This window comes from Lissotriton vulgaris, chromosome 3_1, assembly GCF_964263255.1.
Source record: "Lissotriton vulgaris chromosome 3_1, aLisVul1.2, whole genome shotgun sequence".
Taxonomy (NCBI): domain Eukaryota; kingdom Metazoa; phylum Chordata; class Amphibia; order Caudata; family Salamandridae; genus Lissotriton; species Lissotriton vulgaris.
Window position 1 is genome coordinate 916,617,974 of NC_141689.1, and position 1,006,341 is coordinate 917,624,314.

Sequence of the window (1,006,341 nt, forward strand, 5' to 3'; positions counted from 1 at the left end):
AGATATAAAATTGTATATTTTTTAAACGCGCGTTTCGAGACACCTTCTTGGGGTATTCGAGTGCTGTCTCCCATTCTTTATTGTGTAACTGGTGCCCCAGTTCTTCCTCCCACATTACCCGGAGTGCATCTAGGGGTTTGGTTTAAAGCTCTCGTATGGCTTTATATAGCCCAGTGACCAGGTGCCGACCCATTCCCATGTGCATGATTGTGTGGATCACCAGCTGGGTTGCCGGTTCTCCTTCCAACAAATCATGATACGGACAATAGCTCTCTATGAGTTGCCTGTGGAGTAATAATTGGCCAGGGGGAAGTTTAAAGTCTTCCATTATCTGGCGAAACAGCCTTAACTGTCCGTCCTCGAATAGGGACTCTATCTCGGTTAGAGAGTGTTCTGTCCATACGCGAAGCATGGCAGTTGTGTAGTTTGCCTCTCGTCTGGGCCAGCCCACTAGTGGCAGCAGTGGGAAATGCAAATGTGTCCCTGCAGACATACGGTGTATTCTCTGCATACATTTACAAGCTACTGACACCTGTCTTGTATGCGGCTTTGTGCTAGGCAGTAACAAGCAATAGATTTCTGGAACTGGAATAGGGCCCGTTGCTGTATGTGTCTTCCCCATGTGTCTGCCTGCTGTCCAGTAGGATAGCCACTGCAGTTGCGCAACCAGGAAGTATGATTCAAAGGAAGGTAGAGGTCTGTAGTGGGGCGTGGCCGCGGCGGCAACAGTAATGGCCGCTCCGCTGTGAAGCTCCTCCGGGCGGGCGCCCACTGCGGACGAAAAAGGAATGTAAACCGTGTCCCTGCCGACACCAAATGCCGTGTCCAGCCTACTGATGGTCCGGGGCAGCCAGTGTGAAGTTGCTGAGCCGCGGGAGCGGCTGGCCGCGACAACCACGGCGGAGGGGATCTGAGGCCTCCGGACCTCGGCGTCATCTTCCCTGCTGCGCTGGAGCGCCGGGTGAGTGCGGCTCAGCCGACTGCGGCCGCGGCTCCGCTCTTTTAGGCTCCTACCCCTAGCGGCCTCGCGCATTGATCCCCCCTAGCCGCTCGGTCCCGTCTTTTCCCTGGTCTTCCGGGCTCTCGGTGCGGCTGCGGCCTTGGGCCCGTTGGGGAGCGGGAGCCGGGGACTGGATTTTGGACTCGTGCGGAACTGGGGGGACGTGCTACGGGCACGTTCGGGAGCTGGGGGAGGGGCGGTCCGCGAGCCTGCTGATCGGCCTGGGAGCACTCCCTGGTAACATACAGCGGCCCCGCCGTGCGTCCGAACAGCGCGACACCATACATCGCTACCACAAAGCTTCTGCTAGCTACGATACGGTTTGGGTGGCTTCCTCCTGCACTCCGTGGCACCATCTTGCGCTGACCACTGCTGTCTGGTCGCCCCCATTTCTGCTACTTAGGCTGCGGCCTGAACACTTGCCTGCTGCGCTACCCACGTTGCCGGTCTTTGGTGGTCTACAGGTCGGCCTGCTTTACCATTGATCCCTGCTCACCACCTCTGTCGCAGAGACTGCGGCCCCGCCACGCGTCCTCCACGATGGGGAAAAAGGATCCTGCCCAGAGGACCCTTAACTTCGACAAGACTCTCCCTGCTGCCGACCCCCCTCCGGGAACTGCTGCGGGAGCTCCAGTGACGCAGGACACTGGCGAGGAGGCGTCCATGATGGCCACCATGATGGGGGAGATGCGTGCAGGCTTCAAAGCCCTTGATACCAGGTTCGACAGTCTGGAACAAAAACTATCTGCCATCAACTCAACTGTGCAAGCCCACGATCAGCGACTGGACCTGGCGGAGTCTAGAATATCTGACCTGGAGGACGGGTCCACCAAAGCCCTAAAGTGACTGGAGAGGGTGGAGAAGATTCTTAAAGATGTCGCAATCAAGAACGAGGATTTGGAAGCGCGTAGCCGGCGAAACAACATCAGAATCCTTGGCGTGGCGGAGACTACAGCCACTGGCCGATTCGACACCTTCGTGGAGAACCTCCTCATTGAACTGTTTGGTAAAGACACTTTCACGGCTGGTTTTGTTGTGGAAAGAGCTCACAGGTCCTTGGGGCCCAAACCACGTTCGGGACAGCTACCCCGACCCATCATTGCCAGAATTATGAACTTTCGGGACCGTGATGCCGCGCTTCGGGCGGCGCGAGAGATGGGTGAGGTGAGATGGCAGGGAAGCAAGTTGTCCTTCTTACTATACTGTCATGGTGCAAGAGGCTCGGAGGAAATACACCAGCGTCAAGGCGGCTCTTCGTAATCTGGGCCTGAAATACAGCATGCTTTACCCAGCCCGGCTGAAGGTGGACATTAATGGCCGGTATTGCATCTTTGACTCTCCAGCTGAGGTTCAGGACTTCTGCCACACGTACAAAAAAGGGCCTGGATCGGCCCCTGGCTCCAGACCCACCTCTCCCCTGCAGCCAGACACGCAGGCCAGCGCTGACTTGTTCACTGACGCTGGGCAGGGCTGAATGTCCATTCCGCTCTAGTTTTGGTTCATTCTTCTTCTTGCAGGGATGGCTACCAATCCTTTAATCCCTATTCGTTTATGACATTCTCATCGTTCCGTTGGACTGCCCGCTCGGGGGCTAGTGTTGCCTCCCCCCCAAGCGCGGGCTGATATGTTTTGTTTCTTCTTCTTGGGTTTCCTAGATTGCATTATGCAGCCACTTTCGTATGCTTTTCCTACATGGCACTTGTTGTTCTGCATTGCTGATTTGCAACTAGGGGGGTTCTGCCTCTCATGGGGTGCTGGGAGGCTGGGTGGTGGGTGGGGGCGGGGGTGTTTGTATTTTCTATGTTTTTTCTTTTTTTTGGAATCTGATTGCGGAACACATGGCACTGGTTTGTTCAATGACCACTTCTTGCCCACGATTCTAGATTTGACTCTATGGCCCGGATAGGTTTGCAGACTGGCCCTTCTAGTCTAACATTGATGACATCGAATGTCCGCGGCTTGAACTCCACCCGGAAACGGAAGCAGGTTTTACAATATGCAGTGAGACATAAAGTTGATATTCTTATTTTACAGGAGACGCACATGGTCCATTCAGACACACCTTCCTTTGCACGGAGTTGGGGCGCCCACAGAGTGTTTTCAAGCTTCAGTAGATATGCACGTAGTGTGGCAGTTTTAATACACAAGCGAATACCCTTTGTCTTGACTGGTAGCAAAGTTGATGGGGAGGGACGATATGTGATTCTTCATGGGCTGCTGTTTGGTTATAAGATCTCCATTGTAGGGGTCTATGGTCCTAATGTCGGTTCCCCGGCATGCCTTGAGGAGCTACACCTGTCTTTACTACACGCAGACATTGACCTACTGGCGATGGGGGGGCGACTTTAACTTACTGATGAACCCCGGCAGAGACAGCACATCCCCCTCCCCTGACCGCAAACCACTATCCCGCGCTGCGATGGCGGATATTTGCTCCCACTTTTCACTGCAGGACATAGAGGCTACGCGTCACACTGCCTCCCCTTCCTTCACGCACCATTCCGGCTACCACAACACGAGCACCAGGATCGACTACTGGCTCCTTTCTCCAGGCTTGGCGGGTTGGGTCACTGATTTGCGCACCCTGCCACGCACCATCTCGGACCACTCTCCGGTGGTTCTGGCGCTTGCGATTCCCAGGTTGGGTGGGTATGAACGGCAATGGAGATTCCCTGGGCGAGCACTCGCGGACCCAGTTTTCACGGAGGAGATCCGCTCAGCGATCGAAGACTATTTCGAACTTAACACTGGCTCGGTGACCGCATGGGCTACACTGTGGGAGGGATTCAAGGCTACCATAAGGGGGGTCTGCATTACCAAACATGTCAGAGCGCTGCGCGAAATCCGAACCACCTTGTCCCACCTGGAAACCGACCTATTGGCTATCGAATCCCAGATCCTGACTGACCCCTCCCCGGTCAACGAAGCAAAACGAATTTAGCTCCTTTTAGAGTTCAGAGACGCGGCGGACAGGGAACTGAAATATTTGGGCAAGTACCATTCGGCGCGGCAATATGGCGAGGGAGACAGACCGGGCAGGCTACTGGCTCAATTGCTACGCCCTCCTCGGCAGGCGGCGTACATTACACAAATAGCTGCTGCAGATGGCACGCCACACTTCAATACTCCCGCCATTTGCAACACTTTCTTGTCTTACTATAAGCACCTCTACAAGTCTGCCCTAACAGACGAACGCCGTGACCCCGGACCTTATATTAACGAAATAGCTATGGTCTTCTTGGAGAAGTACATGCAAGACTTCTTGGCGCACCCCATCACGCCCGAGCTGATCGCGGAGGCGATAGACTCGCTGAAGGGATCCTCGGCGCCGGGCCTGGATGGCTTCACGGCCGATTTCTATCAAACATACAAGGAGGAGCTGGTTCCCATTCTGGTCGAGGTCTATGCCGAGGCCCTGGAGTCCGGTATTCTCCCTCCTACGCTCCGTGAGGCGGTTATAGTCTTGCTTCCAAAGCCAGGCCGTGACCCAACGGTCTGCAGCTCCTATCGCCCGCTGTCACTCCTGAACCTGGACTATAAAATCCTGGCCAAGGTGCTCGCAATGCGGCTTGCGCTGCTGGTGAACTCTATTATTTCGCCAGTACAATCTGGCTTCGTCCCTCAGAGGTCGACATCCCTGAACCTTCGCACTGTCTTCTCGGTCCTGCACAGAATTGATCCCGCCATCCCGGCTGCTGCGGTCTTTCTGGACACCGAAAAGACTTTTGACACTCTGGAGTGGCCCTTTTTTTTGGATGTGATGCATAGGATGGGCATGCCCGCTATGTTTGTGGCGACCGTTGAATTGCTGTACACAGCACCCACGGCACGTATTCGCCTCAATGGCACTATCACCGACAGGTTTACTCTCTCTAGAGGTACCCGACAAGGGTGCCCCCTATCCCCCTTACTTTTTGTTTTGGCTATGGATCCTCTGGTCCGACACTTTCAAGAGAAACACTTGCACAGGGGGCTCCAGTTCCGCACCGGGCCTCTTCTTGTGTCGCTCTACGCGGATGATATGGTCTTATACGTCCGCACCCCGGAGACCAACCTGCAGCCTCTGCTATCAGAAATTATGCGCTTTGGTGAATATTCCGGCCTTAAGGTTAATTGGCACAAATCACAACTGTTCCCTCTCACCCTCGCCACCACAAGATGGCCTTGCTCCCTCCCGTTGGAATGGTGCGAAGACTCCGTTAAATACCTTGGGATACACATCCACTTAGATACCGTGTCCATTATTCGCCTGAACTATGGACGCGCCCTTGACTTTTTGGAGGACAACACTGACCGATGGCTCCGCCTCCCTTTGTCGATGGCTGGGCGCATTGCTATAGTGAAAATGGTGGTTTTGCCCCAGTTCTTATATCTCTTCAACAACATTCCCATCCCTCTCACACAGGTTTTTTTCACCCAACTGCGCACTGCCCTACTGAGACTGGTTTGGGGAGGGAAGCGCCCTCGACTTGCCTGGAGCACATTAACACTGCCTTATGAGAGGGGCGGATTTGGAGTCCCAGACTTCCACCTTTACTACCTGGTTGCCCAGTGCTCGTATGCCCACCCCTGGTACCATCCGGATGCCAGGATCCAACATTTGAAACCTGAAGCAGACGCCGCACTTCCAGTGTCTCTGGACGCTGTGCTTCCTAGAGGCCACCCCCGCGATCCACACGACAAACTCCCTCTCACCACAACGACTTGGGCTTGGGACAAACTCAGACGCTGACTGCGTGTTGACACTCTGTACTCTCAGGCCCTCCTGCTCCCCAATCCCCATTGGCTCCCTATAACAGGCGAAACATTGATTAGTTGTGCACTTTCTAAATACCAACTGACCACAATCGGTGACCTATTCCCAGATGGCCACGCTCTTTCCATTTCCGAAGATCCCCGCTTCACCGAGAGCACTTTCATGGATACCTTTGTGTTTGCTAGACTCAGGGCACTGATGCGAGCTACATTTCACACTTTCCCATTGCCACCTGATGACACTCTGGCACTCACATCCATTATCCGGAACACTTCGGGGGCCCATGTGGTGTCCAAACTCTACAAACTCTGCCTGTCCTCACTCCCATCGTCAGACGAGGCGGTTCGCGCCGCATGGGAACTGGATCTAGGCACCCAGATCTCTGACGATCAATGGGAAGCATGCTGTGCCACGACCACGGAGGTTTCAATGAATAGCAGACATAAACTTATACACTTTAAATTCCTTCGACGGCTGTACCACACCCCAGCGTTGGCCAACAGAATCGACCCGGCACGTCCCCACACTTGTCCGAAATGCAACGCCCCTCAGGCCGACTTTGCCCATCTTTCCTGGACTTGCCCGAAATTACACTCCTATTGGGTTGAACTGCATGACACACTGGCTGCGATTTTAGGCCTGCCACTGTCGGTCCTACCGGAGATTGCCCTGATGGGATATATGTCCAATTTTCCCCGCAAAATTCGCAAGTTGGCATCGATCTGCTTCCTTCTGGCCTAGAGAGAGGTTGTGCTGCACTGGTGCTCGCGACGTGCTCCCTCTGTTGCCGCTTGGCTAAGAAGTGTGGCGTATTGCAATGTACATAGTGTGGAATATTCTGACCAACTCCCGGCCTCTTCCCGCCCTACAGACATTTGGGGTCCGTACCGTCAATACATTTCAGGGAAAGCGCTGGAAGCACCCTCTCAGTCCCTACACCCCAATTTACCGACCGGGGTGGGCTAGGCCCGGGACCCCCATTCTATACTCCTAATCTGGCGCTGCTTCTGCCGTAGCTTGCCGCTCCCCTTTGGATGCGGATGCGGGGCCTGACAGACGGGAGACCCGATGCGGTTCCCGGCTTAAGGGTCTTTATGCCAATGAAGGAAATTGTCCTTTGCACGCTAATTCAGCCCAACTTTCGGCCCTACGTGGCATTTTTGTAATGTGCGATCTCCTGCTCTTAATCCAACTCATCCCTGGGTGCAATGGTTCCTTAATGGCTTTTATTGAGATGTGGTTATTGGCTGAGGTGCCACCTGATGTGATACAGAATGATTTACTGTGCTGGTCTTGCAATCTGCTTCTCATGATTATTGTCCCTCTTATCCTTTCTTTGTTTTTTTGGACTACTGATTATGTTTGCTTTGCATTTAAGTTGCTTTATCAGAAAATGTTACTATTGTAACATTAACCATGCTTCATGGTGCAACCCAAATGTTTATTTTGCTGTACTCATCGCTCTGCTGCTTGAACTACTTAGCTGCCACAAGTACAGACTCTGTAAACAGGCCTTGTTTATTTTAATACTGTGATTTGCATCATCTGCCCTAATAAAGTAATTTAAAAAAAAAAAAAATGATTCAAAGGAAGGTGCGCCCAGTCCTCCCTGGGTGGTGGGCAATTGTAATTTCGCTAGGTCTATTCTATGTCTGTCCCCTTCCCAGATTAGCGAGCTAAGGAGTGACTCTAAGTTTCGGAAGAATGCTCGGGGTAGGATTACCGGTAGATTTGTAAAGTAATACAATAGCAGTGGGACTATAATCAGCTTGGCTAGGCCACATGTCCTATTGGGGCCAATGGGAGGTTCTTCCAAAAGCCCACTGCCGAACGAATCCCAGCTAGCGCTCTGTGGTGATTGCCCTCGAACATCTCGGATGAGGAGTGGTACAGGTGAACCCCGAAATATCAGGGGCGTCTTCGCTCCACGCTATTGTCTGCTCGCCAATCCTAACGTCCTGGTGGGCAAGGTTTGGGTGCAGTGGATAAACTGTGGACTTATCCCAGTTAATTCTAAGCCCGGATGCCTCTGCAAAATCTTCAAGTGTTATCCATATGGATGTCAGATCTGCGGTGATGTCCCGCACATATTAGAAGGTCATCAGCGTACATGGAGACGCTATGTGTGATACCTGCTATGGGGATGCCTCAATTTTCCCCCTCCTGGCGTAATCGTATGGCATGGGGCTCTGCGGCTAGAGCAAAGAGCAGGGGCAAGAGTGGACACCCTTGTCTCATGCCTCTCTCCACCCCAACTGAGGATGATATGTACCGGCCCATCAGTGGTTAATTTGTAAAAAAAGAAGTGCCGGGGCTCTCGTCAGGAGGCAGTTTTTTGGGCAAGAGACTGATTTGCATATGGTCGGCACTCTTCTGTAATGGCACAGACAGCATAAGAACGTGGAATAAAACATGTTCAGAATTATTAGCAGGGATTCGTATTAACTCAAGAATTGCCTCCTTTTGTTCACAATCTGTTTTAAGCAAATACATTTCTTCATTAGAGTGTGATTGTGGTCATTTTTTCCCAGTTTCCTGAATTTGCACTTTTTACTTTGAGCAGGATTGATTGTAACATTGTGTGGTATACAAGGATGTACACATTGGGCCCATTGAATAAAGTGTGTGCACAGCCTTCCACCTTTTAATTGCAAAAACAACAAGTGATGGACTGAATGTGGATCAATGTCACACACTCCCCCAGTCAAAAGATCTGGGCCCAAATCCATCGTTTTTTTGCACTCCACACCACCCTGGGTTAGACAATGGCGATATGCAAATCAGCTCTGACCCTGTTGCCCCATGGGAACAGTCCAGTCTGAACTACAAAAGCCATGTCCTTCCCAGAACGGAATCAAGCATCCGAGGACCGGACCGGTTTCGAGGTAACACCTCTCATCAGCCCGGCTAGCCTGACTCCAAGTGGTGTGGAGTGCCTGGGACCCACGTCTGGGCATCCCCAGCGCACTTAGGGCGGCAATTGCAAAAACAACAAGTGATGGACTGAATGTGGATCAATGTCACACACTCCCCCAGTCAAAAGATCTGGGCCCAAATCCATCGTTTTTTTGCACTCCACACCACCCTGGGTTAGACAATGGCGATATGCAAATCAGCTCTGACCCTGTTGCCCCATGGGAACAGTCCAGTCCGAACTACAAAAGCCATGTCCTTCCCAGAACGGAATCAAGCATCCGAGGACCGGACCGGTTTCGAGGTAACACCTCTCATCAGCCCGGCTAGCCTGACTCCAAGTGGTGTGGAGTGCCTGGGACCCACGTCTGGGCATCCCCAGCGCACTTAGGGCGGCAATTGCAAAAACAACAAGTGATGGACTGAATGTGGATCAATGTCACACACTCCCCCAGTCAAAAGATCTGGGCCCAAATCCATCGTTTTTTTGCACTCCACACCACCATGGGTTAGACAATGGCGATATGCAAATCAGCTCTGACCCTGTTGCCCCATGGGAACAGTCCAGTCCGAACTACAAAAGCCATGTCCTTCCCAGAACGGAATCAAGCATCCGAGGACCGGACCGGTTTTGAGGTAACACCTCTCATCAGCCCGGCTAGCCTGACTCCAAGTGGTGTGGAGTGCCTGGGACCCACGTCTGGGCATCCCCAGCGCACTTAGGGCGGCAATTGCAAAAACAACAAGTGATGGACTGAATGTGGATCAATGTCACACACTCCCCCAGTCAAAAGATCTGGGCCCAAATCCATCGTTTTTTTGCACTCCACACCACCCTGGTTTAGACAATGGCGATATGCAAATCAGCTCTGACCCTGTTGCCCCATGGGAACAGTCCAGTCCGAACTACAAAAGCCATGTCCTTCCCAGAACGGAATCAAGCATCCGAGGACCAGACCGGTTTCGAGGTAACACCTCTCATCAGCCCGGCTAGCCTGACTCCAAGTGGTGTGGAGTGCCTGGGACCCACGTCTGGGCATCCCCAGCGCACTTAGGGCGGCAATTGCAAAAACAACAAGTGATGGACTGAATGTGGATCAATGTCACACACTCCCCCAGTCAAAAGATCTGGGCCCAAATCCATCGTTTTTTTGCACTCCACACCACCCTGGGTTAGACAATGGCGGTATGCAAATCAGCTCTGACCCTGTTGCCCCATGGGAACAGTCCAGTCCGAACTACAAAAGTTCCCATGGGGCACAGGGTCAGAGCTGATTTGCATATCGCCATTGTCTAACCCAGGGTGGTGTGGAGTGCAAAAAAACAATGGATTTGGGCCCAGATCTTTGGACTGGGGTGAGTGTGTGACATTGATCCACATTCGGTCCATCACCTGTTGTGTTTGCATATTCCGCCCTAAGTGCGCTGGGGATGCCCAGACGTGGGTCCCAGGCACTCCACACCACTGGAGTCAAGCTAGCCGGGCTGATGAGAGGTGTTACCTCGAAACCGGTCCGGTCCTCGGATGCTTGATTCCGTTCTGGGAAGTACATGGCTTTTGTAGTTCGGACTGGACTGTTCCCATGGGGCACAGGGTCAGAGCTGATTTGCATATCGCCATTGTCTAACCCAGGGTGGTGTGGAGTGCAAACAAATGATGGATTTGGGCCCAGATCTTTGGACTGGGGTGAGTGTGTGACATTGATCCACATTCGGTCCATCACCTGTTGTGTTTGCATATTCCGCCCTAAGTGCGCTGGGGATGCCCAGACGTGGGTCCCAGGCACTCCACACCACTGGAGTCAAGCTAGCCGGGCTGATGAGAGGTGTTACCTCGAAACCGGTCCGGTCCTTGGATGCTTGATTCCGTTCTGGGAAGGACATGGCTTTTGTAGTTCGGACTGGTCTGTTCCCATGGGGCACAGGGTCAGAGCTGATTTGCATATCGCCATTGTCTAACCCAGGGTGGTGTGGAGTGCAAAAAAACGATGGATTTGGGCCCAGATCTTTGGACTGGGGTGAGTGTGTGACATTGATCCACATTCGGTCCATCACCTGTTGTGTTTGCATATTCCGCCCTAAGTGCGCTGGGGATGCCCAGACGTGGGTCCCAGGCACTCCACACCACTGGAGTCAAGCTAGCCGGGCTGATGAGAGGTGTTACCTCGAAACCGGTCCGGTCCTCGGATGCTTGATTCCGTTCTGGGAAGGACATGGCTTTTGTAGTTCGGACTGGACTGTTCCCATGGGGCACAGGGTCAGAGCTGATTTGCATATCGCCATTGTCTAACCCAGGGTGGTGTGGAGTGCAAACAAATGATGGATTTGGGCCCAGATCTTTGGACTGGGGTGAGTGTGTGACATTGATCCACATTCGGTCCATCACCTGTTGTGTTTGCATATTCCGCCCTAAGTGCACTGGGGATGCCCAGACGTGGGTCCCAGGCACTCCACACCACTGGAGTCAAGCTAGCCGGGCTGATGAGAGGTGTTACTTCGAAACCGGTCCGGTCCTCAGATGCTTGATTCCGTTCTGGGAAGGACATGGCTTTTGTAGTTCGGACTGGACTGTTCCCATGGGGCACAGGGTCAGAGCTGATTTGCATATCGCCATTGTCTAACCCAGGGTGGTGTGGAGTGCAGAAAAACGATGGATTTGGGCCCAGATCTTTGGACTGGGGTGAGTGTGTGACATTGATCCACATTCGGTCCATCACCTGTTGTGTTTGCATATTCCGCCCTAAGTGCGCTGGGGATGCCCAGACATGGGTCCCAGGCACTCCACACCACTGGAGTCAAGCTAGCCGGGCTGATGAGAGGTGTTACCTCGAAACCGGTCCGGTCCTCGGATGCTTGATTCCGTTCTGGGAAGGACATGGCTTTTGTAGTTCGGACTGGACTGTTCCCATGGGGCACAGGGTCAGAGCTGATTTGCATATCGCCATTGTCTAACCCAGGGTGGTGTGGAGTGCAAAAAAACTATGGATTTGGGCCCAGATCTTTGGACTGGGGTGAGTGTGTGGCATTGATCCACATTCGGTCCATCACCTGTTGTGTTTGCATATTCCACCTTTTAATGTCATTTGATTAAAGGCAGGGAATTCCCCCTACCCACCCTTCCAAGTCCCCATTCCTCTTGGTTGAGCTTCCTAATGATCTGGAATATCTTCCGAACAGGAACCACGTGTTGCTTATAAAAACTAAGCCTGGTCCTGCCTACCCCCCAGGGTAGGAAACGTGGGTCATCCATTCATCCACAATCCCTGCTGTATTTTTCCTGTCTTGGGCAGATGGGAGTGGCTAGATTGCTTAATGACAGGAATAGGCTGGAGGAAGGGGGGCATGGGCCGGTGCACTGCAGGGCCGCCCGGCCGCTTTAACTTACTTAACCCCGGACTTCATGTCGAGCCGACTGGGAGCCGGAGCTACCACGCTGACACCGGTAACCGTCACGTCACACCACCCATGATTCCATGACCCACCCAAAAGAAACAGCATTAATAATGGCTAATTATATTATGGCTGTTACTTACGGTTACTGCACTGGTGGTGGTGAGCGGCCGGGTACTGGCATGCCTGCCTTTATATTCGAGAGGCGGCCTGGGCCAAGCTGCTGCCTGTACTACAACATCGTCTGGGCCAGGCTAAACACTTCAACCCAGTACTGCCTCAACCGCTGATGACTTGTGGCGGGGATGGTACGTGTATGTGCGCCTGGGCGTGGTATTTTGAAAAAAATCTACCCATGCTGCCTGATGCACAGCCCTACCCCCACATAACCAAATCCAGGCCCCTTGCCCAATCAGTGTCTCACTCACCGACAAGGGCTGCCACCCAACTAAAGAAAGGCACCATGTGAGATTGCCCTAGCTCCTCCCCCCCACACGAGGATGATGGCGGCAGTAGCTGGCGGGTCGGTGGCTCCTGCCTTACGTGAACTACTATGAGCTACTGTGCAGTTTGAGGCGGCGATTCGGATCTTTGAGCCCTCGCAAAAATTCATCCGGTCTTTAGTTTATGCTTTCTTGCCTGCCGGGAGAAAAAGCCTTTTTGCGCCCCAGCCAGAGGACGGAGGACGGAGGCCAGAGAGGCCGGAGAGCGGTGATCTGCGAGGCAGCAGCAGCGGCAAGAGCAGCAGGAGCCATCCTCTCTAAAAATCCTTCGGGCTCACCTGCGGTGGTTAGCCTTCCTTGCAGCCCGCAGCGGCAGCAACTCCCTGCCTGTATCAGCCGGTCAGTGATTCTCGGAGTTCTGAGACGTGGCCTGCATTCTTCCAAAATTGGATCTTGATTCTGTACAGGTGAGCCCTAGAACATTTTGAAAAAGATAAGAAGCAGAGGCTGTTGGTCACACGGTGTGACACGGTGTCGGAAAAAAGAGAAAAGAAAAAAAAAACGCAGGAGGGATAGAAACTTTTTTTCTTTCTGTACTGATATATACTGCCAAACACTGCCACACACTGCTAAACACTGAAAAGACATTAAACCACACTGTAATGCAGAAAGGGAGCCACTTTTATATTACTTAGGAATAACATTGAGTTGGTTTTGTATTTTTGGTGCTACGGACTCCGACATCCATAACTCCCGGCTTCCTGTTTGAAATCCATATCGGGCGGAGAAGGGGGCCAGGCGGACACACTTTCTCTCACCTGCTGCTGGGGCTCCGACGCTACTTGTTACCCCTGCTGCCGTTGTTCCAGCTTCCTTGCCGCAGTTGGGTGGAACTAAAGCTTCCAGCAAGCCCTGGGACAACATCCTGTACCGCTCACACATCTTGAGGACTAGCGCGCCCGGAGGCGCTTAAATTGAGGAAGCTCCCTCCGCCACGCGGACGCCGGGCGAAGCCCGGGCAAAGGGCGGACCCTCTACGGCCCGAGGAGGACGGGACGGGGCTACCCTCCTTGGCTCTTGGCTTCTAGTAAAGAGGAGGTAAAGAAAAGACACTTGCTTACTCTTGGTTTTCCACCTATTGACTTTTCCTTTCTCCAAGGACAATTTCTGTTGCAGACTTTATGATTTGTTGATAACTATATTGCTTCACCCAAACCACACTATGACTCACAAGGGGACCAATATAAATATTGCAACATTCTCCATTGCTAGAGAAGTCGATAAAGGCGTATCTCCCCAGTCCACACATAGTAGATGGTCCAAGCAGTTGCCCTTAAAAACAGTAGTCACAGAACAAGCCTTCCTGTGGTTAGATGAGCTAAACACCCTGTGTAAAACTACACATGTCTTAGTGGAATCACCGCTTCCTGCCGAAAGCTCCTGTGTATTATATGATACTGATAGTCCTCTGCAACCGCTCCCATCATCGAATATATCCAACTTTGTAAACACCAAAATGATTGCATCTCCCCAGTTCTCATCAGCTAAAAGGAAACGTAGTGGGGTTAATAATATTGGGGATCAATCAATACTCCAAAAATTGTGCTTCAGCCCCAGAGCTCCAGTCAGTAACTCCACCACGACTCCTGAGGCTGTCGAGAAAATAGTCGTTCTAGCATCTCCTACACAGCCAGATCTATTATCCCTTATTGAACAACTGGTCAGCTCAATTATATCACCTTTAATAGAAAAAATAAACGCACTAGGGGACAGGCTGTCTGGAATGGAGGAAATCATCAAGTCTAACCTGCTAGCCAACAAATGCTTCGTAAATGCTAATTGTTCCCATCCACCTTCTACTCCTAAAGACTCTAAGCCAAATACCCAAGATAAAATGGTTCCATCCCAATTAAGAGTTCCTAACGCTCCAGCCCCAATAGCTCGCAAAACTCTCCTTAAACCTGTTTTATCGCGGCCTACTGCTCCTAGAGTACAGCATAATAAAGTTATTCCTATCCAACTCCCACCGGAGGCAGCTCCTTTTGTATGTGTCCTCGCGGGAGTACCAGTACTTACATCTGGGAAAACCGAGAACCAACATGACCTGCTGAACAAGGTTAAATTTTGGCTGACAACAAACAGACCCCTGCCATCCAACCTCGAGGGCACAACAATGAGTGTTAGAAGGGTGAGCTGGCTGGGTTCCTTCCCAAAAGATATCCCTGGAGACCTAGTACTCGTTAGATTTAGGCAGAGACACATTGTCCCGTACCTACGTACCTGTGCACCCCAAGTGGGAAACGGCCCAATCTCCGTCTGGGATTTGCATGATTTTTACCCTAGAACGCCGTGCATCCCCTCATCTACTCTAAAGGTTGGGTGCAACATGTTAATAGGAAGAGGACTCTACGTATCGAGCGGCCGTAGCTTTTCCACTTATACCCGACAGGAATCATTGTTTTATAGTCCTAAGTAATGGAACCCCTATTAATTGCTGTCTGATTTAATCTTAGTCTGTGAAAAGTACGCTATAATTAAAATATTTATCCCCACAGGTTGGGCAAAAGTTTTTAAATTTGCAGATACTATGTGTTATTGTATGTATGTTTTTATCTACAAGTGATTTTAACTGTACGCTTTTATGATTTTTAAACCAAAATCGAATAAAGCTATACTGACTGACTGACAGAAAGCAAATTCAAAATGCGCATCATAACCGTCACTCAGGACTGAATCAATCTGATCTTCATATTGGATTCATTCATGCAGTAAATACATTATGAGTCGGACGGACTGCTGTATACCATTTCTCCTATCTCATTCATTACGTGTCCTACCCAGCCTGGTCGTCTTTGGTCTGTGTGGTGCCACCACCCAGCCTATGTCCTGCCTATAGCGCACACAGCCCTTGAGCTGTTCTTTTCCCACTGTAGACCTGCAGACTGCGCCGTTCTTTTGAAGTGCAGAAAGGGCATTAATCCCTGGTGCTCCGTTCTTGGGGAGTGTGAAGGGTGTGCATACACCTCGAGGTGTTTTGATTGCAGCTTGGGATCATTTGGCAGCTGAATACCATGGGGAGAAAGCGAGCCATGTCAGGTTGTAATAGGTGAGTGAGTGATTAGAGGCCTGACGACTGCAGGGTTGGCACCTTCTTAGGGAAAGCCTTGGATATCAGATCTGCTCCTGTCAGTGTAACGCAACGTTCATTAATGTCCCAGTTTATTTACTCTGTAAAGCACCGAATACTCTGGACCAGTATGTGATGCGCTGAGTCAGTGAAGAAATGTAATTACATATTGTGACTGTCTAGTGAAAGGCTACAGGTACGCCACATTCACATTGCCATATGACGTTCAGAGTTGTAGAAGCGTGGTATTATGTAGACCCGGACCTAATGAATAAGTGCCGGTGCTAAGCACCGGAAAGCTCCAGCCCAAATTAAGCACTCCGCCCCATGCGAATCCTGTCGCGTTCTAATCTAGGACCCCGATCAATACTGTGACCTTATGCCCCTATACGGCTATAATCCATTCATACCCCTATAATGGCATAAACGATCAGAGCCATATTTCAGCCATATTTCTGAAACTCGCCTCTGTAGCTCATTACAGTAGATGACACAGCAGTAGCCACTATCTAAGATTCCTAGATTACACTCCGAGTTCTTCAACAAGATAAAACTCAGCAACCTGGGAAAACCCTGCTTGCTATGTTTTGATTAGTAATAGAACTCTAATGAGCACTGAAAGGACGATCACTTCCTAGTGACATTTTTATTGACGTCTTATGTCCAAAAACTTACGTCAAACAAGGCACCTTTCAGGTATAAATATTACCAACGTTGCCTTAAGCAAGCGCGACTACGATAATGATGGTGTGGTAAATACAGGAGCAGAACAGATGTCCCTTGCAGAGCCCAGCAGATGCAAGCAGCCCACGGACGCTGCCCCTCCTCCTCCTTGGCGCGCTGAGAAAGACGCTGTCTTTTCTCCAGCCGAGAAAATCCAGCTCCGGCGTTTCCAGCCTACTCTTGCGAGTGACTGGGATATCGAGCCCTGAAAGGAGATACAAGACCTCCAACATTCTATTCCAGAGGTATGGTGTTGACTAAACCCTTAGAGAGAATTCTTGAAGCAAACTTTGGCAAAACCAACTTAACTTAAACTGCTACTCACTTACTCCCTCCCAAGTATTAGGCTTAGGTCAGGTACACTGGGGTAGGCGTAGTTAGAAGCACCAGTTGAGTACGTTAGCTAAATGTATATATGAATGTATATATTTTATTCATTTTAACCATTGTATGGCTAAGAAACCATATCAATGCTTTTACAGTATTATTTCGCAATCCTCATTTTACTGTACGCACTTTTTATAATAACGAGTCTTGCAATTGTGGAAATTCATTTCTCTTGCATGAGAAGAAAGACTGTTCAATAAATAATACCTTTTATTGAAAACGCCCGTCCCTCTATTCTCTGCATCTTGGTGAAAGTAATCTGCACAACTGACTGAGTAAAATAACTGTCTATTGTTTCACACGACTCTAGAGATTGACTCTTGTTCTAAGGAGCAAAGTTGTCATGTTTATGCGGTTGTTGGAAAACTGAATCCCTTCTTGTCTGAGCCATGGAAGCTGATCACTTCCTATTCAGTCAAGAACGTTTCCAGTGACCTCTGAGCTAGTTGGTAACAAACCCAATTAAGTTTGGCATAGTCAGTAGAGACCTGGAAGACCGCACTTCTACGTCTAAACTGCTGTTTATGTTATTCCAATGCGCAGGGCCTATAGGGAAAATAGGAACTACACTACAATCCACGAGGTAAGTTTGGTGTATAGGAGTTGCGTGTATGCTAGGAGGTTAGGACCTATCCCTATCCGTTGTAGGACCGGGCACAGAAATGGCCATGTGAGAGTATCAAAGGCCTTCTCCAGGTCTAAAATCAGACAGGCTGCTCTGGGAAATGCAGTGCTCACTATATCCTGTACATGGAATAGTCGACGTAAGTTTTTGGATGTGTTTCTCCCTGGGACAAATCCGCATTGGTCTAGGTGGACCAAGGGTCACAGAATTTGTGTGTAGCGGGCCGCCAATATTTTTCCTAATATCTTACAATCAGCAGATAGTAGTGTGATGGGACGGTAGGAAGCCAGCTGTCGCGGATCCTGGTTTGGTTTCGGGAAGGTCACAATGACCGATTCCCAAAGGGATCCCGGGAGCTCTCCCTTTTCTAGCGCAGCAGTAAAAATCTCCACGAGGCAGGGAACAACAGAGGGGGAAATGTTGTGTAATATTCCAGGGGGAAACAATCCAACCCCGGTGCTTTTTAACGTGCCAGGGCGCGGATTGCATGTGTAATGTCCATAGATTGTATCTCTGTATCTAGTGCGGTTTTCTCTGCCTCAGCAATTTGTGGGATAATCAGTAGGTCGATGAATTGGTCTACTGCTCACTGCCCGGCTTGTGCTGGATTTCGGTGTACTTCAGCATAGTACTGATGGAACGTCAGACGTATTTCTGTTTGAGAACGCACCAAATTACCAAAAGGTCAGAGCACTTCAGTAATTGGTTTTACCTCAGTGTCCTGTCTAGCTAGCCAGGCTAGTAGTGTTCCTGTTTTATCCCTCTCCCTGTGCACCCTGGTTGTGTATGTCTTGAAGTTGTATCGATGTAAGTCTGAAATAGCGGCTAAATGCGCCGTCTTCACTTCTGCTTCCTGAGCTATAGTCGCCGTATTTGCGTCTTCCTGTTTTGTCAGGGTAGCTAGCTTTGTTTCAGCTTGTGTTAGTGCTCGTTCTAGTGTCCTTTTTACCCGCACTATTTGTTTATATACACTCACCCCAGGCTATTACTTTGAATGCATCCCACTCAACTAATGTGCATGTCACTGTTCCCCCGTTATTAGAGAAGTATTTTTGTATGCTCTGCCCCTGTTCATGTTTGAAAACCTGGTCTGTCAAGCAATCCCTTGGTAGTCTCCAGGTGGGGACTGGGGGATGGAGGGGTCTCCAATGTAGTCCTAGTATATGGGCGTCATGGTCAGAGAGTACCCGGCCTGGGTAATCCATGTGCTGAATTTTGGGTATTAGCGGCGTTGTGCACAGAAACCTATCCAGTCTTGTGGGATGGAGTGGAACGAATAGAGCCTGGTTTGCGGGTGGTGAGCTCTACAGGCATCTATGAATGCCCAATGTGAGACACAAGTTTGAAACCGTTCCATCTGCTTGTGGGCAGGAGAATGTGCAGGTGGAGGGTGGGATCGGTCTAGGGCAAGATTCAATGCGTAGTTATATTTGCCCCCTAAGATCCAGGGTGTAGATGTGAATTGGACCAGAACTCCTGTTAGGTGGTCCCAGAACGTGTCTTGCTTGGTATTTGGGGCGCATATACTACCTAAAAGTATTGGCTGCCTGTCTAGGAGTCCTTCTAGGAAAGCATTCATCCCCTCTTTATCCACCATTCTCCGAAGTTCTTTTTTTTGTGTCCTCATACATGGCATTCGACAAATGGCTGGGACTGGGTGTGTACTAACTGGAAAGACTGGCTCTTCACCTCTGCCCAGGAAGCCAAGGCCTTATTTAACTATATATCTGGAGGTATATGCGATCTGCCCAAACTCCAGAAAGTTTAATATGCCTTAATCATTCGACTTTACTATGCCGCTTATCCTGTATCGCAAATTCAGGCTATGAGGCCTGGGGAACATCCTTTACGATGCGGATGCTACCCCGCAGTACCATTACAACGCGTATTTTAGAACGCAAGTCGTAACCACAACTTGGGCTGGAGGGCGCTAAAGGACAAGGAATAGTAGATTTACTATTCCAATACCTTCCCTACTGTACGTAGGCTGGTGTTGGAATAGTAAATTAAACTATTCCTAAGTCTGCACCCCTACAGCGCAAGTCGTGGTAACGACTTGCGTTGTAAAATACGCGTTGTAACGGTACGCGTGGTAATACCACGCGTCGTAACAACGTACATCCTATGAGGCCTCCTTATATATCATCTCCAAAGAACATATCCCAAATTGGTTTCCACATTTTAATCCCTCTAGGTGAGCCTTTAATACAATCTAGCCTGCAGGTATTTCTAACATATAAAATCCATTCTCTTAGTGATGGTGCTGTCTGTGTTACCCATTTTGTGCATATTTCTCTACGTGCCATAACTATCAATGCAAATAATAGATGTGCTTGAGATATATTCGCTATGTAATTTTCATTACCTTTATGCCTTATCCCAAAAGATAACAAGATCAAGGCTTACCTGGACTTTAACTCCTAGTGTTTTGGAGGCAAACTCACCCACCAAGCACCAGAAGATCTGGATTACTGGACACTGCCATAACATGTGTACGTCGTCCGCATTTTCCAACCCACACTTAGGGCACTATCTTCTCGTGCCTCCTCCCAGTTTGGCCAACTTTTTTGGGGACCAATAAGCTCTGTATAGAGTCAAAAGATGGTTTCTTCTGCAAGGTTCATGTCTAATGTTTGACCAAAGTGCTGCATATGATACTTGCCATAGAGTGTGGATATCCACATCATTCTCCGAAGTTCTTGAAATGGGGTTCCCGGTCTGACCCAGACTAGCGCCCCACATGCATAGGCACATATGGTCCCATGCCATCTGGCCCATAGTTTGTCTATTTCCGGTGTAGTTAAGTGCGTCTCTTGTAATAGAGCGATCTGTGCATTCTGGCGTTTGGTGTTGGAGTATACAGCATAACATTTGCTAGGTGTATCGAGGCCTCTAACATTTAGTGTTAAGACAATGATGTCTGTGATCTGCGTTCTGGTAGCCATTCGTGTTGTCTATGAAGACTGGTGCAGCCTGTACGGGCTGGACAAAGGTGCCCAAAGATTCCCCAGTAGGATAGTTATCTAAAATGAAGCTCAATATTACCTGTCTGTGTGGTGTTGTTAACCAGTTGTATAAGAGTTTTGGAGGGGAAGGGGGTAAACTCAACTGGGGGAACATGTCCTAACTTTGGGGACCTACCGTGCGCGGCAGTACGTCCAAACTAGACATACTGTGTTAGTGTTATGTTGTTTCAACCTAGAAATAAAAGGGGGGGTCAGGATTACAGGTACCAGTGATAAACCATTCTAGGCAGCCTTAGTTGTTCAGCTTGGGGTGTGTGGTGCTGGCGATTCCCATTGCCAGTATATGGTGGGGCCCCTCCACCATGGAGTCATATTCTACTCTGAGTCAGCGCCAAGAGGCGAAGGGATGTATGCGTGTGTCCTTAATTCCTACCTGGTCAGCAATGGAGTGTATATGATGTAATGTATGTCTTGCCACCTCATAGCGTGCTTATTAAATGAAGGTGCCCACAGTCTGTGGAGTCAATGCTGGCGGGGTGACCGTTCCGACTCGGGATGTGATGGTACCGTCTATTTCATCTTCAGAGGTAAAGATATGAGGGCCTCTCTCGCCATCCGAACTCCCCGCTGCTGGGTCCTATTTCTGTTGCCCCTTGCAGGGCTTTCCGACGTTCCATGCTAATTTGTTCAAGGTTTGGAGGGCCTCTCGCCGGTGTCTTTGTGTGGTCCTGGGTCGCTTTGTTCGATTGTTGGTGTTTGCCTTTGGGGCCTTGCTTGTCGTGTAGAGCAGCTCGGGGTTTTCCTGTTTGCGGATGTTGTTCTGCCCAGTCACATTCATCTTTGGGGGTCATAAAAAAGATGGAGCGTCCCTCAAGTATTATTTTTAGCAGTGCTGGAAAAAGCAGGAAATATTGAATCGCTTTTTTTCTGAAGTAGGCGCTTGACTTCCATAAATGATGCTAGTTGTCGTTGCACCGTACAGGAGTAATCCGGAAATAACATAACTGTCTTGTCTTAGACCTGAATGGGCCCGTTTTATCAGGCCACTCTCAGCAATGGGTCTCTATCCCAAAAGTGCAGGAGTTTTAGTAGTAAAGGTCCAGGTGGGTTTCCTGGTGGTGGTTTCCGTGCAGGCACTCTGTACGCCCTTTCTATCGAGAAATGCAGGTTTTGTTCTGAGGTCGGTCTGAATGATTGGAGCCACAATTCCACGTACTTGACGGGATTGGGATCTTCCACCCCCTCCGGCAGATTAATTAACCGAATTTTGCATTGGCGGGAGGGGCCTTCTAAATCATCCGTTTATTTTCCTCTAGGACCCTACGTGGAAGTTCAGACACTGTTTCCTGTTGAGTTTTGATTTGGGGCTCTATGTACTTGAGGTTTTTGTCTCCTTGTGTCACCTTGTCTGCCAATTTCCGGTGGTTGTCTCTGAGCAAGTTAAAATCTGTGGCAAATGCTCCAAATCTGTCTTCCATCGTGACATGTGAGTGTTCGATTACCGCTAGAACCTTATCCAGTTTATCGGACATTGACGCTGGTGTCGCGACTTCCTCTTTTGTTCAGGAATTTTTCGTTGAAGGGGATGATTGTCTATGTGAGCTGGTGTTGGTGGATTCCCCGTGACTCGCTGTCGACCCATTCTTGAGGTCACCAAGGGCGCTGTGGCTGATGGTATCTTGACTAGCGGTACGTTCTCCCGCATTGGAGCATTGATGGCAATGTAACAGTGTTCGGCTCGTGTGTCCCCGGTACTGAGGCACGCTGACCTTCTTCTACCCTGTGGTTCTACTTCCAGCTCCCCGTTGTGCACTTTATCTGTTCGGTGTCGCCTTGATTCCTGGCACTGATCGCCGTGCCTACTTCAATGAGATGGCGGGTATTGACGGGTGGGAGGGTGGTTAGATCTACTGCGGTCTTCTGGTGATCCCTTTAGGGGATACCTCTTTGCAATCAGTGGGTAGAGGGATACTAATACTTTCTTTGTTGTTCTCTATCGATCGGGGGACCATCTGGTGCTTGCTGCGCCATTATTTGGAGTGTGTCTTGCTTTATGTAAGTTGTTGGGGAGAGTTCTGTCTTACCACTGGCTTGAGGGTTCCAGTTCTCTCACGCTAATAGAGGGTCTTCTGACCACCCGCCGCATCCGCCCGTTCCCCCCCGCGTCTGGCTCCCCAGTAGCCTCTGTCGGGCTGTGTGTTGTGGTCCCCTCCCCCGCAGTCGGCGGATTCCTCTTCTATCTCTCCTTTGATGTAGGTGACTGACTCCACAAGTGGGCCTTTTTGGGGATAGGATGTAGGATGTAAATGTAAATGTAGAGTATTTATATAGCGCACTTCTACCCGGAGGCCTCATAGCGCTGTATTCATACCGCTGTGAAACCCATCCTGGCTTTCCTGTGAAATGTCCACTCCTGGGCACCCCCAAGGTGAAGCCAGGCATCCACAGTGCTGCTGGGGCCATTGTGGAGACTAAGCAAGCTATTGCCCAGAGTCACAGAGTGGGACCCATGATTAGACTAGGCACCAAGGCGAGAATTATCAGGTCCGGGGAAATTAAGTCCAAGAGCCGCCGAGGCGGGAATTGAACCCTGGTCCCGGGCCAGACCTCTGCATCAGGGTCTGCCGCTCTAACCATTGAGCCACGCTTCTCAGTGTGGCTCTTAGCCCTTCGTGGGCTTATGACCTGTCCCTATGTGGTTGCGCTATATCCCTGGGCCTGTCGCAGATGGCTGCCAGGGGGGGTCCCCCCTCGCAGCACTTCCTATTTGCTGGCTGTTGGACGGGGCATTATTGTTCACTGAACCTCGATCCCGAGCCCACCTGCGCTCTGTTGTTCTGGAGGCCCCCTCTTTGCAGGGGTGGCTCTAGCCTCATGGTGGCCCTGTGCAGGGAGCGTAGGTAGGGGTCCCCGGAAGAGGAGGTCCGGGTGGGGAGGAGCGCGGAGGCCAGTGGGGTCAGGCTGTTTGGAAGTGGAACAGAGCCGGAGCCCGCCAAATCCCTGCCAGGGGCTGCCATGCAAATATGTATTATATTAAGGATTTATATTGGCATGGTGGCCCCTGGGGTTTGGTTGCCCTGTGCAGTTTCACAGCTTGCACATGCCTAAGGCCGCCCCTGCTCTTGGCGATCTTGCGCCAGCTGTATGCCGGTCCCCTCGTTGCTGGCCTCGGTTTTGGCGCTCACCTGGACCAGTCTCGAACGTCTTCTTCTCAGGCTCTACAGGGGTCACGGAGCCACCTTCACCTCTGCGGGTGCCGCTATGTTGGTGAAGGGACCTTGGGTGGCGATGTGCTGCTTGGCAGGTATTCTGGGCGTCTGATGGTAGTTGTGGTATGGTAATGCCGCCGCTTCTACTTTGCTCTTGCTTCCAACGTCAGAGAGGATCCCCCGACTCGGCTCTTGAAGCTTATTACCTCCGGAGCGAAGATCTAAGAGCCGGGCGCCACCATCTTTGGCTCCGTCCGTTCACGTGCCCGCTTTGTTCCTGGGTCAATTCTGCAGCTCTGTTTCATCAATTGTGCCCGGGATAAGTGCTCGGGCTCCTTGTCGTCTACTACCGAGGCGGGAATTGAACCCTGGTCCCGGGCCAGACCTCTGCATCAGGGTCTGCCGCTCTAACCATTGAGCCACGCTTCTCAGTGTGGCTCTTAGCCCTTCGTGGGCTTATGACCTGTCCCTATGTGGTTGCGCTATATCCCTGGGCCTGTCGCAGATGGCTGCCAGGGGGGGTCCCCCCTCGCAGCACTTCCTATTTGCTGGCTGTTGGACGGGGCATTATTGTTCACTGAACCTCGATCCCGAGCCCACCTGCGCTCTGTTGTTCTGGAGGCCCCCTCTTTGCAGGGGTGGCTCTAGCCTCATGGTGGCCCTGTGCAGGGAGCGTAGGTAGGGGTCCCCGGAAGAGGAGGTCCGGGTGGGGAGGAGCGCGGAGGCCAGTGGGGTCAGGCTGTTTGGAAGTGGAACAGAGCCGGAGCCCGCCAAATCCCTGCCAGGGGCTGCCATGCAAATATGTATTATATTAAGGATTTATATTGGCATGGTGGCCCCTGGGGTTTGGTTGCCCTGTGCAGTTTCACAGCTTGCACATGCCTAAGGCCGCCCCTGCTCTTGGCGATCTTGCGCCAGCTGTATGCCGGTCCCCTCGTTGCTGGCCTCGGTTTTGGCGCTCACCTGGACCAGTCTCGAACGTCTTCTTCTCAGGCTCTACAGGGGTCACGGAGCCACCTTCACCTCTGCGGGTGCCGCTATGTTGGTGAAGGGACCTTGGGTGGCGATGTGCTGCTTGGCAGGTATTCTGGGCGTCTGATGGTAGTTGTGGTATGGTAATGCCGCCGCTTCTACTTTGCTCTTGCTTCCAACGTCAGAGAGGATCCCCCGACTCGGCTCTTGAAGCTTATTACCTCCGGAGCGAAGATCTAAGAGCCGGGCGCCACCATCTTTGGCTCCGTCCGTTCACGTGCCCGCTTTGTTCCTGGGTCAATTCTGCAGCTCTGTTTCATCAATTGTGCCCGGGATAAGTGCTCGGGCTCCTTGTCGTCTACTAGTCGACCCCGTCGTGGCAAACGGGAACCACCGGCACCTGTAAATGGCTGACGGAGCTCTATGCAGACACGACCACCATCGTGGCTGCCGAAGCCATGCCCCCTGGTGCTGAGGTCTCTTTTATATTTTTAAGGCTTTAACACAGGAAAACAAGCATTGTCAGAGGCAGAAGGTCCCTCTGATATGATCTATTACCTTTGTTAATGTGCTTGAGATGTTGGGCCAGATATGTGGGGAAGATGAAAAAAAGGGAGTGGAGATCACTCGCAGGGGGCATAGGATATTGGTAGTACAGGTAAAGACCTGAGAAATGTAAGACTGGAGGTAGATGGGGCTGAAGAGTAAGGTATCAGACACACTCGGATGGAGATAGGACTGGAAGGAACAGGCAAACAGATTTAGAAAGATGAAGAAAGGACTCAAAGAAGATGGGCTATAATTTTGGAAGAAATACATAGGTTGGGGCAGCTAAGGCAGGTCATTAAAATGGAGAGGTTAGAAAAGATCAAGCTGAGAACATGAGTTATAAATAAGCTATCAGACGTGAGAGGAAGGCTGGCATGATTATAACTCGTATGTAAGCCGTGAAGATGGGGAGAATCAAACATGTATAAAGCTGAAATTGCACAAATTTCGAGAGTTTCGAGAGCAAAATATCCCAGCATTTTCAAATGTGATCCAACAGCACTTTGAAAATGGACACCTGCATCAGAAGCAAAGTCGGAATGTTCCCCACAACTAATGTGCCCGAGTCTGTTTTTTACAAAACCCATATTCAAACACATTAGTCATCTACAGTGTGAACAAAATAGAGGGCTTATGTAGAAGCACAAATAAATATTGTATTCTTTAAAATATTAAGTATGAGGTAAAAAGTAGTCCCTTCCAGGGGCACCCGCATTCTTTAATAAAAATCAAACAAGCATCCTACAGAGTAAATAAATCATTTGGCAAGAGAGGCCTCTTCCTACAATTAACTCGTATTCTAGGTGAAGGGAGTGAAATGTTATGCAAGGGGAACCTGCCCCATTGTACCTCTACTGCATGTTGTCGATGCTATTGACAGGAACTAACCTCGCCTTATTAGGGCACATGTTCAATACTGAACGTGCTATGAATTATGACTTATTTAGAAAAAACTTTAATGGCATAATGAATATAAAATAGAGGCAAGGTAAACACCAAAGTCCTGTATTTAAAATCACCTTATGAAAACAGACTCTTAAATCTGGGTCTACAACAATATGTTATAGAGAGATTGAGGCATGAGCATGTGAAAGAGTGGGCGAATGAGTGAGTGTGAGTCAATATGTTGTACTGTGCACAGCATACAGACTCTTTCTCATCTATATGCTAAATCCATAAAACATGTTGCACGCCTGGCGTGGTGCACATCTTAAAGAAATGAAATAACGACATTCAAGTATTGCTTTCTGAAAACATTTTTTTTTCTACAGGAAACAAATCCAAGATTGTTCTGCATTCAGGAAAACCTTTATCAGTTTCATAATGTGTGCAGGATGTTATGTTGGCCTTTAGCTTCTCAAATGAAAAAAACAGGAATTTAAATGTCAATCGTGAAATATTGTGCAACGTCAGTAGTTGATAAACGAACCCCAAGGATGACTTAAATGCTACCTTTGACGCTTAGACTGTGACCTAGACTGATGCCAAATAATAGCAACAGCTAATAAACATTATTGAGGACACCCCTAGGAGCTGTGTGAGTGTCTGACTGCTGTGTAGAGGGAGCAGAGAGGAGGCAAATACGTGAGGTAGTGAATGACTGGTGAGATAACTAGCAAGTTTAAATAGTATTAGAGAGAGAGAAATAGAGGTGGTGTAAGCATAGATGAAGTAGTGACAGATGAGGAAGATGTAGAATGAGAGAGAGGTGAGGAGAATGAAGAGATGGATCAGGTAAAGACAAATGAAGTTGAGAGAACAATTAAGTGGATGGAGGAGAGAACTAAGGAGATGAAATTAAAGCAGCGAGATCCAGAGAGAAGGGAGAGGTAGAGAGAGCTGAGGTAGAGCAATGGTGTAGAGAGGGAGAGTTGTGCAGAAAATCGTAAAGTTAGGATTTAGTCTCAGTTAAACTTAAGTTTTGGTCTTAAAATCCTAACTTTACGACTTTTGGTATTCACAAAGGCATTTAGGAGTGGTAAAGTTAGGTTTCCTAACTTTACTACTCCTAAATGCTCTTTGTGTATACCGAAAGTCGTAAAGTTAGGGTTTTGTCTCTGATTACTTTTTTGAATCGGGCTCAATGACCCTGCATGATCTGAACCTAGATGAGGAACGACATGTGCTCTTATTCAACTGTAAGAAAAATCAAACAGGGGCTTACATGAACAATAATATACACATGTTGGTATACTTGATAATATTATTTTTAAGCCACTGAGGTAGAAATGAAAGAAGAACATGGACAGAGGCTTTTGTTCCGAAATGTCTCAAAATGATTGAACCTTATATTTATAATTTTGAACTATAATCTTTGATTTGTAATTACACTTTCAAAACATTGTTTCTCATGTAAAATCACTAAGGTTAAGAATGAATGCCAATCTCGCAAACAATAAAATTGTATTGTGAAAATGTATTATCTATGAGAATTCACTTCTTTTTCCAGACTGCATCATAAAGTGTAGCTCATGTATGATTATAAAAATCTAAAATAAGCAAGGACTCACTGACCGTGAGAAAGAAAGTGAAGGTAAAAACGCATTGGTTTTATTGTTGACAAACACCATTAGAAACTTGGGCCATAATTACGATGTCGGGCTTGCGAATTGGAAACCGCCCAACCATAGGTAGGCTGTTCCAACCGCTCAATTTAGATGCGACCGCCCTATGGGGCAGTCGGAAAAATCAATTTTCCAATGTCAGCATGTGCGGTGGGCAGAAAAGGCCTGCAGCACAAGCTGCCATTGCAAAATTGATGTTTTTAAATATCCCTATACCATATGGCAGGCACCATGCCCTATAGCAGAGGACCAGGTAAACAAGGGGGCCTTGGGGTACCTATGATGCTAGGGACCACCATTGTCCCTTTCCAACAGCCTTTCCATGTCGGAAAGGCCGACATGGAAAGGCTATCGGAAAGTGCAATCCTAATCCCAATGGCAAAATTGAAGCTGACTCGGCCATCATTATGAGATTATGGTGGCTTCCACCGCTCCAACGGGCTCCTGGAGCCCGTCGGCAGCACAGCGGAATACCCGGCATGTTTCATTCTGACTGCCGTCATCCTAATACGGCGTTCAGAGTGAAACCAACGTTATGAGATGTAAAGCCTCCGGTAACTGGTTGGAGGCTTCCCATCCGACATCGCACTCAGGCCTTTTATATTGAAGCTCCTGAAGTGCAGCGGTGATTTTTCCTTTGAGATGTTTTGGTAGGCTCAGTTCGCCAACAACGTTAGTGGCAGCTGTTGAGCACTCCGAAATCACTGGACTGCATTGCAATACATACAAACACACACAGACAATATATTATCCACTGGCAGTTGCCACTGGGTAGTTATAGTTCGGTCAGCTGTTCCATAGGAAAAGGGGTTTTAGTGTTGATAATAACTTTAGCCTTGTCCGATGAACCTTCACGAAAACTTTCCAAAAAGGTGCTCCTTTTTGATTAGTTTGTGGATGGAAACTTTCAGGGTGATCTATCAAGCGGGAGCCGAGAATAAAGGGAGGGTCAAAAAACGCAAAATCACTATGCATTTTCCATAGGCTTCTTTTGGAAGCACCAACGCAAAAACAGCTGAAGGAAATTAAAACAAATTTGTAAGGAAGCTAAATGTTGGTCTGCAATTTCTGGGAAAATAAGGGTAAAAAATATTTGTATATCTTGACGGTTGAGTCTGCAAGAGGCTTGGGAGGATCTCACGGGAGCAACAATTCAAAAATAGAGCTTTCTGATTGGCCCAGGAAGCTATATTTCTCTTGGGCCAATTCCCTCAGTGAGTGCTCTGATTGGCTGCCAGGACCATCAGAAAAATATTGTTGGAAGCCATTACAGGACACTGGGACGTAGTCCCCTGTCCTATTTTTTTTAAAGTGATATAAAGGGGCAGGGCAGGGATAATCTGCTCCCCCATGTCCTGTGCAAAAAAAAAATCATCTGCAATTTGTGCCGCAAGTCCTGCGGCATCAAAAACAAAAAATGCTGGTCGGGCCACATTCTTCAATTCTAGGCCCAAGGCAAGCCCACCCACAGGGGCCTCATTGTTTATTTAAGGGATGAGGGCATGCTCCCTCCCATCCAGCCATTATGAACCCTAAGGAGCCCACCCCCAGGAGGCATTCTATAAGGGTAGTGGGGCAGGTGGCTTCGTCCCCGAGCTATGATAGGCCCCGGGAAGCCCATCCCTCAGGGCTAATTTCAGTCATTAAGGGCATGGCCCCCGTCCAAATCCATTATAGGAGCCCACCCCTGAGGCTGAAATGTTCTAAAAAGGTGAGGGGGGCCTATCCCCAGAGCAGGCTCACTTACTGTGTCCCAGGGAGCCCACCCCCAGGGCACAGCAATTTCCCTGCCTGCACCGGCATGGGCTGGGAAATTGAGTCCAAATGGGAGAAAACACAAAGATGGGCAGGAGCTTTGAGAATGCTCCTGCCACCTGGGAGCAGACTTTTGATCTGTTTCCCTGTGTGCACTGCTGCATTCAGGGAAACATATCAAGATATTGCTCCCAACCGAGGGAACAACATAATTAACTGTTCCCTGTGAAAGGGAATAATGCTGACTCCTGAAGCATGGGGGGAGCCGGCTGGGACCACGGGGGCCATGGGGCTCCCCCAGCAACCCCTGACATTGTGTATGGTGGATGTTGTGGGTGTTATTGTGCACAATTGTTTCTATAGTGGCTGTTCAAGATGAGTGGGTTCTTCCTTGTCATCTCCTGGTCTGAGAGAAGAGTCACAGTTTTCCCTTTTAATTGCTGCTGAGTATGCAAAGGCGCCAAATCACCTACAAGCTCGGGCATGTTTGGCCGCACACTTTCCAATTTAGTAGTATGCAGCGGTGTTTCCGCAATATTCCAGGCTGAATGACTGTGTTTTCTCTGCAATTGTAATGTTGAAAAACGATCTTAAATCCTTCATGGAGGTGAATTCATGGTTGATTTTTTTGGAGTGCAATCTCTTCTGTGGAGACTGTCCAAGACGAGTGGGTTATTTCATGTCATCTCCAGGTCAGAGGGCAGAGTCCACAGGTCTCCCTTTTAATTGCTGCCGGTTATGCAAGGGCACCAAATTGCCTACAAACTATGCCCATTTGGCCCCACCCCTTCAATGTTAGTAGTACGCAAATGGTGCTGCCTCTGGGTGGGTTGGCCAGCAAGCTGTGGTGCCAATCCTCTACTGTGCACAGGCAAAGGTTGTGCACAGTGTGGGCTTGGCTGTCTGTGGAGGATTTTGCAGCAGGGCTTAGCTGCAGGCCAGGCTCTGCAGACAAACCACGCTGGTTCAGAGTGGGTGTTTGGCATTACTTATGGTAATCTTTCATCAATTTTCACAAATTATGTTACCTTAAACTTACTTCGAGGACATGGAAGTTTTGTGCCTCTCTCGGCCAATGGATCTTTGCCACCGTATTTGAATGGATCATTATACATCAGAAGACATCAATAATTACATTTGCTGTTCAGTAAATAAAGTGAGAGTTGGTAAAGTTTTAAAAGTTTATTCTCTCATTTAGTAGATTAGTTAATATTTGTGTTCTTTTAGTCAAATTACTGGCAAATTGATTACAGAAATAATAAGAGATAAATATTAGTTAGAACAAGCATAGAAAAATAAAACTATGTTCCATTTAGTATATTGTCCCTATTCTAAACTAAAGGATCTATTTTACCCTAACACAAACCCATGAAGAGTTATTTCTGAAAAAGAGCAAGCAGGTTTTGGAGCAGATTCAAATAGCTAAAAGGAGGTCCAAACTCTCCATAAAGGGTTGTTCTGGAAACTTTGCTGAATTCTCCTGACAATTGCAGTATCAAGAGTCTATAAAAATCCATAGAGCCACTCACACACCCACTCGCTCACCCATCCAGACACTCACACGGCCACTCACTCACCCATACAGCCACTCACACACCCACTGATTCACCAATGTAACCAGACACAGAGCCACTCCCACACCCATACAGTTACTCACTCATACACTTATTCACCCATACATGTACTCATACACCACTTATTCACCCATACAGTCACTCACACCCACTGACACGCCTATTCAGCCACTCATACATCCACTCAACACATATACATACAGTCACAAAGCCACTCACATAATATATGCTAGAAATAGTCTCACTCAGTAGTACACAAAATATAGTAATGTAACTCTTGTAGTACCTTAGCATAAATATTTAACACTCATAAACATTTAGAAAATGTTCACAATCACTGGAAGAATCAGTGATGTCATTGCTGATGTCATATATGATTTCATCAGTGATGACATGAGTGATGTCCTGTCAGCCGCCTTCGACACGGTCTGCCATCGCACTCTAAAGACACGCCTCCTAGAAGCCGGAGTCCAAGAGAAGGTTCTTGACTGGACAACGTCCTTCCTCTCCGGCAGAACCCAGAGCGTCCGCCTCCCACCCTTCCGATCCGAAGCCACCCACATCATCTGCGGCGTCCCCTAGAGCTCATCCCTCAGCCCAACACTGTTCAATGTCTACATTGCCCCCTCGCACAAGTGGCCCGCCATCACGATCTCAACATCATCCCCTACGCTGACAACAGCCAGCTCATCCTCTCCCTCACCAAGGAACCACACACCGCCAAAACTAACCTCCACGAGGGAATGAAGGCCGTCGCCGATTGGATGAGGAGCAGCCGTCTGAAGCTGAACTCAGACAAGACGGAGGTCCTCATCCTCTGACCCACCCCCTCAGCCAGGGACGACTCCTGGTGGCCGACCACACTGGGAACAGCACCAACACCCACCGACCAGGCACGCAATCTTGGATTCATCCTCGACTCCTCCCTCTCCATGTCTAAGCAGGTCAACTCCGTCTCCTCTTCCTGCTACAACACCTTTGCATGCTCCACAGGATCTACAAGTGGTTCTCGACCGAAACAAGAAGAACGGTGACACAGGCCCTCGTCAACAGCAGACTGGACTGCGGCAACGCACTCTAAGCAGGAATCCCAGCCAAACACCTACGACGACTACAACGCATCCAAAACGTCCCCCGCCGCAGACACATCACCCCCCACCTGAGAGACCTACATTGGCTCCCCGTCGACAAGATGATCACCTTCAAGCTCCTCACCCACGCACACAAAGCATTCCACAACACCGGACCAGCCTACCTGAACAGCAGACTCAGCTTTCACACCCCCACCCGCCAGCTCCGCTCCGCCAGCCTCACCATCGCCACTGTCCCCCGCATCCAATGAACAACCTCCGGCGGTAGATCCTTCTCCTACCTCACCGCCAAGACCTGGAACACCCTCCCTACCCACATACTGCAGGCCCAAGACCTACTCGCCTTCAGAAGACTCCTCAAGACCTGGCTCTTCGAGCAGTAGCAGCACCCCCCCTCCCCTCAGAGCCTTGGGACCCTCACGGGTAAGTAGCGCGCTTTACAAGTACTCTGATTGATTGATGTCACTGACCATGTCATGAGTGATGTAATATGTGAGGTTATAAGCAGTACATTGTGGGGGCATAAGTTATAGTTAGCTCAGGTAACTATAATTGATGAATTACACTGGTTTTGTACGAGTGAAATCTGAGCCTAATTATAATGTCTCTGTAACCTTTGTTTTTGTAGCAATATATATATATTGCTACAATGTAGCCCTGTGAGTTGACGCCGGCGCTCCCTTTGAAAGCGGTGCGTCTTTTCCGGCAGGACCACGCCGGTTCCAATTGCACCAACAAACAACTCTGCTACCTGCCCAGGGCAGGCAGCATTTTTTAAATAAAATAAAGCCGCCTTAAAACCTCAAGACATACGAGAGAGTGCGTCTTTGTTTTACAATTTCTGCTGTCGCATGGTAGCAGAGTTGTTTGCTGGGAAAAAAATATATTTATATAATATATAAGCAGTCCATTGGAAATAATTGTATGCGCTAGTCGGCAGCGCAAGCGGCCCCGCTCTCCAAGTGTGCTGCGGCTTTTGCTGACACGAGTGGCAACACTCTCTACAAAATCCCGAGGTATCGGATGACCGCAGGACAGCCTTTTACAACAGCGTGGGCGAGTGGCTACTGCCAGGAGCAGCTCATCATTGAGGGAAGGTGGGATCACTAAAATCCACGCTTTCAGCCGTACCCGACATTGGTGTATTCAGGCAGAGTGTTGGGGACCTGAGGAGGTACTGGACAATCAATATAGCGCAACCAAGAGCTACATCATCCCCCCGCTTTTGCCAGGTATTTCAGTGTGCACCAAGCAATAACTTCGCCACTGCAATTACCACTCTGGTGCATGATGGGAGGTGTGGTCTTCAGCATTCTGACTACAGCTGCCGGTGATTTGGCGTGGTCAGCTGACTTTCCTTCTTTGGGGGAGGACCGCAGGAGGACAAAAGGAGGGGTTTGGCAGCGTTTCCAGTTTGCTACAGCGTCTGAAGAAGGCAGGGAATGCTGAAATGCATTACGCTTTGCAACATGTTATTAAAGTTTCCTCCAGCAGTTTTCCTTGTGGCCTCTTATCTCTTAAAATTAAGCGGTCCATTGGAAACAATTCTATGCGCTAGTCGGCAGCGCAAGAGGCCCCGCTCTCCAAGTGTGCTGCGGCTTTTGCTGACACGAGTGGCAACGCTCTCTACAAAATCCCGAGGTATCGGAAGAACGCAGGACAGCCTTTTAGAACAGCGTGGGCGAGTGGCTACTGCCAGGAGCAGCTCGTCATTGAGGGAAGGTGGGATCACTAAAATCCACGCTTTCAGCCCTACCCGACATTGGTGTATTCAGGCAGAGTGTTGGGGACCTGAGGAGGTACTGGACAATCAATATAGCACAACCAAGAGCTACATCATCCCCCGCTTTTGCCAGGTATTTCAGTGTGCACCAAGCAATAACTTCACCACTGCAATTACCACTCTGGTGCATGATGGGAGGTGTGGTCTTCAGCATTCTGACTACAGCTGCCGGTGATTTGGCGTGGTCAGCTGTCTTTCCTTGTTTGGGGGAGGACCGCAGGAGGACAAAAGGAGGGGTTTGGCAGCGTTTCCAGTTTGCTACAGCGTCTGAAGAAGGCAGGGAATGCCGAAATGCATTACGCTTTGCAACATGTTATTAAAGTTTCCTCCAGCAGTTCCCCGTTGTGGCCTCTGATCTCTTAAAATTAAGCGGTCCATTGGAAACAATTGTATAGGCTAGTCAGCAGCGCAAGAGACCCCGCTCTCCAAGTGTGCTGCGGCTTTTGCTGACACGAGTGGCAAAGCACTCTACAAAATCCCTGAGGTATCGGATGACCGCAGGACAGCCTTTTACAACAGCGTGGGCGAGTGGCTACTGCCAGGAGCAGCTCGTCATTGAGGGAAGGTGGGATCACTAAAATCCACGCTTTCAGCCCTACCCAACATTGGTGTATTCAGGCAGAGTGTTGGGGACCTGAGGAGGTACTGGACAATCAATATAGCGCAACCAAGAGCTACATCATCCCCCCGCTTTTGCCAGGTATTTCAGTGTGCACCAAGCAATAACTTCGCCACTGCAATTACCACTCTGGTGCATGATGGGAGGTGTGGTCTTCAGCATTCTGACTACAGCTGCCGGTGATTTGGCGTGGTCAGCTGACTTTCCTTGTTTGGGGGAGGACCGCAGGAGGACAAAAGGAGGGGTTTGGCAGCGTTTCCAGTTTGCTACAGCATCTGAAGAAGGCAGGGAATGCTGAAATGCATTACGCTTTGCAACATGTTATTAAAGTTTCCTCCAGCAGTTCCCCGTTGTGGCCTCTGATCTCTTAAAATTAAGCGGTCCATTGGAAACAATTCTATGCGCTAGTCTACAGCGCAAGAGGCCCCGCTCTCCAAGTGAGCTGCGGCTTTTGCTGACACGAGTGGCAACGCTCTCTACAAAATCCCCGAGGTATCGGATGACCGCAGGACAGCCTTTTAGAACAGCGTGGGTGAGTGGCTACTGCCAGGAGCAGCTCGTCATTGAGGGAAGGTGGGATCACTAGAATCCACACTTTCAGCCCTACCGACATTGGTGTATTCAGGCCGAGTGTTGGGGACCTGAGGAGGTACTGGACAATCAATATAGCGCAACCAAGAGCTACATCATCCCCCGCTTTTGCCAGGTATTTCAGTGTGCACCAAGCAATAACTTCACCACTGCAATTACCACTCTGGTGCATGATGGGAGGTGTGGTCTTCAGCATTCTGACTACAGCTGCCGGTGATTTGGTGTGGTCAGCTGACTTTCCTTGTTTGGGGAAGGACCGCAGGAGGACAAAAGGAGGGGTTTGGCAGCATTTCCAGTTTGCTACAGCATCTGAAGAAGGCAGGGAATGCCGAAATGCATTACGCTTTGCAACATGTTATTAAAGTTTCCTCCAGCAGTTCCCCGTTGTGGCCTCTGATCTCTTCAAATTAAGCGGTCTATTGGAAACAATATAAATATATATATATTCACAAAAAAAAACATAGGTTTCACACCAGTTATAGTTAGCTGGAAATTTTACTGACATAAAACCATTGAAATTCCACGTTATAGTAAGTTGGACTCACTATAACTTGCGCGTGTAATGCACTGCTGATGACGTCACATATTACATCACTCATGACATGGTCAGTGACATCACTCATGACATCACTGATGACACCATCCAGTGAATGTGTGCCTTTCTCAAAAATAAATATGTTTTATATATGTATATGTAAAGGTCGATGGAAGAATAAATGTTTAAATAAGTGTCTAAATGGATGTTTTTTAAAAAAAAAATGATTGGTTAACTGGCCTATTAAGTGTATCTTAGTGAATACATATATTAACGAGTAATGTTTAAATATTTAAATATATGTATCAGTGTTTCACTTTGTGTATAAATGGCTGCATGGGTTGGTGAGTAGCTACATGTGTGTGTATATGGGTTATTAGATGTTTTTTTTAGTATCAGTATGAGTGTCTGTATGGTTTGGTGGGAGTGTTACTTAGCACATAGATGCATCAATTACTGACTCACTGTTTGTATGTGTTTTGAAGACGGCATATGTGCAGGACTGTATGGGTGGATGAGTGTGTATATGCGTGTGTTAGTGAGTGAATGACTGTCTCATTAGTGTCTTTATCAGTAACTACATATGTTTTAATCTAGTATATGTGAGTATTGATGTATATGAGTGAGTATATGTGAGAGTGAGAGATTGAAAGAGTTCTTGTTTAAATAAGTATGTGTTTCTATAAGTGATTGTTTAAGAGAGTAAGTATGTGTAAGTTTCCTTAGAAGTAAGGTGGTAGTGTGTGTATAGCTGTATATGCAAATACATGGATGTTCAATAGTTTATTTGCATGTGTGAGTATGTGTGTGAGTAACTTTTGGATAACTGTCGGTGTGTAACAGGATGTATAGGTATATCACTACATATAATGAGTGAGTATATGTATGAGTGACTATATAGAACTGTTGGTGAATGAGTGAATGTGTATATAGATGGTGGAATTATTGAATTGGTTGTTGTAACTGGTATGGGTATCTCCATTTTTTAAACATTTTTAATTTATATTTTTCAATATGTGTTTCATGGGTTACATTACAGTGAAAGGAGGTCTGTCACTCTGTCACAAGGATGATGTCATCAGTGATGTCATGAGTGATGTCACTGACCATGTGATGAGTGATGTAATATGTGACGTCATCAGCAGTGCATTACACGCGCAAGTTATAGTGAGTCCAACTAACTATAACATGGAATTTCAATGGTTTTATGTCAGTAAAATTTCCAGCTAACTATAACTGGTGTGAAACCTATGGTTTTTTTAGTGAATTTAATAGGTTTTTTAAATGCGTATTCCTAACTATAACTGGTGTGAAACCTATGGTTTTTTCAGTGAATTTCATAGTTTTTTTTAATGCTAATTCCTAACTATAACTGGTGTGAAACCTATGGTTTTTTCAGTGAATTTCATAGGTTTTTTAAATGCTAATTCCTAACTATACCTGGTCTGAAACCTATGTTTTTTTTCAGTGAATTTCATAGGTTTTTTTAATGCTAATTCCTAACTATAAGTCTCACTTTATAAGTAAGACTGTTAGCGTTCTAGTTGTTTACAACACTCTGGTACATTCTGTCATTGGGTTACAGTTGGGCTACATCTGGCTGATATTTGGGCTACATTTTTTTTTGTCTCTGGTGGCCATCTTTGGGCTACATTGGGCTACATTGGGCTACATTTGGGCTACATTTTGGCTCTAACATATATATAGCCCAATGTAGCACAATATATATTTTTTCAAAGTTAATATTCGTAAAAACCACTTGAGAATAGGGCTACCAGTCCCTACAATTTTTCCAAATGTTTTTTTTTTTTTTTTTTTTTTTGCTTTGGAGCGCTCCCGGTGCACGCCCCGGGGAGAGCCCCGAAAAGCGTTCTTTTATAAAGCGCCCCGGGGCGCGCTCCGGGGAGCGTTCCGTAAGCGCCAATATCGCAAACGAAAACATGATCGTGACGTATCGCGTAGCCGCGTCCGCGTGATACGCACGGCGTAAGCGCACCCGGATGCACTCGAGCGAATACGATCGCGCAACGTAAACATCCGATGCGCTTACGCGACGCGACCCGGGGCGCGCCCCGGGGCGCGTAGCGTTAGCGCGTCGGGTCATGTGACCTGAAAATAACAATTTTTATTGGTTCATAACAGTTTTGGTTTCATAATGATGAAGCCCCTGGTCATGTGACCTGGAAATAACACTTTTCATTGGTTCAATACATATTTTTTTTTCAAAAGGATGAAAGACCCCACCTTTTTTCCTTATTCTGACTTTGTCCTTTGACTTAGGAAGACCTGTTTGTAGCTCTGTCTACTTATTTGCTCAAAATAATGGCTTCAGTAGTAGCAGCAGCTGGTGCATCTGCACCACCACCACCACCACAACCACCAAAAGGACCTCCTCAAGATATCATTGGTGGTCTTCAAGAAGAAGAAGAGGAGGAGGAGGAGGAGGAGGGGACTTCAAGATGGCTGGAAGAACACAATACCCCATACCAGCCAAGACCACACATTATTTGGGAGTTTTTTACTCTCCCAGAGGGGAAAAAAAAGTAAATGAACCCAAGGTCAGTTGCAAAATTTGTGGCATGGAACTTTCCAGGGGAAACCCAAATAAAAAATATTCATTTGGGAACTACACAATGATACGCCACATGCAGCGCAAACATCCTATAAACTATTCTGCTGCAGAAATGAGGGAACTGGCCAGTAACCCTCCCCGATCAACAAGAACCAGCTCAAAAAGGAAACAACCCACTGCGTCTGCACCAGAGGAAAGTGAGACGATGCTGTGCATTCAGCCCCGATTTGCAGATTTCAGAATTATCTGTAAATATTGTGGGAAGACCATCTCCTACGGAGAACAGAGCGTAAAGCTCATCGTCCTTGCTGGGGACAACCATAAATGCCCCAATCAACCCTAATTTTTTCTTTTCTTTTAGTTTTTTGCTCCAGTTGAGCCATTTTCAATTCCCTGTTTTTTCATTTTTCCCCATGAAAAATACAAAAAAAATCTAAAACTGTTCAGAAAATCCCAAAAAAGTACAAAATGTTCAAAAAAACAATATAAAAAATATTAAACAACAAAAAGAAGAAAAAAAACAGTTCTTTTTAGAACTACCTCCAATTTCTAAAAAAAGGCAACATTTTTTAAAAACTCTATCATTCATTTTTCCTCATGGTACGCTCCCCGGTCCGCTCCCCGGTGCGCGTACCGGGCACGCCCCCCGCGCCAAACAAAAAAAAAATGTTTTTGCCCCGCGGGGCCCTTTTTAAGCCCCCACATCAAACCTAGGGGGTCAGGGGGGATCTACCCTGCCCCCTTATGGTCATTTCCCCCTTTGTTTTGGCCACCTCTTGTGTCTCGATACTACCGAGACACAAGATGGCGGCCGCTCCGGACTGTTTCGAATGTTTACAGACACCCAAGAGCCAATCAGATTTCCGTGCGCACCTCGCGTGTCGCGCCCGGGGCGCTCCCCGGAGCGCGTACCGGGGCACGCCTACAGATATATATATTTTATTTAACCTAAATTACTCAAAATCCACTGGAGCACATATCTTGAGACATAGCAAAGGCACATCGGGCTACCAGTCCCTACAATTTTGCCAAATTTGGTTGCAATCCATTCAGCCGTTTGGGCTAAAAGTGAAATCGACCGCACTATGGAAATTAACATGGGGAAAACGCGTTTTGGGACCCCCCTTTTATCTCGGCCCCCGCTTGACGAATCCCCCCCCCCAACTTTCAGGGAAGGACCGGAACGCCGCAAGGCCATTTTGAGGAAATTTTCAGTCGGATTCGTCAACCGGCGCCAAAGTTATTCCAAATAGAATTTTGAGATTTAACATTGAAAAAAATCCTAACTATAACTACCTACTGGCGACCGACAGTAGGTAATATATATATATATAAATAAAGGTGCATTTGAATAAAAAATTATTTGCACTAAGTTAGTGGTCCATGCTCGTTTGTGAGAGGAACTCTAAGCAAGCAACAAAATTGAGGATATATATCATGTCATGTGATCAAGTCCCCTGGGAGGGACGAATCGAGTAATGGCTGCCGCTGTATGTTTGGGAGCTAAATAAACATTGCGGTTTAAAAAGAAATTCGTGGTCCGTGCTCTTTCTTCCTGCACGCAGGAAAAAGGTGATGTCTTGAAGGAGTGCTCTATGATATATATATATATATATTTATATATATATATATATGTGTGTATCCATAAACAGAACACTCTGCGTCCGAAAGTATCAAATGAGCCACACCATCTGATGATTTGGCACAAAGTATTCTATTCCAGCAGTCATCCAACATGATGCGTGCCACCCTTCCAGAGACTTGATCACATGGTCTAAAGGAAGATCAGTTGCTTTGCTTTTTAACCCCTTCACTGCGGCGGCTATTCCGCCGCAGTGCTAAGGGGGCGGGGCGGCCGCGCGGCGGGCTCATGCTGGTGCCGGAAAAGCTCCGTCACCAGCCGCGGTTGAGCTGTGCTCATGACGGAGCGGTTCCGTCATTGCCCCGCCCACTCAATAGAACACGCCGCGCAGGCGCAAAATTATCGCCGCGCAGGCGCGGCGGCCGGGCCATGGGGGAACCGCTCCGTCATCAGCACAGCGCCACCGCGGCTGATGACGGAGCGGTTCCGTCATCAGCATGGATAGAGTTAAAACATGAAGATAAAACATAAACAGTGACGAAGTGAAGTAGCTGATTATTAACATAAGACTCAAATATATCCTACTATGCAGGTCCCAAATAGTCACATATGCTAAAAAAGATGACAATACCATACTCCATCCTGGCAAATCTCCTCAGTGGACATCTCATAATTGCAATCGTATAAAGGAGAACGACAACCTACCAAGACCGCCATCATAGGAAATCATTTAGAGAACATAAAAGATACATTTCTCAAACAATGAAAAGGAACCCGCAGAGCTCCTCAGAGCTGTCATCATAACACATATTGCAAAAATGCATGTCTCTCACACTTCCTCATCAATCAGACTGCTAAGCACTGCATCCCATAACATGATATCCTCCCTGTGTGGTAATCACGCATTACATGGATACACATTTACCAAATAAACTCAAGCTTGCCAGGTTTGGACTACATTGAAGGAAGAAGCAAACCGAGAGCTGTGGAGGAGTGATGGAGGTACCTTTTCACAAAGGAAAATCAGCGTAGAAAAGGAAGGCTGTGAGGAGATGTACAGGTAGAACTGAAATTGGCCTGCTGTACCACAGAGACAGCGCTCAATCGCCAGACCATTAGGTGAGGCTTGTGACCCTGGGTTCCTTGCGGTGCACCCGGTGCAAGAACACCTTGCTCTTCAAAGCTGTACTTGAATATGGGGCTCATGAAGTCTCCCTCATGATCCACAGAGCCTTAAAGAAAGTGAAAGGGGAGGTGTAAGTGCCCCTGAAAGAAAGAATTGCCCAAGAAGCGCTGTAACGATTTGGTGCTATGAAACATTGCTAAAACGATCAGCAGGTTAGGTTCGACCAGAAGAAACCATGCCTGTTGCAACTTGGCACAACAATGGGATTCCCAGCTGCAGACAGCATTTCATGACATCCACAAAATCACTTCTGCAACCTGAGGTGGGGTTTTTGCTTGTTTGGGTGGTCGGCTTGAGCTTTGGGCTTGAGGAAGATCCCATGCCGAATACTCTGCCCCTTCCCCACAAGTGTGAGTGCCGCTGCTTAATCATAGCTGTGTCCAGGCCTCATCCTCCCATCTGACCCAGAAGAGGTGTGTGTCTGTGCACAACTGCACTGCCAGAGGATGATGCAAGAGACTAATAGGCTTGACAAAGACAATCATGGCCAAGGGCACTGTCCTAGTCCTAGACACAACCAACAACATGTCGCATGTATGTCAGGAGGAGAAAAAGAAGAGCAGAGACAAGGAAAGTTAGAGAGCATTGAGGAGAAAACAGGTGCTCAAAAGACAGCAGGAGATATGGGCACCTCGTCACAGAGTGCAATGGCACCAGACAGGAGCATGCACTTTGAAATCAGAGCAAAAGTCTCTCTTCGCACCATCGCACCTTTCGTGTGTGGGACTCACGTCTATGTAGTTTGCATTGATGTAGCCTGCATGGGGTGCAGTTTCAACCATGACGATCATGGGGCCATATTATCAAGAAAGGGCGATACATTATCGCCGCTTTTATCGGCAGGAAACTGCCGCTAAAGCGGCGATAATGGGCTTGATAATGTGCCCTTGTGAATTCCAATTGAAGCCCAGGCTCTGGTGTGAACATAGGCTTCTAAGGGAATTCTCAAGGAGATATTATCAAGCCCATTATCGCCGCTTTAGCAGCAACTTCCTGCCGATAAAGCGGCGATAATGTATCGCCCTTTCTTGATAATATGGCCCATAGTTCTGCGCGGTGTTTAAAGAAGACGATGCCCATTTTCAGACCGCTCAAGGGCTGCCACAAGTTACCTTCCTCACACTCGCCGACTGCAGCCTTCAAGCTAAAGAGAGACTTTTCTTCCATTCTTTAAGCCTTGCGAAAACCCCTGGGCCTTCAGGGCGCAGGGGCCAAACTCGTGTTCACTGAGTTCCAAGCTCAGGAACTATAAAGTCTGTAAAACCTGTACAATCCTGAAGAATCAAAAATCGCCTTGTGGATCATTTCTCCTAATGGTTCTCCTGATGTCCTCACAAAAGACCTCGATTATGCTATTTGTGTTTTAAAAATGCCATAAAATATACACGAGAATGAATTATTCAATGCCTAGTCTACGCCCAAAGTCCCCCCTATATATAGCCACCGTCTGTGTCTGCCAGTATCGCCTCTAGCAGAGGCAGGCTGGTCTGTGTGCCTGGCTTCATTCAGAACATGCTGCTCTGCTGGAGAGGAGTGCCCATCCCCGTGCTGCTTGCCACCTGCCCATGCCACCACCTAGGTGACATCTGTAACACATTAATAAGTCAGCATGCTTCCCTTTGGTCTCAGTTCCACTGACACAGGGTTGGGAAAGGGCGAGCTGGAGAAATCATCACACAGAGAACGCCATCTCAGGGTAAGCCTCGGCAACGGAACAATATCTCATGGGCATTACCATCTGAGATTTCTCATTTCTAACTCTCGAATATTAACGGACCGATTGCAAATAGGCGAGTGAAATTTTGTCCAGGATGTGCAGGCAACAGAGTCCTTTACCTGTGAACAAAAACACCGTATCTATTAAGATAATAATCAGGCAGCAAGCAGGACGCCAGAAAGCCCAATACGAAGAAAGGGCCTCACAGCCTGGTTCCTACTCACATGCCAATGACATAAAAACATGCATCTAAGCCCCTCGCTGACGAAAACAGCGGCTCTTGTCCTGCATCTTCCCCAAGCACTAAAAGCTTTTCTCATCCAGCCTCCGTCCGAATACCAACAAGTCCTCACAAAACACCACCTCCTAATTCCCCCTGAATCAGAGTCCTCACATCTGCTTCCCTTCCAAACCTCATCAATGCTGCGCAACCTAACTCCCTCCTCTGACACCAACGTGTCCACGCGGCTTACATCACTTCCTGTCACCACATTAATCACCTTCTCTCTCCCTAACTCAGTCGAGACGTACTGTATGCCCATGAAGGCTTTGAATGACACCTGCACACAAGCATGGGCCTGTTTGGAGCTGTCTACATGCACCTGGAAACCATACAAAAGCAACCAGCACACTGGCCTCAGTTTTGTGTGCAGCATTCACTTGACAGTACCTCGTGCATCTGTCCTCTGAATTCATACACTGTAGCAGCTATGCATAGCAAAGACATCCTGTCTCTTGTACCACGCAAGATTTCTTCCTACCGAAAGCTCATGGTGTAGACCAATAGCCCCATTTCAGGCGCCATACATTGTTCACTGTGCTTTAAGCACTTCCCTTGCATCTGGGCGAGCATCTTCGCTTTGTTGTAATGTTGTATTAGGATGTCTGATGGATTGAATGAGGACAACCTTTCACCTCCTGTTTGCTAACCCTTGTGTGATCTGCTGTGTGCCTTCTATGCCATACACTACATTGCCCATACATGTTTTTGCCCCCATGGTTGCACTGCAGGCCTCTACACTAGATTGGTGTTGTTTCACTGCGATCCTCATGGTATGCCGGGTCCCAGATCATTTTATTATTTACTTGTACATTTTTCAATAATGAACAATCCTGATTAAACCAAGAATAACAAATAAGCATGGCAGCAGGTCATCAGTAAATGAGACAATGGCACTCATCTGGCTGTGCAGCATATCGCAGAGATTGAAATCATCATAATAACCACCTTGTCATTTAAATTTGCCACACAGTAATCTACAGGGTCAATTTGCAAACAGCCTTAAAGCTGCTACAAATGAATAGTTCAATATAGCAGAACAATCATGGCGGCTCAGAGTGCAGCCGAACAAGCAGGACAAAATAACTGTTCTTCAGCCACACAATGTCTCCCCCAGTTTGTTATCTGAGTAGTTTTGGACGTATGTCCAGCTTCCCTCCTCCTTAGACAGCCATTTGTCAACCTTAGGCGGCTCCCAGTACCTTTGGCAGCAATACGCGCCTTCCACATTACCAGTTTTAAGAAAGAGGAGTTATGTGTGCACTATTTAGTATTTTAAACAGCACTGTTTTGAATTACACAGTGGAAGGGCATTTTTAAAATGCAAACTGGATTTATACAATTATCAGGTATCGAGGTTACCTCTATATCTCTTTTCATTTCCTTTGTATTCCCAGTTATCCTCCCTGCATATAAATTCTCTTTTCATTTCTTCTGTATTCCCAGTTATGCTCCCTGCATATCAATTCTCTTTTCATTTCCTATGTATTCGCAGTTATGCTAGATGCACATCAGTTCTCATTTCATTTCCTTTGTATTGCCAGGTATGCTTCCTGCATATCAATTCTCTTTTCATTTCTTTTGTATTCCCAGTTCTGCTCCCTGCATATCAATTCTCTTTTCATTTTTCTTTGTATTCACAGTTATGCTCCTGCTATATCCAGCCAGAGAACCCCATCAAAGCTAAATCTGCTCCTGGCCGCCAGTCCAATATCCTGCTGAAACCTACAAGTATCTGCAGGCTTATCCGGGAAAGAGTACCAGGTTTTACCCAAGGTGCTTCAAGGCTTCCCTTTCCAGCCTGTGCTTGGAACCAGCCCAGTCCAGCCTACCCAATAAAATGTCATTTTTTTCCTTCAAATATTACCTAACATGTGTGGACATGCAGATGTTTTGTACATATCAATAGAGCAGGAGGGCGGTGCAACGATGAACAGATCTTCCCATTTGTCTATGGGAGCTTAAGCTACGGCCGGTTTATGACCGCAGCACAATCTCCCATAGACAAATGGGAGTATGCAATCGCACCATGTGCAGTCGCATTGTAATTGCAGTGTTGGGACTGCCGACCGGAGGTCGGTCGGTCGGTCGGTCCCGAGACCGTGGGGGTGATAGTCAAAGGCAACTCCGACTGACATTGTAATGAGGCCCTTAGTTGGTGACCAGTGTTAGCAGGTAAATCTGCAGCCTGAAGTGCAGATCTGAGCTGTGAGCTGGTACTAGCTGATGCTTTGATTGTCAGGTCTTTATTAAAAGTGTGTGTGCCCCTCTGTGGTAACCAAGCTAAATTTGTTTTCTCGTGGTAGTAGGATGCTCTCAATTCTCTTCAGATTTTAGGATCATCATTTGGGCCTCATGTGGGTGATCACCGCATCTGCTGTCACACAAATATGTGCTTTGTGGCCCCTACTGGATGAATGTGTGTTCTGGGTACTTGTGGTTTTATGGTATTTCTTTTTTTAATATTTCCATCTGTATTTATTCATATTTATTTTTGGGCCTTCTTATTGGTATTTATCCATATTTATTTTGTGTTTTAAGAATAAAAGGAGTCGTAAAATGGTATCATCACAGTAATTGTGACCAGATAGCCAAGATTTTTCCCTGGCACCCATTTGAAGAGACGTCTTTTCAAAATTGTTTAAACAGTATTAAATCTGGGTCTCCTCTTGATCCTTTGCCTATTAACATCCTTTGTCAGCTCTCTGCCACATCCAAAGGCGTCCTTATCGATCTTCTTAACGCCTCTATGCGGGAGGCCTTGGTACCCCCCGAATGGAAGCGAGCCATGGTCATCCCTTTGTTGAAAAAGGCCAGAGCAGATCCTTCTGTACTTTCTAACTTTAGAATTTATCACAATGTCCAGCACTCTACAGAAATGTGAAAATGATCTATTCCTATATGGTATGATAACCAAGAAAAAAACAATATTCTTTATGGATGGACACCATATAATCGCAGCATTCCATTCATTCAATCCAGGTAAGTTAAGAATCTTCAATGGATGAGTAGTAAGATCTTTATTTGGTTCAAAAAAAGCATGGATTCAATCTTCATAAAAACAATGTTGGGGGGCGTGGCTAGCAGCCGATCATGGCGGCAGCATAAGGGACGAGCTCCGCAGCTGAAGCGGCCTCTTCGTCAATCCGATATATAATCCGATACACTTTCTAAGCCCTGCAGGAGGGTACCGGAGCCCAGGACCGGGTGGAGTAAGCAGCGACAAGCGACAACACGATCCGACGTCTGGGGACCAAGATACGTCGAGGCTACGGTTTGGCCTACTCCGACCCTCTAAGCCAGGACCTCCCCTGATCGAGTGGCCCAGCAGGAAGTGAAGGCGGACCTGGGCGTCTGGACCGGAAGTGCCCGCGGGGCGCGGGGAAGGCGGAACGAGCGCCTCCCGGACAGTCAGAAGCAGCATCACAGCAATACACGGGACAATAGCACTGTCGCCGGAGCCCCGACCGTCCCAGCGGTCGACACAGGCGGCTTTGAGTGTACTGGAACCGGTGACGAAGGGGACATCCGCCATTTTATAGATCGAGGAAGGTGCTGCGCACTTGGCGATTGCCGGCGCTCTTCGCCCTACGACACACCCTACTGAGGCTCGAACACTTTATAATTGGATCGGGTGGTGTGCCCACACCGCTCCGTACATCCTGGAGCGTAGGGGCACGAGAAGCACAACATCTAGTGGTATGGCGGGGAAAGGTCCCAAGGGCGGCGCCACACAGACCCGCATCGAACGGTATACCTCCGACAAGCCAACCGCCTCCCCGGCGGGGAAAGATCTGGGAGGCAAGACGGCCGACACCCCAGGGGGTAAGAAGGCGACGTTGGACGATGTCATGCATGCTCTGGCCCAACTACAAACGACTGTGGGTACGATTTCCACGGATGTCACCTTGCTCAGAGCGGACCTCCACAAAATGTCGGAGAAAGTTAAAAACATGGAGATGGTCACGAAATCTCTAATGGAGGACGTCTCCGAACTCCAACGGGAGATGGTGAAATTGGCGCAGGACAATAAAATGCTCCGGGAGAAACTGGATGAACAGGAAGGACGTTCGAGGCGGAACAACATCCGTATTATTGGAGTACCGGAGTCGGAAGGAATTAAAGCTATGGACCTCTTTGTGGAGAACCTGATCACGGCAGAACTTAAGCCGAAAGGGCTGTCGAACTTTTTCTCAGTTGAAAGGGCCCATCGGGTACCAGGAGGCCAGCCAAAGCCGGGGGCAGCTCCGCGGCCCATAGTAGCCCGACTGTTTAATTTCCGTGACCGGGACGCCATCTTGCAGGCGGCCAGAACTTCTCCTCCTCTTAAGATCCAGAATGCTACCATCGCCATTTTCCCTGACTACACAGCGGAGGTTGCCCGTCGGCGTCGAACGTTCTTTGATGTGAAGAAGGAACTAAGGTCAAGGGAACTACCGTACTCCATGCTCTTTCCTGCAAGACTGAGGGTGGTAGTAGAAAACAAAACGTGGTTCTTCGACAACCCGGAGAATGTGCAAGAATGGCTGGAAGGATGGAGACCGGGTCAGAATCTGAGACGAACAAATCGACCCAAGAAAGATCGAAATGGAGGTCACCGCCAGGACTCCCAGGTTTCGGAAGGTGGACCGGAAAATAATGACTCATTGGGGGCGGAAGGAGGCCATGAGGAGTTCGAGGAACAATGAGCGTCAGACTCTATTTTTGTTGCAGACATTTAAGGCCGCGTACGCGCTTCCCGCCATTGGACACTGGGTAAAGGGCCTCCGAGAGTGTGATGAGAGACTGCCGGCAGCGGAGAGTCCCTCGCCCCAACGCGCAAGTACTCTGTTTTGGGGATGGGGTATGCACTCTGCTCAGTTGGGGGGGCGGGCAGTTTTGAGTCCGTGCAGCAGGGGGGCAGGGAGGGGGGGGAGAGAGGGGTTTGGGCAAGTTTGCACTACGGGACCCTTTGGTCTAGCGAGTTTTTGTTCTATGCACACATATGTTTACTGGTATGTTTCATTCTACTGAGGGCATCGGGTCTATTTGGGACGATGAGGAACTGGAATGTCGAAGTGAGTCTCATATACCCTACACCTGTCTCCACACGCCACCTCGCACATGGCGAGGGGGCCTCATGATGGCTCACCATCTTTCTCATGGCCGGAACAGATAACCGCACTACGCCGAACCCATTACTCGTCATGTCATGGAATGTTAGAGGTCTGGGGGATAAGATTAAGAGGGGACTGGTGCTACAGGGAATTAGAAGACAGGGGCCTGCTCTTATTCTCTTACAAGAAACACACTTGACGGGGGTGGCCACGAAGGCCCTAGACAGGAGAGGTTATCAAATGATAGTGCATGCAGAATTCACTTCAGGGTCCCGCGGTACGGGTATTTTGCTGAAGAAATCCTCCCAATTTATTGTGAAGTCAACAGCAGTCGATGCCCATGGCCGATTTGCGGCAGTCCATGGTCAGTGGGAGGGGAAATTGTTAAATATAGTTTCCGTATATATACCGCCAGCGCTGCACTCTGTAGCCCTGCCGGACCTTGGCAGATTCTTGTTGGACCGCCCTGATGGGGACCTGCTCATAGGTGGGGACTTCAACATGACGCACACAGACACCCTCGACCGGTTTCCCTCCCGAGTACACACAGACGGTCCCAGCAGGCTCCAGACCTTTCTAGACGCACAAGGGTTGGTGGACATATGGCGCAAACTACACCCTGGCCAGCAACAATATTCATACTATTCAGCCACCCACAATAGTCTCTCCAGGATCGACTACTTTCTCATATTGGGCAACAGGCATCTTACTGTGGCCCAGACAAGTATACAGCCTAGGGGCATATCGGACCACTCTCCGCTCACTCTGACAATCACTACCACAAACACTAAACGACAGCGGTTGTTCCCGATCTTCCCTGGATATTTACAAGTCCCACAGATAAGCAAAGACCTGAAGAAAGCTACCCGGCTTTACTTTGAGGAGAATCGATCCTCGGTGAATTCCCCCTCCACTTTATGGGAAGCATATAAGACCGTGTTTAGGGGACAAGCCATTGCCGTTGTTGCGAACCACAAAAAAGCACACAGGAGGGAGGCATTAGACTTAGAGTTGGGCCTCGAGAGGGCCAACACCACCCATATGGCAAATCCTTCGGACGATGCACTCCACGACCTACAGGTTCATCAACGTCGCCTCACCGACCACTTACGGAGGGTCACTGTGGCGGATATTGCTGCGACACAACACAGGGTCTACGACATCGGGGACAAAGCTAGCAAACTCTTGGCGTGGCTAGACAGGAAACAGGGGGGAGGGAGAAATATCCTACAGCTCACTGACTCGTGTGGTGTAGTCCACACCCGCCCTGATGAGATAGTGGAGGTCCTAGCTGATTATTTTAGTGAGGTATACACCCCTACGGCAATGGTGGCAGAGGATGAGGCTCGAACTGCCCTCGAACATGTGCTCCTGCTGAAATTGACGGACGAGGCGTCGAAGGACATCGAAGCGCCCTTGACGCCGGATGAGATTCAACTAGCCATTGGTTCCCTTCATTCAGGTAAGGCCCTGGGCCCCCATGGAATACCCATCGAGTGGTTTAAAAACATGTCGGGATCCTTGGGAACACCCCTTATTCAGATGTACGAGGAATGTAGGTTGCAGGGGATGTTGCCTCCGGACCAACGGATGGCGACTATTGTAGCCATCCCGAAACCGGGTAAACCCCCCAGTGAATGCTCATCATATAGACCCATCTCCCTTCTAAACCCAGAGGCCAAAATCATAGCTAAAGTGTTGGCGAATAGGCTTTTGCCGTGCTTAACTCAATTGATTCACCCAGATCAATCCGGCTTCATGCCGCATCGAAGTACGGCCCTAAACCTTCGCAGGGTACATGGCGTCGTGGTGAGACTCTCGCTGCTGCGAAAGCCGGCTGCGATCCTCTCGTTAGACGCCAAGATGGCGTTCGACATGGTGGAGTGGAACTATCTCTTCGCAGTGCTCGCGCGTATGGGCTTTGGTCCGGTGTTTATCTCCTGGATACGTATGCTCTACAAAGACCCCGTAGCCAGAGTGGTAGCTAATGGCCATATTTCTAGAACCATACATCTAGGACGTGGCACGCGGCAGGGATGCCCGCTTTCGCCCCTCCTTTTTGCTCTGGTTTTGGAACCGTTGGCGGTTACTATTCGTACTACACAGCTCCTGAAGGGTATCCAATGGACTCCGCAATGGGAAGATAGAGTGTCCCTATATGCGGACGACATGTTGATATACCTCACTGACCTGGAGGACAGCCTTCCTAACCTCCTGGCTCTCTGTAATGCACATGGGCGAGTCTCGGGCTACACCATCAACTGGGCAAAGTCGACAATTTTCAAACTCCAAGGGCCACTTCCGCCGCTCCCGGACTCCTGTCCGCTAGAGATAGCGCCAATTTCTTTTAAATACTTAGGGATCCATATCACCCGAGACGAGGCAGAATTCGCGCGGCTTAATTTGCGACCTCCCTTGCTCCGACTCCGTAATGATGTGCAACATTGGAAGGAACTCCCTTTGACACTACTGGGAAGGGCAGCGCTCTTTAAAATGATGGCCCTGCCGCGCTTCTTGTATATTCTTGAAAATTCTCCATGTTTGATACCGGATAGCTTCCTCCAAAAAATAACGGCGCAGATCACGGGCCTGCTCTGGGGGAACCGGCCAGCCCGGATCTCGCACATAATGTTGAATAGGAGTTGGTACGATGGGGGCATCGCATTGCCTAACATACGACTGTACTACTGGGCGGCCCAGCTTAAGATCCTCAATCAGTGGATATACGCCCCGCAAGAGGATCCAGCGTTCAAAGCGGATAGGGCACAATTGGGTACGAACAGTCTGTTAGCCCCACTGTACCACCGCGGTATTGCGGCAAAACTCATTGGGCCCACGAACCACACTGTTCGTCTATGGTATAAGGCGCAAGCAAAATTGAAATGGGATGGGACCATTACAAAACTTACACCTCTATGGGACACGAAAGCATTGGGATATTTACGACGCACTTAGGGCTTCACCCAGTGGGACAACATCGGGATCTCCACAGTGGGGGACCTGTGGACGAGGGAAGGGGTGATTCCTTTTGCAACTCTCCAGGAGCAGTATGACCTGGGGGATACTGAGCTATACAGATATATACAGGTTAGACACGCCCTACAAGCGGCAATTCCACCAGACACATCCCCACCAGAATCCTCACCACTAGAGGACCGCCTGCTTACAGACTTCCTACAGGAAGGGGCGACCTCGATGACTTATCGCAAATTGATTAATGACATGCCTGACCCATTGGAGAAGCTGAAAGACAGATGGACGACGGATGTCGGAGACTTAGATGAAACCGACTGGAACGCAGCCATGGCGTCCCCTCGTGAGGCAGGCATATCCTCTAAATTCCGCTTGGTACAGTTAAAGATTCTGCATAGGATTTACTACACACGCACGACACTACATAGGCTGCACAGGGCGGATCATTCATATTGTCTCAGGGGTTGCGGGGCAGAGGGCACGTTTATTCATACAGTATGGGAATGCCCGTTGATTGTTGGCTATTGGCAAAGGGTTCTACATACCATAGCCCAGGCACTGAACACCTCACTCACCTTGGACCCACGAATGTGCTTACTAAATGTCTGGGGGCCTACTGACCTTACCTTCTATGCAAGGGCGTGGACCGCAATAGGGCTGGTCACGGCCAAACGAGACATAGCACAGAAATGGGGATCGGCTGATCTCCCCACACTGGCTCAATGGATCCGAAACATGGACATGCTCATGCTGACTGAAAGAGCAGTATACAAATTGCGGGATAATCCGCGTAAATGGAACGGGGTCTGGCAGCCTTGGAATTCCTATAGGGGGGACATATGTGAGCCACTGGACGAGGAGGATCTTGAGGGTTCTGAGAGTGAGGAGGAACACTGATTGGGATTGGGGATGGTTGATGAGTAACGTATAAGGGAATGGGATGGTTTTGTGCTGGGGGATTGCTGGAAGGGGATGGGGTGGGGTATTGGATATGGGAATGTATGATTGGTCCCTTTTTGGCGACTGTGATGCTAGCTGCTATCGATACTACCTCAACGACATGCCGATTTATGTGTGCAGTTTTTCTAGTTTATGTTCACTGTTATTTTCAAACAACAAAACACAAAACGCAAATTGTAATTTTTACGGTATACATATGCTTTCTGTTCGTCAGATCACCTTGAATAATGACATCGTTACACGATCAGTGGGAGCTCTCACAAAACATATCGTTTCGCATTCACCTTGTGTCATAGATAGGCCCTACGAATGTAAACTTTTATGTGACTAAGATGATGATACTATTTGAATTTTGCAACAAAAATAAAAATTAAAAAAAAAAAAACTATGTTGTAGCCGGTGCCTACGCGTTTCGTCCAAAAGGACTTCTTCAGGGCTACAAATAACACATATATATACATTAATTACAATTTATACATATATACAGTTTTCAAAATCTGCTTTTACTATCAACTGTTCTTTAAAAGTCAAAAAAAGGATTTTTTATATACACTATTTACATACTTTACATTTGTTCAACTTTTTGAAATCAAAAACCAAAATCAAAATGACTCCACTGGACTCAAAAACCCTTAGAGTGTGAAAAAGGCCGCTTTATTGGAACAGGTGCACATTTACAAAATACACAAACTCGGCAACCGCCTCACAATCTAAACCACAACCCAAGTTTTTGTTCGTTTTATTTCAAACCCCAAACCCCGCCCCCACCCCACACCCTCCATCACACCCACCCCCACCCGTACATACCCAACACAAAACCATACAAACCCCAATAACATTATAACATTATAACATCACCTAATAAATATAAATCTTACATCTCTGAATATAAACCAACTGAACATATCCCCCGAGCCATATTCTCCGAACCCCTACCTCAATCAGTCTGAACAATCCCCAAACAAGAACCGATACAACTAACGGGTCCAACTTGGCCCAAAACTGACGATCACATAGCAAAACCGCCATCCAGAAAGCCGTGGGGTGAAGGACTGGTCCGGAGAGAGCCCCACCTTTCTGCCCCCCACACCGACCTAAAACAGGGGGGGGGGGGGGGAAGGGGGTCGAGGGAGAGTACATAAGAAAAAAGAGGGGGAACTAAAAACAACAGCACCGATTACCACTTATTCACCAACAAACTGTTGCACAGCCAAACAGCGAGATAGAACCTCCCGCAACTCCAGCAGATATAGGTCCATACCCATACGAGACAAATGGACACCGTCTCCCCTAAAAAACTCCACCGCATCATATTTAATGTCACTATGAACGATGCGACCGAAACCCAAGTCCCTACAAAAACGGGAAACCTCCAGATTCACCTTCCTCCGAGATTTATCCACCGCCTTCGGTTTCACCGCATACCTCCAAACCCTCCGCGGCACCATTTCCGTCCAAATGACATGACAACCCGACCACTGGCTGTGCAATAAGGCCAAATCCTTCTTGATGGCCCGAAGCAGGACAACCCCTTTAACGGAACCCATGTCATTTTCACCCAAATGAAGCACCAAAACATCCGGGCAAACCCCACCTACCAACCAAGAATTCAAGGCAGGGATAAGTTCCTTCCATAACATACCCCCCCTACCCTTCCACACCACATTAAACAAACGATCATTGAAACCCAATGATGAACCAAAATAACTCTGACGAGCTTGAACTTGAGCTCTCTTAATGAAGGAATGGCCCACGATCCAAACTGTAATGTAAGCAGCCCGAGGACCAGCCACAGAACCTGTAAAAGAAAACAGAATCAGACAGGCAAAACAGATGAAGACGCCAGCGCTCCAGCAGCCTCATTACGCACATAGCGCCGAAAACAATTAGAAGTCCAGCGCCCCAGACCCATGATGTCCTCCCTCGACCAGCCCCTGTTGAAAGCCTCCGTGGCCGCCCCAATCCGAAAGGAGTGAGTACCGTATAAAGACCCATCCAAACCAATATGTCGCAGCGCTTTACGCAGCACCATGCGCAGTTGATAATTTGTCACCCAAGAACCATTCGCATGGCGAAAAACTTGAAGACCCAAAGGCCCACCCGACAGTTTCCTCCAACGAATGGCCCATTTTAAAGGGCACGTTTCCGGAGGTGAAACCGACTCCAACCAGACACCCTTACCCATACTCCTCTGATCCGTTTTGGAGTGTGAGAGCCAGATGTGGACCCCCCGCTCCGATATTTGAACATCCCCCCACAGAAGGCCAGGGGAGGACCTGTTGCCAAGCAATTCAGACACACGAAAGGCTCCAAAAAACATCCACACCATCAACGTGGCAAACAAACACGCTTCCACTCGGTCAGTACACACAACCGGGAGAACGGAAATAACTTGAAACAGCCTTTGCCACGACAAAGGGGATCTCAAAGTGCGAATAGCACCACTCTCTCTAGACCACCCCTCCAACATTCTCCTACCCAACTCCCCAGCTGACGGAGAGTATCCCCACAAAAACTTACCCATGAAGGAAACACCAGCCAGTTTACCGGAAATAGTAATTCTAGACAACTTCTTATCCATCAAAACCAAAATGAACTGTACCACATCCTCCGACCGTTGCCAATCCAGTTCCCGCCAACAAGCACCCGACTCCAAAAATTCCTTCCAGGCTAACTCATACGCTGTCCTCGTGGAAGGAGCTAAGGAACCTAAAACCAGGTGTAGGACCCGGTGTTGCCTACCGTCCACAGGTGGTCTGGCATGAGAGTCGGCTCCTCGTCTGCCTCCAAAGCAAGCCCACGGAATCTCTCCCACTGTGAACGAGACAAAGCATCCGCAATGTCATTGTCCACGCCAGGAACGTGCAGGGCCCGAAAACTAATATCATGTTTCAGACAACCTAACACAAACACTCTCAGAAGCTTCAAAATCTGGGGATCTCTGGCCGACTGTTTGTTAATCACCTGAACCACAGCCATATTATCGACCCGAAAGAGGACCTTTTTGTGGGCCAACTCCGCCCCCCACAGTGTGACCGCAACAACCACAGGAAAAAGTTCCAGAAAAGCAATACTCCTACCACCATTCTTCCATTGTATGGGCCACTGTTGAGCACACCACTTTCCTTGCCAGTAGAGACCAAAACCCTCACTACCAGCGGCATCAGAGAAAATCTGTACCTCCCAACACCAATCCACCTCCCAACACAAAGGCACACCATTGAAGGAACGTAAGAAGAAGACCCACATACGTAAGTCCTCTTTCACCCCCGCAGACAGTCTCACCCTATGATGTGGAAGGGAATGACCAGACAAAGCTCTGCCCAACCGCCTACAGAAAGTCCTACCCGCCCGAACCACTCTGCAGGCAAAATTCAGGTGTCCCAGCAAAACCTGTATCTCTCTCACAAACACCTTCTCTTTCCCCAACATAGTTCCAACCAACTCAAGCATTTTCTGTTTCTTGTCCAACGGAAGACGAGCCTGCATCAAATGAGAGTCAAGCTCGATCCCCAAAAAAGACATGGTCGCGCAAGGACCCATGGTCTTCTCCGGGGCCAATGGCACACCCAAGTAACTCATCAATGATTGAAACGATGTGAGAGCCGCTTGGCAAACCAACGAATTGGCAGCACCCACAAAAAAGAAGTCGTCCAAATAGTGAGTGACAAGGTCATGGCCACTCTGTGTAGTAAACCACCATTGAAGAAATGTGCTGAAAGATTCGAACAACGCACAAGACATGGAACAGCCTATTGGCAACGCCTTGTCCACGTACCATTTTCCAAGGAAATGGATGCCCAGAAGACACCAGTCTTCAGGATGGACTGGAAGGAGCCGAAATGCGGATTTGATGTCGCATTTTGCCATCAGAGCATCAGGGCCAGCAGAGACAACTAGCTGCATGGCTACATCCACCGATGAATAAGATACCGATGCAGCTTCCGTGTCAATGAAATCATTCACCGACCCACCTTCAGGCCACGATAGGTGTTGAATGAGCCGGAACTGACCAGGCTCCTTCTTGGGGACTACACCAATAGGGGACACAATTAGGTTCACCAGAGGCCAATCATCGAAAGGGCCCGCCATTCGACCCTCACTTACTTCCTTGTCCAATTTCGACTGTACAATGTCAGGGTGTTCACTCGCTGACCTCAAATTCTTGGACCAACGTCTTAAACGCGGTCCCTCATACCCCAAACGAAACCCCACCTGAAAACCCAGCAACAAGACCGACCGCAGCTCGGCAGGCTCGTAGTCCCGCAAAGCAGCGGCTAGTCGAGTAACATTAACCGGCGTACGAGCCTTTGGGCCCAGCACCGGATGAAGGCTTCCCTCCCCTGGGAGCTGAGGGTTGCTGTGGTGGCACGAAATTTCCTGAACTCTGTTGAGAACCCTGGGGTCCCGGAGCCCTAGGGCCCCAGCAACGGGATAACGGATGACTCTTCCTCCCACATTGTGAGCATTCGTGACGGAATTTACAGAACTGTCTAGTACAGGTCCCGGTATTAAAATCCCAACATGTGCCGGTAGGCGACTGGGAAGTAGAGATGGCCCCCACCCCTCCCCGGGTGGGACGGGACTGAAAGGGGCGATATAATATAGGAAGACCGCTGGCTGTAAAAATGGTTTTACCAGAGGCAGACGACCCCATCGTTTGTTGCCAAAGGTCAGAATCCAACTCCCCCCATTTCGCCTCCGGATCCCAAGCCATACGTGCCCTAAACTCCTCATCATATTGAGCCCAAGCATAATCAGTCCTAGTGAGCTGAGCCTTACGGATAACATCCATGTACTTAAATAAGGACACACAGCGCTCAGGGAACTTCTCACAGTAGACGCTGGCAAAGATTAAAAAGGCCGCCGTCCAATTCTCTATAGTCAAAGGGACCTTAGGGCGTTTCGCCAATTCAAACTCCTCCTCCTTGGAACCCTCTTTAGCACGAACCTCCCTGTGGAGCAATTTCAACAGTTCCACATACTCACCATTCCATATCTTTTCCTTCGTACTGAGCATCAAATGAGCCGCCAAAGGCTTCGTAACACCCATGTACGGCAACTTTTTGATTTTAAGCTCTTTACTGTGGAGTACATTTTTCGTAGTGCCCAAACCAACAGTGGACGTGCCACTATCCACCTTTCCACTTGTATTGACATCATCCCCGTTTGTACCTACACCTTGGTCTCGTACAACACGACCTTTATGTAATTTACCATCCTTTTCGGTAGACATTAAATCTACACCAACACCAATAGAGACCATATTGGGCCGCACGGCCTGAACCACATTCTCACCTGGACGTAAAAGAGGCGGTTGACTGGTTTCCGTCCTCCACGCCGTTTGTGCACCTTCGTCCGCCCTCCGAGGAGCCCTCACCGCGGGGCCGAGAACTCGTGGCCTTGACGATTCCACACGACTCCGAACCACTTGGTCCTGTAACATATCACGAGAAACATTAACATGCCCCCCCCGACACCAATTCACGAACCTCGCCCTCTTCAGGGCTATCCTCATCATAATCTAAAATGAGTGATTCTTCCAACTGAGGGGGGGCAGGGACAACCACTGAAGTCTGCCTTGACTCCACCGTATTTGAACGACCATGGGCCTTACCAGCCCTCACTCTGGACCTAGGCGGGGAGGACGACTGAACTCGTCTATACATCCCCCCGCCAGCACCACTGGCAACCTGTTGACTTCCAGAAAAAGATAAACCAGTATTATAACCACCACGTGGCACGAGAGAGGTCGTACGTAACCCGCTCCCATGTACAACGTTGGATTCCACCGCTGAGGACGGGAAGGTCGTGCTGGACCCGGAAGCACCGCCCATGTTGAAATCCCTCGTCGGGACCATCGAGGTCGTAGTAAACCTGCGTGTGATGGCCGCGGCGGGATCCCTCGAGGGTATGGGACGTGCCGCGCTAGGCTCCACCCGCACTTCTCCTCGGCGTACCCGGGCTGCCTGCCGCCCTGCCAAGTCTGCTGCCGAAGGTCGATCTTCTTCCTGTAAAGAAAAAGGCCGGACTGGTGTGCCGGGTCCCTCACAAAAACCAACTCTATGTGCAGAAGACAAACCGCCAACAGTAAAACCGCCACCCCTGCCAGACACCATAAAACTTCCAGAACTAACCGCACTCTTCCTTTTTAAAGCATCGCAAAGCCGAGGCGACGGCGGACAAACCTCCTCATCCGAGCTACCATCCAACACAGCCTGAATAATCCGTGAAGCATTTCCCTGAGGATCCCAATCCTGAAATCCCCCAACAGAAACCGCACCCCGAGATGCAGGCCCCGAAACCACCTTCTTACCAGGAAACTGAAACTCCCCCGCCAGCCTATAAAAAGACCCTTCTCTCTCCTCACATTGCCGAGCAACATCCTCCCCACTCACAACCCCCCCTACAGGAAGGTCTCCCACCACCTCCAACTGACGAAAACCCCCCACCGAGCCGCCCGCGGCACCCAAATCCCCACCCGGCATAAGTATGTCAGCCCGCCCAACACCCTCCCCCAAACCCATCTGGGCCCATTCCCCCTCCCCCAGCGAACTGCCACCCCCGGACACAGCTTCCCCCCCAACGGATCCCGAGGGAGAAAACAATAACGGACTCTGCATATCCCTCCCCACCGAACGAACAAGCACAACACGGCCCTCAGGCCCTCCAACTCCAGGATTCGAAACCAAAGGACGCGCGATGGGCACACCTACTGCACCATCGTCAACCGGTAACGGCACCTGAACCACATGGCGGCGTATAACGCTCAAAGGAGCGACCACCTCCTGCATGCCCGAACCGGAAGCACCCCGTAACGGTAGCTGCGCCACAGAAGCCACATCCAAAATGGCCTCCGCCCGCCCCACCTGAGTGACGTCAGTCCCCACCCCCGCGGAGGCAGAAGCCGAACGCCGCGTGCAACCACGTTGCCTGGAAGCACGACGGCCCCGCAAAACGGGAGCAGAGGCTGCTCTTTCCCGCAAACCCACCTCGGAAACCACCCCCTCCACAGGAGAAAAACCACCTTCCCCAGCCACGTCCAACAAAGAGGAATCCAAAGAAACGGCCGGATCAGAAGAACTAGCATCACTCCCCCGCCGGGCCCTAGAACCCGCCCGCCGAGTCCTGGGACGACCCCGCTCACTTACCCCATCCTGCCTCCGACGTTTCGGGGAGTAACATGCTGCCACCACAGCCGACACCCTCGCAGAGGCCTCCCGCTGAGGGCGCGGGGTCTCCGTCTGACCCCGGTCGCCAATGACCAGGTCCAAACGCCCCGCCTCGCTAAGTAGGCGAATAGCCTCCAACACTCGGTAATCCTCACCAGACATGACCACGAATCAAAAAGCACAAGGAAACAAGACAAAAAATTCTAAGCTCAACCGGCCACCAGGTCACCAAGCCTAAAATGGTGCCCGGAGCGAGGAGCCCCGCCCATTTATAGGGGAGCGCACAATACAACTAAAACCAGCCCAAAAACGCCCAAAAAGAACCTGCTAGAAGAAATACCCCCACCCAGATCTCCCAAACCGCCCGGGGGAGGAGACCTCCCGGGGGTCGGCTGCCCTCCCCCAAGCCCCCCTTCTGTCAACATCGAGCAGCAAAAAACCTTCACAAAATGGGCAAGTCTGCAGACACCGGCTAGCTGTACAGTGCTACGCGGATCTTACATGGAAGGAGTGGTATTGTTGTTAAGACCTGAGCAGACTAGATACTGCAGAACTGCACATGAATGACAGAATTCAAGTCCTAGCTTCGCTTCATCCCTCTGGGCATAGCCCCAAGTACTGTGCTCCTCACATTTCCCTTGCACCTTGCACCTCGCCCCCCCTATCCCCTCTCCCCCCCCCCCCCCCCCACATATTCATGAACCACTCACTGGATCCACTGCATCTCTGGTGGCATCACAGCATTTGTCCTTTTGAATTGTTACCTTCGACCAATAACACCCCACAATCTGCAAAAGAATCCCTTAATCAGTGTAGATATTGTGCACCTTATTTGCTGGCACAGACCACTTGCCAACAGTCGCTGATTATGATGACGTCTCATTCACTTCTGGTGGAAGTTTGCTCCGACATTTTCCTTTTTTCTTGGCAGAGCAGATGAGTGATGTCATCATTCACTGCACTATGAGAAAATCTTTATTCTGCAGAGCATAATTTGCAACCTTTGGTTGTTGTGGTTAAACATTTAAGTGCATGTCCGTCTTGCATGGACGTTTGGGGAAGTGTTGAGTTAATACAGTTGGGGGTCCTGTTCAGTTTTATTTGTACGACCCTTGAGAGCGCCACGTCCAACTCAATGGCATTTAGGCTCTCTTCTTCGGCCTCACTGGTAGAGAAAATATGTGTGTAATGCCCTGTGCTTCATGCCCAAGACAGTGGATTTTTACGAGATCGGTGTTTTTGCAGAGTTCTGGTCCTGCAATAATGAAACTCAGTTTTTCCATACATGATGAGTTATGTACCCTTGAATGTTTGTCTCGCATGTCTGTTGTATAGATTCTTTTGTGGACTTTCTTGATAGACGGAACGGAAACCTCAGTTCATGGATGAGCACCTGTGCATGACTCAGTCAGAATAAATAATCTCTTCAGACACTCCAACACCAATGGAATTCAGGGATGTAGGTCTGTACATGTGTGTGTGGGTGTGTGCAGTGCAGGGCTTGGTTTCTGGTGTGATGTGATGGTTGGTGACTTTTGTGTTTTGTTGTTGATTTTTCTATCCAAATACTTTGTAAAAACAAGTATCTCTAATACACTGAGGACCAGATTTCACAACCCAGACCCACACTTCCATATTCCAACCGGTCTCTCTGTCTCAGTACTGGCTTCAAGAGATTGTGACTTTAGATGGCAGGATGCCTCGCACATCCTTCTGTCTCGGGCTACTTCTGCTGAGTGAAAAGAGTGTGTAATACCAATGTTACACGTGTAAGTGTAAAATAAAAGATCACTCCTGGCACTTTTATTAATGGCTTTAATGTTATTGTAATTGTTAGGCCCACAGGAGCGTGCAGTCCTCATTTTGAGGTCATGTTGGCCAGTGTGCCAGGTACATGGGAAGGATATGACAGAAGCATTATCTCTTTACATTGTGTGCCGAGGAAGCAGCGTGTCACGCGGAGTGACTAAGTATGGACTTTTAGCATGTCATCATTAAGCTACAGTAGGTCATGTTTTGTTCACCTCATGTCAAACTACGGTATGACTCAACAGATTTCTTCACACACGCTGGAAACAAACTGGAAACAGTTTAGATGGAGTCTCTTTTCATTGTTCTTGTGAATTTATTTTTCTGCAACTGCCTTCACGTGAAAGCACTGCTTTTGTTTCTCGTGCATATTTTCCCTTCATTATCATAGGTCAGTACCCAATCTGCTTACACATCCATCCATGGTTTACTTGTGAATGCACTTTTTTCACTTTCCTTCTCTGATGTTGAGACATTTTTGAGAGACCCAAGGCACTCAAGGCTTACTGGGCTCCATTATTAATGGGGGGGGGACCTTTTACCACTAGTTCCTGGGTCTTTATACCTTACTGTTCAACCCAACTGAGCACTGCAGTATTTGACTCTCCCTTCACGTAGAGCGCTCTGATACCCACTAAGGTCATGTTCGCGCGATATAAACTTTATAAATAAATAAATCGTCCAAGGCTTACCCTGGGAGGTGGACGGGGTAGAAAAACAGAACTCCGTGAGGCACATAGTAGCAGTCAATAAATCATTGTCCAGCCAGTGGTTTTACTTAAGAAAAGGAAGAACTTCCACCATGGTGCAAAGCTAAATACTGCACATGAAATGCAGCAGGCAAGGTCAAGGTAGACAATTACTCCTGGGAATTTAATGTTCATCTGTGACTCTCAGGTGCCTAAACAAAATGGCAGGATCAAATACTCATTTACCACGCCTTCAAGGTTCGAGGGTATATCTTCCTCTAACATTCAGCTAGGGAAACTCAATAGAAAGTTGATTCTGTATAGCCAGTTCGAATTTAGATTATAGCAACCCAGGTGTCTGTAAGAGTTCTCATGTATCCTCACTGAGCCCCTGTGTGCTTGGTTGCACACAGGGGCTCAGTGAGGGCATGATTAGGATGCAGGTCGAACTCACGTCAGACCGGCACTGCAGCAGAAGCAGGACCGCCCGACTAGAAGTCGGCAGTCCAACTGCAATGTGACCACCTTCATGGAGGTTGCAATGTGTATATTTTCTATTGTGGCGTGTGCCTTGGACTGCAGCACACGCCCCCCAAAAAATAAAAGTTTTAAAAACATCCCTGCACTGTGTGACAGGCACCATGCAGTGCCTGAAATGTGGTGCACGGATGGTTAGGCGGCAGAGGTGCCCCCCAGACCCTCAGCGGATAGTCAAGGTAGAAGGGGGCCCTGCTATGGGCCCCGAAAGTCACTTTCCACCTGCCTTTTCATGCGGGGTTAACTGCCATATAAGGGCAGGCAGAAAGGGACATTGTAATCCCTACAGCGGTGCCTGAGCAGGCCTGTACTGACCCTCCGATGCACCGTCAGGCTCCTTGAGCCCGTCGGAAGCCCGCGGATGGTCCCTCCCCCCGATTACTCCACCCGCCACATCGTAATGCGGCAGGCAGACCGCAGGGACAGATGTTGGTGGGTCCAACACCAACGTGCCGTCGGTCTCTGACCCACCAACATCATAATGAGCCCCTTGATTTGGTACGTGGGGCACTTCTTTCTATGCGTGTTCTTCATTGGAGTAGTACTGCGTCTTTCTGGCCTGTCCCAAAGATCTCATGTATCATCTTCTTGCAGTGCTGTTGCTCATAGGCATACGCCTCTAGGTCTGATGAGGGGATGAGGTGCATTTACAAGTAATAAGTTGCTGCACTTTCTCGTGCTGGAGGGAGAAGGACTCTCTCAGGTAGGTAAACGGCTGTCCTGCTACTATAAGCTGTTGCTTCCACCACCGACAGTCCTCCACAGCTTGTGAACATGGTGTGTCCCTTCAGACCACCGAGCCTGGCTCGGGATCGCATTCCATGTCACAGTGGGCCTTCAATTTACATGCATGATTGTTGTGTGTCCTGAAGCTAAACAAACTGAAATATCACCCGACAGAAGGATATTTTACTCAGAGTGGTCCATCAGGTTGTATGCGGTGAATGATGTAGGAGAGGGGTGTTCTCTCTCTTCTTACTACACATAGTTCAGCTGGGGAAGAGGGCATTTCTCCTTAGGTAAAAGGTATCACAGCAATAACGGAGTGATTGAATTTGTTTTTCTGGCATCTTAAGTTCTTGTTGCATATTTGCTGACAATGTTACCTTTCTGTGAAGTAGTGTGGCTCACTGGTTAGAGGCGGCAGACCCGAGAGCAGAGGACGGCCCGGGACCAGGGTTCGATTCCCGGCGCGGCAGGTTTCTGGACCAGGGTCAGCGGACTCGATAATTCTCTCGCCTCGGTGCCCACTCTGATCAGCGATCACACTCGGCAACTCTGGGCATTAGCTTGCCTCATCTTCACTAACGGCCCCACCAGACCGCCGGGGATGCCTGGTCTCACCCTGGAGATACCCATTAAGGGACCATCTCTCAGGGAAGCCAGGAAGGGTTTCGCAGCGGTCGAAGCGCCTTGGGACCCTACGGGTAAGTAGTGCGCTATATAAATGCCTATACATTTACATACATTTCTAATTAACCACATCGCTGCTGTGGTTATTTTTCCCCTGTGCTGGAAATTCCCATTTTGCTGGTGTCATGACGAGCTCAGCTCGTCATCAGCACAGCTCAACTGTGCCTCATGACGAGCTGAGCTCGTCATGAGCATGGAAGGGGTTAACGGTACAAAAGGGGGTGGTGATGGACGGAGCATCTGAATCAATCAAACACTCACACCCAGTCAAAAGATCCGGGTTTAATCCATCACCGTTCTTTAGCCCACTCTGCCACCCCAGTTCAGACATGGCTATATGCAAATCAGTCTGACCCTGTGCCTCATGGGAATAGTCCAGCCCGAACTGCCAAGCCATGTCTTCCCTGGACCGGAAACAAGCTTCCGAGGACCGGTTTCTGGCATTCCAGCCGTCTTCAGCCCGGCTTGCTTGAATCCAGTGGCAAAGTGAGCAAGGGACTCACGTCTGAGCATACCCTGCCACACTTATGGCGGCCAAAAGCGGTACAAAAGGGGGTGGTGATAGACGGAGCATCTGAATCAAACACTCACACCCATTCAAAAGATCTGGGTTTAATCCATCACCGTTCTTTATCCCACTCTGCCACCCCAGTTCAGACATGGCTATATGCAAATCAGTCTGACTCTGTGCCTCATGGGAACAGTCCAGCCCGAACTGCCAAGCCATGTCTTCCCTGGACCGGAAACAAGCTTCCGAGGACCGGTTTCCGGCATTCCAGCCGTCTTCAGCCCGGCTTGCTTGAATCCAGTGGCAAAGTGAGCAAGGGACTCACGTCTGAGCATACCCTGCCACACTTATGGCGGCCAAAAGTGATACAAAAGGGGTGTGTGATGGCCGGAGCATCTGAATCAATCAAACACTCACACCCAGTCAAAAGATCTAGGTTTAATCCATCACCGTTCTTTAGCCCACTCTGCCACCCCAGTTCAGACATGGCTATATGCAAATCAGTCTGACCCTGTGCCTCATGGGAACAGTCCAGCCCGAACTGCCAAGCCATGTCTCCCTGGACCGGAAACAAGCTTCCGAGGACCAGTTTCTGGCATTCCAGCCGTCTTCAGCCCGGCTTGCTTGAATCCAGTGGCAAAGTGAGCAAGGGACTCACGTCTGAGCATACCCTGCCACACTTATGGCGGCCAAAAGCGGTACAAAAGGGGGTGGTGATGGACGGAGCATCTGAATCAATCAAACACTCACACCCAGTCAAAAGACCACTGACAGTCCTCCACAGCTTGTGAGCATGGTGTGTCCCTTCAGACCACCGAGCCTGGCTCGGGATCGCATTCCATGTCACAGTGGGCCTTCAATTTACATGCATGATTGTTGTGTGTCCTGAAGCTAAACAAACTGAAATATCACCCGACAGAAGGATATTTTACTCAGAGTGGTCCATCCGGTTGTATGCGGTGAATGATGTAGGAGAGGGGTGTTCTCTCTCATCTTACTACACATTGTTCAGCTGGGGAAAAAGGTATTTCTCCTTAGGTAAAAGGTATCACAGCAATAACGGAGTGATTGAATTTGTTTTTCTGGCATCTTAAGTTCTTGTTGCATATTTGCTGACAATGTTACCTTTCTAATTAATGAACAATGCTGTGGGACAAATGTGCTTGTTTTCTGTGGTATTTTGTGCATGGTTTTGATGCTACAGGCTACTGCAGCAGGTGTTCTTTTCTAAAGGGACTGTTGGAACTGGTGTACTGACATAGGTTGTGTTTGGGACATAAACTCAAGGTACCTACTGCTGGACACTAGTCGAAGACTTATTACGGCTCGGTATATCCTGAAAATATGACTGTGAGAGAACAAAGGATAAGTTGGTAATGTTCAGATTACCAGTAACCTTAATTATAATGGGTCCCACCATACCCCATCACAGATTGAATTTTTCTTTTTCCATCCACCTGCGTAGATTGTGTCTTTGTCTAATGTGGCACAGCTTGGGTACTACAAAACAAAAGCCATAGGGCCAGATGTAGGTCGGTCGGTAACGGCCGAAAATCGGTACTTTCGGCCGTTACCGACCGGTATACGTGATTTGGCATGTAGGGGCACAATTTTACAGAATCGGTAACTTTACCGATTCGGTAAAGTTACCGATTCTGTAAAATACCGAATCGGTATTTCCCATTGATTCCTATGGGCTTTGAAGCCCATAGGAATCAATGGTAAATACCGATTCTGTATTTACAGAATCGGTAAATACCGAATGTGACAGATTTGGTATTTACACATCTGGAAATACCTACATGTCCACCACATTGATTTACCGATTTTCAATTACCGAATCGGTAAAATTCGGTAATTGAAAATCGGCAAATCAATTTTACCTACATCGGGCCCATAGTGAGGTAACAGATATTTATGTCCTCACTGCAAAATTGTGGTGTTAGATTTAAAGTGAAAAAGTGGTTGTCCAATATCTGGACATGTGTGTGTGTCATTCATCACTTGATGACTAGAGATCCATGCCAATTATTGCGGTACCATGAGACCTATCCCCTCTTCAATTTGCAAACAAGCTACATGTCCCAAAAGTCATTGTAAGAGCGAAATGATATCTTGGGCAAGACACTCTTGTTCCATCAGTTGAATATTAGAAACTCTTTGCAAAAACACGCATTATTGTTGGAAGTCCTTGACTGAGACTGCCCTTTTATACTTGCAGACATAGGACGATGTGGACGGTACCTGTGTAGCATTCCTCCAAGTCCTACGATGAAAAGGCAAATGCAGATACATAAAATATGCCATACAGAATTACACACAATGAGGCATGTGACCCTGGCAATAAATTGAGCTTTTCAATTTCTGGTGCAAGCCTACAGACATTTTAAGGGGGTCTTTAGACTGGCAAGTAACTTAAATTCTGTGGTCCTGACAACTTTAATGGGACTTTTTAACGAAACTTAATTATAGGATTCCACCCATGAACTCCATTGGACAATTAGCTCTCTTTTATCATATAAGCAAATTGTTTCTAGTAATAAATATTTAGTGCCAGATTTAAATCAAGGAGTACTGTTTGTATTCTGTCGGGACGACAGAGAAAAATACTTAATTTCCTAGATAGAGTACCTGTCCTCTGCATTTCGAGATGGCACACCAGTTCCTGTTAATGTGTTAACCCCTTCGGTGCTGATGATGGCCCCCAGCCGTCATGCATTACGGTGCTCGTGTGCTGATGACGGCTGGGGGCCGTCATGAACCCGCCCACTCGCGATTCTGACGCACAGGCGCAGAATCGCGGCTGCACCCAAAGGGTTAAATGTAGCGGGATGCTGGCTGCTCATCAAACTTTAAACAAGTTTTTGTTTTTTGTAAAAACAAAATAACAAAGTAGGATTTTGCTTATTAAAAAAAAGCAAAAACAAATGCATGTGGGGGTCCTTTTTTTTTTTACTGTCCTTCACTGAACTGCAAAAAAAACATATAACCCTGTCACTCTAAATCGGGCAGACAGTGTTAAATGCAAAGCACCGACGACCCATACTCTGTTGGGCTGTCGGAGCAGTATGTTAGCAATGGAGCTGGAGTGGACTCTATCACTGCTATACTTATGGACTGCCTGCCGGTAAATCAGGCAGGCAGACTGAGACTTAGGGTGAAAGAGTACTCCATCCCAGCTGTGATAGTGTACCCCCTATGCCAAACTCTTAATCGGGCCCTTATTGTTTTGAAAAGTGGTCTGTTTTAATTTTCTTTATATAGTTTCTTCCATCATCAGTCTCTAGGAAGCTAGTGACTTCCTTACATTCACACATTTGCAACACTTGCCTAGAGTGCACATGGCAGAGTTGGACAATACTTAGCAATATTTACTTTACATGATCTGTGACCGGCCCTTACCTTGCAGTTCACGAGCGATAGGCAGGTAAATGCAATACTTCCAACGTGCAGGTGCCGCGTGCATTCTGATGAAGGACCAGCTGGCAGTGGAAGCCATGTATTAACCTTACTTGCAGAGAGGTTTGCATTTTTGAAGAATGTACTACGCAGGGTGCCTGAATATATTCCAGGAAACTACATTTCCCATGTAGCCTCTGCAATGTGTACAATGTAATTTTGAAGTTATTGAGTGTATGTTTTCCCTGATCCAGAGCATCCCTGCTAGGCAAGCAAGGTACATTGTTACTGGAGCAGATGCACCACTATCAGAACATTGGAAAATCTTGTAGATTGTTTGCTTACATTTTGGAACCATGTTTGAAATCTAAGCAGAATACGGAAAAGTTTTCTTAGGACTCCACTCATATTTGAAAGCAATATTGTTATTACGTCCTATTTTAGATTTAACCTTAAAGCAATATAAAACCATATTTTCTTTTGCACATTTGTTTCTAATCTACATTAGGAACAGGAAATATTCTCACAATGCATATATTGCATGAAGGTTGTTTGAGATTAGGGAAGTTACATTTATGAGAGAAGAAAGTGAGATAATTCCAAAACTCTTATGGCCTTGATTACATATGTTTCACTTTAAGTAATATTATAATTTCACTAGAATATGAACAGTTTAACTCATAGACATATTCAGAAGGTACATAATGTGTTATATCAAGTGTTAGACGCTGCAATACATTGATTAAGAACTCAATGAAATTAATCGTGCCTTTAGATATCCGCTATGACTCAGCAGACGTAAGTGGACAGCAGAGTGACAAATAAGCGTGTAGCTATCCAGTGTTTCTGTCTTCTCTCCTATCCTATTTCCCTTTCATCTGGATTACTTCTGGCTAACATGCTCTTATTGTGTATGGCTGGGTGTGGATTTAGAACAGTGCAGAACTGTTAATCGCTCTAATTGACCATGGAATTCAGGTTAGTGCATTCTGAGATATTGCTTATCCCATGTTATCATTCAACCTGAGTGATGATCCCAATACTACTTTGTCTCCAATTTTAGACTGAGTAACAAAATTACAACTAGAAGTCTATTTAGTATGATCAAAGAATAGGGCCTTACAGTTATAATTATTCGCAGTAAAAGAAGAAATACGTGTTAGGCAAAAGACAGAAAATAAACATGCTAGCGAGTATAATTGCCTTCAGATCTTAAAAATACAGGTCTTTGGGCCTTACCACCTCCTTTTTGAGATTCTAAGTTCTATTCATGTACCCATCCACTAATAACTCCTGTTATACCTTTAGTGCCTGCTGAGAGATTTAGCGGGGGTTCAAAAACGTTTGCATTAATTCCCATTCAGTCTCAATTGTATTTCTTATCCAATCGTATAACATTTCCAGAAGATCATCTAAAGTAGGCTTTGTTTTGTCATGTATCAGTGGAAATATCGGTAGCTAATTGTAGTTTTCCATTAATAGAGAGGAATTATCCTTTTTCTTTATTCTGCGAGCAAATATGGAACTTGTTCAACAGAAACTCGCATAATATTTCTATGGATAATGAGTTATTACATTTGAAACATTGCTATCAAGATATGTTGAGTTATATTACAACATTTAATCATTTAGTTGATGAGACTAGTTGAACTGAAGAGAAAAGAGCATCATAATTTTATTGTTGGCTACAAAGTGAGTTGAAGGATACATTGGCACAGATGGTAAGTCCTCCTACTAAGTGTGCAGAGCACCTTAACTTAGTGGTGCATTTAGATCAAGGTATAGCTGATAGCCATTCAGAGAAAACTAAAGCAGAGGCTATGGTACTAGTAGTATGCCCTATGATAAAAGGGAGTATAACATCAAAATGTCCAGTACTTCTGCAATTAGACATTCAAAGAGGGTCAAAGACCCTATCACAAAAGAGAAAAGAGAACGAAGATGTACACAGAAATTATGCAAGTACTGTGGAAGGTAAGGATATTTATGGCAAGGTAAGCCTAAAACACCTAAAAATAAGGTAACACTATGTAGCATGCAGAAGGACAAGAGCTGGTAGAAAACACATCACTCAGCAATAAAAGATGCTGCATTGTCTAATGAAGAGGGTAGGGCAGTCCCCAAAAGGGTGGTGCATATTATGCAGACATCTGTGGCACATAGGTTTGTACAAATCAAAATCACTTTGTTGGATGGGCAAGTCAAGATTATTTTAGCCCCTTTTCGAATCAGGAGTCTCAGGGAACAGTATGGATAAAAGGGTAAGGAGGTGTGCAAGTAAAGCGTTAAGCGCAAAACTGTAATGAATATAAAACTGAGAAATTCTACAATCGGCTCTCAATCATAAAGGATTTGTGAGCAAGAAAGACTAATGCATTGCGTTCTTCTTATGCCAGCAATGTTCATTTAGCAATTACTAAACATGTTCCAGTGTCTTTATATAAGTACGCAATATAGAGGGAATATCACAATAGCATACTGGCCAGGTTTCCCAATACACATGTGCTACCCAAATGCTTTTGTGAGCATTAATTCAACAATTCAATACATTTAAATATCAACTAAACAAAAGATGATCAATATTAAAAAAAAAAACGTTAAGAATCTCTGGTGATAGATTTTGTATTTTATTGCCAAAATAACCATCATATAAACCATTCTTGTTTTATCCCTGCTGAGGGTGCTGATGATCACAGTCAATACATTGAGTCCATTATTTGATGGTCAGCTGAGATTTATTCCAATGTTGTTTGGCAACACTCCCCAGTTTTCTCTTCTTGAGATTGCATGTTTCAACCTCCTAGTCCAGTAATCAAATTTGCAAAGGCTTCATCAGGAAATTGGATCCTCATAACCAATTCATCCTGGTAGGTGTATTAAAAAGTCAACAATTAATTGAAGAGAGTCTTAGAAAATAAACATTTGGTGACTGAACGACTTGCACGCTACGTAGGACAGTGACAAGTGGAGAGTATCCCTTCATATATTTATTTGTCAACAGATTGCTCCAACCTGCATAAGTACAAGTGTATAATCATATGTCTAAATCGAGCAAAAAGCCCGTCAACTAATTATTCAACTTTTAATATACAGCCAGGTCTTTGTTAGCAGAAATCATTGAAAACATTGTTTGTTTACATATTTAAGGCATGCTTGAAGTCTGAGACGAATACAGAGAAGAATTCTTTGGAATCCAGTCATATTTGCGTAACAAACATACACTCTTTGAGTACTGTACTGTTTCAGAGATAATGATGAATATAAATTATATAACATTTCTATTACACATTTTTTGCTAATATTTGTGAGGAATGACAAGGATTCTTGTCTCTTTGAAACAAAAATTTACATTTTTCTCATGACAAATATATTGGAATAAAGTAGTAATCTGAGATTAGGCAGGTGATCATTTGGTATTTATGTGAACCATATAATTCTGATGAATGGTTGTCAAAGAAAAGTTTGAGAAAACAACCTTGTCTATGTATTTGAACCAGAGAATTTGTTCACAGAAAAATAAGTCAGTTGCCATTATCAGAGGTGGAAGAGAGTCTGATTACTGTAAAAAGGTAGGTTACTAATTGGTTAGATGTGGGCCTACCACAAGGTATAAGACTACAAACCTGTCAGGTAAAACACAGTTTCAATGGTTTTTTCTCTGGGGTCAATCCCCTCATACCTATGACAATAGCACACCAGTTGCATACACCAAGCAGGTTCATCTCGATCGAAGATTTTACCTGCTGAGTTAGTCTGTTGAAGGAAGTTGAAATACTTAAGTGAGATAAGATTGTAGACAGCTTTGGCCAAAATTCTCTTAAAGCAATATAGCCATTGAATGAGGTCCTGCAGAAGCCTTTTTGGCAGGAAATGCTCCAAGCAGGAGAAATTCAAATGTTGTTGCCACCAAACTCCTTGTGTGAGTGAGGTACTTGTCGTGCCTTCACCAAGTCCAGATTTATACCTCCAGACTTAGGGCCTGATTACGAACTTGGCGGACAGGGTTACTCTGCCACGAATGTGATGGATATCCCGTCTGCCAATTTAAAATTCCATTAGATTCATATGGAACTTGTAATTTGGTGGACACGACATCAGTCACATTTTTGACGGAGTATCCTATCTGCCAAGATTGTAATCAGGCCCTAAGTCTTTTTTTGTGAAACTCAAATTCCCCCACCAGGACAAGCCTGGAGCTGTATCCAAAAAAGTCCTCTTGAAATTGTCTGCTGTTGCAGCGAGATCCCTCTAGAGCTTTGCACGTCTGTGAAGTCTAACAGTGTACCCAAAAAAGTCATAACTTTTAAGAGGTTCCAGAGCAGCTCCTCCTAATCACACCTAAGGCTGCCTGAATCTCAGGTGCAATGCTTCAAGACCAGGATAAACTCCAGCAATCCCCACCAGCAGGATCTAATTCACTTCCATTTGCTCCTGACAAGTGGGCACTTCAACAAAAAGGCCTCTTGCAGCTAATTGTATCCCTGTAGCCACACAGAAGGTCAGTCAATTGACCTTTGGAATCAACTTCATAGTCCTGGGTACAAGTGGGAGAAGATCCATCTGTTTTCTGTTATTCTGCAGGTCCAGACATTATTCTGATGACTGATGAGCTGAGTGAGAAGTCACTTTTGTAGGATTTACTAGCCTGTGGGCGCAGTTGAGTCCTGGAAATCCTTAACTAATGTTTAAAAAGCTCCCAAGGGCAAACCTTCCCACTTTTGCAGCACATCCTGTTTTCAAAGTATCCCACAGTGCACCATTTTAAGTACAATCCACGATGGCACAGCTTTTCTGTCCTTGGAAGTAGCTTGTGGCCCAGTCAATGGTGTGCTTAGGAAAAGATTATGGGACCTGCTTCCCCTTCCCACTGGCCTGGTGTCAAACTGGCTACAGAGAGCCAAGGAAATAAAAGGCATCTCTTTCACAGGTCTCCCTTTACACTTAACTATGCCTGGGTAGGCCTCACCCTTGTCCTTTTCAAGTTAATGAGCTCCTCAGCCCTCCCCAGCTGTCCTTCCGGATCTGACATATGTCATATATCTCACACCCAGTTCTTCCTGTCAAAAGTCCAAACCATTTTTTCAGCTCTGGAGGCAGTTTTCACACCTTATTAACGAAAAGCACTGACAGGCCAGCTGTTAGCAGGCTAAAGTTACTTAGTCTAGTAGACATTCAGGCAGGGAACTCTAACATTTTAAAAGTCAGTGTTCCTAACCAATTAATAACAATCCAACGTCATCACTTAATTGGATTTGTAATAAACATTAAAAATAATGTGTAGTTTATTCAGTCAGCCTGTCCTAAACGAAAGTTAGCAGAGTCATTTTATTCTGAACTTTAGTTTTCCTCATAGGACAACTACTGCCCTTCACAGTGAAAATAGTTTTTGGAGGCTAGTCATCGTGGGTACACGCTAATGCTAAATTCTTGCACGTACCACTTTTAATACTAGGCACCCTAACTTGTGGGCTGCAAGGCCTTCTTGGGGGTGACTTATTTAATACTTAAAAGTAGGGTTCCTTCCTGTCAAAAATTATTATTTTGCCAGGTTCACCTGCAGGTTTAAAAACAGCAGGTGCTTTCTTTCTCAACCTAGATGATGTGCTGCAGTCCACCTATGATATTTAACCTATCCATGCCAATGGTGTGTTTCCTGTAACCCACACAATGGCCTTACTGGGAAATTAAAGATGACAACTAAGATTTACCAATTATACCGTATTTTAGGGGTTAGAGTGCACACACTGCAATACTTCTCTTTTATTGAATACTGCTTTCACACAATGCTTTGATACTTCTATAACAGCATTTTTTGCATTGAATGATCTTGCTGACTTATCGTTTCCAATTATATGAGATGCATTCAAAGCTGCTTCTAGAGATGTTATCATTAGTTATGTTTCCACCAAAAAACAAATACATTTTAAATAAGCACTGGATTTAATGAAACATATTAAAACTGTAGACCAACCCTACTATATATCCAAATCTAAGGCTTGTTTAGATAATTTAATGTAATAAAATCTCCACAGAAGAGGATAATTCTTATCTGCTTTAATCTAGTTCCAGAAACTATGGTGGTCAAAATAAAACAGGTACACTCTTATCAAATTATCTTTAAATTAAAAAGGAACAAACTAAAACAGAAACTATTTTAAGAGCTAATTCCATACATCTTTTTAGAAACAATGATATTTGTTTTTTATTTTTATTTTCAGAGTTTTATATAGCACTGGCCTGACCGGTGGGTATCGGAGCACTTTACAACAGTTATAGGACATGTAAAAACACAAATACAAAGATGGAGACAATCTTGGAGTACAAAAACTGAGAAGACACAGTGCCAGAGAAGGGCTAGCTGGTGCAGTGCCAGCCGAGTACGTTGTAGTATTATTAACTCTATTAAAAAAGATAAAGTTCCTGGGCCTGATAGATTTCCAATTGAATTCTACCTTCATTTCTCTAAACCATTAATCCCTAAATAACATCAATTGTTTACTTTCTTTACTCCTTCCAATTCTCCTACCTATTTCAAGAAGCCTTAATATGCCTTATACCAAAATTTAACAAGGATCATAAGTTATGCAAAAATGACAGACTTTTTCCTTTAGTTAATTCTGACTATAAGATTTTTGCCAAGATTCTAATGTTACTCCTTGATCCTCTCCTACCTCATTTAATTGGTTGTGAACACACTGGTTTTGTTAAAGGTAGACAATTCTCTGATGATTCCAGGCTCTACAATCCCAGCCAGCAGCTGACCATTACTGTCGGAGATGGTTCATTATAGAGGATAAGAAGAAGATTATTTGGGTCTCTTTTGTCAACAAGTACAAGTTGATATTCTAGATTTTCAAGGAGTGTGATACAATAGAACATTGGAGCAGCTGATGACAACTATCTCAGCAGGGTAAACATATAATACTCCCAGGGCCTCTGGGATCAATGGAATCTTGAGGCGGGTGGATGGAAGAGAGAGATGAGCATATCTAAAACAAGCAGCTGCTACTTCATTGTCTAAACAAATTGTTGAAAAATAAAGGGAAGGAGGTACTCATTGTATTGTTCCTTTGAACAGTTACATTAACCGTAATATATATATATATATATATATATATATATATATATATATATATATATATATATATATTCACTGAAAAAACCATAGGTTATAGACCATATATAGTTGGGAATTAGCATTTACAAAACCTTGAAAATTCACTGAAAAAACCATAGGTTATAGACCATATATAGTTAGGGATTAGCATTTTGAAAACCTTATTTTACTCGCACAAAACCATTGAAATACGCATATATAGTTAGATGCACTAACTATATATCGCGCACCCGCAATCCACTGCTGATGATATCACATATTACATCATTCATGACATGGTCAGTGACATCACTGATGACATCACTGATGACAACTCAAATGACATCACTGACAACATCATTGATGACGTCATTCATGTGATAATACAATGAATCTGACTCTAATATAACCTTAGATACACTCAGTGTAAACAGACACTCACAGATTGTCACTTATCCATAGAGTTACTCATACACCTAGTCAATCATGCAAAGAATCAATCACGCCTCCATTTCCTCAACTATACAGTTATACACATCTTACTTATTGAAACTTATTCTAACACATATTTACTCTCTTATACAATCACTGATACAAGTTTTCAATGATCCATGCAGCCACTCACACATTCACTAGCTATTATACACAGTAATTTATATATCTCAACTCTCACATGCACTGTGTTTTACATATGTACTTACTTTGACATATAGCACTGAGATATCCATTTACTCACCAATACACTCATGCACACAGTCAACCACCCATACAGCTGTTTCCACATGCAGTTTTGAACCCATACATTTAGTGAATCAACTGTTCACACATCTATGCACAGAGTCACACTCCTCCCAGCCACCCACACACACACACTCACTCTCCCATACAAATACTTGGGCAACCAATCAATTACCCATATAGTTACTCATATAGCTACTGATCAACACATGCAGCAGTTTACAGAACAACAGACATAATGATGCACAAATTAAGACAGTTTAGTCACTAACCCATGCACTCAGTGAGACACATTTAAACACTCTCTCATACAGTCTGTCATGCATCTACTAAATCCTTCATCCAGACACCTATACATCCACTCATTCTTCAATATGTAAGACATATTTTAAATTTACAGAAACATACAGTCACTGGATGATGTCATCAGTGATGTCATTTTATTTGTCATTAGTGATGTTGTCAGTGATGTCATTTGAGTTGTCATCAGTGATGTCATCAGTGATGTCACTGACCATGTCATGAATGATGTAATATGTGACATCATCAGCAGTGGATTGCGGGTGCGCAATACATAGTTAGTGCATCTAACTATATATGCAAATTTCAACGGTTTTGTGCGAGTAAAATAAGGTTTTCAAAATGCTAATCCCTAACTATATATGGTCTATAACCTATGGTTTTTTCAGTGAATTTTCAAGGTTTTGTAAATGCTAATTCCTAACTATATATGGTCTATAACCTATGGTTTTTTCAGTGAATTTCAATGGTTTTTTAATAGCAAATATCAAAAGCTGTCAAATGTATTCTTTTTTTTTTCTGCAAAGTACGCTCCCCGGTTCGCTTACTGGTGCGCGTACCGGGCGCTCCCCCGGCGAAATTAAACATTTTTTTTAAATTTATTTTTGTATGTATCAGCATCCTAATCCTCCCTCCGAAAACCTAGAGGGTCACAAAGTGTCTACCGTACCCCCTTCTACCCATTCCAAACATTGTTTGTCCTTCATTTTGTGTCTCAATTCAACCAATACTCAAAATGGAGGACTCCCGTAACGCTGCCGGTTCGCGTACCGGGGAGCGCACCGGTAAGCGCTCGATAAAAAAAGGTGGGAAAGTAATTTACAGAAAAACCACTACAGACACTTTCATCAAATATAGAATAGCCCCTACTACATAGCAGTCCCTACCATTTCCCCAAATTTGATGGAATTTCATTGTGAAAATTATGCTGTAAGCCTGATTAAATATCCTGAGGTAAATTACCTAAAAAAAACACTTTTGAAGTGTTAGAATTGACAACCAATCAAAATGCTACTTTCAATATCTTCTATTATTTCATGACATTTGATTGGTTATGTACCTGAATATATATAAAGAAAGAGAGAGAAACACAGCCATTTTGACTACTACTTCTTGAAGTACATATCAAGTACATTTCAACAGATAACTTAAAGTTCTATTTGAAAGGTAAGATGTTATTTTAAAAACTGAAGTATGTTCTGTACTGTAAGTTAATTAGGTAAACATGTTCTGATAGTTATATACTATCCCTCTGTAATACTTATAGAATAAAATAGACTTCTCTGTTTTAGTTATGGATGGAGTTAGACTTGTCTTGTATAATTAAGAATTGACTTAGAGTTTATTTCATACATTTTTTGATATTTCTACTTCCAGTTTGATACCATACACTGCCCAACGAAAAAATCACTGTTTAAAGAACCAAACTACCTGTCTGTACTTAAACCCAACAGTGCCCTATCTGCACTGATATAAATTCATTTTACAGCATACAAAATGGAAGGAGAGCAGAAAAATAACATGGAAATTGTTGCAGAATGCAACCAAGACACAGCAAATGATTCAGAATTCTTTGATCAATCAATGGACATAGAACTTCTGCAATGTGTTGAAGCTGTGGATTCCTTAACACCTTAGCTGCGTGTAAACATCCCTCCCAGTGCTGCGCTGTCCATTGGAACCAGTGCTGAATGGACGTCCAATGGTCGTGCGCAGCACTGGGGAGGTAGCGCTGCTGACGACCGTTGGCCGTCAGCAGCACTTAAGGGGTTAATTGAAAATGAGTCAAAATCTGACCAAGAATTATTAGAAGTTCTTTTTAATTTTGAAAATAAATCAGAATAATAAATTTATATATAATAATTCAAAAATTGTTTGAGACATTATTCATTTTTATATGTATTTTTTAAACTAGTAGCAAATTGATTTTAATGTAAAATTAGACTTTAAATATACTGTGCAACTTTAAGTTTGCTCATAGTTACTTCCTTTCTTTCACTATATCATCTCAAATGTGTATTTAACATCTCTTTATCATCTCCTGCCTCCATGGTGTTTCTGCTTTCCTGACAGACTACGCTATGAATTCCATATACCTCAATAACTTCTGAAACAACCTGCAAGATATCTACAAAGGAAACAATGTATTTTTATTTTTAGACTCTGCATTGGTACCTACATGTTGGTACTTAAATAAAATAAATTAAAAAAAACAAAAATAACAATCAATAAACATACAATATTTGAACATTCTTTCATCCTATTTTCCCAATATTACGCTTTCCGGACCGCTTCCCGGTGCGCGTACCGAGCGCTCCCCCCGCAAAAAAACGATATAGAAATTATTATTTTTTAACCCCGCGAGGCCCTTTTAAAGCCCCCTCATCAACCCTAGGGGGTCAGGGAGGATGTACTCTGCCCCCTTATGCTCATTTCCCACTTTGTTTTTCCCACCTCTTGTGTCTCGATCCTACCGAGACACAAGATGGCGGCCACTCTTGACTGTTTAGAATGTTTACAGACACCGGAAAGCCAATCAGCTTCACTTCGCAAAGTTCCGTTACGCGTCAGGTACGCGAACCGGAGCGCTAACTGGAGCGCTGTCACAGATATATCTGTTTTTTAAAACGTTAATTTCTCAAAATCCACTAGAGCACATATATTGAGACATAGCAAAGGCACGTTGGGCAAACCATATCTACAATTTTGCCAAGTTTCGTGTAAATCCATTCAGCCGTTCGAGCTAAAAGTGAGTCCAACCGCCCTATGGAAAACTCAATGTTAAAAACGCGTTTTGGGACCCCCCTTTTTTCTCGGCCCCCCCCTTGACGAAACCCCCCCAAATTTTCAAGGGCTGCTCAGAAACAAAATGTGCCATTTTCCTGAAAATTTCAGCCAATTCCGTCCACAAACGCCAAAGTTATTCGACATAGAATTTTCAAAAATCCCATAGGAAAAAAATCCTAACTATATATGCCTACTGGCGACCGCCAGTAGGTAATATATATATATATATATATATATATATATATATATATATATATATATGTATATGTATATGTATATGTATATATATATATATATATAAATGTATATATATATATACACCAATAAATGAAGAAGTATTTGAATGAGGGATGGGAAGGAAATTGCCCAGATGAAATATAGATAAATATGACAATAAGGGATCATATCCACAGTACTTAAAAGAAATACTTATGGATTGTATGCATAAATATACACATATGTTCACAATATATATTTGATAATATTGGAAACAACATAAGTCAAAATAAGACGTTAATTACGTTTTGGTCATGTTTTGATCAGAAGAAAGTGGTTCAAGATCCAAAAAGCAAGGAGTTTGCAAAGTCTTTGATCACTGGCAGGTTATTAATAAAAGGTTAGAATTTTGTCAGAGAATCTAACAGGCCCAGTACAACTTCAATCATATTGGATTCATTTCTCAAATGTTAGGAATGACTGTAAGTCTTGCGGACTGATTACATTTTGGGGGTAACAAGAAATCCTCTGATTTGCGGATGGAGTGGTAAGTAGTGTTTTTAAGTGCTCTTTGCTAATGGAGAATTATTAGGCAGAAATACCTCTACCATATGAATAGTATAATGGTGGTAATTCCAGCAGATGATTCTGCACTGGAATAGAAAGGTGTTTACTACTTAGAGCTTGATTATGATGCCGCATAAACTCACGTCCACCTGACATCACCGAGGTCTCTGGACTGACGCGCCATGGTGCGGTTGCATACTCCAATTTCTCTAAAACCAGCCGTAGCACAAGAAATGGAGAAATTAGAGATTCTATTCATCCCTGCACCGTGTGGCAGGCACCTGACACACGGTGCAAAGATTAAAAGGCGGGCACCATAGGGGCCCCTTTGGCTCCCAACTGGTGGCCGTGGAGGAATGGGGGCCCTGCTAGGGGCCCCGAAAGTTGCTTAACAACAGGCTTTCCATGACGGAAAGCCGACTTTGCAAGCCTGTCGGAAAACACCATTGTAATCCCGATAGCAAATGCCATCGGGATTACACTGAGGCCTCCGACTAGCCGACGGGCTCCTTCAGCCCGTCGGAATCCAGCTGGATGACCGGACGGTTTCAATTCCGACCACCTACATTGTTATTTCATCGTAATCGCCCCTTTGTATGTAAATCAGAGGTCTTCTTCAGTAAATCATGCATGAGCCTACATCTTTTCTTTGTGGTGTAACAGATTTGGAGAGGATTGTTCTGATTAATTATTGGGTTTCATCTTGCGACCAACCTTACAACTTGTTGGAAGTGTTTCGCATTTAAGTTCAGTACTTATTCATCAGGGTCTTTCTCCCAATCCAGTATGTTTTCCAGTGGGAGTGATATCCTCGCAATTTGCATTGTTATTATTATTGTAGTAAACACTAGCAGTTGTTTTTTTAATTGGATGACCTTAGGGAAGGATGTTCTTTTATTAACAGAAGAGGGATTTGAATACAACTGATAGTTTAATGTTTTTCTACAATTGTGGCAGAGGTAACATAGATAAGTCTTTCAAATAGTTAGGATGTCATTCTCTCTCATTTTCTAATGTACAGTTAATCTGAAGATTTTCTTTATTACAATATGTAGCAAAATCATGAGTTAACACAGTATTTCATTTTTTTTATTACAAAATGTTGGCACATTCAAGCTAGTATAAGTTGAAATTCCTACTATTGTATTCTTCTGAAGATCTTCATGTGGATCTTGAGCATCAAAAACCTGTGAGAGAGAAGAAATGAAGCCTGAACGAGGAGCTATAGTAATTGATATGACACTGGTTCCATTAAAAAGTGTATTTGGCACTACTAATTTTCGCCCTGGAACAAATCAAGTTTCATCCATTTCCGCTCTACTCGTTACAACTACTGTCATCAGATTTGCCAGTAATGTAATTAAAACAATTTAATCACTGTTGTTCAGGCGCGTGATGGGCCAGTGTGAGCCACACTGTGTGGAATTTGTTTGTGGTTTCAGGAATACACATAATAAACCTTTGAAGATTTCTGGGCTACCACTAGATTGCCAAATAGTGTTAAATAACTCATACAGATGTGCAATTAATGTTTCGGAAAAATGATTATATTTCAGATGCAAAGCCATCAGGTCAAGGGGTTTTTGCCAAGATTCGTTTTTATACCTAATTCAATTTCAGTAACTCTTATGGGTCGTTATACAATGGCAGGCTGCTCTGTGTTGATCTGTGGTATGTTTTCTCCTTGAAAGAAATAGTTGATGACCTTGGTAGCGGAATATGAGTTTTGGAATATAATTCCAAGTAAAATAGGTGGAATATGGCTGCTACTGCTTTCTGTCCTGTGATCATATTATCACTCTTTGGATCTACAATGCTGTTTGTTCCAGCTCAAAGATTTCCATCCCGTGCTTGCTGAGCAAGAGTTTTCCAACAATGCACGCTCCTTATTATAATTGCTGTTTATAGATTGGCCAGTAGTTATTTGTTCTTGATCATACAATGTTTTACAACCACCAATAAGAGTGTGTGGAGTTGAATTAGCTATAGAAAGTGGAGTAATGTCACAAAAAATCTACCATAAGAGGAGATCCCAGGCAAGAGTGTCCACATTCGCCTTCGCTCCTTGACTGGCATTAGAAGCTTTAGCAGACATAAGAAAGAGATAGCTAGGATTGCATTAATGGGAGGAAGTATAGGATTATGCTCTGATGATATGTTTTTTTATAAAATAAAAACCCTGGTATAGTTGGTAAAACACTGTTGAAAAGAATTAGACACTTTCTGATTAAAGATACAACTGCAGTTGCTTCTAATCTTGTAGTAAATATGTCATCCAGACAAATATATCTAAAACATTGGATAATCTGGATGATCAGTAGCCAATTGAGGATATATTTGATGTAGACGAAGAAATTGATCTCTATAGAGGTATTATTTTGAATGACCAAGCAACAGCTTTCAAAATGATGGTACTTTAGGATATTTCTTAATATAGGAAGTATAAAGCAGTAGAGGCAAATGGTTGATCTGGGAGAGGAAGAATAGCAAGGAGTAAAACAAAATCCCTGGGTTGACACAGTGGAAAGACGCAATCTAAGATCGGGTGGTAATCAGGCAGTGGTGCAAACAGATAGGTGCTGGACGCTGTGGGTTTCAGGGAGGAGCCCAGACGGTGTCACAAAGAAGAGGCCTGAATGTTGAATTGCAAGTGTATAGAGCAGCTACCTATATCCTGTCAAAAGTAAGGACTCTTTAGCCTCATTTGCAATTGCCTGAGCAAAGGCCGACTCCTCCTAGGAGCAACTGTGCCATTCTGTACTTTATTAGACTTTCAACGTTAGTGATTGAGTGCAATTGAGAAGCAATACTATGGTTGATAGTCAAGGCAGAAAACTTGCTGAATCAGGGTTAAGAAAGAGCCCAGCATAAGCCTTACTAATGGCCAAGTCCAAGAGAAATCCTGATGGAAAAAAGCAAAAATTAGGGACAAAAAGAAAAGAGATGGAAGATGAAAATAATGAAAAATCAGGGAAGGAAAACATTGTGATGCATCCTTCTCAAGCTCAAACCTGCTTAAACATGTTTAAGTCAGGGAATAAACAATTCAATTATAAACGCACAAGATGCTTGTGTATGTAACACTTAACGGAGTGGGTTATTACTCTAAAAGTAGAAGTCATCCTTACCTATTGGCTCAATATAGATATTGAGGGGGTCACCACACCCACAACCTTTCATGGCATGCTTCATCATCGGTGGCCCCCCACTCTGGAGTAGGATGATATTTCACCAGTGGAGTCAACCATAACTGGAAGTTCTTTGATATTCGTATACAGGACATTACAACAGGGTTCAGATAATCAGTTCAAATATCTTATGGTTCAGTCCACTGATGTAGTATCGTCTTACTTCAGTGTGGGGGGGGGGGTGATGATGAAGCATACCATGAAAAGTTGTGGATGAGGCAACCCCTCAAATATATACAATATCAATTATTGAGCTAATAGGTAAGGATGACATTTACTTTGAGGGAAATAATACAACCTTCTAAATATTACATACCTAAGCATCTTGTGTGTTTATAGATGTATGATAGGAGGACCTTATTGGGTAGTCTTCCCTTCTTCCTCTCTTATTGTGTACACAAATAAATGTTTTCAAACCGTAACACAGTGCCAGGTCCAAATGTTTTGGCTCAATCATATTCCCTAATAGGAGAAAGTGAGCAATTATCATATTTAGCAAAGACTGTAGCATATGCATGATAATAAAGAGCCACACATAAAAGATTAACCACAATCAAATTTGAATTTGAAACAACGTTTGTGTCTTCAATGGGTGAACAGTAACTTCCAAAAGCCATGGCAGAACTGTTACAACAACATTGTTCTGATAGACCAATTCACATACAGATTTTGCTTCTTAAATCATGGAATTACAAAACGAGCACAATAATTAGAAGAGGTCATAAACTTCTGAATGATTTCCATCGAACCCTGTAAAGGTAATGAAGCTCACTTTACTGGTCCTGAAGTTAAAGGCCAACAAGCAACTCTCTGGTTTACTCCAGGTAACTCCTTCATTGTTTTAGGGATATTGTTTTTAAACGAACAATGAAAGTCAATAAGCATACCACATGCTTCACTATTCAGAAGCACTGCAATATTAATTATTCTTCTATCTTCCACTTTCAAAACAATTGATAAAAGGAACAAATGATTGTCAGGCCTCCTCATTGAGAAAATCAATGTACAGTTCTTGGTTTCTCTTTCTCAGACACTGGATGGGATAGGCACAGATCAAGTATCCATAATCAACACCATAGTAACACGGATTCTTGACACCATATTGACAACAATATTTTAGTGTAACAAAAATATCATGTCAAAACTATCATTTACAAAAAATATGGCCACTCGATACTTATAATAGTAACTACAAAAAAATCGGCAAAATATAGTTTTACACAAATATCGTTAAAAACATACAAAAATATTGTTTTTAATATATCTTACATATATATATATATATTACATATATATATATATATTGTTTAAAATAGTAAATCTTTAAATTGTAATATATACCAATAATATAATGTAAATTAAATAAACACAAATAATATTTAATACTATATATAATTGTATAAACACACATGCATACATATATGTGTGTATATGTTTATATATACATATATATTGTGTAATACTTTTATAATAAATATATATTTTACATTCTATTAAATGCTTTCGGTTAAATAAAATTAATTTACTAGTATGAAAAGTATATGTATATATAATATATATATATATATATTTTATGTATAGATATACATATATATATTGATATACAGATCTATTTATAGATAGACCTATACATTCTTGTGCGTGTCTTGTCCTGAGTTTACCCCAACCCTCGCTATTCTGGACATTTGCACCAACGCCCCTCAGCCACACTTACCTGGGAACAACCACTGCATCCTGGGTCCTGTAGTCCGTGGATTTCCCGGACCGGCTGCAAATTTCACTTGAGGGGCGGAGCCGATCATTTGCACCTATCGGTGTGCGGTGGGATGTATTTTAACTGATGGACTTCTGGGACTTCCTTTTACTGACACTGCAGGCGCTGACGAAGGCCGATCCGGCCGAAATGCATTCGCCATTTCTACTCGAATAAAAGATGTTGCCCTGTTAATCCCCTCTGAGGCTCCCGCTCCTTTCTTCGAGAGGAGATTTCTCTCTATATATATATATATATATATATATATATATATATATATTCACTGAAAAAAACATAGGTTATAGACTATATATAGTTAGGAATTAGCCTTTAAAAAACCTTGGAAATTCACTGAAAAAACCATAGGTTTTAGGCCTTATATAGTTAGGAATTAACATATAAAAAACCATTGAAATTCCTCCTATATAGTTAGCTGGACATTTTATTGATATAAAACCATTGAAATTCCACATATAGTTAGTTGCACTAACTATATTTTTCGCGCATCCGCAATCCAATGCTGATGATGTCACATATTACATCATTCATGACATGGTCAATGACATCACTGATGACATCACTGATTATCATCATCTAATTATGGGGTACAGGGGTAGTTTACAATAAGTTTCCGCAGTTTACCCATCAAACATGTGCCACCCTTAAATCATTTAGTGCAATTAAAAACGTGGGCAGTACAATCCATCCAGTCCATGTACGCATCCTGCAGCATATGAGAGCCATTAAGCACGCAGATCAAGCTTATCCGGTGGCCCGGCATTTTGAGACATTTCACAATCAAGATGTAGCAGGGCTCTGTTACTTTGTTATTGATTCCATTCCTAACAGCATGCGGGGCGGGGATCGTCTACAAAAGTTGAGGCGTTTGGAATTCAGATATATCCTGGAACTCAACGCCAAGGCCCCTGGGGGTCTTAATTTGGAAGAAGACATGAAAACACACCTGTAGAGAGGGATCTTTCGAGGAAGTGATCAAGTCTTAGAATATACCATAGTGTGCTCAATGGTTGCTGTACAAAATCTGGGTAAAGGGAGAGAGGCAGGTTCATGATCCCCGCTCCTTCAATGAAGTTGATTTTAATTGCACTAAATGATTTAAGGGTGGCACATGTTTGATGGGTAAACTGCGGAAACTTATTGTATTTGCCCACTTGGGCTGTACTATTTGTACATTTGACGGCACAGTTATGAGATATTATGGCAATATGACACATTAATGGCATTTGCCCACTTGGGCGTTAACTAACAGGCTGCAAGAAAATACTGAAAAATTTTAAAGCCCGAGTAAAGTTGTAATTTATACTCGACTGGGGTTAGCAAAGCTCTGTCCAATGAAGAGCACAAAGCGCCAACGATCAAACCGCTGTCGTATATTATTGGGGATGCTCCCCGGCTTGTTACAATCATTTGTTGGTTGAGAGTAATTTAAATATGTTATCCGAGCCTGCAAAATGTTATTTAAATTGCTGTGCATTGTCAATGATTGATAGATAATGTTTTTTCTTGAAAAGTGTGTAAAGGAAGTAACTATAAGTCTTTCTTCCATTACCTTGATCGAAATGTGTTTCCGTTCACGTGACCCAGCACTTTTGCACTTTAAAAAGGTGAATGTTTGTATTGTAACTTTGGTGAACAAGCCTGCTGGTCAGGCGAAACGCGTCCGAGGGTTGACAAATAAATTCATTTGTCTGGTACATGGTCTCGCCAGCGTGTGGTTCTTCTACTCGTTTTGTGGTGAGATATATATATATATATATATATATATATATATATATATATATATATATATATATATATATATATATCTAGCAGTAGATATAAGGTTAGCTCTGTTCACTCTTCCAGGAAATCCATAATTTCATAAGATGCTTTGCAGAGGAATAACCTCCTTCACTCATAGCTCACCATGGCCCGTGAGGTAGCCATAACGATGCAGACCTAGGTGGTGGCAATGCAGAGTGAAGATAAGCTTTCCTCCCACAGGCCAAGTAAGTATTCCAGAAACATGCGGTGTTTGCCTCACACATTGCGAGGCCAAAGAAATATGCCACTGCAAATGAGTTCTACTGTTAATGCTGCTCTGCGATGTAACAGTAGTTCAAGAGGTGATCGAGGGGCAAGATGCAATTGTGATCAGAGCCAAAGAGATCCAAATGTCTTGGATTTGACCTAGGGAAAATAAAAATGTGTTGCACAATTACAAAGAGGGAGTAATATTTGACTTTATACTAAAATAATTACTTCATTCAAGTACCCAGTACCCAGGCACTGCAGCTTAAATTGTGGAAGTAGAAAATCAACTACTTAAAGGCAGAACACTTAATGACAGATAGGAAATTCATATGTTGATCGCAGTTTTTCCTGCATAGGTGTTCTGCCTCTTTAAAAGACGATTTTGCAAATGCTAGATCATAGGGAAATCAAGGGGCAAGTGGTTGAAACCTTTTGACTGTGAAAAGTTTCAAAGGAAGCGAAGAACATATTAGATTCCTTGCATTATTTTAAATATATCAGTGGAAGGGTTATTAGTAGGAGGAGGGGGTCTTGAGAGAGAGAGATTAGCAGAGAACGGGGGTGGGGGGCAATAGTGTGTACCAAGGTGGTACAATTAAATTGTGTACACTTCCCAAGTTACATTTTACTCTTCAAAATATCCCTTTACTAATAAGCAAAAATAGGTTAGACTCTTTAAAATTTCGAAACCAAAATATGTTATGGGAGAATTGAAGAATCCCGAAATTCCTAAAAACATAATGTATTTCCTAATGTCAAAAGTTTGTTTTGATATTTTAAAATCTGACAATTACCATAATGCCTTTGTGTTGAGATCTCCACTCCATTGGTTTCAAAGGCTAGATAGAGAACATCCACGGTGGTAAGTTGATTAAAATGCTAAAATCAAGCCTTTTTTATTATATTCTCTTGTGGGATCTTCAACAAGCTTAAATAAAATTTTGCATTTTGGATCTTAAGACAACTTTTGAAAAAAGAAAATAAGTATTTTATGTTTTATGTTAATGGTAATGTCCCAATCTGGAAGAATCCATTAATGCAAAAACATTAGAAGCATTCATAGTGGTGTAATTTGATGCATGTAGGTATCTTATATTAGAAGTGCCTCATTTAAAATTCATTCTATCATTTGGTTTTCTATAGTTGAAATATAAGCAGGAAGGATGGCTGATACAAAATGTTCAAACAAGTGTTGGGTAATAGGATGACAGTGCAGGTGGGTGATATTCACAGTTACCTACATGTAATACTAAAGCTGTTTGTTTGCCAATTATAAAATTCTAAATGTATTCCTGAATATGCACATTGCTAAATACAAGGCTTATCTGGAATGAAGACTGAGTAGTTACTGTTTTAGACAAGTATGAAGATAATCCTAAATTAACTAAACGGATATTAAACCTTAATTTGATGCTTATTCAGCAAACATTGTGATTATTTATTAGGCTCCAATAAGAACACAAGGGGAAACATGTTTCAGATATAAGAAGTGTTTGAGCTTGTGGCCCTGCGGAGGATGTTTAAAATAGACCAAAGCTGGTGATGTGCAAAGGTGTTGTATGATCACTATTACCAATGAAATGATAGATCTTTCCAAATACCCAGGATTATCATTCCAGAAAAAAAATGGATTTCTAGGGCACAGGTGGTGTTGTACGGCATGTACTTTCTCAAGTATAACTGTGCGGTTTGTGGACAACATAAATGTTGGACTGGTACAAGACTGATTCTGAGCACCACTCAGGATATGTTGGGCTATAGTCTTGCTACCTCACAGTGCACCATCTGTACCCCTTACCTTATAGGGTAACAAATGTATGGGCAACCTCTGAACATGCCGTTTATCAGAGAAGAGAGAGAGGACTAGGTATCTAGCCCGTATCCCCAGGGTTCATATGTAATCAAAAAGGACTAGCCTATTGTGAACATTTTTAACAGGACTCAGAACTGTATGACGAAGTGCGGGAATCCCCATCGCACACATATAGCACCTTAGCGAGTGCTTCACATATTTCAATAAACACACTCACTTAAGTATAAAATTGCACCATCACTTATTTTACAGTCCTGAAGAAAGCCAGTTTTAAATTCAAAGGCCTGGCTGAAACATGTAGACCACACCTGGATGCAAGAGGCCCTAATATATACTCCTGTCACATCCACCAGCCTTTTTAACCGCTAACAGAGGCCCAGTTATTAAAGTTTAATTAACCCTTGGGTACTGGGACCACTGTATAGCTTTTTTAACTATCACTATTCACGTCACCACACTGCACACTCAGCTACATACCTGCTCCACTGTAGTCGGGCGTTGTAGCACACCCGGGACACACTCGGTGTCACTGGGTGGGCCCGATGATGAAGCATGCCACCAACTAGGTTGGTGGGTGAGGGCTTCACGAAAAAACCTAATGACTTGTACTTCGTCATACAGTTCTGAGTCCTGTTAAAAATTTTCACAATAGGTTAGTCCTTTTCAACCTCTGAACATGACAACCCTGGTCCCCCAAGGTAATTGAGGTGAAATATTTATAACCCTTTCACTCAGCATCTTATCTATACCCAAAGAAATACACAAGAAATAGATAACCTGCAGTTTCAATAATTATTGAAGCATTGTGCTTCTTGCATAAAATACGTGTGGTGCTGCAATGATTAATAGAAGGAAAAATAATAATGTGATTAGCATTATGAGAATGGTGAAAAAGATTAACAATTCAACCATTTTGCTGATTACAGCAAACTATATGCTGGCATCCAAGTACTGTCATATAGTGTACTTTAACGTAGCGCATTCTACCCTATCATGCCTAAGGTGAGTGGCTCTGCCAAATCACCTATCGGGTGATCTACCTCCCCATTACCTGTGGTTTAGTGTCAGCAAGCTGCCCATCTTGGTGTGGAGTTGGACAGCATCCCTCACATGAGGCGACCTGAATGATCTGAGCTGAAATTCCGGCATGGACTGACCTCTAAGTGTTAGCGAAATGCTTCGCTGAATAAACAAAGGCTTTATGTCATATATAAATTAATATCTTCCATGTTACCATGCTGAAGGCCCAGTCAGGCCACTATTGTTTATTCTAATATGATATTTCAGTCGCTGAGCTGCCAAATCCAAATAAAAACATCTTGCCTGATGAATTTAGCCCTTGTACAGAGTGTATTCTGATATGGTGCCTCCGAAGAAGTATTGTAAGCAAACTGAGTTCGAGGAATGTTATCCTGTGTCTGCATGCAAATGAATGTGGTCAAATGTCATTGTGTTTATGGGGAAAGAAGGCAACTTAAGAACGTTAATATGTAAAGGTGGCATTTCTTAACCAGGCCAAAATACCTCCATGTGACAGTAGTAGGTAATAACATGATTTTATACAAATAACAATCAAGAATGAATTACCGAGATGACATAAGTTGTTATGAGACAGTTATGCTCTTGAACATTAATTAATTGTTTATGAAGAATGTGGCATGTAGTCAACCAATTACATCAGGAAAAATGACTTTCCCTTCAACAACAGTACTGTGATAATTTCATGTGTGATTTGCATTTTTCCCTTTTCCCACTTATAGTGCTTGCATGTCGTTATAGTTTTAGATGTAGGAGGCTGGAGATAGTTATGAAGATAACTTTAACATAATATTATATACATAAATATATTTAAAATTCAGAAAACATAAATGTATTAATACTCATAGCTCCATATCTACTAAAGGACATAATTGTGTTTCACTGGTGCTGGGTCCGAGCAAAGAGAAACAGATGTTAGCATCAGTCATCTATTAGTTGCATCACACCACATTGCATTGTGTTGTGTTCTTCCTAATCCCCAACAATGCATGCAAAGAGGTAGTTACAGTTACAGCTCAAGAAACCATAGGCATCAATACAAAATAATACTTGTAAAGATCATGCAGTTTAGCACAACTTAGCGCTGGTGCAAATAGTGACAAAACATTGAAGCAAACAAAAACAGATGCAAACAATACAGCAGATCAGAGCATATAAAAATCATCTTTAAACACCCAGGGAATCCCCATCATGTTCCCCAGGAGAGTCAGCATGGAGAATGTCACACGGCGGAACAGGCAGAGATTTCTGCAATGACCCCAGCAGAATGCTGCAGAGTGAAAAGAGTTTTTTTCAAAATTTGGCAAACCTAAGGAGAAAAAACAAAGGTATAGATTTGGCAGTGAGGTGATATATTAAGGCTCCTTGAACAAACCTCCCTGAGCCAACAAAAAGTAGGTTTCAGGCAGTCACAATGTATGTGAAATTACTTGCCGTACTTCAGCAGCTAGAATTAGGCCCCTTCTTGTTGTACTCTATGTGATCAGTGAGTTGGAGGTTAATGGCCTTTTCGAGGACTTTGGTGGGAAAGGGCAATGGGGAGATAGGGAAGTAGTTCTTGAGTTCACTGAAGTTTGTGGAGGGTTTCATGAGGAGGGGATTGACCTCTGTGGTTTCCTTTCATCGAGGAAAGTGACGGTGGGGATGGATCTGTTGAGAATGGAGGTGAGTTTGTTGCTGATTTTCATGCTCCCAACGTTGAGGAAGTGGTGGGGGCAGGGGTCCGTGGGTGATCTGAAGTGGATGGAGTTCATGATGGCTGTGGTGCTCTATGTAATGAGTCACCTCCATGTGGTGAGCAGGGGGTTGTCGGTGGGCTCAGCTGGGGTTAGGAGGCTGAAGAAGTTGGTTGGTTGGGGTTTGAATTTTCAGTAGATGGCGGATATTTTGTTGTGAAAGTAGTCCGCCAGGGTGTCGCAGAGCTCCTGGGACTGGGTGATCAGCGTTTTGGTTGCTGATGGGCTGGAGAACTCTCTGACGATGTTGAACAGTTATTAGCTGTGGTTTGAGCTGGCCTCAATGAGGTCGGCAAGGGTTCCCCTTTTCATCTCTTTAAGGAGTTGGTGTTTTGGTTAAGGGATGTCAAGAATGTGGCTCGGTCTGTGGGCTCCTTGCTGGTATGCCATTTCCTTTCCTGCTGGTGCACCATTTCCTTTCAGTTTTGCTGGCGTAAATCTACTCCAGTGGGAGCTCTAGCCAGGGGATGCCAAAGCAAGTTAGACCAACACGTAAAATGTTGTGTATTTATAAACTTGTATTGGTCATTACTGCCCTGATCATGGCCAATGGTTTACTCAATTGTTAAAACGCCACTTTCACCTTTGTTTTTGTAAGTGCATTTCTAAGGTTTTTTTTAATGCAAAGTTAGCTATCATTAGCATGTCTAACTATGAATTTTCTGTAAATTTCTAGTTGTTTTTTTTACTGTTAAGAAACGATAATTATGATGATGATGATGATGAAACAGTTTTATAAAGCACACATGATGCTCCAAGGAGTGTCCCGCCGCTAGTCCAAAATCAAGCCAGATCACATAGTGAATAACCAGGTTTTTAATCCCTTCCTAAAAATAGGTTCGGACATTTCTCATCTCAGATGTATCAGGAGAGAGTTCCATGCAGAAGGCCCTAACAAGGGAAAGGAGCGCCCTCCAATTCAGGCCCTGCATCCACGTACCGCCACTACCCCACGCGGGTGGCCACCTCCTGGCACGAACAGCCATCATGCAGGCCCTGCTTCCAATCTCTGGCAAGTGGCCAAATCACTGCCTTGCAGCACCTTTGGCCATGCATAGCATGTGGTTGGCCGCAAGGGTCAGCCATCCCCACACTATGTACTGAATTCAACCATGCATGATTTGGAGTTGTATGTGACAAAATTGTTAAAAAAGTTTCATAGATAACAATAGGAATCAAAAAACAGTGCACATTCAATAAGTGTGGATGACTGGGACTAGGCACACTCCAAGGACAATGGGTGGTGAATGTAGGACGCCTACAGAATGTTGGTTCACTAGTCAGGAGGACTTGGACGTAGACACTTAGGGAAACTGGTGATGGAATACGTTAGGAAAGTGTTTGGAATTTGTCCTGGTTCGAATTGGTCAATAATTCGATGTGCACCATGTAGGGAAGGGTTGAATGTTTCTCTCAGTGAAAAAGATGTCCAATGCATCATTTTGAGGCAGGAAACAGCCTTTCACAATGCAGTCATCACATCACACTACATTTACAATGCATGTCACTACAACGCAACCATTACATTGCAGGTCACTACAACGCATGACACTACAAGGCATGTCACTAAAGCGCAGGCATTACATCGCATACCATTACAAAGCATAGGACCCCTACACTAGCCAACACTTACCCTACTGTTGCACCCCCTGAAGTTAGAATAGTAGTTTTCACCTCTACACTATCCAACACTTACCCTACTGCTGCAACTTAAATGCAATGTAATGGTATGTGTTGTAATGGTATGCATTGTAAAGGTATAATGCGATGTAATGGAATGCATTGTAAATGTAGTTGAAAAAATTCATTGTAATGGTATGCGATGTAAATGTATGCATTGTAAGTGATGTTGCAGTGTTAAAACTGCATTGTAAAGGCATGGTTTGTAAATGTATGCATTGTAATGTCATACATTCTTTTGAGACTTTACATCGCCCAAGCTTTTGAAATGCAGAATACAAGGGCAAAAAACTTTTGAACTGGGTTAAATGATTTTTGTTTCTTTTTTGGGAGCTTCAATGGGCCCTGATATCTTGTTACTAACAATGATTGTTCAGCGTCTTTTTTGGTTATTCGTGAATAGTAATAGATTTTTCTGTAACAGGAGGCATTGGTTGGGAACAGGTTAGTTTGACTAAAGTGTTTATTTGAGGATGAAACAGCACTCCTTTTTATCATAGCTAATCGAAAAGTAATGTAGGTTTTACTGGTGTTTGAGCACACTTAAAGTAGCACATAGCCACAAAGTTAGCAGCTATCTGTAGTAGTAATAGCTAGGAGTAATGCAGGGTTGGTTTGTTTCCTGGAAAGCGAGTAATGTAACTTGGGTAGAGTAAATTACTGCAAGGATAACAGTATTATTAAGAGTTGTGGCCTAATTCTGAAGCAAAATAGGGCTGAAATGCTCCTGGAGCACCCTGGTATGATGATCAGCCATTCTTTAGGTAAGATGTACCATGAGAGCAGCAAAGTTGGGAACTAGTCATAAACTAACATTTTGTGTATTTAACAGTGATGCTTCACAGAATGCTCACAAGCCATTTTGACTAGACTGTGTTGTAAACCAGCCTCTTCAGCCTCCAAGAAGAGAAGAGAAAAAGGCAGACAGTGTTACAGAGAAACATACCTGCATGTGATGTGTGGAAAAATACAGTGAAGGGCCTGGATGGTTAGAGAGTAAGAAGGGTCTCGAATGGACAATTGCTATTTTGCCTTCGTAAGACAGCACCACATATATGTCATGGAGGCTCAATGTAGAGTTGAACCTCTCTGCTGTGTCAAACAGTTGATCTTCTTAGGGTGTGCATCAGGATCAAGTTGGACTTATCTCCAACTGAGCGTATGTGCCAACACGAAGGAAGACATCACAACACCAGTTAAATCGCAAGTATATGGGTTGATATTTGTTACCCCTTTCCTTCCCAAAAACCCATATATTAATGTATCTCCTTATTTCCATTATTGGCTATCATTACAATAAATGCATGCAAGGTTTGGTGTAATTCTTCGAGGTGGGCGCTACTAGACTGCACCTCCATCCCTACAGCATGGTGTCTGAGCTTTGAAGATCCAACTTTTGTTGCCGGGCTGAGTTAGTTTTTCAGTAACAGACACTCCTGGATGGATATTTGGCTTCCTGACACATATGATCATTGACTTAAAAGTACCATCCATCAACAGTCTGCGACATGTAAGTAGAGACTTGCAGAGGGTGTTTCTGTATAGCTGATGATATGGAAAGGAATCAATGAGCATTATCATATTTTTTTTATATTTTTCAGCATATCTATTGATTTGTCAAAGTTTTGCCTGAGCTCTGGAAGGAGGGAAGAGTGTACCAAATGTAGGATTTTAGACTTTGAGGGCTTATGTCCATGGAATGTGGGGGAGATTTGAAGTGGATTTTTGAGGACAGGCAGTACATACCCCTTGCTTTTGTCATTGATGTTGGCAGGTGAGACCAGAGTGGGTTTGTCAGACATGGATGATTGTTGAAAGAACGCCTGCAGTTTAGATGTGGTGGTTTACACTGATAGTGGTGGTCAGTTGTTTCTTATGCAAAGTTACTTTTTGTAAGTAATTAGCATCTACGGACCCTACAGGAAGACGTGCGGCTTCTCATAAACAGCCAATTGCTTTGTTGAAGGTTTCAAGGTGAGTTCTTAATATCTGAAATTGTTTAGGTACACTGATGAAAATGCTTCATTATTATTAAATGAGTACTCTGTTTTGCTCATCTTTGTTATCAGCAACTACATACACATTCTTACGGCCAAAAACATGTAGTCCCATCTACTTAACCCCTTGCGTGCGGCGGGAATTCCCCGCCCATGCTGACTCCGCCTTGCGCGGGCGGAGTCATGACGGAACGGTTCCGTCATCAGCACAGCTCACCCGTAGCTGATGACGGAACCGCTCCGTCATCAGTATGCAAGGGGTTAAATAATGATGTATACCAAGATATGTCTAAACAATAGCTGCTTTACAGACTTTGATATGACAGGACTCACAATAATATACAACAGATTGCAATTGATAGACTAATGACTATAGTATATGGTTGATTATTAGATAACTAGTTCAGTGGGCTCACTAAGATGAAGGAAGAAGTGCAGTCAGCAAGTGTCTATATTTTGCACTTTGTTTTCAGTCAATATCTGGTCTCTTATCATCAATATGTTATTAAATAGAGACTTGATAACTTGTAGAATTTGTTTTTGCTTTTAAAGTCCGGGATACCTATGGGTCTTGCCTGCACTTTACAAAAAGTGCTACATAAATAAATAAATAAATAAATAAAATAAAGAGCAATCATCTGAGGGTTTTGCCATCCCACTTAAAACTCTTCCTGTTGCGTTAGGGGACGGGTGACCAGTCCATCTGGTACTAAAAGAATACTATAAAGAATAACAATGAAACCTTTACTAGGGCAGAGAGCCTACCTACGGCATTGCTGCTGGATATAATTTGGCTAAAGGGAAAAAGGATAGAAAATGACGTCCCTTGAACCACTCAAAAATTCCCAAAATATTCCATCACATCCCCTCACTCTCTGGGATATCCACGGAGGACTTAGTCACTGTGGACTTCCAGAAAAGGAATTATCCAAAGTCTAATTTGTTTTCTCCCTACATCGCCCTTATGATAACAAAGTCAGACGTTGAGCTAGCCAAGGATGGTTTACAAGTCAGTTACCCACACCAGAGTGAATTCTAAGTCATCTGTCCCAAATTAAAGAGTCCATCCCCTCCTTTTATTTAACTTTGTTTGTGGGTTCCTTGCTAGCCAGTGGGAGCAGATTACACCTTTGTCCTATGACAGGCTGAGGCCAATGGACAGGAGGTCTTGGCAAGATAGACAGATTCCTAAGAATCTGAGCGTAGTACTCATAAATGACAGTCAAAGAGAGCAAAGAGATATCCCAGATTGGGAGCAGGGTAAAAGATTTTCCCCTAGATGCAGCTTCCGGACACCTGGGAGCGGTTCGATAGGACAAATGGGCCACAGAGCGAGGAATCCTCTCTCAAACTGAGAATCCTAGGTTGGAATATCCACAGCTTTGAGTGTCTTATGAAGAGCGGTGATTTGGTATATTGAAGAGAGATCTATCACATGGTGTTCCTACCAGAGACTTGGTTGAGAGAGGATAAGACCATCAATAGCTTTGTAGTGCTGAATAGTAAAGGTTTAAGTTGAAGGACGGGTAGGGCATCATCAGGGGTATTAACATCTACTAAGGTGATTAAGAAGATACAGCAGGGCATTAATGTGTCTAGTGGCATGCAGCTCTCTGTGGTAGAGTTGGTCTGAATAATAATGTTTGCAGTTATTTTCTTTTGATAATGTATGTCCATAGGTGAGAGTGCCAGAGACTGAATGATTGTTTGAACTCTCTCGACCAACCTTTTCATGACAATATAGGCAAATTTCCAGAAGCAATTATAGTAATGGCTGGGCATTGTAATGTTCATCTGTACTTTGGGCAGGAGGGTACACTGATGGAGGATGTTCTCGATTGTTATAATATTACCCCTGCATCGTTTCCTTCCAGCCCTACAAAGCGGAAGGCTAAGGATCTGAGTCAATGGCAGGAGAACAATGGTCTGGTCTCCTTGAATGGTCGGTTTAAAAATGATATGCCAGGATCTGCAACGTTCCAACAGGGCCTTTTGGTGGGGCCCGCTTGACTATATGATTACTCTAGCCTGGCAATTTGTACTCTTGTCAGACTTTAAAGTGGCAAGTTACGAGGGAAGTGACCCTTGCGCCACATAGGCTGTCCTTCATCTTTATGAGCCAGTGGCAGTGCAGAAGGTACTGCCTTTGGGAGTACCTTATCCACGGAGGCTCACAATTCGTCTCGACGGTGGCCACCTTCAGCTTTTAGTGATATACCAACTAACAGAAAACACTGAGGTTTCCTCCTTGTGCCATGTGAACAGACTTTTGTGGTTTAATGAGATTTTGACCAATGTGTTGGACTGCACTTCTGTAAACATCCATAATGGTGGGGCACAGGATATCTGTCATGTTAAAGGGAAGAGGTGGTTGGACTCAGTCTATCAGCAATTGAAATGCTTGGTGAGATGAGCAACCAAACAAGCTAGGATGTGCACAGAAGGTGACTCAAATCAGGAGCTGGCTAGGCTCAAGTGTCAATACAGACAACAGATTTAAGAGAAAAAAACCTCTTTCTATCACAGCAAGTGGGATGAGATGAAAAAGATCCTTCAATCTGGGGATCAGCGCGAGTTTTAGGCAAAAGTAAATTATTCCAGTGGCCCCACTGGGGTGATTCTAACTTGTATGATTCCTGAGGATATATGGGCAGCATATATGACTGATCTGTTTGATAGTCCCTCTACCTCAGATAGGTTTAAATGACCATTGATTAAAAAAAACGCCTCCACGTGGTTCTCAGTAAAAAAGGAAAGGGTGTTAATTGACAGGATCAAGCTCTCTAGAGCCGCAAGCCCTGACAATATGCCAACAGTAATAATTAAATCTAATAGTGACTGGTGGGCACTGGTACACTCTCCCCTGTTTTGCAGGATAGCTTCAAGGGGCCTTTACCCCTAGTCTTGGAAGGGGCAAAAAGTGAAACCTGTATTAAACAAGCATTGGCATAGCCAATAGGTCTCGCCTTTGAGACCTTATAAGTGTTCAACCAGAGCGATTGGCTTTGCTAACGGCTTTAAGCTGTAAACATTTTTGTTACCTTATATATAACCAAGAAGTCAGTATGTACAACAGAACAACGCTATTAAATAAGTATTGCAAAAACAACAGGTTTCGCATTTGCTTGAGTTAGAGCTATTGGCATTGTAAATGACAATGATTTTAGATTTTTTTCCTATGTTCAATGGAGTGTATGTATGTGGTGTGTAGCGGAATTATGTAGGTTGGATTGAAATTCTTAGTTGTGGAACTGTGTGGGATGGAATTGTGGAGTGGAGTTGTCTAGTTGAATTATGTGGCATGGTGTGCAGTGAAAATATGTGGCTAGTAATTATGTATTATTGAGTGTAGTGGAATTATGTGGAGAGGGATTGTGGGTTATGTAGTGGAATTATGTGGAATGTATTTTGAGTTGGGGAGTGGTATGTAGTGGAGTTTCACTTAATTATGTGGTGTGATGCTGAATTTTGTGACATGATGTGGAATTCTGTGGTGTGGATTGGATGTATGTGGTGTGGTGTGTAATTGAGTTGAATTATGTGGTTTGGTGTTGAATTATCCGGTGTGGATTGGAAATGTGTGGAGTTGAATTGTGAGGCATGAAACTGTGGATAGCTTTGACTTTTTGGTGATGATAAAAACAAATAGGTAGGAGCTAAGCTCCAGATCTGTGTCTTTGGGTGTTTTAAAAAAAGAAAAATTCAAAAAAGTTTATTTTGTTAACAAAGAAGCTTTGACAGTAGTAGGCACATAGATTTGCACTGATATGCATTGTTCAGCACTGTCATATTACCTGAAAAAGCAAGGTATATTATCATAGACTGGAATGTGGTCAACTGTTCCTTGACACTGTTTTTCAGGTTTTGCCTGGCGAACAGCTGCGCAGCAGCGTTTCGCGCAGGCGAAATCTTATGTTTTTACCAGTGTGGGGCTTTGTCCCGCCTTCTCTTCCATTGGCTAGCTCCATAAATGGAGGCTAGCCATTGGAAGATCTGTCCATCATTGCCGGAGCAGATCTGTGGGCGTTCCGCCGATTTTTACTCATCCCGCCCCTTTGCGATCGTCATGCGGCGGTGGGCGGTGGTTTATTCTATTTAATTTTTTTGCTTTTTTTGGGTCATTCCTCGAGGCCGACCACCGCCGGAAGAAGTCCTGGTGAGTGCTCCCCTCCCCTCCCGCTGTCCATGTGCCCGTTCCCGCCCCACCTCCCGCTGTCCGTGCGCCTGTTTCCGCCCCCCACCCCTCCCGCTGTCCGTGTGTCCGTTCCCGCCCCCCCTCCCGCTGTCCGTGTCTCCGGCCCCGGCCCCACTTGTAAAAGAAAAGGCATGTATTGACCAGGCGCCGCAGGAAGCAGGGCGATCTGCAGACACAGCAGCCACCCGCAGTCTTAAGTGTCACCTTAAAATAGATAGATTTTCTTTTCGGTGGGGAGAGGGTGCAGAGGGGGACAACAAGGTGGTGGGGAGAATCAAACTCCACAGGTGGGATGGAGAAAGGTTTTGTTGGCGGGCTCCTCTCCGAGGGGGCAGGGACTCGAGCAGGGAGGCCGGGGCTCGGCGAGGAATAAAAAGACACATGGCGCTTGGAGCACGGTAAAGGGTACAGCGTTCACGCCGAGTCGCCTTCTCCCAGGAAGCAGCCAGCGGGCACGGCTGCAGGCAGCACACAGACCGGTGACTGTAGACCGCAGCGCAGAGATCAGACGGGGAGCGGCCCGCACTGCAGAGGCACGGGTCCCGGTCCTCGCCCTACCACTGACGGGGGCTGGCGCTCGGGTGATTGAAAAGGTGCTCGCAGAGGTATACCGGGGTGCTGTGCCCACAGACCCCCGCCACAGGGCACAAGAAACCAGCCTCAGGAGGTCCCTCCCCGGGCGCACCTGCCACCAGCCCTCGGCCTCGCACAGCTCAAGACTCATCCTGAAAACATGCCGAACTTCAACGGCAAATGGAAGATGAAGCACTCTGAGAACTTCGATGAGCTACTCAAGGCGCTAGGTGAGTGCACGCGGGAGTGGGGGAATGAAGGGGGGTGTTGGCTGAGCCTTTGGGGGCGTCAGTCCTGTGTGAACAGTAGGTGGGTGCAAGGGCAGTGGGTGAATTATCCTATCAGCCAGTATGTGGGCGACGACGAAGCCCCCTGTTTGCTGTGGGCGAGTGAGTTCTCCATGTGAGTCGGATGTGCAGTTGTTGAGTCATGGAAATGGATGGGTGAGTTCTCCAGTTGCTGTGGGTGAGTCCCGTGGGAGGGGCGGGTATGTGCTGGTGCTGTGCTGCGTCCTATGGGATGGGTGGTTGAGTTCTGTCGGTGCTGTGTGTGAGGCAATTGGGAGTGGGAGGATGAGTTAAATGGATACTTTTGGGTGAGTCCCAGTCCCTTGCGAGTGGGACGCTACGTTCTGGTGCCGTGGGGAGTCCAATGAAGATGGTGGATGGAGTCTCCTCGTGCTCTGTGCGAGTCCCGTGGGAGTGGGTGGGTGGGTTCTATCGGAGCTGTGGGTGAGTCCTATGGGACTGTGTGGGTGAGTCCTGATGCTGAGTGGGCGGTGGAGTTTTATCTGAGTTGTGGGTGAGTCCATTGGGAGTGGGAGGATGAGTTCTATTGGTACTTTGGGGTGAGTCCCAGTCCCTTGCAAGTGGGAGGAGGAGTTCTGGTGCCGTGGGAGTCCAATGGAGAGGGTGGACGGAGTCTCCTGTTGCTGTGGGAGAGTCCCATGGGACTGTGTGTGTGAGTCCCGATGCTGAGTGGGCGATAGAGTTTTAACGGAGTTGTGGGTGAGTCCATTGGGAGTGGGAGGATAAGTTCTGGTGCTGTGGGGAAGTCCCCTGGGAGTGGGTGGATGGAGTCTCCTCGTGCTCTGTGTGAGTCCCGTGGGAGTTGGTGGATGGGTTCTATCGGAGCTGTGGGTGAGTCCCATTGGAGTGGGTGGGTGAGGTCTCAATGCTGTGCTGAGCCCCGTGGAAGAGGCTGGGTGCAGTCTCTTGGTGCTCTCGATGTGTGCTGTGTGATCGGGTGGATGGAGTCTCCTGGTGCTCTGGGCGGATGAGTTTTCCCTAAGCTGTCAGTGAGTTCCGTGGGAGTGGGCGAATGAGTTTTCCCGAGGCTGTAGGCGAGTTCCATGGGAGTGGGTGGGTGAGTTCTCTAATTGCTGTGCTGAGCCCCGTAGGAGTGGGGTCTCCTGGTGCTCTGGGCGAGCCCACTGGGCAGGGGGGGCCTGGGTCGGTCCCGTAAGCCTGATGCCACAGGGGAGTTCCTATGGGGTTGTGTGGCATTGTGGGTGCCACAGGTGAACTGCCATACTGGGAAATGTAACTGTCCCTTGTCCGCTTTGGTGGACGTGTACACCTTGCGCCTCCATAGAACGGGGCTCGCGCTGGGGTGAATGGGATCTGATAGCAAGGACAGCTCACCCACAGAAGTGTCTCGTTGTGCTGTAAACCTAAGAAAATGTTTGTCCGATGTTAACGACCCCGGAGAGGCCAAGGGCTGGCCAGCAGGAGTCAGCGGGCTCCCTTCAGGGCAGAGCTCTGCTTCCGGCTCTCAACCCACAGAGCTGCTCTGACGTCCCCTGTCTAGACACGCCGCGTCCTTTGTGTCTTCAGCGCGGATGGGCTGCACAAGGGGAAATACCTTCCTTACTCACTGATTTTCCTATACGTGTCCTCGTGTCCGGGAGCTCTGCTGTGTGCTTTTCTCTTGCTGACGGGATCTGTTTGTGTGCGTCTATTTTCATTTACCATATAAATAGCTAACCATGCCTGCGACGCTGCGTAGGGGGGTGAGCTGATGTGGAGCGGGGAGAATGCATGCGCATGGCTCTGAAAGGCGCAAGGGCCAAGTCAGGCGGAGCTCGAGGGGACGGTGACTCTGCCCCCGCCAAGCGGCCCTCAGAGACACCGCCCCTAAGAGGCTGCTGCACCGACCCTACTAGCGGTCTGTGTGGGTGAATAGCCTGTGTATGCTACACTGGGCTATCCCAAAGGCTGTGACGCCATCTGGACGCACTGCCTTATTTCATTCATTCACGCCCTGGCATGTAGGCACTGGCAGTACTAGACAAGGTCTGAGGGGGGCCCGTCACCTTACCTTTCATTCACTCAGGTGCTGCGTCTTATAAGCCCAGGACCCACGAGATATTGCCCCATTAAAAGCCCTATTGGACTCCCAGTCCCACCTATCTTTGAGCTGGCGTACTGTGATGTTTCACTCAATCCGGTCTGGACTCCCCAAACTGTGCTCTCTCGCACCATCACCTGACTGCATCCCCCTCTCCTCCTGCCCTCTTGCTGTCATCTCCCCTCCACCTTCCAGCTCCTCTCCCCCCCTTCCTGCAAGAACCCTCCAGGCGCTCCCGTAAAGTGCTGTCATTCAGTCCAGTGCGTTGCCAGCGTTTTGGAGAAGCTGCTTTCATCAAACCCCCCTCCTCGCTTTCTAGCCTCCGCCTGTATCTTTTCCATCCCTCTTGCTTCTCCGGGCGCTTCAAAGTCACGCTATATTCTCAAAAGCGCCATCCAAACATTCAACATAACAATTAAACGCGCGCACCAGCCCAAAGCTGTCAAAAAGTGTCCCAGCTGTGCCGTAGAGCGGGTGACTATGCCGATGCTTCTAACAACGTCACGTTAAACAACCATACCTCTACCTGCCCTTTCAGGAGTTCATTGGCACCCGCTGTCAGGAGGGCATCTCCCAATTTCCCTATAGCGCCCATAAAATGTTTATGCGTGCTGCACAGTATCATATTTATTGATTTAGATGGCTGTCAATCACATTAAAACTGTGTCGAAGGCTTTACTCACAGATGTGCATGTTCAATCGAGGTGGAAAGGGTCCTATTTTGGGAGAACACGTGCTGTTTGCAGAGGTAGTCATTCTAAAATACTCGAAAAGCAGAGACGCGCATAACGGATTAATGGTGATAGTAAACTGCAGAGCCCGGAGTTAATTGACCAGGCCCTTGTGGAGAGGAGTTATTAGCTAAACCTTTATGTCATCCACCTCGCTGCGATGAACATCTGAGCCGACTCTGCAGAGATCATCGCCCTTCCTTTTACACCCTCAGCCCAGGAACAAAAAACTGCCTTGAAACCCGCTGATTTCTAATCTCACCGTTCCACAAATCAACCTTGTGTGTGGCTCTGGGTGTGTGTGTGTGGTAGTAATTGCTGTCTGCTGAGCTCGTCCGTAGGGTACAATAGGTCTCACATTTGCGAGAGATTAAGCTAATGGCAATGTAAATGACAATGCCATTTATTTATCTGTTTTCAAAACCAACACATAAATACAAATTTTGTCATTTACAATGCCAATAGCTCTAACTTTTCCAAAGGCGAAACCATTGCATTGAGTAAGATTGCTAAGGACGTTCCAATTATAAATGGTTCCCCCATTACTACCCTACTTTATGCGGATGACGCAGTATTAATGGGTCGTACACCGAATGCTTTACGCCTTTTAATCTCTGGGTTTGTTGCTTTTATGTCCGATCTTGGTCTAAATACCAATTTTAAAAAATCTTTTATCATGAATTGCGGACCAAAAAAGTATAATATTACATCAATTAAATCTGGTAACAACATTTTAAAATGCACCAGCACTTTCCCCTACTTAGGGTTGTTATCTTCTAACTCAGGCTCATGGCAGCCACACGCTGCCCATGCGAGAAATAAAATTGGTAAGTCAATTAACTCAATTTTATCTCTCCGTCAACCAAAACTGGCTGATGTTGTTACCCCCCTCCTTAACATCTATCGCACCCAATGCCAGCCAACTGGGACATATGGAGCTGAAGTGTGGGGTTATTGTAACAGCATGGCCCTCCAGTTGGAGGAAAATAGATTCTGCAGGAGGGTGCTGGGGGGAGTTCCTTGTGCCCCTACATTTATTTGTCACAATGAACTAAGGCTGCCATATATTGTCGATTTCATTAAGTCAAGGCCTGCGCTTTTCTGGATTAAAATATGGTTAAATCCAGCAGCATCCTTAACGCGCAGTATAATATCTGACTGTCTGTTAAGTGATAGATCCAATCATATACCCTGGTTAAATGCAGTCAAGAGCGTGGGTCAAGGATCTTTATTTAGCTCCCCTAATTCTATTGTACCCGCCCATAAGAAAAGTATTAAACGGGCATTGCTGGACTTATATAATGATGATCGGATGAGATCAGAATCCATTAAATCAGTTGTTACTAGATATTTGTGCATTATTGACCCAGGTATTGATAATTTGAACAATCCTTTAAGATATTTGTCAATCCCTATGGGAAGATGGAATCGGAGCCTTTTATTCAGGTTTCGGGATGGAAGCATAGTTAATTTGCTTAGCTTCCCCCTCGGCTACAACAAAAAATTAGAAGACTTGGACTGTCCTTGTTCTCAAGGCGGAAAACAAAGTTTATTGCACTATCTCTTCTTCTGTGGCCACTACAAACTGTACACCTGTCAATATTTAAGGCCGATTCTTCGTAAATATAATCTTAGAGACTCCATTCATGCACTAAAATTTTTGCAAATGTTGCACATAGATTATGTTATATATACTGTAAGTTGCTTCATAAAAGTTTGCGTGAGATCGAGGGCAAGTATGGAATATGGCTAATGGATGATAGTATTATGCCATCTTATGTATCTTGTGCACTTTATCACTCCATTACAAACTGATTACAGATTTAATTTTATATGTGCTTTGATTTAAATAATCCCTGCGGGACAATATAAATTGAATTCTGTGATTAAGTACACTAATGGATTAATGCTTTTTCCTCTACTATGTATTTTGCACTTTATATTATGTACATCGCACTTTACGTCATATATGCTGCTTAAACCCAATTGGATAATTTGTTTTTAATCGTTTATACATGGTTTTAATCTGTTTTTAAATGCATTTTCATTCTGTATGTACTTTTATGGATGTACTAAAATCCGAATAAAGATCATTTGAATTGAATTGAATTGAATTGCATTGTAAATGCTTGTTGTTACTGGCAACAAGTACACCTTTTGAGGAATGTCACCGTATATTACAGAGGTCCCAGAAAGCACTAACTTAGGTTTGCCCTTTTATAGCCAAAGCTTGATGTGGAATTAAAAAATGAAATAGCATAACAAGTTCGATGGGATAATCTAGTGGCAGTTGTTCTAAATAACAACTCTTCACAGCCTTGTGTTAGTGATTATGCCGACCAATAAAATTCTACGTTTGAACTATTTTTGAGTTATTAAACTAGATTCCATGATCCATAATTGTATGGCAGATAAAGAATCTGTGCAGTAACCACAGTTGTACACGAGGGCTTACTGCACTGTACATCGCTACTAGATTTATGCTGTGAGTAATACTGAGTGCAGCGCATGGAAGAAATTTCTTACTGGTGGCATTAAAGCGAGTGATGGTCACGAGGCTCGGTCTATAAACCATGCAACTCGTTGTGCTGGCTTGGCTTGTGGCGACAAAAGAAGCAGCAGGGAAGATATGCAACATAGACTCCAAAATCTATTCTAAATTTAAAAAAAGTACTGGAAGTGGTGACTTTTTTAACCCCTTCGCTGCGGCGGCTATTCCGCCGCAGCGCTAAGGGGGCGGGGTGGCCGCGCGGCGGGTCCATGCTGGTGACGGAACCGCTCCGTCACCAGCCGCGGTTGAGCTGTGCTGATGACGGAGCGGTTCCGTCATGGCCTCGCCCGCTCAATAGAACGCCCAGCACAGGCGCGGAATCCGCGCCGCACAGGCGCGTCGGGCAGGCCATGACGGAACCGCTCCGTCATCAGCACAGCGCCACCGCGGCAGATGACGGAGCGGTTCCGTCATCAGCACGGAAAATGTTAATAGAGATGAAACTATGTCAAATTAAAACTAAGAGGCCTATGTACAAGCCCCAATCGCCACAGGAACGTCACTTTTGGGATGTTCCTGCGGCGATAGGGGCCTTGCCTTATGTATAAGGCAGCGTTAAGCCACCTAACGTGGCTTAACGCTGCTTTGTACATAAGGCACCCTTTCAGTCTATGTTTAGCATGAAAGGGGTGTGCAGTGGGTATTGTGGTGGACGTTCCACTGCAACAATTATAGTATTTGATGCTGCCCCCTATGTACAAGGATGGCATACATAGGAGGCAGCACCAACATTAAGACCAGGAAAATCCTTGGCAAAACGAGGAGAAATGCATTATTTCTCCTCATTTTTGCTCTTTCCATGTGTGCTGCCTTGTGCAGCACACAAAGAAAAAGCAAAATGCCATGGTTTATTTTTGTACAGGAAGGTGCCCCTTCCTGTTCATAAACAAACCTTTCTAAAAAATGCCACTTTATAACTTTCATGTGAGCTGCAAGAAGCAACACACATGAGAGTTACAAAATGGCATTCTAGGATTGTTTATGTCCAGGAAGGGACACATTCCTACACATAACCAATCCTCCCCTGCACACAGACATCCTTGCACTCTGTGCAAGGGTGCCTGCGTTGGCGCTAAGTTGTTATGCTTAGCGCCATCGCAGGGGGAAATGCAAGGCTGCACCACATTCTTGTAAATATGGTGCAGCCTTGCGTTTCCAAAGTGGCGGAGCATGTTGTTAAGCCCAGGAGTCAAACGCCACACTACGCCACTGCATTGTACATATCGCCCTAAGTGTTCCGATGACTTGCTTTACATCGCCTGGGGCCAGCGGCTAGTGGTGGGCAGATAAGAGATCTGCTATTTTCTCGAAATGAGAAAGACAGGAGAATGAGTACAGGGTAGGGGTGATGTGAAGGGGACAGCACACAGAGAAACGGTGGGAGGGAGGGGAAACCAGTAACAGGCAAACCAAGTCAATGAAAGTAATAATGTGCAACACAGATGTAAGTGCCTGAAAGCACACTAGAAGTGCAGCTCCAACATCTATTGTAAAGGTAAGAAAAGTACTGGAACTGGTGAAAATAGTTTTAAATAGAAGTGGAACTATGTAAAATGAAAACTAAGTGCTCCAATTACTTGCTTTGCATCACCTGGGTCCAAAGGCAGATGGTGGGCTGATAAGAGATGCGGTATCCAACAGAAAGGAGAGACGGACAGAAGAACAAGGACAGGGCGGGGTGAGGTGAAGGGGACAGAACACGGATCAACGGTGGGTGGCAGGGAAAAACTAACAGGCAAAACAAGTCAATGAAATTTACATGCTGATGAAACAAAAGACGTGTGCTGAGTGGGTAAGGACCATAGAATGATTATAAGCCTCTGTTCTGACCTTCGTGGAATAATGCCAAAGTCCCTGTAGGTTTGGAAATATGTGCCATTTGCTACTGCTCCTGGGCCCCAACCCTGGCCAGGATGGGCTGTCGTGGTAGAAGCTAGAATTCTCTTGAAGGGTTAATTTACCCTTAGTAAAGATGAACAAGGGTTAACCTGCAGGAGTGCTTTAGTTTTAGAAATAGGCCAAAACGTTTTACTAATGCCTCCAAAACTCGCCCGCCCCCTCCTCTAGAGCCATAAACGTCTATAGCTGTGTGAGGTGCAGGGCCTTCGCTGACAACATTTTAAAAAGCAATTGCATCTAGATTTGAATATTAATTAACCTGCGTACGATTAACATTAAAACGCAGGGCAGGTGTGGACAAAGGTGCCTGACGTTTAAATAGCGGCTTCCTGTTTGCTACATAATAATAACTGCTGATAAATAGACATACGGGGAAAACAAAAGTGAAAAAATGTGTGTATCTGTTAGTTTCGCCAAGAAAACAGGGAGATATTATTGGGATAACAGGGCCACTTTAGGCCTTGACTGTCTCTTAGAGACTACCTTAGAGAAACTGCCCAGCTTGGCAGGAACAGAAATAGCAAGCTTTAATACATTTATGCAACAAGCAGCGGAAACTGCAAGGAAGGTGAATCAAAGGAAGAGTCTTAAAGTTGTCCCCCGATTCCTCCTGCCACTAAATCTTGAAATAAATACTCTAGTCAGGGAACAGTATCTGAATTATACCTCTGAAGATATCATAGAAAATTATTATTAAAAAGGAGGAGGAATCGGGTAAAGGCCAGGTCAAGAAAGGAGAGGGTAGATAGTATTTGGATCAAACTTAGAGAAGCAGCCTCTAAATGCCAGATATGAACCTTTTGGTCTCTTGTTGCGGAGGGTTGTGGAGCCAGAGCCTGATCACTCCCTGTGGCTATTGAAACACATAAATGGGTTAGCTTTATTCGGGCTCTATATGCAGCTAATGAGGTGGCAATAAAGCACATTGCGCCAAATTAAAACTTTACTTTATATGGATCGCCCTCTAAAAAAGAAATAGAAATGGTGAGCAGGGAATGCGTACCTCAGCAGCAATGAGCCCCGATAAAATACCAATTACAGTCATAAAACAAAACAGTACACTGTGAAGCAAAATTCTTTTCCCCGTTCTTAAGTATTGTTATGAAAATAAAACGGTTCACTCTCTTGGAAGGGAAGTATAATAGTCCCTCTGTTCAAGAAAGGAGACCAAGAGCTTCCTCACAATTATCATCAGATTTCGCTTCTTGATGCGTTGGGTCAAGTCTTCGCTAAATGCCTTTTGACGCAAATTAGCGATGGATGGATACCATTAAAATTTTACCATTGGAGAAAACTGGGTTAAGAACGAAACTTGGAACAATTGCTAATTTAACTGCCCTACAGGTAATAAAGGAAAAATTTGTTGAAATTAGAGGAGGAAGGGTGTATACAGATTTTATAGACTTTTCCACATCATTTGACAAAGTAGATCGTTTTTTGCTGTGGAGTAAGCTTTTAAATGTGGGTATGCCGGGTACCCTTTTGGAGTTAGTTTGTGCCCTCCATATGGATACTTCGTGCAGAGTCTTAATGGGAGGGGAAAGACGTCTCTCACAAGCTATCCCCACCGCAAATAGTTTAAAACAAGGATGTTTAGTGGCTCCCCTGCATTTCTCCCTATATATCTCTGATCTCCCTCACTATTTGGCCCAAAGTGAGGGCATTGCCCCGGTAATAGGGGGAAAAACTATTGTGTGTCTACTCTATGCAGACCTGCGATTGGGCACTCAATGGTGGTTCGTTTTGTAAATACACAATCGACTCCAATGAAATATACCCACAACGTTCAAGATTGAGGTTTACTTGTGAAGTTTTTATCAGAACTGATGCATTCTCAGTTATTCATTGTTCAAACTTTTCCGAAGTTTAAAGTTCATGATGAACCCAAAGGTTTTTAAGCATGCGAGCTCCGATGCATTTCGAGCCGGAGTGCTCTTTGTCAAGGAGCACTACAAGAAATACAACATTACGGACCCATCAAAATATAGGCAATCATAGGCAATCATAATCATCACATAATATAACGTGCAGTGTGACGGTGGTGAGTATATAGAGTGCGTGCTTAGTCGGTAAATGCGATATGTCATGCATTTAACAAAAAATTAGTGATTGAAAGATATGGAGTTTGTCAGGAAAGTGAGATGGACCAGTAAATGAGATATCGGTTAAAGTGCTCGGATGGGGTGGCGGTGAGGGTGGTGTTTAGTTTAAGATCGGCGGTAGTGCGTGTGCTGTTATTAATAATTAACATGCAGAGAGTTGTAAAACAATCCGGGGTATTTGAGGAACCGGGTCTCATGCAAGGAATATAAATGTCTTGTGCAAGCGGCACTTACGAGACTGTTCAGAGGTTGCCCAGTTAGTAGAGCCTGTGGGGGCAAAGAATTAAACACGGGCTGTGTTAGCGCCGGCCGTTGTCATAGCGGGTAGGAAAACGCTCAGGTTAAGGGAAAGAACACTTACAGAGTCTGCTGGTGTTTAGACGCGGAGTTCCGCGGGAGGGTAGAAGACGCGAACGGAGTTCGGGAAAACTCCGTGAAGTTTTCGAGTGAAGGGCTCTGTGGGCGTTATCGTTGTAAAGACCAAAACGGTAAACATAAAAGACGGGCTAAAAGAATGGTTGTTAGTTAGGCGGCCATCATGGAAGGGAGTGAAACGTGGGGGAAGAAGAGTGATAGAGTTAGTAATCGGGCGAACAGACAAGCATTATGAACCAGTAGAGGTAGCAAAGTGCATAACATGTACCAACTGGTACTAGAGATAACAACTCAGTTCCAAACGGTCTTTGAGGCCATGAGGCTTCATGGCCTGGAGTCTATGAATCCAGGATGTTTCTCTTTGAAGAAGGGTCTTGTTAGTATCTCTTCCTTCTATGTTGGGTACCATTTCTAGAACAAGAAATTTAAGTTGTGCCACATTGTGGTTGGCTTCAAGGAAATGAACAGCAATGCTGGATTTCACATTTTTAGTTCTGATGTTAGATTTATGTTCATTAACTCGAGTTTTGATCTTCCTGGTGGTTTTGCCCACATAGATCATGCCGCATGGGCATTTCAGCAGGTATATTAAATTGCATGAATCGCATGTTGCGTTGACTTTCAATTTTATCTCAAATCCCCTCATAGGATGGTTAATCGTGTTGCCTTTTATGATGTTGTTGCAGTTATTGCAATGATGACATGGACGGGTACCCGTGTAGATGCAATGTTCAGGAGTCTTTTTTGATAAAGTTTCTTTAATGTTCTCCGCTCGGGTATAGGCGAAGATAGGTGCCTCTTTGAACAAATCACCAAAGTCCGGTTCAGAGGATAAGATGCGCCAGTGTTTAATAATAATACTTCTGAAAGTTTGGCTGGCCGTGGAATACCTACTGACTAGTACTAGTCTTTTGTTATCCTTTTTTGGGGTGCCCGTCAGGGCTTCCGCACGTGAAATGGTGGAGGCACGTGAAATGGCTTCGTCAATGGTTGCTTTGGGATATCCTCTTTTGATGAACCTTTTGGCCATGTCTCCCATTTGTTGGATGCTGGTTTCTGGGTCCGATACAATGCGCTTAATCCTCAGCATTTGGCTGAAGGGAAGGTGTTTTTTCAGGGAATTTTGATGAAAGCTAGAGTGATGCAGGGTGTTATTGCGATCAGTGCTTTTTCGGTATAAATCTGTTTGTAAGCCTTGGTTTGTAGATCTTATAAGTACATCAAGGAAAGTGATTTCTTCATTGCTGATGTTCCATGTAAGTTCAATCCGATGATCTTTGGAGTTTAAATTATTTAGAGCAGTTTCCAAGTTCTCTCGAGAGTCTTTCCACACGAAAAATAGGTCATCTATGTAACGTGCGTAGAATTTTAGGTTGTTGGTCCAGTTGCTGTCAGAGTAGATGTGGTTGAGTTCAAAGTCACCCATGTAGATATTGGCGTAGGTCGGTGCTGCGCAGTTTGCCATGGCCATTCCAGACATTTGTAAATACCAACTTTGATCATGTGAGAAGTAACTGTGGTAAAGAGTGAATATCATTAACTCAAGTATGAAAGTTTGAAGTTGTTCCTTGATGTCGCTATGTAGTAAGGCTTTTTCCACTGCCTCGATGCCTCCATTATGGGGAATGGAGGTATATAGGCTTTTGAAGTCTGCTGTGCACAAGATTATTTGTTCGTTTTCTTTGATAGATATTGTGGATAGTTTGGTGAGGAAATCAGTGGTATCTTTGATGTAACTTTTGAGATTTAACACGGACGGTTGAAGGTATCGGTCAATGAATTTGCCAATCGGTTCATGTATTGACCCTCTTGTGGACACGATCGGACGAAAAGGTGGATTCCTGAGGTTTTTGTGGATCTTAGGTAACATAGTGATAGTTGGACTTTTTGGATGTTCAACTGTCAAGAATCTCTTTGTTTTGTCGTCTATGGTTTCGTCATCGAAAGCTTTATTAATCAGTGACATTAGTTCAGCTTTAAATTGTTCAGTTGGATTTCCATTTAATAACATGTAAGTGTCCTGGTCTTTAATGTGTTCATTGACTCTTTGGTGGTATAACTCTGAATTTAAGATGACCAAGGCTCCTCCTTTGTCCGCTTTTAGACATTTAATTGAAGTGTTATTGGCAATTTTCCTTAGCGTATCTTTATCTTTAGTGGTGAGATTTTGTTGGTGTTTTTTGCGGAAATTAATTTTTTGAAATATCTTGTTTTACCAGCGTCTCAAAAGTGTCAATGCTCTTGTGGCTTAGTGGAGGCATGTAGGTACTAGATGGTCTTAAGCCTAGCAGTAGGTCCGGTTTGGTTTCAGTTGGAGGTTCTAATACTTTATCAAAGAAGTGTCTCAATCGTAATTTACGAGTAAACTTTAAGGTGCTAACTTCCAACTCGAGAAGGTTGGTGTTGCTGGTAGGTATAAATGACAGCCCCTTTTGTAATACGTTGATTTCGTGATCTTTAAGTTGAGTATCCGAGATGTTAATGACTAGCGATTCTTCCTCACTTTCGATTTGGCCTTTGCAGATTGTTGGATGTTTGTTGTTTCTTTTTCCTGCCCTTTTGCCCCGCCTGGGTCGTCAGTTGTGTCTGGGCCTGATTCTAAAAAAGGCTCCGGGATGGTGTAATTGGTGTCAGTTGAAGTTTGTGTTGGTTTCTGACTTCTTGTTTCTGGGGCGGTTGTTGCTTACGCTGTTGTTTTTCTAGGTGGGCGGTTGGAGGTGTCGCTTCCTGACGAGGAGGTGTCAGTGTTCTGACTGTAAGGCTTATTACGTCTGCGTTGGACATAGACATCTGGCCACGTGTAGACTTCCCCTAATTTATAGTCTAGTGTATCCCGGCGGAATTTCCGGATTTTACGTTCATTCATTTCTTTAGTGTGTTTGTCCAATTGTTTGTTGATGTCTTCCAAGATCACACTTAATTCTTCATGGTTAATTGCCTCTTTCAATTCATTTTCAATGTCTGTAATTTCCTTGGAGAGTTCAGAAAGTATTTCTGATAGTTCCTCCACGATGAGCAGGATAAGATCCAGGTTGCACTTGTTCAAGATGGCATTCCATCTTTCTTGGAACGCTTTTGAATTCTTACATAAGGAAGGTTTTAAAGCTATTCGGAGACCTCTGGGTATGCGTAGCGCCTTGTGGTACTTAATCAGTGTATTTGCGTGGAGCTTCTGGTTGATTCTTCGTTTAGATAGGTACAGTAATTGTTTCACACATTGCTCCTTGGTCCTGCTTGTGGTGGCTTGTGTTAAGTCTTCATTGATGAGTGCGTAAATGCGTTCCGTTTCTTCAGAACCGAATGCCAGTAAGCTGGCTCGTGCTTCAGTGGACTTAGATATTTCTTCGTATTGCATTTTTTTTGAAAAATGTGAAGGATTGGCGTGCTGCCTGCCTATTGGGCAATAGGCGTAGAATCAAGAAGGTGTGTAGGCACGGCGCACAGCGCTAATTTGATAATGAGGATGTTGTTCAAAAGGTACGTAGGTTAAGGGTAAGTTTTTTGGTGCTCCGGCAGGTGACGTAACTGTCCCAGTGCGCCAAGTAATTATAGGAAGGTTGAGTGCATTACCTCAAGTGTAAATGCATCCCTGCGATTGGGCTCTCAATGGTGGTTTGTTTGTAAATACACAATCGACTCCAATGAAATATACCCACAAAGTTCAAGATTGAGGTTTACTTGTGAAGTTTTTATCAGAACTGATGCATTCTCAGTTATTCATTGTTCAAACTTTTCCGAAGTTTAAAGTTCATGATGAACCCAAAGGTTTTTAAGCATGCGAGCTCCGATGCATTTCGAGCCGGAGGGCTCTTTGTCAAGGAGCACTACAAGAAATACAACATTACGGACCCATCAAAATATAGGCAATCATAGGCAATCATAATCATCACATAATATAACGTGCAGTGTGACGGTGGTGAGTATATAGAGTGCGTGCTTAGTCGGTAAATGCGATATGTCATGCATTTAACAAAAAATTAGTGATTGAAAGATATGGAGTTTGTCAGGAAAGTGAGATGGACCAGTAAATGAGATATCGGTTAAAGTGCTCGGATGGGGTGGCGGTGAGGGTGGTGTTTAGTTTAAGATCGGCGGTAGTGCGTGTGCTGTTATTAATAATTAACATGCAGAGAGTTGTAAAACAATCCGGGGTATTTGAGGAACCGGGTCTCATGCAAGGAATATAAATGTCTTGTGCAAGCGGCACTTACGAGACTGTTCAGAGGTTGCCCAGTTAGTAGAGCCTGTGGGGGCAAAGAATTAAACACGGGCTGTGTTAGCGCCGGCCGTTGTCATAGCGGGTAGGAAAACGCTCAGGTTAAGGGAAAGAACACTTACAGAGTCTGCTGGTGTTTAGACGCGGAGTTCCGCGGGAGGGTAGAAGACGCGAACGGAGTTCGGGAAAACTCCGTGAAGTTTTCGAGTGAAGGGCTCTGTGGGCGTTATCGTTGTAAAGACCAAAACGGTAAACATAAAAGACGGGCTAAAAGAATGGTTGTTAGTTAGGCGGCCATCATGGAAGGGAGTGAAACGTGGGGGAAGAAGAGTGATAGAGTTAGTAATATAACGTGCAGTGTGACGGTGGTGAGTATATAGAGTGCGTGCTTAGTCGGTAAATGCGACGTGTCATGCATTTAACAAAAAATTAGTGATTGAAAGATATGGAGTTTGTCAGGAAAGTGAGATGGACCAGTAAATGAGATATCGGTTAAAGTGCTCGGATGGGGTGGCGGTGAGGGTGGTGTTTAGTTTAAGATCGGCGGTAGTGCGTGTGCTGTTATTAATAATTAACATGCAGAGAGTTGTAAAACAATCCGGGGTATGCCCTTAGGGCATCCATGTGTGCCACATGGCACAGGTGTACATGCACAGATGTGCATGTACACAGGAATTCGTTATTTACCATGAGATAGTATTTCATGGTAAATAACGAATTCTTAAGGGCCTGTGGTACTATTTTAAATTCCACCTACATCTGGAATTACCGATTCGGTATTTTACCGAATCTGTAAATTTACCTAATCGGTAAATTTACAGATTCTGTAAAATTCGGGCTCCATACATCTCAAAAACCAATTGGCGACCTACATCTGGCCCTAAGTGAGCTATCTCCCAGAGTCACATGGTGCTGAGCGGAGATGCTGCTGGAGCCGGGGATCGAACCGTGAACCCTGTGCTCCAAAGTCAGCTGCCCTGGCCGCTGCACCACACCACTCTTCTCCATCCATAAAACCTTCTAAAACCATAAAAACACCTGTACAGTTTAAATTAATTTAAAACCCAACCACACCTCTCCATCCATAAAACCTTCTAAAACCATAAAAACACCTGTACAGTTTAAAATTAATTTAAAACCCATCGGCCTCTCCCTCCAACAGTGTGCCCTACTGAAACCCATTGTTGAGACTCTGTTTAACAGTAATCATAAAACAATCAATTCCTGCTGCCACATCAACGTAGCACATTTCTGACGGCAACTCTATTGCCTCCAGGCTTTGAAATATTCTTTATTTTAAAAACCAAGGGCATTAAAAACTTGACACAAATGGCAATATAAAAAATACAAACATAGGTACATGCAACAAGGAACATTTTACATTCAGAGGGCAGGGGCAGAGACCATTAATGCCCCAAATTATATTATACTAGATGAGGGACGAGTAAATTAGATTGCATCCCACTCTCAGCCTTAAAATTTCTCTCCGGTAACTGAGCCACGTCAGGGAAAACCGTTTTGGCGCCCAGAGTATTTAAAGTGAAGCTGATAGACGGCTTCTTCCTCAGGTATGCCAAATTGAGAGACCCAGCAACCTCTCCCTCAGATTGTTTCAGCCTTTGTATGCTGGGGAAAGGAGACCAAGCTACACTTTAACCCCAATTGGAATGCTTCTTATCATGCACTATTAACCGTTTCCTTATTTCCCTAGCCCATTTCCTTTCTCTGACTTGGATCTGAATCCAACACAGTCTAGACACCTTTGAGGTTTCACTGTCCACAGAAAGCTTATAAAAAAACTTAAATCCTGAGACTACGCTAACAGGTTCCAGGAGGTCAGAGTCAATTCCCTCCTTATACCCTGAACAATGGGTTTTCCCAGCAGCCACCCCCTGCAACCGGTCCCAGTCCCAGTCCCAGTCACAGTCACAGGAAAGCTCAAGGGCAAGTAACTCAGCACCATACAGCCCCAAAGGGGGTATTTTCCCTTCATATGCCTTTATCAAGTGAGTAAGGGCCAGATCTCCATATTTCCAATTGAACCTGATCAGGCAAATAGCTTGCATCAATGACCTGTGTTTAATGCAACCCATGTGTATGTTCCATTTTAAATTTCTGTTAAAGGTCAGGCCTAGGTATTTGGAAGTAGTCAACATATCCACCTCCCAAGCATACAGAAACCACTTAAAGCTATGTACATTTTTCACAAAGACCTACACCTTGTTCTTATTTAGTTTAATTTTCAAAAAGTTCTAGTTGCTGTATGCTTCAAGGGCATCTAATTTTCTCTGCAGGCCGATAGGGGTGTAGTCCAGCAAAACCGAATTGTCTGCTTATAGCAGACAAGAGATTTTTGTATTCCAATCTTTAGTGGAGAATGACTTTGCTTAAATTATAAATGACAGGAGGTCTGCTAGAATTAAACTAAAAAGCATAGGAGCTAAGACACACCCCTGCCAATGGCCATTTTTTATGGAGATTTTTTTAGATAACCCACTTGTTTTATTAAGCTCAACTTGTGCCAAATTGTCCATCTGTAAAGCCTGTAGTACAGTAAGGAGGACAGTTGGAAGCTTTCAGAAGCTGAGTTGCCTCCATAGGAGTTTCCCTGTCCACTGAGTCGAAAGCTGTCTGAAAGACAATAAAACAACACAGCCTTTGATTTACCTCAAGGGCCTACTGAATAATGGCCATGAGAGCGGAGCGATGGCCTGTAGTTGAGTGACCATCCTTGATTGGAATAATTTTGTGTTCAGAGGCCCAATCCTCCAGCTTTGCCAAAATACTGTTTGAAAACATCCTAGCTGAGATGTCCAAATAGCTAATCAGTCTGTAATGTGAGGGATCCGAACAATTCCCCTTTTTAGGTCAACCCTAGCCAGCGCACATTCTCTGTCTCTCGACATGCATTGTCTCCTATGTGTGGTCTAGGCACTCTCCTCGATTTCCATGGGCGTCCGCAGGGGGGGCAAGGAGGGGCGCTTGCCCCCCCTGGAGCACCCCTCCTGCGCCTGCCCATGCTTTTACAGATGTCTTTTATATATAATTCCGGGCCCTGCAGGGAGCAGAGCAGTTCCCTGCCAGAGGCCTAAACTCCCTGATGGGGCGCCTCGCACTCCTCCTCGCAGCCCCTCCTGCCTATTGTCATTCTGTCTGTGGCTGATTATCACAAACAGAATGACAATGGCCGGTTTGAGCTGCACACCACAAGCACGAGTGGTTAGGTGTGGATACCTAGACCTCCGTTTAACACTGTGTAGCTTGAGAGCAAGAGGTCTTCTGAATTAAGTTCTGGGGGGAATCGATGCATTATGGCTCAGTAAGATGGTTGAGCTCAACCATACTATAAATCATTTAGAATTTGACTTTGAATGCTATTTCTCATCCTTTTTCAAAAAGCTTTCAATAAGTTATTTGGTTAAGTGGACACCTGAGCTTTAGCATGATTGTACTGTCTACTGTCATGAATGGTATGATTACTTCATGAGCTGACCCACCTGTTGCAGCAAATGCAAGGAGGAGGAGCAGGCCATGTAAAATGTGGCTTGTAAGTGGGGGAGACTACAGAGTTAAATCCATTGCTCTTCGCTATTGACTAGGCTTGATCTAAATCTGTTCAGCAGCAGCAAAACACCTGTCGTCCACTGATGTTACTTTCTTTTGATATATTGGCTGCCGTATCTGACTGGCGAATTAACATGAGCCTAATCAGCATACAGTATTGTACTGTAGCATTTATATAGGGCACCCTTTTAAGGGGCCAAAGTACATTATAAAAAGCGTTTTGGTGTCACTCTTCTCTTCACTTTGGTTGAACTGCCTGGCAGTGTGATGGAGGATGCGGTGTGAAAGGGCATCGGAAATATCGTTGTAATCAGCTGTTAGTTATAATTTTCTATGCAAGTTCAGTGCAATGTCTTCTTGTTTCTGTTATGCTTTCAGTTACTGACTGCAGCCATTGGGCCAACCACGCTGTAAAGTTTTGAGCCTGGGATGAGACCAGGCAGTTGAAACAAGACAGGGGAAAGAGGTAGACGAAAGAAGCAGAGGTTTACTTAGATAGAGCTGCCTACTAGTACAGAGGTAGTACAGTTGTGAGGTGTTAGGGGACTAAACTAAATTGGTAGCCATATAACACCTGTTCCCTCCAGATGGGCAGCGAATCCTATTTATAACATAACGTGTATTTGTAAAGCGCACCTTCACCCAGAAGGGTATCTTGGCACTGAATAACAGATGTTTATTGTTATCCAACTCAATGATACTAATTTTATGGATCTCAGAAGGATGATAGGCTGAGTGGACCCCCCGGGGTTTGAACCTGTGGCCATGAGATCAAACTTAGGCCCCCACAGTGGACACATTAGTCAACTAAGCTACCAGACCCATATTATACTTGTATGGTTTTAGGAGGAAAGTGTTAGCACTTCCTGAGGCTCTCCCACCACAGGATACCTAGCGCAAAAGCTTGAATTTATTTTGTGTCACTCTCCTTTGTGTCATTTGTCTGTGAATCATGCGATTATTCATGTTGTGTATTCTTACTTGATGTAGATATTGGGTTTTTGACCTTCCTTCCACCCTTTTGTAAAGCGCTCTGATAACCTTTTGTAAAGCGCTCTGATAACCTTTGGGTTCTTGTTAGCGCTATATAAAACTTTATAAATAAAAATTATACTCCCAAGTCAAAAATTGAGGTTGCAGCATAGCCCGGATTTCAGATCCCACTAAAACATACACAGACTCATGTCAATAACATCTATCTACCAGTATGCACCCTGTCATGTCTGGCAGGACGTCCCGACCCTGTGTTTCACTGCCTCATATCCCCCTGTACCCCACTCCCCGTGCTCACTGCCTTATATCCCTCTGTACCCCACACCTCACGCTCACTGCCACAAGATATCCCTCTGTACCCCACACCTCGCGCTTACTGCCACAAGATATCCCTCTGTACCCCACACCTCACGCTCACTGCCACAACATATCCCTCTGTACCCCACACCTTGCGCTCACTGCCACAAGATATCCCTCTGTACCCCACACCTCGCGCTCACTGCCACAAGATATCCCTCTGTACCCCACACCTCACGCTCACTGCCACAACATATCCCTCTGTACCCCACACCTTGCACTCACTGCCATAACATATCCCTCTGTTCCCCACACCTCACGCACTGCCACATATCCCTCTGTACCCCACTCCCGCGCTGACTGCCACATATCCCTCTGTACCCCACACCTTGCGCTCACTGCCATATATCCCTCTGTACCCCACACCTCGTGCTCACTGCCTTATATCCCTCTGTACCTCACACCTCGCACTCACTGCCACATATCCCTCTGTACCCCACACCTCGCGCTCACTGCCACATATCCCTCTGTGGGGAACAACCTTTACAACGAAGGTTTTACAACACGGTACTGTTACCACGCAACTTTTACAACGCAAGTCTTTACAACGGGGGGGGGGCGCTCCAGGATAGTAAATAGTTTAATTTACTATCCAACTCCTTCCCTACTATCCACGGGGACTGGAGCTGGAATAGTAAATTAAAATATTTTCTATCCAGCGCCCCCCAACGCAAGTCGTTGTAACGACTTGCGTTGTAAAAGTTGCATAGTAACGGCACGTGTTGTAAAAGTACGCGTTGTAACGTCATACATCCCCCTCTATAGCCCACACCTCGCTCTCACTGCCAAATATTCCTCTGTACACCAAACCTTGCGCTCAATGCCACATATCACTCTGTATCCCACTCCTCACACGCATTGCCTGATCGCTCACTTTACCCTGAAATTCATCTTCTACGTGTTCTCTCCCCTTCCATTCTTTCTACCTCTGTTCACCTCCTTACTTCTTTTAGTACCTTACTCTTTTCTCAATACCTCTACTTCTTTTCCTCTTCAGTAACAGCTCTCTGACACATCTCTGCACTTCCTTTATATCAACGCACCCCTCTACCTCACCTGTCTGCCTGAGTCTTTATTATTCCCTCTTCCTCAGCTGTCTCTACCTGTCTCTGACACACCTCTCCCTCTCTACCTGGCCCTCTCTTGTTCTGCGACTGCGTTATTCTCCCCTCTCCATCGTTAATTTACCTATCTCTGCACCTGAATCTTTTTCTTCCACACCTCACTTCTTTGTCTACCCCTCACCCCTCGCAACCCTTCTGTTTGCCTCACTACGGTCTTTATCCAACCCACCTTTCAGTGCCTATTCCCATTTCGCCTCCCTCCCTCTAAGCGCTCTGTTTCTGTTTCTCCCCTCACCACCATGCCTGCCTCTACCTCTACTTACCTTTCTAACCAGCCTAACTTTCTACCTTCCTGTTATTCCTGGTAGGGAACCTTTCATTTCACGCCTTCAGTTGTGTTTCCTACGCATTCAAATTGAGTAGGTCATTGCTGTGCTCCCAACCCGACATCGAGACCCAGTCCCCTAGCCTCTCAATATGCCCAGATATAACAACAAGCATTGGCATAGCCAATAGGTCTCCCCTTTGGGACTGCTGCATAACTAAATACTTGTAAGGTCCCAAAGGCGAGACCTGTTGGCTCTGCCAATGCTTGTTTTTCTCAGCTTGGCCTGAGTATTACCCGATCCTGATTGTCTGCCATTTTAGCCCCGCCCCTATTGATTAACATTAGCAACGCCTCTTCATTTGCCAGGTTTGCCCCCCCCTGGAAAAATTTCTGCGGACGCCCATGTCGATTTCCATTCCTTACGCAGTGTGCCGTTCTGAAATGCGGGCTGGTCATTGGTGCACGGTTTGTATTTGTCCCTCCTGTGTGTGCTTAGTTCCCTCCCATGGCGACTGACCTTCGTGCATGTACTCCTCCCCTCCTGTCTACTTTTTGCGCTATTTGTTCTTTTCCATTTCATGTGTTTGCATGATGGCATGGGAAGGCTCTCCTCACGCAAGGCTGCTCCCCTGCCTTTCCATTTCGATCAGGAGTCAAAACAGGCCTTTAAATCTTGTTACGTGCCTTCCCAGTGATCGTGTTATGTCATGTACACTTACAATATCAATCAACTTTACTTATAATTACGGTCTCCGTGGAGGTCCACATAAAACTGGGAAATCCAACAACACAATAATAAAGATTCAATTTTGATAATAAAATTAACACAGAAAATGTTCCTACCCCACAAGGTATCAGCGAGTCCTAAGCGGAATCCAACAATATAAAAAAATCTTCAGATTAAAACAGCAATATAACATATGGTACAAACTGATAAAAAATATCCTCATGCTCTTTGTGCAAAAATGTAGGAGGTAAATAACATAGGATAAAAAACAAGTATTAGCAGCTGCTCCTTACATCTAATGAGCCTTAATACATGTTTAGAAAACACTTAAAAAAGTAAAAAATTATATGACAGAACATTTCATTTGGTGGCTCATAAAGAGAATCAATTAGAGCTGAGGCTGAAAGAATAGATAGCTGTAGACATATTGGTCTCATTCATTTTCGCTTACACAATAATAATGCTTGGCAAATAAATAATACACGATTAACATCTTGCAGGCCAGTATTGCACAAATTACAAATCGGTGATGAACCATACCATTTAGACAATAAATAATTTAAAGGGAGCATAACCTGACTCAAGAATAGCCAAAAATGGTGCACTCCATGTGGCAGGTCCCAAGAAATATATGCCTGTACTTTATTTATCACGCAGGAATTAATGACCGGATGGATACCCCTCTTCAGAGTGCATCCCTTGTGAAACTTGTTTCCAAAGTGGCCTGTTTCATGGTGGCCCTTAAGTGGTATGGCGATAAGGTAAAGAGCAGGGACTGATCTAATTGCGTCAAATCAATTGCGGTCCTAAAATTTCTAAAAATGAATGACTGTTCTTTTCGAAGTAAAAATCTTAATGTACAAAAATCACCCTTTGCCAGACCTAGGACTCAACGCACTATCCCCGTGAGACCTGTGCTCAGGTACTTTTCAATCCAAATTCTAACCTGAGGGCGGCCGCGGAACATGCCAAATTTACTGAGGCTAAACTTCTTAAAATCAGGGGTGCAACAGGGTGTCAAAGTGACACCCTGTCCCCCTTGTAAATTCAGTAATTTTATTGACATTCATTCCTATGGGCTTCAAGGCCCATAGGAATCAATGGCAATTACCGAATCGGTAAATACCGATTCGGTAATTACCAAATCTTACCGATTCGGTATTGATTCGGTAAATATACCTACATCCCGATTGCCAGTTCTTAAATACTATTGGGCACATGCATCAACCTATTTAGGAAGTGCAAACGGTGCGAATCGGTAAATTCGGCCGTTTGCGCTTCCTAAATACGTTTTTGGAATGCATGAAACAATTTTTCAAAATTCGCTTTTTTTTGCATTTCCTGAAAATGCGAATGCATTTAAGGAATCTCATTTGTGCGATTCCTTAAATGCAATGCATAAATTTTTTTAAAAAATGCGAATTTTGAAATAGGAAGTGCAAATTACCACGAGGTTGACCCTCGTGTTAATTTGCGAAATTCTTTAAAAAAGCACAAAAATGCATTTTGGAAAGTGTCATGTTACAGACACACATGTCCTTAGGACATGTGTGTGTGAAACATGCACTTTAAAATACATTTCAGGGGTGCAGGGGGGGTCCTTTGGACCCCCCTCTGCACCCTTGCAATGCATCAACAAATTGCGAATTCCAAAAAATAGAAATGCAAAACGGCATTGATTCCTATGGGCCTCTAGGCCCATAGGAATCAATGTAATGCCATTCCTTAATTGTGATTCGCAATTAAGGAATCGCAAATTCCGATGCATAGGATTTTGCAATTCCTAAATTGCGATTCCTTAATTTTCCCAATTTAGGAAATGCAAATTCCTACAATGATGCATGTGCCCGTAAATCGGTATGATTCGGTATTTAAGAATCGGTAATCGGGGATTACCGACATCTGGCCCAAAATTTCCACAACAGCCCACAGCGCCTTGAGACCCGTAAGGGTGAGTAGTTTGTGCTTTACAAACACGGATTTATGGATAATTGTCCAAATAAACTTTTTTCTACTACAACTTATTAATTAGAGACTTGATAACTTGTAAAAAAAATGCTTTTAAAGTCATGATACCTATGGGTCTTGTCTGCGCTTTACAAAAACTGCTACATAAATACATAAATGGATTACTAAATAAATATCAATTAATTAGCACCTGAGTACTTTACAGGAACATAAAACAAATATATACTTTGGCAAATTTCTGACTGACTTAAAGCAATGTTTACTCATTGGGAAGTTGTGGTGGGCTTGCCTTCCTGGTAAAATCACCCCACTACTGTGCACTTAGGAGTTGACATCCTTGGAATTGGGAATTAACATGTGAGACTGATTTTTCTGATACTAAAACCACATGGAATGCACCATTCCAATATGTTTTAATTTATAGCCTTACCACCTCCTTGCATGAGCCTGTGGATGGGAGTAAGGGAGGAGATTGAGGGTGTAATGTAGGGAAGGGGAAGGTTTGTTCTGGGGGGAGAACATTCTATACTCCAACCTGTTAGGGAAAAACATGGAGTGATGCTATGCAAGTTTTCTGATCAGCATTACAGTGTGGAAAAATTGGGAAAAGCTCCCCCACACGGAGTAAAAAAACAGTGTGGAAAAACTTAACAACTCGTAGTCAGGTGGAGCTAAAGGAGCACATACACATGCGTTAATTTCACTTGCCTTACTTGCAATCAGAGTCTGGGACTCCTACACTTTTTTTTTTTGACGTTCAGAAACCACATTTTATTTTTGGCAGTTTTACATAACAAACCTAGCACAGTCCACTTGTATTTCTCAGCACAGTGAGATTTGCCAGGATACATAGGACACTCAGCAAGCGCCGAGATGTGAACGTGTCTTCCCCTGTTTCATAGGAGACAGCTGTAGTGTCTAGGCCACATCGCCCCACATGAATGCTCATTTTGGGGGGGGGGGGGCTCTATTGTTTTTTTTTTATTTCAGTAATTTTTTATTGAAAAAGAGATTTATATATACAGGGCACAGCGTACAGGGGGTACAGTTAGCAAAAGCCCCCGGGGGGAGGCCTGGCATAGCGACGTACAACAAGAACTCGTGGGCCGGTTTGGTTACATGCAGACTTTTTTGTAAACATGGCAGCCACTGTCTGTATCCTCCTCAGTGGTGAGAAAGGAAAGATAGAAAGGAGGAAGAAGAAGGTCTTGTGCAGGGTCTGTCACACACTTTGCATGGGTTCGGGTACATTGGTCAGGTCCCGGTCTGTTCCGCCTGCGGCACGGAAGGGTGTGTTTGGCCTCGTGTTTGCCATCCTAGGGTGGTTTGTGTGAGGACAGGTAGTTGTCTAGAGTGTGCCACATTTCTCTCTTTGTGTGCGTTCTGGGTGTATGGTTGGACGTTATAGTGTTGGCTTCTCGTAGGAAGGTGACCCAATTAAACCAGGCCTTGAACGTAGCTTTCCCTGTGTCTTTCCAGTTGGTCAGGTCTGTCTTGACCGCCGCAGTAAGTAGGAGGTCTATGAGGTCCCTCTCTTCTCTAGCCTGGATTGTTGGTGCCATGAAGGCCGTGGCCAGGCTGTGGAAGTCTAGTTGTAGGGGGATGTCTAGTGTGTTGTTTATGAAGTCGCTTATTCTGCTCCAGAATACTCTAACTCGGGGGCAGTGGAATATTAGGTGGGCTAGGTCTCCTTTCTGTTTATTGCAGTTCCAGCATATGTCGCTGTCTCTTATTCCTATTGACGCCAGGCATGAGGGGGTCCAGTATGCCTTGTGTATGAGCCAGAATTTGGTTTGTCCTAGGGTGGTAGTTACTTTTTTTCGTGTTGTTGATGTCCATAGGTTGGATCTCTCCCTCTCAGTTAGTCGTCTATCTAGGTGCGACTCCCAGTATTGCTTTATTGTTTAGTCTGGACGCTCCTGGGCTCAGTAGCTTGTAGAGTTGAGAAGTTTGGTGTCCCACTTTGTTTATGTTGGCGGCGTATTGTAGTATTGCCGGGGTCAGTTTGTTGAGTTCTGCCTTGGCGATTGCCACTTTGATCTTGAGGAAGTTATATATCTCGATGTTATCCAGTTTATGTTTGTCCTTCAGTGTGTCGAACGTGTACTGTGTTCCTAGGGTGGTCAGATGGTTTGTTGTAGATATACTGTGTTTGTGCCCTGTGTGCATGTTGAGTGTTTTCCCCAGGTATTTTATTTTTGGGTTGAACCAAATTGATTCCCACTCTGTATTCTTGATGCTAACGTCCATCTTCTTGTCGATCTTAAGGAGGGCATTCCTGGTGTTCTTGAGTATGGGATTGTTGGCGATCGCCGGGTGTTTGGGAGCCGTCAAGAGTGCTATGGGGTCAAGGCCTTTTAGGATTCTTCTCTCCAGTGCTAGCCGTGCTGGTGTGTATTCCTGGTTTGGGGTTAGCCAGTACAGTCCTTGTTTGGCTGTACAGGCCGTGTGGAAGCTTTTATGTTTGATAGGTTTAGTCCCCCCATGTTTTTGTTGAGTCTGAGTTTTTGTAAGCGGATTCTGGGCTTCTTGTCTCTCCATAGGAAATTATTTATTATCTTGTCCAGCTTTTTGTGGAAGTCCTCTGTGTTGCATAGTGGAAGCATGTCAAGCGTGTAGGTCACCATAGGCGTCAGCATCATCTTGACAAGCTGATGTAGAAGAATGATCACAGTAGATCACAATGTATTCCTATCACTATGGAGAGTCAAGAAGTATATTCCAAAACGCGTCCAACAATCCACGAGGAGGAGCGGCGGAGAACGGAGACCATATCACAGGTACCGTCGCGTATTAACGCGAATATCACCACCATCCAAGCTGGTCATCTTCCAGAGCACACTGACCCCCCCTCCGCCTTGGAGCCCCCGTAAGGGGTCCGGAATCAATATACTTCTTGACTCTCCATAGTGATATTCTCCAGCTAATCCGGGGGACTCGAACCACCATTCCACTTGGAATTGAGTGTGAAGTACTTTTCAAGAATACATTGTGATCTACTGTGATCATTCTCCTACATCAGCTTCCTAAGAGGAACCTCATCCAGAATCATCGCACGGACTTGATTGTCTAGTATATGCCCTGATGAAATTCCCTAGGCACGAATGGGAATGAAACGCGTTGGCTGTGCCGTTGTATGTGAAAATAAAGAATATATTTAAAATAAGAACAGAAGATCTACGCATTTCATGGACTCTCTTGTATCACTGACTTCATTGTGTGCGCCTCTCTACTCTTATATACTATTGCTCAGATATACATCCTCGGCAGCGGATGGTGAGAGTAGCCGCACCACCAAATATCTCTGAAACAGACAAAGTTGATGTGCGAAACCCTGGTCAGCTGCTGTGTGCTTTTGTTCATTGCATAGGCCGCTAGTTTCACTGTGTCGTCACCTACCGGTATGCCTGTAATGTGTTTGTTGGTCCTTATCATGGTTAGGAGTGGCTCTAGGGCTAGTAGGAAGAGGGCTGGGGAGAGCGGGCATCCCTGTCTTGTGCCCCTTTCTAGGTTGAGTGGTTCTGATGTTCCTCCATTTACCACAATCCAGGCTTTAGGTTCCCTATATAGTGCCATCACCATCCTCCTGTAGTTGTATCCTAGTCCAAACTTCTGCATGCACCTTTCTAGAAACGGCCAGGACACTCTGTTGAATGCCTTTTCCGCGTCTAAGGTGATCATGACAGCGGCGTTGTTGCTTTTAGAGGCGTGATTTATCAGGTGGCACAGGAGTCTGGTGTTATCATGCGACATCCTGTTTTTGAGGTAGCCTACTTGTGAGCAGTGTATGAGCTTTGGCAGGAAAGTATTAAGTCTGGTCGCTAAGATCTTCGTGTAGATCTTGCAGTCCACTTTTATTAGGGAGATTGGCCTGTAATTCTTGGGGTGTTGTGGGTCTTGTCCTTCTTTTGGAATCACTATGATGTTGGCTTCTGCTATAGTTGGTGTCATACTTCCTTTCTGGATGCAGCTTGTGAAGACCTCAACCATTGTGGGTTTGACTATGTGTAGGAATTGTTTGTAAAATCTCGCTGTGTAACCGTCCGGGCCTGGTGCTTTGTTCTCCTTGAGGTTTGTTACTGCCTTTTCTATCTCGTTTCCTGTGATTTCTAATTCTAATGTCTCTCTTTGTGTGTCTGTGAGTGTAGGCATTGATAGTTTGTCTAAGAGGGCTGCTCCACCGTCCTTGTTTAGGGTCTTGTCTTCCTTGTATAGCTGCTCATAGAACTCTTTGAAAACCCTGAGGATTTCTTTGTTCGCGGTTTGTGATTTGTCATGGGAGTCTGTCACAGCTGCTACTCCGTGTTGCCTTTGTTTACATTTTAGATAGGAGGCGAGCGCCTTCCCTGCTTTGTTTGCCGTACAGAGGTTGATGGCTTTATATTTGTTCAGCCATGGTTCTGCTCTCTCGCTAAGAATCTTGTTCAACTCATATTTTTTTTCCGTTAGTGTTGTGAGCGTATTTCTGTCCCTTAGGTTGGCTATGTGTCCTAACTCTAAGTCTTTTATCTCTTTTTCTAGTTGTGAGACTTTCTTGTTTCTCTCTCTGTTGGTCCGCCCAGTGATGGAGAGTATTTTCCCCCTGGCGATGGCTTTCAGGGCATCCCAAAGGGTGCCCCTGTCCGTTTCTGGTTTGTTGTTTAGACCTAGTTACTCCTTTATGGATTCTTCTATTTCGGCTGTGGTTTCTTTGTTCCTGAGGAGGTCGTCATTAAATCTCCATCTGCGCACGATCTTCTCGTTGTGTCTGCCTGAAAGCGTGAGGCTGATGTGTGAGTGGTCTGAGATTGATCTTGGTGCGATTTCTGTCTGATCTATGAGGTGGGTGTGCGTTTCCGAGATTACAATGTAGTCAATCCTGCTGTATGAGTTGTGGGGGTGCAAGTAGAAGGTGTAGTCCCTTCTGTCTGGGTTTTGGAGTCTCCATGGATCTTTTAGCTTGAGCCTAGAGCACATGTTCTTGAGAATATTCCCCCCCTTTGTGTCATGGCTAGATCTTTGTGGGTGTCTGTCCGTTGACTGGCCTAGTACTTGGTTTAGGTCTCCCGCCACTATTAGAAGGTCGTCCTGTGGGAGTGCGCTCAGTTTCTCCTCTACTTTTGCCCAGAAGTCTGTCACATGTGTTTGGCCCATAGATGTTGGCGATATGTAGTGTCTCCTCGCCACTGGTCAGGCTTGTTATAAGGACTCTCCCTTCCTCATCTGTGTATTAATCGTTTAGAACTAGTTTGGCCTTCTTGTTTATTAGTGTTATGACCCCTCTTTTTTTGTTGCATGCCGGAGAGCCTATTGCCTGCTCTATCCAGTTAGCTCTGAGGCGTCCTATGTGTTCGGCGGAGAGTTTGGTCTCTTGGAGGACACACACATCTGATTTTAGCTTGGCTAGGTACTCTAGGACTTTCCTTCGCTTTACTGGATGATTGAGGCCTTTAACGTTGAAAGAGACTACTTTTAGGTTGGCTGCGAGGTTGTTCTGCTGTTTATGTGTCATTCTGAGTGTTGTAGGTCTTCCCTGTTGTGTAGTGTATGCTATTGATATACCTTCTTGTCGGTGTGTTGCTTAGCTTCTTTGTTTGCCATAGTTCGCCTCCCACCTTTTGGCGGCCTAGACTGACCCTGTTGGTTGGCAGCAGTGTATGTGTTCCTTCTAGTTTTGAGCGGTAGTTGCATAGAGAAGACAGAAAGCAAAGAAAGGAAAGAATAGAAAAAGTAGTAGGCATAGAGACCCCATATGTCTATACCTGATGACCTCCCTCCATCCTGTGTCCCCCCTCCCTCCCCCCGTCTTTTGTTGAGTGGGTGTGCAGCAGCAAAGTTCCTTGCTCCAGAGTCCCCCTGAGGTTAAAGTGAAAAGTCCTTTCCCAGTTAATAGACCCCATGTGCCCGGTTCAGGCCGGTTAGTTAGCATAAAGGATATGTCTGTTCAGTACTGCATCCCAGTTCAAAAGGCTGCTTCCCGTTCTTTGCTCCCAGTCGCTTGGGTTTTCGAGGTAGGTTCTGTTTTCCATGAGGTAGACAGGTTGTGAGGTAGATTGCTGTCGAGGTAATTTCGTTCCTTAGAGTCTAGTTCTGCAGAAGACCGGTTGTGGTCCTAGTCTGACTTTTCTGCGTTGTCCGGTGAGGCACTTCTCTTTGTTGCTCCTATGTTCTTGGCCTCCATGTCTTCTGCTGGTGGACCTTGGATGTACCTTTTTAGCTCGTCCTGATCGTCGAAGATCAGTGTTTTCCATTTGTCTGAGATCTTGAAGCGCGCCGGGCCGGCGAAACTGAAGGTGATGTTCCTTTTGCGTAGTGAGTCTCTTAGCGATTGGAAGCCTTTTCTAGTCTCGACCGTCTGTCTCGAGAAGTCCTGTGTGAGGATTACTTTATTGCTTTCCCATTTCAAGTTTGGGTTCTTCCGGGCAAAGGCGAAAATTGCTTCCGTGTGGTTTGCTCTCAGAGGGCTTCAGATTATTGGTCGGGGACCTTTGCCTTGTGGTAGTTTCGTAGCTGGAACTCTAAAGGCTTTGTCTACTTCAAATTGTCTGTCAAATTTGAGGCCAGTTAGTTGTGGTAGAATCTCCTCCAGCATGGTTGTGCACGCGCCTGCTTTGTCTTCTGTGCCTTCAGGTATTCCTTGAATTCGGATGTTCCCTTTTCGGGCGCGATCATCTTGTTCCCCTAGCTGTCTAGTTTGGAGCGTTCTTGAGATCATGGAGTTTTCTGTTATGGTTTTGTTGTTTATTATGGTTATGTCCTCCATGTCACTGATGCGCTTCTCTGCCGCCTCAATTCTGGTGTTGGTGCTGTGTAGATCGGCTCTTATTGCCGTCAGTTCCAGCTGCATATTGTCAATCGTGACCTTTGTTTGCTTGGCCACTGTGTTGCCCTCATTGACCCTCTTTAGGATCGTGTCCAGAGTTGTTTCGCTCCTTTGTTTGAGTGGTGATTCGGGCGGCTCTTTCCTATGCTTTTTAGTGTCGTTGCCGGGATTCCCCTCCTGCCCCACCATCTCTCGGATGCCTCTTCTGGATTGGAGGTGGCTCAGTCTGCCTTCTTTCTGGTGCAATGGTAGTCCTTTCGTCGGTTCGCCTCTTGGTGCCTGGGTAGGGTGGTTATTCCTGTACCTGCTTGGTTCTCTTATGTTCCTCGTCCTCGTTTTGGCTTTAGCTCCTGCCAGCGCTGAGGATGTGTACGCTATGGACCCTTTTTTGTTATCTCCTCCTGCAGTCCTTGCCACTGTTCAGCTTGAGCTCTCTTGTGCTCTTTATGCGCTCATATTGGTGCTAGGCGGCTCTCTGGCTTGGGTTTGTGCGGCAGGACCGGTTACGCCACTAGGTTTAGTGGCGGCCTGTGCTCTTCCTATCCCTTTTCGCGCTAGACTTGTGGTCCCTCGTATGTGGCTGGCCTTGTGTGCCGCGGGATGTTGCTGATGCTGCTGTCGGCGCTCACCTCCTTCTTCTATCCCCGCCTGAAACTCCTGGCCGCCATCTTGCCTCGCCCCTTCTTCTCGCACCCCGGGTGAGCAAAACAGCTGATATTCTGTCCCTGGGTCACCGCCTGTCTTCTTCCTAAGGTCCTTCTGTTCTTTAGTTGTTCCGATGCTGGGTGTTTGTTTTAGTTCCTGGGTCGAACTTGTTTGGCTGGTATAAAATCTCCGCTAATGGCCTCAGGGCTCCGGAGCTGACGGACTCAGACAACCGTCCACATTGCCATCCAAGCCACGCCCCCCTGGGACTCCTACACTATTGCAAATATTACAAAGAGTCTGTGCTGTTCACGGCAGCAGGGTGGCTCAGTGAGTTGAACAATCAGTGCTGACGAATGCAGTCATCTGTGGCTCCCAAATTTGAATTTCAGAAAGGTAGACTCAGTCTTCCATCATTCTGGGGTCAGTATTTTGAGTATTATACATCGGGAAATAGCAGCATCTGTTATCTTAAAGTGCTTACACATCTTATGTGATCTTAAGCGCTATGTAAATGAAAAGATATCCGTTAGTAACAGAAAATGCTAGTTGCACAGCTGAATTTCAAGAAGCTTATATATTTTTCATTACAGACGGCAGTAGTGTTTTTCCTTGGATTGTGTTGTAGGTACCATCTGGATGCACAAATATAACGGGAGTGACTCTGCCCATCCAAACACGTCATCCGGGTGTGTCATGACTGCATAGAATCCTCATGGATTTCACTGCTCATGTACCCCTATTCGGCATTACAGTTCCATTAACGAAGGAGAGGTGTACATCTGGCTCGAAAACTTCAGCTGGTGAATTATCGTCACCATACCAAATATGGGGGCATATTACCAAGGGGGACGATAGGCAATTATCGCCGATTTAGCGGCCGTTTTCGGCCGCTAAGCTGCGATAATTCTATAGCCCTATTAGCAAGCTTTCGCTAACTGATGTTAGCGACAGCTTTCAGGCGATAGCCAGCGGTTTGGGGTCCACTTTGCATGTCAGCGATGTTTATCGCTGCTGCCATGCAAAGTGGGCGTACCTAACCAGTTAGCGACTGAAAGCAGTCGCTAATGTCGCTATCGCCTATTAGCAAGGCAGGCGTAGCATTGGAAATATTTGCTCTAAGCGTGAATATCTCCAAATACTAACACCTGCCCAGAACATTTCTTAGCCATGTTATCCAATGGGAGGTGGATAACATGGCTAAGAGCATTTTGTCGCTAATGCGTGAATATCGCTGTATTCTCAGCGATACTCACGCATTTCGCCGCTATCTCTGGATATTTTAGCACAATGGAGAAAAACGTTGCTAATAGCATGTTTTCTCCGCTAACATGTCCAGAGATAGGCAGCGATAAAAAAAATCATTGCTAAGCCTATTTAGCGATAAATATCGTTACTTGTTGGTAATATGCCCCATATTTAGTAACTTGTCCCACATGTCTGGTTCTGGTAGAAAGAGCAGAGGAATGGAGATGGGCGCACGTTTTCCTCAAGTGGCAAATGTTGTGCCAAGCAGATGTGTCAACAAATGCAAAAGCGTCCCAGTAGTAAAGAGGGGAGTAGAATAAATGAAAGGATTGGTAGCGTCTCGGTCATTTTGAATTAAATGAGGCGAGCTACCAACAAGCTAAGGAGCACATCTACCGAGGCTGACGCCATTACGCATGCGGTACATGGGCGCGTGCAGGGCAGCGTACACTGAAGGCAGCGCGACGCAGTGGGAAGCTGCTCTCTGCAAGTTCCAGGAGGGATTTGCATATCCCAGAGGAGAACAAAAGAAATAAAAGGTGTAATTCCTCTCGAAGGCATTTATTAGTTCGTATTTCGGTGTCCTGGATATTTTGAAGAATATTCAAGTACACTGAGAGCACAGAGACTATCACTGACTGTAAATATGATCCGATAAATATTCATTGTAATCACTGAATATCTGAATATCTATCTGGCTTGGGCCTGGATTAAGTTTCGACACGTCTGCTTTTAATTAACGAGTGCACCGAGGCACAGTGCACTTGGCAAAGTATGATTTCAACCTTTCACAATACTATATGGATTTTGAGATAAAAAAATATCGAACACTTTTCAGAATACACAGGTTCGGTGTTGAGCGCATTCATCAAAACGCATGTTGGGCTTGAACCCTCTGGAAATAAAAGTGAACATAAATCAAATTTTCTGTCACTAGTATTTATTGTCCTTAGAGAACCTCAATGTCGCTCTCCATTGGAAGAAAGATTAACATTGCACACACTAAGAAATGGGATGGATGTCGACAAAAATGAGAATGTGGTGTTATGTTCAGGATGTTTGTTTATAGTATTTCTACCTTTTTTATAATCATGCAACACTTTTGAAACCTCGGTGCCATATGTGCACTGTTCTCGGTTTTCTCAGTAATTAGCCCCATGGTGGCTTGGTCTCCTGTTCTGTCTGTGAAGTGAAGTTTGGAATATTAAATATATTGTGTCGTTATGTTTATTGGGTTCAACTTCATATATTATCATAATTTGCTGTATAATTTGTACAAGAGTGAACAGTATTGTACTCAGAGGCGTTTTAAGGCATGGGCTAAGTGGGCTCTGGCCCTGGGCCCCAGCCTTTTAGGGGGGTCCCCTGATAGACCTGGCCTAGTTTTCCACACAGGTCTGCCCTGATGCTACAATCAGTCTAACACTTAAAGAATGTTATTGTATTCACTCTCACAAACATTTTGACTCTTTGTCTGTTTTCAATTTTTATTACATTTTGTTGGTTAGGTTCCTTGTTGTCATAGGCCTTTGCTTTCCATTTGCAGATTTGTGGAAGACCAGGATTTAGGGAAAGGAAAGTCTGAGGGTGAGCTGGCCAGACGTAATGGTGCCATTACAAGCACTGGAGTCCCACATGGCTTTTTGGCGGGAGGGTCACCTTGCTTTGGCTACTGGCGAGAAAGCAGAGCTCGACACTTACTGTAGGCAGGCAATGGACGCATTTCTTTGCGCTGGTTCCCCTTTCGCATGTTAGGGAAGAAAGTTCCTCCTCCACAGGTCAAGGGAATAAAGGAGGGGTCAAGCTGCTCTTGTTTTTGACGGGTTGCTGGCACCTGCAATTGTTTGATAAAAAAAAAAAACTTCAGTTAATCTACCGTTAAAAATGATATGAGAGAATAAAATTGAGGACATATAATACAAATTAGAACATAATAACTGCAAAATCTTTAGTTATTATGATTTTAGATTTAGAACTGCTGATATTGTTCACCGTGCATAAATAACGAACACTTGTAAAACAAAAAAAGTCTCACTTGCTAAGTCCCTGAAACAGATTTACTAGCTTTGCCAAAGCTTGTTTTTTAAAGGGGGGGGGGGAGAATTGGATAATGTGAAACAGGAAATGGTGCCAATATGTCTGCATACATTTGCAGGCAAGGTGCGGATTTTGAAATACCTTTTTTTTTTACTTTATGAGAAAAAACGATTCCATGGATTCATGTGTCTGTGTGCATGCTGAGGCCTAGCGGGCCATCTTGGAAATCCTCAAAGAAACTCATTCCAAGGTGGCAACCCATACATGCCTTGGGTGGCCATATTGGAATTCTTTTATTCATAAATTGAAAGCCCTCCATGAAGGGCTTCTATGTGTGTGTGTGCATGCTTACACACCAGTGGCCATCTTGAAATGTGTTTTGTTATGCTTTATTGTTAATTTACTGTTGGAAGATGACTGACTGCTATTTTGTAACAGTTAATTAAGAAACAGAGTATGGACAAGGATACCGTGCAAAGAGACAGAAGCAGCAGCCGGTAGAAGTGTGTAGCTCTTCGATAAAAAGAGGTTTATACTCAAGTGCTCACTCAGTTTTGTTGTGCTCCACAGACATTCAAGTCCCACGGCATCTCCTGGGTATCTTCAATGATGTAGCCCTCTTAAGCCCATGGAATGTTAATGCCTGCCAAAAATCTTTGGGCAGAAAGGACATAATGTACAGCTTGCTGTCCATCCAACATGTGAAAAACAAAACTATATATATATATATATATATATATATATATATATATATATATATATATATATATATATATATATATATATATATATATACAGTCCAAGAGTTGCCCACAAACGATGAGGCCACACACAGCGTGCTTCAAACCTTTTATTCGGAGGATGTATTCAGCTTGAAACCGGCAAAATAGCACCAGACGCGTTTCGGGCATCAGCTGCCCTTGATCACTGGTAGATGGGAACAGCAGCCGCAGGACCCCTCGCACACATTTAAATATCCCCGCCCATGTGGGCGTGTGTGCATTGAATGCTGGTAGATGAAGTCCGGCTCGTCAACCCTTGTGGGTGCCGCCATGCCATCAAATGTAAGGTCTTCCCCAAGTGGGTGTGTCGATCTCAGGCGTGAAAAGTAGTTCCATTCTCCGACTGGGCACGCTGTTCCACAGTGTAACTTTGTCACCAACACTGTAGACCCGCATTGTAGGCAGTGGGGCCTCATCACGGCCGAGGCCAGCCGTAACACATACAGTCCAAGAGTTGCCCACAAACGATGAGGCCACACACAGCGTGCTTCAAACCTTTTATTCGGAGGATGTATTCAGCTTGAAACCGGCAAAATAGCACCAGACGCGTTTCGGGCATCAGCTGCCCTTGATCACTGGTAGATGGGAACAGCAGCCGCAGGACCCCTCGCACACATTTAAATATCCCCGCCCATGTGGGCGTGTGTGCATTGAATGCTGGTAGATGAAGTCCGGCTCGTCAACCCTTGTGGGTGCCGCCATGCCATCAAATGTAAGGTCTTCCCCAAGTGGGTGTGTCGATCTCAGGCGTGAAAAGTAGTTCCATTCTCCGACTGGGCACGCTGTTCCACAGTGTAACTTTGTCACCAACACTGTAGACCCGCATTGTAGGCAGTGGGGCCTCATCACGGCCGAGGCCAGCCGTAACACATACAGTCCAAGAGTTGCCCACAAACGATGAGGCCACACACAGCATGCTTCAAACCTTTTATTCGGAGGATGTATTCAGCTTGAAACCGGCAAAATAGCACCAGACGCGTTTCGGGCATCAGCTGCCCTTGATCACTGGTAGATGGGAACAGCAGCCGCAGGACCCCTCGCACACATTTAAATATCCCCGCCCATGTGGGCGTGTGTGCATTGAATGCTGGTAGATGAAGTCCGGCTCGTCAACCCTTGTGGGTGCCGCCATGCCATCAAATGTAAGGTCTTCCCCAAGTGGGTGTGTCGATCTCAGGCGTGAAAAGTAGTTCCATTCTCCGACTGGGCACGCTGTTCCACAGTGTAACTTTGTCACCAACACTGTAGACCCGCATTGTAGGCAGTGGGGCCTCATCACGGCCGAGGCCAGCCGTAACACATACAGTCCAAGAGTTGCCCACAAACGATGAGGCCACACACAGCGTGCTTCAAACCTTTTATTCGGAGGATGTATTCAGCTTGAAACCGGCAAAATAGCACCAGACGCGTTTCGGGCATCAGCTGCCCTTGATCACTGGTAGATGGGAACAGCAGCCGCAGGACCCCTCGCACACATTTAAATATCCCCGCCCATGTGGGCGTGTGTGCATTGAATGCTGGTAGATGAAGTCCGGCTCGTCAACCCTTGTGGGTGCCGCCATGCCATCAAATGTAAGGTCTTCCCCAAGTGGGTGTGTCGATCTCAGGCGTGAAAAGTAGTTCCATTCTCCGACTGGGCACGCTGTTCCACAGTGTAACTTTGTCACCAACACTGTAGACCCGCATTGTAGGCAGTGGGGCCTCATCACGGCCGAGGCCAGCCGTAACACATACAGTCCAAGAGTTGCCCACAAACGATGAGGCCACACACAGCGTGCTTCAAACCTTTTATTCGGAGGATGTATTCAGCTTGAAACCGGCAAAATAGCACCAGACGCGTTTCGGGCATCAGCTGCCCTTGATCACTGGTAGATGGGAACAGCAGCCGCAGGACCCCTCGCACACATTTAAATATCCCCGCCCATGTGGGCGTGTGTGCATTGAATGCTGGTAGATGAAGTCCGGCTCGTCAACCCTTGTGGGTGCCGCCATGCCATCAAATGTAAGGTCTTCCCCAAGTGGGTGTGTCGATCTCAGGCGTGAAAAGTAGTTCCATTCTCCGACTGGGCACGCTGTTCCACAGTGTAACTTTGTCACCAACACTGTAGACCCGCATTGTAGGCAGTGGGGCCTCATCACGGCCGAGGCCAGCCGTAACACATACAGTCCAAGAGTTGCCCACAAACGATGAGGCCACACACAGCGTGCTTCAAACCTTTTATTCGGAGGATGTATTCAGCTTGAAACCGGCAAAATAGCACCAGACGCGTTTCGGGCATCAGCTGCCCTTGATCACTGGTAGATGGGAACAGCAGCCGCAGGACCCCTCGCACACATTTAAATATCCCCGCCCATGTGGGCGTGTGTGCATTGAATGCTGGTAGATGAAGTCCGGCTCGTCAACCCTTGTGGGTGCCGCCATGCCATCAAATGTAAGGTCTTCCCCAAGTGGGTGTGTCGATCTCAGGCGTGAAAAGTAGTTCCATTCTCCGACTGGGCACGCTGTTCCACAGTGTAACTTTGTCACCAACACTGTAGACCCGCATTGTAGGCAGTGGGGCCTCATCACGGCCGAGGCCAGCCGTAACACATACAGTCCAAGAGTTGCCCACAAACGATGAGGCCACACACAGCGTGCTTCAAACCTTTTATTCGGAGGATGTATTCAGCTTGAAACCGGCAAAATAGCACCAGACGCGTTTCGGGCATCAGCTGCCCTTGATCACTGGTAGATGGGAACAGCAGCCGCAGGACCCCTCGCACACATTTAAATATCCCCGCCCATGTGGGCGTGTGTGCATTGAATGCTGGTAGATGAAGTCCGGCTCGTCAACCCTTGTGGGTGCCGCCATGCCATCAAATGTAAGGTCTTCCCCAAGTGGGTGTGTCGATCTCAGGCGTGAAAAGTAGTTCCATTCTCCGACTGGGCACGCTGTTCCACAGTGTAACTTTGTCACCAACACTGTAGACCCGCATTGTAGGCAGTGGGGCCTCATCACGGCCGAGGCCAGCCGTAACACATACAGTCCAAGAGTTGCCCACAAACGATGAGGCCACACACAGCGTGCTTCAAACCTTTTATTCGGAGGATGTATTCAGCTTGAAACCGGCAAAATAGCACCAGACGCGTTTCGGGCATCAGCTGCCCTTGATCACTGGTAGATGGGAACAGCAGCCGCAGGACCCCTCGCACACATTTAAATATCCCCGCCCATGTGGGCGTGTGTGCATTGAATGCTGGTAGATGAAGTCCGGCTCGTCAACCCTTGTGGGTGCCGCCATGCCATCAAATGTAAGGTCTTCCCCAAGTGGGTGTGTCGATCTCAGGCGTGAAAAGTAGTTCCATTCTCCGACTGGGCACGCTGTTCCACAGTGTAACTTTGTCACCAACACTGTAGACCCGCATTGTAGGCAGTGGGGCCTCATCACGGCCGAGGCCAGCCGTAACACATACAGTCCAAGAGTTGCCCACAAACGATGAGGCCACACACAGCGTGCTTCAAACCTTTTATTCGGAGGATGTATTCAGCTTGAAACCGGCAAAATAGCACCAGACGCGTTTCGGGCATCAGCTGCCCTTGATCACTGGTAGATGGGAACAGCAGCCGCAGGACCCCTCGCACACATTTAAATATCTCTGCCCATGTGGGCGTGTGTGCATTGAATGCTGGTAGATGAAGTCCGGCTCGTCAACCCTTGTGGGTGCCGCCATGCCATCAAATGTAAGGTCTTCCCCAAGTGGGTGTGTCGATCTCAGGCGTGAAAAGTAGTTCCATTCTCCGACTGGGCACGCTGTTCCACAGTGTAACTTTGTCACCAACACTGTAGACCCGCATTGTAGGCAGTGGGGCCTCATCACGGCCGAGGCCAGCCGTAACACATACAGTCCAAGAGTTGCCCACAAACGATGAGGCCACACACAGCGTGCTTCAAACCTTTTATTCGGAGGATGTATTCAGCTTGAAACCGGCAAAATAGCACCAGACGCGTTTCGGGCATCAGCTGCCCTTGATCACTGGTAGATGGGAACAGCAGCCGCAGGACCCCTCGCACACATTTAAATATCCCCGCCCATGTGGGCGTGTGTGCATTGAATGCTGGTAGATGAAGTCCGGCTCGTCAACCCTTGTGGGTGCCGCCATGCCATCAAATGTAAGGTCTTCCCCAAGTGGGTGTGTCGATCTCAGGCGTGAAAAGTAGTTCCATTCTCCGACTGGGCACGCTGTTCCACAGTGTAACTTTGTCACCAACACTGTAGACCCGCATTGTAGGCAGTGGGGCCTCATCACGGCCGAGGCCAGCCGTAACACATACAGTCCAAGAGTTGCCCACAAACGATGAGGCCACACACAGCGTGCTTCAAACCTTTTATTCGGAGGATGTATTCAGCTTGAAACCGGCAAAATAGCACCAGACGCGTTTCGGGCATCAGCTGCCCTTGATCACTGGTAGATGGGAACAGCAGCCGCAGGACCCCTCGCACACATTTAAATATCCCCGCCCATGTGGGCGTGTGTGCATTGAATGCTGGTAGATGAAGTCCGGCTCGTCAACCCTTGTGGGTGCCGCCATGCCATCAAATGTAAGGTCTTCCCCAAGTGGGTGTGTCGATCTCAGGCGTGAAAAGTAGTTCCATTCTCCGACTGGGCACGCTGTTCCACAGTGTAACTTTGTCACCAACACTGTAGACCCGCATTGTAGGCAGTGGGGCCTCATCACGGCCGAGGCCAGCCGTAACACATACAGTCCAAGAGTTGCCCACAAACGATGAGGCCACACACAGCGTGCTTCAAACCTTTTATTCGGAGGATGTATTCAGCTTGAAACCGGCAAAATAGCACCAGACGCGTTTCGGGCATCAGCTGCCCTTGATCACTGGTAGATGGGAACAGCAGCCGCAGGGCCTCATCGTTTGTGGGCAACTCTTGGACTGCATGTGTTACGGCTGGCCTCGGCCGTGATGAGGCCCCACTGCCTACAATGCGGGTCTACAGTGTTGGTGACAAAGTTACACTGTGGAACAGCGTGCCCAGTCGGAGAATGGAACTACTTTTCACGCCTGAGATCGACACACCCACTTGGGGAAGACCTTACATTTGATGGCATGGCGGCACCCACAAGGGTTGACGAGCCGGACTTCATCTACCAGCATTCAATGCACACACGCCCACATGGGCGGGGATATTTAAATGTGTGCGAGGGGTCCTGCGGCTGCTGTTCCCATCTACCAGTGATCAAGGGCAGCTGATGCCCGAAACGCGTCTGGTGCTATTTTGCCGGTTTCAAGCTGAATACATCCTCCGAATAAAAGGTTTGAAGCACGCTGTGTGTGGCCTCATCGTTTGTGGGCAACTCTTGGACTGCATGTGTTACGGCTGGCCTCGGCCGTGATGAGGCCCCACTGCCTACAATGCGGGTCTACAGTGTTGGTGACAAAGTTACACTGTGGAACAGCGTGCCCAGTCGGAGAATGGAACTACTTTTCACGCCTGAGATCGACACACCCACTTGGGGAAGACCTTACATTTGATGGCATGGCGGCACCCACAAGGGTTGACGAGCCGGACTTCATCTACCAGCATTCAATGCACACACGCCCACATGGGCGGGGATATTTAAATGTGTGCGAGGGGTCCTGCGGCTGCTGTTCCCATCTACCAGTGATCAAGGGCAGCTGATGCCCGAAACGCGTCTGGTGCTATTTTGCCGGTTTCAAGCTGAATACATCCTCCGAATAAAAGGTTTGAAGCACGCTGTGTGTGGCCTCATCGTTTGTGGGCAACTCTTGGACTGCATATATATATATATATATATATATATGTATTTTCATCAAAGTGCCAGAAGCATTGGGAAGGCACACGACAGCACTCTGCCACAGACTATATTATGCAGCTTGCCTTCCTGTCATCTTATGAGTAATTGCTGCCAACGCGTTTCAAGGTATTCAAACCTCTTCTTCCTGGGCTGTAACTTTTCAGGACGAAATCAGCACAGCGCTCTAAATGCAAACTGAGCCTGCCCAACTGTTCAACTACCTACTAAGGAAATAATACGATTTAAAAATTACAATTGCACATTTGAACTTACTTAAAGGAACAATTGTACTCGCATTTGGACTCTGTGTCCCATCATGCACTGACAACTGCACTAAGCGCACGCCCACTGGGGGCTGACATCCAAATAAAAGAAACCGGAAATAATGAAAATGCGATGTTTGAATGGCATTTGTTACAGCCCAGGAAGAAGAGGTTTGAATACCTTGAAACGCGTTGGCAGCAATTACTCATAAGATGACAGGAAGGCAAGCTGCATAATATAGCCTGTGGCAGAGTGCTGTCGTGTGCCTTCCCAATGCTTCTGGCACTTTGATGAAAATATATATATATATATATATATATATATATATATATATATATATATATATATATATATATATATATATTCTGCAAATACCTCGCAGCAGCGCTCCTTTCCAAAGGAAACTCGAGGCAAGGACCAACTTTCTTTCAGCATTCTTTATTTAGTCATCAGGTAGTCTGTCATGACGCGTTTCAGCCGTCAAAGCGGCCTTGGTCACATGACGATACAGATTGCTTTTTGCCCATTTAAAGTGATAACGTGTGGTCACATGTCAGACAATGGTGGACATAGAAAAAATACTCCATGTATGAATACATTTTACATACACTTTCTCACACTGCCAATATTAAAACTTAGAAAATACCTGTATAAATACATAAATAAGTCATAATATTGCATCGTTATAAATTGATTTAAAATTATGCATATACTGTTTTCAAATTCAATGTGCAAAGAGTATTGCCAATTCGATAAAAATTGGTGATAAATGCATAAATGCCTATATTACTCTTGCCGATGGCATTGAGAAAGAAATATACCAACTTGTCCATCACAATCTAACAAGAATTATTGTGCTTAAAGGATATGTGCTCACCCTAGTGAATTTAAGGTATAATACAAAATTATACAGCTATTCACTACTCGTGTTATGGTTGTAGTGAAAAAAGAGAATCCAACAAAAAAGGGGAAGAAATTTATTCTATCATTGTGGATCTCTTTTGTTTAAAAAAGGGGGAAAAACAATAAGAAATGAATTCAAGACGTCAAAAATATCAGCCACAAAGGCTCAAAAAGGAAAAAGATTGTGGCGCCTAAACATACATCCGGCTCCATTATTTCATTCTTATCCTTTGGCTGGACTATTGCACTTATATATTTAAAATGACCTCGTGTCTCTAAGGGAAAAATTATTATTAATTGTAATTCCTTCCTCTAAAGTGACAATGTGCGGTCAATAAAGTGCAAATACAAATAAAGTGGCTGGTGCTGGAGGTTATACAGTACTAGGATAAGAGAGGAAGGGAAGTCTAGGCCCTATTAGAACAGAGCTTAGCTTCCTGTTATCAAAACAAGTTAATTATATAGATCATCAATATTGCACATATAAGGATAATCTTCACACCATAAAAACAGTCTAAAAAGGAGGGAATCGGTAACATGACTAAAATCAGTCGCCATATCAAAAACCAGGATAAAAAACGAACTATCCTAATATCTAAAACGACGGCTAAAATCAATCAGTTAATGTATTTATACACACACCTAATATATACACTCAACATATAAATTATACATAGTATAGTACAATATAAACACGATATGTCAACAAAGTGCATGTTGCGGACCAACTCCTATAGTTCTTCAGACTGAGATCTTGTCATGGTGTTAATAATATGGTGAGGGTGGCCTTGTCCCAGAGTGGTCAAAGGTATGTGTGGAGGTCCTCCGTGGTGTTAAGACCCCCCGGCCACTTTGAGTTGAATTCCAAAATATATTTGGTTTCCAGCCTGCGCATGCATGCCTCCCTATCACCTCCTCTTCTGGTAAGTGCTACAGACTCAATAGCAAAATATTTCAGACACTGAGGTTTACTGTTGTGACATGCCTCAAAGTGTCTGGCCACTGGATAACTTTGGTCTTTATTTACAATGGCGCGTAAATGTTGCAAGATACGCTTGTGTATTTGTAGCTTGCTGCTGCCAATGTATTTGAGCTTACAGTCGCACTCTAAGATATATACACAGTATTCTGTCCTACAGGTTAAATGCTGTTTTATTTCCCTGGTGGTTTTGGGAATCACTGTTGTATATCTTTTGGTATTAACACCATGTTGGCATGCTTTGCATACCATGCACTTGTAAAAACCCCTGCTGATCGGTCTCCAGGGCTCCTTGCCTATGTAATCTTGACTATTTTTGGAGAGAATAGAGCCCATACACAAACCTTTTCGAAAGGTAATTGAAGGATTAGGGGGCATCACATCACCAATTGTGGGATCATCCTTTACAAAGTGCCAATTTCTTCTGACAATACTCCTTAGTTCTTTCTCCTGTTTGGAGTATGTCAGGATGAGTCTAACCTCATTGGTATTGTTACTTTCTTTTACTCTCCTGGTCAGCAGATCGCCCCTATCTTTGACCCTAGATTTCTTTATAGCAGTGTTCACTAGATTGGCAGTATATCCCCTATCTACAAATCTAACAAAGCTTTCCTGTTGTTTTGCAAACATATCTTCTTGATTGCTACAAATCCTGCGGATGCGAAGCATCTCGCCATAGGGTATTGACTTGATTAGATGTTGGGGATGAGCACTCGTAGCGTGTAAAAGAGTGTTACCTGCCGTCGGCTTTCTAAAAAGAGTACTGGAAATCACATTGTTACATATAAAAACCTGTACATCTAAAAATGTTACCGATTCCCTGCTAATGTCGGAGGTAAAATGCAAATTAAGATCGTTGTTATTGATGTCATGTATAAAAGTTAAAACACTTTCTTCGGAACCTCGCCACACAATAAATAAATCGTCAATAAACCTGAACCAACAGGTAACATTAGTAGTCCAATAATCTTCAAATTTTCGCTGGAGGACCAGTTCCTCCCACCACCCCATAAAGAGGCAGGCATAACTGGGGGAGAAACTGGCCCCCATTGCTACACCCTGGACCTGTTGGTACATTTGTCCATTAAAACTGAAAAAGTTGTTGTCGAGGCAGAACTTTAACATTTCCATGAGCATTTTGGTGTGTTGGGTCAGTTCAATGGGTCTGCGGCTAAGATAATACTCACATGCCCGCAGGCCATCCTTGTGCTTTATACAAGTGTATAGTGAACTGACGTCCAACGTTACCAACAACAAATCTGGGCTCCATAGAACATCATTCAATTTACGCAGAAAGTCACTTGAATCTTGTATATATGACTTTAAGGACTTCATGTGTGGCTGCAAGAAGTAATCAATGTATCTTGAAAGATTTTCCAAAGGGCCCCCACATGCTGCGATTATTGGTCTTCCTGGGGGTTTGGAAATATTCTTGTGGACTTTTGGTATGAAATAAATATATGGTGTCAGTGGATGATCTTTTTTGATGAACTTAAACTCATCTCCACTAAGCATACCAAAGCCCTTCCATGCCACCAAGTTCTTAAATAGAGCCTCCAACATCACCCTGTATTTCTGGGGGGTGCTCTTGGAATAACATTGTGGGTCATCTAATTGCCTGTGGGCCTCCTCTAGATATTCCGTGGCTGGCCATAAAACAATGTTCCCACCTTTGTCCGAGTTTCGAACAACAACTTCAGCATTTTTCAATTTGATGGACAGTTGATTAATTTGTCTCTCTTTGTTTGTAAATTGACGCTTTTTGTCAGTCTTTAGTGCCATCTTTTTGACTTGTTGCACCATGACGTCACTGAATGAATCGAGACCATCCCGTGCCGCCAGGGGAATATATCTGGACTTGGGCTTGAATGGGGTTGTTGGTTTCCTTTGACCAATGGACGCCACTATGTCCTGTGTCCCCAAAGCTTCATCAATTCCCAACTGGCAGACATCACGGTACAAGTTTAGGTCACTGACTGCCAAATCTGGGGTACCGGCGGTTAATTGTGTTGGGGCATTTGCTGTGCCGGTTGCTTTGTTAAGGAATTGTTTTTTCAATTTTAGTTTCCTAATATATCTATATATGTCTGCCCTCGTGGTGGTATATGAAAAGTTGGACTCAGGGCAGAAGCTTAAACCTAAGCTCAATAGTTGCTGTTCTGCAGCTGATAATTCTATTGCGCTGAGGTTAATTATGGATTTGGTCTGTTTCATCTCGCTGGATTGGTCTCCATCACAGCTCACCGATGTTGAAGAATCCATGATGTTGTTTTCAATCAGATCTGGGGTTTCTTGCTCCTTCCCCGGCCTCGACCTCGACCTCGCTTGGGCGGCTCGCCTTTGTTTGGCTGCTTTTCTCCTGCCCCTCCTGCGTTGGGACTTGGTTGGGCCTGTTTTCCCTGGAAGTGCGATCTTAGGGTTGTCTTTCTGCCATCTTTCAAGACCGCCAATTCTTCCCCCATCGTGAGAACAACATTGCCTCTTGCCCCTTCATTATCTGAGCCACTTTCTGCAGCTGAACTGTATGTAGATACTTCGTCAGTTTCGGCCGGCATTGCCCCCACGCCTGCGGCACCTCTCTTATTCACTGTGGCTTTTCTTAAATTGTCATATCGACGTGCAAACGTGAATATTTGGCCATTTGCATAGTCGTCCCGGTCTCTTTTAAATTTATAAATTTTTCTTGTTTTGATTTTTTCTTCCTCTTTTGAAAGTCTGCTTAACATTTCACTCCTCATTTTAGTGATTTGCGAAGTTTCCTTATCACCCTGCAGTGCCTTTATTTTATCTTCAATACTGTCTATTTTAGTCTGAAGTTCCTCTCCGTCAATTTCAGCAAACTTCACTAAGATCTGCATCAATTTGCGCGAGGACTCAAGGTTGCACTGACCCCATTCTTCCATCATTAAGGGGTTCGGGTTTTCATAGCTGTATATACATATATATATTCATCTCCAGGTGAAGAACCACACATAGCAAGGAAAAATCCCAGCCCATCACTACCTTTCATTATGAATAGTTAGTCCAGTTCTGCCCTCCCATCCTATCAGGGTTTGTACATTGAGGCACACCTTCTCTCTCTATTGTGTATGGCTGTCTAGGAGGAATACACCAAAGCTCAACTGTCAGCAACATCCAGTCGTGTGACCAAGAGACAGGCTGCAGGCACTTTGGCAGGAAAATGCCAACTTTCTAAAAGTGTTTTATCAAAGAGAACTAGTTCTGGAGTGGGTGCTCCTAGCGTATGTTTGTTTTGGAAAGAAAACAGAATCAATTTCATTGCGCTCTCCCACCCTGCCCCTCCCCCGCGGCACTCTCTCCACGAGCTGCTACTGGCCTGCACGTTGTCTGCTTTCATCTGCAACAAGCAAACACGTGGAGGCGGGGACGGGGCTTTCTTATTTAACCCCTTCCATGCTGCCGTCGGCCATTGGCCGACGGCAGCACTACCTCGCTGGTGCTGGCGTCGGCCAATGGCCGACGCGGCCCCGCCAGGGGCGTAACAAACGCCCCCGCAGCCCCCGCTTTGCGGGGGGGCCTCACTCTATAAAGTTAATGAAGGGGGCCCCAGGGGGCCCCGCCCCCTCAGCTCTTTTGAGAGCTGTGAGAGAGGTCTGCGCTGAAGCAAGCCTCTCTCCCTCTGCGTCTGAAGCAGGTGCAGCCTGCTCGGAGCCCCTCACCCCCTCCCTCTGACTGAAGAGAAACAAAGTATCAATATACATTGTTTCTCTTCAGTCAGAGCCATAGGCAGTCCTGGAAATAGGATGGGGGCCCCAGAGACAGCAGTCTCCACGCTCCTCTGAGGCAGCACAGAGCCCGGCCCCCACTGTCTCCTCTCATAAACAAAGCCCACCCCACACGAAAAGAGAAGAGACAGGGGACAAGGATGGGGTGTGGGGCCCACCCCTCAAGAGAAGAGAAGAGACAGGGACAAGGATGGGGTGGGGCCCCACCACACAAGAGAAGAGAAGAGACAGGGACAGGGATGGGGTGGGGTGGGGGCCCCACCCCACAAGAGAAGAGAAGAGACAGGGACAAGGATGGGGTGTGGGGCCCACCCCTCAAGAGAAGAGAAGAGAAAGGAACAAGGATGGGGTGGGGCCCCACCCCACAAGAGAAGAGAAGAGACAGGGACAGGCCCCCATCCGAGAAGAGACAGGGACAAGGATGGGGTGGGGGGCCCACCCCACAAGAGAAGAGAAGAGACAGGGACAGGCCCCCATCCGAGAAGAGACAGGGACAAGGATGGGGTGGGGGGACCACCCCACAAGAGAAGAGAAAAGAAGAGAAGAGACAGGGACAGGCCCCCATCGGAGAAGAGACAGGGACAAGGATGGGGTGTGGGGCCCACCCCTCAAGAGAAGAGAAGAGACAGGGACAAGGATGGGGTGGGGTGGGGCCCCACCCCACAAGAGAAGAGAAGAGACGGGGACAAGGATGGGGTGGGGTGGGGGCCCCACCCCACAAGAGAAGAGAAGAGACAGGTACAAGGATGGGATGGGGGCTCCACCCCACAAGAGAAGAGAAGAGACAGAAACAAGAATGGGGTGGGGGCCCCACCCCACAAGAGAAGAGAAGAGACAGGGACAAGGATGGGGTGGGGGGGCCCACCCCACAAGAGAAGAGAAGAGACAGGGACAGGCCCCCATCCGAGAAGAGACGGGGACAAGGATGGGGTGGGGGGCCCACCCGACAAGAGAAGAGAAGAGAAGAGACAGGGACAGGCCCCCATCCGAGAAGAGACAGGGACAAGGATGGGGTGGGGGGCCCACCCACAAGAGAAGAGAAGAGACAGGGACAAGGATGGGGTGGTGGGCCCGCCCCACAAGAGAAGAGAAAAGACAGGGACAAGGATGGGGTGGGGGCCCGGTGGGGTGCCCACCCCACAAGAGAAGAGAAGAGACAGGGACAAGGATGGGGTGGGGGCCTCAGAGAGCAAGAGACAGCACAGAGCAGTGCTCGGGACGCTGACAAGGGTGGGAGTGGGGGCCCCCAGACAGAGTATTCTCCAGGGCAAAACTCACATGAGAAGGGACGAGGCAGCAAAATGGTGCCCTCAGGTAAGCACTCTTGTTAGAACACACCATGGGCGTCTGCAGGGAGAGGAAAAGGGGGGCCGAGAAGTGTGCAAGGCAGAGGGGGAGAAGGATGCAAGGCAGAGGGGGAGAAGGATGCAAGGTAGAGAAGGGTGCAAGGCGGAGGGGAGAAGGGTGCAAGGCAGAGGGACGAAGGGTGCAAGGCAGAGGGAAGAAGGGTGCAAGGTGGAGGGGAAGAAGGGTGCAAGACAGAGGGGAGAAGTGTGCAAGGCAGAGAAGAGAAGGGTGCAAGGCGGAGGGGAGAAGGGTGCAAGGCATAGGGCAGAGGGGAGAGGGGAGAAGGGTGCAAGGCAGAGGGGAGAAGGGTGCAAAGCAGAGGAGAGAAGGGTGCAAGGCAGAGGGGAGAAGGGTGCAAGGCAGAGAAGAGAAGGGTGCAAGGCAAAGAGGAGAAGGGTGCAAGGCAAAGAGGAGAAGGGTGCAAGGAAGAGAGGAGAAGGGTGCAAGGTAGAGAAGGGTGCAAGGCGGAGGGGGAGAAGGGTGCAAGGCAGAGAGGAGAAGGGTGCAAGGCAGAGGGGAGAAGGGAGCAAGGCGGAGGGGAGAAGGGTGCAAGGTGGAGGGGAGAAGGGTGCAAGGCAGAGAGGAGAAGGGTGCAAGGCAGAGGGGAGAAGGGTGCAAGGTGGAGGGGAGAAGGGTGCAAGGCGGAGGGGAGAAGGGTGCAAGGCAGAGGGGAGAAGGGTGCAAGGCAAAAAGGAGAAGGGTGCAAGGAAGAGAGGAGAAGGGTGCAAGGTAGAGAAGGGTGCAAGGCGGAGGGGGAGAAGGGTGCAAGGTGGAGGGGAGAAGGGTGCAAGGTGGAGGGGAGAAGTGTGCAAGGCAGAGGGGAGAAGGGTGCAAGGCAAAGAGGAGAAGGGTGCAAGGAAGAGAGGAGAAGGGTGCAAGGAAGAGAGGAGAAGGGTGCAAGGCGGAGGGGGAGAAGGGTGCAAGGTAGAGGGGAGAACGGTGCAAGGTAGAGAAGGGTGCAAGGCGGAGGGGGAGAAGGGTGCAAGGTAGAGGGGAGAAGGGTGCAAGGCAGAGGGGAAAAGGGTGCAAGGCTGAGGGGAGAAGGGTGCAAGGCAGAGAAGAGAAGGGTGCAAGGCAGAGAGGAGAAGGGTGCAAGGCAGAGGGGAGAAGGGTGCAAGGCAGAGGGGAGAAGGGTGCAAGGCAGAGAGGAGAAGGTTGCAAGGCAAAGAGGAGAAGGTTGCAAGGCAAAGAGGAGAAGGGTGCAAGGAAGAGAGGAGAAGGGTGCAAGGAAGAGAGGAGAAGGGTGCAAGGAAGAGAGGAGAAGGGAGCAAGGTAGAGAAGGGTGCAAGGCGGAGGGGGAGAAGGGTGCGAGGTAGAGGGGAGAAGGGTGCAAGGCAGAGAGGAGAAGGGTGCAAGGCAGAGGGGAGAAGGGAGCAAGGTGGAGGGGAGAAGGGTGCAAGGTGGAGGGGAGAAGGGTGCAAGGCAGAGAGGAGAAGGGTGCAAGGAAGAGAGGAGAAGGGTGCAAGGAAGAGAGGAGAAGGGTGCAAGGTAGAGAAGGGTGCAAGGTGGAGGGGGAGAAGGGTGCATGGCAGATGGGAGAAGGGTGAAAGGCAGAGGGGAGAAGGGTGCAAGGCGGAGGGGGAGAAGGGTGCAAGGCGGAGGGGGAGAAGGGTGCAAGGCAGAGAGGAGAAGAATGCAAGGTAGAGAAGGGTGCTAGGCGGCGGGGGAGAAGGGTGCAAGGCAGAGGGGAGAAGGGTGCAAGGCAGAGGGGAGAAGGGTGCAAGGCAGAGGGGAGTAGGGTGCAAGGCAGAGAAGGGTGCAAGGCAGAGGGGAGAAGGGTGCAAGGCAGAGGGGAGAAGGGTGCAAGGCAGAGGGGAGAATGGTGCAAGGAAGAGAGGAGAAGGGTGCAAGGTAGAGAAGGGTGCAAGGCGGAGGGGGAAGGGGTGCAAGGCAGAGAGGAGAAGGGTGAAAGTTAGAGAAGGGTGCAAGGCGGGGGTGGAATAGGGTGCAAGACGAAGAGGAGAAGGGTGCAAGGCAGAGGGGAGAAGGGTGCAAGGCAAAGAGGAGAAGGGTGCAAGGCAAAGAGGAGAAGGGTGCAAGGAAGAGAGGAGAAGGGTGCAAGGTAGAGAAGGGTGCAAGGCGGAGGGGGAGAAGGGTGCAAGGCAGAGAGGAGAAGGGTGCAAGGCAGAGGGGAGAAGGGAGCAAGGCGGAGGGGAGAAGGGTGCAAGGTGGAGGGGAGAAGGGTGCAAGGCAGAGAGGAGAAGGGTGCAAGGCAGAGGGGAGAAGGGTGCAAGGTGGAGGGGAGAAGGGTGCAAGGCGGAGGGGAGAAGGGTGCAAGGCAGAGGGGAGAAGGGTGCAAGGCAGAGGGGAGAAGGGTGCAAGGCAAAAAGGAGAAGGGTGCAAGGAAGAGAGGAGAAGGGTGCAAGGTAGAGAAGGGTGCAAGGCGGAGGGGGAGAAGGGTGCAAGGTAGAGGGGAGAAGGGTGCAAGGTGGAGGGGAGAAGTGTGCAAGGCAGAGGGGAGAAGGGTGCAAGGCAAAGAGGAGAAGGGTGCAAGGAAGAGAGGAGAAGGGTGCAAGGAAGAGAGGAGAAGGGTGCAAGGCGGAGGGGGAGAAGGGTGCAAGGTAGAGGGGAGAACGGTGCAAGGTAGAGAAGGGTGCAAGGCGGAGGGGGGGAAGGGTGCAAGGTAGAGGGGAGAAGGGTGCAAGGCAGAGGGGAAAAGGGTGCACGGCTGAGGGGAGAAGGGTGCAAGGCAGAGAAGAGAAGGGTGCAAGGCAGAGAGGAGAAGGGTGCAAGGCAGAGGGGAGAAGGGTGCAAGGCAGAGGGGAGAAGGGTGCAAGGCAGAGAGGAGAAGGTTGCAAGGCAAAGAGGAGAAGGGTGCAAGGCAAAGAGGAGAAGGGTGCAAGGAAGAGAGGAGAAGGGTGCAAGGAAGAGAGGAGAAGGGTGCAAGGAAGAGAGGAGAAGGGAGCAAGGTAGAGAAGGGTGCAAGGCGGAGGGGGAGAAGGGTGCGAGGTAGAGGGGAGAAGGGTGCAAGGCAGAGAGGAGAAGGGTGCAAGGCAGAGGGGAGAAGGGAGCAAGGTGGAGGGGAGAAGGGTGCAAGGTGGAGGGGAGAAGGGTGCAAGGCAGAGAGGAGAAGGGTGCAAGGAAGAGAGGAGAAGGGTGCAAGGAAGAGAGGAGAAGGGTGCAAGGTAGAGAAGGGTGCAAGGTGGAGGGGGAGAAGGGTGCATGGCAGATGGGAGAAGGGTGAAAGGCAGAGGGGAGAAGGGTGCAAGGCGGAGGGGGAGAAGGGTGCAAGGCGGAGGGGGAGAAGGGTGCAAGGCAGAGGGGAGTAGGGTGCAAGGCAGAGGGGAGAAGGGTGCAAGGCAGAGAGGAGAAGAATGCAAGGTAGAGAAGGGTGCTAGGCGGCGGGGGAGAAGGGTGCAAGGCAGAGGGGAGAAGGGTACAAGGCAGAGGGGAGAAGGGTGCAAGGGAGAAGGGTGCAAGGCAGAGGGGAGTAGGGTGCAAGGCAGAGAAGGGTGCAAGGCAGAGGGGAGAAGGGTGCAAGGCAGAGGGGAGAAGGGTGCAAGGCAGAGGGGAGAATGGTGCAAGGAAGAGAGGAGAAGGGTGCAAGGTAGAGAAGGGTGCAAGGCGGAGGGGGGAAGGGGTGCAAGGCAGAGAGGAGAAGGGTGAAAGTTAGAGAAGGGTGCAAGGCGGGGGTGGAATAGGGTGCAAGACGAAGAGGAGAAGGGTGCAAGGCAGAGGGGAGAAGGGTGCAAGGCAGAGGGAAAATGGTGCAAGGTAGAAAAGTGTGCAAGGCGGAGGTGGACTCAGAGACGTTTTAAGTCATGGGCAAAGTGGGCTCTGGCCCAGGGCCCCAGCCTTGCAAGGGGCCCCCTAATAGAGCCAGCTATGTTCTCCAAGGAGTCTTGCCCTGATGACTCTGAATGATTTTTAAACAGATTGTTCTAAATGCCATTTTTCTGTAATTTTTTCTGTGTGAGTCTATTACAGACATTTTGCAGACATTGCTTATATTTCATGCAACATCCATATAAAATGTTTATTTTAGATGAATACAGGAACTCACGTATGAAGAATAGGAAGGTGTGACAAAAATTATTTACAGTAATATTAGTAAGCTGCTGTTGACTTACAATACTGAAACACACATCACTATCCCTGAAAATCAGATGTACACACATTTAACATTTGATCAAAGACGGCATGGAAGAGCTGAAACTGGATCATAAAATCAGAGTTTTTTTGGACTGGGGCCCCCAAAATACATTTGGCCCAGGGCCCCCAAAATCCTTAAAACATCCCTGGGTGGACTAGGGTACAAGGGGAAGGGGAGAAGGGTGCGAGGGGGAGGGGAAGAAAGGTGCAAGAGGGAGGGCAAGAAGGGTGCAAGGCAGAGGGGAGAAGGGTGCAAGGGGGATGGTGATGAAGTTAAAAATGTGCCCCCCTGGAAACCTTTCTGCGGACACCCATGGAACGCACACTACTTTGTGAGGGAGAGTGGGAGAGAGGGGAGAGAGAGAGAGTGGAGAGAAACAGTGGAGAGAAACAGTGGAGAGAGAGTGGAGATAGACAGTAGAGAGACCGAGAGTGGAGAGAGAGTGGAGAGAGCATGGAGAGACACTGGAGAGAGTGGAGAGAGAGAGAGTGGAGAGAGAGTGGAGAGAGAGAGATAGAGTGGAGATAGACAGTGGAGAGACCGAGAGTGGAGAGAGCATGGAGAGACACTGGAGAGAGTGGAGAGAGAGAGAGTGGAGAGAGAGAGAGTGGGGAGAGAGAAAGTGGAGAGAGAGAGAGAGAGTGGAGAGAGAGATAGAGTGGAGAGAGAGAGAGTGGAGAGAGAGAGAGTGGAGAGAGAGAGTGGAGAGAGAGAGTGGAGAGAGAGAGTGGAGAGAGAGAGTGGAGAGAGAGAGAAAGAGTGGAGAGACAGTGGAGAGACAGTGGAGAGTGGAGAGAGAATGGAGAGTAGAGAGAGACAGTGGAGAGAGAGACAGTGGAGAGAGAGACAGTGGAGAGAGAGTGAGTGGAGAGAGAGTGAGTGGAGCGAGAGAGTGGAGCGAGAGAGTGGAGAGAGAGAGAGTGGAGAGAGAGAGAGTGGAGAGAGAGAGAGTGGAGAGAGAGAGTGGAGAGAGAGAGTGGAGAGAGAGAGTGGAGAGAGAGAGTGGAGAGAGAGTGGAGAGAGAGAGTGGAGAGAGAGAGTGGAGAGAGAGAGTGGAGAGAGAGAGAAGGGAGAGAGAGAGTGGAGGGAGACAGTGGAGGGAGACAGTGGAGGGAGACAGTGGAGGGAGACAGTGGAGAGAGAGACAGTAGAGATAGAGTGGACAGAGTTGAGAGAGTGAATGGAGAGAGTGGAGAGAGAGTAGAAACTGACTAACTGACTCAGAGACTGAAGACTGACTGACCGAGAGACTGACTGACTGAGAAACTGACTGAGGGAGAGAGTGACTGACTGACAGAGAGAGAGAGACTGATTGAGAGTGAGACTGACTGACAGAGACTGGCTGAGGTAGAGAGAAACTGACTGAGAGAGAGACTGAGAGAGAGAGGCAGAGACTGGCTGACAGAGAGATAGACTGATTGACTGTGAGAGAGACTGACTGACTGAGAGAGACTGCCTGAGAGAGACTGCCTGAGAGAGACTGACTGAGAGAGAGACTGACTGAGAGAGAGACTGACTGAGAGACGGACTGTGAGAGAGAGACTGACTGGGAGAGACACTGACTAAACGAGAGACTGACTCGGAGAGAGACTGACTGAGAGAGAGACTGACTGAGATAGAGACTGACTGAGTGAGAGACTGACTGAGTGAGAGACTGACTGAGTGAGAGACTGACTGAGCGTGAGACTGACAGAGAGAGAGACTGACAGAGAGAGAGACTGACTGAGTGAGAGAGTCTGACTGACAGAGACTGACTGACCGAGAGAGAGAGAGACTGACTGACTGGGGTAGAGAGAGAATGACTGACTGAGAGAGACTGACTGACTGGGAGAGAGAGAAACTGACTGGGAGAGAGAGAGAGTGACTGACTGACTGAGACAGAGACTGACTGACAGAGACTGACAGAGAAAGAGAGACTGACCAACAGAGAGAGAGAGACTGACTGACAGAGACTGACTGATAGAGAGACTCACAGAGAGACTGACTGACAGAGAGAGAATGACTAAGAGAGACTGACAGAGAGACTGACAGAGAGAGACTGACAGAGAGAGAGCGAGAGAGCGAGAGACTGACTGACAGAGAGAGACTGACCTACAGACTGACAGAGAGAGAGAGAGAGAGAGAGAGAGAGAGAGAGAGAGAGAGACTGACTGACTGACTGACAGAGAGAGTGACTGACTAAGAGAGACTGAATGACAGAGAGAGATAAACTGACTGACTGAAAGAGAGATACTGACTGACAGAGAGAGAGAGAGAGACTGTGATGGAATTGGGGTCAAAGTGTGTATGAAGCTATGCAATGCCTCTTAAGATTGCTATTGTCTAATAAAAATAAAAATGTATTATCAAAATGTGCTCTTTGTGGTTACATCTGCTTTTGAAATACTGCATTGAAGCTTTGTCCAATGTCTTAAAACGGAAACGAGAAGGAGCAGTGGATGCACTTTTGTCAAAACTAAACGATGAGTGGGCCCGATGTTGTATATCATGACAGGAGTCTGCATCAGGAAACCCACCTAAAATTGGGCAAACTTCCATGGCGTACTGATGGCAGGGACCCTGTAATGAATGGACCACCACCTATGAAAGCCTGCTGGCAGACTAAGCCCAACCTTTACCTCCACCATCCAGTGTTACTTATAACGGCTGTATTGGTGACAGTGGCATAACAATCGCCCCGCATCCCCTGCAGTATGGCGGGTTGCTGGCCTGAGTGCTCTAGACTGGCACAGAGGATGGAAGGGGGGCCCCCTCCATGTAGTTTGCAGGGGGGCCCCCTCATGTTTCGTTACGCCACTGGGCCCCGCCCGTTTTTGAAAACGGCCGCACTGCCGCGAAATCGCGAAAGCAGCCAACGGGTTAAGACTCCTGCTGGGCCCATAACAAAGGCTGAATTTGAGGGGTCATCAGGCCTCCTTTTTTGTTCCAGTCTCTTGGATGGGAGCAGTCAGGAGCCTCACACCTGAAAGCAAATGCAGCAGAGTGGAAATAAAGCTTCGGACTTCACACATACTTAAGGTAGGCAGCTTTTCATTTTGTTCAGGTTCTGTTTAATAGATATGCATGCACTGTAAGAATGTCAGATGTGTTTGTCTCTCCCAGTATTTACACAAAAGAAATGTAATTGATATAGGACTTATTACCCTTGAGAAGGCGTTGAAATAATTTAAGCACCTCTATTTTTTCTTGTATAGTGCTACTCATCCCAAAGCAGAGTTTCCCGAGCGCCTTACATCACACGTACTCATTAAAGTCGTGGCTTGTGATGCCACTTCCTATGATGTCAATTCCTGTGAACACACATGTAATGTCATCCGCTGTGATGTCATGTGCTGTGATGTCACATGTTGTGATGTCACCCGCCGTGATGTCACTTGCATTCTGCCAAACTAGGTTAGTCCCCCCAATTATTTTTTTTAGGACTTGTACCCTGTATTAGTCCGTATTATATTCCAGTGTGATTTGTCAGAAATTGGCTTCAGTCATGCCCAGTAAAAAATGCACATAGTGCGTGCCTTTCAGCTGTGCCCTGTGTTCAGTAACTATAGCTATATAGCTAAGGCCCGCAGGAGCCACCTCCATAGTACCCATAGGCTACGACCATGCCCTGCATACTCAATGCAGAAGAAATGTCTTACCGGTTCTATGCAGCTGGCACAGACTGTGGGGATTGAGCATGGCAAAAGGCTAGGTCATGTGCCCAATGTTCTCTCTTTGCTCACCGCATGAGCAAGGCATTCACGGCATAAATACACTGTTGCAAATAACCACGCCGTACCTGCCTGTATGTACATATATTGCCTTTAATTATGCCACAGAACAAGCACACCCGTCCTTTGATCTTTGCTTTTTCAGTGTTAGTGTGCTCTTTAGACAACAACAAGGTCCGCACACTTCTGGGACCATAGTTTTAGGCCTGTATCATTTTTGACCACTCTACTACTTCTGAGAAACTTCCCAAATTCGAGTAGATTGGCTTTGAGATCCTAAACTACTCACTCACTCTTCGATCCAGAATACGGATTTGTGGGGGTATGGCTCATTATCAAACAATCTGCAGGGAAGCCTGATCCCATCACGGCAATTGTGTGTCTACCAAGCCTTCCTTAGCCTACGCACATTTCAAAACAAGTTTCACTGTACCCAGGTTGGCTCTGAAGACCTCGAATTGGCCGCGAGTATACAGCCATTTAACTCAGTCAGTCAGTCAGTCAAAATACTTTATTTTCGATAAATTAATATCATAAAAAGACATAGGTACAATCAGTGCTTTAAATGGGAAAAAATAAGTGCAGGTACTCATTAACATGAGCTAGCGGTGTAGTTAGTGGGCGGGGCCAGGGGCGGGGCTAAGGGCAAGACATGATGATTCTTAACGACTTCTATAACAGTTGCACCACACAACAAAACACATGATAAATGTGTGTATATAAACAAAGCAGGTTAACATTACACAAAATGAAAGAGAAATGCGATAATATGTTAACATTTCCTTTTTTGCAAAAGTTACACCTTCTTAATGCCATACTGTTAAATGCTGTTTGGCACAATACTATATATTTTTGAACATGTGAGTAGGAAGAAACTGAAAATACCTCCACTACGAACCAAAGCTCTTATGGCACCAAGCAAATGAAGCAAATCATCATGACCCTCCCCAGAAGATATTTCTTGTCTGTTCCATCGATCTATCCATTCATCTACCATTTACCAGCTGATGTCCACCATTTACCCTTTACATTCTGTCGTCTTTTCAGTTTTTCATCCATCATTCACTTTTTCACCATTCTGTCTGTCCTCCCTTCATATCCAAACCTATCCATCCATCTTTAAACCTATCCATTCATCCTTTCACTCTTCCATCTCTTTATCCACCCTTTCACTCATCCATCAATCCTTTCTCTCATCTATCCATCAACCCTTTCACTCCATTATACCATCCACCCTTTCATTCTATCCACCCTTTCATTCCATCCACCCTTTAACTCAATCCCTCCTTTTATTCATCCATCATCCACCTTTTCATCCACCCCCCCTCCCTTTCATTCACCCATCCAATCTTTCACTTATCCACCTATATCCACCCTTTTATCCAATCATCCACCCTCTTTCACCCATCCATCTACTCATCCATCCATCCATCCACCCTTGCTTACTCATCTATCCACTCACTCACTCACCCACTCACTCACCCACCAACCTTCCCTACTACGTTATTCATGAACCTTTGTCACCGAGCAGACATGTACACACAAAGTGCCACCCATTTTTCTTACAAAAAACAAGCATACAAATGCAGGCAAATACACAAACATAAGCAGACACACTAAAGACTTCGGAATGTTAAAAGCCATGTCATACTCTTCATCATGGCTTTTTTAATTGCCACTACCAGGGGACTGCCATGATTCCTATGTTTGTGCAAATGCAGAGGATAGTGTGAATGTGGTTGACAGCACAGGGCCTGAATGGACCCCGTAGCTGCCAAGGTTTCAGATTGCTATGTGTGACATTTTCATATTTTCATTGTAATTGTGAGTGCCGTTTCAACGACTATGAGTGACACTTTCTCGCTAGCAAAATTAAGCAAGGAAGACGAGGGAATCATATAAATATCAGAAAAAACATCCATTTGAGTATAGCTGCTAATGTTTCAGATTGCTTATGTGTGACATTTTCATAGTTTCAGTGGATTTACGAGAGTCAGGCAACAACTAGATGTGCAACATTTAGAGTGGCACTTTCTTGCGAGCATAATCATGGTATGAAGTCAATAGAAATAGACAAATATCAGAAATCACACTCATTTAAGCAACAAGGAAGTCAAACTCTGCAGTAGGTGCTTTTGAAGCTATTTAAATTCTAAAAAAAATCAGCACCCTCCACCCCAACTTCAGCTTCAGGTGTGGGCAAACCACATGTAACAAAGGGATCTCTGTGACAAAAGCAGCAACCCACTGAGCTATCCACATACAATCAAGTAGAATACAATATGCTTTTTTTGAAGGAGGCATATTTACCCTCTACGCTACTTAATGGTCAGAGTGAAAAGTGCCAGTGGAGAAAACTCTGATCTCACTCCAGCAGGAACAATAATCACCTGACTTATCAAGTCTAACTATGCTGAGAAAATAAAGGGTGCTGCTTCGTAGTGTCACTGTCAAGCAGGGATGTTAAACACTTGGCACTACTAATAAATCAGCAAAGCTGCTAGTTTACAGAAAAGGTAGCACTGGGCTGGCGTGGTGAGTGTGGGGCAGAAGTTGGGCTCGGGGCTGGGCACAGCAATAGCCCATCATGTCGAGGTCAGGAGGAGGTGAGCAGGTGATCGAGTCTCGGAACACCGGCTTCCTCCTTCAAGTCCATGTAGCAGGAGAATTCCTGGGTGCTCTGGGGCCCGGCTGGCAGGCAGAAAATGAAACACCGTGCCACAGCATGGGCGGTGACCACAGTGTGACACAGCAAGAAGGGAACCAGGCGCATCTAAGAGATCTAGGAGAGTGTTAGGAATGTGTGGAAACAATCGGCTGGCGGCACTAATTTTGAGCTTGCTTGGCGTATAAGGGAGCCTTCTATGCACACACCGGGCAATTGAGGCATGTGGCGTTAGGAAGGTAGGTGCCTCAGTGCAGAAAGCAGTTAGATTAGCGCTCCAGGGGCCACTTCGATCGCATTGTCTGGGCATTAACCCTCTGATCCAGAGACAGTACGGGAAGTGTGAGAATCCGCTCCTGATAATATGTCTATCTATGTATAAAGTGTTACCCTGCACAGAATTTTCCCTACCTGAAGTGCTGCGCTTTGAAAATCACACGCGCACACTGTAAAACAAATCTCAACCCTGCTCTGTCCAGCACAGCGTGACGGCGAGCACCGGACATTATTCAGATGAGCCCTGCTGAATAGCTCAGCAGGGGCTCAAATCGGGAGACAGAAGCATCGCCTTTGCTCCCAGAGACACGTCCCACTCCTGCTCGCCACTGCGCCGGCACTCACAGCCACTAAGCCTACCTTTTCATGAGTACCGGTACTCTCCTCGGGCAGTGGAGAAGTGCCGGTACTCAGAGCGATAAATTTAAGAAGTGCCGGTACTCAGTACCGATGAGTACCGGCCCATTTAAAGCACTGGGTACAATACAGTTTCACACAATCATCAAAACATAATTAATACAAAATCAGATCATAATTAATATACATACTATACCTATTTACAAAAAAAGAATATGAAAAATATATTCTTTTCGTATTTTTTTTTAAAACTCATTATTAAAATGTATTAAAAAGAGGTCAGTTAAATAAAACCATCTATTTACATCACTTGCATGTTGCATTTATATATATTAATTTCATGAGATAAACATTTCATATGAACAGTATTTAAATTCAACCATTATAAACCCATATTAGCTTGATTATTGGACAACTTCCTTTTCTTGATCCTGACAGCCCCCATTAAAAAACTAGCAACGTGGAACATAATCCTGGGGGTCTGCAATAACTGTAAAAACAGGAGCGCTGGCTTAACCTGTATAAACCCCGCCTCCTTTAGAATCAGGATCAAATATTTCCTCCTTATTGCCGTGTAGTGATCACAGAACATCAAAAAGTGCAATGTGTTCTGGATCGAAAAATTATCACAAGTACATGGCATTGCATTTTCAGGAGTACACCAGGTTGGGAAGTGTCCAAGGGTTAAATGGATCAAATTAAACCGAAAACGAGTTAAAAGAAAACGATGATAAGGTTGGTTTAAAGTAGTTAAATATAATTCAGGGCCTACTTGAGTGCTCAAAATAATGCTAGTCCGAACCGTTGGTTTCTCAAGTTCTACTTGTTCCCTTTCCAGACTTAGCAGTTCTCCCATCATACCTTTAATCAGAACAATGTCTTTAGCAGTTATAGAGGCCGGGGAAAAAAACAGATCTGGTCTCCCTAACTTAACAAGACAATTTTTAATGTAAACTAGCCACGGGATTTTGTTTACTCTATCCAGCTGCAAGCAGTCTTTTAAGATGATATGGTTAAGGGGGATTTCTTGGTTCAACCAGGTCTTTAGCCATGCCAGAACAGGGGCCATTTTAATCAACTCTGTAATATATCCAACACCAAGTTCGGTGTGAACGATATATGTTGAAGTGGACTGTGGTACAGAGAGGACAGCTCTTAAAAATTTGTTCTCTGTGGTCTGTATGCTTTCCGTAGGACAATACCCCCATATAGCACTTCCATATGTAGCAACAGCAAGACATTTTGCTTTATAGATTTTTAGTAGAGTTGCTATTGGCCTTGCTCCCAATTTTTTTTATAAAACCCTGGAGTGCAGAAGATGATCTCGCAAGGGAGATATTTCTGTTTTTTATCTGGGGTCCCCAGGTGCCTCTTTCATCAAAATTAATCCCCAGGTAGGGAAAAGTGGCTACTCTGCAAAGCTCTTGTTTGCCACAGGTAAATGTTTTTAAAAACTTGTTATTTTTGCCCTTGCCCATTTTCATAATTTGAGACTTTTTACATTAATCTTTAGGTCCAAAGAACCCATAAAGTCCTCAAAAGCATCCAATAATCGTTGAAGACCAACACCAGTACGTGAGAGCAAGACGGCATCATCCGCGTATAGAAGAACTGGAATTCCAAGTTCTCCTAAACGTGGGATGTCTAGGGATGCCTCTTTTAGTGCAGGTTCCAGGGCGTTTATATAGACAGTAAATAGGAGGGGTGCCAAAATGCACCCCTGCCTAACTCCCCTTTCTGATTTAAAGTGACTCGTGCAACGCCCCTCCGAGGTAACTCTAACCGATTGTATTGTATTGTGGTATACTTATATAGCGCAGCCTGTCACCACCAAGGGCATCCTGGCGCTTTTGACCCATGATCCAAACGAAAGCAATAGCTCAACCTGTCCTAGGGAAAAGGTAAGTTTTCAAAGCCTTTCTGAAGGCTAAGAGATCCTCAAGACTTCTCAGGGATATTGGCAGAGAGTTCCAGAGTTTGGCCGCCGCTACTCTGAACGAACGGCCGCCCATCCTCACTCTCTGGAAGCGAGGAACTACAAGTAGCCTAGACGACGAGGAGCGTAAAGCTCGAGATGGAAGATACCAGGCAAACATTCGCCGCAGAGGGATTGGGCCCAGGCCATGAATAGCCCTGAACACAATACACGCTGCTTTGTAGCGCACACGTAAATGGACCGGCAGCCAATGGAGTTCCTGCAACGCTGCCGTAGAGGAACTGTGGTAAGGGCGGGAAAGGGCGAGTTTGGCAGCCATATTTTGCACCCTTTGCAGCTTGCCCAGAAGTGTTACCGGGGCCTCCAGAAGCAGTGCGTTACAATAGTCAAGTCGACTTAGGATGGTGCTACGCACTACTTCTGGTCTGGCTTGCTCAGGGAGGAGGGGTAAAACCTTGCGCAGCATACGGATCAGCATCATGCATGTTGAGGTGGTCTTATTTACATGCAGATCCAGCTGCAGGTTAGGCCCAAACATGACGCCCAGATTGCGCGCCGATTGTGCGGCTGACACCGTCTCTGAAAAGGACGGAGGCCAGAAGTCGTCTGGGAGATCTCGGGGAACTCGGTCAGTGGAACAGTGCAGAACCTCTGTCTTGGTTCCGTTGAACTGTAACGAGTTCAGACGGAGCCATTCCGCTGTAGCCTGCATGCACCGGTGAAAGGTCTCCAGTGGGACTGCATCCTGTCCCTCCAGAGAGAAGACCAGCTGGGTATCGTCCGCATAATTAAATGCGGAGATACCAAATGATTTAATGAGCTGGACTAGAGGGCGGAGGTAGATATTAAAGAGTATAGGGCTGATGGCTGAGCCCTGGGGTACTCCTTGTCCCACTCTCCGCTCCTCTGAGCTGAAGGGAGGTAGCGAGACCCGTTGCTGACGACTGTCCAAGTAGGAGATTAACCAGTCCCTGGCCTTGTCTTTGACCCCGCATTCTTCCAACCTCGAAATCAAGGTAGGATGACTGACCGTGTCGAACGCGGCCGACACATCGAGCAACACCAAGAATGCTGCCCGACCACTGTCGACTCGCGCCCGCAGATTGTCTAACACTGGCAACAGATGGCATGCAAGGGCTGGAAGAGATCCTCTTGAAACACATTCCATAATTTTGGAGGAAGAGGATCCAGAGGCGAGCCAGATGAAATCGTGAGGGCTAAACTGCTAAACTCCTCCAAAGAGGGAAGGGAAAAGCTGCTCAGCTGGGGTCAACTGGCCTCAATCGCCGGAGCTCCCAGGCTGAGAGCCGGATCCAGAGGAGAAGGAGAAAAACTACTCAACTGGGGTCGACTGGCCGCAATCGCCGGAGCTCCCAAGCAGAGAGCCGGATCCAGAGAGGGAGGAGATAAACTACTCAACTGGGGTCGACTGGCCACAATCGCCGGAGCTCCCAAGCAGAGAGCCGGATCCAAAAAGGGAGGAGAAAAGCTACTCAGCTGGGGTCGACTGGCCACAATCGCCGGAGCTCCCAAGCAAAGAGCCGGATCCAGAGAGGGAGGAGAAAAGCTACTCAGCTGGGGTCGACTGGCCTCACTCGCCGGAGCTCCCAAGCTGAGGGCCTGTTCCAAAAGGGGGAAAGGAGAACTACTCAGCTGGGGTCGACTGGCTTCCATTGCCGGAGCTCCCAAACTGGGGGGCTGATCATCTGGTCGGGGTCGACTGGAGGGGGTGGCCGGAGCTTCCAAACAGAGGTGCGCGACCCTCTGCAGGGGTCGACTGGCCATCTCCTCCGGAGCTCCTGCATCAGTGGTGGGATTAACTGGGTCCTGCAGACCTGCTAAGATTTTACGGATTTTCTCCTCGAAGGCATCCGCAAGTGAATCACAAAGAGCTTGCGATGAAGGGACTGCACTAGCCACACACGTGGGGTGGGCAAGGTCCCTAACGATTTTAAAGAGGGCCTGTGCCTTGTTTGGGGCCTGATTCAAGGTGGATTCAAGATAGGTCGCTTTAGCCATCTTGATTTTAGCCTTGTATTTTTGCATAGCAGACCTAAATACCATTTTCTCAGAGTCTAGATACTGTTTCCTCCAGACCCTTTCTGCGCGTTTACAGTCAAGTTTAAGCTGGCGTAGTTCGCTCGTGTACCATGGGCTGGCTCGATTCACCCTCCCTCGTGACTTCCGAAGGGGTGCCAACTTATCCAGCGAGCTCGATATGGACTGGCAGAAGAGAGTGTAGCTCTCTTCGGCTGTATTGCCAAGTTTGAAGTCCCTACCTAAGATGTTCGGCAATGGAGAAGTTTTGAGGATTCGGGACCAAGGTCTCTCTAGCTTAGCTAGGGGTAGTCCAGCCTTTCGCGAAGTAAGGTCCTCAGAACAAAGGGAAAACCTAATCAAAGAGTGGTCTGTCCAGTACTGGCACTTGATATCAACTAATGATACCCACTGTGGGTCCGCAAACACTAAGTCCAGGGTGTGGCCTTTACGATGCGTGGAGGCGTTCACCAGCTGTTCCAAATTGATATCTGTACAGGCTTGGCTGAGGGAAAAAAATGCTTTGTCCAGCGAGCTGCCTGCCCACAGATTAAAATCTCCTAGAACCAATAACTTGGAGTGGGAGCTAGAGAGTTCATAAATCAAGTCAATGAGAAGAGATATGGAAGGTGCCGGTCCCGGGGGACGATAGCAAAGGACACCCGAGCAACATATCAGCTCCTGCTGTTTGACAGTAAAACCCATCAGTTCAAATCCCGGTACTTCTCGAATCTTTAGCTGGGAGAGGGTGAGCGAGTCTCTATAGATGTACCCGATTCCCCCTCCTCGATTGAGTGGGCGCGGAGAGTGGCTGATTTTATATCCCGAGGGGCAGGCTAGGCCCAGCTCGACCTCACAATCCTCCCGAGTCCACGTTTCTGTGAGAAAGAGGACATCGAGTTTTTCAGAATCGATGAGGAAGGCTATTTCTGTGTAGTGCTTGCAGAGGGATCTGACATTAAGCAACCCACAGGAAATTGGCCTAGAGGTTAGAGGCCTGACCGGGTCCTGACATGGTCTGAGTCTGAGTAGCTCAGCCCGAGTATAGGCTATGCGAAGTGGACAACCGATGCTATTAGATACGTATGTAGGTCTGCTAAACGATTTACAAGGGCCCTGTCCAGTCCCATATCGAGCAAAATTTTCCATAATATTGAGCGATTTACAAGATCAAAAGCTGACGAGAGGTCCATGAACCCCAAGTACATGGACCCCTCCTTGGCCCTCGTATATTTTTCTACCAGTAAGTGCAAATTAAGGTCTTGATCTATTGTGCTCCTTTTTGATCTGAAACCATACTGAACGTTTGATAGGACCCCTTTCTCAGTTAACCAGTCATTCAGTTTTGATAAAATAACCCGGCCCAATATTTTCACAGACGAGTCAATCAATGAAATGGGTCTGTAACAGGATGGGTCTTGCCTGTTACCCTTTTTAAAGACCGGTACGATAATGGATTTTTTCCAGGAGTCCGGGATTTTGTCATTTGTAAGAGCATTAAAAACATTGCATAAGACTTTAGACCAAAATTTCGGGGCACTTTTGAAGACATCCCCTGGTACCCATCAGGGCCCGGTGCTTTGTTTTTCAGGGTCAGATCTATTGCCCTAGCCATTTAACTCATTATTTGCACCTGTAAAATGACCAGGTGAAATTGAAATATGAACTCGAGAAACCAATACCCAAAGATAATAGTTTTTTATTGATCTTCATTTTTTGGAATTCCTTTTGGGAAAAAAAAAGGTGGGCGAATTGACACCAATTAATTCTGCATTAGGCGAATCGTTATGCCACGTTTGGTGTGATTCCGTCTTGAGTAGTGAGTGGTTAAAATCTCCCTCTTGGGCTTTAAATGACATTTTTATTTTTTAAATTGGCCTTTGAAAACTTCAGCACTCCAAGGAAAATCTGCGCAAAGCTCGGCAGTGTACACATTAGGAGGCTAGGCTATCTGAATTATTTAGTTTTATTTCCACTGCAGAAACGGCAGTCCCGTATTAACTGATACACATTATTTGGTGTTATATTTTTAGTGGTATAAAAATAATCATCTAAAAAAACTGCTACTTTCGGGGACACACCCGGTTAATCATTTCCTCGACTCCATTTTACATCCGCTATGTTCTACCGTAACACTCCCAATAAAATGTCAACTTATAAATGAGAGGCATTGTTATCAAAAGACAACATGGCAACATAAGGCAAAGGAAGAGCACCCGATGAAACAAACACTGCATCATGCATGATATGTGTCTCTTGTGTGGCAAAAGTCTGACCTCGTTCTGCTGAGCATCAACAGGCCAGACCTTCCAGAGGAAGGATGACCTGGGAAACAATAGCTAAGGTCAAGGAAGGCGTGCTATCTATGTGCCAAAGATCTTCCTCTGACATTTCTTATCTAAATGTAGCAACAAAAACAGCGTAATGTACTTGTTTATTTCGTGTTTCATTAACTCTGCAGTGGATACAATCAGATACAGATTTTCAACTATTATCAACATCATGGGCCTATTTAGAGTCATTTGGCGCAGTAATGTAGTACTCCTGTAGAGCTCTTTTAAGTTACTTTTACATATCTTTGTGAAGTGATCCCAAAACTTTACTAATAGGGAGTGGGACATTTCTAGAACTGATTCAGAAAATCATGTATGAGTGTGTAAAAGATTACCCCTACAGTACTATTTCCCATACTCCTTACTGCTTTTGTGAATCGGACCATTATTAACTTGTGCAGAAAGAAACTTGGTAAAACTAATAAGTCTGGGACCAGGCAGAGTTATGAGAAGCGCTGAATAAATGTCCGTGACAGAAGACATGTCCACAAAACAAGGAAAGCGGTACAAAAGGGACTGTTCCCATGAGACACAGGGTCAGACTGATTTGCATATGGCCATGTCTGAACTGCGGTGGTAGAGTGGGCTAAAGAACGGTGATGGATTAAACCCAGATCTGTTGACTGGGTGTGAGTGTTTGATTGGTTCAGATGCTCCGTCCATCACCACCCCCTTTTGTACCGCTTTGTTCGCGATAAGTTGGCAGGGTATGCTCAGACGTGAGTCCCTTGCTCACTTTGCCACTGGATTCAAGCAAGCCTGGCTGAAGACACTGTAATGCCAGAAACCGGTCCTAGGAAGCTTGTTTCTGGTCCAGGGAAGGCATGGCTTGGCAGTTCGGGCTGGACTGTTCCCGTGAGGCACAGGGTCAGACTGATTTGCATATGGCCATATCTGAACCGGGGTGGCAGAGTGGGCTAAAGAACAGTGATGGATTAAACTCAGATCTGTTGACTGGGTGTGAGTGTTTGATTGGTTCAGATGCTCCGTCCATCACCACCCCCTTTTGTACTGCTTTGTTCGCCATAAGTTGGCAGGGTATGCTCAGAAATGAGTCCCTTGCTCACTTTGCCACTGGATTCAAGCAAGCCTGGCTGAAGCCAGAAACCGGTCGTAGGAAGCGTGTTTCCGGTCCAGGGAAGGCATGGCTTGGCAGTTCGGGCTGGACTGTTCCCATGAGGCACAGGGTCAGACTGATTTGCATATGGCCATGTCTGAACTGGGGTGGCAGAATGGGCTAAAGAACGGTGATGGATTAAACCCAGATCTGTTTACTGGGTGTGAGTGTTTGATTGGTTCAGATGCTCCGTCCATCACCACCCCCTTTTGTACCACAAAACAAGGAAAGCAGCATTTTGTGTGGTATGAAACCACTCAGATTCCTTTTAAGTTACTAATGTCACTGGAAGCACCATCAATTCCATGTGACTGAGTCAGATCCCCCAAAATCTGAAAACAAAAATGTCTTTTGTGAAAGACTGCCCACCTCTCTCATATACACACTAGTTTAAGGGGTCAGTGCCATTGCTAAACATTGCCATTCATGTACACCCTGATACAACTGCAAAGGCAACTAAGTTTTTGACAATTTTCATTTCATGTCATTTCATAAAACTTTATTTCGGCACAGAAGGTCATAAAAGCATCATAAAAACGCCCGCTTTGATACAATATGTCGCGACCGAACGCGGCCAGGGGCCAGGAGTCCTGCCACCATCTTGAGGAAAACGGCAAAAAACATAAAGTATACGGGTGAGCAACTGTTGAGTCTCCGCCCCTCTGTCAAGGCCGCCTGTATTCACAGTATTGTACCGGGAAACGGGGCGTTGAAGTGTATGGCGTGTCATTTTAATCCTGCCCTGGCCCCGACGAATATTAAAAGTGGGGACCAATTAAGGGGATTTCTAGTCAACTGCCGCTCATTTAAAAAACATAGCTTAGACATCCATGATGACCTCACCGATTATTAAGCAGATTTGATGTTCCTAACAGAGACGTGGTTAGATGAATCATCGGCACCTGAGATTTTGGAGGCCCTTCCACCAGAATATAGTTTAATGAGAATTGATAGAGGAGTCCAAAGAGGGGGAGGTATTGCAATGGTATACAAGGCTAAGTTTGAGTGCTCATTGGAGCAAGTAAAAATTAGTAATTGTGAAGCTGGTCTTTTTTCCGTTAAAATCTCCCCTGAGTGTGCTATCATGGGTTATCTCATTTATCGCCCCCCTGGGGGCTCTTCACTGTTCGCTGACAGCCTACTGGAATCGGTGACTCAGCCGGCCTTACGCTACAACAAATTCCTCATACTAGGTGATCTTAACCTTCACTTTGAGGATGCGAAATGCGTAGAGGCCCAATCTATGATATCCTCTTTGAAATCCCTGATGCTCACTCTCTTGGATGAGATGCCCATGCATCAGGCGGGTCATCTTTTGGATCCCATATTTTTGAACTGGAACGGCATCAGGGTGCTCCCCCCTATCAAAGTTCCGTGGTCTGACCATCATCTTATCCCATTTAATATAACATGCAGACCCAAAAGTGATATACCTAACCGACCTACTTTATTTAAACGCAGGAAATTGAACAATTTTAGCCAGGAGACATTTGAATCCATGCTTACGCTAGGGAAACCGCCTCTCAGTAAAACCTTTAAGGAAGCATGGACGGAGTATGAGGATTGGGTATCAGAGGCGCTGGATAAGGTTGCCCCATGGACCCATAAAGCCCCAGCTCGCAGGACGAAGTCTGCCCCCTGGTACAATGAGGAACTGTGTGCAGCTAAAGCCAGATGCAAAAGACTGGAACGGCTGTGGCGCAAAGACTACGATGTTGGCCTGAAAGAGCTATACATGAACAGTCTGAAGGAGTACCATGGGCGGATTAATAAGGCGAAAGGATTATTCTTTAAAGAGAGGATTGAATCCGGTGAAAACTCCTCAAAGGAGCTCTTTTCCATCTATAAGGAACTCACGGCTCTTACTAGGACGGAGACCAAAGACCTTGTCTCCACTGAAATATGCGAATCTATCGCTGATCACTTTGTAAACAAGGTGGAGAGGATATACGTGTCTTTTCAGCAGGGAACATCTGAAGAAATATTGGCTAGGGATATTGGCACAGGACCGTCAACGAACGCATGTCTTAACGAATTCAGGGTCCCCCCGAGGGAGGAACTGATAAAGTTAATCATGAGCATCCAGTCAGGTTCCCCTATGGATGTTGCACCCCCTAGGATTCTTAGGAACCATGTCCATCTCTTATGGAGTTATATAGGCAATCTGGCCCTTCTTTCCTTCCAAGAAAGACTAGTGCCGGAGGAATGGAAACTCGCACCGGATGTTCCAAAAGAAAAAGAAGGCTAACCTGAGCATTTCTAACCTGGACAATCTCAGGCCCATCTCTCTCTTACCGTTTTGTGCCAAAGTGGTGGAAAAACTGGTCACCAATCAGTTGGTTAAATTTGTGGAAGATAACCATCTTCTTCACCCCTCCCAATCTGGCTTTAGGGCAAAGCATTCGACTGAAACTGCCCTTCTTTTTTCCACAGAACTGCTTCGCCAGAAAGTGGACGAAGGACAGACGGCCGCCTTGATATTACTAGACCTAAGTGCGGCATTTGATACCGTGTCACACCCTAGATTGCTAGCCCGTCTGAGTGAAATGGGAGTTGCCGGCCCGGCGCATAGATGGATGGTTTCCTTCCTAGCGGACAGACAATTTCAAATACACTGCCCCCCCTTCAGATCCACGCCTTGAACTTTAAATCAAGGGGTACCGCAGGGTTCCATTTTAAGTCCTGTATTGTTTAATCTTTACATGGAACCCCTGGCCAGGATGGTGGAATCTTATGGGGTGGATATCGTATCATATGCGGATGATACGCAACTGGTGGTTACTCTATCCCACAAACCAGTTGAGACAGCTGATAATTTCACGGCGTGCCTTGTGGCACTGGCAAATTGGATGAAGTGTAACTTTCTCCGCCTAAACGTCAATAAGACGAAACTGCTTGTGATTGGCTCTTCTCCTGCAATCTGGTCATCAGCCTGGTGGCCCACTGACCTGGGTCCTACACCTATCCCCTCTGACACCGTGAAAAATTTGTGTGTACTCTTGGATTCCAATCTCACATACTCCCAACACATAGGTAAGATGGCGGAGAGATGCTATGGCATTTTGAAGGTCCTGCGTAAGATCCTGGTTCTCTTACCTATGAGAGACAGGAAAACTCTGGTCCACGCACTGGTTACGTCCCATCTTGATTATGGGAATGTCCTGCTCTGTGGCCTCAGTAAAAGGGGATTGACCCAGTTACAATGTGTCCAAAATGCGGCGGCCAGGCTTGTGCTGAAGCTGCCGAGGAGGTCGTCAGGAAAACGTGCGCTTCAGCACCTGCACTGGCTCCCCATGAGGCAACGCATTAGGTTCAAGACCATGTGCATTAGTCACCGTATTGCACATGGCAGGAGTCCGGTCTACCTTCACAAGCTGTTAACCATCTATCGTCCGAGGTGTCTCTTGAGATCTATGGGCAGCATGCAGTTTGCGATACGGCGCATATATAAAGCACGGATGGGAGGGCGATCTTTTAGATTCCTGGCCAGTAAACAATGGAATGACCTTCCGGTTGAACGGCGGATGGAGCCGTCGGAAACCAGGTTCCGGCAGAAACTGAAGACCCATCTATTTCCAGAAGATTAGTATAATCTTAGGGTTTCTCTTTCTCTGTCCCCTCTCCTCTCCGTGGTCTGTTCTTGATTTTTGCGGTGTTGGAACGCCTCCTAGCGCGGAGACGCAGTTTTAGTGTATTCATGCGCTTAACAAATGTTATTATTATTATTATTATTATAAAATTGACACAGATTAAAATTTAACATAAAAAGACATAAAACATAAAAAGAGCAGTATTGTAGATCTAATGTAACCATTCCAGCATTTTGCCAAATTGGGTCCGGGGAGGTACTTTGTTGGAGGCAGTCATACAATTCCTACAATGTCATTCTGTTGTGCCATCCTTTTGAGGATGGCCTTACGGATGCACCACATGGTAAATAGGAACCGTGAAATGGAGAAAACAATATGCGTTTGTGTGTCATATTTCAGCAGCCTATACACTTCGCTACAGTGCCTGGACCCCAGGTTCCTACAGAGTTGGAGTAACCAGAGTGACCTAGCCCTTCTATAGCCCTCACAAAAAAAAGAATACATGGAGTTCTGTTTCATCAGAGATGTTACATGCTGGACATCCCCTGCTAGTAGCTCCCTCCCATTTTCTAGTGAAAGAGCACAGCAGTAGGACTCCATGTCTAAATTGCATGTAAAGCTTTTTAGTGAGGAGTGGCTGGATGTCGTCCAACACCGTTTCTAGGTTGTAACTGTTTTTTACTGCCAGGAAATCCGCCGTCCCACGGCTGACCCACATTCAAGCTCATTAAGCTTATGCTGCCTAAAGCTCTCTACCAGGGTCTTTTTAGATGGCATTTGGGAGGTTTTTTCAGCTGAACTCCATAAATTACCCTTACCCAAGCCCTCACATGTGCTCCTGATATGGACCAGCCATGGTATCTTCCCTGAACCTCGAAGACCCATCACTTCATCCAATTCGTCCCTATACGCAGCCAATTCTGGAGTGCTCTAGAGGCGGTCGCCAATAGAGAAGGGGTCTGAGAGTAACCTCATCCGCGATGGATCTAACCCCGATATCCAGGCGGAGTGGTGTTAGGGGTGTGCTGGTGGGGAGGCCCATAAGATGTCTAATGAAAGAATTCTCTGTACGAACTAGCGAGCCCGGAGTGCAGTGTCCCCATAGTTCTGCTCCATAAAGAGCAGCACTCCTGGCCTGGACTTTATAAATTTCCACCACTGGGCTGGCCCGTTTTCAGTACGACTCTTATATAACTTTAAGATGCCACTCGTTGTTTGGGTTAATTTCAGCCCTGCTATGTCAATTTGGGCGCCCCAATTCATTTTTTATGTTAGTGTCATTCCCAAGTACTCGAAGATGGTTACCCTTTCCAGGGGTTTACCATCCAAGCACGGATTGAGGCTGGTGGAGTTACCTACATTAAATGCCATATACTTTGTTTTTTGCAGGTTAATCTCCAGTCCCCGATGCTTGCAGAAGGCGCTGAGGTTGTCAACTGTCCTCTGAATTCCCATAGGGGATTTAGCGAGCAGTAGTGTATTATCTGCAAAATTCAGGGCTGGGATTTTACACTGCGCCAACCTAGGGGTGTCAATGTTCTTCCCTGTGATCAATGAGTCTAATAGGCTGTTGATAAAAAGGGAGAAAAGTGTGGGTGTGAGAAAGCAGCCCTGACGAACACCTCTCTCTACGGGCAGGGGGCTGTGAGCTCGCCGTTTTTGCCATATCTGATTCTAGCAAAATTACCCTCATGTAGGCGTTTTAGCTGCTGGAACAGATACTCTGGCACTCCCATATCAGTTAAAATTGCCCATAGTTTCTCCCTTGGTACCGGGTCGAAAGCAGACTTTAGGTCTACAAAAATAAGATAGAGGCTGCCACCCTCAATATAGACGGATTTCCAATAGATCAGCTGTAGCCTAAATATTTGATCAATCGTTGATGTTCTAGCTCTGATCCCAGCTTGTAGGGGGGTAAGAATATTGTGTTCCTCCATCCAGGCTTGGAGACGCCCAATAAAAATTGGGCAAATATTTTCTGGCCAACATCTATGAGGCTTATTGGGCGATAGTTTACAGGCAAAAGCGGGGAACCCTTTTTGTAGATCGGGATTATTTCTGCCCCTGCCCAAGTGGTGGACATTGTCATACCTTGTAATATGGCATTGAATAAAATGGTCAAGTAGGGGTCCCAAATTATTGATTTCGTGTGAAAGAGGTCACCAGGGATCTTGCCCAATCCTGCTGCTTTGGCAGGTGTTGTTTTTCCTAAGGCATCGGTGGCTTCTCTCACCGAGATTGGGGGGGCATCGTCAAGAGTTGGGCTCGGGTGCAGTGGCTACTCTGTCACACTCGCTTCCCCATCCATTGCCTTTGTATAAAGGGTTTCAAAGTGGGCCTTCCATACTCCTTCCTCTATGTTGGGTTCAATGGCCGGTCTACCAGTTTGTGACCCGGTGTTCATGATGTTCCAGTAGGACCTAAGACGTGTGAGTTTAGTGTATTCCTAGCATCCTCCCATTTTTAGGCTTCCCATGATGTTTTAGCCGTGGCACCCTTGTATGATGCTCTTGCTTCTTTAATCAAATCCCTATCACTGGGCTTATTGACAGCGATCAGGTCAGATTTGGAAGCTCGACAACTAGCATTAAAGCATTGGTGCTTAGGTTTATTGGGCATCCTAGGCCTGTTAGTTTGATAAAAGAAGGCCGCCAGAGTGGCAACCAGATCTTGATGATTTTAAAAAATCCTTAGGAGCGTATTATAGGCTCCATTGTTCTCTACTGCTTGGATTGTACTTGAGAGGTAAGGGATTGCTTGGTGGTAGAGCATGGCTAGTTTGTTTTGGGATTGGAAGAATTTACCCCAGCGTACTCTCCTTCCTCCGTTGGTCTGGATAAGATTTTGGGGTGGTGCTGACAATTTATCTGATGCCTTTTTGCCAACTGGCAGTGCTATTTCTAAGATGAAAGCATTGTGGTCGCTATTGTGGCGGGGACTCATTTTAAAGTCTATCACCATGTGCCAAGACTTAAAGCCTCGCATAATATAATCAATAATTGAGGTGTGTCCCGGCCTGTTGTAAGTGTGTTTCCTTGGACTATCGGATATGGTGCGTCCATTACATGCTCTCAGTGACAAATTTAGTGTTAATGTGCATATCTGGAGTGCTAGCAGAGTCCAGGCCCTCACAGGGGGAATATTGGGCTCTGGGATGGACCAAAATTGGTCCTCCTCGTCCAATGTGCCTGAGGCCAGACCGTTCAGGGTCTCGAATTGGCAGGTAAAATCGCTGCCAATGATTACCCCACAATTTGAAGGGATGGTTGGAAGAAGTGTGTTTTGTTGGTCATGGGTGATGGACTCTTTACCATGGGGTGTTGGACGCGAATATATATTTATTAGGAGAATACTTGACCTTGTCTGAAAAGTTAAGAGGTCCCAAAGAATGTCTGGTGAGGAAACTGTGGGGCATATTACCAACAACTAGCGATAATTATCGCTATATTGGCTTAGTAGCAATATTTTTATCGCCGAGCTGCGGCGATTTTTATCGCTTAGGAACCTTGCTATTATCAAGGTTTATCTCCTAAGCGATAAAAATCGGCCGAAATGCATGAATATCACTGAAAAGTCAGCGATATTCTTGCATTACCGAGCTAATGCTCTTAGCCATGTTATTCACCTACCATTGGATAACATGGCTAAGAACTGCTCAGGGTCAGGTGTTATCTTTTGGAGATGTTCGCGCTTAGCGCGAATATCTCCAGAAGTTGGTAATAGGAGATAGCGAAGTTAGCAACTGATTCCAGTCGCTAACATCTTGGCACGCCCACTTTGCATGTCATTAGTGATAAATTTCACTGACATGCAAAGCGGGGCCAAAGATGGTCGCTATCTCCTACTAGCTGTCGATAACTGGTGTTAGCGACAGCTAGGTAATAGGGAGATAATTTTATCTCTGCTTTCTTGGCTTTTAAAGCCAAAAAAGCGGAGATAAACCCCCTTGATAATATGCCCCTGTATTTGTTTTGTCTCACAACCCAAATTAACTCCAACCCAAGTGGACAGCCTCCTGACGGTCTACCTCTCCCTGTATTGGTCGCTGGGATACTAAAAACCGCATAACCCAATCTAATTTGTTCATCTCTAGCCCATGTTTATTGGAACGTGCAGACCTTGTAATGTTCAATAAAGAGTCCCCAGTCCAGGCTTTCCAATTTGGAAGAAAGTCCCGCTATGTAATTTTACACTTGTTGGGAGTGGGGGGGAGGGGGTGTTACTAGATTTACCTGTGAGGGGAGTTCGATGGCATTGCTCACCTAAGAGCACTCCTTTAAACCAGGAAAACCTGAGCTGGGTTTCGAGGTATGGGTGCTCTTGGTTAATAGTGGGAAGGCTACTTCCCAGAGTGGTGATTTAACTGTTTAACTGTTAACGTGTCCTTATACAGTGTATATTTGTTCTGTATACCCGTGGTATCTGTTGTCGATTTACCCTCAGGTGAACTAAGTTTTCCCACTTCGTTGACCTGAGCCATGGCCGCCGGCTGGGTCGGGGCATCTCTCCTTTGATCAATCCCCCTTGGCTGGACAGTGTGCTCTCTAAAATGCCTTAAATCTTTGATTTGAGGCTCTGCCTTCGAGAGTCAATTCACTGCCTCAAGAGGACTAAACCTATTGGTAACTGGGATACTAAAATACAGTGGAGACGATTGTGCCTGCACAAATGGAGAGAATTGGTTGTTCTGTTGCCTTGCCTTCCAAATGTGATTGCGTCCTCTAGATTTTTGCGGGATCAGTCCTGGGGATAGAAATAGGCTAAGGGTAGTGAGCTAATGGACCCCCAATCCTATAGTTATATTGATCTAAGAGGAAATCTACAAGCGCATATTTCTAAAGTTTATCCAACACAGTCACCAGATATATCTTTAGGCCGCCATCCTACCCAACCCACCCTAAGAATCATGAGAATTTCGCCTCCGCCTCTATTGGTGAAATTTTGGTTTTAACTAGCCAGTGTAGGCATTTATTTCTTAAATCACAATAGGATGATCTGGACCCTTTTTATAATTCTGGAACTCCAGCTAGGATGATTACATAGGGGGATGAGGCCGGGGGAGATAGATGTATGGGAGGGCAGTCCCCAACTCGTGGGGTCCCTCCTGTACCACGATCTTCTGCCCGGCCCTCTCTCCGGTAGGATTACTCGCAGGGGGCATTGCTACCCCTGGGTCACTGGCTTCCCCCCACTGTGCCCCCTGGCCTAGGGTACTACTTCCTTTCCCCAACCCCTTGGGGTTACTTTGTTGCTTTCCCTCCTTCTCCCGAGAGGGTTGTGGTGCCTTATTGGCGGGGCGTGTGTTGGCCTTTAAGGGCTCAGGGCTGGGGTTTGTGGGAACCACTATGTTGGCTAATTCCTTTCCCCTCAAAATCACCTCAGTCCTATCCACCCAGCGTTCTACCAGTTTGGCGAGGCTTGCAACCCGATCCCACAAGTTTTTTAGCTTGTCTCTCACAATTGTCCTGACTTGGACCTGCATGTTCACCATCACTTCCATAACCCAAGCTGGCTGTTCTAGGCCTCCTTTGGGTGATGATTTTTGGTCGTCTGCCCTTGCAGAGCTCGGTGTCTCAGGGGTTGGGGCTTTACCTTTGGGCCCCCTAGATGCAATGGTTATAGGTTTCCCTTTTTAGGGATGGGTACCCACTGGGTGTAGTTTGTCCCTCCTGCTCGCCGCATGGGTTCTTGGGAAACTGTTTGTGTTTTCCTGGTCGTGGACAGGGGCTAACTTGTTATGTTGACGTGGCTTGGGGGAGCAGCTAGGTCGGTATAATGGACAATTGTCTTTCTGTTAGTTCGATCTCCGTTGCCACTACACTGATGGCTCTCTGTAACATCCAATCTATTGACGATTGCTGGACAGAAGAGGCCGGTTGCACCATTGCACCATTAGGTTTCCCCACCCCTGCTCTTCTTCCCATTTTGCAGGGAGGACAAAATGATACCCACTAATATTCTGTACCAGCGGCCCAGAGTCACTGACCTTAATGGATGATTTTTTGTAGAGTTCGTTCTCCAAGATTAGTCTGTCTCCCCTTGTGGAGCTTAGAGGGGTGGCCCAGCCCAGCCTCTTTCGGCCACTGGCGGGCAAGGACAGGCCCGCCCTTGGCCCGGGCTTCGCCTGCGCGCGTCCCGCGCTGAGGGAGGCGCAGATATAGCGCCTCCTTGCGCGCTGCACAGAAATGCCTGGAGAGGGTGTCCCCCTCTGTTGAAGGTAACCCCAGGTAGGTGAAACTGCTGCGAGCGTCTCGCGCTCCGGGAGGCTGGGAGAATAGATATGGTGCCTCCTGGTGCCCTGCATGGTATACACCTGTTACAACGCAACTTTTACAACTACCTACCGTTACAACGCAACTTTTACAACGCAAACTATTACAACGCATTGCGCTGGGGGGCGCTCTAGGATAGGGAATAGGTTAATTTACTATCCAATAACCTTCCCTACTATCCACGGGGACTGGAGTTGGAATAGTAAATTAAACTATTCACTATCCAGCGCCTAAAAGCATTATGCGTTGTAATGGTATGCGTTGTAAAAACCGCGTTGTAAAGGTAGGCGTTGTAAAAGTATGCGTTGTAACGTCATACATCCGCCCTGCATAGCATCAGAGGCAGGCGACAAGCAAAGGATGCTAGGTGTTGTGGTCCCGGTGCGCCGTTCCCCTTACGGCTGGTGGAACCGGGTGGCTGTGTTGTCGGCCGATGCCCTCAAGGTGGGAGTGCGGAAGTGCCTGGAGAGGGTGTCCCCTTCTCTTGAAGATAGCCCCAGGTAGGTGAAACTGCAGCGAGCGTCCCTCGACAATGAAGCCTCAACTGGCCCAATCACCTGAAACACTTCACCAAGCAATCCATCCTGCACTATTGAGGCCGTCACTACTTCCAAAATTGTTCTCTGCTCAGGTACCACATGTGTGGTATGGTGGACCATATGGGGAAAATAAAGAAGCTTTAACAAAGCCAGTAAGATTTACCTATGCAAGATCTATTTGGTTTATCAATGTTTTATTAGCCGAGTTGTACAGCAGCTGTTGTGCGGCATGGCTGAAAGTCAAACAAAAACAAAGCACTTTGATGTGGTCAACGTTGGCTGCATCAGCACTTTTATTTTGCTTTCAATCATCCACTGCTGTAAGACACGGAATAAAAAACATTGACAAAACCTAATAGTAGACCTATTTGGCTTTGTTAATGTTTTTGCCCTGTAGTACAGCAGGACAGCTGCTGTGCAGCATAGTTGAAGGTAAAAAAGTAAGGAACAATCGCTATGATATGGTCATTGTTGACAGTGTCACAGCACTATTTTTGTAACTTTCAACACTGCTGTACAACAAGGCTAAAATGCTTGTTTTTCATGGCGGGAGGGATAAGAGAAAGAAACAAATAGTAGGGTGGAGAAAGAAACAAAGAGTGGGGTGGAGCAAGCTAGAATGTGGGGGGAGTTGGTGCAGGGGCAAGCATAAATGGGGCAGTGCAAACAACACAGTAGAAGGGCGGGGTTACAGTGCAAGCAACAATGCTGGAGGAGGAGGGACAGGGTTGCTTGCCCCATCAATGGGCAAGCAAGACAGGGCAACAATTACAGAGTAACCACGACGGCAAGGCACAACAGGGCAAGGATGCCAACAGGGCAAAAAAGGACAGGGCAAGCAACAACAATTGAGCAACAGGGATGCAGCAAGAAACAACGGGGCAACAACAATGGGGCAAGCAACAACAACGGGGGAATAAAACATGAAGCAGAAGGACCGGGAAACAGTCTGCAAACACATGCATGCTTATGGAGTGCTACAACCAAAATAAAATAAAAGCACGTCTAAAGGCACGTAAGCAGTGGAAGGACAATGGGTGGCAAAAGGAAGCAGTACTTGGGCTATGCTCCAGAGGATGGACAAACACATGAAGAGGAAGTGAAGTAGGCACTCACTGAACAAAAAAGCAGCAATTGCTCTAACCCCAGGGAAAAAGCTCAGATGGCTAAATGGCCAATCCAGCCCTGGGTGGTTGCTACTGAACGCTTTAATCTTTTAAAATTATCTTCCCCTTCTTTGTTTCCAATGGTTCCCTTTATAGATTTGGCCTACCTAATAGGCCAATCTGGCAGCAGGAGAAGTGCTGGTCTCAAAGCTCCGTTGGTGGGCTGGTTTTTACATTTGTTGGCCTATTTTATTGTTTTGAGGTTTGGTTTTTACAGTTGATCTCTCTGATATTTCCACGACCACTGAAGGCAGTAAGTATAAATGCATGCAGTCTCCCATATCTTGCAAGACACCTATACAGCGTGTCTTTATAGGTTAGAAACTGTCCTGATTTGCAAAGAGTTCAAATGTTTGGTATCTGGTTCACTAACAGGGACTAACTGGTTGTTAGACTTTTTTATTTTAGTATATGGGTCTATTTTCTGCCCCAGTCCGACCCAGCAGAACCAGTAAACAGAGATCTTAGAGATACCTGTTTGGCAGTGATAAGTGTCCCATACAGGTGGGGTAACAGATGCTTCAGTGGTAATAGAGTAGTGAAGGGGAACCACAGGTGGTCATTAAGACTGGGTGAATGGGGAAATTTGCACCTTTTTATTGGCATAATAGGCAAGCTATTTTTACAACACATATATGTACACAAAAAGCACACTTGGGACCTGTACACATGTGTCTTGGAATTTCAATGAACTGAACTACAAAACATTTCAACCATCACTAGTTTTATATATCCGTGTGTTGGCCTAAGTCGCACAGTTAAGCCTAGATGTGGCTCACTTATAAACTGTGCCACTGGAACCAAGCTACACTTTGCTGAGGAGCACTATTAAGAGTGAAACCAGTCCTTGGTGGCGTGTGTTCCAGTTACAAAAGTACGTCGCCTGGCAATTCAGCTAGACTGTTCCCATTGGGGCAGTCCAACACCTGCGAGACCTCCACTGGCTCCCCGTCGAGAAGAGGGATCGAGTATCTCAACGCGCTGGCTGAGGTCCCCCGCATCCGCAAAACAAGAACAGGCAGGAGACCCTTCTCCTACATCGCAGCCAGAACCTGGAACAAACTCCCTGTGCACATCAGACGCTCCCCAACCCTGCTAACCTTCAGGAAGGACCTCAAGACCTGGCTCTTTGACTGAACTGAAATTGCGACTGGCCCAGAACTGCTTCCTCCCTTCCCTAGCATCTTGAGGCCCTCACGGGTGAGTAGTGCGCTTTACCAACCCTTGATTGGTTGATTGATTGATTGAGGGTAAAGATTGATTTGCTTATAGCTGGATCCAAACTGAGGTGGCATGGTGTGCAAAATAATGATGTACTAGAATACAACCCCGGTGTGCAAAATAATGATGGACTAGAATACGACCCCAAGTCCAATGGCTGAGATTAATTCAAGCATTCCAGGGATCACTTTTTTAAATACTTCAGTGAACTTCAAAGTTCAGCACTAAATACTGTTACAATATGTCATAAGGAGCACTCCTGACATGTTCATGCTTCAGGAGACACAGCTCATATGTACAAGGTGTCAATCTTTGGGTATATCATACTGCAATGTAGTCAAGCACTGAAATTACATGACTGGCCCAAGAAGACGTCAATGCTACTTAAGAAAAATCTTTCATTGCAGATTCAAAAAGGCACAACACAGTGGTTATGGAAGAGATGTGAGGGTTTTGAGCCCACAAACTGCAGCTATATACATTTTAAAAATCCACTGTAAACTAATAGTCTGACATGAATATTGCTTCACTGGATTTAACAGAAAATATACACTCAATAGAAGAATTTTTTCGTGAACAATATTTAGGACACAATGTTTATGTCAGATGACATTCTGGCATACAATTGTTCTCATTGGTCATGTTCCTTCCCCAAAGGTGACTAAGTTCACACAGAGGAACTTTAAAAAAACAGAACCATCCGATGTAATGGTGATAAGGTGATAATCTTAGCACATGAATTGATAAGGGAAGATTGTACTAGAGAATATTGAAGGCAGTATTTAGAGACAAAATATGAAAAAGGTGAAATGATAGAGGGTGGTGTGGATGTGTATGACAAAGGACAACATGTGTGTGTGTCTGTGGAAATCTTAGAGGCCATCTTACAGTGCATAAATCGTACACACAATGTCAAACATTTGGTTAGAGGCAGCACATAACCACAATCCATGTATAGATATTATTAGATGCTGTCGTTTTCAACATTAATGTTAAGAACATCATTTTAGTTTTAGGCAGTTATATGAGTGTCATAACTGAAGCATAACCGGCCCTAAATGTGACGGGATAGTAAATACTATGGAACACGTGAGCAAAGAGGATACGGTTGGCATGGTGACCCAAAAGAGCCCGCATATGTTGCCCAGTGTCACCGGATACATAACAATACGAGCGCCAAGTGGCAATTACTAGTTATAGCGTTAAACTGTATTTTAAGTGACATAGCTGAAGCAGAACCGGCCCTAAATGTGACCGGAAAGTAAGTACTATGGCATACGAAAGAGAAGGGGATGCGGTTCAGTTACTGCTGCTGTGCAATTGTGAATGCTAAAAGGTGGAAAAGGTTGAACCTTTGTATCTGGCATTGGCATTATAACACGTGTCCCTAATGATCCCGCATATGTTAGCTAATCCCCAGAATTTACGCATTTAGTGCTCATCACCAAGCCGCCATTACGCGTTTCGACCTCAACAAGCCTTGATCACATGACACAGGTCAAAGGGCGAAATGCATATTTATAATTAAAGTGCAATGTGCCATGAACAAACATAGAAGAAATACTATGCAATTGTTTGCACATAGTAGAGATTTGACCTTTAAGTGTTAGCATGAATGCATAACATAGTTTGGGTCACGATTTACAATTAGGTTGTTAACACATTTAAGTAAATTAATAACTCACAGCAATAACGAATAAATATAAAAACATATAAATACGTAAATAAATATGCTAAAAATATAAATATTCAATTCATTGCTGTACAACCTTAAAATCAATGCAAAAATACTTCGTTGTTGTATTGTATTTAAGCATGTTAAAGCACAGGTTACACCATCTGCCCATCATAAGTACACAGAGGGGTGTTAGGTAATAGAGCCCAAGTGAGCATCCATTTTTCCTGAAATTGTGCAAAGTTATATTTTAATTGTGAAAGAAATGCGTGTAAACATGGCAAAATTTAAGTGCATCCCAGAATAAATAACTAAATAGTGCATAAATATAATTTCATAGTTAAAAAAACAAGATAAAATAGTAGAAAAGGCAGCTTAAAGGCATGAATTAGGCAGACAACAGAGCAATCATTAAATACTGGAAGACTCATAAATAAGTATAACAATCCTCACTGGCATTGAGCCCATTCGGAGTCTTAGTGTCTAAAAGAATTATATGTCTGGTCTCCAGTTTACGTAGTAAAGACTCTCTATCACCTCCTCTTCTCTGTGGGGGGACGGAGTCTAGAACATAATATTGTAACTCAGCAGGGTTTTTATTATGGTACTCCTCAAAGTGTCTTGCAACAGGATAAGACGTATCCCCATTTGAGATGGCCCTAAGGTGTTGGAGAATTCGTTTAAACACATGAGGTCGAGTACTTCCCACGTACTTCAGACCACATGGACATTCCAACACATATACAGCGTATTCTGTGCGACACGTCAATTTATGTTTAATCATGACTGGTCTGCTGCTGAATGGAGTTGTGTATTCTGTTCTGCTAACTCCATTCTTGCAGGCTTTGCATGATGAACATCTGAGAAATCCTTTGCTGCTGTCTAACCAAGATCCCTTGGTTCTAATTTCTGGGCTACTGGAGACCAGGCAGTTCTGCATGGTTCTGCATGATACTAGGGGCCCTTGGAACGAATTCTCCCAGAACCGGGTCACTAGTTATCAGAGTCCAATTACGTTTGACTATGCGATGGATAATTTGATGCTGGCTACTATAGGTAAAAATTAGCCTGATCTCCTGGTCTTCAACTCTTTTTCTGATTGTTCTACTGCACAAATTTTGAATTAAAAGCTGCGATCTTTCATGCAGATTAGTTCTTATCATAGCCCTGTCTACAATCTCTGTCCTGTAACCTCTTTTCAAAAATCTGTTTCTGCTATTCTACATTCATGCTCAGTGCTACATATCCTCTTAATATGAAGCATTTCCCCGTAGGGAATACTCCGTATGAGGTGTGCTGGATGATGGCTGTCAGCAAGCAGCACTGAGTTACCTGCTGTGGATTTACGGAATAGCCTAGTTTCCAATTTGCCATTCTGGGTGTAAATTTCCACATCCAAAAAGCAAATGGCAATGTCACTGATACTATTAGTGAATGAATGAATGAATGAATGAATGAATGAATGAATTGACAATTTATAAGGCGCAACTTAACCCGAAGGCATCAAGGCGCATCTGATGGAAAAAAAGAAAACAGCTGAGAAGTCGAAGGCATCTGGAGGAAGCAGGTATTACAGGAAGGATTCTGCGAATAGCCAGGTTTTTAGATTTTTCCGAAACAGGGCAAGAGATGGCTGGCCCTTAAGGTCCGCTGGAAGCGTGTCCAACAGTTTGGGGGCGAGGGAGAAAAAAATGAGAGATTCAAGTTGTTAATATTGATACTGTCAATAAATTGCTCTGCTTCACACTGGGGGCTGTCCCAAATTAAAAAGAGGTCATCAATGGAAGTGTGGCTCACGGTGTAGAGCAGGCAGACCCGGAAGCTGAGGTCAGACCCGGGACCAGGGTTCAGTTCCCGACGCGGCAGGGTCTTGAGCTCAAATGTCCACGGACTCGATAATTCTCTCTTCGGTGCCTGCTCTAATCATGGGTTCTCACTCTGCAACTCTGGGCATTAAGCTTGCTTAATCTCCACAACGGCCCCCCTGCGGCGGGATGCCTGGCTTTCACCTTGGGGATGCCCTGTAGGGGCTATTTCACAGGGAAAAGCCAGGACGGGTTCCCAAGGCAAGCGCCGGGAAACCTCCGGGTAGCTGTGCGCTCAATAAATGCAATAATAATAATAATAATAATAATATAATGTAGCGTAACCATTTTTTTTACTTTTGTAGTCATGGCGATAGTTGGGCATGAGGACCTGCTCCTCCCAGTAGCCCATGTGTAGGCAGGCATAACTGGGTGAGAAGCAGGCCCCCATGGCCACACCCCTGACTTGTTGGAACAGTTGGTTAGCAAACAAGAACATATTATTCTCGAGGCATAGATTTATCATGGACATGATTATTTTAGTATGTTCATCAAGGCAAGCTGGACGTGTATTTAAGTAATGCTGTACAGCTCTAAGACCATCCTTGTGGTATATACTTGTGTATAGGGCGGTCACATCTAGGGAAATCAGCAGATAATTGGGTTGCCATGTGAAATCTGATAGTTTACAAAGTAAGTCATTTGTGTCCAGAACAAAAGAATGCAATGCTCTGACAAAGTCTTGTAAAAATAAGTCCACATATTTGCCGATATTTTCTAATATGCTGTTACATGCAGAGATTATTGAATGGCCAGGGGGTTTCATAATGCTTTTATGGCCTTTCGGGATGAAGTATATAGTTGGTGTAACTGGAAATTCCTTCTTTCAAAACTTAAATTCATCCATCGAAATCAAACCAATACTTCTCCATGCCATCAACTTGGAGTAGATTTCATTTTTAGCTTGCTGTGCATCACTTTGATTGATCCTTTTATAGCAGTCCCAATAATTTAATTGGCCCAATGCTTCCTCCATATACATTGTTCTTGGCCATAGGACCACATTGCCCCCTTTATCAGATTGCCGAATAATAATCTTGTCATTACATTTGAACATTTGAGCATTTGAATTTGAAACAATATATACATATATATATATATATATATATATATATATATATATATATATATATATATATATATATATATATATATATATATATATATATATATATATATATATATATATATATATATATATATATATATATATCACGAGCAAATGTCCCAAAGTGAGAGGAGCGTCTGTAGCTGGTGCCGGCGGCAAGGTTCAGGACACCCTCGCAGTAATACCTTTTAGCAAAAACGTTTCAAAAGAGAAACACGCCGCACACTACTCCGTTTGTTGAATTCTTAGTTTCTTTTCTGTAGGTTCCCCACCTACGCGTTTCGGACATGAAGCTGTCCCTGATCATGGTACAAACAATAGTCCATCATTACTGTTTACATTAAATACCTGTAGACACCACTTGGCAATTATGATGCATTGTTGGCACAGTAGTTCTATGGATCAGTGTAATTCCAAACCGTGCAATGTGAGTTACCGGATCCAAGCATTCATGCGACACAACTTAAACTCTATTGAGTATTAATAACGGTGAATACCAGTGCGCACATTATTTGTCCAAAGGACTGTTCATGATGTGGCTGGTTTAGCTCACATTGTGTAGCGCAAATTATCACCATTGAAATAAAGTGTAGTGGACTGAGTGTCCATATTCATAGTGATGGCTGAGTGCCTTAGAGTTTAATTGTGTCGTTTCCTGCTTTAGATCAACAGTAGTCACAGTGCATGGATAATTAAAATCAAGTTACATTTTCTAAGTGTCACATACATTAAATTCATGTTGCTTATTCATGGAAACCGAGGTTACTTCACTATTAGTGTATACTTTTTCTTTTTCTTTCAAGAAAGGCTTTGCACTGTCAATATTGTCAAAAATTATAAGTGTGCATAAAGTTCCTCATCAGCGTTGAGACCCCACGGGCTTCTGGTTTTCAATCTTATTATTAGTTTTGACTCAAGCCTTCTCAAGCTAGTTGTTCGATCACCTCCTCTTTCATTTTCACCAACCATGGCTATTCCCGAGTATTTCATATCTTTCCAAGTTTTTCCTGGATGTGTATTCAGATGTTTAGCTGTTGCGTAGGTTGGGTCATTATTTTGGATTGCTCTGGTATGTTCAAGAATTCTCTTTTTTAGTGGACAGATTGTAGAGCCAATGTATTTTTTGCCACAGAAACACTGTATTTGATACACCACAAATTGTGAGTCACATGTTATTTTGTCCTTGATCACAAAAGTTCTTCCCCTGGGATCTGTTAGTAATTTCAAGTTGTGACCAATTTTGCACGCTTTGCATGTCGTACATTTACTGAAGCCCAGTTGTCTTTTTTCTAGCCAACTCTGAGTTCTTATTTTCTTGAAGTGGCTGTTTACTAATGTGTCTCGGATCGATGGAGCTTTGCGATATGTCACCAACGGATTTTCACCAATTAGAGTACCTATCTCATTGTCTTTCTTGAGAACATTCCAATATTTTGACAATATTTGACGGATTTTGTAACTCTCCTTGGAATATGTTAGTATTAATCGTGGTTGATCATCTTCTGTGTTGTTCCCTGTGGGTTTTTGTCTCGTTATTAGTGTTTCCTCTCTTGACTTGGCTCTTGCTTTTTGTTCTCCTTTGATTATATCTGCATGTTTGTATCCACGCTTAGAGAAACGGTCTTTAGTCTCTTTAAATTTGTTCTCCATTTCATTCTCTTCTGAGCAATTCCTTTTCATTCTTAAAAATTCCCCGTACGGGATGCTCTTTTTTGGGAGGTAGGGTGAAAGCTGGTTCCGTGTAGTACACTGTTTGTTGACGTTGCTTTCCTGAATACAGTTGTTTCTAATTTGTTGTGTTTGACATAGATTTTTGTGTCCAAAAACTCTATTTCCTATTTTTGAATATTTGAAGTGAATTGTAGTCCAACTGCATTTTCATTGAGGATATCAATGTATTCTAGCAGCCTCTGTTTCGTACCTTTCCAAAGGAGGAACAGATTATCTATAAATCTGAGCCATATAACCACGTCCGTGGTATATGGTTCGTTTTCTTCTCTCCAAGCTATGTTCTTCTCCCACCAACCCATGGTGAGATTCGCATAGCTTGGAGAGAAGGAAACACCCATGGCACAACCGCAGGTTTGTCTGTAGATTTTTTTATCAAAAGTGAAGACGTTGTTTTCCAAGCAGAAAGTCATCATATCTATTACCATGTTTGTATGTCGTAGTTCTGATATGGGTCTTTGACTTAGAAAGTATTTGAAAGAATTCTCCTCCTGAGCAATTACTCAAGCAATATCTTGAGATCAATTCACAAAGAGCAACCAATAAATATCAAAACAAGTCGGAAGAAATCAATCCAATGTATTTCAAAAACTTCTTCTTTATTTTTCTTCTTTTCCAGACACTCGGTACTTTTTCTTTTCTTTTCCTTTGCCAACACGTGTTTCGTCCTAACTAAATATAGTTAATGGACTTCGTCAGGGCTAAAGAAAAATTAAACAATTATAAAAATTACTAAAATTCATAAAAGTTCATATAATAAAGTATCATCAAATATAATACTTAACATTTTCTAAAATTCTTTCTGCTGTACAATAAGAGATCTATTATGGTGGAACTCACTCTTTGGGATTGCAAAACAGTACAATTAATAATTCATACATCTGGCATGCTCCCATCCAGAGACATTATTAATTGTTTTTATCCTAAAAGAGTCATACTCATATTTACAGATTTGTCAAAGCATGTTATAAAGTTTCCAACAAATTCTTAAAAAAGAGAGGAATCAGTATCAACAGCAATTAGACAGTCTATATTTCTCATGTAGATGGCTACACATCAGACAATCTCATATTTGCAGATTTGTTAAATCAACCTATAAACTTTCCATCAAGTTCTTGAAAGAAGGAAGAATCAGTAACAGCAGCATTTAACCTGTCTATACTTCTCATGATGTAAATGGCTATATATCAAACAATCTCATAATCTTTTTAACACATTTTAGATGCTAGACTCACCAATGAATATCTTTACTCTATAGTTTTGGCAACACCTCAGACGATCACAGATTGAGAATTCCTAGAGAGTATATGTAATTCCATTATTAAGGGTATGAGTCCACAGTGTTACATGTAATACAGACTCTATAATATGTATACATATTCATCTAAATTCCAAAATTGAAAAGCCCTCCTGATTAACCTGAAATCTTTAGATAGTATTAAAACCCTATTATCATAATCTTCATATTAACGCCCTCATGTATGGAGACAAACCCTTAATGGTGATGGGTATTTAAACAAATTTCTACACCTTTTATATTTAATGTTCTATTAGAGAAGGTTCACATACATATAACTATTGGTGAGGTGGGTGTCCCATGGGGGGCTCCCCAGATACGTGTATGTATACCTGAGGTCCCACCCCTCTGTTTAGAACAAGCCCAAAAACTGTCCCTATTCATTCTACCCATACTAGGCAGGTAGTTATCTAGTCATTATACAAAAGTATATTAATATAACAACGAGCCCAATGTCCCCAGTCCTAAATATTAGGCAATCAGACAGAGCAAAAATGGGGCCAATAGTACCTTCATAGGAGGATGTCCACTAGGTACCATTTCTTCTCATAATCTTCAATATTCAAAGTTAAGTCACATAGAGTCTATAAGAGGAAGGTCAAATTAGAGCCAAATTATTATTAACTGCCTGGTACTATATTATTAACATTATCCTAGTCACTCTTACCGTGTAGAACATGTATGTGCCTCGAATCAAGGGGGTCCTGGTATAATCGGCGTCTAGCATCGGCGCCATATTTGTTAGGGGCTTTTATACTATCCCTCACTTCAAAAAGGAGGGAAAGGGGATTAGCTAGTATTAAGTTGCTATATCGTAAAATACGAGTTGTACTGTGCTCAACGTTGTATACAATAAATATTATATGTTGCAACGCGATATGACGATATTTATTAAGTGTTTTCCGACATCCTATTAAAATACACGTTAATTTATTAAAAAGACTATCTAATATCTGTCATGTCTTAAATTCAATTCCGATATGGATTCTAAAGTATATATACATTATTAATTTGATAGCAAACATCTATGAAGGGATCGTTACAAGGCGGTATCCTAACAAATCATTCGAATATATTGTGCAAAACGGGCGCCATCTTAAAATGGCTAGTAGAAACCCGAAGTAGTAGTTGTTTACGTTTTATTTGCGCAATTCCTCACTTACAAAAAGGAGGGAGAGAGGGACTTTAGCTAGTTTTAGATTACTTAATCATAAATTACAAATAGCACTGCAGTAACACTATGTTTAATGAATTCCACATGTAAGTAATTCCAGGCGTCATTTGTAGTACGCGTTATTAAGTAACAGTATCTATCCAGCGAAAGTTCAAATCCCGATTCAAACTCTCAAGTATTATTGCGTAATTAATATTATGGCAAACACTTAGAAAGTGAATCTTAGTGAACCGGTTACTTCACAAGTCCTTCAAATTTATCATCCAAAACGGGCGCCATCTTGAAGTGGCAAGTTTAGCCCCGGAACAGTGGTAATTTAAGGCTCTTGCTACCTACTATGACTAACAAGTCGAGTTCTAATCAATATTATTAGTTAATCACTCTTATCTATTAAATTGCCTGTGAACTTATAAAACGTATTTGCTACCTACTGTAACTAACAAGTCGAGTTCTAATCAATGTTATTAGTTAATCACTCTTATCTATTAAATTGCCTGTGAACTTATAAGACGTATTTCCTAATACATGTAACTCAATGTCCAATAGTAGGAGACATGATATCAGCATATCTTAATAGGTATACCTCAAGGTCCAATAGTAAAGAACTAGATATCATCATTTCCAAGTGCCCTCCAATAATCTATAACCTTTCTACTTTCTATCTATCCCTAAACAGTATTTGTAAGTGAATACATATATAAATACATATATAAAAGCCCTCTAGTTGAGACTAGTTACAGTCTAATTCAATATTACTTCTGAGATTGCTAATAGTGTATCCAAGGGTAATACCAGTATGGTGAATTCTATAGAGCCAGGAGGAATTGTGCTAAAGACACAGACTTTATGGCTACACTGAATGACATGGAAAAAAGATTTATATCCAGGGGTTATGATCCAGAAGTTCTCGGGAAAGCGAAAAATCGAGTGAGAAAATTGAGGAGATCTGATACTTTACAAACAAGAAGTAAGGATCAGAATAAAGTAATCCCGGTTAAACTCATCACAGCATATCATCCATGGTCCAACAAAATATACGGAATTTTAAAAAGGCACTGGCACCTTCTTACGTCTAATATGTTATTACAAAAATATATACCAAAAAATCCAGGTATAACATATAGAAAAGGTAGAACCTTGGGTAATATTACCAGTCCAAGCTACCTAAGAGACAAGGTATTAAAACCATCTTGGTTACATAAACACAACATTGGTTCATATAAATGTAACAACTGCAGTCTGTGCAGGATGGCCTGCACGGATATAAAGGAATTTACCTATAATGGATCCAATAAATATTATATAAGACAACATCTTGATTGTACAACAAAGTATGTGGTATATATAATAATATGTAAATGCCAGCAGATCTATGTTGGGAGCACCATAAGAAGTATGAAGGAACGCATAGCGGAACACTATAGGGCTTTTAAAAATATGGACCCAAAATACCCTATAGGTCTTCATGCATTAAACTGTACCAATAAAAGTTTTTCATTCCATGGTATAGAATGTATTCCGCCCAACATAAGAGGAGGGAACAGAGAGCTTAGAGTGAGACAGGCTGAAGTACGTTGGATCATTAGGCTAAAGGCGGTTACCCACGGGATCAATATTGATGATGAGATGCAATACTTCCTGGGTTGATTAGACACTCTTAGACATAATGTAATCAGCCCTTCAGGAGGTTAACATGTTACATTGGAGAATCATTTAACCGGTATTACCCCTTGATATGCCCATGAAGAGGAGGTTAACATGTTACATTGGAGAATCATTTAACCGGTATTACCCCTTGATATGCCCATGAAGAGGTAAATGTGTAATATTGAGTATCACTATACTGGTATTACCCTTGGATACACTATTAGCAATCTCAGAAGTAATATTGAATTAGACTGTAACTAGTCTCAACTAGAGGGCTTTTATATATGTATTCACTTACAAATACTGTTTAGGGATAGATAGAAAGTAGAAAGGTTATAGATTATTGGAGGGCACTTGGAAATGATGATATCTAGTTCTTTACTATTGGACCTTGAGGTATACCTATTAAGATATGCTGATATCATGTCTCCTACTATTGGACATTGAGTTACATGTATTAGGAAATACGTCTTATAAGTTCACAGGCAATTTAATAGATAAGAGTGATTAACTAATAACATTGATTAGAACTCGACTTGTTAGTTACAGTAGGTAGCAAATACGTTTTATAAGTTCACAGGCAATTTAATAGATAAGAGTGATTAACTAATAATATTGATTAGAACTCGACTTGTTAGTCATAGTAGGTAGCAAGAGCCTTAAATTACCACTGTTCCGGGGCTAAACTTGCCACTTCAAGATGGCGCCCGTTTTGGATGATAAATTTGAAGGACTTGTGAAGTAACCGGTTCACTAAGATTCACTTTCTAAGTGTTTGCCATAATATTAATTACGCAATAATACTTGAGAGTTTGAATCGGGATTTGAACTTTCGCTGGATAGATACTGTTACTTAATAACGCGTACTACAAATGACGCCTGGAATTACTTACATGTGGAATTCATTAAACATAGTGTTTAGTGCAGTGCTATTTGTAATTTATGATTAAGTAATCTAAAACTAGCTAAAGTCCCTCTCTCCCTCCTTTTTGTAAGTGAGGAATTGCGCAAATAAAACGTAAACAACTACTACTTCGGGTTTCTACTAGCCATTTTAAGATGGCGCCCGTTTTGCACAATATATTCGAATGATTTGTTAGGATACCGCCTTGTAACGATCCCTTCATAGATGTTTGCTATCAAATTAATAATGTATATATACTTTAGAATCCATATCGGAATTGAATTTAAGACATGACAGATATTAGATAGTCTTTTTAATAAATTAACGTGTATTTTAATAGGATGTCGGAAAACACTTAATAAATATCGTCATATCGCGTTGCAACATATAATATTTATTGTATACAACGTTGAGCACAGTACAACTCGTATTTTACGATATAGCAACTTAATACTAGCTAATCCCCTTTCCCTCCTTTTTGAAGTGAGGGATAGTATAAAAGCCCCTAACAAATATGGCGCCGATGCTAGACGCCGATTATACCAGGACCCCCTTGATTCGAGGCACATACATGTTCTACACGGTAAGAGTGACTAGGATAATGTTAATAATATAGTACCAGGCAGTTAATAATAATTTGGCTCTAATTTGACCTTCCTCTTATAGACTCTATGTGACTTAACTTTGAATATTGAAGATTATGAGAAGAAATGGTACCTAGTGGACATCCTCCTATGAAGGTATTATTGGCCCCATTTTTGCTCTGTCTGATTGCCTAATATTTAGGACTGGGGACATTGGGCTCGTTGTTATATTAATATACTTTTGTATAATGACTAGATAACTACCTGCCTAGTATGGGTAGAATGAATAGGGACAGTTTTTGGGCTTGTTCTAAACAGAGGGGTGGGACCTCAGGTATACATAAACGTATCTGGGGAGCCCCCCATGGGACACCCACCTCACCAATAGTTATATGTATGTGAACCTTCTCTAATAGAACATTAAATATAAAAGGTGTAGAAATTTGTTTAAATACCCATCACCATTAAGGGTTTGTCTCCATACATGAGGGCGTTAATATGAAGATTATGATAATATGGTTTTAATACTATCTAAAGATTTCAGGTTAATCAGGAGGGCTTTTCAATTTTGGAATTTAGATGAATATGTATACATATTATAGAGTCTGTATTACATGTAACACTGTGGACTCATACCCTTAATAATGGAATTACATATACTCTCTAGGAATTCTCAATCTGTGATCGTCTGAGGTGTTGCCAAAACTATAGAGTAAAGATATTCATTGGTGAGTCTAGCATCTAAAATGTGTTAAAAAGATTATGAGATTGTTTGATATATAGCCATTTACATCATGAGAAGTATAGACAGGTTAAATGCTGCTGTTACTGATTCTTCCTTCTTTCAAGAACTTGATGGAAAGTTTATAGGTTGATTTAACAAATCTGCAAATATGAGATTGTCTGATGTGTAGCCATCTACATGAGAAATATAGACTGTCTAATTGCTGTTGATACTGATTCCTCTCTTTTTTAAGAATTTGTTGGAAACTTTATAACATGCTTTGACAAATCTGTAAATATGAGTATGACTCTTTTAGGATAAAAACAATTAATAATGTCTCTGGATGGGAGCATGCCAGATGTATGAATTATTAATTGTACTGTTTTGCAATCCCAAAGAGTGAGTTCCACCATAATAGATCTCTTATTGTACAGCAGAAAGAATTTTAGAAAATGTTAAGTATTATATTTGATGATACTTTATTATATGAACTTTTATGAATTTTAGTAATTTTTATAATTGTTTAATTTTTCTTTAGCCCTGACGAAGTCCATTAACTATATTTAGTTAGGACGAAACACGTGTTGGCAAAGGAAAAGAAAAGAAAAAGTACCGAGTGTCTGGAAAAGAAGAAAAATAAAGAAGAAGTTTTTGAAATACATTGGATTGATTCCTTCCGACTTGTTTTGATATTTATTGGTTGCTCTTTGTGAATTGATCTCAAGATATTGCTTGAGTAATTGCTCAGGAGGAGAATTCTTTAAAATTCATTATATAGACAAAATTCTTTTGCCTATTTTTACAGTTTATGACAAGGGACTGTATCTCAACCTTTGAGCAGTACTAAGCTAGATAGACCTTTCATCTTATAGGAGCACTATAAGCGCAAAAAGCCCCTCTTGTCAAATTGTTAAATTACCTGTAATTTGTGGGGTTTGCAGCTATTAGTGCAACACATAACACGACTAATAATTGAGAATGTGTTCTAGATCAGATCGGAGTAAAGTCGCAGAAGATATGTTCAAAAATCTTAATGCAGGCATTTCAGTCAATAGAGCTGTCACTCAAAGTACACTAAGGGTAAATGAAGGATTGAAAAAGAAATTTGAGAGATTAGAAAGGTTAAAGAAAACAGAGATCACCAAATGGTGGGACGGAGCGACTCTTAAAGAATATATTAGGCTGGAGAGAATACCTAGGGGCCTTCGCTCTAATTTGTTTCCTACATATGATGATCTTGAGGAAGATCTTCTACAAATGTGGGAAAAGGAGTTGACGGGTAATTCAATGAGACTTATGAACATATTGATTGAAAATTGTGATCGGAAGGTTATGCAAACAGTAGAACAGGTAGACCTATTAGAAAAAGAGATAGAAGAACTTAAACTTGCAGACGCAACCAAGAAAAATTATTCCATCCTAGAGGATATTCTGAGTAAATTTGAGGAAGAAATTAAGGATAAAAAGGCAAGGAAGCTAAAGAGGGACGAGAACGACTACCGAAATGGTAGAGTCTTTACCTTTGCTAAAAAATTCAACATCCTAGTCAAAAATGATATGCAAAGGAGTGGTAGTAAGATTTCGCTAGCGAGTGGTATAAGTTCTGCCTCTTCTAGTAATGTCTCTTTGGTAACAGAAGAAGTAAATGCAGAGACTCCAGCCAATACTTCAAATAGCAGCAATTTTTTGCGCGAGGTCCAAAGAATTCGGATAGGGAACAAAGAGGGGAATGGAGCAAGAGGAAGACCAAGAGAGGATGTAGAGGAAAGGGGAAATGCAGGTCCCAGAGACAGGGTAAATACCCGATCTTGGAACAAATCCAAACAATAGATGATAATGCCAATTCAATCCAGATTGTCAATTTATCTAGTTATCCCATGACTGATGATATGACCAGAGTCTTAAGTAAAGGCATGAGTTTTTGTCCAATGGAACTTTGTGACTTAACGGATGTTAAGATAGATTTGTATAAATTTATAAGGAATTTAAAATTGAAACAATTTTTTGTTTTTGATGAGAACCCTAATAAAAAATGCACACCTGATATTGTTGTTGGTAGTCTCTGTATACAGGAAATTAGAGATACAGCTCTGTTATTATCCATTACCGAGAATGAGGAGGACCCTGTCACTATGCATAAGGTATTGCATGATTTGGAGTACAATACTAATGAAACAATAGATAGTGGGTTAAGACTAAAATCAAAATGGACACCACAACTGGGGAATGGGAATAGCATTGATGCATTTTATAGAGTGGTTCTTAATGATTTGGACAAAATAGAAAGTAAAGTTAATGATGTAAGAACTATGAGATACAGGGACAACTTAACCACTGGCGAGCGTAAAGCATTGAAGGTCTTAACATCAAATGAAGAGATAATAATAAAGAGAGCAGATAAAGGGGGAAATATCATAATTCTTGATAAAAAATACTATGAGGATGAAATATTAGGACAACTAGGTAAGATAGAGTTTTATAGAAAACTCCCTAATAACCCCATCTTTAAAGTAACTAAACTCATCAATGATAACCTGAAACCCTGGCATTCTGCTGGATTACTCAATGAGGATGAATTTAAATACCTAACAGTTGATAAACCTAATTTTCCCTGCCTTTATTGCCTACCTAAAATTCATAAAAATGCCACTAGACCACCGGGAAGACCCATAGTATCTGGGGTGGGAGGCCCAACAGAAAAAATATCAGAATTTGTGGATACCTACCTTCAACCTTATGTAGTAAATCTGCCATCTACTATTTTGGACACAAAACATGTGCTAAATATCATTGAGGATATAACTTGGGAAGACGACATGCTATTAGTGACTATGGATGTGGTCGCTTTATACACAAATATACCGCATGAATTGGGACTAGAAGCCTTGAGATATTATCTCTACAAAAGACCGGTAGAACTATTAGATCATTCTAATATGTTGGTAGATTTGGCTAGGATTATCCTTGAACAAAATGTGTTCATGTTTAAAAATGATTGGTATCAACAAATATGCGGCTCAGCAATGGGCTCCAGGTTTGCGCCGTCCTTAGCATGTCTCTTTATGGGACGGTTTGAGGCGTTGCATATCTGGGGCCAACAGGGAGCAATCTGGCAAGAATACATCATGTACTATGGCAGATACATAGACGATTGTCTAATGATATGGACAGGAGGAGTAGATAAATTAAAAGAGTTCTTTGACTTCCTTAATAATAACACCTTTGGTATTAAATTCACCATGGAGTACAATGCAAAAATGTTAGTGTTCTTGGATGTAGAAATATTTGTTGAGGGTGATAAACTACTAAGTAAAATGCATAGAAAGGAGACCTCATGCAACTCCCTGCTACATGCAGAAAGTGCTCACCCCAGAACACAAATAAATGCAATCCCCTACGGTGAATTCTATAGAGCCAGGAGGAATTGTGCTAAAGACACAGACTTTATGGCTACACTGAATGACATGGAAAAAAGATTTATATCCAGGGGTTATGATCCAGAAGTTCTCGGGAAAGCGAAAAATCGAGTGAGAAAATTGAGGAGATCTGATACTTTACAAACAAGAAGTAAGGATCAGAATAAAGTAATCCCGGTTAAACTCATCACAGCATATCATCCATGGTCCAACAAAATATACGGAATTTTAAAAAGGCACTGGCACCTTCTTACGTCTAATATGTTATTACAAAAATATATACCAAAAAATCCAGGTATAACATATAGAAAAGGTAGAACCTTGGGTAATATTACCAGTCCAAGCTACCTAAGAGACAAGGTATTAAAACCATCTTGGTTACATAAACACAACATTGGTTCATATAAATGTAACAACTGCAGTCTGTGCAGGATGGCCTGCACGGATATAAAGGAATTTACCTATAATGGATCCAATAAATATTATATAAGACAACATCTTGATTGTACAACAAAGTATGTGGTATATATAATAATATGTAAATGCCAGCAGATCTATGTTGGGAGCACCATAAGAAGTATGAAGGAACGCATAGCGGAACACTATAGGGCTTTTCAAAATATGGACCCAAAATACCCTATAGGTCTTCATGCATTAAACTGTACCAATAAAAGTTTTTCATTCCATGGTATAGAATGTATTCCGCCCAACATAAGAGGAGGGAACAGAGAGCTTAGAGTGAGACAGGCTGAAGTACGTTGGATCATTAGGCTAAAGGCGGTTACCCACGGGATCAATATTGATGATGAGATGCAATACTTCCTGGGTTGATTAGACACTCTTAGACATAATGTAATCAGCCCTTCAGGAGGTTAACATGTTACATTGGAGAATCATTTAACCGGTATTACCCCTTGATATGCCCATGAAGAGGAGGTTAACATGTTACATTGGAGAATCATTTAACCGGTATTACCCCTTGATATGCCCATGAAGAGGTAAATGTGTAATATTGAGTATCACTATACTGGTATTACCCTTGGATACACTATTAGCAATCTCAGAAGTAATATTGAATTAGACTGTAACTAGTCTCAACTAGAGGGCTTTTATATATGTATTCACTTACAAATACTGTTTAGGGATAGATAGAAAGTAGAAAGGTTATAGATTATTGGAGGGCACTTGGAAATGATGATATCTAGTTCTTTACTATTGGACCTTGAGGTATACCTATTAAGATATGCTGATATCATGTCTCCTACTATTGGACATTGAGTTACATGTATTAGGAAATACGTCTTATAAGTTCACAGGCAATTTAATAGATAAGAGTGATTAACTAATAACATTGATTAGAACTCGACTTGTTAGTTACAGTAGGTAGCAAATACGTTTTATAAGTTCACAGGCAATTTAATAGATAAGAGTGATTAACTAATAATATTGATTAGAACTCGACTTGTTAGTCATAGTAGGTAGCAAGAGCCTTAAATTACCACTGTTCCGGGGCTAAACTTGCCACTTCAAGATGGCGCCCGTTTTGGATGATAAATTTGAAGGACTTGTGAAGTAACCGGTTCACTAAGATTCACTTTCTAAGTGTTTGCCATAATATTAATTACGCAATAATACTTGAGAGTTTGAATCGGGATTTGAACTTTCGCTGGATAGATACTGTTACTTAATAACGCGTACTACAAATGACGCCTGGAATTACTTACATGTGGAATTCATTAAACATAGTGTTTAGTGCAGTGCTATTTGTAATTTATGATTAAGTAATCTAAAACTAGCTAAAGTCCCTCTCTCCCTCCTTTTTGTAAGTGAGGAATTGCGCAAATAAAACGTAAACAACTACTACTTCGGGTTTCTACTAGCCATTTTAAGATGGCGCCCGTTTTGCACAATATATTCGAATGATTTGTTAGGATACCGCCTTGTAACGATCCCTTCATAGATGTTTGCTATCAAATTAATAATGTATATATACTTTAGAATCCATATCGGAATTGAATTTAAGACATGACAGATATTAGATAGTCTTTTTAATAAATTAACGTGTATTTTAATAGGATGTCGGAAAACACTTAATAAATATCGTCATATCGCGTTGCAACATATAATATTTATTGTATACAACGTTGAGCACAGTACAACTCGTATTTTACGATATAGCAACTTAATACTAGCTAATCCCCTTTCCCTCCTTTTTGAAGTGAGGGATAGTATAAAAGCCCCTAACAAATATGGCGCCGATGCTAGACGCCGATTATACCAGGACCCCCTTGATTCGAGGCACATACATGTTCTACACGGTAAGAGTGACTAGGATAATGTTAATAATATAGTACCAGGCAGTTAATAATAATTTGGCTCTAATTTGACCTTCCTCTTATAGACTCTATGTGACTTAACTTTGAATATTGAAGATTATGAGAAGAAATGGTACCTAGTGGACATCCTCCTATGAAGGTACTATTGGCCCCATTTTTGCTCTGTCTGATTGCCTAATATTTAGGACTGGGGACATTGGGCTCGTTGTTATATTAATATACTTTTGTATAATGACTAGATAACTACCTGCCTAGTATGGGTAGAATGAATAGGGACAGTTTTTGGGCTTGTTCTAAACAGAGGGGTGGGACCTCAGGTATACATAAACGTATCTGGGGAGCCCCCCATGGGACACCCACCTCACCAATAGTTATATGTATGTGAACCTTCTCTAATAGAACATTAAATATAAAAGGTGTAGAAATTTGTTTAAATACCCATCACCATTAAGGGTTTGTCTCCATACATGAGGGCGTTAATATGAAGATTATGATAATAGGGTTTTAATACTATCTAAAGATTTCAGGTTAATCAGGAGGGCTTTTCAATTTTGGAATTTAGATGAATATGTATACATATTATAGAGTCTGTATTACATGTAACACTGTGGACTCATACCCTTAATAATGGAATTACATATACTCTTTAGGAATTCTCAATCTGTGATCGTCTGAGGGGTTGCCAAAACTATAGAGTAAAGATATTCATTGGTGAGTCTAGCATCTAAAATGTGTTAAAAAGATTATGAGATTGTTTGATATATAGCCATTTACATCATGAGAAGTATAGACAGGTTAAATGCTGCTGTTACTGATTCTTCCTTCTTTCAAGAACTTGATGGAAAGTTTATAGGTTGATTTAACAAATCTGCAAATATGAGATTGTCTGATGTGTAGCCATCTACATGAGAAATATAGACTGTCTAATTGCTGTTGATACTGATTCCTCTCTTTTTTAAGAATTTGTTGGAAACTTTATAACATGCTTTGACAAATCTGTAAATATGAGTATGACTCTTTTAGGATAAAAACAATTAATAATGTCTCTGGATGGGAGCATCCCAGATGTATGAATTATTAATTGTACTGTTTTGCAATCCCAAAGAGTGAGTTCCACCATAATAGATCTCTTATTGTACAGCAGAAAGAATTTTAGAAAATGTTAAGTATTATATTTGATGATACTTTATTATATGAACTTTTATGAATTTTAGTAATTTTTATAATTGTTTAATTTTTCTTTAGCCCTGACGAAGTCCATTAACTATATTTAGTTAGGACGAAACACGTGTTGGCAAAGGAAAAGAAAAGAAAAAGTACTGAGTGTCTGGAAAAGAAGAAAAATAAAGAAGAAGTTTTTGAAATACATTGGATTGATTTCTTCCGACTTGTTTTGATATTTATTGGTTGCTCTTTGTGAATTGATCTCAAGATATTGCTTGAGTAATTGCTCAGGAGGAGAATTCTTTAAAATTCATTATATAGACAAAATTCTTTTGCCTATTTTTACAGTTTATGACAAGGGACTGTATCTCAACCTTTGAGCAGTACTAAGCTAGATAGACCTTTCATCTTATAGGAGCACTATAAGCGCAAAAAGCCCCTCTTGTCAAATTGTTAAATTACTTAGAAAGTATTTGGTTGCAACCAGTCCTATGTCTCGCTGGATCGAAGTATAGAGCGAGACAACATCAATAGTTGCTAGCCAATACTCTGGTTGCCACTCAACTCCCATAATAATCCTGAGGAAATCCCCAGTATCTTTGATGTAGGAGCTGAGTGTTGGAACTATCGGAGCCAAAAAATTGTCTACATAAGAAGATACGTTTTCGCACAGTGAGCCACAGCTAGATATTATTGGGCATGCTGGTGGTTTCACAAGAGTCTTATGAATTTTCGGAAGAAAATAAATTGTTGGCATTATTGGATGTACAACTGTCAAAAAGTTTTTTTCTTCCATGCTTAAAAGGCCATTTTCTTGCCAAGTTTGTATGCATTTGTGTAATTTATTAATCATGGTTGCAGTTGGATTATGTTGCAAGACTTCATAATTAGTTCCATTGTTTAGTTGGTGATAGGCTTCTTCCAAGTAGTCTGTTTTATTCTGAATCACGATATTCCCCCCTTTGTCCGCTAGTTTTATTTCTATTATAGCGTTGGACTGGAGGCTTTTTAAGGCTATGCGTTCCTTTTTTGTTACATTTTCCTTTTTGTTTTTGGCATTGTTCATTGTTTCTAGTTCTGCCACAACCAGATCATGAAAGACATCTATGCGGTTGCCCGGATGTAAGACAGGACAGAATTTAGATTTGCTTTTCAGATTGGTTTTAGGACGTGCTCCTACCACATGACCCATTTGGGAGAGTGTTTGAGTGTTAGTTAGTTCAGTTTGATCAATTTCGTGCGATAATTCATAAGCAGTTTGTAGACTGTTAGCATCCGCTACTACAAAGGCTTCGGGTTCATTGTTTGAAGCAGGTTCAGTGGCTGAAGTTGTTTGTTCACCACGTTTATTTTTGGAAAAGAATTTCTTCAGTTTCAATTTTCGCACATACTTGTATATGTCGATCCGAGTTTCAACTTGGTCCTGATGTTTGTCAGGGCAAAAAGATAGCCCTTTTCTAAATAGTGTCTCCTCTGGTTTTGTTAGATTGTGGTCTGATAAGTTAATTATCAGATTGGGGTCTGATTTGGATGTTTCCTCTATTTTCTGACTGTCCTGTTGCGAAGAGGATACCTTTGATTTCTTACCTCTCCGGGTTTTCCTCCTTGGGTGGGGTTTGTCATTTGTCCCCTTCCACCTCCTCTCACTGTTGGATTGCCGCGTCCCCTTCCCCTTGTCTTTGGGGTTTGTTGATCTTTGTGGAGCATTTCTAGCTCCTCTGCGAAAGTAAGTCTTTTTGATGGCACTCTGGTTTGTTCACCCTCGCTTACTTCTGACTCAGTTTCGCTGACAGTGGTATCACATTGTGCATTTCCTGATCCCACATTGGGTTGTTGCTTTAATGCGTCAAAACCTTTGGCAAATGTAAAGATGGTCCCATTTGCAAAGTCAGCCTCATCGCGTTTGAATTTTCGCTGTTTCCTCTCCTGAATTTCATTATCATGCCTATCCAGGTTTTTATCCATGTTTTTACGTAGGTTATTCACAGTTTCTTCATCTTCCCCTTGTGACTGTATTTGATCCTCCAACTCTTTTATTTTGATGTATAAGTTGTCAACATCTTTCCTGGCATGTTTTAATATGATCAATATCATTTTGCGTGAACAGTCCATATTGTTTTGTCCCCACTCTTCCAGCATCTCTAGGCTGGTATCTGGATGGTTTGGTAGGGTGAATATATGAAGTCCTCTTGGAACTAGACCTAGTTCAGTGTATTTATCCAGTGTCAGGATTTCCCAACTCTTAGAGATTTCTTTTCTCTGTAGTTTTTCTAGTTGTTGGAGTAGTTGTTTCGTGGTTGGTTTAGCATTAGTGTTAGTCACATTTTTAACAGCTGATGGATTAGATCCTGTTGCACTCTTGGAGAAAATGTTTTCAGCTTTTTCAACGCGACTTTGGGCACGCCAGCGAAAGGAACCTGCGTTTTCACCGGTTGAGCGCCGACTGGAAGTGTCGGAGGGCACCGCCAGCGACTGGAGACTCCCGGGTAAGTGAAAAACCCTGTTTTGAATGTGTATGCGTGCCCAAGAGCTGCAGCGAGTGATAAACAGTGCACGTCTTTAAACGATTAAAGCGTCTTCCTGTAGTTGTTTCCGAGCTGGAAACAGAACATCACTTACTCCGTGTTGAAAATATTTTCTGAAGTGGAAAGGAACAGACATGTTCTGCAACGAGTAAATTCAGCAAAAATCCCCCCAGAACAAACATATGTCACAAAACTATAAAACGTCACAATTGAATTCAGCAATATAAATAACACATCCCAGAACAACGCCCAGTCTCACAATGGAACAAAGAACAGCAAAACGCGTTGAAAAAGCTGAAAACATTTTCTCCAAGAGTGCAACAGGGTCTAATCCATCAGCTATTAAAAATGTGACTAACACTAATGCTAAACCAACCACGAAACAACTATTCCAACAACTGGAAAAACTACAGAGAAAAGAAATCTCTAAGAGTTGGGAAATCCTGACACTGGATAAATACACTGAACTAGGTCTAGTTCCAAGAGGACTTCGTATATTCACCCTACCAAACCATCCAGATACCAGCCTAGAGATGCTGGAAGAGTGGGGACAAAACAATATGGACTGTTCATGCAAAATGATATTGATCATATTAAAACATGCCAGGAAAGATGTTGACAACTTACACATCAAAATAAAAGAGTTGGAGGATCAAATACAGTCACAAGGGGAAGATGAAGAAACTGTGAATAACCTACGTAAAAACATGGATAAAAACCTGGATAGGCATGATAATGAAATTCAGGAGAGGAAACAGCGAAAATTCAAACGCGATGAGGCTGACTTTGCAAATGGCACCATCTTTACATTTGCCAAAGGTTTTGACGCATTAAAGCAACAACCCAATGTGGGATCAGGAAATGCACAATGTGATACCACTGTCAGCGAAACTGAGTCAGAAGTAAGCGAGGGTGAACAAACCAGAGTGCCATCAAAAAGAGTTACTTTCGCAGAGGAGCTAGAAATGCTCCACAAAGATCAACAAACCCCAAAGACAAGGGGAAGGGGACGCGGCAATCCAACAGTGAGAGGAGGTGGAAGGGGACAAATGACAAACCCCACCCAAGGAGGAAAACCCGGAGAGGTAAGAAATCAAAGGTATCCTCTTCGCAACAGGACAGTCAGAAAATAGAGGAAACATCCAAATCAGACCCCAATCTGATAATTAACTTATCAGACCACAATCTAACAAAACCAGAGGAGACACTATTGAGAAAAGGGCTATCTTTTTGCCCTGACAAACATCAGGACCAAGTTTAAACTCGGATCGACATATACAAGTATGTGCTAAAATTGAAACTGAAGAAATTCTTTTCCAAAAATAAACGTGGTGAACAAACAACTTCAGCCACTGAACCTGCTTCAAACAATGAACCCGAAGCCTTTGTAGTAGCGGATGCTAACAGTCTACAAACTGCTTATGAATTATCGCACGAAATTGATCAAACTGAACTAACTAACACTCAAACACTCTCCCAAATGGGTCATGTGGTAGGAGCACGTCCTAAAACCAATCTGAAAAGCAAATCTAAATTCTGTCCTGTCTTACATCCGGGCAACCGCATAGATGTCTTTCATGATCTGGTTGTGGCAGAACTAGAAACAATGAACAATACCATCAACAAAAAGGAAAATGTAACAAAAAAGGAACGCATAGCCTTAAAAAGCCTCCAGTCCAACGCTATAATAGAAATAAAACCAGCGGACAAAGGGGGGAATATCGTGATTCAGAATAAAACAGACTACTTGGAAGAAGCCTATCGCCAACTAAACAATGGAACTAATTATGAAGTCTTGCAACATAATCCAACTGCAACCATGATTAATAAATTACACAAATGCATACAAACGTGGCAAGAAAATGGCCTTTTAAGCATGGAAGAAAAAAACTTTTTGACAGTTGTACATCCAATAATGCCAACAATTTATTTTCTTCCGAAAATTCATAAGACTCTTGTGAAACCACCAGCACGCCCAATAATATCTAGCTGTGGCTCACTGTGCGAAAACGTATCTTCTTATGTAGACAATTTTTTGGCTCCGATAGTTCCAACACTCAGCTCCTACATCAAAGATACTGGGGATTTCCTCAGGATTATTATGGGAGTTGAGTGGCAACCAGAGTATTGGCTAGCAACTATTGATGTTGTCTCGCTCTATACTTCGATCCAGCGAGACATAGGACTGGTTGCAACCAAATACTTTCTAAGTCAAAGACCCATATCAGAACTACGACATACAAACATGGTAATAGATATGATGACTTTCTGCTTGGAAAACAACGTCTTCACTTTTGATAAAAAAATCTACAGACAAACCTGCGGTTGTGCCATGGGTGTTTCCTTCTCTCCAAGCTATGCGAATCTCACCATGGGTTGGTGGGAGAAGAACATAGCTTGGAGAGAAGAAAACGAACCATATACCACGGATGTGGTTATATGGCTCCGATTTATAGATGATCTGTTCCTCCTTTGGAAAGGTACGAAACAGAGACTGCTAGAATACATTGATATCCTCAATGAAAATGCAGTTGGACTACAATTCACTTCAAATATTCAAAAATAGGAAATAGAGTTTTTGGACACAAAAATCTATGTCAAAAACAACAAATTAGAAACAACTGTATTCAGGAAAGCAACGTCAACAAACAGTGTACTACACGGAACCAGCTTTCACCCTACCTCCCAAAAAAGAGCATCCCGTACGGGGAATTTTTAAGAATGAAAAGGAATTGCTCAGAAGAGAATGAAATGGAGAACAAATTTAAAGAGACTAAAGACCGTTTCTCTAAGCGTGGATACAAACATGCAGCTATAATCAAAGGAGAACAAAAAGCAAGAGCCAAGTCAAGAGAGGAAACACTAATAACGAGACAAAAACCCACAGGGAACAACACAGAAGATGATCAACCACGATTAATACTAACATATTCCAAGGAGAGTTACAAAATCCGTCAAATTTTGTCAAAATATTGGAATGTTCTCAAGAAAGACAATGAGATAGGTACTCTAATTGGTGAAAATCCGTTGGTGACATATCGCAAAGCTCCATCGATCCGAGACACATTAGTAAACAGCCACTTCAAGAAAATAAGAACTCAGAGTTGGCTAGAAAAAAGACAACTGGGCTTCAGTAAATGTACGACATGCAAAGCGTGCAAAATTGGTCAAAACTTGAAATTACTAACAGAACCCAGGGGAAGAACTTTTGTGATCAAGGACAAAATAACATGTGACTCACAATTTGTGGTGTATCAAATACAGTGTTTCTGTGGCAAAAAATACATTGGCTCTACAATCTGTCCACTAAAAAAGAGAATTCTTGAACATACCAGAGCAATCCAAAATAATGACCCAACCTACGCAACAGCTAAACATCTGAATACACATCCAGGAAAAACTTGGAAAGATATGAAATACTCGGGAATAGCCATGGTTGGTGAAAATGAAAGAGGAGGTGATCGAACAACTAGCTTGAGAAGGCTTGAGTCAAAACTAATAATAAGATTCAAAACCAGAAGCCCGTGGGGTCTCAACGCTGATGAGGAACTTTATGTACACTTATAATTTTTGACAATATTGACAGTGCAAAGCCTTTCTTGAAAGAAAAAGAAAAAGTATACACTAATAGTGAAGTAACCTCTGTTTCCATGAATAAGCAACATGAATTTAATGTATGTGACACTTAGAAAATGTAACTTGATTTTAATTATCCATGCACTGTGACTACTGTTGATCTAAAGCAGGAAACGACACAATCAAACTCTAAGGCACTCAGCCATCACTATGAACATGGACACTCAGTCCACTACACTTTATTTCAATGGTGATAATTTGCGCTACACAATGTGAGCTAAACCAGCCACATCATGAACAGTCCTTTGGACAAATAATTTGCGCACTGGTATTCACCGTTATTAATACTCAATAGAATTTAAGTTGTGTCGCATGAATGCTTGGATCCGGTAACTCACATTGCACGGTTTGGAATTACACTGATCCATAGAACTACTGTGCCCACAATGCATCATAATTGCCAAGTGGTGTCTACAGGTATTTAATGTAAACAGCAATGATGGACTATTGTTTGTACCGTGATCAGGGACAGCTTCATGTCCGAAACGCGTAGGTGGGGAACCTACAGAAAATAAACTAAGAATTCAACAAACGGAGTAGTGTGCGGCGTGTTTCTCTTTTGAAACGTTTTTGCTAAAAGATATATATATATATATATATATATATATATATATATATATATATATATATATATATATATATATATATATATATATATATATATATGTGTGTATATATATATATATATATATATATAATCATGTGATCAAGGCCGAGTGTCGGCCGAAACGCGTCATGGTGAACGGAATGGGTGAAAATCAATAAAAATCATATCTGCACAAAAGCTGGGTCCATGCTCGTTCTTTGTGGAGAAGATCGCTAACCAACGAGGGTTTAGCTATATATAAGATATATATAACCTACTGGCGGTCGCCAGTAGGTAGTTATAGTTAGGACCTTGTTTCTATTCAAAAAGCTTTTTTTATTTTGCTAATATCTTTGGCACCGTTTGACGAATTTTCGCGAAATTTTCAAAATCAAACATATTTGTAGGGTGCGCTACTCACCCGCTAGGGTCTCAAGGCGCTGGGAGGAGGGGGGGGAGCCGCTACTGCTCGAACAGCCAGGTCTTGAGTTGTTTCCTGAAGGAGAGATGGTCCTGGGTCAGCCGTAGGTGGGTGGGGAGGGAGTTCCATGTCTTGGCCGTCAGGTAGGAGAAGGATCTTCCTCCGGTGGTGGTTCTGTGAAATCGTGGGACGCTGGCGAGGGCGAGGCTGGCGGATCGGAGCTGGCGGGTGGGAGTGTAGAATGTGAGGCAGCTGTTGAGGTATTCGGGGCCCCTGTTGTGGAGAGCCTTGTGTGCGTGGGTGAGGAGTCTGAACATGATCCTCTTGCTGACAGGGAGCCAGTGCAGGGCTCTCAGATGGGCAGAGATGTGGCTGTGATGGGGGATGTCCAGGATGAGTCGTGCAGAAGCTTTCTGTATGCGCTGGAGTCTTTTCTGTAGTTTGGCTGTGGTTCCAGCGTAGAGGGTGTTCCCATAGTCCAGTCGGCTGGTGAAGAGGGCTTGGGTGACCGTCTTCCTAGTTTCGTTGGGGATCCACCGGAAGATCTTTCGGAGCATGCGCAGGGTGTTGAAGCAAGATGACGAGACGGCGTTGACTTGTTTGGTCATCGTGAGGGAGGAGTCCAGGTTGAAGCCCAGGTTGCGTGCGTGGTCCGTGGGCTTGGGGGTGGTGCCCAGTGCAGGGGGCCACCAGGAGTTGTCCCAGGCGGAGGGGGATGGTCCGAGGATGAGTACTTCCGTCTTGTCTGAGTTCAGTTTCAGGCGGCTAAGCATCATCCATTCTGGGACGTCTTTCATTCCTTCCTGGAGGCTGGCTCTGGCGGTGGCGGGGTCGTTGGTGAGGGAGAGGATCAGCTGGGTGTCGTCAGCGTAGGAGCTGATGTTTAGGTTGTGTTGGCGTGCGATGGCTGCGAGGGGGCTCATGTAGACGTTGAAGAGGGTGGTACTGAGCGAGGAGCCTTGAGGTACGCCGCAGATGATCTTGGTGGCCGCTGAGCGGAAGGGGGGAGGCGGACTCTCTGAGTTCTGTTGGAGGGGAAGGAGGTGATCCATTCCAGGGCTTTCCCTTGGATCCCGGCGTGGTGGAGGCGGGTTGTTAGGCTGCGGTGGCAGACCGTGTCAAATGCGGCCGATAGGTTGAGGAGGATGAGGGCAGCAGTTTCCCCGTTGTCGAGCAGGGCCCTGATGTTGTCGGTAGCTGCGATGAGGGCGCTACGGTCAGCTCCTGACTTGAAAGTTTCAGGGTGACTCGTCAAGCGAGGCCCGAGAAAAAGGGGGTCTCAAACGTGTTTTCCCCATGTTAATTTCCATAGGAAACTTTAGACACAGCTGCAGCCCGAACTGCTAAACAGAACTACACCAAATGTTGCAAAAGGTAGCTCTTGGCTCAGAAAGCGGCCTCTCTTTTAAATGGTTTAAATCCGTTCAGGAGTTACAGAGAAATTCAAGAAATAAAAATGTATATATCCGAGCACCGAGGAGGAGCCGCAACTCCTCCCAAGCACGAGCTGACTTCTGATTGGTTGCTAACACTCCAAACCAGGAAGTGTTGGCAGCCCTCTTGTGACTGGGTAACTGAGTCACAAGAAAACAGTAAACAAAAGGTTAAAAACAAGAATAGGGGGCAGGGTAGAAAGACCTTGACCCCCTAGGCCTGCTCAAGGGGGTCCACAAGGACCCCCAAGCCCCCAAAAAACATTTTCTTATTGTTTTAAACAGCCGAATTTGTACAGTGTGCAGGAATCCGGACCCAAAACAATTTTAAAAAGCGCGGGCTCGTACGCTTCGTTTTTGAAAGCCCCTGAGTGGGCCTGGTCCCGGGGGCTCTGCTGTTTTATGTAGCGGGGGCCCGCGGGGCCCATGCAGTGCTGGGGCCTCCCACCTCACCGGGGCTTTAATTATTTATGCACAGGGCACACGTCCCCCCACACCCCCCTCCATGGGGCTTAATTTTAAAAATGTGTGGGGCTACTGTCCCCCACTCTGTCCCAGGGACCGCCACCTCCCCGGTGCAATCTTTATTTATGTGCGGGGGCCTTGTGGGCCCCCCAAGACCCGGACACCGCCCCCTCCCCGGGGCTTCAATAATAAAAATGTGTGTGGGGGGGCTCCTGCCCCTCCCCATACTGCCCCAGTGACCACCACCTCCCCGGGGCTATGCAAATGAAGGGAGGCCCCCTCCTGGATCCCTCAATGGCCCTGGGGACCAACACCCCCCAGGGCTAGTTCCTGCAATGTCCCGGGGTGCCCACCCCTGGGACATTGCTGTTTTTTTATGGCAGGGAGAGAGCACGGTCCCAAATCCGAAGGGCCGGCCCCGGTGGATGGGGTTCCTGGGGCCATATTTTCCCTCATGCGGGGGGTCAAGCAGTCCCCCTCCAAAAATATTTTTTTTAAAACAAGGCTGGACACACCGTGGGCATGGGGTTCGAGGGGAAGGGGGGCCATGTTGTCCCCTCCCGGGAAAACCTTTTAAAACATGGCCAGGCCCCCGGGGGATGGAGTCCCAGGGGCCAGAAGTGGCCTGTTTCAATTCCAGCACGTTTACGTTTTCAGCACAAATTTGCCTTCAGGTTTGCTGTACATATTCGTTGTTGTTTCATGCTGGTCACAAGCTGATATTACTGTTGAATAGACTTTATGGGAGTGAGTATTTATTTTGGTCCTGTATTATTCTTTTTCCACAGACCCCTGATGAAGGGTCCTTGCTTTAGACCCGAAATACATTGGGTATTTGAAAACTACGTTAATTGATCAAGTCACTAATTGATTTCAAGGCAATGTGAATGAAAACATTGAAATACATTTCATAAGAACTTCTGGATTATGATTTGATTACTTTACATGAACTTGGTGTTGAAATGTTAAGAAACCACATTGTTTCCAGTATACCTGAGCGCACACCCCTGTGAGAAGTTCCCCTTCACACTCCACGTTGACCTCTAGTAAATCCCACACAGTGGGATTGCTAAGACGTCTTTTGAGGCCACACCCCCTTTCTCCACCACTCTGCAAATGCGTCTCCTAGCAGACTAAAGGTTGAGAGATGAAGTCCACTTTTCTCCTGAGGGACTTTGGGGGCCAAGAAGCCTTCCTGGTACTACCTGTAAGTCCTACACAGTGGAATTCCTGAGCGCTGGTCGGAGGCCCAGCACCCTTTCTCCACCACTCTGCAAACGCGTCTACTAGTTAAAGAAGTGTTTGCAATAGGTTTTGCATTTCCGAGAGTTTGAGCTATTGGCGTTGTAAATGTAAAAGTTTTTTACTAATGTTTTTTGGAGTGGAGTGGATGTACGTTGTGTGTAGTGGAATTATGTGGTAAGTTGTGCAGTGAAATTATGTGATAGAAAGTATGTGGTATTTAGTGTATAGGAATTATGTAGAGTGGGATTATGTGTTATGGAGAGTAATTATGTGGTATGGTAGTCTTTGCTGTGGAGTGGCAACCTGAGGTTTAGTCTTCCTCGTTTCCATAGAAGCAAAACTATGAACTCAGTGAGACAAAAAAGAAGGAATCACTGAGGATCAATTGTAGACCTAGTAGGAGGTATGAGCAGGGCCACTGGAATTATGCGACTGTTTGGCTGCACCGACTTTTGCACAACTATACATTTTCAGCATTAGCCACATAATCCATCATCTGCTCCCTAATCTGCAGATTTGAAGAAAAAAAGCCTTGTTTCTAGCTCAAACGTTACCAAAAATGCAGCGACAAGTGTTAGAGCATGGTGGAAGGCCCTTTGCTAATCTAGAACTTATTGCTAAATGTGGGTGTTAAATTGGTACTAATGGTGTGCAAGCCACTCTTGCTTCCTTCTGTGCCTCTCTTGGCTCTTTCTGTACCTCTGTTGCCTCTTTCGGCTTCTCTGTTGCTTCTTTCTGTACCCCTCTTGCCTCTTTCTGCACCCTTCCCTCTTTCTGCACCTCTCCTACCTCTTTCTGTACCCCTCTTGCCTCTTTCTGCACCTTTGATGGATCTTTCTGCAATGCTCTTGCTTCTTTCTGTACCTCTTTTACAAATGTATTTATCCCTCTTGCCTATTTCTGTACCCCTGTTCCCTCTTTCTGCAACTTACCTGCCTGTTTCTGTACTTCACTTGCCTATTTATGCACCTCTGTTGCTTCTTTTAGCAATTATCTTGCCTCTTTCTGCACTTCTCTTGCTTGTTTCTACAACTCTATTGAAAAATGAGATTCTAATTACAGCACACCTAATAATCAAAGATATTTTGTTCTGGGCTTGAGTATTGAGCCCTCAGCAAAAATTCTAACTGTCAGAAAGAGTAGAATTGAAAACAGAACACAGTATTTAGGCGGAAAAAGGGGTCCAAATAATCCAAGGTGAATTCAAATAGAGTCCTCTTCAGATTTCGTAAATTTTTTCTTTATTAGTATTCAAATTTCATAAAAAGATTCTCCCAGCACGTAAATCGCCAACACGTGTTCCGTCCACACAGAGACTTCATCAAGGCATAAATATGGTAGAATAATATCTATTGGATCGCCAGGTCATTGGAAGCAAAATGCAGTCTATAGGAGGCGGAGCATCACAAACAAATTGTATGATGAGCATAGAACTGCATACAAAGCATCATAGGTTGTTCAAGGTATATAAAAGGCCGCAACATCTATCAAATGTACAAAGATGTAACTTAGCAAGTGGTAAACGGGCTCATTATAGTTGGAATCCCATGTATCAAAGAGGTCCAGATTGTAGAGAAAAGACCACCCGCTATTAAAATATATTCATTTTCGCAACCATGATAAGTTGCTTTCCGCAAAGTAACGGTCACGCTTCCTGAATGATCAGTAGCCCAAAGCAGCAAAGTTGTTTCTGCAACTCTCTTGCCTATTTCCGCACCACAAGTGCCTCTTTCTGTACTTGTCTTGCTTCTTTTTACACATATCCTCTCTCTTTCTATATCTCTCTTGCCTCTTTCTGAACCCCACTTTCCACTTTCTGCTCATCTCTTGTCTCTTTCTACACCTCTCTTGCATCTTTATGCACTTTCTTGCCTTTCTGTACCTCTATTGCCACTTTCTGCAACTTGGTTGCTTCTTTCTACACTCCTCTTGCCTCTTTCTGCACCCTTCTTGTCTCTTTCAGCACATCTGTTGCTTGTCTGTACTCTTCCTTCTCTTTGCAACCCTCTTGCCCCTTTCTGTACCCCTCGTGCTTCTTTGTGTACCTCTCCTACCTCTTTCTGTACCCCTCTTGCCTCTTTCTGCAACTCTGTTGGTTCTTTCTGCACTGATCTTGCTTCTTTCTGTATCTCTCATGCAAATTTCTGTATCCCTCTTACCTCTTTCTGCACCCCTGTTCCCTCTTTCTGTACGTTTCTTGCCGGTTTGTGTACCTCTGTTGCTTCTTTTTGCACTTCTCTTGCTCTCTCTGTAACCCTCTTGCCTCTTTAAGCACCTCAGTTGCTTCTTTCTGTACTTCTCTTCCTGCTTTCTGTACTCCTCCTGCCTCTTTCAGCACCTCTTTTGCTTTTTTCTGTACTTCCCTTGCCTCTTTCTGCAACCTTCACATCTCTTTCAGCACCTGTTACTTCTTTCTGCACTTCTCTTTCTGCTCCCTGCACTACTATTGCCTCTTCCTGTACCTCTCTTGCCTCTGTGCACCCCTCCTACCCTTTTCTGCACCCCTATTGCCTCTTTTTGCAACTCTATTGGTTCTTTCTGCACTTCACTTGCTTCTTTGTGTACCTCTGTTGCCTCTTTCGGCTTCTCTGTTGCTTCTTTCTGTTGCTTTTCTTGCCTCTTTCTGCACCTCTGACTTAGAGATAGATTTAATACCCCTGCCCTATTATGTACTTGGGCCTTACAGAGGAGTTCATGTCAATCCAGGGTTACCCCAACCCATAGTGTACCCTAGTATATGTAGGTGTTTTCATTGTATTCTAAGTGTCTTTCAGCATAGCACTGGCTCTGGGCCTGGTTAGTCATAGTCAGTTACCACCAGTACCAGTCAGTAAAATATTGGGGGCACAGGATGACTTCGCAACATGGCCTCTTTCTGCACCTCTGTTGGTTCTTTCTGCATATCTCTTGCTTCTTTCTGCACCTTTCTTCGTCTTTCTGGACTTCTGTTGCCTCTTTCTGCATTTCTCTTGCTTCTTTCTGCGATTTTCTTCCTCTTTCGGCACCTGTCCTACCTCTGTAGGAATAGTTAGAATTATCATTTAAAAAACCTTAGAAATGTACTGAAAAAAACCATCGGTTTCAGGGATGTTATAGTTAAAAATTAGCATTTAAAAAACCTTTGAAATTCACTGAAAAAAACATAGGTTTCAGGGACATTATAGTTAGAAATTAGCATTTAAAAAACCTTTGAAATTCACTAAAAAAAAACATAGGTTTCAGGGACGTTATAGTTAGTTTGACATTTCACTCATACAAAACCAGAGAAATTCGGCCGTTATAGTTAGTTTACCTAAATATAAGTTACGCCCCCGCAATGCACTGCTAAGGATATCACATAATACATCATTCATGATATGGTCAGTCACATCACTGATGACATCTCAAATGACATCACTGATTACATCATGCTCATGATAATCTGATGCACCTCCTCATACCCTAATATAACATGTGATACACCCACTCTATACATACAGACTACCATTTTCGAAACCATAGACACACCAATACCAGTTACTACCTACCCACTCACTGATTCCTAGGTCTACATATACATCTACTCATTCACCCCTACAGTCACTCATCAATAAAGCACTGTCATATGCACTCAGACACATATACAGACACTCACACCCCGCCACTCATCCATAGAGTTACTCACACACCTAGTCAGTCATGCAAAGAATCAATCACACTCCCATTTACTCACCTACACAGTTATACACATACCACCTCACGTATTCATACAGATACTAGCACATACTTAGTCTCTTATACAATCACTGATACAAACACACACTCATCCATACAGCCACTCTCCCAATTACTCACTCTCACATATAGTCATTTATATATGCCAGCACTCACATATACTGCCTTTCACATATATAGTTACTCACACATGTACCACTGAGACATCCATTTACTCACCGACACACACCCATACACACTCTCACCCACCCATACAGCCCTTCACAGATGTACTCTTGAACCCATACACCAAGTGAATCACCCAAAGTCAAACAGAAAGAAATCAATAAATGTAGACATATATATATCACCTTTCCACTTCCTCGATTCACCGGGACACTTTCATGTCGGTGCAAACCAGGGTCCGAGGTTACCCTGTAACAAATCGTATCCTCCGCACCATCCAGTACGTAATGCACTCCACTTATTAATTCCACGACTCCAAGATGCTTGAAAGGTTTATTTCACATCTAGCCAACACAAAACCCTACGCGTTTTGGCGAATAATCGCCTTGGTCACGGGTCCAAGGCGATTATTCGCCAAAACGCGTAGGGTTTTGCGTTGGCTTGATGTGAAATAAACCTTTCAAGCATCTTGGAGTCGTGGAATTTTTATGTGGAGTGCATTACGTATTGGGTGGTGCGGAGGATACGATATATATATATATATATATATTTATTGATTTCTACATTTATTTAATGTAGATATATATATACTTTGAGGAGTGAAACGCGTTATGGAGGACACTGGTCCGGCATTTTCACCTTGGTAATAAACAGATGGAACTGTTAGCTAATGCGGCTTTGACTCTTCATTGAGGATTTTGGATTGGGTGCAGAGGTCCTTGCCTGGCGCATTCCGCCGTTCGACTGGCGGTCAGGATTTGGAGAGACATATATATATATATATATATATATATATATATATATATATATTATCTACATATGCGGAGGGGGAAGAAATGAGAAAGCTATCGGATACTATGAATGAGAGGTTAAAAAAGCACAAAGAAAAAATTAAAATTCGAAAGGCAACTAAGTTTACCCGTGACGCTAATGATTACCGTGATGGGAAAATATTCACATTTTCACGGAAGTATGATTCAGTTAAAAGACAAGCCTTTAGCAAAAAGAAAAATGCCATTGATGGATCTACTACGGTAAGAGCGGGTGCTGCCACAAAAGCCAGTACAGATGCTGGCTCACATAGTGACAATGTACAATCTACCAACACATGCCAAAATACACAGGATGATGAAACTGTGGAGAGCAGTAGCTTGGACTCTGATGCAAGCTCAATGAGAAGTAACTCCAGTGAAAATTTAACCTCCTCTTCCTCTATGAATTCGGATTTAAACTTGGAGGGACTAACCAAACTCAGCTTACAACAGGAAATGGATTTTATAGTGGAGGAAAGATTACAGACTTTGAGGCCAAGGCAAAAGTTATTGCTAACAGACAAAGAAGGAACAAGCGAAGAAAAGAAAGGCGCAAGCGGCAACAACGGCGCCCAAACACAAACCAGAAAGAAGAAACCATGGGTGAAACGCCGCTAAATGATAACACTATAATAAACCTTTCGAATGTAACATTAACCAAAGCAGAGAAACAATTGCTATCTTTAGGCTTGAATTTTTGTCCTGTTCAAAGTTTTAATTACACAATGACCAGAGTTGACCTGTTCTTTTTCATAAAAAAATTAAAACTAAAGAAACATTTTGCGCTCAAAACCATCAAAGACTCATCTAATGAAAATGACACATCTGAGGAGTCAAATAGAGACAACTTTAATATGTTATTAGCTTCTGATGTACATATCTTCTTAGATGCCAATGATCTAAATACCTCCACTAATGACACTGAGGCAGATCCGGATGCTTCCACACAGGCAAGACTCAGCAGGATATCTGTCTTGCAGAAAGGAGCGGGCCTTAGTCCATTCAAAAGCAAATCCAAATTTGTTCCCGTAACACCCAAAGACGCTATCGACGTCTTCCATGACTGTGTAGTAAGTGACATCAAGAAATTTTACAGGCAAACCAATTCCAAATCAAAAAGGAAAGTTACTTTTATGAGAAGAGAATATGGAAAACTAATAAAGAAACTTGGAGAAAATCATGAAATAGTAATAAAAAAATCTGACCAGGGGGGTAACCTAGTGATTTGGCCCCAGCAAGATTACATTTCAGAGGCCAAACGACAACTTTCGGATCCCTTGTGTTACAAAGTCTCTAGCCAGAAAGAATACCTCAATGCCAAGAGTGAGCTACAACGGTTGTTATCCCAATGGAAGAGAGAAGGACTTATTTCCACTGAGGAATACAAATTTATGAACACGGAATTTCCTATAATGCCATCTTTGTATTTGATTCCGAAGGTGCATAAAGGAGTTACACCAGTGCCTGGGAGGCCAATTGTTTCTGCCATTAAAAGCATGGGCGAAAACGTTGGCCAATATATTGACTTCTTTCTCCAAGATATTGTTAAAAATCTTGAAAGTTATGTCCGTGACACCAGTGATTTCTTGGACAAGATTGCCTGTATTGAATGGGAAGAAAACATGTGGCTGATCTCGTTGGACGTTGAATCGTTATATACGAGTATCAATCATGCACAAGGTTTGAATGCAATCAAATATTTTTTGGACAAGAAACCCATGGCTTTCTATGAGCACAACAAGGTCATATTGGGACTAATTCATTGGTGCCTATATAATAACTTCTTCACATTTGGCAAAGACATCTACAGACAACTGAGAGGGGTGGCGATGGGGGCCTGTTTCTCCCCCAGCTACGCGTGTTTACACGTAGGCTGGTGGGAGGAGCAGGTCCTCACCGTATTACACTCCACTACCATGAGAGAACATGTTGTTTGTTATCTGAGGTATATAGACGACATATTCATGGTGTGGAAAGGGTCCAAAAATGAGGCTTTGTTGTTTATAGAGGATATGAATGATAACTCCATGAATCTAAAGTTTTCTGTTAACTTTTTTTTTTTTTTTTTTTTTTTTTTTCTTGAAAGTTCACAACAGCCAGATGTCAAAAATAGACAAATATAAGTACATTTGATAATATGATAAATACAATATGAGCAGCATTAACCAATAACAAAAGAGACAGGAATAAATAACCGGGTAAAAACATAACATGCTGAGAAATGGCCGAGGCAACTCTTGATATTATCTAGTCTAGAGGTTCGCGCATCTTGCCTTTCTCCAGCTAGCCACTGGTGCCCATACACGTAAACCCATTTCTCTGGATTTGATTCCTTTAAGGGCATAAAGTTCCGATTCAATATTATGAATCCCTAACAGCCTACACATCCACATTTGGAAAGTTGGAGGCTCCACATCCTTCCACGCAGCAGCGATTAATATCCTAAGAACAGCTGTCGAGTTAAAAACCAGCGCCTCTATCTCAATACTCAAACCTAATTTTATATCACAGCCAAATATTAAAAGTGTAGGGGATAGGTCAATTTTAACAGCTAGCAGCCCCTCTAAAAACTTTTCAATTTCATTTTTAATTGGTCTCAAGTTTATACAATTACAAAACATATGTAATACGTCTGCTGGCCCATTGCCACACCTAGGACAATTATGATCCATTCTCTTACCCCATTTGAACAGTTTAGCTGGTGTGTAATATAGGTTAAAAAGAGTCTTAAAGTGCTGTGCTCTTAGATTTGATGATCTCAAAAACCTTTTGTCCATTACCAGTGCTCTGTCGAGATCAATTTCAGGATCCTGCAGTTTGCAAGCCCAGCTCTCCTCCACCTTGATCAAATCGTCAGAGAGGCTCTCCATAAGTAACCTGTACAAATCTTTGATTCTATGACCTCCACCTTTCAGATAATCTAATAAAGCACATTCATTAGATATATTCAAACCCGGTCTTTTCGACTTGATGGTATTAACCAGCTGCATATACTTAAATACTTGGACCCCTTGGAGTGAAAACCGTGTCCTCAGCAATTCTAGAGGTCTGCAGACATCTTTAATCATTATTTGGCCTAATGAATTAATCCCTTGTCTTTCCCAATGCTTCCATGGGCCATCATCGCTTAAATGCGGAAATAGATCTGACTTCCATAATAGGGTGTGCTGATTATACTTTGGGATGTCCTGATCTTTGCAAATAGATGACCATATCCCCCAAATATCTCCAATAGTCTTATAACCAGAGGCTTTAAAGAAACGTTTGTCATGTTTCCTTGACAATATCCCATGTACTTCCCCCCCCAGTGCCAGGTGGTAAATAGTAGGGATGGCTCCCTGACTGTATCTAGCATCATCAGGAAAGAGAAGCACGGACATCCCTGTAAGGAAGCAGGCCCAATTGTAATACCTGAGATTGGGCATTCCCAACCCCCCCTTTTCTTGAGGGAGAGACATGAGCCTACTGGATCTCCTGACCTTACCATACTGCCATACAAAATTCATGAATATCGACTCCATTTCCTTTATCAATACATCTTCAATTTTGAAAGGGATAGACCTAAATTTATACAAAATTTTAGGAAAAATAGACATTTTAATAACATTTGCCCTTCCTATAACTGATAGATGAAGTTTGTCTATTCTCCTTAAATCCTGTTTAATTTTGATAAGTAATGGCTCAAAATTATCTTTAATAATGTCCTTTGGCTGGGCGTTAATTGTAATTCCTAAATAGACAACTGAGTCCAGATATCTGTTATCCGTTTTATTTATATTACCGGTACATAATACCTGCGTCTTAGCTGCATTAAGACGGTATCCAGATAGTCTCCCAAATTCAGAAGTAATTTTAACAATTTCATTCAGGGCACCATCAGGATCCGTAGTTAAAATAGCAATGTCGTCCGCATAGGCGAGTACTTTAGTCCGAAATCCTTTGGTAACCACCGGCTTAATTTTACTATCCATTAAAAGATTTATTAGAGGATCTATATACAGGGCAAAAAGAATGGGTGAGCACGGGCACCCCTGTCGCGTGCCCCTTGAAATGTAGATCCTACCTGACTGCTCACCCATAAGATGAATCCTAGCCGTTGGATTGGCATACATAGCACCAATTGCCTGTAGGAATTTAGGGCCAAAACCTCTATCTCTCATTACCCGCCACAAGAACCTCCACCTGACGCGGTCGAAAGCTTTTTCTGCGTCTAGAAGGGTCATAGCAGCCCTCCCTCCTTCGGCAGCTTGTATGTCAAATAATGTGATGACCCTCCTTATATGATCGGTCGTACCTCTGCCTGGAATAAAACCGTGCTGCCAGGGTGAAACCAGGGTCCCGATGATCTTGGCCAGCCGTGTCGCCATGATTTTAGCATATAGTTTGTTATCGCTGTTTATCAATGATATAGGTCTGTATGACCCAGGACTCTCTTTCGGTTTCCCCTTCTTATGGAAGACCACAATATTTGTTTAGGTCCAAGATTCCGGGATAGCCCCGGTATTGATAACCCCGTTAAATAGATCCAATAATAAGGGTGTTATTACTTCCCTTAGACATTTGTATACTTCCAAAGGAATGGCATCAGGTCCTGCCGCCTTGCCTGATGCTAGATCCTGTAATGCCTCGGATAATTCATCCATAGTAATGCTACCTTCCAATTTTTCTCTTTGGTTAGCGGTGAGTTTGGTACCCATTTCCGGCCAGTTTATACCCGGATCATCATTTTCTGACTCTTCCTTATAAAGCTCTTGGTAAAATCTCTTGAAAACATCGAGGATTTCATCTGACTTTTTATAAGTTTGATCTCCTTCCTTTATTTCGGTTATGATGTTCCTTGAAGCAGCCTGCCTTATCCGCAAAGCCAGAGCCTTACCGGCACTTTCCCCTGTTTCGTACATTCCAGATCTATATGAATGATATCCGGCTGCAGCTTTTTTTGCCAATTGTAGCTGGAGTTCAGCCTTGATGCTATTCAGTCGCTCTAAGCTTAGATTACCCTGACACCCCTGACATACATCTTTTCTATGCTGTTCCTCTGCATCTGCCAATTTACCCAATAACCGTTCCCTCTCTATCTTGCCTTTCTTCCACATTCGCCCAACATAACTGATTGTTTCACCTCTCAGACCAGCTTTAAAACTATCCCAGACAATGTTGCGGAGAGCACTATATCTATTTGCATCAAAAAATGACTGACACCAAGTTTTCAAATGCGAGATATAGTTTGTATCCATTAAAAGCTTCCTATCGAGAGTCCAAGGTCTACATTTTTTCCCTTGTTGACTGACAGCAATTGTTAACACGAGGGGATTATGATCCGAGATTATCTTGGGCAACCTTACTATTTCCACATTTGGAAGATAATTAGCTGTTATCATAAAATAATCCAGTTTGGTATATTTGTTAAAAGGGTGTGAAAAATATGTAAACCCTGGATTATCCCGCTTTAAGCTTCCCCACACATCTATCAAACCATGGGATTTAATAACAGAGGATAACGCCTTATATACCCGTGGTTTCCGACCTGTATATACACACCTATATGTAAAATCTGCTGAAATATTTAAATCTCCACAGATTATTACCGGGGCTGACCAATTTGTTAACTCTTGCTCTAAATAATCCATTACTGCCGGATCATCAAGGTTAGACCCGTATATTGTACAAATTGTGAGGCCTATGTTCATTTCACATATAGCCCAGCGTCCAGACATATCTGACTTACATCTTTTAACCCCCCCCAATCCTGTCTTTCCAATGATTGCTACCCCTTTTATCATAGATGTTTGTGAAGAACATGATAAAATTTCATATCCCCTAAAGTTCAACCAGTGTTTGTTTTTCCACGGCAAGTGAGTTTCTTGGAGGCAGAGAATATCGGCCCCTATTATCTTAATATACTCCTCCAACCTCCTTCTTTTTTTCCAATTATTTAGGCCACCTATGTTAAGGCTTACTACGTTTAGCTTAGACATAGCCCTGCAAGAATCGTATCCATTGGTCTATCCAATCAATTATTCCCCTGAAAACTTTAAATGAATAGAATACCCTTAGCATTGGTGAATTAACATTTTTAGCATTATACATCTTAGCTATGAGAACTTTCTTTTTTTTTGCTTTCTCCCCCCCATATCCCACCCTCCCACCCCGTGTCGTAGCCCCCCCTGAACCCACCCCTGGCCCTGACCCCCACCCAGAAGGAGCGCGCAGACTAAGTCTGTGCGTGTGATGGATGCAGCGTGCAGTGGGCTCTGAATTCAAAACTAAAAAGAATACATATAATTAGGAAACACCCTTACCCTGAAATTTGTTCCCAAAACCCACTAAAGTAGAAACCAATTGATTCCCCCCCTTTTTTTTTTTTTTTTTTTTTAACCACATTTGCCTATTTTGCCTATTTTTTTCCCCTTTTTTTTTTTGCCCCACTCTTTTTTTTTACACCTTTAGACTGTTTTTAACTCCTGAAAACATACAATAACAGACCACAATCTCAAACCTTTGAAATTTGTGCTTTGCCCTTAGCCGCACATATTAGCACTGTTATACCACCCTAGAACTAGTCTGATTTAGAAGTACTAATTAAACATAAGCTCAATCTATACTGAGTTTAAAAAGTCCCGAGCTTTGATTTCTGAGGGAAAATAGACAGTCTTTCCCTGATGAATAACTTTAAGTTGAGCTGGATTGATGAGATACACCTGTATTTTTTTGTCCTGAAATGGCTTAATTAACTGTCTTAATCTCCATCGCCGTTCCACCGTAGTGTGGCAAAAATCCGGCCTTACAAAGAAAGAGCCACCCTCAAAAGCCCTCTTAGAATCTGGTCTGGCTTTTTCTGCAATAGATTGGCGCAGCAAGAAGTTTCCTATATATATCAGGATTGCTCTGGGCTTATCATCTGCTCTAGCATTCTGCCTCATCCTGAATGGTATGCGATGTACTCTCTGGATTTCAGTAGTCCAGTTCCACCCTGCGACATCTGGGAATGCTTTCTCGAATATTTTAACAATAAAAGCCTTAGCGTCCTGTCCTTCACAACCTTCCGGAATCCCTAAGACTCTAAGGTTGTTTCTTCTTAGTCTGTTTTCCAAATCCTCCAGCTTCCACTGGACGTCCTGAGCCTGTGTATCTAGGGATTCCACTTTTCTTGTTGCGGTTGCCACCTCAGCTTCAGTAGAAACGATTCTCTCTTCCAGATTTAAAACCCTATCTCCCATGTTCTCGCAAGCTTTTGAAAGCTTCCTGACCACACCTTTCATTTTCCTCATGGTAGCCTGTGCCTTGAGGCTGTCGGATCTGGTCTCCTCACGATGTGCTGTGATACCCTGATGAATCGATTCCATCATTAACATCATTGAGTTCATTGAGGGTTGTGTGGTGTCCTGTGATGTTGATAAGGGCACCTGATCCTGCAAGGGATCTGCCGCCTGGTTTAGGTTACCCTGTAGCAGAATCGTAGGGGAGTGGTCCCATGTTAAATCATCTTGGCCTTTTTGAGAGTGCAATGTTTTAACTGTCTGTGGTGGCTCCCCTTCTGGGTCACTTTCGGATTCTAAATTGCTACCGTCGATGTCCGAGCTATTGAGCTCCTCTTCCTCATCATCAGCTGACCAGTCGGCCTCCTCAGTCACTGAGAAGAAACACTCGCTGGGGGTTTTCTCTTTCTCTTTTTCTTTCTCTTTCCCTCCATCCGTTAGGCCATTCCGGGTGACAGATTCGGCTCTCTGATATTGATCTTGACCTGAGGTTTGGCCTAAAGTATGGGCCTCCTTGGGGCTAGCCGCTGCATTCTCTGCTAGTACACCACCTGTATCACCTGTGCCCTGAGAGTGATGCTGGCCTAGGTCTGAGTCCGCCTGACAAACACTCACAATAATGTCGGAAGTTTGAGAGGGAATTTCATGATTAGGCACAGGCTCGATTAGACAGTCCGTTTCCTCTACTGAGGATGCTATTGCCATCTCAGTGACTACGATAGAATTGTTGACGGGCTCTTTGCCTGCCAACTCACAGGACCCAGATCTTTCGCCTCCAGGAGCCCTACTATCAGCATCAAAATCCACTGTGGCCACGACAGCTGCATCTTGCCCTGATTCTTGCTCCAACCCAATGTTCCCATCAGTAGGCCTGTTTCTCCCCCAGCTATGCGTGTTTACACGTAGGCTGGTGGGAGGAGCAGGTCCTCACCGTATTACACTCCACTACCATGAGAGAACATGTTGTTTGTTATCTGAGGTATATAGACGACATATTCATGGTGTGGAAAGGGTCCAAAAATGAGGCTTTGTTGTTTATAGAGGATATGAATGATAACTCCATGAATCTAAAGTTTTCTGTTAACATCAGCCAAATCAGGATGCAATTTTTGGACGTGGAGATCTATGTGTCTGATTCTAAGCTTAGTACTACACTCCATAGGAAGTCCACTGCTGGCAACATGACTTTACATGCTGCCAGTATGTACCCCAAACATACCATCATGGGAATACCCTATGGAGAGATATTAAGACTCAAAAGAATCTGCAGTTCCCCTTCTGACTATAAACAATGTTTAGATGAGTTGTTAGCACGATTAAAAGTCAGGGGTTATTCCGATAAGATTCTTAGGAAAGCAGTTGAAAAATCAGAACTTAGATCTAGAGAAAGTTTATTTCCTTCACCTCAGACACAGACAGAAATTAGCAACATTCCAGATACTCAACAAGATGGCCCAAGGATGATCACGGCTTTCAGCAGTGAGGATAGAAAATTAAAGGCAATTTTTAGAAAGAATTGGCCTATAGTATTAAGTGACCACATATTGAACACCAGGTTGCCAGCCAATCCCATCATCACCTTCAGACGGGCGAAAAGTATGGGGTCCGCTTTGGACAAAACTGCCCCTGAATTGAAGTCTAAAACCCCTTGGTTAAAACCTTCAAGAGGTTTTTTTCAAATGCTCCAGCTGCCGCGCATGTAGATTTGGCATTAACACCTCGCAATATTTTACTCCTTTTGATACAGAGCCAAAAAAGATCACAGGCAATTTTAATTGTAAAACAGACTTTGCCGTGTATGTCCTGACGTGTACCTGCGGATTACGATATGTGGGTAGTACCAAGCTGCAGGTGCACGTCAGGATTCTACAACATTTGCGCGCGATTTTGCACAGTGATCCTGCCTATCCGGTGGCCCAGCATTTCAAAAGAGCACATAACAAAGATTTATCTTGTTTAAAGTATTTTGTGATCGGAGCTATACCACCCCTGAAAAGAGGAGGAGACAGGGAATCACTTCTAAGACAGCTGGAGACAAGGATGATACTAGAGCTAGACACACGTTGGCCTAACGGGTTGAACAATATTGATGAGATGCATCACTTTTTGTATTGTTCTTCCTTCTATATTGCCTGTACATTTCCTTAGACCCGTATCCACTATCTTTTCCTCCCTCTTAGTTAGGTTCCCTATTTCGAGGTTGAGGTCGGGTCTGGTAACATTCCTTGCTGCTTTTTGTACATAATTTGATGAAACTTTTCCTTTTTGTACATACATGTATATAGATATTTCATATATATATTTTTTTATATGTTTATATCTGTTAGAACTGGCTATTTCTGGTAGGCTAAGGCTGACGCCAAAGCCAGGCAGAAACCACCATTCTAGTCAGGGCAAGGAAGTCACACGCCAAGATAACCTCTGCTCACCCCCTTGGTAGCTTGGCTCAAGCAGTAAGGCTAAACTCGGAGGCAATGTGTAAAGCATTTGCGCCAGCGCACAACAGCAACAACATACTAGGCACACCACAAAAAGAGACTCCACACAAGGTTATTATAAAAATAACTTTTGTATTGTAAAAACACATCAGATAAAATCACACATATACATGGTGCCAACTGGCACGGGCAATATTCACAGGGATTATGTACACAAGACAGGGCCACATGGGAGCCTGTCAGAATCAGATATAGGACTTCTAGGTAAACTGTAGAATATAAAGTCACTTCTAGAATAAATGTACCATAAAATAATAATCAAAGATAACAACCAGTAACCACTGGTATCAGGAACCAGGACCTTACTAGGACCACCTGTACTAAGAAAGAAGAACCACCTAAGTATCACACAGCATTTAGGGGTCTAAGAAAGAATACATTACTCATAATGCAATAAACTTACATTCAGAGGAGTAGAAAAGACAACCACCTAAGAATAAGCACATTTAGGGGTATGAACCAGAACACCTTACCCATGATGCATAAAACACATTCAGAGGAGTAATAAAGAGAAACACATGATGCCATAAAATACATTCAGAGGTGTTAAGAATAAAGCACATGATGCAATAAAATACATTCAGGGGTGCAGCGCAAGAAGACACATGATGACTAAACATTCAGAGGTGCAGCGCATGGAAAGAAAGACACATGATGCAGTAACACATTCAGAGGTGCATAATAAATCAATAGCGCAAAAACTCACATTAGCAATAACTATAAAAAAGCATAGAAATCACATTGCGCCAACCCTACATAAGCCACTACCTGTGGCAGTCCCTAGGCCAACTGGCCTTGTGGGGCAAAGATGCCCTGAGTCCAAAGTCAGGGTGCGCTGCCATGCAGCGCCAGTTTCACAGTACAAAAAGCCTAAACGTGGCAGCTGCCCACAAAGTGCTGGGCAACTGGGATCAGAAAGCTGTGGCAGGGCTCTCAGTAGCCCCTAGAACAATTCTGCGCCACCTGAGCCACACAGGCTCTAAAACAAACACTGCGCACGTTGGAGCCACACAGGCGCTGGCCAACACTGGTCAAACGTTGGAGCTACACTGGCTCTAAAGCAACATGCCCCCTGGAGCCTCCCTGGACTCTCCAAGCGTTGGGGCGACCCACTGCCAACCGGGGCCGCCCTTGAAGCCCTCGTGGCTTCACACTGCAAGAAGCGCGAGCTCGCGCTACTGGGGAGGGGCGGACACCGACAATGTGTCCCGGCGCCCCTCCTTGCTCTTCTGCCCCCTCGCGGTGGAGTCCCCTACGGGGGACTCTAACTTCGAAAAATGCCCCCAGATGCTGGAGCGGCCCGCTGCCAAGTGGGGCCGCTCTTCGCCGTCACTGTGCCTTCAGCAGGCACTCACAGTGGCCCACACGGAGTCCCCCAGCCCTTTGACTCACCGGGCTCTCCTGTGCGGGGCTCCTCCGGGCGGCGGCTTCCTCTTCTGGGCAGCGCGGGGCTCCTCTTCCCCCACAGAGCCCCGCCTGCAAGCACAGCTGCTCTCTGCACTCGAGGCTCTCCCTCCATTCGGGGAGCCTCGCGCTGGCCTTCCTCACCCTCGCCTGGGCTCCCTCGACACCCGGGAGCCCCCAGCAGCGGCCACGCAGCTTCTCCTCTTCTCGGGCCCGGCGGTAATCACCCGGCCCTTCTCCACAGATGCCGCCGCCATGCGTCCTCTTCTCTCCCTTCCTTCCCCGGGCTCGCGGTCGCCATTCCTCGGCACCCGGGCTGCGGGGCGGGACTTCCGGCCGGCCGCGCTTGTATTGGCCGGCCGGCCAGTCACTTCCGGGTCGTCGCGGGCAGCGCGGCGGCCTGTTTTCAGACAGGCAGGCGGGCAGAGATTTTCCCGAGGAGTGGGCTCCCTCGCGGAACGTAATTTTTAAAAGATAAAGGTGGCGGCAACGCCGCAGTGACAATGCCGGGTGGCACCGGCCAATTAAAATCACACTAAGCGAGGTGGGCTCTCGCCATGTAAATAAAGCGCTCCCAGCGCTAAATGACTGCCCACAGCGCTATGTTCCAAATAAAGCGCTCTACAGCGCTAGAAATCAGACAGAGCGCTTCCTGCAGGCAAATGCAGCTCCTCCATGCTGCAACACGGTCCTAGAGATTCCAAGGGGGCAAGCAAAGTCCCCCCCCCCACAGCCCAGCAAGGCAGAGGGGTCCCCCAGGAGTCCAGGAATCAGAGGTCCAGGAGCTGGGCAGGGCCCAGGGATTCCCCTGAGCCCCAGCAGCAGCATGCCCCTGGCAGATTCAAGTCAGAAACAAGAACATTTTGGAAGGGGGCACAGCCCCTTCTTATACACAGAAAATCCTTTGAAGTCCTTTGAAGCAGGCAGTGTGAGAACCAGCTGGACTGGTTTAGAGGGAAGTCCCCTTCAGTATCAGGGACAGAGGTGCCAGTCGCCCAGCGGGAGGTGGAGCCAGCTTTGTAGTCAGGCAGGCACAGCCCTTCACTATCAGGTGCCATCTCCTCCCACTTCCCTGGCAGCAGATGCTGCCTTTCATCCATGGGCGGACTTCAGACAACCTCCTGGGCTCTCTAGCCCCTGTCATCCTCAAACCAGACAGTCAATCCACAAGCAGGCCCAGGCACTCTGGGCCAGGCTCACCAGCCAATCACACGCTAGCACCAACTTACACAAATATGCCAACTTCCAAAAGTAGTACTTCTAGACTAGACACCGTCATGCCGCATACATCATTTTGCAGCATTCACTCTCACGAGTTCATACATACCAAACTCGCCCCTGCACTCCCCACACAGCAGGAACTACCATGGGCATACATATTCCCCATTCATTCCTATGGGAGGGCAGGTCACTCACCACACATACAGAGCTCAAGCACTTTACACTGTACCACAGTGAAAAAGTGCGCAGAGGCCTAAAATCACCAACACCAGGTTCCATAAACAGGCTAGGAAAAAGCAAAAAGTCTAGGGGTGAACCTGCCCAACGGGCCGGGTCCAACAATATCCATATGCATTTCTATTTTTCTATATTGTTTTCTATTTTGATAAGATGAAGAATATCATGAGTATAGACATGAAATTGCCATATATATTTTTTGGGGTTTTACATTTGTCATTATAGGTGTATATATATGCTATTTATTCTTGTGTATATATATCATCAATAGTTTATCACAAATCTAGGTGTATTTATTGGATTTCATAAAGTTTTAACTATTTATACTATTTATTATTATTAAGTGACAAATCATGCACATAGAATTTTGTGGTAATCAGTTGTACCCAGGGATCTGTGAGACTGATATGTGTTTTGATATTTTTCGTCCTTTAGTTAATGAATGGTATTGCACATAATCTCGTACAGCTTTCTCTTCCTCGCACTTTCTACAACTTTTGCACTTTATTTCAACCTTCACTTAGCACTTTATCAAAACTGCCCTGGTTATGCGATCAGATAATCTTTTTGTACATTTTGATGTTGGAGTTTCCCAGGTTTATTAGTTCGTTAGTATTCATACAAGAAATAAGGTATTGTCATATTTCAATACTATATGATGTAAGTTGGACTAATATATTGACTGCCTGAAATGTACATTTATGAATATGGATTTATCCAGTTATTTATCTTATTTGTCTGCTACCATGAGATGCATATACATAAACTGTGGCAGTATGTTTTCACTGTTCATTAAGTCACATGACTCACTACGTCACTGTGAAGGGGTGTTCACTTTCTAAAATTGCATTTAAAAAGCATTAAGTCTTAAGTACATGTTGCAGCGTGAACAAGGGCATACCTTGCCAGAAACGCGTAGCTGCTTTCTGTGTACCGAAAATAAAAACGATATGCTGATGTTTCATGGTCCGTCTCCCTTCTGTTTGCTGGTGTGCTGAGCAGGCGCTGGAAACACCGAGAGATCCAGAGGAGTCACGTGGTTCATATATATATATATATATATATATAATGTCAACATTTATTGATTTCTTTCTGTTTGACTACATTTATTGATTTCTTTCTGTTTGACTTTGTTATAGAACTGACCTCATACACACAAGACACTAAGGATTTCTTGAAAAGAATTGAAGGTATAACTTGGGAGCCAGACTTTGTCATGATTACTCCAGACATCTCCAGCCTCTATACAAGCATTCAACATACCAAAGGCTTGGAAGCTATTGAATTCTTCTTGAAGGGTCACTCCTTAAAATACATGGAACATAACACCATGCTACTTGAATTTGTCGAATATTGTTTAACCAACAATATCTTTCTTTTCAGTTGTTCAGACAGACACAGGTCACGGCCATGGGCTGGTGGGAGAAGCGGGTGGCCTGGTCAGATGCCAATGAGGAATGTACCAACAGACAGGTCAGCTGGAACCGGTATATTGATGATTTATTCATCATGTACAATAGGACAGAAGAGTCAGCTAAAGAGTTTCTCACAATATTGAACACCAATGACCTCAACTTAAAATGTACTGGAGAAGTAAGATAGCAGTCAATTTTCTAGATTTGAAGGTCTTTGTTTCTGAAGGGAGACTTTGCACCATCTTACACAGGAAGCCCACAGCGGGTCACTCCGTTTTACATGCTAACAGGTGCCATATAGATAAAGTAATCAATGGTGTTCCATATGGCGAACTGCTGTGGATAAAAAAGGAATTGCACCAGATGATGCGATTTCCAAGCAGCAGCCAACAAAAGTTCAGCAAGATTTCAAACAGGAGGCTATTAACTAAGAGACTAAGTTAAGAACAGAACTGATATGTGGGGTATCTATTACCCAACAGAAAAAAAGAGAAAGTTAGACTGTCTCAATCCAATGATTGTAGAATGATCACAAACTACTCTAGCAATGCAAATTATCTAAGATAGGCATTGAGGAAGAGCTGGCACATCCTCAAATCAGATTCGATCATAGGGGAGGGTCTGGCTAGATCCCCCTTGTTGTCGTTTACGAAGGTACAATCTTTAAAAGACCAGTTACTACACCAAAGAAAGTAGTGATTCACGCTTTGGCCAGATCAAGAGTTTCTATCCCTGCAAAAAATGCAAGGCATGCAAGAATAGCAACTTAGAAGCATCCACGCGTAAGGGCAAAATTTGATCAAATACGCTAGAATTGACCGGAAAAACATTTTAAAGGAAATACAGATTACTAATGATGAATTGGCCAAACTAGAGTGTAAGGATTTGATCACTAAAACCAGAAGCGAAATTGAGATACGTTTAAAAAAAAAAGAAAAAATAATAAAAACGAGAAAAGCATACAAATACACACGGGACAAACAAGACTACGAGAATGGACATATTTTTACGTTTGCAAAGAAGTATGATGCCTTGAAAAAGAAACGGACACCTCCAGGCATGTCAAGCGGGGTGCAAGGAACCACAAGTCAAGAGCCAGACTCTGAATCCATGTCAGGATCCAATTCAACCGTCAGTGAGATTGACTCGGATGGCAGTGGAATGATCAGACATCAAGGGAGAGAAGACATGGGTGCCCTTACCCCAGGGGAGAACTGGATTTTGTGCAGCGGGCGCGGCGCCAGACGATAAGACCAAGGAAGCCCGCACCAAATCCACAGCAAGACACAACAAAAGATGGAAAGCCAGAATGCAAGCATGGCAATGCAAGAAACGGGCTGCAAAGAAAGAAAAAATGGAACAGAAAGTAGAGTCCCAGGCGAATACAGTAACGAACCTATCATCTGTCCAACTAAATCAAGCAGAAACCCAATTACTGGTATTAGGTTTATCTTTCTGTCCGGTCAGCAGCTTGATCTAGGTGCAAACTAGAGTGGATTTTTATAAGTTCATCCGCAAAATGAAGCTAAAAAAGGATTTTGCCATAACAAAATTCCAAAAAATCTACAGAAACTCCAGTGAATATCGATACTGCCAGCTCTGACTCAATATCTAAATTAATATCGGACATTCCCACATTGTGAACTTTGGGTGACTTATCCAATACCAATCAGGAGGACACACTTGGGTCAACACAGGATTTGATTAAGGAAATGGGTGTGATTATGTCCAGCAAGGCTGAATCCACTTTTAAACCGAAATCAACCTTTGTTCCTGTTATGCCACGAGATGCAATGGATATCTATCAAGACATTGTCATCGAATAGGTAAAAAGGTTTCGCTTAGCAATTAAAGGGCGAAAAGGTGGCACAAATTTCAAGTTCAAAAAGTACCAGGATTTGATTAAAAAATTGCAGGAACACAGCGAAGTCAAAATCAAACAACCAGATAAAGGGGGAAACATAGTCTTGTGGCCCAGGAAAAACTCTTTGATTGAAGCAGATAAACACTTAAAAGACATTCAATGTCATATGAAATCCAATTTTCAACAATTATCGACACTAAAACGCCCTGTACCTCAAACATCTATACAAATGGAAACGAGACAATTTAATCACTAATGATGAATTCAACCATTTACGGACAGAGTTCCAAGTCATTCCCATAATGTATTGCATACCTAAAATAAATAAAAAATTACACTGGTACCCTGAAGACCCATAATCAATGCAAGAGGAGGAGTCCTAAAGAAAATTTCTGAATATGTGGATTTTCATCTACAAGAGTTGGTTGTCACTCTTCCATCTTATATAACAGACACCAATCATTTCTTGGAGAAATTAAGAGACATACCCTGGTCAGATTAGTATATTTTGGTATCTATGGACATTTGCGCATTATACACCAGCATCAATCATACTGATGGCATTAATGCCGTGCAATTCTTCTTGGGAAGTAGACCTATGGAACTGTGTCAGCATGGAAAAATGATTTTGGACATGATATCTTTTTGTCTCCACAATAATTATTTTCTGTTTGATAAAGACATAGATCATCAAATTAGAGGAGTCGCCATGAGAGCCTGCTTCTCCCCCAGCTACGCGTGTTTACACATGGGCTGGTGGGAAGAGCAGGTTCTCAAGGTTAAATTCAGGGATGTATGGAATGAACGCATCCTTGGTTGGATGCGTTTCATCGATGATATATTTTTTATATGGAAGGGAACTGAGGAAATGGCCAATGCTTTTATCAAAACTTTGAATATCAATGATTGTAATCTCCAATTCAATGCCATAGTCGATAAGATATCTATTATTTTCCTGGATGTGCATGTTTATATAGAAAACAATCAAATAGAGACGACTTTGCACAGGAAAAGTACGGCAGGGAACTCAACGCTTCATCCGTCGAGTTTCCATCCTATTCATTTAATAAGAAGTATCCGCTATGGGGAATTCTTAAGGCTATGTAGAATCTGCAGCACAGAAATAGCGTTTGAGAAATGTATAAATGAAAGTAGGCTCAGAATTCTAGCAAGGGGTTACAACAATAAGACCATTGATTCAGCTTTGGCCAAGGTTAGAACGAAGTCTCTGGAGGATCTGTTGACCACCAATAAGACCCCATCCAATAGAAGAAAAGCATCCACTCCAATACTGATGAAGAAAATATCAAATGAGATTCATAACTACATTTAGCAGTCAACATAAGAAAATGAGGACCACAATTAACAAGCATTGGCCTATTGTACAAACTTACATGATATTGAATCAGCTATTTCCAACCTCTCCGGCATTGACTTTCAGAAAGTCCAAATCAATGCACAATGCCCTTGTCAGGCCCAGCCCAGAGTTGATCAGTAATGCAATCCAGCCGAGCTCTATGTGGGTAGCATCTCGCAATGGATTTATCAATTGCAGTACTTGAAGAGCGTTGAAGTTTGGGGCCAACACATCCCAATATACAACTGTGTTTGGCCCCACATATTACAAACTGAGAGCAGATACAATTGTCTCACTAAATTTGCCGTCTACGTATTGAGCTGCACATGCGGGCTTCAATACGTAGGCAGCACCAAACTGAAGGTTCATGTGCGTATTGTACAACATCTCAGAGCCATTGTCAACTCTGACATGACCTACCCAGTGGCCAGACATTTTAAGGCAGGGCATCATAACAAACTTGAAGATTTGAAATATTTTGTCATAGCTGCGGTTCCACTAATGAGAAGGGGAAGGAATAGAGAGAGAATCTTAAGACAGCTGGAGACCAAATTTATACTAGAATTAGACACTTGTGCACCAAATGGACTTAATAATGGGGAAGAACTGTATAACCTTTTGTGATTTGTTACAGACTTTTATAAATATTTATGATTATTTATGGGTATTTATGGAACAAATACAGTACGGTTTTGAACACCATATTTAACTTTGTTTAACATCTCTTTAATTACCCCCTATAGAGAACGAGTGTCAAAACTTCAATGTGTTTTCTCATTTTGATTCTGGTCCCGTACAGTGAGCCGTGATGGCTCACACCAGTAGTATTATAATATGGCTGCTTGTTTAGTTATATGTCCGACCGAGCTATTGATACAGTGAGGTTAGAGTTATTGATTTTACACTGCATCTATTGGAAGCCATCAGACAGTAAAACACTGCCAAACAAGTAACTGCCCTGCTTTCCCTTAATTTTTGTAATTAATTGTGTGCACTTGTTTTTTGCAGAGTTCCAGTTAAATGCACTTTCAAGCATTTTATATATTCGCCTTGGAAGTTATCGCAACACAAGGAATGGCTATGAATGCATTCCAATATGGATCTATTGATTTAAAATACTGAGAAATGAATTGTTTACATCTTCACAGTTGACCAACAAAAAAGAGGGAATCCCATAGAGTCAGACAGTCGATTAGACTGTTACAGAAATTAATGATGTGTTTTTTTTCTAGTATATAGATAAATGCTCATATATTAAACAACAGATATCTTAGATGTCAGATAGATAGAATCTGAGGACCAGGTCACATTATGATATGGCATCTTTTGAGATATGGATCAAGAACATATTCAAGATCGGGATTTATGTCACTTAGACAGGATATATCCCATAACCATGCACAATTATCTGGGCATGACCAAATGTTTTCCATGTAAATTGATTGAAACTCTTGGATATGTATTCAAACGAGAAATTAACAGTATCACAAAATGTGAAATTGCACTTTATATTTTATAACGGATTGATCCTTAAATTATTGTATATTTTATTAGTCCTTGCTGCTACGTATTTATATGATGTAATTATAATAAATTATGATGGCCCAAGCACTGAGAAAATATATAATAGTATTTGTATTATTTTCACTAATAACGTGACGTTGTGTATGGTGAAGGTGTTTAATAGCGATGATGGACTGTGATCCTGCCATGTGATCAAGCCCACTGGATGGGCGAAACGCGTCATCTGCCATGCTGAGCTAAAAGTATTTTATTTTTTTCACTGGAAAAAACATAGGTTTCAGGGATGTTATCGTTAGAAATTAGCATTTATAAAACCTTGGAAATTCACTGAAAAAAACACAGGTTTCAGGGACGTTATAGTTAGTTGGACATTTCACTAGTACAAAATCAGAGAAATTCGGCCGTTATAGTTAGTTCAGCTAACTATAACTCGTGCCCCCGCAATGCACTGCTGATGACGTCACATATTACATCATTCATGACATGGTCAGTGACATCACTGATGACATCATCCACATGATAATCTGATGCACCTCCTCATACCCTAATATAACTTTTGATACACCCACTCTAAAATACAGACTACCATTTTTGAAACCACAGACACACCAATACCAGTTAGTACATACCCACTCACAAATACCTAGGTCTACACACACTTCCACTCATTTACCCATACTGTCACTCACATATCTATATAGACACTCACACACAGCCACTCATGCATAGAGTTACTCTCACACCTAGTCAGTCATGCAAAGAATAGGAAGGCGGGCCGGCATCGGTCAGGCCGCATGTATTGCGGTCGTGCCAGCCCCCGATGACCACATGGGGCGGGCCTGTCGCAGGCAATCAATCAATCAATCAATCAATCAATCAATGACATTTATAGAGCGCACTACATACCCGTAGGGTCTCAAGGCACTGGGGGTGGGGGGGTGCCGCTACTGCTCGAACAGCCAGGTCTTCAGCTTCTTCCTGAAGGAGAGGTGGTCTTGGGTCAGGCGCAGGTCGGTCGGGAGGGAGTTCCAGGTCTTGGCGGCCAGGTAGGAGAAGGACCTTCCTCCTGTAGTCGCTCTTCGGATGCGGGGGACGGCGGCGAGGGCGTGGTTGGCTGATCGGAGGTGGCGTTTGGGAGCGTAGAAGTTGATTCGGCTGTTGAGGTAGCTCGGGCCTTGGTCGTGTAGGGCTTTGTGTGCGTGGGTGAGGAGGCGGAAGGTGATTCTTTTGTTGACGGGGAGCCAGTGAAGGTCTCTCAGATGTCCGGAGATGTGGCTGGTTCGTGGGATGTCGAGGATGAGTCTGGCTGAGGCGTTCTGGATCCGCTGGAGTCTCTTCTGGAGCTTGGCGGTGGTACCGGCGTAGAGGGCGTTGCCGTAGTCCAGTCGGCTAGTGACAAGGGCCTGGGTGACGGTCTTCCTGGCCTCGGTGGGGATCCACCAGAAGATCTTCCGTAACATGCGTAGGATGTTGAAGCACGCCGAGGAGACGTTGTTGACTTGCCTGGTCATGGAGAGGGAGGAGTCCAGGATGAAGCCCAGGTTGCGTGCATGGTCTGTCGGTTTGGGTGCGGTGCCCAGGGCGGGAGGCCACCAGGAGTCGTCCCAGGCGGAGGGTGAGGAGCCCAGGATGAGGACCTCCGTCTTGTCCGAGTTCAGTTTCAGGCGGCTGGTTGTCATCCATTCGGCTACCTCTTTCATCCCTTTGTGCAGGTTGGCTCTGGCGGCGGCGGGGTCGTTGGTCAGGGAGAGGATCAGCTGGGTGTCGTCGGCGTAGGAGATTATGTTGAGGTTGTGTTGGCGTGCGATGGCCGCGAGGGGGCTCATGTAGACGTTGAAGAGGGTGGGGCTCAGAGAGGATCCTTGAGGGACGCCGCAGATGACTTCGGTGGCCTCTGACTTGTACGGTGGTAGGCGGACTCTCTGTGTTCTTCCGTCGAGGAAGGAGATGATCCATTCCAGCGCCTTGTCCTGGATTCCGACGTTGCTGAGGCGCTGTACTAGGGTGCGGTGGCAGACAGTGTCGAATGCCGCGGAGAGGTCTAGGAGGATGAGGGCCGCTGTTTCTCCGTTGTCCATCAGGGCTCGGATGTCATCGGTGGCGGCGATGAGGGCGGTCTCGGTGCTGTGATTGGCTCGGAAGCCGGACTGTGAGGGGTCGAGGGATCCATTCGTCTCGAGGAAGGCGGCCATCTGCTTGTTGACGGTCTTCTCGATGACTTTGGCTGGAAACGGGAGGAGCGAGATGGGGCGGTAATTCTTGAGTTCGGTGGGGTCTGCTGTGGGTTTCTTGAGTAGAGCGCTGAGTTCGGCGTGCTTCCAGCTCTCAGGGAAGGTGGCGGTGTCGAAGGATGTGTTGATGATGTCTCGCAGGTGGGGTGCGATGACAGCGTCAGCCTTGTTGAAGACGTGGTGAGGGCAGGGGTCGGTCGGTGATCCGGAGTGGATGGAGTTCATCGTGCGGATGGTGTCTTCGGTGCTGATCGGGGTCCAGGCGTGGAGGGTGGTGGTGGGGGGTGGTTGTTCGGTCTTGGTGTGCGTTGGTTGGTTGTTGAAGCTGTTGTGTATGTCTGCGATCTTGTTGTGGAAGTATGAAGCGAGGGAGTTGCAGAGGTCTTGCGATGGGGTGATGTCGTTGTTTCCTGCGCTGGGGTTGGATAGCTCTTTCACGATGTTGAAGAGTTCCTTGCAGTTGTGTGCGTTGTTGTCCAGCCGGTCCTTGAAAGCAGTTTTCTTGGCGGCGCGGATCAGCTGGTGGTGCTTCCGGGGGGCCAGCTTGAAGGTGGTCCTGTTGTCCGGTGTAGGTTCCCTTCTCCAGACTTTCTCGAGGGCTCGGCAGTTCTTCTTGGAGCTCTTGAGTTCGTCGGTGAACCACGGGGCTTTCTTGCTGCCGGGTCTGCTGGGCGGGGTCCTCAGCGGGGCGAGTTCGTCCGCGCAGTTGCTGATCCACTTCGTGAGGTTGTCGGCGGCCTGGCTGGGGTTCGCTGAGCTGGCAGGAGGGTGCTGGCTCAGGGAGGTGGCGAGCTGGTCTGCTGTGATCTTGTTCCAGCTTCTGCGGGCGGCCTGTTGCTGGTGGTGGTGGGTCGTCGTTCTCTTGAAGGTGAAGTGGACGCAGCTGTGGTCCGTCCATTGAAGCTCTGTGGCGTGGCTGAAGTCGATGTCTGTGCTGGAAGAGAAGACTGCGTCAAGTGTGTGTCCGGCGAGGTGGGTGGGGGTGGACACCAGCTGCTTGAGTCCAAGATTGGCGAGGTTGTCGAGCAGGGTGCTGGTGTTGCGGTCGTTGTTGTTCTCCAGGTGGAAGTTGAGGTCCCCCAGGAGGATGTAGTCGGCGGAGGGGAGGGCATGCGGGCTGACGAAGTCAGCGATGTCCTCGCTGAATTGTGTGCGTGGTCCCGGGGGTCGGTAGATCAGGGTGCCTCTGAGGGTGGTGTTCGGGTCGGTGTGGATCTGGAAATGCAGGTGTTCGGCGGTGGTCAGGGTGTTGTCGGTGCTGGTCGTGAGACGGATGGTGTTCCTGTGGATGATGGCGATGCCTCCTCCCATCTGGTTGGCGTTGCGGTCCCTCCGGACGATCTTGTAGCCCTCTGGGATAGCAATGGCGATGTCGGGAGCTGAAGAGGCGTTCATCCAGGTCTCTGTGAGGAAGGCAACGTCAGGGGCTGTGGCGTCTAGGAGGTTCCAGAGTTCGATGGCGTGTCTGTGTGTGTCAATGGTGACGCGACAGGTTAGCCCCATCAACGATTGGTCACTGGGTTCGGTATGTGCCACGGAAGTGATTGTAATCTCTTCTGGGGCACACATCACGGCCTGGCCTGGGTCATCTAGGGTTAGAATAAAAGTTGGGGAGTGGCGGAGTCTACCTCTTTGCTCGCCGCTCCCACAGCCTGCCCTTAAGGACGCCAGCCTCACTAGGAGGCTGTATTTTAATGTCTTTTTCTTTTCCAGGTTGTTGATAAGGATCTGGGAAATCGACATCAAACGAATTAGAGGTGGTGTGAGTCCTCTTCGCGGCAGAGCAGCATTGGAGTGCGCCTGGAAACAGCGCGAGTGGGGCGTCTGCAGGACTGTCGGTGCGAGCCCTCTTCACGGCAAAGTGGCACTGTAAAGCACCTGAAGCAGTGCGAGTAGGGAGTCTGCAGGACGGTCAATGCGAGCCCTCTTCACGGCAGAGCGCCATTGGAGCGAACCTGGAACAGCGCGATCATAGTACCTCTATCGGTACGCCACCCCCACAGCACCCCACAACATTCACACAATAATATACAGACATAGTGTTATTTGGAAAAAGGAGCTGCAGGTTTATACAAATAAAAGGTGGGTTATCTTACAGGCAATCCCATCTGCCCCGCAACCCCTTTTTGCAGGGTACCTGAAGTTTAGCCAAAGAACCACCAGCCGCCATAGCCCGGTGTTGTACCTGGGAGGATCTACTCCTCCTACCGGTGAACCTATCGTCCACCCCACTCCGCCCTCTGAACAAGGGAGAGTGACTCACACCTTCCCCAGCCGGGTGGAGCGTTATATGGCAAGCCCCCGGTCGCTCAGGTTTACAACCGCCCTAAGGACTAACGGGGCGCCGTCGTACTCCAAGTTCCCAAGAAGGACCCCTTGGAGCATGTATGACTTATGCACGGTGCGTTTTGCACTGGAGGCTTCAGGTCATGTTACTGCACCTTTCCTGTTTTGGGATCGCCCTGTAACTCCTCCACAGCCCTGGGTGTGGCCTCTGCTGCACCCAGAGCCCCCACCACTTAACTCCTCGCATCTCAGCTATTTGCAACCCGCTGCCTGTAGCGCTTCCCCCAGGTCTAGCACGAATATCGCCATGCATACCTTGGACCAGTGCACCCCGTTTTTTTCCCAGCAGCCAACAGCTATGGCATGCAGCAGGCCGTGCCTTATGAATCCCAACCAACGCATCTCCGTGATTTTTCGTATGGCGGCTTTTGCGCGCCTGCGGGCTACCTCCAACGCTTCCTGGGATCTAGCCTCGTGCCAATGGAATGTACTCAGGTCCCCCCCATTGCGCCTGCGGGCTACCTCCAACGCTTCCTGGGATCTAGCCCCGTGCCATATGGCATGTACTTAGGTCCCCCCTCATTGCCTCCAGCAGTCGCATCTTGCCCTTTGTGCCCCTGTGTAATCTAAAATCCCCCTCGGGGGGCTCCGCCGAAGGGATGCCTGGGCCGGACTCCCCCGACTGTTGATCTAACCTTTCTCTCCTCTACCTGCTCCAGATGGTGAGGATGGCTATCCCTGTCCTGGCAAGCCAAGATTGGCCATTCCTGAGTACAGGTGTTCCCCAACACTCCTGCCTCCATCAATAAGGCCAAGGTAGGCTCTGACCCCATGTTCCCCTCAGAGTCAGCACCCTGCCCCTCCCTAAATGTCTGCCAACCAGCTACTGCCTGTGTCTTGGATAGGGACTGGAGTGTTTGTCTGTCCCCAGGTTGCTGAAGCAATGCCCTAACCAAGCCTATACTATGTTGGGGCAGCTATGGGACACTACTGTTTTTCCTTACTTCCTTCCCTGTCTGAAGGTGTTTCCTAAGCTCTCTTTCTAGAGACAGCCTAACACCCACTTAAATACTGCCTCAGGTCAGCGATTGTGGACAGAAATTAATATAATTAATTCTACCTATTCTAAAAACTACACTTCTTCTGTACAGTTTCCAGCTGATGTTACAATTTTTGATAAGGTGATGCGAGAAAGTATTATGGACTAGGGTGTTGGTACACTAGATATGCCAGGTGGAGACATGTTTTGAAATCCTTTAACGAGTTGTCCAAGTACTTGAGGGTTTACTGATTTTATATTATCTTAACTTAAATTTGTTTGCAGCATCTAATTTTCCCATGTGCATGTTTGTCTTGTTACCTAACTAAAGGAGGGACATGCTGTACCAGATTTAATAATGTATTTATTAACTATGTGTTACTTGCTTAGGGTTAGGTAACATGCTCTATGTTCTTAATATATTTTAGCATGCATGACTGTTGTAATTGAGAGGACTACTGGTGATTGGTATGATAGCCAGCTGTAGAGACAGCACTTGTCATCCTTGCTGTCACTCCTCCGTGCAGGCTTTTAATCTCTGTAAATAAAAGAAGAAAAGCCCATGCACTGGCATCGTATTATGTTTTGGACTCACTTTCTTACACTGCTCTTTTAGTCCATTGGTTGGTTTATTAAATTCTATACTCGCAGCCAAATTCTGTTCACAAATTCCCGCCAGATTTTGTGACAGAGATTTGAACATCTGGCCCTTCATTTAACGGAGAATTTCATCAGTGACACTTTATTGACCAAAAGGTATTACTTTAGCATAAACATGTTCCCTGTATGAGATCCCAAATTATCTCACTCAGTTAAACCATGAAGGCGAAAATTAACCAGCACTATTCACCGAGCAGACATAAGCAGAATTAAAGAAACTCTTTCAACTGCTATGCAAAATTATTCTTTAAAATTGGCAAACCTAAAGGACGCAGCAGGATGGCCCGCATGGAAATTGGAACATTCCTCACAGGCCGGGGCAGCCAGTCACATTTTCTCCAAAAGCCACCTTGAAGAGGCATTATTCGGGTGATATGATAGCTCTTTTGTGTGGCACGAAGGCCACGGCAGTGTTGTTTTTTACCCACCTGCCAGTGAGAACCTTGTTTTACTTTCTCTTATGCTCCTATTGTGCCAACTCAGGTTTGTGCCGACATTCCAATTTAAAAAATGACGCCGCGATACACCGCCTAATTGTCGTTGTTGCGTTTGCTCTAATAATTGTGGGCTTCCTATGGAAAGATTGAAGGTTTCCTAGTCTTGTACTAAGATGTCCCTAACCAAGGACAACCTATCAGTCTCAGACCACTCAGTAAACAGTGTTACAATTCACATCACCTGGGTTCATTCTGAGGCCTCTATCTCCAATGTATTGATCTTATGAGAAAATCCTTGAATATATTTTAAAGTAAATTGTTTCTTGACACCTGTTGATCATTGAAGCATAGCCTGCGAACTATGTACTTGTGTAGTAATGTGTGAAATCCTTTGTCTGGTGTCCTATAAAAGGACAGATTTTTCTCATCTAACGAAACCCTCTTTCTCACTCTAAGAAGGCAGATATATGCCGGATTTACCATTGAACTTACTGAGTTCTTTGTACTTAAGATCTGGGTGCCATGAGGCCACTTTACTTATGATATATTTTATGTATTTTGTCTTACTAATTCTTTAACTAATCCCTTAAAACTGTGGCTAGTGTTTATTCTTCTTGCTGATAATGTTACAATGTAATTTAATTACTAGAACTTCCAAAGGATAGAGACTGGTACAGACGGGGAGCACCAGAATCTGATAGGGCTACCCTCATCCGGTCTGAGCCCTTGGCGCGCTCTGGATATGTTTATGTAAGACAAATTTGCTCGCCGACACCCGTTGGCAAGTTGTATATGTAATTTTTTATCTGTAACCCAAAATTGATCTATTCTAAAGCATTCCAACACTCTTAGCCACATTTTCGCTATAAAAGTGGCATAAATAAATCAGGTAACAATCTGTGTACCGCACGCCCGCATTTACTCCTACAAAAGGAAGGTCTGCCCGCTAGATTAAAGCTTTTTCCCGCATTCTGCATATTTAGAGTGCTTGTTAACTCCATGTAAATCATCAGTGAAGGGTAAAACACATTGCCCTGCACAGCTAGAGCCCCTTCCATGGTGACTATGCCATAGGATATTCTTACTCACAGGTGACCTCAACCCCTCCTACGAAAACATTTTATAACAGCAGGGGACACTGAACCGGATGAAATATTTGCTCCTGCACCCGCATTGGGAGCCTTTCTCTGTCAAGGCTTTCCCTGAGACAGACGCCCTCGAAGCTGCAGCCCGGGCTATGTCACACAATATGGGGGAAGGAGGGGGGGCTGGAGCCCTTATAGCCCAATGGGCGTTGCGCGCTAGGATACAAATGTGGCTGGGAGTGGGCGCAAGTGTGTATGCAGGGGGTGGTGTAGTTGTGTGTACGGTGGAGGTACAGGCATGCTTATGAGCAGGGCTTTAAGTGAGCTAGGTCCTAACTCTAAAAGGCAGGTGCTGAGATGGGTCCCTAGCGGGCTCTCCCTTTTTGCCTTGACTTATTGTAGGTGTAATGTTAAATGTTGTATTATATATCTGGATGCAATTGGATGTAATGACAGAAGCAGCAGATTACCCGGCAGGTGGCACCCTATGCTAAGCACAGATTTTTATACTGCATGTTTTAAGCCACGCCCCCCAAGGATGTGCTGCCCGTCTGCCCTCCTATGGGGTCCCTTGCAGGGACCACGGGCATCCTGCAGTAATTTTATGTGTGCTTGAGCAGCGAGCGGTAGAGATAACACAGGGCCGCAGTATACCTAGTTCGTGCCCACAGCCAGGGCCTCTCCAGACTATGCCTCTTTGACTAGGCGGGGGCAGCCCCCTTTGCAATGCCGCCGGTAATTAAAGCGGCGAGCAGCTTGATCAGGGAGAATAGCTGAGTGCAGTCAGTGCACGATCGGGGGCAGGCTGATAAGGATCTGGCGAGGAGCAGTGTCATCGCCGAGAGAGGGGTGATTTAGGTTGTGCTCATGGGAACGAACCCTGACACGACCTGCTCTTTTAAAGATGTGAAACAGCTGAGGATGGAGTCTCACGGCTAGATTTCCGAATTTGGGAGCTGGGAAAACAAGGTTCCAACCTCGGTGTCCACTCCACATCCTGCGATTCTGGGCAAATCACTTAAGGGACGTGAGCGTTTTCAGGAAGCACGGTCGAGGCAGGTTTGTTCCGTCATGTGCTCTCCTCGGGCAGGGTCCACGGGGATTGTGGAGAGCGCGCGAGTAGTGCGGTTGTGCAGAGCCAGTTTTAGTGGGACAAACGCATTGAACGCGTGGTTGGGAGCAAGCCTAAATTGTAAGCCGAAGCTGTGAGGTAGAGCTGCTGGACACTTGTTGTCGGCAGAGTTTCTGTCTAATTTCCATGACAGGCCTGTTTTCTTTTCAGGCTTTGTGTTCCACAGTTTTTCATAATGGCAGACTGGCAGTTAATAATTCACTAAATCAAGTAATAAGGATTTTGGAGTTGCTGTTCAAGTGTAGCTAGTCAATTGATTGCTGGGGTCAAAAGTTGCTGATTTTGACCATAAACTGTGAAAGTGGCGTGGTGTTCATTTCAGGCCTGTTTTCTTTCAGGTTTTGTGTTGCACAGGTTTGCAGGTTGGCATTAATAAATCTTAAATGCTCTCCTGTCTCCTTACATAAGTAGAGATATGGGAGATTGGTGTGTTTGCAGTGCTTGTGGCTAGCGTAGTCTGCAGCACAGTAAACGCAATGGTGACCCTAGATGCAAATACCTGACTCTTGGGCAATTTGCTTACAGGCTATTATTGTGGCATCGTGCTAAATGGATACATTAGTTTAGAGTGGCGTGAGACCTTTCGGGTTGGGAGTACATCTGCCCTCAAGATATGCTAATGTTCATTGATATATGGAGGATTGTCTGCCATTTATGGCACAACCCACTGGCAAAAACCATAAAATATCCAAAGGATATCTCTCGGATAAGCAATCCCATTGTCATAAGGTTTGCGGAGCTGCTTTACAAGTGTAGCTTTCAATTGAGGTATCACATTGGGGCATCCAATCTAAAATGAATGTGTTAGACGGGGACCTGGAGGGTCGGCCGAGGACAGGGGGAGAGGCCTCCGGTGAGGGCCGTCTCCAGCGATCATACAGACAAGTAACTTCCCCCCCACAGATGGACACCACACGAGGATGAGGTAAACACTCTTTATATACGATTCTTAAAGCAGAGGTATCAACGGTACAGTGAGGACGGGACACGAGGGTCCTCTCAATTCTAGTCTCTGAGGGGGAAAAGGGTAGCGGGACAGTCTTGGTACCGGTCCGGTACGGGGTGACAAGATGGGTAGCTCACAATCCTCGAGCTCGGAGTTCTGGAAGGTCGGGCCGCGGCAGCGCCAGCTGGCTAGGATGACAAGTCTCACTTGAGAAGGGCCGCGGCAGCGCCAACAGGCAGGAGCGATGGTTCACAAGGATGGGCCGCGGCAGCGCCAGCAGGTCCAGACGAAGGTGTAGATTGCAGAGGGCCGCGGCAGCGCCAGCAGGCAGGAACGATGGTTCACAAGGATGGGCCGTGGCAGCGCCAGCAGGTCCAGACGAAGGTGTAGGTTGCAGAGGGCCGCGGCAGTGCCAGCAGGCAGGAACGATGATTCACAAGGCAGGGCTGCGGCAGCGCCAGCAGTCCGTCAAGGATGAGTTCTTCAAGGTGTCTCTCGACTCCAGGATACAACTGCCTTCCTGCTCTGGAGCTGCCCCAGTTATAGGTCTGGTCTCCTTTGATGTCCGGACCCTCGCACTTGGAGGTCGGGAGGTCCGGGATGAGGGAGTCCAGACACCCAGCAGGGGGGTGGAGCCAGCGCCCGGGGAGGCTGGGGGCGATCGGCACCTGGCGGGGGAGAGCCATCGACACTCCCTTCTCCCATTGACCTGCCAAGTGGTCTCTTCACCTCCTGGGTGGATGGTGGTGCCTCGATGTCGGGGCCTGGCCAGGCCCAGGGTTGGGGTCGAGCTGAGGCCACGCGGCCTCGTGGTGCAGTGTCCAAGATGGCGGCGGAGCCGGGGCATTGCTGCTGAAGGTGGCCCGGGCCGGCCGATGTCGTGGTGTTCGGGAGCAGGCGTCCCGTTGGGGACGGGTTGCAGGTTGCTTCTGTGGGTTGTCGGGGTGGTTCTTCTGGTGACACCGGGAGAGCCGGTGTTCGGGTCTTTCTATGCGGGGAGGGAGCGGCCCGTGCACGAGGCCTGTCCAACAGAATGCTTTGAATAGATTTATTGAAAAAGTAACAAAGTATTACGTAAAGCCCAATGTTAATAATTTAAACATGTGGAAAGAGCCGCAACCGGTAGGGTAGGAGAAACGTGCAGTATTGTGTAGCTATTTACCTACACCTCCTTCCTACATGGGTAAGCTGTCTTTGAATAAGTTATTACACTTATGTGTTCGCAAACATCACATAGTCAAAGGAAGGAGTTCACCGGTTTGTCACAAGCGTTTTGTCTAGGGTCCAAAGGCCTTATTAGCTCAGTAGCCACGTCTGCCCATTTGTTTTTTCCTCTAAACACCTGAGCAGTCATTTTGATTACCGACAACCTTGGCTAAATTCAATTCGATTCAATTAATTTATATAGCGCACTACATACCCAGAGGGTCTCAAGGCGCTTGAGGAAGGGTGGGGGATTACTTGTCGAATATCCATGTTTTAAGATGCTTTCTGAATGCTAGGTGGTTCTGAGTGAGGCGAAGGTGAGTGGGAAGTGAGTTCCAGGTTTTAGCCGCTAGGAGGAGAAGGATCTTCCTCCCATGGTGGATTTGTTGATGCGAGGTACAGCCGCAAGGGCTTGATTGGAGGAGCGCAGCTGCCGGGAGGGGGTGTAGAAGGAGAGTCGTGTGTTGAGGCATTCAGGTCCAAGATCGTAAAGTGCTTTGTGTGCGTGGGTTAGGAGGCGGAATGTTATCCTCTTATTGACGGGGAGCCAGTGGAGGTTTTTCAGGTAACCAGAAATGTGGTCTTTACGTGGGATGTCTAGTATGAGTCTGGCTGATGCGTTCTGGATGCGTTGGAGTTTTTTCTGAAGTTTTGTGGTGGTACCGGCGTATAGGGTGTTTCTGTAGTCCAGTCGGCTTGTAACCAGTGCGTGGGTGACCGTTTTTCTAGTTTCGGTGGGGATCCAGCGAAATGTTTTTTTGAGCATGCGGAGGATGTTGAAGCAAGATGATGAGACGGCGTTGACTTGTCTGGTCATCGAGAGTGAGGAGTCCAGGATGACGCCCAGGTTCCGTGCGTGGTCTGTCGGGATGGGAGCTTTTCCAAGGGCCTCTGGCCACCAGGAGTCGTCCCAGGCGGAGGGGGAGGAACCTAAGATAAGGACTTCTGTTTTGTCTGAGTTCAGCTTCAGACGGCTGTGTTTCATCCACTCGGCTACTTCTTTCATTCCTTCATGTAGGTTGGTTTTGGCGGTGTTAGGGTCTTTGGTGAGTGAGAGGATCAGTTGAGTGTCATCAGCGTAGGAGATGATGTTGAGGTTGTGTTGGCATGCGATGGCCGCGAGGGGGCTCATGCATACGTTGAAGAGGGTGGGGCTGAGTGAGGATCCTTGTGGCACGCCGCACATGACTTCAGTGGCCTCTGACTTGAATGGTGGGAGGCGGACTCTCTGAGTTCTTCCGGCAAGGAACGAGGTGATCCATTCCAGTGCTTTTCCTTGGATTCCGATGTTTCTGAGGCGTTGTAACAAGGTGCTATGACAGACTGTGTCGAAGGCCGCGGAGAGGTCGAGGAGGATGAGGGCGACTGTGTCTCCGTTGTCCAGTAGGGTACGGATGTCGTCTGTTGCTGCGATGAGTGCGGTCTCAGTGCTGTGTTTGGCTCGGAAGCCGGACTGTGAGGGGTCGAGGGATTTGTTGGTTTCGAGGAAGGCGGCGAGCTGGTTGTTGACAGCTTTCTCGATGACTTCGGCCGGGAATGGAAGGAGCGAGATGGGGCGGTAGTTTTTGAGTTCGGTGGGGTCAGCTGTGGGTTTTTTCAGAAGGGCGCTGAGTTCGGCGTGTTTCTAACGTTCCGGGAAGGTGGCGGAGTTGAGGGAGCAGTTGATGACGTCTCGGAGGTGTGGTGCTATGATGGAATCAGCTTTGTTGAAGATGTGGTGAGGGCATGGGTCTGTGGGGGATCCTGAGTGGATGGAGTTCATCAGGCGGATGGTGTCCTCAGTGGAGATTGGGTTCCAGTCATTAAGGATGTTGAAGGGGGTGAAGGTACGGCAGAAGGTTGGGTGGGTTGGTATCCGGGTTTGTTGTCGAAGCTGTTGTGGATGTCTGCGATTTTGTCGTGGAAGAACGAAGCTAGGGAGTCGCAAAGGGTTTGAGAGGGAGTGATGTCGTTGGAGTTGGCAGTGGGGTTGGTGAACTCTTTGACGATGTTGAAAAGTTCCTTGCTGTTGTGGGCGTTGTTGTCTAGTCGGTCTTTGAATGCGGCTTTCTTGGCCGTCCGGATCAGTTGGTGGTGTATGCGGGTGGCGTTTTTGAAGGCGTCCCTGGTGCTGGTGTTTGGGTCTTTTTTCCAGGTCTTCTCAAGGGAGTGACATAGTTTCTTGGATTTCTTGAGATCCTCGTTGAACCAGGGGGCGTTTTTGCTGCCTAGTTTGATTTGGCGTTTTTTCAAAGGTGCTAGGTTGTCGGCGCTGTTGGTTAGCCATTGAGTGAGGTTAATGGCTGCTTGGCTGGGGTTTGAAGAGTAGGCAGGGGGGTTTTGAAGAAGTGATGAGGAGATTTGGTCGATGCTGATTTTGTTCCAGTTTCTTCATAGAGTAGGTTGAGGATGGTTGTGGGTTGTGGTCTTTTTGTAGATAAAGTGAATGCAGCTGTGGTCTGTCCAGTGGAGAGCTGTGGTGTGGCTGAAGGAGATGTGTTTGCTGGAGGTGAAGATAGGGTCGAGTGTGTGACCTGCGTAGTGAGTGGGGGTATTAACCAGTTGTTTGAGTCCGAGGTTGGCGAGATTGTCCAGAAGGGTGGTGGCGTTGCTGTTGTTGCTCTTTTCCAGGTGAAAATTGAGGTCTCCCAATAGAATGTAGTCCTTGGAGGGGAGGGCGTGTGGGGTGATAAAGTCAGTGATGTCTTCACTGAATTGTGCACGGGGTCCTGGTGGTCTGTAGAGGAGGGTGCCTCTGAGTGTGGTCTTGGGGTCGATATGGATCTGGAAGTGAAGGTGTTCGGCGGTAGCGAGGTTGTCCTCTGAGCTGGTTGATACGCGGATGGTGTTCTTATGGACGATGGCGATGCCTCCTCCTGTTTGTTTGGTGCGGTCCTTACGGATGATCTTGTAGCCGTCCGGGATGGCTATGGCGATGTCTGGGGCTGATGAGGCATTCATCCATGTTTCTGTTAGGAAGGCGACGTCCGGAGAGATGGTGTCTATTAGATTCCAAAGGTCGATGGCGTGTCTGTGGACCGAGCGGGTGTTGAGCAGGATGCATTTTAGGTGGTTGGTGTCAGATCTCTGTTTGGTGTTAGTGGATGAGGAGTTGGTCTTGGTGCCATCATACTTGCAGGAGTTGCATGTGAAGGGTCCGTGGGTGTGTCCAGGAGTGGCTTGGGCGCAGTTGGGGAGACGACCGGGGTTTAGGGCTAAGAGGGTGGAGGCTTTGTATGTAATGCGGGTGGGATGGGTTGGACGGGGGCCAGGGGGTAAGGCGCTGGGTGCGGTCCAGGCGCGGACGGGCGTAGACGGGCCTACCTTTGGCGCACCTTCGGCGCGCATGGGGCGCGACCGCTGCGCGTGGGGGTGTCTGACTTATATGGGCGGTTCGAGAAGAGGGAGGGGCGAGGTGGGGTCAGCTGGGAGGCTGGGGTGGGGTGGGAAGAGGGGCTGAGAGGCTGAACAACAAAATGGTGGCAGCCAGTCAAAGATAATAGCTATTTGCTAGTTAAGGGGGCACAGAGCATACCATTCAGGAGCTTTGCACGAACAGTTAATTTCCAATGGGCCTCCTTGTTTACATTTGGAGATAGCAAAATAGTTACACGGGGAGGGACCCCCCCCTCCCTGAGCATGCGATAGAGGGTTGGAATTGAATAGGTGCGCTGAGAAGGCACGCACAAGGTAACCCATCATGTGTGGATTCGGCCTTGATTTTGACCAAGCTTTTTAGGACATACTGTATGTGTCTAGACACATCTACGCTTAAAACAGGAATTGGCAATGAACCATGAATGCGCTATTGCACTCAACTTTGCACTCCAGGTCCATGTCCATTCTTTAATTAGTTGGGTGCGCACATTTGGTGTACACCTTCAGGGGAGCCGGGTCCTTGGTATGCTGGTAAATATAAGCCCGTTCTATGATGGAACTGGGGAGCTTAGTGGGTTGCATTCCCCCTCTTTTCGGACTCAGTGGGTTAGCCATGGGCATTTCACTTTGTTTGCAGCTCTTCTCATGGGGATCCAAGTTGGGAGATGTCACTTGTCCTACCCCTTCAAAGGTTTCATTTATCGGGTCATATCCCACATGATATTTTCTCATAGGCATAAAAAAAGGGAAACAGCGCTCTGCTGGGAGAACTGTGGTAGGTTTTGGCATCAGTATTAGTCTTTGGGGCTGGCCATGAATATCCCGGCAATTACATTAAAAAACATGTGATGTGATGACCATGTGAAGCTCTTTTAATCTTGCGCACAAAAAATATGAAGGGGTCCCCATGTAATGCAACTAGTGCTATGCAAGGCACTCTCACTGGAAGTCTAATTTCAATATTCCTCATGTCATGCAACTGGTGCTATGCTAGGTGCTCTCATTGAAAGTACGATTTCAATGTTCCTTATGTAATGCAACTGATGCTATGCTAGGCTCTCTACACAAAAATTCTGATTTCAATGTGTGTTTTAAAAACCCAGTTTTGGGTCAGCCAGCCATCACAGGCCGAGGACCATTCATGGTTAAATTGAGTTTGGACCAGTTCACAAGAAACGCAAGGTATATATTAAGCATATTACCAGTTACTCTTATGGTTTCTCCATGAACAAACCCTTGCTGAAGCGAACATGTTCTCGCTTGCTAAAAGATCTACTGACAGCCGGGTTAGCTCGCTTGAATTCTCATTCCACATTTTGTGGTATTAGGTACTCGAGGAGTTACGCTTAGCGTGATAATGGGGCTGGTTAATCAGAGTGCGAGGAACTCGAAGTTACGTACCCATGGTGGTTTTTTAATGTTCACATCTTAAGTATGCCAGTGGCAGGCCTTTAGTACAGGATGTTTGGCCGTGGGAATTAGTTGCCACCGTAATGGATAAACCATTGACGTTTTTTCAGTGTGAAACATGACTCCCCTACTGTTTGCGTCACATCTAAACATTCCAAGCAGTCATGTCTCAGCAATCTATTCCAAGGTTTTGAGGTCAGTCTTGCAAGGCGCTGGCCTCGGTGATGTCACTCAACTACATTAGCAGCACTTATGATGTCACATCAGTACGTCCCAGGCCTTGTTGTCCCACCTTCAAGAGTACCTAGGCATGTGTGTGCGGTTACACATATGAATTGGAGGTCTGTGTCAAAAAAGCATCGAGGCACCCATTGCAGGTACACGTATGCATTAGAAGCGCATATGTCACACAGTGCCCAGGCACCGGGACGCTTGAACATGTATGCATTATATGCCGGGGGTTTGTCACTCAATACCAGTGCACCCGGGTGCTCTACACGGATGCATAATATTAATGTATTGTGTCACACAGTACCTCTGCACTCATGTGCCTGAGCACTTGTGCATTGAATGTCCGAGTTGTTTCACACTGTACTGGTGCACCCATGTGCTTGTGCAATTAAGCATTATATGTTTGTGGTTGGTCATGCAGTATCTCTGCAGCCTTGTGCCTGAACACTTATGCAGTAGATGTCTGTGTTGGGTCACACACTACACACCTGCCCTCGGGCCTGTACACTTAAGCATTCTGTTACTATGTTGTCACACTGTACCTATTCTCCTCAGGCTTGTACGCATTTTGTGCATTTGGATGCCTATGTTGTCATACAGCTGTGTTGTGTCACACTGTACCTATGCACCCTAGGCTGGTGGTGTGGGTGATAAGGGGGGTACAGTCTCATGATGTAATCAATAGGTCTGGCATGTAAACTGTATCTTTTATCCAAAGGCTAAGAACACTAATCATCTGTGTTTGATTTTCATTTATGTAAGGCTGGATCCACTACTGTGATACCTGGGAGGTGCTCTACACCATAATGACTGCAAGATGTGGACAGACAATGGGACCGTAAGATCCGGAATGTGAGTGGCAAGCGACGGCATCAAGTGTGATGGGCGTTCAATAGAAATACTCAAGAGGTACCAGCATGCATGGGTGAGATGGTGCGGCCCATGCACTGTATTGGACTGCGTATAGGTATGTCAACCGTATGTTGTTGCTAGGCGGGGTATTTTAGCAGTACGCCGCTTTACAGATGTATGCCTTGCCAGCTTGAACAAACCCAGGGGTAACGGGCGGATGCAACACCTCAACACCCCTGTCTTGAAAACGTTCTGCCATTACGGTGCTTGTGCATGCAGGTGCCTTCTTAGCGGACACTGCAAGGTGTTGGGATGCTCCGTGGTTAGGTGTAGGTTGTTCACGCATTTCATGGATATGTTTATAGGAGATCTTATGGCCTGTGGGGCGCTCCCTGTGTAGTCTTAAAAATGTTATAATTCCGGGGTCAGTTGATTATTTCCGATACGGCACCAACCATGTTGAGATGGGTGCAGTTGCACCAGCAATGATTAGCATTGTCTAGGGCAACGTGTCTATCGGGCACATCATGCGGCTATCAATTGAGGCCCATTTAGGGGCTCCGAGACGGTATGTCAATCTCGTTTTAGTCAGCCAGCCCTAGCATTAGTATCCTACACTTGGGGGGGGGGGAGAACTGGACAGGTACAGCTATCTAGACGACAAAAGAAAAAACTTCGGAAAGTGCTAAAAGCAAACAAACGGAAAGGCGGCATGCTAATGATGCAAAAAAAGCCTAAATAACACACTCTTCAACTCAACCCGGCAATCAGCCTAATATTGGAAATGTCAGCATCAAAGAGGGTTCAATGATCTATCCAATATTCCAAACGAGAAACAGCGCCTCTTCCAAAGCTCCCAATGAGCACAATCGCCAGGATATTCTTGGGAAAACACGTCTGACAATGCAGCATTGGGAAGATCTCCATAAGGAAAGTCCATTACCTTTCAATGAAGACCCCCTTTTAAATCCACATGTAAAAACATATGCGGAGATGTTGACCACAAATTTTGGCAACTCACCTAATGGATCAGAAATCAGTGAATTTAGAGCAGAGACATTGAGAGGGAAAGAAAATCAGAAACCAAGGCGGAGACTAGACACCAGAAACTATACGATTCTTCAATCAACAGGCCAGATGATCAGAGAAAAGCCACCAGGAGAGAAACTGAGCTAAAACATTTGCAGTTAAGAAGGAAGACGGTGTAGTAAAAACCCACCAATTTCATACGGAATGTCAGTGCAATGCTCAAAAAATAACAAGCCCTCTCCACACGCAAACAGCAGATATAATACAAGCAAGAAAAACCTCTGCATCTGGACCAAAGTGTCAGATGCATGAGCAGCCATGCCTTCCTAATATTAACTTAGAAAAGGAAGCTAATGTTGCCCTCGGTCTGTATAATGGCCAAACAATGCCCATAGCACAAACGTCTCATGGGCCAAGACTCGAGGGCAAGGAAAACATTGCAGCTTCCGACCCACGGGCAGAAATAGAGTCTATGCTGATATTTACCCAGGAATTTGAAACAAGGGGCCTGGGTGATATTCTAAATCGTTCCAATATTTTGTACCTTCTGACAAGCATACCCTCATTGGCTTACCTAACTTCTGCCCAACTCGTAGCAGTCCACTTTAAAAAATACACCTGGGCTGGGAATAAGGAATCAACCCTAACAAAATGGCTCAATAAACAAGATATCCAAAATATAATGGCAAAAACTGACACACTTAAGGATTGGGGTATAGATAGTTGTCCAACGAAAGAGTACCCACAAGTGCTACTTCAGAGATCAAAAAATCAAGCAGTGGTTCGTGCACAGTGTAGTACACTAAGGGGCACCAAGACACATACAAGTTCATCATTTAACAATGACCTTAAGATTGAGATACACACAGGTATAGGAAGTGACTATCTCCCAGGTCGACAAACAGGAAGATTGGGCTTGGCTTAGCTCCGTATTGCAATCCAAGGATAGGGGTAATTCCTAATATAGGGAAAAGACCAAACGTGCATGGAATACAACAACGTGGACCGGCAGGAAGACCTAACACACACAATCACAGAGGCACTAACATGAATATATTAAATCCCATGTTTAGGCTAATTAGCTGGAACGTGGCAGGGTTCAAGTCAATCACGACCAATAATGAAGCAATGAAATCACTGACGACTGCAGACATCTTATGGCTGCAGGAAATTTGGATGGAATCAGCGAACTACATCAAAGGCTACCAGGCGATCCACACGATGGCGAATAGAAAAAACATCTTCGGAAGACCAAGTGGTGGGATCTCGATATTTGCAAAATTGAACCGGCAACTACATATGGAGGAGTGGCCAACGCATGCATCTGATGTCCAGATCATAACAATAAATTGGTTTAGAGTAGAGAGCATTCAGTTCAAACTTGGAATAATCAACCTATATGTCAATCCAAATAAAAATATAAAAAATACAAACATCAGAAGTATCAGCAGGATAATTAGAGAATACCTCCACGTGAACCCCGAACATGAATGTATCATAATTGGGGACTTTAACATAAGAGATTTATGTGGCCCGGAGCAAAATCACGAGAACCGCAGTCGCACACTCATGGAAGCCTGTATTAACAAATTCAATCTGGGGAATGCGAATTACGCATGCCAGCTGAAAAAGACTCCACACCTACATTTAAAAGCATCTCCACGCTGGATTATATTTTCATGAGTAAGAACCTGCTGAGGAGATGTGTAGAGTACAAGGTACTGCCCACATCCGGCAGCGATCATCAACCAATTTCTGTTTTGATCAACACTAGTAGCATGATGCATGAGGAACATCAAACTGCAGGTAGCATGCTCAGCGTAGACAACAAACTAGCCTCAATTAAACCCATCAAATGGGGGCCTACAAGCTGGGCAAAGTATATTACATGGAAGCAGAACACAGGAATAAACGGCCCTCAGAGCAGCTGGGCCGAAACTATGACCTCGCTACTCAATCTTTGATTCCATGAAAGCAACCTAATTGTAACAACAAATACAGGCAAATGGGGCAAATTAATCATACGGACAACCAAATCCTTATTCAGATTAAAAAGAGATGCCGTTTGGCAGAATCAAAGCATAGGAAGGAAAAATCCATTCAAACAGGAAAATATTTGAAGACAGCTAAGGAAACGCACAAAAAAAATCGCACTGCCAAAGACCTCCAACATGAAGAGAATAATGTGGACAATTTCAATCTTACAGAAAAGGAAACACTAACCATCTTCCAGAGCATCAGGAAGGATGGGGCCCCAGGGCCCAACGGGTTGCCTGGTTATATCTTTAAGGAAGACTGTGAATACTGGGCACCCCACATTCAAATTTTATTTAGCCATTCCTATAACATTTCTACGGTTCCGGACTCTTGGAAAGGCTGTATCCTATATCCCATTCATAAAAAGGGGGATGCCGCCGATCCAGGGAATTATAGACTAATTGAATTACTGGACGTGGAAGGAAAGGCCTTTGCAAAAATGCTCCTGAAAGAGGTAGAGTCGTGGATCTAAAAAAAATCAAGTAATCCCACATTATCATACTGGCTTTTGGCCTAATTCTTTTACTATGGACAACGCCATTACTCTTTCATACCTGGCAACAAAGGCAACTGGGCCCCCCACCCCTCCATTATATGCTTGTTTTGTGGAATACAGTGCCGCCTTTGATGAAGTTGTTCGAAACATCCTGTGGGCAAAATTGGCCAAGTGGGGAATACCAGGGAAACTGCTGCCTGCAATTCTAGCACTCTACACTGGCACGTGGGTGTGAGTAAAGCTTACTAGTACACGCGCAACTCCCAAGATCCTCACAAACACGGGGCCAAAACAGGGCTGCGTGATTGCCCCCACCCTCTTTTTTTTTTATTTTTTTTATTTTTGAAACCTTTATTGCACAGTAAGGCACCAAAACAAATACGGGCCTACAACCATCCGGCCGGCCTCGACACATATTAATGCAAGGTAGCAAGCAAAATGATAACTCGGTAGTATCAGAGCACGAGATAGCAATCAATTTGGGTTACACTGGACATCTTCGCACTACCGAGCAACAGGAGGAGTGAAGGTTAAATTTTAAAGTTTTTATATATGCCAAAATATAAACAACAAGAAGGATCAGAGTTCCAACTGTCCACCAATGTCAGGAGAGGGCAGGTCAAACAAAGGAAATTCAAAGACCAAAGTACGCAATCAGGCTAGCGGCATGAGAACAGTACGACAGGATAGTCAAATCAGGATATGCTACATGCCAGTTGCCACCCCCCACGCGCCGAACCATCCCACTGACCCAAGAAAGAAGGAGAAGGAAGAGAAGGAGAACCAAAAAGAAGAAAAAAGAAGGCCCATAGAAACTGAAGCTGAAAAAATAAAACCCCACCCCCCTACCTCCACCCTACACGCATGCAGAGGCTACGGCCTGCCCCCCCCCCCTAGCAGTGTGTCTGTCGCCCCAAAAGAGTACCCGAAATATAGATAGAAGAAACGAGAAGAAAGAAAGAAAAAGAAAATTATCACATAAGACCGGAGGAGGGCCATATGCGTAAATTCAAACAATCAGCTAGTAAGACCTCGGCCACCCATCCCCGGCTCCCGGAACCAAAGAGACAATAGGCGGCTCCACCGTCCACCCCCCACAGCCCAAACAGCGTACGCTACCGCAGTCTTTGATAGGAGGAACTCAACCCTGGCCCCTGCGATCAGGAGTATCGACGTGGTCCAGCTGTACAGCAGCCATCCTGAGCGGGACAAGCAAACGAAGCGACCCTAGCAGAGCATGACGTCGGTCAACAAAGTCTGTCCATTCCAGTGCCATGCGTGCGAGAATGATGTAGAGGGGGAGAACACACTGTAACAGGCCACCCGGCCTGAGCATTAGCAACAGCAGCAGAGGAACGTAGGAGGCATCTCCAACCGTCCACAAAGGAGTACCCAAACATGGTATCTGAGAACGAGGCCCCATCTCCTGAGCGAGCACACAGACATCCGACCACTGCACCTCCATCACGGGCAGCACGTCGGGGATATAGGGAGCACATGCCTCCAACTCATCCGAGCGTCCCGGGATAAGTAGACCACCGGAATCGGACACGGGATGTGGCGCAGTGTCCCGCAGGTGCAAGTCCGCTCGGTCAGGCAAAGGCGCCACAGGGGAGGCAACATCCAGACGGTGCCCTAGGTCGCAAGCATTATGTCGCATAGCAGCTCGAAAGTCATCCAGGGCACTCAGGATATCCACAATCCGTACTGGCGCCTCGGGAGGAAAGGATACTACAGACCTCTGACCATGGGGCTCTGAGACTCGTAGGAGCCCCTTAAACTGGTCATCCACATCGCCATCGTAGAGTTCAGCACCTCGCCGGTGTTTCCCATAGCACCGCCGGGCCGGGGGCACAAACAGGACACAGACCATTATGTCTTAAGCAGGCAAATATGTAACGTTAGCAGCTGCTGTGGCACCAAGTGCAGCCCGAGGTGGTTGAAAACAAGTTGCAATTGATCGGTGCTCAAAATGGCCCCCGCCGTCTTCCGAAGCAACACAAAGCAAACAAAGCGGTATCAAGCCTAGGCGACGATACAATGTTGCGAGTCCTACCAGCAAGTCCCTCGAGTAGAGCGATGCGGAAAAGATACAGCCCCAGGAAGACACTGTTCAGTCACCACGCTCCGCCGGCCGGTTCAGCCCCGTCCATTGCAGCCGCTGTTGTTGTGGACGAGATCAGCCGATCTCGGGGAACAAAGAACCACCAGCGCCAGGGAACGTCCGAGGGAAGGCAGGAGCGTCCCGCCGGGTCCACCACAGGGAGCGACGAGGGAAGCACACCACTGGAATCGGGGTCACCTCCCAGACCCGAAAACGCAACTCGGGAACAGGATTAATGCCAGGATGAGGCACGGGACGGGAGGGAAGCGAGAAGGTCGGCGGAGCCGAGGGATCAGGCGGCCATCTTGGTCGCAGGCTAGGCTCCTCCCCCCCCACCCTCTTTAATTTATATACTGCCGACTTGGGAGAAGCATTGCTAAAAACCAACATCTTCCCTCCAAAATTGGGTCACCTCAGACTGCCAATTATGCAGTCCGTGGACAATCTCGTTTTGCTGGACCATACAAGAATTGCCATGAAAAGGGCTATAGAGGTGCTACATAAATACAACACTGAAAACAAGCTAGCAGCTAACGCATCAAAGACTAAAGTACTGATCTTTGGCCACAAGCCAAAAAACATACTTTGGCATGGCAGCTGGGTCCTCTTAGGATCAACACGACCAATAAGTTCACTTACTTAGAAGTGCAATTTTCAGATTCCTGCAGACCAGCACTGCAGGTCAAAGCACTGGAGACAAAAGCAGCTAAGCTAACATATGGCTTGTGCAAACTCCAACATAAACTTGTAAGCCACTCGACGGAGGGGATCCGACGAGTTGTCAAAGCCCAGCTAATGCCCACACTGAGCTATGGCCACCTTGCCTTCCCTGGTCTGGTGACTAAAAAAAGGGAAGGCCTATGTATAATGGAGTACAGAAATGTTTTTAAGCTCCCTCACACGACTAGGTGTTCACTGATCCATTTGGAGTTTAACATCACAGCAATGGAAATCGAATGCAAAAAAGACATAGTCAAACTCCAACATAATGTGAACAACGCTTGTAAGGGCACTATCAGGGAGGCACTACAGGTGATCTTCTCAGATAACAACAGTCGCTGGGCGAGGTATCTCTTGATCGCAAAACAAACATTGGGACTAAAATTCGAACTTTCCCCAGACACACCACTTACAAAGTACAGCTTAAAGATCCTGCTAAAAAAGTGTGGTAAGAGCATCTCAAGGCAACAAGATCTTGAACTGATTAGATCAGTCTTAGGTGCAGAAGGCCTAAGTACTTCACATTAAAGCACTACATGCCAGCCCTATTTAAAAGCAGGTCTCGGAAGGCAAGCCCTTCAAAATGTTATGAGAATGAGGCTCTTAACTTTGCCCATACAAGACAATAGAGCCCACTGGAAAAACTGGTCACCTAGTGGCAACTGCTGTTGTCTGTGTCAACACCCCACAGAATCTGCGGAACATGTTATTTGCTGTTGTCCAGCTTTGTTGACCCAAAGGCGCCTGTACCTAAGAGCTATGTTCATACGTTATGGTGTTAGATCATGCAAGGAGGCTCTAAGGTACACCTAGTGGAGAAGTGTGGCTCACTGGTTAGAGTGGCAACCCTGATGCAGATTTCTGACCCGGGACCAGGGTTCAATTCCCGTCGCGGCAGGGTCTTGGGCTCAATGTCCGCGGGCCCGATAATTCTCGCCACGGTGCCTCCTCTAATCATGGGTCCCACTCTGCAACTCTGGGCAATAGCTTGCTTAATCTTCACACCGGCCCTAATCGCTAAGGATGCCTGGCTTCACCTTGGGGTGCCCAGGAGTGGGTGCCTCACAGGAACAGGCCAGGATGGGTTCCTCAGCGGTACAGCGCCGGGACACACTGGCTAGTGTAACCAGGCGCTCTATAAGCTCAGTTACTTTACTGCTTACTATACCACCACTGTCCCGATGGAGCTGGCATTAATCGGGAGGTTTTATGCTGCGGCTGGAATGCTCATACGTTTAGCCAGAGAAGTGACACTAGTATGAATTAGGCTTCATGCACTATTGAGAGTTGGTACCATTTACACCTGTATTTTTAACCATACATATGTTAACACTAATCTTCGAAAGGAATATGATGCCTCAGAGCAGTTTTAGCACTTTCTTCGTTTGACAACCATTGCCTGTGCTGTGTTTTTTACCTTATCTCTGTATTTTAAACATTTCGTTTTATTCAGATTTTATGTATTTTATTATCATCTTTTCTAAACATGCGCTTTCTGCTATTTTTGTAAAGATTTTAATTAATCATACAATAAAGATATATATACTGGCAACTGGACGGGTACGCTTGGGTAGAAGGGGGCTGGTCAAAACACTAATCACTGAAGTGGGTTGGTTGGTAAGTCTAAGCCCGTGGTACACCCTGGTCTGGTCACAGATGATGCAGAGATTCCAATGGGGAGGGGTGAGTCTGTGGGGGCATTGATCCACTCGGTAAAATAATTATTAACAAACTGGTGCGGCTATCTAGGGGTCTACACCTGCGGATTATAGCCCATGGGTGCATCTGGGGGGAGTTGTGCTTCTTAAAAAGGCAGCGTCCATTTGTCCGATTTAAGGAAGGAAATCTTCATGGAGAATCTTCTGGCCTAGTTAGTTGTGTATAGGGACAGGGCATGACCTTTCAGTGAGCTTTTGGGAGGGGCCTGATAGTCGGGCAAATATGCAGGCATGTGGCGGTAAGGTCATGATTGGTGAGCAGTAAATTTAAGGTCCTTAGAGGACAGCGCCATTCTTGAATGGGGTTGCCCAAGGAGGAGGGACAAGTGATCTCTCATAGACCTCCAGGGGCAGTTACAGCTGGTTGGCTGGATTGGTGCAGGGAAGTGGGAGTTACGCTTTCCAGTAGGCTGGTTGGCCACCCCGCACAATGGCACAAGTAAACGGTGCATAACTGACATGGGCCCCTTATGGAGATAATCTACAGGGCGTACGGGGTGACCTGGGGGGAAGTACCCTCACGGTGAACGGATCCTCTGCGCATGTGCATTCCGGTTGGAGGGCGCCAGTTATTGACCTTGCCGTAGGCTTCAATAGGGATATGCAGAAGCATTAATTGTTATTATTATTAATTATTGATTATGGTATGTTTAGATTCGGATAGGAATATCTTTGTATTAGAGATATGTTAAGGTTAGCAATATGACATCTGTACCTATCCAAGTAATCAATGTAATGCAATGGTTTTCTGAGTATTTTGTAAATAATGAATATAAAAATTGTTGATTTGATTTTATGTTAATAAATACCGCCAGTGGGTTTACGACTCCCTAATCCAAAAAAAAAGTTCCTTATAGTAAACTTGTTCCTGTCTTAGTTTTGATAAGGGAGGAGGGGGTCTAGGCCGTACCTGGCCGTGTAGGAAGGCGGGCCGCCATCGGTCTCGCCGCATGTATGGAGGTCGTGCCGGCCCCCGATGACCACACAGGGGTGAGCCTGTTGCGCGCAATGGTGACGCGAAAGGCGCGCCTCGCCAACGATTCACTGGGTTCGGTGTGTGCCCCGGAAGTGATGTAATCACTTCCGGGGCACACATCACATTAACGCTAGGCCGGTTAGAACCGGCTTGGCCTGGGTCATCTAGGGTTAGAATAAAAGGCTGGGGAGCGGCGGAGTCTACCTCTTTGCTCGCCGCTCCCACAGCCTGCCCTTAAGGACGCCAGCCTCGCTAGGAGGCTGTATTTTAATTTCCCCACCCACCATTCCCTAAACGCAGGGTTTACAGGGTGTATTGTTTGGAAGTTAGTTTAATTTTCATGTTGACATGGTTGTTTATTATATGTGTGATGGTTTTCTTTCCCATTGTTTTCGGAGGTTGTTTTCTTGTACAGTTTGTGTTTATTGTCGTATTTTTTGTGCTATTCCTTGGTAAGGCGGTAAGGTCATGATTGGTGAGCAGTAAATATAAGGTCCTTAGAGGGCCGCACCATTCTTGAATGGGGTCGTCCATGGGGGAGGAACAAGTGGTCTCTCATAGACCTCCAGGGGAAGTTACAGCTAGTTGGCTGGATGGGTGCGAAGGAGTGGGAGATATGCTTTCCAGTAGGCTGGTTGGCCATCCCGCACAATGGTGCAAGTAAACAGCGCATATCTGCACGGGCCCCTCATGGAGATAATCTACATGGCGTATGGGGTGACCGGGGGGGGGGGGGGTAAGTACCCTCACGGGGAACGTGTCCTCTGAGCATGCGCACTCTGGTTTGAGGGCGCGCATAATTTGATAAGGATCTGGCGCCAGCTATTGACCTTGGCGTAGGCTCAAATAGGGATACGCAGAAACATGAATTGCTAATAATTATGTATTATGTTATGTTTAGATTCAATAGGAATAGCTTTGTATTAGAAATATGTTAAGGTTAGCAATATGACATCTGTACCTATCCAAATAATCAATATAATGCAATGGTTTTCTGCGTATTTTGTAAATCATGTATATAAAAATTGTTGATTTAATTTTGTGTTAATAAATACAGCCCCAAAAAATTCCTTGTGGTAAACGTGTTCCTGTCTTTGTATTGATAAGGGAGGAGGGGGTCTAGGCCGTACCTGGCCATATCAATCACACTCCAATTTATTCACCTATACAGTTATACACACACCACCTCACTTATTCAAACATATACTAACACATACTTACACTCATACAATAACTAATACAAGCACACACTGATCCATAGAGCCACTCTCACAATCACTCACTCTCACATATAGTCATTTATATACTCCAACACACACATATACTGCTTTTCACATATACAGTTACTCACACATGTGCCACTGAGGCATCCATTCACTCACCAACACACCCATACACACACTCACCCACCCATACAGCCCTTTACAGATGCACTCTTGAACCCATATACCCAGTGATTCATCCACTCACACATCTATGCACACTGACACCTCCACCTATCCACACAGACACTCAGGCATCCATACAGATACTCAGACAACCAATCAATAACTTATTTATTTGTTTTATTTACTTATTTATTTAAGAAGTTTTATATAGCGCTTGCCTGACCCGAGGGTATCGTAGCGCTTTACAACAGTAATGATGCAGAGAATCACAAAACACAGAATGGTGCAGGTCAATTAGTGGCGTGTTCCGTTATGCGGCTTGTGGGCATAGAGTCGCAGCTGTGAGAGGAGACTGTTTCCACACTCTGGCTGCTCCTATCAATTCCCTAGGGAGCGGTGAGGAACAGGGCTTTGAGCTGGCTTTTGAATTTTGCAAAGGAGGTAATAGTTCTGATGTGGGTAGGAATAGAGTTCCAGATTTTGGGTGCGCTCCTGGCAAAGGATCGAGCCGCAGCTTTTTGTTTCCGAGTTTTTAGCGGGATGAGTAGAAGAGAGTTCAAGTTTCTGAGGTTCCTGGTCTGACCGGCTTTTTTGAGTTTGGGCACTACATATTCAGGTTTGCCGGTGTGCAAGGCTTTGTGTGTGAGGCAGGCTGTTCTGAAGCTAGCCAGCATTTCCACTGGGAGCCATTTAAATTCTGAGTGCCGGAGAAATGTGATCAAATTTCTTGATTCCGGTGACCATTCTGGCTGCCGCCTTGAGCGTTGCTTTGAGGGAGGCAAGATGTGATTTTGTTATTTCCATAGTCTAGTTTGACAACACCAGTGCTTGGGTGGCCTGGTTGAGATCATTGGACGGGATGAAAGGTTTTATTTTGTTCAGTAGTTTTAGGTTGAGGAAGGTGCTCTTGGCTGAGTTCCTGATGTGTGAGGTCATGGCCAGTTTCAGGTCTCGTGTGATACCTAGAGATTTGACAGAGTCGGCCAGGGTGAGGTTCCCATTGAGCGCATTGATGGCTTTTAGCCATTCAGCAATTTAGAGGTTCTCCTTTTTGTTCGAGATGAGGAGAACTTCGGTTTTATCCGGATTAAGTTTGAGGTGGTTGCTAGACAGCCAATGTTGGACGTCTTAGTATGTCGTTGAGTCTTTGGATGTCCTTGATGGACGAGGATTCCAGGTAGATCTGCGTATCGTCAGCATAAAGATGGAAGCGAATTTTGGCTTTTTTGAGTAGTTTGGTGAGGGGTTCCATGTAGATGTTGAAAAGTTGCGGGGAGAGCACTGAACCTTGCGGGACTCCCTTGTTGACTGGATTCAGATCGGATGCAACGTTTTTGATTTTAATTCTTTGGGTGCGGTTGTGTAAGAAGGATAATAACCATTCGAGGACCACCTCTCCAAGTCCAGCACGTTCTTGGAGAGGCTTAATGAGAAGCTTGTGGTCTACCGTGTCGAAAGCTGCAGATAGGTCTAGGAGGATGAAGAGGCAGCAATGATCTGAGTCTAGTGATTTATGGATATCGTCGATGTTGAGGATCGCGGTTTCAGTGCTGCATCCTTTTCTAAAGCTAGACTGATGGGAGTCAAGAAGGTCGATGTTGTCCAGGTGTTGGGTTAGTAGTTGGAGTACGCATCTTTCTAGGGTTTTGGACAGAAGAGACGGGTCTGGAGTTGTTCAAATCCTTTATGTCAAGGCCAGGTTTTTTCAGCAGTGGCGTGATTGCCCTACTTTAAGGCAATCTGGTACAACTCAGTTTTTCAAGAAGCTGTTTATGATCGTGCACCAGTGTGGTGCTAGGGAGAGTTTCAGTTTTTTGGTCAGTTGGGGGGTATAGGGTCTAGGGCGTGAGAAGAGGGCTTGAGGTGGAGATAAGTTTGACTATCTCAGCTTCATGTATGGGGTGGAATGTTAGCCAGGATTTGTTAGGGGGTGTAGGGGCATTATCAAATGCCAGCGCCATGTTGCTCTTTGTGGGGAGGGGTGCTGTTGGTGTCCAGTGAAATTTGATCTTGGTGATCTTGTCATTAAGGAAGTTGGCGAATTTGTCGCAGAGTTATTTGGACACCAGTATTGAGGAAGTTTCAGGCTTGGAGGTTTGTTGCCTTATAATGTTATAGAGCTCCTTTGGTCTATTTTTTGCACTATCCAGAGCAGAGCGAAAAAACTTGGAGTTTTTGATCTTGAAAGTATTGTTGTATTTCCTGTTAGCTGTTCTGAGTTGTTCACGTAGGGTAATTGAAGGATTATTCTCTCAGCATCTTTCTGTGACTCTTAGTAGTCTCCTTTCGGAGTAGGTGTCGGTGTTGAACCACGATCTGGATGGTGTGGCTCAGTTTTTTTTTAGTTTCAAGGGGGGCTAGATGGTCAAGCACGGTCATCATATTTGCATTATAGAGCGCGGTGAGCTAGGTTGTGGTGAGATGGTCGTTGGCGCTAGGTAGGAGTGTGCTAATCCTTTCTTCAAGGGCGGCGAGGGGAATCTGGGTGAGGTTTCTGGCCCATTTGGGGTGTCTTGTACAGGTGGCTGAGAGAGCAGTTTTTGGTTGAAATGGAATAGAATCATGTGATGGTCCAACCAGTCCATGGGGATTATGTGGTCAATGGTAATTGCGTCATGCTGAGCGATAATGGCATCCAAGGTTGCTCCTTTATTGTGAGTTTCTTCTGAGCAGTGCTGAAATAAGTTATTGTCCCTGAGAAGGTTGGATAGCGTTTGAATTACTGGGTTATTCGCTTCATTCCATTGAAGGTTTAGGTCACCAAGAATTATGTTGTTAGCGTCCCTGAGTGCACAGTACGCAATCAGGTCGGACAGGTGCTCCCCAAATGCTGCGGTATTGCCTGGAGGGTGATAAAGAAGGTGGCAGAGGAATGAACCGTTGTCCTTAGTCTTGATATTGGCAGTAAGACATTCAAAGGAATTGTATTTGCAGTCCAATTTCATGATGGCGATGTTGTCTCTGTGTATGATAGCTACACCTCCCCCTCGTTGGTCTTTTCTATCTTTGTTGGTAATAGAGAAACCTGGTGGCACAAGCATGTCTAAGCATGGAGTGGAGAGGTCATTAAGCCATGTCTCAGTGATGAACGCAATATATATGTCCTGCGTAAGGATGGCTTCTGCTAGTTCAGTAGCATGCCTAGAGGCGGATCTGCAGTTAATGAGCATGCATTTGGTGGAGACCTCCTTTTCGGCGTGGATCTTATCAGGGGGCCCTAGGTTTGGTGGAGAGGAAGGGAAGGAGTCTAGGGGGTTTGGGGGGGAGGATGTCTTCTGAAACCCGTGATCACATGGATCTTGGATTTGGCAGAGTCTGTAGGGGGCAAGTTGTAGGTTGCGGCTAGATCAGTCGCTTCTTCTGGGGACATTACAGCTTTGCATCTCGAGGGTCTTAGCGTTGGGATCTTGGAGTCCGTATTTAAGAGTTTCTGTAACCTGGGAGTGGGGGCTTTTGTCTCTCTGGTGTTCTGTGACGGGAACTCACTGTCCTTTCTAGAGGGTCTCTGTAGTCGAGTCACGGGGGTCCTAGGGGCCCGGCAGGGTGTTTTAGATGATTGGAGTAGGTCGGGGGTGTCCTGGGAGGGTATTGGTGGGGTTTTTGGGCCTTGTCTAGGTTAGTTAGGATTGCAGTCAGGCCCTTGACTATCGTTTCTAGCAGGCTTTCTAGTGATGCGAGCCGCTGCGTGGGCGGGGAAAGTGGGGAATTGGGTAAGGTCGTCTAGAGTGGTGGAGGGCGTGGCTAAGTTAAGAAGCCTATTGCTCCTTGTGTGAACCAAGTTGTCTCTGTTAGGGACCCTGGTCATGGCTGGGTTATGATGTCTAATGCTCTTAGTGTGGGCCCTGCTGCCTCTGTTGGGACTATGGGTAAGGGAAGAATTGGGCCATGTTGTGGTTTCGTCCTCCTGAGGTCTGCGGGTATTCTGGTGTAGGAGAAGGCCGGAGTCGGCAGGGCCGGGTCAAGGAGTTGGTGTGGGGGGGTCGGGTTAAGCAGATGGGTTGGCGTTGTAGATCGCCAATCCTGTGGGAAAAGGAGTGGAAAGAGACTCGGGCGGGAGGTGGTGGCATTGGGCATGGTGATGAATGTAAGCTTCTCCTGTCGGGCCAGGTTGACCGGGGGTGGGTGCTGGGTCAAAGAGGATCGAAGCACATGGAGGTGTGCGGTTTGGAGGGCGGGGAAGAGCGAGTCGAAGGCCTCAAGGTTCTCATTGTTTGCCTGCATTAGGGTTGTGCCGTACGTGTAGATGGTCACAGACTTGTTCCCACCCCTAGCCAGGCGGTTGGGGAGCAAGGTCGTCATTTTGGAGCTGTGCGAGGTCGTCGTGGTTTTTGAGATGTAAAGTTTTGTTCAGAGTGTGGCGTTCCAGTTGTCGGGACTTTCAGTATATAAGATGAAATCCATCTTAGTCTACCCTTTGGAGAAGCAATGGTATGTGTCCGCGATTAGTGTTTCTGGGAGCTGTCTAATCAGTCTATGTTTGAAGTTTCTTCTTGCTTTAGCGGATAGGTTGGAGGGGAAGTTGATAGCGAAGGAGTTTGCGCCTTGAGGTTTCAGGTAGGTCGACATGGGGCGGTTGGAGTAAGTCGGTAGGTCCGGTGTCATCATTGGGTTTCTTAGAAGGGGGGGCCGTGAAACTAAGGAGGGGTCCTGGTTGTTTTGCAGTGCTTGAGCGATTCAGATAGGGGAGGAAAGTATCCCAGAGTAGAGGAGTGCTACAGAGCTCTTTGGTTTTTCGAGGTATGCGAAGCTTGATTTCCCGGAGTAGCTTATTCGTTGCTTGTAGGCCTGCGTCTGTGTTTCAAGGACTCCCCTGGGTCAACTGCAGGGTCCACTTTCAGAGTATCCTAACAGGGGTTGGGGTGGGCACTGGGGCAGATGGTGTGATGCACAGGATATCAGTAATAGGACATTTAGTGACGAGGGGCGGCCGCCTTGAGGTCAGTTCTGTGGGCAGGAAGCTGAAGAAAGTGCTGGTCTCAGAGAGACATGTACTTCATCCCTTTCAGGCTGCGTCTAGCAGGTTGGGATGTAGGTGTTGCTACCATATGTTAGTATCAATTGTGTTGGAGGAAAGACAGTTTTGCAGTATACTTGTGTGTTTAGAGCCTGGGGGTGACCATCTTGAGGTCACGCAGTAGGTGGGGAGCTGAGGGGGTGTTAGGGTCTGTAGGGCAAGTACAACAACCCTTCTCAGCTGCAGCTCACGGGCCAAGAAGTGGGCGATATGAGGGTGATTAACGTACCGGCAAATGTAGGTGGGCGGCTTCGTAGTCTCTACTCATTTCGAAATCAGTCCCAGGGGGCGGCCATCATGAGGTCAGGCATCGTGGGTTCCGGAGCGAGGCTCGCAAATTTGGACTGATTCAATGGCAGCTGTATATGGCATATAGATCCTCATTTAGCTACTCACCAACCCATGCAATCGCTTACACACCAATTGACAAACTAAACTGTGTGAATGTCTGTATCAATCATTAACCCATGCATTCAATAAGACACATTTAATCACTCACTTATACAATCAGTCACATACCCACTAAATCATCTATCCAGACACTTATACACCCACTAATTCTTCAATATATATAAAACATATTTAAACTTTACAGAAACACTGTCACTGGATGATGTCATCAGTGATGTCATTTAAGATGTCATCAGTGATGTCACTGACCATGTCATGAATGATGTAATTTGTGACGTCACCAGCAGTGCATTGCGGGGGCACGAGTTATAGTTACTAAACAAACCATAGGTTTCAGGCACGTTATAGTTAGAAATTAGCATTTGAAAAACCTTAAAAATTCACTAAAAAAACATAGGTTTCAGGTACATTAAAGTTAGTTGGACATTTCACTCGTACAAAACCAGAGAAATCCCGCCATTATAGTTAGTTCAGCTTACTATAACTGGCGATCCGCATAAGCCGTCGTGAGTGAATAGAAATTTTCAGCGCTGTCTTCTCCCCTGCTTGCTTCCGTGTTGAAAGTGGCCTCAGGTGTGCCTATCATACATTCTTACACCGTGCATGCTGGGAGTTGTAGTGTTATCGAGCATCTTTAGCCCCTCCAGTGGGTTTAGTCACTCACGTTGAATGTACGGGACACACTTCACGGACCACTATTGAGCCTGGATGGGACCTTGGCAGTTTTAATTTGTTACTTACAGCGCTACAAGGTGAGGAGAAAACTTCGCCTCCCAAGAGCCCTGTTGCAGTTTGGGACGGCAGCAATCACAAGTTGCCCAGTGAGTTGAGGACGCGCTCCACTGTAAGGTAAGCATCCACTTTATTTCATAACGAACTGTCAATTTCACACCCCATCCCATTGGCCCGACGCGTTTCGGAGTACTTTGGTCTCCTTCCTCAGAGGCTGTCGTGAGTGAATAGAAGTTTTCAGTGTTGTCTTCTCCCCTGCCTACTCCCGTGTTGAAAGTGGCCTCAGGTGTGCCTATTATACATTCTTACAACGGGCATGCTGAGAGTTGTAGTGTTATTGCTCATCTTTAGCCCCTCCAGTGGGTTTAGTCACTCACAATGAATGTACGGGACAGACTTCGCGGTGTAAGAATGTATAATAGGCACACCTGAGGCCACTTTCAACAAGGAAGCAAGCAAATATGCGGGTTACACCATTAACTGGTCCAAATCTGTGCTATATGTCTTACACAGCCCCCCACCTAGGTTGACTTGCGGGAACACAATTGAGCTGGCCAAGGAGGGTTTTAGGTACTTGGGTATCTTCATCACACCTGACCCCAAAATATTCTATGATCAGATTCTTCTGGACCCCCTCAAACGACTGCAAGACGACGTCAAGCACTGGAGGACGCTGCCCTTATCCCTCCTGGGTAGGGCCGCCTTGTTCAAAATGCCTGCCCTACCTAGATTCCTGTATTTACTTCAGAACTGACCGTTCCCGATTTCTGATAATTATATCACCACCATTGAAGGGGAAATCTGCACCTTACTATGGGACAGGGGCACACCTCGCATCGCCCTCCAGAAGCTGACAAAGGGGTGGTATGATGGAGGAATTGCCCTTCCGGATCTGCGTTTATACTATTGGGCCTCGCATCTGGTGGCAATTAATCAATGGATTTATGGCTCCACGTCGAACCCATCTTTCCAACTTGAAAAGTATCAAATGGGGCGGGAGGGATATTTAGGCACCCTCTATACCAATATCCGGAGGAGACGCTATTTGGGGCCTATGTCACAAACCGTAGCCATTTGGCACAAGGCCACTAAACACCTGGGTTGGGAAGGTAAATTCACGAAAGCCACACCCTTGTGGTCCTCTCAACAGTTGGGACTACTCTGCCACCACACAGATTTCGATAAATGGGGCACCATTCGCATAAAAAATTTAGGCGACTTGATCTGCTGGGGCAAACTTCTCACGTTTAAAGAACTACAAGCCAAATATATTCTTTAGCCCGGGGAGGTTTTTTGACATTTGCAGATTAGACATGCCCTTGGGGTAAAACAACCAAGAAAATGCAAGACACATTGGGTAAACAGATCCAATTAACACCAAGGTTGGGGATCCCAAACATATGGGAGGCCACAGATATGATGGAACTAGAGCAACAATGGGTCGCACTGGGGTACCTGCTGGTAAAACGGGTAATAGTGATGCTTTGGGGATACAATAGATGGCCCTTAACAGTTGGCTGGGTGGCAGAGGTGGATAGATGCATGATAGCAGTGAAGGAGGTCTACAAACTGAGGGGATGCCCCAAGAAATGGGGTGGTTGGAATGCTTATAGAGGGGAATTTGTACCTCACCAACAGCAGATATGGCAATGCAGAGACGACCAGAATTATAGGCTTCCAAAGTAATGAATGTACATAGTCAATGAGTATTGTTAAATTGCATTTCGCTGCAATGGCAAAGTGATATTGTATTGAAATGATGACTGTGTTTTCAATTTCAATAAAAATTGTTTTTAAAAAAAAGAATTTTTGAGCCGGCACGACATTGTTGCATTTACTCTGGAGAATCTGTGATCAGCAAATGTGTTTCACATACTAAAAATACACTTGAAGGGGGCGTCGCCTGAGGCGTCAAGATGGCGGTCGCACTTTGAGTGTGCTCGACCTAAGTGAACTTCCCCCGGGCTTCCTGACCTCCTCTTTTGGGGGGGAACCCGGAGTACCTGCTCTCAGGTGCGGCTGGTGGCCGGGTCGGATCCCGGGTTTCCGGAGAGCGGGACGAGCTGTGCTGCGGGGCCTGTCTGCCTTGAGGAGGTGAGTGTTGGCGGGCTGTGGGGGAGGGGCGCCCGACTGCACCGAGGTCGCGGCCAGCCTGCTTGCCGCCTCGCTGTCCCCCCGCGACCTGGTGTTCCTCGGCTGCCATACCCGGGCAGCGGCGGTGTGTGTGGGGGTGCGTTGCCGGGATCCCGAGTCGGAGGAGATGAAGAATCGGCCTGAGCCAGAGGAGGCTTGTGCTCCGGCCTACATGTCCTGCTTGTGGGACCCAGTGTGACCTGTTGGGGCGGCGGCCTCCACAGGTGACTGCCTGTATCCTGCCAACTTGCTTCGTCCCTCTGGACTGTCTCCCTTGAAATCGTCTGCTGGATCGGGCAGCGGTGAGACACGCCAGGGCCCGCCTATTTCTCCTGGACCTTTGATCTTCCCGGGGCTTCCGCTGGCCGGGCCTGTCATGGGCCTTCACCTTCCTGAGGTCCTGTGAGTCCGCCTGATGGTCGGTCCAGCCTGCCCGTCGCAACTGGAGTCAGCTTTCTGATCGGGTGTCGGTGAGACACGCCAGGGCCCACCTACTTCTCCTGGGCCTTTGATCTCCCCGGGGCTTCCATGGGCTGGGCCTGTCTTGGGCCTTCATCCTCTTGCATTACTGAGAGTCTGCCTGGAAGTGGGTCCGACCTGCCCGTCGTGACTGGAGTCGGCTGCTTTGTTGGGCAGCGGTGGGGTGCGTGGGGGCCCCCCTAACCCCCGGCGCTCCTGGCTTTCCCCGGGTCTCTGGTCTCCCGGCTCCTGCATGGCTCTTCACCCATCTTGGGTGAGGAGCAGGAGCAAGCAGACTAGTGCTTGGCCCTCCCGCCCTCACGCCCTCGCCACTACATAATGGTTCCCTTTCCCAGGAGGCGCAGCGGCGGCGCCGGCGGGGCGCCGAAGGCAAGCCCGTCTGCGCCCGTCCGCGACGGGCCGGGACCAGGGGCCTCGACCGCTGGCCAAATAAATACCATCTCCTACTGCCCCAGCACCTTACTTCAACTGCGAGGCCCCACCAACGACCATTGCCTCGCATCCTGGGACCCCACCACAAAACCTTTTAACTGCCAATACTGTACGTATCAAAGCTGCCCATCAAAACCTCCCCACTCATATCATATGTTCCTTGTGAACTGCAGATCTCTCCCTAAGCATGCCTCGGAGATTTCTTTGTTGCTCTCTGATAAAGAACCTGACGCCATATTTCTTACGGAAACTTGGTTACACACAGACTCCGATCCCAATATCATTCAAGCACTCCCTGCAGGATACCAAATACTTCGGGCTGATCGTCCATCAGGAAAAGGAGGCGGCATAGCTGTCATTTACAAAAACCGTTATACCTGCCGCAGCTCTCCTATTAACCTACCCAGCTGCGAATACCTCACATTTTCGCTTGACTTCTCCCCCACATGTACCTTTTCAGGGATTCTTGTATACCGGCCGCCCGGTACCCCTACCAACTTTATCAACCACCTTGCACCCGCTGTAGCTAGTGGAGTCTGTAACCTACCGAACTACACCCTGCTGGGTGACCTCAATGTCCACTTAGATGATCCCCAGGACTCGGCAGCTGTCAAATTACACCACAATCTTGAGGCACTAGAACTCTCCCAGCGAGTGCTGGAACCCACCCACTACAAGGGACACCTACTGGATCCAATCTTCAGCAACTGCATCCACCTCACAGTCAGCTCACCCATCCCTCTCAAATGGACTGACCACTCTCTGATCCCATTTACCTGGTCACCGTCAGGCTCATGCCCCACACCACCCCCTGCTCCCAGGAGAGACCGCAAATGGTCACAACTCAATCCCAACCAGTGGGCAACCACTTTGGAAGCCTCCGTCCCAGAAAACAACTCCGACCCGGCTGTCAGTAATGACAACTTCAATAAATGGATCACCTCTTCTTTAGACTGCATTATTCCAATCAAAGACATTAAACTTAAACAGAGACCAAGAAATGCACCATGGTATTCCCAGGACCTACGTAGTCTTAAGAAGGAATGTAAAAAACTAGAAAGAAAATGGCGCATTGACTACTCACAAGCTAGCAAAGATGAATATCGGGCTGCCATAAAACTCTATAAAAATGGCATAAAAAATTCCCAAGCCATCTTTTTCGAAAACAAAATAAACGAAGCAGCGTCTAAACCCAGGGAGATATACCAAATCGCAAAAACCCTGCTCAAACTTCCGGACAATTTACCAGAACCTCTGAATGCTCAGACTCGCTGCAATGAGCAGGCTGAATAAAATAGCCACGATCTTCTCTTCCTTCCCCCAATCCCTCACATCCAAACAGGGCACAAGGATACTAGGCCGCCTCCTCCTACCACCCTGGAAACCCTCCCACCACTGGAGCCTACCACCCTGGAATTCTTGTAGGTATCAAGGACCCCCTGATATGGATAGGACTCCTGGGTCAGGGACAACAATTGCGTAAACAGTTATCACATACCGTTTCCGGATTTTAGAGGAAAGGTGCCTTACTCCCTACAGCAACTTCGAACCTTTTGGGTCACATTTGTTTTTAGAAAAAGTGGCTGAATCCCTATTTGTCCTGATGAAGACAAAAGACTTTGTCGAAACGCGTTGACACACAGCCCTACTCTTCATAATCAAAAAAAAGAAAAAAATCCTTTTTTTATATCACGATGTTTGTCTAAGTATAAAATTGAAGAAGAGCCACATAAGCCTTAAGAAGGATTTTTTTAATGTGTAAATTGTTGACTATATGTACCAATTCATCTTTTATATTTATATTTGTATTAAAAATTATCCTTTTGATATCATTCCAGTCCATTGCTTTAATTCTAATTTTTATCAGTTATATGTATATGTATATGTCTTCCTAGATAGCCAGCTTTTGCTTTGAAAGTCTGCCTGGGTATATGCCTCTACATAAAAAAAAAGCCTACCACCCTGGAAACCATAATACTCCAGGTAAAATCTGGATCTCCCAGCGACCCAGCCCCAGCTCACTCCCTCAGGACAATTACTCCCATCATTCTGCCCACCATCCTAAATCTGATCAACAACTCTCTATCTTCAGGTAGCGTACCACCGAAGTGGAAACAGGCAAAAGTTAGGGCCCTTCTGAAAAAAGCCAATCTAGATCAGAAGAACCCAGGGAACTACCGCCCGATCTCCCTGTTGCCATGGATAAGCAAAATTGCGGAAAAACATGTAAACCACTCTCTCACAGAATTCCTGGAAATGAATAACTTACTGGACACATCACAGACTGGGTTCCGTCCCATGCACGGAACAGATACCGCGCTACTAGCTGTGATGGAAGGAGCTAGAATGATTGTGGATCAGGGCGGCACTGCGGCCATCATTTTATTGGACCTCAGTTCCGCTTTCGACACTGTGAATCATGATATCTTGCTGCACAGAATTTCAGAACTAGGAATCACCTCTAAAGCAGCGGCCTGGCTACAATCATTCCTATCAGAGCGCTCATTCCGAGTCTGTGAGGGCAATGTCACCTCGCCCAGTAAACCACTCAGCTGTGGGGTTCCCCAGGGCTCCTTCCTGAGCCCCACACTGTTTAACATATACATGCGTCCCCTTGCTGAAATAGTTCGCCCTTTTGGCGTTCAAATCGTGTCCTACGCTGATGACACTCAGCTGGTGGTAACTCTGAATCACCCCTCCTCTCATCCAAGTGATCTAAGGGGCTGTATGGAAGCAGTATGCACCTGGAAGACCCAGTCTTACCTGAAACTGAACGGAGACAAGACAGAGCTAATGGTACTGGGTAACCCCCCACAGAAATCCATTGACTCCTTGTGGCCACCAGAACTGGGCCCGGCACCCCTAGCCAAGAACACCATTAAGAGCCTAGGAATGTGGTTAGACAATACACTGACACTCAGCTACCAGACAACCAAATTATCTGCCACCTGCATGGGCATCCTGAGACTCATCCGGAAAATCCTTCCGCTCCTCCCATTCAAGGCTAGACATATCATGGTCCAGGGTCTAATCCTCTCCCGGCTGGACTTCGGGAATGCCCTCTATCTAGGAGCCCCCCAATCAACCCTGAAAAAACTCCAGGTGATCCAAAACTGCGCTGCCCGTACTCTCTTGCGCATCCCCCGCCGCCAATCTGTGAGATCTGAACTAAAAGACCTCCACTGGCTGCCAGTGAGGGAAAGAATCGATTTTAAAAGCATGTGTATTGCCCACCGTGCCTACTGGAGGAAAGGAGCAATCCTGAATCACACCCTGATTACCCACTACCATCACAACAGACAGCTTAGGTCAGCCCATACCTTCCAAGTCATCAATCCCAGGACCAAAAGAGAAAGGAGTGGAGGCAGAATGTTTTCAGTAAACGCGGCAATGCTCTGGAACTCCCTCCCACTCTCTATCCAATCAGAACCCAACATTCTGCTTTTCCGGAAAAAACTAAAAACCCTTCTCTTCAGCAGATAACTCAGCCCAGCCACACGCACCCATTTTTCGTTAAGCGCTAGGACGCCTGCGGGTAGCTATCGCACTATACAAAAACTAAATCCAATCCTAAATCCAATGGGGCAGGGGGCCTGGCGGGCTCCTTGGATCGTGGCGCTGGAGATCTCCGCTACTAGGGCTGAGGCAACTGTCACCTAACTGGGGCTTGGTGCCTGGTACTCTGCGCCCCCCGATTAGACTTGAATTGGGCCCTGTACCTGGTCCCAGCCCTGTGGATCGCTGGCCTCATGGAGGGGGTGTAACCCATTTGTCCTTCAACACAAGACTCTGGTGAGTGCCGGTGCGGGAGGCCAGCTGGAGCCGCGGGGGTGCGTCGGGGAGACTTGGCTGTTGGCACGCCCCCCTTCCTCCCTGCTTGGTGGACACATCCCTGTCCCTTGTGGCTGCTGTTGAGCCATCTCCACTTACTTGCTGGGTCCTTCCTGCTTTCGGCTACCATTTGTCGGGTGGCAGGTGGAGGTGCGCACCCCTGGTGGGCCGTCAGGAGAGTTGGCCGCATGGGGTCTCCCTCCCCCGGACTCGTCCCTGCCGGCTGGGGATGGAGGGGCACTGCCAGGCCCCTTGGCTGTTGTATCCGCCACTCGTCTAGGCCCTCCGCTCCCTTGTGGACCCTTCTTGCTGTCCCCACTGCCTAGGGTTGACCGATTGAAACTGCCCTACACCCATTGTGTGACGTCTGGGAGACGTACTTCCCAGGGCCTACTTGGTTGTCTGCTACTTGGTACTCTTCCTGCGTGGGGCGGTTATCCTGACTGTCTACGGGCCCGGTGTCCTGAGAGGCTGACCTAGGCGCCCGGACCGAGTATCGACTGTCTGGGTGCCGGGGACCCCCCCCCCCCTCTTAGCTGGGTGCTCGCCGGCCCTCCTCACCTGTGTGATGGTTGCCCCCGCCTTTGGTGGTGATGGGTAGGACCCGCACCCTGCAGAACCCGGCCTCCCACACCCAAACAACGATGGACAAATTCACTACGGGCAACCCGGAGCCATGGGGGCCTGCTGTTTCGGCTCCCGATGGGGAGGATCTATCCACTATCCTCTAGGCTACTGGTGCATCGCAGACATTGGTGGAGAACAAGATTGGTGAGGTGTGGGTTGACATGGCCCTGATTCGGCAAGACTCGCGCGACGGCACGGCACGGATCTCAGAGGTGGGATCGCATCTCTAAATGGCTGAGGATAATATAGGCCAACTCAAGATCCAGGTGGCTCGTCTCCAGACCCAGACCTCGGAGCTTCACCGTTGGGCCGAGGATGCGGAAACCAGGGCGCTACGGAACAATCTGCGCCTTATTGGGTTTCCCAAAGGAGTGGAGCAAGGACACACAGATACCTTCATGGAGAATTGGGTGCGATCATGCATGCCGAAAGACTCCCTCTCCCCATGGTTTGCTATCAAGCGTGCCCACCGCTCTCTGGCCCCCCGGCCCATCATCCTGTGGAACCTTAACTTCCGGGACAGGGACGCTATGCTCAGGGGGGCCCGGAAGAAGGGCCCCTTGTCTTTCCAGAACAGCAGGATCATGTTTATTCCCAGACTACACCAGGGAGTTGCAGACCCAGCATCGCACCTACGACGAAGTTAAGCAGAAGCTCCATAGTCTGGGCCTCCGCTATGACCTCTTCCCGGCCCACCTTTGAGTCATTTTTCAGGACAAGGCCTTTTTCTTTGACAGTCCCCATGCGGCTTGGACCTGGCTCATGGAGGAGCGCCCTCTCCGAACCACCCTGGCCTCCTTCCCTGCTCAAAAGGTGCCCACGCAACCCGCCTGCCTACACCTACGACCGGGGGTGCCGCAATAGGTCTCGCAGGAAGGAGGCTCGCCGGGGATCGGACTCCCGCTCCCAGGAAGATGCACCACAGCTGTCACCTCCTCCTGCGTCACCCAGAGGGTCTGGATCTCCGAGCTCCACTGGTTCCCGGATCGTCTTGGACCGCGCCCCGGACCCCCCGGGGGCCTCATGCCAGGCCATCTCTGACTGACTTATTGCGGAGTCCTGTGATTCGAGTTACTGAGGGCGAGGATGGGAACTGACCTTGAGTGGCTGTTACATGACGATCCTATGCTGATCTATTGACTGCCCCTGTGGTACCATGCCCCTTTCTAGGCTCACACGCATGTGGGGGTCCATCACCACCAGACCATGCTCGGCCACTTGCGTTGCCTGAACGCTCCGACTTCAATGCGGGACTGGGGGCCCGATGTAGGTAAAATTGATTTACCGATTTTCAATTACCGAATTTTACCGATTCGGTAATTGAAAATCGGTAAATCAATGTGGTGGACATGTAGGTATTTCCAGATGTGCAAATACCGAATCTGTCACATTCGGTATTTACCGATTCTGTAAATACAGAATCGGTATTTACCATTGATTCCTATGGGCTTCAAAGCCCATAGGAATCAATGGGAAATACCGATTCTGTATTTACAGAATCGGTAAATACCGAATTTTGCAAGGGTGCAGGGGGTGTCACTTTGACACCCTCTGGCTCCCCACAAATGGGCATGTGCGCCATGTGGCACACAGACATGCCCTAAGGGCATGTCTGTCTGTCACATGGCTAGGTGTGCATGCACACATGTGCATGCACACCTGAAATCGGTATTTTACCACACAATAGGATTGTGTGGTAAAATACCAATTTTGTAGGGCCTTTGGGACTCAGAAGAGTCCCACCTACATCAGAGATTTACCGAATCGGTAAAAAATACCGATTCGGTATTTTACAGAATCGGTAACTTTACCGAATCGGTAAAGTTACCGATTCTGTAAAATTGTGCCCCTACATGCCAAATCATGTATACCGGTCGGTAACGGCCAAAAATACCGGTTTTCGGCCGTTACCGACCAACCTACATCTGGCCCTTGGTCTTCCTGGTTCTTTGTTCGATCTTGTACAGCTGTTAAAGGTTCTTATCCGTCTACATGGAGGGGTCCATCATTCTCAGGCCTAGGTTTTGCTAACCATTTTAGATTAGCTCCCCGGTTCAGCTGGGTTGCTGAATTTTTGTTGTTGTTTTTCAGGGCGACAGATGTTTCATGTTCCGAACTGTAGGGTGGGGGATGTTGGGGGGAGAGGGAGGGTGGGTAGACCGTTGTCCCCCGATAGTTTGTTATTTTTGGCAGCCTACGGGCCGCTAGTTTTTGTTTTATTTGGCATCCAGCACAGTAAACGCGCCACAGCTCGCGACACGGCGATTCACATACCATGCGCAATGTATCCTGTTGCCCCGGCTGGAAGTGATCTCCCCGGGAACCAAGCATAGCAGTAGTAATGCTCCATACACAATACCCGCCCATATAATGTCCACTCTACACAGACCCCTCCACATTCTATCGTGGAATGTTAGCGGCTTGCTTGACTGTGTCAAACAAATTGCAGTTCTCCGCAGTGCCCAACGTCACTCTCCCGAGATCCTCCTCCTACAGGAAACGCACCTCCTAGGCACCCAATGCACCTTCCTTGCAAGATATGGGTTCAATAGTGTCTGGCACTCTGGCACTCTGGCTTTGCTCGGGCTCCCGGTGGGTGGCATATTGCTCCGCAGGGTTCTCCCCTTTTGCTTGTCTCGGGTTGAGAATGACGCGCAAGGCCGATATGCGGCCCTGACCGGTAAAATTGAGGGACACCCTCTTATTTTTTTTTTTTTAACTCTTTATTTTCGACTGCACATTATATCATACAGCATATCACTTTCACTTAATACATAATACAGTCATTTTAACTTTTTCTCCCCAACATAACCACATCAGCCATTAGTAGTAGCGGCATGACAAGTACCATGTCATAAGGAAAAGCAGGAAAGCATAATATCTCATAGTCTTTTAAGACATGTTGTGTGATAGTGTCACGATCGCGCTGCGCTAGAAACTACAATTCCCGGCAGGATGCGGTGGGGAAACTACAGCTCCCTTGCTCCTTTGCGGTCTCGCGAGATTTAACCGCGGAAGCATAAGGAGGAGGGATTTGCAGCGCACAGCATCGGGAATTCCTCCGGTCCGAGCTGTCCGTGGTTAGCGGTTCGTCGTTTGGTGCGGTAAGGGTGCTTGCACCTGGATCCTTTTGCAGTCGCCTTTCTGGAAACTTTCTTGGGTCTTTGTAGGTGGCTTTGCGAGGGCCGCTTGTAACTGGTTGCTTTCGGTGTCTCACCCCTTTCTTGTCCAAAGGATTTGTCCCGGTCGGCATTTTCGGCCGACGGTGGTAGTGGATGCGGTGTCATCCACGGAACCCTGTTTAACTATCATTTTGGTTTCTGTTCTTCCTAAAACTTTGAGGAGAACAAGAGTTCTAGGATCCTGTGCTCGATAATCGAACAGGGGGCTATATCAAAACTAAGTTCGTTCGTGTGTGAAGTTAACACAGGGGCGACATCAGATTGTTTCCTTGTACTGCGATGAATGGCGTGTGATAATTATGGTGTTTAATCCCTATGTCTTTTAACTCCTTTATTAAAAGGGATTGATCAGGAGTGGTTGCTAACTCTCGATCCCTGTGAAGTGTACAAGGAGTGAGTTAGGGGTATGTTATAACCTCCTTAGATCATTGGTGTTCATTATCATATCTACTTGCATAACAGGAGGTTACAAGTCACTGTTATTTTTGTATTCTTACAGTTACACCTCTATCCCTTCATCTGCCATCACTTACCTCTCCCCTGAAGGATTCTTTTTCTTTAAAGGTATATAGTTAGGTTAGGTGTACTTGAGCTTTCTGTATGTATAATTGTCAGAAAAGGAAAGTTACTCATGAGTGTTTGTTTTCTTTTTGTCTTTTCCAGATCTCCCTCCCTGCTGTCCCCATCCTTTCCTTCCTGGTTCCTAAACATCCCCTCCACAACATCCCTCGCTTAATTTGTTCGATGTACTGTGCCATAACGGCTATTCCAGTCATTGAATAGATTGAGAGGTGGAACATAATCTTCAAACCGATCCCGAGGACTTCCCGTACAACAGAATTCCCGATCCACGAATATTGTCCTCCCGGTCGGGTTGAACCTTATGGCTACCATGGAGGAAGTGATAGTTGCTTTAGCTAATTTACAGCTAGAAGTGGCAGCCTCTAAACAAGAGACGGCAGACCTGCGGGCCTGGTTTGATGGTCTCCCTAGAAACCCTTTTGATGCAGGCGCCCCTGACCTTCCACTGCTGTGTTGGTGGAGATGCCAGTCTCCATCCCTCTGGCCTCTCCTGAACGCTTTCAGGGGGATTCAGAGAAGGTGCAGGTGTTTCTAACACAGGTAGCGCTTCATTTTTCATGCAAGCCTAAATCATTTCCCACCAACCAGGCTAAGGTGGCCTTCGCAATCTCTTACTTAGTGGGGAATGCCGCGCAGTGGGCTGTGCCACTAGTTAATCGAAATGATCCGCTGTTACATGATTGGGAATCCTTCAGACAGGAATTCATGAGAGTATTCGATAGAAGGGCAGACTCATACACAGCGGATCGTGAGTTGCTGGAGCTGAAACAGGGTAACAAAGATTTGGTGGGTTATCTTAATGCTTTCCGAAGGTTAGTGGCAGAGACCAGTTGGCCCGATAACAAACAGGGGCCTCCTTGTTCCACCAGGGGTTAAGTGAAGAGTTAAAAGATGTCATAGCTCAGATTGACCCGCAACCTGCTACTGTGGAGGACCTGATCAATCTGACCTTGAGGCTAGACCACAGACTGAGCGAACGGAGAGGGGATACTCGTAAAAAAACGCTAGGAGAGAGGAGCAAACCGGCTGAAACGCCTTCGGCCTCTGCCCCTGAACCGATGGATATAGGAGCGGTCAGACCGGCTTTTACTCCAGCTGAAATAGAGTTGTGGGAAACGTGGGCATTTTGTACGAGAGTGTCCTGTAAAGCCCAAGGGGAATCGTTTTCGTCCTATCAGAGCAGCCTCAACCGCAGTCGAAACGGGGGCGGAAAACTGAGGGACTCTAGGTCACAAGAAGGGGTGTCTTGGAGTCCTTTATATGTCCCTTCATTATATGATGTCAATGCGGGTTCAAAAGGTCATCTTTTTATTCCTATAAGAATGGTGGTTGAGGGTGAACAAGTGGTCATGAATGCTATGGTTGACTCAGGGGCTACAGGTATGTTTAAAGACATACAGGAAGCACAGAGCAAGGGTATCGAATTGATACAGAATGAGTTCCCTGACGTGGTCTATGCGGTGGATGGGAGGAGGTTGACTACGGGTCCAGTTGAGTATAGAACAGAGGAATTGGAGGTATTGTATGGGGAAGTACATGTGGAAAGGATTTCCTTTAGTGTGATCAGGGCCCCTCAGTATGGAGTGATATTTGGTATACCCTGGTTGGAGAAACACAATCCGAGCATAGACTGGGGCAACAGAACTTTGATCATGGAGTCCGAATACTGTTTGGAGCACTGTCATGCTGCATCTCTGATACCTGCTAGAGCATTGTCTAGAGGCTCTAGTATAGCTACTGCTGCAGAAAAATGTGTATTACTCCCTGCTGCATACTCTAAGTTTGCAAAGGTGTTCAGTGAAGCCCATGCAGAAGAACTGCCCCCACACAGGCAGTACGATTGCCAAATCGATCTAATACCTGGAGCAGTGGTGCCTAGTGGGCGTATTTATGCGTTGACAGAACCAGAGACACTGCATTTGAGGGCCTATCTTGACAAGTTGTTGGGACTAGTATTCATCCGCCCGTCCAAATCACCAGCCGCCTCGCCCCTTTTCTTCATTCCTAAGGCCAATGGAGAATTGAGGGCGTGTGTGGATTTTCGCGCATTGAATGCCATCACAATTAAAAACAGATACCCTCTCCCACTCATTAGTGTGTTACTGGAATAAGTCAAGGGGGCAGCTGTGTTCACCAAATTGGACCTAAAAGGGGCTTACCACTTGGTCCGCATGAGACAGGGGGACAAGTGGAAGACTGCCTTTAAAACCAGGTATGGTCTTTTCAAGTACCTAGTGATGCCGTTCGGGCTTTGCAATGCCCCTGCAGCATTTCAATTCTTTCTTAATGACGTCCTTCGTGAGATCTTGGATCATTATGTCATCGTGTATATCGACGATATACTTGTTTTACTCTGAGTCCGAGGAACTCCATCAACACCATGTAGAGACGGTGTTGAGTATCCTTCAAGCGCACCACTTATTTTGTAAATTAAGTAAGTGCGATTTTCATGTTCGTTATGTGGAATTTTGGGGGTGATCCTGAGTCCGGATGGACAGGAGATGGCGGAACGCAAGGTTTCAGCGGTGATGAACTGGCCTGTTCCGTGCAATATCTGTGATGTTCAGTGTTTCATTGGCTTTGCCAATTTTTACAGGCGCTTCATCAGTCACTTTTCAAAATTGGTGGCCCCAATCACTCATCTGTTGAAAAAGTCTACCGTGTTCAAATGGACCGATGAGGCGCAGACTGCATTCTCTGCTCTCAAACATGCATTTGTATCAGCTCCTATATTGGCCCATCCTGATCCTGACAAGGCCTATGTGGTGGAGGCGGATGCATCGGAGGTGGCAGTCGGAGCAGTGTTGTCACAGAGAAACACGAATACCGGTCAACTACATCCAGTGGCATTTATGTCCCGGAAATTGAATGCTGCCCAAAGAAACTACCATATTTCCGAAAAAGAATTATTGGCGGTCCGTGACTCCTTCTTGGAGTGGAGGCATTTTTTAATGGGTGTCAGACATGTAGTCACAGTTTACACGGACCACCGTAATCTGTAATTTATGACGGCAGCGCGTCATCTCTCTCCTAGGCAACTTAGATGGATGATGTTCTTTTCTGGGTTCCATTTCGTCATCACATATCGGCCAGGAGCAGAGAACCGCAAGGCGGATGCTCTTACCCGTCAGTCATCTGTGGATCTTCCTGAGGGGGCACCTGTTGCCAGCATCATTGACCCTGGTACGGTCTTGTGTACCTTGCAGCCAGACTCCTTTCTGAAAGATGTCGCGAGGGGCATTTCTTCGTTTTCTTGGAAGACTTGGTTGCAGAGACACCCTGAATGGACAGTGCATGGGGGCCTTCCGTTGCATAACAAACGGTTACTAATACCAACCGTGCAGTTACGAAAGCAGGTTTTTGTATGGTGTCATGACTCCCCGTCTGCTGGTCATTTGGGAGAAACCAAGACTATTAAACACGTTCTCCGTCACTTCTGGTGGCCCTCGTTGAGACTTGATATCAGGAAGTGGGTTTCCGCTTGCGAACAATGTGCTAGGATGAAATCAGATCATAGTCGTCCACAAGGCCTGTTACAACCTCTTCCTACTCCCTCTGTTCCCTGGGATAGGATATCTTTGGATTTTGTGGTTGGCCTGCCCAAAGATCAAGGATGTACGGCGATCCTGGTAGTAATCGATTTTTTGACCAAGATGGGGCACTTTATCGTGTGTCCGCAGGTGCCCTCTGCGGGGCAACTTGCAGGAATGCTTATGTCACAAGTGGTACGTCTCCATGGTTTGCCCAGTGTTATCGTGTCCGATAGAGGTGCGCAGTTTACGGCCCAATTTTTGAAGAAATGGTGTTCGATGCTCCATATTCAGACTGCCCTCTCTACCAGTTTTCACCCGCAGACTGACGGGCAGACTGAACGTCTGAATCAGACACTCAAACAATACCTGAGGTGTTATGTGGATCAAGGTAAGGAGAAATGGGTGGACCATTTGTAACTGGCTGAGGTGGCTTACAACAACGCCACGCATGGTTCCACCAAAGAGACACCTTTTTACTGTAACTATGGCAGGCACCCCAGATTCCTTCCCTTCGTCCATCCGCAAGCTGATTCTGCGTTGCCTGAGGTTGCGAAAAGGGTGGTGCACATTCGTGACACTTTGTCTAAAGCTCAGTCTTATCTGGAAAAGGGCAAGGTTCAATACAAGGCTGCTGCTGATAGACACCCGAGACAGGGACCGTCGTATGGCAGAGGGGATATGGTGTGGTTGTCCACTCGGAATCTGGGGTTCAAGAAGCACAGCATGTTCAATCCTAAGTACGTAGGGCCCTACGCCATTGCCAAAAGGGTGAATCCAGTGGCTGTGAAACTGAGACGGCCTTCACATCTGCGGATCCACCCGGTCTTTCATGTGTCCCTGTTGAAGCCAGCTCGAGGACGGGGTCGCTCTCGGCCTCCTCCGGTGGTGGTGGATGGTGAACTCGAGTACGAAGTCCGGAGTCTGTTGGATTCCAAGTATCGAGGTCGTAAACTATGGTATTTGGTTTCCTGGAAAGGTTACGGCCCTGAGGAGAATTTGTGGGAGCCTGCAGCAGGGCTTCATTCTCCTGCGAGGGTGGCGGCCTTACATAGGAGACATCCTGCTAAACCGGGGCCTTGACGTCGCCTTCTATGTGAGGGGGATGTACTGTCACGATCGCGCTGCGCTAGAAACTACAATTCCCGGCAGGATGCAGTGGGGAAACTACCGCTCCCTTGCTCCTTTGCGGTCTCGCGAGATTTGATCGCAGAAGCATAAGGAGGAAGGATTTGCAGCGCACAGTATCGGGAATTCCTCCGGTCCGAGCTGTCCGTGGTTAGTGGTTCGTCGTTTGGTGTGGTAAGGGTGCTTGCACCTGGATCCTTTTGCAGTCGCCTTTCTGGAAACTTTCTTGGGTCTTTGTAGGTGGCTTCGCGAGGGCCGCTTGTAACTGGTTGCTTTCGGGGTCTCACCCCTTTCTTGTCCAAAGGATTTGTCCCGGTCGGCATTTTCGGCCGACGGTGGTAGTGGATGCGGTGTCATCCACGGAACCCTGTTTAAATATCATTTTGGTTTCTGTTCTTCCTAAAACTTTGAGGAGAACAAGAGTTCTAGGATCCTGTGCTCGATATTCGAACAGGGGGCTATATCAAAACTAAGTTTGTTCGTGTGTGAAGTTAACACAGGGACGACATCAGATTGTTTCTTTGTACTGCGATGAATGGGGTGTGATAATTATGGTGTTTAATTCCTATGTCGTTTAACTCCTTTATTAACAGGGATTGATCAGGAGTGGTTGCTAACTCTCGATCCCTGTGAAGTGTACAAGGAGTGAGTTAGGGGTATGTTATAACCTCCTTAGATCATTGGTGTTCATTATCGTATCTACTTGCATAACAGGAGGTTACAAGTCACTGTTATTTTTGTATTCTTACAGTTACACCTCTATCCCTTCATCTGCCATCACTTACCTCTCCCCTGAAGGATTCTTTTTCTTTACAGGTATATAGTTAGGTTAGGTGTACTTGAGCTTTCTGTATGTATAATTGTCAGAAAAGGAAAGTTACTCATGAGTGTTTGTTTTCTTTTTGTCTTTTCCAGATCTCCCTCCTTGCTGTCCCCTTCCTTTCCTTCCTGGTTCCTAAACATCCCCTCCACAATATCCCTCGCTTAATTCGTTCGATGTACTGTGCCATAACGGCTATTCCAGTCATTGAATAGATTGAGAGGTGGAACATAATCTTCAAACCGATCCCGAGGACTTCCCGTACAACAGATAGCATCAGTGGCGTAATCATCATTATGCAGTACACTGTGTTACCAACAAGTCTAATATCACTGATATAGAATAGGCCGATCTCATGTTCCGTCCCTCCCCCCTCAACCCCCCACCCCTGCCCTGTACGTCTCCTGGTCATACTAAATCCAAAACAAACAAAAAAAGTAGTATTTTCTAACAATGACATTGAGCTAACTTGGTATATTATGAAGATATGCTGAAAACAAAACCTGCTTGTTTGTGGGGTCTTGTGCTCCTATACCATGTACGCTGACACACACTGTATTCTTCTTTTGCTTACACCCCATCTGCCTACGATGGTGACAATTCCTTCTCCTCTAGTTCTAACAGCATAATTTCCCAGTCTTGTGCGATTGGATGCTTCCGTTTTCCTTTCTCCTCTTCCCGTCTCAGGACTGCACCTTCCGCCCTACCCCATCTCAACAGGTCAGATTGCCACACTGATATTCCAGGCGGTCTGGGGGACTTCCATCTCATTGTTAAAGCTCTGATTGCTAATAACAGAGCCAGGTCTAGGAGTTTCAATTTAGCCTTATGTTGTTTAGGACGTTTACGATGTCCCACCAAGCAATACAGAGCATCCTCAGACACCGGCAGGGCAGTGACTGTATGCAGTATATGGCAAATTTCCCCCCAATAACTTCATAGTCGCGGGCATGCCCATAGCATGTGAAGAAAGCCAGCCTCGTCCTCCTTACAACGGGGGCAGTTGTGGGGTGAGTCCAGGAACATTCTATGCAGCCTTTGGGGGGTAAGGTATGCCCTATGCAACACCATAACCTGGATGAATTTAAATTTAACGTTCCTGGACACCCTCCTGGGATGCTCAAGAACTTGCCAGGCCCTATCCGATAGAACCTCTCCTGTGTTCTGTGCCCAGGTGTCTCTAAGTGTGGTGAGTGAAGTAGTTGCATGCTCCCTAATCCCAGTATAAAGCCACCGTACCAAATGGCCCCGCCCCCATATAGTAGAGTAAGTGAACCAATTTGTGTTGCGCAGGTTTAAGCCTCTGTGGAGCCTAAGTATGTCTTATGTAGTGTGAAACTGTAGCGTGTAGTAAGTATAACCCCTGGGGATCCCCCGTGGCTTGCAGAGAGTAGTCGTGATCCAATAAGGCATCATCTCCAAAAAAGGCCTCCACATCCTCCAACCCGGCTTCCGTCCAGGGCCGTAGCCTACGCTGACTAAGTCTACCCTGCGGTGTTGGAATGCCTAACAAAGAAACGTTCTCTGCGAAGGGCACAGTCGTAGATGTATATGCTAGTGCCTTCCTCCAGCATAGCAGGGCTGTGCGCAAGAGAGGATGGCAATCCGGAGGAACTCTGGTCTTGGGCAATAACAGCGAATGCAACTCTCCACTTGCTAGTCGGTCTGTCGTAAAATTAACCTTGTGCAGATTCCTGCCCGCTACCCATCTCGCCAGCCACTGGAGCTGACTGGCATAGTAATATCTGCGCAGATCTGGCACCCGAGGCCCCCCAATCTAGTCCCTAGTTGAAGCTTTCGGAGACTCATATGGCTCCGCCCGGACCCCCAAATGAGAGTTATCAATATCGTATGTTCTTGTGGGAGGATGACCGGCAAATTAACAAAGTAATATAGCATGCGGCGGAGCATGACCATCTTTGAGACGACGATTCTGCCCATGACAGACAGTGGCAAGGACGTCCAGAACCCCACACTGCTGATGGCTGATGGTGATGGCTCTTCTAACATTGCCCTCAATCTGGTCTTCAGGCGTTCTATATACTTGTATACCCAGATATTTGAACGTGGTCTGGGCTACCGGAATCTGATATCTCCCAAATTGAATGAAAGGAGGGTGTAGTAAATCTCTGAAATAAAAGCCAGTAGACTTTCCAGGGTTAGTGGCTAGGCCGGACACTTCCTCAAAACAGTTAAAAATGTCAGCTATAGCCGAGTGATCTTCTTCTAAATCACGCAGGTACAATAAGATATCGTCTGCGTATATTGATATCAGGTTGTGTGTCCCTCCAATTCAGATACCCATCCATTCCTCACGAGCCCGAAGGGCTACGGCCAGAGGCTCCAGCGTTATGACAAACAAAATGGGCGATAGGGGGCAGCCCTGCCGGGTGCCTCTGTGTACTGGATATCTATCTGAAATATACCGGCCTGTACGTGCTCTGGCCAAAGGATCTGTGTATAATAGTCGCACCCATTTTAATAAAGAATCTGGGAACCGAAGCGCCGCAAGACTTCAAACATAAACGTCCATGACAGAGAGTCGAACGCTTGCTTGAGGTCCAGTGCTATACAGCCAGCCTAGGGGAGCTCTTGCGGTGAGGCTGTCATAAGGGCATGGAGTCTCCACGTGTTCTGGGACGTACTCCTACCTGGGAGGAAGCCGCACTGGTCCGGGTGTACCAGGGCGGGGAGACGGGGTTGTATCCTTAGAGCAATAGCCTTACTGAGTATCTTGTACTCTGTTGAGAGCATTGAGAGGGGCCTATAATTAGTCAGTTCGAGCGTATCTCGTCCAGGTTTTGGTATGGATATGACCAGGGTTTGCATCGTTGATATGGGTAGATGACCATCCTCAAATGACATCTTATATACCTTTTCAAGGATGGGCACCAAGGTTTCGGAGTATGTCTGGTAAAACTCTACTGGGAGCCCGTCCTTGTCCGGTGTCTTATTTCGATTAAGGGATCGGATAGCAGCACGGATAACCTGTTGTGTGATGGGGCCATCAACCTCCTTTTGTACAGCATGTGATAGGGCTGGGAAGGGCAGATCCCAAAGGAACTCCGCTGGTCGATCTGGGACTTCTATAGGGAAAGGAGCATATAACGCTTGCAAGTGGTCATGGAATGACCTATTGGACTGCGTATGCACTATGCCGCCCGACCTGTCACGGATCTGTGTGATCACCGGGGGTTCCGGGCTATCCCGTACCAGTCGGGCCAATAAGGCGCCCGACCTGTCGGCTTCAGTATGTTGACGGCATAAATAATCTTTGTGGTCAACAGTCCTCAATGTTTCTAATAGTTCTGCATGAACTATATTTCCTGCCTGCAGCTCTCCCTTCTTTCCTGGGTCTACACTCGCCTCCCCCTCCAATATTTTCAGTCGGTTTTTGACTTCGCAGAGTCTCTTATGAATCTCCTGTCGAGCCCCCACCAGCTGGCCAATAGCGGCACCTCGTATTACTACTTTCATGGCATCCCATACCATCAATTTGGTGATGCGGAGTCCAAATTTTCTAGAAAATAATTGTTTAAAGTATCAGACAGGGATGTACGAAAGGGGGCATCCTCCAAAAGCAATGGATTAAGTCTCCAGGTGGGCACCGGGGACGGCACCCTACCCCAGAGGAGGCCAAGTGTCAGAGGTCTATGATCGGAGAAAGCTTTGGCTAAGTATTCCGAGGTACTAACCTTGGTCATTAGGGATCTGGAGCACAAGAATCTATCAATTTGTGTGTGTAAGTTGTGAACTGGGGAATAATAGGAATACTCTTAGTTGGTCAGATTTAATTACACGCCAGGTGTCCACTAGTCCTCAGCCCGCGGCCCAGGCCTTAAATGTCTCAGCAAATTTAGTTACCCCAGTCATCTGGAAAGGGGGTGTGACCTATCCAGCTCACATCCAGCACCATGTTCCAATCACCGCCCAGAATCCAGGGGATATCTACCCAGTCTGATATTGCCCGTCCCACCTTACAAAGAAATGTATCTTGGTCACAATTCGGGCCGTAGATGCTGCCAAGAACCAGTAACGTGCCATCTAGCGTACCTTTCACCATGATGTACCTTCCCTGATCATCCACCTTCCTCTCTATCTCTACAAAGGGTGTCCCGTGACGGACCCATATGGTCGCCCCCCTGGAAAAGGCGGAGTGGGACGTGGAATAAATAGTACCCCTCCATCTCTTCTTCAGTGTATGAGCTTCGGATACTGTTAGGTGAGATTCCTGCAGGAATGTAATCTGTGTATGGTGCAGCAGTAAAAATGCATGAATCCGTTGTCTCTTTTGTATTGCACCAAGCCCACGCACATTCCAGGTAGCCAATTTATAGGCCCCTATTATGTCAGCCATAATCACCTTCGGTTTGATCTCGGAGTGTTACTATACCCTGCCTAAGTCATAATTTACATGGCAGCCATGAGACGTACTCTTTCCCCTCCAAAAACATAACTAACTTGGCGCAGCATAATAACATTGCTGAGCCGAACAAGAAAATCATGAACATAACAATCCAACCACAAGTGCTTGCGTCATTTGGGGGGGTGGCCAAGCACTATTCCATTCATCCTAACTGTTCAACTGGGTGCCGCTGGCTCAACAGTACGCCGACCTAGGGGTATTATTATCAGGAGCTTATTCTTAGTTACCCTCTGGAGGACCGTAACAGGGGGACAGAAAGATCAATCGGGGTACAACAGACCAATGTGGCCAGTCCCCAACTCCCACACAGCAGTGAATCGAGCCCTCTCTAGGTCTTGTCCCATGAGATTCAAATAATATAATTCCCCATTCCCCCCGGTACCTCCCCGCATACCAAAGTTACAAGCATCAACTAGGAGTCACAAAAAGGATACCAAAAGTCTTCAAGTGGTCCATCTGCTCCAGACCGGGCCTTATGTCCTCTCAATTGTCCAGCATATCGTCTGCCGTTCTGGGTGTGACAGTTGGGAATAAAACCTCGCTGTGGTCCGAGTCAGAATGAATCGTGCTGTCGTCTGTGTCCGTGCTAATCTTCTCCTGATTGTCCCGAAAGTTGCCCACCATTGCGACGGCTCCCAGCTGTTCTTCCTGCTGCTGTTCCCGCGACGGTCCGCGTTGTCCTGGTCTCCTCCCTGCGACAGGAGAGTCTCCTTCGTTTTGTCCCGAACCTCTCCTCGATCCGCCAGTGGATGTGTCCTGAGTCGCCTCTTGGCTACCATCGATGCCCATCACTTCCAGCCACTCATTTACATCCACGGGGCTTTCGAAGACATGCGTTTTTTTGTCATACACGATCTTTAGTCGAGCTGGGAACAGTAATGCATACTTTAGCTTGGCCTTTTGGAGTTTCTTTTTCACCTCCAGGTATGAAGATCGTTGTTTTTGCACCACATTGGTATAGTCCGGGTACAGAGATATTCAACGGTTCTCATATTGTATAAGGGATTTCTCTCTCGCCTTCTTCAGGACATCCCTGTCCCGATAGTTTAGTATCCTTACGATCAAAGGGCGAGGCGACGGGCGTCCCGGTCTAGGCCTTCCATTGGGGATGCGGTGTCCTCTTTGACGACAGGCCGTCTGCGGTGACGTGGTCCCGGAACCATTGTTCCATGAAGTACCCTGCGTGGGTCCCCTCACATCGCTCCGGAAGGCCAATGACGCAGATTTTATTACGTCGGTTGCGGCCCTCCGCATCCTCCACGCGGTCCATCAAGGAGGCAACCTGCTGTTGCAACTGCTGGATAGAGTTAGTATGGTCCGCCACCGCAAGGCCCTGATCCTTAACCTTGTCGGCCAGTTTACTATGATCTGCTTTTAGCAGGGATAGGTTGATGGTAAGGGCCCCCAGCTGCGACTCCATCGCCGACCTGGAATTCCTAATCTCTTTCAGGATCAAGTCCAGTTTGTCGGTTTGTTGTCCTCCGACCGGGTTCAACTCAGCAGCCCCTGACAGAGCCCCTCCCTCCTCGGCGTCCTGGGTCTGCTGCACAGCGGCTGGGCCATCCCGGCCCTCCGGCGCCCTCGTCCCTTTCCGGACTATGGCCAGGTAGATCAAGGGTTGTCCAACTCTCTTCGTGTGCGTACTGCCCAGCACAGGCACTATAGCATAAGGTATTCCGTGGCACAACACCTCACCATGCCACTCCGAAGACTCTGTTTCACCAAAGCACTGGGCACAGCGCAGTTTCCAGCAAAGGCGCCGCAGCAAGGGCCCTCCACCCCTTCTCCAACGACGAGTCCACACGTCCGTGGCCCCGCAGCCACTCTCCGCCACCCCAGGTCCACCGCGTGCTCTCCAGGTATTGTCCGGCAATGAGTCAGGCCTCCAAACCATCAGGGCGCACCATCATGGGTCGCGGAAGGGAGGAGGGGGGGTGGTGGTCCTCGACCCCCAAAGGCGCAGCCTGCATCATCCGCTATGCCTCTACTCTCCCTTGGGTCAATTCCCTATATGTTGCGGCCGTCTCCGCGCCATCCACCTCCCGGCGCAGGGTCTGCAAGCGCCGCAGCGCGGGCAGGCGGTGGAAGAAGGGACGAGCCCCCCCTCCTCGGTGTCACCGGCCTCGCCCTCCTCACCCCTGGGTCCGGCGCCCCGGGTCTCCACGCAATCAAATGGGGGCTAGAGTCCCCTCCACTCCAGCAAGGCCGACTGCTCATGTCTCCTTCGCCCTCCGGGACAACCGTCCAGTGTTACTGCCTTCTCGCTCAAAGTCTGGCCGGTGCTGGCACTCCGATCAGCAGCAGTGCATGCAGGCAGCTCTCCGACGAGCTGGGCACCGCCACGGGACCCGGAGGCCCGAGAGCCGGCACTTTCGGTCTTGCTCATCCGGGCCGGGCTGGGCCCAGCCTATACTCCAGCCCCCGGCTTCAATCTAGGGGAAGGCCGCGACCGGCCCAAGCCCTGCACCGGCGCTCCGCGATCTCCCGCGGTTTCTGTCGCCGCACAGAGACTCCACCGCAGAGTTCTCACAGCGGTTGTGGCTAGGGACCCTCCAGAAGCGCTAATAAGGGCAATTACCCCCAGATGGCCCCGGAGCTCTAGCTACAGCCGTCCACCAACATGGCTGGCTAGCCACGCCCCCCAGGGACGCCCTCTTAGTCTGGTGTCTCTCTATATTCCCTCCGCTGCCATGCCTGACGTTCTTCGGCGACTCACTTTCCTGCTCTCTGCCCTTCCCCAGGGCCTGACGGTCATTGGAGGAGACTTTAATGCCGTCATGCACCCCTCCCAAGATTCGACAGGTGCTCCCTCTGCGCCCCGCCTTGCCTCTGCTAAGTGTCTTTCTGATTGGTACTCCGCCCTGGGGCTCTGCGATGTGTGGAGGGTGTGGATTCCTCGGAGACAGCAATACATTGACACTTCTGCAGCTCACCACACCCACTCTTGTATTGACTTGCTTTTGATGCCTGCCCTTGATTGCTCGTTGGTGTCCGGGGCCACTATTATGTCCAGGGGCATATCGGATCATTCCCCTGTCTCCCTCTGGCTTGGGAACGCCCCTGATGGGGTCCGCACGACTTGGAGAATGAATGCCTGGTTTTTGCAAGACGAGGACTTTGTTGACTCGCTTGGCCAGGAACTGGCGAGCTACTTTCAGTTTAACCCGGGGTCGGTCTCATCGCAAGGCACTCTGTGGGAGGCCGGCAAGGTCACCATAAGGTGGGTGGCTAGGGGCTTGGTCCACCCGAAGCGCAAGGCTCAGGTCGCCCGCCTTGCAGAGTTAGAGGTCCAGGCTACCCAGCTGGAGCCGGCTCAGGGGTTGAATGGGGGTGAAGAGTCAGTTCGGCAGCTTGCGCTGCTGCGGGAAGAGATCTGCCAGGTGTCTCTGGAGGCTGCCAAATGCTATAGCGCTCTTCGGTGGCTCGGATATATGGAAGGGGAGATAAAAACGGCAAACTTCTCCATAACCTCATTTCTTACCCCAAGGCAGCCCGCATCATTCCTGAGGTCAGCGATGGAAATGGGACCCATCACTGCACCTCGCGAGCTATTGTCCAGGTCTTCGCAACTTACTATGCCACTCTCTACACGGCCCTCGAGGCCTTGCTGGCTGCACTGCTGGCAGAGACTGGGACCTGCCTGCAGCGTCTGCCCCAAACGATCTGGGAGTCTATGGATCTCCCCATTACTCCGGATGAAGTCCATGAAGCCATCTCTCACCTACACTCCGGTAAGATGCCGGACCCGGACGAGTACCTACAAGAATTCTATGCAACGTTTCGTGAGTCGCTGACCCCGCACCTGGTAGAACTTTTTTTGCCATGTGGTGGATAAACGGTCCTTTCCCCCTGAAACAGACGTGGCCACTACCGTGGCGCTTCCAAAGACACAGCCCCCCTCCATTGACTGCGAGGACTATCGCCCTATTTCCCTCATTAACACCGAGGTGAAAATCTTCGCTACTACCTTAGCCCATCGCCTCTGTCCCTTCTTACATGAGTTGGTCCATTTGGATCAATGCAGCTTTATGCCTGCCCAGGGTACACAGATTTGTATTTGTTGCCTCCACCTGGCGCTTGCGCATCGCCACCGTCTCACTCCATATCTAGCCCTACTTTTGATTGATTTTGAGTAAGCCTTTGATACAGTGGATTGGACCTACTTGGATGAGGTGATGAAGGTGATGGGGTTCGGCTTGCCTTTCCGGCGCTTCACTCAGGTGCTCTACACTTGCCCTAAAGCGAGGGTCCTGGTCAAAGGGGTACTATTGGAGGCCTTTCCTATCCGAAGGGGTACTCGCCAGGGTTGTCCGCTTTCGCCACTGCTATTCGCGCTGGCGATGGAACCCCTAGCCTCCGTTATCCGTCAAGACCCCAACATCCGGGGCTGGAAGTGGGACCCATTGCGGATGGATAAGATCGCTCTATACGCGGATAATGTCCTCCTTTTACTGGCAGACCCCGAGACCTCTGTCCCACACTGTTTGGAGATTCTCTACGCTTTTGAACGAACTTCAGGCCTTCTGCTCAACCCAGCGAAGTCCACCCTGATTCCTCTCCACCCATCCTGTGCCTGTTTCGACTGGCAGACAACCATACCCTTGCGCAGGCAATCCGTCAAATACCTTGGTATTTGGGTTACCCTGCTTCCAGAGCTTGAGTGGGCCCTGAACATCACACCTCTGCTAACCAAGGCCAGGGCCGACCTGAAGAAATGACAGATTCTTCCCCTTAACCCCCTTGGCAGAAGTGCCCTTTTCAAGATGATGGTCCTCCCCCGTTTCTTGTACATTCTGCAGAACATCTCCTTTCACTTATCGGCGACCTGATTTCGAGAGTTTGACATGTTCTCATCCGCTTTTTGTGGGGGGGTGGGGGGGAAGATCACGGATGTCCTTGGCACACTGCCGAACACCTCCTTATGACGGAGGTATGGTAGTCACTAACCTTCATCTCTACTACCTTGCCCCGAAACTTATTGTGGTTCACGAGTGGTTCACAGGCGGCTGGTCCGACCTGGCGTATCAAGTGGAACTTCAGACGATGGACTTTTCGCAACTCCAGGCCTACTTGTATGGGTCCCCCGTGGTGCACGAACTGCCCCCCATCACTTGGTTGGTCGTCCTGGCTTGGTGCACCGCCTTGCGCCACATGAGGTGGGATCGGAAGCTTACTAGGCAGACCCCCCTGTGGCATGGCACATGGCTGGAAGAGACCTCATCCCTCCGGGATTTTCACTGATGGGACTGCATAGGGATCTCGCCTCTCGGGGACGTTTGGGTGGGGGACCATATCAGAACCACCCGCTTTTTGTGGGGGGGGGGTGGGAGATCACGGATGTCCTTGGCACACTGCCGAACACCTCCTTATGACGGAGGTATGGGAGTCACTAACCTTCATCTCTACTACCTTGCCCCGAAACTTATTGTGGTTCACGATTGGTTCACAGGCGGCTGGTCCGACCTGGCGTATCAAGTGGAACTTCAGACGATGGACTTTCCGCAACTCCAGGCCTACTTGTATGGGTCCCCCGTGGTGCACAAACTGCCCCCCATCACTAGGTTGGTCGTCCTAGCTTGGTGCACCGCCTTGCGCCACAAGAGGTGGGATCGGAAGCTTACTAGGAAGACCCTCCTGTGGCATGGCACATGGCTGGAAGAGACCTCATCCCTCCGGGATTTTCACTGATGGGACTGCATAGGGATCTCGCCTCTCGGGGACGTTTGGGTGGGGGACCATATTAGAACCTTCGCAGACCTGCAACAGCGCTTTTCTCTCCATCCCTTCCAGTTCTACAAATACCTGCAGCTCAGGCACGCCCGGGGGTTGCACCTACCCTCTCCCTCCTCCCTTCCCGAGTTTAGTCCCCTGGAGGTGATGATGGGGAATCTGGGCAGGGGTGGGGTCTCCCGGATATACTGTTCCCTTGTGAACAACACCCCCGCAACCTTGGACCCGCTGCGAGCCCGTTGGGAGGGTTGGCTGGGCCCCTTGGAGGAGGCGGATTGGAGGGACGCCCTTATGGACCCTAAGACCCTGACAACCTTGTCTAAGCTGTGCTTAGTCCAACTTTACTACTTGCAAGGGGTTTATCTCACCCCGGAGCGCCTACATAAACCCCAACTACGCCCTTACACAGGCCTGCAGGTGTTGCAACCATGCCCCCATAGATTTTTATCACATGGTGTGGCAGTGCCCTACCCTTGCTTCATTCTGGGCGGGTGTAGAATTGGAGCTCTCACAGATACTGGGGTGGAGCATTCCCCACGACCCCTTGCACCTGATTTCAGGTGTGTTCGATGGCCTGGATGGCTCTCGGGCCGACAAGCGTTTCCTCGGGACAGCGGTGGCTGTGGCTAAGCAATACATTGGGGTGCTGTGGTCCCAGGCTAAGCCCACCACTGTACGGAGGTGGAGGCGAAGTGTGGATTGGTGAGGGAAATCAGGAGTAGCCCCTCTTCGAAGCCAGGGCTGCCCTGAACTTTTTCAAAGGATATGGGGCAAGTGGTTCAACCTGAGCTCTTGAGTGGATAAGGGCTGTCTGTCTTCCGGGTCAACCCTATGTATGAATTTACCCAGCTATTTGATTAGCCGATCTTTGATGCTGTACACATGCATGCACTGTACGATATTCTGTCTGATTGTGATGCCACTATGAATTTGTCTTGAAAATTTCAATAAAATTGATTATCAAAAAAAAAATACCCTTGAAGAATTTTTTTTAATTACGTTTATGTCTAGATAATTAGTAACATACTGTTAACACTTTTTTGCGATCAATTTGTGCAGAAAACCCCTTAACAATTCACGGCTACCAAAGGCATCCTATTGACATCCGTATTCACGAAAAGCATTTGCTTTGTCCACATAGTGTACAACATATATAGACACATTCTACAGTACATTTAACAGTAGAGCTTATCAGTCTACTTTTCAAAGTCCTATTTTTGTAGTGAGTTTCCAGAAAAATCATCTTCGAAGACTGTTTTCGTTTTTGAGGTGTCGCCGGGCATTGCAATGATATCGGTACTCACGAAGACTGTGTTTTTTTCGATGTTTAAAACACATATATACTCATAGTGCAGACAGCGTTTTGACAACAGGGGTTAACTGCTGGGGAGGTTTAAGTAATATATTGTTGTATTTTATTTTTATGAACACCCATTGATTAATGTTTTCCTGTTTTCGCGACGCCAACCGCACTTCGTGATGACGTAGTTTCTCGCGAAGACCTCGTAGTTTTTTCAAAGTGAAAAATGCACAAATGCTCATATTATATAGGATATTTGAGCATAGGTACATATTTAGGAACTATAAAAAAAGTTTCTATATTTATTTTACTATAAATTAATTTTTATTTCCATTTCCGATAACCGTGATGAAGTCGGTCGTCGCGAAAGTCATGTGATCAGAACATACAGTAATCTCACTGGATAACACGCTTTTCATCTTTACTAACAGGAAGACTCCACCCATATCTTTTTTCTGGAACCTTCATTTCATTGCAGCAGCATTGATAGCAGGTGGCTGAAGTTAGAGAGAGAGGAAAGTTGCAGTTTCAGAAGTTTTGAAGTTGTACTTGGCTACAGAAAATACAGAAGAGGAGCAGGTGTTTCAGGAGATACAAGAGGGCGTGCAGGAAATCCATGGAGAAGATTTAGATGGTGAAGAACCTCCCCAAAAGAAGACCAGCATTGCCTGAGACTTTTTTCCAATCCCCTCTGGGGAGTCTAAAACTGTATCAAAATTGGTAAAATGCTCTTTGTGAAAAAGTTTTATCTAGAAATGCCGATAAAAAATATAGCTGTGGCACAACATCAATGCTTTACCACCTTAAACGTATCACAGCAAACAACTTAAGAGGGCGTTACGACAAAGAGAACATGCAGGGCCATCAACAGCAGTGCCTAGAACATCTAAACCTGGACAGAAGATTCATGTAGAGGTGGAAAACCAAAGGGTTCCAGAGTTCCCTTATGTTGCCATGTACTGCATGGACTGTGTGGTAATTCTAAATGCAGGAGAACAGGTCATCTCAGCTATGTGTGCTTCAGCCAAAAGCCACAAATGTTAATCTTTTTTTCAAATGTACTTTTTGCACTTTTTTTTGAGTATATCTTCTAACAGGGCCGGCTCTAGGCTCATGGTGGCCCTGGGCAGGGAGCGTAGGTAGGGGGCCCGGATGAGGGGGTCCGGGCGGGGCGGAGCGCGCAGGCCAGTCAAGAGGGGAGGGGGTCAGGGAGTTTAGAAGTGGAACAGAGCCAGAGGCCACCAAATCCCTGCCAGGGGCCGCCACACAAATATGTATCCATCCTCAGAGGATTAATATATTAAGGATATATATATTGGCGTGGTGGCACCTGGGGTTTGGTGGCCCTGTGCAGGTGCACAGCTTGCACATGCCTAGAGCCGGCCCTGCTTCTAATTTACCAATCTTTTCTTGCTAATTAATCTTCTTCAGAAAGACAAAAAAGTTTTTTAAAAAGTTGAAAAAAACGAAAACAGAAGGTTCTTTTTAGAACCGCATTTTATAAAGAAACGCCTGGTCGATTGTATGAGTTCATAAGCAGTGCATGGGTGACTGGATGAGTGCATGATTGGTGCCTGCTGATTGAATGAGTGTATGAGTAGTGCCTGAGTGATTGTATAGAGTGCATAAATTGGGCCTGGCTGATTGGATGACTGGATGGGTACGAGGAGGACACAGGTGATTGCATGACTAAAAGGTAGTGCCTATGTGAGTGCATGAGTACTGACTGGGTTGATTGGAAGACTAAGAGTAGTGCCTGGGTGTTTGGATGAGAGCATGAGTAGTGCCTGGGTGATTAGAAGACTGTAACAGTAGTGTGTGTGTGTGAATGGATGAGTGCATGGGTAGTGCCTGGGTGATGGCATGACTGCATGGGTAATCCCTGCCTTATTGATTGAATGAGTGCAAGTTGATGATTGCTTGAGTGGAAATACAGTGTCTGGATCACTGGATGAGTGCAACTGCAGTGCCTCGGTGAAAAAATGAGAGAAAAAATGAGTGCAACCGTAATGCCTGGGTAAAAGGATAAAACACAAGTTACTTACCGGCACACTGTGGTTCTCCAGTATTTATATCTTTCATAGATTCACATGCTTGTATCTTCCCCATCGTAATGGTGGGAATCTTGCAGTAGTTAGAAAAACTGTACTATAAAAGTTTACTAGAAACCATCAAAAAGAAAGGAAAACTTTAACATTCATCAGCTCTTTATGAGGTCCAAACTTTGACCAATCCGAGCGAGCCCTAGACCGCAACTCCCCAGAAGAGCCACCACACCTCAGATTTCGTGCACCAGTGTATTAAGGTTAATTAGTAGCATGATGTAAGATGTGGCAAGCCTAGACGGGGAGGCGGGTGGGCTGCATGTGAATCTATGAATGATATCAATACTGGAGAACTACAGTATACAGGTAATTTGTTTTTTCTCCAATATTGAATCTTTCATAGATTCACATGCTTGTATCAGAGTAGTTAGCAGTACCATTCCTTTAATCATCGCAAATAGGCGGTCACCTTCGTATGAACTGTGAATGAACATATAACTAAAAAACATATAGTGACCAGGACTCATCAAAATAAACAATTATCTAAATAACCTACATATATATGTAAACATATATATAGAAATGATCATACCCAAGAGAAGAACTACAAACATATAAATATGAGTATTACCTACTGGCGGTCGCCAGTAGGTATATATAGTTAGGATTTTTTCTCTATGGAACTTTTGAAAATTCTATGTCTAATAACTTTGGCGTTTGTGGACGGAATCGGCTGAAATTTTCAAGAAAATGGCACATTTTGTTTCTGAGCAGCCCCTAAAAATTTGGGGGGGTTCCGTCAAGGGGGGGCCGAGAAAAAAGGGGGGTCCCAAAACGCGTTTTTCCCATTCATTTTTCAATAGGGCCTTTGGCCTCACTTTTAGCTCGAACGGCTGAATGGATTTACACGAAACTTGGCAAAATTATAGGGACTGTTAGCCCGATGTGCCTTTGCTGGGTCTCAATATCTGTGCTCCAGTGGATTTTGAGAAATTAACGTTTAAAAAAACAGATATATCTGTGACAGCGTCCCAGATAGCGCACCAGATCGCGTACTTTTCGCGTAACGGAGCTTTGCGTAGCGAAGCTGATTGGCTCTCCGGTGTCTCTCAACATTCTAAACAGTCAGGTGCGGCCGCCATCTTGTCTCTCGGTAGGATCGAGAGACAAGAGGAGGAGAAAAACGAAGGAGGAATTTAATGAAACGGGGCAAGGTAGATCCTTCTTGACCCCCTAGGAATGATGTTGGGGTTATTAAAGGGTCCCGTGGGGCAAATAATAAAAATTTGATTTTTCGCGGTAGAAGCGCTTCTCGGTTCGCGAACCGGGTCGCAAACTGGTAGCGAAACGTGAATTCGCCATTTTGTGTTTCGATTTAATTAAATTACTAGGTATAAGGGGGTACGGGAGACGTATCCTGACCCCTTATGTTTTCTGAGGGTGGCTGAGGAGGCTCATATATGTTGATACACGTCTTCCAGCGGCTGTGCGTGAGCGTTTTCTTTTTTTTTGCTGCGTGACGTCTGTTAACGTTCGATTCGATGGAAATCAGGAACTGTTGACCGCCATTTTGTCACTGCGAGTAAATATTTTGTTAAAAATAATTGTTATAAATTATACCTTATTGATAAACATTGTCTGCGCCATCTTGTCTTTTTTGTAATGCCACACTTTTGTTGAGCACGGCAGCCATTTTAGATGCCTTGACCAGACCTACTCTCTGCACTCCACCGATCCTCAGCATGGCTCCCCACCCTCGCAAGCATCTCCCCCACGCACTGGTCACCCCCGCTCTCTCTCTCATGCATGGGCCAGAAACCTCCTCCCATCTGCGCTGTTCGCGAGCGTTTTTTTTTTTTGCTGCGTGCACCCCCGCTCTCTCTCTCATGCATGGGCCAGAAACCTCCTCCTATCTGCGCTGTTCGTGAGCGTTTTTTTTTTTTTGCTGCGTGACGTCTATTAACGTTCGATTCGATGGAAATCAGGAACTGTTGACCGCCATTTTGTCACTGCGATTAAATATTTCGTTAAAAATAATTGTTATAAATTAATTCGTATTGATAAACATTGTCTGCTCCATCTTGCCTTTTTTGCAATGCCACACTTTTGTTGAACACGGCAGCCATTTTAGATGCCTTGACCAGACCCACTCTCTGCACGCCGCTGATCCTCAGCATGGCTTCCCACCCTCGCAAGCTTCTCCCCCACGCACTGGTCACCCCCGCTCTCTCTATCATGCATGGGCCAGAAACCTCCTCCCATCTGCGCTGTTCTTCTCTGAGAATCAGACCCTGTGCCCGGCCGACACCTCCCTTTCACCCTATTCACTACCGCACCCTCTGACACTCCTCTTCCTCTGTGCCCGATTGTCCCGGCCGGTTCCAGGCTATCACCTAGTCCTGCAGGTGTAGTTTATGGCCCCAGCTGTAGAGAATCACCCCTCTTCAAAGGAGTTACAGTAGATCAAGGCCCCCACCCGATGAGATCCGTCACACCACACGCGTTCCTACTATCTGATAACCATCCTGTATTGTGCTTGGGGAGGGGATTCTCACTGTGAGGGTGTGTGGGTCCGAGCCTGAAGCGGAAGATTCCAGGGACGCCTCTTTGTACATCAAAGTTTTTACAATTATGTGTCACATTAAAAATATATAGCACTCCAATAAAGTAGTAGCATTATAACATTTTAATAACTTATAAATATATACAACGCAACAAAAACAGTAAATACATTAAAAAAATTTTTTTAAAAAGAAGCAACAATGGTTAGTAGCTGTGTTTTGTGCGAATTGTCCCAAGCGGGCACAACGTGCTGAGTTCTGGACGGCACCCAGGTGATGTTACCTGGGTGCCGCACTGGTTTTTGGTATCCTACAATGCAGCTCCGAAAAACGGCGTGGGGCGTCCCGGGTGGTGCGGGGGGAGGCCTCGTCAGTAGCGGTCTGTTGTGCGAATAGTCCCAAGGCAGCAGAACGCGCTGAGATGTGGATGGCAACCAGGTGATGTTACCTGGGTGCCGCACTGGTTTTGGCATCCTACAATGCTGCTCCGAAAAACGGCGTGGGGCGCCCCGGGGTGGGGGGGGGGGGGGAGGAGGCGGGTGTAGGCTCGTCTGCTGTACTGGGGCGCCCCTTTACCGTTTCAGTTGCCATTCCGCCCGCTTTTGCTACACTGTGCCTCATCCTCCATTCAGCTGGTTATCGCCCGCTCTTGCGGCTACAGCGTCTCGCTCACCATGTAGTTGAGTTGCGCCCACTCTTGCGGTGCAGCGATAGGCGGCTGCTACAGGACTCTTAAAATGGCGGACGGCTCTTCGGATTTGGGCCTGGTCCACTAAAATGGCCCTGGGACACCTTGGAACTCGGATGTCCCCTGAGCCTTGAAGATTTTACAAAAGTCTTGAGGGCCCCCGACTCCTGCAGGCTTCCGATGGGGAGCGGCTGCCATGATTGCTCGCGGAATGACCACGATGGAGCCACGAAATGGTGGTGCTCTCATGCTGACGCCAGCTTCAGTCTGAAACATCCAGAAACAAGGTGGGGCTTTCATCGTTTGGGAAAAAAAAAAATGTTTTAATCCAATGAAAAGTGTTATTTTTAGGTCATATGATCAAGCCTTCTATCATTAGGAAACCAAAAGTAAAATGAACCAATGAAAAGTTTTATAAACAAGTCACATGACCTGTTATGCTTACGTTACGCGCTGGTATAAAAAGTGTAGAAAATCCGTTGGCACGTGAGGCGGCGTCAGTAGCGGACCGATGTGCGAATAGGCCGAAGGCAGCACATCGCGCCAAGATCCGGATGGCACCGAGGTAGTGTTCAGCAAGTTGCCGCACTGGTGTGGCCATCCTACAATGCTGCGCCGAAAGTCGGCGTGGGGCGCCCCGTTGGCCTGTGAGGTCGCGTCAGGCAGTGGGGGCTGTTTGAGAAACCAATGTGATGCTGTGCGTCGCCCCCAGGATGGAGGCTCCTCGGCTGCAGTGGGGCGCCCCTTGGTGTTTCACTCGCTATCCAGCTGAGTTGCGTCCGCACTTGCGGCTACAGTAGGCCGAAGGCAGCACAACGCGCCGAGATCTGGATGGCACCGAGGTGGTGTCCAGCAAGTTTCCGCACTGGTGTGGCCATTCTACAATGCTGCGCCGAAAGTCGGCGTGGGGTGCCCCGTTGGCTTATGAGGTGGTGTCAGTAGCGGACCGATGTGTGAATAGGTCGGAACCAGCACAAGGCGCCAAGATCCGGATGGCAAGTCCTGGATGTTGGGTGCCATAGTTGAGAGTTCTGAGCAGTGCTTGTAACACTGTCTGAAGCTTATTTGCACCTGCTGCAGCTTCACTATTGCCCTGGTGTGGCCAAAGATCGCCCATGACATAGGCGGCCGGCTCCCGAGGTCCGGCTGAACTTTTTTTCTTTTCCTTTCTGCATCTTGTCCCACAATTTGTTTGACCTGAAGACACGACCAGGTCCCTGAATGTGTGCAGGGGGACGCTATTGATTGAATCAAAATGGCGGCTTCACACAAAGCTGACTCAAGCGTTGCTGGTGATGCTATACAGACAAAAAATGGTTTTCAGTTTGTACATTCTTCAGGATTTTTCCATCCAAGGCTGGTTGAGAGTTTGTAGAACAATGGCTTTAGATCTTGCCCTCCCCTCTTTTGACTGTTGGTTCTTGTTGCCTATCTCTTCTGTTGTCATTTAACTGAACCTTTTTTGACTGCCGAAAGGGGTTCTGGTCCGACCGCTGGTTGGTGGAGACATTTTGACTATATCCTGGACCTGCCCGGCCTCGCCCAAAATGGCGCCGGTATAAATTGGACTCGTAACTCCTTGTTGTGTACTGGTTGAACAACCTTGATATCACGAGATACGTATGCAGTTTTGAAGCACATAGCGGGCGGGGACGAGAATTGATTGAATATTTCGACATCCTTATTGATATAAAGTTCTGATGTGTTATTGATTACTGTACTATTGTAAGTTCGAATTAACGTCACCTATGGTACTTGCCCGCAAATGTATATCTAGAAAATTTTATTGTAAGTGGCCCTGTCGTATTTTAATTACAAAATGTACGTCCACCGATTCCGCAACTGTTAGACACCTTAGTTCTTGCAACCTAATGGCTCGCTCGTTACGTTCCTCTACAGTGTAAATGTTTCCTCATCATATACGATTCCAGTTTGCTCCGTGGCCGGCCCACGTGGTTATAGGCCCGTATTTGTATACTGACATTTTCACAATAAAGGTTTTTAAAACAAAACATGGTAGTAGTATTTACATTGGTAAAGTTATTAATTTTAGTCACTGTTTTCGAATCAGTAAAAGGCAAGTGAAATAAAGCAGTCCAATTACATGACGGATAAAAGGTATAATACGCAGGAACACAGTTAAGATAAATGGTCAAGGGCTGTTGTGTTTTTTACTCCTGCAACATAAAGTGATCGATAAGAATCTGATATTCAGGCGTATCGGCGACTAAGACAGCAGACCGAGCATCTTTTGCTCAACGGCTCCGTCATGGGACGAAGAAACGCCCTTTTGCTAGAAAAAGGAATATATTTTACTTGCAGGACAGTTGTAAATTTTCCGGGAAAGTACATTAGCCTGGAACATTATAACATATATGTTTAAGAAAAAATAATGTTCGAAAGCAATAAAAAGCGTAATTTTTAGGTGATATGACCAAGCCTTTCATCATTAGAATAACAAAAGTAAAATGAACCAATGAAAAGTTTTATAAACAAGTCACATGACCTGTTATGCTTACGTTACGCGCCGCGCCCTGGATCGCTTCCGGGAAGCTGCGCTTCGCGCACCGGAGCACTTCCGGGTGCGCTAACGCGGCGTGTCATATAACGCATTACGCGACAACGTAGGTCCAGAATATAGTCAAAATGTCTCCACCAACCAGCGGTCGGAACACAACCCCTTTCAGTAGTCTAAAAAGTTCTGTTAAATGACAACAGAAGGGACAGGCAACAAGAACCATCAGTCAAAGAGGGGAGGGCAAGTTCTTCCCTACCGGGTCACGTTGGGGCGCTACCGGAACTGATCGAATTGGTAGTCTACAGTGTTTCTGGGTGTTTCAGACTGAAGCTGGCGTCAGCATGGGAGCACCACCATCTCGTAGCTCAGTCGTGGCCATTCCACGAGCAATCATGGCAGCCGCTCCCCACCAGAAGCCTGCGGGAGTCGGGGGCCCCCAAGACTTTTGTAGAATCTTCAAGGCTCAGGGGACGCTTTCGAGAATGGGTCCCAAGCCCTAGCAGACAAGCGTCCGAGTTCCAAGGTGTCCCAGGGCCATTTTAGTGGATCACCCCAAATCTGAAGAGCCGGCCGCCATTTTGAGAGTCTTGTGGCAGCCGCCTATCGCTGCATCGCAAGAGCGGGAGCAACTCAACTACATGATGAGTGAGACGCTGTAGTCGCAAGAGCGGGCGGTAAACAGCTGAATGGCGGAAGAGGCACAGTGTAGCAAAAGCGGGCGGAATGGCAACTGAAACGGTAAAGGGGCGCCCCACTACAGCGTGTCTTCAGGTCAAACGGATTGTGGGACAAGGTCCAGAATGGAAGAGTCATCAAAAGATAAACAGTTCCGCCGGACTCCGGGAGCCGCTCGCCTATGTCGGGTGCGATCTTAGTCCACACCAGGGCAACACGACTTGGGGAGGGGGCAGGAGCCAAGCGCCCCCTCCCAGTCCGCGCCACCACACCGTATGTTGAAAATCTGAAGCCATCGTTCTACAAACTCTCAACCATCCCTGGATGGAAAAATCTTGATGAATGTACAAACTGAAAACCAGTTTTTGTCTGCATAGCATCAGCAGCAACGCTTGCTATCAGAGTTTATGAGTTTCATGCTGGATCGATTGAGCTAGCCGGATCAGGCAACAAAAAGTATAAAATAGTTATGTAAATAGTTATTTAATAAAATGTTTTACCCTGTTACTTTGCTGGTGTGTTGTATATATTTATAATATTTGCGTAGAGTTTATCGTTATTTTGGGCGGGGTGGGTGGCGGAGCCGAGCTGTCTTGCAGCCCTCATGGTGTGGAGCTCAGTTCATCTCACTATTTTCGTATTTGTCATGAAGGGTTGTTCCTAATGTTTCTATTTTAGCGAGGTCAAAAAGAGATCCCATTAGTGGCCTACTGATTTTGCTCGATTACTTTTGTTTTTTTACACGATTTTTCACTATCTGCAAAGACTAAACAGAGTATTGCGACTTTGTGCTTGTTTGTAAATAGAGAATGAACCAAAGAGAATCAATTGTAAAACAGTAAATGCTTGGATAACAATCAATCAAATGGAGAGACAAGCAGGCACGACGGATTACAACGGGGGCAAAGGCCTGCGTTAACTACCCTTCACTATCTGCAAAGAGAGAGTACTACTAAGAGAAAAGAGGGAGGGGGCAGCGTTCAAAGCACATCAGCGTGCATAAACACGAAAAAGTTTTTACCTATCACGTACTTGACATTTGACAGCTTTTGATATTTGCTATTAAAAAACCATAGAAATTCACTGAAAAAAACATAGGTTTTAGCCCATATATAGTTAGGGATTAGCATTTACAAAACCTTAATTTACTCGCACAAAACCATAGAAATTCGCATATATAGTTAGATGCAATAACTATATATCGCGCACCCGCAACCCACTGCTGATTATGTCACATATTACATCATTCATGACATGGTCAGTGACATCACTGATGACATCACTGATGACATCTCAAATGACATCACTGATGACATCACTGATGACATCTCAAATGACATCACTGATGAAATCACTGATAACATCTCATTTGACATTACTGATCACATCACTGATGATATCATTCATGTGATAATACGATGAACGTCTTCAGACTCTAATATAACCTTAGATACAATCAGTGTAAACAGACAATCACAGACTGTCACTCATCCATGGAGTTACTCACACACCTAGCAGTCATGCAAAGAATCAATCACACCTCCATTTCCTCAATTATACAGTTATACACACCTTACTTAATCAAACATATACTAACACATATTTACTCTCTTATACAATCACTGATACAAGTTCACAATGATCCATACAGCCACTCACACATTCACTGGCTCTTATGCACAGTTATTTATATATGTCAACTATTACATGTACTGTGTTTTACATATGTACTTACTTTGACATGTAGCACTGAGAAATCCAATCACTCACCAATACACTCATGCAGACAGTCAACCGCCCATACAGCTGTTTCCACATGCACTTTTGAACCCATACATCTAGTGAATCAACTGCTCACACATCTATGCACAGAGTCACACACCTCCCAGCCACCCCCACACACACACTCACTCTCCCATACAAATATTTGGGCAACCAATCAATAACCCATATAGTTACTCATATAGCTACTGATCAACACATGCAGCAGTTTACAGAACTACAGAAATAATGATGCACAAATTAAGACAGTTTAGTCACTAACCCATGCACTCAGTGAGACACATTTAATCATTCCCTCATACAATCAGTCATGCACCTACTAAATCCTTCATCCAAACACTTATACATCCACTCATTCTTCAATATGCAAGACATATTTTAACTTTACAGAAACATACACTCACTGGATGTTGTCATCAGTGATGTCATCAGTGATGTCATTTGAGATGTCATCAGTGATGTCATTTGAGATGTCATCAGTGATGTCACTGACCATGTCATGAATGATGTAATATGTGACATCATCAGCAGTGGGTTGCGGGTGCGCGATATATAGTTATTGCATCTAACTATATATGCGAATTTCTAAGGTTTTGTGCGAGTAAATTAAGGTTTTGTAAATGCTAATCCCTAACTATATGGGCTAAAACCTATGTTTTTTTCAGTGAATATATATATATATATATACATATATATATATTTATATTTTCCAACAATATGATTCCTATTGACAGCGCGCGCTCAATCATCCGGTGCTCACATCAAACGGATGCAATCCAGCCACAACATCATATTATTAGAACAAGAAGATGTCGCACTCCAGTAATATTGTTTTCAGAGGTTTTATTCACCGCAACCACCAAGTAGTAGTGATGAATAAAACTGAAACAGTATTACTGGATTGCAACATCTCCTTGTTCTAATAAGATATATATATATATATATATATATATATATATATATATATATATTCACGGATCCGGCCCAGCACCGGAGGTAAGGAGGCCCACAAACAGGCAGGTGTAAAGCTTAGACCAACAGCTTTATTTTTAGCTCAATCATCACTAGCCCAACGCGTTTCGCCTTCAGCCAAAGGCTTGATCACGGGTACAGAGCTCTAACACGAGCTTTCTTTTATGTTAGTGCACAGTGTGAAAAAATAATAGGTAACACGCAAATGCATTATGGGAAACGTAGTTTGCATCTGTGTTCTGTTTGTTAAGAATTGCTCTGGTTCAGAATAACATTGGAATGGGATAGCAAGCTTGTAGCGTTTTACAATAAGTCAAGAAGGAATGTTTATATTTCAAGTTCTTGGACTATAATTTACTGTCCAGTGAAGTTGCAATTGATTTCAGTTTCATTCTCTCTAGTGAGATTTGTATAACAGTTAATGAACAATCCATTGTTTTATGCTCTCTCTCTGGTGAGCAAGTTATTCCTTCATGTTCCTTTTATAAATGTACATATAACTCTTCTGTTTGGTTTAAACCTCTTGGCTCCAGGGTCCTGAATGCGATGATATGTCGCGATTACTTTCGTCTCAGGGATTTCCTGCGATCGCCTCCCCTTTCTGTGTCAGCTAGTTGGTCAATGACGCAGAATTTGAGATTTTCCCAATTGTTGTCATGGTATAGACTCATGTGTTTGGCAATTGCCTTTGACTGATCTCCGCGGGTGGTGGCTCTTGTGTGTTCGAGGATCCGTTTTTTTGCCTCAAAGATGGTGCTGCCAATGTATCTTTTGGCACAAGGACACATTACCATGTATACGACAAACGTGCTTTTGCATGTTAGATGTTGTTTGATCCTCCACATTTTTCCTCCATCCATTTCTATTTCCCTGGTGGCTGCTGCTATCTTACAAACCTTGCAATGCTTGCCAGGCCAGAAGCCTTTCCGATGTAACCAGATGTTTTGCGGTTTGTCTTGGAAGTGGCTGTGCACTAGCTGATCTCCCATGTTTTTAGCTCTCCGGAACGAAATGTTAGGGTGTGTTCCGATGATTGGCGCTAGGGTCTAATCTGCGCGTAATATGGCCCAGTGTTTTTTGATTATTTTGATCAGTGTCTGTTTTTCCGCATTGTAAGATGTTATGAGTCTGATCTTGTCATCTTTTTGTTTGTCTTTTACTTTGTGTAGGATGTCGTTTCTGTCTGTTTCAATCACTTTTTTGAGACATTTTTGTACTGTCTTGGGTGGATATTTTCTGGTATGGAACCTCTCTGTAGTTCGTATGCTGTTTTGCTGGAATTCTGACTGTTGAGAACAGTTTCTCTTGAGGCGTAGAAATTCTCCGTAGGGGATACTGTTTTTCAGTTTTACATCGTGGAAACTTTGTCCATGTAGTTGGTTGCCGTTTTGTTTACGATGAAGGGTGGTTTCCAGATGATTGTTTTCCACATAAATTTCTGTGTCTAAGAATACCACTCGCTTACTACTTATTTCGTAGGTGAATTTTAGGTTAGTAGAGGTGTTGTTTAACCTTTCGAAATATTTTTCAAAGTCAGATGTTTCACCGTCCCAAATTATGAGTAGGTCGTCAATGAACCTGACCCATAAGATTGTTTTTTCTTTCCATGCATAATGTTCTACTTTCCAGGCTTCGTTTTGTTCGTACCACCCCATAGTTAGATTAGCATAATTGGGCGAGAATGAAAAGCCCATGGCACAGCCATGTATTTGTTTATAGATCTTTTTGTTGAAAAGGAAAGTGTTGTTGTATAAACATAACTGGATCATTTGGTTCAACATTTTATGTTCCTTGTATTTTATATTCCTTTTATTCAAATAGTGTTTGCATACCTTTATGCCAATTTGATGTTTGAATATAGAGATGTTACATCAAACGGTTGGAATCCAGCCACAACATCATATTATTAGAACAAGAAGATGTCTCACTCCAGTAATATTGTTTTCATAGGTTTTATTCACCACAACCACCAAGTGGTAGTGATGAATAAAACTGAAACAGTATTACTGGATTGCAACATCTCCTTGTTCTAATAAGAGATATATATATATATATATATTGTACATTCAGAAGTCTGGGACGGCGATGGGTACCTGCTTTGCCCCCAGATACGCGAACTTGTTCGTGGGCTGGTGGGAGGAGCAGGTACCCAGGAGCTGCACACTAGGAGGGGAAGAAGGGAAGGTCATCTGCTGGCATCGGTACATCGATGACCTTTTCTTGGTGTGGAAAGGCAATCTTGAAACGGCCTATGAATACATCAATGTCCTGAACAGAAATAAAATCAATCTCCATTTCTCGGGAACAGTGAGTCCGGTGGCAGCGGACTATCTGGATCTCAGAATATATGTAGAAGAAGGACACCTTCACACAAGCCTCTTTAGGAAAGAAACTGCTGGCAATTCAACACTCTTTGCCAGCAGCAGCCACCCTCCCCAACTGATCAACAGTATCCCGTACGGGGAATTATTAAGGCTCCGTAGGAATTGTTCAAAAACATCTGATTTCGAAGCGGCCGCTTCGGAATGTATATCCCGGTTCAGGGTCAGGGGTTATGGTGAGAAATTACTGAACAACACCCTAAATAGAGTCAGAGGAATAGAGAGACAGACTCTTCTGACTAATACTCCAGACCATGGGAACCGTAGAGGAACACCAGGCGATAATAAGGGCAAATTTAGAGTCATAACTCCCTATTCATCAGGAGCTGAAAATCTAAGAGCTATGTTAAGGAAGAACTGGCACATTCTCCTAACGGACACTGTGCTCAAAGAAGACCTATCAACCCAGCCCCTCCTAACCTTTAGCAAGGCCAGATCAATAGGCGACATTTTGGTGACCAGCCACTTTGAAAATCTGCCCCGAACAATCAACACCTTGAGGGAGCAAAGAGGTTTTTACCCCTGCGGCCGCTGCAAAGCGTGCGCAGGGAGTAAACGGGTCCTTTTCTATACCATAACCGATACTGGCAGGAAAATGAATATCAACAAATTCATTACCTGCAGTACGCAATATGCCGTCTACTGTTTACAGTGCCCCTGTGGCTTACGCTACATTGGGAGCACGATTAAGGAGATCAAGCTCAGAATACTCGAGCATATGAGAGCCATCGACAAAGTGGACCAGGCATATCCAGTGGCTCGCCACTTTGCAGAGGCCCATAACCGAGATCGGAGCAAGCTCCAATATTTTGGCCTGGATGTTGTACCTCCTAATACACGTGGCGGTGATCGCCTACGCAGATTAAGGAGACTTGAATCCAGATATATTATAGATCTTACAACTAAACACCCTAAAGGTCTGAATAGTGGGGAGGAGATGGCCGTTCATCTGGGGAAATAAGTCTAAATGATTCGAAAATAACAACAGGTGCACATTAATTCATGAAGACAGCTTATTTGAAATAACTGGAATTAGAACTATTTGAGTGCTATCTTCTATATGTGAACTATACACCACTGTATACAAAAGCCCTAGAAGTATGTTTGATCTGTGTCATACGAAGATATTCTTGTGAGAGACCTTTCAATGCCAAATGATCTAAAATACTTGTTTTATTTCTTTAAAAAAACTTCTTGATATGAATTCGGAATATGATGTGAGTTCTGAAACAGAAGATTACCTAGATGGATATTCTTATGGGTTCATTGAAAGAGATTCTCTCAGTTTATTTTTCCACTGTACCTTTTGTTTTGTTTTGTTTTTCATCACAATCTCTTGAGAGATTGATCCTGATATTGATATGTGATTTTTAGATTATAACTAATCTAATGGACCTTTTGCTGCCATACGTGAGGCCTCTCACTATAGAAACCCCACACTCTAGCTACGAGTAACTTTAATTGAAATGTTATTGAGCTATAAGTTTCACATTTGGATTACATGCATTTTGACTACTTATTTTATAAGGGGACATTAGCCGATCCACGGCTAGATTTTTTCTGTCCATCTCAGGATTAATATGAGACATATACCATGCATAGAATATGGCTGTTGCCCATCAGTGGGCTTGAATGTCCGTTTCATCTTTGGGTCAATGTGAATTGGTGTTATTCATAACAAACATTGTAAGATGGCCGCCGCCATTCGGTGTATGGTGCGAGTCCCCTTTCTAAGTCTATGCCTTAGTGAATGTGGGAGTGAGTTGATAATGTTTAAAACTATGTTGGGAGAAAACACAGTGCATCACACACTGACGAAGGCAGAACGCCGAAACGCGTCTGTGTGCACCCCCTCGCTGAATAAAAACTAGCGTGTTGAAACTCCACCCTCGAGTGCTGTCTGTTCTTCTAGGAGCTTGGAAGGATTTGAGCGTCATATATATATATATATATATATATATACACACACATCAGACACATCCCTTGTGCCTAATATCCAAAATCGTACATAGGTAACACATATAAATAGACTATACCTTAGTTGAACAGATGCTTCAGGACTGCCTGACCCACTGCAGCATCTGTCTTCCATGCCGAATCCAGGCAGTAGTGCTTGGTCAACGTATGCTCGTTCAACCATGTTGCCGCTCTACAGATGTCTGGTAGTGATACTCTGGCAAAAAGGGCTGTAGAGTCTGCCATCTTCCTGGTGGAGTGCGCATTCACCTTTGCGGACAGAGATCTTCCAGCTTTGTTGTGGCAGAAAACAATTGACAAAGAGATCCATTGTGTAATACTACTTCTTGAAAGGGCCTGGCCTTCCCTTGAGGATGTAAAAGAAACAAAGAGCTGATCCGATTTCCTGAAAGTCTTTGTTCTAGGGATGTAAAATTGAGGCATTGCTTCACATCCAAAGAATGCAACGCCCTTTCAGCAGGGGTGGAAGGATTTCCGAAGTACATTGTGATTACTACCGGTTCATTTAGATGAAAAGAAGTTGGAACCTTCGGTATAAGGTGAGGGTTTGTTCTCAACATTACTTTATCCCTTTTGAACTGGAGAAAAGGTTCAGTAACAGTGAAAGCCTGAATCTCACTGATTCTTCTAGCAGATGTGAGGGCCAATAACAGTGCAGTTTTCCATGAGACATATTTTAAGTCAGCTTTGTGGATCAGCTCAACGGGTGGTTTCATCAATTGAGCGAGGACTGTGTTTAACTCACATGGAACCGCAGGATGCTTTAAGGGTGGAAAAACTCTGAAATGGCCCTTCATGAACTCTTTAACTACTCTGGTCGACCACAACGAGAGTTCGCCCGGTTTCCTGCAAAACCTGGAGATTGCAGCAAGGTGTACTTTGATTGATGAATGAGACAATTTTGATTTTGCCAAAAGAAGATGGTAAGGCAATACTTGCTACGGGTCGAGAGTAAAGGATGTATATCATTTTCAATGCACCAGTGACAGAATCTCTTCCATTTTACTTTCTAGTGGAAGAAGCTCTGGCACACTGTAGGATGGACTTGCAATCTGGAGCAATGTCTAGATCCGTAAATTCATAGTTGTGCAATTCCTAGCTGATAAACTCTGAGATTTTATCAGAGGGTGAACAATCTATCTGATTGTTGTTCCTGGACAGCAAGTTTGGCAGTGGTTGAAAGAGAATGTGTGGAGATATTGAGCACAGTAGAACCTCTGGGTACCAAAACTGTCTCAGCCATGCTGGAGTTATGAGAATGAGATGGCATGGTTCCTGGTTCATTTTGCTCAGCACCCTTGGGATGAGAGGAAACAGAGGGAAAGCATAGCCGAACATTCCTGTCCACTGCATATGTAGAGAGTTCCCCCAAGAGTTGGCCTGAGGAAGTCTGCTGGCAAACCTTTCGCTCTTCTTGTTGTTCGTGGTCGCGAAGAGATCCAGTTTGGGAGTACCCCACAATTTGAAAATGTGCCACAGCTGCTTCCAATGAGATTCTCATTTGTGACATTGGGAGTTGGTTCCGCTTAAAGAATCTGCCCACTTGTTGTCCACGCCTGGAACATGCTCTATCTGCAAGATTATGTTGTGCTGAATAAGCAATCTCCAGAGTTCCTCGGCTTGGTCTGATAACGTGCATGATAGTAATGTGTTTAGTGTTTTGGTTATAACCCATTTTACAGTTATAAGTTTTGAATGTGGTGGTGTCTACTGAATGTATGCATTTGTTTTGTCATTTCCTGACGTATTTCTCAGTGATTGATGGTACCAATGTTATTGCGACACCCGGCGTCACCGCGAAAAAAACAGAAAATCAGTTTAAATGCTTGTTTTTATGCAAACTCGCAACAAAAATATGACTGAATAAATCTGGTGTTTAAAATATAGTAAAATGTGTGTACATAGTGCTTTGCACGCCCTAAAAAAGGCGCAAGAGTCATGGTTACTGGAGTCATTGCGAGAAATTCACTGAAAAAACCAAAGGTTACAGCGATGTTATAGTTAGGAATTTGCATTTAAAAATCCTTAGATATTCACTAAAAAAAACAAAAGGTTACAAGGGCGTTCTAGATCGGAAATATAATTTTAAAAATACCTTCGAAATTCACTGGGGAAAAACAAAGGTTACAGGGACGTTAGAGTTAGGCTGGCATTTCACTCGTACAAAAACAGAGAAATTCAGCAGCTCTAGTTAGCTGAGCTAACTATAACTCCTGCCCACGCATTGCACTGCTTATGGCCCTACATATTACATCACTCATGACATGGTCGCTGACATCTCAAATGACATCACTGACGACATCACAGAATCTGGCACACCCACCCACACCCCAAGATAACCTTTCACACACCCACACCAACTTCCATTCTCAAAACCATTGAGTGACCCATATCAGTACTAACATACCCACTTGCTGATTCATAGGTCTACACACGCATCCACTCAGTTACCCATACAGCCACTCATACACCAACCCAATGACTAAAACAGCCAGATATATCAACCCATACAGCCACTCACAGTCAGTCACCCACAGAGCTACTCACAACTACTCAAAGTCCATCAGACAGCCACTTACTCACCTCTAGTTATACACACACCCACTCACTTATTCGTAGATACCATAATCACAAGCAACCACTCACCCATACAGCCACTCCCAATCACTCACTCACAGTCATTCACATACTCCAACACTCACCTATACTGCCTTCCACATATGCAGTTACTCACCCATATACCACCATTCACTCACTGACACAGCCATGCACACACTCACTCACTCACCCATTCAGTCCCCAAAGATGTGCTCACTAACCCATACAGCAACTGACTCCCCACTCACTCATCCATGCAGGAAGTCAAATACCCCTCCACCCACCCACAGATACTCATACAGCCACTCATATACTCCCCACTCACACACCCCTTCAGCAACTTACATTCCAACTAACGAACAAGTAACTTACCTTTGGTAACAATGTATCTGGTAGAGACATAGTCTAGCCGCAGTCCTTCACTTAGAATATCCCCAGGCATCAGACTGGATCCGGAAAATTTACTGCAGGAGCACCTCTGCGCGCCATAACATCAGCGGAGCCATATAAGCCCCTCCCAGCGCGCTGACGTCAGTTTTCGTAGGAGAAACTTTTCAGTGTCAGAACACGGAGCCACCTACCAAAAACTGTGAGAATATGGGAACAGTGTGCAAAAAAGATGAAAAATGTGAAAGAAATTGACAGGTGAGACAGAGCAGCATTCTGAAAAGCAACTCCGCAAGAGCGAAGGCTAAGCCAACGTTAAGGGAGACAACGATGTGGAAAAACAGCCAGGTCGAGGACAGGAAGTCCACATCCAGAAGTAAAAAAGTGAAGGGGAACAAGTTCGGAACACAAGATTAAGGCTAGCTCACCACAAGACGTCATCAGAAAGGGACATCTCAACCCCAATAAAGACCCATAAATGTACAGAGCCAATATATCATTGTAAAAGGCCGCAGGGGTGGTAAAAAACACAAGGCAATGGAGAAGGGGAGAGCAGGATGGTGGGAAAAAACGTGAATAGATTTCACAAATGACAATCCAGGCCGAGGACTGGAAAAAACACATGATCCATTAACATACCGCCTAAGCTTTAGAAGGGGCGGAATGGAGCAGTGAAACAGAATGTAACATTGAGTGTTGGAGTGAAGAGAGAATGTCACTCTACAAAAGGGCAAGCCACCCTAGAAAGCCCCAACCAGAAAAGGCCCTCGAAGAACGGGGAGGACAGGTGGGAGTTAAGGAATCTGAGGCTAGACTAGGTCTCTACCAGATACATCGTTACCGAAAGTAAGTAACTCTTTCATCTGTTAGAGACGTCTAGCCGCAGATTCCTTAACTTAGAATAGATACCAAAGCCATACCAATGGAGGAGGCGGGTCTGGAATGGAACACCACCAAGTTCCAGAGAGAACTCAGTCGTCCAGAAGGTGACTAAAACAGCACTGTCAACCATGGGACGAACTATAGCGAGGACAGTAATGTTAGTGCAGTTAACCACCAGATCAGGAAGCTCTAAAGAGAGCAAAAACCAATGGGAGGCAAAGGCACCAGAAGATGTCAAGAACAGTGTGAAAAAACCCCTTTGAGTATATGGGGTTTGTAAAAGGAAAGCACAGAGCCAGAATGCCCATGGCAAAGTGAGAGTCCATAACTTGGAAAAAAGAAAATGAACCGACCCAGAGTCTGAGGAATCAGCCGGATCCAAGGTGACGACAAAAAGCAAAGGCAATCACCGGTTGACCAGACAGAACTGTGGGAAAAGGCACTTTGCAACCTGCGCCTGTAAGGCCGGTGGAGCAGCAGTTGCAAGAAGCTGGCCTTCACCCAGCAAGTGTCAACATGTAGAAGAAACCATAGACAGATATGCTGGAGTAAAAAGGAAGGATACGAGTTAGCAAGAAGCGGAGCTGAACAGAGGGTTTGAGATATCCGCCAGATGCAGCGTGCCGACTGCAGCAACGCCTCGAGAGACGGCAACCGGTTTGACAGACACATCACACACCGGCCCAATATGTACAATAATGAAAATGAACCCTGTTGAAACGTGTACCAGCAAGACACAAGAGACAGTATTGGCAAGATGCCAATCTACGGCCAGAAGGCGCTAATAGTACCAAAGCACAAGACACACCAGGACTTAGATGGTCTCTCACAACATATGAAAGAGCCGATGTTAAGAAGTTAAGCACCAAAAAAACAAGAGCGTAGACCGGAAGGTACTTAAGCATACTGGAAGGTACCTATGCATACCGTGTGGACACTGGAACCACACATAGAAAGCACCTACCTCATGTAGACCATTATGAACAGTTTAGGTGAGCATGACAGCAAGAAGGCCACGGACCAAAAAGAGCACCAATAAAGCCAGGTACCGCATAAGAGTCAGGGGCACAGGCAGACCGGGTCATAGACCACGGACACTGCTTGAAGGAAAAGGCAGCACAGGTCCGCTGGGCAAGAACCCAGAACGACAGCGAGCAGGAAGAAAAAACACTGAAAAAGGAAGCGGAACACAAGAGTCTAGGGTAAGCTAAAATTACCCGCAGACACTTGGAACCTGGATAGGACAACACCTAGGGCAGTACGTAACAATTGCCCCTTGCCTTTGAAAAATGATGACCCCCATGCAAGCTAGAAGAACTAGACACGACAGTGGAAATAGTAAGGACAAATGTAAATGTCCTGGACCCCAAGAAGCGAGTATTGTAAAGAAAAACACGTCCCTGGAGAGTGCACCGTGTGATGTAAGGCAAAGCGTGGAAACACTGGTACGGAAACAGCAGGCAATATGGAAATTGTGGTAGGAGAAACAGCCAGAAGGAGGCCACGACCACACAGCAGAGAACACCTGCTAAACCACTGCCTTGGAGGACAAACCAGTAAAGGTCAGCACGTCCAAATCTGTACCAATAAAAAAACTATAATAATAATAATAAGCAGGCCACACAGAGGCAAATAGGGTGTCAGTTGTGAAAAACTTGCAATAACAAGGTGTTTTGCAAGGCCTGCTGGATAGACACGGCACGGAACCCATGCTAGGCTCCGATGCAGTGCAGATAGACCAACCCAGACAGGCAATAGAGCAACGCTACACAAGGAGCATTGTAGAAACAGGCAAGTGACTCCCAGTAGGATGTCCGCAGGAAAACTCCATAGGAGCGTACCAAGGCAAAGGCAGAACCCAATGCCAGCAAATACCCCACATAGGGTAAGGCTAATCCCCTGTAGGGGTGTCCTCTGGGGCTAAGCACACAGTCAGAGGACTGAAAAGGCAAGAGAAGCAGCCAAACAGCTGTACTGAACGGACAGAGAAGGCTAACCAGCCCTGAACACTAACCAGGCACTATGACTAACCAGTGCATAGGTTGTCGCTGTAAAATAAGGCAGAGTATATGGAACCAAGATTCACTGCCGCCCGGACAGGAGACGGGAGACTGCTGAATTTGCGTGGCCGTCAAAAAGATCCACCACATTAAACATCATATCTGAGGGCATCCTGAAAATGATCTGAGAAGCGACTGTCGCGCAGCCAAGCATTGTGGCGTAAATCCACAGTGCGAGCAAGAACCCGTCCCATAGAGTCAGTTTATTTATTTATTTAGTCACTTGTAGAGCGCGAACAGCTACCCCCGACGGGGGTGTCCCGGCGCTGACAGCATGAATGGTCCTAGAGGGTCAAACAGGGGGTTACAACCAGCTAGATCTGGGAGAAGAACCAGGTTTTAAGTTTCCTGCGAAAAGCAACCTCGGATGTAAGGAGTCTGAGTTCTACTGGGAGGGCATTCCACAGTCTGGAAGTGGCTACGGCAAATGCCCTACCGCCTGTGCGAGATAGACGAAAACGTGGGCAGAACATAAGCCCAAGATGGTTGGATCTAAGATCCCTTGTAGCTATAGATCGTCTGATTCGGAGCCTAAGGTATGCAGGGCCACGACCATTGAGGGCTCTGAAAGCAAGGACCAAGGCCTTGAACTGGATACGAAATCTCACAGGTAGCCAATGGAGTTTGGCCAGATGGGGTGAGATCGAGTGGCGGTATGGGATATTGCAGATCAGCCGGGCCGCAGAATTCTGCACTAATTGCAGTTGATTAATGAGATATGCCGGGGCGCCCACATACAGACTGTTAGAATAGTCCAGATGAGATATGATTAAAGCGTGTACTACAGCTCTGCGGGATTCAAGAGGTAAGAAAGGAATGATTTTTTTTATCATTCGTAGTTTTCCGAAGCAAGCAGATGACACCTTATTGATTTGGGACTTGCAAGACAGTGCTGTGTCGAATTGAAAACCCAGGTTGCGGGCAGCTAGCACCGGCACGGGGGGGGGGATTGAGTTGAGATGGCCACCAGATATTGGAGGGGATGTAAGATTTTTGATTAAAAAATAGCACCTCAGTCTTGTCGGTGTTCAATTTTAAGTTGTTGGTGGACATCCATGAGGCGATGTTAACCAGACAGTGTCGGAAGTCTGCCATGGAGCTGTCAGAGTGATCCTTAAAAGAGAACACAAGCTGAGTGTCATCAGCATAAAAGATCACTCTGACGCCCCATGCCTCGACTAACTCCGCTAAAGGCCTCAGGTACACATTAAATAAGATCCCTGCGGAACCCCCCATCTCAATGTTTTTTTAGATGAAACAAAGGGTCCGAGGGAGACCTGTTGAGATCTGTCTGACAAAAAAGATTTCACCCAAGCCAGGGGAGTTCCACCAACACCAACCTCCTGTAAGCGAATCAGTAGAGTGTCGTGCGAGATGGTATCAAATGCCGCAGATAGGTCGAGGAGGACCCACATGGCCTCCTCGCCCCTATCCACACATTCGCGGATAGATTCAGACACTTCCAACAAAGCTGATTCTGTGCTAAAATCAGGCCTAAATCCAGACTGAGTGTCATGAAGAAGGTGATTGGTTTCAAGATATTCCGAGAGCTGCTCCTGAACCGCTTTTTCCACACTTTTGCGGGCTTGGGGAGCAATGAAATGGGGCAGTAGTTATTGAAACAAGATGGATCAGCCCCAGTTTTTTTTAGGATGGGTAAAAGTGCCTGTTTCCATAGAGAGGGGAAAAGGCCAGACTCCAATGAAGAATTCCAAATATCTAGAAGGGGCTTAATCAATAGAGGTGCTAAGTCACTCAGGACATGAGCTGGGGCTGGGTCCAAAGGAGACCCAGATTTACACTTCAAGTATAGAGATAGAGCATGGTCTTCCGTAAGTGGTCTGAATGAGGTAAACACTTCCGCACGGTTGATGGGCTGGGCTGGCGGTGCAGAGGAAGAAATGGGCTGGATGTTTACTGTGATCTTGTTTATTTTCTCATAGAAAAAGTCGGAAAATCCTTCACTGAGTGATTGGCTTGGGGTGATAGGGGAGGCCATTGCACAAGGATTAGCAAAATCCTTGACAATATTAGGAAGGGCCTTAGTAGAGTTTTCTGCTATATGAATTTTATCTGAAAAGTACTCTTTCATAGTCAGTCGTTTCAGTTTGTGGAATTCTTTTAGCGCAGATCTGTAGCGGGCTTTGGCTGCTGGGTCATAACCCCGGCGCCAACTACGCTCCAGTTTCTTACAGTTACTTCTGTTTTCTCGCAGGGACTTAGTAAACCAAGGGGCCGAAGGTTTGGATCTTAAGGAAGAAAGTTTTTTCAAAGGGGCAATCTGCTCGATAGCTTCAAGAAGGTTATTATTAAATGAGGCTACACGATGCATCAAGTGAAGACCTAAGGGAGAATTGTGCCATGCCCATGCCATGCAGCAGAAGACAAAGCAATTCTGCCTGTGACCCTTCTAGAACAGACGGGAGAAGGTTCTCAACTGAGTCCCAAAGAGCCGAGGATGCATGTGCAAACACACAGGCCGTATTTAATGCCCGGATGCCGGCGCTGGCAGAGGCGAAAAGCCGTGCCCACAAATGCCAGCCACCTAGACTCCCTGGTGGGACGTAACAATGGCAATGTGGGTGAACACTGTGAATTAAATGCCGCCTGAACAACTAGGCCCTGAGCTTTTGGGTGAAGAGACAGGCAAAGGGGACCAGAGCAGGGCGGTGTCTACGAGCAATAGCCCGATCAACAGGGTCACCAGAAGAGGGTCTTGACCATGTGCCATGCAGGATGTCAAAGAGCCCCCAAAGGGCAGCAAAGGCTCTACCTCAATAGGCTTCAAGTGGAGCAGATCCATTAAAGGATCAGAAAGTAGACGCACTACAGGAGGCTGAAAGCAGAGTACAGCAACCACCCCATGAATAGCGCGCGCGAAGGCAACACTAGATTCAGGTCCATTCGAGTAGGTGGGAACAAACCGTCGGTAGGGGACGGTTGAAGACTAATCCGGCCACTAGACATTAGGAGTGGAGGAGCCCGAAACTGACCCCAAAGGCCTGGCAACATTGGGTACTTGCACCATGGGCCCCAGGTCCGGGAAGTCCAGGGAAGCATCACATTGTAAAGGAGGAGGCATAATCACTAGTACCAGAGTCGAGTGACGCTGCGTAGGAGACTTATCACCACCCAATGAGTCGGTGGTGCAACAACCTCAGCCAAGAGAAGAGGAACCGGCGTCGGTAACGGCGCCGATCGACGCCGTGTCGGAGTTGCTTGGACGTCGACGACCTCCACAGGGGACTCGACCGGAACGCCTACAGACGCCGGTCCTACTGTAAACTGCCTGGAGGAAGCACTAGGGGCCGGCATCGAGCCTGGTGTAGTACCCGGCATTGAACTGGGCGTCGCCTGCGTCACCTCCAACGTCAGCGCAGGAAGACGACAGGGCTATGCACTGACTGACGGGGTGGGATGTGCTCTCGGCCCTGGCTCGTCGTTGTGTCGGCTCCGGAATCAGTCAACACACGCAGCCGGTGCCAGGGAAACATCCGCAGATGAGGATCCAGCATGAGTGCCTGCTACCTTTGTGAGACCCGAAGGCGCACTAGGGAGAGGGGGCCACTTAAAGCAAGCCTGGAGTGCCTTAAAATAAGCCTCCATTTGGGCACGCGCTGCTCCAACTCCTGGAAAGGGAGGGTACGGAGGATGAGGCTGCCGTGCACCCTTACCTGGCACAGTGCAAGAGGAATGGGCGGCAGTGGCACGGATATCGGCGGAAGACCTCCGTAAGCGACGCCTGTGCTCGCGCTTACCCGTTTCCGCACGGCGGTCTCAGGAGCGACCACAGGAACGAGCCCGATCCAGAGAGGAAGAGCGGCGACGGGAGGGTGCTAGACCGGACATCCGTGCGGCCAGCAGTTTCATATGCCGCTCCCTCAAGGACTTTGGTTTGATCCTCTGACAGGAGTCACAGACCTTGGAGTCGTGGTGCACGCTGAGGCACCACATATAGATAAGGTGCGTGTCAGTGCCAGACATCTGATGCGCACAGGCTTCACAAGCTTTAAAGCCAGAAGGCATTGCACACTGTTCACACTACACTGAGGGTGTCGAGAAGGCACAAAAATCAGGCCAAAGAACTACTGGTTTTCCAGGATCCGTGCTCGGATGCGGAAAAGAAGAAAACTTGAGGGGCATATATGGCTCCGCTGACATCATGTGAGTGGACGTCAGGGCGGAGTAAGGCGACGCCGCCCCCCAGCGCGCAGAAGTGCTGCTGCAGAAAAATTTCCAGATCCAGTCTGATGCCTGGGGATATTCTAAGTTAAGGAATCTGTGGCTAGACAGCTCTATCAGATATACTGATACAGACATTCAAATAACCAGTCACTCACCCATACATTCACTGAGACACCTAATCATTCCCTTATACAGTCAGTCATGCACCAAGGAATCATCCATACAGGCACTTATATGCTCACTGATTCACCAATACACCTTGGCATATACATATTTGAGATTCATAAACGGTTTAAAATCAGTCACTGGATAATGTCATGAGTGATGTAATATGTGAGGCCATAAGCAGTGCACTGCAGGGGCGCAAGTTAGGTAGCTCAGCTAACTAGAACTGCTGAATTTTTCTGGTTTGGTACGAGTGAATAGAAGGAGGAGGAGTAGAAGAAGAAGAGCTACACTTTTAGAAAGGATGCCATTTTCCTGCCCAAGTTAGATGTGCTTTTCTGCCTGTGACACCCGACTGCTGAATGGCTCGCGCTATGGCGAGTTGTGGATTGCCCCCAGATAGCGAACATAAGACTTGGGTGTGGACAACTGTTTTTGCTACCAAAGCAGAATGATCAGGGTGCCCAGACAATTGCTGAGTGTCAAAGGGTGCCTACCCAATCACTGGCAGAAGCAGCTCACACCTAAGCCTGCCTCCCTTTGTCTTCCTAGTACGCTTGGCTACAAACCTAGTAAAAGAGGGGGGCGACCACCAGATCGACTTTGGAGTGACAACACTTCTGGGTGGGGACAGGTAGCTCTGACAAGGATATTATGTTGGATTTAGATAGAGAGGGACACAGGGGTGGGGCAGGGCGAACACTTGTACTGCAAAACACACAGAAGCAGCTCACACCTAAGCCTGCCTCCCTTTGTCTTCCTAGTCCGCTTGGCTACAAACCTAGTGAAAGAGGGGGGCGACCACCAGATCGACTTTGGAGTGACAACACTTCTGGGTGGGGACAGGTAGCTCTGACAAGGATAAAAAGGATATTATGTTGGATTTAGATAGAGAGGGACACAGGGGTGGGGCAGGGCGAACACTTGTACTGCAAAACACACAGGAAGTGCAGCAAAAGTGGGTCAAACCACCCCTACTAACTTTTACCTCATTGGTTATGGAGCAGCCATGAGTTTCCCTTACCCATAGGCTGTTACAGGGCATAAATGTGGCAATCCAAATACTCCCGGACTTGAGAAGATGAGAAAGAATGCCCTGCTGTCTGGATCCTGTAGGAAGACTGTACAGGCTTGCCATGACCCTAGAACCTCAGAAGCTACTCCAAGGGTCGGCTGGCTGATCCCCTGTTTGAGCTGCAGGGCCATCACGTTTCCAGGGGCCTTTTCCTGCACCAAGGAGGGCCTGGTCCCAAATCCTGCCTCTTTTGGAGGGAGTTTTAGTACCAAAGTGGTGTCTCTCCCCGCCACCACCCTCCCCCTCAGGACCTGAGAATTCAGCTGGTTGTTGGAGTGTACTACTCTTCTCCAAAAACTGCAGGATGTGGGACATAGAAACTTTTAACCAACTTCAGAGAATGGGTCTGCTGTCAAAGGCACAGCTGTCAAATTGCCGGTCGGCCTCAGCTTGCTGGTATGTTCCGCTGAAAGAGGTCTTACTCCCAGACAGGTTTCCAAGCCTGAATGTACAGTGCTTCATCGGAACAGACACAAAGCAGAAATTAGTCAATGTTTAAAAAAAAATATATTTTTATTGATTTTAAAAACAAATAACAATAAGGAACGTATCAGGTGCAATGCAATCAGGTACAAAGAATATCATACCATTAAAAATCAGGATAGTAGCGACATAATACACAGGACACTGAGACTCAACACTCCAAGACAATCAAGATTATGAAATTAATGGCGTTCGCCCTCTCAAAGCGTGCTGTCCTTCGGTCCCACAGCTCACAAAATCAGGATAATAAAGCTTGTTATGCCCCTCTATACAAAGATCATGAACAGGATACATTACAGTCCTTGTATGTAGAAGATAAACAAATCAGAATAATGACGCTCGCATTGTCACCGTAATACGGAAAAAAGGTTCAGGATAATTAATAAAATAAGAACATAAAATAAACAAAAACGCAAAGCGCGCAATACCCCACCCCCCACCCTGCAACCCTGCATGTAGCTTACGCCAAACCCCAACTAGCAGTGTGCCTGTCGCCCCATCTAAACTATAATAACAATAATAGTAAATGGAGGAGGGCCATTGTACGGGCTCCCGGCCTCTCCCCATCCCGCTAACTCTGAGCCTCCCCGAGGTAAGGATATTTAACGATTACACAATCGGGCTAAGATCGGGGGATTCATTACTCGCCTCCCGGTATCAACATTATAAAGAGAGTCCCACACAGCCACCACTCGAACAAATGTCTTGAAGGATAAGCTGTTCTCAGCCCTGGCCAGTTCGATCAGGCACACGAATGTTCTTCAACCAAACAGTCGCCATCTTGAAAGAGTCAAAAGACCAGAGTGTTCGTTTGGCCGAACACAGGAGCAAGCCGGAAACATCAGGGCATATTCGTTCTCGTTATCACTGGGTCCCATCCGCTTCGTTAAGAACTCCTGACGTTGTTTCAAGTCCCGTTTCACTGAGTTCGGAAAGAGCGAGAGGGCCACCTTGTCGAACGACTCCTGAGTCCTCACATGAGCCCTCAGATTTTCCCTCCGTCAATGTCAATACAGAACATGCCTACTCCACAGAGACTTCCGATACATAGCCATTCGCTGATTTGCGGGTCAGAGTCTTACTCCTCTCTCGGTGTATAGGGTTGATGGCATTGATTAAACCAGTTGCTGTGGACGCCGCTACTCTCGCAGTGTCATGAAATTGAACAAAAGCTGTTGTCATATGCCCCATTTCGAAAGCAACGGCATCCAATTTGCGTTCAAGAGCTTGGGCTCTCCTGTTCAGGGAAAGGTGAAGACCACCGACAGCCGCCATTAGAGCTGCAAGCGTAGGTTCAACCCTGGCCATCGCTGATTGTACCCCCTCGTTGGCGACATTCTGGTCTGGTGTCGGAAACCCCTTATTTAGGATATGTTGTCCCATGATATCCGTGCGACTTTTCCTGGACCCCCTGAAGGGTTGGGTTTGAATCCTACGCAGGTCTATATTGGGTGCCATGTCATACATTTCCGCCATGGTCGGTCCCTCGGGCCCGTAGGAATAGACCCACTAGAATTAAAGATGATGACACCCGCTCCAACCCGTCTGTGTGCAGGATGTTCCGGAGCCGTCGTCAGGATGAGACCGCATCAGTCGGGTCACCTTTCCGACAGTTTCCAGGCCGTTCATGGACTGGCTCCGTCAGTTAATACCAAACTCGCATCCGCGGTGTCTGTGAGGTGTTCCTTTGCAGCGCCAATCAGTTCGGATGTTCAATGCGAAGATCGGACAAAAAAACTTCACTTTCATTCCGGTGGACCAGCTCCTCCCGAACTCCTATGGCTGATGTTATTCAACTAGGTGCCGGCTAGATTTCTACTAAAGGCCCCGACTTCAGAGCCGATGTAGGCCGCAAACTTCAAGACGATGTCTCTGTTCTCGAAGCCGATGGAACTTTCAGGGTCTCACGGTGCGGCGTCATTTTGATTCGTCTACACAGGAGCGTTGCATAGGCACAGGATATCTAGCAGGATCTTGTATCAGGATGAGGAGATCTACGGAGCCGGGAGCCTAAGCGGCCATCTTGGTCGCCAGCTTGGCCGCTCCTCAGAAATTAGTCAATGTTGAGGCTTCCTGGGCACAGACTTCAGAGTTTGCCCTCTCTGTCCTTTTCCACCTTAGTCTACATATGCAACGGGATCTTGTTTTCCAGCAACCTGCAGTCATACAGCATCGCTTCGGATCCAGCTTGCTGAATGCCCAGTCTATGAGCACTTTTTCTCCATAAATGTTTTTATTATGAAGGTACTTTTTGCACAAAGATAAACCTGCATACTGTATCCAATCAATATAGTTATAAAAGCAGACTCCACACCTTGTGAATAGATCTCAAAGCAGTACTGCCCAAGTTGGTGGGCATGTGAACTGGTTTACACCAAAAGGTTTTACAGGACTGAGCACGCAAAATACCCCTCTCGAAGGACCTTTTGAGGTAGTAGTGCGATGGCAATGTATCTACTAACATCCACATAACTGCATGACAAATGGCCAGGGCATGTACTCTGTGAGCCAAACACAGTGGTAGCAGAAGTGTTGGCCCTGGTGAAATGAGCCTGCAAGCCTTCTGGAGGCTGCTTGTTTGCCAGCTAGTTGCAGATGTTTTGCAGAGAACAATCCATCAATAAATGTTAATGTTTGTACTGCCTTGCCCTTCTTTGCTCTGGAAAATCATACAAGGAGTTGACCATCCACCCAATGTTTCTTGGTTTCAATGTACAAACCCAGCACATTCGTAGGGTCCAACCGATAGAGTCACTCTTCTCCTCAGAGGGATGAGGTGGGAGCAAAGAACGCCAGAAGGGTGATCGCCTGCCCACATGAAATGAAGGGACCACTTTTAATGCAAAAGGAGGATTAGGTTCTTAATACCAACTTATACATAAAAAGTTACAGATAGTGGGTTAACAGAAAGAATGCAGCGTGCTTATATGTGTAGCCAACAATACGGCAATGAGAACATCCTAAGTCTCAAAGGACAACTGTGCAGAGGCTCAAAGGGGGTGTACATCAAAAAAGTGAGTATTAAGTTCCAGTCCTACTGTGACATCAAAACAGGTTTTGCCTGAAATAAAGGTTGCAATCCTTAAAAAAAAAATCTTCTCACAACAGGCAAGTTAAAAGGAAGGCTGATCTGGCAACCACAAGAGAGCTCAGAGCAAATACATAGCCCGTAACAGTGCCTGAATCAAGTCCATGCTGGGCCAGGGACAGAACCAAAAAACAAAACCAACAACTTTGCTTGTAATGGGTTAATTTGTTCAGTGCCATGCCAATCCCAAAATATGTCCCAAAGACTGTGGTACACTGAATTTGTAGCGGGATGCCTCACTGCCAAGATGACATCCATGATCTTAGGGGGGAAGCCCAAGGAGGCCAACTGCTGCCACTGAAAATTCATGCATGGAGATAGAAATTGTGCACAGCTGGGAGAAGTACCCTATATTGCTGCTATAACAGAAGATCCTTCTGAACCAGCAGCTTGACTGGAGGCAGATGCTCATGGTCAGGAGTTTGGGATAGCATACTCATCTGGCCCAATCCGGTTCCACAAGAATGACTTGGACCCGACTGTTCTGATCATATTCGGAGCCTGGTTAGGAAAGCCTGTGGAAGGAAGGCGTACAGAAACTCCCAAACTCCACTCTAGATAGAAGGCATCTCAAAGAGCTGGCTTGGAAATTACAACGTGGAAGAGTGCTGACATTGTGCGTTGTCAGAGGTAGCACAAAGAATGAACTAGAGATCATTCCCATTGATTAAGGACACCCTATGCCACCTCCATGTGCAACCGCCATTTGTGATAAGGTAAGCATCGGCGGATAAATTCATACACTCTGGCATTTAAAGATCCCTTGGAGGTCCTGCAACTTTCAGAGGTGCAAAGCTTACCGACAATGGGCCCAAGCAAACACCCTGTCCTGCTTATTTTTTATTTATTTAAGAGTTTTGTATAGCGTAAACGTGACCCTTGGGTATCAGAGTGTTTCACATTACATGAGGTAGGTTAGAGATACATCTTGTATAGTAGAACGATTCATAATGATATGAGGTAGGTTAACTATACAGCCATACGGTATTAACATAAATATATATAATGACATGAGATAGATTTAGGATACAACTTGATATCAAGGTGTACTGGGATTTCCAGTACGGAAATGTTCTGAAATGTCTTTTCCCTGTGCATTCAGCATTCCTGAGTCAGTGTAGTATAGTACCGACATAGGTTCGTATAGCTGGTGACTTTCTCTTTACTTACATTGTTGTTCTGTTTTGGTAACATCTATCTCACGGTGCTAGTGAAGAACTGTCTTGCCTATGGAAGGAACTTACTCATTAGGAAAATCTTAGCTTCCCTCCTAAATGTTGCCATGTTTGGAATTTTCCTGTTTGGAGGGAGTGAGTTCCAGATTCTGGGGGCTGCTCCTGAGAAAGCTATCATACGTTTTTTTCTTCCAGAAGATGGGTGGTCTCGGCAACATCTCCTTGGAACTCCTGGCTGGTCTGCTTCCTCCTGATAACTCAATTTTCTGGGCCAGGTATCTTGGTGTATTGTAGTGGAGCGCTTTGTGGGTAATACATGCCATTTTGAGTTGAATTCTGGCTTTGTAAGGTACCCAGTTCAACGCTTTCAGGTGTGGAGAGATATGGTCGAATTTCCTCGATCCGGTGATGAGTTTTGCAGCTGCATTGCGGCATGCTTTCAGTGGTGCTGTTGAAATTTTTGGTAGACCTGCTAAGGTTGTACATCCATATTCAATCCTCGAGATAACTAAGGATTGGACTGCCAGTTTGAGATCCGCCGTAGAAATGAATGGTTTCACTTTTCTAATGTAGTTCAAATGAAATTGTGCACCTTGATATGATGTAAGCTTTCATGTCTAGGTTCTCATCCAGCGTGATTTCGCTGAGTCCACTAGAGTAGGGGTGCTGTGATCAGTTTGGTTCATTCCTTCACCTCTGTGTGGTTCTTTGGTGGTGAAATAAATAGGAATTAAGTTTTTTTTGCATTTAGCTTCAGATGATTGAGTTAACCATTGTAATTACATTTTTAAGGCTTCATTCATTAACTTGAAGTCTTCCAGAGAAGCGATCTTGATGTATATCTACGTGTTGTTTGCGTACATTTGATAGGATATGTTTGCATCTCGGAGGATTTTTGTAAGAGGTTCGACATACAAGTTGAACAGTGATGGAGATAGTGTAGATCCTTGAGGGACTCCAATTGAGTTAGGGCATGTTGGTGATAGTGTCTGGTCAGGAATCTTAGCGTTCTATTCTGAAGGAAGGATTCAAACCATTTCAGCACAATTCCAGATATTCCCATCCTGTCATGAAGCCTGGTTAGTAATTTTTCATGATTTACTGTGTCAAATGCAGACGACAGGTTGAGAAGGACTAGTAGACCTGTTCGATTATGGTCTAGGGTCTGTAATGCGTCATCGACAATATGTAGGATCGCTGTTTCCGTGCTGTGCCCTGTTCTGAATCCAGACTTGCAGTCGTCCAGTAGCGTGAAATTGTCGATGTGATGGCTCATTTGATTTTGCACACATTTCTCGATTAATTTGGCAAGTAATGGAATATTGGTCACTAGGTGAAAGTTATTAGCGTCTGCCGGGTCCGCTGTAGGTTTTTAGGTCTCGCCTAGCGTATTGCGTAGCAATCGCTCTACAAGATATAGAGAGCTGCTCCACGAAAGCTTACCAAGGGGCTTTTCAATGCGGATTATAGACAGTGCATGTGGTCCGTTCGCACGCTCGCCATTCGCTCCCCCACCCTCCCCACCATCGGACATGAAAGGAAGTCGTTCGCACACCACCATTTGTGCCTCGCATCACTGCAAAGGAATGCCTCCCCCTCCCGCGCCACAGCAATGCCGAGAGCTTGTTTTCTTTTGTCTGAGGGCAGAGCGAGCTTTGTTGCATGAGAGCTTGAACTCCTGGATAATCTGAGTGTTATGTGGTGCAATTTCTCCATTTTGCGTGTTCAGGTTCACTTGACCAAGCCCTCCAGTTCATACCTTTCCGCGAATTCACGGTTCATAATGCATTTTCATTTGAATTTTCATTATGTGTAGAACGGCCATGGGGTATAACTGCAGTTTTAATAAGACCCGGGGACTTACTGCACCATCACACTCTCTCATGCTTCCACGAGAACAATGTATTTTAGTATCGGTTTACGGTGAGTCTCCGTGTCTAACTGCATCATGACATGCTCTTCCTCTTCCACTATATTACATGTGCAGGCGAATGAATGTCTGAATACAGGCCAGAATTACATTTAGCCTGAAAGCATATGCAAACATGGAAAATGCTGCTCCGCCTGCGCTCGTTTTATAAACTTTTAGTTTTTCTTTTAGCACTTCCACAGACCGCTGCCCCAGACAGCTGCTTGGCAGGGAGGGCCAGCAGTGCAGACAGCCCTTTTCACATGGACATACTGAGGGGCACACAGTTCCCCGGAAAGTCTGCTGCATATTCCAGGCTTAGGAGATTAGCAGTTCAGAGTGCTCCAGCAGGGGTTTAGTGAGGCACATTTTCCCGTCAACTTACCCCAAGCACCTCAATTAGGTTCCTTTTAGAAAACAACTAATAGCGCTTTCGGTTCACCCAGAGATGTAAAACTAATTACCAATGCATCTCACACGAAATGCTAATGTGACCAGAGCTCTACTTTAGCCATTTTGGCTCAGTAACAGAAAGAAATCGTAAGTAACAGTGGGAAATCTGGTTTAAAGCATAGGCACAAAGCAGGATGTGCCATCGTCCATGGTGTATTTTAGCTGACTGGTGAGGCAAGGAGAGAGCAGTTATTCAAAATAACAAGGTTGCAGCAACATGCGTACCTTCTGCTACCCAGCTGTGCTAAAACAATTCCAGATCTTGCGCTAGGAACAATTCCCACCCAGTTAAAGTCAGTGCAACTCCGGATTAATATTAGTGTGATATTAACACCATTGGAGGAAAAAACTGAGCATGCAGCTCCAACAGTCATGCTAATTGATGGTTCAATAGATGCGAGCCTTCTCATGAATTAGCTGGCTTCTTCAGTTGCTAGTGAACCAGAGACCTAGTTAAGAACTGTGTCTAGGACCAGGAGCCACAAGGATTTTCCACAAGTATTCTAGGAATGCAGCACTCCCAATTACTCAGATCAATTGGCCCCTCCCAAGTTCCCACCGATTAGAATAATTAAATAATCAAATCTCAATTATAATATAGCAGCAAATGTTATTCAAGGTGTTATTTCGGAGCGAATAGTATCCCGAAACAGAACACAATTGTTATCTGAAGTGATCCGTGTAGGAGAGTAGGGTCTGCTTTCCTATGGTCACCCCACATTTTTCTTTTGGCTTCACTGGTTTTCGACTTAATGTGGCTGTGAGCCTACTAATCAGACCCACAGCCCAGCTGTTCTCTCTCTAAATTCACTACAATGTACTTTAGGTACATTACCAATTGGATACTGGGTCACCTTTTGAGCCCCTGTACAGTGTACCATAGGTACCCAGGGCATAGGTGCATCCAAGGCCTACCAGGGGCTGCAGCATATCTTTTGCCACCCCTGGCTGGCCATTCAAATTGACACAACTGGATGATCAGTCAGCTGGGGCAAGGTGGTGTAATCACCCCTTGCTTGGTTATAGTATACCTATATCTAACCTTATATCTGGACACATATACACCTATAAGTCACTCCTATGGCAGACCTTAACAATCCTGGAGGCAGAGTGCTTGGTTTTATGCGAGATGGTGCTCTAGCATGAGCTGAGCCTGTCTGCAGCTTTCGGAACCATGTCCTTTAGCTGTTCTGGGATATTGCCATACCAAATACTCTTAAGTGCATTATAATCCTCGCGGTTAGATGATAACTATGGTTTGGCTTTATCGAATCAGGTTGAGTAAGGTGTCATACGATTTGGAATACTACCCCCTCGCCAGTCCTGGCGACGGGGGTAGCATTCCACCCTTCTAGAGGGAGAAGACATGTTGTTCTAACTATTCCTGGTTAAAGTTAACCAGAGCCTCGCATCACAAAATGGATGCTGCTGCCACAGACACAAGTCTGACCTCCTGCTGCTGGGAGTCCTTCCAGCGAGGGAGGCTTGGACAATAGGTTTCCTGCCTGTGGAGGTGCTAGCACCACCCCAGACAGGATTTGGTGTATTGGGACAGGGAGGGCTCAAAGGATTGAGACATGCCTGGGGCACACAAGGTGCCCCATGCATAGTCCAGTTCAAACCGGTGCTGGGGCTTCCCTGCCCCAGCTCTGGCGCGAAACTGGACAAAGGGAAAGGGGTGTTATCGCCCCCTTCCCTGGTCCCACCCATAGGAGGGACCTAGCAGGTAATCCAGCCCCTAAGATCAGTATATAGGTAGGAGCTGAGTCACTAGGACTTTAGATTATCCTGACTGAAACTTTGAAACGAAACTCTGGACCTTCATCACTCTACTTTGGAAGAAGACGACTGAAGAATCTCCCTTGTGGTCAAGGAGTCACCACCCTGCACGAGCAGGCACCATCCAGCGATCGACGACTTGCTTTGCCGCCGCCTCCCCGCCAGAGCCCAGAGCCTGACAAGAACCGAATTCCCAGACATCCAACAGCCTGATCCACAGTCCCTGCAAAGCTGAGACCGGTGGAGGCGACGTGAGACCTGGGACCGGCCATCTTGAAAAGTCTGCGACCTGCTAACTGCGCAGCCCCCGAGGCCCCCTTGAAGCTGTGCATTGGGGATTGAGAAGCCCCAGCCCCGAGCAGCATCTGCACCGAAGATCAACCCTGCACACTCCACAAATTCTGCGTGGGGCCCTTTTGCATTTTCCTGCTCAACGCATCTGCCCGGTCATTTGCCCGTTGACTAGTGGCCATATTGGCGACGATCCCATGAAACTACACCGCTGGTCTGGTTGCTCCAGACTGGCCCTTGCTTCCCTGAAAAGAAGCAGCCCCTCAGACCTTGCTGGTCTGGATAAGAAGCCTACATAGATTCCTGCGTGGGTTGCCTTTGCCAAGGCTTGTTGCCTCCAATCTTGAAGCAGACACCGCCAACAGAGAGCCTTCGTGGTACAGCTCGTGACTCCATCCTGGTCGTCGTCGAGGACTCCTGGGCCGCGTGGCTGCAGAGACAAGCTTCCCATCAGCACCTGATCGCATCCCGACATCACCTGGTTACATCCTGGTTCCACGCTGGTCACTGGCTAGTGACCCAGACTCTGTCCCCTCTGCTTTCAGGTCCTCTACATCTTCGATCCACCCTTGGATCCACTCGGACTCTTCTCTTCTGGCCGCCGGCAGCATCTTTACTCCAAGGCTCCATAGATCACGACGAAACCCGACACACTTTTGGACCCATGAACCCGCTTCCTGTGGGTTAGGCAACGCGAGTAATAGGTGCTCCTGTAGAGGTTTACACCCCTAGTTTCAAGTGGTTAAGTTCTATTCCATTCGGAAGGTTTCTAAATCTTTAACTTTATAACTTTTACGCACCCATTGACTTCAATGTGTACACTTGTGTGCTTTTAGACACTGTGCACTCCTCCCGTGGGCCTCCTGCTCCCTAACTATTGTTAGCTCAGTGTAGCCCCAGCGATTCCCAAGGCCCTAGGCCTTACCATTGTTCGTGTCGTGGTACTTATACCACTTTTTTGATATATGACTTGACGGGCCACCCCGTCCTATCCATAATTGTTCAACTTTTGTCTATTCTAATAAGTTACTTGTTTTGCGCTTGTGCTTCTGTGCTCATAAAGAGTTCAGGGGTTTGTTTCGAAATAAATACATATATATGTTCAATATATATCTTGTGTGGTGTCCTTTCTTTGGTATTAAAGGGATTTCATATGGTAAAACAGCTGGCTTCACATGCCCTCTTGAGTTTAGCCTAAGACTGCTTTGTCCATGCTACCCCTAGGATAGCTGGTCTATAAGGTTGACTTTACAACCATCACCATAAGGGTTGTTTGGACTGGTGCAAGGTGCTCACTAGAATAGTGATCATCATATACCAGGCCAACTTCTCACAATCCGGATGCTGTGTTTGTACTAGGCATTGGGGCTGAGAGCTTGACTAACCTTGCGTGAAAACAGGATAGGGGATAGGACACAGTGAACAGACGGGCAGCCTCCCAGGTTTAATGATTCGCACAGGCGCAAAGTGCGTGCGGGCTTTACCAACATACATTTTTCACAGCTTTGGCAAGTTCCTGTCCAGACCACAGAACTTCAGTTAAAAGGAGCAATACAGATTGTGAAAGATAACATGAAAAGCGGTTGCACACTTGATTTAATTGTAAACTCAGTGTATGCACAATGACGTAATTGTGTGGCTTTAATCTTCATTAATTCCCACTCTCAGTCATCCAAGTCCTAAACTAGCAGGTGTATCTAACGTATCGGGGCTGCGACAATGCTTTTTAAGTGTTTACTGCACCAGAGATGAGGACAACCCCAGCTATCAGGATATCAACTGACCTTTACAGCATGAAGGGGTCGCCGTCACAATCTCCTCATGCGTCGGTATTACAGGGTGAGCTAAATATGTGCTGTAATATATCATAACATCTGATGTTAGCAGGGAGCTTGAAACCTGCTGTTTTTTTAAATTGCACATCCATCTGTATTTATCAATTCATTCGTATTTTAAGATATGCTTGGTTTCTATTGTACATGGGCTCAGCTTTATAGGCTGTTTCATAGTTGTAATTTCTGGCTTGAGTAATTTTCCAATAAATGGCACATTTTGGATACTTTTGCATAGAATGTTGATTACGCAAGGATATTGGAGTGAGTAGATATAGCATGCATGTAAAAGTTGGGCGATTTAAAGGTTATTTTATTTTTGTTCTTTTCACTGTCTCATCCAACTCCACCCTCCATCACTCAGGGGCACCACCACATCACTCAGGGGGCACCACCACGTCACTCAGGGGGCACCACCACGTCACTCAGGGGGCACCACCACGTCACTCAGGGGGCACCACCACGTCACTCAGGGGGCACAACCACGTCACTCAGGGGGCACCACCACGTCACTCAGGGGGCACCACCACGTCACTCAGGGGGCACCACCACGTCACTCAGGGGGCACCACCACGTCACTCAGCCCAATCACATCATCACTCAGCACTGTCCTTGTTTGATGATGGGGACGACTTGACCATGAGTACCAGCATTCCTCTACTGGAAAGCCTTCAGCCCTAAGTGAGTTGCCATCCACTTCAACACACTGAGACCAGAGGCAGCTGGTCTCCAGCAGAGACTCAGTTCTACAATAACCTCTTCCAGATGGCCTCTCCAACCTACTAGCCCTGCTACTGACCCAATCTGGGTCCCGTAGCCACCACTGCAGATCTTTTGCGGTCTCCTCTGAAAAGTAGATACAGTCCGGCAGATTCCCAGATGTGCCCACAGGTATAGGATATCCCACTGCAGAGCTAGAGTGTGCCACCTGGTATGTTTTGCTAGCATGATGCAGGAGGCAAACAACCCGAGGAGCTTCAGAGTTATCCTCTCTAAGATCTAGGACTGGGGCTAAAACATCTCGATTGTAGTCCGAATGCCTTGAACTCTGTTCGAGAGGGAAGGGACAAACTGTACGATATGCAGAATAGCTCAGATGAACAGAATTATTTGAATAAGAGTCAGGTGTGACTTGTGCAGGTGAATAACAAACCCAAACAATGTTCCTGACGAGGTTAGCAATTGTCTAAATGTGGCTGACGACTCCATGAGGTGAGAATACCTGCAGCAGCCAGTCATAAAGAAAGGCTGGTACTCTGACCTCTGAAAATGTGCTGCAACCACTCATCACTTTTGCGAACACCCGAGGGGCAATGGTGAGGCCAAAAAGGAGCACTGAAAATTCTCCAGGTCCACTATAAAAACTGCAGTTAGCATCTATGAGTCTGCAGGACAGGGATATGAAAATAAGCAGGTCGAACACCCAGTCTACGGGATACAGGTCAGTCCAAACCCGGGCTAGCGTTAGCATTTACAATTAGTGCTTCCACAGGAAGGCTTTGAGAGGGTGAAGATCAAAAATAGAGCTAAGGCCTCCATCCTTTTTTTGGCACAAGGAAATAGTGGGTACAACACCTAGTTCCTACTTCAACACCACAACCTCCTTGATGACCCTCTTTGGTCAAAAGCGTCTGCACTACATGCTGCAAGAAAAAGGTGGCCGTCCTTCAGCTGCCATGATAATGGTGGAAGGTGTGGCAGGACCATTACCACTTTTCTGTAGTGATAGCATGCCACCCTTGGAGAAAATAATGATCCTGCCTCCTGCAGGGTGGCTGTGTGCCAGCAAGAAAAAAGCAGTTTTGCGGCACCTGGAGGGGTGGGGGGGTTGACTCAGATGCATGTTGTTTCTGCTCTCTGGAGCATAGTCTTGAAGGCACCCTTTGGCCAAAAGCGACTGCACTATGTGCTGCAAGACAAAAAGGTGGCCATCCATCAGCTGCCATGATAGTGGTGGAAGGTGTGGCTGGACCCACTTGTTTGTAGTGATGGCCTGCCACCCTTGGAGAAAATAACGGATCCTTCATCAGTCATGGTGGCTGTGTGCTGGCAAGAAAAATTGGTTTTGTGGCTGCTGGACGGGTGAGGGGGTTGACTCAGCTACAGGTTGTCTCTGCTGTCCTGAGCATAGTCTCTAAAAACCCAGGCCAGACCATGAAAGGACAGAAAATCCTGCTGGGCGATTAGAGCAGCCCCATTTTGGCAAACTGGAAAATATCTACACCAGTAAAAGAGGGCAAAATTATAGGTAGAATTGTTTTGTGGGTGCAGAAAGGCCCAAGGAACACAGCTCTGCTCTCCATGAACTGTTCCAAGTAGTCACCTCTTTCTCACCCAAAAAGCAAGAGCAGACAAACAGCATGTCCAAGGAGGGTGCATGGACATGCCTGGAAATGCCCATAGGCCTCAGTCAGGCATGGTGCTGAGTAGCCTCGCGAGCACCCATTTCTCAACCTAAGTAGTCAGTCATATCCAAGACAAGAAGTATGACAAACTTTGAATCATCACACACCTGGGAAATGGATGCCCAAAGGTCACCTGAAACAGCCAGGAAATCTTGTGCCAGTGTATCATAACTAGCAGGAGAGTAGCGGCCTAGAAAGACAGCTGGCATGCACTGACCTCAGGGCAAGGCTCTGAGGAGAAAATTTGTTTTCCAAAGGTCTGTGTTCATTTAGATTCCTGATCAGGCGGGTAGTGGAAAAGGCATTGGTATATACTTTGCTTGTTGCGGGGGATGGTGGCAATGAGCAACCTAAACATGGCCGTTATCATTTGCCCAAGGGTTTCTGTAAGGGCCTCATAAAATGGTGGGGAGACGTTAGTCTAGAACTTCAGCTGCTATTCACAACTGTGAAGGAAGTGCGTTCCTCCATGGTAGGACCAAATAGCGACACAGGTCATTATCTGGAGAAGTATCCAGACCACTGGCATCTTGAAGTTCTTCATTTCAGTTTTCCTCATTATATTCAGGAACATAGTTGCTTCCCTGGTCTTCATTATCATTTTCCAAGTTCATGTCAAAACGATTATGTAAAGTTTGGGCCCTATCACGGAGTAACGGCAAGATATCTTAATTAGGAAGACTGCCTAGTGGCTACCTGCTGGCCGGAGTTGGGCACAATCTCAGTCGAGGTTGATTCTGCGTGTTGCCAGATAGCATGAGGGACTACAATTCCTCCACTGCCTTCACCTTGAATGGAACCATTGCAGGGGATGGCACCAGGACAGACGTAATCAGAGTAAAAGCTGGACACAATATGGGTTCAAGTGGATTATACTGAAAAGAGGGTCTACCCACAGCAGAAGTACAACTGGAGGCACATGTGAATTCTTGGGGACCAAAGAATCACCAGTAGAAACCCAGTAAAGTGCAGTTTCTACACAGTATATCCTCTCTTAAGGCCTCTATTTGCTGCAATTTCACAGGCAGACCCAAAAATTCACTGAACTCTGAATCAGCTTCAAAGGAGATCAGGAGTGAAACTGAAAGGCATGTTGACGCCCTCTCTGGAGTCTGAAAGTGGCAAGAATGGGTAGATCCACTTTTCGGTCTCTTGAACTTACCTGAAGAATTAGACTGCCGGGACAAGACCTTCCTTAAGACTTCAACCTGTTGCAGTGTGTCATCTATTTGTGTTTGACCATGAAGAATGGCCTCACGTACACTTGTTTTAGGGTTCATTTGTTAGCAGCAGTACCTACATAGTTTAAACCGTGTAGCCTTGGATGGTGACATTTTCTCTTGCATACTGGTTAATTTTGAGAGAAACTTTATGGCCCAAGAGACAACAAAGGAGATGATCCAGTCTGCATTTGCAGAAAGAAAGGACGTGGTGGCACTTATACTTGGATCCGTTGGTCACTTCCAGAGCAGAATTATTTATTTTATAGATTATTATTATTTATTTTTATAGAGCGCGTAGTCACCCGGAGGTATCCCAGCGCTAAAAGATCCTATCTCTTCAAGGGAGGAAGGGGGGAGAGGAGGGGGGGGAACAGAAGATCAGGGTTACGGGCAAGCATGATTCATTAGGGAAAAAGGTGGGTTTTGAGCCGCTTCCTGAAGCGAAGATATTGTGGTTCGAGTCTCAGGTCGCGGGGGAGTGAGTTCCAGAGACGTGCGGTGTGGACTGAGAAACGTCTTCCTCCTGAGCGGGCTTTCTTGAATCTGGGGATAGTGATGAAATTTTCCATGTCCGGACGGAGGGGTCTTGGGGATTTGTAGGGTTTGATGAATTTCCTGAGAACGGGGGGGCCTTGATTTTGTAGCAGTTTGTGGGCTAGGCACAGGGCCTTTAATTTGACCCGCTCCTTTATAGGAAGCCAGTGGAGGAGTTTTAGTGCAGGTTTGGCCGAAGCTCTGGCAGGGGTATTTGTGAGAATCCGGGCCGCGATGTTCTGAATTCTCTGAAGCTTGTTCAGCGTCGCTTCGGGGGCGCCCAGGTAGATCACATTGCTGTAATCAAGCCTCAAGAGTATTAGGCCTTGAATTAGCAGTTTTTGGGAGTTGGGGGGCAAGAGGGGCAGGATTTTCCTCAACGATTTCAGGAGCCCGAAGCAAGCTAGAGGCCACATCTCAACATGCAAGAATACTGTTTTGAAGATACTAGAATCTGCAGTTAGAAATATCCATCATGCCTTCTTAAATCTAAGCATTTAAACACTCTGTACAATACATAGCACCCAATTATCGGAAGTTTCCTAACCTGATTTGCAAACATAGATGACCTGGGAGCTCAAATGTGCAAGTCATTGCTTCTAAGATGAATGCTATCCACAGCTACGGAAAATGTCAAAGTTCCCAGTACTAATGCTTCTTAAAAGGGTTCAGTGACAGCCTAGTGTCTTCTCAGCTTCCGTTGTTACTCATGTGACCTCTGTTAGTGAGAGGGCGAAAGAAAACAGAATCAAATGTTATACCTGAGAGTTTAACCAAACTAGAAAGACCTCTTCTGCTAAACTCAATGAGGTCTGTTTATCTGTAGGCAATTAGTCGGCTACATGTTCAACAGAATTAAAGAAGATTTTGTGGGCCTGCTTAGCAAAATGCCAAATACAGCTTAGATGGAGATGAGGTAAAGTAGCTCACTTTCCTACAGGATGCATACATTGTATATCATTGTCTAGAAAAAAGAAGGTCTTCTTATATTACAGTGACAATGCAAGGGTGCCCCTAAAGAAAATTTGACACAGTAACCCTGCACCTGGCTTCTTTCAGTGATTACAAGCAAGAATCATACTTACAAAGTAGAATCCAAAAGTCCAGGAACCCAACTAACAGCCAAACAGACTCCCAAGGTTTCAAAGTCTCAAACAGATTTCCTTTGGGAGGTTATAGATGTTGGCTTTATCTCAACTGTCGAAATAAGTCCATAAATATACTGGTGTCATCTATAAATTAGATCTGATCAGAATGTCTTTTGGAAGAAGAGAAAATGGTACTCCAGTGAGATGCAATGCTGGGACTGTGAGGCCTCATATGGAAATAATTAGTAGTGGCCAAATGTCTTTGAAAGCCCACTCTTACATCATGACCTTTTTGGAGTAACCAGAGCAGGCCTGCAATAATGTCTGCACAAAGCTAGAGGAGCCTTTGGCTGACGCATAAGAATAGATGGAGCCATTCAACAAAAGTTGAACAGAGAATCAGTGTCTGGATCAAATTAAGATTCTAAAGATTGCTGGGGATATCTGGAACCTGTGGTCCAACGTTCAGGCTATTTTGGAGAAAGTAAAAAGGAAGGGGATCTTTATGTCCCCTCTGGCGGCGGCGGTGGAGGCGTATGGGGCCCAGATCGTGTCCTACGCCGACGACACGCAACTCCTCTTCACGTGCGGTAAAGACCAGGCATGGGACGGAGAGAGTATTCGGGGCTGTCTGGGAATGGTCTTCGACTGGTTCCAGCAGAACAGTCTGAAAGCCAACTCCAGTAAGTCGGAGGTCTTATTCTTTGGCTGCGCCACCGACCCTGAGTGGCGGCAATGTTGGCCGTCTGACATGCGTCCTCCCGCACAGCCATCATTGGTTGCCAAAAACCTTAGTGTCAAGCTGGACAACAAGCTTTATTGAGAACTCATGTCCTCGGTCTGGTCGGCACCTTTTTCGGCATTTTGAAGATGCTCCGCAAGTTCCTTCCATTGCTGTCTGTGGAGCATAGGCGGATTACGGTGCAAGCGCTCATTGGATCCAGGTTGGATTACGCCAATGCCCTCTTTCTTGGCCTCCCTGATTATCTGGTCCAGCGCCTGCAGGTGGCACAAAACTCTGCTGCCTGCGCCATCTTTGGCCTACATAGGCGAGCACATGCTTCTGGGTTGCTGCAGACGCTCCACTGGCTGCCCATCCGGAAGCGGATTATGTTTAAATCTCTGACGCTGATGCACAAAGCATTGCATGGCTCAGGCGCTGGGTACCTGCAGCGGAGGTTGGCCTTTTATCGCCCAGCCCGCTCACTGCGGTCTGAATCTCTCTTCACTGCTGTGGTTCCGCGTGTGAGGAAGGCCCGCACTGGGGGGCGCTCTTTCAGCTTCAAGGCACCCCAGTTGTGGAATTCGCTTCCACTGGCGCTACGCAGCACCTCCAATCTGCTTCAGTTCAGGAAGAGCCTGAAGACTTGGCTTTTTAATCTCTAGTTCTTTCTGGTGGGCCTTTTTCTTTCTCTTGTATCTGTTTTTCCTTGTTATGTTGTTGGACACTGAGCTGCCTGTGGAAAGCGCTGGGACACTCTTTTAGAGTAGCCGTGCGCTATATAAACTTACTATAACATAACATAACAAGGGATCCCTTGGTGAAACAGATTAAAACAACCAGATGGTATGTGATTTACAGTATTCTAGCCCATATATTAGAAGTGAATGTCACCAACGAATCAGTAAGTTCTAAAATTCTTCTTTATTTTCAGTTTTAAAAAAAAAAAAGGATTTTTTGTGTTTGCAGAGTTTAAAAAACAGTACATAATAAATGCATTCAAGTACATATCTATAGACACCACATGATAATAAAATAACAAAACAATTATTTTTAAAAGGTTTCTAAACCAATTGTAATCAAAAAAGAGGGAAAGACAGAGGAGAGAACAAGTAACAGACAATCCTATTTGTCATATGTATACAGATCAGGGAACCCAGATATAAGAGACTAGTCCAGGACACACTCTAATTTTGATGTCTATGGGAAAAGCTCTATCCCTTGATTATGTGATTCCGGGTGCCGACGCGTTTCGATGGTTAGGTTAAAATTTGGCCATCTTTTTCTAGATAAAATAGATAAGTCTCTCCTACCACTGGCACTGGATGGTTGCCAATTTCAACGGAATCCTGCAGATAAACAAACTTGTATAAGTTATGTATGTTTATCTGCAGGATTAGAGCTTTTCCCATAGACATCAAAATTAGAGTGTCCTGGACTAGTCTCTTATATCTGGGTTCCCTGATATGTATACATATGACAAATAGGATTGTCTGTTACTTGTTCTCTCCTCTGTCTTTCCCTCTTTTTTGAATACAATTGGTTTAGAATTTTTTTTTAATTGTTTAATTGTTGTTTTATTATCATGTGGTGTCTATAGATATGTACTTGAATGCATTTATTATGTACTCTTTTTAAACTTTCAAACACAAAAAATCCTTTTTATAATAAATGAAAATAAAGAAGAATTTTAGAACTTACTGATTTGTTGGTGACATTCACTTCTAATATATGGGCTAGAATACTGTAAATCACATACCATCTGGTTGTGTTAATCTGTTTCAGCAAGGGATCCCTTCCTTTTTACTATCTACTAGCACTCTAATCCCCTGGTTTTTAACGTGGTCTCTCTCGTATTATAACTCACTTATTTTGCATAAAGTACACTGAATTTGATTTCATCTAAATAAAAGTGTGCCATGCTAAAAGCTTTTTATGTTTTAAACAAGACCCTCAACCAAGAGTGATCCAGCAACACAGAAAATGTTGCTGTGGGCCTCTTGTTGATGTGTGATGGCACTTGAACACATTGGTATTAGCTTCTTTGAAGAGTACCATGACTCACTGGGAATCAGTCAGTCTTCAAGCAACGAGCAGAGGGTGTCAGATAGCCTAACATTAAAAGATCCCAACTAGGTGAACATGCATTGAAAATGCAAGAGCCCACACAGCTAAAATAGGCAAGGAAAGTCTTGGAAGTCTAATGGGAAAGACCCTAGATAAATGAGAGAATGGCTGTTGTGGAGGATGTATGATAATGCAAAACTGAAGAGGTCCGACCTAAAGGATCTTCTGATTCTGAGGGACTTCTCCAGAGTTCGTTTAAGAGGTGTGGAATTTACAAGGATGAGTCTTCAATGTAGTAAGATTGACTGCTGTTTCTTAGGTACCTGATAGGAACTTTCAACAGTATGCACCAGGTGCTGGGACATGAACCTTCTGGTCCGTTGGTAAGGGACACACTTTTGCTAGGTAGTTCAGATCACCCTTTGTGCAAAGCAAATTGTTTTAAAGGATGCTTTTTCTTTTACTGGGAGCCAATGGAAGAATCGAGGGGCAGGTTGTTTGTGGAGTTGACTCATTTCAGGCAAAGTGCAAGCAAGGGGTATACTTTTGAACTTCCTAGAGTTTTAAGAGATGTTTTGGGTAGACCAGTCAACAAATTATTCTACTATTTCACATGGGCATGAGACGCAGCTAGGGTAGGTGTAATTTCCTGGGAGCACTGTACTAGTTGCAGCACTCCTTTGATTATACACAGATGGTCTATTGCTTTAATCAGAGAGGTGCATGGAAAATGACTTCCAATGTGCATGCCTGAACCAGCAGGAATGGGAAGGGGATGCAGATCGGCAAGGTATAAGGCTGCTTACAGGTCCAATTTCAGTTTTGTAAATAAAGCCTATTCTGCATTGGTCAGTGAACCCGAGAGAGGCAGTAAGATAACATTAGGTGTGGGGGAATCATTTATGAATCTACAGCACACATACGATACCAAGTTTTTAAAGACTCAACAACATCAGTTCAGGAGAGGCTGCAATAATACTGTTTCAGCTGGGGTTGAGTAAGTATTGGCGCCATCGCAGAGTTCACATCAGAGGTCTAATATTCTGGTACGGAATGGGCTTAATACAACTTAAAAAATTATGGCTCCACAGAAGGCAGCCAACCATGAAATCGCTACACCGGTGGTCCTGGATGAAGCAGGCAGCCTTTCCATAAGCACCTTGTAGGTGATGGTGTCAAATTGGACTAGGAAGGGGGAAGTCAGGAGTATTATTAGAACACAGGTAGCGTTCTTTGTGGGACTGAGGAGGTTCTTCCCTAAAGTTTACAAAGTGGTCTCTGTATCCTTATGGTGTCTGAATCCTGACTGAGTCACTAAGATCATTATAGAATTACAGGGTACAACTATGTATAGATCAAATATTTATAGAACACAAGGTAGACCTAAGCGGAGTCTGTAGTTTGCTAAAATGTACGGGTCCACACAGGGCTTGGGATATTGAGAAGGCTTCATGTTTAAGCACTTTTAAAAGTAACTCAAAGATTACGAAGCAATGTGAACCCTTCGAATGTTAGTTCAGCTGCCAGTGTTCCATTTGTTAGTATTAAAGGATAACTGCTTTTTGGTAAAAGCAAAAGTCAAGATTATCGACAGCCTTTTTAAGTTTAAATTGCAGATGAGCAAGAATATCAGGATTATGAAATGAGGATCCAGCACTTAAAGCAATTCCATTTTCAGGATTCATTTTCATCAGGTTTTGCCAAGAGAAGAGTAGACCAACGAAATAGAATTTTGAAGTCTACATTAGAGCTTCCTTTTGATGTAAATATTTACTAGAAAATTGTTTTACCAGCACAGCATGTGGATCTCAAACAGCTAGAGAGCAAATGCCATGGGAAAAACTAGAGCGAGGCTGATCTTCCCTGCTGATTTCCTGACCCTCCCCCCCCCCCCACCCAGCCCCCTCTTCATTGAATTGAATGCTTAACCCCTTCAGCGTGACGCAAATTTTCGCGCTGTGCTGAAGGTTCTAATGAGCTTATCGGCTCATGACGGAACGGTTCCGTCATGAGCATGGAAGGGGTTAAACCACTGGGTAAAAGCTTGTTGGTTTTCTACAGTTCACAGACTCAAAACGGGGCTACTCCCACCAATGTTTTTTCTATTATTCGCAGACTCTCCTTGCTGTTCATAAGCAAAAATAGTTTTAATTGTTATCCCACTTCATAAACTTATTGCTCTCACAACCTTCCTCTAATCCTCAACGCAGCTAGAGGGTTAGCATACAATGAAAGAACACATGAAAGCATTTAAATTATATTGTAGGACTTCCACAAAATGTTTACTTTATTGGTTTCCTGTATATTTCACTAGTTAGTTGATTGCTCAAACAATGTTTTCCTGTGGTGGACCTCTGTGTTCCTAACATCATGGACTCAGACCTGTATGAGGAATTAAGCTAAACAAATAATATGGCTTTGACTAGACCAATTTCACAACATAACCTCCCAACAGGGCAAGACCATTAAAATATTACATATCTTACTACTTTAATTTTTTTTTCTAAGAAAAGAAGAATTACAAATGGTTGGTATATAGTTTACTGGCATTTAACACGTGAGTCAAGGCATACACAATTACTCTAGGCAGAATACAATTAAATCATACAAAATCTCAGACACGTAACATGACCGCTACATAAGGCCTTCAATTTGAACCACAGTGTATTTTGATTGGAGTATCTGTTCAAATTAAACTACATATCTTTAATTTGAATTTATTTTCATTGATAATTTTATTTAACTCAAAGGAAATTCAACGTACAAAAAGAATTTACTACATTAATACAAAATATCAACATTCCTTTCATCCACCACACCCAGCAGTAAATTAGTAAAAATGCTTTAAGAACAAAAAGTTCTACTTCTATAAAACATCCAAAAGGTAAACTAAGAAGAAAAATACAATGTTAAAAGTCAAAGAGAAACTATGAAAACATTCAGTTTCCCCCTTCAAAGTATGGCGTCAGGCATTCAGCTAAAGTGGAGCACAGTTTTATACACAAGATTCCTTCAAGCTTTATACAGCTTCACTTCACAAATATTACGCAGGGGGTTGCTACTTGTGACACAGCCCTATAATAAGACTTGCCGGTTACCAGAATTTAGTGGTATTTAGATACTCCATGATTACAACTGCCGAATGGAGAGCGAGAATAGCTTTTTCTTCCATTCCCAATAAAAGATAGCATTTGCAATGCATGTACAAAAAACTTTATATAAAAAGTGCTTTCAACTCATTAAATAAACACCTTTGTTCTGATCTGCTCCCTATATAATAGGGCTGTGGTGAACTCCAGTGATAAATTGATGCTCTTGTATTATTACTTTGCTCGGACTAGGATTGCATACCATGGTACTATTAGAATTCGTTTCCGGGAAATTGAACTTTATTATACAATATATTGAAAAGGAAATAAAAACACAGTACACCTAGAGAGGTTTTAAAAAAACCTAAAATGTTTCAGCATCTGGTAAAAACATGCACTATTTTCTGTAAGTTTACATGATTTCATACATTGCCCTTTCCAATATGTTACTTTTACATCCAATGTGAAAATCTCATCACATAAAGAATAGGTTTTATTACGCAAGTTTGACTGCATGACAGTGTTATTCCGATTGTTAATACTGGTAAATTTAACCTTCATCACTAATGTTTCCAAATCATTACCGGTACATTTAAAAGGCAACTGACAAGATTTGCAAACAAATCTTCAGGTCTTGAGTTATACATACTTATATATTAACCATGGCTCACAGTCTAGCAGTGGAACAAACTTTAGCAAGAAATTTACAAAATATTTTATAAATTCACCAACTCCTGTGAAACAAACTGCTTCAATCGCTCAAGATACTGTCCATAGAGCTCCACATCATTATGACCTGCTCCTTCGACCCAAAGAGGCTCTACTGGTCTCTGGCAACGTTCAAACAATGCAAGGCCATGAGAGAAATCAATGACTTCATCTTCGGTACCATGGATTATTAACACTGGTGATGTTATCTTTGAGACTTTATCAATGCTGTGATAAAGAAAAACAAAACAAAAAATAAGTTTATCACATTTCTAGGTACAACACGTAGTAAACTTACACGTAGTAAACTTACATCGGTGAGCAAGAGGATTTAAATGGACTGCTTCATGGTATTAAACATAAGAAGGCCAACACTCCTGTAAGTGATTATCAAAGTGCTTTATGTGGTTGTCAGAATCCTTACTCAGCATTTGAGGCTTGCTTCGTTACTGGGTTCCCAAACAAGCATTGGGAGCATTATGGAGTACCACTGTTTCTGGTCACCCAGTCGACAAGTCAGGGTTCCCTATGCAATGTGACGTTACATTATACTGTGACAAGTGTTATATCTTATCTTACCATAGGACCCCCCCCCCCCCCCCGCCCACCCCAAAAAAAGTGTTGGTGGACTAAAGCTATTCTTTTTTGCATCACCCCGGCAACAAAACTAAAACAATGCATGTCTTTCTTGTTTACACGTTTCAGTGGTTACAGGTCAACACAAAATAATGCAATGCCATCTCATAAGCAACTAAATTGCATACTAGACAAATGGCGTCCTCTACATACAATGTGCTTTATCCACAAAGGCAAACGTACACTTAGGGTTTAAGCCAATTTTTTCTTTTTTATTGAAAAACTACCAGTTAAGACTACAGAGACTGTTCTATTTTTTATGTGCTGAGTTCTCTGCAGTCGCAAAGATACTATATGTAAAACTACACTTGCAATTTGTGAATATCAAATATGTAGTACACTTACACCAAAAGTGTACGTTTAACTTTCTGAATAAGGCCCAATGTGATTATGCAAACTATAAACAAGAAAATACTATTTTGACGCTTACATGTGTAGCAGTGAGTGTATCCCAGGGAGAAGCTTGTCGGGGTAGCATTCGAGGAAAAGCAACCAAAATGAGATGGTGCATCCACACAGTCAAAAGAAAGTTACTTACCTTCGGCAGGATTATGTCACTTACCCTGTAAGCATCTGTTCTTGGCATGTAGTGCTAACAGATGAATGTAGTGATGTAGAGCCCAACGCCAAATGGTCTGAGATAGGTGTGATAACTGTAGAGAATGTGTGTACCCCCTGTCTTCGTACATGGTTATATTGTCCGTCCAGACTAAAACAACCTTGCCGATCAGGTGAGGCAGGAATGCTTTCAATGCTAGGTGAACAACTTGAACCTCTGGATGGTTAACGTGGAAACGCTGGTGTTTGGTGTCCCAGAGACCCTGGACTGTGAGGAATTTATAAGTGAGCACTCCAGCCTATCAGCTATGCATCAGTTGTCAGGATGAAGTGGGTAACAGGGTCGAGCAAAGGCTGCCCTTTTATCAGTTTGTTTTAGTTCACGACTGCAGACGGCGATGAATGTGGCGGTCTAACACTAGATCCTTTAAGTGACTGAGTCAGACCACTGTTGTGCTAGGCATTCCTGCAGTGGATGCATGTGAAGTCGCACATGTAGCACTATGGTAATGCACAACAACATCATACCCAGTATGTGCATGACAGTTCAGACTGTCAAATGTTGATTGGCTTGGAAACGTGGTAGTAGCGTTTCAAATTTTAGATTCTTGCTGTATTGGGATAGGCTAATCACACCTGTGTTTAAGATAGCCTCCAAATACAGTTGAACCTTTAATCACTTCCGGTGAGCCACTGCAGGTCATGGCACTAGTGGTTGGCTTCCAGAAGAGTAGAACAAAAGTTACTTACCTGTAAACTGTGGTTCTCCAGTATTTCATAGATTCACATGCTTGAATAATTCCCTATCATCGAAGTAGGAGTCCCACGGTACATAGAATAGTAGTAAGAAAACATTTATACCTACACACACACACACACACACACATATATATATATACACATATTATACACACATATACATATATATATAATATACATATATATATATATATATCACGTTCACACTGCTGCTTGAACGACCCTCAACCAGACAACGCTGATGCCGTCGGTAGCAGCAGCCGCTACCTTAATGCTGTAAATACTGGATTCCCACCAAATAGAAGGAAGCAGAGACGGCACACCAGGAAACCTTGCACAAAACCCTTTATTGTGCACTCGTTAACCCAAGACGACGCGTTTCGGCGTAAGCCTTTTTCAAGTAACCGCCATTTTGTTTTTTTGCCACATTTATAGTCCCACAACTATTTTAGTACACAGCAGACATAAAGAAAATACTTAGCGGTGAAGCATTAACAATGAAAGGATAAATTCAACAAATTGTATTTCATTATGTCAACAATTCAGCATTCATTGTATGCACGTTCGTGAATGCGTCTAGTGTGGAAAATAGGCGATGTCAGATTACCCCGCTGACAAAATTACTAGTGGTCGTAATACTGGTTGACAATGAGCCCTGCCGGGAACGTTAGCAAAATAATATATTATGCAACGGAACCCGTATGTATCGGTGTCGAGGTAAAAGTTCCTCGTAAAGTGGTGCTTGCACCGGCTTGAAACCGCTGGGTATCATGGGGAATGTAGTCTGATACCGCGGATCGGGACCATAGTCCCTGGAAAATAGTTGTGGGACTATAAATGTGGCAAAAAAACAAAATGGCGGTTACTTGAAAAAGGCTTACGCAGAAACGCGTCGTCTTGGGTTAACGAGTGCACAATAAAGGGTTTTGTGCAAGGTTTCCTGGTGTGCCGTCTCTGCTTCCTTCTATTTGGTGGGAATCCAGTATTTACAATATATATTTATATATATATATATATATATATATATATATATATATACACACACACACATAAGCATATAATTAGATATCAAAATAAATCTGAGAGAGAAAACAAAGTACCATAGAACATTAGCCCATAGAAAGCATTGAGGAAGAGTTCACTTTAGTAACATATCCATGTCATTGTAATAGTCCACATTCCAGCTAATCAGGCTGTAACACCCTCTAGAAGCTTCTCCTCAGAAGGTCAAGCCCTCAGATGTTCGTAGCACAAGAGTGCATGAGGAGAAGAGAGCCTCTGAGGGGAGGAAGGGTGGGTCGCATGTAAATCTATCAAAGACACCAATACTGGAGAACCACAGTTTACAGGTAAGCAACTTTTGTTCTTCTCCAGTATTAGGGTGCCTTTCATAGATTCACATACTTGAATAAGAATAGAAAGCAGTAAGCCAACATAAATAAAGTCATAAAAGGCAATAAAGTATAAATGCAATCAAATATATGTATATTAACATAGCAGACAGCAAAAGAGAAACACCTTTTATGACAGGCGGTGGGAAGCAACAGAGGCTCACCTTTATCTGAAGAGATTACGTAGAACCACTTGACCCACAGCAGTGTCTGCAGCGTCAGCTGCCTCCAGACAGTAGAGGGCCTCGGGAACTTGTGCCTGCTGGACCACGTTGCCGCCCTGCAGATCTGATGTAGAGGCACTCCAGCAAACAGGGCAGTAGAGGATGCTACTGCTCTCGTCGATTGTGCTCGCATCGGAGCAGAAAGAGGCTTGCCAGCTCGTTGATGGCAGGAGGATATTGCAGAAGAAATCCAACAAGTGATGGTCTGTTTAGTGACCGGATGCCCTCTGCTCATCCGTCCATAGGCCACAAAGAGTTGGTCAGACTTTCGAAAGGCAGCAGTGCGTTGGATGTAGAATTTGAGGCAGCGCTTCAAGTCCAGGGAATAAAGAGTACGCTCAGCGGGAGAGTGAGGGTCAGGGAAAAAAGTATTGAGAATGACAGGTTCGTTAAGATGGAAGTCAGACGGAACCTTTGGGATAAATTTGGGTTTGTGCGAAGCACAACAGCGTCCTTTGAGAATTGAAGAAAAGGTGGCTGAATGGTGAAAGCTTGGATGTCGCTCACCCACCTGGAGGATATAAGTGCGAGAAGGAGGGAAGCTTTCCAAGTAAGGAATGTCAAATCCGCAGAGTGGATTGGTTCGAATGGAGGCTTGAGAAGCTGGGCTAAGACCAGATTCAGACGCCAAGCAGGTGGTGGACGCCGGATAGGTGGGAACATCCGGAACAGGCCTTTAAAGAACTGACAAATGATCCGAGAGGAGTACAAAGATGTGGAACCATCATGGCGGAAGCGGGAAAGCGCGGCCAGGAAAACTGAGAGTGGAATGCGAAAGTCCCGACTTTGCCAAAAGGAGGAAGAAAGGCAGGATTTGCTCAGGCGTGGCGAGCAGAGGATCAAAGTTGTTTGAGCGGCACCAAACACAAAACCGTTTCCATTTCAGTTTATAGGTTTTAATTGTCAAAGGAGCACGCGCATGAGCTAGAACCTCTCTGCAGTCAGGAGCAATATTTAGATGTGCAAACTCATGGTGCTCAGGTTCCAAGCATGAAGCTGTAGAGAAGCTGGGTCTGGATGGCAGATCTGTCCGTGGTTCATGGTGAGAAGGTGAGGCAGGGGGCGAAGAGGAATCGGAAAGCAGAAGAAGATCCGTGAACCATGGTCGATGGGGCCACCTGGACGCAATCAGCAGGATACGACATGGTTGTGCTCTCATTCTGCGTAGGAGACGAGGAACCAGCGGGATCGGCGGAAAAGCGTATGCAAATTCTCTCGTCCAGTTGATCGAAAATGCATTCCCGCTCGATCCTCTGTGGGGATGCCAGCTTGTGTAACGTGGGCATTTGGGATTGAGTGGTGTCGCAAAGAGATCGAGATCCGGACAGCCCCACATGATGAAAGATGTAGTTCAGAGTTGGTTGGTGGAGTTCCCACTCGTGATTGACTGAGGCAGATCTGCTCAGAGAGTCCGCGAGGGAGTTGGAGATGCCCGGCATGTGGACTGCAGTCAAATGGACTCTATGCTGTATCGCCCATTGCCAGATTTTTGTTGAGGTAGTGCATACTTGTGGTGTTGTCCGTACGCACGCACCAAAAGAAACTTCCCTTCCACCAGCAGACGGAAGGATTTCAGGGCGAGAAAGATGGCCAAGAGCTCCAGACGATTGAAGTGCCAACTGCGTTGGTCCGCAGTCCATTTGCCGTTGGCGGACAAACCTTCGAGGTGTGCGCCCCATCCCTCCAATGACACGTCCGTCGTAAGGGTCAGCGTGGGGGCGGTCTCTTGAAGCATGCGCCCGCTGCGACGTTGGGAGGATGAGCCCACCATTTCAACGCTCCCTGAAGGCGAGGAGTCAGCGAGACTCGGTCGTTGAATGTGCCTGAGACTTGCTGCCATTGTTTGTCCAATTCTTCTTGGATTACTCATGTGCAACCTGCAGTTGGGGGATCAATGGTATGCAGGACAACATCATGCCCAGAAAGGATTTCAATATGCGGACAGAAACATACTTTTTTGCGCAGAGAAGAGCCACTAGTTTGGAAATGAGAGCTGGACGCTCATGGGAAACAAACACCTTTGCCAGGTTCGTGTCTATTAAAGCTCCCAGAAAAATTCTTTGTTGAGCCGGAAGGACATGTGACTTCTCGTAATTGATGGAAAGACCCAAAGTCTTGAAGACTGAGAGGCAAGTTTGGGTGTGCTGTTAAGCACCAAGAAACGATGGGGCCTTTATCAGGCAATCCTCTAAAGAGGGGTAAATTTGTGTGCCCTGTAGGCGAAGATAAGCCGCTACCGGAGCCATGATCTTTGTGAAGACCCTCAGTGCGGAACGAAGGCCGAAAGGCAGAACCTTGAACTGGAAGGGTTTCTTCCCTACTCTGAAGCGCTGATACTTTCTGGGTCTGTGATGGATTGGCACATGAAAGTAGGCATCTTGGAGGTCGATTGTGGAGAGGAACTACTTTGGGTTGAAGAAACAAAAGATTTCCAGCAAAGTCAGCATTCAAAATGATTGGGACTTGATGTATTTGTTGAGGGCTCGGAGGTCTAACATCGGGCGCCCCTCCCCAGATTTCTTTTTGATGAGAAGAGAAAAATAAATAAATAAATAAATAAATCGGACTAAAAGCCCGTCCCTTGCTGTGATCGAGGAACCACTTCGAATGCGCCTTTTTGAATCATGACTGCAACTTGTGCGCAAACAGTTCCTTAAGGTGTCCTGGAGGAGGACCAGATGGCGGGCGGTTGGGTGGAAATTTTAGAAATTCTAGAGCGTGGCCTCTGGAAATGACATCTAAAACCTAACGATCGGAAGTTATTTGTGACCAATTCAAAAAATTTCGGGAGATTAGACATCCAATCTGCAAGGCTGGAAGAGACTTGGTGGTGTGAAAGTCATTTTTTGTTGGAGGAGTTGCCTCCTCTGTAGGTGTTTTTTCTCCTGTATGGCCTGGACTCGGTCTGTCGAGACTGAGATTGGTTGGAATAACGCTGCCTGTTGTCTCCCTAAGAGCGGTATTGGGAGTAGCCACAAAAATTTGAGGATGTGCCCCTACCACGTGCTCCACAAAATGGCCGCTTCCGGAATGGAAGAGAATCTAGGGTGCGAGCAGTGTCCGTATCCTTTTTTATGGATTCCAAGGCGTCGTCCACATGCTTGCCGAAGAGGGACTCTCCGTCAAAAGGCAAGTAGAGTATTTTAGCTTGCACCTCCGGCCTAAAAGACGTAGATTTAACCTAGCCTTGCCTCCGCAAGACTGCTGCGCCAGCTAATTCCCCTTAGCGAGTCGAGGAAATATCAACTGCACAATCGATAATTTCAGATGAAGTTCTTTCACCCTCCTGCACTATCTTCTGTGCTTCTGATCTGGAGGATTCAGGAATGAGGTCGACTAAGGCAGCAATTTCCGACCACATCTGCCGGTCGTAACGGCCAAGGATGGCTAAAGAATTTGCAGCCCGTACAGATGTCGCAGCCATCGTGACCTCTTTTGGGCAGCCTGCGTAATAACAGTCAGGTTTCGGCTGAGAAACTATGCAGGCAGGCGAATCCTCAGGCACCTACCATTTTTTGTCAATGCGGGAAAGTACAGCTGGAACAGAATTTGGCCGTTCCATCAGTTTAAGTCCTTTACAAATGAAATCAATAATTGGAAAGGTGTGCACCTGCTTCAATGGCTGATCTTTAAAATCAGAGAAAGCAGTCTTCTTGCCCGACGACCATAGGCAAGTGGAAACACATGGCTGCCCTAGACATCAAAAGATGGAAGCCCCCAATGTCCACTGGAGGCGATGCCAGAGGAGAAGCAGGTGGAGGAGACCGAGTTTGAGCCCGGTAATTGTCCCAGTCCGCCAGGGCAACATCATCATCCGAGTCAGTATCTGCATGATTGTCTGTATCCACATGATCGGGATATTGTGGAACAGGTGAACATGCTGGTGCAACAGGGACAAACGCCTGTGTTGAAGGAGGCAGTGGAGAGGCCTGCGAAGAAGGTGGAAAACGACAATTGTAATCGAGCATGTGTTGCAAATTGGAGATTAAAGATAGTGGTAATTGCGCCATAGGAACATCTTGGTCAACATCATGGTCCGGAACGGAGATGTGCGACTCTCGCTCATCATCGTCGTCATAGTCTTGATATTCAATATGGAGTTCCGAAGGGCTACTGGCTGCCCGAAAGTTATCGTCTGCATAGGAGCCATCCGAATCGCCCTCTTCTTCAGACGCAAACAATTGAGCCGGTGGACCTGAGCGATCATGCAAAGGGCTCAAATCTAAAGGAGCCGGACGTTTAACAGTTGTAGCCGTCACAACTGTGAAGCTGGTTGCAGTTGCCAGAGAAAAATCGAGCCATCGACGAGCTAGTCGACGACGTAGTCATCGCGGGCTTCATCGTCGACGCCAGGCATGTCTTCTGCAGAGGCTTTGTCGCAGACGACGAATCTGACATTTGTCGACGTGGACACTGGCGTCGATGAAACTTTTAACGTCGACGAAGCAGCCATCGACGAGGTACAGGCCGTCGACGGGGTAGTGGCCGTTGACGACGAAAGTGAGTCGACGAGACGTGACACGTCGACGAAGCCTTTGTCTATGAATGGCGTTTGGAATGGCTCGTTGACAGGGCGGATTTCTTTGCCATCAACGAGATCTTAATAATGGAAGAGATAGGCTGTACCTCCTGGACCATCGTCGATGAAGTAGACTTAGTCGTCCACAGAGCAGGTAGTCGTCGTAGTTGGCAGTACGTCGACGGATCTCGTTTTAGAGGACGAGGGCACAGATTGGATCTGCGACGCCAGAGAACTAGGCCCCGTAGGCGTAGAGGCCGGCAGATCCGGTGGGGAGACGGACCTAGGAGCGTCCAGAAGCTTCTTCTTCTTCTTAAGAAAAGAAGGGGCCTGGCTAGCAGCCGACAAACATGGCCGCAGCCTAGAGATGCTCCGTGCTCCCAAATCAAAGCTTTCTGTTCACTAATCCGTTTTTCGAAACCGGGGGCCCCCAGGACGCTGACCAAGGTTAAGCGGCATCATCTGTGGCAGACGTGGGCATTTTCTTTTCCTTCCTGCGGCCGCGAGCGGAAATCAGCAGCCTGCAGGTGTGCACGAGCCGGGTCCCACAGTGAGGAGATCGCCCAGTGCCAGAAGCCTGGATGTCGGACTGGAGGTGGGCGGAAGTGCCGGTGGTCCGGAAGCCTCTCCCTCAACTTGATCCTTTAGAGGCTGGCGACGCTGGTATGACCTGCGGTGGTCCCAGTGGATCCGATTGACGCCTGTGAGGTACCCGGATCATTTTGCGGCCGAGGCGGGAACTGTGCAATCCCCCGGCCGCAATTACTGGAGAAGGGGAGGAGTGCACTCCATGTGTTGCTGGGGGAAAAGCCGCAGTTGGTGCGCGAAGGGTGGCGCTGAAGACCTGCCCTGGGGGGCGGTTGTGTGGGAGCGGGGAGCTCGGCCCCCCACCCCTCCAGTCTCCATGGATGTGATGAGGGCGCATGGTGTAAGGTGCCCTACCTGACGCAACGTGGATGCAGTTTTGACGACAGTGCGTTTGGGAGCGGCGACTAAGTGTTGCGCCCCCCCCCCCCCTCCCCCCCTGTTCTCCCCAATAACATTATTGGCACAGTGGGTGACCGCCTGCGGGCCGGACCTAGAGACTGCGGAGTATTTCTGATAGCCGGGAGAGCAAAGAGAGAGGGAGTGACCGCCTGCAGGCCTGTCCTGGAGGTGTTGAGAAGCACTTTGGCGCTCTTTTGGTGTGACCGGACAGCGCAGGCCGAGCTGAACTGTTGTTCTACCCCGCCTGGACCGTTTATCTACTCAGTGGCCTCCTTTAGCATATTGATCAGGGGGCACTGGCTGTGCTAGGTGCGGGGCCCTCACGGCGAGCCTTCAGCTTTGGGAGCGCGCCCTCTGTCCTCCGCCGAGGGCCACTGGGGGACTTCGGCCCCCCTCCTGCGCAGGGCTTCCCGGCTACAAGAAAACAGCAATCGGTCGTCAGGGGGGCCCGTGTTGGTACCCTACTCCGCGGGAGGTCCATCCACCAACTGCTACCATGTCGGGTAGGAATGCAAAAGGGGCAAGTCAGATAAAATTTGACAAATTTGCCTTCACCAAATCACAAGGCGAGGTACCGGAAAAGGAAGGCTCTTCGTCTGCCGGGAGGTCTGGGGGGCCACACAGGAGGTCACTCTGCAGGATATCATGGCTACACTGACCAAGGTGGACTCCAGAATTGGGACCCTCGCGGTTGACAGCGCCTTAATCCGTGCGGATTTCAACAAAATGTCCGCCAAGATATCAGACGTGGAGACCACAACAGAAGCCCTTTCTTCGGACACTTCCATCCTTAATAAACAGGTCCATCAACTGGAAGAGGATAAGTTCCTAAAGGCGAGCCTGGAGGATCAAGAAGGGCGCTCTAGAAGAAATAACAGCCGCCTAATAGGCGTGCCGGAAGGAATGGGGGAACCGGCCTGGGACCTCTTTGTGGAGGAACTGGTGACGACCCACCTTCAGCCACGGAGACTGTCTAATTTGTTTTCCGTGGAGAGAGCACATAGGGTCCCGGGTGGACGATCGAAGCCCGGAGCCCCGCCGAGCCCTGTACTGGTGCGAAAATTCAAATTTCGAGACCGGGATGCCAACTTCCAAGCGGCCAGGAAGGCTCCGTCAATCCGCATTGACAATGCAGACATCAAAATCTTCCCAGACTACGCTGCAGCGGTCTCGAAGCATCGCAGAGGGTTCATAGACGTGAAGAAGGCCCTGCGGTCGATAAAGTACTCCATGTTCTTTCCGTCCAAACATAGTCGAAGACGGTGGTAAGGTATGGTTCTTCCTCACACCTGAGAAGGGTCAGGATTGGCTGGAGGGATGGCGGAAGGTGTCGAGGCATGGTCACAATGGTCCACGTGAGTCGAGAGGGAAGGAGCAACAAGGCGACGAGGAGCAGGAGTAAGGACAGGTCCCTCGGCGCTGATTCACTGTGGATAACTGTCCAACACTGTCCTGGTGGGATGGGACCGAGGTCTGCCTAATCTCAAACGATCTAGTCTGATGTCTCTGGACGGTGGGCAACAAGGAGATAGAGTTATAGTTAAGCTGTAAATGTCGCTCAAAAGGTATTTTTTTTCCTTTTTAGGTCTCGCCTGTCGATGCGCATGCGCATCGAGCAAGCGAGACTATGGTGGCTTATCCACTCTTTATCCAACTTGCAAGGAATCGTGGCGATTCCTTGCAGTGCACGAGAAATTTAAGCTCAATGCGCATGCGCATTGAGCTTAAAAGCGCGTGCACATGCCCCCAGCCGCCTGCCTTGCCTACTCTCCCAGCTGGTGCCGCTCCACCCCCTGCGGCATCAAAGGCTTTCACGGCCGGCCGGCCATGCTTTCAGTTTCACGACCGGCCGGCCGTGTGAAGTACATTTCAAAGCCCGCTCTCCCTGCTCCGCCCCCTGCTCCGGCCGAGACGCATTTCTCCTCCCTCCTCCCCCCTCCTGGGTCAGGTTACCCTGCTTTCTCTTTCGCTTTTTTTTCAACCGGTGACATTGTTGCCTTTAGCCCTTCCCTCACCTCCTCAAGCCGTTACTCGTTGCCTCTTACTCTCTCTCTCACACATGCACACTCTTTTCCCCTCTCTCTCGTCCCTCACTTTATGCCTCTCTCCCTCCTTCTCGTTTTGTCTCTCTAAATCTCTCCTCTGTTCTCTCCCTCATCTACTTCTTCTCTGTTCACCTCTCTCCTTGCCGTCTCCTTTGTCTCACACTCTAATATCCTTCACGATAAAGTCTCCTATGCCAGATGCACTTCTCTTTCCCCTTCAGACTGCAAGGGCTCTTTCCCAACACCCCACCCCCACACCTTTACCCCCCACCCTCACTAATCTTAACTCACTCTCTATTTGATCTTCTTCCTCGTACTCACACTCGCGTTCAGGAGTCTCGCCTTCTCTACACCGCGGAGCTTTCTGTGTCAGTCCAGCCGCTTCTTTCTGTCTTCATTTACTGTCTCCTGCACAAAACGGCTTTCCTCTCATTGGCATTGCTTTTCTGCTCTTTTCAACCTTGGTGGTGCTAATAACTAAGATGGTTGGGGAGAGGGGGTGCGTGAGGAGCACGGCATGCATTTTTTCCCCTTTGAGAGCAAAACCTCTGTGCTGACACTGTGTATGCAACACATGTTATTTCTAAAGACATTATCAGCCGTAAGCTAACGAATGCCAGCGTAAAGTAAACGCCTCCCTTGTGTGTTCTGTTCACAGTAATCTCTGTTGTATTGATGTAAATATTTAAATAATGGAGAGGGAAGGAAGTCCTAGCCCTACCCCCCAACCACCCCTCCCCCCGCCCCACCCCCGAAGAGCATTTCTAGACTCAGCCCGCCTAACACTAATGCGCCTTTAATTAATCCAACTCAGTTGTAAATTATATAAAGTCTACTTCAAATCCTGCCCAAATAGCACTATTTGTATATTTATTGCCTAATGGGGGTAGAAACTCTAGTTATAGTGAGTGAATGGTAAAAAAAAATGCATGATTGACCTAATACTGGCGGGCATTTTACTCTCAATAGGTAGGATATTTTACATTATACACCACTACCTGTAAACAAATGTGACAGAAAGGTAAAATAAAGTCAAGTTCCAATTAGGAAAAACATTAGCTGTGTGCAGCCAAAAATCAGTGTTGGCAGGACCTAGGTCACATACTTAAATCTTAGGCTGAACATGTCATCAAGACTCTGTTTTCCCAGTTATGGGCTTTTTTTTACCAGTACTAACGTTCAGATGTATTAGTGCAACCGGCTTACTAGTATCAAATCCCAAGAGTGGAAAAAGTGTTCGGGTGACAAGGGGTCACAAAGGAGCTACTCTGCTATAAAACTCACCCACCCTCACCCTCAACCCCTCACTCACCCTCAACACCTCACAATGACTCACACTCACCCTCACCCTCACACACCGTCACACACCCTCTGCATAAAAACACCTCTCACACCCTCACTCACCCTCACACACACTCACGCAACGTCACACACCCGAAGCCTCCCACCCCCTCACTCACACTCACCCTCACACCCCCTAACCCGCACACCGCCTAACGCTCACACCCCCTAACGCTCACACCCCCTAACAATCACCCCCTAACCCTCACCCCCTCACCCCCTCACTCTCACCCCACACCCTCACCCCCTCACCCTCACCCTCACTCACCCTCAACCCCTCACCCTCACACCCTCAACCCTTCGCCCTCAACCTCTCACTCACCCTCACTCACCCTCAACACCTCAGCCTCACCCTCACTCACCCTCAACCCCTCACACTCACTCACCCTCACTCACCCTCAACTCCTCACCCTCACTCACCCTCAACTCCTCACCCTCACCCTCACCCACACCCACACTCACCCCCTCACCCTCACTCACCCTCAACCCCTCACCCTCAAACTTTCACCCTCAACCCCTCACTCAGCCTCAACTACTCTCACTCACCCTCACTCACCCTCAACTACTCTCACTCACCCTCACTCAGCCTCAACTACTCTCACTCACCCTCAACCCCTCACCCTAACTCACCCTCACTCACCCTCAACACCTCACTCACCCTCACTCCTCACCCTCAACCTCAACCCCTCACCCTCAACCTCAACCCCTCACCCTCACTCACCCTCCCTCACCCTCAACCCCTCACCCTCACTCACCCTCAACCCCTCACCCTCACTCACCCTCACCCTCACTCACCCTCAACCCCTCACCCTCACACAGTGCAATAGGTCTCAGACCATTTCAGTTAGAGCTTTAAGAAATGTCTATGGCTTTTTTTATTTGTAATTCTTTAGCATTGGCTACAGGAAACAAAAATGCTAAACATTTACAAAAAAACCCATAAACAATTCTAAAAGCACTAACTCTAATGGTGCGAGACCTATTGCATTTCCAATGCTTGTTTAGCTTGAATTTGTGTGGTAGTCCTGCTGAACTGCTGACTGTGGACATGAATTAGACGACTCCTTTCAAGCTTTCCTCAATGGAGTCTGACTGGGGCCTTGGGTGTTGGACAATGTTGAGGTAATGGGCTTGGTGGGGGCTGGAGCGGTTTTCTCTCCCCCCTTATCGTTAAAGAATGGGAATGGGTACTAAGCACTCTGCTTTGTTGGGGTGGTGGGTTGTTGCATTACCGTCAAGCAGGGGAGCAGGGTGGGGGTGGGCAAGTTTCTAGGGTTTTTTCAAAGTTTAAAGGTTTTCCGTTTAGGACAAAGACTGCTAGTCAATACGCACAATGGCATTGTATGGGTGCGCTGCATTGTGAGAGGTGGGGTCGGATATATTGTTTATGGTGGCGAACAGTGTTGACAGGCGCTGAATCTGGTACGGATGTCCCCTAGGTGGCCCCGGTGTCTCCCTTAATGCTGCTTACTTGGAATGTACATGACCTGGGGGTTAAAATTAAACTGGGTTTGGTGCTGCAATACCTAAGACGCACTGCGCCTGCGGTGGCATTTTTACAAGAAACACACCTGATGGGCTCGGCCTGCAAGGCCATGGATCTTTAGGGCTATAACATGGTTGTGCACTCTGAATTTTCATCTGGCTCTACAGGGGTAGGCATTCTGATTCGTAAGTAATCCCCTTTGATAATACACAACACATGGACTGATACCCAGGGGAGGTTTACGGCTGGGGCTTGTCAATGGGAGGGGAAGAAGTTTAATATAGTGACTGTGTATATCCCTCCAGCCCTGCACTCTGTGGCCCTTCCAGCACTTAGCGCGATCTTACTGGGCCTCCCGGAGGGAGAATTAATTGTGGGAGGAGACTTTAATGCTGTTGTAGGTGGCGCCAGGGACCGCTACCCAAGTAGAACAGTGGGTGCAGGTAGCTCCCGTTTGAAGGGATTTATTGACGCATTGGGTCTCATTGACGCTTGGAGATACAGACTCCCTACAGAGCAACATTATACTTTTCAGTCGGGTGTGCACAATAGCCTCTCTTGTATAGATTATTTTCTCATCCCTGCTGACGGCCTATCACACTTGACAGAGGTTGTGATACGTCCCCGGGACATATCAGATCACTTGCCTGTTACCCTGGCCTACACAATGCACATTAAAGGTGAGAAAGAGAATTATCCCCATCACACCAGGTTACCTACAGGTCCCCAAGATCCGCAAAGAAATCATTAAGGCTACCAACCACTACTTTGAAGAAAATGTGAACTCTGTACAGTCCCCTAGTGTCCTATGGGAAGCTTACAAGACTGAGGTAAGGGGGCAGGCAATTGCTTCTAGCCTTGGACTAGAGCAGTCTTCCTTGCAGGGCAAAACATACAGATGGACAAAAGGCTTGGGTCTGCTTTGCTCAATGTCCAATCCCTCATTTTATTGTTCCTGCTGACAGCACCCCGGAACAAAGGCAGATGTACAGAACAAGTCAAAGCCTGAAACAGAAGCACACTGAAAATTCAATGCGGATCTCCCCTTTTAAAAATTGTTAAGAAACCTACACCTCCTAGCAGCTCAAATGAACTACCACTGGGCTCTACATTCTTTTCAAAGAGAAGGACCACTGAGTTAAAATAATGCTGTCCAGCCACATAGCTAAGAAACAGCTGGTGGCATTGCGAGCCTATGACACAGAAACGCAAATCACGCACTAGGCAGAGCCAAGGATACTCCTCAAGTGGCCCAAACATAGTCCAGGTTAAACAGCTTCAATCCCATTAAGAAAAGAGAAAATAAAACAAAAGTGGCTGCGCTGATGATTTTTATCCTCAATTATGTAATGTTCTAAATGTTTTGTGTTATTCGGGCTTAACGCACTGAAAAATTATGCAAGTTGTGAACAAAGATGGCATGATATAACAAGCATTTACAACGAAACAGTCTCGTCTTAGCAAAAGTTAGAGCTATTGGCATTGTAAATGACAACATTTTTATTTATGTGTTGGTTTTGAAAACAGATAAATAAATGGCATTGTCATATACAATGCCAATTGCTTAATCTCTCGCAAATGCGAGACATATTGCATTTGCAAAGCAATATCCATTAACTTGCATTGGAGTGAAACAAGTTTCAAGAGGGGAAAAAGGTAAAATTACACCATTTTCTAAACGCAATTGGGAGCGCTTGCATGTAAAACATACTAAGCACTATGCTGCAGCTGACATGCAATCAGTGCAGACAGCCCATCCAATAGCCAGAGCAATGGAGCTCATGAGGAGAGCATCCTGGAGCTTTTAGTAGGGGGTACCACAGACCTCACTCACGTAAGCAAGTGCCTTGGAGCACCTTGTATTGACAGTGCCTTGAGACCATCTGTTCCGGGTCTCAAGCTGTCAGAGCTCAGTGCCACTGTACACCACACTCTTTCCGTCAGCTTCCTGCTCAATCTCATGGTTACCAGCACTGCGCCCCCCACAAAGCCCCACTCACCGGAGCTCTCGGCAAGGATATGGAATTCCTATAGCCCGACGCCCAGGACATATTGTTTGGGGTCAAGGGCAACAAGTTTTAATGTGTATTTTGTCCTTGGGACAAGTAGGCCTAACCCCCTGCAGCACAAACCCGTTGGCTGCCACTTTGCAGTGCCACATTAAGGGTCAGAGAAGGGCACTGCCTGCAGTTAAGTTAATTTTTTTGTGTATTTGTTAATGCTGTTCAAACTTGTATTCATGGTTCATTAATTTAAAACCTTTATTATTAGGGTGAGCGCTCTAAGTAAATGTAAATTCTGACTGTTGTGTTATGCTATTCTAGTAATGCTGTGTCAGTGTGCTGGTAATTTTCATATTACAGATAGTAGGGCAGCAGATATAACAAGATCCCTGACTGCTGGAAATCTGGGAGTAAGACCCCTGCTTGACAGGTCATTCTTGAGGTACCCAGGCCCGCGGGGTGGATGGAGCTGTTGCAACATATTGCATAGTGTGTGGGGGTGGGGGGTTGGGGGGGGGGGGGGGGGCAGTTATGACATGGGGGGTGTAAGGTGTGTGGGGGCGTTAAGAATTCTCAGGGGATGCCCCCGGCGCGTTTACAAATTCCCTGTCTTTGAATGCCCCGCTGCTGCAGCAAGGCCCTGCCACGCACATTCCTTGCAAGGCCCAACACGCCCCCGTGTCCCCCCCACACATTTTCTGTCCTAGTCGCGGCATGCATTTCTAAGCAGAACAATAGGAGGGGGAGGATGGATTGTATAGCGACAACACATCAAAATACACAAGTTAATTACTTGATGCTCCCTAAAATATGCATGCAATATGCAGAGCCTTGGTTTTGCAATACCAATTGTTGAATCCATTTTACAAATATGCGTAAAAACAAAAAAATTTCATAAAGCCGTGTTATGGATTTCCCAGGCAATGTGTGTATTTGTCCCAGTCTTATTTGTCATTCGGTAGCCCAGGCATGCATAGGGTTTACTGGTGAACTGCTCCCTGCACCAGCACATTGACACGACTACTGGCATTCATTGTTCATCTGGCCCTAAATCAATTACCGCAACATATTTCTTTACCGCGTCAAATTCACCGCACTGGATCCGGTTTACCGCTCCTTAAACTGTCAAATGTTTTACACGTGGTTTTGAGATATTTGTGAAGATTACACAAACACGGGAAAAAGAGTTTAGTTATTAACTCCTATATCTGCGAAACATTTAGAACAAAAATATACACCTTTCGTACCACACGTTTTACTGAAGTACAACAAGATTCTGAGTTTGATGCAAACAGGGCATCTTTCTCACACCCCGGAGCTTCACACACCGACATGCACATAAAATCCTACACAGACACGCACATAAAATCAACCAGGCCGGCTCACACCGGCACAGGAACCCAGTGAGAGACTTGTGCCCACAAAGCTTTCTTTCACAAGGGCACGCACACCGATGTGTACATGTAAGCTAGCCTGGACTCTTTTCTACACACACAATGCACTCGAATTCCATCTAGTTCGCACTACGCGCGGTATAAACACGCACACCCACATACACAAGAGCAACCTGGCCTGGGCATTCACAAGTTCACGTGCGAAGCCCCTTTCACGCTCAGACAATCACCGCCTGATTGTAAAGACCAACACAAGAGGTCCAGTGTACACAGTACCACAGTAAGGTACTCGCCCATACATCAGTCTGGCCTCTTGCGCAGATCGGTCGCACCTGTGCCACACATAGGGCACAAACCTGCGAGTTCACCATGCCTCCATCCAGCCATACAAAAACAAAACATGTAACAGAGCTGCATGAGTGCGCACGTACTTCGGGGCAACACATCTCTCACACACCAGAGTACACCCCGTCTTTCTCTCATACACACACCCTCGGGTAAGCTCCACCACTCCGACACTTTTTCTTAATTGAACTGTTGCGGCTCATCATAACCGTTGACAATCACAATTTCATGCTTCATTTCTTGGCGTTTTAAATAAATGTTTAACAGATGATTGGGGCTTGTGAGGACTGCTGGGAAACACATGGACGTGTAAGTCATACAATAAGGAAACGAGAGCAACGGGCAGAGGAGAGTGTCAAGGCCCCTCAACAGGAGGAACAGTAGTAAGTGGGGTCTGCAAACCAGAGGAGACCCTGGAGGTGCTGATTACCCTGTCATAACAGCCACAGATCTCAGAGAGGACCGCCCGACACCGCACAGGCAGACAGGTAAGGGTCTACTCTGCTCCGTGCATGCCAGCCACAGTGACAGGAAGTGCGAGTTGGGGGGTCTCTGGGTCTGTACTTAAGTAATGGTGCGAGTGTCTTGTCTGCACCGTGCATGCCGGCTACTGGGAAACACATTAAGAGTGCGTTGTGGGTGTCTCTGGGTCTGCATTGAAGTAAAGGTCTGAGTGCCTTCTCTGCACAGTGTATGCCGGCTGCTAGGAAACACAAGAAGAGGACGTTGTGTTAACTGGGAAACGGTTATCGTTCTTGGTTAAAAATGAGAGAAGCCCCCCCCCTATAGAAATGGAAACGGAGGTTTGAGTGGGGAAGGGCTCAAGAACAGGGCAAAGTTAGCTAACATGAACGGTTCGTGGCTAAAAAGGTGAACGCTAACAGGTTCCAAACAGCACTTACTATTGATGTTCAGCCCGCTTTGGGGCTGCTAAAGAAGCCAGGGCACCGGACATAAAATTTGCTTTGTAAGGTTGAAGTTGTGAGTTAGAATTTGTGCCGAAGAAATTAACAGTAATGTTTGTAGATTACTGATGAACTCAGGAAGAGAACAAACAAGCGCTCGGAACAAGCACCTGACTTCCTGCTGGCATAGAAGGTTTCTTATCTTCTTTATGGGACCATCTGGACCCATAAAGAAGATAAGAAACCTTTTATGCCAGCAGGAAGTCAAGGTGCCCCGTCTGAAAAGGACGGGGCTTAGCGAGAAAGAAGAACGTCACTAGGACCTCTTCTCGAATGCCTGGCCACCTTTTAGGAGGCCAGCCAATGGAGAAGAGCGGCGGGGCTTAACCTCGCTAGGGAAACTCTCCCTACATCATTAAATCTCACCAGGTCGACTGCGCATGCCTGCGCAGTCTTTCGCAGGCCGAGACCTAAAAAGTAATTTACCCGTGAAGCTATTTTTTTTTTTTATAGGTGCGTGTTCCAGGACTAGGAGTACCTAAGTATGTTTTTTTTTTTTTTTTAATAAAAAAGCTTATATGCTAATATCAAAGTTATAGGTACAATTCGTTTCAATCCCATTCAGCTTTTAGTTCCAGTACAGTACAGATACCACCAGGGAACTTACTTTGGGAAGGCATCAAAGCAGTAGGTCTTCTTTGTATCTGGGAAGGCAACCCGCATTCCTGAGGTTAAAGGGGAATGAAGTACAACAGCAGCACTCTCATAGCGAGCAGCGAGATCCACAGATGGAACGGTGCCTATACTTTGCCCATATATGATCACATTTTCAGGTCGAATTCCGTACCTAAAAAAATTAAAACAGAAGTATACATCAAAACACAATGCAAACAGGGATTATATTTAAGAAGAACACACTTGATATTTCGTACACCAGAAATAAGGACCACTGCAAGAACATATACACAGAACTTAGTTTATACTTCATGTGAAAATCCCTCCGAAATACCGACCTCAGGCTCTGTTTGTGCAGTCCTCCACATGAAGCAAAGTCTGATGAAGCATAGCCAGTAAAGCAGTAGTTCCAGGCAGCCATCAACCACTTCAGCCAAAGTAATAATAGACTCCAACCTCTCTTCAGTCTTAAGTCAACAAAGCAACTTGAAACTTATTCTACAAAATGAAAAGATGCATTTGCCTTACCTGGGTATTCGCGTAGGATACAGGTATCATTAGCTCGACCGGCATCAATATTATAATAAGCAAAAAGAATACATCAACCTGACAAACTAAATAAACTGCCAAACTACAAATAGAGAAAACTTCAGTTAGACAAGTTCTTAACCTAAACATGTACTATGCTGGATACCTGTGGTCTGAAGGAAATCTTTCAAATTCCTTTGTATTCCACAACAGGTGAACTAGTGAATGGGACCTGGCTTCTTACAATGAACTATATGATCGAAAAAGAAACCTGAAATCAAAACTAGGCCCACTGTTAGTTACTTTCTGTGTGAGGTTTTTGGACTTGTGGGAGCGGTTTCTCAGTACAGTATGAAAAAAGCATTGGAAATGCAATAGGTCTCGCAGCATTAGAGTTAGTGCTTTTAGAATTGTTTATGGTTTTTTTTGTAAATCTTTAGCATTTTTGTTTCCTGTAGCCAATGCTAAAGAATTAAAAAAAAAAAGCCATAAACATTTCTAAAAGCTCTAACTCAAATGCTTCGAGACCTATTGCACTGTGTGAGGGTGAGGGGTTGAGGGTGAGTGAGGGTGAGTGAGGGTGAGTGAGGGTGAGTGAGGGTGAGTGAGGGTGAGTGAGGGTGAGTGAGGGTGAGTGAGGGTGAGTGAGGGTGAGTGAGGGTGAGTGAGGGTGAGTGAGGGTGGGTGAGGGTGGGTGAGGGTGGGTGAGGGTGGGTGAGGGTGGGTGAGGGTGGGTGAGGGTGGGTGAGGGTGGGTGAGGGGTTGAGGGTGAGGGGTTGAGGGTGAGGGGTTGAGGGTGAGTGAGGGTGAGGGTGAGGGTGAGTGAGGGTGAGGGTGAGTGAGGGTGAGTGAGGGTGAGGGTGAGTGAGGGTGAGGGTGAGTGAGGGTGAGTGAGGGTGAGTGAGGGTGAGTGAGGGTGAGGGTGAGTGAGGGTGGGGGTATTCAGATCGTGTGACAAATTGAGTGAAAAAAGGGGAGGGGGGGGGAGCGCTTGAATGGTGCGAAATGATCTGGGACGGCCAGCTCGAGTGACATGCCCAGAGGCACAACAGTGTAATACGGGTGGGCACGTGTTATTTGCTTGAGGCGGGCTGGGGGGGCGCGTGCACTTGAAGGTGCTGGACAGACAGTCAAGGGCTGGATTGTAGCGAACGCCAGCTGTAGGGGCGCAAGCTGGGAAAGGAGGCGGGGGGGTTGGAAGAACACTGCTCAAAGCACTACGGTTGGCAGGAATTGCACAATTACAGGAGGTCACGGCTGGTCACACCTGAAGGATTGAAGGTTTTCTGAATTATTAGGAGCAATCATGCGCGGTAGGGGTAGGGGTGTCTTCGAGTCAATCTGGAGGAAAAAGGAAAGGGTTGTAAGAGAGTGCCGGGGTACTCGGGTGGTTGCAAAGGGTATACCGGTAACAATACTAACTTGCCGAATGCACAAGACGTGGTCGGTGAATCGAGCACTGTCTTAGTACGTTTCCTGTAGTGGCATTTGAGGCGTCCGGGGGTTGGGGGCAGAACCTGCGGGAGGAAGGGACGAATTAGCAGAGGACGGAGAGCAGTGGGCCGTAGTCAAGGACTTACAGGGGCCTGTGACCGGAGCACATACCTGATCGGATTGTGGCTCGGGTACAGAGTGAATCCGGCAGCCGATCGGGTTTGGATGGCTTTCTGAAGGGTGGGCCGTCAGTGATACAGAACCAGGAAATAGCTGATCACAGGGGCTGTGACGTGTATGGAGGGAGCCAATCGTAGCGCGGAAGGGGGCGGGAACAAGGACCTGCCGGGGCAGACTTAAACGGACAGTCGTAAAGGAAAAGGTGAACCATGATGTGACTTTGTACAGTGAAACACATATTGCAAATATATATATCCACAATATCCACAACGGGGGCCATTAGTAAGTGGTGTGAGTATCTAATTGGCACGTTATTAACAAATGACGACTTTCACAGTATAGGCGAGTATAATATATACGCCCGTTTATTTCTTAGTCTTTCATTAAAATTATATAAGGGGTAGTGTTTTGGTGATTATTTATTTATCAGAAACGTAAACTTATAACTGTGAAATGTATTGGCAACACATGTCAAGTAACCTAGGTTCTTAACCTCAGGACCTACAGAGGCAGAGATGGAAGAGAGGGGAGGGGGAGGAGAAATGCGACACGGCGGGAAGGGGAGGGGGCGGAGCGGGTAAAATAACAAACAAGACGGAGGGAAGAGAGGGGAGGGGGGAGGGGGGAGGAGAAATGCGACACGGCGGGAAGGGGAGGGGGCGGAGCGGGTAAACCAAGACGGACGTGCACGCGCTTTTAAGCTCAATGCGCATGCGCATTGAGCTTAAAAGTCACGGGCACTGCAAGGAATCGCCACGATTCCTTGCAAGTTCGGAAAAGAGTGGATAAGTCCCAATACTCTCGCTTGCTCAATGCGCATGCGCATCGACAGGCGAGACCTAATAAACTACTAAGGAAAATCAAATCCTTCAAAATTCATTTCCATATCAGAAAAACTGTACAGTTCTGCATCTTCTAATAATCAAAAGAAATGAATACCTCTAAGGCAACCAACCATCTTAACTCGTTTTTATTTGTTGCTTGCAAACCTATCCCCCTACGTCTATGCCTTTTACACATATGGAGGAAACAACCAGTAACTGAGTTTAGAGTAGAACTCTGGGCAACAGATGGCAACACAATTAAAACCCTTGTTTCATCCATTCACCTTAGTAAAAGGACACTGCATTCTGGTCTGCAAGGCGATTATTGGGACTTCTGCAAGAGGTATAAATGGGCTATAAACTTGAAGTTACAGAAGACTATCTTGTCTAGACATTCACAGCTTGAATTCAACTGTGAATACAGGCTGTACTATACTCCAACTTACACCACCTAATTTGAGATAGTCTACCCTTAAACTAAAATAGGCAATTTTCCGTTGTAGGCGAAGCACTTAATGTGCTGGTTAGTGGAGAACACCAACATAGTGCAAAGCGGTCCCTACAAAAACCATGTGGATACTGCTCTGATTTTGGATTTTGCCCCAGGGAACCAAAAAACAGATATACATTACAGTAGATACAGGGAAACAATTGACTGACGTGGATTAGCACAAGAGCACCAAAAACATTTACACCTTTCTAGGAGGGAAAAAAATAGAAAATAAAAGAACATGCAAAATAAATATTTTGAAATGATCCATAAATTATCCATGCATTTTTGAGTTGTGAAACCTCCTCCTGGCTTTGTAGAAGGACAGAAAGGCAGAGGAAAGGTGAAGAAAACAAGAGAAATTGTGGAAATAAAGCTTGAGCAGTATACCTGTGTATCAAAATTTCCATCCAGATTTTCTTTTGCAAGGGAAAGACAGCAAACACACACTCCTCTACAAGACAAATTATATTTTGTATACTAGCCACACGAATATTGTCAAGATGAAACTCAACCTTTCATCATCTGGTTGTTCATCATCGTTCATCATATGTTGAGTGCCACGAATTTGGGTATGGCAAATACACAAGATGATGTACGGAATGTTGCACAATGGCAAAACATTCACCCCCAGTCACAGATCTAGGTTTAATCCATTGTTATTTTGCTCACCAAGCCACCCCAGTTCAGACATGGCCATATGCAAATCAGTCTTGACCCTGTACCTCATGGGAACAGTCCAGCCCGAACTGCCAAGCCATGTCTTCCCTGGACCGGAATCAAGCATCCTATGACCGGTTTCTGGCTATCAGCCGGGCTAGCTTAACTCCAGTGGCGTAGTGAGCACGGGACCCACGTCTGGGCATACCCTTCCCACATAGGGTGAACAGCAAAATACACAAGATGATGGACAGAATGTTGCACAATGGCAAAACATTCAACCCCAGTCACTGATCTGGGTTTAATCCATTGTTATTTTTCTCACCAAGCCACCCCAGTTCAGACATGGCCATATGCAAATCAGTCTTGACCCTGTGCCTCATGGGAACAGTCCAGCCCGAACTGCCAAGCAAGGTCTTCCCTGTACTGGAATCTAGCATCCTAGGACTTATTTCTGGCTATGAGCCGTCTTCAGCCAGGATAGCTTAACTCCAGTGGCGTAGTGAGCACGGGACCCACGTCTGGGCATATCCTTCCCACATAGGGTGAACGGTATGAACATCGTTCATTAAACACCAAAGATTTAAAGCAGCTTTGTTGCATCTGCAAAAGAGGTTTGGGAAGCATGCTGCTTCTCGGGGTCTGAAAGCTATTGGCTTGAACCAGAGAGGCCTGTTGTAATTTAGGTACATTCTAGCATTGCCTATGCTGGCAACCCTGTTAAAACCTCAAAGGTTTTAAATTGCTGGAGAAATGCAGGAGAAAGTACGGATTTCCGGAGTCTGCTCCATCTTGTAATTAGTCGACGGACTGGGAGGCAAGATCCTGGCTTAGGCTAGGTGCCCAACAGTATGTCAGACAGGGCCTTCAAAAGGAGACGTTCCCAAATTCTTTGACCTGGGTTAAGGACCTGTGAGAACTGTAACACTGACCTCTGGGGAGGTTAGGCTAAGGTCTAACAATGCAGCTGCTCTCCAAATCACTGCAGAGTTAAAAACGTAGAATCAAATGGATAACAAGCATTTGCAATTAAAAGACAATGCCTTTTATTTACGTTCTAAAAACGAAAACAAAAATAAAGGCATTGTTATTTCCATTGTTAATAGCTCAAACTCGCCTAAATGCGAGACCCATTGCAAATGCTTGTTCATTTGGGCTTTAGGTCTTAATTTAGAAATAAAATGTAATAAAACCCAATTTTTTAATATTATTTCAATTCATTGTCCTCATGTTTTAATTTCGAAATTGAAACCTAGATTTGTCAATTGATGCAGTCTGCGATATTGAACACTTAATTTTGCTTCCTCATGCCCGTTTTAGGGGTTTTACAAAGGTGGTGGTGGGTGGTTGGAAAGAAAACATGAGTTTGAGAAACAGCACAGTAACATAAGGAACGGGAGGAAAAGCACATGAGGGTGACAGACAGCGAGGGGACAGGAGAAAAGTATATGATAAATAGATCACAGGGGTTACCGAGGGAGCGAATGAGAAAGCTGAGAAGTTCCCTAAAAGCAGTCCCTGTGCTTTACCGCACTTCGACCGCTGGTTACATAGCAAAGAAGCAGACAGGTTGTTACGCTATGCATGGTACAACCTGACACGGAAAAATCAGTTCACAAGTACATAGGCTGTGAGGGGGCAGACTTAAGGTTCATTTTATTTTGGTGGCATAGTTAAAATATGTATCCACTGTTTTCTGGAGGTATTCTTGAGTTTGTTTTTGGGGGAGAGAGAAAGAAACTTAAACGAGCATTGGCATAGCCAATACGCCTCACTTTTGGGACCTTATAAGTGTTTAGACATGCAACAGTTGATGTTGTTGCACCAAGGATATTGTGCTGCATAACCAAATACTTATAAGGTCCCAAAAGCGAGACCTATTGGCTATGCCAATGCTTGTTAATGAGTGCAGTCACGTTTTCACCTTCTTGGGAGTTTGTTTCCTCGAGAAGAAAAAAAAACAATTAATGAAACAAACCAAAAATACAGAGGGATGGCAGGCCTTCAAGACAATACCTATCTCCATTTAAATCCAGGGCGAAACGAGAGGTGAAGGAAAACACACATGCTGGGCCAGCACACAGGGAAAGCGCTACGTTTGACCACAAATATCACCCATTTATATAAAAATACTCCCGATTTTAATGTATTCAAAGATAACTAAATGCAGTACTTTCATTGTTCTTTCTCTGATATATTTTTTTTATGTAATGATTTTTGATTATTCGTGCATGATTTTAATAAATAAATAAGAGCTTCCATATTGCTCAAATTGTTGCTCATTTGGGGATTTTCTTTCTATGACAGCTTGGGGCAACAGACACAAAGCCTAACCATTACCAAACACTTCCTCTAAAAAAAGTCCGACCGGTTTCTTGTTCTTACATTGATGCACTCTTCTCTCTATCATGTCCTTTCCTTTACAGCCGCCTCCTTTCAATAAATACTTGTAACAGTATTGAGCCTAGAACTCGAGCCCGAGAATTCCACTCCCAGGACAGACAGGGCCACGGCTGACCTCCTGGCGCCCCTGGGGTTGCGCAGGAGGCTCATGGGTGGGGTTGGGGCGAGTCAGCGCACTCGGTACCAGGGATCTATGTCCATTAAGTGGTGCACTTTGCTTTATTAACAGGGTCTGCCAGTAAAGCAAAGACATCTGTTCTGTATGCACAGTCCCCTTCAAACATAAGGAACACACATCACAGTCCTCACGCTGTAAGATGGAGCCGCTCCTCTGAGGTGTTGAGAATATGTCCCTGGAGGGCCTGGACATGTTGCACTCACTCCAGTATCACTCAACCGACGTCTCCATTTTGTTGTCGGAAACCCAGCATGTTTGTTCTTACCAAGATGGCATATTGTCTGGGAAGGAATGGGGCGGTAGGAGACTGTGTAAAGAGGAGAGTGACAGGGTGATGGAGAGCGGCTTTATGGAAAGAAAAGCATCAGTTTAGAGAGGGCCAGATTCGAGTGAACTGAGAGACCGGCATGGTGAGTGGGGAAGGAGAAGTGAGTCACGAAGTAAAAAAAAAAAACTGAGTAAAGGGAAGTCGGGCTGAGAAAGGGGGTGAGGATGGAACAGTGAAAGGCGGAGAGGTGTCAACAGTGAAATGGAAGACAGACTAGGAGTGAAAGAGGAAGAAGCAATGAGAGGGGAGAATGAGGGGTAGATGGTGAAAAGTGAAAAAGAGGGAGCGTGAAAGTGAGGAGAGAGAAACCATAGTAGAAGGGGACTAGGAAGAAACAATGACATGTTGAAAAAGAGTGACAAAAATGTAGACAAATGAGAGCATCAAGTGTAGAGGGCGAGAGAGGATCAGCAGTGAATGAACGAGGAAGGAGGGAGAGGGTGGATGGAAGAAAACTAGGGAACAAACTAAGAGAAAATCAGCAGCAAAAGGAAGAAAGATGGGAATGAAACAATGTTAAAGGGAGAGATAGGGAACTGTGAAAAGAAGGTGAGAGAGCAATTGAGTAGAGAGAAGTGATATGAGACGGGCATGGTGAGCGAGAAGAGAGTCACTAAGTCAATGAAAAGACGGAGTGAAAGGAGATGAGGACGACACCGGAGAAAGGCGGAGAGGTGTGCCAACATTGAAAGAGTAGAGAGAAGCAGTAAAAGGGGATAGATGAAGGGAAGATGGTGAAAGGTGAGCAATGGGGGAATCAGGAAAGTAATGAAGAGGGACAACACTAGAAGGGGTAGGTCTAGGAATCAACAATAACAAGCATTTTCAATGCAATGGTTTCGCCTTTGGAAATTGTTGTCATTAACAATGCTATTGGCATTGTTAATGACAACATTTTTATTTATGTGTTGGTTTTGAAAACAGATAAATAAATGGCATTGTCACTTACATTGTTATTAGCTTAATCTCTGGAGTCTCTAGAACTCCATAGCACTCCCTAGCACTGTGCACTTCCTAGCTTCCCTAGTCCCTCCGCACCTCTTAGCATTGTGCACTCCCTAGCTTCCCTAGTCACTCCGCACCTCTTAGCATTGTGCACTCCCTAGCTTCCCTAGTCCCTCCGCGCCTCTTAGCATTGTGCACTCCCTAGCACTCTCTAGTCATTTCCTAGCACTCCTTAGTCACTCCCTAGTCACTCTGCACTCCCTAGTCACTCTGCACTCCCTAGTCACTCTGCACTCCCTAGTCACACATGCACACTTAGAGCCACACCCCCCCAAAGCCACACACTCCTCCCAGAGCTACACACACCTCCCCCCAGAGCCACACACACACCACCCCAGAGCCACACACACACCACCCCAGAGCCACACACACACCACCCCAGAGCCACACACACATACACACTTTGAGCTACACATATATAGCCAGAGCCACACACATACACACTGATTACAAACACACCCAGAGCCACACCCAGATGCACACACAGAGCTACACATACATACCCAGAGTCACACACATATAGAGTTATACATACACCCAGAGATACACACACATATACACACACATACAGAGCCACACACACATACACACCTAGAGCCACATACACACACCCAGAGCCACACAAAGACATACACACACAGAGCCACACACACACACACACACATCCTGAGCCACACACACTCAGATCCACACACACAGAGCTCCACACACACACACCTAGAGACACACATACACCTAGAGCTACACGCTGCTTGCAAGCTGTCTAGGCTCGACCTAAAAATCAGAGTGGAGAAAATAAGAGTGGCAAAGTGTTTCGTTTCTAATAGATAGATTACTGTTGTGTGGCAAAGTTCGTAAACAAACTGGGGAATTTTCATCTGGGATTTGTATACACTAGGGTACTGCAATCTACAAGTCAATATGCTAAGCGTAATTACTGGCAAATGTAAAACATTGGCTTTATCAGTCATGTGACAGTACCAAAACTTATCCTAGTAGAAACCACCTTTCACAGAATGCAGAGTTAAAATGATTCATTTTGTACAAAACTGGTAGCGACAGAAGTACGATGTTGAGATTCAGCACCGTGTTGGTTGCAGCTACTGGGCACATGCATTAGTCGTAAAGCTAACATTAATTTAGAGGCTTTATACCTGCCAACAATTATGCCGACATCGCCGCAAAAAGCCGCAAAACAATGTCACTGAAGCCAAGCATGCATGCTTAGATAGCTGCAGTACCTTTTTTAGTACAGTAAATTGATCAAACATCCTGGCCATTTACAATTAAGAGTGGAAGTACGGATAGATAGATATTTTTTTTTTTTTTTTAAACAACGAGATAGAAACAATTACTTTCATATGTAAACCTAAGGAGGCATGCAAGACTTCTTCCCCGTGACCTACGGTTATACTAACGCCCTGTATATACAGTCTAAGAAAGGCTACGAAATCAGAGAAGCTGTCTGAAGAAGAGAACATTTTTTAAAGAAGCAATAACGCTAAGGATAGAAACATGGGTAAAGCAGAAACCTGATAAATGTTGACTCCATGGCAGGCATGTGGTATTGAAAATCGGTAGGGCAAAGTGTAAAATAATTTGACATGGCAAACATTATCTGCCCTAAATTTAACATACGTAATAAAATGTAACTCATTAAATACCTGAAGGAAAAACTAGACTAGTGTAAAAAAAATATTTAGATAACAGAAAGCAAGGTTCCAAGTGAACAATCAGTAAATGGGTGAACCTATGTGGCACAAATTATAAATAAAATTGTTTCTGTATTAATGTTGGTTATGTGCAAATGCTTTACACGCTGCTTCTGAGATAAGCCCGACTGCTAGTGCCCAGCAACCAAGGGGGTGAGCAGGGGTTATTTTAGAGGTATAACTCCCTTATCCTGACGAGGAAGAAGGTACCTACCTTTGCCAACTAGAGACCCCCATTTCTAACAGTGATAGTACCAATATAATGTATAATGATACTAAACAAACACTTTCAAAGAAAGAACCAAATGACAACACCATAGCTGCCAGGGTTTCAGATTGCTAAGAGTGACATTTTCATAACTTCAGTGTTAATATCGGTGACATTTCAAAGACTATGAGTTATACTTTCGGCTGAGCAAAATCAAGCGATACAGACGAGGGAAACATGTCAATATTAGCAATTACACCCATTTGAGCAATGAGAAACTCTAAGAGTCGCCGTATCATAGGCCACAGGGTGTATTATTTCAAAAGGAAATATGCCCATCAAAAGAAATCAATAGCTGACTGAGCAGTTTTCCCTGGTCCAGCGTGCTGCACACTACCTGCCGAACCCTGCTTGCAGCAGTCACCATCACATCAGCTGCAGCCTGTCACTACAGGCTGTGCTGACTTGGTGACACTCGGCACGCTGAGAAGTTGAAAGGCACCACAGTGGCTCTAACAGTCACCCGACCCTGAAAGTCTTAGTGGAAGGGACTGCTAACACAGTTTAATAGTGTCAGTAAACAGAGTTCCCAGCTATAACAGGGCAGGCGGCAGCTTAAACGGTGATTAAGACTGTCGCCGTACATGCCGGCAGAGCAAATTTTTATTAGCAGGATGGGTAACACCGCACCGTCATGTTAGGAAGCGAACGCCGCGCTTTACAGTGAAAATGTAATAAAACTTTAAACACAAGTAACCGGTGTAGTCCATCAGAATATACAGAGGCGCTGGTGACCACGGCAGATGTGTGAAAGACAACATCCACAAACATGAAGGCCATGTGGGGGCTGGGGGCCCGACACATTATATAGAATAATATCAAACATATAAAGTGATCACTGCTGACGGGGTCTGCTCTAACGCCTTCTTTACCTCGGTTTACAAGCCTTAAATGCAGGATTAGCAATTTAGACCTAAGAGATTACCTCACAGTGGTGAGCCCGAGCCGATGGCAATTGGCGGGCCGTGGCCGCAACGATTCGTGCACTTCCGCAGCAATACCAGGCAGCATTCTGGCTCAGCTGTACATGCTGCCTCTAGGCTGTTGAGGTACCGGTCGGGTCCGGGCGCGGAACCACATTACTGCAGTGCGAGCACAGAAGCTCTGTGCAGCTGCCATGATTGTGTAGTATAAAAGAACTCACTGGAAATTCAAATCAGCCACCTGCGATGGTGGGCTCTAATCTCATCACCATTTACGCGGCAGCGAAAATGAACAGATTCCAATTCCGCCGATGAGGACTCGTGCTGCAGGCGGCAGATTCTCATTGGGCACTAATTCCTGACGCAATTCCGCACTGTCAACCACTTCCGGGTCGCTGCGGGCAGCGCAGCGGCCCTTCTCCTTAGGCAGGCAGGGACGGCCCTGGCATTGGCTGGACTGTTAGAGGCTGGGACGGGGACAGGAGGGGGGAGAGGGAAGCCTTAAATTACGGACCGTTGCCGACCATCAGGGTGACATGGGCATAATGCAATGCAACTGTGGGAGGCAGGGGACAGATTCACTGACTTTCAGTATCCTTGCTAGAGTGGCAACAAATACGAGTAACTTAGACCACGGCGAGCGAATAGGCGCACGCGCACCACGGCACTGTAGGCCCGTAGCGGCCGCCTCAAAAATGGTGCCGCCTGGGGCGGACCGCCCCCCCCCTAGCTACGCGGCTGGGCCGAAGACTCACCCTCGCAGGCACGGCCCCCGTCGCAGCTCCCACTGGCCTCCGCTGACGTCGAGGGTTCCCCCGGAGTCAGCCACTCACAGCGCGGCTCCCGGGGCAGATCCTGATGACGCGGCGAGGCTCCAACCAATGGCGGCGCAGCTCACGGGGACAGGCCCACTGCAGCGGCCAATCAGAGCGCGCCTCTGCCGACGAGCCTCCGAAAAGCCACCAATGCGGTCGCAGCCCCTTCGTGCCTCGGCCAAGGTGCCGAGCAGCTGCCGGTTGACCCCCGGGCGGATGAAAAAAAATGGCGGCAGCACCTACGAGGACACGGGGGGGGGGGGGGGCGGGAGAGGAACGGACGGCGGGAGGGGGCGGGAGAGGACACAGGGGGCGTGAGGCACGAAAATTGGCACAAGTGGGCGTGGGCAGCCGCGGATTAAATAAAAATTTAAAAAAATGGCGGCAGCACCTACGAGGACACGGGGGGGGCGGGAGAGGAACGGACGGCGGGAGGGGGCGGGAGAGGACACAGGGGGCGGGAGGGGGGCGGGAGAGAACACGAACGGCGGGAGGGAGGCGGGAAACGTGCCGGGGAAAAACACTCACGATGCCCAGGACAGCAGCAAGCACGGCCCGGCCGGAGGAGACTCGGGGGCGTTCCCGGCGTCGCGTGACGTCGGCAAAAGCCAAAGAATCTCGGGAACGCCCCCGTGTCTGGTCCGGCATTGATGGACAGGCCCCTCGTCCAATGGCTAGGCTCCATTTATGGAGCTAGCCAATGGGACGGGGGGGCGTGTTCCATAGTGCTTACTGTACTCAATAGATTTCTCTGGAGGAGGAGCCTAACGGCTCCGTCCCCCAGCGAAACCTAAAAAGATAGAAACGTGTGGCAGAAAAAAAAAACATGCGAGTGTGCGACGGCAAAAGTAAAAGTAGGCTGGCGAGTGTTGTGCGATGTGCGCGCACCATGAGGAAAGCCAGATGGCGCCTCTGCTTCTCATAGTGCGCACAACCGCACGCTCTATGCCACCCCAAAAGCTGTGGTCGGACATTTGTAAGCCCACTCACTAAAAGTCTTGCAGCACATGCTCTGGCTCAGGCGAGACCTAAAAAACCCTGGCTACCACCGGGATGTTCCTAGGAACGGGTTGTGAATATGGGAAAGGAGGAGTGACGAGCACTCTGATACCAGGTCTGGAGTTGGCTTGCCCTTTTAAGTGTTTTTGCCTGCACTCAGGAGAGGGGACAACATTGCATTTAGTAACAGAAGACAACCGTTTGGACGGGATCTGTGGTAGCGAGGGGCCGAGAGATAATTGGGGTTGTGTGAAAGGACACAGAGACCTGATACATAGGAGAGAGGGACTGCAAAAAGAAAGGGAAACAAGTAAAACAAACATGGCTTGGATGCGCCCCCATATTTGAACACATGCTCGAAGATTTAGATGCATATTTTTAGGTTTTGCCTGCGTAGGCTGCGCAGTCTCGCTGGCGAGATCTTATGATCTTGAGGAGCTTTCGCTAGCGGGCTTTAAGCCCCGCCCCTCTTTCCCATTGGCCGGCGTCACAGTTTATACTAAACAGTGGCCAGCCATTGGGAAACAGGGTTAGTGGGACGTACACTTTTCTCTTTTTCTGCCGTCCCACTTGGACGAAATTCCCTGACTTCCTGCTGTCTTCAAAAGGTTTGTTATCTTTATGGGGCTAAACACATGGCGCCATAAAGATAATAAAAACCTTTTACGCCAGAAGGAAAGCAACCCGAGGCCGTCCAAGTGGGACGGCAGACAAAGAGAAAACGATATGTCATGGCGAGAGCTTGTGTTTCTTGTGACCAAATCTCTTTGTAATTAAAATCCCTTGTGGAAAGTAATTTTCACACCAGACTCCGTTCCCATGTATTGCAGCGCTGATTGTGACAAAGTGCACCCGTAAGCTTTTACCTCCCCGGGAGGTTTTATTGTAATTGGGTACCAATACGGAGTGGAGTCTCAAAGGTGAGCGTGACATTAAATCTGCACAAACGTGAAGGTTTCGTCCCGAGCCATCAGTCATTGAACCCAGGACAAAATGCTATGGAGACTGATAAATTGAGACGGTTACATTGGCTTGTGTGGAATATTTTTATTCTGGAAGAAGTTACAAACAATAGTGTTCAATATTGAAATTGGGGACATGAGTGGTTTTCAGAGCCGGAGAAGACGGACAATGCAACCCCTCCCATACATTTTGACCACGCCCGCCAGGCGCGTGAGGACAGCAACAACGCTCTGTCCACTTTGGGATGATGGATTGCGACACGGTCACGACAGTCAGCTACCGAACGGAGTATGGACTCTAACGTTTATATCAGCCGCAGATTTTGCAACATTTACTGTGAAATCGCTTTTCCCACAGTTGGAAGGGGTTCACTGCACATCACAACCTAATGCACAACACAAGCATTGACCCTGAATAACCTTTTTTTGTTTACGGTGGGTTTCGGAAGAACTCTGGCTTTTGGGAAATGTTTGGTGTATGAAGGGACTGCCTGTCATTTGGATGCCCGTGGTTTCACTTCAGTGCCAGGTCGGCGTCACTTAACCCTCCAGGTACCCTTGCGCAAGCGGCGTGAAGAGGGGGCATACCGTGCATGCAGTCTACCTCTTGTAGAAAATGTTAGTGAATTCTTCTGACACATTGGCAGTGTCCGCAATGCCTGCTAAGCGACCCCTGGTCAAGCGTGTGGATAAAGCTAGAGCCTGTTTTTATAAACTCATATCCAAAGTACGTCAGATTTAAACTTTTTTTCTTAAAGGGGACCGGTCTCGAATTGTTCATCGTGTGCTTGCTCCACCTAATGTAATTTGAATAGACTGTGGGCGCTAGGGCTCGAGAGCCGGCGAAAGCCGATCAACTAAAAATGCTTTTTGCATTCAAGAGATTTTTTTTGTGACCAAAGCTTATATCTCCCTGTTCATGCATTCTAGGCGCCCTGTTGTCCTCACTTGTCATTAAGTTCAGATGCATAAAAGTCAAACCATGAAGTAGCATCAGAACTGCTGCCGTTTTGGGCCAAGGTTCTAGCCTTCTAATTCAGGGTGACCTAGTGATTCGGTACAATTATATTGCGCACTGAGGCACCCATTTGGTCGATAGGCGCAGGGCTTTAAGTGGGATGAAAGAACTGGGGGGAGGGGGGGTCTCTCAAAGGGCCGTGGCCGATGTCATTAAGGACGTGGCTTAAAAACTGGTTTGCTAGAAAACAATTCTGCGTTTAGTATAGTGTGCCGTCCGACTGGTAAATTTTCTGTCATTGTCAGATTCTTAACTTTCTCTTGCTATTCAATTATGCGTATCAAAAACAATGGGAACTTTATTTTTCTGTAACACTCCCTGCCACAGTCCTGTGTTTGGCAGCACTGTAATTTGGTACACATTTAATATGCACACAAATTACTATGCGCACATATTTAGATGAAAAAGCATAATACGAAATTTTAAATGTACCACCAGAGAGATATATACACACACACACACACACACACACACACACACACACACACAAACTCACAAAGGTAGAGACACGCATAAATACTCATTACCCCACAAACTCAATCCAGATTAAGCACACGCATAATGCATACAAGCACAGGCACACGTACCGGCATACACTCCCACAAACACATTCATGATAGATACACAAACACAGGCACACACACACATTCAGTGTTTTTGCATTTCCCTAAAAACATAATAGGTGAGAGAAGTAAGCAATGAGAACTACATTTGATTGACAGAGTTGCAAGAAGATAGCCAATAAAAGAACACTGGCTTCTTTCTGACCTCTGCTTATGCAGCCAACTCAAATCCAGGGTCAATACAAGAATGTGCGAGCGGAAAGAAGGTTTTTTCAATCCATAAATTTATCTTGTGGCCAGATACAATTGAGTGGCATCTGTAATATAATGCCGAATTATTTTGTACTTGATGTACTAATAATGCATAGACAACGCAATGATTTCATTCCGCCCCAGTTATAGGGAAAAGCCTGTTTTAAGACAACAGGTCTGCAACATACTGCGTGTGTGTGAGAGACTGTGTGACACACACACAATACTCACTCGACACACACACACACACACACTCTACTCACTCGACACACACACTCTACTCACTCGACACACACACTCTACTCACTCGACACACACACTCTACTCACTCGACACACACACTCTACTCACTCGACACACACTCTACTCACTCGACACACACACTCTACTCACTCGACACACACACTCTACTCACTCGACACACACACTCTACTCACTTGACACACACACTCTACTCACTCGACACACACACTCTACTCACTCGACACACACACTCTACTCACTCGACACACACTCCACTCACTCGACACACACTCCACTCACTCGACACACACTCCACTCACTCCCCTACTACACACTACTACTACTCTACTACACAACTATACACTCTCTACTACTCTACTACACACTTTACCTCTCTATACCTGCACAGACATATATACATACATGAATATATATATACATACACACACATATACATACACATACATATTATATATATATATATATATATATATATATACACACACACACATCTGCATATCTATATAAATACATGCATACATATAATGTACATGAAAATTTGAAAAACACTAATAAAAGCAAAGCTAAAATCCACCCAATTACAAACAGAATTGCTTTAACTTAAACGAGGGCGAGACCTATTGCATTTTCAATGCTTGTTCCCTGGGTGGTTACCGTAGCAGTTGACAGATTGAAAAAATTTGAAAGGAAACCGGGAAAATATTCAAATGTTGAAGAGCAGGTTAGTGCCTCCAAAAGGTTCGCATGAACAGGATTTGGTGTATTACATGGCAGACTGACTCGTGATCAGATCTTGCATGCCAGTAATCTCAATGTTCAAGATAAATCGTTGGTCAACGGTGAATCACCACTGAAAGAGGTAATTGCTCTGGTAAAAATAGAGAGTTATCGGGGTGATGTGTTAAAACCAACTGAAAAGGAGCATTGAAAAACAAATAGTTAGTAAGGTCAAGAGAACGGGTGGGTGAGAAAATGTACCCTTCTAAAAAGAAGGGTCAAATGAACTATTTTTGACTCCTCATTTTCTATAGAAACTTCCAACAATTTAAAATCATGGTGGTCCACACGTTTGAATATGAAATTTACAGACGAAGCATGGGACACTAGCTTAGAAAACTTTAGTAAAGGACTTAGAGAGACTATTCTTAAAATTACTTCAAAATCTTGCATCGTGTGCACTGGTCCCCGGCTAAAGTACACTCTGCTAAACTTGGTCCTGATTTTCATTTATTGGCATTACATAACACCGGAACGTGATATAGAAGATTTTGTGAAGGTTCACTATTAATTTACCCCTCACAAAGTGTCCATCAATTTTATATGATACTTCAGAAATATTGCATATTTCTAATCCTACCTTTAAATGGCTTCCACCACTCTCAGTCTAACCAACATTAACGTTTTACGTTTTTGGAGAGCTCATGTTATACCAACGCTCTACTTCTGGCCTGAAGATAGTGGATGCGGCTACTTTTGCAAAAATGATTTATAAATTAAATGACGATTTGCATCATTTTGATCATATATGGGGCCCATTCTCAGGCTTAACGTGATTTTGGATTTCTTAATGTATAATTTTTATTGTTGATGGGTTTATACATACTTATTATGGATTATGTTACTTACCTAATAAGCATCTGTTCTTGGCATGAAGTGCTGTAGATTCATATGTTTTGCATAAGTCCGGCATCTAGTGTTGGGCTTGGATGATTGATTACAAGTTGTTAGTCTTCAAAGAATTCTTTGAGTCACGAGGCTGTGCAACTCCTCCCTTCGGTAACACGGCGCATGGGCATGAACTCCATTGTTAGATTGTTTTCTCGCAGGCGGGTGAGACTAGAGTTGGAATAAGTGTAAGCTATGGGATGTTCATGCAAGTAATGAAAATTAATGTAAACTGCCAACCACACGGGTATCCGGGGGGGGAAAGGATGCATGTGAATCTACAGTACTACAAAAACAGATGCTTACTGGGTAAGTGACAATCTGTTTGAAGCATGTGTGGCAGTAGATACACATGCTTTGCATAGACTATAAACCAGTTTCTCTCAGTTTGAAATAGAGCACCTAGTACTGCCTGTCCAGCATTAGATTGTTGGTGTGCTGCCACATCCATGCAATGTTTTGTGAAAGTGTGTGGTGTGGACCATGTTGCTGCATTGCACATTTCAGTAACTGAAAAGTTCCCTAAAATGCCATTGAAGCCCCAATCTTTCTGGTGGAGTGGGCTTTAGCAGTAACTGTTAGTTGCCTTTAGCTTTTACACAACATGTTTGGATGCATTTAACTATCCATCTGGCAATACCATTTTTTTAAAATTGGTCTCCCAGTATGTGGAGGTGAAATGCAATAGTTGCTTTGTCTTTCTGAATGTTTTAGTCATGTCAATGTAATACATTAAAGCTCTTTTGACATCTAAAAGTATAAAGTGATCTTTCTTCCACTGAATCTGGCTTGGAAAGAACACAAGGAGTAATATGGAATGGTTCATATGAAATGGGGAGAGAACTTTAAGGAAGAACTTTGGGTTTGTCCTTAAGACAACCTTCTTTGGTTTGTTGTATGGTTCTTCTAAGGTTAATGCTTGGAGCTCACCAACTCAAAGCGAAGTAATTGCTATTAAGAAAGTAACATACCAAGATTAATACTAGAACAGACATGAATGCAATGGCTCAAATTGTGATCCTATGAGCAGTGTTAATACAGAATTTAGATTCCAAGCTGGTGCTATCTTAGGAGGAATGATTCTTTTAGTTCCTCCATGAAGGTATTAAAGACTGGTATCTTAAATAAAGAGGGCTGTTGTCTATTTTGTAGATAGAGTGCAATTGCAGCCAAATGTAGTCTTATAGAAGTGAAGGAAAGACCAGATGTTTGTAGATGTGAAAGAGAAATTGTTATCTATTGTCAAAACCAAAATTGCAAACAAAAAAAGTTGCCATTTGGTTGCGTAACACTTTCTCGTTGTAGATTTACGTGTCTCTAAGAATATCCATACAGGATTGTAGAAGGTTTAGGTACACAAATTCTATGGACTTCAGAAGCCCTATTGTAAGGTTAATTTCTTTGGGATTTGGATGTCTTATTCTTCATGGATCTTTGTGAGAAGGTTTTGGCGAAGAGGAAGTTTTTCATGCAGCACCGGAGAAAGTTCCGGCGTGATGAACCATAGTTGACCAGCCCATGTGGGCACCACTAGTATTAGTGTAAGTGAAGTTCGTCGTAGCTTCCTGACCATAAGCGGAAGTAAGGGAGAGGGCGGAAAAAGAGTATTCAAATATCTCAGACCAATTCATCCATAGAGCATTTCCCTTGGACAGTGGGTGTGGGAATCTGGCTGCAAAGTTGACATTTTGCAGTGTCTTGGGCTGCGTAGAGGTCTATTTGTGGAAACCCCTTTTGCAAAAGTATGTGAATAGAACTTTGAGTTGAAGTTCCCCTTTTGTGGACTTGTTGCTGCAGCCTGCAGAGGAGGACTGCAACTTGATTGCTCATCCTTGGGACATGTTCTGCTAGTAGATGAATGTTGTGATGTAAAGCTAAAAAGCCAAATATTGTCTGTGCTAGGTGTTATAGCTTAAGAGTGTGTGCTCCCCACCGTTTTTGTAAATATAATGTTGTCATATTGTCCGTTCGAATTAAGACAACTTTGTTCTGTAGGTTGGCTAGGAATGGCTTTAATGCTAGGTGAACAGCTTAAAGCTCTAGGTAGTTGATATGGAGACTCTGGTGTTGTACCAACCATATTCCTTGGATGGTTAGATGTTGAAGGTGCGCTCCCCAATCCTTGAAAGGCATCTGCTATTAGAATGACTTGGGGAACTGGGTCTAGAAAGGCCGCCCTTTGGATAGGTTTTGTAGGTTCCACCAATGCAGAGAGTGATGTGTGCGGCTGTCTATCAACACTAGATCTTGTAACTGGCCCTGCGACTGAGTCCATTGACATGAGTTGCATTCTTGAAGTGGCCTCATATGTTGTTGGGGTTGTGGAACTATGGCTATGCAGGATGCAATCCTGTCTAGCAGTCTTAGTACCAATTTGAGTGGGATTTGTACTCCTACATGAAATTGCTGTGCTAAAGATAGAATATTTTGAACCCTGACTGAATTTGGAAGTGCTAGCGCTAGTTGAGAATGGACCCCAAGTATGTTGTATTTTGTGCTGGCAGCAAGTAAGATTTTTGCAGGTTGACTGTATAACCTAACTGGGGTAAGAGTTAGAGTTCCAAGAGTATATTGGCTGCATAGGCTTGAGCCGTTTGCTTTTAGAAGCCAATTGTCTAGGTAAGGGAAGAGATTTATATTCTCCCTTCACAGATGTGCTGCTGATACGGATAGGCATTTAGTGAAGACCCTTGGAGCTGTGGTGACTCCCAAGGGAAGCACTTTGAAATGTTTTCCTTGGAATAAAAAAAAAACATAGGTACTTTTGGTGAGCTGTGTGTGTGGTGGGATGTTCAGAGGAGTGATGATGAGATCCAGACAGAAACCATGTTGGATAATATTCAATACTCATTGATTGGTGGTAATGTCATTCCATTGCTGTAGAAAAAATGTAAGACTTCCCCCTACGAGTGTTAAATGTTTGGGGAGAACATGAATTACGTCACTGTTTGATATTGGGTGTGCAGGTGGAATTTCCATAACGATGCTATCTGAAATTGTTCCACCTATATTTTCCTCTGTAGAAACCTGTGGTTTGTGTGTGTTTTTTAAACAAAGGTAAAGCCTTAGATAAAGTTTGCTCAGATAATCTATCATGCAGCTTCAGGAAGCGGCAGTTACACAAGGCACCAAGGTTGTTGATTCTTACCCATTGTCTCATTTGTGTGTTTTTCCCAGAGCTCTATTGACCTCTGGGCGTTCCTGGTCTGACCTTCCGTATAGAAACCCATGTAACCATCGTTCAAGCGTGCTCTCTCCTTGAGTATCTCTATGGTACTTGTCGGATGGAGACCGCATTCATGAATGCTTAATAAAAAAAATCTATGGTTTGACTTCGCTCTAGTGTCGATTCTTCCTTACTTGATAAGGACCCGTGGCAAGAGTGGTGACCCTGCATCAAGCAGATTTAAATTAATCTGCTCCACAAATTGGCGCCCGAACGAAAGGCCCCATCAAAGGCTAGCAATCGGACCAGGGGAAAAGATCGGGTCGGTAAGGAAAACTTTGCCGAGGGGCGCACCACCTAGAGAGATTAGAGTTGCTTGTGGTCCAAGGTGATTTTTCAGCTCTCAGACTCTGATGTTCCTGGCGGCTGCTGGCCTTGACTAAGACCTTCGGACGGTCATTTTTGGATCAAGGAGGATCGATAAGTGGGAGTTGAAGACTACACATGAGGTAAATCTGTATTGAACCGGTTCTTTTGGTTAGGATTTGCTTAGTATTTGCCTGGTATCTGCTTGAAATTGTGAAACTTTTTGTTTTGGAACTTGCCATTTGTTTTGATTAACATTTTTTCTTACATGTACACGTGAGAATATTTTTTATTTCTCTCTGTTTAGAAGTTTTTTTTATAACTTATATAACATGCCTTTGTTTAGCACCCTTTGAAAGTTGTTGTTGTTGCTGCTGCAATAAGCAGAGCATTTTGGAAGCAAGTCAGCCGGCGCCATCAGAAGGTTCGCGGAATTTTGAGATGGTACATTATGGAACAAATATACAAAAGGGAATCCCCAGTTACAGTGGCCATTAGAGGGAACCATGGACACCCACAAACTCTAGTATTTAGAGAAACAATCGTTTTTAAAGAAAGTTAGGCCAACTATGTTTGACAGTTTTGAGTACGTGGAGGACAGAAGTGAAGGAGAGGCAGCTCAAGGCAGAGAAGGTACAAAGGAAGCAGGAAAGGAAACCGTATCAGAAGTATAAGGTATTGAAGGATAAGGAAGTTCAGGAGAAAAGGGAATGTTTAGGTAGAGAGCATAGGTTACTAACATCTAAAGAATATATAGTTAGACCATCTGTAGCAGTTCAGTTCCAGCAAGAAGATGTGGACTCCGATATTGATGGGTTGTTGATTTAACGACCCCCGCCCCCATATGTGTCCTTTACCCCTCTTCCCCCTAGACTCCTAAATGTTGCCCCCCTTGTACCACTGACTCCCCTTCTCTGCCCAATGGTTTCAGCTCCCTATTTTCCAACCAGTACCGGTATATTCCTTACACCCTCCAACCCAGGCTACTGCACCCCCATCCCAGGGGTCTGTGCCTCCACCTCAGGCTACTGCACCTGAAATGACTGATGATCCTGTACCTCCTGTATCTGTTCTGACCACTCAAGTTCTTCATTCTACTGTAGCTCAGTTTCGTCAGAATGCAATAAGATTGATGGTATTAAATTAGTTGAGTGATCTAGAAATGGAGGTAGGAGAAATGATTGATCAGATACAGGATGTTTCTGAAGGCGCGCTCCTTTGTCTCATAAATAAGCTTTCTCACCAATTCATGGTTCAATGGGAGATGACTACAGGACAGAATGGCCCAGATGATATTAGAGATATTAAATCGACAATATCAGATAGGGGCTTCCCTGTGAGTAGAGTTAATGCTGCCATAGAAACGATAATTGGATATCGTAATGAACTCTCTTCCTCTCCCCAAATAAGAACTAGGAAGGAAGCTGAGCTCAGGTTATAAACTTCAACATTAATAAAACAGAATTTTTTCTTTTAAATATTCTTTGTACCTCTGATATGTTACCTTTATCTGATATTGTTTGGCAACAACACAAATTGAAATATCTGGGTATTTTATTTTCCTCCTCCTTACCATCAACGTTAAAATTAAATAGTAATTGTATACTTGATTATGTTAAAAATAAACATCTAGATGGTCTTCTCTCCATCTCACATGGTGGGGGAGAATGGAGTCTATAAAAATGAATATTGCTCCTAAAATATTTTATTCCCTTGCTATGATACCCACTCAATTTCCCTTAAAATTCTACAAAGATATTGATAAATTGCTATCCACATTTCTGTGGAATAATAAGCCTCCTCGCATTGCTTATAGAAAGTTAAAAATACCTACATGTAATGCAGGATTTGGCCTTCCTGACTTTTTTCTTTATCAAAAAGCATTCATATTGAAACAAAGTTCCTTATGGTTCACGGTGTCACCTGTTGTTCACCCTCCTATTTGGTTTGATATAGAAATATCACTTGTTGCTCCTTTTCCGTTACCCTCTTTGATCACAATGTCTAGTAAATCTACTGTTGTGCACCATTCATCCATACTCACATCATCCAGATTAATTTTTAATGATTTAGATGTAAATTTTGCTTCTCCTTTAAGCTCTACAATGGATACATCGTTGTGGCATAGTTCTATTATTAAGCTGAATAGAAATGTGAACTTTTGGAACCCATGTATTAAGGCGGGTATATTTTACCTTAATGATGTATTCTGTGATAATGCTTTTATTACTTTTAACAGTTTGCAATCTACATTCAAGTTGCCTAAGAATGATTTAATTAAATATCAATCTCTATGTAACTCAATTTTAGATTCTTTCCCGAATGGTGTACCCACTACTGTTACAACTGATTTGATAATTTATCTCCACGCTGTTTCATCATCTTCAAATACTGTATCCATTTTGTATAAACAATTTGCCACTTCATTAGGTACCAATATTGATATCATCTCAACATTTTGGAACACTGAACTTTCCATTCATTTATCTAATAATTCTTGGAAAGCTATTTGGCTTAATAGCATTTCTGGGTGGTTACCGGTGTCTCTCTACCAAACTAATGCTCATATTTTGTTTAATTCCTTATGGACACCATTACGGCTGCATCGTGCTAAATTACTTCCATCTGATGTTTGTTGGCACTGTAATTTACACTCTGGGTCCTTACGCCACATGCTATTTGAATGCCATATAATTTCAAAATTTTGGTCTGAAGTTTGGGACGTTATGATAAAAATATTACCTATTCAGGATGTTTTTTCTTATAAATTGTTAGTTTGTAAATCAGTTGTGCTTACTCATCCTCTTCAAGATTCTGAAGCAAAATTGTTTGATTTCTTAATTTCGGCTGCGTTAAAATCAATCACTTTTTGTTGGAAAGATGCTTCTTCTCTCTCTGTTCATGCTTGGTGGTCTTGGATTATCTTCACAAGAAGAGGTGCCCAATTATCATTATATGGAGTTAATCATAATCAGATTTCTTATCAATCCTTCTGGTCTCCTGTTGATTCCTATTTGTTATTAAAACAATAGTTCACTATTTTTAGGTGTTTTCACAATTAATGGATACTCAATTTAGATGTTAATAGTAACTCTACAGTCGTTATATGATGATATGTACCCTCTTCCCCTCCACCCCTTTCCCCTTTTCCTTATCGTGATTTTATTTCTCCCTTGATTGATTATTTTGCTAATTGCAATCTCTTGACCTATTATGATACATTTATTGTTTGTATTGATCATTTGAATGGGTTTTATTGATATTTCTTGCTTTTATGTATTGTCTTTTTATGTCACTTTTTGAAACTCAATAAAATTATTCTGAACTGAAAACTGTCTCTTGATGTGCCTCATTTTGTGAGTGCTGTGTCCGGCCCCTTTACAGGCGTTTCCTTGCTTTTATGTAACAGTGCTAAATTTCTTTTATTTGACACTCTTCCACTGAGAAACTGTAGCATAAGAGGAAGGGAAATTGCAATGGCAGAAGACAAGATGTGAGCTCATTGAAGAAGAGTCAGTCCTAACTGATTTGATGCACTGGAGAGCAGATCTTACTGCACCCATAGCTTGTAAAACATTGCGTAGTTAATGTTACACCAAGACTGAGTTCCTATGTTACAGAATGGTCAACAATGAATCTCCAGTTGTAGGTTTTCCGAGGAAAGGCATTGGGACCTCCCCTGGCCCATGTGTTGTGTTAGGTGGTCTTGAGAGTGTGGATATTGCCACTATGGTATTTCAATGAGGATGAAGATGCTTGCAACACCCGGCAAACATATGTTGCAGGCTGCCTCTATAATGCAATTTACAGTGGAAAGTTGGGTTGTACCGCCACTCCAACGAACCAAAGTCACACGAGAAAGGGCTGCTATAAGGGTCTGGTGGATCTGATTTGGGGCATCAGTGTCAGTGCATTGTCAACTAGTTACTGTACATGTGTTTTTCGTTATTTTGCAGCATTTTAGATTGGGTCTTCCTCGTTTATGTGCCTTATGATACCAATATTCAGCTGCCAAATCTGTTTGTAGCCTGTTCCTGTTTAATGATACAGGATTAGGTATGGAATGATACAGAATTCTGTCTGAAATCCCCAAACCCGTACTGTGTGCTCCTATGGCTCCTTTGTTACAAACGCCTCTTATAAATCAAGTAAAACCTGTGTTTCACTGCACATCATTTAGCTTCTATCCGCTGTGACTAAATGGTGTAAAATATTCACAAATCTGTTAGTGTAAGAAAACATATGCACCATTACACATATTCGAGTATCAACACGCCAATGACTGCAAAAGCAAATTAATGTTTTTTGAATAAAGCCTATAAGCACTTAGTCTGGTTATGTGCGAAGAAGTTGCTTTCCCCGATATGAGGCAGCTTTATAGTTTGTCTTATGCACTTTTCTTGCAACTTGTGGTCATGTGAAGAGCTGCTGTGTTAATCTAAACAATGTTCTCTTATTGTGTTAATAGGTCTTTTTTCTCATTCCGATGAGTGTATGGTGACAGCATATATTTTCTTCATACATATTTTTAGGTCCCCTGATACCCTGGATTACACTGTACGAAAGAGGTCCCGAGGAAGGTGGCCTAGAGCCGCCGAAACGCGCGTTAACCTGGTGCAGGGGTCTCAGATTGGATTTCGAGACCCATAAATTGGCGTGAAGATCTTGCCAACTTAGACTCAGTTCTTCCTTTTTCCTGTGATGGTGTGGTTTGAATGAAGTATGGGTGTGAGTGTGGTAGTACTTTGAGTTTGTGTGTATGATATCAGGTGGTGTTTTCTTAAGTATTTTGCGTCATTTTTTTGTATATATATTTATTATCTTGTGATATTCTTCTGTATTTGTTATGAATCATGTATTTTGATTTTTTTTTAATAAAAATTGTATTTGTGATGAAATGTTTTTTACAAATTTAATAAGGAACAATATCAAATGATGGATGAATTGAAAATTAAATAAGTTACAAAATAAAATAGGCCTAGTCTATATCTGTCGCCAAGTTTAGATTAATAGGATGCATACTAATATTTGAAGATTATGGCCAGTGTTTGAACAATCCTTTCACAGTGATGTTTTTCTCTTCCCCTCTGTTCCTTGGCCACATTTAAACATTTTGAGGGGGTCCCATCATACCTGCTGCTAGCAGCTTTACAGTTTATACAGAACCGTGTCAGAACTTGTTTTGTGAATTATACATACAATCTATGCCTCAGAAATTCCTTAACAGAATTTTAACATTAACTGCAGTGGGAGTGTACAGCTAAAGGTCCCCTGTACATAGAGATAATTATAGGTAATGGTATCTGTGTTCTTGAAAGTTAAATGCCCTATTTAACTTTCATCTCACGCATCATATGAAACAGTCAAAGAAAGTACTCTCTACAACTGTAGCATTTTGATAATGAGCAGTACAAATCTTGTTGAAACAAAAAACATACACAAACTAATAAAGGATTTTGGGGCCTGGATTTGGCAATAAAATAAGTCTCTTTTGCTGCCAAAAAGAGGTGGTCTCTCGAGGCTGATGTTCATACACATCTGAAGAGAAAATGTTACATTGCCAGAAATGGGGGTGGATATTTGGGGTCACAACTGACACTTTTCCATGTGCAGCAACAGCACAAAATTGTTTCTGGCGAAGTGCATAAGATTTTTATGAAGAAGTTGAAGAGTCAGATTTGAAGGTCTCAACAAGTATATTTTGTCAGGACCTATGACAAAGGGCGCTTTGACAATCACTCTGTGAAGGTTGTATTGGAAGAGAAAAGAAATGTTTGGAGCCTAACAGAGGAACACACACAGAAGCTTCATAAGTGGCTGTAACGGGGTGTACACGAGGTCCCCAGTCACCGGACCGACACCTCCGCCTACAACTACCAGAATGCATTGTGACAGGGGGGACTCCGGGGATGAGGACAGCAATGTACTTTCACCATACTCCCCTGTCTCTCTCCCCTCTCAGGACACCGAAGCCGGTATTGCTGATAATGCTGGTGAGGACTGGCCCTTTAACTCATGGCAGGAGACGGACTGGGAGGAGTCAGCATACTACTCATTTCCGTCAAAAGGAGTCCGCCCCGAGGCACAGGTGTGCTTGATCACCCGAGGACGGAGGAGGAAGGAGAGGAGAGGACGGAGTGCGAGGAGAATACAAAGACAGGAGGAGAGGACGGCGAGAGAAGCAGGAGATCGGAGGAAGCAGTAGAGAGTAAGAGAGGCGGAGGACGAGAGCGGCGTGGAACATCAGAGGCCGGGGGAGAGACGGAGAGTCACCTTCAGGAAGCAGAGTCGGCGCCTGCTACGGACGGAGAAAAGCCAGGAGGCCACCGTTCCCGCGAGTCGCCCAGCCACTCACCCAGGGGAGGTGCGTGGCTTTCACAGGTGCGTGACCGATTGCGGGGCTGGGTGGATCTTAGAGGTACATTAGGTACCAGACCACGGGAAACCTAACATCCCGGGACCCCTACCCTGTGCACACGCCCCTCCCCTTCACATTAAGTGCACCTTTGTAAATCAGAGCACCGGTGGTTTCCCTCACTCCCTTGCCCTGACATCGAGATCTAGTACAGATATCTGATACTTCCCTTGTTCTCTTTTTGCCTTCTGGGGAACGAGAACCCTGCACCCGCAGCGACGGACTCAGACGAGGAAGAATCACCCCCTCGAAGCCCGGAAGGGGTCCGAGAGAAGGAGAAGGTCACCCGACGAAGGCGTAGCAGGAGTAGATCCCCAAGGAGATTTAACCCGATTAGGAAGAGTTGTACTGATCACTGGTTTACTGCAATAAAACCTTCATTACCACGAGCCCGCCTGTTGCCCATAACTGAACCCCAGCCGTCCCCCAGCGTCACAGTGGCACAACAAGCGAGGGACCCATGTCTGGGCATACCCATCCCACTTGGTGCAAAAAGTCGTGCGGCACAAATTATGAACGGAATGCTGAATGAATCCCCATTCAAGAGATCTGGGACGGTGTAGTGAGCAAAAGAACGATGGATGTAACCTAGATCTCCTGACTGGGGGTGAATGTTTGATGCATTAAGCCTTCCGTCCATTATTTGTAGCCGCAGCTCGTTTCGTCCTAAGTGGGATGGCTAAGCCCAGACGTGGGTCCCTTGCTCGCTGTGTCACTGGATTCAAGCTAGCCTGGCTGATATGGGGAGTTTCCCCGAAACCGGTCTTGGGATGCTTCTTTCTGGACCTAGGAGGGAGGCCCTGGCTTGGCAGTTTGGTGTGGACTGTTCCCATGAGGAGCATGGTCAAGACTGATAAGCATATGGCTGGGTCCAAACTGGGATGGCGTAGTGAGCAAAATAAATGATGGATTTAATTCATATCACTTGACTGGGGTGAATGTTTGATTCATTCAGCATTCCGTCCATCATTTGTGGCTGTAGCACATACTTTGAGGTAAGCCACCACAATAAAGCCGAACTCTGAATTCACAAACAAGACATTTGTTGAAGAATCACAAGGATCTGGATCTGTGAAGGGCTGTCCTTTTGATTACTTTTGTGTGTTCCACAACTGCAGAGTGCAAGGACTATGGCCGCTTAGCAACACTAGATCAGTTAACAGCCCCTGCGATTGGTTCCACTGACCTACTAAGCATTCCTGTAGGGGACGCATGTGAAGCCTGGCATGGGGAAAGAGCATGTTGCAAGACACTCGAGCTGGAAGCACGTGATTGGACTGAAACTGGAGAATTATATAGCCCGAATTTTGTGAAATTCGGCTCGTTGGGAAAGGCTAGAGCCTTTTGAGTGTCTAAAGTGGCTCCTAGGTACTTTTGAGTGTTGGAAAGTTGGAGATGCAATTTCAACACATTGACTGTGAACCCCAGTTGGTGCAGTAAATGTATTGTCCTGTGAGTATGCTGGAGACACTTTGGATACGTACTGGCTTTGATGAGCCAGTTGTCCAAGTAGGGGAAGACATGAGTTTGCTGTCTTGTCAGATGAGCAGCGACTATTGCAAGACACTGTAAAGACTCCGCGAGTAGTCGTGACTCTGAAGGAGTACCTTGAACTGGTAAGGATGGCCCGCTACCACAAATCTGAGAAATTTGCGATGAGCGGGATGTATTTGAATATGGAAGAAGGTGTTCTTTAAGTCTAGAGTAAACATAAAATTGCCTTGTTGCAGGGTGGGAGCACTTGTTGAAGTGTTACCATGTGAAAATGGTCTGACTGTATGTAACGATTTAATTCTCAGAGGTCCAAGATTGGCCTGAGACATCAGTCCTTTTTGGGTATGAGAAAATAAAGTGAGTATACGCCCGTCCGGTGGTATTGTAGTGTTACGGGCTCAATATGCCCTTTTAAAAGGAGAGACAGAACCTCTTGTTTGAGGGGGTGTAAGTGATCCGGTGACAGAACGTGGGGGAATGTTTGAAGGATTGTTGGTTAACTTCAGAATGGATAATTTCCAGTACTCATTTGTCTGTAGATAGACTGTCAGATGGGTTGTAAATATGAAAGACGCCCCCTGACAGGTGTTAAATGGTCGGGAAGGGGGGGAGGAGGGAGAAATCTGAGAGTAGGCAAGTCACTGTTTGGTATTGGAGGGGGAGGCGCGTGTGTTGGAACCTCTACCTCTATCCTTGCCATTGTTGCCTCTGTAACCCCGTCTGAAGAAACCCTTGGAGGTAGAGGGGTTCATTGTTGCCTTTATAGGTGGTGGTGGCAGTGTCTGAGGAGGTATTCTTGGACCCTGCGTGATAGAAGGGGCACCGAAACGAACCACATCCTGCAGTTAGTTGAAGGGCTCCCATAGATTTGGCCACCTCTGTGTCCTTAATTTTTTCTAATGATGAATCTACCACAGGGCATTTATCAAATTGTGTGTTCAGAATAGAAGTTTGAACCTCTAGTTTAAAACCCGAAATGCGTAACCAGGCATGGCTTCTGAAAAGAACACTGGTATTGACAGCTCTGGACCCAGTGTACACAGCATCTAGGGCGCACCGGATTGAATTTTTGGATATGGGCTGTCTCTATAGCACTAGGTCTTACGCCTTAGACTTGTGCTCATCAGGTAGAAATTGGAGCACCTGCTCAATTTCATCCCAATGCGCATTGTCGTACCTAGCTAAAAGGGCGTGGGTATTGGAGATGCGCCAAAAGTTTGCAGCCTGGGAGGGTACTCTTTTCCCTGAAGCGTCAGGCAACTTAGATTCCTTGTCTGGGGGTAGAGCATCTCCTGTGGTTTGGGAATTGGCCCTTTTGCGTGCATTGGAAACTACCAACGAATCAAATGGTAACTGCCCCTTTATGTATGCTGGATCTGAAGGTGCCGGCTTATACTTCTTGTCTACCCTAGGGGTGAGAATACGTTGCCTGACGGGATCATTAAAAATCTTTTCCACATGTCTGATCCTACCCTTGAGCATGGGGAGTGTGAGCGGGGTTATTTGGGTACTACGGAGCGTTTCAAAAAGGAAATCCTCTTCCAGGGATTCCGTATGCAACTGAACTCCATAGTAGTTAGCAGCTCTAACCAACAGTTCCATGGATCCTACTCTGTCATCCGGTGGAGAAGGGTTGGTAGGGTACAGATCCAGATCATCCCTATGGGCGAATTGGTGGTGTAATCTGTCCAGGGGTCTGTAGGTGTTGGTTTATTGTCCCCCATCATCCTGATCATCAGGTGTATGTGGTAGAGAGTTCTCAGGTGAAATTAAGAAGGGTTGAAACGGAGAATTGAGGAGCAGATGGAAGGAGGACGACATGGGTTAGTACCAACATTTTTCCTTTTTAAAGGAATGTGGTAGGCCACTTCAGTCTCAGGTTTGCGTTTTATAGTGACCTTGGTGGCAATATGTCCAGTTGTTGGATGAATATAGAGCTCCAGCTGTTTCGGATCCGGGTTGGAGGGCAGAACATCGAAAGGGTGCTCTTTTGGTGGAATAGGCACAGCAGTTTGTTTCGGTGCCGGAGTTTTGGGAGCTGGGGTTTTGGATGCGGAGGCTTTTGGATCCTAATGTGTTTTTGGCATTAAAGGGTGTGGAGCGGAGACTGACTTGGACTTTCAATCAATCAAAAACATTTATATAGCGCACTACTCACCCGGAGGGTCTCAAGGCGCTTGGGAGGGGGGGTCCGCTAATGCTCGAACAGCCAGGTCTTGAGCTGCTTCCTGAAGGCGAGGTGGTCTTGGGTCAGGCGGAGGTGGGTCGGGAGGGAGTTCCAAGTCTTGGCGGCCAGGTAGGAGAAGGACCTTCCTCCTGTTGTGGCTCTTCGGATGCGGGGGACGGCGGCGAGGGCATGGCTGGTCGATTGAAGCTGGCGGGTGGGGGTGTAGAAGTTGAGGCGGCTGTTGAGGTATCTTGGGCCTTGGTTGTGTAGGGCTTTGTGAGCGTGGGTGAGGAGACGGAAGGTGATTCTCTTGTTGACCGGGAGCCAGTGTAGGTCTCTCAGGTGTCCCGAGATATGGCTGTGTCGGGGGATGTCAAGGATGAGTCTTGCTGAGGCGTTCTGGATCCGCTGGAGTCTCTTCTGGAGCTTGGCGGTGGTTCCGGCGTAGCCATAGTCCAGTCGGCTGGTGACGAGGGCCTGGGTGACCGTCTTCCTGGTCTCGGTGGGGATCCACCGGAAGATCTTACGTAGCATGCGCAGGATATTGAAGCAAGACGAGGAGACGGCGTTGACTTGTCTGGTCATGAGGAGGGAGGAGTCCAGGATGAAGCCCAGGTTGCGTGCGTGGTCTGTTGGTTTTGGTGCGCTGCCCAGGGCGGGGGGCCACCAGGAGTCGTCCCAGGCTTTGACTTTGATCTCAAAGGTTTTGGCTCGGTGCCCGATTTTGAACAACTCTGTTCAGAGCCGGAAGGCTTTGGTGTATGTTTCGGTGTCGAACCAGAATGCGGGGCGTTGGAAACATGATCTCGGTGACGACCGTGGTCCAGAGGCAGGGGTTGGACCGGAGCCTTGTTCTTGGTCTCAGTTGGACTTTGGGGCAAGGGAGTCTACCCTTGAAGGATGTCTTTGTCCCCCTCAGAGCCGTAGTCAGAGATGCCGATTGGGTCTTGTTCTTTCTCGGCTCCCATGGAGTCTTCGGTCTCTTGTTCCAAATCTTCTCAGAAGAGGTCCAGAATGGGACTGGTGTGTTGATTCTGCATGTTGCAAAGTCGAGCCAGATAGTCGCAAAGCATTTTCTTTAATCGGAAAGCCTTATACGCGTCGCAATCCTGTTCTCTATGCTCCAGAGACCAGCACAGGTTGCACACTTTGTGTCAAGTCAAGTCAAAGAATTTATATAGCGCACTACATACCCAGAGGGTCTCAAGGCGCTTAGGGAGGGGAGGAGGATTACTTGTCAAATATCCACGTTTTAAGTTGCTTTCTGAATGCTAGGTGGTTCTGGGTAAGGCGAAGGTAAGTGGGGAGTGAGTTCCATGTTTTAGCTGCCAGGTATGAGAAGGATCTGCCTCCCATGGTGGTCTTGTTGATGCGAGGTACAGTGGCGAGGGCTTGGCTGGAAGAACGTAGTTGGCGGGAGGGGGTGTAGAAGGACAGTCGTGAGTTGAGGCATTCTGTTCCGATGTTGTAGAGTGATTTGTGTGCGTGGGTTAGCAGTCGGAAAGTGATCCTCTTATTGACGGGTAGCCAGTGGAGGTCTTTCAGGTGACCAGAGATGTGTTCGTTACGCGGGATGTCTAATATGATCCTGGCGGAGGCGTTTTGGATTCGTTGGAGTTTCTTCTGGAGTTTAGCGGTAGTACCTGCGTAGAGGGTGTTTCCGTAGTCCAGTCGGCTCGTGACCAGAGCATGGGTGACTGTTTCTGGTTTCGGTGGGGATCCAGCGAAATGTTTTTTTGAGCATGCGAAGAATGTTAAAGCAGGATGAGGAGACGGCGCTGACTTGTCTGTTCATTGAAAGTGAAGAATCCAGGATAACGCCTAGGTTCCGTGCGTGGTCTGTCGGGATGGGTGCTTTTCCAAGGGCTTCCGGCCACCAAGAGTCGTCCCATGCAGAGGGGGATGTACCTAAGATGAGGACTTCTGTTTTATCTGAGTTCAGTTTCAGACGGCTGTGTTTCATCCATTCGGCAACTTCTTTCATTCCTTCGTGTAGGTTAGTTTTGGCGGTGCTGGGGTCACTGGTGAGAGAAAGGATCAGTTGCGTGTCATCCGCGTAAGAGATGATGTTGAGGTTGTGTTGGCGGGCGATGGCCGCGAGGGGGCTCATGTATACGTTGAAGAGGGTGGGACTGAGTGAGGATCCTTGTGGAACGCCACAGATGACTTCAGTGGCCTCGGACTTGAATGGTGGAAGGCGGACTCTCGGGGTTCTTCCGGTGAGGAACGAGGTGATCCATTCAAGTGCTTTTCCTTGTATTCCGATGTTTGAGGCGTTGTAAAAGGGTGCTGTGGCAGACTGTGTCGAAGGCTGCAGAGAGGTCGAGGAGGATGAGGGCGACTGTCTCCATTGTCCAGTAGAGTTCGAATGTCGTCTGTTGCTGCGATGAGGGCGGTCTCAGTGCTGTGTTTTGCTCGGAAGCCGGACTGTGAGGAGCTGTGTGGAAACTTTGCGTGGCACTGAGGGCAAAACTTAAATGAAATCCGTTCAATGTACTACAGAGAGACCAGATGGCCTTCCACAAGCTACCCGATCACGAGGGATTCCTTAGTAACTACTATACGTGGGGAATGGAATTACAAAAATCGAACACAATACCGTTGAGGGTGTGTATTGCGCACTGAGGGGAATTGGAGAAACTGTGTCGAACCGGAGCGCAGCAATTCACGTCCGAACCCGATGGAGGAAACAATCTAACAATTGAGTCAATGCCCATGCACACTATCATCTACCTCGTGACTTGAAAAGACTTCTTCGAAGAAAAACAACTTGCAAACATCCGGACCCAACACAAGATGGGAGTATGCAAAGCATGCGATATACAGCTCACATGCCTCCAAAAGATTTGTTATTTGGTGTGAATCCTTTCAGTTGTTTTTCAAGGAAAAAGAAATAGATATCCAGGGACGTGGATCAATCGTGGAGGATCCGCGGGCCAGAGGAAAAGCAAGGTCTAAACAGGTTTTCCCCATTTGATTTTCAATAGGAAGATTAGACTAGGCTAGAGCAAAAATAGAATTTCACCAAAGTTTGCAGAAAGGAAGGCCCTGGTTCAGAATTGGTTTACCTTGTTGTCAATATACGCAACGCCTGGCCTCCAATCTGACACTTTCCGGTCCCTGGGTGCAGCCTTTCTCACCCTGCCCCTGGGCCTTCTAGTATTAGAGGGAGACTTCAATGTGGTACTAGACGGGGAGGGTGAGAAATACCAGGTGCGGGCACTCAGACCATCGCAAAGATGGCTCCCAGACTTCCTTGAAACGGTGGGCTTGTTGACAGCTGGCGAGTACGTAATCCTACACAGATACACTTCACACACGTATCCGCCGCACACCATAGTATGTCTAGATTAGACTACGCTTGAATACCGGCGGTTATGTCACCTACAGTCAAGGAGGCTCGCTACCTTGGAAGGTGTATATCTGATCACTCCTCAATGTGGTTGCATGTGGAGCTTGGGCAGCCGGCGGTAGCCAGAGTAGCCCCTATTAGTGCGTGGCATTTAAAAGAACCCGCCACCAAAAAAGAGATAGTCGTGATGTTGGAACGCTACTGCCGGGAAAATGTTGGCACGGTCGACTCGGCGCAGTCTTTGTGGGAAGTATATAAGACAGTGGTACGGGGGCAGGGAAAAAAGAAAATATCAGGCAGAGGTTGTCAGGGCGGAGGCAGATGTGATCAGGTTGGAAGAGAGGGCGGCTAGATCTGCCACCCCGGAAGATTTGCACCTTTTGAAGGTACAATAGGATGAATATAAAGGCCTAGCCCGAGATAGGGCGATTGCACAGAACAATGTCATCCAAAGTAGAATATACAAACACGGTGACAAGATCGGTAAATTGATTACGTGGCTCGAATGTGAGGAATGGGCATCGAGGTTGGTACCGGAGTTGCAACGTGTGGATTCCGGCATGGTCACAGACCAACAGACCAGCAAGCAGTGAAAGGTGAGTTCTCCGACTATTACAGAGGGGTTTACACCATGGCCGGTGGATATACAGAGACAGAACAGTGCAATGATTAAGGATTTTTGCATGCCTGAGCTGTCTGAGGAGGATAGGAGATATTTGGACTCTCCTTTTACAGATGATTAGGTTACACAGGCGATTAGAGGGGTAAAATCTGTGAAGGCGACTGGCCCCAATAGAATACCAATAGAATTGTACAACTTAAATGCTCATAAACTCGCCCCACACATACGTGCTATGTTCATAGAAAGTACGGAGGTAGAGCAACTCCCATATGACCAGCGGGTCGCAAATATTGCTGTTATCCATAAGGTAGGCAAACCTACGACACTTTGTTCCTTATACAGGCCCATTTCACTGCTTAATGCCAAGCCTAAAATCTTGGCGAAATTACTCACCACTATATTGATTAAAGTAATCACAACTTTGGTACACCCAGACCAGTCTGGCTTCATGCCGCACCGGAACACGGCCCTCAATTTGCGGAGGTTACATGGAATCCTGGGTGGCTCCCCGAAAATACACGAGCCGGCGGTCCTGGTGTCCCTGGATGCAACAATGGCGTTCGATAGGGTTAAGGGGTCTTAGTTATTTGCGGTACTGGCAAAGCTGGGTTTTGAACCAAAGTTTATTGTTGGGTACGTCTTTTATACGCTTATCCCTTGGCCAGGGTAGTAGTGAACAACTGTAAGCCGGTCGACTTTTCTCTTGGAAGGGGCATGAGACAGGGGTGCCCTTTGTCACCACTTCTTTTCACTCTTGCACTGGAGCCTCTGGCGGCATGGGTCAGGTGGAAATCGGTCAATATGTGGCTTGCGATGGACACCGGATTGGGAGGATAACATTTTATTATATGCCGATGATATCCTGCTTTATCTTACTAACCCTAGGGCGTCTTATTGGTTTTCTAGATATACTAGCCATATTCGGCAGATATTCCAGGTTTGCTATAAATTAGTCTAAATCAGTGCTTTTCGTCCTCACAGGCAAGCCACCAGTAATTCCGCAGTCATGCCCTATACAGATTGAGCCAGTAGGGTTTAAATACCTAGGTATTTACGTAACACTTGACCCGAAATTGCGCTATGCCAACAATCTGGGTCCTCCTTTGAATCGTCTCAAAAAGGTCGTGGAGCGCTGGAAGGCTCTTCCACTATCCCTACTGGGTAGAGCGGTGCTGTTTAAGATGATGGCACTTCCCTGATTCTTGTATGTACCCCAGAACGCGATAGACCCGGTGCCGTTATCCTATTTCAAAGACATAGAGGCTCTTCAGAGGAGGATTCTCTGGGATGGTAGCCCCCGAATAGCATTTTCTAAGCTCACTATCCCATGGTATGATGGTGGAGTCGGACTGCCGGAACTACGAAAATACTATTGGGCATCACAACTGACAGCAGTGAACCATGTTGTGTACGGGCCCCCAGAATATGCCATGGATCGTGGACAGTCGCCAGGTGGGTATATCACTAGGGCGCTCTATGCCAGCCACGGCCTAGGGAATTCTCGCTGTCGAGCCCAACGGCGCATACGGTCCATGTGTGGCTTGCTGCCAATAGATATCTTGCTTGGCAAGGGAAACTAACCTTAGCCACCCCCCTATGGAGTTCTGAGAGACTTGGGAGCTTGTGGAAATCCAAGGGATTTGATAAGTAGGATCTCATTGGGATCACTCAGATCAAGGATGTGTGGGAGGGAACAAAATGCATACATTCGACTCTCTCAAACAACAATACAGCCTGCAGGATAGTGAATATTAGCGATACCTTCAGGTTAGACATGCCCTCCTCACTCACATACCTAGGGACACTGCACCTCCAGAGGCCTCTACTCTCGAGGATCGAGTGTTAGATGGGCACCTCCCAGAGAAATCGATCTCTTGAATATACAAAAAGCTTATTAATAATATGGAGGACCCACTGGGACTTATCAGAAAGCAGTGGAGTGCCTATGGCCTAGAGTTAGACGACGAAGACTGGACAGAGGCGATAACCTCCCCGAAGGGGTCTGGTGCAACTAAAGATCTTGCACAGATCGTATATGACAGGGCCTAGATTAGTGCGTATGGGACGGATGGAAAGAGGAAAGTGCCGAAGGGGGTGTGGAGAGCTCAGCACCTTTATGCATTTTCTGTGGCACTGCGTGGATGTACAGGTATTTTGGACGAAGGTCCATGACGAGATGTGAGAGGCCGTGGGGGAGGAGATACAACCAGAGGTCCGGAGATGTATACTGAATGTGTGAGAACCCACGGACTTAAATGTGTATCGGAAACAATGGGTGACACTGGCATGCATGGTAACAAAACAAAATATTGCTCAGCTATGGGGGGGGCCAGCCAACCACCCTAGGTTTCCAAATGGGTGGAGGACTTGGATTGGTGTATGTTCAGGGAGAAGTCCGTATATGTGGCCTGGGGTTGTCCTGAGAAATGGGGAAAGGTCTGGGGAGCCTGGAATAGCCACGCAGTGAGATTTGTGCGCCCCCGGCGCGGCGAGTAGAAGCAGAAGCGCAGGAATCTCAGAGATCCTATATATCTTACATTGTTTTAATGATTCTGTATGAGCGACCTTTTCAATTGTTTAACGAGAAACTGTTTACTCACCTGATGTTTATTGTTTTTTCTTTTTTGTTAATCTAGATCTATACTACTATTATAAAGAGAACTAGGAACCTTTGAGGCGGGTAAACTCCAGAAGTACAGCACCAATCAGAACACCCAATACAGCGATGTAAAGGGGAGTTTCAGGAGATGGACATAGGCTATACATCTGGCCACCATATACATTACAAAGGTCAAAACAACATTTGGGGTAAAGTAGTCCTTTGTGGGCGTGTCGGGGGCGAGGGGGTGGGTGTGTGCATTGAGACGCATGCAGCCTGAAAACGTTGTCCGCGTAGAAAAAAGGTTGCCGTGTGGGTGGGCGTGTGCGTTCAGAGACGCATGCAGCCTCACAACGTTGTCCGGGTAAAAAAAATTTAGGTGGGCGTGTGTTCAGAGACCACAATGCACACGCCCACACACAGCACGCACACCTCGCGACGTGCACTAACGCTAATCTCACTGTGATGAGATTAGCATTCGTGCACGTCGAGACGTCTGCGTGCCCTTCAGCGTTGTTGTGTGTGGGCGTGTGCATTGTTAGACGCCTGCTTCATTGTAAAGCGCGGAGGGGGGGGTGGAGGGGTAGCGTTCAGTAACGTTTCCCATTCTTCGACTGCTTCATTGTGAAGGGCGGAGGGGGGGTAGCGTTGGGTAACGTTTCCCATCTGTCGGGTAAATCTTTTTCATTCTCGGACAACGCAGTCGGCGTTTAGGCACTTATCACTCGGCCAGTTCCTGCCACTCACTGCTGCACAAGCGGACAGACCAAAGGACTCAACAAGTACAAAGGTAAAAGACGACGTGCAATATCTTTGTTGAACAACGCCTCTACCTCATTATACAATTTTTAATAACAAACAAACACCATTGCACACATTCTCTTTATTCCCCGGACAACGTCGGGACGGGCTGCTAGTTTGTTAATAAAAAGAATTTAAAAATAAAATAAAAATAAAAACTTGCATGTCAGAGGTGGGAGGGTGCATGTGAGCCTACTACAGCACTATGAGCTGCAGCTTAATCGTTACAGGCAAGTAACATTTTCTGTTTGCAGCATGTGTTGATGTAGATCAAATGCTGTACACAGACAGTAAAGCAATGCCCACCTACCTAATTCGGGGGCTAGCAAGCAGTAATGGAAGATATTTGAAACCATGCTTTAAGTACTCTTTCTCCGAGTTGTGGTTCTTATTGTGCACGAATGTTCACATTGTAATTCTTAGTAAATGAGTGAATAGTAGATAAAGTAGTAGCTTTACATATACCTACAAGAAGATTGTTGCCAATGTTAGTCATGGTGGCTTCCTTTTTGCCATTTAAATGGCTCTGGCTACCGAGTGAAGTGTGCACCGGTTTGGTATAGAAAACTTTATTGCATTTGACAATTCATCTCAGAAGGTCCACTTTGGAAATTGGTTTTCCCAGTGAGGCTGCAATAAAGTTACAAAGATCTGCTTGGTTTCCCTGAAAGGTTGAGTGCATTTCTAGCATGGTTTCCCTGAGAGGTTGAGTGCATTTCTAGCACAGAGGTGGAGAATCTCTGTGTCGCAGCTCAGGCTCTGGAGTTTGAGGAGTGTCTGCGACAGAAGGTGCCTTTTAGGCTTGAACTGCTGAGGGAACAATGGGCAACACCAACTGCAGAGACCTCTTTGGAGGCGATTCAGGGTATACAACAATGGCCTCTGTGTGCCATTTCTTGACCTTTTGACCAGGCTTAATTCTAGGTGAAATACCAAAAGGGAAAATACTCTGTGTGTTGTCTTTGCAAAGCCTTAGGTTTGCTCTTTCTCCTGGGTGTAAGTTTCAATGAGGGCCCTGAAGAATTGGGATATGGAATATGCGCACCACATATGAATATGCACGATTGTCCCTCCTCCACAGCACAAATTGTCTGCTGTAAATTTATTCTCACCCAGATGAGGAAGCTATACGGCTTTCACTGTTGGGTGATGTGGGGGGGGGGGGGGGGGGGGGGCAGTGTTGGGTTGTACTAACCTACTACGTATCTGGGCAACTACACTTTCTTATATGGAATTTCGAAGATTTCCCAAGAAAGCCAGCATGGAGAGGCATAAATCGCTAGTGCCCTAAAGCGGTTGCGAACCCTAAGGCAAAATAAAAAAAATTAATAAAAACACAATACATAGGGAAACTATGGTTTCACGCAGAAGCAAGTGCGCAAAAACAAGGGGAAAGAATGCAAAGTTGGCAGGCGTGGCTGGCCCCGCACTGAAAAGGTGTCCTTCTTCTGGGGCACACCAACAAACAGAAGGGCGCACACACACACACACACCAACAAACAGAAGGGCCCACACACACACCAACAAACAGAAGGGCGCACACACCAACAAACAGAAGGACACACACACACACACACACACACACACACACCCACACACACACACACACACACACACACACCCCCCCCACCCCCTCGGCTTAGCCTGCACAATTTCAAATACTTGCCAATCTCAATTTCAAATACTTGCCATTTGGACATCTGGAAACAATGGTGGTCCCAAGACATGTCTTCTCCCCAGGCCGCAGTCAGGACTTTGAAGAACTTGGGAGTACAAATGGATGATGCCCTCTCTATGGTACCACAGGTGCAGTCGGAACCTGTTTTGGTCTCCTAAAGATGCTTCGGAGGTTTTTAATTCTTTTACAGATTGAGCATAGAAAAATGGTTATTCAAGCCCTTATCATCTCGAGGCTGGACTATGCCAAAATCCTCTACTTGGGTCTTCCGTAGTTCTTACTTTACAAACTGCAGGTAGTACAGAACAAAGCAGCCAGGGCTGTTCTGAGCTAGGGCCTAGAGATCGGACCTCCCGCCATCTCAGGGATCTGCACTGGTTACCGGTGCATAGTTTAATCCGCTTCAAAGCTCTGGTCCTTGCCTTTAAGGCGCTACATGGGATAGGAGCAAAATACATCTCTAAAAGAGTTTCTTTTTGCTTACATGGAAGATCATTAAGATCTGCCCACCAACATCTTATGGCCACCCCTACATTTTTTAGAGCTTGCAAAGGCGGTCGCTCCTTTCAAGTGCAAGTGGCTGGACAAATAAGGAAAGTTAATACCCTGCTTCCTTTCAGGAAACAATTGAAAACATCCGTTTTTCTCTTACTCCGGTCTTCCCTTCCCTGATGGTTCTTTCTGTCTTTTAAGCGCTGGAACACTATTTCGAGTAGCTGTGTGCTCATGAAATCCATTTTAACATAACATTTCCCCCCAGCCCCCAACCCTCTGCACACGCTCTCGCCTTCTCTAAATAAACAAGAGCAGCCTTTGTTTAAATTAGAAAAAAAAGCCATCTTGCAGGGTACAATTACATCATCAACAGTTTTTTTCTCTCCTTTTGGTTTGCTGTATCAATCATGCATTGCTCAGGGCCTGGCGTGGAAGGCGGGCCTCCTCTCTGTGTTCAGCTCTAGTCTTTGATCTCAGGATTCATCACTCCAGGCCTGGAGCACGGACAGCCATTCACTGGTTGTGAGAGGGGGGGGGGGGGGGTGCACTCTACACATACTAGCCGAAGAGAGCGTGTACACATGAAAATGAGAGGCAGAGGGAAAGAATGAGTGAGTGTGAGAGACCTGTAAATGGAAAAAAAAGTGTTTACACACCGTCGAGAGGAAAAAAATTAACTTAATATGCGCGTATGTCACAGGCAGAGTTGAAAGTGTATTTACACGCACACAAACGACGACAGATATAAAATGGGCTTAAAAATAGGGGTGTACAGATGATTGAAATACGGTCACCATGAGTGAGAAAAAATGTGAGCAACAATGACTATATGCCTTTTTGTGTGACTGAAAATAAACTAAGTAAACTGAAAATCACTTTGAACAAGACATGGTGAGCCCACCCTAGGCTGAGAGGTTGGGGATTTGCGTGAAGAGCGGGTGCCGCGTTTATACAAAAGTAAAGAAATAGATTTTTTTTGGTATTTCTGTACTTTTGCTATAATTGCGGCACCCGCGCTTCACTTTTAACATTAAAAGTAAAGCACGGATGCTGCGATTATAGCAAAAGTAAAGACAAAGACATGACACGGACAGGGCGGAGCGGCTGCAAAAGTGAAAGCAGCTGCAGCGTCCACACGCTTAATGACCCGTGAAAGACAGATGGCGGCTTAGCGCGGAACGCAAGCGCTAGGCCAGCAATGGCAGCAATTTTTTGAAGCCCTTACTAAAAGTCTCGCCAGACCAGCTCATGCGCTGGGTCAAGGGAGACCTAAAAAAGGGGCCTCGTTTATTTATTTAAAAGGTTTTATATAGCGCTGGCCCCAAGAGTATCAGAGCGCTTTACAGGATAGGTTAAACATAAAGACAAGCAAGCTAAGAACAATTGCTAAAATACGTTAAGGCAGTAGAACATTAGAAGTGATTTGCAGTTAAGAAGTTCAAAATCAAGTAGCAAGTTGAGGATAGTAGATCAGGAGAGTTATATAGTAAGTAAATAGTTGGAAAAAGGCAAGAGATTTAGGTACAATTGTGGAGGGGAGGGATGGGGTGAATTAAAAGTAGGAGGGAGCTTGTATATATATAGCGAATAGAGGAGTTGTTCAAGGACAGAGACAGTAAGCGAAATTAAGGACCCCAATATTTGTTGAGAAGGAGTAGCTTGAGTTTTTTTTTTGAAGTAGGGGTAAGATGGGTTACAGCGTAGATCTTTAGGAAGAGAATTCCAGATGGAAGGGGCGTTACCAGAGAATGAGCGAGATTGAGTTGCTTTCTTTTTTAGCTGTGGTGGTACTAGAGCAAGATTTTTAGTGCTCCTCAATGTTCTTTTTGGAGTTTGTCAGATATTTAAGAGGGGGTATTTTGGTGAAGGGCTTTGTGAGTGATGCAGGCAATCTTGTAGGTGGATCTGCCTTCGATAGGAAGCCATTTGAGGTTTTTGAGAACGGGGGAGATGTGATCGTATCTCTTACAGTCAGAAATGAGCCTGGCAGCAAGGTTGAGAACTGATTTGATAGGGGATAGGTGGACTTTAGGGGTGCCAACAAGCGTGGCATTGCCATAGTCTATTCTAGACAGGACCAATGATTGAACAACTGATTTAAAGTCCTCTGCTGGAATGAATGGTTTAATTTTTTTGAAGTGATGCAGCATCCTTCGCCAAGTTTTTTATATGGGGAGTAAGATTGAGGTTTTGATCAATGCTAATGCCGAGGGATTTGACTGAGTTTGAGATGGCAAGAGAGCAGTTAAGAGCTTAAATGTCCGTGATCCAGTGTTGGATAGGGAGCAAATTGTTCTTGGGAGAGAATAAGACTATGTTTGTGTTTTTGGGGGGTTTAGTTTGAGGTGGTTTTGATGGAACCATAATTGCATCTTGGTCAGGGCATCATTAAAATGTAAGATGTCGTCATGGGGTTTGATCTTTTAGTATAGCTGGGTGTCATTGGCATGAGATGATCACTGATTTTGCATGTTTAAGAATACGGGTTAGAGGTTGCATGAAGAGGTTAAAAAGAGTAGGCGAGAGGATAGAGCCCTATGGAACGCCCAATAAGACAGGTTTTGGTTTAGAAAGGCAACCACTGACTTTAATTTGTTGGGTTCTATTTTGGAAGTAAGAGGTGAACCACTTGAGAACATCACTGTCAAAGTCAAAACGGTTTTTGAGAATGTTGAGTAAAGTGATATGGTTAACAGTATCAAAGGCAGCAGAAAGGTCAAGAAGAATGAGGGAGTATTCGCCTTTGCCTAGGGACTGATGTATGTCATCAGTTATGTTGAGCATAGCTGTTTCCGTGCTGCATCCCTTTCTAAAACCAGATTGGAAAACGTCTAAGAGGTTGAATGTGTCGATGTGTTTGTCCAGCTGTATCAGGGTGCATTTTTCGAGGGATTTGGATAGGAAAGGGAGTTTGGAGATAGGGAGCAAGTTGTTTAAGTCATTGGAATCAACCGCTGTATTTTTGATGGGGGTGATTTGGCCTATGTGGAGGGAAGCAGGAAGAATACCAGTGGTAAAGGAAGAGTTCATAATATAGGTCCATAGTGGGGCAATGATGTGTTTTAGTTATTGTACCAAATGGGCAGGAAGAGGATCTCTGGTATGCGATGATGGTTTAATCTTGTTGATTATGTTGAGAACAGCCCTTTCAGATACTGGACAAAAATTACTCCAAGATGCGTTGTTCTTTAGCTGGGGGTCAGTAGGGTAATGTTCATATTGAGTGAAGGAGATGGGGGCTGAGAGGGATCCTGCGGGGGAGGGAAGTGGAAGGAGGCACAGGGGGAATGTTAAGGAGGGTGTGTTGGCTAAGAGGTGGTAGTGTTGGGGCGAAGGATTGATCAATGTTTGTAACTTTATCAGACAAGAAGCTGGCAATTTCTTCACATCTCTCAACAGTAGCTAGTAACTTAAGGGGGCTGAGGTAGTTTGGTTTTTGACAATGTTAAAAAGTTCCCTCGGACGATTTCTAGCCTGAACAAGTTGGGAACGGAGGAAGGAAGCTTTTTCGTTAAAGATGTGTTTTTTGTAGTTGGCCCTAGCAGCTCGAAGGAGGACAAGATTAGAGGTGGAAGGTGGATTCCTCCAAATGCGTTCAGTCTGCCCGAGAGCTCGTCTCTTTGTTTAGGTCAGAATTAAACCAGGTCTTGGGCGGAATCGTTTTTGGGAGTTTTAATTTGGCAGGGGCTATTTGGTAAAGGACTTCAAAGATAGAGGTATTATAATGTTCAGTAAGACCTGTGGCACTATGGGAGAGAGGGGATAGCTGTAGTCAAGCTTTTAATGTAGAATCCAGCCCACCTGGGGGAATCAAGTGAAGATTTTGCGTTAGTTTCATTTGTTTGCTGGGGAACTGGGTAGGGGGTGGCATGGAGTTGTTAATGTTGAAGAGGATGAGGTGGTGAAATGACCAGTATATAGGAATGATGTGGGAAAGAGAAGCCAGTTCCTTGCTAGTGATAACAGCATCAAGGGTGGCCCCTTTGGAGTGAGTTGGAAATTTTCAGAGTTGAGTCAGGTCACTGATCTCAAGAGAGTCCTTGATGAGGTTAGCTGCGGGGTCATCAGTTTTGTTCCAGTGGATATTAAAATCCCCCCAGGAAAATGTTTCTGGGTTTGGAGAGTGATGATTGAATAAGGAGATCAGACCGCTCTTCAGAAAAAGGTAAGAGGATTTCCAGGGGGATGGTACAGAATATGCAGGCAGATTGGTGGGGCGGGGAGGGCGAGACCCTGAGTTGTAAGTTCAGCACCAAGGTATTCAGCAGTGGGTAGGTCCTGGTGATGGGTAGGAGAAAGTTTAAGTTCATCTTTATAAATTACAGCGAGGCCCCCTCCAATTTTATAAATGTGGTCTTCTCTAAGGATGGAGTACCCCGGCGGGAAAAGCATGTCAAGGATTGATGAGGAGTGGGAGTTGAGCCAGGTTTTAGTCAAAAAGGTAATGTCAATGTTTTCACGGAGGATGGTTTCAGCAATTTCCGTTGCATGACAAGAGGCTGAACAGCAGTTAAGTAGCAAGCAGTTGAGGGGTTTACCGCGGGGACACACTGGTCTTAGTGTAACCACTGCGCTTTATAAATGTGCATATTTATTATTATTAGATTTTGGGGAGGAGCAGGTGTGGATAGAAGTGAGTTGTTGAGGGGGTCTGGAGGGGGTCTGGGTGGGGCTGGGGAAGATGGGATTCTACTAATTCCCATGATCACTGGGATAGCTGAGAGCGGAAGTGGAGGTATTGAGAGGGCAGATTTGATTAAGGTCAGTGAAGTCGAGGTGGGGAAGGTGGCTGGGAATGGGGGGGGGCTGAATGATTTAACACTGTCCGTCAGAGGAGAGGACGGGATCCTATTAATACCTAGGATTACAGGAATAGATGCATGGGGTGGTGAGGACTTCGAAGTTGAGGTGGGGAGGGGGTGAACTTTATTATGGTCAAAGAGGTCAATGGGGGGGGGGGGGGGGGGGTAGGTGGTTCAAGCGGAGGGGTGTGCTGAGTGAGCTATATCAGTCAGTTATTTTAGTCGGAGCAGGGGAAATGATTGCTTTGACATGGAGAGCCTGGTAATTTTGTGAAGGGTTTGAGGAGTAGGTGTGATTGGGAGGGTTATTAGTGGTGAGGAAGGAGTCATCATTTCTGAGGAAAGAGTTCGAAGACGAGGGTCGAGAAGTGCAATTCAATGTTGGAGTGTTTGGGTAAGAAGTGTAAAAGCGAGGTGTGCTAAGGGATCAGGAGGGAGATGTGCAGAGTCCATGTTGGTTGGGGATGGAGGTCTGGAATGAGGAAGCCAGGAGGGCTAGGAGAGGGGAGTTAAGATGAGGAGGTGGAGTCGCAATAGAGGGGTGGGGGATTGGGATCCCAGAGTAAAAGTGTGGGTCGGGGGAGGTACGGATGTCCTGCGAGTTGAATTTGGGAGGGTTGGTTAGATAATGGGGAGGGGGATTATAGGATGAAGAGTAGAGGTGATTGGAGGAGCTATGGGGGGGGGGGGGGTACGCAGAGGTGTTAAACAGGGAGGGTGTAGGATTTGTGTGGATGTGAGTTTTTGAAAGGTTACCGGGGGGAAAAGGGGTGGGGTATTTAGATCTAGCAAGGTCGGGTGTGAGGAGATATGCTTTTACTATTAGCAAATATTATAGGCAATTAGTATGTTAAAACTGGCAAAAGCTTCTGGATCAGAATGTTTGGCAACACATTCTGCAAGAATTTTTGTCTGGTTCTGACCACAAGCAGATGTGTTATTCCAGTCTCAGAGAAAGGTCATTAAGCCTGTGACTGAGGCACTGATTACTGGAATTCCAAAGTCAGGGGGGCAAAAATAGACGTGGAGCTCCTGGAATCCCACCTTCCACCAGAAGCAGGATACTAAGGATGTTTATGGGAATCCTTAGATCTAGGCTTGAACAGCCAATTTATTGGATTCTGACAAATCAGGATTTATACGGTTAGGTGCAGAGGATATAGTAATCGAAGAACATATGCCCTTGACAGAAAATGCCTCCAATGCACATAAAAATGCAGCCCTCATCACATTTGAGGTGGCAAAGGCATATGGCCGCGATGACTGTACTTTCTGAAGGGTCTTAAGGGAGGAGAGCATGCCTGGATACTGCAATCTCATCAGTAGTGCAATGAATGGGTGTGAGTGGGGAGCAGGAGATGGAAAACTTGGTGTGACTTGCTTGAAATAAGGTGGAGTACATGAACACTCTGATCCTAAACCCCGCCCACCTCTTTGTCCTCATAGATGTAAAAAGAACAGTTGGACAGAATGTAGAACAAGGTCATACATTGACCCCAGTACAGATATCTGGGCCTAAATCCGTTATTTATTTGCTCACCATGCCATTCTAGTTTGAACCCAACCATATGCAAATCAATCCTGACCATGTGCCCAAAGGGAACAGCTTTCAAAAGAGAGTTTCCCAGAATACCAGAAAGGACTGGGTATAAAGCAACAACAAAAAAAGAGTTCCTTTCTGTGTAACTAGCTTTCTATTTGTGACCCAAAGGTCTACACACTAATATGACCTTTTTAGTGTTAAATCGTGACACAGATAATTGTATCTGCACAAAACTAGGGTAGCTTTTTGTCTCTCAAAATTTATTTTGATTGTATTAAAAACATATAAATTCATTTGTTACATAGCATTTTCTAAAAACATATCAATGAAAAATTATCTAATACATACAATAGTAACTACAGATGTTCCAACTCAAATTAAAAACAATCAATACAGAATGATATTCACATATAAATTTTTTTTTTATAACATCATAACTTCCGATATAAAGAGACAGAAGAAAGTCCTTTGTCGACGCGTTTCGGTGCTTTAAGCCGTTTTAACACCTTCTTCAGGACAGACTTTAAATTAAAAACCATTTTTCTTCATTTTGAGATTATATTATCACGGATCTCGTATCTTTTAAGATTCCACACCTTTGAGGATTGAACGACACTGTATCCTCTTCGTGGTTAACGGTGTTATATATATTTCTCAATTTCTTTAAAACGGGGAGAATAATATCGCTTGTGTCTAGTTCCAATGTTGCGGCTTTAAATCAGCACCGGGTCATTTGGAGTTAATGGCTTAGGTTAGATCTTAAAATCATGTATAATGTCCCTGTTTATTACTTGGAGACGGATTTTCCTCTTGTCTTATCTCGGGATGCCTGGATATTTCTTATTGCAGGGTATCCTCGTAACAATAGAAGCCGGAGCGGTCAACACGTCCTCTCTCCCGTGGATGGAAACAGTCCAGCCCGAACTGCCAGTCAAGGTCCTCCCTGGACTGGAAACAAGCGCTCCATTCGGTGCTTGCTTTTGAAGTCAAATCAAGGAGATGGTTATTAATAAAGATGGTCCGTTCTTCATTTAGGCTTTCAAGGATTTTTGCTGGTAAGGGAAGGCGGGCAATAATTCTTGGGATCCAGAGTATCCAGACTTGGGGTTTTATTTTGGAGAGGACGAATTGAAGCCTTTTCCCATAATTAAGAGAATACTCCGGTCTCGAAAAGCAGATTAAACACGGTGAGATGTTGTGCTATGATGTCTGAAGCCAGATGCATTATGGTAAAGAGCAAGTTACTTACCTTCGGTAACAATTTTTCTGGTGGATACAGTATCTGCCTGTGGATTCCTCACCTTATGAATATCCCCTGCGCCATCATTCCGCAGAAATTTTTTCCTAGCTCTCCGCGCCGACGAGGTCATCAGAATACCATGGCTCCGCACGCTGCCCGCATGACGACACCTGAGCCTTAAGAGGACCATGTTGGCGTGAGGACGTCAGTTCCACCCATTTTTTCTGTGCCACTGAGGCAATACGGGCAGACGGACCATAGAGACAATGCATACATAGTGCACGGTATTCACACAAATACACACAGTGTAAAGTGAAATAGGAAATCAAAGAAAGAAACATTTCCTATAAACCCAACAAGGTCAAACAGAGGCAATACATATTTCTGTATGAAACAACCATATTAACTAATACCTCTTAAGGTATAAAAGGGTGGACAATGGGGAGCGGGTGGGTCACAGATACTGTATCCACCAGAAAAAGTGTTACCGAAGGTAAGTAACTTGTTTTTCTGATGGATACATCTGCCTGTGGCTTCCTCGCCTTATGAATAGAATCCCACAGCAGTCCTATCCCCGGAGGAGGGTGTCCACCCCTCTATATCAAAAAGTCTTGCAAAACAGATTGCGCAAATTAGCCTTCCTGCGCAAATTGGCCTTCCTCCTCCCTTCGAAATCCAAACAGTACTGCTTCGCGAAAGTGTGGATGGAGGCCCAAGTTGCAGCTTTACAGATGTCCGACACAAGAACACCCCTGGACAAGGCAGAAGTAGATTATTTAGCCCTGGTGATATGAGCTCTAATGCCTACAGGAGGCTCCTAAGAAGCCAGTGAGTAGCATATCTTGACGCACAAGAAGATTCACCTGGATAAAGTGCGCATGTGCACAGCCTTGCCCTTCAAACGACCAGCATATCCAACAAAAAGCTGATCATCCTGTCTAAAATCCTTAGTTCTATCCAAATAGTAATGAATCGCCCTCTTTGGATCCAAACAATGAAGTCTCTCCTCCTCCTTGGAAGGGTGAGGAGGAGGATAGAAAGTAGGGAGGGTAATGGACTGCCTACATGGAAGTTACCACCTTAGGCAGAAAAGCAGCCCTGGTCCTGAGTACCATCCTTTCAGTATGTATGGTCAGAAAAGGAGGCTTTGAACTCGAAGTCTGAAGCTCACATACCCTAGCAGAGGTGGTAGCCACTAGAAAGACAGTTTTGAATATCAGAAGTCTCAAGGGACAACTATGCATAGGCTCAAACGTGGAACGCATTAAAAAAGTTAACACCAGATTTAAATCCCACAGGGTCATAATAAAAGGAGTGGGTGGAAACATGTTAGTAAGCCCTTTAATGAACCTTAAGACTTTTGGAGACTTAAAAAGAGAAGGCTGATCAGGCAAACAAAGAAATGTCAACAAATATCCTTGAACATAGGCCACAGCAGAACCCTGCTGGGCCAAATGCAACGAAAAACAAAGAACATTAGAAAGATGAGCTTTTAAAGGATCAATAGACTTCTCTCCACAACATTTAACAAATCTAGACCACCTGTAGGAACAGATCGACTTGGTGGAGTGTCGCCTGGCCGATAAAATAACATCCACCACGTCAGGCGGGAGAGTAAAAGAATTCAGGTTGCCCCGTTCAATCTCCAGGCATGAAGGTGCAGGCTCTGAAGGTGGGGGTGTAGAACCTGCCCCTCCATCTGAGAGAGAGGCGGAGCGGCGGGTGCGACCAGAGGTGAAGGTCTGTGTACCGCATTCTTCATGGCCAATTCGGGGCGATCAATATAACTTGGGCACGGGCTTGGCGAATCTTCATCAGAATCTGAGGAATCAAGGGTTATGGGAGGAAACCAGTCAAGGAGTTGTGAGATCCAACTTAACTGAAACGCGTCCCCCTATGCTCCGTGCCTCGGAAACTGGAGGTTGCAGAAGGACAGGCAGTGCGTGTTGGAGAGTGGCAAACAAGTCCACCCGAGGAGTCCCCCACATCTGGAAGACGTGACTAACTACCTCCGGATGAAGCCTCCACTCGTGGTTGGCAGAGAACTGTCGACAGACTGTCCGCACGCACGTTCAGCACCCCGGCCAGCTGATTTGCCATCAAGTAAATCTGATGGCCCTGAGCCCAGACCAGACCAGAGACGCAACGCCTCTCTGCAAAGACGTTACGACCCTACTCCTCCCTGCTTGTTGACATACCACATCTCGGCAGTCTTGTCCATCAGGACTGGAACCGACTGACCTCGAAGTGAAGGGAGAAAGGCCTTGAGTGCCAAAATGTATTGTCCACAATTCCAGAAAATTGGTATGAAAAACTCTGGAGACCAAAGACCTTTGATCTCCAGATCCCCCAGATGAGCACCCCACCCTAGTGTAGAGGCATCATTTATCACTGCAGACACCGAAGGAGGAAGGTGGAAGGCCTTTCCTGGAGACAGATTGCCCTTCACGCTCCACCAATACAGATCCGCTGCAGCTTCTCTGGAGATCCCGACTGACTCCCCGAGATCTCCGTTGTGCTGATACCACTGCCTGTGGAGACACCACTGGAGTGCCCTCGTGTGTAAGCATGCATGGTGCCAGCGTGCATGGTTGACCAACAGGATGCAGGAAATGAACAGACCGAGCACACTAAGGACCTTCAGAACTGGAACAACCGCTCCATTGTAAAACAAGGGAATCATTTCCTGAATGTCGAGAATCCTTTGCGGAAGAGAGAAAGCTCGACACACAGTGGTATCCAATACTGCCCCTATGAAAGGGTTGTGCTGCGAGGGCACCAGGTGAGACTTGGGTACATCTATCGAAAAACCCAATTTGTACAACAGCTGGGTTGTAACCTGCAGATGATGATGCACCATCTCTGGAGACTCTGCCTTCAACAGCCAGTCGTCCAGGTAGGGGAAAACCGGAATCCCCGACCTCCTGAGATGGGCAGCCACCACTGCCATCACCTTCGTGAAGACTCGAGGTGCAGTAGTAAGACCAAAAGGAAGGACTGCAAACTGGTAGAGTTGCGACCCAACCGTAAAATGGAGATACTTCCTGTGTGACCTCAGAATTGGGATGTGGAAATACGCATCCTGCAAGTCGATGGACACCATCCAGTCCGCTTGTTGCAGCGCCTGCAGAACATGCGCTAGGGTGAGCATCTTGAACCTCCCTGTTTGAGAAACAGATTCAAGATTCTGAGGACCAGAATAGGACTTCATCGGCCATCCTCCTTAGGGATCAGAAAATACGGGGAGTAGCAACCCTGACCCCTTTCCTGCTCCAGAACATCCTCTAGCGCACCTTTTTGCAACACGGTAAGACCCACCTTCTGAAGGAGAAGCAAATGGTCCTCCATGCAAAACCCCTAACTAGGAGGGAAAGGAGAAGGGAATTCCCTGAAGAGAAGAGCATACACATTTTCTACAAGATTAAAAACCCAAAAGGTCCGAAGTTATTGATTTCCAATCTTGTAGAAAAGGGGTAAGCCGACCTCCCACAGGACCCACATGATCCAGGATGGTGGATCTAGGGCTGCTTTCCTGCATTACCGGGAGGGGTTGGGGAGGTAGAGGAAGAGGGCTGCCATCCGGCTCCACGAAGGCAACCTCTGCCTTTGCCCCTGTAGGATTTATACAAAGGGTTTTGTTGTTGCTGCGGCTGCCGGGAACAAAAGAAAGATTTCCCAAAACCACGATATCTTCAGAAACCATAGCCTCTTACCTGAGACTGTAAATCCGAGGATTTTGCTGTGGCCCTATTGTCCTTAAATCTCTGCAAAGCAGTCTGCCTTTTCTCCAAAAAGCTTAGAGCCGTCAAAGGGAAGATCCAAAAGAGCAGCTTGCACATCCGGTAAAAACCCAGAAGACCTCAACCATGCATGTCTCCTAGTTGCAACAGATGAACCAATCACCCTTGCCACTGAATCCGCAGTGTCCAAGCCAGACTGGATAACTTTGCGAGCGGCAGTCTGAGATTCTGCCAAAACTTCACTTAAATTACCCCGGTCTTGTTCGGATAATTCTGTAAGAATCTGCTTGGCAGAGTCCATAAGGCCATGAATATATCTACCCAACAAACAGGTTGCGTTGGTGGATTTCAAAGCCATATTTGCTGACGAGAATACTTTCTTTGCAGATTGCTCAAGCTTCTTGGAATCCCTGTCAGCTGGAGCTTGAGGAAAGGAACACAGACTGCTTTGAACATGAAGCCTGCACCACCAAACTCTGAGGTGAGGGATGGGAAGAAAGAAAATCAGGGTTCCCTGGAGCAAGCCTATACCTCCTGGCCACAGATCTAGAAACTGCAGGTGCAGAAAGAGGATTGCGCCAAACCTCAAGAATCGTTTCAGTCAGGCATCATTGAAGGGCAATAGCGGCTCAACCACAGAGGATGGAGAATTAAGTAAGTCTGTAAGCAGATTAGGCTTGTATTCAGCCATAGGGAGCTGTAAATCCAAAAGTCAGCCGCCTTCATGATTACAACATAAGGAGCAACTTCCTTTGAAGAAGAAGCTTTGAGACGCAAAATTCCCTTCCAGAGAAGTGTCTAGTCCACTCGCCTCACACAAGTCTTCAAATAAGTCATCAGACTCATTAAATTTCACCTTCCTCCATGTCACCAGCCTGGTAATGCTCTTCCTCAATCAACCTCTGCGCTTCTCTCCTAGAGTGCATTTTCGGCTGTGGCGTCGTTGGCGCCATACGCGGAGTCAACGGCTCCGGTAGCGGCGTCGAGGGAGGTTGGAAAACTCTCACATCCCAGTTATTAAAATGTGGATGAAATTATTCAACAAGAACATTATAAGTTCTCAATCCCTCTGCCTCATATGGACATCGCTCTTCACCCACTGGTTTCAGCAATTTCGTCACATGTTATAAAATGTAATCTAGGAGACAGGGATTGAGAAGGGAGCTATGTTCTTTTTTAACTAGTAGAAGATGCCGCCATCTCACAAAGTTTAACAACAATATTTACAAAAAAATAATCATCAGATGCTGCTGGAGTTAATAGAAGACTATTTGCAAACAAAATGTCACAAGCAGAACTGAGATCTCTGCTTTCAAATTAACTATGCAAACCACACTTTAGTACCAGCAAACGATATCATGCAGCTTTATTACATTATCAGCATACATATTATACCTGGAGAAATGGTGACACACTGATAAAGCGAAGTGCCTATATGTCAGAAAAACAGGCTCTATTCAGACCCTATGTGAACTACTAAGCCACACTCCTGTTGGAAATAGTTATATGCTACAATGGGGGGTGGGGGGGAATACATGTGGCTCAATAGTAAACCATGACTATACAGACTCTTTATATTTCAGAAAACAGATGCTTTTTTTCAAATTGTTGGGCTTTACTATTATTTGCTAGAGGCTACAGGCTTACATGATTGAAAAGTTAGGACAGCTCAATATGAGAAAAGCTTGCTTACACTGTTAAGGCATAGCTTGTTGCTCTTCACCCAAGCCTGAATAACAAAGTGGGTCAGCAGTGTGCTCTTGCTGCAAAAAGGTAGTGTCTGGAGGACCAATAAGTCATCATTAATTTAAATGTGAAAGTGAACCCACATAGTAGAAGTAGGCAGATGTTAAACACTCAGAGACAATAGTGATGCGCCTTGATGGCAGTCACTCGAGCAGAAACAGACTGCTATAGATTTGAAATAGATCATTTTGAAGCTATTACTTGACCAGGTAAGGGAATGTCAGGCGATTCAGGCTATAGATTGTCAACAAGGATATTATGGTTAAGCTAATCGAAATTAGACATGAAGTACAACTGCATGTAGTAACCAAACTGACCAGGATTCAGGATGGGGTGACAGTCGAGATAAGATTAAAGTTAGGGATTAACTATTAACCCCAGGATTTTGCTAATGAAAAGGAAAGAGGATATTCACTGGTAGTTTGCTGTGACCATGGGATTTCAATGTGGCCTGAAACTGGAAGTGTTCAGTGAGAAACAGGATTCCTCAGGAAAAATCTCAATTGCTTAGAGCAGAAAAGATAATTCTTCAGAACTGAAAAGAAGCAGCAATCCAATTGAGAACCTAATGTAATGAGTTCACAGGTTTATCAAATGGTCGATGGGTTAGTGTGTGTTTCTTAAAGTGGGAAACAGCAAATCGCGAATGAGAGGAGGGACCGATAAATTGGCTAAAAAGTTAACATATAGACTTACCCCTCTTCCCAACGTAACCATTTTGTAAGCTCTCAATTTAGGTGCACCATTCTCTGGAGGAAGAACATGAAGGGATGAGAAAGGTGAGAGTCTGAGGTCTGCAACCACTTCGAATAGTTCATTGGGTTAGGAGTCAATTCTAACAATTTTGGAACTATTTTTTGACCTGCATGGACACAATTTAAGAAACTTCAAGTAGCGCTGGTCAGAACGGGAGAGTCATAAAAACAACCCTCTGAGAGCTAGGTTAAAGAGACTGGTTCTTCTTAAAGTGCCTAGAGTGTCAAAGACCTCTGAAAATTCTGCATGACGTTTTTAAGGCACAGACATGTACAGTTGAGAGCAATTAGATTAGAGGATGTGGGCTCAAAATTCCAACACGTAAGCAAAAGTTTGGGTGGTGAGAACATAGGAAAGGAAGAGATCAGAATTATGCCAGGCAATGTGTGAGGAATCATGTATCAACTATTGGGGGACAGAACATTTAACATCTCATTCAAGCTATAAAAGTGTTCCTATCAAAAAAAGTGCTACTCGGCCTTCCGCCCGAGCAATATTTTGTAATAATTACACTTCAAAAGTAAAGAAGGAACCCCTACACACTGGGCACCCACAGTCTAGTGTATTCAAGGGACATTTCAGCTCCATTATCTACTCACTTATCCCCTACTAATTTGTGGCAACTGCTTCCGCTTTCCTCCTTTTTAACACACACCAAAGTTAATCAATTACTTTAATCACTTTGAGGGCAATGAAAAATGCAACATATCAATTATGTTAAACAGCGACTTAACTATTCAGTAAATTGATGATTCTTTAGTACGTATAGCTGATTGTTATCTTATGTAATACATTTTATGTGCCAAGGATTATTAAATTAATATCACCTACTACTCAGACATCACACTTTTCAATAATGATTCTTGCTTCACTGATCAATTATTTACTGACCAAGAGGTTGGTTTCCTGAAGCCAATCGGGATAGCATTACCAATTTAAATTCAGTCATGGATTAAAAAGAGCAAGCCAGGTGACCTTCACGCTCTAGTTGATATTTTAGTACTGGTAAGCGGGTAGGGGTCTTCAGTACAACTGGCCTGCTGAATACGGGACACATGCTTCTTTGGTTCCAGAGCTGCAAAAGATTCAGTGGGTTGCAACTAGGTACTGCATATGAGAACATAGATTCTAATTAATGTAGTTTGCTAGCCTTAAACTAGCAAATTGTAAGCAATTTGAAAGTGTAAAGCACTGTGCCCAAAGCAAAATCCAATGAGAGTTACCTTCAGATCCCTAAACTTGTGAAACTAGAACTATAAACTGAAAAGCAATTAACTTTTTTTTCCACCTACTGAGTCAAAGCAGGCTAAGTCTGGTCCAAGAACTCTGCTTTACTAGTACAGGGACTAACGACAATATTACATTCTCATCAAGGCGAATGATTGTTTGAACAAGACCCCTGCCTCCTAGGGATAACTTCTATTAAACTTCCTCTGGAAGACCGAATTAAGATCAAGTCCTCTGCAGGACAAAAAAAAACGTCATTCTGCGTGAAGCATACTTTCTCAAGTGGTTATTTGCAAAATACCATGGACTGCTAACCAAAGCGAAAGGACATACTATAAAGCCAATGGCTAAAGCAAGCAGAACCACAATAGCCAATGGTTGAAAAAAGCTGCCAAAAGGTCGCTTTTATCTGTATTTGCGTATGAGTCGTGTGTGATGACACAAGCTCTATGTAAATCGGTCTGTAGCACGACCTAAAAAAAAAGTAAGCATTAGAAATGCAATAGGTCTCGCATTTTTTCCCCGAGTTAGAGCTAATGGCATAGCTCAACCGATACCAGACAGAAATTGCCTCTTTGCAGGTGACAAACAGAGCACTGCTCCGTGAAACTGCATGAAAGCCTATAACGACGATGATAGCCTACAAAATAATAAGGCAGATCAGGATGACCAGGAGAAACCACTGACGCATTGGGATGGCCAACGCAAACAAACAATAAGTGAAATGTCTTGGGCGTGACCCAAGCACCCATAGGCGGGAGAATCAGACCCAATGCACCAATAAACACATCATATTTCTAAATGGCGCAATAATGAACAAATGACAATTCATGGGCATGCCAAAAGCCGATAGAGATAACAGGTCTTGCAGGCAGTACATGCTCGCGGTCTAGGCTGGACCTAAAAAGATGGGATTTCCTAATAAATCTCGAGTATGGGTACAGTTACGAGCACAACAATGCTACTGGTGGCTAGTACTAGAATGCTTATCTTCTGAGAAGTGTATGGCTTTATTGCATCCCGTTATTTGGTTCACTTAAAAACTAAAGTTAAATTGTGAGTGCTCCTAGAGAGACTACATTAGAGAGGAGACATACTGTAATTAGAAATTGTCTTTCTACCTCTATCAGAATATGAGGAGAAAACAGGTTGAGGTTAAAATACATGTGGCTAAATAGAGAGGATTACCAGAGGGTCGGGAGCTCTACTTGTTGTCCGAGTAAGAAATGCTGTGAAAAGTGCTTTCATTCAAATGTGTGTACTTTCAAATCTATTTTAAATTTGCACATGGTGTAGGGAATTTGGCACTTCCAATTTAATTTGTAGAGAGAAAACACTGTGATAACAAGCATTTGCAATGCAATAGGTCTCGCAATAGGAAAGTTTGAGCTATTGGTCTTGTAATTGACAATTTTTTTATTTATGTGTTTTTGAAAATAGCTAAAATAGCTTTGTCATTTACAATGCCAATGGTTATAACTTTAGCAAATGTGACACCTATAGCATTTGTAATGCAACAGGTTTTGTATTTACGTGACTTAGATGTATTGATATTATAAATAACAATGGCTTTTAATTTTTTTTAACCACATCAATGCTACAGCAATTCTCCCTCTATGCTGAGTCATTGACTCCCATGGTTCATGACGAGCTGAGCTAGTCATGAGCACACAAACAGTGTACTGCATGACGAGCTGAGCTCGTCATGAGCATGGAAGGGGTTAAAAATTAATACTTAAATAAAAATGATTGTAATTTATAATGGCAGTAGCTCAAATTTTTGTAAATAACTTTTATGAAGATTATGTTCAGTGTATTTTATTGTGACGAAAATCCAAGAACAGAAGCGAAATATTAACATCTTTTTGTGACATTTGTAATAAAGCTTGAAACATTGAGAGAACATATATGAACCAGTGATGCTGTGGTGGCGCTGAGCGATGCTGGGGTAGCGCTGAGCGATTCTGGTGTGGCGCTGAGCGATGCTGGGGTGGCGCTGAGCGATGCTGGAGTGGCGCCGAGCGATGCTGGAGTGGCGCCGAGCGATGCTGGGGTGGCGCCGAGCGATGCTGGGGTAGCGCTGAGCGATGCAGGGGTGGCGCTGAGCGATGCTGGGGTGGCGCTGAGCGATGTGGTGATGCAGAGGGCAGAAAGGCACAAAAACGAGTCTAACAGAGGGCAGAAAGAGGGCAGAAACGAATGTCCCGTACTAGCAGATTACATTTAAGGTAGAGCATAGCAACACAATGAATGGATATTAAAGAATTAATTGAGATAGGAGTCAGAGATAGGAGTCAGATACTCCGAGAGGACCCTCTGTAGACCAATGCTGGACACACGTGCTTTACTGTAAAGAGGGCTCCGCACCAAGAGGAGTTGTTGCATCTGGGGCGCTCACCGAAAGCGCACAAAGTCGGTAGTCCTATAGGAGTGGATGGAACTTGCAGGCTGCTTGCTGTCAATCCCTTTGTGTTGATTGTGTCTCTGTTGCGCTCTCTCATATGTGTTGCCCTGAGTAGCCACCAAGGTTTGCCTCATTTCATGACTGGTCCATGTGGCCAGGGAATGCTCAACGCCGCACAGGAGATATTAAGCAAAGGACAGAACAAACAAATGGCTTTGCCTTTAAAATGACCATCAATCGCCATCTTTGCCACAAACCGCTGGTGGGCGACTTTTTTTGTCCTCTGTCCCTAAACCTGTGCTCCAGCACCTCTTTATGAGGGTCAAGACAACTGCCTGTAACACGTACATCACAGGACTTGTGGCCAGGGCTGATCCCATGATCTGTTATAAACCTTTTAAAGAGGGCCTGAGCCCCGGGACGGGTCTTTGGCAGTGAGGGGTTGACCTAACCCAGATTTATACATTATTGTAAGAGTTTGAAAAAAAAGCACATTTAAAGCGAATAAGTGAACAAAGATTGGGCGAAAGCCTGTTTCACGTGACAGGTTATACGCCAAAGAGGTAATGGCAATTTGGCAAACGCCACCAGCCTCATGAAATAAACGTTGATTCCGTCCAATTAAAACCCCGGGTCACTTGGGCATGAAATGTCTTCGCATTCCCAAAAAACGAAAAGCTTTAGCGGGATAGAGCCTTCTGGAGGGCTTTTTCATTTTTTGTGCTCCCTCTGCAGTCTTCGGAGGTATTGATGTATCCCTTCTAAACAGCACTATTGATGAGACAATGGTACCATTGTCTATAAGGATTGAGTAATAATCTGCCTTATGACATTCAATCAACATGCAGCATACCCACTGCGGGCATATTACGTAACTGGTTGGATGCCTTGCATTATACAGAACTGTTTTGGTGTTTGCGTGACTCTTTTCTGCCCTTAAGTGTCCCAAAGCACGACCAAACTACAACAAACGGGGAGGAGACGGGGGTGGGGGCACGAGGACTGCTCACGCATGCGCTGTCGCTGGATCTGCCACCATAGTTAAGGGAATGTTGCGAGAGTCGTGCAGACGCCACCGGCACTCCAGAAATGATTGTCCCCAACAGCAGTGAGGAGCGGCTATCGGAAGCCGGTAAGAGGGAGGCCCCGCCGGGGCCTGTGCAGGAGCGAACTCCCATAGACACAAATTCCACCCTCCCTCCGCGTGCGTGTGTGTGTGCAAGAGCGTGTGTGTGTGTGCAAGAGCGTGTGTGTGTGTGCATGCGTGAGTGTGGCTGTTGCGCGTGTGTGTGTGCGTGTGTGCGTGTGTGTGTGTTGGTGCACTTCAGGGAATCTGAGGCAGGAGATGTGCGCGGCGCCGGCCTGGACGTGCGCGTCCACAGACACCAATGGCCGCACGTGCCCGACCCCTGTCTCAGATTCCCAGGAGGGGGACAACATTAGATACTTCGCTGGACGCAATGCTTCGCATTGCTTTCTCCAGCTCGACCTAAAAAGGCATTTTGTTAAAGCAATCAAAAGAGGCACAATGATGGTAGGTTGCCACGTCAAACACATGTGATTGTTGTGCAATTTTGAACACAAGTTTCATGTATGGAGCAGCAGCCCTGAAAGGAGTGAATCTATATTCTTGTCACCAGAGTGCCTAGTACTAAAACGGAAATGTTTCCCTTTTCTCACAAAAGCACTTAAGGGTTTAATAAAGTTGATGACACCAACTGTTCCCTTGATAATGGTGAAACCTGCCTACTTATTCTCCTCGACCTCTCTGCTGCACTTTTCCCTACTTAACTCGCTCAAAACACGCTTTGGCCTGAACGGTCTTGTCTTCAAATGGTTTGCCTCTTATCGCCAAAAATCAAAATCAATGACTGCCTCTCAACCCCTTCACCCGTGTCCCTCAGGGATCTAGTCTCTCCCCCTCTCTCTTTAACCTCTTTATGGAACTCTTCACCCTTATTCTGAAACAAGCTGGAATCAACTTTCACTTCTATGCTGACGACACCCAACTTTACTATAAGATTAGATCCCACTCCGATGTACTTCATCTAAACAATACCCTGAGTAAGATTCAATCCTGGTTCTAATCCAATCATCTCAAACTAAACCCCTAAAAAAAAAACTGAAATTCTCTTCTCTACAAAAAACACCCGCTCCTCACTCAATTCTGAATCTCGGACCTCCATTGTTCGCTCTCCTTATCAAATTCAGTGAAATTACTTGGTATCACCATTGACAAAAACCTAACTCTTTAACGACCACACAAAAAACTAAGCTAAAGAAACTCTTCACTTTACGTAATCTAAAGAAAATTAAACCCTTCATTCCAGCTGACAACTTCATATGGGTTGCCCAATCAATAGTCCACCCGAAAATGGACTATGGTAACGCAACCCTCACAGAAACCCCTACAGTACACCTAGCCACCCTCAGATCTGTGCTCAACCTAGCAGCCAGACTAATCACAGACTGTAAATGTTTTGATCACATCTTCCCTGCCCATAATTGTTTACCCGTTGAAGGTTGATCCTCTTACAAGACAGCATGCATTACGCACAAGGTTATCCACCAAAAAACCCCGTTGTACCTCACTAACAAACTTGAAAAAGCGGGCTGGTCCAGACCGATGATGAGAAGCACCAACACACTTTCCTCGTCACCTCCCCCCGTTAAAAAAAGAAAATCACGCTCCTTCTCAGGAAATGCCCCATTCATCTGGAATGGAGTCCCCACAGACCTGTGATTTACCACTCGACTTCAGTTTAAAAAAAAGACCTCAAACATCACATTCCCAACAAGTACTGGGGTCCATAACCGCGCCTTTGACCCTACACTCAGCTTCCCCCGTTCTGGCTCTCCCTCACTCACTCACTCCCTTCTCTCACCTCTCCCCCTTTTTCTATATACAACAAGTACCAGGCACACTTATGGTCAATATTATTTCTGATAATACAGTAGTCAAAGCCAAAAGCGATTGACACCGGTGATGTGGTAAAACCAGCACGTTAGCTTTTTGTAGTTCTTTTCTTAAAGATTTTACAAACGCCAGCCGACAAGCGTTTCATCAACAGGGCGATACCAGTGACTCATCAGGGCTGTGAAGATACATCATAGCATTAACATAACCGTTTATATAGTGCAATTTGGTATGCATACAAAGTGATGGTGCATAAGCAGCATCCCCATGGAGGAGAAAAACAATGAGAGCACATATAACACATGTGCAGGACGGTGAACAGTAAGTGATTGAAAGTGAGGGGAATCAGGACGGCTTAAAATAGGAGGTGTGTGATACGCATAAAGGAAATAACGAGTGGGAGAGCCAAAATGTGGGCATAGTGTAGCAGCACGAGAATGTGAAAGTGATGTGACGAGCCAAGTGTGGGAGAGCTCAAGGAGCTTGTTTAAAACAGAATATATATTTTTTTATCATCGATTGGCACATTGACAGTAGGCCAATGTGTTTGAGAATATATGTATATGCCAAGAGTCAAAATTACACCTTTGTACACTGGAAACTGGCACTGTAGTGCACGTGAAGGTGAAAAGGACGGGCCAATGTGTTACCGCATGCCAGGGAGCACGGAAGTGTTCGTCCTGTAGTTACTGAGAAAAAATCCCAAGATGCAAAAAAAGTGTTGGGTGGTATGAAGCGGAGTATTAACGGTGAATTTTGGAAAGGGCGTCATTTGACAGACAAAAGTGACCAAAGTGCATGTAAAGTGAAGATCGTGGGGTACATTGCATGTATTTTTGAAAACTCCGTACATGTATTCATAAAAACAAGAAATTAAATAACGTTGAAAATTCTTAAAACGGTGACATGATTTACGCAAATGGTTCACATAAGCAAAATACCTACATTAAAGGAACAACAAAACAACGAGTCAAGAATGTCTAATAGTTCGAAAGGTGAGGTGTTACCACATAATAACAGTTTAACAAAACGCAGGTGAATAGGGCCTTAAACTAAAACATGATCCCATGAGAGTTTGAAAAGAATGTATGCGGTGCTGGGCGTTGCAGGGGGGGGAGTGACCAGTAGTCAGCGGGCTAGAAACGGGTGAAAAAAGTCAGACAAGTATGTAAACATATCGATCTGCAGTCTTGTTTTACCTGTAAATGGCATGGCTCAGAATCTATGGAAAATATAAGGGTATGAGCTGGTCAGCTGTGTAACTAAGAACAGAGACAGAGTATATATGGTGTGGAGATACAACGGGGGTAACGAAAGGTCCCAGAAAACTCACCCAAATACCGGTGATATTTCCGACCGAGTCCAGGGTAGTTGTTGTGTCTTAGGTACGTAACAAAAAGGAAGGAAACGCAGTTGGGTATGACTGTGTAGCGGCAACCAGCGGGATAGAAAGAGAGCATGCAGGGTGTCTCAAGGATTGTTCCAAATGGTGGGAGGGTTGGAATTGAACGGCGGTACACTATCGGTGTGGTCTTGGGTCAGGTATGATGGGTATCTTACCTCAGTAACGGGTCACGGCGAGGCTATGGTGCGGATGGATCTGGGATCAAGGTGGTGGAATATCTGTTATATTCACTTCCTGGTAAACTGCACGCATGCACGTGCCGACCAAACCCGGAAGTCGGGAACTATGACCGAGCCTGGTGCTAGAACGCTGACTTGAATGACAGTGATATGCGGTAGATACGGGGAGATGGAGGGATCATGTTTGTACAAGAGGTATTTTAACTGTGAAAATCACATGCATACGAAGAGAAAGAAAATTGTGATTTAAATATGGCTAAATGTTCGTGTGCTAAAGAAAACAATTTGTAAGTAAACACGGCAAGATAATGTAATTCGAATTGTGACCTCTGTATTTAAATCATGTGAGGTTACAAAAACTCTGGTACATATATACAAATGTAAGTTGAGATACATTTTTTAGAAAAGGTACAAAAGGAACAAGATGTTGTGGAAAGACATGGTAATTATATAGAGAATTATAATCGTATAGCATTATAGTACAAAGGTCTAGGTAGTGAATATTATGGAAGAAAGGATGAGGGGCACAATGTGCTGAAATGCATGCGCATTATGGATATATGATGTAAGAGGACAGGCGTGCGAGTGTCCAGAGAATCTTCTAATGAGTCGCTACATTAAAACACTCGTTGTGGAAAACACTTAGATGGAGATAGCAAGTTACTTAAGAGAGGTGATGAGTTTGGGCCTGGGAGTGGCCGTAATGAAGCATGGTATGCAGCAGAAAGAAGACTTCAGATTGCATGTTGCAGATTTTGAGGGTCTACAAGGTATAGGAGTCCAAAGTCAAGGGTCTAAAAAGTATTGGAGTTCAGAATCAATATTTTGGCCGTACTTGACCGTATGGAGACGCATGATCCAGGTTGCTTCCAATCTTCTTAGTTGGAGTTCCCGGTTACCTCCGCGTATGTTTGGTTCGGCCACATCTATTCCATAGAATTCCATTTTTTTTATGTGTGGCTTGGCTTTTGCATTTGGCTATATGTATGGCCATGGGATAATGAGGATCTTGTTGGTGCATGGCTCTGGGATGTTTACTAATGCGGTCTTTGAGTGGCCTGATTGTGCTGCCCACATATTGACTGTGGCACGTACATTCCAAAATATAAACCACAAACCTGGTGTTGCAATGTATGTTGTTGTTGATCTCATATCTTTGTTTATGGTGGCCTTGAAAATGTCTAGTATTGTTCATGGCCCATTTACATACGCCGCAGCAACCACACTTGTGGAACTCCTTGGTGTGTGGAGTCAGCCAGGTGGTCTGATTAGTAGTAGGAAGGACAGTGGGGCTCAGTCTGGTTCGTAGCGTTTTACCCGCCTGTATGTGATTTGCGGTTTGGAGCTGATATTAGGAGACAGGGTTTTGTCTGCCAGAAATACATTCCAATGTCTATTGATGCTTTTTCGAACCACTGAGCTGATGTCGTTCTAGTCCATGATCAGCCTGGTTTGGGGGGTGTTCGAGGTAGGTGTGTTTTTAGGAAGTAAAGTACTTTTGCGGTCAACAAGTTTGGCTTTTCTGACTACTTTGTTGATAATTGTATTGTTGTAGCCACGTTTGTGGAACCGGTTCTGCAGGTCTTCTATGCATTTGTTGAATTCAATGTCATCACTGCAATTTCTCCGTGCTCTGATTAATTCTCCGTAAGGTAGCGTCAATCTGATGTTTAGGGTGCGAGCTATCAGCTCAGAGAATGGAGTTGCAAGATGTTTCTTTGCGGAAGAGTTTAGCGTGTAGGGTGTTGTCCAATATATAGATTTGTAAGACAAGAAAAGTGATTTTGTTGGTGCTGTAGTTAAATGTAAATCCCATATCATTGGTGTTGAGATGGTTGAAAAAGGCTTCGAGTTTAGAGTGTGTGCCGGACCAGATCAGTAGGCAGTCGTCGATATATTATACCCCAGTAGACTATCGAGTCTACCTATGCAGCGCCTTTGGTGCCCCAAATCCATATGGTCTCCAATGTGTCCATGTATAAATTGGCAAAAGAAGAGGAAAAGCTTGAGCCCATGGCTAACCACTTTGTTTGTTTGTACCACTTTTCGTTGAACATAAAAAAAAGTTGTTCTTCGGGATAATGTTCATCATCGTAATGATCATATTGGTATGTTGCCACAAATTGGCGGGTCTTGCATCCAGATATTTAGAGGCAGCCACCAGACATTTGTCTGGATTGATGGAGGTGTACAGTGACACCACATCTAACGTTGCCAATGTCATTCCCGGTTGCCACTGTATGTCGTTTAGAATGCTCAGGATATGCTTTGTATCTTGAATATACAACGGGAATTTCTTGACCAGCGGGTTGAGAAAAAGATAGACGTATTCTGCTATTCTTTCAGTGGGCCCCCCTATGCCAAATACTATAGGTCTACCTGGGGGAAAGGGGCAGGTTTGTGAATTTTAGGCAATGTGTAGAGCCAAGGGGCAGTGGGTCTATTGATTTTCAAGTATAGTGCTTCTTCGTCGTTTAGAAGTCCCACCCATGCCACTCTTTCAGTTGGTCGTTGATGTAGTTTGTTACCGCAGCTGTAGGATTATTCTTGATGTGTGTAGCACGTTGTGTCATTGAGTTGAGACATTATTTTGTGGTCGTAATCAGTCTTGTTCATGACAACGACGTTGCCGCCCTTGTCCGCCTCTTTTAGGAATAATTCCCTATCCAGGGAGAATGTCTTGAGGGCTATCCGTTCACTCCTGGTGAGTTTGTCTCTGTTGTTATGTCTATGTTGTTTGCCTGTCTTATTCTCATACTTCTCGATGTCTTCTAGGACCAGAGTATGGAAAGTGCCAATTGGGTTTCCCGCTGGTAGATTAGGGGTCCACTTCGATTTGCATTTGAGATGGCTAGCTATCGTATGGTCATCTTCTATGCCTAAGTCGTGTAGTAGTTGTTCAGGTGTGAAGGTCTGGTCATCTATCTCATTAAGAGTAAGGAGTAGATGTGTGTCTTTAATCTCTCGTGGTACATATGGCGCTGTTATTAGGCATCTCCCTAGGGTTGTGAGCAAAGTGCTTCCTGAGTTTAAGACGTCGGACGAATTTGAAGAGATCAATTTTGGCTTTGCATGGGTCACCTGCGTCATGAGGGTTGTAATTCAATCCTTTACTAAGAACGTTTGTCATGTTTTGAGTGAGAGTCTTCGTGTAGAGGTTCACAACTTAGACTTCTTGTGGATCAGTGCTTATGGGCGTCAATCTCCTGACCTCAATTTCCTTTTGTATTCCTCCTATCCCTGATCGTTTACCTCTTTACCTTTGCGACCCCCAGCAACTGCATACATTCTTTTCCAACTCTCATGGGATCATGTTTTAGTTTAAGGCACTATTCGCCTGCGTGTTAAACTATTATGTGGTAACACCTCACCTTTCGAACTATTAGACATGCTTGACTCGTTATGTTGTTCCTTTAATTTAGGTATTTTGCTTATGTGAACCATTTGCGTAAAGAATTTGACGTCATTTAATTTCTTGTTTTTATGAATAAGTGTATGGAGTTTTCAAAAATGCATGCAATGTACTCCACGATCTTCACTTTACAGGCACTTTGGTCACTTTTGTCTGTCAAATGACGCCCTTTCCAAAATTCACCGTTAATACTCCGCATCAGACCACCCAACACTTTTTTAGCCATCATCGCTCACAATCTGCATCTTGGGATTTTTTTCTCAGTAACTACAGGACGAACACTTCCGTGCACCCCGGCATGCGGTACAAACACATTGGCCCGTCCTTTTTCACCTTCACGTGCACTACAGTGCCAGTTTCCAGTGTACACCGGCGTAATTTTGACTCTTGGCATATACATATATTCTCAAACACATTGGCCTACTGTCAATGTGCCATTCGATTATATTTTTTTCTTCCGTTTTAAACAAGCTCCTGGAGCTCTACCACACACGGCTCGTCACGTCACTTTCACATTCTCGTACTGCTACACTATGCCCACATTTTGGCTCTCCCACTCGTTATTTCCTTTATCCGTATGCATATCACACACCTCCTATTTTGAGCCGTCCTGATTCCCCTCACTTTCAATCACTGTACTGTGCACCGTCCTGCACATGTGTTATATGTGCTCTCATTGTTTTTCTCCTCCACAGGTATGCTGCTTACGCACCATCACTTTTTATGCATACACAAATTGCACTATATAAACTGTTATGTTAATGCTATGATGTATCTTCACAGCCCTGAAGAGTCACAGGTATCGCCCTGTTGAAAAACACGTGTCGGCTGACGTTTGTAAAATCTTTAAGAAAAGAACTACATAAAGCTAACGTGCTGGTTTTACCAAATCACCAGTGTCAATCGCTTTGGTCTTTGACTACTGTATTATCATAACTATTGACCATACGTGTGCCCAGTACTTGTTGTATATTTGTATGGTGCCAGGGCCTCTCCCGCCTGGCGTCTGTAGAGGTTTTAGGATTCTCCTCTATACTGGCAGCACTGCCCTATCATTATACAATCTTATCCATCACCCCCTACTATAAACCGCACTGCTTGAGCGCCCCTTTTCTGCATACCTCAAAACCCGCAGCTGACTGCCCCCTTTTTCTATATTTCGCCTTGTTTACTCTCTCCCTATCCCCTTCTTACATATCCTACTCTTAACCAGTTCATCCTAAATCCTCTGTCCATTCCACCTCCTCTTCCTCACCCCCCCTATTTTTATCTATTCTCTCCTCACCCGCAGTCCCACCCAGAATCTTTTTTCTTACTTTTTCCTGATCCCCTTTCTCATGTATATTGATTGTTTGCCCATTTGTTAATTTGTTTTAATCCTCCTGTTCTAAATGTTTAGCCATTAACAGTTTTTTCTGCTTATGTAAAGCGCTCCGATACCCCCGGGTCGAGTTAGCGATATATAAAACCTTTCAAATAAATCAACTAAAGGGTGGTATACAAATGCGGAGAGAACAGAAACATAAATGCTTAACTGTTACACATTGGATTAAATTCTTCACAAAGTGTCCAACTATTCTATTATGCCAGACTGAGACTTAAAGGCCTCTTGGATATAAACAAGCCTGTGAAGAATGCACATGTACACGGAAAGGCTGCACAATAATGTAGCCATTTTTGCTGCTGTGTTAAAAAAGGAACTAAATTGTTAATCTTAGCACAATCACAAGCAATAATAGGAAAAGGATGAACGGCATTTCCATCAGGCACATACACTGGGTTGTGAATTCATACTATTTTCACAAAAAATCAAGGTAAAGTGTACAACTTGTGGTCTATTTCTCCCTTTTGGGCACGTCAGAAAATAAATTACCAAGTCAGTCTCCTCTTGCTCCACCTTTGAAGGCTAAACAGATCTGTGAACTAAGGACGATCGAAGTACAATTAGGTCTCTGATTCTATAGTGTGTTGGGAATGAATACGTACACAAAAATAAAGTGTGTAGTAATCAGTGTTCCCATTTCAAGGCTTGAAGAGGTTACCAGACATTGCAGGTCTAGTGACTTCTTCACCTAACTACTACTCTTGACCCATAAACCGGTTTCAAATTATGTGATCCTGGGCAAATATTTTAATTCACTGAGCCGAAAATGTCTTCATGGTCACGAGAGCAGCTTTAAGTATGCAAGTTCAGCATGTCTGCTGTATTAAAAACTTTTGTTTGATTTAATAGACTAAACTTTTTCTCTATACAAAATACAAATCATGCTACATCTAGGATTCACATGACCCCAGGCTTGCTTCGTAGTTCATGAACAGTATTGTCATCATGGAAGGGACAAGAATGTTCTCAAATTACAACAAACAAAGTGGTAGCACACTGTTAATTGCAATCAGCACATTTTCCATTAAAATGGCTATAAAATGTGCCATCGACATGCGGTTTTCCTAATAAAACTAGATAGTGTACAAACGATGTTTAGCAAATGAGTTTCTGCACATATTTGTCATTTCAACATCACTAAGTACAGTGTTCGGATTGGTTTTTCCCTTATTTAAATCTTTGTTTGCATCCTACTTCTAAATTTTTGCCCAAAAAAATGCTTTCGTAAATGCAGTTATATTTTGAAATATTCGTAGAACTCATTTGAAAGCTATTTAAAGGTTCTGTGTTAGAAAAACTGACATCTTAAGGCCTTTTGTCTCACAATGATTGCGAGACAGCTCTTTCCAAACAAGCATTGAAAATGCAATAGGTCTCGCCTTTGATCAAGTTAAAGCCATTTGCTTTGCTAATGGTATTTTATAGCAAAGCAAATGACTAACTTAATCAAAGGCGAGACCTATTGCAATTTTAATGCTTTTTCTAGAGTGTTCTGTGCTCCTTTTCGTCGAGGCTGCCAAACGAGACATACGGCAGGGAGTATTTGCACAGATCGCCTGTGTGCACTTAATGGATATGTGTGGGGTGCTTCCTTAACCTGGAAACACTGATATTCATTCACAATTGCACTCCCTACCTAGTGATAGTGAAAGACCCCAGTTTTCTTTAGCATTATTTGCTCTTGTTGATAAGGCAGTAAGATTTAGCTGGGACGAGAGGAGCGTCACGTTTCTAATGATTCACTGTAACATCTGTTGTATTTTACTTTCCGTACTCCACAAACTGGCAGTAATGTCGTCTGACTTTACTTTTTACAGCAGCGCGCAATGTGGCCGAGAAACAACCAGGGGAGCTGTAGTAATGATGTGGCGAACCAGGGGGTGAAGGATGTGGCTGCCAGACACAGTTGCTGGCAGGCACTGCACCACGCGCATGAGAGGTGAGCGGAAACGGGACAGACGAAGGGAAGTGGGGGTGCCCGCAAACAGCTGGCTCCCCACTTCCACAAAATCCGCACCCCGGAGCCCCCTTGGGCCGACGGAGACACCCTTGCTGTCGCATACCCCGCCCCCAGGTGGCCTGCAACCCTGGTTGCAACCCCCTTTGGAGCCAGGTGAGGGAGAAGGCCCATGGGATAAACTCACCTCGCAATTGGAGTTCCGGTGCTCCCGAGAGAGGAAAACGGCCTCAGGGTTGAGGAAAAAGAGTGTGTGTTTGCAGTCACAGGAGGCAAACTAATGCGCACAGGGGGAGGCCCAACATGGACAGACAGCACACTTTTTAAAAGCAATATAAACAGCCTGATTAATGCCGCCAGTTAACGATCCAATCTCTGTGGGCGGGGCAAAAAGGAGACAAGGCGGCAACAAGGAGGGACTAAGAAGCCTCCTTGACAATCCAAAGCCAGCGTTTTGCATGGTAGCGTACGCTAGCCAATTAAAAAGATGGGCAGGGCTTCAACTCCGCCTCTGAGAGCTTCGGAATCTGTATGGATTCCAAGAAGCTCTCTGGTGCTGGGAGCACAGCAGGGGCGCTGTTTCCACAGCCGAGACTTAAAAACTGCACTAAGGGAATAAAAAGTCAACTCTATTATCCAGGATAGGATAAGCATCAATTAGTATAAAGAACCCGACATTTGATCTCTGTCCTTGAACAGACAGCAAATGTGTCAAGATAAAAACAAGATTTAGAGGAATTTTTATTGCTCATTCACTTCCTGAATGAACAGAATGCATGTTCCTTTCCAGCTTAAGTTTACTTACCAAACACGCCAGCCTGCATTCCATGTATGTCGGAGCTAGTGTCTCTAATGCTGAGAGTATATAGTGTAACAGAATGTTGGTGTGGGGTATCAGTCAGATCGGGGCAGTTGAAGGGAGACAGAAGCCTTGACAAGACCTACCAACAGAGTTGTTCAGGACCTACCAACTACAGTGGTTCATGAATTTTGCATGAAAACCCAGCCTTCGGACCAGATATGGTTTTTAGGTCCATTGTCAAGAAAGGAAAACACCATAACCTGCAAAAAATGTATTATGTAGGTACACAAGTAGGGAACTTTGCTGCACATTTGACAAATCTCTCATATCACAGAAAAGAATGCCCCTATTAAGAAAAAATGCAGCATGACCCCTCTCCTCTAATCGCCACATCATTAAAAGCTTTACTCAAAAACTCTCAATATCAGATTTTTCGGCTGAAAGACAACAATTGGGCATATGGCAAAAAGTAATATATCCACTAACACTAATATGGCTGGAGAATGCGGGACAGGAGTGTGGCTCTTCAGCAGCTAGCCTTTAACCCCTTCCGCGCTGATGACGGAACTGCTCCGTCATCAGCCGCGGTAGCGCAGTGCTGATGAAGGAGCGGTTCCGTCACGGCCCGCTCGACACGCCTGCGTGGCGCGTTCTATTGAGCGGGCGGGGCCATGACAGAACCGCTCCGTCATGAGCACAGCTCAACCGAGGCTGGTGACGGAGCGGTTCCGTCACCAGCATGGGTGCGACGCCCCCCCCCCGCCCCCTTAGCGCTGCAGCGGAATAGCCGCCGCAGCGAAGGGGATAAACAGACTTTCTACATTGGAAGCAGGCCTCAATTTACTCCAATATGTGTATGACGGGAATTTTACACCATTATTTGCTATTAAAAAAATGTGTTAAATACACCAGGGGCAGGAACGACACGGAAGGCTTTCCAAAGGAAGTGACAAAATGACTGGAAACCTTTGTTACCAACTCCATTATATTCCACAGATTGCGTTATGTATTCTGCCTGCAATTGCTTCAATACCAGTTATTATCCCCCACCCACGACACTTACACCCTATCAATCAACCAACCAACCAAACAACCCCCATCACAATGCTTGTTCTCCATTTCTCCCAAAGACAATGCTTAATTCACTGCCAGCGAATACCAATTCTTTGTTAATCAACTTTTTAAACTATCCTCCTTTCCTATTGTTCTTCCATGGTTCTATTTTTCTTCATTTTCTGTGACAGAAATGAAACAAATGTAAAGCATGTATGTTCTTACCGGTCTCGAAGCATAGGGGAATGCTTAACAAAAAACCTGAGCCGTCAACGGTTAGATTGTTCATTCATTTAAATTCTGGAGAAGATTGGCATCAAGTCTAAAACCACTTTGCGTAAAAGTGAAATGCTCATGCAATACATTTGAACAAGGCATAGATATGTCGTTTCTACTTTTCAGTTGTCTAGACTAGCAAATATTATGCAAGTAACCGCATAGCAAAGTCTAAGCTTAGAGAAAGATTAATTTCAAGACAGTAAATACCGGAGTCTAGGTCTCCAACCAGATAAATCATATGAGAACACACTATACACCATCAAGTCAGTATTAAAAAAAAAAAAAAAAAAAAAAAAAAAAGAAAAATAGAGCAGTGGAATGTATCATTACCTTGTCCTCAAAGCCACCCAAGCAGCATCAATGTCAGCATAGAGATTCTTCTCGGTTGGTTTCCCAGAACTTGTTCCATATCCAGAATAATCATAAGAGAATATGTTGCAATTAATCCGAGAACCTAGCCCAATGTAAAAGCTGCTCATTTGGCCCAAGTCCACTGCGTTTCCATGTGAGAAGAGTAAAGTATATTTGGCATTCGGGGAGCAACGCACAAACATACAAGCAATCCGGTTACCCCGGCTGGTTCTAGTCATAAAGCACTCAATGGCATCCTTTTCTCTAGACGAGTACTGCCAATCTGCTCGCTCTGAAAGATGTAGGGTCCAGTGGGTTCCACTCTCATCACACATCAATGTGTATGTTGGATCAGGGGGCAAAAAAGCCAACTTGGAAGCAATCTTTCCTGGGCATGGTGGACAACAGAAGAGGCAACACAGCTCACTGAATGAAAGGTTATTCATCTTACCTGGAATAAGAAAAAGAAAAAAAGGTATCAACCGGTGGCTGGTCCACAGCAGTAAAGATACAAACAAATGAAGTAGCCTTCTGACGATACGTTAGATATAACTTCCATGTGCACACCCACACATGATTCCAGTAGCAAGAGAGGTATGGATTCCAGTAGCAAGAGAGGTATGGAGTACTATCAGGAAATATTTTAATTCAATACAGCCATATTAAGTCTATCAAATAAGTCTGCGTTTGTTCACTGCAGTGCAATCCTGCTTCCACCACAAGCAGCATAACAATACCTACAGTGTAGCAACAGCGTTCTAATAATCAACAGACATCGCATATGCATTTCAGCGAGTAGCTTACTAAACTCAATAAAACCTTGATAAAAATACTCTCCAAAGAAAATAGTTCAAACATGTTGTGGTTATCCAATTTTAATGGTTTTATCAAAACCTGGTCTTTTCAAAAAGTGTAGTCATTGTGTGCATTCAATGGTTAAAATTTCAGTTAAGGTTAAAAGATACTTTATTTGGTCTTCCAACACTGTTTGACTGGAGGACTTTGTAATCCATGACATTTCAAGAAAGCTCGTTGGATGCCGACGACATTCAAGGTAAAAATAGCATTGGTAAATGCATTAGGTTTTGGCTATGTGATTAATATTTTTGTTGTGTTAAGATTTAGCTTGGTGAGCAGTTGTGCAATATAAGTTACTAAAACTCCATAAAAGTAGTATGGCTCGTTTATTGAGCAAGCCAACATACTGTGCAGTAACTGGTGGTAATATAATGAGGGGAGATTAGGTAAACAACAAAGAATAAAGTAAATAAAACATGTAGTGGTCAAGGATGATAGGTGTGCGATACTCGAGCAAGCTAACGAACTAAGCTTGCAAAGAGCTGTGACATGCTCTCACTCTGTAATAAGAAAAGAACTGAAAGGGAAAAAAAGAGAAAAAGATTATAAAACATACAATATTTTATACAATGAAGCGTGTCACCTGTCAGTGTTAATGCAAGTTCATGCTTTGGGTGGCTATTTATAACGCAGCAGGTTTGAAAGATTTGGAGCAGAGGATAAAGGGAGGTACGAATATCAGGCAGTGCCTGTCACTGGGGTAGGGAACAAAAGTTTTCAGAAACTTTTCGTGGCCTGGAAAGAATTAAGGTTCATTTCCAGGCCACCTGAATGACCAGCCTTTCTAGGGCGAGCCCTCGTGACGCACTGCGTAGCAGTGCTCGCGTAGGGGAGCCGTTTTATAGGTGTTTTCAAAATGGACCTGGAAATTCCACACAGCTCGTGTGTGTGATTTCCTAGGTCCATTTTGATTGGGCTTTGCGTGTGTGTTGTTTTTAAACAGAACACGCAATAGGCCATAGGCGGTCGCATAGCTCAGCCTTTGGCCTATAGGTGTCTGTTACGCGCCCCAAAGCCCATATGTGTTCAATTAGCGTGCCGACACGGGCACGATAATTGAAGACACATGCCTGTAGTGGCGCGCACGCGCACCACTCGGCGTTTTTTTTTTACTATAGCGATCGCGAAATAGCTTGCTTTCAGTGCTACTTGTTAAAACATTCATTGAGTTTTGTTCATGAACGGCATCTAGACTTTTAAGAAAGATGCGTAGCGCCATGAAGTCCGAAAGGCACAGTGACTGTTTAAACCCTGTCGAGAGTCCTAGTCTGAATTTGTATTGTGACTGCACAGGTCGTGCGCCAATTGCCATCCATGGTGGGGGTGGGCAGGGGCGTTGTCAATCAGCATTTTCCCGCATGCCGTGAGAGTTTGCATGACTGGCTCTTCCTGTTCGCTCGGGTGCCCGTGCCAAGGGCAGTGAGTGTGGGAGAACTTTACCAGGCTTGCAGCAGGCACCTCCAGCACTACTGCCGACCATGGCGCTAAGGCAGATAGCTGGTATAGGGAATCAGGGTGGTGTCGATGAAAAGACGGCGGGGCAGGCACAGAGTCAATAGCGCGGCCTTTCTGTATAACTGACAGAAGCAGGATTTCAACCTCCCTCTGCTCACACAGGAATCTTAACATTTTAGTAATAAACTATTTACAGCTTGCACTCGATTCTCAGTGGGATTTTTCACATGTGACGAGTGGAAAGAAAATGTTTTCTCCGAAATACCAAGTCCAGTGGTAAAAAAAAATAATACCCTAAATATACCTGGAATACTGTGCTAATTGCATATTTCCTGGGGTAATATAGCAATAGGTAAGGCCATGCGAATTATTGCACGGACTCCTGTTCTCCCCGTGCATAAATACACATAGTGTAAAGGAGACTACAGCCCCAGCCTCTCGTGAAAAAGCACTTTTATGCCCCAATGCGAAAACATTTTGCTACACTCTAGTCAATTCAGGGGGTGGTCTCTTATCCCTTCCCACCCTGTATTCCTGATCTGATCAAGGGCTGGAAGGGGTCAGACTTTTTTTTAAAAGATGATACAATCTCATGCAGTAAAGCACTTGACGAATTCCTGTATAAATAGACCAAGCGTTCACTTAAAGCAGTTTCAGTCCCCCAGCGGGACATCTTGGGGGGCTGGCTTCTAAAACAGTGAAAACACCCCCCAAGATTTGCGCTCCCCATTTCAGCCCCATTCTCATGGTGAATACGGCATAAATAAAACTTGTAGGATTTATCGACACTGCAATGGGAAATGCAGAGCCAAGACACTTTGTCACTGTGCTGTTTAGCATCAGAACGCAGAGGTCACAAAACGCACAGCCCTGGAGGCGACCAAGCGCAATGTATCATTTAAATATAACTTGTGACATAATTAAAAGATGTGCACTCTTTATTCTGATGCAACAGTACTGAATGCCAGAAAATGCAAGGTTCTTGGATCCATACGTATGCCGTTTTGTTTTTTCAGCTGTCTTTTTTCTGCAGATTCAATATGCTATGATGAATAAGTTACCATGCATAATGAGAATTCAGTGATTATTAGAGGCATTCATTTCAGAGGACATCGCCAGTACAAAGTGGTGCTCATCTGGAATTAATAATAAAAATGTAGCCCTAAGGAAGCGCACGGACTGGAGAGGTATTAGTCAAACACACATAATCTGACGCTCCGCGAATTGATACCTCGCGCGTACTCGATTAGGCATTCCAAAACATGACTTCCAACATGTTTGCTATCGATCCAGTAATGAATGTTTCGCCTCATTAGTGCGTGAATCGGGGGCAAAGCTAGTATTTGTACCTTGTGTCTTCTAAAGCAGGATGTTACTGTTGTTTGTCAGTGTACAGGCAGGCTGGAGGGCTTTCTCTGCTCGTGTGTGGGGGAGGGGGATTGGGGCAGACATTATTGCCCTGCATGTGCTTCATGTTTGCTCTGGTCTGTTTTACTGCAGGCGCCTTGTGTTGCGTGAACACGCTCTGGGAATGCTCGCCACACACCTGGATTTGGGTTTGGGGCGTGCTGCTAGACACCCCTGGCTCCTCTGAGTTGCACATCTTTCACTTGATGCAGGATGATTAGTTACATACACACACCTCTTTTTCCCCACCCATTTGACTATTCATTAATTTGTCTCTTAATGTACTACACTTTCGGATCACCTGTCTCTACAACCAGCTGTCTGCTTCCCTCCTTTGTTCTCTTTCTCTCTGGCATTTGCCACTTTGTCAACCAATCTCTACCCTTTTATATCATCTGCTCTGTCCATCCATCCATCCATCCATCCATCCATTGTGTTCAGTAGCATCATTCATACATATGCTCTTCATAGACCACCCATTCATCCATCGTGTTCAGTAGCATCATTCATACATACACTCTTCATAACCCGTCCGTCTGTCCATCCATCCATCCATCTATTGTACCATCCATCCATCTATTGTATCCATCCATCCATCTATTGTATCCATCCATCTATCCAACCATCCATCCATCCATCCAGCCATCCTATTCAATAGCATCACATGGAATGGAAAGAGAATTTGTAGAGCGCGTTGGCTACCCAGGGGCGTCCCAGCTCTGTAGAGAGCTTGAACTGGTTCAGAGAGGTGGGAAGGGCGAGGCGGAGTGAAGTTTTAAGCCAAAGTTTTGCTGAATAGCCAGGTTGAGAGTTTTCCGGAAAGTGAGGTTACGTTCAGATCTGATGTGGAGAGGGCGGGAGTTCAAGATCCTGGCTAGATTGTAAGAGCGCTCGACCACCACATCTGGCCTTCCTGATGCGTGGTACTGAGGCGAGGTGGGAGGTCGCAGATCTGAGAGAATGGATGGGCTGATAGGCTTTCACCAGGGGGGAATTGATGGAGGGGCCTGTTCCCCAGTAATAGCAATGTGCTATGCACATGCTCTTGAATTCGATTCTGGCTCTCACCGGGAGCCAGTGAAGGTCTCTCAGTCTGGCTCTTACTGAGGTTCGGCGAGGAATGTTCAGGAGGATTCTTGCCGCACAGTTTTGAATAACCTGGAGTCTGTGGAGTGTGGATTGGGGTGCTCCGAGGTATAGGGCATTTCCACAATCGAGGCGGGAGAGGATCAGTCCTTGAACCATAATTTGTCTCGATTGGAATGGAAGGAGAGGGAGAATTTTGCGAAGCAGTCTCATCAGCCCAAAGCAAGTGGCAGCTAGCTTGGTAGCCTGATGGTTGAAGGAGAGGGTGTGGTCCAGCCAGATGCCCAGGCTCTTGATTTGCTCCTTGGGTTGCGGGGGATTACTTAAACAGAGAGGCCAGATGGAATCAATGTTTTTTGCGATGTTATTTCCAAGGAGCATTCTCTGTTTAGTCCCAGTTAAGTTTGAGACAAGAGCCGGACATCCAGGTGGCGACTGCTTCCAGGCATTTGTGTAGGCTGTGATGAGAGTTTAGGGAGGGGTCCAATGATACCACTAGCTGCGTGTTGTCCGCATAAGAGACGATTTTCACACCAAATGGGCGGACGACATCAGTTAGGGGGCGCAGATAGACATTAAAAAGGGTGGGGCTCAGGAAGGAGCCCTGAGGAACTCCACAATTAAGAGGTCTACTGATAGAGAAGAAGTCCTTCTCAAAAACCCTGAAGGATCTGTCAGTCAGAAAAGATCTCATCCAGCTGAGAGCGGTCCCTGACAGTCCTATTCCCTCAAGACGCTGGAGTAGGATATTATGATTGACAGTGTCGAAGGCGGCATTTAGGTCAAGTAGGACGATGGCCGTGGATCCACCATCGTCCAGGATCCTTCGTGCCTCCTCCGTCACTGCGATCAGTGCCGTCTCCGTTCCGTGACGGGGCCTGAAGCCGGTCTGGGAGAGATCTAGGATGTTATTGACTTCTAAGAAGTCGGTGAGAACGGAGTTGACATGCTTCTCGAGGAGTTTACTGAGCCATGGTAAGAGTGAGATGGGACAGTAATTGGCGGGGTTGGATTGGTCAAGATTAGGTTTTTTTAACAGAGCTCTGACCATTGCTCTCTTCCATAGAGGAGGGACGATACCAGTATGGAGTGAGGAATTGAGCAGGTCTAGGATGGTGGGCGAGATCAGATGTGTAATCTGGGTGAGAGTACTGGGAGGTGCTGGGTCGGTAGGGGATCCAGATTTAACCTGTCCCATAAGTTTCTCCAGTTTGGTGAGATCTAAAGGAGAAAAGCTGTTGAGATCGTGAGAAGGGACTGTCGTACACCCTGTGTTGTACACCCTGTGTTGACGAAGTCTGTGGGTAGAGTGACTGGGTGGGGAAAAGAAGAATTGATGGTTTCTATTTTCTGGTGAAAAAACTCAGCTATTTCCTCACAGTGGATCTGAGTGTTGTTATGGTGCTTTGCCGGTTCAGGAAGTTGTAGGAGGGTTTTGGCTATTCGATAGATGGTCAGGACTGACATTGATTGGCCACAGGGAGATGGCGGAGGAAAGACTCTTAAGAATTAGTGGGTTTTTATCTTATGGTTGATGAATGGGTAGAAATGCGTTCTTTATGTGGCTAGGGTGCAGGTTGACAAACAAGCATTTGCAATGCAATAGGTCATATTTACACAAGTTTAAGCTATTGGCATTGTAAATGACAATGTGATTTATTTATGTATCAAAAACGAAACCCTAAATAAAAGGCAGTCATTTACAATGCCAATAGCTCAAATTCACATAAATGCGAGTCCTGTTGCATTGCAAATGCTGGTTTTTCTTTGCAGTCAAATTACCTAACACACAAATGTTGCAAACACGGGCTCACTTGTAGATGTTGGCTCTAATTTTGTAACACAAAACATTTACCACCACAGAATCACATCACCAAATAATCACTTGATCATGACAGATGAAGTATAAATCAGTTAATGTTTTTATCATTTACTTTATCGCTGTATCCTGTGTTCATTTCACATGTGTATAAAGCTAAAGAATATTTCCTCTCGCTGGTCCCTGTTAAAAGTAAGAAAAAAACTCTTTCCACCGCTTGCATTGAGCAATATAAAACTATGATAAACCAGTGGAGAGGTATTCTTTGGTTTGCGGTTTTATATAGCACAAAGTCGACCGAAGCTCGTCTGATTGCCTTTAGAAGACCTCATTAGAGGAGCCAAACACTCGCATACCTTTGGGTTGTGTTTGCGCTGTATAAAACATCAAATAAAACAGACCAAGATAGTTAAGGAATTGAGGGTGTTAATCACCTTAGTTCCTCTCACCAGTGAGGTTCATTAAGGCGGCGAATAGACAGTGCGTTGGGCAAGAGTCAGGAAGCCCGTGAAACCTCAACCCGTTCCTATTCAGAAAGTAGGTTGAGTAACTTTATGGAATGGGCACTTGTCATCCATGAAAGAAAGAAGTTATATGGCGAAGAAGTGGCTTTGTTGGATGCAGTGAAGTTGATGAGAATGAAGTCGTTAGCCATGAAACCTGAAGTAAGCAGATAATGCAGTGGTCTGAAAGGAAGCAGAGGGACTGTAGCTGAGCGGACATTGTGAGCACAAGTTAGCTTTAGTAGTGTTCAGTAATGAAACAAAATAATTTTGAGGAAAAACTGCCGAAATCGAAGGCCAAAAGGCTCATGCATCTATATAGTTGAAGAGACTGATGCAGATGTATGAATACTGGAAATAATACTACCAAGGCCACCGCTAACAATTGATCAGCAGGTGGCACTGCAGAACCACGCGAGAGATTTTTTTTTATACAAGTCGAAAGTCAGAAAGTAAGACAGGCAGTGCAGTGCGCCTTAATTGCATTTACATAACGCTTACTACCCCTGATGAGGAGTCAAATCGCTTTTTGGGGAGTAACACGCAACTCCGGATGCCAAAGAGGATTAGTGGCGAATTAGTATAGGAAGATATGAAATTCATTAAGAGTGGTGGGCATGCGAGTTTATTTGGATTGAAAAAGGATAGTCGTGAGATAGAAGAGGGAAGGGTTTTTATTCAGTCCAAAACCCATGACAACTGGATCCAGTAGACGAATTTGCACTGGTTAAATGGATTTTCCGACAGTGCTCTTTGCAAACCTTCGTGTATATTAAGTATGCAAGTCTGGTCGTTAGGATGATACGTAATAACCAGGATATGGTGGTGCTCAACAAACTTAAATGGGACAGATACATGAGGAGCAAACAGCATGTATTAATTAGCTCAGAAGGAAGGGTGGGAAGAACGTGTTTTCCATGCAGTGTTAGGAAGTTCAGACAAGGGACAATAGAGACAGGTTACCGATGGACACAGGTTTACTAAATGTTAATACAAAATGGTGTGAAAATTACCAAAGGTGCACTTGCTGAGCGGAAGGCAGTTCGAAGCATTGATGAAGTTTGGATGTGAATGGAACAACGTTTTCGGAGGGCCAACGCCAGGCTCTTATGCAGCATTCTTGGCCAGCCTGAACGCAGGGTTTACAACAAGCATTTACAATGCAATAGGTCTCGCAGCATTAAAGTTTGAGTTATTGGCATAGTGTATGACAATGCCAATAGTTATAACTTTTGCAAATGTGACACCTATAGCATTTGTAATGCAATATGAGTTGTATTTACGTAACTTAGATGTATGTTTTGTTGCAGAATGCGAAGCACCGGAAAAGCCATTAGGTCTTGCCTATTACTTACAGTGCCTTTATGTTTCCATCCATTCATCTGTACATTGTGCCCCATGCTTGACCACATATGCCAGGAACATGAACTCCATGTGATGCAGACGCAGCAGAGTATAAGCAATGACCTCAAGAACGACAGCACTACTTCCCATAAAGGAGAGCAGATCCATCTAAAGTCTTCAGTGTTTAGAATACACAGGATCTTTGGTGTACTCATTTGAGTGAACATTAGACTCGTTAATGAGTCCTTTATTCTATTGCAAGACTGCGAAAAATTACAGAAAGAGCTGAGCAAGAGCAGAGACAGGAAGGGGTCTTACTTGGTTGGCTCGAAGAGCACAAGCCGAGCCATTCAAACTTTCACAATGTAAATTGTGCAGCCAACAGCATGGAAAGACACAATAGAGGTTATTTTAAGTTACAAATAAGTTAGTTCATGAATGCTTATGTTGCTCTTCAGTACAATGGATTATATATCTCTGCACTGACATTTGTTTTGTTAAAATACTTTTTTAAAACAAACGTTTTACTACCTTCAACAAACCGACAGAACAGCAATGAACGAACAAAGAGATGGTCATTTACAACGTATAGCTGGGCAATATCATTGGCCATGTGGAGCAACATTAGTGTCTATTAAACCATATGTGGGCATTTTGGGTAGCATTCATCCTGAACTAAATTTCTTCAAGGTGGTCCCATATTTGACAGTTAAGTAAAATGATTTGCACATTATCAGGAAGCATGATCAAATGAAGCGGAGATCTGAACCAAATGTTCCTGGTTATATATAGAATTAATTCAACCACTGGCTGAATATCCCCTTCTCTGCCCCTTTACTCCCAACGGATAATGTTCTGTGTTAAATTATTATTCGATTCAAAAGACGTATAAAAATGTTAAAACTGCTTTCTTCCTCAATGTAAGACAAGGGAGGAGGTTATTTTTAAATTAATGGCACGCCTTTCCTTTCACTGCATGAAAAGTGCAGAGGGCCACCACCTCAATGACAGCATTTGCACTAATTATTAAATCAACAGGACCGACTCAGTCCCCACGGGTTTTCAATGGGACGCTTGTGAACTGCAGCTCACACACAGCAAAAACGCACCTTTTTAGATTTTGAACCATCAACTGTCAAGCGGCTTCAATTTTCTTTTTAACTTTTAATATTGCAATAGGGAGGTGCAGAAATAGCTCTATTTCGGCTCGCAAGTGCCTATGGGACTAGGGCCAAGCCAGAGCCAGTCATTCAGCCTGAATCTTGTTTGGCTTGCAGATTGTTACAGACACAGTCCCACGCCTGCCTATCTTAAGATACAAGTAGTCCTGTAAAACAGTGTCAAATAATCCAACAGTCATACATGTGCTTATGACAGCCTCAGCTGGAGGGGGCATAGGAGGCTTGTTGCGGACAGGCTCCCATGATGGTGTCCAAGAAATAAGCCTGTGCGATCTACATTTAGAGATATTCGACCCGATCTACTCTACAGCCGCAACACTTTCTGCACAATTAGGAGGGGTGGGGGGCGAGGGGGGCGGGGGGGGGGTTACTGCATATGCACTACCACCTACAGCATAATTTGCAGATTCCAACAAAAAATAACATTGAGTACAATTTCAAACAGATCAAAAGTGACTAAAAACACAGCAACGCATCGTTAGTTGCTGCATTCAGGCGTTAACATGGGAACAATAAAGTGAATCTTTTTCCTTGACAGTGTAAACTTCTGGGACAAAAATAGCGAAATAATGGTGCCACCTTATGCCAACATAATTTGCCATTTCTTGCCGCAGAATTTGGTCGTCCATTTCTGCGTAATTCCACTGGCTATGAAACTACTTTATGAATGTACAAAGTAAAGAGTATTTGGCTAATTTAAAAGTTTGATAGCAGTAAACGACACTTCAAAAACCGTCATTATTACTTTGTCTTATTGTAAAAGACCCAGCTGTCTTCTATCCCGCCACTATTCAAAAACAACCCGACGCTCTGTTAATAGGGGGTAAATAACAACGTCTTCTATTTTAACCCCTTGCCTGCTGATGACGGAACCGCTCCGTCATCAGCTGCGGTGGCGCTGTGCTGATGACGGAGCGGTTCCGTCATGGCCCGCTCGGAGCTCCTGCGCGGCGCGAATTCCGTGCCTGCGCTGAGCGTTCCATTGAGCGTGGCGGGCCATGACGGAACCGCTCCGTCATAAGCACAGCGCAACCGACGCTGGTGACGGAGCGGTTCCGTCACCAGCATGCGGCTGCCCCGCCCCCTTAGCACTGCGGCGGAATAGCCGCAGTGAAGGGGTTAAACATGATATCGAAAAATTGGAAAACATGGTAATTAGAGTAGTGAGCCCTTCCAGAATGTTTCACAAAAGCCTCGTCCGGGGTAGTAAGCTCTGTATAAATCTAGGTACAATACGATGCATAATAAAAGCATGACAATTCAAGGCTACTAAAAAGTACATATACAATGAATACATTAAATCTATTTAAAGCGAATGCCCTCAAAACCTACAGCCTTCAGACTAGACATGTATAAACATTTTACTCTTAGTGACCGTACCGGAGCTGCGGGGTCTGCCTATTTCGAGCTGGAACCAGGAATCGCTTTACGAACTTGACAGCCAGGCGTAGAACGCAACTAAAGGTCTGTTTTTTTCGGGTTGAGCCATATGAGAAGTATAGGGGTGACGGGGTGAGGACATTTTAACGAAACAAGACGCAAGTGCTCCGTTTTTCAATGGAGAGTAACTATTTCTCGTGAGCTTTAAAACATCTTTCAAGAAATTCGTAGGCAGCGTGTATATATTTGCGTCATCGCCCTGTAATGTTACCTGTGCAGTTCAGTTTTTAATTTAGTTGCAGGAATTTGATCACATACACCTGAGTGACGTGGGAGACTCCCTCTTTTTTTGTTGCAAAAAAAGTTTCTATAACTTATATAGGGATTTCTCCTTAAAGCTGCCTTCAGTCCAACGCTAGGTAGTGAAGAAGTTAAATTCCCCTTATTTCTTCCTGGAAAATAGTCCTCTTAGCTGCTTCCAAATGATAAACAAGTCGTGCGCGTGCAAAAACTAAACCTGTGGTGGGGCGGGACTTCCGTCTTTTGCCAGAAGCCCGCGCCCACGGAGTGCCTGGCCAGAGAAGCAGTGGAGATGCGGGGCTCCCATGGCCGAAGGAGAGCCCTGCGGAGGATGCAGAAGTCCGGAAAGGGGTTAAGTGTCCTTAGTTGTAGGGGCGAGAGGGGCGGCGGGGGGTCTCGGTGCTTGTGTGTATGTGCGGCGGCGGGGTTGGGGTCTCTGTATGTGTGTGCGTGTGTGTAGGTACGTTTGTGTGTGTGTCTGTGTGTGCGCATGCGTGCAGGGGGAGGTGTGGATGTGTGTTACGGCTTTCCAGGAGACAGGAGCTGGCCACAGCGAGCGCGTTCTCGTGCGCGTGGCCCGCACAAATCGCCTTCTGGCAGAGGAAATGCGCGCGGCCAGCTCCTGCCCCTGGAAAGGTGTGTCGCTGACTATAGGTCTCTGGCGAGAACCGCAGTTAGCGCGAGACCTAAAAAAAAGAATAACAAAGAACATGTCATTTTCAGTCCGTAATAAACCCCGTCCACTTCAAAATCCTCTATAGTTATCCAACACAGCAGGCATCGGTCACACCGCAGCAGGGAAATGTAAATATACAAATTTACCAACCACATCTTGAGGTCAAAACAAGCCCCCTCACAAAGTACCCCTCCTGCTCCTGGGGTCAGGCTCCTGCCGGAATCCCGTTGAATGGAATATTCCGACATGGGCGGCGTTGCATCACAACCGAACGGAGGCTAACACCCAATGAGAAAGCACTCCAGTAAGAGCTAACAGTGCACCCTGGGGTAGCCTAAGCGCGTCCCGGGCTCGGTGGGGAACAAACTCTGCCCACTCACTCTCAGCTGCCCGGCCCAATGGGCCGAGGGTCCAAGTGATAAGGAAAGGTTACCTGTGTCAGAGAGATTGCAGCCACACTGTTAAGTGTCCCATGAAGCCCATCATGTACTGTAAAGGAGGCTGGAGAGCCGCGGAGTAACAAAGGTTCAACAACTTCTCCTCCACAGGAGGGGTGATAAATCTGTGTGTGGCTTCATGCACAAACGAGCGCAAGTGCGTTCCAAAACAAGTGAAAGAGAAGATGCACTAACCATCTGTGAAGCATCAGTCATTAGCTGTAAATGAGTAGAGCGAAAGGAAAGCAACTTTCCATGTTTTCACTGTGCGCCTAATTGACATGGCAGCGTACCTTATGTGTTGCATCTCAAGGCCATGACAGTTCTTTTAATATGCACCTTATCTGTGTGAAAAGCGGCCAAAGCTTGATTGCTTTGTTCTCCAGTCACTGCCAGCTATGTTTACCGCGCAGCATAAATTGTTAGCAGTATAGTAAAAAATCCCAGTGGCTATCTTCCTTATATGCTTTTGTGAAGAGAGTGCTCCAGGACTGCAGCCACTCCTGTGCTAGCGGCCCCTTAGCAACCGCATCAAGAAGCCGCCTAGTGGGAAGAGCCTCCTGGAAGCACAGGCCCTATGGCAGACCAGCATCCGAGGACGAGAACTGACAGGCGCCACACAAATTACATTACCTGTAAGGAGACATAATCTGTGAGAGGACAGGCATGGGAGGTGACGTTGTAGTGCCAGGAGAAGAGCCCTGAGGAGGACGGGACAAGCAGAGGGGCAGTGCTGTACTTTTAACAAGCACAGTGGAAATAGTGTCACAAAAGCAGAGTGAAACAGAAGTTCGGCCCCAGGACATTGTTAGGAGAAGCATAAGGCACAACACGAGGAAACAGGATGCCACTGCCAATATGAACAAAGGAAAAGTAAGTGGCAAGCATAGATGCCAATGAAAAGCAAGGGGGTGGGATGTAAGCCCCTTTGAAGATTTACAATACAATAGATTTTACAAGAACTGTGAGGGAATAACCTAAAAATGGGCATGATGCAAAACCTGTTATGCACGATATGAAAATAGGAGGCTAAATAAGAAACATTAAGATGTAAAACTTACTTTACATGGAAACGTATCAGCTTTTTGGCAAGCATGCATGTGTAATACATAAAATTGAGAATATGCAAAGTAAAGCAAAATTTTGTAATAGTACAAAAGAATGTTCGGTTCCATCAATGTTCTTTGAAAGTGTGTCCATTACATCATATAAGTGCCACAAAACGTAGGGATATTTTCTGACATCAAGATTGCTCCAATGTTTGATTAAGTAAAGCAGAATCAGTCTTGGAGTGTCTTTCGCAGCACTTTAGAGCAGGTGTGCATATCACAGGAGGTATAAGTGAGTAGAGTGTACCACATGAAAGAGTAATTGTACAACAAACATGAGGTGGCCTTGGTAAAAACTGGAGAAAGGTTTGGTACTGGGAAAACAGACCCATACTTATTACGCTCATTAGTGTAGGACAGATTTGGTGCAGCAGAATTGGATACATTCTCCCTACATACGTGCTTCATTCATACAGGATTTCTTCAGTAAATGAATGTAGGACAAAAGGGTTGTACTACACACAGGGATTATAGTGAAAAATTCACACTGTCTCAAACATAGAAAAACATCTATAACAATTATATCATACAATTATACAAAGCAGGTGAGATTTCATGTTTTCAAATTACTAACAGAACATAGGGTTTTCTTATGCAAAACTAGAAAAATGCACTCATCTCAAAGCAAATACATGCAAACACGATCTGGACAGAGGACTAAATTGAGCTCAGTCATAACTGGTATTCAATATTTTAAAAAGTGACACACACACACACACACACACACACACACTACGCGCACTCATGCTCAATTCCAATTTTAAGCAGGATAACCGTCATTGCTAGAGGTCAGGCGTTGGAGCTACAATAAAACATTTATGGTACTTAATGCTGTTGGTGCACCGGTCGATAAAACGGATACGTGGGTCAATATTGAGCTTTCCCAAACTGTAAAAGAACAGAAATAGGTGAACATGTTTTAATTTTTCACCCCAATTGCTGTTCTACCATAGTAATATACTATTCGGTCTGTCATGCACTTCTGGTTGTAGGTGTGTGGGCTTACTGGTTGTCCAAAAATAGACTATCCAGAGCCATTACCAAGCTGCAGCTCATGATTTTAATTGTGTACCAACCATGAAGCAATTCAGAAGGCGCAAACGCAATGAATGATAAATGGATAAGAAGTATATTTGCAAGCTCAATTTGGGATTAGTGGTTATTCGTTCTGCTCAGTTTGAGGTTACTCTTAATACCATATAATTCTGAGGCCATTTTGCAAAAGATAGTCCTTCTTGCACACTGGATTACATTTGCAAGATAATGTACATAGCCTCATGTAGCAACAACTAAATTCATTTCCACACTGATATGCCAACTCTAATGCTCTGCCAATGTTGCATTTTTCACAGCGTTTTTACATCACCATAGTATGACAATGTTTGTTGTTTTTATCGTTGTTTGTTAGTCTTCTGTTTTCTCAAGCGAGAATTTCAAGAGGGACACACTGTTAGCACGGCAGCCATTTTGAGAAGTCGCCGCTCTAGTCATCCAAACATGACTAGGCGTTGTCACTTCCTCTTACACCGTCTCCCGTCAGACGCGCCAGTATGCGGTCTCAAGGGAACCCGAGCAGGTATCCAGCCAGGAGAGAAACCATTGAAGTCAGTTCCTTTTCAGACAACCACACCAGGCCTAAACCGTGCTTCCTCAAACACAGAACAGCCCGGGCTACACTCGAGAGTAGTCCACTACCTACGGAAAAGTAACAAGCATTTCTCTTCCGTTTTCAGAATTCCAGTGGAACTCTAGCCCACTCGCATTGACCATGAGGCACAATACAGCCTTTTGAAAAGTATGTTTGTTATATGTTCGTATAGGTCTTGTATTGCTATGTAGCACCACAACGAGGATCGGTCGTTTTGTTAAATACGTCCTTTTTAAAAAACCACTACTGGGACACCTCACACTGCTACACAACTCCTTTTTTTCCAATTTAGCTTCACAGGCGCACGATAACTTGTTTTTCAGCAGGTACGTTTACTAATTATGTACAGTCTGGCACATGACCTGTCTGTCGTAGGCACCACTATTGAGGAACAGGAATACTTCCTAAAGGACCTGCTATAGGCAGGATGTGGTTTTTAACTTTGTTGTTTTTCTTTATTACAGATATTTACCGAACATTATTAAATGTTGTATGTATTTTTCCAACTAATGCTTATTAATCAGCATTTGTAATCACTATTTATATTGCACTTTTGGAGTGGTACACACAGGGCTGGTCCCTGTGGCGTCCTGAAGAAAGGCTTAGGGGTAAGCTCGAAACATGTTTGCACTCTACTAGGACTCCTGACTCATTGCAAACCAGGCTTACCTAAAGACCCACCCACTTTTAATATATCAACCAGGAGCAAGAATAAAAGTAAATCCGCCCACTAGTTAGGTATTTTTATTCACTCCACATACACCACTGCACTACACATAGTTCCTCACTAAAGTGCTCCTACGTATCCTAGCAAGTCGCAGCACGCTCCAACCCGCAGCGGGTTGGGACGGCCCCTATGATGAAACATGTCACCGTGGGGAAACCCTGTTGAGTGAGAAGACTCGAGAAAGGACATATTTCCTTTCTAGATTACACCAATCGCATTGATGCCGATCTACCTTTACAGCTAAGTTCTTTATCCGTGATCTCAGATTTTTTGTGTTCGCTACATAAATATCACGTCTTCCCAAGATCTTCAATATTCTTATGCTGCATTTCTTTAAACTCAGACGGCTGAGGATAGCCAATACTCAAAACGATCTGTGTTCCTTCCATTAGGCAAATTATAACATTTAAATGTGCATCGCTCTATTATGGGTTAAAGTTGTGATGGTTTAGGAATACAGTAGAGTTTATTTGGGAGCAGACATTACTACTATGGAATGAGCATAGATACCAGACACAGTGTAACAATAAAAAGAGTGGTGCCAAAACACACCAGTTTTAGTTCAATTAGAATTTTTTTTTAAATAAATGTCTTTTTGGTCTCAAGCATAGCTCTCACCCTGTTTTCTGTACGCAACATGTGAAGAGCTTGCAATAAATAATAGTGTGTTCCTTAGATCCTTAAATTTAATCTAGATGTATACTTCCATACGAGATCGAATGTGCCGGACAAATCATAAAAGAACTGCATAGACCACTTTACTTGTCATGAAATACTTAACCAGGGGTGTGGAATTTATAAAAAAAAATTCCTTTCCATGGGGCAGGTTGCTTCATAAATCTACTTGTCCTGTAATAAAATCCACTTCTCCCTTTGGTGCCCTAAGAGCTCTTATATAGCCTCTCTGATTATGCCAGGGTATATCCCATGGTAGTGTTTGAATACTAGTAATCATTTTATGTTGCCACGTTTCCGCAACTCCACATACTGGGACTGAAGATGGTGGTAAGCAGTTGTTCCAGGCTTGGAATGCCCAATTGAGTCTGTGCAAACCTACTAACTTGCATGTTTTAGGGTTTTCAACAAATCTTCTCTAATCTTTCTCATACTGAGAAATGTTGGAAATTTACTCCTGAGAGTGGCATACGTAAACCTTCTTTCAGAGTTGGGAAAAAAGTAGTTGGCGGGAAAATGAACTTTCAAACATCCAGGTTTTCACATGAGCAAATGTACACCTGCATATTTGCTCATGCTAAACTGCAGTTCACAAATATTTTGTAGAAGTACAATTTCTTGCCCTGCTAATGTAAATTCTTGTGAATTCACGAAAGCCATATACCAAAAGGTGCACTTTTGAGACTTTCCTTAATAATTGGGCCCCTAATTTGGTCTGGCGTTAACCATGAACTTTTGTGTTTATTAAAATTCTCTCTCTGAATCGGCTAGCTTCACTGTGAGTGACAGTATTCTGCTCTTTCACTAGGAGCATATCGGTACACAAAGTAGTTTTGTTCAGTACCAGTAACTAATGTGGCAGGCAGTGTGTGCTCTTTGAGACCAAAAACAATTTTTGCGTTTGCCAAGGTTTGTTATAATGGTGAGGGCCCGGCAGCTCTCACATCAATAAGGTTTACAAAAGCCATGCCAAAACAAGTCACGCATTACCAAAACTAAAAAGCGGACCACCGATGTCAGACCTACTGGCTTTGCCAAGGTTTGTTTATTTTTGTTTCCCATAATCTTATTGAAACCGATTACACAATTTTCCAATATGAATATTTTTTGGAAATACTAGCATGCATCAACACATTTTACTAAATGATGCTGCAAAGAAATGGTACCTGAAATTTTACAGTAGTTTAGCAAAATGTTATTTCCCTACTTTAATTTTTTAGAAATATTTTATATTGAAAGCAAAGCAAGATTAATCTTGATTTCAAGCTTCTGCAAATATATGCATCTAATCAGAGAGCATTCTGTGAGCATCATGCATAGCCTCATGTTGCTAAACTTTGAAACCGTGTGTACACAATTTCATACTGGAACCATCGTCAGTAGTGCAGTCAGAACGTAGATTTACTTAGTGCGTTCTCACTAATAATAAAGGCTTTCAATTAATGAACCATGAATACAAGTTTGAACAGCTTTAACACATGAACACAAATATTAACAACTACAGGCAGTACCCTTCCCTGATCCTTAATGTGGTACTGCATACTGGCAGCCAAAGCGTTTGTGCTGCAGGGGGTTGTGCCTACTTGTCCCAAGGACAAAATACACATTAAAACGTGTTGCCCTTGACCCCAAACAATATGTCCTGGGCGTTGGGCTATAGGAATTCCACATCCCTGCAGACTCATAATGAGGAATTACAGTTGATACCAGAAAAGCAGGTAGCATCACTGTGTAGAGCACTTAGAATCAGGAACTATCAACAGGGCCAGAGTAGCAGCAAGCAGCACTGTCTAGAGGACTTTGAATGAGGATTTACCACTGGGACCAGAGAAGCAGCTAGCGGCAATGCATAGAGGATTTAGATTCCTGGTGTAAATGGAAATTCACCACAGAATGATCACGCCTGTGTGGCCTCAAGCAAACGGTATGGCAGAGCTCTTTTTGGCCATAAGAAAGAAAGAAGTGCAAGACAGTCTCCCTCTGCTCGTGGCATCCCTAGGCATTCTGGACACAGTCACCAAGACGCCTTGGTCCGAATCCACTCCTGGGCTTTACTCCCCACTTAGGCACAAGGCCTGTTGCTTTCAGACAAAAAACTGCAATACAGCTGCCTTCACGGTACACAAAAATACTCTGAACACATGCATTCTTAGACTCGTAGGCGTGGAGTACCCACGGTGAACCAGATGTGTTATACTGCAGATCTAACAGTAAGAGGGTGAGATGGTGGCGGTTCAGTCATGCAGAAGACATACTATAGTGACGGTGCATCAGCACTATGCCAAAGTATACAAGTAGAGGTGCTACACTGCAGGAACACTACTGGAAGGTACTAGGGTTTTAGAAACATAGAGACATTATACTGCAAAGGTGTTACAGCGAGATGGAAGATGTTTTGTAAACCAGAAGCACTACATTGCGGGTCCAGCTGTCCTACAATGAGACATAGAAGTAAAATGTGCTACAGAGAAGCACTACATCCGAGGAACTTTAGTAACTACAAAGTGCACAGGACTTTGGGCACAGATGCTGCACTAAAAATAAAGCACAGGAGATTGAAGCGCCACAACAAGTAGCACAGATTTTATATGGAAAACAAGCACACGATATTGCAGGTGCACTAAAGAGATGTGCGAGTTTTTATTAAGTGACATAAGCGCTAGACAGAGCAGCGCTACAACCAGGGAACACACTCACCAATGCTGAGCCCCACTATGATGCGTTCACCCAGCAGCACGTCCTTGCTACTGGTGACTCCAATGACCATAGTGCAAGCAGTGAAAAGGAAGCGGACCAGCAGGATGCAAGGGCGGTAGCCCAGTTGAAATACCCTCCCCGCCAGTGCCGCCCCTCCTACAGGTGCCCAACACAAGCATCTCCTCCTAGCTCTACAAACTATCCCAAAAGTGCTCTTGCTCCTTATCCCAGTCTAAATACACTGAAATTAGCTCCCTGGGAGGAAGAGGTGCATGGTCTGTAGCTCTAACTGCTAAAGAAGCAGCTTTCAGGGTGGATATTGTTCAGATTCAACATGCAAGACTGGCGACCAAATGCAAGGTATGTGTGCATTCTCATGCTCTGAACCTGTAAAATTTCATTTGTAAAAGTTCAGCCTCCATAAAGTATATGTGCTGTGGAAGTTGTGTAATTAATGGGTCTCTACTGTTTAAAATAAGAACTTGCAAAATAAAGGATATCTTGGAATTAACTAACGCTATATAAATCTTTATAAATAAATAAACGAGCTGTGACAGTCTACAAAGGACACGTCCACTGGCCTTTTAACGAATGTCACTAGATCTACTCAATGTACCAGTTAATGCTTAAGAGTTCAGTGCTAAGATGTTTAAGTGTTTTTGTGACACATTGTTACATTATTCAAAGTCACTCCCATGACCCCAATTCTCTTCGGAATTCACTAAGGATTAATATTACCCGATGACCAATAATACCATGAAGACTGAAAAAAACGGCTTTCATTTATAGCGGGTGAAAGAAGTTCCTAACTTAAAAGCGTGAGCACAGAGGCGTGAGCGAGAAACCGTTTTTTTAAAAAAAAAAAAATCTGCTTTCATTGATTTTTCAATTAATAACACATACATGTACAGTATAGCGTATTGGATGTCCCCAGCATTGGGGGTAAACCGCACACATGAGACACAATGGGAGGGAGAAAGAGACAAAGAAGACGGGAACATATTGCGGTTGATTACAAGTGGGGATTACATTTTAGGTCCTCTGAATACACCTGCCTAACCAATTCAATGGGCGTCCACTCTGTATTTCAGTGCCTCTGGAAATGACATCACTGCTGCTGATCTTATTGGTCACAGAAGAAGCGAGAGAAAATGGAAATAAAGTTTCCACACTTGGCCTTTCCTTGAGCACTCAGCAGCAAACAGGAGTCTGTTGAGTGGCATATGTTAGGACACAGAGTCAAACCTCTGATGTCATCAGTGGTGAAAGGTTACGTGTTGTCACTACCATTTACAGAATAAACTGAAACAATAATACACTGTTCATTTCGTAGCCTGCTGTAAAAGGTATGACAATACATGGGATGTGATCAAGCAAATAAACTGCGTTACGCCACTGCCTCCACCTTATGGGTTGAAAACAGAACAGGCACCATCAGCCCCTTTCCACAAGTTTGTGTTTCTGAACAGCCCCAAAAGCACCACGAGATGGTGATTTTGTTTCCCCGACAGGCCGTGCAGCAGGAAGAAAAGGCCGCTGTGTGTGCCAGGCTGCAGGCGAGCTTCACGTAGCTCTTCGCACGCTTGGCCTGACCCTGGGCTGTCGTCTGAAGAGGGTGGTGAGGTTAGCTGGGATTCACACAAAGGCGGCCCCTTTCCCATTCACATCCTGCAGGGACAGACCCTTGCCCGGGAATAGTTATGTCAACAGGTGTTCGCACGCAGGTCACAAGTTCGTCACAGCCAGACACCTAAGTAGGTAAATGCACGTGCCTGTGAGGAACAGTAATAAGGTCAAAGATGAAGTTACGTGAGTTAGTGATATTTAACTTTTTTTATACCATGGATAAAAACTAGTATTATTGAGAGGGTAACCGAAACTTTGCTATTTTCAGAATTACACCACCACGCGAATGTTCCGTAAGTAGTACGGTTTGTTTTAAATAGTTATCAGGTCGTCTGTGCTGGGCAAAGACCGCGTGTGCACCTTGCTTCGACATAATCATGAAGCACGAGGGAACTCAGTGTTGCTAATCTTGAATCGGTGGTCGACATGTGAGTCACAATGTAAACTCTGCTGGGACTTACGAAATAACAGACTGGATAATAACAAGCCGCGGCATGTCAGAATTCTTGAAGGGGAGGGAAAGTGAAAGTGCGCGATGTGCGCGCTGTGCCGCCGGTTTCTCTGCTGGAAGGAGACTCCGCACGCGTGCCCATCTTCTGTCCGCGCGTGCCCATCTTCTGTCCGCGCGTGCCCATCTTCTGTCTCCCTTCGCGCACCACAGCCACAGCAATAGTCTTCGCTAGCGAAGCAGCTGCGCTGCATTCGTAGCAAGACCTAAAAACTTAGGTGCATAGCTTTTACATATGAAAGAGCTAGCAATTTTCCAACATGAAGAATAAAAATAAAACCTCAAGTGCATGCAGCCTACATAGAGAAAATGGCCTCCCATAGATGCCGGTGGGGTCGGAGTCCTAGCAATTACAAAGCTGCATTGCAGCATTGTGATTGGCTTAGGGGAGGAGAGGGGGGCTGCCTGGTTCTGCTTCCTGTGAGCAGAGAGGAGACGCAACGCCGGACCGGAGGTAAAGTTAAAAAAAAATGTTTTATTAAATGTACCCCCCCACCTCCTGCCGCCTCCCCCCCAGAGTCATCCAGGCTGCAACTGGCATAGAGTGTTGTACGATGACAGAGTGCTGTAGAGTAAAGTTGAAGGTCAGTGGATCAGAGTTTAATGGAGTACATCACCATAGAGTGGAGTAGGGTGGCCTAGAGTGAAGCGGCGAAAAGTACAGTGATGTAGAGTATTGTAGAATGCAGTAACAGAGTAGGGTGGTGCAGATTAGACTGCAGTGGCGCAGAGCAGAGTGCAGCGGCGCGGCGCAGCGACGCAGAGCGCAGCGGCGCAGAGCAGAGTGCAGCGGCGCAGAGAGTGGAGGAGCAGAGCAAAGTGACGTAGAGCGCAGCGGGGGCCGAAGCAACGTGGCGTAGAGCAGCGTGGCGTAGAGCAACGTGGTGTAGAGCGCTGAGGCGCAGAGCAACGTGGCGTAGAGCGCTGAGCAACGTGGCGTAGAGCGCTGAGGCGCAGAGCAACGTGGCGTAGAGCGCTGAGGCGCAGAGAAACGTGGCGTAGAGCGCTGAGGCGCAGAGCAACGTGGCGTAGAGCGCTGAGGCGCAGAGCAACGTGGCGCAGAGCGCCGAAGCGCAGAGCAACGTGGCACAGAGCGCCGAAGCGCAGAGCAACGTGGCGCAGAGCAAAGAGGCGTAGAGCGCAGCTGCACAGAGCAGTGGCGTAGAGCCCAGAGCAAAGTGGCGTAGAGCCCAGAGCAAAGTGGCGTAGAGCCCAGAGCAAAGTGGCGTAGAGCCCAAGTGGCGTAGAGCCCAGAGCAAAGTGGCGTAGAGCCCAGAGCAAAGTGGCGTAGAGCCCAGAGCAAAGTGGCGCAGAGCAGAGTCCAGTGATGTAGAGTTGTACAAGAATTTACACACACGTTCCCGTTTCAGTAAATCTACTGCTGGAGGCGAGGGATTCACATTCAAGGAGTGGAAGAGTTGTGCACATCCAGCAATCTGCATGTTTGTAGGTACTTAAAATCTCCTCTGACCCTTCTCACTATGAAAAGTAAATCCTTTTCATACATGGGTAGGGCATTGCCCCATTTACCAAAGTACTAGGAGTAAGGGAAGAAGTTTTCTATAAGTGGAGAAAAAAGGGAAAACAATTAAGAGCATTTGCACTTCTGTGGCATTTTTTTTTTAATCAGAAAATTGTAAGTCACAAAAGGTTTCCAGAAGTATGCTTGGAAACAAGCACTTACTGCAGTTTTGGTGACCTATTTGAGTCAACTCATTAAGTACATCTTTACCCACGTTACGGTGCAGAATGATAACTTTTTCCAAATAGCTTTCCTAGTGCACAGCTTCCTTTGAGGCCGTCATTCCCCTGTAAACACCAGGAAATGTAGAATCTATTATTTGCCCGCTTCCCCGAGTATACTCTACTGCAGGATCTATGGGGCGGGAGGGGCGTAACAGATAGCGGTGGGCAAGGGAACCATTGCTTCCATTCTCAGATTCCCTTTTCGATTTTCAAACAAAAGCAACAAAATTTAGGGTACCTACAGTTTGCAGACACAATCATTCATTCAATACTCTAAATCGGACCGAAATGATGCACTTTGGTTAGTTTTTAGCTAGTTAAGAAGGTCGATAAGAACTAACATAATCTTTCATAAAATGGGTGAATAAGCTACTCCCCTTCTTAACCGTGCATGTGCTCTTCACACCTATTAAAATAATAGTCAAACTAGACGGTCCTTATTTTCTAAGGGATGTACCAAAAAGAAGAGTCACTGAAAATGTGATATTCTGCATATACGGAGACCTTCTATCCAAGAAAGAATGAGTGTAATAGTTTGTTATACCTGGTAGAAGCCTGGAAAGACCAGATACTCTGGATGATACTTAGATAAAATAATGCTGACTTAACTGGAGCACAATAAACTGGACTACTGTGGGGGAGTAGTACATCCAATCTACAAAGTGGGCTACAAATTACTCATTTTAGGAGAGTCCATCTCTTTATTCAATTTCTGTGTTTGTGAAATCGAGCTTAAACTAGTATTATATAGTCTAGAAGTGGCTGGGACACAGATGACCAGCTTGTGTAGGTTAGTATTTTTCACAGGTGTCAGTAGAGTGGCGTTCAGTTGAGTAGTGGTGCAGAGTAGAGTGCAGTGGCATGAACTGCAGACATACAGAATAGAGTGTCAGGCTGCAGGGTCATAGAGTGCAGTCATGTGGAGAAGAGTGTCGCAGAGTGGTGTTACAATGGTGAGAGTACAGTGACTGTGAGTCATGTAGAGTAGAACAGAGTGACAGAGTGCAGAGGTGTAGAGTGACAGAGTGCAGTGGCATAACGTTGTGTTGAAGAGTATAGGGGTGTAAAGTGCAGTGGTGCAAAGTAGTTAGCGTAGGTGCAGTGGCATAGGTTGCACTGGGTTTGACTTAAGTGGTGTAGAGTGCATTGGCAAAGACTGCAGTGGTTTAGAGGAGAGTGGCGTGGCATAGAGTAGATGGTTTGAGTAAAGTGAAGTGGTGTGGTGCATATTAGACTATAGCAGCGCAGAGTAGAGGCCAGTGGCATAGACAAGTGGCATAGGGAGCAGTGGCATAGAGTAGAGGCGCAATAAGCAAAAGAAACAATTGGACGGAATGCGGGGCAACGCAAACATTCACCCCCCCCCAGTCACAAGGATATTGGTTAAATCCATCATTATTTTGCTCACCACACTACCCCAGTTTGGACCCAGCCATATGCAAATCAGTCTTGACCCTGATCCTTGTGGGAACAGTCCAGTCTGAACTGCCAAGCCAGGTCCTCCCTGGACCCGAAAAAAGCATCCTGTGACCAGTTTCAGGGCATCACCCTTCATCAGCCATGCTAGCTTGAATCCAGTGGTGTAGTGAGCACGGGACCCACGTCTGGGCATACCCTTCCCATTTAGATCGACATATGCAAAAGAAACAATTGATGGACGGGATGGTGGGCAATGCAAACATACACCTCCAGTCACAAGGATGTAGGTTAAATTAATCATTTTTTTGCTCACTACACTACCCCAGTTTGTTTCCAGTCCAGGGAGGACCTCGCACGGAAGTTCGGGTTGGACTGTTCCAATTGGGCGCAGGGTCAAGACTGATTTGCATATGGCTGGGGTCAAACTGGAAACGGCATTGGCATGGTAAGCAAAACAATTATGTATTTAGGCCCACATCTCTGTACTGGGGTGAATGAATGACATTGTTCTGCATTCTGTCCATCAATTGTTCTTTTTCGAGAGTAGAGGCACAGCACTGATTGCAATGGCACAGAGTGGTGTGGAGTAGAGTGCATTGGCATAGTGTTAGTGGCAAAGTAGAGTGGGAGAGACTGCAACATTGCAGAGTATACTGTTGTAGAATGCAGTGGTGTATAGTAGAGGCATGTAATTCATTAGCGTACAGTGCTGTGGTGCAGAGTAGAGTGGCGTAGCATGCAGTGGCACAGTTATAGTGGTGCACAGTAGAATAGAGTGGCGTACAGTGATTTGGTGTAGAGTAAATTAGCATAGAGTGCATTGCTTGAGTAAAGTGGCGTGCAGTTACAAAGTGCATCGGCATAGACTGCAGAGACAGAGGGCACTGGCGTAGACTGCAGAGTGTGTGCAGTGACAGTAGGGTTTTTTTTTTTTAAGAAGACAATGATTCTTATGTGGCCAAATGGTCCAAGAAAAAGAACGCACGGGTTGCGTCAGAAATTATAACAATAGGTCTGAGTTTAGGATATGCAAATAATGCTAGAGGGAGCAATGAAGTGTGTACACAGGGACAAGATTCAATTAAAAAAGCTGTAGAATTTATTTTAAACAAATTGCACACAAAAAAAAGTGTTCATGTATTCACATAAAAAAGTGATAAGCGTGCTACGATAAGTGAGGGTGACTTTTTAAAAATATATACATCGCATTGACAACACACAAGTGAACTCCTCATGAACAAATTATACAAAATGAAAGGAGTTCTTGCTGTAGGGGGTCGGCGGCGTTTCGATCTCAGTGACTTGAGATCATCTTCTTGACATAGCATATGTGAGCAAGCTGAATTATTGAGGCCGGTGAGAATGTAGAAAGATGGGGAGGATGCAATTAAGGTGTTCGGGCGGTTAAACCGTAGGTAAACATTAATTGATGAAGGCTGGTGCTGGCGTCTATCAATAGGCTGCACCCAGTATAAGAGGTAACCAAAGCAAGTCGAAGGAACCAGTGCCTGATTAGAAGGCAAGGTATTTGGAACGCGCAATATATCCAATAGGTCAATTTTCAAAGTATAGTATGCTTAATTTAGCTTGGAGGTCGCTCTGTGGTGTGACACTGTGAGGTGGACATGGGAGCATAATTAATATTTCTTCCATGGTTAAACCAGACCGCAAGAGTCAGTCTATTCAAGAGGTGCAGGCTACGTCTCCGGGTTCCAAACTGGGCGCACTGAGTGAAGGGTAGGGTGGTATGGTAGTGTGGGTAAGAGTGCAGTGGGGTAGTGTGTGGTGCATTGAAATTATGTAGTGTTGAGTGGTGTAGAGTGCAGTGGCATGCAGTGGTGCAAAGTGGAGTAAAGCGGAGTGTGCATAGTACAGACAACATATCTTCATTTGAAATGACCATTACATTTGCACTTGCATACAGTTTTACTGATAAAAGCATACAGCGCATGATAATATGTGGAAATGTCATCACCCAATATATTGATTTGATAGTCAGCACAGTTCCTTCACGGACATTTAAATTGTGTGTGCTAGAAATAAATATAACATTTGTACAGAAATAAACATAACATTTGTACAGCCTTCCTCACACCCACTAGCCAGCATTATTGTTGCATACATCCTCTCACTTGGAAGTCAGAGAAAGAAAAATAAACTCCAAGCTCCCTGGAAGCCAGCACCTGACATTTGAAAGCACAGCAAATATGACAAGATAAGAAAAAGATTAAAAAACATGTTTACAGAAAGCCAATTTGAATGAGAATACAGTAAATTGTTTGGGCAACGGGAGGGATAAACCTGAGCTGGACAGCTTAATAAAGCCAGCAAATAGAACATGAGTTACAAAGCAAATGGTAAGCAATGGGCAGAATGCATTCCTAGGTCAACTTGCTGAATGTCCCCTGCGCTCTCCGGTAGGGTGTGATCTAACAAAATAAAGGATAGATAACATCTGTTCCCAAATAAATGGAGCCAAATTGTCATTGAAATAGATGGAAACATATTCACAAATTCTGTTGTGACAATTTCAGAAATAGAATTTGCGTTTAAATTAGGACCGATATCAAAATTATCTTTGGGATCCAAAGATGATAAAATAACCTGATTCCGAAATACCCGTTGCCATCAAATCATCAGTATTCAAACATGTGGCACATTCAGTGGCTAAACGCTTCAAAATATCTTTGTTCGCTTATGTCAGGCCACTTCACATTTGCCTTTTCTTACAAAACATTCAAACACAAGGAACACAGAAATGTAATTTTGCCCATTCCTGCGTTTTACCTCATTCCAATCTAGTAGGCACAGTGAAGATAGTATAGAATAGTGGTTTCTACAAGAAACAGTTTGCAGCTGTAATGTAGTGTCTCCATTGCAACCATCTGACACAGTGGTTTGTTTTCCTTGTAGTCACACCTGTGCCGCCATCTTAGGAGGTGCCTGTCAACTATTTTTCCATTCCACCATATCTGAAAGGCTTTGCACCTCCTTTATGTGTTTTAATCTTCCATACTTTTATTTTAATATGGGCGCAGTAAGGAGTTGCTGATTCTCAAGTTAGCATATGTTGATTACCTGCTTTATTTGATTGCAGACACTCAGTCGTGCTACGGAGCTTGGCCACGCCACAGCCATGCCCCTTGATGCCGGCCCGCTTAAAATACTGTGAAGAGTGTTCACAAAGCAGATACATGCAGCGGGTGCGGCGCTGGTTCACCAAAGTCAAGCTCATAGGTGCACATCCTATGCTCTGCGCCAGAGCCCCTGGCTGTTTTTCTACCCAAGTATAATCAAGGAAATTAATTGCTCCTGGAGCCTTACAGCCAAGGTAGGTAAAATCTTAGCGACACCTTCAAATTGGACTTTAATACGGACTGTTTTGGTTGTAAAAATTGCAGCTTAACCGCATCGCTGCGGCGGTTATTTTTCGGCTACGCGGCTTTTTTCTAAAAGCCGCGTTATATGACGAGCTCCGCTCGTAATCCGCACACGCCCCCCGTGGCTGATGACGAGCTGAGCTCGTCATCAGCATCGAAGGGGTTAACATTCAGGCTAGATATTGCTTCACCAACAGAGGTCCGTACTACATTAAATTCCCCTCTCATAACCCCCGAATCTAACAGTCCGTCAGATACACTTACCTGCACGCTCCTTAATACACGATCTAATATGAAAAACAAACATTAATTTTTTGAGTTTGTTGATCATTACTCCCCTGATATCATTTTTGTGACTGAAAGCTAAGCTGATTCCACATCGTACCCAGATTAAACAAAAACGCTATTCAGTCGCTTACAATATTTCCAGATAGGGCCGGCCAGCTAAAAGCGGTGGTGGGCATGCGATAATCTATTGTGACCATCTAAAGGCCTTGTCTCAGCCTATTATACATTTAGACAAAACCCATATGTTTAATTTTGAATTAAATATTCCTGGTACCTTTAATGACATTTTAATGTACTGTTCTCCTTGGCCTTAATATTCATTCAAAGTTAATCGAATTTACTGAATCATGCACGTATTTTCCTACCTTGACTATCCTTGTGCATTTTAATTTGGAGATCTTAGAGAACAAAGATACAGAACATCTAATTGATAGGCTACTTAGCAAATACGGCGACTCATCAGGCAAAACACACACTCTAGTTTTGAAAAAGTCCTACTCTTGACCTGCTCAGACCGTAAAGCAATAACTCATGCTTAAAGTCGCCACCAAAAACTGCTCTAGCCAAAATATGCCTACTATGATTAAATTCTACCCTGGCCATAAAATTGATAAGACTAAACTAAATAACATGCTTTTGAATTCTTGACCTATTTTCGGTAACATCGACACAGCTCCTGCAAATTTTGCTGATTAGATTGACTCGCCCAGTGGTCCCTGTTAAGACAATTAATAACCACAGAAGGAAGCCATTTGCTCCGTGCTATTCGCAAGATTTAAAAACATAACAAAAAGGTAGACGCCAGGAAAACAAATGTAGAGAAAAACCATTGGGCCAATGAAAAAACCCAAATTCAAAAAACTCATTAACGATTATAAGTCTTTGATTAAAGCATAAAAATCTAGATCTTTCAAGGATAATATCTACACTGCAAAAACACTCTTCTAAAGAGTTATTTAAAACAATGAAAATCTTGGCCAACTGTCAAAATAATAATGAGGACCTGACCAAACCTTGTGTAATAATTTAGACTGTTTCTTCCAATCAAAGGTAAACGCAATCCTTAATAATTTTACTACCAATAAGAATGCGAAGACCATTGAGTCCACAAATGACAGATCGTGTGTAACAATCCAATATTTTGGACTACTTTCTCTGGTGAAAACGTTGCTAAACTTCGAGGTCACAAAATTAGGTGCCCCTATTGACCCATGCCCTCCTAATGTTCTTCACGGCATCTCGGGTACTGCCACAGTACATCTTTTAGAACTTAAAGGATAATGATTCTGGGGCACTTTTCTCCAGCCTGGAAGAAGGCATCAGTACTTCTACTGCTTAAAAAGCTCCCCATTCCAATTAGAAAAATAAATTGGACCTTCTCAAGCAGATCAGGATTCTTGAGAAATTCATGAACGCTCATCTCATGGCTTTACTTTAACACCACCATCTCCTAGACTGCTCCCAGTATAGTTTTAGACCCAACCATTGCACCGAATTAGCCTTTGTGGCTGCTACGGATTAAATCAGGGCAATAGTTGAAGAGTGTTGTAAGCAGCATAGATTCTTTTGGCCTTATCAGCCGCGTTCAATACTGTCAACTACTCGCTGCTAACCGACCGGCTGAAGTGCATTGGCATCAGAGATTCTGCCTTTTTCTTTTTAAAAAAGGGGGTGGTGATGAACAGAGTGTCTGAATTAAGCAGACCACTCTTACCCAGTCCAAAGATCAGGGCTTGATCCATCACCGTTATTTATCTCACTGCACCATCCCAGCTCAGAACCTGGCTATATGCAAATCAGTCCGTCCCTGGCCCAGTGCATCATGGGAACAGGGCAGACTAAACTACCAAGCCAATTCTTCACCAGAAAGGAGACAAGCTACCGGGGACCGGTTTCTGGCATTTCAGCCATCTTCGGCCCGGCTTGCTTGAATCCTGATGGTGCAGTGAGAAAGGGACTCATGTCTGAGTATACCCTGCCACACCTATAGTGGCCAAAACGATTCAGAAAAGGGGGTGGTGATGAACGGAGTGTCTGAATGATGCACTGGGCCAGGGTCAAACTAATTTGCATATAGCCAAGTTCTGAGCTGGGATGGTGCAGTGAGCTAAAAAAACGGTGATGGATCAAGCCCTGATTCTTGGACTGGGTAAGAGCGGTCTGCTTAATTCAGACACTCTGTTCATCACCACCCCCTTTTCTGAATCATTTTTGTCCACCATAAGCGTGGAAGGGTATACTCAGATGTGAGTCCCTAGCTCATTGCACCATCAGGATTCAAGCAAGCCGGGCCGAAGACGGCTGAAATGCCAGAAACCGGTCCCCGGTAGCTTGTTTCCTTCCCAGTATAAGAATTGGCTTGGTAGTTTGGTCTGCCCTGTTCCCATGATGCACTGGGCCAGGGTCAACTAATTTGCATATAGCCAAGTTCTGAGCTGGGATGGTGCAGTGAGCTAAAAAACGGTGATGGATCAAGCCCTGATCTTTGGACTAGGTAAGAGCGGTCTGCTTAATTCAGAGACTCTGTTCATCACCACCCCCTTTTCTGAATCTTTTCTTTTTAAGCCCATTCTTCGTTGGTGGTACCTTTGGGGGACTTTACATCGGAAAAATTCTTGTATCTGTGTGGAGGAACACGGGGATCTTCATAAGGTCCCACACTCTTCAATATGTGAGTAACTCCTTTGGCAAACCTGCTCCTGTGTTTTTTCTGTAATCTCATATGCCAACAAACAGATTGTAGTTGCAATCTCGTATGACGTCAAAGAGGTGGACAAACGGTTCAATAACTACATGGAGCAAATTGTCGGATGGATGAAGGATAACTGCCTCAAATTAAATTTAGCCACAAATGAGCTTAGAACCTAGATGTTCTCTTTGACGGAAAGCTATCTTTTTCTGACTAAAATCAATCAGGTCATTTCATCTGGTCTTTTCTTGTTAAGAATTTTGAAAAAGGTTTCCCTTCATCCTTCTGGGGTATTAAAAAACGTTCATCAGTGCTTAGTCATCTCTAGGATGGACTATTGCAACACTTCATTATGGCATCTAATAACGTCTTGAGTAAACTCTAATACTAAAAATGCTGCAGCCCTTCTACTTATGAAAATGCCTACATTTAGCTCAGTTTCTCAAGCCATCATTTACTTTCATTGGCTACCAGTCCGTGAGTGGGTAAATTTCAAAGCTTTATGCGTGGCACATAAAGCCCTTTACAGTGCTGGCCCAGAAATCTCCTAAAGGATCTTTCATTAGTATACTCCCAATCGTATGCTTCTATCCACTTTGGCCAAAATGGCGGCCATCCCCAGAATCAACAAGGCCCGTTGGGGCGAAAGAAGCTGCTCTTTCTCCAACTGCAAACTGTGGAACTCTTTGCTTTTCAGCTCGGAGCCCAACCCAACCTGACACTATTTGGAAAACAGCTTCAAACCTGGCTTTTTTCAGGCAATCTTTCTTACTATGGTGGTTTTATGTCAGTCGCTAAAGCAAAGACGCCTTCGAGCATATGCACGCTCTACAAGTCTCTTTCTTACTTAAGCTGTTTTGATGTGAAAAACAAGCATTGTCAACCCCATGTCTCACCTTTGATATCCATTGGCTTTACAAATGCTATTTGGCGATGTTGAACAACATTGGCAACAAGCATTGGGAAAACCAACAAGTCTCAGCTTTGGGATGTATTGCTTGTGTCACTGGTTTTTACCTATGCTGTACAGAATTTTAATACGTTGTACAGCATAGCCGAAAAAAAAAAAAAGGCTGCATCATTTTGTAGGCATGCACACCAAGCATTCGTGTGCCTGCATAATGATGCATGTGCTGCGGCAAAAAATGATGGGCTGAATCAATCAAACATTCACCCCCAGTCATGAGATCTGGGTTAAATTCCTTGCTCTTTTGCTCACTACGCCACCCCAGTTTGGACCCAGCCATTTGCAAATCAGTCTGACCATACTCATGGGAACGGTCTTCGACCCTAGAAATCTGTTCGCAGATCCAGGAGGATGGGTGGGTCGATGAGGAATCTGCAGCTAAATAAGAGTCTCTACCAGATAACGCGTTGCCGAAAGCAAGTAACTTCCTCCTCTGGTAGACCTCTAGACACCGATTCCTTACCTTAGGATAGATATCCAAGCAAAACTTTCCAGAGGCAGGTCTGAGAACATGATTTTTTTAACCAGAAAGCCATGCAGGACCAAACATGCAAAGTCCCCAACCAGACAGACCGGACTGTCCAGTCAGTAGTGTTTGGTGAACGTATGCAGCAAGGCCCATGTTGCTGCCAGGCAGATGTCAAGGACCGGAAATCCGCATGCTAAGGCAGAGGTCGCAACCTTTGCTCTGGTAGAATGACAGCCCTTGAGAAATATACTAGCCCACTCACTATGGCGAGTCAAAATCTATCAGGGTGAGCTATATTTAGGGCCTACTCACCCATTCTGGTGAGCTGAAAACAGGTGTTTGTTCACTCAGAAAGTGAATGAGCAATAAAGATTCCTTCATATCTTGTTTTTATCTTGTCACATTTGCTCTCTGTTCAGAGACAAAAGGTTAGAAGTTAGTTTAAGTCTGCTTAAAATTAGTTTTTTTCCTCTGACTGCAGACTTGGTAATGTGAATTGTCTGACATGCTGTACAAAGTGCGTGAAATGAAAGGCTATAGAGTGTCAAGTCAACCATGCAAACATTTCAAAATACATTGCTTTAGTTATGAAGGCTCATTATCTGTAATTGTCTGATGAAAAAAAATATTCTACCAAGATATAAACAAATCAGGACACTTTACTTAGAAATGTGGAAATGATAAACGTTTGATGAAACCCAATTTACACAGATTGTTTATACAATATATAGCTGTATCAGTTAAACAAAATGTCACTGGGAACATTTTTTGAACAATTCAGTGGGAATTTTGCTGTTTGTAAATTACAGTGCGCTACCATATCATGCTTTAGTAGTATATTCTTTAAAGGTGAGTTTTTAAAAATGAACGGAGAAACACTCCTTCCCACATAGCAATACTATTAGCGAACTAAGAGGCAAGTCAGGGAACATGTGTAACTTATGTGTTGGCTAGATTCTATGTCAGGGCCGGAGGCTCAGATTATGCTTTTATTTCACCGCCTTAAACATACAAATATCATAGCAGCCAGGAAAGCATCAATATCCTTTTGTTGATCAATCCATGAATAAACATGAACAAAACAAACTCCCATAACCCCAAGGGAGGTTCCATAAGACGTCCTTTCACTTTGTCCATAAACTGCACATAGTACCTCCATTTTGGCTGCCCCTCGCTTTCTTTGCTGCTTCGCAGCCAGTTAAATCACACTTTGTTTGTTTCTTTTCTGGTATAGTATTTTTTTCCTTTCAGAAGTTAATTTATGCCCCGCGGCGTTTATCAGTCTAAAGACTGCGCCCAGGGTCTGTTGTTAATTTTTTGCATTCTGGGCTTATCTGTGCTTACTGCAGATTCTATTACAGGACCGGAGGCTTCAGATTATGCTTCTCAAACTTTACTGCATCAACACAGCAGCCAATGAAAATATATTATTTTCTCAAGTAAACAATAAATAACTACATTTCCCATGAACACCATGGTTATAGGCACGCCCCCACAGTCCATAAGAACCCCTTGCGTGCACATCACTTCCTCTTTCTTTGCTGCTCAAGCCAGAGTTAAGTGCACCTCCCCTTGGGTCCCCTCACTCTGCTTGTGTTTGGGTTCTTCCCTGTGGGGTTGATTTATTGCTGATTGTCCCGTTTTGGGCGTTTTGTGTACATGGAGCGGAACGCTCCGTTTGCTGTGTATTACGTTGTTTTATTGCTGTTATTTGAATGTTTACGTTTTGGCGCTGGTGAGCGCTTCAGCACTTAGCTCGTTCTTTGTTGTGAACCACTATTTCTTTGCCGCCGATCGGGCTCAGCCCGCTTGACACCGCGCCTACGGTGCGCCGCTTGTTACGGTCCTTGACCGGCAGGGGTCCACCGCGTTACTCACGGAGCCCGGTACCGGCAGCCTAGACGGCGCGCAGAGGCTTCCCTAGTCGGCCCTGACGCTCAGGCCGGGTGGCTCTCGGTCGACGCGCGCGCCCCAAACGCTGCCAAATTGGGCTATGTTTTAGTAGGTTTTTGGTAGCGTTTGGGCGGCGCGCCTCGCTCCGATTCCTCGGCATTCTGAGAGCGCATTTTCGCGCTCTCAACAGTCCGGTGGGAACCCCTGTGTGATCGCCAGCCTGAATTTAGCAGTTGGTTGTAAAATACTTGGCCCAGAGTGCGCACACGCTCTAGGAATTATAGGGCCAGGATCTTTGATCCTCTTTGAATACAGCATTGCTGAGGGGGTTTGGGAAACGTTGCCTGATGAATTATTCTGTGTGCTTGGGCTGACCCCCCCCCATTACCCCCACTACACCCAGTGTTTCTTGGACTGCCCTGCAGGTTGTGTGCCTTCACCATGGAAGGTTGGGTGAAATATCCTGATGAGGAATTCAATGATGGGGAGGAAATTATGGATGGACAGCAGGAGGCTGTCCTTGAGGACAATATTGTCGAAGCATTGGATGCCTCGGTCCAGGCTTCTGTAAATAAGGCAATGGAGACGAAAGTCCCACAGACTGTGCAGCAGGCACTTGCGGAGGCGCTACGACCCATTAGAAAACAACTGGAAGGTTTTGCGAAACGTCACGGTTATGGGGATAAGAAGAAGAGGAAGAAGCAGGCAGCCACTTCTTCAGCGGCGGACTCAGCAGACACCATTCAATGGCCGCACGCTCAATCATTGGCCTCTCTGCCGCCGAAAGAGTCATATAGTTCACAGTATATGGGTGGCAAGGCCAAGGCTAAACGTCCTATCCCTGTGGACACTGACACTTCCACTACTAACACGGACACAGGGACCGATACATCGGAGGAACTCCCTCCTCCCCCGAAGAAAGCCAGAGTGGATCCTAAGCCGGCTGAGGACAGGATCAAGACATTCAATTTTGACCCTACGGAGATAGTCCACCCCCGATCTTCGGATTGGATCCCGCCACCAGCGGTCTGTGAGTATTTGCACGAAAATCTCCGGAAGGGCTTTAGTAGAGAAGTTCGGACCCGCTTGCGGTCAGAATGTCCACGCCCTGAGCTTCCAGACGGCGTGGCAGACACTCCCGAGATCGACACAAGTATGCTTACTTTCTTGAGGAAATTCTCCAAGGACCCCAAAAGGGGACTAGACAGGGCTTGGCGGGGCTGCCAAGACAAGATGTTAGACGTCGTGGGGCCCCTGGCAAAAATCTTGGAGATGGCATTGAAGGCCAAGGAGGGTCAAGGGACAGTGAACCCGGATATCCTGGCGGGCTGGGCTCAGCGCGCCATTTGCCTGATTGGCAACGCCAACTGCGCGATCTCCTCGGAGAGGCGCAAATCACTATTGCTCCGGATGGACAGCAATTTGACGGAGCTGGCAGATGCGGAGCCGGGACCTCTGGCCGGAGGTTTCCTTTTTGGAGATAGGTTCGTCAAAGACGTCACAAAGTACGTCGGTACTTTTACTGCCCTGGACAAGGCCCAAAGTGGGATAAAGAGAGCCCTTACACAGGGGGTTTTCACCAGGGCCGGACGAGGCGGGGGTCGCTCGTCAGGCCGAGGATACCAGCAAGAATCCCAACGCGGTGACTTTGGCCGCGGACGTGGAGAGTGGGACTCCACCCGTGGCGGCACCTTCTACCCGTCCAAGAGGAAGTTCAACCGCGGCCGTTTCCAATCGGGAAACAATAGAGCCAGCTTCAAATCACACCAGAATACCGGTGAGTGCCTCAGATGTTTCCCTTCTTCCTATGGGGGGGCGCACGCAGCATTGCATGGCGCAGTGGCGAACTTTGACGCAGGATGCGTGGGTGCTACAGACGGTTCAGGGCTTTCGCCTAGAGTTCTACTCCAGCCCAGCGCAGGCGTTTCCCCCTCCACCTCTCCATTTTTCCCTACAAGAGCGCAGTTTTATAAGCGAGCAGGTGGAAGATTTACTGAAGAAAGGGGCGATCTCTCGTTGCAGACAGGGTCCCCGTACTTTCCTCAGCAACGTCTTCCTTGTCCAGAAAAAAGGGGGCGGCAACAGGTTGGTGCTAAACCTAAGAGAGTTCAACCAATACTTGACGTACAACCATTTCAAGATGGAGGGTATTCACCTCCTGGCAGACTTGCTGCAAGAAAGGGATTGGTTCGTACGCCTAGACCTCAAGGACGCATATCTATCTATACCGATTTTTCCACCTCATCGCAGGTTTCTACAATTCATGTGGGAGAACCAGTGTTACGAGTACTCGGCTCTTCCCTTCGGTCTTTCCTCGGCTCCATGGTGCTTTACAAAGGTGATGAAGCCGGTGGTAGCGTACCTCAGGGAACAAGGCGTAAGACTAATTATATATCTCGACGACATCTTGATCATGGCGCAAGACCAGATCAGTCTTTCACGACATCTGAACATGACTACTGCCTTGCTGCAAAGTTTAGGGTTTGTGATCAATCTGAAGAAATCTGTGATGTCTCCGACACAAATGATAGACTTCTTGGGATTCATGATCGATTCCCAGACCTCGCAACTACGTCTGCCTCAGGCCAAGTTGCAGGACTTGAAACAGGAAATAAGGAAGTTGCTAGACAGACAAGTGGTGACCCTCAGGACGCTGGCCAGAGTTGTGGGTATACTGGCATCGTCCATCCAGGCCATATTTCCGGGGCCGTTGCACTACAGGGCACTACAACGACTCAAGATCCAACATCTACAAAGAGGCCTTTCTTATACCGATTCGGTCCCTCTGTCGGAAGAGGTTCGGACAGAACTACAGTGGTGGCTCAGTCACGTAGATGCATGGAACGGCAGGGCGATCTTTGGATCCCAGCCGGAGGTGGTAATCGAGTCCGACGCCAGCCGGTGGGGCTGGGGCGCGCGCTGTGGAGAAGTTTCTACAGGCGGCAGATGGTCGGCTCAAGAGCTCGAGATGCACATCAACTGTTTAGAACTGCTGGCGGGGTCGTTCGCGATTCGCACGTTATCCCCGAAGCAGACATCTTGCTGCATCCTCCTCCGCCTGGACAATGTGTCGGCGGTGAGGTATATCAACAAGTTGGGCGGCACAAGGTCATCCATGCTTGTTCAGATAGCCAAGGATTTTTGGCACTATTGTCTGCAGAATCAGATATCGGTGATAGCGGAGTATATTCCGGGCCAAGCCAATCAGGTGGCGGACTGGAATTCCAGGCACTTGAGGGATTACAGCGATTGGAAGCTGTTTCCTCGTGTCTTCCATTGGCTGCAGGAGATCTGGGGTCCGTTTCGGACGGACCTGTTTGCCTCCAGGCTGACTTTTCAGATTCCCCGGTTCTTCAGCTGGAGGCCGGATCCATTAGCTGCGGCGACGGATGCCTTTCTTCAAGACTGGTCTCGGGGGACCCAATATGCCTTTCCCCCGTTCTGATTGATCCCCAGGGTGATGAGGCAAGTGATCAAACAGAAGGCGGAAATTGTCATGGTGACGCCGTGGTGGTCGTCACAAGCGTGGTTTCCCAAGCTCCTTCAATGGAGCTGCGACAGTCCGAGGATGCTCCCGGACTCGAGTTGGTTATTGCAGGGCCCTCAACAAGAACAACACCCGTTACTAGTGGAGGGCAGGATGTCGCTGATGGCATGGAGGCTTTCCGGCAACAGTGGCAGTTGCCAGGCATTTCGGGACGGACTGCCGAGCTCATCAAGCAGGCATGGGCACCTTCCACCAGGAAGCGTTATTCCTTGGCCTGGAAAGGCTGGGTGGATTGGTGCTTGGGACGACACCTGGATCCCGTGGGGGCAGAATTGTCCCACGTTTTGAACTTTCTAACCGAAAAGGCGGGGTGCGGCCTGGCGTACAGGTCGGTAAACAACTTCCGTTCGGCAATTTCGGCGGGTCATAAGCAGATTGACGGCAAACCAGTGGGTATGCATCCAATGGTATGCAAACTCCTAAAGGGCGTCAGGGTCGCCAACCCGCCCAAACCCAAGTATACTGGGTTATGGGATGTTTCATTGGTTCTAGATTTATTCAACAGATGGCCGAGCAATAATCTTCTTTCTAGAAAGCAATTGTCTGCAAAACTAGCTATGTTGCTGTGCTTATCGTCTTGCAGGCGTACTTCTGATGTGAGAGCGCTCGACGTTACAGGTAGAGTGTTTTCCCCGGAAGGGGTTTCTTTTCATATTACAGGTCGCACAAAAACTTTATCGAGACATATTTCATACAATGCTTTTCCTGCAAATGAAAAATGTCTGGTTCAATGCTTAAAATGTTACGAGGAATGTACTAAGGCCTTGCGGCCGCAGGGTTGTAATCAATTACTAATTGCTGTTAAAAAACCCTTTAAACCGGTGGTGGCAGCCACTATAGCAAGATGGCTTTGTGATGTGATGAAAGAAGCTGGTATAGATACGCAACTTTTTGGTGCTCATTCTGTGCGAGGCGCTATGGCGTCTAAGTCATATAGTTTGGGATCAAGTATCCAAGATATCATGCGTTGTGCAGATTGGTCGTCTGAATCGACATTTAAAACTTTTTATTATAAGCCGGTGGGTGACATTACTTCTGTTGTGTTTACTCAGCGTTAAACCAAGCATAATCTGAAGCCTCCGGTCCAGTAATAGAATCAAAAATTTGCTAGCATTCGCGACAAGAATTTTCAATTCTATTAAGGACACGGAGGCGAGGATTATCCCACCCGGCGTACTGTATTGTATATCAAACGCTTACCCACCCATGTTTTCAGTGATTACGGTGGTGTTATTTCCTTTATTTCAGGGGCTGAGAAAAAGTCGGACTGACAGACGACTGGCGTCGAGATGACAACCTGAAGTTCTTCTTCCACGTTGGAGGATTTGTTTAGTTCAAGTTATGGACTGATTTGTTTGGTTCACGTTATGGACTTATCGCCTCAAAGAAAGAGGAAGTGATGTGCACGCAAGGGGATCTTATGGACTGTGGGGGCGTGCCTATAACCATGGTGTTCATGGGAAATGTAGTTATTTATTGTTTACTTGAGAAAATAATATATTTTCATTGGCTGCTGTGTTGATGCAGTAAAGTTTGAGAAGCATAATCCTCGCCTCCGTGTCCTTAATAGAATTGAAAATTCTTGTCGCGAATGCTAGCAAATTTTTGATTCCCTGCCAACCGCAGGAGCATTTGCGCCCCTTATGCGACAGGAGCCATTTTAATTGTGGTGCTTGAAAGGCCCGCTAGGGGGTCTCACTGCTAATGCGGCGCAGTCTCCTCAGTAGAGGAACCGCATCGTGCTAGTCAGGTAGAAGCGTGCCTCGTCCCCTGTGGTCCTCACCATTACGCCCAGCAGGGTCTGTATTCCTCTTACATTTCTTCTTTGAGATGCCCCAGCAAGGGTCCGCAGTGCTACTTTGTTCCGCAGTGATGCCTCCGGGCAAAATTCCTTGAACTACCCTACGTACTGTGTCTGGCACGCTGGGAGGAAGCTTGGCCCAGTCAGTTTTCACTGAGGGCTGGTGCGCACAAGAGGCAGTTGCAGCCTTATTTGCGGTCCTTGGAGCTGTGTGGAATTTTTGTTGCATTCCTACAGTCGGTTGATAATTATTCGGGGGTTTTTCCCAGGTCAAAAGTAAGGTTAACTGCACCGGTACTGTTAGCTATTGAATCAAGAATTACCCAGTTAATCCTTCGTAGCCTTTGATTTTAATTTTTTTGAGAGATGGACCACAATGATATGTTTGAGGAGGAGGAGGAGGAGGCGGTCCAGGAATACATTTCATATGAGGATGACTTTTTTGAGGCAGTAGACCCCTACATTTATAGGGTTGTGAACAAGGTAGTTGGGCCCATGCAACAGCGCCTGTCTGACAAGTTTGTTGAGGAGTGCGCAAAGTTGGCGCAGGACCGCATGGAGCCTCCTGCTGTCGATTCAGAATCTGGGGAGGGCCCTTCACCTCTCAAAAAGAGTTGCCCTGAGGAGGCAGAGGGTACTGGAGGGGTGGATAAGGAAGAGTTTGAGCGCCTCAAAAGTGCCTTCCTTGCTAAGGTACCTCACCTGCCCACTCTCCTGTTAAGGAGCCCCTTGAGTCTCAAGACTCAGCCTCTCCGGATCCTGATGCAGATTCACAGGGGGAGTCAGAGGATGTGCCGGGATCTGCACAGCCTTTAACCTCAACTCCGCAGGGTGACTCGGGCATGTTAGACCCAGATGAGATAATTCATCCCCGGTCTGCAGCTTGGGCTCCTGGTGACAAGGTGGCCAATTTTTTCCGCCTCTGCAAGCCCCTGGAGGAGGAGGCTCGGGGGTGCTTGAGGGCAGAGTGTCCAAGGCCCAGTTTGGAGGGGAAGGTGGCCTTCACCCCGGAGTCAGACTCCAAGATGGCCACTTTCTTGGCAAAGTATATGAAAGATACCCGGAAGGGCATCGATTGGTCTTGGCGTTACTGCCAAGATAAGCTTTTAGATGCCATTGGTCCTATGACCAAGATATTGGATATGGCCAAGGTGTCAGGCTCCCCTATATCCCCCCCGACATGCTCTCTAACTGGGCTCAGCAGGCTATAATTTTCACGGGCAACGCAAATTGTGCCCTGTCAACTCAGCGTCGCCGCTCCCTGTTGATTAAGTTAGACCCCAAACTTGGGGCTTGGGCCTCCTCTGAGGCGGGGGCGGTTGCGCAGGAGGCCTCTTCGGGGACCCTTTTGTAAAAGAACTAAGTATATGTGTGGCTACGTTTACCTCAGACAAGGCCCAGTGGCAGGGGCCGCTCGACCGGCCGTGGTTTGCAGCAAAACCTCAACAGGGGACAAGGCTCTGGTCATGGACAAAACCAGAGCCAACTACACTAACTTTTACCCCACGAGAGGCCAGCGGTTCTGGAAGATTCACTAACGCCGGAGGCCCAATTCCAGCAGTGCGTATTCTACCAGCTGCACAGGTCCATATAGGGTGGGGTCGGTTTGCGGCCTTCCAGGACGCTTGGGCAGCTATTACGGCAGGCGCTTGGGCCCTGCAAACCATCCAAGCTTTTCATAGGACGAGGGAAATTCTGCTGTTTAGCAACCTAAACAGCAGAATTTCCCTAGTGCTATTTCCGTCTCAGTTGTCTATGCACAGCTGGTTGACGCACAGGTCTTCGCTCTGCTTCGCAAGGGGGCCGTTTTCGGTCAGCTCTGCATCCAAACAGTTTTCTGAGCAACATTTTCTTAGTGGACAAGACTGATGGGGGGCTTTGCCCGGTTATCAACCTCAAAGAATTCAATGGATGGTTTATTTACCGACATTTCAAGATGGAGGGGACTCCTCTCCTCCAGGATGTTCCGCTCCCGTCCGATTGGATGGGGAGGCTGGACCTCAAGGAAGTTTACTTGGTTGTCCCCATTCATCCCCTGCATCCTCGGTTTCTGCAATTTTGCTGGAGGGATCTGGTTTATGAGTTCACCGTCCTTCCGTTCGGTTTTTCATCGGCACCTGGGTGCTTCACAAAAGGTGCTCCACCCGGCGGTGGAGTTTCTCAGAGCCCAGGGCATACGCACAATGGTTTACCTGGACGACCTTCTCATGGCGCAGTGTCACAGGAAGTTATCCAGTCAGCTCGAACAAACTGTGTCTCTTTTACAGGGGATAGGATTAGATATCAGCGAAGACAAGTCGGTCCTCAGGTGTTCCTCGGGTTTGCTGTGGATTCCGCACGCTCTTCCTTGAGCCTGCCATCTTTTGAGATGGCCAAGATCAGTCATGAGCTGAGACAGACCATCTCCAAAACTCATACCTCTCTCCAGCAAATAGCTCGGCTGGTAGGTCTACTGTCCTCTTCCATCCAGACAATTTTTCCAGGTCCCCTGCACTATCGGGGCCTTCAGCACCTCAAAGCTTACCATCTAAGGAGAGGTTTGTCCTACAGTCAGTCAGTTCCCCTCTTTGCTGAGGCAAAAGAGGAGATGATGTGGTGGCTCACTCACATGGAGGCGTGGGACGGCTGAGCGATCTTCGGGTCAGTTCCGGACCTGGTCATAGAGTCCAACGCCAGCAGGTCGGATTGGGGCACCCGCTGTGGAGATTTCTCCACCAGAGTCGCTTGGTCATTGCACATCAGTGGTCTTGAGCTCCTAGCGTTTTCTTTCGAAGTTCGGTGCTAGACCGGGGACAGAGTGCAGTTGTGTGTACTGTTAACGATGGACAATGTTTCCGCAGTCTGATACGTCAACCATCTGGGAGGGCCTTGTTCCCAAGCCTTGGCAAATCTAGCAAAGGATTTTGGGGATTTCTGCCTGGCTCATCTTCTCGGTAACAGCGGAATAGCTTCCGGGCCAGGACAACCATGTTGCAGATTGGCACTCGAGACACCTCCGCGATTCCAGCAAGTGGAAGCTGGACCCTCAGGTCTTTAGGTGGTTACTCAACCTGTGGGGACCTTTTTCAGTGGACCTCTTTGAGTCGCGCCTGAATTGCCAGATTCTGCAATTTTTCAGCTGGAGGCCAGATCCGTTTCTACAGGATTGGGCTCAGGAGAGGGGTTACGCATTTCCCCCATTCTCGATGACTGAGAACAGCGGCCCAAATTTGACACAAGAGGTGGTGGTGGTGGTGACAACGTATTGGAGGTCTCAAGTAAGTTGGTTCCCGGTACTTATGGAACTTTCTTCAGATTCTTCAATCCAACTCCCCGTTTCCTCATCTCCTTCTGAATCCAGACGGGAAAGATCATCATCTGGTCACCCAGGGGTCTCTCCTCCTCATGGCGGTTTTCAGGCAGCGATGGTCGCTCCCGTGCCTTTCAAGACCGGCTGAGGCTCTCCTGCCAAAGGCTTGGGCAAACAACACCACAAAGCGTTAATCGGTCTGCCGGGACAAGGTGGGTTTGTTGGTGTCTTCGACAGGATTTGGATCCTGTGGTCGCAGGTGTCGTTCCAATTTAGAATTTGCTTGCGGAGTTGGCAACAGACAGCCTAGCGTACCGTTCAATTAACGCAGTGAGGTCGAAGATTTCAGCAGGGCATTGTCCAGTGGAAAGGGATCCGGTAGGGGAACTTCCTTTCATCTGTAGGCTCCTGCTGGGTATACATCTGTTGTTGCCCTCGGAACCGCGCTACTCCATCCTATGGGACGTCAATTTGGTTTTGAATCTCTTGGTCTTGGCAGCCAAATAAATATCTCTCTGAAGGAAATCTCGTCCAAGCTGGCTATGGTTTTATGTTTAATCTCCCGGAGAGTTTCTGATGTTAGTGCGTTAGATATTTCAGCAAGAGTTATTTCCCTGGATGGGGTCATGTTCCCATTGGGTCGTCGCACTAAGTCTCTTACGCAGACAATCTCGTATCCGGCTTTTCTGGATGTTCCAAAGTTGTGGGTCGTGAATTGTCTTAAGGCAAATGAGGAAATAACTCCGGAATTCTGCCCTCCAGGCGAGCATAAACTTCTAATTGCCTTGAGAAAACTGGACAGAGCTGTCTCCTCCCAACAATAGCCAGGTGGGTGCATTGGGACAAGCAGGAAGTGGGCATTGACACAAAGCGGTTTGGGGCTCACTCAACCAGGGGTGCAATGGCTTCTAAAGCTTTTTCCCTGGGGGCCCGTTTGGAGGACTTAACGAGTGCTGAAGATTGGTCCTCCAATTCCACCTTCAAGAGGTTTTACTTCAAGCCGGTATTAGAGGTCGCTCAGTTGGTGGTAAGTAAGCTTTAAACTAGCATAATCCGAGCCTCCGCCCGACATAGAATCGAAATTTGCCTAGCATCATAACGGTAAGTTTCAATTCTATTAAGGAGCCGAGGATTATCCCACCCAGGGCACTGTCCATGCGAACCCACCCATATGTTCATTAGTGGCAGCTTTTGGCTTATTGTTTTATTAACTGTACAATAAAATAAATTCAAATTCAAAAGCCAAATGCATCAGATTAGCAGCTCAGCGCCCCTTCGTCCATTTGTGGGCCGTCCTCGTCAAGAGATTGCAGCAAGCTCTTCACGGGGGCAAGTCCCCCACCCTGAGTTTGTGGTGGTAAATTTAGGTTAACTTGTCCTCTGTGGTGAGCACATCTGTATGCTTCGCGCATGAGGGGCATCGGGTTCAAGCATGGGTCGGTCAGCGGTGTGTCAGGGAGCTGGGGGAGGTAGACATGTGGCAGTGTGAGAGGGTGGCCCCCACCTAACCCTGTACCAGGGACCCTATTCACTGTTTTTTTGGCCTAAAGCAGTGCAAGATTTTATTGGTTGGTTACACCCAGCTTCTTTTTATGCTACCGTTGGACGAACCCTGGGAGGACACTGCCTTCTTCCCCTTACCCTTCCTGTGTTGCATATTCCTGGTCTGTGAAGCAGTACTGGATAAACGTAAGGTGTGGTGTGGTGGAGGCAGTGCTGTCTGGGTTGTGTCCAGGTGGCATGATAAGAGATGAGGTAAGTGGTTTTTCCTTTTTTCATCATGGATCCCACATATGCATCTCTCCCCCGGGTCTCCGTCATAAGAGAGTCCAGCCTGGAGGATCCAGAGATAGGGGCGGGGGAGACCCTGTAAAAGGAGAAGGGCCGGTAGCAAAAACGCAAGTGATCAGATGGATTCAAGCGTTATTCCAATCTGGAATGTTACATGTTTTCCCCTTGCTAACTATGAAGAACTTAGTCTCCAAATACTTTAATCTCGACTTGCTTTCTTCATCACGAGCAGGAAATGGGCTTCTTGGAGGTCAATGCATTGAAGCAGAGGGGGCGGGGCGGCTCTTGTAGGCACTCCCATCCAACCCTACACTATTGCAGATGTTTCTTTCCACTTCAAGTTGGGTAAGGGCCCAAGACGTCCATCCTCATCTCGATACATCATTAATCCTGCAGGCTGTGGAAAGCTTCAAGACCTAGGGCTCCGATCACAGCATACTCTCCAGGGACCTCAGTGGTTTAACGCTCCAGAAGGTTCCCATGTTCGGGGCGCCCAATGCAATCAAAGACTAGCTGGGAGGATCCATTAATATCCAGCCATCCGGGTCTTCATCCCTGCAGAACATAATGTTGCTAATGCAAAAAACTTTACATGGTATCTTTGAAATCCTTGTGGTCGTAATTTCAAACCAGATGGAATAAGTATTTGAGAGACATAGTATCCGAACTTTTATGAGCTACCAATGAATGATTTGCCAGCGACAAGTGAGGGCATTGGGACCAGGGCCCCTCTCCCTGGAGATACCCCGAACCAAAGGCTCACAGCATTGAATGAGGCAGGAGTTTTGTCAAACGCAAAGGGATTCGTTTATATCTCAAAGTGTCCAATGACAGTTAGGAAAATGAATATCCTCCTTGGCCCCCCCTAAGTTTTTCTCTAGTTACTACCTTTCCCGGAGGTTAAAAGGATTGAAAAGGTTTAGCAATCTCAGTACCAAAAGCTGGTATAGGAAAGATTTCCAGAATGAATGCTAGGTTAGGACCTCCCCCGCCCAAGGACTCCTAGCCCCTACGCCCCCTCACTACCGGGCCTATCCACTTATGCCTAGGCGGAAGCAAAATCTTATGTCAAAGACAGGTTAGCTACGAATCACTGGTCATTTAAAGCTCTTGCCATCACACACCAAACTCTTCCTACGCCATTAGGGGAAGGGCGACCAGCCCATCCGGTACTAAAAAGAATATCAGCGAAACCTTTATTAAAACAGAGAGCCTAACCACGTCTGGGCCAGGCCCTTCTGTGCTGCTGCTGGATATAATGCGCCGGGAGGAGAAAGGCTAGAAAACTATGCCCCTTGAACCGCCCAAAAATTCTTAATATATTCCACCAAATCCCCCCGCTCTCCGGGAAATCTCCAGATCACAGTCTCTGTGGGTTTCCTGAATGGAAAGGAAGGCAATTATGCAAAGTGTCATTTATTTCCCCCTGCATCACCCTTATGGTAAAGAAGGTGGAGGTAAACTTGCCACGGCTGGATTACAAGTTAGTTAGTTACCCCACCCAAAAGAGAATCCCATGTTTCCCGTCCTACATTTAGAGTCTATTCCCTCCTCTTTTTAGAAATATATATGGCTGGTTAGCCACTAGCCAGTGTGAGTGGTGTATACCTTACCCCCGTGGCAGGCAGTGGCCTATGGATAGGAGGTCTTGGCAAGAGAGACAGTTTCCTAAGAATTTGAGGGAAGTACTCTTAAATGATATTCCTACATGGCACACGTAGGTCCAAGAATGGGAGCAGTGTAAAAGATTGGCACCTTGGATGCAAGTACCTGGGGTAGGACAGAAAAACAATGGGAGAGATAGGGAAGTACAGGAACACTCTCTTAATCCCCAGTAATATGTCAATAAACAAAAGAAGAGAGGTCAATGTCTCTTATAAGCCACTTAGATGGAGCCAAAAAACTCAAGAAATTCGCACCCTATTTGGGTTTGAAAAGAAAGCCCTCACACACCGACCTAGTCAGTGTCATGCTTCATCATCGGGCCCCACCGAAGAGACCTAATGCCTCTTCGGTGTTCTGCGACGCCAGAAGACTGCGGAGCTGGTATTGTGTAAAGGGTGTGTTGTGAGGATAAATTAAGCTTAAAAAGTGTCTAAAGGGTATCTAAAAAAGGTGTTTAAAGTGCATCAAAATTGGAAGAGCAAAGTGCTCATTCCGAAAAATCACTCCTAGTTTTTGAGTGTCTCGGCACTTTAAAGATTGGCGCTATCTGCACCATGGGTCTCAGGAGGGGGGTTGGAGTGTCCCTGGCACATCGCCCTCAGCACTCGCAGCCCACTTGTACACCTCGTACTACCTCAACCGGACCCGACGGGGTCCGGTTGAGGTAGTACGAGGTGTACAAGTGGGCTGCGAGTGCTGAGGGCGATGTGCCAGGGACACTCCAACCCCCCTCCTGAGACCCATGGTGCAGATAGCGCCAATCTTTAAAGTGCCGAGACACTCCAAAACTAGGAGTGATTTTTCGGAATGAGCACTTTGCTCTTCCAATTTTGATGCACTTTAAACACCTTTTTTACTATTTTTCACTTTCACGCCCCCAGGTCAGGGTGGACGATTAGAGAGTCCATACCGCCGGGGTTTATCATTGTCCTGACGAATGCCTAGGTAAAATAAAACCAACACTAAGGCTGAAACATGTTGACATAGTTAAATCTGAATTAAACCATCCATTACCTTTGGCTTTACAATTCAGACACATAGAACCCTTGTATTTGTGTCCTAGGGATCATTAATATACTTTTTTTAGATACCCTTTAGACACTTTTTAAGCTTAATTTATCCTCACAACACACCCTTTACACAATACCAGCTCCGCAGTCTTCTGGCGTCGCAGCACACCGAAGAGGCATTAGGTCTCTTCGGTGGGGCCCGATGATGAAGCATGACACTGACTAGGTCGGTGTGTGAGGGCTTTCTTTTCAAACCCAAATAGGGTGCGAATTTCTTGAGTTTTTTGGCTCCATCTAAGCGGCTTATAAGAGACATTAACCTCTCTTCTTTTGTTTATTGACCTGGGGTAGGACGACAGTTCAAATGGGCCATAGAGCGAAGAACTCCCTCCCAATATGAGAATCCTACACTGGAATATCTATGGGTTTGAGCGTATTATTAACAGCGACAATTTTGTAAAAACAATAGAGCCCTACCACATGGTGCTCCTACAAGAGACTTGGTTGAGAGAGGATACAATCATAGGTGGTTTTGTAGTGTTGAATAGTAAAGGTTCAAGCCAGGGGGACGTAGAGCTTCATCTGGGAGTACCAACTCTACCACAGTGAACAACAAGCCACTGCAAGTCATTAACGTGTTTAGTGGCATGCATCTCTCCATGGCGAACTTGGGTCTGAGTAATAAGGTTTGCTGAATTATTTATTTATAGAAAGGTGTATGTTCATTGGGAAGACTATGTGCGACTGAACAACTGGTTGGCTTCTCTTGCTCAACCTTTTCATGGCATTTAGGTACTATTTCCAGACGCAATTATAGTAAAGGCTGGGGACTTTAACGTTGGTGTGCACCCTGGGCAGGCAGACACAGAGATAGAGTATGTTCTTAATTGCCATAATATTCCCCTGCCATATTTCCCTCTGGCACTACCAAGTGTGAGGCTAAGGATTTGAGTAAATTGCTGGCGAACAATTGTCTGGTCTGCTTGACTGGTCAGTTCATAAATTATATATCTGCGGCCTCCATAGGGCCTTTCAGCGGGCCCAACTGACTAAAATCTTTATGTCACCCTGGCAGTTTGGTCTCGTTTTAGACTTTAAAGGGGCAAAGCATGACAGCAATGACCACTGGGCAACGTCGGCCGTCCTTCATTTTTATGAACCAGTGGCAGCGGAGAAGGTTCCGCATTTGGGAGTATCGTACCCACTAAGCCTAACAACTCTCCTCGACCCAGGACACTTTCTACTTTTAGCAGCATACCAATTAGCAGAAAAAGGTGATGTTTTCTCCAGGTGCCATAAGAACAGGCTTTTGTGGTTTGAGATCCAGACCAATGTGTTGGACTGCATGTCGGTATACATTCACAAAGGTGGGGCACGGGCTACCTGTCAAGTTAAAGGGAAGAGCTGGTTTGAACCTCCCCATCAGCAAATGAAATGCTTGGTGGACAGGTAACTAAGCAAGCGTGGTTGCACCCAGATGATCGGTCCAATCAAGAGATGGATAGGCTTCAGTGGCAATACAGATGACTGATTAAAGGGGAAAAAGCTTCTTTATCATAGCAAGTGGCATTAGATGCATAAAATCACACACAACAAGGGAACTGGAAACAGTGAGATTAAGCAAAAATGCCCAAAAACTACATAGTTGATCCTTAGATAGACACTGGACTACAAATATATTCTGGGTTTACTTACAATAACATATTGTAAATTGACTGAATGTTTAAAGTAAGTTTGCCAGCGCATTTCATAAGACTCTTTTTGGGAAACTAAATTAAGAAAGAGAGCAATGGTACAGTCAGCCCAAAGGAATATTCATGAAAACTGCTATACTCCGCACCACTGCTGTACAGAGATAATGAATACTCAAATATTTGCCAGAAATAGATCATCAGTATACTCAATGTTCAGTATAATCAGAAATGTGCCATTATGGCAGCCTTGATAGAATCCAAACCCTGAAATAACATGACCCTGGAATAATCGAAGAGCTCTGATATGAAATTCTGTTATAATCTGTTACCTTACTGCATCAAAGAGGATGAGTGGGCTTCTACGCAGGGCAAGTAGTCTTATGAAGCATTCCATGCCCACTGAACAAGTTGATATTTCACAAAAAATCCAATACTCCTGGTAAAGTATTTCAGCTTTGTACAAAAATCAACAATGGTTATTTAAATTATTGTTACAATTCACATATCTGCAGAAATTGACAATATATTAAACGACAAATAATGTGTATCAAAATGTGCCAAAGTGCAGAAAAGCAATGGATGTGGACAACATAAATTTTGGCCAACACACCAATTTGAAAGCCTTCTTCCACACTGAGCAACTATAAGAAACGCAAAACTTAAGTACTGTTTTATATGCTCTATATGAAAGTGTTGTTTTCCAACAGACAGTAAAAACCAATTGAGTGCATCAAGATAAATGACACACATGTAACGTTGAAAAGCTAAAGGAGGGCTACTTAAATCGAAGTGTGTAGGGGACATTAAGCATCACTCCAAGATTACTGCAAAAGTACATTTTCTGGTTAAAGCAAATAATTGACAATTAGGTATTGGGTTACAGGAGTCTGGGTTTTACTAGTCTTGCAAAAATAAATGACTAATGTAAAGAGCAAATGTAAGCCACAAAGAGCCATTGTGCTGTCTTCAATAAGTATCCATAATGATGAACGGTGGGAGGATGCAAAAACTCAAAGTATCGAAAACACAGCATTTAACTGCATGAGGCACTAGTATGGATTCTTAATATTAAATTTCTTATTAATGTTTTATTGGGCTCTATCACTAACAAATCACATATTGTATGTTCTTAAAGTTTTGTGGAGCCATGACTTCATCCTGATTAGACTGCTTCTATATGTTCAATGTGGCACAGCTGACCCTGGCTTTTTTGTTGCCTTTATTGTTCAAAGCTCACGTTAGGAAGTAATCTGTTTCAGACCTTCTTGGACAGATTCGACTTGAGCTGAAATACATCTATGTAAGTTCACCCTACTTGTATCATAAGTACCCTATCATACAGCTTTAATAAGTTGCAGTTCACTTTTCTTCGGCTAATCTCATTTCACAGGATTGACTCCCACCAGTCTTTCTGTTGATTTTTACAAACTTTCTGAAACAAACTAAATAACCCATATCAACCAGCGTTAAGAACACAAATATTTAAAATGCATACATGTATGGATTTTTATATCACAAAAACAATACTTGTTGTAAGAAGTTCAGCGAACAGGAAATATTGTTACTTTTAACTATACATCATTTAATCCTAATCAGGTTAGAAAAACTATTCATGCTATTTGGAAGGGGAAAAAACAGCCTACTTGCAATAACTGTTGCCAGCAAGCATGTAGAAGAAATATGAATCTATTGTCTGAAAATATTTTCAAGGTTCTCAAATCCTTCCAAATGAATTGATTATATGGCACAGCGGTTATATGTACAAGACCATAAAAATGGATGGCCCTCTTTAAAAAACTGTTAAGCTTTAATTTGATAACTTGGGCAAGACTACCAATTTATAAAAGGAAGAAAATAGACCACATTATATACAAAATGTAAATAAGAGTGCAGTACCCCCGCCCCCCCCCCCCTAAAGAAAAAATGCGAACTTCGCCTGTATGCATACCCCCTCAGTAACAAAACGTACTGGTTGCCATTCTTTCATGGTCCCCATATAAAATTCTACATAATATTCAATAATAGAAAATCTTAAACGCCCCCAACTGCTGATCAACAACCTGGTCTCGTTCTCAGAGAAACTCTTAAAACAACTAAGACGTATTACAATAAAAACCAAAAATACCGCCTCTTTGGTAGGCTCACGCATTCATCTAACCATTCCGATTCAAAAACGTACTGAATAATTCTACTAAAAGGCAGAGAAGATACCCATAAACATTCAAGCGAGCATTTCTCAAACCTCTTACATTTTGATGACGTTAAGGCACTGACTCAATAGTCCTAATGTAAAAGCTGAGTTTAGGGATAAAGTAACCAAAATAGGTATACAAATATGCATGCAATTAAAACCTTTCCTTTCCGCGCGATGGGTGTCCTTTTAGTTTGAGGTATATATATATATATATATATATATATATATATATATATATATATATATATATCTCAAAGTCTTATTTTTCAACAGATATATATACTAAAGGCGTTTCCCGTATTTTATTGAGAGCTTCACATTATTTACATTTCACGGAGAAAAAAAAAACGTTCTATCCCATAAGTGTATAAATCAACGAGTAAGGTGCACAGTATACAACTCTGAAAGCGTTTTATGGCACTGGCAGCCCTTCTCCCTTAAAGACTAATGCAAAGCCACGGCAGATTTAGTTAAGAATACAAATTTATGTCACATAAGGCTGGGCATTGTGGTCTAATCACGGCTTCAGTAAGAGTTAACGCTTTAGCAGTGACGTCACTTGCGTTTCAGGGGAAAGCGACTTCCTGGCGTCCAATGTGTGTGGCGGTGGGGAGGGGGTACGCCTCCCCCACTTTCGGTTTAAAGAACAAGTCCCCTCCTCTTTTCCTCTCCAAGCTTTAGATGTTGTAGGATTCTGCTTCGCCTACAGCGTTCAAATCCCTCCCTCCCCCGGATAAGATCAATGACACAAGATCCGCAGAGCACCAGACAATAACTGAAATGAGGGGAGAATCTACCAGAGAAAACAGAGGACGAAAGGTGGAATCTCACTCGGGTCAGCCAGAAAAAGAGATACAGGGTTGGTGATACACCTCGAGGAAAAGATTAAATACAAAGAACCAGCTGGGGGAGAATGGTCTGTCAACGGAAAGAGAAAAGTATAGCTATGAATGTGGGGGGGGAATCTATTGGGGTTAATAAGGGATCATACAGATGATGTTTAGAAGAAACAGGTAAGGGGATTGTCTAGTAGGGAGAAGAGGACAGGGACTACCTCTGAGACTACTCGCAGGTGGCTCTCAGGCCTCCAGGCAGCGTCAGCAGACCTGGAGCAGTACGCTCCGCGGCACTCTGCGCCTCTCGTTGCTTGGGGGTGGGTCAGGCTTTCGGGGATCCCAGCATCCTCTCTGCTCCGGCACCTGCCGAGGGGGTCTGGTCCTCCTCAGGCCAACCGACGCGCGGCTCAACGCACACAACAGAGGAACAGTCAGCCGCCGCGCCGGCTCCGGTGGCGCGCCGTCAGCCTCACGGGATGTCCTGTGCCTGGGAATAAACAGCGGGGGGAGGGGCAGCTCCGCGCCCTGCACACACGGCGGCTCAGCTTCGCCGCAGCCGGTACCAAGGAACCAATCACTGCTTCATTAACACAGCCCAACAATCCCACACTCCAGCCGCTACCCAATGCTGAAGAGAAAGGCGGGCCAGCCAGACCTCGAATGACAAGCCGTACAACCAATCAACAAGCGCAAGCCTACTGGAGTGACGGATATCTGAGCCACTGCAGTGAATGTGTCAGTCTGTATTTGTTCGACCAATCAGATGCAGGGTGACGTAAAGCTGCAGTTAAACAGAGGGCACGAGTCGACAGGCCACAAAGGGGCGGGGCACAGCGTACAGTCGTTGAAGTCCGCTACCATGCTTGAATGGTTTCTTTTCGTATACACAGGGCAGGGGGCGTAAATAAATAAAGTCGCGTTCTCTGTCATCTCATGCAGTTAAGTTCAGTTTTGAATGGACATGTGTTTTTAAGTTATTTTTTATTTTCCTTTCGAGAAGAAATCATAAAATTATTTGTTAGGACGAAATATGAACCCAATTTGTTACAGCGTCGTATTAATAGCTGTTCTATTTTAAAAAGACAGCGTGTTTATACATTTGCAGAGCGGATAGTTTAATCATTCTTTTCGTTCTGTGTGTTAATATTTGCCAAAACGGACAGGAACGTGACTTGATCTGCCGCAGACCATGAAAAATACAGACATGTGACCCGTTGTTCCTTAAACGTTTTTTTTCTAATGCAAGTTCGGCATACATCAAAGAAAGAGTTCTCTTTCAGGAATGCCGAGCATAGAAGATAAGAATGACAAGGCTCACTAGAAATAGAAAAGAGACACCATTAACTTTCACCCCGAAAGTATCAAACATTCACATCCGGATAAGGCTTCGCATGCTTGTGCTTTGAATGACTGCATTTCTTTGAACACGATGAGTTCGCAGCGAGGCAACATTTCCCGCACGCGCCCTCAGAGGCACCAAAATGACACAGCCTTCAAAAATAACAAGTTCGATACAAGTTCTCTAACCAAGGTAGGATGTTACTTGCACGTATTGGAAATTACTTCCGGGGTACACAAAAGCGCAGATGGCAATGAGATGTGTAGTTTACGTTCACGCTTTCGCACCGTTACCGATTGTTATCAACAGGGTTATTTTATCTAGTTAAACTCCTTTCTATTAAGATTTGGGATATTGTTGACCGAAGTCAGTCACACCGCTACCATTTTTTAAAACTTGGAATATGTTTGTTAAGCAGCATTTTTTGCCCAGAGAATGATGTGCCGAATTAGATAGCTGCCTAAGGATTTTTGCAAAGGGCTATGATTCAGTGATGCAGCCTGATAATGACCTTCTCGTGGAAAGCTGAACTGTAACCAGGGCATTGGAATTCTGTGTCAGGACCGGAGGCTTCGATTATGCTTCTCAATTTTCTTTACTGAATATTCTCAGCAGTTAATCAGAAAAAGAAAACAAAAATACATACTACAATACCCATGAACCCTAGAGGGCGTCACATGGTAAACCATAGAGTAGACCACTATAAAAGGAGTATAAGAGAATAGCACATCCTCTTTCTTTGCTGCTCCGCAGCCAGTTAAGTGCATTTCAATTCGTTAATTTGAACTTTCTTGTAATTGATTGATTACCTGCTTATACGCTGTGAATGCGCTCGTTTTTGCATGTTTATGCTTTGTTGTCGCACTGCTCGCGCTACGGCCGTTTGAAGTGTTTCATGCTTCAGTTGCTTTCTTGTCCGGTTTGACAACAGCGCTCCTTCGCGCCTGGTTGTTCACGGGCGTTTCCTGCCAATACATTACCCTTTAACTGGCGACACTCGTCTGGGTGTGAGCGCCACCGGTTTAATTTCTATTTCCTTTGCGGTTCCTTTTTTTCCGGCGTGCGGCAGCGGATTGCACGCACGGCTTGCCTTCTGGTTCGAGGGCGCTCTGTGCCCTCGGCATTGCTTTGTCGAGTGGGAGCCGGGGGGCGAGGTCGCGCGCACCCTGCTCGCGCTGACCTCTGTTAAGACGAGGATTTTGGCTATTCCGCACATGCACGGCAGCCATTCTTTGAATACCAGTGTTTGCTCAGCTGATTACCGGTATTTCTGGTGCGCAGGAGCAGCGATCTTCCTGCTCAAAACCCACAACCTCATCGAGCCTCCCAGCGACGCCCAGGTCCTGTTGCAGACTTTGGGCTGGATAATTGCACATAGGCTCTGCCTAGAGTGGTGTTGTCAGGCAAGTCCTCCCTCCACATTTTAATTTAGCTACACATTTGGTTGTCTCTTTCAGTGTTGCTTGGCTTGCCAGGGGTCTCTACCACTCCCCCTTATTTATCACCGCCTTTATTTCTACCTATATTTGCACCATTGGCAGTGTTTAATTTCTCCTTTCCTCCCGTGGGTATATTCTTGTACTTCCAAGTGCATATCATGTCTGACTACTACTATGATGACACTGATTATTGAGGTACCGGGTTTTTAGGAACCCGGTGGTGCCAGGGGAAAACACCCAAAGACCTCTTCAGTTCTTCCTGTTCTGGACCACAGAAACACAGAGTCTTCTAGGTGAGGTCAAGGATCGAGTTTATTGGCTGCAACCAAGTAACAAGCGTCCTAGAAGTACAACAGCACGGTTTGTATATTCTCAGGAGACTGTTCGTTTTTACAGAACCAGTGTTCTCCTTTTATACAAAAATATTACCTTCGGGCAAGAATTCTTTAGTTTACAGTATGGTCATATACATATTTTCACAACAATGAGAAAGCAAAGTCATGATGGCAAGCCCACATTTTCGTGTGTCCAGTTCTTGATAGATTACCCAGCCAGGCCCAGAACTCCCATCAGATATCGATGAAACCCCAATAAAATCGGGCACCTCCTCACCGTAAAACGAGCCATAAACAAGAATACAGGGACAGGTGTGTGTATGATAAAGCATGGTTCGTATGCAGTGAATGGTTTACGACATGTTGTGCCTTGATGCTAATCTTGCTTGGCCACTGGGTTGGGGGACTGTCCGAACAGGTTTGGCTGGAGGCAGTGAAGGCAGCTCGCCCAGGTCCGGAAAGAGTCAGGGAAGGAGGACGTGTCCTTTCAGCTCGAATTCAGCCTTGGTCAATTGACTATGTAAGGGCAACCACAAGATGGATGCCGCTCACGAAGCGGGACTCCAGGGTTCAACACAGGAAGTGCGATTTAGGGGTGTTCCCGTCACTCAATCGTGACGCAAATGCACAGTAATAATGTCCTAATCATTACCGGTCTGCCAATACCAAATTCGTCATGGTATGATGATATTTTCTGACACGAGTGTTGGGCTTCTGTATCATAATATAGCAGGGTCCGAAATTTTCAGAACCACAGACCCTCATTTTGCCCTTATATAGGCAATAACTAATGCTAATCTGAGTCCAAATCTGTATTCATGAAGTCATGAAGATGCTGCTGTAGCATCATCCTGTTACTCAGTTCGTCCCTTGACACAGGTTTCCTTATACATGATGTGGCGCAGAGGCCACATATTGCAGGAGCGCACTGCACGCACAGGCAGAACAGGAACAGAATGGCTAAGATCATTCCAATGAAAATCAGAATTTTCCATCCCCAGGCAGATACCAGTTCCCAGAACCACCCCAGCAAGGACCAGTCTCCTTTGTCCACATGAATGGACTCAGAGATCTTGTGCAGTTTGGAGATGGCCTGGTACACTGTTGGAGCATTGTCGGGGATGAAAATGCAGCAACTGGATTGGATCACTCTACATACCCCACCACGGTCTGCAAGTATGACATCTAGGGCAACCCTGTTCCGAAGAGTCATAAGGCGGTCCGACTGGAGCTCCGCAGTCAAGTTACTAAGGGCATCACCCGTTTCAATTACGGCGGATTCAACTGCCCTCGTCAATTGGCGAATATTCCTGCTGTTCACCATAGGCCCCCAAAACGGCAGAAAACCTTTTGCGAAATCTCCAAACTCCTGTTCCGCAGTGTCGTCTTCACTCACGACACCCCTAACTGTCCTTGTCCGGTGGTAATCTGCCTCGGCCGTGTAGGTGGGTGGCAGCAGAAACGAGATAAAATATGTGCCCGAGAAGTCAGGGGGCAACCATGTATATGCCTTGTCGTGGCAGACGAAGTAGGTACCCTTAGCTGCTAGAAATGAGGGAGAGGTCTGAGACGAGAAAACGTAAGTCTCAGCGCAGACACTCTTCCCTAACTGAGCTCTAGGGTTTTTGCCATTTCCCTGCAGACACAGGTGACCTTGATGGGGTACTATCCAGATTGGGGAGGATTTCTTTGCTTTCTGGCTCTCAGCTAAGGAAATCCCATATTGAGTTACATTCCATCTGCTGTAAGGCGTCAATTCATCTCTGGGGATTGTTCTAACCGTGTCGATATCCCTGCTCATATTTCTAATTCCAGCCACTAGTGCCTTGTTGCTTGAGTTTTTCCCCTGGACATATGGTTCGAGGGCAAACAGGAACATTGCTTGAAATGCCCACAGAGAACCATAGTAACTAAATGGCAGGACGAAATACGGGATACCCTTATCTGTCGAGTGTGGCATAAGTCCACATACCCAGCAATTTGTGGTGTTCATTACAGACTGGTGCTGGTGTAGGAGCTGGACGAATGAGTTATTTACAAATTCTAATCTTCTGGCAGACTCGTGTTCAGGTAGAGGGTGAAAAGAATGAGGGGAAACAGTAGGAGGTGGTGTTGGCTGAGTCTTGTGTACAAATGTAACTCGAAAAGTGAATAGAGTATAGCCAATCAAAAACATCAGTATGCTACACAACATTAAAATGCATATTACTAAAAATTGTTTTCTTGCCATCACGGTGCATATTGTCTTTTCAAAGTTCGCAGATTTGGCAGGTCTCTCCATCTTTGGAAACTCCATCCTCTAAGTTGCTGCCCGCCGTGGGAGATTGATTCTGCTAAGGAGTGCTTCTGTTCAGTCCAGGGTAATTCCCTTAGACCAACCAGAACTGTCGACCTAACCGTCTCCAGCTGCACTTCAAAGACTGTGGCAACCGCGACCCTAGCAGCAGAACCGGATGGCGGTTCGAAAATCAAAAATGAGCAAGTATCCTAGATGAGAGAGCTGCACAATCAAAAATAGTTCTTGGGGGAAAGAACTTTATTAGTTTATTTTTATTAGTCCGTTTTTCTTAGCCTCAGATTATACTGTTGTTTTCCTGGCACGGTGTGGTCTTTAAACAAGACTTCAGGTTCTGTCGTGTCCAACTGCATTGACGGTGGCACAAATTCTTGCAGAATATTATCACTCTCCTTTTCTGTAGCAGTTCCTTTCAAACGTGCATCACTGAAGGGCAAGAAGCGAGGCACAGTCTCAGTCTCTGAGTCGGCGACACCCTCCTGGACCCACCGGTCAAAGGGCAGAGGTAGAGGGATCCGTTTGCAATGGATCCCGTGGATCCAGTTCTTCTTTCCTTCCACCCGAACGGCTGATCTTGTGGAAAGAAGGACAAGGTGTGGGCCGGTCCACCTGGGCTGTTCGTTCTTTGTTCGCTGAAAGTTTCGCACCAGAACCCAGGTGCCAGGTTCAATTGTGTGGCCTGGATCATCAGACGCTGGCGGAGAGGAACTGTGGACCTGTTGGTGTAAAACACGCAATTTAGTTGGCAATTCGTGCAAATAGTCAAGCAGTACAGGATGCTCTTTCTCGCTTAGCTTTTTGGGCCTTGGCACTCCCCATATGTTGGCCGGTCGGCCAAACACGATTTCGTGGGGACTAAGTCCTATTCTAGAATGAACAGTCATCCTGGTAGATAAGAGTGCCAAGGGCAGGGCGTCAGGCTATTTAAGGCCTGTGCTGGCTTGGATCTTAGCTAATTTCAACTTGAGGGTGCCGTTGTAGCACTCTACTAATCCAGCTGATTGGGGGTGATTTGCAGCGTGGAACTTCTGATGTATGCCTAGACTCTCACACACTCTCTTCATCACTCGTCCCACGAATTCACTCCCATTATCACTCCAGACCACTCGAGGCATTCCGAACCTGGGGAAGAATTCTTTGACCAGGGCTTTGGCTGTGGACAAGGCAGTATTGTCCATAAGGGGATACGCCTCCACCCACCTGGAAAAGGCGCAAAAAACAACGAGTACGTATTTCAGGTTGTTGCACCTCTCCATGTGGATGAAGTCTAACTGCAAAACCTCGAACGGATACGTTGGAGGCGCAAAATGACCAGCTGGAGTTGGGGTTCCCCTACCAGGATTGTACTTCAGACACACCATACAGTTCTTGACCACATTCTCTGCACATTTTGGGATGCCACTATTCTGCCATACTGGGGCCAACAACTTACAGATCCCTTTCGCACTGATGTGAGCCATTCCATGAGCCATTGTCACCACCGCAAGCACGTACGCATCGGGTAGCACCCATCTCTGATGCTCTGACAATTCGACCCAACAACCATTCGCATCCAATCTACCCTTGCTTTCTCTCCATTCATTCACCTCTTTCTCAGTGGCCTCGGATTGTATAGACTTCACACTTTCAATCGTGTCTTCACACATACCCACATCACAAATCCATCTCGCGGGACCTGCAACATACATTCGACTCATCACGTTCCTTGCAGTCTCTTTCGCAACCTCATCTGCAAACGCATTCCCACGACCAACATCATCTTGAATCTTTTTGTGTGCACTGCATTTCACAATCTCAACTTGTAGTGGCAAGGTCAGTGACTCGAGAAGCTCATTTACTAGCTGACCATGTTGGATTTTTGTGCCATGCGATGTCAGGAACCCACGTTCACGCCACAATCGTCCAAAACTGTGAGCCACGCCAAAGGCGTATTGGCTATCTGTATATATATTCACTCGTTTTCCTCTTGCCAACACACATGCTCTTGTAAGTGCAATTAACTCAGCTGCTTGTGCAGAATTGTGTGGGATACGTGCAGTTTCTACAATCGTGTGCAATGTTGTCACAGCATATGCTGCAGTCGTATCACCATTCGGCAACTTGAAACATGATCCATCAACCCATAAAGCATCATTACATTCAGGAAGGGGAGTGTCCTGTAAGCCTACTCTCCCTTTTGTCTCTTCTTCTGTCCTAAAGCAGCAATCATGTTTTTCGACCTCATCTGTCTCTGCTGGAATGGGCAATAACGTAGCTGGGTTGAGTGTATCACACCTCTTTATGTGTATGTGACTAGCTAACAGTGTCAGCTCATAACTTGACAGTCGAGCACTAGTTAAGTGCTGTGTCCTTGTTCTGTTGAGCAAAATGTCTACTGCGTGTGGGACCATAACGATCAGTGTATTATTCATTACTAACCCAGCAGACTGTCGAATACAGACAGCTGCTTCAGCAGTGGCCCTCAAGCAACTTGGCAATGCCTTAGCTACGGGATCTAGAGTTGCTGAAAAATATGCGCATGGACGCTGTTTGTCCCCAAAACATTGTGTCAGGACTGATAATGCGCAACCTTCCTTCTCCTGGACGTGTAATGTAATAGGCTTACTGTAGTCGGGGTTACCCAACACAGGAGCCGAACACAATGCATCACGCAATTCGTGAAAACTGTTCTGACAATCTTCAGACCATGGAATGGGTTTCGGTGTATCCTTGCAAGTTAATGCCACCAAAGGTTTGGCCAACAATGAGAAATTTGGTATCCATTGCCTGCAATATGATGTAATGCCCAAGAAAGCACGCACCTCTCTCTGTGTCCTTGGGATACCCAATTTTGCAATTGCCTGTATTCTCTCTGGGCTCAGCTTCCTTCCCTCCTTCGATAAGATGTGACCTAAGTAGGTCACTTCTTGTCGACAAAATTGCAATTTCGAAAGAGAGACTTTGTGCTTCATGTCACATAAATGCCGCAACAATGATAAAGTGCCTTCTTTGCAAATCTCCTCAGTGTCTGCAGCGAGTAGCAAATCGTCCACATACTGAATAAGAGTCGCACCATCAGGTAGATCAATCGTGTCAAGTTGTGATTTCAGAGCTTGACTGAATATAGATGGACTTTCACAGTAGCCCGGAGGAGCGCATTTGAAGCGGAAGCTTCGTCCTCCTAAATTGAAGCCAAAAATATCTTTGCTCTCCCTACCAATCGGGATGCTGAAGAAAGCATTCTTCAAGTCAATCACAGAGAACCAAGTGGCTGAAGCTGGAACCATAGTCAATAAGGCAGTGATATCGGGAACAACTGGAAACTGTGGCACCACAATCTTGTTCACTTCTCTAAGATCAATCACAAATCTGTACACCGGTGGCTAAGACGGATCAGTACGCTTTAAAACTGGCAGAACAGGACTGTTACAAACGTTACCTGTTGTCTCCTCAATGACATCTTTCCCAATCAGATCATAAATTATTGCTAACAACGCCTTTTCTCCTTCGCTAGAGATCTTGTATTGGGGAATATGTGGCAGCCTAACATTGGCTTTCAATGTTATGACATATGGCGCTATTTCCAAAAGACCCACATCATTAGAACCAGTAGCCCAAAGTATATCTGGCAGAGAAGACAATTCTGTTGGAATAGTTTCCCTCGACAAATATATTGGAGAAACCACTTTCTTACCTAGGGTAAGTTGTACTCCCGAAGGAGAACAGTACAAAGTCGCATATAATCTCTTTAACAAATCCAATCCCAACAAGTTTTCACCACAACCTGTTGTAAGAATGAGGGGTGCTTCCAATTCACATGGCCCAACAGAAAGGGGCATAGGACTAGAAATCGGGTTCCTAACCGGGGCGCCAGAAAAACCTACTGAAACATTCATCTCGCCAGACAAAGGTGCTCCAGGAAGTTTTGAGTGCATGATAGAACTTTTCGTAGCACCAGTATCCAGCAAAAAAGGCTCTGACACACCTGATGTAATCACCTCTACATAAGGTCCATTCTGATCTACTGGAACTGAAACAACTCCCTCTCTTTGTCCATGGCTGTCCTAGCAATCATTACCCTCATTCTCGTTCTCTGCATAGTAGTCATCAGCATAGTACTGAGCTGTCCTAGAAGACGCATTATTCTGTTGATCAAAGCTGTTCATGGAATTCTGAGGCGGAAAAGAATGAGCGTTCTGGGGGAAATTTCCACGGCCCCTACCCCTAGGAGCCTGCTGAACACCTCTACCTCTTGCACCAGAAACACCATTCAACGTCGCAACAGAGCTGGACAACTATTCTTGAAATTACCCTCTTCCTTGCAATACGCACACTGATTCGGACCATACGGTAAACGCTGTTGAAAACACTCGTTTCTTTGCGAGTTTCTCGAATACTGCTGTGGTTGCTGATAATCTTGCTGAATAGCAGTACGAGGCAGATAAGCTTGCTGGAGAAGGACTTTAGTTTTCAAATCTTTAGTCTTTTTGTCTGCCTTCTCTAGCTCGTCTTTGCGTCTATTTTCGTAGTACTGGGCTGTGGCTAAAATCTGCGCTGACGTGGAAACAGCCCAAGCACTCTCTGAATCTTTCAACTTATTACATAGTTCAGGAAGCAGATTATGTACAAACTTATCTACAAACAATCTCTGGCCACCCTCGGTAGCCATATCCTGACCACTGTGATCGACGAAAGTCTCTTCAAACCTCGTGAAAAAGTCAGACACATTCTCATCTTTCTTCTGCTTGCATGCAGACAATTTGCTTTCTGATAACGCCAAAGGCGCGGAGATACTCCCCAGGGAGTCGATTCCCAGCGCGGTACAAGCTTGCAAATAAATAAAATAAATAAATAAATTTGTCCCAATTCACACGTAATTCGGACATTAAAGTCTTCATATACGTGATAATTCTACCAGGAAGCTCTGCTACCAAAGGCTCGGGCTTGGAGCCACCAACTTGTCTAGCATCAGTAGCAACAATATTTACCCATGTATCACCTAACTCTTGGTCATGATCTGCATGACGAATCTTACCCCATAAAGGCTTTGGAACAACATTACCAAACAACATGTCTATATCGGCTAAATTCATGATACATGAACTGGCAGTCTGTGATAACTCCTTATAATACCCTGCAGGATTCTTGCGAGGATCAGGCAATGTCTGCTTTAGCGCTAAGACTTCAGATCTTTTCCAGGGAACATGTACCCATACACGCTGGAAATGCGGTGGAATCGCTGGATTCGCATTCGCATCACCTTCCCTCCAAACCGGAGGAACTTCTCTCATGGGGTACTGTCTTGCCTTTTTCCTACCTGGCGTGTCATACTCAGACAGTAATCGGGAATTGCTTGATAATAACATGTCGATTGCTGGTTCAACATCGGTACCCACAATCATGCCTTCCCCAAACTTGAATCGCATACGGAATAATTTATTCATGTTGCACTCTGGATCATTTCCCTTCAAATCTTCACAGAGATATACACACATCTGTTCAAATACATATCTCTGTGTAGATGCTTCCCACTGACTGAAGACTTCCATAACTGCCTGAGTGTCATACTTTGCAGTATCAGTAACCCATTTACGTGCTAACTCATTCAGTACTTCTCTCTCCTGATAATCAGGCAGTCAACTTCGCAACTGTCTACGTTCTGTATTAGGGTTCGTCTTAGGCGACCCAAAGAAGGGTGATAAAAGACCAGTGACAGTGTTTGTCACTCTCTGTCGAACAGAAGGAGAAGCTGGTTGAAAGGCAGATGTGCCAGAAAAGACAGGCTGATGTAAAGTAGAAGTCGAAGCAGTAGCAGAAAGAGGATCAGGATAAGCAATTGGAGCAGTAGGCGAAGTTGTAGAAAAAACAGATGGAGTATGTAGCAAAGGCGGCGGCCCTTGAGAGGGCTGCGCCGGAGGAGTAGAAACCAGCTGAAGAGGAGCTGGTGTTTGTGTAAGAGCTGGAGTTCGTGCGCCGGGGCGCGGTATAACAAAGCGTCGCGGGGGTGCAGTAGCATCTTGTGCATAGGGGGGTGGTGAACTCAGTAAGTGGGACATTAAAGAATCCTTCTCAGGTGTCCCTTTTGATCCTAGTCCTTCACGTGGCAACATTGGGTAGCATTTGTCTACTGCTAACTTCTTGCTTCTGAGCATTTGTTCAGTTTCTTGCTCTTCCTCATTGTCCCTGTATGCAACGGCAGCTTGTACCATTGACATACCTCTTTTATTTTTCTTTGCTAATTTCATTTCTTTCTGTTTGGCGTCCTTGCACCATAGGCGAAAGGAGTCAAACATCGCCGGCCGGGCTTTCTTCTTGAACAGTTTGACCTCGAGATTATCTAAGATTTCTGTGTCAAAGCTACCATATTGGGGCCATTTTAAAACACCATCTTTTCTGGTGTATTTTATCCACACTTCATTATATGTGATGGGACCTACTCCGTTCTTCACATAGAGCTCATATGTTGGAGTTCCAATTGGAGGAACTGGACACGAATCCTCTAATCGGGAGTTCTTACTACAACCAAGACAAAACAAGTTTCCAAGTCTGCTAAGACCAGGCATCTTCGCTCACTAGTCTAGTTTCAAACTTCAAAGGATTATCGAATACGATGTTCTCGTGAATACACGAGTCCTTCGGCTTTGGCGCTTGCAAGTTCCAAATCAAAGCATATCTCAAGGATACCAAAACTAAGAACAAAACTTAGGACTGGGAGATGCTCCACTTATACTTAACTGAAGTATTGATGATCGATGACGTCACTAGAAGACTCGTCTATCGTTTCGCTCTACCAAGTATCGATGGGTCCAAAACAGGGCGATAGTCAGGGCAGCAGTCCTTCGTAGCCGTCGGGACGTGGGGAACCTCGCAGCAAAGACCTTCGGAACCACGTCGACATACAGGGGTCGCTGAAGTAGCTGGCCGTCCTCTGGAATTTTCACACGAAGCTCCTCACGAACATCTGGCTTGGACCGACACCGCTTGATACCGCCCCGAGTTGGGCGCTAAACTGAGGTACCGGGTTTTTAGGAACCCGGTGGTGCCAGGGGAAAACACCCAAAGACCACTTGAGTTCTTCCTGTTCTGGACCACAGAAACACGGAGTCTTCTAGGTGAGGTCAAGGATCGAGTTTATTGGCTGCAACCAAGTAACAAGCGTCCTAGAAGTACAACGGCACGGTTTGTATATTCTCAGGAGACTGTTCGTTTTTACAGAACCAGTGTTCTCCTTTTATACAAAAATATTACCTTCGGGCAAGAATTCTTTAGTTTACAGTATGGTCATATACATATTTTCACAACAATGAAAAAGCAAAGTCATGATGGCAAGCCCACATTTTCGTGTGTCCAGTTTGTGATAGATTACCCAGCCAGGCCCAGAACTCCCATCAGATATCGATGAAACCCCAATAAAATCGGGCACCTCCTCATCGTAAAACTAGCCATAAACAAGAATACAGGGACAGGTGTGTGTATGATAAAGCATGGTTCGTATGCAGTGAATGGTTTACGACATGTTGTGCCTTGATGCTAATCTTGCTTGGCCACTGGGTTGGGGGACTGTCCGAACAGGTTTGGCTGGAGGCAGTGAAGGCAGCTCGCCCAGGTCAGGAAAGAGTCAGGGAAGGAGGGCGTGTCCTTTCAGCTCGAATTCGGCCTTGGTCAATTGACTATGTAAGGGCAACCACAAGATGGATGCCGCTCACGAAGCGGGACCCGAGGGTTCAACACAGGAAGTGCGATTTAGGGGTGTTCCCGTCACTCAATCGTGACGCAAATGCACAGTGATAATGTCCTAATCATTACCGGTCTGCCAATACCAAATTCGTCATGGTATGATGGTATTTTCTGACACGAGTGTTGGGCTTCGGTATCATAATATAGCAGGGTCTGAAATTTTCAGAACCACATTATTTTGAGGAGGAGCCCTCTGGGTCTTTGGAAAATGAGCTTGTTGAGGCGCTGAATGTGGGTGTACAGCACTCCGTCAACAAAGCTATGGTCAGGGCTATTGAGCCCCTGAAGCACCATCTATGTAATTATGCAGTTCAGCAAGGCTGGGTCCCTGGCATTAAATCTCATTCTACTACTTCTGGTGTTAAGGCGTCTAAGAATCCACATTTCTCAGACTTTGCCAAACTTGCGCCGTCGCTGTTTTCTGACCATTCTTATGTCTTCACTAGCAAAGATGCATCTGGCAAATCGCCTCGCAGAGATGATGATGACACCTCTTCTTCTGCCTCGACGTCTGAAGCAGCGCATGGAGCGGTACGTTGACCCTCCTTCCCATCCCACCTTGTTAACGTTTGACCCTACTTCCATTATTCACCCTAATTCTACCTCTTGGCTACCATCTACTGAGGTTGCAGAATACGTCCAGTCCCACTTGAGGCAACCCTTTGACAAGGATGTCAGGGCGCGTTTGAGGTCCGAATGCCCCCGTCCGGATTTGTCAGACAAGGTAGCACATACTTCAGAAGGGGATCCTTCTATGCACACATATTTAAAAAAGTATACCTAGGACCCTAAGAAGGGTATAGATCGTTCATAGAGGTCCTGTCAGGACAAATTGCTTGATTTGACCGGTCCTATTACTAAAATCTTGGCTTTAGGTTTCAGAGCAAGGGTACTAGGAAGATAATTAACCCTGATGACTTAATTGGTTGGGCTCAGCGTGCAATTTGTCTATTGGGCAATGCCAACTGCGCAATGTCCAGTGAACGCCGCCACTCTATCCCCCTGAAACTTGACCCGAAATTGGCGGAGTTGTCTTTCTCAGAGTCATGTCCTTTGGCGCAGGGTCTTTTGTTTGGCCAACCATTCCTGAAGGAATTGACAAAGTTTGTCACCACCTTCAGAGGTCTAGATAAAGCGCAACTTTGCTTGAAGCGGGCGTTTTGTCCAGTTTTCGGAAGGGCCGAACGACATCGGGGGCGGTCGTTCGGCTGCGCTTACCAGCAAGGTACCAGTGAGGATTTAACATTCAACGAGAGAAATATCAGGACTCTACTTCCTCTGCAAATTTCTACCCCACACATGGTTCCCGAAACTATAACAAGAAAGGACGCTATTGTGGTAACCAGGGAGGCCAACGCGATGCCGCTGATTCAGGTGAGCCTAATTCCTTTATCGGAAGTTCAGTTGGGGGGCAGGCTATAGTTTTTTCTCAACAAATGGAAAGAGATCTCGCAAGATGCGCGAATCCTAGAATCGGTTCAGGGGTACAAAATCGACTTTCTTCATTCCCCTTCTCAGTCTCTTCCCCCGCGTCCGATGATCTTTTCTCATCAGGATCAGGTCTTCATTTCCAGCAAAATTGAGTCTCTTCTGCAGAAAGGGGCCATAGTGCGGACGGTTCGCCATCCTCAGGGTTTTGTCAGCAACGTCTTCCTGGTTCAGAAGAAGGGGGGTGGATCCAGGCTTGTTTTAAATCTCAAGGAGTTCAATGGATGGGTTGTATAGCGTCACTTCAAGATAGAGGGGATCCATCTTCTTCGCGATCTTCTTCAGGAAGGGGACTGGATGGTCCGTCTGGACCTCAAAGGCGCTTTTCTGTCAGTGCCCATCTACAAACCTCATTGTCGCTTTCTTCAGTTCCATTGGCAAGGGACGTGGTACGAGTACAAAGTCCTTCCGTTCGGCTTTCGTCAGCACCTTGGTGCTTCACAAAACTTCTGAGGCCTGTTGTAGAGTTTCTTCGTACCAGAGGCGTTTGCCTCATCATTTATCTGGACCACATTCTCATCTTGGGTCAGTGCCCTCGTCTGGTATTGCAACATCTTGCTTGGACCGTAGCCCTCTGGGGTTTCTGGTCAATCCTCAGAAATCAGTATTGGTTCCCTCTCAAACCATGGAGTCTCTGGGGTTTCTGGTCAATTCCCTTTCTTGTCAATGGACAACGTGCCTGAGGTTCGTTATGTCAACAAGTTGGGCGGGACGCGATCCCGACTTCTAGACGAAATTTCGAAGGACTTCTGGCATTTTTGCCTTCAGAACAAGTTGTTTGTAGTGGCGGTGTACCTTCCAGGGTGCAGCAACCAGGTTGCCGATTGGCATTTCCCGTAATTTTCGGGACTTCAGCGATTGGCAGCTTCACCCTCGAGTGTTACGTTGGTTGACCAAGTTGTGGGGTTCTTGCCAGATCGACCTGTTTTCCTCCAGACTCAACACTCAGATTCCGGTGTTCTTCAGCTGGCGTCCGGATCCAGAGGCCTCAGCCACGGATGCTTAACTGCAGATATGGCCTCAGGCTCCGGCTCTTTGTTATGCGTTCCCTCAGTTTGCCATGATTCCAAGGGTCCTGGCTTGGACCAAATGTTATCAGACGGAAATGATTCTGATCACTCCTCTTTGGAGGGCTCAAGCATGGTTCCCGGTGCTTCTGGAAATGTTGTGTGCGGTTCCTCTCCTTCTTCCCCAATGGTGGAATCTGTTGTTGGACAGTCTCCCCATCCGTTGATCACATCGGATCAACTCATGCTGGTCGCCTGGCGAATTTTGGGGATCGCTGGAAAGTCCCAGGCCTTTCGAGAGACGCTACCAGATTTATCAACGAAGCTTGGTCGCCCAACACCCACAAACGTTATGCTATAGCATGGAAACGTTGGTGTGATTGGTGCTCTCAATGGGACGTGGATCCCACTTCAGCAGATGTCTCTTTAGTAGTGAACTTCCTAGCGTCCTTGGCCGCTTCCGGCCTTGCTTATCGTACTGTCAACAATTTCAGGTCAGCCATCTCGGCAGGTCACGTGGCTGTTGACTGCAAACGGCTGGGTGAACACCCGTTGTTATGCAAATTACTTAGGGGCATCCGGTTGTTCAAACCTCCATGTTCTAAATATTCAGAACTTTGGGATGTCTCCCTTGTCTTACGTCTCTTGGATTCCTGGCCGGTTAATCAGTCTTTATCTCGTAAGCAACTGTCTGCCAAACTTGCTATGTTGCTTTGTCTAGTCTCCTGTAAACATGTTTCTGACGTCTTCCCTGTTGATTTTTGTGGGTCGCAGGTTTACCCAGAAGGGGTTACTTTTTTGATCACAAAACGCACTAAATGTAACACTTCTTCCATTTCTTAACTAGCGTTTCCTGGCAACCCCAAACTCTGTGTGGTTCAATGTTTCCAGGATTAAGAGGTGAGTACTGCAGGTTTTCGTCAAGATTTGACAAGTCAATTGTTGATTGCTTTGCAGAAGCCTTTTCCCCCAGTGACCCCCAGCTACGATAGCAAGATGGGTTCACTGGCTCATGGGCGAAGCAGGCACTGATGTTTCCAGATTTGGTGCTCATTCTGCTCGTGGTGCTATGGCATCCAAGGCCTTTTCTCTAGGAGTTAGTTTTGTGGACATTATGAACACTGCTGATTGGTCCTCTGACTCTACATTTAAAACGTTTTATTTCAAACCTATTGTGAATGCTGCATCTGTTGTGGGGGCTCAGCTTTGAACAAGCATAATGGGAGCCTCTGGTCCTGACATAGAATTACAAATTTGCGAACATTTGTGACAAGAATTTTCAATTCTATTAAGGACACGGAGGCGAGGATTATCCCACCCATAATTCAGTACTGTAATGCCTGATTTGATGTATTTATACTGCAATGTATATGTTATACTCTTGTTTACCCTTCCCCTCTGATGTGCCTCCTTTTGGAGATCCGGTATTACGGCTTTGCCTTTCGTTTTCAGGTTCTGACCTCAAGTAGGATGGGTTATTCTTCGCCTCTGCCGAGACTCTTCGTTGATTCCTGCTGGATGCTGTTTCTTCGCCGTTCACTTCGAATTTTGTGGTTGACGGCCGGTGGATTTCCTTCTGTTGGATGAATCTTGTTTCCTATGGTTCCGGATCTTGAACTGTTTTATTATTGTTTAGACTTACCTTTTAATATACACAAAGAAAGAAGATGTACTATTCTCTTATACTCCTTGTTGGACCTGCGCGGGCAAGCCCAGCATAAAGGGGGAAGGTAGCTTGACTCGAGTGGCTAGGCAGGTGAAGGCTATAGTGTTAAGCCAGCTTGGACCCGATAATAACCCCCTGTACACCACACAAAAAGAAGGACACCACACCACTGTTATGGAAAAATACGATTCATTTATATAAAAGTTCTCTGGGTTTGTAGCAAATTCACTTAGGGTTTCACAGTTACATTTCTGGTAAGCATTTGTTCAATGGAATACTGGTTTCTCATAAATAAATAAATAGTTGGACTCTAAGGAATAAATACACTGGATAAATAGCAGATATGAATACAGTAGAATAATTATTAATTTAGCAATGACTGGAATAAATAGAATAAATAATATCAATGACCAGAATAAATATCACAATAAATATCAGCAATGTCTAGCACAATAATGACTGGACTAAATATCACTTTAGTTATCACCAATGACTGGTATCGCTGCCACCAATTAATCACTTTTAAATACAGTCACTTTTCCAGTGTGGAGAAAGGAGAGATTACTCTTACAGTTAGTTGGACAGCCCGACAGGCTTTCAGGCTTCTCGGGATACAGAACTACTTTTGGGACTCTTTTGTAACCGCTCGATGCACACGCGTGTATCTAGAAAGCAAGGAAATACATTTAGCAGCTCATTCACACTCGGCTGCCACCGGGAGAGGACCTATACTTGGCGCTGGGGGTCAATATTCGCCTACAGGGCTGGTTCACCCTCAGAACCCTGGCGGCACCAGTTCAGAGTCTTAAGACGACGAACGGGCTGCCGGGGAGGTCGCAAAAACTCCACAGTTCAGTCAAAGTAATGCCGCTGTTTAGCTCTCACACACCGCAGTCTTTTAGCGGAACACACGGCCCACCTCACATCAGCTGTAGCGGACGATGCAGTCAAGCACAGTACTTCTCTAGCCAGCAACGGGGCTCGCAGGGGCTCCACAGACCTCCCTCCGACTTCCTTCTTCGGGGTGGTTCCCGCCCACAGCTTCAGCTCCCGGGTCAACAAGGAGGGGCTGACTCGCTAGTCCCGCCCAATGCAGGCTGGCCTTCCCCGCCCCGGCGCACCACCTCTCCTTCGGTCCACGCAGGAGGCGCTCTTCGCAGATGGGGCTCGGAGACGTCCGAGCTCCTCGCGGTAGGCGCTATTCACGAAGGGGGCACTTCAGGGGGGATCACGATCGCGGCGACGTCACTCTCGCCTAGCGACTCGCTTCCACAGCCGCTTCAGCCACCGGGGGGGCGGAGAGGCACTCGAACTTGGCCACAGTCTTTTGGGGAATTCAAGGCGGTCGCTGGGCAGGCGCTACAGGCGCTAGGTCACCGCCCACGCTGTTGACTGGAACGCCAGTCACATCCAACGCCAGCAACCTTAGCTGCACTATTGCCTTTGTCACCAGCTGCCTTAGGGGTCAACAGGGCAGGTGTCAATCTGGTGTCAGTCTAGAACTCCTTCCTTGTCAAGGTCAAATCAGGAATCAGGAATGATCTTCATCTCTAATGGCCGCCAGGGACTGGACCTTATATAGCCAGTGCCCTGGGGTGCTAGCACGAGCCAGAAGGTTCTAGAACCTTCTCTGGGTAGGCCCATGACATGGCACTTTTGAGGTACTTTCTGGTCCTTCAGAGCCACCATCCTGGGGTTCTGGAGCAGCCATTTTGTGTTCCTGAAGAAACTAAAGGAATTCCTGTCAGGAATGCGCGCCAAGCAAAAGGGCGCCAAAACCTCAAAAGGCCAAAGTTCATGTAGGCTCCAATGGGAGTCACTCACATGAGGGAAATATGTGTCCACCATTTTAAGTTTGAACACACACACAGGTTGTCAACCTCAGTTTCCAGGCTCACAGGTTTCGCCAGGTGCCAGAAACCTCGTGAGTAACTGAGTGTCAAGGAACATCTAGCCCCATGAGACAATCACACAAAAAGTCCTGGTAGACAAAAATAAAAAGCGACAAATTTTTGGAGGTACAGGGGAACAAAATAAATCATAGTGGTGAGGGGACTCTCAGAAGCAGACGGGTCCAACACGCGTCCCCCCCAGCTGAAAGTGGGGAGAGCTACCCAACCCCTTGGGAGTTCTCAACACTAAGGCGGAAATACCTGGAGAGACCGTCTGCATTGGCGTGGTCAACTCCGGGTCGGTGTTCCACCCGAAAGTCCATTCCCTGTAGGGAGATAGACCACCTCAACAGTTTGGGGTTTTCCCCCTTCATTTGCATGAGCCAACGAAGGGGTCGGTGGTCTGTCTGAACCAGGAAGTGCGAGCCAAACAAGTATGGTCGCAGCTTCTTCAGTGCCCAGACCACCGCAAAGGCTTCCCGCTCAATGGTACTCCATTTCTGTTCCCGGGGAAGCAGTCTTCGTGACAGAAAGACCACGGGTTGATCCAGACCCTCTTCATTGAGTTGCGATAACTCCGCCCCAATGCCAATGTCGGATGCATCTGTCTGGACAATGAACTCTCTCGTGAAATCTGGAGCCTTCAGGACTGGAGCTTTACACAATGCTTGTTTCAGAGTGTCGAAGGCTCGCTGGCAAGCCTCCGTCCAAATGACTCTCCTGGGTTGCTTCTTGGATGTGAGTTCTGTAAGGGGTGCCACGATAGTGCCATACCCTTTCACGAACCGTCTGTAGTAACCTGTGAGGCCCAGGAAGGCTCGGACCTCAGTCTGGGTCTTGGGGGGTTTCCAGGCCATGATTGCCTCAATCTTTGCCTGAAGGGGTTGCACCGCTCCCCTGCCCACCAAGTGACCTAAGTACACCACCGACCCCTGCCCAATCTGACATTTGCTGGCCTTGATCGTTAAGCCAGCCCGTTCCAGGGCCTGGAGAACAGCCTGCAAATGCTGCAAGTGATCCTCCCAACTGTTACTGAAGACAGCGATGTCATCTAAGTAAGCAGCTGAGAAGGACTCCATTCCGGTGAGGATCATGTTCACCAGTCGCTGGAATGTTGCAGGAGCGTTCTTGAGCCCAAAGGGCATCATACAGAACTGGTAGTGTCCATCAGGTGTGGAGAAGGCTGACCTTTCCTTGGCTCCATCAGTCATGGGAATCTGCCAATACCCTGCGGTGAGGTCAAGGGTACTGAGATATTGGGCAGCTCCCAACCGGTCAATCAATTCATCCGCCCTAGGGATCGGATGAGCATCGGTCTTTGTGACCGAATTGAGTCCTCGGTAGTCCACGCAGAATCGCAATTCGGGCGTGGTGCCAGGTGGCGCAGGTTTGGGAACCAAAACCACCGGGCTAGACCAAGGGCTACTTGAGGGTTCGATGACTCCTAGCTCCAGCATCTTAGCTACCTCGCTTCGGATGCTGGCCTTCACCTTGTCAGACAGCCGGTAAGACTTGGACTTCACAGGTGGGCTGTCTCCTGTGTCCACATCATGGGTACACAGGTGGGTCTTACCCGGAACAAGGGAGAACAGAGGAGCGAATGACCCCATGACCTGGCGACATTCCTCCTGCTGCTCAGAAGTCAAAGATGGTGAGAGTTTCACTCCCTCCACTGACCCATCCTTCTCTTGAGACGCAAACAGGTCGGGGAGAGGCTCAGTGTCCTCTTCCTCCGATCCATCAGTCACCATGATTAACGTGACTTCGGGCCTCTCGTAGTGGGGTTTGAGGCGGTTGGCATGTAACACCCGATGCGGATGCCGAGGGGTTTTCACGTCCACCAAATAGGTGGCCTTGCCCATCTTTTCCAACACCTCAAAGGGGCCTGTCCACCGATCCTGGAGGGCACTCAGCTCTCCAGGCTCCATCACCCACACCTTCTGGCCAGGCTCCAACTCCACCGGGTGAGCATTGTGGTCATACCACGCTTTCATCACAGACTGGCTGGCTTCCAAGTTGTCAGAAGCCTGCTTCCACAACTTAGCCATTTGGCTTCGGAAGGCCAGCATGTAGCTCACCACATCCTGGGGGACTTTCCGGGGAGACTTTTCCCAGGAGTCTCGCACCAGGCTGAGAGGTCCACGTACAGGGTGCCCGTACAGAAGCTCGAAGGGGCTGAAACCCACTCCCTTCTGTGGCACTTCCCTGTAGGAAAAGAGCAAACAGGGTAGGAGGACGTCCCATTTCCTCCGCAGGCTTTCGGGTAGACTTCTGATCATACCCTTCAACGTCTTGTTGAATCTCTCCACGAGGCCATTGGCCTGTGGGTGATAAGGAGTGGTGAACCGGTAGGTCACTCCACACTCCTTCCACATTGCCCGCATGTATGCTGACATGAAGTTGGTCCCCCTGTCAGACACAACTTCTTTGGGGAAACCCACTCGGGTAAAGATCCCCATCAGGGCCTTCGCCACCACCGGTGCAGTGATGGTTCTCAGAGGTATAGCCTCTGGATACCTTGTGGCATGATCCACCAGTACCAGGATAAACCTGTGACCGGATGATGTCGGTGGATCAAGGGGCCCAGCAATGTCGATGCCCACCCTTTCAAAGGGGGTGCCAACGACGGGAAGTGGTTCCAGGGGAGCCTTTAGCTTCATCCCTGTTTTCCCACTGGCTTGGCATGACACACACGTCCGACAATATGTGTCGGACGCCACCCTCATCCGAGGCCAATAAAAGTGGGGGACAAGCCGGGCAAAGGTCTTGTCCTGACCCAAGTGTCCTGCCAATGGAATCTCATGAGCCAACTCTAGCAAGAAGGCTCGGTAACACTGTGGGACTACCAGGGCCCGTGACAATCCGTGCACTGGCGCCCTGGGCTCACTGTAGAGGAGACCATCCTCCCAGTAAACACGATAGTTCCCAGACTGGTTACCTGCTGCCTGGGCTTCAGCCTGTTGCCTCAGACCCTCGAGGGTGGGACAATCCCTCTGTCCCTTGCTCAGTTCCTCCCTGGACGGTCCTCCTTCCACTCGCCACTCGGCAGGGATAGGCAGGTCCTCCAACGGAACCATGTCCTCCTCCGCGGACTCCGGGTCCACCTCCTCCGGTGGCCTATCCGTCTCACGGGGCACGGACACCGAGGCAGGCTCCTCCTGTCCTCGAGATGCTCCCTCTTCGGCAGCTGGGTGGGCCATTGTTCCAGGCTCCAACCCACGCGACTTCTCCTTCTGAGCAGCCGCCGACCTGGTACTCACACAGGCCCATTCAGGTGTACCCAGCATCTCAGAATGAGTCCGGTATTCCACCTCCTTCCAAGCATTGTGCTCCATATCATTGCCCAGCAAACAATCGACTGGCACGGCGGGGCTTACGGCAACTCGAAGTGAACCTGCAACCCCTCCCCACTCAAAGGGAACCTCGGCCACAGGATAGTGGCTCGTTCGGCCGTCAGCCATCGCGGCCGGATGAAGTACGCCTGGAATCACCTGCTCTGAGGATACCAGATGACTCCTAACTATAGTCACACTGGCTCCTGTATCTCTCAGAGCCTCCCCTCTATGGCCATTGATGGTGACCCATTGCCCATACTTGGCAGTATTCGCGGGCACCTGGATCTTTGGAACCATCTCCCGATTACCCAGGGACACTAAGGTGACTCCCGCCCACTCCCTTCCCTTACTCAAGGACATCTCCTCCCCAAGCGCTGCACTAGCGACTCCCGGGGCCTTTCCTCCAGTGGGAGGGGGTGGTCTCTTTGGGCATTTCACGTCTCCCTTATAATGTCCAATACCACCGCACTCAAAGCAATGGACAACCCTTGGCTGCTGACTCTGGCCAGGATTAGGGTTCTTCTGCGGGTTAGCCTTAGAGTTGGAGAAGGTGTTTTTCCCCTTAAAGCTATTTTGGGGGCCTTTGGAGAACTCCTGCTTCTTGTTATCTCCCCCCTCTTTCCTCTGGGGAGCGCCCTGTCCGGACTTCTGAGTTTCTCCTCCCGTCCCCCTCGTGGACACTCTGGTACTTACCCAGACGTCCGCCTCCTCAGCAAGCTTACGGGGGCAAGTAAGTTTGCTGTCTACCAGGTGTTGCCTCAGCTCGGGAAGACATTTCTCGAGTAGATGTTCCTTGAGTATCAAGTCATACAACCCGTGATAGTCCTCCACCTCACTACCTTGGACCCACCCTTCCAGGGCTTTCTTGGCATAATCCAGGAAGTCAACCCAATTTTGTGAGCTCAGCTTGTGGCTGCCCCTGAACCTTTGCCGGTATTTCTCGGGGGTCAACCCAAACTTCCTGATGAGCGCCACCTTCATGGCGGGGTAATTTACCTGTTCCTCCCGGTCGAGGGCCAATAAGGCATCCCTACCTGTCGGAGGCATGTACCGGTACAATCCACCACCCCAATGCTTCTCATGGATCCCATGGGCTCTTAAGGAGACCTCATAGGCTGTCAGCCATTTAGCAATGTCGTCTCCAGCAGTGTAGCTGGCGACCACGTCCTTAGGTAAATGAGGTCTGGGCTCCCTGGCAAATTCCTGAGACTCGACACCCTCCGGAGTGTTGTTACGGGACTTGAGGTCAAGTTCCTTTAGCCTGAACTCGTGTTCCATCCTCCTCCCTTCCAGCTCCAACCTAGCCAACTCTAACCTCAGATGTCTTTCTTCCCTCCTGTCGGCCAATTCAGTTTCAGACAACCCTCTAGAGGATACACTGCTGCCCTCCCGTGAAGTTTCCTTGGGGCTAATTGACATTTCACCCACCCCCGGGGGACCTGCAGTCACTACCTCAACAACAGTATCTCTGTCAAATTCCTCCTCCTCCACCGTTCCCTCCATGTGTGCCTCCACCCAGGCTCGCAGACTAGTACGGAGCTCCTCTCTTTTGGCCCCTCGCCTGACGAACACACCCCTTTCCTGACAGAAATCCTTGAGTTGCGCCACAGTATAGGTCTCCAACTCTGACATATTGAATTCCATCTCGTCAGCGAAAAGTGTGGACCACTACCACGAAGTAGGTTGTAAGGTAAGGACAACTGAGGGTCACTTCCACCCACCACCAGACAAGAATTTAGAAAAAACAAAACGATAAATTAGAGGGCCGCTGGGAGAAAACTCCGGGTGTGTACCTGTGGGGCACACTGAATTATTATGGGGTTCACAACAAGCACGGCTCGCAATCCCACCGCTGTGCCACCAATTTTATGTTGGACCTGCGCGGGCAAGCCCAGCATAAAGGGGGAAGGTAGCTTGACTCGAGTGGCTAGGCAGGTGAAGGCTATAGTGTTAAGCCAGCTTGGACCCGATAATAACCCCCTGTACACCACACAAAAAGAAGGACACCACACCACTGTTATGGAAAAATACGATTCATTTATATAAAAGTTCTCTGGGTTTGTAGCAAATTCACTTAGGGTTTCACAGTTACATTTCTGGTAAGCATTTGTTCAATGGAATACTGGTTTCTCATAAATAAATAAATAGTTGGACTCTAAGGAATAAATACACTGGATAAATAGCAGATATGAATACAGTAGAATAATTATTAATTTAGCAATGACTGGAATAAATAGAATAAATAATATCAATGACCAGAATAAATATCACAATAAATATCAGCAATGTCTAGCACAATAATGACTGGACTAAATATCACTTTAGTTATCGCCAATGACTGGTATCGCTGCCACCAATTAATCACTTTTAAATACAGTCACTTTTCCAGTGTGGAGAAAGGAGAGATTACTCTTACAGTTAGTTGGACAGCCCGACAGGCTTTCAGGCTTCTCGGGATACAGAACTACTTTTGGGACTCTTTTGTAACCGCTCGATGCACACGCGTGTATCTAGAAAGCAAGGAAATACATTTAGCAGCTCATTCACACTCGGCTGCCACCGGGAGAGGACCTATACTTGGCGCTGGGGGTCAATATTCGCCTACAGGGCTGGTTCACCCTCAGAACCCTGGCGGCACCAGTTCAGAGTCTTAAGACGACGAACGGGCTGCCGGGGAGGTCGCAAAAACTCCACAGTTCAGTCAAAGTAATGACGCTGTTTAGCTCTCACACACCGCAGTCTTTTAGCGGAACACACGGCCCACCTCACATCAGCTGTAGCGGACGATGCAGTCAAGCACAGTACTTCTCTAGCCAGCAACGGGGCTCGCAGGGGCTCCACAGACCTCCCTCCGACTTCCTTCTTCGGGGTGGTTCCCGCCCACAGCTTCAGCTCCCGGGTCACCAAGGAGGGGCTGACTCGCTAGTCCCGCCCAATGCAGGCTGGCCTTCCCCGCCCCGGCGCACCACCTCACCTTCGGTCCACGCAGGAGGCGCTCTTCGCAGATGGGGCTCGGAGACGTCCGAGCTCCTCGCGGTAGGCGCTATTCACGAAGGGGGCACTTCAGGGGGGATCACGATCGCGGCGACGTCACTCTCGCCTAGCGACTCGCTTCCACAGCCGCTTCAGCCACCGGGGGGGCGGAGAGGCACTCGAACTTGGCCACAGTCTTTTGGGGAATTCAAGGCGGTCGCTGGGCAGGCGCTACAGGCGCTAGGTCACCGCCCACGCTGTTGACTGGAACGCCAGTCACATCCAACGCCAGCAACCTTAGCTGCACTATTGCCTTTGTCACCAGCTGCCTTAGGGGTCAACAGGGCAGGTGTCAATCTGGTGTCAGTCTAGAACTCCTTCCTTGTCAAGGTCAAATCAGGAATCAGGAATGATCTTCATCTCTAATGGCCGCCAGGGACTGGACCTTATATAGCCAGTGCCCTGGGGTGCTAGCACGAGCCAGAAGGTTCTAGAACCTTCTCTGGGTAGGCCCATGACATGGCACTTTTGAGGTACTTTCTGGTCCTTCAGAGCCACCATCCTGGGGTTCTGGAGCAGCCATTTTGTGTTCCTGAAGAAACTAAAGGAATTCCTGTCAGGAATGCGCGCCAAGCAAAAGGGCGCCAAAACCTCAAAAGGCCAAAGTTCATGTAGGCTCCAATGGGAGTCACTCACATGAGGGAAATATGTGTCCACCATTTTAAGTTTGAACACACACACAGGTTGTCAACCTCAGTTTCCAGGCTCACAGGTTTCGCCAGGTGCCTTGTACATAGGTGCCAGAAACCTCGTGAGTAACTGAGTGTCAAGGAACATCTAGCCCCATGAGACAATCACACAAAAAGTCCTGGTAGACAAAAATAAAAAGCGACAAATTTTTGGAGGTACAGGGGAACAAAATAAATCATAGTGGTGAGGGGACTCTCAGAAGCAGACGGGTCCAACACGCGTCCCCCCCAGCTGAAAGTGGGGAGAGCTACCCAACCCCTTGGGAGTTCTCAACACTAAGGCGGAAATACCTGGAGAGACCGTCTGCATTGGCGTGGTCAACTCCGGGTCGGTGTTCCACCCGAAAGTCCATTCCCTGTAGGGAGATAGACCACCTCAACAGTTTGGGGTTTTCCCCCTTCATTTGCATGAGCCAACGAAGGGGTCGGTGGTCTGTCTGAACCAGGAAGTGCGAGCCAAACAAGTATGGTCGCAGCTTCTTCAGTGCCCAGACCACCGCAAAGGCTTCCCGCTCAATGGTACTCCATTTCTGTTCCCGGGGAAGCAGTCTTCGTGACAGAAAGACCACGGGTTGATCCAGACCCTCTTCATTGAGTTGCGATAACACCGCCCCAATGCCAATGTCGGATGCATCTGTCTGGACAATGAACTCTCTCATGAAATCTGGAGCCTTCAGGACTGGAGCTTTACACAATGCTTGTTTCAGAGTGTCGAAGGCTCGCTGGCAAGCCTCCGTCCAAATGACTCTCCTGGGTTGCTTCTTGGACGTGAGTTCTGTAAGGGGTGCCACGATAGTGCCATACCCTTTCACGAACCGTCTGTAGTAACCTGTGAGGCCCAGGAAGGCTCGGACCTCAGTCTGGGTCTTGGGGGGTTTCCAGGCCATGATTGCCTCAATCTTTGCCTGAAGGGGTTGCACCGCTCCCCTGCCCACCAAGTGACCTAAGTACACCACCGACCCCTGCCCAATCTGACATTTGCTGGCCTTGATCGTTAAGCCAGCCCGTTCCAGGGCCTGGAGAACAGCCTGCAAATGCTGCAAGTGATCCTCCCAACTGTTACTGAAGACAGCGATGTCATCTAAGTAAGCAGCTGAGAAGGACTCCATTCCGGTGAGGATCATGTTCACCAGTCGCTGGAATGTTGCAGGAGCGTTCTTGAGCCCAAAGGGCATCATACAGAACTGGTAGTGTCCATCAGGTGTGGAGAAGGCTGACCTTTCCTTGGCTCCATCAGTCATGGGAATCTGCCAATACCCTGCGGTGAGGTCAAGGGTACTGAGATATTGGGCAGCTCCCAACCGGTCAATCAATTCATCCGCCCTAGGGATCGGATGAGCATCGGTCTTTGTGACCGAATTGAGTCCTCGGTAGTCCACGCAGAATCGCAATTCGGGCGTGGTGCCAGGTGGCGCAGGTTTGGGAACCAAAACCACCGGGCTAGACCAAGGGCTACTTGAGGGTTCGATGACTCCTAGCTCCAGCATCTTAGCTACCTCGCTTCGGATGCTGGCCTTCACCTTGTCAGACAGCCGGTAAGACTTGGACTTCACAGGTGGGCTGTCTCCTGTGTCCACATCATGGGTACACAGGTGGGTCTTACCCGGAACAAGGGAGAACAGAGGAGCGAATGACCCCATGACCTGGCGACATTCCTCCTGCTGCTCAGAAGTCAAAGATGGTGAGAGTTTCACTCCCTCCACTGACCCATCCTTCTCTTGAGACGCAAACAGGTCGGGGAGAGGCTCAGTGTCCTCTTCCTCCGATCCATCAGTCACCATGATTAACGTGACTTCGGGCCTCTCGTAGTGGGGTTTGAGGCGGTTGGCATGTAACACCCGATGCGGATGCCGAGGGGTTTTCACGTCCACCAAATAGGTGGCCTTGCCCATCTTTTCCAACACCTCAAAGGGGCCTGTCCACCGATCCTGGAGGGCACTCAGCTCTCCAGGCTCCATCACCCACACCTTCTGGCCAGGCTCCAACTCCACCGGGTGAGCATTGTGGTCATACCACGCTTTCATCACAGACTGGCTGGCTTCCAAGTTGTCAGAAGCCTGCTTCCACAACTTAGCCATTTGGCTTCGGAAGGCCAGCATGTAGCTCACCACATCCTGGGGGACTTTCCGGGGAGACTTTTCCCAGGAGTCTCGCACCAGGCTGAGAGGTCCACGTACAGGGTGCCCGTACAGAAGCTCGAAGGGGCTGAAACCCACTCCCTTCTGTGGCACTTCCCTGTAGGAAAAGAGCAAACAGGGTAGGAGGACGTCCCATTTCCTCCGCAGGCTTTCGGGTAGACTTCTGATCATACCCTTCAACGTCTTGTTGAATCTCTCCACGAGGCCATTGGCCTGTGGGTGATAAGGAGTGGTGAACCGGTAGGTCACTCCACACTCCTTCCACATTGCCCGCATGTATGCTGACATGAAGTTGGTCCCCCTGTCAGACACAACTTCTTTGGGGAAACCCACTCGGGTAAAGATCCCCATCAGGGCCTTCGCCACCACCGGTGCAGTGATGGTTCTCAGAGGTATAGCCTCTGGATACCTTGTGGCATGATCCACCAGTACCAGGATAAACCTGTGACCGGATGATGTCGGTGGATCAAGGGGCCCAGCAATGTCGATGCCCACCCTTTCAAAGGGGGTGCCAACGACGGGAAGTGGTTCCAGGGGAGCCTTTAGCTTCATCCCTGTTTTCCCACTGGCTTGGCATGACACACACGTCCGACAATATGTGTCGGACGCCACCCTCATCCGAGGCCAATAAAAGTGGGGGACAAGCCGGGCAAAGGTCTTGTCCTGACCCAAGTGTCCTGCCAATGGAATCTCATGAGCCAACTCTAGCAAGAAGGCTCGGTAACACTGTGGGACTACCAGGGCCCGTGACAATCCGTGCACTGGCGCCCTGGGCTCACTGTAGAGGAGACCATCCTCCCAGTAAACACGATAGTTCCCAGACTGGTTACCTGCTGCCTGGGCTTCAGCCTGTTGCCTCAGACCCTCGAGGGTGGGACAATCCCTCTGTCCCTTGCTCAGTTCCTCCCTGGACGGTCCTCCTTCCACTCGCCACTCGGCAGGGATAGGCAGGTCCTCCAACGGAACCATGTCCTCCTCCGCGGACTCCGGGTCCACCTCCTCCGGTGGCCTATCCGTCTCACGGGGCACGGACACCGAGGCAGGCTCCTCCTGTCCTCGAGATGCTCCCTCTTCGGCAGCTGGGTGGGCCATTGTTCCAGGCTCCAACCCACGCGACTTCTCCTTCTGAGCAGCCGCCGACCTGGTACTCACACAGGCCCATTCAGGTGTACCCAGCATCTCAGAATGAGTCCGGTATTCCACCTCCTTCCAAGCATTGTGCTCCATATCATTGCCCAGCAAACAATCGACTGGCACGGCGGGGCTTACGGCAACTCGAAGTGAACCTGCAACCCCTCCCCACTCAAAGGGAACCTCGGCCACAGGATAGTGGCTCGTTCGGCCGTCAGCCATCGCGGCCGGATGAAGTACGCCTGGAATCACCTGCTCTGAGGATACCAGATGACTCCTAACTATAGTCACACTGGCTCCTGTATCTCTCAGAGCCTCCCCTCTATGGCCATTGATGGTGACCCATTGCCCATACTTGGCAGTATTCGCGGGCACCTGGATCTTTGGAACCATCTCCCGATTACCCAGGGACACTAAGGTGACTCCCGCCCACTCCCTTCCCTTACTCAAGGACATCTCCTCCCCAAGCGCTGCACTAGCGACTCCCGGGGCCTTTCCTCCAGTGGGAGGGGGTGGTCTCTTTGGGCATTTCACGTCTCCCTTATAATGTCCAATACCACCGCACTCAAAGCAATGGACAACCCTTGGCTGCTGACTCTGGCCAGGATTAGGGTTCTTCTGCGGGTTAGCCTTAGAGTTGGAGAAGGTGTTTTTCCCCTTAAAGCTATTTTGGGGGCCTTTGGAGAACTCCTGCTTCTTGTTATCTCCCCCCTCTTTCCTCTGGGGAGCGCCCTGTCCGGACTTCTGAGTTTCTCCTCCCGTCCCCCTCGTGGACACTCTGGTACTTACCCAGACGTCCGCCTCCTCAGCAAGCTTACGGGGGCAAGTAAGTTTGCTGTCTACCAGGTGTTGCCTCAGCTCGGGAAGACATTTCTCGAGTAGATGTTCCTTGAGTATCAAGTCATACAACCCGTGATAGTCCTCCACCTCACTACCTTGGACCCACCCTTCCAGGGCTTTCTTGGCATAATCCAGGAAGTCAACCCAATTTTGTGAGCTCAGCTTGTGGCTGCCCCTGAACCTTTGCCGGTATTTCTCGGGGGTCAACCCAAACTTCCTGATGAGCGCCACCTTCATGGCGGGGTAATTTACCTGTTCCTCCCGGTCGAGGGCCAATAAGGCATCCCTACCTGTCGGAGGCATGTACCGGTACAATCCACCACCCCAATGCTTCTCATGGATCCCATGGGCTCTTAAGGAGACCTCATAGGCTGTCAGCCATTTAGCAATGTCGTCTCCAGCAGTGTAGCTGGCGACCACGTCCTTAGGTAAATGAGGTCTGGGCTCCCTGGCAAATTCCTGAGACTCGACACCCTCCGGAGTGTTGTTACGGGACTTGAGGTCAAGTTCCTTTAGCCTGAACTCGTGTTCCATCCTCCTCCCTTCCAGCTCCAACCTAGCCAACTCTAACCTCAGATGTCTTTCTTCCCTCCTGTCGGCCAATTCAGTTTCAGACAACCCTCTAGAGGATACACTGCTGCCCTCCCGTGAAGTTTCCTTGGGGCTAATTGACATTTCACCCACCCCCGGGGGACCTGCAGTCACTACCTCAACAACAGTATCTCTGTCAAATTCCTCCTCCTCCACCGTTCCCTCCATGTGTGCCTCCACCCAGGCTCGCAGACTAGTACGGAGCTCCTCTCTTTTGGCCCCTCGCCTGACGAACACACCCCTTTCCTGACAGAAATCCTTGAGTTGCGCCACAGTATAGGTCTCCAACTCTGACATATTGAATTCCATCTCGTCAGCGAAAAGTGTGGACCACTACCACGAAGTAGGTTGTAAGGTAAGGACAACTGAGGGTCACTTCCACCCACCACCAGACAAGAATTTAGAAAAAACAAAACGATAAATTAGAGGGCCGCTGGGAGAAAACTCCGGGTGTGTACCTGTGGGGCACACTGAATTATTATGGGGTTCACAACAAGCACGGCTCGCAATCCCACCGCTGTGCCACCAATTTTATGTTGGACCTGCGCGGGCAAGCCCAGCATAAAGGGGGAAGGTAGCTTGACTCGAGTGGCTAGGCAGGTGAAGGCTATAGTGTTAAGCCAGCTTGGACCCGATAATAACCCCCTGTACACCACACAAAAAGAAGGACACCACACCACTGTTATGGAAAAATACGATTCATTTATATAAAAGTTCTCTGGGTTTGTAGCAAATTCACTTAGGGTTTCACAGTTACATTTCTGGTAAGCATTTGTTCAATGGAATACTGGTTTCTCATAAATAAATAAATAGTTGGACTCTAAGGAATAAATACACTGGATAAATAGCAGATATGAATACAGTAGAATAATTATTAATTTAGCAATGACTGGAATAAATAGAATAAATAATATCAATGACCAGAATAAATATCACAATAAATATCAGCAATGTCTAGCACAATAATGACTGGACTAAATATCACTTTAGTTATCACCAATGACTGGTATCGCTGCCACCAATTAATCACTTTTAAATACAGTCACTTTTCCAGTGTGGATAAAGGAGAGATTACTCTTACAGTTAGTTGGACAGCCCGACAGGCTTTCAGGCTTCTCGGGATACAGAACTACTTTTGGGACTCTTTTGTAACCGCTCGATGCACACGCGTGTATCTAGAAAGCAAGGAAATACATTTAGCAGCTCATTCACACTCGGCTGCCACCGGGAGAGGACCTATACTTGGCGCTGGGGGTCAATATTCGCCTACAGGGCTGGTTCACCCTCAGAACCCTGGCGGCACCAGTTCAGAGTCTTAAGACGACGAACGGGCTGCCGGGGAGGTCGCAAAAACTCCACAGTTCAGTCAAAGTAATGACGCTGTTTAGCTCTCACACACCGCAGTCTTTTAGCGGAACACACGGCCCACCTCACATCAGCTGTAGCGGACGATGCAGTCAAGCACAGTACTTCTCTAGCCAGCAACGGGGCTCGCAGGGGCTCCACAGACCTCCCTCCGACTTCCTTCTTCGGGGTGGTTCCCGCCCACAGCTTCAGCTCCCGGGTCAACAAGGAGGGGCTGACTCGCTAGTCCCGCCCAATGCAGGCTGGCCTTCCCCGCCCCGGCGCACCACCTCACCTTCGGTCCACGCAGGAGGCGCTCTTCGCAGATGGGGCTCGGAGACGTCCGAGCTCCTCGCGGTAGGCGCTATTCACGAAGGGGGCACTTCAGGGGGGATCACGATCGCGGCGACGTCACTCTCGCCTAGCGACTCGCTTCCACAGCCGCTTCAGCCACCGGGGGGGCGGAGAGGCACTCGAACTTGGCCACAGTCTTTTGGGGAATTCAAGGCGGTCGCTGGGCAGGCGCTACAGGCGCTAGGTCACCGCCCACGCTGTTGACTGGAACGCCAGTCACATCCAACGCCAGCAACCTTAGCTGCACTATTGCCTTTGTCACCAGCTGCCTTAGGGGTCAACAGGGCAGGTGTCAATCTGGTGTCAGTCTAGAACTCCTTCCTTGTCAAGGTCAAATCAGGAATCAGGAATGATCTTCATCTCTAATGGCCGCCAGGGACTGGACCTTATATAGCCAGTGCCCTGGGGTGCTAGCACGAGCCAGAAGGTTCTAGAACCTTCTCTGGGTAGGCCCATGACATGGCACTTTTGAGGTACTTTCTGGTCCTTCAGAGCCACCATCCTGGGGTTCTGGAGCAGCCATTTTGTGTTCCTGAAGAAACTAAAGGAATTCCTGTCAGGAATGCGCGCCAAGCAAAAGGGCGCCAAAACCTCAAAAGGCCAAAGTTCATGTAGGCTCCAATGGGAGTCACTCACATGAGGGAAATATGTGTCCACCATTTTAAGTTTGAACACACACACAGGTTGTCAACCTCAGTTTCCAGGCTCACAGGTTTCGCCAGGTGCCTTGTACATAGGTGCCAGAAACCTCGTGAGTAACTGAGTGTCAAGGAACATCTAGCCCCATGAGACAATCACACAAAAAGTCCTGGTAGACAAAAATAAAAAGCGACAAATTTTTGGAGGTACAGGGGAACAAAATAAATCATAGTGGTGAGGGGACTCTCAGAAGCAGACGGGTCCAACACTCCTTTTATAGGAGTCTACTCTATGGTTTACAGTATGACGCCCTCTAGGGTTCATGGGTATTGTAGTATGTATTTTTGATTGCTGAGAATTTTCAGTAGAGAAAATTGAGAAGCATAACCCTCACCTCCGTGTCCTTAATAGAATTGAAAATTCTTGACACAAATGTTCGCAAATTTTTATTTTTATTGCAAGACCTGAGGCTCCTATTTTGCTTCTCTGCTCTTGCTTTCATCGAATAGCAGCAGTCAGACTTCAAGAAAACGACAAATCCCATGAGGCCTTGGAACAACCAGTTAATGGGAAAAAGAAACAGTACATACAATGACCAATAACGATACAGTAGCACCTATAATACTTAGCATGACTGCGAACAGTCCTCTTTTCTTTCTTCTTGCAGTCAAGATAAGTATTGCATATATTATCTTTCATAACTTTTAGGATGGATTAATTTAGTTGTGCTATATCGGTGTTTATTTAGTTATTACATATTGTTTTCTGTTTTTATTCTTCCCATTTGGCACACTGACCTTGAGTGCTCTGTTTCCTCGCGTTTAACACACCTCAGACGTCTTTTGCCATTTTGGTCGCAGCCCAAGACGCGTGTCTCCCCTCACTTTCGTTTGCCTTCGTGTTTACCAGTATTTGGGGCCTTTATCCCTTTGAAATAGAAGTTTGCTGGTCCCGCTTCAGCTCCGGTCGGTATCTGTTCTTCGACACAGACTTTCAGCCCTCCCCAATGCGCTGCCTTAGTTCCCGCCCCCCCTTGTCCTTCTCCTTTCTCTCCACAAGAATCCTTAACCTGGTTCACACCCATAAGGAAGAGACTAGGTTTCTTTCTCATACCCCTCCTATAATAACCCCTTGATGACCATTATTTCTTACTACACATTTAAACAATTATGGAAATTGATATTTCCTCTTTATTACATGAAAATTAGGTAGACGATTCTCTCAAGGATAATTTAAATGACTTTTTCTCAGGCTTCGGTGGAACAGGCTGTGGAAGTTCCCATGGATAAAGTGACTACATTTATGGAGAATTCTGTGATTAATTTAATGTCAAAGACTATTTTGACCCATTCAGCGGGGGAAAGCAGAAAGTGCAAAGAAATGGGGTTTCCTGTTGCGACTAATGTAAAAGCCAAGGCAAAAGCTAATGTTACGCTACAAGTTAGTACGGTTTCCTCACACATGGCAGAGGACGTGGTTCCTCCCAGGCCTCCTGTTATGGAGGTGAATAACTTAATAGACACTAATTGTAAAGCAAAGTCGAAACATATCCATATTAAATCTACTTCTATTGTAATATTGCTTATTTCGGATTCACATGATAACATGGGCAATCTGGACTCAGATAATGACATGGCTGTGACTGGCTCCAGCAGCTTCCCCTCCCTCTACTTAATGAGTATCCATCTTGTTCTGGATCTTCGCTTCCACCTTTGGATTTTCCCGGCATTCCTGAATCTTCCCTGTCTCCGTTTGTTTACTTGGGACCCAGAATTCTAGACTTTTGCCAAGAGTATTTCACGTTAGCTCTTTTGGCTGTGTTATCTATTTACCCTTTGTTTAATGTTTATTTTTAACTTCTTGCACTAAAAAAGAGGACTGTTGCAGTAAAGCTAAGTATTATAGGTGCTACAGTATTGTTATTGGTCATTGTATGTACTACAGTTCTTTTTCCCATTGGCTGGTTGTTCCCATGCCTCATGGGATTTGTAGGCTTCTTGAATTCTTGACTGCTGCTATTCGATCACAGCAATATCAGAGAAGCATAATACTAGCCTTCCTGTCTTTAATAAAATTAAGACTTTCCTTCTTAAATTACTAGGAAAACCTAAATTATGCGGCAGGGAAGCCAAAATAATATGGCAGGGTTGAGTAAACTATGGAACAAGAAAAGGCAAATTATGCAGCGTAATGCGACACATTTTGTGATAGTATTACTTCATTATTTTGTCATTTAAGGTTTTGCCTGCATAGCACTTGTGAAATCTATTGTATTAAAAAATACATCTTGAAGGGGTCTTAGAACCAGCCTGTTGCTTGCTTACCTTTACTTACCATTCACTGGAATAAATGTTGCTCTAATTTCCATGCTTCTGATTGGTCAACTTGCGCCTACTCTCACTGTTAACGTTTTCCTGTTTTGCTTGTCCATGCCGTGGAGCATGGCCCAAGTACATCTAATAGTTACTTGCCAGTGTCCTTCCACTGGCTACCCACTTCAGAAGGTACTTAACTACAGGCCGTCTCTTGCCTTTTCTCTCTTTTCCCACATCATTGCTTAGCACCCTCCCCCACTAGCTATTGTTTTTCCCATTTAATTTCTAATGTACTTTATGCCAGTGGCTTTGTGCAGGTTTTTTAAATTTCATTTATTGAGAACATCACCCTTTACAAAAATGGCCATTACGTTCAGTGCAGGCAAAACAAAGATGCTATCTTACAATGGGACATATGCCACAGTTACGCAATACGTCTGGAGGGCTCCTACTTTAAATCTGCTGCTGCTCATGCCGCATGGCACCACAGTTCTCCAATTCACAACATTTCACAGGGCGGGGGGGTGGGGGGGGGCACTGTTTAAATCTAACCTTAACACTCGTCCTCTGCAGCCACTTCCAAAATAGCCACTGCCTTGTCCATACGGACAAGGAGAGGCGGGGACTTAGCGGCTTAAGGAGATACAAGCGCATGCCACAGAGCTGCCATTGTGTCTGTCCTTCTTCTCTTCGTGCATAATGACAAAATGTAAGCGGCCGCAACTTCTGCACGCTGGAGCCTTGATGCACAAACACTCTCTCCTACGCCCACTGCTGTTTCCAGCTCTCCATAAATAATCAAATGCTTTCTGAGGGACAGTATGAGAAGCCCACCTTTTAACTTTTGGGTTATGTTGTTATTATTATCAACTTGTTCTTAAGCAAACCAAAACTAGAAAAACACTATCAAGATTACGCAAAGTTAAGATAAAAATGGAGGAAAGCGCTATGCTTACAAAATCTATTGTATTTAAAACAAGCAATGCCAAAGCCAATAGGTTTCGCCTATATGAAAAGTATTAGCTTTGGAAAAAGTTTTTTTACATTTTGCACAGCAGAGCGAGTTGCTGAGCTATATGGCTTCAACTAAATAAAAACACTATGACACGTTTAAAACTGGTCACGCTATCGCACTTTTTTTTTTAACTTAAAGCCGTGTTTCACAACAGGTCAACCTCAGTGCACTATGTTAAAAAAAACATTTAAAAAGCAAAATATTTTTCATAGGCAAAACCTATTTGCTTTGCTAATGCTTGTTACACTTGTTAGCACTGTCTGGGAACTGGTTGCACCTTATTAGTACCAGTTTAACATCCAAATGTAGCAATAAGCAAAAGAAATATGACCAGACAAATTTTACAAAGGGCCTTCCACTGTGCGCGAACACATGCTGCTGCATTTTTAGTAACGTTTGAATCATTTGAGATAGAAACAATAATATTTTGTCAAAATCTGCATATTATGCAGCAGATGATGGATTCTGTGGCAATTGCAGCAAATCTATAATTATGTGAAAAAAGCTGCTCCTGCGCAATTGCGTGATTCCAGTGGCCCTGATTGTAACTTAGCATTACTTTTGAATTGTTTCCACCTCTCAGCAGAAAACATATGGAAGTACCCGTTGGTGGTATGTTGTCTCTGGTTGCGAGGCACTAGGCCACACAAAACTTAAGCCGATGCGGAAGGCAAAATTACACCTAGTGCTACACACAGATTAGGTTGTGTGGACCCCGCCTTGAGCAATGGTGTGTCCCTTTCATTTATACTGGAGTCTGCGTCCGACCTCCAGGTGCGTGTTAACGGTAGGCACAGCTGACAGTAATTCGTGAACAATAGAACAGTTCATTTTGTTGTGAACCCCAGAGTTATTGCCTGGTATGTATTTCTCAAAACTTCATGGGTCACCTTGAACAAAATCCTTGAGCCGGGTTGGCGGCTGGGGGTGTGGTCGTATGTGGTACCTTTGGTGTCACTGCCCCTGACTGTCTGTGGCAGGCGAGGGGGGTAATGTGGGAATGGTTTAGTGTGTTGGGGATGGTACCATTCTGAGCTGGGAATGCATGTTCAGACGTTTCTGCAGGTTGATCCGGAGTAGCCTTATTGGCGTCTTCCCTGGAAATATGGTGTTCTTGTCACTGGCGGCCCTCTTTAGCACTGACTGCCACAGAATATGGGCCCTTTTAAACAATGAGAATTTACATGGGATTGCCTCTGTTCTTTGAGTGGCGATGACAACAGTGTCTTTTCAGTGGGTTACTATCTATGCCCCGCTCACATCAGGGGTCTGGTATTTTCATCTGGGAATGCGATCTCGTAGGGGTACATGATTTGTTTCTGTCGAGGTTGACAGATGCCCAGTTATAATTGGCTCTTCTCCACTGTTTACTGTCTTTCGCCTGTCACTTGCCACTTAGACATGGGGACAGTAGGTCTCGGGCTCGTCTCCTGAACATCAATGATGCCGGAACATTAGGCTACGCAGTGGGGGTGTGGTTTGTTATGCCCTCAGGAAATTGTGTAGCTCCCATTCAGGGTAATCTTGCTCGTGTATTCCAATTCAGCACGACAACCTTTGTTTAGACGTCTCGGTTGGGCACGTCGTGCCTGGACCTTCTACTCTGTCAAGAGCAGTAATAGCCCACCACTCCTCCTCTTTGATACCAATTCCTCTGCACGGCTAACACCTGTAGGAGTTTCTCTATTGGTGGGTAAGATTTGTTCTGTCCCCCACTCTTCTCCCTCTGCCTAGCCCACGTTTAACCAGGCGTGGACTTCTAAACTACATCCCCCGCTCTGTCCCCCACCACTCAACATGGAAGGACAGGGACTGAGCTTTGGTGAGGATGAAGCTGCAGCTATCCTCAGAACTCCCTCTATTTTAAACATGGATAACGACACAGCAACAGGGAGCAATACAGCTGACTGGAAAACACTCTCTGATCTTAAGAGAGAGTGGATAAGAGTCAGTCTGCACGACGCTCTAATGGCAGAGTATTTCAAGGCTAAAATTGCCCCAAATGGATTGATTGTCAAGAACTTCCCCAGGATATTCTGGGAAGACGGTCAATTCAAGGTTGAGTGGTCCCAGATATCCTGGAAGTGCACACATGATTTACTGATCCTGATCGTAAATACATCTAAACGCTTGGCTGATGCCCTGTTAGAAAAAATCCAGGCACTAGAAGCAACGCTTAAGAACACGGTGACCAACCCAGGTTTTAAAACAAAACTGGCAGAAATTAATAAAGAGATCAGTGAACATAAGGATTACCTGATGAAACAAAAAATCAACAAATTACAAAAGGATATTGACCGCTTTGACAAGGAGAAATTATACCCATACCTTAAAAAGGACTATACCCCGTCGGGTACAGGGTACCTCTCCGACTCCAGCAACAACTCCTCGAGAAGAGGGTCCAATAGTGACAGCAATTCCAGTGGGGACGAATGGCAACCCCGCCAACGACGTGGCGGAAGAGGTGGGAGACGGGGACAATATCCACACCCCCCTCCCCAATTACCTTTTCCTGGCCACCCACTGTGGCAGTATCCTCAATTCCCACATGCCATACCACAATTTGGACCACAGTACCCTCCTCAATTTGCCCCCCATGGTAACCGGCCTTTTTTAGACAGAGGTTGGGGCAGAGGGCGAGGGCGAAAGAGAGGGAACGCAACCGACAAACTGGTGCAATGGGAGGACACGACACCCCAAGGGATGGATACCCGGAGCAAAACGAGCAAGAAATGAGTCTTGTAGTTAACCTCTCTTCTCACCAGTTAACCAATGATCAAGAGAAGGTCTTACAAAAAGGGCTCGGTTTTGTCCCAACTCCTAGAATCGACAACTTTCTCCAAACTGTTGAATTACAAAAATTCTTCAGGAAAATAAGATTGCACGCCTTCTTCGATGGGAAATCACACGAACCCATCGATGACTCTGGGCTGCACAACGCTTCCACCTTTACCCCCCCATAGCGGTTTGGTGCCGAGTGAAGTGCTCACTTTGAGCAAGCTGTTCTAAGAGACATTAACAATGTATCTAATTTCTCTACACATAGCAATATGTCCAAGGAAGAAAGAAACATTCTTGATACATTAGCCAACAACCCCTCTTTAACTATTAAACAAGCTGACAAGGGGGGCGCTACTGTAATAATGGACACTGTGGATTATGAGATAGAGTGTCAAAGACAACTCAACGACACAAAATACTATAAGGCTATCACACAAAATCCAACAGAACATCTCACATTATCCATCGTGAGCATGGTAGAGTCAGCAGAATGTCACGGCTGGTTGAGTAAAAAGGAGGCAGTTTTTCTAGTGAAAAAGAACCCTAGGGTTCCGTATTTCTATACGTTGCCCAAAATACATAAAGGAGTAATTCCAGTCCTGGGACGACCAATTGTTTCAGGGATAGACTCGGTGCTAGAACCGCTTTCCAAGTTTTGCGACCATTTTCTACAGCCCCTGGTGAAGCAAATCCCTTCTTACATCCAGGATACAACAGATCTGCTACGTCTATTGCAAGACTATGGTGAGGCACAATCCATCGATTTCCTTATAACCTTAGACGTTGAGGCCCTCTACACTAACATCCCCAGAGGGCCTCCCTAGGTGTTATGGAGACGGCACTCGAAAAAACTGAATGGACGTCTGCAACGCCCATTACTTTTATCATGGAATCTGCAGAAAAAGTCCTCACTGAGAACTATTTCGAATTCAAGGGAACCTACTACCATCAGATACAGGGAACCTGCATGGGGAGCACGGTAGCCCCCAGTATAGCATGTTTGTACATGGCCAGCTTTGAAGAGAACCACATATCTTCATTGACAAATCCCTATCTCGGGAATATTAAGCTATGGAAACGTTACATAGACGATATCCTGATCTTTTGGTCAGGAAACGAAGACTCATACTCAGAGTTTTTTGGGTGGATTAATAGCTTCAATCCATACCTGTCTTTCACCATCACGGCCTCTAAAAGTCACATAGCATTCCTTGACTTGAAAATAAGTATCGAAGGGGGATCCCTCAGTACTACTTTATTTAAGAAAAGCACAGACCGTAATAGTCTGCTACATTATGCCAGCCATCACCCAAAAGCCCTGCGATCCAACCTACCGTTTGGGCAATTCCTCAGGATACGACGCAATTGCAGCACTATGGCTAATTACAAAACTGAATCTGCTATCCTATCTAGGAATCCAAGAGAAAGAGGATATCCCACCAGAGATATCAAAAGAAGCTTGAAAAGAGCACAGAACAATAACAGGGAGGGTCTGATAGAACCAAGAGAAAAGAATGCCCTGACTGTCCAACCAATGACATGCGTGACGACTTTCACACCAGTGTCTAACCAGATAAGAAAAATTGTGAAACGTCATTGGTCTATACTCAATACAGGCACTTTGAATATAGACCAACCAAGGTTTGCCTTCAAAAGGTCAAAAAATATAAAAGATATCTTGATTCATACCAGACCTAAGATCAGAAATGAGCCAAACAGACAAGTGACACTATGGAACCTGCCACCAGTTACTGGACATTACCCATGTGGTGGTTGTGCGGCATGCCCACTCACCAAGAAATACAAAAGTATCACCCTATTTGAATCATTCAAGTGGGAAATGAGAGGCCACACAAACTGCAGCAGCACGAACTGCATGTACTTGATCATATGCCTGTGCAACCTATTCTACATAGGCATGACGACACACAATATAAAGACCAGAATATCTGAACACTGCAGCAATTTCAGGTGTAAAAAAAGCAACACCAAGATGTGCAGGCACTTCCTAGAAATGAATCCTACCCCAGACTCCCTCCAATGGCTCATCCTAGAAGCAAGTCAACAGATATCCAAAGAAGGGCTGTTCTATAAAGAACAGCGTTGGATCCATAGATTATTCTCTGACAGTAATGGTCTTAACGAAGATATACCTTGGACCAGCCTCTAACAAATCCACTGAATTGATACCAACTCAAATGTGCATACTGACAAATCCCAAATAACAATGTAAGCTAACACCTCTTTAAGACGACCCACAGAGTAACCCCCATCACCTCACATATCCATAGAATCGATACCACCTGAAATGTGCAATCTAACATTCCCCCAATAATATTGTGAGCTAACACCTCTGTAAGAGGACCCCCAGAGTAACCAGACTTACATAGTACCCAAACTACAATAACCCTATGATCCTACCATTCTAAGATGGCCGAAGCAATTCCGTCTACAACACACAACACTGGACACAAACTAATTTCTGTGTGGCAGCATCTCCCTGAATATCTCAGGACTAAGTAAGCGTTCCAATTTTCGAAATAAAATATGGAAATGCGGGCGCCCGACATTGACCGATAGGGTTGAAAACGATTTATCGCCAAAACACATGAGAAACACTCAGGGTAAACAAGGCCAATTTGTAGCAGGCTTCCTCGAAGGATGATTCTTTTGCCTTTTGTTTTGCTTTGCTTTACTTTGTTTTGTGATACGGGTATTTCCTGCATTACCTGCTATTACCTGCATGGAGTTTCTTTCTGCTCCAAACAAAGAGAGGAATCTACTCCACCCAGCGCGGTGATTAGTGGTTACTTACTACCCAGCCACCATCCATTGACCATGTGCTACACTTCAAATACGATATAAGTGTGTTGCCTTTTATTCCATAAATGTGTCACTGGTGTATACATATCAACACACCACCCTAATTTTAGCGCACAATGCCATGCAAGACCCACGTTTGATAATTAAACATACCCTTACATAGGGGCCCCAGAGTGGGTGATAGTCGCCCGGCAATCCTGCATACCAACTGCTCTAGCACCACACTACCATAATCTCACATAATTGTACAATTTATACTAAGGGGAACAAAAAGTGAGGTCAATATCTACAATCCAATCCCAACGTTCAGTAAAACCTGACTAGACGTGTCCACTAATGCCCAAATGTATAACACCTCGGCTAAATACACCACTGAAACTAGATTGTAATCGCCATCCAGTCTATGTGTGTTTATACAGGTCATTAAGATGTTTCCCTATATATAGCATTGTGGTGGAAGATCTCCCTGAAGCTTTACCCGCTGGACACTGTCGTTGTCTGATTGTTTTTAACTTTAGGTGAGTTTTGAATAACTGTGAGTGACGAATACCAATTGGGTATTCGAATTTTAGTCTAATGTTTTTATATCTACACATGTCACTCTCACTGAACTTCCACATCTGAGAGTGCCTAATACACTTGTTCAATGGTGTTGTGACACGCCTGACTCCCACTGGCATGCAAAACGGGCAAGTATTACAGTCACTGATGCACCTGTTTTCAATTTGTTTGTGATATGCTCTCCCTCTTCCTTTAACAGGTACTGACAATCACAACTTGAAGACGGGTAATATAATATTGTTCTTCCCTTCACCCACTAGTGTGGTGGCCATACGAGCATACATACACCATACTCCAGGGTACCAGTGTAGACAGTTGCTTGCATCCTTAGATACTTGCTAAATAGTCATCTTGGTCCTGAAGAATCGCTAAACAAACTTCACAGTAGCGAGAAACATGTTGACCGGACTACAATAAATTCCAGATGAGAGCTGGAAACATCATTTTCCACTACTCTCCTCTAGGAAATCGTTTTTAACTAAAGCAGTGGGCCTTCTGAATAAAGTATTCCCGGTACCACTAGCTTTATTTTAACCCACTAAATCACGTCTACCCCTCAGTTCTGGCCCCATACGGCAGTTGGAAAAAGATCTCCGCTAAAGAGCCCCTCTATGAGGTGTTGCCCGTTGGGTATTGCACCGCCGACCCAACGAGGAGCAGACCCAAATGATGAAGCATGACACCTGAAAGGGTGTGGGAGGGCATTAAATCCAACAAAATGGATTCACAGGGTCACCTTCGGGCTACCCTGTCCTAATCCACCTGCACCACAAACTGTATCAATTTCTTTCTTTTATTAGGAACAGCACGACAACCTTTGTATAGACGTCTCAGTTGGGCACGTCGTGCCTGGACCTTCTACTCTGTCAAGAGCAGTAATAGCCCACCACTCCTCCTCTTTGATACCAATGCTTTCATAGAGTCTCATATTTTTGGGGCCACTGAGTAGTGTTATGATTGTGTTGGATGTTGAGGCTGTCAAGATACATTCGGAATTGGTGTCCTTGAAATGGGGGCCATTGTCAGTTTTTACTGTCACCAGCAGGCCGAAAAATAGAAATGTTTTTTTCAAATTTGGGCTTTACATGTTCAATTGCTATGCTCTGGGTAAGTTCCACAACCGGGAAGTTGGAATAGGAGTCAACAAGGACTGAGGACAACTGTCCGTCTGGAAAACTCCCTAAGTCCATTCTCACTTGTGTCCATGGAGCTGTGTTGGGCCTGTCAGTGATAACGGGGGTTGGCTGGTCTGGTTTACCACTTATTTGACCGGGTATACAGTGATTCATGTGATTTTTCACTTTGGTGTCAATCCTTGGGAACCACCGCTTTTCACAAATCCGCACTTTTATGTTTGCTGCTCCTTGATGCACTAACATCACAACTATGTACTGCATCGCTCTGGGGGCTATTATTCTGTGTTTTCTTAGAACTAACCCTTCAATAGTAGAGCTGAGTTCTGTGCGAATTCTTCAAAGTTGCTCTAGGTCCCTTCTCAAAATGTAGTCTAACTCCTGCAATGCGCAAGGAAGGTCACCCACTTCCAGTTTTGATGGCCGCTCTGGTACGTTGTAGACATGAGTCTTGTCGTGAGGCACATGCTAGCTTATCTAGTGAAATGGCTTGGGGCCAAGATGCTTTAGATATTGCTTATATGTACAGTTCCATCTACTTGTGCTCTCATGCTGTGTGCTTTGGTGTCTAGACAAGAAGTTTGCCGGATTGTCTGTTCCAAGCCTGTACTGGATGCTGAATTGATATTGTTGGAGTTGAATGGCCCACTTTTCGATTTCAAGCAGTAGGTTGCTAGAGGAGCCTTGGAAAACACTCACTAATGGCTTTTGATCCTTGATGACGCAGAAACTGTGGCCTATTAGGTATAGATAAAAGTGAGCACATCCTCATTTGATGACAATGGCCTCTGGCTGATTGTTGTCGCTGTACCAAGACTGCACCCATTCCCACAGAACTGGTGTCAAAGGTGAGCTACCTATCAAGGGCAGAGTCTAACTACACCACGGTAACGTCGTGTAGCAAGGCATCCTTAATTTTCTGAAAGGGTTGTTGTTGGATCGGGTCCCACTCCCACTTTGTGTGAGCGTTTGTGAGTGTTCTGTGAGGTTAGCAAGGTTAGTAATGAATCTACCACAGTAGTTCACCATACCTAGGAAATTCTAAACTTTGGAAACTGATGTTTAGGTTGGGCGTTCCTGGTATTCTCTGCCTTTTTTGGGGCAACGTTGGTTCTGTCAGCCGAGAACACATAGCTGAAAAAATCGTTATTTGCTTCAGAGAAGAAGCACTTGGTCTGGTTTACTGTCTGGCCGCTGTTTGATATTCTCTGTAGGGCCACATGGATGTGCGCATAGTGCTTTTCTTTGAATTTGGATTACATAAGGATGTCATCACTGATAATAATTACTCCTTGGAGGCTAGAGAAAGTCTCTTTTATAGCTTTTCGGAAGACTTCTGCAGCAGATAATATGCCAAAATGCAGCCTGGTGTAACGGTACAGCCCTAAGTGTGTAGTGTGTAGAGAAGGTTGTCATGTATCTGGTCTTGAGGGTCAGTGATGGTATCCTGAGTTGAGGTCAATTTTTGAGAACCATTTGGCTCCTGGGAGATCGGATATGATGTTGTCCATAGCTTGTGTAATGTGGTGTTCCCGCCGAGTTGCTTTGTTGGGAAGTCTCATATCTATGCGGATTCTCAATGCTTCTGGCTGCTTGGGTTTGGGAGAAAACTGCATTGGGTAGACTCATGGAGCTGGGCCAGTAACATTTTCTACGACTCAGTCGTTCGTGCCATGTGAGTTCATCCTCCATGTGGGAGCGGAGGTGAAAGTAGACTTGGCGGTGCTGCAATGCGATTGGTTTGACTGAGATATCAATGTGCAGGTTGACTGTAGTCTTTTAAACATCGTACTCCTGTGAACACATACTGGAATTCCTAGAGAATGTGATCAAGTAAATGATCAATTATTTGCACGGCAAACACCTCAGTCATGCACCTGTTCAGCTTGTCTCCCCCTTTCATGGTGACATAGAACTTGACTTGTGTTTGACCATCCCCATGGTACATTTTGGTGTTGAAGGTCCCTGCTATGGGAAGGGGGTTGGTGCTCCTGTAAGCCAAGAATCTGGTAGTGGTGCCAGTCAAAGGTAGCTTATCTGTCAGGTCGCTGTATGAGTTTCATGCCATCACGTTGACTGAGGTACCAGCATACATGAGGGCATTGATGATTTGACAGCTGAATCGTGTCTTGCACTTAGGGTGAGGCTGATTAAACTACCATTCATTGCAGGTGTAAGAGCGGAAACAGACGTCTTTATCGCTATTGTCTACAGAAGCGTATTATGCGGTTTGGCTTGAATTGTTGCGAGGTATGTCGCTTCTGACGGTTAAGACAGGAATTTTGGATGGGCAATTTTGTGTTTCAGCTTGGGTACTGGTCGTGCACTGCCTCTAATTTTGATAAGTGATTTTAACTCGTTGCCGTGCTCTTGAGAATCACTCCCCGCCTGGAGTGTATACAATAACTGGTAGGTTGCAGTCCTATGATTCATAGATCTGTCTCCCAAGGCACTGGTTAAATGCTGAACTCTTTCAGCTTAAATTGATCATCATTCTGGCTTATGATGCATAGTTCTTTTTATTTCATTTCTTTAGACTTGATCATGTTGTAATCACATATAATCAAATAATTGTTTAAGTTTGATTCCTTCTCTTATACATCAGATTGTAATTTCTTTTTCCAATGCATTTCGGCATTAATTCGCCTTCATCAAGGAAACATTCTAAAAGAAAAGTAAACATAACATTTTTTACCACTTAATCACAAGCGGTGCCCTTGGTTCAAGTCATCACATCAATTACTGTGCAATGTTACAACTCTTTACTCCATTTTATGAATCTGCCCACCTATATACAATGTCATCAGAAATCATATACATTGCTACTACAAAATGCTATTATATTGTTGTTTCATGTTAACATCTTGTGTCATTATTTAATCAGGGTGTGTCAGTTTACCGTGTACTTCATCTCGTGCTTGTATTGCGTGTGCTTCTGAAGCCACTGGTTTGTGGCTGTTCATGCGCTAAACGCTGACTATGTGAGTGGTTCCTCAACCGTTATTAGTAAATGTGTGGAACTCTCGCTGTTTTTTACAAATGTCGTGCATCTATTTGCGGTGGCCGAAACCGCTTCTAGTGTATTTGAATACCTTACTCTCTGTTGCATGATGTTATTTGCCCTATCTAACTTCCTAGCTTCGTGATGTTGACCGCGCTTACCTCTGAGTATCTTCCTCTCCTTCCTGTTTCTCTCTTACAGCGTTTCAAGCGAATGCCGTACTCTCGCGGTTTTAGATCAAAACGGAATTGCGCGCATGCGTCGCAGCTTGTGTGTGAAGTCTGGTGTTTTTTTACAATGGAAACTTTATTGACCTGACTGTGCGCTATGTTAACACTGTGTAGCAATCTGACCCCCGCTTCGCTACCATGATAAAATTATCCATGTGACTCTTCATGCATGTGACAATGCTATCTGCCGATTACTGTTGTCGTTCTATAAATAACATGTGAATTCAACCCTATCAGTAAGTCCAAATGGTTTAAGGGAATTTAAATGATAAATCAAATGATTTTCTCTTTTTAGTAAATTCTTTTTGTTGTCAGTTCCTTCTTTTTTCATCACTTCTTCCAACACACATGCCCGTAATTGGCTGATGTGGTGTTTTGCCTCCTGGAAATGTACTGCCACCGTGGATTTCATTGCCCCCGTTCTAATGTTGCTCTTGTGTTTGTTCATTCGAACCTTTAATTTTCTTACATACATTTGAAAGTCAATGCCACATGCGATACCACGAACATCATATATATGTTAAAGTGCCCATGCGGATCAATATATGTGGGACATACAGAAAGAAAATTAAAGGTTCGAATGAACACTGCTCTAAGATCTACGAAAGTAACGTATAGATGTCCCTTTTTAATGTGAACATATTTCCAATAAAGGCAACAAAATCTAAAAACTTGGTCAATGGTGCTCACTTTGTTCCTAAACCCAGCTTGAAACTTCGTGAGGACCGAGTTATCTTCCAACCACAAGTTTACACAAATTAAAATGTGCCTAGAATACATTTTCTGGTGAATATCCATTAGGCTAATTGGTCGGTAATTTGAGGGTTCCGACCGATCACCCTTCTTTAAAATTAAAACAATCTCAGCTCCCCGCCAACTTTCTGGGAAATCTACACTACAAGACAGCATATTGCACAAATAGTTTATATAAGGTGCCCATACCTTTAGGTCATGCTTGTAGAGGTCCCCATGAATTTTATCTAAACCAGGTGCTTTGCCATTTTTCACTGCATTAATGGCTGCTTTAGTTTCCTCTATTGTAAATTCCAGGTTAGCATTGGAAGGTGTGAGCCACGGAACTTCCTCACTGGTGTCATTAGTGGCTTCATCGTATTTTTTATATAAGGTAGTAAAGTGATTAACCTACGTGAGTTCGTCAAGGTAAACATCCTTGACAACTCTCCCTTTGTGGTTCCCATTGGCAACTAACCTCCAGAAGCCTACGTTGTCCTTAGCCTTTGCAGCTACCAGCATATCCGCCCAATTATCTTCCTCCCAGGCTTTCCTTGAAACAGCCTGCACCTGTTTATAAGCTTTTCTTGCCAACCTAACATCGTCCGGAGATTTCGTTTTAATTGCCAACAAGAGGCTTTCCTTGGACTGCCTGCATGTCTTGCCATACCATGGCTTGCTATGGGACAGATTTTGCAATTTCTGATGTTTCTTTTTTGGCATTTTTGTGACTAGGAGTTTCAGGGTTTTAAAGAACTCATTGTGGAGTGCAATGAAGCGTCCAGGATTGTCGGCCTCAGGTGGGGAACCTATGAAGGCCGAGAATGACCTTGCAAATTGTGAATAAATTTCTGCAAGGATGTCGCCATGCTCCAGTATATGAGACCACTTTACGGCTCGTCTGTTGTTACTAACAAAAATTCGTCGCATGAACCGCTATGTGCATCAGTTATCTTTGTGCTCCCAGCCCCCTTAACCAAGCATGCTTCTAGCTGTAAGTCCAAGGGACGATGATCGCTCTCTATCCTGTCCTTCACCTGTAAGTCAATCATGTGCTGCCAGATAGTCAAGGAAACAATTACAAAATCTAAATTGCTTTTGCAATTGTTCCTGACGAATGTTGGCTTTTATGAAGTGTTCGACGGAAGACGTCCGTTACAAGCCCTAAGAACATGTTCCGCGGACAACTTCGCTAATTCAACTGCCAGAATTGAGCAATGTACAGGATCATTATTGTCCAACAAGGGAATATCATTTGCCTGGTCTTCTTCCTCAAAAACATCGCTCAGCCCTAGGATTGGTTCATAATTGCAATTTAGGTCGCCAGCTATAATAACAGCTTCTTTGTCAGCTATTCTACTTAAGAAGGAGTCCAGTTTTACCAAAGTTGATGATTCCTTGGATACTGAAGTGGGTCTGTTATAGACATTAATTAAGTAGAGTATTTTCCCTTCGCTAGTTATAAATTTTTAGTGCCAGTATGTCCAACGAGCTTGTGTCTATAACTTCTATCTGGATCCTTAGAGTTACTTTGACCCAGGTGATTAGGCCGCCTGATGGCCTTCCCCTTAAAGAGGGGATGGCACCAATTCAAAAAAGACTTATAGCCTACCCTATAAGGCGTATCGAGTTCCCATGATTCTTGAAGAAGGCACAAATCACCAGAATCAATGTACTTGGCCCAATCAGGGTCCCTCAGGTTCTTTACTACACCAGCTATATTCCATGATATTAATTTCGGAATCTTATCATTACTGCTGTTCGTGGGTAGTAGCTCCAAATTTGGAGACATGCTATTTAAAGGGTAACTCCCATAGATAACTCTCCCAGAGAGTTCTGGTCTTCCAGGGGTTCAATTCGCTCTCTCTGTATGATGACACTATTTATACACCCTGGTTTTTGTATTGGTGGATCCTGTGGTCCGTCCCCCCTGGACACAGGCTGCCACAACTACTCCTTCGCTGCTAGTAGTACTAGGGACTTCTATAAATCCTTTCCTCTGGTCATGGTTGAGCATAGGACTCAACATACATGGTCTCCCTTTGGTGCTGGTTATACAACCCACAATTGGCTTCAGTCAATCTACTGCTTCTAAGCAGCTGAATCTGTTGAAAGTTGGTGCCCCTACCCATTGGTTTGGATTGCCCATGCCCCTATCACGGACCCCACTCCGAGCATGAGAATTGACCCTAGTCCAAATTCCGCCACCTTCAGGACACGTCCTGGGTGGATAAAAAAACAAAAGTGGTATGGTTTCAATTGCGGAGTTCCCTCCTTGAGAGTTCCATGAACATATATGGTGCACAGTTTGCAGGTCTTCAAAGTTAACTACCACACAGTCACCAGTGGTTGATTTTCCTATGGGGCCTATCCATGGGACCCTTCGAACCATTAAGATTTTACTCTTTATGTGTGTGGGTACGGGCCTATTTTCATTTAGCCAATGTGATACTTTATTTTTGAGTGTCCAAAAGGATTCTTCGTATTGGTTGCCTAGCTCGGGGACCCCTGTCTGGACAATTACATAGGGACTAACATTTGGTGGTAGATTGATATAGCCTCCCCTCGGTTTCCTCTCTGTTTGGTACCCTTTCTGATCCTGCTGGTTGGACTTAGTAACATTAGTGCCCTGTACTGTTTTTTTAGCTATTGCAACAGAACTTACTAAGTTCCCCATAGTTGCATTTTTATTGTTCTCACTCGTTTCCTGGGTCAAAGGCTGGGATGTGTTCGCATCTAGTGCTGGTGCTATTAGGGCAGCACCCGCGGTTGGTTTAGATGGTAATCCAACTATACTTAGACTTGCCAGTGTTATAATGCTTTTTTCAACCTCTAGTAACTGGTTTTCTATGCGTGTCAATCTGGTTTCCAGTGGGGTTAGAAGTTGTTTTTTAATTTCCCCCATATTCTTTAGCAGGTTTGCAGTCCCCTCATCAGCCGTCCCTGCTCTAATATTTCCCATCTCGTCTCTAACTGAAGAGTCCTGTGATTCCTCTGGAATATCTAGATTAACAACAATTTGAGCATCATCCTCATCCTGCCCACTCTGTGCTGCCTGTGGAACAAGCCCTATTTCCTCCCCCTCTTTGTTCACTATGTCCCTATTCTCCTGTTGTGATTGTAATTTATGTGATGATTTGCTCCGGATCTTCTCAACTACGACGTCAAAGGTCTGTCTCTTTATTGGTCAAATAATACGAGCAGAGGCCAGCCCTGTTTGAGATGGTAAACTGCTCTAATTTAAACTGATTCCCGCTCTAGCAGTGTCATCACACTGACTGTACATGAGTTGGTGGGTGTACGCTGAGGTATACCACAATGTCCCCCACTCTAAGATTGGCTGGGTGCTGGGTGCACCACAGCTTCACTCTGCAGGGAGTGATGGGTGTGTGATATGTTTGATATCCCCAACAGTGCTTTGAAACTTCTAGAGGGGGTGGGATTTTGGAGGAGGAAGACCAGTTGCGGTTTTCTTTCTATTTCACCTGCTGCTACATCGCTGCATGATGTTTGGATACACCTAAAACAACATACTTTTTAGTTGACAGGCCTCCTTATCCATCCAGCTGCATGACTAGGGCCTGTTGGTCTAATGATTTCCCAGAATTGCTGGTATGAAAAACAATAAGCTCTTTCAACTCTTTTCTCTCCCTAGTTGTAAGTTGGGGGCTCCAGAGAGCCAGGTGGTGAGGACACCTGCCAGGGTACTAGCCATCTATCCTTTGGGATTCACAAAGAAAAACGAAATTTCCACATTGTACCATTACTGCTTTATGTCCTTATAAATGCTGAGGTTAAAACACTGTTTTTCCAGTTTTGCCAAAGATACTGAGCTCTTGCTCACAGGGGGAGCCCAATTGCTTGCTATTCACAACATTTTGAACCACTCATGATGTCTTTCAATTCAAAGCGGTACAAAAGGGGGTGGTGATGGACGGAGCATCTGAACCAATGAAACACTCGCACCCAGTCAACAGATCTGGGTTTAATCCATCACCGTTCTTTAGCCCACTCTGCCAATCTAGTTCAGACATGGCCATATGCAAATCAGTCTCACCCTGTGCCTCATGGGAACAGTCCAGCCCGAACTGCCAAGCCATGCCTTCAATAGACCGGAAACAAGCTTCCTAGGACCGGTTTCTGGCATTACAGCCGTCTTCAGCCAGGCTTGCTTGAATCAAGTGGCAAAGTGAGCAAGGGACTCACGTCTGAGCATACCCTGGCAACTTATGCATCTCTCAATTCAAACCTTTCCTACTAACATGGGTACATATCTAATCTAATAAGGCAGATTGTATGTTAGCTTAACAATGAGCCTTGTAAAAATCGAAACCTCCATTGTAATGATAAATTTATTAGCACAGCATCTTCCCTTAGAAAATAAGACAAATATGTTAAAAAGGTCAACTTTTCAGTTCAAGCATTCCATTTCTTATGTGATTACTTTTTATAATTCCATTAAACGATACAGTTTTAACAAACATTTTGAAACGCTAGTGTATTAATTAGAAACATGTTGGAGAGTTATGTGAAGCCTTCATTAAAGACGCAGTCATTAAAAGGTCATCAACTGAACATTTTATGCCAGTTTTAGCACATCTAATCAGACGACTTATGAAACAATGCTATTTTAAGCATTGTGAAACTAGTATGAATAAGTATATCTGCCTACTACAATTGCACATTTTAAAATGCACTTCTCGGTTCAATATAAATTGCCCGTTATTACTGCACATGTAATTTTTAACTATTCTTTTAAATTTGTAATACAATTTCCAATCAACACCCTAACATATGACCTACGGAGACAATGGTGACTTAGTGCCTGGTCTCTTATTATAACAATCACAGTTCTGTATCATACAAGGCACCCCTTCTTGACACTAATACCTGCTCAATGTAGCAGATCTTCACCCAGCAGGGCGATATTTTTGTTGACATTTATACCCAATATTTATGTCCAATGTTTCTATATACAATATTCTGACCTACATCAGGCCAAATGTGTATGATCAGCTATAGAGTTGAGAAGTTGGAGTTGGTGGGCCAAGCGGGAAGCAAGTTCCTCCATTTGGTGGCATCCCAAACTAGGCCTAGCTCTGTTTGACAAATGGTTATTTCAGTCAGCAGGAAGGTATGAGATAAGAGGTGCCATGATGGGTGGTGTCAAGGGTGTGCTGTAACCGGCCACTTTAAGAGGTTTGGGAGAAGAGGTGAATAATCTGCACCAAAGTGTATGCCACCTGTCACGACAACTGTGACCAGGGAACCATGCCATTCACTCCATCTGCGGTGATTGTGGCTTAACAGTTTTTTAAATGTTTGACGAAAGCATAATTACTGGAAAGCATACACAACCTTTATACCAAAATTAAGATACAGTTGTGAAGTGTAGCACCTGCTGCGTACATGCAAATAATGCCAGTGTACAGAATGCTGATGTACACACTTAATCTGCACTGATGGCTAATGTGAAAATTTGAATGGCACCTGTGCAAAGTGGTACAGTTTGATTTAAAACTTGAGTCTTCTGTTAAGTAACTTGCTTCATGATTAAGGCCAGCCTGAAGCAGCTGAGGGTGCAGCCGTCTGTGAAAGCTTTTACACTTTTCTCCCTCGGGAATACAGAGCAAGAGTTATCATGGGCATTGGACACCCGCAAGAGCCGGTTCAGTTGATGTGGTGCTACTGTTCTCAGTGTACGGCGTGCCAGTTTTGGGGCTAGTTGGATTTTCATGTTTTTGATTGCTAAGACTGCTCTGCAGGCAGATAAAGCATTGATTGGAGATGTGGGTCGTGTGACCTGGTGAGAATAACCAGACTCTGCAAACATAGCACCAGTTTGTAAGAAGGCAACGCCAGCTTTTGGCAATCGGCAGCCGAAAGTTTCGATACCCAGGTGATAATCATCACCAGGTGCTGCTTGAGTGGCGACTCCGTTTTGTTAGGCTCGGCTGTGCACGTACTTCAAGTCCATGCCCCTTTTCGTTATATTTACACAGGATGCCCTGTACAGGAAGACGTCACAGAGTGCACGTGCGCATCACATGCTTGGTAGGGCTGCATGGATTCAGCAAGATGCGCCCCTGCCAATCACCCACAGCATTCTCAGCTTTGGAGGTCTGCTGAGCGCTCACAGCCACGCTCTCTTCAGCTAGCTCAGTTTCCAGGCCACGTCATGACCTTTTGCTGAACCTCATCACGAGGACTTGTAGCCTGTAATCACGCGGACTTGAAGTTCCATTTTATTAACTTACTTTACCTGCTATTTTATGGCCCTTGTTTGCATTTGCAGATCCAGCGTGCATCGAGGATGTGAAATGTGATAACTTTCTCATTCCTGTTGGGTGAGGCATTAAAGTGAACGTTTCACCTTTAAATATATGTTTGCTGGGAGAAAGTTAGGAAGACTGCACACATTCCTCCCAAACGGTTAGTTTCAAGAAGCATCAAGTGAAACAAGACGACTCTCCACAGATATTTCTGGGCATATATTCACTTAAAAAAAATGAAATAATGTTTTCAATTTCAAAAAGTACTGAACTTCTGTTATGGTGAGCTGCATGACCTTTTAACTCCATCCTTCCCTACACTGCTCATGGCCTCACACTTGACAGTGCTTATGACATCTCAAATGACATCTTCAATGGCTGTTTATGAATAAGAACGATGTTGATTGTAGAATACAAAAAGTGATGGTTGGAATGAGTGAATCAATCTCATCCACTGGTAGTTACTCGGGCGGCATTCCAATCCATTGTTATTTCGCACACCATGCCGCCTCACCCAGCTATATGCAAGTGAGCCTTGAACCCTGCTTCAGTGGAAACATTCCTGCCCGGACTGCTAGGACAGGTCCCCCCTGACCCGGAACACAGGCAACCCTGGACCGATTTCGCTCTTATTCGAATTAATAGCTTGGTACCAGTGACACAATGTGTACAGGACCCACATCTGGGCATAACCGTTCCAACCAAGCCGATATACTGAAATATATAAAGGCGATGGATGAAATGCTTATCTCAGCCATTGGTAAATACTGAAGTGCCATCCCAGTTCATTGTTATTTTACACCCCATGCCACCTCAGTTTGGACCCAGCTGTATGCAATATATTTTTTGACCCTACTTTATTGAGAACAGTCCTGCCCAGACTGCCAGGCTAGGTCCTCTCTGATCCAGAACACTTTTTTGTATAATTTGATGTTGATTTCAGGCATAAGAAATAAGCTCAATGAATGGTTCTAGATCACAATCGCAATTAAAAGGGCCACACGCTGATTGCAGGTATTTCTGAGGGCTCAATTCATTAGGGGAGCTTGTGATTTGGCTTCCAGAGCCAGAGATTAGCACCTGGGAGCTGTGCTGGCACTTATCCCAGAACACTACAGCTGCAAGACATGGCCCACCACCAAGACGTACCAATATGAGGAATATTGAAAGTATGATGCTCGTGCCACAGGTTACCAAGCACTTGGCTGCGCTTGAACGTGCAAGCAACCAATTATTTACTGTCAATAAAGACCGTTTGTGAGAACATATGCATACGATACTTGCCAAATGACCCAATGTCCATTGGCATTTTCACCAGCTCGGTTTTCTTTTTTATAGAAACTAAAGTCCTGGGCTGTTTAGGGGCATCCTTGGGTTTGCTTTTCTCTTGTTGGTATCTCTTTGGCTTCCCTTGTATCAGATAGGTACTTTATTGACTTGCAAAAGCTTTCAGCAACTCCTTTGACACATGCTTCCTTTGCGCATGGCTTTTTAAACACATACCAGACTGCTACATTTGTATGAGCATGACGTTTTAAGTCCTTGACCTCCAACGTTAAAATTGTGTCTTTTTCTTAGGGTAGCTTTCTAGGATTCTATTGGATGGTTCGTTGAATCCTTCTATTGAAAGTTGGAAAGACCACTCTCCACCGGGTGTACTTGTAGAATACAGTGTTAATTTACTGCCACTAATTTGTCTTTCCTTTCTTAGACTATGCTAAGTCAAAACGTTTTCTGAAATAGATCAGCCCAGACCAACACCCACTGATGGCTGTATAGTGGTCAAAGAAAACATCACACAGTGCCGAAGTTCCGCAAGACACATGAAAAATACTGGCAGGCACTATGGGGTATTTCTAAATTCAGTCCTGTGCGTTTTAACATGTTTTTTAAAATCTAAATCAACAAGAAATAAAAGTACAAATTATATTTGGGAACTAAAGTGAAAATGTAAAATAAGCAGTTGTGTGCGGGGAGCTGTCAAGTGATCTCTTTATAGCTTATTGGAGTGTCTGTAGACCAGTTGATGTATTGGAGGTCTGCATACACTTTGTCAAAGTGACCCTAATGTATGCAACTGTCCCAATGCTTTGATTTTGGTTTCTCTCTACAGAGTGAGATGTGTTTCTATTCTTTGCTTATTTCATGACTATAGTCCACTTGCCTGCAGTATTATGACCATAATGACCTGTTAATAATGAGAGCAATAACAACAGTGAAAGGCGTGCTACCTACTGCCACAAGCTGTGTCCCTTTATGTTGGAAATATGTGACATCAAATAAAATCAGTGACACTCATTTTATTTGATTTAGCACGAAGAAGGAGCCAGTCCTGTTGCCCAAAGGAATCTGGAATTGCCCCTACATTTCTGTAGTTGACGTATCCCAGCCAGACCATGCTCGAAGAAAAGCTGGTGCCTCGGGTACCTTGGTCGTTTATATGGGATAGACAATATCCATTACTGTGTGCACACCCTGGCCTTGGCCGGCCCGGTGCAGGTTGCAGCCCAGCTTAGAGTATCATTGTACCCATTTCTGCCAGTTGCGTGCATCCTTGGCACTGATTTGCATAATACCAGTTTAGAGCCTGGTTCCATGGTTATCTTTGAAGAGTTCTGAATGTGTTTGCCTGAGTCTAGGGCTTTCCACTAGATATTTTAAACTGCATCACCTTGCAGTAAGTTTGGGAGTTGGAGGAGTCAGCATGATTTTACTGCCAGTTGTTTAAGGTGACAAGTCCGATAATATGCTATCTCCCCTCTTCAGAACCACTGATTGGCCCATCAGCCATTCAGATCTTTCTTAAAACAATGATGAAAAGTCTCCCTACCTGTCCCCAAAAGAAACTCTGCTTTCTAACCATGTCCAGGTTTTAGCTCTACAACTCGGGTAGCCATTTTACTGGCCTGCTCTGCATGGCTATTTGAATCTCCATTTACTGGGAAATATGCCTGGTCGAAGAAGAGTGAGCCTGCTTCAATCAGCTGCTTTCAGTGGAGCTGCAAAGGTCCCAGGTGGAAAATGGTGCCATCAAAGAGTCCAGAACTTAAAGAACTGCTGTAGGAAAGTGAAATATTATGTGGTATGGGTGAGTACCCTTACCATGCAAAATTATCACAATGCCTCAAAGATGATCCTTGGTTTCACAACAATAAAACTTAGCTCAGTCCTGGCAGTGTGGCAAAGAGCAGTCAGGCATTGCTGGAGGAAAAGTATTTTACAATACCATAAGGGTTCATGAGTAATTGACAAGAATCGTGAAAAATCCAACACCAATTTATACAAATGGAGTATATTTTAATGTAAATTTAGACATCAAAATGAATTAAATAGCATACGTATATAACCCAAGTTATGGATTTTCAACCCATTAGAGAAAAAAATGAATTAAATAGTGCAGACATTTAACATTGTGGTCAATGGAAAAATCTGCTAGAGACAATTGATCTCGCGGGGGTCGAGTTATGTCGTACCCCCGCAGGGTAGAGGTCTTTGGGTCCCAGGACCAGGGCTAAACAATCAGTTAAATTTTACCCACCCTTGGAGTCTGGGTGCAATCGTTGTCCTGACTGTCAGCGGCCTTTAACCGGGAGTCTCGCCCAAGCTGCTTTTACCATAGGGACATTGCCGCCAAAAAGGGGATGCAAATCTACAAGAGAGGGGTCGTTGCTGACATCGGTCGCCGGTGTTGTTAAGTTGCCTCTTGATGTAGTGTCGAGTTGAGGGGTCAGTTGCCCGACTGGTAACCAACAAGCCTTGGTAGCTGTGCAAGGAACGAAAAGAAACTATGACATCTTGCAGTAGGAGTGTGTTATCGTCTTGAAACTTAGGTGAAGCCAGACTGCACCTCCCAGAATGCATTTCATTATTTACTTTTGGGCAATCCCTCAGAGGGCCCAATAGATAGCAATTCTTTATATTCAGAGTGTCGTTTAACCTGCCTTTTGCAGGGACTGGGCCCACCAATCCAGGGGAGTCCAAGGGCAATTCTGGCTACCACAAGGTTCCCTCACTAAGGGTGTATCAAGATTTAACCAAGGACGAGGGTCTTTCACTCCGTTCCAAGTCTGTTGCCTCAGGTACACAATAGCCCTCCTTTGGTGTAGGCTGGTGTGCAAAGTGCTGTTGTCAGTGACACAGAGCTCCTCTTGGTCATTCTTTGAGGAAGATGGTTCAGAACTGAGGTTATGGTCTCAGGGGGGTCCCTTAAATCTTAGATTTAGGGAAGTTAGGGGTGTGGAAGCTAGTAGCCAATTGGCAGCTAGTATCATCACCTAATCCACCCCTGAGATGACTACATCCAGTGGTGTAGGTCACCTTTTCTACCCATAGCCCAATATTTCTGCCCTCCTAAAGATGACAGAAATTAACTTTAGGTGTACAGATCAGGTTGCTCACCCTGAAGGTGTTTCCAAATGTCCTAGACTGCTGTACCCAGTGGCCTTTTGGGTTAAAATAACTATTTGCTTTATACATTTGTATTCTTTACTTCTATACTCTCTATTTGTACAGTATTTTGCTTAGTAAACAGCCTTTTGTTAACCGAACTTTGTATTGTTACATGGCAGTGCTATTGTAACCACTCACAAATCTCCATAGCATTGCCGTTTCAATTTGTTAATCTGCAAAAAGTGAGCCAATGAACCTTAAGGAAAACGTGTTTACCTCTGAAGAGTAGACAATGGCACATATATCCATATACCAAATTGCCATGTAGGTCTGCGTCTCCTTCGTTTGTTGACCTGTATTGACTAGCTGGGTATTTCTAAATTTTTTCTAAGAACTTCTCTTCGGAACTTCTGTGCGTATTTAAGTGACTAGGTCTGTCCTCATTCTAGTGGGACAAGCAATGTTGAAAGCTTTGTGTCTTTATGTGCTTATTTTTCCTTTGAGTATGATGGTTTACGCTTGTATCTTTTGATGAGGTGGATTTTATATGGAAGGTCTAAGTTATAATACCTTTTCTCTCGAAATGTCAATCTCTCTCCATTATTAATATAGGACCGAACTGAATACATAGATCTGTCAGTGTCCATACATGTTGCAGATTTCAGTGAGCATTCTTTCTTTCTTTAAACCTGTTATTGTGTGATGCAATGATGCCTTGCTCCCATATCACCTACTTTTGTAAAATTCATGAGTGGCTCTGATGGAATATTGTCCCTGATATCCTCACGTTATCGCGTTCTGTAGCATTTTCGTCACTCTGCCTTCTTTGGGACCATTTTCTCCTTTTCTCACTTGCCTGAGTGGATCTCAGTCAATGAGAGTTTGAACTGTTTCCTGCAAACGCTGCTAAACCAGATATTGACCATTTGAAGACCAGCTTACCGTCCACAAGGATGTCTGGCTTTTAAAACACTTCCCATGAAAAGAGCATGCATTGCATGAGAATCTGGATGATATCACCTAGAGATGTAACCAGACAGCATGAGCAAGTTTTGAAGAAGAAACAAACTGATAAGCTCTCAAGGCATGCTCTATGGGAAGATGGAGCAATGGGAGCAGTTATAAATGTAATGTAAGATGGCTTTGATAGAGGGCTGCGTGTCAGGTTTCCAAGCGCTAAGTAGGTGAGAGTAGGTGTGTGGTGAGGCTGGGTCTCAGTACAGGCAGTTTTGATGACTAATTGAAAATCCAGGTCTTCAGCTTTTTGTGGAATTCAAGAAGTGAGGAGGAGGCCCTGGTGTGTTGGGGGAGGTCGTTCCAGGATTCGGAAGCTTGGTATGAGAATGATAGACCTCCTGTTCTGCTTCTGTGGATGCGGGCTGTGTGTGCGAGTGAGATTGATGTTGAGCAAAGTTGCCTGGTGGGTTGGTGGAAGTGCAGCCGGTGTTTGAGGTATGCAGGTCCTGTGTTCTGTAGTGACTTGAATGCGTATGTAAGAAGTTTGAACTGGCACTACTTTTGGATTGGGAGCCAGTGGAAGTCTCCGAGGAGTATTGTGGTGAGGGATAGATGCATGAGGTCGAGGTCAAGTCTGGCACCGGTATTTTGAATAGTTTGAAGTCTGTGAAGAAATGGGTTGGGATGCCGCATAGAGTTCATTGCCGTAATCCATTAGGCTTGTGATTAGGGCCCGTCCGATGGTGCCTGGTGAGGAGATGCTGCGCTTTGTGTATCGGGCATGTGTAATTTAGAATTTTATTTTCAGATTTTGCAACCAGATTTGTTCTTGCACGGTAAAACCAAAGAGTAAATCAGAGTCTACGTGTTTACATTGTGTTGTGCATTCAGAAGGACCCGTAAATCCGCTTGATGCAAATAATTGTTAGTAATGCATACATTTACCTAGCCACCGCCAGTTCTCTGTTATCAAGTAACGAAATCCCTTTAAAATGAGCTATGGTGTGGTATGTGGGTACACTCAATTTGTACTCAAAAGAAAGAGGAATGCAGAAATCTGTTCTGCGCTTGAAAGATTAGGTCACTTTAATCTGGTCTGCAGTTCAAGTGAGAACCCGAAGTTTGAGACAAACAGCTCTTATCAGAAGATGTTTTGTCAACAACAACAGAGTCATGTGGATAATGCGTGTCCTCAGTGGCCCTGTGCTTGTTTGCTTGCGCACTTCCTGTCCAGTAGCCAAGTGCAATCGCATGCAGGTGTGGCAGGTGAGCACATTCACCTGCTGGCAAGGGATGAAACACGCCCACCTTTTAATGCTCATCGGATTTTGCATTACAGCCTGAAGGTGATTAACCTTAAGCGAGTGTCTGTATATTTTTCACTCTGGGCCTCAACCGTTTATCAACCTTTTCCTGTCTTTCTAGTTTGTCAAGCTTTTACTCCTCCCCCTTTAGCTGGCTACTTTCTTAAATCTTGTGTCCCGATCAAAGCAGTTCTGCTCTCCGGTAGTTTTATAAATCAGTTGCAGGTTTTAAAAGCTGCTGTACGTGAGGTTGAGCAAATTATTTTTTTGCATAAGAATGATAGATAGCCCGAGGGTAAACGCCTGACGATTTAGTGTAAGTGCGCATGGGCAGACGATTTACTTCCTGAAAGGCCTTTCTCAGTTCAAATTTCTAATATGTATCTGATAACCAAAGAAGGGCAGTCACTCTCATTGTAAGATAGACGTTTGATTATATTATTTTTATTTGCCCTGAATGTTTAAATACTTTTGTTCCCCTTTCTAAATATGCACACTAGCATAGGTATAATTTTAATGGTTTTATAGACAGGCCCAGCAAAATCCTTTATCCCGAAGACTGTTTCTGAAATTTGGATAGACCTTCAACACCCCCAGGATAAATTGTTTAAGTGGTAGATTCACAAAATAGTAATGTAAGGTGGATTTGTAGAGCGCTGCTTGCCACCAGTGAGAGTATCCAGGCGCTGAGTAGGCGAGTAGGCGTGTGGTGAGTCTGGGCCGGAGTACGTATGGTCCTGCAAGAAGACTCATTGAAAAGCCAGATTTTCAGCTTCATTTCACAAATCTTAGACATACACCACGTTTTTACTATTTGCATAACTGTACTGTGGATTGTGTATTTTTGGGATCCCGGACAGTGCACAGGGGCCTCTTCAAACTGCTTTTGCATGGGTGGGAAAAAGTGGATTACATGAGGTGTCGGGTCAAAACATCACTGCTTCAGAGACAGTAAGTTCTGCTTGAAGGTTGCTGCCTCGAGGAACAATCCTCTAGATGTATTCCAGAGTGATATTGGAGCAGATGCAATTTCTGACTGTTCCTGTATCTCTGCAAACGCGCCCCATGCCTTTTCATAAATCTACATGTGTGGAGGCTTTATGCTGAAGAGCATCCACATGCTCAAGGTTTTGAAAATGTCCTCTTTTTACAACCTTTGTAATACTTTTTTCATGAAATAGAACACATTTTTTCATGCATGTTCAAACACTCTTTCTTCCTCATTTACACCATCATGTGTTAGTTTCAGTATCCTCTTCTTCAATCAATGGGGGTGGGGAGAAGGAAATTAACGATCCAACCAGTTTCCTTTGGCTCAAATCTTTACATCAGTGGGGGGTTGGATCACTTGTCCTGCCAACCTGGATTACTCAGGTATTCGGTACGTCCCTCTGTAAAAAACCCTCATACACTCGAGGTGGAATCGTGGGTAGCGGTATATCTTGATTCTCCGCTGAATTTATTGAGTGTCTGCATAATCACAGGGTTCTTTGGTATGCAGCCACCGCCCGGAGGTAGTCATCCAAGGTTGTGTGCAGTAGTGTCCAGTGATTAGTGAAAGTGGTGAATTTAAAATAACTCGAAGAGCCAGAGCGTGAATTTTATTATTCTGGATTCGAGCCAGTGAAGTTGAAAATATCGTTGGTATGCGTTTCTGAGAATTATTAGGGTTCTCTTCGCTACCTATTTTCGTGAGTTAAAAGGTCGACATGTTTCAGCCCTTATTCGTCAAAGTGATCGTCGGGCTATCTTCAGGACCAGGTGAGGAGGTGAGAAGGGATCTTTTATGTCCCCTTCCTTATGAGGTCAGTTTTTGTGCCTGTAGAAAAAGGGGGTGTATCAGTTTAAGGGACGGTGTTATACGGGGCGTTTACTATATACATTAATTCACCTATCTGTTCTGTGCTTGAGGTAAATTATTCATAAAATTCTTTAATTACCAATCATAGCTTCGCCATAAGCCTGTCTTGGGTAACCACATACCCAAAATTTGCCAAAAAATTCACAATACTTTAAGTCACAGAATTGTCCTGTCATCAACCCTCATTCAGAAATGAAGTTTCTCATGGCTACTCACCAACATAAATTTCACGGGATTCTATTCTTATACCCCTATTGAATGTTATCATTCTCCACTAAGACTTCTTTAACTCTACTTTTTGCATATTCTAAACATTTCTCAAAATTAGTTTCATTGCGTGCTTAAATTTAGTTTCTGTGATATTCTACTGAAACGGTTATATGCCCCAAACATAAGGTGTGCTCTCAACCGCATGCTCGTAACATACCTCCGCACGTGTTAATACGTGCTTCCGCGGGTGCCTTGGGAGTCTGTGGGGAGGTCTTATCTAAAATTTAAGAAAATAGGAGACAGGGATTGTTAAGGTTGAGCGGGGATAGCGGTGCTTATCTGTTTTTCTCCGGAGCAATTCCTGCGTTCTACCTGTAGATCCTCCTTTGCGCCTTGTGCTGACTCTGCCGTCCAGGACCCGGTAGTGTTACCTCGTTCCCGGCACTCTTTTATTCTGTTTGTCCTTCCAAATAGATATAGTGGAAAGACTACCATCATAGTTTTGATACATTGTGTCTGTTTATTTATCGTGAAAAATACGAACGCGTTTGTTTATTTATCGCTACTTTTCATTTTGCGAAGGGGCAATCTGTATTCTATTTCCATGAGTATTTATTGTGTGTTGGGTAATATTTTACGAACGGGCAATCTACTTATGTGGGCATTATTTGTTGCGCTGGTTGATTAATGAAACATTTTTGGCAACATTTATTCTTTTTGCTCTTCATAATTAATTAATTAATTAATTTAGGTTAACCAATGAATCAGTCACTACTCTTTGGAGTTTCTCTTTGAGAATAGCTACTTGTAGTGGATGGATGTTAAATCAATATTGGGTATCTGTTGTTTTTTTTAAAATTAGTGAGTGCTCATCATCTATTCATGCTGGCCCATGGGACGCTGTCATTTAGACCTTGTACATCCGTGCCCAGTCGATGTACCCACCTTTGTTCTTTCTCGAACAGTATCCATCCGTTCTGCATTGTGGTCCTTGGTCTGTAATGTCTCTAGGATCAGCCACTGTAGATCATCTACTGTATGGCCTTTTTCCAAGTAATGTGTTGCCATTTTTGTTGTCTCCTTCTTACATCTAACGTTGCTGCGATGTTCGCTGATTCTTGTTTTTGCCTTACGGCACGTCATCCCAATGTAAATTTTACTGCAGGGACATGTAATCATATAAATTATATGACTCGTATTGCAGTTTGTGTGGCTTCGTATAGTCCATTTGAAATTTGGTAAAAGTTGTAATTCTTTTGTCGGTCTCGTAAGTGGGCAGACCGAACATGAGCCACATGGGAAATGTCCCACAATCGGTGGTAAATTCCACAGTGTAGTTTCTCTTGGGAGGGCAGCAGGTTTTGGTCTCGTATGGACTAGTTGGTCTTTTAAATTCCCAGTTCGCTTATTAGCGAAACGTGGTTTTTGGCCACGATATATTTGCAGATGTAAGTATTCGCCAATGCTTGTTTATGATTTTCTTCACTTGATTTGCTATTGGGCTATATGTAGTGACACATGTTAGGAGATCTTCTTGTGGAGGTTTTTCCGTATTCTCTAAAAGGCCCTCTCGATTATGGTTTCTTGCTCTCTTATTGCACTTATTGATAACTCTTTCTGGGTAGTCTTGTGCTTTCAGTTTTGTACAAAGATCTTTTGCTTGTAATTTATAATCCTCCGTCTTGCTACAATTTCTACGTAATCGTAAGAATTGACTATAGGGAAGGTAACTGTTAAAGGACAGAAGACTGTTTTTTGAAGTTGGTTTGAAAAAAGTTTTTGTGTACAGTTGATTGTTTTCTACGAATATAGTGATGTCTAGAAAGTCTATACTGTTCTTGTCTGCTGTATAGGTGAATTTCAGCCATTCATCTTGTGTATTTAGCCATGTGTGGAAATTCACGAAGCTTTCAATATCACCTTCCCAGACTAAAAGAATATCATCAATGAAACGCTTCCAAAAATGGATTTGATGTTGAAAGGGATTTTGTTAATCCTACATGTTAGAACTGGCTATTTCTGGTAGGCTAAGGCTGACGCCAAAGCCAGGCAGGAACCACCATTCCAGTCAGGGCAAGGAAGTCACACGCCAAGATAACCTCTGCTCACCCCCTTGGTAGCTTGGCACAAGCAGTAAGGCTAAACTCGGAGGCAATGTGTAAAGCATTTGCGTCAGCGCACAACAGCAACAACATCCTAGGCACACCACAAAAGAGACTCCACACAAGGTTATTATAAAAATTACTTTTGTATTGTAAAAACATATCAGATAAAACCACACATATACATTGTGCCAACTGGCACGGGCAATATTCACAGGGATTATGTACACCAGACAGGGCCCCATGGGCGCCTGTCAGAATCAGATATAGTACTTCTAGGTAAAATGTAGAATATAAAATCACTTCTAGAATAAAGAATAAATGTAACATAAAATAATAATCACAGATAACAACCAGTAACCACTGATAACAGGAACTAGGACCTTACTAGGACCACCTGTACTAAAAAAGAAGAACCACCTAAGTATCACACAGCATTTAGGGGTCTAAGAAAGAATACATTACTCATGATGCAATAAACCTACATTCAGAGGAGTAGAAAAGACAACCACCTAAGTATCACTCAACGTTTAGGGGTCTAGGAAAAGAACACATTACCCATGATGCAATAACCTACATTCATAGGAGTAATAAAGAGAAACACATGATGCCTAAAGCATTCAGAGGTGTTAAGAATAAAGCACATGATGCAATAAAATACATTCAGGGGTGCAGCGCAAGAAGACACATGATGACTAAACATTCAGAGGTGCAGCGCATGGAAAGAAAGACACATAATGCATAAACCTACACATTCAAAGGTGCCAGAACATAAGTCAATAGCGCAAAAACACACAGTAGGCAATTACTATTAAAAACATAGGAATCACATTGCGCATAACTTACATAAGCCACCACCTGTGGCAGTCCCTAGGCCAACTGCCCTTGATGGGGCAAGGATGCCCTGTGTCCAAAGTTAGGGTGCGCTGCCATGCAGCGCCAGTTTCAAAAGTACCAAAAGCCTAAACGTGGCAGCTGCCCACAAAGTGCTGGGCAGCTGGGATCAGAAAGCTGTGGCAAGGCTCTCAGTAGCCCCTAGAACAAATCTGCGCCACCTGAGCCACACAGGCTCTAAAACAATGATGCCCCCCACGTTGGAGCGTCACAGGCTCTGAAACACAATATGGCCCCTCTGAGCCACACAGGCTCTCTAACGTTGGGGCGACCCGCTGCCAATCGGGGCCGCCCAGACCAGCAACAACAAAAAGGGCCCTCGAGCCTCGCCGGGCTCGTGAATCAAGAAATGGCCCCCTAGAGCCTCTCATGGCTCTACACACGTTGGGGCGACCCACTGCCAACCGGGGCCGCCCTTGAAGCCCTCGTGGCTTGACTCGCGTTGGGGCAACCCACTGCTAACTGGGGCCGCCCTTGAAGCCCTCGTGGCTTCATATGCACAAGGAGCGCGAGCTCGCGCTACTGCGGGGGAGGGGCGGACACCGACAATGTGTCCCGGCGCCCCTCCCTCTCATCTGCTCACTCACCGGCCGTCTGACGGGGAACTCCAGCAGGAATACTCCCTTCACGCGGCGGGGGCAGGCACCGACAATGTGCCTCGCGCCCCCTCCGCCACCGGTACCATGCTCCTCATCGGCCCCCAACCACTCGGCCTCGCAGGACTTCGGGCGCACACCGGGCTCTCTCTCTACGCAACTGGGAGCCTCGCGGTGGGGGCAGGCACCGACAATGTGCATCGCGCCCCCTCCGTTTCCATCCTCAGGCCGCTCCTCTCGTTGCAGGGCTCCCTCCGCTCACGGGAGCCCTGTCAGCCGGCCGCCATCACTCTTCTCCTCTCTCTGCTGCTGGGGCGGGACTTCCGGCCGGCCGCGCTGAGATTGGCCGGCCGGCCAGTCACTTCCGGGTCGCCGCGGGCAGCGCGGCGGCCCCCTCTAGACAGGCAGGCGGGCAGGCAAAGTTTCCCGAGGAGTGGGCTCCCTCGTGGAAAGTAAAATATCCCGGCAAGGTCCCTGGCAGGGTAGACACCTGCCAGAGGGCAATAAATCCAAAATAAGCGAGGTGGGCACTCGCAGGATAGATAATCCAAACACGGGCAACATCGCAGGGTAGGCACCTGCCAAGTCTCACGCATCGGGCGTGAGACGCTAAAAACGCCTGTAATATTGCAAGGAGCGCTCTCAAGGTGCTAGGGGCATAGACAAGCCCACAGGAACGACCCCTGCATCAAGAAGGGTCTCAGGGACACAGCAAGTCCATCAATAAAGTCCCCCCTGGAACAAAGGGGGCAGAGTCCAGTCAGCCCCCAGCAAGGGCAGCACACAGCAAGTCCCAGCAATAAGTCCTTCAGGAGTCCAGTAAGCAGGGGGACAGTCAGGAAGAGTCCCCCATCAGTCCATCAGGTGTCCAGGAGCTGGGCAGGGCCCAGGGATTCCCCTGAGCCCCAGCAGCAGCATGCCCCTGGCAGATTCAAGTTAGAAACAAGAACATTTTGGAAGGGGACACAGCCCCTTCTTATACACAGAAAAGTCTTTGAAGTCCTTTGAAGTCCTTTGAAGCAGGCAGTGTGAGAACCAGCCAGAACTGGTTACAGGGAAGTCCCTTCAGTATCAGGGACAGAGGTGACAGTCGCCCAGCGGGAGGTGGAGCCAGCTTTGTAGTTAGGCAGGCACAGCCCTTCACTATCAGGTGCCATCTCCTCCCACTTCCCTGGCAGCAGATGCTGCCTTTCTTCCATGGGCTGACTCAGACAACCTCCTGGGCTCTCCAGCCCCTGTCACCCTCAAACCAGACAGTTAATCCACAAGCAGGCCCAGGCACTCTGGGCCAGGCTCACCAGCCAATCACACGCCAGCACCAACTTACACAAATATGCCAACTTCCAAAAGTAGTACTTCTAGCCTAGACACAGTCATGCCGCATATATATCATTTTGCAGCATTCATTCTCATGAGTTCATACATACCAAACTCGCCCCTGCACTCCCCACACATCAGGAACTACCATGGGCATACATATTCCCCATTCATTCCTATGGGAGGGCAGGTCACTCACCACTCATTCACAGAGAGCTCAAGCACTTTACACTGTACCACAGTGAAAAAGTGCGCAGAGGCCTAAAATCACCAACACCAGGTTCCATAAACAGGCTAGGAAAAAGCAAAAAGTCTAGGGGTGAACCTGCCCAACGGGCCGGGTCCAACACTACATAGATGTACCATGTCGTTGTCTATACATGGTGTTCTCATATTTGAAAAAGTTTTCAGTTAATGCTAGATTACAACATTCCAGGACAAAGTGTTGTGGGGTTTTATAGTTCCACTCTTTTTCGAACAGTACATTCTCCAAGGTTTCCAAGGTTTTTCGTTGTGGCAAACTAGTATATAGACTTTCCACGTCCAATCCTATCAGAATCATTGTGTCTTCTGAATAGGTTACTTCGGTTAGCTGGTTAAGTAGATACCTTGTATCGTGGTTACCCAAGACAGGATTATGGCGAAGATATGATTGGTTATGATTGGTAATTAAAGAATTTTATGAATAATTTACCTCAAGCACAGAACAGATAGGTGAATTAATGTATATAGTAAACGCCCCGTATAACACCCTCCCTTAAACTGATACACCCCCTTTTTCTACAGGCACAAAAATTGACCTCATAAGGAAGGGGACATAAAAGATCCCTTCTCACCTCCTCACCTGGTCCTGAAGAAAGCCCGACGATCACTTTGACGAATAAGGGCTGAAACATGTCGACCTTTTAACTCACGAAAATAGGTAGCGAAGAGAACCCTAATAATTCTCAGAAACGCATACCAACGATATTTTCAACTTCACTGGCTCGAATCCAGAATAATAAAATTAACGCTCTGGCTCTTCGAGTTATTTTAAATTCACCACTTTCACTAATCACTGGACACTACTGCACACAACCTTGGATGACTACCTCCGGGCGGAGGCTGCATACCAAAGAACCCTGTGATTATGCTGACACTCGATAAATTCAGCGGAGAATCAAGATATACCGCTACCCACGATTCCACCTCGAGTGTATGAGGGTTTTTTACAGAGGGACGTACCGAATACCTGAGTAATCCAGGTTGGCAGGACAAGTGATCCAACCCCCCACTGATGTAAAGATTAGTTTCAGTATCGACAAATTAGCGAACTGGCTGTTTTATGGTCTGTGAGCCTGTTTTTACTGCTGATTTCTCAGACATTACCAAAACATTGCTTGCAGCAAGCACAGATATAAGTAGCCTCCAATACCTTGCAAAATACATATACAGCTTGATTTACAAATGTAAAGCTGCCCGATTTACAAACGTGGGACACTTTTTAGCTACCTGGGGCCGTATTACACATGGTGCCCCGGGGGCACAACCGACGTTTGCGCCTGCTTTGCGCGCCCCAGGGGCACTTTGGTATTATAGAAGGGAACGCAGGCGCTTGTGCGTCCCCTTCTATAATACTGATAGCGCTGGTGCACTTAAAGCGCTGGCGCTATCAACAGAGGGTGTTCCCTCATTTGCACTGGGGCGCGCCCTATGCAAATGATGGCATTCCTTTGACTCTGAACAGTCAAAGAACCTCTCAGGAGGCACACTGAGAGTGCGCCATTTAAAAGGCGGTGCACATGTCAGTGCACCTCTTGACAGTAGCCCTCTGCAGGGGGTAAAAGGGGTCCCATGGACCCCCAGACATCCCCTTGATGGCGGCGGCAGTCACTGACTGCCCCCATCTCCAAGGGGATCTCTAAACCCCAGTGCGGCCTGCACTGTGAAAACATGGAGTGGCTGCACCCAGGGCAGTGTGAGTTTGCTGCTGCCCTGGGGCAAGGCATACACCACAATGGGGTGCAGAGGCGTAACTAGAGCCAAATTTCGGGGGGGGGGGGCTAAGAAAAAATTTCGGGGGGAGCTGAACCTTTAATCATTAGGCAGAGTGGAGCTGCAGGGCATCCAACAAGGGGTGAAACTACAGCAAGGCCTAATTAACATTCAAATGGTCTTTTAAAGACCTGTGAAACGTACGGGTGTGGCTGTGTGTGTGCCCGGGATCTGCCGGGCGCAAACAGTGATAATGTGTAATATGGCCCCTGACTCTCTAAGGAGAGTCAGTTGTAATTTGGTGTGCAGGCATATTTTTTGACTGAATCTGCCGTGTTATTTTGGAGATGCAGATAGCTCCAAAAAGGACTTTTTTGAAGATGTTTACGAGTGCTATGGGTAAGAACTCAGCAGATGTTCCCCTCCTTCGCCTTCTCTAACAATTTGACTCTCCCCTAAAGCATCATATACTCCTCTAGGTGTCACTTGCGAATGTGGAAAAATCTGCTTTTTTGTAGTATTTCTGCTTTCATAAGTGAGCCATTTGCACGAAGTCTTTAGTTTTTGAAACACTTGCCAGTTTTGTCACACTTTTTCCTTTTTTGTATGTATTAACTTGCCCATAGAAAAAAAACATTGTGAATTACACCAGAAATGTGCTGGCAAGATGCGCACACACACGTACCACAGCAACTCAAATGTTCAATCTAACACACTTATGCTCTGTAACTGGATGTGGGACGTGGGAGCCTCCTTACAAGCCATACCTGGTCCCCAGCAGTATTTTTAATGAGCAAAACACCATTATGCTTACTGACCTCTGTGAGTCAAGTGCATTGAAGTGTTTAATGGCGTGAGACTTACACCAGGCTCTCTTAACCTGGACAACATACAGAACCTACATGGACCTGGTCACAACGTGACACCTTATCCGTTGCAGAAGGGTGAAGTTGCTGTATGCTTTTTAGTTCTCCCCCTCCCCACCCCCCCCCCGCATTATTTCCTATGCACAACGTGCATACATTGTGTATTTGAAGATGCCCAGAGCGTAATATGCTACTTATTCGTATTCTTGAGCGTGGGCATGGCTATAACTCGCAAAAGGAAACCTCCTGAAGGGGGTTCATGCTGACCTTTTCAGCGTTCAAAAATTATAGTTTACAGCATATTATTCGGGTAGTTTTACATGTAGGGTTTATGCCTCGCTCTATGTACAGTAGCTAGAAATACATTATTTAACCTTAAACAAGGTACTTTGGGTTACATCTTTTAAGTGAGATGAATTCCTATTGAATAGGCCTTGTGATGCTAGTAGAGCTGTTTTGTAGGCAGGGCGCTGCGTTTTTCATATTCCAAAGGCTGGATTCTGTTAATAATGTGGAACTTGACCACCACTCTACCAATAAATGGTTACCAGAACGTCCATTAGTGTGAATAATACAAATAACATGTTTATTCGGCCATTCTTATTCTCACTGGCATGGCATACAGGTGTTCTATATACACATAAACAAAGTAGTGTAAAGGGCAGATTGGGTAGCTTGCCTACATTTAGCGCTGTGTGAGATTGGGCGTGTTTCCAGGCGTGTCCGTGAATGGAACACGTCCAGTAAGTTAGTCCAGGAGTATAGACTTTTCCACTGTGGAAGGATCCCGGAACTGCACGTTTTCAGTGGAGCCTGCTATTTGTCACTTGGTAAATTATTAATGAGACCCTCTCGGAAACAGGCTCGTGCAGCTTTCACATTTGTCACACCACGCACGCGGCTTAATTGTTGCTGTCTAGAATTTCCAACCTAGCAGATCTTATTCCAGCAGCGGAAACACAGAGGGCTGGGAGGTGTGGTGCTTGGTGTGTAGTTTAGTATATCCACAGTCCTTAAAAGCTAGGTCCGGTGTTCACCTTTTAAGACTTGTAAAACTCTGCTGCTGGCTGGCAGTGGCGTTTTGCATGGACTGTGTTAACCTTACCTCTAATCATTTTGTTTGTGTAGCATTTCTGGCAATCCACACAGCGAGTGCTGAGACATTCGTCGTGACCCAGTGACTAATATATCCCATTTATTTTCTGATAACAGCCATTATTATTAGAAGTAGTTTAGTAAAAAAAGAATGTTAATGATTTTTTCTTGGAGTATTTTCTGTGATTAGTTTGTTTCTTCCTTTAAAACTGTTATGCATATCTTTGTACAATTTTTTTTATTGATCTCTGAACTTATTTTACTTAAAAAAGAACATGCTTCTGTACGATCTGTGACTTTCATTTTAGAAAATGAATACGAGGAGAAATACTTAGAAGATTAATAAGAAGGAAAATATCTGTAGGAAATGTAATTTCTTTTTGTTTATTGTAGGATGTGTTTGTGTGACCCCCGTAGAGAATAAAATGTAATGTCTGGATAAAAAAAAATATTGTGATGCCCCAAGCGAATATTTCCAAAGCTATGCTGAACCCATCTGACCGGTTATCAAGCAATGCCCAAACAATAAACCCTATTATGGATGTTGGAACCGCAGAGAACACGAGCACTGCTCCATTATTTTAATTCCCACCGGCGAAGGCGCTGTGAGCAATTTCTCACACGCATGGACATTGTGTTAGATAACTTTTAGCTCCCATAGCTAAACAACCACGGCTGAAATTCCGAGTACCCCCAGGAATGCTATTATGCACAGTTAAGGGGTAATGAAATTGCTCAAAACTTCCAAGACAAACTTGACGCACCAGTTTTTGTCCTGATGATGATGCATGCATTTAGAAATTGCATCAAAACGTCGTCGACCTTATTGCACCATATGTTTGTTTAAATTCACGTATTGTGTTAAACAATGGGTTGCTATGATTTAATTCCAGTCTGTAAAATGGATTACTAGTACAGACCGCTTTTGTGCGCTTTACATAATTGTTTTGTCATATGTTTTGTCTTGTCCTTTGTGGGTCACAGGTTGTGCCCACCTTTGTATAAATGTTATACCTACACACTTAACCTGAAAAATTGAAAAATAAAAAACTCTGTCCGGCTGGACAGTAGTCATATATACTATCTAGTATATGTCTATCATTCGGTTGATCTCTAATTACTAGGGTCCTCTGTTCCGTAAAATATACTACTGCCCAAGGACCCTAGTGGCATTCCTTTTGGGTTTCCCTTGTTCTTTGAAAATTTAGTCTTAGGCCTATCCGCCAAGAAAGTAGTTATTGTTCGGTGCCACCTTGTGTGCTGATATCACTTCCTGTTTTCTTCACCCTACTGACACAGTCAGGTACAGTTCTAATTCTAACAAATACTTCAAATTTCAAATGTCATCCCCAAACTGTTGGTGTCTGAATTCTGTTGTGATGCCGCAAACTGATAGCTGTGTGTGCCCTCACAGCATCTGCATGAGGTGTCTGGGGTCTGGTTACAATCCTTCTATGTAATTCCCGTGCCTCCATGCATCTGAAGGCCATCAAGGAAGGGGAGCCACGTTCCTTTCCTTTCATGGCCCCTTTCTTGACCCAAAAACAGTCCTTTCCCCTCCCTCATGTTGGCCTGCTGGTAGACCCTGGCTCTCGAATTGGTCCCCTCATAAACACCACAAGCAATGCCATCAAAAAATCAAGTCCTCTTCTTCCCCTGTTGCAAAAAGGTCCTGCTCTCTGGATTCTTTGTTGAGATGGTGATGCCAGTATCTCCATCTTATTCATCTTACTCAATTCTTGGCTTGAAAAATCTCCTTGCTTGAGTTTATGGCTCCGCTTGCAATAGTCCCATGTTGAAGTATTTGGCAGGCCATTCTGAACCTTTTCAGGGTTGACCTTCCCCACCCTCTAGGTCCAAAGGGTAGGCCAAATCACTAGGGAAGAGGGATTTCTGATTGTATTCGCTTTACTTCCCAGCCCCCAAGAAGGATAGTGTCCTACGTTCCAGGACAAGTTCACAATGTTGTCTCTGGATCAGGGACTCTTGCCCTAGCAAGCACATGATTGGATGGTGTATCTGGATTTCCATGATGCCTAGTTTCAGCTTACACTCCCTTCAACCCACAGGCATTTTCTCAGCCTCTGAGTGGCGTCCTAGCACTGTCAATTTGTGTTGCTGTCATGCAGCCTTACGACAGCTTTGCAAGTTTTCACTAAGTTGCTGGAAGTGGTGGCAGCATCCCTTTTGAAGATGGGGAGTCCATGTATGTTTGTACTTAGACGACTGGTTGGAGAAGGCGAGTTCCCTCCAGTTGATTTTTAGACACTTGCATGCTCTCAGACTTTCCTCCATCACCTGTGGTTCTTCATCAATTGGCAGACGTCGCACCTCATTTCGAAACAGTGCCTTCTCTTCATTGGTGTGATCCTGGAATCAACCTACACGAGAGCTCTTCCTCCTCCTCAGAGTGATGAAGACTTTCAGGCTATGTTCTCGATGTTTTGGATTCCATTGCCCATTCTGGTTCTGAAAGTTGTCCACCTTTGAGGCTTGTTGGTCTCAAGTATCCTCTTGATGTCCTGGAGAACAAGGTCCCAACAATGATGCCTCAGGTGGCAGTTGCCCCAGCAACCAGTAACCTCTCTGCTTAGGTGAAGACCTTCTACCCTGTCCTTCTAGATCTCGAATAGTGGATGAGCCCTTCCAATCATGTGGGATTGCGATCCTTTCTGTCCTCTTCCAGCTTAGGTGCTCATCTACGTGCAACAATGATGTGAGGCCTTATGTTTTTAATGGAGCAATAGATGCATATCACCATACTATAACAGTGTGCAGGCCACCTGGCCCTGAAGTCGTATTGTCCTTTCATCCCATGTGATGTTATGCTGGTCCTCTTGAACAACACTACCACCATCCACTACCTCTACAGACATGGTGGCACATGCACTTGTGGCTTCTGAAACATGGAGTTTTTCTGGTGGCACATCACTTGGTGGGCTTGTTGAATATGAAGTAGGATGCCTTTAGTATCCCATACCTGGAAGATCCCAAGTGGGACCTCCACCCTGATGTGATCTTCGTTTATCTGTGGCATCAATGCATCAACCTCTTTGCCAGATCCCGCAGCAGAAAATGTCCTCTGTTCTGCAACCTGCGCGTAACACCTTGTGGTGTGTTGTGAGCCGCCTTTCTCTTGATGTGGTCAGTTCCTTCTTTAAGTGTTTCTTTCAATTCTTCTCATCCAGAGGGTGCTTCAGAAAATGCCAAGAATGGCTTGCAGCTAATTCTCGTCATGCTGGACTGCGCAAGGAGGATTTGGTATGCGTATCTATTGGAACTCTGTATTTGGCTCCCACTTCCTCTCCCAAAGAAAGATCTGCCTAGGTAACCAAATGGGAAGATCCTCCACACATCAAGATATAGCACTGCCAGTTAGAGATCTTAAGTCTTTCATCAGAGATTGCAGGTCTCATTCTGAAAGCAAGCCACCAAGTCTGTTTATGCTGGGTGTTAAAAAAAACCTTTATCGCATGGTGCCAGGCTGTAGGCTTAAACATTTTAGGGCTCACCTGTTGGATGTTTTGCACTTTGACTACATCTGGGTTTGGTGGTGTCTGCATGGAAGGGCTACCTAGCTGTGATGTCCACCTTCTTAACGAGCCTTCAATGTTCAGATTCCTTATGGTGGCTTTAGTCTTGAACGGTTTTCTACATGTTTGCCCACTCCCTTAATTGTTCTGTGGTGGGATTTAGTTTGTTCTAACCTTTCTTATGGCATCTCCATTTGAAAAGATTCACAGCTGTTTCTTTTTATCTTTTTTCTCTCAAAATAGCCTTTTTCATTGTGATTATTTTGGGCAGTATGTTGTGGTACCAGAATACCAAGGCCTAAATATTGTCTGACAAAATATAGTCTTCTAAAACTCATTGACAAAAATATCACCCCATTGAAATTAATATTAGCAAGCTTTCTCCCAGTGGAGCAGTATTTTTGTAAACAATATTTAAGCCGCAGTTGTTTATTTCAGAAGATATTTTTGTTTTAGGATATTCTAACATACAACCGGGTAGTATGACTAGAGAGTTCTGTCAGTCCGGCCGCCTTTTACCAAAGGTAACGTCTGCCTTCCATATGGGCCAGTCCATCACTATTCCATCTTTTTTCCTCTTACTAATGTTTCCGGCTAGGGAGGAACAATTGCACAGGCTGAACCCTTAGCATGGTGTTTCCCATAGCATCATTCAATGTAGGCTACTCAGGCAAGGAATGATGGCTAATTTGCAAGAGTTTTTCTGCATGATTTTCTTTTTTTTAATCATTATTCAGTTCCACCTGCCAGCGGGCACTGAGTTCATTTATAAAGCAACAAAATCTGCAGATAGAAGTATCCTTCAGAAAGAAAAAGTGACTATCCTTTACTAATACTGTTTCCAGTAGACAATATATCTTATTCCAGATTCCTCGTCTGCTACATTCCCTCTTCTTCAGAAATAGTGTCAGTCCTAATAAGTCTCCAAAGTATCTAACAGTTTTTACTTTCTGATGTAAAGTAGTCTGCTGACGTTTAGCTTGTACCTATCTTTACAACTCTTTTGAGCATGGAATATGGTGAAGGAACTGACACCAGTATGTCAGACTGCAATGTGTTTCAGCTAGCATTGTCCCGTCTAGACTGGGCGAAGCCGGGTTCATGGTCAAATGGTGCTACGCAGCAGTGCTGTGGAAATACTGCTAGAAGAAAAGTTTCTGGATCCACTCTGGTGCCAGAGGATATTCATAAGGTGAGAAATCTACAAGAACTTAAAGTATCACCAGAAATAGCATAGCAATGTATGCAACATATTCCTAACATGGTCCAATGCAGAAAATATTGAGTCGTCCCAATGCATTGGGTCTTCTTACACGCTGGTAACAAGGAGACCTCTGCAGCGGGTAAGCTTACTCAGAGTCATCTTAGCAGTCAGTTTAAACACAGGTTTAAGCTCACATTTGGGCAGTGGACAGACCAGCAGATAGGGAGCTCGACATTGAGGGTAATTCTCGATGAACAAGTATTAATTTGAAATCATCTTATGGATTAACTGCGTTAACATAGGTAAGTCAATTGGGGTTTTTACTGAACTCGGGTGCCTGTAAACCAATGTTTCAAACAGTCAAGTTATATTGTTGACAGGACAGTCCGAGAGAGGCCTGGAGAAATATGTAAAATAATTGAAACTACGTTTATTTAAGGGCTATTTAAAAGAGATACATTAAAAAAACAACATGAAGCATTATCTAATTGTAACAAAAGTTGACATGTTAAAGGAGGTGAACGGTGCTGACACATCATGGGTTAACTGAGCCTAATTAATTAAGAAAGTTTTTGGCAAAGGTGTGCTCTTGAACATCATTCTAGGAAGAGGTGTGAATGAGAAAACCATTAGATCTCATTGTTATTTGCATTGATCCAATGCTTTGTACTTGGAAATGGGCTTTGCCAAATATAGTGTACTAGCAGCCCGCCCCGACCTTGTCCGGGTGCTTTCAGGCTTCCCCCTACCCCCGCCTGCCCCGACATTGCCCAGTAGCCCGTGCCCCCGCCCGCCCCGTCCCCCGCCTGCCGCCTGGCCTGACCCTCGCCTGGAGGTGTTAGTCCCCGTCCCCCTCCTGCCCCGACCCCCGCCTGCCCCGACATTGCCTTTAGTAACTCCCCGTCCCCCGCCTGGGCCGACACCCGCCTGCTTACCTCATTCTCCGCTCCTGAGTGCAGGTCCTCGCCGCTCTGCTCCTTACCGCCTGTCCGCCGCTGCTCCTCCCCCGCGCCATGTCCGCCTCTCCGCTGGTCTCCCACCGCCGCTGGCCTGTCTGCTGCTGCTCACGTGACAGCTCCTCCCCCGCGCCATGTCCGCCGGTCCTCTGACGCCGCTCTGACACCGCTCCTCGACGTGAGCACGCACGTCGCGGCCGGCGCTACTCTGGGGGGACTACTTTTTTTTTAAATAATTTTTTTTAAATAAGGTGTTTTTTTAAAGTTTATATAGCCTATAACCATCTACACACCCTGCCGATTTCTACGGTGTATCGGGTGTGTAGATTGGCGCAGTGGTTCCCGCGTTTACTTGCCTCAAAGCCTGCAAGTTTCTCCTTAATTATAGTAGTATAGATCTAAGAAAATTAATTGGATGGGTCTATCATATTCATGATTCAACGTTGCATTGGCTACTATCATAACCAACTGTAGGAAGCAAATAGAAACTTAGAACTGATAACACATGCTCTGTTTATTAAATGTACACTAATAGGAAATGGGAAGCAAAGACAAGTGCACTGAAAGTCAACCGGGGGACAAATACAGGAATTCGTCCATGTGGAGAAATTCTAAATGGAAGGCTTGCGTATGTGTAGAAGAAAATAAAAGGATCAACATACTGGAGGAAAAGCAAATGTATGTGTTAAGGTATATTGAAATTAAACATTGAATTCCATGTTGTCAGTTTTTAAAAAAGGCATGGTTTATTTTTCAAATATTATCACACAGGAAACTCCGAATATAATTCAAAATGCGAGTTACATGTGATCCAGCTTGAAAATAAAATTGAAGACTAGTTGCAGTTAACAGCTGTCTGAGATCATGAATAAGGAAGTGTCTGAATTTAAAGGGAACCCTTGCCAAAGCGTAATTTCTTTTCCACACACAGCATTCAGTACCGAAACAGATGCCCTGGCTGTTTGGTGCTCCACAACAGCGTTGGGAGCAGATTTATTAGCCTCCAGGAGGAGAGTAATCTTTTTTCATAACATTAAGTATACCTTCTGGTCACAAATGTTGATTGAGTATATTTGAAAGTCCAGCCGCCCCCCACCACCCACCTTTGATTGCCAATATTACTGCCTTTGTGTGCCAAGACCTAGGATTCCGTGCAATATCTGGAGTGCAACGGACTAAAAAAAACAACCCAATAAAGCCTGCTTTTTAGTTAAACCTCAACAAAAATATACCTGTTGCCTTTCTTTTATGGACGAGCTAGAAGGGATGGGGAACAACATGGAGCATGCTGGGGAAGTGATATGACGGGGAAAGCATCTCATGGGGTGGGGGAGAGAGTAAACAAACACATGCATGCCCACTGATTGCTAATAGTAGTTCCCTGATTGAGCAATGGAAGGATACAAGTCATCCAATCAAAAGGATGGTAAAGAAGTTATCCTCCAGGGGTGGGCCAATCATAATAAGATTAAGGGAAAATCATCAAATAAGAAGCAGTCAAATGAGATTGACAAGAAAGCCAATAGACTATAAGCAATGGGCTGATCCAAAGCCCACTCTAAGCATTGGCGTTGTACACAATATGTTTTCTACAACAGATAGCTAAATGTAGGTAAGACCTAACAGTGGGAAATAAAAATGGCAATAAATATCTAAGGAATTAGGAACATGTGCTCTGAAAATGCTCAACGAGTTCTTATTGGTAATAGTGTTTAGTTAGATTGGTGGATGATCGATATCAAGACATACTTACAAATGGACATAAGAATAGAATCCAAATTACATAATATATCAAAAGAAAGAAAAATGCAATGGTAGTAATTCAGGTACGATAAATAAAACAAATTCAGTAGCCATAAAATAATAGTAAAAAACATTTGTCTATCCAAAGAAAACAGCAGAAAAAAATATTCAGAAGGAGCAGAATCTTAAGGAAAGGGGGCAAAGGATCTTCTAAAATATAAAGCAGATTTATCACATAAAAAACATCTTCGAGAATAGTGATTAGTAAGACAGACATTGGCAAAAGCCAGAAGCAGGCTTTATTGTGTTGAGACATGATTTTTGACAAGGAAGGTGTCCGAGAGCTAAGAAAATGGTGGTATGTGACTCATACCCAAGTGACCCTTGCGATGACAATAAAGTGGGCTTTATTTCAGTGCCTCGAAAAATACTAAAGCAAATAACAAAGACCGTTATGTGACAGGACCTGAAGGAACATAACATGCTAAACTGAACACAGCATAGGTTTTCAGAAACTCCTCTATGTTAATATTCTGATATTAATAAAGAATTAAGTGTCCAAAAACGAGGGTAGTCCTAAATAGGACTACCTGTCACTGGATAATGGAAACAAAAGGAATGATTCTGAGTCTACAGTGGACTTGGAAGGATGCACCAAGTGGTTTGACAAACATGCATCCCTTCTCTTACCAATACGTTGCAAAGTTTAGCTATTTTTAATATCTAGGAGATGGATGGACTACGGTAATGCTGAGTACGTCCTTGAATTGATTTAGGACAGGAAATTAGATATGTGACTCAAGGCAGACTAGTGCCACAAAAACCACATGCATGGAATGTTATATTAAAACAAGGGTATGATGCATTGAACTTGAAGCATATCAAATTAATAAGTAATTAACATGAAGGCAATAACTTAATAAACCGGTTAACCGCCAAGAGGTTTCAATCCTAACTGTAAACTTCCTTCAAGTTTTAAGCACACCATCTTAAATGTGAAAACGAAAGCACCCATAATGGGACTTCCCCAGTGAATTGTTCCCTCATGTTATTGTTCTTATACAAAGCATTCAAGCAGTTCAGGAGAATATAATTCCACTAGATTAAAGTTCTGGCATAAGGATGATTAACGTAATGAAGAAATATCTGAGAGGTGCAATAAAGTAGACTACAATTGGAATACCCTGCTAAAGAAAAGCATGGTCACCATGTGCCAAGAAGTCCAGAAATCCACAATAAGGACCTGTTGGCAGCATACAGGAAATTAACAGTTGGTCATTGACAAGTTGCTGGACACAGTTGTACAGAACTGCAGAAGCAGCACGATTCAGGCAGGAAATGGAATTAGCAAGAAGCATTAAATGGAACAGCTGGTTATCTCTTTTACTGGTTTCCTTGACAGTGTTAAAGTCCTTCCCATTTTTCCTTTATTAATTTTTTAGTAGGCTGTACAGACTCTCCAAATGGGCATCTGCCAAACAAGTCAATATGTTTAATTGCAGTTACAGTGGCACAGTCTTTGTTTCCAAACCTGCTACCAGCACCTGGAGTTTTGCTTCACTGTTCGATCCAGCTAGCTTCAGAGATTCAAGTGTACAAGGAGACGCCAATAGCAAACAACAAGGTAAACAACTGTGCGTACCTCGAATAGTACCCATTTCTCCAGGAGTGCTTCCAAACCCAGACAAAAGACCTCGCGGGCAAAAAAAAGCGTTTACCTTTCTATGAGAGCTAGGTTCTCAGTTATCAAAAATAGGTAGAGATGGTGACAAAAAATCTTCTTCATATCATCTTTTTGTATTATACATGGACAAATTAGCATATTATATTGTCTAAATAACTGCACTTATCTACTAAAAGGGTGTGCAAAATAAATGATCCTAGAAAGCTGTGCATTTCTAAAAACTTTGACTTCTAATTAATGGAAAATGGCTAACTTGTATGAAATACACTCATCAGTAATTCAAAAGAAATACCCGAAATGTTGATAAAACAAAAACAATGTGGGACATCTATGAAAATAATGTTCTGCTACATTTAGGTCAGTCAACCATGTTTTCTGAGAGCACATAGCTCGCAATTGTTTTTCGTTGCGTTCCCACCAATTTTTTATTTGGTATTCGAAATTAAAAGATTTTTGGGTTTTCAAGGAAAGTTTATATTTTGTAAAGCAATTTTACCCCCTAGCATGCTGATGACGGCCCCCAGCCGTCATGCATTATGGTGCTCGTGTGCTGATGACGGCTGGGGGCCGTCATAAACCCGCCCACTCGCGATTTTGCCACACAGGCGCAGAATCGCGGCCGTATGGAAGGGGTTAAGGTGTAGGTCACTTGTCTGAAACACTGTTTGGCAAACAATGCCACTGGATTGTATGGTAGTTTTAAAACACTGTAGACTTCTATATCATTGCATACAATTACTACCACTGTACATCATGTGGCAACAAGCAATGTAAACATCCTAGAAAATTAAATATGTTTGTTGTGTTAATTGTGAAGGATCCCATGCCTTGCTACCAGGAGCCAACTGCACAAATATATTCCTTCTTACATTTGCACCTACAGAAACTCACAGTTAACTGCAAATATCATGCCTAGCCATATTTACTCAATGGTTCCTCAGTTGCGATAATGTGTAGCGGGTTACCTTGTAATCCTGCAGGGTAGGTTGCTAAACTTATTAATACATACAGGCCTCGTTCAGGGAAATAATAGTATTAATTTACAAAGGAAAAATGTAGCTTAATTCATACTTTCTAACGAGTTTTTTTATGTACATATCATTTTTTGGAACAATTTAAGCTAGACATTCAGGAAGCAACAGACTCTTCATGTGTCTTAGTCTTTTAATTCGATTTTTAGTACATAAAACAAGATTGTTTAGTGAAGTTATATTTTTTTATTTATACATGAAATTTGTATTTGCATTAAAAGAGAGCACTACATGTACATCTATATTGGAAAATACTCTGTAATAAACATACAGAAATATATATCAACTTGTTTCAATATATTCATATTTCTTTATATGACCTTCATCAGGTGCAGGTGGGTAGAAACAATGGGAAGTGCCAAACAAACAAGCGCAAGAGGGAGGTGGGCGGGGAGAAGCAATTGGGTAACAGAGTACAACAATGAGTGCAGGGGGAGAGACAATACACCAGGGAGATGGTTGGTAGTTTATTTGAGAGAGAAATATATGATTAGAGGATGCATGAAGAAATTCGAAAAGATTTTGGGTAAATGGGGCGAGACCAACATGTAGTGGAATGTGCTATAAGTTATTGCAGGCAGATAGATGTAGCGGAGATCCTCAGTGGTGGGTGTGCTATCTTGCAGAGTAATTCAAGGGCAATCAATCAAGTAGTAAAAGTCTGGTGATATTCTGTAATATATTAAATGGGTAGGTGTACATCTGAGCAATGTAAGGGAGGGAGGGATAAGGGTTGGAAGGGAGAGGAAGTGGTCAGAATGGGGAAGTGGGTACATTTATCAGAGTTGTAATGCCAATCATTTATGAATACTCTGTAATCGATGCTCAGTTTCTTTTTAAAAATTAATGAAAATATGTTACAAAAAAAGCTGTTCTGGGGGCAGCTCTTCTCCCACTAGGATTGGTGCCTGATTGGCTAGAAGGATAGTAGAGGGGGCAGTCCCAAGTGAGAGCTATTTGCCCCTGAAAGTGCAGGCTCCTTTTAACGATACTTAGATTGCATTAAAAGAGAGCACTACATGTACATCTATATTGGAAAATACTCTGTAATAAACATACAGAAATATATATCAACTTGTTTCAATATATTCATATTTCTTTATATGACCTTCATCAGGTGCAGGTGGGTAGAAACAATGGGAAGTGCCAAACAAACAAGCGCAAGAGGGAGGTGGGCGGGGAGAAGCAATTGGGTAACAGAGTACAACAATGAGTGCAGGGGGAGAGACAATACACCAGGGAGATGGTTGGTAGTTTATTTGAGAGAGAAATATATGATTAGAGGATGCATGAAGAAATTCGAAAAGATTTTGGGTAAATGGGGCGAGACCAACATGTAGTGGAATGTGCTATAAGTTATTGCAGGCAGATAGATGTAGCGGAGATCCTCAGTGGTGGGTGTGCTATCTTGCAGAGTAATTCAAGGGCAATCAATCAAGTAGTAAAAGTCTGGTGATATTCTGTAATATATTAAATGGGTAGGTGTACATCTGAGCAATGTAAGGGAGGGAGGGATAAGGGTTGGAAGGGAGAGGAAGTGGTCAGAATGGGGAAGTGGGTACATTTATCAGAGTTGTAATGCCAATCATTTATGAATACTCTGTAATCGATGCTCAGTTTCTTTTTAAAAATTAATGAAAATATGTTACAAAAAAAGCTGTTCTGGGGGCAGCTCTTCTCCCACTAGGATTGGTGCCTGATTGGCTAGAAGGATAGTAGAGGGGGCAGTCCCAAGTGAGAGCTATTTGCCCCTGAAAGTGCAGGCTCCTTTTAACGATACTTAGATTCCTGGGCACTGCCCAGATTGCCTTCCTGTCAGAGGAACCACATACCTCCCTACACCCAAGCCCTTAGCCTCCGTTCGGGGAGTCAGTTCACAACTCATCAAAGAGCTATTCAGCTCCTGGGTGACAGTTGGAAGCTCATGCAAGCGGGATTCTAGGGGTTTAGGCATCTAAAAGGTGACTTGTTAAAAGTACCTTTTTTAAGATATTTGGTACAAATCTGACTTAATCAATACATTGAATTTGTAATAAAAAAAATGTTTTAAAAACACAAGAATTAACTTTTTATCTGGCGCCTAGGGATGGATAACTTTATTTAATTGTAATATTAATTCCCAATGCTTCCATTTGGAACAACTAACCCTGCTTCAGTGAAAATAGCTTATTATACCTTTTCACAGAAGAGACATGTTTAACATCAAACTCCTGGAGTACCCAAAAAAGCATTGCATAATGCTATTTTAGAGCAAATACAAAATTATCAGTTGTACAGGGTGTACATGTCCCCCACCTGATCAATAAGTTCTGATTGGGCAAAAAGCAATGCTGTTCCTGATATAACTATGTTGATGCAGGCTACTAACACTGATGTGGGAGTGCCCCATAGTCACCCAGTTCTGGCACTCGATCCAAGAAATTTTTAATTTTTTTTTAATATATTGGTTTTTATCTTTTTTCCTTATTATGTTCCACATTAGTCCGTAATCATATAACACATTACAAAACAAAAATGTCAGAAGTATTTCTCCATCAGTACATTACAACATCTCAACAATGCTATCATAAAGCAACGACTCATAATATAACAGAGTGTTCTTCAAGGTGTGATGACACACCAACTTGTCACTAACAAATCGCTTCTCAGAACAGTTGTGCGATTGCCTGCTACACAGTGTCCATTCAGCGTTGTAGAGAGGATTTGGCCAGAGAGGGGAAGAGAAGTCACCAATATCATTTGACAGCAAAGTTGGTATCAGTGAAGTCAGTACGTGCGAACCACCACAAACTGAACAGATGGTGGAGATAGATTCATATGGCCAACACACTAGGCCGAAGAGTGGATTTGTCTCAAAGAAAAGGAACACTGAGAAACTTGCTCGCACCAACAGAATATACAATTTTATAAGAACAATTTTAAACAACATGTTAAAAAGGCTGCCATCAAAAATCAATCCGGATAGCTTTTACGGTACTGGGCGTGGGTCTGTGTAGTGTGGTAGTCGCGGAATGCCAATACACTAGCGTGAAACTCCGACTCATCTAGGTGTTGGGGGCCAGTGTCGAGATGGGAGGTGCCTGAACAGAAGGCGGGGCAAGGATACGCTGCAACAGACCAACTCTGCCAGGCGACAGTCAAAGGGATGTGTACGCTCGCCGCTATCTTCTAGCTCCCCGCCTCCTGAGACCTTCAGCAGGTATACTATGTGAGTGCTGGTTGGGGTTCTGCATCTTCCCCAGTGGTTCCACTACAGAACGCTGTGAGTTCGGTGTCCCAGTGCTGCGCTATGGGGTATTTGCGGAGCCCCGCCGTTTCTTCCCTGTGCTGTGCTGTGCTCGCCGCATGTGCCCATACTTTAAGTGAGCTTGTCCAGCTGATTATCTCTGGGGGGTCTGTCTGTTTCCACTGCTTCGTAAAAAGTGTTTGGCAACTATTAGCCCTAAGTCTCTGAACCGTGAGATGACTCTGTTCTTCTTGGACCTAACATAGACCTCTAAAATGCAAACCTCCCACGTGGGCGGCAGGGACGTATCTGTGCAGGTCGCCAATGCGGCAAGCAACAGCTCGGCAGTAAAGGTGGAGGGAGGCGCAGGACTACAGCATGTGACGCAGATCTGCATCAAGCTGCCGGCAGCACGGGCATTCAGATGTAGCAATATTGAAATATCTGTTCATTTTGTCAGGAGAAAGGTACGCCCGTTGTATTATATAGGTTTTTATCAAACTGAACTTAGAGCTTCTTGGTATATAAGTAGCACCAGCTAAGATGGTGGCCCATTCCTGGTCCGTCCAGGGTCGGCCTCTGTCAGCTTCCCAGTGGGCACTAAGTGCCAGCATTGGTTTCAGCATGTGTGTAAGCAAGGCCATCACCAGCCAGTGCACTATGTGTGATCCTGCCCCCATTACATGTAAATACTGCTGTAACAGGTGTGTCGGTGGCTCAGTCGCCAAATCTCCCAAAAACGCAGAAAGGGCTTGTATGAGAGAGGCATGTAGGAGAAATTGTCCCGCAGGTAAGTCAGTGTCCTCCGCTAGTGCCTCGAATGTTAGGAGGGCGCCGTCTCTGTAAAGGTCACACAAAGTTTCTATACCTACAGTGTACCAGTGCCGAAGAACGACTTCTGGAGTACCTGTAGTCCCTCTGGGCGTCCCCAAGAGCGGCAATATCTAGGCATACATATCGGAGCGTCTCACGGGTAAGATATAGGCTTCTTTTGTAACATCTATGCGCTAGACCAAGATGTAGCTGTAGTGGACGGAGGAGCCTGGCAGCCGGATGGAATAAATCTGAACGTGGGACCACGGTTGCTACAAGGTCGCCATATCATCCAGATGAGCGCCATTGAGCCACTTCGTCACCCACTGCAGCTGAGCTGCTATGTAGTACAGTTCCAAATTGGGTACAGCTAGTCCGCCCTGGGAGGTGGGAGCATATAATTTCCACATTTGGCACTCGATCGAAAATGTCATAAAGACCGTTACCAGCAGAGATTACTATAGCAATCTGCAGGTGTACCTTATCGGACTAGCACCCCAACCTGAGGATTGGAAAGCTGCCACCAACATAGCAGACCAGTTAATGTTCTTGACGGACCACGGCATCACTGTGCAATGGAAATCACCTAGAGGCCCATACATTAAAGGTTGGGAGGCAGCCATCAAACACTTTGTCACAAGTGAAAGCACAGCACTACATAGATCAGAGAGCAATTGCCTTCGTAAATATCCCATAGCCGGGGAAGTGGACAACTTATGCGCAGCCATTGCAGACATTAGGAATGATGACTTAAGGCCCCCTTGAAAATGGGTCCCTTTCTGTAGGGTTTTTTTTTTCTCCCAGTATTGGTCAAGTCGCATTTGACCACCGATGTGCTTATGAACAACTGAAACCCCACTTGTATCCCAATAACATGGCTAGACCACCCCAAACAAATACCTGTACCTTCTGTAATGTCTGACCACTGATGGGCTTATGAACAACTGGAACGCCACTTGTATCCCACTATAACATGGCTAGACCACCCTAAACAAATTCTTGTACCTTCTGTAATACCCCATTACACATTCACAAAGGATACATGTTACCATTGGACCAGGTGCAACACCCCATCCATTGACCAGCAGACTCCTGATGCCCAGTACGGCCAGTCTGGCCCTTATCTAAGGCCTGCTTAGGAGTGACTTGTTAGTATTTAAAAGGAGAGTTTAGGCCTGCCGAAAGGTGTTATTTTGATAGGTTGAATTTGTAGTTTAAACCTCCACAGCCAAGCTACTAGTGGCAGGCCAGCAGTTAGGTTTTGCATTGTCACTTTAGTGGTGGCACAGAATGAGCTGCAGTCCATTAGTGATATTTAATTTATATGTACTGGGTATACTTTGAACTATAAACTGGGGACTTACAGGCAGGATAAATACGCCAATTAGGAGTACAGTGAATTTTGACATGTTTTTAGAGGTCAGAATACATGCACTGGGGCCTAGTTAGCAGTGTCTCAGTAAAAAAAAACAGTAGCATCAGTTCAAACAAAATGGGGGTGACCATGGAAAACTAGGAATTTTTCTGCCAAGAAAACCAAGCTACTTATCTGGCCCACCACTGCCAAACTGTAGGAGGATCAATTTGCACCCAGGCTGCAGCAATACATGGGCCAGCATTGACAATAGCCATACATTTAGACATGGGTTTACATTTAAGATCTATTTGGCTATTATCAATTCTTAACATAATAAGTTGAGTATAGAATAGAACATGTGCATGATAAATCTTTGATAATGTATAAAATACATACCTCCTGCATTCTTGCAGCGGTGGGCATAGTGCAAATATATGTACAATATCCGCACATTCTCATTGACCTGGGAACAAGCGAAGCTACTTCCACCTCCCCATACTCTTTCAGGTGTGTAGTGTAAATGAAAACTCATTTTGTAGTGCTGTAGCTTACGATTTGCTGACAGCAGTAACTTATCACCACAATTATTCAACCGTTGAAATATAGCCAGATACATATCTGAGTACAATTTAGCACACCAGAAGCTCATTTGCGAGTCTTAAGTTGCCTACACAAGAATATTAAAAACATTTATTTATATGCCTTTGAGTCTTTGGTTTGAAGTTTTGAAACATCCAAATAAAGGTTTGTGCTCGAAATTTAGTTGATCTTTATCAATCCTGTAAAGAAAAGCCCCAATCTAGAGACATTTAAAAAAAATTAATCCTTGGGTAAACTAACATTTTCTTGGGTCCAGGCAAAAGTATTAATTGCTCCATCAGAGAAGATTTGTTCCATCTGTCTAATACCAGAACTTTCCACATCTTACAATACTAGTCATGAATTGTACTGTCTTAACAAATTGTTTAGGTCTCGCGTGCGAATGCAGCTCAGCTGCTTCGCTAGCGAGACTCTATAGTCATCGCTTTCCTTAGCAAAGGGAGACAGGAGGTGGCACGCGCGGACAGGAGATGTGCACTCCGTACGCGATTACATCTCCTGTCCCTGGAGGCTGGCAGCGTGGGCATCGCATCACAGCTACGATATGCATGTGATACTGTTCCATTGATTTGATGAAATATTAAGTGGTTTGGGTTTGTTGTTTTTCTGTTGCTTTTCAAAAGCATGAACATAGCTGGGCCAGGGAGAAGCCACCTTGTATACAAATAAGCTCTAGCCCACTAAGGCTCTCTGTCCTCATAACAAACTGCCTCCCGTCGTTGCTTGTACACCCTCCCCTCTTCCTTCGTTGTTTAACTCACCTCATCCCACCCCTGCTGTTGTTCTCCCCAGGCAACTTCCTTTTCTCTCCCACACCTAGGTGTTTCTTTGCAAAATGCTGCTTTGCACATGACTCTGCTTTTTGTACAGTGTGCGGTGCTTGTTTTTTATTTTTAACCGGATGCACATAGCAGAGCTAAGGTCAGCTGTGTGGACAAGATGTTGCCGATGAACTATCTCTGCTGGAGTATAGGAGATTGGCAGGCTGTTTGCCAAAGAACCAAGGCCATGATGTATAATGTTGTAATGAATTATGACCCACAATGAGAAACAAGCTAACCTCCTTTCTTTGTCAAACTATGTATGACAAATGCGAAACATTGCTTCTTAATATTCATGGGGACTTTTTTGATTTACGACAAAACGCTGCCCTGATTTTTACAAAAAGACAACTGTCCTGGGATGGTTAATTCAAATTGTTTCAATGCTGCTGCTTATGTGTCATTCAGGGAGCCTCCTGTGGTGTGAAACCGAAGCCGGTCATTCAGCTAAACAGGCTTTCCTTCCAGGGTGCTTGCTTGCCTGAAAGAAATGCAAATTTGTGCAATGAGTTAATCTGCAAATGTAAAGGGTAATCTGCCAACATAGAGGATGCTTGGTAGCCAGTACTGGCTTTGATTGATCTAATCACTTGAAACTTTGTGATGACAAAGACTTATTCGTTTTGAGTTGTAGTGCAAAGAGTTAACAACTGAGCTGTGAAGTGTGTGCTTTTAATTATGTATTTATACTATGCTTACTATCCCTGAGGGGTTGAAGGGACAGTTATGTAAACAAATTGCATTATGTACTGTCTGTGTATTACTAAAATCTATATTTTAGAAACAGCATTTTTCCTTAAACCCTTATGCACATTTTGTAGCAGTCTATCCTATACTGTGTGTAATGCAAGTTTAAAATAATGACGTACTTGTTCACAGTGTTTCTGTCACAGGCTGTGACCTTGTAGCAATAAAAATACACAAGTCACTATTCTTCATTTCTCCAACCAAGATTTAATTCTGTGGCTCTCTAGTTACACACAGACGTCTAAGGGGCATTAACTGATAGAGGTTTTATAATGTACTATAGTGCATTTCGTACTGTAACAACTTTTAAACACTTTTCATTTAAGCTGCACATGATTTAATATGTAACTACCTGACAGGAAAACACCCAAAAACGGTATAAAATATTTTTGGTTTTTTTGCCACACCTTTGACCCCACCCCACACTCACTGGCCCCGCCCTCATTGCATGCAGCATCACAGTTTCCATACTTTTTTAATGCACATCAACTGCTGTTAAAAAGTTGGTATTCTGAGGCCAGTAACTGGCCACACAGTCAGAAGTGTAGTGTTCCACAATGACGACTACAGAGAACAGCTTCCAAGGCAAAGTTTATATTGTCTTGACATTTTTTAACTGGGAGTGTTTTACTGCTATATTTTTGATGGGGTTTTATTTTCCTCTCAATAGTTCTTTATTTATTTCATAACCACGTTTTTCTCTGTTGTCCAACAGTTCTGTATGTATAGTACCTTTCACTATGGCATCATATAATTTTCCAGTGACTGTTTTTCACCTCCTCACTTCATGTCCGTACTGTACCCTTTTAATCTTGTTTTGTCTTAAAATGCGAATTTTTATCTAAAATAAAGCACAAAATCGAACAGGGACAATAATTTCATGCTTAAATACGGCTTTATTAGCCTACTGTTTTTAACAGCTCTCCAATGGTAATTAATAAACCCTGTTGACAGTGTCAAATCTAAAAAAAACAAAAAAACATAAAACTCAATTCAGTGCAATGCACGTGCATTATTTACTCTGGATCTTATTCCTACCCACAATTGGTGTGAAACAGAAAAAGGTGTGCCCCTGTTATGTCTGTGACTTAACTGTCTTAGTTTGTTTACTGCTCCTAATTATTATGCCGTACAGAAACGCATTAACATTGACAACACTTATAGCTCTCGGATTGCCGAGATATATTGACTTTGCCACTGCATGTTCTTTTCTGTTGAAAGATTTCGCCATAGAATTGTTGAAACAAGGACATTCAAGAGTCTCCGTTTGCCTATCGCCTTGATGTGCTATTTATTCTTTGTTTGCATCGCCATTTAAAACGAACACTACCCAGGCACCAGATATAAAGTATCTTATAGTAAATCTGCCGAAATACTTAGCACGTTATCTGCCTCTGCCAAGGTGAACAAGGAGTCCAAATAAAGACAATCGCGTGGCTCATTTACCAGGAGATGGGACCAGGGTGTTCTCTGTATGGAAAGTTTTAACACGTATTAGTAACCATCTTCAAAGGCAGTGCTTAGAAATTAAAGCAGGAATGTCGAGGTGAGGTTGATTTACTGTCTGTGCGTGTTCATCAAGCAGGCACAAACTCACCTTTTAAAGTGGTGTAATGTGTGCCTTCGAATAGGTCCCCAAATGTATGGAGTCTTACGTTTGTTGCCTTTCCACCGTAAAATCTAATGTCTAATCCTACCATTTTGGATTAATGTACATTCTTACAATTGAGCATGTCGCGAACTCACTCTCAGGAATGTCCCAATTCCAACACAGGGAAAAATAATGAGCCACTCTTCTTCTTAAAAATCTAAAAACTGAAACATCAGTTACACGAGCACTGACACAGACAATAGGTTTGGTGGTAAAAAACAACATTGGCAAAACCAATCGCCTGGACGTTTGTACTGTGTGCCATTGATTGTACCTGTGGTTGTTTGGACACTGGGGATTAAGTGCATAACCGTCTAAGCAGTTTTGGTATTCTAACTGGTAATCCGTAGCCTATTGAAGGACAGCCAACTTGAGGGGTTTCTGTGACAGCAAGACATCACATGTGTGTCCGAATACACTGGGTTATTTCAGGTGCAGAGCTGTACTTCGAGCTCTACTACCTGCATGTTAAAGAGAACCAGCCATGGAGCTTTTTATAGAAGTGGAATTAAATTGTGCCACTAGTCAAACACATATAAAGTTTAACGAATCTATATGACCAAGTGATACTTCGAGGTAGGCTACACTCGCTGCCCATACCTGTTTCTGTGACATTAATACAGTTGTTAATTATGCATTTATATAAACCTATTTGACTTCCTCATTAAATTAAACCTTCTTTCACCTTGTATTGTATTGCAGCATCGCTACCCCTATGTGGGGCACTAAAGAACTTAGCTACATGGGTAGCACGATACACCATGTAGGGCGAGTGGTTGGAAACATGTCTTTGTTTTGATCCCATATAAGACGTGTTTCTAAGTCGTGCGTGATGACCCCTGAGGTGCAGTTATCATGTTATGGAATTCAGTGCATTTGCAGTGTGGTAGATGATGCAATGTGTTAGACAGACACGCAGTTGTATGGTTTTCAGTATGCTGGTAGCTCTGAACAGCTCTTCAGGTCCCTTTATGGTATTTCTTGTGATATACTCTGCCTAGCTAGTAACTGCACTGGATTGGCCAGTATGAGATTTTGTTCATAGTTGTTGGCTTGAGCTGGCATGGTTGAAGGGAGCGAGAAGTGGAGAAATCTGTTGAGATTGGCATTTTGATTATCATCTCATATCTGAGCGTCTTTGTGAGATGTAAAGAAGCGGCTAGATTGTATAGATATTTGCAACTTGCAGTGGTGGACTATAATAAAGTTCTCCGAATTGCCCTATATGGGTGTCATATCTCTTCAGTTATTTTGTCCCTGTTCATTTGGTAATGTTTGTTTTTTGGTCTATACAGTGCTGGTGATGGACAGGCCTCATAGCAGATGTCTCACATGAATTTAAGAGGTATAAGTTACAATTTACTGCTGACTGCTGCATATTACGGTCTTAGTACTATTGTGTGCCTTAACTGTTATATATGCAAATAACAATCTAAAGCCACAGCGAAGCATAGGTCATCTCTTCTTAGCTACCCTGCATATCGAAAGCAGTTTGCTAGTTGAGTTGTTTCCAATTCGTTGGTTGTCAGCGGATGATTGTGCTTCAGCATGCAATTGTTTTCTTAATTTATTGCTGGGGTGTGGGAGTTGCTGTTATTTAGGAAATAGCCATGTTTTCAACCATCCTCTAAAGTGCACATGCTCCTGGTATGTCAAATGTTGGTTGGAAGTGAGTTTCAGAACTCTTTGACTTGTACTGAGAAGGCAGTGCATCCTACGAATTTCTCATGGTATGTGCTATAATGATATTTGCTGCAAGCCTGGAGCACTGTGTTGTGTTTCTTATGTATTGCTTGAATTTAATTTGTAGGTATGGCGGCGCTTTTTGATTGGGAGTGTCTGTGCCTTCAAAATTCCCTTTTTAGCAATAGGTAGCCAGTAGAGCAATTGAAGATTGGAGTCATTCATTCTGTTGGGTGAAATCTAAGAAGAAGCCTTGCAGCACCATTTTGGAAGAGTTGTATTCTGTGCATAATCAATGCGGATTCGCTAAGATATAGGCTGAAAACATAGTCAAGCTTGGAGATTGCAAGTGTGAGGTTGGCTTGAAGTTTGTTAGTATCCATGGTATGGGAAGATGCAATGTGGGGCCTCATTACGATGTCGGTCACAAAGCATTTCGACCGGCTCCTTGTCGGAATCGGTTCAATGGGAGCCTGTGTTCCGAACGCCAACACAGGCTTCCATTGAAAAAGGGGGTGATTACGGAAACCCTTGCCCCCTTTTGCAGTTACCCCATGTTGCCTGCCACACTGTGCATGGCTGCAAAAAGGGTCCCATGGATACCCCCACAAGCCCAAAACGAACACCTCCGGGTGAAGGGGGGCCTGCTATAGGCCCCCAAAGTCAGTTTGAGACAGCCTTTTCATGTCGGACAGACCGATTCCAAAAGGCTGTCCGAATCAGACATCATAATACGTCGGGCGGAAATGCGGTCAATAGAGCTGTACGAATCAGCTCTGACCGACTCAGAGTTTCTGATTACCTTCTATTGTAATCGTTCGGTTGGAAATGTTTCTGAGCCAGTCGAAAACATGGGTTCCGACACGGGTTAGGAAAATCCGACATGGTAATGAGGCCCATAGAGTTTTCATTGTGTGGAAGACATTCTTTGTGAGGTTGTTAACATACCGTATCAAGGAAAGTTCTTAATCCATGGTTACTCCTAGGTTTCTAACTTCTCTTGATGTTGTTGGAGTGTCAAGTTTGTTAGGTCATAAGACAGTCGGCTGGTACTGCTATTGTCCGCTGGGCATAATGTCTGTATTTGCAGTATTGAGCTTTAGATAGTTATTCATCATCCATGTGTTTATGACATGGAGGCAGTCATCAAGTTGTGAATTGGAGAGGTCTTGGGGGCTATCCATTTTTTAAATGAGTTGGGTGTCATCTGCATAGTTGTAACAGGTGAGGTTGTATGATTTAATCAGATCTGGTATGGGGGTTAGGTAGATGTTGAATAATAGAGTGGATATGACGAACCCCTAAGGAAACAGTGAAGCAGGGAGAAGAAGGAACATTAGAGAACCACAGAACTGGAACTGCCCTGGTCCATATTGTAGATTATGCTTTGGGATTTCTCGATCCGAACAAATCCTGCTTCAATCCTTCTTGATCTCTCAGCTGTGTTTGACACGGTTAAACATGAGAAGCTTATGAACCTCCTAGAATGCAGCATGGGTCTCTCCTGTTCCGTGTTTAAATGGTTCGCCTCATTTTTAGACAACAAGTTTCAAAGAGTTATGATCAACCACGCTCTATCCATCCAGACGCCAGTAACGGCTGGCATCGCTCAAGGCTCTTCACTCTCCCCCACCCTTGACTGAAAGCTTCAAACTCTCTAACATCTCATACCATATGTATGCTGAATTTACTTATCTCTACTTGAAAATCGCATCTCCAGAAGACATCAGCATCCTTAACACGCTTACAAAAACTCAACGTTGGCTGACTCATAACCACCTCAAACTGAATACCCTCAACACTGAATTCCTCTTAATCTCGCCACCCAACCACACTCCTAACATCAAAGAAAGGCTGTCACACCTAATAGCCTTGAACTGTACTCCACACATCATAACCTCATTAAAATCTCTAGGAATAATCTTGGACAATCACCTTTCTATGCAGGAGAACATCAGTGCCACCACCAGGGGAGCAACTGCACACACTAATTAAATTAAAACCGTTCATTACGACTGCTGATTTCAAAACAGCGGTTCAAGCTCTAGTGATCTCCAAACTAGATTACTGTAGTGCTACCTTTGTGGGTCTATCAAAAGCAAAACTGGCACCTCTGAAGGCAATCTTTAAAGCGGCAGCTCGGCTCATCACATGCTCAAATAAGCATTTGCAATGCAATAGGTTTCGCGTTTGCACAAGTTTGAGCTATTGGCATTGTAAATGACAATGTCATTATTTATTTGTGTTTTGAAAAATTGCAAGTGGTGCGGAAACAATCACTTTGTACTTATAGTAGTTGCTCTTTTATTGCCATAGTCCTTGCTTCTCATAAGCAAGGACTATAAGGACAAAGTACGTGTTTATGCAGCACTTGCAGGTTTTTAAAACACATAAAAAAAGTCATTGTCATTTACAATGCCAATAGCTCAAACTTGCGCGAATGCGAGACCTATTGCATTGCAAATGCTTGTTCTTTTATACAACGTTGATTGTTTTGATTTTTTTATTGTTACCTTAGATGATTCAAACTGCCACTAGACAAAACTCCAGCTCATTCAAGCAGGAAGATTAATCACCAGAAATATTTTGACAATTTTATTGTTGCAGAAAACTGCTGTACATACACAAGGAACTCTGCAGCGGGTACTTTTAAAACAATACCATATTCCTAAACGGTAAACAGCGCTTACCACAAATCCTTTTCAACACTAGTAATTACAATGCGGTGGTTACCACAACCCTGTTGTAACAATGCATTCCATTACCCAGCAAGTCATAACAACGACTTGCGGAGGGGGCAGAAGGTGTTGGATTTAAAATCCAACACCTTCCCTTCTGTTGCACATACTGGAATTGAAATAGTAAATGATACTATTCCAAAATCCAGCGCACCCCCTAGAGCAAGTCGTTGTTACGACTTACTGGGTAATGGTATGCGTTGTTAAAAATGTGGTCGTTGTAACGACCGCATTGTAATTACATGCGGAGAAAAGGCATGGGATGTAAGGAGGCTTATTCTCCCTACCATTTCTGCTATCCGAGAAAACGCCAATGCCCAGTACAGCCTTGGGCGTAAACTTGGAATTTCATCGAAGAAGCGTAATAAGAAATGTCAGAATTAACGCTAGATTACATCTAGTAAACATAATTTTAGCCTTGCCTTCTATTATCTATGAATGTCCGTCTTACAGTTATTGTATTAAAGGTAACAGAAATATATTAAAAATATCGTTTTGTAACACTCCTATACAAAAATGATAAAACAGTACAGTACATTTATTACAAAAAAGTTTAGGGAGAACGATTGAAGTTGTTTGTTAGTTATAATAAGTCTTGCATTTTTGTTGGTAGAGAAGACCACCTGACGAAGGGGAAAGGGGGGGATACCTTGTGAACACTATGGTGGTCAAAAGATTAATGACAGCAATTTAAATTGAATACAAACATTGTAACACTTGGGAATAGTCAAATGGAAGATTGAGAAAAAAAATATGAGGATTTCTAATTTCCCTTCTAAATAACACTTGGAGTAGTTTTTAAAAAAAATGTTTGTTGAGAAGATAAAATTCGTAATTTACCCACTTAGGTCTTACTGCTGGTAGGCATGCTCACCTACTGGTTTTTATGTAGCACACACTGCCGTAGTCCTGCGGACCTAACTTCTCCTATAAAAAGGTGTTATGAAACTGTTTTTTCCAGCATTGGAAGGAGGAAATGCAAGGTTGGTCCAAATGGAATCTTAAGCTAATGGTTACTAGACGGCTGAATAACCTATGCCTCAATCTGCAAGGCTGTTTTATCTGGTACTTTTTGTGTTTATATCTTGAAGCCCAAATAGCTTTAAAAAAGATAGTGTCACATTCGCTTGGGTCCTTTTCCTGAAACACATAAGAAGTCAGAATAAAAGCGAGACTGATGTACAAGTCAGCCGTCTGCTCAAGATCACATTGAGCGCTCTGTGCATTTTGTACCGTACCTGCATGAGGGTCTCAGGGTCCAGCTTAAAACTCAGGGTCGAAAGGTTGCTGAGGATAGGGGCAGGGTTTGCTCCGAGAGGCAGCAGGCAGCGCATCCACATTAGGTTCATAAACTGCAGAGTAACAACACACAGCAGCAGAGCCAAAACAAGTGGTTTTGGTGCTTCGTCCCTCATGCAAAAGGAAAACGTGTTTCTTACAAGCCTTCTCTGTGGTGTTCACATAAACATTACTAAATCTGACCTGGATTCCTTCCCAGTGGTGTCATCTCGAGCAAACCTGCCTGTTGTATCTGGGAGAAAGCAGCTGATCCTTAAACTTGCCCCAAGCAGCTCTTTCAAAGAATGCAGACTTGCTAAACTTCTGCAAAAAGCAAGCTATAATCGCGCTGCACGCGAAAGCACTTAATGAGCCATGACGGCTCGTAACTGTAAAACAAGGCTTAATGAGATAAGAAAGGCAGATGGCGGCTGCACGCGTTCACGCGCACATGCACACAGCTTTAGGCCAGGAAAAGCTTGTGGGTATCACTTTGAAAACCCCCTTACTAAAAGTCAAGCAAGTAGCTGCGCTGCTCTAGGCTCGACCTAAAAAGAGGGAGTACATCACCCCAGACCTTAAAGCTCTAAACTGGCTACACTATGAGGCAAAGATCCATCTAGAAATTGCTTTTTTGACTTATAAAGCTCTTCACACCAACACTCCAACTTACCTGGCCAAGAAACACGTCCTATTGGGCGAGAATAGAACTTTGCGAAGCACAGGCTTCCTTCTACTGAAGTCCTACAAATAAAAAAATGTAAAAACCTACAACCGTTCCTTCTATGAAATTGCCCCTAAACTTGGAACTCTTTTCCTCCTGAGACCAGATCCAATACCTCAACTGCCCTCTTCAAACGGAACAGAACGCAACTACTAATGAACAGAGTTCCTTCCTCAAAAGAAGATGCAACCCTTCCAGACTTAAACGTCCATGCCCTGCCCTTCCACAAGACTATCCATAGTTATTTTTTTTTCTATGATGCCACTCTACATATTATTTAAATGACGACTCCGAATCCAGAGTCTTCGAATGTTAGCTCATGATCTTCTATTTTTGTTGTTCCTCCACATTGGTATACTCTTATCCGTTTACAATTTTTTTAACTATCCTGATGTACAGCGTTCTAAAACCCGAAAGGGTCTTGTTTGCGCTATATAAAACGTAATATATATAAATAAATAAACCAGTCCTTCAGAATCACCGTAGGTTTGTCTACTCCTGTCTCTTTCTGACCACGTTTAGTTGGCAAATGTATGCATGTTCTGCTGAACAACTAGTAGCACAATGACGTCTCTAGCAGACTCTCACAAGCAGATCAAGTCAGGTTCCGAGTGTGTGCTCTCCTAGGGAATAAAACTAGTCAGACAGCGAGAAGAACTAATTTAACTGTGAGATAAATCCCCTCACGTAAGATGGCCTCATGCTATCGTCATGATACCGATGCCTGTCGTAGACAGGGGGCGATTCCCCTAGGGCCCATTGGTACCTCATTGGAGTGTGAGGGAAATCCCCTCAATAGAATAACACACATTATCTCAGCATCAGGATGCAGAAGGCGGCCATCTTAGATAAGGGCAATTCCCTCATAGTCCAACAGGGTTTGCTGCGGCTCGAGGAGAAGGCGTACCGCACAGTTTAGCACAGATTATTCACATGAAAAACAGAGCCAGCAGAGGATGCTCCAATAACAGACTGAGGATGCCCCCAGTGAGGCGCATAAATCAGAGGCACTGTGGCTCCTGGTTGTGACAACCTCAAGCGCTTGCAAGTGTTGCTGGCTGTCCTCTTAGAAACTACCTTTCCAGTCCAGCTACAAAATGTAAAACTAAGCAATACTGCAAAATGTAAAACTGAGCAATACATAATGCAACATGTAAATCTAATTAATACCTTTGTGGGCTAACCAAAATGTGACTGACACTTAATCAAGCAATTGCTAAAAGGTGGTGACCCAAGGTAACCAATGGCAAATGGGGGGGGGGGGCGTCCAAAGTTCATTTTGGTGTATTGTTGAGGTGCGCTCTGGGTGAAGCAAACTGTCTCTAGTCATACCTAATATTGTAGACTGGAATAAATCTGAGCTTTTAATCTGCCCATGTTCAAAATAACACAAGAAAATCATTGTTCTGTGACATGCAGTTACTGACTACCGTTCGGAATGGTTACAACACCCTTATTGTGAGCGTGAAAGAAACAGTAGGTTTGCACTGCTAAATCCCTGTTGAATCTGCATACATGCCAAACGTTGTTCTCTGCACTTCAATTATTATTCAAGTTAATGCTGCCAAAAGGAAGCATTGGCCAACAACCTGAGAAATATGAACGGGTGTAAATTTATTGATAATAATGGACTGTTTCCTATTACACTTGCTATCTCAGTGTTTCCAGTTCTCATTGCAGTAATTAGCAGGTGTTAATTAACTCAGCCGTACACAATTTTTCGAACTTGGTATCATGAATTGATTTGTTAGCCCTGACAATATACAAACCTCTGACTTGCTTGTTCGACACAGATCTCTGCAGTGAGTGGGGACTTCACTTGGCTATCTAGACAGTGAAGATTAGTATTTATGGACACATTTCCTTATCTTAAAACTGTGTCACATATCTGGCACTTAAATTAAGAAATTCGTAAAAATGGACTATAATAGCTTCTGGAACAGCTATGTTTTAAAATGTATATTTTGTAGACAGAATCTAAAAACATGTGCAGGTGAAAAAATTATGGGGCCTGTTTACAAAGAAATTTTAGCTTACGTGCATTACTATTCCTGTCGTACTTTTATGCACTCTAAGTGTCTTTATGAATTGGTCCCAAAACATCTAAACTGATAATCAAAAGGAAATATTAAGCGCATATTCTGAATCCATGAGTACAAATACAAAGGTCTGTTAAAGATTTCTGTGCATTTATATTTTTGCGCATCAACAACAACGTGGAGAACGTAGATTTACTCTCGATTCTACATATACACACAGGTATTGTGCTTTATTTTTTAACCAATTTCCTATGATATTTAGAAGTGTGTTTTCCTGATTCATTGTAACTAGGCCTCAGGTTAGGCCCAGAAGCCATCTTTTTCAAAATGGACATCTCCAATGTCTGCCCACTGCACATTTCACTTTTCTTTATTTCTACAGCACACAGTCAAGCAGTGTCATGTTTGTTTAGTTCCATTGATATTTTGTCTTGCTGTTTTCAATGAACTTTTTCTTGCATTGTCACAATACTTTATCTTTCTTCAAAGATCTTTATACCGTAATATCATGTTTAATAAAACAGTGCTCTGATTTGCTAATAACGTGAAAAATGTGCTCGCACCATGGTGAATCTGCACTTTCTATTCTGTTTGGGAGCAGGGGCGGCTCTTGGCTCATGGTGGCCCTGGGCAGGGAGTGTAGGTAGGGGGCCCCGGAAGAGGGGGTCCGGGCGGGGCCGAACGCGGAGGCCAGTGAAGAGGGGGAGGGGTCAGGGTGTTTGGAAGTGGAACAGAGCCGGAGGCCCCCATATCCCGGCCAGGGGCCGCCACGCAAATATGTATCCATCCTCAGAGGATTATTATATGAAGGATATATAGTGGCGTGGTGGCCCTGTGCAGGGCACAGCTTGCACATGCCTAAGGCCGCCCCTGTTGGGAGTGAGCAAGAAGTCTTTCCGGTTTTACTGGAGATGCTGTTTGTTTCTCTTTTTATTTTGCTGCCCACTTGGGACTTCAAGCATCTTTTAATTTGCACTACTCCGTAAAGCTTAATTTGCTAAGAGACTTCATGGCAATGATTATAGGCTTAGTCAGTAGCGTAATCCTTTTGAATGTATATAATAAACCTTTTAAATTTATTCCGCAGATCTAGATCTTAATTATTGAGTGGGCCCTTACATAATTAACTGTATTTTTGATGTGTTGGGAGGTGCCTTACCTCGGGGTCAGATTGCCTCATCAAATTGATGTTTAACACTCTCCAAATCATCAAGCCATGGGTATTCAGATGAGGTAATATTTTAGAGTGTAAAATTTTATGGTTCCGCCATGTCCGCAAATCTAAATCCTCTATGCATTTTTACTGATCGGGAGTTGGATGTTTCCAAGGCGATTCACAAAGACACATCAGAGTATGTAAAAAAAAGTGCTCTGTAATATTAATGCTTTTGTGAGTCGACCCAATACTTTAAAACTTTTCAGTGTCTATAGAATTAGCCAGCCTGATATTCCAAAACTATTAAGTAGTTGGATTCCATCCCAAATTCGAAATTTATAAAAAAAAAACATGTATTGTAAAAGATCAAAATGTATTTAAGCACTTTTCTTTTCTACATTAACCTAGATGCGGTTTAACAGGGAAAACTTATTTTCTGAAAACAATGTGTTCTGTACTTACTCCAAAGGCTTGTTCAAAGCTTGTAAATTCTAGTGATATTTGTTGGCCCCTGGTATAAGTTTCAGGAAATCTTCAAAAGGTATAAGTGCCACTTTTCTTTCGCACTAATATAACGTTATTTTTACATATAATTCGTCTTGTGATGGTCTTTTTTCTCAGAAGAGCATACATTAGTGGGCAGGGAAGATTTTAACAGAGGGGGGCACCCCTTCCATGGCTTAATTTAGAGACCCTTGGTCTGATTGTAAACATTTCTGCAGGAGCATGCCATTTTGGAGAAGCAGAAAACGAAAGCCACTCTTCTTAACACTGTAAGCAGGGGGACTTGAATGACCCCCTCGGATTACACATGAATAAGATCTCTGGTCCTCTGTAAAATGTACCTTTAAATAAAGCCCTTCTTGAGAATCTCAGCTGCCACAAACCACTAGTCCTCTCTAGCCATGTGATTCAGTAGCTGCCCTCTCCTCTGCGTGCAGTTACTCTTTGAGTACTCCTTATCCAGCAGGGCCTGTGAACCAACCCAGAAACACACAAATATGTTGAATCAAGGGTGGAGACCAAGAGTTATCTAGAATGTATAAGGAAAGAATAGCACAGCAGTCCACATTGTGCAAGAAACATTGTGCATATACTTGTAAATAGTTTACAAAACCTGGATAATTTGTTCTGTTGGACAGTTTTTTCTTCATATGTCTGCTTTCCTCTGTTACTCCATAAAAACAGAGTTGGCATCTTTTTGTATTTAGTTTAAGGTGTAAGTGGGCGTGCTTGATGAATGTATCCATTGGACTATAAAATGTTTACTTGATTATTTCGGAGAGTAATTTCTGCAAGAATTGTTGGTGGATTTTTTTTTTTAAGTCGCGTGAATGCTGAGTTTCTGACAGACAATTTCATCATAAGTACAGTGGCGGGTGGTATCAGGGCAGAGTGGCCGGGGATGACGACGATGAAAAAACTAAAGAAAAAAATAAAACCACCTACCTTCAGGCTCCCAGACTTCCCTGCTGCCAATTTTGACGGATCTCTCTTTCATAAGAGCAGTTTTTGGATTGGCTTAAGAGCCCTCAATCTGCGTTCCCAGAGAGACTGTGAGCCTGCGCCTGATGTCTCCCACCCAGCAACGCAGCTCAGGTTGGAGACATCGAATCAATCAATCAATCAATCATAGGCATTTGTAGAGCGCACTACTTACCCGGAGGGTCTCAAGGCGCTGGGGGGGGGGGGGGGGTGCTGCTACTGCTCGAACAGTGCGCATGTCGAAGTGCGCATGTCGGTTTGGCCGTCATGAGACGGCTGGCTAAACCGACATGCACATCGACAGAAGTGCCCAACAATCTCTCTTGAGCCAGTCATCATATGTCCCCGCCCCAAGACTTGTTTGTGGTAAAAATAAAATGATAATAAACCTGTGATATTCTTGTTTTATTTTTGGAGGTTTGTGGCTACGGCCAGGGGGTGGGGGCGATGCTCCTTCGCCATAGTGGAGGAGCTGCTGGGGCTTAAGCATCAACGTTATTCTATTTTAAATGTCAATGATGAAAACATTGAATTCATTCCGTTAGACGTTTTGGAATAATACATGTAGGAAATGCAGTTTTATAACGTAATGCAACATAATATCATGGTGTGGAAAATGCTGTTCGAGCTAAGTTCACATGTAAATGGTAATGAAGGGCAGAAAAGAAGCAGTCCTTGTACCACATCTACATTAATCTGAATGGTGTGGATCCAGCTGCACAGACACTTGACTGTGACACTTAAAGTACCAGGGCATTTGTGAATGCATTGCTGTATTTATAATAGGAGTTGTGTGGATTTTGTGGCATGAAACTGCAAGTAGGAAACTGCCTGAAGACTGCAGTCATACTCTGAATTGATGATACCTGTTGGGACTGTAGCATCTTACTGAAGATTTGTATTTTCATTCGGATGTCTTCAAAATGTTCTGTCTTGTTAGTTCTAGGTGGTCCTCTAATTCTAATGTGTGCTGTGTCAAATTTTCTTCTAGATATGACTTTTGATGGCTTGCCTACAGACAGCCTTTAGTTGTCTGTCGTCGAAGACCTATTGTGGACAATACCAATACTTACAGTGAGTTTTGGGCCACCACATTGTGTACCGTAGTTGGCTTACTTCCCTTACCTCACCCAGTCTGCTTTTCAGTCTCCAGGCCCATCTCAAAAGCTCCAGTGTTGAAAGTAATGTGCATTATTGAGAGAAGAAAGGATGCTTAACAATTCTGTTGGTTCGACCTGCGAAGTGGCTAAGGTTTTACGGTTAATGTGTGAAACAGTGAGTGTCTGTTTTATGCTGGTCATCATGAATATATATATATATATATATATATATATATATATATATATATATATATATATATATATATATATATATATATATATATATTACCTACTGGTAATATATATATATATATATATATATATATATATATATATATATATATATATATATATATATATATATATTACCTACTGGTAATATATATATATATATATATATATATATATATATATATATATATATATATATATATATATATATATATATATATATATATATATGTGTATACCAGTAGGTAGTTATAGTTAGGACCTAGTTTCCATAGGAAATCCACAACATTCTATTTGGAAAGATTTTGGCGCTGGTGGACGAATCTTCGTGAATTTCTCCAAGAAAATGGCCTGCTCGGTTCCGCTCCTTCCCTGAAAGTTTGGGGGTGATTCGTCAAGCGGGGCCGAGAAAAAAGGGGGCGTCCCAAAACGTTTTTTCCCCATGCAATTTTTCATAGGGACCTTTAGCCAGGGCTACAGCCCAAACGGCTGAACGGAATTACACAAAATTTGGCAGAAAGGTAGAGTTCTGTTCGCAGATTGTGCTTTTTGTTAAATGGTGTAAACCCGTTCAGTAGTTTCTGAGAAAATTGCAAGTGAAATCATAGCGATATCTAGAGACGGAGTTCAGCACGCGTACTGAAATCTGTTCAATTACGAGCGCGAGCTGCATGCTGATTGGCTGTGAACTGTCTGTCAACACTCGAAACCAGGAAGTGTTGGCGGCCATCTTGTGCCTCGCTAGAACCGAGTCACAAGAAAACAGTAAAACAAAGTTGAGAAATAAGGGAAGGGGGTAGGGTAGAGACATTCTGACCCTCTAGGCTTGCTCAGGGGGTCGTACATGGATGTTTAGGCTCTATTTTTTTTTTAAAGAAAAATCGCGGCGTACGCGTATGGAAATACGTACAATTACGAGCAAGAACTGCATGCTGATTGGCTGTTAATACTCCAAACCAGGAAGTGTTGGCAGCCATGTTGTTTGTCGGAAGAGCAGAGTCAGAAGAAAACAGTCAAACAAAGTTGAGAAATAAGGAAACTGGGCAGGGTAGAAACATTCTGAGCCTATAGTCTTGGTCAGGGGGTGGTACATGGATCTTTAGGCTCAATTTTTATTTTTTTTTAAATAAAAAATGGCGGGGTACTCGTGCAGCAGTTGTTCGCGGTGGAAAAGTTGAAAAAAGTAGAAGCCCGTTGTATTTATTGGGTCCCGCAGGGAAATTACGGGGGCAATTATTCTGCATAATGGGGGCTTGTAAGGTGCCCCGAGCACTGAGGTTTTATTTTGAAGTATGCGGGTGGGGGTTGGGGTTACGGTCGTACTCCCCGCAGTCTCGGTGAGCGGCACCCCTCGGGTCTTTTAAAAAAAATATATATATGTTTTGAGGTCTCTCTCTCTCTCTCTCCCTGTACACGTCGCGGGGAACGCCACATTTCTGGGGCAGTGATATGTAATATGACCTTCCAGCTCCAGATACCTGCATTGTGTGGAGTTTTTTATTAATGTTGGGAGGGTGGGCTTGATAATACGTCCTTGTTAATTCCCATAGACGCCTATTTTCTGGTGTTAACATGGGCTTCTATGGGAAATAACAAGGCCGTATTATGAAGGTCATTATTGCCGTTTAATATGCAGTTTCCTGCCAATAAAATGGCAATAATTTTAACACCGGTCCTTGATAATATGCACCTAAGTTTAGTGGTAAATAAAAAGAGCAACGGGCCATATTATCAACAAAAGGCGATACATTATCGTCGCTTTTATTGGCAGGAAACTGCAGATAAAGCGGCGATAATGGGCTTGATAATATGCCCTTGTGAATAACCATAGGAGCCCAGGTTAACACCAGAACCTGGGGAGCTATGGGAAGTTACAAGGGCCTATTATCAATCCCATTAACGCTGCTTTATCAGCAGTTTCCTGTCGATAAAAGCAGCGATTATGTATTGCCTTTTGTTGATAATATGCTCCTTCATTTCTATGATAGTATGTAAAGATTTCCTTTTTTGTTGGTGTAGCAGTTGTACTCTCTTCACATGCTCAGCGTCGTTTCGAAGCCCAAGTTTTCTTTTTCTTCAAGTTCAACAAGCAAACCTTTCTTTATATCAGTTAGTAAATCTGTCGCTTTCTTTTTCTGGTGTGTGTGTCATCCGCTGCTGTACTTTTGTACAGTATTAATAGTCATATTCTATGGGAAATAACAAGGCCGTATTATCAAGCTCATTATCGCCGTTTTATCGGCAGTTTCCTGCCAATAAAACGGCGATAATTTTAACACCGGTCTTTAATAATATGCACCTAAGTTTACTGGTTAAAAGAAGAGCAATGAGCCATATTATCAACAAAAAGAGATACAATATCGTGGCTTTTATTGGCAGGAAACTGCAGATAATGGGCTTGATAATATGCCCTTGTGAATAACCATAGGAGCCAAGGTTAACACCAGAACCTGGGCTGATATGGGAAGTTACAAGGGCCTATTATCAAGCACATTATCGCCGCTTTATCTGCAGTTTCCTGTCGATAAAAGCGGCGCTAATGTATCGCCTTTTGATAATATGCTCCTTCATTTCTATGATAGTATGAAAAGCTTTCCTTTTTTTTTGGTGTAGCAGTTGTACTGTCTTTGCATGCTCAGCGTCGTTTCGAAGACCACTTTTTCTTCAAGTTTAACAAGCAAACCTTTCTTTATATCAGTTAGTAAATCTGTCACTTTCTTTTCCCGGTTCGTGTCATCCACTGCTGTACTTTTGTACAGTATTAATAGCCATATTTTTTATATATTTATTTGAAAGGTAGTGCTGAGGAGCCAAACGTTGATTACGTACTTCGTCCACCGCCATTTTAGTTGAACTCAGTAGTTTGGAAATCCTAGTCTTGACTATCTTACTATGGTATTTCAACATTATTTTTATTGTGGGCCGTCATACCCCTCCCCCAAAAAATAAAAGAAGTATGTCGTTTTTTTAATTAACTTTTATTAAACAATAAATATAAACAAAACTCAATTATAACTATATTAGAACTGGAAAAATAACTTAAACAATGTTATAAACAAATTGTGAAATGGATTCCAAAAGGTGTCCGATTGTTAATCTGCAAAAGAAAAAGAAAATTAGAGTTTAGAATTATGTAGATGTGAGTAAATGAGCTGAAGCATTACTGGGCATATTATCAAGAACGGCGATAAAATTATCGCTGTTTCAGCGGCAGGAAACTGCAGCTAAAGCTGCGATAATGGGCTTGATAATATGCTGTTGTGAATACCAATAGCAGTGCAGGTTGTGGTGTTAACCTGGGCTACAATGGGAACTTACAAGGGCATATTATCAAGCTCATTATCGCCGCTTTAGGGGCAGTTTCTTGCAGCTGAAACAGCGATAGTTTTTTCGCCGTTCTTGATACTATGCCCCAACAAGTTTTGGTAACTCTACGGTTTTACGTGTGCAGTGTGGCTCGTACATTCCGGTTCTGTTATAGTGCTGCGTTCAAGTGGTGTCTGTATGGAAGTGCCTGGTGCGTTACTGACGCCCGTTATGGTGACTTATTTCTAATGCATTCCTGTGAAGGCTTTGTAGATCTAGGCCTTTGTGCTTACCGTTGTATAAACCTTGCGGGTAAACATTTTAGGCAGTTGGTGTCACAACTTATTCTGAACAATTCTTCTACACGTCGAAGACAGCAGTGTCTACGTTTAAGAGAGAAAGAGAAATGATGTCAGAGAGAGAAAGAGAGAGAAAACAACATTAAAACTGTGTCGCAGAGTCTGGAGTTGAGATTTTTTCCTTGCGTCACTTTACTCATGTTAAAAGTGACACAAAAGTGGCGTAATAAGGTTATGGATCAGGTTGTCAGACTGTTGTAACCTATCTGTTGTCATTGCTCGGAGGTAATTATAGATCAAACCCATTATAGCCACTTTAGCGGAAGTTTGCTTCCGATAAAGTGGCGATAATTTTGTCGCCAAGGCTTGATAATATGGCCCTCTCTCGTTTCACAAAGAAAGCTACCACTACAGTTTTAAGAGTGCAGTGTACCTGGTACATTTTACTTGTTATAGTGCCGCGTTCAAGTGGCGTCTATATGGAAGTGCCTACTGCGTTACTAACGCCCGTTATGCCGAATTATTTCTAATGCATTCCTATGAAGGATTTGTAGATATAGGCCTCTGTGCTTACCTTGTATAAACAGTGCGGACACCGGCGTTCACAACTTGAGTTAACGTCTGCTTCTATACGTCAAAGTATATTCAATAAGTTGCAGAGAATTATTTGCTGTTGGTCGATACGCCGTAGTTGCTTCTGAACGATGTTTCATGAAGGAAACAAAAGGACATTTAGATTAGTCATCGTAAACGGAGTTGCGTAACTACGATCAAAAGTTAATTTTAATGTGAGTTCTTAATATTCCGTAGTTAAGAGTGTTGCAGCTACAGCAAACAAAGGAAGATCAATAAGTTAATAGAGGCTTGGGACAGCCTCGTGACGTAGAAAAAAAAATACTATCATGGACGCACAATTAATAATAATAGAGGGCTATGCACGTGGCGTAGTACAGAAATTCTACACAAATTTATGCTCGCACAATTTTTAAGATTAGAGGTGTATAGGACCTCGTGACTTATAAAGAAATATTTCAATTATGTAAGTACAATTTAAAATCATTGAGGGGTAGAAAAGCCATATGAAGGATAAAAAAATAGTATTATGCATATACAATTTACAGTGGAGGCTGATGTTGTGACGTCTTCTCTTACCTGTGCTTCTGTCGTCTTTTGTCGTGTCTTGAAAGGTTGTGGTTTCGCTGAGTCTGGGGTGTTTTCGACAGTCTGTGTGTCATCGCAGCAGAGGCAGGCAAAAGAGAGCGTGCTCGCGTTATATGGGAACCGCGGGAGCTGACCAAACCAAGCCCAGGGCCGTCATTGGTAGCGTTTTCGCGGTCTGCAAGAATGATGGCCCTGGGGGACATCCCATTGGCTAATGTTTTGGTTTCCAGGCTAAATGATAGCAAGAATGCTTGGTGGTGGCATGTATGTAGTGTGGGCGGGCGTGCATGTGTGAGTGTGAGTGTGTGCACCAACAATTAACAACAGAGAGAGTTGGGGCGGTGTTATCATGTGCGCAGAGGCAGGCCCAGAATCGGATCTGCAATGAGTCAGCACTTCTAATCATTCTCCTTAGCGCGCCCTGAGCTCTGATTTGTCACTGAGAGGGTGATCGCACCATAGTTTGTACTGCTTATCATATTCAGCGTGTACCCGCGCATACAGTACGAATATGCTTTGACGTTACGCGTCGCATTAAAGCTTCGGTGTGACGTCATGTACGGCATTCTGTATGCGAAAGGGGGCAATGTTTTTACTTGGTTTAAAACGTATGTATTTAATGTACATACTAAGGGCAGACATTTGGGATAGCTATGATTTTTTTTAATACTTGAAATAATCATGTATTACTTTTAAAAAGAATTACACAAATCGCGGTAGAGCATCATGCGTACTCATATTGAAAGAGTTGCGCAAGCGCATCATTAGCGTACGTAAAGCCATGTGACCTAAAAAGTAAAGATTTGATTGGTTCATAACTTTTCCTATTGCGACTGTTGAAAGTTCCGTCCCATTATAATTATTCGACTTTGACTTTCTAAGAAGAAGCATTTGTTCTGAGAATCTTCTCAAATAGAAGGAAGATCACAATAATAAGAGCAATGGAGTCATATTCCAGCAGTTCTTTAGAGGGAGATTTCATTCCTGAAGAACCTCCAAAGAAGAGGAAAGAAGCTCTAATTTGGATTTTTTTTCATTTTTCCAGAAGGTCAAAAAAAGGTTAATGCTCCAAAAGTAACTTGTAAAATTTGCCAAACAACTCTTTCAAGGGGTGATCCATGTAAAGAATACTCCTTTGGCACAGCAAATATGGTGCAACACGTGAAGAATTTTCACCCCAAGAACTTTGCTCAAGCTGCAAGACGGAGGTTGCACGAGAACCCACCTGTTGCTACACCTAGCACATCAACTGCGTCAGCAGCATTCTCAGCAAGCAGTCCACACCCACATATTGATTCTGATTTTGCTAAAGTTAAAATTCTATGCATTTATTGCGATAAACTTTTGTTTTATGGGGAACAGTCTATAGACTTGATGAAACGCAGGATGCAGGATCATTGCTGTCCTCGACATTAGTTGTTCTTTTTAGGTTTCGACCTTGGCCGTAGCACCGCAGGTGCTACGCCCATGGCGAAAGCTTTTGTTTACACTAGGGGGACTTGAACACTCCCCTTCTTCCATTGGCTAGCTCCATAAATGGAGGCTAGCCATTGGAAGACATCAGCGTCAATCCCTTTCTCCCGGTCAGAACGCGAATCGTGGGCGTTTCTGACTATTTTTTTAAATCCCGCCCCTTGATGTCGTGTGTCCCGGGCCGCGCTGTGATTGGCTGCCGGCCCGGGACACCCCAGTGACGTCATTTCCCGGGCCGCGCTGTGATTGGCTGCCGCCCGGGACACCCCCGTGACGTCAGCCAATCACAGCACGGCCCGGGACCTGACTTGTTTCATTTTTCTGCCGCTAAATTAGCAAACCCGAGATCTGAATCAGTGGCGTCACTAGGGGGGTGCGGAGGGGTGACACCCTCACATGGGGTGACACCATCATCTGCTTACGCTGTAACACTGCTCAGACCCAGTCACGCAGCAACGACGGTACTTACGCGTGCGACCATGACAGACGTGAGGGTTCATGGCAGTAATATCCGAGCCGAGGGTCCGAGGGAAGGTAGCGGGCGGCTCTGCTGTTGTTAGTGTTACAGACAAGGAAGGTGAGTGTTGTTTTATCATGTGGGCACGGATTAATGACACGCCAGCCCTTTGTTCGGTGCGGTGGCACAAAATAGGAGTCTGATATTCGTGTAAAACTGACAACCACATCACCGGCCTTAGCAACTTTACTTTGGCAGCGTGACACGCATTTTCTATAGCCGTCACGAGCCTTTCTTTCTTTTCTGTGGCAGCACAGCATGCTTTAACTATAGCGGCTGTGCGCCTTTCATTTCCTCAGAACTTGCCCAGTGCACCTTGGTTGGTATTTGTAGGTCACAAAATGACTTAGTAGGAAGGACACTCGCTGCTGAGATTTGTGTAATCTTCGAGTTTCAAAACGTTAACTCCCAAACTCCACAGAGCGGAGGGCGTGGGACTGTTTCTGGCTAACGCTCGACCTTTCCTTCCATTCCATGCCCCACACAGACTGCGCACCATTTTTTTAAAAAGTTTATATAGCGCGAACTAAAACCCAAAAGTACCGGAGCGCTTTAAGCAGCAAAGCCAGGGGGCGAGAGGGAGAGCTGCGCTTCAGCCTGTCTCCGAGCAGAGGGCACTCTGTGTATCTGTGGCTATTCCTCGCAGCTGCCCTGGCCGAAGACTAGCTCTATACTCTGCAGTGAACTGCAGGTATCAATGAGCTCTTTCTCGTCGACCTGGTTTTGCTTTCACAGTCCTTCCCCCCCCCCCCCCCTCCCCACCACCCCCCCAAGCTCCTCCAGCACACCCTCTGCTCATCCTCCCCCTTCCTTCCAATCGCTCATGGGGCCCCAGCTTGCGCCTGCCTCACAGCGGGAACCAGCTGGACGGAGATGGAGGGCTGTGGTGCAGTCTAAGATTAGGGGCACGGGGAAATCTATCCTTCAAAAATAGAATAGGGGTGGAGTGGTTTAGTTGTTGGAGTAATATTGCCCTATAGTGTGTTTCTTTTAGTCGCATTTTGTCTTCACAGAGCAGGATTTGATTGACTGTGTGGGCATTGCTAGGGGGTTTGCATGCCTGTTTAAGCACCAATATTGTAAAGGTAATCTGTCCGTCAACCCTCCATCTCATTGGTTTTATACTGTGAAAAAAGGACATTGCATGCTCTGGCGAACAGGTGGCATAAGTGTATCTAACCAGCAAGGTCCGGGTGACAAGTGTGTTATTTTCTGGGTAGAAGAGTTTTTTTTACAAAGTTTTATATAGCGCAAACTAGACCCGAATCGGGTATCAGAGGGCTTTACATAGCACCAGTTGCATTACATTGATGCTACAGTAACGCCCCAATACAGATAATGGTGTCAAAGGAAACCTGCATTAAGCACATGGCCACCACCCACTGCTAGCTACAGAGCAATCTCACCATTTCGTTTTCAATTTAGCTCATGCATTCTAATTCAATTTTCTTTCTTCTTGCATTGCAATACTCGCCGCCTGTAGTCCTGCTCTCTGGTCAGATAGTCTAATCTTGGGCAGTTGTGGTTCTTTTGAATATATTGGGTAATTCCTGTAAACATCAGAGTGCACATCGGCCTCCCTACCACCACTGCAATAGTTTGAATAAATGAATAAAAATCACTTCTCTGTTCTTAGCTGCACGGGTCTTCCACGCTTTGTAAGTGCTCCAAGTTCACACAGCTTTTTATTTTGTTGGCCTGCTTTCTAGCAAGAAGTGTTCCTGTTTTGCTTACTCTGTGCAGACTCTTTCATCACGGCGCTCACAATAGTAGATCTAACTCCTACCGAACATTTTCTCAGCGTAGTTTCTCCCCCTGCTTTAATGTGACTTATACAGAAAACGTATCTGCTTACCAATCAGCCAGGTTATGGCTGTAGCCATTCTCCGGGCGTATTCACAAATCTACACTGTATACAATAAAGGAGCAAGATAGTATTTCCAAAGATATTTTGTGACTCATCAGTCGCAATGCCGCTAATATCTCGAGTTGCTAAGTTGTATATGCATTATGTGCTTTATTTTATGCATTGTTTCTGTAGATAAACCTTAACTGGTTTCCAATCTGCTCGGCTGCTGCTACTTCTTCCTCCCCTCTACTTGTCTGTCAGGCTTTTACTTCCCTGTTGCCTGATCCCCGGCGGCCATATACCACATGTGCATTACTATCACAAAACATGGCATTTGTAGCTTTCAGATCTAGCGCACATTTTCAGATATGCTTTTTGGAAAGGGGGTAAAATATTGTCATCCTTTATTTTCTCTGAAGAACAAACACTATGCTGCTTACTGCTTAGGATATATTAAAAACCCACCAGTGCTGCCTTTCTGGCACCCTTTGGAGGAGTATTGCAGAAAGTGCTTTTGGCTTAAGTGCCGACACAATCACTTGCAAGACGTGTTCTGTGTGAAACAAGGTTATTATCTGCAGTGTAGCAGGTTCATGGCACTGGTGCTTCTGGTTGCGAGGGGCCCACTGCACCCCAGCTTTAGCTTTTTTTGCAACCAAACCGAGGCACGAGGCCCATTTTCCTGGCTTGCATAATGCCAATCTCCCAGAAGCCCATCCTTATTAGAGGTCCATCTGAAGTAGGCGACAATGATCTCTTATCTCAAGTCATTACTAAAGGTCGTATGGAAGCCAAAAAAAAGGTGCAATGGTCTCTATGAAGTCACTAGAATGGCTGCAGCACCCCAAGTCCTGCCTCCCACATTGGAAAATGTGAAAGGCAGCCCTGTGTCAAGGTACCGGTTTTGTACGAAAAATAACTTGTGTGTTCTGTTTTATGTGCACATTGCCTTCCTTAAAACATGTAGTGAAAGATCGTGCAATGTTTCTACGGGATGGAGTTGGCTAATGAGCTACCAAGGTCCAGAATGACTGGTCGGTGCTCTGCAGCCTCGCCTCTGCTCTGTGTCTAACTATTTAAACTTATTCTCAGCGGAGCGCGCACGTATTCAAAGCACATTTCATGTGTTTATTTCAGTCACTTTGAAAAAAAGCAGAGAACTGTGAGGGAGAAACCATGGGGGGGGGGAGAGAAGGCGACGAGGAAAGGGTTAAAAGAGCAGCAGGCGGTGGGGGGATGGTGCAGGCAGAGAGGGAGATGGTGAGATGGTGCAGGCGTAGGGAAGATGGTGCAGGCAGAGGGAGAGATGGTGCAGGCAGAGGGAGAAATGTAGCAGGCAGAGGGGAGATGGTGCAGGCAGATGGAAAGATGGTGCAGGCAGGGGGTGAAATGGTGCAGGCGGAGGGGAGATGGTGCTGACAGAGGGAGAGATGGTGCAGGCAGAGGGCACATGGTGCAGGCAGAGGGTGAGTTGGTCCATCCGTTAAGTTGTGAGGGGGTGACACCATGAGTTACCCGCACCGGGTGACACCAACCCTAGTGACGCCACTGATCTGAATACACCCGATGCATGCCACAACAGACGGCAATGGGAGAGGAGCACTCGAGAGAACGCAAGCTTCTACTTCAGTAAGATTCGGCAAGGCAATCATTTAGAACAGCACTAGCCCCTTCTTGGATGCACAGGAAACCCCAGTTCTATGTTCGACTCGTCACTTCTCCGAACTTGAAACCACAGAGCATGCGCAGTGGAAGATTGCCTCTGCTGGGACACAGCGCTACAGAACTGGCTCACGAGTCACGACCGCCACTTGTGAGCTTACGAACGCCGTAGGAGGAATACAGTGGAGGCAGTGTTTCTGCCACCGGACGCGAGAAAAGGAAGCCGTAAGTGGGTATACCTGGGTGCACCTCCTCCCTCTGAGGCCACGCCACTTCTATCTTCACGACTCTGTTCCATGGTTTTCATTTATTTTATGCGATTTTATATACCGCAGACTTTAGCCGCACGCTTTGCAGGGCTTTTTGTGTGCAGACCACCGGCTTATCCCTGCTGTATTGCGTGCGCCTGGAAAGAGAAATAGTTATGCTTGTGCGGCCATGCTGGTATTGTGGTTTGATCGGCACGCGGGCCAGTAGGTCGCTACACCCAGTAGACGGCTTCAGTCCTCGCACGTGCGCCGTGCAATGGAGACTTGTGTTGGAGGGAACTTCTTTCCCCATTGCGGGCCTGGAGGCTTTCTGGTGGCTATCGGCGAATACTATACGCACACTTAGGGGCAGATTTACAACCCCCCTGCGCCACCATATTTACAAGGACAGGAAAAGCAACCCAGCATGACTTTTCCTCCCCGGGAGGCCCCCAGTTGGCTCAGTGGCCTCACGTCCCTGACTCTCTCTCGACAGTGCCCCCCTCTAGTGGGTGCTCCTGAGGAACTCCATGCAGATGCCTTTTGGATGCAGCCTCCCTGACACTCTCTGGATGACCGTCCTAGGTGCTGTCCTTGACTGCCTCTACTAAGGATCCGCTTCTCTGATCCTACTTCCCTGTCGCTCTCTTTACAGCACTGGGTGCAGTCTCACCCAGCCGTCTGCCTCCTCAATGCTCTCTCTGCAGTGCTGCCAGTCCTAGGTGCTGTCTCCTGGGTGGCAGGGACGGACCTCCACACTCTCCATAGTGGTCTTTGCGCCCAGTCCTTCGGTGGCACGGGTGGTCTCGGGCGCCTCGGCAGCCGGGGTACAGAGCTGATGCATGCTCAACCTCGTTGTCCCTTGTCCTACCCCTCTCATCTTTTTCTGCATTTCTAATCTATTGAGGGCCCTCCCCGCTGTCATGTTTTATAATTATATCTATCAGAGCCCAGGCCTCTTCTTTTACGTCCTCCCTACTCTTGCCTCTACCCTCCTTTCCTCATCTCGCTTTCCCTGCAACATTAGTCTACCCTTTTCATTCTTCCTCATTTATTTTGTCTCCCGTTTCCCAGTCTTTCCCTTCTCTACTGTCTTTCACTATTCTCTTCTCCCATTCGGTTTTATCAATTCTTTTCTCCCGTATCATTCACATTCACTTTCTTTTTCTCACACCTACACTTTCTCCGCTTTTTTTCCTTCTCACCATCGAATTCTTCTGAATATTTCGCTCCTCTTTTCGTTTTCCCTTCTCTCGGACTGTATTTTCTGCACTCAATCCCCTCCTTTCTTCCTCTCTTCTCTCTCTATTCCTCATTTTTTGTGCTCCCTTCTCCATTCACTTGTCCTCATTCACATCTACTTTCTTTTTCTCTCCATTCTTTCTCACACCTACCCTCTCCTAATTGTCCAGTTTCTTTTGATATCCCTTCTTCATCCTCTCAATTTTTCTCTTCTATTCTCTTTCTCTCTCTCTCCTTAACCCTCCCCTCCGGTCGTTTCTCCTAGCACCTCTCGTCACATTGTCTGCCGCTGTCTTTTCTCCCTGCTTATCTCTGTACAATTAGCACCGCCATAAAAAACACAGTCATTGTGTCATCAGCAACGTGCCACCATACAGCAAATACCAGCTACCACACTTCACCTCAAATTTTAATACAGTAGTACCTGTTTTTCACAGTCCTCCTGGTTATTTATGCTTTTTTTGGTTGTACTTCTGGAGTATTCAGACACTCAGATTGTCTGTACGCTTTAACTACCATCAGTCCTCGGGACATCTGGAGTTACTGAATCCTTTTGAACAAACCGGAGCACTACAAAATATTCTGAAATTAAATTCTTCCATATCTGAGATCTTAAGTTGTGAAGTGTGGTAAACATATGACCCAACTGCAGCCTGGCTTAAGCAGATGGTATCCCCTACCACTTTGACAAAGTAAATAACTTTTGGGTTGATACATGCTACAAACTCACACCCAAAAGACAGAGCAACAATGTGATGAAAAGCATTTTCTGATATGAGAACATTACAATGCTTATCTACTGAGGCTTTACGTCTCAGCATCCTAGGTGCTGTTATGCTTGGAGTAAGCCATGTGTGTGGGTCTGTGTGTTTTTGTGTGGCATTTGCCAGAGATTAAACTATTGGCATTGTAAATGACAATGCCATTTATGTATCTGTTTTCAAAACCAACACACAAATACAAATGTCGTCATTTACAATGCCAATAGCTCTAACTTTTCAAAAGGCGAAACCATTGCATTGTAAATGCTTGTTTTCATTCTTTTGTTCCGCTTGGAATTTGTTGAGAAAACACAAAAAAAATACAAAAACAAAAAACAGTTCTTTTTAGAACTACCTTCACTGGTCAAAGAAAGAACTATGAGGCATATTAGGATGGCGGACGGACCTGCGTCCGTCCCCAAACCCGAGGAGGAGGGACTGTCCGCAGGAGCAGCGGCGGCACCTCCATACCAATTAGGATGTGACCGCCACCCATGGCGGTCACTTCCCGTATCTTTAACCTTGCATCGATCTTTAGATATACATATATAAAAAAAAACGTTTTTTCAGAAAGACACACATTCACTGGATGATGTCATCAGTGATATCATTCTAGTCTATTCTATTCTAAATTTGGTAAAGCGCAACAGCTACCCCAGCAATGGGGCGTCCCGGCGCTGAGAGACAAACACACACCTTATTGGACAGGCTGAGAGATAGACTATGGGGCGGGGAAGAGAAGGGTCTTAATTGCCTTACGAAAGTCAGAGAGAGAATCTATGGAGCATATGCTGAGAGGAAGATCGTTCCAAAGTTTCGGCCCGAGGACGCCGAAGGAACGGCCTCCAGTACGGCAGCGCTTTGTTCTGGGTACTTTCAGGAGAAGTTGGTTGGAGGAGCGTAGTTCACGGCCAGGGACATAGGGGCAGGCCAGATTTCGTAGCAGAGGGGGGTTTCCTTGTTTGGCAATTTTAAAGATCGTAATGAGAGCTTTAAATTTGACTCTGTGTTCCACAGGCAGCCAGTGGAGTTTGCGGATGGTGGCTCTGGCTGAACATCTGCGTGGGAGACCGACTAGTATTCTAGCTGCCGCATTCTGGATTCGTTGGAACCTAGCCGTTTCTGCCTTGTTTGCTCCCAGGAGGAGGACGTTCGCATAGTCAAGGCGCGACAAGATGGTTGCCTGGACAATTAGCTGTCGCGCCTTAGGATCAAAGAATCCGAGTATAGGCCTAAGGTTTCTTAGGAGACCTATACAGGTGGCAGCCACCTTTTTAGTGTGTGATTGAAAGCTGAGGCTGGCATCCATCCAGACTCCCAAGTTTTTTACACAGTTTTTGGGGAGTGGGGTGGTGCCAAGGGATGACTGCCACCAGTGCTCGTTCCATAGGCTGGTGTTTCTGCCAAGGAGGAGCACCTCAGTTTTTCCGGCGTTGAGTTGGAGGAAGTTATCCGTCATCCATTGTGCCACTGCTGCCATGCCCTCTCTGAACTTGGATGCCGCGGTGGACGGGCTTTCCGTGAGGGTGACGACCAGCTGGGTGTCGTCGGCGTACGACACCAGCGTGAGCCCCCACTTTTTGGCCACATCCGCAAGCGGCTGGACATACAGGTTGAAGAGGGAGGGGCTCAACGCTGAACCCTGGGGGACTCCTTGTGCTATAGGATGGGACTTTGAAAGGAATGGGGGAGCAGATACCTTAAAGGATCTGTCCTTAAGAAAGGAGTGGAACCAGGCGAGCGCGAGGCCAGACACGCCGGCCATCTCCAGACGTTTCAGAAGGATGTCATGAGATACCATGTCAAAGGCTGCGCTGAGATCTAAAAGGACCAGCGCAGCACTTTGGCCGGAGTCTAAAATCATCTGGAGATGTTCAGTCGTGGCCAGTAGGGCGGATTCGGTACTGTGGCCCGCTCTAAAGCCATTTTGGGATGGGTCCAGGATTCCGTTTAGGTCCACATGTTTAGAGAGAATGCCATTGACATGGGCTTCTGCTATTTTAGATATCCAGGGGAGAAGGGATATTGGCCGAAAGTTTTCTGGCTTTGATGGGTCCAGAGTGGGTTTTTTGATTATAGGAGAAACCCACGCTTGTTTCCAAGCTATGGGTACAGAGGCGGAGGCAAAGGAAAGATTGAGAATGTCCATCATGGGGGGCAGAAAGAAGTCAATCGAGTCCAGAAAGTGAGAAGGGCTCATAGGGTCCCCCGGGGAGCCGGATTTCACTTTCTTACAAAGTTTAATCAGCTCAGTCGTCGTGATGGCGGGGATTTGGGTAAGGAGGGTGTGGGTGGAGGCTGGGGTCTTGCATTCCTCAGCGTGCGGAGAATTCTGCAAAAAAGTTGCATAGATTTTTTGAACTTTCTCCACAAAGTATGTAGCCAGCTGCTCGCATTGTTCGTTGGATGAAATTTTGGGGGAGGGTGACCTAGGGTTTTGTAGTTCTTTAACTAGTTTAAAGATCACTTTGGATGGATTCGGGTTGGAACTAATTTTCTCAGCATAGAAAGCTGCACGGGTAGTGCTGATGGCTTTGTGATAGGCTTTAAGTTTGGAAAGGTAGTTAGCCCTATCCTGACTGTCAAAGCTTTTTCTCCATTGGCGCTCGGCTCTCTTACAGTCCTTACGCATGGCTTTAAGTGTTTCATCATACCAGGGATTAGAGGGTGTGAGTCGTCCCTTAGTTAGTTTAGCTGGGATGAGAGTGTCAAGGCCATCTGTGATCCAGGAGGTGAAAGAGGTATAGGTCGTATCTATATCCTGATTGGCTTCGCAGTGGAATCCTCCTAATGTTTCATGAAGAGTGGGGATTGAGAGTTTGTGCCAAGGTCTTTTTAAGCGGCGGTTGGATTCAGTAGTATACTGTCGTCCTGGGGCTGGGACCGTTAGTTTGATGAGGTAGTGGTCCGTCCATCCCATCGGGGTGGGGGTCTCAGTGACAGCCTCTTGGATATTGGTGAAAACCGGATCCAGGGTATGGCCGGCTATGTGGGTAGGACCATGGACGAGGGAGTTAAGCTGCAAAGCCGAGAGGTCTGTGAGGAGATTCGCAATTGTGTGATCGTTGGAAAGGTCAAGGTGCAGGTTAAGGTCGCCCAGAATCGTGAAATTGGCGGTTTTAGTAATGAGCGCCGTAGACGTCTCGAGAAGGGCGTCGATGAACCTGGCGGCAGGGCCTGGTGGGCGGTAGATGTATAAACCCGACATCGTGAACTGAGGGCTAATGCTAATTTTAAATTGGGCACATTCGCAGTCGGGGAGAGTTTCCTTAATAAAAGAGCAGGTGAGGTGCTTTTTAGATCGAGCTCTCTCGACCTATTGTCACTGAGTTAGCTCTGAAGGGAGGCAGGACGGGGTACGAGCAGATTCGGTTATGTGGACGCGCACAGCAACTCAGCCTCTCAATCACCCGTGCAAAACACGAGCGCACGGACACCCCCCCCCCTACAACTAAGCCCCACACCCACACACTGACATGTGCACACACACATTCCACCCCCCCCTCCTCACCGTGTTCTTTCCGCGTGTCCCTCTCCCTCCTGCAGCAGGTTAGTCTCGGCATCGGCATCAGGCTCCATGTCTTCTCCGGCGATCCTCCTCAGCTTGCGTACACGCTCACGGCGACGGCGTCTCGTGCACTCTCACCTCGTGCACTACTCTGCCTGAACCTGGGGAAGGGGATCGTTTTTGCGTGTCTCGCGCTGGTGCACATGCAGCAGTTCGCCGGCGGAGGCTTAGTTGTTCGCCCAACAGCTGCTATATACCATGCAGGTTTTTATAAAAACACTTTCACACATGTTTAAATTATTTTTTGTTTTATTTACCGTTCCAAGTGCCGTCTGTCGTCTTCGAACAGTTAAAAACAAAAATATGCACGTCATTTAGGGCACCATCGGGTCATGGTCTGTAGCCGTACATTCGTGTGAATGCATGACTGTGCTTTTTTTATTACGGAATGAAGATAGCACGATTGGCACTGCTACACTTTACATAAATTAGTTTTGCACAAGGAAAGGTAAGGCGAGCGAAGTGAACCGACAGGAGTCAGCACGTCACCTGTCTGCTGCTTGGGAGTTTCATTGCTGCTCTCGGGTACTGCAGAAATAACAGCCTGCTGCGCGCCTTCCGCTTCGGAAGGACGGGTTTTTTGAGTCAACAGATAGCTGTGTGTGTTTAAACTCTGTAACAAACTGCCCGGGAGCCAGTAGCTGTGTGTTTTTAGATTTGATGAGTAATGGCGCTTGTTTTTTAATTGATTTGAATTCCGGTTTTGGATTATTATTATTATTATTATTATTATTATGTTTCTTATATAGCGCCTGAATCGACCCCCGAAGGGAACCCGTCCTGGCTTTTCCCTGTGAGATAGCCCGTACAGGGCATCCCCAAGGTGAAAGCCAGGCATCCCGCCGCAGGGGGGCCGTTGTGGAGATTAAGCAAGCTTAATGCCCAGAGTTGCAGAGTGTGAACCCATGATTAGGTCAGGCACCGAAGCGAGAATTATCGAGTCCATGGACATTTGAGCTCAAGACCCTGCCGCGTTGGGAATTGAACCCTGGTCCCGGGTCTGACCTCTGCTTCAGGACCTGCCTGCTCTAACCAGTGAGCCACACTTCTCCACTCCACAGAAACTTTAGACTATGAATCCATAGTCCCAAATTTCTGTCGTGGCAAAGTGAGCGGAAAGAAAACATCTAGGCATTGCCCCAGTCCTTAACAGTAAAACACAGATAACTTTGACATCAGGGTGAGCATAAAGACTGCTCCTTAAATAGTCCGAGAAACAGCAACTTACTGTAACTGTACAGCGCACATTTAAGCCTCTTTTCACGTACCCAGAAGCCTGAAACTGTAGTCCGGTTGCTGCTGCTTCAAGATGAAGTCCAGATGTACCTTTCAAATCTAACAACTGACCATTTCATGTCCACGAATCACATCGTGTTCAGAGTCACCAGTAAGAATGAAAGATCCTGAACGCCCGGGTTCACAACGACAGCTGATGACTTGAGGGTAAGTCATTATGTATTGGACTTAGACTGGATGTGAACCCCAGTAACACTGGTTGAGCTGCCAAGGTCAAAAATCTTCAATTACAAAAATGGGATGCGGCATAAAATAAAGAAGAGCAATTAGGCTGGTGTTTTTCACGTTAGATCACCAAAAAGTCATGGCTTGGACAGTCACCCTTTGCGGTCAGTCTTGAGTTAAAACGAGTTCTCACACAGCACACTTTTTTTAAAAGAACTTTATCACTGCTGTGGTGCAAATCAACATTTGCCCCCACTTGTGTGTTGCGATGCAAAATTAAAAGAGTTCCCTTTCCATTTTTTTCCCTTCTGCCATTGCGATGAACGCTCTCCAGTAAGCCAGGAGACACACAATTGAAGGAAATCAGTCACAGCTTCTTCTGTGGCGAGCAGCTTCAGCCTGACACAACGCACTAGGGTCAGCAGCGTCCAGAGCATGGTCTGGCCATAGTCGAGGTGCTGCAGTCCTGGTGTTGGGAAGGCCGGTCTCCCTTAGCGCTCACGTTTCCACTTCTGACACCGCCACAAAGACGTGACAGTCAATTAAAAATGTGCATGTTTTTAGCTCTCACAGAGGTATTCTTGAGACATTACTACACCGATTAAAAGTAAATGAATTTAAATAGTTTGGATTTCAAATCAATTAGTGTGTGGAATCTGAATAATACTTGAACAAAATAAGCATTAGGGAGAGTGGGACGGGCACTGGCCTTATGCAGGCAGAGAGAGACAAGTATTTTGAATAAAAAACAAATGCGAATTGGAGGGATACGAGTCAATGTGTGCATCACTTGCTCAGCCTCCACACTCGGCCTCTCCTTCAGTTGTTGTTAGCTGCCTTGCCTGTCACTACTCACTTTTATTCCAAAGTATTGCTTCCAAAATCTCAGTAGAGTGTGGGAAGGAGGACTCTGCCACTGTGGATTTATCCCGAGTTATGGATATACCAAACCCTAAACCTGTCATAATGTAGATCCTGACCCACATTGTAGCAAATGCCCATTTATAATATAATAATTGGGCCTCCCAGTTATATGTTTTCTGTACATTTCCGTCTGTATTTACCCATATTAACTTTTAACTTTTTCTCACCTTATTTGCATTAATACATATTTATTTTTAGATCAGGGAAAAATGAAGTTGCCATTAGTATTTTTCCGTATTTATGTAACTGATACATGTAAACCACACTTTGATGCCGGTAGAATTTTAATGCGCGGAGCAGACATATACAGTCCATTCTTAGGAACTAGCCCATGCATATCTGGAGCTACTTAATCTTCATTAGTAAAACTCTCTGTTTTCCACTCAATGTGCTATCAGAATGTACAACCAATGGCCTGGCAGTGACAAGTGACAGCATAGAGAGACATAAAGACTGCATTTTTCCATCTTTAAAAATAGAGATTCTGTGTAAGAGATGGAAAATCCAGAGAGAAAATGACTCTTTAAAGGATTTCCCTTCCCCTACAACGCTCACTTGGCATGACGTCATGCCGTAACTTCTCCACTAGTGAGAAGTGAGCGGTGTGAGCTTGCCCACATCGATCTGCTCACCTGGCATGCTGTAACTTCTCCACTAGTGAGAAGTGTCACGATGCGCACATCGATGTGCCTGGTGTCACTGCAGTCCAGAACAACATTGAAAATGCAATAGGTCTCGCCTTTGATAAAGTTAAAGCCATTTGCTTTGCTAATAGTATTGTATAGCAAAGCAAATGACTTTAACTTGATAAAAGGCGAGACCTATTGCATTTTTAATGCTTGTTATATATTACTGCTATGCCGCCGCCTCGAGTTTCGCGGTTTATGGTGGCCAGGTGAAACTCATCTGGGAGCGTCAGGTTAGGGATGGTAGATACGCCGTCTCGTAGCCATGTTTCGCAGAGAAAGAGGATGTCAGGATTTTCATCTAGTAAGAGCGAGTTTACCTCTAGATGGTGTTTAGAGAGGGATCTGACATTCAGCTGGAGTATCGTCAGAGGCGGGGTTGTAGTTCTGTCACGGTGTTCCCATACGCGAGAAGGAATATTGGCGGAGAAATGGCATCGGTTGCAATGGAGTTGCGAGTGGCCCAGGGTGCCAGTAGTATTGAGACATCTTTGGCTAAGATTCAAGGCAAGGAGTTCCTCACGGTCATACCGTATGAGCCTGTGGGGCCTCGTTGTACCAGGGGGACTGGCGACTAGCGATGTCGTGGTGATGACGGGCGCAAACGGGCTTGCCTTAGGCGCTCCCGCTGCGCTCCTCCGCTGTGCTTCCGGTGACAGCACATGTTGTAGGGGGTAGGGGGGGTGTGGCCTTCCGGGGGGCGTGGCCTCCGTCCTCGCCGAGATCGGCGTTTTAGCTCAGCTTTGTTTACCAAGGACCAGCGCTAAATCCGCTGCTCGTAATGGTATGAAGCAGGTGAGTGCCCTGGCGCTATGCTAGCGCGTGAAGAAGGTTGCTTTTAAAAGTACAAGAAATACAAGTGACACAAGTGAAAGTAATTAGCCGATTTTAAAAGACTCCCGGCTTCCGCCTCAGGAGTGTGCAGTTGTCTGGCTTAGGCGCTCGTGTATCAGCGCTTAAATATGCGACAGGGGGGGCGTGGCCTTCCGGGGGGCGTGGCCTCTGTCCTCGCCGAGATCGGCGTTTTAGCTCAGCTTTGTTTACCAAGGACCAGCGCTAAATCCGCTGCTCGTAATGGTATGAAGCAGGGGAGTGCCCTGGCGCTATGCTAGCGCGTGAAGAAGGTTGCTTTTAAAAGTACAAGAAATACAAGAAATACAAGTGACACAAGTGAAAGTAATTAGCCGATTTTAAAAGACTCCCGGCTTCCGCCTCAGGAGTGTGCATCATCAGGGATGTCATTTGAGATGTCATCAGTGATGTCATGAGTGATGTCACTGACCATGTCATGAGTGATGTAATATGTGACATCATCAGCAGTGCATTGCTGGCGCGCAAGTTATAGTTAGCTGAGCTAACTATAACAGAGGAATTTCAAACGTTTTGTATGATAGAAATGTTCAGTTAACTATAACGTGTGAAACCTATAGTTTTTTCAATGAATTTGCAAGGTTTTTTAAATGCTAATTCCAAACTATAACTTGTGTGAAACCTATATTTTTTTCAGTGAATGTGTGTATATATATAGACATCTGGCTGAAATAAACATTTGAGGCACAAAAGAGAATTGGGTCCGTGTCCTGTTTTGATTCCGCGTGGAGTAAACGAGGCTTCTAAATACAGGATTTGGAATATATATATATATATATATATATATATATATATATATATATATATATGTGTGTGTGTGTATATATATCTAATGCTGGCGTGGTGTACTGAGAAATAAAGAAACTCACCTGCACTCTGGGTCTTCCGTTCTCTTTTTGGTTGATGGCTCTGGATTGAGGGCACGTCGCTGAGAGGGTACAAGTGCGATAATATATATATATATATATTTACACCACAAAAATGGAATCCAAGCATCCATAATCACAGAAAAGTCTCTTTCTCCACAACTTAAATTCATAACATTTTGCCAAATACATTTTAGGAACTTATTTCGTGGAGCGTGAGTCTTTTCGGTAATCCTGGATGCTTGGATTCTCTTTTTGTTGGTTAATAACACGGGCTCTGCACGTGTTAACTCGCACCGATCCTGTGAGGTGGATGTGACCGGGTTGTTGCAGGAGAGCTGATATATATTCGTTCCAATGCATATGATAGAAATCAGATCCCAATACCAGAGTACAACTCATGAATGATTTTCTTTTAACGCGTTTTGGCATTACTGCCTTGGATATATATATACATATATAATCTCCTGCAAAACACTATTTTGAACTTGTAGTCTTGTGACTGAGTATATAATATGACCGAGAGTTCAAGTCTGTGCCAGAAAAATGCTATCCTAAAGCAATAATATACGGGGAACAGCCCTTACTACACATACTTTACCACATAATGCCTTTATCTCACAGATGGCTTTAAAATGCATGTTTTTACATCGCAAAGTAATTATATATATATATATATATATTTTTTTTTTTTGGTGTAAGAGGTTTATTTGCACTTGTCACATAAGAAAACACTTTACATGTGATTCGCCTACAACCATCATTGGCCGGCTGCATTTGTGTATGCCCGAATGGGCTCGCTGGAACGTGTACACAGCCCATCAGCCGACATCCTGAGGACCGGCGGCGTTTTACAGTGTGATCACAGTATTAGTTTCCAGTGCTATATTCACTCGTAACCATGCCAGGGTTCTTACTTTTTTGGTAAAATTTTCTCCCAACCGTAACTGAGTTTAACCGTCCTTTAACTTAACTCATTAGTGTCCATCAGTAATGAAATTTCTGTGTCACAGCATCCTCCCTCCCGACCCGTACCACGTTAGTAGTGTTCAGCAGATTAACACCCTCCACATTTCGTTTCTAGATGTTGTCATTTACCTCCCGTTCTGCCTCGTGCACCAGTAAATAGTCTCTGAAGTACTCCAAATAATCCCTGGGCCTAGACCTAGCTGGTAGCTCCTCCTCATAGGTGGTCAATGTATCGTGACAGTACGCCATATCTTCCAACCAGCTTTTAACCACCGGACCTCTTCTACTGTTCCAGTGTATGGACACCCTCCTTTTGGCCAGCAACAGCGCTACTGCGCAGAACTTACGCTTCCGTGCTCTCAACTGTGGCTCAATACCTAAGAGGCAAAGTTTGGCATCACACAGTAGGGAAGTACCCAACATTTCATTCAGTGTTTGCACCACTTGTTCCCAGTAACCCGCCACCTTGCGACAGTGCCAAGCGAGGTGCATGAAGTCTGCCCCCTCCTGTTTACATCTTGTGCACTTTGAGTCCTCCTTCAACCCATATCTGAATAGTTTGTGAGGCGTATAGTACACCTGATGCAGATATTTGTAATGTATGAGTCGTAGGTTTCCATTCGGTGTCAGCATGTGTTAGCATGCACGCCGATGCCCACTCTTCCTCAGTGAGGGGTGTCACTAGGCCCTCACTCCACCGAAGCCTTGCTTTGTCAGTGCCTCCCCCTATCGCTCCCTGTAAGCTTGTGTATAGTTTGGACACCAGGTGTGATGCCGTGGGCGTGGTGAGCAGGAGTTGCAGCGGCGCTAGTGGTGTCGGTTCCTCCGGGTGTGCTGGGTAATGCTCCTGAAGTGCCCTCTGTAGCCTATAATAGTTAAACCTGAATAGGAGGGACGGGTTAGTTATGTATTGCAGTGTGTCTAATGTTTGGAATACCCCATTTTGATATAGGTCACCCATTTTATCTATACCCGCCCACTTCATCAGATTCATGCCTGCCTGTTCGTGCGTAACCGAAATATGTGGGTGATGGGCCAGAGGAAGTGCCGGAGCGTATAGTGGCAGAGCGTTAGCCGCCTTACCCATCAGTCTCCAAGCCTCCGTAGTAGCGTCCACAGTGTTGATATCTCGTTCATGCAGTCTGGGGCGTTTGTGTAGTAATATGTTTGCCAGTGGTATCGGGTCTGTGTCCCCTGCCTCCTCCGCCACGTGTGTTAGGAAGGGAACCTCGTGGTGACAGTAACGCGCGAATTGCGCCTGGGCGCATAGGTAGTACAGGTAGAAGTCCGGCACCTTGAAGCCCCCCTTCGCATAAGGGAGTGTCATAGTGTGCAACTCCATTCTCGCTTGCTTCCCGGCCCAGAGCAAACTAATCACCAAGGTGTTTATATTGCGAAACACTGCAGCTGGCGGCTTAATTGGGATGTTGTTGAATAGGTATAGGAACTTGGGCAGGAGCACCATTTTTACAATGGCGGCCCGGTCCGCTAGGGATAACGGAAGTTTATTCCATCGTTTTATTTTATCCTCCAAGGTCGCTATAACTCGCCCATAGTTAGTGCGTATGACTATTTCTGGGTCCCTGTGAAACCATACCCCCAAGTACTTCGTAGGGTCTTCCTGCCACTCGAGCGGGTAGTCTAGGGGTATAGGACGTGTGCTGTCAGTCAGTGCTATGATGAGTGATTTGTCCCAGTTGATTTGTAGGCCTGAGTGGCTTCCGAACTTGATGTACGCCCTCATCAGCGGATTCAGGTTGTGTGCTGGGTTCTTGACATAGAGCACCATGTCGTCCGCATATAATGATATGTGTATGGGGCGTGATGGCATCTGTATGGCCGAGTAGTGATGGTGTTGCCTAATTTTACAGGCCAAAGGCTCCAGGACTAATGCAAAAAGCATCGGCGAGAGCGGGCAGCCCTGCCTAGTGCCTCTGCATATCTGAATTGGCTCTGAAATATGCCTATTTATTCGGATTCTAGCTGACAGGTTGGTATATAACATTGATATCCACCCAAGGAACATCAGGGGAAACCCCATGCGCACCAAAATCGCTTGAATGAAGGGCCATCCTATGGTGTCAAACGCCTTGGCAGCATCAAGTAACACAGCCACTGCTTTCGTGTCAGGGGACAAGTAGTGCGCCAGGGCAAACAGTGTGCGAGTATTATGTGTGGTGGCTCTGTCGGGTATAAATCCAGATTGGTCCGGCCTGATCAAGAGGGGCATAAGTGGTTTTAGCCTGTCAGCAAGCAGACTGGCGATTATTTTTGTGTCTACATTTAGTAAAGATAGAGGGCGATACGAGTCGCATTTATCTTCTTCCTTACCCGGCTTTAAGAGCGCAATGAGCAAGGCTTCTCTCATGGATGCAGGCAGGGTTTGGGCCTCGTGTGCAGCGCCATATAGTCGCACCAAATGGGGCGCGAGCAGATCTACATATTCTTTGTAGAATTCTGTCACGTATCCATCTGGCCCCGGTGCTTTGTTGTTCGGCAATCGCTTAATAGTGTCAGTAACCTCCTCCACCGTGACAGGCCGCGCTAAAAAGGCCCTGTGACCATCGGACAGCCATGCCAACTCCACATCTTCCATATAAGCTAGCAAGTCTTCCTGTGTGGGCGAGGGGCGTGCTGCATACAGGGCGCCGTAATGTGTCATGAATTCCTTTATAACCGCCTTGACGTCGGTCACCTTTTCCCCCGTGGCCCTACAGATGGCTGTTATGTTTTGAGGGGCCCTCCCCGAACAAATCTTGTCTGCTAGCGCCTTGCCTGGTCTGCCTCCCTCTCCATAGCGCCTTGCCGTTGCCCGTTTAGTGACATATTTGAGTTTGTCAGTGGCGAACTGTCTGTGTTCAGTCAGAAGTGACTGTATGTCTCCAAGTACCTTAGTGTCCCCTGTGTGCGTGTATATTTGCTCCAGCTCCTGTATGGCCTCTTCGCGTGCTCGTAGTTGTTGTCGGATGTCCTTTAATATACCCGAGGACGTACTGATGCATACCCCCCTGATGGTGGCCTTGAAAGCTTCCCTTAGGAGACACGGGTCGTCCGTCGTCGGGCCGTTTATGTCAAAGTAGTCTACTATCGCTGCGTGTATAGAGGTGACATACAGTGGGTCTTTTAAGGCAGCCGCGTTGAAACGCCAAGTGAACGGCGGCGGCTCATATTGCGGGATCGCAATCTTCAGCAAAACTGGGTTGTGATCCGACAGTGTCCTGGGCAGATGTGATATGTGTTTAACCCAAGACAGCACTTCTCGTGTACCCAGCCAGTAGTCTAGTCGTGCCCAGCTATTGTTCGCTGCATTAATGTGAGTCGCAGCCGTGACCCCCGGGTTACCATCCCTCCATATGTCAGTCAGTTGAAGGTCTTCCATTGCTTCCCCCAACATGTGTCGTGCATTTCCATGGTGTTCTGTGGTGTGCGCAGCTCGGTCTAATTGGTCTTGCAGCGTTACATTAAAATCACCTCCCCACAGTACATGGTCTATATGTTTGTCTGAGATTGTCTGCCACTGTCGTCTGTAAAACCCCGGGTCATCTACATTGGGACCATATGTGTTCATCAGCAGGATCCTCTGCCCCCTGATTTTTCCCTCCACCACAACACTTCTACCCTCCGAGTCTCTGTCCACGCTTGTGATTTCAAAGTGGGTCCCTTTACGTATTAGGACACTGACCCCTCTGGAGTAGGTTGAGTAATTCGAGCTTGTGACCGATTCTGCCCATCTGTTACCCAAGGTAGGGGTGTGCGTGTTGTCCTGATGCGTTTCCTGTAAGAACACTATATCTACATGCAGCCTGTCAAAATAAGCAAATATCTGCCTGATCTTTTTCGGGTTGCCTAGCCCCCTAACATTCCACGTGAGAAGGGCCAATGTATTAATTCTCAACATCGTTACTTGTACCCATCAGAATATATCGCTTGATGTGTAACCGCCTTATACGGTACTGTGCAGACATTGAACAATGGAGCGTGTGGTGCATGATACACATCGGATCGGTGAAACTGAAATAAGAACCTGCATGTTTAGGTATGGCCAAGGAGGTCGCCATGCTTCTCAGACACAGAGTTTGTGATTCGGACATCCCCGGTTCCCCCTCTATCCCCCCACCCACTTTAGCCCCCAAACTTTGCCAAAGCCATCCCATAACAAACTGTAGTCTCTTTCGAAAACTTAACGTGGGGCGCACCCGCTTGGGGGTGTCGCCAGGTTCACACATCTCCATCCACGTAGTGGACGTGGACAGACGCCTATTACGGCTGCAATGTCGCGTGTACTATCTTTCACCCTCCTCCCTCCATCCGCCATGTTAAGGGAGAGTATGGCATCTAGTGACCTCAAACAATTCAAAACGACCCACCCCAGCCTCACATGGCAGTATAAGTTCGAGGCAGTGTCGGCAATAATGTTCAGCCCAAAGGCCTGCCAGTGTTCGCGCCCCCAGTACAATTGCAACTGCCAGGGGAGCCAGTTAGTCTCCTGATCATGTAGTGTTTCTGTGCGTCTTCCAGACTCCACCTGCCTTTCAAATACTCACTGCGAGGTTGTTCATCTTGGGTTCTTACGTCGTGATAGCTAGATTGCAAGTCGTTGTAGTCCCACGGTGTCTGGCTGAGCGCCTTGGGGCAGGCCAACGTTAGCTAGCCACATCATCCTTGAGCCCAGCGGAATTCCGTAGCTGCTCCGGGGGCATCGAGGTATCCTGTCCGCACCGCTTGTCATTCCACATCGCTTGTCGATTCCGTTCTGTTCTGTTCCTTCCGTCGCTTCCCTTGCTGCTTGACAAAATCATACGCCGCCTGTACCGTTGGCAAAATTACCGGCTTGCCCAAGTTCGTGATTTTAAATTTTGCAGGGTAAAGCATGGCGAACTCTAGACCCAGGTCTCGTAGCTTCTTTTTTACCGGTGCAAATTCTTTCCGCTCCAGCTGCACCGCCATGGTATGGTCGGGGTAAAACTCCAGAGTATTCCCTTGATGTGTGATTTTGCCCATGTCTCTGGCGAGCCGAAGGACTGTGTCTCTGTCCCTGTAGTTAAGTGTGCGTGCTATGATCATTCTTGGGGCAGCCCCCGGTTTCGGTACAGGTGCCAGTGAGCGAGGAGCCCTTTCGATCAGAAACACTGAGGATAGTTTGTCAGCGCCAAATATATCTTTCAGGAGCGTCTCGACATAAGTTTCCATCTTTCCTGTGTTGGTGGATTCCGGCAGGCCTGAAATTCGGAGGTTGTTCCGCCTGGACCTAGCTTCCTGATCCTCCACCTTCGCGCGTAAAATCTCCACAGTTTTCTCCAGTCCCCCGCACATCTTCGACGTGGTTTTATGCTCATCCTCCATGTTAGAGATCCTCTGTTCTGCCTCTACGATCCGCCCGTCGTGTTGCTCTATTTTGGCCGCCATATTATCCACCCTCTGCATCACATTGTCGAGTTTTCCGTTCATTTCCTGCAGACTCTGCTGGATCGCGCGGAGTACCGATTCCATGGCTGACCCTTCCGCCAATTCTCCGTCGCCCTCAACTTCAGGGGTGGTCGTCACGTTTTTAGGCTGTTTCCTCGTTTCAAAGGGGAGCTTGGACTGTTGTTTCTCTGGTTTCCCCATGTTCCGCTGCGGGCGAGGCGAGGGGTGGTCAGCCGTGTTTGGGCTGCTGGCCGACTGCGCACTGTGTCTCGCTGGTGTCTGGGCCCCCCACCTCGAGGTACGTCTGCTCATCGACGTTTGTGGCGGCCAGGAGCGTTATCTAAGGTGTTGCCCACCTGTAGGGAAAGCAGTGGCAGAGTCCGCAGCTGGATCGCTCACTGTTGCGCCGTAGTGTTGCGCAGGCTGTTGACGCGTCATGGGGATCGCCATGTGCTCCCGTGACACTGGAGTCCGCCGCTCCTTCCTCGAGCACGCCGAGCTGTTGGCGCGCGAACCATGAGGGGCAGCGGCCCGATTTCAACAGAGTCAATTGTTGGGTAGGCTCACCTCGTGTATGCTTATTCCGCTGTCCGCTGTTCTCCCTCCGTGTGTTGCGGCTTCATTTCGCCTGTCCCGGGGGCGGTCATCAGTGCCGGTCTTATGCGTTCCAGCGCCACCGCCATCTTGAATCTGCTGGAACGCATCGCTAATTACACCGCTTTGTGCCACAGCCTCCGATATCCGCGGTCCCGCAGCCCCGCAGTCCTCTCAGCATCGCCAGTCCACCTTGCCACCTTCTCGTTGCTGCACTCAGCCCAGGGCAGGCGAAGTTCCTACTCAGAGCCGGCGAGCGCCAGGCGCGGCCATTTTGAATGCGCTCCGGTGGCTCACCGCTTTTCCGCTTTTTTCTCGATGTATGGCGTGCAGACAGCCACCGCAGCTATATCATCGTGTCGGCTTCACATTCCGACATCAGACGCTGTCATTAGGTCGGAGGTAACGGCAGATGTAAATGGCGAAAGGGCCGTTATGGTCGCGTCTGTCCGGCGGAGCCGACAGTTCAGCCAGCCATCCCGCAGTGCGCCCTCTAGCGCCCCCGCAAAGTAATTATATTTAAGGTAAGTGTATGTGTGGGTGTATATATATATATATATATATATATATATATATATATATATATATTTATATATATATATTTATATGTGTGTGTGTGTATATATATGTGTGTGTGTGTGTGTATATATATATATATATATATATATATATATATTTATCTTTGCCACAGTGTAGCCCTTTGACGACGCTGACGCTCTCATTCGCGGCGGTGCGTTTTTTCCCGTCAGAGCCTCGCCGGTGTAAATTGCCACAAGCAGATCTCCTGTTTGCCAACAGGTCGGATCCAATTAGAAAAACGCACTCACTCGAGATTTCAGGAATTATAGCGGCTTTATTTCAGATCTCTTTGCCGTACCCAATGTGTTTCGCCTTGCCACAAGGCTTGATTAGGGGATACATAAGCCTAGAAACACACTTCTTTTATTCCTAGTAGCACACAGTTACTTCCTGTTATCAGCGCAGTGCATTGTGGTAAGTGTAGTGTTCAATTTTTACACAATTTCACAAACATGTGATTTGTAATCTAGAAAAGAGTGCTGTATTTGTTTCAAAGTGCTCAGTGTGTGATATGAAATTTTAAAAATGTATATTGGTTTGCTCAAGCCATTTTATGCCTTAACCCCTTGCATGCTGCAGCGATTCTGCGCCTGTGCGGCACATTCTGATCGCGGGTGCGGTCATGACGGCCCCCAGCTGTCATCAGCACACGAGCACTGTGGTGCATGACAGCTGGGGGCCTTCATCAGCATGCACTGGGTTAAGTCCTTATTTATGCCAATGTTCATTCAAATGTGTGCTCTCCAGTGAGCAATTCTTTTGGTTCTCAATTCTCAATTCTTTTAATGTACTCTTCTTGAGGTTCACACTTTTTCTTGGAGTTTATACAGCTTTCTTTTACTCTCCAGTGAGTAATTCGTTATTTCATGATTAGAGCTGTTGCAGTTAGTTTGTTACTTGTTCATTATTTTAAAAAATGTACATAAAGTTCCTAATTCTGATTCAGACCCCTGGGATTGAGGGTTCTGAACATTATAATGAATCTTGATTCTTTTTGTCGGAGGATCCGTGTGTGATCCCCTCCTCTTTCTGAAGCCGGGATTTGTTCCAGGGCACAGTATCTCAATTACTTCCTTTTATACTCAATGGTATTTTTCCATATGTTTCACAATGGCGTTTGACCGGTCTTTATGTATTGTGGCACGAACATGTTCTAAAAGTCTCTTCTTCACCTCGAAGATGGTGCTCCCAATATATCGCACCTTACATGGGCACTTTACCAAATAAATTACATAGGAGCTTTTACAAGTTAGATGTTTATTAATTTTCCACTTGGTCCCTTTCTTGATGTCGATTTCCTTTCTGGGTGCCGCAATTTTGCATACTTTGCAGTGTTTACAAGGCCAAAAGCCTTCCCTTTGCAGCCACGTTGTAATTGAGGCTTCTTGGAAGTGACTATGAACAATTCTATCTCCTATGTTCTTTACACGACTATATGTTATTTCGGGATGGTCACCAATGATTTTTGACAAGGTTGGATCTAGTTTTAAGATTCCCCAATGTTTTTTAATGATCTTTGTCAGTTTCTCCACACTCTGAGTTGTTATTAGCCTGATTGTTGTTACATTTGTTTTATTTGATTTTTTGGTCCTATGTAGGATTTCCTTTCGACTTTGATTCATCACTTTTTTCAATGACCTTTGTGGGATATTTGCGCTTTCGAGGAATCAATCACTTGCTTCATTACTGTGTTTTAAAAATTCCTTTTCCTCTGAACAGTTCCTTCTGAGTCTTAAAAACCCTCCGTACGGTATGCTCCACTTTAGGGATTCACTATGAAAGCTTTCACCATGTAGTGTTGCATTTGTCGCCGTTTTCTTCCTGTGTAGTTTTGTTTGGAGAGAGTTGTTTTCCACATATATCTCTGTATCTAAAAACACTACTCGGTTTGAACTAATATCATAGGTGAATTTTAAGTTCATTGGACTGTTGTTCAATTTTTCAAAATAGATCTTAAAGTCAACTTCGGTGCCATCCTAGATGATCAGGAGATCGTCTATGAGCCTGAGTCATAGAATTATTTTCTCGCAAAATTCATAGTTTGCTGTGTTCCTTGCCAAATTTTGCTCAAACCACCCCATTGTCAAATTGGTATAGTTTGACGAGAATGAAAAGCCCATTGCACATCCTCTTATTTGTTTAAAGATTTGTTTATTAAATAAGAAGATGTTGTTTAGACACAATGAGATCATTTGGTTCAACATGATGTTATGTTCTTTGTAGTTTGTTTCTCTTTCCCAAGAAAAATGTGCATGCATTTATTCCTATGGAGTGTTCTATGTTAGTATATAACGATACTACATCCATAGTGATCAAATTGTATGTTGGTTGCCAAGTTACATCCTCAAGTTTTTTTAAAAGATCTGTTGTATCTTTTAAGTAGGAGCTAAGCTATTTTACTAAGGGTGCTAAAAAGTGATTGATATAATCTGAAATAGGTTCCAATAGTGAGTTGTTAGCAGACACTATGGGTCTTCCTGGTGGATTGTCTCTATTTTTGTGGATCTTAGGAAGACAATAGAATGTTGGTAAAGTTGGATGTTTTTCGTTGAGAAAATGATATTCATCAGCATCAATTAGACCATCTTGAAGCTACTGCTGTAGGTGTTTTATCAAATCATGTTGAATCTCTTTTGTGGGATCTTTACTCAGATGTTTAAAGCGATCTTGATCCATCAGTTGTCTTCTAGCCTCAGCTACATAGTCTTTCTTATCCATGATGATGATGTTGCCGCCTTTGTCCGCGGGTTTTATCTCAATTGTTTTGTCTTCTTGTAAAGTGTTTAGTGCCTCTAACTGTACTTTTGTTAGATTGTTTTTGCTTTTACAAGGCACAATTTTATAAAGTTCTTCCACAATTGCCTCTTGAAAATATCTATCTTGTTGCCAGGAGGTAGGTTTGGATGGTATTTTGATTTTGATTTCAGACCACTTTCACCTGCTCCTTCCATTGGCTGAAATTTCTTGCAGTTCCAATAATGCTTCAGTTTCTTGGGAAGCGGTTGTAGTGCCCATTGTCATTCGTGTTATTAAGCCCTCTGTATCCTCAGCTTGAAGTGAGCTTTTTGTTTTTTTGGTGGTGGTATGATATTCATTATTTGTCTTCTCTGCATAGATCTTTGCCAATTTTAATTTTCTTGTATATTTGTATAGATCGATCCTTGTTTGTGCGATGTCAAGATGAGAGGTTGGGCAAAAATGTAGGTCTTTTTTTAGTACCTCGTTTTCAATTGGTGTCAAAGTTTTGCCTGAAAGATTGATGACATTGAGTTCTTGTGAACTTAAACCTTCTATTTCTATTTTCTCGGTTGCCTCAAACGATCCTTGGACCATGTGTCTGGCTTGGGATCCTCCCTTGCCTCTCTGGCCTCGCCTTGTTTTCCTCTTATTCCTCTGCCACCACCTCTTTGGGGTTGATTGCCTTTGTTCTGTTGTTCCAAGGCCATTCGCATTTCTGTTAAAAAACTTGGTCTTTTTTCTTTTGTCTGCTGTTTCTTGTGGGGCACCTTCATTTTCACTCATGTCTTTGCTAGATAAGGAGTCAAAGCTCGAAATCTTACGGTCAGTTGTTTCAAAATGTATTTGACCTCTTTTAGTCTCATATTGTCTCCCAAAGGTGAAGATTCTGCCCTCCTTAAAGTCCACTTTATCACGTTGGAATTTGTGTTGTTTACATAGGTCATGTTTTTCTAAATTTTTTAAGATGTCAGTTTTTAGTTTTTGCTGGTCTTCAGTTAAAGTCATCTTATTTATTTCCTCCTCTACGTTTTTAAGTTCTTTTTTTATTTCTTTTAGGGCTTTATCAATATGTTTGATTAAAATGATTATGAGCCCGTGGATGACTCTAATAGATGTTCTCCTCATTCTTGGAGTAGATCCCCTCTTGTGTCCTGATGGCTTGGCATTAGCATGAGGCGAAGGCCTCTTGAATTCTCTTGACTTCAACGTATTTTGTAGGGTTATGAATTCACACCACTTATTGATTTCTTTTTTTGACAATCTCTCTGAGCTTGTCTTTAGTGTTGCTTGTTGCAGTAATTTGCCCCCTTTCCACTCGAGGTGTACTTATCGTTAAGAATAAGTTTGACATTTCAGCATTTCTTTTGGCTTCACGTATTTCCATGGCAAATTGAGTTTCTGTTCCCTTGATTTTTATTTCCTACTTCTGCTTTTTTTTAAAAACTTTAATTTATTTTTATTAGAAACAAATGAAAGACATTACAGAAAGAAAACCAACTCTCAGGTGAACGTAGACAGTTTCAACACATGGGTCATCATAGCAAGGCACAGAATCAAATATTATGACATTTAAAGCTAAGATCTTGGGGATTCCTGTGCTTCAAGGTCTAATCTCAGTGCAGGTGGTTCACAGATCTCTCCTCGGTGGCTATTCCATGCCCCCCATATCTTCCCCCGCTTCTTTGGACAACCCCTGGCCACGTATACTGCTTTCTCTCTGAACATACACCAGTCAAGGTCCTCCCCCCACTTGTTGACTCGGGCGGCTGACTGGCACCCCAAAGCTGAGCTATATTTTGCTTAGCCACAATGTAGGCCAGCGTCATCCATTGTTTCTGGTATGCATTTAAATCCGTAGGCTCCCACACATTCAACAAACATCTCCGAGCTTCTGGTTGTATCGCCGCCCCCAAAACTTTCCCCAGGATATCATGAATCTTTGTCCAATATATCTGTATCACGTCACAGTGCCAGAGTATATGCATTAAGGTGCGAGTTTCCCCAAATTCTCTCCTACAATTCCCGCTCTCAGCTCGTCCCATTCGCACCAAACGAGGCCCAGTTACATAGGATCTATGTAATGTCTTGAACTGCACCAAGCGGAGCCGCATCTGGATAGCGACTACTTTTGGGGAGGAGACCGCCCCCTTCCAGTTCTCATCATCAAGTTCCAACCCATCGGCACTCCTTTGGGCTCTAATTCGCTCCAACGGGTTCTCAATATTGTTGACCAATTTCCTGTATATCACAGAAATAGTTCTCTCTGGAATATGTCCGTCCAGCACCCGGTCTTCAAGAGGGGATGCCTCCGGGAGCACCGAGCCCTTAGGGACATGTGTTAGGAGGGTATGTCTCACTTGCCAATATCAGTAATGTTCGTTTTCATGCAAACTATACAGATTTTCAAGGGATTCGAATGCATGCACCGTGCCTTTCTCCCATACGTCTTTTATCTGGGTGATTCCGATTGGGTCCCATCTGTCAAACCCCTTAGTCTTCCACAAACTACCCAGCTTCTCAGAGTTCAGTAGGGGAGTGGCAAGCGTCAATCTACCTTCCCAACCGAGACATTTATTTGCCGCGTGCCACACCTGTACTGCATGCGCGGTCGGGCCAGTCAACGGAAATCTCCCAGGTCTGAATACAGAGCTCTATCTATCATCCCACCGGGGCCTGACCCCGGTCCATGGCATATCCTGGATCTCCGGGGATTCCTTAAACAATATGATTCACGGCGGCCAGCTGCGAGGCCCAATAGTACTTTCGTAAATCTGGGAGCCCGATCCCTCCATCGTACCACGGGAGAGTCAAATTTTTAAACGCGATGCGGGCTCTCCCGTCCCACAGGAGCTGCCTCTGAAAAGGCTCTATCTCCTTAAAATATGCAATCGGCACGAATTCTGTAAGGCATACAAAAACCAGGGCAAAGCCATCATCTTGAAGAGGGCAGCTCAGCCGAGCATGGAGAGCGGGAGAGCTTTCCAGCGCTCCACATCATTCTTACATCTGTTCAATGGGGAAGCTAAGTTTTTGTTGTATCGTGACTGTGAGTTGAGAGTAATAAATATACCTAGATACTTAAATCCTATTGTCTCAATATGTATAGGGCACGACTGCGGAGTTGCCGGTGGATCGCCCACCAAAACAAAAAGCACCGATTTTGCCCAGTTTATGGCCAATCCGGAGTATCTACCAAAAATAGCAACCACGTCTAGAAAATTATGGAAGGATTCCTTGAGGTTGGTGAGGTAAAGTAAAACTTCATCTGTATAGAGCGAGATCTTATCTTTCCAGTCAGGCGACCATCGTAGGCCCGTATCGATCTATCCCATCTGACCCAAGCTGCCAAGGGCTCCATTGCAAGTGCAAAGAGTAGCGGAGACAGCGGGCATCCCTGTCTCGTACCCCTTCCCAAGGAAAAGTCACTAGACTTGCAGTTGTTAACCACTACTCTAGCTAGGGGGTTAGCGTATAGCAGGCGCACCCAACCAATAAACTTGCTTCCAAAGCCCAGCTTCGCCAACACTGCAAATAAATATTGCCACTCCACTCTATCAAAGGCCATTGTGGCGTCTAGAGAAACCAACACTGTCGGTTCATGGATTCTCTGGGAACCCCCAAGGACTCCGTGTAGTCTACGCAGATTTAGTGCAGTGTTCCGACGCGGCATAAAGCCGGATTGATCCGGGTGAATCAGGGACGTGATCACCTTGACCAGCCTGGTAGCTAGGATTTTCGCTAGTATTTTGGGCTCTGCGTTGAGAAGCGATATGGGCCTATATGAGGAGTATTGTGTCTTGGGTTTACCAGCTTTATGTATGACCACTATATTAGCCACACGTCAATCGTAGGGGAGCTCACCCTCCTCTTTGCTTTCCACGAACATGGCTCGAACGTGAGGGGCGAGTCTACCCGCATTCAACTTGTACAACTCGATTGGTATCCCGTTGGGGCCTGTCGCCTTACCGGACTTTAGCTGCCTGATCGCCTGCACGATTTCATCATCTGACAAAGCAGAATCAAGATAGTCCCTGTACTCCTCCGACAGTCTCTGCATAGTTATGTCCCTGATCATCTCGCTATTCTCAACTTCCGTAAATTCACTACCGACGGTGTACACCTTCCGGTAGTACTCTGAGAACTCGTCGGCCACAGCCTGTGGATCCATGATCATACGTGACCCTGACCCTTCCAATTCAGGCACCAACCTAGATGCTCGCACCCCATGTTCAAGCCATGCGATCAATTTACCAGCTTTATCGCTGTGTTCATATATACGGCTCTGGATGGCATTATTCTGGGCCACCTCTCTATTCCCGACAAGGTCTTTATATTCCTCCTGGCGAAGTCTCAGCAGATGGAGCTCTGCAGGTGTATGGGACTTGGTCACCATCTCCTCCAGAAGTACAACCTTCGTTTCCTTTTGGGATACTTCTGCATGACTTTCTTTCTTCTTACCTGACACCAAGGACAAAACCTCGCTACTGTTTTGTATGCCTCCCAAAGGGACTGCGCCGATTCCACTGACCCTATATTTTCCAGAAAGTACCGGTCTGACATCTGGAGTACTTCTTTTTTGATAACTGGGTCTTTTAACTGCCAGGTGCTAATGGGAGCTATCCTGCCCACTGTCGGTTGTTCGAGGGCGAGCCGCAGCCATAAAGGAGAATGATCTGAGATTCCCCTCCCAAGATACTTCACCTCCTGAATCATGCTCACCATTGCCGCTGGTAGCAACATATAGTCTAACCTAGATGAGCTACCATGAGCTGCTGAGATATGGGTGTAGTGCGTCAATGTTGGGTTACGCACTCACCAACTATCCACCAACCCCAGCGTGTCTAAGAATTCTGAGAGCCATCTCTGAGACTGTCTAAGCACCCGCGGTGGGCTGCGATCCACATCTCCATCCAATACAGCGTTAAAGTCGCCTCCTAAGATAAGCCCCCCAGAAGGCAGCGTGGGAAAAATAGAGCTCAAATCTCAGAAGGTCACAGTCTGGAGGCCCGGAGGCACATACATAGATAGAAAGCTGACCGTCCTGCCTCCGACTTGCCCCGAGACTCCTGCGTATCTGCCTCTTTGATCCACCCACGTAGCCTGCACTGACAGAGGGAAGGAGTTCTTAACCAAGATCCCGACCCCCCTAGAGCCGGTGGTAAATCCGGCGGGTACCACCAATTTATACCCCCCTTTGTGGAGGGCCATGCATCTATTACCGACCAAATGTGTTTCTTCCAACAATATCACATCCGGGTAGTGCCTTCCGATTAGCTGGCTGACCATCCCTCTTTTGCTCTTGTCACCCAGGCCATTCATATTCCAGCTTAGCACTCTCATACCTGATCCTTGACTACCATGTGCCATTCAACCCATGGAAAGAACATCGCGCTACACTGCCGTCACCCGAGTCAGAAAGGGAAAATAAGAAAAATGACAAACGAAAACTATAAACACACAAAAACATTCCCATCCCGCCACCCCCCACCCTGCACCCCTGCTCGTGGCATTTGCCAACCCCCAATTCGCAGTGTGCCTGTCGCCCCATAGTCTAACTAATCAACTATCTAAATGTAAATCAGAGGGGGAAGCCAGAGCCTCGCGGCTCCGCCTCGCCCATAGGAATCATGTCTTGCACCTGGGGTGACACCTAGGCAAAGGAAACCGTTACACAGGATTAATTCGCTAGTGGCACCCCTCTCAACAACCCGCACCCCTCAAGATACAGCTATACTTATTACTCCTGTTCCTGAGCACCATTTTCATCTCCGCCGCCCTCTCCCCGGGAATCTCTCTCCAGCCAATCCGAAGCAATTACAGGGTTGTCAAAAAACCAAACTTTCCCCGCCACCTCAACCCTCAACTTGGCAGGGTACAGCATAGAATACTTCAAACCCCTGTCTCTGAGTCGCTTCTTAACTCTAGTGAAACTCTGCCGCCGCCGCTGGACTGTCTGAGTAAAGTCTGGAAAGAAGGTGAGGGTGGAGTTCTCATAACTCAGGAGGCCCCCAGATCTAGATGCCTGCAAGATAGCGTCTCTGTCTCTAAAGTTGAGCAACCTTGCGATCATCGGGCGCGGTGGCGCCCCAAGCCTAGGTCGTCCCCCGGTATCCTGTGGGCACGTTCTATGGTAAAAAGGTTGCTCAATCCTTTCGACTTCAGATGATTAAGTATAATGTCCTCAATAAAGAGATCTGGGGCCAGGCCTTCAGCTTTCTCCGGAACGCCAATTATGCGTACATTATTTCTTCGAACCCGTCCTTCGTAATCGTCCAGCTTGTGGCTTGCTGATTCACCGGCAGCTTTGAGTGCACAAACCTCCTGTTGTAACTCCGACACATCGTCAGCCAAGCTCGCAGTTTTGATATCAAGCGACTTGACATTCTCACTGGTTTTGGTGAGGTCAGCTTGGAAAAGGTTGACCTCAATGGACACAGTGTCTAGCTTATGATCCAACGACGCCATCTGTTGCCCCAAGGAGGTCCTGACCCCCTCTATGGCGGCCATAACATCTTGCAGCGTGGGTTCCCATGCAGAGTCGACTGATTCTTTGTTTCCTCCGGGCCCTTGCCCAGAACCAGAAGGCGAGCCCATGGGCAACGTATATCGGTCCAATTTGTTGGTTTGAACTGACCGGGACCCTCTAGTCAACTTGGGCAGCGATTTTTCGCCCTCCGATTGAGCCGCCATCTTGAGTCCGCACGCAGAGAACCGCTAATCCACGGCCAGCGCAACTGCGACGGCAGTCTGCCAAGGAGCACCCCCGCAACAACCACCGTCCCTAGAACTCCGGCCCTCCACCGGATGAATCCGCATCCACACCACGAATTGCCATCCGACCAATCCGGTGGACGTCTCAGAATCCCTGGGGCACACCACGAGCCTCTGGATCAGCCCACCACCATGTGCCGGTGTAGAGCCTTGCATGGGGTTCATGTATATCTGCCACCATGAGGAGTGTTACCTGCGAGTAGCCCTGTAGCCCAGGAGGCACCCCCGACAAAATCAGCAGCCAGCTGTCAGACACACTCAACAGGGTACCGCAGAGGATCACTGCAACCTCAGCCGCACCTCCACCCTCGAGTGTTCATAGGACGTTAATCACCAGCATGCGCGGGTCCCCGAGTGGATCTCGGCGGCACAAATCCAGGCAGTAGTGCGGGCCACCCCCGGTCAGTCCACAGCTCCTGTGGCACCGCCAGATCCCCTCAATCGGCCTGTCGAGCAGAGAAATTAATCAAAGGAAGCCGCCGGTAACTACCGTCTTCAGCCACAGCAGCATGGTGCCCAGCCTCGGTGTCTCCCCGCCGGTAACTACCGTCTTCAGCCACAGCAGCATGGTGCCCAGCCTCGGTGTCTCCCGCTCTTAGTTGTCAAATAGAGCGCGGCCCAGGGCAACCGGCAGCCGAATCTCCAGAGCGCCCCTCCTTGCGGCGGGTGGGGGGTCAAAGCAAGCCCAGGGGACCAGAGAGCCACAGACAGCGCCCGAAGACGCGGCCAAGAACAGAATGACCCACGCTCTCCCAGGCCCCCCCCCCGATCGCGCCGCTTCAACCCCACGACTTGTTAAAGTGAAGGAGTTAGGTCCTTAGAAAGTGGGGAAGGCTGGACCTTGATTAAAGTATTTATGAAGAAAAAGTACCCCCCACTTGTTTTTCAGAACAGCTCTTAATTATGAGCAACACATCCACTAGAATTAGATATGTTCGGTATGTTTATTTATACCTTGAATCCAACAATTATTTAGAAAATTCTGTACATTTCATGTCAGACAAAGAACACCCAAAAATTGACATAAATTTTAAACATACAAAAAGGAAAAAATCACTAAATACATCTACTGTACACAACAAAGCATGACATCAGTATTAGAAAAAGTCACAAAATTCAAGAATGAAAAGTTCTTTTCACAGTAATAAACAAAGTCACACACGAAAGGAGATATCACGACACATAAATTGTGCCAGTCGTTGCACAACACTTGTTTTTTGGTCGTGTTAGTTATTTATTATGGTTGCCTGTTATTTCTATCCCCTTTCTTGCCGACGCGTTTCGAACTCCGTACATCAGTTACGAGTTCTCTTCAGGGCCTTGTTATTACTATATGCCTGTGTGTAAAAGGAAACGGTATTTTAAAATCCAATTTTGGTTCTCATCTCCTAAGATCACTTAGGGTCTACTGCAATTTTTAAGAAGCAACAAATTACCTGGGCAGTGGCCGGGTTTATCCTATGTCTTGTTCTGGGTCATTAGAATTTCAGTCTACAAGACGTTAAAAAATCAGTTTAGAGTCAAATACCAGTGTTAACCCTGCAATCACATAAGCAGACATTGCAAGACATACCTTTATAGTAGTTTTTGGTACGGTGGGGCGTCTCCCTATGGCACGGGGAAGCTTCAGTAACCTGGGGGAGGGCGAGGAGGAAATCAATACCAGCAGAGTGAATCCTTTCAGAAGCCGAGACAGTTAGTTATGGGGCTCCCCTTACCTCATAAGGTGCCCCGTGGGCTTCGGGAGTATTTCACTTTGCGCCTCAATCGGTCAGTCGGTTTCTCGTGGCTGATCAACCGTGCCGCGTAATGACTCGCAACTATTCTCCGGTCACGCACGCTGTTGGGAAGAGGAGGAATTGGTTTTACATATTACTCACTCAAGAGAGCAGCCCGTCTCAGTTTAGCATTCAGTCCCTGCGCTCACCTCTCGCTCAGCGGTTCACTTTCCAAATGACTCAGTGTCGAGGGCGGCGGTGAGATTGCCCAGAGACTAAATGCGGTCACATGACCGTGGGTGTTCTGGGAGTTGTAGTTCTAGTTACTCGCGTATATCATCCTCTTGCACCCTTCAATCAACTTTGGGATTATAATCTGGACACCTCGGACAGAGTATTCAATCCATTTTGTGCGCTATTAAATTTTAAAATCAGATAAGCCTCTTTTCTTAGCAAGGTCTCCTCTATGTCAATTGGGCCTTTGTTGCCTGATGGCGCTACTGTACAAAGTACGGTCCATTTAAAATCCGTTTCGCTGTGGTCTAGGTCGAGAAAGTGTTGGACCATGGGAGCACTTAACACCTTCTTTTTGATACGTGATCTGTGTTGGGTAATGCGACTGTTGACCTGTTGTGTCGTTTTCCCTATGTAAAGTTTCTGGCACGCACAGGTGATTGCATATATCACATTGCGTGTCCTACAGTTAGAGAATCCATTGTTTTGATATTTGACACCCCTATGTTCAAATTCAGACCCTTCGATTGTGGACTCAAATGATATGCAATTTCCACATCTATGGTGGCCTACTATTGGCTTGAGGCCCCATATCGACATGAGATCACTTTTGGGCTTGGGGGTCAATACATCGGCCCTAATGACACTTTGGCCAATACTCTTGTTTTTCTTATAGGCGAATATCGGTCGCGGAAACGGACATTCAAGTCCCTCTAGTAGATGCCAGTTTTTCAGTACCATTTGTCTTACTCTGTGTGTGTCTGGCCCGAAGGTTGACACACATACCAGTTTGTCCATCTCTGGCTTTACTGTTCGCTCGAGTAAGCACTCCCTAGGGGTATGGTGCGCCCTTTTCTTTGAGTTGCTAAGTAATTTCTTAGGGTACCCTCTGTTCTTCATTTCTTCACAGAACCTGGTTGCATGTTTCTCATACTCAGCTACTTCCGAGCAATTTCTTCGAATACGAAGAAGTTGCCCGTAGGGCAAGTTGTCCCTCAGGCTTCTTGGGTGTGCACTTCGGTGGTGAAGAATGGTATTGGTGTCTGTCTTTTTTCGGAAAAGGCTAGATCTCAGGTGTCCATCCACACATGTTATTTCTAAATCTAGAAACGTCATTCTTTGGTTGCTGGACTCCAGCGAGAACTTAATGTCACGGTGTCTTTCATTAATCCACATGTGGAAGGACATCAACTCTGCGTGGCTCCCCTGCCACAGGAGCCACACGTCGTCGATGTATCTCCACCATTGTTTGATGTGTTTGTTGTAAGGGTTATTAGAGTAGATAAATCGATTCTCATACTCCGCCATGTAGAGTATGGCCATCTCCGGCGCATAGGGACAGCCCATGGCCGTACCTTTGACCTGCATGTAGAATTGATCATTGAACCTAAAGTAGTTCTTTTTGAGAGTGATTTCTGCTAGTTTCAAGATAAACGAGGTTGGGACCCCCACGACTGGCAGTGGAGACACAGTAGATCCGCCGCTAGTCCCAGCACGCTCCTCTCGATCACCGGAGTCTGCTCTCAGGCGCCGCGGGGTCTCCAGCCAAATCACTCGATCAAGCAAGGTGCCGCCAGCGAATTCCGGTCGGCGCCGCCGATGTTATTGAACTCGGCGCCGGCCGCTTACAGCACTCGAGTCCCCAGCACCGGCAGAGGCCCAATCTTCACAGCTTTGCCGCTTCAGCTCAGAACCTCGCCACGGGCCCGGAGCAGGACCGCCGTACACCGCTTCTTCTCCGCAAGGTAAGCCCCACCAAGGCACATCAGGATCGTTGCAGGATAGTCGAGGGCGAGGCGCGGGACACCTGGAGCTATTGGCCTACGCGGCCATCTTTGGTGCCCGCGTAGCTCCGCCTCCTCCTACTTCCGCTTTTAATCATCTGACCTGTTGCAAACAGGAGATCTGCTTGTGGCAATATATATATATTTGGCCACTGTCTAGGGCAGTTGAATACGAGGCTTAAATCCCGAGGGTACTCTGACAAGATCTTGAAACAAGCTTTGAAGAAGGCAGAAATGCGTTCTAGGGAAAGTTATTTGTTTCCAATGTACCTGACCATGAGATTACAGAAAATGCAGAGTCTACCATGATGGACAAAGACTGCCCCCGATTCATTACAGCATTCTGTAATGAAGATAATAAAACAGAAGCATTGTCAAAAGAAATTGGCCTATTCTCTTAACCGATCCTGTTTTGGGTGCACTACTTCCTGACAATCCTTTGATTACCTTCAGTAGGGCTAAAAATATGGGGTCAATCCTGGATGTTAGCAGCCCAGAGATAAGACAGAAAACATTACGGCTGAAGCCGGCCACAGGTTTCCGAAAATGCTCATCTTGCAGGGCATGCAAATTTGGCACGAATAAAACCCACTTTCAAACTGCTTTTGGGAACCATTTGGTTCCCATCTCTGGCTGCTACAACTGCAAAACGGAATTCGCAGTATATGTCCTGACGTGCACTTGTGGCCTTAATTATATAGGCAGTACTAAACTACAAGTGCACGTCAGGATACTGCAACACCTGAGAGCTATCTTGCATAGCGATCCGGCCTATCCGGTGGCACGGCACTTCAAATCCAAACACAATAAAGACCTGAATTGTCTTACATATTATGTGGTAGGTGCCTTCCCCAAACTACGAAGAGGGGGTGATAGGGAGCAGTTACTTAGACAGCTAGAAACGAACATGATATTCAATGGGTTGAATAACTCTGAAGATATGTACACCCATTTATAAAGCAGTCTCAGCTGGACATCTTCTCTGTCTTCCTTTGGTTATGCACATCTGTTCGCTGACTTGACTATTCACACAAGATCTGTGGATTAATTTAGACCCTAGGTAAGGCCGTCAGGTCCCCTGTGGCCCATTGATTCTGAAATTCATGATGATTGTATAGTCACAAGGTGCAGTATTCCTAATATCTTTCGATACTGTCATATAGAAGCAGTCAGGTTCCCTGTTGCCTCTATCCTCGTTTCGTTTTTTTATATATTGCATATATTTTATATATTGTATATATTGCACAGTTCCTGCCTCCGGTAAAGCCCACTGGGTTTATGTGGTGCTCACTGTTTTTACACTTGATGATATGGGTGGTTTTAACATTTGTAAGAATTTTATGTTTTTTAATGAAATGTTGGTATACTCCTAGGTTTTATTGTAAATACATATTTAATCATAATAGTTTCTAACCGCTCATGTACATCTCTGCTGTAGCACTTTAGTCCATCAGAAATTTTGCACTACTTGGGATAGCCATGCTTGCACAGAATCCACTTTGTTGTTACCTTACAATTTTAACAGGCATTTTTCGCCCTATTTATATTCTTATTTGCTTTTTTCACCTTGGAGAATTTCTTGTCCCTTATGCTAAAAATAGTGTTATTACTCAAGAAATTGTTTTATGTTGCATTGCAGGAAGACCGAAAACTAGGGATTTATCCTGGAAGACTCCAATATCCTGCGACACAGGAATATCTTGCATTTACGCTGGTATATTTATTACTTCTATGTAAAAATAGTGCGATTTCTCTAGCGTTGAATTTTCTGTTTTTATTAGGAATTTTAGTCTTATGACAGAATTTATTTAATGTTATTTACCGATCAATTGAAGGTTTAATGTATAGTATCTCTTCTATATCTCTGGTCAGGTGATCGCTGTAACCTTTTGCACTGAAGGGCGTGGTGTGTTATCACAAGCATTTAAAAAAGAAAAAAAATTCTGTAGAACTTTACATGTGACCAAGGGCCTAGGGCCCGAAACGCGTCGTGCTGTTGTTGCCTCACCTGCACATTAAAAATTAACCCGAAGCCAGATCCTGTGGTCCGTCTCTCCCTTCTTGCTTCGCCGATCTTGGGTGATTGGAAGTGGCGTGTGTGGAGTTGCTGTTTTGATATATATATATATATATATATATCGAAGAAAAAAGGGGTGCCCATGTGAGGAGCCTCTCACGTCAGGATTACACACCAAACCGCAGGCAGCAGTGTAGACAGCATGTACCACACGTTTCAACAGCCATACGCGTTTCGAGCAATTTGGACGCTCTTGTTCACTGGCAGACACAGGCAGGAAGCGGATGTGTAAAGAACATTGCTTTTATTAAAATTGGAGAGTCCCACCCATGTGGGCGTGTCTATTAGCATGCTGGTAATTGTAGTCCAAAAATTGCTAATGTAAGACTCCATCAGTTCTCTTGCCAAGTGGCCACAAATCCTGCCTTGTGTAACAATAAAGTTCCCTGTTGGGTGAAATGCGCAAAGTACACCACTGTACCTCATCGCCCAATGTCACTGCGGGCGAGGCTCCTGACGTCCCAGCGCTGCTGATTCCCAGCTCTCAGGGTCCGCCGACAAGCGGCGGGGCTCCTCGCGGCCGAGCGAGCCGCTATTCCATCGAAGAAAAAAGGTTATATACATATACATACATACATAGCCATAGCGACTGGGATCGCCGAAATGCGTCTTACCACTTTGCACCGAGTAGTTTAAAATAAAGAAAGTATATCACCAGCAACCTACAGCACATCCAAGTGTCCGTTTTCTCTGATGGTGCCTGCAATGCATTTTGGAGGCTAACCTGATATATATATATCAAGTCACTTTCTCCTCCTTTATGAGTTGAACACAAGGGACACATCGAGACTTCAGCAGTTGTTTATTAAGAACATAGGCATGACCTATCGGTTTCGTCAGATTGCCTTTATCAAATGCCACAGTCCGTTGGAAAATGTGAACACCCACTCAAACGATCTTAAATGCAGGCTCCTCCTTCCAAGTGGCAAGTGAGCTCACCTGCGCTGGACTAATCCCTGCTCGCATCAATCCCAGGGACCACCGGTCCCATATACAGCGTGCTGGAAATCCAGTGCAGTGTAGTGGGGTATCACAGAAAAGTTTTTTAAAAGTTGCAGCTGAAGTCCCATACTTTCAGCCACGAACCTGTAAGGCAGCAAGTCTGAAGGTGCAGGTACATTAGCGGTGTTTCTCCGCACGATCTCCGCCCATTGTAATCAGCTGCTTCGTTGTACCTCAGAGGCTGCATTGGCGGGTCATGGAATATCCGACTCCTCGGTAACCTCACAGAAACTTCCCATGTATCCATGACAACTGGATAAAAGGGTCCCTCGCGCACACCACAGGAAACGCGCTAAAATTCAAGTCACTTTCTCCTCCTTTACGAGTTGAACACAAGGGACACAGCGAGACTTCAGCAGTTGTTTATTAAGAACATAGGCATGACCGGTTTCGGCAGATTGCCTTTATCAAATGCCACAGTCCGTTGGAAAATGTGAACACCCACTCAAACGATCTTAAATGCAGGCTCCTCCTTCCAAGTTCCAAGTGGGCTCACCTGCGCTGGACTAATCCCTGCTCGCATCAATCCCAGGGACTACCATATATATATATATATATATATATATATATATATATATATATATATATATATATATATATATATACAGACAGATAGACAGATAGATATATCCCACTGGCAGTCGACAGAAGGTAGTTATAGTTATGACCTAGTTTCCATAGGAAACATATTTTGTTTTTTTGGCTAATAACTTGGTGCCGTTTGACGTATCTTCACGAAATTTTCAAAACTAGTGTGTCGCTCACTTCAGCTGCTGTCTTGAAAGTTTAGGGTGATCCGTCAAGTGGGGGCTGAGAAAAAGGGCGGGGATCCAAAAACCCATTCCCCCATGCAATTTCCCATTGCAATTTTGAACACGACTACAGCCCTAACCCTGGACGGAATGACTCAAAATTTGTCAGAAAGGTAGCTCTTGGTCAAGAAAGATCCCTTTTTGTTATTTGGTGTAAATCTGTTCAGTAGCTTTGGAGAGATTAAAGGAAATCCAAATGTGTGTATCCAAAGGCACAACCCTCCGGGAATCTTACTGAACTCATGCAGAGATCAGATTGGCTGCCTACATTTTAACCAGGAAGTGTTAGCAGCCATCTTGAGACTCTGTCCCAGCAGAGTCCGAAACAAAAAGCTAATAAAAAAGAGAATGAGACAGGTTAGGAATACCTTGACTTCCCAGGCCTGGTGCTGGGATTCCCCAGGGACCCCGCCAGGGCCAAAAAGCATTTTTTTGCAGACTTTTCATCTGTTTTTCTGCCTCCTGTCAAGTGGGTAGAAAAACCGATAAAAAGAATAGCTTCCACATGCAGGGAGCAGCATTTTTGGCTGCTCCCTACATGTGGAGTAATATTGGCTCGTGCTGGAGGCGGGGAACCCCCAGGGATAGCGGGGGCATTGAGTCTTCCCCTGCGGTCCCCAATGTTGGGTACTGGGTGCTCTGGGTGGTTTCCAGGGCACCCAGGATGAAGAGGGCGGGCCCCGGAGAATGGCCCCCTCCCCATTAGATTTTGGCTGGGCCCTGAGGGATGGAGTTTCTGGGGCTTGAATCGGTACGGGGTGGCACGCAGACCCCTTCTTCTTCTATAATTTTTCAAGCAGAGTGTATGGTTCAAATGCCCAAAATCATCTGCAAGTTCCTCTTGTTTGGCCCCGCCCCATCTTCCTTAGCAGTATGCAAAGGGCTTATTGATTTTTCGCACGTTGATGGACAGTTTACTAAAAGGCCCCCAAGCATGTTTCCCACTGACTTTGGTGATGTTTCCTTGATGTAGAGCAATACGAGGACATCTCAACCAAACACACAAGCACTTCATATAGTTAGTAGGAAGCATCCTTGATTGGTGGAGATTCATCTCTTTGTAGTCTTGTTGTCTTCTCTTGACAAGGATTCATGTTATCACAGATTTGTGGATGAAGACGCTGCAGAAACAATCACATTGCCGAAAATACATGCACACAAGGTTACTGGAGATATTACCTTGAGGTCGGTTCCACTGCTGTAGTGTAGATAATGCACAATACATTTTCTTAAATGGGTAGCACCTACTAATTAACCCGTAGAAAGTTGTCCATGTGGGCGGACATTTTCGGCAAAACTGTGGACTGTTGTTGAAAAAAATTGGGGTCTACTCTGGCCAGATGCTCAGTTCATCAATTGCCCGATTTCGTTAGGATCCAGTTTCCTTAGGAAAAATGTTTTTTTACTTCAAATCAATCATAAGATTTTTATTCGGTCAATATAGTGACCATAAATGTACAGCAAGTATTAAAAATCAGATATAAATATATAAAAGAATCCGGTCAATCTATCAAGCGTGGCCCGATAAAAAGAAGGGGGAGTAAAAAAAAGTGCATTTCCTGTGTTATTTCCAAAAGGGATTTTTAACACAACTACAGCCCGAACCGCTGGGCGGATTTATACCAAACTTGGTAGAAAGATAGCTCTTGGTCCAACAAGCACCCTTTTTTGTTATTTGATGTAAAGCCATTCAGTAGTTTTAGAGACATTAAAAGAACACCAAATGTGTATATATATGGGTGCAACTACTCCACAAATCCTCCTTATCTCATACAGAGATCTGACTGGCTGCCAACACTTCAATCAGGAAGTGTTGGCAGCCATCTTGGGACTCTGCCTCAGCTGAATCTCCAAATAAAAACGTGAAAAGGGGGCAGGGTTGGTATACCCTGCCCTCCTAGCTTTGGTGCTCGGTCCCCCTGGCACCCAGCAAATGAAGAAAAAAAAATTGCTGCAAAATAGTGGCAGAGTCAAAAATCAGTGGCAAAATATATTAGTAAGAAATTGGAAGGTTGCACACATATACCAGCAGGTCACATGCGGAGCCTTGAATACTGCTGATGCACCTCATTGATTTGTACACTCCCCGTTAGGTTGAATCTGCACAAGGTGAAATTGCACACACAGGGGTAAGCTACACACACCTCAGCAAGCGTCTCTGAGTGCTCCTAAGTATGTTGACATCCCCCTAGCACATTCTGGTGGGTAACCCTATGGATACACACAGGCTCGAGCTGGTTGCCCACTCCCTCGGGGGTGACACCCACAGCCCCTCGAGTTCCACACACACCCGGTGGGTTTCACACGGACTCGAGCAGGTGGCACATGTTCCCGAGCAGGTTGCACATTCCCCGGCAGGTTCCACAGAGACACCAGTGAGTTGCACACATTCCAGTAGGCTGCAAAAAACACTCTAGTAGCCTGCAAACACAGTCCATCTGGCTGTACTGAGACCCAAGGAGCTCACACACTTTAGGATGTAGCACACAGACCGAAGCGGGACACACACTTACCAGGGCAGGTGGCCTGGCAACTTCGGAATTATGTACAATATCCATGAGATTTCACACACCTTAACAGGTGGGACACAATTTCCATCAGGCTTCATACAAAACCCTACAATTTTATATACACTAAGCTCTGCAGCTTGAGCACACTTCTGCAGATTACACACGCACACATCCGCAGCTCACCCTCAGCAGTTTACACAAGCATCTGCGGATAGCAGACACCTCGGCATCTCTCACAAGGCAACTTAAAGACACCTCAGCAGCTCGCATGCACACCTGCAGCTTGCAGACACGTAGCTTGCACATACTCAAACACCCCACAGCTTGCAGACACGCAGCTCGCACACATCTCTGCACCTTACACAAACATCAAACCATTGCGCACACCCACCATTGCAGCGTGCACTCACATGCAGTTTGCACACACCTCAGCAGTGCGCTCATACATACATACACACTCCTGTGCGCACACACATATATCCATCTTGCACACACCTTGACAGCCCGCAAGTGCACCCTCGCAGCAGGGGTCGCCACTTACCTTCGGGGAGGAGTCTCTAGAACTGGATTCAGGGGAAATATGAGGTATCTGATTAGTCTAGGAGGGATACATGAGGAAAGGGTTTAGAAAGGCTTGTTTGGGAGATCTGAATAGTAAAATAGGTTTGACATGATGCAAAGAGCAATAGAGGAGGGAAGAGTCTAGAAAGGGTTATTTTGGGGATAATAGTAGTAGAATGAGGCTTGGGATGAGTTAGATAGTGGAGGTAGAGGATATATTGACAGAGGTGTAGGGTGAGAAATAGGGTATCGCATTGGAGATGCTGAATTAGGAATAAAGTAATAAATATAAAGATACATAAGTACATGGAAGGTATAGATGTAGAGGATATAATGAGAGAGGTAAAGGGTGAGATATAGGGTAGTGCATTAGAGATGCTGAATTTAGAGTAAAGTAATAAATATAAAGATACATAAGTATATGGAAGAAATATATGTATTAGGAAGATAATATATCTAGATTTAAGTTTCATTTAATAACCTCAGAGCTATTCTACATGAACAACACAGCTCACCAACTAATTCTCTACCACCATCTCCACAACCTACACACAGAGGCCAATCAAAATTCCTTCCTAGCCTGCTGGGTGAGGAATACCATACAGGAAAGCTACACTATTGCTATTCTCATACAGCTAATACCAGCACTAAGGACATACCTTCTACAACTCTACAAAAGATTACTCACTCTTGTACAAAACAAAGTCACACCATCACCAAAACACATTCTCTAAATGCCTACTAAAAAAAGCTTGATCCCTTTAAAAACGAGCATCACATTTACGACCTTTTCACTGACACACAACCTGACTTACTCTTCATAACTGAATTATGGTTGAGAGATGACATGGCTCCAGTGTTGCATGAAGCCATTCCTCTAGGCTACCAAACTATCACACAAAATCATATAGGAAAAAGAGGAGATGGCTTAGCTGCTGTATTCAAGCAAACATTAAATATCACTAATGCTGACAACATCTGTATACACGATTGTGATGCCCTCTTCACCAAATGCAACCCTACACCATCCTCCTCCTGTAACTTCCTACACACTTCTAGATACATTTTCAAACCTGATAACACTACACTCCAGCCTATGCATTCTTGGTGACCTAACCATTTGGTTTTACAAACCCAAAATAATCCATCCGAAAACTATAATTGCTAGCCTAGCCGCAGGTAACCTACATCAAATTGTCCACAAACTCACACACATTCTTGGACACATCCTAGATGCCATTTTTGCAAATGCAGAACTAGTTACCTTTCAGACTATTACCCTAGTCACATGACCAGACCACTGTTTGCTTGCTTTCCAACATAAAACAACACAAAGCAAAACACCTAAAGCAATCTTACATTATCCACCTATCAACCATAGAACAAATTAGATTTTGAACACTTAGAAACACAACTAACATCCAATACAGATCTAGGCACAAATTCAGTTAAAAAAATATGAGTGGCTACAGGAAGCTGTTGATATCCTAGTACCACCAAGAATAACAAAACAGGACAAAAGAAAAACGCACCTTGGAGAAATACAGAGCTGAATAGATAAAACAGCACATTAGAAAGGTGCAAAGCACCTGGCTCAAAACAAAAACAAAGAAATCAAGACAAGCTTCACCTACAGAAACTTTACAGATTATACATGTCTGCAATCAAAAAGCTAAAAATTATACTATTCAGACAGAATTCAAAATGCTAAATGTGTAAATAAAGAATTCTATAAAAATCTCACCAAATTTTGCAAACCAAATTGCCTACAAGGAACTCATTTCATTGGGAAACAAAAACCCCAGGCACAGTGTATTTGAACTACGATTGGCATGTAAACTCTAGACTAACTTAATGTACATACAGTCAAGACATGAATGCTACTATACAATACTTATAAATTGTTTATTATTTTCTTTTGGGTATTATATCTTTTTCACATAGAACATGTTTTTTTAAATATATAGACAATAATAAATAGATTTACAATCTCAATAATATTCTACAAATCACATGTATTCTTTTCCTTAGACAGTAGATACATTTCAAATGATTTCATAACTTATTATTTCAAATAGCACAACTGTCTGAATTTCAATTTATTTACACACACATCTTTTTTTTCTTATGTTTGATTTATTACAGTAATTAAAGAAAAGCGTATAAAGAAGTTCATGAATCACAAAAAGTTTAATGCACAGAGACTGTTAGTTTGAAAACAACGCATTTCAGCTAGGCCTTCATCGGGAACTCTGTCGCAGTGGTTGCTAAAAAAGCATATATAAAAACACCATTATAGTCTAGAGTTTGAATGTCCTTATGAATAGTTAAAAACAGCTAATAAAACTATAGGTACCCATTTCAATAAAAGGGATCTAGTCAAAGGTTTCTTTCCTCGAGTTAGTATTAAACAACAATATGTGAAAACTAAATGTGATCAAACTATAGATTTCCAGCATTATCTGAGAGTCTGATTAAATGCTGTTAATGTACCAATAGAAAAAAGTCCCAGAGAAAGAAATCATGCAAGTGTCAATAATTTCGGTTATCAGTGCTTAGAACCAAACTTCCCAACATCAGAGCATAAAAAAAAGAGAGTAGATAGATATTAACTCCTCTGTTTAATGTGACCCCACATACTATTATTTCAAATGTGAGTAAAAGATTATAATTCTTAAGCCCACCTCGTGTGCTTAAAGATGACACTTTCTTCAAGCATATTTAGGTATGACATTTTTCGAACTGAATGTACAGTGACTGTATTGAGAGAGTAAATGGGGCAATGTTATAACCTCCTTTTATACTATTCGGTTTTAGGGTATAGCTCTACTTTGTTTCTAAATTAGTACCTTTTTTTAAAAAAAACTTTTCTTTTCAGGCCACTAAGTAGTTGTAGTTGAAATTCTTCTGACGATGGTCCTTATGGGAACTACCAGAGAAACTTGCAATCTGATAACAGCAATGGCTATATTATATAGAAAAAAGAGGCAATAATCAAACCTCCTGCTGTACTAATCAGTTCAGTGCCCCCATGTGATGGCACAAGAAACTCATCCCATTAATCAAGGTTTCACAGACAAACTGACAAATCACTACACAACGAAAGCAGACACGTTGGACTCCTATTTAAAACACCTCCTGAAGTGAATTATCATTCTAAGTTCAACAGCCCTTATGCTCTATAGTCCACTCTGACAACCTTGGACTCCACTGTGACAACCTTGGATTGTCTGCTTCCTTCTCTGCCTCCCCCAAGAGCAGGGAGAATGGATTTGTATGCGCACTGTGGCTAATGGACAGCAGCACATAAGCATCCATGATGGTCGTTTGTACCCCGTAGAAAAAAATCTCACCCAGAACTTGCACACATTGCTGTATAAATGTAATCCAGTATTTGTAAAGCGCAAATTACTCAACCCTGAGGGTCTCAAGGTGCGGGACAGTAAGTGAGCTTTTGTCCAGAGTCACATGGTGCTGAGATGAGTTACCATCGGCACCGGGGATTCAATCGTGAGCCCTGCGCTCCGGAATCAGCCTCCCTGGCAGCTACGCCACACCTCTTCCTTTTATAAAATTGGGCGGGCCTTTTGTAGTGAAGGCAGGTACATCTTACATATGCATCATTGCTATATTTCATGATCATTCACACTCTGTACCTTACCAATGATGAGCACCATTGTTCAGATGTTAGATATGAGGGAGACTGCTGCCTAAAAGATCTATGAGCCATGAATGTATTGTTTGAATTCTCCATTATTCACCAGTGCTCTGCTTATGTCCCCCCCCCCCCCCCCCCCCCCCCCCCCAATGCAGGCACTGAGAGCAGGGTTACCAGATGCTGTGTTGCAGACAGGCAATGCTTCCTGTACTGGGTTTTCTTCTCAAAAAGTGTTGCTTTATCTGTTACCCCGATTTGATCAAGTGTAGCGCAGTAAGACTGAAACTCCCAGAATTCACGGGTTTCTTAAATGTAAGCCAAAGGTTGGATATATTTTGTCTTGGAAATGTGGAACGGTGTAGCAGAATTTGTTGGGCCCTCAGAAATATCATATAGATGATGGCAAAGAAGTCATAATGTGACTCAGACCAGTACTAAACGTGTTAGAAATAGTCAGGGCCTTTTTCGTTCTTTGGGGATCATTATTGATGTATTTTTCAGTTTGGTATATCGTACCTCTGTGTGATTTCTCAAAACAGTTCTACGTGGAGAGTTTTTGCGAATTTCTCTAATGTTTGGTGTCTTTGTTGGCCTCACACCAAGGCGTGCTCGCTTTAAGTTGTCTAGCATCTTACCTGTTTTGCACATCACAACTCAAGTAGCAGAGTTTGTTATGAGGTATGATTCTGAAGCGGAGCACGGGCAATAAACTCTCTATTCCTCTTCCATGTACGACATGAGGTTTGATTCTATATTTGTGTACCTCTCTTTTTTTCCAGCTGGCATACCTTGGCAACCACAGCCATTTGAATTGGCAAAGTAGGAAAACATAGATCCTAAACGTTAAGACCTGTTTAGAAGTCGTTGCTAAGGCTTCAAACATGGCCGAAATTACAAAAGCGCCGTTATATAAACAGTGTACTGTGGAGAAAAGGCGTTGGAAGCTTGTCTGGGAGTTATGAGAAAATAAAACCTCCTGTGCTGCTGCCCCTTTTGACACTGATGCTGTGCGGACATCCTGCCGGGTGTCTCTGCCAAGCAGTTTCTGTTATCATTACTAAGCAAAGCCATTTTTCTATACGTACACTGTTTCTCAGTCAAGGCACGGCTAGACAACCGGTGTAGTGTTCAACAAATCGATAGGGAAAGGGACATTTTAGCGCAGTCTCTTGTGACACGGAAGCCATTTTCCGTGCTTTCAGGAGACTGTCTGGTGCCCATGTTGTGCTATGCCAGGGCCTAGTGTTAACACTGGCTCTAAACTCTCCAGGCTCAGGACAAGAATCGTTGGAAAAAATATAATTTTATTTTTTATTTTAGAAAATTCTCTGGTATGCACTTCTGCAAAAGCAGTGTTAATAACAGGTGTATCTAGTACTCAATGTATTGACTGCAGAAAGATGAACGCTTGAGTCGGCCTTGTTTGGATTCAGATGTGTGACCTGTAGAAAATCTCACCTGTCAGCTGCAAGCGTTTAGCTAAGCAGTGCTGACAGTGCTGAAACACGTTTGACTGATGAACGTGAGTTTTAGGGAATGTTTGAAAAACACCCTTTAAACCCCGCAAGAGTGGTTTATCATCTTCCTCCTCCCGCCAGCTCTCAAAGTTGCATTCAGGTAAGTGCCCAGCTAAGTTTCTTCAAATAGCGCATCTTCTTCCTTAACGAGTTTATGATAGGTTTCTAAAAATTCAATTTTGCTACAGTAGGTATTTTAGCTGATTTTTGGAGGGGGGTTTGTAGGACGGGGACAGACGTCCACAATTGTCTAAAGTAGAATGGCACTTTCAGGGCAGAGGATTAAATTCCAACAACTCCTCCTAAGACCTGACGGTATATTACTAGTCCCTAGATTTGAAATATATACATTTTTACAGCTTCAGAGTGTATGTTACTAGGTTTTACACCCCAAAAGCAGAGGTTGCACAATCCCTCCCTGTTTTCGATGTCAACCTTTTTGTGTAACATCTCTTCGCTCCTTTCTAGCTCTGCCATACTCGTATTCATTTCAGTCTCTCCTAAATCAGCTTGGGATGATAACTGGCTGCTAACAATATGTCATTTTATGGCTTGGCAGGGGTGTGTAATGCCAATAATTGTCTTGTTGAGATGTTGTCTTCCCGTATTATATACACATTCTGCAGATATCCCTTTATCCTTTGGTGACTGTTCCCAAGTCGTCATCTTTCCACAGTCACCATGTTTTCTGTTTCCACTCAGCCACGCCAGTTTACACCCCCCCCTGCTCATTTACCAACATCAAATTCATACTTCGACTCCATCCAGCTGAATGTTCTTGGGTGAATAAGGACACAATCGGTGCATTCAAATTCTGAACAAACTTGGAAAGAAGCCCTGGTACTGTACCCTCACTCGACTATTCTACAGAAACCAATTTGTGTCCCTCTTGAGGAGTTTCTAAGGTGGAAGGTCAGCCCTTGTGCTTGATGTTACAGATAATCATTGGACCTACATAAATGCTGGCATATGAGGAGGAAAGCACACACTGTACAAGCACCACAAAATTGCTACTAGGTATACTCATTACATTTCTGAATGAATGTTAGATCTATCATCTCTTACTATAGCTTCATTTACCAGTTATCTTGAGTTGATTGTTTTAATTTACTATTTGTATTGTTCAAACGTTCATCCACAAGAGCATTTGTCCTGAGTAGAGCATAATAAATAAACCTGATGACAACTTAAACACTAACAAAGCAAGTCAACGCCGTCTCCGCGTCCTTCTTCAACACCCTCCGAATGCTCCGCAGGATCTTCAAATGGATCCCCTCTGACACGAGGAAAACCGTCACCCAGGCCCTCGTCACCAGCAGACTCGACTAAGGGAACACCCTCTACTCAGGAACAACAACCAAGCTCCTGAGACGACTACAACGAATCCAGAACGCCTCGGCACGACTGATCCTCGACATCCCCCGACGCAGCCACATCACACCCCACCTGAGAGGCCTGCACTGGCTCCCAGTCATCAAGAGGATCACCTTCAAGCTCCTCATCCACGCACACAAAGCCCTTCACAATGACGGACCAGCATACCTAAACGACTGGCTCAGCTTCTACACCCACACCCGCTGCCTCCGCTCTGCCAACCTCGCCCTCGCCACAGTTCCTCGTATCCAGAAAACCACCGCCGGCGGCAGATCCTTCTCCTACCTCGCCGCCAAGACATGGAACACTATCCCTACCAACCTACGACAGACCCAGGACCTGCTGGCCTCCAGAAGACTCCACAAGACCTGGCTCTTCGATCAGTAGCAGCCCCCCCTCCCAGCGCCTTGAGATCCTCACGGGTATGTAGTGCGCTTTAGAAATGCATTGATTGATTGATTTATTGAATATGAACTTACAGACAAAAAGAGGGAGGTGAAATCAGTGGAATAGAAATGTCAAGACATTTTTTGAAAATTAAGTGATTTTGAGTAATTCGAATTTTATTAGGAAGGTCATTTCAGTTCTCAGGACCAAGAAAGCTCAAGGACCACTTGCCAGCCTGGCTGTATCTAATCCAGGGGACATATAGTGCCTGGAAAGTTACAGTGGAAACATTACACAAGCAAGAGCAATTGTAAGCGTACTATACTTTAGACAAAGGGCTTTGAAGTCGACCCATTTCAATACCACAATTGATGCAAGGATCCTTGTATTCTAACACATAGTCATTTGTTTTTAATGGAGCAACTATTTGGACTGTGAACTTTTTGGATATTGTGAGTTTGGTAAAAACAGCGTCTGGAATAACCAAATATTGAATATTACAGTAGTCGATCTGAGTGTGCACCCCTAAATCACCTGAGAATTAATATTGGTGGCAGGAACTGGGAAATCTTTCCTAAAAGACAAAGTATAAAAACAGTACGAAGACCTCAGAGTGAAGTAGAGCTTTCAAGAAGAGATCCCCATTTAGGAGGCCTCTGTATTCTACTTTTAAAGAAGAGCGTATGTGATGAGCATCTTTAAGCCAACCCCCTGGTCGATGTATCTTTAGTTTGAGTCTTGAGCACATTGACACTTGGAAATTCTTCTTATGAAAGTGGATATGTTGGAACTTAACAGCGCAGGATTGTTCTTTATCAGACGTCATTTGCTCAAATCGCAGACATTCCTGGCAAAAAGTCAGACGTTTTGCTTAGATGACAGCTGAGTAGCAGAATAGCAAACAATCTTGGGGTTCAACAGATGATCTCTTAGTAGAAGATATAGATATGCAAGTCTGAAAGAAAAAGACGTTAAAATACGACAGAATCATTTAGAATCTAATTAAAATAAAGACTGTGTGCTTATTTTTGTAGGCTGTGATTCTGTAAGGGTCTGTGAAGTAGATGTCACCTTCACATAAAATTGCCTTCATGTGGTATTACTCAGAATAAAATCAGTAGTTGATTTAACCTCATGCGCGCGGGACGTGTTCCCGCTGTGCGCTGAGTTTGTAAAAAACCCGCGGGTTAAATAAATACCAGTTTGTCTATTGCAACAGCACAGAGAGCTGCTGGATAATGTAACACCCAGGAGGGAAAAGAGCAATTTCTTTTTTTTTTTCAGGCTTCATTTTCATTGGGCTTAATTTACAAACTAGTTTTGCTTAACCCCTTCCATGCTGATGACGAACCCCAGCCGTCATGCACTACGGTGCTCGTGTGCTAATGACGGCTGGGGTTCGTCACGGCCCGCCCCTGTTCGTGTTGTTTACAGCACACCAGGGGAATCGCGGCTGCATGGAAGGGGTTAACTAAGTGCAACTTAATGCACAAAAAGAGCCCGCCGTAGGTTCAATAGCAACTCTTGATTCAGGATCTAAAGAGGTTTGCGTCTGCAGAAGGTGCTTATGACTACTGAAAATCTGCAGGTAAGTTGTATATTCCACAGTTGTAAGTTTGTGTTTGTGGTGCAAACATCGGTGGGGCTTGCAGTCAGGTTGGGTAAGGGCATGGCAGATGGTGAAATAGTGAACACCCACAAACCTTTACTACTTTAACTATCTGTGGTATGTTTTGACATAGGCAAAAATTGAGGTGACAGTTTTGCACATGAAGTGAAAAAGGGATGGTAAGGGACCTACAAGTGAGGATTGTGCATCATATCCTGGTAGTAGTTGAGGCTTAGTCTGATGTACACCCTCCATGAAGCGATCCATCAATGACAACTAGATAAATGATAATGGATACTATATTTACTAGTTCGTCCTACCAGGGATGCACCTTAAGTCCACTTGACTATTGTCCACTGGGTGCCATGTGGGGCGTGACTAGGACGGTAATGCTGAGTATGTGATGAGACATGTCAGACGATATGAGCTTACATATCGATATGAAATGTAAGACTGGATTATAAAGTGGGGTTAGTTGGTATTGTAGCCTTAAATTACATTTTTCATGTTTTTTGATGATGATTATGATGATATGCTATATAACTACTGTTATTTACGGCTACCGCCATGTACTGGTATGAACCTGGAAGAATAATATAGATTAATTTAGTAAAAAAAACAACTATGTGTGGGATTCAGTGGATTTCCCTGTAGTACTTACACTAATTTTGCGAACCTACACCTGGCGCTAAAATTGACCAGTGTAAGGGTAAAAAAAATCCTTTTTCCACAAGGTGAAGAATAAAATAAAATAAAAAAAAGTTTAATGTGATTATGCACATGCCAGCAATGCTCAGATTGCCCCCGCAGTGGTAAAGAATAATGCGACATCAGTCAGTCTCTTCTCATTTTCTGAAAAAGTATCTGTAAATAAGCGTCGAAGCTTAGCAGGTTTTATAACTCATCACTGAAAGTGCAGCAGGAAACATTACAAGAAAAATGCCTGGGCTGCAGTTGCTGGTTGCTGCCCTGTGCAGGAATGAGCCGTCACCGGGGCAGTGCTCGCGACCTTCACGCCAGTCACTTTTACTTAGATGAGTAATCTTATTAAATGCGCGGGAGCCTTATCCAGGCTCGCGCTGTTCTCTCGAGACCGCCTTCCCGCATTGTTCCCGCTTCTCTGATTCCCAACTCATCGCGTATAAATGTTTCTCTTGTCTTCACCACATCAGCCAGTTTACAAACACGATGCCGTTCACTGCTCCGGCGTGAATCACCCTCTCAGAGGGCTGCGCTTTTGGAAACCCTTTCTCTTCTGGGAGGCAGTGTAATGCGGATGAACACCGGTGCCTCTTACCAGGGCAGAGTGCACTGTAAGGTCAATGCAAGTCATAGTAGGGCTAATTTTTTTGTTTCAGGGTCATCAAGAATTCCTGATCGTGTACTAGACCCGTTACATAGACTACAACCCGCGCGGTCCCTAAACTACCCTGACCCCCCACTACCCTTAGGCCTAACACCCTAACCCTTAATAAAAAAAAAACTACTCGGCCTCTGTGCCCTAAAACCTACCCGACCCCCCAGGCCTTAAAACTACCCGACCCCCCAGCCTTGAAAACGACCCGACCTCCCCAACCCTGAAAGCTATCCCGAACATCCCCAGCCCTGAAAGCTACACCAAACACCCCCAGCCCTGTATAATTCCCGACCCCACCCAGCTCAGCCCTGAAAACTACCCCAAAACCCCAACCCTGAAAATTACCCACCAAACCATACAAACTACCCCCACCCCAAAACTTAGCCACAGACCCACTTACCACACAGTGTCCTCCACTTCCTTATCCGAGGTCTTCCTGCTTCCGAGTTTCGCCGAACAGCAGCCAGCAGCTAGACCGCGCACTGCTTCAACCACGCATATGTTTAGTTAATTCAAGAATGGTAATGCTTGCGTAGTTGAACACGCGTGGCTGAGGCTGCGGTGTTCTGACTCTTTACCTTTATGAATGGCAATGAAAAAGGGGGTTCATATTAACATGTCAGGCCACATGACCAGTTTTGAATTGGACTAGAGTCTAAGAAGTTTCAAGGCTTTTTCGTTTAAGATAACAACACCAGTAAGATGTGAAACAGTGAGTTGCTGCTTTTAATATACAAATGTAATGTTTGTAACAGTATAACAATTTCAACGTTGTAGGACCTGATTACAAGTGGCCCATGTAGAAGCGAGTGTGAACGCCCAGAAATTTAACAGTTTATTTTTAAGCTAGTGGCGGAGATGGTTTGAATGGACTTGAGGACTATGTTGGCTCTCACCTCAATGGGAAGCCAGTTGAGCATGCTAGTGTGCAATCAATGGGTAGGGCATTAATGTGGACCTGCAGATTGAGGTTTTTCTTAAGGTTGAAGTCCAAGGATTTAACGCTATCCACGAGGGCTGGTTTGAAATTTTGCAGGAGTAAGGCATCGAACCAGTCTTTCACTGGTGTGGAGCTTTTTGGAGGCAAGAGGAGGAGGAACTCGCTCTTATCTGATTCAGATTCAAGTGGTGCAGGGACTCCCCAAGATGGAGGACTTTTAGGATTTCGCTAGATTGTCAATGAGTATGGGAGGAGACATTTTAAGGTGTACAGTTTGTTGCATGTCATCAGAGTAGAAGTTGACATTTTTGTTTGTGTGGCTCAGGAGTGAACAGAGTGGTTCCAGATTGAATAGCATTGGGTAAAAGTATACATTCTTGAGGCACTCCTTAGGTACTGAGGGGGGAACCTGAAAGGCAACGTGCCAGTTTTTTAGTGTGTGTGCTTGGTCGGATTGGATTAGAATCACACCAGGAACTGCTGGTTATTCCCATCTGTAGATTCATGGATACTTAGAAGGGTGGTTTGATTTGCTGTGTCAAATGCAGCTGACAAGCCGAGGAGGATGAGTAGGCAGAATTCTCATTGTGTTGGGTGCAGAGTTCATTGTCCTGTATGTGGAGCTTGGCAGACCCTCCTCTGTAGCCGGGTCTTCTATCTGACAGAGCTCAACAAGGAGCTTGTTTGCTTCGATAAAGAGTGATAATTTGGTGATGTAACTTTCCTAGATTTTTTGCAAGAAAGTGGAGGCTGCTGATGGGTCTGGAAGTTATGCAGATACTCTATACCTGCTCCCTGTTTTTTTAGTCCAGGACTGACTTTGTTGATTTTCAAGGTGTCAAGGACTGTCTCCACTCTGGCAGGAATTCACCTCTAAGGTTAGGAACAGCATGCGTGAAGGGCTGACTTCTTTTCAAGTTTGGCTGGTATTGCATCAGGGTAATGAGAGGAAGGATTAAGCAATGACATTCGGTATGTTTTCTACTGAAACCTCCTGGATTGATTAGCAGGCCGTTGTGTGGTTGTGTGTTAAGTTATCAAATTATATTACATTGATCATTAGAGATGGAAGGATCAACCTTTGGTATTTTGTTTCACATGAAAGATAATATTTTCTTGTAATTCTACTTAGAGTCTGTGATGTCAGTGGCAGAGGAGAGTTTGGTATTTTTTTGCGTCTTGGGTTGTTTCTTTGCCACTTTGATTTCAGGTTAAACAATGGGTGCATTGACCTTGTATGGGTCTTTTTTAGCTTTTATGATTTGCTCTCATGTTCTTGAGGTTTGTGATGAAGGTAAATTGTTGCCATAAATTTCCCGTTGCTCATAATAATTTTCTAATCACATGTAATTCTCAAGAAAACCAGTGCAAACCTTTGTTTTTTATTTTGTGTTTAACCACATCGATGCTAGTGTTATTTTCCTGCTGTGCTGACTTCTCAGGATTACCATTGTTCATGACGAGCTCAGCTCGTCATGAGTGTATGGAGGTGTACATCATGACGAGCTGAGCTCGTCATGAGTGTCCAAGGAGTTAAGTGGGGCCAGCGCATTTCCCACTTAAATCATGATTGAAGTATAATCATTTACCATTTGCATTGGAGTCCAACCAGGTTGCATTGGAGTCCAACATAATGTTAAGTGGATTTGTCAAAATCTTAGGTTCCACTATAGTTTCTTGTTGGTGTGTCTGAAGTGTATTACTTAGATCTTAATGTTTTTTGGTTGATTCTTCATATAGGAGTTGGTGCAAAGAATAGAGACGGGTACAAGGAAGCAATAACACCAATCCTCTGGGATAGGGTTGTGACTTTTTCTGATACCTGTTCTGGACGTGAGGAGATGCAAGGTGGAGCCTTTCAGATGATTGGGTGATATGCAAAGTTATCCAAGACAATTATCTTTACATACGTAAGATAGTTGGGAGACATCTACATCCTTCTTGACACCCCAGTGCAGATTGAAGTCACGTTGGAAAATGTTCCAGGCAGCAGAATTTGAGCTTTCAGCTAAGAACTCCATCAGCGGTGTAGTAAATAGTAATTTGTTGCCTGAGAAAGTGATAAATGAGATGGAAGATGAAAGGTTTAATATCTGGGCTTTTGAACTCAATGAAAAGACATTAAAAGGAGGGGACTCAGTTGATTTTAATGTATTTAATGGCTGATGTGTGGATCAGGGCAACTCCTCCTCCTTCTTTCCCCTCTAGGTCTAAATATATTATTTTGTAGGCTGTTGGTAGAAGATCTATCACTGGTTGTGAAGAGTGGTTAAGCCATGTTTCCATAAGAAAGAGTCAGTGGTCATCAGATCTGCAATTTTCTGATGATGTATGTCTGTCGATCTTCAGTTCTACAGGGTAGATTTGAGGATAGATTGATTGTTTCCGATAACAGGAGCAGCATCAATTGGGATTCGGATCAGGTCATGGTGATTGACAACAAGTCTCTTTTGGCGTGGTTGAGGAACTCTGTTTCTCATGATGACTTGGATATTTACATGTGGAGTGTATTGTTTATGGGGATCTGAAGAATTGTAAGACAAGAGTAGATCTTTAAGGTCTTCATCATTTAGAGATTAGGTGAATCTTATTGGGAAATGCTTCTTGTTGTTGTGAGGGAAGGATATCGGTAAGTGAGCATTAAAAGTTCTTTCAAGAGATGTAAAGGAATTGCTTATGCGTATAAGGGTGAGAGATAGAGAAGATAGTTGATGGGGAAGGGCAATGTATTTGTATCGGAGGGATTTTGAGTTCTGGTCTGAGCTTAGACAGTAGATTTTGTGAGGTCTAGGCATAAAATAAGGGGGTATTAGATGTGCGTGATATTACGCGGCCATATTCACTGGGTCGGGGTCCTGGACAGAATGACTTTTGGTGATCTGGAAGGAGGAGGATGAGTTTGACTTGTGAGATTAGATTAAAGGACAAACGGGAGTGAAGTGAGATAGGAGGAGAACATTTTGAGAGGGGCTAGCTGTCTAATGGGAAGGGCTGTGTTTATTTTGTGCAGGTGCTTTCCGGTGTTGAGCACCGGCACTTCTTTCTCAGGGCCGGGTCTATAGAATTTAGAGCCATGGGTATGCTCCAGAGGAGTGTTGCAGGTGCTGAATTTTTATTGGTGGAGTTTCTTTTGTTGCTTGAGTCAGTGAATTACTTGTACAGAAAACTCCTGATATAGTGTGATTCAGTTGAGGTCATTGACTTCAATTGTTGAAATAGGCTGCGAGCTATCCCTCAGTCATCAGTGGGAGGTGTGATTTGCAACCAGTGCTTAGTTTGAGCTGTGGTTTCCGTGCTCATACCGGCACTTTATTCTCAAAACCAACCCTTGTGACAGCTGCCACAAGGTGGCGCTGTCTGGCTAATTTGGAGGTGACCACACACTAGGTAATTATTCATTCAATAAATATTAAAAGGACTATTACCCGCCACCCAAGCCAATTTTATAGCTTTGGGGGCCTGAAATAGTCCGAATAGTCACACTTGTGAGAGTTTGATGGTTAGTACTTGTGTTGCTTCTATCGTTGGCAGCATAGCAGGGTCTATGTGTATTGCGGGCTGCAGTGGCCTCCTGTTGAGAGCTCCGGCACTTATTATTTTACAAACTAAGCACTGGAGAAGGGTGTGAGGACAAAGTGGATCGGCTAGTGGGTGGTCTGGTTGCCCTGTAAATGGGGACGAGTGTGCATAGTGCCTAGTAGAAGTGAGAGTATTTTTTTTTTAAACATACTTTTTTGGCTTTTCTCTTTTAAACTTTGCATGTTACACCATCATGTTACATTTTAGCAGTATCTGTAGTCATTACTTTTGAACAGTTGTACATATTTACTACATAGGCTTATTGCAAGTTAACTACACATAATCAGTCTACATAACACTTGTAGCAGGATACAATGCTTTGGGATAGCCATCCCCGTTGATGGTGATTTGTTGTCACATTAATACCAAAAGCAAACATTCCCTAACTCCCCCCTCCCAACCCACCCCTGTCTCACATGTACTGCCACATCTATCGCCTTCTGCATCTTCCTGTCTATACTTTTTTCAAATCTATACACGCATACCATATATCTCTCTGTCCGCTGTGTACTTAACCAGGGTCAGCTACCTTTCTGCACCAGTAGTAGTGTATGCTGTTTGGGTTCTCAATCTATCTCTAGAAGTGAGAGTAAAGGTAATCTCCCTAAGGGTCATTCTGAACTGCGTGGAAGTGAAGGCAGTAGAGGAGGAGATGTATCAGTGGGGCCTGGGCATAGGAAGAGGATAAGGGTGTGGGAGAGGAGATTGGTTTTAGAGAAAGGGAGGACCACTGTGAGTGTTAGAGTTGCTCATTACTGTCGGAGTGTCCGAAATGTGAACTCAGATTGGGCAAGAGTATCATTTGAAACTTGGTTAATGACCTTTTCATTATGGTAGATGGAGATTGAAACCTTCCTGTGAATAAGAGAATGGGTGATTATGGAAAGTTTTTCCATATGGTATTTTTTGTTCATCTATGACAATCAGTAGCTTTGTGAGAATCATTTCCCAAGTGGGAGGGCTGTGTGGGAGTATAAGGTTGGTTTTGAGGCAGCTCTTTTCTCTTGTACTGATAATGGCCAACAATCAAGGATGCAGGAATTTCTCTCATAATTTTATGTTTGAAGTTTTTAGTGAAATATTTGGAGGGTTTGGGGGAGGGGGGTAAGATATTCTGAAATAATTGGGGGCTAGCTTGGAGCGAGAATTCTATAGTAGAGAGTTTCCTGTGTGGATCATTATGTTTATAAAAGTTTTGAGATGTTTTGAGGCAGTCTGTGTGAAAGGAACTCTTTTTGGATTATCCCTCAGATCTGAACATATTCCACACCAAAAATGTATTCCAGGGTCAAAAGCAAGCGTGACTACGGGAACACCCTCTTTGCTGGGATTAACCATACGCTCACCAGAAGGCTGAAGACCATTCAGAAATCGGTGGTCAGAATCACTCTCAAGCTCCCACGCCACACTCACATCACACCACACTTGAAAGAGTTCCACTGGCTCCCCATTAACAAACAAACATAGTTTAGACTCCTCAACCACACTTTCAAGGCACTACATAAAACAATAATATAATATAAGAGCCTCCTCTTCACTTCTTGAGTTCTGCAAGAAGCTGAAGACTTGGCTTTTCGAGTAGTCCCACTAAGCCCTAGATGTGGCTAGATTCACAACTGCGCAGCTCCAGGACACCCTCCCGGGTGATAGTGTGCTGTACAAATCTGCTTAACATAACAAATATTGCATTAAGCCTATAAAATTAAATTTTTTTGTGAACTAAGAACATAATAACGGGAACATTTGCGTGGTGAGACATTGCTTTTGAGAGAGAGATCCTCAAGACAATGCACACTGCTGTCCAGAGGCTGTCTCCCTGAACACAAGTTGGTTTTGTGCTTCTGAACTGTTATTTGAGGGATGGAAATGGGCCTGTTAACACAGTGGGGTTTTAACAGTGACTTCAGGAGCATACCAGATGCTTCCTTTAATTTTTGCTGTAGATATAACATTTCCTTAATCAATGTTTGTTATGTACTTACCCTGGTTGTGGTCTTTGTATGGTAATGGTATTGTGCATGCATTTTGCCCATACATGCAATTTTAGTAATCCATACAGTTTCTAGTAAAACATACTACCAACACGGTTATTCTTTCATTTTTTTACAAGCATTGCTCTTTTCTCTCTATAATATTATTGTCTTCTAGTGAAACTCTTCAATAGACAACTGACACAGTCTGTTTTCTCGCTCTGTGAGGGATTCCCCAACTCAACACTTACAGCTCCAGCACCTGGGGTCCTAGTTCCTGGTCCTCTGGTGGCAATCCGTGCTGCCCACCAGCAATTTATCAGAATCTTGTTCTAGAACTTTATCTCTCAGAAAGGATGCAGCATGGCTTTTAGAACTTTTCTTTCAGAAAGGTGCAAAACCCCTAAAACTCTGATGTTGGATGCCCTAGCAATTTTGTCCAAGTGCTCAACCTCCTGGTTCAGTTTAAAAAGCAATGTTATAGCTCATTGTTTAAATTCCATAACATGATAAGTCTTATCTCCTTGTGTTCTGGCTTGCTGCTTCTCAACTAACAGACTCTGGTCTGCACATTCCACTTCAGTTCCTCGAGGTTAGTTTTCATAACAGAGGCTTTATGATCCATGGCACGGTGGTAGTTCTCATGCCCTGCTGGAGTTCATGTGATAAAATACATCTAGCCAGGTGTCAGCAAGGCCAGCTAGATGTCATGCACCTTCTTACTGCCCTGCAGGCTCTTCAGTAAGGAGTGTTGGTGAGAAGAGAAAAAAATCTGGCAGATTTTTGGACCCCTTTTTGCTGCTGATCTTGAAGGAGCCTAGTAGAACTCCTAATTCACTCTGGAGGCCATAGACACATGGTACGCCACTGCAATACGCCAGGGGCCCTACAGTCTCTTCAGCAAAATTACTCCACTGCAGTCACAATGCAGTACAACCAGAAAGGGCAAAACCCTTTAACAGCCCCTTCAGTACTTTCAGCTCTCTTTTGAGAAACCGAGCAACTAGAAGATGGCACAACTTGAGTGATGTCTGTTCTGCTTTGAAGAATTGATTTGCAGCTGGCAACCCGTTGCTTTACTGTTGTATGTTGATATTTGAAATGGACACGAGCGCACAAGCCCGCGTGTCAACTTCAAATATTATTCTCGTGGTATGATTTGATTTGAATGGTTGCCGCATGTGTTGTGTATGTTTGATGGCCGCGTGAGTTGTGTATGCATGAATGGCGGTCCGGTGATATAGGCATGGAGGGTGGCGGTTACTGGTATTCTTCCTTTGTACCTGACTTGTTACAGATGCTAAATAAACGTCTCTGTACAGTACCTGCTTCTTTATCTTTATTGAACTTCGAGAAGCGTGAAGAAGTACTTTTCTACACCTACCCTACTGCATCACATAAACTCGTAATTAACTCCTCCCAGGAGATCACTGTGCCCCCAGGTCCTACCAGTAAACTGAACAGTTTCACAGAGGTTGCCATCTGAAGACCTGAGACAACAAAGGAGAGATACTGCTATGCTGCTGTTATTTCGATTTTCATCGCTAAGAAGAGGGACAGAGCCCTCTCGTTCAAGCTCCATGTGCTGCTCCATCAAGTTTAATTGTTTTAATAAACCTCAAAAGAAACCACCTCCCTTAGAAACATTGTCCTTGCAGATTACTTTTAAGATTATTTAGTATTATAAATGTAGTTTGTGTACATGATTAATTTAATTTGAAGTCAACTTTTATTATAAAACAACAACTTTATTAGGATATATTTCTTCAGTGCAACATATACTTGTAAATACATTCATTTATCATCATATAGAAAACACTTCACAATACCATTGGTTTAATCTATCACTTTCACCTCGTATGCATTCATCCCCTCCTAAAATACATTCCAAGCAATCACTCATCACTCGTGTCGTACACTCTGCATCTAAAAACCTATTTACATACAGGTTACCAATATCAATAGTACCATTGCTTATACACAGTTTTACATCAATATACACTCTGCAAAACAGATAATTTTCTTTTACAGTTCTATAGATACATTTCCCCCATTTATTGCACAATAGATCACAAAAAGTTGGCCTGTTAAATCAACATTGCATATCTTTATGTTGTGGTTCCAATTTTGTGTCGGCTCATGTTTCGTTGAAACCCAGCAGACCTTCTTCAGGGCAGCACAACCAGGATGTCGTGGGAGATCTCCCAATTACCTATAATGATAATAAATCCAAAGTCAATCCACACCGAAGACTACAATGACATTTAACAGCAAAATAAAGTAAAAATAAAACACTCCCTTCACCAAATATGTGTATTTTGCTGAACCACTATAGCACCACCTTCATGTGCTCATATAAAAATGCAACAGAATGTATATCATCTGTATATTAGCAGTGATCTATTTTTATGAAAACACTCTTATCATTTTACAAGTCAAGAGGGGAAACCCTAGGAGAGGTCTACAAAGCACAACCTTGTGTATGATGGTCTAATGGCTCCACCTTTTACTGCTTCATTTAGACGTCTCTGCCTGTTTGGCAATGAAACCAGTATCTTGGGTTGTATGTTCAGGGGACTGTGGCAAGAGCATCTAATTTAATGTGCAGACCTGAAATACCTTTAAGCAGCTTGAGATCTTAACGTATTTTACTTTTTAATATAGTGATGTTATTCTCATAAGATCAGTCTAAATGCATTTTAGTCTTTCATTGTGGAGCGTATCCACTGCTTGTGTTAACCACACACTTTCGTTTGCGAGGTCCGTCCATTTCAAGTGTATCATTTTAAACATTGGGGAATGGCACTTGGTGTTCCTGCTGGAGGCCCTGATAAGTACAGTCTTTGCTCTTCGTTGCCCCGCTCTTCCTCCATCTACTAGGGAGGTATTCCTGCTTAACGGATTGAGTTTGTTTCTTACTCAATCAGTTTTTTTCCCCCTTCATCAAATATCTAGTTTCCAGTACCCCACCCCCTCAGCTGCGATACCTCCTGTCTCTTTCGTAAATTTAGAAGAATTGGCAGCATGGGGGGGGGGGGCGGGAACTGTTGTATAAACGACCCTGGCTTTTGCCCTACCATGCCTCTTTGATTTATGGCAGTGGTTGAACTTGATGCAAGTGGGCACTGCGCATTTTTTTTAATTAACATGCACAGTTGCAGCCTTTAACTCAGAACACTGATGAAGCAGGATTTTATGAGTATGATTGTATACTGTGGTTAGAGCAGAATGTTTACGCAGCATCTTGTGCTGTTTACTGTAGCCTTTCAATGCAGCATACAAATGTACAGGTCATGTGGACCTAGTTATCCAGCAAGCCAATAAAATATACGGCTAATATGTACAGTCAAAGCAAATATGATGCTAGCAGGTGAGCAACAGACGCTCAAAGAGCCTGGGAAAAAGGGAAAGTGGATCCTAGTGTGCCTGGTGTTGTGGGAGAAGTTACTAATAAGAAAAATATCACTCATGCATTTCCACAATGGCTAAAAATAGGTTTGTGTGCCTCAACACATTTGAACTTAGTGGCTTCAATGTGCTACTCTGCCGTCACACATTCCATTCTGTTGTATGACATGTGCTACCTAGCTCCATGATTCATACAGTTGTCATTGTTTTGTGCCCTATGGCCAGTACAAAAAGGATGTTGAAAGACCTGTAAGGTAGCGACTTATTGTGCTCCAATTTAAGACCGCCCACACCTGAAATAAGGGCTCACCATGGTAGAGAAGATTAATTAGTGACCTAGATGCAGTCTCGCGACTGCGGATACACTGACGGACCATCTAAACTGTATTAATCCCTGCATGCCGTAAGGTGGTTTTCATCTGTTCCTTTAATATTGCAGGATATGCATTTCTGATACCTTGAATTTTGTCACTGTTTTTTGCCTGTAGTGGACAATAACTGTATGCATGGGAATGAATGCTATTCATATTCTACCTTTATCCTTCATGCAATGTGGCTCATAGGTTAACATATAATACTCCCTCTGAGTGCCTCCTTTAATTTGTACAGTGACAAGGGAGCTGCATGTTTTTACATGTTGTTGTGTTATATGCAAGGACTTTTCGGGTAGAAACAAAAAGAAACTTGAAGTGACCGCAGTCAGATAACTTCCCTTTGTAAAGTGCAGCTTCAGAGCTTTGTCCTGGATGCAAAACTGACACCCCGTGCCACATTTTATATAAGTCTGATATAGTCTGATAAAACAAATGTGTTTTATGGCCAAGAAAGACTCCCTACTGTTGTTTAGGTCTTGCCATCTCAGCTGTCTGCCTGAGGTATGTTTACCAATCCTTTAAAATACACAGAAGGGGCTTTTGATCCACGCAGAGGAGAAGTACTCTCGCAGCTCATGCTCTTGACTTTTTGACGTATAATTCTGCCTTTAAGGAAGGGCTTCCATTGTAATTGCTAAAAATAAAACACATCACATCTGGAAGCCCAAAGTCTAACATGTATGTAAATGGTCAGACTAATGCTAAAATGCATAAAATATGGCTTGAGACAGCAGAAAAAACAGCGGGCACTCCAGAATGTGTGTGCAAGTAAATATTTTATTCTTGCAGATTGAACCGCTTTGATGCATTTCGGCTTTGATTGATTAAATATGTGTGTGTGTGTGTGTATATGTATATATATATATATATATATATATATATATATATTTTACCTCAACAACACATCTTGATGCGGTATGAAAAAAGGAAGGCACACTCGAAGAATCCAAAGCTTAGTGCTTTATAAAAAAATATATATATATACTGCATTGCACTCTGGTCCTTGTAGTGTCGGGAGGCCCACCGCCCGATCAGCGGGCCCGTTTGGCGCCAATCCGGCGTTAGTATTTCGGGAAGCAGTGGTCCAGCGCCATTTGGAAAAGCGGTGCAGGTGATGTTGAGAGAACTGTGCATTGACCCACTTGGGAAATACATGCGGCACTAAGCATAACTGTGATTGACTTACTTTATGACACTACAAGGACCAGAGTGCAATGCAGATTGCCACGCCCACTGGGGCGGTACCTTGGAACTTACTAAAGTGATGTGAGCCGTCCTGTTATCATAGCATTTTTAGCCATTGAAGAAGGGAACGGGGGTTCCCGAAACGTGTTTGGCTCGAGATAACTTTATGCATTTGCACTTTCAACTGCCTGCTTGCACGAATGCTGCTATTAAAGATGGAACCAAATACCTGCTTGCTGGCTTCCTTCCATTGGGGCGACCTTTGTTTGTGAAATGTTTAGCGGCTTTGCCAGGCCGCGGAGGGAGGCCCACCGCCCGATCAGAGGGCCCGCTTGGCGCCAATCCGGCATTAGTATTTCGGGAAGCAGTGGTCCAGCGCCATTTGGAAAAGCGGTGCAGGTGATGTTGAGAGAACTGTGCATTGACCCACTTGGGAAAAACATACGGCACTAAGCATAACTGTGAATGACTTACTTTATGACACTACAAGGACCAGAGTGCAATGCAGATTGCCACGCCCACTGGGGCGGTACCTTGGAACTTACTAAAGTGATGTGAGCCGTCCTGTTATCATAGCATTTTTAGCCATTGAAGAAGGGAACGGGGGTTCCCGAAATGCGTTTGGCTCGAGATAACTTTATGCATTTGCACTTTCAACTACCTGCTTGCACGAATGCTGCTATTAAAGATGGAACCAAATACCTGGTTGCTGGCTTCCTTCCATTGGGGCGACTTTTGTTTGTGAAATGTTTAGCGGCTTGCCAGGCCGCGGAGGGAGGCCCACCGCCCGATCAGCGGGCCCGTTTGGCGCCAATCCGGCGTTAGTATTTCGGGAAGCAGTGGTCCAGCGCCATTTGTAAAAGCGGTGCAGGTGATGTTGAGAGAACTGTGCATTGACCCACTTGGGAAATACATGCGGCACTAAGCATAACTGTGAGCCGTCCTGTTATCATAGCATTTTTAGCCATTGAAGAAGGGAACGGGGGTTCCCGAAACGCGTTTGGCTCGAGATAACTTTATGCATTTGCACTTTTAACTGCCTGCTTGCACGAATGCTGCTATTAAAGATGGAACCAAATACCTGCTTGCTGGATTCCTTCCATTGGGGCGACCTTTGTTTGATAGCCGAAACGTTATGCTGAGGTGCGCCTTCAACACGATTGAATAAATCACTGCTCACCTGCACTTGGGTCTCCTCTCTTCTTCTGCGCCGCTGGTATCCGTGAATTGGGCTCCTGGCGAGAGAAAGCTGAGATTGTTCATATATATATATATATATTCACTGAAAAAACCATAGGTTTCACACCAGTTATAGTTAGGTGGAAATTTTACTCGCATAAAACCATTAAAATTCCCACATTATAGTTAGTTGGACTCACTAGAACTTGCGCGTGCAATGCACTGCTGATGGAGGTCTGCCACTTTGTCACAAGGATGTTGTCATCAGTGATGTCATTTGAGATGTCATCAGTGATGTCATGAGTGATGTCACTGACCATGTCATGAGTGATGTAATATGTGACGTCATCAGCAGTGCATTGCACGCGCAAGTTATAGTGAGTCCTACTAACTATAACGTGGGAATTTCAATGGTTTTATGGGAGTAAAATTTCCACCTAACTATAACTGGTGTGAAACCTATGGTTTTTTAAGCGAATTTAATAGGTTTTTTAAATGCTAATTCCTAACTATAACTGGTGTGAAACCTATGGTTTTTTCAGTGAATATATATATATATATATATATATATATATATATATATATATATATATATATATATCATGCAAACGACCACGCCATGTGAGATTTGTCAAAGTTTCTTTATTTCTGCCGCTGCCAAACGTGTTTCGACTACACAGTAGTCTTGGTCACTGGTTACGGTTAGGAAAGCGCGCGGCCATTTTAAAGAAAAAATGTAACGGTTAATGCTTGGATAATTGCTGAATAAGTTTGAACTGCCACCCCCCCCACAACGCGGGAAAAAGACAAACGGCTGGATTTACGGGACAGCGCCGACACCACGGACTTGCCTGGAGTTCTTTGGTAGCTCTACGGCATAACCGAGGCGGACGGAGAAGACTGACCCTGTGACTGCCTGCGGGGGAGAGAGTGAAGCCTGTACGCACTCGTGATTCAACACGGTGAGCGTTTGGCGGATGAGATTTCAGCTATAGCGCTGTTACATTTCTGGAAATGGACGCCGCTGAGGTTAACGAGCGCGAACAAGCAGCGCTACAAGTATTCACCGATGAAAGTGGTCCCTCGAGTGACAACGTAGTACCAGGCACGAGCGGGAATGTACAAAACTGGCTCATGGTACGATTAAGACGGCTTGAAAAACTTCAAAGATCCGAGGTTTCCAAGTGGTGGGAATCAAAGTCACTGCAACGATATCTGGAAGTGCAGCGTATACCCCGAGGACTCCGGGTAATGGTTGCGCCGAGTTACGAAGATCCTAACCCAGAAATGCTGAAGGAATGGGCAGCAAATAGCAACGACTCTTCACGGAGGATGCTGGGCATTCTCATAAAATATGCCGATATCGATAGGAAGAAAATACTGGAAGAGATAGAACAAATTCTAAATGACCTAAGCAAAGAAGAAGATCAAACGACTATCTCAAAGTTCAAAGCCGAGAGTAAGGAAAGAATTAAGAAATTGGAAATATCAATTAAAGAACGAAAAACGCACAAATTTCAGCGTGACAAACAAGATTACGAACGAGGGCAGATATATACCTTTGCCAAGAAGTTCGACGCCATCAGACAACAAAAACAGGCGAAATCGGCTACCCTATCGAAAACAGGAACGGAACCTGCTTCTGATTTAAGCAGTGTCACAAGTTCGGACTATGACACGGAAGGAGAAACCAACAGACCCATACCAGGTGCGATACCATCCGTGATAGACGAATTGGGATATTTAAACGTGGAGCGACGCTACAATTTGCGTCAAAGGCCACCAGCACAGAGTGCAAATCCAGAACCACCAGGAGCAAAAGGCAGAGGGCAAACCGGCGGAAGGGGACAAAGCGCCGGGAGAGGATATCAAAAGCAGAAGAAAAAACAGACCAAGTAGAAAAGAATACCACCAAGGATATGACCATCATAAATTTAACTAACATCCAACTGACGGAAAGAGAACTAAAGATCTTGGAACTGGGCCTTTCATTTTGCCCAGAGGCCGACATGGACTTTGTACAAACTCGTATTGATCTTTTTAAGTTTATAAGATTGCTCAAACTTAAAAAGCATTTCCTTGTAAACCCGAGGCAAAGGACTTTTGAGGCCCCCTCAACGGGTGCTGCAATTGAGGACAACCTGAGAGTGGAGGATATGGATTTAATGATGGCATTAAGAGCAACCAACATGGAAGCACAAAATTTGGAACTTGAGGACTTTGCGGATAATATTGCCCGGGAAGAAGAAATCAACATACATCAAGATGCTCCAACACCCTTCAGACCAAGGTCGCGTTTTACACCACCATCAACTAGGGACACTGTTGACGTGTATAATGAACTGGTCCTAAATGAACTGAAGAAATTGGGTAAGGACATGAATCCAAGTAAAGTGAATAATGAACAGCAAAAAGAATATTATGCTTTAATTAAAAAACTGTTAGAGTGTAATAACTGTATAGTGCGCAATGCAGACAAGGGAGGTAATGTGGTCCTTTGGGACAGAACGAAATATTTATCTGAGGCATATAGGCAACTTGATGATAAACGTTGCTACAGACGCGTTGAGGAAAAAGCAATGATGGAAAGTCATGAAATGTTCAACGCCGAGTTAAAACAGTGGTACGACTCTTCACTACTAACACATGATGAGTATATGTATCTAAAGATCGATTTGCCTACTACACCTGTATTTTATTTAATTCCAAAGGTGCACAAAGATTTATCAAACCCCCCCGGACGCCCTATTATTTCAGCAATAGGCAGCGCACTAGAAAATACTTCCAAATTTGTTGACTCTTTTTTGAATCCTTTGGCAAAGACGTTACCTTCGTTTTTGTTGGACACTGGGGATTTTTTGAAAAAAATATACGACACACCATGGGAAAATGACTATCTGTTAATCACTATCGATGTGGCCAGCTTGTACACAAGTATTAGGCACAAGGATGGCATCCGTGCCGTTAAACATTTCTTGGGTGCAAGAGCAATCAGTTTGTGGTCACACACACAAATGCTCCTTAGAATGGTGGAAAAATGTTTGACCAGTAATTATTTTTTATTCTATGGGCAACTGTTTCATCAAACGTGTGGTACTGCCATGGGCACCTGCTTCGCCCCCAGCTATGCGAATTTGCATATGGACTGGTGGGAGGAGCAGGTGGTCCGGACGCAGTATCAAAAGGAGTGGGATGAAAATATCATCCACTGGAGTCGTTTTATTGACGATTTATTTTTGGTCTGGAAAGGATCTGAATCTGAAGCCAAGTCTTTTATATCAAAGCTTCAGACGAATGAATTAAATTTATCCTTTACAAGTACCATTAGTAAAGATAGTGTTAACTTCCTAGATTTAACTGTGTATGTCGATCAAGGTAAAATCCAAACTAAACTCTACAGAAAACCCACTAGTGGCAACACTTTGTTGCATGCTAAAAGCTTCCACCCCTTGGCCCTCAAGAGCAGCATACCGTATGGGGAGAGCCTCAGAGTCATGCGCAATTGTAGTACTCCTGTAGAAACAGAAAAAGCACTAGTAACTTTGAGTACTAGATTTAAAGAACGGGGCTATCCCACCACTTGGATAGCAGAAGGAATACACAAAGCCTCTAAACTGAATAGGGAACAGATCCTCTTTGGCAATAAAAAAGAGAGCAAGGATGATAACCAATGCAGATTCATAACAGGATTTTGCAAACAACATGTTGAGGTGAGAAGAATACTCAACAAACATTGGCATATCATCAAAAACGATCCAGTGCTTGGGAAAGAAGTCCCCAAGAGACCGCAAATCACATTTAAAAAAGCAAAATCCTTCAAAGACTGTTTGGTGAGCAACACACTTAAAAAACCCCAACCGAAAAAGACCTGGTTAGACAAAAATGGCTTCGTTAAATGCACGAAGTGCAAGGCATGTAATCATGGCGTAAACTGTAGTAAATACAGATTGGGCCTTTCCAATAGAATGGAAAAGATTAACAATAAATATACATGTAAAACTGATTATGCGATCTACATTCTCGAGTGCCCTTGCGGGCTCCGGTATGTGGGCAGCACAATCAATGAAGCCTACAAAAGGATTTTACAGCACCTGCGTGCAATTAAAAATGCCGACAGGGCTTATCCTGTAGCAAGGCATTTTGAACTGATGCACAATAAGGATGTCAAAGGACTGACTTATTGTGTAATTGACTCTATTCCAGCTAGTCAAAGAGGGGGCAATAGACTGAGTAAATTAAGAAAACTAGAGTCTAAGTATATAATAAAGTTAAACACCAAGCAGCCAAACGGTCTTAATATTGAAGAAGATTTACATAGACATCTTTAATATTAATTCTCGGTGATGGTCAAGTAGCTCCTGCTAGATTAACACACATGAAAATGAATTTTGACTATGACTAAGATTTTGTGGACAGTACTTCTTTATAATATACTTGCGATTGATAATCAACATGAATAATAATGATTAGACAAATTCATCTGTTTGTTTTCATATATGGTAAAACCAGCATATTTTCTCACTTGAGCTTGATTTTGTGCAATGTTAAAGAGGGTTGTGAGATAGCAACTCATTTTGAAAATTTATAGCCGGGAAAGAAACTGTTAATTAATAATGAAATTAAGCAGTTGTTCAGGCTAAGCCCACTGGGGCGATATTTTTTAACTTGAGATCAGTTTTGACAAAGTGCGTAGAATATGCACAGACTACACGCTATTTTGTCAGTACGTGTCAGTACCGATAAAGTTTTTCAAAATGAAGTTTTAAAAAAACACGGTAAAACATGAATACTCACACCTAGCACTTTATTATAAATATAAAGGTTGTACATGAATTAATTCGAATGGTAATTACCAGGCAGTTTGAACACATATATTAAATCATGTTGTAACTTTGTGCAAACGAATGAAAATACAACAGAATGTTGAATGGAAGTCTGTCTTTCCTGTCGGCTGACAGGCAGTTAATGACGTATTGTGAACTGTTACATTTTTTTCTTTAAAATGGCCGCGCGCTTTCCTAACCGTAACCAGTGACCAAGACTACTGTGTAGTCGAAACGCGTTTTGCAGCGGCAGAAATAAAGAAACTTTGACAAATCTCACATGGCGTGGTCGTTTGCATGATGAAATGAGAGAGACTCGATCCAAGGAGTCTTACTGTGACGACGCAACTCTCGATCTGGTGGAGGCGGTTAATGCTTGGATAATTGCAATATATATATATATATATATATATATATATATATATATATATATATATATATATATATATATATATATATATATAACCTACTGGAGGTCGCCAGTAGGTAGTTATAGTTAGGATTTTTTTCAATGTTAAATCTCAAAATTCTATTTGGAATAACTTTGGCGCCGGTTGACGAATCTGACTGGAAATTTCCTCAAAATGGCCTTGCGGCGTTTCGTTCCTTCCCTGAAAGTTTGTGGGGGGGAATTGTCAAGCGGGGGCCGAGATAAAAGGGGGTCCCAAAACGCGTTTTCCCCATGTTAATTTCCATAGGGCGGTCGATTTCACTTTTAGCCCGAACGGCTGAATGGATTTCCACCAAATTTGGCAAAATTGTAGGGACTGGTAGCCCGATGTGCCTTTGCTATGTATCAAGATATATGCTCCAGTGGATTTTGAGTAATTTAGGTTAAAAAAAATATATATATATCTATAGGCGCGCTCCGGTGCGCGCACCGGGGAGCGCACCAGGCGCGACACGCAACATGCGCTCGGAAAGCTGATTGGCTCACGGGTGTCTGTAAACATTCGAAACTGTCCGGAGCGGCCGCCATCTTGTGTCTCGGTAGGATCGAGACACAAGAGGTGACATAAAAAAAGGGAGAAATGACTATAAGGGGGCAAGGCAGACCCCCTCCTGACCCCCTAGGTTTAATGTGGGGGCTAAAATAGGGTCCCGCGGGGCATTCAAAAAAAATATTTTTTTTCGATTTGCGCGGGGGGAGCGCCCGGTACGCGCACCGGGAAGCGCACCGGGAAGCGCACCGGGGAGCGAAGCACGGGGAAATCCAGGACCTTATTTATGAAGGCCTTGCGACAGTTTTGCGCCGCCTGTGCGTCACTTTTTGTGACGCACCAGCGGTGTAAAAAAATGCGCATCGTTGCGCTATATTTAAAAAGTGACGCATCTAGGTAGATGGGTCACTTTTTAAAACCCTGCGCCACATTATACCTGCATCAGGTATAATGTATGCAGAGGGGGCGTTCCCCCGCAAAAAGCTTGGTAATAGCGACGCAGTGAAATCTATGAGATTTCACTGCGTCACTTTTAGCATGCTGTTGCGTCAAAATCTTGCGCCTGCCTCACAGCAGGTGTAAGACTGACGCAAGACCTTTCACATGGTGCTTTCCCCATGTGAAAGGACGCATTACTGGAGTTGCGTCACTTTTGTGACGCACTCCAGCAATGCGTCACTTTTGTGTTTACAGATACGTCAGAAATACTGACGTATCTGTAACTCCTTGCGACATGATTCGTCATACATTAAATATGACACATCTGGAATGTCGTAAGGAGTGCGCACAGAAAAGTGACGCATCGCACCAGCGGTGTAAAAAAATGCGCCTCGTTGCGCTATATTTAAAAAGTGACGCATCTAGGTAGATGGGTCACTTTTTAAAACCCTGCGCCACATTATACCTGCGTCAGGTATAATGTATGCAGAGGGGGCGTTCCCCCGCAAAAAGCTTGGTAATAGCGACGCAGTGAAATCTATGAGATTTCACTGCGTCACTTTTAGGATGCTGTTGCGTCAAAATCTTGCGCCTGCCTCACAGCAGGTGTAAGACTGACGCAAGACCTTTCACATGGTGCTTTCCCCATGTGAAAGGACGCATTACTGGAGTTGCGTCACTTTTGTGACGCACTCCAGCAATGCGTCACTTTTGTGTTTACAGATACGTCAGAAATACGGACGTATCCGTAACTCCTTGTGACATGATTCGTCATACATTAAATATGACACATCTGGAATGTCGTAAGGAGTGCGCACAGAAAAGTGACGCATCGCACCAGCGGTGTAAAAAAATGTGCCTTGTTGCGCTATATTTAAAAAGTGACGCATCTAGGTAGATGGGTCACTTTTTAAAACCCTGCGCCACATTATACCTGTGTCAGGTATAATGTATGCAGAGGGGGCGTTCCCCCGCAAAAAGCTTCGTAATAGCGACGCAGTGAAATCTATGAGATTTCACTGCGTCACTTTTAGGATGCTGTTGCGTCAAAATCTTGCGCGTGCCTCACAGCAGGTGTAAGACTGACGCGAGACCTTTCACATGGTGCTTTCCCCATGTGAAAGGACGCATTACTGGAGTTGCGTCACTTTTTTGATGCAATTCAGCAATGCGTCACTTTTGTGTTTACAGATACGTCAGAAATACTGACGTATCTGTAACTCCTTGCGACATGATTCGTCATACATTAAATATGACACATCTGGAATGTCGTAAGGAGTGCATACAGAAAAGTGACGCATCGCTGTTTTCACGGAGCGATGCGTCACTTTTCTGAAATGAGGCCTCCAGTTTATTCACTGTGTCACCTCTACGACCCTTTCTTGCGTCAATACGTCCCTTTTGCATACATTACACCTGACATAGGAATAATGTGGCGCAGGGGTTTACAAAGTGACACATTTACCTAGATGCGCCACTTTGTAAATATGAATAAATAAGGTGCATTTTTTATTGGACTGATGCGTCACAAAAAGTGATGCTATGGTGGCGTTAAAGTGACGCATGGCTTCATAAATGAGGCCTTCTGCCTTCAACTCCAGCAATGCATCTTTTCTTATCCTTCCACACCCCTGTTCCTTTTCAACATTTTCTTTGAATATCAACATTCCCCATATTCACTCTTCTTCTCCTTACTTTCTTTCCTAACACTCACCTTCTTTCCGTCCTCCTACTTCACTTCCTTTCTCCTCTCATACCTTTCTGATCTTTCTTACTCATTTTCCTTTCCATTATCAATGCACTCTATTTCACTTACTCTTTTTCATTTTTTTAAGAATATAGCTCTTTGATGAGAATTGGAGGTAGTTCTGAAAATAACTTTTTGTTTTCTTCTTTTTTCAAAACAGGAACAAAAACAGGGAATGGAAACTGCTCAACAGGAGCAAAAAAAACAAAAAAGAATTAGGGGTGGGAAGGGCAGCGATGGTTTTCTAATGCTCGAACCATGAGCTGTACACTTTGTTATCCAAAGGTAAGGAGTTGATTGCAGTATCTGCATCTGAGGGCACCATGGTTAAAAGCAGGTTGAATATTTGGCACGAGCTCCTGCGATTGCCCTCTTGCAGAAGTAGTTGCTCCTCCGGTGGATGTAGAGGCCCCATCACTGGGAACACATTATTCCTACGTCAGGTGTAATGTATGCAAAAGGGACGTATTGACGCAAGAAAGGGTCGTAGAGATGACGCAGTGAAATCTATGGGATATCACTGCGTCACTTTTATGACGCTGTTGCGTCCAAATCTTACGCCTGTTTCACAGCAGGCGTGCAGGCCCTTTCACATGGGGCTTGGCCCCATGTGAAAGGATACATTGCTGGAGTTGCTTCATTTTTGTGACACACTCCAGCAATGCTTCACTTTTGCTCTTACAGATACGTCTGAAATACTAACGTATCTAAAAGAACTTCCAACATAATACGTCATAAATTTAATATGACGCATGAGTAGAAGACTGAAGGACTCGTTTATGAGGCCATGCTTCACTTTAACGCCACCGATGCGTTACTTTTTGTGACGCACCAGTGCTGTAAAAAATGCACCTTATTCAGTCATATTTACAAAGTGACACATCTTGGTAGTTGCATCACTTTGGAAGCCCCTGCGCCACATTATTCCTACGTCAGGTGTAATGTATGCAAAAGGGACGTATTGACGCAAGAAAGGGTCGTAGAGGTGACACAGTGAATAAACTGGAGGCCTCATTTCTGAAAAGTGACGCATCGCTGCGTGAAAACAGCGATGCGTCACTTTTCTGTGCGCACTCCTTACGATATTCCAGATGTGTCATATTTAATGTATGACGAATCATGTCGCAAGGAGTTACAGATACGTCAGTATTTCTGACGTATCTGTAAACACAAAAGTGGCGCATTGCTGGAGTGCATCACAAAAGTGACGCAACTCCAGTAATGCGTCCTTTCACATGGGGAAAGCACCATGTGAAAGGTCTTGCGTCAGTCTTACACCTGCTGTGAGGCAGGCGCAAGATTTTGACGCAACAGCATCCTAAAAGTGACGCAGTGAAATCTCATAGATTTCACTGCGTCACTATTACGAAGCTTTTTGCGGGGGAACGCCCTCTCTGCATACATTATACCTGACGCAGGTATAATGTGGCGCAGGGTTTTAAAAAGTGACCCATCTACCTAGATGCGTCACTTTTTAAATATAGCGCAACGAGGCGCATTTTTTTACACCGCTAGTGCGTCACAAAAAGTGACGCACAGGCGGCGCAAAACTGTCGCAAGGCCTTCATAAATAAGGCCCTGGATTTTCCCCGTGCTTCGCTCCCCGGCGCGCTTCCCAGTGCGCGTACTGGGCGCTCCCCCCGCGCAAATCAAAAAAAAATATTTTTTTTAAATGCCCCGCGGGACCCTATTTTAGCCCCCACATCAAACCTAGGGGGTCAGGAGGGGGTCTACCCTGCCCCCTTATAGTTATTTCTCCCTTTTTTTTATGTCACCTCTTGTGTCTCGATCCTACCGAGACACTAGATGGCGGCCGCTCCGGACTGTTTCGAATGTTTACAGACACCCGTGAGCCAATCAGCCTGGTGCGCTCCCCAGTGCGCGCACCGGAGCGCGCCTATAGATATATATATTTTTTTTAACCTAAATTACTCAAAATCCACTGGAGCACATATCTTGAGACATAGCAAAGGCACATCGGGCTACCAGTCCATACAATTTTGCCAAGTTTGGTGGAAATCCATTCAGCTGTTCGGGCTAAAAGTGAAATCGACCGCCCTATGGAAATTAACATGGGGAAAACGTGTTTTGGGACCCCCCTTTTATCTCGGCTCCCGCTTGACGAATCCCCCCCAAACTTTCAGGGAAGGACCGGAACGCCGCGAGGCCATTTTGAGGAAATTTTCAGTCAGATCGTCAACCGGCGCCAAAGTTATTCCAAATAGAATTTTGAGATTTAACATTGAAAAAAATCCTAACTATAACTACCTACTGGCGACCGCCAGTAGGTAATATATATATATATGTATATATATATGTATATATATATGTATATATATATGTATATGTATAATGGACCCCATTTTATTATAGTTCAGACATGAATTGGTTTTTTTAAACATTTTTAATCAAGGAATGTTTTTTAACTAATTGTGGGAAGCATGTTTTTGAACTAGAAGAAAGTAAAAACTTTGTCCATTTGACCTGTGTACCTAGTTCTGTGAAAACTACCGGCATATTTTGAAGAGAGAGAAAATACAAATATACAATTAAACAATATAAACCGCACCATGGTGAAAGAAATATGAGATTTAGCCACACTTGCACTTTATTATTTACGCACTTGTTAGCACTTTAAGTTTAAATACACCAATAGGGTGATTCATGGGTTGTTCCTGGGGAGAAGCACAACACACTAAGGTTTAGAAGAGAATAAAACACATGCATTTGGATAATCGGTTAGCGGTTGTAATTGTGGATGAAAATGGGGAAAGGGGGAGGTGTATATATATATATACAAGAAAATATAAGAATCTGTGCATTTAAGCAAAGTATTGCAAAATAGAAAAATTGTATTTTACAGGCATTTTTTAAACAGTTTCTAAAATATTTTTCTATTTTTAGCCACAAAACGTATTTATTGTATTATACAATTTTCTACGTGTCCCCTTATTTTACAAAGATTATTGTCATGTTTATCATTCAAATTGCATAATGTATTTTACGTGTAATTCTCAAAAACAAACACTTGAAGTAATCCAAAGAGAGAAAAAAACAGACTGCAAAAACATGTGAATATCTCTTCTATGTTTATCAATGCACTTGCACTTTAAAAGGATATGTGCTTCACGACTATGTTGTCATGTGATCAAGGCAGGGATCTGCCGAAACGCGTCGTGAGGGCTGGTGGCGTTTTAAAAAGAAAATAAACTAAATTGCACCAAGTTGGGTCTGCCTCGTCTTCTTTACGAACCCGGCTGGAGTTGGTGGCTGGAGCGAGTAATATTGGAAAATATATATATATATATATATATATATATATCTCAAATGCATATATATATATATATATATATATATATATATTTCCCCTACTGGCGGACGCCAGTAGGTAGTTCTAGTTAAAACCTAGTTTCCATAGGGAAAGCACCTTTTGATTTACTAGTACCTTTGGCGTCGTTTGACGAATCTTCGCAAAATTCTTTAAAAAAAGTCTATCCAGGTGAGCTCCTATCCTGAAAGTTTGGGGCTGATTCGTCAAGTGGGGGCTGAGAAAGAAGGGGGGTTCCAAAACACATTTTCCCTATGTTAATTTCTATAGGAAATTTTATGACGAGCTACAGCCTGATCTGCTGAACGGAATTTCCCCAAATTTGGCAGAAAGGTAGAGCTTGGTTCTGAAAGTGCCCTATTTTTTAAAAAAATGGTGTAAATCCGTTCAGTAGTTTTTGAGAAATTAAAAAAAATAAGAGTCAAAAAATAATTTTCCCACAAGAAAATTTGTGCAAGGCTACAGCCGAAACTACTGAACGGAATTACCCCAAATTTGGCAGGAAGGTAGTGATTGGATCAGAAAGCTAATTTGTTTTACAATGGTGTAAATCTGTTCAGAAGTTGCAGAGAAATCCGAAAAATAAAAGTTTTGATATCTGGGCGGAGCCTAAGTCGCGTGCGCAAGCTTTACTGTGATTGGCTGCAAACACTCCAAACCAGGAAATGTTGCAGCCATCTTGTGACTCAGTAGAAGCGAGTCACCAGAAAACAGAGAAACAAAGATCTAAAACAAGAGAAGGGGGCAGGATAGAAACACCCTGACCCTCTAGGCCTGCTCAGGGGGTCGTAGAAGGACTCCCAGGGCCCAAAAATGTTTTTTTTTCTCAGAAAAATAAAAATTGCCGCAATTCGTGCTAGGGTCGCGGGTTCCCTTGTTTTATTTTAATGAGGCCCTTGGGTGGGCTAGGTTCCGGGGGTATTTCTTAAAAAAATAATAGCTGGGGCTGTGGGGGCCCGCTGCGGTCCCCAAAGCCCCAGGGCTTCACTCATGTTGGGAGGGGGGTTGCGCGGCCCCCCTCCTAGAGCCCTCCATTTGCTTATAACTTTGGCGTCGTTTGACAAATCTTTACGAAATTATCCAAAACGTTTCTCTTTTTTGATCAGCTCCAATATTGAAAGTTTGGGGGTGATTGGTCAAAGGGGGGCTGAGAAAAAAGGGGGGTCCCAAAACGTGTTTCATGCATTTTCCATAGGAAACTTTAGACAAGGCTACAGGTCAAACTGCTTAACGGAATTACGCCAAATTTGGCGGGGAAAAATGTCTTGGTCCAGAAAGTACGCTTTTGTTTAAATGGTGTAAATCCATTCAGTAGTTTTTGAGAAAAATCAAATTTGACAGATATTGATATTTGGGAATTGTTACATGTGATTGGCTGAGGGGTTACGAGCACAAGCTTGAGGTTGATTGGCTGTGAACGGTTGAAACTAGGAAGTGTTGCTAGCCATTTTGTGATTCAGTCTGTGAGCTGGCATCTCTCCCTCTACAAGCCATCGGGCCGTAGTTCTACCTCTGTTAGGCAACACTCAAAATATACCGCAGCTCTGTCTGTGCGAGATACTCCTTTCACGGTCCCTCTTCCCACATCACCGGCTCGCGGCTCACTCCCCACTTCACAGGAAACCAGGACCTCGGTATGTTGTGGTTTAACAAAAACACGCCTTCGTGCACAGAAACCCCTATTCGGCTAGCTATAGTATGTCATTTGTTTTCCGTACTACAGTAGAGTTACCAATGATTAGATATCATAGAACAATGCTACTCGGGTCCTCTCAGAATTCGTGGGAACAAGACACTCTTTTGGTTAGACACTCAGACCTGTTCAGTATGTGAGTAACCAGAGACTTTGTATAGTTTAAAATGTTTATTTAAACTAACGAGCTCTGTAATGTAGTACACGTGCTAAGGTGAGCAAAGAAATGCATGTAAACAGTACAATCAGCATAGTTACAATTGCTTAAAGTATGAATGGGGAAAGGATATTAAAATGTCAGTGGATTAAGGCAAATAGCGCTTAACACCCTCCGTATGCTACCAACTGTGTTTATTATATTAGAGGAAGACCACTGGCTGATTCGTTCTCCGTACTACAGCGGAGCTACCAATGATTAGATATCCTAGAGCAATGCGACTGATGTTCTCTCAGATTTCTTGGGAACAAGACAGTCTTTCGCTTAGACACTGATACCTGTTCACAATGTGAGTAACTAGAGATTTTGTATAGTTTAACATGTTTATTTCAACTAATGAGCTCTGTAAAATAGTAGTGGACTTGCTAGGGTGAGCAAAGAAATGCATGTAAACAATATAATCAGCATAGTTACAATTGCATAAAGTACGAATGGTGAAAGTATATTATAATGTCAGTGGATTAAGCCAAATAGCGCTTACCACCCTCCCCATGCTACAAGCTATGTTTATTATATCAGTGGAAAACCTCTGGGCTTGGACAGCGGAACCGCCCGCCTCGTCTTATATGATAGGATTTAAATCTCCGGACAAGCACAGCTCTTTCTCAGGAAAGATTGATCTCTAAGAGTGTGTAATTTTTTCAGGGCCGGACTCGGAACCAAAACCGGCCCTGACAAAGTGCTCGGCCGGCCCCCCACCCCGGGGTTGGGGGGGTGTGGCCGAGCTCCTTGCCAGGGCCGGTTTTCGGCCAATTTTGTTACAGGACCGATTTTGCAGCTATGCTGCAAAAACGGCCCGGTAACAAAAACGGCCCCAGGGCCCAAAACCGGCCCCCACCCTTGCGGCGCACCAGGGGACTGCCCGGTGCCTGCTACGGCCAGTCCGGCCATGATCCTGTGCAATATTTAAAGCACCCCAAATTTCTGAAGCGGATGTTTATTCCATGTTATGTCTATATGTGTGTGGGACGGGCCAAAGCTGAATAACCAGCAATTTTGTTTTCTGCTCTTGAATACGGCGTACAGACGAGAACTCAGTGCACAGCAGAAATAGTGAAAGGCAGACAGTTCCCATGCGAAGCAGCGGAAACAGAAGTGTTGATGAGAAGCAATGCATTTACAGTCGTGTGGAAAAAGCAGCTAAAATGGCTGTGATGCAAGGTACAATTTCATGCTAACTTAGGAATGTTTGTTGGCACCTTGTAACTCCCACGACAAACTTATGTGGCACCACCAAATTAATCCATCAATGTGTAAGAGCAGTAAGCTGCAACAACTTCCATCAGGAAATCATTATTTTCGTCTGCAAATGTAGACGCCATCCAATTCAGCAATTAGAAGGAGCAAACGTGCTCATTGATTATCGGTGCTTCCAGCACCATAGCATGGCAACTTGCGTGGTACTCGGTGTAACTACGTTGGAGAAAATCTTGTGCAGCCGTACATGCATCCCACTGAGCTAGTACACCAAGTGCAGCAGCATATGCCATGAAACCAATACCGGAACATTCACGCTCATGATTTACCAAAGGGTTCATCAGTAAAGGAAAATCTGGTTCAGGTTACGCTGTGTTTGTGAGACATAGATCCAACGCCCATTGGAAGGGACAGCACATGCATGAGAACACTGGCTGGATACAAGTTTACCAAGGATAGCGGAAAGACAAATTGTAAGCCACGCTGAGAGTGGCCAGCGGCAAGGTACCATAATAGTCAAGCATTCGGTTGCAAAGTAGCTGTAGTAGGGCTGGGTTGTGAACAAGCACAATTGGAGCAGCCATTTCTGAGCATGCAGATCAAGAGGAAAATTCCGGCAGCCAAAGCTAGTCGAAGTGGCAACCTGCCGAAAACACTTGAGAAAATAGAATGAATGAAAGAAGGGATCACACCAAAAATAGTTTGAAAACGCGTTACAAGGCCAGATCTCAGAAGCTAAACAAATGCTCTAGCCTTGTTGTATGCAAAGCATTGAAATAGAATGAATTAGTTCAGCAAAATGTTGTGGGAGATCAGTGTTTAAAAGATTATAAACTTCTGTTGTCGTGTTGGCCACCTGCAGGACAAAAGTCTCAAGGTCAGAAGTGAAAGAAAGTTCTTTCTGAGACAATAAGGCTCTTATTCAGCTCAGCTTGTGGAAGATTGCCTTCAAGTTCGGAATGTAAGGCCAAATCTAGGTATTGAAACTGCCCTGTGTGGGAGGAAACAGTACGTTTTTACAGCAAACTATACGTTGTGACACAGTCATAATGTATGGAATATCTTTTAAGATGCAGCAGCATTTTTCATTATTCCAAAGTAAATAATCGCCATTACACAACATATTTTTGTGTGTTGTGTATTGTAGAGGATGATGTATGTGTGTTATATCATGGTCAGAATCAATTGCGGCTCGCGGCTATGCCTTTAGAAACCAGTGCATCGGCTCACAGCTGTGCGCCAGCGAGCCGTCGGGCGAACAGCTGTACCTCTGTGAGCCATCCGGTTAGCCCGTAGGTGTGTCTCTGCTAGCAGGCCCGTAGCTCTCCCTCTGCGAGCTGATATATATATTCACTGAAAAAAAACATAGGTTTTAAAGACGTTATAGTTAGAAATTAGCATTTAAAAAACCATTCAAATTCACTGAAAAAACCATAAGTTTCAGGCACGTTGTAGTTAGAAATTAGCATTTAAAAAACCTTAGAAATTCACTGAAAAAACCATAGGTTTCAGGGACGTTATAGTTAGTTGGACATTTCACTCATACAAAACCATAGAAATTCCCCTGTTATAGTTTGTTAAGCTAACTATAACTCGCACCCCCGCAATGCACTGCTGATGACGTCACATATAACATTATTCAGGACATGATCAGTGACATCACTGATGACATCATGCAGTGAATGTGGTTTTCTTTAAAATTTAAATATGCAAAAATGCGTCATAGAGCCCACAAATGTTACAACAACTAATGTACAGATTTGTTATTATTAGAGCACTGTCACTTTAAAATTGGATCACCAAAAAAAGAGAAAAAAATGCAAATGTTGGTATATAAGAAACCAGGTGACCATTTACTGTGTCATGTGATCAAGGTACGTCAGTACCGAAACGCGTAATGGCCGACCTGAGTAGCAGCTGAATAAACCGACAATTTTTCCACTTACTTGGGTCTGTGCTCCATGTGTCTCTTCGGGAGAAGAGAGCGCCTGCGTCCTGCTTGCGAAGTGGAGTGGCAGAGATATATATATAGATATATATATATATATATACACACCAAGCTCTGTTGAAGAATGAGTGGCTGTATAAGTGTCTGGATGGAGGATTTAGCAGGTGTGTGACTGACTGTTTAAGTGAGTGATTAAACATGTCTTACTGAATGCATGGGTTAGTGACTAAACTGGGTGAATGTCTGTATCAGTCTGTCTGCTGTTGGATAAGCTGCTGCATGGGTTGGTCAGTAGCTACATGAGGGTCGATATGGGTTATTGATTGGTTGCCAGAGTATTTGTATGGGTGCCTGAGTGTGTGTGTGTGGGTGTGCAACTCTGTGCATACATGTTTCAGTGGTTGATTCACTGGGTGTATGGGTTCAAGAGTGCATGTGAAACAGCTGTATGGGTGTGTTAGTGAGTGAATGGTTGTCTCAGTGATACATGTCCTAGTAACTACCTATGTAAAAGGCAGTGTATGTGAGAATTGGAGCACATAAATGACTATACGTGAAAATCAGTGATTGTGAGAGTGACTGTATAGATGTGTGCACTTGTATCACTGATTGTATAAGAGAGTAATTATGTGTTTCTTTCTGTTTGCATAAGTAACTCTGGATGAGTCCTTGTGTATGAGTGTCTGTGTAGGTGTATGAGTGCATATGTTAGTGTTTTATTGATGAGTGACTGCATGTATGAGTAATTGTTTGGGTGAATGAGTGAATACATGTGTAGACCTAAGAAGCAGTGACTAGATAAGTAGTAACTGGTATTAGTGTGTCTATGGTTTCGAAAATGGTATTCTGTATTTTGGAGACTGTATATTGAAGGTTATATTAGGGTGTGAGAAGTTTCTCACATGGATGATGTCCTCAGTGATGTCATCAGTGATGTCATTTGAGATGTCATCAGTGATGTCATCAGCGATGTCATTGACCATGTCATGAATGATGTAATATGTGACGTCATCAGCAGTGCATTGCGGGGGCGCGAGTTATAGTTAGCTGACCTAACTATAACAGGAGAATTTCTATGGTTTTGTACGAGAGAAATGTCCAACTAACTATAATGTCCCTGAAACCTATGTTTTTTTCAGTAAATTTCCAAGGTTTTTTTTTCATTCTAATTTCTAACTGGAACGTGCCTGTAACCTATGTTTTTTCAGTGAATATATATATATATATATAAACAAACAGTAACACTGCAGCACATAGGGATATTTGATTACGTTTTCACAGAAGGCATGAGGGATTATTTTACATCTGAGAAGTATACACAGTAATTATGTTCTCAGTTTCCCTTCTTTTTCATCTAATTCCAATCTACAAAAAGTTCTTCTTTTCTTCCTTTTTCACAGCATTGGCAAAACCAATAGGACAGGATTCAATGTGATAAATGGCTTTTGTGCAGGTAATGCATGAAAATAGCACTCATGAATGCCTGTGTTTACATGCATAGGCACATTAAATAACAATGGCATAGATGCATCAAGGTAAAATCCGCTTGCAAAGGGGCAGATTCTCAGAATCTGCTCCTTTGCGACCGGTATTTTTGCATTTGGGATGCATCATCCCAAATGCAAAAATCTCAAATTAAGAAATCGCAAAATTTCGATTACTTGCATTTAAGGAATCTCAAATTGAGATTCCTTAAATGCAATGCCGTAAAGTTTAAAAAATAGCGATTTCGCTAATAGGGCTCGCAAATTACCATGAAGTTGAACTTCATGGCAATTTGCAAAAACTTTGGAAAATGCACTAAAGTGCATTTTTCGAAGTTTCATGTTGCGCACACACATGCCCTATGGGCATGTGTGTGCGCAACCTATGTGCACAGATCAATTTCAGGGGTGCAACAGGGTGTCCTTTGGACACCCCTGCACCCTTGAAATTGCATTCTCAAGTTGCGATTCGCTAATTGCGATTCGCAAATTGAGAATGTCTTCCCATTCATTCCTATGGGCCTCTAGGCCCATAGGAATGAATGGGGAGGTATTCCTTAATTGCGACTGGCATGTTGCGAGTCGCAATTAAGGAATTTTAAGAAATCGCTTTTTTTTGTGTGATTTCTTCATGCATAGCATTTTGCTATTCCTTTTTAGCGAATCGTTATTTTTCGCTATTAAGGAATAGCAAAATGGGTTCTTGATGCATCTGGGGGAATGTGTTGGCATTTCCAATGCTTGTTATATATATATATATTTGTTTTTAACCATTGTTGGAACTTATTCTCAGCAGGATCTTTGTGTTAAAAAGGTTCATAATCTGTTTCTTTCGGAAGCAAGAACATAGCAAACAATGCAGACCGTCACACCTCGTATCATCTGTATCTAGTACCTGTAACCATCTTATTTTTCGACAGCTGTTGCAAATATGTTTAATGCTGGTTAATCTTTTCCTTATGCATTTATTCATCTAATTCTGGTATATTTGATCACATTTATTAACCTTTTACTATCCGCTTCAGAATCTATTAATCCAAGTGGTCAATATAATTTTCAAGTAGCGGTCTTTTGCTGTTACATGTGGTAATGGGTGCTTGCACCAATTTCTGGTAAGTGAGTGAGGGACTGTGCGACATTGCATTACTATTCAGCTTTAGTACACAGGTGTACAAATCAGGATGCAGATTTATAAAGATGATTCTGATAGTTTGGCTCCTGACCTGGCTGCCACCAAAGGTACTTCGTCTATTGAAAGAAAGGGAAAGGGGATGGATGGTAACATTTGTTGGTACATTTAGATAAAGCTTGGTTTATTCAATTCCCTAACCTGTGGTAGTTAGTTGTGTTCCTGAATGTATGGCCTAGGACGGGCTGCAAAGTGCATACAAAGGAGGACAACATATCTGCTTACAAAATATTTGCTTGCAAATATTTTTCATTAAACTAAATAAATTTTATGCAAATGCGCCTTATGTAGATATCTTGATAATCGACCGAGCTCTGCTTTTCCTGGGACTAAAGTGGTTAGCCCTCTTCAGTCATTGAAGAGGCATACTACTCCTTAAGGATGTATCCTGCTTTGCCACCTGTTAAAGCAGAAATACTGGTCTGGTGGCTTCCTAATGCGGATCATCATATGATACGTTTCTATAGATAATTGGGGCCTTTTATCCAGAAGGCTGTGCGCGCGACAAACAAAACCTGAATTAAATTCCTTGGTCCACCATGAGCCTGTTGAAGGCCTTTTTGAGAGGACACCTTGCTGATGAATTTCTGCTGTTTCAGGATCTGCTTATCGGCAAATACTTTGTAGAATCTTTTGCAGTTGCCATTGGGTGTGGTGCTGTGAGGGAAGATGAAGGGAATAGATTTGAATTCAAAATTATCTGATTCGTGCATTGATGTTGGAAGGAGTCCCAGAGTCGCTGGTCGGGCATATGGATATAGATCGTTTCATCTGCCACCAAAATCTAGCACTTTATTTTTTGTTCTATTTAGGCCACACATTTTTTTACATACTAAATCACACAAAAATCCTTCAGACTCTTTACAAAATATTGTCAAACCCACCACGTTAGAATTCAGTGGGTGACATAATGTCAAACTCATGCTTTTGTCTCATGGCATTCACTACCCTCTCTTTATTTTGCATTCCTCCGTTCAGGTTTCTTGATAGCAAAACATTACAGCACATTTAAGGGCATTGCGTTGTTTTCCACATCTCAAATTATTATTCAACCTTTTAAAATCCCTGCACATTGTAGGATTGTGGATATAGACTGTATTGAGTGTCTGAATGTCTCTAAAAAGACATAGTGGTGGTTCAAGTTTTTAAGTAATTTCACTGAAAATGCATGGAAAGGGATGGGCCATAAATGTGAAATGCTGTGTGAGATACTTATTTGGCTTATGGTTTCTTTTGTTTGACCAGGCTGATTAAACTTGCTTATGACTTCTCTCTATTGAAGCGTGAATGATCTTTCTACGTCCGAAGTATATTGCCTTCATTGTTCTTCCTTAAATTAAGATCTGAGTCACCAAATTATTATTTATTCAGCTCAAAAAGCTTTACTTCTTGCACATGTTTGCATTTTCAAAATATACAGCTAATATGTACAGTCAAAAAGTGGGTTCTAATAAGCTTGGTGTTGCAGGAGAACTTGCTAATAACAAAAATATCGAGCATTTATTCACACAATGAGAATGCATTCTCATTGTGATACTCGAGTCATTGTGGGATAACTATCTGTTCGGGGATTTGATACTTTCAGCGACATTTGAGTTTGTTTCTTATCCAGTTGTGAACCAATTTCTGTTGGGTGAGCACAGAAGGACCTGATCTGGTTGGACTAGTGTAGGCCTGCTGAACTCTTTTGTAGTGGGCCAGGCGGCCTGATCTCCTTAAGCGCTTTGTCCCAGAGGGTACTAATGAGGCTGATGATCACATGAAGAGGAGTACCAGGAGCCATGGAACAGCACCAGCATTTATCGCAAGACAATAATTCAGGCCTGTGTGATCTCACCAGGACCCACAGGCCTCTGTTTTCTACTGGAAATAATTAGCCCCAGTTGTCTAATGAGGGTTTCTTGAGTTAGATAGGTGGGTCGACCTGTAGTTTCCAGTTGAATATAGAACATGCACATTTTTTTCAAAGCACAACCACTGCTCTCTATTCATAGCTCATTAAACATTTTTGAAGCCAGTATGTTACTTACAAACCTGCTCATTAGGCGTTGACATATCCACACTTGAGACTGTTAGGGTTTATTCACAGACCATTACTATAACAGTAATATAGTACAACGATAAACAAGACTAAGTGAGGAAAGATGTATGACTCATCTCAAGGGGGTAAGATGTGATTCACCTGATTCAAATATTTTAGCTCTGCGGTCTCATTTCATCTCACTGAATAGACGCTAATAACAAATATTGCAGAACTAGACCTCAGGGAGCCATATAGCATTATGATGCCGAGAATTGACTATCTCAGAGTAATGGACTTCTTTGACAGGTTTTATGATTACAAGGGCTGCTTTTTTCTTAGGATTGGATGCTAGTACTGGAGCCAGCTAATGGAAATGACTGTCCCTGCATTGTCCAAATCTGGTCCCATGTCTGAACTTCGAATGCTTGTTTAGATACCAAGAGGTATTAGATTTTAGGTTTTTTGTTTTATGGGAACTCGAAGATAATCTCAATAACTTCACTAATCATTTATCTCTGTTCAAATTAAGGCCTCCCAGTCAAACGTCTCCATTCTCTAACCTTCTACGTATTGTCTTTCTATCTCTCTCTTCATCCTTTTCCTAAATTCTGCAAACTTACCTTGCTGCCCTTTCATCTCCCTTCTTCTGCATGCCCTACTTTACATCCGTCTTACCATTTCATCTGAGCTCTTGGATCCTTTAACTCAAGGTCTTTCATCTCTATTTTTCCTGTATTTCTAATTTCCCAGACTTTTACTGTACAGGTCTAATTTTTCTAACCTCCTCAACCCTGTGTTGTTCTTTTCTTCGCAGTTTTTCGCTTAATTTTTACATCTTTTTGAGACTGGTTTTGAAATGTTCTCTTTATCTTTATCACTGACCATTAGTCCCGACAGCCTTAAGGGGATCTTACCAAAACATTTTGCCTGTTTATCTCACCTTTTGCTGCTCATCTCACCTTTTGCTGATCATTTTGTTGGCCAAAGGACTGAGCACTTTACCACTGCCAATCAGTGCTAAAGTGCATGTGCTTCTCCCCTTAACATGGTTTCTTTGACTTGTACACAATTGGCATATTTAATTTATCTGTAATTCCCTAGTATAGTGCACTACATGGGACCAACGCCTACCAAGCCCTCTGTGACCTAGGACCCGCCCACATGAACCGCCGCCTAAATTTGCACCATCCTCCCAGAAACCTCTGCTCACCTCTCCCTCGAACAGACACCACGCATCCCTTGCTGCCGCACCAGGGGTAGTTTCTTATCCCACCTTGCCACCAAGTCTTGGAACACTCCCCCACCCCCACCACCTCCGTACCTCATCTTCGTTGACTTACTTCAGGAAGGAACACAAGACCTGGCTCTTTGACTGATACCCACTGCACAGTGCCTGAATACCCTCTTGGGTAATTAGCCGCGCTTCATAAGTACTGCTTGATTGATTGTTACATATGCCCAGGGCCGGTAAATTAAATGCTATTATTGGGCCTGCAGCACGACTTGCGCATTTATGGTGTGTTTCTGACTTCCCTGACTCGAATTGTGATTCCTGCTTGGACTGGGTGCAATTTCTACCACTGACACTCTGCTCCTATTGCTTAAATGTCAGTTCTATGTAAGGGGTTATCTCATCCGACTGTTCTCTTGTACAGCTCTGACATGTCATCTAGTGAGTCGTGGTTTATAAAAACGAGAAATAAATAAGATAATCCCAATAACTTGGAGGGAAATGCTTGGGGAGCATATGTATGGTGTGCACAGTTCTCATGTACTTAGACAGGGGCTCAAGTGTCTTTTTAAAAATGTAGTATTACTGACTAACTCAAGTTCAGTTTGATACATTGGTTCCACAAGGAAAGACAATTTATTGTTTAAATCCAATGTGCTCTTCATGGCTCATTTCCCTTGGTACATATTCACCACTGAAGCCCATTTTAAGCCCCAACACTGTGGTCACAAGAGCATATTCTGTTAACTGTCAGCACAAATACCTTTGTCAATCTAGTAACAACATACCGTAGTGTTTGGGTTTATTATATGATAGGATGTATTGGTAAGAGGAGTATTATATAGATAAAGGGGAAAAATGTTTGCATATATGGACATTTTCACTATCTAGGCTCCAAGCCAATACCTGGATGATATTGGAGGATCCAGCATGTGTTAAAATCCCTGGGTCTTTACAAGAAAAACAGAGGACAAGCTTGTCAAATACACCATCCCTTGGAAACATATGACTTTGTGGACACAATGACTTCTATACTGGTCTTCCTCGAAAGAATTGTTTCTAATATACAAATCCCTCTCAGTGGGAAAGCCTGCAGCAGTCACAGAGGAACTCTGTACAGTTGACCATTGCAACCGAGTAGCGGAATTTTTTTCCAACAAAGTCGCTACTATATACTCAACCTTCCCTAGTAGGGTTGACATGGACCCCGAGGTGGTAGAGGTATCTAAGGCATGTGATGAACGACGGGTGCTAGCGACATTCGTAACCCCACCCACTGAAAAACTCGTTCAGATCTGTGGGTCAATTAAATCAGGCTCCCCTCGTGATCCCACCACTCCTGGACGCCTGTTGGGCAGTTTGCATGTCTTGGAGCCTCATATCCGTCGTCTTCTGGATCTCTCATTCGAGACTCATACTGTCCCGGATGCTTGGAAACGAGCGGTGGTTCTCCCCCTTCAAAAAAAGCCCAATGTTAGCTATGATAGGCTAGACAATCTTCGCCCCATCTCCCTCCTGCCATATATGGCGAAGATTGCCGAAAAAACCGTGAACCTCCAGCTAATGGGTTTTGTCGAAGAAGCCTCTCTACTCCATGACTCTCAATTTGGCTTCCGCCCTTGCCATTTGACGGAGTCAGCATTGCTCATGGCAGTGGAAGCTCTGCGACAGGGAGTGGATGAGGGCCAAACCATGGCCCTGATCCTCTTGGACCTAAGCGCAGCATTCGACACTGTAGCTCACTCCACCCTGCTACAGTGTCTGAATGATGGAGGGGTGGTAGGAGCTGCGCTTGGATGGATCCGGTCCTTCTTGACAGGCAGGTGTTTCCAAGTTCGCCAGGGAGAGTGTTACTCTAGGGAGATTGGGTTGGGCCAGGGAGTGCCGCAGGGCTCGTCCCTGAGCCCTACCCTGTTCAATCTTTATGTCTCCCCGCTGGCGACCATTGTTGAAGGCCACGGACTACGTCTTGTGTCCTATGCTGACGACACTCAGCTGGTGGTATCCCTCTCACGCGCACCTGGTCTAATGGCGGACAAGTTCAGAGTCTGCATGCAAGAACTGGCAGCCTGGATGTCCGCCAACTGCCTAAAACTTAATGGCAGCAAGACCGAGGTGCTCGTGGTGGGGGGGGGTCCACCTGTCTGGTCGTCGGCATGGTGGCCACCCTGCCTGGGAGAGGTACCTGCTCCATGTCATGAAGCAAAGAATCTGGGTGTATGGCTAGATGAGGATCTTGCTTTTGACTCCCAGGTTAGTCGAGTGGTGGGGACATGCTTCGGCATTCTAAAAACCATGAGGAAGATCCTGGATTTCCTACCCATTGATGCTCGACGGACGCTGGTGCATGCGTTAGTTACATCTCGCATGGACTATAGCAATCTGCTGTATCTGGGGGCAACGGAAAAGGTTTTAAACCGCCTCCAGGTGTTGCAGAATGCTACCGCCCGCCTTGTTTTGAGGCTTCCTAGAAGATCCCCCTCCAGGGCAGCGCTCCAGGAGTTGCACTGGCTTCCGGTTAGGAGTAGGGTGGAATTCAGGGCTTTGGCCACATGCCACCGCATTCTGAGAGGAAAAGCCCCTGCCCCACTACAAAGTTTGGTCACCTGGTATGAGCCCACCAGGAGCCTGCGCTCGTCTTGCACAGGTCTTCTGAAAATCCCCAAAATAAAGAAAACACGAATGGGGGGTAGATCATTCAGATACCTGGCCGCTAAGCGGTGGAATGATCTGCCGATGGAACTACGCATGGAGTTTTCGGAAACCCTGTTCAGGCGAAAACTTAAGACCTATCTCTTCAGACGCTAATTACTGTTGACTGCTCACGGACACCCTACCTACCACAGCGCGGGGACACGCCTTGGGCGTAAACCAGGCGCTTTACAAAACTCCCTAATAATAATAATAATAATAATAGTACAGTAAGGAATCATGCTCAAACAGCCAATGATAGTTAAAATGAACAACACTATTGCTAAACAGTAGGCCATTGTTAGGCAAATACTTACCTCGCAGAACTCTGACCTTGTGACCATATATGATTTCCCAAAAACCCTTGCTTACATTGAACACTGATTCACCCAGTCAGCAGTAATGTAGGATTGTAGATCATATAATGAGGGTAACTGTTTATGACAACAACAGAGCACTAGCAGATGATTTGATAGTGGCATCTGGACAGAAATAAAAACACATCGGATGCTGCAACCTCTATTTCTTAATGGGCAGGGATGCTATTAAAACACCATGCTTCTGGATGATATGACCAAGTTACCCAAAATTCACACTACAAGGTTAACATTTACCTTACAATGGTGTATGGATGGTTCACAGTAAACCAGTAATGCTTGCACTGCCATTCCTCACACTACCTATGTGATAAGAAGTATGAAGGACACTGTGATGGATTTCTAGTAGTATTTATTGTATGGGTACAGAGAGCCGTCCCGGCTGGCAAAGCCAAGGCACAAGCAGCAACTGCCACTGAGAGAACACTCAGAGCAGGATGCTTACCAATTCTCTAGATGACATCATAGAATATTCATAGAGCTCTGCCAGCATCACATCACCACACCTCCTCCCTTTTAACAGAACAACATAAGAACAACAGAAAAGAAGGGAAGGGGTACAGAATGAAAAAAGGAGCAGAAGAACAAACAATGAGAATTATACATAGTCTCATAAACTTTGTAGTCTGGCATGGACTCTGGTGCTTTTCTGGACACCCCCCCCCTAAACCTTCTTGTTAACCTTAACAGTTTTTAGAGAGAGTACATGGGTCTCTGGCAACACGAGAGGTGCACCACCAGTTTCCATTAGACAACTTGACAGCATTTTTACAAATTTCTCCAATTTGCTGTGAATCTAAAAACTTAGAGAGATCTTTTCTTACTGAGACAGGGTTTTTTAACTCTAACCCAATCTCCAACACGGAGTCTGTGGGTTTCTTTCTTGTTTGGACTTTCATGAGCTTTAGAGCATGCCTCAGTAGATTTTTTTGTTGGCAGACTCCCACATACTTCTCATGTCACAGCTTTGATGGAATGATTTCATCATCCAGAAAGGGTAAACTTGTGAAGAAGCTTTTCTACCCCTCATAAGTTCGAAGGGACTGAAATTAGTGGCGACATGCGGTAAAGTGCGGTGTGACCAAACTAAATCTGGATTTAAAAGCTGCTTGCACACACTCCACCACAAGTCTGTAGAATCTCTCCACCTTGCCATTACTTTGTGGGTGGCAAAACAGAGTTCTAGTGTGCTTGATGCCACAGGAGCGTAGAAAGGAATTCATCTCCTTGTAAACAGATTGCACACCGTTGTCAGTAAGAATTTCCTCAGGATAACCTTTCCTGAGAAAAATTGTATTCAAACAGTTGATGACACTCTTAGAGTTTGGTGTACTAATGGGCTCAACCTCAACCCACCTAGACAGATGATCAATTATAACTTGAAAGTATTTTGAGTTGGTAGGGGGGGAGGGGCGGGGGCACAGGAGATTCAGTAACACCTTCAAGTACTAGAACTTTGTCACTGGCGTTGCAACGTAAACACTGCTTTACTAGATCATCAATTTGAGTGTCCATTCTGGGCCACCAGAAATCGGTTCTGACTTTTCTCTTGGTGATGGTGGCACCAAGGTGACCAGAGTATGCAGCTAAAAATTTTTTCACAATAACATATGGGAGGCACACGTTTGTTGCCTCTGACCATTTTTCCACCCTCCACGAAAGCTCATCACTGACCTTCCAGAACATCTGTAGTTCGGGGGAAAGACATTTCTCTTTATGCCAGCCACTCTTGATTAGTGAAGCAACTTCTTTGAGCGCAGTATCTTTATTGACCTCCATCACCCAATCTTCTCCTGCAAAAGATAAATAGTCTTGACTGATATATGCTACGAAACATTCCTCTACTTCAGTCTCCCATTCTTGCTCTTCGGTGTCAGAAATGGGGAGTCTAGATGAGCAGTCCGCTCTGCTGTTCTTCCTACCGGGAATATACTCTACGCTGAATGTGTATTCTAGGAGTTGTGTAGACAATCTGGCTAATCGAGCAGTGGTACGTTTGCCATTTTTTCCGGACAAGATGTCAACCAAAGGACGATGGTCGGTCTTGAGGATAAAAGATCTGCCCCACAAGTATGACTTGAATTTCTCGATACTCCAGATGCAAGCTAACAGCTCTCTTTCAATGACATAATACTTTCGTTCAACAGGACGGAGCGTCCTGTAGGCGAAACGCACTGTGTGCTCTCTTCCTTCAGCATACTGCGATAAGACAGCTCCTGGACCATACTCACAGGCATCAACTGTCACAACAGTTTGCCTTCCCTCCACAAAATCTTGCGGAGCAGGAGCTTTGACAATGTGGTCATTGATGGACTGGAAACCTTTCTCACACTCCTCAGACCATATGTAAGTTGTTCCTTTGTTTAGTAGTGCCCTGAAAAACTCTGTGGTTTTAGTGAAGTCCTTCATGAACTTTGTCTAAAACACACAGTGACCAAGAAAAATATTAAGTTGTTCCTTGTTTTGAGGAACAGGTGCCTCAAAGATACTCTTGATTAAGCCTGGTTTTGGTTTTATGCCATGTTCAGAGATTATGTGACCGGAATATTCAATCTCTCTTACTTTGAAAGTGCATTTGCTTTTCTGCAAAGTAACCCCTCTGCTCTCTAGAAATTAAAACTTGATCAATAACTGAATCATGTTTGACTTCAGTCTTTGTTAAGATGAGGATGTCGTCCTGAAAGACCACAACATGAGCGTTGTGATGGAACATCTCAGTCATGAGTCTCTGAAAGACCTTGGCTGCCAAGGCCAGGTCAAAGGGCAGGCGGCAGAACTGGAAGACACCATAAGGGGTAACCAAGGCTGTGAGATATCGGGACTGAGGATGTAACTCGACCTGATGGTAGGCAACCTTGAGGTCCAGTTTGGTATACCATGAAGAGGACCCTACTTCAGCGATAAGATCCTCAATGTGTGGGAGAGGAAAACTGTCAACCCAGATGACTTTACGGCTCCTCAAGTCAACACACATCCTCAAGTCCCCAGACTTCTTCTTGGCCAAAACGATGGGTGAAAGCCAGGGAGAGAGTGGACTCAACCTTTTCAATTATACCTTGATCACACAATGTTTGTAAATGTTTAGAGAGATCGCCTCTAATGCTCAAGGGGACATTGTGCAACCTATGTTTGACGGGTTTGGCACTTTCTTTAACTTTAATGAAATGTTGAAAGTTGGTGATCTTGCCTAGACAGTCCTCTAATATTTTGCTAAACTTCTGTTCCAAGCACCAGCTATTTGATTACTAGACAGAGAGTTGATGTCTTTCGTGAGAGTGGTGTGACTTTGATTAGATTGATTGTCAATGAAAAAGGGGTTAGTCAGACCAGGTTTGATGGTTAATCCAAACTCAGCATGATGGAGAAGACAGTGGACATTGATCTCTCGATTAGCCACTTACACTTTTCCTTTGATGGCTACTCCTAGAACACTGATGCCAGCCCAGAAATAGCCCAACAATTCAATTCTACTGCCTTCAAAGGCCACAGTAAGTATGTCCGGTGGTAACAAGCTCTTTGCAGCACAAAAATTGAGATACTTATCCTGGGATATAATGTTAATGCATGCTCCTGTAGCAACAAGAAGCTGAATGTGATTGGTTTCAAAGGTGACATCAACTACAGGGTCAGGAATGTGTAGTGTGATGTACCTCTTTTCACCACTACAACATATTCCTGACTCGTGATATCGTTCTCACAGAGGTCATCGGTTTCATTGAGGACACACCTTACATTTTTCCTTCTACCACCCATGCAAACTCTGGCAAAGTGGCCCATTTTGCCACATTGACCACATTGCTGTTTAATAGCGGGACAGTTTTTTATGCTGTGCGTGTCAGCGTGACAAATATAGATCGGCAGAGATCGCTGTGTGCATCAGCGTTTGAAAACAGGGACTTCGTACACACTTAGCTCCTTGAAGAAACACTGTAGCCCAGCAACCGAATACACAATGAGGTGCAAACGGGGCCCGCGGAAGTACAGGTGAGTGCGAGTGGGTATGCTGCAGCAGAGCGAGGAAAAATAATGGTGGAGGTGTCACGTGAGGCAGCTCGTGAATGGAAGCGCGAGTAAAGCTCACGGCCGGTAGGCCCAAAAGGGAGGCTTTAGAGTGCTTTAAATGTCTCAAGGATCCTCTCAAAGTACTGCGCGCAGAGTGGCAATTTCAAATTCAGGCGGCGCAGGCACATCCAAATATCGGTTCTCGCAGAACAGAGTTGAGGAAAGGGAAGGCTGCAGCAAGTGGAAGCACAGAGCAGGACAGGCACAGGGAAATGAGGAAAATGGGCATGGCTCTCTGTACCTGTTTTCAACGGTGTGCCTTGGGTGAGAGGTAGCGGTAAAAAAAAATGCTACTCACAGTTGAGCTGCTAGAGTACAGGTAGAGAATACCTGTGACACAGTGTTCGCCGAACAGGAAACAAAGGTGGCTGAGAGTAGGCAGAGTGGCATACCGTCTTCTGTCGCCACTTATAAGAAGTATGAAGGACACTGTGATGGATTTCCAGTTGTAGTATTTATTGTAGGGGTACAGAGAGCCATCCCGGCAGGCACAGCCAAGGTACAAGCAGCAACTGCCACTGAGAGAACACTCAGATCAGGATGCTTACCAACACTCTAGATTACATCATAGAATACTCATAGAGCTCTGCCAGCATCACATCACCACACTATGCTTTTGTAGTGCGGACCTAGCAACAGTAAAGTAAGTGATGTCATGTTGGTTCATAAGTCCTTTCCTTTTTCTAAATTATCATTTCGTGATTTTACATTGGCATTATGCTATGTCGGGTTATTTCCAAAATTTTTCCAGGGTTGTATTTTTTGTTGGAGACGTGTGGTTTTATTATCTGACCACTGAACATTAGAGTTTCACCCCCCGCTTTTGATTTTGTCTGCTTGGCTCTTTTTTTCCACAATCAAGCTATGGATAAATATTTGCAGTGCTTATTGATGGGACTAGTTATTAATATCTCCTGTTTCATTCACTCCCACATTTATTGTGGCATTTGGCTAGCCTTTAGATTTCTAAAGCTTCGGCTCATCTCCAAATATAAACACTGGAAGTAGTAATGGTAACAGTAATGATAACTGTGATGAGGATTATAGGTAGCAGTAAATGCCCTTTCATTTAAAACTATTTAAACAGCATTCTCCTCGTTAAATATCAATCAAGATTCTGACCATCCCACATCACTAAGACATGACCCCCAAAATCTCAAATTGAGCTGCTGTCCGTTTGCGATGCTGATAAGATTGTAGTTCTGTCATGCCATAATTCAGATCCCTCCGCTGTTTCCTTTGGAAAGGTTATTGTGCACCATCCTTTGACAGAAAGATTTCCAAAAAGGCATTTCTGTAATGGGTAACTCGCATGCCTCTTAACGGTATTCTAGTTTTTCTTTAAATTACAGATGAGGGGAGGGACATGGATTGCTAATCTTAGCATCTCATCCATCTAGCTATCAGATGAGTTTTTATTTATTGTTAAAAGCAAATATCGATTACGCTGCTGTGCATTTTCCCCTCCTGTGCTGCATGAGGCTCATTCCCATTGTTCATGACGAGCTCAGCTCGTCATCAGCACAGCTCCACTGTGCCTCATGACGAGCTCAGCTCGTCATGAGCATGGAAGGGGTTAACATATATTGCATGATAGTCCATAAAAGTGGACTAGCACATTAAATCTAATGCTGTTTTCAGCATTCTTTGTGAGGACGCAGTCAATGAGACCTGCTCATATATGATGCCACATGAAATCCTGTCTCTCTCCAGGGATTCTAGGTCTTACTGGTTTTGTAAAGCCCGCGTCTCAAATATGCAAACAATAAGTCATGGGAATGTTTGCTAACTTGTATTGTTATTCTATGGCCTTCATCACATGAATATTTCATTAACAAGATAACAAATGTCAATGTAGTATTGTTTGATATTCTGAGTGCCCCCCTATTGCACGCTCACACATATCAACTGCAGTGATCAACCCTTCCAGCACTACAAAAACATGAATCTCTAATTGTGAACTGGACATACTCCATCCTCCCCAAAGGATAGCACTTGTTACAGCGCATGTGTTTTCTACGCATGCCATTAGCACAAAGTCGTTACAATGACTGGCTGTAGGGGGGAGGGGGAGGGGGCGCTGGAGTTTGGAATAGTATAATTTACTATTCCAACTCCAGTGTGTGCAACCGATATATGATTAAACAACTACTACTTAAACAAAGAATGCCTAAACCACGAAGGCTAAACCACGAGCTAAGCCAAACCACTACATTCTGAACAACGACTTCCTAAACCACCAAAAAATATAATTTGCCACATTACCTGAATATACCATTATGTTCTTTTAAAAACCCATGTTTGAAACACGGAGATTTAGTTTTCCATTAAATTAAACATGTATTTAATACTAAACAATATTTAGTAAGGAATCGTAAAACTAACAAATTAACAATTTAATAATCCTTTTTTACAATTACGGACGAATTACATATCCCTACAACACGTACTTTCTGGTAAATATTTATGTTTTAAAGCACATACCTAAATTATTTATTACTTTAAAATTCATTTAGAGGGCCTACCTAAAAACCTTCAGCTTCTGCCTCATCAACCAGGGCCGGCAGGGGATATTTGACACCAGCTTAATTGTTTCAGGATAATTTCCATTAACTTTTCAAACTTCGTTGTTGCCCTTCTCGTCATCTGAATTAAAGGGACTCCAACGAAGTCCCAACACTTTCCTAAATTATTTAATGATTCCAAAATTCATTTAGCGGTCCTACCTGAAAACCTTCAGCTTCTGCCTCTTCTGCCAGGGCCGGCCGGCAGGGGATATTTGACACCAGCTCAATTGTTTCACTATTATTTTCATTAACTTTCCGATCTTCGTTGTTGCCCTTCTCTTCACCGGAATTAAAGGGACTCCAATGAAGTTGCTGGTTGCAGTGCCATCTATTGGCCAGTTATAGGAAGTCGTTTTTAATGATGAGGTCGTTGTTCTTGTAAGTCGTGGTTTAGGAAGTTGTGGTTAATGAGGTTGTGGTTCATTGAAAGGTCGTTGTTTTGGATTCTTTGTTTAGTAGACTCGTTGTAAAGGATTCGTTATTAAGGCCATTTCCTGTGTGCAACAGTAGCAAAGGTGTTGGATTGAAAATCCAACACCTTCTGCCCCCTACAGCAAGTCGTTGTAACAACTTGGTGCAGCGAAGCTCTCGCAACCACAAGATAGTGTAACACAATGAGCATAAATAAAACAGAAAACAACAATATAATAGAAGCAGATTCTTTGGTGTGTTTCTTATCCCAGCAGGGCGAAGATTTATTTTGTCCAGACGTGAGGAATGTCACAATATGCCGACACGTGTTTCGTCGTGTGCCGTAGAGTCAACACGACTCTTCAGGGCTTAGGACTCCACTCCTGCGTGTGGGTTGAGATTTAGTCTGGAATTATGTTGAAGTCTCACGTGGGTAAACTCGAGAGAGACACTGGGATTTCTTTGTATCTAGTAATTGTTGATAGAAAGTGGTAGGTTATCCAGTGGAGTTATGAGCCAGACGAGTGGTCTCCACTCATTTGCAAACCTATTCGGGCGTATTACTAACTGCAGTGTTAGGACACTGAAAACGATGTGTTTCAGGTGTTAACCGGGCGGGGATCCATTAGTGGAGAAGCTGTCCGAAAACGTGTGTGTTCTCTGGAAAGGCGGTGCGCTCCGAGATTTTGAATCCCTCCTCCGTTGTTACCCGGTGGCCGTCTGTCGAGAGCGGACTTGGGTTGTAATGGCATGCGCTGTAACAACGCGTAGTTGTAACGACTTTCGTTGTAATGGCATGCGATGTATCTCATGGGTTGTAAAAAATGTTTTCTCTCCCCAAACACCTTCTTTCGTTCCCTCTTCTCTTCCTGCTCAGCCAGTAACTTTACACAAGCAAGATGGCATCTGTGTGACCCCCCCCTTCCTTCACTTTCCTCACACACTACCTCTCCTTTCTCTCTGCATATCCCTTTTCTATCTTGCAACCAGTTTCTCCATCATAGAACCATGGCATCTACATTTGTTTCTAAACCCTCACAGACATGCATCACTCTCTCTCTCTTCCCACATTAACTCCTACCAAGAAATGACAAAGTGCCACAGCCCAGTATCATCCCTTCAAGTCCATCTGATGGAAATGAGTCATATGCTTGAGGATTACCTGTGTACAGTTAAGTCCCCCACACACCCACAGAATCAAGCACCAATCCTAATACTTTGGATGGCCTAAACATATACCAGGTTGGGTCAGTAGGCTAATACATCCGCTGTAGGGGCCTGTGTTTGACCTCATGGTCAAAGGTTCAAATCCCGGCGGGCCCACTCAGCCTTTCATCCATCTAAGGCCGATAAAATGAGTACCATTGAGTTGGGTAACAATAAACATCTGTTATTCAGTGCCAAGATACCCCGTTAGGGGTGAACATGTGCTTTACAAATATGCATGTTATGTTTATGTTACATACAAGCTAACAAGAACTAAGCATTCCCCTTTGGGCAACAGTGTAGCCATATGATTGGTGGATCGCAAAAACCTCATCATTATTGTCATTGATTCACACCATCAAGTGATGACAAAAATAACTCCACCTTATGTTGTCATCTTTACAATTATAAATTGTCGACTAAACTTTTGATTGGCATTGCCTTCTCGGTTATCAGTCTCTAGATTATTTAGTTTTATTTATTGAGTTTTATATAGCACGAACATGATCCTTTTGGGAATCAGAGTGATGTACCTCAGTAAAGTAAAAAAAAAGGTAAACAGGTAGGAGTATACAAATGTGGAGGAACAACAAAGTAGGTATAAGATCATAAGTTGACATTTGAAGAGTATGGATTCAGAATAGTCATATAAATAATATGTAGAGTGGCATTTTAGAAAAAAGTAAGAATGGGTGTAGTAGGACCAGATAGTCTTGTGGAAGGACAGGCCATGGATGTTAAAGTCTGGGAGGGTTTCATCTTCACTGGGGAAGCAATCTGTTCATTAGTTGTTGCTTTACTTTTCATTTGAAGAGGGAAGTTGAGTGGTTGGATCTGGTCTCAGGAGGAAGAGAGTTCCAAATTTTGGGGTGAAATACGGAGAAAGAACGGTTGTAGGCTTTATTTTTTAAAATTTGTAGGGCTTTAGTAGAAGGGAGCCTGTACTTTGCAAAGTTCTGTTCTCGCCTGATAGGACGAGTTTCTTGGCCAGGATAATTCTGTTCAAAATTCTTAAAATCAGTCTCATAGTCACTCTCTATGCCAAAGCTCATGTCATTCCTAAAAGTGATAATTCTTACCAATCAAACCTATGTTGATTTCTCTGGGCTGACTCCCCATTGAGGACAGGTCAGATACAAATGTGTGTGTTAAGTACACTAACTTCACTCTGGCTCCTCAGATTATTTCGTCAGAAAACTGAACCTCTCAGTGGAGCTGTAAGAGTTGATCAGCTCTGATACTCTTTTCGTTTAGGACCCTGCTTTAAACAAAAAGTACCTTGAAACAATTGTTTTCTATCAGGGCATCAAGTGTTTGAATAGGTACCCCCAAACATTCATATCTTCCAATTTTTTTCTTCCTTTAAAAAAGTTTGAAATACTGCATTTAAAGTGTCCCTTATCCCTTACTCTCGCTAACCCCCTCCACCAGCTACTGTTTCCATTTATCCTTTATTAGTATTAAGTCTACCGACCACTCTGCTTAGGCTAGGGGTGTGGCTCTGTTAAACCTGTGAGCCTTAGGGTGGTCTCCCCCCAAACGTTGAGCCTTAATCCTCCTTTTGCTGATCTTGTTTTTGTTGGCCTTAGGAGTCTGTGCACTTTACCACTGCAGGGCTGTGCTAACGTTTGTGTGCTCACTCCCTAAACATGGTAACATTGGCTTACACCCAATTGGCTAATTTATTTTGCTTGTAAGTCCCTAGTGAAATGGTACTACCTGTACCCAGGACTTGTAAATTAAGTGCTACTAGTAGGCCCATAGCACTGATTGTGCCACACACTTAAGTAACCCTTTAAACATGTCTTAAGCCTGCCATTGCAGCCTGTGTGTGCAGTTTTAAACTGCCATGATGACCTGACAAAATAAACCTTTTGCCAGGCCTACACCTTTCTTTATAATACATATGTCATCCCATAGGATAGGCCCTAAACAGCCCATAGAGTAGGGTGCAGTGTATTAGAAAAGTTGTACTTTTTAGCACTTAAATACATTTTTCACTATTGCAAAAACTGTCTCTCCCATATGATGTTATTTAGTAACCTTATTACATTCAATACTTTCAATTAGGGACAGGTAGGGATGTTGAGTTTGGTGTTTAAACAATTGTAATTTGAAACCCTCTTGAATGCAAAAGGCAGATTTTAAGTCACAATTCTGAATATGCCACTTTTAGAAACGAGTACTTGTAATTTGCTTTTAGAAATCTGGTGTTACCTTGTCCCAACTATTTGGTGCTGGCGGCCTGTATCCTGGGCCACATGACTAGGTGTAGCTGGCAGTTGGTCTTTGCGTATTATTCCCAGTCAGTGAGACACAGGAGGAATAGGTGTTGGCAGGAAGGGCCATCTCTGTCAAGATGAGGGGAAGAGTTTTCACCTGCCACACTTGCACATAACAAAGACTGTGCTTCAGCACACTGACAAACAGTCATGCTGGGGCCAAGGAATGCAGGGAGGAAGCTCCAGACACCTAAGGGTGTGAAAATCTCTAGAAACTTCTCTTATGCTTTAACCCCTTCCATGCTGCCGTCGGTCATTGGCCGACGGCAGCACTACCTCCCCAGTGCTGCCTTTCGGCCAATGGCCGACGCGGCCCCGCCCGTTTTGCGGAAGTGCCGCACTGCCGCAAAATCGCGGCAGCATGGAAGGGGTTAAAAGCTGGCACCAAGGACAAATAGTGGACCACAGACCCCAACTTTTCTGTACCCATCGGGACCTGTGGAAGACTCAGAAGAAGGACTGCTGTGCTACTCTTTTGAAAGAAGGACTGCTACTCTGGTGCCCTGCTGGCTGAGTGAGTCAGAAGGACTGGGCCTGGATCTTGAAGCCAGGAGAACCAGAGTGACTTCGAGCCAAGTTAGCTTGCTTCCTCAATAGAGCCTCAGGGACAGAAAGGGCTCCAAGGACCCTGAACTCTACACCTGGACTCTGCCTGCTGTGAGTCCTTCACCCCAAGTAGTTCCACCCCAGGACCCTTGGAAGTGAGCCTGAAAGTGCCCAGCCAGCCCAGCTGCGATCAGAACCAACGCAGTGCGATGCATTGCCCTGCAAAACCTCACCGGAACCGAAACATTGCCTCTCAGCACTGCCTCAGAACTGCTGCTTTGCAACTCATCCTCGACCAGGCATCCCGCAAAGCTGCACAATCAAAAATTAAGGTACTTTGTTCAGTGGGCCTAACTTGGTCCCTGTATCAAGGCCTCTACAATGTATTCGGCCTGAGGGTGTGACTTTTTCATGGTCCAGAGTGACCAGATAACCACATTTGGTGCTTTGTGCTTTTTAATTAGATTTTTGTCATTTTCGTCTCAAAGAATGTATTAAATGTTACTATGTTTCTAAATTGGTGTGGGATTTTTCTAGTGTGGTGTCTTCACTTTATTGCTGTTTGAAGTGCTGCATAAATACTTTACACATCGCCTCTAAATTACGCCTGACTGCCTTTGTGCCAAGCTACAAGATGGTCAAGTACAGGTTAATGTTGTTGAGGCCCGCTCCATCTTCCAGCTAATGGTAGACGTCTAAGTGTAGCAATTTAATTTGTTGCAAAAATGAATAGTAATTTATTTAGGTTGGAGTTCCAAAACGTTTTTCTTTAAATATTTAACTGCGAATGACTAAAAATTAGAGAAAACATTTTACATTTGAATTTGTGACAAAAATAGAGCGTAATATGTGCAATCCCGATTTCGGCAACACTTTGCATTATGTTTATGTCCTGGCCTGTGTATCTGCACAGACATACTGAGACAATTGATTTTAGCTAAGTATATCAAAACATCTACAGGGAACTCTTCTCATATCATTTATTTTCGTGCAGTCGGAAATAATTAGCATTGCGCTCCAAGAAATGTGGTCTAAAAAACGTTTTTAAAAAGAGTCTTTAGTCTTTGTCTTTTGCTCTCTTCATCAGGTTCACTCCATGTGTATTTACACAGTATATTGTGGCTAGGTGTGCGCTTTATAAATATCTTAAATACATTTTTTAGGGCGATCCAGTAGTCCAGTCATTCTGTGCGATAAGCTGGTACTGAGCCATTTTCTTTGAAACCTCAGATATGCTCTCCACGTGGTGGAAATCATTGATTCCCTGTCGTTGGGAGGCTTGGGATTACCTTACAGCTGGCAGGCAGCAGAATGATCATGGATCACGTGATTTTCCAGAAGTGTGCATTTTTAGACGACTGCTCTTTTTCGAACGCATGGGTATTGTTGCCTCGCCTATCCCCAGAGGGATCTGGATGAACGTCTGACTGCAGACGTAGCCAGCCGAAGGCTGCTGGAAAAGACAGACACTTTGGTGTATAATATTGAGGCACGTGGTAGTTAGTTATTGCCCAAGGTCACGGTAGCTCATCAAGAACCTGGCAAACGAATGTAAAAGTCTTGCTCATACTCAATATCCCCTGGTATGAATTATTGAGTGGTCATATATTCTAGTGATTATTGTTCATGTTCCTTAAAAATCTACTTTGTATCCTAGCTTTTAATAAACCATGCTTGTCGAGCACTGAACAGATTGTAAGTTAGGCCCAGATGTACTGATGTTAGGAATTTCAATTTCTTTCCTAATTGTGATTCTTACCGAATTGCAATTAGAAAATAGTAATTCCTAACGTATGAAACTTTTTATTTTAAATTAGTGATTCCTAGTGGGTCGTAGATCGACCTACTTAATGAATATTAATGAGGTAGGTTGCAATTTCCGACCCTTTAGGCATTGGTGCTATCAGAGGGATGTTGGCCTGCTGGGGTTAGCAGACTACCGTGTCTTATAGTTGCTTTTTAATCAAACATGTTTTTTCAAAATGAGCTTGTTTTAAAGGAAAATGGCAGGCATTTAAAAAAAGAAAATTAAACGTTTAAGTTTGATTTTTTGAGAGCAGGCAGTGGTGGTCACTAGGACCATTGCCTGCTCTTGAAAACTATTTTAAAAACATTTTAAAAGGGGACGGGGGTCCCTACGACCCCTTCCCCTTTGCAAATGGGTTAGCACCAGTTTTAAACAGTGCTAAAGTATAACTGTTTTACGACCGGAATTCAGTTGCAAAACAGTACCAATTTGGTATTTGGAAGGTACGCCCCAAACATGCCCCTTCCAAATACTGAATCGCTAACACAAATTGAGCTCAGTCACATGTTACCGAATCGCAGTTTGAATTTTGTTCATTTAAAAAAGCATTTTTGCTGTAAAAAAACACCCCAATTATATGAAGCGGGCCTTTTCTGGCCGCAAAAGTCTGACCCTAATTTCCCAATTCACAAAGCTATAACACTCATGTGTTCTCGTGGCTTCAATTACAAGTGCATATTCACTGTGCACTTGTACTCTTTTATGGCTTTGCCCACTGCTAGAATTATACTAGTATGTTGTAATTTTGCATGTGAGTAAATTGGTTTTGGGGTGCTCTAGCTGGAAATTTGCACCAAATGAAGTGTAAACGGAGTATTTTGACAATGGGACCCTGTATACTTTATTTATTTTATTTTGAAAGTTTTATATAGCGCGAACAGGATCTTTGCAGATATCAGAGCGCTTTACAGACGAAGGGTACAACATGTGAGTAAATAACAATTGGGGTGGGGAAGGTACATGCGGGAGCATAGTCAGACAGATACATCAATATTGATACAAGTACAAATAAGTGGTAGCGTAAACAATCAGGTAGGTCAATAACACGAGTCATACAAAAATGCAAAAGAATCAGTAGAATGGTACAGTGTCTGTAAATATCATCCCCAGTAACAATTCAAGTGTATTTAGCCATGAGGATAGCTTTTACTTCTTTCTTAAAAAGTATGGTAGAGGAGATGAGCCTGGTTTCAGGGGGGAGTGAGTTCCAGATCCTGGGTGCCATTCCTGAGAAGGAGCGTTTATAGTTTTTTTCCTTGCGGAATCTTTGGGGCTTTAGCAAAAGATTGTTTGTGCCTCTAGTGTTTCTGGAGCCTTCAGAAATCGTCAGCTTCTGAGCGAGGTATCCGGGTGAGCTCAGGTGGACAGCCTTGTGCGTCATGCAGGCGATTTTCAGATGTATTCTGGCTTCAAAAGGCAGCCAGTTCAGGGATTTCAGGTCAGGGGAAATGTGTGAGTGTTTTTTTGATCCAGTGATGAGTCTCGCTGCGGCGTTTAGAGAAGCTCTTGGGTGCCGTAGTAGTTAGGGGAGACCGCAGAGGGCGATGCTGCCGTAATCTATTCGAGGGATGACTAGTGCTTGTACCGCAGTTTGGAAATCTTTTGGCAGGAAGGAAGGGTTTGAGTTTCCTTAAGGTATTGATCTGGTAGTTTGCACCCTTAGTTGCTTTGTTGATGTGTTCCTGCATGTTGATGTTGGTGTCAAGTGTTATGCCTAAAGATTTTGCTGAGTCCACGATGGTGGGATGAACATTGAGTGCCGTTAGGTGTTTAAGCCAAATTTGAGCGGTAGTGATCTTCGCGGGAGGTGAGATCAAGAGGAACTCTGTTTTAAGAGCATTGAGTTTGAGATGATTAGCGGCCAGCCAGGATTGGGTGCTTCTGATCGTTGAATTCAAGAGCATAATGTCTTTGGGTGATTGTAATTTGAGATAAAGTTGGGTGTCGTCGGCATACATGTGGAAGTGAACATTGGATGCTTGTAGCAAGGTGGCGAGAGGTTCCATAACTAGGTTAAACAAAGTTGGGGATAGGGAGGATCCTTGTGGGACGCCTAGCGATACAGGTATTGGCGAAGACATCAAGTTGCTACTCTTGAATTTCTGCGATCTCTTGTGTAGAAAGGACGTGAACCACTTGAGCACAGTTCCAGATAGACCCATTCTTTTGTTTAATAGTTCGAGTAAATTCTCATGTTTGACGGTGTCGAATGCAGAAGAGAGATCAAGAAGGATGAGGAGGCAGGTATCGTTTTGATCTACGATTTGAAGGGCGTAGTTAATTATGTGAGTCATAGCAGTTTCTGTACTGTGATCTGCTCTGAAGCCTGATTGATGAGGGTTGAGTAGATCAAACTGATTAATGTGTTTAGTCAATTGTATTTGTGCGCATTTTTCCAACAGTTTGGCAAGAGTCGGAATATTGGTAATGGGACGGTAATTATTTAGATCAGAGGGGTCGGCTGTAGGTTTCTTTAGTAGAGGTGTGACTTGTCCAACTTTGAGGGAGTCGGGGATGGTCCCTTGTTGAAGTGAACTGTTAATAATTTTAGTCCAGAGTGGGAGGAGCGACGGGGCAAGGTCTTTGACAGCGTTGGCAGGAAGACGGTCCGTGAGGTGATTGGCTGGTTTCACAGTGCTGAGCAGTCTACCAATTTCTTCTTCCGAATAGGTGACAAAGGATGACCATGTAGCATTGTTTTTTGGTTCAGTGGGTGCTGTGCAGTGGGGTTTGAGGTAAAGACTTACGTCAATGAGGAGATCGTTCTTTATGTTGTCGGTTTTTTGGATAAAGAAAGAGGCGAAGTCTTCACAGGAGGGTGCTTCGCCCAAAGTGCTGAGTGGTTGGGGTTGTTCCTTGGATTGTGTTCTGATTAGCTCAAACAGCTTTCTCGGACGATTTTTGGCTTCGTCGAGCTGACGGCTGAAGAAATCTGATTTTGAGCGTTTTATTTTCCTGAAGTAGGCATTTCTCTTTTTCTTCAGCATTTTTAAGTGCAGTGCGGAGGGAGCTGATCTCCAGGTGCGTTTTGCCATTCGCATTGCCCGTCTATCGTCATTGAGACTCCCGTCGAACCAAGGATTGGACATTTTTGTGGAGGCTCTTTTTAGCTGCATAGGTGCAGCTTCATTAACTATAGAGTTCATAGTGTTGAGATAGTGATCAGTCAAGGATTGGACATCCGTTACGCCGGTAGGAGGAAGTAGGAGGTTGCAGCTGTTGGGGAGGTAGAGAGTTTGGGTTGAGTTTTTTCAGGTCTCTTTTCCAGACTTTGGGCTTGAAGGATTGAACCGGGTTAAATTTGACTTTTTCATTGATGAAGAATGTGACAATATGATGATCTGACCAGTCACAGGGTTGGATAGATTCGAGTTGGATAGAGTCCTCTTTGGAGATGATAAGGTCAAGGATAGAGCCTTTCTCGTGGGTCGGGCTGTTGCATAATTGGGTGAGGTCAAGGGCGTTGAGGAAATTTTTAAGACTCTTTACCACCGCGTCATTATGATCGTTCCTGTGGAGGTTGAAGTCACCAAGGTATATTTGTGTGATTTGTCGCCCGGAATTGGTTGTGATCAAATCCATGATTTGTTGTGAGAAGGTAAGGTTGTCCCCTGGTGGGTGGTAAATGCCGTGAAGAGAGCATATCGGTTTGCCCTCACTGATAATATCGAGGCAGATGTATTCACAGGAGGTTGGGGAGGGTAGGGAAGGAGAGGTTACTTTCAGGACAGAGAGGTTACTCCTGTGTATACATGCGATTCCACCACCTTTTTGACCAACCCTGTCTAGTCTAGTGATGTGGTAGTTGGGGGGAACCAGTATGTCCATTATAGGTGTAGAAGATTCAGTTAGCCAGGTTTCAGTCATGATGATTAGGTCAAGGTCCAGTGTTAAGATGAGATCAGCGACTGCGGAGGAGTGCCTAGAGGCCGATCTGCAGTTGAGGAGGGTGCATTTGAGACAGGGTGTGTCGAGGGCGGAAGGGGGTTCTAGAGAGAGGGGGACTTTTCTCAGGTTACTACGGATAGAGATTCTGTTGTTCAGTGTGTGGGGTCTAAGGGGATTTGGATGAATCGTTGGAATGGCGCGGAGGGTGGTGGGTATGTTGTTATGGGGAGCTGGGTCGTAGGAGCGGAGGAGGGTGACTGTGTCGAGGTCCGATAGTGGGTTACAGGAGCGATGGGGACGGTTTTCGCTTTCGCGAGCAGGGATTGAGGTCCAGTGCGGGGGGCGTTGAGTGAGAGAGTCAGCCGACCGGGTAGAGGTCCTGTTGGGAGGGGTGGTGCTGGTGGAGGCGGGTGAGGGGTGTCTGGGGTGTGTGCAGAGTAGTTGTTTGATGATGTGAATGTCTTCTTTGTGCTTGAGGAGGGTGGTGGATATGTCATTCTATGCTCAAGCACTTGAACCCTGATGCAAATCAGTAAAACAACAACACCATGTATTTTGGAGGAGTTATTTACATCTGTTATCTGTCTAATGTCGGTTTTTGATCTCTGTCCTTTAGAAACTGAATACAAAAGTTCACGAAGCAGTCTGCCAGCACTGCAAGGACGTGCTAGAGTGGCGAGTCAAATACAAGAAGTTTAAGGTACTTACACAACCCAAAAAATGGTACGTTTTCTACGTTCATGGTTTGCTGCCCTCTAGACACTTGTAACTTACTGCAAAGCTGTTTTTAAATGTATTTGAAGTCATGTACAGAAATCGAAACCTAGAATTTACATAATCAAATTCATTACCTAAATTGTCAGTTTTTTTTTTAAACCTACTGTGTCTAAATTTTGACCTCCTTGAAGATATTTGTAAAGGATATAAAATTAGTGTACGCAATATTATATCTGAATTTGACAGAGCAGCTGTCTCTCCAGATGTATTGCTTGCAATCTATGTATGTGGGCTGTGGGCCTGCCCACTTCAACCATTGGTCAATTAAAACCAGCCTTTTTCAGTCATTGGTTCGAGACTTTGTCAATCACATATTTTCTCAGCCTAGAGAAATATTTCCCTTACACTTAAATCTGTTTGTGGTTTGGGTGTATAGAATGGAGTGCTTGCATTGCAATGCATGAAAAACTGTTTTGCATCTAAACAGTACAGTGGTCACACTTTGTGTTTCATTACATTTTATGTCTCATACATTCATTGTATTCAGAAATCCATATTTTTTTACTGGAGTAGACATTTTAAAAGTGTTTATCATAACTGAAGTTTGAGGTTGACCCTAAAATCGGCTACCAATGAAAAAGTTCCTAGCTATTGTAATAGAAAGTTTAAATTCTATTAAGGACTCGGAGGCGAGGATTATGATTTACTTTCTTCACTTTATTGACAGCAGCCTTCAAAGTAAACACTAACAAAAAAACTAACATTCCCATGAACACTTAGGAATGTCCTAACAACAATAGAGTTCATCATATAGACTGTTCGTTGTCTCCACCAATCGGGTATCACCAGGTAGGTCATAGGCCCTTGTTAGTAGTTGTCCCTCCTCTTTCAACGCTCAAGATCAGGCTCATCCGGTACCTCATGAATCTTGTTTGTTTGCATCCATTCCTGCAACGAGACACAAATTTTAAAACACGACCATGGCTAAGGGTTATTCCTGTAAACCTGCAAATCAGGTACTTAGCTAGCCACATTAAAACTTCACAACTAGGTTTAGTAACTTGTAAAGGTTTTACTTACTGCACAACGAGGGTGAGGAGGTTTCAAGCATACTTGAATCCTGGATGGGATAATCTTAGCCTCTTAGCCTCCGAGTCCATAATAGAATTGAAACTTTCCATTACCATAGCTAGGAAATTTTTCATTCTATGTCAGGACCGGAGGTGAGGATTATGCTAGTTTAATGCTTCTCACCACAAAGTGTGCCATATGCAGAACCGATTTGAAATAAAACCGTTCAAAAGTGGAGTCCGAAGACCAATCAGCAGCATTCATGATATCCTTCAGACGGGCTCCAAGAGCATATGCTTTCGAGCCCATCGCTTCTCTGGTTGAGTGAGCACTGATTTTGCGTGGGTCAATGCCTGCCTCCTGCATAACCCAGCGCACCCACCGAGCAATCGTCGGGGAGAATACCGCCCTGTGGGGCTTCCTCAATGCAATAAGAAGTTTTTGTTCGCCCGGAGGGCCGACTTCATCCAACCTCTCCTCATATGCCTTCCGGCAAGAGACCACACATAACTGGGGAACCGGGTTCAAGTCTCTGCAAGGATGCTACACATCCTGTGATTCTGGGCAAATCACGTAATCTCCCCGTGCCTAACAAAAATGTATGTGTTTATCTGTAACAAAACTGGTGCTCGTGTAAAGCACTTTGATACCCAATGCCTTGGGTCTAGTTCGCGCTATATAAATCTCTAAACAAAAAAGCAAAAAACAAAGAGACCATCACCTCCAGGTGGATTTGTATCTTTTAACCGTGCTGTCTCCCCAGGCCTTGGACATGAACTTCTCTGCCGCTCCTGAAAGTCCTGGGACCGACTATCGTCCCCTGTAATCCGCCATGCCATGAGCGTTAGAGACCCCTGCTTGATGTGCTTATGAGGTTGCAGACCTTGATTGAGAAGGAGGGCTGGAAATCTGGGGAGAGGGATTGGAAAACCCCAGGAAAGTTCCAGTAGAACTGGAAGCCAGACTTGCGATCTCCAGCTAGGTGTGATTATCACTGTGTGCGCCCTCTGGCGACGGACTTGGACTAAAACCCTGCAGATCATCGTGAAGGGAGGAAAGGCAGAGCCCTTCTCCTCCTTCCAGTCCTGGAGAAACGCGTCCATGTTCTCTGCCAGCGGGTCTGGTCTCCAGCTGAAGAACCTGGGCAGCTGGTGATCCAAGCGGGAGGCAAAGAGGTCCCCTGTGAAGGGGCCCCACTATGCTTGGAGATCTGCAAACACTCTCAGGTGTAACTGCCACAGACTCACATCGTGAAAGTGACGTGACTGGAAGTCCGCTGCTTGATTGTCCGGACCAGGCAGGTACTCTTCCTTGACCCGAGATCTGATGCTCCAGGCAATACTGCCAGAAATTGGCCGCAAAGTCGGAGAGACTTTCGAACATGTGCTCCCTAGGTAGTTGATGTAACGCACCAAGGACACGTTGTCCATCTTGAGAAGGACACCTGATTGGATCGAATCTTTGTCCAACATTAAATTGTGAAGGAGCACTCCAGGAGTTCCAAGCAATTGCTATGTAAACGTTGTTCTAGAGGAGACCACAGACTTCCTGTAGTGAACTTGCAGCACCTTGCCAGGTCTCCATGTTGGCGAGCCACCACTTGAGTTTCTCCTTGGCTTCTTGTGTTAAAGACACTATTTGGGAGTACGCCAGATTTTTCCAAAGGTGGGAGGCCTTCAAGCATTGGAGGGCGCGATAGTGCACCGGCCCTGGGAAAATGGCCTGAATCGATGATGACAGGAGTCCCACAATGCGTGCCACCTGTCTGAGGGAGATGCGTGATTTCAATAGAACCCACCGAAGTGTGTGACGGATTTTCATGATCTTTCTGGAAGGTAGGCTCAGAGTAGACTCGATGGAGTCTATCAAGAAACCTAGAAAAATCACCTTCTAGGAGGGTACCAGGGAGGATTTGATCTTGTTGATCATGAACCCCAATCCTTGCAGGAGGTTTATCACCGTCTGCAACTGTCTTAAGAGTGCTTGAGGGCATTGGGCCATTATCAGGATTTTTTCAAGGTAGACGATGAGTCTCATCCCATGTGCCCGTAAGCGTTCCACCACAGGTCGGAGAACCTTGGTGAAAAACCATGGGGCCGACGACAGTCCGAAGGGGAGAGTGGTGAATTCTTATGTCATGTCCTCCCATATAAGCTGGAGGAAATGCTTGTAAGGAAGAAAAATGGAATCGAATGATAGGTGTCCTTGAGGTCTAGGATCGACACCCAATCCCCTGGCCTCACGATGCCCCGAAGGAGATGGATTCCCTCCATCTTGAAGTGGCGGTAGACCAACCACAAGCTGAACTCTCGTAAATTTATCACTGGACGTTGACCGCCGTCCGCCTTGTCGACCAAAAACAGGTTACTGACGAAGCACCTGGTATGAGTATGGGATTGGACAATCGCCCTTTGTCAAGGAGAACGTGCACCTCCTGAGTTACCATTGCGGCGTCTGCTTGGGAGAAATAGCTCGAGGGGCCATGGGTTGGAAGGGAGTCCTGTAAAACTCTATTTGGAAACCCCAGATTGTCTGCAGTACCCAGGCGTCCCCCGTGATGGAAGTCCAGGCCTGGAAGAAGTTTGCCAGACGGCCCTCTACCTTTAAAAGGGAAGAAGGGAGGACACTCACCCAAATTATTTGAGCCGCCAGCACCTCTGCCTCCTCTGTGTTTGCCGCTCCGCCCTCTGGTCGGGTAGAAATTGCCAAATCTGGTTTGATCTTGGTGTTGGCCTTGATGGGAGCCTTGAGCTCTCTGAGCCTTTTTGGTTATTGCGGCCGGTCGAGCGGCCCCTTCCTCGACCGGCGCCCCTGAAAACCAGTGCGTAGAACACTTTCTTAATTGAGGACTGTGCCTTGTCTAGGGAAGTAAAAGTATTTATGAACTTCCCCTGTTCTTTAATAAATGGTTCCCCAAACAGTCCACCTTGCGCTACGGGATCGGCTTCTGAGTCTGTGAGGTCCCCAAGTTTAGGGTCCACCTTTATCAGGAGGAATCTGCGCTGCTCGGTGGATGAGGCACAATTAGCATTGCCCAGAAAGACCACGGCATGTTCTGCCCAGATGAGAGGGTATCATGAGATATGAGCGAGTCCGAGGGTTTTGCTTCCTCCGCTATATCCAATATCTGTGTAAGGGGCCCCAAGGTATCTAGCAGCTTGTCTTGGCAAGCTCGCCAAGATCTATCTATGCCTTTACGACAGAGCCCATTCGGAAGACCTCGGGTGAAGGATCTCATCAAGGTCCAGCATATCCCCACATATGCCCTGGTCATTCTGGGGTCAGTTGGGTGGGGGTTGGAAAGAAGGACGCCAGGGTCGGGAGGGACCTGCGTCGTCATCCGTGTCCCCATTGTTACTGTCTGAGTTTGCATCCTCTGGATTGGAAGGGATCGCCGGGGAAACTGTGCTGGCCAAAAATGCCTGCTTCAACCTGGCAAAAGCGTCCAAATCTACTCCCAGTTCACGTGGGCGTTTTGCTGGAGGCGCCTGCGAATCGGGGGGAGGGGATGGAACAGCCAGTAGAGCCTGTGGGGCGTTCAGAATGGGGCTCGCCAACCTGTCGCAGGCTTGCAGGATCTTTAGCAAAAGGCGATCCTCCAAGGGAGACATTGCCTCCGCCACTGCCCTGTGGATAGATGCATCCACTGCATTGTAAAAGTCATCGTCCCATGGGGATCACTAAGGGGGTCCATCTCCTACCCTTGTTCATCGTACATGGTCTCCATATTGAGGGACATGCTTAGGGCGAATCACTTGGAAGAGTGGTGTATGCAACTCAAGGGTAGAGATATATGACTTGTAAGTAATAGGGAGTCAGTCTATGCCTAGAATACCCAAGAGTGCAATTTGTTATAATATGACAGGCAAAATGAAGCTGTACATGTTTAATAACATGCATCTTCAATGCAATAGGTCTCGCAGCATTAAAGTTTGAGTTACTGGCATTGTAAATGACAATGCTTTGCATTAATCTTTTTTTTAATTTGCAATTGGTATATAAACATTGTTTGTGCTCGCCACTCTCGCCTCGCACATCTCCCTATAGTGACAGATTGAGGATCAGAGAGGGTCGAGGCTTCTCCTTAGACCCGTGCAGGGTGTCAACACAATTGCTTGCCATCCGTTTCCCAGGAGTATTCAATTAGCATCCTAACTTTGCGGCCATTTTACAGTGAGGCGTTGTGTAGCTCTGGAGCAGCTTGCGCTCCGGTTTCCTAATGGTATTCCATTTGCTGGCTAATGTGAGGGGAGCGATCTGTGTCTGGGGCTGTCTGGACTCTCATGGGTCTGAGAGGTGACCTTAAGGAGTGGGCCGTTAGATTCGGGGTTCTGGCACTCGGATGCTGTGTCGGCAGGGCAGCCATTTTAAGGGCAGGCAGTGCAGAGCTCTGCAGTGGCTCCAATACAGCTTCCTGCAGAACCCCTTGTGCCAGCTTGTAGATCAGGGAGGGTCGAGGCTCTCTCTGGCCCACTGCAGGATGTACTTGAGTTGCCTGCAGCCCGTTAGCCGTGAGTTACCTTCAGCGCTGTCTTGATTGGGCGGCCATTTTAGGGTCAGGCGCTATGGAGCTCCGTTTTTGGGTGGCAGCCTTCGCGGTGTCCAGGTGCAGGGAGCGGTCCATGTCCGGGGCTGGAGGCACTCTCGAGGGTCCCCTTTTGCATCCCACACATTCTTTCTGAATTTGGGTGCTGCCTGCGGCGGTCCGCAAACTGCAAAGATGGATGCAGCCTGTGCCGGTTGTCCGATTGCGATCACCCTCGAGGATCAGATTTCTGGAGTTTGTGTGTGCCGGTTTCCTTGTCCGAGTGTGCTCTCTGGCTGTGATCCATGCACAGTGCCCTGTGTACTTGTATGTGCTGGTTTCCTTCTCCGAGTGTGCTCTGTGCACAGTGCATGGTCCTCGCTCACATGTCCGCTCCTATTTGTGTCGTGCGTGCACGCTGTGACCCCAGTCTGCGGCGCGAGAAGCACCGCGCACGAGGCAGGCACATAGTGCCCGAGCTGCGCACGAGAGAGACCCAGCGAGCACAACCTGCAGTGTGGAGCGCGCCGAGCAAGAGTGGACAGGGCACCATCATGGCAGAGGCAGATTCAGACGCGCGCCTTCGGATTGGGTCACGCGCGTGAGCTTGTATCGTAGACAGCTCACGCGCGCGACCCAATCCGAAGGCGCGCGTCTAAATCCACCTCTGCCATAGACAATGCTGCGCGCATGGCCAGCTCTTGTCTCCACTCGTTGTCGGCTGAGTTGACAGCTATAGTTCTCGCGGCGAGACCTAAAAAGGCAGGGTGTGCCTATTATGGGGGGCTGGGTGTCAGCCTAATTATTGGCGGGGTGAACCTCGCGGTAATTGGGTAAAAACCCAGGACCCTGCAGCCCTGGTGCAAGTATTCTGGGGCACGTCTGGGAGAAGGTCCTAACAAAATGGAGGTGTGGTATTATTGAATACTGACCACAAAGAGCGTATGAAATTATTTAAGGGTTAAAACCCCTACCGACCCTCACGGGCGTCACCTCTGTAGAAAATTGATCAATTACATACTCGCTGACAAGCAAGCGAACCTCCCAGACTGTCAAGGCTCCCTGCGGACCTGCTGCCTTGCTGTTAGGAACGCGCAGAATGCGAGGAGCGCGCCGCAGGAGAGAGATGCCGGTTAGTTGCCCTCAGGCGGTGGGAGGTCCCCCCACGAGCTGCAATAAAGAACGGCCACAGAGGAGCGGAAAATGCGCTCCCACGGACAGCCGGCCCTCCGAAATGGAGGCGTGGCGAAAAAGGAAAACTCACAGCCTTCAGGGAACAGGCTGGAAGAAAAACATGCGCACATGAAAAGCGCACCACAATCAAAGGGGAAAGACGCGTCAGCATTAACAGACGAAATAACGCGCAGCGTCAATGACTGAATAGTAGCAATAACAAAGCAAACAGAACGGGGAAAACTGAACAGTAGTTATTATAACACATACCGCGCGGAAATCACAGTAAATCAAACAGTATAAGTACACCTCACATGCAAAATACACTGGAGAAAAATGGAGTACAATTATCTTAGGCTGCCAGCAGCGAATAAAGAGGAGGGACAACCACTAACAAGGGACTATGACCTACCCGGTGCTTCCTGATTGGTGGAGACAACGGACAGTCTATATGATGAACTCTATTCTTGTAGGGACATTACTAAGTGTTCCTGGGAATGTTAGTTTTTTAGTTAGTGTTTACTTTGAAGGCTGCTGTTAATAAAGTGAAGAAAGTAAAGCATAATCCTCGCCTCCGATCCTGACATAGAATTGATTTTTGTTTACCACACCAAGATAACCATCTTGGTGTCAGGCCTGCCTGATGTGGTAACCAACAATTAAGATGTTTACAAGATGTGCAGTCAAAACATTGCTCTAGTATTGAAGACTTCATAAGAGCTGCAAGAGGACTGATAAAAGTAATGATGGCACCGGTGCATGGCCATTACTTCAAGAGATGTCTTACTGCCTGCACTCGGTCCCTGAAATGCCAATCAGTTCTAATGAAAGTGGGAGGATGTTCTAGAAGGTCAGAAGGATACATCCTTATGTAATCTAGACAGAACAAAGGTCTCTGGGATCTAATAAATATTGAGCTCGCATGGGGGTTGAGGACAGCAGTCTAACATGAAGTAGGTCAATTCACTCTTGCACTGTCATGGCAGCAACCTATCAAGTGCTTTGTCTCTCACCCCTGCATGTGCATTGTGCCAGTTTTACTGGCGTCTGAGCAACCACCCAAATAAGGCTCTCTCTGCTGGTGCATGTCTGCTTTTAAGAGACTTCAGGGCTAGAGAGGTGCTTGGGTTATTAAACCTCTGCTCAAAATATTAACTTCCTTCAGCCTAGCAAGAGTAGGTGTAATCTGGGTCTTTAAAGTTTGTCTAATTTCCGATCAGATTGCCAGCCTTGACCACACTTCCTTTTCCATCATCCTTCATTTTGTGTATTTATTCAGCAGTAGGCAGTATCCCTGCCTTTAAATTAATACATTAAATGGTGCATGGCTACTGCTTATCTCACAAATTTGGGTAATAAGCTGATTAAGGCGGCCTAGTAGAAGTAGTTGGTCTTTTTGAGCTATGGGGGATTTGCATTTCCTTCAGTGGCAGCTCTCTTGGTCAGTTTTGCAGATGATGAGTAGAATTGACTTTTAACTTTTTTTGATTTTACTTCTAAGGAATAAAAGAAGACTTTTGGCAATGCATACATTTTTTATTCATCAAATCCAGGTATTTTACTGAAAAATCCATTTACTGAAATTAATACAATCGATTGTTTTGTTGAGCATTTTTCTTTGAAAATGATGACAACATAAAGATTAATATTTGTAGGGGACTACACCACTACACGCTACTGAAAACGGTGAAGGATATTATTATTCAGTGATTGCTAATAAACATTTAATTTTCTGACTGAACGGGTTAATTATCCCATTCGAGGTGTTTCAAAGAAGCTTTAATTGCAGCTACCTTTTGTTCTCATGCCGCAGCCAAAGGGTATGCTGGCTGACATGAGGAGTGAATATGAGATAAGTATTGAAAACTCTTAATTTAGGAGCTTGACTGATAGCATGACTATCGATATATTACAAAATATCAGGCATCGTTTGATACAGATTACACCATCTTGGGTTGTGATCACAAAAGCAGAGGTGCATGTGGTGTCACAGTAAAACATAGAAACTTCTTAAACTGCAAATGCTTAACCATTAAATCAGGCTCGTTGTTTCAGTGTCTGATAATGAAATTGCCAGCCTACAAAGGAGACTACGTGGTTCTGGAATACCCAAAATATCACGTCCATTCCGAAGCAGTTAATGCCACAAGCAATATGCTCGTGGTCTCTCCTGTACTAGATGTCAACTCCTTTGCAGCACGGTACAATGACTACTTGACTGATCTATTTGATGACAAAGTTGTACCACGAAAAAAGAATATGCTGAAAACCAAACCTTCTATATAGCAGTATTCTGGTAATGTAAACGAATACCGAAAATCTTGGCAACAAGTTCCTTAGGTAAATGGACTAAACCACATTAGAACATCCAAAAGACTGTACAAAAATCTTGTTTTAATGTGAAGAATTTTCAAATTAAATTGCAAATGGATTCGGATAGTAGAAGTCCAATAGTGGTCCTAAAATTATTTTAGGAAGATCCAAAAATGATGAGATCAAAACACTTGCTAGTGTGAAACTGTTCAAACATTTCTATCCCTTCTGATGAAAATCTGATATTTTTGTTTACTAGACAAATTTAGTAAACTGGTAGCTTACAGGAGAATTGTTGCCTGATTGCCTTAAAATTGGGTTAAGACACTCCGTTGCTAAAAGATACAAATAAAACTTCTTCAAGTTACCCAAATGACATTAGGAACATTTGGCTTGTTTTGGGCCTTCTTTTCTTATCAAAGGTAAACGTGATAACATATTTATAATAACAAGCTCCTAGTTAGGCTTCAGAATTGCATCCAGCACTCTGACAGTCATGCTCTTGGTAGAAGATGGGTCCTATATATTTTTGATTCTTGCCTACCTATTCTCCTTGAATTTTGGCTGTTTTTAATATATTTAACCATGTTACACATATAAACTTTCACCAAATTCATGGCTATTGATAGCATTGTTCTAGACTAGTCTGTCTCTTAACTTTCCACTCATTTACAGCAGATGAAAGTGGATGATACTCTCTCTAGTCCTGTTAAAGTTCAATACTAGGACAGACTTTAGTTTCAAACCTCTTTAATTTTTACTTAGCTACCCCTAGTGACATCCTCAAGGAACCAAACAGAAATATGCTGGTTTTACCCAACAATACCTCAAAATACCATCCTTCATCGAGCAAAAACCTTTGCGGCAGAACAAGGCAATATGTCACTTCATCCCTTAAAACACAACTTCATTAAGACTGAATTTCTCTTAATCTCCTCTGCTTATTCACACATCCCTGTTTGGATGAATTTGTGTAATTTTCTTTGTTGTAAAAGTATAATTATAGACTGCATGGAATGAATTAAAGGTTAACGTAATGAAAAACTGATCTTTACCTAACACAAGAGGCCTGGCCAATTAAGATTATATTGCCAGTTCAGACACTTCATTCTAGATCAGGCCTCCAGTGCCTTGAGCCAATGTTTAGTTTTATCAAGTTGTGGTTATGGCAGTTTACTCTAAACACGGATACCTTAAGTTGTCCTCGCTCCAGTGAATTCTGCCCTTCATGTGTTGACATGTTCAGTCACTTAGAGTTCAAATGTGACCATACTAATCAAGTTCTCCAGATGCTTCAATGGTTCCCGATTAAAGTTTTTCTATTTTCGTGTGGACATAAGTGGACCACAATATTTAATTGCAAACTTGAAAATATCTGGGGGTGTGCAATTTCTAAAAAGTACAAAAAGTCTTCTTCTGGTTCTACTGATATTAAAAAAAAAAGTATAGCATGATTCACTCAGCTCTGGCTACACTTCAAACAGTTGTAATTCACTTCCAGCATTTCTTTCTGCCACTCCCTCTCAGTGGCCCTCAAGACAGATCTCAAAACTTTTCTCTTTGAAATACACTGCCAATCTGTCACAGTCCAATGGCGCCTTGTGTAAGTTCTCCCTCAAGTTTTACTAAATTGTTTTTACGATCCATTTGCTACCTTCTCTCTCTGATTCCATTTTTTGTTTTTATGTCCGTTTGTGTTTTACTTCTTTATTTTACTATTTAAAACTATCCATAATTCATTGTACTTTTTATTCCTATAGTACACCAATATTTCCTCTGTGCCATATCTCAATAATGTTCCTCTTTAATTTATGTTAATTTTGTATTTTGTTAATTTCCGTTTCTCTGGTTTACATACACTGTAATTATTTTGTAAATATTCCACTCCCTGGCTATAGTCTAGAATGAATATCGTTAAATTGGTGTAAATTGCTCTTTGAACCTGGAAAAAGGCATTTATTAGGCTATGTCCAAACTCTATAAAACTACAAATAAGTACAGATTACTTTTTTCTGCCATGCCTAAACATTCTCCCAGCCCCATTCTAGGAAAAAAACAATTAATCCAGTTAGTGGTTAATTATATCTTCATTAGGTAAGTGTTGTATTCACGTTCAAAGACTTTAAAACCGTTAGAAGATAATGGAAAGCTTGTCTTCAAAAAATTGACTTTTAATGTCAGGGTTCTAACCAACTGGCTTTAATAATAAGGCATTTGGGGTGATATTGCTCTTTGATCTTGAAACCTTTGCAACCTGTGCATGTGAGAGTAAATATATCAAAAGGTTTAGTAACAGTACCTTTGGTACCAAAGCTTGTTTTTGTGACACCTAGATTATGTAAATTAAATTCTTAGTGCCCTGCAACTCTGAAATCATTTTGCAGTGCAAAATTTTGTGAGGCATCAGTATTTTTCTCAATGGGTCAATTTTTGTGACGCAATCAATGAAGAGGGACTATGGGCTTTTAAAGGTCTAGCATACGATCCCTATTCTTATTACAAAACAAACTGGTATGCAGTTCCTAAGGGGGGAGAGAAGGTAAACAGGGAGGCGGGACCCTAAGGTGTCTAACGAGAGGAGGGATGGGAATCCTTCCTTTTAGAATGAGGGCATTCACACACCCAGCCCGCTAGGTGTCATGCTTCATCATCTGGCATGCTCCTCGTCGGGTCGGCGATCCAATACCCGATGGGCACCCTATGCAGGGGCTCTTCGGCGGAGATCTTTTATTCCTTGCCGTTTGGTGCAGTAGGTGCAAGGGGCCTTGGGAGTGTAGAAGTGCAAAAGTGTAAGTCAAGTAAACCTTGTGAGTTAAAACAGGGAATTAGAAGAGTCTGGCTGAATAATTTTAATGGTCCTGCCTCCCACCCTATTAAAAACTGGAGTGGCTACTCTCTGCAATGATGTTGCAGATTGTTGCACTCAATCTTATACGGTTGACATGTTTCTTGCCTGTTAGTCTGGTGGATCTGGCGGCAATTCCTCAGGACCTAGTGAAAAAGGGATGTGTCTACACTAAAACGAATGGTAATGTGGTGTGTTAACCTAATTTTACCATCAAGTTGCACCAGAAAGGTGTAGTACCTGTTGATGCAGCGGCCAATCTATAAAGACAAATGAGAGAATCATTTCATTCATGAATGCTTAGAGGATCACGCCATCATATTCCCCAATGAAACACCACTGTGCGTACACAATTAGCAATTGCTCACAACACATTGGTGAAACAAAATCTGTGAAGCTGTAGTGTCTAGTGCAGTAGGTAATATGCATTAAAATATAGTAGCAGAGTGGTGAGATCCAACAACTCACCTATAAAATAATCATGACTGGCACTGCTCTAGGAAATTGGCCTCTTGCAATCACTTCAGCTTCTGTAGAAGCTTGGGCTTGTGGTGCTCACACGCTATTGGCCTTTGCGTCTGCCTTTAGCACGCAATTGGCCAAAGCCGTGTGGATGTCCCAGCTTTTCCTGGAATGTTTACTCCCAGACCGCTTTGCTCTCGGGAGCCAGCAGCGGCGCGCAGGGGCCATCTGTTTTGGGTCATGTTTCATGCACGTCCCCTCCATCCCACCTCCACAAGAATGTGGGTCGCTTTATCTTTCGGGCCACACTTGTTTTCTTTTCATTCCGAGGCTTGTTGTTCTGCTTGTTTTATGTGCTGCGTTTGAGGTTCAATGTGCAAGAGCAACACTAAAGATGGTTTGTTGGCGACTCTTTAATCCTGACTAGGAGTTGTTTATTTCAGTATGTTTTCTGTATCTGTGTGTTATGGATCCAGTGATAGATGATTCTGAAAGCATAAAGGAGGCTCTCCGATCTTTCACGAGGCGCGGGCTGCAGGAAGACGAAAGAGCCTGGAATGGCACTGATGCGCACTAGCCTCAATCTTCGATCCACTTCATCATCCCTGTTGACGCACCGCTTACACATATAGGATAACTGCACACCAGGGGGTGGTGGGAAGCTTCAAGCTCACAATCACGCCCGGATTCCCGAAGCGCATCACAAGGCTGCGTCTGCCTCCTGAGTACCTGTGTGTCAAGAATGTGTGTCAGGGATGCTCTGAGGCAGTGTAATTCAGACGTGTGTGGAACGAAAGGGACAAGTAAAGGTTCAGCGCACAGTGCTGTACAGGAGGAATGGGGAATCACCTTGTGCTGTTCGGCACCAGAGAAATAGCCTCACTTGTTGAATCTGCAGCCAACTGTCCATCTTCAGGAAGCTCGCGGATCGCAGACAAAAAGGCAGACACAAATCTAACACCACACATACACAATGCAGACCCCCGCGAAGCAGCCTTAGGAAGAGCTAGCATTGGGTACCCCTAGTGTATCATATATTCTGCCTACCAGAATGTATCTACAGCCAACACCACGTGTGCTCAAGTGTAAAACATGCACTGTTCGTACATGCTCTGTGCATAACACAGAGATCTTTCTGGGCCAGACGTGCTCCCCAAAAATCAGCTGCATTCACATGTGCTCTAGTGCACATTAGTAAATGGAACAAGGTACCAGTAAAACCGATCGTGGTCAAGTCAGCCCTCACCATAACGCACTAACCACCCAGTACTAATTACAGCCTCATCGCAATACCCTACCAATCCAGCACTCACTAACTCCCTCAATGCGGCACACTCCCACTAAAGTACCCACTACAGCCCTCACTGCAATGCCCTCCCACTCCAGCATTCACTAAAACCCTCACTGAAACACACTCCTGCACCAGAACTTACTAGAATCCTCACTGCAACGCACAACACCCTGCCACTCCAGCACTCACTAAACCCTCACTACAGCACACTCATCCTCCCGCACTCACTAAACCACTCTCTGCAACTCACTCCCACTCTACCACTCATAAAACCCTCACTGCGACACCTACCACTCTAGCATTCACTACAGCACTCACTGCAACACACCCACTCTCCAGCACTCACTAAACATCTCACTGCAACACACTCACCTCCACAACCCTCACTCTGCTTGGTTTGAACCTCATACTCAAGCTCACTGCACAGTACTTCCTTGAACCTAAACCTTCACCCTGCATTGCCCGTGTCCGACCCTATCTCTACCTCACCCCCCAAGCCATCATGTTCCCTCTCCGACCCTCGGTGCATCAATCCAACACTCCGTGAATTCGTCCCCACCCTCACTATGCCTGCTTCGCCCCCACTGCACCTCCCTGCCCCTCTTACGCCCCCCACTCCCCCTGGTAACTTTGGTTCTCACACATGGCCATTTGTTGGGGAAGAACACGTTCACGGGTAGCAAGTGGGGGCTGCATCTTACCCAGTAAGTCTCCCACCGCCCCTTTACCTGGTGAAACCGGTGCTCTGCGTACAGCTGCCTGCGGCTGGTGTACGTGTTTTACAATGTAATTGGGGGGCACCTTACAACGGCGCAGATCGGTTCAGGCGGAGGGTCCAGTGGGACCGGGGGTGGTACGTCATTTCTCTGCTGCACATTATGCTCCCCTTACACTATATCCATTTACTTGCAGAGCACAGTGGGATTATAACGCGCTCATGGGAAGGTTGTGTTGCGTCTGAAGGGCCACGAGGCTTTAAGTCGAATTATGGGTGCTAGTTTTTATGTATTTTCTACTCATTTCCCCTTTCCTATATATTAATTTCACTCCCTTTCACACTTCCTCTGTCACCCTTTCTCTTCTTATTTCTCTGCTCCTCTGTTTATCTCTTTCACTCTTCCTCTCCCCTCGTCTCTTTGCTGCTCTTTTTTTTAAATCTCTTAATCTAGTCTTCTGCCATCTCTTTCTCTCTCTAGCCATCACCCAGGCACTCATCCTCTATTTCTTTTGATTCCTCCCGTGGTCACTCTCTTCGTAACACGCACTATCTGTTCCCCTCTCTGTTTCACTCCTTCTCACTCTCGCTTGCTCTATCTCTCGTTCAAGCACACAAACACAATTTCTTTACAAATATCTCTGGCTAAACACTTAGAAGGTCCCAAAGGCGAGACCTATTGGCTATGCCAATGCTTGTTAATTATCTAGCAAGTGAAAAAGAGGATGCCGTCTGCACTTTTTGGAGTCCATAAAAAACGGTACCATGGAGTTGGGTCATAATATTATTAGGCATGAAGAGCTTTGAAACTGCATTGTATAAGGCAGCAAGCCCTATGTAAATGTTATATTATTATGACCAAGAGCTACTTTGCATAGCATTAATGAAAAGCTTTGACGAGTGATGACACATACTGCACTGAAATCTCTGAAAACAACAAACAGATTGCTATTTCCAATGCTTGTTAATTAATGTGGCTGACCTTATGGTCTGAATGGGACAGAAGTTGTAGATAACCTGCCAAAGGGATTCTAAGGAACTTTAGGTTTTAAGAGATATGGGCAGCAAGAGATGTGGAGTTATTGAGAATGCTTCGAAACTTTATGATGCCCAACCTGCGCTTTCCAGAGCCCCCAACATGACTGATCCATTGAGTTTCAATGAAACACGCACAGGGAAGCATAGCTGGTATGGAATTGGTGACTCAGTTAATGTGTACTAGTTCATGCTTTGAAATGTTCCTCTTTGCTCCCTCGTAATGGCACGCCTGCCTTACTGTTCCCTTCCTTACTGCTCCTCCACTGATAACTGACGCATGGCACTCATTGACCTCTATCAGCCTAGTATCATTTAGACCTGGCTAGCCCAGTATTTAGATTTGGTCACTCTAAAGTCTTAAGTGACTCACCGTGGCCTTTGGTCTACCTCATTGCACTCTTTCAACCAAAAACAACTGCAACATTTTGAAGGGTCTGTGCCTAGGGTAGACGTATGCAAGCACATCTACATACGCTACTACCACGCTGTTTCCCTTCTCCTGACAGACTAAAGGAATCCACCCTTTAATCTCCTTTAACAAAAGCCTGTTCCACTATACATAGTTGCTCCATACAGCTAGCCTGTGTAAAGAATCTAGGCACAATCACACCTACGTCATCTCTATAGACCAGCACTTGAGCTGCCTCCAACAAGCCATCAAAGCTCACACTGCCCCAAGATCCAGCACTTCATTATCCCAAGTCCTAATTTACTTTACGGACTGCTACTCCTAGTATCCTACAGCCCAATAGGAAAGTGTCTACACCATGTCTCCTTCTTAGTGACTTAAATTACCCAAACACTATCCCAAGTTCTTTTTGGGCCAATCTAGGGTGAGGTTCTAATCTATGAAAACCTAGACAGTGCCATCTGAGGCTTTGTGGGTGTCGAGTATGATGCTCAGACCTGAGGTCTCTTCGCTCCACCTTGGCACCTCTGCTGCCCCTGAATGTAGATAACTAAGAGAAATAACGAGTGCTCCATTGATCCCTATAAATTCTGTCAACTTCCCTATTAAAATGTTTGTAAGATGCAACTTGCATTGTTTTTGAAAAAGTAGTAGGAAAAGTCTTGCTGGAAATGCTGTCACTGTGGCCAAAGGTGTAATTATCCTTCTCGGCTGGATCCTTTTGTGATCAGTATCCCTTTGGCAGGATCCACAATTTAATTGTTTTATTTCTATTATTTGTATTTGTTACAGAAACAAAACACGCAACAAAAGTCGCAATTAATCAATGTTCCTAATATTCCTCTGGAGATGTGTTTTCCTTACACCTCCAAAATGCATGAGTTATTTGGTGTGATTTCACCAACCTCAGATTGAGGGAATACCAATTGCGAAGTGGTAAAGTAAAACAATTCCTGGTGTCCTAGTTTCAGTGTATGCAGAACTGAATGTGTTGTCTGAATGGACTGTCATTTCCCAAATATAGCCTTGAATTGTGCAAGGAACAGATCATAGTTAGATAGCCATTGAATTAATACAAGGGGAGAAGCCCACACAAAAGGGTTGTTAATTAAATACGATAAAATAAATGCCACTTCGCTCGTGTCGGTTGAAAAATGCAGCAGGCTTGAATAGAAATGTTATTGACACTGAGCTTCGTAGGGCGAATATACCTTGTGATATCCTGGGAACCCGACCAGTGGAGTAAGATCTTTTAGCACCTTAGTGAAGACTCCTGATACCAGTGGAACATTATTTGCATTACTTCCCTCTCCCTTAGTGGAAGAGTTAGTAACCACAGATGTGTTAATTAACTCGGACAAGCATAGACCTCCTTTCTTGGCAGGCTGTGTAGAAATCAGTTTGAATGTTAACACTAGCCTTGACCATAGTTTGTAAAGGATTTTTCAATGAGATCCATTTTGGAAGGAGTTTAGTTGGTCTGGCAAACTGTCAGGCCCCGCAGGAAGGTTCAGTGTATCCCAAAATATAATATACCCGCTGAGAATCAAACTTTTTCACCTATTCCATTTAAAATCACAAATTATCGCAATTAGGAACCAGGTGCAAATATGGGTTAAATGAGACTTACTGGAGTCACTGGATATGGGCTCAGGACTTTCACAGACTCAACGCTCTGTACTCCCTTTCTCAGCGCTGATGAACAACAAAGAGCTCTATGTCTGACTTAGATCCAGGATTGAAGCCACGGGACGCTGAGATAGAGTATTCAAGATCCAATGAATCCATAAAGAAAGACAAGATTCAGCTAACATTAAAGCTCGACAAGCAAGTCCAAGTGAAAGGAAAGTTCAGGCAAAATCAGGAAGAAGAGAGAGGGGAACCTAAAAAAAAAAGGCAAAAGGGCAGGGACAAAGCTGAGAATGAACTAAGCAACAACAACGTAGCTGAAACAATGTGGCATGTTGCCAGGCACCAGTGCTAGTGCAGGAGGAGGTTTTATACTGCCTTTTCGACTCTTGTCCCTGAAGTCCCACTCTAGAACCCAGGAAAGATTTCCTCTAAGTCTAACTCTGCCTAATAAAGTAACTACCAACTACCCTTCTTGCATAATCTATGTCCCTGCCATCTCCTGACTTCAAAGCATGCCTGGAAACCCTTTACTAAATTAGGAATATGAGGGCTGTATCTCCATTATTCTTTCTTGTGTAGTCAGTCCTGTTTCCTGTAAAATCTGTCAGTATCACCGGTATGTCCGAAGAATTCCACACTGCAGCCAAAAGTCCCAAAGTGACCTCTGAACAAAGAGCTCCACCTGCTGACTCTGCTACTGTGCATGATTTTTGATGGTGGTCAAAGGGTGAGCCCTACGTACCTACAATACCACCTGCAGCTTACTTAACTACTGCGTTATTCGACCTAAATGGACAGCAGCAAAACAAGCTACCGTTAAGGGCATCAGTGTTAGTATGCTCGACTGAGGTAGATATTCCAGGCCTTAGGAGCTGTGTGCTTACCTGGCCTTTCGGGTTAGTGGAGGACACCATTACCAGAAGGAGCAGGGAAGGTTATATAGGCTCCGTGGTCATTGAGCTTGAGCAAATGAAGTTGCATTACTCTTTAACTCGGGTGTCCAGGTGACTGGTTTGTAACAGAACCCTCCAATGTTGAGTGTAGGGGAATGTTTATGTGGTCACGACACAACCCCTCCTGCTCGCTCCTTCATTTAAACCCTATGTGGTTCTACCTTGATATCCCTTTTGTTCAGCACCACCTCAGGCAACCAGCAACCATTACCTCATCCTCTGAACCTATGATCTAAAACGATGCTGGCAGTACCCAATCATCTTGAAAATCAATAGACGCTCCATTGCAGAAAGCATTTCACTGGCGGTTCTTTATTTAACTACTTTTTAGTTCTGGTTATATAGTAATTCTCACAATCAAAAGGGGGAAGGAAGAGCAAAAATATTTTAACAAGGTCCTATACCCAAGCTCCTCCCTGAGTAGAATGATGAATCTCAAGACTGGGTTAGTTTCTCCTAGGCCACCAGTGGTCACCAAGGTAAAACTAGAGTGGCTGGTTGGCCTGTCACAGGAAGACTTGAAGGTCAGATCTTGGTGCCCTCACACACCTGTTAGGGTGTCATGCTTCATCATTGGGCACTCCTCGTCAGGCCAGCGCTGCAATGCCTGACGAGCCTGTGGGCTCTTCGTCAAACTTCTTCACTGTTCAAACCTAGCCATCCACTGTTGATGCCAGCCCATTCCCTTTAAACATCCTGAGCTTTTGTATGGACTTTAGCATGACCCCTTCCTCTTTAGATCAACTCTTCAGACAAGTCAGCCGTTTTCAGTATCTTAATACTAATGTGGATGCTCTCACTCCCAACCTTTGTTCAAAGAATCCTGGCCACAACCCATCGCCATGATACTATTTCAACTGGTTTATGATAAATGACCCATCATAGTCGCCTTGATATACCTGGTAAGTGCACTCCATTTCCAAAGGCCACTGGCCAAAATCTCACTGCTTCTTATGCAAAGAAGCATACCAGCAGGTAGCAGTAGTTATAAAAATAGCTATTCACATCATTTTCCAGGCATATTCTTTGCATCTTTCAAAATTTCTTGCAACTTTTCAGGACATGAGTTTGCACAACCAATACTAACAGGAGAAAATATCCCGCCAGGGCATAACACATGCATTATAATCACTCAGTACTGCTTGAAATCCTTAAGGCAAAACTACATTCTTAGTTTAAAAGAAAAAAGTACATTCTTATTCTTATTATTCATATTTAGGATTTCTCAGTGTTTCGCATTCAGGACATCTTTAGTTTCCATTCTTTTCCATACTTTTTGCCTGTTTGCCATCAAGTATAAATCATATCTTGCTGTTAAGATATTTTATACTTTTTCCTCACACCTAAATGAACTGTTGATTATTATATTTAAACAAGGATATCCTGAAATCTAGTTGTCATTCATCGCTCATTTACTAGTTTGGTCACTTTCCAGATGCAGGCCAGTCCAAAGCTTTTTATTAGAAGTCAATGCTTATTGAAATACTGCATAAGCAAAAAAAAAATTTACAAAGTTAACATGTGCTATAGTTGCGGATGTAATATGGTATTAGGAATAATATTAGTATACAGTGGTTACTGTGCAATTAAATGGTAATAGTATGCAACGTCCCCTTGGGTAGCTTATTCTCCCTTTCTAGAGAAGTAGTACATATTGGGAGGGTTTACTCTGAAATTGACATGCAAGTGACATGCAAGTGCCAATCTGGTAATAGGATAAGAAACTGTTTCGTAGATGTTGTTATTTTACACATGTTTACAGGGCCACTGCAAGCATTATAGCCCGCCTATACCTGTACTACCCCTTCTCCCATTAATATATGTCCCCTGAGCACCCATCTTATTTTCTCGATTTTTTCACTGACTATTTAGGTTTTAAATGTGCTTAATTCTCGCATAATGGTTATCTCAGTTTGCCTTCCTAGGGTTTTTAGTTTTTCAGGGCCCTTTCAATATTCATGAGGACAGTGTTGGCAGAAGAGGATTCCTCTCCATCTCATCTATCTACTGCATTTTGTGGCACGTGCTATTCCACATTTAAAGATGTGCACAGTCTGTGACACATTTTTATGTAGCAGCCATGCCAAGTCTGCATTATCAGTCTTGACTGCAGCCATTTTGTCTGCTCCTGTATAGTTCGTGATGGAATTAGTCGCGGAGTCCCTGAACCAACTTTTAGCAGACAAGTAGCACAGGCAGAGTTTTGTGGGTATTTAAAGTCTACAGTTATGTGTCATCTGCTTCTGTGTTCAGTAAAGTCATTTTGATATGGATGTGATACCCATTAGCAATTTTCTTTTGTTAAGGAAGCTCTGTTAGTATGTCCATTTAATTAGACTCTGTCAATTTAGTTTTGAGATACAATCTGTGCTGGTTATTCATATAGCCTTAGCATTTCAGCAATCTTGGTTGCACTACAGCATAAATTTATCTTCAGGATAATTGATGCACAAATAAATTTGCACATCATCAGCATAGGAATTGCAAATTAGCCCTTCAGATGTAATCATTTGTGGGAAGGGTTACATATAGAAGTTAATTAAAAGGACTGACAATGCCGAACCTTGCAGAAACCCTGCATGTAATAGACAGAGACACTGAAATATAGAAACTAGCAGCCAGATTCATCATTGAAAATTGCGCTCGCAAAGGGCCAGATTCTGATAATCTGGCCCTTTGCGAGCGCAATTTTTGCATTTGGTATTCATCATCCCAAATGCAATAATCGCTAATAGCAAAATTGCGAGGAATTGCATTTAAGGAATCTCTATTTGAGATTCCTTAAATGCAATTCATTAACCATTTTTTATTTGCGAATTCACAATTTTTGGCCGCTATTTACCGCGAAGTCTGACTTTGTGGGAAATAGCGAAAACTTAGAAAAATGCACTTTAGTGCATTTTTCTAAGTTGTATGTTACACACACACTGTCCTTTGGACATGTGTGTGCGCAACATCAGTCTACATTTTCATTTCAGGGGTGCTACAGGGTGTCCTTTGGACACTCCTGGCACCCTTGAAATCGCATCCTTATTTGCGATTAGCAAATTACTAATCGCAAATAAGGAATAACTCCCCATTCATTCTTATGGGCCTTTAGGCCCATAGAAATGAATGGGGAGTTATTCCTTATTTGCGATTAGCAATTTGCTAATCGCAAATAAGGAAGCTGTAGGAATCGCAATTTTTTTTGCGATTCCTACATGAATCCCGTTTTGCAAGACCCTAATAGCGATTCCTTAATAATCGCTATTAAGGACTCGCAAAACGGGACAATGATGAATCTGGCTGTAAGTTTAACGTGCTGCATTCTACCTTTTAGAAAAGAGCCAGACTGTCTGCAGGCATGATCCGATTTTCATTAGGTTCTTCTGTGTGAACATGGAGAGAGTGGCTTGTAGAAATAACTGGGGAGAAGACCTTTCTTGTTGCTAATCTGTGGCGTCTTTAATGTGCGCCACAGCCCACATTGTCATGTATGCTTGTCTTTTGCCGGTGTTATTCAGTAGCTGAGCACTCTTGATTTAATTTAGGATGTGCCTATAGATTTAGCTTACGTGTTTATTTTTTATTTAACATTAATTTAGGGGATTTTTATAGCATTTCACTAGACTTATAGGATAGCAGTTCGTGGTATATAGTAGTAAGAGACATAATAAAAAGCATTAAAATCTAAAAGAAAATTGTTTGGTCAAACACATAGTAGGGGTGAGCTGCATTTTGCGCAAACTATTTATAAATCTGCAGTTTTGTCAGGTCCCATCGGGCTGATTCTGGGGACTCCAGGGTTTGCAGAAACTTTAAACCTGCTTCTCCATCTTCACCACAGGGAGTTAGTGGTCTCCGCTTGCCATTCTTTGGCAAATGACAGTGATGGGCACTAGGACAGAGATAGCAATTGTTTGTACATTGCACTCTCAGACTTGTGCATGGTGGAAGTTCTGCCTGATTCAAAATTGCCAACACCTTTTGCGAACTCTTTGTCCTTAATTGCTTAGGCATCATTGATGTCCTGGTTGATGATCGTTCACTTATAGGTTAAAGGGGTTCTGACAGTATAAGTCACAACTGCCGACTAGTACTCGCCTGACAGCATCTGTAGTTAGTGAGTTATTTTTCACTGCAAGCTAGTTTACCACCCAGCCCACCTTTCTTTGTGTGTACATATTTTGTGTTTTCTCGTTCTTGTGTAACTGTAACTGCTTGCTACGAAACTCTCTCCAGTTATTCTTGAAGTCTTACCTATAGGAACCCGTTTCCAGTGCCTGTGTGGTCTAAGTTGCCTTCAGAACTAATGGTGGTTAGTGTATCTATTTTTGAGTTACTGTAACTGCTGTTAGGTGTATATTGTGGTATTAATGAAAATCATACTTTAAAAAAAAGGTGTACGTCTGACGTACTTACCTGAGCTGTCTAATCTAACACTGTTTCCTCTCATCCAGGATCCCCAAGTTCTGAGGTACAGGAAGTGTTGAGGGTATTAGAATGTTGGGAGGCTTGTGAATCATTTGCAAAGTCTTCTGCTCTGGTCCTGACAATTATACAGATGATGATGTAAATGTGAGTAAAGGGGTAGAGTATTCTGTGTTTTTCCAGTGCTTTTGTTGAGCATTCTTGTGCATGAATAGTAGGGGCAAGTCACTGGCAAAAGACAGGAAACATTTGTTGTAATTCAAAAGTATTGTGTCTGAATTGTGGTAACATGAGTTATCAAATGCTTTCTCATCTAATAAGGGAGAGTCTCAGTCGGTGTGAAGTGGAGCTCATTATATAGTCTTTGGTGTACTAAGAGTCTACATCTTTTAGGTTCTTTCTGAGGTATGTCATTTTTACAAAGCCTTGGCTCTGGGTTTCTCAAGTGTGGCCACAGATAGAAAATGTGTTGACTAAGTACCTTGATCTTTAATGTGAATGCACTTTAGATTATATAACTTTTCTTGAATGGCCTGCACGCTTCCATTGAGAGCCAGTGTAATACTCTTAAGATGAGGAAGATTTGATTATGATTCTTCTGTAGTTTGATTAGATGGTCTGTGGTGTGGAAGATTGCCTTTACTGGTCTTTTAATTATTTATTTTTTCACCGCTAGCAGTCTGAGATTCTGTTGAAAGGGCTTTACCCCCATCTTTGTAGGACTGCTTGAGGGCCACTACAATGTGTTGATGTTAGATGCCATGAAATAAGCTTTTAACTTCTGAAGGTCACTATAGGAGTGAAAAGAAGTTTGAAGTTTCGATGGTGCTTTCTTTGAAAGCATTGTGAGCCAATGTACAATCTAAAGGAAATATTACAATTTGTTAGTGACATCTCCTTGAAGTAAAAGTGCCAAAGTTGTGGAAATTAATTTCAGTGGTTCACTGTTCACAATTTCAAGCTCTGTTTTTGTGAAGATTCACTTTAATGTAAAAGGCTGACATCCACCTTGATTGCTTGCTAATGGCATTGTAAGATATAGGTGTGTGTTATGGCAATTTTGGTGAAAAGCAATGTCTTGATTTGCAAATATGTTCCCTCAGCGGTTTCTTACATAGGTTGAAGGTTATTATTTTTATACATTTTCAACCTTTACCAAGACATACCATTATCCTTAATACAGTGTCTAAGTACAAATTATATCTCAAGAAAGTGAATCTTCGCTACCTTACTCTTAGATCAGAATTGGAAAGAAAAAAGACAAAACGTAAACAAACACAAACAATAAAAACTGTGGTGTTTGTGACTATTCAGGTAACACATGTTTTAGTTGGTTTCCTAGGAATGAGATCTTGCCTATCTATATTCAGAAACATTTATTAGAACATTTGTTTTACCATTTCTCTTCTGAGCTTGGAGCTAAGCATCTTTTATCAATTTGCGTTTGTGCAGCTCCTCTGTGCACATTTCCGATTCTAGTGTTAGAATTTTATTATTCAGTTCCCCCCGTTAGCTAATTTTTTCCCCATTCTTCAGTCTGTGGAGTGTTTGCAGCCTTCAAGTTTTGGCTATATTTCGTTTTGCAATGACGAGGCCCTTATCTATAAATGTGGTGCTAATTTTTGTTTTTTTAATCATCTTGTAAGAACCAACAGACATTGCTGTGATGTACACCCCCCTAGTTTCTGAGTAAACTCCGCTGATATTTTTTTATACAGATATCTAGTTCTTATAGGTAATGCTACTGTTGACTGGGTGAAGTTGGGACGTGAAAGTTTCCATTTATAGAAATTATCACAAAGTAGGTGGAACATTTTAGAGCTCTTTTATTAAAGCCCATTTAAGATGATCAGGTGTTGGAGGCTGGTAGTTGGCAATATAAAATGATACCATTAGCTTGAGGCATAATTGCAGACACATGCTTTAAGTTACAGTGATCTTATTACCATCTCCTGGATTGAGGCCTTTTTCAAGTTGCAAAGAGAGGGGTGAATCTAATTGGCAGGCTTGCTGAAGATGTTACTAGTCAACATAATATAGAGCTGTATGGTTACTTGTTACAAACTAGGAATCTTCCAGAAGTCAGGTAGTTGATTCCAAGTAGTAACTTTAATTGTAGTTAAGTTACAGGAAGCTTAGATAGAGCCAAGATGGTAATAAGGCTATGATGTATGCCCCACCAGGAGCAGTAAGTATATCCTTCCTGCTCAGCCTGATGACACCAACTGACAAGAAGCATGCACCCAACATTCTATGAAGTCATCAGGTTCCATGCACAACTAGGCTGAACAGGAGGAAAGGACAAAGAAAGAAGAAGAGCGTAAAATAAGCTCACAACATAACTCTTCCCCCCACCTTACAAGCCCCCCCGTGTCAAATGGGGAAGTCACTTTAGAGCTTATGTTGGTTGAGTTTGACTTTTTTTTAAAGCAATTGGGTTAGACCTGTTCTCAATATTGAGTGGAGTATTCCAGTAACAAGAAATACCTTGACAATTTTGAGAAGAGGTAAAACAGATTGCGGTTGGAGAGTTTCGATGATAGGATATGGGAATATGTGCTGTGGGGATTTATTGAGGTTGATGAAATGCAAAGAGAAAAAATAATACTGGGATGATGATGTGGTTGCAGACTATGTTGTTGACGGTGTTCGTTTTGTGAATGAACTATTCATTGAAAGCTGTTGATTTATTAACTGAGTGTGGAATGGGTGATAGGAGGAGGAGATTGATTAAATAGTAGACTGCCTTCACTAGTAACCAACTTTGATTGTTTGCATGGACAATTTTCTCCTTATTATAAGTCTGCTTTAGTGGAGCGTATATATTATTTGAGGTTCATGTGGGCTTGTGTTGAGTGTGATGAGCTATATTTGCTATTGTGTTGGGTTCCCCAGAGCACCTTGGTGTTGAAGATTTGGTGATTGTTTCGCTTATGCCTGATGCATTGTGATCCGTATTGTGATGCAAGGCTGTTTGAGTGTCTCCAGTAACACATCTGTTCCGTATATATGTGTACCAATATCAAGAAGGTTTTGAAGAACTTTGAGGTTATTTTTTAAGTGCAGGCTTGTGTTGTAAAATATGTAAGGGGATGGCAAGGTGGTCTGAACGAAATTGAGAGGAAGGTAAGAGGAGGAGCAGAGAAAATGTTGAGATCAAGTGTGTTACTTTTTCACCAGATTGACTGTTTAAGAGCAAAATATGTTGTAGTTAATTAAGGTGTTTATGGCATTGTTGTGATTCCTTCCAGACTGGAAGAGATTTCTTCTAGTCCACAAATTGCTTGCTAGAGATGAGCCTTTTATTTTAATAGCACTTTCTGTCAGAATGAAGGTTTCAAAGTTGCTAAATTGAGTACACAGAAACTGGGGAATAGCAGAACTAGTTACTTGCAATGCTTGGATATGTAAGAGGTGCAGCCTGATGCACTATTTAAAAGAAGTTAATATTGTTATTAACCACATGGCTGCTGGCCGTTTCCCCCCCCTGTGCTGGAAAATGCCATTTTAGTGGCACCATGACGAGCTCAGCTCGTCATCAGCACACGACACCCGTGGGTGATGACGAGCTGAGCTCGTCATCAGCATCGAAAGGGTTAAATCGTATTAATAGTGTTACCCGTGTATGAACTTGAGCAAGTGAACAATCAAGAGGTCTGATTCAGCATGATATAACTATATATCTCAATGTCCTGCACAGAGTAGGTATAAATAAGAGTGATATGTACTGAGAGTAGTGTCCCAGTTGGCAGAGACACTTATTACCAGTTCAAGCCCATTGAGATACTGGCCCATCACTGAACCATTCATGTAGGTGTAAGTAGGAATGAGTAGCCACTATGTGGTAATATCTGCTTGTTCTAATGGCCTTTAAGTGTGCCTTGGTGCGGTTGCTTCCTAAAGAAATGTACACATTGTCAAACTGATTATCTCTGTGTATAATAAGGTTGCAGACAAATCCTTCAAGAAAGTGGATGAGGTCATGGTCACATCCCTTCACCAAGCCACTGAGGCTCATCTAGTTGTTTTATTGCAACACATGAGTCTATATTAGAAAAGATGAATACGATATCATTGACCCGGAGAATAAATACTAAAAGGCGTTTAAAACAGTAGGTCTATCCTCTGATCCCAGTTGTTTAGCTTCTACGTAGTGCATTTGACTACGCCATAGTGAATCAAAGGCCTGTTTGCCGAAAATAGGAGGGTGTATATTAGAATGTATGTATTATGTGGATAGCACAGCCTTAGTTGATAGGGCCAGCATAAATCTACAGGATAATCTGCTCACTTTGGGAGCATGTTGCAAAGAAATTCTTCTAGAGGTAAATAACACAAAATAAAATATTGTAGCATTCAGCAATAGTATGAAGAAGTCAGGAAGCTGGATATTAAACAACCTTCCAACTTTAAAAGTGCCTGTTTATAAGTACTTGGGAGTTACATTTCAACAATTTGGCTTATCTGGCTTTGTTAAAGCCCCAGGGCTTCAATATTTTTCGCCTAATTAGATGAGCTGATAACTTTACAGGACCATTGATAAAGCCTTGGCTTCAGGTTATTAAAACCACATTCCGGCTTGGTCTAAAATAAGGCGTAGAAGCATTTCCTGAGATCTTTAACAATAGTCTGGACTTAATTCAATGCAAAGTATTTAAGCATTTGTTTCCCCTTCACCTTTCAACTGCTCAGGTGTATGTGTGTCTGCATGGTCAATCGGTCCCCAGCATCAGATCTAGAACTGCTACCGTGTTAGTTTAGAATAAGAGCAGCCAAACCTGGCACTCTTAAGGCAGTATTAAGGGTTGAATTTCAGACTTCCTTTAGCTGTTCTGTAACCACATGGTACACTTTACATAACAAGGTGATGGACACATTGGAAATGTGATCTTTGTGGAAGAATTTACTAGCAGAGAGCATGCACAGCAACTTGTTGGTACACTTGGACGCTAGCAGCCTCCTTCTGTTATATTTAATCAGTGCCATCTAGTTGAGACTGGAAATCGATTTCCTGAGGATCCATTTTGGACATTTTTGATTTGGGCAAATGTTGCTTGAATGAAGTGCCCAATTTAGAGCTGCTGTTTTTGTTATAAATATACTGGAATTGCTCACATTATAACATTATATTGTTGAACACATGCTGTTAGGTAGGATCTTGATACTTGTCAGGACATGATTCTGCTTTGTTTTAAATGTAGTGGCTTACAAATATAAAGTGGATTCATTAAATGTATGAAAATCTGAACATACCATTTAAAATATATATATATTATGCTTTTGTGACATTTATACAGCCCTGCCAAGTGCCATGCATCTCGTGTTAGGGTAACATATGCTCGATTAAGTCCTGGCATCAACGCAATAGTTAATATTGTCACGCAAATTAAGGGCTAAAACTGCTGACCAGATTAGGCCAAACGCTGATCTGTGTACTGAAGAGCTTTGCTAAGGCTAACACCTGTCCGTTCTCTTTCTTTGTTACTGTTGGAGGTAACGGGCAGTCTTTGAGTAAAGCGTCATGCAGCCCTCATCATTGGGTGCCATGCAGCTACCTGGCCCCTCCCACGCCTGTATCATCATAATTATTCATTTCAGTACGGACAAGCGTACGTGCTCCTCCCAGGTCTCAGCACAGACCTGAGACTGGTTCACGCCCTCCCGCATCTCCACTACAGACGACTGCCAGTGCCACCAGACTGGGAGCTACAGACCACCTCTGTGCCTCTGGAGTCATCTCTATCCGGCCGGTGAATTTTCTGAGCTGAGAGCAGCAGAGCCAGGCCTACCCTGTAACCTGCCTGGACTGCCATATTGAGCGTGTCACTGCTCTCCACCCCAAGGTAAAGGGGTGCACGGGAAAATATACTTGTACATTGTAAAAAATGAAGTGTAGCTTCGTAGCATCCTCAAACGTTTTTTTATAGTTAACTGCTGAGGACATGGTGTAAAGGCCATAGCTGCTGACTTTGGAGACTGGGAACTTGGAGATGGAGAACTGGTTTTGAGTCTGGGCGTTGGCTCAACATCTTGGGATTTTAGGCAAATCACGTAATCTCCATGTGCTCAACAAAAAATGCAATGTGTCCTTGTGTAATGTAACTGGTGCTCGTGTAAACCGCCCCTGTACCTTCAGGTCAAGTTTGTGACATATACAACTACAAACTAACCAACTCTGAAGGTTACAGTTCTGCTAGAAGCGGTCACAATGACATCCTGTCACCTCGAGCTCACATCTCTATACAGTCAGCTGGTGCCGTGAAGAAATCATGATCTACACATGCGCAACCGAACTGGGCTTACTTTACACTTCTATAGTATCCAGTCACAGGAACCCAAGCCGCCCATCCACAAGGTGTGGTCCCCTCTCCACGCCTTGGATGGGCTGCAGCGAGCTTGGGTTTCCGCTGGCTCAGACAGCACTTTGCAGTGTAATGGTTTTACCTCTTCTCACCTCTCTCAGGATCTGTTCCTTCACTCGTTTGACACCAGTGCTTAGAAGCAGGTACCTCAGGTCACAAATAGTGTCCATGTGGCTCAGTCTCTGCCCTGGACATGTTAAATGGCTCTCCCACTTCTCAAGCCCCCGCCCCCCTCTTCACCCCATCACTCACTCGGCGGACCTAGAACACCAGCACCTGCAGCTGGTCTCAGGGTCATATCCAGCTGGGCAGTACATCCTCCGATCTGATTTGTCACTGTCAGGAGACCCTGCGCAGCCACAGAAGCACCTTAGGGTAAGCGCTCCGCCAACCACTCACGCAACCCCAGCTGAGCTACTTCAATTCTCATAGCTGCCAAGTGTAGTGGCCATGTCGCCTTTTCATACTTTTAGCCAATATTCTATACGACCTTTTAGTCAACATTACAGTGGACATTGGGAATTTAAAAGGAAACTTGAAAATTGGAATTTCCAGTCCCAAAATGCGACATGATATAGTTAATATGTTAGAACTAGTATAAGGTGTCACACAGAATACTGGGCAGCTTATCAAATAAACATGAAATAACAGAGAGCCTTTTAAACTAAAAGAGGCAGTAGCATTACATATGAACAGGAGTCACAAGACTCAGGACAGCGAGAGAGAGACAAAGAAGGATAAAAGAGGCACAACAAGAGACATGATGGACAAAAAACGGGGTGAAATGAGTAGAGTGAAAGGAGAGTAATACAAGAGATAAAGGGTGGTGGAAGGGAGCTAAGAGGGGGAGAGAGAATGGGAGAAAGATAATGAATAGGTTGGAGGAGATAGAGACAGAGAAGAGTTAGAACGAAGAAAGTAGAGATACCTGGAGTTCTGAAGACCACAAGGAGGAAGGAAAGTGGAGGAGAGATGGGAGAAAATGAGAAAGATTGAAAGAGGGAAGTGGTTACGCAGGGGGTGAGGAAACAAGTGAGAACATGAGGGAGAGGGCCACAGAGAAACTTAAAACGATGACAGGTGAGAGGGAGAAGAGAAGAATTAGCAGAAGGGAGGAACAGAGCTAGTGAAAGGATGAGGAGAAATGCAAAGGTAACAGAGTAGGAGGGATTGATGGAAGCAGGCAGGGAGCAGAGAACAAGCAAAGGAGGATAGGAAGCAAAAGTGAAGCGCAGTGAAGTGACAGTAAGAGAGAGAAAAAAGTGAAAGATAAAGCAAAGGATGGAGAGAGGAGGTAAGAGGAAGGGTACTAGAATTTTCCCTGGTCTCTTAAGAGAGAAGAGCAGATAGTCCCACACGTGCACTACCTTAGTTTCCTTGTGGTCTATCAGTGTAAAGGCTTGATGGAAAAGTCGTCGATTCTTAGAGTGGTTACTAAATTTGAAGGAGAAATCACCAGGTTTGAATTCCCAAACCACAGTATTTTTTTTTTTTTTTTTTTTTAAACCTTTATTCATAAAAGAAGGAGATACATGCGCAGGCCCACAACCATCATGGCCGGCCGCAAAAACAGTCAATGAAACAGGAGAAACTAGAGCAAATCAGTAAACAGGATATATCGAAGTATATAAGGAGCGGTTGAGGGGCTCGCAACAGGATATGAGGTTTTCATTTTAAAAGTTAAGAAGAGAAGTAGGGGCTGCAACAACAAGGACATCACACCTCAAAGGATAGAAGCACCAAGGAGACGAAAGGGATTTTACCCCGAATACTATCGGAGATAGGCAATGACATAGGCATCTATGCAATCTAGGCAGCCACGGCGATGATATTGGACAATAAACCATATTACAATAATCCACATTTCTAAAATCACCCCAGAGAGCCTACCCCCCCAGAACAGAAAAACAGAGGCTCATCAAAAAGCCGGAAAAAGAAAGAAAGGTGCGAGACCAAGAGACAGCCAACCCTACTAAAGAGGAAAGAACCCTCCCAAAGACGGAAAAGAGCGATAGGGACCATAGAACAAAACAAACTAAAATAACAAACCCCTCCCACACCCGCCACCCTGCACCCCTGTAATGGCTACGGCCTAACCCACTAACAGCGTGCCTGTCGCCCCGAAACTGCCCCACAGAAGGGAAAATATAAGAAGAAGCGGAGGAGGAGAAAAAACAAACAAGCCCCCGGACACCTGGCACCCCCCACCAGCGGCAACCCCCCCATAGCACAATCATCATCAAGCAATACTAAACAGTCAGCAATATTACGGGGAGGATAGTCACCATGAACCCCCCCCCCCCCCCACCTCCCACCCCGAGCCCGGTGAGGGATTTGGTGCAGTCCCAGCAAAACTAAACGGAGCAACCCCAGAAAAACAGAAGTCAACCCTGCAAGCATCACGAGGAGATCCATTACCAAAGGCATATCAGTGCAAACAAAGGGAGCGTCTCAAATGGTCCGAAGCAGTGGCAAGGGGCAAATAAACCTCAAAGTCAGCCCTGACCAGTGCGAATCCGTTCCGGAGCACATCCCGACCAAACCACATCCGACCAGAGGCAGCCAAAGCGTCCGTGGCAGATCAGGGCAGTGAAGATGGAACAAAGTCCGGTCACAAAATGGCGGCATCCCTCATGCAGACGGGCCGAAACAAAGGAAAATGGCAAGCCCCGTAGACGGGACCCTGAGACTCGACAATGAAGTGCAGGACAGCCAGCGACGATACACCATCGGATAGGAGATGTAGAGGGAAGACCGTGTACTGTAGAGGATGAGGGAAAAGTGAGGCCGACTCTCAGAGAAACAAAGTCGGGCTGCCGCACGGGCACCCTGAGATGGCGGGTCAATTCACTCGACTGGACCGCAGAGTTCTGTGCAGGCGCTGTAGCGTCTGTGGCCGGTCTCGAGCAGAGATCATCCAGTTTCGCCGCCAGGGAGACACATGCGTTGGTAAATTGCAAGCGGAGCGCCCCAATCGCCGCCATTACGGATATCAGTGAATGTGCGCCTTTCACCCCCTCCATCCCGGGATCCAAAGGACGGGGGGGGACACAATCTCCATCCCACATCGCCGGGCTCCGGGTACACATTTGGCGATAGTAACAACACGGGCGCCCCAGACTAGCAAATCAGCACACACACCGGCCGTGGGTGCAGCCCGTCAGTCCCCGGGACGGGAAACGAGGGTCAGGCACACAACCCACAGTCCCGGTGCAGGAGGATCACAGCTTAGCACAGTGTCTCTACTCCGGCATCATCCATCAACGAGGACAAGGGACTCAAGGGTGGAAAAAATATTCAGACCCGGAAGACCGGCCACAATCGCGGTCCCACAGCCGATGTTGATCAGGTCTCTCTCGAGTATTTCAAAAATCGAGGTCCCGGCGGCAGCCCGGGAGTAGGCCGAAAATGGAACCCGACATAACTTCGTCGCTGAAGTGAACAGAAAATCCGGGAAAGCGCCGTTGGCATCAGGCAACCTTCATACATCCAGGCTCAGGGCGTGGGTAGAGGATAGACAACAGGATAGACGGGCCGCCGGTGGAGGTCGGCGGAGCCGGGAGCTTATCCCAAACCACAGTATTAATTCCACCTGTGTTGCTTCAGTATCATGCAGTGAGTTAATTCACTGATGGTCCTTTGTGCCAGGAGGCAAGATGGTGGGCCCTGCTATTCTAAGATGTTTCTTGGCTCTTCCCCTATGCTTAAGTCTTTTCAGACTACGATGTAGTCGAATAGGCTTCCCGTTTCAGCTATGAATACTCTATGCCTCACATGATCCTGTCTGACATTCCAGTGACCACATCTCTTATATCAAATGTTTTCAGGCTGTTGCAGCTTTTAAAGCCCCTTTTAAACCATTACATATAAGAAAAGGATGTCATTGCCGACATGAATGCAACTGGCTAGGTCATTCTCAATAAGGTTTCACTCAAAGTTTCACACATAAGGCCTTGAAATGTCACACAAACGCACTGCACATATGGGAATGTCACACATAAGCAAACTGAAAAATTGGCAGCTAAGTTTATACTAATTTCTTATTATAAAGTACTTTGATGACAGAAAAATCAGTGATTCACACTTAGTTTGCTTTTAGGGGCAACATATGTCTTTTTATCTGTGTTTGTTTGTGCTTATTAATTTTGGTTATGCTTTTGATTTGAGTTTATTTAACAGCATCAAAAAGACTGTCTCGCACCCTTTTAGTGTAAATGTTTATTGGCCCTACACAAGTGGTGTTGGAAACATTAGAGAGGTTGAAAGTGCCTCCTTCCACAACCGTTTTCTTAACCCAGTATCTGCGCACTTGTTTCAAATAGAAAGGTCCTTGAAAGAAGCATTGAGCTTCGGGCTACTGAGAGCGCCTCAGAGTCCAATTGCTTATCTGGTTAGGACACTCTATTGCACCACTGGGTGTAGTCACATTGCATTTCCAAGCATGCGTGCCTCAGCTGTTACTGTTACTCTGAGTGATTCACTCCTTCTCTATTTCAGAGATTTTGGTGGTTGGAAAAGATTTCAAAGAACTCTAATTATGAAGAAGTGTGTAAGATCGTACTTCTTTGTCTTAAAGAACCAGTTCTCTGCCTTGCTGATTTTAAAATATTTTACTTTTGACTCAGCACTTGAGAGATGTTACTGAATGTGTACGTACACATATGATGATATATCCCTATTTTTGATATTCCCTTACTCTGTTCTATGGTAATGCAGGTCCATCCAAAAATATGTTAAAGGGAGCAAAGATGAATGTACAGCTTGCATGAATAATAATTCGCAGAAGGATTTTTGTAGCAGCTTAACATGATGCCGAAGTATTATAGTGGGAATCGATGCAACGCTATGGAAAGGACCAAAAGTGTCCAAACGCACAGGGATTTTTTATGCACAAAGAAATGGAAAACAATAAAAGTAAGGTCACCACATTAAGAAGACATGTTGTGCTTTGCTCCATTGGTGACATTTGAACATTTGGTTAATCTTTGATCTGGCATTTGAAAGCAAAAAATGGGGTTTAGTGCCTACAAATAGTTGGCCTGAACATTCCCTAATGATGGCCTTCCATTTTTTAACAATTTAAAACACTTTTCGGCTAGTTACTTTTCACTGTGTGTCCACGTCTGTCTTTGTGCCTGTACATTCATGTTGAAGGCAATGTACTTAGTAATGATTGATACTGAAATCAATAAGTCATCAAGCTCTCTGTGGGGAGGGTTACTAATGTGTGCAGACCTCATGGGTGGTGTGAGATTTGGAGAAGATCTAACTAACAAGACGCTTGTTGGGAGGGAGGCAACTGCCTAGGTTTGCTTTAAAAACAGTACACAAGCATGCCTGTGTCACTAAATGAAAAAAACACAGTACATGATTGTGTTAAAAAAAAGATCCACACCCCACGAGTGCATCCAATTGCGATTTTTGTTTAATTGAGAATTATAAGGATTCAGAGAAAGAAGAAGAATTTTCATAGGAGACTTGAATATAATAATTATAAACAGGATGCTTTCTGCAAAGGACAGTAAATGCAGGACATACGGAAAACATGGCTATCTGGATGGTTCTTATAGAGCACACTGTTCAGTTAAATATCTATAGCTTTCCTACTTTACCACTGGAGATGTCATCTGTGGCGTCCTCTGGTAAAGCCGGGTCCTTTGCTTGAGAGACAACTGTAACTGAAGTTCCTTCAGTCAACTAAATATGTTATCCCTCCTTGCTCTCTCTCTAGATCTCTGTGCTGATTTCTAAGGGGCTATCAACTATTTTTTAGGTCGGGCCTAGACATGCAATCAATGCAAAGCATTGATTGCTGTCTGCTCGACAACTATTGTCACCCGTTTCTGGGAATGTGGACACGAGAGTGGCACGAGCGTAGATTTGCGCAGATTTCACCTCGTGGGCGCTCACGGCACCGTGCCCATCTCCTGCCTCGGAAGCTCCAACACCACACACGCATACGCATACACAGAGACACACACACGAGCGCCCATGCACGCACGCACCCATACATACAGAGAACCCACCCTCGCCGTCGCATACACACACGCGCACACACACTGCATACACACACGCTTCCCCCCCCTTACCTCACCGGGCTCTTTTCTTGATGAAATCCCTGTTTTCTTGTGGGCTCCTTCTGCCCGGCTCCCAATGAATGGATGGGCCGGAGGTCGGGGGCGATGCGGCCAGGGGCTCCAGTGCTGCTACGGCGGGCGGGCGGGCGGGTGCGACGCGGCCAGGGGTTCCAGTGCTGCTACGGCGGATAGGCGGGCGGGGGCGACGCGGCCAGGGGCTCCAGTGCAGTCCATCGCCTCTTGTACGCCATCAGCAAGCGGACCCGGAGAAGCGCCCAAGAACACTCTGCGCCTGCGCGGAAGTGCGTGCGCCCGCCTGACGTCACTTAGTGGCTGAACCTTACGGTAGGCAGGCGCGGGCCGCAGGGTCCCTCTGACTCATGTACGGCGCTCCAATACTTTCTGGCCGACTTCGCGCTATATAAAGCTACATAAAAAACTGCAGGGCATGGCTCGCCTGTTTTGTTTAATAACTTACAATATTCATTGTAGCGCGGCACCCATTGCACGAGCTCTGTGCTTTCAGCTTTGAAGCTCCATCTCCCCGTAGTGTGCCCTGCCTCCCAACTCCTAAAACATGTTTACCTCTCCTTTCACCCCGCTACCGGGTTAAAGAGTTGATCATAGGCCGGGCTCATCGTCTCCCGGGATCATCTCTATGGTGCAAGAGCCACAGGGATCGGCTGCTGAGCCAGCCTCAGACCTCCCCCCCCCCCCCCTCCTCATCCCCCCTCCTCCTATGCAGCAGCTAATAAGCTGCCCAACAACTCCGGACTCCGTGCAGTAAATAGTAGGACAATCAACCCCGTTCGGTCTCCTGTTGTGAAATATCAAAGGTGCATGCTACCTGCTTGCTGCATTACAAGTACCAGGCAATTGCCCTTATCAGACATGCATGCTACCTTTGGCTGTTTAGCCTCTGTTTGAGGGGCTTGCATTTTAGGAAGCGGGGAACAGGTCGTCCTCACCAGCTGGAGCACGCCAGGCCAAGGATGGAATTTGTTGCACTAGAGAAGTTATCTTCATGATTTGCCAGAAAATGGCTCCCATTTTTACAGTGGAATGACATTTAAAAAAAAGTACAAGGTATAATATTTTAACAATCTGTGCAAATAGTAAGCAGTTCAACTTCAATGCTCAATATCTCACTTTCGAAAATGCCGCATTTGAAAAGGTATAAACTAGTAATTTTTAGACATTTGTTTAAAAGGGACATGGGCGGCTGAACTGCATATGTTCCCTAGTTAACCCCAGGCATTTTCGAAGTACTTGCAAAGCTGGGGACAAAAACATAGCATCAACGTCAGTATCTGGCTGGTTGTTTAAAGCCTTAGCTACTATTACTATTGTCCTTTTCCAAGATGCATATGCTTCTAATGAGATACTCAATTGAGAACAAAAAGCCTACGTTAATATTTTAAGAATTCTACCTCCTAGGCGATCAAAAGAGTTTAGCCACATCAATAGCCTTTGTTATCTTGCACATCAGCTTGTATATTTAGAACCTAATTTAATGATTTGTGGTTCTATACCCTTATTATGGTGGAAAGTGCCAGTTCTGAGACTCCGCCTGTCCTCTCGCTTGACCCACAATGTTTTAGATATCACCAAAGCTGTATCTGGACCGTGAGTTATTGCAGAGGCAGAGCATCCTGAAGAGGTATAACAAGACTCCTAGAAATAAAGAGGACTTCAGACGTTCAAAGGGAAGAATATTTTCCTTCTTCTCTTTTGATTTGATGCAGATGCGCTTGTCCCTACCCTCCTTCTTGGTCCAGCCTCCTCCTGAGAAGAAGTGCTTCATCCAGGACAGACAGATGAATCCGTCAACAGGGAAACTTTTTTTATCAACTGAATAAAAAGATGGCTTACAGGATAGTGTGTTGCACACTGCTATATACACCGGTTACACACTGAAGAGACTCTCCAGTGTGGGCATGTTTGTTCCCTGATGATCAGAGTTTGAAGATACCAAAAGAGTATATATTTGGGGCAAAATAGAATTTCTGCAGGTCAAAGTGCACTTTCGATAGATGAACATGATTGCAATGTAACTATTTTTGGCTGATAAACTATTGTTTAAAGTAACATTCTCAGAAACCTTGGAGGCAGTCTTTTATACGAAATCATTAGCTACCAAAAATTGACAAAGCCAGTAAGTATGGATTTAATGTGCTAACCCATGTAAAGAAGGAAATGCAGAAGGCTGCCTTTGTGCATGAGCAGTTGATAGTCTGGGAGGTCTAAAATATTTTCTCATGCTTTCCAATTCAGGCACTCACTGCAGGTGGAGTGGTGCGCCCAAACTGCCAACAGCTTTAGGTGAGAGGAAAATACTTTTGTGTGGAGCCAAGACTTGATTGGCGAGGTCTCAAGCCAATGGCTGAAAGAGGCTGCTCAATAAAAGCTAGGTTGTGTTGCAGGGGAATTCCCTCTGTAATCTAGCTGTGGAAAATCTAGGAAATGTGGCACGATTATCTCTTATTACCGTTACCCGGATTTCCGCTAAAGGTCAATGGATCTTTGCCACCGTTTATGACCAGAGAGTTCCTACATAAACATGAGCAATTCATAAAATGCAAATAAACATTTTAGCCAATAATAAGCAGTTTTAAAGGGATTTATTTTCCAATCAAATGTAAGAATCTCTGACTCTTCATCCAGTAGTCCGGTATCAATGCGGTTACAGAATTGCGAACAGAACAATTAAGTTAGCACAAAGCATCACTCTATCGCCCTCACTCTATCTATCGCCCTCACTCTATCTATCTATCTATCTATCTATCTATCTATCTATCTATCTATCTATCTATCTATCTATCTATCTATCTATCTATCTCCCTCACTCTATCTATCGCCCTCCCTCACTCTATCGCCCTCCCTCACTCTATCGCCCTCCCTCACTCTATCCATCACAGCATCACTCAGCACCACCTCAGCATCAAGCAGGAGCACAACAACATCACTATGCGCTACCACAGCATCACTGAACGCTACAGCATCACTCGTCACCACCACAGCATCACTCAGCAACACTACAGCATCACTGGTTCAAATATGTTCTCTCAATGTTTCAAGCTTTATTACAAATGTCACAAAAAGATGTTAATATTTCACTTCTGTTCTTGGATTTTCGTCACAATATAATACACTGAACATTATCTTCACAAAAGTTATTTACAAAAGTTTAAGCTGTTGCCATTATAAATTACAATAACTTTTATTTAAGTATTAATTATTTAAAAAAATTAAAAGCCATTGTTATTTGTAATATCAATACATCTAAGTCACGTAAATACAACACATATTGCATTACAAATGCTATAGGTGTCACATTTGCGAAAGTTAAAACTATTGGAATTGTAAATGACAAAGCTATTAATTTAGCTATTTTCAAAACCAACACATAAATACAAAATTTGTCATTTACAATACCAATAGCTCAAACTTTCCTAATGCGAGACCTATTGCATTGCAAATGCTTGTTTGTAAATGTTGTGCTCAGACTTTTAAAGGTATTAGAGGTGTTGCACAACTTTCCTGTTAATGCTCCTTTCAACACTTAAGAGAACTGTGACTAGCCACTACTTGCATGATTGAATGTGTGTAAGAAAGCCACTAGTATCTCTGTGCTTAACCTGTCTGTCGCACAGCACCAACATTTAACCGCATCAAGAAGTCCTCCTCATGAGAGATGGCGGCTGACTGTACCTGCTGATACACCGTTGCCAAGGGGAGAAAACAAACACTGTACAAAGGTTTGTCTGAGGAGTGGCTCAAAAGCACAGCCCGTCAGAAAAGGACTTGAGATTTGTGGTATGTCTGTAGCCAGGTTTGAGTCACGCACATAGCAGGATAATCTCGAAAGCACCGGAGTTTCGGAGTGGCATGGTCATTTGTACTTTTAAGATACTTGTAGCAAAGATATAAAATAAGATATATTCTTAAACAACTGTATCATGTTGGCCTTCATTACGAGTTGCCCTGATTTGCCGGTTCGTAGTGTCAAACCTCAAAATATCAATAACATATCTTGTGATCGACATTACCGCCCAATTCGGAATGCGGAATGAGGGAAAAAAGATTATGGCATTTTTTTCCCTCTTTCCGGCTGCTGTTTGCCATTCAGGTTTCGTGAGGTGCTGCCTAGCAAAATCTGCATGGGAATTTTTTTTGGAGTGCGAGAAATCCGCATAAGCTGTAATGAATGTCAAGTCGAGCACAAAAAACCACGAAACACGTGCCAGATTTAAAATTATCTTCCTACTTGACATGAGTCTGCTCGGTATTCTGTGGTAGCCCGCAACACCGCTGAGCACCAAAGTAAAGCATCATAGCTAGCTTGTGTTAGACTGCGAGGGGCAGGCCTCAGTGTGACGCAGGTCTTAAGTTTATTTGCAAGGCTTTCTCTTTGGCTCTTTACGTGAGTTCGCTTTACACGTTTTAATGATTGATGTTCGCAGCAGGGAAAGCTGACGTCAGAAACTAAATTCTGCATTGGGCAGGTGCCCATCTGTGCTGGTGACTCATGCACTGTTCAGTGTCAGTCTAATCGTTCATGCACACCCAGGTAACTTCAGCTGCGAACATAAGGCAGGGTAACCTGCAAACGTGCATTAGATAGCCCTATAATGTAAATGCACTTAACTTTCACACGTGTACGCCAAGAATGCCACCATTTCCAATTTCAGCAGGTTTGGGTAGTCTTTCACTCTCTCGGATTCAGTCTATGCTTGTTTTATAATGTATGTTAAGATTATATGCCAGCTAGATTGTTGGAAAATCTGAAGCTCACCCCCACCACACCCCCACTCTTACTGACTAAGCTACGCCCTTGAGGTTCCCTGTGAATTATGGCACGCAATGCAGTGCTTAGAAGGACAAACACTTGCACCGACCCTTTGTATTGTAGACAAACGGCAACAAAGGATCCAATTCAGATAACGATTTCAACATGCAAAGCTATACAGCGGCCCATGTAAGATCTAGATTCGGGTCCATGGGTTTCACATGTGCAGGTGTCACTTCTGACTGCACAGCGTCTGCCAGGTGTTTACACACTTGTTCTCTTGTGCGTGGAATCTAAGATAGGGAAGTGTGTTTTTCTAGGAATCCCTTACACAGCAGAATGTCATGGATAGAACTGCTGCAATTAATCTGATGCACTGCTAATTACTCTGGATGTGCGTCATACTGCCATCTTTGCATATCTGACATTACAGAATGATATCACCCACATGCAAATCAGCCTTGGTCAAACTCCAGTAGGGTCAGCCCGCCTTAACTGCTAGGCCAGGCCCCAGGGAGTGAGAATACAAGCAAGCACTGACATCTTGCTATACCCACAATACCTGCGCTGACCCGTGCAACTAATGGTGGCTCATTCATACAGCAGAAGAGTGACAGAAGGACACGCTTTAATTACTGTGAACTACTGGTAATTCCTTTAGGCACATTTTCTACCGTAATATGTTTTCAGCTCGTCTGGAGCATTACTGAAGGGTACCAGCAATAGGCATGCCAATGTTCCTTGATTCTGCTCTGGTAGGGCCAGTGCCATCTAGCAAATATTTGGGACCCCGTGCAAGAGATATTTTGTGACCCTGTGTTCGGAACAGCTTTGAGCTTATTACCTACAGGCATTTGATTCAATCCCTTATTATGTCAAACAATATGGAACAGATTATTACAATTTTAGAATCAGATCCTTGCAAGCACTTTTTCCCTCTATAAGTTGTGTGCTAGTAGGGATAAGCACATTGGCCCTCTGAACCCCTACCAGTCCAACATCCAACTTTGGAGGCGGTTCATAGATGACATCCTCATTCTTTGGAAGGGGACCGAGGACCTCTATCTAAAGTTTTTCAATTGGTTGAATACCTTGAACAACTACCTCACCTTCACCATCACAGCCTCGAACTCCAAGATAGCATTCCTGGATTTGACGATCAGACTAGAGGGGGGTAGAATTGACACTACTATGTATCGTAAGCCTAGGGACCGAAACAGCCTGCTCTTATTCACAAGCCACCACCCCAGAGCCCTCAGGCTTAACCTTCCCTTTGGCCAATTCCTGCGAGTGAGGCGCAATTGCACCCATCTCAGAGATTATAAAAATGAGTCCAAAATCCTATCTCGCAACCTGAGAGAGAGAGGTTACCCAGCTAGAGAGGTCTACAAAGCACAAAAACGAGCACAGAACAACCACAGAGAGGCCCTCTTGGAGATCAATATTCCTACCCCACAAGACAAGGACTTGCTGACCTGTGTCACAACTTTTTCGCCAGCCTCTACAGAAATCAAGAAAATAATAAAGAGACACTGGCAGATCCTCAACACAGGAGACCTCAACCTTGCACCCCCTAGGTTTGCCTTCAAAAGGTCTAAAAATATTAAAGACATCTTGGTTCACACCAGGCCTAAACAAGCAGATACCCACAGACAAAATACACTCTGGCAACTTCCACCAGTGAAAGGTCACTACCCCTGTGTGTCCTGCAGTGTTTGCCCTTTCACCAGCATCACCAAATCCATTCAACTAACAGAGACATTCCTGTGGGAACTACGATGTCACACTAACTGCAATACCTCCAATTGCATCTACTTACTGAGATGCCCCTGTGACCTCCAGTACGTGGGCATGACCACACGCCCCATCAAGATCCGCATCGCGAAACACAGAAGCAACTTCCGTTGCAAGAAAACCAACACAAAAATGTGTAAGCACTTTGTAGACCTTAACCACACTGCTGACTCACTGAGATGGCTTATCATAGAGACACCAAGCAACAAATCCAAACAGAACCTGTTCCAGAAGGAACAGAGGTGGATACACAGGCTTTCTTCTGATAGGCGGGGTCTTAATGAGGACATACCGTGGAGTGCACTGTAAACAACGACCATACTAGTATACCATATACACATAACGCTGACCTTAATGACTTGCCTTCTCGGCTGTGTATGGTATAAGACATACGATGCACTGAACACACTTGAGTCTGTCACCCTTAGTACTGTTTCATCCAACCCAGGGTCTATCCATAAACCCGTTCTCCTTGTATCTGCACCCTACTTTTTGAATTTGGGACCTTTCCAAGATGGCCCCCGCAATAACTCCAACTCACACATGACTCCCATGGAAACCGGACCACGCCCCCAACAAAACATTTGGCATAGGACACACGCTGCATGGATTATATATTGATTATATATTGGGCTGTGACTCCTTTTGTACTGTTTTAACCAACCTAGGGTCTATTCATAAACCCTTTTTTCATTGTAATTGCACCCTGTTTATTCATGTTAGGTCCATTCCAATATGGCCCCCGCGGTAACTCCAACACACACATGACCTAAGAGGAGTACTGACCACGCCCCCTACAATTTACTAATCTAGGTGCCGGCCAGTTGTCTCAACACTATCCGGAATCCGGTAGGTCGGGTAGGCAGACGGCGCTGACCAAGGCAGCAGGAAGTAAGTGACTTGCCCCTTAGCCGCGTACAAATCCGCGTAGCTGCGCTAGTCTTAACCGCGCTTAACTCCCAAGCGTTATAGTGTTACGTCCCGAGTCTAGCCTTGTCTGTTCAGCTACGCGCGTAATCCTTGCGCATAGGTTTTAACCCTTGTTCCCCTCCAGAGCCCGCTGATACCGCACCCCGGTCCCGACACTGCTTCGAGCGGGGACCGGCGGCTGTTGACGTACTCTGCTCGCCACCAGTGATCCCCTGAAAGGATGTCCGAGCACGTTGGCGCTTGGGCGCCTCTTATGCCAATACGGGACAGCGCCCCGGTCCAAGCACTTCTCCCAGGGGGACCCGGTGCCTGTTTACATACCCGGCTCACCATCTGTTAACATACTCGGCTCACCACGCATGTCCAAGCATGTCGGCATTTGAGCGCCTCTAATGATAGTACGGGAGAACGTACAACCGGGCAAATGCCCTATTAAATAATGTGAACGTTCCCCGAGCCCCTTAAACTCCTCGTTCCTTTAAATCATTTTTTATATATATACGATCTAGCCCACAACATTTGGGCATAATTAAGGATTTGTTTACACTTCACTAGGGGCACAGTGAGGTGTTAGTCTACCTGACCCACGTCCTCTGTGCAATTCACTTTTTTCTAGAGTATCACTACCGAGTGGGCTAAGAGGTAGTTAGGTAGCTAAACACGCGAGGCTAATAGCTGGAGGGAACCCCCTTATTAACATGGGATAGCTATACACACTAGGCTAACAGATGGAGACATAGAAGGAACCCTCTCTAACTAAGTCCTGAATATAGCCTGTGCAAGTCCAACCAGAACTTATATCAGTGTTTCTATGGACTGTAATAACTGGAGTCTAAGCCAACCCACTTAATAATAATAAGTTCTTCCCCCTAATCTTTGACACTATTAGGCGACTGTGTGATAAGATGACTTCTGGGAATGTTTCATACCGTGTGCTGTTGTGCTTGTCACTCCTTTTCAGCCTTAAACTCCTATGGTTCCTCGCCCTTGAAGTAAAACCTACCGGGTACTGTTGACACCTAGACACTTTGACTATTAGGTGAGTAAACATGTTACCCTGTCCATAGGTTTAGACTGAAGATTTTGTTCTAATGCTGCTGTTTTTAGACGTTACCTTCTGTTTTTAGCTAATAGCACGGTGCTAAGTAACCATGTGATATATATACAACTGCATACTGGTCACCAATCTGCACTGGTATGTCACAACCTTGATGTCAATGCACTTATCATTGCACCGCGTGTCCACGGTCACCATAAGGCGTTTGTTGTAACATAACCATGGTAATGTTCTCTTTTGTCTCCGTAGGCAAGAGTTGTCCAATACAGGTAGTACAACCTTTTAAACTGACACTTATCTAGGTCATGTTTTTAGGATAGATGTTAACCACTAGGTCCTGAAGAATCGCAGCCAAAAGGCACAGCGAGAAACATGTTGACCTCACGATCGAATCTGTAGTCCTGGATCGACACATGGAATCCTAATTTCCAGCGATCATAGGCTACCCACTGTTTTTAATTGTGACAGGGGACCACCAGAATAAATTGATCTCAGGTACCCTATGTCACATTTTAACTCACTCACCTACACTATCCGCTCCTTTCTGGCCCCTCACCCACACTTCACCCGAGGCAGTTGGTAAAAAGATCTCCGTTAAAGAGCCCCTCTTTGAGGTGAGCCCGTGGGGCATTGCACCGCCTGCCCGACGAGGAGCAACCGCCAATGATGAAGCATGACACTCGCAAGGGTGTGTGAGGCCATTAAATACCATCATATTGGATTCCCAGGGTAGCCATCCACTGAGCACTACCTTCTCTCCCTTTGTGACCGCATTTCTACCTCTTATAACTCTCTTTTTCGATAGGAACAGCCGAGTCTGTCTTTGCCGTACATTGTCCCTATGGGCTCCGACTGTGGCTGGACCTTCCATTCTGAGGTCCTTGAATGGTAAACTGAGCCCTAGGATCTTGACGTGATCCACCCCTTTCCCCCCTTTTTTTGATACACTAGTAGGGATAGGCACAGTCGATGGTCACTTGGTTTTTTCAAGAGTTCTGACAGATGCTTTTGTTCTACAATGGTTCTAAGTCTTTTGTCTACCACCGTAAGTCAGCAGTGAGTCTCCTGCAAGCTCCTGCAACACTCAGAAAGCGCTAAGAAATAACTTAATGGGTCGGGCTGATTGGAGTTTGCTGGCCCAAGACAGCCCTGAATCTTGTGTTTGAGAGGCTATACAATTCTTTCTCACACTTGGCTACTAAGGTGGATGTTATAAATGGGGGTGTCTAGTTGGCAAAGGGAGGTACCTTTGTTCAAATAGGGACCCTTGCTTCTTGTCAGGGTAAGGGGGATACACTCCTAAAATAACCCCTGCTCACCCCCTTGGTAGCTTGGCATGAGCAGACAGGCTTATCTCGGAGGCAGTGTGTAAAGCATTTGTGAACAGTTACAGTAATACAGTGAAAACACTACAAATGGACACCAACCAGTTTAGAAAAATAAGTAATCTTTATCTAAACCAAGACAAGACCAGACAACAAAAATCCACAATACAATATTAAAAATAAGGCTTTTAAATGGTAGAAATAGTTCAGTTCAATGCAAGTTGTAAAAGCGACACTTTTCTCAAAAGTACCTTAGATGCGTCACGTAAAATAAACAAAATGGCCGCTGGGAAGGTGATGCGTTGACTCCTTGCTCCGGGGCAGGTGATGCGTCGGTTCCTTACTGCAGTTCAGGGGAGTTGATGCGTCTGTTCCTTACCGAAAGGGGAGGTGATGCGCCGATTTTTTACAGCTTGGAGAGTTGAAGTGTCTGTTTCTTACTGAGACCCCCAACGATGCGATAGTCTTGGCGCCTCGATGCGATGCGTCGATCCGGTACAATGTGTGGTTTCATGCAGCCACACAGCACGCTAGCGTCGGGGTCGGTGCGTTGATCTCGGATTTCTGAGATCGTTGCACCCAATGTGTCGTGCGGCGATTTCTCGAGCTGTGGCAGGCGCTGCAACAGTTTCTTCGGCGATGCGTCGGAAAACAGGTGCGGATGCGACACGCTTCTTCGGTGTTGGGTTGATTTTCCAGCTCCCAGCGACAAACAGTCTCTACAGGTCCTAAACAGCAGCAGGCACCTCTATGCAGGTTGGAATTCCCAGCAAGGAAATTCAGGGGAGCTGGTGGTGAAGTCTTCGTGTCCCTGAGACTTCAGAACAGGAGGCATGCTCAGTTTCAAGCCCTTGGAGATCTTTTCTTCAAGCATGTGACAAAGCAAACAGCTCCTCCTTACCTTGGCAGCAAACAGCCACTACAGGCCAACCCCAGACAGCAAACAGCACAGGGTCAGTATTTCTCCTCAGCTTATCCGGCTCTTCTCCTTGGCAGCTGTTCCTCTTGATTTCCGAGATGTGATCTAAAAGTCTGGGGTCTGGGCCCCACTTTTTATACACACAAATCCTTTGTTCTCTGAAGGCAGAGAGTGTCTGTACCCAGCCAAAACCAGGTCTGTCCTCACTGGTGCAGCTTCCTGGCAAGAGGTGGAGACAGCATTGTTGAAAGCAGACCAGGCCCATTCAGGTGAAAAGGAAATCTCCCCCTACTCTAAATGCAGCCCAGGTCTATTCAGCCCAGCCCTGACTCATCAGACTTCTGGGGTCACTTACCCTCTCCAGCCCCTGTCATCCAAAAGCCAGACCTGCAATACACAACCCTAGCAGATGCATACTGAATGGTTAGGCAAGAAACTACCCACTTTCTAAAAGTGGTATTTTCAAACACGGAATGTAAAAATCACCCTCACTAAAGGATGCATTTTAACATTCTGAGTTCAGGCATATCAAACTTTACTTTTCTACCTTGTTCCCAGAGGCAGATATGTTTATAAGATGTATAAAAAAAACTCCTGATTCTATCTTATGGGAGCAGGTAGTCTTGCAATAGTGAAAAACAAAATTGGCAGTAATTCACTATCAGGAGATGCCACACGAACCGGGACATGTCCTACCTTTCACATACACTGCACCCTACCCAGAGGGGTACCTTGAGCCTACCTTAGGGGTGACTAACATGTAAGAAAAGGGAAGGTTAGGGACTGGCAAGTGTGGGCACTTCCAAGTCGACATGGCAGTCCCTGACTGCACACAGGCTCTGCAATGGCAGGCCAGAGTTACATTTTGCATGCTGCTTATGTGGGTGACAGAATCAGTGCTGCAGCCCACTAGCAGCATTTGGTTTACAGGCCCTGGGCACACACAGTGCACTGTACTAGGGTCTGACTAGTAAATCAAATATGCCAATCATGGAATCACCAATCCATAAACACAATTTACACAGATATTATATACACTTTAGCACTGATCAGCAGTGGTAAAGTGCCCAGAGTCATAAAACCAACAAAAACAGGTCAGAAACAAAACAGGAGGAAGGCAAAATGTTCTGGGATGACCCTGCAAAAAGGGGCAAGTCCAACAGTGTACATTTGGGCTCTTACCAGTTGGTTTGCTTCACAGTGAGCTTCACCTCATTCAGTGTTTGAAATACCGTCCTCTGATGAATGAGGTGATCTGCACAGGTGTCCTAGCACACAGCTATTTTGTCTAGCTACCTGGTAAGGAGCGAATCCAGATTGCTCAAGATGTATTTCAGCAACTTCTTGAAGGTAATGGGCATTTTCCTTGACTAGATGGACATGGCCCTTATTTGGAACAGATTCTTTAATGTAGGAAATTCTTCTCCTTGGAAGTCTTGCTGTAAGCAATCTGCCAGTACACACTAGTTAAGTCAGAGGTGCTAAAAAAACGAGGATTCCTAGCTGATCAATGAGTTATCAACTCAAGGATATGGACGCACACCAGGTTTAGAAACTGACTGACACTTCTGTAATTCACACAGAGGTTGAGATCTGTCAACTGGTGCCTTGGCATGAACACCACTGGCCTTCCTTCCCCAGTGGCTCTGCAAGATCTTTATAATGCCTTATTCCAGCATCTTCATGAACTCCACCATCATCCATTAATGTACTTCCTTCATCATTTTGTAAGTGTTTGACTTAACAGGTAAAATGTTTTCTGTATTGTTCCTGTGGTAGCATAATTGACATAACATCAGCCATTAAAGATTGTAAATTGGAGAACTACCCCAGCAAAGAGTTAAAATTCTCTTATGGCATCAGTCGAAAGGAGAGTTTAATTCCTTACACAAAATCATCTTGATAAGCCCCTTCATTTCAACATGTCGACGTTTGGATACTGCGAGTTCCCCCTGACAGTGGTAGGGCTTCCACATGGACCAGCTTTTGAGTGGCACCAGTGTCAACGCGTGTTGACTTTATTGCCAGCATGCTCAGATCCTCTTGGCCTTTTTTATATCAACTCATAGTGGTTATGGTGTTTTGGCTGTCCTGTTCTTTAAATAGTTCCTGGCGTTCTTGGAGATTGCTCTTGGCTTTATTCATTAGCTAAGAGATCTTGAGTTGACCTCCCAATCCAATTTGTCATGGTTGAAGTGGTCCTTGTATGTTGCAGTCAAAGAGCAACCTGAAGGGACTAAAGGCAGTCCTCCTCCCACTAGGCAAAATGTAGACATAGTAGGATGATTTCTCACTTCCTCATTAATAGTGCTTCAAGAACATCCATCATGCTCTTGAGCAGTATATTAAAAAAATGTGCCAATCCATTGTCCTGAGGTGCTACCAGGAAGAGGACCTATAACTAACCCCACATTTGTCCCAGCTTTTGTCCCACATGGCCTTCATGTACATCAATATGGAGTTGATTCTCCTGTCAGATAACAACTTCCTTGGCGTAAATGACCAAGGTATGAATGCCAAATGGGTCACAGTCTATGACTGAGATAGTCGTACCTCCTAGGACCCCCACCTCTATGTGCCTGGTGTCAAGTCAACCGGATGCTATGCCTGAAGTAGTAGGAGGTTCTGAAGGACCAGCAGTAACCATCCCTTTTACATGAAACACAATTCCAGTCATTGCAAGCAGTACCACAAGAGCCATTTTCTGACACGTAAGGGCATGTTCCACAAACCATGGCAAACATCCTTTCCCAAGGAATGCATCTCTACAAAATTCAAGAGGGGACAATGGCTCCCAGCAGTGTACACAGCTGCAGGGGAGATTTTAGGTCCTCTATCTTTAAGTATTCCCTTCAATTGCATGCTTCATATCCTTTTTCTTGTCCACTCTCAACTTGTCCCTCTGATGTGTACTCCACTAACTTGTCCTTCCCTACCTCAGCTTCCGTTGCCTTTACCTAAAGGTTGATGGATTCTGTGGAGTGGAGACCATATGACTGGAAAGGGGAGCAATGTGGGGAGCCCCTGAGGTAGTAGGGGGCAGAGATGTCTCAATAAGACCCTTTGCGAGTTGTACTAGCTTACCAGGGACTCTTATGGTGCTGTCCTCTGCTCTGTTGTTTTCAGTTGCCTTATCTTGCACTGCTCCATCAGTGTCTTCACAGTTATGGCCATTAACATGGACTCATTGATTTCCACTATGTTAGCATTTTAGTGTAGTAGACATTAACATTATTGCTCTAAAATGTGTGTGTGTTCCCCGAGGAACTACTGACTGCCAATGTAAAAAAGCGTTTTTGAGAAATCTCTTCCTTGTCAGTTCCAGGGTAATGGTTAGAGGGAAGCACAAGTACACTCCCTTTTTGTAGTGCCTCGTTGGCAAAACATCTGCAAAGGTACGAAAAGAGTGTGATAGATGAACTGCTTTGTGGAATGACCAAATTGTAAAAATGATGAAATAACCATCTGTTAAAAGTTTAACTGTGCGATGCAAATTTGAACAAAGTGTATCTTAATTCAATTAGTTATACACTTTGGGAAACGCTAATTGCCTTAGGGAGTGAGGCAAAAGGAAATGAACATATGCATCACTGTATGCCTCATTATTAGCGTGTGCATATTTGAGGAGGGAATGGCTTACATTTTTTTTTTGTTCACATTCTGATGATGTAATTTCCTTTTGTGACCTCGTTACTTTTCCTTGATTCACTGTGCTGTCACCACTCAGTAATTAACCTGGCGCAACCTAGCATTGTCCTCTGTAAGTGTTTGACCTGTATAATATGTACACTTTCAGAAGTCCCATCGTTTTTGTGGTTGTCATCTTCTCTTCATTGTGTTTATAAACATCTGTAAAATCACAGAGTGATGACCATGGAGCACACTGTGATTCACCTCAGTGTACAGATTCTTTGCTTTCTTCCTGATGTTCTGCCTCCGTGGTCCTCTAAGAAAAGTGCCATTCCTCTGGCATTTATCTGGACAGGTGGGGGAGTGGAGTCATTTCTCTCTTGCCCATGCCACCACAACTCTATTGGCTTGCTCATAACTTGGCCCATTGTCCATGATTGCCTGACACATGACCTCTCAAGCCTATCTTGCTAAATTGAAATCCGCGTACCTGCCTCATCTTAATTGTTTTATAAAACTTTTTATTGAGTTTATACACTGGAACAAGACACTCGAGGTTTAACAAAAAATCACATATCTCCGATGATACCATACATAATATCATCAATAGCCAATAATAGATACAAATGCACCACCAGAATTAGCACGTCCATTGTTTCAGACATCAGATTTCTCCTCCATGGCCCCGCAGTGACAGACCATCCACACTTAAGTCTGCCCCACTCATCCATGGAAAAGGGCCATATGGAGGCAAAGTGATTTCTCCACAATTGCTCCAATAGGTATATTTCCTGTAATATTTCTGAGGACAACCTCTTGCCAAGAATATTGGCCTTGCTAGGCTCATACATTGGTCCATGTCCTTCCTTCAGTTACCAGCATTGGATACCCTGAGTCCTTCCAGTGTTGGACAATGTCCTATTTGGCGGCTAGCCATAGCAAATCCAATATATATCTGTTGGAGTCAAAGTTAATTCAGTAATGAAGTATGGTCAGGTTTGGAATTGTGTGAGGAGTTGACACATTAACTTGGAACCGCAGGCAGACGCTGGCCTTCAGAAAGTCAGAGTCTGCCGGCGGCTCCAAGTTATTGTAGGCTGCGGTTTTCCGGTCTCTAAATGGCAATCAAAACCAGCATTATGGCGGTTTCCTCTTTCTCTTTCAGATCAACTTGTGCCCCGATAAGTAGGGCCCTTCTTAAACACAGTGCAAGTGAATCCAGTTTTTGGTTGCTAACATTTTCGGTCCTGGTGATAACCCTACCCAAAACCAGTGATGTAGTAAGTGGGGCAGTCGCCACCGACGGCACTTCTATTTTGGGGTGGTGAAGGTGAGGAAGTCGTCTGTTGACTACCACCTCCCCCTGAGAACAAGTCGTTTGTTGGCCCCCGCTCTTACCTGCACCGGGTGGCAAAGTAAGGGACCCCCGGGAGGCAATATGTCTAGCTACTCCACTGCCCAAAACATTTCTAATAGGGTCAAAATGTCAACATTTGTACTAGTGGACTGATATTATGTATGCCAATGTTTACAATGTACTTTCATTTTGAGTCATGTTTGTATATCCGCCCCTGGCATTGTACATATGCTTGTATATACCACCAGAACGCCTACTGTCACATTAATTACCATTCACTTTTTACTGCATCGTGTTTATTGGAGCAGTTTTGTTGGAATGCAGTCTTTGACAGAGTTATGACAAAATCGAGAGTGAATAAATCTATTTGTATTTTCAAGGAGATTTTACTGTTCGTATATATAACTTACTATAGAACTATAGGCTTACACTTCCTCTGAGGGGGATTCCTGGTTGACGGAGGTATGCACCCAGGCCAGGCACGAACCACCACTCTAATCAGAGTAAGCTAAATACACAATCATATAACCTGTGCTCACCCTCTGGTACCATGGCACAGAGCAGCCAGGCGCATCTAGAAAGGCAATGTGTAAAGTACTTGTGCAACATACATACACACAGTAACACAATGAATACACCACAGAATATTTATCTGAGCAAAATTAGACCAAAACAGCAAAAATCCAATCAGTAGAAATCGATATATGAATTTTTAAAGATTAAGTCAAAAATAGTGCTTAGAAGTCACTAGCGGTCAAAAGATTACTTGAGTACGCGAGGGACCAGTGCAAATCCAACGTTCTGGCCGACCGTGATCGATGAGAGGCTGACTACAGGAGCCAGACAGGTCCCACTGAAGAAATACCTCCGATGGAGCTTTTGTCGATGTCAAGGGTCTATTGCATTGTAGTCGAGCTGTGCAAGGGTGTCCTGCGTGGTCGTCTAACTCTGTTGAAGTGAATGCAATGCGTTGTTGTTGCACCAAACATCATCATCGAACTGCGCAAGCTGTGGAACTGTTGATGTTGGGAAGCCTCTGTGTCAAAGGGCGATGCAGCAGAATTTCTTTACACTGCAATGCTTCCGTTTATGATGAAAATAGGTGCAGAACCTACTTCTGAAGCACACAGCTTGGATGGGGACACCTTAGGCAAAGGTAGGACTCACAGAAGGGAGAGTCCTGCAGCACCAGCTGATTTCTCTGTAGTCTTTTGTGTCTCTGAGACTATAGAAGATCAGGAGGCAAGTCAGCAAGCCCTTGTAGATCACTTGAAGGGAAGGCAGACTCCTTCCAGCAGAATCAGGGAGAAACAGGCAGCTGGGCAACAAGCAGAAAAACAGTCCTTCCAGAAAAGCAGTCCAGTTTAGTCCTTTAAGCAGCACAGCAGTTCTTCTGACATAGGTTCAGTTCAAGATCCAAAAGTATCTGATTTTAGCGGGTCAGAAACCCAGTACCCAGACCCAAAAGTGCCTTTGGAGGAGGGGTGACTTCAAAAGATCTCCCTGAAGTATACAAGGATAATTTCACCCAGTCCTGTCCTGTCCCTAACCCAGTACTGTCTGACCCTGTGGGATAAATCAGTGTTTGGACAGGACACTGCAGACTGAAGTGTGTCAGGCCCTCCCATTCCTTCCCTGCCCAAAAATACCCATCAGAATGCAAATAAAAGCAAATGAGTGCTCAGAATGCAGACGAGCCTCACCTTCCTGTGTTTCTGGCTGTCTAGAGGGAATGCACAAAGTGTAGCTGTCACCCAACCCAGAAGTGTATTGGAGACAGGATGTCGGGCACCAAGAGCAGTAAATAGAGAGAAATGTCAACTTTCTAGAAGTGGTATTTCTAAAATTTTAATGTTAAATCCAACTTCACCAGTGAGGAGGATTTATTGTTACCATTCCAAACATATCAAACATGAAAAAGCTATTCGTCTCTGATCAGGAATTGTAGTTTAAAAGTGGATTAAGGAATCCCCAATACTGGCCTATGACAGAGGAAGGTCTCACAGTAGTTAAACACGAAATAGGTTGTTTGTCACTACCAGTACATGCAAAACATAAAGGTACATGTCCTACCTTTTACTTAGATAGCACCTTACCCTAAGGGTTACTTAGTGCCTACCTTAGGGGTGCCTTATATGTAATAAAAGGGGAGTTTAAGGATTGGCAAGTAGTTTTAAATGCCAAGTCGAAGTGGCAGTAAAGTGCACACACAAGCACCGCAGTGGCAGGCCTGAGACAGATTTGAAAGGCTACATCTGTGGGTGGCACAACCAGTGCTTAAGCCGACTAGTAACATTTGAAGTAAGTACGGGCCCTAGGTATATGGTATACCACTTTACAAGGGACTTTCGAGTACAACAAATATGCCAATCAGCTAATCACCAATGTCATCCTGTTTAGGGGAGAAATACATGATCTTTAGCACTGTTTAGCAGTGAAGTGCTCTGAGTCCTAAAGCCACAAAAAGAACCAGCAAAAATGAAAGGGAAAATGTTGGGGCAAAGACCACTATAAGGATGACAGGTGTAACGGAGATCATTGCCTTCTATATTTCATGAAATGGCCCAGGTTCTCTGGAAAACAGGGCTTCTCCATAATATTTTGCATGAGTTCTTGGAAGAGCTGGGATGCATGAAAAGTGAGGCAAATGCAGGAGTCCAGGGACAGTCCGTGAAATACAGGAGGCATGGAAAGTCTAAGAAATTTGTGAGTTTACTTGATAATGCAGTGAATAGGGAGTCATAGAAATACTAGAATACAGGAATAGGGTCATGGAAAACTGAAACACGCGGATAGTCATGGAGAAGCAGGCCAGTTGTGTTGATAAGAACATGAGACTATGTCGCGGTTGTACACTTGAGATCTCAATTGTAGCATTGCATATTGATCTTGAGGCAGTTCTACCAAAAGTAGATTCAAGTTACTGTTTAGTAATTTATGTAGTGCATTTTTGCGGTTAAATATATCTTTGCCCACAAAACCAATGGAGCTTTTACCTTGATACATTGGGAAATGCATTTCTCTTTTTAGCTCACCTGTGCAATTTTTCATCTGTTCTATCACGAGCACAAGGACAAGTGCAACTCCCAAAATGCTAAAGAGGTTTACGACTGCCCCATATATAACTAGCTATTAGATGGGATATCTTGCTGGCAATCTATGAACAGCAGTTAAATCTGCGAATATCAGAATAAAAACTTTTACTTGCACCCAGTACATTCTGTAAAATCAGGATGATATCCTTGATAGTCAATTAACACCGTAACAGAATGTATATGTTGGAAAATGCTGATTAGCTGCCATTGCAATATTTTGTTGCGGATAACAGTTGTTAATTGTTACCCAGCTAATTGTATTGGTCTCGAAGGTCCAAAGGCAGATGGACTCACCAGGATGTGAACTACGATCACCGGGTTGAATACGGCTTTTGTAGTGGATGCTTTAGTGTAATGAGCCACAAAACTGGTATACTCCTTTAGATAATGAAGAAAAATTAAAATTTCAAAAAGTCGGGGGTATTACATGGAACGAAACTTGCCAAAGGTTGAAGCATGGTCGCTTAGCCTCAGGTCCATGGAGGGTAAGGCAGCAGGTCTTTGGCCCTCATGCTTGTAGTGCATTGAGGAGCCTTCTTTCTTTTTGCCAAGTCAGAGTCTGGGGATGTGTGGAGCATGGAGAAAAGGAAGGACTTCAAACCTTGGGTTCTTCTTTTCGTGCTATTCTCCTGAAGAAGTACGCATGACTAGCCTTAAATCGATTCCTATCCAAGATGATCACTATTCCAGTGTTTCTTGCTCGAAGTTCCTAAGTCGAAGATAGTGCCAGCCTTCTTAGGTCTCGCACCTGGCGACGCAGCGCGTAGCGCTGTCGCCAGTGAGACTTATTGTCGTCGACTTGGCTTTTAAGGGCTCTCAAGGGAGACAAGAGATGGGTACGCGTAGGCCAGACTGGAACTGTGAACGCGCGCGTTCACCACGTACAGTCACACGCTGTGCACATCTCCTGTCTCCTTTAATGCGTGGAGGCACACAGGGAATAGCAACTCACTGGGCTGACTCAGGACTCCCCCGCTTTTCTCGGAGTCCCTGCTCACCGGGCTCTCTCTATCGTCAGCGTGGCAGGCTCAGCAGCAGGCGGGGCTCTCCACGAGCACAGGAGCCCCGCTGGCTCACACACTCTCTTTTTCCGGCTGGCTTCACGGGCACAGGAGCGCGGAGTAGGCTCCTGTCTGCTTTCTATCTTCTTGCGGCCCGCCCCTGTCCCAACACAGATTGCCTGGCTTCCTGTCCGAGCCGGGCTACGGCAGTGATTTCCTTAATACGACGGCTGTGATATGGGGTAGGCTCCCGTTCCAAATGAAAGATAATAGCGGGGTGGGCACCCACTTTTTTAACGAGCACCACTGCAAACTACAGCTTATCAACTCTGCAGGTACAGATCAATGCGGGGTTATTTTAAGCGACATTTGATAATGTGTTTACTGCACTTTAGTATTTTTTATGTCTGTGCCCCCTTCCTCTCTCCCCGAGGCACTCCCAGGTCCCACCCATCTCTAGCTGCTCTTAGTTCTCGCTGCCTCTTTTCACCTCATTTACTTCCCATCTTTCTTTTTCTCTTTCCCTTCCTGTCTCAATTCCCATTTTTCTCTTCAATGCCTCTTACAGTGTCCTCCCTTTTCACCATCTTACTAGCAGGTCTCCCACACTTGTTTGTTCTTGCATTTAATATATTGGAACGTGCTGACTTAGCCTATCGCAAACCAGTTTGCAATTTTCTGTCACCTTTATTTTTTAAGCCACACATACCTCGGTATTTCTAAGCAATTCTGATCATTACAACGCATGTTCTACAAAGGATGCAATTTGTTACATCTTCATTCATTGATCTTGATCCTTCCAGAGTAACTACATACACAGTTAACAAAGCCTATGACTCGTATTATAGGCTCATTTTCCCTATATACAGTTTGAGTTCCCCATATGGCACGCGATTCCTTGCAACATTACAGCAGTCCGGTCATGTATGCACCTTCATATTTAATTTGGTTGAGCCGCCCCTCATACAGTTGAATCTTGTCGTCATCATTTGTATTATCTTAATTTTTTGTACTGGAGTAAATCTCAAATGAACGTAAGACTGAATCCACAAGTCTGGTTTCCCTCCATGCTTCCCCCCTAAGTGCAGTGCTTTCGAACTTAGCCCATTTTATGACTTCATTTATCCACCTGGCGCATAAGGGGCAATCCCTCGTCCTCCACGTTATTGCTATAGCCCTCTTAGCCATAACGTATTCTAGGTCAATATATTTATTTTATGTTTTTTGGGGTTAGGCCTTTGGTAGAAATCCAGCAGACATCTCTCGGGTGTACATAGATTCATACTTTCAAGGTGCTCACACATCTTCCCCCAATATCTATTTACATGGGAGCATCCACACACCATGTGAAACAAGCATTTACAATGCAATAGGCCTCACATTCATTTTATTCATTTTTTTTAAACCTGCAATCGGTGCATAAACACGCACTTTGAACGTATAGTCCTTGCTTACGATGAGCAAGGCTGGCAGTAAAAGAGACTGCCAGCCTTGCTTCTCATAAGCATGGACTATAAGTACAAAGTGCTTTTTTATGCACCAATGCAAATGAATATAAGGCATTGTCATTTACAACGGCAATAGCTCAAACCTTAATAATGCGAGACCTATTGCATTGTAAATGCTTGTTTCCTTTGACAGTGTTTCCTGCCTAGAACATATATAAGGAGTATTTGGACAGAAAAGGATGTGTTTCTTAGCCTTTGTTATCCAATTTTCCACCACATTCATCGCCCTCATATATTTTTTTTGTCTCTGATTTTTGTTCTTTTTCAACAACCGTATTCCATTTTAGATTCTCTTATTCTAAAAGATCTTATTCTGGTACCTTTCTCAATCTTGACTGAATGTAGGTTTTGTGCCTTACTTATTAACTTGTTCTTCTTCTGTCACCTGCAATCGAAAATTACCAATATTTCCAAGGAGCTTTGTACTGTTCTTTCTAGATTTTTTTAGCCTCACTTGACTCTTTCCACTACTAAAAAAAATGTAATTGTAATTGCTTGAAGAAAGCCATAAAACATAATGAGAGGCAGGAGAGAATCAATATATGAGTTTAAAGGACCTGAAACCACTACAATAGACCAAAGCCAATGTACTTACAAAAACAATCTGTAGATAACTTAGGGCTAGATGTACGGAGCATTTTCGGAACGTTTGCGACCACAAAAATGCTTTTTGGTATGTACAAAGCCAAAATTGCAATTCTGTAACTTGTTACTAAATCTCAATTCGGGTTTTGCAATTTCGTTTTTGGAATGGGCGTCCCTTTTAAATACCGATTCCCATTAGTATGTATGAATATTTTGCAACCAAAATGCGGTTGCACAACATTTACACTTTACCGCCAATTGAAAGTTGGTAGTAACCCATTCGTAAATCGAAAGGGGTCCCCAAGGGACCCCTTCCTCTTTCAGAATGGTTGGTAAAATATTTGTTAAGAGCAGGCAGCTGCCTCACTGACCACTGCCTACTCTTTAAAAAATGAAACTTCCAAGTAAAAATGTGTTCGAGGCATGTGGGCTGTAAATTCATATCTGTGCATAGATCGCCGCCTAGTGTTGGGTCCGGATGATTGCACATTGTTGTCCTGGAAGAGTCTTCGAAGTATCACGAGATAGGTGGCTCCTCCCCTGGACTACAGTGCGCATGGGCATCGACTCCATCCCCAGATTGTTTTTTTCCGCCATTGGGTTCGGATGTGTTTCGGTTCCCTCTGTCGGAATCGATAGTTGTTTAACTTTCTTTACTTTAGACCAAAAGGTCTTTAGGACTCGCGTCGGTATTGTCTATCGTTCGGGTGTGTTTGTTCATCGTCTCCGAACCATTGTGCCTTTCCGCGTGCTTTCGGCGCAGACGGGCCTACACGACGCTCCAGACTACTTCATCATGGAACGAAGTCCATTTAAGAGGTGCTCAGTGTGTGCCTCAAAGTACCCGCACATCGACGTGCACCCAGTGTGCAATAAGTGCTTGTCACCGGACCACGAGGAGGCCAAGTGTATGGCCTGCTCCAAGTTCCGGTCGAAGAAGACTCTCAAGCTACGCCGGGCCGCAAGACTGCAGGCCCAGAGTTCGGCACCCCCTCCGACGAACATCTTCGAGGAGGATGTTGACGACGACGCCATCCAGAATGTCTCGGACTCTAACCCGGCGTCGGAGGTCGAGGAACACTACGACGCGGAAGAAGAGGAGTTCGAGGAAGTCGTCGAGGAGGTAGGGGACGACGACGGGGCCATTGCCACCGTAGAGGATAGCTCGGAGGAGGAGCTTCCTCAGACTGACTCCGGGGCCATAAGCCATTATGAGGCCCAGGTCGAGGGATCGCCTTCGGGCCTTACCCAAGACCTCGATACCCGTCCCACGGCTCCGCCTTCCGGCCCGGCCACGGACATCAGTGCGGCACCACTCCCAGTGCAGAAACCGAAAGTGAAACCATCGGTGTCGACAACACCCGTATCGAAACCGAAAGCGCAAGTCGCACTGGTTGGATCGAAGACTTCGGAGGCCTCGGCGCCGAAGAAATCCAAGATGGCCGTCGAGCTCAAGAGCCATGCAAAAATGGCCGATCCGAAGACCACGGTGTCGAAGCCGAAGGCGAAGACGCCCGACGCGGCTGCGTCGGCGCCGAAGTTGGTCGACGCTCTGAAGAGTCGCGTCGACACCAAGAAGGTCGATGACCATAAGAAGGCCCCTAAGAAGCGGCAGGACGACCCCAAGTCTCTGGCTGCACCGCTTCCACTCGACAAGGCAAAGGGGGGAGCTGCGTCGGCTCCGAAGACTGCAGCCTTGGGTGCCGACCCGAACCCGGCTTCGGAAGACTCTCTCGAGCCGGTCCGTCACTCCGCCTCGTTCACCAAGAAGGTCACGGAGTCCCTTCAGCGTATTCGGGAGGGGGCCGAGGCGGTCGAGCCAAAGAACACTGTGCCGCCCAAGCCTCTGCAGAAACCGGCGAAGGCGCAGACGCTGATTCTCTTCACGCTGCCGCCAAAGACGGCGCCAAAGACTTTCGCTGCGAAACATGGGGCCGGAGTGCCCTTAAAGTTGACTTCGACGCCGAAAGCATCGTTGGTGGTTCCAAACCCGCGCCACCGACCGCTGGCGGAGGAGGAGCGTCAAGAGGTGGTCATTGACGCCAACACAGGCAAGCTCTCTCTCCTTAAACGGAAGATCACCCCGGAGCCGGCGTTGGAGCATTTCCACATCCCACTTAAAAAGAAGTTGGACTCTGCGGGTGCGTCTGCCCCTATGGAGCCTGCATCTCCACAAAGTCAGGAACTATCACCCACTCATTCTAATGTTGGGGAGGGTGATGGAGACGAAGAGGATGAGTATGCCTATCCGGTTTATTCAGACCCGGAGGATGGCACTGAGCCATGGTCCGCCGGGGGCGACCCTGGGGACCCTCATTCAGGACAGGAGCCGCAGCTTTTTGCTGCAAAGACTTCCCCAACAGAAGACTCTGTGGCCTTCAACACTCTAATTGAAAGAGCTGCAGCCAATCATGACGTCGACCTCCATGCCGACCCAGTGGACGTCGATTTTCTTTTTGATACCTTTTCAGTGGCTGAAAAGACTGTTAAGACATTGCCAATGCTCAAAGGAGTGTTAAAACATGCGCCAGAGGTTTTCAAGGAGCACACCCAGGCAAGAGTCATTAATCCTCGTATTGACAAGAAGTACAAGGCAGCGCCCACTGATCCAACGTATATCAAAGGACAGTTGCCACTAGACTCTTTGGTTGTCTCCAACACACGCAAACGAGCCAACTCACAGACTACGGGTGATGCTCCTCCCCCAGACAAGGAATCAAAGGCGTTTAAGGCTTCGGGGGAAACGTATTGCTGCGCAGGCAGCCAATATGTGGCGCATATCCAACACGCAGGCGCTACTTGCACGCTACGACAGGGCACACTATGACACTCTAGAAACCCTTCTACAGCACTTACCAGATCAGTATAAGGAGGCAGCTGAAATGTTAATTCAGGAGGGGAAACTTATCACCAATGGCTCAATTAAGTGCGCTCTAGATGTGGCTGATACCGCCTCACGAGCAATAAACACTAGCGTTCTGCTGCGCCGACATGCATGGCTCAGAATATCAGGCTTAAAACCGGACATTCAAACTACCATCCTAAACCAAACTGTCAATCCAGACCACCTGTTTGGGCCAGAAGTGGATGCAACCCTCGAAAAAATGAAAAAAGACACTGACACTGCTAAATCTATGGGTGCCCTGCAGTCCCAGCAGTTTCGGGGTGGTTCCTTTCGCCGCTCCAATAACAGAGGCACCTCAAGGGGTCAAGCGTCACAATCCACGCAATTCTATAAAAGTAACACCCAATCCTCATATACCAACAAGGGTCGGGGTGGATACCATGGCAAGAACGTCAAAGGCAGAGGACGTGGAAATAACAGTTCCAGGTCCTCCACCGCCACCAAACAGTGACGCCTTGTCACTGCCCCCCGACCACGCAACACCGGTCGGGGGGAGACTCCAGCAGTTCCTGCCCGTGTGGAAGTCCATCACCACGGACAGGTGGGTCAGATCTCTTATCCAATGCGGTTATTGTCTGGAGCTCACATCCACTCCACCCAACATACCTCCAAAAAGCCGTCCTATGTCCGGCGAGCACTTGCACTTGTTGCAGCAAGAAGTCAACGTCATGCTGCAAAAAGGGGTAATAGAGCTCGTTCCACTGCAAGAAAGGGGTACAGGGGTTTACTCCCTTTACTTTCTAATTCCAAAGAAGGACGGATCCCTCAGGCCCATCCTAGACCTCAGACCTCTCAACTTGTACATTCTGTCAGAACATTTCCATATGCTCACACTGCAGCAGGTTCTCCCACTGCTTCGGCAAGGGGATTTCCCGGCAACTCTGGATCTCAAGGATGCATACTTTCACATTCCTCTGCATCCTTCACACAGAAAATACCTAAGGTTCACCATTCAAAACCAGCACTACCAGTTCAAGGTTCTGCCTTTTGGGGTCACCACAGCGCCCAGGGTCTTCACGAAGTGCCTAGCAACAGTGGCGGCGCATCTAAGACGTCAGAACATCCACGGCTACCCCTATCTGAACGACTGGCTCATTCAAGCAAAGTCGGGCCAGCAGTGCACCGACCACGTGTCCCACACCATTCACCTTCTGCACGATCTGGGGTTCTCACTGAATTACCCAAAATCCCATCTCCAGCCCGCCCACATACGGCAGTATCTGGGTGCGACCATAAACACTCTGGCGGCCACTGCGCAGCCGAATTCAGTGAGGGTCGCCAGCATTCAGTCGCTGATCCAAAGATTCAGACCTCAGCACTCGCTTCCAGCAAGAGTGTTCATGCAGTTGATAGGCATGATGGCCTCCTGCATCTCCATTGTCCCGCACGCGAGACTACACATGCGTCCGCTTCAGGAGTGCTTAGCACGTCAGTGGACTCACGGGCATTTGAAGGACCTAGTGTTGGTGAGTGGTCGGGCATACAACTCTCTGCATTGGTGGAATCCACAAAACCTTTGCAAGGGCCGACTGTTCCAGGAGCCTGTGCCTCAGATTATCCTGACGACGGACGCTTCTCTCCAGGGTTGGGGAGCGCATGTACTCCATTACACAGTGCAGGGACTATGGACACTACAGCAGAGGAAGATGCACATCAATGTGCTAGAACTGATGGCGATCTTCATGGCCTTAAAGGCGTTCAAAGTACATCTGTGCAACAAGGTCGTGTTGATCCGGACGGACAACATGACGGCCATGTACTACATTCAGAAACAGGGGGGAACACACTCTCCACAGCTGTCTCATCTGGCTCAGAGCATGTGGAAGTGGGCCATTCAGAGGAACATCTTCCTCATGGCAGAACACCTCCCAGGCAAAGACAATCAGATGGCGGACCTGCTCAGCAGGCACAGCCACCAAATGCACGAGTGGGAGATACATCCATCAGTACTCCAGCCGTACTTTCAAACATGGGGTCATCCAGAGATAGACCTGTTCGCCACAAGGGAGAACGCAAAATGCCAAAGCTTCGCCGCCAGGTTCCCACACCCGCAATCGCAGGGCAATGCGATATGGATGAACTGGTCAGGCAAATTTGCGTACGCTTTTCCCCCAGCACCCCTGATACCGCTGGTGGCGCGCAAGCTCAGGCAACACTCGTTGACTCTCATCCTGGTTGCTCCAACGTGGGCTCGCCAACCATGGTACACCACGTTTCTGGAACTGTGCGTGGTACCGCATCAAAGGCTTCATCTCACACCCAGCCTTCTGACGCAGAGCCATGGCGACATTCAGCACCCGGATCCGCGACAGCTCAACCTGGCGATCTGGCTCCTGAGGTCCTAGAGTTTGGCTACCTTAACCTTCCTCCCAATTGCATCGACATCATTCGGGAGGCAAGAAAGCCCACTACTAGAGCATGTTATGCGGCCAAATGGAAGCGGTTTGTCATTTATTGCGCAAACCACAACATTAATCCACTAGATGCTTCCATTCAGAACATCATCTGTTACCTGTTCCACCTGTACCAGTGTAATTTGGCATATACTTCCATCCGCATTCACCTGTCTGCGATGGCCGCATACCTCCAGAATAGACAGCACCTTTCACTTTTCAAAGTGCCTGCTATCAAAGCTTTTCTGGAAGGACTCAAAAGGGTCATTCCACCACGGACCCCACCAGCTCCAGAATGGAACCTCAATGTGGTTCTTACAAGGCTGATGGGTCCTCCCTTTGAGCCACTACATTCTTGCGAACTTCAGTTCTTGACTTGGAAGGTGGCTTTCTTAGTAGCAATTACATCGCTACGGAGGGTTAGTGAGCTGCAGGCCCTCACAATCCAAGAGCCATTCTTCCAGGTTCATGCTAACAGGGTAGTGCTCCGCACTAACCCTAAATTTCTACCCAAGGTTGTGTCTCAGTTCCACATGAACCAAACTATTGAGTTGCCAGTGTTTTTTCAAAATCCTGAGTCACTTGCGGAGCGGATGCTACACACCCTTGACGTTAAAAGGGCCCTAATGTATTACATTGATAGGACCAAGGATTTTAGAAAAACCAAGCAGCTTTTCGTTGCCTTTGAGTCACACCACAAAGGTAACGCTATTTCCAAGGCAGGTATTGCTAGGTGGATCGTGAAATGTATTCAGATCTGTTATGTGAAAGCTAAACGCACTCTTACAATTCCACCAAGAGCCCACTCCACCAGAAAGTTGGGGGCCTCTATGGCCTTCCTTGGAAACATTCCCTTAGAGGACATATGTAGAGCAGCCACATGGTCTACCACACATACTTTTACTAAACATTACTGTGTAGACGTGCATTCCAAACAGCAGGCAGCTGTAGGGCAGGCTGTTCTCAAGACTCTTTTCCAAACTGCTGCAGCTGGCACGGGCGGCCACCGCTAATGGAGGAACTGCTATGTATTCTATGCACAGATATGGATTCAGCAGCCCACATGCCTCGAACTGCAAATGCTACTTACCAGTATGCATCTGTTCTTGGCATGTAGGGCTGCTGACATTCATATCGCCCACCCTCCTCCCCGGCGCCTGTAGCAGCTGCAGTGTTTACATATCATTTCATAGCATGGTCATCATTCACAAAGTTCACTCCATCTCGGCCACAATGGCTAAAAACAATCTGGGGATGGAGTCGATGCCCATGCGCACTGTAGTCCAGGGGAGGAGCCACCTATCTCGTGATACTTCGAAGACTCTTCCAGGACAACAATGTGCAATCATCCGGACCCAACACTAGGCGGCGATCTATGCACAGATATGAATGTCAGCAGCCCTACATGCCAAGAACAGATGCATACTGGTAAGTAGCATTTGCATTTCTTTTTAAATGCATCCAGTTTTCCTTTAAGGAAACGGTCTGTGTTTAAAAAAATTAAAATGAATGCTTTATTTAAAAGCAATCACAGACATGGTGGTCTGCTGAGCCCATCAGGCCACCATCCATGTGATGGCAGTGATTCCTAATGGGTTGCAAATTTGCGACCTGCTTCAATATTCATGAGGTAGGTCTATTTTCATACTTTATGAATAGGGCTCCCGGTTTTTGGGTATTTTGTTTTTTGCCATTTCCGTCTGTATTTATCCATATTTATTTTTTGCTAATGTTATCTGTATTTATCCATATTTAATTTGGGTTTTGTGGACAAATTAAGCTGAAATTAGTATATTTCCACATTTTTTTAACTGATAAATATGCACTCAAGCTTGAATGTCTGCCAGGTTTCAGTGCTGTGAACACCTGCAAAAGATAAATCAGTGCACTTATATGAAAATATGCAAATTTCAGTATCACCTTGTGCATATCTACTACTGTTAAAGCTGCTTTACTAAAATTCCTTTCTTTTTTAACCCCCTTATCTATCAATTCACACACCTATTGGCCTGGCAGTCATGGCAGACAGTATTTAGAATTACTCAAAAAGGAACCCAATTTCCGTTTTTATCCACATTTGAAAATAAATACAGACAAGAAAATTACTGTTTTCTGGCTGGATTTATTTGTAAAACTTAGTAAAAACGGAAAACAGGGAGCCTTAATCATAATGGCTTTTTTTGGTCACAGCCTACCAGACAGCGCAGCGTTCTGCGTTTGCTAAAGACAACTTGGGGACTTTGAGAAAGTTGACTTAGGAATGCATTCCCCCCATTGCTTGCTATTGGCTTTGTGGTTTGTAACTCACGTTTACCTGGTTTCCATTTGCTGGCTTTATTTGCTTTAGGGTGTCCAGGCTCAGTTTGTCCCTCCCATTGCCTAAACCATATTTACTGTATTCTTTCACTTTTTCTGTAAACATGCCTTTAAATCTTGTTCTTATCCCATCACGTTTGCCAGGCATTCAAAGACCAAGCTCAAATGTCAGGCACTGTCTTATCCTTTCTGTAAATAGGCCTGTACTTCTTGTTCTTATCTGGTCACATTTGATGTGGGTTCAAAGACTGAGGTCAAATGTCAGGCACTGTCTTCAGAGGGCGTTTGTTTATTTTTCTTTCTCTGACTTCAAAGTGAGAGGATTTATGTAACAATCTTGCTGGATACTGGGGGTTGGTAGGAAATCTTTTTCTAGCACACAACAACATTTAAATGAATTGTGGAAGTGTTCAGAATATATTTCAGTTATTTCTGAAGTGTGTTGGAAACATATACTTTAATATGATCAAAACAATTCATTACACTTTCATCTGTGCACTATATAGTTTTATTAGTAAAAGTGTATATCTGTGCAAATGTAATGGTCATTTTAATTGAAAATGTGTTGCATGTAATGGCAGCGTGCTGCCACACCATTCATACTCTACTCAATGACACTCCACTCTTCTCTGTACCACTCCACTTTACACCATGTTACTGCACTCTGTGCCACTGCACTCTACTCCATTCTGCACCACTGCACTCTACTCCGCTCTGCACCACTGCAGTCGATTCCACCCTGCACCACTGCACTCCACTCTACTCTGCACTACTACACTTTGCACCACTCTGTTCATGCCACTGCATTCTACACCACTCCACTCTATGCCACTGCACTCTACGCCACTCTACTCTATACCACTGCCCTCTACACCACTTCCGTCTAGGCCACACTAATCTACTCTGCACATCTCCACTCTACACCACTGTACTTTCCACCACTCTGCAACACTGCACTCTGTGCCAATATACTTTACTCTGTAACACTCAACTCTGTGCCCTTGCACTCTACGCCAATCCACTGTACCCCACTCCAATCTACTCTGCATCCCTGCACTCTATGCCACTTTACTTTATGCCATTACACTCTATGCATCTGCACTGTACTCTGCACCACTCCACTCTACGCCACTTCACTACTCTTAACTACTGCACTCTATTCATCTGCACCCTGTCACTGAACTCTACGCCACTGCACTACACTTTAAATCACTGTACTCTATGCCACTCCTCTCTATGCCACTCTACTCTATACCACTGTACTCTGATACTCTACTCTGTAAAACTGCACTCTGCGCCACTGAACTCTACGCCACTCTACTCTGCACTACTCCACCCACGCTACTTTGCTCTATGCTAATCCACTCTACGCCTCTGCACTCTATTGCACTATACTCCACTCTCCACCACTCTGTGCTGCTCTACTGTGCCACACTCTACAACGCTGCACTCTGTGCCACTCGACTTTACTCTGCTCCACTGTCCTTTGCATCACTCAACTCTATGCCACTGCACTCTGCGCTACTCTACGCCACTGCACTCTACATCATTGCAGTCTACACAACTGCACTCTGCGCCATTCTCCTTTGCGCCGCTCTCCTCTGTGCCACTCCACTCTGTCACTGCACTCTACTATGTACCACTCGAATCTATGCCACTGCATTATTTATAAAGTTTTGTCTAGGGCTAACAAGACCCAGGTGGGTATCAGAGCGCTTCACAATTAGGATGGGTAGGATATAATAGTGTGAAAAGACCTGCGTTAATTAAAGAGATAACATTAATTAAAATATTGCAAACACAAACATGGTCCAAGAGGGTATCAGATTACATCACATTTAGAGTAAGACATATACCGTACTGGGAGAAGAGCATACATTACTTATATTTGCATAGCAGTGATTCACTAGTGTAGGCCAGTCTTGTAAACAATTCTGCGACATTGCATTGTACACCGCTGAATTCAATGCCTCTGCACTCAATGCCACTGCACTCTACGGCCTTATACTCTGCAACACTTTAGGCTAATGCATTCTACACCAGTCCACTCTACGCCACTTCACTGTACACCACTCTACGTTACTCCACACTCTGCCACACCAATAAACATCACTCTCTGCCACTCCACTCTACACCACTCTTAGTCATTCCACTCTAAGACACTCCACATTACTCTCCTCTATGCAACTACCTTTTGGCCATGCTGAACAGCAGCCACACAACATGGCTAAAACACATTGGCAAAGCCAATAGCTCTTGCATAAGCGAGACCTATTGGCTTTGCCAATGCTTGTTCCCTCTGCTGGTGGGAGGGAAGGCTTTAGCCATGTTGTACAGCAGTGCATTTGCTGTGCAGCATGGCTGACAGTTAAAACAAAAAATCGATATGACACGGTCTGTATGACTCATGCAGTTGGATGCCACACAATGTCTTGCTCCAGTTTTGGTACCGGCCCTGCTAATTTTCCAGTGCTAGCTGGCAAATAACATCCTTGTAACAATGCACCTGAAAAACTTGTTAGGGCATTTTTTCATGGTTGTCCACCTTTTTTGTTTTTCTTCCTTGGTTTCTTTCTGGATTTTATTTGTAGGTGTGAGATATGTTTTCACTGGTTGCTTTTGCTTTCCAAATCGCTCACTCATTTGTCCAACTCTTCTTAATATGTGAAGGTCTGCTAAAGTAAACCAAACTACCTAAATTACTAAAACAAGCTTGGGTCTGTTTTGTTATGTTTTCCTCAATAAATTATTCATTCACTTTAACACAATGAGCTCCTCGATTTCCTTATGCAGGAATGCTAGAAAAGTCTGTATGGTCTTTTACCAATGTCATAACAAGCATTTGTAATGCAATAGGTCTTGCATTAGCAAGAGTTAGAGCTATTGGCATTGTAAATGACAATGTCTTTTACCTATGTGTTTTGGTTCGGAGTGTAGTTGATGTATCTTGTTTAGTGGATTTATGTGGGTTGTATTGGAAATTTTAGTTGTGGAATTGTATGGGGTGGAATTATGTACAAGAGTGGAATTATGTGAATTGGAATTTTGTGGCATGGAGCAGAGTTAATATAAAATAGAACAAGATTTACCCTGCCACACGGATATAGGAGGTCCTATTACAGGATCCAATCAATAAACAAATGGGGTGAACATGAAAACCAGAGCCATAGACTTCACTATTCCTTTTTTTTAGTACATGATATTTTTATTTTTTTCTTAAAAAATGATTTGTCTTTTCTTTTTTGGAGCAGAGTTAAATTGTGTGGAGTTTTTGTATTGGTTTGTAATGATGTGGAATGGTGTGGATTTTCGTGGAGTGGCACTGTGTAGCATGGAGTGGCATGTAGTGGAGTGGAATGATGTGGCATGTTGAATTAAATTGTGTGGATTGCAATTATGGGGTGTGGAGTGAAAATATATGGGTTGCAGTGGAGTTGTTTGTGGAATTGTGTGGAGTGGAGTGCAGTAGAATTATATGAAAATATAACTGGAACAGCTAACAAATCACAAGTTATAAATCAAATATGGAAGCACATAAAGAGCGTATATTGAATCAACAAATAAAAAGTTGATGCTCTAGCAGCTTGGGTGAGGCTCGTGGTCTTCCAAGGCAACTTTGGCCATAGCAACACATCTTGTGAAGTAGAGAAAACTGCAGCATACAGCCAGCAACATAATGCCTCAGTTAATAAATGACACAAATTTATCAAAATAATTCCCATGGAAGGGCACCAGTACAAGTGTGCCTTGCTTGTGAGACACATGCACAGCTAACTGATATTCATGTAAAATGTCCCTCAAAATCACGACGGAGAACAAGTGACCCTTACAGCGACAGCATTTAAGTAAGAGTTGCCGCTCTTGAAATCAAATGATACAGTTAAGGAAGCTTCAGGGCAGTTTGAGTGAAACTGTAAATAAAGTAGCACAGAGTGTCAATGTGCCTGCTGCAAAAAAATGCAACTTAAAGATATGTATTTTATATAGCTAGGTCAGTGCGTGACTGCTTTTATCACGCAAATCCTCTGGTCAGTGAATCATTGGAGAAGGTCATGGGAGGACTTGGGGTTGCTCACTAAGATTGTTGCACCCAGTGCCACCAATACTTAGCGGGTCATGCGCAGAATACAAAAGTAAACTGGACCAGAGTCGCCCTTCTCACTTGTCGCATTTAATCCCTCACTCTCTCAGATCAGTGTCGGATTACAAATGACAACGCAACGGAACTATCACTAAAACAGTTTGTATTGTTAAACAAAAAAGTAAGAACTGGGCATGCAACCGAAGCAATGTATCTACTACTGGCATCAAAACTCCACTAGTCAGCTGGCCCTAGGCTGAAAGAAGAAACCATTAAGATCAACTCAACGAGTTTACCAGCACTCTCCTTAGGCAACATTTTAAAATAGTTTATAGCTATTAAGGTAATAATATCAATTATGCCGCAGACTATGAAAACTCAAGAGAGCAGTATGCACAATTAATGTAATATATTTACTGCCATTTAGTAGAGTTACACATTTTTGGCACATCACTCCCTAAAATACACCTATACCTACCACAGATATTCCATGAGCACAACATGCAATATGGTGAGTTGCATAACTCAATGCAGTATAATGTGCGTCTAAGATTCTTTATGAAAGTTTACAAGCTACAGATAATTGTACAGACGTGAGTAGAATACTGGCAATCTACATCAGTTCAGTCACTGATGATGCACTTTTGTTTGATTTTTTTCTTTTATTGATTGTTTATGTTCTTAATTGGATAAAACTTCAGTAAAGAGATCTTTAAAAAAAATCCTCAGAACATCTTCAGATAAGAAACAAAATGCTCCTTACTTTGAGTTAAATATACACTATCCATTTTCATAAACTTTATTCGACAATTAAGTCATAAAAGTATACATAAAATACATTATTATTGGTTAAAAAATCTATTAAAATGTATGCAATAAATATTTAAAAGTTATTAAACTACAACATACACTCTCACTCTCACTAGTATGACATTCACGAATATCGAAAAGACAGCAACCTCTTTGTCTTCAGTTTCCAATGGATCTCAAAACAAGGCTTTCCAGTTTCAGTTCTGTAGAAGACGCAAGAACACTCCCTCCCAGGAGTCACCATGCTGCCCCTTTGCATTCATAATATGCAGCTCTGTCAGCACTTCCAATGTGTGCCACAATGCAAGAGATTTGTGTGACAGTTATGCCTGTGAAAACGTGTGCTTAGAAACTGCAAACAGTGAGATCTACAAATGTAACAAGCACTGCAATTACACCACTGCATGAGACAATAGGAAGACAATGCGTAGGCGCTAAGAGGGGAGTGGAAGGGATGCAACAACAACGATAGGGGTAGAGACAGAGGAGGGAGGACAGAGAGAGAGTTAGCAAGTCACAGAGTCAAGTGAAATCCAACAGAGGCAGCTCTTCCCGTGCACAGGGCGTCTGGATATCGCCACACCCTGTGATATTTTAACAATATTGATTGGCCTTCAGCTGTACAGGGGGCCCATTTGAAGAATTGGGGGGGGGGGGGCGCACTCTGGAGGGTTGGTGGCCCCCTGCAGGAAGTGGTTTGGGAGAATCAGTTAGAAATAAGATTATGACTCATTACAATGCGTACTAATACCACGCGTGCCATTACAATGCGGGTATTACTACGCATTGCAATTACAACAACATGCCATTACATCGCATATTTTTACCACGCATATGCTTTTTCCATGCATACCATTACAAAACAAAGGCATGCGTGGTAAAGCTATACTCAAGTGTAAAAGTATGCAATGTAAGTGACACTGCCCTGCCCTGCCCTAAACCCTAATTTAGTACCCCTGCACGACCCTCCCTGACCCCAGTACTCTCCCTACATTAAGACTACCCAGCACGACCCCCTGACACTATCCTAAACCCTACACAACCCTGCACTAAACACACACACCACAGCACTACCCTAAACCTTAAAACACTACCTCCAGCACCACTCTCCCCCGACCCCCAGTCTTCTCCCTACATTGAAATACTACGCTGCACGACCCCGTGACACTACCCTAAAGCCTAAAACACTACCCTGCACTTCACACACACCACAGCCCTACCATAAACCCTAAAACACTACCTCCAGCACAACCCTCCCCCACCCCCCAGACAAGTCCCTACATTGAAACACTACGCTGCACGACCCCCTGAGACTACCCTAAACCCTAAAACACTACTCTGCACTACACACACACACTACAGCACTACTCTAAACCCTAAAACACTACCTCCAGCACAACCCTCCCCCACCCCCAGTCCGTTCCCTACACTTAAACACTACCTTGCACGACCCCCGACACTACCCTAAACCCTAAAACACTACCCTGCACTACACACACACACACCACAGCACCACTCTAAACCCTAAAACACTACCTCCAGCACAACCCTCCCCCGCCCCCAGTCCCGTCCCAACACTGAAACACTACCCTAAACCCTAAAACACTACCTTGCACTACACACACCACAGCACTACCCTAAACCCTAAAACACCTCCAGCACGGCCCTCCCCCGACCGCCCGTCCAGTCCCTACACTTAAACACAACCCTGCACAAACCCTCCCCCCGACACTACCCTAAGCTCTAAAAAAGTAACCCCCACTCCAGGTCCAATCCCCCTTACCTCTCTCTCCTCGTGGTTCCTCTCTCCTGGTTCCTGCTTCACGTCCTGCACATTGTTGTGAGGAATCTGAATAGCCTCAGTTTCCTAACAACAATGTGGATAGTCATTACATTGTATGTGTTGTAAAATCACATGCTATATAATGGTATGCATAGCAATGGCTACGCATTGTTACATCGCATGCATTGTAACTCATGCGATGTAATGACTTGCGGTGAAACAGCCACGTTGTAATGGCTGTTCACCGAGGACGGACATTCTTATACCACCTTTAATCTTCATGTACACATTTTCCATCATGCAGCCTGATAGGCTGATGCAAACAGCTCAATGGATACCAGAGGCATGCAGTTGAAGTGCATCGTTCTGGGGTGCTGCTTCTCAGGGCGTAATAAGGATCTGGTTTACCCATTCTTCGGTCTTACACAGCAAACAACAGTTATCCCGCCAAGGACGAATTAGACTCCATGTTGTCAGTGCCTGTGGTGTGATGTGCCACACTGGTAGGATGCAATGCATGTAGGTCATTTACATAGCATAGAAACAGTGCCGTCATGGTGAGACTGACCCTTTGATCGAAACAAATTAACTACAACAGAAGCGAAAACACTGAGACGCCAGACTCCCTGTCTGTCAAAGTAATTATCTGAAAGAGAGTTAGTTATAGAGTCCTTACTAAAATTACCCCCAGGCGTCAGACTGGATCTAGAATTCTTTTTCTCTTAGCAGTACCCCTGCATGTTGGTAGGTGGCGGCAGCCGACTCCGCGTCTGTCGTTGGTATCGTGGTCGCCGGGATGACATTGCGGTGCCTACTTAGATGCTGCCCCTGCGCGCTGAGATAATTTCTTTCTTTTTCCGTGCTAGCCAAGCGCAGATCCAGAGAGAGATTACCCCTTTAGTCACTTTTTGACTAAGCTTTTTTCGACTTTGTCGACTTCTTTTTTTGAGTCATCGGCTCCTGGTGACTCGAGGGATATCCCATCATAGGACCGGCTTCTATTTCCTGAAGGTCTGTCAGAAACTGATGTCTGTGATGGACACGCACCTCGTGTGACTTTGTTGGCTTAAGCGCGACCACGACCAGAAGTCGTGCTCTGACTTCCGGGCCATGATTCCGCAGTCTTTGCGGGAGCGATCCCGAAAGCTCTTGGAAGCCTGGCAGTCGGCTAACCGTCGCTCCCGGTCTCGCTAAAGGGGAAGGTCTCGATACCGTTCGCAGTGCCACCACACCTCGTCCAAGTCTTAGCACTCCTCGGGTAAGAACAAGGCGAAGAAGCACTGTCGCTCTTCACCTTCTCCCCATTGGCCGGCTGACACGATGCAGGATCCGGAGCATCGTCGCTCTAAGGCTTCGTATCCAGTGCCTGATTGAGGGACGACTCTGCGCCTCCCCTGTTTCCTGGAGCCGGGGCATCCCCTGCCTGGCTTTGTACATTCTATGAAGCCTTCTACCGTATCTTTGGGCAGCCCAACTCCGCTGGGGTGCCTTCGGGCCCCACAGAGCTGGTTAGGGGTCCTGGGCCTTCAGTACTGGTGGCTCCGGCCCTGGTGCCAGAGAGGCTCCGTGGATCCAGGCCTGGATCGGGATCGACGCCAGTCGACCTTACGACGACCTTCCCCGGCACCGATCCTGGATCCGACGCCGGAGGGTACTTTTGTTCCCTTGTTCATCCCAGGTATTCCCTATTGCCCCGATGGTGGTGATGAGGAGTGGGAGGGGTAGCTGGAACCTTTGGCAGACCAGTTCGAAGAACTGGACTGGAGAAAGCAATTGGTTGATACCAGTGGCCTGGACACTTCCCAGACCTTGGCATACTTTCTCCCCCTACTGTGACTACGGAGGAGGGAGCGTCTTATTCTGTGGTGGTGCGTAGGGCAGCTGAGTGCTTGGACCAGGAGCTCCCAACAGTGGCAGTCAGTACTGATCTTCCGACAGAGGTGCTTCAACCTACGGCAACCTTCTCAGAAACCCTTTTGTCCTTCAACAAAGCCCTCACGGATGTCCTTCTGGGCACTTGGTCCAAGCACAGGAGCTCCTGTGGAACGAACGATTGCCCGCCCCCACCGCCCACCTCCAGGCAATCCCATTTTCCTCAACCAATGCCCTTCCCTGAGAGCTTGGCGGTCCAAGCTTCTTCTTCCAAGGGCGCATTCCATTCTGCTCCTCAAGACAGGGAATCCAAGAAACGGTATCATCCTGGGAAGTGCATTTTCTTTTCCTCCAGGTTCTCACTGCAGTCCGGGAATACCGCATGCCTCTTGGGCCAATACTCGCTTACAATCTGGGATACTGTTGCGCTAGTGCTGCCTCAGTGCCCAGAGGAGGTCCGGGCCGTTCTCTCCCACGCCGTGGCAGATGGCAGAGACGCAGCAAAATTCACGATTCGCTGTGTACTGGATACCACCGACTCACTGGGCAGAACAATTGCCTTGTCTGTAGCCATTCGGCGCTACGCCAGGTTGAGGATGTCTGGCTGTTTGGGGGATATTCAATCAACTCTGCTGGACATGCCCTTCGATGGCTTTCGCCTTTTTGGTGACAAGGCAGACTCTGCGCTGGAGCGCTTTAAGGATTCTCGAGCTATGGCCAGATTTTTAGGCCTCATGGAATCCTCCCGTCCACCACAGTCTGACTTTCGCCCCTTTTGTGGCTACGGAATGGGCACCCCACCAGCTCCGACCCAGTTCAGTCACCAGTCCACGCAAGCTGCCCAACCTTGCGTGGCCGTGGGACCCAGCAACCTTGTGGGTCTGGGAGCCTACGGACGGGCCAGTCCACCCTTTCCCTTCCTGCAGCAGCCTTTAAACCCTCCTAGTGTGACCTTTCAGGCCCATCAGTGGCCAGTGGGTAGCACGATTAGCCATCAACTCCCCCACTGGCAAACTATCACGTCACTCTTATTCACAATAGAGAGTGAGAGAAAAGCAGGTCATTTGCAATCTCCCGGGTACAATTGCATCAGATATGAGCAACTGCTGCTGTCTATATATCCCTAGGGATGTCAAGACGACGAGAAAAAGAGGAAGAAAAGAGTGAAAGCGGTCCGGTAAGGGTTTATTGCTTTCCCTCTAATTAATCTTCGGGCAATGGGGTGTCCAAAGATATTGGAGAAGACGCCTCACTCACTTATCGTGACATGCTTCATCATATGCGTCTTTCCACACCCAGGTAAGATGGTACTACATGGGCGGACTCAACCTAAGATGTTAAGGGAGATCTTACATAAAGCAAAAACTGGCCATGCAGGGAACCAAATGAGTAATGTTAAAAATACCTTCAGGTATACCCAAACGATATGTTTATTAGATGGGTACCTGGGGTATGGAATAAAACATGAAACAAACGGGGTTTCTCTAAATATAGTTCAGTTATACCCCCTTTAATGTACCAAAAGTTTTGGCCCGCACCGTTAGCCCACATGGGTCAGGGGCCTTCTTCAGGGGTGAATATCTACTCCTAAGTATTCCTGCTCTAGAAAAAAGCACGAATTCCATGCATAAGAATGAGGGCTAATGCGCTCACCTGTTTTTTCTGTTTTCCAGTAGTTTTTCTACTGGGTTTTACTATTTCGCACCACACGGATCAAGTGGTGGGTGCCGTCTTATAGTCACACTTTCATCAAAGTACGGACTCCTCTGGAGTACCTGCGCATCTTGCCCTGCCCGCCGACGTCAAACAGGTGAATTTTGCAGATAATCTAATGGAGCTACTCCCGCCCATTCAAGGCTTCCCCTCCCTCAATGCCACTGTCTTTCAATCGTATATCGGAGGATCATTTGGCACTTCTCCACCAGGAAATGTCAGCTCTCTAGGCCAAGGGAGCTATCGAAAGGATCTCTGCACCAGAAGTAGGCCCTCCACCCTAGAGACATGGATGGTGGTGTTGATCTTGCAGGATGCCTATTTCCATATTCCCGTCCTGCCAGCCCACAGACGCTTCCTACGGTTCACGTAAGGCCAAGAGCATTTTATGTTTACCGTGCTCCCCTTCAGCCTTACCAGCACCCCTTGGGTGTTCACCAAAGTAATGGCGGTTGTCGCAGCTCATCTGCGCAGATCAGGGGTTCCAGTCTTTCCCTATCTCAACGACTGGCTTTCGTCTCCCACCTACAGACTACGGCATTCGCCGGGGTTCACCATCAACGTGCCAAAGTCACACCTGACTCCCTCTCAGTCGCTCCTTTTCATCTGGGCTGTTCTGGACACAGTGCAGTTTCAGGCCTATCCTCCCGATCAGCAAGTACGGGATATTCGGGCTATGATACCAATGTTTCAGCCTCTATCTTGGATTTCGATGAGAATTACCCTGAGGCTACTGGGCCTCAGGGCATCGTGCATCCTGCTGGTGGATCATGCCAGATGGCATGTGTGGACTCTGCAGTGGGTCCTGAAGTTTCAGTGGGCTCAGCATCAGGGGAATCTTTCTGACTAAGCCCAGATCTTGGAGGGAACTGCGCAACAACTGCAGTGGTGGTTAACAAACCGAGACTGGGTCAGAGGCATATCCCTCTCCCTTCCCCAGCCGGACCTCACGGTGGTGAACGACGCATCACTCCTGGGATGGGGCTGATATCTGAGGAGTATGGTCTCCGGAGGAGTACAGGCTCCATATCAACCTGTTGGAGCTCTCTGCGATTCACTTGGCACTGAAGGCATTCCTTCCCTCCTTCAAGGGGAAGGCAATGCAGGTGTTCACAGACCACACCACTGCCATGTGGTACTGCAACAAACAGGGCGGGGTAAGGTCATGGACCATTTGTCAGGAGGCTCTTTGCCTTTGGATATTGCTGGAACATCAGGGCATGACCCTGGTGATTCAACACCTGGCAGGTTCCCTGAACGCCAGAGTGGATGAACTCAGCCATCGCCGCCTGGTGGATCACGAATGGCGTCTTCACTCAAAGGTGGTGCAAGGTCTCTTTCAGCAGTGGGGAGAACCTTGGTTACATCTGTTCACCACCAAAGAGAACATGCAATGTCAGCAGTTTTGCGCATTGGAGTTTCCAAGACTGCATTCGCTCGGTGACGCTTTTCTTCGCGAGTGGAACTGTAGCCTCCTGTACACCTCTCGGCATGTACCACTTCTGCCTGTGCTGAAGAAGATCAAGCGTGACCAGGCCCAAGTCATTCGTGTGGCTCCGGACTGTGCACAAAGCGTCTGGTACCCCGAGGTCCTGCGCATGGCCATCAATCCTCCGATGAGACTGCCCTTTCTGGAGGATCTTCTGTCGCAGCAGCAGGGGACAGTCCTCCACTCGAGCCTGTCCAGCCTCCCCCTCCTTGTGTGGAGATTGACTGGTGACAGTTGACAGCTTTTGACCTTCCACCCGAAATCTGTAATGTCATCTTGACAGCCAGGCGTCCCTCCACTAAGACGGTATACGCCTGTCGATGGAACAAGTTTGTGGCATGGTGCACAGCAAAGGTTGTGGATCCCCTCTCTGCACCTATTTCTGAGGCCCTTTTGTTCCTTCTTTCTTTGGACCAGCAGGGCTCTGCTCTGGGCACTCTTAAAGGCTATTTGGCAGCCATTTCTGCTTTTCATCTGCCCGCAGATCAGTCCTCTTTGTTCAAGTCCCCTATTGTTAATAGGTTTTTAAAGGGCATTATTCACCTCTTTCCTCATCTCCTTCTAAAGGCCTCAGTGGGACTTGAATCTTGTCTTGACTTACCTTATGTGTGCTCCCTTCTAACCTCGTCACAACTGTCCGCTCTGGCTCCTTACTCTGAAGACTGCTTTTCTTGTTGCCATCACCTCTGCTCGCAGAGTGAGTGAGCTTCAGGCTCTTTCTTCTAAGCTCCCTTTCTTCTCTGTGCATCCGGACAAAGTGGTGCTTAGGACGAGACTCTTGTTCCTTCCTAAAGTAGTTACTCCTTTTCGCATAGGACAAACTATCACTCTGCCCACCTTTTTCCAACCTCCTACCCTTCCAAGGAGGAGGAGAGACTTCACCGTCTGGACCCAAAGTGTGTGCTCTCCTTCTACCGTGACCGCACTAAAGATTTCAGAGTGGAAGATCAACTCTTCGTTGGATATGTGTGTGCCAAGAAAGGTCTAAAAGCGTACCAACCTCAAAATGGGTTGTCCTTTGTATAAAGATGTGTTACCCTTTAGTGAAATAGGAACCTCCAGTGGGGCTGCGGCAGCACCTACTGCTTTGTCATGTGGAGTTCCACTTATTGACATCTGCCAGGCGGCCACGTGGGCATCTATACACACGTTCACTAGACGTTACTCCCTGGATAGTCCAGTCCGGAGGGACAGCTACTTTGCCCATCCTGTCCTCCAGGACTTTCTTGTGTGAACTTGGTTCGCAGACCCTCCTCCGGTATATTACTGGGGTATCTATTCTAAGGTAAGGAATCTATAACTAGCTGTCACTTTCAGATGAACAAGTTACTTACCTTTGGAAACGAGGTATTTTTAAGAGACATAGGTTAATTATAGATTCCTTACTGCCCCAACCATCCTCCCCGCTCTGCAAACTGATTTCTATGGATAAAAGTACCTTACAGGGCCTTAGATTTTGGCGCACCAGTGGTCAGTGTCTTTCATGGGTCTGCGCTTCTGGCGAGGAAAGTCGTGTGAGAACTGATGTCAGTAGGCACTGCGACACCATCCCGGTGACCACGATGCCGGCGAGGGGGGCAGAGTCGACCGACGCATAGAGGGACTGCTAAAAGAAAAAAAATTCTGGATCCAGTCTGACGCTTGGGGTAATTCTAAGATGAGGAATCTATAAATAACCTATGTCTCTTACAGCTACATCCTCAATGAAGGTAAAAAACTTGTTTTTCTCCTTCGCCATGAAAGACAGAAGTGGCACCAAAATAGATTGAAAAATAAATACTTATAATAATAAAGGCAACAGTAGAAACTAATTCACGTCCTAGAAAAAGAAAAAAATATACCGCTGCGAACAATGGTACCCCCTGCCGTTATGTAGACCATCGAAATGCGGGTATATCAAGTTATACGAACGCAATGTATATAAGCTACTAGAGGCCAAGAAAATGAAAACCGCTTCTGTGTGGGGGGGGGCCGCACCTCGTGTCTGGAAACAATTGTGCCTATTGTAAGCTAAGCAGATTCCGCGGCTTGTGTTGCAACCTGTGAAAGTATATGCTAGGCGCTGATACATCTCTACCTCAAGTAGGCTCGCTGTTTTACGAGCTGGCTTCTGCAACCCATCCCTTACCTCCTGGAATCTAACAGAACATTTCCAGCCCTCTTCCAACAGCTGAACTGGCACCGGAAGGAATCAGGAAGAGACGAGATCTGAAGATTGCAGAGCACCTGTAAACACACAAAAGGAACAAAAGATTTGCCTTCTTTCTCCATATACAGGGAAGTGCTGAAGAGACACACCAATAGACACTGAAAAAACACCACGGTGAGAAACATATTCCCCTTTACCAAATATGAGAATTTGGATTTTAGTTTTAATTGCTTGAGAATTTGAACGCAAAATACTTTTTATCTCTTCTTTTTGATTTACCGTTATTTACCACAGAATTGACATACTATCTACAGTTTACATAAAAAGCTGGCGCATGCTTTTTTTCTATTTATTTACTTTTGTTACAATGTGACACCTGCGCTTTAAACATCTTAAGCTAAAGTGCGGGTGCCCCGATTGCTTGAAAAGTGAAGATATAGCTTTAGCTTAAGCTGTTTAAAGCTAAAGCGCGGGTGCAGCAATTTTGACATAAGTAAATAAATAGAAAAAAAGGCATGCGGCCGCATTCGGTGCTGCAAATAACAAATGAAAGGTGCGCCCGTCATTATGCAGGCCGAGTCGTGCTGTGCTAGGTACATTATAAAAAAGTGTTGCGGGACAGTGTTGCAGGCAAGAGAAAGCCATGTAAGAACATTTTTCTCTGAGGCTGTAATTAACCCCTTCCATGCTCATGACGGAACGGTTCCGTCATGAGCGTAAGGTGGCCTGTGCTTATGACGGAACCGTTCCGTCATGGTTCCATAGACCCAATGGAACGTTCAGCACCGGAGCAAAATTCGCGCAGCACAGAAGGGGTTAAAACCTACCGAGTAACAACACATTCAACAGGGGGTGTCCTCAGTGGGACGTTCCAAGAACAGAAAATGTGGTACTAAGGAGGGACTACTAAGCCTATTGACCAATGAAAAGCCACCATTTACAAAGGACAGTGATAGGAACCAATTAAAAAGATGGACGGAAAATGGGCGGAACTTCATGCCCATATCCTGACTACCATTTTTAATGCACAAGGGAACCCAAGGGAGCAATATGCTAGGGACCTTAGGGTAGTTATATCTATAAACAGGACAGTGGTCCCTAGACAAAGGAAGATTATTGAGTAAATAAATATAGGCTAAATAGACACTATATTATTTGTCCAGCCGGACAGATTTATTTTCTAGTAAGCAATTTTCCCAATTTTTTTAAAAAAAAGTGTAAACAGCAGAACACCAGCCGATGTCAACTGACACACTAAAGAAAAAGACAAACAAGGCAACTCAACAGTCTGTGTAGTCAATTCACAGTCAGACGATAGTAAATACACACTTTTGCTGGCATCAAATAATACATTTCATATGCATATAGTGTCACATCTGTCCGGCTGGACAAATAATATAGTGTCTATTTAGCCTATATTTATTTACTCAATAATCTTCCTTTGTCTAGGGACCACTGTCCTGTTTATACATATCCTGACTACAGCATGTCTCGAAGAGACAGCATAAGCGTTGCCTAGGCAAGACCTAAAAAAATAATAAATCATGGAGCACATATATCCAAGATTTGGGATACCTCCGAGCAGAATGCATCGTTAGCAGTTCCATATCCCACACTTAATGCCATCTCTTCATTAGTGGTGGATAATGTTTTCTCATTGGAACAGCAAGCAGTATGAGAGATTTTGCATCTAGTAACAAAGGTTCACCCGTTGAGTTACAAAGCTTCTCTGTGGGGACTTTTTATATGAGGGGGAGCTTTTGTAGATGTTATCATTCTGATACCAACTTGTGATGTTGTTGCTGCCTCAGGAGCTCTACTTCTACCTTTGAATGTACATGCTGGTCTGAGAATGACAGGGCTCCTGCTTGTGGACCCCACCATTACCACCCTTCCAGTTTAATTGCAACTGACTGGAATATGTCTCCGCCCACTGAATGCTGAATTCAGAGCCGAGTTCAAATCCTGGTAAGACAGATTACACCTTCCTTTCTTTATAGGGCAGTAAATGGACCATCAGAAATATGTTATTTACAGTACTTAGACATTACAATTGTGCTATGTACTGCTCTATAAAAACAGTTGTTAATATTTTTCCAAATATTGTCATCAAGGTCTGACATCACTAATGGGAAAACAGCACTTCAGGCTCCTTAAAATAAAACAACCGAGAGGTCTTCCCTTTGGTTGGTCAACACTTTTGCATAAACCTTACCCTTTTCAAGGGTAAGCTTGCTTGTGCAGCTTTCCGGTTGGAAACCAGTGTAGTTTCTGATGTCACAATTGCAGCTGTTTTATGGTCATAGCTGTTACAAAGTTCATGTGACATAAGAAATAGTCAATTTACCCTACTGCCTTTTAAATCTAACATTCTGAACTTATTTCGCCCTTCTCGGTCTGTGGCTTTTATTGCGGCACACAGCATTGTTAATTGGCCTGCTGTAGTAGCATAAGTGATGCATTTTTGGTTAATCCCTGCTATTAGTATGCTTTTATCATTAAAATGATTGGTTTTTTTATTACATCATCTTACTTTGCTGCCAAAGTAGCAGGTGTTTTGGGAAGCGAAATCAATTGTTTGTCTACATGACAAATTGTGTAATGCGCAGGTGTTGAGCTATTGGCAGTCTGCGGAGAGAATATAATTGTGAAATCAGTTTTGTACCATTTAGCATATAATCAGTACATAGTTCTGTTTACTAGTGAGCTTTTTCTGAGTTTGCAGTTCACAACCGCCCTCGTGCAGTTGAGTATTCTCCAGCGGCAGCTCCTCCGTTTTGGCAGAGGAGCTTTGTCTCCACTGCTGCAACGCAGCAGGCAGACACATTCATAAAATGGTAATAAATACCATTTTATTATGTGTGGAAGGCTTCTGCTGCTTCAGCGCGAGGGCAGGGGGCAGGCTGATTAGTGCAATTGCACTTACATCAGCCCACTGCCAGTGTGCATGAAAGATTGGCCGGCTGTCAACAGCCGACCAATCAGTCATGCGCACTTCAAAGTCTGCAATCCCAGGACTGAAACACCAGCTCCAGGATTGGTTGCATTTGCGTGGCACAAGGGAGGAAGTCCCTCCATTTCTGCCCAAGTCCGAGGAGAGCACCGGAATGAGAGACGGTGAACAGAGCCTGTGGCCAGCAACGTACATATGGTGAGTTTTTTGGGCGTCGCACCCCACCATATTTTAATGTTGCTGGCTGCTACTGGTATTCTCTTCAAACTTGTCTCTTACTTTAGAGTAGTTGTTAGGTCGAGCATTCGAGGCCTCTTGTATCTACTTTAGTATATACTTTATATACTTATATCTGTATGTACTTTGTGGGGTCTGGATATCAGCCCTAGGACTTGTCTGCTTCTGCTTAGGAACTTTTTTTTCTGTTCGACTGCCTCTATTTAACTGTCTTGATAGAAAACGACCAGAAGAGGTCAGTAAAATACCAGAATTGCTTTCTGCTCAGGGACTTTCTTTTTACATTTTTTTAACTTTCTTGATAGAAAATGACCAGAAGAGGTCAGTAAAATACCAGAATCACTTTAGCATTCCCTAGATTCCAGTCCATAGAACTTGTCTTCCAAGAGCACCTGTAGACACATTTTTTTCAAATCTTGTATTTTAAGTGATATGACCACCGAAGGCCCAGGTTTTATATTAAAAACAGAGCTTTGGACTATACCATTTCCTGCTGAAAGGCAATATTTCTTTCCATTTGTTCCCATACCTGGTGTTTGGTGCTCATTTTTCCTCCATGTTAAAGAACAGGAGATGTTTCAGCACCCAGGCTAATGTGCTGCATAGCTCAATACATATAAGGTCCCAAAGGCGAGACCGATTGCATTGCAAATGCTTGTTTTATAGAAAGTAGTGTTTATGAGTTTTGTAACTTTAGATAGGATTGCAGTCATTGCCTTGAAGCTTGTGAATCAGAATCTTTTGAATATTTGTATCTCGTCAAGTGAGGGCAAAAAATATGGTTTAATGTTTGGGCTAGGGGCACACTGACTTACGGCAATTGCCATAACCTGCTGATAGGTCCAGGAGGATGAGGGCTGCCATTTGGCCCTGGTCGACTAGGGCACGGATGACGTTAGTGGTGGCGAGGAGGACGGTCTCAGTGCTGTGATTGCTGCAGGATCCGATTGGGGAAATGCCTAGGACGTTGTTGGTTTCGATGAAATATGCTAGCTGGGTGTTGACGGCCTTATCGATGACTTTGGCTGCGAATGGGAGCAGCGAGATGGGCCTGAAGTTCTTGAGGTCCATCGGGTCTGCAGAGGTTTTCTTGAGGAGGGAGGAAAACTTCAGCGTGCTTCCAATCGTCGGGGAATATGGCAGTCTCAAGGGAGCAGTTGATCGTTCGATGTAGCTTGGGTGCGATACCTGTGGCAGCCCTGTGGAAGATGTGGGGCAGAAATGGGTCTGAGAGTGCTCAGGAGTGGATGCTCTGTCACATGAAGACAAATTGTTACCACACAAGCATAAGCAAAGTGAAGCATTGGCCCATCAGGCAAACTCGTCTCAGTCAGAGTGTAAAAGAGCTAATGGCTGAAGTGGATTTACCCATAGGCCTTCGCTGTATGTCGTGGTGGTAGAAAGCAAAATGTGAATTACAGCTGGAGCGACCAATGGAAGAAGAGGGCTGACTAATTACAGATCTTTGTATGTCTATATATGTTTGCACTTTTTATTTACGAAATGTTTTCTTATGTACTGCTGGCGAGAAAACAAAAGGCGTTTTTAAGCAAGACCCTAAAAAACCCCATCATGTATTGTCTTAGCTGAAGGAGTTGCATATCGTCGCAACTGTGGACAGATCCCTATTTGGAATGGACTCTAATCTTGTGCTGCTCAAAACTCAACAGGAGATAGTAAAGTCAGACTCCAGTAGAAAAACGGGACCAGTAATCCCCATTTTGAAGTAATGGTAGTGCAACACACAATCAATTGACATGCTGGATTAATCTAACATGAGATCAAGAGCTACATGTGCCCGCTTAATGCATCACACCATCTTCAGGGTAGGCTGAGGCAGGATATGTTCTCCACATCTGTATTTTTAATAAACGTTTACTTACTTTGACTGAGGCTAAAATAATATCCATTTTAGGCAAACAGCAAGACTCCAATATTAAATAAACATTCACAGCCCCCAAAGATTGTATTGTATTGCAACATTTATATAGCACTTCCTACCCATATGTGGGGTCTTGAAGCACTGGCCAACATGAATAGCATGCTACACCATGTAGGGTATGCGGTCGGAAAGATGTTGTTTTTGTTTTGATCCTATGTGGATAGTGTTTCCATGTTTTGCGTGATGACCAACGAAGTACAATCAATATAAAATCACAATCACAGTTATTATGTTATGGGATGCAGCATGTAGCAGTGTGTCGGAAATTGAAGTGTAAGAGACAGACGCTTGATTTTATGACTTTCAGCAGGCTAGTAGCTTTGAACAGCTCTGCATGTCCAGAGAGAGATAAAGGATTGTGCCCTCTTGATTTGTCAACGTTAGTGCAGAATAATTATCAAACGTTCTTTTATGGTTTTGCGTACGTGGTCTTTATTTGTTATTCCATACATGAAATGAGAACAGGAATAGTGAAAAACAGCCGACACATGTTTCGCCCTAGTGGCCCATTGGCCGTGGGCTTTTTCAAGGCTGATAGTGTTTAGATGTAGAAAAATAGAGGAAAAGTCAAGAAAGGGAGTAACTTTGGTTATGGTTATGTTGGGAAGTAATGTTCGTGATTCTAAAGTAAGAAAGACACATGCTATAATAGTAATTACTGTGGCGTGAATTATCAACGATGATTCCCCATGTGTCTTTCTTACTTTAGATTCACAAGCATTACTTCCCTACATAACCAAGCTCTGGTAAGCGCCCACTTTATCTTATGAAATTGCACCGTTCTATCTGCATTGATTTAGAATTAGCCTAATGATTAAATTAGGAATACCCCAAGCTGGTGTTTTTCGGTCATTTACTTTGCTTCTCACTTGATATTACGTGCGGATGCCTCTATACATGTGAACTAATAATATCCGCTAAATGTATACTTAAGCATACACCCTATTTTGATATACTAATTACCAAGCATGTTTCCTTGCACATGCTGGATTCATAGTAATGTTTCTACCTATAACAGATTACTCTTTTTTCATGCACATCTAAGAATTATGTGATAACGCAGGTGAGATCACCTGATCAACATAGATGATTTACCTTGATTCAATTTGATTTAATTGAATACCAAGTTCGTAGTCATATGTTATATTTTAATTTGCAGAACAATGTTCCAATTATGTGTTATTGCAGATTGGATCACCTGACATGCATAGATGATTAACCTTGATCTTTCTTGTTTCTCTTGTTTACCGTTTGAATTTAATCTAGAATAAGGTTGTACATATATGCCACAATACTACACTTAACTTGACTATGTGACTCCTCTTTCCCCTTTTTTCGTTTTTTAGGTCTCGCCTGTCGATGCGCATGCGCATCGAGCAAGCGAGAGTATTGGGACTTATCCACTCTTTATCCACACTGCAAGGAATCGTGGCGATTCCTTGCAGTGCCCGTGACTTTTAAGCTCAATGCGCATGCGCATGCGCATTGAGCTTAAAAGCGCGTGCACGTCCGTCTTGGTTTACCCGCTCCGCCCCCTCCCCTTCCCGCCGTCTCGCATTTCCCCTGCCGCATCAAAGGCTTTCACGGCCGGCCGGCCATGCTTTCAGTTTCACGACCGGCCGGCCGTGTGAATTACATTCCAAAGCCCGCTCTCCCTGCTCCGCCCCCTGCTCCGGCCGAGACGCATTTCTCCTCCCTCCTCCCCCCTCCTGGGTCAGGTTACCCTGCTTTCTCTTTCGTTTTTTTCGTTATGCTTTCTGGCAACAACACACAGTCGAGTAACGCAGGCAGAGAGAGGGACATCCGGGGCTCTGCTCACCACGGAGGTACGTTCAGCATGTTTAACTACTATCACCAATGCTCACAAACTATTGAAAAGGAATTTAAAGTTGGAATTTTAATTTAAATGTGTATGCCGAATTTAAAGTTGTATTTAAAGTTGTATGCTGGCCGGGGGGCGGGGGAGAAGAGGTGGCCTTTAATTCTTTAAAGCAATATGTGCAAGCCAATATGGGAGCTATTTAAATAATACTTGCACGGACCTCGAACATATTTTCACCACACACTCCTCGAATCCAGACACAATTCCTTCCATACGTTTTGTCTATCTTGCCTCAGCCTACTTTTTTAGAAATCCCGAATCAGTTGCAAAAAATTGACATTTTCTGAGAAGCGTGTTTGTGCCGGTTTATTTCATTGTAACTGCGGCGCGTGTGTACCTTGCTGTTCAGCTCAGATGGTGAACACAGCTGCACCCAGGATTATAACCAACTGAGCTAGATTAAGTGGCCAGTACCACTGCTTTAAAGGGTACTGTCTGTCTGGTACTGAGTGCGGTTACTTTTTTATTTTCAGAGAAAGAGTAGCTGCACTTCTCATGAGAATCATAATATTTTTAATTGTAGAGTACCTGTACTTTACAAAAAACAAGCTGTTACCTGCACTTCTATTTCTATTTCGCCATTTCTAGCACTGGCCAGTACTATGCCACCCATGTTGGCTCATTCTTTTCTCCTTCCTAGGCAGACGCAACAAGTACCAATGATTTAGGCAATAGTTACACCACGTTTTTAATTAACATATTTCAGTAATGTTTTTGCTGTGCGCGTACGTACCTGTCAGATACGTTCCGGGTACATTAATCATCATGATATGTTGGTTGTAATAAGAAATGTTAATAATCATCATGATGTGTTTGTTGTAATAAGAAATGATAGCAACTTTGTAAGTAACGTTGAACGCAGTGTTCTAATTTAAAGAAAGCATACGCATTGCTTACCCGTGCCCCACCCTCACTCACCCTCACTCACCCTCACTCACTCACCCTCAACCCCTCACCCTCACCCTCACCCTCAACCCCTCACCCCCTCACCCTCACTCGCCCTCACCCTCACTCACCCTCAACCCCTCACCCTCAACCCCTCACCCTCAACCCCTCACTCGCCCTCACCCTCACTCACCCTCAACCCCTCACCCCCTCACCCACCCTCAACCCCTCCCCCTCAACCCCTCACCCTCACTCACCCTCAACCCCTCACCCTCACTCACCCTCAACCCCTCACCCTCACTCACTCACCCTCAACCCCTCACCCTCAACCTCAACCCCTCACCCTCAACCTCAACCCCTCACCCTCAACCCCTCACCCTCAACCCCTCACCCTCACTCACTCACCCTCAACCCCTCACCCTCAACCCCTCACCCTCTCACTCACCCTCACCCTCACTCACCCTCACTCACCCTCAACCCCTCACTCACCCTCACTCATCCTCACTCACCCTCAACCCCTCACCCTCACCCTCACCCACCCTCAACCCCTCACCCTCACCCTAACTCACACTCACCCTCAACCCCTCACTCACCCTCAACCCCTCACTCCCCCTCACTCACCCTCACCCTCACTCACCCTCAACCCCTCACCCTCACACAGTGCAATAGGTCTCGGAGCATTTGAGTTAGAGCTTTTAGAATTGTTTATGGCTTTTTTTATTTGTAATTCTTTAGCATTGGCTACAGGAAACAAAAATGCTAAAGATTTACAAAAAAAAACCCATAAACAATTCTAAAAGCACTAACTCTAATGCTGCGAGACCTATTGCATTTCCAATGCTTGTCTTTCTTTCTTTTTCTTTTCTTCTCTCTCTGTTTTTCCCCTTTCCGCTTCTCCCTCACCTATTTTTCTTTTTCCCCCATCACCTACACTTCAACTTCTATCACTTAAACTTCAAACTTTGTCACCTCTCATTTTACACTATCATTACTCTGCCACTTCTCACTTTGTGACTTCACCTCCTCCTCTTCTTCCCATGTACGCCATTTACTTTCAATCCTTCTCTGCCTACCTTCTGGTCATTGTCCCTCTGTCCCTTAATTTTAATAACAACGTACTCATACTACTCTTTCACTCCCTTGCTGGACTTTTCCTATATTTCCCTACATCTACACACTATCAGCCTTGAAAAAGCCCACAGCCAATGGGCCACTAGGGCAAAACAAGTGTCGGCTGTTTTTCACTATTCCTGTTCTCATTTCATATATGGAATAACAAATAAAGACCACGCACGCGAAACCATCAAAGAACGTTTGATTATTTATCCCTCTCGGACTACATCTCCCATAAACCTTATGTGCAGTCTCAAAAAAGGAGCGGCCCATAGGGGGCGCACAATAAAAGGAAAATGGAAATGTTTACGGGAGTGTGCGTGTTCCTTTTCACCCAGTGCCTTTGAAAAAGAGGAATCGAAACGCGTCAGGCCAGTACGGTGTTTTGGCTGTGAAGGATATTGAAGGGCTGACACTTCTATACCTGTGAAACGGGCTGCAGCTTGAGGCCAGTGTTGGCGTCCGTGTGCATCTCAAGCAGCAGCACTCAAGAAGGAGCATGATGTAGGACGGTGGCCTTACCGCCGAGTGTGCACCACCCCGAAGCCTGGGGGCCACAGAGTTTGCTTTCAGCAGTCTCTGTATGTGGGGCGACCGACAGAGGATTGAGTGCCAGGACTTCAAGGCTCACTAGTGGGCCGTTTCAGCAGAACATTTAAACGCACTCTAAACGGGATTATTTATCCCTCTCGGACTACATCTCCCATAAACCTGATGTGCAGTCTCAAAAAACGAGCGGCCCATAGGGGGCACACAATAAAAGGAAAATGGAAATGTTTACGGGAGTGTGCGTGTTCCTTTTCACCCAGTGCCTTTGAAAAAGAGGAATCGAAACGCGTCAGGCCAGTATGGTGTTTTGGCTGTGAAGGATATTGAAGGGCTGACACTTCCATACCTGTGAAACGGGCTGCAGCTTGAGGCCTGTGTTGGCGTCCGTGTGCATCTCAAGCAGCAGCACTCAAGCAGGAGCATGATGTAGGACGGTGGCCTTACCGCCGAGTGTGCACCACCCCGAAGCCTGGGGGCCACAGAGTTTGCTTTCAGCAGTCTCTGTATGTGGGGCGACCGACAGAGGATTGAGTGCCAGGACTTCAAGGCTCACTAGTGGGCCGTTTCAGCAGAACATTTAAACGCACTCTAAACGGGATTATTTATCCCTCTCGGACTACATCTCCCATAAACCTGATGTGCAGTCTCAAAAAACGAGCGGCCCATAGGGGGCACACAATAAAAGGAAAATGGAAATGTTTACGGGAGTGTGCGTGTTCCTTTTCACCCAGTGCCTTTGAAAAAGAGGAATCGAAACGCGTCAGGCCAGTATGGTGTTTTGGCTATGAAGGATATTGAAGGGCTGACACTTCCATACCTGTGAAACGGGCTGCAGCTTGAGGCCTGTGTTGGCGTCCGTGTGCATCTCAAGCAGCAGCACTCAAGCAGGAGCATGATGTAGGACGGTGGCCTTACCGCCGAGTGTGCACCACCCCGAAGCCTGGGGGCCACAGAGTTTGCTTTCAGCAGTCTCTGTATGTGGGGCGACCGACAGAGGATTGAGTGCCAGGACTTCAAGGCTCACTAGTGGGCCGTTTCAGCAGAACATTTAAACGCACTCTAAACGGGATTATTTATCCCTCTCGGACTACATCTCCCATAAACCTGATGTGCAGTCTCAAAAAACGAGCGGCCCATAGGGGGCACACAATAAAAGGAAAATGGAAATGTTTACGGGAGTGTGCGTGTTCCTTTTCACCCAGTGCCTTTGAAAAAGAGGAATCGAAACGCGTCAGGCCAGTACGGTGTTTTGGCTGTGAAGGATATTGAAGGGCTGACACTTCCATACCTGTGAAACGGGCTGCAGCTTGAGGCCCGTGTTGGTGTCCGTGTGCATCTCAAGCAGCAGCACTCAAGCAGGAGCATGATATATATATTTATATATATATCCCAACACGAAGTGCCCTGTGAATAGAGGAGCCTCACAACAGGATACACTTTGCCCAAATTGACTTTATTGGAGGGGTTGAAGCAGGGAACACAGCAGCAATGCCTCACAAGATTAAAGTTCAGCCTGACGCGTTTTGTAGTCACTCCACTTTCTTAAAGGCCAACGAACTGACGAGGCGGCGGCACAGCAATTGATAGCACCACTCCTAATATCAGAACCCGCCTCCTTAGGCGTGGCCATTCCAGTGGCCCGCTGGTCTTTGTAGTGCTCCGTTTTTCTACAGTGAGCAGCTGTGCAAACGCCCCCATTATGTCCAAAATTAAAACCACAGTGGGCGGTGGGACATGGCTCGAGTCCCCGCTCACACAATTTTCCTCCAACAGCCCGGCTCCTGTCCCATAAGCGGCGGCGCATTAAACGTCGCTGCTGGAGTGCTGATTTACACTGGGGCTCCACCGCGGCTCAGGCAAGCTGCCATAAATTCCAACACGAAGTTGCCTGTAAATAGAGGAGCCTCACAACAGGATACACTTTGCCCAAATTGACTTTATTGGAGGGGTTGAAGCAGGGAACACAGCAGCAATGCCTCACAAGATTAAAGTTCAGCCTGACGCGTTTCGTAGTCACTCCACTTTCTCAAAGGCCAACAAACTGACGAGGGGGCGGCACAGCAATTGATAGCACCACTACTAATATCAGACCCCGCCTCCATGGGCGTGGCCACACCAGTGGCCCGCTGGTCTTTGTAGTGCTCCGTGTTTCTACAGTGAGCAGCTGTGCAAACACCCCCAACATTGACATGAATTGGTCTTTTTGCAAGTATGTTAAAGGGGGCTAAATGCAAGTTTCCGCAATGGTTAGCCAAACAAATCGTTCATCTTGAAATTAACTAATGAGCCCAAAAAAATGTACACATCGCAACTACATTAGCATTGGTGCTGTTTTACTCTTAGCCTGGGGACACCTCACAAATATAGGAAATTACGGGGTTGCGTTCTCATTAGTATTGGGGTACATCTAAATATGAATTTATCAGGCTGCTGTTGTCTGCATGGGGATAAAGCGATTGTTGGGTGCTTTAATGTGTGCAAGGCGGTGGAGTGGAGAGAACCTCTTACAACACGCTCTCCTGCCATGATAAAGCACTGCACCAGCGGCTTGCTTTACAGAGTAAAAGTCAGTATCAGGGCTTTAAGTGGGCCAGGTCTCTCTAGGTCTAAGACCTGGTAGTATTTAAAAACAGATTTGAATCGGGTCCCTATTCGGCTTTTGTTCACGTCCTTAACTGAACAACGAATGGAGGTAATCCATTTCACTGATTTAATTCCTGTTTATATGTCTCATGGTTTCACGTAATAATGCATTTCTTAATAGTATTAGCTATTTACAGGTTGTTGTATTTATGTGTTTTTTTCGCACAAAATATTACTCTTGTGTTGTGCATACTGTGATCTGAGTCAGCTCCAGGTGTGTTCAATGGACCACGATTGAGAAGTCAGGCGTTGAGGCTGAAGGCAGTGCAAGGTTCTAACAGTACCTGCCAGTGGGTCACAAAGGTGTTCGGAATACATGGTCATCATATCGTTGGCCTCTTTGTAGTGCGCGCAGAGCAATGGTCATGGAATATAAATTCAATTGGGTGTCTGTGTAAATGTGGGTGAAGGAGGTAGGCAGTTTTGACAAGGCGAAAGTGAAAGAAAAATCAGTGCTGACAGGGTGAGTGGGTGCGTTTGGGGTTGGTGAAGTGAAGAAGATGTGAAGAAATTCATTCAGGAGAGAGTGAGAACAGGGTGCAGAAGAGGAAAGAAATGAGGTGTAAGATAAGCTGATGTATAAGATGTGAAGGGAAAAAGGGCACACATGTCTAATAGTAAATATAATTGGAGTGATTGGAATACTCAGAAGACCACTACCTCTTTCACAGCCGTGGCGTAGCAAGCTGGTGTGCTGCCCGTGGCGGTCACTGCGTTTGCCGCCCGGCGGCCACATGAAGAGCGGGGGAAGGGGTTGCTGGTGAGTCCCACAATCGCCCTCGCTACACCACTGTTCCACCAGCCTCAGGCTAGTCTCTTAATATCAGAATAGAAACACGGTCAATATTTGTTACAACAAAGTCGTTGTTACTCATTTATCTTAAAACTCTAACATCCCTTGCCAAAGCCAATAGTCTTGGCTAGGTTTAAGAATCTGGCTGAGTAAGTCCCAGTGCCGTCGTTATAGAAGACTATACCAGCTGCCAAATGCCACCTCATACTCGCAAATCCACCTTGAATTCAACCAAAGTCATCAAGTGATCATGGGGACACCCAGGTTCTTAAACTACTACATAAAACTTAAGGCTGCCCTGCCTGGCACACTGAGGGAGTTAATATGGTCATGCATGCAGGATTGTAAGCTTGCATGTAGCTCATACGCGACGGACTTAATTATCAAAGTGGGTGCCACGTAAATCATTGACCTGGACCTTTCATACTGTCTTCTCAATAACCCCCTGCCCATCAATCACACTTTTTTTCATCAAACCTAAAGTCTTGGTCTGTATTTAAAGCAATTGATAGGTGCTTTAATTTCAGCAAGGCCGATGATTGGCTGAAATCTGCTAGGGCACGATCGGTGACCAAGTATCGTACCATTGGGGTGCCTTACTGTCAGCAAAGGGTAGAAGAAAATAGTGCCCTTTTTTCTTTACAGTATGCAAAGGAGACATGAAAGCTGTCATCTACTGCATGTGTGGGGGCCAAGTGAGCATCTCATAGAGGAACGTCTTTGCCTCTTGTGCTCATAATGCTGACGTGCAAGTAAAATAGCAAATTACCATCACTCAAAGTGTCCGACAGATGTATGACGGACCAAACACTGACTTGATGTCCAATGGGTTGGCTGAAACGCGAGTCTCTGAGGCAAGAAAGCCAATAACTGAAGAGGGCAGATCCATTGCATAAATACGGGGACCCCCGTGTATGTGGTTTCTGGAAAGTGCTAGTGCAGCTGGTAAGTGCTGCAGTAGGTCGCTAGGTGGAATTATCAGAACCGGATCCTGATGCTGGGGTTACCTGCACGCATTAAATAACACTGTAAAACTTCAAGTCTCGTTGTATTTAAAATGTCAGAGTGATTGCAAGAAGCATTAAACGGGCTAATATAAGAGTGTAATATAAAAGTGTTTGATTGAGAAGTAGTGATGCAGTAGCTGGTAATGACGTGGTTATCTTGTCGTCGGTGCCATCTTTTTTCTGACCTGAGGAAGGATCAGTGATTGTATGATCAATGGGCTGATGCTTACCAATGGGGTTCCTGTGTGACATAGCTTGTTCTGAGCTAAAGATACGAACTTTGTCAACTGGTTGTTCAGATGAATATTATCCGGGTTAAACGAGGCGATGGCTTGTCTGCGTTTACGAACTCTCAGAGTATTCCATTCTTGCTTTAGCCTAATTTTATGTTCAGCCAGCACTGCGGGACAAAGAGGCACAATATGTTCAAGGGATTCCTTACACTGCCCGCTGCTCCTGCAGAGTGTGCCTTCCTTAGGTCGACCCCAACTGGCAAGGTGTTTCATAAACGACCACTCACCCAGCCTCAGAGCCATGAATCTTGTCTTTAGTTGATTTGAATAAGTGCAGGCAAGGTAAGTTGCAGGAGAAACTGGTCAGAAGATGTTTATGACCTCCCAGGAGTGCTTGCGTTTGGTGAAGGAATCCCTATCCAAGAGGTATGGCCAGGAGCAAGTGTGTTTTTTGTTTCTGAGCTTAAAGGCCTAATGGCTCAGGTTGCTGTCCCTGAGATCTTTCACATCTGGAAGCTGCTGAGTTTTGGAGGAATTGCCCAGGTCTTTAATTTTGACCTAAGAGCCCTCTGGAACTTGACCAAAAGCTGCTTTAAAATCAAGGAAACAGCAGTGCAATAGAGAGTTTCAGGAAATTGTTTAATCAGCAGAATTGAGATTGCGACAGGTTGGAGAGCCTACCAGATTTTGCTGTGAACTCTGTTTTTTGGGGGGGAAAGAGGTCTTCTAGGAGCAAGCTGGCATTGAGTTTAGCTTCGCTGCGAAGAAGAGCTATTAATCTGTAGTTGTTCAGATCAAATTTTGAACCCCCGGTATGAATAGGATGAGTTATGGCCCCACGTCACAAATCGGGGACTGTCGAACTCCTGAGGCAGTGGTTTAGCAGCGGAGAGAGCTTTTCTCCCCACAATGGGATATTGTATTTAAAATTAAAAGGGGTTTGAGGGAGCCTGTTAAGCCCATATGCCCCATCTGTTCTGGCTTTTGTTATCACGCAGTCCAAGCGTCTTGCCAGAGGGGCCAAGTCCATAGCTTGCCCGGGTGAACATCTTATTCTTGAAGGGCACCAGGGATGATAAGTAAGTCTGGGTTTGGAAGATCTTCATGTGAGGCTTGGTCGGTATCCCCACTTGCCAGGAAGTGCCCAGAGAGAAAAGGCATCCATTCTGGTCGGATATGTTCACACAGCCAAGCCTGCTGAACCCGTTCAGCTGCTAATTAATCAGGGCTAAAAAAACTCCTGGAATTAGATTTCTTGCTCTCGTGTAGGAGGACTGATCAGAAGTAATTAAGGCATCTTAGCTTCTCTTCATTGTTGGCCTGCTGGAAAAATTTGGGCTACTATAAATGCTCCGATTAGTTCATTTGGTTTGCTATGTATACACAATTTATGGAAGTTAATTTGACCGGTAAAATTAGTGTAACAAAGAAGATATTTCCGTCTATAGAGGTGTTTTGTGGCCCTACTTTTATAGGAACGTGTTGCCAAATGATGGACAATAAAGCAAAATCAAATAAATAAGATGGTACTTTATGAAGGGATTTAAAGACCACTGTGTAGTGAGGGTGATACAACCTCAACAAATTGTCCATTTCAAAGCATGTAGTATACTGAGACTTTCCAAAATACGAGAGGGTCTAAATAGCACAACTAGTAATTCTTGGGGGAAACAATTTTTGCGTTTTTAAGTCTTAGCTTTTGGTTAGTACCATGGAATAAAAAAATGAATGGGATTTTAAAAACAATTTAAAGGGGTTCTGGTATGCCCTATCAGACATTTTTAATCTATCACAAAAGTAGCCAGTTTAGAGCACATCTTGCAAGTAGTCATCAAAATGTTACGAGTTAAAGATAATTTGTGATTCGTTACAGTTCTTAGCTAAAGCCAGCTTTGCCCATGTTTGTGTGTCCTAAGTGGGATGGGTATGCCCAGACATGGGTCTCTTGCTCACTGTGCCACTGGAGTCAAGCTCGCCTGGCTGAAGAAGGGTGACATACCCTGAAACTGGTCCCAAGATGCTTGTTTCTGGTCCAGGGAGGACCTGGCCTGGCAGTTCGGTCTGGACTGTTCCCATGGGGCACAGGGTCAAGACTGATTCGCATATTGCTGGGTCCAAACTGGGGTGGCGTAGTGGGCAAAAGAATAATGGATTTAACCCAGATCTTTTGACTGGGGGAGAATGTTTGCATTATTAGCATTCCGTCACTCATTTGTTTGCTGTAACACTTTTAGCCCTAAGTGGGATGGTTATGCCCAGACGTGGGTCTCTTGCTCACTGTGCCACTGGATTCAAGCTAGCCTGGCTGAAGAAGGGTGATTAAACAAAAACGTGGTTCTGTCGGATGTTTTAACGAATTACTTTACGTAAAGGCTATGTTAGCTCATAATAAATTAAAGGAATGATAATCAATTACATTCAATTACACCTCTCTGAGAACAAATTTAGTTCAAAGTTTTTATGTATGAAAAAAGTCACAATTGTAATACACTGGAATTTCTTCATTCCATTTCAGTTTCAATAAATGTTAAAAACAAGTGAAGAGTGACTGTTGGTGAACAAAGTGAATAGTGAAACAAATTCAGTGACACTTATTTACAAATTTATACAATATTGTACATGGTAAAAAGGGGGGGGAAGGAAAGTTTTTGGTTTTGGTGGTCAGAGTTCTGAGTGAATGCTCAAAGGACACAGATGGTTATTGCGCCTGTTCCCGGAGGTTTCTTGACCAATATTATGCGTCGACGTTTCGACCCTTAAGTGCCCCGATTGGTGGTCACGGCGGGTCTTTATCAAGACAGGGAAGGGGTGGGGAACCCCGTGAAGAAGAAGACGCTTTCTCGTGTGCAGCCGAGCACCGTCTGGCGTGAGAAGGGTGACATACTCTGAAACTGGTCCCAGGATGCTTGTTTCCGGTCCAGGGAGGACCTGGCCTGGCAGTTCGGTCTGGACTGTTCCCATGAGGCACAGAGTCAAGACTGATTTGCATATGGCTGGGTCCAAACTGGGGTGGCAAAAGAACAATGGATTTAACCCAGATCGTTTGACTGGGGGACAATGTTTGCATTGTCAGCATTCCGTCCATCATTTGTTTGCTCTAACACTTTTCGCCCTAAGTGGGATGGGTAAGCCCAGACATGGGTCCCTTGCTCACTGTGCCACTGGATTCAAGTTAGCCTGGCTGAAGAAGAGTGACATACCCTGAAACTGGTCCCAGGATGCTTTTTTCTGGTCCAGGGAGGGCATGGCCTGGCAATTCGGTCTGGACTGTTCCCATGGGGCACAGGGTTAAGACTGATTTGCATATGGCTAGTTCCAAACTGAGGTGGCGTAGTGGGCAAAAGAGCAATGAATTTAATCCAGATCTTTTGACTGGGAAAGAATGTTTGCATTGTCAGCATTCCGTCCATCATTTGTTTGCTGTAACACTTTTCACCCTAAGTGGGATGGGTATGCCCAGACGTGGGTCTCTTGCTCACTGTGCCACTGGATTCAAGCTAGCCTGGCTGAAGAAGGGTGACATACCTTGAAACTGGTCCCATGGGGCACAGGGTCAAGACTGATTTGTATATGGCTGGGTCCAAACTGGGGTGGCATAGTGGGAAAAGGAACAATGGATTTAATGCATATCTTTTGACTGGGGGAGGATGTTTGCATTGTCAGCATTCCGTCCATCATTTGTTTGCTGTAACACTTTTAATGTAGAGCAGTGTTTCACGTTCCTCATTGTCATTTGCTATCTCATGCTTTAGCTAGAGAAAGAACATCTACATTCTCTGCTTTGCTCAGCAGGGCTTATCGGATCTTTGGTTTGATCTAAAGATTTTGGGCCTCACCTTTATCCATAGCCACAATGCAGGCTTATCACTCCTGCTTTGTGTCGGAACCTTGCCGCTGTCACAGCATCTTTTCCTGCGCCAATCAGTAGGGCAGCAATTTTTTATGCATATCTCGCCACTGAGGAACAGTAATCATCAGGCACAGTGCACTGCCTAGGGATCCCACTGCTCGCCATGAAACCCAGTTAGATGATTCATCCCCAGTCTTCCATGAGGCCATCCCTCTTAAATGCCGAATCCTAACTTGAAAGTACCCCAAGAAGTACTCTAAGAGGAATAGTTGTCATATCCATGGATATTTTGCAGATCAGAAGATTTCAAGAGCGGTTAGAGTCCATACCCTCGAATAGCGAACAGCCTGTTACTTCTGATCTATTTGAATAACTGGGGGAATGTGTAAGGGGTATGACATAAAATTGTGTTTTTAAAGTATTGGGGTTTTAAAGTATATTTAGATTCTAAACAGAATTAGATCTATTTTGACCTTGTACTGCACTTGGTCGATCTCCTCTTACAGGAGTTCCGGTGTTCCTTCAGAGTGGTCATCTTTTTTGGTTTTAGCGTTCTAGTGTATACTTTGGCACCAGTACCTAATGTGCCTTCCATCACAGACACACAGCGGGTGTGCCAAAGGCAAGTCCATCTGCGCCCAAAACGCAGCTATTGCCAGCCATGCTGCCCGCTCACAGCCAGGTATCTCATATCATCTGCTTTGTTTTTTTAAATTATTGAATAATACTGCTAGGTATTGTGATATTAATGTCTCGACAGATAAAATGAAAGGTCCCCTTGCGTGTCTTAACTGCAGAACTGCGCTTGGATCCTTCTCTGACCCTCCTCTCAGCACTTTTAATAGGTAATTTGTAAGATCACTATGTGTTGGCCTTATTAATGCCCGCTCTTTGTGTAAACATGACCAAGAAATTCATGACTTGCTTCTTGACCTTTAGTAGGACTTTCTTTTTAACACTGAATTGTGGCTCAAGAAATGGTGTAATCCTGATATTGTCCATGCCTTTACTCCAAGTTACACTATTCCTAGAGAGGATAGAACTGAGGCCCTTGGAAGCGGGCTGGTAATTATTTTTTGGGATTCCTACTAATGCCAAAGCTTTGATTTAGACCATTTGAAAGGGGCAGAAAGCCTCAGATTCTGTTTTAAGCTTAGTTCTTCCCTGTCTATGGCAAAGGGGGCTTATTTATCGTCCCCAGGTCCAAGTTATTGCTTCTTCCCATCCTCAGGAGAAGATTTAGCCCCCCCATGTCCTTAGCTATTCGAACTTTACCATCTTGTGAGACTGTAACCTCCATCTTGAGTGTAGTAACAACTCAGAGGTAATCCATTTCAACAATACATTAGGTACTTTTGGGGGTTCATCAACTGGTGGCACTACCCACATATTCTGCAGTTCATACCCTAGATGGTATTTGCTCCAATCTCTCAATTCTTACAGTTAAATTCCCCATCCGGCAGGCTTGGTGTGATGACATGTTGATTCCATTTAGTATCCACCCTCAGATAACCAGTTTACACCCTGTTTCTTTAGCACCAGCTCCCCAAACAACACGTAAACGGGCCAAGCTGTTGGCTGATCCTGCGTTGAGCAGATATGCACCTGTTTCTTCCCCAACTTTGTCTGGAAACATAATCGATGATGCCTTAGTCTTTAAGACCTGGATTACTCCGGTCATCGATAAACTAGCTTCAGAAATTCCTATAAAGAGGAAACAAAATTTTCAGCCTTCAGCCCATGGTATAGTCAGGATTTAGCAGATCATCATCTTCACTGCAAGCTGCTTGAGCGGAGGTTGAGAAGTGCTCATCAGTTAGAAAAACATGTAGTTCAGTTTAGTCTGGCCCTAAAAAATCTATCATGCTCAGATGAAGATCGCTAAAAAGGCATAGTTTTGCAAAGCAGATAATCGAAGCCCAACATGATCGCAAATTTATTTTTTCAATCGTCAAATAATTTTTACAACTGAAAGCTCTGGCTAGGGAGATTCCCCCCTCGCAGATCATATGTAATCAAATTTCCTCCTTCTTTGAAGAACACATTTGGAACATTCAATGTGAGTTTAGGACTTTTTCTTTGTCATCACATGACTGAGAGGTAGACTCCCCTCAGACAGGAGCCTCCCTTGTAGCTAATCAGAGAATTAGTCCAGCCGAGTCTCGATAAGCGATCCTATCTTGCAAATCAAGTTCCCCTTTTGACCCCTGCCCTCCTTCCATCCTTCATACCATTGGGCATGTAATCTTCTAACGTGAAATACTTGGAATCCTGAGCAGCAGACATGCTGGTAGCTAGGTGGAGACAGCTCTGGGGGCTCATGAAGGCAGAGCTATCCAGGGCCCTGATAGTTTTGACCCTCCTTTGTTTTTGTTATTATAAACCAGCTCACCTGCACTTTTTGTTATTCCATCTTTTTAAGCTCCAGTGAGACTTAAACACCCCTTTAAAAATGCTTGTTTTTGGCCACAATGCAATTTTTGAGTTACGCTACTTTAAGTCTTTGAAACAACTATTCCAACTACGATATTACCACAAATTGTGCGGTGTGATTGCGTTTTGGACTAGTGAAGCCATCTCTAAGCTATAGGAACTATTTTCCTTACCTTTCTTTCCCACTGTATGTTGTCAATTTTTCATGCAAATCACTGTATTCATTTTTAGTATTGTATACTGGTTTTAATAATATATATTGAAATAAATTGTACACTTTTTTATGAATTCGTCATTATTATCTTTATATTTTTACTTTTTGCTCCACTTTTTTAATTAAATGTTGTGTCTATAAGCATTAACGCTATAATTTTTTAATGTTGTGTCTATAAGCATAAGATGCTATTGTAAGTTCATCCAAAGGCGACTTTATGTACTACAAAATGCAGTTTGTAAGCTTCCTATCTATGGGCCAGATTTACAACTAGGAGAGTAAATCTTTGGGAGATATTAACCAAATAATAAAGTATTTCGCACTCAAAAGTTGAGCTTAGGTGCCCAAAGTGATGACTTGGATCACACAAATTCCAAATCCTTATTCACAGAGTCGAAAGTGGTGACATTTTATGACTACAAAAGAGCATTAAAATGCACTGAGTCGAAGGGCAGAATATTTGAATTACCAGGATTGCATACTGTGGAGAGCCTTGTTCCTTATATATTGGAAAATAGAAAGTGTTTTTTCACAAGAAACTTGTTTCCTCTGTGGCGAAAACAGCAGCAAGCAAAATGTTCAAATACACATTCATGCTGTGGTTCTTCACGCAGGTTTTTCCTCAAGGTGAAAAATCTGCATGTTTGAATGTTACGGGTTTGAGTACAGGCATCCAGTTGGTAATATATAAGTAAAAAAAGTGGAAGTGAAAGGAGACTGCAATTTTAAAGAATGCCTTCCAAGGATTGCATGTTTTGAGTTAAGTAAAAGGATTAAAATGGAAAATGATTTAAGTATATGTTGCTGGCCTAATTCAGGCTCCTGTTCCAACAGTTTCAAACACTCATGCAACATGTTTGTGAAATGCACTCCTATTTATTTAGATGTATTTGAATATAATCCTGATTTTACAGTAAATTTGAGACAATGCTGAGAGTGAAGTACTTAAGCTTCTATGCTCTTCCTTATATTTTTGTGTTTGTAGAAGCAGGGTATGTTGTTGCTCTATAAAACAGCCAAGTGGAACTGCACTAACCCCTTTTTTGGTTGCAGTTGCGCAACTAGCCCCAAACCAATAGGGGGGAGGGGGATGGCTAACGCTTAGACCAGTGGGGGCGGAGCCATCTTCAGAGCTGAATCAACATCTCTTGTGTGGACTCCATTCACCATTCTGGTACAATATATGAAATATGGTGGCTGTTTTTATTGATACATGACCAACTTTTCAGTGCCTTGGGCAGTAACATTGGTCTTAGCATACCAAGATTTAACAACTCTTAGTATGGGTTTAGGGTCTCCCTCAAGTTATTTGAGAAGGATTAATAACTAATGTTGCTTGGTTTAAGTACATAATAATCCATTAGACTTGATCATTCATACGCACGAATTTGAGAACTGAACAAGATAAGGACTTAATGGACCTTTTACTGATAGCAGCTGTGAAAATGGTCCTAACCACCTGTAAAGACATAAGCAAAACTAGCTACAAAGGATGGATCAACTGGGTCACGCATCTTAGAGGAGCGGACAATATTGCGCTACAGTACTCACCCTGGAAGCGTCCTCGAGAGGGATGTGGGAAGCTCTGGACACTTACCTAGACTCTTATGAACCCCCATAAACAGTTGGTATGCACAGACAACGTATCGACCCTCGATTCAAAGTGTTTTTTCCCAGTAGAGCCAAGATGGGCCTGCATGCGTACTCAAGCATCTTGAAAGTGTGTCAAATGTAATGCAGAGTGTATAGCTGATGCCAATTGTATTGTACAGCGACTGTACCTCTCTCAGTGCCTGTCCTATTCCTCTTTTGTTTCTCCACTAATTTTTCTGTCCTTTCCTTCTTACCACTCTGTTGCTCCCAAAATACAAACAGTAGAGGCTAGCCATATATACACCAATGTATAAACGACTACTATTCATTCTTGGCTAACCTGTAACGGCGGTTGTGATTGTATTCTTTATAACATAATAATAATAAAAGAAAAAAAGAAAATTGATATTATGTATGATTTCAGGGTCATGTTTCAACCGCATCTAATGTTGTATTCTATAACCTACTCCTTCATTTCAGCCTTAACCAAATCAGTCTTACAAACATTGATTACAAAATATTTGAGTGCCCACCAACAAATTAAGCTTTGCATAAATGACAACGATTGTGCACAATTTTGTCGTTGTTTTTCTGTTCATACTGTATTTAGCAACATATAATACCAACACATTAGTACATGAATCAACTCTGTTGCAGTCAGGGGGGAAAATGTCTTGTGTTTGGCCTCAATAACCCACAGAATGTTGAGAAATAGACCCCCACATTTGGAAAGTTGGAAATATGTTGATTATACAAACACTCATCAAAGAAAAAATCTGAGTGTGAAGTGTGATTATCCAAAGTGGTAACACAAAACAGAATCAATGCAAAAATTTGCAACATGCTCATAAGCACTGGTAGCTGTAAAATATGTAATGGTAACACATTTTATGAATCTGTTTGGCAACTTAGCTTGAACTCACCTTCAACTTAAGTCTTTAGAATTGTTACAGATAATATAATGTTTGTATGAAGCAAGAGTGATGGGGCGAAACCAAAAATGGAATCGAAAAAGGCTCTATACTATCAGAAGTAATTAGAGTAATGAAAAGAGTGAGTTGCAGACCTATCAGGTTCTATTGAGTTGCAGCAAGCAACGACGTGGACCCAGTACATCCCAACCTCATTTGAATTTCACAAGTAGAGCACAGGCTCGGCTGAGCAGGAAACATGTGCCGTAAGACAATAGATACCTCCTCTTGGCATTTGCAATTAAAAAAAAAGCCCTTCTTGATGACTCAATCCATGGTCATCTCTAAACCTGGTAATTTTTTCTGAATCATCATTTCCTGTCACTGGCTAACTTCTACTTCTATTTCTCACCTCTCTTTTTCTTGTTTCCCCCTCTCTGTTATTTCTCTCTGCTGCTCTTATCATTCTCCTTTTGTTTTGATCTTTCTCTGTTTTCTTGCTTTATCCTCCCTCTCATCAATCTCCTCATTTGCTTTCCTTCTTTCACTCTGTGTAGCTCTTGTCTATTTTTATATATTACCCTTTTTCAATCCTTTAGCTCTGTATCTGGCTATGCCCTCTTCTCTGCTTCCTGCCTCCTCCCGACTTTGTCTCTGTTTTTTAAATTCAACTATTCCTCAACTAATCAGTTGGTTTCATGTGCTCTACAAACCTTCATGACATGACTGTTAAACGTTTTTGATCATAAAGCTAGTATTTCAAAATCACATGGGAATGATGTGATAAAATGAATTACTTACTTTCCATATATTGTGGCTATTTCACATGGATTTTAACCAATACCAATCCCAGAAACATATATGGTATATTACAACTTGCAATAGTATACAGGACGTATGGCTGGTGGTGGTGTGTGCTGAAAGAACAACGTTTATTAAGTGAGCATCTGAAAACTGCGAGGTGGGTTCGAGAACTGATGTTCATGGTTTGTAACAGCTCAAGTAGGAGGCCCTCAGATAGGTAATATTCGTGTAGATGTCCTTTACTCTTTCTTAAAAGACACTTATGTGAGCCTGGCACTTCCACAGTTCCACATTGGCCTAGTTAGTATGGAAATGTCTTCAAGAGTTCCAGAATAATTCAGTTTACCATGGTACTTCTATGTCTTCTCTGAAACTAATCAGCACAATTGCAGGTGCACTGTTCCTTTTGTAGTGCAGTTGTACTCTCATCATCCTAGATGTCTGAATGCAGTTGAAGCTGCAGCTTCATCACCTCAGGGGTTTAAAACTCACCTGCGCTCTGCTCAATACAGGTGCATGAATTTACTAGAGCAGCACCATTCTCACTTTCATTGTTCTAGCATGATTGTCAACCAAGATTGAAACTTGGTGAACTGAAAACCTTCAGAAGCAGTGCACATTTACACTAAATCCATTAAACAAAAGCAATTCTTCAAATCCTACCATGACACTTGTTTGGTATGGCATCCTGGACTTAAGACTATTCTCTGGATCTCTTACATTGCTGTTTTTCATGGCCTCGAATAAAGTCAAGTTGTCGATACCTATCCACACACTAACATAACATGTTCAAGCAAGTCTTGATTGAGGGTAACTGTTGAGCTCCTTCATCCCTCACCTTAAGCAAAGATTTCCGATAAGAGACAGGAATGGCGCAAGGATAATTGGTGTCACGGGCAAACTTTTTTTTGGGCTGTGCCTTCCTTAAAAGGATCATGCCTGCTCTTGTTGGTGTAGTAAGGTAGTAGTATATCAGTTAAGATGCTTTGAATAAACGTATTATATTTCCTTAAAAAACTTATACGTAGTTTACCAATTCTGATAACACATGAAATTATTTCATGCATTATTTAGGGCAGGGTGTATTTTGCATAGTGCTATATTTTGTATTAAAGCACTTCATCTGATCTGTTTCACTCTTTTTAAACTTGTCTTTTTTCATATTATAGCCCGTACCCACTGTGACAGTAACTCTCATTTACACCTTGTTTTGGATGAAAGAAGTATTTTGAATTGTAATTGCATTTATATAGTGTTCACCATCCCTAACAAAGTGTTAAAGCGCTTTACGGTGAGTAGCAGTTAGTCAAGTGGAATATTGTTTATTAGGTTTAGGCTTCTGCATTCACATAAACAGTTCCCTGCATTTAATTCTGTTTCTTTGTTATATATCCAATGGAATAAGATAATAAGTAATATAAGGGCTTTGTGGCATCATGCAAATGATCACAGAGATAATTAGAGGGGCTAGGAGTGACTAGTGTTATTGGGTTTAAGGGAGAGGAGAATTTGTGATGTATGTGGCCCGTTACGATAGATACTAGCGCTTAATACAGTATATCATTTTATTGGACTGTAATTTTTAAGTCAACAGTCATCAAATTAGTGAAAGCCATATTATTAATCTTAGAAGGGTGAAAGACTGGGATGTCCCTAAAGGAAGGCACAGTACTGGTCATTATACCCATACTATATACACTAATATGGATGTATGCATGACCACAAACATGCATGTGCATTAATAGTAAGGCTAATAGAACAGTCGTAGATACCCCCAAGTCAGAATGCAATATTTCTTTGTTTTATACACATTTAAAAAGAGTTGCACGATATGGATGGTCTAACAGAACTGATAAAAAAAATAACAAAGGGCTATGAATTATAGCATTACATTCTAATGTTGTAAGGTATTTGTTACATTTTATTGAGAAGGCAAACTCATAGACGTCATTTAGTGGGCCCCAGGGGTCGCAGCTGCGACCCCCTAGTATGCCCCTGCAACCCCTGCCTGGCACTGTCTCTGAGACCCATAGGCTATGTCTAGACTCGCCATGGGTTACATTGAGCATTCCCCCTTGGGCGCTTCTTAAAAAGTATACAGAAAAGAGAGACCCTGCGCCTGAAGGTGTTAAATCATTTCAAAATGCCTGTGAAGTCATTCTGTGCATGGAAGCACAGAACAGGGGTCGTGGAGGGTTCATGCACCTTTAGTAATTAGACTACAGTTGGATCCTCACTTAAATAAGCTAGCTTGTGCGATTGCATGACACCTGGCTGTGCCTCTCGCCTCTAAATATTCAGGTAAAGTTTTAGCATGCATTCATTATTTTAAATTAGTATTATCTGATAGGGAAGCTTCCCATCCAATTCCATTGCACAATTTGCAGTGCAATGCAATTAACAGCCCAACCTGTCTGAAGCGCCCTGATTTCCTTCGTAAAGCAGGCAGGGCTTCCTTCCATATCAGACACTGCCCGGTGTTTATGCAAGAGGCCTGCTCAGGCTTAGTTCCTGCTCCCTGAGTCCAAAGTAGGGCCTTGTTTTGCTCTCTTTAACGTCCTAAGCCCCCCTTTGTGCCTTTTGAAACTCCTGTCCGAGCCCCAGTCGAATGTGGCCAAAACAGCTACTAAAGACCAGGAACGCACAAATGACCCTGCCAGACCTGAAGACATGGACAACTCGAGTAAAGGGGAGAGCGGGCCTCTGGGTGACCCTTAGCTGACAGGGAAAGAAAGGGGGCATTATATATGTACATCTGTGAAACCAACTACATAAAAAGCTGCTAGAAGAGTTTGGCTCACTGTCTTAAGCCAGCTTAGTTGGGCAATGTGCCTGCTGAAGAGAACTGATGGTATTACCTTCTTGCCTGTAAACAGTAGTGATTTATCTATTTTATTTACTCAATATTAGCAGACATTGAAACAGTCTTATTGTAAATCCAGAAGAGGTGGTCGTTTCTTTGCCTATCTGACAGCCAGACTGCGGAATGCCTTACCAGTGGCTTTGAGAAGCTGCCCATCTGAAAGAAGCTTCAGGAAACGGTTTAAAATGTTTCTCTTCGACTCAGTAATAATCCCCCCTGAGCTGGTTACTGCCCTTGAACTCAGTGGACACTCTCACCAATGGCACCGGGACACCTTTTTAGGTGTGTGTGCGTTTTATGACATGTATTGTATTGTACATCAAGGAAACACTTCTGGCATTGGCAAATTAGGATTATGATTCTTGCCATATTGAGAAAATACCAGGAAAAGATGGTGTATACACCTGGTTTGTCACTACTGGTTCTGGTATTTTTTTTTAAACATTGAAAATGGTACCTCTTTTTTGTCATCACAGAATGTTGGCATGTATGCCCCTGTTGCTGGATGTGGGCTTCACTTGTGACTCTGCTGGCTTGCTTGTCCACTCTTTGGCGCTTTCTGAATTTTGAGCTGTGCAATTGTGTTTGCTGCTTAACCTTTTCGATGCGTCAGATGCCCCCAGGCCGTCAGACGTCACAGTAGGCGTGTGCATCGTACGACCAGGGGGCATCCGATCTGCGCAGGCGTAAGGCCGCACCCCGGCAGAATGTCTGCCACGGCAAAGAGGGTAAAGCCCATGCTTACAGTGTAGGTAATTATCTATTTATAGGATTCATACTGATATCAAAGCATTTCTGACAATTAATACACTAGCCAATTACAATGATAACAGTTCTGCTGAGATGTTCATACACTTTGCAACAGAAACAAAGCTCAACATTGAAGGGACAGTCCTATTATAATTAAGGTTCCCGGTTTTCCGTTTTTACGGATTTTTACAGATAAATACAGACAGAAAACAATGTGTTTTCTGTCTGCATTTATATTTAAAAGTGGATAAATACAGAAAGTGGTGCTTCTTTTAAGGGACTTTCCGTGCTTTCTTTCATGAATTATAGGCCAGCAGCTGAGCATATGGACATCATGGAAAATTAAAAAACTGGATGAAATGTCTTTAAATAACGGAATATGTTAACATATATTTATGGTATAGTGCTAATGTCTACCTGTGAATGTATTGTTTAATATTTGGCAGCTTAAATAGCTAAAACACAACAGACATCAAAGTATGAGTGTGCGTCTGTCAGTTGAATAGATATGGAAATGTACAGTTTTACAACTTTATTTATACGAAAACACAAAATAAATATGGATAAATACAGATAAAATGGCCACAAAATAAATATGGATGAATACAGACGGAAATGGCCCAAAAATAAATACCATAACACCAGGAACCCTAATTATAATATAGCAGAATTGCTAATAAGTGCAGACACAGTCCTGCCGAATGTATAAACTCTGATAACCGGTACTGTTGCTTCACCTTTAAATAAGAATAAAGCTTGTAGATAGTGACTAGTTAATTAAAGTTACAGGAACATGGTCGGACATGTCTGAAGTATGTCTCTTGAAAATGTAGCATCACTGTAGGCAAATACAAAAACTGCCCCATTAGACATCAGCATTGTGGATAGGTGCAGACAAAGGCCATTCCCGAGAAGCTCGAATATCAACTGTTTATTGAAAGCACAAGCTTTAGGAAGCATACACAATTGTAAGCTCTCAAGAAAGTAAGGCACACAGAGACAAAAAGGGTGGTGTCTGCTAAATCTTTATAAACAACAGTTACTGCAGTCTACTTTTATATCCATCGCCTCAACATTTTCTGCATTTTAACCTACACATGATATTCAATGTAGAGTTCCTGGTACTTGGATTTTCATAGCTACTCTTCTGCTTAGGAACATCAATTTGATTCTAGTCACACTTCAAAACGTGTCCCTAATGCCACTTATTTTTGTTGGCGTCTGTTAGTGTTTATTAGTTTCAAGTTGCTGTATTCATTCAGAAAGCAGAACTTGTGTTAGATGTTCCTGCCTGCCATTAAAAATATGCTGCAGGTATTATGGCTCGCCTCTATCCATTGCCATTATTTACTCACCGATTTTATGTTGTCTCCTGAATTACCCGTTCATTTTTCCACTACAATTCCCATTGTACCATTCCCATGCAAATTATGGTCATCCAGTGTCCAGCCTGTACATATTGTCAAACTCTACATGGTCATCAAATCCACCCTTACTGGAGAGCAGGTCTGACGAGCACTACCTCAGTTGCTAATTGCCTGTGCTTTTAATGGTTTAGCAAGGAGAAAGAAGTAATGTGAGACAGGAACAGAAAGTAAAAGGCAAAGATGAGTTAGGACGAGAAAGGGAGATGAGAAGGAATGCAAAGAGAGGAAGAGAGGGGGAAGGTGTTCAGAGAAAGAGAGAGAAAGGATGGAGGAAGCGCAGCTGTGCGCAAGAGAGAACAGGAATGATGGTGAAAAGGATTAATAAAAAATTATAGAGAATGAGTGATGAGAGCAATGGCATGGATACTGGGCAAGAGAATGAAGAAGTTGGAGATAAAAACAAGAGAGGGACAGAGAGAAGGATAGAAACGAAGAAAGAAAGGCTGCGAGAAGAAGCTGTAAAGGTGTTATGGTGAGGGAAGGTTGGCAAGGATTAAACAAATGGATGAGAGCAAAAGGAGAATAATTGAGAAAGGAGAGGGGGACATTTGTGTGTGATGAAACAGGTGTGGTATGATGCACCATTTTCCAAATTTTTTCCAAAACTTTCTTTGGTGAAAACTCTCCCTAAGTTCCCTTTGTGGTTGTTGGAATACCTCACTGTGCTCACTCAGCACAGTATGGTGGCTGCTGTGACTTCATTTGCCAGTGCTGCTTTTGGTTCCTAGTCCAGCCTTGACTGACCTCAGAGGTGGAACATTCATTGCCAAGAACACATGTGTAGCGTGCCCTTTTGGCTATCATGATGCAACCCTCCCTTTTTGTGTGTTTTTAGAAGAAAAAAAATGGAACTTAACTGGCAGCTGAAGTAATAAAAATGCTTTAAAATGAAGGTTGTGAATGTGCATTTGGGTAAGATTATGACCATGAGAGCGAATGCTTGTGTCTGTTGGCATTTGTGTCTGTATGGTCAGCATGTGTGTGTGAGTGAGACTCATCGACAGCTAGTGTGTAAGCATGAGTGAGATTAAGTGTTAGTAATTGAGTCAGACTAAGAGTAAGAGTGTCTGCAAGTGAGTGAGAGTGGGTGAGTGAGAATGTATTAGCAAGAATACATGTGAGGGAGTATTAGAGGTTGTGAGAGAATAAGTGAGTGAATGTAACCACAAGTGGGAATGAGTGAATAAGTGAGAGTGACTTGGAATAAGGGATTGAGAGTAAATGAAAGTGAGTATGAATGAATCAGAGTAAGAATGGGTGAGAGTAAGCGCAAGTGAGTGAACGTAAGAGAGTGCAAGAAAGTGATAACAAATTAGTGCGTAAGAATGAAAGCAAGTGTCCGTGAGTGTCAATGAGTGAGAATGAGTGTGAGTGAATGAATGTAAATGAGGAAGACTGGGAATGCAGTGTTATGCTTGCGAGTCCTGGATTTGCCCAGTCATACCCAATAAATTCTTGGCTTAGAGAGAGACACACAGCAAAATACTTGTGCACTAAAATCAATCCTGATCACTACAGACAACTTTGATACAATTCTTGTACTGGCACACTAGAGTTAAATCTTGGCATAATTGATCCATGGTGAAATACTGGGGTTGGCATACTAGAGGAAATTATTGACAAATGGGGTACCCTTGGAAAAATCCTAGTGCTGGCATACTTGAGGAACATGTTGTTATAAGGGGAAGCCATGGCAAAATGCAGGCACTAGCACATTGGACGTAATACCTGGCATATGTTATGTGCGCTATATAAATCTGGATAACATAACATAACATAACTTAGCTGCCAAGTTTTCAGTTAGCTTATTTGTGACATTCCCACATGTTCATTGCGTTTATGTGTGACATTTCAAGGCTCTATGTGTGACACTTTGAGTGACACTTCGAGTGACACTTCATTGAGAATGCATACGCCAGTTGCGTCCATGTCGGCAATGACATCCTTTTTAGGTCGAGGATCGTAGGCTGCGCTTGCGCAGTCTCCGGGAGGAGATTTAATGTTTTGGAGTATGGGGGCTGGAACCCGCCTCTCTACTCCATTCTCCTCCATTGGCTGGCTTCCTAAACGGAGGCCAGCCATTGGAGGAGAGGGAAGTCACTCCAATAAAGCCCCGTCTCTTTCGGATTCGGTGTTTTTTTGCGTTCTTTCGACTGTGACGTCATCAGTCACTCAGAACGCCAAAAACACGCCCCGAATCCGAAATTTTCGGATGTTTGCGGCAGCCAATTTTTTTGTTGTTGTGTGGAACAGCTTGTTTTATAATGCTAAATAAAAAGAATCGTTTTATATACGATAACTTCCTTGTGTACGTTATATCTTTTTGTCGGCTGTAAATTTAAACATAAATGAATATTTCCTTTATATATAACAGCCACCATTATTTAGTGTATTTGAACAAAGATGTTAGCAAACATTGATATCAAGCGGGAGCTTTATTTGCTATAAGAGCTGTACTGTTGAGGGATAGAGGCACGGCTGCTGTAGCTCGCCGTTTCAGTCACCCAGCGTTTCCACGTACCAGCACTTCTGTTCCAACAGCCCAGGAGCAAACCACTGCGCTGATTGCTGGGAATGGCACTGCCTCGTCGACCAATCATAAAATGGTGAGGTAGCAACAGTTGGTGACAGGGGCAGAGCTAATGGCTATGCATGCTGAAGTGGGAAACATCGCAATGACGTCACTATTTTTTACGGAGGCTTTGTCTGTTGTACTATTTCCATATTCTGTCTGCGGCAGCATTAGGACCGTGTACAAAATGCCATGAGATAATTCACTCTCTGAATGTATTTCATAAAATACAATTTTAGTATTTATTACGTACACGGTAATAATTAAATTGTAATCGTAAACTTGAAAAAGAAATTGCCTGACTTAAAAACGGCCCTAGCATGCGACAAATGTCCGACTATAGTGATTAGTTGCTGCGTCTGAAAACAAGAAGCAATTTCTAGTCTGTCGTCTTTCGTGTCAATGCGTTCCCTGCAGTTGTCCATCTTCTGTTTGTGTGGCCTGAGTGTGGGTGGGTTGGTCTGGTGACGGCTCTTGCTCAGCCTCTTCTTTCAGCCTTTCAAGCGGTCTTTGAAGAGGGGTTGTAGGACGTGGGTGGTGGACAGTTTCCCCCCTGCTAGTTATCCCAGGTGGAGAGTGCTGCAGGAACTAGGCTGAGCCCTTTTTACCTGCTGCATCATTTCCGCCCTGGAGAAGCAGCTACAGACGATCCGGCTGCCCTCCAGACCGCCGGTACCCGGAGGAGGCCAGCCCGGGGCAAAGATGCGCATGGGTAAGTGAACTCTTTCGATCCTACAACTACACCTGGGCACAGCCCGTTGGAGGGGCGGGGTGAATGAATGAGGGGTGTCCCTAATGATGAATTCCGTAAAAGCCGAGTCAAAGCATATTTGTGTCATGTTCAGATTAAGATAGATCCGTGCAGTAGGCGTTGTTATTACGTGTGATTGAGCAGTCCATCAGCAAAGCCCTCGTAGTTTCTGTTCAGGCTAAATAACCTGTATATTGTATTGCAGCATTTATATAGCTTTTACTACCCCATGTGAGGCTGTCTGCATGGGTAGCATGATACGCCGTGTAGGGTGTGTAGTTTGAAATATATTGTCTTTGTTTTTGATCGTGTGTGGGGAGTGTTTCCATGTAGTGCATGGAGACTAGTGCGCTGCGATTATCATGACACAACCCTTACCAGGGTAATGAATGAAGAAGTGTGAGAGTCAGGCGCGCAATTTATGGTTTTCAGATAGCTGGCAGCTTTTAGCCCCTTGTTGTATATTTCTGATCATGGTTCTCTTAGTTGGTTATTGCACTGAGTTGTCCATTCTGATATATTGTGTTTAAAGTGTAAGGTCCTGACCAGGAATGCGTTGGAATGAGTAATGGTGGAGATATGTAAAGACTTCCATCATAACCTGTGCTTGAAATGTAAATGTAGAAAGGTAGGTACTCATTAAACCAGGATATCTGTTAACTACTTAGAAGTGCTGGTACTCTCCTATTACAAGTGTTAGGCCTCTCCTGAGAATTGCAGGTACTCTCCTCTTTAAATTAAACAAGTGAAGCTATTCAATACCTGCCCATTTAAGACACTGTTAGTAACTCTTCATCTCTAGGAAGTAGCCCTCTCCTTATCCACACAACAGAATGACAGCCACTTAAATCATTGATATTCCTGCAACCAACCTACAGCGCTACATCCCTTCTTTCAAATAGGTTGTGGTAATCTTTTGTGGGCTCAGGCTATAATATGTGTGCTGCTTTCCGACACTTGTGGTAGAGCAAACTTGACAGGGCATCCACATCGTTGTACGTAGATATTTCTTTCTTCATCTTTTATCCACCCAAATTCCATTTTTTGGTGTACCTGTGAGAGTATAGCTGTATAACTGATTTATAGAATAGGAAATAGGCATGAAGTAAATCAATCCGAGGCACCAGCTCTGCCATGTTTACAAGGTTGGTCCAGGCCTGGTTTTTGTTTTAACCCTGAGACTTATAATTGTGACAATCACGTACAAAAGCAGGAACACAAGTCACGAAATTCAAAGAAAAAAACAAACCTGGATTGACTTTCTCATCACCCATGGACCTCAAACTCCATGCGTGTGTCTTATTAACCAGAGACAACTGAGTCGAGGTTGGTGCTGTTTTAATGTCCACCTATGCACAGACACCACCTTGATGCGGGTCAACATGCTCCTGGCTATGCTTTTAATTGACCAAAGCACTGCAGTCCTGCTCCACTTCATTTTATTTACTTAAACTATCACTTCTTAATAAATTCATTTGTCAAAGAAAAGGCCTGAATTGGAGGATTGCATCTTTGCTGATATGCAACCCATCTATTCCAGTATAGTGTGCAGGAGAAAGAGTCCTTTCACGCCGTACCCCAAACTTTATGCCAGTGCACCTCAGAACCCCTGCCCCCTCGCTGTGCTTGCTCTCCTGTGTGTGTATGTGGCTCTGTGTGTGTATGTGGCTCTGAGTGTGTATATGGCTCTGTGTGTGTATGTGGCTCTGGGTGTGTATGTGACTCTGGGTGTGTATGTGTCTTTGGGTGTGTGGGGGGCTCTGGGTGTGTGTGGGGCTCTGTGTGTTTAGGGCTGTGTGTGTGTAGGGCTGTGTGTGTGTGTGGGGCTCTGTGTGTGTGGGGCTCTGTGTATGTGTGGGCTCTGTGTGTGTGGGGGGCTCTGTGTGTGTGTGGGGCTCTGTGTGTGTGGGGGGCTCTGTGTGTGTGTGTGGCTCTGTGTGTGTGGCTCTGTGTGTGTGGCTCTGTATGTGTGTGTGGGTGGTTTTGTGTGTGTGGCTCTGTGTGGGTGTAAATGCAATCGGTCATGCATTTGCGAGCGATTAAGCTATTGGCAATGTAAATGACAATGCCATTTATTTATGATTTTAAAAAAAATGTCATGAGCAATGCCAATAGCTCTACCTTTAATAATGCCGAGACCATTTCGTTGTAAATGCTTGTTTTATATGTAATGGTTTAAACAGGGCTTTAAAAGCTGCAACAGCCTGAAAACATTTGATACAGGTGATGTAGTCAGATGGGATCCTGTGAGGCATAGAACATTCATAGCCGAAACTGGGAGCCTATTTGGCTACATCGTAGTCTGTCAAGATTTAGGAATAGAGCAATTGCTACGAGCCAGCTTAGAGCAGCAGGACCCAACATCTTGCCTCCTGGCAAAAAGAACCATCAGTGCAATAACTCACAGCCTGATACTGAAGCTACACAGGTGGAATTAATACTGTGGTTTGGGAATTCCAACCTGGTGATTTCTGCTTCAAATTTAGTACCCTCTCATTAGAATTGGAGAATTCTCCATCAAGCTTTTACACTCATAGACCACAAGGACTATCTGCTCTTCCATCTTTACAGACCAGGAAACATTCAAGTACCCATTCTCTTACCTCCTCTCTCCATCCTTTACTTTATCTTTCACTCTTCCCTTTCTCTTAATGTCACTTCCCGGCTCCCTACTTTTGCTTTCCATCTTCCTTTGCTTGTTCTCTGTTTCCTATCTTGCAACACTATAAAATTTCTGGAGCATGCTGCTCAAGAGCTGGGAAACAAGGCAGCAACCAAAGAGAAGTCAGGATAACAGGCATGGACACAGCTGGCCATAGACTCACTTTTATTTTTCCAACGGACTCTCTTGTTTCCATCCCGTAGCACTTCATTTTATGTCATAAAAGTGTACCCTGGTCCAACCCACTTTGCTTCCCCAAGTTTTACTTTCCCCCTTACACCACTTTTTGAAAAGTCTGTGTAATTTCATGTTACAAAAGTGTCCCCTGATCCTAATCATAACACCTTTCTAAGTTTTGATTTTTACCTTAGACCACCTTCCTGAAAAGCTTGTGCAATTTTATATTCTCTTTGCTTTTTTTTATTCTTTTTGTTTTATCTTGACCTGAAGTTGGTTTTGTGTTGTTTTAAAGATGTAAACATTGATCAAATGGTGGTAAGCTCCACCCTTTTATGATTTTTATTATAAATCAAATAAAAGTATTACTCTCTCAAAACAATTGACCAAAGCACTGCAGTCCTGCTCCACTTCATTTTATTTACTTAAACTATCACTTCTTAATAAATTCATTTGTCAAAGAAAAGGCCTGAATTGGAGGATTGCATCTTTGCTGATATGCAACCCATCGATTCCAGTATAGTGTGCAGGAGAAAGAGTCCTTTCACGCTGTACCCCAAACTTTATGCCAGTGCACCTCAGAACCCCTGCCACCTCGCTGTGCTTGCTCTCCTGTGTGTGTATGTGGCTCTGTGTGTGTATGTGGCTCTGAGTGTGTATGTGGCTCTGTGTGTGTATGTGGCTCTGGGTGTGTATGTGGCTCTGGGTGTGTATGTGTCTTTGGGTGTGTGTGGGGCTCTGGGTGTGTGTGGGGCTCTGGGTGTGTGTGGGGCTCTGTGTGTGTAGGGCTGTGTGTGTGGGGCTCTGTGTGTGTGGGGGCTCTGTGTGTGTGTGGGGCTCTGTGTGTGTGGGGGGCTGTGTGTGTGTGTGTGGCTCTGTGTGTGTGGCTCTGTATGTGTGGGTGGCTTTGTGTGTGTGGGTCTGTGTCGGTGTAAATGCAATCGGTCATGCATTTGCGAGCGATTAAGCTATTGGCAATGTAAATGACAATGCCATTTATTTATGATTTAAAAAAAAAAATTTCATGAATAATGCCAATAGCTCTACCTTTAATAATGCCGAGACCATTTCATTGTAAATGCTTGTTTTATATGTAATGGTTTAAACAGGGCTTTAAAAGCTGCAACAGCCTGAAAACATTTGATACAGGTGATGTAGTCAGATGGGATCCTGTGAGGCATAGAACATTCATAGCCGAAACTGGGAGCCTATTTGGCTACATCGTAGTCTGTCAAGACTTAGGAATAGAGGAATTGCTACGAGCCAGCTTAGAACAGCAGGACCCAACATCTTGCCTCCTGGCAAAAAGAACCATCAGTGCAATAACTCACAGCCTGATACTGAAGCTACACAGGTGGAATTAATACTGTGGTTTGGGAATTCCAACCTGGTGATTTCTGCTTCAAATTTAGTACCCTCTCATCAGAATTGGAGAATTCTCCATCAAGCTTTTTCACTCATAGACCACAAGGACTATCTGCTCTTCCATCTTTACAGACCAGGAAACATTCTAGTACCCATTCTCTTACCTCCTCTCTCCATCCTTTACTTAATCTTTCACTCTTCCCTTTCTCTTAATGTCACTTCCCGGCTCCCTACTTTTGCTTTCCATCTTCCTTTGCTTGTTCTCTGTTTACTGTCTGCTTCCATAAATCCCTCCTACTCAGTCACAATTGCATTTCTCCACATCCTTTCTACTTTCTATCCTTTCTTCAGTCTTTGTCTTCTCTCGTTTCTTTATCTTGCTCTGCTTTCCTAGCTCTGTTCCGTCCTTCAGCTAATTCCTCGCTCCTCCCTCTCACCTGTCATCTTTTTTTCTCTCTGCCCCTCTCCCTCATGTTCTCACTCATTTCCTCACTAATAGCTGCCCCAAGCCCCCCTTTCTTTCTCATCCTTTGTCCCCTTGCATCTTTGCAACCATTTCCCTCATTCAGTCTTTCTCGTTTTCTCTCTTCTCCCATTCACTTCCCTTCGTCCTTGGCTGTCCTCAGAACTCCAGGTGTCTCTACTGTCTTCCTTCTAATTTTTCTCTTTTTCTATCTCCTCCACCCTATTCATTATCTTTCTCCCAGTCTCTCTCCCCCTCTTAGCTCCCTCCCATCACCCTTTGCCTCTTTTATTACTTTCATTTGTGTCTACTTATTTCACCCTCTACTTTTTGTCCATCTTTTCTCCTGTTGTGCCACCTTTAGCCTTCTTTATCACTCTATCTCCTGAGTCTTGTGACCCCTGTTCATATTTAATGCTACTGTCTCTTTTAGTTTAAAAAATGCTCGCTGTTATTTTATGTTTATTTGATAAGCTGATTATTATTCTGTGTGACACCTTATACTACTTCTAACTTATTAATCTACATCATGTTGCATTTTGGGACAGGAAATTCTAATTTTCAACTTTCATTTTAAATTCCCAGTGTCCACTGTAATGTTGACTAAAAGGTCGTATAGAATATTGGCTAAAAGTGTGAAAAGGCGACATGGCCACTGCACTTGGCAGCTATGACAATTGAAGTAGCTCAGCTGGGGTTGCGTGAGTGGTTGGCGGAGCGCTTACCCTAAGGTGCTTCTGTGGCTGCCCAGTGTCTCCTGACAGTGACACATCAGCTCGGAGGATGTATGTGCTGCCCAGCTGGATATGACCATGAGACCGGCTGCAGGTGCTGGTGTTCTAGGTCCGCCGAGTGAGTGATGGGGTGAAAGGGGGGCATGAGAAGTGGCATTTAGCATGTCCAGGGGAGAGACTGAGCAGCATGGATACTATGTATGACCTGCAATACCTGCTTCTAAGCACTGTTGTCAAACAAAAGGGAAGGAACAGATCGTGAGAGGGGAGAGTAGAAGTAAAAACCATTACACTGCAAAGTGCTGTGTGAGCCAGCGGAAACTAGAGCTCACTGCAGCCCATCCAAGGCGTGTAGAGGGAACTAGACCGAGGGGACGGGCGACTTGGGTTCCATTGACTGGATACTATAGAAGTGTAAAGTAAGCCCTGTTCGGTTGCTTATGTGTAGATCATGATTTCTCCCCAGCACCAGCTGATTCTATACAGATGTAGGAACATAGTGAAAGGGCGTCGTTGTGACCGCTTCTAGCAGAACTGTAACCTTTAGAGGTTTTTTTGCAGTTGTATATGTCGCAAACCCGAGCTGAGGGTACTGGGGCAGTTTACACGAGCACCAGTTACATTACACAAGGACACATTGTATTTTGTGTTGAGCACGCGGAGAATCTGTCATTTGCCCAAAATCACCGGGTGTTGAGCCAACGCCCAAACTCGGCCCCGGGTTCCCCATTTCCAATTTCCCAGTCTCCAAAGTCAGCAGCTATGGCCTTTACATCACGTCCTCAGCAGTTAATTATGAAAATGTTTGAGGATGCTAAAAAGCTACACTTTCTTTTTTTTAAAATGTACACCGTGTAGTAATACTAAGTATACCTTTGAATGGAGAGCAGTGACACGCTCAATATGGCGTCTTGGCAGTCCATGCAGGATACAGGAAGGCCTGGCTCTGCTGCTCTCACCTCAGAAGATTCTCCTGCAGGATAGAGATGACTCCAGAGGCACTGAGGTGGTCTGTAGCTCCTTTAGCAGTCTGGTGCCCACTGACAGGTCATCCGTAGTGGAGGAGGGGGAGAGCATGAACCTGTCTCTCGCATTGATGCTGAGACCTGGGAGGTGCGCGTACAACTGTCTGTACTGAAATCAAGAATTATAATGCTAAAAGTGGGGGAGGGGCCAGGCAGCTGCATGGCAACCATTGGCAAGGGCTGCTTAAAGCTTTAACCCAAACACCACCCGTTACCTTTATGTTACGTGCCTTATGTTGCCTACCGTCCACCAACCTATTTCGAGCTGGGTTGGCTTTGAGCGCCAAGATGCTCCTTGGAGTGGTAGCAGCGCTATATAAATGAGATTTTACATTACATTGCATTACAAGTATTATTTCCTACCACTTTTGAAGATCATGTAAGCACAATAATATTGGTGGTATCTAAAACTGACATTTGTTTGTGTTGTATTTTCATGTTAATTATGCTTTTATTATGAACTATCTGTGATGTCACTTATTGTTATGTCCTCAGGGTTAAGGTTACATGATATCACCTCCTGGAAAGATTCAGGGTGAAAGGTCTAAAGATATCGATGTCACTTCCTGTGATGTCATTAAGGTCAAAGGGTGTTTGATGTCACATCCACTACCCCGGGCATTTTGCAGAATCGACGTCCATGGGCAAACTTCCTATGTTCTGCTGTAAACTTGCATTCATTGTTATGGTGTGATTTACTGATTTCACATTCAACATTTAGCTTGCTTTTGTGTGTTTTTTAAATGCAACTATCGAGTTTAGGCAGAAAGATCAGGTGCTGCAAGGGAAACCGGAAGCCATGCAAAAAGACACCAGGGTGGATCGGCTGCAAACAGCCTTTAGAGGATAGGTCATAGCTGCGCCATATGGTGTGATGGTACTTGGCACAACATCAGTACACTACTAATTTTGTTTGTAACATCTCTTTTTTTACAAATATATTATCAATTTCAAACTCTCCCTTCTGAATGAGTGCTTCTTACTAAATATTTTTTTATCCCCTACCCTAGTTCCCCCTGATCCCCTCCCCTTAACAACTGTGGTGGTGAAGTGGTTGTGTCCACACTGCCCTTTGAATGTGTTGTGTGACTCACGAAGTACGTAGTTGGGCCCAGAAGATGGTTAAATGTTGTGACAATCCCACCAAATGTGGCTGAAGTCCCAGAGTAAGCCGCAACCACTCCAGCACAAATCTGAGGTCTTTTAAAATATCTTTTTGAGTTTGGTGGGCTAAAGATACCAGTTGAAGAGAGTCTTGTAGTGGGTCTTATAGTGGGTTTCTCGTAGATCTAATGAGTGATTGTTCTTGGCGATGTCCGACCATAAATGTTTCCATTCCATTCAAGAGATTTTCCTTCCTACTACCTGTTCCCAGAAGCTAGTGTAACAAGGACTTGGTGCGTGCCGTGTAGATAGCAGTAAGCCGTACAGAATGAAGATCACCCCCTTCATGGAGCTCACCCTCTGCACAAAGGTTTCTATCGGTGTTAGGTCTCGTGTGGCGGCCTCCCTGACCTGTGGGTGAAGGACCCTATGTTTGAGCTGAAGAGATTGGAAGTGTTCGCTGGGTGCTAAGTGAAGGTCCCTTTTTAAATTTTTTATTTTTATTTTATTGCATCAATACTCAACAACATACCATGGCACCGTTCTACACGTACACGACCTCCAAACAATCCTAGCTTACTCTATGATGATTTCCACAGCCATAGAGCCAACAACCCGTTCCGGGCAGGCAGCGACAACATTGAGGACCCAGCTGCCTGTCCCTCAAACACACCGTTTCATGTTCCCATTGACTATCCACAAGTCGGTGATACATGCTATCTACGGTCCCAAGGAACATCACCGGTGTCAAATGCATCTACACTCAACTGCACACCTAAAGTCACTGTCCGACGTGTCCCCTAGTCTTCGTACGTGTTGTCAGTAGCTCGCACCTCTACCCCTGCATCTATTTCCTCCTCATCCCTTTCCTTTTCCCAGTCACCACCACTTTTATATGTCGTATATAGACCCCAAAAATTCTTCTGCCGGCTCCTAGACGGGAGTAACTCGCTGTAATTCTCTGACTGCGTACAGCAGTACAACATGTCGTGTGACCATTGTTGCAGTGTCGGAACCGGGCCCCTCATCCAAGCTCATTGCCACCCTACGCTTAGCCATAATAAGCCCCATATCCACCATCCTGCGAATAGCTTTAGGGAATTTTTGGGAGTACCCCAGTAAAGCCACTGCCGGGTCTGGTGTGAGCTCCGTATGTACCACCCTCCCCAACTCTGAATATTTCCACCCAATAATCCTGTATCCCCAGACATTGCCATACCAAGTGCATAAAATCTGCTGTCTGTGCCTGACACCTTTCGCAAGTCGCCTCTTCCCTAAGACCATATCTGCAAAGCCTCTCTGGGGTGTAGTAAACCCTATTAATGTACTTAAAGTGTATAAGCCTATGTCTGCCATGCAGTGAAATCTTTCTCGTGTTCATGCAGCAGTAGGACCACATGGAGTCGTCAATCGTCAACTGCAGATCTCGTTGCCAAGCTAGCCTAGCCGCAGTGTATCTGTTTTCCCTGTGAGCGATGGTTAATTTATACATGGCTGTTGTCATCTTGTGGGTAGATTTAGTCTTGATAACATGCGTCAGTTCCCGTACTTCTGCTGGTTCAGCTTAGTCCTCTCCCAGCATGTTGCGCAGCGCCCTACGCACCCTGTAGTACTGGAATCTATGCAGCATATTGCCAGCATTAGTAGCTCCCTCAACCTGCTCCCAGGTCTTCACCACTCCATCTAGGAATAGGTCCCCAGTAACTTCCAGCGTCAGTGCGTGTAGCGACTGTACCACGCCCCTATCTCTACATGGCCCGAGCCACCGCGTCCATTCTATAGGCATATCCGGTGAGTACAATAATGCTCCAGTTTCTGTTGCAGTATACTATGCCAGGCATGTCGGATTGAATTTATAGAATCTAAAATACCCGTTCTGCAGTCCACAGGCTCAAATATTGTGGTAGGTATGGTAATCGGTTTAGCAAACATTCTCTCCAGTCGCAGAAACAGGATATCCGCCTTGCTGTGTGTCCAGGTATGCAGTAGAGCTCCCTGCGCTGCCCTATAATATAACTCAAAATCTGGTGCCCCCAGTCCTCCCGTGTGATACGGCAGAGTAAGGACTTGCCACTGTACCCTCAGCTGTTTCTCCCCCATGCCAATTTTATCATGGATTGGGGAAGTCTGTTGAAGTAGGATCGCAGTAAAACTATAGGAATATTCGTGAATAAAAACAGGAGTCGGGGCAAAACTATCATCTTCATAATCGAGATTCGTCCCATTAGTAATAATGGGAGGCAAGACCATAGCTCTACATAGTCTTCAAGTTTAGCCTTGGCCGTGCCGTAATTTTCTATAAAGACTACTTCGGAATCGGTATGCAGCCTAATACCCCGATATCTAATCGAGTCGGTTGTCCACTGCAGTGGGTACTCCATATCAAATTCCACCGTGGCGGGGGGTGAGAGGAAACACCGTCGACTTTGCCCAGTTAACCTTCAGCCCTGACAGCTCTCCAAAGTGAACCTCCTCTCTTATGATTGACGACAAGTTGGTTTCGGGGTCCCGTTCATAGAGCAGTGTATCGTCTGCATAGGTCGACACCACTATTCTATATGTCAGGAATCCTATTCCCTCGTTGCCATGATATTCTCGTAATGCACATGCCAGCGGCTCTGCCACCAGTGCGTATAACAGTGGGGACAGAGGGCAGCCTAGCCTAGTCCCTCTGAGAAGGGGAATGGATTGGTAATCATATCTCCCAGGCGAATACGCGCTGTGGGCCTGTAGTATAATAGTCCTATTAACTGTAAAAAGACTGGCCCCACTCCCATTCTCGTCAGCACCAACCTCATGAACTCCCATTCTACTGAGTCAAAAGCTTTTTCCATATCTAGAAAAACTGCTATCACCTTGTTTTCCTGTCTAACATGTTGCATGGCTCCAAACACCGTGCGTATGTTATATGTAATGTTCCTATTCGGTACGAAACCAGCCTGCTACGGGACGACCAGGGTATTGGACAGGAGGACAAGTTTGTTGGCTAATATTTTAGCAAAAATCTTAGTATCCACGTTAAGCAGGGAGAGAGGGCGATACGAGCCACACTCCTCTGGTGGTTTGTCTGGTTTGGGGATGGCGACCAAAAGGGCCTCTCTCATGGACTGCGGCATAGTGCCAGAAGTACACATACCATCGAACATGGTAGCCAGGTGTGGGAGCAGCAGGTCAATAAAGGCCTTATAAAAGGAGACCGTTAGGCCATCCGTCCCTGGGGCACTGCTAGCTCTCATGCTCGCCAGGGCTTCCGAAATTTCATCTTTCTCAATAGGTTGCATTAGGAACTCTCTGTGCACATCAGAGAGGAATGGTAATTTAATATGTTCCCACCAATTGAAATCTCCTCCCCATAAGAACTGTGCGTTCCGGACGTTTTTGGCCACCTTAGCTAAGGTCATAAAAAACTCAGGGCTGTCGTAATTGGGGCCATACACATTGATAATGATTAGATCCAAATCCCGACCTTTACAATTGGAGATAACATAGCGACCTTCTGCATCTGAGTGTAATTGTGAGAGTTTGAAGGGTGTTCTGGGGTTAACCCACATCAGCACTACTCTAGCATGTGTAGTGAACCCTGCTGAATTGGTGTTCCCCAGCAGTTCTCTACTGCGTAGCATAGGGCTCGCTTGCGGTAGATGCGTTTCCTGTAGCAGAGCTACATCCACATTGTGCCTGTTTAAGTAGCTAAGCACTTTCCTAAGCTTACAGTAGTGGTTAAGTCCTCTAACGTTCCAAGTCACTTCCCTCATGCAGTCCATTGGGTTTCGAATATTGGTTGCCTCATGTGCCATCATATCTAAATCCTGTTCTCCTCATGTAATCTGACTCGCTGTGTGCACGTGTACAGTGTACCATACATGAAAATAAAAAAACAAATCCCTCCAAAAAATTCCCGTTCAGAAGCAACCCCCCCTTCTCCCCCACCCACCTCCCACAGCAGACCTCCCCCAACTTGGCCGCATGAAAGTCCAAAACAGTCCCCCCCTGCCCCCCCTCCCAACCCTCCCCCCTCCTGCGCACTCCCAAAACATGCGAAGGTTGTGCATGGCACTCGTAGGCAGAGGTAGCTCCTTATGTCGAGCACTAGCGTTCAATAACATTTGTCCTGACGGTCGTGGCCCCCCCGCGTCGTCCATATCAAGTTACAGTATTTACCTTAAGACCAATTCCATTTATTGTTTCCCCCCAACTTTGTCCACAACATCTACTCCCCGCCCCCCATGGAGTGGCACAGGGCCCGTCGGACCCCGCACCCCCGTGGCATCGCTCAGTCTATCCGACCTGACTCGTTTCTAAGAGTTTCCCAACCACTCTTTTCTGCAGACATTATTGTAGGAGAGAGGAGGCACTCTCCGAACCATCAAGCCCCTCAATGTCCAAACGGTGCGACCCAACATTACCCCCAGCTCCATCCCATTCCGTTATCTTACTCTTCTGGTGGTCACTGCCTCACTGAGTGAGTCCTGGTCTTCTAACGAGCCTCCAGCAGCCTCTTCAAGCAGTCGTTTTTCCGGACTCTCTCATTGTACTTTGGACCAGTATTTGATTACCTGCTGTAATGCCTTAGGGTCCGTAAATATATGTGATCGCCCTTGCCTGTTGACTATAAGTTTCGCCGGATACAGCATGGCATAATCAATACCTAGGTCACGCAGCTGTGTGGGATAAAGTGTCTGCGGGCCTCCTGGACCCGTGCGGTGAAGTCTGGGTACAGTGACAACTCGGAGCCTTCGTATTTCAGAACTTTCTGCTCCCTGGCTATGCGAAGCGCCGTGTTGCAGTCACGATAGTTTAGTAGTTTTGCGATGATTGGCCACGGAGGGAGGTCTGCCCACCGGAGGTCTCGGGCCCAGGGAGCAATGTGCCCTCTCCACCACAAACATTGTCGAAAAACCCCTTCTCCCAGAAGTGTCACCAACAGTTTCTCCGCGAACTGCTCCATGTTGCCTGTAGGGGTAGTCTCCGGAAGGCCCGTGATGCGCAGGCTGCATCGGCGCAAACGCGCCTCCAAATCCTCAGTCTTGTCCTGCAGCGCTCTAAGGGCCTTCCCGAGTTGCTTGTGATCCGCATCTAGAGTAGTGTGCGGCTCCTCCACCTCCGTTATCCGCCGTTCAGACATATCCAATCTTTTCAGCATGCTTGTCCGCGGTCTGCCATTCTATCAATTCTATATGTGAGGGCGTTCATTTTAGTACCCAGCGAGGCGATGCCACTTTGTAGGGATTTCTCCATTGATTTAAGCATGCTGCGGATGGCAGGGTCCGAGTCCTCGCTCACCGGGGGCTGCATCCTTGTTTCCTCACTTGTAGTGGCGTTGTGAGATTTAGACCTCTTCTGGTCAAAGGATAACTTGGACTGCGTCTTATCTCCTCTTCCCATAATGCCGGGTGTGTAGCCCCTGGAGCTGTAGGTAGTCCCAATCTGCGTATACACTGTTGTTCACGGATAAGTGGGGCACAGCCCGGTTAGAGCCAGCTTCCACCACCCCCGTTACTACACCAGCGCGCCAAGTCTGGGGTCTGTGCGTGTGATACGACCCTCCTGCCAGGGCTCAAGCGGGGCTGACCCAGACCAATGTCACACTGTTATTTATCCCCAGTTGGCTCCTGCACTCCCCCTTGAGATCAATTGCGTGCAGAGGAAGGGCTGCATGCCGCCCCGGGGGACGTGTGCTGTGTGCTGGCTCCACCTCCCTCTATCCTCTGGGGAAGCCTCCTGGTCTCGCTGCAACAGGTCCCCACAGTGCCTGGAAGCAAGTGCAGGGCGCTAGTCCCACACCCCCAGGTAATTAGCACTCCGTGGGGGAGGCCTGCAGCTCGATGCTAGCCTCTGGTGCTGTCTTCTTTCTCCGTAGGGATCTCCTCCACTCTGCTCACAGCACCAGCAATCACGCTCAATGGGCCCCCCACCAGGGTACAGGTGGCATTTTGCTTGCATTGCCAGCAGCAGCCGCTTGTCCCGCCCTCACCCGCTTCTGCCAGATCTCCCTGGGTGTTGTCTGGTGCAGCCTCCGGTCAGCCCCAAGCACCAGCACACACCGCTCCACTCTGCAGCGGGATTCAGGCTGCTAATACTCCGACGTTACCGCCGCGCAAATGTAAATGTAAATGTAAATGTATAGGCATTTATATAGCGCACTACTTACCCGTAGGGTCCCAAGGCGCTTCGACCGCTGCGAAACCCTTCCTGGCTTCCCTGAGAGATGGTCCCTTAATGGGTATCTCCAGGGTGAGACCAGGCATCCCCGGCGGTCTGGTGGGGCCGTTAGTGAAGATGAGGCAAGCTAATGCCCAGAGTTGCCGAGTGTGATCGCTGATCAGAGTGGGCACCGAGGCGAGAGAATTATCGAGTCCGCTGACCCTGGTCCAGAAACCTGCCGCACCGGGAATCGAACCCTGGTCCCGGGCCGTCCTCTGCTCTCGGGTCTGCCGCCTCTAACCAGTGAGCCACACTACTACAAGGCAGCCGCCCCCCCACTCCTGTGCCCGCGACCTCACGGCAGCGCCGCTCAACACTCCGGGAAATTAGTATCTCGCCCGTGCAGCCTGTGCAGCAATCTTCAATAGAGTGCACCTTCTGTCTCAAGCGCCAGCCGCACGTCGTGTGACGCTGCTCGACGTCGCTCACCCTTCAGCTCGTGGAAGCCGTGGCCCGCCTGCTTCCCCGCTGCACTGTGCCGAGGCTGCCGTTGTACACCTCCAATTTTGAGCGTAGACGGCTCAAATGCACCCGCTTTCCTTCCGATGTCTGGGGGGTCGGCGCAATGTGCTTTACATTGCAAATGCTGTCGGATTACTAAAGGATCGTTTGACTACGCGGCAGAGCCCCGGGCTCAAGAGGCCTTATTGTCCGCGAGCTAGCTCTGCCCCCAAAAGTCCCTTTGACAATGTTCGAATGTGAGTATGTCGTGATTATGAAAAAGATCCGAAAGCATCAAACACCCCCCTTCCCTCCAGGCATCAAACGGCCCCTCCTGCATTGCTGCGGGGGAACAACAGATTAAAATGAATCGGGGTATAGGGAGAAAGGAACGTCGTCCAGCCTGGCCCTTTAGTTACCTCATCCCAAACCGTTCGAGAGTGGTTCGTGTAGATGTGTTTAGATAGGTGTTCGGGGGCCTATCTTTCTGGTGCTTCCTGATCACATCCCAGATTGTCCTCCCTACTATCGCCCAATCCATGTGCAACCAATGTTTGTCCGATTCCCTCATCGACCATTCCGCAATTATCCTCAGTTGCGCTGCTTTATAATATATGCTAAAGGGCCACCCTTCCATTTGTGTACCTTATTTGTAAAAGGAGAGGCGAGGCATAAGTATCAAGTGATGAGTGAGTGTAGCCTAGGAAGGAAGTCCCTCTCTAAATCAATTGGAAGAGCCTGGAACAGATATAAGAGTTTGGGTAGTACTGTCATTTTTAACGTGTGTATACACCCTAGCCAAGATATATATATATAGTGGTTTCCAACGTTAGAGGTCATGTTGTAGCTGTGTCAATGGGGGTGGGAGGGTAGTTTGCCCTGAATAAGTCCTCCAGTCATGCGTGAGCTGGATTCCCGGATACTTAAGAGAGTGTTTCTCCCCTTCTGGCACCGTGAGGTTTAGGATGGACGATTTAGTTATGTTTACTCGGAAACCAGCAGCACTTTCAAACTTCCTTAGTTCTACCTGCAGCGAGGGTTGAGGGAAGGTGTCATAAGTACATTGTCTGCAATGACACAGACGTGACATTTTATGTTTCTCACCTCTGAATCTTATCCCCTGGATCCCTGGGGTTGCCTGGATCCATGCTGCCAAAGGTTCTATGCACAGGGAAAACAGCAGGGGTGACAGCGGGCATCCCTGCCTCGTCCCCCTGTCTAAAGCTAACTGGAGTGAGCTCACCCCATTAACCTGCACTCTTGAGCGTGGTTGTGTATAGTTGGCTTTCCAGGCTTTCCCTGTGTCCAAACCCACCAGGATCTCTGGAATCTTGTATTTGGAAACTTTTTCTATCAGTTGGAGTGTCCTGCAGATGTTGTTGTGGGTTTGCCTCCCCTTTATGAAGTCCGATTGATCAGGGTGGATGAGATCTGGCATCAGGATCTCTAATCTGGCTTCCAATATTGCTGAATGTAATTTGGCATCCAACGTTAACAACACAATTGGCCTATAGGAGGCCCATTTCTGTGGGTCCTTCCCTGTCTTTTGGATCACGTCATCACGGCTTCAGCCATTGAAGCAGTCACTCTTGGCCCCTCCGCTATCGCATTAAATAGGGAGGTTAAATGAGGAGTGATCTCTGATGCATATTTTCTATAAAAGTGTTCCATCAGACTGTCTGGCCCTGGGGATTTATGAGGTTTTAACGCCAGTATCGCTCTCCTTACCTCCTCGTCAGTGAAGGGAGCATTTAGCTGAACATCCCTTTTTTACTTCATTTTTGATTTTCCATTTTTAGGTCTCGCGCCTGCGATGCAAATGGCGAAGCCATATGCCATCGCGCAGGCGCGATACTATAGTTGCCGGGTCTGCTTCCCAGGAGACAGGAGACTGTCACGCGCACGCTCAGGAAAGCGATCGGAGCCGGCCGCGCGCGCACGTTCCCAATCTCCTGTCTCTCTGGGAAGTACACAAGCAAGCCCAGCAAGCCCCGCCAAGGCACCACGAGCACGTCCCACGTGGGCGCCTACCACGAGGACAACCGCAGCAGCAGGGCAGCCCCGCCGGAGAGCGCGCGGCCCCTCGCAGCCCGCAAACTGCAAGCGGTTTCGCGATGGGGCTCTGGTGCACTGTCCGCCCTTCCTTCTCTCGTATAATGCTTGTTTTTCGGCGTGTGGTGTACTCCGCGGAGGTGCTCTGCTGTTCTAGGATCCGAGGAGAGGCTCCTGGTGGAGATAACAGCTAATTACAAAGAAAACCAAAACACTGCAATCACCCCCGTGCGCGGTCGTCGAGTTGACACTGGTTTGGTATATTCACGGGTAAAAGTATACCGCCCCTTCATGCTGGCACAGCTACAAAGACCGCAGCTTCGAAATGCAACATTTGTAATGGAGATCCTCTTTTAAAATAAGGTTTGTTGATTATCCACTCCTTTGTTGCACTACTAGTGAAGTATTCTAGGCTAGAAATAAAGTACAATCTATAATCACAATCTAGTTATACCTTGTGTGGAGGGCGTTTGTGTGGAGGTTATTTTTTTATTTTTGTATGTTACGGAATAGACTTACTAAAAAGAAGTACAGCAACCGAATGGCAGGATACAATATCACATTTTACTAATACAATTGAAATTTTTGGACCAAGTGCAGTAATTTCACACGACTGACATATTTACTGTGCAGTTATATTGTCTGTGCGGGCCATGTGTGCTGTCAGAGGGCTGCAGCGGGCGATCCGACTGTTAGTAAGAGGTGAGGAGAGCGACCCTGCAGTGCTGCAATGGAGACCGGGAAGGGGGCTCTGAGACCCTCTGTGTGGTGATCACGCTGTCTGTGCTGCACCTGCGAGACACGGGGGCAGTCCAATTTGAGTGTGAGTGCTGTGAAGTGATACCCCGGAGTCAGTCATGTACCCAGATATAGGTGTTTAGATCAACCCTCTGGCCTCCTGGAGAAACACTGATTTTCTTAGCACCAGATGTATCTTGTATAAAGTACTCACGGTTAATAAACACTCTGTAAGGCAGTGATGTTACTTCAACAGAGACCTCCTTGTGTTTCAACCTTCGTCTCTCCCTTTGGCTCCTCCACCTCTCTAACCGCAACGCTGGGCTCCCCCCTGCACCTTCTGTATCGTAAAATGACTAAAGGCAGGCCAAATTTCTGATAATCTGCACAAATACATTTATTCAGAGAAAACACACTGCAATGTCACTGAAAAAAATATAATTTTTGTTTCTTATAGAAAAACACCTCAAACTACACCCACTGGGGGAGGGTGGCGAAACGGTCAGGGCTGCCCAATTTGGAACTGAGAACAAGGTGTGACTCTCGGCGCCGCTAAACCTTCTGTGATTCTGGACAAATCCCTTAATCTCCCCATGCCTAAAAACACAAGGATGTGACCTGGTGCTCACGTAAAGGGTTCCATTACCTTCGAGTCGAGTTGGCGCTATATATTAAATTGCATAAAAACCTGTATTTATTTTTAAGATTCATTCCTAAGTATAAAGAAACCAAGTTGATTGACATATACAAAGTCTATGCCCACCAGTTCCTTTCACACATCTCACTTCAGCTCCTTATTGTGAATCTTAACTTTAGAGGTTGAAGTGCAAAAAATTATGGGAGCTACGATGAGTGCAGTGGGATGAGATTTGCGAAGGTGGGGGCGGGGCACCAAGAAAGAACAATTAGAACCGTTAGTGTAAACAAGCATTTGCAATGCAATAAGTCTCTCATTTGCGAGAGTTTGAGCTCTTGGCATTGAAAATGACAATGCCTTTTATGTATGCGTTGGTTTTTAAAACATAAATAAAAGGCATTGTCATTACAATGCCAATAGCTTAAACTCTCGCAAATGGAGACCTATTGCATTGCAAATGCTTGTTTTGAAAATGCACCTGGGGTTTTGTAATTGTAACTGGGGTGTCAAGTGTTTCTTACTCCTCACGTTGCCAAGATCTTCCTAACCGCAGCATATGATACGTACGTACAGTAGCATAGTTTTACTAGGGGGCCAATTCCGATTCGGTAAAATCCCGTACGAATAGCCGTATGGAGCATTTTTCCCGTACAAATCATATCCTGAAACGTCCCCGTACGTACGATGTAGTACGATGCGTACCCAAAGCAGTTCTCCGTCCAAATCGTACCAAAGCCCGTACGACTCAATACTCCGTACGAATCGCATTCGGAACACGCAGTACACGATGTCCGCACGGATCGAAGCATCATTTTCCGACCCAGCAAGTACGATTCGTCCAGTCAACACTCCGTACGACTCTTCTTTTACGAAAGCTCAAAACGTCCGTAAAAGCAGAATTTGACTCGAAATGCTTGCAAAACGGACCCCCGGGACGGTTCCTACACCCCATGATCTTAGGGGTATGGTTCGTACACCTACGATCATGGGGTACGGTTCATACACCCCATGATCATAGGGGTACGGTTCATACACCGACGATCATGGGGTACGGTTCGTACACCCCATGATCGTAGGTGTATGAACCGTACCCCTACGATTATGGGGTGTACGAACAATACCCTATGTGGTTGTGTGGCTCTCCGTACGAATTGCTCATATGCGACGTTTACTGTACAAATCGGGTACTCATTCCCCGGTCCGGATCGTGCTTGTCGGTTCGTACGGCATGTTTGCGATTCGTACGGTTCACTTTCAGGGTCGGTATCGTACGGATTTTTCCTTGCTTTTCGTACGGTTCGCAACGATTCAGATGTATTTTTTTACTACGGATCGTACTATGTGATTCGTACGGATTTGTACGATTCGTACAGAAACGGCTACGAAGTCGAATCGTGATACGGATTTGTTTCCCGAATCGGAATCAGCCCCAAAGTGTGAAAGGAGGTATGTGGTGCCAGGACGTAAGTGATCTTGTAAGGTGACGAAGGTAATTAACCTGTTATCCTTTATGGTTCGGCCCTTTCATCCTGTTCCAATTTTAAAGTGAATGTAGAGTTATAACCAAAGAAACTGCAAGCACAAAGTGAATGACGATAATTTATATGATAAACCTTCGTTGTTTTTCTATTTTCCAGTGTTAAATGTCTTCAGAAGACTGTAAAGGACGCATACCATATCATCTGTAAACCATGTGCCTGTAAATTAGAACTCTGTGCCAAATGTGGTAAAAAAGAAGAAATTGTTGTTCGGTAAGTACAGCCAATAATGTGTGATAACCGAATTGGAGGTATATACCGATCTTTTTGATGAATTGTTTATTGCCTAAGGCTCTACTTATGAAAGCAACCCTGCTTCTGAGAAATCAGGTTTTGAAAAAGTTCTGTAGTGATCATTGCGTGTGGCTGTAGGGTGAAACCCAGCACAGATTTACAGCATATTTTACTGCAATAACATTGGGAACATCAGTATATAACTGACTGAACTTTCAGAGTCATTGTTTTATGTTTGTTATCAGCAGCAAGGGAATGCCGTACAAAGGCAAGCCCTGATGACAGTGTGGCATGGACTGTGTTCTTTTGCATGATATCCACTGTAGATTCAGACGTTTGAAATTTCAGTAACTTTAATACCATTTCATCATCATTATCGGTAGTTGTTTTTCTAGACCTAATGATATGAAAAGGTTCAATAATATGAAATCCCAGCACTCATTTTTTAACAATCAGAGGTTATCTGGTCAAAGAATGGTCTGGTCAAGATGGCCATCTGGTAGGAGCTCTTGTTAAGAGCTCCTAGTGCTGGGGTCCCATTATTGGATTTTATCCCAGTTAGCACCCACTACCTCGAGGAATCGCAACCCGAACAAGTAACTGGATTCATACTTAACAATTGCACCTGATTTGCTGACGGCTGGAGCTCATCGTGGGTCCGTGCTCCAGATCTGAGGTCCGGGATCGCCTGGGAGGCGCTGGACATCGGAGGAGCTCGAGTCCGGTATCGTCTGGGAGGCGCTGGTCAATAGAGGAGTTCGAGTCAGCTGAGGGCTCCCACGCTTGCACCGGACCAGCGGCGGACTCGGATAGCCGAGCTTGTTACAGATCCTGCAGCCACTGAAGAGACTGGCACCGCTGAGCACGACTGGAGTCCACCGGGACTGCTGTGCTGCCCACGGGAGGTCTGATGGCTCCCACGCTTGCACCGGACCAGCGGCGGACTCTGATAGCTGAGCTTGTTACAGATCCTGCAGCCACCGAAGAGACTGGCACCGCTGGGCACGACTGGAGTCCACCGGGAGTGCTGTGCTGCCCACGGGAGGTTTGAGGGCTCCCACGCTTGCACCGGACCAGCGGCGGACTCTGATAGCTGAGCTTGTCACAGATCTGGCAGCCATCGAGGAGACTGGCACCGCTGGGCACGGCTGGATTCCACCGGGAGTGCTGTGCTGCCAACGGGAGGTCTGAGGGCTCCCACGCTTGCACCGGACCAGAGGCGGATTCGGATAACTGAGCTTGATTGACTGCGACAACCACAGATGCGCGCTGCCGCCCTGGTTAATCCTGATCTGTGGCCCGGGATCGCCTGGGAGGCGCTGGACATCAAATGAGTTCGAGTCCGGGATACCAGGTCCCAGATGATGAGCAATATCGGAGCAGCATCCTGCTATCGAGAAGCCTCAGTGCAGCCTGTCCTCTGAGAACCTGAATTCCAGCGCTGAACTCCTGCTGCCCAGACATACAGTTCGGCGCTTCACCTTCGTCTCCCACTCCCCGCGCCCCCTCTGCTGCCACCGGGATCTAGCGTGAGCGGAACTGCAGACTGTGCAGGGGGTGATGCGCGCGGCCGCTGATGACCACGATGTCCTGAATTTTAATAAGGTACCTGCACGCAAATTACTACTTCGAACACTCATGCCGGTTTTTACACTCTCCGCCCGGAATCCTAAAATGTAATCTGCATTCAATTTGTGTTGGTCGACTTGGCGGTCTTCCCATTGTCTAAAATGGCGGGGGCCATAAACTGGTGCAATAAATCGCCCCACTGCCCCAGATGACCACGAGGCTGCATACCAACTCGGTCAGGGGTCACCAAAACGGAGATAAGTCTCTCTCCTCCCCACCAAGCAAAATAGAAGCTGGGCTAACCCGACTTGCCCCAGAGTAGAAAGGGAAACTAAACTTGCTAAATCCCAACAACAACAGACAAAGGACTACTACGCTTGTCTCTCTATATTCTATTTTGGTGGCCATCTTAGACTAGTCCTCCACTTTGGTGGCCATCTTAGACTAGTCATCCTCACTAACTGTCCATACCTAAGGCTATATTCTTACAGCCCTGTAACTTCACCCACCCACCCACACACACCCCCCCCTCTTCTACCTACACCTCTTCCACCATAGAACGCATGGGCAAGCACACATACAAAAGTAACTACCCACCGAGCTCACCAAAAAAACGCCAAACGCTTCAAATACAGCTTCCTGAAGGCCCACCCTGAAACCCCGTTTGTGGACACCTACTTCTCACTGATTAATGGTGCCACGAGCACCGATTTCATCCTCTACACTCTACGTAGAGCACAGTGGAGGAAAGCGTTCCTCTCCATTCTCACTATCTCCACCACCAGAAAATCCGCTCACGGGCTAACACTTTCTATTACACCTTCCTAACTTTTCCCTGGCAGAGCCATTATCACCATCTACAACAATGGGATCATCCTATTCCAATCCACAGATAGGAACCTTGACCTACTCGAAAACCTGTTCCCCACCTTCATAGAACATATCTCCAACCGGCGGACCTCCACTCCTAACACCTCAGACTACACAACACCCTCAACTTCCAATCGTCAATCTAACATGCCTAACCTAGCACAACATCTGAACGACACACGCCGCTCCCCTCCCCCCAGTGCGGTAGTCAGTCACCCACCCGATGTTACTTCTCCACACCCCCCATCCACTGGCGAAGATCACTCTCCTTCATACATCCTCCATACCCCCACCCTCCCTACACCTCCTACGAGTCTCGCAGAACCCACCACCGCCCTGAACCTATCTCCCCCGCCCGCGGCAGGACCATCTCCCACCCAATCTCCCCCCCACTCTCACTCCCCACTACCCCACTCTCCCAACTAGACTCACAGAACACATCACCTCCCTTACCTCAACTCCTCCTCCTCTCTCCCCCCCCCGTTCTCAGTCCCCACTATCTTACTGGCACCCCCCCCCCCCATCTCCAGCCTCCTCATCCCTCAACTCACCTGCGCCGCCTCCCCCCATCGTCCTCACCTATGCTACCAACCTCCCCCCTACTTCATCCACACCCCTTACCCACAAATTCTCTCACCCATCGAATGCCACCCCACTTACTATTACCGCAGAGCCCTGCACTGACGCTAGCACATCCCTCCCCCCCGCTCCAGTTCCCACTCCAGTTCTCTACTCAACCATTCGCCCACGGCTCCCATCCCCAACACCATCCCCAGTCCAACTCTGGACATGATTATATCCACCCTCCTACAAGTCAAAGAAGATCTCCACACCATCAAAGAACTTCTTTTCACACACCCCAGACATCCCCTACCCACCACCACTTCCTCGCACAACAAGTCCCCTACCCTCCACACAGACCCTGTCACTCAATACTCCCCGCGTTGGCCCTCTATCCCCGCCCGCAATCACGCTTGCCGTCCCCGTCGCGCCCTCAACCCCCTTTCCAACAGCGACTTATTCACCCTCCTCCGCTCATATGGCCCAGGCCCCTTAAACCACACAACCACCACACACCTCCCCATACCCATGATTCTCACAAATCCCCTTAGGCCCCCCACACTAAGCAACAGAAGTTGCGTCCCCAATAATCTCAGAAAAGTCCCCCTCTCTCTAGAACACTCAACCACCCTACTTACCCCCAGACTCAAATGCATCCTACTCAACTGCAGATCGGCCCGAGACACTCCTCCGACATCGTGGATCTCATCATATCAATGGGCCTTGACCTAGCCATTCTGACTGAAACGTGGCTAACTGAAGCCTCAACACCTATAATGGACATACTAGTCCCCCCCAACTATCACATCATTAGACTCGACAGGACCGGCAAGACGGGCGGGGGAATCGCATGCATTTTTAGGAGCAACCTCGCTGTTACTAAAGTCACCTCCCCCTCCCTCACCTCCTGTGAACTCATCTGCCTCAATATCACCAGAGAGGGCAAACCTGCATGCTCTTTACATGTCATCTACCACCCACACGGGGACAACCTCACCTTCACCCAACAACTCATGGACACGATATCATCCAACGCCGGTCGGCAGATCACTCAAATCTACCTGGGTGACTTCAACCTCCACTGGAACGACCAGAAAGACTCAGTGGTGAATAGTCTCAAAACTTTCCTTAATGCGCTTGACCTCACCCAAATCTGCAACAGCCCGACACACGACAAAGGTTCTATCCTCGACCTTATCATCGTCAAAGAGGACTCTATCCAACTGGGGGCAATCCAACCCTGTGACTGGCCAGACCACCACATTATCACATTCTTCATCCACGAAAAAGTTAAACTTAACCCGGCTCAACCCACCAAAACCAAGATCTGGAAAAGGGACATGAAGAATCTTAACCCCAACTCCTTGCCTTCCCACACCTGCAGTCTCCTCCTGCCCCCTTCGGGCGCTTCTGATGTTCAATCTCTGACCGACCTCTACCTCGACTCTATGACCTCAATAATCAACGAAGCCGCAACCCTGCAACTGAAGAGAGTCTCCACCAAGAACTCGAACCCATGGTATGATGGTAGACTCAATGAGGACAGCCGTGCTATGCGAATGGCAGAGCGCACCTGGAGATCTGACCCCTCAGCACTGCACCTTAAAACGCTTAAGAATAAGAGAAATGCCTACTTTAGGAAAATGAAGCGTTCGAAATCTGACTTCTTTAGCCACCAGCTGGACCAAGCAAAAAACCGACCAAGAAAACTGTTCGAACTAGTCAAAACTCAAACCAAGATGCAACCTTTACAATCAAACAGCACAACAAGTGATACACCACACTGTGAAGACTTCTCTGCTTTCTTTAAGCTAAAGACCGACAATATAAGAAGTGATCTCCTCAATGATGTAAGCCGATACTCCAGCCCCTTCAACATGACCACCACTCAACCTAAAAACAACGCGTCATGGACGTCCTTCGACACCTACTCTTAAGAAACAATTTATAAACTGCTTGTCGCCTTGAAGCCCTCTAATCACCTCACAGACCCCCTACCTGCTAATGCTGTAAAAGACTTCACCCCCCTGCTCCTCCCACTCTGGACTAAAATCATTAACAGTTCCCTTCAACAAGGACTCATCCCAGACTCCCTCAAGGTAGGGCAAGTCACTCCTATACTCAAGAAACCTACAGCTGACCCGGCCGACCTAAACAATTACCGCCCTATCACCAATATCCCCACCTTGGCCAAACTGCTGGAAAAATGCGTACAACTCCAACTGACAAAACACATTGATCAGTTTGACCTCCTCAACCCTCATCAATCAGGCTTCCGAGCAAAACACAGTACGGAAACGGCTATGACGCACATAATCGATGATGCCCTCCAAATCCTTGATCGCAACGATTCCTGCCTCCTCATCCTTCTTGATCTCTCCTCAGCATTTGACACTGTCAAACATGAGAATCTACTGGAGTTGTTAAACACCAGAATGGGTTTATCCGGGACTGTTCTCAAATGGTTCACTTCCTTCCTACATAACCGGTCTCAGAAGTTCAAGATCAACAACGTGTTATCCTCATCTGTGCCTGTAACTTTAGGCGTCCCACAAGGATCTTCCCTATCCCCCACATTGTTCAACCTCGTCATGGAACCACTCACCACCTTGCTTCAAGCATCGAATGTACACTTCCATATGTACGCCGATGACACTCAACTTTACCTCAAGCTACAATCCCCGGAAGACATCAAACTTCTGAACTCCAAACTAAGAAACACCCAATCATGGTTGGCCGACAATCACCTCCAACTAAATGCTCTAAAAACTGAGTTCCTTCTGATCTCACCTCCTGCGAAAATTGCCACCACCCAAACCTGGCTCAATCACCTAACTGCACTCAATGTCCAACCCACCATCGTGGACTCCGCGAGATCCTTAGGCATCACACTTGACGCCAATCTCAACATGCAGCAGCACATTAGCAAAGCAACTAAAGGAGCTAATTTCCAAATCAACACTTTGAGAAAACGTAAACCCTTCCTCCCAGCTAAGGACTTCCAAACTGCTGTACAAGCCCTAGTCATCCCTCGCATAGACTCCCCCTATCAACAACCGCACCCCTAAGAGCCTCCTTGAACGCTGCCACGAGACTTATCACTGGCTCAAGAAAACATTCGCATATATCCCCTGATTTAAAATCCCTGAACTGGCTGCTTTTTGAAGCCAGAATACAGCTGAAAATTGCCTGTATGACACATCTGGCCGTTCACCAGAAGTCACCCAACTACTTCACTCAAAAGCTGACTATATCAGGAGGCTCGAGATCCAATAGAAGCACAAAAAATCTCCTCCTGAAACCTCGAAGATTCCGGAAGGAAAAAACATACAAATGCTCCTTCTCAGGAATGGCACCCAGGATCTGGAATGCACTCCCTCCTGAAACCAGGCTCATCTCCTCCACTGCATTTTTTAAGAAAGAGGTAAAAGCCATCCTTATGGCTAAGTTCACCTGAACTCTATTGTTGCTGGATCAAAGTCATTGCACGGCTTTTGTACTATTGGTTACCTGATTGTTTATTGGTATTATATTTTTTACATGATTGCTATCCTATTTTGCTACTCACTTACTACCGACTATTATATTGCTTCCAATAGTTTGTTTAATCACCCTCTTGTTGACCCTAGCCTTTGTTTCTGTAAAGCGCTCTGATATCTGCAAAGATCTTGTTCGCGCTATATAAAACTTTGAATGAATGAATGAATGAAAGATGTGCCCAAGGGGCTGGTAGCCACAAGACCGAATGCTAATCTGCAGCTGTCGAGCCATTGAAATACACCAATCTGACAGACACAATCTACTAGAGTGTTGAATGATCTTCAAACCATGAGTCCTGCAATCTACTTTAAATCCAAACCTTACCAAGGAGAAAATGTTTGTCGATATGCTAAGGGTACTTTATGCCAAAACGGTTTGCCGAGAACTTGTCCATGGTTGTATTATTTCATTCAGATTTTAATCAGAGGAGCACATTCCTAGTTTAGGTCCCCTTTTGGTCCCCTTTTCCTGCTTCTGATCCCTTCTATACAATTAGACCACACTACTAGCTGTGTTTTAAAGGATCTTTGCAAGACACAATGCAGCCTGACAGACTAATGAAAAATGAATGAGTACAAGAAACACACCCATCGCCCTTTGCTGAAATAATCAATATTTCATAACTCACTGAAGAATGATTGCATCATAGAAGGATTTAGAAGTTACATACCCTGTTAGCCAGCTGTGCTCCTGGGTTACTAAGATCCATCCTTTGAAGAGTAGCAGTGCAGATTGGTAATGTGCTGCACACAGGATAACAAATGAATGGGGTTTTTCTGAGTTGCTGTGACATGTAATCCATGCTTGTCCCAGGAAGCCACCAGACCTACCTAATGGATCGGGCTTGTCCTTGGAAAAAAGAATTGAGCACAGATGAGCTTCATATGGATTACTCAAGCACTGTTGACTATGACAGCACAAGTGTGCCCTTTTTTTATTTCCTTATTAAGAAGTTTCATAATCTTCACATGCCCCATTTTCGTTACTTGAGAGCACTTGTCAGAGATGCAGAAATATGAGGAACACCATAATATGGCAGAGAGCGAGAGTCCTGATGAACTGCTGATTAACCGGATCTGAACTTTTTCTGCTGCAATGAAAGTCTGAAAATGTAGTTTTTCAAACGTTTCTTGAATGTCATATAATTGAGTTTGGATATGAGGCTGAGGCTGTGGGTATTCCAGAATGTAGGTCCTTTTTATGCCTAGTGAACATCCTCTGTTATTCAGCCTCCTGAAAGATTGTTGGTTGAATCGACATGCTGACAGGGAGTAAAGGCCTCTGCTTAGGGTGTAAGGGTTATGGCAGTTCCGCTAGTTATACCAGCACACAGGGCGTAGCTTAGTCAAAAAGGTTAGGGAGTGGGAGTCTAATATTTCCCTACAAGCATGGTGGCGTACCCAACTCAGCAGGTTTGGTGGATGGCTGGGAAATGGGGCCAGGGGTGTGATGGGCAGGGTTTGGGGCTTTACTTCGTTACAGTTTGGAAAAGTAAGGACGCTCACATTAGTTAATTCAATATTCCACTAGATTACCTATTATTTTCTTTCAAAGTCCAGTACACTTTTGCTGAAAACATTAGCATGTATTAAATGGTTTTGATAGCACATGTATTGGGAGAGGTCAACAGTTTTCAAATGACATCTTGAAACCATTAAGTTGATTTTTTTGTGCACGCCTAGAACTATCAAATCTTTTGAGCCATTCAAGTTATTATTCAGTACTGGACTAGTCTGTTCTCATTTTGGAACAGTTCGTATAGGTATTGGTAGCATTCTGTTGATATGTTTCAAAACCATACAGGATTACATTTGCAATGGATCCAAGGAACTGATTGTGGTAACACTGAAACAAAAGAAGCACAGAAATGTTCTCCGGTGTGCGCCTTCTGCTCTACTGCCATCCGTAAGGTTCCTATAGCACCTTGGGAGATGTAGTCCTTGTAGTTTTCATTGAGAATGTCTGTAGCATCTATGGAATCTGGTGTAGCTAAACCACCAAAGTCTCCCCTAATCATCATTTTGTTGCATTTGATGTGAAAGGGGAAAAGTGAATTTGAAGAATTCATTGGGAACTAGGGATTATGTTTGAGAAGTAATTGAAGGTAACAGTTGCAATGAAATATCTGTAATCATGCATTTTCATTAAAAGAGAAGCACAACCAATTAACCAATGATATAGCGTATGGATATGTACTCAACAAATGGGAATATACTGCTGGTCACTGTTGACTGGGGTAGTTTGTTAATATAGGTAGTACTGCTACAAGTTATCTTCTATCCTGATGACAGAATAGCTGTGACATCACACTGGCCTTGAAGCAACAATTCAACCATCCTAAGAAAACATCTAAAACACAAACTGTGAACAGACTGCTATTCTCATCTGGCAACAGGTTCTTTCTGTGTGGCCTTCGGAAGTCCTAAGGAAAGGCTATCATTCGATCTCACTGCAAATCTCAGTTAATTTGAATCTTTGGCTTTCCCTAGTTATTACAACAAAACTATTACATCAACTGACTGCAGAATACCTTCCTCCTTGAGTTTCCAATTTGTTAAACTCATTGTTTTCCCTCTGACAAATATTGAGTACCTCCTGAAGATCCCTGTGAAGAAGTACTAAAAAAGGAAGACTCTTTAATATTTAAGATTGGCGCTATTATTATACAGGAGAAACAAGTACTTTTAGCATTTTAGATGTAGTAAATTGAGCTTTACTGCAATCAGAAAGATTGAAGTTTGTACGTATGCAGTCTGTGAAAATGATTATTCTCATTTGTATGATAGTGAGAGCAAACGATGTGTGGCTATGCAAAACTTTCATCAGTAGATTTAGAAAGAATTTATGTCTAATAAATAAACTCTACAAATTATGCAAAACACACTTCAAATAATTACTTATTTATAAATCAATTAATTCTCGTAAGTAGTTATTATGGCCATTATCTGCTTTTGAATCCTAAATATTCCACATTCATTCACTTCCGCATAATCACTCTAAGCCAAGATAACTAAATGTGTTATAGACCTATTTCAACAAGAATCCTTCAGCCTTCCCGGTATCTCAGGCAGTGCTCCATCCCTCTCAAAAGTGGTTCCGACCACAACACAGCACTGAATGTGCAATGTTGGCGGTGGTCGAGGAATTAACCCCTTTGGTGCTGATGACGAATCCCAGCCGTCATGCACTACGGTGCTCATGTGCTCATGACGGCTGGGGTTCGTCACGGCCCGCCCCTGTTCGTGCTGTTTACAGCACAGCAGGGGAATCGCGGCCGCATCGAAGGGGTTAAGGAAACTCTTGGACTAGAGAGGATCTGCTGCCATCATTCTTCTCGATCTAAGTGCTGCCTTCGACACTGTGGACCATTCAATCCTCATCCATAGAGTTTTCAGTGCCGGTGTCGGGGCAGAGCACTTGAATGGCTCTCCTCTTTTCTGGTGAATCATTAGTCTCCTTGATGGTGCCCAAGAAGGCTTCTTAGATCAGCTTCTGTCCATCTACTTAAGGGTCCCGGGATTCGGAGATCTTGTTTGGGTGGATGCTCCACATCCATTTTGGCATCCAAACTCTGGAATTCAAAGTGGATTTTGTGTTTTTAAAAAAAAAAAAGCAATGACCCCCTTACCATGGGAGCCATCTTCCATGGCGAGGGGGAAATTTTTACTTTTTTACTGCCCCTTACTACCATGGTTTATCTAGCATTGGCAGGCAGTAAAAAAAGGCTATATGTCCACCCATCCTAATGGGGCAGTTTGATATACAGATGCTCTTCATTACTTCTCATATAATCATAAAAACAGGTTTACCTCAGTTTCTGAAAAGCTTTGAAGAAGCGACTGAATTTTCTGCTAGATAAAATAATGTAGACCCTTTTAGAGAAAGTGCACTTAGCTGATCCAAGATTTTTGTAGTTGGTATTAGCATTTATTAAAGTTACCTCAACTGGGAGACTTTGTGAAGTAAATCTTTTCCAGTGGCGGATTCATATATGGTATTCACAGTGATACAGAAAAGTCTTTATTAAATTGTGTTCCATTTTCTATAAATAAATCAATGTCTGATTCTTTTTTAGGTTCACAAAACATATTAACACAAGGCTGTGAAACACTATTTGATGAGTTTATATTCTTCATTATTATTAATCCACACAACTGATTATGCAAACTTAATCCAAAAGATACCTTCAATAGCATGAATACCTTCAGTGATGGCTTCGCACAAAGCAGTTAGATTCAACCTAGAGGCTAAGTGTAAAGTATTTATGCAGCACACAAACAGTAACAAAGTGAAAACACAACACAATTTAGAAAAATAGAGTAAATTGTAATATATAAAATGATATCAGAATGACAAAAATCCAATCAGTAGAACCGTAGATATGCGATTTTAAGGCTTTAGACCGGTATAGCACCTAAAAGCACTAAGCACCACTTGCAGTCCTCTGGTCGGGTTAGACTGGGGAAAAGACACAAGATCAGATCAACCATAATGGTGCACATGCAGAATACAGGGACCAGGTTAGTCCCAATGAAAAGGTAACCTTCTCAATGTTTAGTGTGAAGAGTTCCATTCGCAGTGGAGGAGGCCAGGCAGTGCGGGCTACCTTCCCTGAACCACGAAGAGCCAGTCTAGCAGCGCACATAGTCATTGCTGGAGATTCACATTGGCAGTCACCGCTCTCATTGCTGTACCCTGAAGTGCACATCACTCGTGGTCGGTCGCCGTTACCGGTGGATGTAGTGCATAGAGTCATATTCACCAGAGCTTTGCTTTGGCGATCATCGCGGGTGGCAGCGTTTCGCCGCATACAGGCTTGTTCAGGGTCACAAAGAACACAAAACTTAAGGATTTCACCTTTCTGCACAGGATGAGCTTTGCTGATGCCAGTCAAGGGTTCGGGACCTGGGAAGGCACTTCTTGGGAATCAGGAACTCACTCTAGTAGAGGCCAGCGGGACTCGAGCAGGTGCAGTTACAGGTCTAGGCAGGTCCAGAGGCCTATGGAGCTTCTTCTGTTTCTCTAGCTCAAACAGGAGGTCAGCCGACTGCCCTTGTAGTCATTCATGTTAGCCTGGGATGAAGGGAGCAGGTCAAGTCTTACTTCTCAGAGAGCAAGGGGCAGTCATCTGGTATCACCAGGGTAGTACTCTGGGGGGGTCAGTCCTTCTTCTGTAATGCCCATAGGTCCAGGAGTGTACTGAAGAGTGTCTCTGGAGGACCAATATTTGTACCTGATGCCAGCCTTAGAAGAGGGGGGATTCATCTGATTCTTGAAGGTTCTTCCCTTCCCCTGTCAAGGCTCTAAGAAGTCTGGGGTGACAAAAGAATAGTGTCCGCTTCCTTTGTGTGTTCTGGAGGCAAGCCCTTTGAAAGGTAAATGGAGCAATGAACAGCTCTGCCCTCAGGCATCCAGTTAGAATGCCCATCCTGCCAAACCCAGTCCCCTTTGTGTCATTTTCTGGAAGGAAATCACAAACCCCAACAGCAGAGCCAATCACATTCATGCGACCCAGGATACCGGCAGAAGGCCCAAATGGTTAGGACAAGAAAATGGCAATATTCTAAAAGTGGCATTTTCAGAATTGTGACTTAAAATCTGCTTCTACTATTAAAGAGGATTTAAAATTACAATTAATTTGAGTGTGAACACCATATTTCTTTCTACTCCCAAACAAGCGTTATCACTTATTAAATGCAATGAAGAAACAAAGGGAGAGATAAGCATTACAACAATGGCTTTAGGAGTTTTGACTACCGGGATATGTGAAACTATACCTTTAGGGGCCTACCTTAGGGGTGGTTTATGAATATTGAAAACGGAGGTTTAGGCTTGGCAAAAGGTTTATTTTGTCAGGTCGAAATGGCAGTTTAAAACTGCACAACAGGCTGTGTGGCAGGCTTGAGAAATGTTTTAAAAGGCTACTATAGTGGGAACACAATGAGTGTTGCGGGACCATTAGTAGCATTTAATTTACTGGCTCTGGATACATGTACTGCCATTTACTTGCAAGTAAATTAAATGTGGCAATTCGGTGTAAATTAAATGTGGCAATTCGGTGCAAGCCGATTTTACCTTGTTTGAAGGCGATAATACAAGCATTTTAGCACTGGTTAGTAGCAGTAAAGTGCACAGAGCCCTAATGCCAACAAAAACAAATACACTGAAACATGATTATTGAGAAGGCAAAACGTTTGGGGGAATACCACACCAATGATTTTAGGTCTAACAGGCAGGAATTAAGGCATGAGTAATTCTTTGTTATCCATTTGTTAACCACTGTCCTCAAACATTGTATATTTGGATAGAAAGTATAGTCCTCATATATTGTTACCACTTGACAAATCACCCTTTGTGTGTTATATCTATGATGCAATATGTAAGACTTTAATGTTAAGGCAGCAAACTTTTGAAATGCTCGTAAAGAAACTAACAAATTGACTACGTGAAGATCCGCTCAAGCCTTTTGCAGCAGCCCTATTTGGATTTAGACATGAGTGTTGATTCAAAGATGGGCCAGACTTCCATCGGAAGAATCTTAGATAATGGTTCTTTCAATATTTTCTCCCTCTTTACTTTCTTCTAACTGGCTATTTCTCTTCTGAGTGAGAGGAGATGTATAGTGTTGAGTTTGCTGACTGTACGACTGGGAGACCATAGTACTGAGCGAACAGAAGAGAGCAGTCGATCCTCTTCCTTGAGTTACATACCACACATTGCCTAGGTGGCATGGACATTAAGGGTGGGCGTAGTTCGCGTAGTAGCGCTACGCGAAGCTACGCGAAGTGCACTTCGCACTACGCGAACTTCACGTAGCACTACGCGAGCTGCGTAGTAGAATGTTCACACTGTGCAAGATGCGTTTTCAATGATTGCACAGTGTGGACAAGCATCCGGCACTGTGCAATCATTGAAAACGGCATCTTGCACAGTGCGAGCTGTAGTTTTCGGCTGCTCGAGTAGATAATTACTCGAGCTGCAGCTTTCTCAACGCGAACTGGTAGTTTCTCATTGAGAGCGGTCGCGAGCATGCACAACCACTCACAATGAGAAACCTTACCTCCCTGCGTTGAGAATCTCGCCGGGATGTAATTTTGCTTGCTCGCGGTCGCGAACATGACGTTCAGGACCGCGAACAAGCAAAAAATGAGCGCTGCACTACGCTACGCTGCACTACACATGTTCGCACTGTGCTACGTGCAGCTCGCGTAGTGCAAAGTTGCGCAAACTTCGCAAACTCCGCGAGCGTAGCGTAGTGCTTCGCCCAGGCCTAATGGACATTGCTATAATTATGAAGACTAAATATTCAACGGGTTGGTTCTATTAGTAAGCAACATCTTGGCAATGCCAGAAGTATGAAGTCTACAATGCATCTCATTTTCAACGCGTTTTGCCCAGGAAACAATACAAATCAGGCTTGCCTGTTGGCTGATCGTGAAATTATAACCATGTCCAATTCAAATGTCAGGCAGGGCGACGCAGCTGTTAAATAAGGTCTGCTTGGAGCCAAACTGCAGAGGGGTTTGTGAAGCTTTACTTACCTGTGGACAGGAGTTGAAAACAATGTTGCAGGTGAACTAGCTAGTAGTTGTCTTAGTGTGATATCCTCTAATGCAGTACAGGTGAACTGTTTCACACCACAGAGTTCTAGCCAGGGCACGATGTGTCCACTGCTTGTGGGTCAACTTGTCACCCTTATCGAGTGTGAAGAAACAGTAGCAAGATAAAGAGGCACTTTATTGGACTCTCAATTAGCTGCAGAGCATTGCTGTCTCAGCAGCTAACAAATATCAGCTCCAACCTTGTAAACATTCTACTTCCTTGATGCACCCTCAGCATGCAAGAGTGCAGGACAGATGCTCACAGGGGCCCTAACTCACCAAGAAAGGATCCAGCTCATGCTTCTCCTCCTTGAACCGCCACGTTACGAAAATTGTATGTTTCTGGACAAATCGTTTTATTCACCTATGCCTCATTTCTGGTACGTAACAAAATTGCAAAGGCCTAGAAACAGGCTGATCGCAATCATGTAGAAAAAGGACTGGACCCATACTGTTGAATCTGAAAAAACTTTGAGCCATTTCTGTCTGCTGTTCTCTGCTTTATTTGTCCCCACTCCCTCAATCTCTCTTATGAACAGCCCACGTTCTAAAGAATTACCAATGCTGAAGTTGTCACATCTTATTTTTTACCACTAACATAGATTTTCTAGAAAGGGCATCTTTGTTATGACGACCTGCATTCCTCTGCTCATTAGCTTTTTATCACTCCACTTACCAGGATGAATTATTATTATTATGATTTCTTGTCAACAATATCTGTAATCCAAAAACTAAAGAAAATCAATAATTTACAAAAGTTACTTTTCCTTAGTATCTTTGCCTAATACCTTGATACATTACAAGCAGGTTGTTTCCTTTCATAAGTTACGTATATTGGAGCACAAATCTTGCGGGTAAGCAGCGTCCTCATGGGAAAAATGTTATGCCAATGAACCCCAACCCACTGTAAAAAAATTACAAAAAAGAAATTCTACTGCTTGTGTTACATTGTTTGTCTTACAGATTAGGAAAAGGAAAAGTGGGAAAGGAAAAAAGAGGCAAAGCGAATCACATGTTTGATATCAAATAGTGGACTTTTTCTGTTAATCCTTTTTTGAGATTACCGGCATCCACCTGCCAAATAACAAAACAGATTTTTAGTAATGCACTCTCTTCATTCAGCAGGTAATAGTATATAAGCTGGGTCCAATTTAGAGGTTTTTTTTTTTTTAATAAAATCGTATTTTAATTACATTTTTGTTATACAAACGAAGTTCTTAAATAAAATGGTCACTTTCATGATGGGCCACACCTTTTAAAAAGGATAGGTGCCTCTCCATCCAACAAATAAAAGAACATCCAACAAAGGTACAGTCAAAAACATAGGTCATTATTGATCGAACTACAGTGTGTAGCTCAGTCCACAACTATGATTATTTCTCCAATCAGCTGAAGATCTGTATTCACATTTCAGAGTCTCATATCACCCCCATCTTACCTAATGCTAATGGCATGCAAGCCCCCCGGACATGTAATCAAACTGTGGTTTCCATTGTAAAAGAGGTTCTGTAAAAGAAAACAGACACTCAGGATAGCGCATAGAAGTTTAACACATGTTTAATGCAAAACAGCATGCAAGCATCAAGAAGAAGTAAAGGCACAATGCCTAATCAATGGTCAAGAGTTTCACCCCCTGGTCAGCTGAAACAATGCAATGATAACATTGATACATTCTGGTTCTAAATGTATACACTTTTTCTCAATCTAAGAGTAAAGAAGCCAGGACATATGACAAACAGAAACCTGCAGATAGGCACAAAGATGGGCCTGGGCTCTTTGCCTAGCAAGAATACAAGAAGACCAAGAGAAGCTGATACAAACGTTTTGCCGGCAAAAGGCTGACTACTGATTTCTGCAATCCTCGCTTCAATGTGCTAACTTGAGAACAAGCCTATGCTTACTAGAATGATGAAGTTAAAATGTGCATTTTATAACACAGGATAACAAGATGGTAGTTTGTTTAAAATTCGTGTAAGTGTACAATAATTCTAAGGGTTCAGTGAGCTTCCAACAAATACAAAAACATAATCACAACTGATTAATAAAATATATCTGTACATGGTTAAGGCACATATGTGGATTTGCTGTCACCCAGCTTACAAGCAATGATTAATGAGTCCAGTGGCGTAACAAAACTTGAGAGAGATCCCCTGCAAAGTACATGGAGGTGACCCCCCACGGTCCAGATCCAGTAAGGAGCTCTCAGGCCAGGGCCTGCTCACAGTGCTGGAGGGGGACCTCTGGAGGTCAGGCCCCCCTGCACCACAGGGGCTGGGAGGGGTATTGTTACCCTACTGAATGAGTCAACAGCCTCCTGAATGTGATTTGTCAAAGTGACCCAGCTGTTGGGTTGTGAGAAGTCTAGTCACATGTATTGAGCTGTTTGGGGATCGAAAGGAGGTAAGTTGGTGTTTAGTCGCTAGTTTGCTCTAAATAGACAACGTTGTGTTCAGTAGGTACTAAGAGAATCATTTGATGGCTGCAGTTCCCTCTGCAGTCAGATAACATCCCAGGGAGTTCTCATGACTTCTTTATCCATATGGATGCATATTTTATCTGCTGCTGTCTTGAACCATTCTATAACCATTCTCAGTTGGGATACATAATAATATATTTTGAAGTCTTATTACTCTAGTCCTCCCTGCTGTTGGCGGTGTAGCAGTAAGCATAAAGGTACCCTGCTTTGGGAGCCCTCCTACAAGAACTGATTTACCACTTGAAGATCTTCAAATATTCCAGTCTCTTCTAATTGGTAACTCCTGAAAAAATATAATACTACTGGGAGAACGTTCATCTTTACAGAGTTAATCCTCCACATCCACGAAATAAAAAGAGAAAACTATCTTCTAAGGTTTCTCCGTATTTATTGGAGTAGTAATTCTACTTATAAATGTGGACCCCCTGTGCTGTAATACTGACCGAGAAGTATTTAACATGAGTGAGAGCCGAACTAAACTGATGCTTACTTTGAAAATGCTCCACATCCTTCTTAGGAAGGGTTAAATTCCAAATTTCTGATTTCCCCACATTAATTTCATACCTTGGTACGTTTTTGAATTTATTGAGCTCCTTCACTATTTCTGCCAGAGATCTATCTGAGCCGCTTAGTGCAAGGATGATAGCATCTAGAAAGATGGCCAATTTGTGTGTGTCTGCTCCAATTTGTGTGCTTTAAGAGTTTCCAGAGTATCCTGTATGGGATGGAATCAGTTCAATGCGAAGACCAAAAAGTAACAGGGACAGTGGGCATCCCTGGCTTGTTCGCCTAGGTAACAAGAGCAGGTATTGTGAGTGACCCATTAAAAACAATTGTCCCCATTGGTATCATGTAATTGACCCTGATCATTGACAGGAATTTGTGTCCTAAGCCAAGACTTTTCAAGACCAGAGTCAAAAAGGACCGGTCCTCCCACTTGAAAGCCTTCTTGGTGTCAAGTAACACTAATATTGACAAACCGTAATTGGTCCAGACGATGAATCCAGTCTAGTCGCTTGTATTTTTGTATGCAGGTTAAAAACAATGTTGAAAAAAGCAATTGATCTGGTCGAAGAACACCGCTGAGGACCTTTACCAGGCTTTAAAACTACTGTAATGTCGGTTTCACCCATAGATTGCTAGACCACTCCAACTTCGGTGGGCGGTGACGTAGGTTAGATATCATTAAAAGTTTTATAAAATCTCCAATCTGCCTGTATACCTGTCAGGCTCAGAGCTTTTTTTTTTTGTCTTCGTAGATCCTCCCTGACTTCCTCTTCTGATACGGAAGTCTCCAAAATCTCAACCTCTAGCAGCGGTACTCTATTCACTGTCAATCATTCTGTGTGGGCAGTCTGAACTGCTTCATCTTCGGTATCTGCTGTATCGAGAGAAGCGTGAAATCGTCTGATTTCTTTCTTTTTTTCTTTTCTTCCATTATCTTCTGTCATGCACTAAAGTAATTTATCGCTCGTAATTCCTTTCTACCATGTCATGTAATTTATGTGCTATTTGTGTGCCCACTTTTTACACACCTCATATGATTGATGCTGAAGATGGAGTATTGTGATCTGGCTCTGTTGACATCAATGACTTTTAACATTCTTTTGATTGCTGTGATTTTCTTTAACAGTGATACAGAGGGGGTTTATATATATAATAAATGAATCTCGATCCATTCAGGTTCAAATTCTGGTATAGATATTTTCAGGTCGAGTGACTGCACCACAGTGAGATGTCTTTATTCCAAAGCAGCATTTTATCCGAAGACAAGTTTGTTAAAAAATGACAAGTTGGAAATACAAGCGATAAATTGACACTTTTTGTCACCAATTTTATAAATTTCTGAGAAACTGGTACATCGCCTGTGTACTGCCTCTTCACGTGCAACATATGGGTTAATATCATATACTTCAGGTTCTTATTCGGACTTTTTTTTCACCTGGCAAAATTAATGTAACAACATTTTCAAAATATTTCTTTGTTGATGCAAAATAAATTGTGTTCTAGAGTTATAGTTTCTCTGGTGAATTAACGTTTTGTGTACTTACTCATTAGATACGTGCCTTCTGCTTACTTAAGCCCATGTTGTTTTTGCAGGGTTGAGAAAGGACCAAAAGACTCCGCAATTGAGTCCGTCTCAAAAGATGAAGAGGAGCGAGATATCGACGAATTGGATTTTGCAGGGAAAGATGATGATGATGATGATGAGCAGGATAATGATAAACACGATAATGAGACCGACAACGATATGAACAACGCTAGCAAAAACACATAAACAAAAACTGCCTCTAATTAACTTGTGTATTTATGTTACAAGAGAAACCAGCCAGGATTTTTTTTAACTATCAACTGTAATCTTAAAGTTTATATTTCATGTAGAGTTTACTTCTAGCATTTTCAATTTGCCTTGCATGTACATCATGCTGTATATTTACAAGTGAAAAACTATTGTCAATAAAAAGATGTAATGAAAGCACGTGTCGGAAAATATAAACAGACGTAAACAATTTAACAGACGTGTAAACAAAAACATTTACTTTTTCTATTTTTTTTTGTTTCTCAATTACTTAAGCAACAGTGTTCGTCATCCTTATCTGTGCCACTTCTGATACCTTCGATTCTAGGTAGCGCTATATAAAACTCAAAATAATAGTAATAATGTATCTACCTGGCCATTGTGAGAGTTAGCATCCTTAGAGGGATTCTCTGGCTGTTATAATTGTGCACCCATATTGTGCCTTAAAAGTGTGATGAAACCAGACATCCTGTTCACTGCATTACATATTTATTAATCCATACACTCATCAGGAGGCTGTAGACAGCGCTCTTCAGCCCTTGGCGTATTCAGGAGAACTCCTTCAACCACTGGTTTGCTGACTTGCCCTTCAAGTTTTTGGTTGTTAGAAATGGCATTTCTGGTTGACTAGGGTATACGCCTAAGCCAGGTAGAACCCACCACACTAGTCATGGTTAGTAAGCTACACACCAAAGATAACCTGTGCTCACACTGTGGTAGCTTGATGCAGAGCAGGCAGGCTTATCATGAGAGGCAGTGTGTAAAGCGTTTGTGCCACAGCAACACAGTGAAACCACTACAAAAAGACTCCACACAGCTTTAGAAAAATAGTAATTCTTTAGGTATTAAAAGTAAGACCAAAACGACAAAGATCCAATAAATATGTCGAGAGATAGAGATTTGACCAGTTTAACTGAGCAACCAGTTTTCAGATTTGTATTCGCACCTTTTAGATGCTTTATGGTAATTCTTAGCGAGAGCGGAACATTAGATGCTATAGTGCTGGTACATATAATGCAGGTGCTCCCTCTAGGGAGTGTATGGCATTATGGGTGAATGCGGGGAGAGCACACGAGTCTTGGAGGTATTGGTGCTCTCTTCCGGACCTATGAATGCTGATGGCTCCTATTGTGCAAACATCGCCTAGGGAACCTGCCAGGCATGGCCTAACACAGGTAATAGGGTGCCAGTAAAACTAAACCTCGCGCGTATCTATTCACAATGGCAGTGAGGCCGCTGCGTCAGACCGTGCGGTCTCCATCAGAGAGTACAGTGCCTTGAATCTGAGGTGTTGGCTGCCGTACAGCACGCTGTGTTACGGCCCAGCTCAGGGGCAGGGAAGAGGCACACAGCTGTGGGGTTTTTATGGCCTCAGGACAGTGCCCTCCCTGCACGGAACTGGTTGTCAGGGTGGCAGGGGGCAACCACAGTGGTATCTGAGTCCGGTCGCACTTGTCACACTCACAATTGCTCTTGGGCTCTCCGGATGAGAGCACTGACTGGCCGGTGGGCGTGGGGAACAAAGTACTCACAAGGCCAACCAAATGCAAGGACTGTGAGGTGACACCGCGCTCCTTACTGAAGAATGTCAGTAGTCAAAGGCATGCTCCATAAGCACGGGCGATTGTCTTTGACAGCCGAATGAGAGGCTGGGAATCACGAGGTCTCCACTGAGGCAACTGCAGCATGTTGAGCCCACAACACTCGGTCCGCGCTATCGTTCAGAACCTTATAAACCTTGTTGTGGTGAGGTCTTTTGTGTTCCTGAGTCCTCAGGGAAGTAAAGGGGGTAATCCAACAAGCCCTTAGAGTCACTCTGGGGATATAGTAGTCTTTTCCTGGCAGGGCAAAGATCATCAGATGGCAGGGCAGCTCAGCAAAGCAGGACAGCAGTTCCTGGGAATGGTCAGGCACATCCTTCTGTTGCAGCAGCCTTTACTCCAGCAGGGTTTTTTTCAGGTCCAGTAGCATTCTACCATCATGGGGTCAGAGCCCCTGTACTTATGCTGAACAATGTCTTTGTTCACTGGGTAACATCAAAGGAAACCTTAGAAGTGCACAACCCTCCCTCTCAACCCCAGCCCTGGCTCTGGATATCAGTAGGGGGTAAATCATCTCTTTGTGTGAGACCAGGACACAGCCTATACAAATGTAAAGTGTGAGGGCCCTGTAGTGTAGTTCCTATTTCCCTAATAGGCTCTGCGCATTGGAATAATATACACTATAATTTTGTCATAGGACTGAGGTCAGTATGCCCCTATCGAGGACATTAAACTTAATTACTTTGTGTACCAGCTAACTCAGAGGCCACTAGAAACTCCTTGTAAAACAAGATGGGAGTAGTTTCTGGCAACCTCATAAACATGACAACCTTGTTTTCCTTTAGAATCGGAACATGTCTCAGGATCGTGGAAACAATAGAGAACAGTTTCACTCAGTCAATTGTGCATGCTTAGTTTCTTCAGAGTTACACAGAAAGAGATAGACGGGTGTTTAAAAAAAAAGGATTTATTGTACAGGCTTGCTTCTCGTGTAAGAGATATGAGCTGTAAAATCGTAAGACAGTATGCGAGATGTATTACGTACAGCGTAAGCAGTAGAAAGAAATAATACTGCAATAGCATTGTCTTTTAGCTGTGGCACATATTCATATACATATACATAAATAACACAGGCTCAAATGTGGATACTCGTCTGATGCTTCTAACTAGTTCTACCCCAGTGTACCTAACCTAAGTGTAGTACAAGGTAAGAAGTAGGTGCTGTATTCTATAGTATGGTAAGCTAGTTTGGTGTGCTAAGTTTATATGCCAAGAGTCCCTCTAGGTTCTAGTCAACTCCATACCTGAATGAGAGAGGTGGCATTCTCTTTCCGGGTCTCAAACTATAACACCCCGCAAAGGGAGTCCGAACACTGGAAGCTGGATTCTCTGCGAGCAGGGATGACTGCATCTGGTCAGTGTGTCAGGCTGGGATACAATCTCTTCCGAACTTGCCGTGGTGAACTGTGCAGCCAAGTGGAGGGGTGCCGTGGTTTGCCATGGTAAGGAAAGGTATATTTATACCTGGAAGGTGCTTAGGAATGTTTGCATTGCTGTAAAGTCGGGCAGAGGAAGAATTCATGAATGAACCCTTAAGGAATAGCGGTTCATGCATAATGGATGAGTTCTTGGAGAAATCAATAGTCCTAGGCTAGGGAAAGTCCCAATGGCTTAAGGGTCTGGTTTCTAAGAACTCGTTGTGATGAACGGTTGTAGATGACCATGCCATATTTGGAGAGCATGGCTAATGCCTAAATAAGGGCTGGGATCTTGTGCCTATATAAGGGCAATGCAAATTGTGCCTATATAAGGACATGTATCGGGTAAATCTTATACGGACATCTAAACCGAAACACAACTGCCCCTTTCTGTCCTGGAGCAGGAAGACAATCAGTAAGAAGATGAATTCAGATGTAACCCTGTCACACCCAACCCTTCCTGTGTGATGGCTGTCTGGAAAGTATACACAAAGTGTAGCTGACAACCAGGCCCAGCCGTGGATTGGAGTTAGGCTGCTAAGCACCAAGAGTCATAAGCACAGAGAAATTGACACTTTCTAAAAGTAGCATTTCTAAAATAGTAATCTGAAATCCAACTACACCAGTAAGCAGGATTTATCACCACTATTGTAAACATACTAAACATGGCAACGCTACTCCTTTCAGATCAAGAATTACCACTTAAACCTATATAAGGGAATTCCCAATGCTAGCTTATGAGAGAAGTAGGCCTCACAACAGTGAGAAACAAAATAGGATTTTTGTCACTAACAAGACATGTCACACAATAAAGGCACATGTCCTACCTTTTACTTACACAGCACCCTGCCCATAGGGCTACCTGGAGCCTACCTTAGTGGTGACCTATGTGTAAAAAAAGGGGAGTCTAAGGCTGGGCAAGTAGTTTTAAATGTCCAGTCAAAGTGGCAGAAAACTGCCTACACGGGCCGTGCAGTGCCAGGCCTGAGATCGGTTTGGAAGGCTACTTCTGTGGGTGCACAAGCAATACGTCAGGCCCACCAGTAGCATTTAATTTACAGGCCCTGGATATATGGGATACCGCTTTACGAGGGACTCACAAGTAAAGTAAATATGCCAACCAGGTATAAACCTTTCATATCGTGTTTAAAGGAGAGCGAACATGCACTTCAGTACTGATTAACAGTGGTAAAGTGCAGGGAGTCCTAAAGCCAACAGAAAGAGGGTCAGAAAAATAGGAGGTTGAAGGCGGCAGAAAACGTTTGGGGATAACCCTGCAAAAAGGGCCAGGTCTAACTCGTGTTTTGGGTCCAGACCAGGGCATTCTCTGAGGTTTATATTTGTTAGATCCTAGGAAAAAGTCTGCATTTATTGCTTCCCCATCTCCACCTGTGGCAAAAATTGCCACTGATAGCTGAAAGTCCCCTTCTTCTTCCAGTGGTGGCTGCAGGGCGCATTCTTCACGAAGTGCAAACCATGGAAGCAGGCCCTCGCTATGCCTCCCTTCCCACATCTCCCGTTTTTTGTAGGAATGTTGTGGCTTGCTCACCCACCCATGACCCCCAGCAGTGTCCTGTCGCTGACCCACCTGATACTTACTGGGGCCCACAGGAGTTGGAGTAGCCTGCTCTGCTCTGGCTCACTGCGCGGATAGTTACCCTGCTCACTGGGGCGTAGCTTGGTCACTAAGATTGGGGGGAAGAGGGGAGCTTCAGAACTCCCAACATAGCTTATAAAATAATACATTATATGAGAAGCAGGAAATGAGGGGTCTTAAGGGGCAGTGGAAAGAGAGAAGAGGGCGAATTGTTAGGGGGTTCTTAAACGCACAATATTTTTCAAACTAATCAACATTGTTAGGGCCTTCAAAACCGAGACAAAAGAGAATATGTGTGCTTGCGTCAGTGTGGGCATGTAAAAAAAAGTTAAACAATTAGCAGGAGATGCCGACCTTTGCACCTGATAGGTGTCTCTGCCCTCTCGCGCACTGGGCTGTTTAACCTGTGACTGCCTCCTTTTCACCCACTCAGCTGTTTTACCTGTGATTGCCTGCAAGAAAAAAAGCCGAATGTCAGGAACAAAATTGTAATTTATATTCCACAACTCTGTGCTTTGATGCTACTACACATATGATACTGTCATCTGTATGTTTTTTTATCTTCAACCATTGTAGTTTTGCGTTTAACAGTTTCATCATAGTCTCAAAACCCAAGCATACCAATGCGCTGTTTGCTAAAGTGCCTGAATTGGACACTTGTCAGCTATGTTTTAAAATTTTATAAAGTCAGCTATGTTCTAAAATTTTAGAAAGTCGACTTTTCAGCTATGTTTTACATTTTTACAAAGTTGACTACTCCGTTAAAAAATTACCTGTTTCACGCATACATTCAAAATTAAACTCACATAGTTTGTGAGGTTTCATTCTTTTACTCACATCATGCATTAAAATAAGCATTGGCAATGTAAATAATTTTTTCTGATGTGTAGTAGACATTTTGTACTGTGCTTCACAGCACAACTAAGGTACAACATGTATAGCAGTAGCGCAGCCTTCCATAAAGCAAGTAATAAGTGAATGACAGGTGGCAGTAGCAGTAGGAAGAGAACACGATGCTTTCACACATTCAGGACAGATACAACACAGACAGCTAACACACTAAGATACGAGAAGAACAAAACTCCAGGAAGAAACTGCCAAACCTCTTATGTAAGTACCATACGTTCACTTGCTCCTATAGCATGATGAACACTTACCTACCTAATTTGGTATGCTTCATTGGTGAGTTCCATATCTTGCACTAGGAAGCATTCAAGAGTACTCCTATACACTGACTGTAAGTCTCTTAGTTACGGGTTCCCTTTTTTGGGTGTGTATTCATTTCCGTTCTGTCTTTGTTAAATCGATAGCCCTACACCTATATTGTATGTGGGTGAGCTGAAATGTTGTTTACTTGTGTGTCCCTACCACAGGGGTAAAATTAGGAGCGCTGGGCAAAGGACCCTCTTTCTCTTTCCTATCAACCTGTTCTGGGGCTCAAATATTGCCTCTGTGGGGTCATCCATCTTCCCCAGGAATATAGGTCTCTATCATCAAATATTGTGAAACAGTCCCTGCTTCACAGGGCATGCTTACCAGCCTCCGTTGGGGCGGGGGGAGTGGCGATTTGGCAAATGTCCTACAGACCCACTCCTTAAAGAGGCCTTGCAACATGTTTTTTTGGCAAGGCTGTCAGCATGTACAACATGTTTTGCAGGGCGAATGACTGTTATTGTAGCCTGCACTATGCAACAAGCCGCATTTGCAGCTGACTGGGTGTGGGATGAACGAGTTCATAGGCCTTCAGACTGTGAACCATGCACCCAACAAAAAACATCTCCTGCTTCACTATTATCACCCATAGAATAGTTGTTGTGAGTCAGTGACGGGCGGGTCTCATAATTCTCTGCAGCCTTATCTTTGTTGTATCCTGTCTGGAAAAGCATCCCCGAGAAGACTGTGGAGAACAACATTAGGTCTTCCTAGAACTACGGTAAGTGTCGCTGATGCCACTTTATTTATAGCTGAAGTACAAACTTTTACATAAAATGTTTATTTTGGATTGTTTTACTTAAGCACCTTAAGTGCACTTAGTGCACTTTATTAGAATTGGTGAACTGGAACCTTGCTGCTGTGACAGTTTTATTAATAACTGAAGGGACTAGTCAGTTGTCTTGTCTCTCCTATTATTCATCTTTATTTTTATAGATGAGGCAACAGTATGGTGTTTTACACCACAAACAAGACATTGCTGTACAGTGAGCGTCCTGAACTGAATTATTTCAAGGTGCCCCTAAATATGATTATCACGGTAAAGGAGGCAGAGGGAAAAAAGTCATTGTCCTGGATAACATAGTTTGGTCATGCTGGAAAGCTGTGATTGAAACCAAGTTCTCTGGGTCAGGGACCCTCAACTAGATGTTGGCCTTGGTCCAATAAAAACTTCTTACTGACCTGGGCATACTTGAAAGTACATTTAAAATATAATTTATATTTTTATAAGATGGGGTAACAGCAGAGGAAACACCATCTGGGCAGAAACAGTGCAATCTTCCCAACTTTAGATGACCGGTCCAGCTAGAGTAACATAAACACAAGCCTTTCCCATCACAGGACAGGTACACATCGGGCAGCAGCAGTTCAAGCTTCATTTCCTAACAGAACTCGGACAATATGGCAGAAGCAAAGAAAGCTTCCCTTTCTCCCATTTTCCGCAGAACAGATCCAGCAGGGCATGCTAGTACTAGCTTTCATTGCTCACAGAATATGTACAGTTAAGGTATGAGTGACAAGTACGTTACAGACAGATTCCTGGACTGGGCGCTTAAGTCACTGAAGTGAATTTATAGGTGAATGAGTTAGTGAATATCTGGGTTCTGACACCATTCTTGCTCAGTTGATTTTCCAAGTCCGCATCCTAAAAGTCCAGCTGCTGTCATTCGGCGACCCGCTGTTTGTCTTGATTCTTTTGTGTTCCAGGCATTAAGAAGTAGCCTTGACAGAATAGATCATTTTTATTTTTAGCAGCCTCAGCACAGCATTACCAACTATGCTCTATACAAGCAGACAGGTACCAATCTCCACGAAAAGTGTAGGAGTGCATGCATACTAGGCACTGTGAAATACATGCAGGCCGAGTTGTCTCAAAATAGAAGCTGCAGAAAAATGTACAGAGGTACAAATAAAGCCTTAGCACAAGGGAAGACAAATAGATAACCATTGACTGGCTATTTGGTACAAAGTGAAATCAGAAAATGTATATAAATAGTGCTTCCCCTCTTAAATTGTGTGATCTTAGGCAAATATCTTAGTACACCAAAATTACTTTCCCTTCATTATCGCTCATGAAAGCACTTTCAAATATGTGCATTCATTATGCCACTTGTATTGGGTTTGATTTCATACGCTATAATATTGCTCTATAATAATCTGGGTCACATTCAGTGTTTGCATGACAACTGTCTCGCCTCTTAGCTCACTAAAGATTCATATGTAAAAACTATCACTCAAAGATGGATTCCTCAGTGCAGTGTTATAATGTGACGTATTCATGTCAATGCTTCTACATGTTAAAGAAATAAGCTTTAACATAATATTTTACATGATGTTTGTGGTATGATTTCCATCGCAAACATTTTCAGGGCTCGGTTCTTGCATGGGCTCGAAGACCCGAGCGAGACATCCCTGTAAATTTGTTGTCTCACCCACCTCTAAACATATGTATTTGTATCACTCACATTCCCCAGAAGGGAAACTTGGTGCTGAATAGCAGAATCTTTTTGTCACCAAATTCAGTATTGCTCACTCTAAATATATTTAATAGAGACACGAACACCTACATTATTGTAAATTAAAGCTGAGCTAATCTTTAAAAAAGAATCAATTGCAGTTTTAAATTAAAGATTTAAAAACACGTCACTCTAATATGCCGTTTTCATAGGACTGTCTAATTGGAAAGAATCCACAAAGCATTTTATTTTTGTTTTCCCAAGCTGCACTATTCAGTTATTGTCCAGGAGAGCCTGCTCCAATGGTTCTCAGCATGTCATTCCTGGAGTGGAGACTGGTATATAGTGAAACCTCAAAGCTTTGCAATGGTTTTATGGTTTTATTCTGTTTTGATTACTGTTTTTTATGCTAAACAGAGGGGTGGCTCCTCCTTTGGAGCGGAGGGGCGTCGCCCCACTTAAGGGCCTCCCAAAGCCACAGAGATGAGAAATAAAATATTAATTCACTACCATTTTATTTTTCATCCTCTCGTCCTGAACCGAGCCTCAGTACAGGGCGGGCCTGCTGAATGACAGCAGGGAGGAGTGGTGGGCAAAGTGCTGCTTTTCCACTGTTTAATGAGTGCATGTCCCTTTGGACACACATGCGCACTTTAAACCTCTCAACCCAGCTGTCTTCAGATAGCTAGGTTGAGAGCAAAGTGCAGGCATTCAGTTCCCTTGGGAGCGCCAACAGAGGCTGCTCCCACCAATTAGAGCACTGCTCGCATGCTGGTTAACAGCATGTGAGCAGGCCAGGATTGGGTGAGGGAGTTTGCTGGGCCTGCACTGCAGTCCATGAGGAAGCGGTCGAAGTGAGAGGAGGACGTCTTCAGGATCCGGTAAGTGTTTGGCATTTCATTTCATTTTCTTTTTTAACATTTTTATTTGCCGGCCCCCCCTCCCTCAGTAGAATCCAGCTCCCACTGGCTAAACACCTCCCACGAACATGCAGATAGGTAGAGCCTGAAGGGCAGCTCAGTGGGTTGACACCAACAACAAGCGGTAATCAGCAGATCACTTGTTGGAATACCTGCAGGGCTGATCCATCCATTTTCCCGGCGGCAGCTCAGCTCATCATCATGTGACGCTGGGCAATAGCTCACTTAATATCCCCAATGGCCCCCAGCGCCTTGAAACCCTAATGGGGTGATATGTTTGCGCTTTACAAATAGAAATTATAATGGAGAGCGTAAATTGAGTACCATCAATAAGGCATGGCAGTGTGTAGATGTGAAAGTTTTACAGCAAGAAAACATTTGAAAAGGGCTACCTCATTGTGACCATATGTCCTTTCTATTTTTAAAGCTGGTTAACATAGGGGTATGGTTTAAAAATAAATTTAGTATAAATGATGGAGGTTTTGAGTTCCAAGATCTGTCCGATGGTACGAAAGCTCAAAATCATATAAACTCACGATCTGTACACAAGACTAAGATGGCAAAGAGTGTTCATATGGTTATATTGGTTCTTTGAATCAAACACATTTATATAGTTTTGAAATCACAGTTACTTATTGCTGATGATTTATGTACTTCACACTTAAAAAGGATAAACAAAAAGGGACAAATTGAGGTTGCTTATGAGAGAAGATATGTTTCCTTATTATTTACCAAAGAATTGGTGTAATTGTAGATTATTTGCTGTCACTGAACAGTTCACGTCAGAATCTCTGTGACAACGTAATGTTTTAAATGTACAAAACCACAGAAATTCACCAGTTATAGTTATCTCAAGTAACTATAACTCGTGCCCTAAGGTAACTATAACTTGCGCCCCCACCATACACAATTCTCGCATCAATAATTTCATTGCAAATGTTGCGTTGACATGTTCAATAATGTCATACAAGATGTCATGAGTGATGTAATGTGTTGGGTAATTAGCAGTGCATGGTGAGGGCGCGAGTTATAGTTTCTTTAGGGCACAAGTTAAAGTTACTTGAGATAACTATAATTGATCAATATCAGTGTTTTTGTATGTTTAAAATGTCATGTTGTTACCGAAATTTTCGCCTAACTATAACGTTACTATAACCTTTGTTTTTCCAGTTAATTTCTAGGGTGTTTTTAATGTAAAGTAATATTTGGTTGCCATATGTAAAGCCACCCCCTCACCACTCATGACTATTGGCCATGTGCTGAGTGGGTTGGCCACATCCTCAAGGCCTTTTTGTTTTTTAAATTGGGAGGGGCGTGCTGTCCCGCTTCCCAAGCCACTTTGGGCCACATGGTCCCCATCCCCCTGCCCAAAAGATAGCTCTAAAGGGGAAGGGGGCATGTTGCTCCCTTCCCGACCAACAAGGAGTCCTGGAGACCACAACTGGGGGCATTTAAGAGGAAAGGGAGCAAGGCCCCCCTCCCTGAGCCAATAGTGCCCCATCTCCTGGGTCAACTAATTAAATATATGGGAGGGTGACGTGCAACCCCTGTCAGCTTTAATTGGCCCCAGGGGCCTCATCCCCTGGGGCTGATTGCTATTTTAAAGGTAAAGGGGGGCCACCAGGACCCCTCCCTGAGCCTATTGTGTCCCTGTTATTTGTAGGTGGGTGCCCCAGCGCCCAACCGGGCAACCCATCTAACAGGAAGTTGCGGGCTTCGCGGAGAGACCCAGGCCACTGGTGCCCTGGCTGACTCTCCACAAATGGCAGGAGCTGGCAATGTTCCTGCTCAGCCAGAGCAGCTGCTTATGCTTGCTCCCCCTGTGCGGGAGCAAAATGTGTTTCAGGAAAGAGAAGACTTCTCATACCCAATGGGTGCATTTTTAAAGCTCCCGCGAGTGAGACCAGACATGGCTTCCCTGCCTACACTCCTGCAGGCAGGGAAGGCATGTTTGCTCCCACCCAGCGGGAGAGTTAAAAATGCTCCCGCCGGGGGGTGGCATAGATATGTTACACTGTCCGTGCTGATGTGGGCATGGAAACTACTGTGTCCCGTACATGGGTTCCCCAGGACACAGTATGTGAGCTGTCCCCGGGCGATGGAGTCTCCAGGACCTTAAAAGCTTGAAGGAGGGCAGCCAAGCGCCCCCTCTCTTTTAAGTTTAGTTTGTTGTGGAGAATGGTTGGGGTGCCCCCTTTGACTTTGTGATAAGACCAGGCCCCTAGGGTTAAATCAGCCCAGGAGGGGGATTGCATGACCCCTTTCCTCGTCTTAATAACAGCCAGGTCCAGGGAAATGGGGTCCCAGGTGCCAAAATGGGCCTGAGGAGGGGGGGACCTAGGCTAAAACAATAAAAACAAGCACAGGAGACCGCTCTTATTTTAATTTTTTTAATTTGCCACAGATCTTCTGCAAATTTTTGGTAACATTGAAACACATTTTTGGCCTCAGGCTGGGTCAACTACCAGGCCTAGGGGGTAAGGGTATTACTAACCTGCCTCAGTGTGTTTATCTTTGCATTTTCTTGGAACTCTGGTCAAGTCCCAAGATGGCTGCTACCACTTCCTGGGTGAAGTGGAGCCAGCCATTCTGATCTCAGCATGAGATCTGTTGGAGACGCAGACTCTCCACGTCCCTAGATATACATACATCTTTTTTCTTTAATAGCTCCAAAAATACTGAACAGATTTATACCACATTACAAAAGAGATCTTTCTGGACCAAGATTTAGCTTTCTGCCAAATTTTGTGTAATTCCATTCAGCGGTTTGGGCTGTAGTCGTGCCTAAAATGCTAATGGAAAATTGGATGGGGAAAACACTGTGTTGGGATCACCCTTTTTCTCTGCTCCCGCTTGATAAATCAACCCTAAACTTTGCAGACAGCTGCTGGAGTTAGTGGCAGACTAGTTTTAACAATTTAGTGAAAATTCCTCAAACGTCGCTAAAGTTATTAGCAAAACAAAAAACACTTTTCCTGTGGAAATTGGGTCCTAACTATAACTCTTAAACAATTGGGAGCCCAAGGGGGAGTAAAGGGATATGAGCAGGTCGCCCCCCACTCTATACCTTATCAACAACACAAGACCTGTCCCTATATTATGTAGAAACAACTGTTTCCCATATATCTTAACAGACCCCTTTCTTAAGGTGTCAATTAGCCGTGAGTAAATCTTACCCTACTGCTTAATTATGCCCTTGTAGTCATGAGCTCAACTCTAAAAATGGTATCTAAAACTGTACTGAAGACAACTACACACCCTCACCAAACCTTCTAAAGAAACAACTTTCAAAAAAAGGGGGGAGGGGGAGTTGTCAGAGCCTCATGGGAGCAACACCCGCGGAGGAGTAAACAGACAGGTACTCGTCTGTATCCTCACGTTATCATCATCAGCAACTGCCAACTATAACAAAGAAAGGGATAACAAACCGTGCAGACAACATAAACCAAAAATGTGCTCTGTGTAGGTGACCCAATGCGGTGCGACCACTCTGATCTCAAAGTGTGACACCACCACCGTTTAAAAAGGGCAGAGCTCCACTAGCTAAATTACTTTTATTCAGTGCTGTGTGCCCGCTCTAATAAATCCAAACCAACATGTTTCATTGCCGTGATAGGTTTGCCGGCAATTTCGTCAGGGTTTTGGGTCTCCGCGTTCTCTGCACGTCAATTCTTCCTTTATTGTACCTGTAGTTGTACATAAAACAGTACCACTCACACTCATTGTCCACATTACACTAATCTCTTGGTTGTGGCCTCTAGAGAAACCACTCTATTTCAGTTCAATAAAATACACTCATTAAATCTTGTTTCTAATTACCAGGTAGCAGCTATATGCTTATGTACCAGCGCCCCCGTAGAAGAATTAGCCCCGACCGGTGCATGTAGCCTTGTTGCAGGTACCGGACAACTGCCCTCGGTCAGTACTGTAGTAAGGAAAAGAAATAGTATTTAAACCATGTTTAAGCATGCAGCTCACTCACTCACTCACTCCCATACCGTGTTACCAGTCCATCCTCATGTTATTAACCCGCTGTTCGTTTGTGACCGGGACCCTGTCTGCATACTTTTACATGGCTTTATAAACTGCTTACAGTGCTATGGCGGACCCGTTAGTTATATCCTAAAGCTTTCATTAAAAGGCCTCCTTTCGCCCGTATAGCTCCCGTATAATTCAACACACCAATAGCTCCCTCTTACCGGTATATGTGCAGGTAGCTGGCCTCCGCTCACCACCTGTGTGTCTGCTTTGTCCACCATTGCGGTTATATGTGGTTCCTGGCTTGTCTCGCTACTTCGGCGTTTTTGGTCACGCCCATTTCCGGGTTTGAGCACCCTGCACGTGATCAGAGCACGTGATACCGATGATATACATCGCGGCCATGTTACAGTGGTGCTCGATTCCTGGTATTTGAGCATAGGTTCGTACCATACTCTAGGCGAACCTCCCTGCCTTCGTGTTATGCATTCGCCTTAGTTTTATATTCTATGTTTTTTTTTTTTTGTTTTTTTTTATTATTTTATTTATGAAGGAGAGGGGAACATTTTTTCAATTCCTGGTTTTGTAGGTGCAAATTCATGTCTGCCCTAATGTTAATATGGCCAATACCGATCTGTCTATTTACAAAATTAGTGCACCTCGATCGATTGCGCATTACACAAATTTAGGTCTAAAAGCAGTCCCACCTATAGACTCTACAAAAATACATTTAGGGAATATCCTGCTTTATTTCTATTGTTGTCTATCGCCATAAACCAGTCATATAAGCTAACCAGTAGGACCACCCTGTGTTTTATTTAATACTAGCCATGATGTCTCTGTTTCCCTCCTCTTGGATGCAGTGCCTAACCTGGCACAGTCACTGGATTATGTTATGCCTATGATTATCAATAGGTCAATCAAAATAACCTGAACAGCAAATGGCTTGAGATGTTAATTCTCATCTATTTAATAGATGACGGACTAACTTCTAGGTGGGATACTCTGGATAATGTAGTGATTCATGAGCAGGATATCCTGTTCCATTCTATAACATCGTTCAGGCCATTGCGGTCCGTGCCTTCCTGAAAAATCCAATGGGCCTCTTTCTTGAATAATCTATTCTCTATATTGAATGAATCACCTCCCAGTCTTTCCAGTACCACCCACCGTAGATCCCTAGGTTGGTGTTTTTGAGTGATGAAGTGTTGGACCAATTTTGTAGTGAGTTTTCCTAATCTTAGGGTACTCAAATGCTCTTGAATTCGAGCCTTAATTTTTCTTGTAGTGAGTCCTATGTAGTATTTCTCACACAGAAAGGTGATTCTGTAGATAACATTGTTGGTGTTACAATTACTAAACTTATTGAGATACCATATTTTGCCACTGGACAGAGTGACTGTCTTAGTTCTGCCGGTTAGGGCACAAACAGTACAACTTCCACAGGGATGATGTCCCGGTGGGATACCAGATTCCTCCACTGCTCTAGGGGGTCGAGTGTGTACCAACCGATCTTTCAAATTGGTGAAACGCTTGAAGGCAAATTTGGGCTGTGGCATTTTCATAGAATTTGTACTCAACGAGTGCCAGTGTTTCCTGATAATTTGTCGAATTTTAGTCGAGTATGGGCCAAACGTGGTGACCACAGGTATGCATTCATCCTTTTCTTTGATGTTTCTTTCCAGAAGGGCTTCCCTCGGAGTGTTGAGTGCTCGTTTGCGTGCTTGTTTGATGACTTTCCGGGGATATGCTCTAGTAATCAATTTAGATGCTAGATCCTCAGTTTGTGCCAGGTAGCCATCAGTTGACGAGCAATTTCTACGATAACGTAGGAATTGTCCTACAGGAAGATTATCCCTAAGAGCCCTTGGGTGATAAGACCTGTAGTGCAGTAATGAATTTTTGTCCGTCGGTTGTTTTTGATGAACCATTGTTGTAAGTTCATTGTCTTCTGCCACTAACTATAACTACCTAATCCGCCAGTAGGTTTTTATATATAATCCCCTCGGCCTCTGAGTTCTTCTTTTGAGGGAGTGTTTCGTCATATATTCTGCGCTTGCCAAGGGGCACAGTACAGCAGGCCCTGCTACTTCAAGCGTCCTGGAAGCACACTGGCACCACGCTGATTTCAGCGTTTTTCGTGATCGAGGAATCGATATTTCCGGGACAGCCAGGAACCACAAACAAGGTTGGGAAGACTGAGGTATTTTACCTGCATGGGGCGTGGAGTCTCCATTTGACTGCCCCGGCCCAGCTTTGTCCTTGTGAAAATTGGCTGTAGCAGTACGAGGGGACAAAGGGTAGCAGTCGTGAACTTTCCAGTGATCTGAGGCTCCCCTCACCACTTACCTGAAGTGCTAGCACGGACCTACCGTCTTGCCTTACTCTCCCACGCCACCTTCCCAGTTTGTCCGACACAGTGCTTTCTGGGACTTGCTGTTCTGTAATGGAATACAAACTACTATGGGTGTGCTGAGCGCATCAGGGGGCGGAGCGCCAGGTGCTAGCGGGTACTTTACACAGGGTGGAGCCAATAGGTTATGGGCATGCTACAGTGTTGGGCGCTGAGGAAGGCTGGAGTGCCAAAAAACATACGCCGCCACTGAGACCATCGGAATAAAGCGTGCTGTTTGCCTTGAAATCCCCTCGGCCTCTGAGTTCCTCTTTTGAGGGATTGTTTCATCATATATATATATATATATATATATATATATATATATATATATATATGTATATATATATATATATTGTGATCAAGGACACAGCCAGTGTCCGAAACGCGTCTGAGGCATCACCCTTTCACTTTAAAAAAAATGAAGCACGAATATTGTCAACAGCTAAATGCGGAGTCTGTGGTCCTGTTTGTGCATGCATACACGAGATATATAAATATATTACCTACTGGCGGTCGCCAGTAGGTATATATAGTTAGGATTTTTTCTCTATGGAACTTTTGAAAATTCTATGTCTAATAACTTTGGCGTTTGTGGACGGAATCGGCTGAAATCTTCAGGAAAATGGCACATTTTGTTTCTGAGCAGCCCCTGAAAATTTGGGGGGGCCGAGAAAAAAGGGGGGTCCCAAAACGCGTTTTTCCCATTCATTTTTCCATAGGGCGTTTGGCCTCACTTTTAGCTCGAACGGCTGAATGGATTTACACGAAACTTGGCAAAATTGTAGGGACTGTTAGCCCGATGTGCTTTTGCTGGGTCTCAATATATGTGCTCCAGTGAATTTTGAGAAATTAACGTTTAAAAAAACAGATATATCTGTGACAGCGTCCCGGATAGCGCTCCAGTTCGCGTACTTTTCGCGTAACGGAGCTTTGTGAAGCGAAGCTGATTGGCTCTCCGGTGTCTGTCAACATTCTAAACAGTCCATAGCGGCCGCCATCTTGTCTCTCGGTAGGATCGAGAGACTAGAGGAGGCCAAAACGATGGGGGAAATGAAGGAAAGGGGGCAAGGTAGACCCCTTCTGACCCCCTAGGATTAAAGTGCCCCGCGGGGCCAAAAAAAACAAAAAAAAAATTGTTTCGTTTTAATTAAATTACAAGATGGAGGAAAAACAATGTGGGAAATGGGTATAAGGGGGTACGGGAGACGTATCCTGACCCCCTTATTTTCTGAGGGTGGCTGAGGATGGTCATATATGTTGATACTTGTCTTCCAGCGGCTGCGCGTGAGCGTTTTTTTTTTTTTTTTTTTGCTGCGTGACGTCTGTTAACGTTCGATTCGAAGGAAATCAGGAAGTGTTGACCGCCATTTTGACACTGCGAGTAAATATATTGTTAAAAATAATTGTTATAAATTAATCCGTATTGATAAACCTTGTCTGCGCCATCTTGCTTTTTTTCCAATGCCACACTTTTGTCTTGCACGGCAGTCATTTTAGATGCCTTGACCAGACCCACTCTCTGCACGACGCCGATCGTGACGTCTGTTAACGTTCGATTCGAAGGAAATCAGGAAGTGTTGACCGCCATTTTGACACTGCGAGTAAATATATTGTTAAAAATAATTGTTATAAATTAATTCGTATTGAGAAACATTGTCTGCGCCATCTTGCTTTTTTTCCAATGCCACACTTTTGTCGTGCACGGCAGCCATTTTAGATGCCTTGACCAGACCCACTCTCTGCACGCCGCCGATCCTTAGCATGGCTCCCCACCCTCGCAAGCATCTCCCCCACGCACTGGTCACCCCCGCTCTCTGTCTTATGCATGGGCCATAAACCTCCCCCCATCTGCGCTGCTCTTCCCTGAGAATCACACCCTGTGCCCGCCTGACACCACCCTTTCACCCTATTCACTACCGCACCCTCTGACACTCCTCTTCCTTTGTGTCCAATTGTCCAGGCCGGTCCCAGGCTATCACCTAGCCCTGCGGATGTAGTTTATGGCCCCAACTGTAAAGAATCACTCCTCTTCAAAGGAGTTACAGTTGTTCATGGCCCCCACCCGATGAGATCCGTCACACCACACGCGTTCCTACTATCTGATAACCATCCTGTATTGTGATTGGGGAGGGGATTCTCACTGTGAGGGTGTGTGGGACCGAGCCTGAAGCCGAAGATTCCAGGGATGCCTTTTTGTACATCAAATCTTCACAATTATGTGTCACATTAAAAATATATAGAACTCCAACAAAGTAGTAGGTTTATAACACTTTAATAACTTATAAATATATACATTGCAACAAAAACAGTAAACACCTTAAATTTTTTTTATTAAAACAGAAGCAACAATGGTCAGTAGCGGTCTGTTGTGCGAATAGTTCCAAGGCAGCACAACGTGCTGAGTTGTGAACGGCACCCAGGTGAAGAACCATCCCTTCTTTAAACCCCATGGTGATCAACTATAGTTTATTCTCTATTTCGTTCCCTTGCCATAACAAAATAAAAGTCTTGGGTTATTTATGGAAGGGAAGACTTTTTGTTTCTTCCAATTTTTTTTAAAAAACAAAGGTTTGAGGAAAGGCAACCCTTAATGTGCATGTTTTCCACAGAAATTTGCCTTTGAAAACTAGAGGCAATAAATAAGGCCGAAATCTGTATTTTGTTTTTGGATACACATGTTATTTGTGTCTGTGTATTCATTTTTATGCATGACTTTATATGGAATGGTTAAAATAACTTATGATGCAACTTAACAGGAAAGATCACAAACATTTCAATGAGTGCTATGTCCCAGGTTTACATAAAGTAGTGTTTACCTAGAGTGGTGCTGTGTAGGACACTCTGAATGGAAATTAACCAGAACTATAACCATAACAACAACAACAACAACAATAATATAACTTTTATGCCCAAATTACGCAAAGATTTAGCTAATCTGCTAAAGGGGGGAGTCGCCATTTCTTTTGATAATTTATTCACCCATCCGTAGCCTCTCTAATCTCCATTACAATGTGTTTGTTGCTGTCGCTAGCTGATGAAAAAACTAAAGTGATAACTTCCTCATCCTTAATTTGTCTTTCTTTGTTCCTTAACCTCATAGCTGCGGCGCAATTCCCTCCCCAGTGCTGCGCTGTCCATTCGAACTAGTGCTGAATGGACGTTCAATGGTCGTGCGCAGCACTGGGGAGGTAGTGCTGCCGTCGGCCAACGCACCGAGGCAGCACTTAAGGGGTTAAGATGTCATCTGTGTCAACCTCTTCCGAGAATGCTGATGCGTTAGGGATTTCCTTGTGTTTCTTAATAGCATTGGTGTCTGCACACTTCTTTGTCAATTCTGTGAACAGGACAGCTGCTTCATAGACAGACGATATCTTTGTTAAGTCATTAGTGTTAAGTGTGTCTGAAACAACAGTGCCCTTCTGTTTTACTTTCCTCAGACACTACAGAGTTTTGTGTGTTGTTGTTCTGAGCGACAATTATTCCAGAGGTTTCAGGTTCACTTGTTTTGTCCTGCAGTGAGTTAACAGCTTCAGAGACTTCATGTTTATTTGCTATGTCCTGCTGTGCGTCAACTGCTTCAGAGACGTCAGCCTCATTTGTTATGTTTGACTATATCCTGGACCTGCCCGGCCGCGCCCAAAATGGCGCCGGTATAAATGGGACTCGTAACTCCTTGTTGTGTACTGGTTGCCCAACCTTGATATCACGAGATACGTATTCAGTTTTGAAGCACATGGCGAGCAGGGACGAGAATTGATTGAACATTTTGACATCCCTATTGATATTAAGTTCTGATGTGTTATTGATTACTGTACTATTGAAAGATCGAATTAACGTCACTCATGGTACTTGCCCGCTTTTGCTGCACTGTGCCTCGTCAGTAGCGGTCTGCTTTGCGAATAGTCCCAAGGCAGCAGAACGCGCTGAGATCTGGACGGCACCCAGGTGATGTCCAGTAAGTTGCCGCACTGGTTTTGGTATCCTACAATGCTGCTCCGAAAAACGGCGTTGGGCGCCCTGGGGGGGGTGGGGGAGGCGGCGTGAACGGGCCTCCCCAGGTGGAGGCTCGTCTGCTGTAGTGGGGCGCCCCTTTACCGTTTCAGTTGCCATTCCGCCTGCTTTTGCTACACTGTGCCTTTTCCGCCATTCAGCTGTTTACCGCCCGCTCTTCCGGCTACAGCGTCTCGCTCACCATGTAGTTGAGTTGCTCCCACTCTTGCGGTGCAGCGATAGGCGGCTGCAACAGGACTCTTAAAATGGCGGCCGGCTCTTCGGATTTGGGCCTGGTCCACTAAAATGGCCCTGGGACACCTTGGAACTCGGACGCTTGTCTGCTAGGGCTTGGGCTCCATTCTCGAAAGCGTCCCCTCAGCCTTCAAGATTCTACAAAAGTCTTGGGGTCCCCCGACTCCCGCAGGCTTGCGGTGGGGAGCGGCTGCCATGATTGCTTGCGGAATGGCCACGACGGAGCTACGAGATGGTGGTGCTCTCATGCTGACGCCAGCTTTAGTCTGAAACTTCCAGAAACACTGTAGACTATCAATTCGATGAGTTCCGGTGGAGCCCCAATGTGACCCGGTAGGGAAGAACTTGCTCTCCCCTTTTTTGAGTGATGGTTCTTGTTGCCTGTCCCCTCTGTTGTCATCTAATGGAACCTTTTTTGATTGCCGAGTGAGAAAAAAAAAGGTGGGTCTTTCATCGTTTGGGAAAAAAAAATGTTTTAATCCAATGAAAAGTGTTATTTTTAGGTCATATGATCAAGCCTTCCATCATTAGGAAACCAAAAGTAAAATGAACCAATGAAAAGTTTTATTAACAAGTCACATGACCTGTTATGCTTACGTTACGCGCTGCGCGCCGCGCTCTGGATCGTTTCCGGGAAGCTGCGCCTTGCGCACCGGAGCACTTCCGGGTGCGCTAACGCGGCGCGTCATATGACGCATTACGCGACAACGCAGGTCCAGAATATAGTCAAAATGTCTCCACCAACCAGCGGTCGGAATACAACCCCTTTCAGCAGTCCAAAAAGTTCTGTTAAATGACAACAGAAGGGACAGGCAACAAGAACAATCAGTCAAAGAGGGGAGGGCAAGTTCTTCTCTACCGGGTCACGTTGTGGCTCCACCGGAACTGATTGAATTGGTAGTCTACAGTGTTTCTGGATGTTTCCGATTGAAGCTGGCGTCAGCATGAGAGCACCCTATTCTAAAACAGTAAATGCTTGGATAACAATCAATCAAATGTAGGGGAAAGCAGGCACGATGGGTTACAATGGGGGCAAAGGCTTACGTTACCTACCCTTCACTATCTGCAAAGAGAGAATACTCCTAAAAGAAAAGAGGAGGGGGGAGGGGGGCAGCGTTCAAAGCACATCAGCGTGCATAAATACGAAAATGTTTTTACCTACCACGTACTTGACATTTTACAGCTATTAAAAAACCATTGAAATTCACTGAAAAAACCTACGCGTTACAACTACGTTTGCTTTTTCAAAAACCTTTAATAAAAATGTTGGTGCACAAATACGGGCCTACAACCCCGTGGGCCGGCCACGGAGCAGGCTGGAACTGTAAATGGGGGGGGGTATTTATTTGTGGAAAACATAACAGAGTCAGTGGTCGTTGATTTCATAGTAAAAAGTGCGACAAGTGCAACAAAATCATATCGATAATTCATTGTGAGCAAGTACCAAAAGTGTCGACAATGCGAACCTTCAATAAATACAGTAATCAATGATGCATTAGAACTTAATATCAATTCATTGTCCGAACGTGTAATCAGTACCCGTCCCATGTCAATTCATTGTTCGAACGTATAATCAATACCCATCCTGGATCAATTCATTGTCCGAACATATAATCAGTCTTATCCCATATCAATTCATGTGCTAAAAACTGCATACATATCTCATGATATCAAGGCTGAGCAATCGGGGCACAACAAGGAGTTGAGAGTTTCATTTGTACCGGCGCCATTTTGGGTGAGGTCAGGAAGGTCCAAGTATAGTCAAAATGTCTCCACCAACTCGTGGTTGGACCGGTACCTCTTTCGGCAGTCCAAAAGTTTTCGTTGAATGGTAGCAGAGGGGACTGGCGACATGAACCATCAGTCAAAGTGGGGTGGGAGGCAACAATCTCTCCTACCGGGTCATACTGGTGTCCCACCGGAAGTGATCAAGTTGGTAGTCTTGCAGGATTTTGGTCATTTCAAGACTGAGGCCGGCGCCGGCATGAGCGCGCCGACGTCCCGCGGCTACGTCGTGGTCGTTCCGTGGGCGATCATGGCAGTCATTCCCCATCGGGGGGTGTCTGCGGGGGTCGGGGGCCCCCGTGGCTCTTATAGAATCTTCAAAGTTGAGGAGAACGTTTCTGGACGCAGGACTCATTTTCTAGCTGAACTCAGAAGCGCCGTTGCACCGCAACAGTGGACGAGACCCCCGCTGGGTGAGCGGAGCATCATTGCCTCGCAATAGTGGACGAGACCTTTTGTTGGGTGAGTGGAGCGTTAGGGGTGCAGCTGAGGGGCCCCCACCTGGGGGGGTGGGAGAGGCTCGTTCGCACCGCCTCTCCCTCCCAGCGCACCCCACGCCGACACCTGGCGTTGATATCCGTGATGTCCAGGCCAGGCAATAAGAGGGGGGGGGTCGGAGGCAGAGGCAAGACATCCCCCCCGTGGCCTGCAGGGCGCCGCTTCAGGACCGAACGGGGAGCTCATACCAAGCCGGGGCCAGACCAGGAGATACGAGGGGAGGGGAGGGGGGTGGGGGTCGGTGGCATGTGCAAGACATCCCCCACCCCATTGTCGCAGCCATTATTGAAGAAAGAAGAGGGATCCCGTCGGCCTCGGCTCCTCTCCTGGCCCAGGGGGAGGTCGGTGGCATGTGCAAGACATCCCCCCCCGTTGTCGCAGCCATTATTAAAAAAAGAAGAGGATGGGACAAGGGATCCCGTCGGCCTCGGCTCCTCTCCTGGCCCACCTTACGCAACGACCTCTCCGGCCGACGGCTGCCAGCAGGACTCGCCCTACACGTGCCGAAGGCCTCGTCTTCCGGATGGGCGTAGCCGCGAACCTGTTGCACTTCGGGAGTTTCCGGAATGGGGGTAGGTATCTGCTGATTTGTATCTATTTCATGTTACCGTTATTGGGCGTGGCGGGCGGTGGGACAGACATGCTTGGAGCAGTGGGGGGGTGGCGGAGCCTAGCTACCTCGTGGCTGCCGTAACGTCAAGCTTGGCTTCTCTCACCACTTTCATGTTTCTTATTTCTAGCGAAGTCAAAAACTCATCAGTGGCCTACTGATTTTGTTTGATTTCTTTCCCTTCCTTTTCAAGTGTGTTTCATGCTAAAGTTTCTGTTTAACAGGATACAGTGATTACTTCGTATTTTACATATGTCTTCTTTATTAGGGGTACCCTCCGGTTGAGCCAGATGATGTACCTCTAATAAATGGTCCGGGTGGAACTAGTTTATCAATCAGTGGGGAGTAGATGGGCATGACAGATTACAACGGGGGACAAAGGTCCGCATTACCCACCCTTCACTACTTGCAAAGACTAGACAGAATATTTCTTTTCCACGTTATTTGCAAACAGAGAATACCTCGAAAGAACTATTCCTTGAACAATAAATGTCCAGCCAATCAATAAATCAGTGGGGAGAAAAACAGGCATGACGGATTACAACGGGGGACAAAAGTCCGCATTACCTATCCTTCACTATCTGCAAAGGGAGACAGAATATTCCTATTCTTCTCTGTTTGTAGACAGGGAATATCTCAAAGAGCAATAATCGATAAAAAATTTGTAGGATTATAACACTTTAATAACTTATAAATATATACATCGCAACAAAAACAGTAAACACCTTAAAACATTTTTTATTAAAACAGAAGCAACAATGACAACTAACAGTAGTGATATCCTGGGCGGGTGATGGAACTGGGATTGTTAATGGAAAAACATCTACAGAGAAAGCTATTGGTGAATTATACTTCTCCGGAAATTTAAAACTCACAAATGTTTCATTTGTGTAATCGTTTCATAAACATGTACATTAAAAAACTAAATACGCTCCACTGTTTTAGAAAATCTTTACAACTTGCTAGATCACCCTTTAAAGTTACAACTACGAAAACCTACTTACTTAAGCTGTTGAATTCGGCTTCAAATGTAAAGCATAAGTTCAAGCTAGCATATCATATGTCTAAAAGGTTTAACATAATTGATATGCAAATTTAAATACTACCCTTTCTTAATGGTGACACCTTATCTCTCCAATATCCCACAATTTCCATGAGCAAAGCAAAAGAAATTCTGAGGCCCTGAAGAAATAAGGCTTACTGTGGGGTTCAACTCAATCTGGTGTTTGGGAGATTCCATGTTTTAGGGTGATATTCTGTGACAGGGTGCAGGCACCAGAAGAATTTTAGCCTAGTTCATCACATTGGAGAATGAGGGTCTGGGAAAATATCTAATCTGGTGAAGAACCATTCCTTCTTTAAACCCTATGGTGACCAACTATAGTTTATTCTCTATTTCGTTCCCTTGCCATAACAAAATAAAAGTCTTGGGTTATTTATGGAAGGGAATACTTTTTGTTTCTTCCAATTTTTAAAAGAAAAGAGGGGGGGGGGCAGCGTTCAAAGCATATCAGCGTGCATAAATACGAAAATGTTTTTACCTACCACGTACTTGACATTTTACAGCTTTTCATATTTGCTATTAAAAAAACATTGAAATTCACTGAAAAAACCATAGGTTATAGACTATATATAGTTAGGGATTAGCATTTACAAAACCTTAATTTACTCGCACAAAACCATAGAAATTCGCATATATAGTTAGTTGCAATAACTATATATTGCGCACCCGCAATCCACTGCTGATGATGTCACATATTACATCATTCATGACATGGTCAGTGACATCACTGATGACATCACTGATGACATCTCAAATGACATCACTGATGACATCTCAAATGACATCACTGATGACATCTCAAATGACATCACTGATGACATCACTGATGACATAACAAATGACATCACTGATGACATCTCATTTGATATCAATGGTCACATCACTGATGATATCATTCATGTGTCAATACAATGCATCTCCTCACACTTTAATATAACCTCTGTTACATCAAGTGTGAAATACAGAATATAATTTTTTAAACCATTGACACACCAATACTAGTTACTACATACGCACTCACTGATTTCTATGTCTACACACACATTCACTCATTCACCCATACAATCATTCATACATACAATCACTCATCTTCATAACACTATCATATGCACTCATACTCCTATTCAGACACTCACACTCTGCCACTCATCCATGGAGTTACTCACACACCTAGTCAGTCCTGTAAAGAATCAATCACACTTCCATTTTCTAATCAATACAGTTAAACATAGAGTACCTTACATTTTCAAACATATACTAACACATACAAAGGGGTCGATTAGGATCGCGGACGGACTTGCGTCCGTCCGCGACCCCAGAGCAGGAGGGAACCTCCGCATGGCATGCGGAGTTCCCTCCTGTGCAATTAGGATGTGACCGCCACCCTGGCGGTCACATCCTCTATTTTTAACATTGCGGCGGGTGCAGCTTCAAGCTGCACCCGCGGCAATGTTAAAAATGCACGCATTGCATTTGCATGCAGAATGAGGCAGGCACCGCGCGGTGCCTGCCGCTTTCTGTATGCAAATGCAGGGGAGTACCATAGGTACCCCCCATGTGCACCCCCCACCCCCCCTTCACCTAGGGGGCCCGCAACGGGCCCCCGCAGTGAAGTTCCGTATGCTTTTCCACGGCGGAAAACCCGCCGCGGAAAAGCATAATTTACTGGCCATCCTAATATGGTGGACGGTGTCTGGAAGACACGTCACCATATTAGAGCTTTTCCGCCGCGGTTGTAATCTGACCGCGGCGGAAAAGCTGCGGACGGAAACCAGGACCCACCAGCCATCCTAATGTGGCTGTGGGTCTTTGGTCAGTCCGCTGCGGTTTTTCCGCATCCTCGGGGCCGGCGGTGGCTTCCGCCGGCCTCGAGGATGCGGAAAAACCACAATCATAATGACCCCCTTAGTCTCTTATACAATCAATGATACAAGAACACATTGATCTGCACAGAGTCACACATCTCCCAACCAGACACACGCACACTCAGTCTCCCATACAAATACTTGGACAATCAATCAATAACCCATATAGTTACTCATATAGCTACTGATCAACACATGCAGCAGTTTACAGAACAACAGACATAATGATGCACAAATTAAGACAGTTTAGTCACTAACCCATGCACTCAGTGAGACACATTTAATCACTCACTCACTCATGCACCTACTAAATCCTTCATCCAGACACTTATACATCCACTCATTCTTCAATATGTAAGACATATTTTAGCTTTACAGAAACATACAATCACTCGATGTTGTCATCAGTGATGTCATCAGTGATGTCATTTGAGATGTCATCAGTGATGTCATCAGTGATGTCACTGACCATGATGTAATATGTGACATCATCAGCCGTGGATTGCGGGTGCGCGATATATAGTTATTGCAACTAACTATATATGCGAATTTCTATGGTTTTGTGCGAGTAAATTAAGGTTTTGTAAATGCTAATCCCTAACTATATATAGTCTATAACCTATGGTTTTTTCAGTGAATATATATATATATATATATATATATATATATATATATATATATAACCTCCTGGCGGTCGCCAGTAGGTATATATAGTTTGGACCTAGTTTCCATAGGAAATCCGTAACATTCTATTGGGAATAACTTTGGCGCCGGTGGACGAATCTTCGTGAATTTCTCATGGCCCGTTCCGCTCCGCTTCTTCCTGGAAAGTCTCGGGTAGATTCGTCAAGCGGGGGCCGAGAAAAAAGGGGGGTCCCAAAACGTGTTTCCCCCATGTTATTTTCCATAGGACGATTAGATACGGCTACAGCCCGAACGGCTCAATGGAATTACAAGAAATTTGGCAAAATGGTAGAATCTGATTCATAGATCGGCCCATTGTTTAAATGGTGTAAATCCCTCAAGTAGTTGTTGAGAAAATCGAATTTGAAAAAATGTATGTATCTATAAGCGCGCACCGTGCGAGCACCTTCCCGTGCACGAGCTGCATGCTGATTGGCTGCCACTGTCTGTCAACACTCCAAAGCAGAAATTGATGGCAGCTATCTTGTGCCTCGGTAGACTGATGCACAAGAAAGGAGAAAAACAAACATGTAGAACTCAAAAAGGGGGCAGGGTAGAAGCACCCTGACCCCCTAGCCCTGCTCAGGGGGTCCCAAAGGGACCCCCAAGGCAAAAAAAATTATATTTTTTTCAAAATCGCAGGGGTTCCCGCACCCCGTGAATTTCGCCAAAAACATTTATTTTTTTTGCCTTGGGGGACCTTGTGGGACCCCCTGAGCAGGCCTAGGGGTTCAGGGTGCTTCTACCCTGCCCTTTTTGAGTTCTAAAACTTTCCGAGCAGGAGCTGCATGCTCATTGGCTTTCAACACTTCAAACCAGGAAGTGTTGGCAGCCATCTTGTGCTCAGTAGACCGAGTCACAAGAAAGCAGAAAAACAAATGTGTAGAACACAAAAAGGGGGCAGGGTAAAAACACCCTGAACTCCTAGGCCTGCCCAGGTGGGCCCACAAGGACCCCCAAGGCCAATTTTTTTTTTTTTTTACTTGTTTTTTTTCTTCAAATTCCCCCCCGGGGGACAAAATCACGGGGCATAGTGATAAAGTAGTGTGGGGGGCCCCAATCCCCCCTACACCTCCCTGGGGCCCACGCCCCCCGGGAAAAGCAATGCAGCCACTTGCGCATAATGGAGGCTCATGGTGGGCCAGTTGGCCCCTAGGGACCCCCAATATGCAAGGGAAATTAATCCCCCAATTTAGAACACTCTACAGGGCGTGTTTGCACAATTTAACTTGGGGAATTAATTTGTGTTCAATACAGAGGTCCCCTAGAGGGAACTAGTCCAACAGGTATCTCCAGTAAGCGCCATGGAGCTGCGTTGCAGAGTGTTGTAAAAAGGGGGCATGCCCTCTGAACACCTGCCTGCAAAAATTTAGTAAATCAGTATAAAAAAAATTAATACATTTAAAAATTGTCATTTTAAAAACCTTCGAAATTCAATGAAAAAACCATAGGTTTCAGGCCTGATATAGTTAGGAATTAGCATTTAAAAAACCATTGAAATTCACTGAAAAAACCATAGGTTTCAGGCCTTATATAGTTAGGAATTAGCATTTAAAAAAACATTGCAAATTCACTGAAAACACCATAGGTTTCAGGCCTTATATAGTTAGGAATTAGCATTTAAAAAACCTTTGAAATTCACGCAAAAAAACTATAAGTTTTAGGGGTGTTATAGTTAGCTGGACATTTCACTCATACAAAACCATTGACATTGCTCATATATAGTTAGTTGTACTAACTATATTTCGCACACCCGCAATCCACTGCTGATGATGTCACATATTACATCATTCATGACATGGTCAGTGACATCACTGATGACATCACTGATGACATCATCCACGTGACAATCACATACACCTTTTCATACACTAGTAAAATCTTTCATCACTCTTTGTAAAATACAGAGTATCATATTTGAATCCATTGACACAGCAATACAAGTATCTAAAAACCCACTCAGTGATTCCTAGATGTATACACACATCTAATCACTTACCTGTAGATTCACTCATACATGCTGTCAATGAAAAATAGAACTCTATCAAAAATACTGATACACCTATATCAACATTACACACCAGCACACAACCTATTCACATATGAAGTTATCCTACTCACTTATGCAAACAATGGATCATACTTACATACTTACTTAGCTCCACACTCATACAAACACCACTTCATCTATTCATTTAGATAGTAAGTCATACTTAGTGTATTATAATTCATTATTACAAGTATACAGTTATCCATACAGTCACTCACACAATCATTGAGTCTTATGTATACTTAGTTATATACAACTGACACATACACTGCCTTTTATTTTTGTAGTTTGTTGGACATGTACCATTGAGAAATATATTTGCTCATCACCACACCCATAAAGATATTCACTCACCCAAACAACTGTTAGAAAATGTAGTTTTAACTTCATATATCTACTGAATCAACTATTCACACATCTTTGGGCAGTCACACAACCCCCACTGAACCACACACACATTCACTCTCTCATACAAATACTCAGTTAACTAATCAATAACTAATATAGACTTTCACATACCTAGTAACTAACTGGAGAACCAGTTTACACAACAACTGACAAAGTGATACAGATATTCACACAGTTTAATCACTATCCACTATATTTAGTGAGACACTATAAATTGGTGAAGTAAACAGTCGATTACACTGCTACTAAATCCTCCATCCAAATATTTATTTTTATATATCCACTCATTCTTCAATGCAAATTGCTATGTATATAATGCATATTTAAATAACGAAGCAAACCACATTCACTGGATGATGTCATCAGTGATGTCATTTGAGATGTCATCAGTGATGTCACTGACCATGTCATGAATGATGTAATATGTGACATCATCAGCATTGAATTGCGGGTGCGCGAAATATAGTTAGTACAACTAACTATATATGAGCAATTTCAATGGTTTTGTATGAGTGAAATGTCCAGCTAACTATAACACCCCTAAAACTTATAGTTTTTTGAGTGAATTTCAAAGGTTTTATATAAGGCCTGAAACCTATGTTTTTTTCAGTGAATATATATATATATATACATATATATTATGCCGATGGCGAGGGAAAAATAAAGCCACCTTTTTGATTCAACTTCTTGGTGTTATGGAGATCTGTTCCTGATGGTTATGTGAGGAGTCACATTGCAGGACTTTGTTTTTATATACATATATATCCTACTGACGGTCGCCAGTAGGTAGTTATATTTAGGACCTAGTTTCCGCAAGAAAAGCATTTTTCTTTTGCCAATATCTTTGCCGCCGTTTGACGAATCTTTGCGAAATGTTCAAAACTAATGGGGCGCTCCGGTCAGCTCCTGTCTTGAACGTTTTGGGGTGATTCATCAAGCAAGGGCCGAGAAAAAAGGGGGATCCCAAAACACGTTTTCTCCATGTTGATTTCCATGGGAAACTTTAGACAAAGCTACAGCCCTAACTGCTGAATGGAATTACACCACATTTGGCAAAATAATAGCTCTTGTTTCAAAAAGTGTTCTTTTTTAAATGGTGTAAATTTGTTCAGTAGTTCCTGAAATATTCATATTTAAAAAAATTATGTATCTGGTGACCGCAGTGGATCCGCAAACCCTACAGAGCACAAGCTTGACTTTAATTGGCTGCCAATATTTCAAACCAAGAAAGTGTTGGCAGCCATCTTGTGACAAACGGTTAAAAAAATGACGAAAAGGAGGAAGTGTAAAAACAACCTGACCCTCTAGGCCTGCTCAGGGGGGTCAGACCACCAGGCCCAAAAAAAGCATTTTTTAAAACTTTTCAGCCAAATTAACGCCCTGTTTGCGAATCCGACAGAACATTTTAAAAAGAAAAAATTAAGTGCGGTCTCCCGCGCTATGTTTTCTAGAAGCCCCGTTTGGGCCAGGTCCTTGGGGCAATGCAGATTTATAATGCTGGGGTCCCCGCAGGTGCCCTCCAGCCCCGGGGACCACCACCACCCTGGGGCTTTGTTATTGAAATGCATCAGGGGCTCCTTCCTCCCCATGCTGCCCCAGGGACCGCCACCTCCCCGGTGTTTCAAATTGAATATGGCGGGGGTCCTCACAGGCCCCCCCAAACCCTGGGAACTACCACCTCCCCGGGGCACACTTTATGTAAATATGGGGGTCTGTTGCGGATCCCCTGCCCCGGGTACCACTACCTTTCCTGGGCTTTAAACATGTAGGAGGGGGGCCACGGGGTCCCCCTCGTGGAGTCCTAGCTAGCCCTGGGGACCACCCCCCCAGGGCCGGCTCCAGCAATGTCCCGGGGTGCCCACTGCTGGGACATTGTAGTTTGCAATGGCAGGGCAGGAGCACTGCGCCGGCCTGCCATTACAAACTTCTGCTTCTCTTCATGGAAGCGGGAGCAGTAAACCTGCTCTTGCATCCATGAAGCAAAGCAGAATTGCTTGGGCAAATGGAGCTACATGTCAGCAGCTTCCTTTGCCCAAAAGCAATACCATTTCCTGCAGGAGGCGGGAAGCCTGCTGGGACCGCAGTGGCATTGGGGCTTCCGGTGGTCCCCAACATGAGGCCAGGCCCTGGGGGATGGGGTCCCCAGGGCCATAATTGGCCTGCGGAGGGGGCCACATGGCCCCCCTCCAAAATAAAAAATTGGCTGGCCGGGCCCCGGGTGAGGGGGTCCCGAGGGCCCAAGGTTGCCCAGGGAAGGGGGACCATGCCCCCCCCTGTAAACTTAAAAAAAATATATAGGAGGCAAAGATGGGGTCCCTAGGGACGATAAAGGCCTCTGGAGGGGTGCCGTGTGGCCCCCTTCTCGTTTTTTTAATTTAAAAAAATGGCTCAGGCCCTGGATGATGGGGTCCCAAAAAGTGTTACGGGAAGGGGGCAACACAGCCCCTCTTCCACAAAGAAGAGAAAAAAGAGAAGCCGGCATCTCTCCGGAGGCCCCGCCCCCTCCCTGCACCACTATGCAAACAAACCTCCTGGCCCGTTCTGGGTTAGGGAATTAAGTACCCTTGGTTTGTAAGCATCCTTAGGAGCCAACTAGCCCACCAGGTACCTCCAATAAGCCCCACACAGTAGGATTATTAAGAAGTGATCCAAGGCCATGCCCACATCACTCTGCAAACGCGCCTCTTGGCGCACTGCTGGTGGGGCGACTATGCCCTCTTGTGTCCTGAGGACCTCAGGACTGAAGTGGACTTTATCCCTACCCCTTCTATTACCTCCAGTAAATCCCACACAGCAGCATTGGTAAGTTCTCATAGCAGGCCACGCCCCCTTTGCCCACCAGTCTGCAAACACGTTCCCTGGTGAGCGCTTCAATGGGAACTAAAGTCCCCTATGCTGCTATGGGTCGTTAAGGACCAACTACCCCTTCTGTTGCCTCCAGTAAGTCCCACACAGTGGGATTGCTAACAGGTCTTTGGAGGCCATGCCCCCCTTTCTCCACCACTGTGCAAACGCGTCTCGTGGCGCACTACAGGTTGGGGGATGAAGTCCACTTTTCTCCTGAGGAACTTTTGGGGGCCAAGAAGCCCTCCTGGTACCTCCTATAAGCAGAATTTCTGAGCAGTGGTCGGAGGCCCAGCCCCCTTTCTCCACCTATTTGCAAACGTGACTACTAGTTAAAGAAGCATTTGCAATGTGATAGCTTTTGCATTTGCGAGAGTTAGAGCTATTGGCGTTATAAATGTAAAAGTTTTTTACTAATGTTTCTTGGAGTGGAGTGGATTTAGATTGTGTGTAGTGGAATTATGTGGTATGTTGTGCAGTGAAATTATGTGGATAGAAAGTATGTGGTATTTAGTGTATAGGAACTATTTAGAGTGGGATTATGTGTTATGGAGAGTAATTGTGTGGTATGATAGTCTGTGTTGTGGAGTGGTAAACTCTGGTTTAGTGTTCCTCATTTCCATAGAAGCTAAACTATAAACTCAATGAGATAAAAAAAGAAGGAATCACTGAGGAGCACTTCTGGACCTAGTCAGAGGTATGAGCAGGGCCACTGGAATCATGCGACTGTTTGGCTGCACCGACTTTCTGCTGCATTTGCCAAATAATACATCATCCGCTGCATTATCTGCAGATTTGAACAAAAACAAACATTGTTTCTAGCTTAAACGGCTCAAATGTTACCAGAAATGTAGTGACAAGTGTTACAGCATGGTGGAAGGCCTTTTGCAAACCTAGAATGGTCACTTGTAACTTAGTGCTAAATGTGGGTATAACATTGGTACTAATGGTGTGCAAACCACTCTTGCTTCTTTCTGTGCCTCTCTTGCCTCTTTCTGCATTTCTTCTGCACCTTTCTTTCTTTTTCTGCACTTCTTTTGCCTCTTTCAGCTCAGCTCTTCCACTTTCTGCACCTCACTTGCTTCTTTCTGTACTTCTCTTGCCTCTTTCTGTATCCCTCTTGCTGCAAGCCTCTTTCTGCACTTCTGTTGGTTCTTTTGCACTGCTCTTGCTTCTTTCTGTACCTCTCTTCCAAATTTCTGCACCCCCTTGCCTCTTTCTGTGCCCCTCTTCCCACTTTCTGCACCTCTATTGCCTCTTTCTGCGCCCCTGTTCCCTCGTTCTGCACCTCTTTTGCCTGTGTCTGCCACTCTCTTGCCTGTTTCTGCAAATCTCTTTCCTCCTTCAGCACCTCTGTTGCTTCTTTCTGAACTTCTTTTGCCTCTTTCTATCAATCAATCAGTGAACTTGTAAAGCGCGCTACTTACCCGTGAGGGTCCCAAGGTGTTGAGGGGAGGGGGGTGCTGCTACTGCTTGAAGAGCCAGGTCTTGAGGAGCCTTCTGAAAGTGAGCAGGTCTTGGGTCTGCCGCAGATGGGTGGGGAGGGTGTTCCAGGTCTTGGCGGCGAGGAAGGAGAAGGATCTGCCACTGGAGGTTGTTTGTTGGATGCGCGGGACAGCAGCAAGGGCAAGGCTGGCAAAGCGGAGCTAGCGGGCGGGGTGTAAAAGCTGAGTCTGTTGTTCAGGTAGGCTGGTCCGGTGTCGTGGAGTGCTTTTTGTGTTTTTATGGGTGAGCAGCTCGAAGGTGATCCTCTTGTTGACGGGAAGCCAGTGCAGGTCTCTTAGGTGGGGGTGATGTGGCTGTGGCGGGGGATGTTGGGGATCAGTCAAGCCGATGCGTTTTGGATGCGCTGAAGTCGTTGCAGGTGTTTGGCCGGGATTCCTGCGTAGAGTGCATTGCCGTAGTCCAGCCTGCTGCTGACGTGGGCTTGGGTCACCGTTCTTCTTGTTTCGGTCAGGATCCACTTGTAGATCCTTCGAAGCATGCGGAGGGTATTGTAGCAGGAGGAGGAGATGGCGCTGACCTGCCTGGACATGGAGAGGGAGGAGTCGAGGATGAATCCTAGGTTGCGTGCGTGGTCTGTGGGTGTTGGGGCTGTTCCCAGTGTGGTCAGCCACCAGGAGATATTCCACGCAGAGGGGGTGTGTCCTAGGATAAGGACTTCCGTCTTGTCTAAGTTCAGTTTCAGGCGGCTGCTCCTCATCCACTCTGTGACGGCCTTCATGCCTTCGTGAAGGTTGGTTTTGGCGGTGTGCGGGTCCTTGGTGAGGGAGAGGATGAGCTGGGTGTCTTCGGCGTAGGAGATGATGTTCAGGTCATGCTGGTGGGCTACTTTTGCGAGGGGGGCCATGTAGACGTTGAACAGGGTCGGGCTGAGGTATGAGCCCTGGGGTACGCCGCAGATGATGTTGGTGACTTTGGAACGGAAGGGCGGGAGGCGGACTCTCTGGGTTCTGCCGTAGAGGAAGGACGTAGTCCAGTCCAGAGCCTTTCCCTGGATTCCGGCTTCTTGGAGGCATGTTCTTAGTGTGCAGTGGCAGACCGTGTCTAAGGTGGCTGACAGGTCCAGGAGGATGAGGGCTGATGTTTCGCCGTTGTCTAGCTGGCACCCGATGTCGTCTGTGGTGGCAATGAGGGCGGTCTCAGTGCTGTGGTTGCATCTGAATCCGGACTGGGATGGGTCTAGGATGTTGTTGTCCTCGAGGTGTCGGGTCAGCTGCATGTTGGCGATTTTCTCGATGACCTTCGCCAGGAAGGGGAGCAGGGAGATGGGCCTACACCCCTGTTGCTTCATTCTGCACATGTCTTGTTCCTGTCTGCTACCTTGTTCTCTTTCTGCACTTGCCTTCCCTCTTTCTGCACTTCTCTTGCTTCTTTCTGTACTTTTCTTGCTTCTTTCTGTACCTCTCTTGCTTCTTTCTGCACTCTTCTTCCTTTTTTTGCATCCTTGCCTCTTTCCGCAGTTCTCTTGCCATTTTCTGCACCTCTCTTGCCACTTTCTGAACCTCACTTGCCTCTTTCTGCACTTCTCTTGCTTTTTTCTACACCTCTTTAGCTTCTTTCCGCAATTCTCTTGCCTCTTTCCGCAACCCGGTTCCCTCCTTCTTCACCTTTCCTGCCTGTTTCTGCACCTCTCTTGCTTCTTTCTGTACCTCTTTAATTCTTTCTGTACTTTTCTTTCTTTTTCTGTACCCCTCCTGACTCTTTCTGTACCTCTCTTGCCTCTTTGTGCACCCCTCCTAACTCTTTCTGAACCCCTCTTGCCTCTTGTTGCACCCTCTTGCTTCTTTCTGTACCTCTTTTGCAAATGTCTGTACCCCTCTTACCTCTTTCTGCACCCTTCTTCCCTCTTTCTGCACATTTCTTGCCTGTTTCTGCACCGCTCTAGCCTCTTTCTGCATCTCTGTTGCTTCTTTCTGCACACCTTTTGCCTCCTTGTACACCCCTCCTGCCTCTTTATGCACATCTCTTGCCTTTATCTTCAGTTCCCTTGCCTCTTTCTGCACCTCTTTTGCTTCTCTCTGCAGTTCTCTTGCCTCTTTCTATACCCCTCTTGCCCCCTTCTGCACCTCTGTTGGTTCTTTCTGCACTCCTCGTGCTTCTTTCTGTACCTCTGATGCAAATTTCTGCATCCCTCTTGCCTCTTTCTGCACCCCTTTTCCCTCTTTCTGCACTTTTCTTGCCTCTGTCTACACACTTGTTCCCTCTGTCTGCACCTCTGTTGGTTTTTTCTGTACTGCTCTTGCTTCTTTCTGCACCTCTGTTGCAAATTTCTACAACCCTCTTGCCTCTTTCTGCACCTCTCCTGCCTCTTTCAGCATCCATCTTCCCTTTTTCTGCACATCTATTGCCTCTTTATGCACCTCTCTTGCCTCTTTCTGCACATCTCATGGTCCTTTCTACACTACGCTTGCCTCTTTCTGAACCACTCTTCCCTATTTCTGCACCTCTTTTGCTTCTTTCTGCACTTTTCTTCCCTCTTTCTGCACCTCTGTTGGTTCTTTCTGCACTGCTCTTGCTTCTTTCTGTACCTCACTTGCACATTTCTGCACTCCTCTTCCCTTTTTCTGCACTTCTCTTGCATCTGTCTCCACCCCTGTTCCCTCTTTCTGCACCTCTTTTGCCTTTTTCTTTACCTCTCTTGCCTCTTTCTGCACCCCTCCTGCCGCTTCCTGCACCCCTGTTGCTACATTATGCACTTCTCTTGCTTCTTCCTGTACCTCTCTTGCTTTCTGCACCCATCTTGCCTCTTTCTGCACCTCTCTTGCTTCTTTCTGAACCCTTCTTCCCTTTTCCTCTACCTGTATTGCCTCTTTCTGCAGTTTTCTTGCCTCTTTTACCTGTTTCTGCAACTCTCGTGCCTCTTTCTGCTGTTCTCTTGCCTCTTTCTGCACCTCGTTGCTTCTTTCTGCACTTCTCGGGTCTCTTTCTGCACCCATCTTGCCTCTTTCTGCACCTCTGTTCCTTCTTTCCACACTTCTCTTGCTTCTACTTTTGTGTACACATATTTACAGAGATTGCTGTTTGAAACACAGGTATTCAAGTATTTGTATGTTTATGTATATGTAACATGTCACTTGGTAAGAGCAGAGACGCACACATGCATACCTTCACAAACTTGGTCAGACTTACAACAGTGATATGCTTAAGATTGCTGTTTTATATTTGGTACGCCTAACATTCTGAGCAGTCAATGAATAGTCAACCTTCAAAAGAAAAGTGAGGTTTAAGACATCTTGGGAGAAGGATTAGTGATTAGGCTACTTTGTATAAGTCTGTTGTAAGGTACAGTCAAAGTAGGCCTCTTTCTGCACCTCTGTTAGTTTTTTCCATACACCTCCTGCTTCTTTCTGTACCTTTCTTACACTTTCTGGACTTCTGTTGCCTCTTTCTGCATTTCTCTTGCTTCTTTCTGTACCTTTATTCCTCTTTCTGCACCTCTCTTGCCTCTTTCTGCACTTCTCTTGCTTCTTTCTGTGCCTTTCTTCCTCTTTCTGCACATGTCCTACCCATGTAGGCATAGTTAGAAAATAGCATTTAAAAAACCTTAGAAATTTACTGAAAAAAATGGGGGTTTCAGTGACGTTATAGTTAGTATTAGCATTTAGAAAACCATCGAAATTCACTGAAAAACACAGGTTTCAGGGACGTTATAGTTAGGAATTAGCATTTAAAAAACTTTAGAAATTCACTTAAAAAACAAGTTTCAGGTACGTTATCATTTGGCTGATATTTCACTCGGACAAAACCAGTAAAATTCAGCCATTATAGTTAGGTGAGCTAACTATAACTCGTGCCTCGCAATACACTGCTGATGACGTCACATGTTATAGCACTCATGACATGGTCAGTGACATCACTGATGACATCTCAGATTACATCACTGATGACATCATTCACTTAATATCTGATGCACCACCTCACACCTTAATATAACCTTTCATACATCCACTCGAAAATACACACTACCATTCTAGAAACCATTGACACACCAATACCAGTTAATACATTCTCACTCACTGATTCATAGGTCTACATATATATCTACTCATCACCCATACAATTACTCATATGCGCAGTCACTCATCAACACAGCCTCTGATATATGCACTAATATACCCAAACAGACACACACACACCGCCGCTCACCCAAAGTTACTCACACACCTAGTCAGTCACCCAAAGAATCAATCACACTACCATTTACTCACCTTTACAGTTATACACACACCATTTCACTTATTCATACATGTAGTAACAAATACTTATTCTCTTCTATAATCACTGACATAAGCACACACTCATTACTTATTTACTCCCAACACTCACATATACTGCCTTTCACATATGCAGCTACTCACCCATATACCACTGAGACATCCATGCAGTCACAGACACAGTCATTTGCACTCAACCTTAGCGTCCCTCACAGACGCACTTATGAACCCATGTACCCAGGGATTGACCCACTCATACATTCATGCAGGGAGTCACCCACCCACACAGACACCCATACAGGTACTCAGACAACTAATCAATAACTCATATAGACACTCATGTACCTAAACACCAACCCATGCAGCCAGTTACATACCAACTGACAGACTGATATACTCATTAACACAGATTAGTCACTCACCCATACATTCACTGACATATTTAATCACTCACTCATACAGTCAGTCACGCATCCAAGAAATCATCCTAATAGACACTCATATACCCACTCATTCGTCAAATACACCTTGGTGTGTATATATATATATATATATCATTCTTAAACTTTTTAGAAACACTGACACTCACTTGATGATGTCATCAGTGATATCTTCTGAGATGTCATCAGTGATGTCACTGACCATGTCATGAGTGATGTAATATGTGACATCAACAGTGCATTGTAGGGCGCGAGTTATAGTTAGCTCAGCTAACTATAACGGCCGAATTTCTCTGGTTTTGTACAAGTGAAATGTCAGCCTAACTATAATGTGCCTAAAACCTGTGGTTTTTACAGTGAGTTTCTAAGGTTTTTTAATGCTAATTCCTAACTATAACGTCCCTGAAACCTTTGTTTTTTTTCAGTGAATGTCTATGGTTTTGTAAATGCTAATACTAACTATAATGTCCTGAAACATCTTTTTTTTTCAGTGAATATATATATATATATATATATATATATATATATATATATATATATATATATATATATATCAGATCCTGTCTACAAAGTTGCTCCAGCAAATATTTTCAGGAACGGACCACCACACAAGATAAATATTTTCTAAGGTGCGTTTATTTTCTTCACAACATGACGCATCTCCCCGGTCTTGATCACATGACATGCTCCACTTCCAGTGTGGTTTAAATACTCAGTTCACAATGATTTCCTTCCGTTATTTTGACAGCAAAGAGGTAAAAGACAGACTTAAAATAGGGATTTCGATATGCTATAACAAGCACCTATTTACAATATATTGAATCATACTGTTGGCGAGTTTTAAATCACAAAGTAACATTCAAATATGAATACTTTGTTAAACATTACTTAAAAACAACGCTTTCAAAATAAAAACAGGTACTATAATTTCTTAAATACATATCGTTTCCACCTAAATTTAAATAATGTAAACAGTGCAAAAATGTGCAAAATATGCAATACAGGGCAAGAAACTCCACCGCTGCTTGGCGCTTCAAATTTTGAAGAAAGGAGCACGGACCACAACTTCGGTGTATTCAATCAGTTTAATACCTCAATCAATCAATCAATAATTTGTAAAGCGCGCTACATACCCGCGAGGGTCTCAAGGCCCTGGGGGGCGCTACTGATCGAACATCCAGGTCTTGAGTATCCTCCTGAAGGTCAGCAGGTCTTGGGTCTGTCGTAGGCTCAGTGGGAGGGTGTTCCATATCTTGGTGGCGAGGTGGGAGAAGGATCTCCCACCAGTGGTTGTTCTTCGGATGCGCGGGACGGTGGCGAGTGAGAGGTCGACGGAGCGGAGCTGGCTGTTGGGGATGTAGAAGGAGAGCCCTAGGCTGGGCCGGCCTTGTGGAGTGCCTTGTGTACGTGGGTGAGGAGTTTGAAGGATATCCTCTTGTTGATGGGAAGCCAGTGCAGGTTTCTCAGGTGGAGGTGATGTGGCGGTGGCGTGGTACGTCGAGGATCAGTCGTGCCGAGGCATTTTGGATGATTTGTAGTCGTTTGATAAGCTTTGTCGGGGCTCCCGCATAGAGGGCGTTTCGGTAGTTGAGTCTGCTGCTGACGAGGGCCTGGGTGACTGTCTTTCTTATATCTGTTGGGATCCATCTGTAGATCTTTAGATCTAGCGGAGCATGCGGATGGTGTTGAAGCAGGAGGAGGAGATGGCGTTGACTTGCTTGGTCATTGAGAGTGTTGAGTTGAGGATGATTCCCAGGTTGTGTGCGTGGTCGGTGGGTGTCGGGGCTGCTCCCAGTGCCGTCGGCCACCAGGCTAAAGGGTTGGAGCCGAGGATGGGGACCTCCGTCTTGTCTGAGTTCAGCTTCAGACGGCTGGTCTTCATCCAGTCGGCGATGGCCTTCATTCCTTCGTGGAGGTTGGCTTTGGTGGTGATGGGGTCCTTGGTGAGGGAGAGGATCAGCTGAGTGTCATTGGCGTAGGAGATTACGTTGAGGTCGTGCTGTCGGGCTTCGTGTGCGAGCGGGGCCATGTACATGTTGAACAACGTCGGGCTGAGGGAGGATCCCTGGGGTACGCCGTAGATGATCTTGGAGGCTTTGGAATGGAATGGGGGAGGCGGACGCTCTGGGTTCTGCTGGAGAGGAAGGAGGTGGTCCAATCCAGAGCCTTGTTTTGGATCCCTGCGGCGTGGAGGCGTGTGCGTAGTGTGCGGTGGCAGACAGTGTCGAAGGCGGCAGAGAGGTCTAGAGGGATGAGTGCTGCGGTCTCCCCGTTGTCCAGCAGGGTCCTGAAGTCATCAGTGGCGGCGATGAGGGCAGCCTCGGTGCTGTGGTTGCTGCGGAACCCTGACTGGGAAGGGTCCAGGATTCTGTTTTCTTCGAGGTATCGGGTTAGCTGTCTGTTGACGGTTTCTCGATGACCTTGGCCTGGAAGGGAAGCAGAGAGATGGGCCAGAAATTCTTGAGGTCTCTTGGGTCTGCCTTAGGTTTTTTGAGTAGGGCGTTGATCTCGGCATGTTTCCAGATCTCTGGGAAGGTTGCGGTCTAGAGGGAGAGATTGATGACGTTGCGCAGGTGGGGTGCAATGTAGCTTCTTGCTCTGTTGAAGACGTGGTGCGGGAAAACATCTGTCGGAGAGCCGGAGTGGATTGTGCGCATGGTCTTGATAGTGTCATCAATGCTTATGCTGGCCCAGGCTAGCAGGGGGTCGTGGTCGATGGTGTGCGGAGGGTCTGTTGTGTTGCTGTCTGTTGGCGCTGTCTGGGTGAAGAAGGAGGTGAAGGAGTCGCACAGGGCTTGCGACGGCGGGATGTCTTTGGTGTTGGAGCTGGGGTTGAAGAGTTCCTTCACGATGTTGAATAGCTCCTTGCTATTGTGTGCGTTGTTGTCGAGGAGGTCTTTGAAGGAGGTCCTCTTGGCCGCCCTGATGAGGTGGTGGGGGTTGCGGATGGCGTCCTTGTGTGCTGCGAGGCTGTCCGGAGTTTGTTCACTGTGCAATTTCTTCCCTAGTTTCCGACAGGCTTGCTTGGAGGCTAGGAGTTCTGGGGTGAACCAGCTGGCCCTCTTGCTGGTGTCTCTGTGGGGGGGTTTCTTCAGCTGGGCGAGGGTGTTGGCGCAGTCCTCGATCCATTGTAGTCGGCTGTGGTCAGCGTCGTCGGTGTTGGAGGGTTTGGCGGTGCAGAGTGCGTCGTCGGTGCTAGTTGAGACCCTGATGCTTTTCATGTGGACGATGGCGATTCCTACTCCGACTCCATTGGTGCGGGTCTCTGCGGGTGTTCTTGTAGCCGTCTGGGATGGCTATGGCGATGTCAAGTGCGGAGGAGTCGTTAAACCAGGTCTCTGCCAGGAAGGCGACGTCCAGGGATGTTGTGTCGAGCAGGTCCCAGAGCTCGATGGCATGCAAGCGTGCAGAGAGGTTGTTCAGTAGTATGCATCGGAGGGGGTTGGGGTCTTTTTTGGCGGGTGGTTCGTTGGCTCTAAGGCTGGTGTAGCTGCAGTTCTGGCAGGTGAAGGGGCCGTGTGTGCGTTTCGGGCGGCCTTGAAGCAGGTGTGGATCCGTCCGGAGTTGAGAGCGTGCAGAGTGCTGGCGTCGTAGTGGCGGTGGTCGTGCGGGGGCCAGGGGTTCTAGCGCTGGGCATGGTCCAGGCACGGACGGGCTTGCCTTTGCCGTGCCTTTGTCGCGCCAGCGGCGCGGCCGCCCAGGGGACGACATATATGGGGAGGTGGGATGGAGGAGCAGCTGGAAGGCGGGGGCAGCGAATGGGCAGTGGGCCATCAGGGGGGCGGGCCGCAGCGGCGAGGGCGGTGAGGGACAACAAAGGTAACAGAAGGAAAAAGGGGCCAAAAATCGAGGGAAAAACAGGTGGCACAGAAGGCAAAAGGACACAAAAAACGAGTGGAACAGAAGGCAAAAGGGGCACAGAAACGAGGGAAAAACGAGTGGCACAGAAGGCAGAAGGGCACAAAAAAACTAGTTAAACAGAGGGCAGAAGGGCACAAAGAACGAGTGGAACAGAGGGCAGATGGGCACAAAAAACGAGTGGAACAGAAGGCAAAAGGGGCACAAAAATGAGGGAAAAAATGAGTGCCACAGAAAGCAGATGGGCATAAAAAACGAGTTTTGTGATAACATTATTTTGCCCTGACGAAGTTCCCACGGCACAAAGGGAACGAAACACGTTGGCTGTGCCCTTGCTTACAGAAAATAATATTCTGAATAAAGAAGAAGATATTTATAAATACTTTTTTCTACTGACTTCATTTGAGTGCACCTTCCTCTTTGGTGTTTTATATTGTTGTAATTTATACATCTCTAAGCAGCGAAAGCTGGAAGTGGCTGCACCATCTAAAATTTAGAATACATGGAACCATTGTGCTTGACCTTTGTCTGCTGCTTTATGCTTTTTTGTTTCAAAAAAACGAGTGGAACAGATGGCAAAAGGGGCACAAAAACGAGGGGAAAACGAGTGGCACAGAAGGCAAAAGGGCACAGAAATACCAGAAAAATGAGTGGCCCAGAGACAAAATACAGAACACAGAAATACAGGGGCAGCTAAGAACAGAAGGCAGAATGGGCAGTGAGGCACGGGGGCAGTGAAGGGAACAGAAGGTAAAACCTGGCAAACACGGGGGCAGCGAGGGGTACAGAAGGGAAAACCGGCAAAGACGGGGGCAGCGAGGGGTACAGAAGGAAAGACCGGGCACAGAGAGCACGGGGACAGCGAGGGGAACAGAGCGAAGAAAAAGGGGCACTGACCACGTACAGGCAGCAGGGGAAAACAGACAACAGCAGTCACAGACACAACAATGAAAATACAGGCAATATAATAAAACCAATAAAGCGGAGATTAACAAACCTACCTACTACGGCCTACCACTGGCCACCAGAGATGAGGCGCAGGTGGTAGCCTGCGGGTAGTGGAAGGCCTCGAACTTCCTCAGCAGCGGCAGCTGGGGCAGGGAGACACAGGCAGTGCTGTGCGGAAGGGGAGCGACCTACCTGGTACATCCACCATAACACTTTTCAACTCCGTAGAGCCTTGATCACATGACACGCATGAAAGTCAGCTGATCATTTAAATACCATTTTATTTTTTATTTTTACAACGTGTTAAAGTGACAGTGCAAATAAATAAATCATTGTGTTGTTTGCCAAGCTAGCATGATGTAGAGTAATGTACTTTGATGCTGAGCCAGTGAATATATCCAATAGTGGTATAAATACCTATTCAATTGGCTCAACATAAATACAATTTAGACGCTGTTTTATGGTCAAATTTCCCTACCAACAGCACTTTGTGCAAAATTCATGCGTATTGTCATAAATACTTAAATAACAGAATGCATGGATGGAATACCTGTAAAAGACGATATTAAAATATCATAAAATCAGTTTAAAGAGGTGGAGAGTTTGGTTATCATCACAGTTTAAATACCAGATCATCCAACTCTTTAGGTGCAAACTGTAGCTGTAAACTTGTCACAGGACATACCTGCATCGTGAACAATCACTCAATATTTTGTGGACATTTTCACAGAAGCTTGTGATGTCTTGTGCAACCTCAATGCATATCATTTAAAATGCACAAATAAATAAAGTTACTGTATAAAAAGATTTTAAAATGTCATAAAATCAATATATAGAGGTAGAGAATTGTATCGGTGCCTCTGTTGTCGATTCCGTATGTTATACTCATATCAACATACAGTAAGCTTGGTGTATTAACATTATGTGCAAAATTGTCCTATTCAAGTGCACAACACCATATCCTTTTGACAAAAGCCTTTGTCAATAGTTATTTAAATAACTAAAAAAAGAGTGAATTAAAACAACAAGATTAAAACCAATATCTTGTAGAGACTTTTTTGTGACCTGAGACTATGATTAGCTGCTTTGTTACAGTTTATAGCTCTAGAATGCTGTTAGTTTTTTTAAATTATTTCATTTTTAGATCACTATGGGTAAAACTAATATTCTCTAGGAAGTCGAGAAAAACAACAGAGATTTGCATCATAAGACGGGTATGCGTTATTGGTCTTTAAAGACATGTGTATACGTCTTCTGTTAAGTTGAGACCATTGGGGCTTTTGCAATCCAGTTCTAGAATATAGCGAGTTTCTAATTTTCGTAGGATTCTTTCTCTGTCCCCACCTCGTCTACTGAACAGGACACAGTCTATTATAAAATATTTAAGTTGTTTGGGGTCTGATTGGTGGTGTTCCATGAAATGCTGGGCCACCGGATACACAGGATCTTGATTATTGATCGCTCTGATATGTTGCAAAATCCCCTTGTGCCCCTGCAGCTTGGTACTTCCCACGTACCTAAGCCCGCAAGGGCACACAAGAACATATACAACATATTCAGTCTTGCAAGACTGGGCTCTGTTGATGGTTTGTTCCTGCTCACTAAATGCAGTTCTGTATGGTAGAGTATTAATGCCAACTGGCAAGCCTTGCAGATTCTGCATTTAAAAAAGCCTGTTCTTTGGCTTAACCAGTTGCCTTTCGGTTTGTCAACAGGATTATTCTGTAATAGCCTGTCTCTCATATTGGGAGCTCTTCTGTTGGTGATAGAGAGCTTAGTGGGTAGTGTGCGGCCTAAAACAGGGTCATATTTTACCAAAGGCCAGTTACTTTGGATGATGTGGTTGATTTCCTTACTCTGGTTGCTATAACCCACTATGATCCAGAATTCATCATTGGCTGTGTTCTTAGGTTTAGATGATGATATGGGGGCCTCATCAGTTATCCCTGCTTTGTTGAGCTTAAGGAGGGTGTCCCTGTTAGCCAACCCACTTTTTAAAATGGCAGCGTCAATGCACTTTTTAGTGTAGCCCCGTTGGAGGAATCTAGATCGACTGTTTTGTTGGGCTTACAGAATCTTTTCAGTCTAATCATTTCCCCATAGGGGATGTTTTGTATAAGGTGCCTGGGATGTAAACTTGTTGCATGTAACACCGAATTGACTGCTGTGGGTTTCCTGTGTATTTTTGTCTCAATCTTCCCGTTTTCCATGTACACTTCCACATCTAAAAAGGTGACCATTTCTGCACTGATGTTTGACGTAAATTGCAAGTTAATGTCATTGAAATTCAGTTCATCAATAAATATTTTAGACTCTGTTTCAGAACCATGCCATATTAAAAACAGATCATCAATATAGCGCCACCAACATTTTACTTTTTTGATCAAGGGTGTTTGCAAATTTCCTATGTAGGACCAGTTCCTCCCACCAGCCCATGTGGAGGCAGGCATAGCTGGGGGAGAAACTGGCCCCCATAGCTTCTCCCTGTAACTGTTGATAGAGAAAATTCTAAAATAAAGACAAGTTATATGGAGGCAAAAGTTAATCATGTCAATGAGCATTTTGTTGTGTAGTTCATATACAGCAGCACGTTTTCTGAGGTAATGTTTCACTGCCCTCCGGCCATCTTTGTGGCTTATGCTCGTGTATAAGGCTGTAATGTCAATGGTTATCAATAGAAATCCCTTTTGCCACTTGAAGTCATGTATCTTTGCCAAAAAGTCACTAGTAATATATATATATATTCACTGAAAAATACCAAAGGTTACTGGGACGTTATAGTTCGTATTAGCATTTTAAAAAAACATAGAAATTCAATGAAAAAGTAAAGGTTTCAGGGACGTTATAGTTAGGAATTACCATATAATATATATATATATATATATTTTTTTTTTTTCTTCAAACAATACGCCCTTGCGCTCAGGATATGCACTCCACAATGTTCCTTCCACATTCATGGATTTTTAGCCTCTCTGCAGCATGTTTGCCTTGTGTCCCTCAATTGACAATGATACTCGACGCGTTTCGAGGCAGACGCCTCTTCATCATGAGTTTCAAACAGAGGCAAGGAAGGCTCATCTGGTGAATCAATTTCTTTTATTTTCATTACATGACTCCGCCCACAGTGGGCTTGGCTTGCAGTTTATCGCCTTGATGCATGCTGGTCCTTGCAGTTCAGGTGAGTGTTAGTGTTCTTCCTTTAGTAGGCTCCAAGCCCCTGTTAACATTAAAAACATATGTTACATCCTTTAGTAGGTTGGCACTTCAGAGTTACATGCTAATTAAGCAAGGGAACATCGTGTCACTGTTCGGGATTGTTGCCCTCTCAGTCCTTCCATTAGAAGTGGTGCACCTCCTGTTACCGCGGCTCGGGCAGCCGCGTTCCAAAATTCCAAACAATATGCCCTTGCACTCAGGATATGCACTCCACAATGTTCCTTCCACATTCATGGATTTTTAGCCTCTCTGCAGCATTGAGGGACGGCAGAGGAGCGTCGCCCGACTAAGTACAAAAAGAAATAGAAAACAATAATGCTGCATTAAAAAGTTCATGTTGTCAGCCAAGTTGGGGTGGAGCTGGGCTTGCCTGGGAGAGTGAGGAGGAGTTGTTCCTAATGCACTTAATGGAGCAAGATGGTTTGGACGACTCGTCTTGCACACTTTGCATGTTCTCCACCCAGACTGCATTACAGCCTGGTTGAAGAAGATGCACAGGCTCTCAGTCCCCGTGTGAGCGCCGAACCACAGCGGTCAGACCAATCAAAACGCTGCCTTAGCAGCGCTGTGAGTGGTCAATGGATTCTGAGAGGCCGTCTGCTTCCTGTTGCTGCTCAGAGGAGGAGAGGCAGCAACTGTCAATTGGCGATGATGACGTACATTTTTTTCTTTCTTTCTAACCCCCCTTCCATCCCCCACCCCCTGCCACAGTTCCAAACCAGCCGCCATTGCCTCCATGATGAAATAGTGGAGGATTCCAAAGGTCCAGACTTCAGAATCTTCGTGGTGAGGGTGAACAGGCAGGATAGGAGCAGTGCATACATCCCTTACATGGTGATAAAGTTCATCACCCCCCTACTTGCAGGGAACGCTGGCACTCCCACTTGTCTAGCAGTCCTACAGTGCATAGCTTCAATTTAACCATTGTTAAATGTAATAGTCGATAATAAAGTTTTTCGCCATTAGCTCTTTATATGCTATTTGAGTTTAAATGTCCCAGCATGCAATGTTAAAAGCAAAACTGCAGGTCCCACAGTGCAGCATTGTCCTCGGTAAAAAAGTCTGATGGCGTCACACATGATATGTTGCTGCTTGGAAGCTACATTCATTAAGAATGCAGGCCTATAGGGCAAGAGGTGGTGGGGTGGTAATACCAGTAACACTTCCACTCAGTCCTCCCCTTGAGAGTCAAGCCTGTAGTGAATGTTGTCAGTGCTCTTCTTGCAGTCACCCAGATGGATAGATAGTGACTACCTGTGCAGTGCATGTGTCCACTGGATACTGAGGGGTTGCTAGTGAACATCACAGACACTGCAGCAACCTCCTAATAGTGGGTCTTTTGGCATTTGCAGTGACACTGGAACAGTGTTCGCACTCAGCAGGAGGTGAGCCATGTACTCACACCCTGTCCCCCTTGTATCTACTTTGCTGGCCCAGAGTCTTGACACACTGGTACAGCTTGACTCGAGTGGCATGCAGAGCACGGGACCCATGTCTGGGCATACCCGCCCCACACAGGGTGACAAATGCAAAAAGAACAATTGATGGACAGAATGCTGAACAATGTCATACATTTACCCAAGTACACAGATCTGGGCCTAAATCCATAGTTTTTTGCTCCACATGCCATTCCAGTTTAGACCCAACCATATGCAAATCATTCTTGACCTTGTTCCCCATGGGACCATTCCAGCCCGAACTTTCAAACCAGGTCCTCCCTGGCCTGGAAAGCCATGGAGCCACTGATCATGCAGCTCGGAGCCCCAACAGGGCCACAACCCCCAACACCACCACCCCCTGGACACCCCGTGGCACTCCCCCCGCCCCGGCAAAGACATGCCACATCAACTTCACAAAATCATGTACCAAAGAATCCACCTGATGTCGCACAATCACAACAGTGAACATGCATGTGTTGTCACAAAAATGAGCATCACACGTTCACCTTCGAATTACCAAACAAAAATGTATTCAAATAAACCCAGAAGAACATAAATGAAGCACATGGCAGTTCTCCTCGGGACAATCAGTAGCCTGCAAGACAAACAAGCATTTACAATGCAACAGTCTCGCTTTGAAAAAGTTAGAGCTATTGGCATTGTAAATGACAACATTTTTATTTGTGTTGGTTTTGAAAATAGATAAATAAATGGCACTGTCATTTACAATGCCAATAGCTTAATCTCTCGCAAATGCCACACACAAACACACAGTCCCACACACATACATACCTACAGAGCCACACACAGAGCCACACACTTCCAGTAGTTGGTGGGCAGCGTGGAGCAGACCAGCACCCAGCCCGACAGGGCCAGCAGGAAGGCCACAATATCCTCCCCCGCCATGCTGGCCATGGTCACCGGCGAGGGTCACAGGGTACAGGTGTCAGAGCTGAGGGCACGGGTGAGGGCAGAGGGGTGAGAACTGAGGGCAGAGGGGTGAGAGCTGAGGGCAGAGGGGTAAGAGCTGAGGGCAGAGGTAAGAGCTGAGGGCACAGGAGTCAGAAGCGAGGGACTAGGAAGAGCTGAGGGCACAGGGCAGGGTAAGAGCTGAGGGCAGAGGGGTAAGAGCTGAGGGCACAGGTAAGAGCTAAGGCCCCCAGGGGTAATAGCACACATCCCCCCCCGCACGAACAGTAGCTCAATAAAGTACAAGAACATAAAAGGAACACAAGAAACTGAATACATAACAGCCAAACTAAAGGAACATAACACTGAAACAACGAAAGTAAAATAGAACTTCATGAACCATGCATACACCGTACAGGAAATAAGCTTTGAGCTGAACACCACCATTCACACCTTCACACAGAGCAAATAGCAGCACACACAATCTCACACACCCCATCACACAGGGAACTCAAGTACACACCCATAAAAGGCACACACAACCATAAATAACCTCAACACCAATACTCTGCATGGGCATCACACCCAGTAGAGTATGCACGTTCCATGCAAACAGGATACACACACTATATGGAAAGAGAAAATAGGCTTTCGACGTGATGGAGTATGTACCTGCCACGCAAAGAGCACACAGGCATTCAACCCAGTGGCGTATGTAACCTCCAGCAAACAGGCATTCAACCCAGTGGAGTATGTACCCTCCAGCAAACAGGCATTCAATGCAGTGGAGTAATCACTATCCACGCAAACAGCATATGGGCATTAAAACCAGTGGAGTACTCACCCACCAAGCTAACCGCATATGGAACTTCAACCCAGTGGAGTATGCACTCTTCAAGCAAACAGGCATTCAGTGCAGTGGAGTATTTACCCGCCACGCAAACAGCACACAAGCATTCAACGCAGTGGACTACACACACACCCCAAGCAAACAGCACATGGAATTTCAACCCTATGGCTTACGCATCCTTCACACAAACAGGACGTCTGCATCAGAATACCCTGGGGCCCGCCCTCCCATCCATGTGGCCGACAAACAAAAGTATGCAAAAGGATGACATTTGGGCACAAACATCACACACCAAAGTGCACTCAACACCTCACACACTTTCTTCGCACAGACCCACACACTCATACACGACACAGTAACACATTGCAAGTAACTTAGCACTCAAATTGCCAGTGAAGTACGTGTTAAATGACGCAGAAAATGAAACGGACATTTGCATTAAACGCCCATAAATGCCAAAGCCATCTAAAGCAGAATTAATTAATTAAATACGTCCATGCATGTGCACAAACATTGGTAAACTTTGGCAATGGAGTTCATTCAGCATCAAACTATACTTACACTTTGATACTTTTTAACTACCTGATAAATCAGTATTAAAAAGTGCATAAACACCTCATAAACATAGCATATTAACCAGAACTGACATCTGGTGGGATGCGCTTAAAGGCTTCACTAAACTCTGCGAATCAGCGATATTGTCTAAAGTCAGGCAGTTTTTCAAATAAAAGATAACAACATTCAGAACAGAGCTTGGCTTGCAAGTGATGACGCGAACAGCTCATTCCTACTTCAGTTTTGATAGCCTGGATATTGCATCTTTTATTTCGCGGACATCCGGCTGCGGGACTATCGGTTCAGAATGCTGATTGTAAGATGAAAAGAGAAGTGACATCTGCTTACACTGAGTGAGCACGCACAGTGGAACACATATTTTAACACACTTCCAATTGCTCACTCTGCAACAACATTACTCAATGATGGTTGTCTTTTCCAATAGGCCTCGAGAAACAAAGTGAAAGCAATCGCCTTTGGACGCAGCCTCTTACACTGAAAACAAGCCGAGGTGCCGTGACAGCGGGAGCGTGGGCAGGAACGGGCACACGGACAGCAGGAAGGGGGGCGGGAACGGGCACACGAACAGCTGGAGGGGGGCGGGAACGGGCACACGGACAGCGGGAGGGGGGCAGGAACTGGCACACGCTGGTTCAAGACGGCACTGCGGAGCGTCTCAAGTAAGCTACTGCCCGGCCATCATCTTGGGAGAAATGACCAAAACAAACCTTAAAAAAATAAATAAATAAACCACCGCCACAATGACGTTCACAAAGGGGCGGAGAGCAAACAAATCGCCGGAACGCCCACGAATCTGCTCGGGCAATGACAGACGCATCTCTGTTCCAATGGCTAGCCTCCATTTATGGAGCTAGCCAATGGAACAGAGAGGCGGGTTAAAGCCCCATACTGATTCTCAAAAGATTTCGCCTGCGCGAACACTTTACTGTGCATTAAGAAACTAGAATTGAAGATCACCGCTTTGACAGGAAGGTTCTCTTATAACCCCGAGCAAGGCTGCGATAGTCCACCATTTAGGGTCTGGATCATAAACGGAGTTTTTCAGGACCCCGATGGGCCAGGGACCAATATCCTATACATTTGCGGAAAGGTTCCATGCTTCCAAATTCCCCTTGGCTTTTTTTGTTTCATTATTACAGGAAATTTTTGCATCAGGTAAGAAAATCCAACGCCTACAGATAATCACATCAGAGGCGGATTAGAAAGTGGTGGCCCCAAAGCTCCAATTATACCAAAGACCGTGTACCTGCAGACGGCACGGATGAAGATTTTAATGGTGCTTGGACACGTAGGTGACAGTTCACAGATGCACACTGCTTTCTTCAGGATTACGTAGGGCTATGTCATAGAAAACTACTGCTGATAAATACATTATGGCAAAAATATGTACATATCTGCCAGTTCGACCTTGCCCACCTATATGAAAGTCTTTCTTGCAAATAAACACAACTTTACCAGTATCCCACAAGGCAAACACTCAGCACCTCCAGTTTTAGCATCGAAAAATACAGGTAACAGAGTCCTCCTTCATCCTTATGATTGTACCCGGAAATGAGCTAATACATGCACATCACACAGCTATGCCAATGCACTTAAACAATAAAGCATGCGTCAATGTAGCACTGAAAACCATAGACATGCAAATGTGAAGCTTAACTCTGCTATGTATTTGGTCATTATAGCAGAGACCAAAACACATGTTCATCCTAAAGTTAAAGCACTTCTTACACTTCTTAGAGGCCCAAGCACCCAAAATTTGTTCACCAGATAAGTACAGACGCATCTCACAATTCACCCAGTCATGAGAACCTGTAACAATATCTGCTAATTTGAAACAAGGCCAGCCCACATCTCTATCGTGTTCAGGAGTGAGAAATCAAGGGACTAATATCGACCACTCAAATTACTTCATATTTCACTATACTAATTCACCACTTAGTGAGATAGAGATAGGAAATGTGTGGTGGAAGAAAGAGGCACAAAGACTAGGAATATCACAGAAAATCTTTGGGTCCGTCCACCTACTTATTTTATAAAGATCGAGCACGGACTCTGCTCATTGTATTTCAGGAGAAAGAGTTGTTGAGCCCATCTCTGGCCGATTTTTGGCTTCTCTCCTACCAGACTTTGACCTTGTACTCTGCTCGCTACACCATAGCGAGATTCAGAGGAAGAGACATACCTTCCTGTGGGCACAATTGCAACAAGACACCTTGTTCTCAAATACATGAGCAAGGAAGCATGCCAGGGTCTTTTACAATCCCCGTTTTCCCCACTTGTCCTGGTTTTATTACCTTTCACCTCCTTCTCCCTTTTCCTCTTTCTCTGTTATCACAGATCGAAGTCTGCTGAAGAAAAATAAGCACCTTACTTAAAATTAAGAACCGGCGCCCACCCACCCGCATCTACTGGCCCCTATCTGAAGCACAGCTTCCCTCCTTTCCTGATTCTGCAAGAAAGCTAGTAACACTCCTTAAATTAATAAAACCTGCAGGAATGCTGCAGTGACAGGCGATCACACAGCGTTCACCTACGCTTTCATCTTGTGCTTGAAAATGGCAATTGGTGCTTGCCTCGGAGACTTCTACCTTTTCCTTACTCTGAAGTCACAATGTATTCAAGGTGGTACTAGATTCACGGCAGGACCGAATCACAAGGATCAGGTAATATTAGCTTTACTCTCATCAGGTACGTCTGTTGGTGCACCAGCCGTTAGGACGATAGTCTGCGGCACCTATTAAAATAGAGAAGGTACTGTGAGTCAAGTATTTAAGTGGGCCGGGTCCTGCCGTTGTTCAGCAAGGGCAGTTTTTAAAAGCAGGTACCTATACAGGTTGCTAACCGGCTCTCCATTTTTACCCTCAGGGTGAAGAAAAAAAAAGTCATTGCTTTTGATGCAAGTTCAAAGAGACTCATTTTTCTGTTTTATATAGCTCAAACTTGGAGCGCTTCACATGAACACCAGTTACATTGCACAAGGACACTTTTTTTATTCACAAGAGGTCAGGTTCAAACCTAATTTGTCAGCTCGAAGGTCGGCTGCTCTAGCGTTAAAACCACAACCTTGCCAACAAGACCTAAACCATTACCAAAGTATACACAACGAAGTCCTAGTTGTTGCATATTTATCTCATGCAACTTACAACCACTGACCAAGCCAATGGTCCTCTTGTTGCAGGACGAGTAATGTTATTTGTGTTAAATATCTGGATATAATTACAGTGGCCATGCTCCTATGAGAGGCCCCCAGTTTTTTCATCCCACTTATAGCCTCCTGTGACTGACAGGGCGACCAAGTCCACTTCCCAGGTCCCAATTCCAGCCCCACTGGGAGCAGACCCGGTTTGTGGGAAGCTTCGCAGAGTCCAAACTTCGGTAAACTCCTCTCTGCTTGCTCTGTCCTTGCCAGCCCCATCGTTTAACCACCGGAAAGCTTTCCCTATCGAAATGAATCCACAGGTCATTAAGACACAAAATCAAAGGTTAACAGGGACAGCAGGTAATGCAGCTATAAAAGCTGGCCATTACTTGAGCCCATTAAAGGCGCGCGGGCCGCGGATGATAAAGCGGCGCCCCCTTCCTGTCCCTTATGAAATAACCGAGGAGCGGATCGATGCAGCTCATAAAGGCCCGCGAGCTGCCAGGAATGGATAAGGGCGTCACGCATCGACGGAGCGGAGGTGACTGGGGGTCTGAGGTAATGCACAACGCACCGTCCACCGAGTGTACTGGCCGAAGGGCTCTGGAAATAGGGGGAGCGTGGGAGCAAGATTCTCAGAATTAGTAGTGGACACCCAGGTTAAATGAGCAGCGGTGTCTGGGATACAAAGAACCGTTCCAGGGTTGGAACAAAAGCCCCCGCGGGGGCGTAGGGGGAGGCCGGCTTACCCATACTGGAGGGGGCACCCTCAGCCCCACTTATGTGAGTTTGAGGGGCCCCGTTAGCATATCTTGCAGTGGGGTGGGGGCTCACGTTTTGGTCCGCCACTGAGCCGTGCTACTTGTACTGGCGGCCAGTGAGCAAAGCGAGCTCAAAGACTTCCTCCAGGCAGCTTTGGGGCCTGAGGAGGGCGTCGGGGGAGTGGGCGTGTTCCAACAGAAAAAAAAAACAATGGGTCAAATTCTGCATTTTAAAGTACAATTTCACATGCATGGCTAAAAAAGCTATAGCCTCTGAAAGGGAACGCATGTTAAATATTGCAGTATTTCCATGGTGCGCCCAGGAAGACTGACCCTCTTCAAAATCGGACCCCATCCTTTTCAAAACTGGACGGGCACAAGACAGCGGGAGGGGGGGCGGGAACGGACACACGAACAGCGGGAGGGGGGCGGGAACGGGCACACGGACAGCGGGAGGGGGGCAGGAACTTGCACACGCTGGTTCAAGACGGCACTGCGGAGCTTCTCAAGTAAGCTACTGCCCAGCCGCCATCTTTGGAGAAATGACCAAAACAAACCTTAAAAAATTTTTTTAAAAACACCGCCCATAGCCACAATGACGTTCACAAAGTGGCGGAGAGCGAAAAAATCGCCGGAACGCCCACGAATCTGCTCGGGCAATGACTGACGCATCTCTGTTCCAATGGCTAGCCTCCATTTATGGAGCTAGCCAATGGAACAGAGAGGCAGGTTAAAGCCCCATACTGATTCTCAAAAGATTTTGCCTGCGCGAACACTGCTGCGCAGTGCTACGCCAGACGAAACCTAAAAACCACATGAGAAGGTGTGTCATGCGCTCATCAAAGGACAGAGAGATAGCGAAAGAGAGAGAAACACAGAGAGTGAGAGAGCGAGAGAAAGATGGAGAGAGGGAGGGAGAGAGAAAGACAGAAAGAGAGGGAGGGAGGGAGGGAGAGAGAAAGACGGAAAGAGAGGGAGGGAGAGAGAAATACGGAAAGAGAGGGAGGAAGACCAAGATGGAAAGAGGGAGGGAGAGGAAGATGGAAAATAGAGAAAGGGAGAGGAAGACAGAAAGTGAGGGAGAGAGAAAGATGGAAAGAGAGGGAGAGAGACATAGAAAAAAGAAGAGACGGACAGGGAGAGAGAGTGCTGACACTGCGCACCTAGGCCTCACTGCTCACCTGCTGCCACTGATGTGTATCCAACCATATGCCAGTATGTAGTGCATTCCACCAAGTCCCTCATCTGAAACAGATCTCTCATCTGAAACAGAGTCCATATACATGAATCGTAAAGTACATACAATTGCACACGTCATCATCGCCTGTCCACTCCTGCGCACCCAGGCAGTTGCACCCCATCCGCCCAGCGGTGCATGCCCTCCAATGCGCGCCCAGGCCTCACTGCTCACGTTCCGCCACCGGAGTGTCGCAAAGAGGGCCCACCACGTGCCGGTGCAAGTCCCAAGCCCAGGTCCCGCGAACATGGCACACACCACATCATGCAGCCCTACTCTGCTGGCCACCAGGTCTCACATTTGATTCTGGGTATTGATTTCGCTATGGCAGAGGACATACCAGTGCACAGGGCATCATCGCAGGCTGCACACCCGCTTAGCCCTTGGGGTGCCACTAACTCTGTGACCCGCAAGGCAACTCCACATGGCGGTAGGCACGCACTGCCCGCTGGCTCAGGCATACACTGCGGTCTAGCAGGGCTCACAATAGTCACCAGTCTGGACCACCAGGACAGGCATCATCGCAGGCTGCACTCCAGCTCAGCACTTAAGGGGCCCCTACCTCAGTGAACTGAAAGTCACTGTCCCGTGGCGGGGCGCCTGTGCCAGCTGCAGTGTTTCCGGTGCCACCAAGTCTGTGCCCCGCAAGTCATGGATCCTTTATGATTGGGTCTCTTGGTGCAGACTCCATCATGTCACCTCCAGCCCTGGAGAATGTGATGGTGCCTACATTAACACCACACGGATGCAGCCAGATAGAGAGTGGAAATGGCGTTGAGCACGTATGCCTGGCCCTTTTTATTGATAGGGTCACATATCCTATGAAACGTGTGCTGAATGGGTGTGGTGTGGGTGTAAACCAGCCGTGAGGGAGTGGCTGTGGCATGCTGACGACTAGACCTCTGATCTGCAGTTCACTACAGGGAAGACCTGGCACATGTAGCGTTGTCCCTCCCCCTTTGAGCGTGAGCGAGTGGGCTGGTCTGGTGCATGCCAGTCCAGCATAAGGGTGTGAACCATGACCCCGGGTCTCTGGGCGTGGTTACGTACTGGATTGGACAAGGAAGTAACTAATGCATGTGTCCCTCTTGTTGTGTCAGGGCCACCCGGACCGCATTCGGCAATGTGGCACCCTGTGACCCAAGTCCAACGACATGAGCAACATGGACGTAAGGGGGAATCACTGAACCTACATTTATCCATACTTCCACACTTGAAAGATCATAGACATGACAAATCTGTGTGATTATGAATGTTTAATGCACATTCAGTGGAGTGATGCAGCTGGAGCAGTACAGGGCCATGCTCAGCCCACTCTACAATGTTGGCCCATGGAGGGCCAGCCAGAGTCCGTCAGGGAATGACAAGTCCAAAGGAAGAGGAAGAGTTCAATCCGCAGTCTGATTGCTGTGTCATTGGCGAACAAACAGAATATGGCAGTCCATCTGAGGTCCAAGGTGAGTGTCGCAGAGTGTATAGGGGGACAGTGGAAGGTGATGATGCAGAGGGCAGAACCAAGCAGAACAGGCCCTATGGCGGAGATGCATGCTACTGCGTCCTTCTCACCACAATGGCAAATTCATCTGCATCTTCGTCCTCTGCTGTTCCATGTGCCACACGTGTGGGTGGTGGTGTTCTGTCTCCTGCACTGTGTGGCACGGACACTTCAGGGGCGGAAGTGGAATGTCTGCCACACCATGTGGCACTGACACTTCAGGGGGCGGAGATGTGGACGTAGTGGTAGCAGCAGCATGCATCAGAGCCAGCCCTTGTGACAGCAATGCCATGAGGATGGTCCTGAGGTCATTGAGAAACCCAGCTACCTCTCGCTGGTGTGCAGCTGTGGCAGCCGCTCTTTCCGCCTGCGTCAGTTCCATTGTCTCCATTGACCTCGACATGTGTTGCAACACCTGTGTGACATCCCTAGTGCCACTCTGACTGGACAGTTGTTCTAGTCTCTGCGTCAGGGCTCCAGCGATGTCAGCCGTGGTCTGTTGGAGAGCATGGAACGGACTGACGGTGTCCGTTAGGGACCGTGAGTGGTCCCTGATGGGACTGAGACACCCACATATGGCATCTAGTTTGGCTTCCATGCAGTTTAAGCCCACCAGCACCTGTTCAGCTAGATTCTCAAAGGCACCCCAACACACGGAATTAGAAGGCCATGTGTTCTTTGTGGGGGTCCTGGGAGGCAGCCGTGGTGGTGGGTGCTGCCTGCTATATGGTCTGTGCAGGGGGTGGGGTCTCCTCATAGCAGCTGTGCTGCCCTGCTCCTGGAGGTGGGCGGCGGAGGCTCTCCGCAAGCTGTTGGAGGGCGTTGGAGTCAAAGCTGTGGTGGTCCTCTTCGTCATCACAGAAGAGAGGTTCGGGCTGCCCTGCAGGAGGTGTTGATTCTCCCTCTGCAATGTAAAGGGGAGATGCAGTTTAACAATGTGTTCATCTGAGCTGATTTGTCACTGTCAGGAGACCCTACACAGCCGTAGAAGCTACTTCAGTTGTTATAGCTGCTAAGTAGCCATGTCACCTTTTCACACTTTTAATCAGCATGACCTTTTAGTCAACATTACAGTGGACATTTAAAATGAAACTTGAAAATTGGAATTACTAGTCCCAAAATGCAACATGATGCAGATTAATAAATTGGAACTCGTATAAGGTGTCGCAGAATAATGGGCAGCTTATCAAATAAACATGAAATAACAGAGAGCCTTTTAAACTAAAAGAGGTAGTAGCATTAAATAATAGGAGTCACAAGACTTAGGACAGCGTGAGAGAAACAAAGAAGGATAAAAGACAAGAGACAAGGTGGACAAAAAAAAAGAGGGTGAAATGAGTAGAGAGAAAGGAGAGTAATAAAAGAGACAAAGAATGTTGGGAGGGAGCTAAGAGTGGGAGAGAGACTGGGAAGAAGATAATGAACAGGTAAAGTAGAGACACCGGTAGTTCTGAGGAGAGGAAGGGAAGTGAAGGAGAGTGGGGAGAAAATAAGAAAAGGTGGAATGAGAGAAGAGCAGGGGGTGAAGAAATGAGTGAGAACATGATGGAGAGGGCCACAGAGAAACTAACAAGGATGACAAGTGAGAGGGAGAAGAGAGGAATTAGCAGAAGGGAGGAACAGAGGGCCCGATTCACAGAACTAACTTAAGACAAAATCCTAAAGTTACTACTTTTGGTATTCACAGAAGGTATTTAGTAGAAGTAACGTTAGGATTCTGTCTTAAGTTTGTCTCAAGTTTGTCTTAAGTCTGTCTTAAGTCTGTGTGTGAATGTCGTAGTTACTTTTGTGTTGGTAGCAGTAAAATAAAATACTTCTCTTTTTCATTAAAGTGAGTATTTGTTTGGACACTAATTTATTGCTGCTGTTGTGTGTATTTTGAGTTTTATTAGCTGTGTTCAGCCCCTGTATCTAACTCCCCCCGAGGTAGCTCTGGACTGCCCGTGCGACACTATTCCTGAGAGTCAAGTGCTGAAGGGGTACTTAGTCCACTTGCTCAGGATCCATAGTAGGTCAGGTCATGGAATATCAAGAGTAAAAGTCCTCAACACCACAACTGGGACAAGTAGCTCCTGCTTGTACCATTGCCCTCTGTAAAGCGGTTCTTACAGTACACATAACAGTCCTGAATTTGGAAATTGGTTTCTATACATGAAAAGAGCATTACTTCTGCCTTTCTACACGAAGATGAATGAATTGCTGCATTTACGTGTTTTGTTCTCATTCCTTCTAAGTGGATCGAATTGTTCCTTTTTATTATTCGAAGAGGATGTGCTAGTGTTCCTAGCCTAGGGACAGGTATTTATGTCAGTCATTCACAGCCAGGTTTTTGTTTACCAAGTAGACGTAGGGTAATGTTGTCAGTTTTGATGTCTCATCTGCAGGCAGCTTTTCGCTGTCGTTTGATAAGACATACTATGGATAGTAAAAATGACTACAAAAATTACAGTAGTCTTCCTCCTCTTGTTTTGGTCCTCCCCTAGAGTACAGCTTCTTTACAATCCTTTTGACTGGATAACTTGAATTCTTTCATGCACACATTCAGCTAACTTCTTTATATTGCCTGGATTGACAGTACAGCTGCCACTAGACAACTATACGAGTATCACCAGGAGAAGGGCTTTGGCTCCGCCTAAATGTTTGGAGCCTGAAGATTGAGCAGAAGTTGTGTGCTTCCACAAGAAAGTGCTTGGCCTCCACAAAGATGTGATCATTTTGTTTATTTATCCAGATGCCTGAATTTGAATTTTACGGGGCACACACATGCCATTGCAATCCTATAGATAACTGTATATTGGATGGGGCATCTCTCTGGCAGCAGCACAGATGGCAGGAGGGCAGTCATTGAGGTGCATAGATTATTTTGGTCTGGCTTGTCAATGCAGTCATAAGCCAGACTTATTGGCATTGCCAATGCTTGTTTCTTTTCCCTCCTGCACTCCAGGGCCCGGGAATGCATGTATATTTCCCCCATTCTACTCCTGGGCTGCTTCCACTTCAACCGCACCTTCCAATTTAGCTTCCTGCTCCCCTTCCCCGTTTACATACCCCACCACGTCCTGTGAGGCTTTTTTTGCTTTCTAGTTTGTTCACTTGTCCCTACTATCTGCACTTTGTTGCTGGACTGCTGCTTTGGCAGACGTGCTTTTGTGCATATTTACTGCCGCCTTGGAACAGCAAATACAAAATCTAAAATAACCGCCATACTATGCTATATGCACGTGCATGTGCAGGTGATTGACGTATGTGCACGTAAACATTGGCGAGACCTACTGACGTCACCAATGCTTGTTCCTGAGAGCGGTTCTGGTAAGCTTGCTTCAGTAAATATTGATCCATGGATTGTGTTCATTCGAACGTTACTTTGAACTTCATTCATTGATTTCTTTCAAGATGATATTTCAATATTACCCGTGGTATATTGGTTATCCCGTAGAATGGCTCATGGCAACCGATTTCTTGTGTTGTCCCTGAGGAGTTATATACTCTGAAATAGAATCTCTGTCTCTAGCTATAGAATTCTTTTATTTTTTTTCATAATAAACATTGATCTTCTGCGCCTGGGTTTGGAGCAAGAACACATTCTTTAGGTCATCATACAGTAACATTTCATATTAATTAAGACTGTAAATGCAAGCTGTACAGTTGTTCATGTGATGGTCACTTGTTCAACAACCTCATTCCTGTTACAAGCTCCCAGGCGGTTGGCTAGCTCTTACAACTGGCTGAAACAGTGCACAAAGCCAGAGGCCCACCATAGAGCGAAAACATCCGGTTTGCAGTTCGCTGGTCACATGCTCTGTGCAGGAAATGGTAAAACGGGCGGATGTGCAGACAAAGAGGCATTTGTGATGCAGACAAACTGGACAAAGATACATTTGTGAGTGAAGAAGGCGCATGACAGGAAGATAATGGATAGAGTGATGCAACCAGACCAGTGATTGGCTCAGTGGGAGGGAACAAATGCGGGTTCTGTGAACATTTTAATGAATTTAATAGTCACTACTATGTTGGTGACCCAATGAAGGGCACTAATATTATGCAGTTTGACAAGAGGAAGAGCTTCATAAGTGAATGGTGGAAGAAAGTAAGAGATATTGGGGCACAAAACGAATTTAGCCTGCAAACTATCCCATAACATATGAAAGGAACACAAGAAGTAATAAACATTTTGTTGTTTCACAATTCTTAGTGTGGTAGTTCGCAATGTACATACAATTGCGGGGAATGAGATTTTGATATCAATTTATGATTATGATAAATTTAATAAAGAATCCCATTCATCTGTTTTGGACCGCTCGTATCTGTCATTGAGGAAAGGACCACCCCCGCATTGGTTAGACAAACCCCATTTACTGACGCCACTCTGAAGAACCACTTACAACTGATAAAGTTTAAGAGTTTTATATAAGGTTAATTTTGAATGCAATACAATCCACTCAGGATAAAATCTCAAAGTATACAAAATACAAAATCAATTTCAATATCAGCCGCTTAAGCTTCGGTGTGAAGTGGTTCCTTCTGCGTCATCTGCAGTAAGATAAAAAATATCATCAAGTTAATCTGTCCCTACTCTATGCTATGTGACAACCCTACTTCGCAAGTTTCTCCCCTAAAAAGGTGTCAGCAGTTTGACTCCCAAAGAAGTTCAAACTCTCTTAGCCTCTAAAGGAAATCTTAAGTTCCAGAAGCAGTACCCTATCTGCCTACCCATCCGCTCTCTAAGGGTCCTCGGCCTACTGCTCCCTTGCGCTTCTGATGTCTAAGCGCATCTGCTCAAGGCATCTACCCTTGTCTTCGCTCTCGCCTTAGCCTAATGCTAATTGCTCTGCTGATGACTCTGCTCATTGCTACCTCCTCCCCGGGGTGCTGTCCCTAAAATACACAATCACAGTGTGGGTGGAACGCCCCTTGACGCCCACCACGGACTTTCCCCGATGATGTCAACTTCCTGCTTCTTCCATTGGTCCACTCCTTGCGTCGTTCGTTAAGTTGACCCTTCTCCTTTGTATGTCATCTTCATCATCTCATCGTCGACTTTTATTGATCCTTTCAGATCGAGTAACATATGAATTTAGACAAGGCTTTAACTCTATGTCTCTTAACTTGACCCTGCTAGGTCCTGTGAATGGCCTTGTCAAAACATAGTCCACATTCAAAGTGTCTCTCCTCACGTTCGAGCAATAAGCTCCGTCCGGCATTGTCACCTTAAATCTAACAAGTGCTAGACTTCTTGGCTCTCACGTCCACATCAAGCTATTTACGACTTTTACAAGCCCTCTAAATTACATACATTTGACTATGCTCCTTCGAACTCTTGACCAGTTAGGTTACAAACACAAATGACCTAAACTCTTCCAACATTCCTACAAAACCCCTCTACACAGTATAACCTTTGGCATACATTTATATATTCGTACTTTAGCAAAGCCCTAGTTATACTTAAATACATTCTACATCAAATATGTGTAATACATAGAATACGACTGCATAGAGTATAACTTATGCATTTTCTTCGGTTACATTGTCACGTACTTTCTCTACATTACTCCACGTTATATTTCTCCACGTTTATGCTTTTCCACATTAAAGTTACACACGTACACGAATTCTACTGTGCACGTTCTACTTTTCGTAAACACTTCTACACATTCCTATATTTACCCATCATGTATACGGGCCTTCTAAATCTAATGCATTTTAACGTATAGATACATTTACATTTCCTATACCATATTGTCGCGTTAGTTGGCTTTTATGTTATAATCGCCAACTTTACATTACGATATGCATTTCATTCCTACGTTTATAACATATACGTCTAGATATGGTTACGATATACTTTGCATTCAAATTGCGCTCTCTCAGTTCCCCCCTTTGATGACTTTTAGGAGTCATCACTAAAAGCAATTTGAATACATCACTTATACCGAACTAGTTACATCAGTTCCTCTTTTTATCGATTCAAGTGTTCTCAGACTTTTATACTGTTGATCTTGTAGAACAGCTAGTCTCCTTTCTTGGTCTCTCATCGATCTTTGTAACCGGTTCGACCTATACCACTTATACAATTTTACTAATCCTAATAATGTAATTATACAAATTAATACTATTAATACAGGCTTTAAAATATACCAAACTATACTTTTGCCTAGATTAGCAAACCAACTTCCAACCTTTCCCACTCCATTTCCTACTTTTTCCCAAACATTTACTTTTGATAAATCTTCAATTTCTTGATGAATCTGTGTAATGTTCTGTATGACTTTCTCAAGTGGCTTTGAATTATCAGGAATATAAGTACAACATTCCTGAACTTTCAAAGCTTTACAAACTCCGCCTTCTTTTGCTAATATCACATCTAAAGCAAGTCTGTTCTGTAAAACTATTGCTCTAATCGACTGCATCTCACCCTCTACTAACATTAATGATCTTGCAGTACTAGCAGACAATCTATCTACGACTGTCGCTAATCTTCTAATCTTAACCTCGTTAAGAATCAAACCTAACAATGGAAACATCGCTCCAAATACATCTCCTACCACTTCTGCATCTCCTACTTCCCTTTTCGTTCTCCTCGAAGCCTTTCCTTCTATGATCGCTAAATCCTTTGCATGATATATTTTGGGGAAGACAATTGCCAAGTAACACGAACCATACCAATTGTCTGGAAGTTTTACATAGGCATTTCTCCCACATACAAAATACACATTCGGAATAGCTTGCATCCCTTTCATAAAATCCTTCGTGTAGTACTCCAGTCTAAAGGAGTGCTCGCAACTAACTTCACCTACAAATTCACTCTCATAATACGTCTTGCTTCGAGTTAAACATAACTTTCCTTTATGTGTTCTATCCAATGCTATTGGACCATTGCTACCTTTCTTTTTATGTGCCTTCTCTTCTTCTGTCCAATCTATTTTCCATTGCCCTGACATTTTTAGAACCTTCTGCCGTCTGCATCGGTCATCTACTTGTGCTATAAACCTTTTCTCTACTTCTGATACTTTGCAAGTCAGATTATTTCTACGTGCATATGATGTATCTAATGTGTCCCAAGGAAGAAAGAATTTAGCTAATCTATCCTCCTTTTTGTAGTAGTCCCACTTATTCATCTGCTTATAATTCGGAACTTCAGGCAGTACCGAATCATAATTTGAAAAGTAGTACTCAAATCCTTCTCTACCATAAAATATACTAAGCAGTAAACTACATGTTATCCCATAAGTCAATGGGAGATGGTGATATCTAATGCCTTCGTCTACAGAAGCCGGCAATTGCATACAAACGTAACAATCTTTGGCCTCCATGGCATCGATATATTCGTACAATAATTTGGCATATGCATTTGACCTAAAGTTTCCCTGTGACTCGTCTATGTGTAATCTACGAGCTTCATCTACGAGTAACGCCTTTTCACGTGTAACAGTGCTCTCCTCCTTCTTTCCCACAAGAGCAGGTTTCAAAGTCGTTACAGTTTTTACATTTGCTATCCTTTTATCATTCTCATGTCCTGTCATGTAAGATATCGTTACCACTATGATTATGAGAAATATCACTATTGCTATAAGTGTACCTACTATACATCTAGCTTTTCTGTTTGGGTTGCCGTTCTCCATGTTATCAAAAACAGCGTACCTCGTTCTCTAGCGAAAGTTCTCTTTCCAGTCTTTGGTTGCTTGTTTGCTTTCACAGTCTTTAAAGTGCTCTTTATCAACAGGTATCTTTTTCACCACAATGTCTTTTTCTCTTCTTAGCGGCAGACAACCCTAGCCCTTCTCCGTCCTCTAAATGTAATCCCTAATTTTATTCTTCTTTCCACTCGGCGCTAGGTTATCTTCTTCTTTATAACATACGTACAAAAGTCTTTTATGCATCAACAATTATTTTCGGACCTGCAGCTTTCACAACAATAATCAATAGTTCAAAGCGAATAACTTTTTCTTCTTCCTCTGTCATTTGCTGACCAGCTGTTGAAAACTGTAATCTTTTTAGCACTAGATCTTGAATTTTACTCAAACGTGGGGGTATGGGAAGTGTGAAAGTCAGTAACCCCTCAGTCTCGAGTCCAGGCGCCAACATCCATATCTCCACTGCCACAAATGGATCGAGATCGATTACTTTCACACTCTTCACTCTCCCAGATTTCTGTCCCCAATACATCTGCTAGATAAGTCCACTCTGGGGTGGCGTACCTTCTGCAGGGCACGCGTACCCTTCTCGATCTTCGTGGACTCTCAGTTCCTGAGTCTGTTGTTTCTTCCTCCTGATCCGATTCTTCAGCGATCGGGGCAAGAGTTCTTTCCTTTTTCCTTTCCGAACTTGGCCTTTTCCTTCTCTCCGGCCAACTGGCTTCGTTGCTTTCCGTCTTTCCGCTCCTTGTTCCAGGACCCGTCTCTGGGTCACTCTCAGTCTGCTCGATATCTGTGTCGGACTCCCAATTACTTTCTTCTCCTGAGGCGGCTTCGGTCCCACTAGTGTCCTGACCTTCGTCGCCCTGTTCCAACACAGTTTCAGTTTCTTCGATCACCTCCACAGCTTGGCTTTCCCCCTCTATGGCTTCTCCGCTTCCCGTCGGATTCTTGTCCGAGAGAGGAGTTGTGTCTTCTGGAGGTGTTGGCACTCTTCGGGTGTGTGAGGCATGTATCCAGTTTGGCAGACCTCCACACTTCACTGCGGTATTCGTTACAAGTATGACTTGAAACGGTCCTCGCCAACGCACGTCTAAGCAGTTCTTCCTGACATGCTTCTTCACCAGGACCCAGTCTCCTGGACTCAGGTCGTGGCACAAATCTTGTACTGATGGAACCTCTGCAGCCTGGACCTGGAGGGACACAGAATTAACGGCATCAGATAGTCCCTTGCAGTAGTCCAAGATCAAATCGTCTGTGATGTTCACTAGCGCTGCAGTCGGAACCGATGGCAATCTCATAGCTCTCCCCATTAGCACTTCATGTGGAGAGAGGCCTGTTCTTCTATCAGGTGTGCTACGTATGCTCATAAGAACTACTGGAAGTGCGTCTGGCCAACTCAGGGATGTCGATGAACAAACTTTAGCCAGTCTGGACTTGATAGTACTGTTAATTTGTTCTACAATCCCTGAAGCTTCTGGTCGATAGCTGCAGTGTAACTTCTGATCGATATTCAAAGCTGAACACAGCATCTTCACCACTTCGCTATTGAAATGAGTTCCTCTGTCCGATTCCAAAGAGGATGGCACCCCAAACCTCGGTATCAACTCTCTAAGTAACAATTTTGCTACTGTAAGTGTATCGCACCTACGTGTAGGGTAAGCCTCAACCCATCTAGAAAATATGCAGACAATCACTAACACGTATCTGAGTCTGTTGCATGGAGGCATTTCTATGAAGTCAATCTGCATCCTATTGAAAGGCCCCCCAGACCTCCCAATGTGACTCAATGTAACTGGTGTTCTCTTACCCACATTTAATTGCTGACAGATCGTACATCGCTGACACACTGCTTCTGCCGCTACTCTAAACTTGGGATTGAACCACGTTTGTCTGAATACTCTCACCATAGCATCTCTTCCTATGTGTGCTGATCCATGCAATTTCCTTGCCATTGGACTAATGAGTTCATTTGGTAAAACTGCCCTTCTATCGGCAGAAACCCAGAAATTCATCTCACTTTTTTCGCACCCTGCTGTTTCCCAGCCCTTTTTCTCATCATCGGGTGCATTTTCCTGTACAGCTCTCAATTCATCCCATGTATCCACAGTGTCTAACAACATGGTCAATTCAGTTCTTTCCTGGATTCCCCCCACTTTTGCATCAGTGTGAGAATATCCCTGCTCTGCGCAGTAACGCGCTACTTCATCTGCGTATTTGTTTCCTAGTGATACAAAATCCATATTTTTTGTATGTGCTACACACTTGACCACAGCTATGGCCATAGGTTTTTGCAAAGCCTCTAACAGTAGTTTCACGAATTCTCCGTTCCTAATGGGAGAACCCGAGGAGGTCATGTAACCTCTTTGAGACCATAACTGCCCGTAATCATGAACTACGCCGAAACCATACTGGCTATCGGTGTATATAGTGACTCGAAGTCTGTCGCCTGCTAGGCAAGCGCGAGTCAAAGCCACAATTTCAGCTACCTGTGCGGAGTGTACTCCTTCCAGGCAAGCGGCTTCTATAACTCTGGTAATCGTGCATACTGCATAAGCTGCTCTCAGCTGACCGACATCGTTTCTTACGCATGAACCATCAACGAAGAAAATTTCGTCTGGGTCTGTCAATGGCTCATCTACGATATCAGGTCTCGGTTTGGTACATAGTTCAGTCACATCGAGGCAGTCATGCTCTGTACAATTTTCGTCGTCCACTTCGTTCGGAAGTGGCATCAAGGTTGCAGGATTCAAGACAGAGCATCTCTTTAGGGTCACATTCTCGGCAGCCAGTATGACCTGCTCGTAACGTGTGAGCCTGCTATTCGTCAGATGCTGAGTCTTAGTCCTGGTCATTAACAGTTCTACAGAATGTGGTACATACACTTCTAACTGATGTCCCATAACTACGCTTTCAGATCGTTCAATGCTGACACCCGTTGCAGCTACGGATTTGAGACATCCGGGCAACGCTGCGGCTACTGGATCTAATGTAGCCGAAAAGTACGCCACTGGCCTGCGCGCATCTCCATGGACCTGTGCTAAAACTGCTAAAGCGCATCCCTCTCTCTCGCAACAGTAAAGCAAAAAAGGTTTAGTGTAATCTGGCATTCCTAAAGCCGGGGCACGGCATAAGTCCTCCCTCAGCTGCAAAAATGCCATCAAACAATCTTTGTCCCATGGTACCGGATCACTTACTCCTTTGTGCGTCAGTTGTAATAACGGTTTAGCCTTCAGTGAAAAGTTTGCTATCCACTGTCGGCAATAACCGACCATGCCTAGAAACATCCTGACTTCTCTTTGTGTCGTAGGCGCGTTCATTTTCATAATCGCCTCTATTCTGTCTGGAGACACCTTCCGCTTTCCCTTTTCAATCCTGTGGCCCAAGTATTGTACCTCAGTCTTACAATATTGCAACTTACTTGGAGACACCTTGTGTCCGTTCTCAGCCAAGTGATTTAACAAGGTGATGGTGTCTTCTCTGCAAGCTTCCTCAGTTCCTGACGCAACTAGGAGGTCGTCTATGTACTGGACCAGAACTGAATTCTTGGGCAGTACTAGACTCTCAAGATTTCGTTTCAATAACTGGTTAAAGATCGACGGGCTTTCTGTATACCCCTGAGGGATACGACACCATGTTAAAACGCGATCTTCCAGCTTGAAAGCGAAAAGATACTGGCTCTCTTCGTCTAACGGTATCGAAAAGAAAGCCTGGCACAAATCTATCACGGTAAACCATTCAGCTTGGAACGGTATCTGAAATAATATCACTGATGGATTCGGTACCACTGGACAACATGAGACAACAATGTTATTAATCTTTCGAAGATCTTGCACTATCCTGTACTTTCCACTAGGTTTCTGCAAACCCATGATCGGGGAGTTACATGGACTACCCACGATCTCCTTCAGTATTCCCTGCATAATCATGGATTCGATCACAGGCTTGATCCCTGCAATCGTCTCTGGCGTTAGCTTATACTGTGGTGTTCTTGGATACTCAGCATGGGGTCTTACCAAGATTTTTACCGGTTCCACTCCTTTGATCAATCCTATTTCTTCCCCAGTAAAATCCCACACCTCAGCTGAGACTTTCTCCCTCAAGTCTTGTGGAAGCTCCTCCACTGTTAAGGTAGGATAAAGTTCCACACACTCCTTTGAGTTTGCGACTTTAAAATCAGCGTCCTCATCATTAGTCTGCACTTCTACTCCCTCAGGTGTGCAATGTATCGTGCAATTCAGTTTGCACAGCAAATCTCTCCCTAATAAGCACACAGGACTAGAATCGCAGATCACAAACTGATGTTCGTCACTGTAATTCCCTATCCTTACTGACACTGGTTCGGTCAAGGGATTTGTCATCCTTTTGTTCGCGACTCCTACCACCTGAACCGTTTCTCCTGATATTGGCAGACCCGGGACGACCGCAGATCTCAACGTGGATCGAGTGGCCCCCGTATCCACCAAAAAGGTTGTAGGACATCCCGCTATTTCAGCCTCTACGTATGGTCCTCTCTGATCTACCTCCAAGGCGGCTCCTAGAGTACACTCTTCCTCCCTACTCGCCCGCTGCCCTGTAAGTGGATCAACGTAGTAGCATTCCTCTCCTCCTACAAACAATGGCATCTGTCTGTAGGTTTTCCCTCCGTTTGAAATGCGAGGTGGTTGAGGAAACGGGGCTCGAGGAGTCTGAGTCCCCCCTTTGACAAACCTGCCCTTCGGGACTGTGGCTCCCTTAACCACGTTGTTCTGAACCTCTTCCTCCTCTTGCTCTAATTCTCCTGACTCAACATTGTAAGGACACTCGCGTCGCCAGTGTCCCACCTCGTTACACTGATGGCATCTTGTTGTCTTTTTCAGTGTCGCGATATCCATTCTCGGTCTCGGTCTTTCTTCCTCATCTCTGCTCTGATTATTCTGTTTCTTTGCTTGCGTTCCTGTTCCCTGTTGCCGCTGTTTATCCTTTCCAGCAGCTTGCATTTGCACTAGCATTAACTTTTCTTTAAGCTTCTTTGCCTTAAAGTCTATCTCGTCACTACAGTACCTTGCGTATCTCAGAATTTCATCCAAAGGTTTGTTCTGCCAACAGATCAGATGCTGCTGGATCATTAGACATATTTCTGGTCTTAATCCGAGGACAAACTTTGAAACAAACTGTCCTATGTCCTTGGGATCCATCACATCTAACCCGCTGTACTGCTTGAATGCTTTCAGTAATCGCTCGTAGAATTCATGAACTGTTTCTTTCGGCTCCTGAGTAGTTCGATCTATCTTTACCCAGTCTATGTCTTGCACCGGCACTTTCTCCTTTAGCCATGTTATTACCCTCTCGTACTTTTCCATGACTCTAATTGATGGACCATTTGTCCGAGCATTTCTCGGCGGCTCGCAAGTAGGCCATTCAACATTAAGCTTGCACGCCGTCCATAAGTCTCCGGGTACTACGATATCGAACAGTGTGTTCAAATCGATCCACAGTACCTTCGAGATTTTCACGAATCTCTCTACCTGCTTATACCACTCGACGGGATTATCTCTAAGCTTCGGGAAGGAATTGGTGAATGCCGCCAAATCCCCCCTACTCCAGGGCACATGAACGTAGCTTCCATTCGCGATTTCTCGCAAAGGGAAGGCTTCCATTCGCATCAAGCCTGTGTCCTGGGACTCCTCAAGCACACTCCGTCTGACAGAGCCCTTTCTGGACCATCTTTCCTCCCATCTATCTAGATCTCTCCATATTCTGATACTTACGATCAATTCCCTTATGTGTACTTTCAGCGCGATCGTTCTGCGATCATCCAAATCCTGGTCCGTGCAAGTTAGCCTATGGTTACTCTGTAAAGCCTTAGTTCGTGACAGGTCTACCATGTACCTGTTTGCCAAATTAGATAAGTTCTCATGAGCTGACCTCGCTCTTCGAGTAATATCTTTGGATAGGAACAGTATCTCATCTGGTGTATACGAGGCTAATCTCTCTAATGACACTGTACCATCAATCAATTCATCCAGATCTGCCTTCAAACTCATTACGTCAAGCCGTTTTGCTTTTATTTCCGCTTTCAGCATTTCAGTTCTATGTTCTTCTCTCATATCTCTCTCACCTCCACTATGCGCCCTACGCCTGAACACAGGTGAGTTATGAGGAGTCTTCCCCTCTTCTCTTCGTTCCCACCCCTCTAGATCCCAAGCCTTTCCATCTTTGCGCGGGGTATGGTGGAATAATGCTCCGTCCCCCAACCCTATGTTCCGATTTCTAGGCTCGGTTTCTCCGGATGTGAGATAGGATCCACCGTTCTGCTCTAACCCATTATAACTTGCTTGTTGTCTGGTGTCGCTTAATAATATGAAAGGCCCTCGCCGGTCTTCCGTGTTCCCGTGATCTCTTTCGTGATCACCGGATGCATGGCGAGACGTTTCGCGACTCCCTAGGTTCTCATGACTCCGACCACTATCCCCGGATGCATGTCGAGACGCTTCGCGACTCTCCATGTTTCCGTGACTCCAATGTCTCACATTCTCACCTGGGGCATGGTGTGTGCACCTGAAGGTATTCCGGTACTCCTGTGTCCTATGTTCCCCTTCACTGAAGGTGACACGAGGCACTTCGCCACACCCTGCACTTCTGTCTTCGCACATTAGCCTATTGCTGTTATCAGTAGGATAAGTATCTCTTCTGCTTTCTTGACTTCCTCTCTCCCACTCGGGGCTGCTTTCACCAGCTCCACAATGAGAGAGAATCCTGTTGTCCTGCTCTCTCCACTCGGATCCCGTTTCTAAACTTTTATTCCGAGCCTCTTCGGCAGCGTCCCATTCTCTCAGGTATTCCCTTAATTCCTTATGGGTTTTCGGTTTAGGACCCTTCAAATCCATTGGTCCTCTTCGACCTCCCTGTTCTACCCTGGGACCCGTTGCGGAATCTAATGGGGTACTCCGACTTATTGGTGCTCGTATTTGCCTGTGGGGATTCATTGTGGCATTCCTATTCTCCACTTCTGCTCTTTCATTGTCCCATCGTGCCTGTTCCTCCTGCTGGACCCCTTCCGGGTTGTAGATTGACACAATAGGGCCTATGGTGACCGGGACCTGCAAAGCGTCCGGCATTTGGTATGACCTAGCACATTGCGTCTCCGGCACCTTCTGGACCACAAATCTTCCCACTACTCTCTGTTCAGAACTAGTTTGGGGTATTTCCTCAGTCTTATTAGCGTCCCACTCTGTTACCGGGATCGACTTATACTCCCCCCACCTAGCTCCGTCCGTTTGCGGTAATATGGGACTCGCAAGTTCCCCACTGTATGGAGGTGGTCTGTCTGTCAATAGCCTCTCTATCAGATCCTCCTCCGACTCGCTTTCCTCATCTTCCTGTTCTAGAGGTTTCCTTTCTCCCGTAGCCTCTATCATGGTGAACAGTTTGTCCGCTTCTATCTTTTGCACTCTCCATTTCTTCGCTTCCTCATCCCATTTGGCATCCTGCACTGCCTTTACCGATCTTCTCACTCTTTCTTGGCGCCTCTTTACGCCCCTTTCGTGTGCTGTTCTAAACCACACACCAAGAGCTTCAAATTGTGTTGGCCTCGGTAGAGGTCTCATCGAAAGCATCGTCGCCTTCAGTTGGTTCAACACTTCTAATTTAAATGTTCCAAATCTTGGAAACGCCAGTTCTTTTTGCCCTTCAGTTAGCCTGTGCCACTCGGAAATCCATAATATCGAGTGTAAGCCTACATTTACTGCCATATGATATGCTGGTGTGCCTTCTGGTGGAGCTTCTTCTCCGGCATATAAATTTCTCCTTTTCTTTTTAAAGATTTTTCCTAAACCCTTAAAACACTTCATTTTGATAACGTACGATATTTCTTACTTATTTGCGTCTTAATAACAACCACCAATCTCTGTGCGACTCTCGCTAATCAGCCTATCCCAGCACGGTTCTACGCCAACCGACCAATCCCAGCGTGGCTTTACGCTGACGTCACTTGTCCCTTCAGCAGCTTCCCTCGTTTCTCAACTCGTTCACGATTTCATATGCGTTTCCATTCATACACTGAAAAATGACTACTTCCGTCCAAGCGATCACTTTTCTCTGACTGTACGGCCACAGTCTAACTGTAATTGCTACCTCAACTGGCACAGCGTCTTCCCTCTTACGGTCGGACACTTGCCTCAACTGATAGGTTACTTACACACAGTAAACGTACGACCAGCGTCCGCTACTCATTCACTCACACATACGCTCCCCCTATCATCGGTCTGTCGGGAAATCAATGGTACCTCATGACCCCCTTTCAATGGTAGACAAATTACTCTGGGTGTTCGATACACCCGAACCACTTAAGTCCTCTGGACATAAGATTTCATCCGGTTGCGCGCGCTCACAACCTTCCCCCAATCACACTACAGGCATTCAACTCCGCTTGACATTACAACACAGGAACAACATGAAACACCGCAATCTTACAACGCATGACCCTTATACTCACTCTCGACCGACTCTGCTGCTTTTCTCTCGACGCACCATCAGCACCGTCTTCGGCTGCGATTCTTCTTTGGTCGACGATGACTAGGGACCTTGGGGTAAACTAACCTGGCCTAGGTCGTCTTCCTCAAGAAGATAACCATCATACTCTGCTACCAACTGCGGGGAATGAGATTTTGATATCAATTTATGATTATGATAAATTTAATAAAGAATCCCATTCATCTGTTTTGGACCGCTCGTATCTGTCATTGAGGAAAGGACCACCCCCGCATTGGTTAGACAAACCCCATTTACTGACGCCACTCTGAAGAACCACTTACAACTGATAAAGTTTAAGAGTTTTATATAAGGTTAATTTTGAATGCAATACAATCCACTCAGGATAAAATCTCAAAGTATACAAAATACAAAATCAATTTCAATATCAGCCGCTTAAGCTTCGGTGTGAAGTGGTTCCTTCTGCGTCATCTGCAGTAAGATAAAAAATATCATCAAGTTAATCTGTCCCTACTCTATGCTATGTGACAACCCTACTTCGCAAGTTTCTCCCCTAAAAAGGTGTCAGCAGTTTGACTCCCAAAGAAGTTCAAACTCTCTTAGCCTCTAAAGGAAATCTTAAGTTCCAGAAGCAGTACCCTATCTGCCTACCCATCCGCTCTCTAAGGGTCCTCGGCCTACTGCTCCCTTGCGCTTCTGATGTCTAAGCGCATCTGCTCAAGGCATCTACCCTTGTCTTCGCTCTCGCCTTAGCCTAATGCTAATTGCTCTGCTGATGACTCTGCTCATTGCTACCTCCTCCCCGGGGTGCTGTCCCTAAAATACACAATCACAGTGTGGGTGGAACGCCCCTTGACGCCCACCACGGACTTTCCCCGATGATGTCAACTTCATGCTTCTTCCATTGGTCCACTCCTTGCGTCGTTCGTTAAGTTGACCCTTCTCCTTTGTATGTCATCTTCATCATCTCATCGTCGACTTTTATTGATCCTTTCAGATCGAGTAACATATGAATTTAGACAAGGCTTTAACTCTATGTCTCTTAACTTGACCCTGCTAGGTCCTGTGAATGGCCTTGTCAAAACATAGTCCACATTCAAAGTGTCTCTCCTCACGTTCGAGCAATAAGCTCCGTCCGGCATTGTCACCTTAAATCTAACAAGTGCTAGACTTCTTGGCTCTCACGTCCACATCAAGCTATTTACGACTTTTACAAGCCCTCTAAATTACATACATTTGACTATGCTCCTTCGAACTCTTGACCAGTTAGGTTACAAACACAAATGACCTAAACTCTTCCAACATTCCTACAAAACCCCTCTACACAGTATAACCTTTGGCATACATTTATATATTCGTACTTTAGCAAAGCCCTAGTTATACTTAAATACATTCTACATCAAATATGTGTAATACATAGAATACGACTGCATAGAGTATAACTTATGCATTTTCTTCGGTTACATTGTCACGTACTTTCTCTACATTACTCCACGTTATATTTCTCCACGTTTATGCTTTTCCACATTAAAGTTACACACGTACACGAATTCTACTGTGCACGTTCTACTTTTCGTAAACACTTCTACACATTCCTATATTTACCCATCATGTATACGGGCCTTCTAAATCTAATGCATTTTAACGTATAGATACATTTACATTTCCTATACCATATTGTCGCGTTAGTTGGCTTTTATGTTATAATCGCCAACTTTACATTACGATATGCATTTCATTCCTACGTTTATAACATATACGTCTAGATATGGTTACGATATACTTTGCATTCAAATTGCGCTCTCTCACAATGATGCAGGGCTGGAACTACGCATGCACAGTATGGGCAGCTGCCCAGGGCCTCACTCTCAGCCCACCAGCATGGTGCTCCGCACCAGTGCAACACACCGCCAAACCTCTTTTGCACCTGCCGATCCCATTGAAGAAAGGTGTCTGTTTTGCAATTGGGCTTACAGGAGGTGGGCCCCGTCCCTGGGCCTCTCAGGGTTGGTGTGGGGGAGGCCTAGGGGGACATTTCATCTTGTGCCTGTTGTAAGGAGGCCTAATTGCAGGTGTGTCTTTCAATTAGGCCTCCTGCCTGGCTGCCCATTCAGAGACACTGCGGGACACCCATTGTCAGCACTTTACAGTCTGCACTGTTTTAACTCTCAGCCCCCAAGCTATTCTCACACCTTCTGCCCAATAGGAGCTGTGAAAGAGGTGCTTGTAGGTGGCAGACAGGGGAGCTGCTGCCCAGGAGGAGTCTGCACAAAGCCGCTTCGACAGTCCTGCAGGTGTTACTTATGCAAATTAGAGGGGCCTCGCACATTCCACTTTGTCTGGGGCCCCAAAAATCCTAGAACCGGCCCTGCAATGACTATTGCAAGAAATAGAGAATAAATGCTGAGGAGGCAGACATCTTTGGCCCAAACATTTCTGAATCCATTCAGCACTCCTTTAACTAGAGCACAAGAAGCCTTCCCAAAGGCGAAGCTTTGTCTAGGGTTGTGGAGGAGAAAATGAAGGCCCATCTCCCAGCTGGAGAAGAGATTTAGTAAATTTAACAAGAGGGTCACAATACTGAATTGAATAACCTTTAAGACGAACTCTGCCTTACAGGTTGCATGCATGCAGTTTGGGCATAATACACTAAGCTATTTTGCAATGTGTACGGATGAAAACCCTCACCATTTGTGTAGCTGGTGTTCCTGCCATTCCTCTGTCCCCAGAGTCCTTCCTGTTCTTGCTTTCCGGCAACAGTACAGGGACCTCAAATTAATGAAAGCCACGATACAGCAAATTGGCGCCTTCAGGGTCACCTCAAAGCGATACCAAAGGGGATGATGGACGGAGTGTTTGAGCAAATCAAACACTCACCCCCAGTCAACTGATCTGGGTTTAACCCATTATCTTTCTTTAGCTCACTCCACCACCCCAGTTAAAACACGGCCATTTGTAAATCAGTCTGACCCTGTGCCTCATGGGAACAGTCCAGCCCGAACTGCTAAGCCATCCCTGGACCAGAAACAAGCATCCTGCGACCGGTTTCTGGCTAATCAGCCATCATCAGCCAGGCTAGCTTGAATTCAGTGACAAAGTGGACAAGGGACCCACATCTAGGCTTACCCTGCCAACTTAGGGCCAACAAAGCGATACCAAAGGGGAGGATGGACGGAGCGTTTGATCAAATTAAACACTCACCCCCAGTCAACTGATCTGGGTTTAATCAATCATCATTCATTAGCTCACTCCACCACCCCAGTTCAGACATGGCCATATGCAAATCATTCTGACCTTGTGCCTCATGGGAACAGTCCAGATCAAACTGCCAAGCCATGTCTTTCCTGGACCAGAAACAAGCATCCTGGGACCAGTTTCTGGCTAATCAGCCGTCATCAGCCAGGCTAGCTTGAATCCAGTGGCAAAGTGAACAAGGGACCCACGTCTGGGCATACCCTGCCAATTTAGGGCAAACAAAGCGATACCAAAGGGGATGATGGATGGAGCATTTATACAAATCAAACCTCACCCCCAGTCAACTGATCTGGGTTTAATCCATCATCATTCTTTAGCTCACTCCACTACCCCAGTTCAGACATGGCCATATGCAAATCAGTCTGACCCTGTGCCTCATGGGAACAGTCCAGCCCGCACTGCCAAGCCATGTCTTCCCTGGACCGGAAACAAGCAACCTGGCACCAGTTTCTGGCTAATCAGCTGTCATCAGCCAGGCTAGCTGGAATCCAGTGGCAAAGTGAACAAGGGACCCACGTCTGGGCATACCCTGCCAATTTAGGGCAAACAAAGCGATATCAACGGGGATGATGGATGGAGCGTTTAAGCAAATCAAACCTCACCCCCAGTCAACTGATCTGGGTTTAATCCATCATCATTCTTTAGCTCACTCCACCACCCCAGTTCAGACATGGCCATATGCAAATCAGTCTGACCCTGTACCTCATGGGAACAGTCCAGCCCGAACTGTCAAGCCATGTCTTCCCTGGACCGGAAACAAGTATCTTGGGACCGGTTTCTGCCTAATCAGCCGTCATCTGGCAGGCTAGCTTGATTCCAGTGGCAAAGTGAACAAGGGACCCACGTCTGGGATAACCCTGCCAATTTAGGGCGAACAAATCGATACTAAAGGGGATGATGGACGGAGCGTTTGAGCAAATCAAACACTCAACCCCCAGTCAACTGATCTGGGTTTAATCCATCATCATTCTTTAGCTCACTCCACCACCCCAGTTCAGATATGGCCATATGCAAATCAGTCTGACTCTGTGCCTCATGGGAACAGTCCAACCCGAACTGCCAAGCCATGTCTTTCCTGGACCGAAAAGAAGCATCCTGAGAACCGTTTCTAGCTGATCAGGCTAGCTTGAATCCAGTGGCAAAGTGAACAAGGCACCCACGTCTGGGCATACCCTGCCAACTTAGGGCGAAGAAAACAATGCCAAAGGGGATGATGGACGGAGCATTTGAGCAAATCAAACACTCACCTCCAGTCAATTGGTCTGTGTTTAATCCATCATCATTCTTTAGTTCACTCCACCACCCCAGTTCAGACATGGCCATATGCAAATCAGTCTGACCCTGTGCCTCATGGGAACAGTCCAGCCCAAACTGCCAAGCCATGTCTTCCCTGGACCAGAAACAAGCATCCTGGGGTGGCATGGCGAGCAAAAGAACAATGGTTTTAACTCAGATCTATTAACTGGGGGTCAATGTTTGATGTGCTCTGCATTTCATCCATCATATGTGTGTCTTTTGCTTTCTCACCCTAAGTGCACCGGGTATTCCCAGACGTGAGTCCCGAGGTCACTGTGTCATTGGAGTCAAGCTATCCTGGCTGATGTGGGCTGAAAGCCCGAAACCAGTCCTAGGATGCTTGTTTCCAATCCAGGGAGGACCTGGCCTGGCAGTTTGGGCTGGACTGTTCTTATTGGGTGCAGGGTCAAAACTGATTTGCATATGGCTGGGTCCAAACTGGAATGGCCTGGTGAGCAAAAAAAACGATGGATTTAGACCCAGATCTTTGTACTGGGGTGAATGAATGACATTGTTCTGCATTCTGTCCATCAATTGCTCGTTTTGCATTCAGAGACATAACATAGGTTCCTGCAGCTCCTGAGAATCCCAAATCTTTAAGCCCCCAACCCCACACTCCCAACCCTGCAAGAAACCCACATTTAAACCAAGGCTAACTAATATCTGTGAGAAATGAAAGACTCCGGGGGCTATCTCCACATTCTGCAGGGGACCCCATCATTCGTGTAACGCCTCTGCCCCTTGGGTAAGCCCTGAGAGGGGAGGCCCCAATGGAACTTCCCATCAGTTCTCTTGAACTGAATCCTGGCTGGTTATAGTGCTTGGAGTGCCTAAATGCACCCAGGATAAATACCTACCTGCTTCATTATGTAAGGTGAAGACCATAAAGTTGCCATTGCTTGGGCCTCTTCATATGTATATTTTGAAATTAACTATAATATCTGAAACTGTTACACGCAATCATTTTTGGGATATTCTTTCTGGAGAATTAGGGTATATGAATTCTGATCTTTGCAAACATTGCTGGCACACTTTATTTTTGGGTTAACAGTAAGTGTTGGTGACCTTACCCCTACCAATATCTTCTTCCTTTGAGCTTGTTTCAGGTAGTGTAAAGGAAGATTTCCCACCAGAGAAATCACTGGAGAATTCTTCTGTGATTCCGACATGAGGTCAAAAGCCCCAGCTGTTCCATATTCCTTTTGGAGGGGGGAATCTTGACCCTAGCGGATTGGCTGGTCCTTTGAACTTGTGAAATGGAGAGTACATTGACTGGCATTGTGTCTTCAGCCAAGTGCTCACTCTTGTGTATAAGATCAGGAGCTGATCATTTCATTTATTTGCTTTGCATGTAACCTTGTGGCTGCAGTGCATCTAGAACGTTGGACCACGTTGTAATGACCACATCCTACTGATTAACAGTGAACTCCTGGTACTACTGATTTTCTGTTTGCCTCCACTGCTGCTGACCTTCTGCGTGGAAGTCCCCAGCCAGTCCCAGGAGTCCTTACATCCTAATAAGATCCTGAGCCTAAGGCCCCTTCACCACGAGACGGAAGCTGTTACTTTCAGCAGTTGTCTCTCACATATAATCTTAGGGTCTAACTACCCATTTACTTCATCACAGACATGAGTCACAATTTTCTCCCATGAGCAAGCATGTTTTGTCTTTGAAATAAATAAGTGAGTTACACTTAAGACTGAAGTAAGACAGAACAGGCTCATAGAAGTACTAGGAATTCTGTAGTAAATCCCACTGAAGACGCCAGTATAACACAACTAGTCAAATCGTTGTAGGTTCATCAATGTCTAAATGTGTGAAGGAGCCAACATATTCATGAATGTTTCTAAAGAGCTACCAGTTTACATTGTTAATAAACTGCCCTATATAGGGATTATTCTGCATATTAACTTTGTCCCAATTACAGATTTACATTTTGGAGAGATCTGGGTTCTACCCATGTAAAGTAAGAAAACGAGTTACTTACCTGTAACTACGGTTATCCAGTATTGGTATCTTTCATAGATTCACATGCCTGAATCATTCCCCGTCGTCGAGGCGGGAGTCCCACGGTAAAAATATATACAATAGCAGTGCCTAAAAATTTCTTGTAGTAGGCTGGAAAAGCCCAAAGGCCTAACTAGGCCTCAAAACTTAGCAGCCTATCTACATCATTATGTAAAAAGACCTGAAACAGTAGCCTCAGCCAATCAGCTGTCCTCACCCTCTAGAACCTTCCCAGCTCAGGCAGTTCTCCTCAGATTTTCCCAGTACAAGTGAGAATGAGTATCCATAGAATAGAACTGCCCTGCCGGGGAGGAGGGTGGGTGCATGTGAATCTATGAAACATACCAATACTGGATAACCGTAGTTACAGGTAAGTAACTCGTTTTCTTATCCAGTATTAGGGTATCTTTCATAGATTCACATGCCTGAATCAGAGTAGCAAGCAGTAACTTCACGTCTGTCGATAGAGGAAGGTGGGAGACAAAGAAATCATATATCTATCCCCACTCAACCAGGAAGGTAATGGAGTACAAACTTGTTAACATAACACATACATCAAAACCTTCATAAAAAACATCATTGATAGGACAGCATTATAAATACTTAAACTTTAAAAGAAGAATAAAAGACCATAAGTTATCCAACCTTAGTGAAGAAGATGCTGCAGCACCGCATCACCAACTGCTGTATCATCATGAACCGCCGACTGCAGACAGTAATGTTCGGTAAAAGTGTGTACACTTTTCCAAGTAGCAGCTCGGCAAATGTTCTCCAGCGTCACTCCAGCGAAAAGGGCCGTAGACGCTGACATTGTTTTTGTGGAATGCGCCTTGACTTTTCTTGATAAAGGTCTGTTGGCCTTGTCATGACAGAAAGTAATCGTAGAAGACAACCACCTAGCTATAGTTGCTTTTGTGACAGCTTGACCCAAGGTGGCTTTGCCATAAGCAACAAAAAGTTGTTTAGATTTGCGGATGTCCTTTGTCTTCTGAAGATAAAACTTCAGGCACCGTTTTACCTCCAGAGAATGTAAGACTTTCTCCGCAGAAGTTTTAGGATCCGGGAAAAAGGTTCTGAGTTTGACCGGTTGATTGATGTGGAATTGAGTTGGTACTTTAGGAATGAACTTTGGATTGGTTCTAAGCGTAACAAAGTCTCTAGAGAATTGCAAGAAAGGGTGAGTAATAGTGAAGGCCTGTATTTCACTAACTCTGCGAGCTGAAGTAAGAGCCAACAAGATAGCCACTTTCCAAGTAAGAAACTTTAGTTCCGCTTTATGAATCGGTTCAAAAGGTCTTTTTAGAAGCTGAGAAAGAACAATATTAAGATCCCACTCAGGAGGAGGAGGACGAACTGGTGGAAAAGCTCGGAATAGTCCCTTAAGGAATTGTTTGATCAAAGAGGATGAACATAAGGATGGTTTGTTGGAACTCTTCCTGAATCTGGATATCGCTGCCAGATGCACCTTAATGGAAGAAAAGGCTAGACCAGCCTTAGCCAAAGACAGTAGGTATGGAAGGATGGCTTCAGGAGGAGCCTGAAGTGGATGAACATCATTGTCTCCACACCATGAGCAGAATCTCTTCCACTTAAAACGATATGTTTTGATGGTACTTTGCGCACGTGCTTGCGACCAGATCGCCCTGCAGTCCGAGGAGATGTTTAGGTCCTTGAACTCTAGGAAGTCAGGAGCCAAGCGTGCAAGTGCAGCGATTGAGGATCCGGATGATGGATTTGACCTCCCTCCCTTGTCAACATCGACACTGTCGGTTTGAGACGAAACGGAGGTTGTTGAGAGAGCAGAAGGAGCTCCTGAAACCAAAATTGCCTTGGCCAACGGGGAGCAATGAGGATGAGAGTGCAGTGTTCCCTCTTCATCTTTTGCAGTACCTTCGGAATGAGCGGAATCAGAGGATAGGCGTACGCAAACATTCCGGTCCATCTCATCAGAAGGGCATTTCCTCTTGACCCCCGTTGTGGGAACCTGCTGGCATAAAACAGGCATTTGCTGTTCTGTTGTGTGGCGAACAAATCCAGCGTCGGTGTCCCCCAAAGTCGAAAGATCATCTCTACTTGATGTTGTTCGAGCTCCCATTCGTGACAGCCTGTGAACGGTCTGCTGAGGCTGTCTGCTAGAGAGTTCCGAACGCCTTGTACATGCTCTGCTCTGAGGGATATGCCGTGGCGCAGGGCCCATTCCCACATCTCCTGAGCTTCCAGGGACAGGGTGAGAGATTTTGTTCCTCCCCAACCTTCCATGGATGCGTCCGTAGTCAGGGTGAACTCTGGAATTTCTTGAAGAAAGGTGAGGCCCGGCGACAAATTGTGCGCCTTCGACCACCAAAGAAGAGCATGTTTCATTTTGGCAGTCACTTTGATGCGGTCGTCGAATGATCCGTCGACCTGCTTCCACTGACGAAGTAACTCTTCTTGCAACGGTCTCATTCTGAGTCTCGCCATAGGAATGAGGCGGATCGCAGATGAGCACATCCCTAGAATGGAAGCGAATATCCGAACTGAAAGTGACCTTCTTGCAAATATTTGTCTTGCTAGTTTTAACAGCTTGTTTTGCCGCTCTTGTGTCAGGTACGCCTTGCACTGGCATGTGTTCAAGACTGCTCCCAGAAAGGTCAATTCTTGACGAGGTTGAAGCTGAGATTTTTTCGAATTGAGGGTCAGTCCTAGATTCGAGAAGAGAGAAAGCGTACTCCTGACCGCTTCCAATGTTGAGTTTCTGGTTGGACCTTTTAACAGCCAGTCGTCGAGGTATGGGAAAACTTGCATTCCCTGGGACCTCAACATTGCTGCCACCGGAGCCAGACATTTGGTAAAGATTCTGGGGGCCGATTTTAGGCCGAATGGGAGCACTTTGAACTGAAAATGGACGCCAGCCACTTGAAACCTTAGGTATTTGCGGTGTTTCGGGTGAATAGGGATGTGGAAGTAGGCGTCTTGTAGATCCAGAGAAGCCATAAAGTCCCCTTCGTTGAGACAATTCAGAATGTCCTTCAACGTTACCATGCGAAAACTCTGTTTCTTTAGATATTTGTTGAGTTTGCGCAAATCCAATATTGGACGCCACTCTTCTGAATTTTTCTCTACGAGGAAGAAGCGAGAATAAAATCCTTTCCCTTTCTGAGAAGGAGGGACTCGTTCTATCGCATTCTTGTGTTTCATCTTTAAGGCTTCTTTGAAGAGTAAGTGAAGACGAGGGGGAGGGGGACCCCTGGGCGGCGTTGTTGGAGGCTTCTGCAAAAACTCCAGAGTGTGTCCATTGCTGACAAGATCCAGGACCCACTGATCTGAAGTTATCTTCCGCCATTGGTGGTAAAAAGCAGAGATTCTGGCGCCCACGGGAAGGGAAAGGTGAGTGGCTGACATCCGGCAAAGCTCATTGGCGCTTGTTGGAATCTCGCCCTTGATTGCTTGAGCGTCGTTTCCCTCCTTGCCGAGAGAAAGAACCAGAGGCAGGCTGCCTGTAAGAGGATTGGTAGTAAGGTTTGTTGTAGTTAGATTGATACTGACGATTTTGTTGGTTGGAATAATTGCCTCTGGAGGAGTAACCACGGCCTCTTGCTCCTCTAAAGGATCCCCTCTTGTATTGTAGGGTACCAAGTGATTTAGCTGTATCAGTTTTTATAGCCAGCAAAGCGTCATCGATGTGCTTCCCAAAAAGTGAATCTCCATCAAATGTCATGTCCAAGATTTTAGTTTGGACCTCAGGCCTGAAGGTGGTAGCCTTGAGCCAACCTTGACGCCGAAGTGCAGCTGCTCCAGCCAATTGCCTGAAATTGGTGTTTAAAATGTCCAGGGCGCAATCGATGATTTCTGAAGCCGCCCTTTCACCCTCCTGCACAATTCTGCGTACCTCCATCTGATGATCCTCAGGGATCAAATCCAGATATTCCGTCAGATCGGACCACATCTGACTATCATAACACGCCAGGATAGCCAATGAATTAGCAGCTTTGATGGAGGCTGATGCATTTGCCGAAAACTTCTTTCCAATGGCATCAAGTCTTCTGCCCTCCTTGTCAGGTGGTGTTGAAATGGGAGCAGATGGATTTTTGGATTTCTGCTGCGCAGCCTGGGATATGACAGAATCTGGTCGAGGGTGACCTATTAAACAAGATGGAGTATCCGATGGTGTTCGATACTTTTTCTCTATTCTTGGAAGGACTGCAGGAATGGAAGCGGGCGTTTTCATTATGTTGAGGCCCTCCTTCCAAATATAGTCAAGAATGGGAATAGCCCTGGTAACTCTGCGATATCCCTCTTTAAAGTCATGTAAAAAGCAGTCCGACTGCTCAACTGTGACGGCCAATTCAAATCTATTAACAGCTCGCTGCATAATATTGTGAAAAACGCCAATATCTTCAGGTGGAGAATCTGAAGGACGGGGCGCAGGCGGCGAAGGCATAGGAATGACATAATCTTCCCAAGGATCCACAGGTGTTTTATCCGGCAACTCGCCTTCTTCCCTGCTTTCTTCGTCATCATTGGAAGAAGTATCCATATCATTTTGAGGTGCTGGACCAGTATCTTGTCTTGGCGACAATGAAGCTCGTGGTGACGGAGGTCTTGGCACGTCAACTGGAATAGGCGACCCAGCGGGTGCAACCGGGGTTGGTGGAAATCTCTGGCGATAATCCGCCAACATAGCCTGCAAATCCTGTATTAAGGAAGTTGGCAAATGACTAGTGTCCTCAGACCGAGAAGGTCTAGTACGAGGTGATTGATATGGCGTGGAATAAACGTCATGCGTATAATGACCATGGACATCATCTTCATCATCCTCCTGATATTTAATATGTAATTGAGAAGGGTGACCGGCATTCCCAAAAGGACCACCATCCTCTTCCCCTTCATCTGACTCCTCCTCCACATATGTCTCCAAAATGTGCCATGGTAAGAGTGGAGAAATCTGAGAATAATCTTGCCTTTGATACGTTTTCATCTGAAAATGAGTGTATTGTATCTTTGTCGGAGGTGAACTGTGCAACAGATGAGCAGATGTCATTGCGGAAGCCACTGTTACAGGGATTTCCGTCGATGGTACTGTCAATGACAAAGATTTTGCCGTCGACGGGGTCGTCAATGGTGTCTTCGTCGACGAACCTTTCGTCGTCGGGTCCGTCGATAGCATCTTCGTCGATGAGTCCCTCGTCGTCGGGACCGCTGATGATGCCTTCGTCGACGAGTCCCTCGTCGTCGGGACCGTCGATGGTGTCTTCGTCGCGAGCCCTTTGTCGACGGGTCCGTCGATGGTGTCTTCGTCGACGAGCCCTTCGCCGAGGAGGCCGTCGATGATGTCTTCGTCGACGAGTCTTTTGACAACGAGGCCGTCGATGGTGACTTCGACGTCGAGTCCTTCGTCAACGAGGCCTTCGTCGACGACAAAGTCGGAAGTGTCTTCGTCGACGATGATGTCGGCTTCGTCGACAGAATTGTCGTCGATGGAGCAGAAGATTTAGTCGACGGAGCTGTCGTTGACGGAGACGTCGACGATGCCAACTTTTTTTTAGTCAGTGATGGTTTAACAGACATCAAAGGTGAGGTAATAGCCGAAGTGGTAACCGTAGAAGTAGATGAAGAGGCAGAAGTCAAGGTAGTAGTAGGTACAGACACCAGAGAAATAGTCTTATCCTGGGTTGTACTCACAGTTGTTAAACCTGAAGAAGCAGATGCACTCTTTGAGGGTTCTGAAGTTCTCTGAGAGGTTTTAAGTTTCTTCTTTCTCTCAGGAGAAGAACTTTCTTTGGATCTAGCTCTCTTGCTGGAGGTAGAGGCCTTGTCCTCATCATCAGTGGAAGAAGACTTCAACCACAAAAGAACCCTTGCCTCCCTATCCCTGATAGTTTTCTGAGGGAAGGTACGGCAAATCCTACAGTCCTTCACAACATGTGAAGGATGCAGACAATAAATACAGTCAGAGTGCTGGTCATCCACATGGACCCTCTTCTTGTAGCAGGTTCCACAAGCTTTGAAAAGAGCCTTCTTTTCAGACATTTTTGAGGAAAAAAGATCAAAAACTGAGTAGGCACTCAGGGAGACTCCCTTACACACGAAGTGCAGTGAAAATCTGAGGAGAACTGCCTGAGCTGGGAAGGTTCTAGAGGGTGAGGACAGCTGATTGGCTGAGGCTACTGTTTCAGGTCTTTTTACATAATGATGTAGATAGGCTGCTAAGTTTTGAGGCCTAGTTAGGCCTTTGGGCTTTTCCAGCCTACTACAAGAAATTTTTAGGCACTGCTATTGTATATATTTTTACCGTGGGACTCCCGCCTTGACGACGGGGAATGATTCAGGCATGTGAATCTATGAAAGATACCCTAATACTGGATAACCCTAGTTTTATTGTTCTTAGACCTCAGCCTTTTAACCTCTGTTGCGAAAGGAGACTCCCAAATGAATGCTCGTCCACTGTAATGATCCATGGAAATGTGTATCTAAGCTGCAGTCTCCACTGTCCCCTTGAGGCATAAGAACAGCTTGGACATGGGGCTCTGGATAGACTCCTCATGACATGTGCATGTGAAGGCAAACCTTTGGTTTGACTAAGAATGTCATCTACATACAGGTAAGACTGCTGCCAGACATGACCCAGTGACACATACATATGGTGTCAGAATTTACTCACGTTTCCGCAGGAACGCCATGCAAGGAAGTGAGATCCCTTCTTCCCCCGGTCCCCGACATACCCAAGCAAGTCAAAGTAAATGGCCATGAACCAGGGGAAGAAGGGAAGAAATAGGAATGGACGAATAATGTGTCCCACTTCGTCCTTCATATATGGGATGGACCAGACAACCAGGAGATATCTCTACCCAAAAAGAGATAAGGCAGTCAGTAAAAGATATTTACTCAGTGTGAACGATTTACATTGAAAAGCGTGTAAGAGTCTTAATAACCTAACTAATCCCTTCTTCCACAAAGAAAATAGAAAAGGTTCGAATGAGGTTATAGCCGTGTATGCAAAATAAATAAAAGATATATCAATATCAATTAAGTGTCTATAGAGGTGGAGAACTATAGTCAAGGAAGGGAGACACTCTACACCCACCTAATGATCTCTTACTGGACCTGAGAGTAGGATCTTCTCTCCTCAGTTTCTGGATACCAATCATGCACTACAACAATTTAAAGTCTCCTCATAGTCAGGGAAAGTGCAACATAGGGTTCTTTGTCTTTTGAGGAATACTCTGAATTAAATAAGCAAGGCAAGAGAACGAATCGCCAAGGACGAAAACTCATTAGGATAAAAAAATATATATAATATATTAGTGTGCAGCGTAACCGGAAACAAAGGCTCGATCCCAAACACTAGAACGCAAAACATTTCTGTGTTGGATCGGTGTAGTATTGTACTCCTCTGCCAGTCCCCACGTATGTGATGTAGCGAGCCCAGCACTCATGACATATGGCTGACACATAATTATGCAAAACACACAAGGTGATGGACAGAATTTTGCACATTGGCAAAACATTCACCCCCAGTCACAGATCTGGGTTTAATCCATTGTTATTTTGCTCACCACACCACCCCAGTTCAGACATGGCCGTATGCAAATCAGTCTTGACCCTGTGCCTCATGGGAAAAGTTCAGCCCGAACTACCAAGTCATGTCTTCCCTGGACCGGAATCAAGCATCCTAGGACTGGTTACTGGCTATCGGCCGTCATCAGTCAGTATAGCTTGACTCCAGTGGCGTAGTGAGTATGGGACCCAATATCTGGGCATACCCTTCCCACACGGGGCGAACAGCAAAACACACAAGGTGATGGATGGAATGTAGCACATTGGCAAAACATTCACCCCCATTCACAGATCTGGGTTTAATCCATCGATATTTTGCTCACCATGCCACCCCAGTTCAGACATGGCCATATGCAAATCAGTCTTGACCCTGTGCCTCATGGGAACAGTCCAGCCCGAACTACCAAGCCATGTCTTGCCTGGACAGGAATCAAGCATCCTAGGACCAGTTTCTGGCTATCAGCCGTCATCAGCCAGGAAAGCTTGACTCCATGGGAACAGTCCAGCCCGAACTACCAAGTAGGGGTGGGTGGAATTTGCGAAATCGCGTTACGCAAATCTCCGTGAAACGGTAGAAAATCTTCACGAACATGCAGAAATTTCGCGAACACGCGGAATTGCTTATTCGCAATGCTTTTTTACTGTTCACAATCGTGGTTTGCGTGCTCGGGGGGAAATGTCTTGCGAACACGCATTTGGGAACGCAAACAAGCAAAAAATTTCGCGAAGTCGCGGAACGCAGAATTTCGGGCAATTTCGCGTTCTCCGCAGAACGCAAAACTACCCGAATTCTGCAAATTCTACGAACGGAACTGAATTTACCGCCCAGGCTTACTACCAAGCCATGTCTTCCCTGGACCGGAATCAAGCATCCTAGGACCGGTTTCTGGCTATCAGCTGTCATCAGCCAAGATAGCTTGACTCAAGTGGCATAGTGAGCATAGGACCCACATAATTATGGTCATGGCGTGTACGTCCTCTGGGTTCTAACAGGAATGCACCATTACTTTTGAATAAAGGGTAAGAGCTGCAGTGTTTACAGGGCACTTTTTATTTCTAAATTGTGATACTACAGAGACTAGGGACATTTCTGTGTTTATAATTGCATGTGTCCATGACCCTGATATAAGAACAGTTTAATCCTAACTGGTTCGTTTAGAGCTACAGTATGAGTTATGTTATTCTGAGCCTCACTCTTGATCAAGCCTGGCAGGATGGAGATAATTAAAGTGCTCCTAGCTGGCTGATCAAATGCCCTTTAAACACAAGGCCACGTTTCAGAAGGGGTTAACATCTGGTAGTGGATTTCACAAACTGATTTTAGCTGCCTCCTGATAATTAGGCATGGGGATGTTCTCAGCTTGAACAAAGGAGAAAGGACAGACCCATGTCTGAAGTACATCTCAGGAGGCCCCTTTGATGTTTGAGAGGGAAGATGGATGCCTGAAGGGATGGGGAGGAAGGGAGAAAAGATAATCAAGTTGCAACATGTTCTGACATTCTGGAAGTCTCCCAACATGGTTAGAGGTTGGGCAGTCAATAGGTTGACCCCCAGTTGTGTAAAATAAAGCTGGAGGCAACATTTGTTTTAGTGTTTTAGTGTGGACCCGCTGATGATAGAATTTTAAACCTCCCTTTATAACTTGCTGCTGCAGGAGAATAAACTGAAAAAGAGACTTGGAAGACCTGGAAAGAGTAAGGTCCACCTCTGCTAGTTGACCCCTGTTAAGAGGCTTTGGTTGCACCTGCCCCTGACATGTTTATTTGGATTTCACTGGACTCTGTCCATGGCTGATGACACTATCTCCCTGATTTCCCCCCAGAGCCAATGAACAGTGGACCAGTTGTGCCTGGGGTAGCTCTTCCAGAGTTGCCCCTGAAAGAGAAAGCACCATGGGCTCCTGCTGCTATGTACTGCCATCCAAAAAAGGACTGAGTGCCTGGCGGGTGCTGGCACAGAGTATAGTTAGCTAAGCACCTGTTGGATGCTACTGTGGAGCTTGTTTGACTCCAGGACAGGAAATCAACAGCACTGGAAAGGAGGGCAGGCCCAGAGTCGCACCAGAGTGCCCTGCTTCTTCCAAGGGGATAAAGCAGGGCTTAAGGCATTGTCCAAGTACAGTGAAAGCAGCAGTGATCACCTTGGCTGTTGTGAGTCTACTTGGTAAAAGTCCAGCCCCTAACAGCACTCCCTGTTTGCCTGGGGAGGTTTCCCTGAGCACAACGCTTCACCTCATAACAAAACCCCAAAGAGACGAAGATATTCCTCTATGAGGCCCACTTTTTGGGAACTTTTGTCTGCCGGACCCTATTCCTGTGACCTGTGGGTGGTTCTACTGTAGGAAATATTAACCATATTCAGCACTCTCTCTAATAATGGCCCCCGGTCATAAAAGTTTCAGTACTGAGTCAATGAACACTTGGAAGGGGTCCTGTTTGAAAAGAGTTGAACTATGTTCAGAGGTTTCAGAAGTGAAGATGTGTTTTCAGCAAAACACAGAATAACACCGTTGATGTATATGTGTAATATAAACGTGCAGACTTAAATGAACAAAAATGGGTTTAAAAATTGAACAATTGTAGTAGGTAGCTATACTTACTCGTAGTAGACCGCAAATGTTGTAAGCAGTATTGCTTAACATGTAGTTGACTAAAATGCTCTGAAGTGAGCATAAAATGTTTAATTCTTGATCTTTCAATAATCATGTTTTTATTAAATAAATGTTTCATATATCTCTGCAAAAAAAAATCTGCTTATTTAAAATGGGTTGAAATATTTGTTTAGAATGTATTATTTAGTAGAATTATGAAGAATAACCACACATAGGATGCAGCACGTAAACTGATCTTGACCATTCTGTGGGGTTGAACCTTTTTAGGAGCCCACCGGTGCAGGAGTTCGCCCTTCTTTGCGAACTGGTCCTGTAGACTGACAAAATAGAGATTGGCACGGAAGCTGTAATATTAAAGAGATATTTTATTGACACTCATGAGTGGAACTGCATCGATACATAACCCTCAGGCAATGTATGAGGCAATACATGGAGTACAGAAACCATGGTGCTCATATACTGTGATAGTTGCAGTGTAAGCATGGAGGTTCAAAAAGAGGCAGTACAAGTGTACACACAAATAGCTATTCACATATAAGGATACATGAGAATCAGTTAGTCAACAGAGTGGGAGGAGTTATATAGTTGCCTACATCAGTTAAAATAGCCTGACAGTTAAGTCTGTAACAGGTGCATTCTAGCAGCTACAGGCCTTTCTGAGCATGTGCAGTGCTCAAGCTCAGTGCTGAAGAAGTTAAATATAGATGATGACTCAGGCAATAGCGAAGACGGGGAAGCACACGGCAAACACGTGGCTAACGAAAATGGATGCCACAGACAAAATGGCTTATGCGCATGCTAACAGTGATCTCTGCCAAGTTTCCACAGACGACCCTTTTAGCATTAGCTGAAGACATCTATGATTTAGAAGGAACAAAGAAAACATCTTGCATATCAATTTGCATCATCTGATTAACTTCTTGGTCTAATACATATTGGACAGTTACATTCTTAACATTGCGTTTGGTAGGTATACAAGCAGTGGCACAAAAGGAACAAAGCATTGGACCACATTGAAGACATAAGCAACATAACAGTAGGATCGCAAAGAATTTACATAGTATTGTTAAAAGTTTTCAGCCCCAGGTAACAAATAATGTCCACAGCCAACTGGTTAAAGTCCATGTTCCGGTATCGGGGTGAATCTCAGCAGCGAATTTATGCAGTTAGAGATTGCATCAAAAACTGAAGGGACGTGATCAGGGATGTAAACACAACAGCTGCTCCCGATGATGCGACATGCACCATCTCAACCAACACAACATCGAGGACGATTCTGTTTTGGAGCGCCACAATACTCGCAATTCGCAGTTCTTCTGTGGTGTTTCCAAGTGCTGTTTTGTTGGATACAGCTTCTACAACATGTGTTAAGCGTCTAATTTTCCGACTGTTTAAGGCAGCTCCAACAAAGAAGAACAATCCCAAATTAAAGTCAACATATTGCTGCAGTGCAGTGTCCGTCTGATCCACCTCATCATGATTTATTGTCCTCTTATATCGGTTCTTAGAAATGTTATTATATAGTTTATAGTCTTTATGGTAGGATGCAGGAGCCAAAAACACAGGTGGCAACAAAAAGGACACATAGCAAGTTCCTGACTAACCAATGGGTAGATGGTAGTATCCTTTATTCCCACATATAAAGAAGGTATTGTGGGATGACATCAAACTGCTGTTATTTACCCCAGTAATATTCAACACCAAAGTACAGTCACTTTTCCCCACAGGAATACTTCCAACACTGTTCATACATAAGTCTGCTCGAGCTCTAGTAACTGCTATAACAGGAGGTCCATTTCCTTTGGTTGTTCGAGTATTTGGGAAAACATCGCGCATGGAGGAGTTTCCTCGGCGATACTCCTCCATTTCCAATACAGTTCCTTTAGCCTGTGGATCTCTCATCAGGATAACACACCTTATTTAGCTGAAAATGTAGTCTCCCTACATCAGCACCAGTAATGTTAGCAACTTCAGATACCCATAACAAGGCAAACCAAGCCTGACAAGAACCATTGTGTGAAAACGGCAGAAGAATGAAAGGTGTTCCTCCCTATTTCTGATCATTCCAAACACACACAATAGTTAGTAACGTTTGTAGCATTATGGGTGTGGTGCAACATCTCAATGGACGTATTATTGAGGTAGGACATTCTGTGCTGCTGCTCATGATAGGGAAGGGAGAAGTAATGATGCTCAATGGGGACAGGACTAGTGACAGCTAGTATATTTTGAGCAGCAGTTACTTTCTCTATAACCCATGTTAATGTTACTGTCCCCTTCCTGAGGCGGAAAGCCAGGAAGTAGCTGCGAATTTTAAAATAGAACTTGCTCACTTGCACATGATATTTGTACAAGGTATTTCGCTCGTAGTGGCGATTTTTAAAAAGATCATTTGCCTGCTTGCACATGTTCTTGTGAAAGCTATTTCACTCGCATGATTATCTGCTGAATTTTACTTGCCCCCCCTTGCAGCCGATTAGCGCTACAGCGGAGAATGCTTCAGACAGAGGCCGCCATCTTAGGAGGGAATCACCTGGTCAGAGCTCCAGTTGCTGGCCCCTCCCACCCCGTCACTACAAAATGACTACCTCGCCGCGACGCGCAGCGGACGCGTGCAGCGGGCGCGCCGCACCAGGCCGACTCCAGGGACAGGGAACCCTGGGCAAAAGTTGATCTACTCAGCCAAGGAATTAAAAAACATTGGTCGTACCCCTGCCCACCCTTAGCCTCGAACACACTGCGCCGTATCTCCATCAACTCCATGCTCAGACGTGAGTCCCAGGCTCTCCACATCACTGGAGTCAAGCTATCCAGGCTGAAGAAGGCTGATAGCCAGAAACCGGTCCTTGGATGCTTGATTCCGGTCTAGGAAAGACATGGCTTGGTAGTTCAGGCTGGACTGTCCCCTTGAGGCACAGGGTCAAGGCTGATTTGCATATAGCCATTGTCTGACCTAGGGTGGTGTGGAGTGCAAAAAAACAATGGATTTAGGCCCAGATCTTTGTACTGGGGTGAATCTAAGACAATGTTCTGCATTCTGTCCATCAACTGTGTTTTTTGCAACTTTCACCCCGAGTGGGCTGGGTATGCTCAGACGTGACGTCCCAGGCTCTCCACATCACTGGAGTCAAGCTATCCAGGCTGAAGAAGGCTGATAGCCAGAAACCGGTCCTTGGATGCTTGATTCCGGTCTAGGAAAGACATGGCTTGGTAGTTCGGGCTGGACTGTCCCCTTGAGGCACAGGGTCAAGGCTGATTTGCATATAGCATTGTCTGACCTAGGGTGGTGTGGAGTGCAAAAAAACACGATGGATTTAGGCCCAGATCTTTGTACTGGGGTGAATGTAAGACAATGTTCTGCATTCTGTCCATCAACTGTGTTTTTTGCAACTGTCACCCCGAGTAGGCTGGGTATGCTCAGACGTGAGTCCCAGGCTCTCCACATCACTGGAGTCAAGCTATCCAGGCTGAAGAAGGCTGATAGCCAGAAACCGGTCCTTGGATGCTTGATTCCGGTCTAGGAAAGACATGGCTTGGTAGTTCGGGCTGGACTGTCCCCTTGAGGCACAGGTTCAAGGCTGATTTGCATATAGCCATTGTCTGACCTAGGGTGGTGTGGAGTGTCAAAAAACGATGGATTTAGGCCCAGATCTTTGTACTGGGGTGAATGTAAGACAATGTTCTGCATTCTGTCCATCAACTGTGTTTTTTGCAACTTTCACCCCGAGTGGGCTGGGTATGCTCAGACGTGAGTCCCAGGCTCTCCACATCACTGGAGTCAAGCTATCCAGGCTGAAGAAGGCTGATAGCCAGAAACCGGTCCTTGGATGCTTGATTCCGGTCTAGGAAAGACATGGCTTGGTAGTTCGGGCTGGACTGTCCCCTTGAGGCACAGGGTCAAAGCTGATTTGCATATAGCCATTGTCTGACCTAGGGTGGTGTGGAGTGCAAAGAAACGATGGATTTAGGCCCAGAGCTTTGTACTGGGGTGAATGTAAGACAATGTTCTGCATTCTGTCCATCAACTGTGTTTTTTGCAACTTTCACCCCGAGTGGGCTGGGTATGCTCAGACGTGAGGCCCAGGCTCTCCACATCACTGGAGTCAAGCTATCCAGGCTGAAGAAGGCTGATAGCCAGAAACCGGTCCTTGGATGCTTGATTCCGGTCCAGGAAAGACATGGCTTGGTAGTTCGGGCTGGACTGTCCCCTTGAGGCACAGGGTCAAGGCTGATTTGCATGTAGCCATTGTCTGACCTAGGGTGGTGTGGAGTGCAAAAAAACGATGGATTTAGGCCCAGATCTTTGTAATGGGGTGAATGTAAGACAATGTTCTGCATTCTGTCCATCAACTGTGTTTTTTGCAACTTTCACCTCGAGTGGGCTGGGTATGCTCAGACGTGAGCCCCAGGCTCTCCACATCACTGGAGTCAAGCTATCCAGGCTGAAGAAGGCTGATAGCCAGAAACCGGTCCTTGGATGCTTGATTCCGGTCTAGGAAAGACATGGCTTGGTAGTTCGGGCTGGACTGTCCCCTTGAGGCACAGGGTCAAGGCTGATTTGCATATAGCCATTGTCTGACCTAGGGTGGTGTGGAGTGCAAAAAAACGATGGATTTAGGCCCAGATCTTTGTACTGGGGTGAATGTAAGACAATGTTCTGCATTCTGTCCATCAACTGTGTTTTTTGTATCTCCATCAACGGCATTGCTAGGCATCCATCAATCTACCAGGGTACAGACACTAGGAAGGTCTTACCAATTACTATTGAGCCCATTACTAAACCTCAACTGGAACTACGATGTATTTATCTCAACACTCGTTCCCTGGTAAAGCACCAACTAGACATCTTCCGATTATTAGCCACTGAAAAACCAGATATACTATTACTTACGGAAACATGGCTGACCCAAGACTCACTACCCGATATCTTAGCAGCACTCCCCACGGAGTACTATATCTTAACAACCAATCGCCCTCCAGGAAAACTAGGTGGCGGGGTAGCAGCCATTATTCATAAAAATCATAAAATCTCGGCCCTTACCCCTCTCACTCTCATAAAGTCGGAGAACCTTGGGGCACATTATCAAGGGGGTTTATCTCCGCTTTTTTGGCTTTAAAAGCCAAAAAAGCGGAGATAAAATTATCTCCCTATTACCTAGCTGTCGCTAACACCAGTTAGCGACAGCTAGTAGGAGATAGCGACCATCTTGGGCCCCGCTTTGCATGTCAGTGATATTTATCACTAATGACATGCAAAGTGGGCGTGCCAAGATGTTAGCGACTGGAAACAGTCGCTAACATCGCTATCTCCTATTACCAAATAAGGTTGGAGTTTGGCCTAAAAAAACAAGACCTTGTAAGACAAGGAGCCTTTATTATCTGCTGCCACAAACTCCGCTCTGCCTCCAATGACACCTTAAATGCGATGCTGTGGCAAGACATACAAAGCAGGCATGTATCTCAGGCACGCTCCTACTTGAAGGCAGCATTGGGGGCTGTCAAGGCAACCACACTTTGGGACATGCAACCCTTTTAAAAAAGCGGTTTGGAAAAACGTAAAAACTCTTTCCCTAATAGAGGACAAGGCCGCTTTTGCAAAAAGAAACCATGCGTGGATGACACTAAATACGTATAAATCCCTGATACCACAATTTTATTTCAGCCAGGGCTACCCAAAAATCACAAAACTGAAGTTTTTGAAATATAGATTAGGGATCCTGCCCAGCAGAGAGTATCAACCATAATGGCTTGGGAGCAATGGCCATGAAGTCTGTCCGCTCTGCAACCTAGCAACGGGAGACATACTCCACATGACTTGTCTCTGCGAAGAGCTTCGACAAGTCCGCCGACAGCTATTAAGGGACCAGTTCAAGCAGATAGGGACCAGCACGCGAAGGCAGGCTGTGCTTGCATGCTTGAACCCTGCGAATACAAAACGGAACTGTAGATACGTCAAGTTTCTGACTACGATAGAGCAACGACTGCAAAATCTACAACTGGCTGCAACTTCTGGCTCTGGCACCTAACGGATGAACTTTGGGCTACAAAAGTCTAGCCCGCCCCGGCTCAGGGAATACTGCTCGACAACTACCCTTGGTCTCTCACCGCATGGTCTTTGATAAGGACGATTATACAGACTACATTCTTTTATCACATTTTAAGAAATTGTTTTATTGCAGTGATTGTACTGGTTTTAATTAACTATACATAATAAAATTTACTTACTTACTTACTATTACCAACTTTTGGAGATATTCGCGCTAAGCGCGAATATCTCCAAAAGCTAACACCTGCCCCTGAGCAGTTCTTAGCCATGTTATCCAATGGTAGGTGGATAACATGGCTAAGAGCATTAGCTCGGTAATGCATAAATATCGCTGACTTTTCAGCGATATTCATGCATTTCGGCCGATTTTTATCGCTTAGGAGATAAACCTTGATAATAGCAAGGTTCCTAAGCGATAAAAATCGCTGCAGCTCTGCGATAAAAATATCGCCGCTAAACCAACATAGCGATAATTATCGCTAGTTGTTGGTAATATGCACCCTTGTTATTAAACTAGAACCAGACTTTGGCGCTCTGGTAATGGTGCTTGTATATCGCCCTCCCGGGTCTATGACTACCTTTCCACTATCTTTAGGAGAACAGATAGCTCCTCTTGCAGTAAACTTCTCGAAAGTTCTCCTTGTAGGGGATTTGAATTACTGGTTCAATACTGAGGCAGGGGGACCTCAGGCAGTCGAATTACATGAACTGCTCATGAACCTCAACATGACCCAACACATATCTACTTCTACTCATGAAAAGGGTCATGCACTGAACCAGATATGGTCCCATAATTTATCATTTCCAACTCCTTCCATCACCCCCTGCATCTGGTCTGACCATCATTTAATCCAGTTTACAATCACCATGGAAGGCCACATTAAACCACCATACCAGTTAGGAGGTAAAACCAGAAAGTGGAACTCTGTAAATATTCAGGATTTTCTAGCATCTCTGAAATCCACACAACCTAGTCTAGGCAATGAACTAGATAGTATGGAAGAAAAGATCACAGAATGGCTATCTGAGGCTGGGGATATCCACGCCCCAGTGGTCAAGTTCTCCCGGACACGCTGTATAGAGGCTCACAAATGATTCACCCCCAAACTAAGGAAACTCAAACTAGGACTCCACCAGAAAGAAAGAACCTGGAGAGCGAAATACTGCCCGCAACATAAGGGGGAGTACATGACAGCTCGCAGAGCGTATTTAAAAACTATCCTAAAAAACAAAACTGATTATTTCTCTAGGAAAATACTAAACTCCCAAAACAAAATAGTGGATGATCTCTGCAAAAGTGACAGAACTGCTCCTCCCCAGTCACTCACTCAGGAGCTCTGTAACTCACTTAATTCTTTCTTTATAGATAAAATCACCACTATAAAAGGGAGCATTCTCGACTCACTCCGCTCAGAAGCGTTGGACGATATTTGTATTAACCCGTGCACACTGGATGCCCTCCCCCTTATTGATTCAAATACACTATCGGAACTCCTATCTCGGGTTAAATCCGGGTTCCCCTATGACAGCTGCCCCCATATATTCTGAAAGAGGTATGCTCATCTATGCCTTCGAGCATCCTCCCACTCCTGAATGAGTCTCTTTCACAGGGCAATGTTCCTGGTACGTTTAAAGATGCCATGCTCATTCCACTCCTAAAGAAACCAGGGGCTGATCCACTGGACTCGGCAAATTACAGGCCTATTTCTCTCCTCCCGTTTCTTTCCAAACTTCTCGAGGCCCACGTGTCCAGATGTCTCTCGAATTTCATAGAGCAATCGGACTTTCTAGAATCAAACCAGGCAGGGTTCCGTCCAGCACATTCTACTGAAACGGTGATCCTTGCAGTTCAGGACACCCTTAGAGCCAACACAGACAAAGACATCCACCAAGCCCTGGTACTTCTGGATCTGTCGTCCGCGTTCAACACGGTTGACTATAACATCCTGTTAAACCGCGTCGAGCAGGCCGGCCTCAGTGGATCAGCGCTTGGTTGGATAGCTTCCTTCATCTCTGATCGGACGCAGTCAGTGAGACTGGGCACTTTCATAGCTCAAAAATTATCCCCATCTTGCGGAGTGCCACAGGGCTCGTCACTCTCACCACTTCTATTCAACCTATATTTGAGACCTTTACTATATTTATTAAAAACCCGGAAAGTCACTATCTTTAATTAAGCCGACGATTTGCAGCTAATATTCCCCCTGAATACAGCTGATACTGTCATTGAGTTTCAGGCAATGATGTCACTCATACAAAAGAGGATGGACTCAAACCATCTCAAGCTTAACCCAGGCAAAACAGAATTAGTTCTGCCGGGGAAGAGCGAGCTCAGTTGGGGTCCCCACTTCTGGCCCTCACACATGGGCTCTCCACATATAGCCTCACAGAAATTTAAAAGCCTGGGGGTTATATTAAACGCTGACCTTTCACTTAAAGGACAGGTGGGAGCCATTGTTTCCTCTAGCTTTTTCCAATTATGGAAAATTAGAAAAATCGCCCACCTGCTCACCCATTCAGCGTTGGTACTGGCAACAATTGCCTTAGTACTCTCTCGTCTTGATTTTTCTAATGCCATCCATCTCGGGCTCCCAGTCGGCTCTCTGAAACAACTCCAGGTGGTTCAAAATCAGGCGGCAAGGCTGATATGGAAACAGCCCAAATGGCAGTCAGCCCGACCAAGCCTAAAAAAACTCCACTGGTTACCAATGGCCCAAAGGATCACTTTCAAAACTGGTTGCATTGTTTTTAAAGCTCTACACGGAAAGGGCCCAAAATTTGTCAGCCAGCTGCTAACTGTACATAAACCACAACGCGATTTACGTTCGGCCCATCTAAACCTGTTGACCATCCCCTACTTCAAAAGGAAGAAGCAAGGAGGAAGTTGCTTTTCGTATTTAGCAGCTGCTCTCTGGAACTCCTTTCCTATTTCACTCAGGAAATGCGACAGTCTCTTGATCGTTAGAAAGTCCCTGAAAACGTGGTTATTCAAGCAGACCTACGATTAGGGATCATCTGGGGGCCATAGACATTAGCGCCATGAAACCCAAGGGTGTACGCGCGCTCTACAAATAAATAATAACATAACATAACATAACATAACACCGTAGTAATGATGATAACAATGGAAGGGAGCCCGACAATAAACATTGCCTTACTGTCACAAACTTTCGCAGCAGTCGATGTCTTCTCCCTAGGCATGTTTATCTCGATGTTAAACAACAATGCAGATGGTTCTCTAAAGTCCTGGGCAGCCGTTGGTTTCTTCACTGAGAGTTAAGATGGGTGTCACCAAGAAAAAGATCCCCCTCCACTTTGGCTCTGTCTTTCACTAACCTAGGACAGTTGCTCATCCAGTTTTTTTCTGCAATGCACTTTCTCTCTGGGGTCGCAGCTCATTTCGAGATGCACCAGGGATCGTGTGGTCCGGGAAGACTTCCTCAGGTTCTTCAGGTGATCTGGCTTGGCCTCTCTCTGTGTCCAGGATGTCTCGATGGTCGGTGAGTGCAGCGGGCTCCATCAGGGCAGATGGCAGTCTCTTGCAGTAGGTGGAGTGAATCCAATTTTTCCCTTTTGGTCACTCGGACTGCAGCCATGCCACCTTGGTTCCAGGCTATTCGGCCTCTGGAAGACTCTGGAAGACTTTGACCATCACTTGGTCGCCGGGCCGTAGATCATGGCTGTTAGATCTGGGGGTCTCTAGTTGGCAATGGTATTCACCTTTGTCCAAATAGGGACCCTTACTTCTAAGTCAGGATAAGGGGATTATACTCCTAAATAACCCCTGCTCACCCCCTTGGTAACTTGGCCCGAGCAGACAGGCTTATCTCAGAGGCAGTATGTTAAGCATTTGTGAATATACACAGTAATACAGTGAAAACACTACAGATGGACACTACACAGGTTTTATAAAAATAATTATTCTTTATATAGACTTATGAGATGCGAGAACATGGCGCCCTTGACGCGACGATGCAGTGACAATGCTTAGACGACCTGGCAGCCTTGCGACGACTCTGTACTTTGGAGCCGCGACAGGCCCTGCGTCACGCTTCTCCGGTGATGCGATGGCGACTCTCTCTATGGCGTCACGCTTCTCCGGTGATGCGACAGCAGGCAGCTTCGATGAACACACACTTCCAGGGAGATGCGGTGAAGGCTGCTTCTCCGGCAATGCGCCGATTTCAGCTGCTGCGGCGACACACTTCCTCTCGATGCGTCGCGCTTCCAGCTCCCAGTGACACCCAAATGCCTTGAGTCTGAATTCCCAGCAAGGAAATTCAGAGGGGAGCTGGAGATGAAGTCTTTTGTTGTCCCTGAGACTTTAGCAGGAGGCAAGCACAGTTCAAGCCCTTGGAGAATATTCTGTAAATGATGAAAGTCCTTAAAAGTTCCTTCTCCTTTCCTTGGTAATGAAGCAACCACTGCAGGCCAACCCAGCAAGCAGCACACTGGCAGAGGGGCAGTAAAATTCCTGCAGCTTCCTTGGTTCTTCTCCTTGGCAGAAGGTTTTTTTGTTCCAGAAGTAATCTAAGTTCTTGGGATCAGGGTCCCAATATTTATACCCAAAAATCCTTTGTTCTCTGAAGGCAGAGAGGCCTCTGCCTAGTCCAAACCAGTTTCTGAGCACTTTTTTTTTACATGACTCTCTCCTTCCTTTCACTGTGCAGGGCAGAGACATCAGCCACCCCACAGGAGGTGGAGCCAGCACAGGGGCGGGAAGGCACAGCTCTGGAGCGCTTTGTTGACATGATTCCTTCGCTCCTTTCACAGTGCAGGGTAGAGACACCAGACAAGCCACAGGAGGTAGAGCCAGCATTGAAGAGGGAAGGCCCAGCCTTATTCAGGTCTCAGGTGCAACTCCTCCCTCCCATCTAGATGCAGATCTCTCTATTCACCACTGGGCTGCCCCAGCATGTATCCTGGGATCCCCCAGCCCTATCACTCACAAACCCAGACAAGGGATACACAACCTAGCAGAGGCAGGCCTGGACAGTTGGGCAAGAAAATACCTACTTTCTAAAAGTGGTATTTTCAAACGCAGAATGTTAAAATCAACTTTACTAAAAGATGTATCGTATTATTCTGAGATCAGGCATACTAAATTTGAATTTCTACCATGTTCCCTGAGTCAGTTAGGATTTTAAGAATGTAATAATCCAACTGCCCATTCTGGTCTATGGAGAACAGATAGCCTGGCAATAGTGAAAAACTAAAATGGCTGTAATTCACTACTAGGACATGCTACACACATCAGAGTATGTCCTACCTCATACTTACAATGCACCCTGTCCCTGGGCCTACTATAAGGGTGACTGAAATGAAGCAAAGGGAAGGTTTAGGGACTGGCAAGTGGGTGCACTTGGCCAAGTCGACATGGCAGTGCTAGACTGCCCATAGGCCTTGCAATGGCAGGCCTGAGACACTCTTTACAAGCTGCTTCTGTGGGTGACACAACGAGTGGTGCAAGCCCACCAGCAGCATTTGATTTACAAGCCCTGGGCACACATGGTGCACTGTACTAGGGTCTGACAAGTAAATTATAAAACCCAATCATGGAATCACCAATTAGTACATCAATTTAACATAGGGAATACTTGCACTGTGGCACTGAATAGCAATGGCACAGTGCCCAAAACATATATCCAGCAAAAACATATCAAAACAGAGTAGGCAATCCGTCAAAATGGAAGGGAGACTCACGCAAATGATGCCAGGTCTAACAATGGCCATCACCTTGCGACCTGTCAGGAAGAGCTTCTCAAACCTGATAAAGAATAGAAAGCAAGCTGTAAGTCAACTGTGACAGGTAGTCACTCATCAAGACACAAGGTACTTCATGTATAGGGCGTGGCTTAGGAATCCCCCAAATATTTATTGGCCTCCCAAATACCACCTCATACGGTGTGAGGCCAGACCGTGTATGTGGCACCAATCTAATAGATAGCAGTGCCAAAGGCAGTGCATCAGGCCATTTCAGAGATTTGGAACCCTATATTTTAGCCAAGTTAAGTTTGAAATGGGATCCGTTGTCACTCCACAAAAGTCGGCAAATGCCGAATCTGGAGTAAAACTCCTTTTCAAGCACCTTTGTTGTAGTAAGAGCTGTATTATCGTTCGTAGCGTACGCCTCGATCCACTTAATAAAGGCACATACCACTACTAGGACATACTTCAGGTTATTACAGCGTTCAAGCTGGATGTAATCCATTTGCAGAACCTCAAAAGGTACAGTTGGTGTGGGAAACCCTCCTGTTGGAGTTCGTGTTCCCTTTCCAGGGTTATACTGAAGACAAATCAGACAAGACTGGACTATCTTTTTAGCTGTGCCGGCAATTTCAGGATGATCCCAAACTTGCGTAAGCAACTTTGCTATTGAGCATGCTCCAACATGTGCCGGCCCATGTGCCATGTGAACCATAGGGTGTAAATAGGCTGTGGGCAATCTCCATTTGGTCATGTCTTTATTTTTCCAATAGCCCTCATCATCCAACATTCCCTCCTTAGACCATTGGTTGAATTCCTCAGCAGAGGCAGATCGCTGCATGTCCAGCACCTCTTGCCTGGCATCATGTCAACGTTCAGCCTGGGACTTAACTACGTACATGGATGTAGTGCGTCGCTGCATTGCAGTCTCACGGGCTGTGTGATCTGCGAAGGCATTGCTCTGTCCTATTTTATCTGTCACTTTCTTGTGTGCACTGCACTTAACAATCGCTATTTTCCTAAGATATGTCAGGGCAGCAAGGAGATTATGTACTAATTCCCCATGCAATATTTGTGTCCCATGTGATGTAAGGAAGCATCTTTCCTTCCAGAGTAGCCCAAAATCATGAGCCACTCCAAAAGCATATCAGCTATCAGTGTAGATATTAACAGACAAGTCGGTGCTAGGCTCCACACACCCTTGTTAATGCCATCAAGCTGACTTCTGTGGGAAACTAGCTGTCTCAACTACCGTCTCAAGTGTTGTAATTGCATATGCAGCTGATGTTGTGCCATCTGGCAGTTTCAAACAGGACCCATCAACCAATAATTCCCCATCAACATTTGACAGGGGTGTATCTTGCAGGTCAACACAACCCTTTGTTTGTTCCTCGGTAAGGAATATACAGTCATGGGACTCTAGTGACTGGGACTGAGTAGCTGGGAATGGCAATAGAGTAGCCGGATTAAGAGTTGAACATCTTTTCAAGGTAATATGAGGGGCCAAAACTGTCAATTCATATCCTGTCAAATGAGCACTAGTTAAGTGCTGCGTTTTTGATTGGTTCAACAAGGCGTCAACTGCATGGGGTACTAACACAAGCAATCTATGTGACAAGACTATCCTTTCACTCTGACATATGGACACAGCTGCCGCTGCCACAGAGCGAAAACACCCAGGTAACGCACGAGCGACTGGATCAATGACAGCGGAGAAATATGCACAAGGACGCTGCTTATCACAGTGTGTCTGTGTTAAAACTGAGAGAGCACAACCATCCCTCTCATGTACAAACAGTGTGAAGGCCTTAGTGTAGTCTGTAGTGCCTAATACTGGTGCAGAACATAGAGTTTGACGCAACTGTTGAAAAGCATTCTGGCATTCAGTAGTCCATGGGAGGGGCATTGGAGTGTCTTTAGTCAAAAGAGCCAACAAGGGTTTAACAATGTGAGAAAAACTAGGGATCCACTGCCTACAGAAAGAAGTAAGGTCAATCAGTGCACGGACATCGTTCTGAGTACGGGGCACAGGTGTGTCTAAAATAGCTTGAATGCAGTCTGGTGTGAGTGCATGTTCCTCCTTAGACAGGAGGTGACCTAAATAGGTAACCTGCTGTCTACAATGTTGCAATTTCTTCTTAGAAACCTTGTGATGGTCAGATGCAAGAAAGGAGAGAAACAACAGTGTTCCTTCTTCACACTGTTCAGGGGTATCAGCTGCCAATAGGATGTCATCAACATATTGTATGAGAGCCAAACCCTTTTGCCACAGGGAAAGAATCAAGCTGTCATTTCAATGCTTGGCTGTAAATGCTAGGACTCTCTGTATACCCCTGTGGAGCTCTACAGAATCTGAAGGATCTATTATTCAAAATGAAGCCAAACAAATAACGTCTGTTAGGATGAATAGGTATCGAGAAGAAAGCATTCTTCAAATCGATCACACTGAATGTAGTTGCAGTCGGAGGAACCATAGTAAGAAAGGTTGTGATGTCAGAGACTATTGGATATTGGGGCACTACAATCTTATGAACTTCTCGTAAGTCAATGATAAACCTGTATATTTTAGTATCAGTGTCTTTCTACAGGATTGGAAGGGTAGGACTATTGCAGATATTGTAAGGGACTTCTTCCACAACCCCATCTCCAATCAGATCTTGAACAATGACGTATCTGTATGTGCAAAAGGGACGCATTGCTGGAGTGTGTCACAAAAGTGACGCAACTCCAGCAATGTGTCCTTTCACATGGGGCAAGTCCCATGTGAAAGGGCCTGCGTCAGTCTTCGCCTGCTGTGAGGCAGGCGTAAGATTTTGACGCATTTGAGTCCTAGAAGTAGTGCAGTGAAATCTCATAGATTTCACTGCGTCACTTCCATGACCCTTTCTTGCGTCAATACGCCCCCCCCTTGCATACATTATACCTGGCCCAGGTATAATGTGGCGCAGGGGTTTACAAAGTGACGCATCTACCTAGATGCGTCACTTTGTAAATATGGCGCAACAAGGCACATTTTTTACGCCACTGGTGCGTCACAAAAAGTGACGCACCGTTGGCGTAAAAGTGATGCACAGCCTCATAAATGAGGCCCTTGGAGATTACTGTCTGTGAACCATTGTATTTATGTGAGAAGAAGAGGAGTGATCTTGTTCCCAGGAAGAGTCCTGAAAAATGATTGGATGAGAGGAAGAGAAGGTGCAACATTAACTGTGATATGATTTTTGACTGTTTATAATAGCACGTGTCCTTAGAGTAGATTAACGCCAAACACCATTCGCTAGACACGAAACGCTATACACTATTTTGCCATACACCTTACGCCGTTATACTCGTTCCTTTTTGCCTTTGCCCAGGTTCTCTTTCTGTTTGCGGTTGCTGCTGCACATTCTCCCCGCCTTATTCTTTGTTGAGTTGAGACTCGACTGAGTTTCTTGAACCTTCCTTCATGGGAAGTTCTGTTTTGATCTATTATTGACTGTTTAATGTATTTTGAGCATTTATGCTTGATTTACTGTCTTTTGAATTTGAACTGTTAATGGGTTCTTCTGACACTTTTTCGCCTCATTCTTAGAACAGAGATTTCTTCCTTAGTGGAACAGCGTAATGCATTTTGTCTTAATTAAATTAACCATTTGCTTTTATCAATTCTGTAAAAGATTTGATTATTGATTGAATACGAATAAAAATATGATTTTGACTAAAGATGATTTACTAACTTTCAAAAATAAAATCCTGAAAACTTCAAGCAACTCTCATCGTTGACTAAACTTAAGATAGAAATCATGATTATTATTTATGTGATGATTTGCTCCTGATCTTCTCAAATACAACGGGCAAGGCACATTGACCAATTAGATTAAGTACAGCGGGGATGAGCACAGTGTGTGTAATGGTAATCCTAGTTTTATTTAAACTGATACCCGCGCCAGCAGAAATGTGACCTCATAAAGAAGTTAGTTCCTTCCAACATGTCTGGCTAGTAGCAGAGGATTTTACATCTTTGCTGGTGTAGTAGGGTGTCTGTGGGTTGCAGGGAAGACTTGGGTGAGAGTGTCACATGAGGATAACATGCAACTAAGCTAGTCCAAGTCCCCCAATGAGGCGCGCTCCTGCTCCCTCTGACGAGAAGGTCAGGCTATACAGGACTCACATTATAACTGCCCAAGGTAGGTGGTGGGTCAGGTGGGTGCTGGCAGGTGGTGGTACACCCAGCAAGAATACTAGGCTACTGTTGAAAGCAGGCAGGGTGGGAGAAGGTTGTGGAGAAGTGAAGACCCCCGCCCCACCCTCCTCCTTGCCCCACATCATAGCAGATTATCTATGCTTCGATACATCTGTCTATTAACACAGCATGCATGGGATTGGAGGCGTTTGAAAATACTGGGATTTCTGTTCACAAAGCACCTGGGTTACCAGGCATTGATGTAAACAGCGGTTTGGCTGCAGGTTAGGGTTTCTTTTCGGTGAACAGTCTCCAATATATTCCATTACTTTGATTAATCTTTTGGTTTTTTCTTCCTCTGGATAGCCATCATTCTACTTTGAAAGACAGTAGGCCTTTATTTCTTAATGATCGAAAAATATGAAAAGCCCAATTGGTAGAGGTTTATTGGTGATGGAAAAATCTTAATTGTGTGTGTATTAAAGCACGTGTGTTTTCTAAAGTAAAAACACTGTCTGGACTTTGATTACATTAGTTTTGCTGAGTTCAGAGTTTCTAGCCCAAAGCACCGAACCAGATTTGGACTAATCTGCCATATCATCCTGAGAATCAAATTCTAAAATGGCTACTTCCAGTTTGAGGGTATGCAGTATGGAGGCTTAGGGACACATGAGGTATAAAGGCACATTGATACAGTTGGTTCAGAGAAACTCCTAATTTCCCTGGTACACCGCTGTTAGACCCAGCGTTTTCCATCTGACTGGACAGCTTAGAAGCTAGTCCAAATCCACCATCCTAGGTAGAATGAGTACAATATACGTGTCCGATTACCTGTGCTCACCCATGGGTGCCTTGGTACAGAGCGGCGAGGCTTATCCTCAGGGTCAATGTGTAAAGAACTGGCACAACAACACCACCTTCAAAAAACACTGCGGGCATTTGTACAAAGGGATATCGCCACCAGAACGTCACTTTTCAGTGATGTTCTGGTGGCAAAATCCTCTTCTCCTTATTTACAAACAGGCGTTAAGCCACTTAACATGGCTTAATGCCACCTTGTAAATAAGGCCCCTTTTCACACTTCACTTGAAAGGGGCATGCAATGGGTGTTGCAGTGGGATTTCCACTGCAACATGCATTGCTTTTTCATGGTGCCCCATATTTACAAGGCTGGGGCAGCGTCAAAAACCAAGACCAGGTAAAACCTGGTCTTAGGATGGTGATATGAGGAGAAATTATTAATTTCTCCTCGTATTTTGCTTTTTCTATGTGTGGTGCATTCCTCAGAACACATAGAAACGGCAAATCACCTTTATAGATTGTTTATGTGCAGGAAGGTTGTCCCTTCCTGCACATAAACAATCACCCCTGCAGCGCAGGCACCCTTGCAACATGGCACAAGGGTGCCTGTGATGGCGTTTGGCAGCTTTTTTAGCGCCAGCTTTGGGGAAATGGAGGGTGCACCGTATTTTTGTAAATACCGTGCATCCCTGCGTTTAAAAAATGTTGGAGCACGCCGTTGCCAATTTTGGGGTAGCACCGCGTTCTGACATTTTATCGTAAATATCCCCCTGTGTACGCTAGAAAAAGACTCTGCACCGTATGTATAAAACACTGGTCTTTGTATTACACACACACATCGAAATCAACATGATATATACATTGAAATGGAAGCGGTCTGTATATTGAACATATACTTTACTAATATATGCTATGCCTAGCTTTCCCATTAGCACCAGAGATGCATTACCATATATGCCCTATTCAGAGGCAATCAACAAACATGACATTCCCAATACAGCATTACCTCCAATATTTTAATGGTCAAGAAATCACAGGTCTTTGACTACGCCTCACGACCCAGCCCCTTCAGTCACTCAACTACCCATACCAACGATACACAGCATCATTGCTGGCAACATGTTGATCAGAATGTCGGAACCACCTAAAGTGGAAAGAATCAGTTACTTATTTTCGTCTATCCGGATTAGACCTCTAGCATTTAGAATTTTTTGTCTAAGTGGGGGGATAGCGATCCTGCACTCGTGCATTACGAGTGCAGGATCGCTATCCCCCCACTTAGACAAAAAAATTGGATCCAGGAAACTGGTATGCTTTCAAGTCTGGAGAAATGTTTCCCCTCTGTCGGAGGTGCAAGCTGGCGTAGCTCCTGACAGCCAGCTGTGGGAGCCCAGAAGGCACACGAAACCCCTAGGGCCCCATCACGATGTATTCCAAAACAAAGTACCTTACGGCATGGGCCAGGAAGAGGGGACCAATGATTTTGGATGGAGGCTGCGATGTCGGGCACTGTATTTCTCCTGATCTGGAGGTCAAAAACAGTCTCAGATCCCAGTTTAGGTCCCCCAACACCCCACAGACACCATGCAAGCTAGCACAGCCCCCCTTGTTGCAAGCACAGGTCCCTCAGATTCTGCAAGCTTCCCCCACATTCCTCAAACCCCTTACGCCGACACCTCAGATGGGTTGCTGATCCTTACAAGCACACTGCTTTGCACAGTATGATGATGGAGTACATCAGGACGGTCCTTGTCCCAATCTACAATCACTTTCAACTGTTTCTGCTGCACCCTGAGTGGTCCTTACACTCTTGTGAAAATGGGGATATCCTTTTGTCCCTGGGATCTCGTGGACAGGAGGCCAGACAACCAGACCTTGGAGAGTACTTAGGGACCCAGGCCATGACAGTTGGCACTTATTTGTAGGCCAGCAACGTCCAGGCAAAATCCACCAAGTGATAGTCCCATTCCTCTAGCACAATAATCCTCAGGCCACCACAAGTCTGTAGACAATCCAGTTACAGTCCCCTCTGCCCCAATAGTTCCTCTTGTCGATGTCCCAGCATCAAACCAGAGTAGAATGGTTCCAATCCCAAAAGCGTTTCTAGCTTCTGAGGCCAGAGCCCCAGTGGTAATATCCACGTGGCCTTTTAAGATGTCATCAGTTCAAAAGACCACCTTTGGAATGCACAGGCCCTCTCTAAATGTTTTCCTGTCTGCCATTCTACCCCAGAAGATTAGATCACTATCTTTGGTGGGGGAGGCAAGCCCCTGCATATGGAATGCAGGTGCCAAATCCACCCCCACGTAACTGTCCCAGAAAGCCCCCTCAGAGTCAGAGATCTGCAGATTGAGGCCCTAGTTTATGGCCTTCTATCAGGAATGCACAGAATTAACTTCCCCCCAGCACCCAGATGTGAATTGGAGACAGTCTGACAGGCACACAGATCTCTGAGCATTGAAATGCCCACTTTCCCAAAGTTATATTTCCACACACATAATGTTAACTCCACTACCGGAGAAGATTCGCCATTATGAACTCATTAATAACAAATGCTATACTGTTACTACCCTGTACATAGGGAATCCTGCTCAATAGCCTTTCCCTACATTCCCCCATGCTAATCCAATGCGAGAAGCAGGGCCCGTCGCACTGAACACAGAATTAGGTACACACACGCACATGCCCTACCTCTTATCAACACCACTCCCTGTCACCAAGGAGAACTCTGATATAGCAAGAGACATGCAGAACTTTGGCACACAGCTTTTTAAATGGCAAGCCAAGTAATAATAAGTAGCGCACACAGGCTCTACAAGGGCAACCTGTGGTATGATTGCTAAGCTGCCTACATGGATGGCACAACCGGTGCTGCAGCCCCATGTAGGTACATTCAAGTTGCATGCCCTAAGTATATGTCTTACTCCTAGACAAGGGACTTACAGCTAACTTGCATTAGCCAGTCATGTGGACACCAATCACCAGTATGTATATGACGAGCACAGCGCTTTGGTACTGAACAGCAGTATCACAAGCGTTCAAAGTCCAAAGGTTAGCCCTAGATCAGCGGAAAACTGGGAAGGAGAAAGGCAAAAAGTCGAGGGCAAGCACCTTAGAGAGGATCATTTCCAACCCCAAATAAATGTTCTCATATAATTGGAGTTGGGGAAACATGACATTTTTTAGGTAATATTCTTATGCCAAAAAGTAGATGCTGTAAACATTTTTATAGTTTAAGAATCAAGACAGAAAGGTTTTCTTTACTTTCGTCTGTCTACATTCTGATGCAGTGTGGTCGAAATGCAGGTTGGGATCCTAGTTGTGACAGTGTTATTTCTTTGGGTAAGATTGGAATCTAGAACACCTAGAAAATATGTCACTTTCTCTGACATATGGAAATGCAGATGATTGCCAGATTAAGATACTTATCTGACTTGTCTCAATATATAATTGCAGTCAAGCAGGTAGCATGGGCCCCCAATGCATTTACTCAGTTAAGACATTTAGATTGCTCAGTCTAAAATTTGCAAAGAACATAAGACATATTTTATATTCCACTCTCTGAGCCTCTCTTTTTCTTGTGGATGTATCACACCCTGAACCAACTGTATGAAGTTCAGAAACATCACTATCTAGGAACCCTGCTATGCTAGGTAATTTTCCACCTCCTATGTTAAGATCATGTATTGGACCCTGTAGCTAAGACAATATGCAGCCTGTAGCAATCCCTGTTGCTTGCAATCTATGTGCACACACAGCCAGGAACGCTGTTGACAATTTAATTGTGTCAAATATTCTGAATGGATCTCCGTGCTGCCCCTGTTTGTTGATTTTGGAACCAAATTTATTCTGACATGATTCTGTTTAGAACTCCTTTGTAAATCTTCATTGTGGTTTGGGTGAATTAAAAGTTAAGTGTCAGCTTCAGTACTGTAGTGGAAGCCTTTTCTGCGGAATCTTCAAGAAGAAATATTTGTGTAGATGCCCCATGTGCTCATTTAGTCTAGCAGAGAACCGTGATGAAGGCTTACAAGAGGATGCATGCTCCCAGAAGAGGAAAGCGCTATCCTCGTCCTGTCAGTGAGTAATGTGCTGCTGGGCACCACGCCCCTTGTGTGCCTGAGTGCCCCTAATACCTGGAACACCATTGAGTCTCCTTGTTCGCGGTCACCCGAAGGGTGTTTCAGAAACTCAGTAGCACATTAGTCATAGAGGGCGGTAGCAGGACTGCAGAATGCAGCCTTGGACATAGGATGCCAAACATTGACGATTTCATGTAAAAAACTAACACCAGTAGTTCAAGGAATGGGTCAAAGACACACCTTATAAACTGAGCTTTCCAAGATGGTGGGCTTTCCACGGGATACTATATGATGTTCCCAATCCAAGTTGAAGTAAAGCCTTTTCCTTTGTTAATGTTAATGTTAATGTTATTTGGCATTTGTTAAGCGCTCGTACGCCCGGAGGCTTCATGGCGCTGTAGTAAGGAACAGGCGTGGCCATCGGAGGGTGGAGATAAGGCAGCTTAGTGATGCGCCTGAGAGAAGAGCCAGGTCTTCAGAGAATGTCTGAAGCTGAGGATGTTATCACTAAGTTTCAGATGAAGAGGGAAAGAGTTCCATAGGGCAGCGGCAAGATGGTCGAAGCAGCTGCCTCCGAGACGCTTTTTCTTGTACGGAGGGATAGTCAGAAGGGCTTTATGAGCAGACCGGAGGTTACGGGGGGGGGCTATATTTTTTAAATAGGTCTCTAATGAAAATGGGACCAATGTCGTGTAGAGATTTGAAAAGGATACACCCAGCTTTGAAGGCCACGCGTTGCTCAACCGGGAGCCAATGCAGCTGTTTCAAGCCGGGTCTGACTGATTGCCTTCTAGGAATGTTCAAGAGGAGTCTGGCTGCCTGGTTTTGAACCAGCTGGAGGCGTTTAAGCTCTCCAGTTTGGAGCCCAAGGTATAGACTGTTGGAAAAGTCCAGTCTGGACAAAACCAGGGAAATGATGATCTGAGTGAGGGCAGCTTGGGAGAAGAAGCGGGCGATTTTTTTTATTTTCTTCAGCTGAAAAAAACTGGAGGAAACAACAGCTCCAACTTGTTTTTTCAGAGAGAGGTCCTCACTAATGAAAATGCCGAGGCTTTTAACGGAGGATGATTTGGATGGGGGGGCGCCCATGCATGAGGGCCAGAAACTGGGGTTCCAGCTGAGGGCGCTCTGTCCCGGCAAGACCAGTTCAGTCTTGCCTGGGTTAAGTTTCAGGTGATTGCAGCTCATCCAACTCAAAATGTGGGACATGGTGTTTTGAAATTCTACCACAGAGTCCTTGGTGTTCAAAGGAAAGATGAGCTGCAAATCATCGGCGTTATTGAAAATGGTGACCTTAGCGTGCCTGAGGGAATACAAAAGAGGACGCAGATACAAATGAAAAAGCAGGGGGGACAGCGAAGAGCCTTGAGGTACTCCGCAGATGGTAGATATGGTGGGAGCCGTAAAGGAGCCTAGTCTGACCGATTGAGTTCGGTCAGTGATAAATGAACGGATCCAGCTCAGTGCAGGGCCCCTGAGGCCTGCCTGTTCGACACGGTCGACCAAGATGGTATAGTCGACCGTGTCGAAAGCAGCAGAGAGGTCTAAAAGCACCAGAGCCTGGTGGATCCCTTCATCCGCATTCCGCCTCAGGGTATTCTGCACCGAGAGGATGACCGCCTCCGTAGAATGGCAAGGGCGGAAACCGGCCTGATTAGGTGCAAGATATTCCGATTTTTCAAGGAATGTGGAGATGCTGTCGCATACATGAGACTCCAGGAGTTTGGCGCAGTATGGCAGCAGAGATATGGGCCTGTAGTTGAGTGGGTCTAATGGATTGGCTCCTGCCTTTTTTATGAGGGGAATAAGGAGGGCTTTTTTAAAGTTGTTTGGAACTTTACCCTGAGCAAGTGAACCATTCAGCATGGGAAGTAGACCCCCAGGGATGCTGGTACCCACTTCTTTCAGGATGTAAGGGGGGCAGATGTCATCAGGGGAGCCGGATTTGATCTTAGAGAGAAGTTTAGATAAGTTAGCGTTTTCAATGGGGGGGTAAGAGTCCAGGGTAACAGGGTTATAAAAGATGTCTGCAAATAAAAGTGGAGGCTGAGTGGTGGGAATGTTTTGTTTAATGGTGCAGATTTTGTCAAAGAAAAAGGAGTTTAAAGAATTACAAAGTTCCTGAGTGGGAACTGTCGGGAGGGAGGTTCTGTCACTGGTACTAAGATCTTCCACAATGTTGAACAGTTCTTTAGATTGATTCTGAGCTTTAAGAATTTTATCCGAGAAATAGTCGGTTTTGTGTTTTAAAATAAGCTTTTGATAGTTTTTGCGAGCCTTGCAGTAGTTGGCCCTATCTTGTTCTGAGTAGGCTGTGCGCCACTTTCGCTCCAGTTGACGGACTTCAAGTTTGTGAGTTTTCAGAAGAGGTGTAAACCACCTGTGGGCGTCATTGGGGCGGGAGCGGGGGAAGCAGGTACAGGGGGCGTGAGCGTCCGCAGCCTGGAGTAGCCACCCTGAGAAAGCCTCTTCCATCTTTTCGATGTCCTGATCAAACGAGGGAAGGGAGGAAGTAAGTGAGCCAATGAGAGCGGGGACATCAACATTCTTCCACCTTCTGGTTTTTCCTCCTGGCATGGGCAGGGGATTTTTACTTCTCCCTGTGGTCATAGTAAAGTTGATCAGATAATGATCCGACCAAACACAGGGCATGATGGACTTAATCGCCAAGGGAATGTTTTGGGACCAAATTTGGTCTAGGCTATGCCCTTTTTCATGAGTAGGAAGGTGAATATGTTGGGAGAGATTCATATCGAGGAGGGTTTCTTTCAGCGTAGCAGCTGATGTCAGTTCCTGTTACTGATGTCAGTTCCTGTTACAATCATATATAAGGAGGCATTTCCAAGTGGAGGATGAGCCTCAATGTGTTTGTTCCCTTATTTTTCACCACATTCTTCATACCCCCTGCTTTTATTTTTGCCCCTGATTTTTAGGTCCCGCCAGACCCAGCGCATGCGCTGAAAGACATTTAGTAAGTGGGTTTTCAAAGTGCTACCACACGCTTTTGCTGGCCTCAAGCTTGCGGTTACGTGTGTGAACGTGCACAGCCGCCATCTGGCTTTCTGTAATGGCTCATTAAGCCTTACAGTGCTTGAAACATGCTCCTCCACCTCTTTGCTCTCTTCTCACAATACCCCCTCCCTCCTCGACAGCTTCATGGCAGCGCCTGAATCATGCTCCTCCACCCCCTTGCTGTTTGCTCTCACTACCCCCTACCTTCTACCCTCCCTCCTTGTCAGCTTCATGGCAGCACATGAATCATGCTCCTCCTCCCCCTTGCTGTTTGCTCTCGCTACCCCCTCCCTTCTCCCCCTTCTTCCTCGTCACATGGCAGCGTGTGAATCATGTTCCACCACAAGGCTTATTTTAAATTGGACATTGATCCCGCACACAAAGTAAACATTTCTGAAAACCTTACAAATTATTCATGAGCCCTGTGGAAAGTTCATTTCGTTGTTAGCCGAGATCAGACTCTCACAGTACACACATCTTTAACAAAAAAAAACACATGGTACATATTTAGGCAATAATACTAAACATCCTGCCCTTTACTTTTATGGTAAACAACGTGCTGAAAACCCAACTCTCTTTCCTCCCAAATGCGAGCATTTATTAGAATTCTACATCCTGTCCCCAATGCTCTGAAGCAAAAGAAGACAGAGTGTGATGTGCTAAACATCAACACGGTTTTATACCCGATACCCTCGCACGTGCTGTATCCAGTACTCTATTCTCTGCTCCCGTAGATTTATAATGAACACATAAAAATACATACATGAGAAGTTGGTTTGTTCGTCATATTTGCAGAGTTTAATTTAGTTCTTTCAATAGGTACACTCCATGCGCTGTGTAGTAATTTGTAAACCTTCATTTGTGAAACTGAAAAATCAAACATAGAACTATTGCCTGATCAGCAGCCACCAGGGCCATTTCTTTGATCGATTTTAATCTTTCTGTGCCAGCTTGCTTAGGCCTTGTGACGCACTTCCAAATCACTCAGGGTTTCTTCATCGAGTCCGAAAAAAACAATGGGCATAAGCTTGAAAATACACCAACTTGCATTTGTAAAGAGAGATGGGCCAGTTTTGAGGCAACATGATGTCCCTGGAAAAAAGCTGAAAGATTCACACTTCCCTCTTCCTGACCTCTCACCCCATTTTTAGGTCTCGCCTACTTTTATTTTTATTTTATTTTAAAGGTTTTATATAGCACTGGCTAGACCCGAAGGTATCAGAGCGCATTACATGAGTATCAGACCATAGTTGCAGGTTACATTGTTACAAAGATTACACAGTTATTAGAGCATAGCAACATAGTTACATGTAAGGTCAAGACAAACAAAAAGGACATATACATAATGGAAAAAGCAGGCAAGGGGAGGGGGTAGGAGCAGGGGAAGTAGACAGAGAATGAAGGAGGAAAAGTGGAAACGTGGAGGGGAGGGTGAGAGACACAGCATGGAAAGAGGAGGGGGAGGGTGAAGGGGACACAAACCGGTAGACGAGTCAAAGCTGCGTCCAAAGTCCAGTAAGCTGTGATCCCAGGGGAAGTGGTATAATTTCCCCATCTAGTTGCAAGAGGCTTCCTTTACGCAGTGGACTCTCTCAGAGGGGTCTCCAAGACTCCAAGGCCTTCATACTGGGTCCTTCCCCAAAAAGGGGAGAGGGAGTGCTTTGGCAAGGGGTGCCATACCATACCACAACTGTGAGTGGCTTCCTTCGCGCTTTGGACTCTCTCAGTGGGTTCGCTGAGACTCCAGAGTATAAATATTGGATCTTTCCCCATGAAGAGGAGAAGGAGTGCTTAGTCAAAGGGCACAAAAAGGACAGGGGGCTAGGCGGTGTAGCAGGCAAAAGGAGAAATGAAATTCAGGGGAGAGGGGATAGGAGCAAAGGAAGTAGACAAAGAAAGAAAGTGTACTAAATGGGAACAAACAACATCAGTATGGGAGACATACTATTTTGAGTTTGCCTCATCTCTAAGGTAAAAGCCTAGCACAGGTCATTCATGAAGTAGTCGTGCAAGAGTAGGGGAGCAGAGAGGCAAATAGCAAATAACCCAGGCAGACCATGGTCCAGGTGATCAAGGGGTTAGCAAAACTAATAAAGCAGAGTAGACAAACTTTGAGGCAGGCAGCAGGGGGCAGCATGAGATGGGAAGTAAACAGTAAACAACCCTAGCAGACGTCCGTGATCGGAGTACAGCGCAAGGAATTGGTGAAGGAGAAGAGCAGAGTTAACAGAAATGAAGTGTTGAGATGAGCTAAAGTGAAGCAACAGAACAATTGGTAAAAAAAAACAAAGGAAAACAAGCGAAATAGTCAATTTCTGTTGCAAAATAGTACATTTTTGTGGCAATGTCTGTGTGCTGTGCATTGGATCTACCCCAGCACACCGTCACCCACCGTTGGCCGAGCCGCTACTAGGGCCTGATATGGTCGAGGTGCTGTCAGGGGGCACCTCTCTCTGCCTGCCATTTTGACTCCAGGCACGGTTGGAGTCAGTGTGTGACATGATCCCCAGCAGTGGCTCTTGCTAAGGGGTTCCTGTGTGAGGGGGAACATCCTTTACCACAAAACTTTTACAACGCGGTACCATTACCACGCAGGTTTTACAACGAAAGTCGTTACAACGACTTTCGCTGGAGGGTGCTCTAGGATAGGGAATAGTTTAATTTACTATCCAACACCTTCCCTACTATCCACGGAAACTGGAGTTGGAATAGTAAATTAAACTATTCACAATCCAGCGCCCCACAACACAAGTCGTTGTAACGACTTGCGTTGTAAAACCTGCGTCATAACGGTACGCATTGTAAAAGCACGCGTTGTACCATCATACATCCCTGTGTGAGAGCTCTGGCACTAGATGACTGCACTGTGTGGCGTTTCCGCACAGTGCGGTCATTGATGTTTTCAAAATGCACGGGCGTTGTAGGGCCTTATGTTGTGGAGATCTTGTCTTGTTGTCTTTGAGAGGCTCTGATGCCTTTTGCCCCTTTGTTTTAACTTTATATGCACCAGTCAATAGTATTTTCTTGTGGGCGCCTCTCTACCTGTCTCTCTTCCTCTCTACCTCTCTCTATACCTCTTCCTCTCTACCGCTCTCTACCTCTCTCTCTACCCTTCTTTCTCTACCCCTTTCTACCCACCTCCCTCTACCTACCTCGCTCTACACACCTCTCTCTCTACCTCTAAGTGGCATCTGGAGCCTGATAGCACTGCTTGTCCTTTAAAATAAAAACAAGCATTGGCATAGCCAATAGGTCTCGCCTTTGGGGCCTTATAAGTGTTTAACCATGCAACAGTTAATGTTGTTGCACCCAGGATATTGTGCAGCATTACTACATACTTATAAGGTCCCAAAAGCGACACCTATTGGCTATGCCAATGCTTGTTGCTTCTGGCAGTTGGAATGCCCAATGAATCCTACTTCTGGGTTTTTCACTGGGCTCTTTTCTCCTCGCTGATGTCAGGGGGAATTTGATGCCTTTTGAATTACTTTAGTATTAATCTTTATCTTCAATTACAAGATTGCCGATTATCTTTTCATCCTTCCCCCCCCCAACTGGCACCTTCTTCAGGAGACACCTTTCACATCTACTTTTCAGTACATGGTGTTAACATGGCTGCTGAGAGACGTCTCTCTTTACTTGTATATTTAAGACTGGGACTCAACAGACATTCTCAGCATTTAGTTCTTGACACTAAGGTCCATACATTCTACTTTGCATTCTACACTGTCAAGATTGCCATATCTTCTGTATATTTCTGTTTTAATCTGCAAGCAAAGATTTAATCTCAGCTCCTATAAAGGTCCATAGCCAGGAGCGTATGATTTGGGGGGCCTGGCCCCCAGTAATGACAACACAAAAAAGAGGCATCCTCGGGTGGATTTAATCACTGATATTTGTGGAGAGAATAGGGTAATAAGTATAGGTCTTAACACATACTATGGATTATTGGTGTTGCTCTACTCAAATAAATAGAGTGTTTTCAAATAATGGTACCTTATGAAGCAGAATTGATCAGAATTGATTGAAATTGTAGGTGTGTGAAGTTGGCTGACTGGCAGGTTTAAGTGCCTTCTTTTTTTAGTGCAATGGTTTGTTTCTTGTATTTCTTATTTAAAAGCACTTTTCTCTATTTTCGCCCTGTGCGTGTGAGGATTTCTGCAGTAGCATATCATCATCAGCTTGTTGTGTGTCGATTTAGATTTCGTATAGATTTCCCGATTTATGCCCTTATATAGGTACAATTCACATTGCTCTTTAGGCATAGAAATCCAGCCCTTATTTAGGCATTGCTCATGCCAACCAAATACAGGCATGGCACCTACATCCGTTCATCACAACGAGTTCTTGGAAAATCAGACTCTTAAGCCTTTAGGACTTCCCCTTACTTGGATATTGATTTTTCCAGGAATCATTTATTATGCATGAACATCTATTCCTTAGGGGTTCTTTAATGACATTCTTATGCCCTACTTCTACGAACACCTTCAAGGTATAAATATACCTTCATTTGCCATGGCAAACCACGGTTCGGTCCACGGTTCAACTGCCTACTTGCACGACGTGGCTCGCCACCGCAAGTTCGGGAGGAAGTCAAGTCCCCAACTGATGCACTGATCAGACGCTGCAATCCTCCTCGCTGAGAATCCAGCTCCAGTGTTTCTGACTCCCCTTGCGGGGTGTTAGCGATCGAGACCCGGGAAAGAGATTCCAACCTCTCTCATTCTAAGGTATGGAGCAGACTAAAACCTAGAGGGACTCTTGGCAACTACAGATAAACTAGACTATAACTAAAAAGCACCTACTTCTTCCCTCGTACTGCACTTAGGGTAGATACACTGGGGTAGGATTATTTTATCAGAACCAGATGAGTATTTTAGCCTGTGTTATTTATGTATCTATTTTTATGAATATATGTCATAGCTACAAACCATGCTATTACAGTATTATTTTATATTACTGCAAACGCTGTACATATTATGCTTCGTAGTCTGTCTTACGATTGTAGCAGTTCATATCTCTTGCATGAGTAATAAGACTGTTCAATAAATCAATTTTATTGAAATGCCCGTCTATCTATTTCTGTGCAACTCTGTAGAAACTAAGCATGCACGATTGACAGAGTGAAACAGGTATTAATTTATTGTTTCCACGATTCTGAGATTGTTACGACTCTAAGGGAAACAAAGTTGTCATGTTTATGCGGGTGTCAGAAACTAATCTCTCATTGTTCATTTTAGAAGTTTCTAGTGACCTCTGAGTTAGCTGGCACACACAAATAATTAAGTTTAATGTACTCAATAGAGACATACTGACATCAGTCCTATGTCAAAACTATAGTGTATATTATTCCAATGCGCAGAGCCTTTCAGGCATATAGGCACTACACTAAAGGCTCAAGGCCTAAACTTTGTCTTAGGTAAAAGTCTAGGGAACTCTGGCTACATTAGAGAAGAGTGAAGTTTGGCACCTTACAACTTCGCTTTTAAAAAGGGGCACTTGCAATAAGATGGGTAGGATATCCGTTATGTTTATGACAGAGTACACATCTTTCAAGGTTTAAATCAGGGCCTTTGTTACAACATAGGCTTGCCCCGTCAGAGTTACAGGAATGTTGTTCTGAAGAGGCTGTGAAATATTAGATCTTCCTCGGACAGTCAGCAAAAAGACAGGTAAACATGGGTGTGGGTGGGTCACTGCAAGAGGCTGGGTCAGGTCAATCTGAGACCTGTGGCTTGGATGGGAACATTAGTTCTATCTCCAGCAAAAGAACAGGAGTGATCTAGGGAACCCTCAGCCACCAGACTCTGCTCTTGAGTAGTGAATTCACAGTTACTGTCAAGGCTCTTGTTCTATGCTAGCTTCTCAGCATCACTTTATTCTTGCTTGCTCGATGCCTTCCATTTGGAAAAGTATCCAACTTGCACAAAACTAGACAACCTTCTATAATTCTCATGCAGCTGGAACCTTGCTTAGACCCCTCAAGGTGGTACCTATCAGAGAGCTAACTTTGCTTGTACAGACACATATATTTCTGCATGGTGAATGTAGAAAGAGTGAAGGCCTGTCACCTGTAGTGGTAATATAAAGAATGGGCTTGCATCTTGACAGACGAGAGCTACAAAGGCCATTGTCAGATGTCATTATATCAGGCAGTTTGATTGGCTGCCAAGGTGTAAAAGAACCACTGCTTCTCAAGATATGAGGTGTAATTTTCAGTGACAATACCGACTCTTCATACCAAGACTGCTATACCTTTAAAAAGAGAGCAACAACACTTCTCATAAAGAGAGTATAGTAACAGGTAACATGGAACGGTGGAGTGCCATTGTTAAGCGAATTGCCAAAAAGCACTGTTGGAAAGGTGTCATTGGTGAGACCTTAATAGAACCTCGAGTATTTCTTTGCAAGGTGAGTCTTGGGTAGTGGCCTACAGCCATTTTCAAAAAATGTAGTGCATTTTTTTCGTTTGAAAGTCCATTGTGTCACTAACATTGCTCAAAACTGGATAAATCTTCAATTCCGTCCAAAAGACTCTCATATTTTATCTTCAACTGCCTTCTTGTTTTCTCATTTTACTCCGTTATGCTCACTCTTCTCTATCAACTTTCCTCTTAAATTCTGTCTATTCTGCCTCTCTCGTCCTTTGTTGCTCTACCGCTCTCTGCTTTCCTCTGTAGATGTCTCTTTTCCTTCCACTCTGTCATGTTCACCCCACCTTACTAATTGTCACTGCGTCACTCCCTTTTTCTCCCATTCTTTCTCCAACTATCTCAGTCTTAGTCTTTCTTGATGTTGTACATTGCTCACACAGCCACACTTTACCTTCCACTCTCTCCATCTTTTAATTAGTTATATTTACACACATTGTTCTCTGTATATATGTTTATGCTTTCTAGTTCCTTTTTTCTTATATGTATTCTCTTTCTCTGTGTTACTTTTGTAGACTCCCTCTTGTGGTTTGTAATCTCCCTTTATCCATTTACCCCTCACTTGCTTTCTTCCCTTGTGTCTTTTTTTACTTCCCTCTCCTGCTTTTTCCTAGGACTTCTTCTATGTCTCACTAATTTTTCTTTCCTCACTACATCCCTCTCCCCTTGTTTCCCTCTCCACGTGTCCCCTCTCCTCATAGTATGTTCCACCGGTATTTCTATTATATCTATTATTCTTATTTTTATCCGAAGAGAGCTTTAGAAAGGCAATCCTGAAATCTTAATTTCATAAAACCACACAACAATATTTTATTAGAGTTCCTTCTCTTACACAGCCCTGGTCACTGGTGTTTTATGAAAGTGTGGACTGGTAGGGAGGCACTGCACTTATAAACTATAGCACTCAATATATTAGGTCTACTCAAATATGACATACACAATTAAACAAGCCTGTAGCAGTTATAAAATGGTGCAGGGTCACCTTTTGTTTTTACTTTACTTTTCTGAGTAGAGGTGCACAAATCTGCAAAAAGATTGTTGAAATGGACAAAAACATTGATACCACCTCTGTATATTCAAATGAAGCAGTAAGACCTGCCATGAGGGTAAACGTCGTTTACAACGCGGTGTTTACACAGCACGACCTTTCCCACGCTGGCATTACAACGCAAGTCGTTACTACGACTTGCGCTGGATGGCGCTGTTGGTTAAGGAATATTGTAATTTTATATTCCAACACCTTCCCTATTGTTACGTGGACTGGTGTTGGAATATAAAATTATAATATTCCTCAATCCGCGCCCTTCGACGCAAGTCGTTGTAACGACTTGCGGTATAATAACGGCGTTGTAAAGTACCGCGATCTAAAAGATCGCATTGTACTGACATACATCCGCCATGAGTGGCAAGAACAGGCTGAACTATTTAGCACTTCTTTGTCCAGGAAAACGGACCAAGGCGCATAACATGGCAAGGACAGACTTATCTAGGCACTCGCACTTTATCCAAGTTATTTGCTCAGTGTAGCAATAAAGCCAACTCTGCGGCATTCTGATGCTCAGTTTAGGGACAAATCGAAGCATAGAATCTCCAAGAATTTCCCATTACAGGAGTGTTCAACCATGTGAGATATCTTTACCTGACAAAAAATGCCAACCATATTGAAAATAATATCAGCCCTATTGAGAGATCTCAATATTCTTCTAAAAATGTATGACATCCCCTCATGAGAGGGGGTCAAACAATTCCACAGTGGCTTTCTTTGTAGAGGTACTTGGTCCTGTTGGAGCTAGCACTGTCCTGCTGAGAAGGATCAGTTTTAGAGAAGTATCAATAACAGCTGATAAAGTGCCATTAAAGTTCTACAGAGATGTCCTGATTCTGTTCCACTAAAATTTAGGAGTCCTGTTGCAATGTACCTTTACTGTTCTATTAAAAATATAATAGCTCTTTTAGCAAGTGCTGCATTACTTAATAGAGATGTGCCAACCTTATTGAGAAATGACAGCACTATCTAATGACAGGTATAGCAGCCCTGCAAATAAGTGTTTATAGTGTCCAGTTAAAAATATAGTAGACCTTATACAAAGTGCAGGTAATAATTCAATAAAAGCTCAGTGGCCTCTTTGAGACGTGTTGGTACTGCACCTCTTTTGAGAAGCTCTGGTGTTTTCCCAAAGAAAGTCCAGTTTGGAATTGTAGTTTCTTTTGCTAAGTACCATTAATTGAGTTTTGTGTCTCTCTGTGGTACACTATCAATCAATGGTTCACACCATGGATCTCTCTAATTTAATCCACTATTTGGTGGCAGTAGGCCTACATGAAGTGGCCGTATACCAGCTTTTCTCCTTTCTTTCTAGTCAGAACCAGATATTTGCGATCCCACCAAAACATTCTGAACAGTCACCACTCTCGTTGTAAGTTCCACTGATTCCAACATCTAACTGCTGGAGTATGTATTAAATATTTCAGTGTGGGTTACCTTTCTCACGATGATGACACTCAAAGTATCCTGTGCTTTGACCTGCCTCCGTCTCCATTACAATACACTCTCCACTCCTCCTTATCTGGAATTGAGGTGTTGATGACATATAACTTACTGAAGCTCAATGCCAATAAGGCGGGTATAAAACTTTGGGCCAGAAGAGGCTTTAAAACCAAGCTTTTTGGCCCAGTGAGATTAGTAGGTCCTTCCCAGCAGTCCCCAAGGATAATAACTCTAGATTTCGCACTGATTAGTTGTAGTCTTTCGGGGAACAAGTGAGCTCTGTAACCTCTCGTGTTTTCAGGAGACATCTGTATGCTCTGGTGGTTTGAGCAGAAACTCTAGTAATAGGTGACTATGCTAGAGCTTGCCTTCTGATATGACTCAGAGATTGCAGCTGACCAAAAATATCGTGCTTAGGTTGGTTTTTACCTTTCGTAAATGTTTCTGAAGTTTCCCAGCTTCCTGTTGAGCAGTGGATCAATGTGAAGGCTATTAATGTTGCCTCCAGGCCTCTTATTAGAAGGGTTCTAAATGTATACATGCCTAACATTCTCAGCATGGCACCCCCAGTAGCTTTGATCTGGCTCTGTGCTTTCGCTGATGAGCACTCTGAGCTTGGTGGAAGGGCATATTCTCTTCTTGCCCCACAGCTCTATTCTGTTGGCTATTCAATAAATTGCTAATCAGTGAAGGTTGTTTATGTGCTTAAATTCCATCTCTTCAGTTAGCTGCATTTCTTAAACACTCCTAGCACATTGATGTTTGAACATAAATATCACAAGTACTCATGCAAAAGTTTGACAACCCCAGTCTAGGTTAGTGTTTTCTAAATGGGGGTCTGCATTTCTAATTATATGGGCTCCTAAAAGGAAGAAGGACAGATACTGATACATGCTTACCACATAATATTCACAGATCTGTTAAGTTACATCTCAAGTTCATATGCACATACATTCTCCCCAATTCTTTGGTGTTTTATATATCAGTTACAAAGAACCTTGTAAATGCAATATATTCGTCATGAACATAAACAGATTATTTAAAACAAAAGGTGTATTTTTAAAAGAATCAATATTTAATTATATAAGCATACCAACGCCAAAAGGTCTCTCCTGTAAGATCTACTGGTTTGGTAATGTTTTTATACATGCTGTAGATAGAACATCACAGTTGCTGTACAGCATGGCTTAATTAAAAAGTGACACAATGACATGATCATTTGGTAGGCAATAGCATGCTTTCAACACGCATGCATGCACATACAAAGGAACATTATTTTTTTTAATTTACTGATGTAAAATGGGTCAGTAAATTTGAAAAAGTATCCTGAAAGCACTATTTTAAAACATGAAACGTAAGCACTTTTTTCAAAACTTATAATGGATGAGCGGGTTGGGGATAGAGGTGAAGCAACATGTTAGATCAATGAGAAGCAACAGATAGACGGGCAGGGGAGAAGCAACAAGAGAGAGAGAACACCGGCGAAAGGGAGCAATGTGAGCACAGAGACAGAAGCACACGAGAGAAAGCAGTACAAGTGTGTGTTAGGAGAGAGAAGCACGTGGGCAGGGAGAGCAAGCAGGGGAGAAAAGCACGCAAAGGAGACAGCTGGATAATACATGCACAGAAATGGGGTGCTTAAACAATAAGAAAAAGTGGTTCCCTAAAAGCAAATAGAGGAAGCCTAGAAGCCAGCCAATCAAAGAGATGGAAAAGAGGCAATGTTTCATGGGAGGGACAAACACAAGAATGACAAAAAAGCCATCAGATAAAAAGTAGCCAAATGATAGTGACAGGATAGCCCCCCAATGGTAATCAATTAACAGCACCAACCCCTGTATGTTCAAGTCTTTCACAACTAAACAGATTGCCTTGTCTGGTAGGCTTGACCTAAAAAGTTCATTGAATGCAAAATCATACTTCATAGACTTTAGATTACAGCATATAAAAATCACAAAGATACTTCCTAATTATGAGATTTTCGGAATAAAATGCTGATTTTGGTGCTTAGTGTAATAAAGTCTGCATATTCCTGCAAATACCGGGTGGTCATTTTTCTCTTGATAAATATCACCATGTTTGACTTGCTGATATTAATCACAAAACTCATAATTGCGTTATGTGCCGTAAGAGAGGTTACGTGCATATCACATATCACAATTTACTGGGCCACTCGTAATGAAGCTATATTTCACACCAGACTACCGCTGGAGAGGCTATACACTGGAGCAGGTCAGTCAAATGAAAGACTGAATCTGGTCCGGCACTATTTGATTATCAAAGGAATTATACAATGTGGTGATTGGTAGATTTTCTCATTGGACATGGTCTTTAAAAGATGGTAGGATCAGGACAATGGAAGCCACACAGGGTATGTATGCCAATGGGAATTTCATGAAAGGGTTTGTTGGTTTGTGAGCACCATGACTAAATTATCCACACAGTATTATAGACTGCTGACACTGAAACTCTTGTTTTTCATGCATGATCCTAAGGCCAGAGGAAAATAAAGGCGGTGCAAATTCAATTTAAAGGCTTTCAGCTTGAAATGGCAATTGGTGTTAGTACTCCATGATTAACAGTACTGCAAACCTTCTCGGGGGAGTCAGTGCTTTCAAATGGAAATGTAGAAGTGCAGGTACTCCTTGTTCCAGAGTACTTGTTTGCAGATTAGAAGTGCCTGAACTCTCCCATTAAAATGGTTGGAGCCATAGTGAGAGGTGCCAGTACCATCCCATCAAAATTAAAGAAGGACAGGTACTAAGGGCCAGATGTAGGTAAGTAACATTTACCGATTCTTAATTACCGAAAATTACCGAATTTTACCGATTCGGTAATTAAGAATCAGTAAATGTGAGGGGTGGGTATGTAGGGAATCCAGATGTTCCCTTTTACCGAATCGGTAAAATTCGGTATTTACCGATTCGGTAAATACCGAATCGGTAAAGCCTATTGATTCCTATGGGCTTCAAAGCCCATAGGAATCAATAGGCTTTACCGATTCGGTATTTACCGAATCGGTAAATACCGAATTTCACAAGGGTGCAGGGGGTGTCACTTTTACACCCGCTGGCACCCCCTAAACAGGATTGGGTGCCATGTGGCAGGCATACAAGCCCTAGGGGCAGGTCTGCCTGCCACATGGCATATGTGTGCATGCACACATGTGCATGCACACCGGAATCGGTATTTTACCATGAAGTTGGATTTCATGGTAAAATACCGATTCGTTAAGGCCTTTGGGACTCAGAAGAGTCCCACCTACATATGGAATTTACAGAATCGGTAAAATTACCGATTCGGTATTTTACCGAATCGGTAATTTTACCGATTCTGTAAATGTAGATTTACCTACATGTGGCCTTGGATTTAGGCCCCTACATACCGATTGGCCATTTACCGGTCGGTAACGTCCGAAATCGGCCGTTACCGGTCGGTAAATGGCCTGACACGGCCACCTACATCGGGCCCCAAGTACCTAATAGTACCTGTCCATTTAAAGCACTAGGGTAAGTGCTATTTAAGGTGTTGCAGCACCAAATAAAAGGAGTTTGCAGAGTAATGGTCTTCTAAGAAAAACTGATTTTGTTCCAATGAAGTTATAACAGTCATGCTTTGAAGTGCTGACACATTAAAATGATAATATCCCAATGTGGAGCATGAGTGCTATTCCTTTAAAACTTAATAGCAGCTCTGCTGGGAAGTGAAGCTAGCACCACACACTGCCCATCAGTGTGCCCGATATCTACTGAGGAAGAAAAGGTAGGGGAAGGGGTGTGTGGCAGACATGGCATAAACTTACAATACTTGGCCTCTCCAGTTTAGATGTCCAGGAAGTAACATACATTTCAATATGTAAATAACACTAAATGTTAATCTTTCTAAGCTCTGTATGGGCCTGAGACTTAAGAAAGGTGAAAAGCTATGCATTCAGGTTTGACAACAGGCATGGATCGAGATTGATGACTCTAAGAAAGCTTTCCAGGAGTACTCTTGAAGAAAGTTTGTGAATTCATCTTTTGTATGCTAGAATATGGTCATATATTTTTCACACATAAAAACTAGCAAGTGCAAACACATATGGTAACATCTCACCCTTGTAAGGAATTTATTCCTAGTGTTGACAAGAGTAAATCTTCCAAGGATAGAAAATGGTCAAAAATGTGGTTCTTACTACCTACAAATATGTACGTTTGTGGATGTTAAAAAATGCCTCTGGCATTCCAGCTCTGGATCACCGGGTGACCACCCACGGAAACTTCACTCACAACAACTTAAGAGTCCACATTTCTCTGAGGTACAATACTTGCATTGCACTTTTAAAAAAGATATATGCACATACAAGTAAAATTTACAAGCCCAAACTGAGTTCTGATAAGAGACCCATATGCTCCCTGAAATAAGAAATAGGGCACATGGCGATAAAGTGAATGACCGAGAATCAAACAAGTGCAATGGAGAAGCAAGTATTAGAACTCAGGTAGTCAACCTAAATATTGTAACATGCGTGTATCCTTTTCAAACATGTGATGTTACAAAATTATAAACAAACTACATCATCATTGTTGAACATAATTGTTTATTATTTAAAAAGTACTCTGATTTTGTTTTTGTGTAAAGAGTTTATTATTGGGATCAATGCCTATAGCTACCTTGCCTTTCGGCTTTCCTTGGTGAAATGTGTGACAGGAACTAGACCAGTGAGTATCATAAATCATTATCTGCTGCTAGCAGGAACAGATAAGGAATAAAGCTGCCCAGCTAAAATGCAGAAACGGAAATAGGTATTTATCCTAAGAAAGTCTGTCAAGGTCATTTGGGAGGGCCAAACATTAAAATAGGCTGGCCCGCCCCTCTCAACCCCCCCCCCCCCCCCTCCCCCCGTAACTATTGCATATAGCAACAGTTACATAGTATTGAAAGCGAAAATACAACTCTGTTTCTCTTTGTGCTCTCTGTGCCTCCTGCAGAGTCAAATTTCTATTCTGTTTCACATTTTCACTATGACTACAGAATTCGTAATGTGCAAGTCATGAGAAATGATATAGTGTGTGCCTGCACTATTCCACAATGTACCTGCATAGGCAAGTGTTATCTCAGCATAACTCTTGCAGCATTAATGGGACTTCACTTTGAATCTGGCACCAAGCTTTGTGCCAGGTTTATTAAAAATCGGGGATGATTGCATGTGATTTTAGAGAAACTGTTGTTAAGGAAACACAAATTGAAAAATGTCTTCAGGATCATGTTTCCTTAAATCTTTCTAAGTGAATGGCATTCCACATATGTGAATCCACCTACTGTTGTCATTCAGACCAGAACAATAGGCTATAGTCTTTTTTCCAGAATCACATATATTCCTTGGTATTCCTTTTACAGGGTGAAACCTGTATCTCTTTCTTCCCCATCCATGTCTACCCTCTCATTGTATTGTCTTGAGAGGGAACACCCCACACCCTATCAGTCTTCCTCCCTTCATCTCTTTTCCAATACTTTATCAATTGTATTCCCTTATTTGTAAATTCTTTCTTTCTTTACTTCTGTCCTCTATCCATGCCAATATCTTTGTAGTTCTAAAAGTACCCTGGTACGTTTAGTCCTATCTATACACTCATAATTGTACTCCTACCTGTTCCCTAGTACCTCTGTCCATTATTAGAACACCGTTTTTCTTGCCTTGCCTATAATCTCATGCCTCTACCCTTGAATATATTGTAGTACTGTTACACCTATAACATACTACTTCTACTGCAATATGTCACCCTTTTTTGTCAAAAGTACTTACACCTGTCGAGGAAATGAGTTGCATCATTTTGGAAATTAACAAAAAATTGTGCTTCACGAGACAGGGGCTGTTAAGCTGGTCCTCTCCATTTTGATTTTTCCACAAAATGGGGTAGAGTCATCGGTGTTATGCTATATTGCCCCTGAATAGCAGCAGATTCATGCAACACTGTATACCAGTCAGCTTGCCTACTACTTTGTGACTCCTCCCAATTACACTACTGTCTGTTGGGACTGTAAAATCCCTTGAATGGTGAAAATGTGTACCCCCGCAGAGAGTGCCCAGCTGCAACAATGCCTGGAACCCTAATGCTGATTTTTGTTGTCACAAACGAACATGGATCATGCATGAGCACCATGACGTAGGCCTGTCTCATGGATTGCAGTATTTTTGGACTGGTCGGGGTGCCCAAAGCACTATCCCAAATAGTGGTGAAAGGCTACTACCTTTGCCAGGAGTTAAGTAGCATGAGTGCTATGGTGGCAGTATACTGTGTAGTGATCAGTAGAAATGGGCAGGCCTTTTTACCCACATCAAGTTAGTATGTAGGGTTGTGCAGTGTGTGCGTTGTATGCATATGCTGGTGTATCTGTTCCTGTGATGTGTACAATACTTGGAAGATTCTGGTTTCCATTTGTGGAAGTCCCAGGACAGACTAGAGGAGCATGATGACGTAGAGGAATCCCTCCAGACAGATTTGTGGATTGCTGCATTCCTGTGAACTGGATGGGAGACGCCGGAGGAAGAGACAGCCAGGCTAGTAGTACACTTTAATGGGTGCTCTTTGATTCAGAGAGAGATCAGTGGAAAGGGGCCTGGGCACATCTGAGGAAGGGGATGGGGCTGATAGGAGAATAATAGGGCAGGGCCCTGGGGTAACCTTTTGATTCATATATCATTGTGGCAGACACCTAGCTGTAAACCTACAGGCACTTATATGGTTGTGTTGTTGGGCTGTAATATTTAGAGTCATTCCTGCTGTTAAGACTGCTTGCGGGAGGATGAACTTGGTAGAGAAGTGGACACTTAGAAATGAAGCTGCTCTCCAACACAAACTTCATACACTCTGATCATAAATCATGTCAGTCAGTGTCTGGAAATGGAGTACAAGGAGAGCTAGAGGCCCCTGAAATTGTCAACTTTGAAGTGGCCAGTTGGGCTCAGCAAGGAGAAGAAGCTCTATAAGACTTTTGCCTGTCACCAGGATTGGAGACTAAGGCCTGCATGACTCCTAGCTGTGCGAGGGGACATCAACCAAGGACATTCAAGACCATCTGCCCTAGGAACCTGGAGCACCGATGCCTGCCTTCTTGCCAAGACAGTTTACCTTGTGAGGTAGAGGAGAACGCTGAAGGGAGCGAGGTCGAGTGGAGGATCGTGGTCAGTGGATCCCTGTACAAATGTGTGAGGAGACAGCTGTTGTACTGATTGGGTTGATACGAGTGTAGACATTCAAGTTGGCAAGCCTGTATACTAGAAGGATGCGCCATGAAGTTAGCTGTCATCAGCATAACTACCACACTGACTGCCCATGTACGGAGAAGAGTCGGTGACCATATATGTCAGGTGGGCCATGGTGCTGATTGGTGACCCTGTATACCAGGTGCAGGCACTGGAAAGGGCAAGAACTGCTGCCTAGTTCAAGGTGTTGTTGTGAGGAAAGGTCGCCTTGGTGACCAATGCTGGCCCGGCCCTGACTGAGGATCGGAACTGGAGCTATCTTCCTCCCACCCCTGGGAAGGGTTAGAGAAACTTACCCTCTCACCAGAGATGCCGTGGATGTCCAACCATTGCCCATGCAAAGACCTGAGTGTTACTATCCAACAACAGCTACTGCTTTTCCCCCACAGAAACTCTGGTTGAACCATCCTCGCAGGAATGGGTAAGAGTGATCACAGGGCCGGAAGACCCCAGGGGAACTTGTTCTGCTACACAGTGCTTTGAGCACCGAACACCTTTTATCAGAGTCAGAGTGGGACTCTGGGACTAGGACTGCCAGTGGAGCCTAACCTGAATGTCTCCTATAGTGAATGGGGAATAACCACTACCTCTAGTGGGATGGAAGTAGGACTCATGGACCTGCCTATTGAACACTAGAACCCTGACCTAAGGGGACTGTGTGTATTTTTGTGTATACTGTATTTCACTTTGGGTTTGTATGTAAATACTACTTTTGTCATAAAAGAAAGTTTTTGACTAGTCAACAATGTATTGCTGAAATTGAACATACATTGAGTTGTGAGCCGGTGTTCACAGCGCTGTATCTAGTGTGAGAGTCAAAAGCTGAAGGGGGCCCACTTGCTCAGGGTCCATAGTAGGTTGGGCCCAGTGGCTCATGCGTGCCCCGTGGCCCTCTGCATGGGGTTCTGACACTGTTCCTGTAGCTGCAAAATGGCTCTTGGTATCAAAGTAACATGAATGAACAAGGGAGGCACAACACCTGTAAATGCTACCATTTTCAATGCCATCGCCACAGACAGCAGGTACCCAGCAGGATCTTCATTAGTGCTGATACGCACAGATCTTGTCATTTAAAGAAAGATCTCGCAATGACAAGACACTAAGGTCACTGTAGGTGACTTTAAGTCTAGACTGCACTTCATGTGCCAGCAGAAAATTGTGCCTCTAATAAAGCCTTTTAATTGGTGCTCTTGAAGCTCCTCAACCAACTGCACAACCTCTTGAAGTTCCCCAGAGAGGAAGAGAGAAAAGCATCTCTCACATGTCCAGCAGTACTCCTACAAGCACACTGTGGCATTCAAGGGGTTGTCACAGTGCCTCTAGTTCTGCTAAGGCCTGGCACGCCACTGACTACTCTGGCATGTTGGCCTCCAGTGAGAAAAGGTTGCCAACTATTTGATAGTTAGGGGACAGGCTACAGCAATAGTGCTCATTTTACACTTCAGTGCAATGAAAGTGGGCTGCATGATCTTTCACCAGAGGCATAGTTGTCTACCGGTTGACCTCCTAAAATAAGTTATGCAAACAGGAAGGATGAATAGCAAGATGATGAGAGAATGTTGGAAGGTGCTGGAGTTTACTATATAGTGTCCATCATAAATAACAGGACCTGGGGCCTGTCCTGATATCCGGATACATAAAGTACTATAATTTTTTTAATCCATTTTTATTGTTTCTAGATAAACTGTACTGATGTTAATGGTGGCAGACTACAACTGTATAGTATGGAATCATACAAGTTACAATGTATATTTATCCAAAAATAGATCTACAATTGCGGTGAGTTGTTTCAAGCAATGATCGACAAACATTTTAAAGCTTTAGTAAACAAACATGAGGAGGAGATGTAATTAAGACAGTACAACATTATTGGTGAAAGTCCATCAAGGGAGGGAAAGTCAAGGAGATCGTATGTACCAATGTTATAGTTGTTTTCCACTGGGTGATACGGGGGATGGAAGGTGTATAGGTGAGTGCGAGAAGAGGAAGACTGCAAATGGCATTATTAATTTTGTGAGGGCGCAATAGCTGAGATGGGGCATCTGTTCCAGGGGGCATCATCGTTAAAATGATTTTACATTCCCGGACAAGTGCGTCACATAGGGCTGCAATCAGGTTACAACGGAGTCCATATTTCTCCTGCTCTCACTGTGGTAGATCACTGTGCCAGGACAAAAGTGGGAGCAAAACAGAGGACTTTCAGCGTCTGGTGATAGGCCTCCTCATGAACAGAAGAGCTAGATCCAAAAATCTAGTGTTCAGTTTGGCCTTTTTGAGGCTGAAGGTACATACCTAGGATTACAGCCCAGGGATGGGGTGGGGGTCAAGGACTAAACTTTCAGTGATCTCAAGTAGTATGGACAGAACCCTAGCCCAAAAGGGCCACCGCTTCGTACAGACCCCAGTGTGTGGGTCAGGTGAGCTGGTTATGGTGTGGCACCTAGAACATTTTGGGAAATCCAGAAAGTGCCTCTGGATTTTTAGTGGAGTGAGACAGGCCCTATGAGCTATGTAGGGAAGTGTGAGTTTGAAGCAGGCTTTACATGTAATCTTGGAGGGATATTTCAGAATAGCTTACCACCTTAATAAGAATTTTATAGCGCTCTCTAAGATCCTATGTAATCTGGAATCAAAATTAGATATAGAGGAGGAGGTAGGGTCCTCATTGGGGGGGATTTCAATGCAAAAATTGCAAAGAATGATCGGTCTGAGGAAAAAATTCAACTAGATCAAGCGGAACGAAGGGGTATTGAATTAGAAAACATCCTAACTGAACATATCCTCAGTAATGTCCTGGAAATAGGTCACACCTCTAGCACTTGTTATGCCCCTACATTCAGAGGCAGAGATTGTTCCTCAACCATTGATTTTATTTTTATGTCCCCCCACCTAATAGATCGTATAATTAAGTCCACAGTGTTGGAAACACCATTTGGAGACCATAATCCTCTTACAGTTACCTTGCAACTAGGGTCAAGCCCTGTATATGCTAATCTAAATGGTGCAAGAGATATTACACCCTCAGGAGACGGTCTCCGATTAAAATGGAGGGTAGTCAATAGTGGGGCCTTATTAGAAAATGTGAAAAAGGAACATTCCCACCTGATCAACTCCTGTCTATCCTCTGATGGGAACTGTATCAGGATAATGGCGGACTTTGGTAAATTATGTCTTGTAATAAAAACTTGTTTATCAGTCCCTTTACCAAAGAAAGAGAAAGACCCAAGGTGGTTCGATTCCGCCTGTTCATCGGCAAATACAGCATTGCGTAGGGCATTAACCACTAAACCCAGATGCAAAGTAGAGGTACAGGCGGCCAGGAAATATTATAAATTTAAAATAGCCGAACAGAAAGCGGCATTACTGACGGAACAGTGGGAGTCACTGGTCGGAAGTACAAATCATAAGAGCAGTAGCCCCTTCTGGACGGCCGTCAGGAAAATGCGTGACATGGGCATATCTCTAACTCTGATTAGTTGTAATATAACCAGCAGTGTCTGGGAGGCCCATTTCTCGAAAATATATGCTACACCAATCGAGGAACCAACAAGCTTTGTTCCTGGTCAACTGTGTTGTCTACAGATTGGTCTTCATGAGGTAGAAGTAGCCATCAGACAGAGCCTTGGTAACAAGGCTCCTGGCCCTGATGGACTACCCATAGATGTTATCAAGTTTAGCCCAGATTTATGGGCACCGATTCTCCTTAACGTTTTTAATAGCCTGCCCTCAGTGCCCATGCCCAATAACTGGTCCACTAGCACGATTGTTCCAATTTTTAAAAAGGGCGATAGGTCAGATCTGGTCAATTATCGACCGATCTCACTCTTGCATAACACCCTAAAAATCCTGGGGCGAGTCATTTACAATAGGGTGTTAGAGTGGACAGAAGATAGCGACCTACTAGACCCTTGTCAGTTGGGATTTAGGAGCAAGGTGGGCACGGTAGAGCAATGTCTGAATCTGAAGCTGATAAGTATAACATCGCTTGATCGTCCCCTATTTACCTTGCATTTATGGATTTTTCATCCGCCTTCGATCTAGTCAACAGATCTAAACTTTGGTCCATCTTGTTGGACTACGGACTAGATGAGGCTCTTGTAAGTTTTCTGTCCTATCTCCATACCGACCTTAAGGCACAAGTTAGGTGAGGGACAGGTGGGGAAGTGTCTGGACCTATTAAAATAGGCAGGGGGGTCAGACAGAGGTGTGTTTTAGCACCCCTGCTTTTTATTATTTATATCAATGGTTTAGCTAAATCTCTAAAACAAGTGACTTCAGATGTACCAATAATCCCATTACCGGTTTTATTATACGCAGATCCTTATGGGTCGCACACCCAATGCCCTCCGCCTACTTGTTAAAACTTTTGTTCAATATATGGAGGCCTTAGATCTGCGTGTGAATTTAAAAAAATCTTTTATCATGCCATGTGGCCCAGGGAAAAGGAAGCTCAATACTATACATGTAGGGGCAGACAAATTAGAGTCTGTGAACACATTCCCATATTTAGGGTTGGTTTTCGCTGCGAACTGCTCGTGGTGTGGGCATTTGGCCCACGCCACGGGCAAGTTCTCGAAAGCCACCAATTCTATCTTGAGCCTGCCACGCCCAAAGAAAGTAGGTGCCACTAGAGCCATTTAAACATTTTTTAGGTTACAATGCATACCAGTAGCCACATACGGGGCAGAGGTTTGGGGATACGTCCCAGTATTCAACGAGAAGAAAACTGATTCTGCAGAAAAATACTGGGTGCCCCAATATCATCCTCTGAGTTTATTTGTCACAAGGAATTAAATCTCCCCTATACATGTGATTTTATTAGAACAAGGCCAGCCCTATTCTGGCTCAGGATCTGGAGGAATAACCTAACTTGCCTAACACAGGATATTATAAATGACTGTCTTAAATGTGAAAAGGGCTTAGCTATCCCCTGGCTTGCAGGAGTTTTTAAGACACTATGTGCCGTGGGTATGGGAGATCTCTTTTCGGATCCATCTAAGATCGAGATAAGAATGAGATTAAACATGCACTATATGCACTTTATAATTCAGAAAGAATGAGAAGGGAATCACTCAAATCTACTGTTGTGACATACATGGGGATTGAATTGTGTAGGCAACCTCTCCCACCCTATCTTACTCTCCCTATGACTAACTGGGAAAGATCACTGTTATTTCGCCTAAGGGCAGGCTCTGTGAAATTTTTATTGGGCTTTCCTCTGGGCTATCACCATACAACACATTATAACCCATGTCCAGGTGACGGGATAAGCACACAGAATGATTTGCATTTCCTATTTTTCTGTAAATTTTATTTAAAGTACATTAACTGGTTTTTAACTCCATATTTTAGAAAACGAAAACCCCTTCCCTAGGGGAGTCTTATTTAATGTTGCTTTCCTTCGAAACAGATGAATTAACCTTCCGCACTAGCACTTTTTTGAGACTGATAACTTGTGTACGCAAAATGATGGAAGACCCCTGATAATTAGATTTATGAGAACTGTAACAAAATTTTAAGTATCATGATTACTGTAAATAGATTTGCTTAGAGATGAGATTGTTTTTATTGTATGTACTTTTATGAATTTTATGAAATTCGAATAAAGGTCTTTTGAATTGAATTGAATTGAATAGCTTACCACTCGTTATCATTGAAGGCAACCTGCAACTCTATTTTCCAGGCTAACTTGAGGGGCGGTAGCGATACTCCGCCATAATCCCAGATCCCTCTAAATAGCCAAATTATTGGTCTCCTACTGTGTGTGCTCCATCGTGTAAAGCATTTGCAATGAGGTGTGAGGGGGAGTTCTGAGTCTGGCTTCAATGCATGATAGATCCGACCATATGTAAGGAATTCATCTGGGAGTAATCCAGATTGCTCAAACAAGGTCTGGAAATCTCTAAGGGTTCCCACCTCGAATATGCCCCCCACCTTAGCCAGTCAACGCTTTCCCAGGAGGTCAAATCCCGTGCTGGGATGATACCAGCTCGGGCATGGAGGCCTAACAACAAGATTGCAGGGGGGTAAGCAGGCGCTGGCCTGGTATATCTGTGAAGAGTTACTCAGATAGGTACGCCCCACTTCAAGTAATAATGCATGAAGTGGAGGCCCTCTACAAAGGGGTAAAAGGGTGCTGTTAAGAGTTCCAGATTTAATTTGGGGTGACATCTCAGCCAGGTCTCACCCAAGTGGTGGCTAGCAATGGGCCACTGCAATTGGGCTGCATAGTATTAGCTCAGAGGTATGGCACACCCAGACCACCTCCATAACCTACAAACATAAAGAAGAGTGTCCCCCTTGAAGCAGCTCTCTGTCCTACTTGGCAGCAAGAGTGGCCACATTTTGTGTTGGGTGTCCTTTCCAGTTCGTGTGGTAAGTGTTGGGTCTCAGTGTCTGCTAATAGACGTTGCTGTGCCTCAAGGAAACTGAGCTTTTGCTGTGACCCACTCTACAGTTACAGGAACAAAGGTCAGCACGATACTGGAGAAGTACCACTTTGCAAAATGAAGATGAATCGATTAAGGGTTATGTGACACAATTGAGAAAACGTGTGTCATTTTGAAAGTTCGCTGATCTTCGTGATGAACAAATTAGGGACCAATTCATGTTGGGCTGTGGAATGGAAAGAGAAGAATTGTGGACGAGAGAGGAATATTCTTTTGATTAAGTAATACAGGTTGTAAGGAGGGTGGAACATTCATTGAAATGTGTTGCTACAGCTAAAAATGAAAAAATATCAAACTGCTCAAGTTGTGAGCGAGAAACTTAAGAAACCTGTTAGTAAGAGTGATGATGGGGGAGTGAGGAATAAAGTGACCATTTGCAAGCGTTTACAGGTGTGATAACACAGGCCATTTGGCGAATGACAAGGGGTGTCCTGCATCAAAGGCAGTTTGCTCAAAGTGCAATAAGAATTGGCACTTTACCATTGTGCGTAAATCAAGATATACCACTACTAATATAAACTGTACTGAAACGGAGTAACGCCACGTTGAGAGAGTGTGGACAGATTGTTTTGCAGGTTGGAAGTACGGGGGGAAAGGTAAATCTTGTCCCAGTGATGCCATTTTGGTGGAAGAGAAGTCAGCAAAAGGTTTATTAGATTCTGGAGCAAAAATGACTATTGTGTCTAGGAAATTCTTACAAAACAGTCTAGAAGTGAAAATTGTCCTACATAAACCTGATATAAACCCTTATGCCTATGGTGGAGAACCCATAAGGTTGAGAGGGTACTTTATTTGTTTGGTAAAATATAAATAATGTTACGTATTAGGCAAGGTATATGTCTCTGAGAAGGGAGACAGTGTAATAAGCTGGTTTCAACAAGGTGATCTGGGTTAATGCTTGATCTGAGTGCTGATTCTCCGATTCTCTTAAAGGAAAGAGTGAATCAGGTTATAGATAACACATCCAGTGTGAGTGTGGGTGGAGGTGAATGTCAAGTGAAAAGGGACTTTTACAATGTGTTCAGAGAAGAACTTGGGTGTCTGAAAGGGTTTCAGCATGAGATATGCATATGTGCAGGAACTCAACCCCCATGCTGTAAAGTGAGAGGGGTTCCCAAAGCAATTAGAGATGCAAGTCAAAGGGAGATAGAGGAAGTAAAAAAGGGGGCATTATTGAAGAGGTTAAAGGCACTGAATGGCTTGCTCCTGTAGTTGCAGCTGGCAAGGCCAATGGCAGTCTACGCCTTTGCGTAGACTGGAGACATCTTAACAAGAGCGTGATAGTTGACAAATATCCTCTGCCTAATATATCTGAGTTATTGATACTCATTGGTGAAGCAACGGTTATTAGAACCATTAACCTTGCGTCTGTCTCTCATCAGGTAGAATTAAAAGAATCCTCCAGGGATCTAACAGCTTTTGTCACTCCTTTTGACACATTTAGATTTATCAGGTTGCCATTTGATTTGGTTTTGGCAGCATCAGTCTGTCAGTGTTCCACAGAGAGAGTCTTAAAAGGTTTAGAGGGAGTCTGCGTCTATCAAGATGACATCCTCGTGCTTGGGAAGAATGAGAAGGAGCATGGAGTGCGCTTGAAGAGTGTTTTAGAAAAACTTGATGACTACAATTTAACCATTAAAGCAGAGAAATGTTGATTCGCCACAAACACCATTGATTATTTGGGCCACACTATCACTGGGGATGGAATAAAGCCAAAGGCTGAATTGGTGTATAAAATTTTGCGCATGAGTTCTCCGTCTCAAGAAGCGTTAATGAAGTTTCTAGTGATGATAGAATATTACACTTGTTGAATGTTTCGCAGAGTTGAGTGCGAACATGAGACTGTTGCTCAGAAAGGGATGAGGTGTTTATTTGGAATGGTGCTAGTGAGAAGGAATTCAAAGTTTCGAAAAAGAAGCTTAATATGGCTCCTAAACTGAAGAGTTTCAATCCCTGTAAGGAATCGATAATTACCACGGATGCTAGCCTCAAAAAGGCTAGGCGCAGTATTACAACAAAGAGGAAGAGGGGAGCTCAATACCATCATGTTTGTGTTGTGCAGTTTAAAGGAGGCTGAGTCTCGTTATTACGTGATTGAACGCAAAGCCCTGGCTATGTTTTGGGCAATTAGGAAACTGAGGACATTTTTGTGGGGTACGAGATTTGAAGTTAGGACCAACCACAATCCTCTTTGTGAAACTTTTATGTGGTTATTGCTCTACATGAATTTGAATTTGTTATGAGATTTAAACCAGGGATTGAGAATGGAGTAGCTGACACAATGTCGAGATTGGTTGGAGGTGAGTGTAATGAACAAGAAGATCTGGAAATAGGGTATGATGAGAATGAATTTGTGTGTATGGTACGCAATGAAGTGATTTCACAGGATAAGAGGCGTGAGGAATTGGTGGCTGATCCTGTTCTCTGTTTTGTTTCTGGTGAAGAATGGGTGGCACACCAAGAAGCAAGCTTCTGAGGAAAATAAATTGTTTTGCGCCATTAGAGACAAATTGAAGAACACAAAATGTGCCTACACCCAACTGATTTTCAAAAGGCTTCAGCTGCATTAACACCAAGTGCTGCAGAGACCTTATGGTACATACAATCGAGACGGCACAGAGACTTTGCCGTAAGGAAGAAGAAATTGAGGAACTCACTCAAGCAATCAAGAACAACCAGGCGGTCAATGATGCAAAGGGTCTTTTATGGTTTAAATCTTTTATTGAGATTTCAAAAGGAACAAGATACAGGGACCGCGAACGGTCATTCAAGCAATGCAGCTCCAATGCGACACAGGTATCTATTTCGGGTGCAGAATGAAGACAATCAATGATATGAATCTCCTGTAACACTTCGCAATATAACAAGCCCGCCCTCCCCCCTCCCTCTCCCCTTTGTCCACTAAACAAAAAGGTATCCTCTGTATGACGAAAAGGAAAAGCAAATGAGATGGTCCCCAGTGCGTGGGTTTCAGATTGCGCTTGGGTGCCGTCTGGTCCGGTATTGGTGTGTCTGCTAATCGGAGAATGTGCAAGTACCTAGGGCAGCTCAATTCACGAAATTCTTTAGTGAGTAATGTCAAGAAGGGGCGCCATAATTCTGGGAATTCTTCACCCCGCCCCGCCTGCACCAGCGACAGCTTCTCCAGGCCGAGCACCATCCATAACCTATGCAGCTAGCCTGTATGAGGGGGGGCCTGTGGTGTCCTCCAGTGTGCTAAGATATTTTGTGTGGCTGCCCCATGCGCTATAGCAATGAGACAACCTCTCCGGGACTTCAGGGGGCACAGTATTGGGCAGTCCTAGCAAGATGTAAGCGGGGAATCGGGGGAGTTGTGTATCCAGGTGGTCATCTATGTCATCTAATATTGTGCCCCAGTACCCCTGGAGGCGGTTACAGCTCCACAGCAGGTGTTCCAATGTGCCCAGCTCTCCGCACCCCCTCCAGCGTCGGTCGCTAATAAGTGGGTCAAATTGGTGGAGACATTCTGGTGTATGGTACCAATAGGTGGCCACTTTAGTCAGAGTTTCGGTCAGTCCAGCGTGGTATGCGGAATGTCGTGCTCTATGGTAGATGCCACTCCATTCTTTGTGTGTGAGGGACCATCCTAACTCCCGCTCCCATCTGCACCTGCCAGCGTTGTGTGTGTAAATGTTCGTGAGGAGGAGGTGTTGGTACAAGTCGGAGATCAGTTTCTTCTCGGATGTGCGGGTGGCCAAGCATTTCTCATAGGGGGTGAGGTGTCGTTGTGCCTCGGGCTTGACTTCAGGGTGAAGCACCCAGTGACGAACCTGTAGGTATGGTAATCGGTCTTCCTCTGTGAGGCCGTAGTCCTCCTTTACTTGTTGAAAGGAGAGCACACCATTTAAATTAAACAGATGACCCAGGGATTTGCAAGGGGAGTGTCGCCAGGTAGTGAATGCTTTCAGGTCGAGACCCGGAGTAAAGTCGGGGTTTGCGAGTATTGGTGTCATGGGGAAGGGGAAGGAAGTCAACTCGTATTTGGTGGGGACCCGATCCTACACCTCCATGATGACCGTGCCCGTTATCTGAGATGCGTATAGGTTCGGCGGCCGGTGTCGTCTCGGGAGAAAGGGCACCCCCTGTAGCGGCATACCCGCCACAGCTTGGTCTTGGAAGAGCCAATGCTTTCCCGATTCTAATTGATGCCATTTCACTAGGCTCCTGAGTTGCGCCGCGTAAAAGTAAAGTTGGAGATCCGGTACCCCCACTCCGCCGTTGCCCGGCGGAAGGACCGTGATATCATGTTTGAAGTGCGGTCGACGGCCCTGCCAGATAAAGTGCGCCAGTTCAGACTGCGTCTGTTGAATCCAGTTCTTCGGTGGCCGTAGGGGAAGTGTCTGAAACAGATATAAAATCTGCGGCGAAAGAGTCATTTTGGTGGTGGCTATCCTCCCCAGCCAAGAGAGGGAGTGGTGTTTCCATCTCCGAAGTTCCCCTCGGAGTTGTGTGCGCAGCCTGGCATAGTTTGCCTTGATGGTGGCTGGGAGTATGGGGCCCAGGAGGATTCCCAGGTAGGGGACTGTGGTGTCTGACCACTGTATGTCATGTTCCTCCTGAATCTCGGCTAGCGTCTCTGGTGCTAGAGAAACATTAAGGGCTATTGATTTGTCGGAGTTGATCTTAAACCCGGATGCGAGTGCGAAGCTCAAAAAATAACGCGCGTAGAGACTGGACTGGGTCGGTGAGGGAGAGTAGGATGTCATCAGCTAATTTTGTGGGTATCCCCTCCAAACGGAATGCCTTTGATGAGGGCGTGTTGCCGGATTCTCTGCGCCAGCGGTTCCATGTAAAGGGCGAACAGAATAGGGGATTGCGGGCAGCCCTGCCTCGTCCCTCTGCCGATAGAGAAGCGGGAGGAGGTGTGTCCATTGACTCGCACCGTAGCGTTGGGCTGCCTGTAGCAGTTTAGTATGCGGGTACAGAGTACCTCTCCGAAGCCAAAAAGATGCAGGACCTGTTATAAGTAGGGCCAATTCACCCTGTCATAAGCCTTTTCGGCGTCGATAGTGAGGAGCATGCAGCCGGGCCTCGTACGGGACCCCGCTTCAATGAGATGGAGGACCCTTTTGGTGTTGGCACTAGTCTGCCGCTGAGGTATGAAACCTGCCTGGTCCGGCTGCACTAGCTGTTGCATGTAAGGCACCAAGCGACTCGCTAGGAATCCCGAATATAGTTTGAAGTCGATGTTCAGCAGTGAAATCGGCCGATACGAACCACAGCGGGTCGTGTCTCTGCCTGGTTTCGGTATGACCGAAATTGCGGCTTCCAGCAGTTCTGCGGGGATCGTGGCAGGCTCGGCAAAGGAGTTCAAAAGGTCCCGAAGGACAGGGGCCACTTGGTGACAGAATGTTTTGTAAAACATTGCGGGTTACCCATCAGGGCCGGGCGTCTTCCCGAGTTTTAGGCGCAAGATTGCAGACACTACCTCCTCCACACCTATGGGCCTGTCCAGAAAGTCTGCCTGTGTTGGGGTCAGAGATGGGAGACGTGCACCTTGTAGGTAAGTATGGCCCGCTTGCAGGTCCAGAGTGTCACCTGCATAGAGAGACTGATAAAATGCCCCAAAGGTTTCTGTTATAGCGGCATCGTCCGAGACTAGATCTCCTCCGTCTGTCCTTATGGCCTGTACTCCCTGTTGATGTCGCTGCTCCCGCAATTTGGTCGCCAGTAGCCGTCCGCACCGATCCCCTCCTGCATAGTAGGCCCGTTTGAGGCGAAGTGCTGCATATTCTGCAGTGTCTTGATCTAAGGCGGCTAACATCTTTCTCTCGGTGCAGAGCTGACGCCATGCCCGAGCTGCTCCCGTGCGTTGGTGCATTTGTTCTAGTTCCGCTACACGTTGTGCTATTTCGGCTCTCTTCTGTGCCCGCTCTATATTGTTGGCTGTGGTAATCAATATGAATTCCCCTCGCAGGACAGCCTAAAGGGCAGCCCACTGAGTGGCCCGAGTGGTGTCGGTGTTGTTGTTGTGGGTCAAGAATTGTGTAATAGTGGCTTTGATCCGTTCTACCGTCGAGGGGGTGTGGAGAAGGGCGTCTCTAAGGCTCCAGTGTCGGTGTGGGTTCGGGGTGGCTGGCAGGAGAAACGCTCCCACCACCGGGGAGTGGTCCGACAGTGAGGCTGGCAAAATATCTACCTCGTGTGTGTGTTGTACCAGTGAGGAGGTTCAGAGGAAATAGTCAAGCCTGGCGTAGGATTTATGGGCCCCAGAGTGGTAGGTGTAAGCTGTGCTACGTGGGTGGAGATGTCTCCACAAGTCAGTGAGGCCTAGGTCGCGAAGATGGGTGTGTCCCGCCTTGGAGAGAGCCCCCACCTGGCCCGTTCTCTGGCAAGAGCGATCCGCTACGTTGTGAAAAACCAGGTTAAGGTCGCCCCCCAGCACCAGATATCATTCCGTATTGGCCGTCGCTGCCGCTAGCGTTGTCTGGAGGAAGGTTTCTTGACCGTCATTGGGTGCGTATACTGAGCCCACGAGTGAGTCCCGCCACCAGGAAGCGATAGACTAATAGTCGCCCTCTTATCTCCGCCTCCAGTTGGAGAACCTTGCCCGTAAAAGATTTGGATACCAATATTGCCACTCCTGACTTATTTTGGGGGGAAGAGGAGAAAAGCTGCGTGGGAAAGGCGCGTGTCTTGAGGCGGTGTTGGTCTTTGGATAGCAGGTGGGTCTCCTGGAGGAGACAGATATTGGCCGAAGAGTGTTCTAAGAGAGATAGGACAGCTCGGTGCTTTATAGGGTTGTTGAGCCCCCTTATATTAAGGGTAAGTACCTTGAGTTTGGAATGTGTCATTGGTGGGCATGGTGGCTCTGGATCTCTGAGAAGCGCGCCAAAATAATAAAACCAGAAAAGAATGTGGACAAAGGAGAGACCCTCCCCCCAAAACAACCACCCCAACAAACCCCAACATCTTCCGGCTCTCGTACCCCCCAACCCCCTTTACTGCTCCCACCCTTCCGCCCCTACCTCCCACTCCCCCTCCTCCAAGTTCCCCCCCCTCGTCCCCTTCCCGCCACCCCCCCTCCCTGACCCCAACTGGTGACCCCAACTGTAAACCATTGTCCCAGGTCAGTCACAAACCGTTCAGACCTGTGGTAAAGATAAGTATAGGAGTGTGTGGCAGTGGCGACCCCGCGGTTCCCCCGCCCGTCCCCCCCAGCGCCCGCTCAGTGTCAATGCGTGAGAGAAGACCCCCTCTGTCTGTGGTACAGCAGCTTAAGGGTGCTGTGTCTTTAGACACTTCCTGAACTGCTGCTGCCTGCTCTTGTGCCATTGTCTCGGGGTCCGGTCGGTGGTCGGCCTTGGGCGAACGTTGGCGCCCCACTCGATGCCATCCCTGTCGGTCGGTGTGAGGGGAGTTATTCTGAGGTGGCTGTGACGAAGCCCCAGTCGCATGCAGGTCTTCCCCAGGGTCTATGCCCAGTAGAGTGCAGGTGTTCCTCAGGGAGCAGAGTTGATGCAGAGTTCCTTTCCATTTAAAGATTAGTCTGAACGGATGGCCCCATGAGTAGGGAGTTCCGTTGTCCCGCAGGAACTTCGTTGCCACTCGAAATGCCTTTCTCTTTTGCAGGGTGATGGCAGAGAGGTCCTGATATAGGGCCACCGAGGGGCCTTAAAACTGCAGGGGCTGTTTCTGGCAGGCCTCCCGTAGGATTCTTTCTTTCAAAGGAAAGTCAGGTAGGAAGGCCAGAATATCAGGTGGGGGAACTGGCGCCCGGCGTGTGAGACCTACCCAGTGGGCTCTGTCAATGTGTATCTCGAAGTCCTCGGACTCCCCTAGAACTTCGCGGAACAGTCCCTGTAGGAAGACGGACACATTGTTACCTTCCAATTTGGATGGCACTCCTCGGACACGTATGTTATTTTGTCGCGAGCCGTTTTCGAGGCCCTCCACGTGTGCTTGTAGGTCAACCTGCTGTTCGCGGAGACGGACCACTTCTTGCTGCAACTGTTCCACGCAAAGGGTCTTTTAGAGAAAATTGAAAAAGAGATCCAAGTTTTCAGAGATAATACAATTAATGATAAAAGTACTAAATTTGAGAGAGATGTAAAAGCCTTTAAAATTGAACAAGTATACCCTTTTTGGAAGGACGATTATTATAATCTGACAGATTCACAGAGGGCTTTATCAACCTATCAAGGTAGATCAAGAAATAGGTTCACAACCTTTTCAGAAACATCATCTTCTGAGTCTTCTGGCTCAGACACAAGAGGAACTAATTCTAAAAAACAGGTTGCTTTTTTAGAGAAAGGTCAACAGCCCAAAAGTCGGTACAAGGCACCATGGGAAATGAGAACAAGGAGCCGCTTCTACGAATCGTAGGTGGACCGAGCACGGTAGTCAATTTATCATCGAAGGTACTTTCTATTGATGAAGAGGCTGTTTTGAACTTGGGTCTAAAGTTCGTACCATGTAAACGAACTGATTTCACTAGGTTGAAACTAGAAGCCATAGAATTATGTAGAAAGATACTATTAAAGGCTTTTTTTGCGAATCAACCGACAATTATGAACAATGAAACTACAGGTCTGAGAAATAAATCAACATTTGTCCCGTGTCAGAACATCCCAAAACAAATATATGCATTTGAGCAGGTCTTATTGTCATCCATTAATAAACTTGAAAAAACTAAGAAGTATGTCAAGCAAAATATCAGCCAGAAACGAGTGGCAATACAGACATTGAAGGAAGATCAATCGGTGGTGATAAAACAAGCCGACAAAGGCGGGCGGTAGTTATTTGGCCACGCGAGATGTATTTAACTGAGGGCCTCAAACAAGTGCAGAATGATACATGGTACCTACCGCCTGTTACCAGAAGACCCTGTTAAACAGATACAAGGCATCATTTCAGAAATTTTGCAACTAGGAAAGGCCAGTGTTTTTTTAGGACCCCTGCCCTTTACCTTTTGCTAAAGAATTATAAGAATTTGAGTGAACCCCCGGGACTGCCTATAGTCACAGGTTATGACTCCTGTCTTGAGCCTATTTCAAAATATGTCGATTTCTTTTTAAAGCCGTTTCTGAAGGAAGTTAAATCACACCTGAGAGACACTACAGATTTTTTGATAAAAGTAGAAGGTACCCCTTTTGACCAACAGACACAAATAATGGTCACAATGGACGTAACGTCCCTCTATACGCAGATCCCCCGGGAGGAAGCATTGGAGGTTGTGGAATTATACTTAGAAAGCAGAGAGAGACCACATAGGGTGCCGACATCATTCATCCTTAAATTGGCTGAAATTGCTCTAAAAAAGAACTATTTCACTTTCAATGGGCAATTCTACATGCAAGTGAAGGGGACTGCCATGGGGTGTCCTTATGCCCCAGAGATGGCAGTCCTCTTCATGGCACAATATGAGAAACATTGTGTGGAAACCAACAACCCATTTGAGAATCACATCAACCAATGGTTACGCTATATAGATGATATCTGGCTCCTGTGGCAGGGGAGCCAGGTTGAACTATTGGCGTTCCATGAATGGCTAAATGCTAGACATGCTGACATTAAATTTTCTATTGAGCATAGTCAAATTAGAATGACATTCTTAGATGTAGAATTAACGTGTGTAGATGGACATTTGAAATCATCTCTATACAGAAAAGATACAGACAAGAATACCATCTTGCACCATAGGAGTGCTCATCCTAGGAACTTAAAAACTAATCTGCCCTACGGGCAGCTCCTAAGAATAAGGAGAAACTGTACTGAGCTGAGTGACTATGATGGACATGCCCAAACCTTTTGTGGCGAAATGACACAGAGAGGTTACCCGAAAAAACTCCTCAAACATTCCTTCAAAAGGGCGCGATTCACACCCCGTGAATACCTCCTTGAAGTGAAAAAGAAGAAAGAACTAGACAAGCTAGTGTGTGTGACAACTTATGGACCGGACACATACAAAATGAGGCAGGCTTTACTAAAAAACTGGCATCTCCTTGAAGGGCTGGAATGTCCATTTCCACTACCCATTTTTGCTTATAAAAAAAAAAAACCAAAGCATAGGGCAACAGATCGTCAGGGCTGACATTGCAGCACCAAAGGCTAGAAGCGAATTGCTTTCTCAATGGAACATGAAACCGCTGGAGGGCCACCACAAATGTGGGAATTGTGTGGCTTGTTCAAGTACCATCGAAGGGAATGAATTTGAATATCTGGGGGTGAAGTGGAAACACCTATGATTTACAAATTGCAAGACAAAAAAACGTAGTCTATGTGATAATTTGTCCATGTAGGAAGATCTACATAGGTAAAACTAATCAACAGGCCAACTTGAGAATTAGTCAACAATGGTCGCGTATAAAAAATAAAGTCATGACAGCACCAATGGTTGACCACTTTGTGGAGAAAGGGCATAGTGAGAATGATTTTAAGTGGTCCATTTTATTCACTATGAATACAAAATTTTCTAGCTATCGCGACAAGAATTTTAGATTCTATTAAGGACACGGAGGCGAGGATTATGCTTTCTCATTTCTTTACTGCAACAACAGCAGCCAATGAAAATGAAAGTACACATGTAAAAAATAACATTTCTCATGAGGCTTTGAACCACGCCTCTCTTACAACAACCAATCACAAAGGTATCATGCCTATAAATCCTTGAGACACTAGTCCGGCCTCCTCTTTCTTTGCGCGAAAGTCAGTAACAGTCTCAACACACTGAAAAGTTTAATACTGCAACAGAAAACAGATCCAGCAGAAGTCCCAACGGAGAAATCTTGAACAGAAAAGGAAAACTTCCATCCGGAAGGAGCGGCAGCCAAAGCACCGGCGGTCTTCAACTCTTGTTGGAGTCGTTTCCTAGAACATAAAAAGGAAGTTTGAGAAAAATTCCCACCACAACCTAGATCGTTGTAAGGGTGGGCAAAACACTTAGGTAAAACCATGTAAACAACAACAGTTGTATAACAGTCCCAACGGGTGGGATAATCCTCGCCTCCGTGTCCTTAATAGAATCTAAAATTCTTGTCGCGATAGCTAGAAAATGTTGTATTCTATGGCAGAACCGGAGGCTTCTGATTATGCTGCTTCAAAGCTCACGTTAAAGCTCGTCAATCACAGCATCAGAAACATGAGGAATCGGTTTGTAATAAAACACCTTAAACATTGAATCTGAGGACCAGTCAGCTGCCTTCAGAATGTCCTCCAAGCGAGAACCCAATAGGTAAACCTTAGAAGCCATCGCACCCCTCGCAGAGTGTGCCCCATAAGCAGAAATATCAATGCCGGCTTCCGACATGATCCACCTGACCCATCTGGCTAAAGTAGCAGCAGCGACTGGCTTGAACAGTTTCTGAATAGATATCAACAACTGCCCCAGAGGATCCGCCCTGTGTACACTAGTACGCTCCTCATAACATTTAAGACATTGAAGAACACACAGCTTGCCGTTATGAGGAAAGGCAGGATAATCAACTGAACGGGACATGGTCTTAGTACGTCTAGTAATGACAAAGGATACACCTTGGGGTGAAAACATCCTCCCAGCCAAATCCAAAGCTCTGACATCTGAAACCCTCCGACATGAAATAAGGCACAATAGCATAGTAAGCTTGGCAGAAAGCTGTTTCAGAGACAAATCACCATTATCGGGCCAGGATTCCAACAAATTCAGCACCTTATTAACGTCCCACATGGTGGAATACCTGGGCCGAGGAGGGTTGGCCACACTCACGCCTTTAAGTAACTTACATACCAAGGGATGCATCCCCACAGGTTTACCGTCTATGTGGTCGTGACCAGCAGAAATAGCAGACCTGAAGTTGTTAACCGACCTGTAGGCCAGGCCAGAAGTCGCACATTCTGACAAAAAATTCAGTACCTCTGTTATATTTGATCCCACGGGATCCACCTGTTTTGGAAGGCACCAACCCACCCACTTCTTCCACGAAGCAGAGTATCGTTTTCGGGTGGAAGGAGCCCACGCTTGCTGCATAAAGCTGGAAGCCTCTCGTGAAAGGCCTGCAAGGCGTTCATGTCTCCGGAGAGCGTCCATACCATTAGCGACAGCTGGTTCTGCAGGACCAGGGGGTGGCACGCCCCCACTGGGTCCTGCAGAAGCGTCGGGAAGACTGGGAGCCGGAAGGGGAGGTCTATTGACAATTCCAACAGTGTGGGAAACCACGACTGAGTCGACCAATAAGGCGTTACTAGCACCACCGTCGCCTCCTGTTGGCGCAGCAATGCCGCTACTCTCGGGATCAGTGCAAACGGTGGAAACGCATAATTCCTCTGATGTCCCCAAGGATGAAGGAACGCGTCCGTCCCCAGAGCCATTGGGTCCGGTCTCCAACTGTAAAACAGGGGAAGGTGGGCATTGAGGCGCGAGGCAAACAGGTCGATCCGACACGGGCCTCGTAGCGACATGATCCGGGAAAACAGCGATGGATGGAGCCTCCAATCGCTGGAGTCCCGGAGAAATCAGGAATGCCAATCCGCTACTTGATTGAGTTTCCCGGGAAGATATTCCGCCACCACGGAGATCTTGCGATCCAGGCAGAAGTGCCAGAATTCCTTCGCAATGTGCACCAGCATCCGGGACCTCGTCCCGCCCAATCGATTGATGTATCGCACCGCGGAGACATTGTCCATCCGAAGGAGGATACAACAATTGCTCTTCAGCGGTGAGATAGACCTGATGGCAAAAGACCCTGCTAGAAGCTCTAGACAATTGATGTGAAGTGATAGTTCGTCTGCAGACCAACGTCCTCCTGTGGCAAACTCGCCGCAGCGAGCGCCCCAGCCCCACTGGCTGGCATCGGATTCCACCACCACATCCGGGGCTGTGCCGAATATAGCTCGGCCGTTCCAGGCTGACATGTGGTCCAACCACCACTGAAGCTCCTCCCTGGACTCGGAGGAGAGAGGGATCAAGTGATCGTAGTGAAAGTTTCTCTGTAGGTAGAAGATCTTGAGCCTCTGCAGGGCTCTGTAATGCAAAGGTCCGGGAAAAATGGCCTGAATCGACGAGGCCAGAAGGCCCACAATCCATGCCAGAACCCTCAAAGAAATCTTCTCTTTGGCCAGGGTAGCTGTGATTTCTCTCTTGATCGACCTGATCTTCGGCAGAGGAAGGAGAAGCTGGGCCGAGACCGAGTCTATCAGGAAACCTAGGAATTCCATCTGCCGATCCGGTATCAGCACCGATTTCTTGGTGTTGATCACGAATCCCAGATTCTGCAATAAGGACGTCGTCCACTCCAAATGCGTGAGAAGGAGGGACCGGTCCTGTGCCAGAATCAGCATATTGTCTAGCTAGACAATCAACCGAACTCCCATCTCCCGGAGGCGGGAGACCACCGGCTTGAGTAGTTTGGTGAACATCCAAGGGGCCGAGGACAGCCCGAAAGGAAGTACCTCGTAACGAAACCAACGCCCTTTCCAGGGGAACTGCAAACACTTTTGATGTGATGGGCAGACTGGGACCGTCAAGTAGGCATCTTTCAGGTCCAGTCTGACCATTCAGTCATTTTCCAAGAGAAGGTCTCGCAAAAGATCGATGCCCTCCATCTTGAAGTGCCGATACATGACAAAGGGGTTGAAATCCCTCAAGTTTAACACGAGGCGCTGACCGCCTCCTTTCTTTTGAACAAGAAAGACGTTGCTGCAGAAGCCTCCCGGTAGGAAGGGTCCTGCAGCAATGGCCTGTTTTGCCAAAAGCTCGTCTAGTTCTGAGTCTATAAAACTCTGTTCGAGATGGGAAAAAAGGAGAGGACGGGGGGGGGGGGGAAGAGCTGAATGGGGCAAGACACCATCTCTATCTCGTAACCCTGGACAGTCCGAAAGACCCACACATCTGAAGTGAGAGCTGCCCAATTCTGGACAAAATGTTGCAATCTTCCCCCCAACGGAAGTAAAGGAAGAGAGAGACTTACCGGAAGATTGGTTATCGAAGTTCTTGTAGCCTCGATTGATTCCTTTGTTATAGCGGCCCCTGAAGCCGCGTGATCGGGACGGGTAAAATCCGGCTTGATCCGGTTCTTGCGTGTACCCTCTACCCCATCTAGGGGCGTAACCTCTTTGAGGACTGGGATTTGAGTAGCGGCCGGTCGAGCATCCTCTGCCACGCCCGGCCCTACCAGAGACCTGCAGAACACGTTTCAGCGATGCCTGAGACTTGTCCAAAGAAGCAAAAGTGTTCACAAATTTTGCAATATCCTTAACGAAATTGTCCCCAAACAACTGTCCTTCCGCCAAAGGACCCGGCTCTGAGGAAGCCAATTCCACCAGTTGGGGGTCGATCCGGAGAAGGACGGACTTCCGCCGTTCCGAGGCAAGGGCGCAATTCGCGTTGCCCAGTATACAAATGGCCCTCTGAGCCCAACCCGCCAAAACCTCAGGGTGTATGGCGGCACCAGTCTCTTGCGCCTGCAGGGCCAATTCCAGGATCTTGGCCAACGGGCCCGAAAGGTCGAGGACTTTATCTTGGCACGCTTTGAGCGCGCGATCAATCCCTTTCTTCGGGTCCTTTTTATGCTTTTTAAGAAAAGTGGTCATGGAAGGGTCTATGTCCGGAGTGAGAGCCACTTTGTGGGGCAAATCGGGGCGCGGGCATTCAGATTTCAGGCGGGCACGAACCTCCTTGTCGAATCCCTTGCAGAGATGAGTCTCCAGATAGGTCGCCACCGCCTGAGGGGGAACCCAGTCGGATGATCTGGGGTGGACAATGTCCGTCGGATCGAATAAAAAGGGAGTGGGAATGACTGGGGAAGTGTGTTTACGCTTTTTAGTGCGTTTGCGCGGAGCGGCATCCGAGGAATCGGTATCGGTGCCAGTATCCGTTGTGGTGATAACCAGGGGGGAAGTGAGGGGAGGGGTAACAGGCTTGTCTTGGGATCGAGACTCCTGGGACTTATAAAGTTTGTCGTAAGACTGGGCATGCGGCCAGGAAAGGTCAAGAGCCGCCTTCTTCGGGGGAGGGGGGTGAAGGGGATCATTGCCCGGAGCGGGCATCGGCTTACCCGGGACCAGCAGATCCAACTTCTTGGCCAGAGGGGAGAGGGCCGAGGAAAGGGCTTTATCCAATTTGGCATCAAGTTTTTTGTCTATGATCTCCTCCATGGAGTCCCCTTCATAGAATTCCTGGTGTCCCTGAAAACCATACGCAGCATCCTCCTCTTCGCAGTACTCGGCGTCTGTCATCGCAATCTGGAATCCGAAATTCCAACTCTAGTCCCCAGCGGGAAGCAAAGACCAGCCCGAGCAAGGGCGTCGAGGGTGGGGGGTGCCAGGCGCAGGAGCCGGAAATACCAGGGAAAAACAAGAGCAAGGCCAAGTCCCACTCTAGGACTAATGGAGGAAAAAAGGTGTCTCCTGAACCAATATAAGCTGCCCAAAAGCACAGAAATCGCCCACGGCTCCTGGCCCAAGCTGCGTCGATCCCCACTTCAGCCAGGGGCAGAGCGTCGTTCTGGCACCTTCGAGAACTGCGCGTGCCAACACGGCGTGCGCGGGCTCCCCGAGACGTGCGTAAGGCCTCAACGGCACCTACGTGCGCTCGTCCCCGAGGGGGGGGGGCTAACCCCTCACTTGTGCAGCTAGCCGAAGCTTGCGCCGCGGGCAGCGACGACTGGAAGTCGAGGGAAGGGATCGGACGGGCCTAGGTGCGCAACACGCGCCACCACGGGGGAGCGGGGAACGGAACGAAGCTCCTGCCCCAATCTAAGAGCAAAGCGGACATTGAACGAATAAACAGTGCCAAGAAAGCGTAAAGCGATCAATCAAACTATGCAATATACATGAATAATAAGAAACAATAGTCAATGGCATCAACCAATGTACAGGCATCAAGCACAAGTAATAGAGCAAACATGAAAGAAAAGAGCACTTATCTGGGCTGCGGAGCAGCAAAGAAAGAGGAGGCCGGACTAGTGTCTCCAGGATTTATAGACATGATACCTTTGTGATTGGTTGTTGTAAGAGAGGCGTGGTTCAAAGCCTCATGAGAAATGTTATTTTTTACATGTGTACTTTCATTTTCATTGACTGCTGTTGTTGCAGTAAAGAAATGAGAAAGCATAATCAGAAGCCTCCCGTCCTGCCATAGAATCAGACAAAACGCCCTCCTGATGCTGACAGTCTTATTACAACAAAAAGGCATACCTAATCCTGAAATTTAATAGTACACTTACAGGATTAAATAGCCTGTCAGAATTATCTAGATTGTAGTTCGAAAGAAGTGTGCACTCTAATTGGGCCCCTGCAATTACCAAAGATTCACACTTAAGAAATAACTATAATGGTGGTTTCATTCGCTAATACACTACGTGTCCCACGATCCTCCACTTGGAAAAGAGACAGTAAATATGGGTGTAGATTGTGCCAATTTTTCAAAACCCTTTAGAGTAATCAAAGTGTTTGATAATGCAGTGAAAACACAGGATCACCACATTTGAAATCTTGGGAGAGTCATGGTTTATAATGGTCCAGAGCCTCTTACGGATGAAAAGGGGGTTCACAATGGCCACCGCCACAGCCGAGAGAGATTCGACTTGAATGCTTGCTGTAGTAAAAGGTATTGTGTCAAATTATTTCTTAAACCACTTGTTGTATCGCCAACTTTTGAAGCAATACACCAGAATTGCATTAATATTCATCTGCTCGCACAAGCTAAATGAATCTTGTTATGTTAATAGGAGTCGCTCCAAAATCGGAATCGAGTCAGTGCAATCACCGAGCACCAGCGTCAAGTCACAATCAGGTATGCGGGCCATTGCAAAAAAATGCGAGGTCGCGCTTACTGTTCTAAACTTTAACCGAAGTAGGCTATAAATCAACCGTCTCTTTCTCTGCCCTGACAGCTTGTTTCTGGACATAGCCGGGCACTGTAATTATTGTGGTAAAGGATACACTATAAAGATCGAGTATCTGCCGCGTACAGCACTGAGAAGGTATGTGGCGGCGTAGTGTTTGTTTAATGTTCATAAGACTCCTCTTTAAAGCAACGACATGTTCATAACAGATAAAAATAAAAAATAATTCTCTTTGGCAGAATCTGCCTTAATGATTGAAGAATAAGACAACCAGTGGCATAAAGAGAGATCTCGACTGATAAAACAGAGGTATGAATATTACACGCTCCCAGTTCCTCTTAAATATTCGTCTTCTTCCTTTTGTAGAACAACTAGCGTCTTAACGCATATATTATTTCTCTTATTGCAGGGAATGAAATAGCCCTGTGGTACAATATGAGCCACTAATTTCATAATAAAGAGTGTAATAAGCTCTCCCTGAGCTTGCATTTGACACCAAGATGGGCCAGGACACCAGATTTTGACAGGTACATAATTTCTACCTCACAGTGCAATACGAGTCAGAAGAGTGGCTTCCAGTTGGTAAATAAAACTTTTGTTTTTCTGCATTTCATACAGAAAAGTGACAAAGCCCTGATGAGAGTCCGGGAACTGGTTTCTACAGACTTGAAATGCGTTGGCACACCTGAGGGAGCTATTAAAATCATTACTTGTATAAACTGGCTTTGGCTGGTTGTAAAGTTATCCTCATTTGGGGA

At 45.2% G+C, this 1,006,341-nt stretch overlaps 2 protein-coding genes across 4 annotated transcripts; one reads left to right on the plus strand and one right to left on the minus strand.

The window, feature by feature from the left end:
- Nucleotides 1–80,333: 80,333 nt before the first annotated feature.
- ABHD17B (abhydrolase domain containing 17B, depalmitoylase) lies at nucleotides 80,334–487,081 on the minus strand. 3 transcript variants are annotated; one of them, XM_086961258.1, is made up of 6 exons: nucleotides 486,600–486,987; nucleotides 434,247–434,718; nucleotides 362,437–362,616; nucleotides 343,197–343,404; nucleotides 132,797–132,929; nucleotides 80,334–80,356 (listed from the first exon to the last, which is right to left on the minus strand). In XM_086961258.1, the coding sequence occupies exons 2-6, from the start codon at nucleotides 434,711–434,713 to the stop codon at nucleotides 80,349–80,351; spliced, it is 996 nt and encodes a 331-aa protein (XP_086817384.1). In that variant the 5' UTR covers nucleotides 434,714–434,718; nucleotides 486,600–486,987; the 3' UTR covers nucleotides 80,334–80,348. The 3 variants fall into 3 exon arrangements, with proteins under 3 accessions (XP_086817384.1, XP_086817383.1, XP_086817385.1); XM_086961257.1 differs by lacking the exon at nucleotides 80,334–80,356 and having other exon boundaries at nucleotides 132,025–132,929; XM_086961259.1 differs by lacking the exons at nucleotides 80,334–80,356; nucleotides 132,797–132,929 and having other exon boundaries at nucleotides 341,903–343,404; nucleotides 486,600–487,081.
- A 474-nt stretch (nucleotides 487,082–487,555) lies between these two features.
- Nucleotides 487,556–853,532, plus strand: C3_1H9orf85 (chromosome 3_1 C9orf85 homolog). The gene is made up of 4 exons (XM_086961260.1): nucleotides 487,556–487,912; nucleotides 703,780–703,886; nucleotides 834,305–834,418; nucleotides 853,157–853,532. The coding sequence occupies exons 1-4, from the start codon at nucleotides 487,811–487,813 to the stop codon at nucleotides 853,332–853,334; spliced, it is 501 nt and encodes a 166-aa protein (XP_086817386.1). The 5' UTR covers nucleotides 487,556–487,810; the 3' UTR covers nucleotides 853,335–853,532.
- The last annotated feature ends 152,809 nt before the right edge of the window (nucleotides 853,533–1,006,341 follow it).

Excerpts from the sequence above, each read along its gene's own strand:
- C3_1H9orf85 (XM_086961260.1), top strand. The coding sequence starts at position 487,811 with ATGAGTTCGCAGCGAGGCAACATTTCCCGCACGCGCCCTCAGAGGCAC. Across the intron at positions 703,887-834,304 it reads CTTACACAACCCAAAAAATG|TGTTAAATGTCTTCAGAAGA; the intron begins GTACGTTTTCTA and ends TCTATTTTCCAG. Across the intron at positions 834,419-853,156 it reads AAAGAAGAAATTGTTGTTCG|GGTTGAGAAAGGACCAAAAG; the intron begins GTAAGTACAGCC and ends TTGTTTTTGCAG.
- ABHD17B (XM_086961257.1), bottom strand. The coding sequence starts at position 434,713 with ATGAATAACCTTTCATTCAGTGAGCTGTGTTGCCTCTTCTGTTGTCCA. Across the intron at positions 362,617-434,246 it reads TGGGTGGCTTTGAGGACAAG|GTACGGAATTCGACCTGAAA; the intron begins GTAATGATACAT and ends TAATTTTTTTAG. Across the intron at positions 132,930-343,196 it reads AGTTTGTTTCACAGGAGTTG|GTGCCAGCAACCCGTCAAAA; the intron begins GTGAATTTATAA and ends AAACAATTGCAG.